Genomic DNA, 871,306 nt, shown 5'->3' with positions numbered 1-871,306 from the left:
ATACAGCATATATCAGCATATAAAACTCTTCAGAGTTGTTTTCTTGTGGGCATATGCAATAAATTCAAGAAACACAATAGATTCAATGAAAGACCACAGCCAACAGAATGGATAGCCAACCAATGTGCAAAAGACAACAAAAAAAGATGAAAGAAAAACAAATAATTAAATAAGCAACAAATACTGAGAACATGAGATAAGAGTCCTTGAAGGTGAGTCTACAGGTTGTGGGAATAGTTCAGTGAAGTTGTGTGAAGTTATCCTCTCTAGTTCAAGAACTTGAGGTTGTGGGGTAATAACTGTTCCTGAACTGGGTAGTCTGGGTCCTGAGGCTCCTGTACCTTTTTTGATCGCAGCAGTGAGAGAAGAGCATGACCTGGGTGGTGGGGTCTTTGACGATAGATGCAGATTTCTTGCGAAAGCACATAGTGTAGATGTGTTCAATGGTGAGAGGGCTTTACCTGTGGCGGACTGGGCTGTATCCACTATTTTTGTAGGATTTTCTGTTCAAGTGCATTGGTGTTATAGATGCATTGACAGATACTCAGCAAAAAGCAGCTCCTTAAAAATAATAGAGTTTTACAGGTATATATATTGCGGGGCAGAGCTACGATGGTGCTAGTCTGCGACTTCTTCAAGTTCATCTGTGGAAATAGCTTAATTTCTACCTTCAATGTCTCTTTTTTTCCTTTTCAAGGTGGATGGGTTTCTACTGAAAACCCTCACCTAGAGCTACACTCAAACTTCAGTTCTTTGCAGTGATGGAACTCACTTCCAGGCTCACCGACCGGCCGTCTTTCAATACTCCAATGACGCAGCCTAGTACACAAGCACGTCTTCAGGGTTCCAAGAAGGCAGTACTGGGGTCAAGTGGTTCTATGCCGGGGCTACCGACTGAAGTGTTTCAGGAGAAAACGGAATGTCGGGAACTGTGGATCAGCTGTCATGGGCTCTGTACTCAGATTTCCCTCTCTCTCTCTCCTCGCCTCCCTCCCTCTCTCTCTCCCTCTCCCTTGTTGGTGGGGGAAGAGTTTGTTGCTGACTCTCGTGTTGGAGAACTCGGAAATAAGTGATGCAGCTGACTTTAACACTGAAAATCAGCGAGTTGTTTGTTAGTCTCCCCTCTCACGATGAAAGGATGACACCTCTCCGTCCCTTTATTAGAAAGAGAGAGAGAGAGCCTGTGGTATGTTGAATTGTCGGGTGAACAATTAGTTTTTGTTGTGCTGTAGATCATGGTCTTTCTTGGGGCTTTGACATTGCTTGCTTGGTAGCTGGAGGGTGCTGATGCTTTTTTTTGCTGCAGTAAGTGCGGAAGAGGGAGGGTGATGCACCATCAATAACTCACGCTGAGACTTAGGAAGTGAGATATCGGCTTTTATTGACTGGAAGAATAAACAGCACTACATCCTGGGGAAAATGAGGGAGAGCAGCAGCCCACAGTCGCCTTTATACAGGGGTCTGTGGGAGGAGCCACAGGAGCAGTCAGCAGGGTCTGTGGGAGGAGCCACAGGAGCAGTCAGACAGGTATATCTAGTTCACCACAGAGGGGCCAATGCTTTGCTGCTGCTTGTGTATAGAAGGGGTGGGGGGCTTTGAGGTTCTAAATTTTTAATGTTACTCATTCTTTGGGGAACACTTTTGTTTTTGTGGATGTCCATGAAGAACAGGAATTTCAGATTGTATATTGTATATATTCTCTGATATTAAACAGAACTCTTGAACTACTGGAAAAAGTATCACATATCAATAATATTTAAACAAAACTATGTTAACAAAGGCACAACTTTGCAGTGTCATGGTTTTGTTATGGGCAGATATTCCTACAGAAGGAATAACAGCCTTTACCTATGACACAGAGTACACTAGATTTCTCCAGTAACTTAGGTATGATGAAATAAAATGCTTTGCATGTCATAATGGTCAACTGTTAGAATAGCCACAGACACAATGCAGAGTGACTGCAATTATTAGGCAAAGATTGGGTAAGGAAACTGAAAATTGATTGAAGAAATGCATGAATTGTCCATGCAGATACTGTAAAGCCACACTTGGAAAGGCTATTAAACAATAAGGAGGTTAATTATACCAGCAAAACTGTCACACATCTCTCAGACATTTACTGTATTTTAAACCTCAGGTGGTGCCAAGTTGTTTAAAAACTCATGTGGAAGAAGAATTTGACAAGTTGGAAGAGAAGGGATCTAAATGAATACAAGTCAATGAAATGAACTATGTAATTATGCTGTATTCAAGAATGGCAAAATGGAGTGACTTTATCTAGCCTACTGGGCAAGCTCACCACCTTACAAATAACAATTCATTATTCAGGCCTCATAACTTAATGTGCTGATAACTGACCCTGTTAAGCCATTTCGATGAATCCTATCACAGACATTCCCTTGTACTATACAATCCCTCCCCATCTTCCCCATAACAGAAACCTATTTGTATCTCTCCCATTCCCAGTTCTGTCAAAGGGTCATAAACATAAAACTGTTTCTATTTTCACAGATGCTGCCTGTCATTTTCCAGCATATTCTGTTTTAGTTTCTCCCAGAATAGCGCTCATATTGCATAGTGGTTGGCACAGAGCTTTGTAAGATTCAGGTTTGATTTCCATCACTGCCTGTAAGGAGTTTGTATGTGCTCCCCATGACTGTGTGGGTTTCCCCCAGGTGTTCCAAAGTCATACTATTAGGGTTAGTGAGTTTTGGGCATGATACGTTGGCACTGGAAGCATGTGAGATCTGCACAGTCCTCACTGTACTAAATATTCCAATGTACATATGACAAATAAAACATCTTTAATATACAGTACAAATGGGAAACAGGTTAACCTATGCACCCTTACATATGCACACATTCAGCATCAAGCTTCACATAATCATTAACTAGTTCACTGAAGCATATAAAGGAATGGCATGCCTTTTCACAAATGCAATCCAGTTAATTACTGCCAGACAATCTACACTCAATCACCAGCAGAGTGATGGAAGTTCTTGTTAACAGTATCAGCAAACAACATTCACTCACGCATGTGTCTCCTTATTTAAAGTGAAGGTTGATGGGTTCTTGATAAGTAAGGGGTTCAAAGGTTATGGAGAGAAGGAAGGAGAATGGGGTTATGAGGGAAAATTAAATCAGCCATGATCAAATGCAGAACAGATTCAGTGGGCTGAATAGCCTAACTGTGTGGTCTTATTAAGATTTTGTCAGTACCATCTGCCTCCAGACATTATCACTGTTTCGAACACATCAATTACCTTGATTTCGACATTGCCCAAAGTAAATAACTTTCTAATTGAGTGAAATTAGAGTGACTGCCCTTAATATCAAGGCATCGAAGAGCCTTGGTAAAAGGGAAAGGTGTGTACTCCAGTGAATGGTGTCATACCTTGCCTAAACAAGGACAGTTTCGATTGCTTAAGGTTAATCATCTATTCCTAGAACATGACTGCAAGAGTTCACCAGGGCTGTGTCCTTGACACAACCATGTCCGGTTGTATCATCAATGACTTTTCTTCCATCACTGGGTCAGAAGGGGAATGTTTGCTGATGATTGAAAAATAATGAGTCTATTCACAGAACTTAGGTAATGAAGCAACCCGTGACTGCATGCAGCAAGATGAAGACAATACTCAGATAGGCTGATAAGTGGCAAATGACATTCGAAGTTCAAAAGTTCAACATAAATGTGATATCAAATTACGTATATCTTACTGTATATTATCTTGAGATTTATTTTCTTGCAGTCACAATAAAAAAACAATAGAATAAATGAAAAAAATAACACACAAATGCTGACATGTAACCAATGTGCAAAAGACATACTGCACAAATACAAATAATAATAAATGAGAAAACAAATAACACTGATGACTTGTAGAGTCCTTGTAACTGAGTCCATGGGTTACTTTCAATGATCAATTCAGTGTTGAGGTGAGTGAAGTTAACCACGCTGGTTCAGAAGCTTGATGGTTGAAAGGTAATGACTGTTTCTGAACTTGGTGTTGTTGGACCTAAGGCTCCTATACCTCCTTCCTGATGGCTGCAGTGAGGAGAGCAAATGGCCTGGATGGTGAGGGTGAAGATCCTTCAATTTCAATTTGGTTCAATATTAGAGAATGTATATACAACCTGAAATTCTTACTCTTCACAGACATCCACAAAACAGAAAAAATCTCCAAAAGTGAATGACAGAAACATTGGAGCCCCAAAGCCTCCTCCTCCTCCCGTCCACAAGCAACTGTAAAAGCATCAACCCTCTCCCCACTTGCTCCAGCAAAAGCACCGAACCCCCCCACCACCCCACCATGCTAGCTATAGCAAAACCCCCAAAGAGACCATGGTCTACTGCCCATCAAAAACTACAGTCCATCCCAAAACTTCAACACCTCAGAGAGGTTCTCTCTCACTAGCAAGGGAGATTACGGATGCTGCTTTCTTGTGGCAGTGCTCGTTATAGATGTGCTCAAAGGTGGAAAGATTCCAGTGATGGACTGATCTATATCCATTACTTCTTTATAGGCTTTTCCTTTCCAGTGTACTGGTGTTTCCATACCAAGCTGTGACGCAACCGGTCAGGATACCTCCATTGTGCACCTATAGAAGTTTGTCAAAGTTTAATCTCCTCACATTTCTCAGAAAGCAGAGGCGCTGCTGTGCCTTCTTTGAAATGGCACTTACATGCTGGTCGCAGGACAGATCTGCTGACGTGATAATGCTAAGAAATTAAAATTACTGACCCTCTCTATCTCTGATTTCCCCAATGAGTATCAGCTCACTGACCCAACAAGTTCTTCCTCCTGCAGTCAATAATCAGCTCCTTGGTCTTGCTGACATTCGTGAGAGGTTGTTGTTATGGCACCACTCAGCCAGATTTTCAATCCCCTCCAATATGCCGATTCATCACCACCTTTGATTCGATCAACACCAGTAGCGTCATCAGCAAATTTAAATATGGAGTTGGAGCTGTTCTTAGCCTCACAGTCATAAGTATAAAGCAAGTATAGCAGGGGGCTAAGCACACAGCCTTGTGGTGCACCTGTACTGATGATGAAGCTGGACGAGATGTTGTGCCAATCTGAACTGACCGATACTTACAAGTGAGGAAAACGAGATCCAATTGTATAAAGAGTTATCGAGGCTTAGGTCTTGAAGCTTATTGATTAGTTTCAAGGGGTGATGGGGTTGAATCCTGAGCTATAGTCAACCAAGAGCATCCTGATGTATGCATCTTCACTGTGCAGATGTTCCAGAGCTGAGTGAAGAAGTAATGAAATGGCATCTGCTGTTGAGCTGTTGTGACATTAGGAAAATTGAAGCAGTTGAAATCACCCCTCAGGCAGGAGTTAATATGCCTCATGACCAACCTCTCAAAGCACTTCATCACAGTGGATGTAAAGGCTGCTGGACAACAGTCAATTGAAGCAGGTTAGCGCATTCTTCTTGGGCACCAGTATGACTGAAGACTGCTTGATGCAGGTGGGTACTTCAAAAGACTGCCAGAGAGAAACTAAAGATGTTATTAAACACTCCAGCCAACTGATTAGCATAGGCAATTCAGAATTAGCAGGTTTATTATCACTGGTATGTGACGTGAGATTTGTTAACTTAGCAGTTCAATGCAATACATAATCTAGGAGAGGGAGAGAGGGGGAGAGGGGGAGAGAGAGAGAGAGAGAGGGAGAAAGAGAGAGAGAGAGGGAGAAAGAGAGAGAGAGAGAGAGAAATAAAATAAAAACATAATAATAAATAAACAAGTAAATCAATTACATATATTGAATAGATTATTTAAAAAAGTGCAAAAACAGAGGTAGTCTTCAAAGTCAAAGTCCATTTAGGAATCGGATGGCAGAGGGAAAGAAGCTGTTCCTGAATTGCTGAGTGTGTGCCTTCAGGCTTCTGCATCTCCTACCTGATGATAACAATGAGAAAAGGGCATGCCCTGGGTGCTGGAGGTCTTTAATAATGGATGCTGCCTTTCTGAGACACCGCTCCCAAAAGGTGTCCTGGGTACTTTGTAGGCTGGTACCCAAGATGGAGCTGACTAGATTTACAACCTTCTGCAGCTGCTTTCAGTCCTGTGCAGTAGCCCCTCCATACCAGACAGTGATGCAGCCTGTCAAAATGCTCTCCACGGTACAACTATATAAGTTTTTGAGTGTATTTGTTAACATGCCAAATTGCTTCAAACTCCTAATATAGCCGCTGTCTTGCCTTCTTTATGACTACATCAATATATTGGGACCAAGTTAGATCCTCGGAGATCTTGACACCCAGGAACTTGAAGCTGCTCACTCTCTCCACTTCTGATCCCTCTATGAGGATTGGTATGTGTTCCTTCGTCTTACCTTCCCTGAAGTCCACAATCAGTTCTTTCGTCTTACTGACATTGAGTGCCAGGTTGTTGCTGTGGCACCATTCCACTAGTTGACATACCTCACTCCCGTACGCTCTCTCATCACCACCTGAGATTCTGCCAACAATGGTTGTATCATCAGCAAATTTGTAGATGGTATTTGAGTTATGCCTAACCACACAGTCCTGTGTATACAAAGAGTAGAGCAGTGGGCTAAGCACACACCCCTGAGGTGTGCCAGTGTTGATTGTCAGCGAAGAGGATATGTTATCACCAATCCGCACAGACTGTGGTCTTCCGGATAAGAAATCGAGGATCTAATAACAGAGAGATGTACAGAGGCCCAGGTTCTGCAACTTCTCAATCAGGATTGTGGGAATGTTGGTATTAAATGCTGAGCTATAGTCGATGAACAGCATCCTGACGTTGGTGTTTGAGTTGTCCAGGTGGTGTAAAGCAGTGTGAAGAGCCATGGAGATTGCGTCTGCCGTTGACCTACTGTGGCGATAGGCAAATTGCAATGGGTCCAGGTCCTTGCTGAGGCAGGAGTTCATCTAGTCATAACCAACCTCTCAAAGCACTTCATCATTGTCGATGTGAGTGCTACCGGATGATAGTCGTTAACGCAGCCCACATTATTCTTCTTTGGCACTGGTATAATTGTTGCCTTTTTAAAGAATCAGAATCAGAATCAGAATCAGACTTTAATCGCCAAGTACCTATGCACATACAAGGAATTTACTTCCGGCAGATGTTGTCTCTCTGCTCATAACAATAATAATGATAAATATAAATGAAAATATAGATTATACATACAGGTAGTCCAATCCAAGTAATAGTTAGCCGACAGTTAACCAGCAGTTAACTGTTCAGCAAAGTGACCGCAGTAGGGAAAAAACTTCTCCAGTGCCTATTAGTCTTAGTCTGGAGGGATCTGAAGCGCCTACCAGACGGAAGTAGATCAAACAGTCCGTGCGCAGGATGGGAGGAGTCCTTTGTTCCCCGCATCATGATGTTGCCAGACAGTGATGCAGCCTGTCAAAATGCTCTCCACGGTACAACTATATAAGTTTTTGAGTGTATTTGTTAACATGCCAAATTGCTTCAAACTCGTAATATAGCAGTTTATGATCTAACATCTTTATGATGTTGCCCTCTTCTTCAACCTGGAAGAGTACAGGTCCACAATAGAGGGCAGGGAGGCTCCAATGATGCGCTCGGCAGTCCTCACTGTGCGCTGTAGTCTGGTTCTATCCTGCTTGGTGGCGGTTCCAAACCACACAATAATGGAGGTGCACAGGACAGACTCAATGACTGCAGTGTAGAACTGCAGCAGCAATTCCTGAGGCAGACCGTATTTCCTCAAGAGCCGCAGGAAATACATCCGCTGCTGGGCCTTCTTCAGGATGGAGCTGATGTTCTGCTCCCACTTCAGATCCTGAGAGATGGTGGTTCCCAGGAACCTGAAGTTCTCCACGGTGGACACAGGGCTGCTGAGGACTGTGAGGTGAGACATAGCGGAGGGATGTCTACTGAAATCCACTATCATCTCCTTTGTCTTGAGCGTGTTCAGCTCCAGATTGTTCCGACTGCACCAGAGCGCCAGTTGGTCCACCTGCTGTCGATATGCAGACTCATCATTATTCTGGATGAGTCCGATGACGGTAGTGTCGTCTGCAAACTTCAAAAGCTTCACATAGCAAGTGGGAACTTCTGCCTGTAGCAGTGAGACGTTGAAAATGTCCTTGAATACTCCCGCTAGTTGGTTGGCACAGGTTTTCAGAGCCATACCAGGTACTCCATCGGGACCTTTTCACTCTCTTTAAAGACAGTCTAACATCGGCCTCTGAGACAAAGATCACAGGGTCATCAGGTGCAGCAGGGATCTTCACAGCTGTAGTTGTGTTCTCCCTTTCAAAGCGTGCATAGAAAGCGTTTCTGGCAGTGAAGCATCGCTGCCATTCATACTATTGGGTTTCGCTTTGTAGGAAGTAATGTCTTGCAGTCCCTGCCAGAGTTGCCATTAATCTGATATCGCCTCCAACCTTGTTCAAAATTGTCCTTTCGCCTTTGAAATAGCCTTCCACAAATCATACCTGGTTTTCTGGTACAGGCCTGGGTTGCCAGACTTGAATGCTACAGATCTAGCCTTCAGCAGACAACATACCTCCTGGTTCATCCACGGCTTTTGGTTTGGGAATGTACAGTTAGACTTTGTGGGCACACACTCATCCACACAGGTTTTAATGAAGTCGTTAACAACTGCAGCATACACATCCAGTTTCAACAATGAATCCCTGAAGTTAAAATCTCCCTTCGTCCTGATGAGGGGTCTCGGCCCAAAAACGTCGACAGTGCTTCTTCCTATAGATGCTGCCTGGCCTGCTGCGTTCCACCAGCATTTTGTGTGTGTTGCTTAAATTTCCTGCATCTACAGATTTCCTTGTGTTTGTGTCAATATCTGGGAGTTGATGGTGTGGGAAATGGTCAATGATCAGAAACCTGAAGGTGGTGGGGGGGTGCAGAGACAGGCTGTCTCATTTCCTGACACCCTAAGGTATTTCCACAACCTACAAGGACAAATGGAAAATACAATGGCACTCCCTTCACTTGCCTGTATGCATGCAGTTCCAACAACTCTGAAGAAACTTGAAGAAAGCAGTCCTCTTGACTGACTACACCCTCCAAAATAATTACTCTCCGTGATTATTCAACCACAAGCATATAGTGGATATCATGTTTGCCATTTACCAAATGCACTTTACTTATTTTTCCATTCTAGTCCAACAGTACATCTCAAGTGATACACGCAAAATGCTGGAGGATCTCAGCAGGCCAGCCAGCATCTATGGAAAAGAGTACAGTCGATATTTCAGGCTAAAACCCTTCGAAGTCCTCCCGAAGGATTTTGTCCTGAAACGTCGACTGTACTCTCTTCCATAGATGCTGCCTGGCCTGCTGAGTTCCTCCAGCATTTTGTGTGTATTGCTTGGATTTACAGCATCTGCAGATTTTCTCGTTTGTGATTTGAGTACATCTTAAGTCATTGACCAAGAAGGGCAAAGGTAGCAGGTGCATGAGAACATCAACAAGTGCAAATTCCCCCCCAAGTCACATGGCACCCTGACTTTGAAAAATACCACTGCTCCTTAATCACTGAGTCTGACATGGAACTCCCCATACAACAACTTCATCATCCATTTCAGAACTTACCTTTAACAAGAGGACTGCAGCAATTCAAATCAGTAGTTCCTCACTACTTTATCTAGGGTAATTAGCAATGGTATTAAATGCTAGTTTTATCACCACTGTCCAAATTCTATTTTTCAATTTATTCAAGAGATGTAGGCTTCACAGGCTGAGCCACTATTTTATTGCTCTTTTGAACCGTCGCAGTCCCTAAGGTATAGCTATACCCACAATGTTGTTCGGAAGGAGTCCTAAGATGTTGATGCAGCAATGGTGAAGGAAAGGCAATATAACTCCGAGTCAGGATGGAGTGTGGCTTGGAGGACAACTTCCAAGTGCTAGGGTTCTCATGCTTTTTCTGCTCTTGCCCTTCCAGCTGACTTTTGTCATGGGTTTGGAAGACGTAGCTAAGGAATCTTGATGAATTGCTACAATGCATCCTGAAACTAAATGTAAAAATTAGGAAATTTAATGTCCATTATCTACTGGCTCTCACATTACAATACTGCCCAGTGACAACGAAGATTCAAAATAAGATTCTGTATGATAAGGGTTACTTTCCATATTCTAGGGATCACCCCTCAACAAAGGCAGACGCTGAAATGCACCACACCAAAAATGTTGGAGGAACTCAGCAGCCAGGTAGCATCGATAGAAACAACTAAACATTTGACATTTCAGGCCACGATCCTTCATCAGGACTCTTGGCCTGAAACTTCGGCTATTTACTTTTTTCCAAAAAAGCTGCCTGGCCTGCTGAGTTTCTCCAGCATTTTGTCTGTGTTGCTTTGACTTCCAACAATGGCAGATTTTCTCTTGTTAATGAAACCTTTTGCTTTCAGTGCACTAGCAGTCCTTTTAGCTATTTGGGAGGAGAAATGTTTAAAGATTAAGACTTCAACATTGCTCATAGACAATCAGGAAACATTAATTCCATCTCTCCCATACTCTTTTGAGACAAGAGCTAGTACAGTAAGCACCTTAAAGCATGTGAGAATTACCACCCGCAATATCGCCTCAAATTTGTTTGAGAGTTCTCTGGAAGGATAAGGAAACCTATGTCAGAGATCTCTCCTGGGCCAACATACCCGGCACTAAAGACTGAATTACAGTCAGTTGGCTCCAATGGATATATCACGTCATTTGCATGGTTTACACCCAACTTCCAAAAGCAGCCATTCTATTCCCAGATCTGTTATGACAAGAGGTTACCAGACAGACAGGAAGAAATTCAAGTATGTTATCAAAGCCATCTTGAAAACTCATAATAAATATGTATTAACATCTCCTTGCTGATCATAATACTTCAAGGCTGTCTGCTTAGCTCCCTGCTCTACCCTCTACACATGGCTGTGTGGCTAACCACAGCTCTAATTCCATGTACAAATTTGCCAATGACACCACTGTTGTTGGTCAAATCACAGGTGACAATGAGTCCGCTTACTGGAATGAGATAGGTTACTTCATTGAGCTGTGCCGCAACAGTAACCTCTCACTTAGCATCGAAAAATCTAAAGAGCAGTTTGTTGACTGCAGGAAGGGGAAAAAGGGCAATCATGCACCAGTCTGCATTGGAAGATAGATGGTGGAGAGTCAGCAGTTTCAAATTCCTGTGCATTGACGTATCAGATGACCTATCCTGGGCCCTGCACATAGATGCGATCACAAGGAAGGCGTGGAGGTGAAGGAGGTTCGGCATATCACCAAACACTCTAACAACCTCTACAGATATACTGTTAAAAGTACTCTGACAGATTATGTCATAGTTTGTGCAGGAACATAATAAGCTGCAGAGAGCAGTAGACTCCGCCCAATACACTGGCATATCCCACCCACCATTGATAGCACCTCTAGCAGGTGCCGCAGAAATTTGTGAAGAGGAAGAATGATAAAATAGGTTATTATTTTAATAGAGAAATATATAAGAAACACAGAAAAGTAGCATACAGGTGCAGCAGGTAATCAGGAAGGGTAATTCTGAACCCTGAATTCTGAAGGCACACACTCAACAATTCAGGAACAGCTTTTTCCCCTGACATCCAATTTCTTTTCTTCAATTTTTTAATTAGTTTTTCAAAACATTTTACAAAATTAAAAACCCCAAATCCCAATGAGGAGCATTAATACAGAGCAAGGTTAAGCATACAATAACAATATGCTACACAGGAAGAGAATTTAACAAAAAAGCACCTAAATTAAAGACAAGTGAGCTTAGTGTCCTCCCCAAACCCCACAACACAAGAAAAAAAAACGATTCCAGACCAACCACCACACAATATAGAGAGTATAAGTCCGGACAGTCAAACTCCCAGACTGTAAATACACTTAGCAACAGAGGATAATAATGCCTACTACCAGAAAAAAAAAGGGAGCTGAAAGCAAGGGACTGAAAAGAAAAAAAAACCCTAGTCAAGAGGAAGGTTATGAAAGTAGTCGATAAAAGGCCCCCAGATCTTATGGAACTTTAAATCCGAATTGAGAACTGAATAGACATCCAATTTCTGAATGGACATTGAACCCATGAACACTATCTCACTACTTTTTTATTTGTTATTTTGCACTAATTTTAACTTAATTATTTAATACATATCACACACACACACACGTATGTTTTCTCTTGTTTAAGGAAAGATATATTACCATTAGGAAATTCACTAAAATTCACCAGGTATGGAGGATAAGGTTGAGTAGATTGGGTCTGCAGTCATTGAACTTTAGAATAATGAGAGACAATCCTACTGAAATTGAAGATTCTTACTGGGTGTGATATGGTAAATGCTGAGAGGACATTCTCCCTTATGGAAGAGTTTAACGATAGGTGAGCATGTCTCAGCACAAGGTGAAATCCATGAATGATTGACATGATTTTTACTTTCTAAAGGTTGAGAGTGATAAAAAAACTCCTTACTCCATCTGTGGAGGATCAAGTTCAATTTCAAGTTTATTGTCACTCAACCTCTACACAGGTGTACTGCTAAATGAAATAACATTCCTCCGAATCAAGGTGTACAACATAGTACATATAATTCACACACAACACATAAGGTAACATTACCACAAATAAATTAACAAATACTCAAAAAATATATTCCAGGACATTGGCAATTAGCATAAGGTGGATTTACAACACGAGTTAAAAAGTAGAGTATAATGCTACTGGCAATTCATAAGTAATGAGACCCGGGTGGTGGCACGAGTTCAGCAGTCTCACGGCCTAGTGGAAGAACCCGTTTCCCACCCTGAAGTCTTTGAATATATTCAAAGCTGAGGAAAAATGTATTTTTTTTATTACTACAAGAATCAAGGGTTATGACAATAGAGCAGGAAAGTGGACAAGTTGGATTGGGCATTACCTTATTGAATAGTGCATCACACTTGTGAATGACCTAATTCTGCTAATATTACTTATGCTCTTAGATGAATTACACTCAGAACATATCAGCATTGTAAATATTCCAGTTTAATTACTGTTCAGGTTTAGACAGGGATGTTGAAAATTTAGTGTCAACATATACAGTCTGTCAAGACTGCAGACAGAATCCATCTAAGACACTCCAACAAATGTGAAGATGGCTAAAACAACTTAAGAGAGTCTTCAGTGATCATTGTTAGAAAGGCAATTCCACTTTTCTTATCTTTATTGACACTCATTTTTGATTGGCTGCAGATTGTCCCATAAAATCATAGTCCATGACAGGAACTGTTGATTAATTTTTACCAACAGCAGGATTCAGCTCAGCAGTGGTATTACAAACTTCAAACGTGCTTGAAGATACTACTACCCACTTTGGGAGCTGAAAACAGATAAAGACCAGTTAAAACAAAACCAAAATCTTGATCTGCGCCCCATTAGGTGGCTCTTTTTTTCAAGGATACGAGTCTAATCAAGGGGGTATAAATTTATGGTGAGAAGGTCAAGACTTGAAAGAGAATTGAGCGGAAATATTTTTTAAGTGGGGGGGGGAGGGTTGAGTATATGAAATAAGCCATTGGAGGAAGTGGTTAAGGCAGGTACAATAGTATCACTTACGAAGCATTTGGATTGGAACATGGAGCGGAGGGGCCTGAATGGATATAGTCAACATGGACTTGTTGGGCTGAAGGGCCTGTATTGCCCTATAACTCTATGGCTCTTTAGCAACTGGCTGTAAAAAAATAAGTTCAAAGAACATGAGGGGAGGATCAAACCTATGAACAAATAAAACAAAGTCAGTGACACAGTGTCCAGTTGCTGCCATGACCTGATGACCCGTTTCACACCTGATCCGATCATCTCGTTGATTAGAAGCTCCTGGTGTTTTTTTTAAGAGTTTTTGTAATGTATTACTTATCAGTCCTACAACAGTGGTACAGACACAGACACACAATGCTGGAGGAACTCAGCAGGTCAGGCAGCATCCACGGAGATGAACAAGAGACCTGTGACCCTTCTTCAGGACTGGAAAGGAAGGGGAAAGGCACCAGAATAAAAAGGTGGGGGGAGGGGAAGGACGCTAGCTGGAAGATGATAGGGAAGCCAGGAGGGTGGGAAAGGTAAAGATCTGATGAGCACCTATTCTGATAGGAGAGGCGAATGGACTTTAGGAGAAAGGCAAAGGGGAGAGGGCCCAGGAGGAATAGGCAGGTGAGAAGAGGTAAAGGTTGGGGGGGGGGGGGAGTGGAAATTGTTTAGCTGAAGCAGAAAGCGAAGTTCATACTATCAGGTTGGAGGCTACCCGGATGGAATATAAGGTGTTGCAGTTGAAAAGAGGTAAGAGGCTAGAGTGGGGAATAGAAAAGGGGAGGAGGAATTTTTTTTCTGAAAGGAGAAATCGATATTCATGCTACCAGGTTTGAGGCTACCTAGACAGAATATAAAATGTTGTTCCTCTACCCTGAGGGTTGCCTCATCATGGCACAAGATGAAGCCATGGACCGACATGTCAGAACAGGAATGGAAATCAGAATTAAAATGTTTGACCATTGGGAAGTTCCATTTGTGGTGGATGGTGCAGACGTGCTCAACAAAACGGTCCCCCAATTTACGGCAGGTCTCATCAATGTAGAGGAGGCCGCATCAGGAGCACCGGACACGACAGACAACCCCAAAAGATTTGCAGGTGAAATGTTGCCTCACCTGGGAGGACCGTCTGAGACTCTAAATGGAGGTGAAAGAGGAGGTGAAGCACTTTGACCTTTTGCAGGGATAGGTGCCAAGAGGGAGGGAAGAATGGACAAGGGAGATAGTGTTCCCTATGGAAAATGGAGAGAGGGGGGAGTAAAGATGTGATTGGTGGTAGGATTGCTTTCTCAGCAGAATGATGTGTTGCATGTGAAAGCTCATGGGTTGGTAGGTAAGGACAAGATTAACTCTTATTGTTACAGAGGTGGGAAGATGGGGTGAGCATGGATGTTCAGGATTGGAGAGATGTGGGTGAGAACAGCGTTATTGGAGGAGGAAGGGAAACCCTACTCTTTGAAGGAGAAGGACATCGCTGATGTTCTAAGAAGGAAAACCGCATTCTGGGAATAGATCCAGCAGAAACAAAGGAACTGAGAAAAGGGAAGATCTTTTTTTTTTAAACAAAAGGCATGATGGGAAGAGGTATAATCAAGGTAGCCATGGGAATAGGTAGGTTTATAAAAGTTGTTGGTCAACTGCTTGTCTCCAAGAGATCAAGAAAGTAGAGGGAGGTGTCAGAAATGGGCCAAGCGAGTTTAAGGACAATGCCCCAAATTCTTTTCATCACTGAAAAGACATAAAACCATCCACTTACTTGGATAACTGCAACTCAAACACTCAAGCAGCTCAACACCAACCATGCCAAGCAGCCCACTTTAATGGCAATCCATCTACCACCCGAATCATTTATGTCCTCCACAACCTGAAAATGATGGCAGCAGAATACACCACTGCAAAGGCGCTACAGTTATATGCATAAACTACTCCAACAGCATATCTTAAAACAAAGGCCTCTAACATGATAAAGGCAAAAGGACAGCCAGAACAGGAAAGTACCACCAAGGTCTCCCTCCAAGTTACACACGACTCGCTGGGTTCCTCCAGCACCTGCAAAATTTCGTCTTCAGAAATATAATTCATAAGCTTTCTTGCAACTTACCAGGTACACTATAACACAATTCTACAATATAACATCTTAAGGAAAGCGGGTTACATGCTAAATTTTATTTAAAAGCTAGCAGTCCGGGATCGGGATATCAGTCAGTGCGGCAACACCAAAGTTTCCAGTGCGCCAGAATAATGGAGATACAAACTTGATCAGTCCTCACAACTAATTATTAATAAGAAAACCACTTTTTCGAGTGGACCAGCCGAATATTTCCATCATTTTTTTGTTTTTATTCCCATTTTCTCGATTTTACCCAAAGCATGAAATCAGCGATCAGGTTATCAATTAAAGCTCTCAGAACCCATCTTGGTGCATGATGTGAGAAAGCTTTACATCACCGACACGAGTTTTAAACCGCTGAAATCTGTACCTTGAGAGACGCACTGAAGCAAACTCCGATTTAAACGCGGGGAAGCGCATGTGCGCATGCGTAACGCGCTGACCTGGGTTAAAGTTCACGTGGCGCTAAAAAAAACTGGCGCGTGGAAGGGGAAAGCGAGAAAAATCAGGTAACAGTTGGGTTGATGGGAGGGAGAAAAGGCCGGTTGGTGGGGGTGTGGTTGAGAGGGATATACAGAGTTGTGTGTGACAGTCGGGAGGTGCGGGGCAGGGGAGTTTGTGGTTGACAGACTTGGTGCGGAGTTGAGAGGAGTGGGTGATGGTGGTGAGGGCTTTAGGTGCAGTGGGTTTAGGAGTTTGTGTGATTGGAAGGTGGGAGAGTGAGGCTTTCAGGTGACTGGGGAATGGGAGGGGTAAGAGGCACGTGTGAGGCGGTGGGTGGTGAGGTGTACGTGTGTCTGACAGTGGGGTTGTAGGGTGAGGATGTTTTTTTGGGGGGTCATTGGGTGAGTGTGGTGTTGGTGATGTTGGGGGCTGAGGGGTGTGGGTGAAGGTAGTGAGGAGTGCAGATAAGTGCTGGATAAAGGGGAGTGAGGGGTGCGGGTGACAGTGTATGAGTCAGGTGATGTTTGTGAATATTGTTTGTGATGGTTAGAGTACTGGTCAATGGTTAGGGAGTAAGATGGGTGAAAGGATGATGGTGGAAGTATAGTAGGCAAGGTGAGGGGGTGTGTGGTCGTACAGGAATGAGATAGCTTGCTACCATTCCTACTCTGTTGGTTTGACTGCTCCTCTATCATAAGGTGGATGGCCTTCTAAGTGATGCGTGTGTGAGAAAGGTTTATTCATAAGAAGAATATTTGAAGATGAAGTAACTAATTGTTTTTGTTTGAAATGTTGCAGCCAATTCAGAATCAGAATCAGGTTTATTATCACCAGCATGTGACATGTAATTTGTTAAAGCAGCAGCAGTTCAATGCAATACATAATCTAGAAGAGAAAGATAAATAAAATAAAATAAAAATATCAATAATAAGTAAATCAATTACAGTATATGTATGTTGAATAGATTTTTAAAAATGTGCAAAAAAACAGAAATACTGTATATTTAAAAAAAAGGTGAGGTAGTGTCCAAGGATTCAATGTCCATTTAGGAATCAGATGACAGAGGGGAAGAAGCTGTTCCTGAATCTTTGAATGTGTGCCTTCAGGCTTCTGTACCTCCTACTTGATGGTAACAGTGAGAAAAGGGCATGCCCTGGGTGCTGGAGGTCCTTCATAATGGAAGTTGCCTAACTGAGGCACTGCTCCCTGAAGATGTCCTAGGTACTTTGTAGGCTAGTACCCAAGATGGAGCTTACTTGCACTCATTTCCACAAATATAAAACTGCAGCGGTTGTTAGAAAAATTAAAATCCATATTTTCCTTTTATACAGTAGCATCATTTTTTAACAGGAGCTGTTAGAAGTTGCACCTCGTGAACTATCATACACATTTTCCTCTGATTTCACCCTTCATATAAAAGTTGCAAAATCTTGCATTTAATTGGAACTTTGTAATCAGGATAAAGCACATTTTATTTCACTTTTTTCCTACATGTTATACAGTATACAAGTATAATAAATTTTTAAATGAATGCTGTGCAAGTTTAACTGGATCAGGAAACTTGCAGGCCCTCAGGACCTCTGTTCTGGCTGCAAAGCTACCCATATTCCTAACGTCCAGTATTCTGCATTCCGATTCAGTGCTGCTGTGCACCCTCTCCACAGTTTGGACTGTGGCCCCAGTCTGTGCTCTAGATCACTGCCTCTGATCGCATAGCCCATTTACACCAAAATATCCTAAATGGATGTAATTTCTGTGATTCAACTGGGAAGAAAACCTTTAGCAGTCTGCCCTTTAACTGTTGCAGTTATACAATACAGATGCAAAACAAAGGATGTTCAATTACCTTGGCTATTTTGTCATCCTCTTGAAGCCATTTGGACATGTACAGCCATCTTGCTGAGTTCCCCCAGCGTGTTGTGCGTATTGCTTTGACCCCAGCATCTGCAGTGTACTTTGTGTTTTGTTCTTTGACCCTGCTCTGCCATTCATTTAAACCACAGCAGTTAATCTTTGTTGCCCTTATTTAACTGCACTATACCTAAGTGTAGAGAAGTATTATCAGACTTAACGTTGTATGACTGAGCCTTCATGGCCTTCTGTGCAAAATATTTCTGATGATTCCCCATTCTCTGAATGATTGATCCATCATCGGAGTCCTAAGTGACCTATACCTAATTTTGACACCAAGCCCTCTGGTTATGGAATCCTCAGTCATAGAGAATGTCACCACATTGAGCCCTGCAAGCAATGAGGTTGTTTCTGTTTATTTTCTGGTTTCTGTAGAATACGTGTTTAGTCTATTCATATGGTAAATCTGCCATCTAGAAATGGGTCTGGTGAATTTTTCCTGCACTCTTTTGGAATCGGCTGCAACTATCCCATGATCTATGAAGTTTAAAAAATTCTACCATTGTATCTAAAAAAAAAAGTGGGGGGGGAATAATAAATAAGGGATGGGGTAAGAATGGGAATGGCCCCATTCCCATTCTGATATGTCAATCCATGGCCGCCTCTACTGTCAAGACGAAGCCACACTCAGGTTGGAGGAACAACCTCTTATATTCCGTCTTGGTAGTCTCCAACCTGACGGCATGAACATTGATTTCTCGAACTTCCGTTAATGTCCCTCCTCCCCTTCTTACCCCATCTCTTATTTCTTTCTTTCCTTTTTTTTCTCTTTTTTCTCTCTCTCTCTCCCTCTCACAATAACTCCTTGCCTGCTCTCCATCTTCCTCTGGAGCTCCTGTCCCCCTTTCTTTATCCCCAGGCTTCCCATCCCATGATCCTCTCCCTTCTCTAGCCTTGTATCCCTCTTGCCAATCAACTTTCCAGCTCTTAGCTTCATCCCTCCCCCTCCTGTCTTCTATCATTTTGGATCTCCCCTCCCCCTCCCACTTTCAAATCTCTTACTATCGCTTCTTTCAGTTAGTCCTGATGAAGGGTCTCGGCCCGAAACATTGACTATACTTCTTCCTATAGATGCTGCCTGGCCTGCTGTGTTCCACCAGCATTTTGTGTGTGTATCATGAATGGTGGTAATGCTTCACTCTCAGATGAGCTCAACAACTTCCGTGCACGCTTTGAAAGGAAGAATAAAACTATAGCTATGAGAATCCCTGCAGTGTCCTGTGATCTCAGTCTTGGAGGCCTACGTCATGCGGTCTTTCACGAGGGTGAACTCTTGCAAGGCGACCGTGCCTGATGGAGTACCTGGTAGGGCTCTGAAAAAGTGTGCCAGCCAACTGGCTGGTGTGCTCAAAGACATTTTCAGTCTCATTGCTACAGTCTGAAGTTCCCACCTACTTCAAAAGAGCAACAATTATGCCAGTGCCCAAGAAGAGCAGTGTGAACTGCCTTAACAACTATCATCTAGTAGCACTCACATCTACGGTAATGAAGTGCTATGAGAGGTTGGTTAATTAACTCCTGTCTCAACAAAGACCTGGACCAACTGCAATTTGTCTCTTGCTATAATGGGTCCTATGACGGATGTGATCTCATTGGCTCTTCATGTCACCTTGGATCACCTGGACAATGCTAATATCTATGTCAGGAAGCTGTTCTTTGACTACAGCTCAGCGTTTAAGACAATAGTTCCTACTGCTCTGAACAAAAAGTTCCTCTGTACCTCCCTCTGTAACTGGATCCTCAACTTCCTAACTGGAAGACCACAATCTGAGGATCGAAAGTAATATCTGACAGTCAACACTGGCGTACCTCAGGGATGTGTGGTTTGCCTTCTCTACACTTATGACTGTGTGGTTAGGCATAGCTCAAATGCCATCTATAAGTTTGCTAATGATGCAACTACTGTTGGCAGAATTTCAGATGGTGATGAGAGGTCATATAGGGGAGAGAGATATATCAGCTAGTTCAGTGGTGTCATAGCAACGACCTTGCACTTGATGTCAGACAGACCAAAGAACTAATTGTCGACTTTAGAAAGGCTAAGATGAGGGAACACATACCAGTCCTCATAGAGGGATCAGAAGTGGGAACAGTGAGAAAATTTAAGTTTCTGAGTGTCAGCATCTGTGAGGGTCTATCCTGAGCCCAACATATTGATGCAGTTGCAAAGAAAGCAGCAGCTATAGTTCATTCGGAGTTTGAGGAGATTTGGTATGTCACCAAAGGCACTCTCAAATTTCTACAGATGTACTAGGAAGAGCATTCTAAGTGGCTGCATCACCAGGGGTGGGGGCTACTACACAAGATCAAAATAAGTTGCAGGTAGTTATAAACTTAGCTCCATAATAGGGACTAGCCTCCATAATATCGAGGACATCTTCAAGGAACGATGCCTCAAAAAGGCAGCATCCATCATTAATCCCCATCACCCGGAACGTGCCCTCTTATTGCTGCTGTCAGGGAAGAGGTACTGAAGGCACAGAACGATATATGAACAGCTCCTTCCCCTCTGTCATCCGATTTATGAATGGCCATTCAACCAATGAACACTACTTCACTACTTTTTAAATTTGTTTTTTAACTGTAACTATTTAGTATATATACTTAATGTAATTTCAATTTTTTTCTCTATTATGCATTGCATTGTACTGCTGCAGCAAAGGACAAGTTTCACGACATGTGATTTTGAAGTCTAAAATGCTGATTGTTTTTATACATTATATAAAACCTAAAAAATACAGAGTACAGTGTATTGTAACCTTTTAATCAAAACACTGTATCATAGGTGGAGACTGAAAACCTGCATTGTTTATTGTTGTTCAACAGCAGATTCAGGTTTGTTACCCTGCACATATATTTTCATTATATTAATTGGTGTGTAATAATTTTTACTGTTACGTACATTTGTGTGATAAACAAGTGTAAGACAAAGACTGATTATCGGTAGCACATAAATTCAGTAGGAAATTATGGCGATCCCAAGCTATCTCGTTATGTATTCTAAAATCTGAAAAAAATCTAAAACACTTCTGGCACTCCACCAAACATTTCTGATAAGTGATACTCAACATTAATACTAATTTCCTTTCATCCTCAATTCTTAAATGATCCTTAGTATTCTTCTATTTTTGGTGACTCATAATTACAACTTCCTTGAAAACAGACATAAAGTATTTGTTTAATTTATCTGCCTTTTGAAATTTTCCATTATTTATTCTCCTGCTTCTTTTAGTCAGATATCTACATTTTCTCTGCTTATCTTTTCCTTTACACACATCCAAAGAACTTGTCCTTTCTTCCGCTCCTTGACAATTTATTTTTATAGTATATTCTATCTTTTACAATGGTATTATTATACTATACTAAATACTAAAATGAGTCTTTTCTCCAGTTTGTGTAAAACCATTTCATATATGATGCATGAATTCATCCACCTACTTATTAAAAGCCATTGACTCATCTAATCTATGTCTGGTTTAAAGTCCTCCATGATTGTTGCATATCTTTCAATCTTCAGTTTCCTGATTTATGCCATATTAGAACTGTGGCCTGTAAATGACTTCTATCGATGTTTTCTTCCCTCTGCTACTTCTTGGTTCCACCTGAAAATGATTCTAGTTCTGCAACATTATTTGTAGAGCCAAGTTCATTTCTTAGCACGGTACTGATTTCACTCTTATTAATACCAGCACACCACATCTTTTCCTTTTTGCCTGTCATTCTTAGAGCATGCTTCTAACTCAAATGGTTTTGGTACACTGTAGACTGAGCAAGGGGTTGATTTGAAGGGCCCAGACAGGTGTGTTCATCCCTTATTGCTACTTATCAATTTTAATTTTTCTTTGCTCTACCTTGCTCCTGACTAACTCCTTTATCTTGTATACAAGAAAATTCTAGCAACTAGGAGGAAATGTGTATTAGTTTGGTTTCAAATTGTCACGTGTAGCGATGATATTAGCTTCACGCCCATGGCTCATTTGAAGTGGAAGAGTGGTCCTTTTGTTGACATAGAATCTTTAAGGCCAGGATAGCTTCCATAAATCATCGAGGAGTTTAAAATTTCTCGTAAGCTTCCATGTTATGTCATGGAGCAATTAATTTTACTGATGGCTAAGTAAATTCTTTGCCCCATTCAAACGAGTGTTGTGAGATCTTTTGCGTCCACTATAAAGTAGATAACATTGTGGTTTAATATCATACTGAAAAGATATTTCTAAAAGAGTAGTACTCAGTATTAAAAGCAAAAAGTGCAGTGGTACTTAGCAAGTCAGCCATCATTCTGTGGGGAGAGAAGCAGAATCAATGTTTCAGGTCACGGAATTCATTGATTTATCTTTAAAAGACCCATATAAATTCAGTGGGGTAGTTTTCTTGAAAACTGAAATGTGAACTTTTCAAAAGACAAGGCTTTCTTAAAGTATATTTGTAGATAAAATATTAAAGTGTGGAATAAGGGGAAATACGAGGAAATGTGCAGATGCTGGAAATTCAAGCAACACACTCAAAATGTTGGTGGAACACAGCAGGCCAGGCAGCATCTATAGGAAGAAGCACTGTTGACGTTTCGGGTCGAGACCCTTCGTCAGTCCTGACGAAAGGTCTCGGCCTGAAATGTCGACAGTGCTTCTTCCTATAGATGCTGCTTGGCCTGCTGCGTTCCAACGGCATTTTGAATAAGGGGAAAATGACTTGATTTGTGAGATCACCTTTCTTTTCATAAACGTTACAGCAACAACCCTTCTGTGATTTAGATCTCGGGGATTTTTGGCAAATTGAGAATCAATAGATGTTGGAAATCCAGAGCAACACAAAATGCTGGAAAAACTCAGCAGGTCATGCAGCATCAACGAAGAGGAATAAGAAATCGATATTTTGGGCCAAGACCCTGATAAAAGGTCTTGGCCCAAAACATTGACTGTTCTTTCCTCTGCATAGATTCTGCCTGACCTGCTGAATTCCTCCAGCATTTTGTGCGTTACATTGAGAAATTTTCAAACATATTTGTACAATTGCATCAGTGTTGAAACTAAGCCTATTTTTCAAAGGGTGTGCATGTACTTGTGTTTAAATTTATTAATATTTTAGATTGCATTTATTGACCTACCTTCATTGCTGTTGAGTTAAGCTATCTTCTTGAACCACTGCAACTTTGGTGACCTTGCTCCCATTATGCTATTGATTTGGAAGTTCCAGGATATAGACTCAGTGATGATGAAGGAACAAGATATATTTTCAAGTCACAATTGAATGTGATTTGCTGGGGAGTATCCTAGTGGTAATGTTCCGATGTACTTGGTGTCTTGGACATTAGTGGAGAAGGTAGTAGAGAGATGCTGTTGGAGTAGGCTAGTAACTGCAGTACATTGTTTCATTCACATAAATTATACCATTAATGTATGGAATAAATAGTTAGATGGATCACTTTGCAACCGACTGAACTTTTATTCTTTTATTTATTCCTGCCTAAGAACTCCTGACAAAATCCTCCCATATGTCTTTAGTCATACCCTGAGCGTTATGCCTGTTACCCCTTCTAATGGGTAACCTCCGCAGATAAGATCTTCTAAATTTTTACAATCCAGCTTGTTTCATTCCTTTGCCTTCTCTCCTCAGACCTGCAGATTCTTTCCATTCAGATACTTAATCCAGCTTTGTTTTGAAGACTGCATTTGAATCTACCTCAACTTGTATTTGGCAGTGCAGTCTAGATTCCACTATACCCACTCCCACTCTGACTTCAGTCTATGACCTCCGTCCTGTTATGAGGCCCAATGAAAGCTTGAGTAACCATTCCTCAATTTTCATCAAGGCATGTTGCGGCCAGCAGTGTGGATTATCAAATACTCTAATCATAGAAAACCACCTTTTTTGCATTAAGACTGACCATTTTTACCTCCCACTTCTTTTCTGAGATATTGCTGTGCTATGTATGTAGATTTCAATAATTGTTTACAGTGGATTCCGGTTATTGGGCCATTAGTTAATTGGGGTAGCCACTTATTTGGGACAACTCCTAAAGAACAACAAATAATGGAGAAAGTAGCTGGGATTCCCTTTGTTTATTTGGGGCACCATGCCACTTAATTGAAACAGGAAGCTGTTGGTGCCACAGAGAACAGTTTCTAACTAGCTCCAGTTGTGGGTGCTTGTGGCTATACTGCTTAGAAGACATAGTTTTAAACAGTGTCAATTATGTATGTTTATGTTCAAAGAACAATGATTTTTGTCACTGATAGTGAGAAATAAGCAGTAAGACAATTTAGAACTGTTTTGCTCACCGCATTTTCAAGCATACAGGCTTGGAGATGACAGAAACAGCCGGGAGTGAAAATGAAACTATTTCACTACTTCAACAAGTTAGGAACTAGGAAGAATTTGAAATTATCAACAGTCATTATGAATGTTACAATGAAAGTGGAAACTTGGAGGATGCAATTGTCGAAAGGCTATGAAGGCAGTCCATTACATGCACAAAGAGTTTGTATTGATTTTGTTCCCTTGCCGTCAATCAAAAGAACAAATCAGCATACACTGACTGAATTTCTCTGTTGATAACTATTAGTAACTAATACATAGTTTTATAATACTGTAGAAATATTGGTAGTGTTCTAGTTTATTCTGTATTTCGTTTAAATACCTAATTTATTACTTAGTTAAACAGTAGTTTGTGTTTTTTTTAAATATCTTTTTTATCTATTTCCATGAAACTTTGGCTAATTGTGGCAGCTGTTTAAATGGGTCAAAATGTGCTGTTCCCACTATATTTCTTTTCACTTTCTATTATCACGAAGGTATCTTCCATTATGTGAGATAACCAAGCTTCCTTGGTTATTTGTGTCAAAAATATTTTGAATATGTTATTCAGGGATGTGTTTATTATCTACCAACTTAATATATTTATTATCTACAGACCTAAGTTAATCTAAGACGTTTAAGTTTTACAGTTGTTAATTGTTTTTATTTTGTATCCTACAGAAGGGCATTCTTAGATATTTAAAGATGACTGAGCTTGATAATGCTGAATCTCTTGAAGACAAAGTCAATTTGCTGAAAGAGAAACTGATTTGTCGAGATTCTCAGATTGTGACTCTGCTGTCACTACTAGGAGAGGTAATTTTTATCTTAAATGTATCAGTATCAGATAGAGGAAAGGGATGACTTTGTGTTGTGTTACTAGTTTATCAAGAATTTAAATGAAAATGATTTTGGAGTATAGTTTTGCTTTTTCTGTTCATGTTATCTTTATTATAATTTAAAATTTCATTGTTCACATTTGGACAACTTTTTTTCCACCCAAATTTCCCAAGAGTTACTGACTGTTTTGCAAGGGTGGTAATCCATTGGCATTGGTTCTTATTGCATCATCTACAGTTTAGCATATTGATTTTCAATGAGGTCCTGCAGTCTGAAGATCAGTATGATATAGATTCCTGAAAGTTGACTTGCTGAGCATGCTAATTCACCTATTAAGTCTTAGAAATGTAGAAAACCTACAGCACAATACAAACCCTCAGCCCACAAAGCGGTGCCCAACATGTCCTTTTTTTTTTAAATTAGTTTTTTTATACATTTTCTACATAGCTACAGATAAAAAAACCCCTGATCAAAATGAAGAACATTGATACAGTGCAAAAATAAACATACAATAATAATATGATACAAAGAAAGATAATTGAGAAAGCACCCAAATTGAAGACATGTAAAATTAGTATCCTCCCCAAGCCCCGCAACAAAAAAAAACTCCAGACCAACCACAACACAATATAGAGAATATAAATCAGGACAATCAAACCCCCAAAACTGTAAATACACTTAGCAACAGAAGATATTAGTGCCTACTACAAAAAAAAGGAGCTGAAAGCAAGGGACCGAAAAAAAACCTTAGTTAAGAGGAAGGTTATGAAAGTACTCAATAAAAGGTCCCCAGACCTTATAGAACTTTAAATCCGAATTAAGGACTGAATAATGAATTTTTTCAAGGTCTAAGCAGGCCATAATATCGTTAAGCCATTGAGCATGTGTGGGCGGGGCAACATCTCTCCATCTAAGGAGGATTAAACGTCTAGCCAGGAGAGAGGCAAAAGATAATATTCGACACTTAGTCGAACTCAGACGTAAATCTGTCTCACCCCAGAAACCGAACAAAGCAATTAAAGGGTTAGGTTCTAGGTGGTGATTCAGAATATACGATAACGTTATGAAGACATCTTTCCAAAATTTCTCCAAGCTAGGACACAACCAGTACATATGAATGAGAGAGGCCTCGCCCCTTTTGCATTTATCACAAAGCGGACTGATGTTAGGGTAAAATCGAGATAATTTAGATTTAGACATATGGGCTCTATGAACAATCTTAAACTGTAAAAGGCAATGGCGAGCACAAAGAGAGGTTGAATTAACCGATTTGAGAATCGAGTCCCAAGTCTCATCGGATAAAGAGGTATTTAAATCATGCTCCCATGCCATTTTAATTTTATCCACAGGGGCACGTCGTAGGGCTGCTAATTTATCACGAATAAATGATATTAAACCTTTACCTAGTGGATTAATAGAAAGAAATAAGTCCATAACATTTTTCTCAGGCATTTCGGGGAAGTTAGGGATTAAAGGAGTAATAAAGTGTCTAATTTGGAGATATCTAAAAAAATGAGCATTAGGCAGATTGAACTTAGCAGAGAGCTGTTGAAAAGAGGCAAAGCGATTATCAATAAAAAGATCTTCAAAATGTTTAATGCCCTTCCTATACCAATCATGGAAGGCTGAGTCATACGTAGTAGGTAAAAAAAGGTGATTATGTAAGATAGGGCTAGAAAAGGAAAAACCATGGAAACCATAAAATTTCCTAAACTGAGCCCATATATGCAAAGTGTGTCTGACAAGAGGATTAACTATTAATCTGGACAAACTACTAGGGAGTACAGAGCCGAGAAGTGCAGAGATAGAGAATTCTTTAGTGGAGCTCAACTCCATTGCTACCCAATTAGGGCACTCGGGTTGGCCATGGAAAAAAGACCAAAAGGTAGCACAACGTATATTGGCTGCCCAATAATATAAACGAAAGTTAGGTAAAGCCATGCCACCCTCTTTTTTAGATTTTTGGAGATAAACTTTGTTAATTCTAGAGCGCTTATTCTTCCACAGATATGACAAAATAATAGAGTCTAAGGAATCAAAAAAAGATTTAGGAATAAAAATTGGGATTGATTGAAATAAATATAAAAGTTTAGGGAGAACATACATTTTAACAACATTAATACGACCTACCAAAGACATAGATAGAGGTGACCATTGTAACAGACTCTGTTTAATAGTATATGAAAGATTGGCAACATTTTCACGAAAGAGATCTTTAAACTTCCTTGTGACTGTAATCCCAAGATAAGTAAATTGATTGTGGACTACTTTAAAAGGGAGATCATGAAATGTTAATTCTTGTGCTTCTTTATTAATTGGGAAAAGTTCGCTCTTATGTAAATTAAGTTTATATCCAGAGAACTGGCTAAACTGGTCAAGAAGTGAAAACATTGGAGGTAAGGATGTAGACGGATTTGAAAGAAAAAGTAATAAGTCATCAGCATAAAGAGAAACTTTATGCTCAACACCCCCTCTCCAAATCCGGGTCAGTTCAGGACAATTTCGAAAAGCTATCGCCAAAGGTTCTATAGCCAAATCAAAGAGAAAGGGACTTAAAAGCATCCCTGACGGGTGCCACGTTTGAGGTTAAATAACTGGGATTTCTGAGAATTAGTTAAAACAGAGGCAGTAGGACACAAATACAGCAATTTGATCCAAGAGATAAAACTTTGACCGAAGTCAAATTTTTCTAAAACTGCAAAAAGGTAGTTCCACTCTATACGATCAAATGCTTTCTCCGCATCAAGGGAAATAACACATTCAGGAATCCCAGTTGGAGGTGAATATAAAATGTTAAATAAACGCCGAATGTTAAAAAAAGGAAGACGGTTTTTAATAAAACCAGTTTGATCATCAGAAATAATAGAGGGAATAACAGTTTCTAATCTATAAACCAAAACTTTGGCCAAGATTTTAACATCAACATTAAGCAATGAAATCGGCCTATACGAGGAACACTCTGTTGGGTCTTTACCCTTTTTTAATAAAAGAATAATAGAAGCCTCATTAAAAGAGGGTGGCAATTTGCCGTAGTTAAACGAGTCAGATAATACTGAAAGTAACTGAGGGGAGAGAAGTGAAGAGAATGATTTATAAAATTCTACAGGGAATCCATCAGGTCCAGGAGATTTCCCTGAGGACAATGCAGAAATTGCAGAAGATATTTCTTCTGATGATATAGGCGCATTAAGTTTGGCTTTAAAATCAGATGAAAGCGAAGGAATATTCAGATTATTTAAAAAATGATCGATAGAGATATTGTCATTCAAAGATTCAGAGGAATAAAGTCGAGAATAGAAATTTTTAAATGCGTCATTGATTTCTAAGTGATCCGATGTAAGGTCTCCATTCTCCATCCGGATCTTTGTAATATGTTGTTTGGCTTTGGAACGCCTCAGCTGATTGGCTAGAAATTTACCAGATTTGTCACCATGAATATAAAAACGACTCTTACTTTCAAGAAGTTGGCGTTCGACAGGTTGAGTGGACAGAAGATTAAATTTAGTTTGAAGTTCTACACGTTTCTTGGATAGTTCAGGATTCTTAGTTTGAGCATACAGTTGATCCAATTCTTTAATCTGATTAATGAGGTCTAATCGATCTGCACAGGACTTTCTATTAAGATTTGCTGTATAGGAGCGAACATGTCCTTACCTTAGAAATGAGCTCAGGTTACCCATAGCCCTCTATTTTTCTGAGCTCCATGTACCTGTCCAGGAGTCTCTTAAAAGACCCTATCGTATCCGCCTCCACCACCGTCACTGGCAGCCCATTCCACACTCTCACCACTCTGCGTTTAAAAAAAAAAACAAAAAAAAACAACTTACCCCTGACATCTCCTCTCTGTACTTACTTTTAAGCACCTTAAAACTACCCTCTCGTGCTAGCCATTTCAGCCCTGGGAAAAAGTCTCTGACTATCCACATGATCAATGTCTCTCATCGTCTTGTACACCTCTATCAGGTCACCTCTCATCCTCTGTCACTCCAAGGAGAAAAGGCCGGGTTCACTCAACCTATTCTTATAAGGCATGCTCCCTAATCCAGGCAACATCCTTGTAAATCTCTGCACCCTTTCTATGATTTCCACATCCTTCTTGTAGTGAGCTGACCAGAACTGAACACAGTACTCCAAGTGGGGTCTGACCAGGGTCCTATATAGCTGCAACATTGCCTCTCGGCTCTTAAACTCAGTCCCATGATTGATGAAGACCAATGCACCGTATGCCTTCTTAACCACAGAGTCAATCTGTGCAGCAGCTTTCAGTGTTTTATAGATAAAAATAATTTTGTACATCTCCAGAGTACCCTTTAATGCTCAAAAAGTAATAAACAACCTAAAAATTCATGAATTTCCTTAAAATCAGTGTCAGGCATAAATACAGGCAAAACCTCACTTCATAGAAAGATTGGCATTTCAAGATTTCCTCAGTACTGCCCCCGCCAGTGCTGAGGTAAATTGGAGTCCTGACCCAGACTTTGAGCTGCAATATCTGGATCAGAGCCTGCAATGTGCTGTCCTTTCTGGTAAATCCCAAACCACCTAGGCCGTGTCCTGGAGAACCATTCTGGGGCTGCAGATAATGCAGTGTAGAACTCTGTCATTGATGCCTTGCCTGTCCTTGATCATTGGAGCTGTGAGTGCTGGCATCCAGTTCCTCCATACCCTCCTGTATGTGCTGCATTACCAGTTCATTGCCCTTCAACTTTTGTGAGATAATTATACTACTCTTTTGCTGTTTTTAAACTTATCATTGCATTTATTTTGGTTTAGTGTCCCAGCCAATATTTACAGTAGTTCTCAACCATGACCTAAAATATTCATGCTCACAAGACAATTTTTTATATTTACTGTATTTTCTATGTTGCAATAACAATTGCATGTTAGAAAAGTACCAATTGACTTTTGAGTGCTAGTCCTATAGCTTTATATATGACTTTGGAAAATTCCTTCATCCCTACATGCTGTTCCTCTGTCAGAATTTTGTTTGTTATTCACTGTACTTTGTAATATTTCATGTGATTTTATGCTGAAAGTAGTATAATTCTCATTAAAAGTCTTTTGAATTATGATTATAGCTGATGTTCATGGATGTATAATACATGTTGTGTTTCTGACAGACATTCTGTTTACTTATCCATAGTATAAGATTTGTGATTTGTTTAAAACTCTAAAAGAAGACAAAAATGCACAGTTTTGGATATTGAAATAAAAGCATTCATTATTTTAATTCTATAAAATTTATTCCTTATTCTAGCCTCAACATTATAGCTACCCTTCCATTTTTGTATATGGGCACACAGCCACAGGGAAAACCTATGTGATACAAACGTTGTTGAAGACATTAAAGGTAAATAAAAAAGCTTTTGAAAATAATTATTTTTGAGTATGGAAATGTGAGAAGTGATTGAAAGTTCAGAACGTAGATTTAGCACTGATGACAGCATGTCAATATATTTTCAAGTTGGGACGTTTATGACTTGGAGGGGAAGTTACTGGTGGCAGTGGTCCTTTGTTGTATTAATAACCTCCAAGAGGAATTGCCCTTCGATCCATTTAATTGGGCCATGTTGGGACCAGTACATTTTGGCCCAATTAAACGAATGCCATAATTAACATGGAAATAGTTAAAAGATATAAAAAAGACAAAGTGAGCAACAAATTATGTTTTTAAATGAAAGACGGAACAAATTAGAACACTACCAATAGTACTACAGTGCTGTAAAGCTGTGCACTCATTCCGAATAGTTATCAACAGAGGATTTAATTTAATATATGCAAAATCAGCACAGACACCTGGAGCAGATAATGGACTGCCTTCATACAATGCTATTTACAATTGTGTTCTCCAAATCTTCATTTTATTTGTGACATTAAGGATGATTGTCAGTACCTTCAAATTTTTCATAGCTCCTCACCTGTTGAAGTAGTAAAATAGTTTCATTTCACTCTTGGCTTTTTTGGCATCTCTTAAGTCTGAATGCTTGAAACCACAGTGAGCAAAACAGCTCAGAATTGTCTTACTGCTTGTTTCTCACCAACTCTCTGTGAGAAAAATCACTTTTTTTTAAACAAACACATACAAGTGACGCTATTTGAAAACAGTTATCTCCAAGCATGGTGTAGCCTCTAATGGCTACACAAGTGCTGGTTAGAACCTGTTCAGCAATAGTCTTGTGCCCCAATTAGGCAACACAGTGTCCCAAAAAAACAAAGAGAATCCCGGCAATTTTGAGTTGTCCCAAGTAAGCTGCTGCCCTGAACCAATGACCCAATTAATTCACTGTATTTATAATTTACTTATTGAACTCCATGTATTATTATGGTAAATGTATACGACACTCCTTTGAAGGCTAATATTTTCTTAAAAGTGAGAAGACATCTAAGTGACCCTGTTTGGAGGCGAAAGGTGTTTAGCAAGTGCAACCAGAAATGCCCCAATTAGAAGGGTCTGCAAACCATAGTTGCTCCTTCTTAACTATAAGCCATTGTTGAAAGTATATTTCAATGATTAAAGATATATTGGTTCAATGATAGTCATGAGAAAGGGTTCTTTGACTTGAAAGGTTAATTGGTTTCTCTTTTCACATGCACTGCTTGGGCTGAGATATTTCAACTTTTTCTGATTTTGCTACAGATTCCAGTATCTGCAACAATATATATTTTCCAAGAAATATTGATTACTTACAGAAGAAGCAAGCTTACAGAAGCAAGACATTTCTTTCAAAGTTTATTATTAAATTCTCCAGTTGACTTGGACCTCTTTGTTTCCCATTGGGCCTCACTCTATTAAGAATACATGTTAGCTTGTGTACAACATCCAACCCACATTTTAAAAAAAACAATTGTGCACAGTCACCTTCTGTTTCCTCAATAAAAATAAATCATTCTTTGTTTCATAGCACTGCTAAGAATACAGTTGTTAATGTAGTGCAATGACTAACTGGTTCCTGAATGTTCTCTTGATTTTGAAAAGCATTTTTTCATAAATATGAACATTTTCATTATCTTTAACACCAATAGGTCTAAAGCCATCCACAACCAATTCCTTTCACCTGAAAGTGAACCCTAAAAGTTTTTCTGACATGTTGCAGTCATCTCTTGACTCCTTTTAAAATAAAAAGTAGAAAAGAGAGAGATAATGAAGCAGTAACAGCAGGAAACATTTTAGCCTGAGAACGTGAACACTTATATTTTAATTGGCATTCAAAGTAAAAATGTAGTCAAACCATGAAAATACTATTTTGAAGAAAGAGATTTAACATGGTGAGACTGATACTGTAATGTCATTTTTCAGTTCAGTTACTGTGGAGTTAGTAATACCTCCTTTATCATGTTGTCTTTACAAAATTAAGTAATTGTACTATTTTATAAACATTTTTTCTTGGAGACCCAAGAGGCCACAGATGCTGGAATCAGGAGTAAAAAGCAAGCTGTTGGAGGAACTCAGCAGTTCAGCAGCATCTTTGGAAACAAAAGGATAGTCAGCTTACACGAGGAAATCTGCAGATGCTGGAAATTTAAGCAACACACACAAAATGCTGGTGGAACGCAGCAGGCCAGACAGCATCTATAGGGAGAAGCACTGTCGACGTTTTGATCCGAGACCCTTCGTCAGGACTAACTGAAAGGAAAGATACTAAGAGATCTCTTACTATCTTTCCTTTCAGTTAGTCCTGACAAAGGGTCTCAGCCCGAAACATCGACTGCGCTTATCCCTATAGATGCTGCCTGACCTGCTGCGTTCCACCAGTGTTTTGTGTGTGTTGCTTGAATAGTCAGCTTTTTGGGTCATGACCATTATCTTGACCATTTTACCTTAAACCTAGAATTTATTTCAATAAGGGTAAATTACTTGAACAAAGAAAATGACCAAAGCTATCTTTCAAATGAACAGGTGTCCTTTCAAGTAATTGTAGTGGAAGGTTGGTATGGACTATAAAGAGGGATAAGAAGAGGATTTTCCAATAGTGGGAGAGCATAGCCTCCGAATATTAGGACAACCTTTAGAACAGAGATGAGGAATTTCTTTGGAATTAATTGTCAGAGACAACTGTGGAAGCCAACTAATTGTGTATATTTAAAGCAAAAGTTAATAGGTTCTTAATTAGTAAGTCTGGGTAAGGACATCAAAGGTTACTGGGCGAAAGCAGGAGAATCAGGTTGAAAGAGAAAATAAATCAGCCATGATCGAATGGTGGAGCAGACTCAATGGGTCATATGGCCTAATTCTGCTCCTATCTCTCATGGTCTTATGGTAATCAGCAGTTGACACAAGTCTCGTAGTAATGTAGGTATTGGTAAATATCAACAGTTCTGATCACATAGCATGCTTGGGACTTTGGTGGTGACAGACTGGCATTTTTTTTTTGGATTGTTAGGTTTTTTATCACAGCTATATCACAGCAGACTTTAAATCTAGATTTTAAATATATAGTATTATAATAAACTTTGCAGTGAAACCAGAAAATTTAAAGCACACAGAGGAATTGTAGCCTAGGTGCATTTCAGGGGAATGTGGGAAAGGAATATCAGGTGGGTTTCACAAAAGCAAAGGCAACATTGTTTGTGAGTCAGTTGGAGAACTATTGAAATGTTCAAATAGCAAGACAGTGGATTCTCAGAGATTTGACAGTTACTGAAATGTTTAGGGTAAAGAAAGTATTGGTGATCTAAAGAAAGATCAGTTCTAGAAAGTGAGTAGTATAATGAGAAAATTATGACACTAAATATAGTCAGACGTGAAGGCAAAGAATTTCCTATGCTTTTCTGCCACTATATCGTAAGGGAATTGAATAGCAAGATTATTTGGTATTCTTATTTTATTTTTTTAATCAACCCAGATTGTCCTATGGTGGGTAAACTTTAGATTATTGGTGACAATAGACTTGGATGTTGTTAAGAGAGTAATAATTCTCATTTGATATAACACCCCTGAACTTTTTCACCTGCTTACTGGCTGAATCTTGATTTCTTCACGACCCCAGGCCTAGGGAACTTGGTACTGCAGCCTCAGTATCTGTGTTTAATCCAGTAAAGAAAAGCCAAATGCAGCTGCAAGCTTTGAACCTTGCTGAAGGTGGTATATTCTGCTGTACTTTGGAAGTATGTAAGGAGAATTTGTGCTTTTCTACTTTTTGCCATTATTGTCATTAATACTTTTTTTGTGTCTCTTTGCAGTATCCCCATGTAATCGTGAACTGTGTGGAATGCTTCTCCTCGAGAATGCTTTTCGAACAAATACTTAACCAGCTGCAGGGTAGTTGGCTGTCTGAGAATGAATGCACATCATATTTGCGATGTAATACTCTTAATGAATTTGTTCTACTATGTAAGCAAGTGGTCCGTGAACAAAATCTGCTCAATCAAACTGTCTACATTGTAAGTGGTTTTGAAATTACAGTAGATTTTTTTGGAATTATAAGTGAGGGTCCAGGGGAAAAAGCATTGATGCAAAATGTGTCGGGCAGTTCTACTGGAGTCATGGCATGGAGTATAAGAGTAAGGATGTTGCAGATGCGTCAGATTTTGATTAGGCTATGTTAGGAGTATTTTGTGCAGTTCTGTTTGTTGTATTACAGGAAGGATGTGGAGCTTTGGAGAGGGTGTGGAAGAGGTCCACAAGGATGCTCCCCAAAATAGAGAGCATTATTAGCAGAGGTGGGGCAAACTTGGAATGTTTCCTCTGGAGATAAATCTGATAGAAGTATGTAAAATTATGAAAGGATTGATGGAGTGGATTGTCTTTTTCCCTCAGGGTAAAGACGATAAATACAACGGGACATAGTTTTAAGGGGAGCGGAGGAAAATTTAAAGGAGCTGTTCCGGGTAATTTTTTTTTCATAAAGAGTTGTAGGTGCCTAAAATGTGCTGCCAGGGTGGTGGTGGGAGCAGATATGATAATGGCATTTAGAATTCATTTAAACAGTCATGCATATGCAGTTAATGGAGGATATGGATCAAGTGCAGGGAGATGAGTTTAATTTGTAATCATGGTCAGCACAGACATTGTGGCTGAGGGGTCTATTCCTTGTGCTGTACCGTTCTGTGTTCTAAGACAGTGAGCCAAGAGGTTACTTTGTTGTAGAGCATCACGTCAAGACAAAAAGAAAATGTGGCAAATGTTGGAAATGTAACATGGTATCAGAAAATTCTGGAAATGTTTAGTCAATTTCATATTATTAGGTCACTGATGTTTAGTGGTAAAGTGGATGTAATAGGTTTTCAACAAGCACACGGGGAAATAGTGTACAGAGGAAAGAACAGAAAGGGAAACTTGGGCTAGAGCAGTTGGACGAGGCATTAAAATGAGAAGATGATGAATCAAGGCAACAGGATGCTGATGGGAAGAATAAACAATAGATGGGCCCAGCAAAACTGCAAGTGGGAATAGTAGAATTATCTGTAATAGTTATGCTCTGCATTGACTGGAAAATCGTAAATTGATTAATTAAAAGATGAGTACATCACTGGAAATATAGCATCCTGAGATAGAGCAAAATTTCAAAATTGTATTTGCTGATCCAAGTGCTGTATCACCCAGTCCCTGTTTGGCTCCACCTCTTCCCCCTCCCAATGTACTAAATGAGGGGGAAAAAAAGTGTTGATTTCTCAGCTGGAAGGAATGTTTGGGCTGCCTGGAAATGGGGAGGTGGAACATTTCCAATGGAAAATTTCAAGTGTGAAAAATATGCATGAAAAATTAGGAAAGCTAAGGCTTTCCTAAAAGTTAATTAATTGTTTGGGGTCAAAGGTGATAGTAAAAACACTATGGTAAAATCCGAAGAAAGGATAGAATGAAGAAAAAGCAAAATCAGAGAATCTGCTCTTTGTCCTTCACGTTTGAAAGAAGAAAGAAAATCTTCAGATGTGTCGTGGAATGATTTTGGGAGAAATGTGTTTGAGAAAGTGTATAGAAGACCCCATTATATTGTGAGTGTGTTTCTGTGATCAGAACAGCTATTCAAAGAACACTATCTCGGAGATGAGATCAAATTGGTAAAGGGTGAGATTTCAATTGGAATCCATATCACATAAATTGAAATATTTTTGTAGAAATATGGTTATGAATTCAATTTTATAGGTACCTAATCAAAAGAAGAAGTGAGAAAGAAAATAATAATGGTAACAACTTAAAAAAAAAAGATATCTGATTTGGAGCTAAGGAGGATAAGAGACAACTTGATACAGGTGTATAAGATTATTAGAGGCATAGATAGTGGACAACCAGTGCCCTTTTCCAAGGGTGGCAATGGACAATACCAGAGGACAGCCATTTAAATTGAGTGGAGGAATACTTAGGGGAGATGTTAGAGGTAGGTACTTTTAGACAGAGTGGTAGAAGCCTGCAAGTGCTGATGGAGGCTGATACAGAATAGAAGTTTAAAAGACTCATAGATAGGCTTGTGGGTGTAAGAAAAATGGAGGGTTATGGGCTGTGCAGGAGGGAAGCACTGAAAATTTACAATGGTGTTGCCGGGTCTGTAGGATCTGAGTTACAGGGAAAGATTGAATAGGTTAGGACTTTATTCCTTGGAACATAGAAGATTGAGAAGAGATTTGTTAGAGGTATACAAAGTTTTGAGGGGTATAAAGCCATTTTCCACTGAGTTTGGGTGGGAGTGCAGCTAGAGGTCATGGGTTAAGGGTGAAAGGTAAAAAGTTTAAGGGGAAAATAAGGGGAAACTTCTTCATTCAGAAGGTGGTGAGAGTGTGGAACAAGCTGAAAGTGCAAGTGGTGCATGCGAGCTTGATTTCAAAGTTTAAGAGTAGTTTGAATAGGTACATAGATAGTTGGGGAATTGAAGGCTATGGTCCCGGTGTAGGTCGATGGGAGTAGGCAATTTAAATGGGAGTAGACAGGGACTAGATGGGTCAAAGGATTTGTTTCTATGGTGTACTTTTCTATGACTGTTGTGGGTTGAAGGGTGTTTACTATGTTCTGTTCTGTAGCAAAGAAAAACAGAATTTCTTTTTTTAATATATTTTTATTCAATTTTTAAGATAATTACATAGAATGAATAGAATAATAGAGTATAATATCAACCCTTCCCCCCTTAACATCCCCATCTGAAATAGAAAAGAGAAAAAGAAAGAAAGAAAGACTGCCTGGATATCGGAAGCTCCCCACATGTTCCATGGAATTCAAAATAACTTTAATATATATATTTATTTCTTTCCCCAAATGGCTAATAACTTTATCTTCAAAGGGCCTATATATTTAATCCTATCTTTTGTAAATAAGGATGCCAAATTTTCAGAAATATATCATATTCATTTCTTAAATTATAAGTAATTTTTTCAAGTGGAATTCAGCTAAAAATTTCATTATTCCAACGGTCCATAGTTAAGTATGAATCTGATTTCCAAGTAATTGCAATAGCCTTTTTGGCTACTGCCAATGCAATTTTTATAATTTTTTTCTGATATTTGTTCAATTTAAGTTTCGGTTTTATCCCTTCAATATCACCTAGTAAAAATAATATTGGGTTATGTGGAAGTTGTATTCCAATGATTTATTCCAATAAAACTCTTAAATTTATCCAAAAAGGTTGAATTTTAAAACAAGACCAAGTAGAATGTAAAAAAGTACCAATTTCTTGATTGCATGGAAAACATTGATCAGATAAATTTAGGTTTAATCTATTTTTTGTGGTGTAATATATAATTGATGTAAAAAATTGTATTGTACTAATCTAAGTCGGACATTTATTGCATTTGTTATACTGTCAAGGCATAGTCTTGACCAACTTATTTCATCAATTTTAATATATTAAAATTTCTTCATTAGTATTCTTAGAAGAGATTGACAAATTATTGTGGAAATCTGAAATAATATGGTAAATGTCAGAAATGCACAATAGATTGCCCAGTAGAATTTAAATGGCCTTAAGTTTAGATAAAAGTGAGAAAGAATGATGAGAAGTGTTGAATAGTGAAGTTGAGAAGTTATAAAGCCATTGATGAGGGTTTCAGAGCTAAGACAATGATGGAGTTAGTGATGTTACAGAGATAAAAATAGTGTCACTTAGTTATAGCATAAATATGAGGTCTGTAAATGGATGAGATATAAAATGTAATTTTGCAGCCTCATATCCACGAGATACAAGCAAAACAGATTGCGAAGATATGGGAGAAAATTTGGCCAATGTCAAGAACTAGGAATGAGTTTCTAAACTTTGAAGTAATTAAAGTCCTGGATAAATTGGTTACCATATTATTGAATAAATGTAACTGTATTATTGGCATTGATGCAAATCAATTCTTCTTCCTTCAAAAGAATATGTCTAGGATCCAATTTGAATGTTTTGCTAGAAAAATGCTATAGGAATGCCTGCCAATCATAATTGAAACTATTTCAGGAATAAACCACAGCCATGTCCCTTCCTGAATCTGTATGTTCCAAAATATCACTAACTGCAAGCAAGTTCTCATGATTAAAGTGCTGAATTATTCTGGGTCTTGCATATGTGGCCTTTAAGCTCCATCCAGAGTATTAATATTCATTAAGGAGAAGTAGGAATAGACAGTCTGTGGAGGATAATTCATGGGTTTACATAGTACAAATTTGAACATCTCAGTTATGCTCATTATTAAATAACCAGTGCATAGAAGAAAACGACTTGCCTTCCCTAAAGATCTTTCATTCATGAACATTTGATGATAAGACAGTAATTCCTCGCATTTAGTTGAAATACTACAAATATTCTCAGCTTAATTAGGAAGGCACTCTACATGCTTATAGGAGTGGATTTCTAAAATGATATGATTATGGATAAAATGACAAATATTGAACCTGCATGCAAGTTAAAAGATTAGTATTGATCTTCGGGAAATATCTCTTAGTTATTTCATTCAAAATTTAAATGTCTCTTTCAGGTGCTGGACAAAGCAGAGCAGCTAAGAGAAATGGATGCAAACCTGCTGCCAGGATTTCTGAGATTTCAAGAATTAGTATGTAACATTAATTTCTGAAACACCATTACTATTTCACATTTCTTGATTTCTTAGAATATTATTTCAGATCTTTAATGTTATCCTGCTAATACAGATATTATGCATTATCCACATAGAACGAGCATGAATATAAACAAAATTGAAAATTTTGCTACTTGGTGAAGTACTTGACTCACATTTGAGAAAGCTAGCAGATGGCATGGTTTCAAAGTGCACTAAGTTCATCCAGGAAGGAAATCTTAGGTACTTGCAAAGTATATAATATTATGAAAGTCAAAATCATAAACAAGAAACTGTCATTTACGAATTACTACTTCAGAGTTGCTGCAGCTTTGAGCAGGTGGAGAACAAATATTTGCTTTGATGCTGATGCACAAATTCATTGGTGGAAATGCATTTTGAGGCACTTTATCAAGGAAATTACTGAGGTAGGATCCATGATTGGGTCAGTAGTAGGGAATGATATTGGTAAGCTGGGCAGGGCAGTGGCAGATGGAGGTTAATCCTAAAGTGTGATATCTAATTTGGGTAGGACGTACAGTATATCATGAATGTTAAGGTCCCCATGGAGCATTAAGGAACTAAGCAACATTGATGTACGATCTAAAGATCTGTGATGGTAGCAGCACAGATGGGCAGGGTGGTAGGATGCTTATCTTAGTACACATTTATAAAGCAGTGATTAGGCCACAGCAGTTCGAGTTGCTACACTATAGGAAGGTTGTTATAGGAAGGACATTTCTGAATATTTTGTTGTATGGTAGAAACTTTCAATTATAAGGAGAGACTGAAAAGGCTGGTTTTGCCTTCCTTGGAGCATAGGTGGCTGAAGGGGGCCCTCATAAAGGTATTCAATATTCTAAAAGGCATAGATAGGGTGAATATTAATGAATCTTTCCACATGGCAGAAGTGTCCATGACCAGAAAGTATCCACTTAAGTTGATAGGTAAGTGGTGCAGAGGGGATCTGAGAGTCATTTTTTTCACCTAAAGGATAGTTGCAATCTGGAATGAACTACAGATGGTCGTGGAATCCAGTCAGATACTATTTAATCTAGACAAGTTTGAGGTGTTTCACTATGGGAGTCTACATGTAAGAGAATAGTATATGGTAAATAAGGGGACTCTTGAGGAGCAATGATATACTGAAAGATCATAGGGTGCAAGTCTATAGTTCCTTCAAAGTAGAGAGGGTATATGGTATACTTGCCTTTATTGGTCAGAGAACTCAGTATAAAAGTTGGCAAGTCATGTTACAGTTGTACGAAAGTTGGATTAGACCTTATTTGGAGTATTGTGTGTAGTTCTGGATATCACATTATAGGAAAGATGTGGAGGCTTTAAAGAAGGATGTTCCCTGGATTGAGGAGTATTAGCTGTAAGGAGAAGTGGGACAAACTTGGATTGTTTTCTCTGGACTTTGGAGGCTGAGAGGTGATCTACTGGAAGAATTTAAAATTATCAGAGGCATAAGATAGTCTTTTTTTTTCCCAGGGTGGAAATGTTATATACTAGAGGGGCACATAGAGATGGGAGATGACTACTGAATCCTGACATGAAGTCCTGATGAAGGATCTCAGCCCAAAACAGCGACTGTTACTTCTCTAATTAGATGCTGTTTGACCTGCTGAGTTCCTTCAGCTCCTTTGTGTGTGTTGCTGCAAGCATTATGTGGTGAGAGAAGGGAGTTTAAAGGAGATTTGCAAAGGAAGTTTATTTTCACAGAAAGTGGTAGGTACCTGGAATGCACTGCAGGGGAGGTGCTGGAAGCAATATGATAACACCATTTAATAGGCAGTTCAACAGGCACATGAAAGGTACATTTTGGCCTTTATAAATCAAAGTGTGGTGAGGTTGTATAAGTCATTGGTGAGGCCGAATTTGGAGTATTGTGTGCAGTTTTGATCACCTAATTACAGGAAGAATACTAATAAGGTTGAAAGAGTGCAGAGAAAGTTTACAAGGATGTTGCCGGGACTTGAGAAACTGAGTTACAGAGAAAGGTTGAATAGGTTAAAACTTTATTCCCTGGAGTGTAGGAGAATGAGGGGTGATTTGATAGAGGTGTATAAAATTATGATGGGTATAGATAGGCTTTTACAACTGAGGCTATGAGAGAAAAAAACCAGAGGACATGGATTAAGGGTGAAGGGGCAAAAGTTTAAAGGGAACATTAGGGGGGCTTCTTCACACAGAGTGGTGGGAGTGTGGAATGAGCTGCCAGATGAAGTGGTAAATGCGGGCTCACTTTTAACATTTAAGAAAAACTTGGACAGGTACATGGATGAGAGGTGTATGGAGGGATATGGTCCAGGTGCAGGTCAGTGGGACTAGGCAGAAAAATGGTTCGGCATAGCCAAGAAGGGCGGAAGGGCCTGTTTCTGTACGGTAATGTTCTATGGTTCTAAGAGGCAGAAGATGGATGGATATTGGCCATGTACAGGCAGGTGCAATTAGTTTAAATTCTAAATAAGCATTATGGCCAACACTGACATCATGTGTTGTCGATCCTTTTCCTTTGCAATTCTCTTCAATGTTCTTATTTGAGCTGGTTGTACAAATGAAATATGGGTTTTTAGCATCAGTAAAACTCAAAGCATTGTGAACTTTTGGAATTCTTCATTCTAGTTATTATATATATGTAAATAAGGATGCTGGATTTTTGGGCAGTGATAGAAACATAATTTTATTTCTGAGTTCAGGTTGCTCTGTGGTACAACTACGTAACGTGATATCTCTGAGTACTTGGTGTTAATTCAATAAATTGGCACTAAAATAAATATCGAAAGGAAACACAATTCTAGCACAAAATAGGACTAAGAAATAACTACAGTACAGTTAATTAGAATGAGTTCTGAACACAACCAGATTTTTTTAACATATACATGGAATAACTTCATCATCAAATGTTTTTTTTTCACAGGCCGAAACCAATGTCACTGTTCTTCTCATCAGCGAAATCGTCTGGGAAAAGTTTAGGCCAAATACAGGCTGCTTTGAGCCTTTAACTTTGTGTTTTCCAGACTACAGCAAAGGTTATTTGCCTCTTTTTTCTGTTTTTATTCTCTAGTCATGTAAATTGAAGCAATTGTCTTGAAATTGTCTTTTAGTCAAAGCACTTTAACGGATTGAAATTCCATTTTATTTTTCCAATGTAAAATAATGGAACACCTTACTTATTTTTTTCTTGTCTCAGCCCTGTATTTAACAAATATTATATTGTCCTATTTGGTGAGTACATCAGTTGATTGCTTCTTTAAGAAAACTCAAAACCCCACTAACTGGGTTATTCCTCAAAATAATTTGACCAAGTACTAAGAGTAGTTTGGAAATGACAAGCAGCTGTAGAGCTGAAACTGTAAATGATAGGTTTGCAAGGGCTAAAATGTCAATCACTAGGCTTTTAAATATGGTAATCTAAACTATGCTGTCACTTTCCATTATCTTGCAGTTGACTTCAGAAACTTTGACCTTGTTTTGTAAATGATTTTTGTCATTCTCAGAATTAAAAATGTAGGCTGAGTGTAAGGAACTCTATATATCATAGTCAGTGGCAATAGCAGAGCATTTCTTTATACTGGATTCAGTTATGTATATTTCCTTATTATTTGTCATTATTTTTAAAAATCGAAATGATTCCACATTATAATTTAAAGTTTTTCTTTTGTTCTACTTAACCTTCAGTAGATTGAAGATCAGGCTAGGTTTGTGTCCATTCTGTTTTCAATATCCTCTAAATCCTTCTCAGTAAATACTGATGCAAAATTCTCATTTAGTATCTCAGCCACTTGGTCTGACTCCTCACACAAATTCCCTCCTTTATCCTTGAGTGAGCCTACCCTCTCATTAATTTTGGAACACAGCAGGCCAGGCAGCATCTATAGGGAGAAGTGCTGTCGACGTATCGAGCCGAAACTCTTCGTCAGGACTAACTGAAAGATAGTAAGAGATTTGAAAGTGTTGCTTGAATTTCCAGCATCTGCAGATTTCCTTGTGTTTGCCGCTCATTAGTTTTCCTCTTTTTCTTAATTTGTATCAAAAAGTTTTGGGATGCTCATTCATCCTGCTTTCCAAGGACATTAATGGCCTTTTTTCCCTTCCTGATTGCCCACTTGAGCACGTTCCTGCTATCCTTATAATACACAGCAGCCCAGTCTGATCTTATCTTCCTAAACCTTACATATGCTTCCTTTTCCTTTCTGACAAAATTTAGGACCTCTTGGTTCATTCAAATTTCCTGCACTTTACCATCCTTGAACTTACTCTCTATCAGATCATCCTGAGCTCTGATCAACTGGTCTTTAAAAAACTCCCAGATGTGGACTTGTCTGACAGCACCTATTCCAATCGACACCCCTTAGCTCCTGTCTTTTCCTTTAAACACCTCCCCCAATTTAGAACCATACACTGTTTATTATTTAATGTATAACTGATTTCTATTGAAGCATTTTAGGAGTATTATCTATTTTTTAGAACAAGATACTGTAGTGAATCACTGAATTTCTGCTCGTGTATTTTAAGCAATGTTTCCTTCTTACAGTTTGACAATTGTCTATAATCCACTACAAATTAATACACAAAATGCAATGTATTGCGGAAATTTCCATAAATTGAAGTATATAATTTTTTTTTATTCAGATGACCTCCTGAAAATTCTTTCTCATGATCATCCCCTGGAATTTTCTGCAGAATTCTACACCTGTTACATTAACATACTGCTTGGAGTATTTTATACTGTGTGTCGGGATTTGAAAGAGCTGCAGCATCTAGTAAGTTTTTTCTTAACTGTTTGAAGGATCAGTGGAGGAAAAGGTATATTTTCTTCACTACCCCACATACCCTGTCAAATTTCCAGACCGATGTTGGATTCAGTGGCAATTTCATCGGCATACTGGAAGGTCAGATGTGCTACTGGCACTTTCTGTACATCCACATTGTAGTTCTAGCATGTGCATGTGCTGGCATCTTAACAATCTAGTTTAATTGTGGATAGAAGGTTTCACATGGACAAAATTGGAATATTGTGTAACAAAACAGGTTTTGTAGATGTGTGTGTGTGTGTGTGTGTGTGTGTGTGTGGACGGACATAGGATTCTTCAGATATGTGGGCTGGGAAATTATCACCACCGTTCCTGTATGTGAAAAGTGTTCATTCTTGAACTGCAGTAGTTGTAGAGATTGGTTGTGTTCAGTTAGCTGACTGTAAATTTTGAGTTTTTCATTTTTTAGCTGCATGCAGGAGATTTATTTAAAGAGCTGTGAACAACTTAAACCATGGGTTGGTAAGGATTGCTGAACATTTTTGGTTATTCATGGTTGAAATTAACTGTGATGGAAATAAAAAATGGTGTCAGCAAAAAAAGATTCATGACATTATAAAATCTTAAAACAGTTTTGAAATTAATATGTTATATTGATTGTTTGCTGTCACTACCACTTTTTTGGCCTGGGTGACTGCTAAGTGCGTATTCAAAGTTATACCACAACAGTTTATTTTTTTAGTTCAGAAGACAGGTTGATGTAGTCAGCTGCAAGAGGTGACAGTGGTGTCCAGGTTGGATGTTCTGCATTCCAATGATTTTTTTCCTTTTGTTTTTCCTTTCATGCAAGGTCATATATTTATTTTTAATTAGGCCTTTTTCCTTTGTGTTATCACTAAATATATTCTCTTGAAATGCCAGGGACATTTAAATATGAATGATATATTACCACGTTTTCTTCTAAAACCAAAGTAAAGTATTGTAGATAAAAACTGAAGTGAAATGCAAAGTACTGAAAACCAGAGGAAATCTGCAGATGCTAGAAATTTAAGCAACACACACAAAATGCTGGTGGAACGCAGCAGGTCAAACTCCTACCAAGAGCATCACAGTTGGATTTTCAGACCAACCTTTCATGAGAATAGTAGGATCAGTTTAGCAGAACACATGCAGGTAGCGTTGAAATACCAATAGTGAGGGGAAAAAATGATTAGAATTGGGGTTAAGTGGTTTGGCAGTCTGTTTATTTTAAGATATTTTGAATTCATTGAAGTTGACAGCTATTAATACTAGGGAAAATACATTCTCTCACTGAGAGGTATTTGGCACCTCACTGGTAGGATGTAGCACTCTCAGGGGAAATGTATGTTTTGATGTGGATGATAGCTCCCAGTACTCAACAGTGTGTCTCATTGTCAGTCTCAGAAGTTTACCCTATACTGCGGAGAGAATGTAGAAAATATTATAAAGCATGTAACTTTCTCACCCATCTTCCTGATTAATGCATATCTCATTGTTAGCTATTGGGGAAATGGGATACTCTGAGTCAATTCTTGAAAGTAGCTCATCAATTATTTTTCTGCATTCAGGAGAAAATGGGAATTGAGGTTTTAATCCAGAATTTGAAATCATTGGTGAGCCATCCACATTTGCTGGAAGCTAAGAATTGCACTATACTTGCTCCTGCCAAGAGGAGAAGGGCCAGCTTCATTTTTGATGATGAGCTTCTGTGAAGTAACTAGTGCCATTTGGTGAAGCCATAAAACTTACTAATGAAACACTTGATATTCATGACATTCCCCCCCAGTTTTATCAGCTGTGAGAACTATCATGAACTTTTTTTTTACCCTTTCTCTGAAGGGAATAGGGAAGTTGTCTGTGCTGTCGAATTTAATGTAAGGTATTTATCCAGGTTTATCTCCGTATGTAATGGGAATTGCCACTGCTTTATAATGTAGTTCATGATGAGTCCAATGTCAGTGGGGTGGGCTAAACAACAGACTAATTTCTGAACATCTGAGCTTTCGCAGAAAACTCAAAGTTGCATAGAGTTATGAAGGAATCATTGAGAAGGATGGTAGAAGCCGTTAATAGTTCCTTGCAAATTTGGATGAATATTTAGAAGAGAATTCAATTGATTTAATATACTTTAACTGAGGTACCTGTGTTTATTTTAGGCTGCATTAAATTTTCCAAGGTTCTGCGAACCTATTATAAAAGGAGATGGTAAGTCATTTATATTTTTAAAAAATAGCTATCATGAGGAACTGAAAGTAAATGCAATGATCTCCTGTAATAGTTTAGTTTTATTTTAAGTATTCATGTGTCCTTTAGGGTACAAATGCAAAATTTCCTTCCTCATTATTAAGACATGGCAGATTTCAATTGGTGTCTTCGAGAGATGAGCTGACAAAAGTAAATAAATAAACAACTGGCTCATAGTAGAGGTATATTCTTGAAAGGCAAATTTTGTGTGAAATGATATCCAAAATTGCAAACTAGATTGGAATCGCTGAATTTCGCAGAATAAACCTGTCAAATCTATCCCTAATCCTTGACCTCACAAGACTGAAATCTTGGCAGTCATTTACCTTTTAAATGGCTGGTGTCCTTGTGTGTTTTATTCTCCTGTATTTCCAAGTGTATTTAAATTGTGATTTCGCTCTATCTGATTTTTTTTTTTGATTTTGAGAATCGTCAGTCTATATGTGATTTAGCTTGTATCCCTCATAAAAGATTTCATCTGAAACCTGTCATTTGAAGCTTGCCTCATCTTCCCAACAGCTGGTTGCTTAATATCAGAAATCTTCACACATCCTTGGAAAATTGAATGTTCTCTTGTGTCCTGATCTGTAATTTGGTATCCAAAGAAGAGACATTTGTTTTTTTACAGTTGAATATAGGATGTGTTGAGTACCAAATACACCAGCCAGATCTGTTTCAATTTCACACAATTGTTTTTCTGCAATATTTATGAGGTAATCAAGGCAAATCATATTTCTCTGCGTATTACAGTTATACATTAGAAATGTTATTTTTCAGCCTGCACACTTAATTTATTTTTCTAGGTTATACTTTTTGGAGCTCTTGGTTCACTGGATCAAGAGCTTTGTCTGGTGACTAAAATTAAATCCAGATATACTGTATTCACAGCTATTAAATGTGCATCTAGACAACAATGACGGAAATTGAGATGCATGGTTAGTCAACATGTCAGTTGAGTAACTGATAAAAGTGATAATAGATAAATACACAGTAAATGATAGGGCATTGAGGAGTGCTATAGAACAAAGCAATCATGGGAATACATTCTGAGGATGGTGAGAGTGTGGAATGAACTGCCAGCTCAAGTGCTTGTGAGCTTGATTTCAAAGTTTAAGAGAAGTTTGGATAGGTTCATAGATGGTAGGGGTATGGAAGGCTGTAGACACTGTCCATCATTCATTGAAAGTGGTGGCACAGATAGATGAGGTTATAAAGAAAGCTTTTGGCACATTAGCCTTCATAAATCAAAGTATTGAGTTCAGGAGATGGGATGTGATGTTGAAGTGGTATAAAACATTGGTGAGGCTTAATTTGGAGCAACATGTGGAATTTGAGGCACCTACCTACAGGAAAGATGTAAATGAGATTGAAAGATTACAGAGAAAATTTACAAGGATGCTGCTGGATCTGAAGGGCCTGAGTTATAAGGAAAGGTTGAGTAGGTTAGTGATTTATTCCTTGGACCGTAGAAGATTGAGAGGTATACAAAATTATGAGGGGTATAGCTAGGGTAAATGTAACCAGGTTTTTTCCACTGAGGTTGGGTGGGATTGCAGCCAGAGGTCACGCGTTAAGGGTGCAAGATGAAAAGTTTAAGGGGAACATGAGGTGAAGCTTCTTCACTCTGAGGATGGTGAGAGTGTGGAATGAACTGCCAGCTCAAGTGCTTGTGAGCTTGATTTCAAAGTTTAAGAGAAGTTTGGATAGGTTCATAGATGGTAGGGGTATGGAAGGCTGTAGACACTGCATGTCAATGGGAGTAGGCAATTAAAATGGCTTAGTAGGGACTAGATGGACCGAAAGGGATTTTTTCTGTGTTGTACTTCTCTATGACGCATATTTTGATTCTGTAGTTAATTTGCCAAAGTCAGTTAATGTTAGTAAAGTATGTTTCATGATTTAAAGAACTTAAATTAAAAAAGTAAACCTGGATATTTCATTGTTTTCCTTCCATGCCACATGAATGCAATATAGTTTTTCTGGTTGTGCTTTGCCCTGTGATACCTTGGCAGCTGATGTTTACTCCATCGCATTTTTGTTGCTCTCTTTTCTGCCTTCTGTATAACTGATGCGGTGCCTTGCTGAAGTCACTTTATAAAAAATAGTGAAAATAATATCTGAAGTTCATTTTATCTATTTGCTGGTAAAATTGAATCATATTCATTAAACAAAGAAGACTAATATTATTGATATTCTAACATTGTATTTAAGCTTAACAGAAATATTGAAAATGCACGTTTTGCAAATTTTAATTAGATTAACTGAAATGTGAAAAACGGGGCTTTCCTCAGGACTTTGGAAGCAATGAAGGAAAATAAGTTATATCTCTTCTATCTTTCCCTGTGCTTAAAAATGTCTTCTGCAAATTAAAAAAATGCCGTTAGAGACCGTCCCTGATGAAGCGTTTCAGTCTGAAACGTTGACTGTTCTTTCCTCTCCATAGGGATTGTCTGACTTGCTGGGTTCCTCCAGCATTTTGTGTGTGTGTTGATTGAGATTTCCGGCATCTGCTGAATCTCTTGTGTTAGAGACCATCCCTGCCATTTTAGAGGTGACTATTAGATATATTGATGAGCTACTGTTAAGGTATAGAGTGGGAATAAGAAATGCAGATGCTATGTTTGCAAAATCTTTTTTCTCACAAGTGAAAGAAGAGGATACTCGTCGATTGTGGAGAAACATTGAACCACATCTTAAAAAGGCGATGCAGACTGTTTATCTTCGAGAAATTTCAAGGTAATCTTATAAATAAGACAATAACAAAGGCTCTACTTTGTTATTGCAATACTTTCTTTGCAGTGCACTGAGCAGCGCATGGACTTGTAAGTATGTGGCTTGAATGTGGTATTTTCTGGAAATGGAGCTATTATCAACTGGACAAAGCTGATGCAGAACTTCAGTAAAGAATAAGGTTAATCTGTGGCACAGTAAGAGTAGTCTGGGACCTGAAGCTTGATAGTAATATTTAATGGTAAAGTTGATCTATATCTTTGAAGCAGAAATGTCCAAAGTTCTTTCTATGGATTCTGTTGATTCTAAGAAGCCTTATAGGTGTAAATGGTATATATATATAGCCGTGTTTGAGTTTTTTTAATTCCATAGGCAATAAATAAAATTCAGTCAGATTGCTAATTTAGAACTAACTCATGAATGAGGCAATAGCTCATAGAACAGTTTTTTTTTAATACCAGCAGTAGAATCTGGCAAATAAAAATCAAATCTAAAGTTGTTTAACTGCGTTGTTTGTAAATTGAGGGGTAACTGTGATTTGCTTTGCACTGGAAACAAATTCAGTGTACTTGGAATCAACTTGTGTACTAAATATAGAGACTTCTAAGATCTAGTAGTAAAACTCGGCAACTCAGCCGATTTGTGATGGCATTTAAATTTTGTCACCTTGGTGATTTTGAAAAAGGAGTACAGTTGTCTGGAAGTTTTTTTTGTCTGTGTGTATATTACCTTGTATGCCTGAAATGGTTTATTCAAAATGACTTGACCCTCTAATTGACAAAGGAGAATTATTTTTTGAAAATTAAATTATAGCTTTTGTTCCCTTGTTAAGAGATCATAGAATGAAATTGTTCATAAAACACAAGGGTGATATTTTCTTGTATATTTCAGTTCTCAATGGGAGAGGCTACAGCAGGAAAATGAAGACAGTAAACATCTGAAAGGTAATACAGCCTCAGTCTTACTAACCAGAATTGTTGCTCTTCTGGTGTGCTGGGCAGATGATCAATTTTAGTTTAGAACCATAGAGCTATACAGCACAGAAATAGGCCCTTCAGCCTAACTGGTTTATGCCAAACAAGATTCCCAAGGTTGACCTTTTGCCTATGTTTGGCCAATATCCCTCTAAACCAGGGGCTCCCAATCTTTTTTTTAATGCCATGGATCCCTACCATTAACTGAGGGGTTCATGGACCCTAGGTTGGGAACATCGCTCTGAACCTTTCCTATTGATATATCTGTCCAAGTTTCTTTTGAATATTGTTAATATACAGTCATCCCTCCTTATCTGCAAGTTCCACATGCGCAAATTCAACTAACCGCGAACTGAGAAAACACGGAAGTGCTCTTCCAGCACTTGTTCGAGCATGTACAGACTTTTTTTCTTGTCATTATTCCCTAAACAATGCAGTATAGCAACTAATTTACATGACATTTACATTGTATTAGGTATTATAAGTAATCTAGAGATGATTTAAAGTATATGGGAAGGCTGTGCATAGGTTATCGTGGATCGGGATCGAAAAAAATCGTAAGTTCTCTTACTAAGTAAGTTGGAACAGGTGCATCTGGTATTATTTAGCGTCAGTTAGTCAAACGTTTGTCTTAGTACATAGTAGTATATTTTACCTTTCTATGCATATAAAACACTTAAGAATATATATTTCAGCGCCGGCTTGGGAACGGAAGTTCCCAAGTTCGATCCAGTGACAGATCGCTCCCGAGCGTGCTCTTCATCTGTGCCTGGTTGATGTGGAGGATCAAAAACCCAAAACCCCAAAACCTAATAACTAAATCACTGCGTTGCTTAGTAATAATTGTAGCTTTCATCGGGGCAGGGCCTTTATCACTTTATCCTTTAAAATTATTCCGCTCGTTGACCAACTGTAGCCTAATGCTTTTCCAATGACCGATGGCATTTCACCTCTTACCGATTGCTTTATTATTTCCACTTTATTTTCAATTGTGATTGTGATTATTTTCGTGAGCAGAAACACTGCGGATTCAGAGCTTCACCAACGGGTCCTAATGTCCACTGCACTGAGACAGGTTAAATAAGGTCTGGGGTTCTGCTGGGTCCTAAGGTCCACTGGATTGAGACAGGGTGAATAAGAGACTTGAGCATCCGTGTTTTTGGTATCCGCGAGGGGTCCTGGAGCCAATTGCTCGTGGATAAGGAGGGCCTACTGTACCTGCTTCAATCACTTCCTCTGGCCATTCATTCCATCTGGGTGAAAAGTTGACCCTCATATTCTTTTTAATTCTCTCCTCGCTGACATTATATCTATGTCCAGTTGTTCTTTCATTCTTTCACAGTGGAAAGTCATTGAAACAGTCCAGGTATGTTCAGTTCAATTCAATTTATCACTCTGTCGTTCATTGACTGCAGTCTGCAGAGCCAGTCTGCCTTGATCAAAATAGCAATTTTAGAAAAAAGAAGAAACCAGAAACACATCATAACATGAACTACAGAATCCAATCCACAAATAGCGTTGATTAAACCTTGCCTAGGACCTAAAAGTCCAACGGCACCAAGCGAGAGAGACCTGTTACATTCAGGCACCTTCCTCCAGGAGCAGCAAGAGGAGATTGGTCACATGCAAATACCTGCTTCCGGTAGCAGCAAGCGATTGGGGTGGAGGGAGAGAGGAGGAGGAGGGGGGAGAGAGGAGGAGGATTGCATTGATATATATATATATATATATCAAATGCAGGCAGATGGGGTTGAACATCTGCTTGCCTTCTCTTCACCTCGTTAATTTCAATCTTGCATGGTGCTTTACTCAGTGAGATCGGCGAGAAATGAAGTCGATTATGGACTCTCGTCCCATCTGCAGGCTTTTTGGCCTCTAGTCCGCACACTGTGCTTGAAACCTCACCAAATTTCCCTCAGAGACAGCAAAGTGCCAGATTGCCCAATCGGCCTAAAAACGCGCCGTCAAAATGTAAATCAGAGGTTTCAGAATCATATTTGAAAGAAGAAGTAAGAGAAGCAAAAGTGGTAGTTTTGTGAACTGTCTGAAGGATGTTGCCATTGGTCACGTTGTTTGTTGGTGCCATCTTCTTCAACCTTGTATATTCCAATGAATCAAATCCCAATTTGCTCAACTTCTCTCTATAATTTAATCTGAGTCCCAGCGAAATCCTTGTAAATCTCTTCACTCATTCTAATTTAATGGCATTGTTCCTATAGCAGGGTGACCAAAACTGAACATAAGATTCCAAATGTGGCCTCGCCAATGTCTTGTACAAAGTATTGTATGAATTGCAAAGGAAATTGATAACCATAAATATTAATCCTGTCTCATTTCGGATTACAGAGTAGATTTTAGTCTACTGTTGTACAGCTTAGCCTTTTGTTAGTGATAAAACTTACTGACATTCCACATCCAATTCCTAAGTAATTCCAGTAAAACAAATTGTACAGTGAAACGATAAGCCTGGATTTTTTTTATTGCTGGAGCCAGCACAAGTGGTCAAATATCCAATTCCTAATCCTTATCTCCATAGTTCCATTTTAAGGTCCATTCCACATCTTTAAATATGGCTTGGCCTTGTCTACTTTCTTCCATTATGGTTACTTTGTCATTTGAGGTTTGAATATTTTTTCACTACACTTTGTGGTGATTTACCTGCATGATCTTCACACTAGTTATAGAATATAACAGCAACACCAGATTGGTGAGTGGCTTTCCAAACATATGCTGTAAAATCATGTAATATATTGTTCCTACATCCTCGAATTTGTTTCCAGCAGCGATTATTTTTCCAGTTTCTCGTACCAGGAAAACAACCCAGAATTAAACAGGGAATTATTTGCTGGTAGTAAAAAAAAAAGTCCAGAAAATGATTTTACCTTCAAAAGCCTTTTCTAATGATGGGGAGCACTACTTGCAACAAGAGTATTCAAAATGGAGCATAATTTTTTTTTCAAAATTTGCAAATAAAATTCATTTTTAGTGTATCAACTGTTTCATGGAAATGCCTATTTAATTGTAATTTAGTAGTTTGTCTTATACATTTTATTTCTGCTTCAAGAACTGTGGAACTTGTCTTTTTTTCTTTTCCTGCTTAGGGCTTTCTGCACATGGTCATGTTGAGCTTCCATATTACTCTAAATTCCTATTGATTGCTGCCTACCTTTCCTCCTACAATCCTGCTAGAACAGACAAAAGATTTTTCATGAAGGTAATTTGTTTAAAAAAAATTGATACTTAATTATAATTAAACCTTGTGGAGTAGAAAAACAAAACTTCATTCTGCGGATAATAAAATATACAGGCTTTCATGGTGTATGGTGGAAAGACGATTGAGTTATCTTGGAAAGATTTTTAGTTATTAATAGAATTGAGGGTTAGTGTAGTAATACGGCACTGAGATAGATGGTCAGTCATGATCTTACTGAAATGTGAATCAGGTGCAAGGAGCTGAATTCTTATGTTCTTATTAATCATTAATGATAGTGCTTTAAGAAATGTAGACAAATTTGCAAGTTATGTATTTTCAAAATTTGATAGCAAAATTTCTTATCCATTTATAGCAAGCATAAATCTCTCTCATGAAGTTGACAAAATCAATGTGAACTTTGAAAGGAAACCATTTCAGGGCATATATATCTTCCTTCACTACTTTCTCTCAGTTGGTTTGCAGATGTATGTAATTACTTTTTTAAATTTTTACATAGTTGAAAATATTCTATACGTATTAAATGAATGAATTTAATGTGCCATTTATTAATTGTTTATACACATAAATTTACTATTTCATCAAATTGTATTGTTTGTGAAATCCAAAATAAGTAGAATTATGTTGTGCCAAATTTCATTGTTTTAGGAATGTTGCTCTATTACCCAATATTATTAAATTTTAACTATATCAATTACTAGCTTTCAAATTTGAGTTATTACTAAATAATAGAAGCCATTGCGTACCCCCATGTCTCTTGATGATTCTTTGGTCTCAGTATCTGAAGATGAGGGAAGAAGAGAGGGAATCTAAGGAAAGCATCCAGTCCAGACAGAGTACCTGGCCGAGTATTGAAGACCTGTGCCGACCACTTCAGCCTCTCGCTGCAGCAGTGTGTAGTACTCACCTGCTTCAAGAATTGAAAAGAATATGAGGGGTTATTAAATGGCTATTATTCATTTAGTTGGATTGAGCCATTCCTGGCTGAAAGAGACTAGAATTTGATATTTATGCTGGGACCTTTGTCAAAGTGTGCAATGTGTGTCCCATCTGGTGAATCAGAGCTGTTTACATCATACAGAATTATAATTCTGTTCATCTGTTGTAGAAAATACATCTGTTATCAGTAGCTTGTCCAGATTATTGTGCTTTTATAATAATGCAAGTTTGTAAAAAAGTTTAATTTTCAAAATTAGAATTTAGTTAAAAATTACTGGAACTTAGCAACTTGAGCAGCATCTATATGTGGAGGCAGAGGAGCATATTGACCGAAAACATTGATAATTCCTTTTCCTCCACAGATACTGTTTGACCTGCTGAGTTCCACCAGCAGATCATTCTGAACTTCAAACCCCAGTGTCTGCACTCTCCCATGTCTTCAGAATGACATGGGGGAGTGCAAACCTATTCATAAAATAGGAAAGTTCAGATGTGGGAATATTGTTTTGTAACTGAAGAAATAAGCTGGGACACTTGCATTTTGAGCAAACACAGGAGCATGCTAAGCTCGTTTTACTTATTAGAGAACATTTTATTGGTGGCTAGTTACAGTATAATTTATGGAAGTGAAGTTCCCTATCTTTCTTAAATCATATCCAGCTTTCAAATAGATGAAGGAACCAAGCAACGTAGGTGAAAACAAGGCTTCATTCCCAGATGAGCTCAGTGCCTTCTATGTTTGCTTTGACCGTCAAAACATGGAGGACTCTTCATGATCTCCCACATACCCAAATGACCCTGTGATTTCAGCCTCTGAAGCCGACGAGAAATCATCCTTCAGGAGGATAAACCCATGGAAAGCAACCTGTCCAGATGGGGTACCTGGCCAAGTATTAAAGGTGTGTGCTGATCAAGTGGCTGGAGTGTTTACTGATATCTTTAACTTCTCACTTTGATAGTCTGAGGTACCCACCTGCTTCAAGCAGGCTTCAGTTATACCTAAGAAGAATGTGGTAACCTTTCTCAATGACCAAAGCCTCACGTATTCAACATCCTTTTTGTTGGAGTGCTTTGAGAGGTTGATGATGAAAATATCAACTCCTGGCTGAAAAACAAATTGGATCTACTCCAATTTGCCTACTGGCATAACAGGTCCACAGCAAATGCTATTTTATTGGTTCTTCACTTAACTCTAGGATATCTGGACAGCAAAGGTGTGTACATCAGGATGCTCTTTATCGACTATAGCTTGGCATTCAATGCTATCATTCCCTCAAAACTAATAAATAAACTTCAAGATCTTGTCCTCAATGCATCCTTGTGCGTTTGGATTCTCAATTTCTTCTCTTGCAGATCTCAGTCAGTTTGGATTGACAACTCCTCCACAATCTCTATCAGCACAGATGCACCACAAGGCTGTGTGCTTAGACCTCCTGTGTTAATCGCTTTACACTTACGACTGTATGACTAAGCACAGCTCCAATGCTATATTTAAGTTTGCTGATGCCACTACTGTCATTGGCCAAATCCAAGGTGGTGACGAATCAGCATATAGCAGGGAGATTGAAAATCTGGTGCCACAACAATAACCACTTACTTAATGTCAGCAAGACCAAGAAGCTGATTATTGACTTCAGGAGGAAGAAACCAGAGCTTCATAAGCCAATCCTCATCGGAGAATCAGAGGTGGAGAAGGTCAGCAACTTAAAATTCCTCAGTGTTACATTTCAGAGGAACTGTCCTGGGCCCAGCACATAAGTGCAATTATGAAGAAAGCATGGCAGCACCTTTACTTCCTTATGAGTTTGTAAAGATTCGGTATAACATTTCAAACTTTGATAGAATTCTACAGATGTGTGGTGGAGAGTATATTCACTGGTTGCATCATGGCCTGGTATGGAAACACCAGTGCCCTTGAACTGTAAGCCCTCCTGACCATTGAGCACATCTACTTGAAGCCCTGTTGCAGGAAAGCAGCATCCATCATCAGGGACCCCATCACCCAGGCTATGCTTTCCATTCACTGTTGCCATATAGAAGCCACCTTGCTGGACCAGAATGGCCGAGATGGCCTGTTTCCGTGCTGTAATTGTTATATGGTTATATCAGGAGGAAGGTACACGGTCCCCAGGACCCACAGCACCATATTGTGGAACAGTTATTACCACTCAGCCATTTGAACCAGAGAGAACTCAGCCCATCATTGAACTTTTCCCACAACCTATGATCTCAATAATTATCGCCTGTTATATGTTATATTTTTCTCTTTTGTATTTGCACAGTTTGTTTTTTTGCACATTGGTTGGTTGTTCATCCTGTTTGGTGTGGAATTTCATTAATTCTGTTGTGTTTCTTGGAATTACTGTGTACAGTATACCCGCAAGAAAATGATTCTCAAGGTTGTATATGGTGACATATACAGTACTGTGCCAAAGTCTTGGACACATGTAAAAAAAATATCTGTAAAGCGAAGCTGTTTTCACAAATAATGAAATGTAAAGTTTTTAAATATCAAACAATTTACTTTAAAGAGCAGTAAGTAATAAAAACTAAATCAAATCAATATTTGGTGTCTTTATCTTTATAACTCTACACATTCTCTTAGGTATACTGTAGAGCAGTTTTATAAGAAAATCGGCTGGTAGGTTGCTCCAAGCATCTTGGAGAACTTGCTACTGTTCTTGCTACTACTGTTCTTCTGCAGACTTTGGCTGTCTTGCTTGCTTCTGTCTCTCCAGGTAATCCCAGACAGCCTCAATGATACTGAGATCAGGGCTCTATGAAGTCCATACCATTTTGGGCTTCCATCCGGATACAGGTATCAATTATAACTGATATTTCAATGACAAACTCTGCCATCTTCTTCAGGGATGATGAAGAGGATGGCAGAGTTTGTCATTGAACCGTTGGTTATAATCGATATCTTTACCTAGCTGAAAGCCCAAGAAGAGTTTATTCATCATATATGCTGGGAAAGCACTAGATACTTTTTCCATACCGTTTGTTGCAGAACTGCATTTTGCTAAAGATAATTATTTATGACCTTGGCTGTGTGTTTGGGGTCATTTTCCTGCTACAGATTGAGTTGGGACTGATCAGACTCCTCCTTGATGGTATTGTGTGATGAATGAGAACCTGCTTGTACTTCTCAACATCAAGGATTCCATTAACTCTGACCAGATCACCAACTCGATTTGCAGAAATGCGGCCTCAAACTGGCAGGAAAACTTCACCGTGCTTCACTGTTGGCTACAGACACTCATCCATGTAGTGCTCTCCAGCTCTTCTACAGACAAACTGCCTCCTGTTTAAGCCAAAAATTTCAAATTTTGACTCATCAGTGCAGAGTACTTGCTGCCATTGTTCAGCACTCCAGTCCTTGTGGTTTTTTTTGTGTAGATGGGTCTCTTGGATTTGTTTCCACTTTGAAGGAATGGATGGCTTTTTAGCAGTAACTCTTCCATGAAGACCACTTCTGGACTGTAGAGGGGTTCACTTGGGTTCCATTTGTTTCTGTGAATTCAGAGCTGGTAACAGTCCTGGACTACTTCAAATTTAGAAGGGACGTCAATTTGATGTATTTCTTATCTGCTGCACTCAATTTCCATGGTCAACCACTGCGTTTCTGGTCCTCAACCATGCCTGTTTCTTTGTGCTTCTTCAGAAGAGCTTGGACAGCACATCTTGAAACTCCTGTCTACAATGAAATTTCTGCTTAGGAAAGACTTTGGTGATGAAGGATGATCACCTCGTGTCTTGTTGCTGTGCTCACTCTTGCCATGGTGTAAGAATTGATGATTTGATGGTTCAACTGTCACACCAGCCACACCCTCACCTTTGGTTTGGTTCTCCATCACCCAGTTTGACTCCTTCTAAACCTGTTTTTGTTTCATTCAGTTGAGTTCATTCAACTCATTATGTCATTGATCATTACAAAGTAATCAAGTTTTTTATTTGAAGTGGTCTATTACTTAATATGTTACTTTCTTTAACAAAATACTAAAACATCTCTGTAACATTTAAGTTTCTTTGGAAAATGAATATTTAGCTATCTACCACTTGCTCTTTTCTACTGACACACCAAAGCAGAAGACAAAAGAATAAAGTAAAACAAAATGTATGTAAAAAATCTATGATGCCTAAGACTTTTGCACAGTATTGTATATACTTTGATAATAAATTTACTTAGAACTTTGAATTAAGAATTGTTTTAGAATTACTCCAAAGCTGCTGTGATCACCATTTTAATTGAGCATAAATTAGAATCAGAATTTGAAAAAAAGGGTGAAAATCCAGTTTTTGCTTTTTATTATAGCTATCCAGTCACATTCAGCATATTGCAGATCAATCAAATGCTTGAACTTTTATCCCTCTTATTTTTTCCAGCATCATGGGAAAATTAAGAAAAGTTCCTTTTTGAAAAAGCATGAGAAGGTAAGTTGATATTGAATCTTATAGCTACTTGATCAATGAGATCTGAAAGCTCTTTTGAGGGATTTGCACTCACAGACAATTAAGCTGTAATGATACCATCTACAATTCCTTTAAGAATAAAAGTAAATTGCCTAATGCATTTCTTTCAAAAAAAAGTATGCCTGTTAGAAATAAAAGATGAGTAGCTCTTCTTACATGCTTGGTCTCATCATAACAGTTGCAGTCAAGAACCAATGCCCAAGAAGCTGCATTTATTTCATGTTGAGTTTGCCATGACCAAATTTAAATAGAATCTATGTCCTGAACAAATTAAGAGGAATTTTTTATTACAGCTTTATATCACTGTGTCTGCTTGCGATAGAAGATGTTATTAAGGGCAATTGCTCAGAATAGCCAGGTTTACTGTGACAAATGTCAAAGCAATTTTTCTACCACCAGTGACTCACTGGTGCAGTTCATCAATTCAGAATTAATGGAAACTTTGAAGCAGGATGATGAGAGTAGAATGATGAATTAGATTTTGTCTCCCACTGATAAAACAAATGATCAAATAGGATCAAAACTGGCAAAAGGTATTATCTAGTTCACTTGAAGAGGTGCATTGGGACATGCAACCAAAAGAAAATACAGTAAATTCTGGTTAATTGGGACACATTGGGACCAGTACATTTTGGCCCAATTAAGCAACTGCTCCAATTAGCCAGTTTCATGGAAATAGTTACAAAAGTACATAAAAAAGAACATACCACCGTTTAACTAAGTAACAAATGTATTTAAATATAATACAAATCAAATCACTACTAAAAACTACTACCGTACCACAAAAGATAGAGAGGAGCTATAAGCAGGTAGTCACTCCAGGGTCTTGGGAAACCGATAAGTGGGTAACAGTCAAGAGAGGGAAGGGAAAGAAACAGATGCTAGAGAGTACCCCAGTGGCTGTCCCCCTTGACAATAAGTACATTACCCCTGTTTGAGTACTATCGGAGGAGATGGCCTACCTGGGGGAAGTAACAATGGTCATGCCTCTGGCACAGAGTCTGGCCCTGTGGCTCAGAAGGGTGGGGAAAGGAAGAGGATGGCAGCAATGATAGGGGACTCTATAGTAAGGGGGTCAGACAGGCAATTCTGTGGAATGAGGAAGGAAACACGGATGGTAAGTGCCAGGGTCTGGGATGTTTCAGATCGCGTCCACGATATCTTGAAGTGGGAAGGAGAACAGCCAGAGGTTGAGATACATATTGGTACCAACAGCATAGGTAGGAAAGGGGAAGAGGTCCTGAAAACAGACAACAGGGAGTTAGGAAGGAAGTTGAAAAGCAGGACTTCAATGGTAGTAATCTCGGAATTAATGCCTGTGCCACGTGACAGTGAGTATAGGAATAGAATGAAGTGGGGGATAAATGCGTGGCTGAGGGATTGGAGCAGGTGGCAGTGATTCAGATTTCTGGATAATTGGGACCTCTTCTGAGGCAGATGTGACCTGTACAAAAAGGATGGGTTGGACTTGAACCTGAGAGGAGGTTTGCTAAGGCTATTGGGGAGAGTTTAAATTAGAATTGATGGGGGTGGGTGGGAAATGAACTGAAGTGATGGTGGAAAGGGAGGTTGGCTCACAAGTAGAGAAAGCTTGGAGACAGTGCGAAAGGGTGGATAAGCAGGTGATAGAGAATGGACGCACTCAGACCGATGTTTTGAATGTGTCTATTTTAATGCTAGGAGTATTATGAATAAAGCAGATGAGCTTACAGTGTGGATCTGCACTTGGAGCTATGATGTTGTGGCCATTACAGAGACCTGGATGGTGCAGGGGCAAGAATGGCAACTTCAAATGCCAGGCTTAGATGTTTTGAAAAGGACAGGGAGTGAGGCAAAAGAGGTGGGGGCATGGCACTGTTGATCAGAGATAGTGTCACAGCTGCAGGAAAGGTGGACACCATAGAGTGATTGTCTACGGATTGTCTGTGGGAGGAGGTTAGGAATAGGAAGGGGTCAATAACTCTACTTGGTGTTTTTTATAGGCCACCCAATAGTAACAGGGACATCGAGGAGCAGATAGGGAAACAGATTCTGGAAAGGTGTAATAATAGCAGGGTTGTTGTGGTGGGAGATTAATTTCCCAAATATTGATTGGCACCTCCCTAGAGTCAGGGGTTTAGATGGGGTGGAGTTTGTTAGGTGTGTTCAGGAAGGTTTCTTGACACAATATGTAGATAAGCCTACAAGAGGAGAGGTTGTCCTTGGTCTGGTATTGGGAAATTAACCTAGTCAGGTGTCAGGTCTCAGTGGGGAGCATTTTGGAGATAGTGATCACAATTCTATCTTCTTTACCATAGCATTGGAGGGGGATAGGAACAGACAAGTCAGGGAAACATTTAATTGGAGTAAGGGGAAATATGAGGCTATCAGGCAGGAACTTGGAAACATAAATTGGAAACAGATGTTCTCAGGGAAATGTACGGAAGAAATGTGGCGCATGTTCAGGACATATTTGCGTGGGGTTCTACGTAGATATGTTCCAATGAAACAGGGAAAGCATGGTAGGGTACAGGAACTGTGGTCTGCAAAGGCTGTTGTAAATCTAGTTAAGAAAAGAGCTTATGAAAGGTTCAAAAAACTAGGTAATGATAGACATCTAGAAGACTATAAGGCTAGCAGGAAGGAGCTTAAGTACGAAATTAGGAGAGCCAGAAAGGGCCATGAGAAGGCCTTGGCGGACAGGATTAAGGAAAATCCCAAGGCATTCTACAAGTATGTGAAGAGCAAGAGGATAAGATGTGAGAGAATAGGACCAATCAAGTGTGACAGTGGAAAAGTGTGTATGGAATCGGAGGAGATGGCAGAGGCACTTAATGAATACTTTCCTTCAGTATTCACTACGGAAAAGGATCTTGGCGATTGGAGGGGTGATTTGCTGCGGACTGAAAACCTTGAGCATGTAGATATTAAGGAAGAGGATGTGCTGGAGCTTTCGGAAAGCATCAATTTGGATAAGTCACCGGGACCAGAGGGGATGTACCCCAGGCTACTGTGGGAGGTGAGGGAGGAGATTGCTGAGCCTCTGGCGATGATCTTTGTATCATCAATGAGGATGGGAGAGGTTCTGGAGGATTGGAGGGTTGCGGATGTTGTTCCCTTATTCAAGAAAGGGAGTAAGGATAGCCCAGAAAATTATAGACCAGTGAGTCTTACTTCAGTGGTTGGTAAGTTGATGGAGAAGATTCTGAGAGACAGGATTTATGAACACTTGCAGAGGCATAATATGATTAGGAATAGTCAGCATGGCTTTGTGAAAGGCAGGTTGTGCCTTACGAGCCTGATTGAATTTTTTGAGGATGTGACTAAACACACTGATGAAGGTAGAGCTGTGGATGTAGTGTATATGGATTTTAACAAGGCATTTGATAAGGTACCCTATACAAGGCTTACTGAGAAAGTAAGGAGGCATGTGATCCAAGGGGACATTGCTTTGTGGATCTAAAACTGGCTTGCCCACCGAAGGCAAAGAGTGGTTGTAGACGGGTCTATTCTGCATGGAGGCCGGTGACCAGTGGTGTACCTCAGGGATCTTTTCTGGGACCCCTACTCTTTGTGATTTTTATAAATGACTTGGATGAGGAAGTGGAGGGATGGGTTAATAAATTCGCTGATGACACAAAGGTTGCAGGTGTTGTGGAGAGTGTGGAGGACTGTCAGAGGTTACAGCGGGACATCAATAAGATTCAAAACTAGACTGGACAGATAGAGTTCAAACCAGATAAGTGTGAGGTGATTCACTTTGGTAGGTCAAATATGATGGCAGAATATAGCAGTAATGGCAAGACTCTTGGCAGTGTGGAGGGTCAGAGGGATCTTGGGGTCTGAGTCCATAGGGCACTCAAAGCTGCTGCGCAGGTTGACTCTCTGGTTAAGAAGGCATATGGTGCATTGGCCTTCATCAATCGTGGGATTGAGTTTAAGAGTCGAGAAGTAATGTTGCAGCAACATAGGACCCTGTTCATATCCCATTTGGAGTACTGTGCTCAGTTCTGGTCGCCTCACTACAGGAAAGGCGTGGAAACCATAGAAAGGGTGCAGAGGAGATTTAGAAGGATGTTGCCTGGATTGGGGAGCATGCCTTATGAGTATAGGTTGAGTGAACTCAGCCTTTTCTCCTTGGAGCGATGGAGGATGAGAGGTGACCTGATAGAGGTATATAAGATGATGAGAGGCATTGATCGTGTGGATAGTCAGAGGCTTTTTTCCAGGGCTGAAATGGCTAGCACAAGAGGGCATAGTTTTAAGGTGCTTGGAAGTAGGTACAGAGGGGATGTCAGGGGTAAGTTTTTAACGCAGAGAGTGGTGAGTGCGTGGAATGGACTGCCGGTGAATGGACTGGAGGCGGAAACAATAGGGTCTTTTAAGAGACTTCTGGACAGGTACATGGAACTTAGAAAAATAGAGGGCTATGGGTAAGCCTAGGTAGTTATAAGGTAAGGACATGTTTGGCACAGCTTTGTGGGCCAAAGGGCCTGTATTGTGCTGCAGGTTTTCTATAAAAATGTGATTTAGTTCCTAAAATTGACGGAGGAATTCCTACAGTGTATGTTGCTGCATTCTGTGAGCAGAATCATCTGCAGATTAATGTGAAAAAGACGAAGGAGCTGGTGGTGGACCTGAGGAGGGCTAAGGCACTGGTGACCCCTGTTTCCATCCAAGGGGTCAGTGTGGATATGGTGGAGGATTGCAAATACCTGGGGATATGAAGTGACAATAAACTGGACTGGTCAAAGAACACTGAGGCTGTCTACAAGAAGGGTCAGAGCCGTCTCTATTTCCTGAGGAGACTGAGGTCCTTTAATATCTGCCGGACGATGCTGAGGATGTTCTACGAGTCTGTGGTGACCAGTGGTATCATGTTTGCTGTTGTGTGCTGGGGCAGCAGGCTGAGGGTAACAGACACCAACAGAATCAACGAACTAATTTGTAAGGCCAGTGATGTTGTGGGGGTGGAACTGGACTCTCTGGTGGTGGTGTCTGAAAAGAGGATGCTGTCCAAGTTGCATGCCATCTTGGACAATGTCTCCCATCCACTCCATAACGTACTGGTTAGGCACAGGAGTACATTCAGCCGGGGACTCATTCCACCGAGATGCAACACTGAGCATTGTAGGAAGTCATTCCTACCTGTGGCCAAACTTTACAACTCCTCCCTCGGAGTGTCAGACACCCGGAGCCAATAGGTTGGTCCTGGACTAATTTCCACTTGGCATAATTTACTTATTATTATTTAATTATTTATGGTTTTATATTGCTATATTTCTACACTATTCTTGGTTGGTGCGACTGTAACGAAACCCGGTTTCCCTCAGGATCAATAAAGTATGTCTGTCTGTCTGTTTTGATTGACTGTAAATGAACAAAATCGGAGCAGACACCTAGTGCAGATAATGGACTGCCTTCAAACAGAGCTCCCGGCAACGTTCAAATCTTCATTTTCATTGTAACACTCAAGATGATTGCCAATACCTTAACATACTTCATAGTCCCTAACTTGTTGAAGTAGTGAAATCATTTCATTTTCACTCCTGGTCATTTCTGCCATCTCTACAAGTCTGAATATTTGAAACTGCAGTAAGCAAAACAGTTCTGAATTGTCTTACTGCTTTTTACTCGCAACCGTCAATGACAAAAATCACTGGTGTTTGAAAACAAACGCACACAAGTGACACTATTTAAAAATTGTGTGCTTTAGACCACATGATGAGCATGCGACTGACATTTGTTTCTGTTCTTTTAGAGTTCTCCCAAATAATGACTGCCCCAATTAGCCGGAATCCACTGTATTTCACAATCTGTAAATTAAGAGCTGTTATTAAACAGTCACAGCTACTATTACCACCCTAATGTAATAAGAAAATGCTGAAGCAGTGGGAAATTCACAAATTCTTGTCGAAATTGTGGTGGAAAATCTAATAAACAAATACTGATATAGCAGAATGTATTGGACCTGTAAACAATACTGATGTTTCAGTCCTGTGATGGTGCAGGTAAAGTTGGGCAAGTAAGTAGGTAAGGATCTTAACCCAATCTTAATGAAGAGACAAGAGTTTTGTCTCCATTTAAGGGTGATGTGTGAGTTAGAGAGGACGTTGGTGATGTTTTGCTTACTGACTCCATCCAGTGGTTAAAGAGCTGCTTCCTAAACCACCAGGTGGAATCTGTATATATGAAGACACAGTAGACATAATCTTCAACACTTGATAACTCCAAGAGAAATGCAGGGAGAAGCTCTAGCCTGTAACGAATGAATGAATGAATGAATGAATAAATAAATAAATAGGTGAGACCTGGCACAGATTGGGGGACCATTTTATTGAGCACCTTCACTCCATCCGCAAAAAGTGGAATTTCCTGGTGACTGACCTCTTACTTCCTTTACGTTCCCATTCCAACATGTCAATCCATGGCCTCCTGCCATGATGAAGCCACTATCAGGTTGGAGGAGCAATTCTCGTATTCTTTTATTCTGTCTGAGTAGTCTCCAACCCGATGGCATGAACCCACAAATTTAATTATGTGTGGCATAGGGAGTACTTGACATGATTTATTTATTTATTGAGATACAGCGCAGAATAGCCGTGCTGCCCAGCAACCCCCAATTAAACCCTAGCCTAATCACAGGACAATTTACAACGACCAATTAACCTACTAACTGGTACATCTTTGGATTGTGGGAGGAAACCAGAGCACATGGAGCTCTGAGCTCTAATAGTATCGCACTAAATGCTATGTTACTGTGCTGACCCATGATGTGTAGGTGAATAGTATGTGAGATGGTGCAGTCTTTCTACCATTTGTGTTGGGCTTTTGTGTGCTAAAGTTTGGACTTAAGATTTTCAATGTCATCAGAAGTGCTCTTTTTACCCTCTAAGCAGGTTGGGTGAGGGTTTGCCGGAGTTGTTGGAGTTGTGTACTTTCAAGAAGGTTTTGAGGACAGTCTTGAATCTTTTTCTATTTCTATTTGCATGCCAGAGTTTCTGGGCTTCTTGCTTATTTGTGTATTTCAATTACAATTTTCCATCTGATTGATGTTCAGATACAGGTACATGCATAGACTGAGAAATTGGAGAGAGACTTAGAGTACAAATTCTTAGCATTTTAAAATTGAAAAGATAGATCCAGTCTGTGGAATTTAGAAAACAACTTTTTTCATCAACTTTAGGCTCGGGTTTTTATTAAACTGTTTTAGATGCTTCATAAAGCCAAAGTATGTAGCAAAACAACTATTATTTTGCTGTCTTGCAAGTGCAATCATTTTTGATTTGTTAGTAAAAGTTACACCAGTCTACAATGCACTAAATGCAAAATTAGGTCACTGTTCAGATATGGCATGATTCAACTTAACTTTTGAAAGCATGTTGCTCAACAGATTAAAATGAATTACATTAGCAGGAAGTTGTTTACTAAATTAAAAACATATGATGTCCCTATATGTACCATTACTAAACACTTAAATTAATCTTGTCTCTTGCAGACCAGCAATCACCTCCTTGGCCCTAAACCATTCCCACTGGATAGATTGTTGGCAATTTTCTACAGCATCGTTGATAGCCGAGTAACTCCCAGTGCAAACATCTTTTCTCAGGTGAGTTTGGAATACAGTATGCCCATCTTTTCCCCGTTAACCCAAATTTCACACAGTACTTATTTGTGCATTTGAGATGAAATCTGACATGTAAAAGAAACCGTTCAATTTTTTCCAAATTCCTAACTAGCTATTCAGCCAAAATAAATTCAACTTTAGAATTAAATTGGTTTGTCCACCTTATCAAGTGATGACATTGAATGTGCAGAACTTAATTACAGGTCCCCCCCCTTTACAAAGGTAGAGCGTTCCTATGAAACCTTTCTTAAGCTGAAATGGCGTAAAGTGAAGAACCATTAATTTATATGGGAAAAATTTTCTTAAAAGTGAAAATCCTCTTTGTAATGCGAAAACATGTAGGTCTTTTGTAAAAGCGAACATTCGTAAAGCGGGGGATACCTGTAATACTTTTATTAAGTCTATTTGGAAATATATGTAGATGACAAAAATAAGTGTTTTTCCCCCAAACTATGTAAAGATAAACTTTTATACTTTATAGTGGGCTGGTGTGATTACCGTAACTAACACTAATTTGCAATTGTACTACAATAACATTTATCTGCCATCAATGCCAAATAAATGTTTTAAATTTTTCAGCAAGGGTAGCATGTCATGAAAGTGATAACTCCATGTGATTGGAGATACCTGAGCCTTAGGTCCCATACCACCAGTTTCATGAATAGTTATTACGCTACCATCAAGCTCCTGAATCAGTGTGGATAAGTTAATTCACCAATGCTCTGAACTGATTCTATAAATTACAGACTCACTTTCAAGTACTCTTTAGAACTCATGTTCTCAGTGTTATTTTATTTGCATAGTTCATCATCTTTTGCAGATTGGCGTGTCAGCCTTTGTATAGATGGATTTTTGGTAAATTTTTTGTTGTATTTTTCCCCCAAAGACATCTGCAAGAAACTAAATATCAAGGTAGTATATAGTAACATGTACATACTTTGATAATATATTACTTTGAACTGAATATGCCGTTGTAAATATGTTAAAATTGCTTTATCATTATATTTGGACACTAGGTGGCAGCATTGTGCTAAAAGCTGTGCACTTAAATACAGTCAAGAATTAGAAAGGAATTTTGTAGCAATCCAGACAGTTACTTTGGGAACACGTTTACTGCAAAACTGTGTACTGACCCCAGTAAATTTTCCAAAATAATTGACAGCAGTTTGCCTTTGAGAGCACCTGACATATAAATGTCTGCAGGCTAGCTGAGTTGCCCAGGTTAATGCTACCATTGGCTCTCTTACATTTATCTTCACCTTCACGTGCATGCCTTCTATCCAAAAACTACTTGTGAAAGATGCCCACTAACCTGTTTAGACATTTTAAAAATTGTTTTTAGAGACAGGTTTCAATTTCCATCTAGTTACACAATGTGCCAATCTGCTGACTATAAATCTGGTCTATTTAAAATTATTTTTGTAAAAAATTGTAATATTTTGAAGGTATAATTAATCTTTATAAATCCCAATAGCATGGCGAATTTACCTGAAGTGTATTATTCTTGGAAATAGTCATGCACCTGTATTGACTTTTATATTTAATGTAGTTCCCGATTGCTCCAGTTGCTTAAAAGTGTAAGTCATTGTGTAAAATCATAAACAAGGAAAAATCTGCAGATGCTGGAAACCCAAGCAACACAGACAAAAGACTGGAGGAACTCAGCAGGCCAGGGAGCGTCTATGGAGAAGAATACAGTCGACATTTTTGGCTGAGCCCCTACATCAGGACAAAAGACGAGGAGTCAGACTAAGAAGGTGGGGGAGGGGAGGAAGAAACTCAGGGTGATTGGTAAAACTGGGAGGAGGGGAGGGTGAGGATGAAGTAAAGAGCTAGGAAGTTGATTGGTGAGAGGGATACAAGGCTGGAGAAGGGAAAATCTGATAGGAGAGGACAGAGGCCATGGAAGAAAGAAAAGGGGAGGAGCACTAGAGGGAGGTGATGGGCAGGTAAGGAGATAGGTGAGAGAGGGAAATGGGACTGGGGAATGGTGAAGGGGGGGACATTCCTGGAAATTCGAGAAATCAGATTGGAGGCCACTGAGAGGGAATATAAGGTGTTGCTCCTCCAACCTGAGTGTGGCCTCATCACGACAGTAGAGGGAGGTCATGAATTGACATATTGGAATGGGAAGTGGAATTAAAATGGGTAACTACTGGGAGATCCTGCTCTTTCTGGCGGACAGAGCATAAGTTTTCGGCGAAGCAGTCTCCCAATCTACGTCAGGTCTCACAGGGAGCACTGGATATAGTAGATGACCTCAACAGACTCACAGGTGGTGTCGCCTTACTTGGAAGGACTGTTTGTAGTGCTCCCCTGGCCCCCCCCCTTCACCTTTCCCCATTTCTTTCTCCCTCTCTCACCTATCTCCTTATCTGTCCATCACCTCCCTCTGGTGCTCCTCCCCTTTTCTTTCTTCCATGGCCTTCTATCCTCTCCTGTCAGATCTCCCCTTCTCCTGCCCTGTACCTCTTTCATCAATCAACATCCTAGTTCCTTACTTCACCACCCCCCCCCCCCCCCGCCCCCGGTTTCACCTATCACCTTGTGTTTCTCCCTTCCTTCCCTTTCACCTTCTCACTCTGACTCCACATCTGTTTTTCTCCAGTCTTGATGAAGGGTCTTGGCCGAAATGCTAACTGTACTGTTCTCCATAGATGCTTCCTGGCCTACTGAGTTCCTCCAGCATTTTGTGTGTGTCGTGTAAAACTTTGTTTAGTCATGCACTTGGCAATTAGAGTATTTTAAACCATGCATTTCAAAACCATGACTGTAATTATTGTCAAACTGTTTTTTCTGCATTTTGGACATAGAGCAAACTGGAATCTTGGGCAAGCCCACCAGGGTGGGGAGCAGTTAATCCAGTGTTGGAATAGCACCAGTATTGATACAGATTGAATTGGATATACAGTCGGCCCTCCTTATCCGTGAATTCCGCATGCGCAAATTCAACCATTGCGAAAACCCGGAAGTGCTCTTTCAGCAGTTGTTGTTCGAGCATGTACAAGCTTTTGTCCTTGCCATTATTCCCTAAACAATGCAGTAGAACAGCTATTTTACATAGCATTTACATTGTATTAGGTATTATAAGTAATCTAGAGATGATTTAAAGTATACGGAAGGATGTGCGTGGGTTATCGTGGATCGGGATTGAAAAAAATCGTAAGTTCTCTTACTCAGTAAGTCGGAACTGGTACATCCGGTATTATTTAGCATCATTTAGTCAAACATTTGTCTTAGTATATAGTATATATTTTACCTTTCTATGCATATAAAACACTTAAGAACGTATGTTTCAGCACCTGGCTTGGGAACTTCTTCCTGAGTTTGATCCAGTGACAGACCACTATCAAGTGCGCTCTCCACCATGCTGGGTTGATGGGAGGATCAAAAACCCAAAACCTCAAAACCCAGTAATTAAACCAGTGCGTTGCTTAGTAATAATTATAGCTTTCATCGGGGCGGAGCCTTTCTCACTTTATCCATTAAAATTGTTCCGGTCGTTGACCAACTGTAGCCTAATGCTTTTCCAATGACCGATGGCGTTTTGCCTCTTTCCGATCACTTTATTTCCACTTTATTTTCAATCGTGATCGTGATTATTTTCGTGAACAGAAACACTGCGAATTCAGATCTCTGCCGCTGGGTCCTAATGTCCACTGCACTGAGACAGGTTAAATAAGGTCTGGGGTTCCACTGGGTCCCAAGATCCACTGCGTTGAGACAGGTTGAATAAAGGACTTGAGCATCCACGAATTTTGGTATCCGCAAGGGGTCCTGGAACCAATCCCTCGCGGATAAGGAGGGCCGACTGTATAATCATATAACAATTACAGCACAGAAACAGGCCATCTTGGCCCTTCTAGTCCGTGCCGAATGTTTACTCTCACCTAGTCCCACCTTCCTGCACTCAGCCCAAAACCCTCCAATCCTTTCCTGTTGATATACCTATCCAATTTTTTTTTAAATGACAAAATTGAACCTGCCTCTACCACTTCTACTGGAAGCTTGTTCCACATAACTACCACTGTCTGAGTAAAGAAGTTCCCCCTCGTGTTACCCCTAAACGTTTGCCCCTTAACTCTCAACTCATGTCCTCTTGTTTGAATCTCCCCTACTCTCAATGGAAAAGCCTATCCACGTCAACTCTATCTATCCCCCTCATAATTTTAAATACCTCTGTCAAGTCCCCCCTCAACCTTCTTCACTCCAAAGAATAAAGACCTAATTTGTTGAACCTCTGTAACTTAAGTGCTGAAACCCAGGTAACCCCATTCTAGCAAATCTCCTCTGTACTCTCTCTCTTGTTGACATCTTTCCTATAATTCGGTGACCAGAACTGTACACAATACTCCAAATTTGGCCTCACCAATGCCTTGTACAATTTTAACATTACATCCCAACTCCTATACTCAATGCAAATGGTGAGAGTTGTAGGGAAGTACATGTGGAAAGCAGAATTGGATCAGGCAAGTACTGAAAATCCATGGGCCTAGGATGAATTGGGGTTGGTTGACAATTCTGCATGTTGTTTGTGAAGTGTAATATTGGGAAGAAGGAGCATCTGAACCTGAGACTGTAGAAGGACAAGAGTTGAAATTTTGTAGCTTCTTTCTCAGACTATCAGCTTTAAGGCATGTTCATGGCTGTTGGATGTGCATTGTGATAGATGCTGTGCTACCTGAATTGAAATGTTTTTTGTTGAACAATGCTGGGTTTTACAAGATATAAAGAGGTGTGAATGTCGACTAGATTTACAACTTATTGTTTCATTGTGCATAAAATAATGCCAAAGATCATCTCTTTATTTATTCATTGCACACAAATCACCTAATGCAGGCTTGGTTTCAGTCTTCATCTTTTCTATTTGAAAATCACTCCACTAGGTGTCACAGTCCATCACATTTTCTATGGAACATAATATAACAATAAATTGTTTTTTTAAAATTAAGGACTGTAGATTTGTGTATAATATTTTAAAATGCCAGCTTCATTGTTCACTACTTCTCCAATTTTGCCATCTCCAGTGCCATAATGTTATAGTTTGCATTGTTATTGTAGTTTGGGCTGCATTTTTCAGTTTGAGATGCTAATTATCGGTGTGAATTTTCAGATACATGAATCTTTTTACAGCACTGAAGAAGATCGTGCAGCCTATTGGGTCCTTGCCAGTTCCCAGCAGAGCATTCCCATCAGTTCTAATTCCCTTTCACCCTTTCCTTTGTAGCCCTGCAATTCTGTTTCAAATGGTCATCAAGAATTTAGTAATGGACCTCGTGCATAATGCAGTAATATTTTTCCTTTACATTCTTGAATGTTATTAAAAATTATTTCAGATACATCACTATTATAGCTCTGAAGAAATGGTTGTCTCTCAGCTTTTTAAGAACTACTTTTTATCATGTACATTTTTATTTTCAAAACCCATCTTGCTACCTTGAGTTGAAAAAATATCAGTTTCTTATTTTTCAAAATTACAATTATTATTGATAAAAAGTCGTAATTATAGTTGAGTTGACCGGAATAGATACTGCACATTATTTTCAAATTAAATAAGACTAAAACTCCAGCTGTAAAAAAAATTATTTCTTCTGCTTTTCCTCTATTTCAGTCATCTGTGGGCACAATGCAATCCAAAATCAAGGATTTCATTGTAATATGCCTTCTAAAATAATGATAGACATCGCTTTCTTTCTGTTTGGCTTGTGCTAGTATATCGCAGGTACTTTAACTACAGAGTATACCTTAAAGGGACAGAAATGATTATCACATGCATTTCCTCTGTCATTATCTATTGCACACAGTGTTCCCGTGGTCGCCTCCTTTACACCGGTGAGACTGGGTGCAGACTGAATGACTGCTTTGCCGAGCACCTTTGCTCTGTCTGCTGTGGTTGTTGAGGTTTGCCGGTTGCTAGCCATTTTGATTGTCCTGTTCCCACACCAATGTGTCTGTCCTTAGCCACCAATATTGCAGGTTTAGGCTAAACATAAACTCGAGGAACAACATTTTATATTATACCTCAGCAGCTTATAACCTTGCAGCATGAACATTGAATTCTCCAAATTATAATAATTGCATTACCCTCCCCCCTGTCTCCCCGTCTCCTCCACACAGTTTTTCTCTTCCCTCCTAGCTTTTATCTCCATGCTTCTTTCCCCATCCTCCTCCTTTTCCACCTGCCCATCATGCACATGCTTCTCCCACTGTTTCCCCTCTCCCATTACTCTTCTTTGACCTCCGCACCTCCCTTCCTTTATTCCATTTTCTACCTTCTTCTCTTGTTGGATTGCATCATCTTTAGCCCTTTGTTATCTACACTTATCTCCCCCAGGCGTGTGGCACCATTCCCACTCTATCTTCCCCCAAATGCCTATAACCCTTGCTTTGATCTACCAATCATCTGCCAGTACCTGGTCCAACTTTTCCCTCCACCTTTTCTGTTTTGGTCATCTCCCCTCTTGTCTTTTAAACTGGATGAAGAGTTTCAATCCTTAGTATTGCCTAACCCCTTTTCTTCACAGATGCTGCCTGGCCCATTGAGTTCCTCAGCATCTTATGCATTGCTCCAGATTCCAAAATCTACAATCTCTCAGATTTGAATATCAATCAGTCATGGGAAGTTGACTCTGACCAAGGCATTATCTTGCAATTATATTTGTTTCCTTTTATATGAAACATGAAAAAAGCTTTGTGCCTAAGATCATCTGAGCCACTGGTGTATCTTCATACGGAATTATTGGCTGGTTTAAGAAAACTCTCTTGACTATTGCTTTGTATTCCGCTAAACTGAATGGTTAACATAGATAGACTTTCTTAGCTAAGCAAAGAATCATTATTCAAAATATTTCCTTGTGTATAAATATGTAGATTTGGTGCAAGTTCACAGATTTACTTTTATTTGCAGAACAGACAAGGAACGACAGTCCGGTCAGTCTGACATCAGTGGTGGGGAAGTTACTAGAGGGAATTCTGAGGAATAGGATCTACCAGCATTTGGATAGACAGAGTGATTAAGAGGAGACAGCATGTGTGGAAAGTCAAGTTTGGTGAACCTTTTAGATTTGTTTGAACATGTAACCAAAAAGTTAAGATGTGGGTAGTAGGACAGTGAATGTTGTCTATTTGGACTTTGATAGGGGGATCTTGACCAGTTAAGGAAGTGAGCTGAGGAGGGGCAAAATAGCTTTTAATGTAAATAAGTGTGAGGTGATGCATTTTGGAAAGTTAAACCAGTGTAAGACTTGTTACAAGTGCATAATTCATTGTCACAGGTGGACAGGGTGTTTAACACTGACATTTCATCAGTCAGGGTATTGAGTATAGTAGCTGGAACATGATGTTGCAGTTGTAGAAGTCATTGCTGAGACATTATTCGGAGTACTTTGTAGTTTGGTTATCCTTTTATAAGAAAGGCATAGTTAAACTGGACATAGTGCAGAAAAAATCTACAAGGATGTTGCCAAGAAAAGAGAGCATGAGTTACTAGGAGGGGTTGGCCAGATCAGGTCTTTATTCCTTGGAACGTAACATGAAGATGACCTTACTGAAACGTTTAAAATGATGGGAGGCATAGATAAGGTGGATGGTAACACTTTTTCCCAGTGTAAGGAAGTCCAAAACAAGGGGGCATAGATTTAGGGAGAGAGGGAGAAAATGAGAATTTAAAGGGACCTGCAGGGCAATCTTTTCCCATTCAGAGTTGCCAGAGAATGTGGTTGAGGCAGGTATAATTGAATCATTTGAGAAGCACTTGAGTAGGTATATGGAAGGGCAAGGCTTAGAAAGATATTGGCCAGACACAGAAAATAGAGAGTAGCAGGATGGGCACTATGATTGACATGGACTTGTTGGGCCAAAGGGCCTGTATCTGTGGTGTGTTGCTCTATGATTAACTCTAATACTAACCTTAATTTTGTTAAATTTATGTATGTTTGTCTTACTTGAAATGGAATTGCAACCAACTACTTCAAGTCGTCACTTTTATTGTCATTTCAACCATAACTGCTATGTACAGTACTAGTAAAAATGAGACAACGTTTTTCAGGACCATGGTGTTACATGACCACAGTACAAAAACTAGACTGAACTATGTAAAAAACAACACAGAGAGAGAAAAAAACAACTACACTAGACTACAGACCTACCCATAAAGTGGGTACCTGCATAAAGTACACAAAACAGTGCAGGCATTATAATAAATAATAAACAGGACAATAGAGCAGTAAGGTGTCAGTCCAGGCTCTGGGTATTGAGGAGTCTGATAGCTTGGGGGGAAGAAACTGTTACATAGTCTGGTCGTGAGAGCCCAAATGCTTCAGTGCCTTTTCCCAGACGGCAGGAGGGAGAAGAGTTTGTATGAGGGGTGCGTGGGGTCCTTCATAATGCCGTTTGCTTTGCGGATGCAGCGTGTAGTGTAAATGTCCATAATGGCGGGACGAGAGACCCTGATGATCTTCTCAGCTGACCTCACTATCCACTGCAGGGTCTTGCGATCCGAGAGGATGCAATTTCTGAGCCAGGCAGTGATGCAGCTGCTCAGGATGCTCTCAATACAACCCCTGTAGAATGTGATGAGGATGGGGGGTGGGAGATGGACTTTCCTCAGCCTTCACAGACGCTGCTGGGTTTTCTTTGCTATGGAGCTGATGTTGAGGGACAGGTGAGATTCTCCGCCAGGTGAACACTAAGAAATTTGGTGCTCTTAATGATCTCTACTGAGGAGCCTTCGATGTTCAGCGGGGAGTGGTCGCTCCATGCCCTCCTGAAGTCAACAACTATCTCTTTTGTTCACATTCAGAGACAGGTTGTTGGCTCTGCACCAGTCTGTTAGCCGCTGCACCTCCTCTCTGTAAGTTGACTCGTCGTTCATGCTGATGAGACCCACCACTGTCGTATCATCGGCAAACTTGATAATGTGGTTTGAGCTGTGTGTTGCAGCACAATCATGGGTCAGCAGAGTGAACAGCAGTGGACTGAGCACACAGCCCTGGGGGGCCCACTTGCTCAGTGTGATGGTTTTGGAGATTTTGCTCCCGATCCGGACTGACTGAGGTCTCCCAGTCAGGAAGTCTAGGATCCAGTTGCAGAGGGAGGTGTTCAGGCCCAGTAGGCTCAGCTTTCCAATTAGTTTTTGAGGGATGATTGTGTTGAATGCTGAACTGAAGTTTATGAACAGCATTCGAACGTATGTGTCTTTCTTGTCCAGGTGGGTTAGGGCCAGGTGGAGGGTGATGGCAATGGCGTCGTCAGTTGAGCGGTTGGGATGGTATGCAAACTGCAGGGAGTCCAGTGAGGGATATTCCTCATGACAAGCCTCTCGAAACACTTCATGATGATGGATGTAAGTGCAACGGGATGGTAGTCATTTAGGCAGGACACTGAAGACTTCTTCGGCACGGGGACAATGGTGGCGGCCTTGAAGCACGTTGGAACGGTGGCGCTGCTCAGGGAGATGTTGAAGATGTCAGTGAGAACATCTGCTAGCTGGTCTGCACATCCTCTGAGCACTCTACCAGGAATGTTATCTGGTCCAGTGACCTTCCATGGGTTGACCCTGCACAGGGTTCTTCTCACATCGGCCACGGTGAGACACAGCACCTGGTCATTTGTCGGGGTCAATGTCACTTGATACCGTAGAACTAAAATTAATTGTATTGAATCAACCATTGTGTTTAACAACATTGAGTTCCAAAAGCTCTTCGAACTTATTTTTAATGAACTAGTGTACCCAATTTATAAGCTGCTGTGGTCTCTTTCAAACATGTTCCAGCAATGCACCCCACAGCCTCACAATCTTCCATCACAGAAATAAGATTTTCCTCTTTATTTTATTAATCTCCTCAGTTTGTCACCAGTTCAAATGAAAACATGCTTATTTTATGTTCTTTCCCTGACATCTGGAAGATAAATGTTATTTTTTTCCTCAGCAACCTTCTTTTCATCACTTTAATGCTTTGTCTCTCAGTTCTTGGCTGAGAGGACGTAATCAACTTTTAAGCTTATTGCTTGGGCATCCCACTGGATTTAGACATTGCTTATTCATGGCTATTGATCTGTGGGACAGCAGGCCATCTGTTTGGAGTTCTCTGGGGCAAAGGTTCAAATAGTGCATCAGACCTCCAAACTTGTACTTCTGGTACTTTTATCAGAAAATGTACTTCTTTTTAAAAGAACTTGACAGAGCAAGCACAGTTACTGCAGCTGATGTATCTTCTGCAGTAGATTTAATCCATTTTGGATAGCAGTAAACTGATAATGTCTTGCAGACTCTGTAATTATCTGGTAAGCACTGTCTGGTATTGAAGGGAGAATATATTCTTGCTACAGGCAATCCACTGTACAATAAGGTTTAGTACTTCTCAAATATCTTAGAGGATGTTCAGGGGAATGAGATAGCTCTTATCATCAGAGTTTCTCTTAGCTGAACATGATGAGTACAATGCAACTCAATAAAACAAAGAGCATTGAAATAGCATCAGCAAAGGCTAAAAAGGCTCTTTTGAAATAACTCTACTCAGTGGAATTCACCAATATCCAAGTGTCAGGCTAATCTGTTACAGCTTCGTTTCAGAATAGTTTCTGTTAATGTGATTTTCTTAATGGTCGATATTGATTGTCTTTAAGCAATAAGCGTTAACGTGTGTCTTGGATCAGGTTGGAGGTAGATTTGGATTGATTTTAGATTGGTAGTGTCTTGGAAATGCCAACAGAAGAGAAGACTTTTGGTAAGGTGTATTGGCAATGCTGGGCAACATATGAAAGTTTTCTCTTATCTGAATAGGTTGAGAATATTGCAACGTAAAATTTGAAGCATCAGTAAAGGTATTGGTATGATCTGCTAAGAAATGGGAGGTATAAAAAAATTGTGTTGATTTATTTACTTTTTTTTCTCTTAACTTTCGTTCTGTAACTGAAAGTTTTGGGTAGTGTTTTGTAAATTATGTAAGGGTAATTTCTGTAACTCAGATGACTTTAATGGGAGGATTGCCAGTATGGGGCAGTAATTAAAATACATAAAGTGGCTAATTGTTTTTGAGAATAGGTGCAGCATGTTTGAAGATCTAACCTAATTGGTATTAGTCCGATAAAATCCTTTCAGTGAGATTAGTAAAACTACACTTAGGTGGATTAATTTGATTCACTAATTTTCTGTATGTCTTTTACATATATGATTAATACAAAGGAAACAAACCTATAGGTAAGAAATTCTCTCCATCTCTGCTTTATTAATAATGGATTTTTAAAAATATATTTGGTCATCATTAACATTATGTGCCATGTCGTATGATGTGGGCGATCATGGTCTTGACCACAATTGTTCTTAGCAAATTTTCATACAGAACTGGTTTATCATTGCTGCCTTCTGGGCAATGTCTTCACAAGATGGGTGGTCTCAGCCGTTATCAATACTCTTCCGAGATTGTCTGTCTGGAGTCAGTGGTCACATAGCCAGGACTTGTGATATGCACCAGCTGCTCATACAGCCATCCGCCATCTGCTCCCATGGCTTCATGTGAGTGGGGGTATGGGGCTAAGCAGGTGCTGCAACTTGCCCAAGGGTGACATTCAGGCTAGTGGAGGGAAGGAGCGCCTTGCACCTCCTTAGGTAGAGATATATCTCCACCCTGCCACCGTGTACCTGCATCCACAAAGCAAACAACATTATGAAGGACCCTACACACCTCTCATACAAACTCTTCTCCCTCCTGCCATCTGGGAAAAGGCACTGAAGCATTCGAGCTCTCACGACCAGACTATGTAACAGTTTCTTCCCCCAAGCCATCAGACTCCTCAATACCCAGACTCTGGACTGACACCAACTTACTGCCCTCTGCCTATTGTTTATTATTTATTATAATGCCTGCACTGTTTTGTGCACATTATGCAGTCCTAGGTAGGTCTGTAGTCTAGTGTAGTTTTTTTGTGTTTTACATACCGGTAGTTCAATGTAGTTTTTGTATTATTTTATGCAGCACCGTGGTCCTGAAAAACATTGTCTTGTTTTTACTGTGTACTGTACCAGCAGTTATGGTCGAAATGACAATAAAAAGTGACTTGACTTATATTTGTGGTAGCAAAATTAAATATTGCTTAAAACTCCAAATCTACATTCTATGTTAACCTGTCTCAATTATGAATAAGCAACAGGTTGATTTATCTAACTTTCATTAACTTGAAACAAAATTTATAAATTCCACAAAAAGATTTTGAATGTTTATTTTCATGCATCTAATTTTAGAAAATGTTCAAATTAGTATTCATGTTTCTAGTTTGCAGAGCAATTCACAATGCCAATTAGTTTCTTTGCTCCTGAAATCTTTATTTGCCATGTAGTCTTTTATTCAAATTTATCAATGATTAATTGGCCAAGAAAAATATTCACTTATTACAAAAAAAAAGGAATTGTTCACCCCCCCCCCATGCTGAAGGATAAGCCCCTAGAAGATATTTCAGCTGTAATGGAGTAAGGTCAAGAATTAATGTGTCATTAAAACTCAATGAAAATTGTATTTGTGATGTTTGTTAAAGACATTGGTTTAACTACGCATTACCAAGTCAGCTTTTACATTTGGGTAGCGGGTCTTAAATTTGTATCCATCTCTTTTAAAGACAGAAGGATATATATCTTGCTCAGTTTCTTTGTCATTTTGTCACAGTGACCATATCCCTGTTTCAATTCTGTTTCTCCTGATCTATTTTACATTGAGGGCTTCTATTTACTGCCCAGAGATCATGGTAGTGGGTCTTTTTAAACAGTTACAATCTGTAGTGAAGTACATCCACAATACAGTTGGAAAATGTGTAATATAGATGATTTGGAGATGAACTTGGAAATGAGAATCTTTCTTTCAATTCTCACTTTCATTTTTACCTAATAACGAACAAAATGTCATGTCCTAATTTGTTTGCCTAGTTGTCTAAGGAAGCTTAGACAATGTTTTGTTCTTAGTAGAGTCAGCTATGCTAAACTTTTTTTCTTACTTAATTAGCTGAATACTAGTATTATTTTATTTGTTTTCTGTTTTCTTGCATTTGGTTTGGATGCTGCCAAATTTTTGTCACATGTACTTTTAATGTGAAAGAACATAGTTACTTTAGCTGTTTAATTTATTTTTCAACTTTTGCAAAATTTATTTATTTTTGCAACTTATTGTTATTTTAATACCTTGCACTATTGCTGCCATTAAACAATTTTCATAACATTGGTCAGTGATAATAAGTCTAATTCTGATTCTGAGTTTTGCAAAACATAATCTATGTTTATGACATTAGTTTGTTCTGCTTCATTATCCAGCACTTCATTGAACAATCAAAGGCAAAAGTTATAGATGATGGACAAGTTACACAGAAGAGAAATAAGTAAGACAGCGTCTATGTATGGTTAATGTTTCATGATGACCTTTTATCAGAACCAGCTAAAATTAGAAGATGAGAAAAGCATTAGCTTGAAGAGAACAAACAATGGTTGTAATAGAGTGGAGACCAAGAGAAGAGAGTGAAGCACATTGGTGTTAATGGAGAATGTGAAGAAGGTTAGCTAATGGCAGGTAATCTCTCTGGAGGAGCTGTAAATCAAAGTACAAAAACAAGAGGGAGGAGTATTAGAATTCAGAAAATCTGAAATTTTGGGGTCATGAGTTTGTACAGACATAGAAGTGTATGAACTCTCATGGTGTAATGAAGTTTGGAAAATAAATATTTATTTTAATATTGGAAATCTAAGTTGGGAAGTTGTATATCTGGAGGACGGAGAATATCAGGATAGGGCTGGGTAGTATTTGAATTGGCAAGAAATGCTTAATGCCATGTTGTTGTCGGATATTTACAATTATTAAAGTCAAAGTATCTTGTAGATAATCTTAAAATACAGGGATGGTCATCAATGCATTTGAAAAATCTAATAGTTAACATCAGCAGTACATTTCATGCAGTGAAAGTGCAGGTCACCAATTTTGTAGCACCTCCCAATTTTCATGCTGCAGCATTTTTGTAATTCCAGGAATAAACTGGATTCCTTATATTTCTAATTTGCATAAATAAACAACTTTACATTGCAATAGTTGATGATGATATATGTATCCTATATTGTCTTAATTCATTGTGATTATTTTGAAAAATCTGTCACTCTGTATTTCTTCCCAATAATCAATTTAACTTTGAGATACATGCATAAGGTAGGCTATTTAGTAAGTAACATCCCAAATAGCAATTTTTGAAATTGTGGTGTTCTGTAAAGACATCTGCTAGGATAACTGAGTTAATTTAAAGACTAGCTTTAGGTTAGGTCCTTTTTTCATAAACTGTTGACTGATGCCATGAAGTAATGTCTTCAATTAAGATTCTTAAGGAGTAATGAATTCTACTGCAGCTAATGCGAAATATATTTCCAAAACTGGAATTTGGTGAGCTGCCTGCAGCTTCTGGATACTTTTATCTTCTTGGTTAATGCTGTCCCAAGGTGAAATAAATTTTTTACATTCCACTATTTTGTTCGGCTTTAAAGCTCAAACATATATAAATTGGCTTTGCTTAACAGAATGTGCAGATATTTAGTCATTTATTTTGACTGATACTATTCCATGCTCTTTGTTTTAAAAAAAATATATTACAGCAATTCATCTTCCATGCGAGTTCATTTTCTGGTACTTCAATAATTTAGAATTTGGTTAAACTATATCTAATGTGAAATTCTACCTGTGTGTGTGTTTTTAAAGAGTGCTGGAGTAATATATTCCTGTTAGGGTGAAAGGTAATCCTGGCAAGTTAGGGAATCTTGGATGATGAGAAGTATTAAGTCTCTAAGCAAAGAAAAGAAGGAAGAATGTTTGCTTCATCATTGGGTTTAGAAGTTATGGATCAAGCAAATCTCTTGATAACTATAAAAACATTAAGAATACTCTTAAGAAGGTAATCAGGATAATAGGTACAAGATGGACCTCCCAGATGAAGTTAAGGAAAATCCCCAGAAATTCTACAGCAAATATATATCAAGAGTAAAAGGGTGGCCACCTATGTCTAGAGCTGCAGGACATAGGAGGGATCTTAAGCAAATATTTATCCTTGGTGTTTATTGGGGAGAAACTAATAATTGCTCAAGAGATAAGGGAAGCATATGGAGGACATTTATAGTACCAGGGAGGAGATATTTGCAGCCTTACAGTGGATCTCATCAAGTGCATCATTGGGAGGTCAGGGAGGAAGTTGTGGAAATGTCTGCTTCATTATTAGCCACTGGTGAAGTACTCAAAGAATGGAAGATGGATAATGTTGTTCCATTGTTTAAAAACATTAACAAGGACAAGTCAGGGAACTACAGGCTAGTCAGTCTGACATCAATAGTGGGAAAGTTACTGGAAGGAATTCTGTGGGGCATCCCTCCAGCATTTGGATAGGCAGTGTCTGACTAAGAGTCAACATGGTTTTGTGCTTGGGAAGTTATGCTTAATGGAGTGAGAGTTTTAGAGTTGTTTGAAGAAGTATCAAAAGGTATATGAGGATAGGGCAGTGGATGTTGTTTATTTGGATTTCAACAACGTCCTGAATGATAGGTTGGTGTGGAAGGTTAAAACCCATGGAATCTAGGGAGAGCTAGTTAGGGGGATTGTGAATTAGCTCAGAGGTAGGAAGCAGAGGATGGTAGTTGACATTTGTTTCTTTGAATGGAGGCCAATGCAAGTGGTGTGCTTCAGGTATCAGGGTTGGGAGCCATTATTTGTTATAAAAATAACTTTAATGCAAATTTTAAAAACTTAATCAGTTTGCAGGTGACACAAAATTAGAAAATGTTATTGATAGTTATTGCAGATTACAGGGGCATCATGATCAGTTGAAGAAGTGGGCCGTAGAGTGGCAAATTTCAAAACAGATAAATGTGAGGTGATGTATTTTAGAAAATTCAAACCAGTGTAGGATTTATTTAATGAATGGTAGGGCACTGGGGAGTGTAATGTAACAGGAGTACTAAGAGCACAGTTCGTTGAAAGTGGTGTCACAGTTAGCCAGACTGATGACAAAAGCATTCAGCATGCTGGCCGTCATCAGTCAGGGCCTTGAGTATTGGAATTGAGGCATTACGTTACAGTTGTCTAAGTCATTGGTGAGGCTGCATTTGGAGTACTGTGTACAGGTCACCCTGTCATAGGAAAGAGTGCAGAAAATATTTATAAGGAAGTTGCCTGGACTGAAGGGTCTGAATTAAAGGGTGAGGTTGGCCAAGCTAAGTCTTTATCCCTTTGAATGTAGGTGAATGAGGGGTGACCGTGTAGCAGTATTTAAAATTATGAGAAGCATAGATAAGATAGATGGTAACAGTCTTTTCTCAGGGTAGGAGAATCTAAAACTAGCAGACATAGATTTGAGTAAGAGAGGAAAGGGGCCTGAGAAGGTGCATCCTTTTCACATGGAGGGTGGTGAATACAGTGGATTGGACACATCTGGACTGGTATATTTTGGTCCAATTAAGTGGCTGCCCCAAATAGCTGAAGTTTCATGAAAATAATTAGAAAGGTATAAAATGACAAACTGCTGTTTAACTGAGAAACAAATTATGCATTTAAATGAAATACAGAACAAATTAGAACACTACCAATACTACTACAGTACAATAAAACTGTGTACTAATTCCTAATAGTTGTCAACAAAGGAATTCATCCAGTATACCCATTTGTTTTCTTTTGATTGACTGTAAATGAACAAAATTAGTGTAGACACCTAATGAAGATAATGGACTGCATTCATACAATGCTTTCGACGATTGCATCCTCTAAATCTTCATTTTCATTGTAATATTCAAGATGATTGCTGATCCCTCAAATTATTTGAAGCTCCTAACTTAATGGAGTAGTGAAATTGTTTCATTTTCACTCCTGGCTGTTTCTGGCATCTCCAAGTCTGTATGCTTGAACATGTAGTAAACAAAACAGTTCTGATTTGCCTTACAACTTATTTCTCATCAACAATCAGTGACAAACCTCACTGCTTTTTGAACACAAACACATGCAATTGATGCTATTTAAAAACTGTTTGCTCTAAGCATGATGTTGTGTCTAACCGCCACACAAATGCATGTAACAGACGCTAGTTAAAAACTGATTGGCAACAGTCTTCTGTCTCAGTTAAGCGGCATAGTGCCCCAAATAAACAAAGGGAATCCCAGCTTTTTTCTTGATTAACCTATTGTCCAGTTAACCAGAATCCACTGTATATGGAACAAACAGCCAGTGAAGTAGTTAAGACAAGTACAATAGTATATTTCATGAAGCACTTGGATGGGTACATGGAAGGGTGGAGCCTAGAATGATATGTGCTGAATGCAGGAAATTGGGACTAGCTTGGTGGGCTCCATAGTTGGCACGGATTTGGTGGGCCAAAGCGCCTGTATTCTTTTTGTTGTATTGCTTTATAACTCTATAGGCTAAGTAATGTTTCTGTTGTCAGTTTTAATATATAGTAAAACTTAAATAATCTTCTGTCCAACCATTCAGAAATCACAGTGGTTTGGCCTTTGAGTCAGCTGGTGACGTTTCTCACACTTTCCTGAATCTTGCTGGGTCCCTAGTTCCTATGCTTCCCCAAAAAATGTTCTTAACAGGGAGAAAATTCAGAAATCAGAGGCGCAAAGGGACATGGGAGGTTTAAGGAATCCTCGTACAGGATTCCTTAAAGGTAAACTGGCAGGTTGAATCAGTGGTAAGGAAGACAAATACAACGTTAGCATTCATTTTGAGAGGACTAGAATATTAAACAAGGATGTAATGCTGAGAATTTATAAGGCACTGATCAGACTGCTTTGAATCAATCGACTGGACAATAGTCAAGGATTCATCTTTGAGTCTGAATGAATATGCTGCATTTGTCACTGACTTCATCAAGACATATATAGATAAGTGTTGGCCTTCAAGAACATACCAGACATACCCAAACCAGAAGCTATGGATGAACCAGGAGATTCGGAGTCTGCATTGGACTAGATCTGTGGCATTCAAGACCAGTGATCCAGAACTATAGAAGTCCGGGTATGACCTACAAAGGGCTAATTTAAAGGCAAAAAGACAATTCTGATTGAGGTTAGAGATGCATGTCAGCTCTGGCAGAGTGTGCAGCCCAGTACTTCCTACAAAGTGAAACTTAACGTCATGAATGGCTGTGATGCTTCACTCCCAGATGAACTCAACACCTTTTATGCACGGTTTGAAAAGAAGAGTAAAACTACACGTGTGCAAATCCTTACAGCGCCCAATAATCCTGGAATCTCTTTCTTGAAGGCCAACTCAGAACATCTTTAAAGAGGGTGAACCCTTGTAAGGCATTAGGCCCTGATGGCATACCTGGTAGGGCTCTGAAAACCTGTGCCAACCAACTGGCAGGAGTGTTCAGGCATATTTTCAATCTCTCACTGCTGCAGTCAGAGGTTCTCACCTGCTTGAAAAGTGGCAACAATTATAACAGTGCCCAAGAAGAGCAGGGTGAGCTGCCTCAATGACTATCACTCGCACTGGCACTCACATCTACTAAGATGAAGTGCTTTGAGAGGTCGGTCATGGTTAGAATCAACACTTGCCTAACCAAGGACCTGGACCCCTGCAGTTTGCTTATCGCTATGATAAGTCTACAGTAGATGCAGTTTTATTTGTACATCACTTGACCTGGGATCACCTGGACAATAGTAATAGCTATGCCAGGCTGCTGTTTAGTGGCTATAGGTCAGTATTCAAAAGATCATACTCTCCATTGTAATCCACAAGCTCCAACCTGGACCTCTGTGGCTCCCTCTACAACTGGATTCTTGACTTTCTCACCCGGAGAGCACAGTATGCAGATTAGAAATAACATATCCTGTTTGCTGACGATCGACATTGGAGTGCCTCAAGGATGCAGACTTAGCCCACTGCTTTGCTCTCTTTACACCCATGGTTGTATGGCTAGGCACAGCTCATATGCCAAGTACAAATTTGCCAACAACTCAATTATTGGCAGAATTTCAGATGGTGATGGGAAGGTAATATAGGAGGTTGACTGGTATCCTGGAAACAACTTTGCACTCAGCACCAATAAGACCAAGGAATTGATTGTGGACTTCAGGAAGGGGAAGCTGAGGGAACACAGACCAGTCCTCATCAAGGGATCAGAAGTGGAAAAGGTGAACATTTCCAAGTTTCTGGCTGTCAGCATCTCTGAGGATCTATGCAATTACAAGGAGGGCATGACAGCAGCTATATTTCATTCAGAGTTTGAGACTAATTGGTATGCCACCAAAGACACTTGCAAATTTCTACAGATGTACTCTGTAGAGTATTCTTACTGGTTGCATCACCATCTGGTATGGAGGGGCCACTGCATAGGATCAGAAAAGCTGTAGAAAGTTGTTATTTCAGTCAGCTCCTTCATGGGTAATAGCCTCCTCAGAATTCAGGACACTTTCAAAAGGTAATGCATCAGAAAGGACCCTGTCACCTTTCGTTGCTACCGTCAAGGAAGGAGGTACAGGAGTCTGAAAACACACATTCGACATTTCAGGAACAGCTTCTTCCCCTCTACTATCATGGGACAATGAACCCATGAACAGTATTTTTCTTTCCTCTCTTTTTGCACTATTTATTTAATTTAGCTTTAAAATATATATAATTTATAGTTTTTATTATGATGTTTTGCAATGTACTGCTGTCACAAAACAATGTATTTCATGACTACTACCAGTGATTTTAAACCTGATCCTGATTGTGAACAGTTTTGGGCCCTTATCTAAGAAAGGATATGCTGGTATTAGAGAGGGTCAAGAGAAAGTTCATGAGAGTGCTTCCCGGAATGAAAGAGTTGATGTATAAGGAGGGTTTGATAGCTGTGTGCCTGTAGTCAAAGGAGTTTTGAAGACTGAGTGGGGATTTCATTGAAACCTATCAAATATTGAAAGGCCTAGATTGAGTGGATGTGGAGAGGATGTTTCCTATAGTGGGGGTGTCTAGGACCAGAGGACACAGCCTCAGAATAAAGGACATCCCTCTACAGCAGTGATGAGGATGAATTTCTTTAGCTTGTGGGTGGTGAACCTGTGGAATTTAATGCCACGGACGGCAGAAGGCCAAGTCATTGCGTATATTTAAAGTGGAGGTTGATGGGTTCTTGATTAGTAAGGGTGTCAAGGATAAGGGGATAATAAAATCAGCCATGATAGAATGGTGGAGCAGATTCAATTGGCCAAATGGCTTAATTCTGCTTCTATACCCTAAGACTTGCCAAGATCCTAGACACTTGCACACCCCAAGGTCTTGACTCATTGGCTCCCTTGTACCCTTGAAGCTTACTAGGTCCACTGTGAAACATATTTTTAAAAACTAATTTAAAATGTTCATCATTACCAAAGTCCTGAGTGTGTTGGACTGTTGAAGTTTTATTTTATTAACTTTGACAGCACTTGACTTATATGCTTCAATGTGTAAGATAGGTTACATATGACAAAGATAATTTAATTCATCTTGAATCAAAGGAAATCTTGTCTTTGTCTTGTATTAAATCATTTCCTTGCTTGAGTTAAATTATCTCATTTATATTCTGAGAGAACTTCGTGATGTATATATTCATGTTGTTGCTTTTTCCTCCAGTTTCTAAGCTAAAGTGGTAGTCTTTATATTTAGGGGAACAAATACCTATGCACATTTATATGCGTATTAATGCACAATTCTATGCTTATTTCATATAAAATGCTTGAGTAGTCCTTGGGTAGATGGAGTACAACATTGGTAAATGGGAGGTCATCTACTTTGGAAGAAAAAGTGTAAGATCAGTTTGTAATTTAAATGATGAAGGACAGCAGCATGCAGTTGAATTGAATTGACTTTATTACTTACATCCTTCATATACATGAGGAGTAAAAATCTTACGTTACGTCTCTGTTCAAATGTGCAATTATAGTAATTTATAATAAATATTATGTACAACAGGATAGTCAGTATAACATAGAATTACAGTTGCATCAGCAAGAATTAAGCAGTCTGATGGCCTGGTGGAAGAAGCTGTCCTGGAGCTTGATGATCCTGGCTTTTATGCTGTGATATAATTTCCCGGATGGTAGCAGCTGGAACAATTTGTGGTTGGGGTGACTCGGGCCCTTTTTACACACCTGTCTTTGTAAAAGTCCTGGATAGTGGGAAGTTCACATCTACAGATGCGCTGGATTGTCCATACCACTGTCTTCAGAGTCCTGCGATTGAGGGAAGTACAGTTCCCATATCAGGCAGTGATGCAGCCAGTCAGGATGCTCTCAATCGTGCCCCTATAGAGTTCTTAGAATTTGGGGGGGCCATACCAAACTTCTTCAACCGTCTAGGTGAAAGAGGCGCTGTTGTGCCTTTTTCACCACACAGCTGGTATGTATAAACCACATGAGATCCTCGGTGATGTTTATGCTGAGGAACTTAAAGCTGTTTACCCTCTCAGCCCCAGATCCATTGAGGTCTATAGGGGTTAGCCATTCCTCCTGTAGTCCACAACCTGCTCCTTTGTTTTTGCAATGTTGAGGGAGAGGTTGTTTTCTTGACACCACTGTGTCAGGGTAGTGACTTCTCCGTAGGCTGCCTTATTATTATTTGAGATTAGCCAATTAGTGTAGCATCGTCAGCAAATTTAATTAACAGATTGGAGCTGCGGATGGCGACGCAGTCATGGGTATATAGAGAGTAAAGGAGGCAGCTTAATATACAGCCCTGAGGGGCACCTGTGTTGAGGATCAGAGGGGCAGAGGTGAGGGAGCCCACTCTTACCACCTGCCAGCAATCTGACAGGAAGTCCAGGATCCAGCTACACAAGGCAGGGTGAAGGCCGAGGTCTCTGTGCTTCTTGTTGAGCCTGGAGGGAATTATGGTGTTGAATGCTGACCTGTAGTCCAAGAACAACATTCTCACATAAGCATCCCTCTTCTCCAGATATGTAAGGACAACGTGTAGAGCTATTGCATTGTCTGTCAATCGGTTGTGTTGGTAGGCGAATTGTAGAGGGTCCAGTGTGATGGCAACATGCTGCAGATGTAGTCCTTGACCAGCCTCTCAAAGCATTTGCGTATTGAGGTTAGTGTGACAGAACACCAGTTGTTCAGACATGTTACCTTGGTCTTTTTAGGTACAGGAACAATGGTGGATGTTTTAAAGCAGGAAGATACTCTACACTGGGAGAGGGAGAGATTAAAAATGTCTGTAAGCACACCTGCCAGTTGTTCCACGCACATCCTGAGTACTTACCCTGGGATGCCGTCCAATCCCGCAGCCTTGTGACTGTGTCCACCCGTTGGAAACATCTGCAGGCCTCCTCATGGGGCTCAATGTTGGTGACATTGAATCGAGTGTAAAAAAAGATTTAGCTCATCTAGGAGAGAGGCATTAACGTTGGAAACTCCACTGTTTTTAGCCTTGAAGTCTGCGATGGGCTGCAGACCTTGCCATAAGCTGCATGTGTTGTTGTTGGAAAGTTGAGTCTGAATCTTGTCTCTATATTGTTGTTTCGCTGCCTTGATAACTTTGTGCAGATCGTAGCTGCATTTCTTGAGTTCATCTTGGTTACCGGCAATGTAAACTCTGTCTCGCATGGTAAGTGCTGCTCATACTGAACTGTTGATCCAGGGTTTCTGATTTGGAAAGACCCTGACTGAATTCTGGGGGACTGAAATGGCTAGTTTGCAGGTGCAGCATGTTATCAGGAAGACAAATGGAATGTTGACCTTCATTGCTAAAGTGATTGAATTTAAGAGAAGGGAGGTTATGTTGTAAATAGAACTGTGTGCAGTTCTAATCTTGAGGAAAGATACTGGCTTTGTAGGCGATGCAGAGGAGGTTCTCCTGGTTGATTCAGGAGATGAAATCTTTTGTCTATGAGTTGCCTTTGACTAGGAAAGTTGTTTCCACTAGTAAGTGAGATTAGAACTCGTGGTCTAGTCTCAACATTTGGAGGTGGGAATAGGTTTAGGATGGAGATGAGGAGAAGCTGTTTTTCCCAGAGCGTATTGAATGTGTAGAATTCTCTGCCCAAGGAAGCAGTAGAGACTTTCTCAATAAATATATTTAAAACATAGATATTAGCACAGCAGGGGAATTCTGAAGAAAAAGCAGATAGGTGGAGCTGAGTCCACAATCAGATCAATCCTGTTTTTACTGAATGGTGGAGCAGGCTCAAAGGGCCAGGTGGCTTACATGTGCTCTTATTTCTTTTGTTCTTATGTTCACATTTTTCAATGTGTGTTACTAGATCTGTCCACATACAACTTGATGGATGCAATTTATCCCATATTTTTATGATTCTGCTTTTCCCCTTTTATGGTACTCCCCATCTTTGAGCATATTTACTAGGAGCACTGCCACAAGGATGCAGCATCCATCTTCAAGGACCCCCCGTCATCCAGGCCATGCTCTCTTCTTGCCAATACCATTGGGAACAGAGTTAAAGGAGCTATTGGTGACACACCACCTGGTTCGGAACATTTATTACCTACAACCATCAGGCTTTTGAACCAGCATGAATAACTTCACTTAACCTCAATCCTGAATTGACTCTACAACCTGGCTCACCTTCAAGGATTCCCTAACTTTTAACTATTACTTTATTTTTACTTTAATTATTTGCATGATTTATTTTGCATATTGGTTGTTTGTCATAATTTGTTATGTACAGTTTTCATAAGTTCTATTGTATTTATTTTCCTGAAAATGCTTGTAAGAAAATAAATCTCAAGGTAGTATATGATGATATGTACATACTTTGATAAAAAAAATTTACTTTGAACTCATGTTCTCAGTAGAATTTATTTACTTTTTATATAGTTTGGATGATTTGTCATCTTTTGCACATTGGTTTGTCCCTGTGTTGCTTTTTCAGATTCAGATTCAGTTTATTGTCATTTAGAAACCACAAATGCAATGCAGTTAAAAAATGAGACAACGTTCCCCCAGAATGATATCACAAAAGCATATGACAAAACAGACTACACCAGAAAATCCACGTAATGTTTTGCAATCCCCAATCCAGAGTCCGGAGAGGCTGTTGCGTATTAATATCGCGCTACCGTCTAGCGCGCTCCCCGGAAAGGAGCTCCAAATTTTCTAAATTTTATTATATTTCTTTATTTCCTGTAAATGCCTGCAAGGAAATGAATCTCAGGTAGTATATTGTGGCATATATGTATTTTGATAATGAACTTACCTTGACTTTGACCTTGCTGAAAGGCAGCGAGACTAGGTATAGCTGTTTGTGAGTTCTGCACTGTTAAATTATTAAATGCAAAATGTAGTTCTTGTTATTAATTACAATTCTATCTCTTAAGTTGTCATTTTTAACTTACATATGCAGAGGTTAATTCAGAACATACTGTATATCAGTATTTAAATCATTTAGCATGCTAGGTGTCATTTTAATGTATAAGAATTTCATTAGATTTTACAGAAGTAGCAAATTCTTTAACTTCTGGAAAAATATAATTACCTCCGTTAATATACAATGTAATCAAGCTGTTACCATGGGTTAATACTTCAAATACCACATGAAGTAAATTAACAAGGGTGACTGCTTAACTGATTATGAACTAGATGGTGCAGTCATTTTATGAAAGTACTATGTTAAGTTTCAAAAATTAAGGTCAAAGTATATGCTTTCAAAAGAAATATATACTTCTGCATTTGCAAGCTTTTGGAAACCTCGCTGCTGTCGTAGTAAGCAGCAGTCAGAGTTGCAGGCCTTCAATTTAATTAAAATTAAAAATTTGCTGTCATTCTTCAAACCTAATGCTTTGTCTACAATTTCTAAATATCAGCTTTCTCCTTTTTTCTTACAAATCCTCATCAAACTGGATTGTCATAGATTTACATTCAGTATTATCTGTTAATTAACTTTCCAGTAGTTCTTTCATATCTTGATCACTGGGGTGCTATGTAACATCGAAGCACATTGTGCTCATGAACTATGATCAAATGCAGATGGGAAGATGACTGGAAAGTAGAAACTCAAGTAAAATGTTTTATACAATTTCATGACATCAAGTATTTTCAAAGTATCCTGGAATCCTAAAAGTGCTAAACCTCTCTTTTAAAATGAAGAGCTGAAGAAGAAGTTTTCCTCTTCCTAATTATTGGGTTTTGTTTGAAATCTGTGAATTTGCAAATTGATCAGGGTTTTATTCTTAGTTAACAGAACAGTTAGGCAAAGCAGATGTGCATGGAGGTCCATTTCCATGAAGGAGCAAGGTTGCAAATGGTCAGGCTCCACTAGGTCAGTTGCTGAGGAGAGAGACTGAATCAATGATCAGGGAAGAGACTATCAGGAGGACAGAGGCAATTGGCTTCTGCTGTGCCAATTGAAGGACATTTTTGCTCTTGAATGCTGGGCATTAAACTAGTGTTGCCAGGACCGTTGGATGAGTCAAAAGAAGTAGGAATGACATTATTGAGCTTTACAAATGCACATAGGAATCAGTGCCCTTGTGGGTAATTTGGAGGTGATGTTTGAAGAAGTTGTTTATGGTCATCTAGATAGGGCAAGGAAGGATGTTCTATCCTAGTCAAAGACACATGGATTACCATTAGGGATAGAGGCCATATCATTTCTGTGGTTGGAATGGAAGTCTGATTAGAAGGAAAAGATATGGATTGTGAGATAGATTTTTCAGGATGATAACATACTGAAGCATTTTTGCAAGAATGAAAAGGTGATTTGAGAAGGGAGATGTCAGATTTGAAGGGGAAGAGCACAGGATCTAAAGAGAGAAAGTTATTAATATATTTATCTTTTGGGTTAGAATTGTGGAGCAGGAATATGTGCAGCGAGAGAGAAAATAATAGCAAGCAAAGGTAGTAACTTTAAAGCAAACAGAATGTTAAGGAGACATTTTATCAAGTAGTTGAGAAGAGAGGAAAGAAACACAGGTAGCTGACCAGACGGACCTATTTGTCACAAACATTGAAGCCTTGAGCTTCTTGCACTACAAGTAAATTATTTCAGTAGAAAGTATTTACATCTGCTTGGTGGTTATTAAATATTTGCACTCAAGTTGGCAGCTGTGAAAAGCATTAATGTAGAGTTCAGATGCCCTTTGTTTTTAGACTTTAGACACTTCTTGCTAAAGTTGGCAATTACAAATAACTGTTTGTATTACTTCAGAGACGAGGTTTATCTTTTGAAATGTATCTAGGTTTATTTAATATTCTTTGAAAGAAACTTTAAAGTGGTTTCATTGCCTCCTTTGCTTTGGTATTATTGTACAATTTCTTATCATTAATTCATGGCATATTTTGAAAGGTCTGTTGAAATAGTCATCAGTAGTTTCAGGATATAACTTGAGGTACTTAATTATTGAAGGAACGTTCTAGTATGTCAAATCTAGAACTAAGGAATAATCATTGGCCATTCAGCCCCTTGTTCTACTCTTCATCAGATCATGGAGAACCTGGACTCCATTTAAAACATATGAATCACAGCCATTTGTGTCCTCATACATAAAAAACATATCTAGTTCCACCTTGAAAATGAAAGTGGCTACTGTCTGGGTAAAAAAAAATGTTGTTGGTGACAACTTTTTTTTGGCAGCCTTAAAATTTAGAAAAAAATCAAATATATAATGTATAAGATTATTTGACCTGTAGGGCATGTAATACACTGCTCGGCAAATAATATGCAGATACCTTGACTAATTGAGGTAATTTTCCAACTTTCCCAAGTAAGAAAAAAAGTTTATTTTTCAGGTTGCCATTTGAGTAGAACTGTATAGTATATACATCTATCTAATACATAAGACCATAAGGCATGGGAGCAGAATTAGAATGATCCATTTCCCTTCAACTCCATTCTCCTGTCTTCTTCCTGTAACCTTTCACACCCTGGCTTATCAAGAATCTATCAACCTCTGCCTTAAATACACCCAAAGACCTGACCTTCACAGCTACCTGTGGCAATGAATTCCACAGACTCACCTCACTCTAGCTAAACAAATTCCTCATCATCTGCGTTCTAGATGGACGTCTCTCTTTCCTGAAGTCTGCTGTCTGGTCATAGACTCACCCACTATAAGAAACATCACATCCACTCTTATCTAGGCCTTTCAGCATTCGATCGGTTTCAGTGAGATCCCTCCTCCTCCCCCATTCTTCTAAATTCCAACAAATATAGGCCCAGAGCCATCAAGCACTCTCAAATGATAAACCTTTCATTCCTGGAATTATTTTTGTGAACCTCCTTTGAATCATCTCCAATGTCAGCACATCCTTTCTTAGATAGGAGGCCCAAAACTGCTCCAAATGAGGCTTCACCAGTGCCTTATGAAGCCTCAGCATTGCATCCTGGTTTTTATATTCTTGTCCTCTCAAAGTGAATGCTAACATCGCATTTGCCTACCTCACCACTGGCTCTACCTACAAGATGACCTGTACGGCTACCATCTGCCACTACTTTGCCTATTCTTCTAATCTGTCTAAGCCTTTCTGTAGCCTCCTTGCTTCCTCAACACTACCTGCAACTCCACTTATCTTCATCTTGTCTGCAGCCTAGCCACAAAGCCATCAATTTCATCATCATCTAAATCACTGACATACAACATAAAAAGAACTGGTCCCAATGCCAAGCCATGCGGCACGTCACTAATCACCAGTAGCCAACCAGAAAAGCTCCGTTTATTCTCACTCTTTGCCTCCTGCCAATCAGCCAATGCTTTATCTATGCTAGTACCTTTACTGTAATACCATGGGCTCTTGTTACGCAGCCTCATGTGTGGCACCTTGTCAAAGGCCTTCTGAACATTCAAGTACACAACACCCACCAATTCTTCTTTATCTATCTTGCTTGTTATTTCCACAAAGTATTCCAACAAATTTGTCAGGGAAGCTTTTCCCTTAAGAAAACCATGCTGATTGTGGCCTATTTTATCAGCTGCCTCCAAGTACCCCAAAACCACATCCTTAAAAATCGACTCCAACATCTCCAACTCCAACACTGAAGTCAGGCTAACTGGACTATAATTTCCTTTCATTTACCTCCATCCCTTCTTGAATTGTGGAGTGACATTTGCAATTTTACAGTCCTCCGGAACCATGCCAGAATTTAATGATTTCTGAAAGATCATTACTAATGCTTCCATAATCTCTTCAGACACCTCTTTCAAAACCCTGGGGTGTAGTCCATCTGGTCCAGGCGACTTATCTGCCTTCAGACCTTTCAATTTCCCGAGCACCTTCTCCCTAGTACTAGCAACTGCATTTACTTCTACCTCCTGACATATTGAACTTCTGACATACTGACATTCTGACTAGTGTCTTCCAAGTGAAGACTGATGAAAAATACTTATTGAGTTTGTCTGCCACTTTCTTGTCCCCCATTACTACCTCTTCAGCATAATTTTCCAACGATCCGATATATACTCTTGTCTGTCTCTTACTCTTTATACATCTGAAAAAACTTTTGGTATCCTCTTTAATATTATTGGCTAGCTTACCTTCATATTTAATCATTTCTCTTATTGCGTTTTTAGTTGCCTTCTGTTAGTTTTTAAAAGCTTCCAAATCCTCTCAACTTCCCACTAATTTTTACTCTATTATATGCCCTCTCATTTGCTGTTATGTTGGCTTTGTCTTCCTTTGTCAGCCATAGGTTGTATCATTCTGTCTTTATAATACTACTTCTTCGGGATGTATCTATTTTGTGCCTTCCAAGTTGCTCCCAGAAACTTCAAGCATTGCTGCTGTGCTGTCATGCCCACTAGTGTCCCCTTTTTAATCAACTTTGGCCAACGCCTCTCTCATTCCTCTGTAATTCCCTTTATTCCACTGTAATACTGATACGTTTGACTTCAGCTTCTCTCTCAAATTGCAAGGTGAATTCTGTCATATTATGATAACTGCTTCTTAAGGGTTCCTTTACCCTAGGCTCCTTAATTAAACCCAGTTCATTGCAGAATACCTAATCCAGAAAAGCTGGTGGACTCAACAACAAGCAGCACTAAAAAGCCATCTCATAGGCATACAAACTATCTCTCTTGGGATCCAAAATCAGCAAAACCTGTTTTTTCCCAATCTACCTGCCTCTTGAAAACTCCACGACTATTGCAACCTTGCCCTTTTGACAACACACACAAAATGCTGGTGGAACACAGCAGGCCAGGCAGCATCTATATGGAGAAGCACTGTTGACGTCTCGGGCCGAGACCCTTCGTCAGGACCCTTCGCCTGGCCTGCTGTGTTCCACCAGAATTTTGTGTGTGTTGTTTGAATTTCCAGCATTTGCAGATTTCCTCGTGTTTGCTCTTGCCCTTTTGACATTCATTTTCTATTTCTCGCTGTAATTTCTACCCCACATCCTGGCTACTGTTTGGAGGCATGTATGTAACTCCTGCCAGGGTCTTTTTACCCTTGCAGTTTCTTAACTTTACCCATAACGATTCTACATCTCCCAGTCCTATGTCACCTCTTTCCAAGGATTTGATTAAATTTTTTTTACCGACAGAGCCACGCTATTCCCTCTGCCTACCTTCCTGCCCTTTTGACACAATATGCATCCTTGGATGTTAAGCTCCTAACTGTACTCTTCTTTCAACCAATACTCAGTGATGCCTACAACATCATATCTGCCAATCTCTAACTGTGCTACAAGGTCATATGCACATATACTGTGTGCACTCAAATATAACACCTTCAGTCCTGTAATTGTCACCCTTTTCAATTTTTGTCTCCCTGTTATACTGCAACTCATCACACTGATTTCAATTTTGCCCGGTCGTCAGCCTGTCCTTCCTGACAGTCTCACCTCTCAATGGCTCAACTTATATACCAACTGCCCCATCCACTCCCCTCTCACTCCAGTTCCCATCCCACTGCCAAATTAATTTAAACCCTAATGAACAGTTTTAGCAAACCTACCCGCAAGGATATTGGTCCCCTCTGGTTCAGGTATAACCTGCCCCTTTTGTACAGGTTGAACCTTTCCCAGAAGAGATCACAATGATCCATAAATCTGAAACCCTGCCCCCTACACTAGTTCCTCAGCTATGCATTCATATGCTAAATCATCCTATTCCTGCCCTCACTGGCGCATGGCACAGGCAGCAGCCCAGGCATTACTACTCCAGAGTCCTGCTTTTCAGCTTTTTACCTAGCTCCCTAAATTCTCTCTTCAGGACCTCAAAGTTAATTTATGAACGAAGTACATATATATCACTATATGCAACCCTGTGAATCATTTTCTTACAGGCATTCTCAATAAATCTAGACAATAATAACCGTAACAGAATCAATGAAAGACCACAGCAACTTGAGGTGTTCAACCCACATGCAAAAGACAACAAACAATGCAAACTGAAGTAATCATAATAAATTAATAAGAAATATGTATCGAGAGCATGAGATAAAAAGTCCTTGAAAGTGAATCCATTGGTTGTAGGACATTTTCAATGATGAGGCAAGTGAAGTTGAGTGACGTTATCCCCTTTGGTTCAAAACCTTGATGGTTAAGGGTAGAAACTGCTCCAGAACCTGGTGATGTGAATCCTGAGGCTCCTGTACTTCCTTCCTGATGGCAGCAAGGAGAAGAGAGCATGTCCTGGATGCTGGGGCTCCCTGATGATTAATGCTGTTTTCCTGCAGCAGTGTTTCATGTAGACGTGCTCAGTGGTTGGGAGAGCTTTACCTGTGATAGATTGGGCTACATCCACTACTTTTTGTAGGATTTTCTATTTAAAGGCATTGGTGTTTCCATACCAGGCTGTGGTGCAGCCATTCAATATGTGGTCCACTACACATCTATAGATATTTGTTGAAGTTCTAAATGTCATTCTGAATCATTGCAAACTCCTAAGGAAATAAAGGTGCTGCCATGCTTTCTTCATAATTGCACTGATGTGCTGGGCCCAGGACAGGTTCTCCAAAATAACACAGAGGAATTTAAAGTTGCTGACCTTCTTCACCTCTGATACTCTGGTTTCCTCCTTAAGGAGCGAAGAATCAGCTCCTTAGTCTTGCTAACATTGAGAAAGAGTTTGTTGTTATGGCACCACTCAGACAGATTTTCAATCTCCCTCCTATATGCTGATTCATTGCCACCTTTGATTCAGCCTACAACAGTGGTGTCATCAGCAAATTTGAGTATGGCATTGTTACTGTACTTAGCCACACAGTCTTAAGTGCAAAGCAAGTAGAGCAGGGGGCTATGCACGCAGACTTATGGTGCACCTGTGCTTGTGGAGATCATGGAGGAGATGTTATTGTCAATCTGAACTGACTGGGTTCTGCAAATGAGGCAGTATTGAGGCCAAGGTCTAGGAGCTTCTTGATTACAGATTTGAGAGAATGATGTTATTGAATACTGAGTTGTAGTTGTTAAAGAGCATTCTGATGTAAGGTTCCAGGGTTGAGTAATGAGCCAATGGCATGGCATCTGCTTTGGACCTGTTGCTCCAGTAGGCAAATTGGAGTGGATTTAAGTTGCTTCTCAGGCAGGAATCAATAAGTTTCATCACCAACCTCTCAAAATACTTTACCACTGTGGATGTAAGTGCTGTTGGAAGATAGTCTTGAGGCAGGTCACGATTTTCTTCTTGGGCACCAAATTAATTGAAGCCTACCTGAAGCAGGTTGGGACCTCAGACTTATGAAGCAAGAAGTTAAAGGTCCTAGTGAACACTCCAGCCAGTTGATCAGCACAGGTCTTTAGTACTTGGCCAGGTACCTTGTCTGGGTTGGATGCTTTTGAGGGTTCACCCTTCTGAAGGCTGCTCGTGTCTTAGCTTCAGAGACCAAAATCATAAGATCATTGGGGGCTGTGGTAGCTTGTGATGGTTTCTCCATATTTAGATGGTTAAAACAAGCATAGAAGGCATTGAGCTCATCTGGAAACGAAGCCCTGTGATGACCTATGTCACCTGATTTAACTTTATATGAAGTAATAGCATTCAAGCCCTGCCACATCTGTTTCTTTTTCTATCTATATCAATGTCAATGGTGCCAGTATGTGTCAAGCCTTCTGGCTGCTCACCCTCCCCTTTTAGGAATGCCTGATTTGAAACATCCCTGACCCTGACATTTGGGAGGCAACATACTATATATGTATCTCTATTGTGTCCACTGAATCTTGTGCCTACTCCTCTTAACTATTGAACCCCTATCACTACTGCAGTCCTCCCCTACCCACCTTCCCTTCGGACCCACAACACCAGAATCATTGCTGGAGACCTGGTCTCTGTAGCTTCCCCTTGGTAGGTAGATTCCGCATGCACCCAACAGTAGCCAAAGCAGTATACTTATAGAGAGGAATGGCCATTGGGGTACTCTGCACTGTCAGCCCATTTCTTTTCCCTCTCCCAGCTACCTGCCTCCTGCAACTTAGGGGTGACTATTTTCCTGTTGCACCTATCTATCTCCTCCTTAATTTCCTGTATGAGCCAAAGGTCCAGTTCCTTAACATGATTTCTGAGGAGCTACAGCTTGGTGCACCTGGTGCAGATGTAGTTATGGGGGAATTCCAGAATTCCCATATCTCACACAGTGAGCACAACACAGCCTCTGGAGTCATCCTCACTGCTCTAACTATGTACTAAAAGATGAAGAAAAAGAAACTTACCAGATACTTAACTCGCCAAAGCTTCCCCACTCTAACACAGAATCATCCAAACAATGGCCGCCCCACTTATCCCTATCTTATTTTTATTTGCCCTAGTTAAGGAATTGCTATTTGATTAGGCTACCAGAACATGACAAAAGCCCACAAACACTCCTTTTTAAAATCTCACACACGTACCTGTGAGTTGCCTTCTCTCTTGCTCCTGATTCATTTATCCAACAACATTTTTTATCACTCTTTGAATTTAATGTAAAATGTAAGGCGACAGGATCCGATGGAGTACCTGGTAAGGCTCTAAATACTTGTGCCATCCAATTGGCGGGAGTATTCCAGGACATTTTCAATCTCTCACTGCTACGGTCAGAAGTTCTCACCTGCTTCAAAGAGGCAACAATTATACAAGTGCTTAAGATGAGTAATGTGAGTTGCCTTAACGACCATCGCCCAATAGCACTCACATCTATGGTGATGAAATGCTTTAAGAGATTGGTCATGGCTAGAATGGACTCCTACCTCAGCGAGGACCTGGACCCACTGCAATTTGCCTATCGCCACAATAGGTCTACAGCAAACGCAGTCTCAATTCTTCTTCATATGGCCTTAGATCGCCTGGACAATGCAAACACCTATGTCAGGATGCTATTCATTGACTATAGCTCAACGTTTAACACCCATCATTCCCATAATCCTGATTGGTAAGTTACTGAACCTGGCCCTCTGTATCTCCCTTTGCAATTGGATCCTCGAGTTGCTAAGTGGAAGACCACAATCTGTGCGGATCTCCTCCTCACTGATGATCAACACTGGTGCACCTCAAGGATGTGTGCTTAGCCATTGCTCTACTCTCTCTATACCCATTACTGTGTGGCTAGATATAGCGCAAACACCATCTATAAACTTGTTGATGATGCAACCATTGTTGGTAGAATTCAGATGGAGATGAGAGGGCATACAGGAGTAAGATACACCAACTATTTGAGAGATGTCTCAGCAACAACCTTGCACTTAATGTCAGTAAGACAAAACAGGTGATTGTGGACTTCAGGAAGGGTAAGATGAGGGAACATGATCTAATCCTCATAGAGGGATCAGAAGGGAAGAGAGTGAGCAATTTAAAGTTCCTGGGTGTCAAGATCTCTAAAAATCCAACCTGGACCCAACATATTAATGCAACTATAAAGAAGGCAATACCATGGATATATTTCATTAGGAGTTTGAAGAAATTTAGTTTGTCTCCTGAAACACTCAAAAACTTCTATAGATTTACCATGGAGAGCATTCAAACAGGTTGCATTTCTGTCTGGTATGGGGATGTGGGCTACTGCACAGGACTGAAAGAAGCTATGGAAAATTGTAAAATTAGCTCCAGCTTGGATACTAGCCTTTGTAGTATCCAAGACAACTTTAAGGAGTGGTGCCTAAGAAAGGCGATGTCCATTATTGAGAACCCCCATCACCCAGGGTATTCCTTCTTCTCATTGTTATTGTTGGGAAGGAGGTAGAGAAGCCTGAAGGTACACACTCAGCCATTCAGGAACAGCTTCTTCCCCTTTGTCGTATGATTCCTAAATGGACATTGAACCCATGAACACTATCTCACTTTTTAAAAACTATACTACTTCTGTTTTTGCACTATTTTTAATCTTTTTAATATACGTATGTACTTACTGTAATAAACTTATTTGTCTTTCCATATTATGTATAACATTGAACTGCTGCTGCTAAGTTAACAAATATCAGTGATAACAAACCTAATTCTGATCTATTACATTTATTAATCCAAAGTTCTGAACTTCTTATTTTTGAAAAAGTTAATACTTAATATGAGAATTTAAATTAAGCTCTGTAGCAGCTTGCATTACCAGAAATTAATGTAGTTTTGATTGCAGTAGGGGTTTTGTAGCAGTGTGTATGTATTCATGTTTGGATCATTGCCATCGCTTTTCCTGCCTAGCAGATGATCCATCTCGAACTGTACTTGTCCAATTTAAGATATGCATGGTTTGGTTCTCATTTATGATCAAATAGCCATAACCACAGATTAATTCTTTCCTCGCCCCCATCCTTCCCATGTTTCCACTGTACATGTGTTAATTAATCTAAACTGAGTTGAACAAGTAGTGTAATGAAATGTATGTGAAGCATTTTTTTTGCGAGTAATAGTCTGAAAACTGTAAATTTTTAGTTAAATGGCTGCTCTACATTTCAGAGATAGTCATAAGAATATATTTTATTCCTGGCATCTTTGGTGATCTTTTGATGGATATTTCTTTCATTTACAAATGGAATATAATTAAAGGAAATAAAGCAAAATTGGCCATTGCAATGCTGGGGGGTTGGTTTGTAACATATACACAGACTGCATGGATATCAGCTTTGTCTCACTGCACAGCAGTCTCACTACTGAATTAGAATGTTAATGGTTTATGTTCCACTTTAGTAGCATGACCACATAATCCACATTCGCATGTCAGTACAGTACTGACTGTACATACTGTTGTGTTGAAGGCAAGTTTAAAAAAAAATTCTTCTCAAAATGGCTCCATGCTATGTAAAGTATTTTATTTGATTTATTATGGGAAGCGAATTAATTTTGATACATTTTTAGAAAAAAACTTAGGCTGGATGAAAACTTAGTCGATGAGGTAGTGATGAATTGCAACAAACCAGAAGATCAAAGCAACTGAAAAGTAGAGGACCAACAATAGAGGAATGAATGCAATTTTGGAATTTGAGGCATCACTGTTGGTCTGTTTACAATATATAAGATGTAATTTGCTTCTGACTGTTTATCATATGTAGTTTTTCAAATTGCCACAAGAATTATTCAGTCAATTGAGAGTACTAATTTGATAGCAGTAATAATTGTTGTTCTTAGTATTTACATTGCACAATGCAAGCATTTGTTTCTGTTTTAGTCTATTTCAATTTCATGTTGTGGAATGACGTAAAATAATCAATATTTTTCCTTCCCTTTTCAGATCACAACCCTGGTGGCCCTTCAACTATTAACCCTTGTTGGCCATGATGATCAGCTGGATGGACCAAAGTATAAATGCACGGCAAGTCTTGATTTCATCAGAGCAATTGCCAGGTATACAAAGTTGTTTTCTATTGTTGAATCATAAAGACTGAAAAGGCAGCTTTTGTGTTATAATTATAAAGCTGATCCTTTGGATTATCTGCAGACAAGGTTTAATAGTATATAATTGCTTTACAAATGTGGAATGCTGAAGAGCCACTACAGGTAAGAGAACATCTGTGAAGAGGGAAACAGTTAATATTTCAGGTAACAATCTTCCATGAGGAAAAAGAAAAGTTAGAAATCCAATATATTTCAAGTTCTAAAGAAGAGTGAGGGGTGGAAAGAAGAAATTGAACAGCTGTGAGAGAACATAGAATGTGGAACATTACAGTGCAATATAGCCCTTCGGCCTATCATGTGCCGACCTTTTAACCTACTATAATATCAATCTAACCTTTCACTTCTACTTAGCCCACTATTTTTTTACGATCTATGTGCCTATCTAAGAGTTACTTAAACACCTCTAATGTATCTGTCTCTACCTCAAACCCTGGCAGTGTGTTCTGTGCACCCACCACTCTGTTTAAAAAAAACTTACCTCTGACATCCTCCTATACTCCTCTCCAATCACCTTAAAATTATGTCCCTTGTATTAGCCATTTCTGCCGTTGGGGAATGTCTTTGGCTATTCACTTGATCTATGCCTCTTATCACCTTAAATATCTTTATCAAGTTGCCTCTCATCCTCTTATGCTCTAAAGAGAAAAGCCCTAGCTCACTCTTAAGACATGTTCTCTAGTATAGGCAGCATCCTGGTAAATCTCCTCTGCATCCCCTCTTAAGGATTCCATATCTCTCTGATAACGAGACAATCAAACTGAATCAAACCAGGGTTTTAAAGAGTTGCAACATAAGCTCATGGATCTTGAAGTCAATCCACCAGCTAAAGAAAGCCAATGCACCATATGCCTTCTTAACAACCAGCTTTGAGGGATCTATGAACATGGACCCTAAGATCCCTTTGTTCCTCTACACTGCCAAGAGTCCTGTCATTAATCCTGTATTGTGCCTTGACATTTGCCCTTCCAAAGTGAATTACTTCACACTTTTCTGGGTTGAACTGCATCTGCCATGCCTTAGTCCAGCTCTGCATCCTTTCAATGTCCTATTGCAACCTACAATAATCCTCCACACTATCCACAAACCCACCAACCTTGGTGTCATCTGCAAACTTATTAACCCATCCCTCCACTTCTTTATCCAAGTCATTTATAAAAATCACTAAGAGCTAGGTCCCAGAACAGATTCTTATGGAACATCACCAACCAACAGGCAGAATGCACTCCCATCTACTGCCGCCCTCTACCTTCTATGGGAAAGCCAATTCTGTATCCACACTGCCAGGTTTCCCTGGATCTCATGCCTCCTGATTTTCTGAATGAGCCTACCGTGGGGAACCTTATAACACGCCTTACTAAAATCCATATACAGTACACCACATCCACTGCTCTACATACATCAATGTGCTTTGTCACACCCTCAAAGAATTCAGTCAGGTTTCTGAGGCTTGATTACCCCTCATCCTGTCTCTAAGGATCTTATCCAATAATTTGCTCACCACTGAAGTAAGACTCACTAGTCTGTAATTCCCAGGGTTGCTCCTACTCCCCTTCTTGATCAAAGGAAAACAATTTGCCACATTCCAATCACCTGGTACTACTACTGTGGCCAGTGAGCATGTAAAGGCCATCGCCATAGGCACAGCAATCTCTTCCCTTGCTTCCCATAGTAACCTGGGGGATATTCTACCTGGTCCAGAACTTCTTGCATTAAAATAGACACATTGCAACCCATACCACTGATTGTAATTTTGCTATATGAATTGCCTGTCCTTCCTTGCAGTCTCTCTATACATCTGTGTCTACCTGTACACCAATTGCCCCATCCTCTGACCTGTCACTGTGATTACCATACCCTGCCAAAAGAGTTTAAACCATCCCCAACAGCTCTAGCAAATCTGCTTGCAAGGATTTTGGTCCCCCTCATGTTCAAGTTTCACCCATCCTTTTTGTACAGGTCGTACTTCTCCAGGGAAAATGCCAAAGATCCTCAAATCTGAATGCTTGCCCCTGCATCAATTCCTCAGCCACACATTCATCTGCCAAATCATCCTATACTTATAGGCACATGGCACAGGTAGCAATCAGAGATTTTTACCCTTGAAGTTATGCACAATGATAGCTACTGCAAGTGACTATGTTATGTACAGTTAAATGTGGAAATCAAGCAGTTGTTTATTGAGATCCCTGCTCCACCAGAGGTTTTGCAATGACATTACCTCACCAAGGTACTTGGCATTCAAATATGGGATGTCAATGTAATGGCATTTTAGATGTACATTATACTCACTAGAAAAAATGGGACTTGTTCACTTCAGCACATTAATTTTAGCAGTGTGGTAATCTTAATCACTACCATAGGATCGCTTTAGCACTGACAATTAAGTTTTGCAGGTGTGGACCGTTATTTCTGCACATTTTAATTGATGTTGTGGCTTTTTAAAAATATTCTTTAATTACCCTTTTCTTGATCCATCCTTTATTTTGCTTCATGTGGATGACATTACATCTGATCAAATACTTTGACTTAGATTTCATTGCTCAGTAACATTTTTTCAGAGCAATTTCAAGACAGTTATTCTCCCTCTTGCAAGCCCTAAATCCCCTATAGAATTGCTTTTGCCAAGTGACTGTATAATGAGTGCAAGCTTTAGAGTGGGATCCATGGAAGGTATGTGGGCAAGGTCAACAAATGACAATGCCTTTCATTCACATTGATCATTCAGTCCGCCCTGTAAACAGTGGTACAGTTAATGTTTCGATGGCTGTGGAAGATTTTCAAGTGTTAATGTCAGAAACTGTTTGGCTGATGCCTGGTACAAATCATGTCTTGAGAGAACAGATAATATTTGCTTGGACTTAATTAGCAGACAGATGGAATGCAAATTGTATTTCCATAATACCCAATTATGAACATAGTTCAAATTTCCTGCAATTTTATTAATGCTAAGACACAGGTAGTCATGGCATGAAGAGTGATGCAAAAATTTTGCTGTATTACATTAGAAAAGATAAATGTGATCATTGCAATATAAATCCAACTGAAGGTTCAGGTACTTGATGAAATTTTGAACATTGGTGATATCAATTCTTCAATGTGAAACAGAAGGGTATGTATGAGTTATTTTAAAGTAACTCAATGAAAGAAAATGTGTGTTTTAATCACAGTTCATCTTCTCAAAAATACATCATCAGCACCAAATGAAGTTAAAAATAATGGCCCAAAGGGTGAAGTTTTGTACTTTTCTGCTGTTGTTCTTACTTGGGTCTCAATAACTCATTTGAGAAAATGTTTACAAATATTATGAATAATCTCTTCTCAGGCTTCCAGCTTGGTACTGGTTTTGATTTTAACCCACATTTTGATGACAAACTCTGCTATTTGCATCAAAGATAATGACTGGGCATGTCTAGTCAAGACCATAGCCATAGGATTGACCAGCACAGCACTACTGTACCACACCAATGGCTTTTGGGACCACCTGGTGAAGGAAGCCATTGAAATTAAACTAGAGGAAAAGAATTTTAACAAAGTCTAAGGCCTCGCCCTAAGTAAGAACTGGAAGTCGATTGTAAACAAGGTGGGATAGCAGAAACCTGATTGGATGAGGACTAACCAATCAGGAGGGATGGACTAGGGAGGTAGAAATACCTCTGGACTTGACATGCCCAGTTATCATCCTTGATGAAGATGGCAGAGTTTGTCATTGAAACATTGGTTAAAATTGATACCCGTGCCTACCTAAGAAGAGTATATTCTATATATATTCCGGGAAAGCACTAGATGTTTTTTTCTCTTTTTTTTACAAATACTGTTTCTGTACTTTAATTTGCAGTCTGAAAGTGGCTGAGCATTTTCTCATTTTGTCATTGAAAGAAGGGGATTGTATTCCAAGACACAAAAGTTGAAACTGAAATGGTACACTCTGAAATGACTCTTGATGACTCCCTTTGTGTTCAGGCAGAAGTCTATGCTCTTAGTAACATGTTAGGTAAAAGGGACATATGTGAAAATACCTTTCACTAAATAGCAAGTGTCTGGGTGCAGCTCACTAGATAACAATCACAAGTGTTTCTTTCAGTTCCTGCAGTTTCATTGTTAGTTAATGAAGAATTTGAGCTGAACTATTAAGAATCTTTAACAGATGTCCTTGAAGCCTCATTTTTAAAAATATATGGTCATACAGAGAAAGACATAAATGACACAGACATTAAAGTGAGTTCTGACTGTATCTAGCCATGCGGTTTATCTAATATTAAAGCTTGAAGCTTTATGGCCTAGTGCAACTTGCATTTGCACTCACAAATTCGCGTGGAAGTCCCACAAGAAAATTTTAGGCCTCTTATTTCTTGTGTGCAGATCCCCTCTAGCCCCCCCTTAAACATGATTCTCTTTGGCAGATCTCTCCCCACACCACACTGTTCCCATGTTTAACTTGGATGTTGGCAAGCATACGATATCTATGGCTCCGTCTGTACAGGGGGCACTCAAGAAGAATATTACTGAGCTGTTGTGGTTTAGGGATTTTGTTCTGAATTGCTCATGTCACTAAATTACATTGTGGTGTTAAGACTACAGATGATGATAGGTTATGACTATGCACAGGTTGAGTTTTTTAGTGTAGGTAAGTTATAATTATTGTAATCAATGCAAAATTTACTATTAAATCATGTGTAATAATGAATTTAATAACCAACTGTATTTTTTCCCTTTCTAGGACTGTAAACTTTGATATAGTAAGGTACTTGTATGATTTCTTATGAGACCAGATGCACAACCATATGGATATTGTGAGCAATGATCAATGCATTTGCACCAACTCATACTGCTTTATCTACTTCACTGATAAGTGGCAGAGGCATTTTGGCTGTATTGGATTTGTCCAAGCAGGTGTTGGCACAGTATGAGATCGGATGAAAATATCTTGATTGGTCAGAATGGATCTTTAGATTGAACTATTTACCACGAACTCTTCAGTGTTTTGGAGCTATGTGTTAATTATTGACAGCAGGAACTCAATACAATCTGTTCCAATCTAATAACATCATTTTCGCACAAAAGCTGTCAGAAATGTATTTACTTGCAATTATTTTTCTCTATGTAGTCCTTTCCTTGGAATGTGATACTGTACAGATTTAGCTGTAGCTAATCTTTCATGTTTTAAGCTGTCTGCTGTAATTTAGACTGCTTCCCCTACCCCAACAGGAGAGTTTCTCATTATTGTTCATGATGAAATCAATTTTCTTTTATTTTAATTGACCAAAATAAATAAATATGGACTGCTGTCTTTGTGTCTTCTTGGTACTTGTTTTGTTAAGTGTTTGAAAGAGTAAATATTTTTCATTTTGGGTATAGTAAGACCAAATCCTGTCCAGATTTCATATAATGATGAAGATCTCCAATGGGAGTTCTATTGTCCTGGTCAATTGACACTTATTAACTTGCATTCATCTTCATGGTAAAAAACAAAATAATTTATTTTGTGAAGATGAATGACAACATTTTTGTCAATATTTTATATTTTATGAAAATGTGTCTGTTTATTCATTCTCATTTGAAGCAGCTTGAAATATTATAATGTGTAAATGCATTTTCCTGCTGCTATGTTAAATAGAATCTTGTATGGCCTCCAAGCAGATAGTTTATTTTAAATCAATTAATGTTTTATTATCTGTGCACTTGGTGTTATGGTATGTTGCTAATGGAGGAATTTGAAACTTGATGCTGGTAAGGAGGGATCAACATGGTGAATGTCCATCAAAAAACACGAAAGGTTGATTTTACCAAACTGATAATGTGAGATTTCATCTCACTGTTGTTGGCTGAGGTTTTCCCTGTGTTCTGGCTATCAACAGTACAGTTTGTGCCATATTGATTTTGAATGCAACAGGCAAGCACTTATCAGCATGCAGGAATTTAACTGCAGTGTGTCTTGACAGACGCTGTAATGCTCTCCATGCTGGAATTCTACATCATTTTTTTATGTTCACATATTTTATCCGAAGTAGCTTTGAGATCAACCTGTATCCTGCTACAAAGTGCATTTATGCTATTCAATGGTTTAATGTTTTTGCATCAAAAAGTACGTATTTCTAACTATAATTGTCCTTTATGAATTCATAAACACAAGTGCTAGTACTTCTTCACATTTAATTTATTTTATCATTTCCTCTCATAACTTTGGCAGATGTGAATGTAAGGAGATGTATGGCTTGAATGTGTCTGCCAAGTAGTTGGGAAAACACCATTTTTTTTCTTTTTAAATGTTGTCTTTGTTGCTACCACTAATATACTGATAAGGTAAAGAGTTGATCTACCGTTCTTTTCCATTTCAACAATATTTAATTGTACTTTGAAAGTTTCCGTATTTTTGGTATCATTAACTGACTCAGGAGTAGTTTGGGTGTGAATCACTTTTTTTGAGATGTACTGCAAATTTTGAGTGATAAAATCTGGAAATAAAAGTTACTATCAATGACAGACAAGTAACCTGAAAACTGTCAGATTATTATAAAAATCGAACAGGTTTACTGATGCTGTTTAGGAAAGGAAATCTGTTATCTTTAACAATGTGACATGTTTGTGGTTTCTGTCCCATGTGACCATGATTGATTTGGCCATCACGTAGCCTTATAGATGTGACAGATGACAAAAGTTGGGCCAAAAGTACATTAAATTTCATAATAACAGAATAAAAACAATCATGTAATATTTAGTTACACTTTCTTCATCCTTCGGCGCACTTTAGAAACTAATTTCACCTTGTTTGAGAAGGGTAAACAAAGTTATCAACTCCGGCAAATGCAAAGAAACTTTTCTTTTTGAAGCTGAATTTGTAAAAGGTCCATGTTCAAGTGGCTGTAAGTCAGTAAGTGCTACTAGGAGGTAGATTCTCAACATGAAATAACCCATATTTGAGCTAAATACATTTGTGGATCCTTGTGGAGATCAAGCAAATTTTGAACTGAAGAGTTCTGTGGAGTCATGGATTTCAAATGTAGTGAGGTATTGGAATCTATTAGATCTAGTTTAAATTGAACTTAAAGCTTGGTTTCAAATGAAGGGTTCTGTATTTCTCAATTCTGTATAATGATGCCTCATGGACCTACAAGACTGCAAGTTGTTTTTGTCTTGTTTGAGTTTTTTGGCTGTCTGCTAAGTGGAAGGTGTAAATATCAAATGTGTTATAACATCCCTTTAGATATTTTCTAACATTTTCAAGCTTCTTTATATTTAAAATTCCATAATCCATAATTTTAAAAGTGTGAGTTAGTAAATGTTTTATCAGACCACAGCTAGCTGGAGATGATCGCTACGATCTTCAGGTGTGCAGCCAGAGGAGTATTTTGAGTCAATATAATAGTTTAGTCAAAGCCAAAGTTGAGTTTATTGACGTATGCACAAGTACATATATGTACAGGTGCAATAAAAAAAAGCATTTGCTGCAGTATCACAGGCACAAAACATCATATTAGCAACATACACAAGAAAGACAAATTATACATAAAATATACATAAGTTTTACAAGAAAACAACTAGAATTTAAAAAAGCCTGGTTTTAGTGCATAATGATCAAAGTAGTCAGGATGTTACTAAACTGTAGTGATTAGCTTTGTGCAGGTTGGTTCAAGAACTGAATGGTTGAAGCGAAGTAGTTGTGGTTGGACCTGAAGGTGAGGAACTTGAAGTTTCTTTGAAGTGATGGTAGCTGCAAGAAAATGGCATGGACTAGATGGTGGGATATTTTTGACGGATGTTACCTTGAAGCTGTGCCTCCAGTAGATACTGCAGATGGTGGGAGGGATATACCTGTATTGTATTAGACTGAGTCCACTGCTCTCTCCAGCTTCTTATGCTCCTGTGCAGACTATGATTCTTCAGGATACTTTCAACTGTACATCTGTAGAAGTTTGATGTAGTGTTCAGTGATGAACCAAACTGTCTAACTTCCTAAGAAAGTGAAGACACTGTCACACCCTCCTTATGATTATATCAATATAATATACCCAGGACAGGTCATCTGATATGTTAACACCCAGAAAGTTAATGCCAATGTTTGCCCTCCTTCCCATTCCTGAAGTCAACAATCAGCTCTTTAGCTTTACTGATGTTGAGAGGGAGGTTATTTGATAGTCTGGTGTAATGAGTTGCATTAGAGAAAACTTATAAATAACTTTTTTTTGTAGATAACCCTTTCCAAAAAGTAAGATGTTAAATAACTTAAACACACTTCTACAATGTTTATAGGAACTATCGTTCTAGTCTAATGTAGCTTTGATTATAAGATGTAAGCTGTAGGATATTTTCTACTGTGAGTAATTCAGCTTTGTTAAAAAGTTAACTGAAATGTCTACTGGTACTTGGGCAAACTTATTTGCTTTTAGGTTAAAGTTCTGTTGACATGGTATTAATAATTGACACTGCTTACTTTCCCACAACCTCCGCAACTATATGCAGTGCATCCTACTTGCTGAACATAAAATCCAGTTGTCAACTACCAGCGTCACCAAGTACGAAAACATAAACCTTCTCTTTTACGTACTTGTGTTAAACTCTGCTCTGAAGAAACTAAATAGCAGGCTAACCTGATATTTGTATCAGCAACTCTCCAGCTATAAAATAGTTTCATTCAAATTGTGATCCAGTGGAGAAGTCTACATGGAGCTTTAATGCATTTTCTTGTTATCAAAAATGTGCCCATCTAGATCAACAAACCGTTTCTAATGTTTGGTGTGTACTAGTGGCTTTGCTGAACTGATGGTGCAACAGACAAATCGAGTTTCCTTTTGAGATCTCCATAGGTAATGAAACAATATAATCTCAAATAATAATGGGCCAGGAAGGAAGTTAAAGTTAATATTTTTATTATGTTATTTTTTACCATTTTAATATTTAATCTAAAAATGCTGGTCGAATGTTAATATTTTTAACTTTCCAGAATTGAACCATTGCATTGAGTAACCTGTGCAGAGCTTAGGTAATGAAGAGCTATTTGACAATAGTGAAAATGTCAGTGCAGATTTTTTTTTCAAAAGATAAAATTAAACCATTAATTATGTTGAATAAGGTCTCTTGCGGTGAGCACTTCAGAATTGACACAGCATTTAAGTCGCTTTTCAGTGTGTGCTTTTGGATGATAACACATAATGTTCAACATATAGATATTGTTATTTGATTAATAATAAGGCGAGACTACAAGTGAGAGATTTCCAGATCTGGACAGCAAGAGCAAATGAGTGAGCGATGGTTTGCTCTGTCTGATGCTAATCTGAGAAGGTGGAGTTTTTCAGCACTCCAGTAAAAGCAGCAGGGGAAATAAATTATTTCTAGTCACTGCATTTTATGCCTGATCAGCTCCCAGTTTTAGTCAGTGTTCCGACTGAAGGGAAGACGTTTGTCGTCTTAAAACAAAGTTAACAATAAAAGGCACGCCTTGAGGCACGTGGGAGGGAGCTGGAAAGTGGAATGGAATATGCTCTGAGGAAGACGTGTTTGAAAGCTGTATTGCAGCTTATGAAGCTGGTGTATTAGAATGCAGTAGAAACAACTGACAGCTGGCAGTTCCTACAGTTCCTGGCTTATGATTTTTCCCAACAGAAGCTCTCTAACATTAAACTTATAATCTTTTTCCTACAGCAAAAGAAAAGTCTCATTCACAAGAATTAGGTTCCAAGCAGAACAGCATACGAAGAGGATAAAGATATGGATAAAAAACGGTGCTTTAACACTTGGACTTTGTTCTTTCTGGTGGGAATATTCTTGCCAGATCTTGTGTGTGGCTCTGTGGGGTTTTACCCAAGGTTTGCCCCATTCTTTTTCCTCTGTACCCACCATGGAGAGCTGGAGGGTGATGGCGACCAGGGCGAGGTGTTGATGTCACTTCATATTGCAGGAAACCCAGGATATTATGTACCTGGTCAAGAATATCATGGTAGGTAACCTTCTATATTTAAAGGGGTTATTGGTCTCTTTTTTTTTATTTTAACATAATGGTACAAAGATTACTTTCTGAAGGATTCAATATGTAATTCTTTTGAATGATAGGTATGAAATGCATAAAGCTATCAAAACATAAGCATCTGGCTGAAGTCTGCATATTTAAATAATCAGTTCTTTGTGAGTCACGACTATTTAATATTTTAATATTTACATTAAGAGAAAGGTTTTAAAAAAATATTGAGGTAATGTATTTGACTGTCAGGATTCTTGCTGATATGAGTTATAAAGACAAATGAATCCTTTGGGGTTTCTTCCTTTGTTGTGAAGCATTCCCTTTCTGTTCCTAAATCTCTGTCCTTCAAAGAGTGTGTTCTGGAGATTGGGTGTATTAAACTAAGCTGGCAGGCCTGAGTAGGCTTTGTGTGTGGGCTCAACTCAAGTGTAAAAACCTTTTTGCTGAGACAGCTGTCAGTCCCAGACCAATCTGTGTTTTAAAATAAAGAGGATACATTTTTGACGTGAGAGCATACAGTGCACTCACGGGTCATTTCTATCCTGTGGACTGTGTTCACAGAGAGGCAGATGATAGTGGAATGCCCAGCGCATTATCTCTACTGTACATGTGTGGAGTACAGCAGACTATTCCCTGTAAGCCAAAAGTGAGAGTTTAGTTCAGCCGAACATGGAAAAAACAGCTTGACTTGAGCAGTTGTAAACAAAAGTGTCGATCCTTTACCCACAATATATTAAACATATTGATAAAAGTGAAAAAACGCCATGTTTGAAGTTTTGAAATACAGTTCTCCAAACGATAAAATCTCTTTTATTTGAGTCTGGATGCCCTAGTTTGGTGAAATTGAATGATGTATTCATATTTAAACATGATATTTTACCAGCTCATTTCAAGTACTGGCAATTCATCCATTGGGATTAATTAGTGGAAAACAGCTGTAAGATGAATATACTGCACTTTTACTGTATATTTACAACTGTGTTTAGTTTGGTATTCAATTAGTGTTTCAATGTTAGTAAATTATGGATAGAATGCAGAAAACCACAGAGAGCACTTCAGATGATTGTAAAATCCTCAGTGCAATCCCTCACTAAGGAAATAACAATCTTTGGATTGCCATTTATTTTGGCAATAGTTATTAATTGTATACCTACATTTGTTACCTCAAGTTAACCTGTATTAAAGACCATCTTGTCAGTAGATTAAATTTAATTTGTTAGCATCTAATATGTTTATTGTAAAAAAAGTTGAGAATTTGGCATTGTGAAAACTTTCTAATGGAAGATTAAAGTGCAGATTCTTAATTATTTTACTTGATATAGGCAAGGTAGCAAAATATTGTCAGATGTTTGGTTTGACTCAGCAAGTCAGAGTTAGATACTACCATCTATTCCATAAATCTATCTTGCCATTTGGATTTAATGCTTAATGCCAACTCGCATATGTGTGAACTAAGTATGTTAATTATTATTTTGTATATACCTGTATTGGGGAAGTAGCCTTAGGACTTTTCAATACAGTAAATAGATTCAAATGGTTCCCCATAATTTCCTATAAGTCACTAGTGTACTCTGTGCTTGAGGAGTCATGTTGGTATTATGGCATTTTTTTCCTATTGATTTGTTTGTTTTTTAATTCTGGGAGTAAACTGAAGAAAAATAAACTGGATGATTGTTTTTTTCCAGGGAATAGCTTTCCTCACAATGGGATCAGTACTTATCATCTGAGATCATGCCTCCTAGAAAACTAGAGAACAGGGGAGAGATGAGTTGCCACAAATGGGGAGCATTGAATAGAAACTGTGTGTATAGAGCATTCTTCAAGTTATACCCAGGAATGTAACTAGTTACCAATCAACTGCCTGAGGCTGTTTGTAAATTCCCCATTTTTTCCTCCTAGAAGCAGACTATTTCCACTTTTCTTCTCACCAAGATTAGAACAAAAACTAACTGTACAAGGAAATGCTAGGGAGAGCAAAACAGTGTAAATGTTCTCATTTCATTTAAAACCTCTGTTTTTGAAAAAAATATTAAATTTGCTACATTTTTTTTACTGGATGCATCATAGAAAGGAATAAATTGGCCTTTTTTCTTATCTACTTAACCAAAACTTAATCCATTTAGAATAGCCTTGACATAGTAGCTTGTTGGAATGCCGACATCATAGAATGCAGAGTCCCCACTTTGTCATTAGTGGAGAGTGGGAATAGAGACTGTTGCTTTATAGGGAGGCAATAGATATTAGAGGCTTTTGGCAATTGTTAGTGCTTAGTAAGTGTACTTCCAGCTCTGCATTTCTGCTATTGATGATATGTTTGGGAGCTGAAAGGGGAAAAGAAAGATTAAAATAAACAAGTACAAAAGAAAGATTAATAAGAAACAAGTACAAGCAGAAATACCATTCTTACATTCTAAATAAACTAAAGCCAGACAATTTCCTTGGATTTAACTGTTTACCATAGGCTTGAATATCAAAATATTTTAAGATCGGTTTGATCCTAAGAGCCCTGGAATACTGTTAACCTTTGATGCATTGTAATTAGCATGTTCCAAGTCATTGGCTGGCTAGCCATTTTTCTGTGCCCAAGTCTATAACATTTAAGTTGTAATAACTGAACATAAGCTTCTGTTTTATGTATAGAGCTTTATAAATATGACTACTTATACAAGTCCAAAGCATTTTAGTTTTATGATTAGTTCCTTGAGGACCTATACAATAATTATGCTACTGAACAAGTGACTTCATTCACATTTGTAAATTAAGTCGATTGCTGAATATTTTACTTTGCTGGTGTGATTGATAGTTTTACTGGCTGTGAGAGAAGTACTTTGTACCATGTATGTTTCCATGAATTAAGGTGTTTCTACATTTATTTTAACTTCACACAAATGAAAATGTCTCATTCACTATATTTGATTGTAAACCTCTGCATTGATTTTACTTTAGATGAATTAGTGCTTGTATTGTGGAAATACATTGAACATAAAGTCTTAAGAATGGATTATTTAAATAAAAGTAATTAAACGCTTAGAGAAAGATAGAAGGGGAAAGACTGCAGATGCTCATTTTGATGTAGTCTTAATGCTAACCATTATCAAAAATTTCATGATACGGTATAGTTTAGATATTTTATCAAAAATCTTGGCATAATTTACTGAAAATAATTGTTTTTCTTCATTTAGTCTTCATTGTATAAAAAGCTCATTAGTTGGGAAAATTAATTCTGAAGGTTCAGTGTTTTTACTGAAAAAAATTAGGCTCTCACATGGGATCATTTAATGTGCCCTGTCCTTTCCTAATAAAAGCACTTCATCTCCAGCAAAGGGTTGACAGGTGCAATGGAGTGAGAGTGAAAATGTCTTTGTGTATACACAGCTTATTGCTGCTGAAAGTAAATTATTTCACATGAGCATACACCAAGCCGATAATATTGCTTTAAATCACAAATCTGGTTCTTTTTAGAATTATAAGCCTTCCTGATTTATTTTCATTTAAACCAAGTATAAAAATGAATTTGAAATGATAAATACAATCTAATGAAGTGCTTGTATAAAGACATTTATCAATTCAACTTCATTTTAAATTCTAATAATGGGAAATCTGTATATGGTAATTTTTCATAATGTTGAACCAGGAATAATATATTTATAAATGTAAAAGCTTATCCATTTTCAATCTATTAATAGTTTTATAGCTATAAATCTTAATTTTTTTCTTTGCAGAGAATAAAACCTCAACCCAAAACTACTAACCAACTTTGGCAGGCTGCAAAGCTATGCCAGTGGCTTAGCCAGTTATCAAAATGCTAAATATTCTGACGTTCAAAAATAACAAAAAAATTAAAAAGTTAAGAAAAGAAATAATTTTTAAATAAATTTAGTCAGTGATTTAAAAATAATAACATAATAACCTTTTCAACTGTTCTACGTTGAGATCAATACCACTTCACATTTCAAAATTAATGAGAATGACTGTCAGGGAGTTCAAGCTGTCCACATCTGCACATATATACAAAGCAATCTAAGGTAGCTGGCATGCGTGAAACTGCTGGCACAAACTTCTGCTTATTAAATGTAAAGTGAATTCAACAAAATATAAAATAGTTTTCTCATTTATGCTCAGAGAACAAATTCACCAATACTGACACAGAATCAAGGCTTGTCTGTATATGATATGTTATTAATATGAATATAAAATATATTTTTAAATTCTGGAGCTGTTTGCCACAGTTCACTAAGAAAAGCACTTTTTTGTATTAAGGATTTTGTGAGTATAATTTTAGCCTTAAATTCGATCACATTTACTGTGAGTGGTTTAATTTTTGGAAAATCTTGTTTCTCTCCAATAATGTTCATCAAGTATCCTTCTGTCTGGCATAAGTAGCACATATTATGGCAATTCCAACTGTTTACAATAGTAAATTGATTTAAATTTAAACTCATTAGTCTTGATATATCCAAGGCTGATTTGAGTAATATAAGCTAACTGTTCAAATATATTGTGATTATAAAAAGAGAAGGAAAATCCACTTCCTTAGCATCTTAGTAAAAAAGAAAATCTTGATTAAGCTATTATAAACACAAGGGATCCTGTAGATGCTGGAAATCCAGAGCAATACACACAGTGCTGGAGGAACTCAGCAGGTCAGGCAGCATCTATGGAGAGGAATAAAGTGTCAATGTTTTGAGCCGAAACCCTTTGTTAGGCAATATTTGATAGGACCAGAATTAGCCTTTCAAGCATTCACACTTGAAATCTCACTTGATAACTATCTGACCTAATCAAGCATGTTCAAAGCTTTGAATCAGCAGTAGGGTGTAGCACTTACATAGCAACTTGCATGCAATACAGTAGCCCAAGGAAAGATGCTAACCATCATTGCGTAAGATTTAATGAAATGAACTGAAAGAGTGATTAAAGTAGGTTTTGAACAGATGTTTATAACCAGACAGAAAGGTAATTGGGTGGGGAAGGGTTTTGAATATATCCATGATAAGAGAATAAAATGGCAAAGACATTGCTACTAAATTTGGAGGTGAGAGGGAGAGAGGAAGGAAACTTTGTTTTTATATGTTTCACCAGATTATTCTTGAATTGCTGTCTGCATCACGAATATCAGTTATTTAAAAGTCACTCTGACCCACTGAAATTATTGACGAAGTTTGTTTTGATGCTTGTAAAATACTAGTTTAAAATTACTGATCTACTTTAATTGATAGATTCTGGGGAACTACATGACTCGAGGCATGTACTTAATTCATCTAAGTTTGAAAGACATAAGGTTTTTTAGAGATAAAAGTGGAAAGATGTGCCTGGAGGCTGTGGAAGTGAGCGAGGTCCTCAATGAATACTTCTCTTAGGTATTCACCACTGAGAGGGAACTTGATGACGGTGAGGACAATATGAGTGAGGTTGATGTTCTGGAGCATGTTAATATTAAGGGAGAGGAGGTGTTGGAGTTGTTAAAATACATTAGGACAGATAAGTCCCCGGGGCCTGACGGAATATTCCCCAGGCTGCTCCACAAGGCAAGGGAAGAGATTGCTGAGCCTCTGGCTAGGATCTTTATGTCCTCATTGTCCACGGGAATGGTACCGGAAGATTGGAGGGAGGCGAATGTTGTCCCCTTGTTCAAAAAAGGTAGTAGGGATAGTCCAGGTAATTATACACCAGTGAGCCTTACGTCTGTGGTGGGAAAGCTGTTGGAAAAGATTCTTAGAGATACGATCAATGGGCATTTAGAGAATCATAGTCTGATCAGGGACAGTCAGCATGGCTTTGTGAAGGGCAGATCGTGCCTAACAAGCCTGATAGAGTTCTTTGAGGAGGTGACCAGACATATAGATGAGGGTAGTGCAGTGGATGTGATCTGCATGGATTTTAGTAAGGCATTTGACAAGGTTCCACATGGTAGGCTTATTCAGAAAGTCAGAAAGCATGGGATCCAGGGAAGTTTGGCCAGGTGGATTCAGAATTGGCTTGCCTGCAGAAGGCAGAGGGTCGTGGTGGGTGGAGTACATTCAAATTGGAGGGTTGTGACTAGTGGTGTCCCACAAGGATCTGTTCTGGGACCTCTACTTTTTGTGATTTTTATTAACGACCTGGATGTGGGGGTAGAAGGGTGGGTTGGCAAGTTTGCAGACGACACAAAGGTTGGTGGTGTTGTAGATAGTGTAGAGGATTGTCGAAGATTGCAGAGAGACATTGATAGGATGCAGAAGTGCACTGAGAAGTGGCAGATGGAGTTCAACCCAGAGAAGTGTGAGGTGGTACACTTTGGAAGGACAAACTCCAAGGCAGAGTACAAAGTAAATGGCAGGATACTTGGTAGTGTGGAGGAGCAGAGGGATCTGGGGGTATATGTCCACAGATCCCTGAAAGTTGCCTCACAGGTAGATAGGGTAGTTAAGAAAGCTTATGGGGTGTTAGCTTTCATAAGTCGAGGGATAGAGTTTAAGAGTCGCAATGTAATGATGCAGCTCTATAAAACTCTAGGTAGGCCACACTTGGAGTACTGTGTCCAGTTCTAGTCACATCAGTATAGGAAGGATGTGGAAGCATTGGAAAGGGTACAGAGAAGATTTACCAGGATGCTGCCTGGTTTAGAGAGTATGAATTATGATCAGAGATTAAGGGAGCTAGGGCTTTACTCTTTGGCGAGAAGGAGGATGAGAGGAGACATGATAGAGATGTACAAGATATTAAGAGGAATAGGCAGAGTGGACAGCCAGCGCCTCTTCCCCAGGGCACCACTGCTCAATACAAGAGGACATGGCTTTAAGGTAAGGGGAGAGAAGTTCATGGGGGATATTAGAGGAAGGTTTTTCACTCAGAGAGTGGTTGGTGCGTGGAGTGCAGTGCCTGAGTCAGTGGTGGAGGCAGATACACTAGTGAAATTTAAGAGACTACAAGACAGGTATATGGAGGAATTTAAGGTGAAGGGTTATATGGGAGGCAGGGTTTGAGGGTCGGCACAACATTGTGGGCTGAAGGGCCTGTAATGTGCTGTACTATTCTATGTTCTATGTAACCTCAGTCCAGGCTGTTTCTTTGTTTATCAAAGTTGATCCCTAGCCTAATTCATTGTTAGCTCCCTTCTGTGTCTTCTGTCCATCTCAGATTTTCTCTTATGAGTGTCTTTGTATGATGATGAGTTTTGCTCCAGTCGTTATATTGGAACTTAGATATTTAAAGGGAAAAATTGGTTAGGGATTGAAAAATTGTGCTGGAAGTTGTTATTCAGGGAATAATTGAAGGGAGGCAGCTACGTCAGATACTCTTAATGTCTGTGTACACAGATAGCCACTCATTTTGGTTATTGTTGGGTCAAGAAATTTACAAGCAGAGAACCAAAAGAAGATAAGAGTTTGAACAGTACTGTACAGGTTATGACTGGATGGGGGCCAAAGTTGAATTGAAGAAAAGTTGAGAGGCAAAGAAGCTGGGGAGCATTTTATGGATGAGGGAAGTAGTGTGTGCTTGAGAGGAAAAAGTATGCGGTCTGTTAATTTAATGCTCAGAGACACCTGAGTGCACAAGTTCACTCAGAAATTACCAAATGCACCTGTATGGTAGTTTTGTTATTGGTTTCTTATTGTTGCATGTATTGAGATACAGTGAAAAGGATTTGTTTTGCATCACATCTAGAGAAATCATGACATTCATAATTGAGGTCGTAAAAAGGAAAGCGGAATGCAGAATATAGGAAGCCCATAAGACATAGGAGCAAATTAGGCCATTCAGCCTATCAAGACTGCTCTGCCATTCCTTCATGACTTATTTATTATCCCTCTCAATTCCATTCTCCTTCCTTCACCCTGTAGCCTTTGACATCTTACTAATCAAAATCCTATGAGTCTGTGTTTTAAATATACCAAATGACTTTGATCTCCAGCTCCATCTGTGCAATGAATTCCATAGATTCACTACCCTCTGGCTGAAGAAATTTCTCATCTCTGTACTAAATGGACAGCCATCTATTCTGAAGCTATGCCCTCTGGACCTAGACTCCCCTACTCCAAGAAACATTCTCTCCACATCTACACTTTCTAGGCCTTTCAATATTCAGTAGGTTTCAATGAGATGCCTCCTCATTCATCTAAACTCCAGCGAGTACAGGCCCAGAGCCACCAAACGCTCCTCATGTGTTAACCCTTTCATTCCAGGTATCATTCTCATGAACCTCCTCTGACCCCTCTTCAATGCCAGCACAACTTTGCTTAGATAAGGCCCAAAACTCCCAAGTACGTTCTCACCAATGCCTTATAAAGTTTCAGCATTACATCCTTGCTTTTGTCTTCTCATCCTCTCGAAAATGCTAACGTCACATATGCCTTCCTCACCACTGACTCAACCTGCAAGTTAATCTTCAGTGAATCCTACAAAATGACTTCCAAGTCACTTTGCACCTCGGATATTTGAATTTTCTCCCCATTTAGAAAATAGTCTACATCTTTATTCCTTCTACCAAACTGCATGACCACTGTATTCCATCTGCCATTTCTTTGCACATTCTCCTAATCTGTTTAAGTTCTTCTGTAGACTCACTGCTTCCTTAACAATATCTGCTCCTCCACCTACATATTGTCCACAAAGCCATTTATTCCATCATCCAAATTATTGACATATAATGTGAAAAAAAGCAGTCCCAACACTGACCCCTGCAGAACATCACTAGTCACTGGCAGCCAAGGCCCCTTTTATTCACACTCTTTGTCTCCTGCCAGTCAGCCAATCTTCTGTCTATGATAATATCTATCCTGTAATATCATGGGCTCTTACCTTGTTGGGCAGCCTCATTTGTGGCACTTAGTCAAAGGTCTTCTGAAAAACCAAGTAAACAGCATCTTTGTGTCCTCTTTCCCACCAGTTATCTCCTCAAAGAATTCTAACAGATTTGTCAGGCAAGATTTCCCACTAAGGAAATCATGCTGACTTTGGCCTATTTTATCATGTGCTTCCAACTACCCTGAAGCCTCCTCCTTAATAATGGACTCCAGCATCTTCCCAACCACTGAGGTCAGGCTAACTAACCTATAATTTCCTTTCTTCTGCCTCCCTCCCTTCTTAAAGAGTGGAATTATATTTGCAATTTTCTGGTCCTCTGGAACAATACCAATGTTGCAGTTATAGATGAAGTGCAGTGCAGGTAGACTAAATAAAGTCCAATAACCACAGCACAATAGATTGCAAGATCAGGAGTTTACCTCAAGTGTCTGATAGCCAGTGTTTTAGAAGCTGTCCTTGAGCCTGGTTATTTGTGCTCTCAGGCTTTTGTATTTTTTGCCTAGTTGGAAAGGGGAGAAGAGAAAATGACCAAATAATGAGTTGAACCAAAAAACAAACTGCTGCAGGAACTCAGCAGATTGTGGAGTCATAGAACGATAAGCTAGGGGAACAAACCCTTCTGACTAATGTGTCCACACCGGCTACCAAGTTTCCATTTTACCCTAATCCAATATTAATTCCATGTTTTATAATCCCCACATTCTTACCAACGTATTAACTTGGCAGGGTGTGCATGTATATGTGTCATGTAAATACAGTCGAGTGGGGGTAACATTATAAACAGGACAGTTTCCTCTTTATTATGCATCTGAACCTGTATTTGATTATTAGCACAGTTTGAATGTCTCTGTGGTTTAGCTGTATACCAGTGACACTATGGGATTGAACAGCAAGGTTTCAGGTTGAGACCTTGCATCAGAATGTAAAAGGGAGGTAGCCAGAATAAATAGGTGAAGGGTAGGGGTGAGGAGGGAGATGATCAGGTGATGGAGCCAGGTGGGGGAGGAAGATGGTTATAGTTGAGAGACAGTGGCTGGTGGGTGACAGGTAAAGACTGATCGGGAAAGAGAAAAAAGACGGTGGAAGGGGAGACAGACAGGGTGGAAGGTGATGTGCTCTACTAGAGGCTGCAGATGTTGGAAAGTGATCAGTGGGAGCCACTTAAAGGAGGGATGATGGTCAGATGGAACTGGATTAGAGTTGGGAGGGAAGAGCCAGTAGCTCTGGTGTGTGGCTGATAGGTATTTGGCACTGGATTGGGGAGGGAAATGAGTGAAGGGAATTATTGGAGATGAGGTTGAACCAGAAGGAGAGAGAAAGCATGGGGATTATATGTCATCATGTGATCTGATAAGCTCCAAGTGTGGCCTAACCATTATTTTGTAAAGTTATAACATAAAGTCCCAACTCTTATATTCTCTACCCCAACCTACTGAAGCAAGCATGTTGTATGCCTTTTTCTAAACCTTCCTTGACATCTGCACTTCTGCCACATCTCCTCTCAATCTTATCTGCTCTAAAGAGAGCCCCCCGTGCCTCATTCTGTTTTAGCCTATCAATATATATAGAAATATTCCATCCATTCTATTCTGTATTGTCTCAAAACTTTCACGTCATTACTAAAGAGTGCTTCTCTAAATTGGAGGTAATACTCCATTTATGGTCAAGTCATTGTTTCAAGGTTTGTCATAAATAGGTGCCTCTATTTATAAAGCCCAGTAACCCATGCTTTTTTCCCTACACCTTTGTATAATCTTTCCTGTCACCTTTGAAGATTTGTGTAGAAATATCCCAGATGTCTCAATTCATTCCCCCCCCCCCCCCACCATCGTAGGCTTCAGATTATATTACTTCTCTTTGTCCTTGTATCAAAATATATTACATTACTCTTCAATTCATTAAATTGCATCTGTCTCTTATTTGCCTGTTTGCTCACCTGTCTGCTCTATCATTGTTCTTTCACCATTTATTACAATTTCAAATCATATATCATATGCAAATTTGAAATGTGCATTTTACACTCTATTCCTTCAGTGCTTTATATCATTCAAAGAAGTGATTCCAGTGCCAATGTATTGCTACTTGCTGTTTCCTGTCTGTAACTGAGTTATGGATCCTGAATGTTACTGTCAGTTTTAAACTGTCCAGAAGTTGACAGTCACAGGGAAGGGTCGTCTCAAATTTAGGATCAAAAGCTTATAAATAAAGTAAAATTATGTCAGTTATTTAAATCTGTCACTGAGTCATATTATCAAAATATCTCTGCAGCTTCATTCTCTGGAGTTTCCTTCTTTAATAAAGATATTGTAAAGTTGATCTTGTTTTGTTGCTTACTAGACTGTTTAGCTTCAGTAAATTATCAAAAATATTTGCAATTTAAGGCAGTTTTATGCCTTTAACTCCCTTCCATTTTTGTTCTAATTTTCATGCTATTTTTCCTGGGAGGTGCATTCTATAAAAGTTAACATCCATAACTCAGTTTAAAGTGTGCACCATATGGGATCAATGGATGTACTCTGTATCAAATACTGTTTTTGTTACTACGTGAATGTCAAAGGAAAACAAATGGAAATCTGGAACAGAAATATATGCTAGTATCTACACATGGAATTTTTAACTTACTAAGGTGGCACAGGAGAATAAGTGGAGATCTAGAGGTATACGAAATTATGAAGGGTATAGATAGGATGAGTGCATGCAGGATTTCCCCCTCAGATTAGGTGGGGCTAGAACTGGAGGGCATAGTTTTAGGGTGGAATGTGAAATACTTAAGGGGAATCTGAGGGAAAACTTACTTCACTCAGAGGATCGTGTGACTCAATAGATACATTTAATGTCAGAGAATTGTATACAATAGGTTTCAATTGGTACATTTAATGTCAGAGAAATGTATACAATAGGTTTCAGTAGATACATTTAATGTCAGAGAAATATATACAATATACATCCTGAAATTCTTCTTATTCGCAAACATCCACAAAAACAGAAGGGTTCTCCAAAGAATGAATGACAGTTAGAACTCCAAAGCCACCCCCCTGCAGATCCTCCCTCCCACACATAAGCAGCAGCAAATCACTGACCCCAACAAAGAAAGCATTGGCACCCCCCACCGAGCACTCAAGCATGCAGCAAATTCCATCTATAAATTTGCTGACGATACAACCATTGTTGATAGAATCTCAGGTGGTGCCGAGAGGGCGTACAGGAGTGAGATATGCCAACTAGTAGAGTGGTGCCGCAGCAACAACCTGGCACTCAATGTCAGTAAGACGAAAGAGCTGATTGTGGACTTCAGGAAGGGTAAGATGAAGAAACACATACCAATTCTCATGGAGGGATCAGAAGTGGAGAGAGTGAGCAGTTTCAAGTTCCTAGGTGTTGATATCTCTGAGGATCTAACCTGGTCCCAACATATCAGTGTAGTTATAAAGAAGGTAAGACAATGGCTATACTTTATTAGGAGTTTGAAGAGATTTGGCACGTCAACGAATACACTGAAAAACTTCTATACTGTGGTGAGCATTCTGACAGGCTGCATTCCCACTGTCTGTTATGGAGGGGCTACTGCACAGGACCAAAAGAAGATGCAGAAGGTTGTAAATCTAGTCAGCTTCATCTTGGGTACTAGCCTACAAAGTACTCAGGACATTTTAGGGAGCGACGTCTCAGAAAGGCAGTGTCCATTATTAAGGATCTCCAGCACCCAGGGCATGCCCTTTTCTCACTGTTACCATCAGGTAGGAGGTACAGAAGCCTGAAGGATCACACTCAGCAATTCAGGAACAGCTTCTTCCCCTCTGCCATCCGATTCCTAAATGGACATTGAATCTTTGGACACTACCTCACTTTTTAAAGAATATACAGTATTTCTGTTTTTGCACATTTTAAAAAGTCTATTAAATATATGTAATTGATTTACTTGTTTATTATTTTATTTTATTATTTTTTCTCTGCTAGATTATGTATTGCATTGAACTGCTGCTGCTAAGTTAACAAATTTCATGTCACACGCTGATGATAGTAAGATTCTGAATAAAGACACAGCCTTGCAGTACCCCAAAGACTACTTGTTCACCCGGTATTTGACATACTGCAGGCTCTCTCTCCCTAATAAGGGATAAAGAGGTGTCCCCGTATCACAGTGAGAGGGGAGACATAACAAAGCATCTCGCTGATCTATGGTATTAAAAGTCTGTTGCATCACTTCTTCCGAGCTCTGTGCCCAAGGAACTCAGGTCTCTGGGCACACAACTAGCTGCTTACGATCTTCTATCTCCCACGACACACCAGGCAGCAGCACCGGCCCTGAATCCGTCCGCCTCCAGAGCCACGAAGACATGCTAGACTTCCAGGCCACATCCTTGGCATATCGAAAGCAGTCAGTCCCGAGAGCCGGTCCCATTTCCACAAAGAACCGAAGTCAATGTGTAACTCCAGGTCAGGGTCTTCAAAAGAATCTTGAAAAGGAAAAGAAAGAGATATCAAAGATAGAAACAGAACTGTGACCGAAGACAAAGGAGTTGCTGTTAGGCGCCCTCGTCCTCCTAAACTCCACTATGGAACAAGCTGCCAGCAGATGTGGATTGAGTTGTAACATTTAAGTCAAGTTTGAATAGGTACATGGATGGGAGAGATTTGGAGGGGGTATGGTTCGAAAAGTTTGGATTAATCAAAATTTTCTACGTAGCTTTGTTGACAGAGTTCCAGTCTGATCAAATTGGTTGAATTTTTTGTGAAGGTTGCAAAGTTCATTGATGGTGGCAGTACAGTTGTAGTCTACGTAGACATCAGTAAGCTTCTGATGGGAGACTAGTCCAAAAAAATTAAAGGAGGAAAGGCAGATTGGCAAATGGACACAAACTTCGTCGGTAATAGGAGCCAGAAGATGATGGTCTGGATTGTTTTTGTGAATGGAAAGTCTGTCAACAATGGTGCACCACAGAGGTTGGTGCTCAGGCACTTATTGTTTGGGGAAAAAATAAAGATCTAAAAGTGACTGTAAGACATATTTACATTTACAGATGGCACAAAACTTAAGTGTTCTTGAGGAAGATGGTCTTTGGTTACAAGATGACAACAATGAGTTGGTAAGATGGGCAGAGGAATGACAGATTGAAATGAATCATGATAAGTGTGAGGTGATGTGTTTTCAGAGAACTAAAGAGGCTAGGAGTTATGTAACAAATGGTTAAATCCTATTGTATTGTGGAAAACAGGGACCTTGGATTTCTAACTGTGGCAGCACAGGTGGATAAAGTGGTGAAGGAGATAGAAGGAATACTTGTCTTTGATAACACAAAGTATACTGCAGATGCTGTGGTCAAAACAACACGTACAAACAAGCTGGAGGAACTCAGCAGGTCGGGCAGCATCCGTGGAAACGAGCAGTTAATGTTTCGTCAGGACGAAGGGTCTCAGCACGAAACGTTGACTGCTTGTTTCCATGGATGCTGCCCAACCTGCTGAGTTCCTCCAGCTTGTTTGTACGTGTTGTACTTGTCTTTGATAGCTGGAGGTTTTTGATCAGATCAGTTCATTGTCCTATAGAAGCCCTTGTTCTAATGCAACTCACAGAGTAAATGGTATATAAGGAAATAATGAATACAGCAAATGCAAAATAGCAAAATGGTGCAATGATTATCGTGCCAAAGAAATGCTAAAGTGGCAATAATGGAATAACTGAGCGAGGTAGACTTGTGTATCCAAGGGCATTGTAGTACCATGGGAAAGGAATGTGAAACAACCTGAGTACGGTAATGCAGTTTGCCTGTTTAACTGTTGGTACTTCATGACAATATTTTACAGGCAATATGTCATTGTTTTCTGAACACATGAGGTTCATGGTTGGAACTAATGATGTAACAGGACATAAAAGAATATTGAATAGTGTTCGTGCAGAAAGCTTGAGTTGTAGATGATTACTCAAAGCTTTAATTTAAAATGTGCTGAACAGTAATGAATAACAAAAGCTAAAACATTGTAAATTTTAATTATCTAAAAATATTAGAAATAAGTAGGAAATTGACAGTATTTGTGGAGAGAGAGATGGAGGGTGGTGACTGATGAAGAGTTGCAAGTGGATTTTTTCGAATTAGCGTTGGAAGTGAACATTAGATGGACTTGACCAGAGAGCTCAAATCAGTTCATTTGGCTGAAAAGTTGTTTTAAAAAGAATCACAAGGTCTCATGGTTAACAATGACCAATGTGCGCAAAATTCTAGGGCTGTGCAATTTTTTGCCCAATGACAGCAACGTGTGCACACTGAATAATTTCTTCAATAATAACAGTATAAATAGGCCAGTTCTTAAATGTGCAGCCAAATCATCACAAACTCTACAGCATCAACACTGTCCACTTCAGAAACTGGGAAAGGAAATGTGATTGTGTACGAATGTGATTGCGTGTGAAATATACTTAACATGCTGACGTCGTAGAGGATGACAACCTTTTGGGTGCAGTTTAAATTCCTTTGTGTGCTGGTAGCAAATTATATGTGCCCGCTCACACCTTAGAGGAAAATTGAAGATTACAAGTACTATATCTGGAAAATGCAGCAGAAAAATGAAGCCAAAAAATGCAAATTCAAATAGATAAAGAACTTTGATGTCAACTAGATGGGGGCTAGCACAAAGTTAAAGTCACACTCAATTGTCAACCTGATAGAGGGAAGCATATCATCAGCAAGGTGGTAAATGAAGGTGGAGGCAATCTAGTTCATATCACTTTCATCAGAGAGATGATGTAGATTGATTTGTACTAGTGTTTGACTTACTAGGGAACCATGATAATTAGATGGTAGATACCTGACAGCCCAATTTGTTACTTTTGGTGAGCAGTAAAGGACTGGTGTTGGTTTCATTAGCTGATCTAGTAGACAGTGTGAACTGTGAAATCAGTAAATGTGGTATTCTTAATAGATACTTCAGGTTTATGGTGTAATGCCTGACAGATGAAAAATTAAGTAACAATGAAGATTTCATTTGGGATTTGTAGCTAATTAGCTGTAGAGCCAGAGGCTCTATGAAGAAAGTATGGTTATAAGGGGAATATAGAGAATGGTTGCTTGATCAGGAGATGAAGATGTTCATCTGGGAGAGAAGCCATCTAGTTGCCAACAAATCCATCTGTGAACTTGTATTGTTACAGCTGTGCTGAAAAGCGCAAGAGCAGTGAAGAGAAGTCTGGTATTTAAAATCTGGCAAGAGAGTCCCAATGCCATAAAAAGTGCTAATACAGAAGCATAAAATTAAAGGATGTTACAGTTCAAGAGTAGACCATACAATCTGGGTCTGCACCAGTGCTTTTCAGCACATAAAGTGAAAAACACAAAGTGTTAGTTGGAATTTATTTGGTACAACTACTTCAGGTCTGTTGGAAGCATTAAGTGAAGAGCTGAGTTCTTAGAATCAAATTTTATTGTTGGGGATGAATTTTTGGCCAAGATTTGGATAAATGCTTTCCTTTTAATGAAGTGAAATAAAATATGAAATCTAATGGCTTTTCTTCCCATTTGGTGCCAGAGTTGGCTGTGCTTTTTTTTTCCCATCCCAGTGGATTCATTTTATCTTCAACTTTTTTTTGTCTCTACTCACTTGGTCACCTCTAATATGCTGCAAAGCTATGTATCAATCCACTCTGGTTCATGCATGCATAGCCCCATAGTGATACCATCCAGTAACATGGTCTCCCAACATATACCATTAAACATTAACTTGCCATCAGCATTGGCTAATACTGAGTCATCCTCAGTTATGGTCCATAAAAGCACTTTTTAGCTTTGACTTTCATTCTCTTTGCTGAAGTCCAGTCTTTTGGGGCCAAAAAAGACTGCTTTGAATACGAATAAAAGAGAATGCTGGAAGAACTTACTGGTTCCGCAGCATCTACGAAGGCAAAAGGTGTCAGTTGATATTGCATTCTGTGCTTGAGTTTAAACATCAAATCATGCTTCAACTTGTTGCCATGAATGCCTTCTGAACATTGCCAGATTATACCCATTTCTAAACTAACAGATCCTGAAATTATATTCTCATTTATCACTTTAAGCATTACTGTTTTCAAATTCAGATCATCATTTGTCAGCCTTGGGTGCAGTTCTTCATGGATTGAAGCCAAATTTCATAGGCAATTGATTCAGATTCAGATTGAGTAACTTAGACTGACTGCTTAACACAGTAATGTGAGAGTATTATTTTATGAGATAAACTGTTGTCCTACACATTTTTCCCCACAAAACTCTGAAGAAGACCAAGAATGTTATCTGGAATCCAAACCAATTTTCCTTTCCAAATTAACAACAAAAACATTACCTGGTTGTTTATTAAATTGCTATCTGAGGGAAATCTCTTCATGCAAATTGCTGCTGTATTTCCTTCGTTACAACATGCCTCAATGCTCTGGGACACTGTGAGGTTAAAGGATCTCTATATTTATTTAATTTTTCCTTTATTCTCTCACTACAAAAAGTAACATTTATCCAGCATAGATTTTTTTTAATTACAAAAGAAGAGGATATTAACTTGGTGGCATTGGAAAGGTATAGATTGGAAATTAAATGATAGCTTTAGGAATGTGACATAATTTAGGACCCTTTTGGTAGCTTTATTTTAATCCAGAATGGCATTAGAAATTTTTAACTATGACAAAAAACAGGTATCACCTTCACAGTTTGCAGTTTTCATTAAAAAATTGCCTCTTATTTAGGAAAGTGGTGGAATGCCCTAAAGTTGAAATGTCACAGAGCAAATATAATGCAGCTAATACTGTGACTTTATGAAAAAGATACCTTAGTTAAATTTAAATCATTGTTTTTTTAATTTAAGTAGCAGTGTGGGGTGTTGATGGCTATCTCAATAAAACCAGGCTGCAAAATCAAAGCAGCTTTTAAAATCTGTTTCCACTAGTTCACTTTGTTAGTGAAGAATTTAGGATGCCATATCAGAAGTGATTCCTTTTTTCTTAATAAGGAAAGTGGAAAGAGTTGATGTTTAAAAATGCCAGATTTGATGGTCTTGAAGAAGTGGCAGTACTTTTCAATGTGACGTTTCCCTTGTACCAGCTTTTTTAAACCTTATCAAGTACCATCCTGGATTTATTGCATTTTAACCGATTTGTGGTCAATTTATTTTTAAAGTCATTTTATCTTCCTTCTGAAGAAATTGTATTGTCAAATAAGGTTTGCCCACTACCTCAATTTTGCATGTTTCTCCCTGGGATGGAGCAAGATACTGAGAGCCTCTGCTAAAACAGTTTTGTTTTCCAAAGGTATACACAGACACCAGTGTGTTTGTAGAGTAAACAAATCTACCATACCATTGTTGATGCTACATATTATGTCAATGTTTAAAATATTTCATGTGGTTTCCCAGTAGAATGGTAGGGTTTATAGACTGATTATGTTCACTTCAGTGGAACTCAGTAAGGATGCAGAAACCTTTAAATGTTTTTGTACACTCTGAAACTGCAACAGTTGCAGTTCTTTCATTACAATCCACAGATTCTTTTTCAAATTAATTTGTTCATTGGAATCAACGATAGAGTTTATATTCGCTATTTTTGAAGAATGCGAATGCAGAATCCTCAATTATTCTTTTTGCCTATTACAAGGTCACTGCAAATGATATCAAATAATTTGTTAGTATTCTTTCATCTCTATTGTAAGGGCAACCATAATCATTTCTAAATGTAAGAAATTACCTAAACTGGGTTTAATTTGCATTCGACATAATTCATTCACCCTTTTTGGTAAGCTGAACTCCCTCAAGAATAATTAACCTTCATCAACAAATTACTTTTCATAAGGATGTACAAAATTTGAGCTTCATCAAATGAAGGAAATCCTCAGGACTTATTGCAGGATCCTCATGATTAGTATGTTGAGAATCGTGTTTCTGTGAAGAGCTTTATTATTTTTTGGCAGCAGCTGCTGAGGGCAATTTCACTTAATAAAAGAATCAGCAGTGTTTAATATTGTTCAACTGATTGAATGCTGAGAAGTAAACGGAGTCTCCTGTGGCCATTCCTTTGCAGTAACAGGTGTATTGCTTTAGATACAGTTGGGAGTTGGGGTGACCTTGCAGAGCCCAGCACCAGTAGCTGGGTTTGTGGCACCTCGCCCAACTCTGAGGCAAAGAAGGAAAGCATGAAGGCAGGCAGAACAATCACTAGAGAGGACTTGGGGGCACAGACTGGTGTTCCCGCAGTTGCCTACCAGATGCCAGGATGGTGGGTACAGGATATTCTGAGAGGGGAAGACGAGCAGGTAGAAGTCAATATATGTGCCAATGACATAGGGAAGAACAGAGATGAGGTCCTACAAAGAGATTTAGGGAGCTAGGTGGAAAGTTTAAAAAATGGGATTTACAGAGCTGTAGGATTATTCCCAAGCCACGTGATAATGATGTGAGAAATACATGCATTGAGTAGTTCAATATGGCTATGAAGTTGATGCAGAAGGGAGGACTGCATATTTGTCGATCATTAGGTTCTCTTCCAGAGTAGGTGGAACGTGTACAAACAAGGTGGTTTGCATCTCAAGTGGAGGGGAACCAATATGCTCCTGGGAAGTTTAGTAGTACTAGTCCAAATGGTTTAAACTGAAGCAGCATTTGGATGGGAATCATAGCAGCAGGGCAACAAGTGGAAGGGTTGAGGACGCGAAGGATGGCATGACATGGAAGGACAGCCAGGGGTAGGTTAATAAACACAGTGGGACTGATGGATTGAAGTGTCTTTATCCGAACACTAGGAGCATGATGGGTAAGGAGGACGAACTCAGAGCCTGGATAAGAAAGCAGAATTAGGTCTTTGTTAAATATCCTCACTTGCTTCATTCAGTATTCACTAGCATTAGGCAAGGTTCCAGAGGACTGGAGTGTAGCAAATGTTGTACCTCTGTTCAAGAAATTAAATAATTATATATAATTATAGACCAGTGAGCCTCGTGTCAATGGTAGAGAAGCTACTGGAGAAAATACTTAGAGATAGCATTTATGTAGATTTGGAAAGGCAAAGCCTGCTGAGGGTTAGTCAGTATGGCTTTGTGCAGCCATGCCTTGATCGAAGAGATGACAAAGGTGATTGATGACGGTAAGACAGTGGACGTTATCTACATGAACTTCAGTAAGGTATTTGAAGGGTTCCTCATGATAGGTTGATTCAGGAGGTGAAGATGTATGCGATCCAGGGTGGATCATAAGTTTGGATTAGGAATTGGCTTACCCATATCAGACAGAGAGAGTAGGGGTGGAAGGCTGTTATTCTGGCTGGAGGTTCATGTCCACTGGTGTCCAACAAGAACCTGTGTGGGGCCCTCTGTTATCTGTGATATATATCAGTATCTTGGATAAAAACATAGATGGGTGGATTAGCAGGTTTGCAGATGACACCAAGATTGGTGGAGTTGTGGAGAGTATAAAGGACCATCAAAGATTACAATGCATTATGCCGTTCCAGACATGTGCAGAGAAAAAGCAGATGAAGTTTAATCTGGGCAAGAGTGAGGTGTTACATTTTAGAATGACAAATGAAAGGAGAAATTATACAGTTTAATGGTAGATCCCTTAAGAACATAGGGGTACAGTTGGATAGTTCACTGAAGTGTTTGAGCAAGTGAATAAGTTGGCAGTCAAGCTGTATGGTATACTTTTATTAGTAGGGATGTTGAATGCAAGAGTAAGGAAATCATGCTATAGCTATATAAAACTTTAGTCACGGTGTATCTGGAGTATTGTGTGCAATTCTGGCCACCCATTATTGAAAGGATGTGGAGACTGTGAATAGGGTACAGAAGAGGTTTACCAGGTTGCTCCCTGGTTTTGAAGACATGAGCTGTAAGGAAAGGTTGGGAAAACTTGGTTTTTCTCACTAGAGCGTCAGAGACTATGGGAAGATCTGATCGAAGTTTTTAAAATTATGAGAGACATAAATAGGGTAGACAGGATTTTTACCCTAGGGTGGAAATATCAAATATCAGAGGACATGCTTTTAAGGTTAGAAGCGTTAAGTTTAAAGGCAGGTAAGGGGTAATATTTTTATGCAGACAGTAGTAGTTGCCTGGAAGAGGTTACCAAGAGTAGTCGTGGAAACAGGCAGTTTGGTGGGATTTAAGAGGCTTTTAGATACACACATGAATATGAAGGGAATGGAAGGATATGGATGATACTCAAGAGGCAGATACTTAGTATAAATTGGCATCAAGATTGGCAGAACATCATGGCCCAAATGATCTATCCATTGCTGGTACTGTTCTATGTTTAATACTCTGGACTGTAACTGGAATCTATTAACCGGGAGCATATTGCATTTGTTTAAGTGTGTAACATATGCATTATATTGACATCTACAGAGTCCAGTAATGCAAAAATATTGAAATATTATGTCTGTAGCAATTCAGTGGGTAGGTTATAATTGCATTTGTTAGTTATGTTTGTTGAACAATGTTCTAATCTGCATTTTATGAATGGCTGATCCTAATTAGATTGATTAACATTGTTAATGATGAAATTGCAACATTCAATTAATTGCAGATTTGGATATTCATTTGTTAATGTAAGAGTTTCCTCTTGCCAATAGTATACTATATGGCTGTGTGCTAGGAGCTTTTTGCATTTAATGGGACTGTTCTTGTTTTGTTCCAACTTGAACAATAATTTCTGTTCCAATTTTAATAATGACTTCTGTTCCAACTTCTGTAAATTTGCAACCCAAGAATCTATCTTTAGCTACTGCTTTATTTTTTACAATTAAATTCTTTATAACATAATCCATAGCTTTTGGGCATCCCACCAAGTGTTCCTGCAATACCTAGCTCGATAACTCCTTAGCTGCACAGCTCCAGTAGCCAGTTTGATTCTGACCTTGAGTGTTGTCTGTGTGGAGTTTTGCATATTCTGCCTTTGAACGTGTGGGTTTCATCCCATGTTTGAAAGGTAGTCTGTTAGGTTAATTGGCAAGTGCAGGTGGGTGGCAAGAGAACTGTGGAGAGTTGATGGGCATGTAAGTGAAAATAGGTGACAAGGAAATATGTGGGGGAATGGGACTGATCGGAAAGCACTGAGAGCTGTCATAGGCTTGATGCACTAAATGATAGTCTTCTCTGCTCTAAGAAAATATGAATAAATATATGAATTTCATGCTGAGAGTTCTGTTTAATATTTCATCTGGAAGACTGCATCTGTCTCAATGCAATACCGCATAGAAAATGTATGTCAAAAGTACACCATTTAGCTCATCATGTCTCCACCAAATGAAGAAAAGCTATCCAACCTAATCCCATGATCTGGAATAGCCATCAGATGTGATCAGGATTTCTCCATCTACTAACCTCTTGGGCAGTGACTTCCAGAATCCTGCCACAGTCTGGATAAAATTATGTTTCTTATTTTCACTCTAAGCAGTTTCCCCAATTTTGTTTTTATCTCTCTGCTAAGGAAAATATGTTGTTATTTATTTTGTCTAGGCCTGTCATCATGTTAGATACCATAGAGTCATAGAGCATTACAGCACAGAAATGGGTTCATCCACACAACTCATTGATGCCAACCTATTGCCTATGCTAATCTGATTTGTCCTTACTATCCTGTCTAAATGTCTTTTAAAGCATAGAATTATAATTATATCTGCCTCTACCAAATTCCATAGCAGTTTGTTCTGTATAGCTAGCACCCTCTGTCAGGATAAACTTGCCCCTCAGATCTCCTTTGAATTTGCATCATTTTCACCTTAAATCTCTTTCCCCTACCCCCCCCCCCCCAATTTTAGACTCCATTATCCTTGGAAAAAGACTCACTTACCTACCCTTTCTATCATCTTCATAATCTTGTAAATCTCCAAAAGGTCACCCTTCAGTTTCTTATGCTCTAGAAGAAAAATTGTGCTCATCTGTCCAGTCTTTCCTTACAAGCTCAAACCCTCCAATCCCAGTAACATCCTCATAAATCCTTTTGTACCCTTTTCAGTTTGAATACCTACTTAGTATAACCTTACTGCTCTTGTGTTCCATACCTTTTCCAATAAAACATCTCAACTGCCTTTGTCACCACCTTTTGTCCTGTCCATCTACTTTTTAAGTTACAAGGTTTCTTTATCCTTTCACATCATGCAGTACCATCCCATGTATATTTATTTGCCTTGAGAAATTTGCCAAATCCTTTATTTCTCTGGACTAAATTTCATTTGCCCTTTTCTACCCAACTGACCAGAATATCTCCATCTTGTCAGAAACTAAAGCTTTTTCCCTCTCTGTAAACGATCTGACCAATTTTCTGTCAGCGCTACGCTGAGTTAATTTAATTGGGATTAAATTGTCTTTAATGAATCATAAATTGAGAGGGTTCCAGAGCAACACCGAACATTTCCTTTATTATGTTGATGCAGGCCATTCAGCCCATTGGCCCCATTACAGCTGTAAATAGCAGTCCCTTCAATCCCATTCCCCCATCATTATTTCCCTGTTGTTCTACATCACTTATGCTCATCAACACCCTGTAATCTTTTGCTAATTTCCCACAGAAAAAGGTCATTTACAGGGAGCTATTTAATCTGCTGAAGATCTTTGGGAATTGGGAGGAAACCAACATGGTCGTGAAGGATGTATGCAATCTCCACATAGATAGCAGCCAAGAGCAGGATTGAACCTGCATCCCTGGAACCTTGGAGGCAACTTTGCTAATTGTCATACCATTCTACCCCGAATTTGTTCCTTTCAGGGAATAAAAGTAACAATGGTAACAGTTGCAGAAAGGTCCCATGCAATTCTCAAGTAAATAATAATTTACTTGAACCCAGCTTAATTTTGGAGGGGAAGGAGCAGCCAGATGTCTTGGTACATATTGGTACCAATGATATAGGAAGGAAAGGCGAAGATGTCCTGAAGAGAGAATTTAGAAAGCCAGGCAGAAAGCTGAGAAGCAGGACCTCCAGGGTAGTGAGTTTCTGGATTGCTACCAGTACTGTGCACCAGTGAGACTAAAAACAGGATGATTGGCAGATAAATGCATGACTGAGAAGCTGGTGCAGGAGAAAGGGCTTCAGGTTTTGGATCATTGAGATCTCTTCTGGGGGGGGGGGGGCATGACCTGTACAAAAGGACAGATTGCACCTGAACCCGAGGGGGACCAATATTCTCACAGGCAGGTTTGTTAGCGCTGTTGGGGAAGGTTTAAACTAATTTGGCAGGAGGGTGGGAACAGGAGTGAAGGGACTCAGGATAGGACAGATGGTAAAAAAACAAAGATAGTGTGCAGTAATACTGTCACGCAGATGATAGGACAAAATTGCAGCCAGCAATTTGAGTATCAGTGCATTAGGGATGCAGAATCAAAAAGGGAAGCAAATACAGTATTCAAAGTGTTATATCTCAATGCACGGAGTATAAGAAATCTTGTTGCACTTTTACAGATTGTCGGGTATGATGTTGTGGCCATCACTGAATCGTAGCTGAAGGATGATTGTAGTTGGGAGCTGAATGTCCAAGGTTACACATTGTATATCGGAGAAATAGGAATATAGGCAGAGTGGATGGTGTGGCTCTGTGGTGCAGAATACCATCAAATCATTAGAAAAATGTGACATAGGATTGGAAGATGTTGAATCCTTATTGGTTTAGTTGAGAAACTGCAAGGGTAAAAGGACCCTGATGGTAGATAGATAAAGGCTTCCAACCAGTAGATGAGATGTGGACTACAGATTACAACAGGAAATAGAAAAAGCTTGTCAAAAAGGCAATGTTGTGATAGTCAAGGGAGATTTTAACATGCAGGTAGACTGGGAAAATCAGGTTGGTAATGGATCTCAAGAGAAGGAATCTGTTGAAGGCCTATGAGATGACTTTTTAGAGCAGCTTGTTGTCGAGCCTGCTAGGGGATCAGATAAACTGGATTGGGTGTTATATAATGAACTGGAGGTGATTAGGGAACTTAAGCTAAAATAACCCTTAGGAGGCAGTGATCATAATATGATTGAGTTCAACTTGAAATTTGATAGAGAGAAAGTAAAGTCTGAAGTAGCAGTGTTAATGGAGTAAAGAAAATTACAGTTGTATGAGAGAGGAGTCGGCCAGAGTAGATTGGAAGGAGTAAATTGGCAGGGATGACAGCTGAACAGCAATGGTTTGAGTTTCTGGGGTAAAATGAGAAAGGTGTAGGATAGATGTATTTCAAAAACAAAGAAATATTCAAATGGCAAAATAGCACAACAGTGGCTGACAAGGGAAGTCAACACTAATGTGAAAACCAAAGAGAGAGCATGCAACAAAGCAAAAATAAGCAAGAAGATAGAGGATTGGGAAGTTTTTAAAAAACCTACAGAAAGCAACTAAAAGAACCATTAGGAGGGAAAAGATGAAATATGAAAGCAAGCTAGCAATCAATATCAAGGTGGATAGAAAAAGCTTTTTCAAGTATATAAAAAAATAAAAGCAATATGAGAGTGGATATAGGAAAGCTAGATAATGAGGCCAGAGAAATAATGACAGGGGACAAGGGGATGTCAGATGAACTAAATGAGTATTTTGTGGAAGACACTAGCAATGTTCCAGGCATTGAAGAGGGTGGGGGAAGAGAAGAGACTGCATGTACTATTACAAGGGAGAAGGTACTCAAAAAGTTGAGAGACTTAAAGGTGCATATGTCACCCAACACATGAACTGCACCCTAGGGTTCTGAAAGAGGTAGCAATAGAGATTGTGGAAGCATCAGAAATGATCTTTCAAGGATCATTGGACTCTGGCATGGTTCCGGAGGGCTGGAAATTTGCAAATGTCACTCCACTCTTTAAGAAAGGAGGGAGGCAGCAGAAAGGAAATTATAGACCAGTTAGCCTGACTTCAGTGGTTGAGAAGATGTTGGAGTCATTTGTTAAGGACGAGGTTATGGAGTACTTGGTGACACAGGACAAGATAGGACAAAGTCAGCGTGGTTTCCTTAAGGGAAAATCTTGTCTGATAAACATGATGGAATTCTTTGAGGAGATTACAAGTAAGATAGATAAAGGGGATGTAGTGGATGTTGTATATCTAGATTTTCAGAAGGACTTTGACAAGGTGCAGCACATGTGGCTGCTTACCAAGTTAATAACCCACAGTTTTACAGGAAAGTTACTAACATGGTTAGAGCATTGGCTGTTAGAAGGAGGTAGCAAGTCAGAATAAAAGGATCCTTTACTGGTTGGCTGCCAGTGACTACTGGTGTTCTGCAAGGGTTGGTATTGGGACCACTTCTTTTGATGCTATATATCAATGATTTAGATGATGGAATGGATGACTTTGTTGCAGCTAATATGAAAATTGGAGGAGGGGTAGGTATTGTTGAGGAAACAGGAAGGCTACAGAAGGACATGGACAGATTGGGGAAAGAGCAAGAAAGCGGTAAATGACATACAATGGTGGAAAATGCATGGTCATGCACTCTGGTAGTAGAAATAAATGTGCGGACTATTTTCTGAGCTGGGAGAAAATCCAAAAATCTGAAATGCAAAGGAGTATAGGAGTCCTTGTGTAGAACACCCTAAAGATTAACTTGCAGATTGAATCAGTGGTGAGGAAGGTAAATGTAATGTTAACATTCATTTCAAGAGGTCTAGAATACAAAAGCAGGGGTGTGATGCTGAGGTTTTATAAGGATTTGGTGAGGTATTGTGAACAGTTTTGGGCTGCTTATGTAAGAGAAGACATGTTGGCATTGGAGATGGTTCAGAGGAAGTTCACAAGGAGAATTCCAGGAATGTAAAGGTTATCGTATGAGAAAAATTTGATGGCTCTGGGTCTGTACTCGCTGGAATTTAGAAGGATGAGAAGGTGATCTCATTGAAACCGTTTGAATGTTGAAAGACCTAAACAGAGTAGATGTAGAAAGGATGTTTCCCATGGTGGGAGAGTCTAGGACAAGAGGGCGCAGCCTCAGGATAGAGGGGTGTCCATTTAAAACAGACTTGCAGAGAAATTTCCTTAGTCAGAGGGTGGTGAATTTGTGGAATTTGTTGCTACAGGCAGCTGTGGAGGCCAGGTTGTTGGGTGTATTTAATGTGGAGATTGATAGGTTCTTGTTTGGCCATGGCATCAAAGGTTAGGAGGAGAAGGCTAAGGAGTGGGACTGAGTAGTGGAAAAAACACGATCAGCCACAATTGAATGGCAGAGCAGACTCGATGGGCCAAATAGCCTAATTCTGCTCCTATGTCTTAAGGACTTTTGGTCTAATGTTGAGATTTTATTCTCGATATTCCACTTAATCTCCCTGTATTACTCCTTAATAATCACAATCCTGTGAAGATCAAATATTCTTCTGGCTTCTCCAACTTACCTTATTTTCCAAAACTGTATATAAATCTTTCACAAGAAATGTGATGGGATAAACAAAAACATTAACATGTGCCACTTCAAATTTAAAATGAAAAGTGAAACCTCAGAGCTTTGAATTTTTCTACTATTTTAAATTTTACGTATGTTTTTTAAGCTCTCAATTTTTTGAGAAGCCATTGGCAATACCAGGGTCCATGATGTTGGTTTAACATAATTGGTAGAAAGGCCATATAAACTAACAAGCAATGGTTAGTTCTCTTTATTTTTTTTGGATCAAAAGTGCATGCGGCTTGTGGAATAAATGAAGATGCGGAAGTGCCAAAAGGCAGAACCTTATTCAGAGCTTGTGAGTCATATTGGACTTGGAAGTGGAATAAATGTTTTTCTTTCACAAATGAAGAGAAAAGATTATGGTTAATAGAATTTCTTTTCAGATAGCAAGTTTTTTCCTCCATTGCTCTGAAATGTGAATAAAATAGTGTTCACAGTGTTATGTTTTGTAACTCCAAAACATAAAACTAATTGAAAGAATAACACAGAAGCCCAGAATGCTTGTGTAGGTTTAGTTTTTACTTTAGTAAGGCATTCAATTATGACATACAAGCCATTCATGTATTTTTACATAAAACCCATAATGAATTATGTAAAAACAAAGAATGCTTTATCAAACAATACTATACACTGTATTTACAATATTACTGAAATATTAAATACACAACACTCCTCCCTGCTTAGCTATAAACTCCAACTCAATGTACAATGCATCTCAACTATATACACTGTTATACAACTACACTTACACCCCAAGCCAGTCTGGCTGTAAATCTGTGCAATTTTTTTCTGCGATGCAAAGTCAATGGGACATTCACTTCCATGTGACATGTCTGCACCTGTATCATAAGGTGAAGTGCCACTGGACAATATGGATCATAATGTGTGAGTTCAGTGTTTGCCATCACCATTTCCTTTGCCTTTTGGAAGGCCACCTCAAGCTGCTTTGTCCATTGCCATTTATCCCCAATCTGTAGTAATGAGTTCAAGGGATGGAGCACATAGCCAGGTTTGGCATGAACCTATTATAGTAATTGGCAAATCCTGAAAAAGGGTGGCAACTGTGACATGTTCTTTGGCCTTGGGGCATCCGCCACTTCTTGAATTTTCTCAGCACACTGTGTAATTCTTATGCATCAATAGTGTGACCACAGTAAGTGATACTTGGTTTAAAGAATTCACACTTGCTGTGTCGTGCTCTGTGCCCCTAATCTTCTAATCTTTTTAACACTCTCTTGAGATTTTGGATTTGTTCGTTGTCATCCTTACCTGTAACAATGATGTCATCCAGGTAACATTGAGAGCCTGGGCAGCCTTGCAGCACCTGGTCCATCGCTTTCTGCCAGAGTGCAGGTTCAGATGCTACTCCAAAAATAAGCATCATCCATGGGCTCCACGCAACCTTGGAAAGAATTCCTTCAGCCTTCATGCAATCTAACTCACTGGCTACTTTATCACAGATGGTATAAGGAACTGGACGGGCTTTGTAAAACTTTTGTGTGGCATTTTCATTTAGCACTATTGTACCCTTGACATGTTTGAGTTTTCCAATGCCACCCTTGAACAGTGCTGAGGCACCATCCAGTATCTTTCTTAGTTCACTTTCAGTTGACTCTGTTGGTGGGGATTAGGCATACAAATGGTGGATGGATCTCCAATCAAGTTATAGTTGTCTCAGCCACTCATGGCCTCAAAATGCTGGCCCTCCTATTTTTACCACATACAATCCCAGTGTTGGTTGATGTATTTCACTGTTATGAATGTCATTCCCAAAGGAGTTACCATTTCTCCAGTACAGGCTTTAGTTGGATATCTGCTAGCTTCAGTTCAGTATCTTTGAAATGCTGTTCAATCTCAGTTTGTGACTGAAACAACAGAGCCAGGGTCCAATTCCATTTTAATTAATTTGCTGTTTACTTCTGGTGCAAGCCATATTGCTTGTTTCTTGTTAGATTCCACATTGTACCTCTCAAGACTATCTGGTGTTACTCTAATCATTATCATATTTTTCATCAACAGCATGTAGATTAAGGCTCTTTTTGAAACTGAAACCTGACTTTTTATCTTTAGCTCTTCCCTGTGGGGTCCAATTATTTTGGTATGTGTCCTAATTTGTATTTTCTATAAGTTTCACTTTTAAACCTGCATTGGTTTTGTGTATGTGAGCCCCTGCCACGATGGTAACACACTTCATTTGGCCATACAGGTTTCTGTTTAGACTTTGCAGTTTTGTTCACACGCTCTTTCATTCCTGACCACAAGTCATTTTTGTCTCTGGCTGCTGTTTCCATTGATAAAGCGATTTCAGCTGCTCTTTTAAATGTAAGTTGTGCTTCAGTTAGGAGCCATTCTTGAGTGCTTTCTTGTAAGGTCCACAAACTAAACAATGTCTCAGTACATCATTAAGCCCGTTATTGAACTGGCAATACTGAAACAGTTCCTTCAATTCAGCCACATAAGCTGAAATGGACTCCACTTCCTTTTGATTCTGCTTAAGAAACCTAAAGCGCTCTGCAATCATTAAATGGTTTTGGTTCTAAATGTTCCTACATTAATTTCACAATATCAGCAAAGCTCATTTTGGCTGGTTTGGTTGGAGCAGTTAAATTTATAAGCAAATTGTATGCTCTTCCACCAAATATGACACTCGTTCTCATCGGTTATTCCATTTGCTTTAAAATACTGTTCAGTTATCCAATTATGTGTTGTGCAGTCAAATGTGTCTATCTTTTCAACGTAGCCAGCTATTTCTGCATGAAAAAATTGTTATTATTACCTAGAACTCACTGTTTATGTAGCGATGAAATTTATCCTTTTTTTGGCTTTGTTTAATTCAAACTTTTCTCTCTGCTTTTGAAGAAAAAACAATTCACTGTTTTTTTTACTCGAGCATTTCTCTCCTCTTGAGAAGAAAGCTTGTTGCATTTTTTAAAAAACTGAAATGTTTTTCTGTGCTTCAACAGGTAGGTAATCATCTTGGGTTCATTTTAAATCTTACTCGTCACCACTGTTATGTTTTAACTAATGTTATATAACTAATTGAAAGTACAACACCGGAGCATGGAATGCTTGTACATGGGAGCCCAGAATGCCTGTTTACAGTTAGTTTTTACTTTAGTGAGGCACTCACTTATGATGTAGCCATTCATGTACTTTTACATATAACCTGTAATTAATTATGTAAAAAACAAATAATGCTTTATCAAACAATATATTTACAGTATTACTCTAATATTACTGAAATATTAACTACCAAAAACAGTTTGAAATTTGGGTATTATGAAGGGTTCTGATCGGTTAAATACTTGTACAATTAGCAATTGGATTTGTATTTTATTATTCTCAAGTTATAAATAAGTTTTGTCCATTTTCCTCCATCTCTATTTTGTATGATCTTTACGTGTGTGTTGAATGTGGCAATTTACTGCTGTGATTAAATGGAGTTATTTTCAGTTTTCTTCAGTATTAGTGGAAAGGCTTGGAAGTTTAAATAGTTGATTCTTAAAGTAGTTATTGAATTGTAGCTTTTTGTATCCATTTTGTATATTGTAAATTTCAGAACATTTGCCAGTTTCTCACCACAAGTGCAAAGAATTGTGAGTGTCTTATTCTGCAGATCTGCAGAGTGGCCTGCTAAAGACATGAGAGGCTATTTCATGGAAAATGCAAAACTATTCAAAGGATCTGATGAGTGTTTCCTATCTCACAAGAATGATATTGAACTTGATGTTCAATAAGTACACTACAGTAGCTAAAATACTCTCCACAGTGACTGTAAAACACTACACATATTAGTTTGTTATGTTCTTTAACAGTTACAAAGTTTGTAACTGTTAAGAAATGCACAAAGCACAAATTTATTTGAACTACAGAATGTACTCAATTTTGTTGAAAAGTTGCGGAAGGAATGTAAAAAAAAAGTGAATGAAAATGTTTTGAAGTTGTGGCAAGTTAACCAGATCAGAATGGAGAAACTCTGGAAAGTTGTGGCAAAATTATTTTACCGAAGGAAAAAGCAATATTCATCCTGTACTATTTTCGTAGTGGTCCTGAAATAGACAATCAAGATGTGTGCTGGAAACGGGCAGTATCTCACCAACTAGCCTCTCTAATTTGGAGTTCCATGGTGTCAGAAGGTTCCTAAATTAGATTTTAAGTTGCAGTGGATGTAGTTCTTTTCATCACATGCACCTCAGTATAGCCAGTTTTTACTTTGAGAAAGATGTTTTGAACAAACCCCTTCAGACAATAATGTCTCAGTATTACCATTAAAGGATCAAAGCTTCCTATTCAGTGCTGACTCTTTCATGCTATTCACCATCTCTAACCTTTATTTGCCATAATTGGCTCAGCTTCACAGGGAAATCAGCAAACTTCCCACTCCCTCCAATTGGCAAGTTGCCTGTTTTAGCTCATTTAGTTGCCAACTTCCACTAAGTTTGTTTGTTTGTTGTTCCTTTTTGCGCCTTGTGATGCGTTGGGTGGCATTTTTGCCGTTTCTGTAGCGTTTAACTGTCTTTTACTAGGCCGAGTTTCTAGCTCTACACTCAATCTAGCATGGATGGAAACCGTGCAAGGAGCCGGCTGGATTCGAACTAGGCCATATGCCTTGAAGTCCGGTGCTGATGCCACTACATCACCAGTGGCTTCCCAAGAAATTTAAGTGTATCAAATTTGACCTAGCATTTTCTGATACCATCGATTCCAATTGATCTGAAAAAACAAAAAAAAAACAAAAAACAACATTCAGCAATTATAAAGAATAATAAATATATATATATATAATATCTCATCAAATTTCATACAATTTTATGTTTTGCAATCAATTTGTTTTTGCTCGTTTTTTAATGTAAAAATAATTTTTGTATAAATTTGTGGGATGTCGGCTTTGCTTGCACAACAGTACTAGCAATGTGTTTGTTTCACTGGGCTGTTTTGTATAGCCATTCAGATTCATTTACATTATATGTGTGGTCAGGTTTTCTATAAATGTGAGACATGGTGAGGACAGCAAGTTTGTATACCCTATATTGCACCACCATAGTTGACAGCAGAATGAGGAGTAAACTACATTGCCACTGACAAGAGTTCAGATTGGTGTTTAAATGTACCTATTTTAAGCAAAGTTGCATTAACAGTTATCAAATTGTGATACTCAATTTATTACATTTTTCCACTTTGTCTTTATTGATCTTTAATGGGTGTCTGAATCTTCAGCTCAGTTGTCAGCAAAAATTTAATTCTGATCTAAATTAGTAACTTTAATTTAGCAATGTTGGTGTGAGAATCCGGTACTGTATACTGGTTTCCTTCTGCCTGACACTGATGACAGAGGTGGAACAAGTCTCAGTACACATTACTGTGAAAATTTAAATCTGTTCTGTCACTCCAGCCTAGGCAAATAGTTAATGAAGAATAGCAAAGGAACTTGTAGCTTCTCAAATCTCGTTGCTTGCACTTCTTCTCTTCGTCTCATGTTCCAGCTATTTATTGCTTATTTATTATTTTGTCTTGTTCTGTATATGCACAATTTGTCTTTTGCACACTGGTTGTTTGTCTTGTCAGGTGCGGTTCATTGATTCTATTGTGTTTCTTAGATTTACTGAGTATTCCCGCAAGAAAATGAATCTCGGGGTTGTATATGATGACTTTGATAATAGATTTGCTTTGTACTTTTGTACTATGTACTTCAAAAGTATCATTTCCTGTCTGTGCCTGGAACATTAATAATACTTCACCTTAGATCTCTAGTACCCATACTCATAATTAATGGTTCGCAGCAGTGAAATTGCTGCTGTTTACAGATAAACAGGGAAAAACTTAATTTCACAGAATACCTTAAAGCAAGTGATGGCAAGGCAGCAACCGTTTTGCATCTCTCCGGATTCTCTCTTGATCTGGATCATGCAAATTTAGATCTGCCCTGTGTTATACACAACACTGTTACAGCTAATTCATCTGAAGAGAACAGACTTTCTGCTATACTATCCACCTGGCCTTTACCTAATCTCCTGTACCTTTATTGTATTTTTTAATCTTCAACTTTCTCAAGCCAGCAACTATTTAATTTCTTTTCAAGTTGCTTCGAGGATAATTTGTAAAAGAAGTTTCTGGATTTTAACCAGAGCCCACGGGTTAGAACCCATGTAATGTAGGGCAAATTGGCTGAGTGGATCCAAAATTTGCAAGTAATTAGAGGCAGAAAATAATGGTGGAGGGTTATTTTATGAAATCTGTGATTAATTATGTATCATAAGTTTTGGTGTTGGGACCTTTGATGTTTGTAATATATAGTAATGACTTGGATGTTGAATGTGGGAGATACGACCAGTAAATTTGCAGATAACACAAAAATGGTGGTGCTGTAGAACTATGGAAGATTGCTTTAGGCTACAGTATTGTAAAGGTCAGTTGGAAGTGAACAGAGCGATTGGAGTTGGGAAGTTGGTTGGAATTTAATCCTGGCACATGTGAGGTAATGCATTTTGGGAGGACAAACAAGGGTAGGACATACACAGTAAATGGTAGAGCCTTGGGGAGTGTTGATGAATGGAGGGAACTTAGAGTACGTGCATAAATCCTAAAAATTGCAGCACAGGCATGGCTTCATTGGCTAAAGCATAGAATATAAGAGCAGGTTGATTATCAAACAAATTGATAAAACATTGGTTGACCAGAGCTGGAGTATCATGCACAATTCTGGTTTCTACGCTTTAGGAAACAGAATTGTGCATGATACTTCTACGCTTTAGTGACTGCACTGGAGATGCTGCACAGGGCATTCACCAGGTTGATTCCAGGATGGGTGTGTTTGGGCGTAAAGGGGAGTTTGGATAGGATGAGTTGTTTTCCAAGGCTGAGATGTGGCTGATAGGAATATACAACATTATGATGTAGATAGTAGGAATCAGAATCAGGTTTATTATCACCGGCATGTGACGTGAAATTTGTTAACTTAGCAGCAGCAGTTCAATGCAATACATGATCTAGAAGAGAGAGAGAAAAAATTAATAATAATAAATAAAATAAAACATAATAAATAAACAAGTAAATCAATTACATATATTGAATAGATTATCTAAATATGTGAAAAAACAGAAATACTGTATATTAAAAAAGTGAGGTAGTGTCCAAAGCTTCAAAGTCCATTTAGGAATCAGATGGCAGAGGGGAAGAAGCTGTTCCTGAATCGCAGAGTGTGTGCCTTCAGGCTTCTGTATCTCCTACCTGATGGTAACAGTGAGAAAAGGGCATGTCCTGGGTGCGGGAGGACCTTAATAATGGACGCTGCCTTTCTGAGACACCGCTTCCTAAAGATGTCCTGGGTACTTTGTAGGCTAGTGCCCAAGATGGAGCTGACTAGATTTACAACCTTCTGCAGCTTCTTTTGGTCCTCCATACCAGACAGTGACACAGCCTATCAAAATGCTCTCCACGGTACAACTGTAAACGGTTTTGAGTGTATTTGTTGACATGCCAAATCTTTTCAAACTCCTAATAAAGTATAGCCACTGTCTTGCCTTCTTTATGACTACATCAATATGTTGGGACCAGGTTAGATCCTCAGAGATCTTGACACCCAGGAATTTGAAGCTGCTCACTCTCTCCACTTCTGATCCCTCTATGAGAATTGGTCTGTGCTCCTCGTCTTACCCTCCTGAAGACCACAAACAGCTCTTTTGTCTTACTGATGTTGAGTGCCAGGTTGTTGCTGTGGCACCATTCCACTAGTTGGCATATCTCACTCCTGTACACCCTCTCGACACCACCTGAGATTCTACTAACAATGGTTGTATCGTCAGCCAATTTGTAGATGGTGTTTGAGCTATGCCTAGCCACATAGTCATGTGTATACAGAGAGTAGAGTAGTGGGCTAAGCACACACCCCTGAGGGGCACCAGTGTTGATCGTCAGCGAGGAGGATATGTTATCACCAATCCGCACAGACTGTGGTCTTCCGGTTAGGAAGTCGAGGATCCAAGTACAGAGGGAGGGAGGCCCAGGTTCTGCAACTTCTCAATCAGGATTGTGAGAATGATGGTATTAAATCTTTTTTTCTGGTGGTTCAAGCCTCTGTGATGAAAGGATATAGATTTAAAGTGAGAGGTAGGTTTAACAGGGATCGGAGGAGGAAATTTTTCCCACAGTGGTTGGAATGTGTGAAGTGTTGCCAGTGGAGGTAAAGTGGATTTTACAGCATTTAAAAACCAGCTAGTCAAACCACTTGAATTGCCACATCATAGTAGGCTATGGACCAAGTGCTGGCAATGGGATTAGTATAGATGGGTGCAACATTCAGCATGGGCATGGTGAATCAGAAGGTTTGTTTCTATGCTGCAGGATTCAGTGATTCCATTCTGCCAATAATGAGATAATATGCTATTTATCTTAATAATAGCACTCTGAAATCTAACATGTTCCTGAATGTTTACATCTTCGGTGGAGAAAATGGGACTTCATTTCTCATGTGAATCTTTATATTATAGTTCCTTGTGAACAGTAATATTCTAGTATGTCTGCTAAAATAGTATCAATCCAAGGTGCAGATGTGTGAGGCGGTGATGATTGTCAAGTTCTGATTGCTTCCTAGGCCATTCGGCCAGTTATAAGTCAATCATATTCGTGAGTTTGGAATCACTGTATAATCCAGAATGAGGGTGGCCTATTCCTGTCTCAGAACACTCATTTCGTGATGATGTTGTTGAAATAATCTAATTGAATGTAAGCAATGCATGTTGTGGTCATAATTTCCATAATCTGTCCAGTCAACACTGTTTATCTGAACTCTGTTTCTTATTGGTCAGAAAATATTCGAAGTCACAGTCAAAGTCAAAGTAAATTTATTATCAAAGGACATTTGTGTCACCTACCTTGTTATTTGTTTTATTTTGTTTCTTTAGAGATACAGCACAGAACAGCCCCTTCTGGCCCAACGAGCTGTGCTGCCCAGCAACCCACCTATTTAACATTAGCCTAATCACAGGACAATTTACCAATTAACCTACTAACCAGTACATCTTTGTACTGTGGGAGGAAACCCACGTGGTCACGGGTGGAACGTACAAACTCCTTACAGATGGGGATGGAATTGAACACCAAACTCCAATGGCCCGAGCTGGTAATAGCATTGTGTTAACCACTACGCTGCTGTGGTGCCCAGGTATCTTCTTGCAGGCGTTTATAGGAAAGTAAATAAATACAATAGGATTTATGAAAAACTATAAATAACAAATGCTGACAAACAGCCAATGCGCGAAAGAAGACAAATAATGTAAAAAAATACTAAGAATGTTAGTTGTAGAGTCTTCAAAAGTGAGCTGGAGGACTCCAAAAGTGGTGGAGTCACTCACGCACTGATGTGTGTGAAGCTATCCATGCTGGTTCAGGTGCCTGACAATTGTAGGTGATGGTTAGTGGTTGTCAGTGCAAAGTTCACAAGATTTCTACTGTGCATTTTATTAAAAAGTACATCACAATAGTCTACCTTGGCAGCGCATAATTAGTATTCTGTATTCTGAAAGGTGGAGTAATTTCCCTGTCTATTGGCATGCTAACCACACTTGCCACCAAGGTCACCACATCCCAAACTTAACTGGCCCAGATGTGGAAGACTTATCTTACCAACCTGAAGCATCCCAGACTCCAGCATTGCGGCCCAAGTGATAACAGGTCCTCACAATGTTGCTCCAAAGAAGCCAAGCTTCGGAAGTTCCCATGAATATCTTGACAGCTGACAAGCCCTCTACCTCCATCCTTGCCGGTTGTCAAAGCAGTGAGGAGCAGAATGTCAGAAGCATAGCATTAAAAGCAAAACACTGAGAATAAGTTTTAGGTTGATTAAAGAAAATAGTAAAACTAAAATTAGTCAGCATTTCATTAATTGAAATCATTAAACAGAACTGGAATTTTTTATGAGGTACCTGCTTTCCCTTTCATTTCTCTGCATACCTACATTTGCCTTAGATCCTGCACTAGGCTTGAACAAGATAGGATCAGAGATTAAGCAAGATTCAGACGCAACAGTGGTGTACCTTCACACTATTACAGCTCAGGGCATTCCGGAGTTTGGAGTTCAATTCCAGTGCCATTCTGCACTGAGACTCTATGTGTCCTCCTCCTGGAATGCATGGTTTTTCCCTGGGTGCTCCGGTTTCCTTCCACAGCCCAAAGACATTAATTAGTCATTGTAAATCTTTCCGTAATTAGGTTGGAATTAATCAAGGCTGTAGGGTTGCTGGGGCGGCATGGCTTCAAAGGCCTGAAGGGCCTATTCCACGTTGTAACGCTTAATGAATGAATATGGTGCCCACTGCTGTTGCCCTCCCCGGATGGTGCAGTCAGGGCTGTACGTGCATGGAACTGGCAGATTTGGACCAATACTGCTAATTTGGTTATCAGTTCAACACCCAAAGTAAATGTTTAGTAATGTTAGCAGTCTTGATGATTACATTTAGTCACTTTAATGAGTTTCTATATGAACCTCATTTGGCCAAGGAGGCATGCACGTTCTAAAAGGTGCTCTAAATGTTTTGTGTGCTAATTGCTGTGTTTGGTCTCCCAATCAGTCATTGCTCAAATGTGCTTTCTTACATGTATTTCAGTGACTATTTCCACAAGCACATACTTTGATGGCTTACTGGTGACTGGTCTTTACACATCAACAAGCATCAGTACTCCACAGAGGGTCAACGGTCCCAGCTCAATTGGTCTTGGTAAGTCTTACAGCCCTTTAAAGGTCAATAACTTCTCACCAGATGTGAAAAATGTTGTTAATTAAAACTTGCATAAACGGTTGAATGAGTTCACATAAATACAACCAATTGAAAGTGACTTGCATGCTATAGGTGCAATTGAACATCAGTTATTCTTAGCCAACACAATAACCTCCACAGAGTGCGAGAGTACTTGTTCACTTCTTTTGTACATGAGAGCAGTTAAGTTAAAATAAAGAACTGGCAGCTGCACTAAAGAGCAGCACTTTAAAGTTATTATGTGTTTTAGCTATGCCAAAGTTTGTTCTTAGTAATTTGTGGGTTCTTCCCCCACTCTCTCTCCCCATTCCACCAAGTCTTGGGCACAGAAATCTGACCTGTAAGTATATTTGGAGCTGTGAATGGTTATTATACTGTGGATGAGAAATCAATCTGAAGTCCTGTCATATTTCCATATTTTATATTTCCAAAGAGTATAAAATGTGCCCATTCACCCATTCGGCAAATCTACTCCTGTACTCACTTTCCGTGTAATCTATTTCCATCAAATCATCAATTCCTTCCATGTCCTACCACTTAGCTATGCAATGGGGGGAGGGATGCAATATAATGTGGTTAGTTAACCTACCAAAAGTATGTAAGAAACCTGGACCACCCAAAAGAAACTCACACGGTCACAGGGAGAACATTCAAACTTCACACAGACAGCAGCAGAGATTAGGACTGACACTGTTCAGTTAGCTGTGTTGTTGTGTTTGTTCCTTCAAAAGAATGTAAAATATTCCAGGTGTATAGCAATGACTTGGCCAATGCCTTAATTTAACCAAAAAAAATTATTTGATTATTATAATGTATTTCAAAGTTACTTCATTGCTGTAATTATTTATTGAGATACAGCATGGAGTAGACCCTTCGAGCTACACAGCACAGCAATCCTCTGATTTAATCCTGGCCTAACTACGAGTCAATTTACAATGATCAATTAATCTACCAACCAGTAGGTCTTTGGAATGTGGGAGGAAACCAGAACACCCAGAGGAAACCCACGCATTCATGAGGAGAATGTACAGACTCCTTACTAGCAACGGCAGGAATTGAACCCAGGTCGCTGGTACTGTAAAGCATCGTGCTAACCACTACGCTACTGTGTCGCCCCAAGGGTGACCCTCTCTGAACACCTCCACACCCACTAAAGTAATGTTCGAAATGGAGACACAGTTTGAAACATCAACTGTCCCTTTCCTCCCATAGATACTGCCTGACCTGCTGAGTTCCTCCAGCTCCTTTGTGAGTAGCTACAAAAATGTGTAATACTTTAACCTCACTTAAAACTGAACTTTGGTACCCTGGGATAGTTACTAAATCGACAATGGTTCCAGCATGTGACTGTGTTCCTTAGTTTGCTATTGAACATTAAATTGTCCTGAAATTCTATGGAATAAATTCTTTATTTCAGTCATCTCTTAATATTAAGTAATCATCATCATCATCATCTTCAGGTGCCGTGCCCAGTTTGAGCTTTGACTGCTGTGGCCCACACACTCCTGTTTCGGGTCAGGTGGATCAATTCATTGGTATTCATTTCCAGTTCTCTGGCTGCTGTCTCCACCATCATTTGTCTTTGCCTTCCCCTTGCTTTCTTCCCTTCAATCTTTCCCATAATTACCGTAAGTTCTAACTCGTCTTTCCTAATCACATGTCTGATGAAGTCACGTCGCCTTTTCATGATCTCGTACATTATTTCTCTTTTTGTGCTTGCTCTTTTCATGACATCCTCGTTAGATATTCGTTTCGTCCATGGTATTCTTTGCATCCTCCTCAAAAACCACATCTCTGCTGCTTCAATTCGTACTGTTGAATATTTAATACAGTGTAAGCAAATCAAATGTTAAACGGAATGGAGGAGAATAAGCCAGTTCCTTTCAGAGTTGCTCTGAAGCTATCATTTGGGACTGTTGATGTAAAGGTGAAACTCTTTCCTGACTGATCACAGTCTTCTTCATTTGAGATTGTCATCAAGCTCTATCTGTACATAAAGCAAAGGACACCGTTCTGTCTCCATGTATCAATTATCAGAGACATTGCACTTGTTTTTTTGAACTATTTGTAATCTGTGTAGTCTCATTCTATTATCGAGGAAGAATAGCACGGATCACTGATTTGTCACTTACAGTTCCAAGCACAAATCTTGAATATGTTCACATTTACGGTACTTCATAAATATAAATTATGCAATTTTTTTTAATTGCCTGTGACTGCGGTGGAAGTACAGATGCAAATCATCAGTGCAGAACTTCAGCTCACATGAATCCTGAAAATATCACAGTGAAGATGGAGGATTTTCAAATGATGATGGGGGGACAAATTGGATTGGAGGGTAAATCATCCAGTGGCATGCCCTCTGTGAGAAATAGTACATACTGATCGGAGTCTCTAGAAGGGAAAAAGGGAGAATATATATTTCTAAAACTTATAAAAGGAAAAAAGATGGTTAGTCAAATCTGTTCATGGCTATAGAATAGAATATTGATTTGCTTTCATATCGAATGTGGAGTGCAATAATCTTAGACGATATCTTGGATTATTTTGAAAATACTTTAACTCCTGTATTCTTCCATTACTGACTGAAAAATTAGATTTCTTCCTCACATTGCAGTGTCAGAAGATGTCTACAAGCACATGCAGAGAAAGGCATTACATTGATTAGGTGCATTGAGAAGTCACTTAAATTCTAATGTGACCTGCTTCCCATTTCAATTCATAATTAGTAGGGAAGGAGGAAGGGTATAAAAATTCCAGTTAGGGCACAAGACGATCAATTAAATACAAAATGTCTTTAAAATAAGATATCACATTAACTTATCAAGAAAATGCAAAATAAAAACTATACTGAAAGCAGGTATGTTTGTACTGTTTGTATGGGAATTCCTAAAAGCAAACCAGTTCATTTACAGTAACGCTTTCTTACAGTTAATATGTTTGGAAATACATTGCCCCAGGGACCATTGTGCTCATGCTATGAAATTCATTCTCTCAGCTATGAATCTGCTTGTCAGGGCTGGAGTGACTAAATGACTGCGTAAAGGCAGTTATTCTCATCATTTCAAAGCACTCAAGTCAAGTTCTTTCATTAACTTCAACTTAATAGACATTAAGACCATGTGGCACGTGAACCTGCTTGTCGTGTGGTCTCTCTGCATGGTACAACAGTGATGCAGGATTCCTGTTCCCTGATTACATGGAAGCATCATAGTTGTCATGGCTTTTTAATATGTGGTCCAAAATAAAAACCCAGCCTCATTCCATACGTGCCTCAATGCACTAATTTTATTTGGCGTCTTCATACTTCCCAGAACACGAATAATACATACGTACTACATAAAATGAGTCCTATTTCATAGATGGTTAAATTTAGTTGTGGCATTTGTTTTTCGGTAATTATATTGTAACTATATATCCCAGTCAGGTTATAGATAAAGAGTAAATGCATCAGAGAACAGCAATTCATTCCTGCACTTAAATCAATCAGAGCTGACAGCACCCTTTTAATTAAGTGTACACTTCAAAGGTGCCTGGGCTCAAACTGTAGGTATTGATTCTAGAAAAGTCACAGACATTCACAGCTAATATCAGTCACAGCTCAATGCTCAATTATAACATTTGTTAGCATGCTACCAGCGCTGCAGTGCAAAGTGACAGATTTACATGAATCTATTATTTCCATAAAAAGGAATGAAAATTATCCTGAACATGTGGTTGGCTGAATCTCTTGAGCAGGTCCTACATTGATCAGCTACACATTTTTGTTTTATTATTTGTAATGGGATCTGCTTTTAATATGCCCCTGCAAAGCAAGGGAAAGCATAACATCTGGACTGCATCAAAACATGCTTTATCCATATAATTTCCTGAAGTTGCCAAATCCTTCAAAATGCGAACATACAATAAGGATATTGTTCATTGAGTTTTGTCTCTCCATAATAAATTAAATAACTTTGAGTAAACATTATTAATTCAGTTTGCCAACATCTTCCTCTGGCCTCCCATCCTCCCCTCTCTCCCCTCCCAGTGTTTTGTGTATATTTTGAATTGGCCATGAGTAGTTGCTGATTATCGTAAAGATACTGTTGAGGACATCCTCAAGTACTGTCACACCTGAAATCTCATTTCAGTATTCCCCAGCACTCAGGCTTAAGCTGCAGGCTAGTCTTACTTTGGCATTCTCTAAAAGAGCCATTGCTCCTTCCTTAGGAACAATGACTCCGAAAACCTTATCTTAAGTTCTTGCCTCCCTCATCATCAACACCCCAAGCGTTAAACTTGCTGATTCCCTTCCTATCCAACTCATTCTTCCCAAGGCATTGCATTGACAATGGCATCATAGCTGGTGTGTGAAGATGAATATCTCCCCAAATAAGCTCTGTGCCTGGCTTTCCTTCCATCAACAGTGTGCCTAAACTGTTAAAGAATAATTCCTTGCTTGATCATCCTGTTTCCCTAGCTTTACTGTCTTTTAGCATCTCATTATGTGCCCTCACTCATGCCACTCATTTAGGATTCTTGTTATGCATCCATTCAGGTACAATTAAACTATTCTCACCAAATTATCTTCACTTTTTCCTTGCTGATCCTCTTCCCTTTGTGATTTCATACTCTACTGGTTTTGCTATCTTATCCTCCCTTTATCTCTCCTGCTAGCCCTAAGTCTTTGTTCATAGTTGCTTCTTTAAGATTGCCATTTTGGATCAATAGTAGGAGCATTGCCGATTACTTCATCCACTCATATCCCTGTTCCTTAATGATACTTTCTGGAAGAAATTCTCACCACAGCACCTCTCCTTGCTTCAGCCCTCATCACACATCCTTAAATAAAATGATGCAAACATGAAAAGACCTGATGGACAACAGTTTAGCTATTCACAGCCAGATTACTGAAGTGATTAAATGCTCTGAGAGGTTGGTCATGGCTAGAATTAACTCCTGCCTGAGCAAGGATTGGGACCCTCTGCAATTCCTCTACTGCCATAATAGGCCTACAGTGTATGCAATCTCGTTGAATCACAATCAGGTTTAATATCACTGGTATATGCTGTGAAAGTTTGGTATTTTGCAGCAGCAGTACATTGCAATACATAATAATAAAGAACTATAAATTACAATAAGTGTGTATTAAAAATATATTAAATAGTGCAAAAAGAGAGGGAAAATATTGAGGGTGTGTTCATGGGTTCATTGTCTATTCAGAGATCTGATGGTGGAAGGGAAGAAGCTGTTCCTAAAACATTGAGAGTGTGTCTTTAGGCTCCTGTAGCACCTCCTTGATGGAAGCAAAGAGAAGAGGACATGTCCTGGGTGATGGAGGGTCCTTAATGATAGAAGCAGCCTTTTTGAGGCATCACCTTTTGAAGGTGTCCTGGATGCTGGGGAAGCTAGTGGCCATGATAGAGCTGGCTGAGTTTACAACTTTCTGAAGCTTTTACCAATCCTGTGCAGTGATACCTCCATATCAGACAATAATGCAACCAGCTAGAATGCTCTCCATGGTACATCTGTAGAAATTTGCCAAGTTATTCTCCTCAAACTCCGTATGACATATAGTTGCTGTCATGCCTTCTTTATAATTGCATCAATATGTTGGGCACAAGATAGATCTTCAGAGACACTGACACCCAGGAACTTGAAGCTGCTCACCCTTTCCAATTCTGATCCCTCGATGAAGACTGGTGTGTGTTCCCTCGACTTCCCTTTCCTGAAGTCCACAATCATTTCCTTTGTCTTACTGAAGAAGAGTGCAAGGTTATTGCTGCAACACCACTCAACCAGCTGATCTATCTTGCTCCTGTATGCCTCCTAATCACCATCTGAAATTCTGCCAACAATAGTTGTGTCATTGGCAAGCTTATAGATGGCATTTGAGCTGAGCCTAGCCACACAGTGGCAGGTGTAGAAAGAGTAGAGCTGTAGGCTAAGCATGCATCCTCAAGGTGTGTCAGTATTGATTTTCAGCACAGAGATGTTATTTCATTAGGTCTCTACTTGGCCTTGTAACACTTTGACAACAGCAGTACCTAGGTCAGGTTGCTGTTCATTGATTACAGCTCAGGGTTCAAGACCATCACCCCCTAAATATTATTCAATAAGCTTCAAAACCTGGCCTTCTGTGCCCCTCTCTGCAACTGGATCCTTGATTTTCTCATCGGGAGACCACAGTCAGTGTGGATCAAAAATAACATCTCCTTGTTGACAATCAACATGGGAACACCTCAAGGATGTGTGTTAGCCCATTGCTCTAAATAGGGCTTTTGTATTTTCCTCTCTTCATTGCACTGACTAATAAAAGATTTAATCTGATAGATTAAAATCTTGGTTTAAAAAAAAACAAATGCAGGGCATGGGAATTATGTTACCACTTGAGAATTCTTGTCAGGTTTAGTGACCACTCCAACAAATCAGAATGTTTTTAAAAAAGTGTGTTAAGTTCAAAAATTGCACAATACACATCTTGTATCATGACTTCGTATGTTGGAATGAATTGTAATTAATTACAACCAGGACACCTGATTACGTCACTGCATTAAAATAAATTTGAATGATCAGGACAAGAAAACCCACAAATGAAAGATGACAAAGCAACACAAGAATGAACATTGTGTAGAGTGTTGCACGTGTATATCAGCTACAGTTGATGGTAGACTATTTGAGTATTTGAGATGATCCTCTATTTCTCTCTGTTTCATTCCTCTAATCTTCTAAAGGGTCTTGCATCAGGGAGTGCTTTGATTCAATTCAAATACTAATTCTCTGTCAATCTTAAATTTAAAGGAAATGCAAGATTTGAAAACACAAAATCCACTCTAAGAGTTATGACAGTGTGATCTTGCCTGCAGAAAAAATGTTTATCAATTTCATTCCTTTTTCAGTAGCTATATCTTTGTGTTTTTGATGCATGCTGGGAATATTTGGCAAACAGATGATACGAGGACACTTTGACAGATTGTTAAATGTTAATGTATGCACCACTGTCACTTTAAAACAACACTTTGAAAACTTGGAGACGTTTACATCAAAATAAAGAAAGAAAACACATTTTTCCTTGAATTCTGCTCATAAAAGAATTTCCCACTGGTTTTACGTAGTCTCTAATTCAAGAAAATATGTGTCACCAATATCTTGTGTGGAAAAATTTGGAGGTACGATATTCAGATGTTAAACCTGTAACTGAAGTTTCTCTCCTTTAAGACAATGTCCTAAGCTTTATTGATCACATCTACCTTTCATGTTTCATCATATTTTCTAGACTTGATTGAGCTACACGTATATTCTCACTGTTCTTGGAATGAAGGTATAGGTAATATTTTGCATTTATGACAAGAATCAGATCGGACTTTTTGTATGCGGATGAATCAGTTGCATTATTAATAATATTCTCTTCAGGAGTTTTACACTAAATTTATGAAGCTGCACCATATCACGCAAAGCACTATTACATAAATGAAACTGATCATTCACTCTCAGATCTGGCCAGTTGAGATAACTGTCCCACATTTTGGTTTGGCCTATAACACTGTAATTAATTCCTTCCCAGATTCCAAGTTTGCTTGTGATTGCCGAAGGACATTTTTAGATCGTGCCGATGATTATGTGGTGAAAGGTGGAACAGAACTTTGTGATTTTTGGTTGAAACAGATGGTTAGCTACCAAGACCCGTTCTCTCTGTCCTCATTATAACAATCAGTTAATAGGCTCTTCTCTCTCATGTTAACCAAACATCTCTAGAATCAATACATTATTTTGCAGGTCAAGTAAAATTCAACCACATTATGTGTATACATCATACTGTATATCATAGTACATTTTATAATGCTACAACTTCTGGAACAATGATAACAAGATCTATGTGAGGTTCTGATAGCCGGGCCTTTGGGCGTAAAATTGTCATTTGTCTCTGATGCAGATACAAAATATCTCAATTGATTTTTCCAAGTAACATTAATTCCTTGAATTTAGTTAGCTATACATATTTTAATAGTCTTTGATCCAGTAGATCTTACCAACAGTTGTACTTTATGTTCATTCCAATATCCAGAGGAAATAATGATGTTCTGAAAGGTTTGTGTAATCACACTAGGGCTGTCAACAATTTTCTCCTCTCTTGAAGAAGTTGATTTTATGCATTTTTGCAGGTAGTTTTCAGTATTTTGCATTGGTCACTTAATTCTGAAACAAAGAAAGTAATCAATTTCCTTGATCTATTAGTAATATTGATTCTTCTATGGTAAACCTTTTGGGTTTTATTTGATTATATTTATACATAGATCTAAGATTATACTTTCCAGAATATGGGTTTTAACACAAATAAGTTTCCACTAATAGTTGTGTGTAAAGCATTTTTCATTTTCTGACATTCTCTAGATTACAGGATTTAACAGAAGTGTTGATTTTGACACTTGAGAAGTTAGGAGTTTGAAACAGGATAACAGTTTTTCTGAAATGTGTTGCTTATTCCAAATGGAGGCACTCTTACATTAATGTAGTGCTGTTGACTCCTGATGTGCAGATCCCACACAATTAGTAGCATTTTGTAAAATAGAAACTTCCAAATAATGCCACCAAAATCCACTTTTTCTCAGGACTTCCGAGCAGTGCAACCTTCTAACTATATGAAACCAGTTCTGTATATTAACATGCTTGTATCTCAGCGTGAAGTTACCTATGTAGGCAATACTTGATGCTTAATCTTGCCCTGCCAATGCCCTGTAACTGGCCTGTAGACCAAATGATATTTACTGTTTTATTGCCGTATACCTCTAATTAAAGATATTGTTCTAAACTAATTTTTGCATGGCACACTCATGTATAAAAGTTTGAAAGAGGGTACATCTCAGTCAGTAATCTGATTATGCAAATAATTGCACTCACATCTCTGCCTATATAGGCAGGCCTCCGTTAGTCTCAATAGACTATGGATTTGCACCTTGGAAAGTTTCCAGGGCGCAAGCCTGGGCAAGGTCTTTTTTTATGGAGGACCAGCAGTTGCCCACACGTCCCATGTTGTCCAAGGGAAGGGCACTAGGACCCATATAGCTTGGGTCGTCGTGGAGCAATGTGTGGTTAAGTGCCTTGCTCGAGGTCACACACGTAAGCCTCAGCCAAGGCTCGAACTAACGACCTTCAGATAACTAGACGAACGCCTTAACCACTTGGCCACACGCCATATAAGGGGAAGGTCAACAAAATGCCACACAATTTGAGAACAGTTTTCTAAGACCTTCATCTTGATAAGAAATTCTGTACCCATTGCACCCATCTATTCCGCTTAACAATAAATGTCCTTTCCCTTAGTGGTCATGAGTGTAGATTTTTGGCAAGGACAGGATCGGGACTCAGGTGATTAAGAAACACCAGCACAGTGTGTGATAATATTACAGTATAAATGCTATCGTTGCATAATAGTTGACATGTCTCTAAAACATGGATATTCAGCATTTTTGAGACCTTTTTGTACTTTGTTTACTTAATCATCAGATGGAGATGTTGGCTTGCGAGAAGATGCTTATTGTTTCAATGAATATAGGGGATCTAGTGTGGAGAGTGTTAGTGGTATTGGGTTGAAACCGGGCACCAGCACTGAGAGGAGATGACTAGTATAAAAGAAGGGAGGGGCTGGTGAGATAGAAGCCCGTGGTGACTGGTCAGCGAAAGAGGACGGGCAGGTTGTGACGGCAAGGTGGAGAGGAGAGTGGTGTTGGGAGGTAGTGTCATGTGGGTGATAAATGGAGGCAGGTAAAAAGGTAAAAATGAGAGGTAGATGAAGCAAGGTGGAGGGAGATCAGCAGGAATACCAAAAGGCTTACCAGTACTGGAATCAGCTAAGCAAAGGAAGTAATAACAGGATCCTTCAGGGTAGAGGTGAATGGCAGACGGAACCTAACCCAGCTAGGCAAGAGTGGAGAGAGGCCTGTGGGAAAATCATATCACCTCAGTCTACCAAATACCTCAGGCTCCTGTCTCACCTGAGACAGTGTATTTCTCCGTCCTGATACCACAGATGCTGCCTGACCCACTGAGTTCCTTCAGAAGGTTGTTGCTCCAGATTCCAGCATCTGCAGTCTTTTTTGTCTCCGTGGAATTCTTAAATATTTCTTATAATTCTTGATTGAGCAGAAATAACTTATTTTTGCAATAGTTTGTAATTTACATTTTAAATTAATGTTTCTTTGAATTTGCCTCTTTTCCATTCAAGGGCTTGAGTCGAAGTATTTTGGGATTCATGGTATTGAATTTTAGTTTCCATTTATTGTTTTCAAGGATGAAGATTCAATTAAACACACAAAAGAACTAAGGAACTGAACTCTCTGCCTCTCAGTTGATAAATTATAGACAATGTTTCTTTCAAGTACATTTCTCTGCTTCCATGCAATAAATGTGTACTGCTAACCAATTAATCATCATTAATTTTGATCTGAGGGTAAAGGCATTCTATTCCTTAATCTTGCGATTTTCTCAAACAATAGAAATCAGTATACAGGGATCTCCACTGATAAGCACCACACAATGCATTCAAAAAGACAGGATAAAACTGTGCTGATCAAGTGTACAAACAGTTGATCACTGTTCATTTGCATTCATTGCAGATCTTCAAGTGCAAGCTTAACTTTCATGTTTGAAAAACATTTTGATCTCTATCTTTATTCTCCACAAAATACAAATAATTCCATGGAGATAATCAAGAACAAGGCAGAATTTTCATCTTTTTCAGTATATCCCACACCAGTTATTTCCATTTCATGCCATGATTCATTTTGCTAATAAGTGTGTTGTGTGTGAGCCACACTGTTATTAATGACTTTGCAAGCATTACACTACTTTCAATTATGCTAATAGTTGTTAGAATGGAAAATAAAACAAGTTAAAGGTCACAATCTAATGCTCTAATGCTTGTGAAGCCCATGGAAATGCAACTCAATAATTGCCAAGCTCCCAATGACGCACAGGTCTTCAATTAAAATAAAGGACTGGCAATTTAATGTAAATATTGCATTGATAAATTTAAATATATTGCAATTAATGTATTTCTATAAATAATAAGAACATCAGAAATAGATAGGCCATTTGACCGCTCATCCCTGTTCTGTCATATCATAAGATCATGGCTGAACAGCCATTTCCTGTGCTACCCTTGATGCAGAACATGGGAGACCTTCCTTTAATACTTGCAGCCACTAATAAACCAAAAATACGCTTTCTTATCTTTTTCATTACATTTTCCATCTGTACATATGAACTCTGATATTGAATGTAGCTCTTTATCATAAACATCCCTTCCTTGCCTTGCATCTACCATCAACACCTCCACATGCCAACTGCTATTGTCCTGATCTTCAGCTTCCCCAGACCCACTTTCCACCAACTCCCGAGTCATCATGACTGAGCAGGTGAGAAGGGCTCTGGGGAAACTCAGACACGGAAAGCGTTGGGACTGGATGCTGTGAGTCCCAGGGTCCTGAGGGAGTGTGCTGAGTGGTCGTGTGGAGTTCCCCAGCACATTTTCAATCTGAGTCTCAGCCTGGAAAAAGTCCCAGTACACAAGAAAGGCCAACTGGAAGTCTGGAATGCCTACCATCCAGTGGTCCTGACCTCACACATCATGAAAACCCTAGAGAGACTGGTCCTGTGGTCAGAGCAGACTTCGATCTCCTGCAGTTTGCCAACCAGGGCACATCTACTTGCCGACCAGAGCCTACTCCCATTTGGATAAACAGGACAGCACTGTGAGGATCATGCTTTCTGACTTTTCACGTGCCTTCAATACCATACAGCCTCAATGCTGGGGGAAAAGCCCTGTTCATTGCAGCTTGGCACATCCATTGTATCCTGGATAATGAACTAGCTGACTGGCAGGCCACAGTTGTGGGGCTTCAGAGCTGTGTGTCAGACATGGCTATAAGCAGCACTGGGGCCCAGCCATAGATTGTATTGGCTCCCTTCCTGTTTAACCTGTATATCCCGGACTTGAGATACAACACTGAGCTATGTCATCTGTAGAGATTCTCTGATGACTCAGCAGTAGTTGGTTGCAAAAAGGGAGGACGAATACACGGCACTGGTGGAGGACTTTGTCAAATGGTGCAAGCTGAATCATCTGCAGCTCAACATTAGTAAGACAAAGGAGTGGTGATGGACTTTAGGAAAACTAAGCCTGCACTGCTCCCTGTACTATTGATGATGAGGACCTACAAGTACCTGTATGACAGACTTGAGAGGAGCATCAACACAGAGGTTGTGTACAAGAACGGCTAGAGTCGCCTCTACTTCCTGAGGAGACTGAGGTCCTTTGGAGTAGGCAGGCCTCTCCTTCATATTTTTCTACCAGTTTGTTGTCGCCAGTATGATCTTCTATGCAGTGATGTGCTGGGGTAATGGCATCAACACGGTGATGCCAATAGGCTCAATAAACTGATTAGAAAGGCTGGCTCTGTTATAGCAGTCAAACTGGACACACTGGAGGCTTGTTGTAGAACAAAGAACCTTATGGAAAATCCTGGTAATTCTGGACAATTTTTCTCACCCTCTGCGTGCCACCTTGGCTGAACAGAGGAGCGCTTTTAATAATAGACTGTACTACTCCAGAGAGCGCTATATGAGGTCATTCTTACCCTTGGCCATTAGGCTCTATAATGAGTCAGCCTATAGCCAGGAAAGTGATGACCCCCTCCTGTTAGACTGAAGTAACTTATTTTTTTATTGTGTAAGGGGTATCTTCTTTATGTTACTGCGTATGTTAATCAAAATGGCTTCTTTGTTATGTTAATCTTTTATGTTACTGCATATGTTAATCAAAATGGCTTCTTGGTTATGTGAAATGCTGAGAAGGCTCTCTCACTGCTGTTTGTTTGGGTTATCCTATTGATAACAGAGCGAATGAACCAATGGGTATCCATGTTATTCTTCTTTTGGGGTGATATGCTGTCTCATATGGCTGGGAAACAGGGGTTTTGGCGGGGAGTTGGAGGGGAGATCGAGAGGAAGACAGACGTGCTGGGAGTGCTCTGGTCGATCACTTCGGGTGGTCCCGAGCTACGAGTCGTGGGGTCGGAGCGGATCGCAGGGGAAGAAGGAAGGTCCCGAGCTCCAACTATGTGTCCAACTGAACTTTGATAAGTCTGGCGCCTTTTTTTGTTTCCATTCATTCCTTTTTGTATTGTATCTTTATTAATCTCATAGTCCAAATAAGATTTATAAAGTGCAATTTGTAAAATGTACATTGTGTGCTGGCAGATGATTGATGTTTGAGGCCGTATCAGGTGGCATTGCACAGCAACCGCCACAACTGTGAGACAAGGTTGGGTGGGGGACGGGGTCTCTCCTAGATACGTACGAGCAATATAGCTGAGCGTTACAATTGTTTCCTACTTTTCTTCTAATATTTGTATATCTGTGCTCTTGTAATGCTACTGTGGTAGTGTAATTTCCTTTGCGATCAATAGAGTATCTAACTATCTATTTAAACTAGAAAACTCACCAAAGTTATCAAAAAAAAAGCCATTAATGCTGCACATTCTATCTAGGTGCACTTAATTGGAGACATTTTTGCCACAGTGTCTGGACCAATTAATTGCAATACATTAATTTTACTAAGTGCAGGTATTACAAAGCTATTAATATAAAAATTGTTACTGTACACACCAGACAGTTCACAATGAATGGATTCTTGACTTAAAGTTTGAAACTGAACATCATAAAATTGTAGCACAAAGGCGAGAGAACCTGCAGATGTTGGAAATCCAAGCAACACACGCAAGATGCTGGAGGAACTCAGCAGGCCAGGCAGCATCTATAGAAAAGAGATCTCAGCCTGAAACATGACTGTATACTCTTTTCCATAGATGCTGCCTGGCCTGCAATGATCTAATTGTTCCAGTGATGGCATTCTACCAATTTCTGCTCTCTGAATGTGATAAGATGACCAGTTACATCCAATGAAGTAGGACATTGCACTTCATCTACACATCTAAGTAGTTTTTAAATGGGATGAAGGTTTCTACGAGCCAATCATGCAGAGGCCTCCAGACACCTTCTGCTCCCTGGGTGTTTTTTCCCCTCATATTTCTCTCAAACTTCCCAACTGACCACTGTTCCTTTCAAGCTGCATGAGTGGGTGGCCACATTGTAACTGAAATGCTCCTGCGCACATTGTTGACGCACAGGTGGAATTTTCTTTTATAGAATGGAAAAATAATTTTGAAATTATGCTAATATAGTTTTGAAATCTATGTTAATATAATTGCAAAATACCCTGTAAGTAATTATATGTTAATTAATATAATCCATACATTTTCTAAATAATAAACATATCACAACCTTTACTTTGAAATATTTAGAGCTTACCGTATTTACATTGTCAGTGTTTCAAGTTACAACACTGTTACTAATTGTGACAATAAATAGAACGGAAGTTGGTAGCTCATTGTTAATAAATCACCGGCCTGCTGAACGCCATTGCCATCTAATCAAAACATTTTATTTTTGCCATTGTGCCTGACATCGTTTACTGATGTTGTGATTTGTGGTTTGTGTTTGTTTGATGTGTGTATTAAAAAAAACATTTAAAGTTTTGTGTAAAAAGTTCCTGCTAAGAGCAACGGTTGGTCTGCACAGCTGTAAAAAAAAATTAGAAGAAATGTTGTATGCCTCTTGTGCCTCTTGGTTTAATTAAGCCCTCTGTTTGTAAAATAGATCCTTTCTACTCACTCTTCCTAGGCTCCTTATAGTTATAAACATCTTAATCAATTCAATTCACTCATATCTCTGCATTCTATCTTTATTCAACCTCGCAGGTTAGAGAATCACTTTTCTTCACACTGATTTTGAAGGTGGGGTGGTTCTGAGGTTACTAATGATGCCAATGCTGGAATGACATCCTCTTCCAAAGATGGGTCAGTAAGTAGATGGTGGGGAGGGTGGGTGGCTAGTTTGAAAAGTGGTGTACTCATTCCACTGTAGGATATCTGTATGCTTCTGGTATATTACCTTAAGGTTTTCAAAATGATCTCAAAGGTTCCTTCTTCGCTGTCATGGTCTGAAGATTCCTAGAAGCTGATGGTGATGCAGTATTTCCTTCAGGAAGCTTTGAGTACGTGCTTTGGCTCATGGTTTCAGCAGTTTGATGTCAGACACACAAATGACATGGCCAGCCCCCAAAGTAACCATCTGAAAGTAGTCTGTTGTATTGTTGACGCATGCAAGACACTGACATTTGTTTGAATACCCTTCTGATGAGCTTAGGTGATTTTTCAGTTGACTCTCTTTCATGCCTTGAAATACCTGCAGCTCCAAAGCTTTTAGGAGGACAGGAATCGCTGCTAACTTGTAGACCATGTGTTTAATGCCAGATGAAGATCTGGTTCTTTGAAATACTCTTCCTCAGTTGACCACAGATAATGCTAGTCCATTGAATGCGGGGGTGAATTTCATCGGTGATTTCTGTCTTCACTGGGAGATGGCTCTCAAGATGTGGGAAGTAGTCCATGTTTTTTGGGGTCTGAATCTTTATTGTCATGGAACAGTATTCTCTGGTCTCTGGGCATGTTGGTAGAGTACCATCGTGTTTTGGATGCTGAATGTACCTATTCTTACCTGCATTCTTTGGTGAGGAAACAACAGTGATTGGTCTCAAGACCATGCACAAATGCAAACTCAGTATTATGGAGAGCAGTGTTAAATGTTAAACACGGATACATTATTGTCCCCCTTGTCATTCTTTCTCATTACAATGATGCATCTGACTGTGAACAGTCTTCGACTGGAAGTGGATCTATAGAAAAAGCAGGAAACTATTCAATCTACAGCAGGGGTTCCCAGCTTTTTTTATGCCATGGACCCCTAACGTTAACCAGAAGGTCTGGGGGCTCCTAATCTACAGCAATTACATTCCAGAATGACTGTCACCAATTCTCAGTTGTCAGGCTGTAGCATACAGCTTCGAATATATTCAATAGTTAAGCCTCCACACCTAACGTACAGAGAAGTCCAAAGATTCACAAAACTTTGGAATAAGGAATTCTTTTCAATTAAGTGAAGAATACTAACAAACAAGAGAAAATCTTCAGATGCTGGCAATCCAAGCAACACATGAAATGCTGGAGGAGCTTAGCAGGCCAGGCAGCATCAATAGAAAAGAGTACAGTCAGTGTTTTGGGCCAAGGCCCTTCAGCGGGACTGGAAAAAAAAGATGAGTAGATTTAAAAGGCCGGGGGAGGGAAGGAAGAAACACAAGGTAATAGAGGGGGAGGGGTGAAGTAAAGAGCTGGGAAGTTGATTGGTGAAAAAGATACAGGGCTGGAGAAGGAGGGATCTAATAGGTGAGGACAGAAGGCCATGGAAGAAAGAAAAGGATGGAGGAACACCAAAGGGGGGCAATGGGCAGGCAAGGTGATAAGGTGAAAGAGGGAAAGGGAGATGGGGAATGCGGGGGGGGGGGGGGGAGGGAGGGGGTTGTGGGGAGCATTACCGGAAGTTTGAGAGATCGATGTTCATGCCATCAGGTTGGAGGCTACCAAGATGTCGTTCCTCAAACATGAGTGTGGCATCGTTGCGACAGTAGAGGAGGCCATAGGTTGACATCAGATTGGGCAGGGGCAGTGGAATTAAAGTGAGTGGCCAGTGGGAGATCCTGCTTCTGGTGGATGGAGCATAGGTGCTTGGTGAAGTGGACTCCCAGTCTACAATATTCAGGAGGCCACAAATACAAGGAGCACCGAACACAGTAGATGACCCCAACAGACCCACAGGTGAAATGTCACCTCAAGTGGAAGGACTGTTTGGGGCTCTGAATGGTAGTGAGGGAGGAGGTGTAGGGGCAGGTGTAGCACTAGTTCCACTTGCAAGGATTAGTGCTGGGGGTGGGGGGAGATCAGTGTGGCAGGATGAATGGACAAGGGAGTTGTGTAGGAAAAGCAGAAAGTGGTGGGGGGGGGGAGGGAAAGATGTGCTTGGTGGTGTGATCCCTTAGGAGATGGTGGATGGCCTGGAAAATTATGTGCTGGACACAGAGACTAGTTGGGTGATAGGTGAGGACAAGAGGAACCCCATCCCTGGTAGGGTGGCAGGAGAATGGGGTAATAGCAGACGTGTGTGAAATGGAAGAGATGCAGTTGAGGGCAGTATTAATGGTGGAGGAAGGGAAGCCCTTTTCTTTGAAAAAGGAGGACATCTCTTTTTCTGGAATGAAAAGTCTCATCCTGAGAACAGATGCAACAGAGACAAAGGAATTGAGAGAAAGAGATGGTGTTTTCACACGTAACAGGGTGGGAATAGGTATAGTCTAGGTAACTGTGAGAGTCCGTGGGTTTATAATAGACATCAGTAGATAAGCTGTCTCCAGAGATGGAGACAGAGAGATCAAGAAAGGGGAGGAAGATGTTGGAAATGGACCAGGTAAATTTGAGGGCAGGGTGGAAGTTGGAGGCGAAGTTGATGAAGACTACTAACAGTTTACTGTCATGTTTTGTTAGTATATATACTTGTCTGTTAATATAAAATCTACTGTGGTGTTTTTATGTCTGAACCAATAATGGGTGTAATTATTAATAGGATGTGGAGTGAATCTTGTGACCAATAATTTCATCTAATTTTAACTAAGGATTATTGTGTTACTAAGTCATTTATGTACCATACTTCCCAGATTTATTGCTTTATGGGCGTATGAGAAATGATGATAATATTATGTGTGGGAAGATGGTGCAAAAAAAGGCATTAACTTGATACTAAATAGCTCCATCAGTGACCAACATGAGCACTAAAAGTGATAAAATTAGTGGCACTTCAGATTAATTAACTGTACATCACAGTTTGCAAAGCTATTATCATTATTACCTGTCCTGAGTGCATAACCAGAAGGGTCAAGAAAAATTATGTTACCACATTTACAGTTCAACATTTTAGAGTGAGAGGCAGGTTCTGTTTAGACTAAATTCTATCCTCAAAGCATTTTTGTATCATATAAGGAAAATTACGTGCAAGTGATCTGCAATGACAATGAACAAGATACCTTAAAAACTTCCGTAAAGCAAGGGGTATACAAATGTTTTTGTTAAATTTATCACTAACTAACTGTTGGTAGAATATAATAATTGTTGTCAAAAATGTAATAATTAGGCTGTTGATTCAAGGTTGTACTGGGTATAATTTTAGAAATTTGAAATATGCAGATAGTGATTGATGAGTCAACGAAGTGTACTGTGTAGCTGAGGAAAAGCAGGTTGACAGAGGACAGAACTAGGTCACCAGAAACTGGGGGAGGACACTTGGCCCACTTTAGCTATTTTCATCCAGAAAAAACTTAAAACTTCCCAGTCTTTATGGCTACATTTGAATGGAATCTGATTTGTAACTCTATCGTTTCCACCACCAGCATGACACCTTATAGACAAATTCCCAAACCAAGACCATAACAGGTATCTAGGATGACACTTAGATGAAGAAATCTGGGAACATTACATTGTCAAAGTTATACATATTAACTGAAAAATACCTATTTTCCTCCCAGTTGTGACATGGCAACTTAATTCCATGACTATGTGGGCTCTGTAGGGTCAGTTTCCCTTCAATGAACCAATCAACTTGCACTCTGGTGCAGTTTTGATCTTGCAAAACACACTAATGTGTTTGTTTTGAACTTGTATCAATCACACTTTTGCTGCGCTTTGTCAGGAGGATTGCACTTACTGAACCACCAGAAATTTAATTCATGGTAATCACTTCAGTCATTTACTTCATTGACCAAAACAATACATCAAACTCATCTATTAAAACAAGCTAAAAACTAATCAGTTAACACATCTCCAATGTGGTATAGCTAGAACTCAATCACACATGTCTCCTATTCCACTTCTCTTGCAGATGCTATAGCTAATGTCTCTTCTATTTAAAATGCTGGCTATTCGTTCTCCATATTCATTACTACAGTAGTTGAAACACCTAACACGAGGAAATCTGCAGATGCTGGAAATTCAAACAACAACACACACAAAATGCTGGTGGAACACAGCAGGCCAGGCAGCATCTATAAGGAGAAGCACTGTTGACGTTTCGGGCCGAGACCCATCATGTGGCTTTTCCCCTTTGTTTTGTGAAGTTCACTGGCTTACCTTTCCACATAAACCACTATCAACACACTTATATCTGTACAGCAATGTCAAATATGACTTGCAATTTTTTTTTTAGACTACTAACACCCAAACAGTCTGGAAATTGGTATTTTAGCTGATATTATTTTCCCTCTGCTTGCCAAAGTCTATTAAAATCTGTCATATTACCTCAGCCGTTATTATGGTTGAGACTAGATCAGACCAGTCCTTGGTGGATTAAACTGGCTGCTGCATTTTAGGAAGGTAATTAATTAGCTATAAAGCTCTATAGGACATCCTTAAAAAAGGAACTTCTAATGCCTTTCCTATACTTAAAGCATCCAAAATGCTTTTGATATGTAGCAACGCATGGAGGATGCTTTTACAAATTCAAGTTGTAATTTCCATTTTTGGTTATATCTTGATTTTGTACCAGGAGGCCTGATTTTACTTGTTCAGTATATTTTATTCAAGTGAAAACCTATGTGATAAATCTTTGGCAAAGTCTGTCCACCTGGAAATACTGATTTCTGATTGAGACTGGATCAGAGATTTAAGTGAGAGCTCACAACCATTTGAATCTTTCCTAGTACTAAACCAGAATGATTCAAACATTTCAGCTGTGTAAATATATGTGCAGGTAATTGGAAAGAATGAGAGAGGGATTGTTCTTATAAAATGTCTTTCTGTAAACTTTTGGAGGTCTATGATAAAAAGCAGGAAGACTTCCAGAGCTGGTAATCAGCTTGACCTGAATGTTGCCTGCAAGTCACGCACCCAGTCAGTAAAGATCTGTTTTCTTTTCTGTTCCAGGATGTCCCAGATAATTATGTGGTGCCATCTCATCTTTTGCTTTTGAATATTTAGTTTATGCTGCTTCCCACAAGATAACCAACTTTATTAATGAGCTTCCAAAAAAAGCAAGAACAGGGAGGGAGGAGGCAACTGTTCTGAGATTCACAGCCTTTGACCCCAAGCAGTTCTCTCATTATTCTATGTAAATTAATCCCTTTAAAAAGATACCCGTACTCAGTAACTTTTTAATTTCCAGACGACTAATCCAGTCCATTCTTGTACTGTATCTGCATTCCATTGATAAGAGGATCTGTCCATGCTTATCATCTGCAGCAGCTGTACACTGCAATTGTTATTCAGAAAAAGATTAGTTGTGTACAACAGAGACACATATACTGATATTAATGCTAATGGTCAGCCCCTCTAGCAAATGTTAAATTATTTTATCTTTAACTGAAATAAATATAAAATTCAAAATGTCTTTTCATCCTTTCATTTGGTTTATTTACTGGAGTGCGTGCCATAGCTTAATTGTTAGCAGGTATCCTCCCACTTAGGATCTCTGGATTCGCGTCCCACACAAGCTTTTAGACTGACGTTTCACCACAGCACTGAAAGTGTTTTGCACTGTCAGAGGTGTTCTTGTGTAGGTTTAAGGTTAAAGCAAAATCATTTCTATTCTTTAGGGTGGACGAAAAGGGCACAATTTCATTATTACAAATACCGAGTATCCTGGCCAACATTTATCCCTCAAATGCAAAGTTCATTGTTGCGTCACTGTTCGGGAGAGCTTACTCTACAAAATTAGACCACTGTACTTTTTGTGTTATAAAAAGTGACTACTTCAATAGAATTTCTTTGGCTGTAAAGAACTTTGGGGCCTTTTCGTAGAGTTGTGCAGCATAGAAATGGGCCCTTTTGTCGGCAACATTCTTGCCAAACTTTGTGCCCATCTACACTAATCTTATTTGCCTACATGATGTCCTTCTTTGCCTTGTCTATGCAAGTGCTTGTCTAAATGTCTCTTTGTGATCCCACCATCTGATTCTACCATCTTCTGTGGCTGCAAATTCCAGAAATCAACCACTTTTTGTGCAAAGAAAGCTTTCTCCTCAAATCCCCTTTGAAACTCCTTCTCCTCATATTAAATCTATGCCCTTTTATTTCTGATTCCCCTAGCGTGGATAAGAATTCTGATTGTTATATACTGTATCTCTATCAGGTCACTTCTCAGCCTTACCCTTCTCTCCAGGGAAAACAAGTCCCAAAACTAAAGTTCACCAATTCATTAATATCCTGATGAATTTTTTCTGCATTCTCTCCAACATAAACCCACTTCTGATGATGAGACAACCAGAACAGCAAACAATATTTCAAGTGCAATCTAATAAGTGTTTTGTAAAGTTGCAACATAACGTACCAGCTTCTATCCTTTATGTCTTGACCAATGAAGTGAGAATATCAGATGCCTTCTTCACTAACCTATTTGCCTACAGAGTGTTGCCACTTTTAGGGAACTATAGTCTTAAATTCCAAAGTCACTCTATTCATCAGCTTTCTGTAGTGACCAACCATTTATTGTATATGTCCTACTGATTTTAAAATTGCCGAAGTGCATCATGTTGCATTTGTCAGATTGAATTCCATATACCAAATCTCTGTCCAGCTCTTCATCTGACCTATATCCTCTGTAGACAATTTCATGTTGAAAAGAGGAGATATTTATTTAGGACAGGGGTTCCCAACTTAGGGTACGTGGACCTCTTACTTAACGGGATTGGTCCATGGCATAAAGAAGTTTTGGAACCCCAGTTTAGGGTATGGTGAATCTTTGAAATGATCTGCTTCAGGAGGACTGTGCAGTTTTTAATTACCCTGTTATAGGAAATATTGCATGAAACTGGAAAGAGTGCAAAGTAGATTTACAGGAAGTTACCAGGATTTGGGGGCCTGAATTATGGGAGAGATTGGACAGACTGGGGCTTTATTCATTGAAGTGTACAAGAGTGAGGGGTGACCTTACAGAGATGTATAAAATCATGAGGAACGGGTATAGAAAACTAGAAGGTAAAGACTTAGGGTGAGAGGGAAAGATTTAAAAGGATCTGAAGGCCAACTTCTTCATGTAGAGGGTGGTGCATTCATGAAATGAGCTGCTAGAGGAGGTAGCTGAATCAGGTACAATAAAGACACTTGGCCAGTTATGTTAGGGCATATTTTGGAGTTAGGGTATATAGCAAATATTAATTTCAACAGCAACCAACCTTCAGATCTGAATATGGAACGTAGATTGAATTTAAAATGCAGCTCAGAACAATGTTCTTCCTGAAGCTGCATCTTAAGGCTGACTTATACTTGTGTGTATGCATGTCTGCTTCACTCTACACTGTAGCAAGCATGCATTGGTATGCGACAAAACTAGTTGGCGGTGGGGTTTCTATGCCACTGTGTTGAGTTTCTTCGTGAGAGACATGGATGAGGAAATGCATTTCAAACATTTTTGCATGTGGGCAGGTAGATTTGATGATTTGGTTCATCTATTTCGCATCGGTGTACAGACAAGGGGGAGAAGAAGCAACCGGAAATGTGATGCTACCAAGTGGACCAATCACAGTTGTTGTGGTCTGCATCGCCGTGATGCGTGAGTGAGTTTTTTGGGGAGGTGCATGTCACCCTACGGCATAGGGTACGCGGGTACCTACGGCGTAGATGCGATGCACAAGTATAAATCAGCCTTTAGAGTAAATTGCAGACCAGGAGACATCCAATTGATTGAGATGTCTGCCCAGGCATGAATGCAATCAACACCCTATTACATGAGTATGACTCAGAGACCACAGTAATTAACTCTCATTTTGGGTGTGTTGTGGGAAGACCCAGGAATTTGGAAATTTACATGCAACTCAAAAGAAGCATGATGAGGGTATTATAACTATAGAAATCGTCCTTTTACCTTTGTTCTTTAACATATAAAAATGTGCTGTAATGTTGGATCGGGGAGCCTCACTCTGGAGCGACTCCAACGGCTGTCAGCTCATGTGTGTCCCAAATAAAAACTTTTATATCAACCAGCTGCGGCTGTCTGGTGACTTGGTTCACAGTCACAACATTTGAGTGCTCGTCCAGAATGTAGTGTCTGCGTATTCTTATTAAGAGTGATATAATCTATTGTTAACCAAAAGGATCCATTAGGCTTCTTTACTAGCCGTACAGGCAAGTTAGTGGCAATGTTCCCTCTAATTTGTAAAGACCAATGTGCACAAAACTCTTGTGCTGTGCAATTTTTTGTCCAGTGACAACAACATGTGTGACCTGAGTTTTATATATAAGGTATTCATTCTAACAGTTTGCAAAGCACTGTCAATAAGAACGTTGGTCTCCTCTGGGTTTGATTGTTTTCATTCTCGTTCATCTGCGCTCTCACAAAACATACATTTGTAGACCATACATTTGTACATAGCAGACCTGTAGGGGGTAATGAAGGATTTTCTCACTGGAACTTTTGCACACTATCAATATGTGACTTGTTTAATAAATAATGCTTTAAAAAGTCAAGTTTCCAAATACCACTCCACTTCTTCCCTCTTGCAAATTCTCCAGCAACTTTTTCATCGCGACAATACTCACAGGTAACACCAGTTTCTGTATTGTGCATAAAATTTCTTGTAGCTGCATGTTCCTAACCTCATGAGCTTTTGGTGTAGTAGTTTCTATTGTTTCATTAAGCCATTCCGCTTCAAATGAACTAGCAGTTCTTTTTGCACTTCATGTCCTTTGCTTCTTTGGAATTCAATATAGTGAATCGATAACTTCTTTAATAAAAACTGTATAAATAAGCCATTTCTAAAATCTGTAGACAAATCATTGCCATCTCCACATTGTCAACACCATCTGCCTCAGAAACCGGAAAAGGAAATGTGATTGTGTACAATTGTGAAATATACTTAACATGCCAACCTTTTGAGTGCAGTTTAAATTCCTTTATGTGCTGGTAGCAAAAGATGTGCACACTCGCACACTGAGAGGTAACATTGGTCAGTGGTTGGTGTAATCTCTTAGTATCCCCTGGTGTTCCAGTTCATTTATTATACTCAGAACAACTGTCAGTGCATCTGCTTTTATAGGATATTGTTTTTGGGGTTTTTGCAGGTACCCTTCTATTTTAATTGGGTTTAACTTCAGTCGACCACAATTGTGTGTGTGTGTGTGTGTGTGTGTGTGTGTGTGTGTGTGTGTGTGTGTGTGTGTGTGTGTGTGTGTGTGTGTGTATATGTGCACACACACACACACACGTATATATACTTATTTGTCCTGTGCTACAGCTAATTCATCCCCTGTTTCCTTCACCACAGCCCATCCAGTCCCTGGCTTCCCATCTATGTGCCTCTGAGACCCATCTATAAAAATTTCCTCTGTTTCTCTTACACTGTTATCTTCCTCCTGCTCTATTTCCATTTGGCACTCTTGTCCCTCCCCCTCTGTCAGGATGGTGCTTGCATAGTTCATTCCTGTGTCCCTTACTATTGTCACTGACTTGTCTTTGGGGATGAGAACTGCCTCCCAAGCTGTCAGTGACTGCTCTCAGCCTCCCTGTGTCCAGGAGCTGTACGGTGGTATGGAGGGTATGTAGTATGAGTTGTCCCATCATCACAACAGGTTCACTTACTCACACTGCCCACACTGCCCAATCTAAAGCTGCTGTGCAGTGGGGAAGTCCTGCTACAATGAGTGTCTATTTTGTTGAATAATATGCCGCTGGTCTTCTTGTGTCCCCGTGGTCCTGCACCACCACTGCATTGTAATGCCCTCCCTCATCTCTGCAGTATTGGTGAAAGGGGCAAGCCACATCTGGTAACGTTCATGCAGGGGTGGAGACTAGGGCTTTCTTGATCTGTAAAAGCCTCTTCCTCATCTGGCCCCCATCTTATTTCCTCCAGAGGGGGGCTTCTCTCCTTTAATCACGGCCTGTTGCGGGGCCACTAGTGCTGAGAACCCTGGTATGAAATTACAGCAGTAATTGACATTACAGACATCACTCTCCTTACTCCCCTTACCTTTACTGAGTGAGGCATGGTGCTGATTGCAGAACGTCTGTCATCTGACATGTCCTTCCTCCCCTGGGAAATCGTGTGGCCTAGGTACAGTCCAGTTTGCATTCCTATCTGAGCCTTGTGTGGACTGATTTTAAACTCCTCGCCTTGCAGTATCTCTAGAACACTGGCTACCACCCCGTAAGTGACCTGCTTCATCTTCTGAAGCGATTAGAAGATCAGCTAAAGATAGTAAGATGGTCAACTGGTTGGGTGTTAGATTGAGCTTTTCCAAAGTCTGCACCATGATCTTATGAAAACTCTCTGGGCTATTGTGGAATCCCTGAGGTCCACATATACTGTGGCCCACCCAGGGTGAAGGCAAATCGGTCTTGGGAGTCAGGTGCCAAAGGGAGACCCCAGAATCCATTAGTGGTATCGAGAACTGAGAAAATGTTATGTTCTGGAGACAGGCCATTTATTTATAGAATGAGCTGTTAAAGGAGGTAGTTGAGTGAGGTACAATAAAAATATTTAAAAGGCTCTTGGCATGGTAGATGCAGAGGGATGTGGGTCAAACATGGGCAACTAGGGTGAGCTTAGATGGGCATCTTAGATGTCATAGGTGAGTTGGGATGAAGGTCCTTCTCCATGCTGTATTACTCTGTTACCGTGGAGGCTCAGTCTTCAAGTAGAGATAGATGGATAGATTTTTGGATATTAAAGGACAATAGAGATATTGGGTTAGTGTAGGAAAATGGTGAAGAGGTTGTAATCAGCCATGTTCGTCATGAATGGCAAATCAGGCTGAAAGAGAAAGGTGGCCGACTCTTGTTCCTGATTAGTATGTTATTGAGAAAAGCTGGTGCATAGACTTAGACCACAGGTCAGACATGATCTTAGTCAATGACAATGGCTAAGTGGCCTACTCCTGTTCCTATTTTCCTCATCTATTTTGAACAACCCATTCAGCTGCAATATTTACAAAGGGTAACCAACTAATTAAAATGAATTTTTTGTGGAAAAAATACACTATTAAATCCATTACGTTAACATGAGAAGATAAAAATGTAGATGGTTCAGATTTGCAGAAACAGATAATGAAGAATTTACAAACAAGAGAAAATCTGCAGATGCTGGAAGTCCGAGCAACACACACAAAATGCTGGAGGAACTCAGCAGGCCAGGCAGCATTTATGGAAAAGAGTACAGTCGAAGTTTCCGGCTAAGACCCTTCAGCAGGAATTAGTTACAGATTATTTTACCTGTTTCCCACATTTAGAGCCAGCACAATCAATTGATATAATGTAGTTAATTTGAATATAATGATTGTTGTCAATATTGTGATGGTTTAGAAATTTCCATAAGTCATAAAGTTTATCTTCTCAATAAAGAATTCTCAAATTGAACATCTTGTTAGAGCACTTACGGTGCAATAGTTATAATTTTTCATATCCTTACCTTATAACTTTCCAGTAGAAGAAATAACATGGTGGTCAAGAAGAATTTCAAGAATTATTCCAGGCAATTTCTTTGTGTTGTGTTGCTCATAATTCTTCTATTTCTCAACTTTTATTCAAAGTAGGATCACATTTGTATTTTTAAAGCACCTTTTGCACCCAAAGAAGTATCAATGAGTTTCACCACCAAATAAATACTTTGGAAAAGTTGTCATAAGTAGTCACATTTTTTTAAAACAGTATCTATTGTGTAATTTACCCAGATCATAACAAGGGCTGGGTTGCAAACTAGTAATCAGTTTATAATTTCTTTGTGTTGCCATTTCTCTTTATTTCTGATGCTTCTCTTTTTTTCCCCATTTGCTTTCGACTTCCTTTTACTTGTATTTTTTCTTATGAAGGAGGTATGAGGTCCAGCATTAAGTATACCTTAGACTGTATTGGAGAAGATATACTGTATAGGTGTGCTTGTTTTGAGTGATGGCAAGGTGCAAGAGAATAATAACTTCTGACTGCACAACTGTTGGAGTTTTGTCATATACAGTATATACTACATCACACGCACATCATGCATACCACACCAACGTCATAGACACATTGACTATATGTCACAGGCACCATGTACATAGAGCACGTACATGGCAATTACACCACAAAATTTCCCACAGGTGCACACCTGCTCCATGTATACACTATATGTGCCATATGTCCACACACACATACACACTTATATCATACACCCTATATGTAGTGCCATATAACGCCTGTACCATGCACATTTCCTATTAACTCCAGGTACAGACACCACCTGCACCACATATACACATTCACTCACATCACCTGCAGAACACATGCACACACATCTCCCTGAAAACTGTGGGTTTCAGTCACCCTTTCTACATGATGCATATTATCCACAGTGACACCAAAACATATGGCTGACATATTGTAAAAAATCAGTCAGCTTATTTAAAATGTGTTGCTTAAGACGCTTTCTTGGAACATGAAACCTCACACTCTGCTTCATTCACAAACACCAAAGACACCAAAGCATATGGTGACGTGTTGCTGAGCGCGGAAACATATTTTGGCTGTGTCGAGGGGCCCTGTAGCTGGAGCTTTGCTGAGATTGGAGGCAAGCAGATTGAAGTGGTGAGTGAGATGTCACAAGAACTGTGCGACATGTAGCAAGCAACAGAAGAGTCATAGGTGGGTAAACCTTCCTCTGTGTGCACGGGGCTGCAGTGGAAAGTTACCACCAGTTTTAAAACACATTTGTAATTCAGCAAAGGTAGTGCGTGGTATCCTAAAAAGAACATCTTGCACATTGCTGTGTGATCAGTCCTTTTTCTATCCTAGCTAACTTTGCCAAATTAAACACTAAATCTAAAAGTTAATCCAATAATGTGAAAAAAAAACATCTGGCATCCTGACTGGATTCTCAATCAACAGTCTGCTTAGCCTCCACAATTTAAAAAGACCTCACACTTTGCAGAAGCAAAGTTAACATGTGGCAGGTGGAATGTGATGTTGTGACATCCTAGTGGGGACCTTTACTTAGTATTAAAGCAATGAAATCTCAATCCTAAAGAGCTATCCAGTACGTGTTCAAGAAATCATCAATGCAAATGAGCCACTTAAATAAGACAAGAAATACTCTGCAGGTCAGGCAATGTATGTGCAAGGAGAAAAGCGGTTAATATTTCAGGATGGTGACTTTTTTTGGTCAGGTTTCCTTATAGACGTTGTCTGATGCGCTTTCTGCCGTTGCAGGGTTCATGTCTGATCAGCCCTTTGGATCCCAGTTCATGTGCAGCGTTGTGGCATCTCACGTCAGCCACCTTCCACAGACCAACCTCAGCTTCGTTTGGATTGCCCCACCTGCAGGCACCGGCTGTGTGAACTTCATGTGAGTAAACCCTTGATGCCGTGCATGCTAGAGATGACTGACTGGTAAACTTTGAAATGGCTTGACTGCAAGACTGACTCTGACACTAAACCATTGAGTTATAATTAGTTGCTTTATTTTCTGGGAGCCTGAGACATACACAGCCAACACAAATTGGCTGTTGAATTCAAGACATGATAAAATGCATCTGGAGCTTTTGGCCTTTAATGGGAACAGTGAAGAACAAGTGCAGTGGAGTGGAGGCCGCTGTTGAATCCATGGTTGCCCTTTGGTTCCCTGCCAAATCACATTGAACTTTTATTGTGGAAGCCTTGCTAAGCCCTCCACCTACCCAACCTCCCCATCTTTATTGATTAACTCCACCTACTTCACCCACACAATTGATTTTGTCAGTGATGCACCATTAATAACTCTTGGAGACGGGAGGCGAACGATAGGCTTTTATTAGCTGTAAGGGACCACGATTAGCAGCAAGAGACCACCACACAACATCTCGGAGACTGAGGGAGGAGCAGTGCCTCCAATCGCCTTTATACAGGGGTCTGTGGGAGGAGCCACAGGAGCAGTCAGCAGAGGGGCGTGTCCAGACAGGTATATGTAGTTCACCACAGTCAGGATGCGGAGAAAGACTGTTGAGCCCAGCCTGTTTAACTGCCACGGGACATCTATTGCCTAAAACTTGCTGACTCATTCTGACAATGACTTGAGTTCAGTTTTTTGGCCTTGCTCAATTTGGATCAGTTTGGAATTTGTTCCTTTGGCTCTGTGGAGGATGGACCAAGGGCTGCGGTTTCTTACTACCCTCTTGCTGAGTTTTGCAGGAAGTAGATGTCCTCAACATGCTCCACCAATGTCTCATCAGGTAACATTATTAAGAAACCAATGAAGTCAAGTGAATTGAACCTTTCTTGGTCTAGACGTGAAGTGCATATTTCCCCGGATAAAAGCCTCCAGGCATCTACAGCCTAGTTCCGTCCAGGCATAATACTTTGAAAAGACTTCTCCCCAACAATTTCCAAACCCTCCCCAAAGTTATCTAAGTATCAGCAGCCTGAGAGCCATAATCCGCTGCTCCTCCTGCTATCCTGCTTTTTTCCATGAAAAAAATAACAAGCAACTGACTAGTGCCAATAAATAAGGCAAAGAAGCTCTGTGAGACATCTGCCACAAACATCTGCCCTGGAGCACCATTAACCCACTGACTTCATGAAGCTAGGTTATATCATTCATTATCTCTAACTTTATTTCAAAGCAGTTTTTTTTCCAGCAGATCAACCTGAAATATTCGTAACACCAGTTTTTCTCATCTAGTGGTGACAAAAGAATAAAAAACTTTATTCTTAAAGTTATATATATATAATAAATATATATAATACACACACACACACACACACACACACACACACACACACACACACACACACACACACACACACACACACACACACACACACACACACACACACACACACACACACACACACACCACCCCACCCCCCAACCTGAGGATGTGAACTCTTCTCTCCATGAGGACATTTACAGCAGCAGGTGCAGAAAGAAAGCCTGGAAGATCATCGAGGACATCAGTCACCCCAACCATAAACTGTTTCAGCTGCTTCTGCCTAGCAAACGGTACTGCAGCATTAAGGCCAGGACCAACAGGTTATGAGACAGCTTCTTTCTACAGACCATTTAACTTATAAATTCATATGTCTGTACATTGTGATAGAGTCATAATGCAAAGTTTTTTACTCCCTCACATTGTGGGATGGATGTAATAAGTATAGATGTATATATGCGTATGTATGTATATATGTTTGTGTGCGTGTGATATATATATATATTGTGAGAGGAGAGAAGGGAATACATGAATATGTAATTAAATTGAGGTTTAGCAATAGGAAGACTAAAATTTTGCAATGCTTTAGAAAGGGACAAAAGATACTTCAATCAATTAAGGTAAAATTTGTTAAGGTAGTAAGACTAAGTATTAGGAGGTGATGGATGTAAATAAAGCCCAGTGTTTAAACTTGAAATACCAGCTTGCTATTTTTGATTTAAAAACAACATTTGTTGGGAATACTCAACAGGCCAGGTAGGACCTGTGGTGATGGAAACTGGATTAGCATGTCCAAAACCATTGATAAGTAGCTGAGGGTTTGATAGAGAAATGTAAGATTGTTGCAGAGTGCACAGCAGCACGTTTCATCGTTTCATAGCCACCTATCTGTGCATAGACGACAGCATGAATGGTCAGATTATCCATGTGGTCTGTAGGTTTGATCTTAATTCACTCAGCCTGTGGTCTAGGTGCAGCCTAAAGTCTGCTGTGCTTGACAGGAGAGCAGGACTACTCGAGGAGAGCACAACTGTTTGGTGTAGATCAGAATCAGTGTGATACAGCTCAGTCGTCCAGCTTTATTTTTCATTAGAACTGAAAATAAAAATTAGAAAGAAGATAAGTTGCAGCGTTTAGGTAAGGTGGTGAGGTGGAGAATGCGATGAGTGGAAGAACAAAGCGAAGATCTGTGGCAGCATGGAGATTGAATGTACATGTGGGGTAGGGAATGAATAAAAATGTAAAGAATGAAATTACTAGAAGAGGAGTAAGTGAAAAAAAAAATATTGCTGGAAATGACCCAGGCTCTGAAGCAATTCGACAGCCATCATCAGTGCCACAGTGCCTGAAATCAAAATTGTGGTGGTACTTCAGCAGGTGAAGTCTATGTGGTTTAGCCTCCGTCCATGAAGTACTATATAAAAATGACATGTTGTGATTAGATAGGTTTTGAAGGACTACAACAGTTTGGTCAGCCACTGGCATTCACCTGTAGCTACTATTGAGAAGTGAACTATACAAATATGAATCATTTACCAAAGAGAGCTTCATTCAATCCTGTCTTCAGGTGCTAGATTCCGGTGGATGGGGCATTGTATTTCCTGGAGTTTATGATGCCCAGTGTACATTCCAAGATGCTTTCTACCCCTCAGATTGTAGCATTTGTCTCTGGGAGAATTACTGACAGCAGCAATGATCTTGAAAAAGAAAAGAAAAACAATTAACACCAAGACTCAGGAGAGCTTACATGCTATCAGCAGTATGCATATTCTTCATTTGGAGCCCTAAAGGTGGACTCAGCTTCACTCTTCATTGAATGGCAACTATGGAAACCCTGGATAATTAGTTAAACTGCAGATTATTTACATTGTCCAGTTAGACTCTGTAGAATGTTAGAGAGTGCACAGGGAGGCAAAATAATGCTCCTTCACCACAGCTCCCCACCCTGCCTGAAGTCCATTCTGTTCCCCTTTCATAAAACACGCTGCTCAAAAACTGTACTCCATTTCTAAGTCAAAGTGGAGTTTATTGTTATCCACACAAGAACGTACATGTATGCACAGGTGCAGTGTAAAACTTGCAGTAGCATCACAGGCACAAATGTACAGATACATAGCCTTCACAAATTAATCATAAATTATGCACAATTTTACAAGGTTGCAACACAATTAGAACATTTTGAGCTGCCGACCCTCTCCCCTGCTGATCCCCCAATGCAGACTGGCACACGTTTGTCCTCCCTGCCCCCTCCCGAAGTCGACAACCCGCTCTTTGCTGGCGCTGAGCGAGATGCTGTTGTTGCAGCACCACTCAAATTGGTGTGTCCTTTCTTGCTGACCATCGCCACCTGTGATTTATCCAACAACAGGAGTGGCGTCAGCGAATTTGAAGATGGCATTGGTACTGTGTTCATCCTTGTAAATCTCCCTGCACCCTTTCTATGGTTTCCACGTCCTTCCGGTAGTGAGGCGACCAGAATTGAGCGCAGTACTCCAAGTGGGGTCTGACCAGGGTCCTATGTAGCTACAACATTACCTCTCAGCTCCTAAGCTCAATCCCAGAGTTGATGAAGGCCAATACACCGTATGCCTTCTTAACCACAGAGTCAACCTGCGCAGCAGCTTTGAGATTCCTATAGATCCTCCACACTGCCAAGAGTCTTGCCATTACTGTTATATTCTGCCATCATATTTGACCTACCAAAGTGAACCACCTCACACTTATCTGGGTTGAACTCCATCTGCCACTTTTCAGCCCAGTTTTGTGTCCTATCAATGACCCGCTGTAACCTCTGACAGCCCTCCACACTATCCACAACACACCCAACTGTTGTGTCATCAGCAAATTTACTAACCCATTCCTCCACTTCCTCGTCCAGGTCATTTATAAAAATTACAAAGAGTAAGGGTCCCAGAACAGATCCCTGAGGCACACCACTGGTCACCGGAAATTCCGCCAGTCCCCTGCCATCCGCTCGGCCCTGCCTGAATCCACCGAGCCAGGCCATTACACCCTACCGTGTTCCGGCTTATGCTGCGTGGAGCTCTGGTCCGATATTGGGCCGGTTCCCGCTACACTGTGCCGGTATCGGACCCAACAAAGCTCACTCTTTTCAAATCCAACTCAAATTTAATTCAACTAGTTTAGTCGTGCCTAGAGCCAATTCCTGCCAAAGCAAGGACTGAGACCTACTGCAGCTTGCCTATCACCATGAAAGGTCTAGAGTAGATGCAATCTCACTGGCTCTCCACGGCCTTGGACCACCTGGACAATAGTAATACCTATGTCAGTCTGCTGTTTATTGACTAGCTCAGAGTTCAACACAATCATATCCTCTGGTCTAATCAACAAGCTCTGAAACCTGGGACTCTGCACCTCCCTTTGCTACTGGATTCTTGATTTCCTCACTGGGAGGCCACAGTCTGTAAAGATCAGAAATAATATCTCCACCTTGCTGATAATCTACGCTGGCGCACCTCAAGGCGACTGTCTCTACACCCATGAGGGAGAGAACACCATCTATAAATTTGTCAAGGATGCAACTGTTGTTGGTAGAATTTCAGATGGTAACGAGAAGGCGTACAGCAACGAGATAAATCAGCTGGTTCAGTGGAGTCCCTGCAACAACTTGGCACTCAGACTCAGTAAGACCAGGGAATTGATTGTGGACTTCAAGAAAGGGAAAGCAAGGGAATACACTAGTCCTCACTCATCGAGCAGTTTCAAGTTGCTGGGTGTCAGTATCTCTGAGGATCTATCCTGCGTCCAGCATCACGCAGGGCATGCCCTCTTCTCATTGCCACTGTCAATGAGGTACAGGAGCCTGAAGGCTGGCATGCATGTTTCAGGAACAGCTTCTTCCCCTCTGCCATCATATTGCTGAATGGACAGTGAAACCATGAACGCTACCTCAGTACTTTTTATTCTCTTTTTGCACTACTTATTTACATTTATATATATATACTTATTATTATTATTATAATGTATAGTTTTTATTACTATGTATTACTACTGCAAAGCAAAAAAATTCACGACATATGCCAGTGATATGAAACCTGATTCTGAGGACATCATGGAGAAACAAACTATGACAGGGAATTCCAGTTAATGAATTTATTCTTAAGCAGTTGCTTTTTTATGTATTTTCAAATCTTTTAAAATCCAAATCTGACATCACCTCTTTTGTACTTTTGGATTTAATTCAACTTCCTTTTCCCTTATTTAAAAAAAACAGTCTGGTGTCTTGTCTCAGGGGAATGGTAGCATGGTGATTATATCACTGACTATTGGACCAGAGACAAATAAGTTCAAATCCCAACACAACAGTTTAGATAAATTAAATGCATCTGGAGTAAATCGTCTCAATAATGGTTGCCATGAAATGATCAGATTGTTGTTAAATTCCTATCTGGTCCATCAGTTTTCCCTTATTTAGTCCATCTATCATGGCATGCAGAAGGATGGGACACAGACCATCTTCTAATTCCCAGTGATCCATAAGCATGTTTAAGGACAAATGTAATCTTTGGTCAATACCCTTGGCTATACGTGACACCAGACCCACCTATTTAGTTTCTCTTTATTGCCCTCTGAAAAGGTCTAGAAAGGGGAATTGGAGCTGATCAATGAATGTTGGTCTTGCTAGCCATGCCAACATCCCAGTCAGAACTAAACAGCAATGCAAATTCATCAACTGGACTTTTCAATTTGACTGGGCCTTGTAACAGTCCGTGTAAACAAATGTACGATCAACATAATCACAATTGTATGTTAGACCCTCATTACAGGGAATGATGAATTCCACAAAGTATTCAGCCTTTTATTTTCAATAGCTTCTCAACACCTACAGCTTCCTGGCAGGTACTAAACAGAGAAAAAACAGTGAAGTACAGAAATGTAGTAACAAGAAGGGCTGTATGATCTATGACAGACATGTTCACGTCTCCTGTTTTTTTGTGAGTGTGAATAAGCTGTACATTATCTTCAGACATTTCGAGTACCTTAAACTTTTGCGAGTTATTTAATGCGCGGCAGCCATCACAGGGAGATATTTGGACTAAAGCCAGGCTAGCAGTTTGATACTTTAAGTGTGTTTTGTGAAAGATTAAAATAAATTGCTGTTAGTCTTTTACAAAAACCATTCGTTGACTATTTTATAGTCCTTGAAACAGCTATCTGTTGTGTGATCACTCTGCCAGTTTAAACACTGCTTTCGTTATTAACTTGGGTTCAAATTTTACACAGTTAAAGGAAAAATGAAAATATAATAATAACTCATCAAGCTATAAAACACTATCGGGGTCCAACAACCAATTTTCTTCATAAGATGGTAAAAGGAGCACATGCAGGTATGCAATGTAATTGTTATTTGTATCCACTGTTCACTCTTAAAGGAGATGTATTTACTCAGAAAACACCATGTAATTTTCTCATGTATAACTGCAGCATTATTTTTATTGATATTTTTTGTGGGGGTGGGGTGGAATTGAGCTGTCACAGACAAGACCAGCAATTACTTCTCATTTCTCTTTGCCCCTGAGAATGCTTCATGAACCTCTGCCATTCTTTTGCTGAAGGTACTTCCACTGTGCTATTGAAGAGCTGCTAATATGTGTCCAAGTCAGATTGGAGTGTGACTTAAAAGGTGTCTTGCTGCTAGTGGTATTCCCTGCTGCTCTTTGGAGGAGGTGTTAGTTAAGTAACCTGGGCAAATACAATTCATTTTGTAGATAGTACATGCTACTGCCAGTGTGCGCCGGTGGTAGAGCAAACTAATGTTTGGGGTGGTGATTAAGGTGCTTATTAAGTGGGCAGCTTTGACCCAGATGGTGTTATAAAAGCTTCTGGTGCTTTGCTCATCCAAGCAAGTGGAGAGTACTTCATCAAATTCTGACATACGCCTTGTAAATGATGGAAAGGGTTCAGGGTGTCGGTACTGTTATCCACTGCAGGATATCTAGCTTCTCGTCTGTAACCAAGACAACCTGTGTGGCTAGTGCAGTTGAATTTCTGGTGAACAGAGATCGCCAGGATGTTACTGTGGCTGAGTTGGTGAAGGTAAGGCTATTAAACGTCAGTGGTAGGTGTCTAGGCTTTCTCTTGTTGGAGATGGCTGTTGCCTGGCATTTCTGTGGCATAAATGTTACTTGCCCACGCCCAAATGTCGTTGTTGACTTCAGATTTATCAGGCCTCTTTGCTGCCACTCTCATTCAAACGTTATCTTGAACTCAAGGCTGGTCATTCTCACCTCCAGAATTCAGCTCTTTGCTACAAGTTTGGCTAAGGTCTGGGATGAAGTGGTTGCGACGAAACACAAATTGGGCATCACTGAGTAGATGCTAGTTAATAGCCCTGCTGATAGCACATTCCATCCCTTTGCTGAAGGTTAGACTACTTAAGTGGCAATTAGCTAGACTGGATTCACTCTGCTTTTTTGAACAGAGAGGACCTAGGCAATTTTCCATATTGGCAGCTGGATGCTAGTATTGTAACTTTAGTAGAACAGTTTGGTCCTGGAGCATAAGTCTTCAGTATTCCAAATGGCAAGTGGTCTGGTCCTCTGGTCTTTGTTGTTTCCAACACGCTCAACTATTTGACAATACCATGTTAAGTCACCGCCTGCACAAAGGAATCACGTTTTTGTAGGGTGTCCCGAAATGAACACTTATCAGACCTTTTTTCTCTCGTGACCAGAATGGATCTCTAATGTGGAATGTGCATTAGTCCTGTGGGCTCATAATTGAGCCATTATCACTACCTCTCTGTTTAAGCAATGTGTTGCAACAGAAAGTTACTCTATTGGAAAATAAAAATGCTTACAGAATATTCTGTTTTATATAAGTAAAACCACTGCTGTTTCCAGGCATGGCAGACCCCTCCAAATTGGAGTGATTTTTAATCTGCTGCCAACTCCAGTGATGTAGCAATGTGCCTCAAAAGTGCCTGTAGCAATAGGAAAACTATGACAGCATGGTAATATAGCGGTCAGCAAAACGCTATTCCAGCACCAGCTGTAAGATCAGGGTTCAATTCCTGCCGTTGTCTGTAAGGAGTTTGTACATTCTCCCTTTGACCGCGTGGGTTTCCGCCTACATTCCAAAGACACATAACTAGGTTTAGTGAGCTGTGGGCATTCTGTGTCGGTGCCAAGAGAATGGCGATACCTACGGCTGCCTAGCACGATCCTTGATGGTTTGATTTGACACAAGCAAAGCATTTCACTGTATGTTTCGATGCACGTGTGAGAAATAAGTTTAATCTCTAATCTGGAAATGCACAGTTGTTTAAAACCTGTAAAGCCAACTTCAATTTCTGCGCACAGAACTGCTACAGATATTTGGGCAAACACGAGGAAATCTGCAGATGCTGGAAATTCAAACAACGACACACACAAAATGCTGGTAGAACACAGCAGGCTAGGCAGCATCTATAGGGAGAAGCGCTGTCAACGTTTCGGGCCGAGACGCTTCGTCAGGACTAACCGAAAGGAAAGATCCACAGCAGGCTAGGCAGCATCTATAGGGAGAAGCGCTGTCGACGTTTCGGGCCGAGACCCTTCGTCAGGACTAACCGAAAGGAAAGATCCACAGCAGGCTAGGCAGCATCTATAGGGAGAAGCGCTGTCGATGTTTCAGGCCGAGACCCTTCGTCAGGACTAACCGAAAGGAAAGATCCACAGCAGGCTAGGCAGCATCTATAGGGAGAAGCGCTGTCGACGTTTCGGGCCGAGACCCTTCGTCAGGACTAACCGAAAGGAAAGATCCACAGCAGGCTAGGCAGCATCTATAGGGAGAAGCGCTGTCGACGTTTCGGGCCGAGACCCTTCGTCAGGACTAACCGAAAGGAAAGATCCACAGCAGGCTAGGCAGCATCTATAGGGAGAAGCGCTGTCGACGTTTCGGGCCAAGACCCTTCGTCAGGACTAACCGAAAGGAAAGATCCACAGCAGGCTAGGCAGCATCTATAGGGAGAAGCGCTGTCGACGTTTCAGGCCGAGACGTCGACAGCGCTTCTCCCTATAGATGCTGCCTAGCCTGCTGTGTTCTACCAGCATTTTGTGTGTGTTGTTGACAGATATTTGGGGATGGTCCATATGTTAGTAGTTTGTTTTCTGCTGCCACTTCAGTAATCAGTGTTCTGGAATCTCGGAATACGGTGATCTTTTACAGCAATATCTAGCTGCTTCCACTCTTGCATGCAAAGAAACTCCCATTCGTCATTTCTCCAAAGGCTTCATTTACATTGCAGGGTCATCACCGAAGTCAAGGCTGTCATACAATAGTCAGATGAATTTTCTTCATCCATTTCAATCCTTCCAATGCAATCATCCTGTTAAGCTACTAAAATTAACTGTCCCTTTCTGAAGTGAAATAATTGTATAATCTAAAAGCTGACACAGTAATCAAATAGCTGCAGTTGACACAATTCTGTCTACCAAATGAAACATGCACATCCCATTTTACTGGCAATGAGCTTACAGCATGTTGAGAATGGTTTTGCAATCACACGCCTGGACTTTGATTTCCAGCTAATTTTGTTTTCTTTTTTTGAGCATACACAGTAAGGAGTTTTTTTTGCCATAATTTTGGGATGAAAAAAGTATTTTCCATGACAGTGCTAGTCAAGGCCAGGTGAAAAGAGAGACATCAGAAATTTTAAAAAGATACTGCCAGCAATATAAAGAAATACAGGTGTGCTGCCATTGCGACTATTGGAGATAACCAGTGGTGCAATTCAAGAGAACTAGTAGAACTATAGAACATTGAAATCTACAGTACGTTACAGGCCCTTCAGCCCACAATGTTGTGCTGACCATGTAACCTACTCCAGAAACTGCCTAGAATTACCCTACTGCTACTGGAGATGTGGTGTAAAAAGTAGTTAGTTTTAAAATCATAATTTCAAAATTAAAATGATGAATAATGCAATGATCAAATAAAATAAATTATACATACTAAGTTAATCAGCAATTATGTATCTCACAGAGAAGATGAATGAGTTATAAGAACCAAGGAGAAATTATGCAAGAATACATTTTGACAAAAATGCCATTATAGTTTGAGTGAGGCGGACATTGAATAATAAAATAAATCATGAAGACTTAGTATTTTGAATGTAGTGGTAACTTTTCTAAAACTGGACGTAGCAGTACCTCACCCAGTCAAATTACTGGATAGAAATTTTGAAAGCAGACTGTATCTAGATTATGGCACTGCCCAAAAGGGACCAATTGCACTGTGCTTTCAAGGGCAAGGGTGTTCACATCAAAATCATTTTTCTGACTGTGAATAATGCATAATAGATCAGCTCATGTTGGAATTTGTGAATAAGGAAAGGAAATTAAATAAGGAATGAAATTGGAAATTGTTAGGGAAATGAATCCATACTCTATATTCAGTCGGGCAATTTTCATAAGGCAACCCTATTGATTTATTGTTGTTTAAATTTTTTATTGTTTAGTTAAAGCTGTGAAGTCACAAGGTCTAAGGTTCAATTACCCCTGAAGATAGCTGGGCTGGTCGTGATTCAGGATGGTAGCACTACATTGCCCAATATATTGCTGGAAAATCCATTGAGTGCAAAGTTGAATGATGTGTGTGCACTTGTGGTGGAACCTGCCTGTGTGCGGAGTCCAACAACAAACCCACAAGCACGGAGCAGGAGCACATTAGCCTCAGTCCCAGGCAGCTGCCTAAGAAGAAAAACCTAGCCAGGTTATTTCTTTTGAATCTGTTAATAGCACAGAGAAAGCAGAAGTAATCTGCTCCTGTGCTTGATTAGAATGCAGTAACGTTAGCACAGTGTGGATAGTAAAGCATTGAAATGCAGCTCTGATGCTGTGCCTATGTCCCTTGGAGGCAACACATGATAGTTCTGATCTTATTGCTAATCTCACTTAAAAATAAAGTTGGGATTGAGCTCAATTTTATTAAATCATTGTGGTCTAAGTCTGGATATGCAGTACATACTGATTCATTCCTTTCAAGAACAGATCAAGCAGTAGAAATTTATAATGTTTATTTGGGAATATAGTCCATTGTTCAAATCATTTTATTGTTCTGAAAGCTGAACATGAAAAAGCATTTAACTAGATGCTTTGTTAAATTTTGCATCAAGCTAGATGGAATGTTGCTCGGTGACTGCTGATGATAACTGACACCTCTATTCTTCTGTTTGAAGCAGGCAGCTGTTGTTATTTATGTGCAAAATATGAAAGGGACAATTAAGTAAAATCAGCAAGGCTACAGGCAAGCAAATCCACTTAGTTTTCAATTGAATGCTTAGTCAGTTGGTAAAAAAGCTCACCATAGACCATAGCAAGTAACAATCATAAACAATTGAAATATTTAGAAATGTTGAAGTCTGCATATATTCTCAGAGAATTATCCATTTGTTGAAATTACAGAGTTTAGTTTCCTTTGCTGGGTATCTCCTCCTTACACTGAGTCCTGATAAATAGCCACAGCCCAGAACATCGACTATTGCTTTGGCTCCACAGAAGCTGCTTGACTTCCTTCTGCAGTTGTTTTTGCATCAAGACCCAGCATCTGTAGTTTGTTGTATCTCCATTAAGCTTCCCTTCCTTGTGTAGATGTGCTGTTAAAAGTAGAAAACAGTTACTGGTGTTTTCAGATGAGCAGTCGCTAACCAAGGTTACATTAATAAGCCACACTACTTTTTATTAGAATAATCACAATTAATATTTTCCTGTTATTTCTGCATTTCACAGTTCTCCATTCCTTCAGTTCTAGTCAAAAAAACTCAGGATTCCAGGATGATGAATGTATTTATAATGACTCTGCTGGAAAAACAAGCATATTGACAAATGACACACCTAACTGATCTAAGACACTAGAGACTCTGCAGATGCTGGAGATCTTGAGTGACACACAAAATGCTGGAGGAACTCAGTAAGTCAGGTAGCATCTATGATTAGGGGAATAAATGAATTGGGGCAAGATCTTTCTTCAGGACTGGAAAGAAAGGGGGCAGAAGCCAGAATAAGAGGGTTAGGGTGTAGTGACAGAGATGGAGTATAGCTGTCAGGTGACAGGTGGGACCAGGTGAGGGGGAAATTGGTGGGGAGAGATGAAGTAAGAAGCCAGGAGGTGATTGGTGGAAGATGTAAAGGCTGAAAAAGGATTCTAACAGGAGAGGACATCGGACCAGAGAATAAAGGAAAGGAGGAAGGGAACCAGAGGGAGGTGAGCGGAGGAGAAGGAGGTGAGAGGGTAATCAGAATGGGGAATGGGAATGACAGTAGGGGTGACGGGGGAGTAATTACCAGAAGTTGAAGAAACTCATGTTCGTGCCACTAATTAGAGGCTACCCAGATGGAATATGATGTGTTGCTCATTCAACCGGAGTTTGGCCTCATTGTGGCAGTAGAGGAGGTCATGGACAGACATGTCAGCATGGGAATGGGAAGCCAAATTGGAATGGGTAACCACTGGGAGATCCAGCCTTTCGTGGCATATAGAGCGGAGGAACTCGATGAAGCTCTCCCTGAATCTGTGCCAGGTCTCACCGATGTAGAGGAAGCTGCACTGAGAGCAGTGGATATAAAAGATAACTCTGGCAGGCTCATAGGTGGAATGTCACCTCACCTGGAAGGATCTAATGAACAGTCTTGGCCAGAGAGATTATATAGAATCATTGTGTCCCTTAATATTTTGTTTCTCATACTCTGAGTCCATGCCTATTTCCTTGTTATACTCAACCACAACAAAAACCACTTTAACTGATATTCTTTTTACATCTAACCTTACCTTTATTAGTCAAAGCATTGAGTTCAAAAGTCAGGATGCTACATTGCATCTTTGTAAAACTCTAGTTAGGCTGCATTTGGAGTGTTGCATTTAATTTTTGGTCCATTATAGGGAGGATATGGAGGCTTTGGAGAGAGTGCAGAGGAGGTTTACAAAGAGGTAGCACCTTACATTTCTTCCTTCACTCTCCCCTCCCCCCACCTTCTTACTCTGTCTCTCCTCTTCATTTCCAGTCTTGGTGAAGGGTCGTGGCCTGAAATGTCGATTGTTTACTCTTTTCCAAAGATGGTGCCTGGCTTGCTGGTTTCCTCCAGCACTTTTGTGCAGTGCTTTGGATTTCCAGTATCTGCAGATTTTCTCATGTTCGAGGTTGACTACGATGCTATCTGGATTAGAGGGCGACGCACTCAAAATGCTGAAGGAGCTCAGCAGCTCAGGCAGCATCTATGGAGCGAAATAACACACAAACACAAGAACACAAAATATAGGAGCAGGAGTAGGCCATCCGGCACGTCGAGCCTGCCCCGCCATTCAATAAGATCATGGCTGATCTGTCCGTAAACTCAGCTCCATCTACCTGCCTTTTCCCCATAACCCTTAATTCCCCTACTATGTAAAAATCTATCTAACTGTTTCTTAGATATATTTAATGAAGAATCCTCCCTGGGCAGAGAATTCCACAGATTCACCACTCTCTGGGAAAAACAGTTTCTCATCATCTCTGTCCTAAATCTTCTCCCCTGAATCTTGAGCCAATGTCCTCTAGTTCTAGTCTCACCCATCAATGGAAACAACTTTCCTACTCCTATCTTATCTATCCTTTCAAAACTTTGTATATTTCTATAAGATCCCCTCTCATTCTTCTGAACTCCAGAGAGTATAGTCCCAGACGACTCAATCTGTCCTGATGAAGCAGCTCGGCCTGAAACATTGACTGATTATTTCCGTCCATTGATGCTGACTGACCTGCTGAGTTCTTCCAGCATTTTGTGTGCATTGCTCAAAATTTCCTTGTACCCAGGGTAAGAAGACACGAGTAATTAGGAGAATCATTAAGTTATAGATCAATACAGCATGGATATGGGTCTTTTATCCCAATGAGATGAGAGAAACCATGGTTCCCAACCATCTAGTCGCTTGTTCCTGTGTTTAGCCCTTATCTGTCTAAGACCCATCCCCTAAAACTATGCCCCTGAGTTTTGGACTTCCTTACCCTAGGGAAAAATTGTTACCATTAAACATTTCTATAAGATTGCCTCTCATTCTTCTAACCAAGACCTAGCCTGGCCAAACTCTTTCTGTAACTCTGACCCTTTAGTCCTGGCAGTATCCTCTTAAATACTTCATCCAATTTAACCATGTCCTTCCTATAAGAGTGGGGAGTGCCAGCAGTTTGATAAACTTAGTTTGCTTTTCCTGGAGACGAAGAGGCTGATGGGCGACCTGATAGAAGTTTATAAGATTAGGAAAGGCAAAAGTAGAGTAGACAGCCGACATCTTTTACCCATGGTTGAAGTGTTTAATACTTGAGGTGGGAAGAGGTAAGTTCAAAGTTTAGAGACATGCAAAGCTAGTCTACACATATAGTAGTGGGTGCCCAGAATGTGCTGCCAGGAATGGTAACGGGGGCAAATAAGGTAGAGGCTTTTAAGAGGCTCTTAATGTGTAGAGAAAGGAGGGATAATGGATGTTGTCTAGGCAGAAGAGATTAGTTTTGTTAAGCAATTAATTACTAGCTATTAGTTCAGTACAATATCATGGACCTATTCCTGTGCTAGGCTATTTGAATATCACTGCAGATGTGGGAATGTAGAACATAGAAAACAGAAGGTTTGAATAACTTAGTAGGTTAAGCAGATTCTGTGGAGGCAAAAGGTGTGGTTTAACCCACTGAGATCAATTGTTCTGCTTTTTTTTGTTCTAGCTATTGTTTTGTGGGCCAATAGGATCCTTATAATCTCTCATTTCACTTGAAACTGTTCAATATTTATCCACAACTTCCAATTCTTCACTCAAAATCCAAGAAAACAATGTACAGTGCTTGTGTACATTTCCTCGAAACTAAAATCCTGAAGCCTAGAATCCTGTTCTTTTGTGGCCACCCTCATTTACCATTTGATTGGGCGCTATCTTGTTAATGAATTTATTTCATATCTGTAAGGTTAAGGTTTCAACATTTAAAGTTTATTAAAACTTGTAGCATAATATATCGGGCGTCACAGTAATAGCAATTAGTGTAACGTTCTTACGGCGGTGATGACCAGAGTTCATTCACCTGCTGCCTGTAAGGAATTTGTTAATTTATTATTGAGGTAACAGCGCGGAATAGGCCCCTACAGTCTTCGAACCACGCCGCCTAACAACCCCTGATTTAACCCCAGCCTAATCTTGGGCCAATTTACAATGACCAATTGACCTACCGGCTGGTACATCTTTGGAGCACCCGGAGGAAACCCATGCGATCATTGGGAGAAACTGTAAACTCCTTACGTATTCCCCGTGACTGAAAGGGTCTCCTCTGGGTGCTCCAGTTTCCCCCTACATTCCAAAGACAAAACAGTCGGTAGGCTAGTTGGTCAGATGGGTGCCGCAGGCTTGTTGGGCGGAAGGGCCTGTTACTGTGTTGTATCTCTAAATAAAAATGAAAACTTCACCCTATTGGAAATCAGCAGCCATTAAAAAGAGTTGTTTGAATGGAGAGCTGATCTGAATGCACATGTGCATGAATACTGTCCTGTCCTGGTCCAATTCAATAACTTGTTAAATGATGTGGATTGTATCAAGGATCTAGGTAATTCATTTAAGAGGATTCAGCAGGGAGTTTAAAATAAATCAAGAGAGATGGGAAGATGTAAGAATGGAAATGAAGCACAGGTGTTGAGTGATGAGCATCAAAGGCAGATTTATGTTTTCAATAAATATCCTTTCCAGAGATGGTGTGACATGATATATTACTATTTGCATCCCTTTCCGACAGTGAACTGCAGAATAATCAATACTGAATGTCAAACAGAAGTCTTGCTGCTTGTAAATGAATTTCACCTGAATCACTTAGTTGGATAATTTCATGCTTCTTGTTTCTTGATTATTAAATACAGAGTTATTGGTCTGCTGCTAACAGGTTGAGATGTTTTAAAGCTTTGCATAAAGTTATTAATTCTTAAGAGCTGACAGTGCGATGGATTTAGATTTGAGCAATTTGAATAATGTCAGTGATTAGAAATACATAAGCAGCTTCATTGCTTCAGAGAGTATGTACCTCAGCTGTGTGTTCCTAGCCAGTATCAGCTTAAAAGTCTGGTGAGAGCCTTAATGAGTCTTAATAGTCAGCTGGAGTTCAACAGTATCAATTTGTAACAATAGCTCTTACTTTTTTTAAATCTGCTTATCCTACTGCATCTCCTTTAGGCCATTCTTTAAAGGCCTTTTAGGGTCAGCAACTTTAATTTTCTCAGTGTTATCATCTTAGGGGATCTGTCCTGGGTCCCGGACGTAAATGCCATTACGAAGAAAGCATGGCAGCACCTCTACTTTCTTAAAAGTTTGCAAAAATTTGACATGTCATCTAAAACTTTGACGAACTTCTATAGATGTGTGTTGGATAGTGTATTGATCACAGCCTGGTATGGAAACACCAATACCCTTGAATGGAAAAACCTTCAGGAAGTGGTGGATACGACCCAATCCATCTACATCAGGAGATCCCAACCTTTTTTGATCTCATGGATAAACACCATTAAGCAATGGGTCCATGAGCCCCAGGTTGGGAACCCCTGATCTACATGGGGGACTGTCTCAGGAAACAGCATCTATCATCATGGACCTGCAGCATCCAGGCCATGCTCTCTTCTCACTGCTGCCATCAGGACCCACATCACCAGGTTCAGGAACAGTTAATACTCCTCAACCATCAGGCTATTGAAACAGAGAGGATAACTTCACTCAACTTCACTTGCCCATCGCTAAACTGTTCCCACAACCTATGGACTCACTTTCAAGGACTCTTCATCTCATGTTCTCAATATTTAGTGCTTATTTATTCTTTTTTGTATTGCTATTTCTTTTTGCATTTGCACAGTTTGTTGCCTTTTGCACGTTGGTTACTTGTCCATCTTTTTGCATGCAGCCTTTGATTTTATTATCTTTCTTGTATTACTATGATTGCCCACAAGAAAATGAATTTCTGGGTGACATATATGTACTTCAATGATAAATTTACTTAGAACTTCTATTTCATATCTGTTTACCTTGCATTGCCATTCATTTTACCATTGAGTTGCAGCTGCCTTTCATCCTGTTACACACTTGGTCTTTTCTGTTCTTTTCTTTCCTCCATCAGTTTCCCATTTCTTAATTGAAAATTATCACAGTCTTCCATTACACCTGAAATGAAAGCTCACCCTTTTGACTTGTGTTGTTTTTTGCTCCGTGTCTGCACCTGGAGAATTTCCACCGTTTCCCGAATTTATCTATGTGAGTTATTTGGTAAACCACAAATGTCTGAACCTGGTATTCGTAACCCATCCAGGCATGTTTTTGGATTGCCGAGGGAGTGCTGCATTGTGAAGAAACAACGCTTTCTCATGAGCCATTGAATGGAGTGCGCTCTTGCACATGTCTTGCATGATCTGGTCATCAATTTCAGCAAGTGGGGGTGCTGCACATGTTTCTGCTTTCATCAGTGATGCTGAGGTTGAGAGGGTTGAGAGCTTCCAGTTCCTAGGAGTGAACATCACCAACAGCTTATTCCCTTGTCTAACCACGTAAGCCACCTTACCAATTTTTATTCAATGCACTCCAGGTGCATCACAGCTAGGTTTGTTAACTGCTTTGCCCTTGAAACTGCACCAGAAACTGCAGAAAGTAGTAGACACCAGTCAGCACATCACGGAAATTAGCCTCCCTCCATGTACTCTATGCCTATACATCTATTACATCTATACCTCTATATACCTATTACATCTATACCTCTTGCTGCCTCAGTAATGCAGCCAGCATAATTAAAGAACCCACCCACATTCTCTCTTCACCCTCCTCCCATCAGGCAAAAGAAAAAAAATAGCCTGAAAGCCTGTGCCACCAGGCTCAAGGACAACCTCTCTCCCACTGTAATAAGATTATTGAATGGCTCCCTTGTATGATATAATGGTCTCCTAATCTCACAATCTCCCTCGTTATCATCTGCACTACGCTTTCTCTGTAGCTCAGACAAGAGAAAATCTGGCAGATGCTGGAAATACAATGCAACACACACACAATGCTGGAGGAACTCAGCAGCTAGGCAGCCTCTATGGGAAAAAGTACAGTTGACATTTCAGGCCGAGACCCTTCATCGGGACTGGGAAGAAACGATGAGAAGCTCTCTGTAGCTGTTGCACTTCATTATGTCTTCTGTTATTGTTTACCTTATGTAATGAATTGATCTGTATGAACAATATGTCTGACAGGTTTTTCACTTGATATAAGTAATAATAATAATAAACTTCTTCCAATTCCATTTATAGGGGTGGATATGATAGATCCCACAGCATCTTTCGAAGGGAACCAGAGTGTTTGCTCAGCACTTCTAAAAACAATGACCTAGTCATTCATCTGCCTTATATTTCTGATGCAAATTTGGTTGATTTTATCCACTTTTGGCAAGAGTATGCATAAATGGTTATAATACAAGTACAATACTAAACTGTACAAATTTAATACCACAGTTTCATTAGCAATGCAGTATCGTACCATTTGTAACATTGGATGCTGCTCTTTTACTTTTTAAATCACAAAAATGTAAAACTAAATTTTTGACACATGTTCTGTATGCATGGATTTATCATGCCCTCCATATGTGAATTATGTATGTATTAGAGTCACAGGTAGCTTTTAAAGTGGACGTTAAAGTTGTTCCCCAACACCCATATTGTGATTGAAGTTGGAGTGTATCTGGATTGATAACAGATGGGTTATGACTGACTGAGAAAGCACTCATGGTATTAATGCAGCGAAATGTTAGTTCTACATTGTTGGATTGAAATAACCAGTACATATTAAGGAAAGGTTGGTACTGTGCTGATATTGCTGTGATGTCTCAAGATGCAGATGTAGTGCTGTATTAAAGGAACTAGGAGGTGCTTGAAGCAGAAGTTGATGGCCAGCTTACTGTTGTGACTGTGATCAAAGTCACCAGGAGACACCGAAGCTGGTGCTATAGAAGTCTTTATTCCAGACAACAAGCAGGCATCATATGGGAGACACTCTTGGAAGAAGAGACCTCCTGGCCCAATATTACATCACATTTTATATGTTAAAGATCAAAGGTAACAACAGGACAATTTCTATAGTCACAGTGCAGCAATAATGCTTCCATTCAGTTGCACATAATTTCAAACACCTAGATCTTCACACCAACACGCCCAAAATGAGTGTTGATCACCTCTGTCTCTGAGGTGCATTCATGCATATGCAGACATCGCAGGTGTTTCCCGGTTTGCAACCAATCCCAGCCTGCAGCTCTCGGAAGACCATTGTTCTGAGTTGCATTTAAAATTCAATCCATAGTCCACATTCAGATCTGATGGTCATGATGAAGGGTCTCGGCCTGAAACGTTAATCATTTACCCTCTTCCATAGATGCTGCCTGGCCTGCTGAGTTCCTCTAGCATTTTGTGTGTGTTGCTTAAATTTCCAGCATCTACAGATTTTCTCATCTTCAGATCTGAAGACTGGTTGCTGTTGAAATTAACATTTGCTATATACCATAACTCCAGAATACACCTAACACTTACCACACACTAATCAGTTTACCACACACCTGTTACTGGGAAAAGCCTGTATGCTTAGACACAACTGCCATTGGACTCTGTAACACCAACAGAAAAACTTGCAGAATTTGAGATACAGCTATAATGAAAAGAGATGCTATCTATAAATGTTATAAATTGCACAGGAACCTGTACCTGATAAATAGCTTTTTCCTTCTGCAACACAGTGCTCAGTGTTGCCTATCTCGAGCAAAATTGAGGGTTTTTTTTTCTTGTGCTGATTTTGACTGGGCTGGTGATGGTTAAAGAATGTACAGATGCTGATTGGCCCCAGAATTCCTGTGGAGTTATTCCGTTCCTGCGTGTGCAAGAGCCTAGACTGTGCAGAGGGCGGAATCCTATAATTCAGAACATCACAGGTGTCATGAGAAATAGAGTTTTTGATTAAATCATGAGATGTGACCTTGATGTGGATGCATTTGTAAATCCCAGTGCGCTAATATTAGCGATATTCCCCCATGTACGCTCTGGTGGTTGTCAGTCAGATTTTCAATAATTCAAGTGTTGTCTGACAGTTTTTTTTATCATCTCTTCAGTTTTATTTATTATTGAACATTTTAAGTCAAGAGTCCAGACACCACCTCAGATTTAAAAAATAGTAGACGAGAAGGTGAAACGGTAAAGAAAAATGATTGATAATATTCCCTAAAGCAGTTTAACCTGTTTTCCTTATCCTTCATTTGAACATATGGTTTGGGTAAACACAAGAACTATTCAAAGCATTTGCCAAATATCTTAAAATAGATGAATGCAGTACAAAGTGAAAATACTTTCAATTACTAGCAGCAAAGTTATCAAAATTAATGGTTTCCTTTTTCCTTTTTAACAATTATTTACACTGTGACACTTCAGCATTAGCTATGTAGATTGTTCATTCTTTGTATGCGCATGTAATATTGAACAATTTGGAGTTCTGTAAAGGCAATACAAGTTTAGGAAGTGATTAAAAGGGCATGCAGAGTCTTGAGAAGATTTATAAAGAAGTATGGGGTATAAAAGTAAGGAAGTTATGACAAACCCTGCCAAAACATAAATTCAATGACAGTTGGAGTATCGTGGAAAGAATGTGAAGAATATTGATTGAGGGGCTTCAGGAAAGATTCACCAACGACTGAGGAACTGCAAGCAAGTGAATAGATCAGGCAAGCTGGGATTGTTCCCCTAGAAGAGAGATTTGACAGGTGTTCAAAATCACGAAGTGCCTGAAGAAAGTATTAATGAAATGCAGCCCCATCAGTGGAAGTCTGAAAACCTATGGACACATATTTAAGGAGATTAGCAAAAGAACTCATTGCTTCAACACATGGAAGAAACAGATACAACTGTACTTTTCAAACAATAATAGGAGCAGAAAAATAATTCAGGACTATGGAGAAAGATGTGTGTAGTGGGACTGAGCTGATGAGAAACAAGCAGAGCCTTAGTGGACTAAGTGGACTTAGTGTTCTGAAAGCCAAATTTCTATGAGAAGTGATGCGATGAATGAAGTGGGTCTATAAGTGAGAACTATACTACCCGCTGGCTTGCATGGTGGTGATTAATATATCGAATTTCTACAGGCATCTACTTTAAAATTTGCCAAAACATTTTTCTTTAGGCAGCTTCAGGGCTATCAATTCACAATGTCCCAATCTTGAGATTAAATATGCCATTACAAGCTTCTTGCCAGTGCTAGGTTTACTAGGCTGTGCCTTTATATTTCTGTGGTTAATCTTCATTTGCATTTTTAGTCATTTACTTTCCTTCTATTGCATTGAGTATCAGCCATGCTGAAAATGTATCAGCATTGGTTTTGTCCATGGGTGGTCAGACACCAACATCAGAAGATGTAAAATGAGTAGTTTTCAAAATTCCCTGACTTCAAGGATGATACAAGTGAGGAGACAGAGGACTATGTAGAGCACATGAAATCTTGCTTAATGATGTTTCAATATAATAAATCTGAGAGTCATTATGATATCAGATTAGGAATTAATCAACCCATGTGTGAAATTGGCACTTATACATTTTCTCTCTTATTTTATAAGGGCCACGGCTACACAGAGGGGCCAAATCATATTCAAGGATGCACTGGCTCAACAGTTGTGCGAGCAGGGAGGTAAGAGTAAACAGATCACTCTGTCTGTAATTCCTTTGTTCATTTGTCCCTCCCCAATAATCTCGCTTCTGGCACTAATCCCTGCAAGCCGGAAGAAGTGCTACACCTGCCCATTCACCTCCTCCCTCACCTCCATTCAGGGGCCCAAACAGTCCTTCCAGGTGAGGCAGCACTTCACCTGCAGATCTGTTTGGGTCATCTACCATATCCGGTGCTCCCCTACATCGGCGAGACCTGAGGTAGAATAGGGGCGCCGCTTTGGCGAGCACATTCACTCTATCCACAAAAAGCAGGATTTCCCGGTGGCCAACCATTTTAATTCCATTCCCCGTTCCCATTCCGACATGGTGGTCCATGGCCTCCTCTACTGCCATGATGAGGGAATCTCAGCTTGGAGAAGCAACACTTCATGTTCCGTCTGAGTAGTCTCCAATCTGGTGGCATAAACATTAATCTCTCCAACATCTGGTAATTACTCTCCCTCACCCCTTCTCCCTTTTACCATTTCCTATTCTGGTTACCCTCTCACCCACTTCTCTTCTCCTCACTTGCCTATCATCTCCCTCTGGTTTTCTTCCTCCATCCCTTTATTCTATGGTCTGGTGTCCTCTCCTATTATAGTCCTCCTTCAACACTTCACATTTTCCACCTATCACCTCCTAGCTTCTTACTTCATTCCCCCCACCCCACCAAGTTCTTCTGCAAATTAAAGAACAGGTTAACCTCAGCACATCTGCTTCAGCTATGCCTCTTTACAATAAGAATCACTTTAGATTAAGTTACCCACAAGGTGACATGCTAAGCATTGGGAGGTAAGTTGGGTCTCACCGATGTAGGGGAGCGCCAGATACAGTAGGTCACCCCAACAGATCTGCAGGTGAAGCGTTGCCTCGCCTGGAAGGGCTGTTTGGAGCCCTGAATGGAGGTGAATGGGCAGGTGTACCACTTCTTCTGGAGGTTTTTGGTCATAAGAAAATCAAGTGTAATGAGTTACCATTAAGCTATTAACTGACTCACAAATGTCAGCTGCTAAAATCCAGCCATCACTAACAGCAGGAACAATTCCAAATAGGTCCAAATAATCTTTAGTAGTAATGGTTTATTGTTTACAGTGATCTTGCCGGGATGTTACTGGAAGGCAAGTCTCTAGAATTCATTGTGACACTCATCATTGGGTCTCAGAACCATGAATTTTGGTAGGGATGGATAGCTAACCATGATAAATTCAGCTCAGGTAAACCAGGTCTGTTTATATGGATTTCTAAGCTGTCTAATAAACATGTTGGAGGGTTTGCACAGATGCTGGAAAACCACTGACTTAGTCGATCTCTCAAAAATAAAACTAAGGAGCTTACAGGCAGAAATATCAAAAGAAATGTTATCTATAAAGAGTACCTCCCTGTGTAAATGACCAGGTACAATACCAGATCTGAAACTGGTGAGATTGGACTACAGTGATGGGAAAATGAGAAAATCTAGGTGGATATCTTGGTGTGGCACAGCAGCGTAGTGATAAGCACAATGCTTTACAGTCGAGGTGACCCGGGTTCAATTCCTGCTGCAGCCTGTAAGGAATTTGTATGTTCTCCTGTTGACTGCATGTGTTTCCTCCGGGTGCTCTGGTTTCCTCCCACAGTCCAAAGACATACCGGTCGATAGGTTAATTGGTCATTGTAAATTGTCCTGTGATTAGGCTTGGATTAAATCGGGGTATTGCAGGACAGCATAGCTTGAAGGGCCAGAAGGGCCTAATCCTTGCTATATCTCAATAAGTAAATAAACACAACTCACTCAAAATAACGACTGTTTTCAACTGTTTTAAATTGTTGACAGAGCATCATACCACACAGAACAGTGCACTCACTATATCTGCACCAACCTCCATCTACAAATCCAACAATAATCCCACTTTTACTTCAGGAGGTTAAGAAACAAGCCAAGAACAACCCCTCCCCCCACCACCCCGCACCCAACCCCCATCCTACTACTATACAATTTGCAGTAGCTGATTAATATCAGAATCAGGTTTAGGATCATTGACAAGAGGACTAGAATATAAAAGCAATGATGTAATGTTGAGGCTTTATAAGGCATTGGTGAGAGTGGACTTGGAGTATTGTGACTAGGTTTAGGTGCCTTATTGAAGAAAAGATGTGCTGGCACTGGAGAGGTCTCAGAAGAGGTTCATGAGAATGATTCCAGGAATGAAAGGGTTAACATGAAAAGCATTTGATGGTTCTGGGCCTGTACTTGCTGGAGTTGAGAAGAATGAGCAAGATGGGATAAGGGTGGTCTCATTGAAACCTCTTGCATATTGATAGGCCTGGATAGAGTAGATGTGGAGAGGATGTTTCCTATAGTGGTGGAGTCAAGGATCAGAGAGCACAGCTTCAGTTTCAGATTAGAGGGGCGTCCATTTAGAATCGAGATAAGGAGAAATTTCTTTTAGCCAAAGGGTAGTGAAACTGTGGAATTCATTGCCACAGGTGGCTGTGGAGGCCAAATCATTAGGTATATTTAAAGCAGAGGTTAATAAGTTCTTGATCAGATCAAAGGTTACAGTGAGAAGGCAGGAGAATGGGGTTGAGAGGGTTAATAAATCAGCCATGATGGAATGTGGAGAAAATTCGATGGGCTGAATAGTCTAATTCTGCTCTTACATCTTATGACCTTATGGTCTAAAAATGGAGCAAATCATGAGGTAGCATTCATGGAGCCTTGGCAGAGGGGAAGAAATTGTTCCTAAAATATTGAGTGTGTGTATGCAGGTTCTTGTAGATCCTCACTGATGGTAATAATAAGAGGAGGGCATGTCCTGGATGGTGAGGGTCTTTACGGTGGATCTTCCATTACATGTCCACATGTCATTGTGATACAGTGCTTTCAAGAAACCCATACAGTCATAGGGAGTATGTGCAGATTCCACACAGGCAACGCTCAAGGTCAGGATTAAATCAGGTTTCTGGAGCGATGAGGCGGCAGCTGTATTCGCTGCACCACATTGTGATATCGGAACAGTGGCCAAGCTGAAACAATAACTCTCTTTACTTTCCGTAGATGCTGCCTGACTTACTGATTATTGCCAGATGTTGATTCGGATTTCCAGCATCTGCATTTTTTTTTTGTGAAGACTGAAAATTATTGCACTCTCAGATCATGCGCCTTTAAAGTTAACCCCTAAGCTTTCGGATAGATTTTTGAAAATGTCACAGTGGAGACTGAATCCCGTATTGTTACAGGATCTAGCTTTTGTTAATTTTATTAAGGAGCAAATTTCTATATTTTTTGAATTTAACACAGCTGAAGGAATATCAAATCTGGTTATATGGGACATGTTGAAATCTTTTCTTAGGGGACAGATAATCTCATATTCAGCAGCCTTGAGAAAGAAAACTAAAGCAGAATTGTCAGTGCTTATTAATAAAATTAAAGAGATAGATAAAGCGTATTCAGTCAAACATACTGAAGACCTATATAAAGAAAGGGTCAAACTTCAATCACAGTATGATTTGCTTCTGACCTTTCCCATTGAACAGCAAATTTTTAAATCTAAAAGTTTATTTTATATACATGGGGAAAAATCTGCTAAGCTTTTAGTGGGTCAGTTAAAGACTGGGATGGTCAGAAGACAGATTTGAAAAATTCGTCGACCAGATAGAACAGAAATTTTAGATCCTTATGAAATTAATAAGATATTTATGGATTTCTATTCTAATCTTTATAAATCTGAATTCTCTTGTTACATACACATGCAGTTCAACTCTTTGAGTGATTATGCAGAAAGTTTGAAGTTAATAACTCATCTCCTTCTACCTTAGGCCACAAACTTATCAATCACCCCGATGAGTTATTAACTGATGAGTTATTAACTTCAAACTTTCTGCATAATCACTCAAAGAGTTGACCTGCATGTGGATGTAATGAGAGCTGTATAACTCATCTCCTTCTACCTTAGGCCACGAACTTATCAATCACCCCGATGAGTTATTTACTTCAAATTTTCTGCATAATCACTCAGAGTTGAACTGCATGTGGATGTAAAGAGAGCTGTATAACTCATCTCCTTCTACCTTAGGCTACGAACTTATCAATCACCCCCGCAGTAGACACTTTCTGGAGGTTCAAGATCCGTATGCCCACGACCGCTGGACTAAGTGTGTAAATGTAGGAGGGGACTATGTTGAAAAATAAATGTACTAGGTATTCTAAAATTGACTCCTTCTACCTTAGGCCACAAACTTATTAATCACCCCTCGTATGTTCCCTCAATCTATAACAGTCAAAAGCAGAAATATGATTGAGGTTAGCTATAGTTTTCTTAAATTATTAGTGAAAATGAAATGTGCAAAATTAAGTATACTTGGGAGTTATGAAGGCAACAACAAATAGATCATTAAAGTCCAATCCATGACCTCTTAATAACTTTATAAAATACGTATTGGCAAGCAGTTGATTGAATGAGAATTACAATTCATTCCTCGTTGTAACCTAGAGCAAGTTACTGAAGGCCTGTGGAGTACAAAAAGAATTTAGAAAATGTATTCTTGAAACATTAAACTTTTATACCAAGCACTCTCTCTCATATTTTGACATTTTAATATATGCATTCAGGCTTAGATGTAATTTTTTTCAGCCATGAATGTTTCATTTGTTTCTTGATCATAATAGTTCATTTCAAAAGTTAATTATTCAACAGCTACAATTTCTCTGAACATGATTATGAAACTCTAGCTAATAAAAGTTTAATAAGTTTTGTCCCTTATGTTAATGTGCTCTTAATAAATATAAAACTTAAGAATGTTCTATGTTAAATTGTTATAGAGCTTTCTGCGCTTATTTGAATGTCACATTATTATAAACGTCTGTAGGAGGAAGCCCCCTCAGCTAAACCTGGAGAAAATAACGAGCCATCTATCTCTAGTGCTTTTCACAACTGAGAGGGTTTGAAGCAGGTTGTTACCTTAACAGGATTGATTGGAGGTGAAATCCCTGCAGAGACCAATGGCATTTCCTTCAACTTAATGTTTTATTGATTGGTTGTCAATTACATTAAAATTCTTGTGCTCACAATCCCTGAGTAATTCAAAACACAGACAGCCCTAGCTTCTGTAGGAAAAGATATCTGTTTGACTGGGAGAAGAGGAGAAAGCGAAGTAACAGTACAACAGATGAAAGATATTCATAAGGAGAGTGCTCTTCAGATTTTTTCCTGCTGATCCATGATTTTACTCCTGGAACTTAGTACAGGCAGATCAAGAAATAAAACTGACCACTGACTGTTTTTATTTCCAGTGTTTTACTGTCACAGTATATAGTGTAAAAATTCATATTAACCTTGTCACACCAATTGTACGTGGGGAGATTGTTTAATGAAATTCAGCCTTCCCTCTCACTGATCCCCCACGATGAAGTCAGGCAATATACCCTGCAGGCACAAGGTAGCTCATATTACGGTAATCATATTTCAACATATGCAAAACACTTACTGATCTACCTGAAATAGTCTGTAACACGTTATAACTTAATGTGTTGAAGGCAGCACCTACTTAAATGACATTGGTGAGATGGTGAATAGTTTAGGCATTTGGCTGTCAAAGGCAGTTGGCTGCAGAAGGACTGTAAAAGGAAATTCAGTCTCATAAAATGTTTCAAATTGTCACACAGTTTGAAACTTATGAAAAATGAATCATTCACAGTGAATAGGAAACAAATGTTAACATATCATTTAAATTTCATGACATTCATCAAAGCTGTAAATTTGGAACATTTAATGGGATTCTGCTAAAATCTAGAATGAAACATTCATTGAAATATTGAAATTTAAAGTGTTATTATATTACTACAATGACCCTTTATTTCCTGTTTTAGTTAAGATGGTAATTTTAAATGATGGATATCTTAAATAGTTGATAAAACTTTTTAATATTGCAAGCTGTGAAGTATGTGCCCAGGAAGAGTTTGAATAGTGTATAATCAGTAATACAGAGTTACGATGTGACCTTACATACCTATATTATTGCCTATGAATACTTCAGAAGTTTAATAATGACCTTTCTTTATGAAAATCAAAAAAACTGCAAATGCTGGAAATCTAACATAAAAGCTGAAAACGCCTGAAATATCCAGGACACCAGGGTGTATCTATGGGAAGAGAAACTGAGTTAAAATTTCAGATTGAAAATCCTTCAGCGGAACTGAGAAAAAGAAATGGGGGGAAATAGCCTGTTAAGCCTCAGGAGGCGGGTGGAAGGTTGTCTCTGAGAGGGTAAAACCAGTATGCCCATGGGTATAAGTTGTTATCAAGATTTCTGTTCAGTGAATGAACAGGAACAGTTAGAAAGTCTAAGTATAGACAAAAGAGTTGAGAATGCAGAACAGGAAGACAAATCAGGCAGGTCATGCCTCGACTTCCACAGCAAAAAAAAATAAAAAGGAAAATAAATGAATAAACTGATCCAATATAACAGATGAATGATTAATAGAAACAGAGAAATCAGGTTACCTGAAGGTGTAGAATTCAGTACTGAACATTGCAGCCTTCTGGACTCAATATTGAATTCTACACCTTCAGATCAGTTGATTTCTCTGCCTGCCCATCTGTCATATTGGCTCAGCTTGATTGCTTTATATCTTTTCTTTTCTGTTTTGTTTTTAATCTCTGCAAGTGGAGATCATGCCCAAACTGAACTGCTGTGCATGTCTTCCTGCACTGTATTTCACAACTCGTCTGATCTTTCATCTACGTTCTCACTCTCTTTCTGCTCCCACTCACTCATTGACCAGATAATCGTGTTTACAGCTTACCCTCGTGATGACCACTGTTTGACCTGATCAGAGATGGCCTCCCTCTCCCATCCACCCCACAGTTCCTTCATTCACCTTCTCAGTTATGACGAGATGGCTTTGACCTGAAATATTAACTCTCTTCTTCTTCCCTCAGATACCCTATGCGCTGCTGTGAATGACTCCAATATTTTCTGGTTTTAATTTATTTATAACACATGACATTATTTATTTATCTTCCTCTTTTCCCATCTACTTCTGATATATATTGTGTTTGATGCAAGGATAAGCCAGCTAATTGCATCTTGTCTCTCTTGGACTTCAGTGATTTTTGTTGTGGGTGCTCTGAAGTGGTTTGGTACTTGCTGATGGGGGTGTTCCCATCCACCTAATGCCTTTGTTTTTTTAAACATGTAAAGCCATATTATAAAAATATGCCCTGTCGCAGAAGTGTGCCTTGCACTCAGTGTTGGCTTGACCAGGGAACTGTTTATAGATTTCAGCAAAGGGAAGTCAGTGGAGCAGCTTCAAGTTGCTGGGCATCAACATCTCAGCGATGTATCCTGGGCCCAGCACGCTGATGCAATCATGAAGATGGCAGTCCTGCCCCTGTACTTCCTGATGGTTTACGGGAGACTTGGTAGGTCACCCAAGGCTTACAGATGTAGTGCAGAGCGTTCTGACTGGTTCGGAGGCTCCGATGTGCAGGATCAAAAGAAGCTGCAGAGGCCTGTAGACTCAGCCACCTTGGCCATGAGCACAACCCTGAAGAAAGCAGCATCCATCATTAAGGGCCCTCCTTATCTAGGCGATGCCCTCTTCTCATTACTATCATCAGGGAGGAGGAACAGCAGGGGGCCCATACTCAGCATTTTTGGAACAGCTTCTGCCCCTCCACCATCAGATTTCTGAACAGACCACAAACACTACCTATTTACTTATTGTAACTTACAGTGATTTTTATGTCCTTCACTGCACTCAAAACAACAAGTTTCATGACATAGTGCTAATAAACCTGATTTTGCAGTGCATTTTGTAGCTGATGCACACTGTGGCTATGATGTAACAGTGATGGAGAAAATTAATGTGGACTGGGGTACCAGATAAGTAGACTGAAATAGAACTGCAGTCACACAGGCTCTTGGAGAGTTTTCTACTCCAGGTCTTATCCGTCGAATTAAGAATTAGACAAGCTTTTTGGAAGTCGCATGGTGGAATATATTGCAGGATACCTAGCTTCTGTCCTCTTGTACGTTGCTAATTCTGATACATTTCAACAGTGAGCTACCCAATGTGGCTGCTGGAGGTTTAATGGCAACATAACTCAATGATGATATGATACATTTCACACTGGAAGTGTTTAGCATGTTGGCAGTAAGCATAGTTCCAGTAGCGACACATTGTTTGATGAGTCTGTGAACTCTGCACAGTTCTGGTGTGTTCCCGGTTACTAGTGCAGAGATGACTGGCTACTCTACAGAAATTGGGACAGATTCTGGAATCATCAGGTTTCCAGTTACAATTCTTTTGATTGTATGAAACATGAAACAAAAAGCATCTCAAAGCAAGAACAAGCAAGTTGATGTTTTGAGATGGAAAATGATTTACAATCTTTGAAGACATGAGAAAATCTGCAGAGGTCCAAAGCAATACACACAAAATGCTGGAGGAATTCAGCGGGCCACAGCATCTATGCAGAAGAGTAAGCAGTCGATATTTCAGGCCGGGACCCTTCTTCAGGACTGGAAAGGGAGGGGAGAAGTCAGATGTAAGAAGGTGGGGGGAGAGGAGGAAGGAGTACAAGGTGCAGGTGATGGGTGAAACTGGGAGGGGAGAGGGGGTGAAGTAAAGAGCTGGGAAGTTGATTGATGAAAGAGATAAAGGGCTGGAGGAGTGGGTATCCAGTTTTTTCTGGTGAATGGGGCATAGGTGCTCCGTGAAGCGGTCTCCCAATCAATGTTGGGTCTCACCAATATACAGGAGTCTACAATGGGAGCACCAGATGACCCCAATGATGACCCCAATGGACTCACAGGTGAAGTGCCTCCGCTTCTTTCTGGACATAGACCAAACTAGTTCCTATCTACCACCACACTCATCTGTTTGGTGGAACCTCACTCTCAATAATTTCTCCTTCAGCTCCTTCCACTTCCTCCAAACCAAGGGTGTAGCCATGGGCACACATGGTTCCCAGCTACGCCTTCCTTTTTGTCAGCTATGTGGAACAGTCCATACTCTAAGCCTGCACCAGTATTGCTCCTCAACTCTTCCTATGCTAGATCGATGACTGCATCCGTACTGCTTCCTGCACCCATGCTGAGCTTGTTGACTTTATCAACTTTGCCTCCAACTTCTACTTTCTCCTCAAGTTTACTTGGTCCATTCCCGACACTTCCTTCCCCGTTCTCGATCTCTCTGTCTCCCTCTGTGGAGACAGCTTATCTACGGACATTTTTTATAAACACACTGATTCTCACAGCTACCTGGAATATACCACTCCCCATCCTGTCACTTGTAAAAATGTCATTCCCCTTCTAGCAGTTCCTCTATCTCTGCTGCATCTGCTCTGAGGAGGAGGCTTTTCATTCCAGGATTAATTAAATGTCCTCCTCCTTCAAAAATCAATGCTACCCTTGCCCACATCTTTTCCATTTCACGTACGTCTGCCCTCACCCCATCCTCCCACCAGTCTACCAAGGATAGGGTTCCTCTTGTCCTGGCCTACCACCCCACTAGCCGCTGAGTCAAGCAAATAATTCTCCCTAACTTCCGCCATCTCCAATGGAATTCCACCAACAAGCACATCTTTCCCCCCCCCCATCCCTCCCCCAACTTTCTGCTTTCTGCAGGGAGTCCCTACGTGATTTCTTATCCCTCCTCACTCATCTCCCTCCTGGTACGTGCTTACAAGCGGAACAAGTGCTACACCTCCTCCCTCATTACAATTCACGGCCCAGGCTGTCCTGTAAGTCTGTTGGAGTCATCTACTGTATCTGGTGATCCTAGTGTGGCCTCCTGTATATCGGTGAGACCTGACATAGATTGGGAGACTGCTTCGCCGAGCACCTACGCTCCATCTGCCAGAAAAAGCAGCATCTCCCTGCAGCCACCCATTTCAATTCCACTTCCCATTCCCATTCCAACATGTCAGTCCATGACCTCCTCTACTGCTGCACTGAAGCCACACTCAGGTTGGAGGAGCAACACCTTGTATTCCGTCTGGGTAGCCTCCAACCTGATGACATGAAAATTGATTTCTTGAACTTCCGGTAATTGCCCCCTTCTTCACCAGTCCCCATTCCTGCTTCCCTCTCTCACCTTATCTCTTTACCTGCCCACCACCTCCCTCTGGTGCTCCTCCCCATTCCCTTTCTTCCCTGGTCTTCTATCCTCTCCTATCAGATTCCCACTCCTCCAGCTATTTATCTTTTTCACTAATCAGCTTCCCAGCTCTCTACTTCACTGCCACCCCTCCCAGATTCACCTATCACCTGCCACGTAGAACTTCTTCCTTCATCCCCACCATCTTAAACCTGACTTCTCTCCTTCCTTTCTAGTCCTGAAGAAGGACTGAAACTGTGACTGTTCACTCTTTTCCAAAGATGCTGCCTGGCCTCCAGCATTTTGTATGCGTTACTTGGATTTCCAGCATCTGCAGATTTTCTTGTCTTAAAAACTCAAGGACTTTTAGTTCCACGACCACCTTTTGTGTGGAAATTACAGTGTACAGACTTACAATTTTTTTTCAGCCAGATAGCTTGCTATTGATAATAAAGGTTCAATACAGCATGAAATTCCCACCTGGAATTTAATGCAGCTAAGAACAAGGTATACAATGAGAAGAAATCATAATTTTTTGAAATTCATGACAGTTCAAGTGATTTTCCCTGATTGCAGTGAAGGCTGCAATTAGCATTACGAAAGGAGATGCATAGAATCGCTGTTGGGGGTTTCCATATTAAAATGCATGTGCAGTGTGTTGGCAGACTCAGAGCCGTGATAGCAATTACCAGTGGTTACCTTATCATTGCTGCTGCAAACTCCCACCATAGTTGCCAACTGACCACTTGCGTGTGGTTCCAACATTCTGTTTTAATCCTGGGAAATGAACTTCTTGCTTTCTGCTCCGTTTTGTTTTGCGCTGATGCACGTTGTTCATGTGACTGCTCAGAGAACCAGTCAGGTCATCAGCCCTGACAAAAGCCAAAAATAGCATAAAAGAGCAAAGATATTGGTTCCACGTATAATGATGACTACATTACTGGCTTCAATGCTTTGAAAATATTTTCCTTTTTAAACTATTCATTAAAGTTTCTGAGATCTTCAACATCACACACCTGATCTCTGGTACATTATTTGATTTCTATTATGAAGTGATGGACAGTTTAAATAATAAATTGATTCTAACCCTGACATTTTAGGATGGTGAGGAATATGATGTGGTCAAGGGAAGAGAATGGATTCACAGAATTTCAAAACATTTGGGTTAGATTTGGGTCATGCAAAGTGTTAAATTGTAATATTGAATTAAAAATAATTACCCAGTAGATTTGAAACAAAATCTTTGCATCACTTGTAAATTGTTAACCTCTCACTACCTACTAGAGAAGCACAATTCAAGACAGACAAAGCTTCCTCTTTAATTCTTCTCTTTTGTTAAAGTTATTAGTAATTTTCTATTAAACTTCTCTGCCAAATGTCAATATTATATATAAAAAAATCAAATCTCTTTTTGCTTGAGGCAGTCAATAACCAGACTGAGAATCTTTAATATTTGGCAGCAAGAGTTGACTGACTTCATTTTGGTTTGTACTTATTTGATTTCAGTAGTTCTTTTTCTTACAATGGACATTTTAAAATCATTTTGCGATCCATTCTCCACTCAGTATAAGTGCAATTTGGATATAAAGTGAGCCAAATATACGGATGCTTCCCTACAAGTCTGCCTGGGTATCTTGCAACATCACCAACCTCTAAAAGGGGTGGGCAATTTAATGTCAGTTTGTGAAGAATGATAGATAGCTTTGCAGAAATAAAATGTGTTGAGGAAATTCACTTGAACTCACCATACTGTAAACTTTGACTCTATGGGTTTAGGCTCAAACCTCAGCTGTAATCTGTGTGTCATTTTTTAGGAAAAAAGTTTTTTAAGGCAATTTTTATTAAACAGAATAATTTTTATCATTCTGTGTTTAATATTCCACAAGGTCACATTGTTATGTTCAGATACAGAATGAATGCATTTTTCCTGTCTCTATTTTATTATGTTATTACAACTTGCTAGATTTAAGGTGGAAATTATTCTGCCTCTTATTAAAAACTAAAAATAGATTCTAATCAGTACAGCAGTTGAGGTGCAACCAGCAGCATATAATTTCTCTTTGGGATAGGGAAAGGTGACCAAAATTCATTCCTCTGACCAGTGCCCTGCACACTCTGTTTATTATGGATATCAGAAAATGTAGAAACCAGCTTAAGGTTTGTTGTTTTGTCTGGTCAATAACATAAATGTTTTCACTATGTGAGCTGTCACATTGAAGAATCACTATTTAACTGAGACGCTGTGGTGTGAAAGGCACCACTGTAGGTCAATAGCACTTTACAATAGAGAGAGAGAAAAGAAGTGGAAATGGAGAAACACCAACAAGATGCTGGAGGAACTCATTAAGCCAGCAGCATCTATGAGGGGAATAAACAGTCGGCATTTCCGGCTGAGACCCTTCATCAGCACTGTGAAATGGGAATGAAGTGAAAATGGTGTAGGTTTTTGCCAAATAAAATGAAGGGAGGCATTTTACGTTTAAGAAAAACTGTAACAACTCATTTCTTGTACGTCAAAAACACTGGGACTATAGTCACAAAGCTGCATTTGCATTTAGCAATGCCATTCTTTTATACACTTACAGATTTCAGTATTGTTTCCATGAGAGATTATAATTAAAAACATTTGTGATTTTGTCTATTGTTTACTGGAGATTCATAAACTCCTGAGAACATGCAAGGTCAAATCTGGTTGCAATGGCAATTTCATTTTGCTTTATGCTACCGCATGCTATCGGGTGGGCAATCTGGTGAAATACTGTACTTTATTTATATGATTTACTCACTTACTTTAGGTCAAGATAACATGAATTGCCCATGTTGTAAACATTGGATTCTAGACAAAGGAAACAAGTTTAATTTTTTTAAATACTCTCAGCTTAATGTGTTCTATAGAAAAAGCACAACGCTTAAAATAAAATAGATATTTTGCCCACAAAAGTGTGAAAAAACTTTCGGTAATATTTGCTATTTTTGAAGTTGATTTGTATTGCCAAATAATTAACTTGTTGAGCTTACCACAGTACGAAATGTATGTTTTCCCCCAGAGAAGGTCATACATAGAAATCTTTTGCATGTGATTATTTACATGTGTGATCATTATGTTGAGAGAATAGAGTTTGCCTGTCAATTAACATAACTTTTCTATTCTTATCTCACAGCTCCCACTGAGTCACCCCTACGACCGAAGCTGGGTAAGTGAAAATGTTAACAGTATAATTAAGAGTGTCCAAAACTTCCCAGTTACCTCATGAAATGTGAGGATTTGCTCCAACTTCTTCGGGCATATCCAACGAACTGAGTAATACAACATGCACCCTTTCATCATGGCCCAACATCCTCTTTCTTTTGATTAAACTTCTTTTAATATTTAACAAAATGTGCAAAGTCTGTGATATAATGTCCCATTGCATCACAGCTGGCAAATTGGTATGAATATCTTCTAGTAGACAAACATTGCATTAATCTTTTGTGGGTGCAGGTAGCACAAACAATAACACAGAATTTACAGAAAGCTACAGCCATATGTCTGCACTGAGATAAGGGAAGACCCCATTAAGAAATAGTACAATTAATAGTATGAGACGAAGTTAACCAGATCAAATTAATCATCTCAATTAAAGAGACGATTAACTTCATCTGAATAACTTTATCCAGAAATAAAATCTCTGTATGGTGACTTTATTTTATTCTTTAACGATCTGTGGTTCCATTATCCAGTGTAGCTGTAGAGAATGTGATTATATCCCGAAATAACTCTGTGTTGTAGAGTACCATTATGCTCAAATTATTATTGTAGACAGAATGGATGCCCAACCATTTTATCATTTTATATAAAAGCAACTATTTTCCAGATGAAACCAGTGTTTTTGTTCCAGAGTAGTTTGCAGGCCCTGTTTGAAGATGCTGAGAGAATGCCCAAGTGGCTCTTGAACCATAGTTATCCCTTGCATTTATAGTTCGTATCCCCAATCAGAAACCTCAGAAGACCTGCAAAATTGAGATATAACAAATCTAGCACCTACTGGGTCACAATGGAGCAAGTCATTGGGATGCTTGAAGAATAGTTCTGTGACTCGATCATTCTGATAATGAGATGTTGCTTTGTCTGTCTGATGGGTAGCAATTCATTGTCAGGACCAGGAGGTGAGACTTCAGTTGGAGGGTGAGAACAACGGTGCAACTGGAGTTTCTAGCAGGGGAGTGGGTTTAAAACACCTGCCTTCAGAGCTACTTCCAGCACTGACAACTATCAACCAGCTTTCAGCCATATCTGGAACCACACTTGCTGCTGCAGATCACACCAATCAAACTGTAATGGGTCAGGAAAATCTCTTTGGCAAAAAGGGAAATAGCTAACAGTGAAATCAATTCATTCATTTTTTTTAAATTACCACATCCGTTCATGTAACTCGTGACACTGATTTCTGAGCCTGTATGAATTCCGGCGTTGACCCCAAATGTTATTGCAGCCATTAAGTGGTCCTTGGATTCTTTCAGTTAAACAGCTAACATAATCATGTGTTGAGTAGGAAGACTCAGAAATAAATTACTGGCTTGGTTATTCTGGTAACTCTCTAAGAGACTATAACCAGTGCCATGCTCAATAAATGTTTTACAGGCATCAGGAGAGGGACTAAACAGCTCAATGGGATGCTAATGTAAGCATGCAACTCTGCATAATAACATACACTCCTCAGCGGAATGCAATAGCCATTTTCCATGTCCTATGCGGAGTTACCATTACCGTTCATTTAAATTTTAAAGGAATAAAACCATAACAAATTAATGTTGCCATGGAAATGAAAAATCCATAAATCATTGTTGCTAAGATATGCATACGTCTTGTCCTTGAATGAACTGGTTTTGAACACAAGCCAAACAGAGGCAAGCCTGGCTCTTTGGACGTAGCACTTAATGTAAATTGTAGTGACTATTACTCATGCCTTTTCATAACGAGAAAAAAAAATTACTGAGCTCTTGAGACAAAGCTAGGCAAGCTAAGCATACATTTTACAATGTAAATTGCATTATGATGGATTGTTTATGAATTTTCTTTCTTAGCTGAAATCCACAGTGCCAGTGTGATTCTCCGGGATGATTTTGATTCACATCCAAAATTGGAACTGAATGAAGAATTATGGTAGGTGTACCTGTAAACATAAACAGCCTTATTAAACAGCAGTTTGGAGGGGAGTTGTGGGTCTTATTTTAAATTAAGCCAACTTAATATTTGTTACAAGCAGATACATTTTATTTTCAATATTCATTTTTCTGTGAGTAGCTGAAATTTTGTGTGAATCTGTAATTTTTTCTTTGTAATGCATACAATATCATACAAAGCAACATTATATTTATGTGGTGACCTTATGAGAACATCCTACAAGTGCTTCGCAGAAGTGGAAGAGGAGTGAAAAGAGACAATTCAGGGCAGAGTTAAAAAGTTAGGCTCTGGTGTAATTTAAAGAAATGAAGAGAAATAACAAGGTGGAAGAAGCTTTAGAAAATAGGGTAGAAATGGCTGGAACTACCATAGAGGAGTAAGAGGGATAAACCCTAGAGCAGAAGTAGCAAACCTTTAACACATGTGTCCAAGTCAAAGTCAAAGTAAAGTTTATTATCAGAGTACTTACATATCACCACATACAATCCTGAAATTATTTTTCTGTGTGCCCAAGATGACATACAGAAAAATTTTGTTGGCATGTAGCTTACAGTGCTGTCCTTCGATTCTTTAAAGCCCTACCTATAATAAAAGATACAGTTATATTTACTGTCAACTAAAGCAACAGCTGATTTTTACAGCCCAAGAACAGTGAGATGTTTTCATAGGAAACAACTTACAGTGGCTTGGTGACGGTTGCAAGAGCACATGACAATCTCTCTCTAATTTTCTTTTATTAATAGTAAATCAATGAATACATGTAAATAAGCAACAGGACTCATCCTTTTTCCTTAAAATAAACTATTATCATTTGTTACAAATTCATTCATCAATGAAAATCTCTGCTTAAAGCTACCATAGCATGCGAGAGAATATTTTGGAAGATTATTGCCAATTCGGGCACGTACTCCAAAAAGATTCACTATCTCTGCCAGAGGAATTGCATATGTGTTTTGCCGAATAAAATAAAATACTTCCAAAGACCTGCCCCTATATCAGAGTATTCAGTGTGCCCAGTGCAGGACAGTTATATGGAATTACATGACTTATGAAAAGGACTGAGCAGAATGCTCTAATATTTGAATTCCGTTTTTTTTACTGACAATCCTTATTCATTTTAATACATCAAACTGAATGCAGTACCTGCTTATTAGACTCAGCAAGAAGAGACAGCAATCCAGTATAAGTATGTGTGACATTCCCTGCACATAATACATAAGATAGCTTATGTACATAGATTGATTGTACTGTATGTCCTAGGCACAGGAGTATATATGACTCTGAAAGGAAATTATCAAGTAGTGGTGGTGGTGGGGGGTGGGTGTGTAGGGGTGGGCTAGTGGATGGAGGAGCTGATCAGCTAGGGAATTTGAGCAGCTAGGGACTAAGTTAAAACACAGAACCAAAACGGTAATAATCTCTGGATTGGTACCTGAGCCACATGCAAGTTGGCACAGGGTTAATAAGATCAGAGAGCCAAATATGTGGCTTAAAGATTGGTGTGGGGTAAGTGGGATGTTGGCACCAGTATTCGGGAAAGAGGGATGGGCTCCACCTGAACTATTCCGAGACCAGGGTCCTTGCAAATTGCATAACTAGGGCTGTGGATGGGGCTTTAAATCTTGGAAAAGTATAGATAAAATAAAATGAAAGGAAAGAGCTGGAGAAATTATTGAGGTTTCAGAACACAGAAAAAAGCAGAAAGTTAAGAAAGGGAAAAGAATTTAACTTGAGCAACAAGGGGACAAAATTGAAAAGAAGGGTGGTGAATACAGGACTGAAGGTGTCGTATTTGAATGCACACAGTTTATGAAATAAGGCAAACACGAGGAAATCTGCAGATGCTGGAAATTCAAGCAACACACAAAAAATGCTGGTGGAGTGCAGAAGGCCAGGCAGCATCTATAGGAAGATATACAGTCAACGTTTCAGGCCGAGACTCTTTGTCAGGACTGACCAAGGGTCTTGGCCCGAAACATTGACTGTACTTCTTCCTATAGATTCTGCCTGGCCTGTTGCGTTCCACCAGCATTTTCTGTATGAAATAAGGTAAATTATCTTGTAGCACAATTGGAAATTGGCAGGTATGATGTTGCGAGCATCACAGAATTATTGAAAAATGATCACAGCTAGGAGCACAACTTTCAAGGATACATCTTGCATAAAGAGGGCAGGCAGGTGGGCAGAGAGGTTGTGGTGGCTTTGTTGGTAAAAATTGAAATCAAATCCGCAGAAAGAAATGACATAGGATCAGAAGATGTAGAATCCTTGTGGGTAGAGTTAAGAACCTGCAAGGGTAAAAAGACCCTGATGGGAAGTTATGTACATACCCCTGAACAGTAACCAAGCTGTGGGCTACAAAGTACAAACAGGAGATAGAAAGGGCAAGTAAAAAAGGCAATGTTACAATGATCGTGGGGATTTCAATATGCAAGTTATTGGATCCCAAGAGAAGGAATCTGCAGAATGCCTAAAAGATGACTTTTTAGGGCAGCTTGTGCTCAAGACTACTAGGGAAGAGAGAATTCTAGATTGGGTATTCTAGAATGAAACAAATGTGATCAGCAAGCTTAAGATAAAGGAACTCTTAGGAGATAGTGAGCATATTATAGAAGTCATCCTGCAGTTTGAAAGGGAGAAACAAAAATTGGATGTATTGATATTACATTTCAGTAAAGAGGTAGAAAGAAGAGGTACGAGAGAGGACCTAGACAAAGTTGATTGGAAGGGGATGGTAGCAGAGATAACAGAAGAGCACCAATGGATTTTTTGGGAGTAATTCAGAAGACGGAGGCTTGGTTCACCCCAATAAAGAAGTCGTATTCTAAAGGGAGAATGAAGCAACTGTGGGTGACGAGGGGAGTCAAAGACAGCATAAAAACAAAGGAGAGGGAGAGGTAGTAATGGGGAATGAAGAAACGGTAGATAAATTGAATGTATTTTGCACCAGCCTTCACTGTGGAAGACATCAACAGCATGCCAGAAATTCGAGAGTGTCTGAAGGCAGAAGTGAGTGTAGTTCTTATCACAAAGGAGAAGGTGCAAGGGATGTGAAAATTCTGAAGCTAGGTAAGTCACCTGGACCAGATGGACTACACTCCAGGTTCTGACAGAGGTAGCTGAAGAGATTTCAAGAATCACTAGGTTCTTTCAAGAAAAATTAAATATCACTCTATTTTTTTATGAAGGGAGAGAGGCAAAAGACAGAAAATTATTGGCCAGTTAGTTTGACTTCAGTGGTTGGCACGATATTAAGTCCACTATTAAGGATGACGATACAGATGCTGGGGCTTTATAAGGCATTGGTCAAACCATACTTGGAGTATTGTGAGCAGTTTTGGGTCTCATAGCTAAGAAAGGATATCCCAACATTGGAAAGGGTCCAGAGAAGGTTTACAAAAATGATCCCAGAAATGAAAGGGTTCATTTATGAAGAGCTTTGATAGCTCTGGGCCTGTACTTGCCAGAGTTTAGAAGAATTGGAGAGGTGGGGGGGGGGGGGGGGGGAGGAGGGCATCTCATCGAACCATTCTGAATAGCAAAAGGCCTAGATAGAGTGGGACGTGGAGCGGATGTTTTGAATAATGGGAAAGCCTTGGACTAGAGGACATAGTCTCAAATTAGAAGGGTGTCCCTTTAGAATGGACATGAGGAGTAATTTCTTTTTCTGGCAGGTGGTAAATCTGTAGAATTCATTGTCACAGACAGCCGTGGAGGCCGAGTCATTGGGTATATTTAAAGCGTAGTTGGATGGGTTCTTGATTAGTAAGGGCGTTAAAGGTTACGGGGAGAAGACAGGAGAATGGGATTGAAATGTGAAATAAATCAACCATGACTGAATTATTCATAATTGAGAATTATAATTATGCTTCTGTGTATTCTAGTCTTATGAAGGAATTATTCAGGATTTGGGTTTATCTCCATTTGTGTAGCACCATCACAAGTTTCGAATGGTAGGGATTGTTGTTGACTTTAACTCTGTACTGTCATTTCTGAGATAAAGTTTGAGTCAGAAGATCCAATTCCTTTTACATCTGGACGTACATTCCAGGCTGATACGTTGGTGCCACAGTCACAGGAGTAATGCACTGACAGGCATATTGTCAATCCTCTCTGTCCAGTTTTAAAAAGAATTTAACACAATATTGTCACTCAATGAAACCCAGCAAAATTATTCATTATTTTGTTGCATTTTGTGGGATCTGCTTATAACTGCCGCATTTATTTCAAGAGGCAGGCAGTGGCTACCTTTTTAAGGTTATTCCTTTACTGTGAAGTATTTTAGGGGCATTCTTAGGATACAGAAGGTGGTATGTTAATACAACAGGTTCTTTCTGTTCCTTTTTTTAAAATTATAGGTAGTCTACCCTCTTGTGTGAATTAATGCAATCTTCCTTTATCTCGTTTCCCTAGGTTTGAATGCAGCCACTGTATAGTGGGTGATCAGTGTGGGATCATAATGCATGGCAATGCGATTACATTCTGTGAGCCAAATGGTCCACGGGAGCTGGTAAATTGCTTTTAACTGAAGTATTTTGAAAAAGTTAAGCAAATTGATTTATACTTGCAAGTATAAGTAGCAGTAAGCTGTGGCAGAAAGCTCCACGGAGGCATTTTTGATGATCTTGTGAAACAAGCTTATCTGTCTGTAGATGTCTGATATGTTACAAAGAACTCAGTGGGATAAATTTTAGTCTCCTTAAGCCTCAAAATTTAACATTGCACAAACAGCACATGTCTGACTAGATGGTCTAAGATGACTCAAAGATGAGCCTCAGATCTCTTTTCGGTGACATAGTTGGCCTCTCCTCATTGCTTTGTCAGCAGATCCCTGCATTTCAGTAGAGATAGTTCGGGTAGTTTACTGTGTTGGCAGCTGCCATATACTTGGTAGAGAGTTGAGGCACAATTAGGGGTGGGAGCACATTCCGAGTCTTCCTGGAAACCATTAACAATTTCTACCTTAACTCTCTTGAAGACCCATTCAAGGCATGACCAGTGTCTCAAAGCAAATAGTTTAAATCAGACACTCTGCATGCTCTTTAGTCAGTAATCACATAGAGTGCTGAATGTCACAGCACTTCCAACTGGGATGGTACATGAAGGAACCTCTTCTGAACCCTATTGGTGGTTCTCTGATATCTTAATTTTGTTTAAATTGAGATAAAACAATGAAATTAAATGAACATTGGGTGTAGACCTCAGAGGGAGAACTTTTTGAGGTACACCGCAGAGTGTTTCAGCTACCCGAGTTTCTAGACCTCACCTTACATTAAGAGTGACGCCGTTCACAGGCTGGTTGAATTCTACTGAAAGAGGATCTACCTTGTGAAAATACAAGTATGAGTTGGGTGGGTAACTGTTCCTCGAAGGCCTCCATGTGACTTAGAACAGGATAAACTAAATATGTATTTAGCAGTCATCTGCAGAAATTCTGTTAGCTGCAATAGCTTAATTTACTCTCCCACTGCAAACACTATTCCAAATGCACATGAAATCTCCTTGCAGTGGGAGTAAAAGTAAGATGAATGACAGCCTGAAAATGCAACTTATAATGCAAAACATTACCCTATTTGAAATACTAACCAACCACCACCGTGTAATCTTAGTGCAGGGATGAATAGGGTTATTGAATTGTGCCATTCGTTAGAAACAATATGAAATATACAGGATTGGGATCTGAATTCTTCAAAGATCACATTCCTTGTCACATGAGTACAATATAACATCTAAAGATAAAATAGACCTTTTTCATTCAATCCTCAGTATGGATCCCTGACCATTTACATCTCCTACAGTTTTATTTAGATTACCAGTAATCCAGTTTTACCACGAAGGACATGTTATAACCTTTCCAGAATAAAACACTTTTTCTTGAATCTAAGAAACGGTAACTTCAGTCTCATCCCACTTAATAAAATGGCAATCTGCACAGGATAATCCTTGGGCTAGATTGCCACTGGGCTGTTGGATCACAGAACTTAAATTGCTTTCAGGAGAAAAGCTTGCCTCTTCAATTATTAAGTAATAAGAAGTATTTCTCTTTCATGAGCCTCGATACTTCTAGTATCTGCAGTATGTTCTTCTTGTAGATACTGTTCAATAAATGATTCCTAACATACAGTGCTTCTGTACATCAGTATGGTTTGCAAGTGAACAAGTCCTGAAAGCTTATGGACACAGAGTAACTGTCAGAAAAATCCCCATGTGCATTCCCTGTACGTGATCTTCAAAGAGTTCTGGATGAAGTATCCAGGGAATGGTCCTCAGACACACTTGTATAATGCACGCACTGTAGGTAAGGTTAAGAGAACGTCTGAGAACGATGTACTTGGAAAATGATTCTAGAAATTACTTTGAAGTGGCCTCTGATAATAACATAGGAAATTGAAGAAGGAGCAGGCCATTCGCCCTCACAACTGCTCTGCCGTTCATTCTGACTGCTTTTCCACCTCTGAGTCACTCTCCTGTCATCAGTCATTATTCCTTGATTCCCTAATATCCAAAACAAAAATCTCTCTCTCTCTCTTCTTGCGAATATTTATAAGATGAGTCCCCACAGCCCTGTCCAGTAACAATTCCAATGATTCATGATCTTCTTGTGAAAAAAGTCCTTCTCACCTTTGTCCTGAATGTTTGAGTCTTTATTTTTGAGATAGGTCCACTGGTCCTAGACATCCTTGCCAGGAAAAACATTATCCCTGCATTCACTCTGACAAGTGTCATAAAATTCAATGAAATTGCCTCACATTCTTCTAAACTCATGAGCTGCAAGTTACGGTCTGCTTAATCTCTACTCAAAGGGTAAACACCGGCCTCTTCAACCCCATCCCAGAAGTTGATTTGTGACTTTTGTCGTACCCTGCTCTAACGCAAATATATCCTCCCCAAGCTTAGGGATGCAGATATGTAAAAATATTTCAAATCCTGTCTCACCAGTAGGTTGCCTTTATCTTCAGGTCAAATCATCTTGCAATAAAGACTAATATACCATATGCTCTCCCAATTGTTTGCTGCGTCTGCTTAATAACTTTCAGTGATTTATGTACAGATCCTTCTGAACAACAATACTTATTATTCTCTTACCAGTTAAGAATACTGCATCATTCTAATTATTCTACCAGTGGATGACCTCCTCTTTCCTCATTGCATTCAATCTGCCATGTCCTTATCCACTCACCTGGCCAGATGTTACGTCTTTGGAGCCTCTTTGCATTTTAGGATACATCATGAAATCTGTTCCCAAGTGGAGTTTAAAATATACTCTTTTTTTAACCTGCTCTTTCAATATCGTTCCAATCTGGACCAAATATAAAAGGGTCTCAAAGACTTCTGTTCCTTTGGTAGAACAAATTTCATCCAGCTTGTTTCTTGAAGCTATTTTTTCCTTATCTTCAGGTTGTGAAACAGCAAATAGAAAGGGATCAACATACAAAAAGCTGGAGGAACTCAGCAGGTCAGAATGCATCTATGGAGGGTAACGGACTGCTGATATTAGAGAAAGCAAAATAGAATAGAAAGGCAAATCTCTCTGAAAGTCAGAAAGCCATTCAGCCCTGAAATAACTAACTATTTCTTCCAAATCTTTTCAAAAGAGATCAACAGGAATGTATAAGAAAATTATATAATGATTTGGTCAAGAATAAACAGATTTATTCTTAAGTAACATCAGCCTGCTGAAGGTGGAGTAAGTTACAAACATAATATTTCTTCTCATTTTCCAGTCTTTAAAACTTTGGGGAGCAAAATTCTGAATCAGAATTATTATTACTGACATATGATGTTAAATTTATTGTGTACAGTACAAAGTCATAAAGATCTGTCAATTACAGAGATGAATAGATATTGCAATGTAAATGAATAGTGAGCTAGTGTTTGCGGACCATTCAGAAATGAGCTCAATAATGACTGCCTCCTTCTTGAGGCTCCACCTCTTGAAGATGTCCTTGATGGTGGGAAGCATTGTATCCATGATGGAGCAAGCAGACTCTATGACTCCCTGCAGCCTCTTGAGATCCTGGGCTTTATTAAGCAGTGATGCAACCAGTCAGAATGCTCTCCACCATACATCTATAGCAATCTGTAAGAGGCTTTGGTGTCACACCAAATCTCCTCAGACCCCTAATAAGTGTGGAGGCACATTTACTGTTGAATATGAGAATGTGACATTTATAAATTTTCTCAGATATTCTTTAGTGATCACCAACTCACAAGAAGTCCAGCAATTTCTGTTTGTTCCGGGTTTGTTTCAGTTTATGATTGAAGTTTTATTCTGTGTCCTTCAGTGTTAATTTAATTATATGCTTGCCAATGTAATAGACAATGCAACCACCAATTTAACTCTTAGCACTAAAATTATTTTACCACAGACATAAAATGTTACAAAATTAAAAGTTAATCTTTAATTATTTCCAAAATGCTATTTTATAAAAGTGATTGAGTTATTATTCTTAAGACCATAAGATATGAGCAGAATTAGGCCATTTGACTCATCGAGTCTGCTCTGCTATTTCATCATGGCTGATCCATTATTCCTCTCAGCCCCAATCTCCTGCCTTCCACCTCCCCCCCCCCCCCCCATATCCCTTCATGCACTAACCAGTCAAGAATCTATCAACCTCTGCCTTAAGTATACATAAAGATTTGGCCTCCACAGCTGCCTGTGGCAAAGAATTCCACAGATTCACCACTTTCTGGCTAAAGGAATTCCTCTTCATCTCCATTCTGAAAGGACACCCGTCTATTTTGAGGCTGTGTCCTCAGGTGTGAGATTCTCCCACCGTAGTAAACACCCTTTTCACATCCACTCCATCAAGGCCTTTCACTATTTGATAGGTTTCAATTAGGTCACCCCTCGGTCTTCTGAGATCCAGTGAATACCAGGTCCAGACCCATCAAATGCTCTTCATATGACAAGCAGTTTAATCCTGGAATCATTTTCGTGAACCTCCTATGACTCTCCAGTTTCAGCACATCCTTTCGAAGATAAGGGGCCAGAATTGCTCACAATACTCCAAGTGAGGCCTCACCAGTGCTTTATCAAGTCTCAACATTACATCCTTGCTTTTATATTAACTACTACAGTGAACTTTTTGGCTATTTTCTGAAGTGCAATGTTTTGTTTTTCAAATGCCATGATGCAACTGGTGAATGGTTATCACACCTAATCTTCATAATCATCCACATCAAGAGAAAATTATCATGAGTTCCACCAGTACACTAGTGGGAAATGTACTGTGCCTTGAGATCATGAGATTTCTGGTGCTTCAGCAGATCACATCCAGAAGAGCAGTTGGGGTGAGCTCTCGGCATCCCTGTTGTGGGAAGGGAACTGAATCAGTGTGTCCAATTGCACTAAACATCCTAAAATTATGAACTGAAACAGACAAGAATTAGGAATCCTGTGAATGACCATGGTGTGTGAAGTATTTCAACATTCCGGCAGCTAAATCCGTTTCCTGACCTTGACCTGCTCATGGAAGTCAATAATGGGGATGTCAGTTCCATAAAATGGGATGGTTTCCTGGTATCCTATCTCTTCTGTCTCCAAAGCAGGAGTCTGATGGAAAATGGATGACTGTTTATCATGAAACATTGTCAACAACCCACCTCTAGCATTGAAGCAATAAGAAAAACTAAAACAAAAGGAAACTCTCATTTTAGCTCCCTTGTGACTGAAACTATTCCAGATCAAAAAGCAACTTTTTTTTTGTTTAAAAAGAAACCTTGAGTAATTTGCTCCCAGCAGAATAATCAGTCTTCTTCTTGGGATGGTTGATCTACTGCAGAGACACCTGAATATCCTGTCCTGTAGAAATATAGGAGCCTTCCTGACTTCATAACTGAGCCTCTATTTCAAGAAATAGAAACCACATTCAGAATTTGAGTTAGGAATTCAGGAACTGCCCTGAAGGAGATTGCAGCCTTGACTTCTTCAGGAGCAGAGATGAAGAAAGAGGAAACAAATGAAAGTGTTTATAAAGTAAATTCGACAAAAGTTGCTAAATTATCAAGTCTTGAGAAGTTTGCAGTATTCAACCATGTTGGAACAATGTTCTTAACAAAACCCAATGTAGGATGCTCATAAAGAATTCTTCAATTTGTACTCTTTACCTGCTTACTCCCACCAAACATTGAGCCTTGTTAAGACTCAGAGCTTATAGTGCAGAGCTATGAGCCAGCTGTGTGCATGGTTTAAAGGATCGTCAAAGGCTTGAGTTTGCATTTTGCTAAAGATCTCTTTCCTCCAGCAGCTAATAATTGCTTCACATGAGATGGATTTGAATAGATGCAATGCAGTTCCAAATAGAAAAAAATAAAATGTAAGAAAGCTTTCTCAGTTCGTAAACTACACCCAGTGCAGCACATCATATAGTATATGAAATATTGATTATTAATCAGTCATAAACATTTGTCCGCAATCAGTCTTGTGAACTCTTTCAATTTATCTTCTGAATAGCTGACATTTCAAATGATAAATGAACCAATTGCCAGACCTGTGGGATTGATGGATGCAAGACAGTGCAGACACACTGATTAAATTTCTAATTGACTATTAACACCCAATTTCATTTGTCAGTTTGCACATTCCTTGTAAGCAACAAGTATTAGATGTGCAGTGAACTTTAGGTTATTGCTTCAACGTTTGCTAATATTTGGTTCGTTCTCTGGATATCAAAACTGTTTTTGTGTTAATTTTGACCAAAATTAATAAGGATTTCCTAACAAAGTAAATTAGGTGACTTTTAAAAGAAAACGCTTAAAATGAGAACTATTTCCTGGTTTACAATAGAAAGAGATTTCAAAATAGGTTTATGGTATAAGATAAGTTTAAGGATATTGTGCAGTAAACTAATTAGGAAGAAAATTGGATCAGTTCCAGATTCAGTGAATGTTGAGAGTAATGGGAATTTCAGCTTGAGTCTGCAGAAAGAGCAAACATTAAGATCTAAATCCTTTTCATACATTCCTCTCACTTTTTAATTAAAATTTGATTTCCAACCTTGGTTTGATAGTCTGAATTTAAATTCTAATGCATTAATGACTTCCTCAATTAGTCTGTCTGTTCGCACCACTAGGAAACAAATTTCTTCACTGAAAGCCGAACTGCATTTACTGAACTTTATAGAGGCAGCAAGTAAAGACCATTTAAATTCAATTGTCTTCTGCAGTTAAGGACAGGATGTGTACTTTGGTAATTCTCATGTTTCTTTCTCCAGACCACTGTTATGCTCAATACAACTACAGCATCCGTTCTGCAGTTCTCCATTGGTGAGTGATGGAAGTTGTTTCTTCCTTAAAATAGCCCGATTGGCATTGAGGTACCAATAAAGTGGAAGTATGTTGAACTCTTCAGGAAAAGTAGGAACCTAAGCTCAAGTCTTCACACATCAATCAAATGAATATTTGGCTACATTCTATCTGTTGCCCATAAATTTACATTTGAGAAGTATTTAAGGAAAAATGTTATCTTTCAAGTAATGTTCCATCTTATAACTGGAAACACAATCAAGATTGCAAATGCTGGAAATATGGAGTAACACATAAACTGCTGGAGGAATTCAGCAGGCCAGGCAGCATCTATGGTGGGAAATGAACAGTCAACATCTCAGGATGAGCACCCTCATTGGGACGGGGAAGATAGAAGGCAGATGGTCAGTATGGAGAGGAGAGGGGGAGGGGTGAGACAGGTGCTACTAGCTGATTGGTGGACAACTGGTAGATGTAGTGGGAGGGGGAGAGGTTGTGATGGGCAATAGAGGAAAGTAGGTGATAGGTGTAAGCAGACAAAAGGGAAAGAATGGCAGAGAAAGGTAGTTGGTAAGAGGGAGAGTGAAGGTGGAGACAACAGCTGGAGGGTGATAAATGGGGTCACAAGGTTTACTAGTGTTAGAATCTGATCATGGAAACCATTAGGGGATAGTTGAAGGAAAAGATGAAACCAGATGGGAGCATAGATACAGTGGTGAAGTGTCTGGGACAGAACCAGGAGTCACAGAAACAGGTCCTTCAGCCCAACTGGTCCGTGCTAGCTGCAGCATCCTCCCTAATCCCAGTTGCCTACTTTTGACTCAGAACCCTCCAAGCCCTTTCCCTGCACGAGGCCTCCGCTGGTCGGGGTCAACCATGGATGTTGTTTGCCAGCTGCCTACGTCGTGGGTGCAGCATCATCAATTGATACGCCAGCCAGGGCATGGCGATATTGAGAGCAAGCTGTTGCCCACAAAGTAGGCTTGCCCTCTTTGTGCAGGGACTCCAGCTCTGAATTTTTCCTCAGGGTTTACTCCTGAAGCCATGAGTGGATATAGCTGTAAGGCAGCAGAGGGCTGAATTCAGAGTTTTCCTTTTCCTAGATGAGCTGTCAACCAGGGCTGACGAGCCCCATCTGCCCAACCCTGCATGTACCTATACAAATGCCTCTTAAACGTTGTAATTGTACCCACCTTGGCCACTTCGTCTGGCAGCACATCGCAGGTACTCAGTGTCCTCTGTGTAAATAAGATTGTTTAAATTTCTCCTCTCTTATTTTATATCTGATCCCACTAGTTTTCGACTCCCCATCACCGGTAAAAGACTGACTATCCACCTTATCCACACCCTCATGACTTTATAAACTTTTGAGGTCACTTCTCATCCTCCCATGCTGCAGGGAATAAGAATCCAACATGACCAATCTCTACCTATAATTCAGACCCTCTAGTCTGAGCACATCATTGCAAATCTCTTCTGCGCCTTCTCCAGCTTGACAATGTCTTTTCCTTTCAGAGTGACCAAAACTATACATAATACTTCAAGTGTGGTCTCGCCAACTGCAACAATTATGTCCCGACTCTGAAACGCAGTGCCTCAGCTCATGAAGATAACATGCAGGAAGGGGAAGCAGACAAAGCCAGTGATAGGGGGGTAAAGGGATGACATGGGGAAAAGGAGAAAAAAATGGGAAGGCTGGAGATGGATTGGAAGGAGAGAGAGAGGGAGAATGGGACAGAAGAGGTCCGGGCTCACGAAGAATGGAAAATTTAATAATTATATCATTAATCTGTGGATCTCCAAGGTGGAATTATGACATGTTGTCTGTGTTGGACCTTCCCCTTCCCCCCTTGCAGGTTATCTTTATCAGTCGAGGCACTGAGTTTCAGAGTAAAGGCATTGTATTGCAGTTATACAAGTCATTGGTGAGATGACACTTGGAATATTATGTATAGTTTTGAAGCAGGAATTTAAGACTTTCCCTCCACGGTATTTCACAAGGCACTTTGTAAAATCTCAAAGCCAGTGCCAGAAGGATGATTGAAGTTGAGGCACTTTGTCTCTATTTTGTTTGAGGAATTCACAGAGCTGTGTAGCCTCCTGTAAACATTGACCCACTCACAGGATACCACTTCAGGTTTTTAGGAGCTTTCTCTGGTATCCAACAGACAAAACCTCTGTAGAAAATTCTGCCAGTGTATCTTTATTTCTTTTTAATATACTGGAACAAAAATTGATCTTCCAGAATATCAATTACTATACAAGAAATCTGATGACATTTATAAAAAGTCAGAGATAATAACACTCCATGAAATAGGGAGTGAGTTATCTACATCTCCCTCCAGCACCAGCCCACTGACAGCAGCAACCTGTCACTTTCATCACCAAATTCTGCACATGTCCAAGGGATAATGAGTTGGGATCCAACTTCAAACATTGGTGAAGAGAAAATAAAGCTGGAGTATGAAAGGAATCCCAATAATAAAAATTTCTTCTTAAAGCCCATCCCCAATTTTCATTTTTTACTCTCTTTGTATTGTGTGTCTCCTTGCAGGCATTCCCAAACTTTTTTATGCCATGGACCAATACCATTAAGCAAGGGGTTTGTGGACCCCAGGTTGGGAATCCCTGATCAAGAGGTGCATTGTCTGGACAAAACAGGAAGCCAAGCAACTGAAACCTGTTGTTAGTGGGTGGAAGGGAGGAGGACCCTAGGAGATTTATGCCATGCCCAGCTTGATGAACAGCAGCAAGTTGTCACTGTGTGCATAAGGGATGCGTAGGAATCCACTGCCCTTGTCAGGCTGACTGGCAACTGGTGGTTGGTAGAAATTTAGTCCAAATAGATTTCTCCCATTTCCCACTGTGTTTGCTGGGTTACTGCTGGCAGCTATTAGAAAAATTAGGGCACCATCAATTATAATAAAGAGGCATATTTTTCCTCATTTCATTTATTTTATTATTGTTTCATTTCCATTGACACTTAGTTGAAGAATTGTGGCCATGATTAAATTAGCAGCAGTCACTTACCTACAGTTTTTTTCAAGAATGCATAATAAAACAGGTTTATGTAAAAATAAAATAATCTTTCATTCACATTAATCTACATGGGATGTGGTTCTGTAAGTTAGGCCATCGATGCTAATGCACAAATTAATATTTTTGCCATTAAAAATTCCAGATGATCAGTAAATTAAATATGAGCATTGCACATGGATACCTCTTGTCAAAAATAAATGCTTATGCACAGAGAAGTACAGTTTTTCGACTCTTAATTATGTGGCTCTTTTTATGTAACATCTTCAAATGTGGCATTCTAAATTGTAAACTTTTCCTTAATAATGCGGACTAATTATAGACCAAGTTAAATAGAATTATACTTAATTTTGTTTTATTTGTTTCTGAGGAGCAAATAATAAAATAATTTAAGGTTTTGTTTACAAATTAGATGAAATTTGGACCTGTTCCGTACAACATTGCCAATTTTTAATGAGCTATGACTTCAGATGCAGTTATTTGAAATGTTCTTTTTCTCTGCTCTTGTAAAAGGTTCATGGAAATTCAACATGCAGGATTTCTTTAATAATATAGTTAACCCTTTCATCACCAAATCTTTAATTCAGGTCTTAACTCCTGCCCATTTTATTTAGTTTTTACTTCAGTGGGGAAGGTGATTGGTGATCTGTAAGTGATACATATCAAGCCAAGTCATAGGAAAAGCTCTTAAGTTTCTTTTTTCTGTGCATAATGGAGTGCTCATTTGGTGTATAGTCCCAGCAAACTGCCAAATACTGTACATTTTAATTTTGTGTCCGACAAATTGTTAACCTGTCATATTTTTCTTTAATTTGTTTTAAAATTTATTGCTCAACATTCTTTTCATTGACAATGATCAATGTTCATCCTGTTATTTATTGTTTCTTTTTGTTGAAGAGAGTTATCAAGTAATTTGCGTCCCCTTCAATCTGCTACCAGAATCTAAGCAGGAGAGATTTAGGAGACTTAACCACTATTTCCTTTGCGTTTTAATATGACCATCACTCATAGGTCCCCAAAGGCACTGAAATCAAAAAGTCATGAATATGAATTAAAGTACTTTGTTTCTTGTTCCCCTGTTAAATTAAGGATCCTTCTTCGCCTAGTTGTATCATGTATCATTTAACTGAGGAAACTGAGTTCAATTTCGCTCGATTTTAGCCTGTGATCATAAAGATGATTCTTGTGAATGTGGATCATATCTTCAGCTCCTTATCAGCCTCTTATGAAGCGCAGCAATCTACCCATGTTCAAATACCTGAGAAAGTATAAACTGAATTGACTTCTCAACTGTCTGCACAGAGCAGTGCTGTGAATAAGAAGAAAATGAAATGACAAAATACCAACACATATCATTACTGGATTTTCAATTTTGCTTTATGCTTTAGGAAATGGCTATAGAAAATTACACCACTACTGAAACATTTGGTTTTTTTTTGGAGACTCTCAAAAAAAGAGCAAGGTGATTTATCAAAGGAGGTTTTTTTTAATCATTAATTTAAAAGAAAGTTCTAAATAAAGAATCTGTATCTGCAATGTAAAGTGAGATAATTAATGCAGAAATCAGGTCCTGTCAGAAAATTGTGATGAATTTGTACTTAATTATAGCTTCAGGCCACCATCACCTAATAGTAATAGGAATTACAGCCAGTCAATAGATCAAGATAACATATCAGGCAGCAAAAATATCAGCTGCCTGAAAGCCCTAAGAAAATAATCTTCTGACATTTGGAGCCTGGTGCAACTTCAAGAACAAGCACCAATCCTATATTGTTTGTAAGGAGATTGGTTTTGGGAAAGCCCTACACACTGCTGAATGAAGTACTTTGAGTGGATCACAGTGGCTGAGTGGTGTCCATGTTCATATTTATGAGCTACTTTCTGTCACCAGACAAAACTGATTTCTAACCAGGCAGTTTAATAGAGCACTGAGCAGAAGGAATGTGTTCAACAGAGGTGAATTAACCAAGAGCAGGTGGGAGAATGCATCGTTTAACTCTCCTGAGTTGAACTGCCCTTCACACTGGAAGATAATGCAACAGGTTTTTAGAATATTGTGGAAAACTGCACAGCTCTCTGAACAAAAAGTCAGGACTCTAAAAGCACCCAGCGGATCAAGCAGTAACTATGAAGGCAAAAGCTGTAAATCAATATTTCAAGTTGATACCCTACATCAGCACTGAGAGCGAAGAGGAAAGACTATTGGTTTATAGCAAGATAAGGGTGGGGTGGTGGAGGAATGGGAAGTTACAGGCGGAACTATAAAGGGAGGAGATATTGGACAGATAGAATCTGGTGGTAGGAGGATGAGATGGGAGAAGAAAATTAGGTGGACAGGAGGGTGTGTGGGGGGAGAACACCAGGGTATCTGAAACTTTAAAAAAAAGTGCATCCTGTTGGGTTGTAAGCTCCCAAGTATAATATGTTCTATCAATTTGTGTTTAGCCTGTAATGGACAGACTAGTCAGTGTAGGGGTTGGAAAGTTAAATTGATATTACAACCAGAGCTCAAGATGGTCATTGCAAAACGAGCACAGGAACTCTGCAGAACTGAACCTAATTTACATTGATTTAACTGATGTAGAAGAGGCCATATTACAAATGCAGCAGGCCAGGTTATAATAGGTACAGATGAATCTCCACCTCACCTGGAGGTACTGGTTAGTTCTGTGGAGGGTGGAGGATAGGACATGAAGGAACACATGTTGCACCTCTTACCGTTATAGGGGAAAGTGAAGAGAGTGGTTCTTCTTGAGGGAGAGAGGGGAGAATCACATTAAATATGCCAGATGGCAAGGCTGGTGAGGTGAAAGGTGCTGTTCTAAATGGAGAGAGGGTGGGTGGTGAGAACAGACGTAGGGAAATGGAGGATAGAAAGTGAGGTCTCCATGCACCATGGCAGAAAAGAAGCCATGTGTCTGGAAAACAGAAAACATGCCAGAAGCTCCGGAGAAGAAGGCCTTGTCTTGAGAACACGTAAGGCGGAGATAGACATTGGAGAGCAGGAGGTGGAATTTTATGCTTATAAAATGCTGGAAATGCTCAGCGGAAGAGAAACAATTAAGACTTCAGGTTGACTTGTTCATTTGAATGCATGCAAGGATCTCAAGGAGAAAGAAAATTCTATTACGTTTGAAGTAGAAAAGATTTATAGAAAGCTGAATGTGATTGCGGTACAAGACTCCATCATTCACCATGAGTAGATCAGAGTGTCTTAACTCGAAATCTACAGCACTTTTGTCATAACTCCATTGAACAGTCAACTACAGTGAGCACAAGGACGCCTTTGCATTGCTTAGTCAATGCTTTGGGTTAATTTATGGTTGAAAGCTGTTATTGTTCATAGCACAATGTATTTTTGCAGCTGTGCTGAATGGCATCGTAAAATGTGATTGCTGGTGTGGACCAGGTTTTAAATTGGAGACAGCAGGAGATACATGTTTATGGTTTTTCTGAAGTGAAAATCAGAATTCTATCCTGACTGAAATACTTATTAATCTTCAAAAAGTACCAAAGCAAGTATGCATCCGAGCTGTTAAAATGGCAATTGAAGCAAGAGAAACTACTTGCATTACCAGCTCCTAATTTTTTTTCCAATTTATTCAGCCTTCCCTCTGGGAGAGTGTGACAGATGATTTTCCAGAGTTGTGATTTATTATCAATACATCACATCTGTCATGAATGATGCAAAATTCAGTATTTACATTTAACTACAAATCAGTCAATAATTTCATCATAAATCAAAAGCACCAACATCTAAAGACCAACAGAGGGGCAGCAGAAGGTCACTGCTGTGCTTGCTGATGCCGACAAGTGATCGTTTCCTGATGCTATTTGTTTTCTCCTCTGATCTGGCTTACAGGGTCTGGCACTTGTCGCTATAGCTACACTGATCCCAGTATCGCTGTCTTCTATTCCAAGAACTCCTCGAGCGATTGGATTGCTTTGGAAAGGATCAGGTTTGTGCCACTGAAAGTTGATAGAATAAGTGACAGATTCTTTAATCAGCAGGATCAGGCTGAGTGATGATCGACAGGTCTCCCTCTATAACCAATTTTAAAGGATTGGGGGAAACCTACTACAAGCAGAAATGGTTCTTAATTTAGATAAGATTATTTAATGAAATAATTTGCTCATTTTCATTCCCCTACAGTCATGACATAATATTTGCTAAATTGAACATTTTTTAATGGCGCAGTCACCAAACTGAAGACATAATACTTTGGAAAGTATAATGGCATTTTCGGGGTTAAAGAGTCATTCCTCCCCAATTATGTTTTTTTATCTTCTTCTGTTCACATGCATACAGTACATAGGAGGTCTTTACCAGCCCTTCAGTGTTGTCATTGAAGCAGCTGCTAATATATTTGTCGGATGAACCTATTTGTTTTCTCTTATTTGTTCTGGGTGCAGGGTCATGTTGATCAACTGAACGCACAGAATTTTAAGGCTTATAGTATCCTCAAATACGCAGTCCATTTTGTTAAGTCTACGAGATGTAATTTCATTGAAGCCTCTTGAACTTATCCTGTCTCTGAAATAAACAAGTTTAATTTCACTGGTTCCACTGTAACCTTTAAGCAAGCTGGAATCAAGCTGGCTCTGGCCCTGGCTGGTAGCCGTGAATGGAACCGGTAACATTTAGCTGCTCACAGATAACTGTACCCCTGGCTTATGCAGCCAATGTGATTGTCACTTCATCCCATCTCTGTATTCCAGTGACAGGACCTGAACAATGAGAGATCCATCTCTTTGAATTGAATCCATTTGAAACTGATGCAGGATGTGAATCCCCAATTCTTTACATTAGGAGTCCTGGCATTGAGATTAAGATCCAGTCAGTGAAAGCAAGTTTCTGGGAGCAGTACATTATTAACAAGGCTAATAATACATTGATCTTAAGTGCATGAGATTTTGAATACAAAGGCAAAGATGTTTCACAACAATTATTCTGCCTTGATGGGTACCACTTGGTTTTCCCTGTGAAATAATTGACTCGTAATAGAGGAAGTGCAACAAAAGTTCACCAGACTGATTCCTGAGGTGGTGGGACTTTCCATAGGATGAGAAATTAAATCAATTACGTATGTCTGTAGTTACTAGAGTCTTGAGTTTAAAAGAATAAAAGGGGATTGCATTGCAACTTTCAAAATTCTGGCTGGGCCTAACAAGCGGGATGTAGAAAGGTGGTTTCTCCAGCTGTGAGAGTCTAGAAGGGGTCACAGACTCAGATTATAGTGTAAAACGTTGAAGACTGAGGTGAGAAATGCCTCCACTCATGTGATAATGAACCTGTGGAATTCACCACCACAGAAGGCAATAGGAAGGAGCTAGGTAAATTTCTCGACAAAAACGCATCAAGGGCTATGCTCAGTATTTTTTGTTTGTGTTTTGGATGCGGACTGTGGACGATAGACTCTATTTTTCAGTCTTATAGTTTCGATATTGTGTTTTCTCATCCAAACTTCCCATTTTTTTGTGCGGGGAGGAGGATTTGGGGGTCAATGTGCCTGATCCATTTTGTTCACTTTTGTCTGCAGGAAGAGGATTTTGGGGTCGATGTGCCTGATCTGTTTTGCTCATTTTCTTCGTGCGGGAGGAGGGATTTGGGGGACAATGTGCATGATCTGTTTTGCTTGTTTTTTTTTGTACAGGACATGAGATTTGTGGGTCGATGTGCCTGATCCATTTTGTTCACTGTTTGTGCGGGAGAGTGAACTTGGCGGGGTTGATGTTCCTGTTCCAGTTTTCTTTTCTTTTTGCGGGGAGGTGGGATTTTGGGGTTGCTGATCAAGCTGCTATTCTTTTCTTTCTTGGTTTTATGGCTAAGTGGAGAGTTGAAGAATTTCAGAGTTGTATACTTTGATAATAAATGAACCTTTGAATATGATATTGAGATATAGGATGAACCGTATTGCATAGGAGAGCTGAAAAACTGGCTTACTCCCTTTTTATTTTAATTATTTCGTTGGAAACATTTAAAATTGCTACCTGAGCTGTACAGACCTTAACAAAAGGCTAGGCTCTGCCCCTCCACCCTTTTCTCTCCTGTCAAGAGGTTTTAGGTAGGGTCTGAGCTGAGGTCTGTTTGCTTTTAAGGCAGGGATACACTACACGTCTCAACACTAGGATCCCAAGAGCATCGGACCCACACAGGGTTTACCAACACAGAGCAAAGGTTTAAATAAAAGACAGAATGCCCTCTGACCAGTGGGCTGAATTGAGTATGATCGAGCACAGTGAAATTACCGGACCACCTCTCTCATTAAATACATTTGGGATTAGGCTCAAAAGCAATACAGAGAGAGAAGTAAGTTTTGTCAATGAAGTGACAAAAAGAAGCAGGAAAAAATGTCAGAAAATATGTTTTACAAAAATTACAAGAACCAGACTGAGTGGTTTAAATTCTTCAATTTCTAAACTGGAGCATTGATAAGAATAATATCATTAAAATAAAATTACCCCACTAGTTAGAGCAAATTTTCTGCATTGAAGCTAAGATACAGATTGAAACACGTGGGTACAAGTGGTGACAATGGGTGAGCTGCTCTTTGAGCAGGGTGAGTAACTGATTGGTGTAAACTGGCCAGTAATTTCTGTGCCTTCACTTGTCTGTCATGGCATTGAACTTTTAGCTTTGTTCAGTGGAACAGCTGCCTGGTTTCTGATATCAACACCCACTTCCAAATCACACCTGCCAATCTACCAATGCCAACCACGACAGTTCAGGCCTTCACTGGAAGTATCAGCTGGCACAGCAAATCTCAATATATCTTCAGTCTTGGTTTTTTGAAGGTTTTAGGGTATTTTGAAAGGCTTTGGATGAGAAAGAGCTGTAACTGAGTGGGGTAAGTTTCTGGTAATATACCCTTGCCATATGGGCCGAAAGAAGAGTTGGGCATTAAGTTACGTACACCAATTAAAGATGAAAATAATGAAAAGAAAAGTTGCTTCATCCCATTTGCATGATTTCACCTCGTGAACTCTAAATTTGCTGAAAAAGTTAAGCGATGAGAAGATAATGGCCTCAAATGAACTGGAAGAATTCCTCACAGAGCTGTGAGCATCAGTGTTTGTACCTGAGGAATAAGCTCAGGACGTTTGAGCAGTGATTGCTGCTATTAAGTACAATGCACCCTGATGGTGGACTGCTTGAAGTTCAGTGATTTCCCAGCTGTCTACTTAATCTGTGACAAGTTCGAACTGGTACAGGTACAATAACTCTATTCATTCCAGTGGAGAGGAACAGCTGTAAAAGGGAGAGGAATGTCTTTCTTAATTGATGTATATTTAACTCAATAAATTCAATCACATTGAAGGTGCTTTATAGCCTTTCAAAAAAATTTAACATTCGTTTTCTCAAAATTTCTAAACATTTTAGAAAGCTTTAACCAGAACATTTGATTCTTTTCTCCATTGTTAATGATCACCATTTTTTAAGTTTGGGAGCATGGCATCACCAGCTATTGATTTCCTTGGAATTTATGATTTACAAAGTACTTTTCTGATAAAGTTTGAGCAGGCTTCCTTGAGGAACAGCTTAACCAGGTAGCATGGGTGGTTATGTTGCTCTGAGGTATTTCTGAGGATATATAAGAGCAAGAAAGCTACAAGGTAAAAGAGAACATAAAGAGATAAACAACCTATGCATTTAATCTCTACATTACAGAGCTCCGTCCAACACCAACACCGTTATCCACATTATCTATCTTCCCCAAGATGCCAAAGGCGAAAATATCAAATTTAAATGGGCGCAGGAATCTGTCCAAGCAAGTCAGGTATATGAAGCCTGCTGGGCTTTGGATAACATTCTCATCATCAATGCTGCCCACAAGCAGACCCTCTTGGAAGATAACCTGGATCCAGTCGACACGGGCAATTGGCTTTTCTTCCCTGGAGCTACAGTGAAGGTTTGCTCTCAATAATCCCCTTATCTTCATCATTTGTTGTTTTGTACCTTCTGCCTCTTTGCACTATCTCAATTTTAATTTAATAAACTTCATAATTCTGTAGAGAACTCATTTCCAATGATTAATAGGTTAAAATATGATTGCCATTAAAAGATGCCCCTGTTGGAAGAATGCATTAATTTAAACCTGCTTACAAATGACATGTAGTACAGTTTAATATGGAATTTATATTGCAGTAATGTGTTAGTCCATCTGGCTCTCAAATATGCCCTTCTGTCTGCTTGTCTTGAATTGACATCTTCGTAATTTCAGAAATTTATGGTGTTCACTTGTTATGAAATGAAGGTGTTGAGGGCACATTCCTCTCCATCTGTCACCAGCCATTTGCAATCTGCCATTGTCCAAACCCAATGTGTGCAAGCCAACAGCAGTAATCATAGCAAAGTGTGAGGGCCAGCTGTCGGAAAATATCAGCACAACAGTGAAACCTTGGGGAGGAAGTCAAGAATTTATTTTATTAGTATTTGATGTGCATCTAACCATGAGATAAAAGAAGTGACAGAAAACATTCCTAGGACATGAAGGTGAGGTCATTTGGATTTGCCTCTGGTGGGACAACCTTGAAATGGGAATTGCTTTAGTTTATCTGAGCAGCCTGCTTGTTTTGGAAGCTAGCCTTGTATTTCCTTGTCTATTTTAATTATTTCTGTTGACAATATTGGCATTCTTTTGCTTAAGCGATACTGTATAATAGGCCTATTTATCCTCTGGGGTTCCATGGTATGGTCAATAAATTGGAATGCTTGACCGAGTAAATGTTTAGAAGTTCTTTATCCCCCCAAACCAATGGATATTATCTAAGGATAATGAGTTGGTTATTTTGAACTGCGATGAGATGTTTCCACACCTTGGGAAAGAGAGAGAGAGAAGTTATAGCATTGGGGAAGTCAATTAAAGCTCTCATCTTGACTGTTTCTCATGGTCAATCATTACAACATTGGTCTCATGTTTGTTGCTTAAATTGAGATTTCACTGTTACAATGTACAGATGTTTTTCTGTCTTCCAGTTCAGAATGAAATATACAGTACAATGCAAAAATCTTAGATAGAGAGAGGTAGAGAGAGAGATACAGAGAGAGGTAGAGAGAGAGATACAGGGAGAGGTAGGGAGAGAGATAGCGAGAGAGAGAGCATGCTAATGTGCTAATACTTTTGCCCTTTTCTGTATTTGTCAATGTGAAGTGGAGAGCAAGTTTTTAAATCTGGTGGGAGCAAAGGATGTTGGAATGGGAGGGTGGGAGGGGTGGGGCAGGTGGCAGAGAAGGAGTGCTAGGAGTGAGTGGGTAGCACAGGTACAGACACACTTGGCAAGGTCATTTGATTCCAAACAATTGGTTTATTGAGCCTGTGTCAATGAGCTGTGAGGCTGGGAAATTGGATCATTTCCAAGATGTCAGTTTGTAACTGATCTGGGAATAAAAGTAAAACTTCATATGTAGTTAATTAGGTTTGTTAGTGCTTCAGAAGAGCTCCAGAGATTTGAAGGTTTACTTTGTGTGACTTAGCACTGCATCACCCCAAGTGGCTGGAAATGTCTTATTAAAAAAGGCGTTTGGATAATTCTCACGTTCTATTAATTTTGAAAAGATACCAGGGAGATAGTCAGTATAAAGAGGTAAAGGCTGTAAGCAATGAGTGAATCCAGGTGAGAATGGGTTGATTAGTAGATAGAGACAGATGGGTAAAAGAAGGGAACCAAATATGGGAGGGAAGGTGGGCAGATAGGTACATTGGATGAGGGAATAGGGGACCCAATAGGATGAGTGTGTTGTTGATGGGCAGATGGAGTAGGTAGGATAATGGTTGATTGTGGTAGGAGGAGGGTAGGATTGTGGGTGTGTCACAAAGACAAAGGGACAGGGGGGAGCAGGTTACCTGAAACTGGGGATTCCATTGTTCATACCAATGAGCTGTAGACTAATCAGGCTGAATATGAGCTGCTATTCTTCTAGTTTATGTTTGGCTTTGCTTTGGGAGAGTGGACAGGTGGAACTGAAAAGGGGAGTTAAAATGGCTTACAACTGTGTGCTCCAAATGTCAGTCTGTCACGCACCCACCTCTATCTCCCAGTTCCACTCTTCCTTCCCTAACTGACTCAATCTGCCTGTTATTCTTCACCCTTCCTCAGTCCTCTGATCTCCCACTGGGTCCTGGGCCACCTCTCCCCATTTCCCCTTCCACCTTTCCCTTCCCATTCAGTTCTGACTGACTGGAAATTGACCATTCCTCTGCCTAGACGCTGCCTGACCCACTGAGTTTATCCTGCAGCTTTATGCTTCATTTGCAGTCTTGTGAATTTGTTATTTCAAGTATGGAACAAACAGGTAACTGCATAAAGGAGTCAAGTCAGGGGAGGGAAGGAGAAAAGTGCAGACTGCTGGAAGAGTGTGAAGTAGAAACACGAAGGCTATGTGTACTGGAATCTGAGCAATAAGGAGGAAGGTGATATGGGAACCATTATGGGTAAAAACAACTCGCACAAACTGCTGGAGGAATTCGGGCAGCATCTATGAAAATGAATAACCAGTCAACACTTTGGACAAAGTCTCTTCATCTCAGCTCAAAACACTGGCTGTTTATTCATTCCCATAGATGCTGCCTGACCTGCTGAGTTCCTCCAGCATTTTGTGTGTGTTGTTGTGGATTTCCAGCATCTGCAGAATCTCTTGGGTAAAAACAACTGCTTGTTTCAGTCTTGAAAATAATCAGTTGATCATCCACAGCTCTTTTAGTAAATTCATGAGGTGTCATTTTAGGATTTGCTCAATCTGTTCCATTTGGAATTCTTATAATGAGGATCAGCGCTTTGACCAGTTTCTGCATGTTCTGGGTTTGAGCCTTTCTTTGTGAAACATTTTAAGGTGGATGGAATATCTTTTTTCCTTTCCTCTGTTGTGGGAGATGCCAAGTCTAGCCTCCATTTGCTGCCATTTATCTATAAACCTCCAGGTCTGTTTATTCAGTAAACACGAGGAAATCTGCAGATGCTGGAAATTCAAGCAACACACACAAAATGCTGGTGGAACAATATTCCACCAGCATTTTGTGTGAAGTCTGTTTATTCCATCATTTCTTTCTGCTCTTGTACCTCTTGTGCTGATATGGCTCTGATACTGAGGTTATGAGTCATCTCATCAACGTAAACCCAACGTACACCTGTCAATACTGTGGTTCCTTAATGACATCCCTAAATCTTCCAACACTGAATGTCCTGTAAGCATTTGAATTAAACTAGATATAATCCTTTAACAAACACAAGCTTAATGTGTCATTTTACTTTAACACAAATATTCATACAAAAATTGCAACTATTGCAGATGCTAAAAGGCAGTGTGGATTAGTACCAAGCCATCAAAGAACTGCTGAAAACTTAAACCATATATTCCCTTTTGCTGTCATATTAAATATAATTAGTTCATTCCCCATTAAATTAAGTCTATTGGAATTTATTTCACCCCTGACATGTACTTCAAAGTCACTCATAGATCTTTGAGAAGGATTGAAAGGAGCCTTTTCACAATAGACATTCTAATAAATCTGACATCCCAGAGTAACTGAACATTATCTGTGAGTTTCTCAGCTCACTTCATGCAGGATCACTCTGCTCACGCACAAGATTTATACAAATCTTCCATGTTCACCACAGCAATTTAGCCTGAATTATTATTCACTCAGCGGTATGAAGGTATGAAATTGACTGAATCTGCAAATTGTTTATTTTTTTGTTAAACAGTTTAAGATGGCTTTCTACTGCTATATGATTCAGTTTTCATTAGGCAAACCCCCACCCCAACAAAATAAATTTTCAGTTTAGGTCAAACTCTGAAATGTGCAGATTTAATATCAAAAACACTGATTTTGAAGTTGTTTAGGTTCAGTCGATGAAGTGCGACATTGGGCCAGAGAGTCTCTGTGTATTAGAGTTCAAGAGATCTATCAGGATCTTGGGGTGCAAACCTGTTTTCCGACATAATTTAGTGCTAAGGTTACATAATTTATTTCTTTATTGAGACACAGCGTGGAGTAGCCACGCCATTTAGCAATCCTGCGATTTAATCCTAATCTAATCACAGGACAACTTACAATGGCCAATTAACCTACTAAATGTTTTGTCTTTGGACTGTGGGAGGAAACCAGAGCAGCTGGAGGAAACCCATGCGGTCATGGGGAGAATGGACAAACTTACAGGCAGGGGCAGGAATTGAACCCCGGTCCTCTGTGCTGTAAAGCGTTGAGCTAACCTTTACGCTACCACGCTGACTGCTTTCCCCAGTACCGGTGCCAGTACCTCATGAACGGGACCCAGTTTCTCACACAGCAGTCCTTGAACCATTCAGCTCTCTGATCTTATTTAGCCGATGGCAATTTGCATATAGCTCAGATAGTAATTTAGCGATTATTTCCTGGGGAATCCTGTTTTTTTTTATTTGGACTGCACTGCTTATGGTCTACAAGTAGAAACCCCTTTGTCCTATCTGTAACAATATATGAAGCATAAACACAAGTAAGCCATTTAGTCTGTTTTGCATGGTTTGTCATTCAGTGAGATCATTACTGATCTCTCACCTCACCACCATTTTCCTGCAGAAGCCTATGTTCATTGATTCCTTAAATATCTAAAATCTATTAATTTTTGTCATGAGTATAAAGAACAGTTGAGCCTCTATATCGATGTTAGATCTCATAGATATAGAATTCAAAACATCGACTAACAGAGTGATGAAATTTCTTCTCAACTCTGCCTGAATGACTGACCACTTATTTTCAAAGTCAAAGTCGGGTTGTTGTCATATGTACGAGTATATGAAAATCATGCTTGCACCAGCACCACAGGCACCTTGCAACAATTAAGCAGCATTCACAAGAAAAATGTAATAAAATATAAATGATACACAGTTTTTACACAAAAACACAATCAGAACAAAAGTGCATAGTTGGACTGTGACCATGGATCTACACATCCTGTCCAGGAGAAATATCAATTCTATCTCTACTCTATCAAGCCTCATAAGAAGCTTATGTCATTCATTGAAATCATCTCGCAATCATTATCACTCATTCCCTCGTAGACTAGAATCCAAGAATCCCTTCCCAATCCAAGTTCATCTCCCCAGCCTGGGTAAGATGTCCTTGACCCTCGTGCTTGGCAGACAATACAGTTGTAAGTCGTGCACTTGCAACTGCTGAGAGCAATTTCTATTGTCCCCTTAACCACTAAATTCCTTTTTGCACTGCCCCCTCCCCCATTTGATTGGCCCACTTTACCATGATATTATGTTCAGTTTTCTCATTTACTCCGCTGACTCTATTCTCATTCACATTGGTGGACAAGTGTAAGGGCTGCCTCTCCTGTAATACTATCTCATGGGTTTCACATATCTGAGTCATTCATAGTTACATCCTCCTGCCTGTCTTGGCAACCAATACCACAGTACGTGATCTAGGAATGTTTAATGGTTCAATTTAATATCAGAGAGTGTATACAGTATACAATCCAAATTTCTAACTCTTCACAGACGTCCACAAAACAGAAAAAAGCCCAAAGAATGAATGACAGTAAAGTATTAACCACCCTCCCACCGACTTGCACCAGCGAAGGCACGGGCCCCTCCATCCCCCACCACGAAAACACGCCCCCAAAGAGACCTTGATCTAGAATGCATCAAAAACTACAGCCATCCCGACGTTTTAGTATCTCAGACAGGCTCTCTCTCTCGCTCACACTGGCGAGGGAGGGAGAGAGATTGCGTCTGCAACAATGAGAGCAGGAGACCAGCAGCTCACTGCTTTGTTGTTACAATCTTCCGTGTCACTTCTCCGAGTCTTCCAACTTGAGGATCAACTCACCACCAGAAGAGAGAGGAGAGAGTGAGAATCGCTCGAGTACAGGGACCTTCTTCCAACAGCAGCGCACACCGCCTGCTCCCTCGATGTTTCAGTCTTCAGCCGGCGACAACAGCGAGGAACCGGGTCGTCCACGGGGCCACACCCCGAAGGTGCACATCTTCCAGGCTGCACCTGAAGATACTGAAACGGCAAGCTGCACAGCGATTCAGAGACCCACGCTCCTGGAGAGCCATGGAATGAGCTGCAGCTGTAGATCACAGACTCCGACAGGACCCCAGCCACCTTGAAAAGAAAAGTAGGACATGAGAAAAGAAGAAGCTGTTTCACAGACGAACTTGAAGAAGTCGCCTGGGTCTGCAAAAACCTTCTAGCGGCATCTTTTTCTAGCTCGTCGCACCAACTTCTTGCAACAAAGTATCCAGGTAACTTTCACCACTCCCTGATGATTGAGGAAGTGGAGGGGTGGGGTCGTAAATTTGTTGATGACACAAAGATTGGAGGTGTTGTGGCTAGTGTGGAGGGCTGTCAGAGGTTACAGCGGGACATTGATGGGATGCAAAACTGGGCTGAGAAGTGGCAGATGGAGTTCAACCCAGGTAAGTGTGAGGTGGTTCATTTTGGTAGGTCAAATATGATGGCAGATTATAGTATTAATGGTAAGACTCTTGGCAGTGTGGAGGATCAGAGGGATCTTGGGATCTGAGTGCATTGAACACTGAAAAGCTGCTATGCAGGTTGACTGTGGTTAAGAAGGCATACATTGGCCTTCATCAGTTGTGGGATTGAGTTTAGCAGCTGAGAGGTAATGTTGCAGCTATATAGGACCCTGGTCAGACCCTACTTGAAGTACTGTGCTCAGTTCTGGTCACCTCACTACAGGAAGGATGTGGAAACCATAGAAAGGGTGCAGAGGAGATTTACAAGGATGTTGCCTGGATTGGGGAGCATGCCTTATGAGAATAGGTTGAGTGAACTCGGCCTTTTCTCCTTGGAATGACGGAGGATGAGAGGTGACCTGATAGAGGTGTATAAGATAATGAGAGGCATTGATTATGTGGATAGTCAGAGGCTTTTTCCCAGGGCTGAAATGGCTAGCACGAGAGGGCACAGTTTAAAGGTGCTTGGTAGTAGGTACAGAGGAGATGTCAGGGGTAAGTTTTTTTTACACAGAGAGTAGTGAGTGCGTGGAACAGGCTGTCGGCTACAGTGGTGGAGGTGGAAATGATAGGGTCCTTTAAGAGATTCCTGGATAGGTACATGGAGAAAAATAGAGGGCTATGGGTAAGCCTAGGTAGTTCTAAGGTAGGACACGTTGGGCACAGCTTTGTGAGCCGAAAGGCCTTTATTGTGCTGTAGGTTTTCTATGTTTCTATGAATCACAGTGTCAGAATCTTGAACTCCAGCTCGGCAGCCCTGAAGAGATGTTCAACCTGTTCTCACCTATTTCAGATGTGCTTGCGAAGGATCCCAATGGTTTCCATCAGCTCCTACACAGTCAGGCTGCAACATCAGTTACCATGTCTGCTTTAAAATCACTTCCTTCATCTAATAGTTTTATTAGTTCTATTACTTTTGCAGACACCTCAATAAAGTCTGAACTGTTTGGTGTTGCGCTCATTTCCAGCTGGTTACCTAGGAGACTGAAGCCTATTTAATTAATACCAGTGTGATTTTATACCATTACAGCTTTGAAGTATCTGGTTAAAATATTTTAACTGTAAAACTATATTAAGCAAATGTTAATATTATAACTAAAACTACCTATAGATTGTCTGGAAGCTGCATTCAGAAAAGGCTGTACTAAGAACATTTTTAGTTGGTCCCACAGAACAACATGGAGCACTTATTGTGATTTTACATTGAAAATTGTACTTGTCTAAAATTTACCGGGATATATCTCCTCTTGGCTAGTAATGTAACCTATAGAGAAAGTGCAATGAGAGAACAGGATTAATTTTAGATGGCACTGGTGAGACACAGCAAAGCTTTGCTGGCAACAAACAAAACTACTGTCTACTATATTTACCACACTTCTTCTGCACTATGATCGCTGCAATCAAGAGCCGGTAATTTCCCTTTGCGAGCTGAGCTTTTGAACTGACCACACGATCTGTTATTCATGTGGTATTCTGGGAGATTCGGTGAACTGGAGGCTCAAGGGTACATGGATGTGGCAGCCATTGCTGGAGCGGACTTGGGGACAGCTCAGTGGGGCAGGGCCCAGGCCTGAGAGTGAGGAATCAGCCAATTTAATCACTGGGCCAGATTGAAAAGGTCGGGGCCAGGGGGTGAGGGACGGGGCGAGGTTCGGCTCGCTGTACCGTGCTGAACTGACCTTGTGACTAGCCTGCAACCATCGGTTGCCTGGACCGGCTGCAGTGGTGAAACTGGCCCCATGGCTGTGGTCTCACTTTCGTGGACCTTGCAATTCTGAGTGTTACCTGGTTACTTTTATTTGCATCATTTGTTTCTCGCACGTTGGGTGTTCGCCTATCTTTGTTCTGTAGATTTTTTTAATGAGTGCTACTGTGCTTCTTTGTTTTGTGGCTGCTTGTAAGACGGAAAAATCTCAAGGTTGGATATAGTATACATACTTTGATAATAAATGTACTTTGTACTTGTACTGTGTAATTTGTATTTTACACTTACACCATTTCAGTTATGTCGAACTATTTGACTGAAATTTCTCAACCACAAAAGAGCAATTCGCAAAACACATTTAAATACTGATTGTCTTCATAAAGAGAATGCAATCATATTGCTGCATTCATTAACAAAGCATTTCAGAGTGATTCTGCTAATCTCCTTAATTTCATTAAGTATTTGAACCACATCGCTTTTATGAAAAGTGCTATATCAATAAGTTTTTATGTTTAGATGCTAAAAATAATATTTCTGGAATAAGAGGGATTTGAAAATTGTAAAAATTACTAGAAGAGCCAGACTTTATAAATTGATCAATTTTGTTTATCAACAGTTCTAACAACTTTCCTCAAACAGGCCTTCCCTTGCTGCTCTCTGAAGCCTTTGATTCACATGATCTGTTTCCGAAGGGGGATTATTATATCAGAGCCTTCCTTCCTTTATGTTTTTGCTGCTTGACATCTGTATGAAGCTCATGCTGTGACAGATTACTAGCACAAAGTAACTTTGTCACAATAAGATTTTCAGTTGAAGAGATGAAAGGCCTACTTGCACTGGAATATTGCTTGACCATATTTTTAAAATAAATGACTTGTCAATATTAAGTGCAATTGAGAAATATATAGAATTATTGCTGCAAGTGCTGGGGAAAATAAATGAAACACAAAGGTTGTCACTGGATTGCAGGGTACACTCCAGACAATTGAAGGAAAAAGCAGAGGCATCATGGATATGGGCAAACTATTGGAGGCTGTCATTTGGATGTGACCATTTAGTAATTATGATTTGTTGGAGACCACTCTTGTCTTACAAAGCTAAATGTTTTTAATGAGAATCTAATTCATTATGAAGATTAAAGAATGCAAATAGTGGAACATGGATTGATTTTCAAATAGATTTCACTAAAATGTCTCACAGAATGATTATTACGCTTAATTATTGGATAGCAATGGAAATGGAACAGCATGGATCAGGCAGAGAAAAACAAATGAACATTGTTTGGGCGGGGCAAAGAGTTGAAAATGGTACTCCAAAGGCTAGAATTAATTGTCTATCAAGCTGTATGATTTAAAGTTGGAATGCAGGAGGAAATCGAAAAGTGTTGGAGATGAAAAATTCAGAGGTTTAGCAAATAATGAGAGGAGCTGTAAGAAGCTTCATGTAGGCCCGGTCAGGCTAGTAGAATGGGCAAACAAATGACCATATTTATTGGTAGGAGACGGTCGAGATAATCCTTTGACTAAGCTATTGAGCTGTAGATGAGGGTGGTAACAGAAATTTAAAAGAAGCGTTGTGAATAGAAGGTCGAGGTTAATATTATCATATAAAATATTGTAAAAAGATTGTGATAATAAAAGCAAAGGATTTTCATTTCATAAACACAGGAGATTCTGCAGATTCTTGAAATCCAGAGCAACACACACAAGATGTTGCAGGAACTCAGCAGTCAGTCAGCAGCTACAGAGAGGAATAAATAGTTGACGTTTCGGGCCGAGACTATTCATCAGGACTGGAAAGGAAGGGGGAAGGAGCCAGAATAATAATCAGGCTATGAAACACTCATGAAAATATTGTTTACCGCTATAACATGAAAGAGTAATGTTGGTTTTAATTGTGATTCTCCATTATAATAAACAATGTTTAAAACTATAATGAATGAATAATTGAACGCTCTTTAAAATTCTCTTTGTTGAAATGCAAATTGATTGCATTTACAAAAATAGGAAAAAGAAAATGTAATGCTCTCTCCTCCGTCTGTCTGTCTGTCTGTCTGTCTCTCTCCCTCTCTCCACAGCATAGCTGTCAGTCTGATGGAAACTCCATGTATTTTCATGGGACAGAGGGCACTGATTTTAACTTTGTAACAACCAGGGACATTGATCTTCGGACTGAAGGCATTGTAACACAGTGGGTAGAAGAGTTTGAAAGTCAGCCTGCAGGGTAAGTGCTTGTTATTTCTAGTATTCTGGAGATGTGTACTGTTATCATGGGGATAAATGAAATTCAAAAGAGGGCTGCACTAGCCCTGCACATACATATTTAAACTGCAGCTACCAGCCAAATAAATTTGCTGAGAGAAAGAATTGAGTATTTGTAGTGGGGTGGAAAGCAAACTCTAGAAATAACATTTAACTCGTTTCTTACTCTTGCAACTTAAAAGAAAAGCAAGCATAGCTTTTTACTTCATTGCCCTAGAAAAATAAATCATCTCCCAGTTCATGGCTACAGAGGTTCTGAAAGGTTTCCTGTACACCTAGATATATAAAAAAAGCTCTTGACAGCAGAGGGACTTCAATTCCCTGAACTTATCCTCGCTGCTGATGCATGTTCAATTTGACAGCTCAGGGATATCCATTTAATGTCCTCCTCAGAGAATTTAATTTTCTGTTAACCCTTTGTGACTCCACAACGTTTAATATATAGTTGCATCAAGCTCAATAGCAAGCTGAAATGCACTTGCTTGAGTTCAAAGAAAAAAAATTGTTATCTTTGTTGAGTTTAACAAAGTGCAAGTACCTGAATAAGACTGGATTTAGAATTTTAATGTGTTTGGTGATGCGAAGGATGCTTCAATTATTGGCATTATTTTCCCATTATCGTGCTTCTTCCACTACAGAAAACCAACAATATGTACAAATGGTCTTTGTTCTGAGGTGGTTAGACTCTTACTGGGCCACTTATGTATTGAGCATTAATTAGTAGCTACTTCATTTGCACTTCTGTCCATTTTCTTGTCCAACCAGGCTTGAACACTCTAACCACATGTCTTTCCACCTAATGCCACCCTTCAGAGAGGATATCTGGAACATTGTCCCATCCTATATTTCATCCCAATTTTAACAAGCCTGTGATCCTTCTCTTCAACTGTGCCTTTAATAACTCCATATGGTGGTACTTACTTTTTTTATATTACGAAGTAACGTGATGCTCTCCTGAAAGTGAGATTTTCAGTGGAGAATTGTGTTAGCATTTAACAATAGGTTTAGTGGGTTGTTGGAGGAGAGGTACATTTGACGCAGTGAAAGGGGGTTGCATATCGAAGTGTGTTTGAAGATGAGCTGCTAAGAGGAGTCCTGTTGCCTTTCCCTATACTACAGTGTCTGTGTAATTCTCCTGTTACTGCTTGTAAACACTTCACTTCTCCTAGCCCTTGGCAGTACTCAGGGTATTTGCAACATTAAAGGTATTATGTAAATGTATGTAGTTATTGTTGCAGCAACCAGGATTTAAAGAGATTAGAATAATTGCTTCCAGCAAAGAATTAGTAAGCATCCATGAACAAGATTTCTTCATCATTATGTGCATTTACTTTCACTGTTTGCATATAAATAATGCCAGGTTCTAGAAGCTTCTCATAAAATTGGATGGATTCCAGTAAATGTTAAAACAACACAATAATTTGGCAAATGTGTAATGGATTTTTAAGTGCTTTAATTAATTCTAAATCTACGTGTTTTCAATATTCACCATTGCCCTAAAAGCGCCTGAAAAATATTAACTAACTGCAAACTTAGATTTTTTCTTACATACGTCTGATTGATGAAACCATCAATAAATTGGGTCTTGAGAAAGACTGGAGCAACACGCAAAAAGTGCTGGAGGAACTCAGCAGGTCAAACTGTGTGCATCGAGGGAAATGAATAGTTGGTGTTTTGTGCTGATGCTCTCCATCAGTACTGGAAAGAAAAGGGGGGCAGAAGTTTCTTCAGGAAGGTCTTGGCCTGAAACACAACTGTTCATTTCCCTTCATAGATGCTGCCTGACCTGCTGAGTTCTTCAAGCACTTTCTGTTCTGATCAATAGTGTCTGTTTCTTTCTTTCAAATGTATCTCTGTGCATTTCTAGAACTTTCTAATTTTATTTCAGTGGTCTGTTATTTGATTGTTTCCTTTCATCAATAATTTGCCGACTCTATAAATGCCAGTAGTTAATGCCGTGCTTCAGCCTGAAATTGATTTTCGAGCGGTAACTCTACTAGAGAACCTAAGATTCTGTTGACATGCAAATGTTTTAAATAGGTCTGTGAAAAGAAAATCTTGCTGTTTTAAATTAGTGGCCTGCTGGAATTTGCAGCTACAGATCCCCATTATTAGTCTAGACTGGTCAGGTTTCCAATTAAAGTCTTGTTTCACTGTGGCAGTCATCAGTCCAATCCCTTTTCACTCCAGCATTGCATCTAAAAATGTCTTGTTAATGCAGGTATGTATTTCTGAAAATCATCAGTGTCACTTTGCAGTAAACAATTTTAATAGTAGAATTTCCATCACACACTCAAGCAACTTTGAATTCCTCAAGTTATATGCTTTAAACCCTAGATTAGCATTTCATATCTTGTCCTGTGGTTAATAAAACTGTGTTTGCTTTAGCCTTTCTGGTAATTATTTTTATCAAGGCAATCAGGCAACACAGAGACAATCTTATACATTGCTGAGCTTCTGCAGTTTTCAGCCCTTGAAACAAAAGTGGGTTTGTTTCGAGTGTTTATAAAGTAAAGTGGAATGTAAGTGTTATCACAACTGCAATTAAAGTGTGAAGCAGAAACGGCCGTGCTGACCTTTCCCACGTTTTTCCTCTCTGCAGCTGGGAGACGTCAGGAGCTGTCATTGGCTCAGAGTGCGGAGAGGTGGAATCGGGCTCCTCTCTTGTGTTCCTTGAAGATGGCAATCGTGGTGCCTGCACACCCTTTCTGGACACAACTAATGGTGGAAACCTCAGGTTTTACTTCACCATGGGTGAGTCATAAAGGCAAGAAACATATTACAGAGTACCAGTATTTTTTAATTCTAACTGCTCATATGCTATAAGTTAAATAAATTAACTCTCTGGGTTGAACCTTGTGTAAAATTATGACTTTGCTGCCTTTGAGAAGGAGGAAGAAGTCTAAGTGTGAGTAATAAACTCACCAGAACAAATCATCGCTTAACAACAACATCCATATAAGCTGCACCTTTACCTCGGATGTATGAAGGGATTGCTATCAGAAAACCTGAACATAAGAAGTAGTGAACACTCTAACAGAAAGAATATTCATGACAAGTTCTTAAACTTCTTAAGAACCATGGCACCCCCCCAAATTATGATCAGTTCTTATTTCTACCTATTGTCTGAAAATCTCCATTCTTTGGATGAAACACACACAGAGTTTCAAGACAACAATCACTTTAACTGTTCTTATAACAGAAGTGCATCTGTTCAGTGGGATTTAGCTTTGACTTAAGCTTTAGGAACTCAGTGGGATGATCAGCATCTGTGGGGGGGGAGTGGAGGAAGCAATTATCAACCCTTTGGGTCAAGACCCTACATCAAGACCAAGAGTGGATAGGGAAGATAGCCGGAAAAAAGAAAAGGTAGGATGAGATGGGCCAGCAGCAATGAGTTGACCAAAGGGGGGTGAAGGATGAGCGGAAGGTGTGGAGTTGGAAGGCAGGAGTATGTGGGTTTTAAATGGACGTAGACCTTAAAAACAAAGGACAGAAGGAGACAGCTGGGGTGAGGGATGAGTGAAGGTGGAGACATCTGCTGAGGGGTTAAGTGGTAACACAAAGGCTACCACTGCTGGAATCTGAGAAGTAAAGAAGGAAAGAAGATGATAAGGAGAAACCATTAGGAGAATGATGAAGGGCAGATGGAATCAGATTGGTGAGGAGATCCAGTGGGTGAAATGTGTGGGGAGCAGCTGGGTGGGACCTGTGGGGGAGGGGGTGAAATGAGCAATGAAAGGCAGATGTTAGGAGTGGAAGGGTTCAAAGTAACTTTATCATCCAAGTACATATATGTCATCATATACAACCCTGAGTTTATTTTCTTGCAGGCATACTCAATAAATCTAGAATAGAATAATAACCATAATAGAATCAATGAAAGACCGCACCAACTTGGATGTTCAACCAGTGTGCAAAAGTCAACAAACTGTGCAAGTACAAAAAGAAAGAAATAATAATAATTAATAAATAAGCAATACCTATTGGGAACATAAGATGAAGAGTCTTTGAAAGTGAGTCCATTTGTTGTGGGAACATTTCAATGATGGGGCAAGTGAAGTTGAATGAAGTTATCCCCTTTGGTTCAAGAGCCTGATGGTTGAGGGGCAGTAACTGTTCCTGAACCTGGTGGTGTGAGTCCTGAGGCTCCGGTATCCTCTTCCTGATGGCAGCAGCAAGAAAAGAACAAGATCTGGGAGGGGTTGGGTCACTGATAATGGATGCTGCTTTCCTGTGACAATACTCTATGTAGATATTCTCAATGGTGGGGAGGGCTTTACCCATGATGGACTGGGCTGAATCCACCACTTCTTGTAGGATTTTCTTTTCAGGGGCAATGGTGTGCCCATACCAGGCTGTGATGCAGTCAGTCAATATACTCTCCACCAGACATTCACAAAAGGTTGTCTAAATTTTAGATGACATACCAAATTAACGCAAACTCCTAAACTAGTAGAGGCCCTGCTGCGCTTTCTTCACAATTGCCCTTGTATGCTGGACCCAGGTCATAAGGGCAATTAAATGATATAACCATGGAATTTAAAATTGATGACCTTTCCACCTCTAATCCCCCGATGAGAACTGGCTCACGGACCTCTGGTTTCCTCCTCCTGAAGTCAATAATCAGCTCCTTGGTCTCGCTGACATTAAGTGAGAGGTTGTTGTTGTGGCACCACTCAGCCAGATTTTCGATCTCCCTCCTCTATGCTATTTAACACCGCCTTTGATTCGGCCAATGACATCAGCAAACTTGAATATGGCAGTGGAGCTGTGCTGAGCCAGACAGTTATAAGTGTAATTTGAGTAGAGCAGGGGGCGAAGCACACAGCTTTGTGGAGCACCTGTCCTGATGGAGATTATGGAGGAGATGTTGCCAATCCGAACTGACTGGGGTCTGCTAGTAAGGAAATCGTGGATCCAATTGTACAAGGAGGTACTGAAGCCAAGGTTTTGAAGCTTATTGATTAGTTTTGAGGGGATAATAGAATTGAATGCTGAGTTGTAGTCGATAAGGAACATCCTGCTGTGTGCATCTTTGCTGTCCAGATGTGTCAGGGTTGAGTGAAGAGCCAATGAAATGGCACCTGCTGTGGACCTGTTGTCCGGTAGGCAATTTGGAGTGAATCCAAGTCACTTCTCAGGCAGCAGCTGATATATTTCACCACCAATCTCTCAAAAAAACTTCATCACTGTTGGATGTAAGTGCTATTGGATCACAGTCATTGAGGCAGGTTACTACGTTCTTCTTAGGCATCAGTATAATTGAATCCTGCTTGAAGCAGGTGGGTACTTTGGACTACTGAAGTGAGAGGTTAAAGATCTCAGTGAACACTCCAGTCAGTTGATCAACACAGGTCTTTAGTCCTTGGCCAGGTACCCCATCTGGGCTGGATGCTTTCCGTGGCTTCCCTCTCCTGTAGGATGCTCGTATGTCAGCCTCAGAGACTGAAATTGCAGCATCACTGGGGACTCGTGAAGGTTCTCAACATTTTGACAGTCAAAGAAAGTATAGAAGGCATTGAGCTCATAAGGAAGCAAAGCCCTGTTGTCACCTATGTCGCTTGATAAGAGGTGATAGCATTCAAGCCCTGCCACATCTGTCAAGCATCCTTAAAATTAAAATTTAAGATTAAAATTAGTCCGGAATTGCCACTTCATCTGTGAGATGGCTTTATGGAGATTGTACCTGGATCTCTTGTAACTTTCTTGGTTGCCAGACTTGGATGCCTCTGATGTTGTCCTCAGCAGATTGTGGATCTGGTTCCTCCAGGGTTTCTGGTCAGGGAAGCCTCTGAATGATTTTGCAGAGCCACACTTGTTCTTATAAAGTCCGTGACAACTGTGGTGTATGCATTCAGATCTACTGATGAGTCCTTGAACATGGTCCATCAACTTGACGCAATCCTGTAGCTGCTCCCCTACTTCTCACGATCACCTCTTTGTTGTCCTAATCTCTAAAGCCTTGCTCTTTAGCCTCTGCCTTGTGCAGCTAGAAGGACGGCCAAGTGATCAGATTTCCTGAAATGCAGTCTGGGCATGGAATGGTAGGCATTCCTTATCTAAGTGTAGCAGTGGTCTAGTGTGTTGGGACCTCTTGGGCTACAGGTTATAGGCTAATGGTAATTGGGCAGGGATTTCTTCAAACAAGCCTGATTGAAATCCCAGCTATGATTTGAATTGCATCAGGGTGGACGGTTTCTTGTTTGGTGACAGCATTAAGTTGTATCATGAGTGCCTGATTACAATCGGCCAATGGTGGTATGTAAAATGTGGTCAGGGTCATGGAGGAGAACTCTCTTAGTAAATGGAATGATTGGCGTTTGATTGCTAGGTGTTCAAGGTCGAGGTAACAGGTGTACGACAAAACCACCACATCAAAGCACCACAGAGAGTGTATGATGAAACACACACCTCCACCTTTTGCCTTTTCTGAATCAGCAATTTGGCCCATCCTGTGTATCAAGAAGCCTTTGTGTCTGTCTGCCATACCCAACATACTCTAAATAAGTCACTTCTCTCTGAAAAGCAGAACACAACTATGGAAAAATTATGGGATCGTGGTTATAGAAAAGGGAATGAAAATGGGAAGACCAGATGTGTATCCGGAGAGAGAGAGATTGGAGTAACACAGGGGGTGACGGTTGCCTGAAATTGACAAATTAATTGTTCACACGGTTGGTTTGTAGACTCCCCAGGCAGAATGTGAAGTGTTGCTCTTAAATGTGTTAATGTTCTTTGGCTTTGACTTGACTTCTTATTTTTGGTCTGTTTTCTTTGTGGGTATTATAACATCCAATAGATAGGCAACTATTTGTAACTGTGGAACATGGTAAATAATATTCTAATGATAAACTCAGACTGGTTTACTGTGCACAAATGTGCAGAGAATTTGAGGTGGTGGCCACAGGAAATGATAATCTGTCTCTTTCCCTCAGGGGCGGGTTCTTGCAGTCCTGGAGAATCACATGAAAATGATGTTATGCTCTATGCCTTGGTTGAGGGTAGAAAAGAGCATATATTGGACTTGCTGCCTTTCTCATCCTATAGGGTAAGTAGAATTGGAGCATTTAATTAAGATACTCAGCATCAATTACCCAGTGTTAATGTCAGAATTCTGGAAACCCATGTGCACTATAAATCTGAAGCTGTGCATAAGATTAAATCCTGAGATGGAGACAGCTTTGTCCTCCATTTAAGTGTAAAAGAAAGATAGTGTCGTTTGGTGATGAAGTACAGTTTAAGCCTCCAACTAATGCTTTGCTAAGTTAGCAGCAATCTCCACTTGTTCACAGTGAAGTGGTAGCCAAAAGCCAATCAGCCAACCACTCCCATCTCATACCTACCTGGAGCAGAAAGCCAGGAAGAGAGTTTCCTGCTGTCAAAACCATTTTGCGTGAATTCCATAGCTCCATATTGGGCCTGGATGCAACATCAGAATACCCTTTTAATTACAGGCAGGAAAATTATTTCATGGGATTTAAAGTCTCAAACATTTGATAATGTTACCTATTATGAAAAATAAAATGATATAATTAATTGAATTAATTATTTCAGACCCGATGAAGGGTCTTGGCCTGAAACGTCGATTGTTTATTTCATTTCCATCAATGTTGCTTGAACTGCTGAGTTCTTCCAGCTTTTTGTGTGTGTTGCTTTGGACTTTCAGCATCTGCAGAATTTCTCATGTTTATAATTAATTAAAAGTCCACTTAAGCAAATTGTTGTATATAAACACAACTTCACCTCTTTGCTTCAAGAAACATTTCAGGTATTATTCAGTCAAAGGTCACAAATTATTAGTAAAATGCTGGAGGAATTGAACAGGTCAGGCAGCATCTATGGAAATCAATAAACATTGACATTTTGGTCAGGACTGAAAAGGAAGGGGGGAGGACCAGCTAGAAGGTGATAGGTGAAGCTAGGTAGGTGAGAAAGGTAAAGGACTGGAGAAGAAGGAATCTGATTGGAGAGGAGAGTTAACTGTGGGAGAAAGGGAAGAAGGATGGGAGGATAGGCACTAAGGGAAGTAACAGGCAGGTGAAGTGAAGAGCTAAGAGGCCACAGTGGGGAATATAAGAAGAGAGAAGGGGGAGGGAATTTTTTTAACTGGAAGAAGAAATTGATGCATTTGATTGAAGACTACCTAGGTAGAATATGAGGTGTTCCCCCTCCACTCTGAGAGTGTCCTCATTATGGTAAAAGATGATGAGGCCATGGACTGACATGTCAGAATGGGAACGGGGTTAGGAATTAAAATGGTTCGCCATCAGGAAATCGTAACAGGAGTGGTGACTGTTCATTTCCACGGATGCTGCCTGACCTCCTGAGTTCTTCCAGTGTTTTGTGTGTGTTGATCTGGATTTCCAGAATCTGCAGAATCTCCTGTGTTTACAATTTATTAGTATTACTCTACTTTTTTTCCAAAGTGCTTGTTTGAATTTCAGAGGGGAGGAAAATTTGAAGCTTTCTTGATCTCAACAGTGATGGGCAAAGTCCCCGCCAACCCACCCCCCCCCACCCCCCTTCCCAGCCCCAAGTCATCAGAGTTGTTAATATCCTGTCTTATCTGTGGCACTGTGATCCTTAACTGATCCCATTGCATCTGGAACAATGGCAGCATTCACTGCACATTAGTAGGATTAAGATAAAGGAGTAGATAAGGACTAAATTTTAAATCCACTTTTTTTTTGCAGAAAGCAGCCTTGGTTTCTGTTGCCATCACTCCAGAACTGCAGACGCCAGCTACAAGGTTCTGCCTCAGGCAGGAGAGTCACCACGGGCCGAACAGGAACGTGTGGGCTGTGGACTTCTTCCACATTCTGCCTGTGACGCCACCATCACCTACTCACCTGGCTGAGTTCTCTATCAACATGGGCTGTGGATCTCATCAACCAGGCAACAGGTGAAATCAGAATAATCAACTGGCGAGGTTCCTGTGTCCTAGACAATTTGTTTTATGATTTCTATAATTGTCTATTTGTCGTCCAGTTCCAGCAAATTCTGTAGATCAGTGAGATGCCAGACTAAGTCCTTTGATCACTGAAGCTTCTGGAGCTATTTTCACTTAAGAAATTTCACACTAGTTAACTAATAAGGTTGTTCTCTATCATTTATACAACTAATAAAGGACTATTGTTGCAGAGCCTCATGTTGGGTTACTTTTCTTAATTGCCATTGAACTTGCTGAGATAAGATGCTTAAATTCATGTATAGTCTGAAAAGGGGACTGTGGCAATCAGAGGGAAAACCCATCATCCCTTGCTCAAAGACATGGACTCTGTGTGCAGAAACAAGTTATGCTGAGGTTAGGAAGCCTGATTATAAAGAGATCCCCAAATCATAGTACAAAGTTAACCTTAGCTGAATCCTCTGTGGTCCTTCATGACCTGTTGGATAAGGTGACAAAGGAACCTTTAACCATTCAGTATCTTCAGAAACATAACTCATCCCCTTGAAGACTAGTTCCCCTTCTCTTACATCTTGGGCCCTTTCCAACAGACTATCCGTCTGTTTACAATGGGATCTACTGAGATCTCAAAATGCTTCCTAGATATTATAAATGGAATTTGAATCTCCTTTAGTTAAGTTTGCTTCTGCTCGATAACTGTTAGTGAAGGAAAGAATTTATTTTTATTTTCTGTAATTTAAATTTCCTGTGCCCACAGCATCAGTTTGGAGTTTTCAACCAATCATGGCCGTTCATGGTCCCTGCTACACATGGAGTGTTTACCCGACCTCTGCGCAGGTCCACACCACCCCCACAGCTCTGTCTACTCTTCTGAAAACTACAGCGGGTATGGACCTAACTAATGTTCCAATGTTATTGCTGATTATAGTATTTGATTACGGTAACATAGCTCTTACAGTGCCAGCAACCTGGGTTCAATTCCACCTCTGTGTGTAAAGAGTTTGCATATTCTCCCCATAACCATGTGAGTTTTCTCCGGGTGCACCGGTTCCCTCCCACATTTCAAAGACATGAAAGAATGGGTTAGAAGGTTATTTGGCCACGTGTGTAATTGGGCGGTGTGGTTTTGTTGGGCTCAAAGAATGTTACCATACTGCATATCTTCATAAGCTAGATGACTGTGCTCCAGTGTGGATGAAAGAAAGCTTGAAAAATGTTACTTGTCATAGAGACTGAAACCAAGAGCAAAATTTTGCCTCAAAGTTGGATTTCATCTGTTTATGGTGCACTAAAATATGGCTGTGTTTAAAACTGGCTTCCACTTGATCACCCTGCAAATCATGATAAAATTGGCTCAAATCCAGCATTGAAATTACAAGATGATGATCAAGAAAGAATAAGCTATAGGTAAGGAGAAGCAGAGAGAGAGGGAATGACACTATTGGGATTTGCTCCCTGAAAGTGGATTTGATGGGTATTCTGAATTGTTATGAATCTAAGAAATGACGTTGAAGATGATTGCATCCAGAAACAGGATCTACAATGCATGGTTTCCAATGGAACCTTGCCCAATATTGTGCACCTTCCACCACTTTGCTGCACCACAAACCTCTATCTATAAAGGCACACGTTGCATTTCATTTCACTGGGAGCACCACACAATGTGGCTGCCACAAAGGAAAAAGCTCTAACAATCATTCAAAGGGATATGGTCACATCTACAAGATACTTGCCAGAGACATCAGTGCTCCCCCAAGAACTTAGTCCTTTGTCATGCCCAGCAATATGGCCTCATACACAGTCCATGTGTGCTTCCCAGAAACTCGGCTTTTACCAAGAGGAAATTCTTCTTGTGATCCATAATAACCTGCCCATTGAAGGAATCAAAGCCTTCCTCATTAAAAAAAAATCTACGTTGTTTTGAGATATTCTATGGGTACATGAATGCCGTCAATGACTGCCTGCTCTTATTGGGAGTGAGTAATGCTGATTGATTTCAGAGTCTAAGATGCCACTTGCTCCTGTGGCACAACAGGGAACAGCAAATTGGGAGACGAGGTATGATTTTGCTGTGCTTGCTTCAAAAATTCCTATGGCGTAGAGGTTGATCATCAATGTGACCTTGACTTGCACAGTGAGATCAACTCAGGCATGACCAGTGATCTTCCTGCAAAATGTTACATATCTCAATGCGGACAGTCTCGGAAAATCTGAACTTGTGAGTGCACTTTTTTCCGGGGGGGGGGGGGGTCAAAGTAGGTTGGGAACAATGTGGTATAGGCTGTTCACCAATAGACCCATCTTTGTCTCCTACGCTGAGGGTCCCAAACTACCCTAGCAGAGAGTCATAGAAACATAGAAAACCTACAGCACAATACAGGACCTTCAGCTCACAAAGTTGTGCCGAATGTGTCCCTACCTTAGAAATTACTAGGGTTACCCATAGCCCTCTACTTTCCTAAGCTCCAAGTACCTTCCAAAAGTCTCTTAAAAGACCCACAGTCATGACAATTAATTTTTTTAAAACCACAATGCTCTCCTAGTCATACTGAGACTGCTAAATGATTGTTTTATGTTGCAGCTTTCTCCAGTTTCACAACCTATACTGATGATATTAAAGCTGATTCTGATTCTGATAAGAACATGAGCAAATAATATTTACACATTAATATGTTGTTTGGTGTGTGCCTAATGCCAGGAACACTGACAGGAAGAGCACACTGAAGTTTTCCCTTCAACTACTGCATTCCAAGTTCTAGGTTTCTACAGCATTTGAACTTCGTTTTATTTTAAAATATCTTTTTTCTTTAGGATATATATGAAAAATGCTTTGAAAGAAACTGAACAGCTCAGTCACACAAAACCAGGCTCACGACCCCAGCTCCGTTAGAAAGCTCATAACTGCAATTGTTTCGCTTGTGAATGTAGAGTTTCCTTCAGAGAATTTCAGGAACTCCAAAGATGATTTTTTTTTTACCATACTGAGAGAATAATGATGAGATTTGGAGTAGACCCTGATGCTGGGAAAATGTCAGGAGCACTCACTAATGTGCAGAGCACAAATACTTTCAAAGGATTGAGGTTGCTCCCTGTGCTCATGTGTCATGGAATTTTTCACAGACCGATCACAGCAAGTCAGAGTTGGTAGGCACACCTCCACCACCCTCATCTTAAAAACAGGCACCCCGCAGGGCTGTGTGCTGAGCCCTATGCTCTACACATGCTTCACACATGACTGCACCCCCATCTACACCTCCAACTCCATAATTAAATTTGTGGATGATACCACAGTGGTTGACCTGATCTTGGACGAGGATGAAACAGCCTACAGGCTCGAGGTGGATCATCTGACGGAGTGATGTAAGGACAACGACCTGGTCCTTAACACTTCTAAAACAAAAGAGATGATCGTTGACTTCAGGAGATCAAAGGACAGAGTACATCCCCCCCCTCCATATACATGGAGAGGTAGTGGAAAGTGTGGAAAACCTAAAGGTCCTTGGAGTTATGTTGTCAAAGCAGCTGACATGGACCACCAACACCTCGCTGCTTGTAAAAAAGGCAGAACAAAGACTCTTTTTCCTCAGAAAGCTGAAACAGGCCAAACTCCAAAAGCTGTTGCTTAACTTCTACGAAGCACAATTGAAACCATCCTGACCAACAGCGCCACAGTGTGGTATGCCAGCTGTACAGCCGCTGAGCGACAAGACCTGCATCGCGTGGTGAAGGCAGCCCAGCGAATTGTCAGGATGGAGCTCTCAGGACCGGACACCATCTATTCCAGCAGACTCAGGAGGAAAGCAATCAGCATAACCAGAGACACCACACACCCTGGCCACTCCCTGTTTGACCCGCTTCCGTCCAGCAAAAGGTTCAGGACACTAAAAGCCAGAACAAATAGACTGAGGAACAGCTTCTACCCCAGAGCTGTGGCCTCCATCACACCACTCCCACAGAACAATGACTGAAACTGTGAGCACACACTTGCACACACAAGGACTTAAATACTTACACTAACGGCACTTTGTGCATTACTGTGATATTCTGGTGCTGCTGCAACTTATTTTCTGCTACTGATCTACTTAATACTGTTTTTCTATTACTGTCTTGTTTTTATCTACCGCTTTATTTAATTGCCTGAGAGGAAGACAAACAGAGTTTCATTGCACCTATGTATAATGACAATAAAGATCATTCTAATTCTAACAAAGGTGATGACATAGGTCATTTTTTCATTAGTTAAGTTTGGAAACATTGCACAGTTAGTAACAGCAGAAGGTTCCAGTGCCACTAGAGTTGGTGTAACACATCACCTTCCTTACCTGGTCTCTACTGCCAATGGAAACATCTTATTCACATAAAATCCTCAACAGTCCATGCTAAATGTATACAGATTAGGAGAATGCAAAGGCATCTTGAGCCTTGCCGCTACTTTATAAGATCAGGATTAATTTAATTGTAGCTTCAATTCTACATCCACATCTACCCTTACTGAAGATTTCCTGTATCTGCACAATCCCTGGTGTAACACACACCATTCCTCACAGGGGGATCAGAGGTGGAAGGAGTCAGCAGTTTCAGGTTCCTGGGTGTCGGTGTCTCTGGGGATCTATCAACGTATCAATGCAGCTACAAAGAAGACATGACAGCAGCTGTATTTCACTAGGAGTTTGAGGGGATTTTGTAAGTCACCAAAGACGCTCTCAAATTTCTACAGATCTACTGTAGTGAGCATTCTAACTGGCTGCATCACCATATGGTATGGTGGGGGGCAGGGTTGCTTCTGCAGAGGATAGAGCATCAACATAAGCTGCAGGGAGTTATAAACTTAGCTCCATCATGGGCACTAGTTTCCATAGTATCCAGGACATCATCAGGGAGCGATGCTTCAAAAAGGTGACATCCACCATTAAGGACCCCCCCCCCCACCCCCACCCCACATCACCCAGGTCATGCCTTGTTCTCTTTGCTACCACCAGGAAGGAATACAGGAGCCTGACGGCACACACTCAATGATTCAGAAACAGCTTCTTCCCCTCTGTCATCCGATTTCTGAATGGACATTGAACCCATGAACACTACCTCACGACTTTTTTATTTCTATTTTTGTGCTACTTATTTAGTTTAACTGTTTAATATACAGTACAGTATATATACTCACTGTAATTCATGTTTTTTCTGTTATTATGTATTGCATTGTACTGCTGCTACAAAGACAGCAAATTTCATGGTGATATTAAACCTGATTCTGATAAAACTTTCTCTTTTTTGGAAGTATGCTGAGCCAGCTGTAATCCTCCTTCTTTCCATCTCTGGGACCAGGTGGTCTATTGTCATACCGGGGCCCTATCTAAGTGAGACCTACCTTAGGATCTCAATCAGAGTGCTAGCCAATTATCCAGACAGCAGGGAGTTCCCCCATGCCATCCATCCACAGTAAAAGTTTAAATTAACCAAAGTGAACAATTTAAAGATACTATTTGATAAATCCTGTTGTCTTTTGTTACAGATGGAGTCGTATTACCATTCCCCTACCATATGCAGCCCTCATCAGTGGTACCAGGTTTCGCTGGAGTCAGATGGGCCCTGTGGCAGGAAATATGTGGGCAATTGACAATGGTTAGGAATTACATTCTTGAGTTAAACACAATGTATTCATGGACTTTTCTCTGTCCATTTCATTTGGTGGATTTGTATTTTCCTGATGTTCTTTGTTAATTGACTGGAAAAAACTGCCACTGTAGGAAGTGACTAATGTAGGGTGGTGAAAAGTTGCCTTCAAAGTCATATTGCAATGCTGTTGAAAATCATATCATGTACCCCCTGTGTCTGAGACAGGGGGTTCCATATTTATCTCTCCATCCTAAAGCAGTGATAAAAAGTTGGTCCCCGTTTGCCTTGTCTGAATTACAATTGGCCCTGGTCTGCATTACTGTCATCCACGGTCTGAAGACCAAATGCAGTACAAAGTCTGGTAACTCGGGCAGCACTGCTCTCAGCCTCTGTGCCCAGCACATGTTCTGTTGTCTAGTTAGAAACCTCTGGCAGGGCTCCACCAATGACAGGCAGTAGAAGTCAAAGCCTACATTGCCAGTGGGTTTTCCCTCTTCACGGTGGGAGGGGGAAAATCACAGGCAAGAGAAGAAGCATAAACATTTGATTAACAACGTGCCAATGTTGGCAGGTATGATTTGCTGATCAGATTATTCTGCACCCTTCCATTGCTAAATTCTTGGACTTCTGCTTTCTACCTCCTGAAGTCTTTAACAAGACAATTAGGGCGAGGACAAAATCTAATATCCTCTTCACACATGGCAAGTTTTTCTTCAGTATCAGAGAATTGCATAATGCCATTAAGTTCATTCACTTTGTGATTTTGTAAGCTCTCTCTAAGCCATGTGGATACTACAGTCATCTAATCTGTTTACTTCTCTCCTAGTCTATATTGGCCCTGCCTGCTACAAAATGTGTTCTGGTCGAGGTCGATGCACCACTAATGGATGCAAGTAAGACGGAACCTCATTATTCTTCAAGATTTCTGAGTTTTATCTGCAGTATTGGCAACAAATTAAAACAGTTTTATTGACCCATTTTCGTTTGATTAACCTTCCCTTAGTCTCTCACCAGCACTGCACGTAGAAGAAAAAGAGATGTGTTTATTTCACTGGTACAGCACAGCAGGACTTCAGTGAACTTCCTAAAAACTAAAGTCAATGTAATCATCCTGAATTATTTCATATGTCACATTTGATGCATTAAAATGGTTCAGCAACCGGCTGAGCTAAAATCATGTAATAGTAATATTTACCAATATATTTCACACATGAGCAGGTCTCAGAAGTTAATCAGGTAGTTTGACATCCTAGTTTTCAACACTAGCACTGAATTCAAATTCACAAAGAAACTGTTCACTTTAAGAACCATAATAATTTAAATGAACCTGTGTCCTGTACCTTGCTCGATGCTAATTTTGGAAAAAGATTTTTTCATTACTCCAAATACTGCAGGTAATGCTGTGTTCACATGTTTACATCCCAGTTACCTCTGCTGTCAGCTTTCTGATGTGACTTTTCTGTTTGCTTCCAGGTGTGACCCCGGATTTTCTGGGCCTGGTTGTGATATGGCTTCCCAAACGTACCCCACTATCATTTCTGAGAGCTTTAGTAGCCCCCGGCTCTCCTCCTACCACAATTTCCACTCAATCCGCGGCGCAGAACTTGGTTTTGGTTGTGGCGTCCTCTCGAGTGGCAAGGCCCTGGTATTCAACAAAGAGGGAAGACGCGAGCTCGTTACTTACTTTCTTGACAGTACCTCAGCCAGGTAAAGGGCAAAGTAATTAATATGAATTAAAAGGGTGTCCAGAAAGTGTATCTTTAATCTGTATGATTTAGTCTTTGTATCACCAACAGAACAGTGACTGTTCACTAAGACTAGATCCATCTGACTTGGAATTCCTGTGGGATACGGTCCTCGCCTATTGTTAAACAGCTAGGAGACAGTGTAATGGTGTGGTAAACTGCACAATCTCTAAAGCCTATTTCATCAGCTAGCTGGTCGACTGAGGATCAAGCTGCTTTAGTCTAATCCCGAAAGTTAATGTATGGAAAGTCATTCAGTTTGTTTGAAAGCAAAATTTGCCATCCTCGTAAAATTTCCATCAATATCACATCAGTGAAAGAGAAGGACTGATTAATATCACAGAAGTCCTTTAGTTGAGAAACACGCACTGATGCTATAATACTGCTCTAGATATTCCTGTTCAGCAAACAATGGAGCCTTAGGGGCCTATTAAACATCAATACTTCCATTAAGCTCTCAAGTTGGTAAAAGGAACTGATTTAAGAATTATCTGCCAGTACATTTTCAGCTACAAAATTCAAAGCTGTCAAACTCAGTGCAAGTATATCTGAAATTTCTGGCCAGGCTATAGGCATCTGTAGATGCATTTTGAACAGTGCTACGATTTTTTAAAAATGTTATGCCTTAATTTGCAGTTTTTAACAGATGGAGATGACAAAATCCTTCAAAATAACAGGGCAGCAACAATTATTTCAAATCTGGAGAGTCATATCAAAGAAGAATGGAGTTTAGAGCAGAAAAGTATGGCATGATACGCTCATGCTAAAGGGAATTTGATCTAAACACATGTGTGGGTTTGTGATAAGATGCCATGATTTCTCTCTGCTGCAAGAGATGGCATGTGACAAGTCAATTTATTACATAGCTGGGTATTTTATAGGAACCACCACGTGGGTTATTTCCAAATGATTTTAGCCAAATGAAGTATTAGAGATATAGTAAGCTGAATTCATATCTGTCACGAGCAATGGAAAAGCTGCAATTAGGTTTACTAATCTAATTAATTTACTAATTTAACAACAACAATAGCACGACCTACAGGGAGGAGGTGGAAGAGCTTGAGGTCAAGTGCCAGGCAAATAACTTCTCCCTTAATCTGAAGAACTTGTACCACTCACACACCCCTTTACATTGGCGGCATAACAGTTTCAAACTCCTGCGAGAGCACATCAGACACAGCCTCCCATGGTCCCAGAACACATGCTACACGGTCAAGACGGCTCACCAATGCCTCAACTTTCTGAGGAGGCTGAAGAGAGCGGGACATTGTATATCCGTACTCACATAAGTCTGCAGATGCACGGTAGAGAGCATCCTAACAAGCTGTGTCACTGCTTGGTATGGAAACTGCACTGCGGCAGAATGGAAGGCTAAACAACAGGTAGTCAAAGCTGCCGAATGCATCACTGGCACTAGCCTACTAGCTATCAAAGACATAGACACTGAAAGGTGCCAGAAAAGGGCCAGTAACACCATGAAGGACCCCACACACCCTGCTCATGGACTGTTTGTCTCACTCCCATCAGGGAGTATCCATGCCAGGACCACCAGAATCAAAAACTTACTTTTCCCAAACTATAAGACTGATCAACACCTCCACCTACCAACTCCACCACAACTTTATTATTTCCCCTCAGCCACCTTCTATACAGCCTAGCCTCACTCTGTGGACATATAATCAATCTATGTATAAAAGCTATCTTATGTATTTATACTTGATTATGTATTTATATTTATTGTGTGTTTTTTTAATTATTACTATTGTGTTTTTTATGTTTGGTGTTTTTTTGTGTTGCATCAGATCTCGAGTAACAAGTATTTCGTTCTCACACTTGTGTACAGGAAATGACATTAAACAATCTTAAATCTTGAACCTTGAATCTTAAGTAGTGCAGGATGCATCATATCCAGAAGATGCCATGGCAATCGGTTACTAGGAAGAACTCAAGAAACAGACAGCTCCAGTTCCTTGGAACTGAGTCACAATCAGTCAGTTTATTTCGAGAACATGAGCAGACATTGTGTGAGAGAGATTCTTCTCCAGTTGAATCTGCATTCTCTGCCATTTTGACATTTTCTTGACAATACTGATAGTATGTAGACCATTTCTAGCTCAGTGTGTCTTCAGAAATAAATAGTTTTTTATGAGTACCAAAACCTGGCATCATTTGAAATAGAAATATAAAAATAACACGGGGAATATGAAACAAAATCAACTCGAATGCTTGAATTCTTCTTCAAGGAATAATCAACATTATGGTCTAGAAACTAATAAATGTCCTTGTACTAATAGCAAATTGTGGAATTCACAAAAAAAATTGCATGAAACAAAGAGTTAGGCCCCCTCGTCATTCCATCCAGCAGTAGGTCTGTAGCCCTTCAGACTTTTAACTCTTAACTTTTCAAGTGCATGTTCTGCAATGAGGACAGGCACAGGGTCAGCAACCTTAAATTCCTCAGTGTTATCATTTCAGAGGATCTGTCCTGAGCCCAGCACATAAATGCGATTATGAAGAAAGCATGGCAGCGTCTCTACTTCCTTAGAAGTTTGTGAAAATTCAGCATAGAATGGAAACACCAATGCCCTTGAATGGAAAATCCTACAAAAAGTCATGGAAATAGCCCAATCCATCGGAAGTAAAGCCCTCCACTCCATTGAGTACATCTACATGGAGCGCTGTCGCAGGAAAGCAGCATCCATCATCAAGGACTACCACCACTGAGATCATGTTCTCTTCCTGCTGCTGCCATCCATAAGAAGATACAGGAGCGTCAGGTCCCACACCATCAGGTTCAGGAACAGTTATTACCCCTCAACCATCAGGTTCCTAAACCAGAGGGGTTAACTTCATTCAACTTCACTTGCTCCATCACTGAACTGTTGGGCTATGGACTCACTTTCAAGGACTCTTCATCTCATGTTCTGGATATTTATTATTTATTTATTTATTATTATTTTTTTTTCTACTTCTGTATCTGTACATTGTTGTCATTTGCACATTGGTTGTTTGTCCGTCCTGTTGTGTACAGTCTTTCAATGATTCTATTGTGTTTCTTGTATTTATTGTATATGCCCACAAGAAAATGAATCTCAAGATTGTATATGGTGACATATATGTACTTTGATAATAAACTTACATTGTACTTTGTAATATGCTGGGTGGGAGGTCTTATTTCTGGGCTGTACAGCTGACTCTGCAAGTCCACATAGACAACTACTACAGTATTACCTTTCACTTCTCTGGGAAAGTTCCTCCTCCTACCCTTTCACTCATTGAATTCCGCATCCTATTCTCCTCTAATCCTTCTATATCCCCAAATTTTGATCCCTCTTTTCTAAAATACTTAGGTCCCTCATAATTTTAGATACTTCTTTACAGCCTCCTCTGCTCCAAAGAAAACAACCCCAGTACTTTCAGTCTCTCTTTGTAACTAAAATTTTCCAGTCCTGGCACTATTCCATTGTGACTGATGACAGTGCTCATTTGGAGTTGTATACTATTTCAGCATTACATCCTCCTTTTGCTTTCTTTATGTCGGTGAATAAATCGCTCTCTCCCTTTTGTTACTTTATTGACCTAAACTGCTGCTCGTAAGCATTTTTGTTCATCTTCGCTCTTCAATGCCCTCACACACTTATTGAGTATTCTCTTGTTGTATCGCCTCAAATGCATGATCTTGGGATTTTCTGGATTAGGTCCAGTTCACTAATTTTCTCCTTGGTGCATCCATTCCTTCCTGTAGTTGAGAATTTCCTCTTCACTATGAACCACATGGCTAACTGTTGTATCATTTACAATGTCCTTCTCACAACCCTTATATATCAATGGAAATCATTAATGCATGTTACACAAGACTAAGTATTAAGTAAATTCTATGAAAATTGTACTATCAAAGTTCAAAGTAAATTTATTATCAAAGTGCATATACCATATACAACCCCTGGGATTCGTTTTCTTGCGAGCAATCACAGTAAGTACAAGAATTACAGTAGAAACAATGAAAGACCACATCAACAGGACGGAGAAAGAACCAATGTGCAAAAGACAACAAATTGTGCAACTGCAAAAAGAAAGAAAATAATTAATAATAAGAAGTGATAAATACTGAGAATATGAGATGAAGAGTCCTTGAAAGTGAGTCCACAGTCTAACAGTTCAATGATGGGATGAGTGAAGTTATCCTCTCTGGTTCAAGAGCCTGATGGTTGAGGGGTAATAATTGTCCCAGAACCTGGTGGTGTGGTTTCTGAGGTGTTTGTGCCTTTTTCCTGATGACAGCAGTGTGGTGAACTACCGATACCTGTCTGGACACGCCCCCTGATGACTGCTCCTGTGGCTCCTCCCACAGACCCTTGTATAAAGGGGATGGAGGTCTGAGCCCGGCCTCTCAGTCTCCAGGATGTAGTATGGTGGTCACTCACTGCTTGTTCCTTCTTCCAGTCAATAAAAGCCGATACCTCGTTTTTACGTCTCAGAGTGAGTTATTGATGGTGCATCAAGCAGTGACAAGAAAGCAAGACCATCAAGCTGTCACCATACTTAATGATGGTGCCTATTTGTCAAGTTTTCAAAATTGAAGTTTAAAACAGTGAGGAGAGAATGAGATCTCCTCTGAAATAGAGAGTCATAGAACACTATAGCACAGAAGCAAGACCTTTGGCCCATCTATTCTGCGCCAAACTATTATTCTGCCAAGTGCTATCAATCTGTACCTGGATCTTTGCCCACCCATGTACCCCTCCAATCCATGTACCTCTCCAAATTTCTCTTAAATGTTGAAATCAAACCCACATGCACCACTTTTGCTGGCAGCTTGTTCCACATTCTCACCACTCCGAGTGAAGAAGATCCCCCTCATGTTCCCCTTAAGCGTTTCACCTTTCACCCTTAACCCATGACCTCTAGTACTAGTCTCACCCAATGTCAATGGAAATAAGCTCAAAGGGCAATTGCTTTTCATCAGTAATAATGCTACACTTTTAAGTGCAGTGATGCAACTGTAGGCTTTGTATGGATGAACTTATTTAAGGTTGTAAATATTTTGCCTTGTGGTGCTTTTGTTTCTGCAGATTCCTCCAGTTCACCCTTCGCCTGGGTAGTAAATACGTTCTGAGCACATGCAAGCCCCCAGACCAGCCAGGGGAAGGGGTTCTGCTGCACTTTTCTGCGGACAATGGAATTACATGGAATCTACTGCATCACTACTCCCACCGGAACTACCATGAGCCACGGTAAGTTAAGTCAAAGTCACCCACCAAATCTGTCAGTGACTTCACCAGCCACTTAGCTTTCACCATTACCTTCTCAAAGTGACATCTGGATGGGATTCGCAAAGAATGAATAAAAAGGAAACATTGGATAATTGTCTTTCATGACTTTGAGATGACTACGTCTGAATGGTGTCCCTGGGGCAGACAACCGAGAGCTGAATTTTATGGAGCGTAATTTTGCGATACAATTCAACTGGTAACATATTTAGTATATGTGTTACAATGTAAATTTATCTTTTTAACATCATTTTGATTAGTGCCACAAATGCAGTTGCTGACATTTGTGGTATCTTTATTCAAGGAAGCATTTCGTTTCCAGATACAAATGGCACTCCTTTACAAGTGTTACTTCAACAGAAAGACAACAGTGTGAATTTGGAAATAACGGTGTCCTTTAACAAATTTTGGACGTTTGATTTATTTTTGGCTTAGTCTCTCTGGGTGGGATTAAAAAGCAAGGATCCGAGCTAATTTTCCTCTTATAATCTGGCTTTGAAAGGGAAATGCTTGTCCTATGCTAACCTTCTTGATGGGATCAGTTTAGACTAGAAGTGGAATGTGTATGCTCACTGATGGGATAATTTTAATAATTCTTATAGTTTTTGTTTCTGCTGCATGAGTATTCACACTTAATATTAATTAAGTGTATTCCTCTGAATCTCGTGATGTTGGTTACAGGAGATGGAAGTGTTTGGTGTGATCTGAATGTTGGAAGCTGAGTCCTTTTGACTAACGCACTTGACTTGGCATTTGCCTGATTGGTAGTGTCACACTGAGGTAAAATATGGCAGTAAGAGGGAGAAATTAAATAATCATTTTGCAGTCTTTGGAAGACACTGCAAATTGCAGAAAGAAACCACATAATTTGTTAGTCTGTTTATTCAGAATCGTTATACCAACCGGGTAAGTTTAATCAGCATTACAGCATAATTTTCAAGTGTCCAATTGAGGGACATCTCTTCCTGAATATACTTCCGTTAACTGAAACCAGATTAACAATTCTTTCCTGTCCAAACTCTCGACGTGGCAGCTTTCATACAGTTAGATGAGGTGTCACACTGAGAAGAAATATGTGAACTGAAGGAGTTGATAATTATGAAATTCCTCAGCAAGAAGAAACCTTATTTCAATGTATTATTTTTGAAGCAATTAATAAGTATTGAATGTTGATCAGCTTAGCAGTGCTCTCTTCAAACATCTCTTAATAATTAACATGTTGCCATGGATGCAATGGAGATGAAAGCCAATTCCTATATGGAGCCTTCAGCAATGTTACAGTACTTCATTTCACTGTATTTAATTTTTTAAGGGATTCAGATGTGTGAAATAATTTTAGTTTAATTAAACAGAATTACAGATGTCTGAAGTATTTACCTAAAGCCTCTAAAATATCCCGAGAAGTCCAGCTTGCTGAACACCTCGAGCTTCCTTTGATGATTTTTCTTTTTCTAATTATGCATGCATGTCATTGACGAGTTGGAACAACCTCGAGTTGACAAACAGGACAGGATCTTTGCAGGCTGGAGCTGCCTGCTGGTCCAGTTCCCTGCCTTTGCCAAGTATCTCCACTGTTTGAGGTCTGTCCACGCCGCCTATTGTGACTAGAGTGGCAGCTGTGCCAGGTTTCATAACTGTTCCCAGCTGTGTCAAGACCCCCGATTTTGCCAAATGCCCTATTTTTGTGGTGTGTGCCACCTGTCTTTGTGACAGTGCTGCCAGCTGAATAAAGCACACCCTGAGTATGACGCTATCACTCACTCCTCCCTGTACTTGGGTATGCAGTTAACCCCTGAAAACCTTCCTGACTCCTTAATGTTAAATATCATCACAAACTTGCTTCCTCAATCCTCTCATTTTAGAAAATCTGAAGAAAAATTAAATTCTTGCCTGCTAAGTTTATTTTTATGTTCCTTCCATGGTAGTGTGACTTTAGTCTTGTTTCTACAGAAGATAAATTGTGTTCAGGTCACCTTCAATCTAAGAACCACTCTTAAGAACTTTACGCCAATTATTTTCCTACCACGCCATTGTTTGTTCAGATGAATTTTATTTGACTATGAAGGGTCAATGATCAAAGTGTAACTGGAAAGATGTAAAAACATATAAAATGTGATAGAATGATACTTCACTTCCTCAGATCGTGTACAGTTTGCCTTGCTATTGCCTCTATTCATTGTGTTAATCACATATGTTATGCACAAATATTTCTCTAATTTTGTGGTATAGCTTTTTCCTATCCATCACAGCCTCTCCAACACTGAACACTGGTGTGTAACTGCGCAGTGCTTGGTATTCTTGGTTTATGAGATCTTTGTAACCTCCAAATGTTAGGCGAACCATTAACTGTTTCAGGATCAGAATTGGGTTTATTATTGCTGACATATAATGTGAAATTTATTGTTTTGTGCCAGCAGTACACTGCAAAGGTATAAAAATCTATACATCATCAAAAGTAAATAAATAGTGCCAAAGAGAGGGATAATGAGGTTCTGTTCATGGGGCCATGGACCATTCAGAAATCAGATGATGGAGGGGCAGAAGCTGTTCCTAAATCATTGACACATATACCCTTTCCCTGATGGTAGTTCAGGGATGTGTGTTTAGCCCACTGCTCTACTCTCTATGACTGTGACTTTGTGGCTAGGCATAGCTCAAATACCATCTATAAATTTGCTGACAATACATCCATTGTTGGTAGAATCTCAGGTGGTGACGAGAGGGCGTACAGGAGTGAGATATGCCAACTAGTGGAGTGGTGCTGCCGCAACAACCTGACACTCAACGTCAGTAAGACGAAAGAGCTGATTGTCAACTTTAGAAAGGGTAAGACGAAGGACCACATACCAATCCTCATAGAAGGATCAGAAGTGGAGAGAGTGAGAAGTTTCAAGTTCCTGGGTGTCAAGATCTCTGAGAATCTAACCTGGTCCCAACATATCGATGCAGTTATAAAGGAGGCAAGACAGCGGCTATACTTCATTAGGAGTTTGAAGAGATTTGGTATGTCAACAAATACACTCAAAAACTTCTTTCTGCGTGGGGAGCATTCTGACAGGCTGCATCACTGTCTGGTGTGGAGGGGCTACTGCACAGGACCAAAAGAAGCTGCAGAGGGCTGTAAATTTAGCTGGCTCCATCTTGGGTACTAGCCTACGAAGTACCCAGGACAACTTCAAGGAGCAGTGTCTCAGAAAGGCAGCATCCATTATTAAAGACCTTCAGCATCCAAGACATGCCCTTTTCTCACTGTTACCATCAAGTAGGAGGTACAGAAGCCTGAAGGCACACAGTCAGTGATTCGGGAACAGCTTCTTCCCCTCTGCCATCCAATTCCTAACCCTTGGACACTACCTCACTTTTTAATATATATTATTTCTGGTGGGGACTGATGATGGATCTGGCTGAGTCTATGACCCTCTGCAGCCTCTTGCTATCTAGTGTACTGGGGGCTCCATACCAGGCTGCCATACAACCGGCCAGCCGCTCTCCACCATACTTCTTAGTGACATACCATACTCCTCAAACTCTTGCCAAAGTAGATCCATTGGTGTGCCTTCTTCATGAAGGCCCAGGATAGATCCTCTGAGGTGTTCATGTCTGGGAACTTGAAACTGCTCACAGCTGACCCCTCAATGTGTTTTCCTGACTTCTCTTTCTGAAGCCCACAATCACTTCCTCGGTCTTGCTGACGCTGATCGCGAGGTTGTTATTGTGACACCATTCAACCAGCTAACCTTTCTCACTCTGTTGGCCTCCTCATCACCATTCTGAGATTCTCTAACAACAGTGGTGTCATCGGTGAATTTATAGACCACAGAATCACGAGTGTAAAGCGAGTAGAGCAGCATCTTTGAGGAGCACCTGCATTGATAGTCAGTGAGGAGGAGATTATTTCCTATACACACTGACTGTAGTCTCCCAATAATGAAGCTGATGGTCCAGTTAAAGAGGAAAGTACAGAGGCCCATGGGTTGAACATTGGTTATTAGTTCTGTAGGGATGGTAGTGTTGAATGCCGAGCTGATGTGTATCTTGTGGTTGATAGGCGCTCCAAAGCAGAGCGGAGGACCAGTGGTATTGCATCTGCTGTAGATCTGCTGCAGCAGATGGCAAATTGCAGTCCTTCCTCAAGCAAGACCAACTCTAGCCACAACAAACTCTCAAAGCACTTCATTACAGTAGGTGTGCTACCAGGCACCTCATCCTGCTCTTTTAGGGCATCAGAATGATTACTTGCCTTTTAAAGCAGGTGGGATCCTACGCCCACAACATTGGGTGGGGGTGGGGGTTGAAAATGTCCTTGAAGACTCCGGTCAGGGTTTCCGTACCAGCCAGGTATGCCATCGGGTCTTTGTGCCTCGCGAGGGTTCACACTCTTGAAGGATGTTCGGATGTTGGCCTGCAAGACGGAGGCCATCGGGTTGCTGAATGCCGTGGGGATCATTCTCCCTTTTGAAGTGTGCATAAAAAGAATTGAGCTCGATGGCGAGTGAAGCCTCACTGCCATTTATGCTGTTGGGTTTCACCATATTGGACGTACTGGCACACAAACCTGCCACTCCTGTCGTGTATCTGATTCTGCCTCTAGCTTCACTCAGAGCTGACTTTTTGTGCTCACAATGGCCTTCCATAGGTCTTACCTGCACTTGCCACAGGTGCTGCCTGACCTGTGCTTTCCAACACATTTCCTTTTTATTTCAGATTTTCAGATTTTAGCTTTTTTGATAATTATGAAACAGGCGGTTTTTTTTAAACCGTTCATCAGTCAGCTGTGGCACACCTAGCAGCAAGTCAGACCCATGGGTCTCTGTCCTTTCCTAGAGAGTGAACACATGATCCAGGCTGACACCTCAGGGTAGGTGCTGAACAGTGGGATGGTGACAGACAAAATTATTACCCTCTCAAGTGGATGTTAAAAGTACTTTGTTTGGTTTAAAAGAATACAGGCTTGTTTACACAGAGTCTTGGCCATAATTTATGCCTCAACCAAGGTTCCCAGAACAGATTTATCTGATCATTCTATTTATGGGACACTAAAGTGAAAACATAAACTGAAATATTTCCTTAATTACCCTCTATTGGTTGCTCAGGGCATCCCGAGGATGTGAAAAGCATCAAAGTAAAACGAGCGTTTTTCACATCTCCTTATCCTTTATGAAAAGGGAATTCCTTGATCTTTAACATCTCTTAAATGTTGTTCATTTTCATAATTTCCCAAAAGCCCGCTCCCTCTTTTCTAACCACACACACACACACACACACACACACACACACACACACACACACACACACACACACACACACACACACACACACACACACACACACACACACACACACACACACACACACACACACACACACACACACATTCACAGCTGAGTTTCTTCTCATGAATTATTGAGGTATTGTCCAATAGAAATTCCTGACCAGCGTGGCTATGGCAACATTGCTTTTGCTTCATGCATTAATTTCAGTGAAAAAAATCCTTGAGTACACTATCAGATTACTGACAAAGCTATACAAATGTATACATTTACTGCATTATTGACCTAAATAGTTAAGTAACTCAGTTGATCCAATAGTAAAATACTCACATTATCTGATTTTCATCTTCCCATGTACACAGAAAGATTAAGGAACTCCAGCAAATGGTAGTATTGACATTGGTGTATGTTAACAAGAGATGCAATTGGTTGCTTCTGAATTTCCAATAAACCACGAATGACCAATGGTTAATATTTTGAAAAAGGATGCATTATAGGTCCTAAGCTTGAAAATTTTCCATTTACACCTCCTGAATTTATAAGGTCATGTGGGCAAATATTTCAAATATGACTTTAACAGGATTAGAATTACATTTTGCAAAGAGTGGATTTTTATATTGCTGTAATAGCACTAAGCTTTGTACATGGAACCAAAGAACAGCAAGCAGAATCCTGTACACCTACCACTTTGCTCCTGATTTTATATGCATTGGCAGAAAATTAGGCAGTCTGCATAATGAATATCCCACCCTTCCATGACGTACCCATATACCCAATATAACCAAGTCATTGGGTATATTTAGAGTTGTGGTTGATAGGTTTTGGATTAGTAAGGGATAATAAATCAGCTATAATTGAATGATGGAGAAGACTTGATGGGCTGAATGGCCTAACTCTGCTCCTATATCATGGTATGTGTCATCCATGTTGCAGAAGTGCCAGCCAGTGATCATCTTCAGCAAGATTGGGTCTAACCAGCTAGCCATAGCAATCAATGGAATTGTTCATTTCTTCACTCTCACTGTTACGCAATGGGTTGCCATTAACCAGAATCGCAACAGATTCAGCACAGGAATATTATGAGTTGGGCATCCTTCACTGAGTGATGTATCTCTGATATCTTTAAGACAGGAGCAAAGTGGAATACTCTTTACTTGCCTGGATGAGTGCAGTTCCAAAAAACCAGTTAAGCTTAATACTATTCAGGGCAAACCAGCTTGCTTATTTGACATCTGATGTGACACTACTACCACCATGACAACAGTGTCTGTTGTCTACAAAGTGCACTACAGTTACTTGGTCAGGTTTCTGCAACATTATCTTCCTAACCCCGTCTCTCCTAAACCCAGGAGCATGTATACTGAGAAGGACAAGTGCAGTGGATGGACAGGACCACCATCCACAGGTCTTATCTTCAATTCTCACACCATCCTGACTTGGCAAGGTACCTTCGTCACTGTTCTATCTAAACCCTGGAACTCACTACCCAACAGCTGGTAGGAGTATCTTCACTATGGCCCAAGAAAGTGGCTCACTACCAATTTACAAATTGGAAATGGAAAATGAACAAATATGAAAGAGATATGAACAACATATCACATTCACGTCACTTAAATTGCAGGCCATTGTGCTGAACCACGATACCAATGTCAGATAATGCAACATTAACCAGAAACCAGAAACCTAACTGGAGTAATCAAGAAAGTGCTATTGATGCAGAGAAGGTCAGAAGCTGGTTCTTCTGCAGGTTGTCTCAGCTCTGACTCCCAGCATTGACAAGATGATGAAATACAAACTTCTCTTGGACGAGTGCAGCTCTATTAACAGCATCTTCAAACTTGTGATCTTTTCTATCTCAATAGATGAAATTTGTAGTTACGTGGTAATATTACCAGTTGCAAATTCTAGATCTCACATCATCCTGACTTAAAGTATGTACCATTCCTTCAAAGTCCTGAATTCCATACCTACAGCTCTGCAGAAGTACCTTCCCCACTGGCTTGCACCTCTACCTTCATAACGACAATATGTTTGGACAATAAATACTGACACTACCAGTTGTGGCCATCTCCTGTGTCTGAATATGTATGTGCATTTCCTTTCATAATAAATAATCTATTTTGGGTTTCTAGTATGCAGCCCCCTTCAGGAGCTATAAATATAGCAAGTGATGTTCTAATCATAATTATAATTCTAGTTTATTGATTAGTATCATGAAGTTCAGCTTTATGGTGAAAAAATTCAGCTGTGAATTCACAAAGTAATAGGATTCTGAGATACGTTGGCCTTTAATGTGCTTTTCTACAAATTGTAGCATCATACACCATGAAAACAGGCCCTTCAACCCAAACTGGACCATGCCATCCAAGATGCCCATCCAATCTTGTCCCACTTGCACATGCTTAGCTTTATCACTCTAAACCCTTCTTATTAATGTACCTGTCTACCTGCCTTCTAAATGTGCCTCAACCACATTTCCACTGGCATCTTATTCCTCTGGGTGAAAAACTTACCCCTTAGATTCCCATTAAATCTCTCCCCTCTTACATAAACCTATTCCCTCCAGGTCTTGATTCCCCAACCATGGGAGAAAAGACTACGTATGGTCAACCATTCTATGATTTTCATGATTTTTTGCACCTTTATAAGATCACCCCCTTATCCTCCTACATCCCAATGAAGTCCTGGCCTGCTCAATCTATCTCTAGATTCAATACTTTGAATTCTGGCAACATCCTCATAAATATTTTTGCACTTTTTCCAGCTTATCAACATCTGTCTTATAACAGGATGACTAAAACTAAACACAATATTCCAAATATTCCAAACAAAATCTCCCACTGTATATGGCCTTCATAGACCTTACAAAAGCAGTTGACTCTGTAAATTGCCCTACCCTTTGGCAGGTACTGTCCAAAATTGGGTGCCCAGAGAAATACCTCAAGATCCTGCAGCTCTCACACAATGACAGGAGTGCAACAGTCATCAGCAACTGTGGCTCTGAGACAGCACCTTTTAAGGTTGAGACTGGGGTCAAACAGGGGTGCATCATTGCCCCAACTCCGTCTGCCATTTTCATTGCAACCATTCTTCAACTCACAGGCAAGACTTCTCACAAAGAGTCCAGATTCTCTATCGGACAGACAGAGTAACCTACACCGATTCAAGAGAAAGAGCAAGGAGTCAACTGCTTTCAACACAGAGCTCCATAAAAATGCCATCATAGCTCACTCTACAGTGCACAATGGAAGCTTTTGCCAGAGCATATAAGCTCCTGGGACTTGATCAAGAAAACCCAAGTCCTGCACCAACCTGCTCCAGATCAAGTTCTTAAATTTCCAACCATCCAAATTAACAACATCCCTCTGGAGAACACTGATCATTTCCCATATCTTGGCAGCCTTCTTTCTTCAAGAGCCAACATTGACCTTGAAGTAAATTGCAGAATAGACAGTGTGGGTAGAGATTTTGCCAGGCCGAGAAAGAGGGTTTTTGAAGATTGGGATATCAAGACCAACACTAAGCTTCTGGTCTATAAAGCTATAGTCCTCCCCTCCTTGCTATGTGGAGCAGAGTCATGGACAACATATAGCCGATACATAAAATCCCTCGAAACTTACAATCAAAGATGCCTCCGAAAGATTCTGAGAGTTAGCTGGAAGAACAGGCGAACTAACTCCGGCATCCTGGAGGAAGTTAACATTAATCCATAGCCACAATCGTGACTCAACAACAATTGCGACGGTTTGGCCACAGCATCCATATGCCTGAACCCGCTTCCCTAAACAGCTCCTGTTCGGCCACTCAAGGATGCAAAGTGCACTCCTGGCAGGCAGAAAAAGAGGTTCAAGGGCAATATCAAAACCCACTTGAGGAAGTGCTTCATCAACCTGAACAGATGGGAGAAATTAGCACAGGATAGGGAAGGCTGGAGAAGGACTGTTTGTGAGCTCGAAGAAAACCTCCACTGTGCCGCTGAGACTAAGCAGCTTCGATGTAAGGAGAGACTGGGAAAGGCCCAACCAGCTACATCCAGCACGGTCTCAGTGACCTACACCTGCCAACACTGCAACAGGACTTGTGGATCACGGATCAGCCTCTTTGGTCATGTCAAGACCCACAAGTGACCAGATCAACCACCAGGAGAAGAATCATACTCATATCATATGAGTGGTCACTGCTGATGATGATGTGTAGCATTATTAGAATTACAAGAAACACCTTATTCGAAGTACTCCATTATGCTAAATGCCTTACTGGTGTTATTTTAAATAAAGGAACGCTTGTACTCTTCATTCTTGCTCTTCTCAAATTTTAATTTTGTTTTCTTCAACCGAGTGTTCATTGCTAACAATGCTCTTCCATGCTTGCATTAGATACCTCAATCTGTATGTTCCTGAAGATTACATTCTAAATATAATTATAGGAAACATTGATATAATAATGATGGCCATTGGAAATTATTGACAGTTTTGTATACTAAAATTAGATTGAAATAAATTGAAAGGAGATGAAAGCCATCATGTTATTCACCATTTTCACCTACAGCAGATCATTTATACAGTATAATAGCAGTAACCAGCACGTCTGCCAAGAAACCCACATGCTTCCCTAACCTGACAGGTGCAGAACTGGGTGGGAACATGATCGTTGATTTACGTAGTTAATCATGGTGATAGAATTAATTTTTCCTATGATAATATGTCCTCTCCAATGCTCCATATGTCAAAAATGCAATATTATTTGTCATCTGAGGTTTAAAGCTTTCCTTGACAGGAGTAGATATGAGCATATTGCATACACACCAAGTTCTAAATATAGAATTGAGTCATATTATCAATTCGAGAAAACTAGCAATTGTAAGGAAGTGATTCTATGAATACTTAAGCATTTTTAGGTAAACTGATGGCTTTAGTCCATACAGTGAACTAAGTAGGAAGGGAGACAATATTTTCTTATTTGTTATTTTAGGAATATAAAAGTGCCTTCAAAATTTATTTTTCTCTGCAAAAAAACTTTGCTTTCTGTTTAGTGTATTAAAGATATGAAATTGTTGGCGATTGGAACAAATGAAAGGCTTGGTTCATTCATTTGATTTCCATCATTCACTGTTTAAAGTAGGTCATGATTTTTTTAAAATTATAGCTTCCCTACTGTATTAAAAAGTAAATGGCCTCAGAATTTTGATAATGTTGCCAGCAACAGTTTGTGGATTGAAGCACTGAATTTGTATGCAAACATACAGAAATTATTTTTATTTTAGGATTTGAAATATGTTGCACTTCATCTTAATATTACACTTTAACCATTGCACGTTCTTCAGACCCTTCTTATTTGTACTGAAAATGAAGTGATTTTCATTTTTTTGCAGCAAAGTCACAGTTTGAACTGTAAATGAATGTCAACCAATTGCTCTAATAACATACAAAGACTGAACTTTATACAAGATCATCCAAACCTCATAAAAGCTTTACTGTTTGAATTGTTTCATTTTCATGATGGATATCTACCTGTTGTTGAGTAGAGAGAATGTGATCTCAAAATGTTTTTCCAAAAAATTTTGTTGCAACATTGTATTCATAACTTGGTGAACTGGTAAATTGATTTATTATTGTCACATGTAGCATGGTACAGTGAAAAATTAGTTTTGCATAATGTTCATACTTAATAGTTTATTGAGGTAGTCCAGGGTAAACTAATAATCGAGGTTAGAATGAAGTATTAGTTATTGAGAAACTGCAGTGCAGGTAGAAAATACGGTACAAAGTTATAATGATGGAGTTCAATCTAGAGGTAGATGGAGTTCAACCTAGGTAAGTTTGAGGTGGTTCATTTTGGTAGGTCAAGTATGATGGCAGAATATAATATTAATGGTAAAACTCTTGCCAGTGTGGAGGATCAGAGGGATCTTGGGGTCCAAGTCCATAGGACACTCAAAGCAGCTGTGCAGGTTGACTCTGTGGTTAAGAAGGCATACAGTGTATTGGCCATCATCAATCATGGAACTGAATTTAGGAGCCAAGAGGTAATGTTGCAGCTATATAGGACCCTGGTCAGAACCCACTTGGAGTAGTGTGCTCAGTTCTGGTCGCCTCACTACAGGAAGGATGTGGAAACCATAGAAAGAGTACAGAGGAGATTTACAAGGATATTGCCTGGATGGGAGAGCATGCCTTATGAAAACAGGTTGAGTGAACTCGGCCTTTTCTCCTTGGAGCGACAGAGGATGAGAGGTGACCTGATAGAGGTGTATAAGATGATGAGAGGCTTTGATTGTGTGGATAGTCAGAGGCTTTTTCCCAGGGCTGAAATGGTTGCCACAAGAGGACACAGGTTTAAGGTGCTGGGGAGTAGTTACAGGGGAGATGTCAGGGGTAATTTTTTACTCAGAGATTAGTGAGTGCGTGGAATGGGCTGCTGGCAACGGTGGTGGAGGCAGATACAATAGGGTCTTTTAAGAGACTTTTAGATAGGTACATGGAACTCAGAAAAATAGAGGGCTATGGGGGTGTCTAGTAATTTCTAAGGTAGGGACACGTTGGGCACAGCTTTGTGGGCCGAAGGGCCTGTATTGTGCTGTAGGTTTTCTATGTTTCTTTGAGGTAGATTGAGGTTAAGAGGTCATCTTATCACCATTCGGTAGTTCTATAACAGCAAGGTAGTAGCTATGAGTAGCTGTCCTTGAGCCTGGTGGTACGAGCTGTCATGCTTTTTGTATCTTCTGCCTGATGAGAGGGGGAGAAGAGACAATGTTTGGGGTGAGTGGGGTCTTTGATAATACTGGCTGCTTTACAGAGGCAGCAAGAAGCGTTTCTGTAATGTTTTGAAATAATTGGGGTTTAAAAGGTCAATCCACTGCTCAAGTGTGTGCAATGATTGGTTTTATATTTTATCATCTTCTGTACATACTCCAAGTATTAAGGAATGATTAGCGGATCACAGTGTACAGAAATTTCACACCCTGCTGTTCTCTCCATCGTAGAATCATCTCTGTGCAGCTTCCACAGAATGCACGGCAACTAGGCATCCAGTTCCGCTGGTGGCAGCCTTATCACTCTGGGCTGAATGAGGATGTCTGGGCTATTGATGAAATCAGTATGACTTCAGTCTTGTACAACAGCATTAGTCTCAACTTCAGCAATTTAGTGGATGTCACTCAGTCTCTGGGCTTCTATCTTGGAAATGTCCAACCTTACTGTAACCACGACTGGACACTCAGGTAAGACGACCTCAGTTTCATTTGCCATGCTGTGTTAAAGCTATGTTTGGAAAGCAAGAATGTATTTTACAAAATTAAAATGCTACTGTTTCTAATTGCACATCTGCTTTTCCAATGTATAAAAGCATTAAGTTCAAATAATATAGAATCAGTCAATGTACAGTATTAAGAACCTAAAAACCTCCACTTTAAATGTACCCAATGCCTTGACCTCCACAACTATCTGTGGCAATGAATTCCACAAATTCACTATACTCTGGCTTAAGAAGTTCCTCCTCATCTCTGTTCTGAAGAACATCCTTCCATTCTGAGATCTTCCTTCTTGTCTTAGACTCTCCCATTCTTGGAGAATCCTCTCCATGTCCACTCTATCCAGGCTTTTCAATATTCAGTAAGTATAATGAGATGTCTCCCCTTCTTCTTCTTCTAAACTCCAGTGAGTGCAGGTCCAGAGCCATCATGACACACCCCATACATTAACCCTTTCTTTCCTGGGATCATTCTCATAAACCATCTCCAATGCCGTTACTTCCTTCCTTGAATGCCCACCTTGTAACATGTTTAATCTGCCCACAAGTAGCAGCAGGAAACATTCTTTACAGATAATACTGCTGGGAATTCTGTGACACTTTAAATCTTTACAAGCTTTGGCTGGGTCGCCAAAAAGATAGGTAATCAAGAAGGCCAAGTTGTTGGAAATATGTTCTAAAGTCTTTACTTTGTCTCTCTGTTAGATTTTTTTTTGCTAACTCTTCCTTATTGTATTGAGAGTGCTACATAAATACATATAGTTGTTGTATGGAGCAAGAGTGAGGTCTACAAACTGAAACCATCTGGAGTAGGGTTTCCATGACAGAATATTACACAGGATTGGGAAGTGAACTGGGATTGACAGAATCTGAGGATCAGTGGGAGGTGTTTTCAGAGACAGTCAATGTTAGAAGTGCTAATGTATTTCTATTGCCTGAGGGAAGATGGCCACTGGCAATGTTATTGAATATTTAATTGAGAAAAGTTTGCTGAAAGTTGATTTGAGAGGCAATCAAAGCATCAAATAAGTTCTAGAAAGGAATTTAGTTATATAATGGCTAGAAAAAAGCACATCAAATTTTGTTCTTTATTGATCAGATGAAATCAAATCCAATTAAAACTAAATAACTTCATTATGCATTATTGCTTTAATCAAGAGTTCAATGTTCTGAAATTCAGTACCATGCTTACCTGAGCAACACACACAATATGCTGGAGGAACTCAGCAGCCCCGGCACCATCTATGGAAATGAGTACAGGCGACATTTTGGGCTGGAACCCTTCAGCAGGACTGGAGAGAAAAAGTTGAGGAGTAGATTTAAAAGTTGGGGGGTGGGTAGAGAGAAACACAAGGTGTGAGGTGAAACCTGAAGGGGGAGGGGATTGATGCACCATCAATAACTCTTGGAGACGGGAGGCGAACGATAGGCTTTTATTAGCAACAAAGTGGAGCACGACATCTTGGAGACTGAGGGGGAAGCAGTGCCTCCAATTGCCTTTATACAGGGGTCTGTGGGAGGAACCACAGGAGCAGTCAGCAGAGGGGCGTGTCCAGACAGGTATACATAGTTTACCACAGGGATGAAGTAAAGAGCTGGGAAGTTGATTGGTGAAAGAAACAGAAGGCCATAGAAGAAAGAAAAGGGGGGGAGGAGGACCAGAGGGAGGCAATGGGCAGGCAAGGAGATAAGGTGAGAAAGGGAAAAGGGGATGGGAAATGGTGAAGGAAAGGGGGCAGTGGGGGGCATTACTGGAAGTTTGAGAAATCGATATTCATGTCGTCAGGTTGGAGGCTATTCAAACAGAATATAAGGTTTTGTTCCTCCAACCTAAGTGTGGCCTCATCATGACAGTGGAGGAGGCCATGGATAGACATATCGGAATGGGAATGGGAAGTGGAATTAAAATGGGTGGCCACTGGGAGTGGCGAGTGGAGTGTAGGTGCTTGGTGAAGCGATTTCCCAATCTACATTGGGTCTCACCGATATACTTCCCCCCTCCCCCCCACCTTCTAGGTCTAGCTCCTTCCCCCTTCCTTTCCAGTCCTGATGAAGGGATTTGGCACAGAACTGTTTACTCTTTTCCACTCATGCTGCCTGGCCTGCTGAGCTCCTCCAACTGTGTGTGTGTGTGTGTGTGTGTGTGTGTGTGTGTGTGTGTGTGTGTGTGTGTGTGTGTGTGTGTGTGTGTGTGTGTGTGTGTGTGTGTGTGTGTGTGTGTGTGTGTGTGTGTGTGTGTGTGTGTGTGTGTTGGATTTCCAGTATCTGCAGATTTTCTTGTGTTTGTGAAACAGGGACAAATGACAGCCACCTCCTGATCAGCAGATCTAAGGATTCTAATGCTATTTACTGACCTAGATTCTAAACATGACGAGCATTAAGCTGATAATGCACTGTACAATCTTTTAGGTCTGTCATATCCAGAGCATCCATCATGAAAGAGACCATTAAATCCTGCCAAAGATCAAAAGCTCTTATTTTTATCAATTAATGTCATTGTGTATCCACTGGACAAATCCAATTTTTCTGTCTCTACGGAAAGGTGTTTCTCCCTCCGATGCAGCTCCCCAATAGCCACCCTGGACTTTCCTGAGAGCTGGTGTACAGTTTTGGGGAGCTCCAGATGAGTGGATTTCACCACTGTATTATCCCATGTTATTTGAAGTTTGCTTCTGTTCCAATATATGACGTAGGCACTGTGGTGAGTGAACTTCTAATCTCTGAACTAGCCAGATTGGGATTGCTTCAGCTAATAGTGGAAAGAAGATTAAGGGAAAACCTACTGTATTTCTGCATTTTTCATCTTGTAAAGCACAATCAAACTGATACAAGTGACATTTAATAGCAAATACACACACAGTGCTGGAGGAACTCAGCAGGTCAGGCAGCAGCTATGGAAATGAGTAAACAGTCGACCTTTAGGGTCGAGACCCTTCTTCAGGACTGAGAAGGAAGGGTGAAGATGGCAGAATAAAAAGGTGGGCAGAGGGGAAGGAGGACAGGCTGGGAGGAGATAGGTGAAGCAAGGTGGGTGGGAAAGGTCAAGGTCTGGAGAAGGAGGAATCTGGACCACAGAGTGAGGTGTTGCTTCACCTGGAAGGACTGTTTGTGGCCCCGAATGGAGGTGAGGGAGGAGGTGAATGGGCAGGAGAAGCACTTAGGCCGCTTGCAGGGGTTAGTGCTGGGAGGGACGAATAGACATGGGAATCTCCACTTGTGCCAAGTTGAGGCAACCCTCAGGGTGGAGGAGCAACACCTCATATTCTATCTGGGTAGCCTTGAACCTGAAGGCATGAATATTGATTTTTCCTTCTGGTAAACAAATTCCACCCCCTGTCCCCCCACACGCCCCTTCCTCTATTCCCCACTCTAAATTTTATCTCTTCTCACCTGCCAATTATTTCCCCTGGGTCCCTTCCTCCTTCCCTTTCTCCTGTGGTCCATTCTCCTCTCCTGTCAGATTCCTTCTTCTCCAGCATTTGACCTTTCCCACCCAGCTGGCTTCCATATCACCTGTTAGCTAGCATCCTTCCCCTCCCCCCACCTCTTTATTCTGGTATCTTTCCTCTTCCTTCTGAGTCCTGAAGAAGGGTCTCGGCCTGAAATGTCTACTATTTTTATTAATTTCCCTAGATGCTGCCTGACCTGTTCAGTTCCCCCAACATTTTGTGTGTGTTGCTTTGGATTTCCAGCATCTGCAGACTTCCTCATGTTTAAGAGCAAAAACATTTGCCTCACCTACCTTGCCTTCGCATCCACCACATAATTCTCAGAAACTTCTGCCACCTCCCAATGGGATCCCACCACCAAGCACATCTTTCCCTCCCTCCCCACTTTCTGCTTTCTGCAGGGATCACTCCCTACATGACTCCCTTGTCCATTCGTCCCCACCCCCACTGATCTCCCTCCTGGTACTTACCCTTGCAAGCGGAACAAGTGCTACACCTGCCCCTCCACCTCCTCCCTTATTACCATTCAGGGCCCCACATAGTCCTTCCAGGTGAGGCGACATTTCGCCTGTGAGTCTGTTGGGGTCACCTACTGTAATTGGTGCTCCCGGTGTGGCCTCCTGTATATCGGTGAGACCCGACATAGATTGGGAGACCGCTTCACCGAGCACCTAAGCTCCCAGAAAAGCGGGATCTCCCAGCGGCCACCTATTTTAATTCCACTTCCCATTCCCGTTCCAATATGTTTATCTATGGCCTCCTCCACTGTTGTAATGAGGCCACGCTTATAAGCTGTTGGAGGAACAACACCTTATACTCCGTTTGGGTTGCCTCCAACTTGATGGCATGAACATCAATTTCTCAAACTTCCAGTAATGCCTCCCACCCATTCCCCCCACTCCCCCAATGATCTCATTGCCTGTCCATCACCTCCATCTGGTGCCCCTCCCCCCCTTCTTTCTTCCATGGCCTTCCCTGCTCTTTACTTCATCCCCTCTCCCTTCAGGTTTCATCTATCACCTTGTGTTTCTCTCTCCCCTCCCCTCACCTTTTAAATCTACTCCTCAGCTTTTTATCTCCTGTCCTGCCGAAGGGCTTCGGCTCGAAACGTCGACTGTACTCTTTTCCATTGATGCTGCCTGGCCTTCTGAGCTCCTCCAGCATTTTGTTTGTATTTTAAGCTATTTGTATGGTTTTTAGAAAAGTTGAATGTATTCCACGGGATTTACTTGTATACATTTGAAATTAATCAATGCATAAAAATTGTATATTTTGAACATTGAAAAAGGAGAGTCTGCAGTAATTAAGGCCCTTCCGAAGCTACAATATAGTAGAAATTGTGCAATCTGCAACATCAGGGAGCAACTGACTTGCTCCTGCTTCCTGGTTGTCTGGCCTCCGTCTGATCTAGTCCTGGAGGTTGCTGTCTGTCCTGCTAATTCCAGACACACCTCTTCCTGCAGAAAACCCCAATCCCACCCTTGAATTTGAACAACTCACTGAAGTGCACTAAGGAACATACATTGAAAAAAATAGTTTCTCAGGTAAAACACATGATTGCATGGATGATTTAAATATTATAAAATAGTTTTAAACTGTTAATGTAATTTTCTCCTCATAAACACATATACCTACTTGCTTCTCTGACTTGCAACATTGATAAAAGGAATTAGATTTCTGAAATGTTGATACCTTGTTCAACTTAAATGCAATTTTTTCAAAGTTTATTCCACAGTTTAAATCAGGGGTTCCCATCCTTTTTTATGTCATGGACCAATACCATTAAGCAAGGGGTCCATGGACCCTAGCTTGGGAACCCCCGGTTTAAATGAATGTTGCAAAGGATTTATTTTTTAATGTACAATTGAATGCAGGGAAGCTTTGTCAAGAATCAAAAAACCAGTCACCCTTCCAGAGTTTCCCTGATCAGTTTATGTCTCAAAATAGACGCAAAGGAGAAGGGAGTTTACCAAGAGTATTTCTTCTTGAGAATAGGTGTCAGTACCCAGAATCTAAATTGGCTATAGTTTTGTTTTTTTTGACAATGCATCAAAGGATATTATGTAGAACTTGACTCTTACCTAATTCTATCTATAGGAAGACATAATATCCTCATTGCACATTCCTTACCCTTTCTAACTTCCAAAATAATGTGTCATTATATTCTGTAACAACCCAGTAAAATAGAAACATGCTCTTCATAACAACACACAAAATGTTGGAGGAACTCAGCAAGACAGGCAGCATCAATGGAGAGGAATAAACAGTCAATGTTTCAGCCTGAGACCTTTCATGAAAGGTCTCGGCTTGAGAAGTCAACTGTTTATTCCCCTTCATTGATGCCACCTGCTTTGCAGAGTTCCTTCCAACATTTTCTATGTGTTACTCAAGATTTCAGCATTTGCAGAATCTCTTGTTGTTTATGATCTTCATAAACTCTGTATGATTAACAGAGGAGAGAAATGCTTGAGTTTCTCTTGCTGGAGGGAATTTTTGCCATGCTAATATTAATTTCTTAACCTATGCTTTTAGAACTAGCTTCAAGGAAAAGACACATCAAGAGGTTAATATGAAGGATGATGAAACTGGTGGTACTGCATTGAATTTGGCTGATGACCTTCATAGCCCTTGCCAGCCATTACCCCATGGGAAATCTCCAGACCAATTCACACTATCTAACTGATTAGTAGTTAAATTAATTAATGCCAGCTGATCTCAGCTGGGCTTCCATTTGGTTTGCTCTTGGCAAATCCAGTACAACGGGCTAGGTGCAATGTTCCTGTTGTCGCAGGGGAGTGATTGACAATGTTTTCTTCTTTGCATGAAACTTGGGCTGGGTAATTTATCATTCAGCACAAAACTAGTCCCCAGCTCATTTTCTACAGCAGGTGAAACGTGTCTAATCATGTGTAATGTTTCCATCAGTCACTTTCTTTTACCAAATACGAACCCATAAATTTGGAGGCGGTTAAAATGCTCATAAATTATTTAAATTTTAAACAAGTGATTAAATTATGGACTTACTTTAGACAACAAAATCATAACAGAAGTAATTACAAGCTTCTAGCAAAGCAGGTAACTCACACAAGGTCAAATTTACTGTTAACATGCACTCTGTCAAAATTAAAACCCTCTTTGCTATTTGGTATTTATCATAAATAATTATTTTGTAATAATTTATTCATTTTTAAATCACACCATCTTTGGCTTATGACTGAATTAAGGAATTATTTAAATTCAAGAACATAGAATGGTTTGAAAAAGGCACACGGAAAAAAAATTTTTGCTGTGATATTTTTTACCTGTAATGAAAATGGATGAAAACTAATTTCATATTTATAAAATAAATGATGTGCAGGCCTGAACTTGCCTTGAATAGTGGGAATTCAGAATGGGAGATGTATTGTTGCACCCACTGCATCTTGGTTCATAGTCTTTTCAGTCATAGAGAAGTACAGCTCAGAAACAAGCCCTTCAGCCCATCTAGTCCATGCCAAGCCACCTAGCCCTACTCCCATCAACCTGCACTGGGACCACAGCCCTCCTTACCCCTACCATCCATGTACCTCTTCAAATTTCTCTTAAACTTTGAAATTGTGCTCGCACGTTCCACTTGTGCTGGCAGCTTGTTCTACACTCTCATGACCTTCTGAGTGAAAAAGTTTCCCCTCATGTTCCTCTTAAACATCTCACCTTTCACCCCTAGCCCATGAGCTTTGGTTGTAGTCCCACCCAACCTCAGTGGAAAAAACCTGTTTGCGTTTACACTATCTATCCCCCTCATAATTTTGTATACCTCTATCAAATCTTCTCTCAATCTTCTACATTCTAAAAAAATACAGTCTGAACCTATTCAATCTTTTCTTAAAACGCAAGTCCTCCAGATCCTGTAAATTTTCTCTGCACTCTTTCAACCTTGTTTACATCTTTCCTGTAGGTTGGTGACCAAAACTGCACAAGATCCTACAAATTAGGCCTCACCAACATCTTATACAACTTCAACTTAAAATCCCAACTCCTGTGCTCAATACTTTGATTTATGAAGGTAGTGATTTATTTACACTGAGGGTATTTGAAGTCGCTGTAATACCAGTTAAAGGAAGCAGAAGTTGCATTTGTCTTTCTCCTTAAGTCTTCACATGTTTAGTGTTTAGTTCCTGGCTCAGCCTCTCCATCGCTGGTATAACAGCTTGCCAAGAGGATGAAAGCGCAGTGGCTCAAATTCTCAGAATTGATTTGTAATAAATGGGAAATTCAAGATTCTGATGGCAGAATTGAATGGACAGTTATGAGGAAGTGGGTTTAGAACTTGCGAATAGATTTTTATAAATTGCCAGTAGCATAAATTGGGTGATAGGAGAATTTGGAGCTGGAGCAGTGTGTTTGCGATATGAGAGGAAAATGGGATTAGTGTGAATGGATGCCAGATGACTGGAGCAGAGGTAGTTGACCGATTTTTACCTGTAAGAAAAATGCAAATAGTTACATTGGAATTATCATCTTCTTCTTCAGTAGGCAAATTAAATAACTTGTAAGGAAGAGGGCTGATTTTTACAACATGTTGGAAGAAGTATTAATAGAAAGGTTGGATCACACGAAAGGTGATCCACTACCCTTCTGGTTCGTTGCCTCTCACCGCTCCTCCCTATATATCTACTGCCTCCACACTTCTTTTTGTGTCTCTGCATGTCTGGGAGTGCTTGGGGGAATCTCTCGTGAAGGAACAGTCTGAAAAGCATCTAGGTCTCTGGTGGCGGATTCTAGTGGTTCTCTGATAACCAGGCAGTTACAAAATCGTCATATAGATATAAATAATGTTGTAAAAATACTTAAAATTATATTTCTTCAAAAGCTACTTGAATTGCTGGAATCAATTTAAAACATTATAATTGAATAGGATAAATGTTCAAAGGTTAATTTATTATCGAAGTACATATCCATATACAACTCTGAGATTCATCTTCTCCAGATAGCCACGAAGCAAAGAAAGAAAATGAGAGTCATCCCCCGCACAAAAATAAACAGCATCCCGATCATCAACCTTCAAACCCTCTCCCCCACACAAAATGCAACAAGGACATTGCCCCCCAGACCCCCCCTCCCCTGCACAAAATGGTATAAGAACATCAACCCCCTAACAACCCCTTCCCCCACAAGAAAATGAACAGAACGCAATAAGAACATCAACCCCCAAACCCCACCCCTTGCACAATAGAACGGAAAAGGATTGTACAAAAAGAAACACAGAATATAAAAACCGTAAGTCTAAAAATGTCCGTAAATGCAATAGTCCAATCCATAAACACAGAATCATGATACCATCCTGCAGCATCACTGACATTCATTGGAAGAGAGGGACACCAAGTGACGCCAAGGGACACCTACCTGCCTACCACAGCGAACCACACAGCATTAGTCCGCTCACAACAAGGCAGCCACTCAGTGCTGAACTCTCACTTGTCTTCTGCATTCACTTCAATGTCTCAATCTTCCTTGATGCCCTAATTGGCAAACAGAGTCAAATGTCAGCTCACATCCCGTATCTAAGTTTCTTGGCATCGAGGCCGTCGGAGTACGTGCTCACTTCCCGGAGTCTTCTTGGAAACAGCAAACTGCTGGATCTCTCAGTTGATCTCCAAACTATAAACCACAGGCTCTAACAGTCCCAGAAGCACATTAAAGGTGAAAACGTATGTAAAAGGAGTAAAATTGACAATTTCATGAGCTACTGGAAGATGTCGACTAAGGGAGTGTTGTACACTGGCGCCATCTTGACCAGATGAAAAAGAAGAAAGTATAGCAAACAACAAGGACTCTGTAATATCTTCAGTCCAAGTTGCTGATTCCAATTGAACATGTGGCAGCCCAGGCTGGCATAACCAGAGCGTGAGGCATGTCTGGCTGCCCAGCTTATGCACTGGCGAGTTTGGCAGTGGAGCAGCAAGTCAGAATCACCAGCATCTGACTGCCAGTTCATTTCTGATTTTGCATTGTATTGGTCAGGTGCCGGAGGGAGTATTGAGTTGAGCTTGACATTATCCAGCAGGTATCTGCAGAAGTCAGAGGTGAGTTCATCCCCTCCCACTGACTGGCCAGGGGAGAGTGGCAATAATTGAATTCAGTAGTTGTGAAGAGATTTATCAACTGGTATCTGAGAAATCCTTAATTCAAAATTTTGCATGTAACTTGCAACTCTTCTGAATCATAAAACTTAGGAGGTTATTATGAATTATTTCAGATCCTAGCTCTAATAATACTTTTCCTCAGTGATGGAACATAACAATTTAGATTTTTAAAAAGTCATAGGTAATTGCTGGATCTCAGAGCTAAAAGTGGTAATGTGAAACAGGTTTTCTGCTCAAAAGAGTAGCCTATCTCAGTCCTGTCATTACCCGACGCAGACTGCACCCACAGGTGATGGTGATTAAATCATCCCATGTGTTTGCTGCTTCTTCAGGACCAGGGGAAAATTCAAAAGCTTATCTCTGAAAGCAGAAGGATGTGGTGAGTCATCTCAACTTGCATCTCCTTGTTCATGCCTGTATAAGAGGAGAAAGGTGGTTTACTTTACTAGCTTTTAGAATAAAATTCATTTAAAAAATGGTCATTTTACAGGAAGATGGGGATGTGACATATACAGGAGACTTTTTGTGGTCATGGATATTGAAAGCTCCACTTTCTCTAGCCAAGAAGATCATTTTGAACCAATTCTGCAAAAGATCTGTTAGTGTACTTAATGGTTTTTGGTTTGAGATACCTGGTAAAAATATCTAAATGCAGAGGTAGTAAATATCCAAAACCATAAACACCTTCCCTCAATGTACAAAGTGAATGCCTACCTGGAAAATATTTTGTAAAACAAAGTTTTGTAAATCAAAAAGGCTAGATAAAGAGCAATGTGGACACTTTGCTACAGGATATACCTATATGTTGCAAGTGGTACAATCTTATACTTCAAAAAAATCATTTTGCATGTCAACCAAAAAAAATGCGATTTTGTTGAAAATTCTTAAGTATGTGATTTCTGTGTCCTATTTATTGCTGTTCTGTTGTCCGATGTTTTAAAAGAGACTGCAGTCAAAGAATTTAACAGAGGGTGTGATCCAACAGCCTTATTTCTTCTGCAGCTAAAAAGGCTGTTTTAATTAAAATGTACTGTATCTACTTTCATACATCAGGCTTCTGGAAATGCCTAAGTTTGTCCTGCAAAAACAGCAGGTCCTTTCTGGATTGTTTGGCCATTGTTATTAAAATTCTTCCATGGCAAGAAATTCTATTTGGCTCAGTTCCTGGCACAGTGTAATTTTGCATGTGCTGTGAGGGTTAATCGTCGCTCATTATGCGCAGTAAGATATTACAAGCTTATTCCGCTGAAGTATACCCATGCCGATAACCTATTGATTCCATGAATTAAAAGGAACAAATTTGGACAAAAAGCTACGTTCATTATGCCTCATGTAAAATGTTTTTAACCATTTGGATAAAAGAAAGAAAGTCAATTATTTTCTACTTCATTTTAAAATATCTCTTTCCCCTTGCTGGTATGCAGATCGACACAAAGTTTCCAGTCTAAGGAAACTTCCGTTAATAATTAGCCCTTAATTGCTCAGCGTTGTGCCTGATTGTTTCATTTCTCCAGTTCCCCATGGAATCGAAGAGGTCAAACCCCTCTCTGTCTTAGCAGTTAAGCAACACTGTGTTAAGTGTGTCCCAAACTCAGACTAAACATCAGTAATACCAGCTAATTAGTATAGAGTTACTGAAAATCTAAAACCTTGAGAAAACTTTGGTTCAAATCACTATTACTTGAGTTTTTTTTATATAGAAAAGAAACAGCACACACAAAATGCTGGTGGAACGCAGCAGATCAGGCAGCATCTATGGGAACATTTGGCGTTTTGGGCAGCTCTTGTCAAACCTACAAGATTGGCCCAGCATGGTTTCAGGGAGAGTAAAATACTTTCCCCATGTAATATTTCAACTCCATTCTCAAACTACCGTGGCTGGATTTTGTTTTGCCATTTTCTTCAGCAAATTTGGTCATCTTAAATGAAAGTAAATGTCAATTTGTTGTGAAATAAGATTAGATTATACTTCTAAGGTCTGGATTTAGACAGACAGTAGTTACTATGTAAATACCTCTGACTTCTCTTTGAATCTGGAATTCACAGGTGATGAGCCCCAGTGATGACTGACAGCTGCCACTCTTGTCATTGACAGTTTTGGTGTTTCATCTTGATAAATTTGTCCATGTTTTGCTTTTTTTCCTCTTTACTTGTGCTGCAGTTTCACTGGAGATTCCAAAACAAGCTCGAGCATGCGCTATGTGGAAACCCAGTCCATGCAGATTGGGGCCTCTTACATGCTGCAGTTTAACTTGGTGATGGGCTGTGGGAAGCCTTTTACACTGCACGTGGACAACCAAATCAGCCTGGAGTACTCCACCAACCATGGCCTGACCTGGCATCTCGTACAGGAGGTAAATACAGTGTTATTGGTCTTGCCAGCTGTTAAGTACACAGAGGGATATAGGCTTAAAGTTGGTGCTTCTGTGAAGTGGCAACTAAAGATTTCCTGTTGCAAAAAGCTTGTTATGTTGCCTTTAAGCACCACGACACCAATAATCCACCACCCTTCTACTATCAAGTAACAATTCATCAGGTTAAGTAGCTTTATTGTAGTAGAGTAAGTTAAAATGTTAAATTTTGCAAAAGGAAATGAAATCTTCAAAACACCTGTTATTGCTGGCAGTCAGTAAATCAAGCAGTAGTTATAACTCCACTGGCTGGCAATGTTCTCTTCAATAACAGCTCACCATTGGAAATAATCTTACTCTTTATTACGCTCATTTTAGTTTTTACTTCCATCTTATAGAAATCTATTTTCTAAGATGGTCTGTAGTGTTTCAGGCACACACTTGTCATATTAAATGTATGTGTACTTAAAGATCTTTGAGCAGAGCTATTGGACAAACTTTGCATAATTTGGATGGGAAAATGTGTGGACAGCTGGCGAATGGTTTGCAGTCTGCCAGTGGACTGTTGACCCAATTAGTGTCATGAATATTAAGGCACCAGTTTTCATTTCAGTGCCTTTTTGTGCCAGAAACTGCAAACGAGTTATGCTTAACAAGCCCAGAAAGTGGCTTATCTTCTACACCTTTTTTTTCCCTTGGCTGTCCTGCACTTTGATGTGTATGGTAAGATCGTTAAAATATAGTTATCCGTTGGTCTCGTGAGACCATGGATTTGCACCTTGGAAGGTTTCCAGGGCGCAGGCCTGGGCAGAGTTGGAGGGAGACCGGCAGTTGCCCAAGCTGCAAGCCTTCCCCTCTCCACATCACCGATGTTGTCCAAGGGAAGGGCACTAGGACCCAAGCAGCTTGGTACCGGTGTCATCGCAGAGCAATGTGTGGTTAAGTGCCTTGTTCAAGGACACAACACGCTGCCTCAGCTGAGGCTCAAACCGGTGACCATCAGATCACTTGACCTGATGCCTTATCCACTAGGCCACGCGCCAACACATATTGTTACTTAAACTGATATTGATGGTATGACCTGCACCAAATGTGCATTTTTAAAGAACAAGAGTCTTGCTTGTGATTCTATTTAAATTTAAATAGAACCAATCATTTTGTGTTGATTATTCTCACACTGCTGTGAAGTTTTCTTGGAATCCATACACTGTAGCTTTATCCACATTAAGCATTACTTTGACTTTCAATTCCATCTTCTCAGTCTGGGAAAACTTAAATTGTCCAGGCTTGACTGTTTTCAGAGCTACTGTGGATGGGCTAACATTGGTTCCCAGTGTTCCTCGGTCTTTAGTGTGAGTATCCTTTTGTCCTTTCCAGTCATTTTTTCCACCTCTTTTATCTTCATCGTAGCACTGCCAATGGCAGCTGCTTCTCTTCCTCTCTTCTCTTATTCTAGCTTCAATGACAGCACCACGGCTTGCAAAACTAACACTGCAGTAGTGTACTGAGTTAGCTAAAGGCTTGATCTTTAGCAGCAACAGAAGGGAGATTTGGATTTTCACAAATTAATTGATTTCTATGTAACACAAGCCAATTAATTGATATGCCTTGAATTTTTCTGTTGTTATCTCAAATGTGGCTAATTTGGAGACTGTTCTCACATTTGTTAATTTGAAATACCAACATGAGAAATGTGTGGGCGGCATGGCAGTGTAGCTGTTAGTGCATTGCTTTATAGCACCAACTTTCACCGATTGTGGTTCAATTCCAGCTGCTGCCTGTAAGGAGTTTGTACATTCTCCCTGTGATCACTTGGGGGCTCCAGCTTCCTCCAACTTTCTATAGGCATGTTTAGGGTTAGTAAGTTGCGGGCATGCTATGTTGGTGCTGGAAATGTGGTGACATTTGCCGGCTGCCCAGCGTAGTCCTCGCTGATTTGATTTGACGCAAAATGGAGCATTTCACTGTATGTTTCCATGTTCATGTGACAAATAAAGCTAATCCTTATTTTCTGATGCATATTTTATTTCTGGAAATGCAATTTTTTTTATTCCAACTAGCCACTGTATGAATAGTGAATAGAGAATGATGCAATAATAGCAAAAAAAATCACTGAAATATAGTTACCACTTTTAAAAAACACAGTTAGGGTTAGAATTGTGAAAAATACATGGATTGATACTGCTTTGCCAAGTCAAGTTCAGATTTACTTTTTCTGTTCTGAAATTACAGTGATCTAATAGTTGTTAAGATTTACTCCTGCTGCCTTTGCACAGGGTGATGTGGGATTTTAACAACCATGATGATCTTGATATCCTTTGCCTTGACATTTTCCTGCAGGAATGCTTTCCCAGCATGCCTAGTTGCCAAGAGTTCACCTCTGCCAGTGTTTATCATTCCTCAGAGTTCTCACAGTGGAAACGAGTAACGGTCTCCCTGCAGCAGAAAACATGGTAAGAATATCTTTGCAGGCATTAATCCTTGGGAATGGGCCAAATATAAGATGAATCATTGTCTTCCCACCAACTGTCTCTATCATAAATCTACAAAATGTGAAATAAAAGGCACCAGGTAAATTAACTATGACTGGCTTCTCCCCAACCTGTGACGATGGGTTTAATTATCTTAACAGCTGTTATGTACTCAAATTAATTTTTAATCTCTATAATAGCCATAAACATTTTAACAAGCTTCTGTTTAGCATTGATGGAATATGTGCAGTTTTTTGGTATCTTGTTGAATGCATTCAAACCACAAAGAGCACCGATGTTCAAATATGTTCAAGTGTGTCAAATGGGATTTGTTAATCTAAGCACCAGTTTCATTAAGCATTTGCAGGACATTTAAGCAGCACCACAGATTGAGCATGCCATTTTTTTTTTACAATCACTTTAAGAATGGAATACAGCTTAGACAAATTGCATTTGTTATTGCTTTATGAAAATGAATTTGGCTTTATGTGTGGATATTTGCATATCAGCACCGCAGATGAGATGCAAGCAGCTGTCAGGGACAGTTTTTTTTATTAAGCTAGAGTAATTATCACCTTTGAGTTTTGGAGTATAAATATTAAAATACTATTACATTATCTGGTATTTGACAGGGGAAGGCATGTTGGAACATTCACTTATAATCATTTGATCTTCCTAAATGGTTGACCTTGAAAGCCAGCTTGAGGTTTTTTTCCAGAGTGTAACATATGCAGTTTGCATTAAAGTTTGGAATCCTAAAGTTCTGCAATTCAGAGCAGTCGGGACTGCAGAAAGGAAATACGTGCTCCAGAGTAGGAATACAGTCTTGGAAGCACCGTTCTTCATGTAACAAGTCAGCCCTTGACCTTTCTCTAGCAGATTCACCTGTTAAATAATGTGTCCATGAACGTCTACTATTGTTGATTGGGGTGGGACAAATATACAGACACTAAATATAATAATTGATTAGCATAGAAGTTACTAACATAGTAAATCATCTTCTTAGCTTGGCTGAGTCATCCAACAATTACCAAAATGAATAATTACGTTGAAGTTTAGCTTCCTTAACCATTGTAATTGGGCTAAGTGTTAAATCATGAGAAAATGTACTCGAATGAGAAACCTCTAGTGGTGAAGTTTTTCCAAATATTCTCATAGAGATTTCAGATCAGTTCACCTCAACACTGACTTCACCCCTTGAGCACCGTTGTACAAGGGTCAAAGAGCAACAGCCATCCTCTTTACAATGTTGTTTGTATGCAATATATCCTGAAGAGTAAGTACATGGTACACATTGTTTCTTTATATGGCCCTCTCCAATAATTCAGTGGTTCCAGTTAATATCACAGAATATATACAATATACAGCCTGAAATTCTTACTCTCTGCAGACATCCTCAAAACAGAAGGAAAACCCCAAAGACTGAAAGAAAGGAAAAATGTTAAACATCACTGTTGTCCTTCATGAGTTGGGGGATTGCATTCAAGAGCTGTGGGGTAATGTTACAGGTTTATAAAACCCTGGTTAGACCACATTGTGTTTAGTTCGGGTCAGTCATTATAGGAAGAATGCAGAAACTTTGAAGAGAGTGCAGAGGAGGTTTACCAGCTAGGGATTTTCTCTTTGGAGTGAAGGAGGATGAGATATGGTGATAGATGTATACAAGAAGATGAGAGGCATAGAAAGAGTGGATAACCAGAGTCTTTTTCCAAGTGTGGAAATGGCTAATACAGGGGGGCATAATTTTAAGGTGCTTAGAGGAAAGTATAGGGGATGTCAGATGTAAGTTTATACATAGAGATTGGTGGGTACATGGAACACCCTGCCAGGGATAGGAGTAGAGGCAGACACATTAGGGGCATTTAAGAAACTCTTAGATAAGAACAAGGATGACAGAAAATTGAAGGGTTATGTAGAAGGAAAGGGTTAGACTGATCTTAGTGTAGGTTAAGTGGTCAGCACAACATCGTGGGCCAAAGGGCCTGTTCTGTGCTGTAATGTTCCATTGTCCATATTCTATTAAATGTTAAAACCCCAAAGAACTTCAAATGTCGGGTTTGGCTGTTGCTACCACAAATGAACAGTTCCTGAGCAGGAAACCAGACTTGAAGTGGCAGGGTATAACCAATTGATGTGATTACTTTTATCATGTCAAGTAATTAGAAAATTACAGAAGTTTCTTTAGTGATTAACTACTCTAGAGTAAAACAAGTACCTCAGACCTATCAGTTTCCATTTTGTAAAAGAGGTTTCCACGTTTGTGGGTCTGATATGTTAATTCTGATGGCTAATGCTTCTTTTTAAACTTATTCAGGTCAAGTGCTACGCGTTTCCGCTGGAGACAGAGTTATTACATGATTCAAGATGAATGGGCATTAGATGATATTTATATTGGACAGCAGTGTCCTGGGATGTGTAATGGCCATGGATGGTGTCACAACGGATTATGCAAGTATGTGGGTGTATTTGCCTACAATTATTGTCTTGTCTGTATATATGTGCTACAAGGAACAAGGACAGTGAGACCCTTGAGCCTGTTAAACCATTCAGTTCATTCATGAATGATCTGTACCTCCCCTTCATTACCCACCTTTGACCTGTGTCACTTGTTACCCTTGAAAGATAAGCTGTTCAATGTAAAGTTCTAGCAATGAAGAAAACGTTCTGTTGTTTGAAGCTAAAGTTAGGTCTATGATGGTGCATGAAGAATGATGGATTTGATTTTTATCCATCCATATTTTATGTTTAGCTACACAGTTGATTATTTTTGCAATTTATTTTATGACCTTACAATTATTTGTGTCATCATCCTTCTAAGGTAAAATGGGCTGGCTGAACACAGCTTCCAGACATGATTCAGAAGTGCATGATCTCAGTACTGTGGCTGAGAATGTTTATCTCTTTCTTTGAAGTTGTGACCCAGGTTATCGTGGATCTTCATGCAAGCCAGAGGTCATGCTACCTTCAACAGTAACATGTGACTTTGAGAATGAGGCTGTGATGAAGAATGATTGGCAGGAAGTGATTGGTGGACAAATTGTTAGGCCCGAGGAAGGCTGTGGAATAATTTCCTCTGGTTCGTCTCTCTATTTCTCTGAGGTAAATGTCTAATGCAATATGCATCAGTGTTGGTCAAAGGGGCTTTCATATTATGCAGGGATTAATGCTCCTCTTACATCATTTTGAAAATTATTAACAAAGATAAGATATATCTTCAGTGAAATGTTTAGGGGGAACATGAGTGGGATATTCTTCACCCTGGGGATCTCAACATTTAAGAAAAGTTTAGATGTAAATGTAAGTTCAGGCTTCCTGTTGGACTCTTACCTCTTGTTGCATTCTTAGTTTCAGCAAGACTGTAGTGAAAGAGGGACATTTGATATATATGACCTTGGCCAAGCAAGATGAAAAACAAACTTGATATGTGTCTTTCATATCCAGAGAAGGTACAGGAAAAATCAAGTGAAAATACATTCAAGTTTTACAATGATCCCAAACCCATCGTCACTATAAAGGGCTTCATTTGAAGAACTTGGGTGTTTTGAGAGTGGAGAGAAACTCACAGTGGGGTGAAGCACAAGCTGATAGTTTCCTCCGACATTCACACTTTACAAAGAGCAAACTCCACTGATCTGTGTGCATACCTTTTGTCATTGCTGCCAAATGTCTTAACAATGTAAAACCAAAGTGTAGCAAACACTAACAATCATTCTGCTTGCATTTATTTGTTCATCCAGAATGGGAAGAGGCAGCTTGTTAGCTGGGACCTGGACACCCAATGGGTCGACTTCATCCAGTTTTATATTCGGATTGGAGGGAACACGGGGTCTTGCAACACGCCTGACAGCAGAGAGGAGGGTGTTTTGTTGCAGTACAGCAATAATGGTGGTATTACCTGGAATCTGCTATCAGAAATGTACTTCTCTGATTTCAGTCAACCCAGGTATGATGCAGGGCCAATGCACAAACCTACTCCTATCTTGTTGGTGAGCTCCAAGACAATTAAACAGTTGTTCAAACTGATCGCTAATGCACTGTATCACATAAAGTTACTCATCAAAGGTGCTTTGGCCAGATTGGTCTCAGTAGCATTGTTTGTTTGTTACCAGAATTGCTGCTGACGGTGCCACCTCTCACCTCAGCTTTGTAAACGAAATGTACACCAGGAGAAACCTAATGTCCTCCAAGTGTGGCTCTGGTGCTTCCCCTGTGCATGCTGGCTTTCTGGTGTAGGTGCCGCTTGTCCCCACATAGCGTCATTCTGTTGACACTCTTGCTGCAACACCTGGGTTTCCAGCCCATTATCGTTCGGCAAGCTAGCTAACCCAATGACTGATGTTCAGGAAGGGTTAGGTGGTTCCAGGTCTATTTACCTGGGATATAGGCTCTTTCTTTTTCTGAAAATGGACTGGAAGATTAAAATTAAAGCAAAATGATTTTGTTTTTGTTCCTTTTGTGTTAAATTAAACAGATTTGTCTATTTTGAGCTTCCGCCTTCTGCTAAGACGACTTGTACAAGGTTCCGGTGGTGGCAGCCAGTCCACTCTGGTGAGGGGTATGATCAGTGGGCTATTGATGACATCATCATTTTGTCAGAGCGGCAGAAACAAATCATCCCTATCATCACACCAACGATACAGCAGGTACTAATGTAACAGTTTTACTTGAGAACTTTACTTGATGAAAACCCAGTTCAATGTTCACATTGCCTATTATTTCAGGTTCATGTTGCATATTAGAGCAGTCGGTTGGAGTTGTATGTCTTGACTGTAGATTCACCCATGATTTCATGTGTAGCTATTCAGATGACAGCTGGCTGGTGGCGTAGTGGCATCAGCGCCGGACTTTGGAGCGAAGGCTCCCAAGTTCGAATCCAGCCGGCTCCCTTGCACGCTTTCCATCCGTGCTGTGTTGAGTGTCAAGCTAGCAACTCGGCCTCATAAAAACAAGAAAGCCTGCTAAAAAACGCTGTCGTGATGTCTCCACTCGGAGTTAAGGACTTTCTTAATTCGGATGGATACTGAGAGACTGCAGACATTTCATTCTGAATAAATAGCTCACTGTGTGAACCAACACAGTCACAGATTTTTGCTTATTTTTCTCTTGCGTGACAAGTGGCTACATCTTTCCCAACCCTTTCTCAAATGGAGGGGAAGGGGTTGTCATGGAGAACCAGCTTTTTGGGGAAGGTTAAAAGACAAAACCTGTATCCAGAATGTAGTTCCTCACGTCACAGGTTAACGTTGAATTGTGCCAGGATCGGTCTCCACTACGGTCCGATCCCCATGAGCGGCACACTAGCACTGTGGTTCGCACAACGCTTTACAGAACAGGCGACCGGGGTTCAATTCCCGCTGCTGCCTGTAAGGTGTTTATACGCTCTCCCGTGACCATGTGGGTTTCCTCCAGGTGCTCCGGTTTCCTCTCTCGGTCCAAAGGCGACCTGGTTGATAGGTTAATTGGTCATTGTAAATAGCCCTGTGATTAGGCTGGCATTTAATCGGGGATTGCTGGGGGACATGGCTCAGGGGGCTGGAAGGGCTTACTCTACGCTGTATCTTAATTAATAAAAATAAAAATCTGGGGAGAATGCCTAAGGTTCTCTGTTATGAATTCTGCCTCCTTACAACTGTTACAATTAACCTGTAGTCTTTTACCAAAACCATAAAATGCCATTTGACATGTCTAACTGTTGAAGAGTAAATGATACTTTTCTTTGTTAGACCTGTATTTTGCAGGCAGCTAATCTACATTTTCATCACTGTCAATTCTGACATCCCATTTTAACCCTGTCACCTGACGTTCATAGCAAATAAATACACTTGGTCATAAAGTAAAACTGCTAACGGTCTTACTCAGTGGGCAGGGAAATTGCTCCTTACAGTGTTTCAGATGTTTGCTCTACCATTGTGGTTACAAAAGAATTTACAAGTTTTACGTTAAATGATTCAGCATAGATTGACTGTTAGTTATCAGGTGAGCAGATGATTGTTTACAATCCACACTTCAAATTTGATTTTTGCACAAGTTTTGTTTAGGCCGTTTTATGTAGTCGGGTCCACTAACAATTAAACGTGGTGTTTGAGTAGCTTTAGCTCTGTGGGATCTATGTTAGGCTCCACATCACAGCTTATCAGCTGATCACACAAAACCTGATTGGCCCAGGATGAACTGAGCTGCTAGCTGCCAACTTTTAAATTAAACATGCAGTAATACCAATAGGGACAGACTCCTCTATAAATGTTTTTAAAAAAAAGGTATTTTCAAAGCACCAAACCTCTGTGGAATATTTAAAAAATCAACAGTGTTCTTTACTTCAGAGCTAATCTTGATTAGTATTAGTGTCCCAAGGAGTTGAGTACAAAGTTCCTTCGGTTAGGAAAATTTCTATGCAACTGATGTTCTTGATAAAGCAACATTTTTAAGCTCTCTTGTCTTCAGTGCTGGAGCTGTTTAGGATGAGCAGAATCCCATCTAAATCTCATTCTCCACTGGTTCACTCAACTGATGTCCTGCCAATCACTCCCAGGGTTTCAAGTGTCAGAGGCAGCTAATGGAGTGCCAGTCACGTTCCAAGAACCTGAAATCCAGCTCTTTTAATCACCCTCAGATGAACCACAATGTTTAGAATAAAATATAGATTGATGACCTTGATACACTGGAAGTAATCTCTGAAAGGCTGGAATTGCTCAGGGGAATTGGTTTCGGAAACAGATGTACATTTTATCCGCTCATCAATCTTGGCATGAAATCTAATCACTGAAATGGAGGATTTTCATCATTGATCAACATTAATAAAAACATTTTGATTAGTCAAGGTTATAGTCCATGTAATACTGTGATATATCTAATAACTAAGTAAATCGTGTTATCTCAATTGCACCATTATAAATGTTTTTAAATTGTCAAAGATACTGTAACTAAACAGTTTGGTAGTCATTAGGATACAGAAGGTTAATGAGTTTCAAAATATTTGAGTGTTCATAATAAATCCTTTATTTCTTGTTACAATTTCAGTTCTAAGCTACATAACATTGGTTATATTTCAACTACTTGCTTGGAGAAAACTGTTCCTACACAAAAAATTAAATAACTCTGCAATAACATTCCTTTAATCGGAAGTAGGAGCATTCTTCATTCTTGAGGTCCTGTTTAAGTCTTGAGAAAGAAAAGCTTTAGTTGTTTCCTCGATCATGATGATAACACCTGCAGTTGAAACAGTAAATTTCCTATCTGGGCCCAGGATTCCTCATAATTTGGCTTACTTATCAAACAAATCTCAGTTTCATATGAGCCATAATTTTTACATTGCAATAAAATGATTGGTTGCTGTGATCATTGGCAAAAGTCTGGATTTGGTTCTATGAACATGTGAGTGGAAATAGTTTTAAAATTAAATACCGCCTCAGTAAACAAGGGACAGGGTGTTTATTGTTACACGATCTCATTCTTCATTCAAAGTCATGTTACTTGGCAAAATCAACACAAAAATAAGAGGTCCTTTTGCTGTTTCCAGTTATTGTATGCAAGGTATATGACCAGAAAGTATTAATTTTTATACTGGAGATTATGTTTGAAAGCTATGGATGCAGAGAGCAAATGAAATTTGTCCTTATAGTATGAAAGCACTTGGAGAATCCCATTCAAGTTCTTTGATTTATTACCGGTAAGAGCGTGCCAGTTTGGGCAACGATGACAAAGATAATTTTCCTTTTTATATTTGTTTCATTTGAAAGTGGGTTTTGTAAAATTCCCTGAAGGCAACGTCAATTTCTGTGTATTAGTAAGAGGAAAGTTGAGCTCAGTCTTGCACCATGACTAGGTCTGGTGTTCTTTTGCTGGTCAAAATTCATTGCAAGTTGAGGTGCATGAAAATATTTCTCCCGTAATCCTTGAATATTTCCAATGAAGCCGAGTTAAGGTAAATTAAAAATGGCAGAATCTCCCACTGTCAGAAAAGTACGTGGAGTGATTCTCTGATGGGTGGAGGGCATTACTTACAGAGAAAGCACGTCAGGAATTTGAAAGGATTTTGAGGATTAGTCCTTTAAGGGCCCTTGTTTATTGCCATGGCTTCAGATGGATCTTTACCATTTAGAGGTAAAAGTTAAGGTTGGTTCCACTTCACTGCAGTTATGTGTAGGGAATGGTAGAAGCCCTCATAGCTGTTAAAGCAGAAATGAGATGGAGGTAACCCTACTGAACAGCCTGAATGGGCAAAGATGGACAGCTAGTGAGCTTTGACAAATACTCTGAGGAGTCTCTCCCCAGGCCCACTTTTTCTACCTTGACATTTAAGAAAAGCATACTTTTCTGCAACGATCCAATTCTGTGACTGATGTAAGAATTTATTTGAGGAATGCATGCTCTGTTTTCTATTTTAAACAACCATCCCATTTCAGCTCAGTATAATGATTTTCACACTGTCAGCCTGTACATGTATCCTCCACCGTCCAGGATATCACAAATAACCTTTGCCAGAATTGCTGCATATCTGCAAACTTAAAATAGTGTGAATGCTAGAGCCAGAACAAGTCTTGAGTTTGTTATAACAGAAACTGGCTTCTTTTCTACTTAGGCAGGTAGCAGTTCTTATAGAGTCGAAGTGTAGAATAATTGTGGTAATTTGGTCTAAAGTATCAGCTTGTCCTGTTTCAGAGAACTGAAGCATGAAATCAGTCGTTAAGTAAGGCTTAGTGTTCAGGTTCAGCAGGCAGGTAGTTCATCGTTTACAGCATCTGAATGTAGTAAAACAGTGGAGAACTAATGGCCATTAAATTGACAACCTCACTAAGCAAGGCTGTAATAAAGAGTCTGCCTGCCGGATATTAACCACTGGGTTTACAACCAAATGCCTTTTTCGGTGTGAAAGTGCTGTGACACACGCATCTCAAAGTGCAGACAGCCGCAAAGCCTCCTTGATTGTAGCAGAGTTTGCTCTGGAGAAGGTTTGGTTTCAGATCTCATGGCTGGGGAGTGAGTCTTCCAGACAAGACTGAATTGTGTCTCAGCAACAAATGACTTGTGAGTGAGTGAACTGTTAGATTTGGATGTACACGGCAGCAGATACCCATAATGGATCTCAGGCTGTGCATGTGGAAGTGCTCCAGCAGTCTGAGTTGCGGTGCATATATGATCTACGTTTCACAGCCATAGAGGAGGCTGGCAAGGACAACAGCCTTGTACAAGTTGATCTTAGTAGATATGTGCTGGCATAGCACATGCGATTGCAGGCGACCAGGCTCTGACTTGCAAACCCTGGCATTGATTTCTTTTATCCAAGGAACCGTCACTGGAGGTGACACTACCGAGGTATCTAAATTCCTGTGCTCCCCTCAGTGTTGTGAGGGGTGATGGAAGGCAGCACACTGCAGATCAGGAGCAGGCTGAAATAAGGTCTCTGTATCACAAACCTAGAAGTCCTCAATAGGGCAAAGACCACCAGTATTGAAGCCATGATCCTAAAAGCACAACTCCATTGGACCAGTCATGTTATATGCATGGAGGACTCCAGACCTCCTAAGTAGCTGCTCTTTGGCTAATTGGCACAGGGAAGCAGAAAACGTGGCAGATCTTGTAAGAGGTATAAAGTCTGTGTGAAAGCCAGCATTGCTTTTTGCAGGCTTGCTCCCCAGCATTTGGAACATAGGGCACGAGACAGAACTGGTGGGCGTGCCTTGGTAAAACTTGCTCACGGCAACTTTGAAGAAAGGCAGATGTGGAGACCATCCGACAGAAGAGGAAAGCAGCAGAAATAGCCACGCCTAAGAAATCAGGGCAGTTCTCTTGTTCCCTCTGTCAACGTCTGTACCATTCAAGAATTGGCCTCAACAGTCATCTCCTAACACACACCTCGGATGAGCTGCACAAACACAAATGTCATGGTTGAAATCGACGGGCAAGCAACTCCTGTTAGAGTTAGCAGCAGCCTGAGGAAGCCTTCCAGAGCAGACTTCCGACAATAGGCTGCTGGAGAGACTTATGGAAGTGCCAATCTGCCTGCCATGGGAACAGGGAGGAGATGGTTACTGTAGCTGTTGGATGCCAGCAGGAGAGCTTTCTCCACTGCCCCTCCATCTTTATTTTCGCAAGCAATTTGGGATGACTCTGTGAGTGAAGACCTGTGATAGAATTACCCTCTGGTTAATGGACTAATCACCTCCGGCAACCTCAAACACCAGTTTTATCCAATGATTTATCCAGGACATCCCTCACCTGCCTTCTCCAGTGGGGGGATGAAAATCCACAGTGCCACTCCAGCTCTTCACTGACCGATCTTCCTCTCTGCCCAGTCCACATGGTAATTAATACCGACTGCCAGAAATAGGAAGCCTTTTATTTCACTGATCCCTATCAACATACCTAGATCAAGCATCAACAGCTTGGATTTAGCTACAGATTCATTTAAAATAAAGCTGTATTATATACAGAGGGTCAGCAATGCGATTAATCATTCTGTGTTAGGTGCTTATTTAAGTAATTCAATATCAGCTCAGTGGCTGGGCTGTAACTGTTGGCTTTCTACATCGTACTTCAAATATCTTGATATGGAATTGGATATTAAGGCTCTGCCCCATCTATGCAATTGTTCAGAGTGTTAATACTACAGGATCCACAGAATGAGTTTGTACAGAAGCAGCAAAAGGCCATTTGGTCCCTCAAGCTTGCTGTGCCATTAAACAAGAATAAAACTGATCTTTTATCTCAGCACCAACTACATGTGCTAACTCCACATTCATTTGTCTCCTTAATATCCAAAGAAATCTATCTCTACCTTGAACGTACTCAGCAGCATAGGCCTGCCAGATCGAGAATCCAAAGCATATCTACATTCTGATCTTTGTCCAGAATGGCGCAGCCTTTATTTTGAACTGGTAACCATGGTTATAGATACTCCATCAGGAGAAACAACAGACCTGCGTCAAGCGCCATAAGGAATTCTAGATGCTTCATCCTTTTAACACACATGTAGTTATACCAAGGTAAAAGGGATTGTTCAATGGTGGATTAGGCATGAGGGATAGAATAGTTTACTTCTTTTTCTGTGTTCTTAATATCTCCCAACAGGACAAAAATCCCGATTACAGATATCTGCTGAATTTTGCACTGCACGTTCTTTATTGCACGTATAGTATAATCTCCCTTGAGAAGGGAGATCAAACCCCTCAGCAGGTCTGTATATAATTTCAGTAAGATATAGTTACTCGTACTTAAATCCTTTTTTTTTGCAATGAACTGTTTTCTTCCTAATTGCTCGCTGTGTTTGCACATTAAGTTCAACCACCTCTTTTTTAAAATGCCAACCTGTGATATTTATCATCACCTATTAGAAAGAATCTCCCTTAGCATTAATTAATCAAGAAAAATATTACTTAATATATTTGATTTATGATATTTGAAACTGAGTGTAAAGTTCAATGAACAGTGACATTTATTATTAGGTACTGCAAGGGTCTCATAAAGCAAAATAATTTGTAAGCAGGAACTGAGGCTCACAGTGACATCAAAGGCTATTTTATAGACACTCACTTGAGTGTCCTTGGAATACTCGTGCATCTGCACGACTGCACTTCAAGGCTGAATCTGGTATAAACACTGTGGTTATAAGCAGCTTATCTGTCCATTCCACATGTGTTATTTGATGTTATCTTGTCTAGGATTCCCAATAATCCACCATCAAATGGCAACTCAACTGGATTTATTGTGTTTGAAGACAACTTTACAGTAAGCAGCTCACTGCTGTCTTATAGGCGCCGTATTGCAGCCTAATTTGCTGCCCAGTTGTTCCTTTGTAACTTAGCCATAGATTTACCAGCACAAGTGAATCATGTGTATACTCTATAACCCAGTTTTCCTTTAATGTCAGAACAGATTTGTTTGCTTTTAAAACCTTTTGTGGTAACACTAAAATATTCACATTTTTCATCTCACTGAAGCAGCTTGCAAGGATCTATCACGAACATGAGGAAATCTGCAGATGCTGGAGATCCAAAGCAACAAATGCAAAGTACTGGAGGAGCTCAGCGGGTCAGGCAGCGCCTATGGAAAAGAGTAAATTGTTGATGTTTTGGGCCAAAACCCTTCTTTTTAAATCCTGGTGAACAGTCTCAGTCTAAAACATCGACTGTTTACTCTTTTCCATAGATGCTGCTGGACCTGCTGAGTTCCTCCAGCGTTTTGTGTGTGTTGCTCTAATATTTACCACTTTACACATTTTGTTTCTTTCTTGTCTTGCAGGACTACACACCGTCCTATGATATCCCGCTGAGCCAGCTGAGCATTTGGCTGATGTTGGCTAATGAAGGGATGGGCAGTAATGAGACCTTCTGCTCCGTGACCCACTCATCGATGGTGTTTGCGAAATCGGACGGCGATCGAGTTGCTGTGACTCGGGACCTGACTCTGAAACCTGGATACCTGCTTCAGTTCAAGGTAGAGCGCACACATTTCATCACCTCACTGACGGCCCTTTGCACTGGCTCACCAAGGCTTCACGTCTTCAGCCAGCTACAATTTTACCTTTGCATGCCATGAATCAAATGGAAGTTTGCTATCTATAAAGGATAACTTGCTTGTCGAGCAACTTCGCTCCATCTGCTACAAGCAGGATTCCCCGGTAGCCAACCATTTTAATTCCAGTCCCCATTCTCATTCCAACATGTAGGTCCATGGCCTCCTCTATTGCCATGATGAGACCACTCTCTGGTCGAAGAAGCAACACCTCATATTCCATCTGGGTAGCCTCCAGCCTGACGGCACCAACATCAATTTCTCTAGCTTCCGGAAATTTCAACCTCTCCCCCTTCGCTCTTTTTCCATTCCCCATTCTGACTCTCTCCTTACTCCTCTCTTCCCCTCACCTCCCTTTGGTGTCCCTCCTTCTTTCATTTCTCCCATGGTCCTCTCTCTTCTCCTATCAGATTCCTCCTTCTTCAGACCTTTACCTTTTCCACCTATCACCTCCCAGCTTCTCACTTCATCACTCCACCCACCTACCTTCCCCCTCACCTGTCTTCACCTATCACCTTCTGGCTTTAACTCCTTCCTCTCTTCCCACCTTCTGATACTCGCTTCTTCCCACTTCCTTTCCGGTCCTGATGAAGGGCCACAGACCAAAATGTCAACTCTATTCCTTTCCATAGATGCTGCCCGAGATCTTCCAGTATTTTGTGTGTTGCACTTATTTCTCTGGCATCTTTTATTTCACTGATGTCCCGGAGTACTTAACTGCGAATGAAGTGTAATGCCTATTATAAAGTGGGAAAATCCCACTAGAAGCAATGTGATCTGCTTTAGTGATGTTAGATGAGGGTAAGTAATGGCAAGGACTGCTGATAATTCCACTAAACTTCTTTGGAAGTATTACTGTGGGATTTCCTACGTCCAGCTGAGAAAGCTATTAAGAGTATCATCTTATCAGAGCATCAGCACCTCTAATAATGCAACCCTGGAGTGAAATGTAGATTATTGTGCTGCAGTATCTGGAATTAAGCGATAAACTGCCATTAAGAAAACTTGTATCCAGAGGGTGGAAGAAATAAACAGATTAGGAGAAACTAACATCTAATCTACAGTGTTAAGTCTGCAGGAACTAAATTAGGAGTTGAATCATGTTGTGATATTCATAATAAAAACAATGCATCAGCTAGAAATTCTTCTTTCCATACTTTGAATAAAGATTTTAATTTTTCTATTTAAATGGCTAAAAATAGCATCAATGGAATTTCTTGCTCATGTTGCAAAATACAGGATCACACAGTTGGAGGGTTTGATTCAGTTCTGGTCACCATGTTACTAAACTGTCCTGTTTAGTTTTTAAGGCTTTCTAAAATTTCCAAAACTGCTATGTATTCCACTACAAATACTGCTAGTGTAAGATTGTGATGGTAAAGCCATAGCAGATGAAAATCTATGGAATTGTTCTCATTTTAAATTGACTGGCTGTACCACAGTCCAGATTTTAAGCAGCCAACATGATGATGCCCCTGCATATAAGATGTACAGGTCATGCACTTGTAATTGAAAATTAATGAACTGTACCAAAATTTCTGATCAATATGTAACAGGTGAGAGCTGGATAATTGAAAGCTTGTAAAATAATGAAAGGCTTCAGAGGTTTACAGCAGATTCATTACCCTAGATCACTTTTCCCCCCAGCCCAGATTTACAGCCAGTAGTGTGATATTCCTCACGGGGAGGTTAAACACTTTGGATCATCCTGCTTAGTTTTTCTGATGCTGATGCTCGACAATCTGAGTGTGACAATCACAAGGCGAAGTATCATTTTCCTCTCAGTTTCTAATAGCGTTTCCTTGATCCATTCCAAAGCAAACACCAGCTAACAAACTATCAACAATGCTAGAGATGATAACGAACCCGTTTCAGCTATCCTGCCTCATGTATTGTTTTCTGTATGAGCCCTCATGCAAAGTTAACAACTGAACACCCTTAACATACTTGTAAAAAAAATTCATACAACTGCATTGAGTTTATTCCCAGCAAACTCAGAACTAGAAAACCGAGAAGATGAATTATTGCCCCAGAAATGGGAAGTATTTGTGGATGAATGTACAATTTTTTCTCTGCCCAGTATTTTAAGAGACTTTCCAGCTCTTATATAATGTTCATAGTGGTTAGCAGTGGCAGAGGAATGTCATTAAGCATTCAGCTGTTCATATTTCTAGCTTACAGCACAGAAACAAAAATTTGAGTGTTGAGTTTCCACGCACAATACAGTAGCACCCATACTAGAGCTGTGGATTCAGAGATCCAGTGACCTGGGTGTGATCCTGAAACCCCATTGCTGCCTGGGTGAAGCAATGTGCAGGTTGCGCGGTTGGCCACTGTAAATCGTCCTTAATATTAGATGAGTGGCAGAATGGGGGGACATGGTAGCTGATGGGAATTGGGATGGAAAAGATATCCTGTATGTCAGTGGTACCTGATGGGTCATCTGGACTCAGAGGGTCAAGGTGCCTCTTTCTGATGTTGTAACAATCTGTTATTTTCTGCTGTTTTGATCCCCTCCTCCAAGATTCAGGGTGGAGAGGGTCATGGATCTCAGTCCCTCAAGTCCTGTCATAAGGCTGCAGACACTAACTATGGAGATTTAAATGTCTTCACTCTTGTGCTGGGTTAGACATATCTGCATGTATTTTAATTCTTCTCAAGCCTTGGATCCTTCTTTGTACATTTACTAGGAGGCCAAGGGAAAATGGTGCCCACCAGTGTATAACATACAAGTTGGAGATGAGTGATCATGAGTTGTGGGTGACAGATAAGCAGCTATATTCTGGATGCACAGAAAGAAGTTGAAAAGTTATCTACTATTCACAGCTAAAGGAATTAGGGATTTTAAGAATTGGCTGGCAAAAAGATTGAAAGAAAAGGAGGGAGGGACTACTGACTGTAGCTAGGAATCCATAGACTGTAACGGCCCAGACCATGGCTGCTTTGCATTTCCTCTTGCAGACTTGCTTAGGTATAAAAATTAAAACCTGCCCCAACCATGGTCAATCCAACCCAACCTAAGCCCAAGGATTTCAAAATTTTATGATACCTGACCTGAACTGAACCCAATCATATTGTCAGCTCTCATCAGGCTTGGATCAGATATCCAAACTGCTGAGAGACACCAAACGTTTCAAACCATAGCTAAAGAACTGGCATTTATGTAGCACATTTCACAACCTTGGAATATCTCAAAGCAACTCACAGCTAATGAACTATGTCAGCGTTGCAAGTTAAGCAAACGTAGTATCTAGTTAATGCACTGCAAGGTTTCACAATGAAACCATGAATATGTATTTGTTAGAAAAGTTGATTTAAAGCATTGTGTATTTAATATTTCAGTAATATTGTAAATATGCTGCTTGATTAAGCATTCTTTGTTGTTTATAGAATTCATTATGGGTTATATGCATGAAGTATGTGAACGGCATACGTCATTATGGCACCGCGTCATAAGTGTGCACTTCACTGAGGTAAAAACGAAACTAAGACACACATCTCCTGACTCCATGTTTTTCTTTCGGTTAGTTTTATGTGTTGGAGTTACAACAAATAACAGAAAGTGTTAGCAGAGCACTGAGAGATCACACTTGCTCATCTTTTTATGATGCTCCAATTCACAATGGCAGACAAACCGTGGTTTAGCAGTTCATCTGAAAGGTGGCACTGCCTGAGTATATTTTATTCTTTCTTACTTCTCTTCTAATATTTGTATATCCATGCACTTGTAATGCTACTAGGACACTGTAATTGCCTTTGGGATCAATACGTATACATCTGTCTATAACACTGCATTAGTGTTGTGCATTAGTGATGGCAAGTTTAACTGCTCTGAATGGGATTAAATCAAAGACATCATGACTCTGGGTGAGCCAGGGTCAACTGTTTCCACTCCTTCTGGTGCCATTTCCATGATGCACAGTAACCATGAATCCCTTACACAACCTTCCATTTCTTCCTCTGGTGACCTAATTGAAGTCCAGAAGTAGAGGCCCTTTGGCCAAAGCAGAGTCTGTGAATTTCTGCGAATCTGCTGTGGAGGTGTAACCCCATTGTCTGTAGAACTGAGTCCATGTCAGTTGGAAGATGTTGCTGGAGGCTGCCCTGGGGTTAAAGGCCTGTGTCTGTGAGTGGGTGGGAGAGAGGAATGAGGCTTCTTTTCACTGTTGTTTGTTACTTGTTCTGTTCTGTGTTGCTGTGATGAGCATCGTATGTTTGCACCATCATGTGCGGTGACCCTCGCAGGCTGCCCCCAGCACAGCCTTGGTTGTTAATGCCGACCAATCATCTCACCGATTGCTGCAATGCGCATGTGACAAATAAGGCTGAATCCTGAATAAATCTAATTCAGGAGAGGGTGGGGAGGAGTGGAGGGATGGTTGGAGTTGTTGACAGGCATGGTAAAATTAGAAGGATAGGAGGGAGAAATATAACCAATGAATAGTTTTTATAAGGTTGCTGAAGAAAGTAAATCTCTCTCATGTGGACTGCACAAAGAAAAAATGGAACCATTGATTAACTCTAAAGAGGATGGCTCCAATAATCAGCTGTGCCAGAGACTCCAGAATGATTGGTTGCTGCCTTCAAAAATGCAATCAATCCTCTGACTCTGGTTCTCCAGTACCCTTGCCACAGAATCACAATCTGTCACTCAAGCATGTTAAAGAAGCCATTAGCTCCACTGTAAGTCAGACATTCAGATTCGCAATGAATCACAGACTCACCTAGTTTGTGGTTCACAGTCTGGAAGGCCGACTTACTCAGTGAGGAGGTGTCTTCGCTTCTGTGAATGAGAGAAATTTCTCTCTCTGCCAATGCAATGTGAGAGGGCAGTTGAGGTTTCCTGCGTGAACTTTCAACTTAAGTGTCTGGTATGCAATGATGGTCCCACTTCCTACAGTTGCCCTTGCTCAAGTTAGAGGTTAAATGGATTTTTAAAGTGGGCAAGAGCCCGAGTGTACTAAACTCTAAAATCTGGCCAACTTTATTAACATAATAACTATTTTTTTTTTACAGAAGTTTCACTCCCTTCCTTATTACAGGGCAGGCCTAACTCTGTGTGCGTGTGTGCGTGTGTGCGTGTGCGTGTGTGTGTGCGTGTGCGTGTGCGTGTGTGTGTGCGTGTGTGTGTGTGTGTATATATATATATATAGGGGTTTTTGCTCAGGAAGTTTTAATTTGCTACATCTTGTGTTTTTCAGCTGAACATTGGATGTGAGCGCCAGTTCAGTAGTGCTGCCCCTGTCCTCCTTCAATACTCCCATGACGCCGGTAGATCTTGGTCTCTGGTAAAAGAAGGCTGCTATACTGCATCACCTGGTGTCAAGGGCTGTGAGAGAAGTTCAAGGGAACTGAAGGAATCAACAGTGTACTACATGGGAGACTTCGAAACCTGGACAAGGGTCACGGTCATTATCCCGAGATCTGTAGCATCCAGGTGAGTGATCTTATCTTCATGCTACCACGCAGCCCCAAATGAAACTTCAGCATTATCACAGCTTGAGTGTTTGGCTTATTCTGATGAAATGTCTGCAACCAGAAGCGTCAACTGGTTCAATCTCCACAGACGCAGCTGAATATTTCCAACTTTATTTTTGGCTATTTGCTAGATGTTTAGTCATGTACAACTGAAATGAGGAGAGATTTGTGGTAAATGTTTGAAATTCCCTGTCTATGAGAGCAATGGATCTACTTTATGGAATATAGAAAACTACCCGTAATGTAAGGAAGAGACGTAGAGCTTCAGCTGCAGTCTGACTAAGCGGCTGTGCAGGCTGCAGGAACAATGTGGCCGACTATTACTTCTATTTCTTTTTGGTGTCTGTGGAAAGATTGAGTTGGAGAGACTGTATCTACATCATTTTTTCTTTGTAATCAGCTGTTGAGCACAAATGGAATTTACCAGCCATCCATCAATCAAGAGTTAGATACAGTGTTAGAAGATATCAGTGGTTCTCATTACACTACTTTTATAAAATAAAATTTTCTTTCCTATTTTGAGAATCCATGTTGGTCTTTAAATCAATGTTTACATTAGACATGGTTTTTAATGTAAATAGACTTGGTCAGTGAATATAGGTTCCAAAAATATAAATGGAGACTATATGATGGGAAACAGGAAGGGAACAATGAATTTTCTTCTTCTTCTCACTTATTGTGTGGGTGACTTGGAAACTGCCCATTAACTACACTGTCGAAGTTTGTTATTAGCCACAGTGTGGTTAATGAGCCATTGTGTGGTAATGGACTGACTTTCAGAAAATAATAGGGCACTTTGTGTCCTGTGTAGTGTGACTAAGTCACTGGAGAAACGGGCGGATATGAAAACCTTTATTCATCGACTCAAACTTTTTTAAAATTTCAAAAATAGATTTTATTCATAGTAAAAATATATACAGAGGAATAAAGGAAAGTATTTATGGTTGATACATTCAGTAGTGTAAACATTTTTTAAAGGAGACTAAACAAGCATAGACCCAGGTTTCTTGTGTTGCCCCTTGGGGTGATATGCTGTTTTTGTGGATTGAGAAGCTTCCCAACCCAAACACATGCAGTAGCAGAATGACCCAGGACTGTGGTCCTTCTCCACAGAGCCTTAGACTGGCTGCACTGAGGCTCAGTATGTACAGCACCTGGACTGGGCCAGTCTCCTGCTTTCCCTTACAGACATCTTGCTGTGCTGGAAGACCAACAAATTTCGGGCAAACCAAAGGGCGTCCTTCACTGAGTCGATGACCGTCCAGCAGCGCTTGATGTCCCGGTGTGTGTCCCTGGGGAAAAGCCCATGGATCAGAGTCCTCTGTTATGCAGTTGGTGGGGATAAACAGGGACATGAACACAATCCATAACTCAAGCAGCAAGCCTCCTGCTGTGGGCTAGCAGCCTGAGCTCTCTAGACACCCTTACATTTCAACGTTGATTGCTGCTTTTACTTTACATTTCAACAGGTTTATTTTGGAAGACCGGTTGATTCTTGTTGGAATTAATACCTGCTAACCTTATTCTGTAACCTTTAAAACACGCTACATGTCTGACAATTCCCTAACATGTAGAACAGGGAGTAGGAACAATCTTCTGAAACCAGCAGCAGGCTCTTTGCTGCTTTGTAATTATTTGAGCAGTAAATGCAACTGGTACATGTTGTGAATAAGCCTTTCAATTTACAGAGTCCTATTTATTCAGTACAGTAATTATTTTGTATTGTTAGAAATAACTGGAAAAAAAACTCCACTCTTTTGTACTTTGAATTGTTTACTGGCTCATGAGCAATCGTGCCCAAGTGTAACTGTGCCTGCGTGGGCGTTTGGCTTCTCTGATTGGAAACCAGCCCAAGTGAGCAGGTCGACTATTTGCTGACCCTCACACAGTCCAAATTTGGCAGGGAAAGAGGGAAGAGTATTGTAACGGAGTGGCAAGAAACCTGTGCTCTATAAGATTCCATAAACAGACAAATGATTGTGGTTTAATGACATAGATCAGATGAAAGTTTATTCTTTGCTAAGGGTGCCACAAAATATTGTATGCTCATATAAACATGTAGCTGTCTTGCTTGAAAGCACAGCTTACTCTGTGTAAGTAGATTATAAGAAGGACCCATTAATGAAACTCAGGCTTTAATGTTTGTCATAAAATAAGGAAGTGAACTAAAATAGTTATTTGGCACGTCACGGACAGCTGATGAAATCGTGACCTTGGGCATACCTGTTTTCGTGCCTCGGAGGGAAGTCTGCCTCTCCTTTGGCCATGGCCACCTGGGAACAAAGCCTCTCCATTTTTGAAATCGACAATGTGCAAGATGCATGAGAGCCTCAGGCAAGGTCACATGTGTAGCCTGCTGTGAGATCGGCCCATTACCAAGAATTTACACCAGGGAACCTGTTATGCCATGTGTTGTATTTATGAAACTGAAGCATCTGCAGAGGGCTTTTCCGTTTGCTGAGTACTCTTCCATTATGCTGAGAAAAGTAACATTGAACTAAAACCTAACTATAAATCATCTGAACACTTTCATTACTTTGCCAGTATATAACTAATTATTTTAATCTGCATTGAAATTTCTCAGTTTCTTTCATTCTTTGGTGAATTACAGTAAGACTCGATTCCGCTGGTTTCAGGAGACCAGCAGCCACAAGAGTGCACCTGCCTTTGGCCTTGATGAAGTTTACATCTCTGAACCTTGCCCTAACTACTGCAGTGGCCATGGTGATTGCATCTCTGGTGTCTGCTTCTGTGACCTTGGCTACTCTGGTAAGATCCTCCCACATGACTGTTATGTTTATCTAAAGCTTGTGGCAGAGATGGCAAAGTGATCATCTTTGTTAAATGTTGTGGGTGTTGCTCCTTGTGTTGATACTTCTTCAGCTGGGCTGGGATAGCAGGACTGGCCAGTGATATTACCAAGCACTTTCTCCTCTCCTCATTGTCAAATGAATCCTGAGACCCAGAAATTGACTCCATTTGACAGGACATGACTTGGGCAGCAACACTTTGGGGGACTACTTTAACTTAAGTTGATTTTCCTTTCTATTCACTACCTCCCAAGATAAGTTTTGTTTCCCAAAACTGTATAAGGAGTGATTGGAAAATAAAATTTACTAGTAGACCATTAATGAGCCAAGGTCCAAAATCAGCCATTTCACACTTTTCTAACTCAACAAAAATAGAATAACAAATGTAGATTTTGTTTATCTCTATAACGTGTGAAATAGTATGTAGATCTAATGAAAATAGGTAATTGAATATGTTGTGGATACATTGGCAACAAAATCAAGAGGATATTGTGACAATCGTGTCAGGTATAAGTTAATGGTACACCCAGATCTGAGTGATGCATTATTAACAGTCATAAAAGTTATTTTAAGAAATTAAGAGATCTTTTTTTTGTTTTTAAATTTAAATGTGACTCTTTCGAGTACTAGTTACACTTTTACTGGGTAAAATTACTTAACAGGCTTAAATTATTTAATATCACCTTTTCCTGTGGTCCGCCGCCTCATTTAATGTACTGACTATATGTTATTAATATTATTAGTAAATCGCAGTTTGGTGCAGGCTTCTGCTGAGCGTTTCACTCAATAAAAGAGTTTAATTCTTTGGTTGTGCTGAGTATAAGAGTGTAATCAATATCCATGCATTGTAACTTACAGTCTCACACTGATTATAGATGCAGCCAATGTTTATTGATTATTTTACTCGTGTGCATTTTTCAAATATTTGATGTTTTTGTTTCAGCCTCCCCATTTTCAGCTTAGATGATAGAAATGTTTCTCTATTTGGAAGGAAGTATTAAATGTAGAAACGTACTTCTTTTAATGATACGTTGCTCATTATCTCATAGTTGAAAAGGGAACCTGCGTGTCGAACACACCGAATCCCAGTGAAATGACTGATCGGTTTGAGGATAAGCTCAGTCCTCTCTGGTTCAAGGTGACAGGAGGACAGACTGAAATTGGCTGTGGGATACTGAATGATGGGAAATCCCTCTATTTCAACGGCCCTGGGGGAAGAGAAGCCAGAACTGTCTGTCTTGACACGACAAACATCAGGTTAAAAGCAAATTTATATTTGATAATAGCTGTTTCAAAAGTTCAGATTAAGAGCTGTTCGGTAATTTTGTTTGTGCACACTGCATTTCATGAAAAGCCTGTACGAATGTAATTACAGATCTATTATTTATGGAAAAGAAAGCTTCTCCTGTAAAGGTCCATCTCATGAGCAAAGTGTTGATTACCTGCAGATCCAAATTAAATGAGTTTAATTAATCTAATTTATTTAGTTTTGGTCACTTCAGATGAGCTGAAATATTGCTGTGCTCTCTATAGAAGAACACTGCTTCCGTGATAGTTGATAGATGATGGCTGAATCTGCCTCCAAACTTGATCCCATTTTTAGGATGTGCAAACCCAATTGAACTTGGTGGCCTAAATGTGAACCTGAAGATCTGGAACAAGCCACCCTTATGGTATTCAGACTTAATTCAAAACTCCGCAGTGCTGAATATCACTGCCTTACAAAGATGTTGGTAATCGGTTTAACTTTGCTGGCGAATGATTTAAGTTAATTAATTTCGGATGATCAGGACAGGAAAATGCAATGGTGTTTCTTTTATTCCAGTTGCTCGAGTGGAAGATCAATCCCAAGCATGAGGCAGAAGCAGAATAAAGCTGCTGGTACTCTGTTTTACCATCAAGTCCTGAGAACAGTACCTAGTGCAAATGTAATCTGTCCCCACACTAGCCGTTGTTACACCTTGCAGAGTAGGTTGTCATTATGCCCTGAATACTTTTTGTTGACTAAGTCTGTCATCATTTTCGATCCACAGCTTAGCAGCTTCAACATGCAGCCCTGAGCCTGAACACGAATGCACACGTGTGGAGCCCAGCGCCACCACAGTGCAGTTTCCCTGCTCACTTCCCGTGGGGTGGCTTCAGTTAGATTTCAACTTACTCATGCCTGATGTCCAAAATTCAGTCTCACGGGTTAGATGGTTCAGGTTCATGGCTGGATTTGTTCTGTCATGTGATAACTGTTATAATTCTGATTGCGTAACTGTGCTTCCCATATTGCCCATGATGATTGTCAGTTCTTTCCATCTGGTTTGCTTAGTACCATAAAGAGTTTCTGATTAACTGTATTTGCGATATCTTCTTCCTATTTTTCATGCAAAGGTTAGTGCAATTTTATATCCGCATCGGAAGTAAAACCCTTGGATCCTCTTGCAGCAAACCTAGAACTCGAAATGAAGGTAACCAGAATTCAGAGTATTTGCTAATGTACCCCAATTTTCATGGCAATGTGGATTATCATATTATTATCACTGTTATAAAGAAGTCTAACTTCCATAGTTAAGAGTATATATTTTTGTTTATGTGTATGGTTTAACACATTGTGTTGGAAATCACTGTCTTTTTTTAATAATCCTTCTTATAAGATTTGTACCTTTTAACAAACTCACGTATTTTTCACCCACTGGCAGAAAGCGGTATAGCAGCTAAACTAACGGTTTATCACCTTTCTTATCTTTCATTGGCTAAGTATTAGCACATTACCCACATGATTTAGTTATCTTAATTATGTAGCCTATTAATTAATTCATTCCTATCTAAGGACTTTATTTTATCTTATCTATAAAAGTGATAGATTTCTCAGCAGCATCTTTATTCTTTGTTGATACACTCCTTCGCATAAATTCCCCTCATAGCATCATTTCTCAGCTCTTTATTCAGTTTGCTTCATATTTGTATGTTTGTTTGGTTGTTCTCTAAAATAAACTGAAATCTTGGAATTAAGACTGCTCACCATTTTTGACTCCTAGAAGGACCCTAAGGATCAGAAATCAAACAGAAGTCCAACAGTAGTTTGCCTGAGTGATCTGGAAGAGTCACAAGAAATTGCAGATGCTGGAAGATAGAGCAAAGAACAAACTGTTAGAGGAACACAACAAGTCAAACAGCATCTTTGCCAAAGAATTGTCAGTGTTTTGGGTCAAGACCTACATCAGAAAATAGAGAGGGAAGATAGTCAGTATAAAGAGGTGTGGGGAGAATAGGTGAGATAGGGACCAGTAGGTGAAAGATAGACTGAAGAGGAGTGGACAACCTGCAGATGGAGCCAATTAGGGTTAAGGGAGACATGGACCAAGAAAGAGTGAAGGATGATGGGTAGGTTGGTGGATGGGAGTTAGAGGGATGTGGGTACAGACAGAAGAAGGCAAGGAAGGGGAAATATTGGACCTAGGGCTGTGTGGGGGTGGGAGCATGTGGTGCATTTTGACTTGAAGATAGAGATGGAGGCCCTTCCCACCATTGAGCACATCTACATGAAGTGTTATCACAGGAAAGCAGCATCCATCATCAGGGACCTCTACCACCCAGGCCATGATCTCTTCTTGCTGCTGCCTTCAGGAAGAAGGTACAGGAGCCTCAGTACTCAACCACCAGATTCAGGAACAATTACTACTCCTCAACCATCAGGCTCTTGAACCAAAGTGGATAACTTCACTCAAGTTCACTTGCCCCATCACCAAAATGTTCCTTATGGACTCACTTCCAAGGACTTTTTTTTATCACATATGCTCTATATTTATTGCCTATTTATTTATTTTTATTATTTCTTTCTTTTTGTATTTGCACAGTTTGCTGTCTTTTGCATACTTGTTGAACGCTCAAATTGGTGCAGTCTTTCATTGATTCTATTATGGACTTATTGAATATGTCTGAAAGAAAATGAATCTCAGGGTTGTATTCATTGACATATACGCACTTTGAAAATAAATTTACTTTAAAATTTGAAGGGAAAAATGAGAACAGTTGGAACTAGATTGGGGAAGGGAATATGGTGACTGAAGAGTGTGGGTAGAACATCTCCCTGGGTTACAAACACCTGATTAATGGACAGAGTTTATGTACTAGTGAGTGTTTAGGAGACTACCAGGATGGATGGGGATGGATTTGCAGGCTGCCATGGGGCTGCAGGCACTTTCTACTGAGTTGGAACAGGGAATTTCTGCTTGCCTTCGCTCCTCACCCTGAACCCAAGCCACTACAACCGTTTGAGCCAAACAGCTGGGAACACTGCAGGCTCAGTCACTGACTCACTGTGTCAGTGAGACTGGCTGGCGGCCAGTCCTCTTGCACCTTCTTTTTCTCCTGTCACATCTGTTTCTCTGATCCTCTCCCACACACATGGTGTTCAGGAACACAATCCTGTCGTAACCTGGGTAAATGGATAGAGGTGGGCAAGGGACAGAAACAAAAACGTGTGATGGGGGAATGGGAAATGGAAGGTTGAGGAAGCACACTAGGAACACTAAATGCAGTAGACGAGGTTAGAGCAGGTGCTTTACCTGGAAGAGCTGTTTAGGTCATCGGATAGTGGTGAAGGAAGAGATGTAGGAGCAAATGTTACACCTCCAATATTTGCAGAAGAAAGTGCCAAGGCCCAGGGAGGGTGTGTTGGGAAGGATGAGTGTTCATGGAGTCAGAGAGAGAACAGTTTCTAGGGGAGGCAGAAATGGGTGGTCTGCAGAAGATGTGGCCTGTGGTGGGATCCCATTGCATCTGGCATAAATGACAGACGACGATGTGCTGGTTGCAAAGTTGAGCAGAGTGATGGATGAGGACTCAGGAATCTCTGTCTCAGTTTTTTTTTGACAGAGCACAAATCCAATAAATGGAGGATATGCAAGAGAGGGCTTGATCAACCGTAGTCGAGGGGAAGACATATTTTCTCCAAAAAAAAGGGACATTTCAGATGTCCTGGAATGGAAAGCCTCATCTTGAAAACAGATATGACCAGGACACTTCTATTATAGCTGATGGTCGATTCAGAGCAATTGATCCCATGAAAGCATCTTTTTGAAAAGCCTTGGAATGAGTTCACATTGGTACCCTGAGCTGCACACTGCTTCTTTCATGTTGAATGTGGTTAGTGATGTTGTTAGGTTCCAGTGTGCAACACTATACAGGAACTAATTGTTCAGAGAGTTATGGATATGATAAACATCAGAGAAAGTGTTTCTTATATTCTATCCATCCTTTCCCTCTCATTTGTAACTTGTTTTACTCTTTTCCAGTTCTGATTGAAGCTGTTCAACCTGAAATGTGAAAGCTTTCCACAGATGCTGTGTGACCTGAGCATTTCTAGCATTTTCTGTTTTTATTTCTATCTCTGCAGCTTTATCTATTTTACCTTTAGTTAAATTGATTGGCCATTGAGTAAATAAAAACAGCCATATTTCATTCTAAGGTAGAGGATTTCATTGGGGAAAGTCTTACAGTTGTAAAATAAAGTGCAAGGGAGAATGAAAATCTTATCTAAAATGAAGAAATTTTATTTATTTATCGAAATAAAGAGCAGAATAGGCTCTTCTGACCCATCGAACCACGCTACTTAGCAAACCCCAATTTAACCCTAGCCTAATTCCAGGACAATTTATAATGACCAGTGATTAATTAACTTAGCAATCTAACAATGTCTTTGGACTATGGGAGGAAACTAGAGCATCCGGAGGAAACCCACGTGGTAATGGGCAGTTGGAATTGAACCCCGGCTACCTGTACTGTAAAGCACTATGATAACCACTACACTACCATGTTTCCTAATGGTTGCTAAGGCAGATAGAAATGTGCACGATGTTGCCCTATGCCATATTAAGCCAACTTTTAACTGCATAGATTGTTTTTTGTTGGAATTATGTGAACAAACTTTAATATTCATACTGTATATTCATGGAAAAAGGTCACAAACATGAGCTTTTCAACCTTACAGAGTTGAAGTTGTGACACTGATTTCCTACAGTCAATGAGTTGAGTAGGAAAGTAATTGAGGAAAAAAATGGGTGGTTGAGGACTGTAACAGGAACGACTCATAGCATGCCTCTCCATTTTGTCCTACATGCTACACACACAAAATGCTGGAGGAACTCAGCAGGCCAGACAGCATCTATAGAAAAGAGTATAGTCGGCGTTTCGAGCTGAGATTCTTCATCAGTCCTAATGAAGGGTTTCGGCCCGAAATGTCAACGGGACTCTTTACCGTAGATGCTGCCTGGCCTGCTGGGTTCCTCCAACATCCTGTGTACGCTGCTTGGATTTCCAGCATCTGCAGGTTTTCTTTTGTTTATGATTGTCCTACATGTTAATTAGTTATGCCAACGATGTTTCAGTCAAGATCTCTGAGTTGCTCAATTTCTGGCCTCTTGTGCCTGACAGATCTCAGCCATTCCACCAGCTGTGATTGTGTCCTCCGTTGCATTGACCATATACTCTTGACATGTCTTCCCTACATCTCTATTCTTATCCTTTTCTTGGCTTTAAAAAGTTGCTTAAAATCAACTTCTTAGACCATGCTCTTGGCTACCTGTCCTCATGCCTCCTGATGGAGCAATGTTATTCTATTAACATTACTTACAACGTTTTGCTGCAATAAAACTCTAAAACAAAAAGGCCAAGTTGTCATCTTTGTTACAAGTGACCAGGAAACAAAGTGAGTCAGATAATCAACAGGGAGCACTAGAAGAGCAATATAGAATATGTAGTCACTTTATAAATAAAAGTTCCAAACTTGGGAATATCTCTTCTCTCACAAATGTTTGATAAAGAAGGAAATCACACAAATTCGATTAATAATTTTTGTATATTTTTATTCACTTTAGTTCAGTTTACTTTTGAAGAAAGGTTAAAATTAATTTTCCTATTGAATACACATTAACTTGTTTACATCTGGGTAGTGAAAAATTTATTGATACCCAGTAGAAAGAAAAATATATAGTTTATTTGTTTCCTTCCTATTTTCTAAAGCATGATTATTTAAATTCCTTACCCTGACAGAACAACTTACTCTGTTCTGGAGGGGTGCATTTCCCCTCCAGCTATTCTGCTTTCAAACACTTCCCCTGCTCCATAACCCAGAATAATCTTTAACATTATGAATAATGTCACCATGAAGCAAAATTCTTGCAACAAACTTAATCATCTTTCACTCTCCCTCCCACTGCCCTTCTCCATCTCTCTCTCTCCTCCCCTCTCACTCCCCTCCCCTCCCCCTCCACTCTCCCCCCACCCCCTCTACCCCTTCCCCTCTTCATCTCCCCCTCCCCACTCCACTCTCCCCTTCCCTCTCCCTCCCCACCCCCTCTGCCCCTCCCCTCTTCTCCTCCCCTCTCCCCTCGCTCTCTACCCCTTCCCATTCTTCCTCTCCTCCCTCTCCCCCTTCTTCCTCTCCCCCTCTCCCCCTTCTTCCTTTCCCCCTCTCTCCTCTCCTCTTCCTCTCTCCCCCCCCCTCCCCCCTCACTCTCTCCTTCACTGTCCCCAAAATTAGGGATTGTCGTCCAGTACACCAATGATAACGGAGTAACTTGGCATGTTCTGCGTGAGCTGGACTACATGTCTTTCCTGCAGCCTCAGATAATCACCATTGAACTACTCCCTGAAGCCAAAACCATATCAACAGCGTTTCGCTGGTGGCAGCCACAGCACGGTAAGCTTAAAGCCACAGTTCAGAATCGGTTTATCAGTGGGTTGATCTCCTGAGGCAGCTGATCCTTTGCTGACCATCATCTAATGTTACATCCAGCAGGCCATGTAAATTACCTCATTTAAGATTATGTCGCACGAGAAGCAAGGAGGCTTTGCACTAATGAGATTGCAACCTGGAGCTAGTCCTAATTAAAATAGCATGTAAGAGCAAAGGCAACAAATAAAACACACGCAATTATAAAATGGCGTCAATATGTTTAGAAGTGACTGCTGATAATCAATATCTGGAAAATCACATGGACAGCAAAGTTGAACTCTAGCAATATTAACATGAGTGCTATTTCGTGGGATTGACTCACCACTGTAAACTGCCCCTGGTCAAGTTTGGTGACAGAATCTGAGGGTGTGAATGGAATGTGGGAAGGATAGGTTACAGGGGAAATCAATAGATGAATGAATTTGTCTATGAGCTGAATGGCTTAGTTGTAAGGAAATATAAAATATCTTAACAGTTAAATGAAGGGAATATTGTCTTTATGATAAGATCGTCACTGAGGAAAAAGTTCATCTACAATTTAATTTTTGCCCTGCAGGTAGTTCTGCAATGCATCAAAATGTCATTTAATGCTTCACACGATTTCAAGATGAGGAAATATTTGACTTTTTTTAAAGTCTGCATCAAAATTGATTACTCTCCCTGTCTGAATCATTGACAACCACAATCAAAGTTTGATCAGAATAGTTTATTGACTTCTGTTGCAAACAGGTCTAGAAGCTCCCTTATTTATTTAAGAATTGATTTGTTTCTTCTGAAATTAAATTAATTTAAAACTGATGTGTACCTGCAAATTACTTTTACTTATCTATAGACAGAAGTAAAGAATTCTTATTTAAAATTCTTTAAAATGTGTTTAATAATTGTTAAGGAATTAAAACATTAGCATTGTTTGTAATTGAATTTGTTGTAGCAATTTCTCTTATTTGGATGGATGTACAATATGTTGCTTGATTGATCTGTTGCAATGGGTTGAACATTCAGTCTAAGGTATATTTTTCCAGTGTACTTCTTAATATCCTCCTACATATTGTGTATTCACTCATCCTGTTGGTCCTCCCAAATATATTACCTCACAATTCTCAAGATTATGTTCTATATACCACTTATTTGTTTAGCTAAAGAGTATGCAGTTTTCTACCTGACCATAAAATTCTGGTATCAATGGCGAACTTTCTACTTGTGGCCCACGTTCAGATCTCTGCGACATGCCATGAGACATTAGGGCCTAATTTTGAACCCTGTGCATCACCTTTACAAACTGTTGTTCAGTCACCAGAAGTCCTGTCATCGAACACCAAACAGTACAACACAGGAACAGACTCTTTTGACCCATAATGTCCACTCTGACCATGGTACCGAGTGAAACTACCGTAATCCTACAGTATCTGCCTGCCTTTGTTAACTCTCCTCCTTTTCTTTTCACCTCTGAGCTAATTTTGGATGCAATCTACCAATTTGCATCGAATCTCGTAGACATTCACCTTTCTGCCAAGCCATGTATAAACAGCCAGGGATTTCTGTGGATTTGCCATAAATTTCTTCGGTTAGATCAGAAACTATGCTCCTTTAAGCTCTGTTACACACACCAAGAACGTGGGAGCTCCCTGGAAATCAGCACCTACATTAGTTCCTCTTCTTCCCCACACAGGGTAGCAGATGATAAGTTTAAGACTTTTAATTGTTATGATTAGATCACAGGTACAAACTAATTAATTTTTCATAAATTGTTCTGCATTTTAACATCTTTTGCACTAATATTTTATGAAATGGACATATGACCTGAATATGGAGCTCTGCAGTTCCTCTTGCTGCTTGCTCGATCTAACATTGACCGTATTCCTTTTCAGGAAAGCTCAGTGCACAGTGGGCCTTGGATGATATCTTGATTGGAATGAACGATAGCTCGCTTACTGACTTTCAAGATGCTTTCGATGACTCCTCTGACCTGCAGTTCAATTGGTATCGCATTCAAGGAGGCAATCCAGATACGTATTGTCTGTCGAAGGATACAGCACTGGTCTTTAATCAGAATATTGGTAGGTAATTGAACAGAACATTCAAACACAAGAACACCAAGTAAATAGCAGCTAGAATAGGGTATCTGACCCCTCAGGTCTGCCCTGTCTTTATGATAATATTCAGCCCAGGCCTTATCTCCTCTTGTGTGCCAGTTCCTTGTAGCCTTTAATTCCTCAATCTTTCAAAGATGTATCTACCTCCCCTTAAAATACGTCCAACGATCTAGTCTTCAAACCCAGCAGGGTGGAGAATTGCACAGATTCACCATCCTCATTACTAAAACTTAACAAAAGGTAGTGCAGGCAGTATTTTCCAGCATTATGGACATGGTCAATAAATAACCATAGCAATGTTTAATAATACTGACACCATAGTTAGCAGAGATGGGTGGTGGGGTGGAGATACGTCTCTACCAAAGGAGCTGTAAGGCACTCCTTCCCTCCGCTAGCCTGCAGGTCACCCTTGGACAAGCTGTAGCATCTTTTAGACCCCAAATCTGGGTCATGTGAAGCCATAGGAGCAGATGATGGGTGGCTATATGAGCAGCTGGTCTATGTCACACAGGTCCCGGTTTTGCGACCACTGATGCCAGGCAGACAATCTCTGAAGAGTATTAATAATGGCTGGGGTCACCCATCTTGTAAAGACACTGACTAGAAGAAGGCAATGGCAAACCATTTCTGTAGAAAAAATTTGCCGAGAACAATCATTCTCACAGACCACGATCGCCCTCGACGTACAACGCAGCATGTGAAGGTGATGGGGATGAGGAGTTACCAGGGAAATTTTTATCCATGAGAAATACATTCTCTCTTTCTCCTCAGGTACAAATTTGCTTTTGTCTCTTTTGTGTTCCAGGCAAGCCCCGGTTTGCAGAAACGTGGGACTTCCACGTTACTGCCTCCACATTCCTGCAGTTTGAGCTCAATATAGGCTGTGGTAGCCAGTCGCCAGACCTCTCCAGCATCCAGCTGCAGTACTCACTCAACACAGGCAAAGACTGGCACCTAGTGATAGAAGAGTGCGTTCCTCCCACCATTGGTTGTCTGCACTACACAGAGAGCTCCGTCTACACGGCACAGAGATTTCAAAGCTGGAAACGTGTCACAGTCTACCTGTCTCCAGGAACCATGTAAGTGTTTAGAGACAGAAGATTACAAAAGTGTGAGTGTAAGCCGGAAAGGAAGTGGCCAAGACCAATAAGGGCATTTGCCTCCTATATTAAATAATCACATTAAGGGCATGTATATATGTACATCAAATATGTTTAGCACAAATAGTTTAAATTTCTTCAGAAGGTCATTTGGGAAAAGCACGTTCAGCTCCTCTGTTCTGCCGGACAGTTAGATCACAACTGATACCGACTTCACCTTCATCTGCCATTGTTGGGTTCATTCCCTCATTATCACCACCTAACAAAAAATAATGAGCCAGTTTTTCAAGTTTTCACTTATCCATCCTGGCCAAAGCAAGATTCCACTGTGTGAAGAAATGCTTTCTGACATGGCCCCAATCTATTCGTAAGATTGCACCCGGAGACAGCGAGTAAACTTGTCCAAGGTTACAGCAGAATCTAGATCTACTGGGGAAGTGGGCAAAGGAATGGCAAATGGAATTTAACTCGGACAAGTGCAAAGTGATGCACTTTGGGAAGTTAATCCAAGGCAGGACTTTCACTGTAAATCGAAGTTCAAAGTAAAATTTATTATCAAAGGACATACATGTCACCATGTACAACCCTGAGATTATTTTCCTGTGGGCATACTCAACAAATAGTAACTGTAAACAGGATCAAAGAGAAAGCTAGTAGAGCACAGAAGACAACAAACTGTACGCAAAATAAATAAATAGCAATAAATCATGAGAGCATGAATTAGCAAGATTAAGAGTCTTAAAGTGGGATCATTGGTTGGGAACAACTCAATAGATGAGTGTAGTTATCCTCTTGTTCAAGAGCCTGCTGGTTGAGGGGTAGTAACTGTTCTTGACAGGGTCCTGGAGAGTGTTGTAGAACTGAAAGACATAGGGGTACAAATATATGGTTCCCTAAAAGTAGTAAGAGAGACAGATGATGTGGTGAAGAATGCATACGGTATGCTTGCCTCTTTCAGATGGGACATTGATAGACATACAAGCTGTACAAGATGTTGCTGAGATCATAGTGCACTGTTCCAATGGCCACATTATGGGAAGGATGTGATAAAGCTAGAGAGTGTGCAGAAAAATTTCACAAAGATATTTCTGGGAAATGGAGGCAGGATACGCTGGGGCTGTTTTCCCTGGAGCAAAAGAGGCTGAGGTTTAGAATATATAATATGGAGGTTTAGGCAATCATGAAGGGCCTAGATAAAATCACTGGTCACAGTCCTTTTCCCAGCCTAGGGAAGCCTGAAACTAGAGGGTATAGATTGAAGTGAAAGGGGAAAATTTTAAGGTGGATTTGAGGAGCAAGTTTTTAAAACACAGAGATTGGTGAATGCTCCCAGGGAAGGTATTAGAGTCAAGTACAGTTACAATGTGTAAAAGACATTTGGACAGGTTCGTGAATAGGAGCGATTTAGAGTGATATAGGACAAATGGGACTTGCTCAGGAATGTACCTTGGTCTGCATGAATGAGTTGGACCAAGGCTTTGTTTCTATGCAGCAGAGGAATTTCCCTGCCAGATGAAATACTTTCTTTCCCTATCAACTCCAATATTCATCTTGACCAATTTGCATTAGTGATATATTTGTCATGACATAGAAGGTGGCCATTCAGCCCATTGAACCTCTGGCAGCTCTCAGCAAACCTTGTTCCATGCTTATTTCCTGGTAGCCTTTTTGACGGCCATCAACACCCCCATCCCCCCTCATTCTTGTACCATCCTCCTTCTCCACCAAGGGCAATTTATCATCAGCAATTATACTATCCCATTTTGGGGATGCAGAAAGAAGCCAGCTTACCCAGGGGAAGCTCACACATGGTCACAAGGAGAAGATTCAAGTTCCACACCGACAGCAGCAGAGGTCAGGTTTGAAAACAGGTCGTGGTAACACTGAGGCATCAGCTAAACTCCACCGTTTTAACATTTGACAAATCTTATAAATGAAAGGAATATGTTTTGGTTGAACCTCGCCAAATCTGATTCTCTTTCCAGAATGGTGTAGGTGAAAATATCAAGCGGCGTACACTGCTGTGAGCCTTTTTGATGCCTCAATAATTGTGTAAAAATTTGTTTTGAAATTTGAAGTTGTTTTAATTAATATATTTCATTTCCCAAATGCGGAGAATGATTTATTTTTTAACCCAGTACCTTTCCTTTTGATACTGTTATTTATTCTTCTGCTGTCTAATTAGTTCCCCCAGGACCCGGTTCAGATGGATTCAGACTGAATACTCCTTTGGGACTGATAATTGGGCCATTGATAATGTGATCCTAGCCTCAGGGTGTCCCTGGATGTGTTCTGGTCATGGCATTTGTGACATGGGTCATTGTGTGTAAGTATGAAAGCATCGATTCTGTAATTGTCACTCTGATGTAAGGCAGGAAGCCATTTTCGACTGCTGACTAAAAATAATTAGAATTCATCCTGATGCAATATCAGGTCTAAAACAGATTGAGAAAAGTTTTCATTATTATTCATTACAGATTACAGTGTGATGTATATTAACTGTTGACTAATGTATCCCATGACAAACTAATCCCAAAAGGGCAACAGCCACTAATTAAAGTAACCCTGCCAGTTCATTTTTTGCTATTGAGCACCAACTTGCTCAGTCCAGCTCCAATTATAAAGAAAATGTTCACGGTTGACAAGGTTTTAGATGTAAATCATTAATGGGACCATCTGCTCTAATGCTGGCCTATTCAAAGCTCTCTAATACAGGATATTAGTCTGCTACCAAATGATTTTAATTACATCGCCTTTAGAGTGTTCTGAAATTGGTTCTTAATACTACATTTTGTGGCAAGCCAATAATTAGAAATTCAGTAAGTAACTGGGGGCAGAGTGTGATTAGGATTTGACGAGGAAAATGATGTTTGGCTACATTTCTACTTTCTCCTGTTCATTGTTGAAATTTTAAAAGTATTTTTTGTATCTACAAATGCCCATTAGTTAGAATGGAAGTAAATTAGATTTTCCCCCTTTGTGTTATTGGAATGACAATGAATTGGCTGCCCATTCAGTTCTGAAGTTATGAAGAAGGGGTCTAAAGGACTGTAAGTAAGAATTCCTTGATAGGTGGAAGTTGTTATGTTAGGCTAGGAAATCAATAGAATAGGACATCAAAGCTGACACAATTTGGAAGTGTTATATACTGCATAAATCAGGTCATTTGATTTGCTAGCTTCACTTGATCCTTTTTACCACAATCATTTTCATAAATGAACAGTGCCACTGCTGAACTTCCAGGAGCTGGGAGAATGGCTGCTGTGGTCTCAGTGCCAGCATTTCCCAAGGGTTTTGTGACATTGAATAACTGAATGCTTTTAAGAACGGAACGGATGAAAGGCAGATTTTTAATTGATACTTTTCTGTGAGTGAGGCTCACTTCATCTTTGTTAATGTGTCAGAACCGACAATAGCAAATATAACCAGTTTCATTCTCCTCATCCACAGGAATGCTTTGCAGTTGGAATAGGACAGTGGGAAAGTGCACACCCTTCACATACACTTTTCTTACACTTAATTTTTGGTGGGAATGCACAAGCTGTAGTTTGTTCCTCAGAGTCAAAAGTAAGCTTGATGCAAGGTTTGTTTTTCGGAGACCTCCTTAGAGATGTATTCATGAAAATTGTGAGGAAATTCATTGAAAACTTATGTGATCCTCAGGATTCAGGAGTCCAGTGAACTGCTGGAATCCAAGGCAGATAAATGAACTGAATACTTCCCTTCTCTGTCGGATTTTCTTAAATCTTGTCAAGCTCCACTTGGTATCCTGCAAAGGGAGGCGCTGTTGGAGTTCGGGTACTGGGCTGGAAGATGGGAGGCGTTCTCTACAATAATCCTGCACTGCAATTTACACTGTGAGGCACAAAGGGCGACTGCTTTCAGCTTGAAGAACACAAGTGAAAGGGTAGCTACTAATGGTACAGCGGAGGGAGCAGACAGTGAACAAATATAAGGAATGGAAAATGCACGTGGGATATGAGATTAAATGAATGTCTGAACGGTTTACAACAAGTGATTATAGTTACAATCTAATCTGGGTGTCAGGGTTTTATTATTGCAGTTTATGAGGTTCTCTGGGCTGTTTGATCTGACAGTGTCTTGCAAATGCACAAGCAGCAACGTGTCTGCACTGGATAGAAGAAAAAAACCATGAAGGAGATATTCAAATAGTTATCTGCAAAGCAATCATTGCAAGTTCATGTCTGCTGAAAATACCTATTTTTTAATTTGTTGGCATCAGACTCTTCCTTACATAGTTTTGATATCTGACTTTGAATGGGTTTGATTGGGAAAACCGTAAATCTAGTACAACAGAACCCGTCTTCACTCAGTGGACTCTGCCTTACTACTCACTGCCTCAGTAAAGTGGCCAGCATATTCAAAGACCCCACCCACCCCGGACTTTCTTTCTCTCCCCCCATCAGAAGGTAAAAAAGCCTGAAAACACGTGCGACCAGGCTTAAGGGCAGCTTCTATCCCACTGATTTCAGATTCTTGAATGGACTCTTGGCCTCTCAATCTACCTCGTTATGATCCAGCACTTTATCGTCTGCCTGCACTTTTTCAGTAGTTCTGCACATTATTTTGCTTTGTTATTGTTCTACCTTATTCGAGCTCAATGCACCGTGGAATGATTTGATCTGTATGAACAGTATGCAAGACAAGCTTTTCATTGGACGTTGATACAAGCGACAATAATAAACCAATGCCGATTTGTTTCTGCTGGATATTTTCCCTCCTATGTTCTACTGATCTCCTAGAGGAGGTTGCCTTGCTTGTTCTACTGCTCTGCTAAATGGCAACCTGAGGCAGAACTTCTCCAACCATCACCATTCCACAGATTCCTGTAACAACCTCTCCGCTGGTAAGCAGAGTGGAGTGTTTTCAGCAGCAAGGTCCTGAGAGAGAGAAAATGGAACTAGCTACCAGGACCTGCCTATTCTGCTTGCAGTGGTCCCAGGGAAACAGCAACTGGATCCAGGCCAACCTTTTAAGTGAGGAAGCTTCCTCAGTGAAGCTGCCAGATCTCCACAGGTGACTACAGCAAAGGGAAGAGAAAAACTTTTTTTTAATTGTTAATGCTGAGAGCTGTCATTAGTAACGCACCCTTCGAGACTGGCCTTTGACCTTGCTTAAGTGAGCAGTGTATTTTTTTAGATGGCCTCTCCTCAGATTGTGCTAAGCTGATGGCACAGCCCACTCCTCCAGCTCCTACTTTTTCTCTTGTTCACCGTGAGGACTTCCAACTTGAAAGAGAACTCTTTTCTGCCAAGCAAGGAAGTGAGAGGGCTAAATGAATAGGAATCCATGGACAAGATTAGTGTTAATTTACAGTGATTACAGTGACTGAGCAGTGATTTATAATTACTCCAAAGCTTATGTTTTGATGGCCTCTTTTTGTGTTACACAATTCTAAGTGAAGGCTGGTTAACTTTCTAATTGAACCATTGCAGTGCACATGACAAGGATTCTCCCACACTGCTGCCCAGCAGGAAGCTTTGGATATTTAATTCAGTGACAGTGAAACGACGACGGGATGCGTGCAAATTAGGACAGAGAGACTTGAAGACAATGCTGATCCATGCACCTGCTGACCATGAAATTTAAGATGGTGGAGGGTTCAAAGGTATTATTGACAAAGCCTTGGCCAGGGATGACACGGTAGCCTAAGAGCTGGCGTAATGCTTTACAGTGCTGGTTATCGGGTTTCAATTCCTGCAGCCAGCTGTAAAGAGTTTGTACGTTCTCCCCATAACCATGTGAGTTTCCTCCGGGTGCTCTGGTTTCCTCCCACGTTCCGAAGACGTATGGTTTCGGGTTACTAAGTTGTGGTCAGAAACATGGCAACACTGGCGGGCTGCCCCCGGCACATCATTGTTGACCCAAATGACGCATTTCTCTGTATGTTTCAATATACATGTGACAAATACAGTTAATCTTTAATCTAATCTCAGTTAATGTCGTTCTCTCTTGTGAACTTCTGGTTGAAGATGGCAGTACCCAACACGTATGGCAGCTCACTGGTAGTCCATAAGGCAAGAAATTCGACTAAAAACCTTACAAATAACACCTTTTCTGAAGTAAGTTATGGTAAACTGTCACCGCAAGCAATGAAGGAGCAAGTGGAGCTGGAGCTGATTCGAAGGATGAGCCATGTGGGTGCATCACAAAGACGAGGCACAACGTGCTCAGGACGGAGATGCGGACAGAGTTGGTATTGCTGTTGGAGTTGGAGTGAGCAATTTGGAGAGGAGTTGATGCGGAAGAGTTTTGATGCCTGACCACCTAACCTGGGTGCGAGGTTGGATCTCTCCGATTTGCTGGGATCGAGAACGGTTTCGGGCTGTGCGGCCCAAGAGTGTGGCAGCACCAGGATTTGGGTTGTAGACCAAGGCGCTACCTGGTGCTTAGGTAATTTAAACGCCAGCCCAGAAAGACTGGAAAGCCCGAGTGTTGGGACTGGAGGCGAGGGTTGGACTGATTTTGCTCACTCTGCCGCAACGTTCTTTCCCCCTCTTGGTGGCGCCTAGGCTGTGAACTGCTCCAGCGGCCATCTTCCCTGCGAGTTTTGTGCCGTCTTTGCCCCACTAATACGATGAACCGAGATCAAGGCTTGGGCCTGCTCCGGCTGCTCCTGGGAACAGATTCATGGACTCAATGCAGTTCAGAGTGCTGTCGTTTGGGGGGGTGGGGGGAGGGGAGGTGTGTGTGTGTGTGTCTGTGTGTCTGTGTCTGTATGTGTGTGTGTGTGTTTCCCTCTTTCTCAGCGCAGTGGCTATGGTCTTTTTTTAATTGGGTGCTTTGGGTTTCTTGTTTTGTGGCTGCCTGGAAGCAGACAAATCTCAAGATGTATAATTTAAGGAGGTATATTAATGTCATTTGATCAATTAAAGAATAAATATAAAGTATCAAACAACACTCTTTTTTGTTACTTTCAACTAAGGGCTTATTTAAGAGAAAAGCTAGGTCAAACAATGTTACTACCGAAACCCAATGAAATAGAAACTTTAATTCAAAAAGGAAAGATTAAAAAATTTATCTCTTGTATGTATAATTTGATTCAAAAACAGGCAATTAAACAAGGAGTCCATAAGTCAAGACAAAAATGGGAAAGTGATTTGAATATCAAAATTGAAGAAAAAAACTGGTCAAGACTATGTCTTGAGAGTATGACAAATACAATAAACGTTCGATTAAGATTAGTGCAATACAATTTTTTACATCAACTATATATTACACCACAAAAAATAAACAAATTAAACCCAAATCTATCTGATCAGTGTTTTCGATGTAACCAAGAAATTGGTACTTTTTTACATTCTACTTGGTCTTGCTCCAAAATTCAACCTTTTTGGACAAATTTAAGAGTTTTACTGGAACAAATCATTGGAATACAACTTCCACACAACCCAACATTACTTTTACTAGGTAATATTGAAGGGATAAAACCGATATCCAGATTGAATAAATATCAGAAAGAATTTATAAAAATTGCATTGGCAGTAGCCAAAAAAGCTATTGCAGTGACTTGGAAATCGGATACATATCTAAGTATAGATCGTTGGAAGAACGAAATTTATGGCTGTATTCCACTTGAAAAAATCACTTACAATTTAAGAGATAAATATGAAACATTTTTGAAAATTTGGCGCCCTTATTTACAAAAGACAGGATTAAATATATAGGTGCTCCGAAGATGAAATAATTGGTTACTTGGGGAAAGAAATAAATGCATACACCAAAGTTATTACGAACTCCGTGGAGCGTGTGGGGATCTTCCAATATCCAGGCATTCCTTTTTTTTTCTCTTTCTTTTTTTTTAGGGATGTTAGGGGGGAGGGGTTAAGGGGAGGGGGGCTGGGTAACATTTTTTTTTCTCATACACTTTTATTTTGTAACTATTTGAAAACAATAAAAAAAGTTTTAAAAAAAAAAAAAGATGTATAATTTATACATTCTTTGATAATAAATGTACCTTGAATCTTTGAACATGCATTGTGCATTGGTGGTGGAGGAGTATGATATTTTGCTGGAAAGCCAGCCCTTATGGTTCATCCTTAACTATCCTCAAAATGGGAAGACCCATAACACGCTTATTGCAGCTTCTAATTATCAGTGGATTGCTTCATACAAGCAGAAAACGTTTGTCACTCCTGTGATGTGTCTGCCTTGTCGTTGTGCTGTTCATTATTCTGCCTCGGACGTCCTCTTGAAGCAATTCTATTTATGTGGCTGGCCCAATTGAGTTTCTGGTCAATGGGAACTCCAGAAATGTTCAATAAGGAACTGTGTTACTACTAGCTGCCTGCAAAGTGTCTACCGCTCTCCGGCGCCATCTTAGCTCAAAGGCGTGAACAAGGTTTAAGGATCCATCAGTGAACCCAAATGAATGCGTCACAGTTGTCACCAACTTCATAAGGTCAAGTGTGTTCCTGCAAAAGTCATTCTGATTCTTACCCAGCCAGAATCTCTGGATGAACTAGGAGATTCATAATTTGCTGAGAGCTCGATCTGTTGTGACTCAAGAGTCACAGAGGAAGTCCAGGTATGATTTCTGGCTAGACCTCAATGTGTGACCATTGGTAAGAACGTCTCCCCACTCATCATCAACAAAGGTGCACCTCCAGGCGTGTCCCTAGTCCCCTGCTCTACTTGAGATGCACATATGACTGTGGTGAAGCACATGTACAATGCCATCTTCAAATCCACTGGCAACACTGCTGTTGCTGGACGAATCACAGATGGCGATGAGTCACTTACTAGAGCAAGACAGGACACCTGGCTGAGTGATGTCAACCTCCCGCTCAACATTGGAAAACGGAAGAGTTGATTGTTGACTTCGGAAAGGGGAAAGAGGGTGAACGTGTGCCAGTCCGTATCCGGCAATCAGAGAGAGAGAGTCAGAAGCTTCAAATTCCTGGTTGGTAACATAACTGTTGATCTGTCCTGTGCCCAGCGCATAGATAAAGAAACAACACCAGTGACTTCACATTTTTGGAGGTGAAGGAGGTTCAGTTTGTCACTGAGCACTTACAAAGTTCTACAGATGCACTGTTGAAAGTACACAGACTGGTTGCTTCATGATCTGATATGGCAATTCAAATGCACAGGAACGTAAGAAGCGGCAGAGGGTAGTGGACTCAGCCCAATAAATCATGGCCACATCCCTACCACCGCTGGCAGTATCTACGGAAGGTAACATCCATCATCAAAGATCAAAACTACCCGGGCCGTGCCATCTTTTTGCAGCTACAGTCAGGCAGGTAGTACAGAAGCCTGAAGTCTCATACCACTACATTCAACACAGCTACTTCCCTTCAATGATTCAGTTCCTGAACCAACTAGTAAAACTTCAGTGCTCCAGTTTAGTAACTCTGTGATCACTCTGCATTAAAATGGAGGGGTTTTTGTTCTAATTGTTCTGTTAATTTATGTTTTTCTTGTGAATGCTGCTTATATGATGCCCTGTGCCAGTGGTGCTGGTGCGAGTGAGATTTTCCTTGCACCTGTGCGTACATGTACTTGTGCAGTTGACAATGAGCTCAATTTGAACGTCACTGATGGGGGATTTGTTGATGGCACCATCAATGAATGCCAAGGCGAGGTGGTTGAGTTTTCACCTGATGGAGATGATCATTGCCTGCTGTTTGTCTGATGGAAATTTTATTTGTACTTTTCAGTTAAACCGTGTGCTTGGTCCTAATATTCTGTAGATCATGTGAAAATGACACTTATTGCCTACTTCAGATTATAGCTTTGCCTGCTTTTTTAAAGATTTGATTTAAATTCTTCATCAGCTATTGCACAGAAGGATGTAATACCACATTGCTGATGTCATTTGCAGAAAAGATTAGGGTCCAAGAGAACATAGTTTGGATGTTTGGGCCCATATTACACCATAAATATTGTGCTGATAATTAGTACATTGGCTGCACTGCTTTGTGGGTTTAGCTTGTGCTGCTCTTGGGAGTTCCACCATGCCATGCCTTTTACTGATGGGACCTTCTTTTGCTTGCAGGTGTGACAGTGGCTTTGGAGGGCGTAACTGTGTACCCATTCTTCCACTACCATCAATTCTCAAAGATGACTTTAATGAGAAACTCCACCCTGACATTTGGCCTGAGGTTCTTGGAGCAGAAAGAGGAAACTTAAATGGGGAAATCGTCAAATCTGGAACAGCACTGGAATTTAATGGGGTTAGGAATCTATTGTTGATATGTCGGTGCACAAAAGGTGTTGGAATTCACATTTGGCTTCACTTAGCAAGCTGGACATGTGAACCTGTCACTGATTACACTGGCAATGAGCGAGGCTGCGTACAGTAACCCCACTTTTGTAAGAGTGCACAATCTCCAAAAAATTATGGCAGCTGTAACTTTTACAAGCTAGAGTTTGGCACATACTTATTTTTATACCGCGTGGTTTCTAAGTACCTTTCGTATCACAATATGGCTTGAAAGTGGTATTTACCACTTAATCCCCTATTAATATCAGGAGCACCTGATTTAAACACAACACCACATTTCCAGGGTGGGTGAGTATGCTGCATCTCCATTAGCATGAACTTCTCTCCTCCAATAACCATTCTCTCCCTTTTGACAAAATGCTGCAGATGGCAGAAATCTGGAATACAATCAGAAAATGCTGGCAAGTGGCACCGGTGGAATTAATGTTTCAGCCGAATTGTCAATACTTAGAAATGTCTTTTGATCTGCTGAATACTTCCAGAATTTTCTATTTTAATTTCTCTCTCCCTCATTATTTGTTGATCTACAACTACATCTTTTTCTTCCAAATATGACACCATCAACGGTCAATATAACATAGAAATACAATTGTATCTGCATGAATTAAACAGTCTGATGGCCTGGTGGAAGATGCTGACTCGGAGCCTGTTGGTCCTGGTTTTTATGCTATGGTACCGCTTCCCGGATGGGAGCAGCTGGAACAGTTTGTGGTTGGGGTAACTTGAGTCCCCAATGATCCTTTGGGCCCTCTTTACACATCTATTTTTGTAAATGTCCTGAATAGTGGGAAGTTCACATCTACAGATGCGCTGGGCAGTCTGCACCACTCTCTGCAGAGTCCTGCGGTTAAGACAGGTACAATTCCCATACCAGGCAGTGATGCAGTCAGTCAGGATGCTCTCAATTGTGCCCCTGTAGAAAGTTCTTAGGATTAGGGGGCCCATACCAAACTTCTTCAACTGACTGAGGTGAAAGAAGTTAATATTCTTAACACAATGTATTAAGAATTGTGTTAAGTATATCAACTAAACATTAGGAATACAACAAACCATTCAGTGCTTTACAGTGTTAATATAACATGTATTCATACAGCAAAGCACAGCATGATTGGTTATATTAATTCACTGTCATACAGCAGTGTGTGTTGTGCTCATATTTTAACAAAGTACACTGTACATTCTGTTAATGATCTTACTACAATGAATTGTGTTAATGTTCAACATAACACACAGTTAACAGCATAACATACTACATGGTTTGTTATGCTAATATCTTCACTTCAAGGTTGTGTGCTGTGTTAAAACTGAAACATACTACACTGGGTGCTGTGCTAATATTATATTGCACTGCACAATGACTTGCGTCAATATTCCAACACGTATGTTAGTATTGTTAATACTTTAACTACAGTATACTAAGTGTGATATTATACTGTTTTGTTCACATTCTAATACATTGCACTGTGTGTTGTTAGAGACGCTTCTTTAGATTATTTCCTTCAAAATAGACATTTGGCTGTTAAGCAACACACACAGATTGCTGAAGGAACTCAGAAGGCCAGGCAGCATCTATGGAAAAGAGTAAACAATCGATGTTTCAGGCCGAAACCCTTCATCAGGGCTGGAAAGAAGGAGGAGAAGTCGTAGATGCTGCCCGGCCGGCTGAGTTCCTCCGGAATTTTGCGTGTGTTGCTCGGATTTCCAGCATCTGTAGATTTTCTTGTGTTTGTGATTTGGCTGTTAATTAAGGCATTTGCTCATGTCCAATTAATTGTACAATAATTGTGAAAGGAAAATACCCTCAGTCTTCATTTAAATCATATTTTGTGGTCATACTGTATGCTTTTCTGTACAACACATAATCTCATTGGTCCTAACCCTTTCCTCTTTCTATTTTGCAGGAAGGGCTGAGAATGCTGGTCTCCAGGGATCTGGAATGTACAAACACCTTGTACATTCAGTTCTCATTCAAGTTCATTGCTAAAGGTCTGCCTTTTTAAAAATCTTTCTTAACACACAACACCGAAAATATTTACCACCTAGACATTCCACAGAGAAAGTAGAAGATGTTGGTCAGAATACTTGTGTCTCACCGTGCAGAGATGAAAAATAATGTTCATAGCAAACATTTAACTTATATATAAATAAAACAAATGAAGGAAATTTGAAATCAAGCAGAAAGGATGGTTAGTGAGGGTAGAATTAGATACTGTTCCATGTCAATTCTGGGTTGCTACTGCAACTCAAGGAAATGCCAAAGGTTTTTGGCTGGAAGATAATTTGCTTTGCCAATTGATTGCATTGATTATTTTACTGGGGTACAGGCAATGGTGCGTGTTGCTTCCCCATAACTCACTCTAGTGACAAGGTTTCATGTGGAACAAATGCTCTGGATGGATCCTCAGGTAGGTGCTAAAATCCCATGTATCCACTTCACATTCCTCCCATTCCACGTGCCTGGACTGCAACTATCAAAGGCAGAGCAGAGCAACAAGTGGACGTGGCCTTGGAAGGGTTGGACAGAGGGAAGTCACTTGACCCACTTCTTGAGTTTTCTGACAATTTAATCAAGACCACATAGATTGTTCTACATAAGGTTAGTGTGGATTAACTCAGAAAGAGTAGAGAGAGAGAGAGAGAACATGAGAATCTGTGAGGGTACTGGCCATGATTAAATATTCAGCAACCAACCCTACACTTGAGTTACAGATTCTGAAAACGTCCTGAAAGACTCTCTGAAGTCAAAAATATTGTAATACTTCTGATGATAGCATATTAAGATGACAGAGGGATTAACAGCTTATGAGCTAAATATTTAACAGCTGAGTTACAAAGAGGGTGTATTTATGAAAATGCCAACCAGCCATTTCGATTAAACTATAATAATGGGAGCACTCAGCTTGAATGTAGATTTCAAAATTTACTTTGTGAATGCGTATTTTTGTCTCTGCTTAAAGGAGCTGCTTTGTTATGTGACAAATACAGTTGCTCCAGTGACTGGTTAATGTAGAGTCGGTGGAATTTTGACTAATATTCACTGTCAGAGTATGGCTCATACATTTAAATTGAATGTATCAGCATTAGGCTTCAACTCCAAAGGTAGTTTGTTGTTACTTTACATTTATATTTCAACAAAATGAAAGAAAATTCAATGATTTGTAGTATTTCTAGATCTAGAATACAAAAGTAATGACATTTATGTTGTTTTAATATTAAAATTCATTGCACTGTGAAACATTCTAAACCATTTTCATCAATTGTTGATAACTATTATAGCTTATGATTTTCTTACATTTTTGCTCCCCTTCATATTTATGCCCAATCCTGATGTTATTCATGAACTGGAATGATTCCATTATATTTATTATGCTCTGGGGTGATATATGTACAGGCTACTGCATCTAGTTGAAGAGGAAGGGAATTTCTTTTCACAGTGTCAGGGTTCATTGACTTCTGCACATCAAGGTTTCGGGAATATTGTAGGCCCTGACTATGAAAAGTGATGGGTTTCTAGGACATCCGACTGTGTGATGAACAATGCCCTCAAATAAATTCTTTGTTGCTGGTAAGCTGGTCAAGTTGGCTGGTATGTCATGGCAAATTTTTAAACACTGACTGCAACCTATATTTGTCGATCAAACATCTAGTGAGATTTTCCAGCCCTCAGTGGATCCATTAAATTCTCATTATGTTTATGCAAACTGAATTTTAGCAGAGTGCTTTTGAACTGAAATTAATTTATCAATATCTGCCGGTTCTGTGATAAATTGAAGATTATCTGCAAGTTTTCCTTTGTCTCAATAGCTACAATTGACCATCACACTGTCTCTTTGGCTCAGGTGCTCCTGACCGCTCGCATTCTATTCTGCTGCAGTATTCCATCAATGGCGGAATCACCTGGCACTTGATGGATGAATTCTACTTCCCTCAAACGACAGAAGTGCTCTTTATTAATGTTCCCTTACCACTAGCTGCCCAGACCAACGCAACCCGATTCCGCCTCTGGCAGCCCCACAATGAAGGTAACAAATTCGAACTGCGTTTATATTGCGTTACCGTGAAATAACTTGCACCTTTTAGAATTTAATCAGTTTGTTTTAAGTTTATAAAAGCAAAGTTGATTTGTTGATGAACTGTGCGACATAACGTTCAAGTTTTGTGCTGATATTTTTCAAGAGGATGGCTTGTTGTGAATGAAACCTCCAATATATTTCAGTCCTCTGTTTCCAGTCTGAGTTAGGAATATGCAAGTGTGGAAGAAATGGCTGGAATAGCTAGCACGAGAGGGCATAGTTTTAAGGTGCTTAGAAGTAGGCACAGAGGAGATGTCGGGAGTAAGTTTTTTACGCGGAGAGTGGTGAGTGCGTGGAATGGGCTGCCGGTGACGGTGGTGGAGGTGGATACGATAGGGTCTTTTAAGAGACTCCTGGATAGGTACATGGAGCTTAGAAAAATAGAGCGCTATGGGTGACCCTAGGTAATTTCTAAGGTAAGGACATGTTCAACACAGCATTGTGGGCCGAAGGGCCTGTATTGTGCTGTAGGTTTTCTATGTTTCTAAACTTCACTGGATACCCCTGACCTCATCAATATGCCTCAGTGCTAACTGTAAAGCTCTCCATCACATTTTCACTTCTTGAGCCAATGATGCACATGAAAGCACAAGTCTAGCAAAGATGGAATGGGATTTTGTAACACTGCACTGGAGGGTGAGGACTCCTGCAGGTCAACTTTAGTTCATCTCTTTTTGTTCATTCATAAAATTGGCAAGTACGGCATTTCCATTGCAATTTTTTTTCACGATAGCTGAGGGCTAATAAATGGTGTGTAACAGCTAATGTAGTTAACCCTTTGTTGCCTGTAGTGTGTGAAAGGCATGACCCATCCACACAATTAAGCTAGAAAATGTGTTGAATTTACAGTCTGACTTTCAGAGACTTTTGCCATCATTGAAAATGATAAGCCCAGGGAACTCTGATTCAGTGTCAACAACCTGCTTTTTGACTGTAGATGAAATCATTCCATTAATTAAAGTTTCAATTATTATTCAATGTGGCACCCAACTGCTATTCTTTCATCCTTTTACTTATGGTGGTGGTGGTGCGCTCAGTCACAGCAGTTTCTACGTCCAAAGGTGTTATTGTCTTTTGTAAATGTATCTGTTATGATTTCAAGACCTTGTTGGACATTAGGAACTTAAGGTACTGCAGGTCCACCCCATCAGCGAGTTGCTGCTTGGCAGAGACACTGAAGGAGCTGGACTTGGCTGTAGGTAGTGCAGCTGCCTGTGTCAGAGAGATGTCGGAGGATTCGGTGGACGAAGGTGGTGTGCGCTCCAACAGCGAGTGATCATCTCACTTGATTTTGATGTGATTGCGAGACCCTGCTAGACGTTGTGAATGTGCGATGCTGCATCCGATTCACTGATTTATTGGCGGACGGCCGGGGGGGTGGGGGGGCTGGTGGGAGCTGTGTGGCCTCAATCATAGTGAGGACCAGCCCTCGAGCCGCTGTGTGCCTGTTTGAAGCCACGCAGGAGAGGAGCATGGGAGTCGGTGGCTCCTCCAGAGTGCTGGGGGCATTGTGGTGCAGTGCCCAAGTTGGAGTCGGTGCTGCCCCTGCCCAGTGTTTGCTCGGCAGAAGCCAAGCCATATTGTGTTCAACTGCAGACTGCTGCAACATTCTTGGACTATATATATGTTTTTTTTTGTTTTACTGGTATCTTATATGTCCTGCTGTCTTGTCTTTGCTATTTATACCTTGTGCTCTGTGTGACTGTTGGTACTGTGTTTTGCACTTTGACCCTGGAGTGACAGTGTTTCATTTAGCTGAGATGGGAGAGACTGCACGTACAACAACTGTTGCCCAGTGCTTCACCAGTTGCAGCTTTATGGGAGAGTGGCAAAGAGAAAGCCACTGTTGAATAAAAAAGTCACAAGAAATCTCGACTGGAGTTTGCCAGAAGGCCTGTGGGAAACTCTGAAGGCAGTTGGAAGAAGGTTCTATGATCTGATGAAACCAAAATTGTGCTTTCTGGCCACCAGACTAAATGCTATGTTTGGCGTAAGCCAAACACCACACATAATCAAAAACACACCATCCCTACAGTGAAACATGGTGGTGGCTGCATCATGCTGTGGGGATGCTTCACTGCAGCAGGCTCTGGAAGGCTGTGAAGGTAGAAGGTAAAATGAGTGCATCAAAATACAGGGAACTCCTGGAGGAAAACCTGATGCAGTCTGCAAGAGAACTGCAACTTGGGAGAAGATTTGTTTTTCATCAAGACAAAGACTCCAAGCATGAAGCCAAAGCTACACAGGAATGGCTTAAAAACAACAAAGTTAATGTCCTGGAATGGCCAAGTCAGAGTCCAGACCTCAATCCAATTGAGAAATTGGGGCTGGACTTGAAAAGTGCTGTTCACTCATGATCCCCATGCAACCTGACAGAGCTTGAGCAGTTTTGTAAAGAAGAATGGGGAAAATTTAGTGTCAGATGTGCAAAGCTGTTAGAGACCCATCCACACAGAGTCAAGGTTGTAATTGCTAACAAAGATGTATCTACTAAATACAGACTTGAAGGGGGTGAATACTTGTGCATTCAATTATTTTTTGTTTTATGTGTAATTAATTTAGATCACTTTGTAGCGATCTGTTTTCACTTCAACATGAAAGAATCTTTTTCAATGTGATTCAATGTTGTAAAACAATATAACTTGTTGAAATCTTCTTGGGGGGGTGAATGCTTTTTATAGGCACTGTAAGTTGATATTGAACCTATTAAGCTGGAAAATACAAAAACAAACTTGTTAAATGCATTCATAGTGAATTAATAATGAACTCCTAAAGTAATTGCACAAAATAACAGTTTGTCTGTTAGGATGAGAAGCCGAGTTTATTCTAATTGTTTTTTGTTCAACAAAAAGGGCAAAAAGAAGAAATTTGGATCATTGATGATCTCATTATTGATGGGAATAATGTGAAAAATCCTGGTGTTTTGTTGGAGACATTCGACTTTGGACCAAAAGAGGACAACTGGTTCTTCTATCCTGGTGGAAACATTGGTCTTTATTGTCCCTATGTATCAAAGGGAACCACGTAAGAATAATGGTTTCTCCCATGCTTGGGGTATTGGTCTATAACAGGCTCTAAACTCTTCACCTCTTTGCACTTTTCTCCTTCTCCAAGATATTTCTTAAAATCTCCCTCCTACACCAACCACAATCAAGGCCCAGCATTTCCTTCCTGTCTACACTTATTATCAGTCTGCATGAAAGATCCATATTTAACCTTGTGCTGGACCTGACTGAGAGCTCCCAAGCCTCATTGGTGTAAACATCGAGAAAATCTGCTCTGACATTCAGAAACATTCAATATCATTCAAATCCATTGATCGTCAATTAGTGACTTTTAAAATACTATAAATATAAATAAATATACAATGCTGAACAGGTATCTTGCAGCTATTTCCCTCTGAAATGATTCTTCCTATACCCAGATGCAACTCTCAGCTTCCACGTTCAATGGGGATCCCTATTCCCAGCAGTGTGACCTTCTCAGCTTTCTTGGAGCAAAATTATATCTGATTTCTGTACATAATGTTTCTTTAAGTATTGGAAAAAGGTGTTGCATTAACACCTGGAATGGTTGCATTTACAATGGTGTCATGACCCAGAAATGTCTCAGCACCATCAGTTCAGATAATGTGTCGGGCTCCTTTTACAAAATACCTTGTAAGAAACTGTATTATATCCCATTTATTATCAGGTACATGTCAACCAAAGCAGATATCCTTTAAAAGACTTTCTGAAGTTAAATTGCCATGTTTTTACATCATGTCTATTTTGATATTTTATTTACATGATAGCTTTACATCACTGACAACAAAACTTAAACTAAGTGTCATTCTCATTACGAAGCCTCGTTCCAATCACAGTCAGTTACGTAGAACTGGAGGGAAAAGGGGAACTTTAATTTGTGGATGACATTTTCCTACAAAAAATGTTTCTAGAGATTTATTCAAGCATCATAGCATTGTTTCATTCAATGTGCACCCCTTGCTGGAGTGATTACTCCCTCTCATAAGATGTGGGTTTGTCTTCATTGTCACGGTACATTATCTCGGTTTTGTTTCTCTGTTAACAAGGGAGGAAGATTCCGCCATAGTCTTCGTGTCAAACATGGTTGGGGAACATTCCATCACTACGCGTGACCTGGATGTTAACGAGAACACCATTGTTCAATTTGAGGTAACGTAGTGATAGTTACCTGTCTGTCCTTTCTTTAGTCACGTGGAACTTTTGGACAATAGCTTCATGTGTTTAGAATTTAGACCACACAGCAGCCACTTCGGCTATTAATTGACACATTTAATTAAATTAGGCCCCTGAGTGTCCCGCTGGATGGGCTTTCAATTTCAAAATCCTTTTGTCCATCACTCACTTTGTACTGAAATTATACGCCACAACGCTGTGAGGTTTTGCAAATAAAAGGAAATTTGAGCCACTCATTTAAATAGGGTGGTACTAGGGCAACTGAATTCTGAAACAAAGCCCTAAAATTCCCTGGGTGAAACAGGGAAACAGAATATCTTAAATGGAACTTCAAGATTAACCTTTTAATCGTTTAAAATAGGCTAGTTTATTTCTTGAAAGGAGTAGCAACAATAATTAAAGTATTAATCCACTAATATAGCAAGTACTGATCGTTAGGCTTGAAGTAGAATAGTTGAAGCACTAGAGGGAATTAGTGGTTCATAGATCTGGTAAAATGTCTGCCAATATATCTACTTTGACAGCAGCACAGTTTCAAGAGAACTAGAAAGAAAAGAAATCTGTGTTAGATCAAAGAGGTCATACGAATATTTTCAATTTCCCAATATGTCTTTAAATTAAAACCTTGTTGCCTTGCTAATGTAAACCTTCCAAAGACAAATGCTTACACTTCGACAGCAACGTGTTCCGACATCACCGTGCTTCACCTATCGTTTCAGATCAATGTTGGATGTAACGTAGACAGTTCAGCTTCTGATCCCATTAGACTGGAGTTCTCCCGGGACTTTGGAGCTACGTGGCATTTGCTGCTGCCGCTCTGTTACAGCAGTGGGCACGTCAGCTCACTTTGCTCAACCGAGCTCCATCCCAGCAGCACCTATTACGCTGGGACCACCCATGGGTGGAAGAGGGAGGTCATCCATTTTGGCAGGCTCCATCTTTGCGGGTGAGTTCCGACTTGAGAACATTATATTTAGTTTTGGTTTTTACTTAAATGTTCCTTTCTTCTTTCCACACATTTGATTGGTAATCTTCGAACTTACAAGAGCTGACAGCCTTCCACCCCATTTGCACATTAATGGTCAAAAGTTTGTTGCCAGTGCAACTTACTCGGAAGCTTACAAGGGACGCACAGAGTTTGCAGAGATAGGTGACCTATTCTTAACCCGAGCTTCCTGGAAGAAATCTGTCTTGGTCAATGTCCAAAACACCTATCCGTCAGTTTAGATACGTACAAAGCTCTCGTTGATGCATCTCCTATCACCTGTTCAAAAGATCGTTTCCTTTGTTTCATCCATTGAAGTATTCCTTCTTATCCCCGCAGGTCAGTGAGGTTCCGATGGTATCAGGGCTTCTACAGACTAGGCTCTCAGCCAGTGACCTGGGCCATTGATAATGTGTATATTGGGCCTCAGTGTGAGGAGATGTGTCATGGCCACGGTAGCTGTGTCGGGGGAACCCGCTGCGTCTGTGACGCTAGGTATTCTGGACCCACCTGCAAAATCGGCTCCAAAAACCCCGACTTCTTGAAGGGAGATTTTAAAGGTAGGCTGGAAGAAAATTACATTTGCAGGGTTGGTGCAGACTGGGTTACAATGAAATAGAGCGACTCTTTCCACGGAAAATGGGTGATGTGTAATACCCACAATTTCCACTGAATGGAAGAGATGGAAGTACTTGAGGTTAGGCTGAAGATGGAAGGCTGGGCATGGTGGTATTAGGGGGGATTTGCATGTGGTGATAGGGGTTTGGGTATGTGCTGTGGGACAGGGGTTGATGGGTGTGAATGGGTGGGCAACGGATGCAGATAGAGCAGTGCGGGGGTGGAGTAGAGGTAGTGGGTAGTGACTGTGTTTGGTCAAGATTAGATGTGGATGAAGGTGGAGTTTATTTATTTATTGAGAAACCATGTGGATTAGGCCCTTCCATCCTTTCAAGCCATACCACCCAGCAATCCCTCGATTTAACCCTAGCCTAATCACAGGACTATTTACGATGACCAATTAACCTGCGAACTGGTACGTCTTTGGACTGTGGGAGGTAACTGGAGCACCTAGAGGAAACCCAGGTGGTCACGGGGAGAACGTACAAACTCCTCACAGGCAGTGGCGGGAATTGAACCAGGGTCACCTGTACTGTAAAGTGTTGTGCTAACCACTACGCCACCATGTTTGTGGGTAAGAGTGGTGTGGACAGAGCGGTGGCAGGATGTAGGGATTACGACTGGTGGTGACTTATTGGTCGCGATTAGATGTGGGAGAATGTGGAGTTTGTGGTAAGGATGGTGTGGGCAGGAATGATGGATACAGGCAGAGGTGGCATTCATGGTTAGAGGTAAGGGGCATACAGGGTGTTTGCAGTAGGAGGGTAGTGGGGTGGTGGATGTGAGTACAAATGGGACTGGGGATTGCTGGGACATGTTGGTCAAGGTTGGGAGCAGCCTGGGTGAAGGCTGCAGGTTTACTGGGGAAGAAGAAGAATTTGCTTCAGTTGCATCAGATGACCAATACAAGCATAAAATAGTGTGAAAATCTGTGGCTATTGAGATGGGATTCCTCTCAATTTCTATGCCAGCTTGTGGCTTTCTGTCTGTCAGAGAGACTGAGTGGAAGCTCACAAGCTAGTGGAACGTAAGTGACAATGGGTCCCCTGTGGGATAGAAACCTCTCCTCACCACCAACAGCCTGGAAACCAGTGTTTCAGATCAGACCGGGCTTGAGCGGTGGATAAGATTCAACTCGCTGAATTTGCTGAGGACACTATGATATTAAGACCAGTTGTCATACTTATAATCATCCGCAAAACATTTGTCTTCATAGAAGATTTTATTGTCGCTTCTGTTTCATCCAGTCTAAGTTATGACAGCTAATGTTGCAGCTTAAGGAAACGCAGCTGGGGGTTGTTTTTGGTTGTATTATTTAAAGGAGAGTAGGTCAGGAACCCCCTTCCTCCCCACAGAGCTTTGGCTGAGTATTTTACGTCAGAATGTGGCCCTAAGCCCAGGAAACGTTGACACCGTAAAGTGAGAACAACACTACCGATGGGCATTGGAAGCACCTCCCATTGTGGCAGCATCGACTGGGCACAATTATTGAAATATCAGGCTGCCAGAGGGTTTGCAGTGACCAGGCAGGTTGGTTACATAGCCACTGGAAGGAGTGGAGAGTAAGGGATCTGGTTAGGGGTCATTCATTTAATTTACATCAAGACTTTTATTTCCCACAAGGAATATTCAAGGGTTAAAAGGTCAGAGATCTCCAGGATGTGGAGATGTCATATTCATGCTTATCATTCACATTGGATTTATTATGGTCAATTGATGTAGCTACCACTTTATAACATTGCTGGATCATCAATTTTAACTAATCCTGAGTTACTTTAATTCTTAGGACCAGTGGACCCAGAGAAATTTTTGGTGGTCAGTGGTGGCAAACCATCCCGGAAATGTGGTTTAATGTCCAGTGGGAACAGCCTCTTCTTCAGTGAAGAGGGCCTCCGCATGCTGATGACTGTCGATATGGATTTGTCGCAAGCAAGGTATTCAGAACACATTCCTTCATAAGACACTTCTTCAGGGTTCTCCTCTTGTTAAAGCCTTTTGTAATGAGGCCTTCTGTGAAATTCTGTATTTAATATTCAGGTGTGATGTCAAAAAGTCCTTTCGGGGTATCAGACTTAGTATACCCAACCATATACTTTCAGCCCACCTCTTGTCTTGATACAGGCCTCCTCTGGTCATACTAATACAGCCACTAATGTTTGCAATACATCAGTATTTGCCGTACAAAGCCATGACACTTTCTAATTGTCAAATTGTTATTTCCTGAGTCAGTTTTAGCTTGAGATCCAATCTCTCAACGAACCTCACCTTGACTCATCGATATCTCTTTACTTCCAACGGCTTTCTCCTTCAATGTCAGGCACATATTTTGAAATATTTGTTCTTTTTCATCATGGGCAGAGATATTTCCTGATTTCTTAGGGCTTTGAGGTTTGGCGTTATAATCCCGACGTTTCGAAAAGACAATAACACAAAACCAGTTCCCTCCCACCAGCTCCCAGTTGCTTATTCCCCATTTGCCAGAACTGTGCCTTGAAGAATCATTTCAAACAGCGCACTGCGAACAGACAACCATGTTCAGCTGTCATGTTGAGAAGATAAGAGAAATTCCAGGCATCTCTTTTCTCCTCCTGATTTCTAAGAAACAGGCATTTTCATCTCGTTGTGTCAGAGTGCTCTTTAATCTCTTGTCAGTTAGGAATTCACTATTCCCTCCCCGAAGTGGTGGCGAAAATGCAAATTTGCGACCTGAAGATTGATAACACAAATATTCAAGATGATGCTGTGTGTTCATGTATTGCCTGGTGGTTTTCACAGCACGGTACCATCGGGCCTACTCTGATGCATGCCTGTGGGACAGTGGATGTTTTTAATGAGTTCTCATTAAGAGTCAGACCCTGCCAGTAACCAATAGAATTTACTTCAATATAACAAAGCCGACTCCACACTTTCCAGATGTAACAGCAAAAAATATCAAGTGTGCAGATTTAAAGTGGCAGCTCCATTTTTGCTGCTGAGTTTTCAATTTCCATTTGGAGTGTTTTGTTGTACCTGTTGCAAGTTTTGCACTCAAGGTTGTCAATCACACTTTGGAAACCATGGGTCCCGTGCCTCGTGCTGAAGAGGTATTCGATTACGAAGGGAAAAGAACTGACTTTTTTGGGGGGGGGGGGGATTTTCTGACCTTGAACAGGAATCTGCCCCTGGGGACAGGAATCAGATATTGATAAAGGACTGCCTGTTTGCAGACACCACCCCTGTAATTAACCTACAATAGATCTTAGATCAGGGGCTCCCAGCCTGTGGTCCATGGACCCCTCAGTTAATGGCAGGGGCCCAGGGCATGAAAATGGTTGTCATTATTTGGGTTGCTAACACAAGATGTACTGTACCTGACAACTGACTCTTAATAGAATAAGTCAGACTTCAGCACAGAATCACAGGAGTCCTGAAAAAGGGTCTCGGCACAAAATGTCAACTGTTTACTCTTTTCCATAGATGCTGCCTGCCCCCGCTGAGTTCCTCCAGCCCTTTGTGAGTGTTGCCCAGGAAGGTTGTAGCTTGAAAGGAGGCCATTTGGCCATTGAATGCTTACATGCCCTGTGCAAGAGCAATTCAGAAGGTCACTTCCCCCACTGCCCTCTTCCCATAACTCTCCATTTTCTGTTTTTCTCCATTTCTGTTTGAAAACTATGATTCCACATTCTGACTACTTGTTACATAATCCTTTTGATTCTTCTGTCGGATTTTCTTCATTTTGTCACATTTGGTTTGGGCTTGTCCGCCAGTGGAAAGTGCTCCTGGCCCTGTCTAGGCCCTTCACGAATACCTCTCTCCAAATCTTCTCACAACACACACAAAATGCTGGTGGAACACAGCAGGCCAGGCAGCATCTACAGGAAGAAGCACTGTCGATGTTTTGGGCCGAGACCCTTCGTCAGGACGAACTGAAAGGAAAGATAGTAAGAGATTTGAAAGTAGTGGGGGAGGGGGAAATGCGAAATGATAGGAGAATGATAGGGGGTGGGATGAAGCTAAGAGCTGGAAAGGTGATTGGCGAAAGTGATACAGAGCTGGAGAAGGGAAAGGATCATGGGATGGGAGGCCTCGGGAGAAAGAAAGGGGGAGGGGGGAACACCAGAGGGAGATGGAGAACAGGCAAAGTGATGGGGTAGAGAGACAGAAAAAAACAAACTAAATATATCAGGGATGGGGTAAGAAGGGGAGGAGGGGCATTAACGGAAGTTAGAGAAGTCAGTGTTCATGCCATCAGGTTGGAGATTACCCAGCCAGTATATAAGGTGTTGTATCTCCAACCTGAGTGTGGCTTCATCTTGACAGTAGAGGAGGCCATGGCAGAGAGGAATTTCCAGCATCTGTAGATTTCCTCGTGTTTGCTCCAAATCTTCTCAACTTTTTTCGTCCCAAGGCGACCAATCCCATTTCTTCAGACAATGCATATAACTAAAATCCATCATCTCACAGATCTCTCTGGTACCGTACAGGGAATTCACATCCTTCCAAAAACTTGGCACCCGATACTCCAATAAGGCTGAGTTCACTGTAACCTCTTTGCTCTTTTCCAAGTGACTGCTGATTCTGTCCCAAATTATTGCCTCTAGAACTTTCCCTATAACCAAAGATAAAGTGATGAATGTGTAATCTTGGGTTTACACTTAAAAGCTTTTTGAACAGCAGAGTAACATTTGCAATTCCCCGGTCCTCAAGCCCACCCCAGGATCTGTCAATCTGTTGACTGTGGCCAGGACTCTGCCATTTTCTCCCTAACTGTGACCAGTGGGGTACCGCAAGGTTCAGTGCTGGGACCGCAGCTGTTTACAATATACATTAATGATTTAGATGAAGGGATTAAAAGTAACATTAGCAAATTTGCCGATGACACAAAGCTGGGTGGCAGTGTGAAATGTCAGGAGGATGTTATGAGAATGCAGGGTGACTTAGACAGGTTGGGTGAGTGGGCAAATGTATGGCAGATGCAGTTTAATGTGGATAAATGTGAGGTTATCCACTTCGGTGGCAGGAACAGGAAGGCAGATTACTATCTAAATGAAGTCAAGTTAGGGAAAGGGGAAGTACAATGAGATCTAGGTGTACTTGTACATCAGTCAATGAAAGCAAGCATGCAGGTACAGCAGGCAGTGAAGAAAGCTAATGGCATGCTGGCCTTTATAACAAGAGGAATTGAGTATAGGAGTAAAGAGGTCCTTCTGCAGCTGTACAGGGCCCAGGTGAGACCCCACCTGGAGTAGTGTGTGCAGTTTTGGTCTCCAAATTTGAGGAAGGACATTCTTGCTATTGAGGGAGTGCAGCGTAGGTTCACAAGGTTAATTCCCGGAATGGCGGGACTGTCATATATTGAAAGATTGGAGCGACTGGGCTTGTATACACTGGAATTTAGAAGAATAAGAGGGGATCTGATTGAAACATATAAGATTATTAAGGGATTGGACACGCTGGAGGCAGGAAGCATGTTCCCGCTGATGGGTGAGTCCAGAACTAGAGGCCACAGTTTAAGAATAAGGGGTAGATCATTTGGAACAGAGATGTGGAAAAACTTTTTCACCCAGAGAGTGGTGGATATGTGGAATGCTCTGCCCCAGAAGGCAGTGGAGGCCAAGTCTCTGGATGCATTCAAGAGAGAGTTAGATAGAGCTCTTATAGATAGCAGGGTCAAGGTATATGGGGAGAGTGCAGGAGCGGGGTACTGATTGTGTATGATCAGCCCTGATCACAGTGAATGGCGGTGCTGGCTAGAAAGGCCGAATGGCCTACTCCTGCACCTACTGTCTATTGTCCATTGTCTATAATTCTCTCTGTAACATAGAATGCATCATAAGGTGATTTATTTACTTGATAAACAGCTAGCCTTGCTAGCATCTCCACCTTAGCAACTAGAAGCCAACCCATTATCTCAGTAACATCTTCCTTTGCTGAGATTTGAGCTGCACCTTCACATCTGGGAGTGGTGTTAATAGTCAAAATGCACCAGAAATAAATGAACAGCACCACCAATCAGCTAGTAATATTAAACATACAAAAAGCTTCCATCTAAATCCACAGCTTTTTCTCAAGACACTGAAACAGAGATATTTGTTTTCATTTCTGAGAAAAATTTTCAGCGTATGATCCCACAGGAACAGGATAGTGCTGCAGGTTGGAACGTGATTCACTCTGCCGTGAGATATGCTGACCAGTGTATCAGCTGGCATTCTAACATCAACCCAGAAATTTGTCACATAAATCTATTTCTTATGTGAGTGTTCACAGAGTCGGGAAGGGTATTTTAACAGTAAATCCCTAGTCCGGTGCCCGTGGCGCTGTGCAAGAGACTGTTTGTTGCACTTTTGCCTATTACTAAGCATTCGACTTTGACTTTGGGGGAGGATATTTCAAAGGTGACATGCCAGCTAATGTATGACATCTTCCACTCAGGTTCGTACAGTTCTTCCTGAGACTGGGCTGTGGGAAGGCATCACCTGACCCCAGGAGCCAGCCAATGCTCTTACAGTACTCCCTGAATGGTGGCCTGAGCTGGGGTGTCCTGCAGGAATTCCTCTTCAGCAACTCAAGTAACGTGGGCCGATACATCGCCTTGGAGATCCCTCTGAAGGCCCGGTCCTCGTCCACCCGGCTGCGCTGGTGGCAGCCCTCCGAAGACGGGCATTTTTACAGCCCCTGGGCAATTGATGAGGTGAGATTGTGCTGCTGAAGGCAGGCCCGGGACACTGAATGCGTGACGGCCAATGCTTCTTCCCTGTGACCTACAGACTCACTTCCAAGGACTCTTTACAACTCGCCCTCAGTATTATTTCTTATTTGCCCAGTTTGTCTTGCTTTTGCAGTTGGTTGCTTGTCAATCCTCATCTCCTTATATTTAGTTTTGTCGTAAATTATACAGAATTTCCTTTTTTTCCCTGCCTGCAAGAAAATGAATATCAAGGCAGTATATGGAAACATATGTGTACTTTGATAATAAATTTACTTTAAACTGCAACCTAGGAACGTTGTGAGCTGTTGGGACTGTAAGACTAGGGTAGATAAATAACAGCTGGAATTCCCTGGTTTGCCCGGTGGAAAGTAATCGCCGTTAGAGGTTGTACACGTCTGGTCTGGCGAAGACCACGTCCCACACTCGGTACCTCCATCCAGAGCAGGGGGGTGGCATTGGGTTGAAGCCCTTAGAGGTGCATTTTCCTCTGTAGGCTATACGGCAACCTGGGGATCTATCACCAGGAAAGAAGGACCTGGAGCAGATTAGACTGAGAAAGACTGCCCTTGAACAATCCGCTGGATGAGTGGTAACTCCCCTTCTCATCGGCCGCGAGTTACTTTCCCACAGATCTCCACAGCAAAACCGCCAGAGCAGAGTCAAAGGGAGGGGCAGCAAAGAAAAAGATCACAGGAGATTACAGCGACCATCAGCCCTCCCATCTACAGGAACTCTGCTCTAATCCCACATCCTCAGTGCCACGCAACACACACAAAATGCTGGAGGGACTCAGCAGGCCAGGCAGCGTCGATGGGATGAAAAGAGTAAACCGTCGACGTTTTGGGCCGAGCTCCTCCAGCGTTTTGTGTGTGTTGCTTGGATTTCCAGCACCTGCAGACTTCCTCATGTTCGTGGTCCTTAACACCACTCCCTGATTCTGTCCCTAACCCGAACACCAGCAACAGTTTATAATGGCCAATTAGCCTATAGCCCTGGAGTCTTTGGCATATGGGAGGGAATCAGTGTAAACCCATACATTCACAGGGAGAACGTGCGAGCAGCCTCGGTTCCGCAGACCGCACCTGAGGTCAGCATTAAACCCGGGTCCCTGGCATCGAGAGGCAGCTGTGCCACTGGCTGCCCCTTTATTCTCCTCGGCTTGGCTTCAAATCTCCAGAACTGAACTCCAGTGATATTTTTAACTTGGTATTGCTAGTGCTTATGATTTGCTGTGTTCTTTTCCCACATTTACTGTTGTCTCTCTGAATGAAACAGATCATAATTGGAGGGAGCATTCTGGGTAACACCGTGATGGAAGATAACTTCAACACCCTGGATAACAGGAAGTGGCTGCTTCACCCTGGCGGCACCAAGATGCCTGTCTGTGGCTCAAACGGGGACGCACTGGTGTTCATCGAGAAAGCCTACACCCGCTACGTTATCTCCACGGATGTGGTGATAAACGAAGATTCCTTCTTGCAGTTTGATTTTGCTGCCTCCTGCTCTGTCACGGACTCTTGTTACGGTAAATATCTCCCTGACGAGTAGACTTTGGGGGCTCCCCCCTCTGCCGGCTTTACGGCGGTGGAGCAGATCTCCCATTCCGACTTCAGCCCACGTTTCGGGATCAGGATCCTCTGCGCGGGCGGGCTAGGTATCCCCGCAGGATGCAGAATCAGGTTTAAAATCACTGGCATATATTGTGAAACGTGTTGCTTTTGCGGCAGCAGTGCGGGGAAAGGAGTGAGGCAGTGTTCACGGGTTTGACGTCCATTCAGAAGTCTGATGGCAGAGGGGAAGAAGCTGTTCCTGAACCGCTCCTGTACCTCCTCCCTGATGGTAACAATGAGAAGAGGGCACGTCCTGGGTGATGGGCGTCCTTAATGATGGATGCCGCCTTTTTGAGGGATCTCTCTTTGAAGATGTGCTGGATGCTGGGGAGGCTAGTGCCCATGATGGAGCTGACTGAGTTCACAATTTTCTGCAGCTTCTTTCAGTCCTCTGCAGTAGCCCTCCCCCCCCACCCGACTCCCCCTCGTACCAGACGGTGATGCAGCCAGTTAGAATGTTCTCCATGGTACCTCGAGAATTCTGAGTGTCTATGGTGACAAACCAAATCTCAAACTCCCAATGAAATGTAGCCACTGTCGCTCCTGCTTTGTAACCGCATCAATCTGTCGGGCCCAGCATCCTCAGAGAGACACCCAGGAACTTGGAATTGCTCAGTCTTGACGAGGTTTGGTTTATGTTCCTCGTCTTCTGAAGTCCAAAGTTCTTTGGTCTTACTGACGTTGAGTGCAAGGTTGTTGTTGCGACGTCACTCAGCCAGTGGATTGGCTACGTTTAGAGGCCTCTGCAGTGAAATAAATTTCATTTACAACATAGTTACCACAGAGCACCCAGAACCACTGCCATACTGGCCAGGGTGGGAGAGTATAGATTGTGAAAAACAGTGAACACTGAGCAGAATCTTGGTGAAATCAAACCAAGTTCCATGTTAGCACCCGGGAAATTCTGTTCCATCCGATCCAGAGTCGAGAAATTTTGGGGCCTGGGGGTTTAAACTGCCGTAGATGAAGGTCAGGCATTGGCCACAGGCCTTTCTGTGGCCAGTGGACTGCAGTTGGGAATCACAAACCAGGATGGAAAATCTATTCCCGTCTGGGTTTCACAAGTGTAGCTTTTTTGAGGGCCATGACACTGCAGGGTTACCCATTAGATGCACACGAATGTACATTGAACAGAATGCTGCCAGGTTCCTGTGCCTCAGTTAAAACTGGTTCATTGGCATCGGAACAAATATGTTACATATGCCTGTGTGGATAATTTTCACTGTTCCTTCCTTTAAAGTCGTTTTCTAGTGCTCAATTAGCCATTCGTTATTTTATCAGCTATTTGCTTAAACTGTTATAAATGAGAGTGAACACACAAGTCATTAAATGAGTCTGGTCATCCGGTTTAGCGAGACTGCCCCTTCCCTGGGCCACAGGCAGTCCGCATTAATGCCCAGGCGATCGCTGTGTGTAAGGCTGATTCTGCATTCTGGTCGCAGGGAAGCAGGAATTCTTGCTGCTGTTGCTTTTCCATTCATTGGCAGGTATCATGAGCAGTGCCGCCCCCATTTATGATGCTCTCTGTAGTGAAGTGGAAGCAACTCTCTCTTGTCCTGACGAAGCTCCTTGGACTGTAGAAGCAATTAGTGAAACATCAGTGGCTGTAATCCCTCCCCAATTCTCCTCTAAGTTTATGTCCATGCATGAAGATTTTTGAAACATATTTGGTGGGTTTGATAATGCAGTGGGTAATATCCGCCGTTTAAAGATGCTAAACTGGCCTATTCCTGCCTTATCACTCTGAAGCCTGGGGCCTTACAGGGCTCTGACCACCTATATTCAAATTTCAAATTATTTACTACGTTATTTTGCCTCTGGGCCCAGTCAGAGGACCTGAAGAGGGGAGGGTGTGTGTGTAAACTGTTGGTTGTAAACCTGTGGCTCTCTTCCATTCACCCAGCTGTGGAGATCCAGTACTCAGTGGATCTGGGGCTGACCTGGTTGCCTGTTCTGACTGACTGTCTTCCCAGCAATGTGGAGTGTAACAAGTACCACCTGCAGAAGATCCTGGTGTCGGACACGTTCAACAAGTGGACCAGACTCACCCTGCCACTGCCACCTTACACCAGGTACCTCCCGTGCCCTTCCTTTCAGTTTACTGGAGATCTTGTCAAAAGTAGGGGAGAGTATTTCAGCTTCTGTTGCTTTTGGTGGAAAAGGCTGTCAAAATGGGCAGGGGAGATTGTGTCAAAGGAGGGATCATTATTTCCGGGATCAAAACGTGTCTGAATTCTTAACACTGATCATCATTATATTTTAATGTAATCTGTATTCCCCAGGGAAGAATAAAAAGAGCTGTTTATATAATTTCTGCAAATGAGCTGCATTGCATAAATCAGCCTTGGCTGAAATGCCATACTTGGTCAAACAACCTGCCCACAACTGCTGTCTAGGGTTGTCCATGAGAATTTGTATTTGGAAAATTAACGGCTACCCTTTCCACAACAATATTGTTCCGGACCTGTGCCTCGCCACAGCCTCTATATTCAGAACATCGCCTCTGAGTCTCTATTGTGTGGGAAACACTGCCCTCTGGTGATCAATGTGAGCACTGCACAGCCCTGGTATGGCCTGAAAATGGGTTTCACCCAGATAATAGTGATTTGATTAATACTAATACTCAATTGCAAAAAAATATCCTGGCGCCCCCACAGCACAAAAAATTAAGTGGTTTATAAACGGCTTGTGTCTGCATACCTTGACTGCATTCTGTTCCCCTACATCTGCAACACTTCATATGCTCTCGATCTCAATAACCTTCAATTCCCTGGACCTGGTCACTCATTTTCACTATGGATATCCAATCCCTATACACTTCTACCCCCGTCAAGAAGGCCTTAAAGCTCTCCACTTCTTTCTCAACAAAAGACCCAACCAGTTCCCTCCACCACCACCTCCTCCGTCTGGCAAAACTGGTCCTCACCCGCAACAATTTCTCTTTTGGCTCTTCCCACTTTCTCCAAGCATAAGCTGTAGCTATGAGCACCCGCATGGGCCCTAGCTATGCCTGCCTTTTTGTTGGCTACGTGGAACAGTCCATGTTCCAAGCCTTCCCTGGTGATGCTCCCCAACTCTTTCTGCGCTGCATTAACGACTGCATTGGTGCTGCTTCATGCACCCATGCTGAGCTCGTCAATTTCATCAGTTTTGCCTAAAACTTTCACCCTCCCTTTAAATTCGCTCGGTCCATTTCTGAGATTTCTCACTTCTTTCTTGATCTCTCTGTCTCCGTCTCTGGAGACAAACTGTCTACAGCTATCTTTTATAAACCTACCAATTCCCATGGCTAACCATTGAACTATACCTCTTCCCACCCTGTCTCCTGTAAAAAGGCCATTCCCTTTTCTCAGCTCCTTCATCTCCACCGCAGCTGTTCCCAGAGTGAGGATTTCCTTACCAGAACATCAGAGATGTCCATCTTCTTCAAAGAAGGAGGTTTCTCTTCCTCCACCATTGATGCTGCCCTCATCCACATCTCCTCCACTCCTGGACATCTGCACTCAACTCATCTTCCTGCCACCTTAACAGGGATAGAGTTCCTCTTGTCCTCACCTACCTCTCCAGAAGCCTCTACGTCCAACACATCATTCTCTACAACATCTGAATCTTCAACAGAACCCTACCATCAAGCACATCTTTACCTCCCCTCCCCCTCTCTCCACTTTTCACAGGGAACACTCCCTCCATGATTTCCCTGTCCAATGGTCCCTCCCAACACTTACCCTTGCAGGTGGCCAAAGTGCTACTCCTGCCCATTCACCTCCTCCCTCACCTCCATTCAGGGCCCCAAACAGTCCTTACAGGTGAGGCAACAATTCACCTGTGAATCTGTTGAGATTGTCTGCTGTATCCAGTGCTCTTGATGCAGCCTCCTCTACATTGGAGAGACCCAGCATAGATTAGGGGCCCGCTTTATCAAGCACCTCCACTCCATCCTCAGAGAGTGAGATTTCCCAGTGGACAGCCATTTTAATTCCTATTCCCATTTCCTTTCTGATATGCTGGTTCATGACCTCCTCTTTTTGTCATGATGTGGCCATTCTCAGGTTGGAGGAGCAACTCCTCTGCCTAGGTAGCCTCCAACCTGATGGCATGAACATCAATTTTCCCCCTTCCCCCTTCCCTCCTCTTCAATTTCCCACTCTAGCCTCTTACCTCTTCTCACCTGTCTATCACCCCCCCACCTCATGCCCCTCTTCCTTCCCGTCCTCCCTCTTCTTGCCTTCCTCCCATGGTCCACTCTCCTCTTGTATCAGATTCCTTCTTCTCCAGCCCTTTACCATTTCCATCTATCACCTCCGAGTTTCATACTTCATCCCTCCCCCCCCCCCCCCCCCACCTGGATTCACCTCTCACCTAACTTGTTTTCTTCCTCCTCCTCCTACCTTTTATCTGGCATCTCCCCCCCCCCCCCCACCCCATCCTTTCCGGTCTTGGCCTGAAACGTGACTGTTTATTCATCTCCATAGATGCTGCCTGACCTGCTGAGTTCCTCCAGCATTTTGTGTGTGTCAATGTCTGAAAATATTCCACATTCACAATTTCTGGAGTGTTTGTGGCTGGCATGTGGCCCTGAAGATGACTGCAGGGTATGGCCCCTAAAAGGTTTATACTGTGGTTGTACAAGGGGAAAGTCCCATGTTTCAAGTACAGTGTATTTCCAGTAAATTCCCCCACCCGCACCTCGCTTGATCATTCTTACTAAATGAGCTGCATACCATGCAAGGCCCCTGGTACTGTGAGACCAGGGTCATAAGTGTAGATGCTGCAACATTATTAATGTTATGAACAACTACAAGTGATTTCTAAAACTCAGGCAGCACATCTGGGCCCTTCAATTCACATCCTTTGCTGACGTGTCTTTATAGATATTAAAATGAAGATCTGAGGTTGCAGATAATTGGTCCGATTTGTGTGGAGAAAGTCCAGAAATCAAAATACAAGTGTAGTGGATGTTAGATATACTGTCTTCAGCTCAATTTTACAAAGTGCTTCCAGGCCCACACTGTCTCCTGATCAACAGGGATAAAACAGAGTAAAAACTAACCTGCAACCACCGGATTCCCCACTGCCCTCTCACTTGCCTTGAGATGCGACCAGGCACCAGGGGGCAGAAATATAAGCCAGCTTCACTGGGGCCTAGAGAATGTTTTTTACAAGCAGGACCTCCCAGTTTTGCCACCAGGTGAATCTGCTAGAGAATCTGTGCGGCTGCTTTGATGTGTCGAAGACAACTTTCCTGGAGGAACTGGTCTACTCCAGCAAGCAAGTCCAGTCCTTTGCTGCGCTTCATCTGGACGGCCCCACCCGCTCACATGTTTGCTGGCCCAGCGGGCTCTTGAATTCCATTCAGAACCGATGGTACGGAACAACTACATTAAGTTCAAAACTCATGTGGTTTGCAAATTTGATACTTTTAAATCCAACAGAGCGAATATTCACACACATTCTGTCGAGCAGTATCTGAAGTAGGATCAGAGTCAGGTTTATCGTCACTGACACATGTCGTGAAATTTGTTGCTTTGCAGCAGCAGTACTGTACAATGCAAAAAGTAGTACAAGTTACAATAAGAAATATTTTTTAAAATCTAGTGCAAAAACTGAGCAATGTAGTGAGGTAGCGTCTGTGTGTTCATAAACTGTACAGAAATTTGATGGGGGGGTGGGTAGTTGAGAAGAAACTTCCTAAAACACTGATTGTGTGTCTTCAGGTTCCTGCACCTTTTCCCTGAATTGTAGTAATGAGACGAGGGTGTGTCCTGGGTGGTGGGAATCCTTGATAATGGATGCAAAATCCATTTATTGTTCTGTAATATTCATCTTTATTATTTAGTAATGTCCGTTTTGACCTCCACTGTGTGAAGTACTATCTACGTAGTTTAGTTTGCGATATTTATTGATAAAACTCAACATTTCACAGCATTTTGCATTCATTTAAATAGATATTTGCTGAGTAGTGTATATGAGAACTACTGGTACAAGCAGTCTGCTGGAGGAACTTGAGTAGCGTTTAGGGGAAGCAAGGAATTGGGACTGATGACGGGTTTGAACAATTCCTTTACACCCACAAATACTGCCTGACCCACTGAAGAACCAGATTCCAGCATCTCCTGTCTTTCGGAGTTATTGGCAGGTTTTGGTGCCCCAGCAGAGCCAATGGAGCATGCTATCATTACCATCCCTTATCAATCACTATTCGGCCCTCTTCCACACACGCCTACCGTCAGCATCTGCAGGGCGGTGGTGGGATTTTCCGCTGCACCTTCAGCTGCCGTCCAGCTAAAAATACAAACAAACAAATGAATGACAGAAACCAACAGCCAGAGGTGCAAGTGATCACCGTATCCACTGAGCCGTGCTTGTGATCTAGCCATGTAGACCCGCCTGCTCGGCTTGGTAGAGCGATTATCCAAAATTTAAGCATAAAGTAAGTGAACTGAAGATCTTATTTGAATCTGTTCTCCCTTCAAGGTCCCAGGCCACTCGTTTCCGTTGGTATCAGCCAGCACCCTTTGAGAAGCAGCAGACGTGGGCCATCGATAACGTTTACATCGGGGACAGCTGCCTGGACATGTGTAACGGTCATGGGCGGTGCTCACACGATTCCTGCATGTAAGTGAATGGCTTTGATGCACCATCAATAACTCTCGGAGACGGGAGGCGAACGATAGGCTTCTATTAGCTGCAAGAGACCACCACACAACATCCTGGAGACTGAGGGGGGAGCAGTGCCTCCAATCACCTTTATACAGGGGTCTGTGGGAGGAGCCACAGGAGCAGTCAGCGGGGGGGGGGGTCTGTGGGAGGAGCCACAGGAGCAGTCAGCAGGGGTCTGTGGGAGGAGCCACAGGATCAGTCAGCAGGGTCTGTGGGAGGAGCCACAGGAGCTGTCAGCAGGGGGTCTGTGGGAGGAGCCACAGGAGCAGTCAGCAGGGGTCTGTGGGAGGAGCCACAGGAGCTGTCAGCAGAGGGGCGTGTATAGACAGGTAAATGTAGTTCACCACAGTCTTCAACTGGTTCAAACTGCTTTTCTTGAACTTTTTGATTCTGCCCCTCCACTTGCTCCTTTGGTAACCCTCCAAAGGTATATATATTTATACACATATTTACAAATATGTGTAAATTTGCATTTTCATTAACCAGTCACTACTCCCCATCGTACTCACCTCAGGGCTAAACTGGCCCTGTGACTCTGAAGTCGCTTCAGGGACTCTGCACTTCATGTTCTGTCTGTTATTTGTTTATTCTCTTTTGCACACCGGATGTATGGCCGTCTTAGTGATCCGGGGTTCTTCATGGATTCTATACTGTTTCTTGGTTTTGTGGCTGCCTGCAAGAAGACGTATCTCAAGGTTAACAAGTTAGATAATAAACGTACATTGAACTTTGAACCATTACCTAGAAAACGCCCATTCAGAAGTACAGGGAATAGATGTTATTAAATGCGGTATCAGTAACAAGGTCAGATGTGAGCAGATAAGATAAGCTATAAAATGCTTTAAACACATGAGGAGACAAGTGTCAGGTAAAATTAATGCAATAAAAAACCTAGCAAGGAACAGTGCTAAAACAAGTTAAAGAACGTGCCCAGAAAATGAAAGCAATCCGTCGATAAATTAACTTAATCACGTTTGATGACAACACGCTGCTGGAATGCATTCAATACTGCGGTGAAATTCTGTGGCAATCCTGCGCTCTGCAGAAATTTGGTTTCACTGTGTTTATAATCTGTGTGGAGTTATGGTCACCTCCACCACCTTAAAAGGACTTTCTGGTGTGGAAAAGATAAAGAAGAGATCGATAAATAAGGAAATGAAGGAGGGAGTGTTTTGGATTATGAGGAGCAATGACGTACTGTAGGTTACGTTTGATCTCAGTGGCAAAGAGTAGTATGATTGCTAGTATTTGGATTCTAAAGGGGCTTGGCAATGAGTCACAGAACAGAGCTTGGAAACAGGCCCAGTTTGTCCCTGTTGATCTGTAATGATCCCATCTGTACCCTTCTGTGTCTAGGTGAGTCAGGTGCTCATGTATCAGTGACTCCGCTCCAGGCACTCTCTCAAGCTGTGCGACCCAGGACCCTTCCCCATTTCCCCTTTAAATCTCTCCCTCATGCCCTAAGTTTATGTCCTCTTGTTTTATCTTCCTCATGTAGGGGGAAACGTTTCCTGCAGTGCACCCCATCCTTGTTGCTTCTGATCCATTCCGCCCCTTCTGGCTTGCCGTTTCTTTTAGCACTTTTTACAAGCTCGACGCTCAACCCAGCACAGACGGAAAGCGTGCAAGGAGCCGGCCGGATTCGAACCCGGGACCACTCGCTTCAAAGTCCAGTGCGGATGCCACCACACCACCGGATTTTACCCCTCATAATTTCATGTTCCTGGGGAGAATGGACCTAATTTCCCCATCTCTCCTCATAACTGAACTGTTCCATCGCAGGCAACATTCTGGTGAATCCCCTTTAGCACGATCACATTCTCCCTGCCGTACGGTGGCCAGTACTATACACAAATCACCAACAGAGGCCTGACCAAGGTAAATAATATTTGATGCCCTGACTAATGAAGACCAACATCCCACATTCCTTCCCAACCATGTTACCTAACTTTTTGTCACCTTCAAGTCGATGGATTTAGAATCCAAGGGCCCTCTGTTCCTCAGGCCTCCATGGTGAATGCCCTCACCTCACTGAATTATCAAGCTACAACATCTGTTTCCTTTATGAATACCAATGGAAAGTGTTCATTGGGGTCATCATCGATACACTGATTGCCCATGTTGACCCAAGCTTTTACCCTGAATATACTTATAGAATGTCTTTGGATTTACCTTAATCCTGTCTGCCAGTGATCTTAATTTTCCTAATTTCCTTTTTAAGTGCCTCCCTGCACATTTTAGTTCTCAGTGGGCCTCCCGCCGCTGTACTTCTCTGAACCTACCATATGAACCTACACATTTTAATTTTATTTTCTCTGAACCTACCATATGCTCCCTGCCACAAACAGGAGAAAATCTGTAGATGCTGGAAATCCGAGCAACACACACAAAATGCTGGAGGAACTCCCCAGCCGAGGCAGGAAAAGAGCAAACAGTCGATGTTTTGGGCCAAGACCCTTTGGCAGGACCTTCCTGCTGAAGGGTCTTGGCCCAAAATGTCAACTGCACTTTTTTCCCCACAGACACTGCCTGGCCTGCTGAGCTCATCCAGCATTTTGTGTGTACTCCCTGTTTTCCTTTTCTCCAGCCTTCAATATCCCTCAGCATACAGGGTTCCCACCACTTGTTACCACTGGCTTTCATCCTGACGGGATCTTGTTAGACTTGAACTCTTGCTGTTTCTCCATTGAGTGCTTTTCAGCGTGAAGATGTAAGCCCACCTGCAAGTAGATGCTCCCAATCTACCACATGTAACTGGAAATGGCTTTCTCCCAGTTTAGGACACTTTTTACTGGTCTATTCCTATGCCTTTGCATGACCACTTTAAGATGTAGGATAGAGTAATGGTCTTCATCTCCATTTCCTCACTGACATGCTCTCCACTTGACCAGCTGTACTCCTGAGATAATGTTAGTGCCAAACTGTTATCAGAAACAGTGGAGACAGAGATCCTGCCCTGTAAGAGAGCAAATTAAGCTATGAAGAATTAGCGCAAGGTAGATTTCTACTAGATGTACTACCATTAACCACAGGAGTAATTCAGCCCATGACAAAAGTATAGAGCGTTTGGAAAGAGAAGATGGTTTTAAATCAGTGGTTTATGAAGTCCTGCACTACTGGGCTTGGCCCTACACCTTGAGAGGGCCTATTGAAGACTAATTAATTGCTGGGATTATCATGGCTGTATGTGACCACTGGGATAACAGGACGGGAACAAAATGGATGCTGATATTGTTTTTTCGGCAAGCAGTTTCTGAGTTCCTTTGTTTTGGTGTTAGAGTGATAAACGTAAAAGCCATGGATTGAGGAGTAGTGGTGCTGGATGCATAGCGGAATAATGGGACTGTGGCTCCAACCTTCAGAGACTCTGCACAGGGTTAAACAATAACCTGTATATATGATTTATTTACTTATTTAGAGATGCAGCTTGGAATAAGCCCTTCCTGCCCTTTGAGCCACACTGCCCAGCAATCCCCGATTTCACCCTAACCTGATCACGGGACAATTTACAGCGACTGATTAACCTACTAACTAGTACGTCTTTGGTCTGTGGGAAGAAACCGGAGCACCCGGAGAAAACCAATGCACTCCACAGGAAGGACATACATACATACTCCTTACAGAGGACGGTGGGGTTGAAGGCTGCCACCATTCTACATCAGAAGCCTAGTGGTCCCTTAAACAATTGGCCAAGGGCCATCTTCAGTCACTTAAAACTTGCAACAGATACCTAGGAAGGTTGCAGCTTCTTCACTGAAACAAGATTTTTTCAGTACTCAAGTTTCCTGTTGTGGCTGTGTATTTTTCACCTCTGAATAACTTCATTCAGTATCACAGCAGTAGATCTCCCCTTTCATCAAGCCTAGTGTCTCTCGGTCTCCCAACAAAATGCTTGAACATTTTCCTCAGTGCCATAATTACAGACAGTGCCCAAAACTCCTTGGCGTCTCCGGGAATTAATGAGTAACCTGGGATGAAGTTCACGGGGCATTCGATTAAATGAGCCTAGTTAGTATTTCTTAAAATATGTTTATTAATTTTAAAGCTTTTTAAGGGGAATACATTTGCTTAACCTTTTCTACCTGAAGAGGAAGGAAAGTGTGCCGTAATGGACAAATCAGGTGACTAACAGTATGAAGATGGGCTGGTGGGATGACAAGAGGTCGTGTGATAGAATGTCCTGGATTGCAAACAACTACAATTGCTAATCCCAGTTCCACCCCCCCCCCCCCACCCACCGTTCTGGAACTTTGGTAAAGGGAAGCCCAATGAGACTTTTCTCCCCCATTTTACATCAAGTACTTTTTCATTTCTGTACAAGCTGAAGATTAGCAAAGATTGCTTCCTGCACTCATGCTGAGCTCATCAACCTTACCTCCAACTTTCACCCTGCCCTCAAATCTACATGACCCATTTCTGACACTTCTCTCCCCTTTCTCAACTTCTCTGTCTCAATCTCTTGAGACTGACTATCTACTGACATCTTGTACAAACCGAATGACTCACAGTTATCTGGATTACACCTCTTCCTACCCTGTCATTGGTAAAAATGTTATTCCCTTCTCTCAGTTCTTCAGTCTCTGCCACATCTGTCCTCGGGATGGGGTTTTCCATTCTAGAACATCTGAAATGTCCTCCTTTTTCAAAGAACAGTGTGTCCCTTCCACCACGATCGCTGCTGCCCTATTCCCCATCTCCTCCATCTCCCACATATGCTCTCACCTCATCCTCCCACTGTCATAACAGGGATGGTGTTAGCTTTGACCTCACCTACCACCCCATGAGCACATCATTCTCCATAACCTTTGCCATCTCCAATGGGATCCTACCACTAAGCACATCTTCCCCTCTCCCTGCTTTCAACAGGGATCACTCTCTCCATGACAAGTACTACACCTCCACCCTGGATAACTTCCAACCTGATGGATGAACATTGATTTCCTTATCATGTCCCTCTCCCCTTCATTTTTTCCATTTCTCATTCTGGCTACCCTTCTCTTCTCCTCTCCCGCCCATCACTTCCCTTCTCTTTTCCTTTCTTCCAAGGTACACTGACCTCTCCACCTATCACTCCCAGTTCCTTACTTTATTTCCCCCTCCCCCACCCATTCACCTTCCCCCTCATCTACTCTCACCTATCACCTACCAGCTTACGCTCCTTTCCCTCCCCTCCCCTCACCAACTTATTCTGGCTTCTGCCCACTTCTTTTCCAGTCCTGATGAAGAGTCTCGACCCAAAACTCTGAGTGTGTATTCCCCTCCATAGGTGCTGCCTGACATGCTGAGTTCTTCCAGCATTTAGTGTGCATTGCTCAAGATTTCCCATGTCTGCAGAATCTCTTGTGTTTGTCAGAGTCATGGTTAAGTACAGCTCAGAAGCAGGCCCTTCAGCCCATCTAGTCCATGCCAAACCATTTAAGCTGCCTATTCCCATTGACCTGCACCAGGACCAAAGCCCTCCATATCCCTACCATCCATGTACCTATCTGAACTTCTCTTAAACATTTAACTTGAGCTCGCATGGACCACTTGTGCTGGCAACTCATTCCACACTCTCACCACCCTCTGAGTGAAGAAATTTCCCCTGATGTTCCCCTTAAACTTTTCACCTTTCACTCTTAGCCCATGACCTCTAGTTGTAGTCCCACCCAACCTCAGTGCAGAAAACCTGGTTGCATTTACCCCTCATAATTTTCTATATCTCTATCAAATCTCCTTTCAATCTTCCACATTGCATGGAGTGAAGTGCTAACCTATTCGTTATAACTCAGGTCCTCCTGACCCAGCAACATCCTTGTAAATTTTCTCTGTACTCTTTCATCCTTATTTACATCTTTCCTGTTTTGCTTAATTCCTGAATGAAGTTTAAAACGGCCCCTGTTCACTCAGGGTAATAGAAATCAGTGCAGAATGTCAAAGACACTTTGGTAAATATCCCATTCCGGCCTTAACAGGAAGTGACCAATCTGCCTTCTCCACTATTGAATGCTAATCTGATATTACCTTACAAATAAATATTTCAATAATTGAGAGCCACTGGAATCTGGAATGCAAAGGAGAAAAGACAAAGATAGGAGAGGTATATTAGTTGATGCAAGAATTGAAACAGAAAAATTGACATGTTGGTATCAGTAATGCGGCATTGTGGCCAGGAGCTGAGGCCAACCCTTTATGTTCCAAAACGCTGAGAGGCAAGTGGTGATATTGAATTGGATACAACCACCATCGCAGAGTAATGGCCTACAATATCCATGCTTACAGATGTAGGCTTTCCTCTTGCAAATGTGGGATGCTTTCATAGTTTGCAGTCATCTCTCTACTCCTTTTGTCATTATGAAAATAACCTTTGCGTTGGCTTTTCCTTGATCCCAGCTGCGACGAGGAGTGGTCTGGCACGTACTGTGATGAACCGAAGACAAGTCTCCCCCGGCAGCTCAAGGACAACTTCAACAGATCCCCCTCCAGCAACAACTGGCTGACCGTAAATGGTGGCAAACTCACCACCATCTGTGGCGTCGTGGCCTCTGGCATGGCTCTTCACTTTAGCGGAGTGAGTGTGATCTTCAGGTTCAGATGCTAGCCAGCGTATCAGTGCGTGAGTCTGCTTGAGATGTCTGATTGTAAGAAATTGGGTTCAGATATAGAATTACAGAAAATTTGCAGCTCAGAAGGCCATTCTGCCTTTCATATCTGTGCTGTTTGAAAAAGAGCTACCCAATGTAATGCCACGTTCCAGCATTTGATCCACATCCTGGCAGGTCACCGCCCTTCAAGTACACAACCAGATTCTAGTCACAGTCTTTCTTTCCAAGGGTAGGGAAATCTAAAACTAATGTTTAAGATGGGGGGATGGGGGGGGGAATTTAAAGGGGTCCTGAGGTCCAGGTTTTTCACACAGTGGGTGGTGGCTATATGAAATGAACTGCCTGTCGGAGTGGTTCCTGTAGTGGGATTCCGAGAGCAAGGTGCATAGTTTCAGGGAAAGGGGTCACCCACTTGAGGAAGAAATGAAGTTCTTCCGTCAGAGGGTCTCTGGAATTCTCTACCCAGAGTACTGAACTGCGAATACTGGTATTTGGCCCCTCAGCTACACTCACCCGTGCCAACCAACATGCTGATCCCATTGGTCTGTGTTTGGCACACATCCCTCTAAACCTTTCCTATCCATGTACCCGTCCATATCCCTCTAAACCTTTCCTATCCATGTACCTGTCCATATCCCCCTACACCCTTCCTATCCATGTACCTGTCCATATCCCCCTACACCTTTCCTATCCATGTACCCGTCCATATCCCTCTAAACCTTTCCTATCCATGTACCCGTCCATATCCCCCTATACCCTTCCTATCCATGTACCTATCCATATCCCTCTAAACCCTTCCTATCCATGTACCTGACCATATCCCTCTAAACCCTTCCTATCCATGTACCTGTCCATATCCCCCTACACCCTTCCTATCCATGTACCTGTCCATATCCCTCTAAACCCTTCCTATCCATGTACCTGTCTGTATCCCTCTAAACCCTTCCTATCCAGGTACCTGTCCATATCCCCCTATACCCTTCCTATCCATGTACCTGTCCATATCCCCCTACACCCTTCCTATCCATGTACCTGTCCATATCCCCCTACACCCTTCCTATCCATGTACCTGTCCATATCCCTCTAAACCCTTCCCATCCATGTACCCATCCATATCCCTCTAAACCCTTCCTATCCATGTACCTGGCCAAATGTTTTAATTGTTAAAATTGTCACAGATGAAGGATCTGTTCCCGTTCTGTATAACTCTATGGATCTCTGAGACCATTGCTGAACTACACTTGCCCTCAGCACCTTTAACTTGCTCCCTCACCATACTCAAGGCTCCCCTATAGCTTAAATATCTGCCAGACCCTTGTTGCATGTATTGAAGCTTCACCTCCGCAATACTCTAGGTAGAGAATTTCAGAGAGCCTCTGAGGGAAGATCGTTGTCACTGCCTTAAAAAGGGTGACCCCTTGCCCTGAAACTTTGCACCTCATTCTCAACACCCCACTGCAGCTCATTCCATATAGCCACCACCCATTGTGTGAAAAACTTGCCCCTCGGATTCCTTTTAACTACCCCGCCCCCCCCATCTTAAACTCTAGTTTTTGATTCCTCTACTTTTGAAAAGAAGACTGTGATGATCTACCCTGTCTATTCCCCCCGTAATTTCATAAACCTCTATAAGGTCACTCATAGGACTCCTTCAGTCCAGGGTTACATTTCCAGCCTCTCCAATCTATCCTTGTAATTCAAACCTTCCAGTTGTCTGCTCACCGTTCACCAAGAGAAGCTGATTATAGATACAGAAAAGTCTTCATATTCTGGAATTCCGAAGCAAAGCGCACAAGATGCTGGAGGAACTCAGCAGGTCAGGCAGCATCTATAGAATTGAATGAACAGTCAACATTTCAGGCCGAGACCCTTCTTCAGGGCTGAAAAGGAAAAGGGGGAAAACACCAGAATAAAAAAGTGGGGTGAGGGAAGGAGCAGCCAGGTGAGTAGGAAAGATAAAGGGCTGGAGAGGAAGGATTCTGATAGGAGAGGAGAGTGGAGCATGGGAGAAAGGGCCTTACCTTACCCTTCACCCGCACCTCAGTGAATTCTGGGCCCACCATGACGCCAAGCTCTTCTTTCATCACTTCCATCTCCGAGCCCACTTCTTTTGCAGGAATTCCACACCCTGCACTAGTCGACCCTTTCTCCAATCTCCAATTGGATCTTCTTCCTCTTCTTGGACTCCTCACTCTGGTCCCCTGCCTACTCTGGATCCTTTCATTTCAAATTACCGATGAGACAACAACCGACTCAACTTCAGAACTCCCCTCTGCTCCTCAAACCTTATCCCACTGAACACACTACCCTCCGTCCTTTTCTCCCATGGACCACTCTCCTCTCCTATCAGATTCCTTCTTCTCCAGCCCTTTATCTTTCCAACCCTTCTGGCTTCTCCTACCACCCTCCAGCTATCCTCCTTCACCTCCCCCAGTCTCTTAATTCTGGTGTCTTCCCCCTTCCTTTTCAGTCTTGAAGAAGGATCTTGGCCCAGAATGTTGACTGTTTATTCACTTCCATAGATGCTGCCTGACCTGCTGGGTTCCTCCAGCATTTTGTGTGTGTTGCCAGAGGAGATGATCAATCAGCTTGCTCCTGGTTCTTTTGTTTTTAATTTCCTTGGTTCATGATCACGAGCTGGCATTGTCGAAGGCCCTCATTTTTTTAAATACATTTTCTCAAGAAAAACATGATATGTTACTGGAGAAATGCAAGGGCAATTTTGCCTTCACATCATCTGTAAATCCTTTCAACTACATTACACAGCCTCTGGTTTACAGCATTATCACATCACAAGCATGACAAGGAGATGGGAATAGATATTGCAGAAGAGTAGGTGAGGGGAAACATCTGTTCTCCCATTCTTCCTCACTATCATTCGTCATCCTCTTTCCTTCTTGGAAAACAACAATTTTAGATTATCAGACAGTGCTTGGTTTGGAAGCTTCCATGGCTGTGCATGTAAAAGTTGTGCAAACTTGATTTCCAGGTTGTTTTTTCACTGTTTGCCAGTACGCTTGTCCGTAGCACATTACAAATTGATTGCAGGAAAGCAATAACTGGAATGATGTTCCAATTAACCCCACCCAGCTCCACCCACAAAGATTACAGACTCTTTGTTAAACCTGTCTTCACAATTTAATTATCTATTGGAAGAATCAGTGATCATTGCAATTCATCTAAATTCAATTTCCATCATCTTCAGCAAAGATTAATGAAACAATCTGAGATTATCGGAAGGCACTGATAGGCCACTGAAGTGCTCGTGCAATAAACTGTTATTATGGACTTGAATTGGTGTTAATATCTAAATGATACTGAATTACTCGTAAAGAGGATGGAACGAAACCCTTAGGTGATACCTGGAATGGCTGATAACTAGGCTTAATTATCAAACATTTGGCTCACCTTTCTGCTGTGAATTTGCATTTTAATTATTATCCTAATCTTATCTGTACAGCAGTCATAGCAATTCAATCTGCAGCCTATCAGAATTAAAGTAAATCGAAATGTTGTGGATTTGTATCCCACTGAAAGTTTGCTCCTGTCCCAATACTGTTCATAGCCCCGCTGTGGGATCCAGCTCGCTTAGATGGGTGACTGATTGCTTGTTCAATCCCCTTTCACGTGTGTAGTAAAGCAAGTTCCTGTTGGCATTGTGCAATGTGCACGTGTACTCTAAATGTAATCCAGTTTACAGTTCAAAATACAGTCCTGACAATAAAGGACAGATGGACTCCATGTCTTTTTTAATTTAGCAGTTGCTATCTTGGTGCCACACCTGTTGGGAGTGCATTCAAACAGTTTTAACAGCGCACATGTGGCTACTGAACCCATTTTCTCAATAATAGCAGATCTGAGATTTATTCTTGTCACTCAGAATGCACATTTTACCTACTGTCTTTCTCTCTCTCTCCCCCATGTCAGCTTTCTGAGGTGATTGTTAGTTCCTTTCAATGAAAATCAGAACAGAAACTGCAGTGGCTAGAAATCTGAAATAAGAATAAGAATAATCAATCAGTCGGGCATCATCTATGGAAGGAGAAACAGGATTAACAAAGGGACAATAGATTTTAAAATAATTTGCATTGATGTCAAATAAACTTTTATCTTCTCTCTCTATAATTGTCCTATTTAAATCAATGAACCTGATGACATCATCAACAGCTTGGCCCCACCTAGTCAAAGAAATTCCCTTTATCCATCTTTGCCTGCTCTCTTTGAAATTTACAAGTTGTTCTCTCTCCAAGTTCTGCTGAAGTATCTTTGAAATGAAACTTTAATTCTCTTTCTTTTCACACTGATACTGCCTGACCTATTGCCTGTTTCCAGTACTTCCTTTTTTTCCCCAATGTTAATTCCTTTACTTCCACAAGGATACAGCATTTTAATCTAACAACAAAAGTTGAAGTGCAGGTTTCAACCCTTCAACGTCAGAACCCTTTCATCATTAGAAGCTTCAAACAAGCCCACATTCATACCAAAGTCTTTAATTAGGAACAAAACAGTGCTGGAAATACTGAGCTCCTCCTGTGCAGAGAAAAACAATCATTTAAAGGGGATCTGAGAGGCAGGTTATTCACACAATGGGTAATGGATTTACGTATACCATTGACATTTTGGTCAAAAGCCCTATATAATATGATCCTGCCTAAGAGTTTCGGCCTGAAACGTCGACTGTACTCTTTTCCATAGATGCTGCCTGGCCTGCTGAGTTCCTCCAGCATTTTGTGTGTGTTACTTAGATTATGGCACTTTCGCCTTTGAGTATTAAATATTAACAACATTGTGTCAGTTTTCTCAAAATAGAGAACCCTGAAGAACATAAATTCTCCAAAAGCACAAGAATGCTGCGATGTGAATCTGTGTTCCAAGTCTCTTTGCATTAAGTTGCACAACTGTTCACTTTACAACAACGTTATAAATATTGTGCTAAGATAAATTGGCATCCAACATACTTAAAACCTGATGAAAATATTCCTCTGCTTTAGGGTTGCACACGTCAGTTGGTGACAGTAGATCTGGATCTCACAGATGCTGAGTTTATTCAGTTTTACTTCATGTACGGCTGCCTTGTTCCCCCAACCAATCGTAATCAGGGTGTCTTTCTGGATTACTCTAACAATGGAGGCATCACATGGAATATCTTAATGGAAATCTTCTTTGACCAATACAATAAGCCAAGGTGAGTGTCTCAAGTACTCAACTACATCGGCTTTCTTAAAGAGCCACCAAAATGAAAGATGTGTTAAACACTCTGTGGGTACAAGAGCAAGGCGCTGCAGCTGAGGTGCGAATGGAGCCTCACTTGACACAGAGAAGGAGGAATAAAATGTCCTGCAAGATGTTTCTTCAATCTGCTCTGTTTGGGCCTCTACAGCCGATCTGCAATCCAAATTACATTAGCTCCTTCCTGTTCATTCATAAAAGAGGGGAGACTGAGAATGGGAAACCTACAGGCCTTAACATCTATCATGAGGAAGTACATAGAATTGTTTCTAAAAGCATCAGAGATGGCTTTTACTTTAGTCATTAAAGAAGGAAATTATTCAAGGTAATTGGGCAAAGTCAACATGTAATCACAATTCACCAATTATTGGAGTTCTTTGAAGATGTACAATGCAATAAGGAAAACCAGGGTTGCATTATACAGAGAGTTCCAGAAGGCATTTGATAAAGTGTCATGTCCAAAGTTACTGAGGAAAATAGAAGTTCAGGGTGCAGGAATGGAAAGAAAATTGGCTGGCTAACAGGAAGCAGAAATTAGGACACATGGGTGAATGACCCGTTCGGCTTGATGTAACTGGTCGATATTATAGATTAATGCTAATGTGTGTAGGCGGATGGCGGGGATGGGTTGAGGAGAACACGAGCAATAATGGGTTATTGAGAAATAATGTAAACTCAGTGACTCAAATGGCTTCCTGTGTCATAACGCGAAAGAGGTAAGGAGTGGTATGCCACAGGGATCTGTGCCAGGGCCTCAAAGTTTTATCAGTTACTTTACTTTATTACTTTATTGTCGCCAAACAATTGATACTGGAGTGTACAGTCATCACACCGTTATTTGATTCTGTGCTTGACGCTTTATATCAATGACTTGGAAGAAGTCACCAAATGTATGGTTGCTGAAGTTGCTAATGGCATAAAGATGGGTAGGAAATCATTTTACGATTCTGAGACATTTTGTCAGAGTGAATGTGGGAAGGAAGCTTAATCTTGTACGAGAGTCTAGAACTATGCATTGCTGTTTAAAACTGATTTAAGATTGTTGAGTCAAGATGCTTTTTTTCAGAGGGTTGGGAATGTTTGGAACTGTCCCTCAAAGGATGGCACTAGCAGAGTGTTTAAACATTTAAAGCAAAGGAAGGTATATTCTTTGTAAGTTGTACAGGGTGAGCAGGAATATAGCGTGAGGTTACAGAACAATCTTGTTAAATGGTGAGGAACGTGTGAGTACAACAGAACAGAGTTCCGATGAAGGGTCCTGGCCCGAAGCATCAACTGTTTATTCCCCTCCGTGAGCGCTGCCTCACCTGCTGAGTTCCTCCAGCATTTTGTGCGTGTTCCTCAAGGTTTCCAACATCTGCCAGAATCTCGTGTTTTTGTTAAAACGGGGAGCAGATTAAGCAGCTGAACGGCCAGTCTTCTCTGTGTTTACATGCTGAGAATTTTCTGTTGTGGGTCTAGATCATGCTAAAGGACAAATTTTCAGTTCATAATTTTAGCAAAATAAATGTGGGTCAGAGTACTGTTAAGGTCATCTGGCTTCTGGGTCCCGAATTGTGGGAAGGGAAGGGTTAAAGGGACAGACGTAATCTGCTGAGATTACATGGGGAGTGCTGTAAGTGGCTCGATGGTTGACGTGGGTGGAAGAGCAGGAAGGGAACTGACCTTCAAAATGCTGGAAGTATGTTGTGGAGTGGGAAGGGAAGATATGGTCTGCTGATGGACCTGGTGAAACCGTGGACATTGACTTGGAGAACTCTGACTTAGCTCTGTCCAGTGAGGCAGGAAGTGAATGCAGAAGGACAGGAAGTAGATATAATAGGGTTGAGAACTGTGTCAACTATGCTCGAGAGGAAACCATGCTCAAATATGAACACCTTAGTGGCACCATATGAAAAATCTCTCTATCCGTGCAAGTACGATGGAAATGAAACTGTGTCCTTGTAGGGTGGGAGGAAATATAGTTGAAGTAGCTGAGGAAGTATGTGGGTTTGTAATGGTTTATCACTAACATATCCCCTGAGATGGCGAGATAATACAGAAAAGGAAGGAAAGTTCCCTTGTTTGTATTCCCACTCTCTGATCACTCTTATTTCATAGTTCTTATTCATTTTCTCTGTCTCGACCTGCCCTCATTAACCAATCAGCTGGAAGGTCTTTACCTGTCATCATTAACCAATCAGCTGGAAGGTCTCCACCTGCCCTCATTAACCAATCAGTTGGAAGGTCTCCACAATTTATCTCCATGGCAACTCTGACAACACATTCCCTCACCCTCTACATAACTTAAACTAACTCAGCTTCTCTCTTCCCCAGTTCTGACAACAGATCCTTGGTCTGGAACACTAACTCTGTTTCTCCTGTCACAGATTCTGTCTGACCTTTATAAATTTTCTAGCATTTTCTGTTTTACTTTAGATTTCCAGCATATGCAATTACATGATTTTCCTGATATTGAACTTGTTCCTTATCAAAACATCCTCACCAGTTGCCACTGCAAAATATCTTTTAAATAAAATGGAGAAAATTTGACCATTTTCTCACATGATTTGCTTTTATTTCAAATTCTGAGTATATTTTTATGGCCTGTATTTAAGCCCTGCACTCTGCGCTTGCGGAGAGTACTACTTTTATATTAGCACCCTCTCTCCTCCTCAGGGGATAACCGATCTCTTCTTGTAGGGTCCTTAGCTTCCTCTGCAGAGATCAGGAGCTAACAATCCCAGGAATCTCAAATGATGCCTGTTAGGAGTAAGTGTTTAAAGTGAAAGAGGGAAAATTAGCAGCATAATTGGAGAGAATAGCAACACACACAAGATGCTGCCTGGCCTGGTGAGTTCCTCCAGCATCGTGTGCGTGTGTGTGTGTTGCTCGGATTTCCAGCATCTGCAGATTTTCTCTTGTTTGTGGAGAGAATAGCTCCAATTGACCTCAATTTAACCGATTTTATTCACAATTGCTGACAAGGCCAGTATTCATTGTCCCTCCTTGATTATTTTTGAACTAAATAGCTTGTAGTTAGAAGTCAAACGCATCACTGCTGGTCTAGAGTTGTGTACAAGCCATAAACACCAAGAGATTCTGCAGACGCCGGAAATCTTGAACAACACACACACAAAATGCTGGAGGAACTCAGCAAGTCAAGCAGCATCTATGCAGGAAATAAACAGTTGACGTTGCGGGCTGAGACCCTGTCCTGATACATGCTGCTGACTTGCTGAGTTCCCAGGTATTCTGTGTGTGTACAAGTCAATTGGATAAGTAAAGTGGGTTGCTTTTCCAGAAGACCAAACAGGATGTCAGTCTGCTAGTGTCATGATGAGCGAATTACTAATAGTAGATTTTTAATTCCAGTTGTATGTAACAATTTATATTCTCTGCTGCAATGATGGAATTTGAACCCAAGGCTTCATATCACTCATCCAGGCCCTTGGATTCCTCTTCCAGGAACACAGATTTTTTAATTTATTCATTTACGCAATGTGGGCGTCGCCAGCTAAGCCAGCATTTATTGCCCATCCCCGGTTGCCCTTGAGAAGGTGGTGATGATCTGCCTTCTTGAACCATTATAGTCCTGTGCTGTTAGGAATGGAATTCCATGATTTTGACCCAGTGACAATGAAGGAATGGCGATATACTTCCAAGTCTGGCTGGGGAGTGACTTGGAGGGGGATTTCCAAGTGGTGGTGTTCCCAGGAATCTGCTGTTTTTGTCCTTCTAGATGGTAGTGTTCGTGGGTCCACTATTCTTCATTATATTACATGGCTGTGTCAACTGTATATGTTTGAAATTAAAACTAACTAAACCTTATTTATGTTTGCGATTTATTTATAGCTTTGTAAGTATTCTCCTGCCATCTGAGGCAAAAGTAGTTGGCACCCGTTTCCGATGGTGGCAACCTACCCATGACGGGCATGAGCAGAGCGACTGGGCGATTGATAATGTATTGATAGCAGGCTCAGCCAGTGACCGAACCTTCATGTTAGATACCTTCAGCAGTACTCCTGTCCCGCCACACGACCGAAGCCCCGCTGACAGTGGACCTGTGGGCAGGATCAGCTTTGACCTATTTCAAGAAAGACCCGCAGGTAAATTATAGTTCAATTGTCACTAAGATACCTAACAAGTCAGGTTTACCGTATAGCTCTTAAGTGATTGACTCTGAAAAGTTTAACTCGTGGTTATCTGAATGTAATTTTGTCACCTTGAATCAATATAATCATAGTCAACAAAATATGCTGGACCACACCTTAGAAACATGATTATCTGTGATGTTAACTTTCTGATTTCAATACTTAGTTTGTTGAAAATATAATTATACCAAAACAGATCATCAATATTACAACTCACAGCAAATTTCTGGCTCCAGTTTACCAGTTGGGTTAGGTAATGATGCGAGATTCATTTATTATCAAAGAATGTATAAATTGTACAACCTTGAGATTTGCTTGCTCACAGGAGGCCACAAAGCATAAAACCTGAAAGAACCCAATTAAAGAAGAAAAGGAAAAAAATAAAAGACCAACACTTGATGCTCAAGAGAAAGAAAAAAAATACCAATCAAGCAAACAATTGAAGCAAACAACAGCAATCCAAACCAAAATTGAGTCCTCAGGTCTGAACCCCGGAGCAGCCCAGAGTAGGCCCAAAGCCTCACTTATCAGTTCATCATATTAGCAGGCATGGAGCCCAGCAGCCAGGGCAGTCTTCATAGCCTCAGTACAATGGAGGGAGGAGTGACCATCGTGGAGATCGAGTGAAATTCCTCCAGGGAAGTTACCAAAGTAACTTTATTTATCCAGTCTTGAGACCCAATCTCCCAAGCTTCTAGCTGAAATCTCAGGAGGTAGTCTTGTAAACTAATTGCAATCATGATGTTTCCTGCAACCTTCTAATTATGTCCTGTGATGCAGACACTTTTTGCTAATTACATTCCGAAGGCGGGCATTCAACGCTCAGAGACAAATATTCAGTGGGGAAAAGATTTAGAGGATTGCTCCAGTGGTCCAGTCAGGTAGTTCCTTCCTCTCAAATGCTGCTATTATGTGCTTTAGTAGCAAATTTCTATCCTCAAAGGCTTGAGCTTCTAACATACATTTTATTTTTATTGCTGAACCACAATAACACTGCAAATCCTAATAAAGCTTTTTCAGGCTAAAAGTAATATTAGTAGATAAGAAACTTGAAACAAGCAAGCCTCTAAGTCAACATAGAGGTTAATTTAGGAGCTTTTGCCAGAGTATCTTTTAGCTGTGTGCAACTTGTAATGTTTCACTAAAAACACGCTCTTATCTTGTTGGAAACATTTTGGCAGCTTATAAACTAAACAAGTACTGGATGTTCCACGATGAGTGCTCTGTGGAGAGATTCTGCAATTCGCCAGATGGAGTGATGCTGTGCGGAAGCCATGACGGTCGGGAAGTTGATGCTACGACCCATGACCTCACACCTAGCAAGGACTGGATTGTACAGTTCAAGGTGAAGCTCCTTGTCACATCGCAAAGTAAAACTTTATATAGCAATTACTATTCTATTGCGTGTCTTGAATGAAAAATGCTAATCATGTTTAGAGTTAAAATTCCAAAGGCAGTTGATAATGCTGTATAGGTCTAGACTACGCTGATACCGCGTTGCCAAAAGAGAGCTGTGTTTTCCATGTTTTGATCCAACTTCAGTTTTCAGGAAGTCTGTAATATCAAAATTGAAACAAAGAAAGTCATTACCTAACACAGAGAGATTAGTATTTTAGTCATTAGATGGTAGTCTTGTGACTGGTGTTAGCGGATTTCTCAAGAATGGAGCTGACTCCTCTGTGAAGAGCTGCCAACACAACATTTTTGTCGATTTCCAGATTCCTGCTTTTGTCTCCTTTATTTTCAGGATCAGCTGAAGTCATTTGAAATGAATGTCAGCAGGCTGAGCAAGGAGCACATTGAGAAATGCTCATTTCATTTCTAGACATCACACTGAATTGTTCAGGATATTTTTTGATTGAAGAGTAGTCACTTATTTGTAAAAAAAAAAGAAAACTTAGCAACAAGTTAATCCACAAGAATCACCACAAACAATAATGTGATTGTAATCAAATAACCTGTTTCTAGTGATATTATTCAGCTATATATAATGGTAAAGATACGTAGAATAATTCCCATGCTCTTAATTGCAATAGTGGCATGCATTTTTATATGTACATACATTTCCAGAAAGAGGAAATGGGCAAGCCCAGCATTTATTGCCCATGGAAGAATAAACTGTCGACGTTTTGGGCCTAGACCCTTCTCCAGGACTTAAAGGAAAGGGAGAAGTCAGAGTCCCTCTTTTCCATAGCCTGGCCTACTGAGTTCTCCCAGCATTTTGTGTGTGTTGCTTTGCATTTCCAGCATTTGCAGATTTACTGCCCATTCTTAATTTCCTTTGAGAAAGTTCATCTGGTACAAGATACATCCACAGAGTTGAGATTAGACCCAATGATATTGTCAATGGGTTTAATATCATCATTGGATCTAACCCCATGTATGTGAGTAGCACAGCCTACAGATTCTCCCCCAAGCCACACAATAATATGACTTGAAAGATGACAGTCTATTCTCAAGTCATATCGTCGTGTGACTTGGAGGAGAAACTGTCAGCTGTGCCACTCCTGCGCACTTACAGACACTGACCTTTTATAGAAATAAATATCGCGGGTTTGGGACCCCTGACTTTTGTGAGAAAGACTTTTCCACATTGATGTGTGATACATTTTTGATGGATAGTTAATCAACCACGTTACAATGGAGCTGAAGTTATACATGGGCTCACTGGGTGAGGCAAGCTGATTTCCTTCCTGCACTTCCCTAATCACTGCAATTTAGTTCTTTATTTTCAGGTTACTTGATTAACTGAATTTAAATTCCCCATGATGAATTTTGAACAGTTCTCCAAATCAAATTCTTCATCGATAATTTAACCATTACACCTCTGTTCCAAATAAGGGAGGAGACAAAGCCCCAGCTTAATATCGCACGTGAAAGCTCAGAACCAGAGAGACGGTGCTCCAGTATTGATATAGCTCAATACTTTAATCTTTCAAAATAGTCTATTATTATTATTTTATAGAAATGCAAATGGAAAACAATACACGCCTCAGATTTAATATGTCAATTAAAAATACTGCACTGCATCACAGGTCGTTGGTACTTCACTGAAGCATCGGCCTAAGTAATGCACCTGAAAGTTAACTTTGTAAACCATCAGCTCATGTTAATGAAAATCAAAAAGAAAGCTGCAGATGTGAGAAATCTGAAATAAAAGCAGAAAAATACCAGAAATGCTCAGCAGGTCAGGCAGCATCTATGGAAAGAGAAACAGTTCCAGACCGGAAATGAGAGATATGCTTCTGTTTCCACAGATGTTGCCTGGCATCCTGAGTGTCTTCAATATTTTCTCTTTATATATCAGCTTCTGCTATACCTGTAGATGGAAGGTAATACGTATCCAGCATTGGTTTGGAGCTTTTGAAAGTCAGATCATCATTTTTGCAAATGAAATGGAACATCATTATAACTTGGGTAAATTAAAATACTAATCAGAGGGAAACATCAGTGATTCTGATTTTAAGCAATTAATTCAGGCTTTCTTTTTAGATTTCAGTGGGCTGCAAGACAACAGAAAAAATAATTCAGAACCAGGTCCATGTTCAGTACTCAACTGACTTTGGTATGAACTGGCGGTACCTGATGCCCCAGTGCCTCCCAGCTGACTCACAATGCTCTGGTGACATTACTCAGCCGTCAGTGTTCTTCCCTGCCAAGGAATGGAAGAGAGCCATCTACCCACTGCCTGACAATCTGGTGGGCAAGTGAGTAAGAGAAGCCTTTGGAGTGAGGATTGTGTTGTATTGATCTGCTCACCACAGATTTATGTTAAAGCTTTTTAGTGTGTAGAAAACAAATTCTGCTCAACTTGAACATCAGATGAGATCTGGTGAGGCAACATATACCACCTCCCATTGAGCATTAATGAAATACAGAGTATCACAGGGCAATGAAATAACAGGGCATGTTCTCCCCTTCTCCCCATTTCTCTCCCCTTCACCCCAATATTACTTCTTTATCTATCACCTAAATCAAAGATTTATTTATTTATTGAAATACAGCACGGAATAGGCTGTTACGGCACTTCAAGCCATGATGGCCAGCAATCCAATGATTTAATCCCAGCTGAATCATGGGAGAATTTACAATGACCAATTACCCTACCAACTCGTACATCTTTGAACTGTGGGAGAAGGGGAACTCACACGGTCACAGGGAGAATGTCCAAACTCCTTACAGGCAGCAGCGGGAATTGAACCTGGATCGTCTGTACTGTAAAGTGTTGTGCTAACCACTACACTACTCTACCACCCTAAATAATCTTCCTATATAAAACGAGCTTTTCACCATTTTCAAGTGATGCTCTCTCTTCCCTGCACCGCCTCCTCGCCAGGCACCCATGTTACTCAATTCTAAAGCAACATTAAGAAGTTTATATACAATGAAAGTAAAAACATCTAGACTGGCATCTTTAGAATTATGTTGCAGGTTAATAACCTCTTTCTGAACTCCTGACCTGCAGAATATTGCCCCCATTTTCCTGTTTGCTCTCAAAAATTTAAACAAAGGACCTTATTTATTTTTTCTCTGCATGTGGCTTATTCATTAAAGTAGCATTTTGGTTTTGTCCTTTTATAGGTGAAATTAAAATTAATGTTCCATTTTATTACAGCCCTGTGAGATTCCGATTCTATCAAAAGTATTCGGATATTCAGTGGGCCATTGATAATTTCTATGTGGGGCCTGCCTGCCCAAATAATTGTGGAGGACATGGAGACTGCCTAAACAAACAGTGCTTCTGTGACCCTGGCTTCTCTGGGCCAAATTGCTACTTGAGTCATTCTCTGAAGGTATGACCAGATTATATGAGGTAGCTTATCAAATGTGATCGTGGAATACTCATTACAAGTTTCACAAGTCTCCTGAATCCTGGAGCAGCAAAGTGCAACTCCAGAACTTGACTTTCAGACTCTGAATTGTATTAATACTGAATGTTTTGGTCATTCTTATAGATTGCACTCGGAGTTATATATATATATAAAATTACTTTTGTCCAGTCTTTTGTTTAGCAATGGGTCTCCCCCTAATGCAGGTGGATAAAATGACATGTCTCTCCTGGATGTTACATAGAACGTGGAGGAGTACAGTACAGGGAAGGGCCCTGAACACACTGACAAATTAAAATAAGTCTCTTCTGACTGTACATGACCAACTTCCCAGCTTTCCCTGCATGTTCTTGTGTCTGTTTTAAACACCATTATCGCATCTGTTTCCATTAATACCCTGACAACCCATTCCCTTCACCCACCATTCTCAGTGTGAAAAATGCTTGCTCCGCACATCTCCTTTAAACTCGCCCTCCCCCTCCTTAAATGCATGTCCTCTGATATTTGACATTTTTACTCTGGGTGGAAGACTTTGACTGTCATAATTTTATGAACTTCTATAGGAACCCTTTCGCCTGTGTTGCTCTAGAGAAAAGTTTGTCCAACCTCTCTTTTTAGCTCTTACCCTCTAATCCATTCAGCCTCCTGATAACCTTCTACACCCTTTCCAAAGTCTCCACATCCTTCCTGCAATAGGACAACCAGAATTATCTGTAATATTCCAAGTGTGACTTCACCAAAGTTTTATATAACTGATTCCTGAATCTTATGCTCAGTGTCAACACTGTTGAAGGCAAGCATACCATATGTCTTCTTAACCACCCTATCTACCTGCATGGCAACTTTCATGAAACTAAACTTTATTTTTTTATTTATTTGTTTATTTTTGTTGAGATACGGCACAAAATAGGTTCTTCCAGTCCTTTGTGCCACACTGCCCAGCAATCTCCTGATTTAATCCTAGCCTAATCACACGACAATTTACAATGACCTACCAACCTACCAACTGGTACGTTTTTGGATCCCAAGCACCCTCTGTACGTTAATCTTTAAGCACAATGTAATGAAAGCACTGTTTATTATGTAAGAAAAATATTTTATCAAGTACCTCATGGATAAAGGCCCAGACTGGTCCCCATCTAAATAGTGTGATTCTGTGAAGTTTCATTCTGATGATCTTGGGTGAGACCTTTCTTTAGTAAGGGTTGAAAAGTTTAGGAGACCGAAAAGCAATCTACTGAAATACAAGATTCTTAGTGGGCTAGAAGGAAACCTCTGAAAGGATGTTTCCCCTCGAGAGAGAACCCAGGACCAGGGGGTTTGGTCTCCAAATAAGGAGGCAGTTATTTAAAACTCAAATGTTGAAGAATATCTTCTCTTCAGAAGGTTGAGTTTTTGCATCAGAATTGTGGGGACAGAATACTTGGATTTTTTTTAAGGCTTAGTTAGATAGATTTCCGATCTGTTGGGCAATCAAAGGTTATGGGGAAATGGCAGGAAAGCAGACTTCTGAAACATTGAGTCAAGGGGCTGAGTGCCTACTGCTATTACTTTTTGTACAGTATTGAAATGTCCAAACCAGGATGTTTAAAATTTATTTCCTATTTCAGGCACGTTAGCTGACCTTAGGCAATCAGCATTTGAAGTGTTTGTGGCCCCAGGACTAACCTTCCCACTTCTGATCACTACCCAGTAACTTGTGTTGGGAAATGTGAAGCAATAGTTAAGAATGGGGTGAGCTGCGGTTTTAAAGAATGGTTGGAGTTGAAGCACACACAGAGCAAATATCAAGAAACAGAAATGCTTTCAAGGTGCATCGGAGCTGAGTGTGGGGCAGGAATGAAAACATTGCCTCCATTTTGACAATGCAATATGAGAGCGTTTGGTTCAAAAATAAACTTGCAGTACTACTGGAACTTCCATGTTCCCTTCAAGACATCCACAATGAAATAAATTTAGTGTTGCAGCTACAGTGAAACAGGCAGACAATTTACTTAGTTAAAACCTTCAAGAAGCAACCCAGTCAGCTTCTCACCAAGATGCACCTAAATGTAGGTCTGTGAAACACTTCTGTGATAAAATCAGTCCACTAATAATATATAATGTTACATTTGGCCATATTTTTGGATGGCAACATTTCAAGAATGGCACAAACCTGCCAACTGGAGGAGGGTTAGTAAAAAAGAGAACTTGGAGCTCCAGAATTCTCTAGTTCAACTGGAACTTTTGTCTCCTCTTCCACAGCAGGTCACGTCGCTCAACATAATAGTGTTTTGTAACCTGAAGGTTAGAGAATTGGAAATGGTATGAGCACAGGTTAACCATTTGGATATTAGCACCCAGATGAAAACTGATATATTGCGTTGGTCTTTCAAATCAAGTAAATGGTACATTTTTATGTGTTACAGACTTCATTGAAAGAACGTTTTGAGGTTGATGATATGACATCCGACACATGGATTTCTCTGGATGGTGGAAAGGCTTGCACAGACTGTGGTGTTCTGGTGGAAGATTTGCCCCTCTATTTCAGTGGAGTAGGCATGAGACAGGCAATAACCCAGGACCTTGATCTCAGGGGTACAAAGTGAGTTTGACACAATTGTTTATATGCAAAATTCTCTTGAAGGACAAATCAAAACCGCATTAATGGGGTTTTTGGTTGTGATTTGATGGTCACCACTTAATAATTTGAATTTGTTACTTCACTGGCAATCTGGCTTCAAGGGGTCAAAAAATTTTTGGTGTGGGAAAATGAGAAATTAAGAAATGTCACCGTAAATTGTTGTGAAATTAGCAATGAGGCTTCTTATTTGGCAGATTAAAGGGCGCAACATCTCCACTGGAACCGTTCCTGGCCATGGCTGATTTCCTTACACTATGTTTGGAGATTATTATTTGGACAGAAAAATGGTCAAGATTGTAAATCTATGATGAGGAAATAAACCATTTGATAGTGCCATATCTTGGATATTTGATTGGAAGAAGACTTCACTTTCAAATGAATCTTTCAATTCTTCTTTAGGAGAAACTACAACAAAGTATCACTCGTCTGGCTGTTATTGTGTTCTGTCTGTTAATATGGTTGTTTGCACTCAAGTGAAAATAAGAAATATCTACTCTTTAAAGTCATAGAACCATACAGCTCAGTAACAGACCCTTTGGCCCATCATATTCACAAGTGTCTTGTGTGGGTTCTGACAGGGAAAGAGCTTTCATCCAGCCCACATAAAGACATTGATGTGGCCAAAATTCAGGGATCGGTGAAGCTGCTTCTGATTAGAATTCCTTGAAATTCTAGTCTCAGTTTCTTCTCTCTAGCAACTTGAACAGCAGGGAAAAAAACAAAAGAGAACTCAGTGGAAAATCCAGAAAGAGAATCAGATTCCCAAGAAAGTCTGCAGATGCTGAAATCCAAAGGAATCAGTTTCCTGGACAGAATCAGGCAGAACATTAGGCTAGCGGGGAGGTTGGAAGTCTCCAAGATGTTGGGCACTTTTAATCACTACCTTAGTGAACAGGGTGCAGTTAGACCTTTTCAGGATACTTTGACAGATAAAAAGAGTTGGGACAAAGTGTCTTGTGGATGTGTGGGAGAAGTGACTGGTGCAAGAAGATTAAACTTTCCCACTGTGGCTACAGGTCCATCTTGTCCACCTTTACTGATACAGGAGCCTAATGATATAGGCTGTTTGATTCCATTCATTCAGAGAGGTCATGAATGACAATTGCAAACAGAGTAGGGTTTGAGCTAAGTGAAAAAACCAACATTTGTTATGTAACGCTCACGCGATTAGCTGGTGTATGTCTAGGGGAAAATTCGTCCACCCGCCAAACCGCGCCTCCCGTATACGTGGATGCTGTGAAATGCACACTGGTACAAACTCGCACACACAATATCAAACCGCGCACCATGTACGCTTACAGAATACACTTTATAAATCTTACTAGAACTAAGTGATTAATAGCGATACAATATATATGAAAGGAAAGAAAAGGCACCAGAACTTATCAGGGTTCAGTCAATCAGTGCACAATCATTGGAGCTCAACCATCGAAGTCTTCGGTCCACTATTCGATCTTCTCCGAGCTCCACAACCCACACGTCTGGGACCAACCTCGGTGGTCGAGCAGAGCGCATCCAGCACCGTCTGCCTTCCTCGAGATCTCCTCTCCAACTCCCCCAAAAGTCCGCGCAACAACAGCTCACAGACCCACAAGGAAGAATAACATCTTTCCCAATTGGTTAACAAATGAATACAATCCTCATTATCAGTAATTATAACCCAAGCAAGCTGCGAGAGAAAGCGCTCCCTCACCAGTTAACTTAACAAAGGAGCATTCCTACTTTTACTTAACAAAGAAGCCATTTTGATTAACATATGCAGTAAAATAAGAAACCCTTTACAGTTAGTTTAATGGAACAGACAGAATTCCAGACAAGCTGAATCACAAATGGGAAAGGCCTTTCTGAGAGAGCAATGAAATATTCCAATATTGAGCTTCTCGAGGTGTAGCAGCTGAGGGTAAGCAGTGTCTGCCAGCGAGGTAACACTTTAAACCTCATTGGAAAAGAAAGCAGCAAGAAAGTCCTCTTTCCTAGAAATCAGTTCCTAATCAGGAATAGTGACAACATTTAAAAGGAGTCATGAGACCGCAGATGCTGGAATCAGGAACATCAAAACCAACGGCTTGAGACAAGAGATGTTTCCCAACTGTTTCTAAGTGCCTAATGTATCCTATTTACAAATTAATGTAGATTTTTATTTTTTGCTAGATTTGTGCAGTATTGGGCCAGAATTGGCAGTGAGAACAACATGACAACATGTCATCAACCCATCTGTCGGAAGGAGGGGGTTTTGTTGGACTATTCAACTGATGGAGGTGAGGCTTATTCCCTTCCTTGCTAACTGCGTGATTATCTGCAATACTTCTTAATCATCTACAAATGAATAATCAATGAGGCTTTCAGAAGGAGAAAGATTAACTCATCCAAATGAAGACTCAGGAGTGGAAGAACAAGAGAGCAACAAAGATGATCCAGACTTGATGAAGGGTCTCAATCCAAATTGTCAGCTCCATAGATGCTTCCAGTCCTGCTGAGTTCCTCCAGTATTTTGTGGGTTAACTCATCAGGAGGTAGCAATTCACCAAAATGCACCACACCGGTAGCATTTCATTGCCATACTTGGAGTGAGCCCCTTTCTTCGGGGAATTTAGAGGGAGAAAACTCATAAAATTGTGTGGATCATTACTCGAGAAAGAGAAGAACTGAAGGACATGCTGATAGGGAAAGGTGAGGTCATTTGGAAGGAGGCTTGTGTGGTGATCCAGACAGGTCCTTTTTTCACACAAGCCGTAGCAGTTAGTTGTCAAAGGAGGTTTTGGAGGCAGGAATGGTAGAGGAGACGTGAGAGTGCAGATGCTGGAATCAGCACAAAACAAACTGCTCATTCCAGAGCTCTCTGGACAGGTACTTGAATAAGCAAGCCATGGGTGGCAATGGAATTAACACGGGCAAATGGGATTAGCAGAGGTAGATATAGCGGTCAGCACAGGAACAGTGTTTGGAAGAGCCTCTTTCTATGCTGTACAACTCTCTGACGAGCATAGATCTGGTGCTTGACTGGCTGCTAAAATACTGTGTAGAAAGTCATCAGTCTTTTTCAGAGAGTAGCATTGATTGAAACCATTGACATGTTGAACTTCATTTAAAAGAAAACCTTTTCAACTTCCTTTCCATTGAAATGCTAAATCTCGTTGCTGGTTCATCCTTCTGATGTGCTGTAGGAATTACCTGGCACCTGCTGCATGAAATGGATTACCAGAAATATATTTCTGTGCGTCAGGATTATGTCCTGCTCCCGGAGGAGGCCCACACCAACACGACCCGTCTGCGGTGGTGGCAACCCTTTTTTGTTCTCAATGGCCTGATGGTGGCGAGCTCAGACCGTGCTCAGTGGGCACTGGACAACATCCTGGTTGGAGGATCTGAGATCAACCCAAGTCAACTAATGGATTCTTTTGACGATGGTAAGATAGAAACATTAGGCTCGTTAATGGCACTGTTTGACATCAATAATTATGAATGGAAGAATTTAATTATGTTATGTTGGATCATCAGAAATGCACAGAAGCTATTTTGCAGTGCCCAGCGACTGTTACATATGCATCAGTTTGCCACTAGAATGTCTAAAAGTCCAATTAGGTTTAATGCCTAAGCAGAACTGGAACTAAAGAGTGCATGATTATCATTCACTGCTGTAGTTATGTCTGGCACAAACTCAGTAGAGGTTTAAACATCATACAACTGCAGGAAGGATGTCACTGCCCTCCAACGTACATCTTTTGTCCCAAATAAACATTACCGGAAATCTTAGTTTCTGAAATTTTCAATGTAGCTTTTCTGACTGACTTCACGTGTTTTGGGAGAGGCTTTCATTTTTTGTCTTTTCTTTTGCTTTTCATATTTGGTTTTTGATATTTTTGATCTCTTTCTACTTAATTTCACTACCTTGTAAGGAGCTTAACTCCGCTTTTCCACAATCTAAATCCCAAATGTTTTAGCATTTCCCTTGGAATTCCTGGGAGCTGGAGAATGAGGAGTCATTTAGTAGGATTACAGAAAGCAAGCTCCACCTACCCTTGTGGTAATCTGGTTTGACAGAGGGTGGCCAGTTCAGCTATTAATATTTATGTCCAGTACAGCTATTGGTTCATGCAACAAATAAACACCTTCACTAATCCTTCAACCGAGAGACAAGTCAGTATATTATATTATTCTTGTATAAGGCAATAAAATATATCAGTGTATTGAAGTGGAAGCAACATGTTTTTAATGGCAAACGTGTCCAATTTACAAGTCAGCCTGGTGCCAGTAAGACGCCAAGCATCATTATCTGACTAGGTTGTGTTAAAAGTAACAGCAGGACTCATGCCCTCAGGAGATGTGAATGTGGTGAGACTTGCAATTGTATTTTGTTTCATAAATGAGTGCTGTATATTGAGGAATGGATGTAGTTTACCGCAAAGAAAAAGAAATATATATTTTGTGTGAAGGCTAACAAAAGGTGAGCACAATAAATATAGAACAGATTATAACATTCATTATTGGATCATATATCTAAAGACACTTCTGATAGGCAGTGTTACATCCCAGTTTCTGCATCGCCTCTCCTTTAGTGATACTTCTGAGGCAACCTTATAATTATTGCTTCACTCTAATTAAACCCATTGTATCTGCCTTATGTCTTCACACGTATTAAGCTTTGAAAACAAAACAATTCTATCAAGCATATATACGGGCCCTCATTATAAATGCTAGACCAATGGACTCTGGTACATAGGAGTGAGCTCCCATAAATATTATTAAATTTAAACAAGAACCGGTATTGAAAAACAACCTGCTTACAGTAAGACCATCAACACACACAAAATGCTGGTGGAACACAGCAGGCCAGGCAGCATCTATAGGAGAAGCACTGTTGATGTTTCGGGCCGAGACCCTTCGTCAGGACAGTTTGATTAGAGCCATCCAATTACCATCTTGCTCAGAATTGAATGAAACAGTAAGACCATAACATGTAACCTTGCCGCATTAATCAGACACCATAGTTTCTTACGAACACAGACTGGCAGTTTCATCACAGGAGGCCACTTAAAAGAGTGGCTTTGCAAATTGACAAGCAATCACTTCTATCAGAATCAGGTTTAATGTCACTGATGTAATACCAAGAAATTTAATGCTATGAAGCCTGTGTAGTGATCCTCTATCAAACAATGTAACCTGCACTGATTCTTCAAACCAGCCATGGAGCGTGGGGTATCCTGATTCTGTAACATCGTAACTAGGCAGGGGAAAAATGATAAATAATATTCATGTTAATTGGCCCTCATCAATAACATTCATAGAACACAGGACAGGCCCTTCGGCCCATGATGTTATGCTGACCTTTTAACCTGCTCCAAAATAAATCTAACCCCTCCCTCCTAACCAGTCCTCCATTTCTCTTTCATCCATTTTTTTTTTACCTTTAAGAGACTTTTAGATAGGCTCATGAATGGAAAAAAAATGGAGAGCCACGAGTGAGGATTGATCTTGGAGTAGGTTAAAGGTTGGCTCAACATTGTGGGCCAAAGACCCTGCACTGTGCTGGAATGTTCTATGTGCCTAATTAGGAGTCTTAAATGTCCGTAATGCCTCCACCCCCCACAGTGTGTTCCATGTACTTAACACTCTCTGCAACTGCTCCCGTCATCCCCTTTGTACTTTCCTCCAATCACCTTAAAAGTATGTCTTCTCATAGAAAGCATCGCTGCCCTGCATTAAAGGTGCTGGCTGTCCACTCTATCTACGCCTCTCATCATTTTTTACACCTCTATCAAGTTGCCTCATAATATTCATCATAATACTGTGGAGGTATAGTTTCCACATTGAGTGATTTTGTGTATTTTCTGACTGATGGACAAAATCAACCAGATGCACCCAGTTTTCCTTTAAATGGTGAGGAGATTTTCCTTGTTCCCATCAGACTAGCTCACGAGAAGATGCTAACAGGCGGCCACGAATAAATATTCAGGTGAACTAAGTTGCACCACGGACTCCCTCTGTGCTAAAGTAACTGAGCCTGAGCTTTAAGCTATGCTTTCAATCCGTAAAATATAGATTGATGGTGCAAGTTCATTCCAGAGGGATGTATTTTTCTCCTACAGAAGGTGTTAACCATGATGGAAACTGGATCTTCTACCCTAATGCAGTCCGTACAGCTGGTTTCTGCGGGAATCCCTCATTCCATCTCTATTGGCCTAATAAAAAGAAAGACAAGACGCACAATTTCTTAGCTTCACGGGAACTTATTGTAGCACCAGGATATGTTCTACAATTCAGAGTAAGCTTCTATCTGAGTTATTTAATAATCTCCTCTTCCCCTATCCCCTCTCTCCTCTTCCACCCCCTCTCCTGTTCCACCCCTCCTCCCCTCTTCCACCCCTCCTCCCCTCTACCACCTCTCCTCCCCTCTTTCACACCCTCCCCTCTTCCACCCCTACCCCTCTTTCACTCCTCTCTCTTCTTCCCCACTCCCTCTCTCTTCTTCCCCACTCTCTCTCTCTTCTTTCCCCCACTCCCTCTCCCTCTGGATGTTCTCTGGGTGAAATACCTTGGCTATGAGGTTATGTGATGTGACACTGACCATTTTCGGCCAATCTAACCCTTCCTGTGACACCCATCTGTCAAGGACTGGAAATCCACTGGATCCTCCACTTTTTATGAATGAGCATTAGTTCAGTGTTTACCTGTACAAATGTGGGATGCTTTGTAATTGATGATAGGCGAGGTAACTGGGAAGTGTTATGATATGAAGGAAATCAAACACACAAAGCAAACTGTCTTGTTTGAATAATTTTGAGTTGATTGTCTGTAGTTTCAGCCAGTGAGCATTTAACCAAGAAATGGCGTGAAGCCTGCCTTTGGAGTGACTCCTGGAGATCCCTTGGTAGGAATGTTGCAGGGCCAACGTGTAAGTGACTACTTAAGAGTGATCGAATAATGTGTAGCATATGTCAGCCATATCAAACTTTGCATAATGCTCGAGGGCAATCACAGTTACAGCAGCTATGTATCATTGCAACTTCACCTAGTTTGTTTGGTGCAGTGAGAAGACTGGAAGTTATTGGGGGCTGGTTAGAGCTGTGACATTTGAAGGGTCACAATATTGCACTTCAGCACCAGAGGGTTCAAAGATGGATGCTGATTTAAGGTGACAAGTGAAGAGGGCAGATTGTCTTCAGGACCAGCCACTCTTCATTTGCCACAGTGTCAAGGGCTTGCACCTAAAGTACAGGATTCTGTTGATTTCCTGCTAAAACTGTTCAGAAACACGTCAAACTAAAAGTGAACAATTCTCCAAGTTACGTTTTCTTCTGTAATTTTGTAACATTCTAATTTGTAATTTATTCATTATTATATTCTCTTTCACTCTCTTTTCTCCTGCTTCTTATTTAATATCCCATGTTCTGCAAGGAGTTTCTTCCCTGCACTGAATTTACTTTGTCCCTGGATCTTTCCCATCTTGTCTCTTTGTACTGAATCTAACACACCCTACTGATTCACTGTGACATCAAAGAGCCACTGCTTTAAAAAAAGGGACAAAGGAATGTGCTGCCTTTTAGCTGGACAATTCATTGGAGCTTTGTTGGATTTTCTCTTCTGTAATGTCTTTCAGATTGTAGTTGGTTGTGAAGCTGATTCCTGTGGGAACTTCCAGCCCGTATTGTTGGAGTATAGTAAGGATCAGAGGTAAGTGGTACCCTATGAACAACAGATGAGTATCTTTGCCATCAGAATGTTCTGTGAATTAGCAGCCTGCACGGTAGAAAGTCCCTATTGTACCCTTAACAAAATCTTATACTGTGATTTTTAGAAATTCCAAATACTTTTTAATTATATTCTATGGCATAGAATACATTCTGGTATTTGTGTATTTAAGCACATTTTCTTCCATATCCATACTTTAACCTCTATCTTTATTTTTTATATAATATTCTCATAATTGTTGAAGGTGGTTGTTTTCAGTTGCATGTTGTGCCAACACACCACAGCAAGTTCCTGTACATGGCGAATAAAGCTTAGCCTTGATCCATATTGGGTGGACTCTGTGTGCAGTGCTGGGTTGAGCGGTGCACTCTATATTATGTTCACCCTCTGACTCACAGACGAAGGAATTAACTACATCCTTAAGAAGAAATCTTCCCTTTCTCTGTCATCATTGTAATAGCTTATAAAATTTAGGCAAGGGATTACTAACCTACAATCTTGAACAATATATTCTATTGCATGAATGATTTAATTTGTATTCATCCTCCCACTACAAAAAGCTCAATGTAAATTTATTATCAAAGTCCATACATGTCACTGTATACAACCCTGGGACTCATTTTCTTGCAGGCATACTCAGTAAATTCATAATAGAATATTCACCATAATGGAATTGATGGAAGACCGCAGCAACTTGGGGTGTTCAACCAGTCTGCAAAAGACAACAAACTGTGCAAATACAAAAAGAAAGAAATAATAATAGCAAAAAAATAAGCAATAAATGTTGAGAACATGAGATGAAGGGTCCTTGAAATAAGACGTATAAGGTGATGAGTGGCATTGACCGTGTGGATAGCCAGAAGCTTTTTCCCAGGGCTGAAATGGCTATCACAAGGGAGCATAGTTTTAAGGAAGTAGGTACAGGGGATGTCAGAGGTAAGTTTTTCACACTGAGAATGGTGGGTGCATGGAATGCACTGCGAGCGAAGGTGGTGGAGGCAGATACAATAGGGTATTTTAAGAGACTCTTAGATAGGTACATGGAGCTTAGAAAAATAGAGGGCTACGCGGTAGGGAAATTGTAGGCAGCTTCTCGAGTAGGTTACATGGTCGGCACAACACTGTGGGCCGAAGGGCCTGTAATGCGCTGTAGATTTTCTATGTTCTAAGTGAGTCTATCGATTGTGGAAACATTTCAATAATGGGGCAAGTGAAGTCATCCCTTTTGGTTTGCGAGCCTGATGGCCGAGGGGTAATAACTGTTCCTGAACCTGGTGATGTGAGTCCTGTAGCTCCTGTACCTTCTTTCTGGTGGCAGCAGCGAGAAGAGAGCATGTCCTGGGTGGTGGGGGTCCCTGATGGTGGACGCTGTTTTCCTGTGACAGTGCTTTGTGTCTGGTGTTACCTAATGGTGTGCTGACAACAGTGGAGCCTAGGCAGCTATTACCGTCATGGAGCAGTTGTGGCAAGCTTCATAAACGTGTAGTGCCTTAGATAAAAACAAGTGATTCAGCAGCTGCTCTTGAACAGGCATCGGATATGCATCAGTTGGAACAGGAGGATGGCAGTGAACCACTTTGGGATGGTTGGAAATCAGGAAAGTGGCTGAGTTTGTTGTCAAAGTACATATATGGTATAAATCGCTCCTTCCCTCCCTTGGGCAAGGTGGAGCACCTGCTTAGCCCCTCCCGCCATCTGTTTACGGTCATGTGAAGCCATGGGAGCAGGTGGTGGATGGTCATATCACAAGTCCTGTTTATTCAACCACTGAAGCCAGACAGACAATCTCTGAGCATATTGATAATGGCTGGGGTCAGAAGAAGGCAATGGCAAACTACCACAGTAGATAAATTTTGCCGAGAACAATCATGGTTAGAGACCGTCATCGTCCACGTCATATGACACATATGTCGCCATATAATAAATTAGCTTCACACTTTAGGGAGGATGTGTTATTGACTGGCTGAACAGCTGAAGGAGTGAAAATGCAGACAGGCTTCAGACCCTCCATTGGCAGCTTTGGGGAAATTGGTGGGCAGGTGAGATTTAGAAGTTGGGACCTGACCTGTAAGGTTGCAGTGGGTGCTCGCGATGGAATTGATGTCATTCTGGAACGGGAAGGAGGCTGAAGACTGAGGGCTTGCTCTTTAGGAACAGAATTCCCAATGAATGTTTCATCCTTGGACAATTTGGTCTAATTTTTCCTTCAATTGCACTGGAAAAGATGTAATTTGAAATATGAAGGTATCTAGTTGACTGCAAGTGAGGAAGTAGCTGGACTATTTTCTAGAGTAATATTAAATGACCCTGATGTGATGGTTGTCACATTGTAATTCTGAAAAATGAGGCACTTGAAATACAGAGAATTAAGAGATCTAATTTTTAGGCATAAAATGAAAATCTAGAATATCTTTGCAAGTCAGGCAGTATCTCTGGAAACAGTTAATATTTCAGATTTGCAACCTTCAGTAGTACTGTGGTTTAGACATAGAATATGCAATTGGCTTTATTCTGAATAAGTGAATATACTATTCTGTGTATTTTGTCAAACAGTAAGATGCAACAGATCACAATGATAAGTTTATAACAATACTTTGATAACTCTGAGTCATACAGATTAATAATTGTTTTGAATCTGTGTATCTTCCCAACATCAGAATGGGTGATTCAAAAACTTATATTCATCTGGGTGTTTATTCCTGTGCTTATTATTTTTCTACTCAAGTTATTCTAGTGAATGGAGAATTGTAGATTAATATGACAATACTTCTATGGCAAGTCTTTTTCATATTCCAGGTTCCAGAATCACACCCTCAGAGAGTTAAGGATGTAATATTAAAATTCTATCTCCAACTATTATGCATGTCCTTCTGGGAAGGCAGAATAGAATTCTTTAGCCCTGCATCTGCTCGTATTTTCTCCAAAACTGTTATGTGTGGTCAGGTCAGTGAACAGTGGTGTGCCTCAGAGATCTGTTCTGGGACCCCTATTCTTCGTGATTTTTATAAATGACCTGGATGAGGAAGTGAAAGGATGGGTTAATAAATTTACTGATGACACAAAGGTTGGAGGTGTTGTGGATAGTGTGGAGGGCTGTCAGAGGTTACAGTGGAACATTGATAGGATGCAATTCTGGGCTGAAAAATGGCAGATGGAGTTCAACCCAGATAAATGTGAGGTGGTTCATTTTGGTAGGTCAAGTAGGATGGCAGAATATAGCATTAATGGTAAGACTCTTGGCAGTGTGGAGGATCAGAGGGATCTTGGGGTCAGAGTACATAGGATACTCAAAGCTGCTAAGCAGATTGACTCTGCGGTTAAGAAGGCATACGATGTATTGGCCTTCATCAATCATGGAACTGAATTTAGGAGCCGAGAGGTAATGTTGCAGCTATATAGGACCCTGGTTAGACCCCATTTGGAATACTGTGCTCAATTCTGCTCGCCTCACTACAGGAAGGATGTGGAAACCGTAGAAAGGGTGCAGAGGAGATTTACAAGGATGTTGCCTGGATTGGGGAGCATGCCTTATGAGAATAGGTTGAGTGAGCTCGGCCTTTTCTCCTCGGAGCGACGGCGGATAAGAGGTGACCTGATAGAGGTGTATAAGATGATGAGAGGCATTGATTGTGTGGATTATCAGAGGCTTTTTCCAAGGGTTGAAATGTCTAACACAAGAGGATACAGGTTTAAGGGCATGGAAGTAGGTACAGAGGAGATGTCAGGGGTAAGTTTTTTTTTACACAGAGAGTGGTGAATGCGTGGAATGAACTGCCAGCGATGGTGGTGGAGGCGGATACGATAGGGTCGTTTAAGAGACATCTGGATAGGTATATGGAGCTTAGAAAAATAGAGCGCTATGGGTAACCCTAGGTAAATTCTAAGATAAGGACATCTGCGGCACAGCTTTGTGAGCTGAAGGGCCTGTATTGTGCTCTAGGTGTTCTATGTTTCTAGGAGAATGTTTGTATTGATGATACATATGCCCAGCCTGTATTTCTGGTCTCATCCTCCCTTCTGTTTGTTTTATACTTGAATACTGAGGCAGAGTGGCTGCAGAACATAATTACATTCATCAGGGAACAACAGTTGTGAGCAGTTATTACCAGAATGCTATGCATTTGCAATCAATTTGGAGTATCAGTTATGACAATGCATCGGTGAGCCAGTCTCTTTGTCCTTGGTGCAGGAAGGACTCCTGGTCACTTGTCCAAACAGAGTGTCTTCCTTCTGCAAGCAGCAACCTCGGCTGCTCGCCGTTCCAGTTCCACGAGGCCAGTATTTACACTTCCGTCAACTGCTCCAGCTGGAACCGCGTCACCATTCAACTGCCTGAATACGTTGCATCCAGGTACAGTTCAGAAAGGGGAGTGGTCAATTTACGGCATGGTGTTACTAACTTTTTATTGCCCTTGCACTTTGCTTTCACCTTGTTGCTTATCTTTTTAAAAGTTGAATGCTAATTTTAGGAAAGATATGTTTTTTTCAATGCTTTTGACATTCCAGATGGTGGTGAGAATACCTGCTTACCATTCAACCCAGAGGAAGTTACATAAACATTCAGCAGATAAAAGCTAACAGTTACACCCATCCCCTGTCCATTGCCGTAGGCTAAACCTAGTTGCATCCAATCTTAGTGTGTTATTTGCTTCTGAGCTGTCATATCCAATCCGGCTGACAGAACCTCGGGCCATCTGCAGCTGAAGCCCTTGATCAAGCCTTTCTTACCTGCAGACAAACTGTTGCAATTATCTCCAGGGCATCCAGCCATTCTCAATGGAACAGAACTCAACCTGAACAACTGCCAACTTCCATACCAGGTTCAGACTCAGCAGTGCCCCACCCCTTCACATTTTTGTCAGGCATGTTGATTTATAATCCATCAAAACTTTGATTTTTAAATTCTTATTCTTGCATTCAAATTCCTCTCCCTTTCTCCAGAGCTGCAACCACCCATGAACTCCACACTCTTTCACCTCTGGCCTCCAATACAATTTCTTTTTGTTTCAGTGTTAGTAGCCATAAGTAACTAGCCTGAGTTTTGTTGCCGGATCTACATCTTATTAAACCTATTTGACCATCGTTGCTGTTTTCAGTGCTACTCAGTTCCGATGGATTCAGAAGGAGGGTGTCATAGAGAAACAAAGCTGGGGAATTGACAATGTCTACATCGGCGAGGCCTGTCCCAGGCTGTGCAGTGGGCATGGATACTGTAGAACTGGAACTGTCTGCATCTGCGATGAAGGTTATCAAGGTATGAGTGCTGCAGTGAGGCAAAAACCTAGCATACCTGATTGTGATAGCTCCTAAACGTGCAACTTGAAGAAGTAGTGTTATTTCTTCACATCTTTCAAATCTGATAAAAGACTCATTTTTTTTAAAGTGATACCATTGCTGGAATGAGATTGCATGGTTAGAAACAGAAAGCGCAAAGCAGAAGAAATATTTTGGAGCAAGGGCTAGGGGTTGAGGTAGGATGAAGGTAGGTAGGTGATTTGTGTTTTGAGGAAATGTTACTGATGCACCATCAATAACTCTTGGAGACGTGAGGCAAGATATAGGCTTTTATTGGCTGGAAGAAAGAACAAGCAGCAATTGACCACCACACAGCATCCTGGAGACTGAGGCCGGGGCGGTGTCCCCAATCGCCTTTATACCAGGGTCCGTGGGAGGAGCCACGGTCAGTGGGAGGAGCCACAGGAGCAGTCAGCGGGGGGGGGGGGGGGGGGCGTGTCCAGACAGGTATATGTAGTTCACCACATTCACCCCCACTTTGTTTTAAAAGAGAGTCCCCATGGGGCAAAGTTTCTTACAAGTATATTTACAGGTTAAGTCTATCAGGTGGTCGAATCAGTCGCTGCGATCTACGTAGCACCGGCTGTGATTGCACAGGTGCCGGTGGTGATTGCACCGGAGATGGTGGTTGTGCTGGTCCCGGCCTAACTGGAGGTGTCAGCCCACTAGGCATCAGTGATCTCTCATGCGTGTGCGAGGCACCTGGTATATGCGTGTGCGAGATGCCCGGTATAGGAGTGTCGTGAGGAGTCTGTGTAGGGCTCGGTGTGCGCGGTGTCACCTCGGGGTTCATAGGGTTCATAGTTACCGTGGAGTGTTCGGGGTAGTGGTCTGCTGCTCCGGCGGGTGCCAGGTCGCGGACGGAGACCGTGTCCTCCCGCCCATCAGGTAAGACCACGTAAGCATACTGGGGGTTCGCATGTAGAAGGTGAACCCTCTCGACCAGTGGGGAGTATTTATTGCTCCTCACATGTTTCCGGAGCAACACTGGCCCTGGGGATGTCAGCCAAGCTGGTAGGGTGGTCCCAGTGGCAGACTTCCTGGGAAAAGAGAATAGGCGCTCGTGAGGGGTGGCATTGGTGGACGTACATAACAGGGAGTGGATGGAGTGGAGTGCCTCGGGGAGGACCTCCTGCCAGTGAGAGTCTGGCAATCCCTTTGACTTAAGGGCTAAAAGTGTGGCCTTCCACACTGTGGCATTCTCCCTCTCCACCTGGCCATTTCCCCGGGGATTATAACTCGTGGTCCTACTAGTAGCAATGTGGTGAACTACATATACCTGTCTGGACACGCCCCCCCTGCTGACTGCAACTGTGGCTCCTCCCACTGACCGTGGCTCCTCCCACGGACCCCGGTATAAAGGCGATTGGAGCCTGAGCCCTGGCCTCAGTCTCCAGGATGCAGTGTGGTGGTCAATTGCTGCTTGTTCTTTCTTCCAGCCAATAAAACCCTACATCTCGCCTCACGTCTCCAAGAGTTATTGATGGTGCATCCGGCGCTTGACTCGCCGGGTCGCTGTCGCCGTGTCGCTAAGCGATGTCTTGCGTAGACGGTGTTCACCGACGGCAGGTACTGTCTTTTGAGGGCATCCAGTGCCACTTGGTAGGTCGGCAGGTCCCTGATAAGTGAGTAAACTTTGGGGCTGACCCTCGAAAGGAGGATTCTGTGCATAATAGTGGGCTCAGTCACATGAACCTCCTGCAAGTATGATTGGAAGCATGCAAGCCAGAGTTCAAAGGCAAGAGCTGCTTCTGAGTCTTGAGGATCAAGGTCTAATTTTTCCAGACGTAAAATGCTTTCCATGTTTTAAAACATCCAGCCAATAAAATTGATGCACCATCAATAACTCTTGGAGACGTGAGGTGAGATATAGGCTTTTATTGGCTGGAAGAAAGAACAAGCAGCAATTGACCACCACACTGCATCCTGGAGACTGAGGCCGGGGCGGTGTCCCCAGTCGCCTTTATACCAGGGTCCGTGGGAGGAGCCACAGGAGCAGTCAGCGGGGGGGGGGGGGGGGGGGTGTCCAGACAGGTATATGTAGTTCACCACAGTTACTAAATAGCACATCTCAAAATCTGGCTCTTTTAAAGATTTGGTGATTGATCTGATGAGAATATTCTCCAGAAAAATATCAGAGCCAGATGTTCATTACTTTTTTCCTGTTCAGAAATTGAGCTTGGAAGAGAACAGAAAAAGTGGGGAGGTAGTTCAGAGGAGAGAATGAAACACAGGCAATGATTGAAAAAGCAAATTGGTGAATTGGGCAAAAACTGGAAGCCATCTTGGTAGTTGAATCGTACGGGATGGAGATTCAGAAAGCAAGATTGAAATGGGTCTGATTAAATAGAAAGGGAGTGAAGAGGGATCAGGGACAGGAGGTTCCTGTGGTGAACTAGATATACCTGTCTGACTGCTCCTGTGGCTCCTCCCACAGACCCTGCTGACTGCTCCTGCGGCTCCTCCCACAGACCCCTGTATAAAGGCGACTGTGGGCTGCTGCTCTCCCTCATTTTCCCCAGGATGTAGTGTTGTTTATTCTTCCAGTCAATAAAAGCTGATATCTCGTTTCCTAAGTCTCAGCGTGAGTTATTGATGGTGCATCAGTTCCATAAGTAGGAGAGATGGAAGAAGGGAATGACTAAAAAGACCTATATTTGGGGATTGCTTGTAGAGGTAGGTCTGATGGCTGTAAAATCAGAAACAGTTACAGAGATAAAGGGATCAACATGCAGAACCGGAGTTTTAAATTATGTCCCAGGAGTTTAGAGGGCTAAATTTTTCCTTTGGAATATTTATTTGCAATTTATTACTGTTTAATAGTATCAATAAAATGTGATTAACTTGGAGTTAATTAGTTTATAAATGGTTGGCAGTCTTCATTAAAATGAAACATGGTTTAAAAGGAAAGTCACTTCTTTATAAAATAACCGATCTTGATTCCTGAGTGTGGATGATCCACATATGAAAATTAGAAGCTTAGGTGCTTTCAGAGTCTTGAATGTTTTAACCTCCCATCTCCCACTGGAGCTTAAAAAAAAATTACTTCTGTTATTTCGGGCATTGAGTGCCTTGGCTTTCAGAGGAGATGGCCTTGAGCAAACTATATTGAAATCTTTGAAAATATGCAAGCAATTTGATATGAGGTAAGTAGTGAACTTTGCATGATTTGGAGGAGCTAATATCTTTGGACTTGCTGTTCAAAGTTATTAGCTCCTATCGTTATCAATTTTCATAAGGAGTTATGTCTGCTTATGCCTATGTCTGGTGCAGTCTCGCCAGTGAACACTAATTGCTATGATTAGTCACCAGTTTTTATCTCAGTAGACTACTGGAATGGGGAAGTTGAACTGGAGAGGCCTTGGTGTCACTGCTCACAATGTCAACTGTTCCAAAAGATATATTTTTAAAAAACTAATGTGTGGAAAGTGCAACATTTTCCATTGCTTTGTAACAGAAGTGTATTACCACAGATGTGTATTCATAGGCATTTATCCATTCTTTAGGTACAATCACTTTATACTTCTTTGTTCAATGATAGCTAAAAAGCTGTTTATGTTCCATCTGCAGGAGATGACTGTTCCGTTCCAGTTAATGACCTGCCAAGTTACATCAAAGACAACTTTGAATCATCCCGTGTAACAGAAATAAACTGGCAGGTGATCCAGGGAGGTGCGATTGGCAGTGGATGTGGTCAGCTAGCACCCTATGCCCACGGGGAGTCTCTGTACTTTAATGGCTGTCAGACAAGACAGGCCGTAACCAAACTTCTGGATCTGACCAGGGCCAGGTACACTTCCTTTAACAAACACCTGTGAGCTTTTGCTTTGCTGGGAGTGTTAAAGCCTCTGTGACTTTCTGTGAAGTACAGCAGAAACTTTTCAAAACTACATTCAAAGGGAAAACATATTCCTGTGGTCATGATGATTTCAAAAGAAGCTTCCTTGTCTGTCTCTTGCACAAGAAAAGAACATTGAGAAACAGAATATTGCATTAGTTTTTGTGAACATTCCATGTGAAGGACAACCTGATTGGTTGACACTTACTAATGGTTATTCAGATAAATGGGCTGTCTAGGGGACTGTGTTAAGTTGAAATCAGGAAAGTAAGTTATAATATAAAATTGATATCAAGATGATTATTCCACTTCTGTGCTACAATCACTTATGGTTTGTGAACATAATATCTAAGAGTTGTTTTTAACATATGGAAGGTGGGTGGGGGGGAATCTCAGTCAAGCTGTAGAGCAACGGATCAAGTGAGTCTTGAATCTCCGTGTCCTAAATTGTATTACGGTGCTTAAGGGTGTATTAACATGTGTAGGAGATGGATATTTGGAATTGCACTGTGAGTTTTCCATTCTAGCGACAAGCCATTTGCTGAAGGAGTGATTGTGGGTGACCACCTGGGATCTGGAGCTCTCGGCTCTGACAGATCATCCTAGAACAGCCAGTAATCTGGCTCCGACTCACAGCCTGGGCTGCTCTGATGTCACCCCTTCTACTATAATGAACAGAGCTGTTCTAGGAAGCAAAGCTAGTCGCAGATGCTGGAAATACTCAGCAGAACGTGCCAACATCTGTGGGAGGAGATGCAGTGCTGATGCTTGGTTCACTAACTCCTCAGTGATAAAAAGGTTATCACCTGAAACATAAACATTATCTCTCCATCTCCAGAGATGCAATACTTGCTAAATATTCAAATCAGAGATTGATAGGCTCTTGATTAGTAAGTTGGTCAAAGATTGTGGGGAGAAGGCAGAAGGGTTGAGGGGAATAAAAAGTTAGCCATGATATTATGATGGAGCAGACTCAAAGGACCATAAGGGTTAATCCTGCTCCCATGTCTTATGGTCTTAATATTTTAGCACATTTTGCATGCTTTTAAAAATAGAGATCTGTATTTGATTTGGGCTGCTATTCTAAAAATGTTACTGAAACACCTTTTAAAACTGGTGTAATTTTATGTGTGAATACGGGCAATGAGTGAACTATTTTACAAAAGAAATTCCTTCAAACTTTTCTACTTTGTAGAACTCTATTCATATAAAATTACTTTGTAAATAAGATTGGGTAAATATGTTAAGTATGCCTTGGGTTTAAGTACTTTTCTGAACTTTGAATTCCATAATGAATGGTTCTGAGGTGTAATTACTAAATAAAAACTATTTTCTTTGCTTCTTAGCAAAATCATGTTTGTGATGCAGATTGGCAGCTTGTCACGTACAGCAAGCTGCAATATTGACCTGACAGACCCCAACATTGCAGACAAAGCCATCTTGCTACAGTACAGTTTGAACGGTGGAATTATATGGCATGTTATTGCTCAGCACCAACCAAAGGATTTCATACATGCCCAGAGGATATCTTACAACATCCCACTGTAAGTGTCCATTTTTTTGAAATCACTGCGTATAATGGTTTATGAAAGAATGCTTAATCAACAACACACTTAGATTACTTAAGTATTACTGAAATATGAAATACACAACAGTAACCAGTCTAAAATCTACATGTGACAATCATCAGCATTACCATCACGTCCCCCGCCATCAACATCCCAAGGATCACTGTTAACCGGAAACTTAATTAGCTTAACCATATAAATACTGTGGCTACAAAAGCAGGCTGGAGACTGGGGAGCCTGTGGCAAGTGACTCACTTCCTGACATCCTGAGTCTTTCCACCATCTCCCAGGCAAGACAGAAATGTGACAGAACGCTCTGCGGTTGCCTGGGTAACTGCAACTCCTGCAATGTTCAAGATGGTCAACAGTATCTCGGACAAAGTAGGCCACGTTTCCTTTACTCCCTGTACACCCGTGACTGTGTCGCCGCTCACAGCTCCAATCCGCTAATTAAATTTGCCGATGACACTACATTGATTGGCCTTATCTCAAACAATAACGAGGTGGCCTACAGGGAAGAAGTCATCACCCTGACACAGTGGTGTCAAGAAAACAACCTCTCCCGCAGTGTCGCAAAAACAAAGGAGCTGGTTGTGGATTACAGGAGGAATGGAGACGGGCTAACCCTTAATGACATCAATGGATTTAGGGTTGAGAGGGTAATCAGCTTTAAGTTCCTCAGCATCCACATCACCGAGGACCTCATGTGGTCTGTACATACTGGCTGTGTGGTGAAAAAGGCACAACAGCGCCTCTTTCACATCAGACGGTTGAGGAAGTTTGGTATGGGCCCCCAGATTCTAAGAACTTTCAACAGAGGCACAATTGAGAGCATCCTGACTGGCTGCAACACTGCCTGGTATGGGAACTGTACCTCCCTTAATCGCAGGACTCTGCAGAGAGTGGTGCGAACAGCACAGCGCATCTGTAATTGTGAACTTCCCATGATTCAGGACATTTACAAGGACAGGTGTCTAAAAAGGGCCTGTAGGATCACTGGGGACCTGAGTCACCCCAACCACAATCTATTCCAACTGCTACCATCCAGGAAGCTGTACCACAGCAAAAAAGCCAGGACCAACAGGCTCTGGGACAGCTTCTTCCACCAGGCCATCAGACTGATGAACTCACACTGATTTGAGTGTAATCTATATTATATTGACTGTTCTATTTATTATAAATTACTATGATTGCACATGGCACATTTAGATGGAGGTGTAATGTAAAGATTTTTACCCCTCACGTATGTGTAGGATGTAAGAAATAAAGTCAAATCAATTCAATTCAATATAGCTGTTCTCTACCCTAAATATTTAATTCCTCCTTCACCAGCGCAAATGGCTGTCGTGCTTAGCCAATCTATAACATGCGCTGTGGTTATTCAACCCGGCCACTCTATCAACACCACCTGGAGAATGTCCCTGTAGTTCCTAATCCAAGTCGCACACTATCCACACTTAGAAACGTGACACTGGAGCTCGCTCCCTAACAGGAGTACCTTTGCTTGAAGGACCACAGCTGTCCCAGAAGCTAGCTCACCACCAGTAGATCCCAACCATGCAACTCATGCCTGTACTCCATGCAGGAGGTATTTAAGTTTAAATTATTCATTAGCAGACCAAGGTTATGAAGGGAACCGCATTTAATTTATACCTTCTGTACATTTTCTAAACTTCATTCAGTTTAGAGCTGCTTATCACTGCTTCATTTTGTACTTTAGCTCGTTAGCACAATTTTTCCACCAGTTTGCATTGATGAAATGGCAATTGTTTTGACCAAAGCAAAGTTTAACATCAACACATCACGCTGCACCTATTATTGCCATTTTATCCGCAGTCAGAATCAGCACCACATTTTTTAATTGGATCCAATGAACAACATGTCATTGTTACTTCAATGAATTCCAGCTTTGACCCAGTTTTTCCTTTGTTTAACCCACTGGACTATAAAACAGTAAAAATATTATTTTTCTTATTAAGGTAATCGACCATTCTCCAACCATATCCAAATTTTCCACTTGCCAAGAAATAAGATTTCACATTTTGTTTTCAGTCTGGTAAAAATGTGCTGTGTTTTCTCCGAAAATGAGGTGGGTTTTCTCAATCAAATCGTGAAATTGTCAGACTTTTGGAAGCTATTAGCATGGTTTACACTCAGAAATGTGTGTTAACCCAGGACGTGGGCAGTTCCTGAGGTAAGTAGGCTCACTTGACAACAATTTATTGCACAGCTTTGTCAGGAACGCTTGAGCCCCCTAAAGGCACCCTCTCCCTGGCAGCTAGACACCGACAATTGAAGTCTGTGGTGGAGCAAAAAGTTGTTGCAGAGGAAGAGGAGGGAACCCCTAGATTTGATGAAAAACAGGTGGCAACCTTGCTTGCAACATAGGTGCCAGGAGGAAGGTGCTGTGGGCTGGGGGCAGGGTGGCAGGAGGCACACTGGAGCCTCTGTCACAAAGCTCTGGTCGGATGCTGCTCCAGCAGTAACAATCTCCACTCAAGCAAGCAGTGGCAAACAAGTTATACATTTTTACAAAACATGTCAGGGCAAGCTGCAGACTATTGAAATGGATCAAGGATTCATTCACTGATGCATGTTGATCAGCACAGGTGATTCTGCAAAGGAGAATACAAGAGTTTATTTTTGACTGGATCAACCAAGCCAACAGTTGCGACTGTAATGTCAGCTTCTCAGGAATTAGAAACAAAAGAAAACCTACAGCACAATACAGGCCCTTTGGCCCACGAAGTTGTGCCGAACATGTCCCTACCTTAGAAATTACTAGGCTTACCCATAGCCCTCTATTTTTCTAAGCTCCATGTACCTATCCAAAAGTCTCTTAAAAGACCCTATCATATCCGCCTCCACCACCGTTGCCGGCAGCCCATTCCATGCACTCACCACTCTCTGAGTAAAAAACTTACCGGTGAAATCTCCTTTGTACCTACTCCCCAGCACCTTAAACCTGTGTCCTCTTGTGGCAACCATTTCAGCCCTGGGAAAAAGCCTCTGACTATCCACACGATCAATGCCTCTCACCATCTTATATACCTCTATCAGGTCACCTCTCATCCTCTGTAGCTCCAAGGAGAAAAGGCCGAGTTCACTCAACCTATTCTCATAAGGCACGCTCTCCAATCCAGGGAACATCCTTTGTAAATTTCCTCTGCACCTTTTCTATGGCTTCCACATCCTTCCTGTAGTGAGACGACCAGAAATGAGCACAGTACTCCAAGTGGGGTCTGACCAGGGTCCTATATAGCAGCAACATTACCTCTCGGCTCCTAAATTCAGTTCCATGATTGATGAAGGCCAATACACCGTACGCCTTCTTAACCACAGAGTCAACCTGCCAGCTGCTTTGAGTGTCCTATGGACTCGGACCCCAAGATCCCTCTGATCCTCCACACTGGCAAGAGTCTTACCATTAATACTATATTCTGCCATCATATTTGACCTACCAAAATGAATCACTTCACACTTATCTGGGTTGAACACCATCTGCCACTTCTCAGTCCAGTTTTGCATCCTATCAATGTCCCGCTGTAACCTCTGACAGCCCTCCACACTATCCACAACACCCCCAACCTTTGTGTCATCAGCAAACTTACTAACCCAGGTCCCTCCATTTCCTCATCCAGGTCATTTATAAAAATTACTAAGAGTAAGGGTCCCAGAACAAATCCCTGAAGTACTCCACTGGTGACAGACCTCCATTCAGAATATGACCCGTCTACAACCACTCTTTGCCTTCTGTGGGCAAGCCAGTTCTGGATCCACAAATCAATGTCCCCTCGGATCCCATGCCTCCTTACTTTCTCAATAAGCCTTGTACGGGGTACCTTATCAAATGCCTTGCTGAAATCCATATACACTACATCTACTTCTCTTCCTTCATCATTGTGTTTAGTCACATCCTCAAAAAATTCAATCAGGCTCGTAAGGCACGACCTGCCCTTGACAAAGCCATGCTGACTATTCCTAATCATATTATACCTCTCCAAATGTTCATAAATCCTGCCTCTCAGGATCTTCTCCATCAACTTACCAACCACTGGGGTAAGACTCACTGGTCTATAATTTCCTGGGCTATCTCTACTCCCTTTCTTGAGTAAAGGAACAACATTCACAACCCTCCAGTCCTCCGGAACCTCTCCTTTCCCCATTGATGATGCAAAGATCATCACCAGAGGCTCAGCAATCTCCTCCCTCACCTCCCACAGTAGCCTGGGGTACATTTCATCAGGTCCTGGCGACTTATCCAACTTGATGCTTTCCAAAAGCTCCAGCACATCCTCTTTTTTAATAGATAGATAGATAGATACTTTATTCATCCCCATGGGGAAATTCAACTTTTTTCCAATGTCCCATACACTTGTTGTAGCAAAACTAATTACATACAATACTTAACTCAGTAAAAAATATGATATGCATCTAAATCACTATCTCAAAAAGCATTAATAATAGCTTTTAAAAAGTTCTTAAGTCCTGGCGGTTGAATTGTAAAGCCTAATGGCATTGGGGAGTATTGACCTCTTCATCCTGTCTGAGGAGCATTGCATCGATAGTAACCTGTCACTGAAACTGCTTCTCTGTCTCTGGATGGTGCTATGTAGAGGATGTTCAGAGTTATCCATAATTGACCGTAGCCTACTCAGCGCCCTTCGCTCAGCTACCGATGTTAAACTCTCCAGTACTTTGCCCACGACAGAGCCCGCCTTCCTTACCAGCTTATTAAGACGTGAGGCGTCCCTCTTCTTAATGCTTCCTCCCCAACACGCCACCACAAAGAAGAGGGCGCTCTCCATGCTCCAACTTTTCAGTCTGCTGCAAGTCATCCCTACTATCACCAAGATCCTTTTCCATAGTGAACTCTGCTATTTCCTCCGGTTCCATACACACTTTTCCACTGTCACACTTGGTAGGTCCTATTCTCTCACGTCTTATCCTCCTGCTTTTCGCATACTTGTTCATAAACCAGCTGAATGTTTGACTGAGTTTTGCAGGCACTCGCTGTTGATCCTCAGTGTCACATGGCCGGCCGTTGCACACACTGACGCCTTGCCACCTTTGTTTCACATATCATAGTTGTGAAAACCCTCACTGATGCCCTCTGCCAGCCTCCCACCCCCAAATCAATGACACAGCTGACAAACATTCGGGCTTTCAACTGAATCATCTGGAGGATTTTTTTTAATTAAAAGTAATTCGATCCATCTTTTGAGCTCATTTAATTGATAAAATACCTCTGCATTCATAACTTTTTTGCCCAAAATGCCAGTCCACAAGGCAACATTCCTCCAGTTTAGTTCTCCCTCAGCTGTTCTGGATTGAGTCAGATACCCCGGGAAAGGTTGGGTTTCCACTTAGATAGAGACCCTCACCTTTCTGCAGGGCAGTTAATCAGCAGCATTGGATCACGGTATGACAGGAGCCTCTCACCAGCTGGGGCCTGGGAGAGCCCAGCAGTGTGGGCCAGGGAGCAGTGAGCTGGCTGATCTGCCAGTTGCTCTGTAGAAACATGGGTAAGCACCAGTTGTTATTACAGTGACTACAGACGAGCACTTCAGATGTTCTGGCCCTGAGAGCCATCCAGGCTCTCCCATCTGATGAATGCAGAGACTGACCTCTTTGTCTGGGCTGCTGACTGTGATTTTAGTACAAAGGAGATTTACAAGGATGTTGTCCGGATTGGAGGGCGTACCTTATGAGAATAGGCTGAGTGAATTTGGCTTTTTCTCCTTGAAGTGATGGAGAATGAGAGGTAACCTGATAGAGGTGTATAAGATGATGAGGGGCATCAATTGTGTGGATAGCCAGAGGCTTTTTCCCAGGGCTGAAATGGCTAACACTAGGGGGCATGGTTTTAAGGTGCTTGGAAGTAGGTACTACTGAGGGGATGTCAGAGGTAATTTTTTTCACACAGAGAGTGGTGCGTGCATGGAATACACTGCCAGAAAAGGTGGTAGAGGCGGGTACAATAGGGTCTTTTAAGAGTGTCTTAGATAGATACATGGAGCTTAGAAAAATAGAGGGCTAAGTGCTAGGGAAATTCTAGGCAGTTTCTAGAGTAAGTTACATGGTCAGCACAACATTGTGGGCCGAAGGGCCTGTAATGTGCTGTAAATTTCTATATTCTATATACATACATGGAAACTTCTGAATTTAATAATGTTATGAGAGCTTGCTGGTGTAGGAGAGTCAATATACTGTGTGTTTTTAATCCAGTGGATAGTCTGCGTGGGTAATTTATACCCGTGTAGTAAAAACTACAAAGGAAATCACTTTTCATGAAAGTTGAAACAAAATATCCTCAAATATTTTGAAATTACACTAAGTAACATCTAGATCTTTGTTGCCACAGAGAGGCACGAGTTAAAGGGGTACTACTAAGATGGTGGCAACCACGTCACAATGGAGCAGGCCATGACCAGTGGGCTTTAGATCATGTGGAAGTGGTCTTGTAAGTATCTGAGTTCTGTGTTGTTATTTATCCCTTTTTATTTGTCTGCCGTCACAGACAATCTGAGTGTCGGTGCTTTATTCAGCTCATTTCCTTTCATTGCAGGACACGTAAACAAAACTACATGATGAACTTTTCAAGGCAGCACATGCTCAGGCATTACTACAACAGAAGGCGAAGGTCCCTCAGACGAAACATTTAAAGAATTACAATACATTTCTGTCATGCTTCATAATTTTAATAAACAAAGCACTGTTTTTAATGAGGGGCCAATATTAGATATAGGAATGTAATGAAATAAATTAGTTTGAAGAATATATGACATCTTTTACACACTGTGAATTGATGAATGAAGTGGCTTATATTCTTAAATGTATTGTCCTTTATTCTTTTTTGTGGTTGTGTGCTATGTGGTCTGTTGCAATGTCAGTTTCTGTGGCAGTATATTAATTAAATGTAGAAGTACTATTTACTTTGCAATGTATTTGTCCTTATGGTCTAATGGCTCAACGATTCAAACAATATCAAATGGTGCTCATCACATACAAAGCTGTGTAAGTTAAATACGTTTATATAAGAGGGTTGTTAAGTTAAATGTGGATTGCTGAATTCTTTTGAAACAGTATCTAGGCGTGAAAATAAATTTCAAACTGAGCCTGTTAAAAATATATTGAAAACACTTTCACACCAAGATGTAAAAAATTGGTATGCAATATTCCAAATAACTATAAATGCAGAATTAATGCTCTAAAGCAATTGAGAATTTTAGGAAACTAAAAATAAGGAAAAATGAAAGATGTTGGGTGGATATGCCATGGTTAACAAGATTGCAAATGATGAGGTGTTTCTGTTTGTATATTATCAGTAAAACTTAACAAAAATATTTAAAAAACTTCCATGTTCAAAAAAAGAATTTCAGAGTTGGAAATTTTAATAAAAGGTGGTGAATTTTTTGTGAAATTGAGTAGTTTGCCTTTTAAAGCCTTCAACACCATTAGGAATAACCGTGTATTGCAGTTTAAGTGTGTATATCCTAGTTGAACATTAATATTGTTTTAATGTAATTCCTTACTCCAGCTGTCATTTGTGTTCTCTGGCAGTAATTCCTTGGTGATGATGTTTATTGAGTATGATAAATTGGTGTTAATTGTGTTCATTTTGAACAGTTTCGACTGATTGAAAGCTGGGTCATGTTTGTAACTTCTGAGTGGAATTGTGTTGTACTGACCTAGCATAGCTATAACTGCAACGTGACATTATCTAAAATTAGATAGAGTGACTTAATATATCACTATATTATTTACTGAAATAGATCAAAACTTCCCTTCAATAAAGCTATTATCACTGATATTAATTGCTTTATGGTGATCATTTTGCAGTTAGTTTTTAAACTACTTTATAATAGTGACTGTACTTAAAAGATACTATATTGGTTGTAAAGCACTTTGGAGCATGCTGAGGTTTTACAGAAATTAAATTTCTTTGCGTTTTTTTAAATTTTTCTATGTATTTTTTGTAAGCAGTTTAAAGATCCTGACTCTTTTCAGTAGAATAATTAATGTCAGAAGGAGTTCTGAATTGTATCACTCATGTGTCAATTGTATTGTAACCATTATGACACCATTTTCTTCAGAAATAGCTGCTGATGTGTTGCCTAATCACTTGAAAAATAAACCAAAGAACTCTCAAGCAATGCTGGGAAACTAGTATCTTTTGATAAATATGAATTGCATTGCCAACTGTATCAGCGAGGGAATTGAAGTTGGTGACCTTCAAGTGGCTGTTAAAGATTTTGCTAACAGAAAATACCTGAAGTACTCTATGTAACAGTTCAGGCAGAGCATATGGAGCAAGAAAAGTTAATGGTTCAAGTCAAATCTCTCTGCCCACACATACTGCTTAACTAGATGAGCATTTCCAGCAATTTCTGTGTCTATTTCAGACAGACCACTAGCGTAACATGTTAACCTCGCTAAGGCCCTTATTTACTTTATTAAAGTAAAGATATTATTCATTTCAGAATCTGTTTTAATCCAGGAAGCAGGTACACATCTGTAAATTAAAATGGATCTTAGAAATGACAATTTATTGTACTACATATATGTAACCTGGCTACAGTAAATTATCATGATTGTAGAGAAGTGACAGGAGTTGATGCTCCTGGGAGAGAGAAAAGATTAAGGCAAGATGGGTGGAATGGGACATCTCTAAGAGCTGACATATATTTGATGGAGTGAATGGCCTAGGAAGTCTTGTGAAAATCACAGTAACCTCTAAAATAGAAATTTATTTGATGTTTTCTATCATTTGTTTCAAATTGAAATACAGTTAGATGTAATATATGTAGTATTTCTTCTGACTGCCAACATACCTTTGGCAAAAGTAACCCAGAAATCTGAGAAGATACTATAAATAGCCACTTGTACAATTTGACCCAGAGGTTCTACAAAACATTTTCCAATATTGATGCAGAAAATTAGGAGAAAACATGTGAAAACTCTTTCTCACAATGCTTCGGTTAAAAAATATTAACAAGAGAATTTTAATTCTAAATTTAAGCTGAGGATTTTGAACACTTAAAACCTAATACCGTAGGTTACAGCCATTCTACTCTCCTGCACATTTACTCTCCAGTATTGCAGGCCACAATTATAGTGCAATATCAGTGGCATCAACATGAGTGATATTCATATTACAAAAACACACAGGCAACAGAACGAGCTGTTTACTAATTATATTTATTGAATGTATTTAAAACCTTTTGAAATATGTATATAGAAAATATTGAAATCTTAACCCTTCCACTCTCTTCCAAATACAAAGATTTCTTATGTATTTCAAATGTTATTGATCGTATATTTTCAGAAAACTAAATGCCACCATGACATTTAAATCAGTGTAAAGTTTCAACAGTCTGTGAGCGCACTTGCACAATCTAACCAAGAGATCTAAACTTGCACAATCTAACCGGAAGATGTATCTGAAAATTTAGAATGTCCACTTACTTTCTATACCCTTTCTGGTTTTACTCATCTGTTATTTCAGAATCGGTGATTTTAGTTGCTGCAGTGCACCTGCACTCTTCCAGCAAGATTATTGGTTCTTCTCAGCTTTGGGGTCTTGGAGGAGGCTTAGCTGAGTGCTATGCTTCAGGTTCAACAGAAGTTTTGTTGTCCATTCAGATATTGCTGATTCCTTGGGCTGCAAATTGTTCAAGTAATTGGTTTCATTGCTGGAGGCTTCCTATATAATGGATGGTAAGTAACAATAATAATAACAGGGGTAAATAACCCTTTTGCAAAGCTTTCTTTATTGCATTACTGACGTACATTCTTAATCAGATGATCCGTGCAAAGAGTAGCTTTGAAACATGATATACAATGCATTAAGTCAGTCATTTGACAATCTAGTAATAACCGGATTATAAATGTCATTGATCGTGATAAGGCAGCTGATATGGCAGGTGCACACCATTTAATGCATGTTGTTCTACTGCAACTGTATTTAAATAGACATGCTTTTTAAGCCATAAACCATTAAGAAGTCTAATTGCTTGGACAGAAGACCTTAACATGAATTGGAGACTGATGTTCGTGAGCAAAACATGAAAATTAGAAACTATTTGTACATTTCCAATTTCAGGTCACAGGAAACAAGCAAAAGCTGCTATATTTTATTGATAATTTTTGTTAAAGGGAATCTCTGCTGTTTCTGGGACAACTAGCACAACAAACACAGCAGAAAAATATAATGAAACAATATGCAAATATTTCCTCAGTGGAAATATAGTAGCCCCTCCGCTAATTACAGATTCATGGATGTCAATGTGAAATACCTGCTTCATGCACTGTACAGCTTATTCTCGCTTTTACAGAATTTATTACGTTCAGAAAATAACCTTCCAGATAGACTGGAAAGCTGAGTGTGGAGGCTAGGGTCAGGTTGGTTTCACTCGTTCTCTCATCATGTTCATTCCTCTCTCCTGTGGCTGTTACCTCTGCGATTTTCGTGGTGGTTTTGCCCGCAAATATGATGAACTGAGATCGAGGCTTAGAACTACTCTGACTGCTCCAGGGAGCAGATCTAAGGACTTAATGTGGTTTGGAATGCTGTCGTTTCCTCCTATTATTTGCATGATGTGTTTTCTCCCCTCTTTCTCTCCACACTGGTTATGGTCTCACTGTTTGTTTAAAATTGGGTTCTTTGGGTTTCTTGCTTTGTAGCTGCCTATAGGCAAACATATCTCAAGGTGTATAATTTACACATTCTTTGATAATAAATGTACTTTGATGTTGATATCAGTGACATTTTTAAGAGAATTATCTTACCAAGATATAAGATAGCTCTCACCTCTGGTAGAGAAATTAATAGCAAGAGGAAATAATCTTAAAATGCAACCAAGTCTGGGACTCAACACCTCCCTTCGCAATTGTACCCTTGACTTCTGGACCAACAGCGTGCAATCAGCAAGGATATGCATCAGCACCTCTGCCATGATTATTCTGAACACTGGGACTCCCACAAGGCTACACCCTCAGCCCGCCCACCGTCACCACACTACTCCTGTATACTCAGTTGAGTGGCCAGATTCTGCTCTAACTCCATCTACAAGTTTGCAAATTGATACCACTGTAGTGGTCTGTGTCTCAGAGAACGTGAAGGAGGTAGAGAAAGCCTCAGTAAAACAGCAGAGCTGGTCATTGACTTCAGGAAGTGGGTGGCACACATACTCCTGTTTATGTCAATGGCGCTGTGGCTGAGACAGCTGAGAGCTTCAAGTTCTGAGGAGTGAACATCACCGACAGCCTGTCCTGGTCCAGCTATGACCAAGAAAGCTTATACTTTTTCAGGAGACTAAAGGAATTTGATCTATCCCATTTAACCTCCACCATTTATATCGCTGCGCCATTCTATCTGGATGTACCATGGATCACTATGGTAACTGCTCTGCTATGATTGCACAAAACTGCAGAGTCGTGGATGCAGCTCAGTACATCAAAGAAACTACTCTGTCTACACTTCCTGCTGCCTTGGTGAAGCTGCAAGCATAATCAAAGATCCTACCCAGCCTAAATATTCACTTCTTCCCTCTCCCACTGGGCAGAGATTTAAAAAAAACCTGAAAGCAAATGCCAGCAGGCTCAAGGACAGCTTCTATCATGCTGTAAAATACAGTTGAATGTTTCCCCAGTACAATAAGATGGAATCTTAACTTCACTGTCTAACTTATTAACTTGTACCTTACTGTCTACGTGTTCTCTGCACCGGTTACACTTTGTTCTGCATTCTGTTATTGTTTTCACTTGTGCTACCTCCAAGCACCAGTGGAAATATCAGGAAGTAGTTTGCAAACAAAGGGCTGTTTACCCCATTGTTACTCATTTCTTTTTAAGGCTTTGATGCTGAGTCAATAGAACTTTAAATTTTTAAGAGATTGTTAAGGGCATTTAGTCACAAAAATAGATTTTTCACGGATTAAATATATTGGCTTCACTAGTAGATTTTTTTGTAGGGTTTAAAAAGAAAATATTCATATCTTAATCCATTTGTCTCCAATCCAAAGCATGGAAGAACCATCACTAACTCCCACAGTCCCTGATGATCCTGTGATTTCAGTCGCTGAGGCCAGCATGCGAGCAGCCTTCAGGAGGGTGAACCCACGGAAAGTATTCTGGCCAAGTACAAAAGACCTGTGCTCATCAACTGGCTGGAGTGTTCACTGAGATCTTTAACCCCTCGTTTCGGCAGTCTGAGGGACCACTTATACCAGTGCCTTAGAAGAAAGTGGTAACTTGCCTCAATGACTATCATCCAGTAGCACTTACATCCACAGTGACGAAGTGTTTTGAGAGGTTGATGATGAAACGTATCAACTCCTGCATGAGAAATGACATGGATCTGCGCCAGTTTGCCTACTGGCACAACAGGTCTACAGCAGATACCACCTCATTGGCTCTTCACTCAACCCTGAACATCTGGACAGCAAAGATACATACATCTGGATGCTCTTTATCGATTACAGCTCAGCATTCAACACCATCATCCCCTCAAAACCAATCAATAAATTTCAAGACCTTGGTCTCAATACCTCCCTGTGCAATTGGATCCATGATTTCTTCACTTGCAGACTTCAGTTTGGATTGGCAACAACATCTCCTCCACAATTTCCATCAACACAGATGCACAAGGCTGAGTGCATAGCCCTCTATTCTACTCACTTTACACTTAAGACTGTGAGGCTGAGCACAGCTCCAATGCCTTATTCAACTTTGCTGATGACACCACTGTCATAGGCTAAATCAGAGATGGTGATGAATTAGTAAATAGAAGGGAGATTGAAAATCTGGCTGAGTGGTGCCACAACAATAACCTGTCACCCAAATGTCAGCAAGACCAAGGAGCTGATTATTGACTTCAGGAGGAAAAAAACAGGAGTCCCTCAGCCAGTCCTAATAGGATGAAAGGTGGAGAGGGCCAGCAACCTTAAATTCCTCAGTGTTATTATTTTGGACCTGCCTGAGCCCAGCACACAAGTGCAATTATGAAGAAAGCACAGCAGCTTCCTTAGGAGTTTGCAAAGATTTGGCATGGCATCTAAAACTATGACAAACTTCTACAGCTGTGTGGTGTGACTGGCTGCATCACAGCCTGTTATGGACACACCAATGCCCTTGAAAGGAAAATCCTACAAAAAGTAGTGGATACTGTCCAGCCCGTCACAGGTAAAACCCTCCTTACCACTGAACACATCCACATGGAGCGTTGTCGCGGGAAAGCAGCATCCATCATCAGGAACTGCTGCCAGCCAGGTCATGCTCACAGCTCTCTGTTGCCATTAAGAAGGTGGCACAGGAACCTCAGGAATCACACCATCAGATTCAGGAACAGTTATTACCCCTCAGCCATCAGGCTCTTGAACCAAAGGCGATAGTTTAACTTCACAGCCTATGGACTCACCTTCAGTGTTTAATGCTTGTTCGTTTATTTATTTATTTATGTTTGTACGTATGCATTTGCACATTGGTATTTGTTGTCTTTTGCACACTGGTTCAATGCCAAAGTTGGTATGGTCTTTATGATTATTATTCTGTAAATATTTATTGAGTATGCCCGCAAGAAAATGAATCTCAGGATTGTATATGGTGACATATAGGCACATTGATAATACATTTATTTTGAACTTTGAACTATTTTCAACAGTCATTTGATTTCATTGTGTGTTGCCTTTAAGGCATTTGTTTAGTTTATTATATTTTCGCTTTAGTAATTCGTTTGTAATCATTTTCTAGTTAAAGTTAAGATTGTTTAAAGTAAATTCGTTGTCTGTGATATATCGCGGCATGCGATGTCGTCACACCCGGTTTCGCTGTGTCCTGTGGGAAAATACTGGTTTGGAGAAATGGGAAGGAGGGGGTTGTGTGTGCAGGATCAGCGCGAGAAAAGTTTTCTTTCTATGCATTAGAAACATCGTAGAAGCAACGCCGTAAGTTCATAAGATAATCGATATGTTGAAGTAAAAATGTTAACGCTGATTCTGTTAAAAGTAATGACGGTTGATAGTTTATGTTCTTTGTTATTTAAAGAGTTGAGGATAGTTTGTGTTGAAGTGTATTTAAAGTCAGTCAATGGCGTAGGTAGATTCTGACTGTATGTTACACTTTAATGTAATATAGTTGTTGTAGTTTTACTTTTGCAAGTATTTATGATGTAAATGTGATGCCAAGGAGGAAACAAATACTGTATATATTTTGTATTGTTTTATCAACAGTTTTCAGTATACGTTAATGTGGAAGAGTGAACAGTAAACGGTTAATCTTACTGGGATCGCGCCTCATTGACTCGGTTCATACTGCGTGTTTAGTTCAGAGTTTTTTTACACCTGTGCGAGAACACTACACATTGTATATTATCAGAAATGCAGAAAACTACAAGGCCATCATAGGGAAATGTTTAAAGTTTCAATTAAGGCTTTAGAAACCACAAAAAAAAGTCAAGGTAATCAGGCAAAGTTAACTTGTTTCCTGAAAGGGAATCAAAGCTAAAAAAAATGAATGAAATACTATTATAAAGGATCAATGGTGGCTGCCATACAATTACAGAGATAAAAACTTAATCTGCCAGCTAATTAGTACTTTGGACATTACAATAACACCACTTTTTTTATTACTGTCAGTGATATTCATCACCTCTACATTAAATGAGTTAAGTAAACCAATTAATTGGATAGTGACAATATTAAAATACACCTTATCCTTCCATAATTTCCTCATACTTCACAAAGCCATTTAAATTAAGTCATTTGTAAAGAATGCAAATGCCTCCTCCCAGCTTTCGACACACCATTTTGAAATACATGCTAAACTTAAAATAGCAAGTCTTCCTCACGGTATTTGCACCCATGCGTGATGAATTATTATTGACAATTATGACTGCAATATTATGTTAAGAACAGAGCACATTGCTGCAGCCACACCTGTATTCAGCCTGCATATTTTTAAGATGCATGTAGCTCACTAGCATACGTGTTTCAGATTAGGATGTCCTTTCGGGGTGGTTGTAAAGATGTGCTCTAGTGCACTAAACACTGTTGTAAATGGATCAGTTACCAAATAGTTGATTATTAAAGAAATAGAGGCCGCCATGAAGACCGAGAAGAATAAGGCCATATGACATAAGAGCTGTTAGGCCACTTGCCCCATCGAGTCTACTCTGTGGTAACAAGGTAGTAAGAAGACATGGCATTCCTAGACAGATTTAAAAGGCTGAATGTGTGGATCTTGCTAAGTGTGTCCATATCTTTGTTTAATCAGGAGAGAGGAAAATCTTCCACAAAGCTAAAACATGCAAGATATACAAGAATGAAGGACAGAAGTTTGACTGTGGAACTTATGGGGGCCCAATGTTCTGTATGAAGCTGACTGAATATGAGGTGAAATCTTTCTGATTATTTGAGTTGGAACATTACGAACAGGGGTCTTCTGAGCTAGTGAAGTCACCATGCGGGCTACGTGTACAATTGCACCTACTTCGGCCACGGTTACCTATTCAGTAAACCATCATGGGGCAAAGATCACGAGCAGATGGAATATAGAGTTGACCTTGCAAGCTGTTCTTATTAAATGGAAAATGGACTTGAGGCGTGCTTAGTGACTCCAACTTTAATTCCAATGCTTCTGTGCAAGTCATTCACTAGCCTGCCAAAACAGACCCTCTATTCAAAGCTCTGCCGGGACAAGACTTTACCAGTGGATACATGGGACAATTCAAGGACAATCTCAAAGCTTCCTTGAAAAGAATCCTTGATTCATGATTGTTCAAAATGGAGCTTGCTCTTAGGACTTCATCTCCCACAGTGGGTGCAGGTAGAATCGCAGTCACCCTCTCTCCCCCTCCTCCTCCTGCCCCTCCTCCTCCTCCTCCCCCCCCCCACCATTAGCACTTCCTGCCCCACCCATTGTGAAATCCACAAGTCCCATGTTAGCCTTGTCAGCCATCTCAAAAAGCACAGAACTGGAGTGGAAGAAAGTCATCCTCAACCTTGAGGGTCTAAGAAAGCAAAAAAACAAGGTAAAGGAAAAAGAAGAAATAGATGATTATAACTACCCTTTCAGAAGATTATTGAACAGTAATCAGCAGAGACTGCCAAGTTTACTGTCATATCAGTGTTTGCAAAGTGCAATTACACCATTCCATTGATAAGCTATTGATTTTCACGAACATGAACAAACCGGATTTCTAGGTCTGTAAGGTTCTCACCATCTTAAACTGCTCGGCCACTGGGTGAAACTCTCAAAATAAATCTGTAGAAAATTCTGCACTTTGTTTAATTAATCAGGGCTTACCACGCAATTGATAATATAAACTTCTAAATCTTTTGTCACATGACACTGTAATTTCTGGTATGTTAGTTTTCCAAAGGTGTCATAGTACTGGGTGGTTAAATAGATAGCTGAACCCTAGGCAGAATAAATACATCAGATCAAATAAATACATGGATGGGACAGGTCTGGAGGGTTATGGACTGGGAGCAGGTCAGTGGGACTAGCAGAATAAAGTTTCGGCACAGACTAGAAGGGCCGAATGGCCTGTTTTCTGTGCTGTAGTGTTCTATGGTTCTAAATCTGGGGCAATGATAGTGAAACATTGCAGGATATAGTCAAGCTTTCCTCAAAGGAGTAATCTATATTATCTAATACAAAACACAGTAAAAATCAATAAAATGAATATAAATGTACATCACATTCATCTATTGAATCTATTTTGAAAGAAAAATACCAGAAGCACTTGGCAAACAAGAGAAAATCTGCAGATGCTGGAAGTCCAAGCAACACACACCAAATGCTGGAGGGAGGACCACAGCAGGACAGGCAGCATCTATGGAAGAGTACAGTCGACGTTTCGGGCCCAGACCCTTCATCAGGACTGGAGAACAAAAGATGAGGGGTCTGATAGGAGAGGACAGAAGGCCATGGAAGAAAGAGAAGGGGGAGAAGCACCAAAGGGAGGTGAGTTTCTTGCTTCCCTCGCCCCACTTTCAGGTCCTGCTGAAGGGCCTCAGCCTGAAATGTCGACTGTACTCTTTTCCATAGATGCTGCCTAGCCTGCTGAGTTCCCACAGCATTACATTCTTGTTTTTATATTCTAGTACTCTTCAAATGAATGCTAACATTGGATTTGACCTTCTTACTATTAACTCAACCAGCAAGTTAACCTTTAGGGATTCCTGTAAGTGGATTCCCAAGTCCCTTTGCATCTCAGATTTCTGAATTCACTCCCCATTTTGAAACTAGTCTGTGCTTTTATTCCTTCTACCAAAGTACATGACATACGCTTTCCTATACTGTATTCCATCTGCCGTTTCTCTGCCCATTCTCCTAATCTGTCCAATTACTTCTGCAGACACCTCAACAGTACCTGTTCCTCCACCTATCTTTCTATCATCCACAAACTTGGCCACAAAGCCATCAATTCTGTGATCCAGCCGTTAACAAATTATGCAAAAAGTAGCAGATCCAACGATGTTACCACGTCAGCACTCAGGGCCAGGATCAAATCTGGGTTCCTGGAGCAGGCAGGCAGGAGTGCTCATTGCTGTACAAACACAATAAGATTTAAAATAGAGTTTTATTTTAATATTTTTGAAAGCAATCTATTGACCTTGGGATGAATTGTACCACCTTATTTTAATTTATTTATGTTATGTAGATTTTCTGAGTTTGGGATGTGCAAGTAAGCCAGTGATAAAGTAAATATCAAGGGCACAACTGTGTTTTACCCAGTGTACTGCTGTCAGCGCTCAAGCCAAAGCAAATTTGTAAACCCGTTTGCATTGAATTTAGAAATGGAATGCTTCATTATCTTGTTCACTCTTAAGTCATTAACTGTCAGGGGCAGCAAGCAACCAAAACATGGCACCACACTAACATCTATAAAACAAACACTTATTAGAGGACTAATAATAATTTTTGTATAAAATTAGTACTTTACTGATTTATTATGGGCACCCATGAAAGAATTCACATGAGATTCTATCATTGTTTCCCTGCAGGAGTATAGTTTTAATGTAATGTGCTTAGTTTACACTCTTGTGAGATGAATCTATAGTTTAATTTACACATCAGAAGGTTGAAGGGCTATGCTATCCCAGATCAAAAGCCTCGATCAGTCGCAGTAGCCCTGCCAAGTCTAAAGTAATACTTAAGCCGTTAATAATTCTTTTAAAAACATTTATTATATATTGAAAAACAGGTTTGCATTGGCTTAAAACAATTAATAGGTAGTCAAAGCAAAGCTGTGGTTAATGAACACTGACAATTAAGAGTCACAGCGGCTGGCCATAACCTGAACCTTTATCTGTTAACCAGTACACGCAGGTAAATGTTTCAAACGGGCATGGACAGGGTTCAATTGAAGGTTAAATTTTATGGTTAAAGGAAGTTTCTAATGAAGCAATACTGCATTTCAACTCTTATAAAAGTAAATGCTTCAGTGAATCCAGTAGTGAGTTTGTCAGGGGAGAACAATGAACCTGAGAACAATGAGCTGCTGTTAAAATGAATGGAAACAAATAAGAAATACAATAACTGAAACTGTCCTGACGAAACGTCGACAGTGCTTCTCCCTATAGATGCTGCCTGGTCTGCTGTGTTCCACCAGCATTTTGTGTGTGTTGTTAACTGAAACTTTTAATGGTTTTGAAGATTAAACAGTGGTGATTTGTGTCTATTTTTTTATAGAGATTTTAAGGCTCTGGCTAAAGTGCAAAAGATAATAATATAATTGAAAATAGAAGCATAAAATTTTGGAAAACTTAGCAAGCCATGCAACATCTGTGGAGTAAGAAACAATTATACTTTCAGGTCAACTATCCTACTGTAAGAGATTAACAAAATAATTAAAGTTAAGATTTAAAATGTATGTATTATGATAAATAAATGCTAAAGAACAGAATATGTACACTTTAAAAGAGCATGGACTTGATGGAAATTTGATTCGGAACTAACATTTAAAAAAGGATTCAGTTCTGTTTAGGATAATCTAATTTTTCAGGAGGAGCTGATCAACAATTATATAGGTGCAGAACTAGGGTGGATGTGGGATTCTGCTGTTCCCAGAGGCAGGTAAACCTGTCAGTTCATGCAATACAAAATATGAATATACTGATTTCATTCAAGCTGCGAGGACCAGAAACCATATAAAGGAGGTAGGTAACAGATAAATCAGACTAATTTCCTTGCATAGAGGAGTTTATAGAGAACCTTTAAAATTTCTTGCAGATAATTGGCTTCGACTATTAATTAATCTATTGTGCTTTTCACAGTGGCTCTGAGTGTGTCAGACGTAATTATATGCTGGACAGAAAGCACATGAATATGGATACTTGGACAGGCATGGATTGTACAACTCATCGTTTTTTCTATGTTAGCATCTTTTGCTAATTTCTAATATCTAAGCCAATCAGACCAAGTATGATTTACATTAAATAATCAGTATGTTCTCTCTTGGTCTCTTTAATTCTGTGTTTACAAGTGAAATACCCTTCTTTTGGTCTCGGTCCAAAATGTCGACTGTTTATTCATTTCCACGGATGCTGCCTGATCTGCTGAGTTCCTCCAGCATTTAGTGTGTGTACATCTCTGTTCCTCATCCACTTTTTTGATGGGCTTTAGCAAACTACACAAAAGTGGCTCAGGTACTTTAACTTTGAACCCAAATTCAAAAACGACCTCTGCCTGGAGCATATGAAGCATGAGTTTTAATACCATTCAGTTTAATTGACTTCCTTTATGCATTAATATACATTTATGTTTTGTCAGGAATCATCTATATAAAAATTCAGAATCAGATGTAACATCACCAGCATATGTCATGAAATGTATTAACTTTATGGCAGTAGTACTATGAAATACATGATAAATAAATATAGAGAACAGAAACTGAATTACATTAAGTGTGTTTGTGTGTATGTGTTGAGTGAACTCGGCCTTTTTTCCTTGGAGCGATGGAGGATGAGAGGTGACCTGATAGAGGTGTACAAGATAATGAGAGGCACTGATCATGTGGATAGTCAGAGGCTTTTTCCTAGGGCTGAAATGGCTAGCACGAGAGGGCATGGTTTTAAGGTGCTTGGAAGCAGGTACAGAGGAGGTGTCCGGGATAAGTTTTTTACGCGGAGAGTGGTGAGTGCGTGGAATGGGCTGCCGGTGCCGGTGGTAGAGACGGAAACAATAGGGTCTTTTAAGAGACTCCTGGATGGATACATGGAGCTCAGAAAAATAGAGGGCTATGGATAAGCCTAGGAAGTTCTAAGGTAAGGACATGTTCAGCACAGCTTTGTGGGCCGAAGGCCTGTATTGTGCTGTAGGTTTTCTATGTTTCTAAAACAAGTAGTGCAAAAAAACCAAATAGAACAGTAGTGAGGTAGTGTTCATGGGTTCAATGACCATTTAGAAATCAGATGGCAGAGGAGAAGAAGCTGTTCATGAATCGCTGAGTGTGTGCCTTCAGGCTTCTGTATCTCCTACCTGATGGGTAACAGTGTGAAGAGGGCATGCCCTGGGTGGTGGGGATCCATAATGATTGACACTGTCTTCCTAACACACCACTCCTGAAGATGTCTTTGATACTATGGAGGCTGGTACTCATAATAGAGCTGACTTATTTTACAAGTTTCTGCAACTTACTTTGATCTGGTGTCATGGCACCCTCTCCCATACCAAGATAGTGACACAGCCAGTCAGAATGCTCTCCACAGTACGTTTGTAGAAGTTTTCTAGTGTTTTAGTTGACAAACCAAATCTCCTCAAACTCCTAATGAAATATTGCCACTGTTTGCCTTATTTATAACTGTATCAATATGTTGCGTCCACGTTAGGTCAGCACAGATATACTCACATCCAGGAACTTGAAATTGCTCACTGTCTCCACTCCTGATCCTTCTTTGAGGATTCGTTTGTGTTCCCTCCTCTTACTCTTCCTGATGTCCACAATCAGCTCTTGGTCTTGCTGATGGTAAGTGCAAGATCGTAGCTGCGACACCACTCAGCTAAAGGGTACACCCCGGTCCTGAATGCCCTTTCATCACCATCTGAAATTCTGCCAACAATGGTTGTATCATCTGCAAATTTACAGATAGCACTTGAGCTATGCCACATAGTTATGGGTGTCAAGAGTGGAGCAGTGGGCTAAGCACACATCCCTTTGGTGTGCCAGTGTCGATTGTCAGTGAAGTGGAGATGCTATTTCCAATCCGCACAGATTGTGATCTTCTGGTTAGGGAGTTGAGGCTATAGTTGCAGACAGAGATACAGAGGCCTAGGTTCTGTAGCTTTTCAATCAGGACTGTAGGAATGATTGTGTTAAATGCTGAGTTATAGTCAGTAAGCAGCATCTGGACGTAGGTAGTTGTATTGTCCAAGGCTGCGTGGAGAGCCATTGAGATCATGTCTGCTGTTGACCTATTGTGGCAACAGGCAAAATGCAGTGGGTCCAGAAAAGTGACGGTTCTTTCCCTGAGACTGTATTTCCTGAATAAACAATCAGCAGTGTGTCTGTTAAATAAGTCCTTTTCAAAAGTTCTGCTGTTTTTCCATTATCAGTACTACCTGCTGCTAATGACAGAAATCACAGGCAGGTAATCTGCTCTTAAAAGATTACGAGACACTTTTCAAGAACTGTTGCTTCCTTTTTGACTCAATTAAAATAATCTGAAGTCTGTTTACTACATTGCAAAAGTCTATACTTTGTTTCACATTTTCGAGTAAAATACTGTGATGATATTTCTATGAATAAAGATAGGAAGTAGACCTGGCTGTCTCAATCCATTAACATGATCAGAAAATACTAATGTGCAACCTTCAGCTCATGATAATTTTATCAAATGTTTAGCCAATGACTTAAGCCAGCTTTAAGACTTCAGAAACAAATGACAAAGATTGCTCCCTGATACACTCAGTATACACAATTGAAAGTACCTCTGGTACGAAGGAGCTGCCTGTATTGTACCACTTTGTTTATTGGAAGTACTACCTCCAACAGCATGAAATACAAATATAGAGGGAAAAAAATGGACAGTGCTTTAGATACAACAATAAAAATGTCTTAAATTACTTGGGGACTTGCCTTTCTTCTGCTGCAGAATAAATTGTTCAGGTCCATCCTTTCATACTTACTGTACTTCAACTAACAGGTGAAAGCACAAGAACTTTTTTCAATGCCAAGAACTGGCACTTTGCTCTTGCATGCTCCTAATAGTCCATTTACCCAGGGAATAGCTCAACAGAGAAAAGCCTTGTGCTCCAAAAATTAAATTGAGGTAAGAGATCTCATTTGGAATAGTAGAGCTAATGGGACACATAAAATGGTGTAAAATTCATATTGCAACATTGTTCTAATTCTCCTGAAAAAGAATGCACAATTTGCAACTGTCCATATCTTTTCATTCTCCATACTTGGGCATCATTGCCTAAATTGATATTTATTGCATTTCTATTATCCCAGGCTTCTGATACAATTCATAGAATGTAAGACAAAAAGGAGCAGAATTAAGCCATTTGGCTCATTGAGTCTGTTCCACCATTTGATCATGACTGATCCATTTCCCTCTCAAGCCCATTCTCCTGCTTTCTCTCTGTAACCCTTCAGGCTCTGACTTATCAAGAATCTATCAACCTCTGCCTTAAATCCACCCAATGGTCTTTACAGCTGCCTGTGGCAATGAATTCCACAGATTTACCACCCTGTTGCTAAAGAAATTCCTCCTCATCTCTGCTCTATATTGACATCCCTCTATCCTGAGGCTGTGCCCTCTGGTCTTAGACTCCCCCACTGTAGGAAATATCTTCTCCACATCCACTTTTCAACATTCGATAGTTTCAATGGGATCTCCCCTCATTCAAAAGTCCAATGAGTATAGGCTCAGAGTCATCAAACGCTCCTCATATGATAAGCCTTTCATTCGCAGAATCATTTTCGTGAACATCCTTTGAATCCTCTCCAATGACAGTACATCCTTTCTTAGACAAGGGGCCTAAAACTGTTCATAATACTCCGTGTGGTCTCACCAGTGCCTTTTAAGCCTCAGCATTACTTATCCTTGCTTTTATATTCTAGTCCTCTTGAAATGAATGCTAACATCGCACTTACCTTCCTCACCACAGACTCAACCTGCAAGTTAACCTTCAGGGAATCCTGCATGAGGACTCCAAAGTCCCGTTGCACCTTGAATTTTTGAATTTCCTCCCCTTTTAGAAAATTCACTATGCTTTTGTCTACCAAAGCACATGATCATACACTTCCTGACACTGTATTCCATTTTCCACTTCTTTGTCTATTCTCCTAATCTGTCTATGTCCTCCCGTAGCCTTTCTGCTTCCTCAACACAACCTGGCCCTCCACCTACCTTCATATCATCCAGAAACTTGGCCATAAAACCATAAAGTCCTTCATCCAAATCATTGATATACAATGTAAAAAGAAGCAGAACCAACAACAAACCCTGCGGAACACCACAAGACACTGGCAGCCAATCAGAAAGGTTCCCTTTATTTCCACTCTTTACCTCTTATCAATCAGCCAATGCTCTATTGATGCTACTATCTTTCCTGTAATATCATGGGCTCTTATCTTGCTAAGCAGCCTCATGTGCAGCACCTTATCAAAGCCCTTTTGAAAATCCAAGTACACAACCTCCACCAATTCCCCTTTGTCTTTCCTGCTTGTTATTTCCTCGAAAAATTCCAATAGATTTGCCAGGCAAGAATTTCCTCAAGGAAACCATGCTGAATTTGGCTTATTTTACCATGTGCCTCCAAGTACCCCGAAACTTCATCCTTAACAATTGACTCCAACACCTTCCCAACCACCGAGGTCAAGCTAACTGGCCTATAATTTCCTTTCTTCTACCTCCCTCCCTTCGTGAAGAGTGACATTTGCAATTGTTCAGTCCTCCAGAACCATGCCAGAATCTAATGATTCTTGAAAGATCAATACTAATGCCTCACAATCTCCTCAGCCACCCTTTTCAACACCCAATGGTCCACGTGATTTATCTACATTCAGACCTTTCAGCTTCCCAAGCACCTTTTCCTCAGTAATAGCAATTGCACTCACTTCTGCCCCAATACTCTTGAACTTCCGGCACACTGCTCGTGTCTTCCACAGTGAAAACTGACACAAAATACTTATTCAGTTTGTCTGCCATTTCCCTGTCCCCCAATACTATCTCTCCAGTATCCTTTTCCTCTTTCCTCTCTTTTACTGTTTATATATCTGAAAAATCTTTTTGTATCCTTTTTGATATTATTGGCTAGCTTACTTTCCTATTTCATTGTTTCCCTCCTTATGGCAGTTTTAGTTGTCTTCTGTTGGTTTTTAAAAGCTTCCCAATCCTTCAATTTCCCATTAATTTTTACTGTTTTAGATGCACTCTCTTTTGCTTTTATGTTGGCTTTGACTTCCTTTGTCAGCCACAGCTGTCTAATCCTGCCTTTAAAATTCTTCTTTGGGTATATCAATCCTGCACCTTCCAAATTGTTCCCAGAAACTCTAGCCATTCGAAGTATGCAGGTACAATTCAACTCGGATATTTGCTTTCTCCAGATGCCAAGAAATACAGAAAAACTATGGGGGTCATTGAAAGATGTCAACCACCACCCCACCCACACAAAAAGGAAAAATAAATAAAACTGTCAAACGCTAACCACCCCCAAACCCTCCCTCACACAAAGACCAACAAATCACCCACCCAGAAGACAGCAGCCAGAATATCAAAGATCCCAAATCTACAACCCCCCCACCCTCACGAAAAAGAACAGCCCCAACAGTACCAAACTCCAAATCCCTTCTCCCACACAAAAACCAACAGATCATCCACACAGGAAAAACCAACAAGAGCATCAGACCCTAAATCCTCAACCCCACCAATCACAAAGACCAACATATTGGCCACCCAGAACCCCAACCTGCTGTTTGGCAACAAGAAAGAAAAGACAGAAAACTGAAGGAGAACAATAAACACTACAGTCCAATAATCACATAAATCTCAGAATTTCAAAAACATCTTCCTGTCAGAACCAAGGATAGTGGATGCTCAAACTCAGTCCTTCCACGAAGAGCAATGCCACCCTGCTGACCAGTGGCCTTCTGACTGCTGCCAATTTGGCTACCAACTGCCATCGACCTATAGCCTCTGTGGAGAGTGACTGCTGGCCTCCTCCTCCTCATTCACTTCAATGCTTCAAACTTCCTCGACACTCTGAAATGGAGTTGATCATGTCCCCACGCCCCATCTCTGGTCTTCTGCACGAGGTAGCCCGTGCCTGCAGTTCTCTCCGGGTACAGCAGAGCGCCAGATCTCTCGATCAATCTCCAAGCTGCATGTTACAGGCTCCAACAGTCTCCAAAACACAATCAAGACAAAAAGAACAAGCAAATGGTGTAGAAAATGTGAAATAACTGAGGAGAGAGATTGGCTATCTGGAAAATGGTGCTCTGTTCGCTGTCGCCATCTTGACTGGGTGGTTGTCCCTTCTAGTGGTCATCCAATCAACTTTAGTCAGCTCCCCTCTCATGCCTCTGTAATCCACACTGTAAAACTGATACATTTCACTTTAGCTTCTTCCTTCCAAATTACAGAGTGAATTCTATTATATTATGATCCATGCCTCCTAAGAGTTCCTCTACCTTAAGCTCCCTAATCAAACCCAGTTCACAACACCCAATCCAAAAAAGCTGATCCCCTTTTGGGCTCAACCACAGGCTGCTCTAAAAAGCCACCTCATCAGCATTCTACAAATTCCTTCTCTTAGGATCTAAAATCAGCACCAACCTGATTTTCCCAATCTACCTGCATATTGAAAGCTCCCATGACTTTCCTAACATTGCCCTTTTGACATGCATTTTCTGTCTCCCATCATAATTCTGTCCTGGCTACTGTATATATATATCTCTCATCAAGGCCTTTTTTACCCTTGCAGTTCCTTAACTCTACCTACAACAATTCTATATTTTTCACTCCTTTGTCACCTCTTTCTAAGGACTTGATTTCATTTTTTACTAACAGAGTCACCTCATCCCCAATGCCTAACTGCCTGTCCCTTCAGTACAATGTGTATCTTTGAATATTAAACTCCCAACTATAATCTTCTTTCAGACTCGACTCAGTGATGCCCACGACTTCAAACCTGCCAATCTCTAACTGCATTACTTGATTATCTACCTTATTCCGTATACTCCATGCATTCAAATATAAAACCTTCAGTTTGGAACATGGAACAACCTACAAATGTATCAGAGATCTTAAGTTTCCTTGGCATGGTAAATCAGTTGGGAAAGTTCATTCCAGATTTGGTGGAGAAAACAAAGCCATTATGAGACCTCCTCTCTCGGAGAAACATTTGGACTTGTCACGCACTACAGGAAAAGTCATTCTCATCACTTAAAGTAGACTTTGGCGTTCTTCGATCCAAACAAAGCAATCAAGGTCTCAGCAGTTGCCTCTTCCTTTGGCCTAAAGGAAGTACTCATGCAGTATTGCAGTGGTGTATGGAAACTAGTGCCATATGCATCGAGAGCACTGACTCCTATTAAACAGTGTTACACCCAAATCGAAAAGGAGACATTGGCTCTTGTATGGGTTTGCAAATGCTCGAGTTGTTACTTGATAGGCACTAAATTAAACATGTCCCAACAAATCGTTCACAACAGCAGACACTCTGCCATGCAAGTGAGTGGACGGAATCTGACTCCACCCTTATGGGAGATACTAACGTCTACTTAGCTCAGGTACGTGAAAGCATACCTGCATCACAGAGTAAACTGGATGAAATTTGCACTGAGTTGCAAAAGGAACAAATCTGCAGCAAGGTCATGCAATACCGCGAGCATGGATGGTAAGCTGTTCCAAAATGAGCTCACGAATTCACACCGTACTGGCTTGAAAGAGACACACCCACCATTCTGAATAGTTTGTTGCTAAAGGGCTTCAGACTCATCATTCCTGTTTCTACACATGCCAAAATCATCAGTTAAATCCACCACGGACACCAAGGTATCGATAAAAGTCACCTACCAGCAAGGCGATCTGTGTGGTGGCCTGGTCTGAGCTCACAGCTGGGAGATGATGTAAACCAATGTGAAGCATGCAGAAACTGTACAAAAATCATGCTGAAGCTCTCTGTTACACATATCTCCCAGACCTTCCATGGCAATTTGCAGTAACAGGCATTTTTGGGCTGAAAAGAAACAAATATCTTCTCACTGTGGATTACTACTCACAGAATGTTGAGGTGCCCGAGCCGTCCTCCACATCCTCGGCAGCAGTCACACACCACCTGAAAGCTGTCTTTGCTCACCATGGAATACCAGAAATACTTGTCTCAGACAATGCTCAGAATTCAAAGCTTTTGCTTGGGACAATGAGCTCAAACACCCACCAAACAGTCCACAATACCCACAGGCAAATGGAGAAGCAGAAAGAACAATGCAAACAAGTCTCCTGCTGAAGGCAAAAGATCCATACAAAGCACTGCTAGCCTATCGCTCCAGGCCTCTTGCTAACGGCTACAGTCCATCGGACCTGTCAGTGAGCCAGGGACTGAGAACAAGCCTGCCTGCTCTTCCTTCCCTTCTCCAAACTCACTTACCAGACTTAGGCAAAGTGAGAAATCTTGAGACAACACAACGTGAGAAAACGAAGAGCATGCATGATCTCAGTCACAGAGCAAAATCTTTGTCGCCACTCAGGAGTGGTGAAGCTGCTTGGTTTTCAGACCAATCCACCAAAGAATCAATAGATTGACGGCATGCACCACCATCGTTTGCGATCAGAACATCACAAGGCAAAATCAGCAAGAACAGGTCTGTGCTAGTGCACCTGCAAAGGCCATGAAAGGTAGAGAAAGAAATAAACTGGCCTGATCCTCATGACAAGGACCACTTCCCTGAAGTGAATGCACCTGTTCAATAACTTCCATCCACTCCAACACCTCCAGGCACGTATACCAGATTGGGCTGTTTATCTGTCCCACCACGCAGGTACACTCCATACCCTAATAGATTAGGGTGTGACTAAAGAGGCAAAACAATCCTCTCACTTTGCCAGGGTGTTCAGGTACCCTGCCCTCCATTAGATTTAGTGTTTTTTTAAAAAGAGTTCTTATGTTGAAAACATTCACAAAAAGAGATTGTTCTTCAAAAAAATTGGTGAAAAAGAGGAAAACAGAGAGAGAGAGACCATTAAAAACAAGAAAGAGAATTATAATGGTGGCAATTCTTTAATGTTTATGTTTGCGTGCTATGGGTAAAGTGAATTGAATCACTAAATTTCAGCAACTATAATTTCAAATATATGGACAAGTACATCCCTAGTTTTTCTTTTTTTTTCAAGAAGGGGAGATGCAGTGGTAGTTAATAATGTTACTCCTATGTCACTGGGTTAGACACTCCCTCACGGAAGGTATTTCAAACAATATACAAGTAAGGTTATCAATAAAGCTCTGTTGAGTATCCTGCAAGCTGGCATCTTTGTGTGCTCTGCACTATCCCTCAATATTGAACACAACAATCGTGGAGGCTAGATCATTACTTATAGTGAATTGAATTGAATTGACTTTATTTCTTACATCCTTCACATACATGAGTAGTAAAAATCTTTATGTTACATCTACTTCGTACATCTAAATGTGTAATGTGCAATTATTGTAATTTATAATAAATAAAACAGTCAATGTAGTATAGAGTACACTCAGTCTGACGGCCTGGTGGAAGAAGCTGTCTCGGAGCCTGTTGGTCCTGGCTTTTATGCTGCGGTACCGCTTCCCGGATGGTAGCAGCTGGAATAGATTGATGTTGGGATGGCTTGGGTCCCCAATTATCCTATGGGCCCTTTTTAAACAGGTGAAGATAGAAAAAATAATTTAAAGATCAAATAATTGGGGTTATGATAAACTGGCTCAGAAGAAAAGTTTAATCCTGTATCAAGTAGCTATGAATGTTTGGAGGGGTCTGGCAGCCTACTCCTCCTGTTCCTTCATGACCTTGTGCTCTACAGTTAAATACAATTTTTAAAAAATGAGAGGTAATTAATTTTTATTATTGTATTTAAATTTATTTTAATAAGATATATTCAGTTTCTTATAATATTACAATTACTTATTATTGGAAACTTGTTTTTTTTTTGTTAGGCTGATTTGTATAACATATGACTCATAGTTGTTCAAACAGATGCATAATTTTAATCCAATCCAGGGAACTGAATCAAAAAGACTTCAGCACATTAGTCATTCTTTTCTACTTTAAATTGATGCTCGTTTAATAGAGCCAAACATATAACCTGGACACTAAGTGTTAATAACAAGGAAAATAAGAGTTTAGATTTAGCAATGCCTAACACCATAATTTATTCTGTTAAGGTACAAGTTACTATATGTTATAATTTAAGGTAATTCATAAGTATGTTAAATGGTAATTGCTAATTGTATGAGTAATAATTAGTTATACAGATTAACTGTTAATTACTTAAGTAATTATTACCTACCCTATACTTGGCTCTTTTAAGGTGGTCTGCTCAAAAAGGTAAGGATTGGCAGATTTTCTGTTGTAAGCACTCAGTCTATAGTCTGCAGCCGGATTTGCCTCCCTGTTAGAAACTGGTCAGGACATTCTCAATGGTGTTCCTTTAAAAGTCAGTTAGAGAGGGGAGGGGGAGGAAAGGACCAGCAGCCTTGCTTGCCTCAATCTCATCAGGAAGTGGCGACGACTGCTGTGCTTTCTTAACGAAAATAGTCAAGGAGTTTATGTTTTCTAAATGATGAAAGTGACTACATTTCAAAGAAAGTTTGGTCTTTACACATTTTACAATGTTTCAAAGTGCTGCTCTCAAAATGATCAATAACTGGTTTACCACATCCGTAAGTGTACATACTCAATATATTCAAATTGAGATCCACCTGGAATAATTCGGAGGAAATAGTGATGATGAACAGATTAGCTGCTTGGTAATATTAATTGAAGGTTGAACATTGGTCTGTAGATCCAAGTATGGCATTCTCTCTGTTCCTCCATTAGTATTAAAGAGCTCTGAAACATTCCAAGTACTGAATTAATGCGGCCACTTTTAGAGAACAATTAATACATCCGAGCCCATTCAGCACAAGTCTGTACGCTGGTTTCTGGTAAAGCAATTTCACTACTACTATTTCCGCAAACTTTTCTTACTCCTTGAAAATTATTTCCTTCAAAGCTCTGACTGAATTTGTTTCCACCATCATTATCGGTAGTGAGCTCTCGGTCCTAACTATCACAAGTTTTTTTTTAAAAAATTCTTCACATTCACTTGTATCTTGTCCAAAACTCGTGTCCCTTTTATCTTCTGATGGGAAGAACATACTCCCTATTTACATTATCGATCATCGCCTTCCTAAGAAAATAGTTTCGTTTCTAGGACGTATGGTACTGACAACCCCTGTAACACCATTAAACCTACACGCGGCCATTTAACCATTTAACCACTTCCCTTGTCCCGGGCCAGGCGTAAAGGAGGCGAGACTCGCGCAGGCGCACATAGCCGAGATCACGTGTCCACAATTGGCGGCTTTAGCCAATTGGAATGCAGTAAGAAAGACGGGCTGGAGCCGAGTTGTGAAAATGGTTGGCTCAACAGACGCTGCAACGAGGGTGCAGTGATTGTCGGCGGGGAACGAGGAAAGGTACGTGACCTTGGCAGCGGAAGTGGCCACAGCAGTTTGTTCAGTGAGTACTCCCGCTGTCTGGCTGCAGATCATTGACATTCTGACATTAGCGTCTCTGGGGTTCATCACCAACCGTCAGATGAGGGCACCATCTAATAACGGTCCCCGGTTTTCCCCCGTCAGATAACTAGTACTCATGTGCTAGCCAAAGGCAACCAGGTGGTTAAATGCCGATTAACGTACACGATGTTTGAAAGACACCTTGATCTGTACATTGGAGAGTGGGGTTACTCTAGTTAAGCTAAAGTGATGCAAATTTCCCCCCAATTTCAGCTTTCTGTCAGGTTTTATTGTATATTTTGGGAATTAAGTACTAAAATTGTCGTGTCCGTATTGTTCACTATTTCATTATCTTGAATTTGTGTACAGGCTCAAACGAGTAATGGGGGGGAAAAACGTGTTTACACCTGACTGCAGGTGAGAGCGGCTACGCTCTCCCTCGATACCGGTGAAAAAGCGAAGTGCCGGTTAAAAAGCAGAATATAAGGTTCCTTGGAACCTTTTGGTTTTGGTGGGAGTAGCGGGATATCGGTGGGGATGACAAGTGCAATTTACTTGTACTGAGTGAGTCGCTGTGCTGGAGAAACTAGCTTGTTAGGAATCAACGTATTTAATTAACATAACATTAGGAATAATTTTAATTACAACAATAAATGTATCTTAACCACATATTTGGAATAGAAGTGAAAAGGACTCACAAAATGGTTTGTTAGATTGTTGATATGTGTTTTCCTTTAAATTGAATTCTTGAATATCTATTGAGTCTGTCTAAGTTTTCACTACTTGGTTTGTTCATGTTTAACAAGATAGAATATGTATTCAATCGACTTGATATATGTATCAAAGACAAAGAAGTATTCGTTTGCTGTCCTGTATATACCTTGTAAAAGCACACTTCCTTAACACGGAAAAGAAAGCGTGTGACCTCAGGGAGAAACTGGTTATCAATGCACGTGATATGGGCGATATAGGAATACAGTGCAAGAAAAAATTTGTGAACCCTTTGCCATTTGACCTGTTTTTCTGCGGGAATCGGAATAAGAATCAGGTTTATTATCACCGGCATGTGACGTGAAATTTGTTAATTTAGCAGCAGCAGTTCAATGCAATACATAATCTGGCATAGAAAAATAATAAAAATAATACACAAGTCAATTACATATATTGAATAGATTTTTAAAAAATCCAAAAACAGAAATACTGTATATTTTTTACAAAGAAAAGTGAGGTAGTGTCCAAAGATTCAATGTCCATTTAGGAATCAGATGGCAGAGGGGAAGAAGCTGTTTCTGAATCACTGAGTGTGAGCCTTCAGGCTGGTGTACCTCCTACCCGATGGTAACAGTGGGGAAAAGGTATGCCCTGGGTGCTGGAGGTCCTTGATAATGGACGCTGCCTTTCTGAGACACCGCTCCTTAAAGATGTCCTGGGTACTTTGTAGGCTAGTACCCAAGATGGAGCTGACTAGATTTACAGCCGTCTGCAGTTTCTTTCGGTCCTGTGCAGTAGCCCCTTCATACCAGACAGTGATGCAGCCTGTCAGAATGCTCTCCACGGTACAACTATAGAAGTTTTTGCGTGTATTATTTGACATGCCAAATCTTTTCAAACTCCTAATAAAGTATAGCCTCAGTCTTGCCTTCTTTATAACTACATCAATATGTTAAGACCAGGTTAGATCCTCAGAGATCTTGACACCAAGGAACTTGAAGCTGCACACTCTCTCCACTTCTGATACCTCTATGAGGATTGGTATGTGTTCCTTTATCTTGCCCTTCCTGACTTCAGCTCTTTCACTGACTCTAAGACTCTACTGACATTGAGTGCCAGGTTGTTGCTGCAGCACCATTCCACTAGTTGGCATATCTCACTCCTGTACGCCCTCTCGTCACCACCTGAGATTCTACCAACAATGGTTGTGTCGTCAGCAAATTTATAGATGGTATTTGAGCTATACCTAGCCACACAGTCATGTGTATATACAGAGTAGAGCAGTGGGCTAAGCACACACCCCTGAGGTGGGCCAGTGTTAATCGTCAGCGAGGTGGATATGTTATCACCAATCCACACAGATAGAGGTCTCCTGGTTAGGAAGTCGAGGATCCAATTGCAGACGGAGGTGCAGAGGCCCAGGTTCTGCAACTTCTCAATCAGGATTGTGGGGATGGTGGTATTAAATGCTGAGCTATAGTTGATGAACAGCATCCTGACGTAGGTGTTTGTGTTGTCCAGGTGGTCTAAAGCCATGTGAAGAGCCATTGAGATTGCATCTGCCGTTGACCTATTGTGGTGATAGGCAAATTGCAATGGGTCCAGGTCCTTGCTGAGCCAAGAGTTCAGTCTAGTCATGACCAACCTCTCAAAGCATTTCATCACTGTCGATGTGAGTGCTACCGGCTGATGGTCATTAAGGCAGCTCACATTATTATTCTTAGGCACTGGTATAATTGTTGTCTTTTTGAGGCAAGTGGGAACTCCCATCCGTAGCAGTGAGAGGTTGAAAATGCCCTTGAATACTCCTGCTAGTTGGTTGGCACAGGTTTTCAGAGTCTTAACAGGTACTCCATCAGGACCTCTGCCTTGCGAGGGTTCACTCTCTTTAAAGACAGCCTAACATCGGCCTCTGAGATAGAGATCACAGGGTCATCAGGTGTAGCAGGGATCTTCACAGCTGTAGTTGTGTTCTCCCTTTCAAAGTATGCATAGAAGGCGTTGAGTTTATCTGGTAGTGAAGCATTGCTGCCATTCATGCTATTGGGTTTCACTTTGTAAGAAGTAATGTCTTGCAGACCCTGCCAGAGTTGTCATACAACTGATGTTGCCTCCAACCTTGTTCAAAATTGTCTCTTCGCCTGTGAAATACCCTCTGCAAATCATACCTGGTTTTCTGATACAGGCCTGGGTTGCCAGACTTGAATGCCACAGATCTAGCCTTCAGCAGACGACGCACCTCCTGGTTCATTCACAGCTTTTGGTTTGGGAATGTACAGTAAGTCTTTGTGGGCACACGCTCATCCACACAGGTTTTAATGAAGTCGGTAACAACTGCAGCATACTCATCCAGCTTCGAAGACGAATCCCTGAATACAGTTCAGTCCAGTGATTCAAAGCAGTCGTGTAGGTGCTCCTGTGCTTCCCTTGTCCATACCTTCTTGATCCTCACTACTGGTGCTGCAGTCTTCAATCTCTGCCTACACTCGGAGTAGAAGTACAGCTAGGTGATCAGACTTCACAAAGTGAGTGCGTGGAATTGCATGGTAGGCATTCTTGGTGGTGTAGCAATGGTCCAGTGTGTTGTTTCCTCTAGTATTGCAAGTGATCTGTTGATGGTAGTTGCTTAGTGATTTTTTTTTTTTTCAGACTGGCCTGGTTAAAATCTCCCAAAATGATGGTGAAGGCATTAGGGTCCTCTGTTTTGTGCATGTTGATCTCATTGCTGAGATCATCTAAAGCCTGCTTGACATTGGCCTGAGGTGGAATATAAACTGCTACCAAAATGACCCCAGATAACTCCCGTAGTAGGTAAAAAGGACGGCACTTTACTGCTAGATATTCCAGGTCTGGTGAGCAGAATTGGGACAGCACTGATACATTTGTGCATCAAGAAGAGTTGATCATGAGGCATACTCCTCCACCTCTGCTGTTGAGAGACTATAGATCTATCCTGATGGTGTATAGCAGGGGTGTCAAACTCATTTTAGGTCACGGGCCGGATTGAGCAAAATGCAGCTTCATGCGGGCCGGATCAGTCGGGCGCGTGCGAACGCAGCTTTCGTGGCCTCCGTTTGTTCAGCCTGCTCTCATGTGTCTCAGTCTCTGCTATAACTACAAAGTGTTTCACTTTACAAATTCCGTTTCTTATGAAGAAGACTGCCGAATAAACACTAAAAACCCTGAAAACCTGGTACCTGAATAAACTCAGCATTAGCCATATCATACACCATAGGCGCTTCGATTACTGGGGCCAGCTTTAATAGTAATTAGATATTATCTCGCGGGCCAAAGATAATTCCACCGCGGGCCGGATTTGGCCCGCGGGCCTTGAGTTTGACATATATGGTGTATAGTAAACCCATCAATCTGGATCACTGCATCCGGTACAGAAAGTATTAACCAGGATTCTGTGAAACCAAGGATACAAGCGGTCCTAATGTCCCTCTGATTCAGCACCCTAGCTCTGCAATCATTGATTTTATTCACCAGAGACTGCACGTTCGCCAACAAGATGGTCAGTAATTATTCATAAAATATGATCTGGTCTTCATCTAAGCATTAACAATAGATAGATAGATACTTTATTCATCCCCATGGGGAAATTCAACATTTTTTCCAATGTCCCATACACTTGTAGCAAAACTAATTACATACAATACTTAACTCAGTAAAAATATGATATGCATCTAAATCACTCTCTCAAAAAGCATTAATAATAGCTTTTAAAAAGTTCTTAAGTAGTTTACTTAAATACATTAAATACAATCAACCCCGGCACTTTAACATATCTTACTCCTGGCGGTTGAATTGTAAAGCCTAATGGCATTGGGGAGTATTGACCTCTTCATCCTGTCTGAGGAGCATTGCATCGATAGTAACCTGTCGCTGAAACTGCTTCTCTGTCTCTGGATGGTGCTATGTAGAGGATGTTCAGAGTTTTCCATAATAGACCGTAGCCTACTCAGCGCCCTTCGCTCAGCTACCGATGTTATACTCTCCAGTACTTTGCCCACGACAGAGCCCGCCTTCCTTACCAGCTTATTAAGACGTGAGGCGTCCCTCTTCTTAATGCTGCCTCCCCAACACGCCACCACAAAGAAGAGGGCGCTCTCCACAACTGACCTATAGAACATCTTCAGCATCTCACTGCAGACATTGAATGACGCCAACCTTCTAAGGAAGTACAGTCGACTCTTTGCCTTCCTGCACAAGGCATCTGTGTTGGCAGTCCAGTCTAGCTTCTCGTCTAACTGTACTCCCAGATACTTGTAGGTCTTAACCTGCTCCACACATTCTCCACTAATGATCACTGGCTCCATATGAGGCCTAGATCTCCTAAAGTCCACCACCATCTCCTTGGTCTTGGTGATATTGAGACTCAGGTAGTTTGAGTTGCACCATATCACAAAGTCCTGTATCAGTTTCCTATACTCCTCCTCCTGTCCATTCCTGACACACCCCACTATGGCCGTGTCGTCAGTGAACTTCTGCACATGGCAGGACTCCGAGTTATATTGGAAGTCTGATGTGTACAGGGTGAACAGGACCGGAGAGAGCACGGTCCCCTGCGGCGCTCCTGTGCTGCTGACCACCGTGTCAGACCTACAGTCTCCCAACCGCACATACTGAGGTCTATCTGTCAAGTAGTCCACTATCCAATCCACCATGTGAGAGTCTACTCCCATCTCCGTTAGTTTGTGCCTTAAGATCTTGGGCTGGATGGTGTTAAAGACACTAGAGAAGTCCAGGAATGTAATCCTCACAGCACCACTGACCCCATGACCCCAATAAACAAATGCAAACTGTCTAAACTAATAACACACAAACAATTGTACTTTTTATGTCTTTATTGAATACATTGTTTAATCATTTACAGTCCAGGCTGGAAAAAGTATGTGAACCCTTGTATTTAATAACTGGTAGAACCTTCCTTAGCAGCAATAACCTCCACCAACCGTTTCCTGTAACTGCTGATCAGTCTTGCACAATGGTGAGTAGGAATTTTAGACCATTCCTCCATACAAAACCATTTCAGTCCATCAGTATTTCTGGGATACCTTGCATGAACAGCCCTCTTCAGGTTATGCCACAGCATTGCAATTGGGTTAAGATCTGGACTCTGTCTTGGCCATTCCAAAACACAATTGTCTTTTTAAACCATTCTGTTGATGATTTGCATTTCTGTTTCGGATCATTGTCTTGTTGCATCATCCAACTTCTATTAAGCTTCAAGTGATGGACCACTACCTTGACATTCTCCTGTAAAATGTCTTGATACAATTTTGAATTCATTGCTTCCTTAATGATTGCAAGCTGTCCAGGCCCTGAGGCAGCAAACTATGATGCTCCTTCCACCACGCTTCACAGTTGGAATAAGGTGTTGGTGTGCAGTGCCCTTTTTCCTGCAAACATATAGTGCTGTGTATTTCTGCCAAAAAGTTCAACTCTTGTCTCACCTGTCCATAGAACATTGTCCCAGAGGCATTGTGGGACATCCAGGTTGTCTTTTGCAAACTTATGATGTACAGCTATGTTTTTCTTATAGAGCAATGCTTTCCTTCATGGTGTCCTTTCATGAATGCCAGTCTTGTTCACTGTTTTTCTTATAGTGGACACATGAACAGAGACTTTAGCAATTTCTAGGGATTTCTGTAGTCTTTTGCTGTTTCACTGCTAGAAGTGTCACAGGAAAGGTGGTTAATAGTGCTGAAGATGGGATAGCTGGTTTACAAACAGAAGCAATGGGTAAAGAGGAAAGGCTGTTGATAGGGCAAAATTGCAGTCAACAGGATGAGTTGCCGACAAAGGCAACGTAAAAGGCAGACAAAATCATGGGTGAATGTGTGCCGTATATGGAATAAGGTAGATGAACTTGCAGTACAGTTGCAAATTGGCAGCTATTATGTTGTAGGCAAGAAGATAATAGCTGAGACCTTAATGTCCAAGGATACAAATCACATCGAAAGGATGGGCAGGAAGGCAGAGGGGCCAGCGTTGTCCTGTTGGTAAAAACTGAAATCACCTCATTTGAAAGCAGAGAAATAGGGTTGGGAAGTGTTGAATCATTGTGGACAGAGCGAAGGAACTGCAAGGATAAGAAGACCGTGATGGGAGTTTGTATACAGACCCCCGAACAGTAGTAAGGATGTGGCCTACAAATTACAATGGAAAATCAAAAATGCATGCCAAGATGCATGTTACCACAGTCTTCATATACAGGTAGATTGGGAAAATCAGGTTGATGCTGGATTCCAGGAGGGGGATATTTCTAGAATGCCTACGAGATTGCTTTTAGAGCAGCTCATAGTTGAGTCCACTAGGGAATCAGCTATTCTGGATTGGGTGTTGTGCAATGAACCAGAATTGATGAGACCTTAAAGTAAAGGAACCCTTAGGAGCAAGTGATCATAATATGATTGAATTCAACCTGAAATTTGAGAAGGAGAAGCTAAAGTCAGATATATCACTATTACTTTGGAGTAAAGAGAAAATTAGAGGCATGAGAGAGGAGTTGGCCAGAATTGATTGGGAAAAGAACACAGATAGGGATGATGGCAGAGCAGCAAAGACTGGAATTTCTGGAAGCAATTTGAAAGGCACAGGACATATACATCCCAAAGAGGAAGAAGTATTCTAAAGGAAAGATAAAACAACCATGGCTAACAAAAGAAGTCAAAGCCAAAGAGAGGGCATATAATCAAAAATTAGTGGGATGTTAAAGGATTGGTAAGTTTTTAAAAACCAGAAGGCAACTAAAACAAAAGTCATTAAGCTAAAGATGAAATACAAAAGCAAACTTGCCAATAATATTAAAGCGGATACCATACATTTGTTCAGATATATAAAGTGTAAAAGAGACGTGAGAATGGATATAGGACTGCTGGAAAATGATGCTGGAAAGATGGGAATGGGGGACAATGAAATGGCTGACAAATTGAATAAGTATTTTGCATCAGTCTTCACGGTAGAAGGCACTAGCAGTATGGTGGAAATTCCATGAAATTACCAATACTAGAGAGAAGGTTCTTGGGGAAACTGAAAGGTCTGAAGGTAGATAAGTCACATAGACAACATGGTGTACATCCCAGACTTCTGAATGAGGCATCTAAAGAGAACTTGGAGGCATTAGTTATGATCTTTCAAGAATCACTAGATTCTGGAATGGTTCAGGAAGACTGGAAATTTGCAAATGTCACTCCACTCTTCAAGAAAGGAGAGAGGTAGAAGAAAGGAAACAATAGCCCAGTTAGTCTGACCTCAGTGGTTGGGAAGATGTTGGAGTTGATTATTAGGATTGAGGTGTCAGGGTACTTGGAGGCATTTGATAAAATAGGGCATAGTCAGCATTGTTTCCTCAAGTGAAAATCCTTCCTGACAAATTTGTAATTCTTTGAAGAAATAAGAAGCAGGATAGCAGATATTTGTAGTAAACACAAGGTGGTGATTGTGGGAGATTTTAATTTTCCACACATAGATTGGGAAGCTCATTCTGTAAAAGGGCTGGATGGTTTAGAGTTTGTGAAATGTGTGCAGGATAGCTTTTTGCAACAATACATAGAAGTACCGACTAGAGATGGGGCAGTGTTGGATCTCCTGTTAGGGAATGCGATAGGTCAGCTGACAGATGTATGTGTTGGGGAGCACTTCGGGTCCAGTGATCACAATAGCATTAGCTTCAATATAATTATGGAGAAGGACAGGACTGGACCTAGAGTTGAGATTTTTGATTGGAGAAAGGCTAACTTTGAGGAGATGCGCAGGGATTTAGAGAGAGTGGAATGGGTCAAGTTGTTTTATGGGAAGGATGTAATAGAGAAATGGAGGTCATTTAAGGGTGAAATTATGAGGGTACAGAATCTTTATGTTCCTGTTCGGTTGAAAGGAAAGGTTAAAGGTTTGAAAGCGCCATGGTTTTCAAGGGATATTAGAAACTTGGTTCGAAAAAAGAGGGATGTCTACAATAGATATAGGCAGCATGGAGTAAAGGAATTGCTCGAGGAATATAAAGAATGTAAAAGGAAACTTAAGAAAGAGATTAGAAAAGCTAAAAGAAGTTACGAGTTTGGTTTGGCAAATAAGGTGGAAGTAAATCCGAAAGGCTTCTACAGTTATATTAAAAGCAAGAGGATAGTGAGGGATAAAATTGGTCCCTTAGAGAATCAGGGTGGTCAGCTATGTGTGGAGCCGAGGGAGATGGGAGAGATTTTGAACGATTTCTTCTCTTCGGTATTCACTAAGGAGAAGGATATCGAATGGTGTAAGGTGTGGGAAACAAGTAAGGAAGTTATGGAACCTATGACAATTAAAGAGGTGGAAGTACTGGCGCTTTTAAGAAATTTAAAAGTGGATAAATCTCCGGGTCCTGACCGGATATTCCCCAGGACCTTGAGGGAAGTTTGTGTAGAGATAGCAGGAGCTCTGACGGAGATCTTTCAGATGTCATTAGAAACAGGGATTGTGCCGGAGGATTGGCGTATTGCTCATGTGGTTCCATTGTTTAAAAAGGGTTCTAGAAGTAAGCCTGGCAATTATAGACCTGTCAGTTTGACATCAGTGGTGGGTAAATTAATGGAAAGTATTCTTAGAGATAGTATTTATAATTATCTGGATAGACAGGATCTGATTAGGAGTAGCCAGCATGGATTTGTGCGTGGAAGGTCATGTTTGACAAACCTTATTGAATTTTTTGAAGTAGTTACGAGGAATGTTGATGAGGGTAAGGCAGTGGATGTAGTCTATATGGACTTCAGCAAGGCCTTTGACAAAGTTCCACATGGAAGGTTAGTTAAGAAGGTTCAGTCGTTAGGTATTAATGCTGGAGTAATAAAATGGATTCAACAGTGGCTAGATGGGAGATGCCAGAGAGTAGTGGTGGATAATTGTTTATCGGGATGGAGGCCGGTGACTAGCGGGGTGCCTCAGGGATCTGTTTTGGGCCCAATGTTGTTTGTAATATACATAAATGATCTGGATGATGGGGTGGTAAATTGGATTAGTAAGTATGCTGATGATACTAAGGTAGGAGGTGTTGTGGATAATGAGGTGGGTTTTCAAAGCTTGCAGGGAGATTTATGCCGGTTAGAAGAATGGGCTGAACGTTGGCAGATGGAGTTTAATGCTGAGAAGTGTGAGGTTCTACATTTTGGCAGGAATAATCCAAATAGAACATACAGGGTAAATGGTAGGGCATTGAGGAATGCAGTGGAACAGAGAGATCTAGGAATAACAGTGCATAGTTCCCTGAAGGTGGAGTCTCATGTAGATAGAGTGGTGAAGAAGGCTTTTGGAACGCTGGCCTTTATAAATCAGAGCATTGAGTACAGAAGTTGGGATGTAATGTTAAAATTGTACAAGGCATTGGTAAGGCCAAATTTGGAATATTGTGTACAGTTCTGGTCACCGAATTATAGGAAAGATATCAATAAATTAGAGAGAGTGCAGAGACGATTTACTAGGATGTTACCAGGGTTTCAGCACTTAAGTTACAGAGAAAGGTTGAACAAGTTAGGTCTCTATTCATTGGAGCGTAGAAGGTTGAGGGGGGATTTGATCGAGGTATTTAAAATGTTGAGAGGGATAGATAGAGTTGACGTGAATAGGCTGTTTCCATTGAGAGTAGGGGAGATTCAAACGAGAGGACATGATTTGAGAGTTAGGGGGCAAAAGTTTAAGGGAAACACGAGGGGGTATTTCTTTACTCAGAGAGTGATAGCTGTGTGGAATGAGCTTCCTGTAGAAGTAGTAGAGGCCAGATCAGTTGTGTCATTTAAGGTAAAATTGGATAGGTATATGGATAGGAAAGGAGTGGAGGGTTATGGGCTGAGTGCGGGTAGGTGGGACTAGGTGAGATTAAGAGTTCGGCACGGACTAGGAGGGCCGGAATGGCCTGTTTCCGTGCTGTGATTGTTATATGGTTATATGTTATATGATAGACAAAGGAGAATTTGTTGATGTTGTGTATTTGGATTTTCAGAAGACCTTTGACAAGGTGCCACACGTCCTTAACAAGCTATGAGCCCATCTTATTACAGGAATGATTCTAGCATGGACAAAACAGTGGCTGATTGGCAGGAGGCAAAGAGTAGGGATTAAGGGAGACTTTTCTGGCTTGCTCCTGGTGAGTAGTGGTGTTCCACAGGGGTTTGTGTTGGGATTGGTTCTTTATAATACAGTATGTGTCAATGATTTGAATGATGGAAGTGTTGGCTTTTTTGCAAAGTTTGCAGATGATATGAAGGTAGGTAGAGGGCAGGTGGTTTTAAGTAAGTAGAGAAGCTACAGAAGGATAGACAGATTAAGAGAATGGGTAAGGACGTGGCAGGTGGAATACAATGCTAAGTGTACAGTCATGCACTTTGGTAAAAGAATTGAAAGGCTTGACTATTTTCTAAACGGAGAGAAAATGCAAAAACTGAGATGCAAAGGGACTTGGGAATCTTGTGCAGGATTCCCTAAAGGTTAATTTGCAGGTTGAGTCTGTGGTGAGGAAGGCAAATGCAATATTAACATTCATTTCAAGAGAACAAGAATATTAAAAGCAAGGATGTATTGTTGAAACTTTACTGGTGAGGGCTCATTGGGAGTATTGTGATCAGTTTTCGGCCCCTTATCTTAGAAAGGATGTGTTGTAACTGGAAAGGATTCAAAGAAGGTTCATGAAAATGATCCCAGGATTGAATGGCTGGTCACATGAAGAGCATTTGATGGCTCTAGGACTGTACTTGCTGGAATTCAGAAGAATGAGGGGGTGACCTCATTGAAACTTATCAAATGGTGGAAAGCCTTGATAGTGAGGGAGGAGAGGATGGTACCTATGGTGGGAGAGTCCAAGACCAGAGGACAGTCTCAGAACAGAGGAGGCGTCTTTTTAGAATGTAGATGAGGAGCAGTTTCTTTAGCTAGAAAATGGTGAATCTATGGAATTCTTTGCCACAGTCAGCTATGAAGGCCATGTCTTAGTATATTTAAGGCAGAGACTGATAGATTCGATTCTTGATTGGTCAGGGCATGAACGGGTACATGGAGAAGGCAGGGGACTGGGGCTTAGAAGAAAATTGGATCAGTCATGATGAAATGATGGAGCAGACTCAAGGGCTTAACCGTCTAATTCTGCTCCTATATTTTATGGTCTTCTGTTACCCTTGGGTTCTTTTTCACCTCCTTCAGCATTTCACTTTGTGCTCTTGGTGTTATCTTTGTTGGACACCCACTCCTAGAGAGAGTAGCAACAGTACTGAATTTAAGAATAGTAAAGGGAAAAATCACTGGTGGGTGTTGGCTATAGGCCACCTACCGGTAATAAAAATATTGCAGAGGTGATTAACCAATAAATAACTGAGGCTTGTAAGATCCGAATGGCAGTTGTCATGGGAGATTTTAACTTCCACATAGATTGGGTGAATCAGGTGGGTCAAGGAAGTCTTGAGGAGGACTTCATAGAATGCATCCGTGATGGCTTTCTTGAGCAGCGTGTTAGTGAACCTACAAGGGAAAATACTATCTTAGAACTAGTCCTGCGCAATGAGACAGAGAAGATTAACAATCTTGTAGTCAGGGATCTTCATGGAAAGAGTGATCATAGTATGATTGAATTTCATGTTCAGATGGAGGATGAAATAGCTAGATCTAAAACTAGTGTATTATGCTTGAACAAGGGAGACGACAACAAGATGAGGGAGGAGTTGGCTAATGTGGATTGGGAGCACCAGGCTATTTGGTAGGACAGTTGAGGAACAGTGGAATACTTTCAAAGAGATATTTCACAATACTCAACAAAAGTATATTCCAGTCAACAGTAAGGACAGTAAGTGTGAGGAGAGCCAGCCTTGGATAACTAAGGAAATAAAAGATAGTATCAAATTAAAAGCTCATGTGTATAGTCACAAAGAGTTGTGGGAGACTGGAGGAGTGGGAAAACTTGAAAAAGCAACAGAGAACAACTAACAACAAAAATAAAGAAAGAGAAGATAGAGTATGAAAGTAAATTAGCACAAAATATAAAAACAGATAGCAATAGTTTTTATAAATATATAAAGTGGAAGAGGGTGGCTAAAGTCAACGTCGGTCCCTTGGAAGACGATAAGGGGAAATTGATATTGGGTGATAAGGAAATGGCTGAGGCATTGAACAACTATTTTGTGTCGGTCTTCATGGTGGTGCCAAAGAAGGATGTTATGGATGAAATGCAAGGTGAGGACCTCGATAAAATCACTGTCACTAAAGAGAGAGTGATGAGCAAACTAGAGGGCCTGAAGGTAGATAAGTCCCCTGATCCTAATGGGATGCATCCCAGGGTGCTGAAGGAATTGGCAGAGGTTATAGTAGACGTGTTGGTAACCACTTATCAAAAATCTTTAGACTCTGGACAGGTCCTGGCAGATTGGAAGACAGCAGATGTCACGCCACTTTTTAAAAAAGGATGTAGGCAAAAGATGGGCAACTGTAGGCCAGTTAGCTCAATGTCTGTAGTCAGGTAAATGCTTGAAGCTGTCATTAAGGAAGAAATAGCGAAATGTTTAGAAAGGCGTGGTTCCATTAGACAGATACAGCATGGATTCAGAAAGAGCAGGTCCTGTTTGACAAACTTACTAGAGTTCTTTGAGGACATAATGAGTGCAGTGGATAGGGGGAACAGGTGGATGTCGTAGACTTGGTTTTCCAGAAGACATTCGATAAGGTGCCGCACAAGAGACTTATAAATAAGATACGATGCATGAAGTCGGAGGAAATGTATTGGCATAGATAGTGGATTGGTTAACCAATAGAAGGCAGAGAGTTGGTATAAATGAGTGTTCCTTCAGTTGTCAGTCTGTGGTGAGTGAGGTGCCGCAGGGGTCAGTGCTGGGCCCACAGCTGTTTACCATTTACATTGATGATTTGTAAGAGGGGACTGAGTGTAGCATAGCAAAATTTGCTGATGACACTAAACTGAGTGGAAAAGCAAATTGTACAGAGGATGTGGAGAGTCTGCAGAGGGATATAGATAGATTAAGTGAGTGGGCCAAAGTCTGGCAGATGGAATACAACATTGGTAAATGCGAGGTCATCCACTTTGGAAGGAATAATAGAAGAGCAGATTATTATTTAAATTGTGAAAAATTGCAGCATGCTGTTGTGCAGAGGGACTTGGGAATGCTTGTGCATGAATCGCAGAAAGTTGACTTGCAGGTACAACAGATTATTAAGAAGGCAAACAAAATGTTGTCCTTCTTTGCTAGAGGGATTGAATTCAAGAGCAGGGAGGTCGTGCTGCCACTATACAGGGAACTGGTGAGGCTGCACCTGGAAAACTGTGTGCAGTTCTGGTCTCCATATTTCAGGAAGGATATACTGACTTTGGAGGCAGTGCAGAGGAGGTTCACCAGGTTGATTCCAGGGATGAAGGGGTTAACCTATGAGGAGAGATTGAGTCGCCTAGGACTATACTCTCTGGAATTCAGAAGAATGAGAGGGGATCTTATAGAAGCATACAAAATTTTGAAAGGGATAGATAAGGTAGAAGTAGGAAAGTTGTTTCCATTGGTAAGTGACACTAGAACTAGGGGACATTGCCTCAAGATTCAGGGGAGAAGATTTCAGATTCAGTTTATTGTCATTTAAAAACCACAAATGCAATGCAGTTTAAAAAATGAGACAACGTTCCTCCAGAATGATATTTACAAAGCAAATGACAAAATAGACTACACCAGAAAATCCACATAGTGACCTGACAGCAGCGGACTCTTGAATCCATCGAACCTCCGAGCCTCTGACTATCCCCTCTGGCACAGCTTCTCCGAGCACCATCCTCTGCTGAGCGTATTAAGACGCCCCTGCCACCAGCAATGCGACCCAGAGGACTGGGGACCTGTTCTTCTCAGCAGAGACCCGGACCTCACAGCAACAGCAGCAACGACGAGGGCCTTCCTTGAGATTTCCAGATGTTCCTCCGTGCTCCGTACTCCCACCTCCATTTTTCATTAGATTAGGATTGCGCACGGCACCCCCGCTTAACAAATAACAGATAATCAGCTCCGGAGTGGCCGCTGCAAGCTGCATCACGCCGCCATCTTTTGCTTGGAGATTTAAGACGGAGATGAAGAGAAACTGTTTTTCCCAGAGAGTGGTGAATCTGTGGAATTCTCTGCCCAGGGAAGCAGTTGAGGCTTCTTCACTAAATATATTTAAGGAACAGTTAGATAGGTTTTTAACATAATAAGGGAATGGAGAAGAGGCAGGTAGATGGAGCTGAGTTTACGGATGGATCAGCCATGATCTTATTGAATTGTGGGGCAGGCTTGATGGGCCAGATGGCCTACTCCTGCTCCCATTTCTTATGTTCTTATGAATTTTCTCCATTTGTAGCCAATTTCTCTTGCTGTAGACTGATGAATATGCAGGTCTTTAGAAATGCTTTTGTAGTCTTTTCTAGCTTCATGCATCTCTACAATTCTTTTAAGGTCCCCTGAAAGTTGTTTTGATTAAGGCATGGTGCACATAGCAGATCTTTCTTGAGAAGAGCAGGCTCTGTCAGTAACCTGACTTCATGTGCCTTTTTTTATATAGGGCAGAACACCCCTGCAACCCACACCTCCGATCTCACCTTATTGATTGGAACACTTGACTCCATATAGATTTTGTAGAAGGCATTACCCCAGAGGTTCACATACTCTTTTGAACCTAGGCTGTGATTGTTTAAAAGGTGTACTCAGTATTGACGAGAACAAGTACAAATGATAGATAGATAGATAGATAGATAGATACTTTATTCATCCCCATGGGGAAATTCAACATTTTTTCCAATGTCCCATACACTTGTTGTAGCAAAAACTCATTACATACAATACTTAACTCAGTAATAATATGATATGCATCTAAATCACTAACTCAAAAAGCATTAATAATAGCTTTAAAAAAAAGTTCTTAAGTCCTGGCAGTTGAATTGTAAAGCCTAATGGCATTGGGGAGTATTGACCTCTTCATCCTGTCTGAGGAGCATTGCATCGACAGTAACCTGTCGCTGAAACTGCTTCTCTGTCTCTGGATGGTGCTATGTAGAGGATGTTCAGGGTTTTCCATAATTGACCGTAGCCTACTCAGCGCCCTTCGCTCAGCTACCGATGTTAAACTCTCCAGTACTTTGCCCACGACAGAGCCCGCCTTCCTTATCAGCTTATTAAGACGTGAGGCGTCCTTCTTCTTAATGCTTCCTCCCCAACACGCCACCACAAAGAAGAGGGCGCTCTCAACAACTGACCTATAGAACATCTTCAGCATCTCACTGCAGACATTGAATGACGCCAACCTTCTAAGGAAGTACAGTCGACTCTGTGCCTTCCTGCACAAGGCATCTGTGTTGGCAGTCCAGTCTAGCTTCTCGTCCAACTGTACTCCCAGATACTTGTAGGTCTTAACCTGCTCCACACATTCTCCATTAATGATCACTGGCTCCATATGAGGCCTAGATCTCCTAAAGTCCACCACCATCTCCTTGTTTGTGTGTTATTTGTTTAGGCAGATTGCGTTTGAAGATCAGACCACCTTTTGTGAGTAATTAATGCAGAAAACCAGGTAACTGCAAAGGGTTCACAAACTTTTTCTTGCAACTGTAGATATGGAATGGACTGGAATATCTAAATAAGAATTTAGATAGCAATGCTTGGTTATTACAGCATCTGTAATTCTCTAATGCTTAACTGTTAACTAAAACAATATGCTGTGATTTCTGTACATCTTAGTAAAATGTAAAGCTGGAAATACTTAGCAAATTGAGCAGTGATTGTAGTAGGAGAAATGGTTTGTTTCAGGTCAGTAATCTATTGACACTATAACTAAAACTTTTAAAATAGACAAGAAATTGTTTTCTCAGAAAGCCTCAGTTTCTTTACTCTTACTAAAGTTTCAAATCCCATGAATTATGACTTGACATCCATGATTGGTGTTTGTCCCTTTACATTTGTATTCTCTTTCCATTTATAAATCATGTGCAGATTTATCAGATGGTGGTCTACTTCTAACTGATCCTTTCAAAGATTTGTTGTTTGTTTTATTAAACAAGCTAGTCTTGTCTGCCTGTGAGTGACACAATTGACATGAATAAGATGGAATGAATGGATTGTTTCAATGGTCTATGACTTTGTACATCCTTCTAATTTGTATTGCTTATTTTCTAAATTAAAATTGATCAGATATGTTTGTCAGACCATAGACACCTATTTAATATTTCTGTAATATTTGAGTAATATTGTAAATGTATTGATTAAAAATTATTTGTTTACATAGTGCATTGTGGGTTATCTGTAAAAGTACGTAAATGGCTTACGTCATCATGCCACCATGTGATATATGCGAGCTTCGCTTAAAATAAAAACAATCTAATTATCTCTCATTTCTCTTATTTTCCTTTCAATTAGCTTTTATGTTTTGGAGTTACAAAACATATAAATTTAATGCAGAGTTAATAATTTTTGTGATGAGTTCATTCCTGAAAGTATTGAACACCCAAGTTTCTTCCTTCCTGGTAATACCAGCACTAAGGATCATAGTTTCAATTTCTGCAATTCACAAATTATCCATTAATCACTGTTTTCAGTCCTCTATCTACAAAGTAATTTTCTGTGGTACAGCTTCCATTACCTGCATTATTTATATTAACTAGAATATTCACTTGGATGTTTCCAGGGATAAAGACGCCACTTGTTTTAATATAGAATGTTTGTTGAGCAAAAAAGGCTGAGAATTTTCCTCAAAGTTCCTACAAAAAAAATCTAGTAAGCTTCCTAACATTTATTACTATATTATGTGTCAATTCAATAGGATTCCTGGTGATAGGCAATTGTGAAGACATTATTTTCTGAGATACAGATTAATTCAAAAGGCTTTTTCACTATCATCAAATCAAAAGAAAAAGCATTTTTAAAATAACTTTAACTATCCCAGAAAGCTATACTACATGCTAAATAAATTTTTGGAGCCAGTGATTTATTTTAATTTTGTTTTGTAATCTTTTTTTAAAAAAAAATAAATCAATCTTTTAGTATCATATGCCTGATGCTAAGTTTTCAGGGCATTTACAGAAACAAAAATGCTACAGTTTCTCCAAGTTTGATACCATCTGTGGAGAAAGTAAACCATTGTTTGTGTCTCATTTGATCCCAGTTGATGATTTGAATAATTTAGGCATTCTTTTATTTGCAACACACACACAATGGTGAAGGAACTCAGCAGGTTAGCCAGCATCTATGAAAAAGAGTAAGCAGTTGATGTTTCTGGCCAAGCCATTTCGTCAAAGACCTGAATCCTTGTCTACTAAGATAAGGAAGGTCTACAATTCCATGCCCAGACTGCATTGATCAATTGACTGTCTTTCTCCTACCTGCATGGAGGCTAACGAGTAAACTTCCAGAGATTAGGACAGCAAAGAGGTGGTCGTGAGAAGCAAAGGAGCGGTTACAGGATTGTTTTGAGTCAGTGGACTGGGCCGTGTTCAAGAACTCGTCTGTGGATTTGAATAAATACACAATGGTTGTCATGGACTTTATAAAAACAGACTTAGACAAGTGTGATCCCACAAAATCATTCAGTCTTTCTAATCAGAAGCCCTGGATGAATATTGATATCCACAATCTGCTGAGGGCCGGATCACAGGTATTCAAGTCTGATGACCAAGAACATTACAAGAGGTCTAGGTACAATCTCCATCTCACGGACAAAGTGGTAATCCCAGACTAAACTTAAATCAACAAAGTCAGCAAGACTAAGGGGCTGATTACTGTATGTATAGCTGACTTCAGGAGAAGGAAACCAGAAGTCCATGAGCAAATCCTCATCAGAGGTGGGAAGGGTCAGCAACTTGAAATTCCTCGGTGTTATCATTTTAGAGGACTTTCCTGGGTCCAGCATGTATGTGCAAAGAAAGTACCGTGATGTCTCTATTTCCTTAGGGGTTTGTGAAAATTTGGCATGACATATAAAACTTGTAACAAACTTCTTTGGATGTATAGTGACGAGTATATAGACTGGCTGTGTCACTGGCTGATATGGAAACACCAATGCCCTTGAATGAAAAATCCTATGAAAAGTATTGGATATGACCCTGTCCACCACAGGTAAAGCCCTCCCCACCACTGAGCACATCTACACGAAACGTTGCAGGAAAGCAGCATACATCATCAGGGACATCTACCACCCAGGCATGCTCACTTCTCACTACTGCCATCAGGAAGAAGGTACAGAAGTCTCGGGACTCACACCACCAATTTCAGGAACATCTATTATCCCTCAACCATCAGGCTCTTGAGCCAGTGGGAATGACTTCACTCAACTTCATTTGCCCCATCATTGAAATGTTCCCACAACCTATGGACTTGCTCTCAAGGACTCTGACTCATGTTTTTGTTAATTATTTATTTGTTTGTCTATCTATTTATTACTTCTTTCTCTTTGTATTTGCACAGTTTGTTGTCTTTTGAATGCCCAAGTTGGTGTGGTCTTTCATTGATTCTATTATTGTTATTATTCTATGGATTTATTGAGTATGCCTGCACGAAAATTAATCTCAGGGTTGTATATGATGATATATATGTACTTTTGAATTTATAATCCCATCATCTGGTCCCAGTGATTGGGTGACCCCGTTTGACTGGTTTGAATCAGTCAGTTGAATAGAACAAAAGTCACCTGAGGCACAAGTTCCAAGGTGAAGGCCATAGAACAATCAACACACACAAAATGCTGGAAGAACTCAGCAGGCCAGGCAGCATCTATTGAAAAGAGTGCAGTCGACGTTTTGGGCTGAGACCCTTCAGCAGTCCTGGATTTCCAGCAGCTGCAGATTTTCTCTTGTTTACCATAAAACTATATTGCTTGTAGCTTTGGGCTACATCCGGTGGGAACCTGACACAGGTCAGTCAGATGACCTTGAGCCAATGAAACTGAAACGTCAATGATCTAATGAAGGAAAGTACAAAAGTAGAGAGTTTCAAGAGCTTAGGGAGTGACAGCTGTATGCAGACCAACATACAATATGGAGGAACCACATCTGGATGTGGAGATCACATCAGGGCCACAATGAATACCTGGCCAGCATAGAATTTTTCTCAGGTATTACCTTTTCTATTCTTTGGCTGTTCATGAATGGTTAAGGAAACTTAGTAGGTGTGTACTCAGGTTATTCAGTTGTGTAAATTCATGTATTTGTGAACTGAGCCAATAAAGGTACTTGTCAGTTCATATGGATTCTCTCTGTGCCTAACCGAACATTATAATTGTTGAGGGGTAATCCTTGTAACATTCCACACTCTCACCACCCTTTGAGTGCAGAAGTTCCCTGTTACATATTTCACCTTTAACCCTTAACCTATGACCTCTAATCCTAGTCTCATTTAACCACAATGGGAAAAGCCTGTTTGCAGTTACCCTATTTATGCTCCTCATAATTTTGTATACATGTATCAAATACCCCTCTATTCCCTACACTCAAAGGAATAATGTCATAATCTATTCAACCTTTCACCCTAACTCAGCTCCTCAAGTCCCAGCAAAATCTTTTTAAGTTTTCTCTGTACTTTCAATCTTATTGTTATCTTTCCATAGGTGGGTGACGAGAACTACACACAAGACTCCAAATTCGGCCTCTCTGCTACCTTGTATAACTTCAACATTCATCCCATCTCCTGTACTCATACTTAGATTTATGAGGGTCAGTGTGCCAAAAGGTCTCTTTGTGACGCTATCTACTTGTCATACCGCTTTCAATGAATTATAGATCTTGTACTCGCAGACCCTTCTGTTCTACCATACTCCTCGGTGCCCTACCATTCACTATGTAAATCTACCTTGCTTTTCATCCCAAAGTGCAATACCTCACACTTGTCTACATTAAGATGCATATGTCATTTTCCAGCCCATTTTTCCAGCTCGTTCAGAGCCCAATGCAAATTTTGATAACCTTCCTTGCTGTCCACTATACCCCAATTTTGGTGTGATCTGCAAATTTGCTGATCCAATTTACCACGTTATCATCCACACTGTTGATATAGATGATGACAAAATACAATGGACCCAGATATGGACTATATTCTAGCCCTCTCAAAATGAATACGAACATTGCATTTTCTTTCCTTGCTATTGACTCAACCTACAAGTTCACCTTCAGGTAATCCTGCATGAGGGTTCCCAAGTCCCTTTGTACCTCTAATTTCTGAAGTCTATCCCCATTTAGAGATTAGTCTGCGCCTTTATTTCTTCAGTCAATGTGCATGGCCATACACTTCCCCACACTGTTCTATTTTCTACTTCTTAGTCCCAACATATCTGAGTCCTCCCGCAGTCTCCCTGCTTCCTCTGTGATGCCTGCTCTCCACCTGTCTTTGTATCGTCTTTAACAAAGGCATCAATTTGTTACCAAGATCATTAACATAATGTGTAAAGTAGCAAACCCAAAACTGATCCCTGAGGTCACCAGCAACCAACCAGAAAAGGCCTCCTTCACACTCTTTGCCTTCTGCTAGTCAGTCATTTTTCCATCCATGCTATACATTTCCTGTAATACCACGGGCTCTTATCGGCTTCAAGTGAGAGGGGAGCTGTTATCCATATTTCAATTGCTATCTTCTATGACCCAATGAAAGCTGGAGAATAACCTTCATTATTAACATCCTCAAACAGCCTCTTCTGGTTTCCTATCAATGTCCGAACCATAGTACCAATCTCTGCCACTTTCATCCTTTATTGTTTTGATGTGTAAAATCACTACTACTAGGTGAATGCCTTGAAAAGAAAGATGATTTTTGTTTTGTTATCTTGTGTTTTTAAATACTGCATTTGAAATTATTTATGTATTTTGAGTTTTGACTAAAAATTGAGCTCTTGAGCACAATGTGAATTTTAAACTTGATGAGAAGTATTTTTGACTTATAAAATTTTACTTAATGTTTTCCAGTGACACCACTTTTGTATATCAAGGAATTACTGTATTTAACAGCTTGAGTTTGGAAAGGAATTCTTTGTTCCAACTCAAGGTACTCCAACAGCCAGTATGATAAATGGCAGCAAATTACCAGCTCACAATGAGTTGGACTCAGATTATTGGCAAAGTTTACATGAAGTTTTCTTCTCAAGTACGAGGAAAAATACAGAATGTTGAGTGTCTGACCTTTAATCCTGTTCCAATTTGTATAGCAGACTCAATTTGCCAGCTTTGAGATCTATAGAATGATTATTTGTCCTCTTCCTTAACTGTTCTTATGCTCTTAATTTTGTATGTGATGAACATTAAAGTTATTTGGCAATTAGCTGCATAACATTGTTGTGGAAGCTGGTCTAGGTAGATCTATGTGCAAATAAAATCTGCATTTTTTTGTAATTTCCTCTGTCATTAAATGCAAGTTGTTGCTTGTCTCACTATGGCATGCTTCTCTTTTATAATGTGCTGCTTTTCTTCTGCACTGCTATAATTAGATTGAGTATTTGAGAATTATTTTATGATCTAGGGAACTAGTATTTGAATATTCTGCAGTAAAATTTGTGCTGATTAGTAATTCTTGCCACAGTGGTGACACATTCAGTGTTGAGTCACAGTTTGTGGGATTGAGCTCTACTCCAGAATCTTCAACTTGTTAGTTCTGCATTTTTTTTTAAAAAAAAGCACCCTGGGTCTCGGTATGAAACACTGATTATTTATCACCCTCCATATATGTTGCCTGACTTGCTGAGTTCCACCAACAGTTTATGTGCTACCCTTTAGATTGTATTCTTGGAGGTTCTCTCTCTCCATCAAGGCATCAGTAGAAAGGCCTTTCATCCTTTTTTCAGTGGACAGAATCGATCACTTTGTAACGTTAAACAAGAGTCATTTCTATTAGTCATCTCTCTGCAAGTTAAAACAGATACTCTGGTTACTCTCCTTTTTTTTTAAGAACCTTAATCATTTAAAGATTTTTCAGTATATTCTTTTTCCTCTTTCACAATAGTATTTAATTTTCTTTAAAGTGTTTTGGGATGGACTTTGGTATATTCCCACCTATTTAAAAAGTAGCCAGAATATATCCAACAACAGCCCATTTTTTCCCCCTGCTCTGTTACCTTCTGAAATACCCCAAGGGTTTATTCCTGGGTCCCTCTTTTTCTTTGACTATGTAGCATTCATAGTTATAATCAGTTTCTGGATATTCACTGATGGTGCTTTCACTCTACCAATATTCCAAGATGGATCTGATGATATTGCTTTCTTTGGTCTTGACATGAGCAAATACTTTCTGTTCATATGATATTCAGTTTGTTCAAGCTATTAAATTCAAATGGAATACTGCAGAAACTAAAGTCATCATCTCCACCTTCCCACAATTTTCTACATTTCCAGTTACAGTTTTGTGTTGAATCAGAATTTGTAAAACCAATACTTATTTTAGCACAACGTTGAGCTTTCAACTCCAAATATTTTCTATTGCCTGGATTTCTTCTCCTGTCACCTGTTCAGTCAATTATCTTCATCTTTCTTCATTGAATGTTTGAGGGTTCACTGCTCTTCTGATGAACCTTCGTAGATTGCACCAAATAGCATTAATTTGATCCCTTGCACTTCTTGCTTGATTACCTGAAGATACCTGTTTATATTTTTGTCCTTTTCGATAACTCTCATTGGTTCGCCTCTCCCTGTCTGTGCAGCAAAACTTTCAATTGCATCACCACTCAGTTTCTTTGACTCTTATCTCTTTTGCATCATATTTAAATGGGATGATCTCAACAACCAAAATATATCATCTGGCTATTTAAAGTATTGGTGAAACATAGCTATGCTCAAATAGTCTTTGTATTTCAGGATATTCTGAGATTGTGAAAGCCACCAGATAAATGTTATACTTTGTTAGTTGTGTCATCAGCTGTCAGCCTTACCACATTTTCATATCCTTTCATTAAGCTCCACCTAATCTCTACTCCTCCCTTTTTAAATACTTCCTTTGAAACCCATATCTGATCAAGTTTTTGTTTATTCTTTTAACTCATTTTTTTTCTAGCCAGACTTACCTGACAGCATCAGATTCCATAGTCATTTCATTGTTTGCCATAGTCCCTCCTGTGTTTTCTCCTACCTATTATTCTTCAACACTGGATCTATTCTGGTTGGTGGAAGATATCAACATTATTTGCAATATGCAAATGTACTTGTTTAGAAAAGTTGTTTGTGAAGCATTTGTCCATCTCAACTGCACACCTTTAAGTAGGTAGCCTTGTGATGTTAACCTGCCTAAACCAGCCTTTTCGCATCAAATGATTTTCAAGATTGGCCTTTTCAGTCACATTTTGTATTGACTTTTTTTAATCCTATGAGTTAGTATTTTCTATTGTTTTGTGAAAAATTATTAATTTAAAAACTGATTAGCACCAAGTCTAATGGTTTGAAAAACACTAACTGAAGCCTTTGTTTTTTGTATGATGTGGAATGTGTACTGATCTTGATGTGTTCTTGTTGAATTCAAACTGATTAATATGTTGTATAATACCTTTTGCTTATAGATTCTATGTGCTTAATGTAATTTCTTTTTTTTTAAACAGTGACCAAAGTGGATGAGAAAAAAAATCAAATTTTATTGTTAATTGCAGTGGATTCATTTAAAGGATATACTTAAGAATTTTCAGTATACTTCAAGCATTTGATTAAAACTGCACTTAAAATGGACAATACTGAACTGAGCAGTGTCCCAAGCTATAATGTTAGCCGCCCAGTTTTTAACGAGGAAGCTTTCCGAGCCTACCTAAGTAAGAAGAGAAAACACAGTTCATCAAAGAAGGAAAAATTTCTACGGTATTTTCGGTAGGTTTTTAGTTACCATTTTGTAATGAAACTTCAATCTAAAATGATTTGTCTTGATCGCTCATTTGAATCTTTGAAAAACTGTATCTGCCTACCTCCTTAAGTTACACATGCAGTAGTGTAATATGCTGCACAACACATTTCCAGAATAAACTTTGACATGAATCCTCAATTTACTCTTGCAGGAAGATTTAAAACTCCATATTTTTATGCCACTAAGTCATGAAGTCTTTACTAAATATTGCTGTTAAACATTACCCTTTTGAAAGGCTTATTCATATTTGTGGAATAATAAAAATTGTTTATATGACCGCTTGGTTTTCTGAAAAATATTTCATTCAGGAATAAGTATGAACTTGGCATACTCAGCATTTCCTTGGAAAAAATATCCTCTTTCTTCCAAGAATCTAGTACAGTGAAATTTCTCTGCATTGGTTTCAGTGCCAGTATGTTCCTTCTTAAATTCCCTCTTGAGCACCATGTAGCAGGTAGTACAATGCGATTATAGCTCGGGGTGTCAGAGGTTGGAGTTCAATCCATGTGTGCTCTGTAAGGAGTTTGTATATTTCCTCCCTGACTGCGTGGATTCCCTCCAGGTGCTCTGGTTTCCTCCCACAGTACCGGATTAGTAATTGTAAATTGTCCTTTGATTAAGCTAGAGTTAAATAGGTAGGTTGCTGGGTGGTGCAGCTTGTTGGGCTGGTAGGGCCATTCTGTGCCATATCTCATAAATAAAATTAGAACAAAACATACACAGTGCTCCAGGTGAAGTTTCATCAATGCCCTGTTGTACTATAGCAAGATGCTCATACTATGATACTCCATTTTGTATGTTTCCCTGATTATTTGTTGTATGTGTTAAATTTCTTTTATATTCAAAGATACCCAGATCTCTCTGTCACATTCTATTTTCTTTCTCTTTAAATAATATTTGTTTTATTTTCCTACCAAAGTAGATAATTTCATATAATTATTTAGAAGAATTTTGCCCTTTTGTGCAGGGCAAATCATGTTTTATTAACTTGAGAGTGATAGATGAAAGAGCTATGGATGTTGCATACATGGATTTTAGTGAGATATTTGACAAGGTCCATCATGGGATGCTCATTCAGGAGATTAAGATGCATGGTGAATTGGCTTTTTGGATTCAGAATTGGCTTGTCTATAGCAGGCAGTAGTGTTTGAGCTAGAGGTCCGTGATTAGTGGTGTTCTGCAGGGATCTGTGCTGGGCCCTCTGTTTGTGATGCACATAAATTACCTGAATGCAATTGTAAATGGGTAGGTTAGTAGTTTGCAGATAATATGAAGATTGGTGGTGTTGATAACGTAAAAGACTGGCAAAGAATACAACAGGATATAGATCATTTGCAGATATGGGTAGGGAAATGGCAGATGGAGTTTAACCCAGGCAAATGTGAAGTGTTACACCTTGGTTGGTCAAATAGAAAAAGACAGTACACTGTTAAGAGCAAGATCCTTAACAGTGTTGATAAGCAGAAGGGTCCAAGTTCATAACTCCCTGAAAGCGGCTACACAAGTTGATAGTGGGATTACAGTAAGAAGGCATATGTTTAGTTATAATATGCCTTTATTAGTTGAGGCATTGAGTTCAAAAGCCAGGAAGTTATGTTGCAGTTTTATAAGGCTGGAGTATTGCATTCAGTTCTGGTTGCCCCATTGTAGAAATTATGTTGAGACTTTGGAGAGGGTGCAGAAGAGGTTTACCAGGATGTTTTCCTGGATTAGAGGACATTCAGATTCAGATTCAGTTTATTGTCATTTAGAAACCACAAATGCAATGCAGTTAAAAAATGAGACAACGTTCCTCCAGAATGATATCACAAAAGCATATGACAAAACAGACTACACCAGAAAATCCACGTAACGTTTGGCAATCCCCGATCCAGAGTCTGGAGAAGCTGCTGCGTATTAATATCGCGCTACCATCTTAGCGCATTCCCCGGAAAGGAGCTCCAATCCCACCAGACAAAACAAGACCAAAAACTAAAGCTACAAGACCTGCACAATACCACATAGTTACAACATATAGTTACAACAGTGCAAACAATAGCATAATTGATTTAAAAAAACAGACCATGGGCACAGTAAAAATAGTTCAAAGATGTTAAAAGACAATAAGTTCAAAAGAAACCACCACACAGTTTCCACAAGTCCTCAGGGTCCTGATAGACTCGTCATCCCACACCGGCGGCAGAAGGGAATACCCCCACTATGGACTTCCATGGCACCGCCCGACTCAGCCCCGCAGATGCAGCACACAATGAAAGTTCCATCGAACCCAGCCTCGCAGACACAGCACATAGTGAAAGCGCTCCGACCGCAGCGGACTCCGAGTCCGTCGAACCTCCAATCATCCCCTCCGGCACAGCTTCTCCAAGCACCATCCTCTGCCAAGCGTATTAAGACACCCCCGCCAATGGCCATCGGCAGCGCGACCCCAAGGACTGGGGGCCTGTTCTTCCCAGCAGAGACCCGGACCTCACAGCAGCAGCAACGAAGAAGGTCTTCCTGGAGATTTCCAGACGTTCCTCCGCGCTCCCACGTCCGTTTTTCATCCGATTATGATTGCGCACGGCACCCCGCTTCACAAATAACAGATAATCAGCTCCGGAGTGGCCGCTGCAAGCTGCGTCGCGCTGCCATCTTGGATCACGATGTGCTATAATGAGAGGTTGGATACACTTGGGTTGTTTTCTCTCGAGCAGCAGAGGCTGAAGGGAGATCTGATAGAGATTTATACAATTATGCAAGGTATAGATAGAGTAGATGGGCAATATCATTTCCCCAAGGGTTATGATGTCTAATACCAGAAGATTTGCAGTTAAGGTGAGAAGGGTTAATTTCAAAGGAGATGTAAAGGGCAAATTTTTCATATTGTGGGTGCCTAGAATGTGCTGCCTGGGGTGGTGATAGAGACATAAACATTAGAGACTTTTAAGAGACTTAGGAATGTGTGGAAAATGGAAGTAGGCAGAAGAGATTAGTTGGCTATTTGATGACTAATTTAATTAGTTTGGCACAGTATTGTGGGTCAAAGGGCGTGTTCCTGTGCTGTACTGTTTTATGTACTTGCCTAACCAAGCCTAACCGGTGTCTGTAACTATTCATCCTCATAACTTACTATAGATCTTTGCATTATCTACAAATTTGGCTACAACAGTCCTTTTAACTACCATTTAATATAGACAATTAGTTGAGAGCCCAGCTTTGTTTCTTGTACTACCTCCTTTACTGTAGCTTGCCAACTTGAAAATAATCTACTTATCCATAAGCCAATTCTCTATCTATGCTAAAATATTGCTCTCAAAACTATGAATAATCTTTTATGTGGCACTTTTTAAATGGCTGCTGAAAATCCAAAAGGCAGCACTATCCACCCTGCTTTTAACATCCTCTGAATTTAAATAAATTTGTCAAACTGTTTTCATAAGTTATATTGACTCAACTGATTTATATTTGACTGCTAAATGTCTTTCGAGCATTTATTATTGAGATCCTGCTTCTTGCCTCAAAAAAGGTCAGCTGAGCTGACCTATGATTTGCTGCTTTCACTATGATTTGAAGCTAGGTGCTTCGGAGACTGAAAGGTTGGAAGGTCATTAAGCCACCTAGCTACTCTCAGGGGTTCTGAAAGAGGTAGCATAAGAAATTATGGATACATTTGGTAGTGATCTTTCAAGAATCATTAGATTCTGATATGGTTTTTAAGGATTGGAAAATCACAAATATTACTCCAATCTTCAAGTGTGAAGGAAGCAAAAGACAGGAAATTATAGAATAGTTAGCCTGGCTTAAGTGGTTGACAAGCTGTCAGAGTCCATTATTAAGGATGAAGTTTTGGGGTACAGTACTTGGAAACATGCAATAAAATTGGCTGAAGTCAGCATGGCTTCCTTGAGGGAAGATCTTGCATGACAAATCTGTTAGAATTCTTTAAGGAATTAATAGGCAAAATAGGCAAATGAGAGTCACTTGGATTTTGAAGGTTCCACACATGAGACTGCTAAACAAGAAAAGAGCCCATGGTAATACAGGAAAGATACTAGCATAGACAGAAGATTGGTTGACTGACAAAAGGCAAGAGTGGGAATTAAGCAGATCTTCTCTGTTTGGCTACCGGTGACTAATGGTGTTCTGCAAGAGTCTGTGTGGATTCGCTAATTTTCAAGTTGTGTATTAATGATCTGGATAATGGAATTGATGACTTTGTGGCCAAGTTTGCGGATGTTACAAAGTTAGGTGGAGGGGCAAGTGGTGGGTTGAGGAAGCAGGGGATCTGCAAAAGGATTTTGACAGATTAGGAGAATAGGTGAATGAGTGTAGAAGGAAACAGTGTAGGAAAGTGTTTGATGCACTTTGGTAAAGGAACAAGGGCATAGACTATTTTCAAAATGGGGAACAAATTCAGAAATTGAATATGCAAAAGGACTTGTGAGTTCTAATGCTAACTTGCAGGTTGAGTCAGTAGTAAGGAAGGCATATGCATTGTTAGAATTAATTTCAAGAGGACTAGAATATAAAACCAAGGATGTGATCCTGTGGCTTTATAAGGCATTGGTCAGAGTGCTTTTGGAGGATTGTGAGCAGTTTTGGGCTGCTTGTCTAGGAAAGGATGTGCTAGCATTGAAGAGGGTCCAGAGCAGATTTATGAAAGGGTTATTATATGAGGAGCATTTAGTCCTGGGCTTGTACCTGTTTGAGTTTAGAAGAATGATGGGGGAACTCATTAAGTCCTGAAATGTTGACTGTTTATTCCCCTCCATAGATGCTGACTGAGTTGGTTCCTCCAGCATTTTGTGTGTGGTGCTCAAGATTTCTAACATCTGCAGAATCTCTTGTTTCTTATATGCTCCTATGACTTATGGTCTTTCTGTCTCTCTCCCTTTCCAAGAGAAGCATGATACTTACAGTTTACAATCTTTGTGGTCCCAGTGTAAATTTGTGAGAACCTCTACCCTAAGATGCAAGCCATTAGGTCCAGGGAATTTTGTCTACCTTTGGTATCATTAGTTTGCCTATTAGGTTTTCCCTATTGAAATTGATTATTTTTTAAGTTATTTTCCTCAATTCCTGTTTTTCTTGTAGTATTTTTGTAGTGTTCTTGCACAGGTGTAAAAACTCTGAACTAAACACCAAGTATAAACCGGTCAATGAGGCGCGATCCCAGTAAGATTAACCGTTTACTGTTCACTCTTCCACATTAATGTATGGTGAAAACTGTTGATAAAACAATACAAAATATATACAGTATTTGTTTCCTTCTTGGCATCACATTTACATCATAAATACTTGCAAAAATAAAACTACAACAAACTATATTACATTAAAGTACAACATACAGTCAGAATCTACCTACGCCATCAACTGCTTTAAATACACTTCAACACAAACTATCCGCAACTCTTTAAATAACAAAGAATATAAACTTTATCAACTGTAATTACTTTTAACAGAATCAGTGTTAACATTTTTACTTCAACATATCGATTATCTTATGAACTTACGGCGTTGCTTCTATGATGTTTCTAGTGCGTAGAAAGAAAACTTTTCTCGCGCTGATCCTGCACACACAAGCCCCCTCCTTCCCATTTTTCCAAACTGGTATTTTCCCACAGGACGCAGCAAAACCAGGTGTGACGTCATCGCATGCTGTGATACATCACAGACAACAAATTTACTTTCAACAACCTTAACTTTAACTAGAAAATGATTACAAACGAATTACTAAAGCGAAAATATAATAAACTAAACGAATGCTTTAAGGGCAACACAATTTTCTACTGTGAATAAGACACAAAATATTTGTTAAACCTTTATTGTTTCCTTGTTGCCTATTATGAATTCCCTAGTCATCTAACTTTACAGCATTGCCTCTTTTAAAAGCGAAAAGTGATGCCTTTTATTGAGAAGCATTTTCCCTTTGATCCTTCTTCCTAATGAATAGCTTTTCTGTAGTTTTATTTAATGGTGTGGTTCTATTCCTCATAAGTTGTGTACTATTGAAAAAAGCTATTTTAATTTTTAAAAAACTACTACTGAATGATGGTAAAAGTAAGTCTGATGGACGAGTTACTAAATATTAATCAGGTGAGCATGAATTTAAGGCATTGTGTGACAGCATGTACTATACTTGTGCCTCTGCCAGTTTCTAATTAACCAGAGTATTGTTTATTCATTTTGTCTTCTACAGTTGTTCAACCACAAAAGCCAAGTCAATACTCTTCAGCTTTGTTCCCATTCTTCTATGGTTACCTAACTACCCAATAAAGGAATATTTATTTGGGGACATCATTTCTGGTGTGAGCACTGGAGTAGTGCAGCTACCTCAGGGTAAATATGAATGTTATATTCTGCTTTCAGTGAATTGTATAACTCAGGTAATGTACGGTATGGAATTAGTGGATTTCGCCTTTCAGTATTTTAACATTAACGATTGTGTCTATTGGTCCACGTGCATGCTCCAAGTTTATGAAGATTTTCTGTATAGTGTACATTCTTGGATCACTGCATTGATGTGGAACTGAGTTAAAGGGGCTATTCGGGTTGTTACGTACCCCGTAACTGGGTCACTTACCAGCAAAGATAGAGAGGTCCGTTGAAGTCTGATGGTACTATTTTTAACAGTATTTATTGATAAAAATACACAAAAATAACATTGATGCAAACATACAGATAATATACGTCGTCAATACTAAATCTAAAAGCGCGGGTATAATGATAATCAATAAGAAATAGCTCTATCGTTGTCTAGGGGGATAATGTATTGTCCGATGGAAATATAAAAGTCACTCAAGTTCATTCAAGCTGCAGCTTTTGGTTGGAGAGAAAGACGGAGGTTTAACTTGCCCATTCCTTTTATGATGTCAATCCTTCGAGGGCTGATTTCCCCTTTGTTGTTAGCTAAAGCCGTGCTTCCGTGGTAAAGGCCCACCAATTCCGAGACAAATGGAAAAGGACGCTTTTCCACCGGCTTTCGCTATTACGCTGTTACAGGAGTTCTAGCATTTCTTCTGGTGCGTCTGAAGGGGCTGTTCCCCAGACCCTCTTTTATCCTGACTCACAGGGTCTCAGATGTCAATCAGGTTGGGATGATGCAATCCCTTCACCAACCCCCCTCGGTTCATTGCCTGGAGGCTTCGATGAATCGTACAGTACTCAATACACAATTCCTTCTCCAAGAGATAATGGCCGTTAACCGTGGCTTTGTCTCTCGGAGGCCCAGGACACATTCCAAACATTGAGGAATCTGCGTGTCTCTCTCTCATTTCCTGGGTCTCCTGACCTGAATCAATAGCGATCCTGCGATTCTCAAAAAGGAGGGGGCCACGGGCGTAACAGGGTGCAGGCAGAAGAAATTTTGAGTGTGCAAAATCTTATCTCTACAGTCCTTCATCTTTGATTTCAACAGCCGATCTGCTCAATTATGTCCTTGACCCTATTGACACACAAGGTCTCATTTTAAAATGAAAAGTGAAAAACTTTGACTCAGCACTCATTTGAAATATGGAAAGAAATGTAGGAAACAGAAAATAGGATCAGGTGTAGACCATTTGATCCTTCAAAACTGTTCAGATAATCCAAAATCATTAACATGTTCCCCTTTCTCCCTCTACCCCAAAAGAAAAATATAACAGCTTGAGTATATTTTATGATTTGTGTAGCTCTTTCAGCAGTGGTGAATTTCATATATTCACATACTCTGGAGAAAAAATATTCTAATTTAAATGACTCGCCCCTTACCCTTAGACTATTGTCCTTGGTTTCAGACTTCCCAGTCATCAGGAACATTCTGCATGTAATCTGTTTGATTTATTATAAATCAGTTACATAGTTTAGAAGTTTATAGGTTTCTATGAGATGCCCCATTATTCTTATGAGCTCCAGTGAATATAAGCTTGAGACCAGTCTCTCCGTATGTCAACCTAGCCGTGCCAAGGATCATGCTCACTTGTGAAATATCTAACTTGTACCCCTATCCTTTAATGGTGTTTTTTATTGGGTGAACAGTTAAGATTGTCCTCCAAGTTTGTAAGGACTTCCTATATTGCTTAAGTAACAAATCTAAAGATTAGCCATAATCTTGGTGAATGACATACTGTATGTTATACTACTACTGCTACTGTTTCTTATGTTTTATTTTTGTCCTTGGGTGACTGCTATTTGCAATCCTGGCATTCAATTATTTTTTTAAAAAATTAACTCTCCATACCACTTTAATATTGGAAGCCATTTTCCAATTTGTACTACATGGTTGAGTATCCACTGTGTCCTCGGGTTCTGGACTCTCCAGACAGAAAATTATATGTCTGCATCTGCTCATCCAGAAACCTATTCATTGAAAGCAGCTCTCATTCTTGAAAACTCTCAAACTTGTATAATCCTTGTCGTAATTTAGTACATGTCTTCTGAAAATCCTGTTGTATGATGATCATATGTTTCCCCATTATCTGCCCTACTAGCTACATTGTTATAACAAAGTTTCCTCAGACTGCCATGCACACATAATAAATGCCTTTTTACCTCATCTTTAATCATGCACTCCAGCATCTTCCTGCCAACTCTTGTCAGGACTGTAGCTTATTTTTCTAATAGCAATATTAGCATCAGTTAGTGAATATATAGCTGTAAGCCTATTCTTTGCTTCATTTAGAGTACTTTGTAGGATGAAAATAAATCAGTGCTACAGCTGCATATGTTCTAGATGAATTGGAGTAAATAAACATTAGGGTGCAGGTGAAGTGTTCATTATATCATTTGGTCCATTATTAAAGATCCCCATCACCTGGGACTTGCCTTCTTCCCACTGTTATCATCAGGAAGGAGGTACAGAAGCCTGAAGGCATGCACTCAGCATTTCAGGAACGGCTTCTTCTCCTCTGCCATCCAATTCCTAAATGAACATTGAGCCCATGAACACTGCCTCACTTCTATTATTAATGTTTTTGCACTATTTTACCTATTTAATATGCGTATACATACTTGCAGTAATTGATTTTTTTTCCTTATCATGTATTGCATTGTTCTGCTGCTGCTAAGCCAGCAAATTTCATGACATATGCTGGTGATATTAAACCTGATTCTGATTGTGATCTTTACAATAAAATATTCTTGAGGCAAATTATTATGGGCTTCATTAAAGGCTGTCACAACTTTTTATTGACTATGCAAGTTACTGAACAAATGCCATTTGATCAACATAGCTAGTGGGTACTCAAGTAGACTAAAGCTAAGTTGCTTAACTTGAGCAATACTAATGAGGTAGCATCTAGTCAATCATTTCAAAGAATCTATACCATATTAAAGAAATTTTTGCCAACTGTATCTCCTTGTAAAACCTATGGGGTAGATGTGTAGATTGTTCAATTTTAATCTTAAATTATTTAGATAATGGCAAATGTTCTATTTAAAAAAACATAAAAATAATAGATTTGGACACTTTAAGATTAGCAGATTAAATTTATTTATATGAATAACGTGGTATGACCCATGACCGTTTGCTTTGATTTTTTGTTGTTCTTCATATTATGCTGTAGTTCCCATGCTTTTTTAAAACAATTCCAGTAATGTTATGCTTTCCATTCTCTTTAGGTTTAGCATATGCCATTTTGGCAAGTGTTCCACCTGTATTTGGCTTGTATAGTTCATTTTTTCCAGTTATATTATACATGATATTTGGAACATCAAGACATGTGTCAATAGGTATGTTGTGTTTATCTGTAAATATTTTTAGTGTACAGGTAATCTTTTTATATTAAAACATTGTGCTTGTGTGAAACCTTTTAATATTGAAATCGTTATTTGTAAACTTTTCAAAAATCACAACCCTTTGTAAATTAAGGAATATTTAATGTCAAAGACTGCAAAAAAAGGGGGAAAGCAAGTATGTGAGGATTTTATTTGTGACTTCTGATCATTTCTTTAGCGCTTTCAAGATTGATTTCACTGTCTCAGTTTTTATTCCCTCTTTTATCCCCATTTTGCCTTTGCACATTCACTTTCTACTTCCCACGTTCTAATTTAGAGTCCAAAAGAAATTTGTTTTGCCTTGCTGAGAACCTATCCTCCATCTGCCAGAAGAAGCGGGATCTCCCAGTAGCCACCCATTTTAATTGCACTTCCCATACCCATTCCGACATGTCAATCCCTGGCTTCCTCTACTTTTGTGATGAGGTAACACTCGTGTTGGAGGAATATTGTTATCTGTCTGGATAGCCTCCAACCTGATGGTATGAACGCTGATTTCGCATACTTCCGTTAATACCCCCACCCCTTCACTATTCCTCATCCCCTTTCCCTCTCACCTTATTTCCCTGCCTGCCTATCTGATGCTCCTCCCCACTTTTCTTTCTTCCATGGCCTTCTGTCCTCTCTTATTATATTCTCCCTTCATCATCCCAGTATCTCTTTCACCAATCAACTTCCCAGCTCTTAACTTCATCCCCTCCCCCTTCAGATTCACCTATCACCTTGTGTTTCTCACTCCCCTCCCCCCACCTTTTAAATCTATGCTTCATTTTTTCTCCAGTCCTGCTGAAGGGTCTTGGCCCGAAACGTCATCTGCATTCTTTTCCATAGATGTTGCCTGGCTTGCTGAGTTCATCCAGCATTTGTTATGATTTCCAGCATCTGCAGATTTTCTCTCATTTTCTTATTTTTATTGTTTGTTTTTTTTCTGAACATTGAGTGTTTGCTTTATCAATGGGCTCTATTAGGTTTCTTTGTGGCTGTTTGTAAGGAGATGAATCACAAATTGTATATGGTATACATAATGATAATAAATGTACTTTGAATGTAGCTTGCACATACCATAATTCTGTTGGTTATACTTAGAGGCCTTTCAAAGCAGCTCCTCCTTGGTTGTGTCAATTTCTTTCTTCTGTTTGTGGCGTACAAGCTATAACTGGAGATGTAAAAAATAAAAGTTAGGAGATAATATTGTAGTAGTCATGGAGGGACATCAATACGCATATAGTCTGGGATAATGAAGTTGGTGCTGGATCTCAAGAGAAGGCATTTGTAGAATGACAAGATGGCTTTTTAGAGGAGCTTTTGGTTAAGCTCACAAGGGAAAAGGTAATTCTGGATTTGGTGTTTTCAATGAACCAGGAATTTGATTAGGAGGCTTAAGGTAAAGGAAACCCCTTAGGAGATGATGGCCATAGTATAGTAGAATTCACTCTGCAGTTTGAGAAGAAGCTAAAATGTGTTATATCATTATTACGGTTGAGTAAAGATAATTACAGAGGCACAAAAGAGGAGCTGGCCAAAGTTGATTGGAATGGGACCCTAGTAGAGATGACAGTAGAGCAGCAGTGGCTGGAATTTTTTTGGAGTAATTCGGTAGATGGGGGATTATTCTTCCAAAGTGGAAGCAGCATTCTAAAGGAAGGATGAGGCAACCATAGCTGACAAGGAAAGTCAAAAGAAGCAAAAGCAGGAGAGTGCATACAAGATTGCAAAAACTAGTGCAAAGCTAGAGAATTGAGAAGCTTTAACAATGAAGGGCAATTTTTAAAAAACAGGTGAAATATGAAGGTAAGTTAGTATTACAAAAGAGGATACTGAAAGAAAGGCAAGAGTGGACATCAGATTCCTGGGAAATGATACCAGAGTAGTAATAGGGAACAAAGAAATGGTGAACAAATTGAATAAGTATATTGTATCAGTAACTGTGGAAGGTGCCAGCAACATGCTAGAAAGCTAGAAATTTGAGAGATATGGGGTAACTAGGGTGATTGGTAGTAGAAGTCAGTATAGATTCAATTACTAAGGAGAAGGTACTTGGGAAATTGGAAGGTCTAAAGGTGATCTGGACTAGACAGCCTACACCCAGAGTTCTGAAAGTGGTAACTGAAGAGATTGCACTAGCATTAGTAGTCATCTTTCAAGAATCACTAGAGCCAGGAGTGGTTCAAGAGGACTGCAAAATCACAAATGTTACGCTCTTCTTTAATGGGGAAGGGTTTAAAAAATGGGTAATTATTGGCTAGTTACCCTGAATTTAGTGGTGTATAAGTTTGGATATTTGGATGTTTCAGGGTACTTGGTAGAACATAAGTAAGGCTAAGGTAGCGTGGTTTTCTTAAGGGAACAGCTCTTGCCTGGCAAATCTGTTGCAACTTTTTGAGCAAGGTAGATAGTAGGGGGAGGGGAGATTGGTAAAGTTATGTTTGGTGGTAGGATCCCGTGATGTTGGATGCTCAAGAAATTAGATGCTTTTTCAAAATATCAAATAAGCTGGAAGCCTGGAATTAAATTAGTGTTATTTTGATGGTTCTGGATCAGAGAGAGAGGAGCCAAAAGTATTTGCTTGTGTTTATATTAAAAAAAACATGTCAGATGCTACTAATGATGTTAATGACAGTTGTAATCTTGTTTTTTTCCCCTCTGTCTAGGGACGTTTGCAGTTATCAGTTTAATGGTTGGTGCAGTGGCTATAAAACTTGTACCAGATGATAAATATGTGGATTCCTTAAATGCAACTAATAACTCCCTGGCACTTGCAGAAAGAGATGCAATGAGAGTTAAAGTAGCAACGGCTACAGCCTTCTTAACGGGAATTCTGCAGGTATCGGGAGAATAGGGGGGAAATTACGATGTATTTATCTTTTATTATTATATTTTATTGTGACCTATTGATATTTGTTTGTATGGAATTCTTACCAATGACCAGTAGTCATTGACTAGAACTGGAACTTGTGGTTGCAGTGATGAAATTATAAGAATCCATTATTTTGCTTTGTCCCATTCTCTTGGTTAAGGACTAACTGCAAGTGTGAAGACCTATATAAGGAAATGAAACATTAAAAAGTAACAGCTATGTTAGAAGTTGGTTTGAAACCAATAATGTCTAGTTTAATTCCATCCAATCTCTTTTTCTTTGAGCAGTTTTGCCTTGGGCTCCTGCATTTCGGGTTTGTTGTTGTTTACCTCTCGGATCCTTTAGTGCGAGGTTTCACCACTGCTGCAGCTATACATGTCTTTATATCTCAGTTAAAATATCTGATGGGCATCAAAACTAAAAGATATAGTGGACCGCTATCAGTAATTTATGTAAGTATCCTTGTCATTGGATGCACTTCTACTAAATAGTGACGTTTTATTGGCTTTAACCAACAATTCTCATGATTTTTCTCTAAATGCAAAGTGAAGGAGAAAACTATATTGTTCATTCAACAATTGTATTCCGACTTTTTTTGTTACTTAATATTGTGCATTCTACAGCTTTCAGTTTATTAATATTTGTTATATTATGCTAAAAGTGACTAATTCCTCCTGGGCATTTATTTTTATTCTTCTAGAACTTGTCAAGTTCTAGGGGCAAAGTAATTGGAATTGGTTAAAATTTCAAATGTGCTTCATTGATGGTTAATTTTATTTTGTGTTTCTAGTCTTTTCTTGCTGCTTGTGAAAATATTAAGGACACTAATATTGCAGCAGTACTTGTTGGAGGAATTTGTATTGTCATCCTTTTTGGAGTGAAAGAACTGAATGCCCGCTGCAAAGATAGATTTATGGCTCCCATTCCTGTGGAGCTTATTGTGGTAAGTTGATTGTTCTTTTAAACTTCACTGATAGAACAGAAGAAAGATTACTTTTTTAATGTATTCAGACATTGTGAAATGCAGGCAATGACAGAATAGTGAAAGCATATTTAGTCAAGGGGAAATAAATATACTTGAAGCAATCATGAGGTTGAAAACAAAAGTAAAGGAAGTATTTGCAGGTCAGGCTATAGAGGGGCATTCAATATTTTGGACTAGTGACTTAGTATTTCTCCCAAAGCCTTGCACCACTGATGTAGAGGATGTTGGTGGTGGTGAGAATATTTGGGTAACTCTGTTCAAAGATCTGATACAAGTATAATGGACAAGTAGGCCATCCTGTAACCTATTTTTTAAAAATCTCTGTAGTAAAACCTGAACCAAAATTATTGTGTCCCAGCTAATGAATAATAACACTGTTAACTCCTATATCACAACTGCAAGGAAACAAGGCCAAAAGCAATTTAGTTATTGGTTTCACTTCACTTCAACTTCCTTGTTTCTACCTGTAAAAGCAATGGTTATTTCCTAATTAAAAGCTGATGTAGGAAATCCTTGAAGCAATTCAGTGGGATGGATTCAGCAAAATATGGTCCAGAATATATTTAAAATACTTATTTGTAACCATGCTTTGTTTTATTTTCTTTTTCTTAGGTGGTTATTGGCACTGGTGTTTCTGCTGGGATAGACCTCACTGGAAATTATAATGTAGATGTCATTGGATGTATACCCACTGGGTAAGAAATTCATGGAGGAATAATTACCTGAGACATTCATCAGTTTCAAAATTCTAGGAAGCTACTATTGTGCTGGATTTACACATGCAAAATCAAGACGACATCTATATTTTGGGCCCACGGGTTGAAAGGCACAAAAAATTGAATCTTGACTTAAGGTTGGAGGGTGTTGCTGGAATGTAGGAAGCAGAAGAAAATGATGCAATGGGAGCATTTGGTACATGTGCATTTTAGGCTCTCTTGTGGTGAGGAAATCTCATTGCACAAGGTAATGTCTGGGAGAGGTGGAGAATGAACATTGAGGCTTCCTGAGTGAGGGCAGTTGCAGCGAGCTGCTTTGTGGTGGAGTACTATATTCTAGTTATTTTGAAGGACAGGAGGCAATTTGAGATTTTAAAAAATCTCAGATGGTTCTTTGAGGTGGGGAACCTCGGCATTAGGGAGGTGCGAAAAGCCATTCTCAGCCAGGACTGCAAATATTCCCAGAATGTAATTGTAAGTATTTCACAACACTCAATGCATTCAATATAAACCACTACACTGATTGGCAAGTTTTGACTTGTTATAAAATTCTGCCCGTTGAGTTCTGAGTGCTTGAGAATATAAGGAAAATGCTTGCCATTCTGCCAATAAATAAAATTCTTTCTTCCATTACTGTGGGTCACGTGGTTGTAGGGTATTTATGTTGATTTGGTGAAAAATGGGGATTAGAAGAAAACTAATGACTTACAGTACAAGTAGGGGCATGTTTAGTCGAGATTTTTGGCCATAAAATTCCTTTTTACTGACTAGCTTCTATGATGTGAGTATTTTAAGATGATTCCACTGCTGTCTGCTTTGTACCCTGCTACTTGGAAATGAGTGTTTCCAAGTTAGAAGAAGCTTTTACTGGACTTTAAAGATAAATTGGAGAATGTCAGAAAATAAGGATAAGTATCACTTAGAATCAGATCAAGCAGAACAGCTTATCACTTAATATTATATTCCATAACTGTCCATAGATGTGCAGCCACTAAAATTTTGAGCCTGTTTGCTGTTTATTTGAATGTTTTTCATAAAAGTCCTCTGAAAACAGGTGGGCAAGAGAATTTTATTTACACAGTGGTTTCTGAACTAAAATTCACTGCCTGAAGATGTAACCAGATCCAGAAAAGTTTTGGATCAATTGGAGGAGGGAGAAAGAAGAGGAGAATTGGCTTTACTGGGCACCCTTTTAATCAGTAGATGTGGGTATAGCCAGAAAAATGACGTCTTTTTGTGGTGTATGAGTTTTGATGTGTTTTAAAGAGCATTCCAAATTTACTGGATAAGTGTAATAAGCTAAATGGGTTTTTGAACCTAATCATATCCAGTCTATTATTGTGTTCAGTATTGTCCTACAGATTTAATTTCTAATAATTACTCTATATATTTCATTCGAACACATGTTTTGTTCATTGGCTATGACTAGTTATCACTTAAAGAAAAGAGCTCTAAATGTTCCAACAAAATTTACATATACAATGCTTATGAAAAATATTCATCCCTTTTGGAAGTTTCCATGTTTTATTGTTTAACACCATTGAATCACAGTGGATTTAATGTGGATTTTCTTTCACTGATCAACAGAAAAGACTCTTGTGACAAAGTAAAAACAAATTTCTACAAATTGGTCTAAATTTATTACAATTATTAAACACAAAATAATTGATTGCATAAGTATTCGTCCCCTTCAAGTCATTATTTAGTAGATGCACCTTTGGCAGCAATTATAGCCTTTATTCTGTGTGGATAGGTCTCTACCAGCTTTTTACATCTGGACACTGCAATTTTTCCCATTTCTTCTTTGCAAAACTGCTCAAATTCTGTCAGATTACATGGGAATCATGAGTGAACAGCCCTTTTCAAGTCCAGTCACAAATTCTCAATTGGATTGAGGTCTGGACTCTGACTTGGCCACTCCAAGACATTAACCTTGTTGTTTTAAAGCCATTGCTGTGTAGCTTTGACTTTATGCTCGTGGTCTTTGTCTTCTTGGAAAACAAATCTTCTCCCAAGTCGCAGTTCTCTTGCAGCCTGCCTCAGGTTTCCTTCCAGGATTTCCCTCTATTTTGCTGATTCATTTTACCCTCTACCTTCACAAGCCTTCCAGGGCCTGCTGCAGTGAAGCATCCCCACAGCGTGATGCAGCCATCAACATGCTTTATGGTAGGGATGGTGTGATCTTGATGTGCTGTGTTTGGTTTACATATTGTTAGTCTGATGGCCAAAAAACTCAATTTTGGTTTCATCAGACCATAGAACCTTCTTCCAGCTGCCTTCAGAGTTTTCCCCACATGCCTTCTGACAAACTCTAGCCAAGATTTCAAGTGTGAGCTTTTCTTTCAACAGTAGCTTTCTCTTTGCCACTTTCCATAAAGCTGTGACTGGTGAAGCACTGGGCAACAGTTGTTGTATACGCAGCCTCTCCCATCTTAGCCATTGAAGCTTGTAATTCCTCCAGTTGCCATAGGTCTCTTTGTGGCCTCCATCACTAGTCCCTCTTGCACAGTCACTCAGTTTTTGAGGATGGCCTGCTCTAGGCAGATTTACAGCTGTGCCATATTCTGACCATTTCTTGATGATGATTAACTTAACTGTGCTCTAAGGGAAATTCAGTGACTTAGAAATTTTCTTGTATCCATCTCCCAACTTGTGCTTTTCAATAACCTTTTCACAGAGTTGCTTGGAGTGTTCTTTTGTCTTCATGGTGTAGTTTTTGCCAGGATACTGACTCACCAGCATTTGGACCTTCCAGATACAGGTGTATTTTTACTACAATCAATTGAAACACCTTGACTGCACACAGCTGATCTCATTTTAACTAATTATGTGACTTCTACAACCAATTGGCTATACCTGTAATGATATTGTGTGTCATATTAAAGAGGGTGAATACTTGTGCAATCAGTTATTTTGTATTTTATATTTGTAATTAATTTAGATCACTTCGTAGAGATCTGTTTTCACTTTGGCACAAAAGAATTTTTTTTCTGTTGATCAGTGTACAAAAAGCCAAATTAAATCCATTGTGATTCATGTTATAAAACATGAAAACTTCTGAGGGGGTGAATACTTTTAATAGGCACTGTACATTAATCTAATCTATCTCCATGCACTGCCTCTATCATGTTCATCACTGTTACTACTTAGTAGATAAATGCTAGGCCAAAAAAAAATCAAATTCTGTGCAGCTTTCTTAATCTATCCAGAAATGGCCTATAGTCACAGTTTTATCATGAAAATTTCTAGTATTTGTGCATCTATCACTATGTTCAAGCATCGCATTCATTGTTTACTTTGTGTGAAGAGAATGTTCTTTATAACCATACCAAGATTCTAGCCCAACTTGGAATTAAAAGCTCCCAGAATGAAATCTGTTCTTCAGTGATATCTATTGTTCACAGCAACAGATACAATCTTAACTAGCTTTAATGTTTCCCTATATCATACATAATGTTTCCCTGTATTGTAACTGTAACTTAATCTAATCAACACTACTTTTCTGTGGAAATTTTATTGTTCCCCCTTCTCTCTTCAGAAAAGCTCTAGTTTCTCCAGTCCTTTATACATTTAACATTAAATAACCTCCTCCCTGCACTGTTCATGTAGGAGTTTCCCTCAGACATCAGTAGAGGCAATTGTCTGGATGATAAAATTAGAAAAGATAATTGTCTCAGTAACTCTGTTGATACACTGTTGATCAACTCTGTTGATTATTTTGAGGCAGTCAAGTATTGCTTCTAGGTAGTGTTGTTCAAACCCATAGATGAAATAAAGGCATGTGGTACATTATACTTCCTTCTCAGTAATATTCTCCTGATTTTAATATGGTACAGTGTAAAACCAGGATACTTGAAGCTTTTTTGGGAATTCCAAGAGTCATTTATTCCTTTTGATTCTGCCAGTTGACAATCAGTTGGCCTTGTGGTGATATTACTGCAGAAGCATTGTTGCCCTCAGTTTTTAAGTGCTGTGCAACTAATTCAGTACACATTTTATTCTTTCAGATTGAGGACTCCTGTTCTACCTGACATCAGTTTACTTCCAGAAATATTTGCAGATTCTTTTGCAATTGCAATAGTTGGATTTTCTATGACTGTGTCAATGGGGAAGATATTTGCACTGAAACACAGTTACACTGTGAATGGTAATCAGGTAATTTGTCCAATCTTCATGTCTGTGTAATTCTTGCTGTTTCTGTGACCAATGTTAAATCAGTTTCAACTTGAAACCAATTGACAGTAATGATATTTGAAACCTATGTATTTTCTGTTAGACCATTTTAAATGAAGGAAAAATATTGATTTCAGAATTCACATGGAAAATTTCCAAAATATTTAAATGTTAGATTCTGCTTGGGTTAGCATGGGTCAACTAATGAAGAATTACCACCAATAGACAACCTAATGTTGCCAATATTAGTTGGGATCGCTAGTGACTCTAAAGGTGGAACCCTGATGTACAGAATTGGCCACACTGGGTATGGGAAGTCTGTAAATGTAATGCTTGATATTGCTTCTTTCTCTCCTTTCATATGTAGTCTATTGATGATCTTATGTAGCCTATTGATGATCTTATTCAAAATTGATCTTGTCAAAGTCTGCCCATTCACACAAGATGCTTGCGATGTGTACAAGTATCTTAAGATTTTGAAAGGGCTGGACTAAAGTTGGACTATCCTGAAGAGTGTCAAAGATTGTGAGAAATAGTATGATGCACATTTTCCCTTTCCTTTTTTTAAAAAAATAAATCAAATTAGATTAGCATGTTATAGAACTGTTAAAATCAGTCTATCTTTTGAGGTAGAAGAGATAATTCTGCTCTAGGGTCAACATTTTCTGACTGTTGTATTGGAATTTAGAGATTATCTTGTTCCTGTTAAGCCAGTATTGATGTAGGCATTTCTTTTGCTCTATCATTGATTTAGCCACGTATTTGATGGCATCTTTGAACTGGTTCCATATGAACTGTTGAGTTGACAATGAATGGCAGCAGTGGGGGAAGAAATGCATCTAATAACAATATTCAAGTGTACAAAATATGGTGAAAGCTGTTATGCTGAGCTTGGGCACTTGTACTGGGAGAGGATAAATAAATGCACAGTTAAATATGGATCTTGCTATCTTGCATTTATCATTTATAAATCAGTTACATGTATAACTGTTTCATTCTTACAAACCAGAACAGAACAGAAATTTTACTTTTTTTCCACTTCTTTTAAAAACTAGGAACTTATTGCATTAGGATTCTGCAATTTTATTGGATCCTTTTTCCAAACGTTTCCTGTTGGTACCTCAATGTCCCGAAGTCTTGTGCAAGAGAGTACGGGAGGCAACACTCAGGTATAAATTTGTGAATTTTTTTTTAGACATCAATAATAGAGAAATACTTTTTACAATGAATTTTTTTACTTTACAGCGCCTGTAGAGCTTGATTTTAAATGATGTTTCCTATGGTGGGAGGATACAAGACCAGAGGATGGTGAATTTGTGGAATTCTTCGCTATAGGCAGCTGTGGATGCCAAGTCTTTATGTATATTTTAGGCAGAGATTGATAAATTCTTGATTTGTTAGGGCATGAAGGGATATGGGGAGAAGGCAGGAGATTGGGGCTGAGAGGAAAATTGAAGAAATGGCGGAGCGGACTCAATGGACCAAATGGCCTAATTCTGCTCCTGTATCTTATGGTCTTACAACATTTTCACAAGTTATGATGCTTGACATTCTGTAGATGCAACCAGTTTTATATTAAGCTACCTTATGGCAGGTAACAATGGACAAACCACTGACACAATACCTGCACTTGTACTATTCAAAAGTATGCCTAGTGTTTCTATTCCCTGACTTCCTTCTGTATCTCATCTGAAAATTGGTTGCCCAACCAGTGTTAGTATACGGCTCTTTGATCTCAGTTTGCTTAAACTGATGCTTCGAAATTCTACCACACAATGCAAAGATTTTATGCATTGTACATCAGAACATCATTCAAATATTTTCATGCACCTATGAGGAATTTTGACTTTTTTTGATCAAATGCTGTCTAGGCTGCAGGCTTGGGGTCTGAAGTTCCCTCTTTTTTAAAAACATTTCAGTGAATTTTGTCACCGATACTTTCCTCCCACCATTTAAAATCAACAATCAGTTTAGTGAAACTTAAGATTCCTTGTTAATCTTCATTCTTTGTTGTTTCAGTATTTAATTACTTTTACATCTAGATTTGCTACATTGCAGTATTTGGTCTGTAAATGATGGCTGGATTAATATCCCAGAGGCCTGAACTGCAATCAAACAGAAGTTGAAATCTCAACTTCAACTAATTTCAGGGATTTGAATTAAAAAAACAATTAGCTTTAGTAATGACCAAAAAAAACCAGACTGTCATTAAAAGCCCATTTTGTAGAGTCTGTTTCTAGGAAACAATCTGGTCCATTTAACTTTTGTGGACAACCTGTTAGGAGAATTAAATAAAATTATAGACCTCCAAATTGCAAAATAACTTGATATTTCCCCAAGATGTCTTGCTCCCCATTTGGTGGCTTGTCTTCATTTTAGACTTGTGTCTCTGCCTAAGTATCAGCTTCATTTTTCAATTTGTGTACTGGAAAATGGAAACATTTAATTCTCAGACTAGCATCAACTAAAACCAATTTTTCATTTGGGCTAAGACTTTAGTTATTGGTTGTAGTACTTTTATTTCTCATCAGCTTCGTGACTCTGACTTTTCTTCATTTATGTTTGTTATAGGCTGCTACTTGAGACTATCTGTGTTTTTGACTGCAATGTGTAATTGTATCTGTAGTTCTTCAGAAGCTAATAATCTTAAAACACTGGGTACCCTGATTGGTGATAGGAGAAAGTGAAGTAGGAAAAGTAAATGCCCTCTAAGATTCTTTTTGTTTTTGTTAAATTAATTTGACCTTTTACAGATTGCTGGAGGACTATCTGCCTGTATTGTTCTCTTGGTCATTGTTGCATTTGGTTATCTCTTTGAGCCATTACCTCAGGTATGTATAATATAGTATTCTATTCTTTGCTCAGTTTGTAACCCTTGCTGAAAAATCATCATATTTTATCTCAACTTGGAAATTTTTCTTGCCTACTGTATATTTTGTTTCCAGAGACACCAGCTATTTTTGAAGTCCAAGCTTATTATCATTCAACGGTATACATATATACTATCAAACGAAACAGTGTTCCTCCTGAGTAAGGTGCACAACACAGTACATATAACGTAAAACTCGCGCACAGCACAGGTACCGTTACCACAAATAAATTTGCAAACAATAAGGCTCATTTACGACACAAAACAAAAAGTAAACAATGTATGCTACTGGTGCTAAATATGTGATGAGACCTGGGTGGTGGCAGAGAGTTTAGTAGTCTCATGGCAGTTTAGCAGTTTCCGATCCTAGCAGTTCTTGTCCTAATACTATGGTACCTCCTGCCTGATGGTAGGGAATCAAAGAGATTGTTGGACAGATGGAAGGGATCAATCACAGTGCTAAGAGACTTGCATACACAGTGCTCTTGAAAATATCTCGGATGGGTGGAAGAGAGATCCCAATGATCCTCTCAGCAGTCTTCTTGATCTTTTGTGGGGTCTTGCCATCAGATGCCTAGCAAAATTCCCGTACTGGACGGTGATGCAGCTAGTCAGGACTCTCTCAATGATAGTCCTGTAAAACTTGGTTAGAAATGGGGGAAGGGGTGTGGGGAGAAGTGGGTTGCCTCACTAACATGCTCACGTCAATCTTCTCGGGAGTTGGAGATGCTGCTGTGCTTTCTTGTTGAGGAACCAGTTTCTGTTGTGTGTACTCCCAGAAACTTGGTGCTCCTAGCCCTCTCCATGGAGGAGCTGTGTGCGTGCAGTGAGGAGTGGTCAGTCTGCACCTTCGTAAAGTCCATAATCATCTCGTCGGTGCTGAGAAAGCATTAGCTTTAACATGTTCTTCATGTTATGTCACTTCATGTGTAATCTTTGGCATTGAATGGTGGTGGACTTTCAGATTGCAAAGACCATCACATTGAATATGACAATATCCTTTGCAATATGTGCTTGTGGTGGAGAATGTGAGGTCCCTTCATCTAACAGAAACTGTAGGTGGAATGGAAAACTTCCCCACTGAATTTGTCAGATATAGTTTGAAGTAAGGAGGTCACTGAGCCAGAGCTGCTAGTCGGGTCCTTTTGCATATTAACTTATCAGGTTTTGATTATGTGGCCAACTGCAGAATTAACCTTGTACCAAGGATAAAACTAAAGGTACATTTCATTAAGTATTTGTATTAAAAGAGTGGTCTTCGTGGCCCCACAAGGGAATTACCTCAGAAATTAGATTCGTTAGTATTAATTTTCAGATTGTGCATTATAGTAAATTAACCTGGGAAAATAACTCTAGCAATTATTTCTGGTGTAAAGTTGGTCCCAATGGAAAGTTGGTCCAGGCATTTAGGCATATAATCTGCATTAGTGCATCATGTGCTTTCCTGGCTTTGATCATGCACTTAATGAGATTATAGCTTTGTACTATGCACTTCCTCCCTTGCCAGTTAGGCATTTGGACAGCCTGAAATCTTTGTTGAACACCTGTACATTATCCTGATTGAGATCAACAGTAAAATATCAATTAAAGGTTCTGATATCTTGTTCTTGGTATTGGTTGTTCAATTACTGACTGCACTTGATGAATATCAGATAATTGTGCCCCATGCAATGGTTTGGGGCCACTTGTGACACAGATCTCATTCAGGGCAGGAAATTTCATTGGAAAGAGAGGAATTGCCTGCACATAGTGTTGTCTTCCTCCCACATATTTTCCCTTAACTCCATGGCAGAGTTTTAGAGTTCATCTGTATTTACCATGGGAAGAGTTCCTTTTAAGGTCTAGTTACCATTCCTAATGATCAGCACAAAGAGCTTTTCATGCAGCTTCCATTTTCCCCAGGTCCAATTTTAACACCTGACTGGGTATAAAACAACATGGCACTATTTGTAATGTATGTTTTGCAAGTTTTGGGTTTTTTTTGCAATGTTCTGATTTTATAAAATATACCCAGTGAGAGCAGGAAGGCAATTCCTTGTGAAATTAGACAAACAAATGCATAGCAGCTGTGGCAGGCATTCCGTGCCAGTACTTCCTAGGACGTGAAACTTAACAGCGTAAAGGGCAATAATGCTTCACTCCCCTCTGAGCTGAGTGCCTTTTATGCATCCCTGAAAGGATGAATCCCCATGACATCAGGTGATCATATAATCTGTCTTGGATGCCAATGTCTGAAATCCTTCAAGAGGGAAAACCTTTGCAAGGCATTGGGCCTGATAGTGTACCTGGGTGGGTACTGAAAACCTGTGCTGAACAAATGGCTGAAGCGTTCAAGGACATCTTCAGCTTCCTTCGGTCTGAGGCTCTCACCTGCTTCAAAATGGGAGCAGTCATTCCTGTGCCCAAGAAGAGCAGGGTGAGCTGCCTTACTGACTGTCAACTGCTGGCACTCGTATCTACTGAAATTATGTGTTTTGGGAAGTTGATTATGGCTAGAATTAATTACTCCCTGGAGCAAGGACCTAACCCCACTGCCACAACAGATCTCCAGCAGAAATAATCTCATTGGCTCTCCACTCTGGTTGGTGCACCAAGAGAACAGTAAAACGAGTGTCGGGCTGCAGGTTATCAACTACACCTAGTGTTCAATACAGTTTTCCCCTGGGTATTAATCACCAAGCTTGAAAATCTGGGCCTCTGTACCTTCCCCTTCAACTGTTTCCTCAACTTCAGTGGGAGGCCCTGTAGTCCGGATGGATGATAACATCTCTTCATTGACAATCAATACAGCCACACTTCAAGGATGTGTGCTTAGCTCTACCCTTTTACTCATTTCTGTCATGATTGCGTGACAGAGGACAGCCCAAATGCCATTACAAATTCACAGATGGCAATGGGGAGGGAGACATTCCAGAGTGAGATGGATCAGCTTGTTTGGTGGTGTTGCCATAACAACCTCGCGTTCAATGTCAATATCACCAAGGAATTGATTGTGAATTTAGGAAGCTCTCCATTGCACATCAACGTAATGTGTACATAACGGACAGTGTAACCTGGACCCATAACACCTCACTAGTCCAGAAGACACAACATCTATACTTTTTCTGAGGAGATTGAAGTGTGCAAGGCTCCCCACCCCTATTCTAACAACTTTCTACAGGAGCACCATTGAGTGTCCTGTCTGGCTGCATTATTGCGTGGTACGGAAGCTACAAGGTATCAGGTTGCAAGCCAAAGACCCACAATGAACAATTCAGGAATAGCTTCCTTTCCTTCATCTGAATGGTCCGTGAACACTACCTTTATTACTCTTTCTTTTTTTGCACTATTTGCACATTTTGTAATTTATAGTAATTTTATGTCTGCATTGTCCTGCTGCCACAAAACAACAAATTTCATGTCATTTAAGATAGTGAGCAAAGATGTGGAGAGGTTCAGAGTTTTACATTTGCATTGTAGAAGGCATGGTTGCCTAATGGAGCAACTTTTGGGCATGGGGAAGACGTCAGAAGTTGAAGGAGGGCAGAATTCTGGTGGGTTGTAGAACTGGAGAATGTTATGCATACTGGAGGTGAGGCTTTGGAGCAATTTTAAAACCATGTTGAGAATTTTAAAGTAGAGATATTGTTGGACCATTAGTAGATCTACATCAAGACCAGATATAATGGGTAAATAAAACTTGATGTGTGTTAAGAAGGGGACAGCTGTGTTTTTGTTATCATAATGAAATTTAACAAATTTAAAGTGTTACCTTGCACACTTTAACTTTTTATTATATAAAAATCATTACAACAAAATTTTTTTTAAATGATGCAATTAGTGATCGTTTTTATAAACCAACTTGCAGCACCCATATATTCTGATTTGAAAATTGAAAATGATTTATTGTAGACTGTGTTGGCGGCCATTGTGATGGTGAACTTGAAAGGAATATTTAAGCAGGTTACAGATATACCTTTACTCTGGAGAACAAGCAAGCACGAACTTGTAAGTACTCTCAATATGTGTAGACTGTAGGTATGTTGTGATATTCAAGATGTAATATGGAGAATTTTGTTTTCATTTGCTAGAAAACACCAGAGATTGGTCACGAACAATATTGCAGGACATCAAATCTGAAAATAATAATGATAACTAAATACATTAAAGCATTGATTTTGTTAGAGGTGATGTGTACAAATAAGTCACATATATTATTTCCTCTGGTAACATTTGGCCTGAAAATATAAATAAATGCATATAAACTTCCTGAGAAACAGATAGATGCAAAGACTATGCTCCGTCATTAGAAACTCTACAGTTTATTCTAACATTTTGCAACCTGTATTCAGTGTTTGACTGATATGCCCTGACCTCATTTTATTGCTCAGTAAGTCACAAGAGATATCCAGTTACCAGTAATGAAATTTGGTATGCATAATTTGTATATTATCTGAAATCGTGTTTTTAGCAACTATATATCTGTTTCATGGTAGTTTTTCTTTACATAAAAATTGCTGGTAAATTCAGTATGTGCTGGTGTTAGCTCTCCAATATGATAATGCACCTTAAACGAAGTAAGTAACCAACAAAATGACAGAGTACAATGTGTGGTGGGGGGGGGGGGGGGAATGTGAGATTATCCATTTGTTATGATAATTTTAAAAAAAATGATACTGGGAAAAGCAAATGAAAGGATTCCTTGTATTCATCACTGAAACCTTATGTGCTGGTACAATAGGCATTTAGGAGATAAAATATTGTTGGTCTTAGTTGTAAGAAGATTTGAGTACAAGAGCAAGGAAATCTTGCTACAATTATATAGGGCCTTGTATTGATCACAACTAGAGTACAGTATACAACTTTGAGGATACAATATATTTGCCAAAAGGGAATGTAGTGAAGATTAACCAGCCTGACTTTTGGAATGGCAGGTTTGACACAAGAGAAATTTATAGGCTAGACGGTTATTCTACAGAGTTCAAAAGAGTGAAAGGACCTGATGAAATTGGAGGGAAGCAACAGTGGTCGTGCCTCTGGCACAGAGTCTGACCCTGTGGCTCAGAAGGGTAGGGAAAGGAAGAGGATGACAGCTGTGATAGGGGACTCTATAGTTAGGGGGTTAGATAGGCGATCCTGTGGACACAGGAAAGAAACGCGGATGGTATCTTGTCTCCCAGGTGCAGCGTCTGGGATGTTTCTGATCATGTCCATGATATTCTGCAGTGGGAGGGAGAACAGCCAGAGGTCGTGGTAGATATTGCTACCAACGACAAAAGTAGGAAAAGGGAGGCGATCCTGAAAACAGACTACAGGGAGTTAGGAAAGAAATTGAGAAGCAGGACGTCGAAGGTAGTAATCTCGGGATTACTGCCTGTGCCATGTGACTGTGAGTATAGGAATAAAATGAGGTGGAGGATAAATACGTGGCTGAAGGATTGGAGTAGGGGGCAGGGATTCAGATTTCTGGATTATTGAGATGACTTCTGGGGCAGGTGTGACCTGTACAAAAAGGACAGGTTGTACTGAATCTGAGGGGAACCAATATCCTGGCAGGTTTGCCAAGGCTATTGGGAAGAGTTTAAACGAGAATTGCTGGGGGTGGGAACTGAATTGAAGTGACAGAGGAAAGGGAGGTTGGCTTACAAATAGAGAAAGCTGGAGACAGCGCGAAAGGGAGGATAGGCAGGTGATAGAGAAGGGACGCTCTCAGACTGAAGGTTTGAGATGTGTCTATTTTAATGCAAGGAGTATTATGAACAAAGCAGATGAGCTTAGAGCATGGATCAGCACTAGGAGCTATGATGTGGTGGCCATTACAGAGACTTGGATGGTACAGGGGCAGGAATGGCTACTTCAAGTGCCAGGCTTTAGATGTTTCAGAAAGGACAGGGAGGGAGGCAAAAGAGGTGGGGGCATGGCCTGTTGATCAGAGATAGTGTTGTGGCTGCAGAAAAGGAGGAGGTCATGCAGGGTTTGTCTACGGAGGTTCTGTGGGTGTAAGTTAGAAATAGGAAGGGGTCAATAACTTTACTGGGTGTTTTTTATAGACCACCTAATAGTAACTGGGAGATCGAGGAACAGATAGGGAGACAGATTCTGGAAAGGAGTAATAATGACAGGGTTGTTGTGGTGGGAGATTTTAATTTCCCGAATATTGATTGGCAGCTCCCTGATTGGCATCTCCCTAGAGTGAGGGGTTCAGATAGGGTAAAGTTTGTTAGGTGTGTTCAGGAAGGTTTCTTGATAAGTCCACAAGAGGAGAGGCTGTACTTGATCTGGTATTGGAAAATGAACCTGGTCAGATGTCAGGTCTCTCAGTGGGAGAGCATTTTGGAGATAGTGATCACAATTCTATCTCCTTTACCATAGCATTGGAGAGGGATAGGAACAGACAAGTTAGGGAAGCATTTAATTGGAGTAAGGAGAAATATGAAGCTATCAGGCAGGAACTTGGAAGCATAAATTGGAAACAGATGTTCTCAGGGAAATGTATGGAAGAACGTACAACAAATGTTCAGGGCATATTTGCGTGGGGTTCTGAGTAGGTACGTTCCAATGAGACATGGAAAGGATGGTAGGGTACAAGATCCGTGGTGTACAAATGCTGTTGTTAATCTAGTCAAGAAGAAAAGAATAGCCATCGAAAGGTTCAAAGAACTTGGTAACGATAGGAATCTAGAAGATTATAAGCTAGCAGGAAGGAGCTTAAAAATGAAATTAGGAGAGCCAGAAGGAGCCATGAGAAGGCCTTGGCAGACAGGATTAAGGAAAACCCCCAAGGCATTCTACAAGTATGTGAAGAGCAAGAGGATAAGACGTGAGAGAATAGAACCAGTCAAGTGTGGAAAAGTGTGTATGGAGGAAATAGCGGAGGTATTTAATGAATACTTTGCTTCAGTATTCACTACGGAAAAGGATCTTGGCGATTGTAGGGATGACTTGCAGTGGACTGAAAAGCTTGAGCAAGTAGATATTAAGGAAGAGGACGTGCTGGAGCTTTTGGAAAGCATCAAGTTGAATAAGTCACCGGGACCGGACAGGATGTTCCCCAGTCTACTGTGGGAAGCAAGGGAAGAGATTGCTGAGCCTCTGGCGATGATCTTTGTATCATTCATGAGGACAGGAGAGGGTCCGGAGGATTGGAGGGTTGCGGATGTTGTTCCTTTATTCAAGAAAGAGAGTAGGGATAGCCTATGAAATTATAGGCCAGTGAGTCTTACTTCAGTGGTTAGTAAGTTGATGGAGAAGATCCTGAGAGGCAGGATTTATGAACATTTGGAGAGGTATAATATGATTAAGAATAGTCAGCATGGCTTTGTCAAAGGCAGGTCGTGCCTTACGAGCCTGATTAAATTTTTTGCGGATGTAACTAAACACATTGAAGATAGAGCCATAGATATAGTGTATATGGATTTTAGCAAGGCATTTGATAAGGTACCCCATGCAAGGCTTATTGAGAAATTAAGGAGGCATGTGACCAAGGGGATATTGCTTTGTGGATCCAGAACTGGCTTGCCCACAGAAGGCAAAGAGTGGTTATAGTCAGGTCATATTCTGCATGGAGGTCAGTGACCAGTTGTGTGCCTCGGGGAACTGTTCTGGGACCCCTGCTCTGATCTGGATGAGGAATTGGAGGCATGGGTTAGTAAATTTGCTGATGACACAAAGATTGGGGGTGTTGTGGATAGTGTGGAGGACTGTCAGGGGTTACAACAGGATATTGATAGGATGCAAAACTGGGCTGAGAAGTGGCAGATGGAGTTCAACCCAGATAAGTGTGAGATGGTTCATTTTGGTAGGTCAAATATGATGGCAGAATATATCATTAATGGTAAGACTCTTGGCAGTGTGGAGAATCAGAGGGATCTTGGGGTCCTAGTCCATAGAACCCTCAAAGCTGCTAAGTAGGTTGACTCTGTGGTTAAGAAGTGCATACGGTGCATTGGCCTTCATCAATCGTGGGATTGAGTTTAAGAGCTGAGAGGTAATGTTGCAGCTATATAGGACCCTGGTTAGACCCCACTTGGAGTACTGTGCTCAATTCTGGTCGCCTCACTACAGGAAGGACGTGGAAGCCATAGAAAGGGTGCAGAAGAGATTTACAAGGATGTTGCCTGGATTGGGGAGCATGCCTTATGAGAATAGGTTGAGTGAACTTGGCCTTTTCTCCTTGGAACGACGGAGGATGAGAGGTGACCTGATAGAGGTGTACAAGATGATGAGAGGCATTGATCGTGTGGATAGTCAGAGGCTTTTCCCAGTGCTGAAATGTCTAGCACGAGAGGGAATAGTTTTAAGGTGCTTGGAAGTAGATACAGAGGAGATGTCAGGGGTAAGGTTTTTACGCAGAGAGTGGTGAGTGCGTGGATTGGGCTGCCGGCAGTGGTGGTGGAGGTGGAAACGATAGGGTCCTTTAAGAGACTCTTGGATGGCTATATAGAGCTTAGAAAAATAGAGGGCTATGGGTAAAGCCTAGGTAGAAATATCTTCACTAACGATAGGGAGTACAGTTGCAAGAAAAAGTTTGAACCCTTTGTAGTTACCTGGTTTTCTGCATTAATTCATAAGATGTAGCCTGATCTTATCTAAGTCACAATAATAGACCAACACAATCCACCTAAACAAATAACAAATGAACAATTCTACTTTTCACGTCTTTTTTGAACACATTGTTTAATTATTCACAGTCCAGGCTGGAAAAAGTACATGAGTCTTTGCATTTAATGATAGGTAGAACCTCATTTTGCAGCAATAACCTCTATCAAATGTTTACTGTAGCTGCTGATCAGACTTGCAAAATGGCGAAGAGGAAATTTAGACCCATTCCTCTATACACATAAATGTACCTAAACTTCCTGAGAAACAAATAGATGCAAAGACTTTTAGTTCATCAATATTTCTGGGATACCTTGCATGAACAGCCCTCTTTGGGTCAAACCACAGCATCTCAACTGGGTTAATCTCTTGGCTCTGACTTGGTCATTCCAAAACACGAATTTTCTTCTTTCTTAAGTGTTCTGTTGTTGATTTACTCTTGTCTCAGATCTTTGTCTTGTTGCATCATCTACTTATGTTAAGCTTCGGGTGACAGACCGCTACCCTGACATTCTCCTGTAGTAATCCAGTATTTCTTCAGGACCCTTGCGATCCTTCCAGAAACTGTGGAAATATAGGGAAGGTAGACAGTAGCAACTGGTTCCTCCTCTTTGTTAGCTTTCCTAGTTTTTCCATCACCCTTTTTAAGGGCCCGATTGATTTCCTTCACCTTGTAATCATCCAGTAAGATGTCGTGTGTAATCATCTTATTTCCTCATGGAGACTCTCCAGGTCCAAAATAGTTTTTGCACAGTTAATCAAAGTAGAAATAACCACTCTGTTTTTGTTGAGGTACAAGTCCATGTGAGTGGGTTTCCGATAGACACCATGTCCGAGGCTACTGTCCAGTTTCATTGTATTAGAATGTCCAGGAACAGGAGGTGATCTCCATCTCCATCATAAATTGAATGCATGCTCTTGAGATGATCATGGACCTGTTGGAATGCCTTAAAAGGGCCAATGGGGAAACCAGGAAGCCTAACAACGAAGAGGAACCTGTCGCTACTGCTTGTCTTCCCTATATTTCTATGGTTTCTGGAAGGATCACCAGAATCCTGAAGAAACAATGAATTATTACCATCCACAAACCAACAAGGAAGTTTAAATCACAGCTTATGCTGGTCAAAGATGACCTGGTTCTCAGAATGGCTGGCATTCACAGGATTCCCAGTGAATGCAGAGCAGCTTGTATCAGCACAGTGGAAACCTGTCACATTGAGCTCAGGAGGTGTATCTGTTTGGGTTACCCGGAGAAATCGGCGGTAGCAGAACATTGCATTCACCATGGCCAAAGGATTGACTGTGACAACACAAAACTACTGTGCTGTGCCTGTGGCTTTTGGGACCACCTGGTTAAGGAAGCCATTGAAATAAAACTAGAGGAAAAGAACTTTAACAAAGTTGAAGGTCTCACTCCAAGTAAGAACTGGAATTCGATTGTAAACAAGGTAGGACAGCGGAAACCTGATTGGAGAGGGCTAACCTGTCAGGAAGGCTGACGACTGGGGTATAAATACCACTGGACTAGACATGCACAGGCGTCATCACTGAAGATGGCAGATTTTGTCATTGAAACATTGGTTAAAATCGATACCTGTACCTGGCTGGAAGCCCATGAAGAGTTGTCATAAATGCTGGAAAAGCACTAGATCCTTTGTCTTGATATAATTCTGAATTCATTATTCCCTCAACAATTGCAAGCTGTCCAGGTCCTGAGGAAACAAAGCAGCCCCAAACTATGATGCTTCCTCCACCATGCTTCACAATTGGGATGAGGTTTTGGTGTTGATGTGCAGTGTCCTTTATCTTCCAAACATAGTGGTGTGCATTTCTACCATAAAGTTCAACTTCTGTCTCATCTATCCACAGAACATTGTCACAGAAGTATTATGGACATCCAGGAGGTCTTTTGCAAACTTGAGATGTGCAGTAATGTTTCTTTCTTTCTTAATTTTTTTTTTTGAAGAGCAGTTGTTTCCTTTGTGGTGACCTTCCATGAACACCATTCTTGTTCAGTGTTTTTCTTATAGAGGACACATGAACAGAGATTTTAGCAAGTTCCAGAGATTTCTGCAAGTCTTTTGCTGTTATCCTTGGTTTTTATTTCACCTTCAGCATTGCATGTTGTGCTCATGGTGTGATCTTTGCAGGATGTCCGCTCCTAGGGAGAGTAGCAACAGTACTGAATTTCTCTTGCTGTGGGCTAGTGAACAGCAGTCGAGTGTTTAGAAATGCTTGTGTAGCCTTTTTCCAGCTTCATGCAACTACAATTCTTCTAAGGTACTGTGAAAGTTGTTTTGATCGGGGCATGATGCACATAAACAGGTCTTTCTTGAGAAGAGCAGGCTCTATCAATAACCTGATCTTGTGTCTTTTTATAGGGCAGGGCACCTCTACAACCCACACATCCAATCTCATCTCATTGATTGGAACACCTGACTCCAAAAAGCTTTTTTTAAGACATTACCCCAGAGGTTCACATACATTTTGGAACCTAGACTGTGATTGTTTAAATGGTGTACTCAGTATTGATGAGAAGTATAATTGTTTGTTATTAGTTTAGGCAGATTGTGTTTGTCTATTATTGTGACTTAGATGAAAACCAGACCACATTTTATGTGTAATTAATGCAGAAAACCAGGTGATTGCAAAGGATTCAGGAACTTTTTCTTGCAATCATATGTGGAATTTCCTACCCTGGTGTTGTGGAGCTTGGTCATTAATTACATTCACATGGGACACTAAACAAATTGAGCAGTGTTAGAAATGAGGTGGGAAAACGGTGTTGTGGTAAAAGATGGGCTCACATCTAGCTGAACGGCAAAGGAGGCTCAAGGAGCCAAATGTCCTATTCCTATACCTTGGCTGCAGTATAAACATCCTTCAATTTTAAAAGGATCACATTGCTATTCCAGTTCAAAAAGAGGTTCTGAATCCATTTATCTGTCAAGTTCATGAGCTTCTCTTTCTGATTCTTTCATATCATTTGAAGTGTGCACCCTAATCATACCCTTCTACAACATAATTCATGGCACACAGTAAGTATCGTCAAAGAAAATCTGACTGAAGTAGTAGCTGCAAATACTGCAGTTCCACGAAAGTATAACAATTGAGTTCAGTGACTGTTGTGTTTTCAGTGGAAATGGAGATACAGTAATTAAGGCTTGGCAGAGCATTTTGGCATTCGCCACATGATGTTTAACGTAATGCAAGGGTAGAATCTTTGTTCAAATAGTACAGCCTGCTTGATATTGTGTAGACAATAAGTATTTTGTGTATAATGTTAACAAAAGTAATTGTGAAATGACAAGCTCAAATACACTAATTGAATGTACATTCTTAATTTCAACATTTGCTAACTGTATTTCCTTTTGTATATAGGAAGTAAATATCGCTTGTTATTCCCAGTCCATGCTCTTTGCAGTCAACACTCAGGCAGGGCTGCAAAGCAAGGGGTATGGAAGCAGTTTGGGTTTCACTCCCTTTCGGTCTGAAAGTACTCAGCCCTGGCTATACAAATCTTCCTAGTCCATATGTCTAACCCCAGCATAGCATGGAGACTTGTATCCCTTTTTCCTCTTGTCCCTGGTGTAAAATATCTTCGTTACACTGAAAATACATGTCAAGTGTGGTGTAATTTTTGTACTGATTTATAACCCTTTCTCATCTAGGCATTGTGGTCTGTATCATTTTTGGCCTCTCTTCTTTTGGGACTGGACTATGGACTCATGGTTGCAGTGGGATTTGCCATTTATGGAGTTGTTTTTAGAACACAAAGGTTAGATATAAAGATATTTTTGTTCAATCACCAAACTGTTGTTTACTTTTTAAAATGTGTATTTTTGTGCAACATTTAGTGTAGGCTTTTAGTATTAGTACGTGGTCATTTAATTTAGACACTGTCACTGATTACTCACATAGCCTATAAATATTGAAAAATTACTATAGTTCTTTAGAAGCATTAAATATTGCATTGATGTAGTCCCTTTTTAAAATAAAACACTACTACAAGAACTCAGCAGGTCAAATGGCCTTTGGGGATAAAAGAATTGTCCTGATGCAGGGTTTCAACCCAAAATATTGACCATTTTTCTCCCACATATGCTGCTTGACCTGTTGAGCTCTTTCAGCACTTTTTTTTTTGCTCCAGATTCCAGCATCTGCAGTTTCTTCCATCTCCCAATGTATTTTTCATTGCTGGATAGAATAAAATTCTGGGGAGTCAAATCATGATAAGAGAACACCGGGTTAAAAAAGGCATGTGGTCTAATCTATCTCGAATATAGTGCGCAGTACAAAATACTTCCTAATCCTTGGACAGCATGGCGGTAAAACCCCCTAGATTAATTCAGAGAAGAAATGCGCAACATCCCCCTCATTGTTACTATGATGACTGTACTGATTCGTTAGACCACATGGATCAGAATTTTTATAAGTTGAAATCAACCTCCATTTTAATGTGATTTCTGACCAGTCTTAACTGGTTCAACCCCAGTTACCTGAAAGTACTTGCTGAATGAGTATCACTTGACAAGCTAGTAACAAATTCTCCGTGCAGTGAAAAAAGTTGCTTAACATTTTGCTTTCTCTCGAGTACATGTAGAGACTCTCTAAAGCAGGGTTTCTCAGCCAGGGTTCCGTGAGAGGTCACTAGGGGTTCCACTAGAGACCATGCTTTAAAAAAAGCCTTTTTTTTTTAACTTCGCGCAATGTGCGATGCTAGCACTGGCTGTGACCGAGCAGCCTGTTGGCAATCTAAGCCCGGAATGGCAGTACGCAGCAGGACCATGTTTATTTGGTTGAGTCCATTCTCAGTTTTTGATGCAATATGTGGGGGGGGGGGGGGCTGTTGATAATTGGTGATCTGAATTGCACGGAGGGGAGGATGGTAGACTGATGAAGAGTGTGAAGTGTGTTTTCCAAGCATTGAATGGACTCGCCCAACTTGGGGCTGTGATGTCAGCCTTTCCCTCCTGAATTACCTCCCCCAATTTCCCCTAAGACGCTGTTTACTGTCTTATAGGGGCGAACTAACTCTAGAGGTGTAATAGAAAATTGGAGGGAAATGTTCATTCTAAAGATTGTCCAAAGTGGTGACTTTTGAAAAGGAAGATTCTACGCCTAGGCCAATGGACAACTCTGATAAAGTTAATGATGAAGAATCACAATCTTCTGAGTCATTTCACTGCACTAGTGCAACAACGGACACAAAGTCTGTCTTTAGTCTGTGGCATGTGGCAAAAGGAAATCTTGAAATGTTTCCACTGCTGCTTAGGCTTGAGAGTGAGGAATGATGATATCAGAAAGTCTCCAGTCTTAATTGAAAACCACAGTACAAAATTGAACAGCATTTATCCTCCCTTTCAACACAAGTGTATGACTTGGACGAAGAGCCCTTTCTCTGAATTTTCTGCTCAGCCTGAGAACTTGAGAGAAGAGGAAGAACTTTGTGAGCTACACTCTGATCGAGCACTCGATGAGATTTACTGACCTGCCCCTGGACAAGTTCTGGTTTTCTGTGAAAGAAGAGTAGCCAGCCATTCATAGGAAAGCAATGGATATTTTGCTAGAGTTTTCAACTTCTTACATGTGTAAGCAAGCTTTTTCTTGTTTAACAAGCATGAAGATCAAGGATAGAAATAGTCTCATTTTAGTTGAAGATGAAATCTCTGTTTGCTTATCTCAAGTTTGCCCTTGAATTGAGAAATATATTATGTTTGCCTTATGAGTTCCTAAAATTTATGAAAAGGAAAGAAAGAGATTAATTTCAAAAAAGGTTAACTAAAAATTCATTCCCTACTCAAGAGCATTGACAATTATTTTTGGATTATTATATCTACAACTTACTGATCACACTAATGTACTGTGAGCTGTATATAGAATCATTTTTATGCAGGGGTCCTCTGCGACCTGAAAATTATTTCAAGGGTTCCTCCTGGGCAAAAAGGTTGAGAAAGGCTGCTCTTGAGTCAAATATTGCACAAAGGAAAATGGCTGTGGATGGAGACTCTTCATCCCAGTGCTAAGACATCATTGCAGGATGTTCTCAGGGTAGGTCCTAGGCCCAACCATCGTAAGCTCCTTCAATGACTTGCCTTACATTATTTCATCAGACTGGGTATGTTAGCAAATGACTATACCATATTCAATATCTTTTTTACTTTTTCAAATCAAGCAACCTACATGCTGCAAGATTGTGGCAACATTCAGACATCAGTTGATATGTAACATCAGCATTGCTACTTGTTTGAGTTCAGGGCAATGATCATCTTGAGATGTAAACTACCCATCCTTGATATTCAATTGCTTTGCCATCATTGAAATCCTCAGGATTAATATCTTACAGTGGCTATTTAAATTCTGTGTCTACCAGGATAGTTAAATTCTGTGACTCTCCAAGCACACTATCAAAAAGCACAAATCAGGAGTGTTATGGAATATTCTCCATATGCCTGGTTGAATGCAGCTTAATGTAGAACAAAGCAGCCAGGTTGATTTCGTAGCCCATCCATCACTGTAAACGCAATTTATTTATTCTTCTGTTTGGCAGGTCTGCATACCACTCACACAATACACTCCAGTAATACACCCTGGTTACTTAGCACTACCCAAACCTGCAATCTCTATCAGCAAAATTGACAACAACATGAATACATAGCAACACTGCCTGTCTTTACGACACTCGGTGTCAGCTTTTGTTAAAGCACCTGTTCACTATGGAGTGCTTAACTAAATTAGTTGTTTTTGAAGTACAAGTTACAACAGTTTTCTTTGAGATGTGATATGTTAACAGGATTTTAGGAAATGTAAAAACTAACTGCTGGAGACACTTAGCAAGTCAGGCACCATCTGCAGAAAGAGGAGAGTTAATGTCTCGCTTTGAAGACCCTTTGTTAGAGCTGGTATTGGTCTGATGGAGGGTGTTTAACTTGAAGCACTAACTCTCATTTTCCACATATACTGCCTGAACCATTGGACATATTACCAACTGCTGGAGTTTATTTGATCATTCAATTAGGAATCGTGTTTTGAATGAAGTATGTTGCAAATAGTAACAAACCAAAAAAAATTAGCCTTGAATACTTTTTCAATTGACATAACAGTAAATCCAAATTCCTTCTGCAGTGCTAAATACAGAATTCTTGGCCAGATACCTAATACAGATATTTACTGGGACGTAGAAGCTTATGAGGAGGTGAGAACTAAATATTTTAATTACTTCTCTTTAGATGAATTGTAAAGAAAAATGCAAGTACTGTTTTGCATAACACTTTCATAATCTTTATTGGAGTGCAAAATCTTTATATTCTAGGTGCAGGAAGTCCCTGGCATAAAAATATTTCAATCAAATTCCTCCCTGTACTTTGGAAATGTTGACTTGTATATGAGTGCCTTACGGGAAATGGTAAGTAAGGAAATGTTTTGTCAATGGGGTATTTTTTTCTGACAATTACAAAACATGAGAGCAAAGAACTTAAAAGAAATTATAATTTTAAAAATAACTGGCCTGAAATGATCTTGGCAAGCAATATTTGGAAGAATCTCATATCTTTCTCTGGAGGATATCCAGAGAAAGAGTAGGTTCCTTCAGTGACTAACAGAGAAATCTATATATAGAGCTGTGGGATTCTAAATGAATGCTGGCCATTGGTGTGAGAGGGGTATGGATCCTGAAAAGTTAGGGGAAAAGTATCCTGATATTCTGATACACATCAGTCTCAAAGTAGAGGAAATGTTAGAGTTATTAACACAATGTGAATTTAAAAACCCAGCATCTAATGGCATCTTTCACAAGATGCTTTGAAACCAAGGGAGGAGATGTAACAGAGGCTCTTGCATCTTCAATAGCTATAGATGAGGTGTCAAAAGACCAGATGGTAGCTAATGTTCTTGTATTCAAAAAGGACAGTTGGGATAAACCTTGAAACTGGAGCTCATGCATCAATGGTAAGAGAATTATTGGAAAACCCTTTCACAGGATTTGTATTCTGCTGGAAAAGCAGGCAGTGCTTTGTGGACGAGTCAATAAAGTTATGTATAAGAGAATTCGTGTTCTGCAATGCTGAATTTTGCTTTTGAGGAGCAAACTGAAAATTTAAGTCTGGGCAGTAGCTGTGGTTTATATGGACTTGAGCTGGTCCAGAAAGTGAAAGCACCAGAGATTCATGGTATGTTGGCAAAATTGATCTAAATTTGGTTTGTTGATAGGAGGTGGAGAGTAGTGGTCAAGTGGTATACCACTGAGATCTGTGCTGGGACCATTGTCACACATAAAAGTTACTTTTAATAAGAATGTCAATTGATTAGTAAGTTTGCTGACAATGCAAAAATTGGTTGTGTGGTAGACAACGAAGAAGATTGAGAGAGGATGCAGACAAGCATAGAGCAATTGGAAGTTGACAGAACAGTGGCAGATGAAATCTAATCCAGTCAAGTGTGAGGCAGTGCATTTTGGGGCATCCAGTACTAACAGAAAATGGTAGGGAACTAGGTATGTAAGTTCATAGCTCCCTGAAAATGGAAACAGTTGGATAAGGTAGTAAAGAAGGCATTTGAAATGATTGTCTTCTTTGGCTGAGATACTGAGTGTTGCAGCTGTGCAAGACATTGTTCAGGCTGCACTTGGAATACTGTACAGTTCTGGCCCCATCTTGCAAGAAGTATTAAGTGGTGACATTAAAATGCATAGGAGAGATTGGATAGACTTAGTTCATTCTCACTGGAATATGGGAGGCTGAGGGGTGACATGAGAGGCTTATAAAAGTATGAGGATATAGATGGGTAGATAGTTTTTATCTAAGATGGTGGGTTCTAGAACTAGAGGGCATAGATTTAAGGTAGAGGGAAGACATTTTAAAGATCTGAGGGGCAGTTTTTTCCACAGTGGTGGGTACACAGAAGAGTTGCATTTCATCAAGATAGGTTAACAGGTACTTGAATATGAATGGAGTGAAGGAATACAGGTCAAGTGCAGGTAAATTGGACTAATGTGAATAGAATCACAATCATCTTGGATAGGTTGGGCCTAAAGACCCACATCTGTACCCAATTTTCTATGACTTTTTTGTGGCTAATATTACTATAAATTCTTAAACTATTACTTCTGTTCACCTTAAGATTGAAATAGATCCTACTGCAATATTATTGGCAAAGAAAAATCTTGAAAAGAAAATGAAACAAAAAGCAAAGTTGGCAGAGAAGAAGAAGGGCACCTTCCTAAAATTGGTAAATATAATTCTTTAAGTATGGCAAGCCTTTTGTTTTAAATGTGTAACCCCCTGGGTTGCCTCGGGCTCGCTCAGCTCATTCTCGTCTCGGGGGAGCAGCCTTCGGCCCCGCCAAACTGGGTAATCAGCTGGTGTGGATGCTGTGTGATGTCCCCACCTCGCCAAAGTACAAACAGGACACCATATGCAATTAATTGATTACAGTTTATAAGATTATAACTAAGTAATTAATAACGATACAGTATACATGAAGGAAAAGAAAAGGCGCCAAACTTATCAAGTTCAAACCACTTTGAGCACAGCCATTGGAGCTCACCTACTGAGGTCTTCTGGCCACCATTCGATACCCTCTGAACTCCTCGACTCGCAGCTCAGGACCACCCTAAGTGGTCAACCAAGCACATCTATCTTCGTCTCCTCTCCTCGGGGTACCCCCTGGCCTTGGACCCCCGCTTGGGGTCCGTTCCTCGCCCAGTTTACAGCATCGCGTCCTCTCTCTCTCACCCCCTCACGCCGATCTCCCTAAAAGCCCCCCAACAATAGCTTACAGACTCAGAAGAAAGAACAACATTAATCCCAATTGGTTTACAAAGGAATACAATTCTCGTTATCAGTAAATTTTAACCCAAACAAGCTTCCAGCACTCTCTCGCAACAAAGAAGCATTCCTACTTTTAACAAAACAAAGAAGCCATTTTGATTAACATACGCAGTAACAAAGAAAAAGAAGAACCCCCCCCCCCCCCTTTACAAATGTGTAGCTTTGGAAAGAAAAAAAAAAGTAATTCAGAGTTTTAAATGTATCTGAATTCCTCGTTGTTTGCTCCAAACACTGCCTCATCGTTTAGACTGCACATGAATTTGTGAGTTAAGAGTAAGAGAAGGCTGATCACAAAGACACATCTGTTCCACCTTGGAATGAGATCATGGTTGATATTACGTAACCTGAATTCATTTCTATACACTAGGAGTAATATTTCACCTTCTTAATTTACTTTTAACAATCAAGTCTCTGCTTCCTTCTCCCACATGAGTGAGTGAGTTCCAAAAACATACAACACTCAGAGAAAATATTGCTACACTTCGTGCATGAGCAATGCCTTGCTTTAAAGTAGTGGCACCCTCCTTTCCCTCTTGCTTCTGATTTTGCCCTGTCGAAATGGATATTGGCCTAGTCTCTTCAAACTTTTCTCAAAAGGCCCCTACTTATCCACAGGTATTTATCTGGTAAACTTTGTGAACTGTTCCCACACTAACATTCTTCCTTTAATATTGTGCAGGTATATCAAATGCCTTGTATAATTGTAGCATAGCCTTCCTAGTTTTGTCAATTGATAATGAAGTAGATTTTCTAATTTTAAATTAGGATCTGAAATGCACTTGACAAGAGTGGTTATGAAGGCTGAATCAATTGTAACATTCAACAAAGATCTCACTAGGTATCTGAAAGGAGTGTCACAGGTTTCTTGTGAATGGAAATGGGTGGATTGCTCAACTACAGACTTAATGGACCAGATGGCCACTTCTCATGCTTTAAACATCTGTCATTTGGTGTTTTATTTCCTTTTCTGGTATATCCAGATGATGTAATTGAAGTCTTGATCTGGATTGTGTAGAAGATCAAGTTGGAGCATCTATTCAGCCATTTTACTTTTAAAGAGGTGGCTACTAAGAAGTTCAACTGCAATTGATCTTGTTAAGGTTTCCCAAAATTAGAATGAAGTAAGATGTTGGTTTCCCTTTACATTCTTGAGCATTGGTTTGTATTCAGATAATAAGATATCATTGGAGTCACATCAAAATAATGAGATAGAAGTTCTAGTTTCTCCATCCAGTATTTTGCTGTTAATTAATTAGGTATTAGTATGTCAATTGTACTGTGTTTATGTAATTTTTTATACTTGGTTGTAATGGATTAGTCTTGTTATATGTATAATACTTAAACAGAGCAAGCAATCTTATGAAACTGCAAGCAGAGGGAGGTAAGCCTTCAAGGTTTTAAGGATTAAAGCTCAAATTTATATGGCCTGTTGAACTTCTTTTGTCACTCAATAAGATCAAGATTGATCTATAAATTTATTGTTGATTTATGGTATTTTTCTGGTTCTCTTGGCTTGATTATGGCCTTGAATATGCTCAATGACTAAGCAACTATCACCTTTTGAAATAGGGAATTTTGCAAATCTCAGGACAGTTTTAAATTGTGAGCTCTTTGTGTTGAGACAATGCCCTCTAATTCTGGAATTCCAACTAAGAGAAAATCTCTCAGCATCTATTCAGCAAGCCTTGTTTGAAACCTTGGTTGTCTCAATGATATTTTTAATTCAGCTGAAGTATAGTTGAATATATTCCAAAATGCTGGTGGAACACAGCAGGCCAGGCAGCATCTATAGGGAGAAGCGCTGTCGACGTTTCGGGCGGAGACCCTTCGTCAGGACTAACCGAAAGGAAAGATAGTAAGAGATTTGAAATAAGTGGGGGGAGGGGGAAATGTGAAATGATAGGAGAAGACAGGAGGGGGTGTAATGAAGCTAAGAGCTGGAAAGGTGATTGGCGAAAGTGATACAGAGCTGGCAAAGGGAAAGGATCATGGGACGGGAGGCCTCAGGAGAAAGAAAGGGAGGGGAAAGCACCATAGGGAGATGGAGAACAGGCAAACAAATAAATATGTCAGGGATGGGGTAAGAAGGGGAGGAGGGTCATTAACGGAATTAGAGAAGTCAATGTTCATGCCATCAGGTTGGAGGCTACCCAGCCGCTATATAAGGTGTTGTTCCTCCAACCTGAGTTTGGATTCATTTTGACAATAGAGGAGGCCATGGATAGACATATCAGAATGGGAATGGGACGTGGAATTAAAATGTGTGGCCACTGGGAGATCCTGCTTTTTCTGGCGGACCGAGCGTAGGTGTTCAGCGAAACGGTCTCCCAGTCTGCGTCGGGTCTCACCAATATATAAAAGGCCACACTGGGAGCACCGGACGCAGTATACCACACCAGCCAACTCACAGGTGAAGTGTCGCCTCACCTGGAAGGACTGTCTAGGGCCCTGAATGGTGGTGAGGGAGCAAGTGTAAGGGCAGGTGTAGCACTTGTTCCGTTTACAAGGATAAGTGCCAGGAGGGAGATCGGTGGGAAGGGATGGGGGGGAAGAGTGGACAAGGGAGTCGCGTAGGAAGCGATCCCTGCGAAAAGCAGAAAGAGTGGGGGAGGGAAAAATGTGTTTGGTAGTGGGATCCCGTAGAAGCTGGCGGAAGTTACGGAGAATTATACGTTGGACCTGGAGGCTGGTGGGGTGTTAGGTAAGGACAAGGGGGAACCCTATCCCGAGTGGGGTGGCGGGTGGATGGGGTGAGGGCAGATGTGCGGGAAATGGGAGAGATGCGTTTGAGAGCAGAGTTGATGGTGGACGAAGGGAAGACCCTTTGTTTAAAAAAGGAAGACATCTTCATCCTGGAATGAAAAGCCTCATCCTGAGAGCAGATGCGGCGGAGACGGAGGAATTGTGAGAAGGGGATAGCGTTTTTGCAAGAGACAGGGTGGGAAGAGGAATAGTCCAGGTAGCTGTGAGAGTCTGTAGGCTTATAGTAGATATCAGTAGATAGGCCCGTCTCCAGAGATGGAGACAGAAAGATCAAGAAAGGGGAGGGAGGTGTCGGAAATGGACCAGGTAAATCTGAGGGCAGGGTGAAAGTCAGAGGCAAAGTTAATGAAGTCGACGAGCTCAGCATGCGTGCAAGAGGCAGCGCCAATGCAGTCCTCGATGTAGCGAAGGAAAAGAGGGGGATGGATACCGGTATAGACTTGGAACATGGACTGTTCCACAAAGCCAACAAAAAGGCAGGCATAACTGGGACCCATACGGGTGCCCATGGCTACACCCTTGGTTTGGAGGAAGTGGGAGGAGCCAAAGGAGAAATTATTGAGAGTAAGAACTAATTCTGCTAGACGGAGGAGAGTGGTGGTAGAGGGCAATTGGTTAGGTCTGGAATCCAAAAAAAAGCGAAGAGCTTCGAGACCATCTCGGTCGGGGATGGAGGTATCTCGGGACTGGATGTCTATGGTGAAAATAAGACGGTGGGGGCCAGGGAACTTAAAATCATTGAAAAAATTCAAAGCATGAGAAGTGTTCCCTGTTCCAATTCCAACCTCACTCCTTCCGAACACTCTGCTCTCCACTCCCTCTGCACCAATCCCAACCTCACTATAAAACCTGCTGATAAGGGGGGAGCTGTCGTTGTCTGGCATACTGACCTCTACCTGGCCGAGGCACAGCGACAACTCTCTGATACCTCCTCTTATTTACCCCTTGATCATGACCCCACTAAGGAGCACCAGGCCATTGTCTCCTATACCATCACCAACCTTATCAGCTCTGGGGATCTCCCATCCACTGCCACCAACCTCATAGTTCCCACACCCCACACTTCCCGTTTCTACCTCCTACCCAAGATCCACAAATCTGCCTGTCCAGGTAGACCTATTGTCTCAGCTTGCTCCTGCCCCACTGAACTCATTTCTGCATACCTTGACACTGTCTTATCCCCCCCCCCCCGTTCAATCTCTTCCCACCTATGTTTGTGACACTTCTCATGCTTTGAATTTTTTCAATGATTTTAAGTTCCCTGGCCCCCACTGTCTTATTTTCACCATGGACGTCCAGTCCCTATATACCTCTATCCCCCACCGAGATGGTCTCGAAGCTCTTCACTTTTTTTGGATTCCAGACCTAACCAATTGCCCTCTACCACCACTCTCCTCCGTCTAGCGGAATTAGTTCTTACACTCAATAATCTCTCCTTTGTCTCCTCCCACTTCCTCCAAACCAAGGGTGTAGCCATGGGCACCCGTATGGGTCCCAGTTATGCCTGCCTTTTTGTTGGCTTTGTGGAACAGTCCATGTTCCAAGTCTATACCGGTATCCATCCCCCTCTTTTCCTTCGCTACATCGACGACTGCATTGGCGCTGCCTCTTGCACGCATGCTGAGCTGGTCGACTTCATTAACTTTGTCTCCGACTTTCACCCTGCCCTCAAATTTACCTGGTCCATTTCTGACACCTCCCTCCCCTTTCTTGATCTTTCTGTCTCCATCTCTGGAGATGGCCTATCTACTGATATCTATTATAAGCCTACAGACTCTCACAGCTACCTGGACTATTCCTCTTCCCACCCTGTCTCTTACAAAAAGGCTATCCCCTTCTCACAATTCCTTCGTCTCCGCCGCATCTGCTCTCAGGATGAGGCTTTTCATTCCAGGATGAAGGAGATGTCTTCCTTTTTTAAACAAAGGGGCTTCCCTTCGTCCACCATCAACTCTGCTCTCAAACGCATCTCTCCCATTTCCCGCACATCTGCCCTCACCCCATCCACCCGCCACTCCACTCGGGATAGGGTTCCCCTTGTCCTTACCTACCACCCCACCAGCCTCCAGGTCCAACGTATAATTCTCCGTAACTTCCGCCACCTCCAACGGGATCCCACTACCAAACACATTTTTCCCTCCACCCCCACTTTCTGCTTTTCGCAGGAATCGCTCCCTACACGACTCCCTTGTCCACTCGTCCCCCCCATCCCTTCCCACCGATCTCCCTCCTGGCACTTAACCTTGTAAACGGAACAAGTGCTACACCTGCCCTTACACTTCCTCCCTCACCACCATTCAGGGCCCCAGACAGTCCTTCCAGGTGAGGTGACACTTCACCTGTGAGTTGGCTGGTGTGGTATACTGCGTCCGGTGCTCCCAGTGTGGCCTTTTATATATTGGTGAGATCTGACGCAGACTGGGAGACCGTTTTGCTGAACACCTACGCTCGGTCCGCCAGAAAAAGCAGGATCTCCCAGTGGCCACACATTTTAATTCCATGTCCCATTCCCATTCTGATATGTCTATCCATGGCCTCCTCTATTGTCAAAATGAATCCAAACTCAGGTTGGAGGAACAACACCTTATATACCGGCTGGGTAACCTCCAACCTGATGGCATGAACATTGATTTCTCTAACTTCTGTTAATGCCCTTCCTCCCCTTCTTACCCCATCCCTGACATACTTAGTTGTTTGCCTGTTCTCCATCTCCCTCTGGTGCCTCCCGTCCCATGATCCTTTCCCTTCTCCAGCTCTGTATTACTTTCGCCAATCACCTTTCCAGCTCTTAGCTTCATCCCACCCCCTCCGGTCTTCTCCTATTATTTCGCATTTCCCCCTCCCCCCACTACTTTCAAATCTCTTACTGTCTTTCCTTTCGGTTAGTATTGACGAAGGGTCTCGGCCCGAAACGTCGACAGCGCTTCTCCCTATAGATGCTGCCTGGCCTGCTGTGTTCCACCAGCATTTTGTGTGTGTTGTTGTTTGAATTTCCAGTATCTGCAGATTTCCTCGTGTTTGCTCCTTGAATATATTCCAGTCATTTTCCAAGTAGAGCTTGCCCCTGATTTCAGAAATTTATTTATCAAGGTAAGACAAATGTATCATTCAGTTTAGGAGAACAATTTTCCCTACTGAATTCCAAATGTGCTCTTGCCAGAGCTCTGTTCAGTCTGAACAAGATTTCCTTGTTCTTCCATTCCAATCTGTCCAATGAAGTTCAACAAATAATTTGTTTTCCTCATTCCTTGCTGAACTTCTGTTTACTTTTTGCCTTTTAGGAGCCAGTGCAGTGTTTTTTTCCACTATTTAAGGGGTTGCTTGTTTTTCTGCTTTTGGCTGAGTCACCAATCTATTCCAATATCCTTGTATTGGAGATGCGTGCCACTCTCTGTAAAGAGTTGGTATGTTTTCCCCCTGTGACCACATGGGTTTTCCCCTGGGCGCGCTCATTTCCTCCCACTGCCCAAAGACATACTAGGGAGGTTAACTGATCATTGTAAATTGTCATGTGATGAGGTTAGGGTTAATCAGGGTTGTAGGGTTATTGAGACAGCATGGCTCTAAGGGCTGGAAGGGCCTGCTCCATGCTGTATCACTAAATAAATAAAAAAGCAGTTTCTTAAATAAACTTTTGCTTTACAGAGAAAAAGTTCAAAAGAGCCTGTAGCTGATGACAAAGTGCCTGAAAATCATCAAACTGAAGGAATTTTAAATACCCCCAACTCTGTGGAATATAGTGCAAGTGCTGGAGCAACTGTATCAGATGCAAACGATGCAGTAGACACGTTAGATACAAGCCATGACGAAGAACAAGCAACATACGTCAAATCAACATCTGACATACATTCCTTGATTCTGGATTTCAGTCCAGCCAATTTTGTAGATTCTGTTGGAGCAAAGGGGCTTAAAATGGTAAGTGTTAATACTATTACTTCTACTTGTGCCAATATTCTTGGGAATGGAAATTCTATTTATACCTAATTTGATAGTTCCCATTATTGCGACATGACTTAAATTACTTATTTGTTAGTCCATAATTGTCCATGTCCTCAAGCTCACCATTATTCAAATAGAATAGAACATCAGATTAGTTTTTAGTGTATTAGGGGAATCTTATGCTTCCCATATTAATTGCAGAAATGTATTACAATCTAAATTAGCAATGAGATATATTTATGAAACATAGAAAGTCTTAGGATTTCCTTTTATAAACTATACTTAATAGGTGCTTTCCTAAAGATACTGTGAACTTGCTCATTTAGTCTTGTACTCCTTCACTCTTCTATGTTCCTGCAATAATTTATAGTTATTAAACTCGTTGTCCTGCCTTTTGTATGATGATGCAATGGATGGGATTCCTTCTGCTACATGTGCCTTTTGCTACATGAAAATTATCAGCTCCTTTGGAAAACAACCAACTCCTTCAGGTTAATTTTTTTCCCCTAGAGTCATGCATGACACCATTCCAAAGAGTAAAGAATAACAGATGATTGAAGTGAGCAGCAAAAAGTTGGAAATGGAATTCAAGGGGAATAGAATTCAAGGAGATACTGTTGAGGTTTTTTAAGACACTAGTCAGGCCACATTTGGAGTATTGTCAACAGTTTTGGGCCCCATATCTCAGAAAGGATGTTCTCTCATTGGAGAGAGTCCAGAGCAGGTTCACAAGGATGATTCTGGGAATGAAGGGATTAACATACGAAGAGCATTTGGCAGCTTTTGGGCCCGTATTCACTGGAATTTCGAAGAATGCAGGGGGATCTCATTGAAACCTACTGAATGATGGAAGGACTAGATAGGGTGGATGTGGAGAGGACGTTTCCAGAACTAGAGGGTACAGGCTCAAAATTGAGGTCAACCCTTTAGAACAGAGATAAGGAGGGATTATTTTTAGTCAGAGAGTAGTAAATCTGTGAATTGCACTGACGCAGACTGCAGTGGAGGCCAAGCCCATGGGTAACTTTAAGGCAGAAGTTGGTAGTTTCCTGATTGGTCATGGTATCAAAAGATTTGGTGAGAAGGCAGGTGTATGGAGTTGAGTGAGATCTGGGATCAGCCATGATGAAATGGCTAGTAGACTCAATGGGCTGAATGGACAAATTCTGCTCCTCTGTCTTGTGGTCTAAATATTCGGCTAAACTAAATAAAAGGGATTGTTCTGCTAAGGAGAAACTTGGAGAAATAGAGAGCACAGAGTGATGAAACAGATTAATGGTAACCAGTGTCTCTGGAAAGGAATGCTTACAAATGTAAGTGGACACCTCCAGTTAAAATCAGTAGGGAAAAAGTCACAGGCAAAACTGAAGACTATCTTGATGTATAAAATATGTGTAACACAGTAGGAAAAAATTAATAAATATTTTCTAATGATTCTTAGAACCTTGGATGAAAAGTATATTGCTTAATATAAACTAAAAAATCAGAGGTGCATATAAGAAGAATAATTATCATGGGCAGTTTAAGTTACATTTACACTGAGCCAAAATTAGCAATAGTACTGTGGAGCATGCATTCCAGTCACTTTTTTTTAAGTGTCTTTTTACATCAGAGGAAGTGATGCTAGAACAAGCTATTTTAAACCACTATGTAGTAAGAGAAGGTTGATTGATGATCTGGTGTTTAATGGGCTTTTAGAGGAAAATGATAATTCCTCGTCCTACTTGGCTCCATTGACCTATCATCTTACCTTCTCTGGTTCTACTTAATATGGTTCTTATCATATTCTAGAATCTGCAGCCTTCTGAATTCACTTATCACCTTTCAGCTTCTGACTGCAGAGTTTTGACCCAAAACATCAACTGCTTACATTGATGCTGCCTGACCTGCTGAGTTCCACCAGGAGCTTGTTTTATTTTCTCTCCAAAACCATGCTCATTATCTTTTGATTCATCCCAATCTTTGCAAATGCCAATTATTTTGCCCCTCAGAATTTTTGTCCAAGACATTCTCTACCATTAACGTTAAACTCACGGGGCAAACAATACCCATTTTTATCCCTACTGACCGTGAACATGGGTACCATAATGGCTGTTCTCTGGTCCACCAGTAAAAACTGAAAAAAATCCTGCCTATTCCCCAACAATCTGTTCCCATAGCAGTCTGGAATACATATCATCAAGCCCCACGGTTTATATATCTTTAAGCTGGCTCAAGCATCTAATAATCACCATACCTAATGGTTCTGGAAATTTACACACCCTTTGATTTCTCCCTCAACAGTGTCCGTCCCTTAGTGATAAAATTTAAGACCATGTTTATATCTTCTCGTTCCATACATAGGCTGCCTTTTAATAGACTCTAGGCCTTCCCTGGTTACCCACTTGTCGTTAATATGTATAATTTTTTTCAGAATTTTCCTTATCTGTTTTTTATAAGCCTTGTTTCCTTCCTAATTTGTTGTAATATGCTGTATATCTGCCTTCCCATCCTAGTTTGTCTGACAGTCATTAATGTCTCAGTACCACCTTGTGGTTGAGCTGTAGTAACAAAAGAACCTCCCTAAACGTGCTACCCATAAAGTTCTTGGCCTTCTAGATGCACCATAGTAATTCCAAAGACTCTTGCAGGTCTGAATCATGCAGTTCAAACTGCTGCTTCTGGAAAGAATTCTTGCACAAGTAATTTCTGGAACACTGGATCTCTGCATATTACTGAGCTAAGCTGCCTGTCAAACTTCACTAATAACACAAGCATTTCTGAAAAGATTTGTCATTCACCAACATGACTTGTGGAGGGATAAAACAATACAACATGGATACAGACTCAAAGGCTTAACAGGTCTATGCCGGCCCAACTAGTCCCTAGTTCCTGCATTAGGTCATAAGACATATGAGTAGAATGTGGCCATTCAGCCCATTGGAACTACTCTGCCATTCCATCATGGCTGATTTTATTATCCCTCTCAACTCATTTTCCTGCCTTCTCCCGTAACCTTTGATACTCTGATTAACCAAGAACCTATCAACCTTCAGCTTAGTAACTTTGTCTACACAGCCACCTCTGGCAATGAATTCCACAGATTCGCCACCTACATCTTCAATTCTGATACTGTGCCCTCTGGTTTATAGACTCCCCACCATAGGAAACATCCTCTCCACATCCACTCTGTCTAGGCCTTTCAATAAACTCCAGTGAGTACAGGCTCTGAATCATCAAACGCTCCTCGTGTTAACCTTTTCATTCCTGGGATCATCCTCATGAATTGCCTCAGGATGAATCCTCTCCAATGCCAACACTTCTTTTCTTAAATAAGGGGCACAAAACTGCTCTCAATACTCCGTGTGTGGTTTGATCAGTGTTTTATAAAGGCTCAGTATTATGTCCTTGTTTTTGTATTCCAACCTTCTCAAAATGAATTTGCCTTCCTCACCATCAACTCAAGTTGCAAGTTAACCTTCAGGGAATCCCAAGTCCCTTTGCACCTCTTACTTTTGAATTTTCTCCCCATTTAGAAAATAGTTCACGTTTATTTCTTCTGCCAAAGTGCATGACCCATGCTCTTCCCTACACTATATTCCATCTGCCACTTCTTTGCCTATTACCCCAAACTGTATTTCTGCAAGGCACCCTTTTCTCAATGCTAAGTGCCCCTCCACCTATGTCCATATTGTTTGCAACGTGGCCATAAAGCCATCATTTTCTTCATCCAAATCATTGACATATAACATGAAAAGAAGTGGTCCTTACACTGACCCCTGCAATACAATACTGGTCATCAGCAACTAACCAGAAAAGGCCCCTTTGTTCCCAAAGGCCTCCTGTCAGTCAGCCAATCTTCTATCCATGCCAGTATCTTTCCGGTAATACCATGGCCTCTTGTTAAGCAGCCTTATATGTGACACATTGTCAAAGACCTTCTGAAAATCCACTGACTTTCATTTGTCAATCCTGCTTCAAAAGAATTCCAACAGATTTGTCAGTTAAGATTTCTTCTTTGGGAAACAATGCTGACTTTTATCTATTTTATCATCTGCCTCCAAATACTTAGAAACCTCATCCTTAATAAAAGACTCCAACATCTTTCTAACCATTGAAGTCAGGCTAACTGGCCTATAATTTCCTTTCTTCTACCTCCCTCCGTTAAAGTGTAAAGTTTACCATTCAAGAAGCATTTTGATTCTTGAAAGATCATTCCTAATGCCTACAATCTTTTCAGCTCACACACACAAAATGCTAGTGGAACACAGCAGGCCAGGCAGCATCTATAGGGAGAAGCACTGTCGACGTTTCAGGCCGAGACCCTTCATCAGGCCTAACTGAAAGGAAAGATCGTAAGAGATTTGAAAGTAGGAGGGGGAGGGGAAAATGCGAAATGATAGGAGAAGACAGGAGGGGGTGGGGTGAAGCTGAGAGCTAGAAAGGTGATTGGCAAAAGGGATACAGAGCTAGACAAGGGAAAGGATCATGAGACGGGAGGCCCAGGGAGAATCTTTTCAGCTACTACTTTCAGATCCCTGAGATGTAGTTCACTTGGTCCAGGTGACTTACCTACCTTCAACTTTTCTGCTTCCCAAGCACCTTCCTCTTAGTAATAGCAAAGATGCTAAGGGCTGATGCAAAATATGTATTCAATTCATCTGCCATTTCTTCATCCCCCATTATTTCAGCTATCTGATATTCACTCTTCTATTTTACTTTTTATATATCTGAAAAAAATTTTGTATCCTCTTCATATTATTGGCTAGTCTGCCTTTATCTTTTCTCTCTTTATGGCTTTTTAAAATTTGCTTTCTGTTGATTTTAAAAGCTTCCAAATCCTCTAACTTCACTCTCATTCTCGCTATATTATATGCCCTCTCTTTATCTTTTATGCTTTTTGACTTGTTAACTGCAGTTGCCTCATCCTCCCTTTAGTATACTTATTCATCTTTGTGATGTAACTCTTTTGACTCTTCTGAATTTCCCCCAAAAGCACCAGCCATTGCTGTTCTGCCATCATCCCCCTTGTGAAAGTTCTGTTTCCTCTCTCCCCCCCCCCCGCCACCCCCCCACAACAGTATCCCCAAAGCAGTATGCTTATTATTGAGGGGAACAGCCACAGGGGTACTCTGCACTGGTTGTCTATTCCCTTCCCCCTCCTGACAGTCATCCAGGTACCTTCCCCCTGTACCTTAGGGGTGATTATCTCTCTGTAGCTCCTATCTACCACCTCCACATTTTCCCATATGAGCCGAAAGTTCATAGAGCTGCAGCTCCAGAACCTTAACATGGTCTCTAAGGAGCTGCAGCTCAATGCAATTCATGCAGATGTAGTTATCAGGGAGACTGTAAGATCTGAGTTCCCACATCTTACACAAAGAAAATGCCACTACCTGTGGACCCATTCTCAGTCCACTAGCTATATACTAACAGGGGGAAAAAAAACTTGCTTAGAACTTCTGTCTGTGCTTGCCCAAGCCTGTGGAGCCAAAGCCAAACCACTCTAATTCTGCCCCACTCCAACAATGGCCACTCCAAAAATAGCCCCTCCACTTGCACCTCTTCAATACTATGAGAATTCGTCTTATATTCTTCTAAGCCCCACCCCTTCATGTACCTATCCAAATGATTCTATTGTACCTGCCCCAACTACTGCTTCTGACAGTTCAGCACCCCCTGCCTGGAAATTTTTACCTCCAGATCTAAGTTTTAATTCTTCCCCTTTGCACCTTAAATCTATGCCTCCAGTTTTAGACTCCCCTGTCCCAGAGCAAAGATTGTTACCATCCACCTCTCAAAATTTTAAATAATTCTACAAAGTCGCTCCTCATTCTCCTACATTCCAAGGAGTAAGGATCTAGCCTGGCCAGCCTCTCCCCATACTCCAGCTCTCTGGTCTTGACAGATCTTTTCTGCACTCTTTCCAGTTTAACCAATCTTCCCCTAAGCAGGTGACCAAAACTACATAGTACTCCCAAGTGCTGCCTCACCACTGATTTGTGCAAATAGAACATAGTGTTTTAAGTTGTATACTTAATGCCCTGACTAATGAAGGCCAGCTTGGTAAACATCTTTTTCACCACCTTGAATAATTGTGAAGTCACTTGTACTCTGGATCCCTCCATTCCATGTTCCATTACACTCGTATCCTCTACCATTCGTTGTATAAGTCCTACTCTGGTTTGACTTTTCAAAATGCATCATCATGTACTTGTCTGTGTTGAAATCCATTTGCCATTCCTCAACCCACTTCCCTAACTGATCAAGATGCCCCTGTAAACCATGATAGCCTTTTGCACTATCAATGACTCCTCCAAATTTGTCATCTGCAAATTGGCTGATCAATCAATCTTTGTGCATTCACATCCAAGTTATTTATGTAAACAATGACTAACAAGGATCCCAACACCAGTCACTAGACTTCCACTATTATCACACTATTGGAACAAAAGCCAATGTTGAGATTTTCCTGCAGACCCTGCTTGTTGAAGCCTGCACTCTTGAGGGCAGCTGTGTTAGTCTTTAAACATTCTTCAAATCGCAAACAGGTGAGCATGATCTGTCTGGTAGCACACTTAGATAATTGTGGTAAGTCATAGCAAAGTCTAAGAAGGGAAGGTTTTTTAAGTTCTGTTCAATAAATCAAACCATATAACTTGGGCCGAGCAGCATTTTTCTGTCATTGACATTTTGTTTCAATTTAATGTGACATTTTCAGATGCTGGAGAAATATGAAGAAATTGGAATTAATGTATTCATAGCTGGGTGTAATGGTAAGCATAATGCCATCTACAAAGTTGGAATCCATCTTTATGTGAGAATGTGAAATGGATTTTGGTTTCTGGCTTTCATAAACAGTCTTGGGCTTGATTATACTCGGTGACTGAGCTACCACAGATGTCGTGGACAGAGAATTCAAAAGGTTCACTGCCCTTTGAAGAATTTATTTTCCCCTTTCATTATTGAGTGGTCAACCCCTCAACTGAAACTGTGGTCCTTGGCAGATGCAACCCCTGCATCTATCTTGTTGAGTGTCATTTTAAAGACAAAACAAAAAGTTTCAATGAGGTACTTAAAAGATCATTGGCCAGTCTTAATTTTGTGATTCTTGTGATTAATCCGGGCTACATTACACTGCTATCAAAAGTACATTGTCCTTTAAATAGGAAGACGCAATCTGCACACAGTGTTCCAGATTTTGCCTCACCAAGATTCTCTACAAGCAGAGAAAGATGTATCCTTTCATATATTCAAATCTCCTTACAATAAAGGGCATTATTCTGCTTGTACACATGCAAGCAATTAGGAAGATTGAGATCTGGTGATTGGCAGAGTTGACTAAATTATGAAAATAATGCATGATCTCATTAAAAACCAATTTCTTAAGTAGGGGCCTGACAGGAAAGGTACTAAGGTGAGGTTTATCCTGGTGAGGGGGTGGATCTGAAACAAGAAAACATTTCTTTACAAAGCAGTGAACCGTTTGAATTTGCTATCCAAGAGGATTGAGAAGAAATTAACTTTAAATGATCTATGTGCAGAAACATTCAGATCCCTCCCAATACATTTCAATCTCTCACCATTTAAAATGCTCTTTTCTTTCTCAATCTTTTTTATTAAGTTTCGAATAGATAAACATAACAATGATAATGATACAAAGAGATAGGGATTATATTAATAACTGTTAGTAATCTAATCCTCTCAATCTCTTCGTAACTACACATGAAAAAGATTCCAAAAAAATTTTTTACAGAGAAAAGAAAAGACCCCCAAACTAAAAAAAACCAAAATAAAATTGTTATTCCCTTAGTTTTCCATAAAAGAAAGGTTTGATCAATACTGGATGGTTGGATGAAAAAATTAGATATAATAGGACTTGATAGGATAAATTTATTCAATCCAAAAAATTTACAAAATTGAAACCATATTTGTATTGTATGTTTAGTTATTGAATTAGTCATTTGCTTATTCAGTTTAGTAAGTGCAAAGGGAGGCAAGGTCCCTACAATAGAAGCCAATGAGAACCCCTGTACAGACTCGCACTCGAGGTTCACCCATCGTGGACATTGAATTTCATCCAGATCTTGTGTCCAGAACGTTAAATATCGAATATTAATTGACCAATAGGATCTTAAGTTCGGCATTGCCAAACCGCCATCCTTTTTTGATTTCTGTAAATATTTCTTACTTAACCTAGGATTTTATTCTGCCATATATATGAAATTTTAGAATCAATAATATAAAAAAGGATTTAGAAATGAAAATTGGTACCGCCTGAAATAGATACAGAAATTTAGGTAAAATAATCATCTTAATAGTATTAATTCTACCAATTAATGATGAGGACAATAGGGACATGATCAATTAAGGGTAAAAAGTTAACCTTAAATAGATCCTTATGCTTTTTAGTCATTTTAACACCCAAATAAGTAGTGATCAGGAACCAGTCTGAATGGTAATTGTCTATAGATTAGAACTTGCATATTTCATGGGAAAAGCTCACATATTAAGATCGAATTTATAACCAGAAAAACTACTAAACTGAGCAAGTAGTGATATTATTGCAGAAATGGATTTCTCTGGGTTAGAGATATATAGTAACAGGTCATCTGCATATAGTGATACTTTATGTATCCCATTACCACCAATAATGCCAAATATATTGAGTGAATCACGAAGAGTGATTGCCAAGGGCTCCAAGGCAATATCAAATTGTAAGGGATTTAAAGGACAACTCTGTCTAGTACCTTGAAAAAGTCTGAAAAGGGGAGATCTCTGATTATTGGTAAGTACAGAAGCCAAAGGTGTATGATGTATCAATTTAATCCAAGATATGAATTTTGGGCTAAAATTAAATTTCTCAAACGTATTAAATAAATATTCCTATTCAACTCTATCAAACGCCTTCTCGGCATCAAGCGCAATAACACATTCTGGAGTTTTAGATGAAGAAATATACACAATATTCATTAACCTTCTAACATTGAAATACAAATAACGATTTTTAATAAATCCTGTCTGGTCGTCAGAGACAATTTGTGGCAATATATTTTCCAATCTAATTGCCAATATTTTGGAAAAGGTTTTGGAGTTCACATTCAACAAGGATATAGGTCTATATGATGCACATTCAGTGGGGTCTTTATCTTTTTTTAGGAATTAAAGAAATAGATGCTTCATAAATGGATTGTGGTAATTTACCTACAAATAAAGCACTCTTAAAGATTCTACATAACCAAGGAGAAAGTAAATTTGAAAAAGATTTTAAAAATCCTACTGTATACCCATCCAAACCAGGTGCTTTACCAGAATTCATCAAAGAAATTGCTTTCTTTATTTCTTCTTCTGTGATGGGTGCATCTAATGCTGAACGTTCATTAAGTGGTAATTTCGGAATATTCAATTTCCTTAAAAATTCATGCATTATGGTAGAATCATCAGGAAATTCTGACTGATATAAAGAGGTATAGAATTCTTGAAAAGATTTATTAATTTTGTCATGGTCAACCATCAAAATACCATCCTATTTACAAACTTTAATAATCGGACGTTTAGCCGAAGCCACTTTCAATTGGTTGGCCTGAAATTTACCCAACTTATCACCATATATATAAAATTGACTCAGTTTTAAGTAATTGATTTTCATTTGGGGTTGTTAATAACAAACTGTGTTGCATCTGAAGTTCAACTCTCTTTTTATAAAGCTCTAGATTAGGAGCAGCAGAATATATTTTTATCAATTTCTTTGATCTTATCAACCAATGTACGCATTTCATTATTAATTCATTTTTTCAATCCAGCAGAATATGAAATAATTTGTCCACAGATGTATACTTTAAAAGTATCCCATAATATCCCACTGGAAATTTCTTCCGTAAAGTTAGTTGTAAAGAAAAAGGCAATCTGTTCTTTAATAAAGTTAACAAAGTTTAAGTCCTGAAGTAGAGTAGAATTGAACTACCATTGTCTAGCACTAAAAGTTACATCAGTTAATTTAATTGATAGTTTCAGGGGTGCATGATCGGAAACAGCGATTACATCGTACTCACAGGCAGTAACAGACAGAACTAATCGAGAGTTGATTTTTAAAAAAAGTAATCATTTCTGGAGTAGTTATAATATACATGAGAAAAGAATGAGAACTCTTTGTCGTTAGGATGCAAAAACCTTTCAAACTTCTAAAATTCCGGTGTCAACTAAAAGGGAATTAATAAGAATAGTGGATTTGTTTGGAAGTACCTGATTGGATGCAGACCTGTCCGTCAAGGGATTCAGGCAACAGTTAAAATCTCTGCCCATTATCAACGTATATTCATTTAAATTAGGAAGAGATGCAAATAGATGTTTAAAGAATTCAGGATAGTCTGCATTTGGTGCATAGATATTAACCATAACAACCTTTTGGTTATAAAGTAAATCAGTAATTAATAGAAATCTACCATTCAGGTCTGAGATTGTTTCATAGTGAACAAATGAAATCAAGGGGTCTATAAAAATAGGTACACCTTTCACCTGGCCTGAGAGTTAGAGTGAAATTGTTGCCCTATCCAAAACCTAAAAAAAACACTGATTATCCTCCTTCCTCACATGAGTTTCCTGGGCAAAGATAATCTGAGCATTCAATCTATGAAAACTTTAAAAATCATCTTCTGTTTAATCGTATGGTTCAAACCATTCGTATTCCATGAGACAAAGTTAATAATATTATGCATTTTATTTGAATAAACTTATAGGGTTAACCTTACTGAATAGGAAACTCATGAATCAGGAAGAGGGAAAAAGGTTTAAAGAGGAACTGGAAGTTGCGACAATTCAGACATATTTGTAGTTTCAGATCAGCCCAGATGAAAAATACTAAACTAAAAATAGCCCCACCCCTCACCCACAAAAGCCTGAAAACTGGCCAATAGACAGCCAGAAAGCTAACTAGAAACTTCCCTACCCCCACTCTCTTAAAGGCAAATCTCCAAAAATTGAAAAAAAATTGCAAAATACCACCCATCATCAAAACATTGAAAGAAGAAGGCCATAAATCAAACAAATGTTAAGAAAAAATCAGCCATTTGCAAAACATTTTGAAAAGCAAGATCTTGAAAATTGAAACAGAATACAAACTTATTAGTATTTCAGGAGTAGGGGAGCAGTCAATCACCAGATCAGATTCTTAATTATTTTCAAAAACGAACAATTGAAAATAATAAAATAAAATAACAAAGGGGGGATAAAAGGAACTTTAACATAGAAGCATGATAAACATCCATGCTCCAAAACAGAGTACATGTGTTATCAAACCAAGGGCAAAAGTCTTCAAACTTCAAAAATCTAGATCTATGAACTGGTTATTAACTTATAAACCAAATGAATACAGACACGAATAAACAGTAAATTTATTAGACAGCTAGGATCAAACGTTGATACTCAAGGAACTGATGAGCTTCTTCCACAGATTTAAACCATTTACGTGATTTATCAGGCAGAACAACCCTTAAACGAGCTGGAAATAGTAGAGCTGGTTGAAGCTTTCTTTGATAAAGCTCGGCCATCACCGGTTTAAAAAGTGATCTTTCTCGCTTTACCTCAGGACAATCGTCTTCAACCAGATGAAACTTGAGGTTTCCGTGTTCAATAACCCCTTTCCGACAGGCAATTCGAATTAAATGCTTCTTGGTTTGCACATAGTGGAATCAGAGTATAACAGGCTGAGGCTTCAGCTCTTTGGGAGATTTTGCTCTGAAAACCCGGTGGGCGCGATCAAGTATAGGGGTAGTAGAGAGAGCTTCAGAGCCGAACACGTCCATTAAAAATGAGAAAAGAATTTAGTAAGGTCACCACTCTCAATGTCTTCATGGAGTCCTCTTATTTGCAGGTTCTGTCTACGACTGCGACTTCCCAGGTCAATGATCTTGAGTTTATTCTGTTCCAGTGTCTGAGTAGTCGAAGTTAATTTCTTTTCCAACACATCCAATCTGTGATCTCTCTGTCTTCCAGCTTCATCGAGTTCTGAAATTTGCTGCCGTTGTTTTTCACTCTCCCACTTAAGAGTTCCCTGTCTACTTTCAATCTCCTTTAACAATACTTCTAAAGTAGAATTTTTTTTTATCGAATTTATCATCCAGGAGCTTCGACATAGCTTCCAAAGTGAGTGGAGGCTGTTTAGAATCACCTTCTTTCCTTCCACTTCCATTACCGGCTTCCTTGCCTTCGGCTGATGCCTTCTGCCCTCTGATATTCATTTTCAGCGATTTAAAAATCAAAGTTCAGGCATATATGTGTTATAAACACTTTAATATAGATAGTGAAAGGGTGGTTTAAAAAAAAATTGAAAAATGAACAGAGCAAAGCCAAAATGCAACTTAATCCATCTAGTGCCCCAAGAGAACTCCCCTAAGTTGCTCATTTCATTCTAACTACCAAACTGGATCATGTCACAGTTTTCCCACATTGTATTTTGCACACACTTTATTTCTTAAAGTCAATTCAATTAATTTCAAATGTTAACAAATTATGAATATGAACTTCCTAATTTGTTTTCTGAAGTAGAGCTATCAAGATAAGTGAATGGACATTGACAGTGTGTGGAATACAATGTGGAAAAATGTGATGTGATCCAGTTTGGTAGTTAAAACGAAATGAGTATTTTAAATGGAGAGATTGAAATGTATTGGTATTGGGAGGGATCTGAATGTTCTTGTACATAGATCATTGGAAGTTAATCTCCTCAATCCTCTTGGATAGAAAATTCAAAAGGTTCACTGTGTCATTGTCCATTCACTTAGCTTGACATCTCTGCATATCCTCTACTTCAGAAAACAAATTAGGAAGTTTATATTCATAATTTATTAATATTTATGTAAAAACAGCAGCATTTAAAACATGAGAAATTTGGCAGATGCTAAAAATTCAAAGTAACAAATGTTGGAGGAACTCAGCTGTTCAGGAAGCATCTATGACAAATGAACAAACAGTTGACATTTCGGGCTGAGGCCTTGAAACTTGGTGCCATTCAAGTGACGTTGCATTGCCAAACCACTTGGATTACAGGTAGTCCCCAAGTTACGAACGTCCAACTTACAGACAACTCGTACTTACGAACTGAGGAAGGAGTACGCCGTCCGCCATTTTAAGTCAGATCGCGACGCCGTCCGCCATTTTAAGTTGTTGCAGTTGACATTGTGTTAAATGTTTAACTTTGTATTTGGCTTAAATTTTTCTTCATAAGAATTCAGGCTTCCAGGACTTGAAATTAAGGTTTTATGTAACATGTCCATTCTGGTTACAAATTATCTTTTATGTTTACTTTTCTACATTACAAGGTGTTTTTATGCTGAACCTAAATTGCAAGATAATATTTTTAAAGACCTGTAAAATGTTTTGTGTTTTTTAAACTTACAGGGGCCGTAATAGCAGATCTGGATAGACTGGAATTCTTCGACAGCTCAATTACAAGAGATCTTCTGTTTCTTACTGTACATGATGCTGTGCTTCATTGTCAATATAAATTGGCTTCTGAGTCACTATAGAAGAGTCTTTTACTGCAATTGGCTGTCTTAATGTAATTTGCAAAGCTTTAAATGGGCATCACCTGGTAACTTGGAAAGTCACCACCACAGAAAAAGCTTGGTATTTTCAGGAAAGGGTAATGCATTCCAGTTTAATAACAGAGCACAATCTCACATAGTCTAAGAATATGATTAATTTATGCGCTCTAACTTCAATACGTTATAGATTTAGGATTGAGGAATTTCTACTTTGGTAACTTGATTATAAAGTTCTGCACTTTAATTATTCTTTTCTTCATTGTTCATGAGTTTTGCATCCAATTAGAAGAGCAGATCAGAATAAATTATCTGTTCTTGCCTCCACACCTCTTCCAACATGTGGAGAGTCAAGTGGAACCAGTATTCTCAATTGTGCTTGTTATACTAGAGGATAGCCTTTTAATAAGTCTGAAACCATACATATTTGATTAATTATATTGACTATTGCTGTGGTTTTCTTTGAATTATTCATCTTAAGTGTTGTGCTCTGAAAAATAATTCCCAACATAATTATGGTCAGCATAATGCAGGTAAAATGTATGTTAATGTTCTGTTTTTGTAAAATTATGTTACTAATCAAATCTGAAATTATTTACCTGATTGTGTTGTTTCTCCTTTACTTGTTATCTTTGTACAGTATGTGACATCCTTCTTGGTCATGTACTGCAAAATTTCCCAATACATTTAGTCCCTTTTTAATATGAAGTACTTTCATTGCATCTGTTTTTAGGTGGAAGGAGCAAGTCTGACATTTCTAGTTGTAAAATTAAAGTGAGGTTGAAATCAGTTGTACTGCAACCCTGTCCAGCTCATTTATGGTTGGGTAACTTTCTTGATGTATTTTAATATGAATCTTTAGTCTAAAATGAAATTCTGCCATTTGCAATTTCAGGGAACTGCTAAATAGGTGGCACTGTGTGATTTTGTAAATAGGCATTTTTTTAAAAATTAGAACATTTCAAAAACATCTGAATTTTGATAGTCATCAAACCCATTTTTCATTACTTAGGAAATACCTTTTTCTCTGTTTTTGATGTTTTGAAGGTCACTTTACACAACCTAAGCTCGTAGCACAGTATAAATACACATGCTGTTAGAGTGATTTGGGGATACAGGTACAGCCAATAATGCTGGGTGCACTGTATACTAATGGGCAGGTACCTAAAACACGTTTAATTGTTTGCATTCTGTTCTTGTTTGTCATTCTAAATTATCCTAAGTGAACTACTTCACTCCTTCTGTTCCCAGATTCTATTCTATTCCACTTTGTACAAAGAGGAAAAAAATCCATGTGCACTTGATCATAATTTACTGAGATTTGCAATGACAATTTAATTTTTTTTGTGTGAAAAAGCTGTGTACAGTGCACTGTCTTGATGGTAATGTGGTAAATCCATTGCTCAAAATATGCATTTTTGTTGGAAACAATTACTCTTTGAGGAAATATGAGAATGTCTCATTAGTCTCTGAAATCAGTAAGTTTGGCAGACTAAGAAAGGCCAATAGTTCAATGATGTTTGTATCTTATCAAAGTGTTTGGCTGCTGTCAAGTAGGAGGAGCTCAAAATGAAGGAAAGATGCCAAGTTTTTTTTTCATTGGGAGATAGATGCAATTTTAGAGGGAGAACCGGCAAGTCATTACAATTTTGGCGATTTTGCATATTTTCTAAGTTTGTTGCATGGCCCCAAAGTCCAACAGCTACCTTGACTTTAAATTTGTTTACATGGCATTGAAATCATTCTCTTTGAGAAAAGTAGCACTTTCTCTAGAAAAGTGGAACAATAACAAACCCTCTGATATTTGAACATCCTAGATATCTTGCATTGAGGGTGATCAGGTTTAACATGATTTTGCTGAGGTGGTGTTTTTGTACAGTCTCTGAAATTGTGTACAAAGTATTATCTCAGTTTGCCTTAAAGTGGATATTAAAAAATCCACATTGAAGACCTTGCACTTCCTAAGTTTTCAAGCTTATTGCCATTGGGACAATGGAAAAGTCATGACTTATTTTTAACAATTCTGGAACTATTAGTTTTATGTTGTGTTCTAATAAGTGAACATGTTAGCACGACATAAAATACAGAAAAAATAGGCTGCTATTTGGGATTTTGTATCAAATAATTTTTGAATATGAATGTAAATTAAAATTACATGATGTGAAAATGTAATTTAAAGTTATTGGAAATGTATTTTTATACTATATATTAAAGTATTGCAAGTTGGATTTCCATACAACTTGCTATTTAGTAAGGCTTTAATTTTTGGCTTGAATTTACTGCTTGTCATCATTCATAACTTGTGTTTAACATGTTCTATTCCAATAAGCTGATGGTGAAACTAAAACTGTGTTTCCTTTAATTCAGAGTCATAGAAATGTACAACTCTAGCAGGCTTTTTGGCCCATCTTGTCTTTGCCAATCTTGATGCCCCTCTGTGCAAATCCCATTTGCCACCATTGGTCCCATTACCCTCCATGCCTTTCCTTTCCAAGTACCTATCCAGACACATTTATTGTTGTAATTCTAACAGCGACCATCACCACATCTAGCAGCTTGCTCCGACTTTGGTAGCTTTAAATAAGACCATGAGACCTAGGAGCAGAATTAGGCCTTTTAGCCTTCCAGCTTTTTCCCCATAACCTTTTACACCCCTTACTAATCGAAAACCTTTAAACCTCCACTTTAAATCCTACCCAATGCCTTGGCCTCCACGGCTGTCTGTGGCAGTAACTTCCATAGATTTACCACCCTCTGGCTAAAGAAATTCTTTCTCTTCTCTGTTATAAAGGGGTGTCCTTCTATTCTGAGTCTGTGTCCTCTGGTCCTAAACTCTCCCACTACTGGAAACATCTTTTCCACGTCCAGTCTATCTAAGCCCATCAATATTCGGTAGGTTTCAATGAGTTCCCCAAGAGCCATCGAATACTCTTCATATGTTAACCCATTAATTTCTGGAATTATTCTCAAAATCTTCTCTAGAACCATAACAATGCCAGCACATCCTTTCTTAGATATGGGACCTAAAACTGCACACTGTCCTCAAACTGCAGTCTAACCAGTGCCTTCTAAAGCCTCAACCTTACATCCTTGATTTTATATCTGAGTCCATTCTAACATTGCATTTGCAGTTCTTACCATTGATATAACCAGCAAGTTCATCTTTAGGGAATATTGCACTGGGACTCAAGTCCCTTTACACCTCCAATTTCTAAATGCACTCCCTGTTTAGAAAATAGTCTACACCTCCTTCTACCAAAGTGCATCACCATACACTTCCCATTCCATCTGCCACTTCTTTGCCCATACTCCAAATCTGTCCAAATCCTTCTGCAGAATACCTGCTTCATCAACACTACCTGCCTCTCCACCAATCTTTGTGTCATCTGCAAACTTGGCCATAAAGCCATTAATTTCATCATCAAGATCATTAACACATAACGTGAAAAGTAGCAGTCCCAACATCAAGCCCTGTGGAACACCTTTAGTCACTGGTAGCCAACCAGAAAAGGTTTATTCCCACTTTGCCTCCTGCCAGTGAGCCAATCTTCTATCCAGGCCAATATCTTTCCTGTAATACCATGGGCTCTTATTTAGCAGCATCATGTGTGAAGAAAGTATGGCAGCACCTCTACTTCCTTAGAGTTTTTGAAGATTTGGCATGACATCAAAAACTTTAAACTTCTTTTGATGTGTGGTAGAGAGTTTTATTAATTGGTTGCATCACAGCCTGGTTAGGAAACACCAATGCCTTTAAAATGAAAAGTCTACAAGAAGTAGTGGATATGGCCCAGTCTAGCATGGGTAGGGACCTCCCCTCTATTGAACACATAAGACCATAAGATATAGGAGCAGGGGCAGGCCATTTGGCCCATTGAGTCTGCTCCACCATTCAATCATAGGCTGATCCAATGCTTCCAGTCATCCCCGCTCCCCTGCCTTCTCCCCATACTCTTTGATGCCCTGGCTAATCAAGAACCTATCTATCTCTGTCTTAAATACACGCAATGACTTGGCCTCCACAGCTGCTCGTGGCAACAAATTCCACAGATTTAACACCCTCTGACTAAAGTAATTTCTCTGCATCTCTTGGATTTAGTTTTTTTCCCCCAACATCATCATTATGTGCCTTGTCATTTGACGAGGTTGATCGTGGTCTTATCCATGAGTGACCCCAACCATTATCGATGGATTGTGTGCCTGGTGTCAGTGGTCACATAACCAGGATTTGTGGTGTGCACCAGCTGCTCATATGAACATCCACCATCCACTCCATTGGCTTCACTTGACCCCGATTAGGGGGCTAAGCAGGTGCTACACCTTGCCCAAGAGTGACTTGCAGACTAGCAGAGGAAAGGAGTGCCTTACTCCTCATTTGGTAGAGACATGTCTCCATCCCACCACCCAGTCCTCAACAATGGGAAATATTATCTGCATGTTCTTTCAAGTCACTATTTAATCTCTTACTGTTGTTTCAAAAATGTTGATCAAAACTGGATCACCTAACACTTTGCCTGCTAGTTTTCTTTTCTATGTCCTTGCCTATTCAATTGTCAATCTCCATCTGTTTTTAAATTTGCACTTTTACACATTGGATGTTTTGTCCATCGTTTGATGCAAGTTGCATCTGCATGGGGTGACATATTCTTTCATAATAAATTCACTTTGAACTATGTATTGTAAACCAAAATCAAAATTTTTAACTTTTTATGTAATGACTGGAAAGGGGGAGGTGTACTAGGGTTGTGGTCTGGGAGCCAAAGAGGGAGAAGCCCAAAAAAGTTTGAGAATCACTGATCTATACTGAATGATGGTGGATGTGGAAAGGTGGCCAGTATAAAGAGGTGAGGGGAAAGGGAGGAGCAAGACCTGACAAGGGTTAAATGGATCCAGGTGAGGAGGGGGTGACAGGTAAATGGAGGAGGGTAAAGTGGAAATAGCAGAATCTGGGAGGCTACAGATAAGAGGACTGATGATGGAGTCTGATGGGAAAGGAAGATGGAACGGGACTAAATGAAGGAGCTGTTATTATGTGTGTACATATTAAAGAATAAGTTCCCAGTGTGGATTGCAGGTGGTTTACAGTGGACCAGAAGTGACAATGGTGAACAGAGCACATAAGTGCTCTTAGTGAGCTAGAGTGTCCTGAGTAAAATACTTGAGCCGAAGCCATTCAGTAAGTAAAATAGTTCTGGCATTTTTACCCACACAAAATTGTCTTTGTTAAAGAACAAGCATAGCAGGAGGTGGGGAGGGTAGAAGGAAGTGCTGTGTGTTAGGGTGTGGGTGAAGGGGACCCAACGGGAAGGAGTGAGATGGGTGAAGGATGTGAAAGAAACATTGATGGTGGCCATCTGGTTAATTCATGGCCGTTGGAGAAAGATATTTGCTCTCCCGATTCATTCCAATCTTTGTGACTTCAGACCAAAAGCAAAGTGGTTTTCAGTTCACTGCTTAGCAAGCCCCTTAATTCAGGGGCTGTAAAGGCTTGCTCTCCCAGTGCTGCCCAACATACTGTGACTCAGGTATTGGCTTCAATAGGGAAATGGTTACTTACTGACAGAAAATTAAGGAGCGTTATCTTTTTACTTTTTTGTACAGACCAAAGTTTACCCAACTGATATAATAAGCTTGGATCTGTTTTCTTCCTCCCCCAATCTCCGTAAGCTAGCCAATAGAATTAATAAAGAAGCAATTTGCATAACCCAGTTCTACAAGTACGCACTGTCAAAGCGAGCTTAAAAGGCGTTGAGCTCATCTGGGCGTGAAACCTTGTACAGTCGGCCCTCCTTTATCCGCGGGGGATTGGTTCCGGGACCCCTCGCGGATACCCAATTCCCTTATTCGACCTGTCTTAATGCGCTGGACCTTAGGACCCAGTGGTAGAGATCTGAATCCGCAGTCTTTGTTTCTGTTCGCAAAAAAAATCACGAACACGATTGAAAGTAAACTGGAAATAATAAAGCGATCGAAAAGAGGCGAAACGCCATCGGTCATTGGAAAATCGTAGGGCTACGTCGGTCAACGATCGGAACAATTTGAAAGGATAAAGTGAGAAAGGCCCTGCCCCGATGAAAGCAGTGGTTTAATTATTGGATTTTAGGGTTTTGGGTTTTTGATCTTCCACATCAACCCGGCCGGATGGAGAGCGCACTCAAAAACGGTCTGTCACTGGCTCCCAAGCCCGGCGCTGAAACATACGCTCTTAAGTGTTTTATATGCATAGAAAGGTAAAATATATACTAAGAATTGAAAATACACATGGACTAAGATGTTAACTGTCCTGTGCTATCATCAGTTGATCTGCCACCTGTCTTCAGGATTTCTGGCCCGCTTATGATCAAGACTCCCTCGAGGTGGTGGGCCAGCAGTGCTAAAGCACCACCTCCCACTGGTGAGCTTAACAACTTGGCATCTGCCTCTATCAGAGTTCTTGGTCGCTTCCATCCAACAGATGGAATCTACGCAGCTGCTGAAGAGTTTACAAAAGATGGATAACTATCTGCCCCTCTGGACGCACTTAGTCCACACCCATGATGATCCTGTCTCTGCTACCTCGGCTACAGCCCTGCTGGTTGACTTGATCTCTCTTCTAGTGAAGCCAAGGTCACGCAGCCACTTCTGGAAAGTGAACGCAATAAAGCCACGGCACCCTACTTCGAATGGATAGCATGAGACCTTCCACCCTCTGTCTCTGCACTCTGATCTTAATTCTACATACTTGGTTAACTTGCATTCATGGGCTTCATCGATGTTATCTTCCCAGGGGACTGTGAATTCACCAATAACCATTTCTCTACTGGTGTCAGACCAGACGATTATATCTGGACGCAATGTGGTGAAAACTATTTGCTCCGGGAAACTGCCTTTCCCGTCCAGGTCGGCCTTGACACACCAATCATTGGCTGAAGAAAGTATGCTTGATCGTGGCCTGCGCTGTACACCCTTGACTTGGAGCCTTCTTTCACAAATGATATGCGATGTTCTGTGCTTATCGTTTGACTAACTGACGCTAAATAATACCGGATGTACCTGTTCCGACTTTCTTAGTAAGAGAACTTCCGATTTTTTTCGATCCCGATCCACGATAACCCACGCACATCCTCCCGTATACTTTAAATCATCTCTAGATTACTTATATCTAATACAATGTAAATGCTATGTAAAATAGTTGTTATACTGCATTGTTTAGAGAATAATGACAAGAAAAACAAGTCTGCACATGCTCGAACAACGTGCTGGAAGAGCACTTCCGGGTTTTTGCATTCGCGGTTGGTTGAATTCGCGGATGAGGAGGGCCGACTGTAGTCCCCTACGTTGCGTGGTTTCACTTTGTAGGAGGTGATGGCATTTAAGCCCTGCCGCAGCGGTCGAGCATCCTTCAGTGATTCAAGTTTGGTCCAGAATTGCCTCTTCACACGTGAGATGCGAAGTTCCCTAGGGTGAGCACATATGAGCGCGCACACTTAGCACACAAAGGAATTTAAATTGCATGCAAAAGGTTGTCACCCTCTGCCTCGTTGGCATGTTAAGTATGTTTCATGATGGTACACAATCGCATTTCCTTTCCTGGTTTTTGATACGGACGGTATTGTCAACGTGGAGTTTGCGATGACGTGTCTGCGGGTTTTAGTACTGGCCTATTTATGCTGTTTTTACTAAATAAATTATTCAGAGTGCACATGTTGTCACTGGGCAAAAAAATTGCACAGCACAAGAGTTTTGTAATTTAATCACTAAAGATGCCGTACCAAAATGCTTGAGTTAAGTCCATCGAGTCCTTCAGAAGATCATGACGTTACTAGTTCATTAAGATGGTTCAAAAGTATGTTGCTTAAAGGGAAATTACAGACTGCAGATTGCATTGAGTGTAGTGCAGAAGTATATTTGGAAGTTTTGTAAGTTGCCCTCAATGTATTGTTATGTTTCACCAGTGCCATCTTGCAAAAAATATTAGGGCATCAGTTTATAGGCAGTGGAATATTTTTTTTCTCTTGAGTTTGTTCTCTTTACTGGAGATTGTGACTTTGATATGGCCCATACCTTATTTCCCTTCTCCAACCTCACTGTGGCCTTTATTGAGATCCTTACTTCATTGTTTATTTTATTTTTAGTGAGAGAACAGGGGTCCCAAGTGTTGTGGAGTGTAGGGGGGGAGTGGTGAAGAACGGGACCAGGGGTGTAAGTGTGTGGATAGGCTTAGGGACTCCTGGACATTTAAATGTGCAGAGAATGGAGGAATGGGGACTGAAGGCAGAAGCAGTTAGTTTAGTTAGGCATTTAACGACTAATTTATTTAATTCATCATGGAGTGATCAGCCTGTTTCTGTGCTGTAATACATTCTATGTTGTATGTTCTTTCCTCCTCTCTCTATGTCCCACAACAATCTCCTTCCCTCATTCCGGCTCTTTCCCATTTCCTACTGTCTCTCTCTGTCCCCCCTTCATCCTTTCCCTAAATCCCATTCGCTCCCTCTCGGTGTCCATCTCTGGGTCAGGAATACCCTGTAGTACCAACTTTACTGAACACCACAATGCCCTCTCTGTGATGCTAGTTTATATATCTACAAAAAGATAAATATTTTGTTTCATGGCAATGCTGGTGCAATCATGGACATCCCTACCACCTCAATTTCGGCCCACCCCTTCACTCTGGTCCCCTTGGGCTTGGGAAGGAGTTGGGGGGAGAATTATTCTCTTCCTCCCCTCATGCCTCCCTCACTATTTGTAGAGAGAGAGAGAGAGAGAGAGGATCAGGCGATCCTAGAAGAGGCAACCATGAGTGAGGGAGGGAGTGGGAGGGGCAGCGAGGAGGGATGGGGGCACCACAGGAATGACAGGGAGGAAGGTGGGAGTGATGAGGATGATGGAGGAGGCAGGACTTTGAGACACATTGCAAGGCCTTTTGTTCCAAACATTCACTTTATTGTTTAATATAAAATATCTCCCACTCACCTCTCCATCCCACCTTCCTGCTACCTCTCCCTTACTCCCTCTCCCCCTCCATTCTCCTTCTCACTACTTCTCCCCCTCTACCCTCACTAGTGCTCCTCTCCCCTCTCCCTCCCCTCTCCACTTTATCTCCCATCTCCATCACCACCACTGCTTCTGTTCCTTGTTCCATCCCCACTTCCAACTCCCACCCACCCACCATCTCAAAAATCCACACTGGGAATAGAGAGAGACATTGGAGGAACCTCGTACCGGGCAGTGTCTATGGGCTCAGCCAACTCTGATCTCAGATGGGGCGTTCCATCGACCCACACCAGTCCTACATTAAACTCCTTTTTCTTTCAGTAGAACAGCCCCCTCATGACCCAACCCCACGGGGCCCTCTGCTCTTGACAGCCTACCAAAGGGCTGCAGCATTCAGCTGGTGCTCCCTCAGTGGCCTCTGCAATGTTTCCATTCCTCCAGTGAGGTAGAAGGCGGCCCAGTAATCTAGACTAATACACACCAGCTGGCTGTCTGGGACCGGGGAGGGCGGAGAGGCCTGCCCTGTCAGCAGCCACCTCAGAGGCTGCACCTGTGACTCGAATCCTTGGGGGAGACTTGGCCCAGATCTTTTGCTATCTTGGGTCGCTTCCACAATCATGCCTGGGTTTAGGCCCTCCCCCTCACACCTCAGTGGGTCCTCTCCTATTGGATGAGAGGCACAGAATGTGAGTGCCGTCCTGGGTCCAAATGCAGAGGGGCAGGTCTCTCCTGCGACCAGTTGCCATGTCAAAGGGGATCTATTGTAGACCTGGCAAGGCCTGAAACACAACTTGGTGGAGAACTCACCGACAAACAACATGAATAACAACAACGTTTCCTCAGAGCATTGAAGAGCGAAGCAACAGGTGAAAGGATCTGTCATCTTCTTGATTGATTTGACTGAAGCAGTGTCATGTTTTCTACAGTGGGACAGAAATAGAAGGAGCTTCAGTCCTGTGTCTGACTCTGGGAGTGTGTGATGGGACGTCGTAGATATAGAGGGAGCCTCCCTCTGTATCTGCACCCAGGAGGATGTGATGTAATGGGATGGTGTGTAGAGGAAGCTTCACTCTTTGATCCAGGGTGTGTGTCTGTGTTGGCTTTGATCACATCTACTCTCCATGCAAACAAAACACCACAATCTTACAGGATAGGAGTGCGTCCCAGAGATAGGGAAGTGGCCCAGCGTACCCAATGACTGTTCGCAGAAATGGGAAGAGGATGGAGTCTTCAGTGTCCATTTTCAGAGGAAGAGATGGCAGCATGTTTGGTGCCAATTCCCTGAAAGGGAGAGGACAGTGTGATGCCTGCTGAAGGGAGGGGGAGGAGTATACACAGACACTGGCATCATAGGCCATTTGTCTCTGATCCTTTGGTCCTCACTGCAGGCCTAGCCAGTTACCCTGCAACTCCCCATGCACACTTGTCCACTACAGCACACTTTCTGCCTCCAAGGGGAAATCTCTTTGTGCTCCCTCTCCCAATCACTAAGCCTCACTCTCCCAGTCCTCTGACACTTCCTCCTCTCTCTGGCTCTCTCACTGAGGAAGAGATCTACCCAGAAGTGACAAATCCAGGACTTTCCCGAGTGGATATTGTCTTGAATTATATGGCCCCCTGCTGGAGTGTTCTGTCTGGATGGCACATGAACATAGGTTTGTCCCTGTCCCTCAGGGACATTCTGACAGATGGCATCACCATCTGCTGGGGTCTGGAAACAGCTGTAAACTCAGCCTGTTCCATCATGGGCACTAGCCTCCCCACCATTAGGTACATTTTCAAATGATGGTGCCTCGAGAAGGCAGCATCCATCATTGGGAAACCTCACCATCCAGGACAAGCCCTCCTATGACTGCCATCGGACTGGAACCTGGTGTGGTCTTCTGCTGTTGTAGACCATCCACTTCAAGGTTTGGCGTGTGTGTTCAGAATAATGTGGGCTGCCTTAATGACTATCGGCCGGTAGCACTCACATCGACAGTGATGAAATGCTTTAAGAGGTTGGTCATGACTAGACTGAACTTCTGCATCAGCAGGGACCTGGACCCATTGCAATTTGCCTATCACCACAATAGTTCAATGGCTTTCCACATGGCTTTAGACCACATCGACAACACAAACACCTACGTCAGGATGCAGTTCATCGACAATAGCTCAGCATTTAATACCATCATTCCCACAATCCTGATTGAGTAGTTACAGAACCTTGGACTCTGTACCTCCCTCTGCAATTGGATCCTCGACTTCCTAACCAGACTACAATATGTGTGGATTGGTGATAACATATCCTCCTCGTTGACAATCAACACTAGCACACCTCGGGGGGGGGGGGGGTGCTTAGCCGACTGCTCGACTCTCTATATACACATGACTGTGTGGCTAGGCATAGCTCAAATACCATCTATAAATTTGCTGACAATACTATCATTGTTGGTAGAATCTCGGATGGTGACGAGAGGGCGTACAGGAGTGTGATATGCCAATTAGTGGAGTGGTGCCGCAGCAACAACCTGGCACTCAACGTCAGTAAAGCAAAAGAGCTGATTGTGGACTTCAGAAAGGGTAAGTCAAAGGAACACATACCAGTCCTCAGAGGGATCAGAAGTGGAGTGAGTGAGTAGCTTCAAATTCCTTGGTGTCAAGATCTCTGAGGATCTAACCTGGTCCCAACATATCAATGTAGTTATAAAGAAGGCAAGAGCGGCTACACTTTATTAGGAGTTTGAAAAGATTTGGCACTCAAAAACTTGTACTGCGGAGAGCATTCTGACAGGCTGCATCACTGTCTGGTATGGAGGGGCTACTGCACAGAACCGTAAAAAGCTGCAGAAGGTTGTAAATCTAGTCAGCTCCATCTTGGGTACTAGCCTACAAAGTATCCAGGATATCCTTAGGGAGCGGAGTCTCAGAAAGGCAGCATCTATTATTAAGGATCTCCAGCACCCAGGGCATGCCCTTTTCTCACTGTTACCATCGGGTAGGAGGATTCAGGAACAGCTTCTTCCCCTCTACCATCCGATCCCTAAATGGACATTGAATCTTTGGACACTCTCACTTTAAAAAAAAACGGTATTTCTGTTTGTGCATGTTTTTTAAAAAATCTATTCAATATATGTAATTGATTTACTTGTTTATTTATTATTTTTTTTATTTTTTTTCTCTCTGTATTACATTGAACTGCTGCTGCTAAGTTAACAAATTTCACGTCACATGCCAGTGATAATAAACCTGATTCTGATACACTATCCATGCCAGGACCACCAGACTCAAAAACAGTTTCTTCCCTAAGCAATAAGGCTTTGAAAGAAACACAACTTTTCTGCTTTGTCATCACCTCTTTTAACTCCTGTAAGCTCTTTCCCTGATGGCTGTCAGTGGGGATGGCTTTCACTTCCCTTCAAACCATTCTCATCATCCCACTCTTCCATTCCTACCATACCATTGGACACAATCCCCCACCTACAACTGCCTCTTCCCCATCTTCACATTACCCTTACTAAGAGGAACAGACATGGCAATACTGTTGAAAACAGGGTCTAAGTAATTGCCTTATCACTTATCTATCAGCTAACCATTGCTGCTCCGTCTGAAATGTCCACTCAGTTGCATATTTCGCCGTTTTAACAATTTTAGATTGTCCACCCCATCGTGGTGTAGTTGGCAAAGTATGGTGATTATTGAAATTACACAAACTAAAAATTCCACAAGTGTATAGGACAAGCTCTGTTCTTTAAGAAAGGGGGGAGGCAGCAAAAAGAAAATTACAGACCTATTAGTCTGACATCGGTAGCTGGAAAATTATTGGAGTCGATCCTCAAGGATGAGGATCATGACAAGATAGGCCCAAGCCAGCATGGTTTCATGAAGGGAAGATCCTGCCTCACCAACCTATTGGAATTTTTTGAGGTAATCTCGAATAAGATTGACAAGAGAGAGGCTGTGGGATGTTGTGTATTTGGATTTTCAAAAGGCCTTTGATAAGGTGCAGCATAAGAGACTGCTTAATAAGATGAGGGCCTATGGAATTACAGGAAGGATATTGGAATGGGTGGAGCATTGGCTGATGAGTGGGAATACAGGGATCCTATTCTGGTTGGTTGCCGGTTACTAGTGGTGTTCCGCAGGGGTCGATGTTGGGACTTCTTTTTTACACTGTATATCGATGATTTAGGTTATGGATTAAATGGTTTTGTGGCTAAGTTTGCGGATGACACCAAGATAGGTGGAGGAGCAGGAAGTGTTGAAGAAACGGAAAGGTTGCAGAGAGACTTGGTCAGTTTAGGAGAGTGGGCAAAGAAATGGCAGATGAGATACAATGTTGAGAAATGTACAGTTGTACATTTTGGAAGAAGAAACAATCAGGCAGATTATTATTTAGATGGGGAGAAAATTCAAAAATTGTAAGTGCAAAGGGACTTGGGGTCCTAGTGCAGGATACCCTAAAGGTTAACCACCAGGTTGGATCGGCAGTAAGGAAAGCGAATGCTATGTTGGCATTCATTTGAAGAGGAATAGTGTATAAGAGTAAGGAGGTGTTGATGAGGCTCTATGGGGCACTGGTGAGACCTCATTTGGAATACTGTGTGCAGTTTTGGGCCCTCTATCTTAGAAAGGATGTGCTGATGTTGGAGAGAGTTCAGAGAAGATTCACAAGGATGATTCCTGGAATGCAGGAACTAACATATGAGGAGCGTTTGTCGGTTCTTGGATGTATTCATTAGAGTATAGACGAATGAGAGGGGATCTCATAGAAACATTTCGAATGTTGAAAGGGTTGAACAGAGTAGATGTGGAAAGGCTGTTTCCCTTGGTGGGTGAGTCCAGGACAAGAGGTCACAGTCTTAGAATTAGAGGGTACCCATTTAAAACAGAGATGAGGAGAAATTTTTTTAGCCAGAAGGTTGTGGATTTATGGAATTCGTTGCCACATACAGCTGTGGAGGCCCAATCATTGAGGGTTTTTAAGGAGGAGAATGACTGGTATCTAATTAGTCAGGGTATCAAGGGATATGGGAAAAAAGCCGGAAATTGGAACTAGACGGGAGAATAGTTTAGCATGGTGGAGTGGACTCAATGGGCCGAATGGCCTGCTTCTGTTCCTTTGTCTTGTGAAAAACAAACTTACTCAATCTCTCAAATTGTAGTGCTCTATCAACACTAATCAACAGTGACATCTGCTGGTTGGTCTGATAGCATTGACCTAAATGTACAGTATATAAAAATCAATCTATTGGGAAAATACCAGTTTGAAATTAATGAAAGGCCATCCATCACAAAAAATTGTTTCCTCTCCACAGATGCTGCCTGAAATGCTGAGCAGCATTATGTTGTTATTTCAAATCTGCAGTATTTTGCATTTGCATTGTTATTTGATTTGGTTTGTCAACTAAAACACTGAAAACTTCCATAGATATACCGGGGAGAACATTCTGACAGGCTGCTTCACAGTCTGCTGTGGGGGGAGGGGATTGTCAACTGCACAGGATCAAAAGAAGCTAAAGAAAGTCGGAAAATTAGCCAGCTCCAACTTGGGTACTAGCCTCCGTAGTACCCAAGACATCTTCAAGAGGTGGTGCCTCAGAAAGGCGATGTCCATTATTAAGGACCACTATCATCCAGGGCATGCCCACTTCTCATTGTTGCAATCAGGAAGGAGGTACAGAAGCCTGAAGGCACACACTCAGCAATTCAGGAACGACGTCTTCCCCTCTGCTATCCAATTCCTAAATGGACATTGAACCCATGAACGGTATGTCACTTTAAAAAAATATTATTTCTATTTTTGCATTATTTTTAATCTATTCATTATACACATTTAATGTAATTGATTTACTTATTTATTTTTCTTCTTTTTATATTATCATTGTACCACTGCCACGAAGTGAACAAATTTCACGACACATGCCGGTAATAATAAACCTGATTCTGATTTTATTCATCCTCACTTCTCTTCCAGGAATACAATGTTAAACAATACAAATGCAAGCCTAGAAAAATTCTGCTTCATCTTCCAATAAGGTTTCTCTTTGCTTCTTTTACCCTGTTACTATCAGAAATTTGCTTTTGCTCTCTCTGCTTGTCTATAACACAAAACTTCATTTTAAAAAATTTATTTCCTTTGCAAAGCAATGTCATCAACCACATTAATTCTCTGACCCACTATGCAGTTCCAGCATTTTGTTTTTATTATGACTGCTTTAGGCATTCAACCAAGATGTCCTAAGAAGTGGGCCTCATAAATTTTGGTGACACCTATATTTGTATATTAAGTTCAGATCAGTGATTTGTTAAATTGGTATGCCTTGCATTTGAAATATAAGAGGAAAACAAATAAACAAATTGCTAATCCAAGTAGTCTGGGAGAACTTGGTATAACATCTCTGGTTATGAATGTCTTTTTATAAATGTTACATAATTTATCTATATGGAAATATGTTAATCATTCTTAGAAATGTGACTAATAGTTGCCAATGATATGCAAAAGATTATATACAAACCAGGAGTTATTCCTCGAAAGCATTTATTATCATTCCTGGCTACAGTATAATTACAGTTAGGTTTGTTATGCTATTGCATTTTTTAATTTACATTTTGGTTCTCTGCTAACAACCACCATGCCTCAATACCAATACATTTATTCTGTAGTCCATTGTGGTAGTCAATTTTCTTGCGACCAGGGTCCATAAACAAATTGAATGATTAATTTTACTTTGCAATAGGAATTATGTCTCTCACAGGAAAGCAACTATTCTTTAAATAGATTTTGTTTCAACTTCCACTGAAAAGGGAGACTCAAGATGGCGAATGCTGGAATGTGGAGCAATACTTACCTGAAAAAGCAGTCCTCTTTAGTGTCTAATTCAGAAGGTGACACTACATTACCTTTTTAATAACACTCAGGACTCAATATGGGGCACCAAACTTCACATTTAAAGGCATGTCTATTACAAAGTAACCCAGAAGCATGCTAGGATTTTAAATCCGTACCCCTGTATAAAATTCTTCTACAAATCAGATTCCTTAAAGTGTTTAAGTAGACAAGTTGATTTATTTCTACTGAAATGCCAAGTTATTAAATACATTTAAAGATAATCAAAAACATCACATTTTATAGAACTAGTCAAAAGCACAAATGACTAATTGTGGTCACAGAGAAAGAGTTTACTGTTGAATTAGTTATAGGTCATGTATCGTGGGGTAGCGCTGAACTTGGCATATGACTTAATAACTTTGTTCACAGCTTCCAAGAAGTCCTTCTCAGTGGCAATCTTTCGGCGAGCTCTGATAGCAAACATCCCAGCTTCAGTGCAAACACTACGGATCTCAGCTCCTGCAAAACAACAGAAATAATCAGAGTGATGAAATTACTTTATCTGTTACCCCATCTTTACCATAATTGTGCTACACATTCATCTTTGAGGGATAACCAGAGGTCATCTTATGAGAAATCCTAGGCTCTTTTCAGATCTAATAAGATTCTGTATTTGTTTCAGAGATTTCCAAGCTAGGACTGCAAATCATCCTATTAACCCTGCAATGATTTCTCTCTTTTTACAGTTAATGGCTGTTTTAATCCCAGCATAGAAATAGTCTCCTGTTTCTCATTTAACTTGTTTTGTCCACTGTTTGCACTTCAGTTCAATGGCGTGCCAGGGCATTTGAGGTGGTTGAGAGTCATGACAGGCTTTCATTGAGGGAATTTAAGAGAAAATAGATAGGTTCAGTGAACAATGACTGGGCATCCGGAATATAATCTCCAAACTGTGTGTTTAGTCTCTTTAGCAGATAATATGAAAAAATCAATTTTTTAAATGGCAAGAGATTGAAAAAATTGTGCAAAAAGATGAATCATATGCACATATACAGTGGATCCAGTTAATTGGGACATATCGGGACCAGAACATTTTGGCCCAATTAAGCAGCTGAAGTTTCATGGAAATAGTTAAAAAGACGAACTACCATTTTTCTGGGTAAAAAAAATTGTATTTAAATGAAATACAGAACAAATTGGAACATTACCAATGCTACTATAGAACTATAAAATTATGTATTAGTTCGTAATAGATAGCAATGAAGGAATTCATCTGGTGCACACTGTCGTGTACGGGGTGTCCAGGGAGGGATAGCACCTCTCTGAAGAAGCTTATTGTGTCCATTCTGGGACAACTTAGACACCTTTGGTCTCCACCGGACACTCAGCTCTCACCAGTGGTTCCAAGTAGCAACAACGGCCATACCCTGATACACTGTTCTGACAGGTAGGCTAAATGCAGCCTCAATCTTAAGTTTTATGAAAAAATTGAATAGATACGTGGATGGGAGAGGTCTGGAGAGTTATGGACTGGGTGCAGGTCAATGGGACTAGCGGAAAAAAATTTCGGCACAGACTGGAAGGGCCGAATGGCCTGTTTTCTGTGCTGTAGTGTTCAATGGTTCTAAACCAGTTGAGGATGGCTGGTGGGCCTCATACCCAGGTGAAATAGGGGCATGTTTGTCCTAGCATGCAAGGTCAGCTCTGCCAGACTTGGCGGATAAGATTAACAATGTGATCCAATGGTAAAGGAGGCACAGAAGTTGTAGTCATCCACTGCAACCAGTTTGTAGCAACTATTTGTACCACTGGACCTGACTTCTGAGGTCAAGGGAGTGGAACTGTTCCAGTGCAACGGCTTTTCCACTTTAGAAACACAAGTTTCACAGTCATTATCGGATATGATGAACAACCAACACACAGCCATGTTCTGATTGACTAAATGAACAAAATCAGCACAGGCACCTGGTGCAGATAATGGACTGTCTTCATACAATGCTTTCAATGATTGCATCCTCCAAATCTTCATTCTCATTGTAACATTCAAGATGATTGTCAAAACCTTTAATTTCTTTGTAATCCCTAACTTGTTGAAATAGTGAAATCATTTTATTTTCCCTCCCAGCTGCTTCTGGCATCTCCAAGCCTGAATGCTCGAAACCGCACTGAGTGGAAGTTCCAAACTGTCTTGCTGCTTACTTTTCGCCAACTATCAGCGGCAAAAATCACTGCTATTTAAAAACTTTGTTCTAAGTACTGTGTAGTGTCTAATGGCCCCTAAGTTCACACGACTGATGATAGTTAGTAAGTGTCTGGCAACAGTCTTCTGTCCCAATTAAGCAGCACTGTACACCAAACCAACAATGGGAATCCCAGTTAACTTCTCGTTCAGCTTTTGTTCTTTAAGAGTTTTCCTAAATAAGCGGTCGACCCAATGAACCAGAATGCACTGTGTTACCAAAGGTTAAAGTAACATAACAAGATAATTAGGAAGGCAAATAGTATGCTGGTCTTTACTGCTAGAATATTTAATTAACAAAGTAAAGATGTCTCACTGCAATTATATTGGATGATGCGACAGTAAAGTCTGGTCTCTCTACTTATGATGGAGAAAATGTAACAAAGATTCATCAGTGACTGCTGAAATGGAGAGATTGTCCTACCAAGACACTATCCAAACTATAAAAATAATCAGTAATTTAATAGAAAATTCCAAAATCCTTATGGGGCTTAGCAGGTTAGATATAAACAAATCAGGTGATGTGGGACTGGTACATGAAAGTGGCACAGTAATGAATCATGGAACAGGAAAAAGGGGCTGAATGGCCCATTCCCACTTCTATTTATGATCCCATGGAGAGATAAGCTCCCAAGCCACTGTATATTAGTTTAGCATTTAAACACAATGTCGTCCTCACTGAACACTTGCAACCACAGAATCTAAACGATGTTGACCAGGGGTTTCCAATCTGGGGTCCACAGACTCTTTGCTTAATGGTATTGGTCCATAGCATAAAAAAGATTGGGAACCCTTTATGTAGAATGATAATTGATGATAAAAGAATACAGCTTTAACTTACCTGTACTATTTGGACATAATCGAGCTAGCAGTTCAAACCTTGTGTCTCTTTCCACACTCATGCTGCGTGCATGGATTTTGAAAATGTGAGTTCGGCCCTGAAATTGACAAAACCCCAATTTAAAACTAACACACAAAACACTACAACACAAGAACAGGCACTTCATCCCACAGTATCTACTTGTGTTCACTCTTCAGGGAGCTCCGACTTGCCCCCCAAAATCCCTCTACGTACATCATTTAATGCAAACCATGATGCTAATATCCTCAGAAAATTTTCACAGCTTACACTTTTCAAAAGGAAGAAATCGTGTGCAGAACTTGTGGCAAAAATCCAGTCTTGGCTCTTCCAAAGAAAGATCTCTTACTCATGCACTTTCCTTACACACTTATGTGAAGGGGAGCAACAACAGTGGAGCCCTAACTTACATAAGGTTCAGTGGCATTAAACTGTTATGAACAATGGTGGGTTTCAGAACAAGGACCAACCATTAACACCTGAAAACTTTGTTTTCTAAGCCATGGCCAAGCCCAACTATCTGTGACAATACCAAATGTTTCTGAAGCATTTAAAACAATAAGAAAATCAATAATTAAATCAACAGACAATAGACAGTAGGTGCAGGAGTAGGCCATTCAGCCCTTCTAGCCAGCACCACCATTCACTGTGATCAGGGCTGATCACACACAATCAGTACCCCGTTCCTGCCCTCTCCCCATATCCTGCTTTCTATAAGAGCTCTATCTAACTCTCTCTTGAAAGCATCCAGAGACTTGGCCTCCACTGTCTTCTGGGGCAGAGCATTCCACATATCCACCACTCTCTGGGTGAAAAAGTTTTTCTGCATCTCTGTTCTAAATGGCCTACCCCTTATTCTTAAACTGTGGCCTCTAGTTCTGGACTCACCCATCAGCGGGAACATGCTTCCTGCCTCCAGCGTGTCCAATCCCTTAATAATCTTATATGTTTCAATCAGATCCCCTCTCATCCTTCTAAATTCCAATGTATACAAGCCCAGTCGCTCCAATCTTTCAACATACAACAGTCCCGCCATTCCGGGAATTAACCTTGTGAACCTACGCTGCACTCCCTCAATAGCAAGAATGTCCTTCCTCAAATTTGGAGACCAAAACTGCACACACTACTCCAGGTGGAGTCTCACCAGGGCCCTGTACAGCTGCAGAAGGACCTCTTTACTCCTATACTCAATTCCTCTTGTTATAAAGGCCAGCATGCCATTAGCTTTCTTCACTGCCTGCTGTACCTGCATGCTTGCTTTCATTGACTGATGTACAAGAACACCTAGATCTCATTGTATTTCAACACAAAATCAACAAATCAACACAAACACATTTTAAAAACATAAGGCATGAGGGTTCAATTTTGGAGATGAGGTCCCACGAGCAGCTGACTGCAACACTGCAATTTCGTTGCTCATTTTTGTGCTCATATTCATGGCAGAAATAAACGCAGCATTAAACTGGTAACACTGAAAATCAACTGACAAATTAATGTAAACATTAATATTGCAAATATATCAACGTGTATTTAACATCAGTTCCTTAGTAATTTACAGCCTAGGTAATAAACCCAGATCACTGTATAAAGACTATTTCACAAAATGACTTTTATGAACAGCCAAAAAAGTGAGCCAGAATTAATGCAACTTTTCATTATCTGTGGAATTCCCAATTTTTAAGACAAAACATTTCCATACCTCAAGATCTGGCAAACTAAATTCAATTTTGCGGTCTAAACGTCCAGGCCTCATCAGAGCTGGATCTAAGGTGTCAGGCCTGTTCGTGGCCATCAGTACTTTAATGTTACCCCTGGGATCAAAACCATCAAGTTGGTTAATAAGCTCCAGCATTGTACGCTGAACTTCATTGTCCCCACCAGCACCATCATCAAAACGAGCACCTTGGAGGACAAAAAAAATCACTTGTTACATGCAAGCTGCAAGCTCAATATATCTATATTATATTTAAAATATTAATACTGATATGCCACAATTATAACAGTCTAACACAATTTATGACATTGAATTCAGAGAAATTTAGGCACTGATATTGGAAGATGGTGTCAGCAAACAATGTGACCAAAGGTGATGTACTTCAGGACATTTCACAAAGCTACTTCTTTTACTTCACCTTTCAAATATGATTCCCCTACTAAGCTTACGCTCCTCTGGAAACCGTGATTTACAATTTGATGGTGTGTTTTTGGGCCAATTGAGTGATCTGGCACCTTGCTGTCTCTGAGAATGTTCAGTGAGGTTTGGAGCAGAGTGTGTGGCTTAAAGACTGGGTGTGAGCCCATCATCGACTCCATTTCTCTCCAATTAAAACGCTGAGCAAGACTGAAATCAAAGATGGATGAGAGCAGAAGGTGAGTGGGAATTCAGCACTGTCTGCCTGCGTTTGACTAGTCTCTCTCTCTCCCGCTCACTCGCTGCATCTGGAGAAAGGTGACAGTCTTGGGCCTTGTTCATGTTATATTGTTGCAAGAAAAAGCTTGTGAACTCTTGGCAATTGGCTGGTTTTCTGCATTAATTACTCATAAAATGTGAACTGATCTTTATCTAAGTCACAAAAATAGGCAAACACAATCTGCCTACACTAATAGCACATGAACAATTGTACTTTTCATGACTTTATTGAACACACTGTTTAATCATGCACAGTCTAGGCTGGAAAAAGTACACATTGTATTTAATAACTGGTTGAAACTCCTTTAGCAGCAATAACCTTCATCAAACGTTACCTGTAACTGCTGATCAGACTTGCACATTAGTGAGAGTAGGAATTTTAGACCATTCCTCCATACAAAACTGTTTAGGTTCATCAATATTTCCGGGATACCTTGCATGAACAGCCCTCTTCAGATCATCATGCCACAGCATCTCAATTGGGTTAAGGTCTAGACTCTGTCTTGGCCATTCCAAAACACAAATTTTCTTGTTTTTAAACCATTCTGTTGTTGATTTACTCTTGTGTTTCAGATCATTGTCTTGTTGCACCATCCAACTTCTACTAAGCTTCAGGTGATGGACTGCTACCCTGACATTCTCCTGCAAAATGTTTTGATACAATTTTGAATTCATTGTTCCCTCAACGATTGCAAGCTCTCCATGCCCTTTGGGAGCAAAGCACCCCCAAACTATGATGTTCCTTGCACCAAGCTTCACGGTTAGGATGAGGTTTTGGTGTTGGTGTGCAGTGCCCTTTCTCCTCCAAACATAGCAATGTCTATTTCTGCCAAAAAGTTCAACTTTTGTCTCATCTGTCCATAGAACATTGTGGAACATCCAGATGGTCTTTTGCAAACTTGAGATATGCAGCAATGTTTTATTTGGAGAACAGTGGTTTCCTCCATAGTGTCCTTCCACGAATACCATTCTTGTAGTGTTTTTCTTATAGTGGACACAGACTTTAGCAAGTTCTAGAGATTTCCGTAGGTCTTTTGCTGTTACCCTTCAGTTCCTTTTCCACTTCCTTCAGCATTGCATGTTGTGCTCATGGTGTGATCTTTGCAGGATGCCCACTCCCAGGGAGAGTAGCAACAGTACTGAATTCCCTCCATTTGTAGACAATTTCTCTGACTGTGGACTGATCAACACTCAGGTCTTTAGAAATGGTTTTGTAGCCTTTTCCAGCTTCAGCATCTCTACAATTCTTCTTCTAAGGTCCTCTGAAAGTTGTTTTGATCGAGGCATGGTGCACAAAAACAGATCTTTTGGAAGTGCAAGCTCTGTCAGTAACCTGACTTGGTCTTTTTTTTATAGGGCAGGGCACCTCTACAACCCACACCTCTAATCTCATTTCATTGATTAGAACACCCAGCTCCAAATAGCTTTTGTAGAAGGAATTTCCCCAGAGGTTCATATACTTTTTTGAATCTAGACTGTAATTGTTTAAATGGTGTACTTAGTATTGATGAGTAGTACAATTGTTTGTGTTACTAGTTTAGACAGATTGTGTTTGTCTATATTGTGACTTAGATGAAGATCAGACCACATTTTATGAGTAATTAATGCAGAAAACCAGGTAATTGCAAAGGTTACACAAACTTTTTCCTGCAATTGTATGTATTTCTGGTTTCCGGTTACTCTTTTTTTTATTGCTATTTTGTGCGATTTTGATCGGGGCAGACTGGCTCTGCGGCCTGCAGTCAACCAACGACACAGTACTATATCGAACTGAACTAAACTGAACATTCCTAGACTGTTTCAAGGACTCTGAGGTTTGATGTTTTATATTCTATGTGTTTTTCATTTATTTTTTGCTGTTTGGTGAGAGATGTTGGACTGTTAGAATTCTTTTAAGATAATAACAAGTGAGATATACAAAAGAGAATTGGTGGATGTCCTGTACTTGGATTTTCAGAATGTCTCTAACAAAGTGCTACACATGAAGCTGCTTAACAAGCTACAAGCCTACAGTATTACAGGAAAGGTACTAGCATGGATAGAGCATTGGCTAATTGGCAGAAGGGAATGAGTGGGAATAAAGGGAGCATTTTCTAGCTGGCTGCCAGTGATTAATAGTGTTCCATAGGGATCTGTGTTGGGACCGCTTCTTTTTATGTTATATGTCAATGATTTGGATAAAGGAAGTTTGTGGACACTATGAAGACAGGTGGAGGGGCAGATAATGTTAAGCCTGGAGCAGAGAAGAGTACCCAGAAAGTGGAAAACATCCTGTATTGTCCCGGTACCGAAGAAACCACAACCAAAGGAGTTGAATGACTTCAGACCTGTTGCCTTGACGTCGCACGTTATGAAGACCATGGAGCGGCTGATAATACAGAATCTGAGGCCACAAACCAGGCACGCCCAGGATCCTCTTCAGTTTGCGTATAAGGAGAAGGTGGGAGTGGAGGATGCTATCACGTATTTGCTGCACAAATCGCTCTCTCACCTAGAGGGGGTCAGTTGTGCTGTGAGGATTACATTCCTTGACTTCTCTAGTGCCTTTAACACCATCCAGCCCAAGATCTTAAGGCACAAACTAACGGAGATGGGAGTAGACTCTCACATGGTGGATTGGATAGTGGACTACTTGACAGATAGACCTCAGTATGTGCGGTTGGGAGACTGTAGGTCTGTCATGGTGGTCAGCAGCACAGGGGCGCCGCAGGGAACCGTACTCTCTCCGGTCCTGTTCACCCTGTACACATCAGACTTCCAATATAACTCGGAGTCCTGCCATGTGCAGAAGTTCGCTGATGACACGGCCATAGTGGGGTGTGTCAGGAATGGACAGGAGGAGGAGTATAGGAAACTGATACAGGACTTTGTGATATGGTGCAACTCAAACTACCTGCGTCTCAATATCACCAAGACCAAGGAGATGGTGGTGGACTTTAGGAGATCTAGGCCTCATATGGAGCCAGTGATCATTAATGGAGAATGTGTGGAGCAGGTTAAGACCTACAAGTATCTGGGAGTACAGTTAGACAAGAAGCTAGACTGGACTGCCAACACAGATGCCTTGTGCAGGAAGGCACAGAGTCGACTGTACTTCCTAAGAAGGTTGGCGTCATTCAATGTCTGTAGTGAGATGCTGAAGATGTTCTATAGGTCAGTTGTGGAGAGCGCCCTCTTCTTTGTGGTGGCGTGTTGGGGAGGAAGCATTAAGAAGAGGGACGCCTCACGTCTTATTAAGCTGGTAAGGAAGGCGGGCTCTGTCGTGGGCAAAGTACTGGAGAGTTTAACATCGGTAGCTGAGCGAAGGGCGCTGAGTAGGCTACGGTCAATTATGGATAACTCTGAACATCCTCTACATAGCACCATCCAGAGACAGAGAAGCAGTTTCAGCGACAGGTTACTATCGATGCAATGCTCCTCAGACAGGATGAAGAGGTCAATACTCCCCAATGCCATTAGGCTTTACAATTCAACCGCCAGGACTTAAGAACTTTTTAAAAGCTATTATTAATGCTTTTTGAGATAGTGATTTAGATGCATATCATATTTTTTACTGAGTTAAGTATTGTATGTAATTAGTTTTGCTACAACAAGTGTATGGGACATTGGAAAAAAAGTTGAATTTCCCCATGGGGATGAATAAAGTATCTATCTGTCTATCTATCTATCTATCTAAGGAAGCAGAGAGGTTACATTAGGACTTAAGACAGATCAGGAGAATGGGTGAAGAAGTGGCAGATGGAATATGATGTAGGTAAGTGTATGGTCTAAATAAAGACGTAGACTACTTTCAAAATGGAGATAAAATTTAAAATTCTGAGGTGTAAAGTAACTTGGGAGTCCTTTTGCAGGATTCCTTAAAGGTGGAATCAGTGGTGAGGAAGGCAAGTGTAATGTTAGCATTCATTTCAAAAGGACTAGAATATAAAAGCAAGGATGTAATGTTGAGGCTTTATAAGGCACTGGTGAGGCCTCACTTGGGGTATTATGAGCAGTTTTAGGCCCCTTATCTAAGAAAGGATGTGATGATATTGGAGAGCAATAAAGGAGGTTCACGAAAATGATTCCGGGATTGAAAGGCTTATCATATGAGGAGTGTTTGACAGCTCTGGGCTTGTACTCACTGGAATTCAGCAGAATGAGTGGGAATCTCATTGAAACCTACTGAATGGTGAAAAGGCCTCGACAGAGTGGATTGGAGAAGATGTTTCCCATAGTGGGGGAGTCTAGGACCAGAGGACACAGCCTCAGAATCAAGGGACGTACATTTAGTACGGAGATAGGTGCTGAGAGGGAAGTTAATCATCCGTGACAAAATGGTGCAGAGCCAATAGGCCAGATGGCTTAATTCTGCTCCTATATCTTATGGACTTCAGGAATTCAGGGAATGTTGTGGGTACTGGCAGGAGGAGTGTTACAGAGGTTACAGAGATTTCAGAAAGGAATACTTAATTTCACCACAAAGCTGTTATTACTTACCTTTGGTTAATGAGTCTCCCAAGAGTAACTTAGTGTAAGTTAGGGTAAACCGTGAAATCTGTGTTAAATATTATGAAGCTGGAAATGTCCACAGCAAATCCCGTCACCTGCCTTAGGGGGTTAAATTTCCTGCTTGGTTGTCCTTTTTAATTCTGTACGTTTATGCAGAAATGGACTATTTCATGTACAAACAACATGAACTGCACAAATACTGAGTTCAGAATACATAAATTCAGAAACAGAAAACTTTTTTTAAAAGATTAAAAATCTCTCACGTTGGATCATTTGTTAGTCTTATAAAATATATGGAGAATACACCTCAATATGTGTTCTCCTGCAACACTAAATTATTGATAAGATGACTACTAACGCTACTGAATACATATTGAAATGCTGTTTATGTGATCTCAGTAAGTGGCTCCAAATGGCTGTTTCCATTTAATGTCACATAGGCCACAATGGACAACTTACAAAATCTCCATACAAAAATCAAACTGTAGAATTGAGATAACCCCTCTCTAAAAGGAATATATACAATACCTCCTATTGCATCAATCTCATCAAAGAATATTAAGCACGCCTTTTTTGTTCTGGCCATCTCAAAAAGTTCACGAACCATTCGAGCACCCTAGAGAGAGACAAAACACATTCATTTTACACTAGCTAAATGTAGAAAAAAAATCTGGGTGCATATTTCACATAAAGAGGGGAGCTGAAATGGGCGATCCAATTTGAGCTTAATTTTGTTTTGCAAGTTTCTCCAACTCTCTCACATCTGCCCTGATAACTTTTCAAATGTTTCTGAAGTGCCTTCCTTTTTATTGAACCATGGGATTTCCTTCCAACATAATAAGCTGTAAGTAAACAGCAGACTCTCTTTGACCTGAAAAATTAATTCTCTTTACCCCCAGTGGTTGCCTGATTTAAGAGTGTTTACTGGATTTTCTGCATTTACTTCCAATTTCAAGGAACTGCAATATTTTGATCTCTTACCCCTCACTCCCACCACGGTTAACAGAAGTACCAACCTTTTCCATTTTCCATCCTCTGCCTTCACTCCACCCATTTTCACCAAAAGTAGGGACAGAGTTCCCCTTGTCCTCATCTTCCACACCATCAGTCTTCATACTTAATGGATTATGCTCTGTAATTTTCCTGTTTCCAGCCTCAGATAAATATTCCTCTTCCTTTTTAGTATTCAGAGTCCCTATGTGACTCTGTAGTTCACCCTCCCATCTCTACTGTCCACTCTTTATCGTGGCAACTTTCCAATAATCTGCAGGAGATGGGAAGCCTGCCCTTCTCACCATTCACAGGCTCAAACAACCTTCCAAGTGAGGAAATGATTTGTTTATTCATCCTGTAATTCTAATTAACTGTATCGCACTTAATGCTCACAAACTGGTCTATTGGAGAAACTAAATCCAGATTGGATGACCATCCTGCAAATAACCTTAACCCAGACTACAAGAATGACTGAGCTTCCAGCTACCATTTACGATAATTTTCCATCCTGCTCTGACCTGCCTTTAGCCTCTTGCACAGTAAGCTGAATTAGTAACACCTCACTTTCCAGCTCAGCAAGTTATAGTCCTGAGGACTCAACACCAATTTCACTAGTTTTGGCCAGTTATGAATGAATGGTTATCAAACTGTAACAGTAGATTTTTTTTTATTTTACAAATACCAAATAACCTGCTGGATACTTTCAGCAATTTTTATTCTCAGATCAAATTTGTCCAATTATCAAATTCAGCTTTTAGACAGACTTGTACTATAAACCTTCAAAAATGCATTTTATAACAAGAGCAAATATTTAGTAAAAAAGTATTGATCTTTACCTCTCCCACATACTTCTGCACTAGTTCTGACCCTATCACTCTAATGAAGCAAGCATCTGTCCGATTAGCCACAGCTCGTGCACAGAGAGTCTTGCCAGTTCCAGGTGGTCCAAACAGCAGCACTCCTTTTGGTGGTTCAATACCAAGGTTTATAAAAAGCTCCGGCTGAAAAATCAAATAAACTAATCACTTTTCCTTGTTCAGTACAGGAATAGTGGAACTGCAGGTCAATACTGCAGGAGTTATGACACTAGAAATGAACACATTTAGAAGAAAACAAGTACATATTTTTCTGGTTAGATCAATCACAATTTTCTTGATGCTTTAACTGCAACATTGTTCACAGAACAAGGCTTGAATATCACATTTTTGCTTTTAGTTCACCACGCTTTTCTCGGATCTTTTTAGACTCTGGCAAGATTATACCTTCTGCTGTGGATAATAATATGGTCAAGGGATGCATAAACTTTTTTTCCTACAACACACTACTAAATTGAAAAGTATAATAATACCTACAACTGCTTAGTCAAAGTCACATTAATATCATAAAGTTACCAGGTTGCCAGTGCCCAATCAAAAATGGGACCAGCCAGTAGTTTACTAATTTAAAATCCGTGTGTGGGATTCTTAAAAGCAAAATAAAGATGTAAATTTTTCATAGTTGACATGAAGTTACAAAGGTTTGAAATAAAACTTATCTAAGTAAGCTTCAGGGGTAGTTTTTCAATTTTTTTAATTTAAAAAAAGAGTAATAATTCACACCCTGTACACATGCAATCCATATTATGCTGTTGCACACCAAAAGTTAAAACTTACATGTAATAAAGGAGTTTCCACAACCTCTTGCAATTTTGCAATCTGTTCTTTGCAACCACCTACATCACTGTAGGTAACATCTGGCTTTTCTTCCACCTGAAAAAGTATTGCAGAATTAGTTATAAAAAGTAATTCAAAATGGAATATAAATACTAATTTATACAAAAAAGATCCTTCCAAACCATAGACAAGCCCAATTATTACTCCACACAACTCTGAAAGATCATTAATAAAGCCCCTTCAGTATACTGAAGGCAGCTTATGAAATTGATCTTCCAGTCATAAGCCAAACTACATGCTTAAAAGAAACAGTTAACAGAAACTTTTACTAGTTACATAAAGTGTGTCCTTATAGCCATGGAATCCATATGCTCAACATTTTATATCAGATTCCAAATGATGATGGCATGCCTCCAAATTATCTAATCACACATTGATTACAGAATCAAAAAATGCAACACTAAAGAGGAAAGATCATTCGGTATAATTTTAAAAATTAAACGAGTCCAATTTTTTATCCCTATCTGCTCTGACAACTGCAAACAGTCCCAAAAATTGTATTGTGTAAAAGGCTCTTTTAAAGCAACAATGCACAGATGATATTCTCACTCAAAATTGTATGAAAGGAACTCAAAGTTTGTAACTGATTCAATGACAATCACAAAATCACTAGTGACAGATCATCCATCCCACTTCCTATCATATTCCACCTTAAAGCAAAAAAAAGTTTAATCTCGCTTGTCTTGAATATTACTGTCCCATCTCATTCACTCAAATAGCAAGTTGCTCAGCACTCTTGTCTGAACACATCGGATCAGATTTTGCCTCTGCCACAGTGCCAAAGGCAATTCTTCACTTCAAAAGTCTTGTGCTCAAACCCTCCCTAACTATCTCCAGCTCTACAAGTTGCTGTGAACTCGGTGTTTGTTTAACTCATCTCTGTCCATCACCAGTTTCAAAAGGCCCAAAAACTATTCTCAGCAGATTATCTCCTTCCTGGAATTTTCGCTAACTTTACATCTGTCTACACTCCTTTGATATTCCATGGACAAAGATAAACTTATCTATATTTGGATAAGTTACCTAATCTACCTTCTCTCTCTTATAGTTGACATCAACCAAATTATACACTGGAGATGCACATGGGAATGTTTAACTATGATAAAAGCACTATATAAATGAAACTTGTTACTATTGCATTTACCTGCATCATGGTAACAGTAGGATCAATTTTTGGTGGCAGTGGAATATGTATCTGGTATTTGTTTCGATCCACACTGCAACATCAAAAGTAATATTTTAAAGTATGGCCCAGTTTGCAATAAAATGTCAGATATTTATTTACATTTAATATTAATATAGTGTATCTTGGTTAATTTATATGTCTGAGTAAATATGAGTAATCATAGGGGCTTAAATTCCGTAATTTACTAAAAAAAAACACAATTAGTGATTGACAGCTAACATGCAAGAAGATTAAAGGTTAGGTTCATACCCAACTCTCATTCCTTCCTCAATATCAGTGGGAGCCACCTGGTCACTTAAGTCAACCACAAATTTTGCAAACTGCTTCACATTAATGATGTATTTGGGATCTTCAGAATCTGCATTTATAATCTTTGTACATCTGTAAAAACAAATCCATCATAGTTATCTTTTCAATAAGCTCACTCAATGTCAACATGTAATTATGGGTTGTATTTAACGCTATACTTCACTGATCCTGTTAAACAGCATTCAAAATACAGCTTCAGAAATACAGCAATCTGAAAAATCGTTTGTACCTCTTGGAAGGTTAAAATGAAGGTGAACAATAGGAATTTCTGTCCACTAGACATATCTAAAGTGCATTAGATCTGAACTAGCAAAAGAAAGTTTTTAGGAGGCAATTAGTTTCATGAAATTCAATAAAATGGAAAGAGCATTATCAAGTGCATTCTGCAGTTTAAGATTCAAATGGATGTGAGACTTTTACCACGTAATAGTCACATTAACTAGTCCCCACCCTGACTTCCTAAGGCAGCAACAATAAAAACGTGGGATTTCAAGAAATACCGATTCTCAATTGCATTTTATCCATACCATTTAGTCAGAGCTTGCAGTGTGCACATTGGCTCCTGCCATCCCTACTTACGACATTATCTACATGTCAAAATTATTTCATTAGGTGTAAAGTGTTTTGGGATACATTGAAGAGACTTAGAAGGTCTCAAAATGGATACCATTCTGCTCAATTAAGTCCAAGTTAGCTCTTTGCCAAGCCATCCAGTCAGTCGCTTTCTCCTGCTTTTTCCTTGTAGATAAAATAATAGAAGTTTGCAAGGGAATGTCGCTGAATGGTGCAGTCCAGGCTGCAAAACTATATGCTGAGGGGTGGACCGAAGTTTGGTGCAGCTAATGCAAAGGCTCCGTGGGAAAGGCCACAGTCCGGGCTCCTTCCACTGCAACACGTGGAGCAGCCAATTTGGGTGGGGAAGCCCATCAAATATTGAAATGACACCAGGGAGCCACATGATAGAGCAATGACTTCAAAAAAAAAGTACGACGACTGAATATATTCACTATGAAAGTATACAACATTGCACTGTTTGTTTTGTATATATCTCATAATGAAAATAATTTATTTTTGAAACATAAAACATTACAATTATTCTTTATTGATAAGAGATAGGAAAACTCACAAATCCGGTGGAATAAACAATAGGGATATACTGAAACACGTGGTACCCTAGCCCAAGATGTAAAGAAACTTGAACAGAGAACTGAAGTAAATTGATTATTTTTGCTACCATTCTCCACATATGACTGAGGACCTGGTTCGCAAACCTGAGTATTTGCAACAGTTCAAAGCTTTCTTTCTGGTGGGGTACTATAACACGTGTTACACTTTACTGATCATATATTCAGTCAGACCTTTTCTTTTGTCTACAGCAAGCTTTATAAAATTTTTTATCAATCTCGATTTCTCTTTCATAGCTTTGCCCAACAAAAATATATGTTTTACATCATTGCCTAAGAAACATACAATTGTTTTGAACAATATTGATGAAAATATTATACTGGAATCAATGTAAGATTTTGCCATTCTACTTGGTTCAGCAGCTGTTACAACAGAACAGGAACCTGATCATAATCCAGAGAAATTCTGAGTCCTCCAATTCCTTCTTCCTTCATTTTAAACATTCTCTCTACTCAGCCTTAAAATGCAAGTACCCAGCTCAACTACTTCCTATCATAAGTTACCGTAGATTCCGGACTACAGAGCGCACCTGATTAAAAGCCGCAGGCTCTAATTTTAGAAATAAAATCAATTTTTTAATTGTAAAGGCCGCACCGGATTTTAGGCCGCACCGCTACTTTTAAATATACATACGTATCGGTAACACAAATTACGTTGCATATACTTTTTTACTGAACAGCACGAACAACATTCCAATATCTCCTAGCGACTGGTAAAAATATATATACTGCAGCCTACCAGGAAAAGTTATTGATCGACTTTAACTTAAAAGCAGCGTTTTCGCTCGGGTCTAATCGGGTCTGACGCACTTGCGCAATGCGATCGGGTCTAATCGGGTCTGACGCGCTTGCGCATTGCGATCGGGTCTAATCGGGTCTGACGCGCTTGCGCAATGCGATCGGGTCTAATCGGGTCTGACGCGCTTGCGCATTGCGATCGGGTCTAATCGGGTCTGACGCGCTTGCGCAATGCGATCGGGTCTAATCGGGTCTGACGCGCTTGCGCATTGCGATCGGGTCTAATCGGGTCTGACGCGCTTGCGCAATGCGATCGGGTCTAATCGGGTCTGACGCGCTTGCGCATTGCAATCGGGTCTAATCGGGTCTGACGCGCTTGCGCAATGCGATCGGGTCTAATCGGGTCTGACGCGCTCGGGTCTTGCTTTTCTTCGAGTATTTTCCATGTTGATGAGGGTGAGTACAAATGACTGATTTACAATAATTTAATTGTGAAAGTGCGCTTGATTTATCGTACAATTTCATTGGACCTCTGTGAACTACTCATCAATTTTATTGGTCTACTGTTACGAGGCAAAATGTTTACGAGGCGGCATGAAAAAAAACCATGTATTAGCCGCTCTGGATTATAGGCCGCAGAGTTCAAAGCTGTTCAAAATGTGGGAAAAAAGTAGCGGCTTATAATCCGGAATCTACGGTATTCACATTCCTAGCAGTTCTATATAAAAAAATCCAACTTTGATCACAACTTTAAAATGAAGGTTTCCTCACGAGATCCTTCATGTTAAATGATTTTTCAGAAAATACTGCACCCCAATTTATTCTCATGAAATGGAAATCAGCTCAAAGAATCGTAGAAAATAACACCAGGCTACTATCAAGCTCAAAGTGTTCGTGTGGCCAAAATAGTAATTACACTTCTCCACAAATAATCAATAGTCCTGCAGATTATGGTTTTTCAAATGCTCATTCAGGTACTTTCAAAATATGACAGGACATTCCCTTCACTAAATCTTTCAGTGAAGTACCTGATTATTATCTTTCGTCAACAGCTCTCTATACTTCACACTAATTAATTTAAATCTATATACCAATTTACTAATGTCTCTCCTAAGAGCATCTTCTTACTACTTACCCTGCCTAGGGCTGTAACAATATTTAACCTCCCAATTAAATTGTCCTTCTTTTGTTCTAGTTAAAGATAGTTAAGTTATAATTTCAGGTATGATAAAGGAAAAAAAACAAGAGAAATTAAGTACATAAGAAATACAAGGTCATCCTCCAGTGTGAGCTAGACTTCATACCTTGCAACCTGAAGAGGCTGCTCACTCTGAAGAGTCTGTTTGTCTGCTGCTAAGTCCCATAATGCTGGAGGAGCCAGGCCGGTGTCAGATTCCTTGATACCTACACATAGGAATGCAGACCTTAAAAACGGATCAAATTGTCCCGATAAACAAAATAACACAGTAAAGTGACATTAAACCGATTCTCAGAATGTGATTTAAAATTGTTACATATTATGCATTATTTCAGCTCAGGTATATAAATTGAGACAGAAGAAATCCTTTTTGTGAATGGCCTTCATTACTGACTGACCACATCTTGAATTTATGGTGTACCTTTCATGACCTGGGGTAGGCTCAAAGCAATTTCATAGTCTATAAAGTACTTTGAACTGTAGATTCTGTGGTAGGACACTGAACGTCTCAACTGATTTGCACACAACCAGTTCCCAGAAAAGAATGTGCTAATGGCATTCTAATATAGTTCAGATATTTAGAGAGTTGAGTCAACAATGGAACAAATCACCAAGGTAAATTCCACCTTTTGCAATAGTGCCATGAGATCTTTCATGCCCAACTGTGAAAACAGATGCAATCTTATTTATCATGATCCAACCATTGGTGTCTCAGTGCAACTCTCTGTACTGCACTGGTGAGACAGCCTTGCTTTTAGTGCTCAGCAACTGACCATGATTATTAAAAGTTTGATGAACCTCTTACAAGAGAAAAACAGAGTGATTATAGGTTTTTTGGATGGAGCTTACAGTAGTTATTTTTATGAGGTTGTTCCAGTGTTTTGAGGGATCTCATAAATCATAATCCTTAACCCAGCTGTTCGCAAAGCTGGCTCAAGTTGTTAAAACACTTTAAAAAGTTTATCTGATGTTATTGAACTGTTAGTGATTTAGTTCTAATTTTATCTTGTTAAATTCTTTCTAGTTTAGAAAGAATTCTAATTTTTTCAAATTATCCCAAATCCACAGCATGAAGACGAATACATTTTTTTAGCTGCAGATATTTTGCACCAAATACATTGACAATAATTGCCAGTACCAGAGACATTAGTTAAATTTACCAGTCAACTCGTTAATTTTCTTGAGAAGCTGTTGGATATCATCCTCGACTTGCTTGATCTGTCTGGAATAGGTACTCTGACCCTACAAGAGAAGAAAATGTAACTTGAGCGGTCTTGTCGCAGACACTAACATGAAATCTGTTTAACTTGCCAATTACACCTGGCACCTCAGTTTACTATTCCATTCAATCCATGTGAAAATCAAACAATTTAACATTCCTAATGATTTGAGGAAAACAATAGCCCTACATTGATATCTAGAGACAGACTATATTCAGGTGGTCAGAAAACAGATGTGAGTACAAGATTTCTGTCAACTGATTAAGTCACTCAAATAACTAAATTTACATTGTACATGTACTACACTCTGCAGAGCTTTTCAGTTGCTGACATCTCAAAAGTACTGCTAGATGACCAGGTAGTCTGGGAGGTGGTGAGGAGGAATTTCAAAAGTCGGAAGGCCATGAATCCATGGAATTTATTGCCACACTTGGTTGTGAAGGTCAAGTAACCGGGTATATTTAAAGTGGAGGTTAATAGATTCTTGATTAGTAAGGGCGTCAAAGGTTACAGGGAGAAGGCAGGTGAATGGGGATTGAAGGGCTAAAAAAAAAATCAGCCACGACAGTAAAGCAGAGTAACTTGACGGGCTGAATGGTCTAATTCTGCTCACACTTTTGCACGCATTTTACACTTGGTTTATTTGTGCTCCAAATGAACGGTGTCTGACTTTCTCTTCACCATCCAAATGTCACTTCTTCATTTTCTCTGTACCATCATGGATTCTAATAAGGAAATGGAAGTGTTAATTTTTTTCAAGGAAGGTTTGTGATCATATTTGATAAATGTGACAGATCTTGGAATAGTACCTGTGCTGGAACTTTAATGTTGGGCATACAAACGATGTGAGCTAACTGAATATATATTTAGGGCCTCGGTGCTAGGGATTTTGGTCTGGAAAGGAAGCCAATATGAATCATCTTGCTAGCGGAGGTAAAGATTCTGCAGCATCACAGTGGTGATATTACTCCAACCCCTGGAATTGCAGGCAGTAGGTAACCCATGTTTGAGAAACACATGGACAAAGTCATTGCTGACCAGTGGATCCTGAGCCGGCCAACATACTTTGCTTCAAGGCAACCGAAGGTTGACTTGGCACACCAAGGAAGATGTTGGAATTTCATTCATTACATCTGCCTTTGTTGAGAGATTGTTCCTGAACTCTTTGAAGTGATCCATTTTTTCCCATGATTTCATCATCAACAAGGTCAAAAATGATAGGCCACAGAATGTTAGCAATATACTTACATAGGTTTTCAGGAGGGCGATATCTCCTTCATCAAGTGCTGCAATTCAACCAAGAAAAAGCATAAATTAGAAATGAAAGTACTTACAAGTAAATCACTAAATTAAGCACTATATTAATAAACAATGATTTCTTATATACATCTATATTTCAAAAATTAAAATGGCAAGGAAAATAATTCAGCATTTGAACTTAATTCAACCTGCGACCTCAGAAAACTCTCAGTAGAAAGTGGTGAAGAAAATAGACAATAGAGATAGGTTCAGGCCTATATGGGACAGATAGAGCTGAAGATTACAATGACAGGAAGGCTATTACATGTGTGCGGCTACAGTTGGGCATGAAAGAAGGATTCTATTTAAAATAAAAATCAAGGCTTTCCTAACATAGAGCTGTGGGGTGGGTGAGACTGAGGGTAAACTTTGGTTCTTGGCAGAATATGGAATAACCTCATTCACATAGATAGAATGAGGCCAGCTAGAGATGTATTGGTTGGTGCACAAAGGTGTGGATAAATAACTCAAGCATTAGAGTGCAAACAGGAAGACTTAGAAATTTTCAGGTATGATATTAATCTCAGTAAGCTCAATAAGTTGTTAAGAAACACAGTACTTTTGATCTTCCATAATTTGTTATGGAAATGTTTGCTCATCTAGTATTGGATATCAACAAGTAGGCTGACATTTCGAGACAGTGAGGAACTGACAGGTATATATGAAAATTTGGTCCCATAGTATTGCCACACTGGGGTCGGGGTCTAAGAGCGAGCCACTACACGGTGTTTGGACAATTTAAATGCCGGTCCAGATAAACTGGAAAGCTCGAGTGGCGGGACCAGAGGCGAGGGTTGGGCTGATTTCGCTCGCTCTCCCGCGATGTTCAGCGGTGAACTGCTCCAGCTGCTCTGTTACAGAGACTGCTTGCGCCTAATCCGGCTGCTCCGGGGAGCAGATTCAAGGACCAATCTGGTTCAGAAAGCCGTCGTTTGCTTCTATTGTTTGCATTCATTGTTTTTTTCTTTCTCTGCACAGAGGTTTTAGTCCTCCTTTTTCTTAACTGGGTTCTTTGGGTTTCATGTTTGTGGCCGCCTCTAAGCAAACAAGTCTCAAGGTGGGTAATTTATACTTCCTTTGATAATAAATGTACTTTGACTCTTGAATCTCTTGTTTGATATTCACACAGGGCACCTTGAATAGGAGGGAATGATCTATGATCAATCACTGAAGACTAACATGGGCAAAGGCACAAACGCAGCTATTGTGAACAATTTTTCCTCCCTCACTTTAGTTGATCAGGATGTCACCCGACGGTCCCCCAAATAACAAGCCCACCTGAAAGAAGATTAGGAGTAATTGTGTCAAAGACAGCAAAGGAGGATAATTATTTTTACTACAATGATAGACAACAGAAATAACTGATAACTCTTGTTCCAGTACTGCAGCAAGAAAGGAAACCTGATAACAAAGACATTCAGGGAAAAACTTGCACAACAGAAAGTGATAGCATCTTCATGAACTTTGAAGACGAATCATTGAAAAACATCAGCTAATATTAGGATTAGGAAGGGAATAGATTTTTATTCACAGAAATTGGATATTTATTGTTGGGTACTGGGATCTGAACTCATGCTTCCAGATAAATAATCCAGGGCACTCAACCAGTGACAACCTCTGTCAATTCTGATGGAAGATTGTCAAATCAAAACATTAACTGTTTTTTCTCTCTACAACGTTGCCCGATCTGTTGAGAATTTCCAGGCTTCGATGGAAAACAGGCTTTAGAACAGTGAAGGGGATGTGATGTTACCAAGACGTTACCACACACCTCGAGACGACCCTTACTCAGTGAATCTTCACGAACCGCTGCAAGTCTGCTCCAAATATTAGAAAACAACCCTAGCCTCCCACCAGCCAGGTCTGGGCCCACTCCTTCCGCAACACCAGGTCTCCCACTGGAAAGTCTCCGAGAAACCCATCGCTCACCTCGGATCGGCTTATCGTCTTCTTTGGATTCCTCTTTGGCTTTACGCTGGTCATTTCCCAGATAATCCGGCATGACGGCGGCAAAAATAAATCGCTCTCGACCTCAAGCGTTACACAGCACTTTACCGGACACTACCTCCCAGCATCCGCCGTGCCGGAATCCAGACCCACCTCCCAGCATCCTTCGCTCCAGAAACTAGACCTGCCTCCCAGCACCCTCCACTCCAGAAACCAGACCCGCCTCCCAGCATCCTCCACTCCAGAAACCAGACCTGCCTCCCAGCATCCTCCACTCCAGAAACCAGACCCGCCTCCCAGCATCCTCCGCACCGGGAAAAAAATGTTCTCTGCTCTGCTAACCACTGTGGTGATTTGATTCCAGTGTCGCTATTCTTGAAAACAACAACGTTTTATTTAGTATAGTAGCATCTGCGTCGGCAGTAATTTTCCTCCCTCATAGATATTGCATGACTTGTTAACTATTCTTACTCATTTTCGTTTACCACAGTTCTGGGTATGTAATTTCTGTATTCAGAAAGATATAAATATGCATTTCCTATCTGAGCACGAGTTTTCTTTACATTTTAAAGTTTATTTAAATCTCCATAAATTATTACTCCATTTAATCTATCTTCCGTGCATTGTTAACACAGGACTTTACACTTCTTGAAATAGATTCTCACCCTGGTGTCCCTAAAAACTAATCTTGACCTCCTCCCCTTCGCACAATGCATTTTGTTTTTCCACGTGTCAGAATACTTACCCTACGTCCAATTTTAGATGAACCAAGCATTAAACTCGCATTTTAACAGTGGGTAGACCCTGATCATGCCACCAGCTATCCCCCCATTTGCCTGTAAACATAGAAACAGCAATTATCACTGTCACATTTACTAAAGTAAGTGTAGATTAGCACTGAGGACAGAGGAACTTTATAAACCTGTACGATAACACTAACTCTGACAGTTAATGTTCAAGATTAGGGCAGGAGTGCAGTGGTTACCACAACTCTTTATGGTGCAGGTGACTGGGTTCACAAGGAGTTCTCCCCGTCACCTCCTAGTGCTCTGGTTTCCTCCTGCAGTCCAAAGGTGTACCGTTCGATTGGTTAATTGGTTATTGCAAATTATCCTGTGAGAAGGCCGGGGTTAAATCGCGGGTTGCTGGTGGCATGGCTCGAAGGGCCAGAAGGGCCTGTTCCACACTGAATCCCAGTAAAAAATAAATAAATGATGGAAAATGTGGACCATTAACAATAATCTCAGGAATCACTTTTCAAAGAAGGCTGGTATGGTGGCTGAAATTCATTAGTGCCTTCAGTGTGTCAGCACAGCCTTGGTCATCTGAGGGGAAGTGTTTGAAAATCAAGACCACAAACTTCCCAGTCCTGGACAGCAACGATCCCTAATCTGTACATCTCTGAGACAAGGACTTCCGACAGCTGGCACCTCGAAACACTGGAGAATTGCCACCAATGTAGCCTCCGCAAAATTTTCAAATTCATTAGTAGCTGCAAACCAAACCAGTGTGTTCTCCTAGGCGAATATCCCAAGTTTTGAACCTCTCACACTCAGTCAGCTCTGACAGGTGGGCTGCAACTTTTGTGCATCCAACACCAGATTCCTGAAACAGACACTGTAGTCCAAGCAGAATGAGGGGTGACCTCATTGAAACTATCGAATGGTACTTGATAGAGTGGATGTGGATTGGATGTTTCCTATGATGGAGGGGAGTCTTAAGACCAGAATAGGGTGGTGTCCTATTAGAATGGTGATGAGGAATTTCTTTAGCCAGGGAGTGGTGAAGCTGTGGAGGCCAGGACTGTGTGTATATTTAAGGCAGAGGTTAATGGATTCTTGAATGGTCAGGGCATGATGGGATATGGGGAGAAGGCAGGAGGTTAGGGCTGAGAGGAAAATTGGATCAGCCATGATAAAATGGCAGACTCAATGGGACAAATGGCCTAATTCTGCTCCTGTATCTTATGGTCACCATTGTGAAAAGAGATTACCAGGAAAGCAACAAAAAATTCAAAGGTTCAGCCAGGTACAACTTTAGGTACTGACCAAAGAATGCAGACAAGGGATTGAAACACCAAAATAAAGGCTAGACCATTTATAACTGAGGTGGGGAGGCATTGTTTAACTCTGAGGCTGGCAAAGCTTTGGAATTGTTTACTGCAGAGAGCTGTTGAGTTCAGCCTTTAACAACAGATATATTACATTTTTGGATATAAAGCAACAAGTTTGAGCTAGATCAGGAAAATTATGTTGAGACAAGACAATAGTTAAGATCGATGATACAGAAGGGGCAAAGATTTGAATGGTTGACTCTATCTCTATTCCTTCTTAGGATTGGAGGATTTTCTTGAAATCTGTTGGAAAAGTATCTCATCTTCTTTCGACTCATGGGAATTCTTGGCCATCACTGTTTAGAGAGGAGGTATTTGGGATTGCTTTGTGAAGCTTAAGTGCCTTTATTGAGAAAATGAGAAGCTGAAGCCCTTTATTGAATCCTCCTGGCAAACACTTGCTGTCCCAGCTGTAGCAGAATGAGGGGCTCCACTTCAGAAACACAGAACTCCAGAGGAATCGAGATTCCCTCGAAGTAGACCTATCTTGCCCAGGAGCTAGGCTCGTTCATTGCTGTACGAGGATCAATTCTTTCTTGGCTGGTCCCGCACCTTCCTCTCCATTCAGCAGATCATCCCAAACTTTACCGTCCCACTGCTTTCAGACAATTATGTCATTTGACAGATGTTTACGAACCTTGCTTGTTCCTTTTGTCCCATCAGCCATAAAGACCTTGAATTCTCGCAGCAGAACCCTGCCTGGCTGAACAAGCTCTACGCCTCCTCATTTGACATCAGCTTGATCTGAAGACAAGAGATTCTGCAGATGCTGGAAATCCAGAGCAGCACACACAAAACGCTGGAGGAGCTCAGCAGGTTAGGCAGCATCTATAGAGGGGAATAAACAGTCGACTTTTTGGGCTGAGAATCTTCATCAGATCGGATCTCTTTATTCCCCTCCATGAGATGCTGCCTGACCTGTTCCTCTAGCTTTTTGTGTATTATTTTGCTTGCTGTCCAGTTGCGTGGTATGAGTGATTTGGAGCACGAAATCCCTGCAAGATGAGATGTATCTGCCATTGAACTAGTGTGGTAATTTCCCCCCCACGCTTGCTGACCGGAACGCTCCTCGCATCCTCCAAGTTCCACAGACCCATTAACCTCTTGCACCCGGAGGAGGGCCGTCCCCCGGAAGTGTTCCGGTGAAAGTAGCCGGCCGGTTCATGTGGCGGCGGCCGCGGCCACGGCGAGGATCCTTAGTGCTGTCGCAGTGCCGGAGCCCGGAGGCTGGCTGATTGGGTGGGTTTGCAGCCCCTTGAATGGTCGGTGACCCAGTCATGCTGCGTGAGGCGCCGGAGGGCCTGGCCTCTGCTGTTTTGAAGCCCCTGGCAGGTAAGATTCGACGCAGCGCTGGGGAGGGAAGCGCCGCTCCTGGTCGGTCTGCCCTGGCCCCAGGCCCAAGCTTCAGCACGGGGTAGAGATTGAGCCGCTGAAGTCAGGTTGGCAGCACACTCCTGCTCATCAGCCCGGTCGCTGGATTTGCAACACCTTCACTTTTAACGTTTCGACAACTGTATGAGATTTTATGCCGTGATTTTTCTTCCACCTTGATGAGACTTGAGCGTTATACTTCACAGTATTTAGAGTATGGAGCCGTAGGTGGTTCTGAGAATCTGCAACTGAGGGTTGAGTGTGGTGTGCAGGACGGGATATTGTTTTATAATTTCATTTTATACTGAGATGAGAAATTACTTTGCACTGAGTCTTTAAAATTTTCGACCTAGGAGGACAGTTAAGTATGCTTAGTGGTTGAGTATATTCGTGGCTGAGCATGGTAGAACTTTTGATTTGGAAGTAAATTGGGATATGGGCATTCGAGAGACAAAAGGATGAAGTGTACAAGCTGAGATCTAATTGAATAGTTGTAACCATCGAGATTGAAGATTTCAGAGGTCAGTGATGATCTGTAACCTGCAAGTTAGTGAAACAACACTAGATTGTGGCACGGTAGTGTAGTGGTTAGCACAACGCTTTACAGTACCAGCAATGCAGGTTCATTTCCTGCTGGTGTCTGTAAGGAGATTGTATGTTCTCTCCATGACTTCTAGGTTTCCTCCAGATGCTCTGATTTCCTCCCACAGTTCAAAGGAAATTGGTCATTGTAAGGGTTAAATCGAGGGTTGATAAGCGACACAGCTCACTGGAAGGGCTTATTCCACACTGTATTTCAATAAATAAATATTGCATCAGAGTGGCAAATGATTTTCGTTATAGGTATTTTAAGAATTTCAAGGTTAAGTGCTAGTCAAATTATGACAAGTTTTGATTTTGATAATACATGAGTCCTTTATGAAATATGATGCATTCCAATTTTGTTGAGGTTAGCTATTTGTATAATCTATTCTATATCGTATAATCAACTGATAGATTTTAAATGAAAAAAAGGTTTATTTTTAATTAGAGGAAGTGAAGGGGAAGAGGAAAGCAAATAATGTTTGCATTGATTTTTTTTTCCGGGGAGTAACTAAAAGTTGAGGAAGGAAAGAAAAGGAGAGGTGACAAGTTGCAAGAATAGTATTTTATAAACCGTAGAGAAGAAAGCAGAAAGCTTCCCAGTGGATCATGTGATGTAGGTGAAGTGCAGAAACATGACAACGAGCAAAATTAGATCTTGAAAGCAAAGCAAAGAATTTGTGAAGGAACCAACAAGATGACGAAAGGCCAAGTTGTTCACTGAAGATCTGTAAGACAACAGTCACTGTTGTCTTACATTGAGTATTTTCTTATTTGCCAAATGCTCCACAAAGACTGGAACTGAGAAACACTGGAACAATGGTTAACCCTAAACTGAATTTCATATGTCATAAATGTTGGGGATGATAGAGGCAATAGCTGGCAGTGAGGGGTATTAGACAGGGTATGAGAATAAAAAGTAATATGTTACTATAAATTGGAGGGAACTGAAGGCATGCTGGGAAATATATTAATGAAATTCTAACAAAGTCTATCTGAAATCCTGAAACAAATAAAACAGATGGATAACCCACACATAAAGAACTGTTTGGCTATCTTCAGATGCCATGGAAACATCCTCTCTTTGCAGTCTCCTTGTTGACAGTTTAATCAGCATTAATCTGACAAGGGAGAAACATGTTTTACCTTTTAGTTATCTCAGCATGAAATTTTAGAACGTGTTGTTGGCAAAAATCATAGCGGCTTGGTAGTGGACAGCTGCGCAGCAATCTGGTACTTTCAGCCATGATTGATGTGGTATCAAGCCTAATGTCTCTGGTCTCATGGGCAAGAGGTAAGTCCATGCTCATGCTTTGCTGAGGTTCCTTTAATAAACTTGATTTTGTTAAGCATAGTTGCTGTTTGTGCTTCAGTCCAGTACTTGTAGAATAACCTGCTATCTGCATGTGGTTTTAGTGTTACTATGCATCAACGTTTGTATGGCTAAGTAAAACCAGTTGGTGTTGGGTTGAATACTGATAGCTGGACCTCCATTGACTGAAAATAAAGCAAATCTTGCATTTAAAAACAAAGCACACTCTGCAGATCAGAATCAAGTTTATTATCACTGATGTATGTCGTGGAATTTGATGTTTTGTGGGAGCCGTACAGTTCAAGACATAAAAATTACTCTCAGTTACAGTTAAAATAGTCCTAGGGGAATAGTGAGTAGTGTTCATGGACCATTCAGAAATCTGATGGCATTGAGGAAGAAGCTGTTCCTAAAACATTGAGTGAGGGTTTTCAGGCTTCTGTACTCTTCCCTAACAGTATTATTGAGATGAGGGTATGTCCCAATTGTAGGACCTTAATAATGGATGCCGTCATCCTGAGGCACTGCCTTTTGAAGGTGTCCTTGATAGTGGGGAGCCGTGTGCTTGTGATGGAGCTGGCTAGGTCTAGAATCCTCTGCAGCCTCTTTCAATCCTGTGCACTTGAGCCTTCATTGCAGGTGGTGATGCTACCAGTCAGAATGGTCTCCACTATACATCTGTAGAAACTTACTGAAGTCTTGGGTGACTTACTAAATCTCCTCAAACTTCTAATGATGTATAGCTGCTGTCACGTCATGCCTGCTCGATTGCATCAATATTGTTGGGTCCAGGATAGATCCTCTCAGATACTGATGCCCAGGAACTTGGGCCTGCTCACCCACCCTTTCCACTGCTGATCCCACATTGCGATTTACTAAGATGGGCTGAACTATTTATTTACTTTATGATATTCAAAATTTATTTACTCTACTTTGTGAAATGCTTACCTCTCCAAAATAATGTCAATGGATGTGGGTTCATAATAAATTTATTTTTTAAAAAAATTTTTTAATTAGTTTTTCAAAACATTTTACAAAATTAAAAACCCCAAATCCCAATGAGGAGCATTAATACAGAGCAAGGTTAAGCATACAATATCAATATGCTACAGAGGAAGAGAATTTAACAAAAAAGCACCTAAATTAAAGACAAGTGAGCTTAGTGTCCTCCCCAAACCCCACAACACAAGAAAAAAAAACAACAATTCCAGACCAACCACCACACAATATAGAGAGTATAAGTCCGGACAATCAAACTCCCAGACTGTGAATACACTTAGCAACAGAGGATAATAATGCCTACTACCAGAAAAGAAAGGGAGCTGAAAGCAAGGGACCGAAGGGAAAAAAAAAACCCTAGTCAAGAGGAAGGTTATGAAAGTAGTCGATAAAAGGCCCCCAGATCTTATGGAACTTTAAATCCGAATTGAGAGCTGAATAATGAACGAATATGAGTTTCTTGGAGGAAAGCAATGTCAGCTTTGAGTTGTTTAATATGTGAGAATACCTTCCTCCTTTTAACAGGGTGGTTCAGTCCCTTTACATTCCAGCTCACAAATTTAAGTGCACTAGCCATTATCAATTACTAATGCATAAAAGGCAGCAGGCATATAAAAAGTCAAGCAGTACAATAGCAGTCTGGGAGCAGAGATGTAAACATAGATTCGTAAGGTCAAAATATAAACATGTCCTAAACAATAAAGAAATGTTGGAACTGGAAAACCCACCCCACCCACACAACCCAAAACTAGACGGCTACCAAAACAAGTAGCTAGCTCTACCAAAGAAATTAACCCAAATACAACTTCCAGATCTGTGTCATTGACAGCAGTTCCGTATAAATGCTATAACAAACAGTAACTAGTTTATGCACTAGGAAACATAACTACAGATTAGAACGCCTTCTGCCGAGATATACAACTTAATACAGAGAAAATCGGAAGAAAACCAAAACTAATCTACCCGCGAAATATTATAGAAGGATAAAGTAAGAGAAAGGGAAAAAAAAAGGTAAGAAGGAAAAAGAAAAAAAAGAGGAAGGGGAAAATTGTAAATTCAAGACGAGTATTTATCAACCGTTTACCGAGAAGGGAGAAAAAAACATTCAGAGAATGGAAAAAAAAGGGGGTGAAGAAAAGAAAAAGAAAATAAATAAGTATTTAAAACAGAGGAAAAATAAATCAGCAGTTGAACTGTGAACGGACAAACAGGGAGGCCTTCATTAAAGACTTCAAACCTCCAAAACAAGTTAGATTTAGTTGTAGAACTCTGTAGGTAAAGTTATACAGAGGTGAAAATAGATTACACACACACTAAATCCCGGGAGAGATTGTCAACAGCCTTTAGAGTTTCAGTGAATAATGTCTGAGTGATTCAAGTGAATTCCGAGTCCAGAGAAAGTAATTTTACTACGAGGAGTACTTATCCACCATTTTAGGAAGTCCGATCAGATTCCGAAGATGACTGGATAGCCGGAAGACTTGCCACAAACGCTTCGGCTTCCCTCGCTGATTTGAACCACTTGAATTCCCCGGTATTAAACTTGATTCTTAGGTCAGCAAGATTACGAAAGGAAGGTTTGAAACCACGATCAAAAAGCACTTTCATTACGCCTTTATACTCAGCGCGCATCTTTAAAGTCTGGGGTGCAAAATCTTCCACAAAGCGAATGGTTGTATCCTGGAAAGAAAAAGAGCCTCTGCGACGTGCCTCTACAATCAGACTGTGTTTTACCTGGTATTGATAGAAACACAAGATTACTGGTCGCGGACGGGTGCCCAGAATTCCGGGGGGGACATTAACTCTGTGTGCCCGTTCGAGCTCGGGCGGGTTTGGAAGCAGATCCTTCCCGAATATCTCACAGAGAAACTCGGCGAAAAACTTCACGGTTGATCCCTTTTCAGTCGCCTCTGATAATCCCAGAATTCTGATGTTACAGCGTCTGCTACGATTTTCGAGATCCACCATTTTGGAAAGAAGTTTGTTAGATTTTTCCTCTAAGCTGGAACAGAGAGTCTCCAAGTATCGAACCCGACTTTCTAAAGCTTCAGAAGTCGAATCGATGCGAGATAGGTGTTCAGCATGTTTGTCCACTTTATCGTTGATTCGATCCAGTTTGTCTTCTAACTGTTTGAAAGCGGTTTTAATTTGCTTTAAGATTTTGTCTCGGAGATTTTCAAGTGCCTTCATCGTCACGCCCGACGAAGTCGTAGTTTCTTTTCTCCCGGATTTAGAGCTCTTGCTAGACATTGTAGGTTAGATATATTCACAGGCAAGTAAGAGATACCGAAAAAATTCCTATCTAAGCTTTATAAAATGGAGACATTTAGTGCAAAGGTAGCGACAGTAACGGAACAAAAGTTCGGAGCAGCTAAGCAATCGCCATGTTACCGGAAGTCCATGATAATAAAAATTTAACATAAATTATTTCACAATGTTTTTTTCCAAACTCGATATTAAGCATGGTTAATACATAAGTTGGCTAGAAACACATTATAAATCTAACCCTGCTGTTTGCTATTGAGAACATCAATTAACATGGTAGATTTGAGAGATCAGTGGGGAAGCAGTAAATTAGCTGGTTTATTAATGGTGACCTGGTTTGATCTTTGTTGAACCGTGCATTGAACAGCATGTTTAAATAGTATCACAGATAATCTATACAAGCTAGGCATGCTGCCACTAACATTAAAGGTTTGTATAATTACTGAGCAAAGAAAAAGGCAAAAGCAGCATGTCAATTACTATTTGTAATTCTATAATTTATAATGCAGGTGCGTATACATTACATTTTCAGTAATCAATTTCTATGTTTGGTTCTGATATAGTTTTAAATGCTGTCCTAAACCCCAGTGACACAACAGGCACTAACTATACTTTTAAGTACTCTGCAATACTTGATAGAAAAAACTGGGGTTAATTTTGCTACTGGTTCTCATTTTATCACTTCTTTGACCAGAAATTTTGTACCTCTTGTTAAATTTCAATGCATCAGCCATTCCTATAACAATATTAATGCTGAATATTGACTGGAAAAGCAGTGAAGAAACAGGTATCATTTTTATGTAGTTTCAAATCAGCAGTACCTCAAGCACTTTGCAATATATGAATGAGTTTTGAAGTGGCATAGTTTTTTGTGAAGAGATTATGCACTCAAGTAACAGACTGCTGGAGAAACTCGACAGCATCAGTGAAGGTGGGAAAGGAATTGCCAGCCTTTCAGGATTAAACCCTGCATCAGTTCACATCTTCAGTGGGATGAACCTACAATATTCTAATTTTGGACAAATCTGGTTTCACTGTGATGATTAACGGGTAAAGCTTCTCAGCAAGTCATATGAAAGCCACCACTGGTGGGGGAGGAAATCTGTAACAATAACGTTTAAGTTTATTAGAAGTTAACCTTGTTGCCAATCTGGAGTCTTTTAAATACAGTAGATCTAGATTGATTCCAAAAGGAATTGTTTTTAATCTTAGCAAAATACCACATCAGTTTAAATTTGTTATTTATTATTTGGAGATTTAGTCCACACTGAAAATGCACAGTTTAGAGTTAAATTTCAGTGCTTCATGAAAAGGCCTCTTCAGTGAATAATAATCTTAACTCTGTTTCAGAATTTTTAACTTTTTAAATCTATGTTTCTGAACCTGAGGTTCAATTTATATAGTTTTTTTTATTTTAAAAAGTATTCGGTGAGATGAATCTTGAGTGGTGTGCTAGTTCTTGGGCTAGATATTCACACAGGTTTTGTAGTTAGTATCTGCCATGCACAGAGCTTATTGACTACCCACAGCTTTTTCATAGATCTTGAGCAGCAGTTTGCACCCAATGCAGGGACCCTGAGCACTTGTAATCAGGATGGGATACAATGTCTGTCTGAAGAACGTTCACTGAGATGTGAGGCTAATCGTGTCTAAAATGTAGCTTTGAGCACAAATGATGTAGAAGTAGGGGATGATAATTAAATTAAATTACAGTTTATAAAAATCTTTCCTGTGTAGTATTGAGATTTCATCATTTTTTTAGCTCTGGAAAATGGGTTGATTGTAATTAAGACTTGATTGTGGTATTTACATTTGAGATGTACGAATGTTAACTTAATAGGTTTAATGAATAATCACAACTCTACAACCTTGTGTATTTCAGTGGTGATTCTATTGATTTCGTTACTAGTCTAGTGAAATGGAGTAAATCAAACAGCAATATATAGATTTTGGCATTTAACTATTCAGGTTTAGAATTCACTTTAATTTACTCCAAAAATGAGTGCTGTGAACTCGCTATCATTCACTATGCAAAATTTTTGAAATGCATTGTCTTAGGACTGAATTAAAGGAACAGCCTAGCCTCTGTTCATTGTTTCCTGCTTTGTAGATTTTTAAAATCCAAATATTAACCATCATTGTTTTCTGATTTTAATCTCTTTCATATACCACACCCAGAATTTTAGTTCTTTTCTTGGCTTGTTGCTCCATTAGAGTACAGTAGTAGTAATAATATTTTTAGTTATTGTCATAAGAACGTCTGTATCAGCAAGACCTTTTCAAGTGATCTCATTTTCCATGCAGCTTCTGTACTGTGCCCAGTGGAGCCAGTTGGAAGATGGTTTGAGGCTCTTGTAAAGAGACGGGCAAGGAATGTATCAGCTTCCTTTCATGAATTGGAAGATGAGAAAGAATCATCTTCTGAGTCAGAAGATGAAGAATTACAACTTGAGGAATATCCATTGCTGAAAACACTTGAGCCAAAAGACTGGAAGGTATGTATAGGTGTACGGTATTTAAAATTTCTGTCTGCAGTCAAATAGCAATTTAAGCATGTTAATACATTTTTGTATTCTTAATTTATTCATTTGCTTTGATTCTTGAGCCATTTTGTCAGTTTTAATTTGTTGGTTATATCTGGTTAATTTTCCTTAATACCTGCACATTAATCTCTATAATTTTAAAAAGTCAGGTTGTTTATTTTAATCTAGTTCATTGTCATTGAGAATTGATAAAGATTTCCATGATAGCTTTGCCACATCAGCCTGTTGACCATAAATGAATGCTACTTTAAAAATAGAAAATGTTGGAAATAGTACATTAACAACATCTGGTGAGCGAAGCTGCACTTAACATTGTACTAATAAGTTATAGAGTTGGTGAGTCTCCAAATGGTAATTCATTTTTTCCAAACATGCTTGTTGATGACGTGAGCCTGCTGAAAGCATTTGACAAGGATCCACGGATTAGTTTGGTTAAATTTAAAGCTCATAGAGCTGAAGGCAAATTTTTGACCTGCTTTGGTGGTTAATTTGGTAGTAGAAAATAGATTAGGGTTAATGGGTATCTACCGCGATTGGAAATGTGTGTTTAGTGTTTCATAAGGGGCCTGTTCCTGTGCTGTACTGACTGTTCCAAATTGTTTTGTGAGTCCTTACTTATTCATTTTATTTTAATGATTTGGACAATGTAACGGTGAGTTATTTATTGAAATTTGTAGATGGTGTAAAGATTAGGGGCATAGTAAATAGTATAGACAGATGTTGAAATTAATGGCAACATTGAATCTGGGAAGTGGACAAAATTGTAGGATTTACGTGCACATAAGTTGGGTTAAATAAAATTTCAGGCATTTTCTATATAGGGGAAGTGTTGGGAACAAAAACAAGAGATCATAGGTTTAAGATGAAAGGAAGACGTATTAAAGGGAACTTCAGGGGAAAGTTTTTACAGAGTAATTGGTACAGTCGGCCCTCCTTATCTGCGGATTCTGTATACGCGGATTCAACCAACCGCGGATCGGGAAAACCCGAAAGTTCTCTCTTCAGCACTCGTTGCTTGAGCACGTACAGACTATTTTTTCTTGTCATTATTCCCTAGACAATACAGTATAACAACTATTTACATAGCATTTACATCGTATTAGGTATTATAAGTAATCTAGAAATGGCTTAAAAGTACAGGCAGTCCCCGGGTTTTGAATGAGTTCCATTCTTGAGTCTGTCTTTAAGTCGGATTTGAAGTCAGAACAGGTACATCCGGTATTATTTAGCGTCAGTCAAACGTATTTCTTAGTATATAGTACATATTTAACCTTTTTATGCATATAAAACACTTAAGAAACATACGTATTTCAATAATTAAACTACTGCATTGCTTAGTAATAATTGTAGCTTTCATCGGGGCAGGGTCTTTTACATGTTCCATTAAAATTGTTCCGATGGTTGACTGACGCTTTTCCAATGATCAATGGTGTTTCACCTCTTTCCGATCACTTTATTACTTCCACCTTATTTTCAATCGCAATCGTGATTATTTTCGTGAACAGAAACACCGCGGATTCAGAGCTGCGCCACCAGGTCCTAATGTCCACCACACGGAGACATGTTAAATAAAGTCCGGGGTTCTGCTGGGTCCTAAAGACCACCGCACTGATACATGTTAAATAAGGGACTTGAGCATCCACGAATTTTGGTATCCGCGGGGTTCCCAGAACCAATCCCCTGCGGATAAGGAGGGCCGACCGTATCTGGAAATTGTTGGAGGAAGTGGTGAAGTCAGATCCAGTCACCATGTTTAAGAGATATAGGCACTTAAATAGGCAAAGCATAGAAGGATACAGGCCCTGTACAGACAGATGAGATTAATGTAAATGAAAAAAAGCTGGCTTGGATGTGATCAGCTGAAGGGCTCATTCGGTGCTGTACAAACTGTGACTCAGACTCCAGCACAAACTCAAAGAAATTCAGGGAGATGGGAAAGCAAATTATTGAAAAATAATGGTAGTGTTTTTTTTAGAAATAAATGTTCAATGGATCTTCAACTTGTATAGCTAAAAGCTAGAATAAAATGGGAGAGATGTTTATATCAGACTCTACCATGGTTGGAATGTATCTGAGTACTAGAACAGTATGGCATATAGCCCACAATAAGTAGATTAAACTAAGAATGGAGTCAATGGGAATTAGGTGGGAAACCCTCCGCTGGTTGGAATCATACCTGGCACAAAGGAAGATGGTTGAGGTGGTCACTCTTCTCATTCATAGGACATCACTGCAGGAGTTCCCTAGGAAGTGTCCTAGGACCAACCATCTTCAGCTGCTTCATCAATGACCTTCCTTCCATCATAAGGTCAGAAGTGGGGATGTTCGCAGATGACTGCACAATGTTCTGCAGCTTTGTGACTCCTCAGATAGTGAAGCTGTTCATAGCCAAATGCAGCAGGACCTGGACAATATCCAGGCTTGGGCTGACAAGTGGCAAGTAACATTAGAGCCGCACAAGTGCCAGGCAATGACCATCTCCAACAAGAGAGGCTCTAACCATCGTCTCTTGATATTCAGTGGCATCACCATCACTGAATCCCTTACTATCAACATCCTGGGGGGTTACCATTGACAAGAAACTGAACTGGTCTAGCCATATAAACACCATGGCTACCAGAGCAGGTCAAAGGCTCGGAATCCTGCAGTGTGTAATTCACCTCCTGACTCCTCAAAGCCAGTCCACCATCTACAAGGCTCAGTTCAGGAGTGTAATGGAATACTCATCACTCTCCTGGATGAGTGCATCTCTGACGGTGCTGTCTGAAAAGAGGATGTTGTCTAAGTTGCATGCCATCTTGGACAATGTCTCCCATCCACTCCATAATGTACTGGTTAGGCACAGGAGTACATTCAGCCAGAGACTCAACACTGAGTGTCATAGGAAGTCATTCCTGCCTGTGGCCATCAAACTTTACAATTCCTCCCTCAGAGTGTCAGACGCCCTGAGCCAATAGGCTGGTCCTGGACTTATTTCCACTTGGAATAATTTACTTATTATTTAATTATTTATGGTTTATGGTTTTATATTGCTATATTTCTACACTATTCTTGGTTGGTGCAACTGGAACGAAACCCAATTTCCCTCAGAATCAATAAAGTATGTCTGTCTGTCATCAACACTCAAGAAGCTGGACACCATCAGTACAAGGCAGCCCACTTGATTAGTACCCTTCCACAAGTATCCAGTACCTCCACCATTGATGAACAGTTGCAGCAGTGTGTACTATCTACTAGATGCACTGCAACAACACACCACAGTTCCTAAGGCAGCACCTTCAAGACCCACGACCACTACCATCTAGAAGGACAAGAACAGCAGATACCTGGGAACACCACCATTTGGAAATCCCCCTCCAAGTCACTCACCATCCTGACTTGTCCTTCATCATTACTGGCTCAAAATCATGGGATTCGCTCCGTAACAGCACTGTGGGTGTACCTGCACCTCAGGGACTGCAGCGGTTCGAGAAGGCAGCTCATCACTACCCCTCATGGGCAACTAGGGATGGGCAATAAATGCCCACATCTCATTAATGGGTAAATTTAAAAAAAATCCTTTCTGCCTGCACATGATCCCTATCTCTCCATTCCCTGCATATTCATGAAAGCCTCTCAAATGCCTATGTTGTCTCCGCTATGTCAGTGAAATCAAAGCAGAGCACCTTTGTTCAGAATACAAAGGCAATCCTGAGCTTCCAGTTACCAGTTTAATTTTTCATTATTTTGTCCTTGGCCTTTTGTATTCCAGCAAAACCCAAAGTAATCTCAAAGAATTGTATCTCATCTTTCAGTTTGTCATGTTATACTCTCTGGACTCAACTGAATGTTTGGTAACCAGCTTTTCCAGTTTGTGCTGTAGCTGGGCAATTCTGGTGAACGATAATCATGCATAACTTACTTTTACTCTCCCTGTAGACGCTCCCTGAATTGTTGGGTATTTCCACTAATTTTTCAAATTTCCAGGATCTGCAATATTTTGTATCTCGTTCCCAGCATTTTTCTTTCCTTGCTCTCATTTGTCCTAATTAATCTCAGTCCTCCAGCCTTCATCATACTCTCTCAGCTCATTTCTTTTCATAACATGATATTTTTGATTTGTTTCTATCTTTTATCCTTATTTGATAGTTTTCTCCAAATCAATTCTTATATTTAATTAAATATATAATCCCACCTGCACAGCATTAAACAAAAAATAGTTCCAGTATGTCTGAAAGGATACAAAGCCACTAAGGACCAAAGTATGAGGGCTGATGGTAAAATTCAAATCAGCTGATTTAATAAACTGCTGCTGCTATGAATGTGCCACAACTCTGAGGGGCCGAAGGGTACAAAGTAGCCCCCTCCTTCTTGAGAATCGGAAGATCGCTATTAATTCGGGTCTGGGACCCAGGAAATGAGAGAGAATCCTCAAGGTTTTGGAATGTGTCCTGGCCTCAGCGAGACAAAGCCACGGATAACGGCCATTGTCTCTTGGAGACGGAATTGTGTATTGAGTACTGTACTATTCATCGAAGCCCTCAGGGGACGACCAGAGTGGGCTGGTTGAGGGATTGCATCATCCCAACCTGATTGACATCTGAGACCCCGTGAGTAAGGATAAAAGAGGGTCTGGGGAACAACCCCTTCAGACGCACCAGGAGAAACGCTAGAAATCCCGTGACAGCATTTAATAGCGACAGCCGGTGGGGGGCTCGTGTGCGTCCTTTCCCTTTTCCTAGGATTGGCGGCCTCACCAAGGAAGAACGGCTTTAGCTAAAGGAGAGGCCACAAGTGAACGGCCATCCCAACGGGACTCCCGAAGGATCGAAATCATAACAAAAGGAAAGCCGGCAAGTTTCTAAAAAATCTCTCTCTCTCCAACAAAAGGCTGCAGCCTGAATGAACTGAGTGACTTTTATATTTCCATCGGACAATACATTTATCCCCTAGACAACGATAGAGCTTATTTCTTATTGATTATTATTATACCCGCAATTTTAGATTTAGTATTGACGACGTATATTATCTGTATGTTTGCATTGCTATTATTTTTGTGTATCTTCACTAATAAATACTGTTAAAAATAGTACCATCAGACTTCAATGGACCTCTCTATCTTTGCTGGTAAGTGACCCAGTTACGGGGTTCGTAACACTGCTAAATAGTCTGGCTTTTGTTATTTGCCATGTTTATGGGGTTTGTTTAAAACAGCAAAATGAAGTATATCCTGTGGAAAAATATAAAATATTCTGAAAGCTGTAAAAGCTTAGCAGGTCAGGCAACATCCACACAAAGGGAAACAGTCAACATTTCAGGGACGGGGCATTTTCTGTTTTTGATGTAATAACTTCCTCTTTATGGTTAAAACATAAGGGGAACAGTCAAGTTTTAAATGCTAGGAACTCAATCTGAATTTAAGAGTGCATTGGAGTAATGCATCTTGGTTTATCAATTAATTAAGCTGTCCATCTGTATTAATTTTATGGTTAAGTTGATGGTGTTTTAATTTTTTTACAGAATCAAGATCATTATGCTGTTCTTGGGTTAGGACATTTGAGATACAAAGCAACACAGAGACAAATCAAGTCAGCGCGTAAGCATTTTCCCACTAACTGAAGGGTTCACTCGTTTGGAAACCCTTTTAGTTTTGTACTGTGCTTGATATGTGTTACATGGAATTTAAATGTCGTTTGAGAAATTTTAGATAGCTAACTCACAGGCAAAGAACCTGAACAATAATTTTTGATGTTTTCTTTACCCTTTATTTTCAAACCAGAAATTATTAGATTCTTATGTAAAAGGAAGCAAGAATATGATGGTAGATCAGTCATGTTGAATAATAGAGCATGTTTGAGAGTCTGAACAGCCTAATTCTGCTTCTGGTTATGCTCTAGACCAGCTGTGCATTTTGTTTGATCATGTGAAAGTGATGCAATGAAGGGCAATAACATCAAAGATATAAAAGTGTTTGGCTGGAATTTCATGATGCAGGGAATTCGCTTTCATCCTTATTATTTGATATCCTGATTTTTATCTTTATTTTCATTTTGCATTGCAACTTATTGTAAAGGTGAGATAAAATGCTTCAGTATCCTCTACAGGACACCTGTGATCTGAATGAATGGAGGATTAGACATTCACTTTCATAAAGTTAGGGCTGGAATAGCACAACTTTGGCAACATCTTTTTGATTTTCTATGTTTAATTATTCACCTGCCCCATCCTGCAATTTCTGGAGTATTTGCACATTAATGATGTTAGCCTAACCTCAGCATTACTTTGACATCACCTTTTGGACTACTGTTGTGTATTTTGTGAAGACAATAGCCATTGAAGTTCGCAAAACCTTTTGAGACCTCTAACATAATAATTTGAAAGCTTTAGTGTTTGGAGTAATTCTACATCATTGTCACTTGTAGCACAGCTTGCCTTCATCTGAAGTTGAAACACAAACAGTCCAGCTACTACAGTTTCAGCTAAAGACAGTCCAACCACAATGATTTCTACCAATGGGGGGCTAATGCACCAACTGAAATCAATGTAATTGATACTTACACTTGCAGTACTGCTTAGAGGAGCTTCAGGTCAATCAGACAGGACACGTAGATATGGATCCAGGAATCAAATAGCATTGATTCTTCAAAGCTGGAACTTTAAATATCATTGGCATTTATATTCAAACTCAACTGTTTTCTAATATTTGTATTGGTGTGGGGGGTGTCATTCCTCTAATAATAAAAAAAAGCTCCAATTACTTTCTTGTTCAATCCAAGCTCAATGTTTACTATCTGGAAAATGGTGAATATCGTATGTTTTAAAAATATATATATTTGTTGAAAGTAGTAGAAATATGATGCCAGAAACTTGCAATATGAATGTACCTAGTTGGACAGATACCTTGTTACTGTACCTTGTTAATTTTTGACAGGTTACAGGGTCACTGATCTATATCTGAAAACCCCTTATTTAAACACATGTAAAAATAGTTTACAATCAAATACGGTAATTCAATAAATTATACAAATACTACTTCATATAATTATGACAAAATTTTTATTTTATATGCTCCTGCAGACAAAATCTGTTAAACCAAGCATTTGCCATCCTTCTAAAAATGCAATTGTGGCTCCTCATGGAATAAATTTATAAAGCTATTTCCATTTGAATGACGTCTTTTGAAGTTAAAATCTCTGAATCACACTTTTTGAAGCAGCTACAAAATTAATTATACAGATTAGACTGGAAACCAAATTGTATACAGAGAAAGAGAAAAATAATTCTCAACTGGTGGATTAATTATTGATAACATGGCACCATTTGGGGAAGCCATGAGGGCTTGAATCATTTACGATTCTTAGCACAGTTTCCAAGTTAAATCTTTGAAATGAAATCTGCTCAGAAATGTATTGGACAGAAACAAACTTAAGCCACCCTGTTTTCTTTTAGATAAAGCCATGGTATTGAAACATCATCCAGACAAAAGGAAAGCAGCAGGAGAACAAATAGGGGAAGGAGACAATGATTATTTTACATGTATCACAAAAGGTAAGAATTGTACTGGTGTGCATTCAAAGTTGTGATTTGTTTTTAAATATCTTATCAAATTGTAGGATGGTGGATGGGGGAGAAAATCCAAAATTTGGAGTATAACTTTGATGGAAATTGTTTAAAATGTGATTAAAGTCATCTATTCAGTGAGGTTAACTGATGATCAAAGTCACGTGCACAGTTTAATTCGTTGACAATTTTCTCCTAACCTTTTAGCCAATGAAATATTGTCAGATCCTTTGAAACGTCGGGCATTTGACAGCGTAGATCCCACTTTTGACAATATGATTCCTTCTAAAAGTGAAGCAAAAGAGAACTTCATTGAGGTGTTCCAAGCAGCCTTTGAACGGAATGCCAGGTAGGGGGAAAATCTCTATATACTCCATTGTAGAATTAAATTGTAAGAAAGAATTGAATTCAGCACTAACATCACTTCTGCAAATTTGGAATGAAATCACAAGGTAAAGGAATTCCACTCAGGTCAAGAACAGTAATGTTTCACCAGAGCATGCTTGAAGTGCTACTCTTAGAATATGCTGTTACTATATTGTAATGGGTTGTGGGGAGTTTTAGATATTGCTTCCAATGCCATGTTAGTAATAACTCATCATAATTTCCAGATTTTTATTCAGTTGAACAGTCACGGTCTTTTGTCTTGAATTGAATACAGTCAGCCCTCCTTATCCACGAGTTCCGCATGCGCAAATTCAACCAACCGCAAATCGCAAAAACCCAGAAGTGCTCTTCCAGCACTTGTTGTTCAAGCATGTACAGACTTTTTTTCTTGTCATTATTCCCTAATCAATGCAGTATAACAACTATTTTACATAGCATTTACATTGTATTAGGTATTATAAGTAATCTAGAGATGATTTGAAGTACATGAGAGGATGTGTGTGGGTTATCGTGGATTGGGATCGAAAAAAAATCGGAAGTTCTCTTACTAAGTAAGTTGGAACAGGTACATCCGGTATTATTTAGCGTCAGTTAGTCAAACGGTCAAACGTTTGTCTTAGTATATAGTATATAACCATATAACAATCACAGCACGGAAACAGGCCATTCCGGCCCTCCTAGTCCGTGCCGAACTCTTAATCTCACCTACCCGCTACCCACCTACCCGCACTCAGCCCATAACCCTCCACTCCTTTCCTATCCATATACCTATCCAATTTTACCTTAAATGACACAACTGAACTGGCCTCTACTACTTCTACAGGAAGCTCATTCCACACAGCTATCACTCTCTGAGTAAAGAAATACCCCCTCGTGTTTCCCTTAAACTTTTGCCCCCTAACTCTCAAATCATGTCCTCTCGTTTGAATCTCCCCTACTCTCAATGGAAACAGCCTATTCACGTCAACTCTATCTATCCCTCTCAACATTTTAAATACCTCGATCAAATCCCCCCTCAACCTTCTACGCTCCAATGAATAGAGACCTAACTTGTTCAACCTTTCTCTGTAACTTAAGTGCTGAAACCCAGGTAACATCCTAGTAAATCGTCTCTGCACTCTCTCTAATTTATTGATATCTTTCCTATAATTCGGTGACCAGAACTGTACACAATATTCCAAATTTGGCCTTACCAATGCCTTGTACAATTTTAACATTACATCCCAACTTCTGTACTCAATGCTCTGATTTATAAAGGCCAGCGTTCCAAAAGCCTTCTTCACCACCCTATCTACATGAGACTCCACCTTCAGGGAACTATGCACTGTCACTCCTAGATCTCTCTGTTCCACTGCATTCCTCAATGCCCTACCATTTACCCTGTATGTTCTATTTGGATTATTCCTGCCAAAATGTAGAACCTCACACTTCTCAGCATTAAACTCCATCTGCCAACGTTCAGCCCATTCTTCTAACCGGCATAAATCTCCCTGCAAGCTTTGAAAACCCACCTCATTATCCACAACACCTCCTACCTTAGTATCATCAGCATACTTACTAATCCAATTTACCACCCCATCATCCAGATCATTTATGTATATTACAAACAACATTGGGCCCAAAACAGATCCCTGAGGCACCCCGCTAGTCACCGGCCTCCATCCCGATAAACAATTATCCACCACTACTCTCTGGCATCTCCCATCTAGCCACTGTTGAATCCATTTTATTACTCCAGCATTAATACCTAACGACTGAACCTTCTTAACTAACCTTCCATGTGGAACTTTGTCCACATATATATATTTTACCTTTCTATGCATATAAACATTTAATGTATGTTTCAGTGCTGGGCTCAGGAACAGAAGTTCCTGAGTTCGATCCAGTGACAGACCGCTATCGAGCCTGCTCTCCACCATGCCGGGTTGATGTGGAGGATCAAAAACCCAAAAACCCCAAAACCCAATAATTAAACCACTGCGTTGCCTAGTAATAATTGTAGCTTTCATCGAGGCAGGGCCTTTCTCACTTTATCCTTTAAAATTGTTCCGATTGTTGACCGACGTAGCCTAACGCTTTTCCATTGACCGATGGCGTTTCACCTCTTTCCGATCACTATTATTTCCACTTTATTTTCAGTCGCGACCGTGATTATTTTCGTGAACAGAAACACTGCGGATTCAGATCTCTGCTGCCGGGCCCTAATGTCCACCGCACTGAGACAGGTTAAATAAGATCTGGGGTTCTGCTGGGTCCTAAGGTCCAGTGCATTAAAACAGGTTGAATAAGGGACTTGAGCATCCGCGAATTTTGTGCCCGCGAGGGGTCCCGGAACCAATCCCTTGTGGATAAGGAGGGCCGACTGTATAATGAATTAAGAACTCCACCCTTGACAATGCATTCCAATTTGATAAAGCTGACCTATAACAATAATTTGCCACTTGATCAATCTATTTTTTCACTATAATGCCTGGTGTTGATCTATTTTGCGTTATTTATTATTGCAACTTACAGTAATTTTTAATGTCTTTCATTGCTACAAAACAACAAATTCCATGACATGTCAGTGATAATAAACCTAATTTTGATTGTTTAGAAAGAAAATTGAATAGATCTAATAAATTTTACTAAATGGCTCATGAATTACAACAGATTAGCCTGTTGGGTTATCTGTCATTTCAAATCCAGTTTTACCAGACATGGTTTTTTTCTCAACTCTGTCCATATTAGACTGAAAGAGCTTTCTCAGATATACTTAAATGTATGTTTCTCATTTTGTTTTTAGTTTTAACTGTTCAATTGAATTTTACTGAAAACTTTTTCTTTTGTAAGATTTTATCATGCACTGTTTACTAAACATTTAACTATGAAAATTACACATTTTATTCTTAGGTGGTCTAAAAACAAACATGTTCCAAAGCTGGGCAATTTGAATTCTTCCATTGAAGAAGTTGATGCATTTTATTCATTCTGGTAAGTTTGTTGTTTCCGGTGCCTTGTATTTCTGATGCCTTTATTCAGAAAAACATATTCTCTTACAATTTATATAGCTTCAGATATAAGATTCATTTATTTATCACGTGTACATCACAATCCAGTGAAATGAATTGTTTGCATTAGCAACCTAAGGATGTGCTGTGGGCAGCCCGCAAGATCACTACACATTTCAGCGTCACACATTGTGGCGCTAACGTAACATGCCCAGAGTGCTCGGCAGAACAACTCAGCAAGCAACAAAACAAGCCCGTTTCCTCCCTTACACCCAACCACACACACTTTCAACCCCAGGACAGGCCTCACGGCCTCCAGTCGTCAGCCTTTTGGCATCAAGCTTTGAATTCTGATCAACCTTTGGGATTCGATCTTCAATATCGACTCCTAGACCAGCCAGTAACAGGGCACTGAACTCTAGACCTCAAACAACGGGCTAGCTGACTCTCTGTCTCTCGTGCCTTCTGCTTGCATGACATCTGATCCCAGGACTCATTGATCTGGAATAGCCTGACATCCACAGATGTCTGCCTTTAATCACTTATCCATGTCACTGACGATCGAGTGCCAAGACTGTATGTCTAGTCTTAACCCTTCGGATGTAATACCTTTATCAAAACTCCTTTTGGCTCCCTAGAAATCCCCACTGGCGATTCCTTCCCAAAGCCTTTGAGCTTTTCCTAAATCATGATGAAGTAACAGCTGCTTCTGTGTGATGTTTTATAAATGGATCAGCTGTTTGAGTAATGAGTTCATCTCATTATCATAAGCTGATTGTAGTCATAGAATTAAATTATAGTGCAATATCATGAACGATATTCAAAGGATGGCATTTTACATTTAGTAGCATAATGTGGAAATGGACAGAGTCAAGTAACTTCAAAATTGTAGGTTTGATGCATGTTTTTTTAAACAAGCACATGAGTAATTTACAGAAATTAAAATTGCGCAAGTTTCTATTGTTCCATTGTGTTTTAGCAGTGATCCATCTTACGAATGTTTACATTTAATACAGGCCATCCTTGGTAACATCGGTTCCAATTTTACAGATGTCCACAAGTCAGAAAATAAAATATGATCACATACTTCTGCAATACTGTAATGAATGGCATCAAAAGCACACAGGACTGATAAGACAGTAGACGTGCTAAAAGTGGAGAGAGGGAAGAAAATAGTTCTGTACATCAGAGTTCATTCAGATGTTTGGTTGTGTTTTCTGGGCATGGGCCTATATATGGGTGAGAAACTGGATATCACTGTATTTTGATGTAAAGCTTATCCCTTCAATAGATTTAACGTATTGTGTAGAACCAGTCATATCCTAAAAAATTAAAAATGCTGGGAATAAGCAACTTTTCCCCCTAAATTTTGAGGATATAAAGTAAAACTGACAAAATATTGTGATTATTTCCTTCCTTAGAGAAATTTACAACTTAATTTTAACTCTTGTATGATTTTTCAGATTCTGAAATATTGTTTTTCCATTGGTTTGAACTGTGCTTATTATAGTTAAGATTCCAGTTTATTGCATTTCCCTTCCTAATGCCAGTTGAAAAATATTTCTTTGTGATGTATCGCACTAGTCAATATTGTCAGTAGCATTCTTGTCTATCAGTTTTCAAGCAACACCTAGTATGCAGCATGGCTGATGATTCATTGCGATTTCAGGGGCTATTCTCCTGACCTGGTGTGAGACTTGGGGTCCTCTGCTGATTAGTTTGTTACTAAAAGATTACACAACATCAGCGTTATTCAGACAAGAATATCATCCTGATTGATGCCTCTTCTGGGATTTTGTAGTGTGCAGACTGACTTCTTGACTTGCCCATGTGATAAATGACTGCACTTAATTGTAGTGCCTCCGTTAGTCTCGATAGACCATGGATTTGCGCCTTGGAAAGTTTCCAGGGCGCAAGCCTGGGCAGGGTTTTTTTTTTAATGGAAGACCAGCAGTTGCCCAAGCTGCAGGTTTCCCCTCTCCACGCCACCGATGTTGTCCAAGGGAAGGGCATTAGGACCCATACAGCTTGGGATCGGTGTCATCGCAGAGCAGTGTGTGGTCAGGTGCCTTGCTCAAGGACACACACGCAGCCTCAGCCAAGGCTCGAACTAGCGACCTTCAGATCACTAGACAAATGCCTTAACCACTTGGCCATGTGCTAGCACACTGCGCTTAATAATTTAAAAATTAATAAATTAACTTAATTTAATTAAAAATTAACTTAATTTTTTTTCTGCATTTAATAAAGTAATACAAAAACTATACAATGTTTTTGGATGTCCTGAGGATGTATGCCTTATTATTGGAGTCCAAATGCAAGTACCAGTCTGCTTACTCAGTGAAGGACACACCTGCTTTGGAGTGTATGTACTGAATTCAGCAAACTAAAAAATGATTGCAGGGTGACAAGGACTGGGAACTCAAGGTTCTGTTAGTCCTCATTGCAAGACAATAAGCAAAAAGGGAAAGAGGTGGGGTAATGTTAATCAAGGAATATAATAGTACAGTGGTGAGTACTGATACAGATGTAATTGATCTGCTTACAAAGAGCAATTTGCATGTAAGTAAAGAATATGAGGGGAAAGACATGAGACAGCGTAATCTATAGGTCTCCAAGATGTTACATCTTCATAGGACAAAGTATAAATGGGGATCTGCCAAAGAAAGGGATCTACAATTACTTTATGTGATTTTAACCTGCATATTGGAGGAATTGATGTAGGAATGGTACTGTGGAAGAGGAATTTATGAAGTGTATCCTGGATTGCCTTTCAGAGCAATATGATACAGTCCTTAGTTGGGAACAGACTATTTTAGATTTGGTCATGTGTAATGAGATAGGATTAATCATGTAGGCAAGGAGCCCCGAGGGAGTTGTGATCACAGCATGGGAAAGTTACAGATAAAATTTCAGATGGAGCCTTCTAATAAAAAAGCAGAGTTTTCAAATGAGCTGCAATTTCAGAATATGAAATTGTCTAGGATAGATTAGGAAAATAAGCTAAAGGAAAGGTCAGAAGATGTACAATGATGGTAGATCATTTAAACCAATGTTTTTCACCCATCTTCATGGTGGAGGACTTTGCCAATGTTTCAACACTACCAGGTGGACTAGCTTCAAATAGAAGGGAAGAACTTGTAACAGTAAGAATTGGGAACATCTCATGGCCTCTATCCAGGGGTACTAAAAGAAGTGGCTGCAGAGGTAGTAGAGAAATTGGTTGGTTTCTGAAAAACAAGTTATAGGAGGGTACATAGATTGGAAAATGGGAAAGATAACTCCTTTACTCAATAAAGGTGGTAGACATGAAATAGGAAATCGTAGGGCAGTTGATTAGATGATGGACTCTATAATAAAAGAAGAAATAGTTAGTTAAAGAAGCCTGATGCAATCAAACCAAATCAATGTCATTTTATTCAGGGAAAATCATGTTCAATAATTTTGCTAGAGATTTTTGAGGATGCTTGTCCTCGAGGTACAGAGCACATCCTTGAATCCTGAGTCTGTCTGGTAATCTCTTGCAGGACAGAGCTTAGAATATTGTTCTACCCTCAAGTTTGCCAGGTGAAATTTTGACATCATTGTCATTGGTAATTGGGCATGTAGTTATAAGTTTTAAACACTTGAGTTACAGAGATGAATTTCAGTTTGATTTTTGACATTTTGCAATTAACTGATTCTGTGAGAATTTGGTTTATATTTTCTCTGTGTCATTCATTGTCAATGTTAAATTTTCTTTAGGTATAACTTTGACTCCTGGCGGGAATTTTCTTACTTAGATGAAGAAGAGAAAGAAAAAGCTGAGTGGTATGTAATCTTTAATCCATCTTTTAGTTTGTCAATATTTTTCAAGCCTTTAACCTATTTTAATAAAAATGCATGCAAATTTTCTATTAGGCAGATCTAATCGTTCACTGAGACTGTCTTTTTGAATTTTGTAACTAAAGTTGCTGTTGCTTCTGTAATTAACCCTGTTATATCCTCATTACACTTCTCCTCCACAATCATCAACAGGCCACCATTCTAATTGCATTTCTGACTGTCTTTTTCCTCTGTCCTCTATTACTGGGTAAGATTAATTGCAATGGCTTCTAATGAGAAATTTTCTGCTGAATTAGTGATATAGGAAAGAGGGGTCAAAGCAGAGGGGAAAATATGAAGCATATTAATATCAGTTGCGTTTGAAAAGGAGAATTAATCAGGAACAGTTTTAGTACTTGAAATCTGAAGAAAGGACTGATGCATCTGTTAAATATTTGTGTTAATATTTATGATAGTGAAAGAACCTAATAAAGAGCTGTGGAATTCTTCTCATTATAATACACATTAACAAAGTAAGAACAGTGAAGAAAATCATATGCTACAAAAGTGATAGTCATCGAGAGGCAAGTGCTTTACTTACCTGGCTATTAATTGAAATAATGTAACCAGAGTAGATACCCTAATTGCCAGAATTTTGATTTGGAAACCAGACCTTTTAGATACTAAAATTGCATACTTATTTTGCTGTCTTAGAAAAGTGAGGGGTGGGGTGGGAAAAGTTAGACTATTGTACCTGTTACCTGTTGGGAGTGTTTAATAAGAGTAGAAGGACTGTAAACATCGCATATTTTCAGATTTTTAGAGCAAGCCAGCAAATATATGTAAAATAGCGAACTATTTTTGAGAAAGCTGACTTTTTATTTTTTTGAAGAGGTGAATAAATTAGTGGTGGGCTGGGTGGAGTCAGTGGATGTTATTTACATGGTTTTCAGAAGGCTTTTAAGAAAATATATCTGTGGGGCCGTTAATTTAATGGTCATGGAATTATTGACGTAGCTTGGAATATGCCGGAATGGCAGGGGATAAAATGGTGACTGGCATCAGGTGCACTGATGTGACACATAGAATCACATTGTAATCTGTGTTGAAGTTTCCTACCATTCATATTTTCATTAATGACAGTGCAATGGAGAAAATGCAATTTTAGTTATGACACACATAGATGGTGTGTCAGATAATCAACCACTTGCTTTTGTACATGTCTCATTTTCCCCCTCCTCAAATGTAGACATTCTTGGCTTGTCCCTCAAATTCAGCATTTTGCACTGTGTTTTGAGCAAGACTCACATTTGGGCTGCAGGTCTTTAGTACCACAGTTTACATGTTGCATGTTCCCCATACCCAAGCAAGAGTGTCTATGCAGTGTGGATTACTAGACTGATTCTCAGAATCCAGTGAGGAGAGATTGAGAACTTAAGGGAACTCTATTTAAAAGACCACAGTGAGGCCTCCTGAGGCCCAGTGTTTATCTTTTAACCAGTACCACAAAAAGGGGCTTATTGTATTGATGTAAGTGGAATCTTCTCATGTGCAAATTAACTGTGACATTCACGTGCACCGTCAGTGATTGAGTTTCAAAACAAATGTCTGCATACCACATAAGCAGCCATGTCTATCTCTCTCTCCTTTCTTCCACACAATCAAGTATTATTGAATTTCTCCCTCCACTTCTCTGGACCCTCCCTCGACCACCCTTATGCCCATGTCATTTATAATGAGGTCTGTTCTCACACTTACCTTTGGTTGTAATCCCTCTCTCTCATATCATTTACCAATAATTGCTTTTGTCTTCTTCACGCAGCTTTCTCTATCACTAGTGGATTACAATTGGTTCTCAAAACCTCTGCAGTAGTACTGACACCCCTCGCTCAACACTAATAATTTCTTCTGTTCTCCTGACCTACAGTTATCTACTCAATCATGTTAACTTTTTCTTCATTTTCTAGCAAGAAATCAGACCATTAAATATTGTTGTCTTATCTCGCTGCTTATTGCTTCAAGTGTCTTGGAACACCTGTGTGCTAAAAACTTTCAAATTTGCCACATTAATAGATGCTACTTCTGCTCCATTTGTAATTTTTTTTAGTTCAGCTTCATTAATCTAATGACCCTGTTGTATTGTCTGCCATAGTGAGAGTTGCACATAAGGCTAATTCACAGATTGGACCATTTCATCATAATCAAACATGACCTGGAAATCGGTACTAATTCACTTCAGGATAGAGGATCAATAATCTGGTCCTAATACTTCTACTGATTTTATTTCCTCTGCAGCCGAGATGAGAGGAAATGGATTGAGAAGCAGAACCGAGCAGCTCGGGCACAGAGGAAAAAAGAAGAAATGAATAGAATTAGGACCTTAGTTGGTAAGTTTTATATTTGATCTATAAATTCCCTCTGCAACTGGATCTTGACTTCCTCACTGGGAGACCACAGTCTGTGTAGATTGGAAATAACATCTCCACCTCACTGATAATCAACACTAACGAGCCTCAAGGATGCTGCTTAGCCCACTGCACTACTCTCTCTACATCCACAATTGTGTGTTAGGCACAGCTCATACACTATCTGTAAATTTGCTGACAACACAACTATTGTTGGCAGAATTTCAGACGTTGACAAGGAGACGTACAGGAGTGAGATAGATCAGCTGGTTGAGAGGTGTTGCAGAAACAACCTTGCACTCATCATCAGTAAGACCAAGGAATTGATTCTAGGCTTCAGGAAAGGGAAGTCAAGGAAACACACAGCAGTCCTCTTTGAGGGATCAAAAGTGGAAAGGGTGAGCAGTTTCAAGTTCCTTGGTGTCAACATCTCAGGATCTATCCTGGGCCCAACATGCTGATGCAATTAGAAATAAGGCACGGCAGCGGCTATATTTTATTAGGAATTTAAGGAGAACCAAAGACACTTGCAAGTTTCTACAGAGGTACCATTGCGACAGGTTGCATCACTGTCTGGTATGGAAGGGCCACTGCACAGGATCAGAAAAGCAGTACAAAATTGTAAACTCAGCTAGCTTCATCGTGGCCACTAGCCTCCCCAGCATCCACGATACCTTCAAAACATGATACCTCAAAAAGGTGCCATCCATCAAAAATGGCCCACATCACCCAGGACATGCCCTCTTCTCATTGCTACCATTGAGGAGGTACAGGAGCCTGAAGACACACACTCAACGATTCAGGAACAGCTCTTTCCTTTCTGCCATCAGATTTCTAAATGGACAATGAGCTTCTGAACACTACCGCAGTGTTTTTTCCCCGACATCTTTTTTGCACTACTTATTTAATTTTCTCTTTTTTTAAAAAATTTTTTGTAATTTATAGTTTTTATTATGTATTGCACTGTACTGCTGTTGCAAAACAACAAATTTCATGATGTATGCCAGTGATATTAAACCTGATTCTGATTCTGAGAATTGGCTATAAAGGACTGAGAAGCACTTTGCCACACTCTTGAAATAAAACTTAGTGAAAGAAGGACCAGAAATGTATTTAAAATAGGCTGGTTCTAAAGATATTTTTCACTGTCACACTGAGTTAGGAAGTTTATTTTTTAGGAATAAAGTTTATAATTTATGAAATTAATAAATTTTATAAATTATGAAATTGAGCACTGGATCCCCACAAGGCTGTGTGCTTAGTCCATTGCTGTTTACACTGCTAACACATGACTGTGCAGCCAGATTCAAGGAGAACCTGATTATTAAATTTGCTGATGATACCATAGTGGTGGGGCTCATCAGCAAAAATGATGAAACAATGTACAGGGAGGAGGTGAAACACCTAGAGAGCTGGTGCAGTGACAACAACTTGATGCTTAATGTCACCAAAACCAAGGAGGTGATCGTCGATTTCAGACGGTCTCAGCCTGAGCGCACACCCCTCAGCATCAGTGGCTCCACAGTGGAGAGAGTGGAAAACATCAAGTTCCTAGGGGTGCAGATCTCGGACAATCTCACCTGGTCCAGGAACACCACTGGGATTGTGAAGCGAGCCCAGCAGAGATTGCACTTTTTGAGGAAGCTTAAACAAGCATCACTCCCCACTAACATCTTAACTACATTCTACAGAGGCGTGGTTGAGAGTGTGCTGACCTTTTGCATCACAACCTGGTACTCCAGCTGCAGTGCTGCCGACAAAAAAGCCTTGCAGAGGGTGGTTAGGGGAGCAGAGAAGGTTATTGGGGTCTCCCTACCTTCTGTCCAAGACCTCTTTCAGAGTCGATGCCTCCAGAAGACACGGTACATCATTAAAGACCCCTCACACCCTCTCCATGAACTGTTTGTTCTTCTGCCATCAGGCAAATGTTACAGAAGCATCAAAACTAAAACCACAAGGCTACTAAACAGCTTCCTCCCACAGGCAGTCAGACTGCTAAATAGCTGCTCTACCTGACTCTGCTTTGGACACTTTTAACTTGCACTGGACACTTATAGCTTGTTTTTAACTGACATGTGGTTGTTACTATTTATTGTTATGTTTATTATTTAGTGTTGCATTTGTTATGTTATGATTGCACTGCTCCTGGGAAACGCTGTCTCATTCTGCCCTGCAGAGCTGATGTACGGTTAGAATGACAATAAAGTTTTTGAATCTTTGAAAAAATGTATGAACATTAGGACTGTGCCAGCATGAGATGTTTTGAAATGAAGTGATTGAAATGCTGGTTCTGCGGACACCCAAGGAATCAATGCTCACGATGACTGATAACTAGTGATACAGGCCTGCGGAGATCACTCAGCTATCCAGTTGGCCAGGACCCAGTGGGGACTAGAGGCCAGCAGCAGAGCAATCAGAACAACGAGTCCAGCAAACACTCAGCAGAAACAGTTGTGCACTGATGATGTCACCTCGACTGGTGATGAAATGCTTGTGACCTAACCTCCGGGCTTGGTGATCATCCCTCCAAACTGTGAGATACTTTGTTTTGTGAGAGTCCAAAGCATCTGAATTTTAGCACTACTGGTACTTGCATGCAGTATGGAGAGCCTATTTTGTTGTTGATGGTGCTTTCTTTAACATGAGGCATTAAATGGCTAGCTCAACAAAAAAACCGGGAATGCTGTTATCCTGGTTAACAACCTTCCAATTGGTGGCAGCCAGAATGATTGAGTTGATCATTCAGCCTCAGCTTTGATGTTTTTACTATGATTTAAAAATCAGAAATAGTTTCTAATATGATAATGTCCTCTTCCTTTTAATCAACAGAAGCATTACACTTGTGACTTTTAAGTGTACAGTTATCAGAGTGGCTGCCAATAGAAAGTCCTGTCATTATTTCTATTGCTGCAAGCTGCGTGACTGTTGGTCTATAGATCTATCACAATGTATGGAAGTATAAAGTATTAAAGCCCAAAACATGTGATTTATTTTACAGATACTGCATACAATTGTGATCCTAGAATTAAGAAGTTTAAAGAAGAAGAAAAAGCAAGGAAAGAAGCAGAAAAGAAGGCAAAGGCTGAAGCAAAAAGAAAAGAGCAAGAAGAAAAAGAGAAAGTAAGGACAAAACTGAGCATGTTTGTTAGTTAGCCAAGGCCAGACTACTATTCCTATTTCTGTGCCTTACAGGTAATTATTAAAACATACTTTCAGAAGATCACTATCATTATCCAACCTTGCAAACCAGTCTGGAAATATTTTCTTCATACAACTACTATGTAGCACCAACCTCTGGTTGCATGCCTAGTATGAAGAATATGAAAGGTTGAATTTATAATGAAGTGGGACTTTTTTTAAGTGAGTTATTACACACTGGGACATACGCTTTGACCCATCGACTCCATGCTGATCATCAAGCACCCATTTGCAGGAATCCTTCACTCTGTTCTCCCCACGTTCCCCCCCTCAACAGCCCCTAGATTCTATCTCTCACATTCTTGAAGCAATGTACAATGGCCACCTTGAGTTCTTCTGGCCAGCCCCTGGTGTAGTGGCATTGGCACTGGACTTCGAGGCGGATGGTCCCGGGTTCAAATTCGGCTAGCTCCTTGCACGCTTTCCATCCATGCTGGGTTGAGCATAGAGCTAGCAACTTGGCCTCATTTTTAAAAAAAAAAAGGACAAAAATTGCTGAAGGAACAGCAAGGTTGCTGCCCGACGTGCTACAAAGTGCAGAGAGGAATAATTGCCCGAGTTCGTTATCTGCACTTATTTGGTATGTGCACCTTGGGAAACCAACAAAGACACAAGGAGAATGTACAAGTTGCACAGGTTTCTTACCTGCTGTGCAGTAGTATTTAAATTTTCTGTTATTATCCTATAAAACAATCAAATTGTTTATTTGGAATAATACAATTAAGATTTAATTGTGTATGTTTTTGAGCTGTTTAGAATTCTCAAAAGGTTGAATTTTATCACAAATATCTTGTGATATTTTACAGCTGTAATTTTTAATTATGCAAACTTCTTAGATTTATTTTAACCTATGTTTTACAAAGCAATTGAAAATATTTTGTTCAAATAGCAAAAGCAGGCTGAATTGGAAATTGTTCGATTGGCCAAAGAAAAAGAAGAAGAGGAAGCCAGGCAGCAGGCACTGCAACTGAAGAAGGAAAAAGAAATACAGAAGAAAGCAATTAAGAAAGAACGGCAAAAGCTGCGGACAGTCTGTAAGGTGTGATGAAGCCTGGCTGGGCATTTCTTCAGATTAATGAATTGAAATTTTGAGCTTTGATTGAATGATTTTCTGGCATAAATTTTAGCAGTTGAGTTACTTTGCTGGGAGTAACCAACAACCATAGCTTTCTCAATTGGTGAAAGCCATTTAATTTTTTGATATAACTGGTATCTTGGTAAGCTTAGTTGGATAACCTCATGCAATTGTTCCTGCAAAAAAAAAACAAGAGCAGACTTAAGATTGGAGTGCAAAGATCAGTAACTACATCAAGTTAACAGCAAATTTTATTTCTTTAGCTATTGTCTTCCATGCTAAAGAATAGTTGTTCAATTTGATGTAGAGATCAGAAACAAAATTAGTTTAACTTGACCTTGTCTGCTACCATTCTTGCTCTCTCTTAAGAAAACAATGAACAAATTGCTAGCCTTTCTGTTTGCTTACTAAACCTTCAGTGATTTAACTATGCTAATTCCTTCAACAAGAATTATTCTAATTCCTAGGATGTTTCTATTGACATTAGGCAATTTATTTAGCAGACTGTAGATGGCAATTTTTAATCATTTTGCCCTAGTTTAGTATTTTGGCCATTTGTCCATTCTTCTTCTTGCAAGTTTTTATGTCCCTTATTCTCCAGATATTGATGTCAGTTACAATATGGTGAATTAGTTTCTAGTGGGTATGAGATAACTCTTAAACTTAGCTTTGCTTATCTCTGCCTCCAAAGCTGAAACCTTGTTAGAACCCACAACAATGTAGCAATGACTGAATAATCTATTTTAGTGATATTACTTAACCCGGCTGTATATTATGTAATCTTTTATAAATAGTTTAATGACTTATTAGAAAGTGTACCGACAGTATCGATGTAGTTATAAAGAAGGCAAGCCAGTGGCTGTACTTTATTAGGAGTTTGAAGAGATTTGGCGTATCAACAAATACACTCAGAAACTTCTATAGTTGTACCATGGAGAGCATTCTGACAAGCTGCATCACAGTCTGGTATGGAGGGGCTACTGCACAGGACTGAAAGAAGCCGCAGAAGGTCGTAACAAAGTACCCAGGACATCTTTAAGGAGCGGTGTCTCAGAAAGGCAGCGTCCATTATTAATGCCCTTTTCTCACTGTTACCATCTGGTAGGAGAAACAGAAGCCTGAAGGCACACACTCATCAATTCAGGAACAGCTTCTTCTCCTCTGCCATCTGATTCCTAAATGGGCATTGAAGCTTCGGACATTACCTCACTTTTTTTTAATATACAGTATTTCTGTTTTTGCGCATTCTTTTAAAGCTATTGAATATACATAATTGATATACTTGTTTATTATTATGTTGTTTTTTTCACTCTCTGTTAGATTATGTATTGCATTGAACTGCTGCTGCTAAGTTAACAAATTTCACATCACATGCCGGTGACAATAAATCTGATTATGATCTCATTACAACATTTGCAATATTATCCACTTCCAATCCAATGTCATTAGTCTACTACAAAAAATCATATCTACCCCCTCTACCACATGGACCTCTGGTCCATTCTCTGAGTCTTTACCACAAATTCTCTTTGCTTCTCTGAAAAAGTAGCATTCTTAAAAATAAACTTCAACAAAGTCTTCTACCATGTCTTCTGACCTCTCATTATCTTTCTTGGGTCTTTTTGTTATCTAAATTGCTTGAAGTGGGTTTAGAGAAGTCTTTTGTTTACAGTTGTCTTATCATTTTGGTAAGAGTTGTCTCATTCTAAAATTGTTGACTCCCACCTTTCTACTTTTCTGTCAAGTCATCAGATCTCAATACCTGTTCATCATAAATGTGTCCACATCTATGTTGTCAATGCCATTTTCTACCCTTTTAATTTATTGCCCCACTATCACCTTGATTAGTTAATCTCAAAAACAAGGCCAGTTTCTTTAATCCTTGAAGTTGGTGTAAAATTAATAATTAATCTTGTTTCTCCTATCTGTACAGTTTCAAAACCAATGATTGCCTTTCTGTAATTAGATGACTAGACATGCACACTAGACCCTGTGGTATATTAGTTGATAGAATTAAGTTAGTTGGCTATATTTAATATCAATTCACAGCAACCTAATCCATTTCTGCTACTCACTCACTTATATTTTGATCCCAGATGCCAATTTACAACAAAAATTTGGCAGTGGATAAGAAGGACTGTCTACGCAAAGTATTTACTGATTCTTTCTTTACTTATCATCCTTTTGAGAATTTTTTCCCTGACACTAAACATTAAAAAGTAAACTTGTGACATTAATAATTTACAGCCATCAGACTGATAACAACCAAAATTAAAGCCTATAAGAAAGTCAACATCAGTAAGATAGAAATATTATACAAAAAAGGCCACGTCTTTGACCTACAGGAGATATTGCCTTGAACTAGTGCAATGTTCCAAGTGTCATCAGACCTAGCTGTCCTGCCTGAGAGATTGCTTAGAAATTAGACATGTCTAGCTTAGAGCTTAGAAATGACACCTAGAACAGAATTTCCGTGTATGTTTGTGTTCCCAAACACACTATTTCCCTTTGACTTGTCCTTGCAAGAAAAAAATGGTTACGAGCAACCGAAGCATCTTCAGTACAGTGTTGGCCATCCTCTAGTAGCAGAGACTAAAACTTGGACTTTCCTTATAAAAAGACAGTCAGTAGACTTGACCTCTACATGTTCTGTATGGTGTATGAGGATTTTATAAAATCAGTGCAAGTGGATTCTGAAGTTATTGTCATCACTGCTTTCTAGTCTCATTATTGTACGGTGATTCACTTTTTGTTTTTAAAAGAATTGGAACTACTTTACGGATAATCAAGCTGAAAATGTGAAAATGATGGAGGATGTGGAGAAACTCTGTGACCGACTTGAATTAGTGAGGTAAATATCACAGTTTCTTATCTGCTCATGCCTTATGTGGTTTATACTAGACAAAGATTTACTATTTTTTAAAAAATATTTCGTATCATGTATTTCATGTCTTAATAGAGTATCCTTTTGATAAATAGCCGATGAGCTTAGAACACAGATCAGTACTTAGAGCTATGATGTTGTGGCTATTACATAGACTTGGGTGGCTTAGGGGCAGGAATGGTTACTTCAAGTGCCAGACTTTAGATGTTTCAGAAAGGACAGGGAGGGAGGCAAAAGAGGTGGGGGCGTGGCACTGTTGAACAGAGATAGTGTCATGGCTGCAGAAAAGGAAGATTTGGAGGGACTGTCTACTGAGCCTCTGTGGGTGGAAGTTAGGAACAGGAAGGGTTCAATAACTCTACTGGGTGTTTTTTATAGACCACCCAATAGTAACAGGGACATCGAGGATCAGATAGGGAGACAGATTCTAGAAAGGTATAATAATAACAGGGTTGTCCAGTAGAAGTGGTAGAGGCAGGTTCGATTTTGTCATTTTTTTAAAAAATTGGATAGGTACATGGACAGGAAAGGAATGGAGGGTTATGGGCTGAGTGCAGGTAGGTGGGACTAGGTGAGAGTAAGCACTCGGCACGGGCTAGAAGGGCCGAGATGGCCTGTTTCCGTGCTGTAATGGTTATATGGTTATTATCGTGAGAGATTTTAATTTCCCAAATATTGATTGGCATGTCCCCAGAGTCAGGGGTTTAGATGGGGTGGAGTTTGCTAGGTGTGTTCAAGAAGGTTTCTTGACACAATATGTAGATAAGCCTACAAGAGGAGAGGGTATACTTGATCTGGTATTAGGAAATGAACCTGGTCAGGTGTCAGATCTCTCAGTGGGAGAGTATTTTGATCACAATTCTATCTCTTTGGAGAGGGATAGGAACAGACAAGTTGGGAAAGTATTTAATTGGAGTAAGGGGAAATTTGAGGCTATCAGGCAGGAACTTGGAAGCATAAATTGGGAACAGATGTTCTCAGGGAAATATATGGGAAAAATGTGGCAAATGTTCAGGGGATGTTTGCGTGGAGTTCTGCGTAGATATGTTCCAGTGAGACAGGGAAAGGATGGTAGGGTACAGGAACCGTGGTGTACAAAGGCTGTTGTAAATCTAGTCAAGAAGAAAAGAAGAGCTTACGAAAGGTTCAAAAAAACTAGGTAATGATAGATGTCTAGAAGATTATAAGGCAAGCAGGCAGGAGCTTAAGAAAGAAATTCGGAGAGCCAGAAGGAGCCATGAGAAGGCCTTGGCGGACAGGATTAAGGAAAACTCCAAGGCTTTCTGCAAGTATGTGAAGAGCAAGAGGAGAAGATGTGAGAGAATAGGACCAATCAAATGTGACAGTGGAAATGTGTGTATGGATCTGGAGCAGACAGCAGAGGTACTTAATGAATACTTTGCTTCAGTATTCAGTACGGAAAAGGATCTTGGCGATTGTAGGGATGATTTACAGCGGACTGAAAAGCTTGAGTGTGTAGATATTAAGAAAGAGGATGTGCAGGAGCATCAAGTTGGATCAGTCACTGGGATTGAATAAGATATATCCCAGGCTACTGTGGGAGGCGAGGGAGGAAATTGCTGATCCTCTGGTGATCTTTGCATCATCAATGGGGACGGGAGAGGTTCTGGAGGATTGGAGGGTTGTGGATGTTGTTCCATTATTCAAGAACGGGAGTAAAGATAGCCCAGGAAATTATAGACCAGTGAGTCTTACTTCAGTGGTTGGTAAGTTGATGGAGAAGATCCTGAGAGGCAGGATTTATGAACATTTGGAGAGGCATAATATGATCAGGAATAGTCTGCAAGGCTTTGTGAAAGGCAGGTTGTGCCTTATGAGCCTAATTGAATTTTATGAGGATGTGATTAAACACATTGATGAAGGCAGAGCTGTAGATGTAGTGTATATGGATTTCAGCAAGGCATTTGACAGGGTACCCCATGTAAGGCTTACTGAGAAAGTAAGGAGGCATGGGATCCAAGGAGACATTGCTTTGTGGATCCAGAACTGGCTTGCCCACTGAAGGCAAAGAGTAGTTGTAGACAGGTCATATTCTGCATGGAGGTTGGTCACCAGTGGAGTGCCTCAGGGATGGGTCGGTAAATTTGCTGATGACACAAAGGTTGGAGGTGTTGTGGATAGTGTGGAGGGTTGTCAGAGGTTACAGCGGGACATTAATAGGATGCAAACACTGGCCTGAGAAGTGGCAGATGGAGTTCAACCCAGATAAGTGTGAGGTGGTTCATTTTGGTAGGTCAAATATGATAGCAGAATATAGCATTGATGGTAAAACTCTTGGCAGTGTGGAGGATCAGAGGGATCTTGGGGTCCGAGTCCATAGGGCACTCAAAGCTGCTGCGCAGGTTGACTCTGGTTAAGAACGCATATGGTGTATTGGCCATCATCAATCGTAGGATTGAGTTTAGGAGCCGAGAGGTAATGTTGCAGCAATATAGGACCCTGGTCAGACCCTACTTGGAGTACTGTGCTCAATTCTGGTCGCCTCACTTCAGGAAGGATGTAGAAGAAAGGGTGCAGAGGAGATTTACAAGGATGTTACCTGGATTGGGGAGCATGCCTTATGAGAATAGGTTGAGTAAACTCGGCCTTTTCTCCTTGGAGCGAAGGAGAATGAGAGGTGACCTGACAGAGGTGTATAAAATGACGAGAGGCATTGATCGTGTGGATAGTCAGAGGCTTTTTCCTAGGGCTGAAATGGCTAGCACGAGAGGGCAGTTTTAAGGTGCTTGGAAGAAGGCACAGAAGAGATGTCAGGGGTTAAGTTTTTTACGCAGAGAATGATGAGTGTGTAGAATGGGCTGCCAGCGATGATGGTAGAGGCGGATACAATAGGGTCTTTTAAGAGACTCCTGTACAGTACATGGAGCTCAGAAAAATAGAGGGCTATGGGTAACCCTAGGTAATTTCTAAGTTAAGGACGTGTTTGGCACTACTTTGTGGGCCGAAGGGCTTGTATTGTGCTGTAGGTTTTCTATGTTTCTATAGTATTTTTTCTTCTCTTTCCGTTCCCCCTCCATTTTTTCTAAAATAAATATAAATACAAATAAAAAATAATGATATTGAAGAGCAAACACGAGGAAATCTGCAGATGCTGGAAATTCAAACAACAATACACACAAAATGCTGGTGGAAGGGTCTCGGCCCGAAACGTTGACAGTGCTTCTCCCTATAGATGCTGCCTGGCCTGCTGTGTTCCTCCAGCATTTTGTGTGTGTTGTTATAATGATATTGAAACTGAGTTTATGTCACAAACTCCATAATCTTATATGGAACATGGAGATTATGGCTTTGCAGCAACTAAATTAGCAAGCTGCAAAGCATTTAAATGAAAGCAAAAGAATCTAATAGAATTGCTTTGAGAGGAGGCATGTGTAGAAAACTTCAGTTTTGAGCTGTATAGCTAGGTAAATGCAAGCAAGCATAGTTTAAGAGTGAAAGGTGAAATATTTAAGAGCGCACGTGGTGAAAATGTGCAACGAGTTGTCAGCGGAAGTGGTGGATACAAGTTCAATTTCAACATTTAAGAGAAATTTGATAAATACATGGATGGGAAGGGTATGGAAGGCTTATGGTTTGTTGCTGCCTGATCTGTATTGTTTGTGCAATCCCCCCCTTCTAAACTTCATAGCCTACATCTATATCCTTTCCCCTTTAACACCTTTTTTGAAATCAATTTCTTAGCCAAGCTTTAAAAGGTTTCTTCCTTTGCTTGGAGTTGAATTTGATTGCATCTCTATATGGAGAATAATGATGCATCTTAAATGTTATAGTACTGAAAATTTACTATTTGTTTTGAAGAAAACAATCTCGCGTGGTCCTACTACCTCTATAAGGTAATGCCGTGGACGTATCAGACATGTTTAGTACAACTTGATTTTATTAGTATTCAAATTCTTTAAACATGCCACATAATTAATTTGCAATAATTTCAATTGATTCACTGTTCTAATTCTTCACTTGTTAGATTAAATCACACAACTCGTGGCTTGGGCCATGTGAGATGAACTGGTCAGGCTCCCTCTTGGGTGGTAGACAGTTCTTCCTTCTGTGATGACTGTTCCCAGTGTTGTTGCTACTGATATTGATGTACCCTACCCAGGACGGTCATCTGAGAGTACATAAGAAACGTTTTTTACATTTACCATCCTTAATTTTAGTGACCTGGGCTCCCGCCGAGATTGAATGACCCTCTGCTGTCTTACATTCAGCAGTGGCTGAACTCGTGGTTCTACTTTTGTATACTAGGTTGGAGGGTTCACATAAAGTTGATTTCTATTTTTAGAGTTCACATAAAGTGATTTCTTTTTCCATCATGGCCTGTGGTTTAACTGTTAGCCACACAGCACTTGTTTCTCATAAATTGTTATATAGCATGTGCATAAAATTTTAAATTGTGGATTGAAACCAGGTAGGCGCTAACTTTGGTTTGTTATATTTCAGTTACTGTGTTATTTTTGCCTAAATGCACGTGGATGCATTGTTATGTTTTAACAAGAGTATAAGGAATGCAGATATTAGGATCTACTTTCCCAGTTTCAATGTTCTTTGTTTTCCTTTCTCCTAGCCTACAAACCTTAAATGAAGTACTTGCATCAAGTACAAGGGATGAAGGCCAAGTTGAAATTCAGAAACAGGTATGCTGTAAAATGTATGTTGGGGTGATGCAAGAAAGAACAATCTTTTGTTGGCACATGGTCTGCAAATTTTGATTACATGACATGGGTTGCTTCAGTGTCCTTGAGACTAAAATGACACTGAAATGTTATGTGATGTGGCACATTCTAGTCAGAACTCATATTGGTGTGTTTATTTACTCGCGTTCGTGCCTTGACTGTCACCATGGTTGTTGCCTCCTTGGATGCAGGTCATCAGATCCTGGAGACTTATTGCCCTTCAGTCCCACTAATTTCTACAATACTATTTTTTTATTCACGGTTAATTTCTTTGAGTTTGTCTTTAATTCTCCATTATTTCCTGTCTCTTTCTGTGAGGACACACAAAATATTTGATTGAATTTCTTTGCTGGTACTTCATTTCCCAATGTAATTTACCTTGCCTCAGTCAAAAAAAAAGCATACACATTAACATAAGTGATCTACATATCTTGTCTGTTTTTAATCAATTAACTTACACTCAATCTACTTTCCCTTCCATCAGCACTGTCTGGATCCTCTTGTTTAATTGGGGCTCTTACTTTTCTCTAATATTAGATCAAAGGGGAAGGCTTAAAATGATACCATCCTTATGTTCTCTTGAGAGCTATCAATGATCCACTTTACTATCCCTGACCATTCTCCCACTTGCTGCTTTGTGTGAATTCTCCGCATTAAAATGTTTATAATTTCCATCAAATGAAATGACCCAAAGGCAAAATGATATGCTTGTAGTGGTATGGGTTATTTTCAAGTACTTGCAATTTGCAGTGCCTTTTCTTTGGTCACTTTATCCACATGAACATGACTGCTCTGCTTTAAAAGCCAGTTTCCTTTAAGATGCACGGAGATAGCTGAAAAATGGATATGGATATATAAAAGTTGATCGCTGGCACTTGAGTGTTGTTCTAATTTTAACTTTTTATTGGAAGATCCAAGAGGTGAATGCACAATTAGCAAAAGAAAAAGAGGAAGCAGAGGCACGCATGCGGCAGGCTACAAAAAGCTCAGATCATGTTGCAGGTTGTGGAGGAGGAAGCAAAGCCTGGCTTGAGGATGACTTGCAGCTCCTGATAAAGGGTGTAAATATCTTCCCTGCTGGAACTAATGCAAGGTAATACCTGGAAACTACTTGTAACTTATGTAATACTGCATCTTGTTGGGTGTGGCACTGGCAAAAGCCAAAATATAACCAAGTATTTTTGAGACAATTAAATTGCTTTTGATAGCATTATATCTGGTTGTAAAATTTCAAGTTAAAGGAAAAAAATCTTAAGCAACGTGTTTCTTTCTCACATTTCTTACATGTGGGTCGAGTCCTTGGGGGTGCTACTTGTTGGGTGGTGACCACAAATTCTCCTTTGGCAGCAGTATAAGATTAACAGATATACAAAAAATATGGAATGCAAGTAGGTTGATTCATTTGACCTTCATTTTTTTTCTTTTCCACTTCTGTACATCTCAGTTTCTATTCTGAACAGTATTAATAAGCATTACAGCTCTAACTATTCTGAGTCAAGGGAACTATTTGTTTTTCTTCTGGTTATTTTCCCACTTAATTTTCTCTGATTTTCTCCAATTGAATTTAGTCTTTTTTTTTTGCAAAGGTAGTAGCAATTCTCTAAAGACTTAATCAAATGTCCATTTCCAGAAAGAGTATGTGGACATTATCATGTGTTGCATTTCAATCAGACTCATAGGATAAACTGTGTGCTGGAAACACCAAGTCAAGCACCATCTGTGGAAAGAGAGTGTTTGACCTGAAACTTTAGTTGTTTTCGCATGTTGCCTGACCTGCGGAGATTTTCCAGCATTTAGTTCAGGTTACTAGTATTGCTGGTTTTGGATTGTTAGTATTCTAACTACAGTCTTATTAAAGCAAAGATTAAGTGTTTAGGTTGGGTTACTTCATCAAAATGTCCCAGTTGGATAAGTGGATATTCACATACCTTTAAAGTTTTTACTTCATTCCATTTAAAGAAAACACAAACAACAATTATCTTTAATGTTTTAATATCCAAATGTAGTAAGTAATTCACAGTTACATCAAACTGCACTTTCTTTTTAGATGGGAAGTAATTGCTAACTTTATCAATTCACATTCAACAAGTGGAATTAAAAGAACAGCCAAGGATGTAATCCAAAAAGCCAAGAATTTACAAAAACTTGGTAAGTGCTGAAGCTTTTATTTAATCCTCACTTTGTGAACTGGATTGAAGAGGTTATTTTGAAGTATAAATTAAAAATCTACTTATATACTTTCATATAAATGACACCATTTATTAATTAACAGAAAATACTCAAATCATTTTTACATTCTTTAAAATTGGCTGTTTAGATTTCTTATTCAAACTACTATCAGAAAATGTTAGTTTTTAATCATTCTGTTATTTCCACAGATCCTCAACAAAAAGATGAAATAAACAAGAAGGCATTTGAAAAATTCAATAAGGAACACAGTACAGCAGCTGCAACAGTGGATAAGGCAATTCCTTCAGAAAGATTTGAGGGTAAAAAAAATTAACATTTAATTTGTACATGAGCATTTATTCAGATCTGTTCTCACTAACTTATACTCAAAAGAGATGGAATACATTCAGGGAAAAGAGGAAAAAGTGTATAGATTGGGTTGTCATCTTTACAGGTAGGACACAAACAGAACTTGGCACTGTCATTCATGAATGCTTTTTTTTAAATCCTCTATTCATTTAGTTAAAATTGTTTTACTCCCCCAGAGCTGATGGTTTACAAATCCCACTGGTCCGCATATGGAATTTTAAAAATTAGTTTTGCAAATGTTGAAAACTTGTATTTTATGATAATTATATTTTTTCAAAGATTTGAACCAAAGAATTTGTAGTGTTGTCATTCTGTTTCGCCTATCAATTTCCATATTATATCCAATGCCATAACCATTCCACCTTGGTGATTGTAATTCTGGGCACCACTAATATTTAACTGCATTCAGTCCCTTACTGCTTCTGAAATTTCTCTTAGTTCAGTAGACCAGTGTCATACCTGTGAAACATAATTCATTTGTCTGGAAAGGGTGGTACTTTGGGCTCAGAAATTTCCACTAAAGCAAGAAGTCAGAATTTAAATAAACTAATGCAGAGCAAAAGAGCAGCAGTTGTTCATATTAATGACAGCAAAATTTGTACAAGTACAGTTTATAAACAAATGAGGCTACATTAACATTAGACACCTTGTGGCATTCAATACTGGAGAAACTTGGGCTGATTGGCTTGACCCACGTTTCTATTTTACACCATAAAATCTGTGCCTCATGAGGTACAGGTTGTCCTGATTTCTTTTAAAAAATCAACTAGCTAATATTTTTAAATGTGTTAGTATTAAGATCTTTTTACAAAAAAATAAAAGTTTCAAACATTCAGTGATTGGCTGGGACTGGGATTTGGACTTAACAAGCTGCAATTTTCTTTCAACTGTAGCTTTTTAACCAGGGAATGGCCATTGTCATTCTTACTGCTGACAAATCTAGCAAGTTGTCCTGGAATCATGTTGTGTGTGTAGCCAGCTGTTATATTTAAGGAATTAATTTAAAATTCAAATCTCACAAACAGTATTGCTGAAGTTCATTGAAGTGTTTAAGATAATTTGTATTTGTGGTTTTATATTTAACATTCACTTTGCTTCCTTGTAGTGCCTGGTTGTGAAATTAACCCTTGGACAGCAGAAGAACAGAAGCTTTTGGAACAGGCACTAAAGACATATCCAGTTAACACACCTGAACGATGGGAGAAAATAGCAGCTACTGTTCCAGGAAGAACCAAGAAAGATTGCATGAAGAGATACAAGGTAAATATTTCTCAGATCTGGAATGTTATAGCAGCCAGAGCCAAAATGAACAATGTATAATGAAATATAAATCAGTTCATATCTACAAACTGTTCTGGAACATGTATAGCTATAGGATTTTGTACTTTGCCTGATTTCAACATTTTGTCCTGCATTGTGAATTCTTTTGTTTTTTTTTAAAATAGGAACTTGTTGAAATGGTTAAAGCGAAAAAAGCTGCACAAGACCAAGTCAATACTGCTAGAGTGAAGAAATGAAATGATCCACAATCCCTTTTATCATTGTGCATGTGTTATTTGATAATAAAATGGTAAAATCCAGTCTGATTGTTTTGCTTTATTTCATAGAATAACATTATCTTAACCAGTACATTGCACTGCAAATTTTGTTGTAATCTGGAAGTTGTTCAACAGGACCTGCAAAAAAAATAATTTATTAGAGTTAGAAAGCCTTAATCAGCTGCAGACAAACAACACAATTTATGACACACACTTACCAATTGCAGCAATCGCAGGGGCCTTGTTATAGATATATCTGCTGCATACATCTCTTACTGTTTTGGCATCAACAGCCTAGTTCAAAAATGAAACAGATTTAAGACTAATTTATTCACATGCAGCAGATTAAGGTATACTTAGCTGAATGTGACAATGGACCCAACATCCAAATTTCCAAATTAAAAAATTGTCCATTTTATACAGGTGTTCTCTCAGTTCCTCAAACTCTTCACATTTTGATTTTCTCTAACATCTGTACACGCATCAAGAAGTGAGTTGAAAGATTTTTTAAAAACTCCACCCCCCCCCCCCCCCCCCACAAAAATTATCCTGTGCCTCAGTTTTGGGTAGTAACTTGTGAACTCTAATCCCAATCAACTTGTAATGCACAGATCACTTGTATAACAGGAGGACAGAAGAGTTATCTGGCATTCAAGCTTAATTGTTAAAGAAACTACCAGCATATGTACTCACTTCAATTCTAGCTTCAAGCTCGGGGACTGGAATCCTTCTGTTGTAACATAACATTTGTCTGCCAATATCTTCACAGATTGGTGTCGAACCTGGAAACAATGAATTCCCAGTGAATACTTACATACAAATAACTATTTCCGGAAAAAACAATAAACTCTGTTCTTACCATCAAGCTGCAGTAACATGTTCGTTTTTAGCAGATTCTTTGCTCTTGCAATCTCAGTATCAGTAACACTTGTGCACAATCGCATCCTGAAAAAGAAAAACTGCTTTAGTATTTGCTGACAGTTTTCCAATTTAAAATCTCAAATTTAAACCTTGAAATGAGGCAGATGGGTTAAACCAAAATGTCTTTGTGAAGGATAAATGTGGCCATGCTCATTTAAGTGATTTTATTCTGCTGTAGTAAATTATACAGTTCAATGTTTATGTTCATCCTATTGCATAGTTATAATACCAACATATGATAAAGTAGCAGAATCTGATTCACAAATGATTCATCTAAAGTATATGGTTGAGCATTTCCCTGAAACTTAACTATTTGCTGTGCTGTCACAAGGCTGGTACTGTGAAGAATATGGTAATTTGTAATAATTCCTGTGTGTACAAAAGGTAAACATATACTCTTACCACTCTCTTTGAATAAAATGCAGCATCTCATCAATCGTGTTAGACTCGCAGACCATGTAGAGCCCCCAAAGACCAGTGTCTGTATAACAGGTGTTGAACGACTGGAAACTATGGCAGAGGTTACCCTGGCAAGCGATCTGTGCCAGTTTACTGAACAAATTCTGTTTTTTAAGAAAAATGTTTACAGGTCTAAGTGCTTTATAATATTTAAACCGTAACAGTAGAAAAAGATAAAAAGGATTTTTCTTAGTTTGGAAGGAAGCAAGATATTTAATGTCTAAAATGGTGTGACTAACTTTGTAGCTATGGTTACCTGTTACTTGTGGGTGGCCAAAAACAGATAGCTAACTTGTTTGCAAACTAGCTTTGTATCAGAAACCAGAAGATGACAATTTTTTTTCATTTCGAGTCAAGTTGCTGGTGACTTGTAGGTCTGTCAGGGTCTATTCTATCTTGCACAATCAATGTCTTCAGAAAGGAAGTTATAAAATTTGTAGTACAACCTGATAGCAATCACTTTATTTCCCAGTTTTAGAACTAATACTTGCTATGCCCCTTCTAAAGCTAGAATCAAAAATTGGTCTCAGGATGAAGGACTGACCATTTAATATCAGTGAAAAGAAAAATGCCTTCTGCAGTTTTCTGGATACTTACCTTGAGTATATTTAAGCAGAGATTAAGAGTTTCTGGCCATTAAAGTAGATACGAGGTTATAGGCTCAGCTACAATTTTATTAAGTTTTACGGTTTCTTATTGTCAACTCAAATATCCATAAAATTTGTATATAAATTGCCATTAAGCTCTAAGCAAAACTATTTTCTAATGACTTTTGCATGCTAGTGTACTTACCACACCACCACCAAAAGAACGGTCCCAGTTACCAATTAGTGTGTTTGCCACCATGAGGGGAATGGTGTCTGCATGTGACCAGCCAGCCGCTTCAACAGCAATAGCAATGTGAGCCAATGGCATCTTATCATCTCTTACACGAATCTGTGAAACAATTAATTATCACAGTACAGTACTTCTCTGGAACATTTAGCAATAAGTTAAAATTAAATGAATCTTAAGTATGTTGTAATGTATAATAGCCCAATTAAAGGAATTGGTTCTCAGTTAATGCTGAAACTTAAATCAAGACTCTTGGAGCAACTTTTAGATGCATATACTTCAAACATTTTAGTTACAAAATAATGTTACTTCTTTACCTGCTACATCCTACCTTGTACTGATTTGCAAACTTGGGACAATCTTTTTCAGAGCTGCCCAAGCATCTAAATTCCTTCATTGTGACTAATAATACTAATTAGTTTTCCATGAAGATACAAACAATGGTAACAGTAGGGGAAAGCAAAGAGAAGTTGATGATATTTGCATCCTTCCTGGCCACAGGAGTGGTACCAGAGGACTGGAGGATAGTAAATGTTCTGTTGTTCAAGAAAGGTAATAGAAAAATCTATGGAATTATAGACCATTGAGCCTGTGCATCAAACAGAGTATTCATGAGCACTTGGAGAAAGTCGTGTAAGAATCAGGTTTAATTTCACCGGTAATATGTTGTGAAATTTGTTAACTTAAATTTTGTTAACTATCGGCAACAGTACAATGATAATATGGGAAAACATTTAATAAAATCAATTACAGTTAGTGTCTATATATTAAATAAATTAAAAAGTGCAAAAACAAAAGATAATTTGGAAAAAAAGTAGTGAGGTGGTGTTCATGGGTTCAATGTCCATTTAAGAATTGGATGACAGAGGGGAAGAATCTGTGTGTGTACCTTCAGGCTTCTTTATGTCCTGTGACGGGAACAGTAAAAGGAAGGCACGTCCTGGGTGACGGGGGTCCTTAATAATGTTACGCCTGTGCCCAACTCTGAGGGGTCGAAGGGTCCCAAAGTAGCCCCTCCTTGTTGAGAATCGCAAGATCGCTATTAATTCAGGTCAGGAGACCCAGGAAATGAGAGAGAGAGACGTTTGGAATGTCTTGGCCCCTCGGCGATACAAAGCTACGGGAAACGGCCATTGTCTCTTGGAGACGGAATTGTGTATTGAGTACTGTGCTTCGTGGAAGCCCTCGGGCAACGTGGGCTGGTTGGGGGATGGCATCATTCCACCCTGATTGACATCTGAGACCCCGTGAGTGGGGATAAAAGAGGGTCTGTGGGAACAGCCCCTCAGACGCACCAGAAGAAACGCTAGAAATCCTGTAACAGCGTAATAGCGAAAGCCGGTGAAAAGCCCACGTACGTCCTTTTCCATTTGCCTCGGAATTGGTGGGCCTTGCCACGGAAGAACAGCTTTAGCTAAACAAAGGAGAAATCAGCCCCCAACGATTCTCGAAGGATTGACATCATAAAAGGAACAGGCAAATTTAAACTCTCTCTCTTGACCCCAACCAAAAGCTGCAGCCTGCAGCTTGAATGAACTTGAGTGACTTATATTTCCATCGGACAATACATTATTCCCTAGACAACGACAGAGTTATTTCTGATTGATTATTATTATACCCGCGCTTTTAGATTTAGTATTGACGATGTATATTATCTGTATGGTTGCATTGATATTATTTTTGTGTATTTTTATCAATAAATACTGTTAAAAATAGGACCATCAGACTTCAACGGACCTCTCTATCTTTGCTGATAAGTGACCCAGTTACGGGGTACATAACAATAATAAACACTGCCCTTCTGAGATGCTGTTCAGAGATAAACAGTGTGGTTTTATGAGGGGCAGGTCATGCCTCAAGCCTAACTGAGCCTTTATTTGAGGTGGTGATAAAACAAACTAATGAAGGTAAAGTAGATGTGTATTTGGATTTCAGCAAGGCATTTGTCAGTTTCCCATGGTAAACTCATCCACAAAGTCATGAGGCATGGATCCATTGAAAATTGGCTGAATGGATTTAGAATGGGCTTGCCCATGGAGGGTAGAAGGTGTAAGTCAAAGTGTATTCTGCCTGAAGGTCAATGGTCAGCAGAGTTCCCATGGATCTGTTCTGGGACCCCTACTCTGACGTTTAGAAATAACTTGGATGAGGAAATGATGAGGTAGGTTAGTAAGTTTGCAGATAACATGAAGGTTGGAGGTCTTTTAACTTAATGAGATGCCAGAGGCTGATACAAGGACATTTAAGAGATTCTTAGGCACGTATGGGTGCGAATGGGTAACTATGATGTTGTTGGGATAACAGAGACATGGCTGCAGGGAGATCAGACCTGGGAAATGAATGTACAAGGGTAGACGTGCTATCGTAGGGACAGAAATGTGGGCAGAGGGGGTGGGGTGGCCCTGTTGGTGAGGAATGAGATTCAGTCCTTTGCAAGGGGGGACATAGGGTCAGGAGAAATAGAGTCTGTGTGGATAGAACTGAGGAACAGTAAGGGCAAAAGGACCCAAATGGGTGTTGTCTACAGGCCACCAAACAGTAGCATGGATATTGGGTGCAAGTTGAATAAGGAGTTAACATTGGCATGTGGCAAAGGTAATGTCGCAGTACTTATGGGGGATTTCAACATGCAGGTGAACTGGGAGAATCAGGTTGGTGCTGGACCACAGGATAGGGAGTTTGTAGAGTGCCTACGGGATGCATTCTTGGTACAGCTTGTACGAGAGCCGACCAGGGACAAGACTATTCTGGATCTAGTGTTATGTAATGAACAGGATTTGATAAGCGATCTTGCAGTAAAGGAGCCATTAGGAGGTAGTGATCATAATATGATAAGCTTTTATCTGCAATTTGAGAAGGATAAGGGCAGATCGGAGGTGTCAGTGTTGCAGATGAACAGGGGAAACTATGGAGCCATGAGGGAGGAGCTGGCCAAAGTTGACTGGACGGATAGCATAGCAGAAAAGACAGTGGAACAGCAATGGCAGGTATTCTTGGGAATAATGCACAAGGTGCAAAATCAGTTCATCCCCCAGAGAAGGAAGAATTCAAAGGGGGGGAAAGGGGCCACAGTGGTTGACAAAGGAAGTCAGAGATTGCATAGCATTTTAAAAAAAGGAAATATGACAGAGCTAAGGTGAGTGGGAGGACAGATGATTGGGAAGTTTTTAAGGAACAACAGAACTTAACTAAAAAGACAATACGGGGAGAAAAAATGAGGTACGAACGCAAGCTAGCCAGGAATATAAAGGAAGATAGCAAAAGCTTTTTTAGGTATGTGAAGAGAAAGAAGATAGTTAAGAACAATGTTGGGCCCTTGAAGAATGAATTGGGTGAAATTGTTATGGGAAACAGAGAAATGGCAGAAGAATTTAATGAGTACTTTAGATCTGTTTTCACTAAGGAAGACACAAGCAATCTCCCAGATGTATGGATGGGCCAAGGACATAGGGTAACAGAGGAAATGAAACAGATTGACATTCGGAAGGAAACGGTGATGAGAAGACTGATGGGACTGAAGGCTGACAAATCCCCAGGTCCAGATGGTCTGCACCCTAGGGTACTAAAGTAGGTGGCCCTGGAAATTGCGGATGCATTGGTAATCATTTTCCAATGTTCCTTAGATTCAGGATCAGTTCCTGAGGATTGGAGAATGGCTAATGTTATCCCACTTTTTAAGATAGGAGGGAGGGGGGGGACATCACGTGATGACGTAGGATCGAGACGCAGGGACCCAGCTCTCCCGTAAAAAGTTAATAAATTAATGTTTAAATGAAGAAAAGTTAGTCAATACTCTCTAAAAGTTGCTTATAAACGACTCCGGACTGTGTCAAGCTATGCCTCAAGGAAAGAAGATGAAGAAAACTAATACCGGGAAGACTACGCAAGCTGGAACAAGAGCGAGGCCCACGTCTACCGAGGAGCCGCGATCTCAGGTACATTGTATCGCCGGTGATACTGAACAGGAGACGGTGGCAACGCTTGCCACTTCCAAAGGAAAAAACCATCGTGAACTGCGCAAACGCGAAGGATGGACCATGCGCAAACAGGAACAAAAAGAACTACAAAGCCCAGCTACCACTGCAACTGAAAGTGATAGCGAATCGGAGGGAGAGTCAAATCTCTCGGAAGGATCAGCTGAAGGAGGTAAAAGTCCTTCTAGAAATATAGAAAAGACTTTGAGGCAAATAATGCGTAAATTAGACACATTAAAAGTAATTAAAAATAACCAAAAAAAACTCGAAAAAAAAATGACCAATATGGAGACTATGCTTGATAAAATGACAAAGAGACAGGAAAAAATGGAAAAAAGAATTACGGACTTGGAAACTACAACGGAAGACATGGTTGAAAGAATGGACAAAATGGAAAAGGAAAATACTGCTTGGACATCAGAAAGAAAACAATTTATGGAAAAAATTGATAAGCTTGAAAATCTCAGTAGACGAAATAATATTAAAATTGTTGGACTTAAAGAAGATATAGAAGGAGAAGATCCAATAAATTTTTTTCAAAAATGGATCCCTAAAAAATTGAAAATGGAAAGAGAAACTCCAATTGAAATTGTATGGGCGCATAGATCTTTAAGGTCAAGACCTCGAGCTGACCAAAACCCACGATCAATTTTGATAAAATGCTTACGATACCAAGACAAAGAAAAGATCCTGAAGGCCGCTGCCCAAAGTGCCAAAAATAGAAACGGGCCACTGATGATAGCAGGGAAACCAATTCTTTTTTATCCTGATATAAGTTACAACCTGTTGAAGAGAAGGAAGGAATTTAACCCAGCGAAAAAAGCCTTATGGGAAAAGGGTTATAAATTTACAATGCGTCATCCAGCAACACTGATAATTTTTTTGGAGGACAGAAAATTTCTTTTTTCCGACTATCGAAAAGCGGAGGAGTTTGTACAAGAACTTCCATCTATTCGCTAACTACACATAGAGGCTTCCAAACGTAATGGATTAAAGATGAAGATAGAACCAAGGAACAGAAGTGATGGACATTTATGGATATTACAGAAGAGAAAAGCAAAATTTTAGAAATACTAAATGAGAATAGTATTTTTTTTTTCTCTTCTTATACATATACTTTTTTATGTTGCGGGGGAGCTGGGAGGCTGTGGATCGGTTACTGCGGGATTCACGTGTGTAATCATGGCGGTTGCCATGACCCGTACAGCAGAGGGGGGTAATGTTGTGTCTTTTTTCCACAACATTAGTAGGGGGGTATTTTTTTTTTTTTTTTTTTTCCTTTATATTTTAATTTTTTTCTATCTTTTTGCCTGGATGAATGGTGGGGACACACATAGCAACATGGAGACTTTTATAAAGATTTCCCAGGATACCACGAAAGTGGAAAGATTAGGTATTATTATAGATTGAAAAGAAAAAGAACTTTAACATATATTTAAAAAAAAATGAGAACTCCGTGGAGTATGTGGGGATCTTCCAACATCCAGGCATTCCCTTTTTTTTTTCTCTTTCTTATTTTTTTAATAGGGATGTTAGGGGGGAGGGGTTAAGGGGAGGGGGCTGGGTAACACTTTTTTTTTCATGCACATTTATTCTGTAACAATTTGAAAACAATAAAAAAAAGTTTAAAAAAAAAAAAAAAGATAGGAGGGAGGGAGAAAACAGAACTATTGACCTGTCAGCCTGACATCGGTGGTGGGAAAGATGCTAGAGTCCATTATTAAGGATGAAATAGTGGCATATCTAGATAGCAGTGATAGGATTGGGCCGAGCCAGCATGGATTTACCAAGGGTAAATCATGCTTGACTAATCTGTTGGAGTTTTTCGAGGATGTCACCAGGAAGTTAGACGGGGGAGATCCAGTGGATGTAGTGTACCTCGATTTTCAGAAGGCATTTGATAAGGTCCCACATAGAAGATTGGTGGGTAAAATCAAAGCTCAGGGCATCGGGGGGAAGGCATTGACATGGATAGAAAACTGGTTGGCAGATAGAAAGCAAAGGGTAGCGGTGAATGGGTGTTTCTTGGAATGGCGGGTGGTGACTAGTGGGGTGCCAAAGGGCTCGGTATTGGGACCACAGCTGTTTACCATTTACGTTAAAGATTTGGATGAAGGCATAGAAAATAACATCAACAAATTTGCTGATGATACTAAGCTGGGTGGCAGTGTGACATGTGATGAGGATGTTAGGAGAATTCAGGGTGACTTGGATAGGCTGGGTGAGTGGGCAGATACTTGGCAGATGGCGTTTAATGTGAATAAGTGTGAGGTTATCCACTTTGGGAGTAAGAACAGGAAGGCAGATTATTACCTGAACGGTGTAGAGTTGGGTAAGGGAGAAATACAAAGAGATCTCGGAGTCCTTGTTCATCAGTCACTGAAGGTGAATGAGCAAGTGCAGCAGGCAGTGAAGAAGGCTAATGGAATGTTGGCCTTTATTACAAAGGGAATTGAGTACAAGAGCAAGGAAATCCTCTTGCATTTGTACAGAGCCCTGGTGAGACCACACCTGGAGTATTGTGTACAGTTTTGGTCTCCAGGGTTAAGGAAGGACATCCTGGCTGTAGAGGAAGTGCAGCGTAGATTCACGAGGTTAATTCCTGGGATGTCTGGACTGTCTTACGCAGAGAGGTTAGAGAGACTGGGCTTGTACACGCTGGAATTAAAGGAGATTGAGAGGGGATCTGATTGAAACATATAAGATTATTAAGGGATTGGACAAGATAGAGGCAGGAAATATGTTCCAGATGCTGGGAGAGTCCAGTACCAGAGGGCATTTGGGAATAAGGGGTAGGTCATTTAGGACAGAGTTAAGGAAAAACTTCTCCCAGAGTTGTGGGGGTCTGGAATGCACTGCCTCGTAAGGTAGTGGAGGCCAATTCTCTGGATGCTTTCAAGAAGGAGCTGGATAGGTATCTTATGGATAGGGGAATCAAGGGATATGGGGACAAGGCAGGAATCGGGTATTGATAGTAATTGATCAGCCATGATCTCAAAATGGCGGTGCAGGCTCGAAGGGCCGAACGGTCTACTTCTGCACCTATTGTCTATTGTAAGAATGTGGATGTAAGAAAATGGAAGATTACAAGCCATGTAAGAGGGAAGGGCTAGATTGATCATGGAGTAGGTTTATGCTGAATGGCCCGTATTGAGCTCTACTGTTCTATGAAGAGGATTATGACCGCCCTGGTGACATCACATTGTGAGTCATCAGATGGTTGCCACAGATCTCTTAAGAATATAGAGTCTAAAGTTAGAAATGTTTGGGCTTATTTGCAAAGAGACAATAAATGCAACCATTCATGTAAATGGATTTGAAATGGATCAATCACCCACATCCGCAGCATGGAACCTCTGCAATGATGAGATCTGATGCACATACCTCACTTCCTGTGAATTTACATGGAGGAAGATCTGGCGTGATGTTACCTTCGTACGTACTTAAATTACCAAAGTGATGCTTTGCTAAGTCAACCAGTTCATCATGTCCTACACCTGGAAGAAGGCATTGAAACTTTCCATCACTATAACAAAATGTACATCTACACTGACAGACAGCAATCATCTCAGTCCAACTAATTTCTGCACATTATAAAGCACATAATTAGGACAAGAATGAACCACAAGTTACACATATAGTTCAATTTTTTTAATTGAAAAAGGATTTAGCATTATTTCCTGGCATATAAACTCTTCTTGGGCTGTACCTGCACCCAGCTGGAAGCCCCAAGAAGAATTTTTTGTCATTTTTTCATTATTGCTGAACCTAATTAGCTTCCCCCCCATTTGCCCTTCCTTTTCACATATGTCTTTATGCAAGCAGATTAAGAACTCAGTGTTCGAGTTTTGCTCAGTTCCATCTTCTGCTGACATCCCTACTTGTTTACAGCAGGGTCCATTCATAGTTACACTGCAAGTTAATACTGATGTTTCCTCACATTGAGAGTATGATTTGTAACCCAATGGCACAAATCAGGGACTGAATATAGGCCATCTATACAGCAGAAATCCAACCAATTGGATTTTGTAGTATGTTTAAAAAAAAAACTATAATGAACTCAATCCTTCAGGCTATTGCACCACAGCCTTGTTTACAAAAAGCACCATAACGCGTTAAAAGATTTGACTAAGAATATAATAACCTCCAGCAGCAGCCAATACCATCCTTGGTCCTTTGTAGTGCATTGTTATATATTCCACCAGGTCATTCCGAGATATAGATCTGTTATAAAAACAGTTACAGTCATCTTAAAATGAGAAAAATAAATAATCGTTACTTAAAAAATATATACAAATACATACTTGATATTTTCTGTAGGGCCTAAGATGGTACGACCTAATGCTGTGGACCGATAGGCTGTTGCATGTAGATAATCAAAGACAACTTCCTGAAGATTAGTTTCAACTTCTTGCATTTCCCTGAGGATAACACCTCGTTCACGTTCAATCTCAGCTGCTCCCAAAGTGCTATTCTGGATGATGTCTGCAAGAATTTCAACAGCTGTGTACAAAATATGATATACAAATGAAGATGTATTATTTTTAATTAGATTTTATGTCCCAATTCTCTTCACTACATCCTATGACTTATAATATATATTTGACATTAGATAAATGACTACAATTTCTGTAAAATATAATACTAATTGCATTCACATTGAAAAAAAAAAGATTGCACATTGCTCTATGATAGATACTTTATTCATCTCCATGGGGAAATTCAACATTTTTTCCAATGTCCCATACACTTATTGTAGCAAAACTAATTACATACAATACTTAACTCAGTAAAAATATGATATGCATCTAAAATCACCCTCTCAAAAAGCATTAATAATAGCTTTTAAAAAGTTCTTGGATTTTCCTAACTCATATTTTTCCAATACCTTAAATAAAAAATCCCATTCAAAAAAAAAGTTCTTAAGTAGTTTACTTAAATACATTGAGTCCTAACCCCGGCACTTTAACATATCTTACTCCTGGCGGTTGCAGAGAGAAGGTCTCAAAATAAATTTAATTTACAAAACTACAGCTCTGTTCTAATTAATAGATCCTTTATGTTCTATGACTGCCAGGTTCAAAAGCCAATTAGACATTAATTGAATCACCTCTGGGCAAATCTTTAGAAAATGCTTTTGCATAATACACTGTTTGTTCTCTAGAAGTGTATGCATTTAAATGGGCACCCATGTTCTCAATTTCAAGCTCCAAGTCTAGCTGAGATCGTTTCTTTGTGCCCTGTAGGTGAAAGGAGATGAAAAAAAGTTTATTGAATTATAATGAAAGAACTAATATTCATTTTATCACTGAATTTACATTTGGCATTGAGCGGTCTACCAGCCTAAATGACACCCAGTCAATCCATGACATGCCTTGTTCTACTTCCAATAAAAGTCTTTAGCTCTCAACCATTTTCACCTACGTGATCAACCTTTCCATTACATAATGAACCCAACTCCAACTATTCCGAACAGCCTCAATATCCATCACTGAATTGTACTCCTCCCTAGTACAAGTTTTTCCACACCTTTAGCCCACCCTTCCACTCTATCTTTATAGAATATAGAACAATACAGCACAGTACAGGCCTTTCGGCCCACAATGTTTGCTGACCCTCAAACTGTGCCTCCCATATAAAGCCCCACCTTAAATTCCTCCATATACCTGTCTAGTAGAATCTTAAATTTCACTAGTGTATCTGCCTCCACCACTGACTCGGCAGTGCATTCCACGCACCAACCATTCTCTGAGTAAAAAAACTTCCTCTAATATCCCCCTTGAACTTTCCACCCCTTACATTAAAGCCATGTCCTCTTGTATTGAGCAGTGGTGCCCTGGGGAAGAGGTGCTGGCTGTCCACTCTATCTATTCCTCTTAATATCTTCTATACCTCTGTCATGTCTCCTCTCATTCTCCTTCTCCCCAGAGTAAAGCCCTAGCTCCCTTAATCTCTGATCAAAATGCAGACTCTCTAAACCAGGCAGCATCCTGGTAAATCTCCTCTGTACCCTTTCCAATGCTTCCACATCCTTCCTGAGGCAACCAGAACTGGATACAGTACTCTAAGTGTGGCCTAACCAGAGTTTTATAGAGCTGCATCATTACCCCACGACTCTTAAACTCTATCCCTCAACTTATGAAAGCTAACACTCCATAAGCTTTCTTAACTACCCTATCTACCTGTGAGGCAACTTTCAGGGATCTGTGGACACGTACCCCCAGATCCCTCGGGTCCTCCACACTCCCAAGTATCCTGCCATTTACTCTGTACTCTGCCTTGGAGTTTGTCCTTCCAAAGTGTACCACCTCACACTTCTCGGGGTTGAACTCCATCTGCCACTTCTCAGCGCACTTCTGCATCCTATCAATGTCTCTGCAATCTTCGACAATCCTCCACACTATCCACATTACCAACTTTTGTGTCGTCTGCAAACTTGCCAACCCAACCTTCTACCCCCACATCTAGGTCGTTAATAAAAATCAAGAAAAGTAGAGGTCCCAGAACAGATCCCTGTGGGACACCACTAGTCACAACCCTCCAATCCGAATGTACTCCCTCCACCACGACCCACTGTTTTCTGCAGGCAAGCCAATTCTGAATCCACCTGGCCAAACTTCCCTGGATCCCATGCCTTCTGACTTTCTGAATAAGCCTACCATGTGGTACCTTGTCAAATGCCTTACTAAAATCCATGTAGATCACATCCACTGCACTACCCTCATCTATATGCCTGGTCACCTCCTCAAAGAACTCTATTAGGCTTGTTAGACATGATCTGCCCTTCACAAAGCCATGCTGACTGTCCCTGATCAGACTATGATTCTCTAAATGCCCATAGATTCTATCTCTAAGAATCTTTTCCAACAGCTTTCCCACCACAGATGTAAGGCTCACTGGTCTATAATTACCCTGACTATCCCTACTACCTTTTTTGAACAAGGGGACAACAGTCATACTTCCTTGCACGTTCTTTCTTCCAACTTGCTAACCTAGATCACTGATCAAAACCACAATCTCACCTCTACACGACAGCCTTCTTCCCAAATACCACCTCAAAACTTACCCATTTAATTAAACCACCAAGGTCTTCTCACCATTCCTATTAAATCTGCTTTAAGTATACCCAGTGACTTGGCCTCCACAGCCATCTGTGGCGATAAATTCCACAGATTCATCACCCTCTAGTTAAAGAATTTTTTCTTCATAAACGGATGTCCTGATCAGAGGCAGTGCTCTCTGGTCCTAGACGTTCCCACTATTGGTAATGTTCACTCTATCTAGGCCTCTCAAAAAGGTGTCATCACATTGAGAATTCGGATGGTAAATTCAGCCTCCCTTACTTTGAAGGCCATGTGCTCCAAGAAATGAGCTGTCCCATTGTTCTTTTCATTCTCGTAGCGACTCCCTGCATCGATCCACAATCCAACCTAGGGAAAGTAAAATAAATTAAGAACTAAAGCCAAACAATTTCCTCTTAGCAATATGTAAAAGGAAACAATGATGAGAACGCAAAGAGGAATTGCAGAGGAATGTTCCCAAATCTGGGAAGATATTCTATGCCTATGCATAAGCCAACAAACCAGAATTTTCACAGGCTGAAAATTAAAATATACGTATTCACATTTATACGTAGTCATTTTAAGGTAAAGTGACGATCACTGGGATCTACTGTACGTGATAACAAATTGAGATTATCTGAATGGTCAGAATGACAAACCAGAATTAACACACTTCCAACAATGGCATGGCTTAGCAGTTTGTCTTGAACCGCATTTCCATGAATATTTTAACTTGTGCATAGAATATCAAAATTTGCTGGTGAAACTAATTGGCAACTTGACAAATTTGAGATTATAGTAGAATTCATTAGATTAAATCGTCAGGTTAAAGTAAAATACGAAGGGGGAAGCTCCAATAAATAAATAGAATAGAAAAACCTTCTGATAACGAGTGAAGTGAGGAACAGCATGAGGCACGAAGCTGATGCCCAGCTCATACACAGCATATACTTTGGCCTCAAACCATGATCTTGCCCGCTGCTGCGGTCCAGGTGAGGAAACGCTGGAGGTGGTGCATCTGGGGCTGGCCTCTTCTGTCAGTGCTGCCCTCCAGTGTTCGATTGGTGGAATAACAGGCTGGAGACTGTACCATCAATTTGTGGGACATGTTGCTCAGGATCTTGGACAACAGATGTGCTATTTTTGCATGACTATGTATTTTTTCCTCACCATTTTGAATGCATTGTGTATGTTTTGCACCATGGCACCATCATTCGGCTATATCCATGTATGGTTGAATGAAATTAAGACCGTAAGACACAGGAGCAGAATTAGGCTATTCAGCCCAATGAGTGATCCGTCATTCCATCATGGCTGATCCCAGATCCCACTCAACCCCATACACCTGCCTTCTCGCCATAGCCTTTGAGGCCCTGATTGAACAGGAAACAATCAACTTCCACCTAAAATATACCCATGGACTTGGCCTCCACTGTAGTCTGTGGCATAGCATTCCACAGATTCACTACTCGCTGGCTTAAAAAAATTCCTTCTTACCTCTGTTCTAAAAGGTCGCCTCTCAATTTTGAGGCTGTGCCCTCTATTTCTGGATACCTCCACCATAGGAAACATCCTCTCCTCATCCACCCTATCTAGTCCTTTCAACTTTCGGTAGGTTTCAATGAGATCCCCACACATTCTTCTAAATTCCAGTGAGTACAGGCCCAAAGCTGCCAAATGCTCCTCATATATTAACCCCTTCATTCTTGGAATCATCATCATGAATCTCCTCTAAACTCTCTCCAATGACAACACATCCCTTCTGAGATTATGGGGCCCAAAACTGTTATCAATAATCCAAGTGTGACCTGACTAGTGTCTTATAAAGGCTCAGTATTATCTCCTTGCTCTTACAGTCTATTCCAAGTACCCCTACCAAATGAACACCAAGACAATGTCTGGATTTTAATAGAAATAATCCAAGAGGAAGAAAACATTTGACAATTAGATCTTTCACATATACCACACATAAGAAAAAGGATATGTTCCTACATGTGAAACAGTAAGTCCACAAATCAGGCTCGTACTCACTGTACAAGTTGGGAGTCCAGAATCTTCTGATGTTACTCGGAGTCCGTTTTCCAGAATAGTTAATTTTGTTTCTGGTACATTCAGAATGACTTGTGCAGCTGTGGCTTGACTGGCCTGGAATCTCTTCCAGTTGTTTAAGACAATCTGAAACAATAGATGTAATCATTATCTTAATTTATAGAAAACAAATTAATCTGTGCAAAATATAATTACAAGAAAGGCTCTGATAATCCACTATGCAACCATTTGAAACCAGACATCAGGTGACATTTCCCACTCTCCTGAAATTTTCTGGACCTTCAGTTCCCATGCTGCCGCAGAACTCACCAAGGTCCCATTCCTGCATACCCTTGAATCACTGGAGATATTATAACATTTTTAACAATTTACAAGTGTCGGGATAGTAAAAGGAAATTCTGTACAATAGTCCAGAAAATCTGCTAGTCCAATACCAGAATCTCAATGATGTCAGATTAGTAGAGTTTTTCTGACATTTTCCTAAATAATAACATATACTGTGCCCACATCACATCTATTTCTTCCAGAATACTGCAAATCGTCCCTCAACTCCTTATCACCCTGTTTATTTCCCCTCCCCCCCCATTCATCTGTCCATCACCCACAATCTCCTTCCACTGGGTCCCTCTCCCACCAGTATTCTGAGAAACTATGAGAAGAGTGCCTAATATTCTGCCTGGTCAGTCTACAACCCAACGGTACTGTATAAACAATGAATTTTCCAGTTTCAGATAGACCACACACTCTCATAATCGCTTCCTCTCTCCTTCTATTCCATCCAGTTTTTCTCAACCACAATCTTTCCAACTCCCCTGCTGCCAGAGTACTGTTCCCAGTTTTCTTCCCCTCCTTCACCTGGTTCTATCTACCGACCATCCACACACTTCACCAAATGAGCTGCCTATCCTAACTCCAAACTGGTCCCTCGTGTCTCTCATCCTCCCCTTATCTGGTTCCACTTATCACATTCCATCTGCAGCCCTTTGCTGCCTCCTCCTATCACCTCCCGGCCTCCGTCGCTATTTCCACCCATCTGCCAATCAGCCCTCCTCACTGGACCTACCCACTATATAGCAGTTCTTGCACCACTCCTTCCGCTAATTTCTTTATACTGGCCATCTCCCCTCTACTCCTCCTGTTCACATGAAGTGTCTTGACCTGAAATCAAGGTCCATTTTCCTATGCAGATGCTGCCTCCCAGCAGTTTGGATTGTGTCCAGATTTCAACATCTGCTGCCTCTTACATTCCTAAAATTCTGTGAGCATTATTTATGCAATTGTCTCTAGTTTAAAAGAAAACCTCAGCCCCATTTATGAAGTTTTACTGCTGCATTTTCAACAATGGCATTCATACAACTACCGCTGTTATGTAACTGTGAAACTAGTTACTAATACTAGAAGCAAGCAGTATTTAATCATAATTATCTGAGTTGTCGAGGATAAGTTAGGAGACAACTCTCATGGACTCCCAGATTTCTATTTGGCAACTGCTGGTCACAGAGTTATGGGTAGCAAGGCAGAGTGGCTCTGGTGGTCATCAACATTGGATGCAGACCTCAAAAACGCTATGGTGTCAGGCGAACTGTAGACAAGTAGACCCTATTACCACTCACCATTCTTCTTATCTGATGGCTGGGGTCTTTAAAATGCTTTCTTGTCACAGTGCTCTTTGTAGATGTGCTCAATAGAGGGGAGGGCTTTTCCTGAGGTGAACTGGGCTATATCCGCCACTTTCTGCAGCCTTTTCCACTCTTGAGCACTAGTGTTTCTATAACAGGTCATGATGTAACCAGTCAAGATACCAGTCTGTACATCTATAGAAGTTTGTCAAAGATTTCAGATGACATACTGAATCTGCACAAACCTCTAAGAAAGTAGAAGTGCTGATCTGCTGGTTAGACCAAAGGACCATAAGTCAGAGGAGCAGATTTAATCACGGCTAATATATTATCCCTGTCAGCCCCATTCTCCCTGCAGCTTTACCAATCAAGAACCTATCAACCTCTGCTTTAAATACACCCAATGAGCTGGCTTCCACAGCTATCTGTGGCAATAAATTCCACAGATTCACTATACTCTAGCTAAAGAAATTCCTTCCAGAAGAACATTATTGCAGTCCTAGACTCTCACACTATTGGAAACATCCTTTCCACATTCACTCTAAGCCTTTCAATATTCAATAGGCTTCATTAAGAACCCCTCTCCCACGTTATTCTTCTAAACTGCTGAGTGGCGTCACAACAACAAACTCACATAATGTCAGCAAGGGCAAGGAAATGATTGTGGATTTCAGGGAGGGGGACTGGGTGACACACATCAGTCCTCAGAGAGTCACCAGTGGAAAAGGTGAACGAGTTCCTAGGCATTGACATTTAACCTGGGACCAACACAATGATGCAATCACAAAGGCACACCAGCGGCTCTACTTCATTAGGAGTTTCAGATTTGGTTTGTCACCATAGACTTCAGCAAATTTCTATAGAAGTAAAGTGGAAAGCATCCTGACCGACACGGAGGCTCCAATACACAGAGGCTGAGAGCGTTGTAGATTCAGCTAGTTCCATCAGCGCCACAACAATCCCCACCATCGAGAACATCCTCAAGAGGCGAGGTACAGGAGCCTGAAGACCCACTCTCAACGTTTTAGGAGCAGCTTCTTCCCCTCGGCCATCCTATTTCTATTAACCCTACCTCGTTACTTTTCTATTTATTTTGTAAGTTATAGTAATTTTTATGCCTTGCTCTGCACTGCTGCCGTAAAACAACAAATTTCACGACAGTGATAATAAACCTGATTCTGAACACCTGCAGTCCTCCCAGGTATTACACCCCCTCCCACATAAACTTCCTTCGCTACAGCAAAAGTTTGCCAGCGGCTGAATCGAACGGCGAAAGCCCGGGGGCCAGCGTGGTCCTACCTGTGGCTTCCCGCCACGCCAGTTCGTCCGGAGGAGCCTCTGCCCCGCTGCCTGAACAGCCCGCCGCACACACACCGCCATATTCCCGCAACACTGCGCCCGCGCAGGCGCTGGAGCCCTGTGATGACGTCACGACAGTTACATCACACAGAGGGGTTCCAATCGATCGGAGACCCAATCGATCGAGTCTTCCTACGGCGCGTTGTTTGCAAGTTCTGAAGCGCAGGAGTGCTTTTTGCTTGCTGCATGTCATTGCACGAAGTTTGAGGCATAAATGATCGAAGTGTATAATAATTTTGTAATATTATTTAGCTTTAGAAATGTTATTAATAATACTGTATACTGAACATACGAACCCTTTGGCCCACGATGTTGTGTCGATCGTTTAATCCATTCCAAGATCAATCTAACCCTTCCCTCCCACATTGCTCTCCCCTTTTCCTTTCATCCATGTGCCTATCTAAAGCTCCCAATGTATCTGCCCTTACCACCACCACCAGCTATGCTTCCATGCACTTACCCATTTGTGTAAAAGACAGAAACCACCCCCCCCCCCATACTTTTCTCCAATCACCTTAAAATTACCTCTTCTCATATTAGCCATGACACCCTGGGTGAATGGCGCTGGTTGTCCACTCTACCTACGTCCTATATCATCTTTTACACCTCTTATCAAGTCATCTTTCATCCTCCTTCGCTCCAAAGAGAAAAGCCCTAACTTGCTCAGGCCTTCCTCATAAAGACATGCACCCAATCCAGGCAGCATCCTGGTAAATCATCTCTAATGCTTCCACATCCGTCCTATAATGAGGAGACCAGAACTGAACACAATACTCCCCAATGCGGTCTAACCAGAGTTTTATAGCGCTGCCGACATGCCACACACCTTCCTAACAACCCTATCAACTTGCAAGGCAACTTTGAGGGATCTATTGGCGTGGACCCCAAGATCACACTGTTGCTCCACACTGCTAAGAATCCTGCCATTAACCTTGTACTTTTAAGTTCAACTTTCTAAGTTTCTCACTTCAAACTTCTTTGGATTGAACTCCACCTGCACCTGCCACTCCTCAGCCCAGCTCTGCATTCTATCAGTATTCTACTGTAACTTACAACATGTTTTTAAACTATCCACAGCATCATCAACATCTGTGCCACCTGAAAACCTAATGGCCCACCCTTCCACTTCCTAATCTCGCTCATTTACTAAAATAACAATGAGCGGGGTCCCAGGCCAGATCTCTGTGGAACACCACTATCACTGGCTTCCAGGCAGAGTATGCCCCAAGTACTACCACTCTCTGCCTTCTGTGGGCATCCCAATTCTGAATCCACACAGCCATACAAAGTCTACCACTCTACCTTCATCAATTTGTTTAGACACTTCCTCAACGAAGTTTGCAAAGATTAGGCATGTCATCTAAAACTTTGACAAAATTCTGCAGGTGTGTGGTGGAGAGTAGATTGACTTCTTGCATCATGATGCCTTTGAATGGAAAACCATCAGGCTCTAGAACCAGAGGGAATAATTTCACTCGCCCCATCATTGAACTGTTCCCACAACCTATTGACTTGTTTTCAAGGACTCTTCATCACACATTGTTGATATTTATTGCTTATTTATTTATTATTATTATTTCTTACTTCTCTGTATCTGCACAGTTGGTTGTATTTTCCACACGGGTTGTTTGTCCATCCTGTTGGGTGCCGTCTTTCATTGGTTCCATCATGTTTCTTGTATTTGCTGTGAATGCCCACAAGAAAATGAATCTTAGGGTTGTAAGATCCTCATCTTCTTATCTGGCTTCTACCTCCTTTCTTTCCAGTTCCGATGGAAGGTCTCAGCCTGAAACATCAAGTGTTTCATTCCTCTCCATGGATGCTGCCTGACCTATTGAGTTCCTCCAGCAATTTTTTTGTGTGTTTTTCTGATACTTACTTCCGTAGCCAGTGGGAATGCAAAGATCCAAGATGTACCATGACTTCCTGTTGCTCACCCTCCTCATTAAGAATGCAAAGGACCCAACTTGAGACGTCCCTGATCCCATGGTCCACTCTCCTCTTCTATCAGATTGCTTCTTCTTCAGCTCTCTCCCCATTCCTTTCCAGTCCTGTTGGAGAGTCTCGGCCCAAAATGTAGACCGTTTATTAAATTTCATAGATGCTGCCTGACCTGCTGAATTCCTCCAGCATTTTCTAATTTTTGCTCTGGATTTCCAGCATCTGCAGAATCTCTTGAGTTTATTGTATAACTAATTTCTTGTAGCATTAATTTAGACACAAGGATTTTGCAAGATCAAATTTATTAACAATAGAAATGATATATTGGATTTGTCAACAGAAATGTTGACAAGAAATCAGAACAGAAATTATGTACTGTCACAGTCAAGGAAGTATTTTAAATATATTTTTAAAGTAGATTATACCTAGAATATTGTGTGCAGTTTTGGTCCCCTAATCTGAGGAAAGACATTCTTGCCATAGAGGGAGTACAGAGAAGGTTCACCAGATTGATTCCTGGGATGGCAGGACTTTCAAATGAAGTAAGACTGGATCGACTAGGCTTATACTTACTGGAATTTAGAAGATTGAGGGGGGATCTTATTGAAACGTATAAAATTCTAAAGGGATTGGACAGGCTAGATGCAGGAAGATTGTTTCCGATGTTGGGGAAGTCCAGAACGAGGGGTCACAGTTTAAGGATAAAGGGGAAGCCTTTTAGGACCGAGATGAGGAAAAACTTCTTCACACAGAGAGTGGTGAATCTGTGGAATTCTCTGCTACAGGAAACAGTTGAGGCCGGTTCATTGGCTATATTTAAGAGGAAGTTAGATATGGCCCTTGTGGCTAAAGGGATCGGGGGTATGGAGAGAAAGCAGGTACAGGGTTCTGAGTTGGATGATCAGCCATGATCATACTGAATGGCGGTGCAGGCTCGAAGGGCCGAATGACCTACTCCTGCACCTATTTTCTATGTTTCTATTAACAGATTAGTAAAGACATCGTGCACATCTTGAGATCTGAAATATCTATCTAAAAAAACTAATCTGAATCTTAAAAGAGTGTGGAAAACTTCGGAGAATCTCAGTGTTAGGTCCTTTATCTCTCAGCAAACCAAACAATGAAAGTTATAAAATATAAATCCCGGGCAGGAACAGCGATCTGGCTCGTGATTGGTCGCCCTTATTCCCAGGACCATACACGTGACTTGAAGTTGCCAGGTAGCTGCTGAAGTACGTGAAGTGGGACTTGCTCCTGAGAAATTCGCCATTTGCCGCCATTCGTTTTGCCCCTCGGTTTTGTAGAGTTACAATTTGAAACGTAATCGAGCAACATGCCGGTAATGAAGAGCTTTCAGGTCACACTCGTGATCTGAAAGGCGATGGTCACAGACTGTATCGGCTCTGTGTGCCTCGCGATCTACCGGCCTTTCTTGGTTGTCAGTATCACAGCAGGGATTAAATTTCTGAGTCTGGTCCACAGATACTCGGTGAAGTGTGGCGTGACCGATCCGAGAGGCGGCATGGGAGAGGCTAAATCCCCTTGTCATCCCAGGTGAACTTCTGACCTTCCATTTATTTCACTGACACTAGACCTCGCCCTCGGTAGGTCTTTTAGCGCCTCTTAGTTTCAAAAATATTTCCCACTTTTGTTACTCGTGCGGCCTTGAGCGAATCCAATTACGATCCACTCTCTGGTTTAACATAATTAAGCGGGAGCAAGAAATTAATCGGAGATCCAGAAACTTTAAGTATTGGAACCTCTTAAAACTTATTTTAACGATGAGAAATTTTTGGACGCGTTGTTGGCGTTATTCCAGTCTACAACGCCTTTTGTTAATTTGGGTTCATTCAGCACCGAGTTCCGGTGCTAATCCCTATGGTTTGGCACTAGGGGCAAACTCTGGGAGTTTTTTTTTAAACAAAGGAAATTACTGTAATTCAGGTTTGTTCCGAGCAACCTGGTCAGAAGCGAAAGTCCTTTGGCCACTGCTTTACTTAGAACATTCATTAAATAAGTTTACGTTTTTTACCAAATTGGGAAAAAAATCCAAAAATATGTCGGACTATAGGTTGCCTTAAACGTGAACCATTTTATTTCCATTGGTTTTACTGGAGAGGCCGCAGCCTGACATCATTATTACAATTTAGCCCAAAATAGAGGCGATGCTGACAGACAATGGAGGGGGGGGGGCAGGGTAACTCCGGACTGAACATTTTCTGTTTGGTCGGAGTTGCCGCAGATTACCTTCAGAACAGACATATCCAACATCTACCTTGTCTGTACAAATAAAGTCAACAGTTACTGTTTTTAAATCCAGTTTGATATTAGCCATACCCCCACCGCATACACACGCTAAACTGTGTCAACCATTCTACAAGTCTGCACACGGAAAGCGTTTGAGGGAAACTTTAATCTCGCTTCCAATTCGATCGGGACTCAGTTGTTCAAATGAGCTGCGGAAGCCCGGATCTGCAACTCTGCTGAGCCCGGGAGAGAATCCCAGCGATTAATTTGGGCTACTTCGTTGTTTATTTTAATTGGGGGGGGGGGGGGGAGATAGTTTCTCTTTGTGCCTCCGTCAAAGTAGCTTTGAGTCATCCGCTTGTAGGGCTGACTGGTTGATTTGCAGTGTCACGTGTTGGAGCAGAGCCGGGGCTGACCTCGGGGTTTTCACTTGTTCCTCTGTCAGCGGGCGGCAACCACGGGAGGGAAACTATACAGTAAGTGTGAGCCCGCCGGGCTGCCCACCATCGCCCCTCCTCCCCCCCCCCCCGGCCCCCAGAGCATTTCCAAAACACAAACACGTCGTTAACATTCACAATGTTTCCCCTATCCGCTCAGTGCTCCGTTCTGCTGCTTGTGGAGCTAACAGTTCTCTGTAGTCAAGCTGCCAAGACGTAAGCTCAGACAGTACCTTGGCTTTGCGGTGAACTTTTATCTTGTTACTGTTTACCGGCGGATCAACCGTCTACTGCGATAATTAAGCCTAGTGATTAATAGCAAGTATCACCTTACTTTATGATTGAAGAATCGGAAAGTGTGTGTGTTTATACCTAAACGTTATACACAACGTAGCGTCGTGGGCATTGCTTCGTTAGGGGAACCTGAACAGTTCCCATTCGAGAAGGACCGCTGGCTTTTGGAATACATTGGTGTTCCATTCATGCCGCTGACGATTTAAGCGGCATTATTTTTATTTGTACTTGTTGAAAAACCCAGAATTTCATCCGGGTTCAGCTGTTGTTTTAAAGACTGCCAGAGTTGCTCAGCAAGGTTACCGCAATGCCATCTACACCGCAGTTTTTGGCCGTTGATTGCTATTGATATTGGCTGCGTAAGATGCGCATCCGCCAGACTGATTTATACCATCGGCAGCGTTAGTGTGGGCCCCATTGAGGGTCCCGGGACCCTGCACAAAAATCCAAGGGCTAATTAGAACTCGGAGAACTTTCCCCCCAAATCAAAGCAAATTTATAAAACACCAAGAGGTCTTTGGTTACTTGTGCGCGTTGAGATATGACTTTTGCCCGGTGCAATTACAAGGCGCAATTTTATTTCCTGGAAAGGGTTGGGGTCGCAAAAGGTTGATGGCTAGCTCAGGCTTCGGAATTATAAAGTCACTGACAGCCGTGCATTTCTGAAACTACTTCACATCGACGTAACAGAATGGGAATGGTGTGAAGCTAGGGTTTTGGACTTGGCAGCGTTTGAACATTTTTAGAAATTTCATGGACCCTGACGTCTATCCTTAATGGTCGGTTTGACCTTTTTATCTTGTACTACAGAGCTGAGGGGAGCATGGACGTGAACTTGGAAGAGCAAGTTCCTCATTCCAGGAGTCATTATCCCAAGGAGGCTGTGAAGAAAAGAGTGGGAAGTGTGAGCAGAGACTCCAGGGGAAGCACTTCATCCCGGACCTCCAGGAAAAGCTTCAGACTGGATTACCGACTGGAAGAGGACGTGACAAGATCCAAGAAGGGCAAAGATGGCAGGTTTATGAACCCATGGCCAACGTGGAGCGCCCCGGCTTTCGGCAACGTGCTGAAGTTTGTTGTGATGGAGAAAGACCACACAAACATCCCGAGTTCCAAAGAGGTGAGTTCCAAACCTGTCCGTCCCTTTAGAGATCTGTCGTCAGAGTGGCTAAGCGTTTGACTGAGTCCTACCTCACAGAAATAGCTCTTTGCTCACTATGTCTACACAAGGTGAGCACTTCAACAACGTGCATAATTAATGTACATTTCTCCAATGCGTTTTCTGATGAGCTGATAGCAATCCGCATATTGAAAGTGTTAAAAAGCAGTCTGTTTACGTGGTAACACACACAAAATGCTGGAGGAGCTCAGCAGGCCAAGGGCATCGATGGAAAAGAGCTGAGACCCTTCACTATGATTTCCAGCATCAGCAGATTTTCTCCTACCTACTTGGGAATCTGGTGTCCTGACTGGGACAGTGACCCCGGGCAGGAGATGGTACTAGTTCGATCTGTCTGCTCATGGAGAGTTCCCAGGACTGAACTCAGGATCACTGGCTGTTAACTGCCAGGCTGCGTTTTAAAGGCAGTTCAAAGATGACTCCAGCCCTGAAGATGCTGGACAAAGCAGCAGTGGTTGGACCAGAAGCAGTGAGATTTGATTTTGGGAGAGTAGAATTCATGGGAGGAGGGAGCATGTATGCATATGCCTCTGGAGGAAGGGAGGTTCATAGAAATATTACTGGGTAGATGATGAAGAGAAGAGGTAAGAATACCAGACATGGTAGGAGATAAGCTAGGGACTCAGGAGAAAAGAATGACCAAATATTGTATCCTTTGGTGTAGTGTTAGTGTTGCTGCCTCAAGGCTCCAAAGACAAGGGTTTGATCCCAACCTTAGGTGTTGTCACTGGAGTTCTCCCTGTGGCTGCATGGGTTCTCTCTCGTGGATAGCCAGAGGCTTTTTGCCACGAGGGAACATAGCTTTAAGTTACTAGGAAATGGGTACCGAGGGGATGTCAGGGGTAAGTTTTTCACACACAGAGTGGTGGAAGTGGATACGATAGGGTCTTTTACGAGCCCCTTAGGTAGGTACATGTAGCTTAGAAAAATAGAGGGCTATGTGCTAGGGAAATTCTAGGCAGTTTCTGAGTACGTTACATGGTTGGCACAACATTGCGGGCCAGAGGGCCTGTAAGGTGCTCTAGGTTTCTGTTCTATCTCGAACATCACCATAGAGTGATGTAGGGTACGGGTGGGTAGCAGGGGAAGGGGGAGTTGATGGAGATGTGAGATTGGTGAAGGATTGATGTAGCAGGGTGCTTAGTTGGGAGGGGGGAAACCAAGGGCTAGTATTTCTGTGAGTTGGCTTTATATCTAATCGGATTTATCCTCTGAATAGCTGGAAAACAGTGAGTGGCCTCCTCTTCGAAATTATGTGAAGCCTCCAATGTGTAAGGCATAACATTCTAGATTGATGGTTTTCATAAAAGTAAACTTTCCTCAAAGATCATTATATGCCGTGACTCATGCTATTTCTTCAGGTCAGTGTCTAATTGCAGTTTATTTTGGGCTTACATCATTTATCCAGGAGAAAGGAGTGAACGTTTCCTCCACTACCACTGCAATCTGTGTTTACTGGTGGCATCACACACCAGCCCTATCAGTACAATACGATTCTTCATTTTCAGTTGTCAGGCCAAAGGATCAGTAGTGAAGTGATGGTTGTTGCTAGTCTAGACAGAATTGGGTTATGTTATTTCTAGAAGTGGAATTGTAGAATTGTTCTTAAGCAGCCTGGATAAGGCCACCTGGAGAAAGGGGGAAGATGAGGTAACTCAAGAAGTAGTGATCACTTCCAGATACTTCCAGAATATAAAAAGACTGGTTGGTTAAAAACAGCCGAGGAGTTCTAATATTTTGAGATTGTCAACTGCAACTTATTTGCCTTGCTTCCGGCAGCAATCTAGCCTCCAGTACAGTGCTGAAGAAGTGCTGCATTGTCAGTGAGTGGTACCACCTTGTGAAGTCCCAACCCTGTCTGCTTTCAGGTGAACACTCCTTTCAAAGTATGGCAGGGGAGTCGTTCCAGACATCTTAGCCAATGTCAATCACACAAAAATCGACGGAGCTGTGGACAGTGGGGAAGATTGTCAAAGGATATAGATCATTTGGAGCCATGGGCTGAGTAATGGCAGATGGAGTTTTTAACCAATTCAATATGAGGCATTGAACTTTGAGAAGGGAAGGTACTTAGTAAATGGCAGGCTGCTTAGGAGCATTGATAAACAGAAGGATCTTGAGTTGCAAGTCTATAGCTTGCTTAAGGTTACTACACAAGTGGGTAGAGGGGTCAAGAAGGCATGCAGCATGCTTTCAATTTTTGTGGCATAGAATATAAAAGTTGGGAAGTACTATTACAGCTGTATAAAACTTTGGTTAATGTACACTTTGAGTATTGCAAGCTCAAGAGATTCTGTAGATGCTGGTAGTACAGAGCAACATACACAAAATGCTGGAGGAACTCAGTAAGTCAGGCAGCATCTACGGAAATGAATAAACAGTCAATGTTTGGGCCAGGACCCTTTATCAGTTCTGATGTGTAGTGCAGGAAAGAATGAAAGAGCAATTTCATGTGAGGATATTGTACTTCAACATTGAACAAATATGATATTTTTGGAAAGTTAACATTTTTAAGAGAAAAAGAGGATTCCATTTCTGCGAGGTTGCGTTATTATGGAAAGAGCTGTGAGAGTTTTATTTAAAGACAAAATGCTAGAAGACAAATTTTATATATGTTCACTGGCATAATTCATGAAAATGAACTTATAAAAGAAACAACTGCCAACTTTAGGACAGAATAATGAACTGTTAGCTTCTAGGCAATTTTAGGGCCAGTACTCACCAAATTTAAAACAATAATGACATGCACTAGTCCAACAATGTGGAATAAAATAACTTAAATGCCTTCTCTTTCCTTGCCAATGCCTCCAGCTACTTTGAATCCCCTGTTCAGACTTTCTTGCCTACTCTCACCCTCACCTTCCTCGAAGACTCTATTTACAACCTACCTCAAACCAAACTTTGGAATCCATCTTCTTCTGCGGATTGGTGCCAGCTATTAATTGTTTCTGTAATGCATTTTGGTAGGAAGAATGGGCAGAGGCAACATAGTGCTAGAGGTTGTGCAGGAACTAAGGAATGTAGGGGATTGCATGCACAATTCTTCGTAAGTAGCAGGGCAGGTTGAGAAAGTGGTTAAATGCATATAAAGTTCAGAGCTTAATTATTAGAGGCATAAAGCATAAAAGCAGGGAAGTTATACTGAGCCTTTTGTAAAACATTGGTTTTATTGAGTTCAATTCTGCTTGCCTCATTATGTGTATTTGAGAAAACATGACTGGAGGGGCAATGGGCATAATTTTTTGGAGGCAGATCATGCCCTACAAACTTGATTGAGAGTTTTGAGGAGGTGACTGATGTGGGTAGCTCAGTGGATGTAGTAAGGCATTTGACAAGGTCCTTTATGGTAAATTAATCTAGAAAATTAAGATGCATGTCATCCACTTGGACTTGGTAGCTTTGGTCAAGAATTGGCTTGCACGATGAAGACAGGGAGTAGTAATAGGAGGGTGTTATTTTGGGCAGAGATCTATGACCAGTGGTATTTCACAGAGATTGCTGCTGGATCCTCTGTTGTTTGTAACTGGGAAAACCAATACCAAGTCTGTTTACAAGAAGGGAATGAGCAGACTATTTTCTAAGGAAGCTGAGATCCTTCAATGAGTGCAGCAGGGTGTTGGAGATCTTTTACCAGTCTGTTGTAGTGAGTGCAGTCTTCTTTGCTGCTTTATGTTGGGGGAGCAGCATAGGTGCTGGTGATGCAAGAAGACTAAATAAACTCATCACGAAGGTAGGATCCGTCCTTGGCTACAACCCGGACTCTTGAGTTAGTGGTGGAGGGGAGGTCACTAAACAAGTCAAGTCAAGTCACTTTTTTTGTCATTTCAACCATAACTGCTGGTACAATGCATAATAAAAATGAGGCAAAGTTTTTCAGGACCATGGTGTTACATGACACAGTACAAAAACTAGACTGAACTACGTAAAAAACAACACAGAGAAAAAAAAACACACAACTACACCAGACTACAGACCTACCCAGGACTGCATAAAGTGCAAAAAACAGTGCAGGCATTACAATAAGTAATAAACAGGACAATAGGGCAAGGTGTGTATCCATCATGGACAATCAGGTACATCCTCTCCATGACCTACTGAATAAGTAGCGGAGCACTTTTTCAAACAGACTCATTCAGCTCCACTGTCACAAGGATCATTACAGAAAATCTTTCCTACCAAATGCAATAAACATATACAGCAGCTCACCTCTGCGACGGGAGAACACATCACAGTACAACAGTCTCTGCTTTATTACTTTGTACATTTTTATTATTGCACATTGGACATTGGTATTATTGTTATATTATTATCGCCAAGTGTGGTTTTAAATGTTGCTGCTGTAACAAAATAATTTCCCACTTGGGATCAATTACTTTTTATTATTATTATACATAACTTGGATGAAAATATCGATGGGTGGTTTATTAAGTTTGTAGACCACACAAAGGTTGATGGAGTTGGGCAAAGAGGCCATGCATGTAGACGAGGAGGTAGAGAAGACACACGGCATGCTTGCCTCTGTTGGTTGGGGCTCTGAGTATATGAGTAAAGAAGTCATGTTGCAGCATTTTAAAATTTAGGGTGGGGCACAGTTGGAGTATTGTGTGCATTTCTGGTCACCTTATTACAGAAAGAGTGTGGATTTTTGGGAAGGGATGCAGAACAGGTTTGCCAGGTTATTGTCTGGATTGGGGGGATGATCTTACAAGGAGAGGCCGGAGAAACCTGGCTTGTTTTCTTTGGAGCATCAGGAGCTCAGGGGAGACCTGGTTGAAGTTTATAATATTGTGAGAGGCACAGTTAGGACAGGCAGTCAGAATCTTTTTCCCATGGTAGAAATGTCAGAGTACCTAAGGAAATACATTTAAGGTGAGGGGAGGGCAAAGCTTTAACAAAATTACAGGACAAGCACTTTACGTAGTTACATGGATCGGGCTGTCACAGGTACGATGGTAGTGTTTGTGAGACTGTTAGGTAGACACATGCATATAGAGGGATATTCATCATGTACAGGCAATAGAGATTAGTTTAAATTGGCATCATGTTCAGTACAGACTGTGTGAGCTGAAGATCCCATTCCTGTGCTATGTTCTATCTTCTTCACTGTCTAGATCGAAACGCAATAGTCTGAGGGATGTGTCTAGCTGATTTTCAGATTAGGTAAGGAACCAAGAAAAGATGATGTATCTGTAGCTCAAAGGGAATATCCAGCAGTGGCTGTAATCATACCTGAAGTCACGCAAGGTTTCTCAGAAGCATCCTGTCGCAGTCACAGGATCTCATTGCAGACATCCCTCAGAATTATCCCCTCCAACTAGACATCTTTATCAGTGACTCTTTCTCCATCTTGACCTCTGGGGAATATCTAAAGATCATATGGTGACCAGCTTCAGTCTCAGATCTGTTGATGTCTAACCAGCCAAGTTTAGATACAGCCAGTTTTGTTCTGTACCATAACCTGAACAGCATCTAGACTGGGGCTATTGCAATAGGACCATATTCCTAATAATGAGATCTAATATGTAAATACATCTTATATATTTCAACAACATTACCATTGCTGAGGTCCTCATTATCAGTATGTTGAAAATGGCCAGAAGCTCTAATCGTACCAGCTGTTTCAGTAATGTGACTGACTATTTCATAATATACTACTGTCTATGTTTTCCAAAACTTAAATCAGGAGTGTGTAAGCATTGCCTGGATTGCATTGGGTAAAGAAGTTCTATTGCATATAAAGCAGAGAAGTTCCCAAACTTCTCCCTTGTCACTGAATCCCTAACTGTCCACTCCAACACTGGCACAGCAGCATGGCGTGCGGGATATATTGTAGTAATTAATCAAGTACTCCCCACCCCCCACTATACCCTGTAATCTCTGCCACCAAGCACAGTATCATCTCCAAGTTAGTTACTGCCTGTTACGCTGCTGATGTTTAGGACAGCAATGAAGGTCCTCCACCTCTGTCTATCCCTACAGTCACACACAGATATAGTAAGATTCTTCATTGCTGTTTCTTTAACAATTTTTGCTTGACTAGTCTGGAACCTGGAAGACCAGTGGACCACTCTTAGTCTGGCCTCTACCCTTTAACCCATGGGTGATCCTACCAAGAGCCAAAGCTCAAGGCCCAGACTCCAGCCAACATAGCTCTCTGGATCATTGAAGCACACAAGCCTCCAAACCCTACGGCAAGGTTGTGGTCCTTTTGGAGAACCATCTCCAAGTTTGACACAGAACACTTGCGGTAGTACATGAATTAACATATCTGTGTTTTTGGTTACAGACTTACTGTAGAACTTCTTTCGCTCCTGAAGTTGTTTGATCATTATTTCAGAACAATTCAAGAGAAGTAGTTACCTTCCAGTAGCTCTCTCAAGGGACCATTATTAAATGGGTTCTGTTCAGAAGGTTTAACAATCAAAATTCCAACCTAGTGGAAACTTTTGTCAACTCTAATTGGTCAAAACAACCATCTTATTAGTTCACATTATGATTTAGAAATGAACTTAAAGTAAGATTCTGCTTGTTTGTAAAGGTGGTGATTGTGATTTGCTTATAGTGTGTTGCTTTTCCATAACACTTTTAGTCATCTCAGTTAAACATGCAGGTGACAACAATTCATCGGGGAAAACAGGCCATTTCTTCTTTTAATCGATTGTCTTTGCTTCTAGGAACTTGATGAAGGATTGCCAATAAAAGAACCATTCTTTGTCAAAAACCCAGAACTGGTGGGCGATGTGGGCAATGGAATCCGAGTAACGTGGTTGGGACATGCGTCGCTGATGGTGGAAATGGAAGGGCTCACTTTTCTGACAGATCCCATCTTCAGCCAACGAGCTTCACCGGTGCAGTTCTTTGGACCAAAGAGGTTCCGAAACCCACCCTGTACAGTGGCTCAGTTGCCCAAAATAGACGCTGTGGTTATTAGTCACAACCATTATGATCACTTGGATTACAATACCGTGCTTAATCTCAATGAGCGATTTGGGAGTGACTTGAGGTGGTTTGTGCCGTTGGGTTTGTTAGGCTGGATGCAGAAGTGTGGCTGTGAGAACATAATTGAGTTAGACTGGTGGGAAGAGAACTGTGTCCCCGGGCACGATGAGGTCACGTTTGTTTTTACCCCTGTGCAGCACTGGAGCAAGCGAACTGTGACGGATGATAACAAGGCACTGTGGGGCAGCTGGTGTATCCTCGGACCTTGGAACAGGTTCTTTTTTGCTGGTGATACGGGTTACTGTGTGGCCTTCGAACAAATAGGGAAACGATATGGACCATTTGATCTTGCCGCAATTCCTATTGGAGCCTACGAGCCGAGGTATGTAGATTTTAAGGTGCTTCTGATATTTATTTATTATATTTCATGTACTTAGTACTTTCTGACCTTGAATTGGGATGGGGAATAGTCAATTATTTGCAGTTGTAGACTAATTTGATTTAGTCCAATAATTCACTAAATGGCCTCATCAAAACAATTGCCACTAATTCATATCAATGTCAAAATGTGACAATGCAGTAGCACTCTTTTCCTTTCTACAGGAACGATCATGTATAGTCCACGGATCACTTGGAGGAAGCACATACCAAAGAGCAAAAACCTGTTAGCATTAGGGGCTGAGTCACAAGGATGAAAGTTAACTCACCACCATTCCCTCCAGCACCACTGTCTAGTGTAACACAGAATACAAAAGATAATCTACATTTAGTGTAGGTGACCAGGGGAGTTACCTATCTGTAAATAACATGCTTTAATTGTTATGACCAGAATCAAATTGAGACTTCCCGAACAAGGGTCCCTACTTCAGTTTACCGATCATAGGTGGCTGATAGTTAGCTCTTGGATTGGGTGTTGGTTGGCATCTGTGGACCTCTGCATAATGGGGTCTGTTCCAACAACTTGATTCCCTATTGACTGATTGTCCGCTATGTGAATTGAGCACTAGTGCGAGTGTACAGTCTGTACTGCATCTGAACTGCCTAATCCACAGCAGTCTGCGTAAGGAGAAAGAGAGCTGGCGACTGTTCCCATCTGATATCTTGAGCATCTACCATGGCTGTGGACACCACTGTGGTCTGTGAGTCAGAACGCTGCAGTTCAAGTGCTACCTCAGAGACCTGCACACTTCAAATTGGTGCCAAGGACACCCTGTGGATATTCTTCCCATCCCTCATCCCAAAGGAACTACTGTGTATTTTTGATTCTACTGGTACTGCAGATTTCCTGATACCTTGCCTTGATGCTCATTTTAAATACTGGGAGACTGAGGTAAGTATCAGCAGGGGAATGAATTGTTGGAGCAAACCTGTCTCGCTCAATGTCAAGTTATGCAGAGGCTGCTGTGGATAGTCATCAGTTTGGATGAGACATTAAACTGAGTCTCAGTCTGAGCTCTCAAGCACACATGAAAGATCCCAAGACATTATTTTGATGGAGGGGCATGTCCAGTGTCCTTGACTTGCTGACATCACTAATTTTACAACACTGATCATTTTATCCTTGCTGGTTGTGAGGGCTTGCTTTTCAATTTGACTAGTGTGTTCTCTACATTTCCTCCAAGAGGCCCACAACCTTGTTGTAGGGTCTGGAGGCTTGTGTGCCTCAATGACCCAGAGAGCTATGTTGGCTGGAGTCAGGGTCTTGAGCCTTGTCTCTAGGTAGGGTCATGTATACCCCAAACAGGTTAAAAGGTAGAGGACAGACTAAGAGTGGTCCATCAGTCTTCCAGTTTCCAAGGTTGAGCTCTGGGCTAACAACCCTAACAGGTTAAAAAAATGTGTTTCAGAAACAGCAATGAAGAATCTTTCTATATCTGTGTGCGACTGTATGGACAGAGAGAGATAGAGGACCTTCATTGCTGCCCTAAACATCAGCAGAGTAAATGGCAGAAAGTAAGTTCTCTATAACAGCCATAAATTGACTGTAGAGAACTTTAGAATGTTTGAGGAGGCAATGAAGTGCTAGAGAAATGCAAATGTTTTATTGATGCATTATTTTCAGCAAAATCTCTTTTTACTACATTGAATAAGTTAAGGTTTAGCAATTATCATTGCCTTGGACAATGCAGAAAAGCAAGTCACTAAAACTTTGGCTTTAACACTTTTTGAGCAAATTGAATAGCTGCACGTGGTAGAACAATAGAACCATTTGCTGGCCATGACTCATCAAGTTGTGAGTTACATTAGTGGGCAACACCCTTCATCATGAGGGAGACAAATCAGAGCATGCCCAGCCTGGTGCTGCATTCTATGTGTCTGAGACTGGCCCAGCCTGGATTATGGAACGTGATCCTCACTCACTGGGGAGAAAGTGTGCTGCATGGAGCCGAAACAGGGAAAAGTAACCAAATCAACAAACCCACCCTTCCTCCATGCCCCCTCTAATTAATGATAAATTCTGAAAAATTCAGCTTATTTTAAAAAAATGTCTGTTTTCACAATGCCAGTTGATTAATGGGAGCAGCCTAGTGATGCACCATCAATAACTCACTCTGAGACGTAAAGGCAAGATATCGGCTTTTATTGACTGGAAGAAGGAACAAGCAGTGAGTGACCACTATACTACATCCTGGAGACTGAGAGGCCGGGCTCAGACCTCCATCACCTTTATACAGGGGTCTGTGGGAGGAGCCACAGGAGCAGTCATCAGGGGGCGTGTCCAGACAGGTATATGTAGTTCACCACATTCACCCCCCCTTTGTTTTAAAAGAGAGTCCCCATGGGGTGAAGTTTCTTACAAGTATATTTACAGGTTAAGTCTATCAGGTGGTCGAATCTGTCGCTACGATCTACGTAGCACCGGCTGTGATTGCACAGGTTCCGGTGGTGGTGATTGCACAGGTGCCGGAGGTGGTGATTGCACAGGTGCCGGTGGTGGTGATTGCACAGGTGCCGGAGGTGGTGATTGCACAGGTGCCGGTGGTGGTGATTGCACAGGTGCCGGTGGTGGTGATTGCACAGGTGCCGGAGGTGGTGATTGCACAGGTGCCGGTGGTGGTGATTGCACAGGTGCCGGTGGTGGTGATTGCACAGGTGCCGGTGGTGATTGCACAGGTGCCAGTGGTGGTGATTGCACAGGTGCCGGTGGTGATTGCACCGGAGACGGAGGTTGTACTGCTTCCGGCCTAACTGGAGGTGTCAGCCCACTATGTGTCAGTGATCCCTCACGTGTGTGCGAGGCACCTGGAATATACGCGTACGAGACTCCCGGTATATGAGTGTCGTGAGGGGTCAGTGTAGGGCTTGGTGTGCGCGGTGTCACCTCGGGTACAGGGTTCTTAGTTACCGTGGAGTGTTCGGGGTAGTGGTCTGCTGCTCCTGCGGGCGCCAGGTCGCGGACGGAGACCGTGTCCTCCCGCCCATCAGGTAAGACCACGTAGGCATACTGGGGGTTCGCATGTAGAAGGTAAACCCTCTCGACCAGCAGGGAGTATTTATTACTCCTCACATGTTTCCGGAGCAGCACTGGCCCTGGGGACGTCAGCCAAACTGGTAGGGTGGTTCTAGTGACAGACTTCCTGGGAAAAGAGAATAGGCGCTCGTGAGGGGTGGCATTGGTGGACGTACATAACAGGGAGCGGATGGAGTGGAGTGCCTTGGGGAGGACCTCCTGCCAGTGAGAGACCGGCAACCCTTTTGACTTAAGGGCTAAAAGTGTGGCCTTCCACACTGTGGCATTCTCCCTCTCCACCTGTCCATTTCCCCGGGGATTATAACTCGTGGTCCGACTAGTAGCAATGCCCCTAGCTAGCAGGTACCGGCGCAGCTCGTCACTCATAAAGGAGGACCCTGTATCACTGTGGATATAGCAGGGATATCCGAACAGAGTGAAGAGCTGGCGCAGGGCTTTTATGACGGACGTGGTAGTGGTGTCGGGGCAGGGAATGGCAAAGGGGAACCGCAAGTACTCATCGATAATATTGAGAAAATAGACATTGCGGTCGGTGGAGGGAAGGGGGCCCTTAAAGTCAACACTCAGTCGCTCAAAAGGGCAGGTGGCCTTGACAAGTTGCGCCGTTTCAGGACGGTAGAAGTGCGGTTTGCACTCAGCGCAGATTTGGCAGTCCCTGGTCATCGTCCTGATGTCCTCCAGGGAGTACGGCAGGTTCCGGGCTTTCACAAAATGGTAAAATCGGGTGACCCCCGCATGGCAAAGATGTGCGTGAAGGGCGTATAGCTGGTTGAGCTGTGCGCTAGCACACGTTCCCCGGGATAGGGCATCAGGGGGCTCATTGAGTCTGTCAGGCCGGTACAGGATATCATAGTTGTAAGTGGAGAGTTCTATTCTCCACCGCAAAATTTTATCATTTTTGATTTTGCCCCGCTGTTGGTTGCTGAACATGAACGCAACCGAGCGCTGGTCGGTCAGCAAGGTGAACCTTTTGCCAGCGAGATAGTGCCTCCAGTGCCTAATAGCTTCCACTATGGCCTGGGCTTCTTTCTCCACCGCGGAGTGCCGAATTTCAGAGCCTTGAAGGGTACGAGAAAAGAATGCTACTGGCCTGCCTTCCTGATTGAGGGTAGCGGCAAGCGCGAAATCGGAGGCGTCACTCTCTACTTGGAAGGGAATGGTCTCGTCCGCATGCATCGTTGCTTTGGCAATGTCCCCTTTAATGCAGCTGAAGGCCGCGCAGGCCTCAGCAGAGAGGAGAAAAGTGGTAGACTTGACCAGGGGGCGGGACTTGTCTGCGTAATGGGGGACCCATTGGGTGTAATAGGAAAAAAAAACCCAGGCACCGTCTGAGGGCTTTGAGAGTAGTGGGAAGAGGGAGTTCTAACAGGGGGCGCATATGGTCGGGATCAGGGCCAATGACCCCGTTTTCCACGACATACCCAAGGATAGCGAGTCGGGAGGTTCCGAACACACACTTGTCCCTGTTATAAGTAAGGTTCAGAGCTTCGGCCACTTGGAAAAATCATTGGAGGTTGGCGTCGTGATCCGACCAGTCGCGACCACAGATGGTGATGTTATGCAGATAGGGAAATGTGGCCTTCAGTTGGTACTGGTCCACCATCCGGTCCATTTCCCTCTGGAAGACCGAGACACCATTTGTGACACCAAATGGGACGCGCAGGAAGTGATAGAGCCTGCCGCCCGCCTCGAAGGCGGTGTAGGGGCGGTCCTCTGGGCGGATGGGGAGCTGGTGATAAGCGGATTTCAGATCTATTGTCGAATACATCTTGTACTGAGCTATCTGGTTGACCATATCCGCGATGCGGGGTAGGGGGTACGTGTCAAGCTGCGTGAACCTATTGATGGTCTGACTATAGTCCACGACCATCCTATTTTTCTGCCCAGTCCAAACAACAACCACCTGGGACCGCCAAGGGCTTGTGCTTGGCTCAATGATCCCCTCCCCGAGCAGCCGCTGCACCTCTGACTGAATGAAGGCCCTGTCCCCCGCGCTGTACCTCCTGCTTTTAGTTGCCACCGGTTTACAGTCGGGGGTCAGGTTGGCGAACAGCGATGGGGGAGGGATCTTGAGGGTGGAGAGGCTGCAAGTGGTGTCGGTAGCGCAGCTGTCGGCATGGTGCTGGGCGGGACGTGTGGTTCGGTGTGTGTGTGTGTGCAGTGACGGGGTATATGGCGAAGTCCAACCAAACTCAGGATTCCTGACAGTGAGTGGTGGGAGGGGCCCGTCATATGCCATAGTCACACTTTCGAGGTGGTTCTGGAAGTCCAGCCCCAATAGCACAGGTGCGCACAGTTGAGGCATGACCAGTAGCACAAAGTTCCGATATTCTGTGCCCTGCACCACCAATGTCGCTACACAACCCACCCGGATGTCTGTGGAATGCGACCCAGAAGCCAAGGTGATCCTCTGACTTACCGGCCGTGTCACGAGTCCGCAGCGTTGCACTGTGTCCGGGTTAATAAAACTCTCAGTGCTGCCCGTGTCAAACAGGCAGCTAGTCCTGTGCCCCTCCACCAGGATGTCCATCATTGACCTTGCAAGCTGGTGTGGGGCGCTTTGGTCGAGGGTTACGGTGGCCAGAGTTGAACTGCCGTCTTGGTGCCCAGTAAGCATCAGTGGGTTGGGGGCGGGGCATGTTGACGTCGACAAAGATGGCCGCCCACATCCTGGCATGCAAGATGGCGGCCCCCATGTCTCACACGCAGCGCTGCTTGACCCCGCTCGTGGTTTAGACTTACAGACCTTGGCGAAATGGCCCTTCTCCCACAGCTGGAGCAGGTCTCTTCTCGGGCCGGGCAGCGTTTTCGGGGGTGCTTTTCGAGTCCGCAGAAGTAACACAGCTCGGGCTTTTGCCTGGCCGCCGCCGTGGTTGGGTTCGGGGAGTTCGTGGAATTGCGATTGGCAGCGGCGTTGACGAATTCGCTCGCGGGAACCGGCGGCAGCAGGGTCTGAGGTGTCCACGGAACCGGCGGGGAATTGCGCGGCTGGACAGCGTCAGCGTTGTGCAGAGCAGCCTCCAGCGTGTCGACCGTCTCGATCGCCGAGCGTAAGGTCAGATCGGCATTTTCCAGCTGCCGCTGGCGCACGTACACTGACCGAATTCCTGTCACAAAGGCGTCTCGTACTAGCAGCTCCGCATGCTGTTCCGCCGTGAGCGTTTTGCAGTCACAAGTTCGGACGAGCGTCTGTAGAGCTCGGAGAAACTGGGCGCACGACTCTGCAGGCTGCTGTCGGCGCGTAGCTAAACGATGTCTTGCGTAGACGGTGTTCACCGGCCGCAGGTACTGTCTTTTGAGGGCGTCCAGTGCCCCTTCTTAGGTTGGCAGGTCTCTGATAAATGAATAAACTTTTGGGGTGACTCTCAAGAGGAGAATTCTGTGCATAACAGCGGGGTCAGTTGCACTAACCTCCTCCAAGTATGATTGGAAGCATGCAAGCCAGAGTTCAAAGGCAAGAGCTGCTTCGGGGTCTTGGGGGTCCAAATCCAATCTTTCCGGACGTAAAACGGTTTCCATGTTTTAAAACTTCCAGTCAATAAAATTGATGCACCATCAATAACTCACTCTGAGACATAAAGGCGAGATATTGGCTTTTATTGACTGGAAGAAGGAACAAGCAGTGAGTGACCACTATACTACATCCTGGAGACAGAGAGGCTGGGCTCAGACCTCCATCACCTTTATACAGGGGGTCTGTGGGAGGAGCCACAGGAGCAGTCATCAGGGGGCGTGTCCAGACAGGTATAGGTAGTTCACCACACCTAGCAGAATCAGACATCATTACAATCCCTGCAGTGGTCCAGTAATTCCTCCGTTTATCTTGCATCACTCTTAGTTTCCATATAAATTCAACGGAGATGAAATAAGCCATTCGGTCCAACAGTTCTAGGCTGACATTTCTGGCCCACACTGGCTTCCTCCTTCAAGTTTCACATTCTAACAAGATTCTGGTTGAAGACGCTTTTCCTGGGTTCTTAATCATGTTTATTTTCTCCTTGGCTACTAATGTCAGACTCTCTGCAAATACAGCTGTCTTCTCAATTTCTCTTGGTCGTGTATAGACGGCACGATAGCATAGTGGTTAGTGGCAGTGATCAAGGTTCAAACTGTCTGTGCGGAGTTTGTACGTTCTACCCGTGATCAGGTGGGTTTCCTCTGGGTGCTCTGGTTTACTCCCACATCCCAAAGGTGTATGGGTTAGGGTCAGGGGCAGTAAGTTGTGGGTGATGGAAGCATGCTGACATTTGTGGCTGCCCCCTGCCCCCACCCCCAGCACACCCTCAGATAGTGTTGGCTGTTGACACCAATGACGCAGTTCGCTGTGTGTTTTGATGATACAATATCTACGTGACAACTAAAGCTACTGTCATCTAATCTGTTCCGTCTTTTCTGACGGTCATGACCTGGCATTGTAACTGCAAATCATAATCCGTGCTCACCTCAACTTCCCACCACCTTAATTGTGATAGAGTTCCTCTTGCTCTTACCTACCACCCCATCAGCTGCTGCATCAATTATCCTCTATAACTTCCACCATCTCCAAAGGGATCCTACCACTAGAAATACCTTTACCTCCCCCCACCCCCAGCTTTCCGCAAGGATCAATCCCTCCATGATTCTCCCTCCATCCCTCTCCACTAGTCTACTAATTTCTCTCCCAGCAAGCAGCCAATGCTGTACCTCCTCCCTCACCTCCATTCAGGGCACCAAACAGTCCTTCCAGGGGAGGCCAAACTTCACCTTCATGTCTGCTGGGGTCGTCTGTCGAGTCCGGTGCTCCCAATGCGGCCTCTTCTTCATTGGTGAGACCCGTCATAAGTTGGGGGACTGCATCTGCAGGGAGAGAAACAAAGTTAACGTTTCAGACCAATAACCCTTCATCTGAGCTAAGAAAAGTGAGGAGGCAAGTACGTTTGAAGTTGCACAATGGCGGAGGCACGGTGAAAACAGGGTGGAAGTGTGGAAACTGAGAATGTCTGAGCGACACAGCCATCTACCAGGCAAAATTGAATGGTTGTTCATCACAGCTGATCTGCCTGAAGGAGTATAAATAGAGGCAGACAAATGATAGCAAAAGAGAGAGAAAGGAAACTGGGAAAGTGAGATACAGATCACAACTGTTGCTGGAGATAAGAAATTTGCCAGTGGTGGAAATGCTCAGTGTATCAGATCACATCTGTGGAGAGTTTAATCAGAATTGGCCAGATCTGACACAGGCAGTACAGTCTGGTTATCTACTGTCCTAATTCATTATCGTTTGTTTACACTCTTTCAGACTAGCTATGCTTAATAAGCATTCATATCCCTATTTTCAACAACACAATAAACAATTGTGGAACCTGGACAGCTATGGCTGCCATGTTGTGAAAGACAGCCCCTCACCCTCTCTGCAAATGAAAACATTCTGCACTTGTTCTCTTACTGTTCCAATACTGATAGAGGATCATCAACCTGAAGCTTTAATAAAGTTTCTCATTTCCACACATACTGCTCAATATTTCTGTTTTTATTTCAGATTTTTAGCATCCCTAGTTCCTTGCTTTTGACAATATATATGTATTTTTACTTGCAATAATGCCTTCCACAAATGAATAATTCTGTATATATAAAATATTTTTCACCATCTTTTTCAATATTAATTCTTGATTCAAATTAATTTACTAGTGGAAACTATTTGTCAGCATTGATTCTCTTAACTCTGCAGATGCCGAGCATGTCTGTGAGATTGCTCAGCATTCCTTCACACTGCATTGAGTTTTGGTCTGCTTTTAAATTCTCTGATTTCAATATACCTTTTGCAGATTATTCTAGTGAGTCAGTCCTACTCATTTTCAGCTCTTCTATTCTTTCAACAGCAAGTGTAAAACTGCATAATTTGTGAGGCGTGGGTGAAATACTGTTTCGTACATTACCATTTTCTTGCTTTAGTATTCAAATCAGGTTTGCATAACGTGTTTTGCTGTGATTCTTTCAACACCATTGATACTGAACCAGATATATTTTCCAAAGTACGATGCTTGCGACAGTAAATCCCATTTTATTAAACTGTCCACAGTATTTCATAAATTTAAAAAAACATTCAATCTGCCTTATTGATAAAGATATCCATCACAATATATGACCTTTGCAGCAGCCACTTCAACTGTTCAAACAGCCAGCTCTGCGAAAGATTCAGCCGAAATATGAATTGCATTTGGAGAGAAATTTTATGTCCTGCAGTACGAGAGCAAGCTGCTGCTGGAACTGTCTGTCACTAGCAGTGGAATGGTGGTGAAGTAATGAATACTAAAACCATGCCGGTGCACCATTAGCATGAACGGTTCTGAAAACGCAAGAGGTTCTGTAGATGCTGTGAGTCCAGAGTAGCACACACAAAATGCTGAAGGGACACAGCAGGTCAGGCAGCATCTATGTAGAGGGTCCCAACATCTTGGGCTGGACTGGAAAGGAAGGGGGAAGAAGCCATAAAAAAGGTGGGGAGAGAGGATGAAGTACAAGCTGGAAGGTGACAGGTGAAGCCAGGTGAGGGAGAAGGTAAGTGGATAAGGGGGTGGGAAGAAGTGAGAAATTGGGGGGGGGGGGGGTTGTGATAGATGAAAAGGGTAAAGGGCTGAAGAAGAAGGAATCTGGTAGGAGAGGAGAGCAGACCATGGGGAAAGAGGGAAGGAGGAGGGGCACCAGGGGAATGTAATAGGCAGATAAAGAGAAGAAGTAAGTGAAGAGCCAGAATGAATAGGGGCAAAATAGAGAAGTGAGGGGGTGGGAGAAATGATGCAGAATCGAAGTTCATGCCAGTAGGTTGGAGACTACCCAGACAGAATATGATGAGTTGCTCCTCGAACCTGAGGGTGGCCTCATCGTGGCAGTAGAGGAGGCCGTGAACCGACATTTCCAAACGGGAATGGGGATTGGAATTAAAATGGTTGGCCACTTGAAATCATGTTTGTTGTGGATGGTGCCAGGGTGCTCAACAAAGTGGACCACCAATCTACATTGGACCTCTCTGATGTAGAGGAGGCCACACTGGGAGCACCACACAGTAGATGACCCCGACAGATTCTCAGGTGAAGTGTTGCCTCACCTAGAAGGACTGTTTGGGACCCTGAATGGAGGTGAGGGAGGAGGTGAATGGGCAGTTTGTTCTGGTTGCAGGGATAAGTACCAGGAGGGAGATCAGTTGGGAAGGACAAATGGACAAGGGGATCACGGAGAGAGTGATTCATGTGGAAAGTAGAGATAGGGATGGTATAAAGATGTATTTGGTGGTAGGATCCAGCTGAAGATGATGAAGGTTGCATAGACTGATGAGCTGGATGTGGAGGTTCATGGGTTAGTAGGTAAGGACAAGAGGAACTCTATCACTATTAAGTTGATGGGAAGATGGGGTAAGGGCAGATGCCTGGGAAATGGAGGAGATGTAGGTGAGGGCAGCCTGAATGGTGGAGGAAGGGAAACCACATTCTTCTGGGGGGGATAAAGAAACTTCATCCTGCAAACAAAGATGGTGGAGACGAAGGAACTGAGAAAAGAGAATGGCTTTCTTTTTAACAGTTGACAGGGTGGGAGGTGTGTGGTGCGTGGCCAAGCGGTCAAGGCTTTGGGCTGGTGATCTGAAGGTCATTAGTTTGAGCCTCAGCTTGAGCAAGGCACTTAACCACACACTGCTCCTGCATGTTTATAGCCCAGTGGCGGTGGTTGGTGCAGAATAAAAGAAAAAAAAAGAAGTATAGTAAAGATAGCTATGAGAGTCAGTAGGTTTATAAAAGACATCAGTGAACAGTCTGTCTCTATAGGTGGAGACAGAAAGATCGAGAAAGGGGAGGAAGGTGTCAGAAATGGACCAAGTGAATTTAAGGGCAGGGTGAAGAAAGTTGGAGGCAAATTTAATGAATTTGATGAGCATAAAGCAGCACCAATGCAGTTGTCAATGTAGTGCAGAATGAGTTGGGGAGCATTATCAGTCAAGGTTGCTGAACATGAATGTTTTGCAGAAGTCAAAGTAGGTGAGTATCGGCCAATACAATAGGAAAGTATCTGATGCCATCGATATAGGTTAATGCAGCAGTATTAACAATATGAGTGCACTGGTAAAAAGTTTAAGTTACTTTATGTGTTTTGTAATCCAGCATGTTAACACAAAGCTCGAAGTAAATTTATTATCAAAATATGTACTATATATGTTATCATATACTACCTTATGATTTGTTGTACCTTATTCTAATTAACTTACCTTGAAACTTGTACTTTATCCAGAATTCAAGGTTCAAAGTAAATTTATTATGCCACCATGTACAACCCTGAGATTTATTTTCTTGCGGGCATTCTCAATAATTCCAATAACTATAATGGAATCAGTGACAGACCCCACCAACAAGGTGAGCTAGCGAGCAAAAAACAACAAATACAAAATGAAGGGAAAATAATAATAAATAAGTAATAAAGATCGAGAACATGAGATGAAGAGTCCTTGAAAGTGAGTACATAGGTTATGGGAAGAGTTCAGTGATGGCACAAGGGAAGCTGAGTGAAATGATGTTGTTTAATTTACTTAACTATTAGGGTCAAATGTGGGATATTCCTTGCTCAGTTACTCCCTGTATTAAACATGAGGAATCCTTACCCCTTCTGCCTCTCTGCTCATTTAAGGTATCAGTTGTCTTAAAATCAGTGCAGATAATATTACTCATTTCTTTGAGATCAATGCAAATTCCTCTAAATTGTGCATAGGAGGAAGAATGGTCTTCTTGAAAGGACAGTATGTTTTATGCTTAAGCAACACAGTTGTAATCATTGCAGAAGCTTTTTCTTTCTTTGTACTCCCTTCACAACTCAAGGCCCTAATCTAAAATGACATTCCAGTGCCACAGTGCTTTTTTAAAGATACTTATTCATTGAATGAGAAATTCAAAAGACCGCCCCTGGCTGTTCTAGAATACCTCATGCTGAATTCCACCAAGTTTCGATCAAAATTCTTTCCTCATCAAAGACTGCCAGAGAATTTATCTTGCGCTTATTTCTGGGAATTTTTCTACCTCCATAATGACACCTCACTTAAAAAATAATTGCTTATATGAAATTTTAAGATATTTTCTGATACGATAACTACATTTTAGTTCACCATTTAGGCATATAGCTTATATTGTAGATTGCTTTTTTCATGCTTCCTTTATTATCCATCCTTGTTTTCTAGTCCTTGTATTGATAGCTCACATTAATGCCTTCAGTTCATGGAAAACGAGGTTTACTCAATGTTTCTGGAATCCTCTTTTGCTTACTTATTATGTTAGAATTTTGGCAATAACAAACATAGGCCAGTCAAAGTTTTATAGCTTTTGCACGAGCTGGTCAACTGCTTCTGAATCTCCATCATCTTTCCTGCTTCATTTTTGCATTTTCTGTTGAATTGACCAAGTGAATGCCTAGTTGGAAGGAGGGTGATGATGTATTGCCTGACTCGGCTCAGAAACGTGGAGCGCTGCACTCGGAGGTTTGAGGCTCATGGTTTACAAGTCCATGTCTTCGTCTCTCCTCCAGGTGGTTTATGAAGTACAACCACGTCAACCCAGAAGAGGCCGTGAGGATCCACGTGGATGTTCAAGCAAAGAAGTCTGTAGGAATACACTGGGGAACATTTGCTTTAGCCAATGAGGTTAGTACTTTGCAGTTCAAAGTTTATTTCATATCATAGAATCGTAGAGATTTACAGCACATTAAAGGCCCTTTGGCCCACAATGTTTTGCCAACCATGTAACCTACTCTGGAAAATGTCTGGAATTACCGTAATGCATAGCCGTTGTTTTGTAGGCACAAAATTTTCTAATTTAGTATCTGGAAGTTATTTTTTTTTCCATTTGACATTCCTGTACTTTGATTTCCATATAATTTACTTGCAGAGATGGAATGTGTAACCTCCGACCTCTGAGCTCTGGGTCATATGTGAATCTGGGTCAGTGTGTGTTAACTACTGAATTAACTCTTGTCCTGGTTTTTGGAAAGGGATTACTCATTACATGGTTCATTGAATACATCTGACCTATTGGGGTGACAGCTCATTTCAGCTGGGACCATGGTGAAAGTGTGCAAAGGACCAGGAAAATGTGGAAAAGTGAAAGTTGACTCAGGATTAACACTATTATTAAGATATTTTACTGGAGATGGATTTAAGTGGATGAGGAAGAAGTGGTGTCTTTCTGATTTATCATTCATGGGGTATCAATGTCACTGGTGATGCATTTCCTTTCTATTAATAAATACTCTTGAAATAAGGAAGCAAATAGCAGTCATTCACAGTAGTATATCTGGAGTTATGTATAGGCCTGGCCAGTGTGGATAGAGACAGCAGATTTCCTTCCCAGAATGAGCTAAATAAAATGAATGAATTTGTATCTTCTAGTGGTTTCGTGATCACCATTGATGACACTAGCTTTTTTTAATGCCAGGTTAATTTTAATCCTCCAACTATAATGGTGTGATTCACACTAACATCCCTGAACTAATGGATGCAACTCTAGTAACAGCTGAGGTGAGAAACCCCTGGCATGTCCCTCTTCCATCTATTCCGCTGGTCAGGGTAATGGTGGAATCAGAATCAGGTTCAGGGTTTGTTATCACTGACGTGTGTAGTGAGATTTGTTGTTTTGCAATGTATAAAACAATTACTATGTTACAGAAAGAAATATATAAGATATAAATAATATGAAAAGAGAGCAAAATAGTGAATAGTATTCATGGGTTCGGAAATCTTATGGCGGAGGGGAAGAACCTGTCCCTAATTTGTGTGTGTTGTCTCAGGCTCCTGTACCTCCTCCCTGAAGAACTCCAAATGGAGCATACCAGCAAGGAAGGTTGTCTGGTTAACTACGTGGTATCATGGCATTCAGTCAATGGGATTAGAAAAAGACGGTGGGCGTCTACTGTATGGCCTTTCAGGAAAAGCAGAGAACCAAAGACCAAAATGACTCCTTACGGACCCATTTAAAAGAGAAGACCCTGATAAGCCCTCCTTCACTTTTCCCAACGTTACCTTGGCTGAGGTTATCTCAGCACAATCTTGGAATTTGATCTGTGATGTTAAGCAAGGCAGGTCGTTCACAAAGTTACATGTGTTATATAAGGAAGGATGGAAGGTTTAGAATGTTTGAAACAGTGGCATGTTAAAAATTGGCAGTTTGTGGGCTCATAGTTCAAAAGTTCAAAGTAAATTTATTATCAAAACACATATATGTCATTGTATCCCGAGATTCATATTCTTGCGTGCATTCACGGTATATACAGAGAACCACAATAGAATAATTGAAAAACTGTACACGAAAAAGATAAACAACTGATGTGCAAACTGTACAACCACCAAATAAATAAATAAATAAATAAGCAAGAATTATCAAGAGCATGAGTTGTAGAGTCCTTTAAAGTGAGTTAGTAGGTTGGGGAATCAGTTCAGTGCTGGAGGTGAGTGAAGCTATCCTCTTTTGGTTCAAGAACTTGATGGTTAAAGGGTAATAACTATTCCTGAACCTGGTGGTGTGTGCAGAGATATCATTCAGATATCTGTTATGCTTCTAACAAAATAGTTTGGAACTCAGAATATTCAAATTGGTTTCTGATGGTTTTTATGCTAAAATAGAATGTATATTATTTTTGTACTTTGGCAAAGAGGAGGAAAAATCTACTTAGATTCTCATTTCAGATGACCAATCACTCTCTTTTGTTGACAATCTTTCATTACTCCACCGTCCCTGAAGCGTATTGTCTCCATTCTGTAATATATTTTTACCTTTTCTTTCTATTAACCCTGACAGAAGAGCTCAGTTCTCCTTTGCTGCCCCTCACAATCTACAATCCAAAACCACATGCATTCTGTAGATAATGTAAGTGGGCAGGGTTCATTGCGCTGGTAAACATTCTCCTTACAATGGATCACAGTGTGTGTGTGTAAAATTTGAACTGTTACAGAATTGCTGAGAAAATCTTTTCCAGCACTTCTTAGCATCTCTTGTAAGTGCCTATTAATGCAATTCTTCATCTCCAGCGTAATAAAATGCACAACTGAAGTTTAGTTAATCATTCAGAGAGAAAAAGACATTTTTCTTTAGAATGGCTCCTCATCTGTGGAAGTAGTAGCAAAATGTGCAATTTGTGTAATTGTCTGTGCCATGCTGTCACAGTGTATTTATTGTAATTACTGAATCACGGGTTGCAGCTGATTTTCCATTGTCTTCAGCAGGATTACTTGCACCATTGCAGTTCCAGTTGCTCCGTCTGTAGACATAGTTATTTGAATAAAAGTCTCCACACTTTAACTCGAGTTCTAAGACTTTACCATTTCTTCAGTATTGTCCAGAAGAGCATAATTGTGCAAAATATAATCACAAGTATAACTCTATCCTTCAGAATAAATATAAAAATATTTACTTTTAAAAAAGATTATTAGGACTTTGTAATTACTTTCTGCTCAGTTTCAAAGAAGGTACGATCTGCGTTGTGTTTCCTGAATGTATCAATCAGAATGTGCTTCTTGAACACACCTGAGGTATTAGCCTAAGTACAGAGATATTGAACTGTGTGTGATTCCTAAAGATGTTAGACAGAGCGTGTTCCTGAAAATGCCTGAAATTATTTACTAACGGTATTAACTATGACTACTTCCTGAAGCTATTTGATAAGATGTACTTCTTGATGCTAATGATAAGAATACATTTCCTGTGGAGTATGATTTTCTTTTTTGGAATTAGATTGCATTTGGTTCTTGAAGATGCATGAATGCATTAACTCTGCTGTATTTCCTCTGTGTATCTTCTTATCTGTTTTTGAACATGGTGCCTCAGGATATTAGGCAAACTATGTTTCCTGCAGGTATCCTTGTTAGTAGGTTTGCAGTACTTTATAAAGGTGTTAGCCAGGGTGTGTTTCTTTAAAGTAAAAGGCAGGTCCTGCTTCCTGAAGGTATTAGCCAGGCTATGATTATTTATGGTAGTTGTTAACACGATAAGACCAGACGATATAAGAGCAGAATTAGGCCACTTGGCCCATCAAGTCTGTTCCATCATTTCATCATGGTTGATCCAATTTTTCCTCAGCCCCAATCACCTGCCTTCTCCCCATATCCCTTCATGCCTGACTAATCAACAATCTATCAACCTCTGCCTTAAATATACATAAAAACTTTGCCTCTACAGCCACCTGTGGAAACGAACTCCACAGATTCACCACTCTCTAGCTAAAGAAATTCCCCCTCATCTCCATTCTAAAAGGATGCTCCTCTATCGTGAGGCCGTGTCCTTCAGTTGTAGACTCTCCCACCATAGGAAACATCCTCTCCACATCCACTCTTTTGAGCTTTTCAACATTCAATAGATTTCAATCAGGTCACCTCTGATTCTTCTGAATTCCAGTGAGTACAGGCCCAGAGCCATCAGACGCTCCTCATATGATAAGTCTTTCATTCCGAAATAATTTTAGTGAGCCTCCTTTGAACCCTCACCAATTATGGCACATCCTTTCTTAAATAAGGGGCCCAAAAGTGCTCATGGTACGCTGTGAGGCCTCAGCAGTGATTTATAAAGCCGCAACATTACATCCTTGCTTTTATATTCTAGTTGTGTGTTTTCTGAAGCTATGAGCCAGGGTGTACCTCAGGATATGAGTTAGGGTGTACCTCAGGATATGAGTTAGGGTGTACCTCAGGATATGAGTTAGGGTGTACCTCAGGATATGAGTTAGGGTGTACCTCAGGATATGAGTTAGGGTGTACCTCAGGATATGAGTTAGGGTGTACCTCAGGATATGAGTTAGGGTGTACCTCCTGAAGGTAAAAGCTAGGCTGTACCTCCTGAAAGTATGAGCTAGAGTGTAGTTCATGAAGGTATGAGTTAGGGTGTAGCTTTCAGGTGGAATTCATTTCATGGACATATTAACTCGGGTGTCTTTCCTTAAAAATGTAACCAGTGGGTATTTTCTGAAGGGTTTTTTTGGTTTTTGTTTAATGTACGAACTATCGAGTAGTTCTTGAGGGTTTTTAGCAAGGGTGTATTCTTTGAATGCTTTAGATGGAGTGCGTTTTATGACATTAGTTAAAAAACTATTTGACAAACCCCAACACTGCATTTCCTGACTGTATCTACCATAGTGCTCAACCCAAAATTATTCCAATCCCATCTACATTTCTTTAAAATACTTGACTGTCTTATCGAGGCATTGGCTACTGATGATAGCCTGGTAACGTTTCCTGAAGTAATTAGACAGGATGTGATGAGAGACATGGATTACAGATGGCTGCAGATTTCCAGAAGCTGGCCACTCTTTTTCCTTTGACGCTCATGGTGTTACATTCAGTGGATGCTCTACTTTTGCCTGGGGAAAAGGAATGTAGTTCAGGAATTATATAGCTGATTTACCTGCAGTGTGACAATAAAGCCTTCCCAGGTTTTTAATAGTTTAATAGTTCCATTTAATATCAGAGTAATGTATACCATGTACATCCTGAAATTCTTTTTCTTCCCGGACATCCATGAAAACAGAGGAGTGCCCCAAAGAATGAGTGACAGTTAAAATATTAGAACCCCAAAGCCCCACCTCGTCCCCCCCCCCCCCTCCTACGCTCAAGCAATGAGCCCACACCCACCAATATAACAGTCATACTCTGGATGAAGTGGAGTTAGTTTTGACTTTTGGTTGGATACTTATTTGTGTGTTAGATGGAAAGCTGATCAACGTAAATACCCTTATTCCCTTCCTATTGACTATTGATTCTACATGTTAGCTCCCCAAGAAAGATGGCGCGGGGGTGCAATCCACCACTAGTTTGTCCACTAATACCATTCAACTCTGTAAGGCTCATCATCAAAAGAAGGAAATCTAATATACTGCCTTTTCCTTTTTCTGAATAAAACTTCCAGAACTCCCAGAAAGGGGAGGAGGTAAACAAACTGGATAGCTGTACCGGGTTAATAGCAAAACAGGACATGAAAGAGTGTTGACAGCAGATTAAATTGCCAGGATAGTGACATATCATGTGAGGAACTGTGTTTTCAACCGGTCTCCAAAGATGCTGCAGCAGCCTTTCTGTGTGGCATCACTCTCAGATATCATTCAAAATGTACGAATGGTCAGCAAAGCTTTTAGTGTCGTGGTGAAGGACGGAGAGAATGTTGTCCTGGAAGTAGTCACATAGTTTCAAATAATTTTCGGTAACTTTGAAGTCAATGTTCATGTTTGACTATAATTATAGCTGCTATCTCCTCTGGGCCTAAAGATTTTTTTTGTCATTTGAATGCTTGTTTAGTAAAAGGGCAAATGAGTCAACTTCCAACAAGAATTATCTTGTGATGTTAATGGCCGTGGGCAGGGTGCTATTTTCATGATCTGAATGTCTTATCTCTCAGGAGCTGATAAATGCCTGAACATTGCTGTGTTTAACTTTTCGATTTATTGAATAAATTAGTAAGAGGCCAGCCGAGTTGCAATCTGTGGTGTTTGAAAGTCTAATGGTGGCAAGAAATTGTTGTATGGGATTGTCACATGGTGCATTATTTGAACTGAATGCACTCCACTATGCTCTCACTTATCTTTGAAGTTTTCCAAGAAGAGACTCATTCGAAAGGATTTGCAGCTAATGTCTTTCTGATCCGCCCTATAATTTGCATTTGGGAGGTGAATTTGGTCAGTAAAGGAAATTCCATAATTTTCAGCCCCAAACAAGAACCAAAAACTTTTGAAGACAATAGTTTCAAAACCTCTGGAAGTATTTAAAATAACTAATACAGTTTAACAGTAATTACACTTGCATGTTATCAGCAGTAGTTAATTGGCTATAAATTGTATTGGGAATTCCTGAGTTAGAGAAAGGCGCTATAGAAATAGTTTCCTTCCTTCCTTCCTTTTCCTCCTACTTCCTGCAGATTACTTTCTAATGCTTAATACACAGACACAAAATAAATTGAACACATTTTTTAATATTACATTCACTGGCCACTTTGTTAGGTACAGGAGTGGAACCCTGTGAGGTTGTCTGCAGCTGTAGCCCATCCACTTTAAGGTTCGGCGACTCAGGGGTTCCCACCCTGGGGTCCATGGACCCTTTGCTTAATGGTATTGGTGCATGGCATAAAAAAGGTTGGAAACCCCTGTACGATGTGCTGTGCATGCAGAGATCCTCTTCTGCACACTGCTGATGTAATGCATGGCTATTTGAGTTACTATTACCTTCTTGTCAGCTTGAACCAGTTTGGCCATTCTCCTCTGACCTCTCTCATTGACAAGGCATTTTTCCCTTCACAGCACTGTGTAAAGCCTAGAGACTTTTATGCGTGAAAATCCTAGAAAATCTGCAGTTTCTGAGATTCTCAAACCTGGCACCAATGGTCCTAAGTCACTTGGATCACATTTCTTCCCCTTTCTGATGTTTAGTCTGAGCAACAACTGAACATCCTGACAGTGTCTGCATGTTATATTGCATTGGGCTGCTGTCACCTGATGGCTGGTTAGTTAACTGCATTAACAAGCAGGTGTACAAGTCCACCTACCTGAGTGTATTGATCTACAGTGCACTTGTATTGTTCTCAGTGATGTTCTCCCAGTTCCAGTGAATGTTAATGTGCAGTGATGGAAACTTTTGCCGTATTGGAAACTCAACTGTTTGTATGGAGATTTCTTTTTAGGGTGTTAATAAATTAACCAGAAAAGGTCAAAGTTCAAAGTACATTTATTATCAAAGTATGTGTGCTTTATACAACCTTGACATTGGTTTCCTTACAGGCAGCCACAGAACAAGAAAGCCCAAAAGAACCCATTAAAAAAGGAAGATAATCAAACACCCAGTGTGCAGAGAGACAGAAAAACAAATCAAACAAATAACCAACGCAAGCAAGTAGCATTCTGAGCTGAAGTCCACAAAGGGAGTCTGTCCACAGACCCCCCCAGTTCTGGCCAGAGCTGAGTAAATATCACAGAGCGGCGAGCTGAACCGGCCCATCCCTCGCCTAGGGTCCTGACACCCTGACCGTTTCAATCTGGCCAGGTGCCTAAATCGTCGTACAAGCATCGGGTTCAGTAGGTTCGATACGCTCTGGGGCCTGGACCCCGCTGTCTCAATTTGGCCTGTATCCCACTTGGCCCGGCACTTAATTCGGTCGAGCCTGGGGTCCTTTTTGGTCTCAGCGACAGGCCCCCTGTCTTGCCTTGCTTCAGTTCTGCTACATCAAATAGCCTCCAATTCCAAAGGAAAGTTACAGGCTATTGTTTGCGATGACCACTTACCAGAAAAAGAGTGATTAACAAAGTATTTGGTTGTTTTCTTTGTTTCATTGGCCACCACTCAGAAGTCACTGAGGTTCACCATCTTAAACCAGAAGATTGTCAGGTTGAGTGCCAAGGATCTGTGACGGAAATGTTGGCTAAAATAAATGGAAATTGTTGCAAATCTGCTTCTTCTGAGGATCGTTTAAAGTGGATATTCCTTCTTGCCAGACTCCTTTTCCTGATCTTTCCAGTACAGTGAGGTAACCTGCTGAGTTGTATCAGAGTCAGGTGAATTGTCACTTGTTACGAACCCCGTAACTGGGTCACTTACCAGCAAAGATGGAGACGTCCGTTGAAGTCTGATGATACTATTTTTAACAGTATTTATTAGTAAAAATACACAAAAATAATATCAATACAGATAGTATACGTCGTCAATACTAAATCTAAAAGTGTGGGTATAATAATAATCAATAAGAAATAAGCTCTATTATTGTCTAGGGGATAATGTATTGTCCGATGGAACTATATATAACTCAGAGTCCTGCCATGTGCAGAAGTTCGCTGATGACACGGCCATAGTGGGGTGTGTCAGGAATGGACAGGAGGAGGAGTATAGGAAACTGATACAGGACTTTGTGATATGGTGCAACTCAAACTACCTGCGTCTCAATATCACCAAGACCAAGGAGATGGTGGTGGACTTTAGGAGATCTAGGCCTCATATGGAGCCAGTGATCATTAATGGAGAATGTGTGGAGCAGGTTAAGACCTACAAGTATCTGGGAGTACAGTTAGACGAGAAGCTAGACTGGACTGCCAACACAGATGCCTTGTGCAGGAAGGCACAGAGTCGAATGTACTTCCTAAGAAGGTTGGCGTCATTCAATGTCTGTAGTGAGATGCTGAAGATGTTCTATAGGTCAGTTGTGGAGAGCGCCCTCTTCTTTGTGGTGGCGTGTTGGGGAGGAAGCATTAAGAAGAGGGATGCCTCACGTCTTAATAAGCTGGTAAGGAAGGCGGGCTCTGTCGTGGGCAAAGTACTGGAGAGTTTAACATCGGTAGCTGAGCGAAGGGCGCTGAGTAGGCTACGGTCAATTATGGATAACTCTGAACATCCTCTACATAGCACCATCCAGAGACAGAGAAGCAGTTTCAGCGACAGGTTACTATCGATGCAATGCTCCTCAGACAGGATGAAGAGGTCAATACTCCCCAATGCCATTAGGCTTTACAATTCTACCGCCAGGACTTAAGAACTTTTTAAAGCTATTATTAATGCTTTTTGAGATGGTGATTTAGATGCATATCATTTTTTTTACTGAGTTAAGTATTGTATGTAATTAGTTTTGCTACAACAAGTGTATGGGACATTGGAAAAAAGTTGAATTTCCCCATGGGGATGAATAAAGTATCTATCTATCTATCTATCTATCTATCATAAAGTTCACTCAGTTCATGCAGGCTGCAGCTGTTGGGGACTGCTGTGTTGCAATGGTTGGAGAGAGAGAGATTTGGAGAAAAACTTGCCAATTCCTTTTATGATTTCGATCCGTCAGGAGTCTCGTTGTCATGGCCTTTCACTTGTGGCCTCTCCTTTAGCTAAGCCGTTCTTCCGTGATGAGCCCGCCACCCTGGCAAGGGAGGACGCACACGAGCCCCCACTGGCTTTTGCTATAAAACGCTGTCACTGGATTTCCAGCGTTTCTCCTGGTGCGTCTAAAGGGGTTGTTCCCCAGACCCCTCTTTTACCCTTACTCACGGGGTCTCAGATGTCAATCAGGTTGGGATGATGCAATCCCTCAACCAGACCACTCTGGTTGTCCCCTGAGGGTTTTCAATGAATAGTACAGTACTCAATACACAATTCTGTCTCCAAGAGACAATGGCCGTTATCAGTGGTTCCGTTCCGCTGAGGCCAGGACACATTCCAAACCTTGTGTATTCTGCGTGTCTCCCTCTCATTTCCTGGGTCCCAGACCCGAATTAATAGCGATCTTGCGATTCTCAAAAAGGAGGGGGCGACTTTGTACCCTTCGGCCCCTCAGAGTTGCTTCACATTCATAACACACTTTAAACTCCAAATGTATTTATGTCTGCAAGGATTGCTTCTGACACTGACCCTTGTAGGTTTATGGGGGGGGGGGCAGTGCAATAGTGTTTGGTTGAGCAGTCAAAATTGCTGCTTCAGTTGAATATCTGGTGTGCATTTAGTGGAGAATGACTGACATTATAGTCTCGACAAGACCACATTGCAGGAAAGATGTGATTAACCTAGAGAGGGTGCAGAAAAGATTCACAGGGATGTTTCATGGATTGGAGGGTGTGAGTTATAAGGAGGGCTTGGGCAGGCTGGGTCTGTTTGCATTGAAGCCAAAGGGATGTGAAATGATAGTGATTATATAAAATTATGATAGGTGCAGATTGGATAGACAGCCAGAGTTTCCCATGGTATGAATGTCAAAAGCTAGAGGGCATAGGTTTAAGGTTCAAAGGTGAACAGAAGGGTAAACCTTCCACACAAAGAGTAGTTGGTGTGTGGAGTGGCGGAGGCAAGAGTTGGAAAAACCCTAAAGAGGCAACGCAATATGTTAAGTAGTGTTCCATTACATTTCTTAAAACCAAAAGGACTGTCACCACTCATATAGCCCCTGTGGGGTGGTGTACTACAACAGTAATTGAGGGGTTTCCTCACATTAGCCCCTCACTGTCCAGGAGCGGAAGAATCCTCTCCCACCAGGCTGCTCGGAGATTCAGTGTGGCTCTCAGCACGTACCCTTGCAACCTGGAATGTGCGGGCCGGCAGCATTTCTCTGCAGGCGTCTCCACGTACCGGCAGACCCAAAAGGCGACTTTCACCGAGATGATAATCTTCCAGCAGCACGATGTCCATCCCTGTGCGTGCGTGGCCCTGGAAACAACCCGCAGATCAGAGCCCTCTGTCACACAGCATCTTGCATCTTCCTCCACACCCTCTTCGCAAAACCACAGTCGGCAAACGCATTTGCTTCACAGAGTCATAACTCAGTCTGCGTTTGGTTTCTCTGCTGTGGAGGAGTCTGCATTAACCCGTGGACTATCCCCATTTCACAGATATAGCTCAGCCTGCTGAACATTTTCAGCCTTTATCTCTTTTTCTGTTCTTAAAGGATGTCAGATGTGATTATATGGACAAAAGAGACTGGAAAGGAGAATAAATGTCAACATTATTTTCTAGGACAGGATATTAAAGAGGGATTGTGAATATTGGTGGTTTAATACCTGAGTTATTTGTCTATATTCTCAATGTTCCACATCTCTAACCCCATCTGGATCCACAGCTTTTCAAACCTGTGTGGCTCTTTTGCATACCCCTGACTTGAATCATTCTTCTGCTGATGTTTGCTGAAACCCTTCAAAGCCTTCTCCTCTCGGCTTTGGAATCACTTCCCCATCTCACTATCCTTAAAACTTAACTCTTTGTCCAACCTTTTGGCCACTTGACCCTTTATGTGGTTCCATGTTAAGTTTGGTTAACTGTAGTTTTGCAAAACACTTTGAAGGTTCTATTTAAGTGCAAATTGTGGCTGTGTAGAGAGTCAAAATATGATTTTGGAATTGAGAGTAAAGGAATAGAAAAGAAATCTCAGGAGACACGAGTAACGTACGAAATGCCAGTGGGATCTTCCGTTTAGAGAAAGTGCAAACCCTGTGTACGTAATGAAGGTAACCTGTTGGCAGACACTTTGTCAGTAGGAGACTCACTTTACACCCCACTTGTTGCAGGCTGTAGTTTTAATCACTTGTTTATCATTTTGTGTAAGAAGGGACTCATAATCATGCTTATTCATGGAATATTCTTATCCATTACTTGCTTACTTGGAATGTGTTTACGATTGTCCAAAACTGTAATTAAAGCTTTTGGAAAATTACTTGTCTGTCAATGTTATGCTTTCTTTTAAATAAATAGCATGTGAATTTAAAACCATGTTCAGCCTCAAACAAAGCTTCTTTTCTGCATGATAATTGAAGTAGCTGGTTTATTTGAATTAACAGGTGGCCAATGGACCTTGACTTTGTCCCACCCAGAGGAGTCAAAGATTGGCTTTGAGACATCTATTTAGTACTTATGATCTGTATTCTCCGCCACACTCCCAACATTAGAGAGCTGTGGGGAATTGCGTATGTATTTTTAAAATAGCAAGTCATTTGTGGTTTACTAAAGTTAAGTTTCTTTGCAATTTGCAAGTTCAAATATTTTAGGAGAGAGTGAGAGTGAAATGACTGATTTTGCCCGAAAATATGCTGTAATAGGTGGCTAAGATTTCACCAACACTGCGGGACTTAGTGATACTGCTTCTTTAAAACCATTTGCTGCATTTCAGAGAATGAATCAGTTGTGATAAATAATGTATTTATCATTGCTTGAATTAAACTTCCTTTCAAATAATGCTTTCAGATGTACTTCAAACGAACAAAGATTCCCAGGCTCTTCAATCTATTTTATGATAATGATTTTGTTGGAGATTCCAATTACCCCCCAAAAAAGTTTAAATGTGCTTATCTTGACAAGTTATACATCTTGTACTTTATTTTTCAAGTCTTCACTAACCACATATTCTTTTCATCTGGTGTTCTATCATTCTAACCCAGGGGTTCCCAACCTTTTTATGCCATTAACCAAGGGGTCCATGGACCCCAGGTTGGGAACCTCTGGTTCTAACCTAATGTAGATATTGAAATGTTTTGTAATCTCCTGCTCTCAGTGTTCTTCAACATGCTTTCAGAGACACGAGATTCTGCAGATGCTGGAAATCTTGGGAAACACACAACGCACACAATACTGGAGGAACTCCACAAGTCAGACAACATCTACGGAGGATATAAACAGTCGACGTTTCACGCTGAGACCCCATAGGTGCTGCCTGACCTGCTGAGTTCCTCTAGCATTTAGTGTGCATTGTTCAACCAAGTTTTATTTGTTTCCCACTGTAGAAGGATGAGTGTAAATTATTGACAACATCACCTGATATTATCACTACCGTCATCAAGTGGTGACCTTTCACCTCCCTGGCAATGAATAAACTTTTAGGTTTCTCTCTCCTTGCCTCTAGTCTTTCACAAGCTGTTTCTGGCCTATGTAACCATTCCAAGTATTCTGCTAGTAAGTGGTGCCTACAAGTACCGACTGTGAGTTATATTTTGTAGTTTGTATAGGTCAAATGAGACTTGTATTGTTTATTGTCCAAATTGCTTAAAGGCAGACATAGCGAGGTAGTTGTAGAATTGTGGAATTCCTAGTTAGTACAAACGTTAGTAGTTTATGTGTGGCTATCCTAAAGTTTTATTGAGAACTTACAAGAACAACACTACTTAGGTAAACGGAGTTATTATTGCATTTATTAGTTGTGTTGTTAGAATTACATACTTGGGTATATTGTTCAATTTTAGAGTTTATTGAAGTTTAGCATTAGTCTATTGGATTATTTTAGAATTTAAGTTTTATTGTTAACTTTTAGAGTTGCTGTAAGGAACTACATTTACAACTGCAGTTAAGAGTTGGGGCAGCAATTGTCGTAAATGTGGATTGCAAAGGGAAAATCAGAGAAAATCGTTCAGTGACACTGTGCCAGAAATTAGCAGCTCAAATTTGCAAAACAAAGGAAGACTTCTTTATCCAGTATCAATATTCAGGGTGGTCTGGGATGTCTTTTTACACACTCCTCTAAACAACAGTCAAAGAGGGTTTCCCGAAAGAGACCAGGAATCAGATGTGTTGGCAGTCTTTCAGTGTTTTGAGCACTTAATTTGTTTGCGAACAGAATTGCATTTTGGCACAACATTACAGAACAATTTTCTATTATTTTCCATTTATATTAATTGCAGCCCCAACCCTATTCTCTGGCTGTACATCTAGCTTTATACAACTATAGAAGTTTGTTAGCCAAATTTGCCAAAGCATTTTGTTGTAGACATTTTATGTGATTATAGTTTAGTGATCTGTAAGTAGAGCAACTTATTTTATACAAAGAATTCAGAATTAAACCCCGACATGAGGAACCATTCCCTTCCACAAACACTTGACAGAACTTGTCCTTGCCCTCAACAACTTTTGTTTCCTCCCACTTTCTATAGATCGGACACAGACACTCATTTGGCCTGTAGATACATCTGTCTTTTTACTGGCTACATGGAAAAGTCCTTGCTTCATGCCTGTTCTGGTACATCCCCCCCACCCATCCCCAACTCATTCTCTGCTATATTGACAATTGCATCAGTGACCGTCTACACTGAGGTTGAACTCATCAATTTGATCACTTTCGCTATGAGTTTCCGCCCTGCCCTATCTCTGCCGTTTCTCTTACTTGTCTGTGGCTTCACATATTGCATAACCCCTCAGAGGAACCCTGGATCTGCAACACACAATGTTCTTCTAGGACAGGGGTTCCCAACCGGGGGTGCAAGATGCAATTTCAGGGGGTCCGACAAAGAGTGGCTTGTGTGCTTGAGTGACAAGTCACGAGTCATCACTCAGCCAGCTGCCAGTGTGCCTTGAGAAGTGGTAGTAACGTTTGTCCCAAGCACACTCCAGTCTCCCGCTGCCCGAGTCGAGAGAGACGTAAACTCACTCCAGTCTCCCGCTGCCCGAGTCAGCGTTGAGGATTCTCATCAGTGTTAGCTGGGAGTTGCACCTCAGAGTTGAGAAGTCCCATCAATTTACTGTTTACAATTTTTTCTGAATAAATTAGAAACTAATTGCTCAATTTATATTTGCATTTTATGCACTGTTAAAAGCTTATTTTTTTAAGTTCAATTTGTTCACCTGCAGTATTGTATGTGGTTCAAAAATTAGAAATTAGACTTCTTCATCTTCAAATGTGATATTACTTTTGTAGGGGGTGCGAACATTAATTAAACATTTCCTAGGGGTGTGGGGCATAGAAAAGGTTGGGAACCACTGTTCTGGGACTTAAAGTCAGAATCTGGCTTAATATCACCGGCATACATCATGAATTTTGTTAACATTTCAGCCGCAGTACAATGCAGGGCATGATATATATAGGAAAAAATCTGAATTACAGTAAGTATATATATGTATAATGCATAGTTAAATTAAGGTAAGTAGTGCAAAAACAGAAATTTAAAATAATGAGGTAGTGTTCATGAGTTCAATGTCCATTTTGAAATTGGATGGCAGAGGGGAAGAAGCTGTTCCTGAATGGATGAGTGTGTGCCTTCAGGCTTCTGTACCTCCTTCCTGATGACAACAATGAGACGAGGACATGTCCTGGGTGATGGGGGTCCTTAATAATGGACGTTATCTTTCTGAGGCACAGCTCCTTGAAGGTGCCTTGGATACTTTGGAGGATGGTATCCATGATGGAGCTGACTAATTTTACAACTCTCTGCAGTTTACTTCGATCCTGTGCAGTGCCCCCCCCCCCCCCAATTCCAGATGGTGATGCAGCCAGTTAGAATGGTCTCCATGATACATCTGCAGAAGTTTTTGAATGTTTTAGGTAATAAACCAAATCTCCTCAAACTCTTAACGCTTAATGAAATAGAGCCACTGTCTTGTCTTCTTTATAGCTGCATCGATATGTTGGAAGCAGGTTAGATCCTCAGAGATATTGACACCCAGGAGTTCTGATCCCTCTATGAGGATTGGTTTGTGTTCCCTTGTCTTACCCTTTCTGAAGACCACAATCAGCTCCTTGGTCTTACTGACGTTGAGTGCCAGGTTGTTGCTGTGACACCTCTCAACTAGTTGGTATATCTTGCTCCTTGTACGCCCTCTCATCATTATCTGAGATTCTGCCAACAATGGATGTATCATCAGCAAATTTCTACATGGTGTTTGAGCTATGCCTAGCCACACAGTCATGTGATAAACAGAGAGTAGAGCAGTGGGTTAAGCACACATCCTTGAGGTGCGTCAGTGTTGATCATCAGCGAGAAGGAGATGTTATCACCAATCTGCACAGATTGTGGTCTTCTGGTTAGAAAGTCGAGTATCCAGCTGCAAAGGGAAGTACAGAGGCCCAGGTTCTGTAGTTTTTTGATCAGAACTGTAGGAATGATGATGTTAAACTCTGAGCTATGGACAGCATCCTGACATAGGTATTTGTGTTGTCCAGCTGATCCAAGTCTGCATGGAGAGGCATTGAGATTGCATCCACTGTGGACCTATTGTGTTGACAGGCAAATTGCAATGGGTCCAGGTCCTTGCTGAGGCAGGAGTAGGTTCTAGTCATGACCAACTTCTCAAAGCACTTCATCATCATAGATGTGAGTGCTACTGGGTGATAGTTGTTAAGGCAATTCACCCTGCTCTTCTTGGGCAATGGTATAATTGTTGCTCTTTTGAAGTGGGTAAGAACTTCTGACCATAGCAGCAAGAGATTGGAACTACCTTTGCGTACCCCGACAGTTGGTTGGCACAAGTTTTCAGAGCCTTGCTACTTACTCCATCGGGCTTGCCGCCTTGTCAGGGTTCATCCTCCTGAAAGACAGCCTGACGTCAGCCTCTGAGACAGAGATCAGATGGGTCACTGAGTGCAGCAGAGATCCTCACAGCTGTAGTTTTATTCTCCCTTTCAAAGCAGGCATCAAAGGCGTTGAGCTGATCTGGTAGTGAAGCATCAGGTCCACACGTGTTGGAGATGATAAGAAAGAGAAGATCATTTTGAGCCATTTGAAAATAAACGACCATGACAAAGTAGTTGCTGAGATGTTTCACCTCAAGGAGAATCTAGGACTAGTTTCCGAATAAGGAGGCATTCATTTACCACGGTGATGGGGAGGAAATTTTTCTGTCAGAGGAACATGAATTACAAGCCATGAAAACTGCATGACAGTATCTATTCAGGCTTGAGAAAGACAGACTTTTGAGCTGCAGGGAACTCAGAGCTAATGGACAGAGACAGAGAAGTAGAATAGAGACCATAGTCTAATCATCTACGATTTTACTGAATTGTGAAGGAGGTTGACAGGGCTACGTGGCCTACTGCTGTTGGTTGTTATGTTCTTACTGGAGCACTGAAGCAGATTTTAGCAAAACAAAAAAGCTGGTCATTGACTTCAGGAGGGCAGCAGTGTATATACTCCTGTCTATAACAACAATGGATTCATGTTGGATAAGAGGGTTGAGAGCTTCAAGTTCCTAGGAATGAACATTACCAATGGCCTGTCCTGGTCCAATCGTGTAGATGGACAAGGAAGATCACCCAACACCTCTTATTTCCTCAGGAAACTAAAGGTGCTTGGCATGTCCCCTTTGACCCTTAGCCTTTATAACCAATACACCACAGGAAGCATCACAGCCTGGTATGGCAGCAGCTCCGCCTGGGACTACAAGAAACTGCAGAGTTAATAGACACAGCTCAGCACATCATCGAAACCAGCCTCCCTTCCACAGACTCTGTCTATTCTTTTCTCTGCCTCCGAAAAGCAGAGAGCATGATCAAAGACCCTGTCCACTATTTGGCAGAAGATGAAGGGGTGCAGTGCTGCCAGAGCTCACTGGAGCGCCACTCCGGAACCTCTGTAAAAAAGACAAGCGGGGAATTTAACAGAAGCGGGGTTTGGGGAGAGGGGGTGGTGGCTGGTGGGGAAAATACCACTAACATTAGGATATTTGATTGTTTTTGGTGGAATCCTGGAGCTGTGACTGTTTTTTATTTAGGAATTTGTGAAATTTCTCCTCGCTCGACCCGTTGTCCCATCATACCCTGTAGCCTCCCGCCATTTCACAGATACTTAGTCTCTCTCCAGCACTCGTTGTTTGAGCATTGTTTGCAGAGAAAATAAGAACCTTAGATCTTTTGAAAAGTGGCATGTCGCTTTCTGAAGTGGGCCTTAAGGTTGGTAAGAATGAATTGAGCATTCGCACAATAAAGCAGAAAGAAGCTGAAATTCGTGCAAGTGTTAGTGCTACCCCTACAAAGGCAAAAATGGTCTCTCTGGTCTGTGATAAAGTGCTTGCAAAGACTGAGAAAGCATTAAGTGTGTGGCTAGAGGACATGTCACAGAAGCATATCCCTGTTGATGGCAAGACTATGCGTGAAAAAGCACTTAACCTCTATGAGCACTACTGTGAGGGGGTTGAGGAGAGTAAGAGGAAGGAGTTTAAGGCTAGTAAGGGATGGCTGGCTAGCTATGTAAAGCGCTACAGCCTCAAGAACTTAAAAGATCATGGGAGAATCGGCATCGGCTAATTAGTGAGTGCAACCATGCAATACTTTGTCATATTATTAAATTAAGTATTGTATGTTTTATTGTACCAGTTATACACTGAAATGTAGTGATAGGCTATAATCTTGTTAATGTCTTAACTATCACTATATTTCTGTGGAGCTCTGGAATTCATGTATTTCTTTCATCTTGGTTTAGTGCTTGACATTATAAAAAGTCCTATTCATATATATATATATGTCACACCCAATTTGTGTACCTGCTAATTACATGAATGGGGCAAGGAAGTTGCACAGTACACAAATTGGGTGTGACATATATATAGAGAGGATATAGGAAATGGCAAGCATTCTGTCAGCTCCGGCACCTAAAAAATTAGCACTGCACCCCTGAGAAGATGTAAAAGACTGACAACATGTACCACCAGGTTCAAGGAAAGCTTCTACCCTGCTATTATAAAGCTAGTATAATATGATGGATTCTGGATCTCACAATCTACTGCATTGTGATCTTGCACATTATTCTTTACTTGCACTTCACTTTCTCTGTAGCTGTTACACTTTGTTCTTCATTCTGTCACTGTTGTTGGGACGAGAGACCCAGGCGGGAACGGTAAGGACACAAGTGCTGGAGTACCTGTGACTGGACTCTAGACACATTGTCGAGATTGGGACGAGAACAGGGTTCTTGACAAGATCGTAGATGAGAATCCGAATGAGACAGAAATCCAAAATGCAATCGCAGACTGAACTGAAGTTGAGCTGACAATTGAGTACTCAACTTGAGTTCTGATGCTCTTTAAGTATCCACATCCTGGTGCCAAAACGTGGCTGCCAATTAGTGGAGTGGGCGTGAATCTTTTAAAGGGACTGTGCCAGCTATCCATATTCCAGATATTAGATCATCTAAACCCTGGAAGCAGGTGTGGTCGGGTGTATACCGTAACAGTATTGCCTTGTTCTGCCACAACTCACTGTGTAATGATTAGATATGTATGAATGGAATACAAGTCTTTCATTGCATCTCAGTATATGTGATAATAATAAACCAATTCCAATTTTAAAATATCCTGATTACTTCTTGGCAAGTAACATACCATCTGCCACTAACTTTACTGTTCTTGATGGATCTGGGTTACTTCTTGGAGTCTGGCACATGGAAGAAATATTTGCTGTTCTCTAAGGCAGTGGTCCCCAACCACTGGGCTGTGAGGAAACAATATGATTTGGCGGTATGAAGCGATATGAGTCATTTACACTGCATGTAGCACGTGCTTTGTGGCCCGGTGGTTGGGTACCCAAAGCCAATTCAGAAAAATGGCATTTGTGTTATTGTCTTTGCTCTGGGCTTGCTCAAATCTGTTTGTATATTTGAAATGCCTTCCAGCAGTTGTTGAGACAATGAGAACCCATTTCTTCTTTAGGTGGTTAAATCATGGCTTCAATGAACAGAAGTTAGCTTAAACTGGTGCCACCTTCTTAAGAACCCAGTGGAGGTGTACTAATTTTATAAGTAGTGTGCTGGGTGACTGATCTTGATAACGACAAAGAGGCGTGAATTTTAAATCGTGTATAACTCAAATCACCTGGGTTCATTGCAATTTCAATTCATATTTTCAATGCAAGATAATTCTCCCTCAGAGATTTTTATGTTTCTCAAGGCAAGTGAGGATGATAATTGTGTCAGTCCCTGGCACTGCCAGTTCTGCGGTTGTACAGCTGGATTCAGCTCTTCAAACAGGGAACATTTCACCGGGTGTGGAGTATAACAAAATAATGAGCCCATTCTACACAAACCCCCTGAGAACAGAATAGATTGCAACGTGTGTCTTCTATTTCCACAGTAATCACTATTGCATCCTTTCTGAATCGCATGTCAATTAGTTTTGAAATGTAGACAGCTCAGGGCCGTGAGCCCACGCATGTTCTGAAAGCTCATTTCATACAGGCTGTTTGCTGCCAGCAACGTGGGCTGGATTTCAACCCAGGTTCTAGTGAGGTATGTAAGGCGTAACATCTCTGTTTGAATCAGTAACCTTAAATTAACTTTTCTGTTGAAAATGCTTTAATATGCTTAAATTGCTATTGTTAACATTTTAAAAATGAGTGCCTGTTTTAATGTCAAATTTTACTACTCCATAGAGAGTAGCTGGGGAAAGCGGAAATTATATGTAACAAAAATGTCACATCACTAATGGTCAATTGTTTGTTCTTTTTTAAATGTGAAACCTTTATTTATTTATCTATCTATATATCCAGCGAGGAGTAAGCCCTTCCAGTCCTTCATGCCATGCTGCACAGCAGCCCACCAATTTAACCCTTACCTAACCACAGGACAATTTACAATGACTGATTAACCTGCCAACCAGTACGTCATCGGACTGTGGGAGAAAACGGAAGCACCCAAAGGAACCCGGGAGGTCACCGGGAAAACGTACAAACTCCTTACAGGCAGCGCTGGGAACTTAACCTGGGTCGCCTGTACTGTAAAGCATCGTTCTAACCACTGTGACACTGTAAAGCATTGCGCTAACCATTATCCCATTTTGCTAATCATTGTTAAAAGTAGTCCATTGAATTTATCCAGTTGAACAACTGAGCCATCAAAGTACAATAATCGGGCTCATCTGAGAAAAGGAGATAAATTGTGCTGGAACTTGTCTCTAATCACTCTTCAGTCACACTAGTTGGAGTGTCTAGGTATGTTTGCTGTTGTCTAGACACAGTCTTACTTAGCTATGGTGATTCACACTTCCATCAGTCATCCCAATTCAAATGATAAATGATAACCATAGAGGTTAATGTGTGCCACGTTTTAAACTTATTGAGTTTCTGAGCAATCTGTCCTCTTGTATTTTAGTTTTATTGCATTCAAAATAGCATAAAATTGGAATTTTATTCAAGACATTAGCTGGCCATGTTGTAATGTTGAGCAATCCAAGCTGATGGAGATAGTTCACCATTATTTGTTATGGTGATTTTAAAACATTACACAGGCTGTTATTAGTGAGTAAGCTGTCCTCGAGCATGGAAGAGACATTCCATGAAATACAAAGTACCATTACTTGCTGGTCAATTTGCACCTCCCTGCTGTTAACTGCAGGCAAAGAACAGCTTATTCTCAGCTTCCCTACAAGGTTCATATAATTGTTGCATTTGTGCTTTAATTTCTAATTAAATACTGCAGAGAATCAGGACTGCTACTCAATGGCATTTATAATACTTTTATAACAAGATTTATATACTTTCAATATCACTTAAACTTTTCCACTGTGGAAAGAAAATACAGACAAGAGAAAATCTGCAGATGCTGGAAATCTGAGCCACACACACACACAAATGCTGGAGGAGCTCAGCTGGCCAGACAGCTTCTATGGGAAAAAGTACAGTTGATGTTTCAAGCCAAAACCCTTCGACAGGTTGAGTACCTCTTATCCGAAGTGCTCGGGGGCTGGAAGTGTTTCGGATTTTGGAATATATAGTGAGATTGCTTGAGATTGCCATCATTTCCGACTCTGAATATATGTGCTACCTGTAAGCCGTCTTTGTCTTACACTTGTGCATCACACACAAATGTACTGAACATTAAAAATTATTATACACCATTAAAATAATGAAAATATAATGTGTGCAGTGTAGCCACATCGGGAGAGCACCTGAACCAGCTGTTGAACAACAACAGATAATGGCAGAATTTCAGTTTCTACCTACAATGCTGTGATTTGATTAAGAGGTTACAATCACTGTTTCTGACCTAGAAATGGGGGACATAGCCTCAAGATTCGGGGGAGTAGATTTAGGACAGAGATGAGGAGGAGCTGTTTTTCCCAGAGAGTGGTGAATCTGTGGAATTCTCTGCCCAATGAAGCTACCTCAGTAAATATATTTAAAACAAGGTTGGATAGAGTTTTGCATAGTAGGGGAATTAAGGGTTATGGGGAAAAGGCAGGTAGGTGGAGATGAGTCCATGGTCAGATCAGCCATGATCTTATTGAATGGCCGAGCAGGCTCGATAGGCCAGATGGCCGACTCCTGCTCCTATTTCTTGTGTTCTTATGTAAAAACAATTAACATTATAGACTTGTTCAGGTGTTAGATTTTCATCAGCGACGACCTTGGCAAACTCATCAATGAATTTCTCTGCTGCTTCATGATCAGCAGATACTTTATCACCGCAAAATGTTTAAAAATGAACTGCCATGCCTTTTCTTAAATTTCTGCAACCAGCATCCTGAGTAATCACAATTACCTTTCATTTTTCAGTTCGTCGTGCTAAATCTTTGCTTGTTTCATGATCAGCATACTATTAAGTGGCATACACAGAACGTTCACTCTGACACTGACTAATCCACTTTTTCAATACATGACTGACATTTCCATTTTTCACTTTATGCAGTGTTTTTCTATTTTTCATCAACTCCTGCTCATTGCTTATGTGAGGTCACTTCTCAGAACTGTCTGGGATATGCAGAGACCTGCACACTGCCTGGGAACCTTCCCAGCGCATTGTGGAATTTTCCAGGTGTGACATCATGTCAGCGCTCAAATAAATTTTGGTTTTCGGACGTTTTTGGATATTGGATTTTCTGATGAAGGATCAACCTGTTTATTTCAGAGTTAGAAATTATACCTACAGTGTATAATCACTGCTTTTTTCATTGTTTAACTTTTCTCTCTGAATCTAGACTTTCCTGTTTTTAAGGTTTTTTTGTACCCTGTTTGAATCTAGTTTACGTTCTTTCCCTTTTTCACCCAGTCCAGCAAAAACTGTTTGGATTCACAATTCACTCAGGTCCCGAGTTGGCATTGCCATGGTGTTACCAGTGACTCCTGAGGTAGTATTTGAGTTCATCATTGACTGGGATCTCCTGCAACACTGCTGGTGCCACACTGTATTGGTCTCGCCATTCCTTTGGATTTACCAGCTGTATGGAGAGAGGGAGTCTGCTGCATGGGCAACAGCTTTCTCTCCATTTTGTACTGCCTGGCATGCACAAAAACTATTTGAGAAAATAGCTGGGGTTACATTCGTTTATTTGGGACACCGTACGACTTAACTGAGACAGAAGACTGTTGCCAGTTTCTAACTAGCATCAGTCACGTGCCTTTGTGTGGCCATTAGACACTGCTTAGTGCTTGAAGGAAACATTTAAAAAATATGATCAGTTTGCCATTTTTATACCTTTTTAATTATTCTGGAAGCTTTGGTTAATTGGGCCAGCCACTTAATTGGGCCAAAATGCACTTGACCCACTGTGTCCCAATTAATCAGAATACACTGTAATTAAAAAGGTATAAAAAGACAAACTACCATTTAACTGAGTAAAAAAATCCAAGTATTTAAATGAAATACAGAACAAATTCGAACACTACCATTACAGTACTATAAAACTGTGAATTAGTTCTTCATAATTATTGACCGAGGAATTCATCCAGTGTATACTATGCTGCCGTGTTCTTTTGATTGACTGTAAATGACCAAAATCAGCACAGGCACCTAGTGCAGATAATCGCCTGCCTTCATACAACATTCAATGATTGCATCCTCCAAATCTTCATTTTCATTGTAATATTCAAGATGATTGTTGCTACCTTCAAAATCTTCGTAGGTCCTAACTTGTTGAAGTTCATTTTCACTCCCGGCTGTTTCTGGCATCTCCAAGTCTGAATGCTTGAAACCCACAGTGAGCAAAACAGTTCTGAACTGTCTTATTGCTTGTTTCTCGCCAATTATCAGTGACAAAAAATCACTACTGTTTGAACGCAAACACACTTAACTGACACTATTTAAAATTGTGATAGGTATGGATAGCATAACCAGTGTTCTTCCAAGGGTGGAAATGTCAAGTACAAGAGGCATAGGTTAGGGTGAGAGGGGGAAAGTTTAAAAGAGATATATAAACATTTTTTTACATAAACTGGAGTTGCCTGGTACATACTGCCGGGGGAGGGGCAAGAAATAGCAATCTTCAAAAGGTACTGAGTCAGACATATAAACAGGCAGAGAATATATGGGTATGGACCGTGTGCAGGCAAGTGGGATTAGTTTGATTGGCAGAGACATTGTGGGCTGAAGGGCCTGTTCCTGTGCTGTACTGTTCTACGTTCTACCTGGATTTGGTCAAGCGACTCCCATGATGTTGTTGGGTTGTCAGTTATAGAAATTCGACAGCAATAATGAAGGACTGGCAATCTATTCCCCTTGATGCCACACTCAGTCTAATGTTGCCTTGATGTCAATGGCAATTCCTCTCATCTAAGTGGAATCCATGTTCCAATCTTTGTTCCATGTGATAAGGTCTTGAGTCGAGTGGTTCTGGTCAAACACATCAACTGGGTATTTCACCTTTCACTGATAATTGAGAGTAGACTGAATGTGCAGTAAATTGTTTGATTTGGTATCTTCTGATTTGAATGTGCATGTCTGGGCAATTTCCCAGTCAGACGGATACCAGTCTTGTAACTATTCTAGAACAGTTTTATTGGAGGCAAGTCTGGAACTTGTTGGAATGCTGTCTAGGGCTGTAGCCTTTGCTATATCCAGAGCTGAGTGGTTTCCTTAAATTACATGGAATGAAATCGAAAGGCTAGACAGTGGTTTCTGTGACCTTTGGGCTATCAGAAGGAAGTCTAGATGAATTGTCTACTTGGCAATTTTGGCTGATCATATTATTATGCATGGGGACATCCTTGGAGCAGGGGTTCTTAACCTTTTTTATGTCATGGACTCCTACCATTAACCAAGAGGTCCATGGACACCAGGTTGAGAACCCCTGCCTTGGAGCCTCTTCCAACTCCTGTCACATCCACCACAATTTATGATTGGTTGTGATAAGATGCGGATGCTTAATCTGATCCACTGACTATAGGATCACTTCGTTTTAGCTACTGCTGTACAAAACATATTCACCATTTTATGTGTGTTCCAACTATTGCAGTAAATGAGCTTATATGCAAAATATATATTTTTAAAAAAAATTAAAGCATGTGTATGTCATGGAGTTTATGCCATGTCATAATTTATGGTTATAACTGATTCCCAAACATCAATTTCATGCTATCTCTGGTTTATGCCCTAAAATACTCTTGTGGAGTCCTAAAATTTTAATTATATTGAATAAGTTATAATTGCGTTCTCATGCAATAACGAATTGCATGAAAAATACCAAGAACTGATTATTTTGGCGCGAAACTAAAGGTTAACAGCAAGGTTAGCCCCTGATTAAAGGCAAAAAATGTTAACAAACTTTGAAAGCACCAAAAGACTTGAATGAGAATATCTGAGTGTTTCAAGTGAGTGCCTTTTGAAGAGTTTTGGATTGTCACTTTCAAGTTCAAGTTTATTATCCTCTGACTGTACATATATTCAGCCAAATGAAACAACATTCCCCTGGACCAGGGTGCACCACAAAACATATATCACACACAGCACATTTGTTAGCATAAGTATGTTAATATAATTCAGAAATGCATTAGTGCTTACCACAGATAAACAGAACAGTAATCAGTAAACTCCAAGTGATGACACCTCGGAGGTGGCAGGGTATTCATTAGTCTCCCAGCCTAAGGGAAGAAACTGTTACCCAAGCAACACACACAAAATGCTGGTCAGATCTGAGTTTATTTGTCAGTTTTGGAATTGTGCATATTTTTACTGGCCTAATAGATGGAGGAACTGAACAGGAATGAAATAATTGCACCCTCCACACAGTTCTAAAGTATTAATCTTTATGGTTGCTTCATGCAACTGACTCCCTTGTGTAACAAGTATCCACAATAGCTAGAGTCGCTCAAAATATGCTGTATGCTTATGTGGTACACAACATTTTCACCTAGTATTGGCAACTGGAAGCTGTTACCAGAATAAAATTGTCTCATTGGTATAAACCGTTTATCCCCGAGTTCCAGCCATCTGCAAGTTTGCAGCAGTAAACATACTTACTGCTAAAATTGTGATGTTTTGCATTGTGAAAATAGCACGAAGGATTAATGGAATCTTTGTGCTACACAGAATATTAGTTCCAGATTATTATCTGGTGGTTATTCTCACCCAAAGAAAGACAAGACTTTGTGTTCTCATAAAACCTAAATAACCTACTGTATGACCAATTGCCAAAATTGCCATCAGAGTTGATTATGTATGAAAGCTGGTTATTTCCTCATTAGGGCCCTCACAGTTCTCATTAGGGAATGGGAGGTGGAGAGAGTCAGTAACTGTATTTCTTGGTGTTATCATATCGGAAGATCTGTCCTGAATCAGCACATAGGTATCACTCCAGAGAAGGCATAAGGGGGCCTCCATTTGCTTAGAAGTTTGTATAGATTCTGCATGGTTTATAAATTTACAAGCAACACTGCCACAAGAAAGCACATCCATCACCAAGGGCACCAACCATCCAGTTTATGCTGTCTTCTTTCTTCTACCATCAGGCAGGAGGTACAGGAGCCTCAGGTCCCACAGCACCAGGTTCAGGAACAGTTATTACCTTAAAACAATCAGGCTTCTGAACTAGTATGGATTACATTACTCACCTCAACTCTGAACTGATTCCACAACCAACAGACTCACTTTCAAGGACTCTTTACCACTCATGTTTTCAGTAATAATTTTTTTATTTGAACAATTTGTCTTCTTTTGCATATTGGTTGTTTGTTAGTCTTTATTTAAGTATAGATTTTTCCAAATGTTATTGTATTTCATTATTTTCCTGTAAATCTTTGCAAGAAAATGAATTTCAACATAGTATGCTTTATTAGATACAGGAATGGAACCTGGTGTGGTTTTCTAATGCTGTAGCCCATCCACTTTGACGTTCAATGTAATGGATTCAGAGATGCTCTTGACTGTTGTGACATGTGGTTATTTGAGTTACTGTTGCCTTCCTGTTAACTTGAACCAGTCTGGCTAGTCTCCTCTGACCTCTCTCATTAACAGTGTGATTTTGCCCACAGATCTGCTGCTCACTGGATGTTTTTACTTTTCCCATCATTCTCTGTAAATTCTAGAGACTGTTGTGCGTGAAAATCCCAGGAGATCAGCAGTTTCTGAGATACTCAAACCACCCATTCTGGCACCAACAATCATTCCACGATCATAGTCTTATAGATCAGATTTCTTCCCCGTTCTGATGTTTGGTCTGAACAACAACTAGAACCTATGGCCACATCTGCCTGCTTTTATGCATTGAGTTCCTGCAGACAATTGACTGATTAAGTATTTGCATAAGTAAAAGCAGGTATACAGGCGAACCTAACAAAGTGGTCACTGAGTGTATATGTACTTTGATAATAAATTTACTTTGACTTTCACAAAGCTAATGTCTCCAGGTTATACCGTGAACCTCTGATCATTTGTCACAAGAATGCTGCTGGTAAATCCCTTCAGGACTTCTCTATTTCGGTAATGAAGTGAACCAAATAATGGCAGGGTTCTAAACATGAATAGTTAGAATGGAGAAAATATTAAAAATTTAAGTATGTATTTCAAGTGTGTTATTTATTAATAGTGCTGAATTTAATTATACTTGAAGGATAAAATGTCTACTGTCATTCATTGGCTGTTATTACTTTACATCTTCATTTTTACTTTAAAGCTCTTAAATGAATTATTTCTATTCCAGTACTACTTAGAACCACGAAAAAAACTTGAAGAGGCTCGAGAAAGATATGGATTGAAACCAGAAGATTTCTTTGTTTTGATGCATGGAGAATCAAAGCATTTAAGTGAGAACAAAGGTTTTCAATGATAAATAAATTATAAACAAAGTGTTGTCTCCTCACACAGAACAGTTCGTGTTTGATACAACTTTCTGATGCTTGCTGACTTTAAATTTGGGTGGAACTTTCACTGAATAATTTTAGTTTATTAATTGTTATATTTCATTTATCCTTCTGAATGTGCTCTTAAAATAAACATTGTGTACACTTTACAAAAACAAAGCAATTTCCATCATCTTGATTGGACCTTCAGTAAAAACTCTGAACAACAGAAAATTGTTTACTACACAAATTAAAAGATATACTGGGCTTGTTTTACGTATGTTTAAACTGCTAAAGCAATATTTTCAATTGGTGTTTATTAATTAAAGTGCATATAACGTTTATTTTACCAAATGAACATCACTTGGTTGATAAAAGCTTTATGGATTTTGCAGTATAAATTGTCTAAAGGGAACTTGTGATTGTCTTCCATTCCAGATGCACTCCATCTGCTATTTGTACGTTTGCCAAAATAATTTTAGATTGCAGTTAAATAAGTGCATATTTTGAGCATGTGAAATGCATAAACATAACTGTAACTAAATACTATACATAAACATTTATCCCATTTCAACTTCTGTTATAATCTTGACTTTGAAATGGAAGGTTGGCCTTAAGCCTTGTGCCTTGCTACTATGGACACACTCGTGGTGCACTAAGATGCAGATTATCACGGTTCCTTTCCTGAATGAATGATCCAATGGGTCTGAGTTTCATGACTTTTTATTATGAAGCTAAAACTATGCTACAGAACTAGGGTGAAATACAGAAATAATGATACAATTTAGGTGTTTGTAACCTCTTACCCAGCTGCTTCAAATATGCTTTGCTTTATTGGTGGCTCTGTCTCATATGCTAATTAATTCCTTTTGTGGGCTGTTTTACAATAATTGATTCTCCACTCAAACTATTTTGGAATTCACAACAAACTGCAGATACTGGAAACTAGAGCAAAAACCAACTTGATGGAGGAACTTAGTGGGTCAGGAAGTATCAGTGGAGGCAGAGGAATAGTTAATGCCTTGGGTCAAGATCTAGGATCTCGACACAAGAGTCAATTATCCCTCTGCCTGACTTGCTGAATTCTTCATGGTGTTTGACTTTTTTTGCCAGGAGGTATTTTAACTATTTATAGTCAATTGAGGTGGTAATTGTCTAAATATAGGTGGTAATTGAGGTGGTAATAAAAGTGGTAATACCTGCAACTTGGATTTTTCTTTACCCATTTAAAAATATTAACTAATAGTTTTCTTTTAAATAAATCTACAGCCTTTCATTGATAAACATTAGGTACCCATGCACCTGTAACTGAGTTTCAACCTTGCATCTGTGTTATCAAATACAAGAGAGAAATGTGAACTTTTAATATATGTGTAAAAATGTGCTAAAATGTAAGATTTGGATCAAAATTAGATCTCCCAAATAAATCATTCACATAAAGATTAAAGGTTATCTCTGATTCAGATTACAATTTATTTCTTTACATGTACAAAAGGGCAAGATTTCTGCAGGCTTTCTGCTATGTTCAGCAAGAACAATAAACACACCAGGGAACAAATAATTACTACTGGAGAAATGCACATCAACAATTTCAAGTAATTGATGCTTATTAAAATGAATAAAGTGTCCACATAAATGAATTGTTAAACCAAAGAATCTGGTTTAAGATCGTCTTGTTTTTTGTTCCATTGACAATGGTACCCCAACTTGAATACAATTATTCTCTGTACATGAATACATGTGCCGTCCCAAAGTCATTTTCAGTTTGACACAACGGAAGTAAATATTAACCATCTCCATTTCTTCCCTCCAGTCTTCCCCTGGACAACTCATTAAAAGGAACCATTTTGTCCTAGACCATAATTCTGGCAGCATGTTGTTTTACTTCATCATCTTGATGCAACACAAGTTTTGCTATTTTCTGAGAAAACTGTATTGGATTGCCAAACAGTACAGAATGGACTGATTCCACTTTGTAATCATACTGACCAAAGCCCTGCATCAAATTCATATTTTCCTTTAGATTTACAACAAATATAAGGATTCGTATAAGAACTTCTTTATTTATAGTGCTGTCAAACAAGAAAAGGAACAATGGTGGCACCTGGAACAAAGAATAAACAAGTTCAAATGACAATTTATAAGTTACATTTTAAAATAACGTTTTAGATAAAACCTGAGTAATCTCTTCCAGGTGTACACTGTACATATGAATGTTTCCTTTTGTGATTATTCCTTTATGTTTACAACTATCAATGAAATGGCCATTTCGTAGAGCAAGGGACAATTACAAAATAGAGATGAGCTACAATTCTTATGAAGGTCAATTTGAATGCCAATATTTTATAGTGCAATCTATGCACACAATCAAAAAGTAAAATATAAAATTACAATTAGTTAAAATTAATAAACAAGGCTTAGGTAGCTCAGCAAGTTAAAACATCTATCTCTGACACCTCTATCGAAATATCTGCTCTTGAACAACAATATACATTCTAAAATAAAGCTGTTACAGCAATTGCTTATAGATATTAATAACTGGCAATCTCACTCAGAACTGCATGTGCACCATGAATATATATTCTGAAAACTGGACAAAGCATGCTGGCTGAGGCACAGCGACAACTCTCTGATACCTCCTCTTATTTACCCCTTGATCATGACCCCACTAAGGAGCACCAGGCCATTGTCTCCTATGCCATCACCAACCTTATCAGCTCTGGGGATCTCCCATCCACTGCCACCAATCTCATAGTTCCCACACCCTGCACTTCCCGTTTCTACCTCCTACCCAAGATCCACAAACCTGTCTGTCCAAGTAGACCTATTGTCTCAGCTTGCTCCTGCCCCACTGAACTCATTTCTGCATACCTTGACACTGTCTTATTCCCCCTTGTTCAATCTCTTCCCACCTATGTTCGTGACACTTCTCATGCTTTGAATTTTTTCAATGATTTTAAGTTCCCTGGCCCCCACCGTCTTATTTTCACCATGGACATCCAGTCCCTATATACCTCCATCCCCCACCGAGACGGTCTCGAAGCTCTTCGGTTTTTTTTGGATTCCAGACCTAACCAATTCCCCTCTACCACCACTCTCCTCCGTCTTGCGGAATTAGTTCTTACTCGCAATAATTTCTCCTTTGGCTCTTCCCACTTCCTCCAAACCAAGGGTGTAGCCATGGGCACCCATATGGGTCCCAGTTATGCCTGCCTTTTTGTTGGCTTTGTGAAACAGTCCATGTTCCAAGGCTATACCGGTATCCATCCCCCTCTCTTCCTTTGCTACATCGACGACTGCATTGGCGCTGCTTCTTGCACGCATGCTGAGCTCGTCGACTTCGTTAACTTTGCCTCCAACTTTCAACCTGCCCTCAAATTTACCTGGTCCATTTCTGACACCTCCCTCCCCTTTCTTGATCTTTCTGTCTCCATCTCTGGAGACAGGCCTATCTACTGATATCTACTATAAGCCTACAGACTCTCACAGCTACCTGGACTATTCCTCTTCCCACCCTGTCTCTTGCAAAAAGGCTATCCCCTTCTCACAATTCCTCCGTCTCCGCCGCATCTGCTCTCAGGATGAGGCTTTTCATTCCAGGACGAAGGAGATGTCTTCCTTTTTTAAACAAAGGGGCTTCCCTTCGTCCACCATCAACTCTGCTCTCAAACACATCTCTCCCATTTCCCGCACATCTGCCCTCACCCCATCCACCCGCCACCCCACTCGGGATAGGGTTCCCCTTGTCCTTACCTACCACCCCACCAGCCTCCAGGTCCAACATATAATTCTCCGTAACTTCCGCCACCTCCAACGGGATTCCACTACCAAACACATTTTTCCCTCCCCCCCTCTTTCTGCTTTTCGCAGGGATCGCTCCCTACGCAACTCCCTTCCCACCGATCTCCCTCCTGGCACTTATCCTTGTAAACGGAACAAGTGCTACACCTGCCCTTACACTTCCTTCCTCACCACCATTCAGGGCCCCAGACAGTCCTTCCAGGTGAGGCGACACTTCACCTGTGAGTTGGCTGGTGTGGTATACTGCGTCCGGTGCTCCCGGTGTGGCCTTTTATATATTGGTGAGACCCGACGCAGACTGGGAGACTGTTTCACTGAACACCTACGCTCGGTCCGCCAGAAAAAGCAGGATCTCCCAGTGGCCACACATTTTAATTCCATGTCCCATTCCCATTCTGATATGTCTATCCATGGCCTCCTCTATTGTCAAAATGAATCCAAACTCAGGTTGGAGGAACAACACCTTATATACCGGCTGGGTAGCCTCCAACCTGATGGCACGAACATTGACTTCTTTAACTTCTGTTAATGCCCTTCTTACCCCATCCCTGACATATTTAGTTGTTTGCCTGTTCTCCATCTCCCTCTGGTGCTCCCCCCCCCCCTTTCTTTCTCCTGAGGCCTCCTGTCCCATGATCCTTTCCCTTCTCCAGCTCTGTATCACTTTCGCCAATCACCTTTCCAGCTTTTAGCTTCATCCCACCCCCTCCGGTCTCCTCCTATCATTTCGCATTTCCCCCTCCCCCCACTACTTTTAAATCTCTTACTATCTTTCCTTTCAGTTAGTCCTGACGAAGGGTCTCGGCCCGAAACGTCGACAGCGCTTCTCCCTATAGATGCTGCCTGGCCTGCTGTGTTCTACCAGCATTTTGTGTGTGTTCTTCTTTGGATTAGTTTAGGGGAAACTTCAGCCTAAATCTGACCCAATTTAACTTGATCTATTTCATATATTTTGGATTCACATACATTCTTAATACAAACATTTTTTTAAAGAACTATGGCCTCGGTAAAATATATTGGGAAGGTGTTTCAAAATTGTGACCATTCCATTCCTATGAGCAAGGTAAGAGAAAACCCAATGTTCCTGAAATTTATCAACTACCTTTGTTAGTAAAAGTAATTGATGTCAAACTACCCCATTTAACTTGGTTGACCAAGCTATGACTCTGAAACAACATTCATTATCTCAAATTTGAAAACAAAACCACAAATGCAAACAAAAGATCCTAAGATTTGGGTGGCAGTCACCAGAAACATTATGCCTCTCTGGAATAACTGTATTGTTAAGATTATTTTCTGATTAGCTTTATATTTAACAAGATCTTTAATGTCACATTCTCTTTTCTATTTCTCTTATCTCTGTATTAACCAACTTGTATGGATCGTTCAGTCCTATCCAACCTACTTACAATTTCAGTCCATATATATCAATTTCTTTTAGATTTCAACCTTTCGGTACACATCATCTTTATTTTTAACTATGAAAGCTTAATTATTGTCCCTTCATTTCTTCCAAGCCTTTGAAGAAGTAATGAAATCTGACCCCTAGCTTTCAGCTGTAATTTTCATTTGTGGCAGAGGCACAGTTTCATTGTGGAATTCACCCTAATGACATCAGCAATACTACAACACTCAAGTCTTTGCATGCCAGCATGATTTTCAACATCACTAGTGCTGAACATGATGGTTCCTCATTTCACACAGAACATTCTGCTGTAAAAACCTGACTACAGAACTGATCACACTCAAAACTAGTTTGCTTCACAGCACTCTGCAAGCACTGTACCACAAGACTGTATCTTCAAATGCAATTATGCTCTTGAAACATATGCCTAATGGTATAAACTTAATACTTACTGGATTGCAGTCAATCCCAGTCAGCCAGGAGAACCTAGGTGATGCCATGGACAGTCTCCATGCATCCCTGCCCAAGGGGGACAGGGCCTCTTCCACAGGTATTAAAAGTTCCATTTCCCTGCCATTGCACTTGGATGTACATTCTTTCTCACCTACCTTTCTGGACAGAGCTACATGTTTTGTAGGGATACTTATGGATGCTGGATGCTTATTTAAAAGCTGGTTTGAGAGGTCGTAACTGCATAACATCATTGTAGATAATTTCAGTCACATACATTTAAAGATGGAAATCCTGTTGTTTGCTGAAACTGACAATGTTTTCAAATGATGTTCATATTAAATGACTTTATTGATGAATAGCCTTAATGTTCCACATTAAACTGTTTTAAATCACAGCAAAAGAACTTTAGGATCTTAGTTTTCTTTCAACATCCTCAAAAGTCAATGTACCCCAGATTTGAAATTATTCCCATATTTATTTTTTCTCTTGAAATCCTGAGCAAAACAACAAACCCAGCACCTGACAGGTTTTTAAATCTTGGTTTGTATCCTCCTGGACATAAAGCTTTTTGCAAATTTCTCAGAAAACCCTATAGGTAATTTAGCTGCATAATCAAAAAGGAATATTGGTATTAACTATATGTGCAGAGCAGACATCACTGAAAGGGAGTTAAAGAAAAAAACCCACAAGACTTGTACTGCTAACACCCGCAGGAGATCTGTAGAAGTACACGCAGATCACTGATTGCAAAACCTTTACACCCACAAGTGTTTTCAGATGAATGTGATGTGTCACCTTAGCACCTTAGACTTTGATCTTCACCCCAGCAAAACTTAATAATAGTTATTGGAGAATATAAGTGAACACTGTTCTGAATCATTTCTATCAATGGGTACAAGTGTATTATTAAATATATAGTCAAATCAACTGTTGAACTCCAAAATAAATAGCATCAGCTTGTTACTTACCTGAGCACAGAGAAAATCATGTGTTAATTCTGGATTTGCAGACAAATTTACCAGGATCTTTAATACCTGAACCTGTTTTAAAAAGATTAAAAGGTTAGCTTAAGGAAACTCTTATTGTTCATTTGCTTTCATCTCACCAAACTATTTGACTATCATTTATCCCGATGGCCAACTTGCAATTCAACAGACTACATTCACATGTATCTTACCATTATTGATGAGAATTTACAAAAAGTGCATGCCATCTATACAAATTGGTATGGTGGGGTGAAGAGAGAATATCACAACCTATCTAATTTCTGTTTTCACACTGCCTCAAATTTCCAACTGGTAAGCTCAAAGGACTGTTCCTTTCTTACCTTAACACCATATATGTGAATAAAATTATTGCAAGTTAGACATCTGAATAAACAAGATAAAATTACATTTCAATGCTTTTAATTACTTTTCTATGAGCATAAATCCCAATTTCAGGCTCATCCAATCTTTACACAGTTACTTTATCATGTAAAAAGTAAGTACTGCCTTAGGCGAGCAAGGCAAACTCTTCCTCTTAGAACTGTCTATTTCAGAAGTAACTGAGAAGAACTTGTATTTAGACTGCAATGGAGTGGAACACAGTTTAAATTATCTATGTTGTGCAGAATTCAAATCATGAATTCTTGATTAGATATAGGTGCACACAAAGGCGTCAAAGCAAATCATTACTAAAGAATCTGCATAGAATGATCAAAACACCTGGATGGGAAAGACAAAATTACGAGTCCCTCATATTTTGATCCCGTACTGGAGATTCCCATCATGTTTGGCTGAAGCTAAAGAAAGCTAAATATATGGTAAGATATTAAAAATCTATTGGCATATGGAGAATCACACAAAATGCTGGAGGAACTCAGCAGGGCAGGCAGAATCTATTGGAAAAAGTGCAGTCAATGTTTTGGGCCAAAATGACAACTGTACTTTTTCTATAGATGCTGCCTGGCCTGCTGAGTTCCTCCAGCATTTTGTGTGTGTTGCTCGGATTTCCAGCATCTGCAGATTTTCTCTTGTGGTACCAGGAAAATATTTTTTTTTTAACCTCAATATCAAAAATGAAAGCAACTTCAAGCTAGCATTCATCTTATTAAATCTATTTCATTGGTTAAAGGTTAAAAAAGTAATTAAACTATTTATATCAATGAAACTTAATGAAAACCAAAGTGGTTCAATCATCAGGATGTACCTTTATATTTTCAGTTCCATCTACCAAGAGCTTAAGAAAGTGAGGAATGGACTTGGTCATCATATGATGATGACTATTGGTAACACTGAAGTTAGTCAGCATTCGCAGACCAGCTACCTGCAACTCAGAGTTTAATGTGGCAGCTTCTTGGATCTTTAATATTTGTGGGATCCAAACCTGTAACAAACATGGTTTTACACAAATATATTAAATTCATTATCTGCCATTTCATACAAACAGAAGAAACAAAAAATTAGTAGGCTCTTTGGTCACTCATACCCATGCCATTATTCAATAAAACAATGACCAATCATTTTCCTGCATTAGCTGCAAATCCCTTTATTTCTTAACATCCAATTTTTTCAATTTGACCAGATTGAACAGCTATATCTTTGCAACCCCCTCGGGTAGTGAATTCCAGGTTAGCTACACTCTACATGGAAGAATTTCTACTCATTTCTATCCTGCGTGGCTGACACCTTATTTGGAGCATCCTTCAAAAGGGTTAACATGGATAAACGGGTCCCAAGTACAGATCCCTGGAATAGCCCTCTAGTCACTGCCATCCTAAGAATGATCCATTTATTCCCACTCTGTTCTTCTGTCCAGTAATCAATTTCCAAGCATCAGTTGTTCTGGTTTTGTCTTGATCCTACTGAAAACATTCCCATTGTCATCTCCAGCTCTCTCATTTCTCTGCAGCTGAAGCTGGGTTTAATTTATACATTCTTCTATATCTAGTGATACATTAACTCCTCCCCTCTGATGTTCAAACCACACACACAAAATGCTGGTGGAACACAGCAGGCCAGGCAGCATCTATAAGGAGAAGCACTGTCGACGTTTCGGGCCGAGACCCTTCGTCAGGACTAACCTCTGATGTTATTTGACTTCCTGAATATTTCCAGCATTTTTTATCAATATTAATCCAAGTTATTATTTTTGTTGATAAGAACATGTTGTCAGTTAGACACTTGATTGTCTAATTGAAAAGGAATTGGAATATGCAAGGCCAGTATTCCATGGTTTATCTGGTTTCCCCTGCTTCCCTGGTTCCAGGTACTTTAATTACTTCTCTTGTTTATTGAGATTTTTCTCTCACACCTACTTTTCCACTTTAATAAAAGTTGATTTGCTTGATCATGAATCATTTTGGCATTGACTACTGTAAATAAATGATCAAGCACATAATGTGGAAATTTTAATGATGCAACAGAATATTTGCTGTTAAGTTTTTTTTAACATTGTTAAAACTAAATGTTGCAAGATAAAATTGCCTTTACTTTGGGATTGTCAACAAAAATTAGTTTGCTTTAACTACCACAAATTTTATTTTATCTTCCCCACTCAGAGTGGTGGGAGTGTGGAACGAGCTGCCATCTGATGTAAATGCGGGCTCACTCTTAAGTATTAAGAATAAATTGGATAGATACATGGATGGGAGAGGTCTGGAGGGTTATGGACTGGGTGCAGGTCAATGGGACTAGGGGAATAAAGTTTCAGCACAGACTAGAAGGGCCAAATGGCCTGTTTTCTGTGCTGTAGTGTTCTATGGTTCTATTACTGTTTGTAACCTTGGCAACCAGGGATGATCAGCTCCAATTGTTAGATGGAGCCAGCTTACTGGGATCATTTATTTTAGAAGGCTTCTGAGTTGCCAAGAAACTTACCATCAACTTTTTATTTGATATCTTAACTGATTTGGAAAAAAAATTATGAATGTTGCTCCAACATACTATTTTCATCATTGATCTCACTATCAATCTCATATTAGACAACAATAAGTTCAGAAATCTACTTTTTCATATCTCAAGGTCACGTATAAGTTATTTTGTTGCAGGCTTATGGTGAAATATGGGTTGTTTTTTCAAGTTCAGGAGTGTTTTAAACCAATATATAAATTTGCAACCTCCTTCGGAGGTTGTTCCCAGCTTGTAACTGTTTCTCAAGGGCTGATAGCTAAAAATTTAGCAAATTGTTTATTATTATCAGACATACCGAGTTAAAGTGAATGATGTGTTATGTTTCATCACATTATTGCATTAAAGTAGTATAAACGAAAATGATAACAGAATACAGAATAAATGTTAGAGGCACATGTAAGTGTAGAGTGGAACGCAGGCAGACAATAAGGTGCAAGGTAGATTGTGAGGCCAAAGTTCACCTGATTGTACAAGGGGACAGTCCAAATCAAATTCAAATTTCAAAGTAAATTTATTATCAAAGTACATACATGTTACCATATTCAACCCTGAGATTCATTTTCTTGAAGGCATACTTAATAAATCCAATAATCATAATAGAATCAATGAAAGACAACACCAAATAGGCATACAACCAGTGTGCAAAAGGCAAAGTCTGAAAAAACAAAAATATGGAAATAATAACAATAATAAAAATAAATAAATAAACAAACAATAAATATTGAAAACATGAGATGAAGAGTCCTTGAAAGTGAACCTATGGGCTGTGCAAACATTTCAATGATGAAGCAAGTGAAATTGAGTGAAGTTATCCCCTTTGGTTGAGAGGATCAAATAGCATACTTCCAAAACTGCTCATGACACAAAAATGGATTGAGAATAGGAGGTATAATGTAAAGAGGCTTCAGGAGAAATAGTCAAGCTGAATGAATGGGCAAGAACATAGAATTATGGAAAAATGTGAAGTTATTTTCTTTAGCGGGCAAAAGAAAAAAAAAAGCTGCTGAGAGACGGTTAATATTGATTTTCAAACAAAACTAAAATATACAAGGTAAATGGTAGAACAGAGGGATCTGGGAGTACAGATACATAATTCCCTAAAAGTGGCATCACAGGTAGATAGGGTAGTAAAGAGAGCTTTTGGTACATTGGCCTTTATAAATCAAAGTATTGAGTATAAGAGTTGGAATGTTATGGTAAGGTTGTATAAGACATTGGTGAGGTTGAATTTGGAGTATTGTGTGCAGTTTTGGTCACCTAATTCAGGAAGGATATTAATAAGGTTGAAAGAGTGCAGAGAAAGTTTACAAGGATGTTGCTGGGACTTGAGAAACTGAGTTACAGAGAAAGGTTGAATAGGTTAGGACTTTATTCCCTGGAGTGTAGAAGAATGAGGGGAGATTTGATAGGGGTGTATAAAATTATGATGGGTATAAATAGAGTGAATGCAAGCAGGCTTTTTCCACTGAGGCTAGGGGAGAAAAAAACCAGAGGACATGGGTTAAGTGTGAAAAGGAAAAAGTTTAAAGGGAACATTAGAGGGAGTTTCTTCATACAGAGTGTAGTGGGAGTGGAATAAGCTGCCAGTTGAAGTGGTGAATGCAGGCTCACTTTTAACATTTAAGAAATACTTAAGAAAGACAGGTACATGGATGAGAGGTGTATGGAGGGATATGGTCTAGGTGCAGGTCAGTGGGACTAGGCAGAAAAATGGTTCGGCACAGCCAAGAAGGGCCTGTGCTGTAATGTTCTGTGGTTCTATGGTTAAAAAGATTTAAGATACACAAATAACTGAGAGACAACATGCAGTTGTCACATTAGAAATTATAATGATGGCATGTTGACTTTTATTACAACAGGATTGAGTACAGGAGGAACATTTATTACTGTACTTGCAAAGGACCTTGAATATCTGTTGTACAACATGTAGTTTTGGCCTTACCTGAAAAGAAAGGATTTATCTGCCATAAATGGAGTGAATCCAAGATTCATGAATCTAGTTCTATGGACAGCAAATTTGTTGTACATTCAAGGGTTTACAAGAATGACAGATTTCATTGAACTTTTATAAAATTCTTACAGAGCTTGACAGGCTGGATACAGGACATTTTCCCTAACTGAGATCATGTTCTCCAAATAGGGGTAAGACATTTAGTATTAAAAGTAGGAGAAATTTCTTCAAGCAGAGACAGAAAAATCTGTGATTTTTTTTAAACCACTGAGGACTATGGTGGCTCAGGTAGTGAACTCTGTTCTGCTTTAGGTAAGATAGACACAGTGGCCATTTTATCAGGTACACCTGTACTCCAAGTCATTAATGCAAATATCCAATGTGGCAGCAACTCAATGCACGAAAGCATGTCGGCATGGTCAAAAGGTTCAGATGTTGATCAGACCAAGCATCAGAATGGGGAAGAAGTGTGACAGAAGTGACTTTGACTGTGGAATGATTGTTGGTGCCAGAGTGGTGTGAGTATCTCAGAAACTGTTGATCGCCTTACAGTGTCCAGGGTTTACAGAGAATGGTGCAAAGCACAAAAAAAAACATCCAGTTAGCAGCAGTTCTAGAAGTAGGTAATCTAAATTAGAGTATATTATTGAAATACTACTGTGGAAACTTCCTCTTTCCACACTTATCTGTCAGTTATGGTACAACAATCCTGAGATGAATTCTGGGTGCACACACACCAAGCAACAGAGGTATAACACATTGAAATCCCTATATACCGTTCAGTTGCCAAATATTTTGGAGTAGCCGTGTTTTTCATTCAAACCCACTGTGTGCAGATTACAGAGCTTTAGCTTAGAGGTTAAGTACATTACTAGCACACACTGTTGAATGTGTCATCTTTCACAGCCCATATTAAATGTTCTAAAGTCACAATTTGAAAAACAGCAGATATTCCTTCAAGTATTTGGCCAACATCATAATAAATAATTTGTTTTGCATTGTGGAACTTTGAATGCTAGTTGTGCAAAGCTCCACATAAATAAAATAAATATAAATAAAATGCTAGTATTTCAATTAACTTTATTTGTTAATTATACATGTATAACAGCTCTAATCACCAGATATTCTAACTATTCAAGTGCAAACGCTCTAGTAAGAAGTGAAGCAATTCTAGAGTTGCAACATTGTAAGATAACCTTTACCAGAGGAAACACATTAATGTTCCATTACCTTCAACTCTTCTTGATTAGCAACATTAAGGGAAAGATTCGTCAAAGCATTCATTGCTTTAACTTTGATTGATGTGACTTCATCTAACAAACAATTCGCAACGACACTGAGACCATCCAGATTGCGAATAAGGTCCTGTAAACATAAAAATTATTTCTCAGGTTTCTCAGAAGTGTATTGGAAGTTTACATTACGTCAGAAATATACTGTGCTTTGTATGTGAGCAGATGGAGAGTTTCCACCAAACCCTGTAAATAGAACATTAAAGTACAGCACAGGGACAGGCCCTGTGGACGTCAATGTCCCTGTCGATCATGATGCCAAATTAAATGAGTTCCATCCATCTGCACGTGATCCGTATCCCTCCATTCTCTATGTTCATATGCCTGCATAAATGTCTCTTAAACTCCACTATCACGTTTGCTTCACCATTGCTGCTGGCAGCATGTTCCAGGCACCAATTACTGTGTATAAAAAAATTAAAGCAATGAATGCTCCATACATCTCCTTTAAACTTTAACCCTCTCACCTGAAAGCTATGACCTGACTTTAGTACAGTAAAACTGAGAATTTAATACAATCAGAACTTATTGGTGCCAGACTGGCAGATTTACAAGACAACTGAATGCTTCTCCTATTAATACCCAATGTATTGTAATTCATTTTTGTTTAAGATGTTACACAGTTTTACACACCATTGAAGCTGGTGATTTTAAATAGGGCAAAGGTAACTGGGGATCTAGTGAGTTTTAAATAGAGCACAAAAAAAGAGAATCCGGTGATTTTAAAGGGAATGTGGAAAAACAGCTTCCACTGAGTTAAAAGGGAAAGCAGGAAATTGGTCTCAGTGAGTTTAAAGGGACCAAAGGAAACAGGACCTAGGTCAGCCAGGTGCTGAAGTGTTTTGATTTATGAACATCAGATAGGAAATTGTTGGGAGTCTTACTTCATTTACATTTGCACAATTAAACAGTAATAGCATTTTTTTGTTGATTTTATTTTCCTTTTCACATTAGAACTTCTCTCTAAAGTTAGTTTTACTCTTTTAAGTAGATGGCAAATGCAACTATACTTACCTGATTTACAGTGAATGCAGCACTATTACCTATAGTCACCAGAGCACTCTCTCGAATGGAAGTATCAGAGCTCCTCTTAAGAAGGCCCAGAATCACTTGTACTTGCTGCTTTTCCAGACCATTATGAGGATTTACAAGTATAGACCCTTCAGAAGAGCAAAATATTCAATCAGTTCTTTGTCATCTTTTCATACTGTCAATAAACTTTCAGTGAATATATTAAAGACTATTGACCTAAAGGATTAATTCTCTACTTACTCTATTGCATTTAACTGATAACATTTCCAGTTGATTTACACAACTGGAATAAGAAAACATGAAAGGCCATTGTAATTAGATTTGGCAAAGCCACCTTGCCAATTTTTTTTAAAAAACATATTGTTGCAAAATTTGTTGAAATTTTTCAGAAACTGGCATCCATCACTGAAATCCACCAGAGTTAACTAAGAATGACAGAAGATATAGAATAAGAATTTCAGTGCATGACACATTCATGTATAGATAGCACAAACCAAAAGCATATTTATGCTCTCTGTGTAAATTTAGATTCAACTTCTATACTAATTAAGGGATGTTTATAATCAGTGATAATTACTTCCTTAACTAACTAGTGGTGGCTTTAATTACTATTTATAGGATTCTCTTTCACATTTAAATACACCATCATCTGCAGTTCAAGAGTTAAAAAGTAGTTTATGCAAGGCCTGTGAGTTTGCTTATACTTCTACCATTCATTTTACTTCACGTTTTCTAAACTTTGCTTTAGTTACAACTTGATGGATTTATTTTCACAGTGTATATATATATTCATTCTGTGGGGTGATCCAACTCAGCATAATTTGTAAAATAAAATTTTTTAAATGGGTTTCACCAGCACAATAAAAAGCACATATATTTTCCACTGCCATTAAAGGTGATGTTTCTGCAAATGTAACCATTCAGCATTCTCTCAGTTCCATTCTAAAGCATTTTGCAATTCAGCTGACGGAGGGCTCCCTTTCAATTTTCTCTTGTCCACTGATCAACTGTGACTAGCCCCAAAGGTTCACTAAAGCAGCTAACAAATAATAATTTCTAACAACCACTGCACTTTTTTTTGTATTCCCGTAAGGACTTAGCTTGCTGTAGACCTCATTTATTTGTTGTTTTCTGCCATTCGATGGCACAGAGCAATCTTTAAAATATCTGCTGACTGTAACTATCCTGCGTTCCCTTGCTCTGAAAATCAGCCTAGGTACTGGCATTAATTTTTCACTCTGATTGAACATTAAAATTACCATTAATGGTAGGGCTTTAAAATGATGTGCTTGCCAAAGTGATATAATATTTTAAGTTTCAAACACCACACCACCTAACTCTTCGCCAACTAATGCCACTATTGCTGAAACTGCATCCATGGCCCTGTCATTCCCAAATTCAACTTCTTCATTCTCTTAGATATCAAATGGTTCCACAAAGGAGGTCATTCAGCTTATTATGTCCCACTGGGTCCATACCAAAGAAACTCTCTAGTTCGACTCAGTAGCCCTTTCTTACAGCCGTGTAATTACTTTTCCACCATATATTTACTGAATTTCCATAAGGCCACAATAGAACTTGTACTCACATCTGCAGGTGGTATATTCCAAATATCTTCCTATAATTAATAAAAGTAAATTAATTCTACCCTCTGTAGTGTATGTACTGTATACTGAATCACACATCAGTCTGTCACTTCCATCCTAAACTGAATTTTTTTGTTCTCTCTCTCATCCCCTCCCCCAATACTCAAAAGTTATCCTGCCAATAATGGAAAAGCCTTTGATCCTACTTTCTGGGGGGGGGGGGGGGGAGGGTGTGTGTGTGTGTGTGTGTGTGTGTGTGTGTGTGTGTGTGTGTGTGTGTGTGTGTGTGTGTGTGTGTGTGTGTGTGTGTGTGTGTGTGTGTGTGTGTGTGTGTGTGTGTGTGTGTGTGTGTGTGTGTGTGTGAATATTTAGGGTAAAGTTTAAAGTAAATTTTATCGTCACAGTAGATACATCTCACCACAAACAACCCTGAGATTCATTTCCCTGCGGGCATACTCAGCAAATTTATAGAATATTAACTATAACAGAATCAATGAAAGATCAAGTAGAGTGCAGAAGACAACAAATTGTGGAAGTTCTGAAAATGATCGCCAGCGCTATCTTGAGACCCTGTGGGTATACAGTATCATTCAAATCTTCAAATCTTTGTCAGTTTATGAAATGGATTTATACCTTAATTCTGACACCAAGAACAGCCTGCTTGCTACTTTAATCTCCAACTTAATGTAAAAAAAAAGTACGCCACACCCTTAACTACTTGCTTTAATCCTTCAAATCCACTTGCATGTTTCAGCAAATCTGGAATCTAACTAGAGGATTGTGAAACCCATCACATTCAATAATGCCCTTCAGTTAAAGGAAACTTATTATCACCTGGTCTATTTGACACTAAATCCAATAACGGTTAATTCTTAATTGCCCACTGAAGTGGGGGGGGGGGGGTCACGAAAAATATGAAAACTGTCGCTTTAAATACTTACACCTACAAACTATTTCTTATTGGGAGTATTATTGTCAAATGCAACAGGAGCAAAAGTACATGTGGATGTATCATTTTTAAATCGCCTTCTCCTTCGCTGGGCTTTAATGGGATCACATAATGCGAGTGCTGTGATGGGCTGGGTCAGTGGTCACTTCTCACGTTACGAGTTGTAGAAACCCCAAACGTATTTACCCTGACGACTGTTCGCATTTTCTTGACTGTCGACCCTCAAACCGATCGCTCGGGAGAGTAAATTCCGCTTCTTGGACTGACAGTGCTTAGTGTCTTGATCTTCCTGATCTTGCCACCGCTTTGCCAATAAGTACAGCGCGTACAGGCCACCACAGCCCGCTAACACGCCCATTGCAAACTTTAGTGGCCATTTCTCGCTGACCACGGTGCCCATCTATTCAAAAAACAAGTTCCTGGAGGAACTCGGCGAGTCAGAAAGCATCTGCAGAGGCAGAGGAATTGACGCCGTTTCGGGTCGAGGCCTTACGGACAAGGTGTTGGATTTGAAATGAAGCCCGTAACGTTCGAACCCTATTCGCAGCGTGGAAACCTTAGCTTCTAAGTGCCCCTTGGCCAACTGCTGTTCCCATCATAGTTCTTTCTTAATAATTTAATTCAGAATGCAACACCAGCCCACTGTGCTAGAGGATCAATTTGGCTAGAGGTTCGTTTGGTAACATGAAAAGCTGAAGCGGCCGACGTCATTCAGCACGAATGGAAATCTGGTCCGACTGAAAGTGCACCCGGAGTTCATTTAGACGCGTATTCAGATTGAACGCTTGTAAATGTTCACCTCGAGGAGAGAAATTATCCCTTGAGCCTGGCCCCAGAAATATCATCACACTAAGCATAACGCCACGAAGATTAAGGTCCTTGAATACGCAGGACTCAAACCAGTATTGACATTTGTTATTGAAGTACAACTTTGAGGTTCGTCTTCTTGTGGACAGCCACAAAACAAAGAAACACAATAGGACTCACTACAAAACCCCACACAACAAAGACTGTCAAACACCCAATGTGTGAAAAAAGAACAAATCGTGCAAACAATAAAATGTAAACAAATAACAAACCGAACATTAACTGCAGAGTCTCCAAAATGAATTAATGGCCATGGAGGCGAGCGAAGCTGGTTCAGGAGCCCAATGGCTGCAGACCAGAGCCACAGGATTTACTTCAGAAGCCTTCCCCGTGAGTGGGTATAGCCACAAGGCAGCAGAGGTTTGAGTTCAGAGTTTTCCTTTTCCTAGATGAGCGGTCAGTCACGGCTGACGTGCCCCATTTGCCTGAAATGACTGGTTTTAAGGTTCCAGTAACCTGCCTTTGCTCCTTCTCCTCTCTGTAGAAAGAGTTCCACCCAGGCTTAGTAACTAAACCGCACGTGAAGCCCAGGACTTCTCCTGTCAATAGAAATGGCTCCGCTGTGCTTAGTAGCTAAACCACACTTGAAGCCCAGGAATCAGAATCAGGTTTATTATCACCAGCATGTGATGTGAAATTTGTTAACTTAACAGCAGCAGTTCAATGCCAGTACATAATCTAGAAGAGAGACAAAAAATAATTATAATAAATAAAGTAAAATATAATAATAAACAAGTAAATCAATTATGTATATTGAACAGATTTTTTTTAATGTGCAAAAAATAGAAATGCTGTATATTAAAAAAGTGAGGTAGTGTCCAAAGCTTCAATGTCCATTTAGGCATCAGATGGCAGAGGGGAAGAAGCTGTTTCTGAATCGCTGAGTGTTTGCCTTCAGGCTTCTGTATCTCTTACTTCATGGTAACAGTGAGAAAAGGGCATGCCCTGGGTGCTGGAGGTCCTTAATAATGGACACTTCCTTTTCTGAGACACCGCTCCTTAAAGATGTCTTGTGTACTTTGTAGGCTAGTGCCCAAGATGGAGCTGACTAGATTTACAACCTTCTGCAGCTTCTTTCAGTCCTGTGCAGTAGCCCCTTCATACCAGGCAGTGAAGCAGCCTGTCAGAATGCTCTCCACAGTACAACTGTAGAAGTTTTTGAAAGGCAAACACGAGGAAATCTGCAGATGCTGGAAATTCAAGCAACACACACAAATGCTGGTGGAACGCAGCAGACCAGGCAGATTCTATAGGGAGAAGCGTTGTCAACATTTCAGGCCAAGACCCTTCGTCAGGACTAACTGAAAGGAAAGATAGTAGGAGATTTGAAAGTAGGAAGGGGAGGGGAAAATGCGAAATGATAGGAGAAGACCGGAGGGGGTGGGGTGAAGCTGAGAGCCAGACAGGTGATTGGCAAAAGGGATGCAGAGCTAGAGAAGGGAAAGGATCATGGGACGGGAGGCCTAGGGAGAAAGAAAGGGGGAGGGGAGCACTTGAGGGAGATGGAGAACAGGCAGAGTGATGGGCAGATTCCCATTTCCCGCACATCTGCCCTCACCCCATCTGCCCACCACCCCACTCGAGATAGGGTTCCCCTTGTCCTCACCTACCACCTCACCAGCCTCCAGATCCAAAGTATAATTCTCCGTAACTTCCGCCACCTCCAACGGGATCCCACTACCAAGCACATCTTTCCCTACCCCTCTCTTTCAGCTTTCCGCAGGGATCGCTGCCTATGCGACTCCATTCATCCCCCCCCCCCCCCATCCCTTCCCACCGATCTCCCTCCTGGCACTTATCCTTGCAAGCGGAACACGTGCTACACCTGCCCTTACACTTCCTCCCTCACCACCATTCAGGGCCCCAGACAGTCCTTCCAGGTGAGGCGACACTTCACCTGTGAGTCGGCTGGTGTGGTATACTGCGTCCAGTGCTCCCGGTGTGGCCTTTTATATATTGGTGAGACCCGACGCAGACTGGAAAACTGTTTCGCTGAACATCTACGCTCTGTCTGCCAGGGAAAGCAGGATCTCCCAGTGGCCACACATTTTAATTCCATGTCCCATTCCCATTCTGATATGTCTATCCATGGCCTCCTCTACTGTCAAGATGAAGCCACACTCAGGTTGGAGGAACAACACCTTATATACCGGCTGGGTAGCCACCAACCTGATGGTATGAACATTGACATCTCTAACTTCCGTTAATTCCCCTCCCCTTCTTATCCCATCCCTGATATATTTAGTTGTTTTTTTTCTCTCTGCCCATCACTCTGCCTGTTCTCCATCTCCCTCTGGTGCTCCCCTCCCCCTTTCTTTCTCCCTAGGCCTCCCATCCCATGATCTTTTCCCTTCTCTAGCTCTGCATCCCTTTTGCCAATCACCTGTCTGGCTCTCAGCTTCACCCCATTCCCTCCGGTCTTCTCCTATCATTTCGCATTTTCCCCTCCCCCTCCTACTTTCAAATCTCTTACTATCTTTCCTTTCAGTTAGTCCTGACGAAGGGTCTCGGCCCAAAATGTCGACAGCACTTCTCCCTATAGAATCTGCCTGGCCTGCTGCATTCCACCAGCATTTTGTGTGTATAGAAGTTTTCGAGTGTATTTGTTGACATGCCAAATCTCTTCAAACTCCTAATAAAGTATAGTCGCTGTCTTGCCTTCTTAATAACTACATTGATATGTTGGGACCAGGTTAGATCCTCAGAGATCTTGACACTGAGGAACTTAAAGCTGCTCACTCTCTCCACTTCTGATCCCTCTATGAGGATTGGTGTGTGCTCCTTCGTCTTACCTTTCTGAAATCCACGATCAGGTCTTTCATCTTACTGACATTGAGTGTCAGGTTGTTGCTACGGCACCACTCCACTAGTTGGCATATCTCACTCCTGTACACCCTCTTGTCACCACCTGAGATTCTGCCAACAATGGGGTTGTATCGTCAGCAAATTTGTAGATGGCATTTGAGCTGTGCCTAGCCATACAGTCATGTATATACAGAGAGTAGAGCACACACCCCTGAGGTGCGCCAGTGTTGATTGTCAGTGAGGAGGATATGTTATCACGGATTTTCCCATCAGGTAAAAGGTGCAAGAGCCTCAGGACTCACACCACCAGGTTGAGGCACAGTTACTACCCCTCAACCATATGTCTCTTGAACCACTTGAGTTTAGAGGATAACTTCACTCAATTTCACTTGCCCCATTATTGAAATGTTTCCACAACTAATGATCTCACTTTCAAGGACTCTTCATCTCATGATCTTGATATTTATTACTTATTTATTATTATTATTATTATTTTTTTTTTCTTTTGCATTTTCACAGTTTGTTGTCTTATGCACTCGAGTTGAATAGCCTAGTTGGGTGGTCTTTCATTGATTCTGTTATAATTATTACTCTATAGATTTATTGAGTATGCCCAGAAGAAAGTGAATCTCTGGATTGTACATAATAACATATATGTTACTTACTGCCTTTTATGCCACTAGCCTTTAGGGCAACAATGGAGGTTTTTTTTTATTTCTGGTGGTGTTCAGAGTGTCAGTAGCTTCCACTCTGTTTTTACTACTGTCCATCATGCAGGTCCCGGGTTGGAGACTCAGGAATACCGTCGCACTCAGATGTAGAAGGATTCTTCATTGCTATTTCTGTAACAATTTTGTTTTACCAGTCTGGGTTGTTAGCCCTGAGCTAAACCACAGAAACCTGGAGGAGCAGTGGACCACTCTTCTCCTGTCCTCTGATCTCTCTGTGATCTACCATATTTAATCTTGGTAGAGTCCTCCAAGAGCCAAGGCATAAAGCCCTGACTCCAGCCAAAAGCGCCCTCTAGGTCGCTGAGGCACGCAAAACTCCAAACCATGACAAGGTTGAGGTGACATATATGTGCTTTGATATAATAAAATTCACTTTGAACTTTGGTTGTCAGAGGCTATTTGAGACGCAAGCAATTGGGGGGCAGTTAATAGATAGTGGGAGCTTATCCCCACTACTCCCCTATGACATTCACGCACAATCCCCGGTAACTCTTATTGGAGTATAAAAGTTGCATTGTTTGCTGAATAAAATCTTAAGAATGTAGAAGACAATGGTGTATTAATGAGAGGTAGCTAAGAGATGTAGATTATGTAGTCAGCTTTGAGTTTGCTATTTGCTATGCATGTATCCAATTTAGTTTGCTGTGTAACCAAAACTATGTCGTCAGCTTTGAACTTGCTATTTGCTATGCATGTATCCAATTTAGTAGGAGAATGAAATCTTAAGAATGTAGAAGACAATGGTGTGTTAATGAGAGGTAGCTAAGAGATGTAGATTAGAACATGATTAAGTCAATGGGTAGAAACAATAGTGGCGGATGTACTTGTGATATGCAACTATAGACCGATTGGATATGCTAATGCAACTAAACCAGGAGATTGCTATAAAAAATGCTATGTCCAAAGGATCGGTGGGCAATCAGCGACTAGCTCAATGACTGTCTCAGCTTTGATTTGCAAATTAACGTTTAACCCTTCTGGACGAATCTTCTGCGACTCCTGGTCGTTTGTGGGGCACGAGAAACCACGACACTCTCTCGGGTTCAAGCCAGGGCGGTTGGTCCCGGCTGTTCAAAGCGTGTTACCGTGGCAACGGTAAACCAGCGCGTCCGCAAAGCTGCAGCCATGGCCTTCATGCCGTATGCAGACCCCGAGATGAAACACTACATCAAAATCCATTCAATCCCACAGATCTATGAGGTAATTTCATGGATTTTTTTTTAAAAAAAAGAAACCTCCGACACCTGTATTGCAGATGTTGTTTCTTTTATCCTTTGGAGAAAACAAGCGCAACTAACTCAAAATTCGGGGGAAATCATTGCAGAGCATGTAGCGTTCGTGAAGCGAAACTTTGAAATCATCGCAACAGCAGTACGATATTCTATTATAATGATAATTCGACTTCAATTAGATTTGGCCATACAGTAGCATTTTTTCCATGATTGTTGCATTCTTAATGCTTGACAGGAATTCATGAAGTTGAATTGTCTGAAACAAAGCAGCAAAATAATAGTACAATTAGCATAGTGAATTAATGCCTTGCCCACTATTGGTGAAGTCTCCTGCGATAACTGTGGACCAAGACCTTGGAACAATATCTCGTAGAATAATGCCATGGAAGCTTTTCAATTTATTCCGGAGAACTGCTCTAAAAACGGGACCTCTGTCAGTGTGCAGCGCTCTCTTGAGAGATAGGCCGAAATGTCAAGTCATTGTAAGGGAATCTAAACCCACAATTTTTCAATTAAATCAAAACTAAGCGTTTAATTATCAGAAGTTATAATGTGACACTACAGCTGTCGTCACTATATTCCAGCCAAGCAACTTCCTTCCTCGTTGTCAACAATGACCTTATTGAATGGCAGAGCAGGCTCGATGGGCCAAGTAGCCTACTCTTGCTCCTATTTCTTATGTTCTTAACTGTCTTAACCTCTTTCATTATTTCTTTATTCATTATATTTTCTTTATACATTAATGAGGTGCTCTCAAACCCTTAGTTCCCCCAGCAATTTTCTTTCTTTGATCTAGGATCTGAGTTTATTGTGTCTCCAACTTCTCTCTCCCACTTCCTTACCGCACCAATTCCCAGAGTAAGGGCAACAATGAGAAAGTATCAGAGATAGTATGTAATATGTCTGTTTGACTTTTTTGGAGGAGAGCTGGTCGATGGTGATTAAAAGTAGCACTGCATTCCCTTTTGGTCTCAAAGAACAGCTCATAATACATCAAGTGTATATCCTTCTGCTTTAGACATTAGCAAAACAAGAGAACAAACAAGCTGGATGAACTCAGCAGGTTGGGCAGCATCTGTTGAAATGAGCAGTCAACATTTCGGGCCGAGACCCTTCGTCAGGACATATTAAACATCCTGACGAAGGGTCCCGGCCCAAAACATTGACTGCTCATTTCAACGGATGCTGCCCGACCTGCTGAGTTCATCCAGCTTGTTTGTATGTGTTGATTTGACCACAGCATCTGCAGTGTACTTCGTGTTAGCAAAATAAGAGGCTGTCATTGGGGACTAACCTGGTGAATCCCTAGATCAGTCCACACAGTGGAAGAGCTTGAAGACACGAACAGTAGTCTTCACTAAATTCCTGTGGCTATCTGGCTAAGATTATATTTGTGCACTCCAGTATAACCAAGTGAATACCACTGATGAGAGGCATTGATCATGTGGATAGTGAGAGGCTTTTTCCCCAGGGCTGAAATGGTTAGCACAAGAGGGCTCAGTTTTAAACTGCTTTGAAGTAGGTACAGAAGAGATGTCAAGGTTAAGTTTATTACACAGAGAGTGGTAAGTGCGTGGAATAGGCTGCCAGTGACGGTGGTGGAGGCAGATACGATAGGGTCTTTTAAGAGACTCCTGGACAGGTACATGGAGCTCAGAAAAATAGAGGGCCATGGGTAACTCTAGGTAATTTCTAAGGTAAGGGCATGTTTGGCACAGCTTTGTGGGCCGAAGGGCCTACATTGTGCTGTAGGTTTTCTATGTTTTTATGTTTCTATGTTTAAAAGTAACCACCTTTGTTGAGTCAAGGTTATTTGGCACAGAATCAGGCCCATCATCCCAACTTACCCAGACTGGCTAAGTTGCCAACCTCAATTAGGCTTATGTGGCTACATTTAGCTCACATCTCTCTCAACCTTATCTATGTACCTGAGTAAAATATTGTAATTATTACCCCCCTGCATTGATGCCACCTGACTTGCTGAGTTCCTCAGGCATTTAGTGTGTGTTGTAAATGTTGCATTTGTTTGATTTTTTTTAGTGGAGATTGTAGTTTATCCCGAAACACTTACTATTATGTCTTTTAGCAGATTCTGCATAACCTGCTGAGTATCTCCTTGTCTTTATCTTCTTCCAAATAATATCCATATTCAAAGGATCATTATGGTAGATTTAATCAGATTTATTCCATCCCTAGGCATATCCTCAGCTCGTGGAGAGTTTCTTCCACTATTCCCTGTTTGTTTATTCCATCTCCATATTCTCCTATTCATATGCACCTAGGGCAATGCCCATTAACATCTTCTTTTCCTACCAGGAACGGCAGAGGCTTTCCAAGCAAAGCAGCAATTCATTTGTATTTCTTCCTATTTAGTGCTCTATATTTGGTGTTCACAATGTAGTTGTTTCTACATTTGAAAAAGCACAAATGCAAAATGATGACTGCTTTTAGTCTGCAAAGATGACTCCAAGCATCTTTAATTCTTCATCCAACTCCTTTGCTGTCTCTGGTCTCCTCCACTGATCTATGGTGTATAAGCTTCCTAGCATATCAGATTCTGAGCTAGCATTGAGAACAGTCATCTACTTTCTCATACAGTGGTTTTGGCTGACAGTCTCCTTAGAACAGGAGTTCCCAACCTGTGGTCCATGGATCCCTCAGTAATGGCATAAAAATGGTTGGGACCCCCTGCCTTAAGATAAAAAGAACACCATCTGCTTTCTGTCTAAAGTGGATTCAGTCTTTCTTATGAGGCTAGGCATTGCAGGCAACATTATACTAAACAATATGTTACTAAAACATACAGCTTTGTTTCACACAAATGGTGACTGGGAATAGGTCTGAATACTCTGTGTCATCCATTACTCTGGCCATTATACACCAATAGATCTGTCGGACAAATGTGATGAACTTTTTGAGGCAATCACACTTTCCCATAATATTCTGTAGGTCAACAGATTGGTTCAAAATCTTTAATATCATCAACGAAGGTGGTGAACAAGCTGCAGTTTAGTTCTTTATACTTCTCTTAAAGATGACTTGCTGTAAAGATAATGTCAACTGTAACATGGCCTTCATGAAAATCATGCCAGATTTCTGGGAGTAGGCTTCTCTGAAGGTGCATTGTCAGTTTGTGAAACGAGAACCTGGTGATGATTTTGCCAATGGTTGAGGTTAAGATTCCTCTGTGATTATCACAGAGCTGTTGGTTTTCCCTTATGTTTGTATAGGTGAGTAAAAAGTTAATCTCTAAATACAATACTACTTATACTTTGACCACTAGGTGGAACCTTAGCTCTAGAATTCAGTATTTTTAAATAAGCAATCAAATTCAAATAGCTTTTAAAGTGTGTTGAACTATGAGAAGTGCAATTAGTTATAAGCCTTTATATAAATTTTTGATATAGTAAAATTGGGATCTCTGAGGTAATTGCTCATTTTACACCCCTAATTTAACGGTTTCACATTGATGCCCAGATACAAGAACCATGTGATACGGAAGGCACTCTTTAAAATCTATTTCTTTGATATTTTTGGTTTATCTGTCCTAGAATAACTTCATATATGGCTTGGGTTAAATTCTGTGAAAAATGATCGTGTGAAGGGCCTTGAGATGTTTAATTATGTTTAAAATGATGTATAGGTGAAAGTGAAAGAGGTTAGTTAAACAGCAATAAACTAATGATTTATTTTAAAGTGTCTTTGCTTTGTTGCCATTCTGAATATTGAAATACATTCTTTGTACAGTAATTTCATGATGCTTATAATAAATGTTAATGTGTTGTAACATAAATGCTGTATGGAAAATGGAAAATTTTCAACCACATCTACAATATTTGCATAATTTTCCATCAATTCTAAACTGTTAATTGATCACTGTTTCAAGTTGATTGCAATTTTTGATGTGAAATTTGTTCACAGTCTGAACTCTTGAATTTCCGTCTTTATGGCTCTGTCCAATAGACCATCTTTTTTATTTTTTATTCTTTCAGTTTTTTTAGCTCTGTGACTGTCATTCATGCCACTAACTTCTCCAAGGTTGATCATGCCATTGCTTCTGTTGCCAGATTGGATGTTGTCATTTAAATATACTGCACAGAAAATATACTCTGGGCAACAATATTTTACTGTATATCATGCAGCATCCTTTCCATTTAAATGTTTAAAATAAATGAGCATTTATTGTTAGAAGAGAGGGTAATTGGTGACAATGTGTTATATTTTTTTTATATTTGGTTAGTTTATTTTTAAAGTTATGAGTTGCTGTATGCTACAAATGGTATTTTCTTGCCTATGATTGTCAGGGCCTTATAACTTGTGAAACAATGCTCTTTTTGTACAGATGTTATACAGTTATATTTCCAGTGTTCCTTTTAAAATAATGTTACTGTTTCAATACCAAAGGTGATGAATTAAATGATGCCAGATTTTATATAGCAACCATGCAATATCAAGATTTTACAAATTTATAGATTTATACAAATTGCTAAAATTTCTCTAACTGTGTTCAAGCCATTTAGGATTCAAATAACAAAAGACATTCCGGACTGGATGACCAAGAGGACATAGAAATAACAATTAAGTTAATTTTAGAAATCCTGCAATAATCATCTTTTATTTTCTGATAGGCATTGCTTACAGGTTTATTTGTTCAGTGTCCTGATGACCCATTAGTATTTTTGGAAGAGAAAATAAAAGAATTACAAAACCAGAAAAGCCAAGCTTTGCCTTTGTAAGTATAAAATCAAATTTTAAATTATAGTAGTCTATTACATTGACATTTTTCCTTTGGAGCACTATTACATTCTATTAATTGAAGATATTTTGGCCTTCATTTGTTAATTATTGATAATTCTAAGAAGCCTTTGATCTTGGGTACTTGTGTACATGTAGAAATTACTTTGATGTGATTTGCTTGATGCGAAGAAAATAATGTTCCTTTCCATTGGATTGCTGTAATTATGTTCTGATAGACGTTTAGCAAAGTCACAGAATCTAGAATAAATGGCTGTCACTATTTATTTCACGATGGATAATAAAATCAAACAACTTTATTTTAAAAATTGATTTCTATTTTATCACAGGACAAAGGAAGGTCACCTCAATTTGAGCTGGTGGGTGAGTTTATTAAAATTAATGAGATATAACTGTAAATTAAGTACTACTATCTTTATCTGTAATTTAACTATGATTAATATTTATACATATGTAGTGAATTCCAGTTAATTGGGCCATTGGCTAATTGGGGTAGCTGCTTATTTGGGACAATTCTTAAAGAACAAAAACTTATTGAGAAAATAGCCGTGTTTCCATTTGTTTATTAGGGACACTATGCTGCTTAACTGGGGCTGAAGACGATTGCCAGTTTCTACTAGCATCAGTTGCACTTGTGTGGCTGTTAGGCACTACACTGTGCTTAGAACAAACTGTTTTTAAATAGTGTCAGTAGCATTTTCTTGTGTTCAAAAATCAGTAACTTGTGTCACTGATACTTGGTGAAAAATAAGCAGTAAGACAATTCTGAACTGCTTTGTTAACTGTGGGTTCAAGCATTCAGGATTAGAGATGCCAGAAACAGCCAGAAGTGAAAATTAAATGATCTCACTACTTTAACAAGTCAGGAACTACGAAGAAGTTAGGTATCGACAATCATCTTGAATGTTACAATGAAACTGAAGATTTGGAGTACGCAATCATCGATAGCATTGTATGAAGGCAGTCCAGTATCTACACTAGGTATCTGCGCTGATTTTGCTCATTTACAGTCAATCAAAAGAACACAGCAGCATGATTTCTCTGTTGATAACTTTTGGGAACTAATGCACAGTTTTATCGTACTGTAGTACTATTGATAGTGTTCTAATTTGTTCTGTACTTCTTTTAACTACATAGTTTGTTACTCAGTTAAATGGAAGTTTGTCTTTTTTATACCATTTTAACTATTTCCTTGAATCTTTGGCTAATTGGGGCAACTGCTTAATTAGGCCAAAATGTACTGGTCCTGAGATGAAAAAGTATGAAAGTCTCAAGTAAGAAGTGGAATAAAATAAGTTTACCTTCCGATATGATGCAGAAATATGTTGATTACCATTCCCGTCCTTCCTCAGTTAATGAATGCTGAACAGCTGAGCTGTCAAAATGGTTCTTTAGCAGGTTCTGAATAAACCAACTCAAGGGAAAAATCTGTTTGATTTTGTCTTCACCTATCATCCTGTGATAGATGCATTTATCCATGATTATATTGATAGAATTGACAACAGCACAATCCTTCTGGCAGCAAAGTCCTACATTCATCCCTAGCTCTAAAGCTAATCAGAGGGGCTATCTCCCATAGTATCGTGTGGCACTATAATCATGCTACACAGGGTGAACCAAAATTAATAGATATCAAAGGTAAGCATTCCAATATTTTGAACCACAGGAACACAGGAATACATGCACATAGGAAGATCATCATGGCTGTTACTGAATCGTAGAGTCAAACACCACAGAAACAGGCCCTTCAGCTCACCATTTCTATGCCAGCCTTTATGTACACCTTGAGGGTTCCAAAAACAGGGGTTTTGGTTCTGTGCTCCCTTTCCACTCACAGGGGCTCTGTTTCCTCTTACTGGTGCCCCAGTTCCCATCTTCATTTCCACTCACTGGGTTCTGAGTCCCGTGTTCTCAGTCACCATAGCCCAAGTTCCCACACAAGCTTTCCACTCACTGGGGCCCAGTACCCAGGTTCCATTTCCAATTACCTGGCCAATTGGGGACATTTATTATATTACAGTGTATCATTTAAAATCAATTAAAATGTGCCGTGAAGTTAATATTAACATCAAAAGTTTGGAAAATCTGCTAGTCTGGTGTCACTAAAGTTTTGAGCATGCCAGGTTTTTGGACTTTTCAAGGCTGTGCCCTTGGCCAACTTTGTTCCTTACATCATAAAGTCAGAAGTTAGGATGTTAATTCCAAATGAAACAGTTACGTCTGTATTCAGCAAAACTTAAGCAACATTTAAACAGAGATGTGTAATTGGCAAATAACATTCAAGCCACGAAAATGTCAGACAATGGCCAACTCTAACAAAAGAGTCTAATCACCTAGATTTAATACTCAATGATATTACCTTTGCTGGGTCCCCTACCATAAACATCTTGATCAGAAACTCACCTGGTCACACATATAAATACTATGGCTGCAGCAGCAGATCTGAAACTGGATACACAATAGCATTTGACTTCCAATGATCTTTCCATGATCTGCAAGACATAGGTAGTAGCATGACAGAACATTTTCCATTAACTTAGGATAATGCATCTCCAGCTACATGTTATCATTATCTGCTGACTTATTTTCCAAGAATCCATGTACTCAAGGCACCCTCCCAAACCCCTCCTAATTTGTTCTGAAAGCACCAAAAGAGCAGGAATGCCTGTACACAATATTTAAGGTGTGCTATGGCATATGGCCTATATAATTTTAGTACAAAGGTTTGCAAGACTGATATTGCTAACAAACCCCACTATTTGAAACATAAGTAAATTGCTAATGTTAATACAGAGATACTTCAGGGACCAAATTTGTATAAGTAGACATAGAGTTAACACACACCATCAATAATCTTTCATCAAATTTGATGTGAGCTAAGTGTAAAATACCTTCTTAACTACATAACCAATTTATTGTGTTGTACTAACATTTATCTTTTTTCATTACTACTTCATTAGTACTATAGTAATGCCAAGTGAAACAGGAAACTAGTGCTAAAAAAAATATAGAGGTTCCACATCACTGAGAACTGGACTCAGATTGTGAAAAACATTTTGTAATAAGTTTTCAGGGTTACATTTTCAGATTTCTGACTGGTCTTGTGGAGACTTCAAAATTATTTATAGTTACATTTAATCGAAAATCAACTTAAAAGGGATTAAATCCACCCTATTATTAACAATATGGATTGCACCCAGAGTAAATCGTTCGGATAAGGGTATTCCTTGCAAGCTCTACTACATTTAAATTCAAAATCACAACCCTGGGAGGAAATTGGGTGTGGTATTGAAAAATATTGTTCTTCAGGAGATGTAGAATGGTTGTGGAGGCAGATGTTGGTAAGACCTCAGACAAAATTAGGAATCAAAAGGTTGAGCATGGTGTGACAAAACTGAAAAGGGTGAGTATAGGACTGAAAGTGGTGTATCTGAATGTGCGCAATACATGGAATAAGGTAGATGAACTTGCAGCACAGTTGAAGATTGGCAGGCTTGATACAGTAGGCATCACAGAATCATAGCTGAAAGATTATGGCTGGGAGCTTAATGTCCAAAGATACACATGTATCAAAAGGATAGGCAAGAAGGCAGAGGGGGCGGTGTTGCTCTGTTGGTAAAAAATGAAATCAAATCATTAGAAAGAGGTGACATAGGGTCAGTAGGTGTTGAATCATTGTGGATAGATCTAAGGAACTGCAAGTTTAAAGACCTTAATGGGAATTGTATGCAGACCTCCAAACAGTAGTAAGGATGTTGCCTACAAGTTGCAATGGGAGACAGAAAATGCATGCCAAAAGGGCAATGTTACAATATGGGGTACTTAAATATGCAGGTAGATTGGGAAAATCAGGTTGGTACTGGATTACAGGAGGAGGAATTTCTAGAATTCCCGCTAGATGGCTTTTTAGAGCAGCTCGTGGTTGACCCTATTCTGGTCAGCTATTCTGGATTGAGTGTTGTGCAATGAGCCAGAATTGATTAGAGAGCTTAACATAAAAGAACCTTTAGGGACAAGAGATCATAATATGATCAAATTAACACTGAAATTTGAGGAGAAGCTAAAGTCAGATGTATCAAGAATTACAGAGGCGTAAGAGAGAAGTGGGCCAGAATTGAGTGGAAAAGACTGGCAGGGATGACGGCAGAGCAGCAGCGGTTGGAATTTCTGAACACAACTTCAAAGACACAGGATACTGTATATATATCCCAAAGAGGAAGCGGTATTCTACAGGAAAAATGACACAACCATGGCCAACAAGAGAAGTCAAAGCCAACCTTAAAGCCAAAGAAAGGGCATATTAAGAGCAAAGATTAGTGGGAATTTAGAGGATTGGGAAGCTTTTAAAAGCCAACAGAAGGTAACTAATAAAGTCATTAAGAAGGTAAAGATGGAATACGAAATTAAGCTAGCCAATAATGTTAAAGAGGATACCAAAAGGTTAAAAAAAAAAGGCAAGAGTGGATATTGGACCACTGGAAAATGACGCTTTAGCTTATTTCATCATGTGCCCCCAAATACCCTGTGACCCTGAGATAGTAATGGGGGACAATGAAATTGCAGATGAACTGAATAAGTATTTTGCATCAGTTTTCACTGTAGAAGACTAACAATTTGGTGGAAGTTCCAGCAAATTGGCATGATGTGTTTGATGTTACCATAACTAGAGAGAAGGTTCTTAGGAAACTGAAAGATCTGAAGGTAGATAAGCCACATGGACCAGATGGTGTATACATCCCAGCATTCTGAAAGAGGTGGTTGAAGAGATTGTGGAGGCATTAGTAATGATCTTTCAAGAATCACTAGATTCTGTAAGGGTTCCAGAAGGCTTGAAAATTGCAGATGTCACTCCACTCTTCAAGCTTAGAGAGAGGCAGAAGAAAGGAAACTATGGGCCAGTTAGTCTGACCTCAGTGGTTGGGGGAGTCAATTATTAAGGATGAGGTCTCAAGGTATTTGGGGGCACATAATGAAATAAACCATAGTCAGCATGGTTTTCTCAAGGGAAAATCTTGCCTGACAAATCTGTTGGAATTCTTTGAAGAAGTAACAAGCAGTATAGACAAAAGTTAATCGGTTGATGTTGTGTACTTGGATTTTCAGAAGGCCTTTGATAAGGTGCCACACGTGAGGCTGCTTAACAAGCTATGAGCCCATGGTATTACAGGACAGATTCTAGCATGGATAAAGCAGTGGCTGATTGGCAGGAGGCAAAGAGTGAGTGAAAAGGGAGACTTTTTTGACTGGCTGATGGTAACCAGTGGTGTTCTACAGTGGTCGGTGTTGGGATAAATTATTTTTATGTTATATATCAATGATTTGGATGATGGAATTGATAGCTTTGTTGCAAAGTTTTCAGATGATATGAAGATAGGTGGAGGGGCAGGTAGTTTTGAGGAAGTAGAGAGGCTACAGAAGAAATGACAATTGTAATACAGTGTCAGGAAGAGTATGGTCAGGCATTTAGGTAGAGGAAATGAAAGGGTTGACTATTTTCTAAATGGAGAAAAAATACAAAAAAAAAACTGAGATGCAAAGGGACTTGGGAATCCTTGTGTAGAATTCCCAAAAGGGTAATTTGCAGGATGAGTCTGTGGTGAGGAAGGCAAATGCAATGCCAGCATTCATTTCAAGAGGACTAGAATATAAAAGCAAGGATGTAATGTTGAGACTTTATCAAGGACTGGGGAGGCCTCACTTGTAGTGTTCTGAACAGTTTTTGGACCCCTTAATCAGAAAGGATGTGCTGAAACTGGAGAGGGTTCAAAGGAGGTTCACAAAAATGATTCCAGGTTTGAAAGGCTTGTCATATGAAGGGCGCTTGATGACTCTGGGTCTTTATTCACTGGAACTCAGAAAAATGAGGGGTGACCTCCTTGAAACCTATTGAATGGTGAAAGGTCTTTATGGAGTGGATGTGGAGAGAATGTTTCCTATGGTGGAAGAGTGTAAGACCAGATGACACAGCCTCAGAATAGAGGGGCATCCTTGTAGAATGGAGATAAGGAGGAATTTCTTTAGCCAGAGTGTAGTGAATTTCTTTAACCAGAGGGTAGTCACAGGCAGATGTGGAGGCCAAGTCTTTTATGTATAGTTAAGGCAGAGGTTGATAGATTCTTAATTGCTAAGAGCACGAAAGGATATGGGGAGAAGGCAGGAGATGGGACTGAGAAGAAAATTGAATCAACTATGATGAAATGGCAGAGCAGAGCCAAGTGGCCTAATTCTGCTCTTATATGTAATGATCTTATGGTGTTAAAGCTACTGACCCTCTCCCCCTCCATTCCACTCATGAGGATTGGCTCATAGAACTCTGACTTCTTCCTTCTGTAGTCGATAACCAGCTCTTTGGTTTTGCTTATGTTGAGTGAGCGATTGTTGTGGTACCATTCAACCCGATTTTCAATAGTTTAATTTGCCTTATTAGCTGTGAGAGCATGTAAGATTGAAAAATGTGGAAAAATAATTTCAAAATAATTATCAATGATTTTCTTCCATTTCTTAGTGTTTATCTGTTTTACACTGAGGTTTGCATCATGTTTTTTGTGGCTTATTGTTCTGTTAAGTGTACTTTAAATATTTTACTCCTTTTTCTTGTAGGGACATGTTTATCACTCCTGAATACAGGCAAAGCATGACAAAAATGATAGGTAGTTATCTAAACTATCTCTTTGAACTGGAAGCTGGTGAGGTGGTAAGTAGCTGATCACATTTTTATTTTCTAATGCTCTGTACAGGACCAGTATTGGATAAGTGTCAAATGAATACTTATGATTCACTCTAAATCTAATTTTGATTTTATGAGCAAAGGAAATTACAGGTTATTCAGATTTCTGTATTGTACCATTGAAATATAATAACCACACATGCTAATTACAAATCTATTTGCATAATTATATGTATAGTTATACTATTTCATTATAATATTTATATCATTTATCATATTATACATATCATTATTGTGTTTCAATAATTAAACATAGATCACTCTGCATGCCTGCCAATCCATTCTCTTTCCATCACTAGTTTTTTCCCTGTTTTCCCCAACTGTTTGAGCTCCTGAATTTAAGCTTTTTGACTCACTTCCTTGGGCTGATCACATTAGATATTTAGTTAGTCCTTTTAACCAATCCGAATGGCAGGAGTCAAATTTAAATCATACTGTTGTATGCTGATAATACTGTATTATTCAGCTTTACATGAACTCTAATTTTATCCACCTACCAAATAAGATTGCGATCTGGGATGGGAGAGAGAGAGCTAATGTCATGGTGATGTGAAATTCTCCTATTTCCCGTCAATCCCACATCTGAGTAATTTTAATAGGCGTGTTTCAAGCATATCTGAAATGCCTGCTCAAGCTGCTAAGGATCTTACTGACATGTAAAACCTGTGGGATTTATCTTTTGGGAATTACAACTTTATTTTAACCTAAGGCCACAAAGTAACATTTAAACTTGGAAAGCTGTCATAAGTAACCAAGTGAAAGCAAGAAATTTTCATTAAAAAAACAGGTCACCTGAAAGGAACAAGAGTGGTACTCTAATCCCCACAAGGAATCCTTGGGCCTTTCCTTTCTTGGGTTTTCCCCAAGTCACCTCAATGAAAGGCTAACTATCTGAAGTTCACATTTTAAATTAAATCATTGAGAAAAATATGCTTCTTTTATAATCGGTGAATGAGCCCCGCTTTCACAGATGAACTAAGATGATTGTTCCTCGGTGCTGCCTGCATACCATTTTCATGGCACTCCTATAAGTTTTGGGCCAGTATTATGTTAATGATGTGAGAGTTAAAATGCTTTCATATCTTTTGTAAGCAATTAAATATGGACATTCCTCTATTGCTACAAGCTAATGAAGTCAGTAGAATGGATTTTAGAAGCAGAGTACCACATAAAGCTAGCAATTATATTTCAAGTGATAAATTTCAACCCCTTGATCTTATTTTAAGTTATTTTTGGACCTGAGCAAAATATTCATTATTTTCATTTCATATAATTCTTGCAGCTTCCCCCAGAAGTGTATAAGGCAGCTTATCAGTTTTATTTAAACTTTTTACTGAAAAAGTACTTTCGGTGAGTACATTCTTTGTAAAACTAAATACTAAAGCTTGACCTTTTAAACAGATGTAGTGTAAATGTGTTGCATTTGTTGGGGGAGGGAGAGAGAGAGATTTATTCAGTCTGACTTGTCCATGTTGACTGAGATGCCTATATAGAGTCACAGCATAGAAAAAGGCTGTTGGGCCCAATTGAGCCATCACAACCAAGAATCCAATTTAAGCTAGTCTCATTTGTCTGTTTTTGGCATATACCTCTCTAAACCTTTCTTATCCATGTACTTGCCCAAGTGCCTTTTAAGTGTTGCTAATGTACTTGTCTCAACCATTTCCAAGAAGGTTTACTCAGTTGGCATTCAGGATGAGTTAGTAAATTGGATAGATAGAGTGAAGGAAGGCAAAAACAATGTAAGCATCCATTTCAAAGGGAATAGAATATAAAAGCAAGAATGCAGTGCTGAGGTTTTATAAGACATTGGCCAGACAGCACGAAGTATTGTGAGCAGCTTGGGCTCCTTATCTAAGAAAGAATGTGCTGATATTAGAGAGGATCCAGAGGGGGTTCACGAGAATGATCCCGGGAATGAAAGAGCTAATGTATGAGGAGCATTTGACGACTCTGGGCCTGTGGAATTTAGAAGAATGAAGGGGGGTAATCATTAAAATCTACCTGGTATTGCAGGGTCTAGATGGAGTGGACATGGAGAAGATGTTTCCTGTAGCAGGGGAGTCTAGGACTAGAGGGCACAGCTTCAGAACACAAGGATGTCCACTTAAGTACAGAGATGAGGAGGAATTTTTTTGGCTAATCTGAGGCTGTAGAGGCAAAGTCATTGGTTATATTTAAAGTGAGTGTTGACAGGTTCTTGATTAGTAAGGGTGTCAAAGGTTATGGGGAGAAGGCAGGAGAATAGGGTGAGAGGGATAATATATCAATTGTAACCCTCAGGCTCACCCAGCTCGCGTTCATCTAGGGGAATCAGCCGCAGCCTTCGGCCCCACCAAACTGGGTAATCATGTTTGTGTGGATGCTGTGTAACGTACCCCCAGTTACAAACCCACAACGCAAAATATCAGACAGTACACCATATGCAATTAAATGATAGACTTTATGAATCTTAATCTGAATATAGGGTTAGTAATGAAAATAAACAAAACAAAAAAAAGGGCCCAAGTCAAAATCAAAATTACATTGGAGCTCACTCAGTAATCATTCTTCCACCATCATTCTCCTCCGAACCTTTTCGATCTTCAGACCGTCAGATCCCAGTCCACTCCGTCCGGTGGTCTACCAACTCTCTCCACACACGTCTTACCTCTTCATCTCTCCTCGACAAAAGACCGTGAAAACCCCGGCTCCCAGACACACAAGAAAGAACAACATTTTTCCCATTGGATAGCCACTGAATTCCAAAGTCCCATTATCTCTAGTCATAACTCAAACATTGCTGCTGCAGAGAAACCATTACCTTAATACAACCATAATAGAATGGTGGAGCAGACTTGATGGGCTAAGTGGCCTGATTCTGCTCCTGTGTCTTAAGTTCTTATGGGATAAATGCAAGCAGGCTTTTTCCACTGAGGTTGGATGAGACTAGAACTGGAGGTCATAGGTTAAGGGTGAAAGTTAAAATATTTAAGGAGACCCTGAGGGAGAACTTCCTCATTCGTTGGGTGGTGAGAGTGTGGAATAAGCGATCAAACGAAGTTGTGGATGTGAGTTCAATTTCAACATTTAAGAGAAATTTGGATAAGTACATAGATGGATATGGAGTGCTGTGGTTCAGGTATGGGTTGATGAGACCAGGCAGAATAATAGTTTGGCATGAACAAGAGAGGCCAAAGGGTCCGCTTTCGCACTGACTCTTTCTGAAGTCAATGATCAGCTTTTTTGTTCTGTTGATATTGAAGGAAAGATTGTTGTCATGATGTTATGTCACACTGAACTGTCTATCTCCTTCCTGTACTCCAACTTATTATTTGAAATGTGACCCATTATGAGTATCCTCTGCAAACTTGTGGATGGAGTTAGAGCAGAATCTAGCTACTTAATCATGAGTTTGTAATGAATAAGGTAGAACGCTGAGGATGCAACCAGTGTTTGGGTTCATTCTGGTGGAGCTGATGCTGTCTATCCTGATTGTAGACTGTTGGTCAGAAAGTCAAGGATCCAGTTGTAAAGGGAGACATTAACTCCCAGATTATGTCTAAGAACACAGCCAGAGTCACTAACTGGGCCTGATGCTTTCTGTGGGTTCACCCTCCCGAAGATTAATCTTATGTCAGGTTGGGTTGTGACATACTCATTCCCTTCTTTTCAAACTATTCATAGAATGTGTTAAGCTCTTCGAGAAGGGATGTGCCATTGTGATGATGCTCCTGACTTCATTTTGTAATCCTTTATAGTATCTAAACCCTGCCATGGTTGATGGCCATATGGAGACTGAATTTTGGAATGGTTTCTGACACTTAGCATCTCTGATAGCTTTATAGAGGTCATATCTTGATTTCTTATAAAGGTTAGGGTCTCCCGATTTGAATGCTGCTGACCTAGACTTAAGAGTGTGGATCTCCCGGTTCGTCCATGGTTTCTAGTTTGGAAACACCTGAATTGTTATTCTTAGGGACACAATCCTGAACACACTTGCAATTAAAGTCTGTAATAGTAGTATCATGCTATCTAGGCTGGCATCTGAGTCTTTGAACATGAACTCAAAGCAGTCATGTAGAATCTCATCTGCCATCCTCACACAGCACTTTCTGTTCTGTTCTGGATTCTCCTGTCTCTATTCTGTTTGTATTCAAGGAGTAGATGCACAACCTGGTGATCTGATTAACTAAAATGTGCATAAGGGATGGCTTGGTAGGCACCATTGATGATTCTTTAACAATGGTTGATGGTATTTGGGCCCCTGGGGGGACAGGAGACATGCTGGTAGTATTTTGGTAACACACTTTTGAAGCTGGCCTGGTTGAAGTCACTGGCAATGTGACTTGTCAAAAAGGGCTTCTGGGTATCCTATTTCTAGGTTGTTGACCACAGAGTTCATTGAGTGTAGGTTTCATGTCTGTCTGAGGTGGGATGTAGATTGCCATCAGGACAGCTGAAGTGAACTTCCATGGCAGGTGGTATGGGCGACACTTCACCATTAGATATTCTAAGTGGGTGAGCAGGAGCTAACCAGAGCTGTCATGTCGGAACACCACAAGGAATTGATTAAGAAGCAGACTCCTCTGCATATAACTTTGTCTGAGGACACTGTATGGTCCATCCAGTGAACTGAGAAGCCTTTAGGCTGAATAGCACAGTTAGGTGAAGCAGGTGTAAGCCATGTTTCAAAGAGACATAGCAGACAACAGTCCCTCAATTTTTTTTCACACATTACCTATTCTATCCTGGTTGTGTTCTGTGCAATGAGTTATTCTCTACATTCCTAATTGAAGATCTTCATCTGACGTAGTTATTGTCTGGAGTGGTTGCCCTCAAGCATCCTGTGAGGCACCGTTTTATACATTCCTTTTAATACATCTTAAACATTGCTTTGATGTTAAAGTTAATTGCATTGCTGTAAGTCAGCTCCTTTTTTCACATATGAATGTTTCTTTTTCAAATTCCCGTTGGCACCGTTCCATAATCACATCATACTTCAACCACTAATTGTGTAATTATCAGGATGTTTGTTCATAGCAGACCATCCATATCAGTTTGTTCTGTACTCAGAGTTGGCTCACAGAAAGAATTGTGCTGGCACACCTCAACTTTCTTGAAATGATGCTAACCAGATGTTCAGGCATTGAACTTGTGATCATGCCCCGCTATACTTTCTTTATTCTGTTACTCACTCCCGTATATATAATATTTCAACCAAATGTCTTGACCTATCTCTGCTCATTATTGCTCATTTCTGCTCATCACTGTTTTTAGGGAATTTTGTTTCCTTAGAAGTTTTTTTCTTGAAACATTAATTTGTGCCTTAGACATATCAATTTAATATAGAATCCCATTGAGAACAGTGCAACTGGAATCCTGGGACAACATCCCAGAAACATCATGTTTCTGATATCTTATTCTATTGAGGCTTTCATGCAAACTGAAACACTCCTCCCCCCATTACTGAATACCCTGAATTGATAATGAGTGCTTCTGTTCCTTTATATTTTTACCCATTTCTCCATCACTTTTCTCCTCTCATTTTAATCCCACCCCCACTCCTTACCCCTCTTCATTTCTTCTCCCTTCACTTCTTCTCAGTGGATCCTATTTCACTTATTTCATTGGAAATTTGAATGTATTGAATGATCTCAGTAATGTATATAAGCATGTCAAATCCTGGTGATATTAAACCTGATTCTGATGTAATTACTTATTTTCTGTAGAAATGATCATTAATGTATGGAGAACCCTTTTGTAAATTTGTTATAACAAATTATGTATGTTGCAGCTTTTCAGCAACAAAAACATAGTAGAACTTAGAACATGGAACATAGAACACTGCAACAGGGACTCGCCCTTGTTCCTACTATATCTGTGCCAGACACGATAACAAATTAAATTGAATCCCTTTGGCCTGCAAGTGTCCCATATCTCTCCATTTCCTGTATATTCATGTGTCTATCTTAAAAAACTCTTAAACACTGCTATCCCTAGCACCTGTTCCAAATTCCTACCGTTCTTTTAAGCTTTCCTTAAAAGCAGGTCATGTTCTTCCTTTGCTCATATTTCCTTGTCTTTGTGTATTCTCTGGAACATAGAACACTACATACTACAGACCCTTCGGCCCATAATGTTGTGTTGACCTTTTAACCTGCTCTAAAATCAACTTAATCATTCTCTTCAACATAGTCCTCCATTTTTTTCATTCCTTTGTCTATCTGTGTTCCTTCAATGTCCATAACATACCTGCCTCTACCACCACTGCTGGAGGGCGTTCTATGCATCCACCATTCTCTGTGTAAAAAAACTTGCCTTTGACATCACCCTATACTTTCCTCAAATCACATTAAAATATGCCCCCTTATATTAGCCATTTCCTCTGAATAAAGAATAATAAAATTATTTCTTTCTCAGAAGATTGCTGGAGATTAATAGTTACAGAACCTATGTTGAACCAATGTATTTAAGGAGTTAAAATAAATTTTAATGTAAATCAAAAAGAAAGAAGCATATGACAGGTATAGGCTACAAATCTCTTGAGGAACATTTATGATATAGGTGAGTACTTAAGATTGGAGTTAAGAGGGCAAAAAGAAGTAATGAAATATCCCCTTGGGGATCAAAGGGATAATCTACTATATGTACTGTATGTATGGAGGCAAGGTCCTAAATGAATACTTCTTGACTTTATTCAGCAAGGAGAAGGACATGGAGGATAGTGAGTACAGGGAGAGTTATGTTGATTGTCTGGATCCTATTGATACTAAGAAAGTTGAGGGATTGAATATCTTATGTTTTGGGCCCTGTAAGAGCAGATAAATCCCTAGGGCCAGATATGTTCTATGCCAGGATACTATAGGAAAACATTATTGGACTCTGACAGAGATTTTTGCATCTTTGTTCGCCACTGGTGAGTACCAGAAGATTGTTTATGTTCTTACATTATTTAAGAAGAATTAGGCCAGGTTGTTGAATCTTTTGTTAGTAATGGGAAAATTTTTGGAGAAAATTCTGAGGGGCAAGAATTATGTCATTTGGAATATTCAGCATGGCTTTGTTGAGAGAGGGGATGGCTGCCTCTCTGATTTGATTGAGTTTTTTTTGAGAAAATAACCAAAGGGATTGATGAAGGCAGTTTAGTAAATGTTGTCCATGTGGACTTTAGTGGATCACAAGCAGGAGAAAATCTGCAGATGCTGGAAATCCAAAGCAACATACACAAAATGCTGGAGGAACTCAGCGGATAAGCAGCATGTATGGAAAAGAATAAACCGTCTTCTTCAGGGTCTCAGCGTGAAACATCAACTGTTTACTCTTTTCCATGGATGCTGCCTGACCTACTGAGTTCCTGTAACATTGTGTGTGTGTTGCTTTGGATTTTATTACGCTTACAAGTATAAGTACCAGGAGGGAGATCAGTGGGAAGGGAGGGGGGGGGGACAAATGGACAAGGGAGTCGCGTAGGGAGTGATCCCTGTGGAAAGCAGAAGGGAGGGAGGGAAAGATGTGCTTGGTAGTGGGATCCCTTTGGAGTTGGTGGAAGTTACGGATCCTTGTAAGCGGAACAATTGCTACACCTGCCCTTACACTTCCTCCCTCACCACCATTCAGGGCCCCAGACAGTCCTTCCAGGTGAGGAAACACTTCACCTGTGAGGTGGCTGGTGTGGTATACTGCGTCCGGTGCTCACGGTGTGGCCTTTTATATATTGGTGAGACCCGACGCAGACTGGGAGACCGTTTCGCTGAACACCTACGCTCTGTCCGCCAGAGAAAGCAGGATCTCCCAGTCATTTTAATTCCACGTCCCATTCCCATTCTGATATATCTATCCATGGCCTCCTCTACTGTCAAGATGAAACCACACTCAGGTTAGAGGAACAACACCTTATATACCGTCTGGGTAACCTCCAACCTGATGGCAAGAACATTGACTTCTCTAACTTTCGTTAATGCCCCTCCACCCCTTCTTACCCCATCCCTGATATATTTAGTTTTTTTCCCCCTCCTCTTTTTTTCTCTCTCTCTGCCCATCACTCTGCCTGTTCTCCATCTCCCTCTGGTGCTCCCCTCCCCCTTTCTTTCTCCTGAGGCCTCCCATCCCATGATCCTTTCCCTTCTCCAGCTCTGTATCCCTTTTGCCAATCACCTTTTCAGCTTCACCCCACCCCCTCCGGTCTTCTCCTATCATTTCGCATTTCCCCCTTGATGCACCATCAATAACTCTCAGAGACGTGAGGCGAGAGATAGGCTTTTATTAGCTGGACGAAAGCACTGTCAGCAGCAAGAGACCATCACACGACATCCTGGAGACTGAGGGAGGAGCAGTGCCTCCAATCGCCTTTATACAGGGGTCTGAGGGAGGAGCCACAGGAGCAGTCATCAGGGGGGGACATGTCCAGACAGGTATATGTAGTTCACCACACCCCTCCCCCCCACTTTCAAATCTCTTACTATCTTTCCTTTCAGTTAGTCCTGACGAAGGATCTTAGCCCAAAATGTTGACAGTGCTTCTTCCTATAGATGCTGCCTGGCCTGCTGTGTTCCACCAGCATTTTGTGTGTGTTGCTTGAATTTCCAGCATCTGCAGATTTCCTCATGTGGGCACTAAGAAATGTTGATGAACAGAGACAACACATACAAAATGCTGGAGGAACTCAGTAGGCCAGGCAGCATCTATGGAAAAGAGTACAGTCGACGTTTCAGGCTGAGACCCTTCATTTTATTTGTTGATGAACAGAGAAACCAGGTGTGTTCATGTTCACTGTTTGATGAAAGTGGCAACAGGGAAGAAGGCATATGGTGTGCCTGCCTTTGAGATTAGCATATAGAATATAAGAGTTTGAATGTTACAGTACATTGCAACTTTACAAAATACTGGTTCAATCACATGGAATATTGTGTTCTGATTATAGTTCTGATTGCCACAGAGAAAATATGATTGTGGAGAGGAGATTCACCAAAGGGTTAGTTATAGTTAGAGATTGGTTGGATGGACTTGTTTCCCTAGGGCAAATTAAACTGAGGAATGACTCAATAAAATTATAAAAGTCACAGTTAAGTTGGATAGTCAGAACCCTTTTGACACCCAATGTAGGAAGAAAAACAAGTTGGTATAGTTTTCAGTGAGAAAGAGGAATTTTAAATAGTATCTGAATAGTCGATATCTGGAATATGCTGATGGAGCAGGTGGTGGAATTAGATATAATACTACATTAAATAGGCAAGGCATAGGAGGATATAGTCCAGGTGATATTAACGTAGTTGGAAAAGAAATCTACTTGGCTGTGATGGGTCAAAATGCTTTTATTTGTGCTATTCAACTCTATGACTATGACTAAACTGGATACTGGTGAGTTAAAGGGAACATAGAAAACAAGGATCTGATGAGTGCAGAGAATGGGGGTCCTGGTGAATTTAAGGACATCTGGGAAACAAGACCCCATTAAATTTAGAGAGGGCACAGGAAAGGACCCCTGATTTGTTTAAAGGGAATCAGGGAATTGTCATTCAGTGAGTCAGCTATTGAATAATTGAGTAGTTATTTAATAGGGCTTTACCATAAGGTAATACAGGAAGCATAAACATATGGGAGGAGAGGAGCATATTAAATCCTTGTTATTTTGATCCTTTCTGCTACTGAACATAGTGATTGTGCTTTAATAGTGATAATTAGATACAAAAAATGTGGTTTTTGATGGAGATTGGGTGAAAAAAACAGAAGAACTGTTTTAATCTAAGTAATATTAATTCAAAAGTACTGACTGGGTGTTGTATAATTATTGTTATATAAACATTGTGTTTTAAAAATTCCTGACTTGTTTACTGCAGTGAATGGATGAATTATATCAGAAACAAAAGAAAAGAGAGGATTAAACTGTCACAAGATATGAACAAGGCTCAAGATCATTATGTAAGGAACAAGTTAAAAATGGCATTTGATGCATGGTTGAGGTGGATCCAGATCCAAAGGAAACGGCATGCCTGTGAGTAGAATTGTATACTGTAGGACAAACAACTAAAATTAATACCATTCTGTACAGAGGTGTTTGTTCTGGGTATTTTGTTCAACTTTTGAAGTTTTTATTTCAGGAGGTCAATTTGAAACATATCTTTGAATTACATAAAGTATTTAGTTTACATAGTTACAATGTAGGATCAGGAAAATCTGAAGTATATTCTTCTTGTCATAATTCTGCTTTTCCTCTGTGCCCAGCAGGTACATTTGAATGTTTTGATGAACATTGATCATCTGTAATTGCTGATATGTAATGATGGCACAAACCACCTTATTATTTGTTGTTTTGAGTCCCATCTTCTTGTGTGTTAAGATATAGTGCCAAGACATAATCAGCATCATGCAGAGTAATTTTTTTCTCTAGTGGCAATGGACCATATACGCCATGTCAATGATCAACTTCTGGCCAAGCTCATTCTAAGAGAGTGGAACGCAGTGACAAAAGAGGCAAAAAGTACACGAGAATACTTTGAGGTAAATAGTACTCCAACACAGCATGTATTAAAATGTATGTGAGTATATATACATCATGTTTGTAAGCAATAGAGGAACAGGTTATGTTTGAAGTCACCTACAGTTGATTAATAACCAACAAAACCAACGTGAATTGAAAACCATGCAGACAAATTTAATAAGAAATACATTTGTGTAGTTTTTACATGTATTTATCAGATATTTAAAAGATTTTCAAACAAGAGGCAAATGTTCATTTAGAGCCGTTAATATGTAACCTGCCACACTATTATGATCAATAAAATAGCTTACCAGGGCTTATGTACAAATGCTTAAGATGGCCTATAGACCTTTTATTTAAGAAAGTAAGGAGCTTAATACTCATATAAGGTGACTTTTACAGTACTAGTTACTCAGAGACAGCCAATGCTGATGTCAGTAGTGCACAGGAAAATGTAATTTTAATGAGGCAGCAGTGATGCTGGTATATAGTTGGAAATGGGGTTGTGTTGAAGGTTGGAAACATTTGGGGCATGAACCTCTTTATGTCTGTAGTTAGATCCAGGTCCCATATAGTGGTCTGGAAATATGGTTAGAGCTGGGGTCTGGAATTTGGGCTGGATGTGAATCTTGAACTGGCGATGGGTCAGAACTGGAACCACCAGGAGTCTGGAGAGTGGGTTGGTAAGCAGCTAACACAGAGCCTGGGTACATTGAAGGCCAGATTGTGGGCTAGTTGAGTGGGTGGAGTGAAATCCAGTGTATGGGCAGAGTGTACTGACAAAACCCGGGTCTATGTTTCAGTTATAGCCATGGAGGTACTGGCTGCCATGAATGTCATTAATGTTATTACCAATGGCCTCTGTGGTATAATTTTTTTTACAATTTGTGGAAGGATTTAGTGTATATTGTCATTCTTTCATTTATTGCTGGGTCTTAGTTCTGGAACTCCAAATCAACAACATCGTAGGATACCATCACCAGAAGGACAGCATTGGATTAGGAAGTGGCTCAAAACAACTCAGAATTGCAAGGAAAATAATTTTTGTAAATGTTATTCCTGTTAATTCCATAGAAACTGGAACGAGGGGAATTGGAGGATGAGACTGATATACTATTGGTAATGCCAGCAGAAGAGAAAGATAGGATTTCTGGATTTCCATTGGCAGTATCACTAAAGGTTGTATTTATTTTAATTTTAAATCCATTTTGTTTTGTAAAGATATTTCTTGAGAGGGTTCAACTAATACTGTGTTTACTAAATTTTAAATCCAGTTTGTTCTTTAAAGATGGTTCTTAAAAGGCTTTAACTAATTCCGTGTTCACTAAAATAAACAAATATATATGTAATATATGTAATCACATTAGGAAATCTGGCATGTTTAACACAATGTACACTTGAATGCACTCAGATTAACATTACCTGGGGCAGAAGGAGGAAGAATAACAGACATAAAAAATGCACACAAGTCAGATAAAACTTCTAAGGATATACTTTCATGAATGAAGACACAATACAGCACACCAAGTGCACATATGAAATTCTGATGATAAGTACAGTCGGCCCTCCTTATCCGCGGATTCCACATGCGCGGATTCAACCAACCGTGGATCGGGAAAACCCAGAAGTGCTTTTCCAGCACTCGTTGTTTGAGCATGTATAGACTATTTTTTTCTTGTAATTATTCCCTAAACAATACAGTATATCAACTATTTACATAGCATTAACATTGTATTAGGTGTTATAAATAATCTAGAGATGATTTAAAAGTACAGGCAGTTCCCGGGTTATGAAAGAGTTCCATTCCTGAGTCCGTCTTTAAAACGGATTTGAAGTCAGAACAGGTACATCCGGTATTATTTAGCGTCAGTTAGTCAAAAGTTTGTCTTAGTATATCGTATATATTTTACCTTTATATGCATATAAAACACATAAGAAGCGTATGTATTTCAATAATTAAATGACTGTGTTGCTTAGTAATAATTGTAGCTTTCATCGGGGCAGGGCCTTTCACATGCTCCATTAAAATTGTTATGATCGTTGACCGACTGTAGCCTAACACTTTTCCAATGACCGATGGTGTTTCACCGCTTTCCGGTTGCTTTATTACTTCCACTTTATTTTCAATCGTGATTGCGATTATTTTCATGAACAGAAACACTGCGGATTCAGAGCTGCACCAGGTCCTAAAGACCACTGCACTGAGACATGTTAAATAAGGTCTGGGGTTCCGCTGGGTCCTAAGGTGCACCGCATTGAGACAGGTTAAATAAGGGACTTAAGCATCCGCAAATTTTGGAATCCGCGGGGTGTCCTGGAACCAATCCCCCGCAGATAAGGAGGGCCGACTGTATACACCACTAAGCTGAAATAAAAGCACAGCCCAGAAAAATTAAGAAATTATCACTATAGCAGAAACATTTAACCAATGGGTGAGCATGGCCCTCCATGGAAGACATCTCCACGATCTGAGCAGACTCGGTGTTGACAATGAAGCATCAAATGCCTGGCTCAGAGTGGGAGACCTCTTCCCAGAAACAGAGGTGTTCCTTGTGTCAATATAGGACCAGGTGGTTAACACAAAAAAAAAATCAAAATACCAACAAATTCAAGATGATAAATGCAATAAAAGCCAAGAGAAACCAGAAACAATCCAAAACGTTACAGGATCCTACAGCAACTTAACTAATTCTGATTACTTAAACAGGCATAATCAATTGGCAAACATCATTCACCTAAATCTTGCTTTTAAATACAAACTGATAAATTAAACCATACCTTACTATAAATACGAGCCTAATCCAGTTTTAGAATCATAGTCCTACAAATTATACTATGACTGATCCTTTATATAACCATATAACAATTACAGCACGGAAACAGGCCATCTTGGCCCTTCTAATCCGTGCCGAATGCTTGCTCTCACCTAGTCCCACTGACCTACACTCCGCCCATAACCCTCCACTCCTTTCCTTTCCATATACCTATCCAATTTTACTTTAAATGACAATACCGAACCTGCCTCTACCACTTCTACTGGAAGCTCGTTCCACACAGCTACCACTCTCTGAGTAAAGAAATTCCCCCTCGTGTTACCCTTAAACTTTTGCCCCCTAACTCTCAACTCAAGTCCTCTTGTTTGAATCTCCCCTACTCTCAATGGAAAAAGCCTATCCACGTCAACGCTATCTAAACCCCCTTATAATTTTAAATACCTCTATCAAGTCCCCCCTCAACTTTCTACGCTCCAAAGAATAAAGACCGAACTTGTTCAACCTTTCCCTGTAACTTAGGTGCTGAAACCCAGGTAACATTCTAGTATATCTTCTCTGTACTCTCTCTATTTTGTTGACATCTTTCCTATAATTCGGTGACCAGAACTGTACACAATACTCCAAATTTGGCCTTACCAATGCCTTGTACAATTTTAACATTACATCCCAACTCCTATACTCAATGCTCTGATTTATAAAGGCCAACCTACCAAAAGCTTTCTTCACCACCCTATCCACACGAGATTCCACCTTTAGGGAACTATGCACCATTATTCCTAGATCACTCTGTTCTACTGTATTCTTCAATGCCCTACCATTTACCATGTATGTCCTATTTTGATTATTCCTACCAAAATGTAGCACCTCACACTTATCAGCATTAAACTCCATCTGTCATCGTTCAGCCCACTCTTCTAACTGGCCTAAATCTCTCTGCAATTATTATTGATAGGACAATACATAATAACCTTCTGGATATAATATCACAGGATAAACAAGCAAGAACAATTTACTTAATTGATATAACCATTCCAAACATACACAACATACAGAAATCAATAAGTAAAATTGAAAGACTATGGAACATGAACAGCGTATACATTGTCTCTTAGTAATATCTACAACCCAGTATCATCCCAAAGTCAATATACAATAGCACCAAACCATTAGGCTTACATAGAAATATTTATGTACATTTCTAGAAATCCACAATACTAAACACCACTATAAGAGTCAGAAAGTTCCTAACAATTGAGAAATCAGTGTGCTTAGCTATGTCTGTACCTCACATTTGACTAGCTTTTACTGAGAAAAAAATTAAAATACAACAACATCAATAAATAAATAAGCAATAAATATTGAGAACATTAGATGAAGAATCCTGAAAGGTGAGTCTATATGTTGTAGCAACATTTCAATGACAGAACAAGTGAAGTTATCCCATTTGGTTCAAGAGTAATAAGTGTTCCTGAACCTGGTGATGTGAGTCTTGAGACTGATGTACCTTTTTCCTGATTGCAGCAGTGAGAAGAGAGCATGTCCTGGGGTGGTGAGTGTCCATGATGATGGATGCTGCTTTCCTGTGACAACATTTCATGTAGATGTACTCAGTGGTTTGGTGGTGGGAGGGGGCTTTACCTGTAATGGACTGGGTCGTATCCGCTACTTTTTGGAGGATTTTTGGTTCAAGGATGGAACTGGTGTTTCCATACCAGGCTGTGATGCAGCCAGTCAATATACTCTCCACTACACATCTGTAGAAGTTTGTCAAAGTGTTAGATGTCATGCCAAATCTTCACAGACTCCTAAGGAGCAGAGGTGCTGCTGTGTTTTCTTCTTAATTACACTTATAGCTCACAACAGGTTTTCCAAACTAATGAACCGAGGAATTTAAAGTTACTGACCTTTTCCATCTCTGACCCTCCAATGAGGATTAGCTCATGGACTTCTGGTTTCCTTCTCCTGAAGTCAATAATTAGCACCTTGGTCTTGTTGACATTGAGTAAGAGGTTGTTGTTATGGCACCACTTAGCCAGATTTTCAATCTCTCTTTTATATACTGATCTATCATCACCTTTGATTTGGCCTACTACAGTGGTGTCATCAGAAAACTTTAATGTGGCATTGGAGCTGTGCTTAGCCATACAGTCAAAAGTGTAAAGTAAGTTGAGCAGAAGGCTAAGCACACAGAATTGTGCTACAATTGTGCTGATGGAGATTGTGGAGGAGATATTATTACCAATCCGAACTGACTGGGATCTCCAAGTGAGGAAATCGAAGATCCAAATGTACTAGGAGGTATTGAGGCCAAGATCTTGAAACTTATTGATTAGTTTTGAGGGGATGATAGTAGTGAATGACAAGCTGCAGTCGATAAAGAACATTCTGATATATGCATGCTGTCCAGATGTTCCAGGATTGAATGAAGAGCCAATGAAATGGCATACGTTGTGGACCTGTTGTGCTGGTTGGTAAATTGGAGTGGATCCAAGTAATTTCATAGGCTGGTGTTGATTTGTTCCATCACCAACCTCTCAAAATACTTCATCACTGTGGATGTACTAAGTGCGACTGGATAATAGTCATTGAGGCAGATTATCAAGTTCTTTGGCACTGGAATAATTGAAGCCTGCTTGAAGGAGGTGGGTACCTCAGACTACCAAAGTGAGAGGTTAAAGATCTCAGTCAGCACTCCAGCCAGTTGATCAGCATAGGTCAGGGCCAGATGCTTTCCATGGGTTCACCTTTCTGAAGGATGCTCACACATTGGCTTCAGAGACTGAAATGACAGGATCATTGGGGGTTGTGGGAGTTAGTGATGGTTCTTCTATCATTTTGACGGTCAAAGCAAGCATAGAAGGCATTGAACTATTTGGAAGTGAAGTGCTGTTGTCAGCTATGTCACTTGATTTCACTTTGTAAAAGGTGATAGTATTCAAGCCCTGTCACAGCTGTTGAGCATTCTTCATTTAATTTAATTTCTCATTTAATTATGGGAAATCTTTTCAAAGTTGGAAAATTGTACTCAAAAGCATCTTTAAACACTGGAATATAGAGACATAAAGGCAAAATTCTGACCTATATTGCAACAAGTTGAGCATGAATGACAGGAGTCAGAACTTCTATTTCAGCAATCATGTATATAAAATAGAAACTCAGGAAACACTCGAGATCAGGAAGCATTGGTGGAAAATATAACAAATAACTTTTCAAGTTAGGGACGCGGGAACTGGAAGAGAGAGAACAAACAAGTTAGTTTTAACTAGTAGAGACATTAAGGGATGTGGATGACTTCCTTCATGACTAGGGTGCTATTGACTGCATATAGATTGCCATCAGGGCAAAAAATATCAACGAGCAGCATTTATGAATAGAAAGGCTACTTCTCCAGTCTCTGATCTATTACGTACCCAGGGGTTTCATTTACTGTGAGTGTCACTTTAAGAGACACCTGGATGGGTGGGATTATGACGTCAGTGTAACAAGCTGCGATGGGCCGCTGAGATTTTCAGTAGTGTGAAGAGAGAGAGAGAGAGAGAAGCTTTGGATTGCAAGCTGCTGGAGCAGTTTGCTGTGATATGGGTAAAGTTTGCTACTTACCCATGCCCAAAAGATTGGATTGTTCAATGGCACATGGTGCACAGTGAATGTGTGACTGTCACTTTGTATAATCTGTATGTAGATTTTTGTTGGAGTATCCTGTGGAACCACTTTTGTTAACCCTTACCTGGATGCGGGTGTGTATTGTGGTTACCACTTGGAAGAAGGAATCTTTCTGTGAGATGTCACCCATTTCTATGTGGATTTTGGAATGATTTGATGGATAAGATCTTCAGCGACTGTTATTTCGTTTACCCAGCGTGGAACCTGTGGGATTATTCGTAATCGCCTTCTCCCTACATTTTAACGTGGATTTACAAATCTCTCCCCTCACTCATTTGTTCCGTGGATTACTGAACCTTTCTACTTTGCCATCTATATCTTAAGACTTTAAGAATTGTTCCTAAGCTTGACCACATATATACGCATAACACTGTTACCTTCTATTTATTTTGTTTAATCGTTTATATTTTGAGTAGATACTAATAAAGATAATGGTTTTAACATCAAAAGCAGACTCCATTTGTGGTCTACTGCTACTGGTACGTAACAGATCAGAGAAACAGAACATAGCTGCTTTCTGATTCACCAGTTAGCAAGTTCCAGGGCATTTGATTCAGAAGTTGGATTTTGATATTGAAGCTACTTGCTAGGAAGTTCAAACATGCTGTTTTAGTGTTGCAGTAACAAAGACCTGAAAAGTTGATAATGCATTGAATCCCCTGCATTAATATTTGGTTCAGCTAAATATCGTTAACTCTTATTACAAATGTTACTTTTTAAAGAGATTTGCAACTTGAGAGCTGTAATCAAGTCAGAAATAAGGCTTAGCAATATTGAATTAAGTTATAGAAAATATGAAAAGATGTCAAGTGCAATTAATAGTAAGTTGTCTTGAAGTTAACTATTTTCTAAATATTATTTCTTACCTCTTAGATTTTTAGTTACCTTGGTATTATGGACCTTGCAAGATGTGCGCAAGTGTGTCAATCATGGAAAGTAATTACACAGACAAGTTCCCTCTGGAGCAAGGTTTGTTTAATGATCAAGAACTAGCATGATTACTGAAATAATGCTGAGGTATATCCTAGGATGCACTGGGACATATCATCAGTGATGTAACCTGTGGTCGTTGGGTTTGAGTCTTTCAACATCAGGTATCCTCACCCAAGCAACACAGCCAGGGTTGATCAGGCACCAGCTTGAGTCCCAGTAGTATTGGTTCACACGTCACACTTCTTGATCCATAGCCATCTGGAGGCACGCTGAGCCCCTCAATCCTGATGGCTGTTCTCTTTGCGGCCCCCACTGTGCCAAGGAGAGAGTAGGTTCTGCAGAGTGATCAGTCAGCAAAACCTCTACACCCCACCTCTATAGGATCACAATGCAGAAGTTTTTGTTTATGGAGTACCCTGTAGCATGTATTCAGATGTTCACATCCTTTGGATGTTTGGGCAGTAGGGATTCTCTATGTTGAGGTTGATGGCTTTTGATAAGGAAGGTTGATTGGATAAATTGACTTGAGATTCAGAGCAGCTAACAGAATGGCAGATTAAGCTCAAGGAAGTTAATAGCCTATGCATGTTCCTATGTCACCTCTTTATTCTGTATTGGTATAATGACAGCATAAAATAGAAACTTTTATTTTTCTTGGTGTTTCAATTATGGCTTAAGATGCTCATAAGTTGGTTGAAATGACTGTCTTAAAAAGAATACCACTTGCAATTGCAAATTACATCACTTGACATACATAGGACCCCAGTAGTTAAAAAGTAGGAAAGTGAACAGGAGATGTACATTTCTAGTTCAGTTCAACAAGCAATTTATGCAGTAGATACAAAGAACATGATTTTTTTTTGGAGAATGGACATCATTCCAGGTGATACCAAGGGTACAGAGAACAGAGCATTTCTTGATTTTTTAAAATCCATCCATATTAACGTTATGTTCTTTGGTTCAATGATCATTTTTTCTGATCAAACATTTTGAGCTGTTTACTTACTCATCTCTGAAGTAAAATACTTGTTTACACTTGCTGCAGGCAGGATGCCAGTTAGGGCAATGGTATGCTCCTTCCGCAGGACGTGGGAGATCAGGGAAACTTCCATTGTTCCTAATGACTACACTCTTGGGAAGTGTTGCACCTCCCAGAGTTAAGGACTGGATGTGGATGCATTTGAGATAATCTGGTTTGCTGAGAGCTTCAAAGTTAACATTTTGGTGAGTTTTTCACACCAAAGGTGCAGGCTGTGATAACTGAGTGATCGCCAGGAAAGTGTAGGCAAATAGTGTAGGCAAGCAGTGCAGGGTCCCCTGTGGCTATTCTCCTCAGCAACAAGTATACTGGATACTGTTGGTGCGGGGGTGGGGGAGAATGACCTTTCAGAAAGCAGCGTAAACAGCCTGGGTAGTGGTGCTATAACCATCTGTGCAAGCAAGGGTGAAGTCAGATAGAGTATAGTGATAGGAAACCTGATAGTTAGGGGCATGGATAGGTATTTCTGTGGCTGTAGATGAGATGTCAAGATGGTGCCAGGTGTCAAGGATGTCTTCTGGTGATTACAAAACGTTCTCAAGAGAGAGAGTGAGTAGCCAGAAATGGAATGAAGGACATAGTTAGGAAGAAGGATGAGATCCTGCAGAGTGAATATAGAAAGTTTGGAAAGAGATTAAAAAGCTGGACTTCAAGGGCAGTGATCTCATGATAGTGAAGTCACAAGTAGAAAGATAGGCCAGCTGGATGTGTGGCTAAAGAGTTAATGCAGGGAAAATGCATTTGAGTTCTTGTATCATTGAAATCTCTGTCCTATCTTTTTCCATAACTATTTTAAAACTAATAGAAATAAGGTTTATTAGTTGTACTTGAACTGGAATGGACTAATTATCATGGGAAAGAGATTTGCTAATGCTATTTGGGAGGATTTTAACTGGATTGGTGGGGGTGGGACTCTAAGCAGTTATTGGGGCAATGCTGCAATCAGCAATAGCAAGCTTGATGTACAGAATAGTCAGGCAGGAGCACAGCAAACAGAGAGGAAAAACTAGTGATTTAAACTGCACTTATTTCAATGCAAAAGATGTAATAGGTTAGGTGGACAAACTCAGGGTGTAAATTGGCTCTGCGGACTGGGATATTATAGCTATAAAAGAAGCTTGGCTTAGGGAAGTGCAGGACTGGCATTCAATGTTCCGGATACAAATACTACAGGTGAGGTGCAGGTAAAAGAGCAGGGGAGTTGCCTTTTTGATGAGAGAGGACATAAAAACAGTATTTAAAGGGGATATTAGGGAATCATCATGTGAGGCTGTACGGTTAGAATTTAAAAACAAGCAGGGGATGATCAGATATTGATGGTACTGTATTATAGGTCAACCAATAGTCCTCAAGAATTAGGTTTGTGGGATACTACAGATAGTTATATGAATAGTAGTATAAAAGGGCTTTGACAGGGTGGAATTTGTTAGAGCCATAGAACAATACAGCACATAAAAAGGCTCTTTGGTTACCTTTACCCTATCTATACCTCTCATAATTTTTATGCCTCTATAACATCTCCCGCATTCTTCAAATTTGGAATATTGTATGTTTAGAGAATAATGTCCTAACCTATTCAACCTTTCCCTGTAACTCAAGTCCTCAAATCCTGGCAGCATCCTTGTACATTTTGCCTGCACTTTCAGTCTAATTGATATTTTTCCTATTGGTATGTGACCCAATATTCCAAACTAGGGCCTCATCAATGTCTTACATAACTTCAGCATAACATCCCAACTCCTGTACTTAATACTCTGATTTATGAAGGCTATTGTGACAAAAGTTTTCTTTACCTTATCTATCTGTGACACCATTTTCAAGGAATTATGTAGTTGCATTCCTAGATCTCTCTGTTTGATCACACTCTAATGCTCTACTGCTCACTGTGTAAGTCCTACCCCGGTTTGTCCTCCTGAAGTGTAACACCTCACACTTGTCTGTATTAAATTCAATCTGCCATTTCTCAGCCCATTTTTGCAGCTGATCCCGACCCCACTGCAACCTTTAGTAGTCTTCCTTGTTGACAGTGTATCCCTAATCTTGGTGCATTCCATAAATTTACTGATCTAAGTTACCACATTATCATTGAGATTGTTGATATAGATGGCAAACAACAACAGAGCCAGTACTGATCCCTGGAGAACACCGCTAGTCACAGACCTCCAGTTAGAGAGGCAACCATCTACTAGCAGTCTCTGGCTCCTCCTGTGAAGCCAATATGTACTCCGATTTAATATCTCATCCTGAATGCTAAGCAACTGAACTTGACTAACCTCCCATACAAAACCTTGTCAAAGGCCTAGCTAAAGTCCATGTAGACAACATCCAGTGCCTTTCCTTCATCAGCTTTCCTGGTGACTTCTTTGAAGTGCCTCCAGCATTGTCAAAGACCCCTCCCATCCTTCCCACAATCTCTTTGACTTCCTGCTATTAGGCAGAAGGTAGCACAGCACAAGAACCAGAACATTCAGGCTGGGTAACAATTTCTTAACCTAGGCTGTTAGACATTTAACACCCTGCTGCTACCCAGCACTCATGTACACCTTGCCTGAATGCTCAGCCATGACCCCCCCCCCCCCCACCACCCCAACTCACTGACACACTCCTTTCCTGCACTGTCACTTTTCATATTTTATTGCTGCTCTTTCAAACATTTATACTACTTTTTATTTATTATCACAGTGCTAGTAACATTATACTCTTATATAAACATAAACAGCGGTGCTAGACAGTTTGTGAACCCTGTAGAATTTTCTCTTTTTGGGCATAAATATGGCCTAAAATATGATCAGGTCTTCATGTTAGTCCTAAAACTAGATAAAGATAACCCAATTAAATAAATAACACAAAACATTATACTTGTTCATCTATTTATTGAGAAAAATGATTCAATATTACATTAAGTTGTTGAAAAAAGTATGTGAACCTCTGGGGCAATGCCTTCTACAAAAGCTATTTGGAGTCAGATGCGATGAGATTGGAGGTGTGGGTTGTAGGGGTGCCCTGCCCTATAAAAAAGATACACCAAGTCAGGTTACTGACAGAGCCTGCTCTTCTCAAGAAAGATCTGTTTATATGCACCATGCCTCGATCAAATAACTTTCAGAGGACCTTAGAAGAAGGATTGTAAATGCATGAAGTCTGGAAAAGGCACAAAAAACATTTCTAAAGACCCAAGTGTTCATCAGTCTACAGTCAGAGAAATTGTCTACAAATGGAGGAAATTCAGTACTGTTGCTACTCTCTGTAGGATTGGGCATCCTGCAAAGATCACACCAAGAGCATAATGTGCAATGCTGAAGGAGGTGAAAACCCAAGGGTAACAGCAAAAGACCCACAGAAAACACTAGAACTTGCTAAAGTCTCTGTTTATATGCCCATTGTGTTAGAGATCTGGAGCAGCAGCTGAATGACTTTTGGCTTTTACAGGAGAGTGAAGAGATAATCAGGGAAGTAGTCACCTTGAAGTTGCAGGAGGCAAGTAGCTGGGTGACTGTCAGGAGAAATGGAAATATAAATAGGCAGTTAGTGCAGAGCACCCTTGTAGTCATTCCTCTCAATCATAAATACACCACTTTGGATACTGTCGTGGGGGATGACAAGGTTACTGGCACTGTGTGTAAGTCCTGGTGTAGAAGGGAAAGAGGGAGAAGAGGGGAGCAGTAGTGATAGGGGACTCAATAGTCAGTGCAACAGATGGGAGATTCTGTGGACATGAATAGGACACCCAAATGGTATACTGACTCCCAGGTGCCAGGGTCAGGGACATCTTGGATCACATCCACAAATTTTGGAGAGGGAGGGAGAGCAGCCAGATGTCTTGGTACATATTGGTACCAATGACATAGGAAGGAAAAGCAAAGAGGTCCTGAAAAGTGAATTTAGAGAGCTAGGTGGAAAGCTGAGAAGCAGGAATTCCCAGGTAGTTATTTCTGGATTGCTATCTGTGCCATGTGCAAGTGAGGGTAGAAACAAGATAACTTGGAAGATTAATATGTGGCTGAGAAGCTGGTGCAGGGGGCTGGGCTTCATGTTCTTGGATCATTGGGAGGTATGGGGAGGTATGACCTGTTCAAAAGTGACGGGATGCACCTGAACCCAAGGGAAACCAATATTCTCATGAACAGGTTTGTTAGAGCTGTTGGGGAGGGTTTAAACTAATTTGGCAAGGGGGTGGGAACTAGTGTGAAGGGACTCGGGATAGAATAGACGGTAAAAAAAAGATAGCGTGCAGTCAGACTGTCAGGAAGAGCAGGCAGATGATAGGACATTATTGCAGCCAGCAAGGTGAGTATCAGTGCATTAGGGATGCAGAATCAAAAAGGGTAGCACATACAGTTATATCTCAATGCACTGAGTATAAGAAATAAGGTGAGTGATCTTGTTGCAGTATTACAAATTGTCAGGTATGATGTTGTGGCCATCATTGAATCGTGTCTGAAGGATAGTTGTAGTAGGGAGCTAAATGTCCAACATTACACTTTGTATTGGAGGGGTAGAAAGGTAGGCAGAGGGGGTGGCATGGCTCTGCTGGTAAAGATGTGACATAGGATTGAAAGATGTTGAATCCTTGTGGGTTGAGTTAAGAAATGGAAGGGGTAAAAGGATCCTGATGGCAATTATATACAGGCCTCGCAACAATAGCTGTGATGTGGACCACAGATTATAACAGTAAATATAAAAGGTGTGTCAAAAGGACAATGTTATGATAGTCATGGGAGATTTTACTGTACAGGTCGATCGGGAAAATCAGATTGGAAATGGAATTGTCAATCTTACAGTCTTCAGGCCATGCCACTCAGGGACTTGTGCTAATATTATTTTATGACTGTATGTGCTAGGTAATAACTATATGTGCTGTGTGACTATATGTATTATGTTTTGCACCTTGACTCCAGAGGAGTAATGTTTCATTTTGATGTATACACGTGTATGGTTTAAATGAAAATAAATTTGAACTTGAACTTGATATACCTCTGCTAGGGCCACTGCAATTTCTGAACTAGTCTCCCAAAAGGTCTGAGGGAACACCTTGTCAGGCTCTGCAGATTTATCCACTCTAATTTTCCTCGACAGCAAACACCTCCTCTGTATACACTCCATAGCTTCACTGTTATTTTGCCTCACTTCGATAGAGTCTGCGCCTGTCTCCTGAGTAAATTGTAATGTAAAAAAAAATCCACTTAAGATTTCCTTAATCTCTTTCATACTGGATTACCCTTTAGTCATTAATTCAGGATTATCCTTAGTCTCTGATCACTGACCTTCTACCCCAAATGAATCAGTAATCCTGTCTGCCTCTGATCCTCATGACTATCCCAAAGGAAACTCAGCATGCTATTTCACTAAGACTTTGGGTGTTATATCTTGTTTTAGTGGGTGATCAACAAGATATTTTACACTGAGCAATGCCCATATAGCACACATATTGTGGAAAATTTCAATTTCTAGGCTACAGTATTTTTAAAAAATGAAGCAAATTATTTGAATTCTATTGATGTACTTTGGTATAACATACAGACTGTTTTAAAATAAGATTTTGATTATTTCATATCTACAAAACATTTACACCAGGTCTTCATACTAAAAACCTTACATTCCAGCTTGACTTTTATCCAGTAAGAAAATGGATTAAAGACGATGATATAGCAAATATTTTGCGGAGGTACCGTTCTTCTGTCATCCATTTGAGTCTCCGGGGATGCAACAACATTGGTCAGGCCACCTTCAAAGGAATTAGTGAGTATATTTAGAACTTCTTATCTTTGCATATTTTTGCTGATGCTTGAAGAAAAAACGTTGTTGTAGCATCTTTCAAGTACTTAAAAGCACTCTACGTTCAATTAAATACTTTTGAAGTATTGTCACTCTTGTAATGTAGGAAATACAACAACAAATTTGTGTTTAGCAAAATCCCACAGCAAGAATATTTCAATAGTGTCAGTTTTGAAAAGTAAATGTATTGTAAATAAACACAATTATATGAATCTTCTCTGTGATGGTAAACAAAATGTCTTTTAAAAGTTAACAAATCTTTGCAGTTCTAAATAAAAAAATGCAATTCTAGAAATACTTTGTTCAGATAACATCTGTGGAATGAAGAATAGATTTAATAGTTTAGATCAATGAACTTTAATCAGAACTAGCAACATGGAAAAAAAGTGTGTTCTTGGTTGCAGAGGAGAATAGTGGGGAAGAACAGCTGGAATTGTGATAGGAAGGAGACCAAGGTTCAAAGTTCCAAGTACATTTATTATCAAAGTATGTATACATTATACAGCCTTGAGATTTCAGCCACAAGACAAAGAAACCTAAAAGAACCATATGAAAAGGAGACCATCAAACACACAATATGCAAAGAGTAAAAAACAAATCGTGCAAATAATAGAAGTAAGCAAATACCATTCAGAACAAAATTGAGTCCATAGACACGAAGAGCCTGGAGCAGGCCTAGATGGTTTCTAGTTATTTGATGAGCGAAGGTAGTTAGAAAGAGAAAAGAAACAAAAGGATGCTTGGAAACTAAGATATAGAATACAGCAATTTCTAGTAATTTGTCTGTTTAGAGATACAGCACCGAGAATAGGCCCTTCCAGCCCTTCGAGCCATGCTGTCTAGTAACACACCAGTTTAACCCTAGCCTAATCACGAGACAATATACCATGGCCAATTAAAATCTGAAACAAAGGAGAATGCCTTTGAGAAATAACCAGAAGATCAGGGTCTTCCATGAAGATTGTGATACCCAGTATTCATCTGAAATCGTAATTCAAGTAAAAAGGATCAGGGAATACTTCAAGAGACACCTTGCTTCCTTCTCGGTCATTTTACAATAATTCTATGTTGGTTGTATAATTTGCATGCATATTTTTTATTTGAGACTGATGATATTTATTGATTTTCCCTAATCACCTTGAAAGGCTTTTAAGTATCAACCATATGAATGCAAATCTAGAAACACTTAAAAATCAGACTGGGTAAGGATGGAAAATTTCTTTTTTTTCAGGATATTGGTGAATGAGACTGAATTACACAACAATTCAGTTATGTCATGTTCACCATTACCTATACATTTTTTTGTCATTCTAAATTTACAGTATTTAGTTATTTGAATTTAAATTTTCAGTTGCCATGGTAAGAAACCAATGTCTACTGATTATTAATCCATGTCTCTGGATGCCAATTCTGTAACAGCAAATTTGCCACTATATCCCAATGTGCTTGGGAAAATTATGTCAAATGTCTGAATAATTTATGCAAAGAAATACTGGATGCAGCTATGGCTGTTGCTATGCATGCTCCAGAGATGGAATAGAAAAAAAACTGCTGGGAAGCCTAAATAATTGAATTGCAAAACGATCAGCTGGATTGTTATATAATGTTTTTGCTAAACAAAGCAAATGCAAATGATAAGAAATGTACCATGTGGTGATGCTGAATGGACTCAGTTTATTATCTTTTTGTCATCTGCAATACTAATAGTCTCTAAACACTATTTAAATAAGAACCACAGTCCCCTAGATCTATTTAAGTGTGGTAGCATACAGTATTATTGTCCTTTTTTCAATTGTTTCGATTTGATTGTAATAACAGCATTGCTGATTACTCATGTTCCAGCATGTGATTACTCATGTGCAGGATGTTTGCAGCTTCCAATTCACATTAGTTTTATCTTATTGTCAGTTAATAACCTTTTTAATAATAATACAGAAAGAGAAACAGAGACACACACAAAATGCTGGTAGAACACAGCAGGCCAGGCAGCATCGATAGGGAGAAGCACTGTCGACGTTTCGGGCCGAGACCCTTCGTCGGGACTAACCGAAAGGAAAGAAAGTAAGATGCTGCCTGTCCTGCTGTGTTCAACCAGCATTTTGTGTGTGTTGTTGTTTGAATTTCCAGCATCTGCAGATTTCCTCGTGTTTGCGCAAAGAAACAGAAATGTGTTGTCCTCCTGGGTTCAGACTTATTAATAGTGGCCAAATTAGGGTTGCTGGACTTATAAACTCCACTGATTCAGCCAAATTTTGAAATCTCCTGCCTGTTTCAGATGGTATCTCATTTGCTATGTACATTGATCCCCCCTTATTTAAATATTAATAGCAGGAGTAAGCAGGATTCCAATCTGCCTTGATACAAGCCAAACAATTTAAGGATTACGCAATAGTTATTAATTTAATTTATTGCATTTCCTTTACTATACAACAGTTTTGACCAGGATGTGACCCTCTGGTGTAAAGAGTCCAAACATCCAATTTAGAGCAATGCGGAATACAGTGCTGAGTTTATGCTGATTGTTAATCCCATATTTTAATTCTCCCTGCATTCTCATCAGCTCATTCACATTAGGGGCAATATACAGTCCTCATGTCTTTGGGATGTGGAAGAAAGCCTACAGAGATTTCCAATCCACCCCACAGAAGTAGGATCTATGGTGAGGATGGAGTTCTGGTCTTTGGCACAGTGAGGCAGTGGTTCTATAGTTGTGGCACTGTTAAATTTTTGCTTACTGACATTCATTAATTTAGTAGTGTTTGATTTACAAAGTTTTGCTATAGTGGTTATGTAGATTGATCTACCAAAGGAGTGTAAGGCACTCCTTCTCTCCTTCCCACTGCTAACCTGTATGTTACCCTTGGGCAAGGTGTAACACCTGATTAGCTCCCCGATCAGGGTCATATGAAGTCATGGGAGTGGGATGTGATGGTTGTATGAGCAGCTGGGCATATCACAAGTCCTGGTTATGTGACTACTGACACCAGAGAGGCAATATCTGAAGAGTATTGGTAATGGCTGAGGTCACCTGTTTTGTAAAGACACTGCCATGAAGAAGGTGATGGCAAACTACTTCTGTAGAAAAGTTTGCCAAGTACAATCATAGTCATAGAAAGATACCATGATCGCCCATGTCATATGACATGGCTCATAATAAATGAACCCTTGATTTATGAAGCTTTTTTTGCTATAACAAGAAGTATGCTATTGTTCATCCATAATACATTTCATAATTCTTCCATGCTATTTGATCTCTATTTATAAGTGGACTTCACCACAATTTATTCTACACATCCTTCAAGCTTGCTGCAAACTGCCATCTCAGAGCTATAAGCATTAATACTATACAAGATGTAATGAGAGGGTGTTGCAGTGGAGCTGCAGTGACCCAAGTTCAATCCTCACCTCTGCTGCTTACTATGTGGATTTTGTATGATCTCCTCGTGATCATGGGTGTTTCCTCTGGGTGATTCAATTTCTTCGCACATCTCAAAGATGTGCCAGTTTATAGGTTAATTGGTCATTGTGAATTGTTCCTAGATTGAGTGAGTGGTATATTTCTGGAAAGAGTTGAGGGGATGTAGGAGGAATAACATGGAATTAGTGTCAGATTAGTGTAAATGGGTGCTTGATGGTAAGCATGGACTCGGGGTCATCAGGCCTGTTTCAGTGCAGTGTGGCTGTGATTCTATTACTGAATAAAGTGAGTGTTCAGTGGACCTCATCTATTCATTAGGTAATGCAGCATTGATAGGGTGAACAATCTTCAACAAGATGGACAAGATAAAATTTAGTGCCCAAATTGCTACCCTTGGAAGTGCATAGCATTCTACAAAGGACAGACGTGGTATTTTTGTGAGAATGGAAAAATAATTAAACACTTGGCTGAACCATCATAATCACTGATTTTGATTATGATAAGATTTGAAAACTGTGAGGTGGTCATGTATCTTCTGAACATTGTGAGAAGTTCCAAGGCAGTCATGACTAGTTTGAATGTTTTAGGAAACATGTAGACCTGCATGATATTAATCTTGTGGGAGGAGGCAGATGGTACAGAATGTTACAAGAAAGTGGTGGCAGCAGTAATTTTTCCCAAGGAGATGAAAGAAATAATCAAAAAGTGGCTACTATCCTAAATATGGACTCTCTTGGAAGGAAATATTTTCATAAACATTCATCTCATCGATCAGAAAACTGTTTCTGGCTTTAAAGCAGCAGAAAACCATATTGCTCTTTTCCTTGGAAACATTGCTATAGGTGATAGCAATCTTAAACATATTTTCATCTACAACTCAGAGAACCGACAATTACAAAGGAATACTCAAAGGCAATCTTCTAGTGAGCTAATGATCTGGACGATAGACACGGTTATAGAAATCATAGAAAGATACAGCACAAACATTAACCATCCATTTACAATAAGTCTACAAAAATTCAATTTTCTAAACTCCCCTCATAATGCATCATTCTTCTCTCTTTTCATTGCACAATATGGTTCAAGGAATAATCTGAGCAATAAAGCCTTGTCCGTCATTGACAATGTTTTAGGATATTTAGCTAACTTTGGACAAAGCTGATAATAACACTGAACAACAAATTTTTTCAGAAGTGTTGCTTCCTCAGATTTTTTTTTGTTTATGATAGACTGCTTGAAGCTGAACACAAATATAATTTCAGGCTACTTATATCACTTAGAAATTTGGAGAAACAAGTAATTAAATTTTATTGAATATAACGTGTTTAATTGCATAACTGTGCTGACACTTTGCAATAGTTCAACTAAGCTAAAATGTTGTGTTGATGATATTCATTTGTATGCAGTGTCTGAGGCTTCTCACTTAAGTGTCCAACAATAATCAGCCAGCATTGATGAATTCCAGTTGCCCTGATACCATTTCTCCATAACCGCAATGTCCTGCTGAAACCTTTCACCATGCTCATCACTGACAGTGCCAAGATTTGCAGAGAAATCTAAATGGGAATGGAGAAAATTAATTTTTAGTGACATGTTGCATTTCATGGTTTTGTGTGCTTGAAGCATGTTGTCAAACAGCTGCACATAGTTTGGTGCTCTGCAGTTGCCAAGAAAATTTTCAACATCCTTGAATGCTTTCCATTTGGTTTTCTCCAATCCCACTAGAAGTTCTTCAAATTGCCTGTCATTGATGACCTGTTTGATTTGTGGATCAACAAAACTGCCTTGCTGAATCTTGGCATCAGTTATTCTGGGAAACATCTGTCTCAAATATCGAAATGCTTCTCGGAAATTTATAGCCTTTTTAAAATCTTTCCTGCCATGCAGCATCTGCCTTGCCTAAGCATGTCCAGGCATGCCTGGACAAGATAGAAAACATTTCAGCTCACGTTGTAGGCAACATCTTAATTGACTTTTATGAATTGAAATAACAAATATAAGCTATTTCAAAAAATGGTGCATAATTGAGATATTTCATGGTGACTGTCATGATCAGCGGCCCAAAATCCAGAAGATACATCCAAGTATTCAGGAGGCAAAATCTTTGTAGTTCAGTGTTTGCCTCTTGTGATGATGTAATGTATATAACAAAAAAATTACGGTCAGACTGGGTACATCAGTCCAGTAGGTTTACGACCTGTAATCTCCCTGAAATTATGTTGTCAAGTTGTATATGAGGCTGAGTTTGATGCAATAGACCAGGATGACATGAAAGAACATAGAACATCGAACTATATAGCACAGCAACAGGCCCTCTGATCCATGTGCCAAGCTTAAACTAATACACCTTATGCCAGCTCACAGTCCACAACCCTCCATTCTCTGCAGTTTTGTGACCAATCTAAGAGGCTCTTAAATGCTTCTGTTGTATTTGCCTCCACAACCCCTAATAGCATATTTCAGGCACCGCCCTGTGTTTAAAAAAAAAACAAAAAAAAACAACTCCTTTGAATTTTCCCCTTACCTTAAATGCGTGCCCTCCAGTATTAGTCATTTTGAACCTTGAGAAAAGGTACTGGCTGGTTACTCCATCTATACCTCTTATAATTTTATAAAGTTCTATCAGGTCTCCTTCAGCTTCTGCCATTCTAGAGAAAACAATTAATTTGTCCAACCTCCCCTCATAGCACACATTCCCGAATCCAGGCAGAATCCTGATAAATCTTCTATACCCTTTCCAAAGCATCAACATCCTTCCTATAATGGGGCGACTAAAATTGAATGTAATGCACCAGATGCACTTGACCAGAGTTTTATAAAGCTGCAATATATCTTCCTGACTCTTGAACTCAGTGTCTAGACTAATAAAGGCAAGCATGCCATATACATTCTTTACTACTCTATGAACTTGTGCTGTCACTTTCATGGAGCTATGTACTTGGATCCCAAGATTCCCCCTTACATCAACACTGTTAAACATCCTACCATTAATTGTGCACTTTCCCTATTAACTCCCAAAGCACAACATCTCACACTTGCCTGGATTAAACTCCACCTATCATTTCTCTGCCCATATCTGCAACTGATCTATATCCCTCTGTATCCTTTGGCAATCTTCTACACTATAAAGAACGCTACAATCTTTGTGTCATCTGCAAACTTACAAGCCCACAAGGTCCCGGTATGGATCCCTGAGGAACCATTAGTCATGGATCTCCAGCCAGAATAAGACCTATCAACCACTACCCTCTTTGGGCACACCAATTCTGAATTCAAATGGCCAATTCATTGTGCTTACTATGCATCTTAATCTCCTATATGAGGGACATTATTGAATGATTTACAAAAATCCATATAGACAACATCCACTGCTTCATTGAATTGCTGGAATCTCATGGTAAAGAACTTGTAAATGAGGATGCATTATAGCATGAAATATATAAGTCACAGGATGAGCAAGAAACCATCAATTTAGTATCGCCATCACCACCAAAACAGCTGACTGCAAAAAAAGGCTTTTGGAGGTGTTCTCTTATATCAATAAAACAATTGTCAACTTCAGAAATGATTATCCAACTTTATTATCAACGTTATTAGATGTGGCTACATGGCAGAGAATGATGCATTTTTTCTAAAGGGCTCTATAAGATGAAAGAGAGAGTTGTCCTCTATCTGTGCCTCTCTTTGTTTTTCTATTACAATACAGTATTTTGTGTGCTGTTAATGCATGAGCATGAGGTTATTGCTGAGGGGAATGGCCATGAGTGGAAGAGGCAGACAGTGCAGGGTCTCCTTGTGGCCATTTCCCTCAACAACAAATATACCCTAGGGTACTGCTGGGGTGGAAGAGGGTGTGGAAATTACCTTCCTGGGTACAGCAGCAATAGTCACATTGGACTCATAGAGATTTGCTCTGAGGCTCAGTGGTTAAGGGAGTAGCTGCAGAACATTCTCAATCAGGAGGGTGAACAGCCAGAGATCTTGGTATATGTTGGTACCAATGACATTGAAGAGTGAATGCGCAGTGAACATACGAAGTTTGGAGAAAACCTAAAAAGGACCTCAAGATTACTCCCAGTGCCACATACTAGTGAGGGTAGAATAGAAAGATAGCACAGGTGAAATGTGTGGCTGAGGAGCTGGTACAGGAGTCAGGAATTCAATTTCTTCAATCATTGGGCTCTCTTTTAAGGTAGGGATGATCTATATGAGAGACCAGTTATACCTGAACTGGAGGGGGATAAATATCTGGGCTGAGAGATTTGCTAGTGGTGCTCAGGAGGGTTTAAACTAGAGTGGGATGGTGCCTTGCACACAATAGTGCCTAATGATAATAAGGATGGACAGAAGCACAATAAAATCCTAAGAACTTTCTATAGGGGTACAGTTGAGAGCATTCTGATAGGCTGCATCACTGTCTAGTATGGGAGCTGTACTTCCCTCAATCGCAGGACTCTTCAGAGAGCGGTGCAGACAGCACAACACATCTGTAGATGTGAACTTCCCACTATTTTGGACATTTACAAAGATAGGTGTGTAAAAAGGGCCCGAAGGATCATTAAGGACCTGAGTCATCCCAACCACAAACTGTTCCAGCTGCTACCATCTGGGAAATGTTACCGCAGCATAAAAGCCAGGACCAACAGGCTCCGGGACAGCTTTTTCCACCAGGCCATCAGACTGCTTAATTCATGCTGACACAACTGTAGTTCTATGTTATATTGACTGTCTTGTACATACTATTTATTATAAATTATAAATTGCACATTGCACATTTAGATAGAGACATAATGTAAAGATTTTTACTCCTCATGTATATGAAGGATGTAAGTAATAAAATCAATTCAATTCAAGTCAATTAAAAGGAGAAGAAAGACCATTGGTTTAAACTGCATTTATTACAATGCAAGAGGAATGTTGGTAAGGCAGAAGAATTCATTGGCTCTGGGGGCTGGGATATCACAGCCATAAGAGAAACATTCCTGAGGGAAGGTAAGACTTCCAGAATACAGATGCTACAGCTCTTAGAGTCATAGAAAAGTAAATCATAGAAATAGACCCTTTAGCCTATCTAGACCGTGCCGAGTGATTTAAACTGCCTGACACCATTGACCTGCACCCGGATCATAGACCCCCATAACCCTCCCATGCAAGTACCTATCTAAACTTCTCTTAAACTTTGAAATCGTGTTACCCCCTTAATGAAAGTGGATGCTTAGAGAGGATATTCTTAGGGGATCATCCAGTAAAGCCACATGGATAGAAATTAGAAATGGTATGGTCATTCTGATGGGATTGTATTATAGGCCCTCCCCAATTGTCAGCAGAAATTGCAGGAGCAGATGTGTGTAGAGTTTGCAGCTAGCCGTAAACATAATAGGGTAGTATTATTGGGTTATTTTAACTTCCCTACATACAAAGCTGCTCCTCGTCTCTACATCGGATTTTCTAACCACTTACCTATTATGCTAATTCTTGCATACCAGCTGCTGTTTAAATGTGTCATCAGTTTAAAGGGAGATAAGGACCTGGCCAGAGAAGCAACCTCAGGGTTACAGGTCCTCAAAATAATCCAGGGAGGCAGCTACCTATGACCATCACACTGGCATAGAGCATGGCCAAGAGATTTGAATACTGCCTTCAGATTGGGGGATAAGACAACTCTCAGGTCAGCAAGAGCTGCGCTTTCCCATGGCATTAGGAAGGTAAAATTGGATTATTCACAGAGAAAATACAGCCATTTCTGTGACATCAGAGACATGTAGCACATGTGCCAGGGCATTCGCTCCATAATGGACTACAAGTCCACCCTGTGCATCAATGACAGTGATGTTTCTCTTCCTAATAGGCTGAATGTCTTTTACACTTTGATGCACACACTAATGTGCTGGTGAGGAAACCCTCCCTTCCCCCTGAGGAGCAGGCACTCTGTTTGGAAACAGTTGATGGGAGGAAGCCCTAGCCAGGCTCAATCCAAGTAACATACCTGCTTGAGTGCTGAAGGACTGTGCAGCTCAGTTAACTGAGGTTTTAACAGATATCTTCAGCATCTCTCTGGAACAGCCCACTGTCCCCTTAGACTTCAAGGTGGACACAATCATCCTGGTGCCCAAGAAGGTGACAGTAACTTGTCTCAATGACTATTGTTTAGTGGCACCGACTTCAATGATAATGAAGTGCTTTGAGTGGTTGTTTATGGGTTGCATTGAATCCCATCTTCCTGTTACATTGGACCCTTTCCAGCACCTGCACTCCACTCTGTTTTATCCTACCTGAAAAATGCTGCTTCGTATGCCAGGACGCCGTTTATTGACCAGCTTCAGGAGCTGGTGGGTAGACTGTCTTCATTGGGTCTCAACAACTCTCTCTGTATCTGGATCTTGGACTTCTTGACAGAAAGTCTACAGTCAGTCCGTGTTGGGAGCAACATTTCTAGCTCCATCATGCTGAGCTCTGACTCTCCCCAGGGCTGCATGCTCAGGCCACTGCTGTTCATGCTGCTGATGCATGACTACATTGCTGGATCCAGTTCAAACTGAATCAAGTTCGCTGATGACACAACAGTGGTTGGCCTCATCATCAATGATGATGAGTCAGTCTACAGAGAGGCGGTAGAGCAGCTGGTAGGATGGTGCGAGTACAACAACTTGAGTCTTAACGTGCACAAGACCAAAGAGATGACTATGGACTTTAGGAAGGTGCAGGCTGATCAATCCTCAATACACATGCATGGCTCCTCCATGGAAAGAGCTGGGAGCATCAACTTTCTGGGGAGTGCATATAACAGACAATCTCACCTGGTCCTTCAACAACACCTCTGGTTAAGGAAGCACAGCAGTGTCTCCACTTCCTGAGGAAATAGAGATGAACGAGGCTCTCCCCCTCCATTTTAACCAAATTTTACAGCTGCACCATTGTGAGTGTCTGATGCACCATCAATAACTCTCTGAGACGTGAGGCGAGATATAGGCTTTTATTGACTGGAAGAAAGAACAAGCAGCAATTGACCACCATGCTACATCCTGGAGACTGAGGGCAGGTCTCAGGCCCCAATCGCCTTTATACCGGGGTCTGTGGGAGGAGCCACAGTCAGTGGGAGGAGCCACAGGAGCAGTCAGCGGGGGGGGGGGGGGGGGGGCGTGTCCAGACAGGTATATGTAGTTCACCACAGTGTCCTGACCAGCTGCACCACTGTCTGATACAGGAATTGTAAGGCATCTGACTGCGTCCCTAAAAAGGATTGCAAGGACTGCTGAGGGGATCATAGGGGAGTCTCTCTTCCACCTATTAGAGATATCTATCAGGAGCACTGGATATGCAGCCTTAGCATTGTCAATGATCCTTCCCATCTGTCCATCAATTTTTTTGCCCCCCGCCATCAGACAGGAGATACCATAGCATTAGAACAAGAGCTGTTTGACAGAAGTGTGCAGTTATGGCCCAAGTGCAGAGGGAGAGACACTGAAGTTAATGAACAGTTCACTGACTTTTAATAACTGTGTAGAATTAAATGAAAATCAATAAGCACTGGGCCAATAGGGCTGTTAACCATGGCTTGGAAGCAGTAACTTAATACTAAATAAATACTGCTCTTTTACAGCATCAATCTAAATGTAGTCTTCTTTCTCAGAAGAAGGACAAAGCAGGGAGTGTTGACGTTACGTGCTTGTCAAAATTTGACAAAACTGAAACAGTTAGCTTATGCTCAGTTTTGGCTCACCCTGTTATTGGAAAGATGTTATCAAACTAGAAAGAGTGCAGAAAAGATTATCAGTCCAGATTACTGTATACTGGACTTGGGGCTTGAGTGGCATGGAGAGGTTGTATAGACTACGACTCTATTCCCGGAACTAGACAGATGTGTATAAGATGATAGATGTACATCATGAAGAAAATAGACAGGTGAAAGCGCTTAGTTGTTTACCCAAGGAGGAGATGCTAAAAATAAGAAGACATATATTTAAGATCAGAAGTGAGAGATTTTGAAGGGACATCGGGGGTAGCTCCCTCACATAAGTAAGATGCTTATTTGGAATGAGCCACCAGAAAATAATGGTTGAGGTGTGCACATCAGCACCATTTAAAAGTCATCTAGATACGTATATGGAAAGAGGGGTTGAGAAGGCTATGGGCCAAATGTGAGCAGATGTATTAGCTTGCTGGGCAGCACAATCAGCATGAATGAGTTAGCTGAAATACCATTCTGAATACCTCTTTAACTGTCATTCATCAAGATTGCCAAAAAGCAATGAGAGTTTTACATTTTTGTAAGGAGTTGTGGAAAAAAACATGGGTGGTGTCTTTCTAATGTTGAGAGGTGACTAGCTGCAGTAGTAAATAGTTAAAATGTCAGAAGTACATATAAAGCCATAGAACCATAGAACATTACAGCACAGAAACAGGCCCTTCGGCCCTTCTTAGCTGTGCCGAAGTATTTTTCTGCATAGTCCTACTGACCTGCACCTGGACCATATCCCTCCATACCCCTCTCATCCATGTACCTGTCCAAGTTTTTCTTAGATGTTAAAAGTGAGCCTGCATTTACCACTTTATTTGGCAGCTCATTCCACACTCCCACCTTTCTCTGTATGAAGAAGCCCCCCCGATGTTCCCTTTAAACCTTTCCCCCTTCACCCTTAATCCATGTCCTCTGGTTTTTCTCTCCCCTAGCCTCAGTGGAAAAAGCCTGCTTGCATTCACTCTATCTATACCCATCATAATTTTATATACCTCTATCAAATCTCCCCTCATTCTTCTACGCTCCAGGGAATAAAGTCCTAACCTATTCAACCTTTCTCTGTAACTCAGTTTCTCAAGTCCTGGCAACATCCTTGTAAACCTTCTCTGCACTCTTTCAACCTTATTAATATCCTTCCTGTAATTTGGTGACCAAAACTGCACACAATACTCCAAATTCAGCCTCACCAATGTCTTGTACAACCTCACCATAACTTTCCAACTCTTATACTCAATACTTTGATTTATAAAGGCCAATGTGCCCAAAGCTCTCTTTATGAACTTATCTACCTGTGACACCACTTTTAGGGAATTATGTATCTGTATTCCCAGATCCCTCTGTTCTACAGCACTCCTCAGTGTCTTACCATTTCCCTTGTATGTTCTACCTTGGTTTGTCCTTCCAAAGTGCAATACCTCACACTTGTCTGCATTAAACTCCATCTGCCAGTTTTCAGCCCATTTTTCCAGCTGATCTAAATCCCTCTGCAAACTTTGAAAACCTTCCTCATTGTCCACTACACCTCCAATCTTTGTATCATCAGCAAATTAGCTGATCCAATTTACCATATTATCATCCAGATCACTGATATAGATGACAAATAACCATGGACCCAGCACTGATCCCTATGGCACACCACTAGTCACAGGCCTCCACTCAGAGTAGCAATCCTTCACTACCACTCTCTGGCGTCCCCCATTGAGCCAATGTCTAATCCAATTTATTACTTCTCCATGTATACCTAGCGACTGAATCTTCCTAACTAACCTCCCATGTGGGACCTTGTCAAAGGCCTTACTGAAGACAACACCCCCTGCCTTCCCTTCATCCACTTTCCTGCTAACCTTTTTGAAAAACTCTAATAGATTGGTTAAACATGACCTACCATGCACAAAACCATGTTGATTCTCCCTAATAAGTCCCTGTCTATCAAAATACTTGTAGATCCTATCTCTTAGTACTCCTTCCAATAATTTACCTACTACTGACGTCAAATTTATCGGCCTATAATTTTCCTGGATTATTTTTAGAGCCTTTTTTAAACAACGGAACAACATGAGCTATCCTCCAATCCTCTGGCACCTCATCCATAGATACTGACATTTTAAATATATCTGCCAGGGCCCCTGCAATTTCAACACTAATCTCCTTCAAGGTCCGAGGGAATACCCTGTCAGGTCTTGGGGATTTATCTACCCTGATTTGCCTCAAGACAGCAAGCATCTCCTCCTCTTCAATCTGTATAGGTTCCATGACCTCACTACTTGTTTACCTTATTTCCATAGACTCCATGCCAGTTTCCTTAGTAAATACAGATGCAAAAAACCCATTTAAGATTTTCCCCATTTCTTTTGGTTCCATACATAGCTGACCACTCTGATCTTCAAGAGGACCAATTTTACTATCCTTACTATTCTTTTGCTCTTAATATACCTGTAGAAGCTCTTAAGATTATCCTTCACCATGACTGCCAAAGCAGCCTCATGTCTTCTTTTAGCCCTCCTGATTTCTTTCTTAAGTATTTTTTTGCACCTTTTATACTCCTCAAGCACCTTATTTGCTGTTCCCTGTTGCCTATACATGTTATACATCTCTTTCTTTATCAGAGTTCCAATATCCCTTGAGAACCAAGGTTCCTTATTCTTATTCACTTTGCCTTTAATCCTAAAAGGAACATACAAACTCTGCACTCTCAAAATTTCTCCTTTGAAGGCCTTCCACTTACCAATCACATCCTTGCCAAAGAATACCTGTCCCAATCCACACTTTTTAGATCTTTTCTCATTTCTTCAAATTTGACCTTTTTCCAGTTTAGAACCTCAACCCAAGGACCAGATCTATCTTTATCCATGATCAATTTGAAACTAACGGTGTTATGATCACTGGTACCGAAGTGTTCCCCTACACACACTTCTGTCGCCTGTCCTAACTCATTTCCTAATAGGAGATCTAATATTGCATCCTCTCTAGTTGGTACCTCTGTATATTGATTTAGAAAACTTTCCTGGACATATTTCGCAAATTCTAAACTGTCTAGACCTTATGGGAGTCCCAATCAACATGTGGAAAGTTAAAATCCCCTACTATCACAACTTTATGTTTCCTGCAGTTGTCTGCTATCTCTCTGCAGATTTGCTCCTCCAGTTCTCGCTGACTATTGAGTGGTCTATAATAGAACCCATTAATGTGGTCATATCTTTCCTGTTTCTCAGCTCCACCCATATGGCCTTGGTAGACATGCCCGCTAATCTGTTCTGCCTGAGCACTGCTGTAACATTTTCCCTGACTAGCAATGCCACCCCTCCCCCACCCTTCATTCCTCTGCCTCTAATATGTCTGAAAAATCTAAACCCTAGGAGGGTTTAAGTCCTTGTTGCTCAGGGGTTTGAGTTATTGATCTTCAAACACAATTTTTCCTCAAAGTTGTGCTGGTATACTGAAAACATTGATGAATCTCATATTTGATAAATTCCTTAAGAAAATGGGAAATGGTTCTCATTGTCTGGCATTATTAATGGTCTTGTACTGGGCCAACATTTTTGGAGAGTGTTGTTGTATACTGAGAGAGCACATGCGCAGACTATTTGCAGATGTTGAGTATAAGGCCCATTGCAGCCTCTGTCTCAATACTCAATTTGATGAAAGCTTGGAGCTCTTCATCCAAATCTATATGCACAAGCCCATTTGTTGTGCTGCAGGAGCCTTTCTTGACTCTGATCTGAACAGAAAGAGACTATGTTGTGTGTTTTTTGGTTAGGATCATGGCTTGCATCCATGATGAAGTGAATGTAAAAAAGAGCTTAATTTTTCTACATGAACTCTACTGTCCCTCCCATTTGACAGAATAAAGGTTTTAGTGACATTGGAAAATGCCATGTATGTGCTTGTAGATGCACCCTATAATCCTCTTGGAGATTTTTTAAGATGAAATTCACGTCCACTCTACCTTGGATGGACAGAGTCCACGTTATGATTCAGGGATCAGTTTCATGTTTGTGACTTAAGTTCTGATAAAGGATATTTGACTTGAAATCTTAACTTTCTTTCTCTTTCCACATATACCGATTTGCTGAGTTTCTAGAATTTTCTGTCTTTATTTCAGATTTCTAATATCTTTAATTTTAATACATATTTGCATTTATTATTGAGGAGCAAAAACAGCTCTGAAGACAGTTAGTTGCATTCGTTCTTGCTTTCAAGACCTATAAACTTTTAGCTTATACATACATATTCACCAAAAAGGAACATATACAATTGTACTGTGACAAGCTTTCTTAAGATCTTCAATATACCCATAAGAAATCATTGGGTTTATTTATGTAAATTAAAATTCTTAAACTTGCTTAAAGATTCAAATGCCACTTCAATCACTTCTGGCATCTATTTATTAATTCTGCAATGACAAAAATATGTATTGCTGTTGACTACTATTTCTAATAAGAATTTGCAAAATCTTTAGCAGTCTTGGTAAATTATTGAAGTTCAAAAAGAATTGCAAATGCTGGAAATCTAAAAAAGTACAGGAAATGCTAGAAATACTCAACATCTGTGGGTAGAGAAACAGAGTTAATGTTTCACATTGAAGATCCTACATCAGAAATTGAATAAGTTACTGGTGTGTTAGCTTTAGCTGTTGTTATGTTGTATCACTTTTTGACTACTGGCAATTATATGGGCAAATATATGGATGGTTATTGACACAGACTTTGTGATTAAAGGCACTTTATCAATACCATAAATCACCTATAGCTGTCACGAGGCTGAATGTCATGTTGCAGTGAAGTAATTAATGCAATAAATTCTGCTGAATGTTTATGAAAAGTTTTCTTTAATGGCATGGTTAAGTTCTGTTCCTACATGCTGACTGAAAAATCTTATTTCTTGAGTTCCTTCCAATTTTGTCATCTGTCTCCATTGCTTTTGCCATAAAACAACAATGGAAAATAACCTTCAAAATTTTAAATAGAGATGAAAGACTGATTGAAGTTGGTGGGAGGAAAATAATGACAAAAATTGCATTTAAAAATATAGATTAGGAGGGCTATCTTTTCATTTACTTTAATGCTAAATGTACTGGTCATTTACATTCAATGGTTAAAAATGAATAAAGGATATGATTTTATTATATGACCTAGAATGAATGCCCAAAGTAAATTTGTCATATCATTATTCAATGGGATGTTAAAATGTTAAAATGTGGGGAAACTGAAATACTTTTATTTGGTCCTTGAGCAAATGAGCAGATTTTGGTCAGTTTAAAGTTGAATTGGGAGTGGTGTCAAGCAGGTGCAATCCTAGCTTGGTTAAAATTATCCCATGGCCATATTTTCCAGCAAGGTATAACATTTTAATGCTCTTTCTCAAACAAAATGTTTACCAAGTTTTGAAAATTGTCAATATAATGAAAATCATATATATAAGTGGAGGGTATTGAATATAGTAAAACAGCTTTATAGTTGTGCTGAATAAGTATCTGGCATCGATTTGGTGTTGCTGGAGAGTTTGAAGTGAATGTGTTATGTAAAGAAGATAAACTGGCAAGGATTAAAAAATGGAAAAATGGTGATGACTTGGAATCACATCTGTGGGAAGGAAGCCAAAGTTCTGGACTAGTGAACTAGGAAAAACTCAACATCAAGACTAATGCAGAGAAAAAAATGCTATTAGGACTTACAATGGAAGCGTACAAGATGTTGAATCCGTGCTGGTTACTAGTGATTTGTGCTCAACACCTATGACTGTTCAGTGAAACAGCAGGTATTTGGTTCAGGAAGTGGGTCAGAAGCTTTTAGTTAGAGAAGCTGGAAAAAGATACAGAGACACTGAAATATTTTATCAGACTTTACCAATTGTTATACTTTGTCAAAATACAGGATCTTACATTCAATTAAGGACACCAAGATACAATACATTTTAATCTCACAGTAAGATTTTTAATTGCAAGGCTAGCTTTTAACTCTTGAATGCTTCCATTGATTATTTTTTTTAACAGCTATTTATAAGACGAGTCTATTGCTGGCAAAGTCAACATTTACTGCCGATTCACATTTGCTCGTTTTGAAGGTGGAGATGAGCCCCTTTTACTAATAGTTATGTCCTTTCAAAATTCTTTGAATATGATCTTTACAAGTTATGTAAGATCAAAACTATTATTCCATCTTTTGAATTTTACTTTGTTCTTTTGACACTTTTCTGTAATTGCTACTTTCATCATTTTACTCCAAACTAATACTCAATGCAATGTAGCATTTGAGTTAAAATATAGTGGTTCATTGGGCCATCTGTTAATTGGGGAGCCACTTACTTGGGCCAACTCTTAAAGAACAAAAACTAATTGAGAAAATAGCTGGGATTCCTTTAATTTATTTGGAACAGGAGACTGTTGCCGAACAGTTTCCAACTAGCGTCAGTCGCATCCATTTGTGTGGCCATTAGACACAACACTGTGTTTAAAATGAACAGTTTTTAAATAGCATCTGTTGCACGTGCTTGTGTTATGTTATCTGTTTGGACTAATGGACGCTGATTCAAAAAAGCAGTGATTTTTGATAATTTTGTTTTCTATTTTGACTTAAAAAACTTCAGATCCTTACCAAGATGCCACAAAAAGATTTGACACTAACCAAAAAAAATTACCCTACTGGACCAAATTAAAATCCATCTGCCTAACACTATTCAGGTGCAGGAAATCCAAGTGACACACACAAAATACTGAAAGAACAGGCAGCACCTGTGGAAATGAATAAACATTTGATGTTTTTGAGCCGAGTGCCTTCATCAAGATTGACAAGGAAGGGGGAAGATGCCAAAATAAAAAGGTGGGGGGAAGGGGAAAGAAGTGAGGTGGAAGGTGATAGGTGAAGCTGGGTGGCTGGGAAAGGTCATGGGCAAGAGAAGAAGGAATCTGATAGGAGAGGAGAGTAAACTATAAGAAAAAGCGAAGAAGGACGGGATCCAAGGGGAAGTGATACAAAGGTGAGAAGAGGCAAAAGGTCAGAGTGGGGAATAGAGGAAGGTGGGAGGGGAAATTTTTTTTTTTTGAAGGAGAAATCAATAATCATGCCATCTGACGAAGGGTCTCGGCCCAAAAAGTCGACAGTGCTTCTTCTTATAGATGCTGCCTGGCCTGCTGTGTTCCACCAGCATTTTGCGTGTGTTGTTATCATGTCATCTTGTTGGAAGCTACCCAGCTGGAATATAAGGTGTTGCTCCTCCACCCTGAGGGTGGCCTCATCTTGGCACAAGAGGAGGCCAATGACTGACATGTGAGAATAGGGATGGGAATCATCGGCTGGCCGAGATAAGTGGAGAGCCAAAATCTAGAGCTGCACGCTTGATACACCTGTAAGATAAATTGTGTGAAGAATGATCATTGTGTGAAGGACAACAGGAAACATCCCAAAAATGAAAGCATGAAAGTAAAAATCCAGATGTTGAGGAGGATTCAATCAATGGTTTTCCATTGTAACTGCAGGAGGCATGTATGTGTGTCTGTGTGTGTGCGCACACGCCAATATTATAAAGACAAGTCAGAGGAGCTAGCCAAATGTTGGTCATAAAGATTTTAAAGCAACAGATGGTTGTATCAATGGAAATGTTGGCACCACATTAAATTCAAGAAAGCACACAGGAAGAAAGATAGTGCTGATGCTGTAAGTGCAGAAACATGGAAGTCTACAAAACTCCCTGACTTGATTTACAAAATCTGTAAAAGATTTTGTGCAGTTGATATCTACAAGGCTGATGAAACAGCCCTTTTTAATTGTAACATGCTGAACCGTTCCCTTGGCTACAAACACACAACACTACCAGGTTCAGAGAAAGCAATGGATAATTTACTTACACTAGGTGTTTGCACTGATTTTGTTCATTTTGTTCACAGCAGCTTATAATGGTTAAGTCCACTGTCAGTGAATTTTAGGAATTAATATACAGTTTTAAAGTGCTGTTGTAGTATTGCTAGTGTTCTATTTTTTCTTACAGTATTATGTTTAAATACGTAATTTGTTACTCAGTTAAATGGTAGTTTTTAAAAAATACCTTTTTAACTATTTCCATGAAACTTCAGCTCATTGGGGCAACTGTTTAATTGGGCCAAAATGTACTGGTCTCGATGTGTCCCAATTAACCGGAACCCACTGGGAGTTTCATGTCCGTTGGCAATGGAAACATTCTACAGCTTTACAGATATTTGGTTACATTTTCCAATATCAGGAGTACGGTCACTGCCATGACTGCCACCATTGTAGTGTGAGAAAAATTAAGATAATCAGGCAAAAGCTGGGGCAAAGAGAAAAACAAATATACGGGCAGTCCCCGAGTTTCGAACGTCCGACTTATGGACAACTTGTACTTACGAACGGACTGCCATAAAGCCTATTATATTGAAAATTTGAGTTAAATACAATGGTTCATAATAACGAACGCACGCACTACATTGTGACACTCATGAAAACATTGCAAGGCTTTAGTGGTTCGTTGGCTCGAGGAAGGAGAACGCCGTCCGCCATTTTAATGAAGACCTTATGGAACTAGAGCAGCAGATGATTGCATTTGAAGGACCTAGGAACTCCGGAACTGAAAAAGTTTGTGACTAAAAAGTTAGCTGAAGCCTTTTATCTCATTGAAGTAGAGATGGCAAAGTTAGAGATCCTAATACAGAGAGGTTCACCGAAGTTTACCGTGCAGTTACCGAGGACCTCAGCTGCTATAAAGCCATTTATGACGAGAAAAAGAGAAGCTCTGTACAAGCCTCCCTTGATGCCTACTTCAAGAAATTGACTCCAGTATTAAACCCCACCTCTCCTGCAGCAGAATCAATCCCTGACTCTCTAGCACCAGGTCCATCATAACGTTACCTCACCAATGCCCCTTCCGGTATGCAAGACATCAATGAAACTGTACGTAGTTACTTTTATTATTACTGTATTATTATTATTATGTACTATATTATTATGTTTAAGATGTTTTAGTGTATTTGGAAGTGTTTCTTAAGTGTTTTATATGCATAGAAAGGAAAAATATATACTATATACTAAGACAAACATTTGACTAACTGACGCTAAGTAAGACTGGATGTACCTGTTCTGACTTACGTACAAATCTGACTTAAAGACAGGCTTAGGAATGGATCTCGTTCATAACCTGGGGACTGCCTGTATAAAAAGTCTGGCTAAGAAATCTGAATTCATGAATAACAATACAGCAATTAAATGGGATTTTCTGTTTGTTTTTTTACATAGATACATAAAAACAACTTGTAAAACTTTTCAATGCATGGTACAATATCTTAACAACACAAAATAATAAGGCATTCAAAGGTGCTTATTGACTAGTAAGTCTAATATCTAGGTGTATTTAGGTGTATTCTTTATTATGCTACAAACATGCAGCTTTCTAAATTACAACAAAGAATATGATACCTTACAAAGTTTCATGAGAAATACAGCCATACAATAAGATATATAAGTATCAACTTTCTCAGTACTAATGCTGTATTAGGAAAAGCTTATTGAAATTCCATGAATGAGGTGGAATGTGTGTAATATGAACCCTTTATACTAAACTATACAGACTAGAACAATGTGATTTTGACATATCTAATACCTGTATGAAATTTGGTTATATACTTATTCTATCTCATATTTAAAGGACAAGCATGAAATATTTAAAACTTCAACATATCAAGGTATCCTTCTGGTTTCTTCCTCTTCTAACTTATCAGAATCATAAGGATCAAAATCTGCTACTGCCTTTTCTTTGGGGCAACCCTCATAATATTTTTTAATGTAACGCTGCACAGTCCAGCCCTTGTATTCACTGGGCTCTGTACATTCAAGGCCTTCAAACTCCACAGTGTAGTGAACTTGCAGCCAATAAGCCAAGTAGTGGATCTCATAATCACACCTCCATCGGTTTTGGGTAAGAACTATCCTCTCGATAAAATAGAGGTGCTCCAAGACTCCATATTCAAAGTTATATAAAAGATTCCCAGATAGATCCAGTTCCTTCAGACGAAGAAGACCAACAAAGGCAGCTGAAATTGAAAAATATCACAATAGGTTTTCCTTGGAAATTATTTCATATGTTTTATTTTAAATATAGTTTATTTTGATCATTTCATCAAACTGAAATGTGCTATCATTTTTTTCAAGACTGCTACTAAATGGCACAAAATTTGTAAGAGTGGATTCTTGTGTTTTCAGTTTATTTATATACATAGGTTACATGTTTTAGTAATATTTTTCAAACATATCAATGGTGGCTGGATACTTTCTTGTCTTTGTGATTTACATAAACAGAAGCTATTCATAAGAATGAAAATTGTACCTCAATATTTACAATATATTTTTATACTCTAAGATAGATTTTTTAGTTTGCAGACTATAAAATTCATTTTTTCTAAAACAGCATATTTACAATTGCATATACTGGGAATGTTCTTACCAGGATTTATGTGACCTATTGCATTGTTGCTGAGATTTAATAGTTCTAATTCCTTAAATTTCATGAAATTTCTGGCATCCAATCGCTTGATTTTGTTTCTTGAAAGATCAATTTCCAGTACTTCATCAGGTATGTTTTTGGGAACATTTTCCAAATCTGTAAAAAAAATGTTAAGGGTAAAGTATTAATGTTAAACATAAATATATGTACACAAATAGAGGAATGGAGTGAGGAATGTGCAGCAGGTTGGGATAGGAAAGCAGGAGTGCATTGAAGAAGAAAAGGAATTAAAAGTCAGGTGATAGGGAGGAAAGGGGAATGCAAAAAGAGCAGAAAAAGAATGATCAGAGAAGAAAAGAAGAGAACAAAGTCAGTAGTCCCATTGATGGAAGAGTTCCAGGAGCCACTCAAGAGAAATATGTATAGTGGGGGTAATAGTAGGTGTTCTGATAGGTATTTACAAGCTTAAAAATGTGCCATTTGTATTCGTAGGAAGTCTTCTACTTATTTCTTTTTCCAGTCCAACCTTTCTCTGTTGTATAATTCCAGCATCCTGTACATTCTCTCTTCAGGTATGGGTGCTGCCAAATTAGCAGAGTACATTTTGGGCTGTGGGGCATCTCAAGAGTTACTTCTCCCAACATACAGAATATTTATTTAAATAAAGACTTCAGAATTGCATGAGGACATTGTATTTGCCAAATACTACTTATATTCTGATATGTTTGTTTGTTTATTTATTCCCATTTATCCTTAGGGCCAGTTCTCTCTCTGGCCCATTCAAAATCTTTGTTGTCTGTTTCCTCTCATTCTCTTTGACAGAAGGTCGTTATGCTGGATTCCAGTGATGTGGCTAGTGATATGGTATCAGAATCAGAATCAGATTTATTATCACTGACATGTGTTGTGAAATTTGTTCTTTTGTGACAGATGAACAGTGGAAGATATAAAAATGCTAACAAGCTACAAAAATAAACAGTATAAAAACAAATAATGAGTTGGTGTTCATGAGTTCATGGACCATTCAGAAATCTGATGGCAGAGGGGAAGCAGTTACTCTTAAAATATTAAGTGTAGATGTCTTCACTACACTGTCGGGTATTCTGGATCAGCACCTAGAACCTAACCCCTTGGTTGCTCTGTTCGGTTTTTGGGGCGAGACAGATTTGTGTCTGGGTCCGACCAAGTGCCGAATGCTATCCTTTGCCTCTCTCCTGGCGAGACGCTTGATCCTCCTTAGATGGAGAGATGTTGCCCCGCCCACTCATGCGCAATGACTTAACGACATTATGGCCTGCTTGGACCTCGAAAAAATTCATTATTCAGTTCTCAATTCGGATTTAAAGTTCCATAAGATCTGGGGGCCTTTTATCGAGTACTTTCATAACCTTCTTTTTGACTAGGGTTTTTTTTTCTTTTCGGTCCCTTGCTTTCAGCTCCCTTTTTTTTTCTGGTAGTGGGCATTGTTGTCCTCTGTTGCTAAGTGTATTCACAGTCTGGGAGTTTGACTGTCCGGACTTATACTCTCTATATTGTGTGGTGGTTGGTCTGGAATTGTTGTTTTTTTTCTTGTGTTGTGGGGTTTGGGGAGGACACTAAGCTCACTTGTCTTTAATTCAGGTGCTTTTTTGTTAAATTCTCTTCCTTTGTAGCATATTGTTATTGTATGCTTAACCTTGCTCTGTATTAATGCTCCTCATTGGGATTTGGGGTTTTTAATTTTGTAAAATGTTTTGAAAAACTAATAAAAAAAATATTAAGTGTGGGTCATCATTTCTTGATGAGAGCTGCTATTGTGTTGGCTGGTGTCCATCTACTTTTTATATGACAATAATGCAGGGACACTCAAAAAGTTACCCTAGTTAAATAATTTACCAAGCATTTTCTCATGAAAACTACTCAATAGCACCATCTTTATCACAAAGTCAATAAATTGTATTAAAATCCTGATTTACATTTTAGTGTAGTATTAAGGGAATGTTGCACAGCCAGACAAAGATTAATTAACATCTGGTTTTGAAGGATGTAATCCATTTTAACACTTAAAAAGGCAAGAGGTTGAGGAAAATGGGATTAATGTATATCGGGGGAAAAAAGGGCTCATTTTTATTTTGTCTGTTTGACTCCATATCTGGACTGTATGGTGGAAAGGAAAGAGGTGATGATGGTATCTAGAATTGATAGATATGAGTTGGAAGATTGTTGGGATGCCAACATCATGGAACTGGCAGAGTGTCAGTGTGAAGTGGGATCTCACTGTAGGGAGCTGTCAGATGGCAGACTACATATGGCAGATATGTAGTCTAAAGGGAAAGTATTCCTTCGAAGACTGTTCATTGTGGACTTTACACACCAGGGTTAAAAAGCAAATGGGGCCTGTTGGGACTTGTCTGTAGAGTGGGAGATTGCTTGGGTTATTGGTAACTTAGCAAGGGCCAATAAAAAGAAGCAAGGTATAAGAGGAGTGGCCATTGTAGGAGTGGACTAGTGTTAGAGTGGTCACCTATTTCATAGAATCATAGAACGTTGCAGCACAGAATCAAGCCCTTTGGCCCAGCTAGTCCATGGTGAACTATTAATCTGCCTAGTCCCATTGACCTGTACCCAGACCATAGCCATCCATACCCCTCCCATCCATGCACCTATCTAAATTTCTCTTAAATGTGGAAATCGAACCCACATCTACCACACTTTCACCATTCTGAGTGAAGAAATTCCTCCTCATGTTCCCCTTAAACATTTCATCTTTTACCCAACTTCAGTGGAAAAAGCCTGCTTGCACTTACCCTATCTATACCTCTTGTAATTTTGTATACTTATATCAAATCTCCCTTCATTCTCCTACTCTCTATGGAATAAGGTCCAAAACTATCTCTGTAACTCAGTTCCTCAAATCCTAGCAACATCCTTGTAAATTTTCTTTGCATTCTTTCGATCTTATTGACATCTTTTCTGTAGGTAGGTGACTGAAATTGCACGCAATATTCCAAATTAGGTCTCATCAACATCATATAAAACTTCACCATACTGTGTGTGGCATTCCAACATATGCACTCACTACTTTGATTTATGAAGGCCAATATGTCAAAGGATTTCTTTGTGACTTTATCTATTTGTGATGCCACTTTCTAAGAATTATGGATTTGTATTCCCAGATCCCTCTGTTCTACTGCACTTCTCAGTGCCCTACCACTCACCATGTAAGATCTACCCTGGTTGATCCTCTGAAAGCGCAACACCTCACACTTGTCTGCAGCAAATTCCACTTGCCATTTTTCAGCCTATTTTTCCAGCTGGTCCAGATCTAGCTGCAAGCTTTAATTGTCTTCCTTGCTGTCAACTACACTCCAAATCCTGGTGTTATCCACAGCTTTACTGATCCAGTTTACAATATTATCATCCAGATCATTGATATAGATGAAAACAACAATGGACCCACACTGGTCCCTACAACACCCCACTAGTCACAGGTCTCTAGTCAGGGAGGAAATCATGTACTACCACTCTTTGGCTTCTCCAGTGAAGTTAATGTCTAATCCAATTTACTACCTCATTTTGAATGCCAAGCAACTGAACTTTCTTAACCAGCCTCCCATGCAGAATTTTATCAAAGGCCTTGCTGAAGACTATGTTGTCAATATCCACTACCTGACTTTCATCAACTTTCTCGGTCACTTCCTTGAAAAACTATAAGGTTGTTTAGGTGTGACCTATCATGTACAAAGCCATGTTGACTATCCCTAATTAGTCCCTGTCTATACAAATGCTTACTATATCCGGTCCCTTAGAATAACTTCCAATAACTTACCCACTATTGATGTCATGCTCACCAGCCTATAATTTCCTAGTTTATTCTTAAATCCTTTCTTAAACATGGAACTATTTCCTGCTAGCTTGTGCTCCTCTCCTTGCTTCTGCCCCCCTTCTTTTCCAGTCTTGATAAAAGGTCTTAGCCTGAAACATCGACTGTCCATTTCCCTCCATAGATGCTGCCTGACCTGAGTTTTTTTAAATTTAGAGATTCAGCATGGAACAGGCCCTACCGGCCCAATGAGATACACAGCCCAGCAACCCACCTATTTAACACGAGCCTAATCACATGACAACTTAACCTACTAACTGGTAAGCCTTTGGACTTTGTGAGGAAACTGGGGCATTCAGGGGAAACTAACGCAGGAACAGAGAATGTATAGCATTTTGTGTTGCCCAAGATTTTGAGCAGCTGCAAAATCACTGTGTCTTCATAGATGATGAAGAAGCTTTGAGCAGTCAGCAGCTAAATGTTCAGCCTCTGACCTTTTTTTTACAATCATATCATTTAAATTGCTGGTACAGTTAAGTTCCCAGTTAATGGTGACTTCCATTACCTGGTGCAGTCAATGGACCTGGGGTGCAATGTTGGGATGCACTGGGTGACTCATAGGCCTTCCAGCTAATAGATATTTTATTTATAAACACAAAAGATTCTCCAAATGCTGGTAATGCAGAGTAACATATGCACATATTGGAGGAACTCAGAAACATAGAAAACCTACAGCACAATACAGGCCCTTCGCCCACAAAGTTGTGCCAAACATGTCCCTACCTTAGAAATTACTAGGCTTACCCATAGCCCTCTAATTTTCTAAGCTCCATGTACCTATCCCAAAGTCTCTTAAAAGACCCTATCGTATCTGCCTTCACCACCAAGGTCAGGAAACATTATGGTAAGGAATAAGCAGATGACATTTTGGCCTGAGTCCCTTCATCAGGACTCTAATTTATTTATCTCTTTTTTCTACATTTGAACCAAGCTTCTAATGAAGTTTGGAGCTTGAATTTAAACTAATCATCACTCAAAGTTAACTAAATGTGTTTGACACAATGTCAATAGTACAGTTATATTTCACAAATAAACATTTCAGACTTGCAATTCTGGGTAAGAAAAGTAAAACTCAAAGGTAGTGTTCTACATATAGCCACCTTTTATTGAGTACCGTGTATTGAAATTCAGCCTTACAATTAATATGTAATATTAATATAAGGGGCTGATAGTGATGAAAATGCCCATCTCTCTGGCTGCATAATTCTGCTTAACCTAAAGCCTTCTCTGTGGTAGCAAGCTCACTGGCCGTCACCCAACATTATGGTTGTGTGATATTTCTGCAGTCGCCATTTATTTACAACTGGACTTGTATCAAAATAAATAATATATGCTATTAGCAGATAAATTTAAATATTGGCAATGCTCAATTTAACTCCCTAATAGTGTTCAGATAGAAATTACATAAGATTACTTTGGTATATGACAAATTAATGTTAATTGGTTTTATTGTTATCATTGTTCCTGCTAAACATTCCTAAATTGTGGGGGGTTTTTTTGCAAAGCAAAATATTGCAAATACTGGAAACTTGAAATTATAACAGAAAATGCTAGAATTACTAAGCAGAAAAAATAAGAAATGTTGATGTTTCGTGTTAGTGATCTCTCATTAGGACTATATTTCTGGTTTTAGAAATTGTCATTGATCTGAAATGTTAATTCTGTTTCTCTTCACAGTTGTCTCATTTGTTGAGCGTATTCTGTATTTGTTACTATCAAAGCAGATCTCATCACGAAAGAACATATTTTTCAGATTCACACAAAGACAGTTTTGCTGTTGAATCAAAATATAGAGTGAATGAAAGAAAGGGATCATTGGAGGAAATGATGGAATGAATTAAAAGGTTGATAGAAGGTTGTATTTCCTCTGCCTGAGAAGCTCAATGTGGCATGAACTTTTACGTTTAGCTATCAAGGAATGACATCAAAGAGCATTTCTTCACTGAAAGAATTATAGAAATCTGATGGACAACAATTAAATAATGCAATTAAATAACCCTAACCCTCGCATTAAACCCTTGAATAATGGTAATGGACAACATGTGTAGAAGTTTGTCGAAATATTAGATGTCATGCTGAGTCTTTGCAAACTTCTAAGGAAGTAGAGGTGCTTCAGTGCTTTTTTTTCATAATTGCACTTAAATGCTGATAACACTAGGAATTGAAAGTTGCTAACCCTTCCCCCCTCTGATCCCCCAATGAGGACTGGCCCTTGGAGCTCTAGTTTCCTCCTCTCAAAGTCAATTATCAACTCTTTGGTCTTGCTGACATTGAGTGCAAGGTTATTGTTATGGCACCATTCAGTCAGATTTTCAACTTTCCTTTTATATGCTGATTCATCACCACCTTTGATTTGGCATCAGGAAATGTAATTATGGCACTGGAGCTGTGCTTAGCCACTCAGTCATAAGTGTCAGGCAAGTAGAACAAGGGAGCTAAGCACACAGCCTTGTAGTGCACCTGTGCTGATGGAGATTGTGGAGAAGACGTTGTTACCAATCCGAACAGACAAGGGTCTACAAGTGAGGAAATTGAGGATCCAGTTGTACAAGGAGGTATTGAGGCTAAGGTCTTGAAGCTTATTGATCAATTTTGAGGGATGATCACATTGAATACTGAGCTGTAGTTGATAAAGAGCATCCTGATGTATGCATCTTTGTATATCAATCTGCTCAACCTTTCTCAATAACTCAGTCATTTAAATCCCAGCAACATCCTTGTTTACTCTTTCCAGCATAATGACATATTTCTTATAGCAGGGTGACCTAAACAGAACCACAATATTCCAAATGTGACCTCACAAACATCATTTACAACTGCTACTTAACATCTCAACTTCTATACTCAATGCCCTGACTGATGAAGGCAAGTATGCCAAAAGCCTTTTTCACTACCATTTCTAACTGTGACACCACTTTCAAGAACCATGAACTTGTTCTCCTACGTCCCTCTGTTCTACAGTGCTCCCTAGGACTCTACACTGTATTGTAGAAGTCCTACATTCATTTCTCTTCTCAAAATGCTACATTTCATACTCATCTAAATTAAATAACTTGCATTTCTCGGCTCATTTAGCTAATCAAGATCCCTCTGTATATACTGACAACCCTCTATTTTAGTATGATCTGCAACTGCAATTATTTTTGAAAATTAAAAAATAATAACATTTGTGTTTTGTCTCCATGAATTCACTTGATCCCAACTTCCCTTCCCTCTTTATTTCTATTCCCATTTTGAGTCATTTAATTATGCTACCATGTACATGCTTCCATAGATTCTGTGTGTCTCATTAAGTATTCTTCAATTAGATTAGTTAAGGATATATTCAGTTGTTTACTCAGTTCACTAGCGATCCAGCTACTCTAGAGGGCAGAGTAGTTTTAGTTTTCTAGTTAGTGCCAATTCCATTGCAGTAAAAACCATATTGTTTAACGTAAACCATTTGGACCAATGTTATATGCAAAACACACAAAATGCTGAAGGAACTCAGCAGGCCAGGCAGCGTCTACAGAAAAGAGTGCAGTTGACACTTCAGGCCAAGGTGCCGACTGTACTCTTTTCCATAGATGCTGCCTGGCCTGCTGAGTTCCTCCAGTATTTTGTGTGTTGCTTGGATTTCCAGCATCTGCAGATCTTCTCTTGTTTATGATGTCATATGTGAAGATTGCAAAAAGAACTTGTGTTAAATAATTCAATCAGAAAATGTGCCTTTTTAAATCTGTCATCATAATCTTTACAAGATGATTACTTGAATTTGTTTACATAACTTTCATTAAATTGTAAAGATGTACTTTGGAAACATAATTATTTATAAGTCATTGCAGAATTGATTAAGTGAAAAACTTAACTAAATTACAAGGCTTTCATTCCTGATTATCCAGTTTATGAAATAGCAGTTGATAGATATCTTTTGGAAGAATTCTTAAAACAAAAGAATAGCCATTCTAAACATGGTTTTGGGACAATTCCAAAAGTGTAAGCTCTATATGTCATTATGGTTAGACTGATGGAAGGCAGCAAAGACTTGCATTGCTTTGTAAGTCTATTACTGAGTGATAACTAAAGGGCTGACAGTTCAAAGTAGAAGTATAATTCGGAAGTCATACTAACCTTTATTTTGACAGTCTATTCTTGACTTTGGAAAAATGTAAATGTTGCATTCTGTGGAATCCGGAGGAGTAAGTACTGGTGCAGGAAGCTGATCTTTAGAACAGAGCAAGCTCACATTGACAGTCTTCAGTTTATAACCAGCTAATTCTTTTGGACTTTTACATTTGGCCAAGGTGCCTAAATTTCGTTGGCCAGGTATCTGTAACTTCCTAACCATTTGTTCTAGTTCACAGCTGCAATTCCAGGGGTTGCCATAGATACGCAGGTATTCTAGTTTAGGGATAGGAATAAAGATGTCCTCTGCAATAAATTGTAATTCATTGTGCTGCAGCAATAGTGTTTCTAGTTCATCCAAGCCATCAAAAGCATCTGCTTCAATACTTGTTATGGCATTCCGTTGCAAGTCAAGGCTCTTCAACTTTTTTAATGTCGAAAATGTAAAGTTCTTTAAAATTTCAATTTTATTTCCTGCTAATTGTAAATGGACAACATCCAGTGGCAAATTACGAGGAACTGTAATGAGCTGCTGATCTTGACAAGTTAAAAGTTTCTCATTCTCATACAGACTTGCACTACATTTGGTTCTGAGGAACTGAGCATATCTTTTGACGTGACTGGATCTGTCTCTGAGGCAATTTTCACCACAGTTCTTCATTCTGTTTCTTTGGCTGCCATTTCTTCTTTTCATGAACTCAGCTGCTCTACAAAGAAGGAGTAACATAATAATCCTAACCACTTGCATCCTGACATCCAGATGGTCCCTGTAACCAAGTGATGACTTGATAGAACAGAGGAATCCAATGAAATTTGAGAGCCAAGATAGCCTTAAGTGTTTTTGACTTTGGACTGATTTAAACACGTTTTTCCTTGCAAGGCAGTCTGTAAAAGGAGAAAAAGTACATGGTCACATGTGATGTTATATATGTAGAAGACCACTAAAGTTAAAAATATTTCAGATTTACAGATTACATAACATGCAAAGTATTTCAATTTTCAACAAAGAGAAAAAGGAATAAAATTATATTTTGTGCTTTAGCTTAAAATGAGTGATACTAAGTCAACAACTATATTGGCACTCCCTTCTCTAGACCAGGGAACTATATCCTATATTTGAATATGCGATCCAGCTGGTACTGATAGCGGGAGGCACAAAGGTGACCTAGAGTCAGTGAAGGGATGGAAATGGGCACAGGAAAAGTTCTTAAGGGGTGGTAACTATAGGAGAATTCACATGTCTGATTCTAAGTACATGGATTTATTTAAGCTGGTCTCCTTCAAGCTGCACAAAAATAATCCTCATCTGTCTTGTGAGGTCCTGCCCCTGTACTATTTGCATGCTATGCATATGCCAACATATTTCTCTATGTGACATTAAAACATGGCTTGTATAAATCTTGGTACCACTCATATGTCTAAATCCCTTCATGCACAAGCACATAGGAAGTAGGATGTAGGTGTATGTAAGATCCAGAACCAAACTGGTGTTCTACAAGAGTGTGCAGGAAATTGTAATCAGATTTCTTTTACATTAAACTCCTTCACTTTTTACACAAAAATATTGTGCTACATAAGATAGGCCATTTGGCCCATGGACTCTACTCCACCATTTCATCTTGGTTGATTGATTTTCCCTCTCAGTCCCAATCTCCTGCCCCCCACCCCTCTCCATATCGCCCATGCCATGACCAATCAAAAATCTATCAATCTCTGCCTTAAATATACATAAAGACTTGGCCTCCACAGCTGCCTGTAGCAGCAAATTCCACAGATTCACCACTCTCTGGCTAAAGAAATTCCTCCTTATCTCTGTTATAAAAGGACACCCCTCTTTTTGAGGCTGTGTCCTCTGGTCTTAGATACTCCCCCATAGGAAACATCCTTTCCACATCCTCTCTATCAAGGCCTTTCACCATTCTTTTCTTCTCCAGTCCTGCCAAAGGGTCTTGGACTGAAATGTCAACTGTACTTTTTTCCATTGATACTGCCTGGCCTGCTGAATTCTTCCAGCATTTAGTGTGTGTTGCTTTCACCATTCAATAGGTTTCAATTAGGTCACCCCTCATACTTCTGAATTCAAGCGAATACAAGCACAGAGCCATCAAATGCTCTTCATATGATAATCTCTTCAATCCCGAAATCATTTTTGTGAACCTTCTTTGAGTCCTCTCCAGTTTCAGCACTTCATTTCTGAGATAAGGAGCCCAAAACTGCTCACAACATTACAAGTGAGGCCTCACCACTGCTTTATAAAGTCTCAACGTTACATCCTTGCTTTTATATTCTAGTCCTCTTGCAATGAATGTTAACATTGCATTTCCCCTTCTCACCGCAGACCCAACCTGCAAATTAACTTTTAGGGAATCATGTACAAGGACTCCCAAGTCTCTCTGCATTTCAGTTTTTTTTGTATGTTCCCTCCACTTAGAAAATAGTCAACTGATGCACCATCAATAACTCTCGGGAGGTGACGGGAGGTGAATGATAGGCTTTTATTAGCAGCAAAAGGGAGCACGACATCTCGGAGACTGAGGGAGGAGCAGTGCTTCCAATCGCCTTTATACAGGGGTCTGTGGGAGGAGCCACAGGAGCAGTCAGCAGAGGGGCGTGTCCAGACAGGTATACATAGTTTACCACATTCACCCCCCCTTTGTTTTAAAAGAGAGTCCCCACGGGGCAAATTTTCTTACAAGTATATTTACAGGTTAAGTCTATCAGGCGGTCGAGTCTGTCGCTGCGATCTACGTAGCATTGGTGGTGATTGCACCGGTGACGGTGGTTGTGCTGGCTCCGGCCTGACTTGAGGTGCCAGCCCGTTAGGCATCAGTAATCCCTCATACGTGTGCGTGGTGCCCGGTATGGGAGAGTCGTGAGGAGTCTGTGTAGGGCTTGGTGTGCGCGGTGTCTTGTGGGTATATACATCGGTGGGTACGGGGTTCATAGTCACCGTGGAGTGTTCGGGGTAGGGGTCTGGTGCTCCTGCGGGCACCAGGTTGCAGACGGAGACCGTATCCTCCCGCCCATCAGGTAAGACCACATAGGCATACTAGGGGTTCGCATGAAGTAGGTGAACCCTCTCGACCATCGGGGAGTATTTATTGCTCCTCGCATGTTTCTGGAGCAGCACTGGCCCTGGGGACATCAGCCAAGCTGGTAGGGTGGTCCCAGTGGCAGACTTCCTGGGAAAAGTAAAGAGTCGCTCATGAGGGGTGGCATTGGTGGACGTGCATAACAGGGAGCGGATAGAGTGGAGTGCCTCGGGGAGGACCTCCTGCCAGCGAGAGTCCGGCAATCCCTTTGACCTAAGGGCTAAGAGTGTGGCCTTCCACACTGTGGCATTCTCCCTCTCCACCTGTCCATTCCACCAGGGACTATAGCTCATGGTCCTACTAGTAGCAATACCCCTAGCCAGCAGGTACTGGCGCAGCTCGTCACTCATAAACGAGGACCCTCTATCACTGTAGATATAGCAGGGATATCCGAACAGAGTAAAGAGCTGGCGCAGGGCTTTTATGACGGACGTGGCAGTGGTATTGGGGCAGGGGATGGCAAAGGGGAACCGCGAGTACTCATCGATGATGTTGAGAAAGTACACATTGCGGTCAGTGGAGGGAAGGTGGCCCTTAAAGTCGACACTCAGTCGCTCAAAGGGGCGGGTGGCCTTGATAAGTTGTGCCTTTTCAGGACGGTAGAAGTGCGGTTTGCACTCAGTGCAGACTTGACAGTCCCTGGTCATCGTCCTGATTTCCTCAAGGAAGTAAGGCAGGTTCCGGGCTTTCACGAAATAGTAAAGTCAGGTGACCCCCGGGTGGCAAAGATCTGCATGGAGGGCGTATAGCCGGTCGAGCTGCGTGCTGGCACATGCTCCCCGGGATAGGGCATCAGGGGGCTCATTGAGCCTTCCAGGCCGGTACAGGATGTCATAGTTGTAGGTGGAGAGTTCTTTTTTGCACCTCAAAATTTTATCATTTTTGACTTTGCCCTGCTGTTGGTTGCTAAACATGAACGCAACTGAGTGCTGGTCAGTCAGCAAGGTGAACCGTTTGCCGGCGAGATAGTGCCTCCAGTGCCTAATAGCTTCCACTATGACCTGGGCTTCTTTCTCCACTGCGGAGTGCCGAGTTTCAGGGCCTTGAAGGGTACGAGAGAAGAATGCTATCGGCCTTCCTACCTGATTGAGGGTAGCAGCCAGCGCAAAGTCGGAGGCGTCACTCTCTACTTGGAAGGGAATGGTCTCGTCCACTGCATGCATCGTTGCTTTGGCAATGTCCCCTTTAATGCGGCTGAAGGCTGCGTGGGCCTCGGCTGAGAGGGGAAATGCGGTGAACTTGATCAGGGGGCGGGCCTTGTTTGCATAGTGAGGGACCCATTGGGTGTAATAGGAAAAGAAGCCCAGGCACCGTTTGAGGGCTCTGAGGGTGGTGGGAAGAGGGAGTTCCAACAGCGGGCGCATACGGTCGGGGTTAGGGCCAAAGACCCTGTTCTCCACGACATACCCAAGGATAGCAAGTCGGATGGTTCCGAACACACACTTGTCCCTGTTATAGGTAAGGTTAAGAGCTTTGGCTGCTTGGAAAAATCGTTGGAGGTTGGTGTCGTGATCCTGCCAGTTGTGACTGCAGTTGGTGATGTTATCCAAATATGGGAACGTGGCCTTCAGTTGGCACTGGTCCACTATCCGGTCCATTTCCCTCTGGAAGACAGAGACACTATTCATGACACCGAAGGGGATGCGCAGGACGTGATAGAGCCTGCCGCCCGCCTCGAAGGCGGTGTAGGGGCGGTCCTCCGGGTGGATGGAGAGCTGATGGTAAGCAGATTTCAGGTCTATGGTCGAGTACACCTTGTACTGAGCTATTTGATTGACCATATTCGCTATGCGGGGTGGGGGTACGCATCAAGCTGCATGAACCTATTGATGGTCTGGCTATAGTCCACGACCATCCTATTTTTCTGCCCGGTCCGAACAACGACCACCTGGGCCCTCCAAGGACTTGCACTTGGCTCAATGATCCCCTCCCTGAGTAGCCGCTGCACCTCCGACTTAATGAAGGCCCTGTCCCTCGCGCTGAACCTCCTGCTTTTACTTGCCACAGGTTTACAGTCGGGGGTCAGGTTGGTGAACAGCGGTGGGGGAGGGATCTTGACGGTGGAGAGGCTGCAAGTGGTGTCAGTAGCACGGCTGTTGGCATGGTGTTGAGTGGGATGTGCGGGTCGGTGTGTGTGTGTGCGGTCAGTAGCGGGGTATGTGACGAAGTCCCACAGAACTGAGGATTTCTGACAGTGATTGGTGGGAGGGGCCCGTCATACTCCATTGTCACACTTTTCAGGTGGCTCTGGAAGTTGAGCCCCAATAGCACAGGGGCACACAGTTGAGGCATGACCAGTAACGCAAAGTCCCAATATTCTTTGCCCTGCACCACCAGTATCGCTACACAACCCCCCCGGATGTCTGTGGAATGCGATCCAGAAGCCATGGTGACCCTCTGGCTTACCGGTTGTGCCACGAGTCCGCAGTGTTGCACTGTGTCCGAGTGAATAAAACTCACAGTACTGCCCGTGTCAAACAGGCAGCTAGTCCTGTGCCCCTCCACCAGGATGTGCATCATTGACCTTGCGAGCTGGTGTGGAGCGCTTTGGTTGAGGGTCACGGAGGCCAGAGTTGCATCGCCGTCTTGGTGCCCGGTAAGCACCCGTGGGTTGGAGGCGGGGCGAGTTGGCGCCGACAAAGATGGCCGCCCCTATGCCTCGCACGTGGCAGGCAAGCAAGATGGCGGCGACCAAGATGGCGACCCTCATGCCTCGCACGCGGTGCTGCTCGACCCCGCTCGTGGTTTGGACTTACAGGCCTTGGCGAAGTGGCCCTTCTTTCCGCAGCTGGAGCAGGTAGTTTCTTGGGCTGGGCAGCGTTTTCGGGGGTGCTTTTCGAGTCCGCAGAAGTAACACTGCGCGGACTTGCGACTGGCAGCAGCCGTGGTCGACTCGCCGGCGGGTTGCGGGGACTTCACGGACTCGTGACTGGCAGCAGCCAAGGTTGATTCGCCGGCGGGTTGTGGGGACTTCACGGACTCGCGACTGGCAGCAGCCGAGGTTGATTCGTCAGCGGGTTGCAGGGGCTGCAGCGTCCACGGGGCCAGTGGGAGATCGTGCACCTGGACAGCATCAGCATCGTGCAGAGCGACCTCCAGCATGTCAGCCAGCCTGATCACCGAATGTAAGGTAAGATCGGCGTGTTCAAGCAGCTGCTGGCGCACGTACACTGACCTGATCCCCATAACGAAGGCGTCTCTTATTAGCAGCTCCGCATGCTGTTCCGCCATCAGTCCCCTGCAGTCGCAGGCCCGCACGAGTGTCTGTAGGGCCCGGACAAACTCAGCGCTCGACTCTCCGGCCCGCTGCTGCCATGTCACTAAGCGATGTCTTGCGTAGACGGTGTTCACCGGCCGCCGGTATTGTCTTTTGAGGGCATCCATCGCACTCTGGTAGTCCGTTTGGTCTCTGATCATGGAGTAGACCCTTGCACTGAATCTGGAGAGGAGAACCCTGCGCATCGTGGCAGGGTTGGTCATATGAATCTCCTCCAGGTACAATTTGAAGCATGCTAGCCAGAATTCGAAAGCGTCGCTGGCTTCCTGGGATTGAGGGTCCAGATCCAATCTGTCGGGTCGTAAAATGCTCTCCATGTTTTAAAATTGCTGCTAATAAAATTAATGCACCATCAATAACTCTCAGAGATGGGAGGTGAATGATAGGCTTTTATTAGCAGCAAAAGGGAGCACGACATCTCGGAGACTGAGGGAGGAGCAGTGCCTCCAATCGCCTTTATACAGGGGTCTGTGGGAGGAGCCACAGGAGCAGTCAGCAGAGGGGCATGTCCAGACAAGTATACATATACCACATCAACCCTTTCATTTCTTCTACTGAAGTGCATGACCATACATTTCCTGACACTGTATATCATCTGCCACTTCCTTGCCCATTCTCCTAAACTGTCTAAGTCCTTCTGTAGGTTTCCTCAAAACTACCTGCCCCTCCACCTATCTTCGTATCATCTGCAAATTTTGCAACAAAGCTATCAAGTCCATCATCCAAATCATTGACATATAACATAAAAATAATCAGAACCAACATAGACTGCAGAACACCACTAGTCACCAGCAACCAAACAGAAATGTCTCCCTTTATTCCCACTCTTTGCCACCTGCCAATCAGCTACTGCTTTATCCATGCTAGAATCTTTCCTGTAATACCATGGGCTCATAGCTTGTTAAGCAGCCTCATGTGTGGCATCTTGTCAAAGGCCTTCTTAAAATCCAAGTTTGCAACATCAATCAATACTCCTTTGTCTATCCTGCTTGTTATTTCTTCAAAAAATTCCAACAGATTTGTCAGGCAAGATTTTCCCTTGAGGAAATCATGCGGACTATGGCCTATTTTATCATGTACTTCCAAGTACCCTAAAACCACATCCTTAACATTCTTTCCAACTACTGAGGTCAGACTAACTGGCCTATAGTTTTCTTTCTTCTGCCTCTCTTCCTTCTTGAAGAATGGAGAGACATTTGCAGTCTTGCAGTCTTTTGGATCCATTCCAGAATCTAGTGATTCTTGAAAGATCATTACCAATGCCTCCACAATCTCTTCAGACACCTCTTTCAGAACCTGAGTGTACATTATCTAGTCTAGGTGACTTACCTACCTTCAGACCTTTAAGTATTCCAAGAACCTTCTCTCTAGTAATGGTAACTTCACACACTTCATGACCCCTAACACTGGAACTTCCACCATATTTTTGGTGTCTTTGACAGTGAAGACTGATGCAAAATACTTATTCAGTTTGTCCGGCATTCCTTTGTCCCCTTTACTACCTTTCCAGCATTGTTTTCCAGCAGTCCAATATCCATTCTTGCCTCTTTTTTACACTTTTATGTATGTGAAGAATCTTTTAGTATCCTCTTTAATATTATTGGTTAGCTTACTTTCATATTCCATCTTTACTTTCTTAATGGCTTTTTTAGTTGTTTTCTGTTGGTATTCAAAAGCTTCCCAATCCCCTAACCTCCCATTAACTTTTGCTCTATTATATGCCCTCTCTTTGGCTTTAATGTTGGCTTTGACTTTCCTTGTTAGCCATGGTTATCTGATCTTGCCTTTAAAACACTTCTTCCTCTTTGCATTCTGAATTGCTTCCAGAAATTCCAGCCATTGCTGCTCTGCAGTCATCCCTGCCAATGTTTTTTTCCAATCAATTAGTGGCCAACTCCTCTTTCATGCCTCTGTAATCCCCTTTACTCCACTGTAATGCTGATACATCTGACTTTAGCTTCTCCTTCTCAAATTTCAAGGTGAATTCAATCATATTATGTTCATTTGCCCCTAAGGGTTCTTTTACCTTAAGCTTTCTAATCAATTCCAGTTCATTGCACATCATACAATCCAGAATAGCTGGGCCCCTAGTAGGCTCCACCACAGGCTGCACTATAACACCATCTCATAGGCACTTCAGAAATTCCTCCTCTTGCAATCCAGAACCAACCTGATTTTCCCAGTCTACCTGTATATTGAAATCCCCCATGACTATTGTAACATTGCCCCTTTGGCATGCATTTTCTATCTCCCGTTGTTACTTGTAGACCACATTCTTACTAATGTTTGGGTGTCTATATATAACTGCCTTCAGGGTCTTTTTATCCTTGCAGTTCCTTAGCTCTATCCATAACGATTCAATACCTTCTGACCATATGTCACTTCTAATAATTTCATTTCATTTTTTACCAACAGACCCATGCCACCCCCTCTATCTTCCTCCCTATCCTTTCGATACAATGTGTACCCTTGACCATTTAGCTCTCAGCTATAATCTTCTTTCAGCTATGACTCAGTGATGCCTACAACATCATACTTGCCAATTTGTAACTGTGCTACAAGTTCATTGACTTTATTCTGTATACTGTGCATATTTAAATATAACACCTTTAATCCTGTATTCGCCTTTTTTGATTTTGTTCACCTTTTACATTGCAATTCATCCTGTTGCCTGCCATTTTGCCTTATTATCTGCCTCCTTGCTAGGAGTCTCACTACATGTTGCCTCTGTTTGTAAATCAACTACCTCATCTGCAGCACTATCACCCTGATTCCCATCCCCTTGCCAAATTCCTTTTAAATCCACCCAAACAACTCTAGCCTACCTGTCTGCAAGGATATTGGACCTCCTTGGGTTCAGGTGTAACTCGTCCCTTTTATATAGGTTGTATCTTCACCAGAAGAGATCCCAATGATCCATAAATCTGAACCCCTGTCCCTGCACCAATTCTTCAGTCATGCATTCACCTGCCAAATCATCTAATTCTTTCCCTCACTGGTATGTGGCACAGGCAGCAATCCAGAGATTACTACCCTGAGGTCCTGTTTCTCAGCTTTCTACCTAGCTCCCTAATATCTCTCTTCAGGGCGTCCCTCACCTTGTCAACCTATGTTATTGGTGCCAATATGCACCAAGACTTCTGATACCAAGATATCTAAGATATCCTGATCCAGGCACCAGGGAGGCAACATACCATCCAAGCTATGAACTTGTACCTCAAGACCTCTGCCATTTACTCTATATGTTCCATAAGAATTTAACTTCCTTAAGTGCATTACCTCACTAATTTGTAGGAAATATGTATTACAATGATCTCAAACAGAGAATTTTGCTATCATTGACAGCCACAGAAAAACAGCTGTTTGTTAAGCTGTATGTACTCCGAGTAAATCTCTACTCAAAACTGCATAATTTCAGGAACAAATGTTTACCTTTATAAGCACCTGTAGTGAAGCTAATCTCGTTTCAGATCAATTTCAGGAATTATGGAGCACCTGAAACAAAATTTGTTTCATACTTTTTTCCATGTTGTACAGGCATGGGAAAAAGACCATTGCAAAGAGATCCATATTTCCTCAATTCCCTTTACACTCTAGCAGCCTGAAGATTAAATTACAGTATAAATTGAAAATGAGTGATACTATTAATAAACACAGCACTACTTTTTAAATCTAAATTATTTGTAGGAATTTGCAAGGGACTGTCACCATTGTAAGAGTGTATAAATGTTTTATGATGTAACTTTTACTAAGAAGACCAGCAATGAATACATTTCCCTCAAGAAAGTGACATTGAAGTACCATATTGAAGCGCTATAGTCATTGTAGGATCAAAGAACTGTTACCGTGCAGGAAATTATTGGGCTCATTATCTATCCTGCTCATGGTTCAGCAATCCTATCATTCTTCCTCACAACTCTTTCTCAATAGCCTAGCAAATTATTCTTTCTCAAGTGCCTAAAAAATTATGCTTTGAAGGCAATGATTGATTCTGTTTCCATTTCCCCTACAGGCAACAAATTCTAAATCGTAACCGCATAGAATACGAAAAAGCTCATTCTCACATTCCTCTTGTAACATTTGCCCCAAATTTTAAGTCTGTGTTCCTGGTACTTAACCGCATATTAATATGAAAATATTCCCTCAGTTTACTCCACCTAAACTACTCTTGTATATATTTACCAAACTTACACATTATGGAGAACAATCCAGATTTTCTGGTTTAGTCCTATAGATAAAATGATCATCCTAACAAATCCTTTCTACACTCTCCCTAGGATCTTTACATTCTAAATCCTCTTGCAAACCCCATGGATCTGTTCTTATTTCTCCTTACTTTCTGTGCTGTGTTTCACTTCACACTTTCCTGTCCTGAATTTCATTTGACACTCATCCAATCAGCTAACCCATGTGTCTTCTTTAGTTATTTATTCTGAAGGTTCTCCCATGTTATTAGGTGGAATTTTAGCCCTGCAACAATCAGAGTCAGGATAGTATGGAACTTGCAGGTATATGTTTGTGGCGACAGAGCTGGAGATTTTGATGAATACAGTTGAGCAAACCATGTTCCATTGCTGCAATGCATTTGTAGCTGTGGTGCACTGATAGCCAAGGGAATTAATATTCAGGTTGATGGATGGAGTGTGAGTCAACAACAGTCTGCTTTGTTGCAGATGTTGTCGAGCCTCCTGACTTTATGGAACTATTTGTAAAAAAAAGTACTAGTAACGTTCCTGACATGTGCCTTGCAGATGATGGAAGGCTTAAGTACTTAAGAGATGAATAATAATGCTGTAGGATGCTCAATCTTCAAGTTGCTTTTCTAGCTATAGTTTTTATGTAGCTGGTCCAGTTAAATTGTAGGTAAAAGGTGACTACTAGCCTCCTCCAGAATGTTATTGGAGAGGATTTGTTAACACCAATGCCACTGAGTGTGAAGGGAAGGCCTCTTAGTAGGAAATGATAATTGTAATGAGAATACTGCTTTCCACTTCCCTTTTAGAAGCAGCGAGAAAAGAGCATGTCCTGAGTGGTGGGGGTCCCAGATGATGAATGTTCCTTTGCTAGGACAATGCTTTGTGTAGATGTGCTCAGTGGTGGGGAGGGCTTTACCTGTGATGGACTGGGCTGTATTCAATACTTTTTATAGGATTTTCTGTTGAAGGATATTGCTGTTTCCATATCAGGCTGTGATGCACTGTTGTAACTATATGTTAACTATAACTATATGTAACTATATGGTTTTGTGTAGGTCTTGTAGCTTTAGTTTTTGGTTTGTTGGATGGTAGAGTTGGTCTCCTGACTTGGTGTGTCTGGGTAGTCTTGTTTTGTCTGGTGGCTTTGGAGCTCCTTTCCGGGGAATGCGCTAAGATGGTAGCTCAATATTACTACGCAGCAGCCTCTCCAGAACTCTGGACTTGGGGATTGCCAAATGTTATGTGGATTTTCTGGTGTAGTCTGTTTTGTTGTGTGCTTTTGTGATATCATTCTGGAGGAATGTTGTTTCATTTTTTAACTGCATTGCAGTTGTGGTTTCTAAATGACAATAAACCGAAATACAATTCAATTCAATGCAGCCAATCAATATACCCTCCACTACACATCTATAGACGTCTGTCAAAGTTTCTAATGGTCTGTGCTGAACCATTTAAACTGCCTTCTCCCATCAACCTGCAATGGGACCATAGTCCTCCATACCTCTACCATCCATGTACCTATCCATACTTCTCTTGAACATTGAAATCAAGCTTTTGTGCATCACTTGGTCTGGTAGGTCATTCAACACTCTCACAACCCTCTGAGTGAAGAAAGTTTCCTTCATGTTCCCCTTAAACTTTTCGCCTTTCATCCTTAACCCATGACCTCCATTTGTAGTCCCACCCAGCTTCAGTGGAAAAAGCCTACTTGCATTTACCCTAACTATACCCTCATAATTTTGTATACTCCTATAAAAATTTCCTTTCAATCTTCTACATTCCAAGGAATGAAGTCCAAACTATTCAATCTTTCCTTATAATTCTGGCCTTCCAGTCCTAGCAACATCCTTGTAAATTTTCTCTGTACTCTTTCAACCTTATTTACATCTTTCCTGGAGGTAGGTGCCCAAAAATGCACACAATACTCCAAATTAGATCTCACCAATGTCTTGTACAACTTCAACATAACACCCCATCTCCTGTACTCAGTACTTTGATTTATGAAGACCAATGTGCCAGAAGATTTCTTTACCACCCAATCAACCTGTTACACTACTTTCAATGAAATACAGACCTGTATTCTCAGATTCCTTTGTCCCACTGCACTCCCCAGTCCCCTACCATTCACTGTGTAAGACATAGCATAGTTGGTCCTACCGAAGTACAACACCTTGCATTTGTCTGCATTAAATTTCATCTGCCATTTTTCAGCCCATTTTTCCGGCTGGTCCAGATCCCACTGCAAGCCATGACAGTCTTCCTCACTGTCACTACACCCCCTAATCTTAGTGTCATCTGCAGATTTGCTGATCCAGTTAACCACATTATCATCCAGATCATGGATATAGATGACAAACAACACTGGGCCCAGCACCAATCCCTGAGGCACTCCACTAGTCACAGGCCTTCAGTCAGAGAGGCAACCATCTACTACCACTCTTTGGCTTCTCCCACAAAATCAATGTCTAATCTAATTTACTACCTCATCTTGAATGCCGAGCCAAACCTTCTTGACCAACCTCCCATGAAGGACCTTATCAAATGCCTTGCTAAAGTCCATGTAGACAACATCCACTGCCTTGCCTTTATCAACGTTCCTGGTAACTTCTTCAAAAAATCTATAAAATTGGTTAGACACGACCTACCAAGCATGAGGCCTTGTTGACTATCCTTAATCAGTCTATATCTGCCCAAATCCTCATATATCCAGTCCCTTAGAATACCTTCCAATAATTTTCCCATTACTGATGTCAGGCTCATCGGTCTATTATTTCCTGGTTTATTTTTAGAGCCTTTCTTAAATAGCAGAACAACATTGGCTTTCCTCCAATCCTCTGGTAAATATTTCTGCTAGGGGCCTGGGAGATTATGTACTTGCCTCCCACAAGGTCTTAGGGAACACCTTGTCAGGTCCTGGGAATTTATCCACCCTAATTTGCCTCAATACAGTAAACACTTCCTTCTCTGTAATCTGTATAGGGTCCATGAAGTTGATGTCGCTTTACCTCACCTTTATAGATTCCATGTCCGTCCTCTGAGTAAATACAGATGCCAATAATTAATTCAAGATCTCCCCCATCTCTTTTGGCTCCATGCATGAATTTCCATTGTGATCTCACAGAGTACCAATTTTGGCCCTTACAATCCTTTTTCTCTTAGTATATCTGTAGAATCCCTTGGGATTCTCCTTCACCTTGTCTGCTAGGGCAATCTCATACAGTCTTTTATTCCTCCGGATTTCTTATTTGTTCCTACCTGCCTATATCTGCTAGGCACCTCCTATTTTTTCCTTAACCACTGCCTCAGTATCTCTTTTAAACCAAGGTTCCCTACACTTGTTGTCTTTACCTTTTATTCTGACAGTCTCATACAAGCTTTGTACTCTCAAAACTTCACTTTTGAAGGCCTCCCACTTACCAAGTACACTTTTGCCAGAAAGAAGCCTGTCCAAATCTATACCTCTCCAATTTTGAATCTCAGCCCGCAGTCCAGCTCTATCTTTTTCCATATTTACTTTGAAACTAATGGCATTGTGATCACTAGATGCAAAATGTTCCCTACACAAACTTCTTTCACCTGCCCTGTTTCATTCCCTCATAGCAGATCAAGTATCACACACTCTCTCGTTGGGACTTCTACATACTGATTAAGGAAACTTTCCAGAACACATTTGACAAACTCTATCCCATCTGGTCCCTTTATGGTATGGGACTCCCACTCAATATGTGGAAAGTTAAAATCACCTACTATAACAACCTTGTTTTTTTTCTTGCAACACTCCACAACCTCTCTACAAATTTGTTCCTCTAAATCCCTCAGACTGTTTGGTGCTCTGTAATATAATCCCATTAATGTGGTCATACCTTTAATATTGCTCAGTTCCACCCATGACACCTCATGAGATGAGTTCTCCAGTCTGTCCTGACTGAGCACAGCCATGATATTTTCCCTGACTAGTATCACTACCCCTCTTCCTTTAATCCCTCCCGCTCTCTCACATTTAAAACAATGGACCCCTGGATTTTTGACAAGCCAATCCTGCCCTTCCGGCAACCAAATCTCACTGATGGTTACAATATCATAATTCCAGGTGTTGATCCATGCCCTGGGCTAATCTAATCCCTATGATACTTCTTGCATTGAAATATATGCAGTTCAGGAACATAGTCACACCATACTCAACTTTTTGATTCTTAACTTTGTCTGATTTCTTAACAACATCTTTCTGCACAACTTCTATATTATTGTTCTGACCCTCTGGTTCCTATCCCTCTGCAACTCTAGTTTAAACCCCACTCCGCCGGCCTGTACAGCACTAGCAAACCTTTCCACTGGGATATTAGTCCCTTCCATTTCAGGGTTAAACAGTCTCTTCTGTACAGGTCCCACCTACCCTGGAGGAGAGCCCAATGATCCAAAAATCCGTTGCCCTCCCTCCTACACCAATTCCTTAGCTGCATATTAAATTGTATAATCTTCCTATTTCTGATCTCACTAGCATGTGGCATGCGTAACAATCCTTATATCACAACCCTGGAGGTCCTGCTCTTTAACTTGGCATGTAACTCCTTGAACTCACTTTGCAGAACCTCCATGCTTTTTCAACCTATGTAATTGGTATCAATATGGACCATGACCTCTGGCTGTTCACCCTCTCACTTAAGAATTACACTTAGCATCTTATGCTAAGTGTAACTTTTGCCTGTGCAGAGTATTCCCTGAATGCCTATTGACCAGTTCTTCTGGGGCTCTTGGTGCCATATTTATTCACCCGGTCACGGTGCAACGCTGCGGACTCGTGACACAGCCGGTAAGCCAGAGGGTCACCATGGCTTCTGGATCGCATTCCACAGACATCCGGGGGGGGGGGGGGGGGGGTTGTGTAGCGACATTGGTGGTGCAGGGCACAGAATATCGGGACTTTGCGTTACTGGTCATGCCTCAACTGTGTGCCCCTGTGCTATTGGGGCTCAACTTCCAGAGCCACCTGAAAAGTGTGACAATGGAGTATGACGGGCCCCTCCCACCAATCACTATTAGAAATCCTCAGTTTTGTGGCGCTTCGTCATATACCCCGCTACTTTTTAAATTTTTAAAATTTTATTTATTAAATTTTTAAGAGAATTACATAAAATGAATAGAATATTAGAATAGTGAAAAATTAATATTGACCTTCCCCCCTCCCCTTAACCCTCCCCCCCTTAGATCCCTATCTGAAAAAAAAAGAAAAGAAAAAAAAAGAAAAAAGAAAGAAAGAAGAAAGATAGAAAGATTGCCTGGATATCGGAGGATCCCCACATGCTCCATGGAGTTTAAAGTAACTTTAGTTTTTATTTTCCCCAAATAACTTATAATTTTATCTTCAAAGGACCTATATATTTAATCCTATCTTTTGTAGATAGGAGTGCCAAATTTTCAAAAATATATCATATTCATTTCTTAAATTATAAGTTATTTTTAAAGTGGAATGCAGCTATATATTTCATTATTCCAATGATCCATAGTTAAATATGAATCTGATTTCCAAGTAACTGCAATAGCTTTTTTGGCTACTGCCAATGCAATTTTTATAAATTTTTTCTGATATTTATTCAATTTAGGTTTCAGTATTATCCCTTCAATATCACCTAATAAAAATAATATTGGGCTATGTGGGAGTTGTATTCCAATAATTTGTTCCAGTAAAAGTCTTAAATTTATCCAAAAAGGTTGAATTTTAAAACAAGACCAAGTAGAATGTAAAAAGGTACCAATTTCTTGTTTACATCGAAAACATTGGTCAGATAAATTTGAATTTAATCTATTTATTTTCTGTGGTGTTATGTATAATTGATATAAAAATTATATTGTACTAATCTAAGTCGGACATTTATTGTGTTTATCATACTATCAAGACATAGTCTTGACCAATTTTTTTCATCAAATTTAATATTCAAATCAGTTTCCCATTTTTTCTTGATTTATGAATTCCTGGTTTAATTGTCTGTTTTTGAATCAAATTATACATACAAGATGTAAATTTTTTAATTTTTCCTTTTTGAATTAAGATTTCTATTTCATTAGGTTTTGGCATTAACATTGTTTGACCCCGTTTATCTCGTAAATAGGCCTTTAATTGAAAATAACAGAAAAGAGTGTTATTTGATATTTTATATTTATTTTTTAATTGATCAAACGACATCAATATACCTCCTTCAAAACAGTCACCTATATATCTGATCCCTTTTTGAAACCAGTTATGTAAAAGTTGATTATCCATTGTAAAAGGAATAAGCCTATTTTGAATTAAGGTTCTTTTTGCTAATAAGGATTTCTTTATTTCATCATCCATATTTACCTTATTCCATAAATCAATCAAATGTCTTAATATAAGAGATTCTTTCTTTTCCTGTATCCATTTGGATTCCCATTTATATATAAAATCTTCTGGTATATTTTCTCCTATCTTATCTAGTTCTATTCCAATCCATGCCGGTTTTTCTTCATCAAAAAAAGATGCAATAAATCTAAGTTGATTTGCTTTGTAATAATTCTTAAAATTTGGAAGTTGTAACCCTCCTAAATCAAATTTACGTGTCAATTTTTCCAATGATATTCTTGACACCTTTCCTTTCCAAAGAAACTTGCTCACACATTTATTCAATTCTTGAAAAAACTTCTGGGGCAGTTGTATTGGTAATGTTTGGAATAAATATTGTAATCTAGGAAATATATTCATTTTTACAGCATTAACTCTACCTATTAATGTTATTGGTAACATCATCCATTTATCAAGATCTTTTATTTTTTTTCAATAATGGCAAATAATTTAGTTTATATAAATTCTTTATATCATTATCGACTCTTATACCTAAGTATTTTATACCATTTGTTGGCCATCTAAATTGAGTTACTAGTCGACATTGACTATAATCTCCTTTGGTAAGGGGTAAAATTTCACTTTTATCCCAGTTTACTTTATACCCTGATATTTTCCCATATTCTTCCAATCTAAAAGTTAATTTTTGCAACGATTGCAATGGGTTTGTTAAATAAATCAGAACATCATCAGCAAATAAATTAACCTTATATTCTTCTTGGTTAACTCTGAAGCCCACAATATCTGAGTCCGTTCTAATTATTTCAGCTAATGGTTCTATCGCCAATACAAATAGGGCAGGTGATAAGATCCCTCCCCCACCGCTGTTTGCCAACCTGATCCCCGACTGTAAACCTGTGGCAACTAAAAGCAGGAGGTACAGCACGGGGGACAGGGCCTTCATTAAGTCGGAGGTGCAGCGGCTGCTCAGGGAGGGGATCATTGAGCCAAGCACAAGTCCTTGAAGGGTTCAATACCAGAGGATATCCTTTTAAAGTGAGGGATGGAAAGTTCAGGGGAGATGTTAGAGATACGTTGTATTACGCAGAAAGGAGTAGGATGCCTGGAATGCACTGCCAGGGTTTGTTGTAGATGCTGATACAGTAGGGACACTTAAAAGTTCCTTAGATAGGCAAATGACTGAAAGAAGAATGTTGGGTTATAGGCTTTGCAGGACAGAAGGGATGGATTGGTCATGGAGTATGTTTATATAGGTTGGCACTCGTTGTAGGCTGAAGGGCCCATATTCTACGTACTAATTTTCCCTTCCCCCACTGCTTAATTTAGCAATGGATTACAAGCGCCTGTCTACTCAATCATCAATATCCAAACTTCATATCTATCCTTCCTCCTTATAACGCATAATTCTCACTTACATAACAACTACCACTGGGCTCCCACATCGTTCTGACATCTTTCCCTTACAAGAAATCTGTTTGATATATGCAGCTAAGCAATGGAATGTATATGACAAAACCTTCAATGAACTTTGGAGAGCATATCTGCTGATCACTAAACATAGCAGAACAGTTGAATAAGGCAATTAAAGAAGTACATGTTATGCTTTTCTTTATTAACATAGAATAAGCACAGGAAAGTTATATTAAACTGCACAGCACCAGTTAGATAACAGTTTGAGTGTGGCATAGAGTTCTACCCCAGATTGTAGGCCCTCTCTGGGTTACAACAGGGTTCCATTCCTGAGAACTGCTCATAACTTGAAGAGTTTGCAAGTCAAAAGTTACAGCCCTGCAGCGGCCTGCAAATACATCTCACTCTAATCCCAAATACTCATTCATATGTACAGGCAGTGATCATTCAGAGAGGATGTATACAGTGAAGATGCACGGGATATTTACAGTACAAGGATTTTGCCAGGTTTGGAAAATTGCAGATCTGAAGAAATACTAGATAAGCTAAGATTATTATTAGAAGAAAGGGTTCTGAGGGGGCACGTTGTACAAAAGTGTATAAAATTATGGGGTACCAAATCATAAACACAAGAGATTCTGCAGATGCTGGAAATCCAAAGCAACACACACAAAATGGTGGAGGAACTCAGCAGGTTCGGCAATATCTATGGAGATGAATAAATAGCTGACATTTTGGGATGAGACCCTTCTTCAGGCTGGAAGGGAAGGGGAAATGGAGTAAATAGAAATTATCATTTCCTTTTGGTAGAGGAGCCATAAACCAGGGAGAATAAATTTAAAGCAATAGAGAGAAGAGAATGAAATAAATTTCACTTAATGGTAAGGTTCTGGAATTTGCTGTCTGAGAATACTTAGATGTGTAACAGAAAAACAGTAACTTTGCTTTGTTATATGTATAAGTTTACAAATTAATTTCATGCTCTATAAATTGTTATGAGACAGTTAAAATTAGATTTTTTGTTTGCGTCTTTAGATCATTCTTGCTACTTTCAAGATTTCATCAAAATGGCTATTGCCAACCATAATGCCTACCTAGCAAGCCCCAATTTCCTGTGTTTGGTCCATAAGCTCCATCCCTTTATGTACCTGTCTTAAGTGTTTCTTAAATGATACTAATCCTCTAATTAGCACTTGCAAATCTCCCAGTCAGTATAATGTTCCTCCTCCATTTCAGGTTCTGAGATAGATCACCCCCTCTCAGAACAGATCCCAATGATCCGAACTTGAATCCCTGCCTAATGCACCAACTGCTTAGCCATGCGTTCATCTGGTTTATCCTTCTATTTCTGACATCTCTAGCACATGGCACTAGGAGCAACCTGGAGATCACTACCCTTGAGATTCTGCTTCTTAACTTCTTACCTAACTCCCAAAACTCATTCTACAGGATTTCCTCTCTTGTTCTATCAATATAATTTGTATCAATATGCAAAATCACCTCTGACTGTTCACTCTACTCCTCGAGAATTTTCTGCAGCCACTCAGAAACATCTTTGACCTTGCCACGTGGAGGCAACACACCACCCTGATGTCTCTTCTGTGGCCTCAGAATCTCCTGTCTTCCCCCACCCCCCGACCCCACCACTGGTTCTCTTATCATTATTGCCCTGTTTGAATGCACCCTTCCCTCTGTGTCTTAGGCTAGTCACAGTGTCAGAGACTTAACCATTGCTGCTAGCCCTTGGGGAACATCCTCCTAAACATTTCCCAAGGAGATATACCTGTTTGTTAGGTAAATGGCCATGGGGGAACTGTGCCCTAACTGCCTGCTCTCCTTATTTTTCCTTGTGGTCATCCATTTGTCTGAAGCCATTCCACTGCTCTAACTGCTATCCTGCCTAGATTGAGTCAAGTGATATGGATAAACAGTGGTGTTGATGAATCCAAACAATGGAGATAATTCAATTCTTTTAGTACCTTTCTTTGAGTTTAATGAACACTTTTGCATTCCTTCAGACTACAGAACCCTAGACGCCAAGTAAAGAATGATTAGTAGGTGGGAGTTCAGTTACTTAGGAAAATTACCTTACCAATTTTGTTGGAACCCAGTTTAATTGAACCCAGTCTTTTGCATGCACATTCCTATTCATAGAAAAGCTCAAGAAATTCAGGGCAATATCAAAGGCTTAGAAGCCCAACAATCTGAATGTACTCTCAAAATACTTTTACTTTTTCATTTTTTCAGTAAATTTTCTTTTGCTTCCTTTAGAGGCCTCATTAGAGTTTTAACCATCAATCTCAATCTCATCTCAATTAATCTCACTTGATACTTCTGTCTACTATCACTACTCTAGCAAATGAAAGCAAATCCTAGATTCAATTAAGTCCAAACAGTAGGAGTACCCACAATATTCAAATGGATTCTAATTTGTTCATTCATCAGTTGTGGATCTTCATAGACCCTGATGTAATCAGTTCTACCCTCAGTCCACTTGCTATGTGTAATACTAAGAAAGACCTGCTGTTACATGTAAAGAGATAAAGCCATTCAACGCATGGCATGAAAAACAACCAGCTTAATGCTGAGCATTAAGCGCACATTTCAGCCAGTCTTACACATTCCAGTTATTTATTCTCCCCACATTAATTTCCCACTAGACTTTATCTCTCACCCACATTTTATCAACAGTTTGCATTGGTCACTTAATGTATGAACCTGCCTATCTTTGAGATATGGGAGGAAGCTAGGTAATCAGAGGGAACTGAAGTGGTCAGAAGAAGAATGTAGAAAATCTACTTAGACAGCGCCAGAGGTCAGCATAGAACTTATAGATCATAGATCTACAAGCTGCACCACTTTGCCACCCAGATCCTGCATTATATATATATATAAAATGTAAATGTACATATATTTTTCCACAATATATAAAATTCAGTGTTTTGAATAATTCTTTAATATGTATTTCTATTTCAGGTGGCTGCCGAAACTTACAAGATCTAAATTTATCTGAATGTAAAAATGTAACAGTAAGTAACGTAGTACCATAGTAACACTGGCTTGTTTGGCTGTATTCATGAGTACTCATATATGGCTAAATGACAATTAAACTTGAACTGAATTGAAGTTTCAAAACTTCTTGCTCAAATGTGGGGTACCGTCTAGCTCAACTTGCCAGAACTTAAGTATGGAGGAAATTTTAACCACATCTCATCCATTTGCTTGGTTGATCAAAATACTCTGAGCAAGTAGTTAAAATGGAGAAGCCCCAATTCCTGCTCTACTAGCATTGACTTTAAATTTTACTGCTGCTTATGTTATGCTTGAGGCAACTGCCAGATGAGTACAAAATGACATTTATCTGGTTGTGGACTTCAGGAAAGGTAAGATGAAGGAACACATACAAATCCTCATAGAGGGATCAGAAGAGGAGAGAGTGAGCAGCTTCAAGTTCCTGGGTGTCAACATCTCTGAGGATCTAACCTGGTCCCAACATATCGATGTAGTTATAAAGAAGGCAACACAGTGGCAATACTTTATTAGGAGTTTGAAGAGATTTGGCATGTCAACAAATACACTCAAAAACTTCTATAGTTGTACCGTGGAGAGCATCCTGACAGGCTGCATCATTGTCTGGTATGGAGGGGCTATTGCACAGGACCGAAAGAAGCTGCAGAAGGTTGTAAATCTAGTCAGCTCCATCTTGGGTGCTAGCCTACAAAGTACCCAGGATATCTTTAGGGAGCAGTGTCTCAGAAAGGCAGCATCCATTATTAAGGACCTCCAACACCCAGGCATGCCCTTTTCTCATTGTTACCATCAGGTAGGAGGTACAGAAGCCTGAAGGCACACACTCAGTGATTCAGAACAGCTTCTTTTCCTCTGCCATCCGATTCCTAAATGGACATTGAATCTTTGGACACTACCTCATTTTTTTAAATATACAGTATTTCTGATTTTGCATGTCTTTTTTAATCTGTTCAATATACATAATTGATTTACTTGTTTATTTATTATTATTATTTTTTTTCTCTGCGCTAGATTATGTATTGCATTGAACTGCTGCTGCCAAGTTAACAAATTTCACGTCACATGCTGGTGATAATAAACCTGATTCTGATTCTGATTCTAAATCTAATTATCCCACCATACCAATGATAACCTGATCTTGGTTTCAATTTGGTCCCAAACAAGGAAGCTACAGTGCGTTTTCATAAAACACAGAACATAGAAAACCTACAGCACAGTACAGGCCCTTCGGCCCACAAAGTTGTGCTGAACATGTCCCTACCTTAGAAATTACTAGGCTTACCTATAGCCCTCTATTTTTCTAAGCTCCATGTACCTATCCAAAAGTCTCTTAAAAGACCCTATCGTATCCCCCTCCACCACCGTTGCCAGCAGCCAATTCCACGCACTCACCACTCTCTGAGTAAAAAACGTACCCCTGACACCTCCTCTGTACCTACTCCTCAGCATCTTAAACCTGTGCCCTCTTGTGGCAACTATTTCAGACCTGGGAAAAAGCCTCTGACTATCCACACGGTCAATGACTCTCATCATTTTATACACCTCTGTCAGGTTACCTCTCATCCTCCTTTGCTCCAAGGAGAAAAGGCCAAGTTCACTCAACCTATTCTCATAAGGCATGCTCCCCAATCCAGGCAACATCCTTGTAAATCTCCTCTACACCATTTCTATGGCTTTCACCTCCTTCCTGTAGTGAGGCGACCAGAACTGAGTCCAGTACTCCAAGTGGGGTCTGACCAGGGTCATATACAGCTGCAACACTACCTCTCAGTTCCTAAATTCAATTCCATGATTGATGAAGGCCAATACACCATATGCCTTCTTAACCACAGAGTCAACCTGCGCAGCTGCTTTGTGCGGACTATAGACTCAGACCCCAAGATCCCTCTGATCCTCCACGCTGCCAAGAGTCTTACCATTAATACTATTGTAATGGGGTTTCTTCTTTCTTTATGTTACTACGTGTGTTAATCAAAATGGCTTCTTTGTTTTGTTAGGAATGCTTCTTTGTTATGATAAGTGCTTTCTCTCGCAGCTTGTTTGGATTAAAATTTACTGATAACGAGAATTGTATTCATTAACCAATTGGGATGGAGGTTATTCCTTCTTGTGGGTCTGTAAGCTAGTGTTGTCGGGCTTTTGGGGAGTCGGCACGAGGGGGAGAGAGAGAGGACGCAATGCTGTAAGCTGGGCGATGGAATGGACCCCGAGCGGGGGTCCGAGGCTAGGATTTTCGGTGAGGAGAGGAGACAAAGACAGGCGTGCCGGGGCTGCTTGGTTGATCACTTCGGGTGGTCCTGAGCTACGAGACGAGGAGGTTTGTGGGGATCGAATGGTGGCCAGAAGACTTCGTTAATTGAGCTCCAGTGGTTGTGCACGAAGTAGCACTTTGATAAGTTTTGGCGCCTTTTCTTTATTTTCTTTTCCTTCATATATACTGTATCGTTATTAGTCACTTAGTTTTAGTAAGATCTGTAAAGTGTAACCTTTTAATCGCATATGGTGTACTGTCTGTTATCTGGCGGGGTGGGGACATCACACAGCATCCACACAAGCTGAGTACCCAGTTTGACGGGGCCGAAGGCTGATCCCCCTAGACGGCAGCAAGCTGAGCGAGCCTAAGGCGTGCCAGGGGACTTCACTATATTCTGCCATCATATTTGTCCTACCAGAATGAACCACTTCACACTTATCTGGGTTGAACTCCATCTGTCATGTCCGGTCCATGAAATCCGCGTTCGGGTTCACAGTCCGGTCCTTGGACTCCGGACTCTGAGTCTTCTGGCTGTCTGTTGTTTCAGTTGGGCTTAATCACAGGCACCTGATTCTCATATTGGGGCTGGAATATAAGTGGCCCTGGGCTTGAGCGTGGTTGTTGGTTCGTCTAGCCGGTTTCCCGTCCTTGCCGTTACCCTATGGTGAGATCTGTCCCTTCCTGTCCTTGCCTCTGTGGGGTAAGTCAGGCTGTCCTTGCTGTTACCCTACGATGGGATCTGTCCCTTCCTGTCCTTGCCTCTGTTGGGTAAGTCTTTGCTGTACCCCACCCACGCCTGAAGCCTTGCCGGCTACTCACACCTGAAACCTTACCGGCTACCCACGCCTGTGTCCTTGCCTGTATTGCCATCAAATTCAGCCGCTGGATTGAGACCAAAGTCTTGCTATGCCAACAGAAGGAACTATCTATCGTTGAGCTTGGAACTGTCTCTTTGTATCCCTGTGTTTAGTGTTCGTGTATGAGTCCTGGCCCTATGTCCTGTTACCAAGGAGGGGTCCCGGCTCTGTGTTCTGTGTTGCTGTGCTCCAGTCCAAGGCTCAGTGTTGCTGTGCTCCAGTCCAAGGTTCAGTGTTGCTGTGCTCCAGTCCAAGGCTCAGTGTTGCTGTGCTCCAGTCCAAGGCTCAGTGTTGCTGTGCTCCAGTCCAAGGCTCAGTGTTGCTGTGCTCCAGTTCAAGGCTCAGTGTTGCTGTGCTCCAGTCCAAGGCTCAGTGTTGCTGTGCTCCAGTTCAAGGCTCAGTGTTGCTGTGCTCCAGTCCAAGGCTCAGTGTTGCTGTGCTCCAGTCCAAGGTTCAGTGTTGCTGTGCTCCAGTTCAAGGCTCAGTGTTGCTGTGCTCCAGTCCAAGGCTCAGTGTTGCTGTGCTCCAGTTCAAGGCTCAGTGTTGCTGTGCTCCAGTCCAAGGTTCAGTATTGCTGTGCTCCAGTTCAAGGCTCAGTATTGCTGTGCTCCAGTCCAAGGCTCAGTGTTGCTGTGCTCCAGTCCAAGGTTCAGTATTGCTGTGCTCCAGTTCAAGGCTCAGTATTGCTGTGCTCCAGTCCAAGGCTCCGTGTTGCTGTGCTCCAGTCCAAGGTTCAGTATTGCTGTGCTCCAGTTCAAGGCTCAGTGTTGCTGTGCTCCAGTTCAAGGCTCAGTGTTGCTGTGCTCCAGTCCAAGGCTCAGTGTTGTTGTGCTCCAGTCCAAGGTTCAGTATTGCTGTGCTCCAGTTCAAGGCTCAGTGTTGCTGTGCTCCAGTCCAAGGCTCAGTGTTGCTGTGCTCCAGTTCAAGGCTCAGTATTGCTGTGCTCCAGTTCAAGGCTCAGTATTGCTGTGCTCCAGTTCAAGGCTCAGTATTGCTGTGCTCCAGTTCAAGGCTCAGTATTGCTGTGCTCCAGTTCAAGGCTCAGTGTTGCTGTGCTCCAGTCCAAGGTTCAGTGTTGCTCTGCTCAAGTTCAAGGCTCAGTGTTGCTGTGCTCCAGTCCAAGGCTCAGTGTTGCTGTGCTCCAGTCCAAGGCTCAGTGTTGCTCTGCTCAAGTTCAAGGCTCAGTGTTGCTGTGCTCCAGTCCAAGGCTCAGTGTTGCTCTGCTCAAGTTCAAGGCTCAGTGTTGCTGTGCTCCAGTCCAAGGCTCAGTGTTGCTGTGCTCCAGTCCAAGGCTCAGTGTTGCTCTGCTCCAGTCCAAGGCTCAGTGTTGCTGTGCTCCAGTCCAAGGCTCAGTGTTGCTCTGCTCAAGTTCAAGGCTCAGTGTTGCTGTGCTCCAGTCCAAGGTTCAGTGTTGCTCTGCTCAAGTCCAAGGCTCAGTGTGCTGTGCTCAAGTTCAAGGCTCCGTGGAGGTTCCATTCCGTGTCTGTGTCCAGCTATGCCTCTCCCCTCTTCTGCTTTGCTCTCCCTCAACCTAGGCTCTGCGTTCCTGCTCTCCCTCAACCTAGGTTCTGTGTTCCTGCTCTCCCTCAACCAAGGCTATGCGTTCCTACTCTCCCTCGATCAAGACCAAGTCTGAGCTTCATGTCCTCATCCAGCCCTGGAGTCCCGCATCCTGCCCCCACATCCAGCCCTGTTGCCTTGCCACGTCCAGTCCTTGCCTGGATCCGGAGTCCGAGTCCGAGTCAAGACCTAGGTTCTGGGTCCCTGTCCAGTCTCTGGCTTGGAGTCCTTGTCCAGGTTCCTAGTTCCTAGTTCCTTGTCCAGGTCCCACTTTCCTACTCTAGTCCTAGCCCATGCCCTGTCTCCTAGGGCATGGTCCAGGGCCTGTGTCTTGTCCAGTGTCGTTTCTTCCCCACTTCTGTTGCTTTCTTGATACACCTAGTCCTCTCCCTAGTACTTCAGTGTCTGTGTCTTGCATTTGGGTCCGTTCCCAACGCCCACCATCTGCTACTTCTCAGCCCAACTTTACATCTTTTCAATGTCCCGCCATAACCTGTGACAGCCCTCCACACTATCCACAACACCTCCAACCTTAGTGTCATCAGCAAACTTACTAACCCATCCCTCCACTTCCTCATCCAGGTCATTTATAAAAATCACGAAGAATAAGGGTCCCAGAACAGATCCCTGAGGCACTCTACTGGTGACCGGCCTCCATGCAGAATATGACCCATCTACAACCACTCTTTGCCTTCTGTAGGCAAGCCAGTTCTGGATCCACAAAGCAATGTCCCCTTGGATCCCATGCCTCTCTACTTTCTCAATAAGCCTTGCATGGGGTACATTATCAAATGCCTTGCTGAAATCCATATACACTACAACTACTGCTCTTCCTTCATCAATGTGTTAAGTCACATCCTCCACAAAAACTTGGTTTTCCACAAAACCAAGTTAACCATTTCAGGAGGACAAAAGAATTTATCCAAAATATATTCAAAAACTGAAAGCATTGGCTATAGAAAGATATGGGACAAGATAATACCCTGACAATAGCACTGAAGACTTTTGTTGTAGTACTTACTGGCTGTGCCTCCAGTCAAGCTGTTGCAGTATAGTCAACTACAACAGTGTCATCCACCTGACAATGTTAAGAAGTTCTCGGATATTTCCTGTGCACAGAGGTAAGGCAACCCCACCCCAGCAGTGATAGAAGAAATTGTTGATGTTGCTATTAATTGGCTGTTTATACTTCACAAGTTAAGAAGGATGTTGTTCAAGGCTAATCAATTCAGTGCTAGGACATTGATATAGGACCTCCTCAGAACAATGACTTAGTGATAATCTTCACCTGATTTAACAATGTATTTCCTTCCAACAAATCTAAACTGTGATCCAAGTACTCTTCTATTTCTCTCATCTACTTGATTCACTGAAGAACGCTAAACTGCCATTTATATGGACACTTGCATCGAAATTTAAATCTCCTAGACTTTGAAGAAACATTTTCATATTTCCATAATACGATGGGGCAAATGGTTGTACGTTCATCAGTGACTTCATTTTTTAAAATGTTGTACAGGGATATGGGTGTATAGATTTGTGCTTTTGCTTGCCATTGCAGACAACCCTCTCTGCAAACCTTGCTCTTTCCTCTGTTTAAATAAGAAAATGCAGATTACTTCAACCACTCCAAATAGGAGAAAATTACTCATACTTCTAGTTTGTGCAAGGAGTTTCCTTTGAAATAATTTTATCTTTTAGTACCTGTATTGCATTTATGCTTCCTTGTTCTGGACACACAAAAGCATTAATAAATGCTCTACGTTGACATTGATTTTCTTTAAAGAAAAGTATTTTAGGTCTTTTTTCTCTCAGAAAGTCATCTCAATATTTCCTTTAATTACACCTCTTTTAATGAGAGGATATAATTATTGATTTTTGGAAAATCTGCGAAGTCGTGCAAATGTAGGCAGAGGTCTGACTCTGGAGATCAGAGTATGTCTGTGGCTTGGCGCCAGAGATACAGGGATCATCTTTGACAAAGTGCAACCTGCTAGGCCAGATTCTAGTTTCTGGTCCAGACCTATATTCAGCTGCATTCTCACTATCACAGTCCCACATCAATGGTGCATTCAGGTTCTATAGCACTGTGGTGCAGAGACCTCGTTCTTTGCTGTCTGCCACTGGGACACAGTGTCAAATTACAATGGGTACAGCGTTGCTAGATGTAGGTACCTTATTAACCTTACTACTGTTACGAACCCCATAACTGGGTTACTTACCAGCAAAGATAGAGACATCCATTGGAGTCTGATGATACTATTTTTAACAGTATTTATTAGTAAAAATACACAAAAATAATATCAATGCAAATATACAGATAATATACGTTGTCAATACTAAACCTAAAAGTGCGGGTAAAATAATAATAAGAAATAAGCTCTATCGTTGTCTAGGGGATAATGAATTGTCCGATGGAAATCTAAAGTTCATTTCAGTTCACAGAGGCTGCCATCGTTTGTTTGACCCTGTGTTGCAATTGTTGGAGAGAGAGAGATAGGAGAATGGGAACAGTTACCGCTACGGGTTTTGCCAACCTTCCTTTATGATTTCGATCCGTCAGTGTCTCATTGGTGTGGCCGTTCAAGTGTGACCTCTCCTTTAGCTAAACCGTTCTTCCGTGATGAGCCCGCCACCCAGGCAAGGGAGGACGCACACGAGCTCCCACCAGCTTTCGCTATAAAACGCTGTCACTGGATTTCTAGCGTTTCTCCTGGTGCGTCTAAGGGGTGTTCCCCAGACCTGTCTTTTATCCTCACTCACGGGGTTTCAGATGTCAGTCAGGTTGGGATGATGCAATCCCTCAACCAGACCACTCTGGTTGTCCCCTGAGGGGTTTCAATGAATAGTACAGTACTCAATACACAATTCCTTCTCCAAGAGACAATAGCAGTAATCAGTGGTTCCGTTCCGCTTATGTCAGGAGACATTCCACCTGGTTGTGTATTCTGTGTGTCTCTCTCTCATTTCCTGACATGCTGTGTATCTCTCTCATTTCCTGGGTCTCAGACCCGAAATAATAGCGATCTTGTGATTCTCAAAAAGGAGGGGCGACTTTGTACCCTTCGGCCCCTCAGAATTGCTCCACATTCGTAACACTACAATTTCAAATGATTATTTTAAAGAGCTGGTCAAACATAATAGTCTGTAAGACTTTGAGCTACCATCACTGATTCAGCCTCCCTCCTAGATTTTATACTCAAAAGTGACATTCCTGTGAACATTAATTTGGGGGATTTCAGGTTAAAGCTGATGCTGCAAAATACAGTTGTTATTAAGGGTGCAGATGGAGGAAATGCAACCTTGACTTCAGAAGTTATAAATCTTTATCCTGTCAGACGAAGAGTTCAAGTTGAACAGCTTGCTTCAAAATAGAACTTAGTTTTTATGTTTATTTGGAATACTGCCAGTCGCATTTATCTCTAATTTAATAGCACACACTTTAAAGACTCCAAAACTTTATAAAATACAGTTAATTTCAGGAATGGTAATATCATTTTTTATTTTCTTTATACTCTTTAGCTTCTTTAAAAAGATTTTAAGCAATTCCCACTATTACAGTAGTCGGTTTGGCCTGCTGAGCCAGGACTGCTTCAATAATCTTGTGTTAAACCCTGGGGCTTTCAGTGACTCTGCTCACAATGGTGTGTGTGTGTGTGTGTGTGTGTGTGTGTGTGTGTGTGTGTGTGTGTGTGTGTGTGTGTGTGTGTGTGTGTGTGTGTGTGTGTGTGTGTGTGTGTGTGTGTGTGTGTGTGTCTCTCTCTCTCTCTCTCTCTCTGTGTCGGGGGTGTGGAGGAGGGGAAGTGGGTATGAAGGAATTCACTAGTTTTAATGTTTTCCCAGGGCACTAATAAATTCTAATCTATTCCTTGTCTGCATCTAGTTGTTTATTGCCTGAGCCACAGCATTGTTTTAAATTGAATAACAAATCTTTAAGAGTAGTTACATCTAATTATGTATCCTATTAATGCTTCCTACAGTATTCTTGTGCCGGGAACAAATATTTATTATAATAAGCTGATTTTGCATGGTATTTGTTGTGTCAGCCTTAGTCCACAATGTCTAATGAACAGCAGTTTGAAATCACTGGGGACTGCATTTTCCACTCTTTCTACCCCTTACCACGTGCCACTTTAAGACTGGATTGTCTGGAGCCTGAACTTATGTGTGACTGATTGCATGGCTTCCCTTTATTTTAATTATCTAACAGAAGACAGCTCCTACCAAGTATTGCTTTTCCTTTTCTCTTCTGTTCTATTTTTTTCTCAAAGGTTTGGATTGCCTACCATTTCTTCTAAACTGTATTGATTTTCACTTTATTAATTTTCTTTATCTATCAAATTTATCATTAAAACAATCACAAAAGATGCTTGTCCTAAAGTTTCTCGATTTTTTAACTCGCTGGAGGAAATAAATATTGTTAATAATTATAGAGATCAATAAATAATTGATATTCCATATACTTTTAACATAGAAGGAAGCCACGTCACTTCAAACTCATTCACCTACAAGTTTTTGCCAGTACCGTATCTTCTCTTAATTCCCATCAAATCCTCACAGATTCTGTCATCTGCCTACATTAGAAGCAATTTACAGTGATCACTTAACCTACCAATTCATATATCGTTGGGTATAAGAGAAAATTAGAAATCTCAGAGGAAACACAGTCATAGGGAGAGAAAGTGCAAATTGCACACAAATAGCATCATTTTCTTACTGAACATTTGTTCTGATGTTTAATAAGGGCAATCACACAATTATGTTTTTCCAGTGGGCATCTGTTTTAGTAAAACATGGATTAAGGGTAATATGTATTCAAAATTGATCTTGCTTGTATATTATTTAAAAAGAGAATCCATAATGTTACAACCCATATTGTTTATGTTTATAAGATCATCCATTTCCAGCTTGGAAAAGTGAGGATAAGGTAAAAGAGAAGGAGAGTGCAGGAGAGGTTATAAAACTCTCCAGAATAAGTAAAAAAACAATATTTAGAAAAGGATAAGAATTTAACTTCTGGTAACATGGAAATAAAATTGAAAATGGCAATGAATACAGGCCTGAAGGTGTTATATTTAAAAGCACACAGTATATAGAATAAGGCTGATGATCCTGTAGGACAGGTAGAAATTGGCAGGTATGATGTTGAGGGCATCATTGAGTCGTGGCTGTAAGAACATCACAATTGGAAGCTTAACATCTAAGGATACACATTGTATCAAAAGGACAGGCTGGTAGGCAGAAGGGTTGGGGTGGCTTTACAGGTTAAAAAAAATAAAATAAATCCTTAGAGGTGACATAGGATCAGAAGAATCTTTATGGGTAGTGTTAAGAAACTGCTAGGGTAAAAATACCTTGATGAGAGTTATATACAGGCCTCCAAACTGTTGGCAGGATGCCGGGTACAAATGACAATGGGAGATCGAAAAGACATGTAAAAAGGATAGTCATCGGTGGTTTCAATATGCAAGTAAATAATGAAAATCAAGTTGGCTTTGGATGCCAAGAGAAGGAATTTGTAGAAACCCCATGAGATAGCTTTTTAGAGCAGCTTGTGCTTAAGCTTACTAAGGAGAAGGTAATACTGTACTGGGTGTTGTACAGTGAACTGGATTTGATTAGAGAGCTTAAGGTAAAGGAACCCTTAGAGACAGAAATCATAATATTATAAAATTCACCCTGCAGTTAGAGAGGGAGAATCTAAAATCAGATGTATCTGTTTCAGTACAGTAAAAGGAACTACAGAAGCATGAGAGAGGAGCTGGCCAACATTGACAGGAAGGGGCCACCAACAGAGATGATGGCAGGACAGCAATGGCTGGAGTTTTAGGGAGAAACTTGGAAGATGCAGGATTGATTTATCCCAGAGTAGTAGTATTCTAAAGGGCGGATGAGGCAACCATGACTAATAAGGGAAGTCAAAGACAGCCTAAAAGCAGAAGAGAGGACTTATCAAAGTTAGTGGGAAGCTTGTAAAAACTAATACAAGGCAATCAAAAAAGCAATACGGGGAGAAACATTGAAATGTGAAGGTTAGCTAGTTAATAATATAAAAGAGGACACCGATAGAAAAATCCGGATATATAATTCAGTATGGTTTCCTTAAGGGGAAATCTTGCTTGATAAATCTGTTGGTATTCTTTAAGGAAATAACAGACAGGATAGACAAGGGAGAGTCAGTGGATGTGGTTTACTTGGATTTTCAGAATGCCTTTGATAAGGTGTCGCACATGAGGCTGCTCAACAAGTTAAGAGCCCATGATATTACAGGAAAGATATTACCATGGATAGAAGATTGGCTGACTGGCAAGAGGCAAAGAGTGGGAGTAAAGGGGCCCTTTTCTGGTTGGCTGCCGATGACCAGTGGTGTTGGTGTTGGAACCGCTTTTTTTTGAATCATATGTCAATAATTTAGATGATGCAATTGAAGGCTTTGTGGCCAAGTTCATGGATGATACAAAGGTAGGTGGAGGAGCAAGTAGTTTTGAGGATGCAGAGAGTCTGTAGAAGGACTTAGACAGATTAGGAGAATGGGCAAAGAAATGGCAGATGGAATAGAGTATAGAGAAATGTACAGTCATGCACTTTGGTAAAAGGAATAAAGGCATGCAATATTTTCTAAATAGGGAGAAAATTCAAAAATCAGAAGTGCAAAGGGACTTGGGAGTCCTTGTGCAGAATTCCCTAAAGGTTAATTTGTAGGTTGACTTGATGGTAATGAAGACAAATGCAATGTTAGGATATTTCGAGAGGACCAGAATATAAGGGCAAGGATGTAATGCTGAGGCTTTATAAAGCATTGGTCAGGTCATACTTGGAATGTTGTGAGCAGTTTTAGACAATGAGACATTGGAATAGAATTAGGCTATTTGGCCCATCGAGTCTGCCCCACTATTTGATTATGGCTGATCCATTTCCCTCTAAACCCCATTCTCTTGCCTTCTGCCTGTAACTTTCATGGCCAGATCTATCAACCTTAGCTTTAAATACATTCAACCTGGCTTCCACAGCTGCCAGTGCAAATAAATTCCAGATTCAGCATCCTCTGGTAAAGAAATTCCTCCTCATCTCCATTCAAAACGGATGTACATCACAGTAAGCACATCTACATGAAATGTTGCCGTAGAAAAGCAGCATTCATCTTCAAAGGTCCTCACCACCTGTCTTTTCTCATTGCTGCCATCAGCTGGAAGGTACAAGTGCCTCAGAACTCACACCACCAGGTTCAAAAGCAGTTACTGCCACTCAACCATCAGGCTGTTTACAGTTACTGTTCTATAGACTTGCTAAGTATGTCCGCAGGAAAAAGAATCTCATGGTTGTATGTGGTGACATGTAAGTACTCTGATAATAAGTTATACTTTGAACTTTTTGAACCTTTGATGTAACTCTATTCTGAGGTTGTGCCCTCTGGTCCTAGACTGCCATTATAGCAGCCCTCCTCTCCACATCGACATTATCTTGGCCTTTCAACATTTGTTCAGTTTCAATGAGATTCCCCACCTCCAAAAGCCATCAAATGCCCCTCATAATATTAAACCTTCCATTTTTGGGCCCCTTATCTAAAAAAAAAGCAAATGCTGCAATGGTAAGGATCCAGAGGAGATTCATGAGAATTATCTCGGAAATGGAAGCGTTAATATGTGAGGAAAATTTGGTGGCTCAGGGCCTGTACTTACTGGAGTTCAGAAGCGGGGGGGAGGGGTGGATCTCATTGAAACCTATCAAATATTGAAAGGCCTCAATAGAGTGGATATGAAAAGGATAGGGGAGTATAGGACCAGAGGGCACAGTCTCACAATATAAGGACATCCTATTAGAACAGAGATGACAAAGAGTTTCTTTAACCAGAGGTTGGTAAATCTGTGGAATTCATTGCCGCAGATGGCCGCGGTGACCAAGTTATTGAGTATATTTAAAGCAGAGGTTGATAGGTTCTTGATTATTAAGGTATCAAAAGTTACAGGGAGTCAATCAAATGTTTTAATATAGGAGATTCTTTCTTTTCCTGTATCCATTTAGATTCCCATTTATATATAAAATCTTCTTGAGAGTATGACAAATACAATAAGTGTCCGATTAAGATGAGTGCAATACAATTTTTTACATCAATTATATATTACACCACAAAAAATAAATAAATTAAACCCAAATTTATCTGATCAGTGTTTCCGATGTAACCAAGAAATTGGTACTTTTTTACATTCTACTTGGTCTTGTTCTAAAATTCAACCTTTTTGGACAAATTTAAGAGTTTTATTAGAACAAATTATTGGAATACAACTTCCACATAATCCAATATTACTTTTACTAGGTGATATTGAAGGGATAAAACCGATATCCAAATTGAATAAATATCAGAAAGAATTTATAAAAATTGCATTGGCAGTAGCCAAAAAGGCTATTGCAGTTACTTGGAAATCGGATACATATTTAAGTATAGATCGTTGGAAGAAAGAAATTTATGGCTGTATTCCACTTGAAAAAATTACTTATAATTTAAGAGATAAATATGAAACATTTTTGAAAATTTGGCGCCCTTACAAAAGATAGGATTAAACATATAGGTGCTCTGAAGATGAAATAATTGGTTACTTGGGGAAAGAAATAAATATATATACTAAAGTTATTACGAACTCCATGGAGCATGTGGGGATCTTCCAATATCCAGGCATTCCTTTTTTTTTTCTTTCTTTCTTCTTTTTTTTTCTATAGGGATGTTAGTGGGGAGGGGTTAAGGGGAGGGGGGATGGGTAACACACATTTTCTTTTTCATACACTTTTATTCTGTAACTACTTGAAAACACAATAAAAAAAAGTTTTAAAAAAAAGTTACAGGGAGAAGGCAGGAGAATGGGGTTGAGAGGGATATTAAATCAGCCATGATGGAATAGTGGTACAGACTCGATGGACCAGATGGCCTAGTTTGTCTAATTCTGCTCCTATATCTTATGGTCTTAATTTCTATCATTCACAAAAAATCACTTAAGTGGAGTGAAAACAACAAATGGAAATCATCATTTGATAGCATAAACCATTTATCTATGCTAGAATTCAAGATATTTATTTTCGTTTTATTGCTTATCTCTAATATCCCTTAAACAGCTGGTTGAGCAACTTGCTTGAACAGTTGCAGGCTTACTGGTGAAGGTCCTCCCACGGTGGATTTTGACCCAACAATGATGAAGGGCCACCAATAATAATGAAAGTCATAACAGAACATGGCATAGTGAGGAATCTGCAGCAGGTGGTATGCATGCTGTACTTTGTCTTTTATGCTGATGGAAGTTGGAAATTTGGGGAATATCTCACAAGCTAGTCAAATATTTGGATGACATTGCCATACTCAAAGAATCATATCTTTAAGTAAACGTCAATGATGGCACCTTATCCCACCAGTATGCTTTACCCAGCATAAGTTGCAACACAGGGTGACATGGTTACAAGAGTACTCAGCATTGAATCTGGACTCTTTGAACCTTCCTGCCATCAGGTCAAATACCTTCCATGGTAAACACCAAAGGGAAGAAGCAATATCATTAACAGTCCCATCATGTGATGCCAATAAAATGATTAGTTTGAATTTACAAGGATAACTCCACCCCAAGGCCTTGAATAAAATAATTAAATTCCAGAAGTAGGGAAGGAATGATTGCTCTTAAACATCAAGAAAACATTTGACCTTATGTGATATCTAGGAGCCCTAGTAAAAGTAAAATTAATACTACTTGAGAGGCAAACTCTCCAATGGGTGGAGTTAAACCTGGCATATTGAAAGATGGATATGTTTCCACATTGTCAGTCATTGCTACAATAGTCCATCTGTTCAATACGAGGGGTGATTGATAAGTTTGTGGCCTAAGGTAGAAGAAATAAATTTTAGAAAACCTAGCACATATTTTTCAACAGTTCCCTCCTACATTTACACACTTAGTCCAGTGGTCGTGGAGCATACGGATCTTGGACCTCCAGAAAGTGTCCACAGAAGGGGTGATTGATAAGTTTGTGGCCTAAGGTAGAAGGAAATGAGTTATACAGCTCTTGTTACATGCACTTGCAGTTCAATTCTTTGAGTGATTATGCAGAAAGTTTGAAGTTAATAACTTCCACCTTAGGCCACAAACTTATCAATCACCACTGATGAGTTCACTTTCTGGAGGTCCAAGATCCATATGCTCCACGACCGCTGGACTAAGTGTGTAGATGTAGGAGGGGACTATGTTGAAAAGTAAATGTGCTAGGTTTTCTAAAATTGACTCCTTCTACCTTAGGCCACGAACATATCAATCACCCCTCGTAATTTTGACCTAACCATCCTCAAGTCTGAATATCATTCTGATGGTTAGTGACTGACTTGCTAAACCCTTCCCTCCACTACCCTTGAAGCTTCTTTACTATCTTCAATACACAAAAAAATAGTATAAAGGTATCATCTCCACTTGATGGACAAGTCTAGCTCCTAAAGCATTCAAAGAGTGTATGATAAAAACATTTGATGAGCACCTTGGTGATCAAACTATTCATTTAGTCTCTCAACCATCAGCACACCATAGGTGAAGAAGCATATACAAAATGCCTTGCAGCACCTGACCAAAGTTTCATTGATAGGTACAAACAAGCTGGATGAACTCAGCAGGTCGGGCAGCATCCATTGAAATGAGCAGTCAACGTTTCGGGCCGAGTCCTGATGAAGGGTCTCAGCCCGAAAAGTCGACTGCTCATTTCAACGGATGCTGCCCGACCTGCTGAGTTCATCCAGCTTGTTTGTACGTGTTGATTTGACCACAGCATCTGCAGTGTACTTTGTGTTTTCATTGATAGCAACTTCCAAACCTACAACATTCAACATCTAGGATGAGAACACCAGAACCTTAATTTTTTCCCCCCCAAATGATACATCATTATGTCCTAAAAATTTACCACAATTCTATCGTTGTCATTGGGTTTATAAACAGAGACTTCCTACTCAGTAAACAGATGAGAATTTATCATACGGACTGCAGAAGGTTGTTACATTCTTGATGGCAATTAGAAATGGGTGATATGCGTGGGCTTTACAAGGAATATACACCTAAGTTACATTACCTTTTAAAACTGTTCAAAGTAGCAACAAGAGGCAGAAATAGCATGCACACTTACTTTGGAGTATTTTTTAACATTTTAAATAACTTCTTTTTTCCCACATTCAGGATGAATTTATGTCTACAGTGATAGCAATGTGCACATCCCTTGTGTACCTGAACATGGCTTACACTACCATTAATGATGCTACACTAAGGACATTGTCAAAGTAAGTTGTACCATTGCAGTTCTTTCAGTAACTCTCCAAGCATATAGCTTACAACCATATCCAGCTTATTTTAGATTGATAGCCCCACTTTAATTCACACTTCACTGTGATCCTACTTTCTTCCTTCTGTTGTATTTAAATATACGAGGGGTGATTGATAAGTTCATGGCCTAAGGTAGAAGGACACAATTTTAGAAAACCTAGCTCATTTATTTTTCAACATAGTCCCCTCCTACATTTACACACATTGTCCAGTGGTCGTGGAGCATATGGATCGTGGACCTCCAGAAAGTGTCCACAGATGGGTGATTGAGGCCAAATGCAGAAGGAGATGAGCTATACAGCTCTCGTTACATGCACATGCAGGTCAACTCTTTGAGTGATTATGCAGAAAGTTTGAAGTTAATAACTCATCTCCTTCTGCCTTCGGCCATGAACTTACCAATCACCCCTGATAGATAGATAGATAGATAGATACTTTATTCATCCCCATGGGGATATTCAACTTTTTTTCCAATGTCCCATACACTTGTTGTAGCAAAACTAGTTACATACAATACTTAACTCAGTAAAAAAATATGATATGCATCTAAATCACTATCTCAAAAAGCATTAATAATAGCTTTTAAAAAGTTCTTAAGTCCTGGCGGTTGAATTGTAAAGCCTAATGGCATTGGGGAGTATTGACCTCTTCATCCTGTCTGAGGAGCATTGCATCGATAGTAACCTGTCGCTGAAACTGCTTCTCTGTCTCTGGATGGTGCTATGTAGAGGATGTTCAGAGTTATCCATAATTGACCGTAGCCTACTCAGCGCCCTTCGCTCAGCTACCGATGTTAAACTCTCCAGTACTTTGCCCACGACAGAGCCCGCCTTCCTTACCAGCTTATTAAGACGTGAGGCGTCCCTCTTCTTACTGCTTCCTCCCCAACACGCCACCACAAAGAAGAGGGCGCTCTCCACAACTGACCTATAGAACATCTTCAGCATCTCACTACAGACATTGAATGACGCCAACCTTCTAAGGAAGTACAGTCGACTCTGTGCCTTCCTGCACAAGGCATCTGTGTTGGCAGTCCAGTCTAGCTTCTCGTCTAACTGTACTCCCAGATACTTGTAGGTCTTAACCTGCTCCACACATTCTCCATTAATGATCACTGGCTCCATATGAGGCCTAGATCTCCTAAAGTCCACCACCATCTCCTTGGTCTTGGTGATATTGAGACGCAGGTAGTTTGAGTTGCACCATATCACAAAGTCCTGTATCAGTTTCCTATACTCCTCCTCCTGTCCATTCCTGACACACCCCACTATGGCCGTGTCATCAGCGAACTTGAGTTATTAACTTCAAACTTTCTGCATAATCAGTCAGAGTTGAACTGCATATGCATGTAATGAGAGCTGTGTAACTCATCTCCTTCTACCTTAGGCCACGAACTCATCAATAACCCCTGCTGTGGACACTTTCTGGAGGTCCAAGATCCATATGCTCCTCGACTGCTGGACTAAGTGTCTAAATGTAGGAGGGGACTATGTTGAAAAATAAATGTGTTAGGTTTTCTAAAATTGACTCCTACCTTAGGCCACAAACTTATCAATCACCCCTCGTAAATATCAATGAAGTATTAAATTGATCTGCTGTTAGGTAGATTTCTATGATGAGTGAGGGATTTGTAGTGATTCTTTTCTTCACAGTGGCAAAAACTTAACATATACTACATCAAAAATACAATGCTATGATTATTATAAATTGGTACTGGGAGGATGTCAAGAACAACTGTGCTTTTGCTGTAGGATTACAAAACTCACTTTCTTTCAGATTTGAGAATATGCATGTAGTGAAATTTATTCAATTTATATTAACAATGTTTTGTTTTATAAGATATAATTTCTGAAAGCAGAATCTAATTTAATTCTTACTAAAAATGCCTGAAGAACTTCAATTATTTTCAATTGGACTCTGCATGAACGACTTTCCTGGCGGGAATGGTAAAACAAATTCTATAAATAACACTGGCGTTGAGCTTAATAGTTACCAGACCAGCTCCATTTCAGATGCATACGCTCTGGACCTCTGTTAAAGATAAATGCAGGACTGGGATAGTGCATTTGTTACAAGACCTAAAACATGTCTTCAAATCTAATGTTTTGTTGCTTTATGGATGAAAAGTTCACATTTGTCTTGCACTTTTTCATTTTATCTTGCCTTAGTTTGCTCTACCATTCCACAAGTAAAAAAAACAGAGAAATATCACAGATCTGTAAACCTGCTGTACAGCTGTTTATTTAGACTTAAGTACAGTAATCACTCAAAAGACCTACAGTGAAAATTTAACTGCATATTTCACTCTCTTGTTTCTGATTTAATTCTGCTAAAATCTGAAGCTCATAAAATACCAGCAAAAAAAAGAACCTTTTATAGTAAGGGACCAGATTTCAATATCTTGATAATGCTGCAACTAAAAATCCTGCAACTTTCTTCTTTTTCCTTCAAGGTTTGGTCTAAATCTACAGTACTTGAGCCTGGCATACTCAAAGCTATTCACAAATAAAGGTTTGAATTACCTTGCCACAGGAAAGGGCTGCCACAAGCTCGTTTATCTGGACATTTCAGGTTGTACTGAGGTTGGTGTATAGAACTTCTTTGCTGCTATGAGAAACTATATTCTTCGATGGTGGCTAACAGTCCCAGCTTTTAGTGGCTGGCTGAGTAATGCAGGAAGGGGGAGGGGTATTGAATCTAATGTGGAGTTAGAGAATCCCAGGCTGCCAAAAATGATTGTTCCCTCAGGCTCCTGGCAGAAATCCAAATGGTTTTCATCTTAGCATAGAAAATATATAATTGGCTCTGTTCAAAAAGAATCAGTGTAGTTGTTAAAGGCACATGCCTTTATTTTATTACATTCATCACAGTCATTTGCACCTATAAGCAATATTCAAAACCTTCTCTTCTGCTTCTTCCTCCATGTCATCTGCAATTAACCCTCCTCTCTTTTGCCTCTGCCTTCCTCTCCCCTCCTCTTCCTTCCCCTTGTCTCCCTTTTCACAACTTTCTCTCTTCCTCTCTCTTCCCTTCTCCTCTTCCCTTTTTTGTTACCTCTTTCTTCTCCTTCCACTTCTTCCACCCACTGCCTTCCTAACAACCCCTGGTCAATTCCCTCTCATCTTACATAACTCCACTGTCCTCTCCACTCTTGCTCTCCCACCATCATCCTCTCCATCCAGTTCCTTATACCCCTTATCCACCTCCCACCTTCTCATTTTATACCCTCACTTTTCTCACACCCTTATCTCCCCTCCCCTCAAAAGCATCCCACAATCAGATGTCTCCTCACATCCACCTTGCTTCCAGCCCTTCCTCACATTTACACTTCATCTTTCTTCAATTTCCACCCCAGCCTCCATCCCTCAACACCACTGCCTCCCTGTCACTCTCCTCTTCATAGCCCTTCAGCCTCATTCTCTCAATCCCTCGCAAAACAACTGCTCACACTTTAGAACCCCACCTACTCATTTTTAGCTCTACCCAACCCTATTGTCTACATTCAATTCCTTCTCCCAACCACCCACATTCTTATCCACCTTCAAATCCAACTTCTCAATCCTATTCCCAATCTCCCTTCATCTGGGATCTACTTTAATCTCCCTCATATCTCCCATTAACTACATTTAAAATGCTTTACCTCTCAACACCACGCACTTACACATATGCTTTATTCCCCCATTAACCCTTTACTTCACCCCTCCATCTGCCTCCAAATTCTTCAGCTTACTCTGCTTTCTTCTCCACTTTCATGCACTTTATTTCCCACCTTCAACCACTCACTTTCCCTATTTTTACCCGCTCACTTTTGCCTTTACTCAACCCTTCAACTCCTCACCTCAAACATGGATGTAATGGCCCCTATTCCCTCCTACTTCACACCCACCTACTCCAACAACTCTTCCTTTTTATTCCACTCTTTGCCTTCACTTCCATCTCCAACCTCCCCACTCCATTTCCCCATTCCCCACTCCATGCGGAGTCAAGGGATATAGAAGGCAGGAATGGGGTACTGATTGTGGATGATCAGCCATGATCACAGTGAATGGCGGTGCTGGCTCGAAGGGCCAATTGTTCATTTCCAACCACAACCTCTTTGCAATCACCCCTCTGCCTTCAACGCCCTTGATTTTCAACCCTTCTCTTGTATCTTCATCCCATGAACTTCCCTGTCTTCATCTCCCATCCTATCAACACCCGCACTCCTTCTGGCTTTATACCAAATGCCCCCCATTCCATATCCTTTAATCCCATGCTTTCATCCTCAACCCTTTTCCTTCATTTATCTCCTGTCTCATCCCCTCCCTCATACCTGCCCCTCCTTTCCTCTGCCATCTTTAACCTCACCTACTCCATCTGCTTACCCCTCCACATACTCTGTCTTCATCCCAATCCCACCTTCATTCCACACCTTTGCCTCCATTCTCCTCCCATCTTCATTTCACCTCTTCTGCCTTCATCCGAACACTACCTGTGCTTTTACCCCCACCCTTCATCCCCATTCCGGTCCCCATATGCCTTCAGTGCACCTCCACCCACCTTCAGCCTCCCCTGTAACCTAACACCAATGGCAACCCATTCTTTCTTATTTTTACTTTTGTTCCCTCTCTTCCATTCCTCTCTTCCACCTTCTACCAGCAAAAGACAGGGAAGTTCAAGATGTACCTAAGGCAGAAAAGCTCCATTTTCATTTTCCATATTTTTCTCTGATAGGCTAATATGTTTATTTTGTTGCTAAAGGGAAAAGTTTTACTTCCAGTTTAAACTCCAGTATTCCAGTCCTGCCGAAGGATTTCGGCCTGAAATGTCGACTGTACTTTTTTCCATAGATGCTGCCTGGTCTGCTGAGTTTCTCCAGCATTTTGTGTGTATTGCCCAGTATTCAAGCATGAGAAATCGAGGATACCAATGTCTTTTTTTTTGTTATATCCCTCTTCAGAATATCCTAAACTTAGTTTGAAACTTTAGTTTCTGATGAGTAGAGTGTTGCAGACCTCTCAGGAATTCACCTAATTATAGCTCACTTATCGTTACAGAAATGAGCAGGAAATAAACTTCTCAACCCCTCAGGTATATTCCAAAGTGTGGCCATTTGAAATTTGTGAACAAGAATGCTACACAACTCTAGTTGAGGGCAGACATACTACTCGATTTTCTGAGTTTGCAAAATTGAATAACATAAATAATATAAAATATTAAAAAACTGTGCTTCACAGTTTATGAAATGGTGCACTGTTGCAGTTGATTGAACTCATTCTTCACCTCCTCCATCTTTAATCTAATTCATTGGATAAACATAACTTTCAGCAAATGACCTTAAGTGGCCAGTGTGGCACTTGTTCCGCTTGCAAGGATAAGTACCATGAGGGAGATCAGTGGGGAGGGACGAATGGACAAGGGAGTTGTATAGGGAGTGAGCCCTATGGAGAGCCAAAGTGAGGTGAGTGGAGGGGAAGATGTGCTTGGTGGTGGTATCCCATTAGAGATGGTAGAAGTTATGGAGAATTATATGCTGGATGCAGAGGCTGGTGGAATGGTAGGTGAGGATAAAAGGAACCCTATTCCTGGTGGGGTGGCAGTTTGATAGGGTGAGGGCAAACGTGTGAAATGGAAGAGATGCAGTTGAGGGTCACATTGATGGTAGAGGCAGGAAAGCTCCTTTTTTTGTAGAAGGGGGCATTTCGTTAGTTCTGGAATGAGAGCAAATGCGGCAGAGGCAGAGGAATTGAGAGAAGGAGTGGCTTCTTTACAAGTGACAGGGTGGGAAGAGGTATAGTTCAGGTAGTGATGAGAATCAGTGGGTTTATGAAAGATTTCAGTAAAAAGATTTCCAGCATCTGCAGATTTCTCGTTTGTAATTTGACCAAAGACTTCTCAGTCTAAAAATAATACATTTTTTAAAGTGGTAAAAACCAATGTAACATCTGATGCCTATGTTACTTCCCTATAATTAAAAAACAATTATCTAAAATAACTCTATATAATATATTTTTCACAAAATATTTCAGATACTTTGAGTAACGGACTGTTCTTTCAGACTTAGTCAAGGCACTGTTGTCAAACTGTAATGATCTCTCTGCAAGGTTACTGAGCGTCCTTTAGAATTTCCATATCTCTTTCTGGAGCAAGCTTATTTGGTCAACCTTTTTGATATTGTAGTTGTTCCTCTGATATGAGAAAGCTTCCATCTTGATTTTGTATGAGCCAGTGTATTGTGTGTGTCAAGTCACCACTATCTTCAGCTGTGTTTGCTTATCCTTTTTTAGACTATCTCAATTTGTCTTTCTACACTTAACTGCACATCTGGTTCGGCATTGTTTCCATTAGTAGGAGCACACTTCCACTTTTAATTCAGATCACCTTGATTTCTTTGTAAAGGCTTGTTCTCTTTCTGTCTTGCCCGAATCACCTACTGTAGATTCTACATTTTCTCAGCCTGCTAGACAGCCACATCAGGTCTTGCATCAGTGGCCAGTAGATTGGACTTTGCTTTGTAACCTTGATTAAGTTTTCAGCACCTCTTTCATTCGTGAAGCAGGCTTGGTTAAGCATGCCTACATTCTCCCTAAGCATTTTGATGCTCAGTGATGGGGCTTCAAGGCAATGATCTGAAGTGTTTTGTGATTACAGTGAACAAATGCAATCCCCTCCAGGCATATTGGGGTAAATCTTTTCATCTCAAGATCAAAGCTTCTTATTTTGTGAATAATGCATCTTTACATCTGTCAGAGTTCCTGTCTGTATACCAGTGGCTGATCCCAGACTTACTTTTAGGACACCTGCCTGCTTATTCAGTTCCTTATTATTATCAAAATATTGTATGACAGCCTGTCTACTTGATCTTTTTGATGGTATGTTTATGAGCAAATGTGCTCATAAACAAACTGTCGTCTTCTATAGATGTGTAGTGAGAGTATATTGACTGGCAGCATCACAGCCTGATTTGGAAGCACCAATGTTCTTGAATGTAAAATCCCATAGAAAGTAGTGGGTAAAACTCTGTCCATCATAGGTAAAGCCCTCATCACTATTGAGCACATCTACTCAGAGCGCACAATCCATCATCAAGGACCCCCACCATTCAGGCCATACTTTCTTCTTGTTGCTGACATCAGGAAGAAGGTACAGGAGCTTCAGGACCCACTCCACTAGGTTCAGTACAGTTATTACCCCTCAACCATCAGGCTTTTGAACCTGAGGGGATAACTTCACTCAACCCACTACAACCTATGGGCCACTTTCAAAGACTATTCAATTCATGTTCTTGATATTTAATATTTATTTATAATTATTATTTTCATTTTGTATTTACACAGCTTGTTATCTTTTACACATTGTTGGTTTGTCCATCTTTCATTGGTTCTATAGTGTTCCTTTGTATTTACTGTGAACACTACGGCTAACGGACTAGTGCAGAACAAACAACCTATCTCTGAATGTGAACAAAACAAAAGAGATGGCTGTTGACTTCAGAGACTTCAGAAGGGAACGGAGTGACCACTCCCCGCTGAACATTGACAGCTCCTCGATAGAGATTGTTAAGAGCACCAAATTTCTTGGTGTTCACCTGGCGAAGAATCTCACCTGGTCCCTCAACACCAGCTCCATAGCTAAGAAAGCCCAGCAGCGTCTCTACTTTCTGCAAAGGCTGAGGAAAGTCCATCTCCCACCCCCCCCCCCCCCATCCTCATCACATTCTACAGGGGTTGTATTGAGAGTATCCTGAGCAGCTGCATCACTGCCTGGTTCGGAAATTGCACCATCTCGGATCTCAAAACACTGCAGCAGATAGTGAGGTCAGCTGAGAAGATGATCAGGTCTCTCTTCCCGCCATTACGGATATTTACACTGCGCACTGCATCTGCAAAGCAAACAGCATTATGAAGGACCCCACGCACCCCTCATACAAACTCTTTTCCCTCCTGCGGTCTGGGAAAAGGCACCAAAGCACTCAGGCTCTCACGACCAGACTGTGTAACAGTTTCTTCCCCCAAGCTATCAGACTCCTCAATACCCAGAGCCTAGACTGACACCTTACTGCCCTATTGTCTTGTTTATTATTTATTGTAATACCTGCACTATTTTGTGCACTTTATGCAGTCCTGGGTAGGTCTGTAGTCTAGTGTAGTTTTTTTTTCCTGTGTTGTTTTTTCACGTAGTTCAGTCTAGTTTTTGTACTATGTCATGTAACACCATGGTCCTGAAAAAACATTGTCTCATTTTTACTATGTAGTGTAGCAGCAGTTATAGTCGAAATGACAATAAAAGTGAGTTGACTTGAATGTGCACAAAAATATATACTTTATCCTTCTTAAACCCTCACATCAGGAAATTTTTGATAGTTGATGACCCTCAGAAAGCATAGTACCCATGCATTATCCATCGAGATCAACATCTTTCCTAACTTGACTTCAGTTGGATTTGGATTCTGGCTATCTCTGGTGGTTGTACCCTGGAACTTCAGTTTATGTTTGTTCTGTTGCTTCTCCCCATTTCTGCCTATCAGGATGCATTCTATACCCTAATTTTCATAAACAAAAAGTAACAGAAAAATAGAGAAAATTTCAACACCTACATAATTTCCAAGGTAAAAAAAAAACACATAGTTCAGCTGAGAATTGATAAAACACATTTTTAACACACAAGGGATTTGGTTACCTATTATCATAAATGACATGGACATCAGCCAATCATGAGTACTTCAATAAATTAGACAGTATTTAAATCACAGCCTTTCAAGATGAAATAAATTAATGCATTTCTGATTAATAATGTTTTGTCTTTTAAAGGCTCAATTTTAACTCATTAGGCAAGCAGGCACTGGATGATAAATAAACTTCTTGGTTCACCATCATAAACTTCAGTCACAATTATCTCCCAAGTCCCATTTTAACATGACCTATCAGTTACACATTCCTAATTATCAGAGAAAAGGGTGGTAGACATTGTTTGCATTAGTGAGGCCTTTGACAAAGTCCTCCATGGTAGACTGGTCCAGAACGTCAATGCACATGAAATCCAAGCCAAGCTAGCAAATTGGATCTATAGTTGTTTTGGTGATAGGAGGCAGTGCACTGTGACATTAGTGGAGTTATGCCTATCTGATTGGAAGTCTGTGATCATTGATTGGAAATCTATGATACTGTAAAAAATGGTGCTAGAGCTTCTATTGTTCATGATATATATTAACAATTTGGATATGAATGTAGGTTTATTTAGTAATTTTGCAGATGACATGGAAGTTGCTGGTATGAATAACAAAGAGGTTGTTTAAAGCTACAGTAACATATAGAAAGTGAGCAAAAAAAAGATGGAATTTAGTCCCAACAAGTGTAGTGAAGCATTTTGGGAAGTCAAATAAGGATAGGTTATATACAGTAAATGGCCAAGCTCTAATAGGTGTTGATAAATAGAGAAACCTTGGGGTAAAGATCCAGAGTTCCATGAAAGTGGGAGATAGGTGGTGGAGTAAACGTACTGTAAGATTCAAAGTACATTTATTATCAAAGTATGTATGCAGTAAACAACTCATCTTCCCACAGAAAACCACGAAACAAAGAAAACCTGTTCAAAGAAGAAACATCAACCTCCCACCCCCCCCAACATGCCAAAAACAAATCGCACAAATGGTAAAAAAAAAGAGAAAAACACAGAATATAAAATGCAAAATCAAAAGATTCTCATTTTAATCAGCTCAGATCAGTTCAGTTCAAACTAGCGCTGTGCATTATCTGCAGGTCACTCTGATCAAAATCACACAAAATAGCAACAAAGAAAAGGAGTGACCAGCAACCAGAAACACAACATAACTTGAACTACAGAGTCCAATCCACAAACTGTTTTGGTTAAATCTTGCCCAAGACCCAGGTCTCCAGCACAATCCTCCGGCAACATTGAAAGGGAGAGAGAGACATGAATGCAGGGAGAGAGAGAAATAGAGAGAGAGAGAATGAATCACATGCAGACACCTTCCTCTGGCAGCAGCAAGCAAGATGGTGATAGACAGCACAGAACATCCGTTCATCTTCTGCTTACTCCTAATTAGTTCAATCTTCTTTGACACAATATTGGCAAGATTGGGAAGAAATATAATCAGTTATTGACTCATGCCCCATCTCCAGGCTTTGAGGACACACTGTGGTTTCAAGCTTCACAGAACACTCTCGGAGACAGTAAAGGGCCAGATTGTTCAATTGACCTGAAAACACCCCACCAAAATTTAGATCACAGGTTCCAACAGTAGCAGAACCACCTTTGAAAGAAAGAGAAGACGTAAAAGAGGCAAAAGCAGTAGTCTTGTGAACTGCCGCCCTTGGTTGGGTTGTTTGCTGGTGCCATCTTCTTTCATGTATGCTATCATGCCATTAGCCAAAGAATAGAATATAAAACTTGAAACATCATGTTGCAACTTTTCAGAACACTGTTTAGACTGCACTTGAAGCATTGCATTACGCTAAAGAAAGAATGTGATTGTGCTGAGCAAGGTGCATGGAAGGTGTACTAGGATTCTGCCAGGGTAGGAGGATGTCAGCTATAAGGAGAGATTGGGTTTGTTTTCCCTGGATCATAGGAGGCTTAGAGCTGACCTGAAAGAGATATACAAACTCATGACTGGCAGATACAGTCACAATGTGGCATCAGTGTTGAGGATAATTGTGATGGAGATGTTATTTCTTATTTTTACTGATTGCAGTCTGATGGTTAGGAAGTCAAGGATCCAGGTGCAAAGGGAGGTCTTGAGTCCCAGATCCAGGAGCTTGAAGAAGTGTTTGTATGGAATTATTGAAATACTGAAAATTGGAAGTATTGAAGGCAGAGCTGTAGTTAATAAACAATAGTCTAATGTAGGTGTTTTTACAGTTCCGATGCTCCAGAGATAAGTGTAAGACTAGGAAGGTGGCACCTGCCATGAATGTATTTCAATAGTAGGCAAATTGCAGTGGGTTAAGGTTGTCTGGGAGGCTGGAAGCACTTCTCAAAGCACTTCCTGATGGTGGATGTCAAAGCCACTGGGTGCTAGTCATTAAGGCATGTTACCTTATTTTTCTTTGGTACTTGTCTTCCCCAAAATACAATGCCTCACACTTAGCTGAATTAATCTCCATTTACTCTCCTTGGCCCTCTTACCCAGCTGATTAAGATCCCTCTGTAATTCCTGATAATCATCTTCACTGTCCACAACACCAATAACTTTAGTGTCATCTGCAATCTTATTAGCCATCCTTTGTATATTCTCATCCAAATCATTGACATGCAATAGATGACAGATAGCAATGGGCTTAGTGCCTGCTCCTGGAAGTACCACTAGTCACAGGCCTAAAGTTCAAAAAATTAATCTTCTGCCAAAACACTTTGGCAGAAATTCCTACCATTAAGCCAACTTATCCATTTATCCAGTGAGTAACACACCATGGATTTCATGTGATCTAGCTTTCCACTGCAGCCTACCATGCAAAATTTTATCGAAGTCCTTACTGAAGTCCATATAAATACATCTTCCGCTCCGATCTTATTGACCTTCTTGGCTACTCCTTCAAAAAAGTTTGTTTGAATGATCCTGCAGGTTTTAACTGAGAGCTTCCCACCCATGAGGATTGTTCTAGCAAAACACAAATGAGCTCTTTATTATGGCTGGTTTTCCAATTTCCTTTGATTACTTTCTCCAGTCTTCACAACCTGGCACACATTAAGCAGTAGGAACAACAAATTGGCTCATACTTGTTTCTCAAATAGAGCTTATAGTATATTCTGTCATTGGGGTATGCTGTTTTCTTATTTTCATTTAGGGAGTGAAATTCTTCTGTTATTAATTTTAGCAAGAAAACCAGTATTACAGATGGAACAGAACTTCATTCTTCTTTCATTTGATACCAAAGGAATCATGTAAAAGAAGAATCACTTAAATATTTACTACAGTTTTGCAGATTTAGCCTTTTAACTTACTTTAAAGATATCAATTTACATTTGAACAACCTAACTGCTCACATGGCATACATCCTGCCTTTATAATGATGATGTGAGCTCCATCCTCCTGGACCATGATTATGTGTCAGATAAACACTGATGGTCCTGGGCAGGTGAGAATGGAAACTAATGAGGGCTTTGTATCCTGATTTCCTTTGCATTTCAGTGCTCATGGTAAGGCTTGCGCCTTTTGCTGGAAGCAGTCAGGCAAATATTGGAGGGCTTATTCAAATAAGGTAGTAAAAGTAGTATTGTGAATGGCATTTTCATTTATGACTGCCTTAGCAAGGCTGGGCACTAGTCACAATAGCATTTTACTGTATCAATATGGCTAGGTTTAAGAAGTGACGTTGACCTGTTGCTAGTAATAAAATTTTGCCAGTGCAAAACAGAAACAGGTCCTTCAGACCACTTAGTCCATGGCCACTGCCAAGCATCTATTTACTCTAATTTTACACTAATGTTTATTTAATATTCCCCATATTCAGTCAGGTTCTACTACTGATCTACACACTGGGGATAATGTAATGTGGCCAACTAACTCATCTTTGGGAAGAAGGGAGAAAATTGGAGCACCCAAGGGAAACCCATGCAATCACAGGAAGAATGTACAAACTATTGTACAGACAACACTGGAGGACAGAGTTGAACCTGGATTGCTGTGAGGATTAACTTTTTTCAGTATGTTCACTAGCAAACATTTTATTAATCCAACTGGCAGCCAGCCCCTTTTGAAGGAAGTGTATTTGTCTTAGTAATTGGACTCATTCTTTGATCTTTAGCTCTCTGTAGGAGTTTCCCTGGTGCAAGCAAATGAAAGCTATATAAAACCAGCTCCAGGAAGTTTCCTGAACTTAAACAACAGCTTCTGCCACTGTATTTATGATTATGTCGCTTCCTAAGAAGAGTATTCTGTGCGTTTTGCAAATTATTTGTTGACATACTGATTAAAAGGCATATAGAGAAAGATGTTTCTACTTGCTAATTGCCAATCTAAATTGTCAGCGAACACAAAGCACCTTTTTAACAAAAAAATCATATTGTTGTTTAAACTGATATACTCAAACAAAATGTATTTACATTAACTTAGGTTTAAGTTATGTTTTATGTATTTTTTGTTTGTTTAGATTTCAGTGAGAGGCTTTAAGTCATTAGGAATTGCTTGCAATAAAATTGAGCACCTTGTTATCAATGATATGGCAACACTTACGACCAACTGCATCACAGTAAGTGCGGTATAAATTTATCAACTATATAATAATAATAGTGTTTCTTTTATTTGTTAATTGAACCAAAATACTTTGTATTGTTTTAAAAATTTAAGTAAGAATATTTGTTTGAGATGTCCTGTTTGCTTCAAAAGAATGAACCTGAATCACAAGAAGCAAATACTGCAGATTCTGGAAACCTGAAATAAAAACAAAATAGTTGGAACTATTCAGGAAGCCAGGTGAATCTGTGGAGAAAGTAACTCAGTTAATGTTTCAGGTTGTTGACCTTTCATAAGGATTTTTGAACTTTTTTCAGATTTGATGGAATTTCATTAAGCTGAAATATTAATTCATTTTCTACCTCCATGAATGATATCTGATTTTCTGAGTTTTTCCAAAGCTTTCTGTTGATAGGCAGTACCTGCACCTGAAAAATTATCTCTTTTTTGATAAAAAAAGCCTCAAACATAAAGAGCCAACATTTTTTTACACTCTGTTTTCTTTCTCAATGGCATCATTGCCTCTTCATGTGTGGTGTCCACATTTAGAAATTGTCTTTCCTCAATAATGCTTCTCTAAATTATCCTTTTACAATTTGTTATTACAGAATCTGATATCATGAGTTTCAGCTCTTACTTTCCAAGTTGCTTGTTGGCTGCTGCTCAGTTCATTTCTACCTTTGACTTATTATTTTACTGTTTTCTATATCAGGCAAAATTTTGCTATATTGCCTTATGGAATTAGCAGGTAAAACTATCATTTCCTTTCATCATTTCTGTTGGTTTCCTAATAAGCCACAATCATTATTAATATACGTACTTACTAGAAGTCATAGAATCTTATCCTATAGTTTCGTAGTTATTCAAAGTTCTGAATTTATTATCAGAGTACATAATGTCACCATATAGAACCCTGGGATACTTTTTCTGCAGTCATGCTTAGCAAATCTATAGAACAGTAATTGTAAACAGGATCAATGGAAAACAAACTCTGTAAATGCTGATATAAATAAATAACAATAAATAATGTGCATGAAATAACAAGCTAAAAGAGTCGTTAAATGAGTGTAGTTCTCCCTTTTGTTCAAGAGCCTGATGATTGAGGGGTAGTAACTGTTCTTAAGCCTGGTGGTGTGAGTCCTGAGGCACTTGTACCTTCTACCAAATGGTAGCAGTGAGAAAAGTACATGGCCTGGGTGGTGAGGATCTTTGATAATGGATGCTGCTTTCCTATGGCGCTGTTTCATGTGGATGTGCTCAATGGTTGTGAGGGTTTTACCTATGAGGTACTGGCCAAATCCACTATCTTTTGTAGGATTTTCTGCTCAAAGGCATTGGTGTTCCTGGACCAGGTTGTAATGCAGCTAATCAGCCAGTCAGTTTACTAAAGACATTGAATATGGATTTTTTGCTAAGCCAGTGAATATCTGCATTATTTCTGTTATTGATTTCCTATAAGATAGCTAATGTAAAAATCAGTATACCAGACAAGTTTGGGGAAAGGGCTGGTTTCTGAGTGACAGCAAAAAGAAGAGCTGATTATTGTCTCTCCTGAGCCGTCTTGCCAAACTACTGGGGCCAGTTTGGAGTGACTATGTTGACCATCAATAGTCTTAAGGCAAGTACCAAGAGCTGAATCATCCCTAGGCTAGCAGCATCAGGTGCTGTATAGTTGTGCGGGCAGTAGATCTAGTTTTGTAGGAATAATTTCTTTTTTAAAAAAATCAGCTTTGGTATAGGCTGTTTGTTAAGCATCCACTCTTAGAAAATCTGATGATACAGGCTGGTACTTGATGATACTTGTTTTGTTCAGGGAGCACAATTTCATGAAAAAAACCCTGAACAAGAACAATATCACTTATTAATGAATTCTAGGATATCCCTGTTGAGATTCAAGTTATCTTTAATCCATTTTGGGAGCATGAATCATAAAAACAAAAAATCTGATCTTTTTGAGTCCAAATTTCAGCAAGCAGGTTCATCATGGACTAATTTCTTAATAGGTTAAGCAGAAGTGTTGATAAATTTTGATTGCCATTTGACATGATCAACTGGTAAGTAACCGTTTACAAGTGTTTATTGAAAGATTAAAATATATATTTAAAAGTCATTTTCATATTTTCATAACAGTTTATTATATTTCCATAACAGATGATTACATTTACTGTGAACTTAAAAAAGTAGGCACAAATTACTTTTCGGACTTTAATGTGTTGAGATACAATGCATGCATGTAGAATCATAGAGTCAGAAAAATACAGCTCAGAAATAGGCCCTTTGGCCCATCTAGTCCATGCCAAACCATTTAAGCTGCCTACTGCCATCGACCTGCAGCCAGACTGCAGCCCTCCATACCTGCACGATCCATGTGCCTATCCAAACTTCTCTTAAACATTGAAATTGAGCTTGCATGCACCACTTGCTCTGGCAGCTCATTCTAACTCACATAACCCTGCTGAATGAAGAAGTTTCTCCCTGGTTCTCCTTAAACTTTTCACCTTTCACCCTTAACCCATGACCTCTAGTTGTAGTCACACCCACCATAGATGGAAAAAGCCTGCTTGCATTTACCCTATCTATACTCTTCATAACTTTGTATACCTCTATCAAATCTCCATTCAGTCTTCTTTGTTGCAAGGATAAAGTCCATTTAAAACAGAGATGCAGAGAAATTTCTTTTACCAGAGGGTGGTAAATTTGTGGAATTTATTACTACAGGCAGCTGTGGAGGCCAGATCATTGGGTCTATTTAAGGCAGAGCTTGATAGGTTCTTGATTGGATATAGTATCAGAGGTTACGGGGAGAAGGCTGGAGAGTGGGGCTGAGGAGAGGAAAAAAGGATCAGCCATGAATGAATGGTGGAGCAGACTTGACAGGCCAAATGGCCTAATTTCTGCTGCTATGTCTTTTGGTCCCATTATCAACAGTTTTGGGCCCCAAAGGATCTCAGAAAGGATTTGTTGTCATGCTGTCCAGAGGAGGTCGACAAGTATGATTCTGGGAATGAAGGGGTTAACATATGAGAAGTGTTCAGTAGCTTTGGGCCTGTACTCACTGAAATTTAGAAGAATGCAGGGGGATCCCATTGAAACCTAGCGAAAATTGAAAGGACTGGATAAGGTAGATATAGAGAGGATGTTTCCTATGGTGGGGGTATCCAGAACTACAGGGCATAGCCTCAAAATTGAGAGGCGACCTTTTAGAACAGAGGTAAGGAGAAATTGTTTTAGCCAGAGGGTGGTGAATCTGTGGAATGCTATGCCACAGACTGCAATGGAGGTCAAGTCTGTGGGTACATTTAAAGCAGAAGTTGTTAGTTTCCTGATTGGTGAGGGCATCAAAGGATATGGCAAGAAGGCAGATGTTTGGGATTGAGTGAGATTCAGGATCAGCCATGATGGAATGGCAGAGCAGAGTCAATGGGCTGAATGGCTCTTTATTTGACCATATCAGTATCAATCTGATTAACTGTTAGCAAGATATAAATGGATTACTTCTTATATTCTATAGTCAGAATTTCCAGTGAGATTCACCATTGATAAGGAGCTGCAAATCACAACTCATGCACCACAATTACTGCTGAAAGGAAATTTCCAAAGTTTGGAGAGATTTCAAAGAGTGAGGATTTACTGGTACAAGAAAAACTGGACTGTTAATCATTATGATGATGGGTCAAATTATATAGCTCTTTAATTTAGAAAGATCTGCTGAACTGAAAAAAATGTGTTGGACCATAGAAAAAATAAAATGCATATACCTGTACTCAAAATCTGATCAAAATAGAGAAAACTGAAAAAAAACTCAGTAGATCAAGGCAGCATCTATGGAAAGTAAAATGGAGATTATAGAATCAATATCCTAACAAAAGACCTTCAACTGAAGTAACTCTGTTTCTCTTTTCACAGATGCTGTTTGAACTGCTGAGTATTTACAGCATTTTTTTCTTTTATGTCTTGGATATTAAGTCTGCTGTTGTGTTCTTTAATTGAAAACTAAAGAAGGAATGTTACATACAAAAATAATTCCTGGATAGATTATTTTCAAATCCCTTTTCTTCTATGAAAACTATTCCAAACATATTTATATAGGTGGTCATCAATCTAAAATAACAATTCTGTTTCTCTCTGCATAGATACTGCCTGACAAAATTGAGATTTTACATTATTTTATGCCTTTCAGCATCTGCATTGTTTTGCTTTTTAATTACTAATCCAATCTTTTATTTGTTTTCCTTTTTTTAATCACCAAAAAACCTAGTAATAATGCTGACCATTATTTTTTCTTTAAGGCTATGGTTGGCTACTACAATAACCTCACAACTGTTACACTTCTTGGCTCGCCGCACATATCTGATACAGCTATTAAAGCACTTGTCCAAGGCAACAAGCTTACCACATTTAAAACTGAAGGTTTGACAAATTATGAAATACCTTATGACATCAAATACTTCTACAAATTACTTATTTGATAGAACCCTTAATAGAATTACTCCAAAAGAACTTTTGGACTATAACTCTTCTGTTTTGCCACAATAGGTAATAAACGTATAACTGACGCAAGCTTCAAAATCTTCAGCACCAGTTGCCCAAATTTGAATCATATCTATGTAGCAGACTGCTCAAGAATAACAGACAACAGCTTGAAATTCATATCAACACTGAAAAATATTATTGTGTTGAATATTTCAGACTGTATGAGGTAATATTGCTAAATAAACTTCTGCCTATTTAGGACTCTTCAATAACCTGTTATGACCTGTTTTTTCTAATCCAAGAAGATATTACAGTTATAATGTTTAAAATAATTTAGTGTTAATGGTCTAGAATGATGGCATTTATTAACTGGGTTAGGTTTATCATTCTCATTAAGTAGTCAAATTTTCTTTTTAGGCACTAATAGGTTAGGTTTTCCAATCTCATCAAATTCTCAGCTTACTTCTTTTGAGTGCTGACTCTGTCTAATAGTTAAGGAGTACATTTTTCATGAGTTCATTTGGATAATCAAAGAAGTTTGCTGGTTTCAGAACTGGGATGTCTAGCACTGCAATAATTCTTGAAAACTGCTATCATCAAAAGGGAGCAAAATGACATACGGACAAGGTGTACTTGAGCAGAGAGCTGTGAGAGATCCATAATTTGAAGATATAATCTATAATTACTGTTGAAGAAAGTAGAACAAAAGAAAATACTTTCTTACGAGACTGAGAGAATCTCATATTAGACCAGCTATGTACCTTTTATGGGTGGAGACCGAGTGAGGTAGCAGATTCTCATATTGTAAGGCTGTAGGAAAAAAGAAGACAGAGTCCCATAACATTCCATTGGGTCAGCACTCCTGAAAGAAAGCAAAACCATCAAAACCAGATGGGAGGAGTACTTCCATACATTCCTGAATCATGAGTAAACCATGTCAATTGCCAATGTTGAAACCATCTCTCAACACTCTGAATGAAGGTTATCTATAACCTTGCCTACAAACAAGTAGAAAACATGATCAAGTACATTATCTATACTGTACCAGACTATATACTAGCTGAGGTTTTCAAGACTGAAGTTAACAAACTGGTATGGAAGTTCTTCAAACATTTTTTTCCCAAATCTTTAGATTCCAGTATTCCAGTTGTAAAATTTCCAATATTGTCACTAAGAAAATAAATATGTTAGAGTGTGAAAATTACCATTGTTTCTCCTTACATGAAAAGTGTTGCTTGTATACTCTTATAACATTTCACTTGCCTTTGCTGAGGTAACCCTTCGGGAATCTCAATGCATTTGTTTGACTTTGCCACATGTCAACTGATAGAATTTTAGTTGCCTGCCAAATTCAGGAAAAATGTTGGGAATAAAATCAGGATCTGTACATGACAGTGTGGCGCAGTGGCATAGCAGTGAGTTTAATACTTTAAATCACCATGATTGGAGTGCAATTCCCGCTGCTGCCTGTAAGGAGTTCTTACGTATGACTGCATGGGTTTACTCCGGGTGATTTGGTTTCTTCACATGTTCCAAAGGTGTACAAATTCATAAGGGTTAGCAATTTGTGGGTATGCTATGTTAGCTGCAAAACCATGGTGACACTTGTGGGCTGTCCCTAGTTCATATTTGGACTATGCTATCCTACTATGAAACCACTCACTTCCCAAGGCTTGGTGCATAGTCCACTATAAATAGCTATTAAGGGACTGATGAATGACAGAGCAATGATGTCCTAAGCATTCTATACACAATTTGTGTAATAGAGTTCAGTTGATTATCATATTGGTGCACTGTTTCATGCTATGAGGAACTTAGTATGAATAAAGCAACATGGCTAAAAATACAGAAGATAATAAGGAAAAAATACTCAGAATTTAAAAGTATGGCCTTGGAATTCTAGTAGACACAAAAGGTGTTCTTGGTAAATGCAAGGGTAAGGTAACAAGTTTTTACAGCTACTTTGAAATTGCTGTGGGCAGCTTATAACTGTATGCAAATGTTATGCTGTTTTCTTTATTTTTAAAGATTGCTATATGTCTAAAGTGATGTGTTAAGTATGTTTATGTCTGTATATGAATAACATGGATATGCTTTGTATGGTAGTATCACTGATGCAGGTATACGAAGGTTTTTGGAAGGGGCTTCAGGTCAAAAACTTAGAGAACTGAACATCAGCAACTGCATCTTAATTACTGATTTATCAATACTGAAAATCGCACAGAGGTATGCAACATAATACATTATTACCTTATAAATAAAGTTCCATTTACTTTTATAGAATGTTAAAAATCTGATAATTTAATGTTCAAGATTGCAATATAACTGTCCCAGGAGTTCTGAGTGATGATCCCTCCCAAGACAATATAGTCTTAAGTTTCCCCAAAAATGCTCCACAGGGAGAATGGTGCTATCCTGTGAGAGATGACTCTGTTAGGGAAGTACACAGTGTGTACAAAACACTTCACTTCAGGTAAGATCAATCTTCAACTGCATAATATTGGAAAAAAAAGCAAAGTTTTAGAATTGAATTTTTGCCTGTATTTGAGTAATGCAGTGGGAGTAAAGATGTCTAGCATGCAAGTCCAACTTTTGATTATTTGCACTGTGATTCTGGATATGAAAGTTGAAAGGAACTTTCAGATACTTACAGAACTACAGCAGTTTATCATTCACTGGGTAAAAAGAATTTGAGGCACTGCCTGGGAAAAGCATGAACATAATAGACATAAAAGGACTGTATGGTACTTCATTGTTGTTTATGTGGTATTTGACATGGATGAGTGTATAAATCTAGTTTGTAAAGTTGATTTGTTTGGTTTTTATTCTTTCGTTGTTGTTAAACAGACCCTGAAATGGTCTGCAATGGGTAAAGACCATAAGACATAAGACATAGGAGCAGATTCAGGATATTTGGCTTTTTGAGTAGTAAGGTGAGAGTTGTAGTTTGTTGAGGAATTGAGATTATAATCAGTGAAGTCAAAATCTGATCAGTAGGTAATGGATAATCAACTGAAAAGGGAAAACCCAACTTTAGTCCCAGTTTTTCCTCTTCCTTTTCTTTCTCTTCCATCCCCATCTCCAAAGGAGATCTGAAGCCATTTTCTGAGCTGAAATGCTAATTTCACTTCACTCAAGAAGGGAATGAAGCAAAAGACAAGAAATTAGAGGCCAGTTGGTCTGATCTCAGTGGTTGGGAAGATGTTGGAGTCGATTGTTAAGGATGTAGTTTCAGGGTTCTTGGAGGCACATGATAAAATAGGCCATAGTCTGCATGGATTCCTTCAGGGAAATTCTTGCCTGACAAATCTGTTGGAATTCTTTGAAGAAATAACAAGCAGGGTATACAAAGCAGAACCGGTGGATGTTGTGTACTTGGGATTGCACATGAGGCTGCTTAACAAAAGCCCATGGTAGTACAGGAAAGATACTAGCTGACTGTCAGGTTGCAGAGTGGCTGATTGGCTGCCGGTGATGAGTGGTGTTTCTGCAGTGGTCAGTGCTGAGACCACTTCTTTTACCTCGTACGTCAATGATTTGGATGACAGAATTGATGATTTTGTGGCCAAGTTTGCAGATGATACAAAGATAGGTGGAGGGACAGGTAGTGTTGATGAAGCAGGGAGGCTGCAGAAGAACTTAGACAGATTAGGAGAATTGGCAAAGAAGTGGCCGATGGAATAAAGTGTTGGGAAGTGTGTGGTCATGCACTTTGGTAGAAGGAATAAAAGCATAGACTAATTTCTAAACAAGGAAAATTCTGAGGTGCAAAGGGACTTGGGAGTCCATGTGCAGGATTCCCTAAAGGTTAATTTGCAGGTTGAGTTGGTGGTGAGGAAGACAAACGCATTAGCATTAATTTCAAGAGGACTAGAATATAACAGCAAGGATGTAATCCTGAGGTTTTAAAAGGCAGTGGTGAGGCCTTACTTGGAGTATTGTGAGCAGTTTTTAGCCCATTTTTTAAGAAAGTATGTGCTAGCTTTGGGGAGGGTTCAGAGGAGATTCGTGGAAATGAAAGCTTATCATATGAGGAGTGATTGATGATTCTGGCCCTTTACTCACTGGAATTTAGATAAATGAGGGGGAATCTTATTGAAATCTATTTAATGTTGAAAGACTTAGGTAGAGTGGATGTAGAGAGGATGTTTCTTCTGGTGGGGGAGTCTAGGACTAGAGGGTAGAGACTCAGAATAGAGAGATGTTTATTTAGAATGGAGATGAGGAGGAATTTATTTAGCCAGAGGGTGGTGACTCTGTGGAATTCATTACCATAGGCGGCTGTGGAAGCAAGATCATTGGACCAATTTAAGGTGGAGGTTGATAGGTTTTTGATTAGTCAGGACATAAAAGGTTACAGGGAGAAAGCAGGAGAATGGGGGTTGAGAGGAAAATAATGAAGTGGCAATGGACCAAATGGTCTAATTCTCCTCTTGTGTCTTATGGTCTTATGTGACTCCTGGATTTGCACCACAAAACAGACAACCACTATTTCAAGGCTTCCTCTGCTATACACTACAAAGTGCTTTCACAACTGAGCTAATAGTAGTACTGTTGTGTGTATACTGTCTGTATGATGACATTGTAAGAATCAGCTGCTTACAAATAGGTTCAATTGTTGATCTAAATTTTGCACTGGAGTCAAGAGTCAGAGAGTGAGAAGATATTACATTTCTTCTGGTAACTACTCTTCAGGTTGGAATAATGGCTTAAGATAAATAGTACAACATTAAAATGTATGATTGCCAATTGTGATGACTGTTGTGATGTTCTGTGCAGTCAAAAAAAGTTGTAAATTCAGGGAATGAAAGTCCTTGTAAATATTCATCACTGAAATGTAATAACCTAATGGCATTGTGGAGTGCACACTTTGGGACTGTGCACTATTGGGAAGCTTGCAATTGCTTATGCTGTCAGTTCTATGACAAATGGGAAATAGATATACTTCCCTCTTCTGCAGCAGAATGTCTATGAAATCCGTGAAATGTTACATTTACAGTATTTCCTGCACATGAGGGGCTGAAAAATGTTGGCCACCGTAACTTTTAGAGCTCAGAGTAAGTAGCATATTTTCAGATTCCCAAAGTTTCTTCAGAAGTATTCTTCAACAACTTTACTGCTCTGTTCTCCATTCCCCCTTCTCATTTTATTTTTATTTTATTGAAATACAGTGCAGATTTGGCTCTTCCAACTCTTCGAGCCATGCTGCCCAGCAATCCCCCAATTTAATCCTAGCCTAATCACAGGGACAATTTACAAGGACCAATTAACTAGCATGTCTTTGGACTGTGGGAGGAAACCGGAGCAACCAGAGAATGTGTACATTCTCACATGGTCACACGGAGAATGTACAAATTCCTTACAGGCAGTGGCAGAAATTGAACCCACATTGACTGTGTTGTAAAATGTTGTGCTAACCACTACACTACAATGCCACCCAGAAGTTTAAGAGATAAGAGCACACATCTCTGGTACCAATATTTTTGTGCTGAATTTTGAAATGACCATGGACTTAATTAATTTTGTTAAAAAGTTATGTAGGTGACTAGAAAAGTGAGGCATCATCATGTCCTCTTTGCCCTGGCAGAGGGACCATTGAACACATCTTTGGCAGCTGCCCAAAAGCCTTGAGAGAAGGACGCTATCACTGGTGCCATGACAAGATGCTGAAAGGAGTGGCAGAAAGTATCTCATCAGCCACTAACAAAAGAGGTCCATAGCCTTTGTCAAAGCTGGAGACCAACCACAGCCTCAGCCCAGGTTACTGGCAGGCTTACCACTGTGTGACTGGCAATTGAAAGTCAGTTTTAGCAAGCAATTAAAGTTCCCTGACTTCATCGCATTATCATCACTGAGGCCTGACATGGTCATTCTTTCAGAAACCTTGAAGTAGGTGGTCATGGTAGAACTGACAGTGGCTTGGAAGACTGGTTTGAGGAGGCCTTTGAATGTAAGAAAGCCAAATACCAGGATCTGGTAGAGCCAGGGGTGAAAGGCACAATTTAAGACGATAGAGGTGGGGTGCAGAGGTTTTGCTGCCTTCTCGCTGTGCAGAACCAACTCTCCCCTTGGCATATGGGGGCAGCAACAAGAAGAGCCACTAGGACCATCACAGAGGCTGCTGTGTGAGCCTCTAGATGGCTATGGATCAAGAGGTGTAAACCATGGACCATTGCTACTGGGACACAAACAGGGCCTGATCAACCCTTGCTGGGTTGCCTGGGAGAGAGTGTCTGATGTTGAAAGACCCAAAACAGCCTATAACTCCAGGTTAGATTACTGATGAGCTGTCCCAGCGCATTTTAGGATGTATAATAGCATTGAAGTATCATATAATTTGGGAAAAGATTAACCTGCATTTAACTTCAAATAACTCTGTAAATCAGTTGCCAACAAACTTGCAATTAATTGATGAACTCTTTAATGGTATGGGTGGATTCTCATTCTTGCTATTAAATACCAGCAAATTGGCAGCATTGTGAGATCTGTTTTGGCAACAGTGCCTCAAGTCAGTCTTCTCTGCATATATTTGACAATGATGACATTGTATACAATACTGTCATTTCCAATGTGATGGACAGGCAGAATCATACATCAAATAGAAGGGTTTGCACCATACAGCAAATTCACACTAATATAACCCAAGCAACATTGCAATGGAGCCAAATTTGGATAAATTTCTCTTGAAAATAAATGACATTGAAATGAAAGCAAAATAAATTAGATGCTGTAAAGTAGAAATAAAAACAATAAACGGAAAGAAAAATCTCTTTAAAATTCTGAAGAAAGATCAGTGACTTGAAATGGTAAACTCTGAACTCTTTCCATCAAATGTTTCCTGACCAAATAGAATGCAAAAGTAGTTAAAGTTGTGCAAGTTTCTTCTGATTTATTTAACATCACCAGCATTTTTCTTAACTTATTAATACAGCTTAAGTAACAAAATACAGTATATATGAAAAATGTTAACTCTAATAATTTAGTAATGAAACCTAATTATTTCTTTCAAATGTACCTAATGTAGTCAGAATTATGTTATTTAGATTCAAAAATGTAGATAAAGAAAGTTTAATGTTTTAGATTCTGTTCAATTAGTGTTATCCAAAAATCAAAGAGCAAAATTTGGTACCTAGAACAATACAACACAGAATCAGGACTTTGGGCACACAATTCTGTTCCAAGCATGATGTCAAGTTAAACCAAAATCTCTTCCAGTTCCACATGATCCATAGCTCTCCATTTCCTGCACGTTCATGTGCCTAACTGGAAGTCTTTTAAACACCACTATCATATCTCCTTCCACCATTACTCCTGGAATCCTGTCCCAGGCTCCTATTACATATTCATTTCAATTGAAGGATAGATTCATTATAATTTCTATACTTTAATTTATTTCAATTTTATTCTTTCTTTCAGATGCCTCAGCTTGACTCACCTAAGAATGCGTTATTGTTTGCACGTAACTGACAGTGGGATTGAATGGCTAGGAAGCTTGCCTACGCTGACCAATATTGACCTGACAGGAACTAATGTACAAGAACAGGTTAATAGTAACTTGCTTCTAAAACTTAGAATTTATTTTGAAATATTCATGCAGCATAACAGCAGGTTTCTCTATACACATATTTCCTGTCATGTAAGAGAACAGTGGGACTAGTTGGATAGTTCTTTCAAAGAGCTGACCTTCTATGCTGTATGATTCTTTAAATCACACTTCTTATTGTGCAAACTGTCCTAACAGTTAGAGCAATTAAGCACAGGTCTGATGCTGTCCATTTCTTGGCATTGCCTATTGCTCCAGTTAGCTTTTTTCCCCACAGAAACTAGATTCTCAACTCAAACCCAACCTCAAGGATTCAATCCTGGGTCTCCAACCCACAGTAAGAAATGTCAAATTTTAGATCACAGCTGGAAATAACCCTGGAGTTCTTTACTAAATTTTTGTCATTGCTTAAATTTTTTTAAAAAAGTGGGAGTTTTTGCCTTGCCATTGATGCCACAGAATGTTGCTTTTGGAGCTACTCTGGCAGCTTTAGATTCAAAGCTGGAGATCCTATTCTCCCATAAAAATTATCTTTCAGAACCTTAGTGTAACAGTGTCCTGATAGTCTTGCTGTTATTTAGAAAGTCTGTGGAAAGACATGTTATGAGCATGGGGCTCGTATTCCACTTTAATCACAGTTCTGCTATTTGATTTGGGGCCAAGGATTACTCAAGCCCACTTTAATCAAGCTCATTCCTTAAAATAGATTTTTTTGGGGATCACATATGTTTATTTTTGCTTTCTGCATGTAGTGATTAACATTCTGTACAATCTACAGAAATCTAGTTATCATTTTTAGTGCAAACCACTCAACCCCACTATACCTCAACTTTTTTAAAGATGGGAAGCCTCATTTTGGTGCTCTCCAGTCCAAATTGATTGAATCTAAACTGATATATAAAATAAAGATAGATAAGAAATACACAGATTTTATTGTTTATTGACAGATTTGCTTTTTTCAATGTTTTATACTATGCTGAACATTGAGCAACAGGCTAAAGCTGTGTTAAATTAATGCATTCCACAGATATTACTTTTGGAAACATTTATTCTGTGGTACAGCTGAGGGTTTTGAATTTTGCACTGTTGTGGCATATTTCTCTTGGATGGCAAATCTGTTTCTATAATTATTTGTGTCTGCAATACCAGTACCTATATTGGACAAAATATGCATTTTCTTTCCATCTATCTTCCATCTAAATATAAAGCTGGAATTTAATTGGAAACATTCAAACCACTTGGAAAATACTTTCAAAATAATTGCAAAAAAGAGATATATTTAAATATTTTAGTCTATTAACTATATTTGATGAAATGACAAATTCCATAAAGAATACATTTTCAATAGATTATTAAGTACGGATTGCTAGCTGCAGTGCTTCAAACATCACAAATGTTGTTTTGTTCCTAAGTAACAATTTATTTTCTTGTGTAAGACTTAGGAAACTTATACAGAAATATAAGAATTAAAGGGTTTAGAAACTCAATCATGTTGTCCCATTTTACCTTGAGTAGGACAATTTACTCCTATTCTCTGCAATGTACACTATCCATCTTGAGATTAGGGCGCTCAGTAGGTTGACATGCTCACAAGTATTAATAAGTCTCCTAAACTAAGTTCCTAAGTTTATTGTAGAACATATTTGGAAATGGGTCTGGCTCAGTAAAGCACCCAGCATATCTTAGTAGCTCTCTACATGTTGAAGGCTGATTTATATTCTTACAGAGTAAAGAACAACTTCTGGAATTGGTTTCAGAAAGAGTTTATCTCATCTGTGGGTGGTTGGGTTTATGTGAGGAGTATAGTAAAAAAAAAGTCCAAAAAAATGGAGAAGGAATTGGCAGGAAGCCATACCCAGAGTTAACTTTCTTTACATTTTCTTAATTATCTGCAAGACGTGCATATAAGGTTTTATTTTGTGTGGATATGATCATGTGTATACCGATCACTTAAACATTCTAACTTTGATAGTTCATGTCTTTAACCTTTCAGAGTATTTACAAATATTTTTCAGAAGATGGTCCTACAAAATAACTTCTTATGAGAGGTCATTTCTTCTTCGAGTAATGCCATAGGACCCAAGTAGACCATGTACAAGCAGAAATACTCACATATCACCTGGTAATTCTCTCATAATGAGGGACCAAATATTGAAATGAGGAACACCATAGATTTCATGTTGGAGGCTGCAGGACACACCCATATCTGTCCAACAGTGATGACAAATATATATCTGGGAGGCTCTGATAAGAAAATACTTCTGGAGCTGTAGCACATGATGCACAATATAATGGCAAATATTCCATCCAATTTTTGTGACTGGGATGAATCTGAAGCATGAATGGTATGACGTTAGTTACCTTTACAATCCATAGAACCATAGAACACTACAGCACAGTACAGGCCCTTCAGCCCTCCATGTTGTGCCGACCCATACAATCCTTAAAAAAAAGTATTAAACCCACACTACTCCATAACCCTCCATTTTTCTTTCATCCATGTGCCTGTCCAAGAGGCTCTTAAATACCCTTAAAGTTTTAGCCTCCACCACCATCCCTGGCAAGTCATTCTAGGCACTCACAACCCTCTGTTTAAAAAACTTACCCCTGATGTCTCCCCTAAACTTCCCTCCCTTAATTTTGTACATTTGCCCTCTGATTTTTGCTGTTGGTGCCCTGGGAAACAGATACTGACTATCCACCCTATCTATGCCTCTCATAATCTTGTAGACCTCTATCAAGTCCCCTCTCATTCTTCTACGCTCCAAAGAGAAAAGCCCCAGCTCTGCTAACCTTGCTTCATATGACTTGTTCTCCAAACCAGGCAATATCCTGGTAAATCTCCTCTGCACCCTCTCCATAGCTTCCACATCCTTCCTATAATGAGGTGACCAGAATTGAACACAATACTCTTAAGTGCGGTCTCACCAGAGATTTGTAGAGTTGCAACATGACCTCTCTACTCTTGAACTCAATCCCCCGTTAATGAAGCCTAGCATCCCATAGGGCTTCTTAACTACCCTATCAACCTGTGCAGCGACCTTGAGGGATGTATGGATTTGAACCCCAAGGTCCCTTTGTTCATCCACATTCTTAAGTAACTGACCATTAATCCTGTACTCAGTCTTCTGGTTCGTCCTTCCAAACTGCATCACCTCACACTTATCCAGATTGACTTCCATCTGCCATTTTTCTGCCTAACTCTGCAGCCTGTCTATATCTTCTTGTAACCTTCGACAACCTACAGCTCCATCCACAACTCCTCCAATCTTCATGTAATCCACAAACCTACTCACCCATCCTTCCGCCTCTACATCCAAGTCATTTATAAAAATCACAAATGGCAGGGGTCCCAGGACAGATCTCTGCGGCACTCCACTAGTCACCGACCTCCAGGCAGAATACTTTCCTTCCACAACTATCCTCTGCTTTCTTCCTTTAAGCCAAATTTTTTTCCAAACAGCCAAGGTTCCACTTATCCCATGCCTCATGGCTTTCTGGATGAGTCTCTCATGAGGGACCTTGTCAAATGCTTTGCTAAAGTCCATGTAGACCACATCCACTGCCCTACCCTCATCAATTTCTTTTGTTACCTCTTCAAAAAACTCAATCAGGCTCATGAGGCATGATCTTCCCTTCACAAAGCCATGTTGACTATCCATGAGTAGGCTGTACTTCTCCAAATGCTCATAGATCCTATTCTTAAGAATCCTTTCCAGTAGTTTGCATACCACCGACGTAAGACTCACCGGTCTATAGTTCCCAGGTTTCTCCCTATTACTTTTTTTAAACAAGGGAACTACATTTGCCATTCTCCAGTCCTCCGGCACTTCCCCTGCAGCCAAAGAGGATTCAAAGATCATAGCTAATGCTCCTGCGATCTCTTCTCTCAATTCCCACAACAACCTGGGGTGTATCATATCTGGCCCTGGGGATTTATCAATCTTAATGTTTTTAAGAAGATCCAGCACTTCTTCTTCCTTAATCTCCACATTGTCCAGCACACAGGCCCGCTCTACTTTGATCTCGTCCTGATCAAGATCCTTTTCACTTGTGAATACTGAAGCAAAGTATTCATTTATGACCTCCCCAACCTACTCCACTTCCAGGCACATGTTGCCCTCTTTATCCTTTAGTAGTCCCACCTTCGTTCTCATCATCCTCCTATTCTTCACATATGCATAGAACGCCTTGGGGTTCTCCTTAATCCTACATGCCAAGACCTTCTTATGCACCCTTCGAGCTCTCTTAAGTCCTTTCTTTAGCTCCTTTCTGGATACCCTATATTTCTCATGAGCCCCTCCTACTTCCTGCTTCTTATATCTAATATATGCTTCCTTTTTCCTCTTGACAAGTTGCCTCACGTGTTTCGTCAGCCACGGTTCCCTTTTCCTACCATTTTTTCCTTGCCTCAGTGGGACAAACCTGTCCTGAACCAAGCTCAAGTGGTCCCTAAACTTCTCCCACATTACTTCTGTGCTTTCCCCTTTGAACATCTGTTTCCAATTTACTCTCACTAGTTCCTGCCTCATCCCTTCAAAGTTAGCCCTTCCCCAGTTAAGCACTTTACCATTTTGTCTGATTTTATCCCTTTCCATAGCTATGCTGAAGCTAAGGGAGTTGTGGTCACTCTCGCCAAAATGCTCCCCCACCAAGAGGTCTGTCACCTGACCAGGTTTATTACCCAGAACTAGATCCAGTATAGCCTCTCCTCTCATCAGCCGGTCCACATACTGTGTCAGGAATCCTTCTTGAACACACCTGACAAATTCAGCCCCATCTATCCCCCCTTGCACTCAGTAAGTGCCAGTCAATATGAGGGAAGTTGAAATCACCCATAACTACTACCCTGTATTTTGTGCACCATTCTAAAATTTGCCTGCTTGTCTGCTCCTCGGTGTCCCGAGGGCTATTTGGTGGCCTGTAGACTACTCCCAGCACAGTGATTGATCCCTTCCTATTTCTGACTTCCACCCAGACTAACTCCGTGGACACTCCTTAGATAGATAGATAGATAGATAGATACTTTATTCATCCCCATGGGGAAATTCAACTTTTTTTCCAATGTCCCATACACTTGTTGTAGCAAAACTAATTACATACACTACTTAACTCAGTAAAAAATATGATATGCATCTAAAACACTATCTCAAAGAGCATTAATAATAGCTTTTAAAAAGTTCTTAAGTCCTGGCGGTTGAATTGTAAAGCGTCCTCCCTTTCTATAGCCGTGATACTATCCCTGACCAGCAACGCCACTCCCCCCACTTTCTACCTCCCATCCTATTCCTTTTAAAACACCTGAACCCTGGGACCTGCATCATCCAATCCTGCCCTTCCTCCAACCAAGTTTCAGTAACGGCCACAACATCGTAGTTCCACGTACTAATCCATGCTCTAAGTTCATCCTCCTTGTTTCTAATATTCCTAGCATTGAAATAGACACATTTCAACCCCGTTAACTGGCTATAATTATGTTTTGTCCCCTGCCTGTCCTTCCTCATCAACTCAGAACTCTTAGCATCATGCCCTTGTCCTTCTACCTTAATCCCTGCACTCACATTCTGATTCCCAGCCCCCTGCCAAACTAGTTTAAACCCTCCCCAACAGCTCTATCAAACCTGCCCGCCAGGATATTGGTCCCCCTGGGATTCAAGTACAACCTGCACTTTTTGTACAGGTCATACCCGCCCCAAAAGAGGTCCCAATGATCCAGAAATCTGAATCCCTGCCCCCTGCTCCATTCCCTCAGCCATGCATTTATCCTCCACCTCATTCTATTCCTATTCTCACTGTCATGTGGCAGAGGCAGTAATCCCGAGATTACTACCTTTGAGGTCCTGTTTTTCAACTTCCTTCCTAACTCCCTGTAGTCTTCTTTCAGGATCTCTTCCCTTTTCCTACCTATGTCATTGGTACCAATATGTACCACAACCTCTGGCTGTTCTCCCTCCCACCGCAGGATATCTTGGATGTGATCAGAAACATCCCGGGCCCTGGGACCTGGGAGGCAAACTACCATCCAAGTTTCTTTCCTGCGTCCACAGAATCACCTGTCTGAACCCCTGACTATAGAGTCCCCTATCACTACTGCCTTCCTCTTCCTTTCCCTACCCTTCTGAGCCACAGGGCCAGACTCTGTGCAAGAGGTACGGTCACTGTTGCTTTCCCCAGGTAGGCTGTCCCCCTCCAACAGTACTCAAACAGGAGTACTTATTGTCAAGGGGTACAGCCAGAGGGGTACTCTCTAGTACCTGACTCTTCCCCTTCCCCCTCCTGACTGTGACCCACTTGTCTGTCTCCCGTGGCCCCAGTGTGACCACCTGCCTATAACTCCTCTCTATCACCTGCTCACTCTCCCTGACCAGACGAAGGTCATCGAACTGCAGCTGCAGTTCCCTAACATGGTCCCTTAGGAGTTGCATCTTCATGCACTGGGTGCAGATGTGGCCATCCGCGATGCCGGGGGACTCCAGGACCTCCCACATCTGACACCGACCACAGAAAACTGGCGTCACACACATACTACCTCCTTTTGCAATCAACAACTGCCTCGCCTTGTCCCATAACCACCGAAAAGCCTGTGGAGCCAAAGCCCTTTCACTCTGCTGCCTGCTCCCAACGCTGCCCGCTGGATATGGCTGCCTTCTTTTTAAACTGTTCGCTCTCAACTGGCTGACGTCACACACCTGCGCAGTCTGACCTCTCTCTTCCCCCGAGAACTCAAAATGTCTTCCCGCTGGAAATCCTTAGATGCCCTCCCACTGCCTTCTTGTTCCGAATCCATTGAAAAAATAATGATTTTCTTGGAGAGTCAGACCATTAAATTAAAAAATGCCTGAAAAACCTTCAAAAATGGCTCACAAATCATATGTAGGACATTGAATTGGATGCATGGTACCCAAAGAGTGGTCATCCTTTTTTTTCTCTGTTGATAGGCAGCAAAAGGTTTAACACTTATTAATAGCAGAGAATTATGGGTAGACCACAAACAGAGCAATGGTGAAAGAGGACATGGAAGTGTTTCCACTTTTCCACTTTGACTTCATATTCCCGTTTCCCAATTTTGTTAGTGCCAGATGGTGCCATTGACCCACTGGCAAACCAATCCTTACAAAGATGCCCCAGAAGATGTACATCAAACATCTAACAGTCAAAAATGATCTGAGTCATTGTTTAAATCTTGGTTGAAGCATAGTGTTTCAATCATGTGGAAGCACTAGGATTAAGTTAGCTAAAGATTTATAGTAGCACAAGAGTAAACATAGATATGAACTTCAGAAAGGGTAAGATGTGGGAACACACACCAGTCCTCGTAGAGGGATCAGAAGTGGAGAGAGTGAGCTATTTCAAGTTCCTGGGTATTAATATTTCAGAGGACCTAACCTGGACCCAACATTTTGCTTCAGTCATAAAGAGGGCAAGACAGCAGCTATATTTCATGAAAAGTTTGAGGAGATTTTGCATGTGACCAAAACCACCTGCGATTTGCTACGTGTACCATGGAGAGCATTCTAAATGGATGCACCACCGTCTGGTATGGGGTCTATTGTACAGGATCAAAGTAAACTGCAGAGAGATGTAAAATTAATCAGCTCCATCATGGACACAACTCTCCGTAGTATCTAGGAGTGGTGCCTCAGTAAAGTGGCATCCATCATTAAGGGCCCCCTTCACCAAGGAAATGCCCTCATCTCATTGCTACTATAAGGAAGGAGGTGCAGAAGATACATATATATTTACTGTAATTCACAGTTCTTTTCTCTCTATTATCATACATTGAATTGTACTGCTGCCATAAAGTTAACAAATTTCATGACATATGCCAGGGTAATTAAAGCTGATTCTGATATCATTAGTTTGGTAAGCTGCTACTTTGCACCACATAACTTTTACTTCTTTCTGCTCATATTTAGTCATGGTCATTCTTTTAGTCACTGACTTGTAATTGGATTTTTCACATGATTAATGGCTTCCATCATTAAGGATCCCCATCACCCAGGACATGCCCTCTTCTCATTGCTACTATCAAGGAGGAGGTACAGGAGCCTGAAGACACACACTCAATGTTTCAGGAATGGCTTCTTCCCCGAAGCCATCAGATTTCTGATTGGACTGTGAACCCATGAACACTATCTCAGTATTTTTCCCTTTCTTTTTGCACTGTTAATGTTATTTATATGTATATACAGTGTATATACACTTCTTGTTGTAATTTATGTTTTTATTATATATTGCAATGCACTGCTGCTGCAAAACAACATATTTCATGACATCTTCCTGTAATACTAAACCTGATCCAGATTCTGATTACGATAATGCCAAAGAAAGGAGGGGTGTTAATCGAATATTTGATTGTTTTCAGTGTTAGTGCATTAGGGCTAACACTGAAACATTAGGGCTAACATTAGGTTGACGAGATGGAGTGCAAATGCCTTTTGATATATACACTCTGTTGTCACTTTCATTAGTACAGGAGTGGAACTCAGTGTGGTCTTTTACTTCTGTAACCCATCCACTTCAAGGTTTGACATGTTGTGGGTTGAGATGTTCTCCATACCACTGCTATAACACATGTTTATTTGAGTTATTGCTGCCTTCCTGTCAGCTTGAAATAGCCATTCTCCCCGTCCTCTCTCATTAACAAGTTGTTTTCACCCACATAACTGCCGCTTACTGGATTTTTTTTTTGTTTCTCGCACCATTCTCTGTAAACTTTAGAGACTGTTGTATGTGAAAATCCCAGGAGACCAGCAGTCTCTCAGATACTCAAACCACTCCATCTGGCACCAACTTACATCACATAATCTTCCTTTTCTGATGTTTGGTTTGAACAACTGAATCTTTTGACCATCTCTGCATGTTTTTATGCATTGAGTTGCTGCCATATGATTGGTTGATTTGATTTTTACAATAAAATGCAGGTGGTCATTGAGTATGATGGGTGAAATTCTGCTCACTTAATGCACCTTGAAGTACTGAGGCTATCCCAGACAACGAAGAGTGACTGCTAGCAACATTACATTGCATTGTTTCTCCTCCTCAGAAGTATCTTCTATTCTATATCATTCTGCAATGTATATACATCAAAGCATATTTTACAATCATTCCTAAGATTGTAGTTGATGCAAGAAGGGCAAATTCCAAAATGAATATCATAGTAGGCATAGACATCATGGACCAAAGAGCTTATTCTTATACTGTATTGTTGTACATACAACAACCTGAAGTATACTGAACACCATATAATCTGGCTGTAATATGACTTTCAATACGTACCATACTTCTTGCAATCTTCATTGAGATCAGTTGACATGTTATGGTATTCCTTGTTTCTGACCATTAGTTGCCATGTCTTTTCCAAGGTGAGAAATATGGTTTGCTAAAAGGCAAAACATGGCAGGTGTCCAGGAATCATGGCCTCGAAGTTTGTGAACAAATTTGCTGTTGCATGTTATTTTCATGCTGTTGGATTGAAAGCCATTATAGTGAATGAATCTTTTTGATGATACAAGGGAATCTGATTTGTAACTAGCTACAGATAATGAGAAGCCAATTGAAGTGCAGACCTCATTGCATCTTTGGGTGCATTGCTGAATAGAATATCTGATTACTGGCTTTGGTAAATAATTTATCAGTCTTTGCAATTATGAGCATGAAGGATCATGGAATAAAAAATTGTGTTTTTTTTTACAGCTATTGGTAAGTGTAAGCATCTGTTCCATTAGCATATACAGTTTCAACAGTTTGCAAATACCTTCCTCCATTGATGTGATACCCCATGGGTACAAAATTCCAAGGGAGCTGATTATTTGCCTTTAAGCTCTGAATGACAAGAATGGCTTCCTGCAAGCTGTATTTCCCTGATGTTGTTGAGTACCTTTTCACTGTCTTATAACAAACAATTAACAGAGTGAATCAGTCATAAGCATGTTTATTTGACTTGCTGCAAGGGAAGACCATAACTGCATAAGAGCCAATCATAGCTTTAAAAAAACAGAAAACATAGTCACTCCTTTATACCCAAGTGTTAGCTGCTGCATGTCAGTTCAAGGTCAGAGTGCATTCCTTTCACCTGCTTAATCAGTGTACTTGGCCTTCTTCCAGTAATTGTCATTTGTCATATATTCAAGGTCCATTTGCATAATATTGGCTGAACACTATTAGCAAAGCACTCTGGTACAATACAGGTTCTATTTGTTTTGGACAAAAATACCATTTCTTTACTACGAGTAAAGTACTTTACAAAGCATTTCCCAAAATTCCCTTTTTGTCTATCCACTTTAATGAATACCTATTCCTTTCCTTACTATCCTCTCCTTTGTCCTGTTATTTCACACAAAAATCATAAAAGAATAACTGCTATTATTATAAAATTAGTAGTTATACCATAATGCAGAACAGTTGCCCACCCTGTGCCAGCACTCCAGATGGCCACCATCCACCTCCCTGAGTGCAATAGTTGTGATACTGATCCCCTAATTTATTAATCTCCAGTATTCCTGAATGTATACACTGAATCCCATTTGCTGGAATTAAAGGGAACCACCCATAGCAGGATTCCTCCTTCACCATGGAATGGAATATGACTACAAATCCAACATGCCGAAAGGTTCAATCATTCAGTATGTTTATATCTGAGTGAAGTGAAAGGGTTATGAGCAGGGGCCCTGTTTATATATACCAATACATCTATTAGCTCCAGCATCGCCAGTACAAGTAGGGTGATCAGTATGATGTTGAGGGGTTTCATGTTTTTAATGGCTCAGAAGTCTTTTTAACAGTGTATCTATGATAGTTTCTCTCTTATCTTAATAGCTGTATTAGTCATCAATAGTATCTGGAATGGTCCTTCAAACCAAGATTGCAAACAAATCTTCCTCTTAAATGTCTGGACAACCATGTAATCTCCAGACTCTATGTTGTGACACTTAGTGATGTGCTTCCTTCAACTGGTGATGATACTCGGTGATACTTTTTTGTGAAGGATACATAATAAGCCAACATGCTTTCATCCAAATTATCTCTGCTCATTTGCTTGACTTCAAGTGGTGCATCAAACAGCAGGTGCAATGGCCTCCCCATTATGATTTTGAGGGGGGGACAATCCAGTAGTCCTGTTGGCTGTGGGTCTAATGGCCATGAGGACCTAAGGTAATACTTGTTTCCATCTCAGCCCAGATTCTCACACATTTTACTAAGCTTGTTTTTAATTATTCCATTCATCCTTTCTACCAAGCTTGCCGACTGAGAGTGGTAGCTATAATGAAAACGTTGGGCAACCTGTAAGACCTTACGTACATCTTCTATTACCTTCCCAGTAAAGTGGGTACCATTGTCCCTAGACAGTTTCCAAGGGATCCCAAACCTTCAATGAATACTCAGCTACAGTGAATGTGTCATTCTTTCTACAAGGAAATGCATTGACCTATTGTGAAAAACATCAATAATGACCAAAACATATTTATATTCTTCACATGACAGTAATTCTATAAAATCCATCTGTAAATGCATGGGTGGTCCATCGGAAGGTGGTGTACGAGATCCTTCCACCTTCACTAGTTTTCTTGGATTTTGTAAAATAAGTTGTTCACAAATTTGATTTACAGATTGGAATAAACTAGGGACATGCCATGCTTGATGTATATGATCTATCAGTCCCTTCTTCTGCCTCCAGAGAAAGAGGTTAATGTGGGTTGGTGGGCCATTTTGGTTGATGGTCATTTTACGTAGCTTAGCTTTGAGCATCTTGCCCTGGATCATTTGACTGAGGGCCCAAATTTGCAGTGGGACCTTGGAGAGTAAAGATTCCACATCAGCACTGAACAACAATCCTTCTACAACTTCTTATTCAAAGGTTGCCTCTACTCCTAATGTACTAGGGAGCAATAAAAGAAAGCCCTTACCTCCTTCCAATTGCCACTCCATCCAGTCATTGCCAGGACCTTCTGTCGTGGCAGTCTTTGCAGATGCTTAACCATTGGTCCAAGGTCCTTTGCCACCTTGCTTCTGGAAACTGCTAGAGATAGGTGGGGTTCCCTGTTCTCCTAATCTTGTATGGTCCACTGAACCTCGTGGGGAAGTCGCACTGCTGCCACAATACCAGAAATCACCCACGCAAATTTCAAAAGTGTTTTGAACAATTTTCTTACAAATATAGGGATCAAAATTCTGATACATAAAATGGTCACTTCCAGCTGAGATATAGTAATCCATGCAGTGAAGATAACAGTGGCACTTACCGAGTTGTAGGTCTAAACAGAATCTAGATATACAGTATTTCTGGAGGTTTTCAAGACACTCTTGTAAAAATGCTCTAAACTCCTCGATAAGTGAGTAGTGAGTAACTGCCACTTATACAAAATAGGTTGACTGCTACTGAAATAGTATAATCACTAATGGCTCTCTGGTATATACACATCAAGTCCTTTAGGAGTGCAGGTAACAGTAGCTCACAATTTACACAATAAATTTACACATTCTTCCACATAAATTTACAGGCACATCCGGAGAAAGTAGAAAGGTATGACATAAATCCTAGTCTCCTATGCTAACTTCCATTGGGTCTGACTTCAGGATAGGCTGTCCTCTATTTGGGAAGGACAGAATGCAATTCAGATCGAGATCATTTCCAATAATATGAATTGTAGGTCCCATAGCCTGCTTTCTTGGCAGAACTGAATATTATTGTATTTTGTGTACTACGTTCTGTATATATTCTTCTGTATATATACTCTACCTTGTGTGTCTCCATAATTTTAGACAAATTAACTTTTTCAGGAAAGGCAGCATGTAATGCATCTTACATATTTTTATTAAAATCTTCATTTGGCATGGTGGCACGTCATGGCCTTGCACTGATAAGGTGTTCTTGAAAACCCTGAATTTAACCTCATAAAATTTGAATTTGGTGGCTACCTATGCCCTCATTAAGGTTTCCAAATTCAATATACAAGGTTCACGATACTAACAGTAATTTTAAATTTCTGAATAGCTTTTTCCAAACCTGTCTCCAGTCAGGCAGTTCTTCTACCATGGGCCATAAGACTCCTGTTGTCCAAGGTCGATATACACCCCTTGGTTTCCTATCTGTAATTCTTCCACTGATCCCTTCCCATAATTATTAAGCATATACCATGCTGGTGTCCCCTTATTTGGGACAGGAGAGGACTTCTCTTGGCCCATTATTACCAATTTCTAGTCTCTCTTTCTCACCCTACTTACTGATTGTCTCTTTCTTTTGTTCATTACAGCATCCTGTAGGGATTAAACTTGAACCCAGTTTCCATAAATCCCACTATTTCTTATTCTTTTTACTGGTACCAGTGTGTCCTTGACACCAGATCTAGCATGTCCTTGATGCCTGAGTTGTCCCTGACACTCTTACCAGTTAAAGTTGGTGTGTCCCTGATGCCACAGGTGTCCCTTACAGTTTTACCAGTAAAATCTAATCATTGATACTTGTATGTTTCTGGTCACCGTGCTGAAAGCATTGCAATCATGAAGAGAAAGACTGTTCCACTCAATAGGCGATAGCGCAGATCACAGTGTATAGAACGGGTGTTCTACCGAATACTTTTTCACTATGTCTTACAACAAACAACAATTTACTCAGGGTGGATCAATCATATGCACGTTTATTTTAATGGCTGCAAGGAAAGACCATCACTGCACAAGAGTCTTGAAAAAAACAGACAGCATAATCACTCCTTTATACCCAAGTGTTAGTTGCTACACGCCATTTCAAGGTCAGGGTGCATTTTTTTCACCTGCTCGGTCAGTGTACTTGGCATTCTTCCAATAACTGTCTTTCAGTCATTTGTCACAGATGTAAGGTTCATCAGCAGAATGTTGCATGAACACTATTAGCAAAGCACTCTGGTACAATACAGGTTCCATTTTATTACTACAAGTAGAGTATATTTTCACAATGTCCCCTCTTGTGTATCGACACAGGTAGGTAGAAACAGGCAGTTATTATTCCTGCTAGTTTCTTGTCTGAGTTCCAAAATAGTATGACATAACGTGCATGCATACTAACCTGACAAATCAGGGCTTGAACGGTGAACAGCACATATAAACTTGTCAAAGTAGCCTCTATAGATACAAAATTAATCTCCAAACTTAATAAATCAATCTTTCAGTCAAAACTGAACAAAAACTCTCTCAGAAGCAGGCAAGAAAACCAGTGGCATGAGACCAATTTTCTTTCATCGTGTTTTGCATCATATTTTTAGCTCTGTCAATGGCCTTGTGTTCTCATTTTGTTTTCACTGAGAATTTCCAAGAAACCTAGTAATTACCAGGCATCTTGGTATACATTTTGTCCCACAGAAAAAAATGTGAATTTTGTATTAAAATTGCTGTAAATGGGCAATTAATTAAGAAATTAGCAACCCACATCCCCTAGTGGGACTACATGCATGAAGCCTAACAGAGATATAAATATTGTGTCACAGTGAGCTTCCTGATGCATTATCATCTACCCTCTTCCAAACAACTTATCTTCCAAATTTGATTTAGAATCTAAATTAATTTTGGAATGCAATAAATATCATGGCATGCTTCAATAGCTGTATCAAAGATTACTGAACTTACTGCAACCGAATAAACAATATACACCATTCCATTTGTACAAGTTACCACGCTGCATTCATAATACAGGCACCTCTAGCAAACTGGACAAGAGGGTGCCCCCACATTACTTTGTAAGATACTTGCCACAATACAGATACCTTTCTGAACCAAATATTTTTTTTCAACATCTTGCTTGTTTTTATTCCTAGGCAGTAAATCCTACAGATCATTTCTTGGTAGCATTCATGGTTCATTCATCTTATACTAACCCCACCTATGCCTCTTTCAATTTAAAAGTAAAGTAAATATTTCTTTGTGAGTTAATATACAAATGCTGTCTTTTAATTTTTAAATTTCTTTTGTTTGTCAGAGTTTGTCAGGTCTTAGTAGCAATCACAAGATAAAGGAGCTTACAGTGGCAAAATGCTCAGGAGTCACTGATAATGGATTACAGGTAGATAAAACTAAAAATCATTTATATTGCCATAAATGTATTTTTATTTAACTTTGACCATTGTCTGTTGGAAATGTTTTCTAGGTGTCTGAATTTATATTGCAATCTGCTTTATTGGCAATTTATTACCTCAAATAGTTGCTTATTTGTAAGACAATTTGAACCTAATGGATTCTATTGAATTCTTTATTTCATTTGTTGGACAAGTTAGAAGGCTACAAGCCTAAAACTTGCAGTTTTAACCAAAACAAGACCTAACTGCCACTAACCTGTTGCTTTGCTCTTGTTATTTTAATCTTGCTCATCTATACGTATATCTGACAGGGAGACACATGAGAAGCTGCTGTTTCTTTTATTACATGTAGATCAGTGCTTAATGATGAATTATTTCTGAGTTGGCATGTAAGTTTTAAAAAATTGTTAGTTTTGGATATCGCTCTCCTCTCAGTTAATGTCACATTATTCAGAGTTAACAAACAAAGTAAATATTATGCTCAGTGAGACATTTAGTATTTAGGTTACAGAGAAATTACAATGCAAGTCAAGAATCCATCTTAACAAACTCAGGGACCATTCTATAATCTTATAACTGGGTTACGGAAGCTGTTCTTGGGCCTGGAGGTACGTGATTTTTATTCCTTCATCCCAATGGGAGGGGGCAAGTGAGACTGTTTAAGGTGGTTGTTCCACTTATCCTTTGGCCTCTTTTTACTGTAACCCCTTGCACACAATGGCTCAATGTGAATATCAGGGCATTTCTTATATATCATGGAATCAACAGCATCTTTGGCCTTTGGCTAAACCACTGGTTGTCACATCACTGATAATCATGACATTAGAGAGGCCACTGACTCAACACACAAATGATGTAAGAAGTAGGTGGTAGGAACTTACGTAAAGTATATACCACAGTTATTTGGATTGCCACTTTTCAGTTTTTAATTACTTAAATTCGAAATTATAAAACGAGCAAAGCATCAATTGTGCTAGAACTTTTTTAAAAATGTATTTAAGCACATCAATACTATTTCACAAATACTAAGTTCTAATTTAGCTGTCATCAGGAAATCAATATATAATGCATATTGCCATTTATGTTTTAGCTCTTATAACAAAAAATCTGTATTTTCACATATTCTTGAACAAATTCAGTAGTTTTTGAGGGACCTAGTGTATATGTTGGCTGAACTACCAGGAGAAGGAAGATTGCTCATTTTCCAATGATTTACATTGGCTGAGTTTTAGCAGAAAAATCATATCAAGTGAATTATTTGTCTTCATTACACCTATGTTAATTCTTTGAAAGAGTAATCCATCCTGTTTCATTCTTTCTTTCAGAATTCAAAGTTTTTAAAAATTGCTTTTCAAAGTATTATTTACTTCTTTTTAAAAAGCTATTGTGTATGCTACATGTGACACTATGCCGACAGCCTAATGTGTCAACAAAATTCCACTAACCATCATTGTATAAAAATTACTACTTGTTGGATCAGAGTGAATCAAAGCCCAGCTGCTATGGCTTTTGTACAGAATGAAGTGATCTCTGAGTGGTGAATAGACTTAAGTTTGAAAATTCTGAGATTCCACCACAGAATATCCTGATGTCCTTTGACAAATCACTATCAAAAATTGCTGAACTCTTCTAAAATGAATAATTATCATGGATAATTTAAAACATTTTAAATAAATTTAAATGATTTTAAAATATTAAACACATTAAAAATTAAAAATAATGTCTACATATAATAGCTTAAGCCATTAGAAATGAATTTAAAATGAAATTTTAAAAATGGAAAAATAAAGGAAATCTGAGCACACATTTTTAACCAAGTTCAGTGATCCCTTTCAAATGATTGGGGTCACACTACTTCTAAAAAGCTATTTCCTCTACTTAGTATATTTGTGCTCAGTATCAAGTCTACAGCATCTGACCTGCAGTTCATTTCTTACTTATGCATTGCAATGTACAGGCATATTATTGAAAGATGAGCTGACCTGCATTACTGATGATAATGTATACCTCATGGGCTAGCTAGAGACAGTATGTTTTAAACCAAAATATTCAAAATTTCAGTCATTCCCCCCCACCCACTTAATTTGCAAATGTCATAAAATACAACCTTAGTTTATATACACTTACTTTCTTTTGTAGTTTTATCAATATTCCTTACAACGCCAAGTATCTCTTTATTTGGAAAATTTAGATTTGATAGTTCCATTTTTTCATTAAATCTTTATTAGAAACAGTAACATAAGAAACAAGAGCTGGAGTAGACCAATTTGGAATAAACCAGTACTTCACCATTCATTAAGATCCAGTTTTGTCCTTTACACCACATTTTTGTACTCCCCCCAAAATCCTTGTTTCCCTTGTAGGAAATAGTCTCAATGCACATCAATCAGTGTCACCACTAATCACATCCTACCACTGAGAACAAGAATGTTGGATATGTAATCTACATCTCCTAATTGGATCAATATGACATTATTTCAATGATCTCCACGTTTGAGTGGTATTGTTTTGAGAGAAATCTAAAAATCACCTTAGTCACCTCTTAAAACTGACAAAATTTTTCAACAGCCAAATATATTGCAAATATAAACTGCTTATCCCTGATCAGCCAGAAATAGTTAATTGCCTCAGCCACTCAAAGAAATTTGTAACTTCCCAATAAATGTGAGAGTAACAGTTTTCCCCTCTCTTGATGATTTTAGCTAGCGAGTTCTTGTGTAATTTCCAGTCTAAAGGAAATGTTCTTGCATGAGAGAACTTTGAAAGATTAGGGAATAATTAGGGGTTTGTCAATGTTATCACCTATTTCCTTTCTTCCCTAGCATCTAAAACATCTTTTGAATTGATCACTCTTTTCTCATTTTGTTTTTTTTATTCAGCTCTTGGTCATTGGACATTACAGGAGCACTATACACAATAATTCACTATTGTTTCTTTTCTCACATGCATGATTTTCATTTCCTATTGTGAAATATCAAAGTAAAAATTTGGCAGCAAACATCTTTGCTTAAACTGTACAGTTGAAGTAAACATAGATGGTTGTTTCAAAATCTGTAACAGAAACCAAGATGAAAAAAATCCTAATATTTCCAAATATCTTGAAAACCTGGAACTTGTCATTATTAAAGACAGAATGAAAAATGGTAAAAAGAATCATCTGAATTAAATTTATAGGACAGATCAACTCTTCTAATTTAGAATGAAAAACAGACTTTTCCATATAATTAATTGAAAGAGAGCATTTTGCAGTATGCAATAAGGGATGATATTTTCCAGAACTTGAGGTTTCCTTGTGTAACCACACAACAGTAGAATTAAATTTGCTCATTTGGGATGTTTAAGAATTAAATTAAAATGATAGGCTGAATCTCAAATTTCAACATGGATGAACTAAGAAAGTATTATGGATAAAAAATGCAAAGAAAATCTATAAAAGGAACCAAATTATTTCCAAACACCAATATTCTCAGTTTTAATGGAGTTCGTTTGTCCCACAGAATATTTTAACTGTAGCAATGAGATTTTATGCCTTCATTCTAATCTCATTTAAACTTTAAATTATATTCAGTATGTCTTTTCAAGCTTTGGGACATCTGGCACAAAGTTAAATTCATGTTTGTAGGCTAAGAGGAGCAGAACTGTTTCTTGCCAGTCCGACAAAGATTAGTAGTATATCCTCGGCCCCATGATGTGGCTGTTTCCCCATAATGCATTATGTATTGCAATCACATCTGTCATTTTACACCACTGACTAACACGACAATCCAAATCCAAATCAGTATTAACTAATCAGTACTCTTCACCCCAACTGTGACCCTGCAGCTATTTGTTCCCTCACACTGTTGATCTTCCCAATCACGAGGAAATCTGCAGATACTGGAAATTCAAGCAACACACACAAAATGCTGGTGGAACACAGCAGGCCAGGCAGCATCTAGGAAGAAGCACTGTCGACGTTTCAGGCTGAGACCCTTCGTCAGGACTAACTGAAAGAAAAGATAGTAAGAGATTTGTAAGTAGGAGGGGGAGGGGGAAATATGAAATGATAGGAGAGGACAGGAGGGGGTGGGGTGAAGCTAAGAGCTGGAAAGGTGATTGGCAAAAGGGATACAGAGCTGGAGAAGGGAAAGGATCATGGGACAGGAGGCCTAGGGAGAAAGAAAGGGGGAGGGGAGCACCAGAGGGAGATGGAGAACAGGCAGAGTGATGGGCAGAGAGAAAAAAAAGGAGGGGGAAAAAATAAATAAATCAGGGATGAGGTAAGAAGGGGAGGAGGGGCATTAACAGAAGGTAGAGAAATCAATGTTCATGCCTTTTTTTCTCCCTAGGCCTCCCGTCCCATGATCCCTTCCCTTCTCCAGCTCTGTATCCCTTTTGCCAATCACCTTCCCAGCTCTTAGCTTCATCCCAACCCCTCCTGTCTTCTCCTATCATTTCGCATTTCCCCCTCCCCCTCCTACTTTCAAATCTCTTACTATCTTTTCTTTCAGTTAGCCCTGACGAAGGGTCTCGGCCCGAAACATCAACAGTGCTTCTTCCTATAGATGCTGCCTGGCCTGCTGCATTCCACCAGTGTTTTGTGTATGTTGCTTGCTCTTCCCAATAGTTGGATTTAATTAAACTTTCAGAAACCATTCTTTTCATAACTATTTATGTACTGTTTTGAGTATTCTACACTCTTGAAAGTTGTTTGAAGTATTGGATAAGATTTGGAGGGGAATAGAAATTAAGAATGAACCAAAGAGACTACTGGATATGGACCATTTTATTAGAGGAAAATAATAATTAACTAAATTTACATTCTTCAGTTGCTTTGATATACACTGAAAGTATCTGCATTTGAAAGCAATAAAGAAACAATCTAAATGTAAACAGATCTGGGAGCTTAGTTTGTGGAGAATTGGAAAACGTTGGTTTAAAATCCGTAAATTTTATGTGAAACCAGGTCAGCAAATAAGACAACCTAAAAGTGGTGATTACATGCAACAAATGACAGCAATAGCAATTGAAATAGTTTTCAAATAAATACCTGCAGAATGGCTGTGTCGAAGGACAGGTTTTTCTGTAACATGTGACTGTAGTGGTTTCCATACCTAAGGATTTATCTGACATCCTCACACTTCCTTGACACTTTCACAAGATAGTTAGTAGTCACCCAGATTGAAATGGATTTTATTTACACTTAGGCTAGAATTGATAAGAATGACACCCTATCTTCAATGGAGTTAAGTGGTCTTACACAATAACCATTACAAATTCTATTTTTAGATTTCAGACTAATTTAATTAACCAAATTTAAATTTGTCAGCTGCTTGGATGATATTTAAGATCATAAAACCATAAGATACAGGAACAGAATTAGGCCATTTGGCCCATCTGTTTTCACTAAGGAAGACACAAGCAATCTCCCAGATGTATGGATGGGCCAAGGACATAGGGTAACAGAGGAAATGAAACAGATTGACATTCGGAAGGAAACGGTGATGAGAAGACTGATGGGACTGAAGGCTGACAAATCCCCAGGTCCAGATGGTCTGCACCCTAGGGTATTAAAGGAGGTGGCCCTGGAAATTGCGGATGCATTGGTAATCATTTTCCAATGTTCCTTAGATTCAGGATCAGTTCCTGAGGATTGGAGAATGGCTAATGTTATCCCACTTTTTAAGAAAGGAGGGAGGGAGAAAACAGAGAACTATCGACCTGTCAGCCTGACATCGGTGGTGGGAAAGATGCTAGAGTCCATTATTAAGGATGAAATAGTGGCATATCTAGATAGCAGTGATAGGATTGGGCCGAGCCAGCATGGATTTACCAAGGGTAAATCATGCTTGACTAATCTGTTGGAGTTTTTTGAGGATGTAACCAGGAAGTTAGACAGGGGAGATCCAGTGGATGTAGTGTACCTCGATTTTCAGAAGGCATTTGATAAGGTCCCACATAGAAGATTGGTGGGTAAAATCAAAGCTCAGGGCATCGGGGGGAAGGCATTGACATGGATAGAAAACTGGTTGGCAGATAGAAAGCAAAGGGTAGCGGTGAATGGGTGTTTCTCGGAATGGCGGGTGGTGACTAGTGGGGTGCCACAGGGCTCGGTTTTGGGACCACAGCTATTTACCATTTACGTTAACGATTTGGATGAAGGCATAGAAAATAACATCAGCAAATTTGCTGATGATACTAAGCTGGGTGGCAGTGTGACATGTGATGAGGATGTTAGGAGAATTCAGGGTGACTTGGATAGGCTGGGTGAGTGGGCAGATACTTGGCAGATGGCGTTTAATGTGAATAAGTGTGAGGTTATCCACTTTGGGAGTAAGAACAGGAAGGCAGATTATTATCTGAATGGTATAGAGTTGGGTAAGGGAGAAATACAAAGAGATCTCGGAGTCCTTGTTCATCAGTCACTGAAGGTGAATGAGCAAGTGCAGCAGGCAGTGAAGAAGGCTAATGGAATGTTGGCCTTTATTACAAAGGGAATTGAGTACAAGAGCAAGGAAATCCTCTTGCATTTGTACAGAGCCCTGGTGAGACCACACCTGGAGTATTGTGTACAGTTTTGGTCTCCAGGGTTAAGGAAGGACATCCTGGCTGTAGAGGAAGTGCAGTGTAGATTCACGAGGTTAATTCCTGGGATGTCTGGACTGTCTTACGCAGAGAGGTTAGAGAGACTGGGCTTGTACACGTTGGAATTAAGGGGATTGAGAGGGGATCTGATTGAAACATATAAGATTATTAAGGGATTGGACAAGATAGAGGCAGGAAATATGTTCCAGATGCTGGGAAAGTCCAGTACCAGAGGGCATGGTTTGAGAATAAGGGGTAGGTCATTTAGGACAGAGTTAAGGAAAAACTTCTTCTCCCAGAGAGTTGTGGGGGTCTGGAATGCACTGCCTCGGAAGGTAGTGGAGGCCAATTCTCTGGATGCTTTCAAGAAGGAGCTAGATAGGTATCTTATGGATAGGGGAATCAATGGATATGGGGACAAGGCAGGAACCAGGTATTGGTAGTAATTGATCAGCCATGATCTCAAAATGGCGGTGCAGGCTTGAAGGGCCGAATGGTCTACTTCTGCATCTATTGTCTATTGTCTATAAGACTGCTCCACCATTTCATCATGGCTGATCCATTTTCCTCTCAGCCCCAATCTCCTGCCTTCTCCTTGTTTCCCTTCATGCCCTGACTAATCATGAATCTATTAACCTCTGCCTTAAATATACCCAATGACTTGGCCTCTTAGGCTGCCTGTGGAAACAAATTCCACAGATTCACTGCACTCTGGCTAAATAAATTCCTCCTCATCTCCGTTATAAATGGATGTTTTTCTATTCTGAGGCTGGGTCCTCTGGTATTAGAATACCCCACCATAGGAAACGCCCTCTCCACATCCACACATTTGAGGCCTTTCAACCCTTGATAGCATACTCTGAAATTTTTTTGAATTCCCTTGAGTACTGGTCCAGGACCATCAAGCTCACCTCACATGGTAATTTTTCAATCCTGGAATCATTTTCCTGAACCTCTTTTGAACCCTCTCCAATGTCAATACATCCTTCCTTATATAAGGGGCTCAAAACTGCTCACCATGCTCCAAGTGAAGCCTCTTCAGTGCCTTATAAAGCCTCAACATTACACCCTTACTTTTAAATTGTCGTCCTCTCAAATTGAATGCTAGTATTACATTTACCTTCCTTTACACTGACTCAGCCTGCAAATTAACCTTCAGGGAATCCTAGATGTGGCTTTTGAAGTCTCAGCATCTCAGATTTTTGTGTTTTCACTCCATTTAGAAAATAGTCTACACTTTTATTTCTTCTACCAAAGTGCATGACCGTACACTTTCCAACACTTTATTTAATCTGCCATTTCTTTGTCCATTCTCCTAATCTAAGTCCATCTGCAGCCTCTCTGCTTTCTCAACATTACCTGCCCTCCACGTATCTTTGTATCATCCACAAACTTGGCCACAAAGCCATCAATTTCATCATCCAAATCATTGACATATAACATAAAAAGAGCCAGAACCAACATAGACCACAGAACACCACTAGTCACCAGCAACCAAACAGAAATGGCTACGTTTATGCCCACTCTTTGCTACCTGCCAATCAGCCACTGGTTTATCCATCTTTCCTGTAATACCATGGGCTCATAGCTTGTTAAGCAGCCTCATCTGTGGAACATTGTCTCGGCCTGAAATGTTAATTTCAAATAATTGCCAGTCCTGCCGAAGGGTCTCGGCCCGAAACATTGACTATTCTTTTCCAAGGATGCTGCCTGGCCTGCTGAGTTCCTCCAGCATTTTGTGTGTGTTGCTTGGATTTCCAGCATCTGTAGATTTTCTCTTGTTTGTGAAGGATCCTTTTATACACATTCTTTGCCTCCTGCCAATCATCCACTAGAATCTTACCTGTAATATCATGGGCTCTTAACAACTTATCAAAAGCATTTTGAACATCCAAGTACACACCATCCACCAATTTTGCTGTGTATCCTGGTTGTTATTTCTTCAAAGAATTCCAACAGATTTGTCAGGCAAGATTTTCCCTGATGGAAACCATACTGACTACAGCCTATTTTATGATGTTCCTCCAAGTACCTTGAATCCACATCCTTAGCAATCTACTCCAATATTTCCCCAAACACTGAGGTCAGACTAACTGACCTATAATTTCCTTTCTTCTATCTCTCTTCCATCTTGAAGAGTGGTGACATTTGCAGTTTTCCATTTCTCCGGAATTACACCAGAATCAATTCTTGAAAGATCATTACTAATGCCTCCACAATCTCTTCAGCTACCTCTTTCAGAACCATGAAGTTTAGACCATCTAGTCCCGTGACTTACCTACCTTCAGACCTTTCAGTTTCCTAAGCACCTTCTCCCTAATAATGGCAACTTCACATAATTCTGCCAGGTGACACTCTCAAACTGAGTTTGAACAGAGTATATTCAGGTCTTATCTCTTATTATCTTTCCTTTCAGTTAGTCCTGACGAAGGGTCTCGGCCCGAAACGTCAACAGTGCTTCTCCTTATAGATGCTGTCTGGCCTGCTGTGTTCCACCAGCATTTTGTGTGTGTTGTTTATATTCAGGTCATTTTTGTTTACTTTAGCACTGTGTTCTTTTCTTGGCTCTGGATTAGACATTTGTAATTTGTTCAAATGTCTGTGGAATATGTTCAAAATATTGAAAAAAATTTATTTTTCTGTTCAAGAAATTCTACCATAAGATGCACAATCTGGAATACTTGGATATCTCTCATTGCCTCTCAGTGTCTGATAAGAGTGTAAAGATTCTGGCTTTCTGTTGCCGAAGGCTCATTTCATTGAACATCGCTGGATGTCCAAAGGTACACTTAGGAGGTTGAACAAACTTTTTTGTTTTTCATACCCACTTCTTTTTCCCTGCATTCTTTCCTTATTTGTCCTTCTTAAGTAAAACAATTGTTTCCAAGAAGGTCACATAATTAGCCTGATCCCAAGTCACTTCCAATGCTATTCTTGGCCAGCTGAAATTTAGTTCTCTAATCTCTAGCAAGGCTGTTAACCTTCATTTAGAGCAAGTTGCAGCTGGTCAGCATGTAGCTTAAATTCAACTCTTTATACACTTTGGGCCTGCATAACAACATTCAGTGCTTATATGTGATAGGCTAAAGAAAAGAAGACTAGCTACACACGTTTGAAGTATAGTAATTGCAATATAAATTATTACACACTATTGGCTCGAACAAATTATTAAATATTTCAACAAAATGTAAATGGTTAATAAAGCCACTTTTGCAGTATGTCCAAGTATACTCAGTGGTCAGTTTATTAGGCACATGCACAACTGCTCTCCTGTGATTTTCAAGCACAACAGTCTCTAGACTCTAGAGAATGGTGTGAAAAGCAAAAAATATCCTTTGAGCAGCAGTTCGGTTGGTGAAATGCGTTGTTAATGGGAGAGGTTGGAGGAGAATGGTCAGACTGGTTCAGCATGTTCTGAGATTCTCAAAACATCCCATTTGAAACCAACAATCATTCCACAGTCAAAGTTACTTAGATCACATTTCTTCCCCTTTCTGATGTTTGGTCTGAACAACTTCTAAGATTCTCAAAACATCCCATTTGAAACCAACATATCTACATGCTTTTATGCATCGAGTTACTGCCACATGATTGGCTGATTATATATTGCATTAATGAGCAGATGTACAGATGCACCTAATAAAGTGGCCAGTGAATGTATTTCCATCTTCCATGTCCTTGCTAATTTAGTCTCCTGCCAATTTATCTCTTCAAATACCACATTGAGTTTTATATTAGCAAATTTGTATATACTGTATTGATGTCCTAACCTGCTAATTCTTATCTACCTATTAACCAATCCTCAATTCACCCCAGTATATTAACTATGATATTATGTGCTCTAATTTTGTTTTATAATCTCTTCTGTGGCACCTTGTCCATGTTAACTGACCAATCCTATTATAATTTTTGAAATGCACTGCTACCGCATGATAATAAATTTCAGCAGATTCCTTTTGTTAATGTCAGGCTAGCAGATCCATGGTTTCTTTACCTCTCTCTTATTCTTAAATAGATTATATTTGCTATTTTCCAATCTAGCCCACTGAATATTTCCCGCACTAGTTTTGTCAAGATCTTTCTGAAAATGTCAAAGTGCACTGGTTTAATGTTCAGAAGGTACATCCATGTCCTGGAATTTCCCTGGTCCTCCCCCAGTGCTCTAGATCTACAGAATGGGTGTCAGAAATCCCACCTAATTGGATTTTGCAGCAACCAAAATGCCATGAATAGTAGAACTCCCTTGTTCCTGACAATCCACATCCTTGCACTATTAACAGCACATGCTTGGAAAACTCAACTGGCCAGGCAAAATAGAAAGAGAAAACCAGAACCAGCTGGTTGAATATTTGATTCTGTAAGCACCACACCTGAAGAACTAGATACAGTTTTAGTTTCCATTTATCAAAGAAACAAAGACCTGACAGAGGAGTGCAATTTAACCATGTGGGCCTCTGGTAGAAGTGAGTGGCCTATAAAGAGAGATTGAGCACAGTAAGGCTACATTCATTGGAGCTTAGAAGAATGAAGCTTGTTCTCAGTACAACTAAAGGCTCTAAGAAGTGTTGACATTAGAAATACTGAAGAGTTGTGGTTAGTGTTAGTTTCAAAGCCAAGCATAAGGACTTGTATGAGAAGATACACTGACATTGAAAAAGTTCTGAATTGTTGGAATTCTGTACCACAAGTGCTCACTTATAGAGTCATAGAAAAATACCATGCAGAAACAGGCCCTTTGGCCCATCTACTCAATGCAAACCATTTAAACTGCCTCTTCCCATCAAGCTACACGTGTACCATTTAATCTAAATGAAAATACAGCTGGTGATTAGGAAAGCTAACATAACTTTTATGGCTTGAAACAGAAAAATTTGCAGATTCTGGAAGTCTTAAATAAAAATTGAAAGAATAATCTCTTCCCAGGTTTCCAGCCAGGTACAGGTATCAATTATAGCTGATGTTTCGATAACAAACTCTGTCATCTTCCCTGATGGAAGGTGGCAGAATTGGTCAACAAAATGTCCGTTATAATGGACACCTGTACCTGCTGCGAGCCCAAGAAGAGTTTATCTGTCATATATGTTGGGAAAGCACTAGATCCTTTTTTTAAATTGAAAGTTTTAGAAATCTTTAAAAAAAATTAAAAATATTGGCAATACAGGCAGCAACTGTGGAAACAGAAATAGAGTTAACATTTCAGCTTGAAGACCTTCAACCAGAACTGAAAAATTGAGAATGTAAGTCAGTTTTAAGGTGTAGAGGATGGGAGAAGGATGGATAGGACAAAGAGAATAACTCTGATAATGAAATACCACAATTAACCCTGATGAAGAATCTTCAGTCCGAAATGTTAATTCTGTTTGTCCTTCTACAGATGTTGTCTCGCCTGCTGAATATTACAGTAATGGGTGAGTTGTCTTATGAAGAAAGTTTGGGCAGACTAGGCTGTATCTCCTAAAGTTTCAAAAAATTGTGAGGGGACTTGATTGAAACATATAAGATCTGAGAGGTTTTGATGGAACGGATAGTGGAGAAGATATTTCCTCATGTGGGAGCATCTAAGACTAAGAGACATCTATTTACACACAACATGGAACAGTACAGCATACACCCTTCATTTCACAATGTTGTGCTGAACTAATTCAACCAATGACTCCTCCTTCTTCACATATTGACCATATCCATCCCTTTCCTGCATATTCATTTACCTATCTAAGAGTCTATTAAATGCACCTATGCCATCTGCTTCTACTACCACCACACCTAGCAGTGCATTCCAGACCTCCACCACTCTCTGTTTTAAAATTAAGACTTGCCTTCCACATCTACTTTGTACTTTCAAGTTCAAGTTTATTGTCATTCAACCATATACACATATATACTGGGAAATGAAACAACGTCCCTCTGAGACAAAGGTGTAAAAGTGCATAAATGACATATGGTTAAATATACAACAGTATGATACTACTAGCACTGTCATAAATAATATGCAATGGGAGGTAGTAGGATATTCAGAAGTCTCACAGACTGGGGTAAGAAGCTGTTTCCCAGCCTAACAGCCCTTGTTCTTATATTCAGCTTGACTGTAGGAGGTCAAAACGATTGTCAGATGAATGGGAATGTTCCTTGACAATGCCGAGGGCTCTGCAAATGCAGTGCTTCTGGTATATGTCCTGGATGAGAGAGAGGGGGTCAAGAGAGACCCCTCCTCTCACCTTAAATACCTGCCCTCTAATTCTAGACAATTAATATCTGGGGCTATCTATCTATGTTTCGCATAATTTTATAAACCACTATCAGATTTTCCCTCAGCCTCCTCTGATCCAGAGAAAATAGCCTAGCTTGTTCATCCCTTTTTATGGCACTTGTCCTGGTAAACCTCTGCACCCTCTCCAAAGACTCCTCATCCTTCTTATAACGAGGCAGACAGAATTGAATGCAATATTTTAAAAGTGGCCTAACTACAGTTTTATAAAGCTATAATATAACTTATGGGCTCTTAAACACAGTGTCTCAACTAATAAAGGCAAGTATGTGCCATATGTCTTCCTTTACCTACCTACCCACCTGTGCAGCCACTTATAAGGAACCATGTACCTGACTTGAAGATCTTTCTGTTCATCAATCATTAAATAAGGATCCTGCCATTAACTACATACTTTCCCTTTACTTTGCATCTTCTAGAGTGCAGCACATCACAATGGCTTAGATTAAACTCTGCCTGCCATTTCCCTGCCCATATCTATAACTGATCTGTATTCCACTGTATCCCTTGGCAATCTTCTGTACAATCCACCATCAATCTTTGTGTTATCTGCAAGCTTACAACATTTTCATTCAAATCATTTATATAAATGACAAACAACAGAGGTCTCAGTATAGATCCCAATGGAACATCACTAGTCACAGAACTCCATCTGGCCTAAGACCCATCATTTAAGACACAAACTAGACAATTTTGTTTCTCTCATAAGGTCATGAATCTTATGAACTAATTTCCTCAAAGGCTGATGGAGGTAGACTCTGAATATTTTCAAGGTAGACATAGATATATATATCTGAAAACTCAACTTGCATCTTTTACTTCACAGATGCTACACCGTTTGCTGAGTTCCTGCAGCATTCTGTTTTTGTGGTAGATACATTGTTGATAATCAAGTTGCTGAAATGTAACCTTAATCAGTTTAGATGCAGATTTGAGGATATAGTGAATTTACCTATTGACCTATTCTATGGCAAAGCAAGGTTGAGGGACCATATGGCCTACTCCTGCTCTTAATTTACATGTTTGGATGATGAGTTTCCAAGACCAATAATGGAAGTGAAAACAGTTTCAGTTATTATAGAAAATGTTTTTATGCCACTGTTTTTGGACTGGGAGGATCAGAAATATTTACAGCCCTAATATTCCTTGCCTACCATACCATGACCAAAGATTCTAACACTGGATCCCTTCCCCTATCTTCCATTGTCAGAAATGAGTACACTAGTTGACCTTGTTAACTGAAATGGTGTTGAAATTTGACCATTTGTCACTACTTTAGCTTTGGGATTAGTATTTAAGGTTTTAATCCATTTTATAAAAGATACTCCTAATCCATATTTTTCCAATACCTTAAATAAAAAATCCCATTCCAATCTATCAAATGGTTTTTCTGCATCTGAAGCAACTGCCACGCTCATTTCCTCCCTCTTTTGCGCTAAATGAATTATACTAAATAACCAAGTTACATTATCTGCCGATTGTCTATTTTTAATAAATCCTGTTTGATCCATATGTACTAATTTTGGTAAGCATTTAGATAATCTGTTAGATAAGATTTTTGCTATTATTTTATAGCAAACTAGGCAAGGTTGTCCATTATCACCTGCTTTATTCGTGTTGGCGATAGAGCCATTAGCTGAATTAATTAGAATGGACCCAGACATTAAGGGTTTCAGAGTTAATCAGGAAGAATACAAGATTAACTTATTTGCTGACGATGTTCTGCTTTATTTAACAAACCCATTGCACTCGTTGCGTAAATTATCCTATAGATTAGAAGAATATGGGAAAATATCAGGTTATAAAATAAATTGGGATAAAAGTGAAATTTTACCTCTTACTAAAGGAGATTAATGTCAATGTCGATTAATAACTCAATTTAGATGGCCGGCAAATGGTATAAAATATTTAGGTATAAGAGTTGATAATGACATAAAGAATTTATATAAATTAAATTACTTACCACTATTGAAAAAATTTCAAGAAGATCTTGATAAATGGATGGTATTACCAATAACATTAGTAGGTAGAGTAAATACCATAAAAATGAATATATTCCCTAGACTACAATACTTATTTCAATCACTACCAATACATCTACCCCAGAAGTTTTTTCAAGAGTTAAATAAATATGTGAGGAAGTTTCTTTGGAAAGGTAAGATGTCAAGAATATTGTTGGAAAAATTGACATGGAAATTTCATCTAGGAGGGTTACACCTTCCAAGTTTTAAGAATTATTATAAAGCAAATCAACTTAGATTTATTGCATCTTTTTTTGAGAAAGATAGACCGGCATGGAATAGAATAGAACTAGATAAATAGGAGAAAATACACCAGAAGATTTTATATATAAATGGGAATCTAAATGGATACGGGAGAAGAAAGAATCTCCTATATTAAAACATTTGATTGACTTATGGAATAAGATAAATGTTGACGATGAGACAAAGAAATCCTTATTAGCAAAGAGATCTTTAATTCAAAATAGACTTATTCCTTTTACAATGGATAATCAACTTTTATATAATTGGTTTCAAAAAGGGATTAGATATATAGGAGATTGTTTTGAAGGAGGTATATTAATGTCATTTGATCAATTAAAGAATAAATATAAAGTATCAAACAACACTCTTTTTTGTTACTTTCAACTAAGGGCTTATTTAAGAGAAAAATTAGGTCAAACAATGTTATTGCCGAAATCTAATGAAATAGAAATTTTAATTCAAAAAGGAAAGATTAAAAAAATTATCTCTTGTATGTATAACTTGATTCAAAAACAGGCAATTAAACAAGGAGTCCATAAGTCAAGACAAAAATGGGAAAGTGACTTCAATATTAAAATTGAAGAAACAAATTGGTCAAGACTATGTCTTGATAGTATGACAAATACAATAAATGTCCGGTTAAGATTAGTGCAATATAATTTTTTACATCAATTATATATTACACCACAAAAAATAAATAAATTAAACCCAAATTTATCCGATCAGTGTTTCCGATGTAACCAAGAAATTGGTACTTTTTTACATTCTACTTGGTCTTGTTCTAAAATTCAACCTTTTTGGACAAATTTAAGAGTTTTATTGGAACAAATTATTGGAACACAACTTCCACATAATCCAATATTACTTTTACTAGGCGATATTGAAGGGATAAAACCGAAACCCAAATTGAATAAGTATCGGAAAGAATTTATAAAAATTGCACTGGCAGTAGCCAAAAAGGCTATTGCAGTTACTTGGAAATCGGATACATACTTAAGTATAGATCGTTGGAAGAAAGAAATTTATGGCTGTATTCCACTTGAAAAAATTACTTATAATTTAAGAGATAAATATGAAACATTTTTGAAAATTTGGCACCCTTATTTACAAAAGACACGATTAAATATATAGGTGCTCCGAAGATGAAATAATTGGTTATTTGGGGAAAGAAATAAATATATATACTAAAGTTATTACGAACTCCATGGAGCATGAGGGGATCTTCCAATATCCAGGCACTCTTTCTTTTTTTTACTTTCTTTCTTCTTTTTTTTTCTATAGGGATGTTAGGGGGGAGGGGTTAAGGGGAAGGAGGATGGGTAATATACATTTTTTTCATATACTTTTATTTCTGTAATTACTTGAAAACGCAATAAAAAAGTTTAAAAAAAAAGAAATGAGTACACAACCTAGGCTAATAGTCATAGTAAATTAGTTCCTTGGGGAGTTTTGTGCTGACTGTTTTAACAAAATGCTGCATTTACAAAATGAGATTTTATATTTTGTTTTGTATTTATTGATCCATCAGATTACTAACTTAAGTATACAATACCTGGCTGGAGTTTGCCATTATATTTACTTCTTGGATATCTCAGGTTGTGTCAAGCTTACTGATTCGATATTTCCATTCTTAAAGAAAGGCTGCAAAAAGCTACGTATCCTCATCATGCTGTATTGCTCACAGATCACAAAGTAAGTATAATATTTGCAAGGGTTATTCAAGTCTTGTGTTTCCTTGTGCTTATACATACATTCAGAGAACAAAATCAAAGTAAATAATTACCCAACCTAAAAATAGAATCTCTGTGAGTTTGACCAGTTGCCCAATCTACAAAAGGGCATTGCAAACAATAATGCCGGTGGTGTAGAGGACTTCGAGGCGAGTGGTCCTGAGTTCAAATCTGTGCTGGGTTGAACGCCGAGTTAGCAACTTGGCCTTATTTAAAAAACAGGCAAACATGCTAAAGAAATGGCAAGGTTGCCACCAGAGTGCCACATGGCACAGAAAGGAAGAACAAACAATAATATCTATTTCTGCAACTGACCTCAGAACACTTTGAAAATGGAAGTATGGAGGGGTGGAGGAAGGGTGTGGGTCAAATAGACAGTCTTTTTGAAAGTAGTTTTGAAAACAGACTGAGGAAAACTGACACTGTGGTAGTTAGTTAAGTGACATACAAAACATTGCAATGTCAAAGAGGAAGCCATTGACCTCTCCTAACCCCTCAAAGTTGTTCTATCACTCGTTTGATTGATGGAACAACCTCAGTGGGTTAGGAAAAGTCCATGGGTGGGAGTGTAGTGAGAACCCACAAGATGCTCTCTTTGTGGTATGAGTCATTCTGATTTTTATATACCATATAGAACTTTTTCCTTCCTGAAACTTGCAGACCTGGCATTGGAAGAAGCAGACAGGAGTGGGGAATATAAATTGACTCTCAGATGTTTACTGATGATTCAATATAGGCTCAATTGTAGGCAATGACTTTGACAACCAAAGAAAATAGATGGCCAATCATTTAAGAATCCAGAGACTCCTTCCGGGACCTAGGCTTTGCACTCATGCTTGACTACAAGTCAGTATGAAAATAATTTTGCACCACTTTCTTTGGGTGTTCTGTCTCCTAAAATTGTTTAGCTCTTAAGATTTATACCATGTGGGCCTTTGTCAATTCAGTGTGGTGGCACCAGTAATGCTAGGTGACTTTTAATATTTGAATCTACTGTAAAGTTTGCCTGACATATTGCTGAGCAGAATGCAGCAACCAAAGATAGTAAACCAATTTAATCTAGCTTTAATCCATTCTTGATAAGCAAGTGAAGTTAAAATTGAGATAGTCTAATCAATTTGAGGAGGACTTGCATGGGAGCTAACAGTTTTACCTCCATTCATGTTTGCTCCTTTATTGTAGCATTCTTTATGTTCATTCTACTAAAAATAGTGATATTTGGCAGTCCATCTAAACTGCCAAGCCTTATACTTAGGGAAGATTTTTCTCCAGATTCCTACTGCAGGATGATAATAGGGTATAGGGCTGATCTTCGTTTGGTGCATGCCTGGGCATTAAATTCTAGAAGTGATAGTAACTTGCACTTGTTTTTACAATGCAGCAATAACTTTTAGCTGTTATGTGAACTGCTATTAAGGAAGGCAATTTGAGAAGTTTATCATTAGGTTCAAATAGGCTGCAGAGGGTTGTAAATCTAGTCAGCTCCATCTTGGGTACTAGCCTACAAAGTACCCAGGACATCTTCATTGACTGGTGTCTCAGAAAGGCAGCGTCCATTATTAAGGACCCCCAGCACCCAGGGCATGCCCTTTTCTCACTGTTACCATCAGGTAGGAGGTACAGAAGCCTGGAGGCACACACTCAGCAATTCAGGAACAGCTTCTTCTCCTCTGCCATCCGATTCCTAAATGGACATTGAGTCCCTGGAACTACTTCACTTTTTTAATATACAGTACTTCTGTTTCTTGCACATTTTTAAATCTATTCACTATACATATACTGTAATTGATTTATTTATTTATTGTTATTTTTTATTTTTGTTTCTTTGTTTATTTATTTACTTATTTTCTCTTCTGTATTATATATTGCATTGAACTGCTAACAAATTTCATGTCACATGCCGGTGATAATAAACCTAATTCTGATTCTGACATAAAGTGACTAAGAAACAGCCAAATATGAAATGGAAGGGAAGAAACCATCTTGTCCAGCAAACCCATTTCTTAAGTGGTTTATGAATATGGACTTGCTTACCTTCTTATCTGATGATTCAACCCTCGTCCTGTAATACTTTCTGTTTGGAAGAACAACAATATTTGAGCCAAGTTTAGCAAAAACAAATATATTTTTAATTTCACATCACAACGAAGAATTCAAGGACACCACAGAAATTCATATATCCTTCTAATCACAGCTAACCCTCTTATTACCATCCATAATTACGAATCTTTTCCTGTTAGGAAATTGCTGAGCTGTTGTTTTTAAAGCTCTGAGGAAATTCAAACCCACCGCATGATTCAATACTATGTTCCAGAAAGTGATGACTTAAAGTTGCTAACCTCTAGGTTTATCATCATACATATGTCTTTAATATGCATGTTTAGTTCTCCTTGTACTACCCAAAACAAGTATTCTATTCAATGGACAGAAATTGATGCCTCCTTCATTGTGAATACCTTCATCTTATCAATGCTCCCATCCAGTCCTACATGGTAAGGTAATATCTCTAGCTCACAGCTAATGTCTAATATTTTTATTATAATTTTCTTTACCACAATTCCCAATATGTTTAAAAATGCCATTCACAGTATTAATGAATATTTCTGCTTTTCCTCCTCTAAAATTTGTTCTATCACCTATTATCCATTGAATCCTCCAAGCAGTGTGCCACATGCCTCTGTCATAAGAAAGAAGCAATTATTATAGGGAACCATTCATTCTGCTGTTTTCATTTAAAATCAAAGAAAGGGAAAATTTGATCAGAGAATGACATTGCAATAACAGTAACAAGCACAAGTTGAGAAATTACAAAACTTGAGATTTAGAAATGGAGTCCCCTAATTTGCACAACACACACAAAATGCTGGAGGAACTCAGCAGGTCAGGCAGCATCTATGGGAATGAATAAACAATTAGTATTTCAAGTCCTGAAGAATGATCTTGGTCCAAAACTTTGGCTAGTTACTTATTTCCATGGGTGCTGCCTGATCTGCTGAGTTCCTTGTGTGTGTGTTGTTCTGGATTTCTGCTATCTGCAGAACCTCTTGTGTTTCTAATTTGCACAGCAGCACTTGCAAACATTGCTTAAGGAAACCATGAGATTCATTAATGTGCATCAATTGTGCAAACTTCTTAAATGAGCCAGTGGATTCAAAGACAAGAATTGAAGGAAAATTTGAACCAATTGTAATGGCAAGTAACATACACAACTAACATCATAAATTGGCATTGTATTGCTGTGAAATGAGTGCTTGGTAACAAATGCAGTATATAGTTTTGAAAGGCACGAGGTTTTTCCATTTAAAAATATATTTCAATTATTTGGATGGGGAAAATAAATGTAGCATTTCCAGCTGGGGGAGAAGAAGGGGTTACAGGAGGTAGTGGTGGGGGTGGGTGGAGAAGTGTAAGCTGTGAGAAGGACACAAAGACAAAGAGGTAAGTTAGACTCTTGGTAGGTGCAATTTATCATAGATTAAAGTGAGGTTATCTGCTTTAGCTATGTAAACAGAATGGTAATAAATTGGAAAAAGGAAGCTGCGACAACATGAGTGTTATAAAAGATAGACCTGTACAGCCTAGGAACAGGCCATTTGGCCCACAGTGTTGTGGCGAACCAACTAAAAAGCAAATCAAAAACACCCAAACACTGATCCCTCCTACCTACGCCATCATACATATGTTGAACATATCTCTCCATCTTCCTTGCATCCATATGCCTATCCAAACATCTCTTAAAAGCCTCTGAGGTATTTACCACCATACTAAGCAGTGCATTCCAGACATCTAAGGCTCTCTGAGTAAAAACACTTACCCCTCACATCCCCTTTGAATCTACCCCATCTCACCTTCAATGCATGCCCTCTGGTATTATCCATTCCAACCCTGGGTAACAGATACTCTCTGTCCACTCTATTTATGCCTCTCAAAATCTTGAAAACCTCTAGCAGATCTCCCCTTAGCCTCCAATACTCCAGAGAAAACAACCCAAGTTTATCCGTTCTTTTGTGATAGCACATGCCCTTTAAACCAGGTAGCATCCTGATGAAGGGTCTCGGCCCGAAACGCCAACAGTGCTTCTCCCTATAGATGCTGCCTGGCCTGCTGCATCCCACCAGTGTTTTGTGTGTGTTGCTTGAATTTCCAGCATCTGCAGATTTCCTCGTGTTAGCATTCTGGTAAATCTCTTCTACACCCTCTCCAAAGTTTGGCATACTTTCTATAGACGGGTGACCAGAACTGTACACAATACTCCAAATGTGGCCTAACCAAAGTTTTATAAAGTCGTAACACAACTTCTGGACTAATAAAAGCAAGTATTCTATAAACCTTCTTAGCCACCTTATCGATCTGTGAGCCACCTGGTTGGGTGTGTTTTGTTATTGATTCTATTGTGTTTCTTGTGATTGCCCACAAGAAAATGAATCTATGAGTTGTATACGGTGAGATATATATACTTTGATAATAAAATTACTTTTAAGTTTTGAACTTTGGTGTATAGGTGTACCTAATAAATTTCCATCACAGGCACAAGCCTCCCCACTGTCATACTTATTAATTCCTTGCCCACTTTCTCTGGATTCAAGCAAAAATTCCATCCTTTGTCCTTAAGTGTTCTTAGCCTCTCCCTAGTTACAGTCTTGTTTTAAATGTAAAATGCCTTGGAATTCTATTTAATCCTGCTTGACAAGGTCATTTCATGGCTTTATTTTAAGGCCTCCTGATTTCCTTCTTGTACTCCAGACTCTGAAAGCAAGCATTTAGGTGTAGTAAGCAATTCGGAGAACAGATAGTATGTTGGCCTATGTTTTGAATTTGAAGACAAGAGTGGGGATGTATTGCTGGAGGTGGATTGCGCCTTGGTGAGATAAAATATGACATTATGTCTGTATTTTTGGTCTAACTGAGAAAGGAAATTCTTGTCAAGGAGGGAATGTGACAAAGATTTTCTACACAGATTTCTGGGATGGCAGCACTGTTGTATGATAAGATTGGGTTGGTTAGGCCTATGTTCATTCGAGCATAGAATTGTACGAGAGGGAATCTCATAGAAACCTATAAAATTCTAACAGAACTGGTCATACTAGGTAAAAGGAAGATGTTTCTGATAGCTGGAAAGCACAGAACTGAGGAAATAGCCTCAGGTTACAGAGCACACATTTAGAACCAAGGTAAGAATGTTCTAGATCCAGAGGATAACAAATTGGTGAAATTCTACACTGCTGAAGGTACTTCAGATCATGTTATTAAATATATACAAGTGGATACAAATATATACAAGTGGGTTCATTACTTGATGCCAAAGGGATCAAGGGAAATGGAGAACTGCACTGAAATAAGGAACAGGGTACAGGTCAGCTACAATCGTGTTTGAATGTTGGAGCAGGCCCAGGTAGTTGAACGGTGTACACTTGCTCCTATTTTCTCTGCTTCGGCTATTTTACCTGGAAATGGGAGTAAAACCTACAAGGGTATTAGTGAATAAAAACCTTACATCACCATAACAAAGATGCTGGACATGGTTTAAATAAAGTAGCTGAATTTATACCTTCATGTCCTTCAACTGTCTACAATGTATTAACCAACCTGATCAATATCTTCATGATACTCATCCTTTTCCTTTGCTTCAGGGCTCTCAAAGCAAGAATTCAAGCCTCTAAGGACTAGATGGGATACAGTTGTGTTTAGGAAAATTTCCATAATCAGTTATTTATTGCTATTTATTTATATTTGCATTTGCACAGTTTGTTGTCTTCTGATTGATCTTTCATTGATCCTGTTATAGTTACTGTTCTCTAGATTTGCTGAGTATTCCTGCAGGAAAATGAATCTTAGGGTTGGGTGTGGTGATATATAAAATTTATGTTGGAAGCTAATCTAAGGGACTGGATATATGAGTATTTGGATAGATATGGACTCATTAGGGATAGTCTGCATGGCTTTGTGCGTGGTAGGTAATGTCTAACCAATCTTATAGAGTTTTTTCCAGTAAGTTCCCAGGAATAAGACAGGGCAGATGACTGAAGTTTGTGCAGGGAAACATTTTCCAGCTAGTGATCATAATACCATCAGTTTCAAAGTAAATATGGAAAAAATATAGGTCTGGTCTGTGGGTTGAGATTCTAAATTTGGAGAAAGGCCAATTTTAATGGTATCTGAAAGGATCTGGCAAGTGTGGATTTGGACAGACTTTTTTTTGGCACAGGTGTGCTTGGTAAGTGGGAGGCCTTCAAATGGAAATTTTGAGAGTAGAAATATGTATGTGCCTGTCAGAATAAAAGTTAAAGGTAGCAGGTTTATGGAACCATGGTTTTTGAGAAATATTTGAGGTCCTGGATAAGGAAACAAAAAGGTACAAATGAGGTTCTTATGGAATATAATAAGTACTGTGAGAGACACTTAAGAAAGCAATCAGGAGAGAGAAAAGAAGGCATGAGGTTGTCCTAGCAGACAAGGTGAAGGAGAATCCTAAGGAATTCTACAGATACGTTACGAACAAAAAGGATTACAAGGGACAAAATTGGCCGTCTGGAAGATCAGAATGGTGAACTGTGTGTGGAGCCAAAAGAGATGGGACAAATCTTAAATTGATTTTTTTTGCATCTGTATTTACTCGGATGACAGACACAGAGTCTATAGAAGTAAGGCAAAGCAACAGTGAGATTATAGACCCTATTCAGCTTACAGAGAAGGAGGTGTTTGCTGTCTTGAGGCAAATTAGGGTGGATAAATCCCCAGGCCCTGATAAGTTGTTCTCTTGGATCCTGTGGGAGGCATGTGCAGAAATTTCCGGGGCCTTAGCAGAGATATTTAAATTACTCTTAGCAACAGGGGAAGTACCAGAAGAGTGGAGGATAGTTAATGTTGTTCTGCTGTTTAAGAAAGGCTCTAAGAATAAACCAGGAAATTATAGGCCAGTGAGCCTGACATCAGAAGTGGGAAAATTATTGGAAGCTAATCTAAGGGACTGGATATATGAGTATTTGGATAGATATGGACTCATTAGGGATAGTCTGCATGGCTTTGTGCGTGGTAGGTAATGTCTAACCAATCTTATAGAGTTTTTTCCAGTAAGTTCCCAGGAAAGTTGAAGAAGAAAAGTCAGTGGATGTTGTCTACATGGATTTAAGTAAGGCATTTGACAAGGTCCCGCATGGGAAGTTCGTCAAGAAGGTTTAATCATTTGCCATTCATGATGAGGTAGTAAATTAGATTAGACATTCACTTTGTGGGAGAAGTCAGAGAGTGGTTATAGATGGTTGCCACTCTGACTGGAGGCCTGTGATTAGTGGAGTGTTACAGAGATGGGTGCTGGGACCGTTGTTGTCATCTATATCAATGATATAGATATAATGATATAATGATAATGATATATTTCTGGATGATAATGTGGTTAACTGGATCTGCATATCTGCGGATGACACCAAGATAGGGGCTATGGTCGACAGCAAGGAAGACTACTAGAGCATGCAGCAGGATCTGGACCACCTGGAAAAATGGGCTGAGAAATAGATAGATAGATAGATACTTTATTCATCCCCATGGGGAAATTCAACTTTTTTCCCAATGTCCCATACACTTGTTGTAGCAGAACTAATTACATACAATACTTAACTCAGTAAAAAAAAATATGATATGCATCTAAATCACCATCTCAAAAAGCATTAATAATAGCTTTTAAAAAGTTCTTAAGTCCTGGCGGTAGAATTGTAAAGCCTAATGGCATTGGGGAGTATTGACCTCTTCATCCTGTCTGAGGAGCATTGCATCGATAGTAACCTGTCGCTGAAACTGCTTCTCTGTCTCTGGATGGTGCTATGTAGAGGATGTTCAGAGTTATCCATAATTGACCGTAGCCTACTCAGCGCCCTTCGCTCAGCTACCGATGTTAAACTCTCCAGAATGGCAGATTGAATTCAATGTAGTCAAGTGCAAGTGGTTGCACTTTGGTAGGATCAAACACAATGACAGGTAGGACACTGAGGAGTGTGGTAGAACAAAGGGATCTGGGGATACAGGTCCATAATTCATTGAAAGTGGTAGTATAAGTAAATAAAGCTTGTGGCATGTTGACCATAAGTCAAAGCATTGGGAACAGGAGTTGGGATGTTATGTTGAAGTTGTATAAGATGTTGGTGAGGCCTAATTTGGAGTATTGTGTCTAGTTTTGGTCACATACGCACAGGAAGGAGTACAGAGAAAATTTATAAGGATATTGCTGGAACTAAGGGACCTGAGTTTTAAGGAACAATTGAATAAGTTAAGATTATTGCTTGGAACGTAGCAAACTGAGTGGAGATTTGATTAAGTTATACAAAGCTATGAGGGGTATAGATAGAGTAATTGCAAACAGGCTATTTCCACTGGGTTTGGGTGGAATTTCAGCTAGAGGTCATGGGCTAAAGGTGAAAGGTGAAAAGTTTAAGGGGAACACGAGGGAATCTTCTTCACTCAGAGGGTTGTGAGAGTGTGAAGTGAGCTGCCAGTGCAAGTGGTGCATGCGAGCTTGGTTTCAATGTTTAAGAGAAGTTTGGATAGGTCCATGGATGGCAGGGATAAAGAGGGCTAAGGTCTGGGTTCAGGTCAATGGGGGTAGGCATTTTAAATGGTTTGACATGAACTAGGTGGGCCAAAGGGCTGTACTTTATATTACTCCAAATAAATAAATATGTTGATCTACAGGTACTATGCATTCCATAGTTCTGAGATGGATTGGGGTCACTGCTTGGCACAGGGTGTGAAGTCTTATTATTCATTTTATTATCAAAATATGTAGAGGTACGCAGAATACAACTGAGATTTGTCTTCTCCAGATAGCCATAAAATAAAGAAAATCATACAAGTAGTTGAAAGAAAGACATCAATTCCCCATCATGAAAAGAAAAAGAAACAGAATATTGCAGACCCCAAACCTCCTCAAACACTCCCTCGCACAAAAACTAATAGATCAGCCCACCATGTGGCAACAAGAAAGAATGGGAGAGAACACATTAAAAAAAATTGAACTGAAAGAGGCTAATATGAACTACAGTTAGTTTGAGCTACAGTCCACTCCATAAATCTCAGAATTTCGATAGCATTTCCAAGAGCATCATGAACCAGCAGCCATTCCAAGGGCAGCAACTCAAACCAGCAGCCCCTCCAAGGACAGCAACTTGAGCCAGCAGCCCTTTCGAGGGCTGTGACACAAACTAGTGGCCCCTGCGAGGCAATGACATGAATCAGCGGCCCCTCCGAGGGCAGTGATACAAACCAGCAGCATTGGTTGATTCCAGTTCACACTAGAGTTGGGGCAACGTTAAATCATATTTGCTATGAATGTAGCATGTAGAAATGAAGGAAACATATCTGGTAAGTCTGCTCATTGAGCCAGAAACTCCTGGTTCTTGAGGCCAGCAATGAAAATGCACATGTTGAAGCCATAAGGATAAATTTGTAAGATGAAGCAAAAATTGCAGAGAATAAAAATGAAATGCTGAAAACACTCAGCAGGTCAGACAGCTTTATTGAAAAGAGAAACAGAGTTAATGTTTTGTAAAATTAGCAAAGGGAGAAAACAGATTTCTTTTAAATTAAGGGGGAATGAGAAAAGGGAAGGATAGGATAAAGTTATATGTGTGAAAGAGGTTTCTGTGAGGTAAGTTGAGCAGATCCTCTGGTCAAATAGATTAATGGGATAGAAAGTTGACTAAAGAAGTGTAATGTGCAAAGCTACAATATTCAATGTAATGAGCCAATGAAGGCAAATCCGAATAATTAAAGTTCCAATTCTTTAGTACTGTACCAGGAGTTGGTAATAAAAAAAGATGAAGTTTCGGACATTTATGTGAAGTACTGAGATGTTACACTATATTTTCATCTTAAGCTTCAAGATTCACTTCATGATATGGACTTATCTGCTGTTTTCCTTCTCAACCTCAGCAGATGTTATACTTATCTTTTAGCCATTTCATTAGTGATTAATTTCTGGGAGACAAATTTAAAACCCGACAGGATTTGCACTGGAGGGGCTTTATGTGGAAAAAAAAAATGGCCAGCTTCAAACCAGTACTTCTGGATGTAAGTCACAGCACAAGATGTCTTACAATTTACCTAAGTCCAACTGTCTTAATAGTGTTTATTGATTCAATAAGTAGCTTTTAATATTTTATCAAAGGAAATATTTGTTGAATATTTCATTGAATTGGATATGGAAGGAGAAAGGAAAATGTAGTGTTCCTCTTCATCTGCATTCATTATGGGAACTGTAAAAAGGCAAGAGCAAAGCCCTATATCCATCAATAAGCATAATTTTGTGCAAAATATTGAAACAAGTAGACTACGACCCAGCACAATGGGGCTTTTGGGCAACTGTGCTGATCTGCATGAAACATATGCTTCACTAGATACAATTCATTTTTACCCTCCTGTCCTCCACTTTTTAACTTGTACTCTGCATCTTCACTGGAGAATTTGCTTACTGCATCTAATAAATGTTCTGTTTCTCGAATTTAGGCAAACGGTCAAAGCAACAACAAATATCCAGCAATTGGAATATAGTGATGACAATCCTCCTGTATGGTTCGGATATGATGAACGAGGAAACCTCTTAGTCACCAAAAAGGATGATGATGAAAGTAACTAAAAATGTAATGATCAGAATTCTATGAATGCTAGAATTCCAGATATACAGTACTTTATAATAAGTGTACTGAATCTTTAACTGTGATTGATTCATTTAGTATCAAAAAAATTTAAAAGTAGTACTCTATTTTGCTGATGATAAAAATTGAAGAATTCATAATTATCTTAAATTGTTTTCATACAAACTGTAATTATAATTAGAGCTGTATCAATAATGTATATGTTTCTAAGCTATAACCCTGGTATTTCAGGGGTCACAGGTTGCAGTTCTTTATGATTTATTTTACACAATTCTCGCTTAGTTAGGCTTTTTTAACCTGACTATTTCTAAACTTGATGTCTTGTTCTACTCAATCTTCTGCTGGATTTTCAAGCTTTTTTAAAAATTGAAATGTAAAATGAAACAGTTGTAAAAAAATTCCATATAACAAAAAGTTGTTTCAAATGTTGAAGGTCTTACTTAATATATAACTGAATAAAATAATTTGAGCTACTGAGCTGAACATGAAGAACCTGCTCTAGATTAATATTCAAAGCAAAAAATAAAATTATATCTGACAGGAAAGATCAACGACCCTCATATATGGAAACAATCATATGAATCCATTCTTCTGATTATCTATGTGTTATGTACAACCTGAAGCCTTAATGGAAACATCTGTAAGATGAAGCATGTGGAAATCCATATGAGGATAAGCCATTTATTTTGCAAGTTCTTGCTGACCTTTCATTAAATTTGATTTGCAGCCTCTTTTTCTGCTCCTGCCACCTGTGCGTAACTGCTACAATGATGGTTGATGGTTCAATGTATAGGTTGAAATATGAAAAGTGTGGTGATGGGAGAGGAAACTATTTTTATAACATTTTGTGTGTACAACAATGAATCACTCTTGTTTATTTAAGTTTCTCTCTCTATTGTTACAGGTGAAGAAGACTTCAACCTTTGCAATCAGTTTAAGAACATTCCCCTCTAGTTCCTCCCTATTTTACCACTAACTGGTTTCTCCATCTGCTCCTTTTGACTTGGTCTGCAAACATTTAAAGGGGCTACAACTCATGTTCCTGTCACCTCACCTCCACTTAAACCCTACTTTTCCCAGAATACTTATTTATAGCAGAAATATCATACCTCAGTCTCTTTCTCACCAAGCTCCTAAATTTTATTTATTTCCACCCTGGAATTCAGACTCCATTTTAAAGAACCAGCTACTCTCTCATCCCTAACATAACACAAGTTTTGGGTCCGCACAATGCTGACCCTCCAATTCCAACTTTGTAACCTTTTCTCAGCTTCAGTCCATATAGTCATAGCTCTGTAGTTGAGTACCCAGAGAATTGTTACAGCATAGAAGGTGACAAATAGATAATCAGGTCTACACCAGCTCTTTCCACATTGACTTATAAATAATTCTCTTTCAAGTTTGTATTCACTTCCATTTTGAAGGCACTGATTGATTGCTTCCATCTTTCCCATTGCTATTCCCTGGGTAAGTTTTTCTTTTTGATCAAAATATCAAACATCCACTTGTTCTTAGATTCAATGACACAGTGGTAGGATTAGCTTCCCCATTTATCCAAACCAGGCATGATCTTGTACTGCTGTATCAAATTCCCATATGACTTACCATGCTAATTTTCCATGCCTCTCTATAACCTCACCTCATTCCTAAACTATGGCAAATTGGGTTTGAGATAGTTTGACCTCCAATAACCACAACCATTTTTCTTTGCGTAAGGTAGGATTGTAGTGATTGAAACATTTTCCCCTTCATATATATTGGCTTCAGTTTTGTCAGAGCTAGGAAGTCAAAAGGAGCCTTAATGTCTAGTTTGTCATTCTTATCCACCCCTGGAATTCTGCTTTTGATTCATGTTTGGATCAACGCACTGAAGAACTTCAGAGCCAAGTGATCCTGAAAAAAAAAATCAACAAGCAGGTTATGGGCAAGTCCCTGACTGTGCTGTTGATGATGGTTTCCATCATTTTGCTAATAAGTGGCCGATTGAGCAAAATTTTCCAGAATGGATTTGTCCCTTTTGTGAACAAGACTCCCCTGGGAAATTTCTCACAGTGCCAATGATCCAAGTTCAGTTCCTGCCCCTGCCTGTAAGTTTGTGCATTCTTCCTGTGGGAATCCTCCCACATTCCAGATGTACAGGTTAGGTTGTAAATTGTAGACATGCTCTGTTGGTGTTTCCAACTCTTGCAGGCTGCCTCCAGCACATTCTTGGTCTGTGTTGGTTGTTGACACTTATGTAAATTGCAAGTCATTTTGTGTTGTGACTTACATCCAGAAGTACTGGTTTGAGCTGGCCATTTTTTCCCCACATAAACTCCCTCCAGTGCAAATCCTCTCTGGTTTTAAATTAGTTTCCCAGAAATAAATCACTAAGACAATGGCTAAAAGATCAGTAAAACAGCATCTGTTGGGGTTGGGAAGGAAATCAGCAGATATGTTTCAAAAAAATAGAGTAACATCTCAGTGTTTCACTGTATGTTTCAACGTACCTTTTAAAAGATACTGGTGTTAGAGTTATACTGTATGTAATAACTTGGCTGGAGGCACCACTAGTTCTAGAGCACAGAGCTCCATTATAATATTTGGAAGGTTACCTGATCCTTAGACTTTGTTGTATCCAATGTTCACAATCATTTCTTGAAGTCAAGTTTATTGTCATATGCACAAATAAAATGAAAAACTATCTTGTAGCAGCATCAAAGATACATTGTATCATATAACACAAGAAATTTTGCAGACGCTGCAAATCCAAAGCAACATACACAAAATGCTGGAGGAACTCAGCAGGTCAGGCAGCATCCATGGAAATGAACAAACAGTTGGTGTTTTGGGTTGAGATCCTTCTTCAGGATTGGAAAGTAAGGGGGAAGACACCAGAATATAAAGATGGGGCGAGGGGAACTGGGTTGGCTAGAAGGTGATAGGTGAAGCCAGGTCCTCCACCCTGAGCGTGGCTTCATCATGGCACAAGAGGAGGTTATGGATTGACATGTTGGAATGGGAATGGGAATTAAAATGTTGGGCCATCAGGAAGTTCTGCTTTTGCCCAATGAAGCAGAGTTGCTCGATGAAGCAGTCCCACAAACTACAATGTGTCCAACCAATGTAAAGGAGGCTGCATCAGGAGCACCAGATACAATAAACAACTTCATCAGATTCACAAGTGAAGGGTTGCCTCACCTGCAAGGACCATTTGGAGCTCCGAATGGAAGCGAGGGAGGAGGTGAATAGGCAGGTGTAATACTTTGGCCACTTGCAGTGATAAGTGCTGAGAGGGAGATTAGTAGGAAGGGACAAATGGACAAGGGAATCACAGAGGGAGCAATCCCTGCATAAAGTGGCGAGTGGAGGGAGGTAAAGATCTGTTCAGTGGTAGGATTTCTTTGGAGATGGTGGAAGTTGTATAAACTGATGTGTTGGATGTGGAGGCTCATGGGGTGGTAGGGAAGGACAAAAGGGACTTAAGATGGCGTTAGCACAGATGTCCAGGAAATGGAGGAGATGCAGGTGAGGGCAGCAACAATAGTGGAGGAAGGAAAACCCCATTCCTTGAAGGAGGAGGATATGTCTGACATCCTGGAAAGGAAAGCCTCATCCTGGGAACAGATGCAGTGGAGCCAAAGGAACTGAGAACAGGGAATATCAATTTTACAGAGACAGGAAAGAGGTATAGTCAAGATAGCCATTGAATTGGTACATTTATAGAAGATGTTGGTCACAGTATGCCTCCAGAGAGATCCAGAAAGGGGAGGGAGGTTTTAGCAATGGGCAGCATGGAAGTTGGAGACAAAATTATTGAAGTTGACGGGCTCAGCATGGGTGCATGAAACAGCAACAATGCAGATGTTAATCAAGCAGAGAAGTGCTGGGGAGCATTACTAAGGAAGGATTGGAACATGGACTGTTCTACATAGCTGACAAAAATGCAGGCATAGCTGGGGCCCATGCAGGTGCTCATGGCTACCCCTCCAGCCTGGAGAAAGTGGCAGGAGCTGAAGGATAAATCGTTGAGGGTGAGAACCAGTTCTGTCAGCTGGAGTATGGTGGAGGGGCACAGGTTGGCTTTTATTGAGAAAGAAGCAGAGAGTTTTAAGGCCTTTTTGACTGGGGATAGAAGTATATAGAGACTGGACATCCATTGTGAAAATGAAGTGGTCAGGGCTAGGAAATTGAAAGTTAGCGAAGAGGTCGAGAGCATGAGGAGTGTCGCAAGTGTAGATGGGAAGGGGCTAACCAAGGGGGATAGAATTGAGTCAAGGTATGATTACACAAGTTCAGTGGGGCAGGAGTAGACAGAGACAATAGGCCTACCCAGACAGCTAGGTTTGTGGATCTTGGGTAAGAGGTAGAAGTCAGCAGTGCAGGAGGAAGGAACAAAGAGCTTGCTGGCAATGGATGGGACTTCTCCAGATTTGATGAGGTCAGTGATGGTGTCAGAGAGTTTTCTGATGGTGCAGAGTAGGATACTCTTCGAGGAGTAGGTAAGATGAGGAGTCTGAGAGTTGCCGCCTGGCCTCAGCAAGTTAGAGGTCAGTCCACCACATTACAACAGCACGTCCTTTTCCTGCGGATTTGATGGTAAGCTTGGGATTGGTACTTGAAACAGCACCTCCTGAAGGTACAACTGATGGTGGCAGGAATGTACTTGTGTATTGGACAGAGCCTGCTA

The 871,306-nt window shown here is 40.3% G+C and overlaps 10 protein-coding genes and 1 long non-coding RNA gene across 22 annotated transcripts; 6 read left to right on the top strand and 5 right to left on the bottom strand.

The window, feature by feature from the left end:
- The first annotated feature begins 16,103 nt into the window (after nt 1-16,103).
- On the top strand, nt 16,104-107,066 carry orc5 (origin recognition complex, subunit 5). Of its 2 annotated transcripts, XM_073066649.1 has the most exons (16): nt 16,114-16,172; nt 20,804-20,853; nt 24,994-25,128; nt 30,410-30,502; nt 34,333-34,533; nt 39,031-39,105; nt 42,032-42,143; nt 43,747-43,877; nt 46,046-46,094; nt 48,779-48,869; nt 49,755-49,807; nt 52,939-53,051; nt 58,374-58,421; nt 65,938-66,048; nt 101,619-101,731; nt 106,500-107,066. In XM_073066649.1, the coding sequence occupies exons 3-16, from the start codon at nt 25,018-25,020 to the stop codon at nt 106,543-106,545; spliced, it is 1,347 nt and encodes a 448-aa protein (XP_072922750.1). In that variant the 5' UTR covers nt 16,114-16,172; nt 20,804-20,853; nt 24,994-25,017; the 3' UTR covers nt 106,546-107,066. The 2 variants fall into 2 exon arrangements, with proteins under 2 accessions (XP_072922749.1, XP_072922750.1); XM_073066648.1 differs by lacking the exon at nt 20,804-20,853 and having other exon boundaries at nt 16,104-16,172.
- Nucleotides 107,067-110,288: 3,222 nt separating this feature from the next.
- Nucleotides 110,289-412,763, top strand: LOC140738799 (reelin-like). Of its 2 annotated transcripts, none has more exons than XM_073066646.1 (65): nt 110,289-110,583; nt 111,419-111,713; nt 149,471-149,581; nt 177,767-177,902; nt 199,847-199,917; nt 213,183-213,215; nt 215,086-215,164; nt 219,599-219,695; nt 226,405-226,456; nt 233,334-233,430; nt 237,141-237,381; nt 247,727-247,872; nt 250,513-250,664; nt 254,849-254,961; nt 256,607-256,815; nt 257,579-257,707; nt 262,331-262,440; nt 263,261-263,327; nt 263,908-264,141; nt 269,252-269,413; nt 281,702-281,938; nt 293,703-293,895; nt 296,233-296,345; nt 298,678-298,815; nt 299,276-299,462; nt 300,101-300,306; nt 300,835-301,006; nt 308,601-308,795; nt 314,075-314,310; nt 316,963-317,120; nt 318,211-318,418; nt 319,541-319,617; nt 324,693-324,851; nt 326,756-326,944; nt 327,786-328,059; nt 330,266-330,406; nt 338,102-338,279; nt 340,231-340,315; nt 342,169-342,351; nt 345,255-345,426; nt 346,475-346,577; nt 347,321-347,547; nt 347,926-348,146; nt 349,991-350,138; nt 354,616-354,874; nt 356,168-356,417; nt 358,406-358,574; nt 362,977-363,117; nt 369,535-369,712; nt 374,738-374,931; nt 378,810-379,063; nt 380,290-380,453; nt 382,601-382,815; nt 383,724-383,901; nt 386,346-386,521; nt 388,712-388,818; nt 389,725-389,967; nt 392,650-392,822; nt 394,158-394,231; nt 398,439-398,600; nt 399,346-399,503; nt 403,115-403,334; nt 404,729-404,926; nt 411,315-411,413; nt 411,519-412,763. In XM_073066646.1, exons 2-65 carry the CDS (start codon nt 111,485-111,487, stop codon nt 411,613-411,615), a joined length of 10,377 nt encoding a protein of 3,458 aa, XP_072922747.1. In that variant the 5' UTR covers nt 110,289-110,583; nt 111,419-111,484; the 3' UTR covers nt 411,616-412,763. The 2 variants fall into 2 exon arrangements, with proteins under 2 accessions (XP_072922747.1, XP_072922746.1); XM_073066645.1 differs by having other exon boundaries at nt 110,290-110,583; nt 392,647-392,822.
- LOC140738800 (uncharacterized) lies at nt 362,474-434,552 on the bottom strand. Of its 2 annotated transcripts, XR_012101458.1 has the most exons (4): nt 434,449-434,552; nt 414,419-414,656; nt 363,672-363,835; nt 362,474-362,784 (listed from the first exon to the last, which is right to left on the bottom strand). It is a non-coding gene; the product is annotated as an uncharacterized lncRNA (long non-coding RNA). The 2 variants fall into 2 exon arrangements; XR_012101457.1 differs by lacking the exon at nt 434,449-434,552 and having other exon boundaries at nt 414,419-414,941.
- A 951-nt stretch (nt 434,553-435,503) lies between these two features.
- On the top strand, nt 435,504-522,417 carry slc26a5 (solute carrier family 26 member 5). 5 transcript variants are annotated; one of them, XM_073066642.1, is made up of 21 exons: nt 435,543-435,662; nt 455,948-456,053; nt 457,296-457,374; nt 459,908-460,166; nt 466,379-466,518; nt 469,777-469,887; nt 472,584-472,756; nt 473,077-473,241; nt 473,580-473,732; nt 474,387-474,469; nt 478,498-478,645; nt 479,719-479,832; nt 481,417-481,494; nt 485,424-485,519; nt 493,781-493,887; nt 497,235-497,304; nt 497,422-497,514; nt 499,227-499,334; nt 506,345-506,614; nt 513,339-513,393; nt 520,013-522,417. In XM_073066642.1, the coding sequence occupies exons 4-21, from the start codon at nt 460,027-460,029 to the stop codon at nt 520,138-520,140; spliced, it is 2,232 nt and encodes a 743-aa protein (XP_072922743.1). In that variant the 5' UTR covers nt 435,543-435,662; nt 455,948-456,053; nt 457,296-457,374; nt 459,908-460,026; the 3' UTR covers nt 520,141-522,417. The 5 variants fall into 5 exon arrangements, with proteins under 5 accessions (XP_072922741.1, XP_072922743.1, XP_072922745.1 ...); XM_073066644.1 differs by lacking the exon at nt 457,296-457,374 and having other exon boundaries at nt 459,956-460,166; XM_073066640.1 differs by lacking the exons at nt 455,948-456,053; nt 457,296-457,374 and having other exon boundaries at nt 435,504-435,619.
- Nucleotides 522,418-535,039: 12,622 nt separating this feature from the next.
- Nucleotides 535,040-557,904, bottom strand: psmc2 (proteasome 26S subunit, ATPase 2). The gene is made up of 12 exons (XM_073066639.1): nt 557,710-557,904; nt 555,730-555,767; nt 554,422-554,503; nt 553,368-553,467; nt 550,082-550,213; nt 549,791-549,863; nt 548,587-548,682; nt 547,771-547,935; nt 546,470-546,557; nt 540,740-540,942; nt 539,023-539,119; nt 535,040-536,461 (listed from the first exon to the last, which is right to left on the bottom strand). Exons 1-12 carry the CDS (start codon nt 557,780-557,782, stop codon nt 536,304-536,306), a joined length of 1,305 nt encoding a protein of 434 aa, XP_072922740.1. The 5' UTR covers nt 557,783-557,904; the 3' UTR covers nt 535,040-536,303.
- Nucleotides 557,905-560,962: 3,058 nt separating this feature from the next.
- Nucleotides 560,963-602,006, top strand: dnajc2 (DnaJ (Hsp40) homolog, subfamily C, member 2). The gene is made up of 17 exons (XM_073066636.1): nt 560,963-561,172; nt 568,674-568,864; nt 574,412-574,487; nt 576,341-576,439; nt 576,659-576,800; nt 579,731-579,811; nt 583,573-583,638; nt 585,928-586,019; nt 589,036-589,157; nt 590,125-590,274; nt 593,073-593,161; nt 597,780-597,849; nt 598,800-598,981; nt 599,936-600,036; nt 600,267-600,377; nt 601,532-601,686; nt 601,872-602,006. The coding sequence occupies exons 1-17, from the start codon at nt 561,100-561,102 to the stop codon at nt 601,941-601,943; spliced, it is 1,872 nt and encodes a 623-aa protein (XP_072922737.1). The 5' UTR covers nt 560,963-561,099; the 3' UTR covers nt 601,944-602,006.
- A 1-nt stretch (nt 602,007) lies between these two features.
- Nucleotides 602,008-620,287, bottom strand: pmpcb (peptidase, mitochondrial processing subunit beta). Its single transcript, XM_073066637.1, has 13 exons — nt 620,181-620,287; nt 617,245-617,388; nt 615,496-615,582; nt 613,263-613,392; nt 612,457-612,655; nt 612,297-612,376; nt 611,537-611,649; nt 604,137-604,280; nt 603,288-603,448; nt 602,824-602,909; nt 602,658-602,746; nt 602,183-602,258; nt 602,008-602,102 (listed from the first exon to the last, which is right to left on the bottom strand). Exons 1-13 carry the CDS (start codon nt 620,259-620,261, stop codon nt 602,041-602,043), a joined length of 1,452 nt encoding a protein of 483 aa, XP_072922738.1. The 5' UTR covers nt 620,262-620,287; the 3' UTR covers nt 602,008-602,040.
- A 3,096-nt stretch (nt 620,288-623,383) lies between these two features.
- napepld (N-acyl phosphatidylethanolamine phospholipase D) lies at nt 623,384-675,620 on the top strand. Of its 5 annotated transcripts, none has more exons than XM_073066633.1 (5): nt 623,384-623,413; nt 625,970-626,279; nt 633,014-633,660; nt 646,288-646,402; nt 673,781-675,620. In XM_073066633.1, the coding sequence occupies exons 2-5, from the start codon at nt 625,983-625,985 to the stop codon at nt 673,904-673,906; spliced, it is 1,185 nt and encodes a 394-aa protein (XP_072922734.1). In that variant the 5' UTR covers nt 623,384-623,413; nt 625,970-625,982; the 3' UTR covers nt 673,907-675,620. The 5 variants fall into 5 exon arrangements, with proteins under 5 accessions (XP_072922734.1, XP_072922731.1, XP_072922735.1 ...); XM_073066630.1 differs by lacking the exon at nt 623,384-623,413 and adding an exon at nt 623,423-623,735; XM_073066634.1 differs by lacking the exon at nt 623,384-623,413 and adding an exon at nt 623,694-623,785.
- armc10 (armadillo repeat containing 10) lies at nt 675,362-691,014 on the bottom strand. Its single transcript, XM_073066635.1, has 6 exons — nt 690,468-691,014; nt 687,729-687,874; nt 686,653-686,787; nt 681,769-681,945; nt 680,547-680,618; nt 675,362-676,023 (listed from the first exon to the last, which is right to left on the bottom strand). The coding sequence occupies exons 1-6, from the start codon at nt 690,679-690,681 to the stop codon at nt 675,772-675,774; spliced, it is 996 nt and encodes a 331-aa protein (XP_072922736.1). The 5' UTR covers nt 690,682-691,014; the 3' UTR covers nt 675,362-675,771.
- Nucleotides 691,015-707,237: 16,223 nt separating this feature from the next.
- fbxl13 (F-box and leucine-rich repeat protein 13) lies at nt 707,238-869,248 on the top strand. Its single transcript, XM_073066627.1, has 20 exons — nt 707,238-707,365; nt 708,681-708,748; nt 717,217-717,371; nt 717,768-717,877; nt 718,932-719,036; nt 725,168-725,263; nt 731,870-732,005; nt 782,880-782,932; nt 798,794-798,894; nt 801,390-801,519; nt 812,029-812,127; nt 816,401-816,521; nt 816,648-816,810; nt 818,691-818,810; nt 824,001-824,127; nt 839,075-839,158; nt 848,384-848,518; nt 855,793-855,956; nt 866,489-866,622; nt 867,542-869,248. The coding sequence occupies exons 1-19, from the start codon at nt 707,276-707,278 to the stop codon at nt 866,616-866,618; spliced, it is 2,187 nt and encodes a 728-aa protein (XP_072922728.1). The 5' UTR covers nt 707,238-707,275; the 3' UTR covers nt 866,619-866,622; nt 867,542-869,248.
- Nucleotides 749,026-801,593, bottom strand: lrrc17 (leucine rich repeat containing 17). Its single transcript, XM_073066628.1, has 4 exons — nt 801,460-801,593; nt 761,616-762,494; nt 753,644-753,799; nt 749,026-753,233 (listed from the first exon to the last, which is right to left on the bottom strand). The coding sequence occupies exons 2-4, from the start codon at nt 762,355-762,357 to the stop codon at nt 752,881-752,883; spliced, it is 1,251 nt and encodes a 416-aa protein (XP_072922729.1). The 5' UTR covers nt 762,358-762,494; nt 801,460-801,593; the 3' UTR covers nt 749,026-752,880.
- Nucleotides 869,249-871,306: the final 2,058 nt, after the last annotated feature.

This window comes from Hemitrygon akajei, chromosome 14, assembly GCF_048418815.1.
Source record: "Hemitrygon akajei chromosome 14, sHemAka1.3, whole genome shotgun sequence".
Taxonomy (NCBI): Eukaryota; Metazoa; Chordata; class Chondrichthyes; order Myliobatiformes; family Dasyatidae; genus Hemitrygon; species Hemitrygon akajei.
Note: the sequence above shows the minus strand (reverse complement) of the source record. Positions and strands in the feature narration are given on the sequence as shown.

Bases quoted from the DNA above. Each gene is read 5' to 3' on its own strand.
- fbxl13 (XM_073066627.1), top strand. From the start codon at position 707,276: ATGTTTATCACTCCTGAATACAGGCAAAGCATGACAAAAATGATAGGT. The intron at 732,006-782,879 runs GTGAGTATATTT...TTTCTATTTCAG, and splicing joins GGCCACCTTCAAAGGAATTA to GTGGCTGCCGAAACTTACAA. The intron at 798,895-801,389 runs GTAAGTTGTACC...TTTTCCTTCAAG, and splicing joins ACACTAAGGACATTGTCAAA to GTTTGGTCTAAATCTACAGT.
- psmc2 (XM_073066639.1), bottom strand. From the start codon at position 557,782: ATGCCGGATTATCTGGGAAATGACCAGCGTAAAGCCAAAGAGGAATCC. The intron at 555,768-557,709 runs GTGAGCGATGGG...GTTGAATTGCAG, and splicing joins AGACGATAAGCCGATCCGAG to CACTTGATGAAGGAGATATC. The intron at 553,468-554,421 runs GTAAATTTAACT...TCCTATGTGTAG, and splicing joins GAAAATTAACGAGTTGACTG to GTATCAAGGAATCTGACACC.
- orc5 (XM_073066648.1), top strand. From the start codon at position 25,018: ATGACTGAGCTTGATAATGCTGAATCTCTTGAAGACAAAGTCAATTTG. The intron at 42,144-43,746 runs GTTATTTGCCTC...TTTTTTATTCAG, and splicing joins TTTTCCAGACTACAGCAAAG to ATGACCTCCTGAAAATTCTT. The intron at 101,732-106,499 runs GTATACAAAGTT...TTCCCTTTCTAG, and splicing joins TTCATCAGAGCAATTGCCAG to GACTGTAAACTTTGATATAG.
- dnajc2 (XM_073066636.1), top strand. From the start codon at position 561,100: ATGGTCGGTGACCCAGTCATGCTGCGTGAGGCGCCGGAGGGCCTGGCC. The intron at 574,488-576,340 runs GTAAGCATTTTC...GTTTTCTTTTAG, and splicing joins GAGACAAATCAAGTCAGCGC to ATAAAGCCATGGTATTGAAA. The intron at 583,639-585,927 runs GTATGTAATCTT...TTTCCTCTGCAG, and splicing joins GAGAAAGAAAAAGCTGAGTG to CCGAGATGAGAGGAAATGGA.
- pmpcb (XM_073066637.1), bottom strand. From the start codon at position 620,261: ATGGCGGTGTGTGTGCGGCGGGCTGTTCAGGCAGCGGGGCAGAGGCTC. The intron at 615,583-617,244 runs GTGAGTACGAGC...TACTTTCCCTAG, and splicing joins CTGGACTCCCAACTTGTACA to GTTGGATTGTGGATCGATGC. The intron at 612,377-612,456 runs GTATGTATTTGT...TTTTTATAACAG, and splicing joins GGCCCTACAGAAAATATCAA to ATCTATATCTCGGAATGACC.
- slc26a5 (XM_073066640.1), top strand. From the start codon at position 460,027: ATGGACAATACTGAACTGAGCAGTGTCCCAAGCTATAATGTTAGCCGC. The intron at 469,888-472,583 runs GTATGTTGTGTT...CCCTCTGTCTAG, and splicing joins ATCAAGACATGTGTCAATAG to GGACGTTTGCAGTTATCAGT. The intron at 499,335-506,344 runs GTAAATATAATT...TTTGCTTTACAG, and splicing joins AGGGCACCTTCCTAAAATTG to AGAAAAAGTTCAAAAGAGCC.
- lrrc17 (XM_073066628.1), bottom strand. From the start codon at position 762,357: ATGCAAGTGGTTAGGATTATTATGTTACTCCTTCTTTGTAGAGCAGCT. The intron at 753,800-761,615 runs GTTAGTATGACT...TTTTTTTTACAG, and splicing joins AATAGACTGTCAAAATAAAG to ATTTGGAAAATGTTCCCAAA. The intron at 753,234-753,643 runs GTAAGAACATTC...TTTCAATTTCAG, and splicing joins AATAGGTCACATAAATCCTG to CTGCCTTTGTTGGTCTTCTT.
- LOC140738799 (XM_073066645.1), top strand. From the start codon at position 111,485: ATGGATAAAAAACGGTGCTTTAACACTTGGACTTTGTTCTTTCTGGTG. The intron at 219,696-226,404 runs GTAAATTGCTTT...TTCTTTCTCCAG, and splicing joins CAAATGGTCCACGGGAGCTG to ACCACTGTTATGCTCAATAC. The intron at 314,311-316,962 runs GTGAGTGATCTT...GGTGAATTACAG, and splicing joins CCGAGATCTGTAGCATCCAG to TAAGACTCGATTCCGCTGGT.
- armc10 (XM_073066635.1), bottom strand. From the start codon at position 690,681: ATGGGCACCGTGGTCAGCGAGAAATGGCCACTAAAGTTTGCAATGGGC. The intron at 686,788-687,728 runs GTAAGTATAGTT...TTATGTTTACAG, and splicing joins CTGCATTCACTGTAAATCAG to GACCTTATTCGCAATCTGGA. The intron at 680,619-681,768 runs GTACATCCTGAT...TTTTTAAAACAG, and splicing joins ATGGAACTGAAAATATAAAG to GTTCAGGTATTAAAGATCCT.
- napepld (XM_073066630.1), top strand. From the start codon at position 623,563: ATGGTCACAGACTGTATCGGCTCTGTGTGCCTCGCGATCTACCGGCCT. The intron at 626,280-633,013 runs GTGAGTTCCAAA...CTTTGCTTCTAG, and splicing joins ACATCCCGAGTTCCAAAGAG to GAACTTGATGAAGGATTGCC. The intron at 633,661-646,287 runs GTATGTAGATTT...TCTCTCCTCCAG, and splicing joins ATTGGAGCCTACGAGCCGAG to GTGGTTTATGAAGTACAACC.